The 907,830-nt window shown below is 33.2% G+C and overlaps 5 protein-coding genes and 8 long non-coding RNA genes across 29 annotated transcripts; 11 read left to right on the top strand and 2 right to left on the bottom strand.

Annotated features, from left to right (window-relative positions):
- The first annotated feature begins 6,003 nt into the window (after window positions 1-6,003).
- Window positions 6,004-31,529, top strand: LOC141455418 (tubulin glycylase 3A-like). Of its 3 annotated transcripts, XM_074130482.1 has the most exons (11): window positions 6,004-6,239; window positions 8,472-8,954; window positions 17,408-17,537; window positions 17,893-18,068; window positions 21,104-21,319; window positions 21,421-21,612; window positions 23,089-23,302; window positions 23,681-23,771; window positions 27,459-27,626; window positions 27,779-28,032; window positions 28,780-31,529. In XM_074130482.1, exons 2-11 carry the CDS (start codon window positions 8,616-8,618, stop codon window positions 29,661-29,663), a joined length of 2,664 nt encoding a protein of 887 aa, XP_073986583.1. In that variant the 5' UTR covers window positions 6,004-6,239; window positions 8,472-8,615; the 3' UTR covers window positions 29,664-31,529. The 3 variants fall into 3 exon arrangements, with proteins under 3 accessions (XP_073986583.1, XP_073986585.1, XP_073986584.1); XM_074130484.1 differs by lacking the exon at window positions 8,472-8,954; XM_074130483.1 differs by lacking the exon at window positions 27,459-27,626.
- A 3,841-nt stretch (window positions 31,530-35,370) lies between these two features.
- LOC141455419 (tubulin glycylase 3A-like) lies at window positions 35,371-48,304 on the top strand. Its single transcript, XM_074130485.1, has 11 exons — window positions 35,371-36,249; window positions 38,062-38,152; window positions 38,332-38,528; window positions 38,610-38,822; window positions 40,661-40,852; window positions 41,506-41,707; window positions 42,113-42,203; window positions 44,828-44,998; window positions 45,848-46,101; window positions 46,517-46,727; window positions 47,967-48,304. Exons 1-11 carry the CDS (start codon window positions 35,605-35,607, stop codon window positions 48,277-48,279), a joined length of 2,580 nt encoding a protein of 859 aa, XP_073986586.1. The 5' UTR covers window positions 35,371-35,604; the 3' UTR covers window positions 48,280-48,304.
- A 51,530-nt stretch (window positions 48,305-99,834) lies between these two features.
- LOC141455982 (lachesin-like) lies at window positions 99,835-425,569 on the top strand. 5 transcript variants are annotated; one of them, XM_074131526.1, is made up of 10 exons: window positions 99,835-99,985; window positions 142,321-142,406; window positions 237,913-238,041; window positions 300,894-301,000; window positions 325,504-325,689; window positions 345,823-346,018; window positions 358,949-359,077; window positions 386,212-386,331; window positions 407,289-407,459; window positions 421,124-425,569. In XM_074131526.1, exons 3-10 carry the CDS (start codon window positions 237,987-237,989, stop codon window positions 421,339-421,341), a joined length of 1,182 nt encoding a protein of 393 aa, XP_073987627.1. In that variant the 5' UTR covers window positions 99,835-99,985; window positions 142,321-142,406; window positions 237,913-237,986; the 3' UTR covers window positions 421,342-425,569. The 5 variants fall into 5 exon arrangements, 4 of the variants coding, with proteins under 4 accessions (XP_073987627.1, XP_073987626.1, XP_073987625.1 ...); XM_074131525.1 differs by having other exon boundaries at window positions 300,894-301,027; XR_012459551.1 differs by lacking the exons at window positions 99,835-99,985; window positions 142,321-142,406; window positions 237,913-238,041 and adding exons at window positions 265,246-265,364; window positions 410,170-410,313 and having other exon boundaries at window positions 300,894-301,027; window positions 421,124-421,360.
- Window positions 317,175-324,739, top strand: LOC141455983 (uncharacterized). Its single transcript, XR_012459552.1, has 4 exons — window positions 317,175-319,150; window positions 319,236-319,410; window positions 320,674-320,760; window positions 324,174-324,739. It is a non-coding gene; the product is annotated as an uncharacterized lncRNA (long non-coding RNA).
- LOC141455984 (uncharacterized) lies at window positions 359,084-362,796 on the top strand. The gene is made up of 2 exons (XR_012459553.1): window positions 359,084-361,629; window positions 362,559-362,796. It is a non-coding gene; the product is annotated as an uncharacterized lncRNA (long non-coding RNA).
- A 3,186-nt stretch (window positions 425,570-428,755) lies between the features above and the next one.
- LOC141456156 (uncharacterized) lies at window positions 428,756-430,350 on the top strand. The gene is made up of 2 exons (XR_012459627.1): window positions 428,756-429,130; window positions 429,351-430,350. It is a non-coding gene; the product is annotated as an uncharacterized lncRNA (long non-coding RNA).
- LOC141456154 (lachesin-like) lies at window positions 429,512-843,281 on the bottom strand. Of its 6 annotated transcripts, none has more exons than XM_074131863.1 (12): window positions 843,149-843,281; window positions 735,709-735,771; window positions 636,516-636,603; window positions 581,178-581,292; window positions 539,330-539,455; window positions 480,285-480,400; window positions 475,879-476,064; window positions 474,203-474,392; window positions 447,619-447,750; window positions 442,779-442,898; window positions 438,240-438,410; window positions 429,512-436,052 (listed from the first exon to the last, which is right to left on the bottom strand). In XM_074131863.1, exons 6-12 carry the CDS (start codon window positions 480,354-480,356, stop codon window positions 435,688-435,690), a joined length of 1,236 nt encoding a protein of 411 aa, XP_073987964.1. In that variant the 5' UTR covers window positions 480,357-480,400; window positions 539,330-539,455; window positions 581,178-581,292; window positions 636,516-636,603; window positions 735,709-735,771; window positions 843,149-843,281; the 3' UTR covers window positions 429,512-435,687. The 6 variants fall into 6 exon arrangements, with proteins under 6 accessions (XP_073987964.1, XP_073987965.1, XP_073987960.1 ...); XM_074131864.1 differs by lacking the exon at window positions 539,330-539,455 and adding an exon at window positions 522,062-522,245; XM_074131859.1 differs by lacking the exon at window positions 539,330-539,455.
- LOC141456155 (uncharacterized) lies at window positions 514,534-516,660 on the top strand. Its single transcript, XR_012459626.1, has 3 exons — window positions 514,534-514,767; window positions 516,234-516,430; window positions 516,533-516,660. It is a non-coding gene; the product is annotated as an uncharacterized lncRNA (long non-coding RNA).
- Window positions 584,414-606,430, top strand: LOC141456525 (uncharacterized). 6 transcript variants are annotated; one of them, XR_012459824.1, is made up of 8 exons: window positions 584,414-584,542; window positions 584,658-584,783; window positions 588,348-588,406; window positions 588,997-589,216; window positions 592,239-592,299; window positions 592,419-594,701; window positions 596,149-596,275; window positions 596,520-606,430. It is a non-coding gene; the product is annotated as an uncharacterized lncRNA (long non-coding RNA). The 6 variants fall into 6 exon arrangements; XR_012459828.1 differs by having other exon boundaries at window positions 592,239-594,701; window positions 596,520-596,731; window positions 604,904-606,430; XR_012459827.1 differs by having other exon boundaries at window positions 592,239-594,701; window positions 596,520-596,731; window positions 602,142-606,430.
- Window positions 589,229-592,228, top strand: LOC141456526 (uncharacterized). Its single transcript, XR_012459829.1, has 3 exons — window positions 589,229-590,456; window positions 591,151-591,338; window positions 592,021-592,228. It is a non-coding gene; the product is annotated as an uncharacterized lncRNA (long non-coding RNA).
- Window positions 843,282-873,514: 30,233 nt separating the features above from the next.
- LOC141456559 (uncharacterized) lies at window positions 873,515-880,939 on the top strand. The gene is made up of 8 exons (XM_074132708.1): window positions 873,515-873,721; window positions 873,793-874,192; window positions 874,584-874,738; window positions 874,857-875,183; window positions 876,798-877,052; window positions 878,167-878,274; window positions 879,349-879,541; window positions 880,477-880,939. The coding sequence occupies exons 1-8, from the start codon at window positions 873,643-873,645 to the stop codon at window positions 880,787-880,789; spliced, it is 1,830 nt and encodes a 609-aa protein (XP_073988809.1). The 5' UTR covers window positions 873,515-873,642; the 3' UTR covers window positions 880,790-880,939.
- Window positions 880,940-883,046: 2,107 nt separating this feature from the next.
- Window positions 883,047-885,600, top strand: LOC141456560 (uncharacterized). Its single transcript, XR_012459866.1, has 2 exons — window positions 883,047-883,170; window positions 885,493-885,600. It is a non-coding gene; the product is annotated as an uncharacterized lncRNA (long non-coding RNA).
- Window positions 885,601-900,502: 14,902 nt separating this feature from the next.
- Window positions 900,503-904,217, bottom strand: LOC141455735 (uncharacterized). The gene is made up of 3 exons (XR_012459419.1): window positions 904,123-904,217; window positions 902,482-902,637; window positions 900,503-901,220 (listed from the first exon to the last, which is right to left on the bottom strand). It is a non-coding gene; the product is annotated as an uncharacterized lncRNA (long non-coding RNA).
- Window positions 904,218-907,830: the final 3,613 nt, after the last annotated feature.

Genomic DNA, 907,830 nt, shown 5'->3' with positions numbered 1-907,830 from the left:
AAAGTATATATATTATACAGATATATATATATACAAATAATAATATATATTTATCTATATTTGGGTTCGGTAAATTGTTAAATTGAAGAACTGGATGAATATTAGAATGAGAAAAAATAGCTAGTAAAAAATGGTCATTCAAAAAATGTAAATGATTGTAACATCTTATTTCAATTAATTTTCTTTTCTTATATTGTTGTTTATCACATGTATATATATAAATATTATAAGAGCTATATATATATATATATAAGTAAAAAAATTGTTGAAGGAAGAATTATGTTTTAAAATTTCATATAAGACGAGACAAACATTTTTGAGGAATTTGAGGGGTAAAAATCGCGTACGTTATTGAAATGACTAATAAACAAAAAGTAGAATTGGAAAAAACCTAACAATAATTTCAGATTTGGCTTATACTTGTTTCTGTTCCAAACAGGCGCCACGGTAGCCAAGCGGTTAGAGGCGAGACCTGCGAAGCAAATATGTATTGTGGTACTGGGTTCGATTCCCGGTCTTAGGCCTTGGATTCAATCTAATGTTTAACAAAAGAAATTTACAATAAAGTATGTTTGCTAGTCTCCTCTGTCCACGACACCCAATTGGTAGTTGGACGTTAAGCCACGCCTGAAAAAATAGGCGATCACTTTACTTCTGTTCCAAGCAATAAATATTTGGTAAAATTAATTAGGTTTGGAATTCAATACAGGTTATAAATTTATTTTTCAATCGTTTTTATTTGCTTCTATAGAAATTTGAAGAAGTAGTAAAATTAATGAAATTCGAATCCGTTCAGAAATTAGTAAATAAAGCTGGCTAAAATGGGAAATAGTTATCTATATAAATTTTCCAGAAATTTAATATTAATTAATTCAATTAATGACTCTCCCCGAGAAAGAGGGTTTTATCGTTATCGAGGAATTTTTTAAATGGTTTTATGTTCGGTTCAATTGAGTTAAGTCAAGTGTTAAGCACAGCATTTCTGAGAACGAATTTAACATGCTCAAAATTTGAGCTCCTAGCTTCTTAAAATGTTCTAAATTCTATTAAATTAGAATTTTGAAGGCTGAAGTAGGATTCAACATCAGAAAAATCAGTTGTACGATATTGCTTGGCTATTTGTAAAACTCTCTGGTGTCATTCTAGGATGTGTTGTAATGCCCAAAATTTCCTCATTTAAGAGACCGTGAGTCCTCTATGAAACAGATGCTGATAATACCAATAATTGGAATATTAAGGTTTTAGTTCATCTTTGCGTTTCCCTGTATATTCATTCAGGGATTGTCGAATGCTGAAGTTTCATTCTGTTCTATCACTGTGCATTTCATTGATAGTTTTTCCCAGCATATTATTGGACAAATTTTACTAAGACTCCTTTGGGAGACATCTAAAAAAATAAGTAATCACTACATTTCTTATTGCATTCTCTTCCAACAAATTTAAAATATTTTTATAAAATTTCCCAACAGTTAGAAGAATTTCCTACAGCTTGTGTTTTAAAGAAGTTAAGCGTTCGGCTCAAAAAATAATTAAAAATAGTAAAAAGTGCTTAAACTTTATTCTTAGTTTCTTGGTGAATTATGTGCTTAGTGAGGCTCTAAAGTTATAGATTCAGTTGCATCTGATTACTTATTGATGGCGATTAGTTCCAGATAAATCTGTATAAGTTTCAGGCAAAGAACAAATTACTTTCTTACGGGTTCAGATTTTGCGTAAAACATAATATGTGACTGCCATTATCACCAGTAATCAACTTTAAGTGACTTCCTTAGACTTTCTTTTTCCTTATCGCAGATCAGTTTCGGGAAGCAAAATCAAACTATATATTAATTTATCCATTTTAAATTATAGGCAGTGTAGTAAATTTTATCAGATTGAAAAAGGCTTAGAATTATAAAACTGAGTGCTATCTCAGTTATAATTAATGGATTAGAAATTAGTCATTTGAATGTCGCATTCGAAATTTACCCTCCAAATTCAAAATTTTGAGTCCTTACAGTGGTTTTCTTTCTTTAATTAATTTTATTTTAAGTTTTGTTATTTGGTTTTAATTGCCATTATATGTAGGTTTTTTTTTCTTTTTTTTTTAGAATAAATAATGTTGATTTAAAGATTATGTTTTTCAATATTGATATTTTTTGTTGCCTATTAAAAAATTCTTATTTAGGCATTGAAAACAAAATTATATCCTGTACAAACTTGTAAACGTTTTTTCTAATCTTCTTTTATTTTTCATGTTTTTCCTTTAAATCCATCTTAATGTTTCTTTATTTATCATTTTTATTTCTAGTGATTGATTTACCATAATTGTGATGACCAGTATTACAGTGACAATATTACAATTTATTGTAATTTTATTTTCATTTCTTTTAAAATAGTGCCAAGTATTTTGGATCATGAATTTAGTTGTCTTTAGATTTACTCCTTAATTTTTGAACATTTAAAATTAAAAAAAAAAAAAAAAATTGTAATGGGTTCAAGTGACCCTTTGTGATTTCTTTCTTTAAAATAAAATAAAAAACATTTTATTATGCTTTAATTAACAAATTCCACAAATAGGTATTTTAATTAATTTCAAATTTTATTAGATCACCAGTACATGTATACATCTGTATAGTACACATACAAATATGTACTTTCTGTCAATCACATTTTGTATTTTGTATCATGTACAAAACAACACATACATTAAAGCCGTGTGATAATATATTTTATATTTGTTATTTGAAGAAGATAAAAGAATTATAATTTAAGTTATTGTAAATTCCGACTCTATTTTCTAAAAATCACAATGCAATTATAATTATTATTTAATGTTGTGATTGAGAAAAAAAAATATATAATTCCATAGTTTGGACATAATTCATTCATTGTCTAAGTTCTTTTAGTAGTTAATATTCTAAAAATTTTTTAGTTGTAATCGTGTTTATTGATGGATTTTCATAACTTACAGAATTAGGACTTGCTACTTTGAAAGGTAAAGCAGCAATTAAATATACATTAATTTAACATGGAATAATGATAGGCAGTATAATAAATTTCTCTGTCCCGAGAAAAGTTTTAAAATTTTAAGACTAGTGGGGCGCTAATGACCATAGACGTCGATGCGCCGAAAAAAAAAGACTAAGGATACAGCTGCAGAGTCAGCTGCACCATGCGCGTTAAATGTTCCAGGTCACAGACTCATGTATACTACCACATCTCCATTATTAATGACCCGGCGTGAATTATTTGTAAATTGATGGATGCGCTTCCGACGTGTAGTTTCTCTCACAAGACATTCCCTAGACATGGAATACTAGTTTCTTCCTCAGATTTAAAAAGATGGGTAAAGGTGAAAGTTTTAAAGTTGAATGAACTTATTTCGTTTACATTTTATTCCTTTTTTGCATATTTATAATTTATAGAAAACATTCTTCGAATGCAGCAACTAAGCAAACTGGAAACATTAATTTCTCTTGTCGATTTTTGAATCAGAAATTCACCTGCTTTCTAAAGTCTTATTGTGTTTTTCTATAGTAGAAGTTTGCAGTGACAGTAAATGAGACTCGCTATTGCCTCGCTATTAACATAATGAAGCCGGTTTAGACTTAGACAACGCTGCCTGACACCGTACAACGAACCGTACGAGCATTAGCTAGCTATTAATATAACTAATAACTTAGCATTAATACAATACTACTCAGCTGAGAATAGTTATTTGAAACTTGGTTATTAAAAATTTGATTCTAATAAAACTTCAAATTCTTTTACAAAAAGGGGAAAAGCATCTTTCCAGAAGCTTCTTAAGATTCAAAGTGAGTGAGAAATTATAAAATTTAGTTGATGAACATGTACATATATATCCACATACTATGGAACACCACGAATTCTTCATATATATTTTTTATCTAAGTACAAAATTAAGTAATAATAAATACTTTTTTTTTAATGAATAAAATTAACAGATTTACTTATGATTGCTGCTTTACAATAGTTTAAAAGGAGTTCTTGGTTACTGAAAACTGACTATATTGAAAAAGATTTGGCAAATGTTAAAAATCTTTTTATATTACAAAGAATCGTACGTGTAAATTAAATTTTATGGTAAATATTCATAGTGATTGCCTGTCTCAATAGGATCTTATCGAAAATTTGATTTATTTCAAATATAATCTGATAATAGCATAGTTATGTTTTGAAAAGAGTTCAATGTCTGTGCGAAAAGCCAGTTTTCCTTGGCGTATAGAGATTGTCTGACGGGATATTTTGACCTAACCCGAGGTACATCGAATGCATACGATAATTAAGATAAAAAAAAAAAACTAACGTTTTAGTCAGGCAGCTGATAGGAATAAAAAATAATGAATACCCATCTGGGAATACGCATTTTTAATTTTAAAAAGTTCCCTATGCCATCTAGCGACAATTCTTTAAACTACTAGAGAATTTTAGTTTTAAAAATTGCCGCTAGATGGCATGATAATGCACTTTGGTTGTATTCTTTGGTCTGTTGAAGGAGCCCACTGGCAAATAAAATTCCTTCTAAACATATTTCGTGTATAGTATCGGAATTTTAAGACCCAATATACTTTTTGCATAAAAATTGAAAATAAGCTACTACTAAAGTTACAAGTAAATATTTAAAACACCCAAAGCACATCAAAGATAATAACAAGTAATATATTATCATAAAATAAATTGATCTAAAAAATAAATCTTATTGTATATATATACATATAATTTATATTTGAACACTTTTTAAACTCAACTGGTTGGAGCTTTGTCCAAATTGTTATTTAAGAAAAATATCAACCTTTATGAAGTTTTTTAATGAGATAAGAAAGGGGCGTTTATTCATTTATAGTTTCATCTTGCAGTAGTACTTACTTATGATTAAATAAGTAAATTGGAAAGTGATAAAATATTCCTAGAGGTAATTCGTAAACTTAAAAAAAAACATCTTTTCCACTAGATTCACAATCCTATTCTATTCACAAAACTATTCTATTAGATATTATATTCCTACAGACTGACAGAACCCAACTTAAATTGAATTTTTTTAAGCGTCTTTTAGTTGGTGTTAATACTCTTGGAGATATGTGCTTCCCATAGCATTCTATTGCAATAGGCATTCACATAAACTTTAATTTACTCGTAAGATTCTTGGTAATTTAAATAAATTTAACACTCCCTAAAAGTAACCTTTTCCAATGTGTCAGTTTACAGAGACCAAGATGTTCTGCCTTCCTAAGTAATATGGTGCATTTATTGAAAAGCTATTACTTTGCTACATGTTAAACTCCACCGAAACAAAACAATCCAACCCCGCTCATGATCAGGAAATTAATGAAAACAAATTATTACAAATTATGTTATGAAAAAAATGATTTGTTTTATTACAAGGTAAATTAAAAATTATATTATAATTAATATATTCTACAATAAAGTGACTGCACGTCTTCTGATATGAGTTGAAGTAGGTGTGATAATGTCAAACTAAATGAAAAGTTTTGACATGGAGTTCGTGTTGAAAGATTTAGCCCAACTTTCTCTTCCGTTATCTTTGTCTTGTCCAAGTAATTTCTTAAAACATTCTAAAAAGAAACACAATAAATGAGACTTATTTTTTAAATTTCTACGATAATTTATTTCTAATAAACTAGTTACAAATCATAAGTGTTGAATAATAATAATGACTTAATTCTTCAGAAAGCATTCACTTCAGACTTGTTTAGTTCTTTTGAAATAAAATTTATGATTTTATAAAGTTATAAAATATATATCTTGTTTTTGACGTTTCTGTTTTTTGGTGTGGATATTATCCTAACTTGAATTACTAAATCAAAGAAAATACTACTTAATAGATTTCAAAATAGTTTTGTGAATAACGAGATAAGGTAAGCAACATAATTATCTTAAGACTATTGTAATTGATTTATTTAAAATGAAACCCCGCCACCACTTTGTTAGATAAAGACTTGGTATTTCTTGGAAAAACAGCTGTGATTAAAATGCATACGCTTTTGTCTGGGTTGTTTTGTAGAGGTAGGATTAACAACAAGAGGTCATGGTTTGCCAAACAAGGAAGAAGAGTTATCGAGGTCAGAAGAGGTAAAATCCAGAAGAAGTACGTCTGGCGATGCGTACAACCTGGCACAGCACACACTAACATTACTCTGCGGCCGACTTTGACGCACATCGATCTCTAGCTGAACAACCTGACCCCGAAACTTAACTCTCATCAACTCTGAAATTAGGTTAGACTACCAGATAAGATATTCTACATTTCATGCAAACTCGTATTTAAAAAAAAATAAATAAATGATATAAAAATGAGGAATTAACTATTTATTATATATATGTATTATATTTGCAAATTGTTTACGTTCAGCTTTCTTTTATTTAGTTTTTAATAAATAATGCCACGCAATGTTCATAATTTTATACCTCGACGTTCAGCTAGAACATTATTTTCATCATTTTTAGGAAAATGATTAAATTTAAATTAAAATGCAATTCATCGGGATAGATTAATTTAATACTTTGCTACTACATCAAAAAATTACTTCAGATTTATCCTTTTACTACATGGCTATACATGGTTAATCTGGAATACATTTAATGGAGATGCTACAACAGCCGAGCAATTAGAGGCAAAGATGCAAAGTTGAAGTATGTTTTGGTTCTGGGTTTGATTAACGATCATAGCCTGGAGTTTGTTTAATAAATACATAAGAAATATTATAAGGGAAATTTAAAATATATTTCTGTTTGTTTCTCTTCCCGAAACATGATCCGGTGGTTGGACATAATGCCTGCTGAAAGAAATTAGTAGTCATTTAATTTTAATACTATAGTGGCATGGGAGTACATGTATGACATTCAAAAGGCGTACGTCCACAAAATTCTGCCTTTAATTTTTCTAAAAAAAAAAAAAATGGTTAAATTATTATCCTAGACCAGGGGTCGGCAACCTGCGGCTGTTTTATCTAAATTGTGTGGCTTTTCAGCCAGTCCAAAATATATTGTATATTTTAATTTTATTGAAACAAATGGAAATTTCATTTATTTAAAGAAAATAATTTTTTCAAAAAGGATTTTAAATGTGATAGGTTTGAAATTGAATAGAATTATATTAAAATAAAGTATGTAATTATATAATACTTTCATTCAAACACAGGTTTTTAATAATAATGTATTTGTTTATTCACTTTGCAATATGTAAAAATAAATGTATAAAACATTTATACATTATTGAATATCATAAAATCATAATTTGTGAAAATACAAATGATCTACAGAGTTGTTTACACTATCATCCTTGCGGCTCTTGGTACGATTTATTAAAATTATTTAAGGAGAAATGGCTCTCTACTTAAAATAGGTTGCCGACCCCTGTCCTAGACGAGTTCAGCTTATACCCAAATTAATGATATTGGTGAAGCCAATAACTTTATTTCAGTACTTCTTGTAAGGTTAATAACTCTAAAATTATAACAGCCACGATCGTAAGCAATTGTGTCTTTATAGTGCAATTTTGTTATTGATTTGTTCCACTTATTGATTCAGAGAAAATCGCTTGCTCTTAGAAACTTTTTAATATCACTTTATTTTAGTCAGGGACCTATGTATATGCCGGACAATCTTACCGAGCTTCGGCCTGTGTCTGTACTTGCTAGGATTCACTGGACTTTTGTTCTAGTTTCTTTCTATAATATAAGATTTCGTAGAATTAGTTTAGCTTCAGCGAATTTTTAGTCTTTTATACAGCGAAAAATTATTAAATTCTTTACATCAATCTATCTCCGAACTAAAGCAGCAATTCTTTGTTCGCTTGCTATTCATACGATATTTTTGAATTCAAATTATAATTTAAAAAATATATTTCTTTCGTTAGATTAGTTCGAAAGGTACTTAACCTATGGCAATCTCTTTTACTTTTTGTTCTTCTCCTCCAGAATGAACAGCAAAGTACCTCTGCGACGCTGATTAATGCTTATTTATCGTCCCAGTTTCCCATCAGTCCTCTTGGGATGTTTTTAATTCAAATTTCTCCTTCAAAAGAACACAACCATCTAGCACTGAGTTGACTGCTCCTCGTACTGAAACAGAAGTCTTAACCAAACGTTGTTAGAGGTCTAAAACAAGTTCTTAGAGGTTAGACGTCTGAAAATTATTACAAGTACACTTCAAATAATGCCAACAATACTCTGCGGTTATATTACTTATTTGTGACTGCAAGCCACTGCATTCTTGTTCTTTTTTTTTCACTGAAGAAAAGAAAATATTTTGTATTGTTGATTTTTATCCAGTACTGCGGACCTGGCCACATTTTCAAAAATTTTCATGTCTCTAATAGTTTACAAATTGCACAACGTTTTTATTGATATTTTTCTAGGATTCAATAATGTGGAAATATTATTTTCTATTTTCCATTAATGCACAATATTATTATTAGTGATAATTTTACATAGTGTAATTTTTGACAGAAACCGTAGGAGTTAAAATCTTAGATGGTACAAACTGCTACAATGACTCGATATGGTGGGCGGTTGAGGAGGCGGTAGAAGTAGTGGGGAGACATTTTGCTACAAACCACCTGTCAGTGGCAGAACAGCCGCCGCCGGGGAGAGATGCCAGAACCTATCGATAGTAGCGATGCATCTTCGGGAGGTTGGCAAAATGTAAGCGAAGTTGAAGACGATGATGATGATGAGGAAGAAGATGATGAAGAGGAGCTTGAAGAAATTGAGGAAGAATTAGAAGAAAATACAATTCGAGAAGAAGTAAAAGAAAAGGAAATTGAGAACAAGGTAGAAGAAAAAGCAAAAACGGTTCTAATAAACACACCAAATTCAGTAAAGGGACAGCCGAAAAAAAGACCTGTGAGTAGTATTGTCACACATCATCCTGCTTACATCTCTCCGGAAAGGCTCAAGGAGTTAAAGAAAATAGTTGACAATGCAGCTCAAGTATGTATGACTTAAAATAAAATTTGTACTTATTGTGAATGTGTTTATAATTTTATGAAATTTATATTTGCAATCTCAGGTTCTTATCGCGTTGCATACGACTTCCATCAAATACTATTTCTACTTTTTTTCTTCATGTGACTGTCCATTTTTACAAATTTAAAATTACGTTTGAAAAATGAACATTTCATTTAGTTAAATACTGCTAACAATGCTAAGATGTATTGTGTGGTACTGGGTTCGATTCCCGGTCTAGGCCTGGGATTTAATATAATCTCGTATCTCATATAATGTTTAATATGAGAAATTAGTAGTAAAGTACGTTTGCTAGTCGCCTCCATCGAACTAATTTGCTAATCTGACGCAAAAACCGCCTGAGGTATTACATTGCTGAACTATTTCTTTTCATAATTTCTCCAAATCAGCTGATCAATTTCAACATTTTTACAAACTGTTAATTCTAGGGGCGATGTGTTGTAGTCTAAAACATCTTTTTAGTGTAAATTTCTAATTTTAGAAAAGTCATTAAGTTTAAAGCCTGTTTAAAAAGATTTTATCAGAAAACTTTTAAAATAATTTTAGAGTATCATTTCTCTGAAAAGTATAGTTAAGTTAAATAAGAATCAAAAAACGATTTGTATTTCGTACAAATGACGAATTTATAATCAACAAAGATCATTTTTGTAATTAATTAGCCTCAAAACTGTAGGTAAACAATTAATTATTGGTCAATGCATTGCGTAATTCAAGTTCAAGCGACAGGTCTATAGTATGTAATATGGGTAATCATTCATTCACCTAACATTATTTTGCTATCATTTTTTTAAAATAACTTCTTTAATAATTGACCGTAAAGTACCAAGATTTTCCTGCTGTTAAAGAGATATGTTGCATTTCTCTCAAGATTTTCTTGAATACTTTTTCTTACTCTGATCGTGTCACAGTTTTGAAATTGAGGTTTGATTATTCATCAGAAATACATGATTGGAAGTTTCTTGCATGAAATACTTTTAGCATAGGACTGTGTGTACATAAAACTCTGTAAGCTCAAAAAAAATTTGGCGCAGAAAGATCAAAGTTTCGGTACTACCGTTTTTACAATAAAATTGACCTTTTGGAGGCCACATACTCGTACAATACTAAATAGTGAAAAAAGTACAATTTCTTGCCAGTGTCAGAACTTAACCAATTCCTCTAAGACATTACTGGACTGTGATATGTCACAAAATTATCGTCAAAAACTTATTAAAGGCTTATCTTCTAAAATGTGATTTTCATCTTAATAATTTTTTAAAGTCACAGACTTTTTGATCCTTTTTTAACGAAAAAGTTTAAATAAACGCAGAAGTACTTTAAATTTACAAAAGCAAATTTACAATGCAGTAGTGAAATAGTACTACACTTTCATAAGTAGTACATATATGTATATCTCCTCAACAAAATCTTACAGTTTAAATAAGGGTTGATTAAACGCCAAAAAATGCACAAATCAGCAAATATTTCATTCATAATTCAGTTATATAGAAACGATCGAAAAAGCAAGTGTTAAAATGACATTTTATCACAATTGATGTTATGTAAGTAATTTTACTGCACTAAATGTTCATTAATTTTTGTTTAGAATATATTAGATGTCACAAACCCTTATACTGGCCATTTTCATATTGAAAATATTTGTTCAGTAAAGTGTAGCACTTATTAAACCTAGATTGATTATAATAAAAGGTATTAAACTACTCATGCACATGTTTTTAAAAAGATGATACCAAGAAAATAATAATTAGGACGTTAATTTTTTAATAAATAAAACAATTCGTATTCGAGCACACAATACCAACTTTTTTTAATTTTAAACTTCTGATTTAAGTTTTCTAATGTTGTACCTTACTGAAATTTTAACTCTCAATTTCCCACCTCACAATGTCCAGATTTTATGAAATCTAGCTCAAATTTAGGGAACTTCTATCTCTACATTGATGTTGTATCTTATCTTTCATATTGTTTTAAATTAAAGAAGTATCTAGAACTGAAGGTTGAGGTGGAAATTTCGTGACTGAGGTCCTCCCTAAACGACTATTTATGAGATATCGACAACCGTCATTTGTGTGATTGCCCATTTTTGTAGAAAGACGCAGAATGAGATAAGAGATCATTCGCTTCAAACATCTGTTCTTATAGAAGATACCGTTTAAAAATGAATTTCGTAAGACTGGCACAATTGCTATATTTCTTTTTTTGTATCAAGCAGCCTTGTGCTGCTGAGACTTCTTCTTCTTCTTCTGGCTCTACGGTCCTCGAAGGACCTTGGCCTCCTCTAACACCTTTCCCCACTCCTCTCTCACTAAGGCAACTCTCCTCCATGTCCTCACTCCCAGACTCCGAACATCTTCCTCTACATCATCCAGCCACCTAATCCTCGGCCTTCCTCTTTTTCTCGCCCTCCCTGGGTGTCCATTCATTATCTTCCTGGGAAATCGGGAATCTTCCATTCTTACCAAATGGCCTAGCCATCTCAATCTTCCCCTCTTAATCAAACCTACCAAATCCTGCTCCTGGTACAGCTCTCTTATTTCTTCGTTTTTCCTGATTCTGTACCTTTCCCCTTCTTTCACGGGGCCAAACATTTTCCTCAGAATCTTCCTCTCCCAGGAATTAATTAATTTTCCATCCTCCTTGGTCAACACCCACGCTTCACTGGCATACGTAACCACTGGCCTCGATATGCTTTTATAGACGGTTACCTTTGCCTCCCTTGATAGTTCTCGAAAACTTAAGACTTTCTGTAGTGCCCAGAAACACCTATTGCCTGCCGTTAACCTGCCTTTTATTTCTGCACTCACTTCATTTTTATCGGTTAAAACGGCCCCTAAATATTTGAAAGATGAAACCCTCTCAAAATCCTGTGCTGCTGAGTATTTTGGTTAAATATCTAAATTTACATGAAATTGTAAAAATAATGTTTTGAACATTTCAGTGATATGGCTTCATAACTTTTGATAAAGCATTAAATAAAATTACCAATGTTAAACATCGCATGCTTACATCGTATTAAAAACTTTTTTTGTTTCTTATAGGCTGGAGAACTTACTGAACCTTAGAAAATATCTTTATAACATTCCCTATAAATGCTTCTTCAGATAATAACAGTGTTACTCCAAAAAATGATTCCAATAAAACATATGACTAGGGATGTATGGTCACAAGGAGGGATTAATGGATATTTTAGTCATATAATTAGACCACTTTCATAACCTAGTTATGGCAGCTTGATACAGTGTCGCTTTGGACAAATTATTTTTTTTCCATGAGGCCAACAATTGGAGTTGCTGCTATAAATTCTGCTAGCATCCGATCTAGCACCACTGCCAGGCAAGGAACCAGAACTTCTGTGATGGAATATACAGTACTTCCACAACCATTTGGCCTAAAATTGATTAATCAAACCACCTTTACAGAATACTGTACGCTCTGTCCAGAATACTTCCTATCTATGCTTACAATTAAGCTTTGATTATGAATTCTTTTCGTTCATGACGCAGTAACATATTCAAACTGATTCTAGAATCAATTATCGCTGAATCTTATCCACTTCCTCCAAAATTCAGCTTTTCTAGAAGTACTTGTCACAGACTCATTATCATTATGACCTCCAACTCTATTGATATAATGATTAGTATTTTTCATTTTCAAATGTTATGCAGTTTAAATATTAAAAATAATAATAATTTATTTCTTTCCCAAATATCTTTTCCCCCTAGAACGTGAAATCATTTAAAATACCCCGCAGTTAAATTTTGGAGATTTTTCGATTTTATGATGTGCTGCTCACACAGATCTGTTCTAGATGTTGCCTCTTTCAATAGGATTTAAAAAAATATTTACTTATTTTTGTACTGTAAATGATAATGCAATTTAATACATTTATCTTTTTCAATAATGGAGGTTGGATTTCTTTATAGATCTATACTAAATTTTAAATGTTTTTAGTCATTCGTCGTTGAACAAGTGATACTGTCGCAATGTTGAAATAAGAATGTAGGCAGTTAATTGTATATTTTTGAAATGAATATAAGCAAGCAACACGACCTAATATAATGTATGTGTCAGTTTTTAAGAACAATTACATGTTAAATGATGTTTTGTAGTAACTAACTTCCTTCTTGACTTTTATGTTCTTTCGTTAAAAATATAAAATAATCTGTGAACAGTAACTCTCATTTTAAAGATAAGTCAGACTTAAAATTTAAATAGATTTTGAAAATCCAAAAATAGTTACATATTGTACACATTGATTGTCAAAACAATTATTTTAAGGATTTTTGACTACTTCCAAGTTTGCCTGAGTTCAAATTGTGAATGAAATTTTATTCAACTAGTGTTTGATAAACAAATAAACATCTAATTCATACCTCGGTAAGAATAGAGAAGGAACATTCTTGAAGGTGCAACTCAAAAGTACCTTCTGCTAATATTATTTATTGAGGTTATTAGGCGCTGCTGTCTAATAAAATAAAATCATTCGCAGTATAGGCCTCTTAAAACTTTCGGTTCGGTACAATTTCTCCTATAATTGCTTCTTGGGGACAGAGACCATCTGATCACATAGCCTAACCACCTTAGTAACAAGCTTTAACCTTTGCTATATCGACTACTTCATTCTCCAACTCTCATTATATGTACTACAGAATTTTTCCTTCGAAGGTCTCAAAGCCTATTAAATATTCTGAACATTAAGCTGAACAGTGTCTTTTTAGAATACTTTTTGTCACTGTAGATAGTTGTGACGTCTCAGATGATAATTTTTTTGTTTTTCTGCCCTTGACTTGTGACTCTAATGATGGCTCTTTAATTTAACGTTTGTACATCATACTGTAAAGCTAAACACTTTTGTTGTTTACGAAATGATATTGTTGGATGAAACTATTAAATATAAAAACACAGTTTTTGAATCTTCACAATCACTCCAAATCATCTTACAACGTCTTACTATTTGTTATACACCGTAACTTCTATGTATATCTCTCCTCGTAACCTTCTAACCTGCTAAATATCGAAATTGGTAATTATTAAATTATCGTTTTCCACTATTAAACCTAAGTCTAGGAGAGAAGAATGTCATTATGACTATTTTTTGCTGAGTAAAACTTTGCAAACAAGTCAACTCCTTAGCAAATAGCCTCTATTTGAATGGTTAGCCTATTTATAAAGAAGGTAAACATGGCAATGCTCGTATCTATTTTTATGTTTAGGCTATTGTGTTACAGTTTTCACACGCAAACTAAATATCTAAAACATGCAAGGGAAAAGTTTCGATGTAACATGTACTTGTAACTTTTTTTTGTAAGCAGTACTTTTTTTTAAGAAAAAATCTCACTGTTTTAAAAGGGAGGAATGCGAGAAGCCCAATTTTGGGAATTGAGTTTTTACAAGACATCCTTGACTGAAATCAAATCTGTGAATGAGGGATAATGAATTAATGAATAATTTGGGTGTTTACTGGGAGTAGAAAATCAGGATAGCCCCAAATCACTAGAATGTGTTCCTACTCTGTAGGCTATGCAATTGCGGCGTGGTTGCATTTGAGATTGAGAAAAGTGGAAGTGATCAACAGGACAGGTTTCTAATTCAAGTTTGGATGAAGATAACGAGCATAAAACAGCCAGTGGATGGTTGAAAATATAATGTCCAATTGAAAACAGTTGTTGGAATCTTATGATTTCACTTTTTAATTAAGCAGAATGGCCTACAATTTGATGAGAACTATGTTCTGTATTCTGAATTTCTGTGTCATTAGCGGGCTGATGTCAGTGAAAAGAGATGTAGAGGTCACCTTCTTTTTGGCAACTCTGGCTTTTTAGTAACAATTTTTGCTCAAGAAGATCTATTCATTCAAACATTAAAAACTGTTTTTTTCCAAAAATTATAATGAAAAAATGTTTTCGGGAAGCTTCTCTTGCCACTGCCAACAATATCCTCTTCATTTGATAAAATGTTCCGTTTGTGTTTGTTGGAGAAACATGATCTGATTAGTATGCCCTATGCCCATCTCGAAAATTTTAAAGATACGAACAAATCTTTTGTGTGGATGACATATTTATTTGTATAAATGATAATGCGTCCCAGAGATGTGTGACGAAACGTTTGGCAAATAGATGAAGATGAGTATTCAAGTCCCACAACCATTTATCTGGAGTTCGAAGCATAGAAGAAGACAAAGAAAAATTCAACTAGTAACGAAACACTTTTATTCAAAACATTTTCTCAGAAAAATTATTTGTGGAGGGTTCTGGGTGAGTAGCTCAATATTCGCATAAATATGTTACTATAGTTAGTCCACCTAAAGAACCGCAGGTCAGCCTATCTCAAGCTTTACATTAGAGTTCATCTAAAGTTATAAACACTGTTAGCAGCTTTTGTAAAAATAATATTGTAATAACTTATTTTATATGCATTGAGTTGTTTCTCTTCTGTTTTATAATTATTAACTTCTCAAAATTTCGAAGGTATTTCTATAAATAATGCACGATAAATTCGCCATCTGTTGCGTGTACCTCAATATAGATGCAAGCGGTCATATCGTGCCAACATGTCAACCAGTGAAACTATTATTTACGATTGCAGATTTTAGATATATATAATATTGTGAATGGGTTAATATCTTTCAACATGATAGCTGCACGCAAAGATATCAAGTGCACTTGAATGGTGGTAGTCCGCAGTTCCTTTCTTACGTTTGCCCGTACATATAATCATAAGAAAAGAATTTATTTTGGAATGTTTATAGTTTTGAAACATAAACATGGGAACTAACTAAATTAATGAAGATGCACCTCAAAAGCACATGTCATTACATGAACATGTAAGTTTACATAAAATTTGAAATTAAATTTCAAGATGCTAAGACATCAAACAACTAGCTCCGCAAAAACAAAATAGTACTAATCGTAAGTAAACACAATCAAATAATTGTTTTTTAACAATAATGTGAAACTAGTAAAACGGGTACATTTTTATTTAAGTACTTAAGGTAATTCGGTTGCTAATGAATGGATCATGACTAAACGTACTTCACTTAAAGCAAAAAAGCTCTGCAAGGAAGCTATTTTATTAGCTGTTTAGCAAAAGGTATTTCTCCAATTAATGAAACGAAAGAGGACTAAAGGTGATGTATCGTTTCGCATCATACGTTCTCAACAACGGAGAGGATTCACACTCGAAGGAGTCTGATAGAAGTTTCTTTCCAAAGTTGAGACCTTATCAGAAATATGAAGGTAGCAACTTCAACCAGCGAAAACAAAAATATTGAAAAAGTGCAACTAAGTTTGAGCAGCCAAGTCACCAACACTTGAGGAAATCCTTAGTATTTTGGTCCCGATTAAAAAATAAATTCGGGCAGAAACTGAAAAGAGTCCTAATAGCAGAGGACTAGGATGGAATCAAGACAACAACTCAGATGGTGAGCTTTTTGGATTGCCTGCATAACAAAATAGATTAAAAGATACAAAACAAGCAAGAGTAATTAATACGAAATTTTAGATCTGGTATACATTAACTTGACATAATGTGATTGTACTTAAAAAAAAATCTGCTAATATCTTTACTGTTATACTTTTCATCGAATATTGGGGTTCCAGCTCTGTTTTTATCTAGGCAGGCCAAACCAGCCGGAGCCGCTAATGCCTGGCGCCGAAAGCCATACTAAAAAACTAAATAAAATAGTTCTTAATTGAAGGAATTGTTTGCCGTGTTTGTTTCCTCTGCCAGTGGGGTTAGTACAATGTTCGCCGCCGCTCAATAGTTTATAAATAATCGAATACTACATTAGTGTTATTGTAACAGGTCATAGCCCTTTTAATCGATGACCTGAATTATAATAATATTAATTTTCAGGGAATTAATTAGTTCAAAAGTTAGTCAACTCTTTTGCGGAGATTCTGTGTTCGAATCTAGTTCCCTCTGATTTTTTTTCTACCTAGTAGCTTCTTACTATCTCTTACTTGTGTAAGAGAATACTGTTCTGTTCAGAGTCCGGTTTCCACTGAAAAAAGCAACGGGTGCCAATGAGAAAAAATTAATCAATAAAGAATATAATAAATAAGGTGATTATTGGATTAATCAGTTAAATTAGGTTAACTCCCATCACTTTTTGCTGAAGTGATAACAAGTAATTAATGTATGTAATACATCAATAAAAATATGTATATTTTACAACTGACGGTAACATTCTTAAACGTTTCATACTTAATTCACAGGAGTAGTTGCCATTGATATTTCTTTTTTTATCAACCTATAAAGTGCCATTTTAATACAATTGAAGATAAATTGCTAATGATTTTGTTAAGGATTTGAAACAAATTATCAATTTAAATTGATTTCTTTGATTGATTTGTAGTTTGATTTCTTATGTCAAGGATTATTATCTTTATTAACTTACCATATATTGCTCATTCCAGCATCATAAGACCTTCACAATTCTGGGCAAATATCCTTCAATAAGGGATGCTCTGAAAAGTCGTGGATGGGTACAGAACTTTGATTTACAAAAATTGACACTGCCAAAACAGAGACAATGCGATGATGATGGTAAATTTAAAATTTATTGATTTACCGCTACTAATTTTTTTAATTATTCAGCTTCGTCAATTAGAATTATTTAAGCTAACATTCCATTTTTTATTCTTCTTTCTCTTAAGCAAGCGCTTTAATCATTGAAACTGATATTCCTAGACAAGCAATATCAGATTCATGAAAACAAAAATAATATTTTTATAATTGTCGTAATTCATTGAAGAAAAATAAAATAAAAGCACATTTAAATAAAATATCATGAACATTGTAATCAAATTTATTCATTCTTTTAAAAAGTTAGATTGCTGTAATATTGTGCACTCTGTCTAGTTTTCTTATTTTTTTATGTTTATAAATAATAATTTTACAGTGAGTGTGTTTGCAAAGCTGCAGAGTACAGATGAAACTGAAAGATTGGTGATATCTAGAATGTTAAGGCACACCACAGTAAACTTCATTTGGGCTACTTCTGAAAATATTGACTGGAATAATTTAAGTAAGACAACATTGGTCTCAAGATTCCCAAGAGTTTACTTTACCACAAAGGTTAGTATATTTTGTGAATGTTCTATGATTTTTTTGCTAAATTTTCTCAATAAAAAAAATAGAGGTGTGTGGTAAAGGAGAATACATGAACGACACTGTGAGTGTAAAATAGAGGATTTGCCGAACAAGTTGAAGTATTTTTTTAAAAAAAGGATACCAAATAGGATTATACTATATATGAGATTTTTGGCTTCTGAATAAATATAGAACTTGTTAAATGGTAAATGATTAATATTAAAAAGTAAATAAATTGTTAAATGGTGGTTATTCACCATTTGCATTTTTATAATTGCAGTTGAAGTAATACTTTTTTTTATTTATTTTTTATTAAAAGGTCACTTAAATCCAAATTTATAGGAACTTATTTTCAACTAGAGTGCTTGATTCCTAAGTTAGCAATCGTGTATGAAACGACAAAATAAAAATTTAATTTAAAGTGATAATTTTAACCTTATAGCCTATACATTCCTTGGTAAAATTTAATAATAATTCATTTGACTTCCACAATCTTAATAAGTATTGGTGTAGGTGTCAACTAATCAGTTCAAAAGCAACTACAAAGAAACTACGGGTGGGCAGTGGTACTCATAACTCAGTCTTTTCAATTATACTTGGTTCAATTTGTGGAAGTCCTACTAGTTCATGAAGTACAACTGAATGTTCAGGAAAATTCAAAGTAAAAATAAATTTTGTCGATTATTGTAGGAAGAGAAAGTTGTGGATTTTTTGTGATTTTTTTTTTTTCATTTTTCATTGAAACGTGAAAACGTCATCTGTTCAAAAATTCAAAATCATTCCTCAACTCATAATCTGTATACTCCATAAGGTGTGAGTTTGTTTTACGTTGCGTTTGCTGGCATCCAAACCGATATTGAATAGATCGGAAATGGAGGCTCCTCTCTCTTAAGACACATTCCCAGGATGTGACTCCCTAAAGTCCTCTTGAAAACAGCTCCTTATATTTATGGAACAGTTAAGAAAATATATATGATTTTTTTTTTGTGAAAATATTCAATGAAATTAAAAAACTGCCAATAAAATGGTTTCTAGTGTAGTGAAGGTAATAAATATTGATTTTTTCCTGTTCAGTGTTTCTTTTACTTGGTGCACGTAACGAAACTTTATTTGGTAAGTAGTTGTAGGAGGTGCAAGAGAGAAGTTGGGAGGTAGCGTGCGTCCGTCTTATTTAGAGACACTATCCGACCTCGCAAACTAGAAGACTAGTGTAAAAGGCTAATTCACTACGCCTAAAAGCACGGGCGTCTACAGATAGAGTGATCCATGCGTGACAGACGACTATTTATAGAATTCAAGTAAAGGTACTTGTAAGGTTCTTGCGAAAAAAATAGAACTGGGCCACTGCCTTAAACATCTTTACTATTTATCTTGAAATTGTTTAGAATGCGACCAGTGACATAATTCTCTCCGTAACTTGCCCTTTAATACTTATATCGCTCGCGTGTAAGAATCAATCTATACTGTGAAAAAAATAAAATAAAAATAACGATTCAGAAGTGTGTGTCATATTGAAAGAGGCCACGTGTAGCCGTTGTTTTCGAATGTTTCCCATCTTTCTCTATTCTCGTTTCCTCTATTTTGTCCATTATGCAAACTCCAATTTAATTTACCACAAATTTCTCGTATCAATTCATAAAATAAAATAAAAGATATTCGCAAACTTACACTAGTAATTTATTTCTTTAAAAAACACCTAAAAATAAACATTACTTTACTTTGAAAATCACAAAAAATCCACAACTTTCTCTTCCTACAATAATCGACAAAATTTATTTTTACTTTGAATTTTCCTGAACATTCAGTTGTACTTCATGAACTGGTAGGACTTCCACAAATTGAACCAACTTTTTCAAAAAGAAATTCCCTCCTCCAATTTTAAAATATCATATAGGTTGAAAGAAAATGTCTAGAATCGATACCACTGATAGGAGCAATATTTCTTCCACTATTAGATTGTTATAAACATTTATCTTTTGCTGGATGTTAGCATTATTTTGCAGTTACTTAAAATAACAGTAAAAAAAAAAAAATAGAAAGTTCGTGAGCTTTAAGTGTACAATATTTTTTTGAAGGTTTAAATAGTATCACGAAATGGAATAATTTCTATATATCATTAGTTGCTAAAAATTTGGGAATTTTTATTAAGTCTGTTTAGTAAAAATATGAACGTCTTGCTTTTTAAATTGGACATAATTGTTTTTTACTCGCGAATAAAATCTGCATAGTTCAATTTAGAGGCAAAGTCAAGGTTAGGTTCGTTAGACCGTTGTTTATCTGATGAATCTTGACCACAAGCAACATTCACTGAACATGAAACTACAGCCGCAATCTGCACTCTTTATTGTTACTTTGCAATCGATTACTTGTGTGAAGGACAAGGTTTACCATTAATATTCTTGGGTGTATTTGACTTTGATTCATTAATGAATGTGAGCAAATTTAGCTTAAAATGTGAAGTTATTATAAAAGAAATAAATCAATGAAGTGAAGTACGTTGCTGTTTCTGATCTACGAAGTTAATTCAAGTCATTATGTCTGGATGGACATTCTGATGAGTATTGGTACATGTTATCTGAAGACTTGGGCATTCAGGACAAAAGCAAATTGAAACGGAGTTAACCGGACTAGGTTGGGGTAGTACTCTCAAAGTTCCAGAGGCACTTTCGGCATTGCAAAAAGTGGGATGAAGGGAATGGTCTTACTATATTAATATAAAATTATTACTCTTATTTGAACAAAGCGCGTTTATACCCGAAGTTTTTTTCAGTGCACTACCAGCCTCTGATCAGCGTTGTCTTCTTAAAGGCAACATTGTTCCTCCGGTGAGTTGTAAGAAGCTCCAAGGAAGAAAAAAAAATCTATGAACCAACAGCTGGATTCGGTGGAAATCCAGTATACGCTAACCACTCAGTTAATCCCTTCTCTAAAATTATTTATTATTTGTTATTTTAATATAAATAATCTAGATAATCTATATTTATTAATAATATTATATTTATAGTACTAATACATTTCAGGTTGGTATATGTAATTATCTCCAACAGTCACATTGGTTTTTTGAAAAAGGTATTGCCTACACCAGGTTTCCAAGATGTTACATCATCTCTAGTAATGATGATGTGCAAGCGTTCGTGCGTGATTTCCGTCTCACTGCGTGCATGGGCATGTTGAAAAGACTTGTCAACGCTATAGAATTAGGTCATGCTCCAATTTACTTCTCAGATAAGGGAAAGGTGAATGTTTTTATATTATATCACTTCAAAAATTCTAATGAAATTATGAAAACACATTTAAAATTTTACTAATATTCATTTATTTATTTCATTAATGTCAGATCCCTTTGAGAACGGTGGAGTTTGCAGTAAAACGGTGTAGTGAATTTGTGTGCAGTGAAGAACATGAAGATATTGACCGTGACACTGAAGAGAGAATATGGGACCACCAATGGGATCAGTATCTTACACATTATTATCAACTTGTACATGAAAGGGAGACATTTGTTAGCGCCAGTGAAACCCAAATCAAGGTAAACAAATTCTTCAAGCACTAGATGGAGTTGTTTTGATTTAAAGTGGGGCTATACATTTAAAAAACAGAAGTACAAAAAATAAGAGGGATAATTTACTTCTCATGTAATAATGCCTTCTCTCGCTTTAAGGAGAAATTCCAAATGCGTAGATACTAAATGAAAAAATGTTTATTTATTTAGGAAATGGCCTTTGTTATTGTATTTTCCCTCCAACATTTACCGTTGTTGGAGAAGAACGTTGACGCGCCTTCATGCAAATACAATGCGTGTTTACTTTTTCGCAGTTTCGTTTACTGTTAATAAAATGCATGTTGAAGCGTGCCCCAAAAAATAAATCATTGATCAATAGAAAAAGTTGTTCTTCACTGTTCTGCATCTGCATTTAGAATACATTTAAAGGGATATTAGGCTGTTAAGTATAGTTTGCCATAGATATATTTTTAGATAGATTCATTTTTTTTTTTTTACTTTGCCTGCCCCTGCAGCATACTTATTGCCTTATGCTATGAAAAATTCACTGTCTTCTCTTTGGGCACAACCATGGAAGAAGATGTTTATAGCTTCCCAAGCCAAGAAGTTCACTAAACTCTTGATAACGATCTTGGATTTTTTATTTTTCGCACATTCTTCATTCCCTTCTCTATCGCTAGTGCAGTGCTTCAGCGCGATTATTTGAGAAGTTAGCTCAATCTGTTTACCTAATCTGCCTAATCTGACTATTCTGGAATATTATGAATGTTACTTCCGACTTTAGATATAATTGATGAAAAATCTGGCCTGTCTAGAATGTTACAATGGACGTCTGCCAGATTCTTCAACATGCAAGGAAGATCAAGATTTCCTATTACTATTACTTCAAATTTCTACATTTCTTTTCCATTTCTTACAATTTCGTATCTCTTCCAATTAAGATCTTCAGTTATTACTCCTGTTGGCAAAAGAGAGTGAATCAACCACTGAAATTTGAGTGGTTTATTCTGTTTAGTCTAAAGCTTTTCCCTTGATGAGACCGGCAGAAATGCTCGGTGGGTCAAATCACAATGTTAGGTGAGCTTCTTCAGATATGTCCAAAAAATATTCTTTTGCAACTGTACTCAAATTAAATTGAGAAATATCTGAAGTAGTATTATTCACATGTCTTCTCAGCTGAAATGATAATTGTCACTCTAAGGTAAGTGTATTCCACTTCTTCTAAAACATCTAAAGTCTAATAAATATTGTTATCACCTTCTTTCTAAGACTTTTTTCAAAGAGAGCAGGTATAAGCTAAATTAGTAGCCTTTTTCAACTGCTTATCTCAGTGGCATTCTGGATGAGTGAGAATTTTCACTAAAAACCTCATCGATACCTTTAACTATAGGGATGTTTTGTTCGGATTAACCTACTTAATTTTTGACGATTTTTTAAAGATTTTAAATTCATAATGTACTTAGTTTCAGACAGTCTTACCAATCTTTATTTTATTCTTATCAGGAAATGTACAACTGCAGCAAGATGACTCTTGAATCAACAAGAAAACATTGGCCCCAGGTGGATATGGATGGTACAAATAATTTATGGATAGTTAAACCTGGAGCTAAATCAAGAGGTCGAGGAATCGTTGTGCTCACTAAATTGGAGGACATATTAAATCGTTTTACTTCATTTTCATCAAATGAACCAAGATATGTTGTTCAAAAATATATCGGTACGTAAAAAGGTTAAATAATTAAGTAAAGAAAAATTTTCTGAATGTAAATTATCTAAATATTTAAAAGATAACGCAGTAATCCGTTACTAAAATGTTTAGAAAAGATTTAATTGCCTAGTGAAAAAAATAACGCTTAAATAGGGTACCTACTCTATTGTTTTATGTGAGGTTGAAGTCAGGGAGTATTGCTAATGTAAAACGTTCATTTGGGAAACTGTATCTGAATAAATCGGAAAGCGCTAAAAACAAATAACAACGCAATACATAAACGTTTACAGTTATTTTCATGAGTAGATAACGGAATTTATTAAAATATTTTATGCGCTTACTTGTTACGAAAAAAAAAATGTATAACGTTATACGAATTTATTTTAGAAAAGCCTCTGTTAATTTACAACACTAAATTCGATATAAGGCAATGGTTTCTTGTGACATGCGCCTATCCTCTAACTATATGGATGTATAAGTAAGTAAATTTATGTAATATATTAGGTTCAATATAAATGGTACTTCTCCTAATTCAGAGAAATAGAAATAAGTGTAACGTAACGTCTTAGATTGTAACTTTCCTCAGAAGATGAGAGATTGTTAAGAAGTGCAAATTATGTTAAAAGTTTTCTTGTTAATGTTTTTAATTGTGAGGTTTCTGCTGCAGCTGCTACGAATAAACAACACTTATATGTTTTATAGTTTTTATTTTAATTGTACTTTATTACACAAGGTACTATATACACTTGACGCTAACTCCCAGTACACAACAACAACAACAACAACAACAACTACAATGACGCTGTACAGACGCTACAAGCCGCATTACTGACGCCACAATGCCGCCAACCCACAAAGACAAAATTACCAATGTATTAATTAAACATTATTTAACACACCCCCTAATTTTATCTTTATCTATATCAGGTATGCATTTATTTATGAAACAATTAAGTCTTTAAATTTATTGAATTTTACTCCACCTAAAGGTTTTGTGAAAATGTCTGCGACTTGATCATTCGAACTACAATGTTTTACATTATTTCACAGTTGTCATATTTTTCTTTTATATAATGGTATCTTACATCTATGTGTTTTGATCTTTTATTTATGTTACCATTCTTTATTATATCAATAGCACTTTTATTATCTATAAATAATGTACAGTTCAAGTTTTTACCAGTTAGTTCATTTTTGAGTTCTTTTATAAAAATTAATTCTTTACAACATTCGGCACTACTAATATATTCACTTTCCGCACTTGATAATGCCACTATATTTTGCTTTCGCGAGCACCAGCTAACCGGCCCGCCTCCATAGTATATCACGAATCCAGTTGTTGAGCGACGAGTCTCAGGGTCTCCCGCATAGTCGGCGTCTGAGTAAGCTATTTATTTTTATACCTTACTCGCGGATTTCTCACTTCTTTCTTTCTTTTAGGTGTTAATCCTTTAATTTTGAGCATTTGGTAGGTTGTAGCACTTTTTTCATCTCCTACTGTATCTTCTTCTTCTTCTTTGACTTCTCTGTCACTGGTTTCACTCAGCTGTTCTAGCTCTTTGGCATAAGTTTCTAAAGGTATGTTTTCTGTTTCATCAGCAAGTCTTAATTTCTTCTCCTTTTTCTCTACATTTCTCTCCGATTTTTCCTTCTCAGCAAGTAATTGCAGTAATTTCTTCCGTCTCTCTTTTCTATTTTTTCCAGTGATTTCTCTATCCTTAATAGGCGAATTTCCATTTGGTGCAGTTATTATATCAGTCTGGATTTTATCCTCACTAACTTGATTATACTGTAATTCAATTTGAATTTTTTTAAGTTTACATTCGAGATTTCTTTTTTCTTCATTCAATTCTAAAATATGATTTTCTAATCGTTTAACATCCGTTTTTAATTCACCTTTTCCTTTCATGTACTTATTAGTTATCAAAGATTCTTCTTCGATCTTTTTTAGCAATTTATCTTTAGACGCTCGTAATTCTACGTACATTTGTTTTACTTCATCTTCTAAAGAAATTATTTTATTTAAATTAGCTTGCATACATGTCTCGCAGTCGAACTGAGATCTTTCATTTTTTAAATTCAATCCATCCACCATTCCACTGATTTTTTTAATACACTCTTGACTTACATGTCCCAAACGTCTGTGCCATGTTCTGGGATTCAAATTCTCTGCAAAGTTCGCTTCTACTCTTTCCTTAATATCCAGATCTACCGAGTATAGGCCACTGGAATTCCGTTTTCCTTGTAACACTATTTCATCATTCGTCATGTGACTCGAAGATCCCGAATCCAATATCCACTTGGAGTTTGATGTTTCATTAGCCAGAAAAGATATGTCGTGTTTTTCAGGGTGTTTATTTTTTCTAAAATAGCAGTTCTTCTCATCATGGTTATTCTTTTTGCATATTTTACAGAATTTACTTTGCCTCTTATTGGGGCAAAACTTGGATATATGTCCTGGTTTCGAACAACTAAAACATTTTACCGGTGTTGAATAAGAACGATTTGTTTTATTTTTAATCTCGCTTTTGAATGCTACTGCAACATCCTCTGAGCATGAGAAACGTTTCTCCTCATTTGCTAGTCTTGTGATTAAATTTGACAGTGTTTTTTCCTCGTTGGGGGTACTCTCCCAGGCACTCCAAAAATGTCTATATTTACTGTCAAGACTAGTTAAAATTTTTGACATAACCATGCTGTCGTTTATTTCATTATTCAGGGCTTTTAACCGAAAAACCAGGTTTTCTAAAATGCTAATATTAGTTGATATATCAACGCTATTATTAAACTTGAAGTTAAAAAATTCTTGCATTAAATCGAATTTTTGTTGCGTTGAATCACGCTCATACATTTCTTTTAGTTTTTTGAACATTTCTTTAGAGTTATTGCAAGTCATAACATGTGTCAGTGGTATTTTGTCTATTGAGAGGATAATAAGTTTTTGCGCTTTTGCGTCCCTCTGAACAAACAAATTATAGTCCTTATGGTCTTGTGGAGGTGACGCTTCCTCCCCAGACACAATGCCATATAACCCATTGGCCTTCAATAAAATTGTTATTTTAAATTTCCAACACTGGAAGTCCTCGGGTTTCTTTAACTTGTCTATTTCTATCACTTCGTTTAATAGATTCATTTTTACGGGTTTTAATGTAGCAACGTGCAACTAACCTTTATATTCCTTTAGTAGTTTTTAAGATGGACAACGGCCTGGGCCCATAACCTGTTAAAAGTTTTCTTGTTAATGTTTTTAATTGTGAGGTTTCTGCTGCAGCTGCTACGAATAAACAACACTTATATGTTTTATAGTTTTTATTTTAATTGTACTTTATTACACAAGGTACTATATACACTTGACGCTAACTCCCAGTACACAACAACAACAACAACAACAACAACTACAATGACGCTGTACAGACGCTACAAGCCGCATTACTGACGCCACAATGCCGCCAACCCACAAAGACAAAATTACCAATGTATTAATTAAACATTATTTAACAAATTACTGACCTATTTTGTCCTTATATTAAGATGAAATATTAAATTATGTTTGAAAGGCAAAAATAAAAGATCAGAAAGGAAAAGTAAAAGGACGTGCTTGCTTGTTGATCAGAGAACTTAAAGCAGTTGTCCAGTGGTACAAAATACTGAACGATCGTTCCTTCCCATTAAAGACCAAAAACGTTTTTGATGCAGCGATTGCCAGTGTTGCTAACAGTAGGCTAAAGTAGGCTATCGTTTAGCCTAAATAAATATCATCAGCTTAATCCCTTAACCATAGATTTGAACTGAAAAACCTTTGTGCTTTCCAAACACAAATCTTGTTACCATTTATTTAAATCGCAGTGAACATATATTAAGGAGTAAACCTAATGGAATTCACTCTAGGAATTCCTCAAGAATTGTGGCATTTCTTGTTGGAAATAATGAAAAAGCATTGATACTATCAAATTGAAGCATACAGCCTGAACAGCTGATAATCTATACAGTAACATGAAAGAAGGTTTAACCAATAGCCATTCGCTTCCCAATGCAAGGCCCGGTTATTTTTGTAGTCGACAACAAACGATTTATTAATGATTTAATTATTGTTTATTATTATTATTATTTACTTATTTTTTGTCAATTGAGTGTTCGTATCATAACTTATTAATGATAATTATAGGGAAAGTTATCTCAGATTTTGTTCACAACTGTTTTCACTCAGCAATACTCACGAATCAATACATTTAAGTAATAATGCTATACAATGTAAGTACAAGAACGCGAAAAGAGATGGAGCCCTTCCTGACGAGAATATGTGGGATTGTTATACATTCCAAGCTTATCTTAGGTAACATTAATTTGAGTACTTAGGAGCACTTAAAAAACATTGTTTAGTAAGCACTGCATTAGTTAAAATTGTTATTATAATATACTTTAGCTGATTTTTGTGACATTGTATATTGACAAGATTCTTTACTACGGCTATGTCTCATATTTCAGAACTATTGGAATGGCGGATAGATGGAATCGTGTAATCTACCCTGGCATGAGAGAAAGCATAACTGGAGCACTGCTGACTGCCCAAGAACACATGGAACATCGTAGGAATTGTTTTGAGTTATATGGTGCTGATTTCATGTTAACCGAAGATTTAGTTCCATGGTTGATTGAAATTAATTCATCGCCATGTATGTCGCCAACGACTTCAGTTACAGCTCGTATGTGTTCACAGTGTTTAGAAGATGTTATTAAAGGTAAGGGCATATTTTTCACCAACATTGTTACAAATGAATTTGGTCTAGTTCATAATTAAAAACTGCCTAATCTTACATTCGAATCTTCTCACTTTAAGCAGTACAGATGGCTTTTATTATTTATGCATTTTAACTATTGCAAGACAAAGTTCATCTCCAACTTTGTCCTGAAGCTAAACTTAAAAAGTAGGTTGTCACATTGCATGAGAGTAAAGAGGCACTTTTTATTTATTTATTTGCATTCATTATTGATCTCCTCCCAGAAGATTAGAACCATAACTTGACATGCTCTTGAATACTAAAAGGAGATTCCTAGTTGGAGTTTTTGTTTCTTAGCCTCAGAGTCGGACAGCGTTGTCTGGGACTAGAGAACCCAATCTGGTAGAAGACAGTAAACTGAAAAAGTAATCTCAGATATTGACGCTCCTTTATATAAATAATTATAATTTTATTACAAGGGACTGTTAAAAAATCCCTGTGCCTAAAACACATGCGAGCTCACTTATCCGTTCTTAAAATCTAGCGTACATAATTTAACTAATAAAGTTAAATAACTATTTTATTTAAGAATAAATAAATTTAATTCAGATGGAAAAGCTTATGTCTAATTTGCTGAGCTGAGATGCTCGATTCACCTCACGCTTTCGCGCTAGTCCTTTGTACTGTTTTTGGTATTTTAAACAGATTTTATCTTTTTTTAAATTAACATTTGCTTTTGAAATTTGATAATTTAATTGTTTGTTTTAGTGGTTATAGATAAGAAGAACAATAAAGATGCTGACACAGGTATGTTTGAACTGATTTACAAACAACAGGTAAGTTATCCTCAACCCTACATGGGCATGAATCTCACAGTACGCGGTTGTCGAATTGTACGAGGTGCTAAATCTGCTACAGTTCGCAATCCTGGGCAAGAATATCTAGAAAAGAAAAGTAGAGATGCCGGTTCTCCTCAAGTTAGAGAAGCAATTAAACGTCTCTGTGAAGAATTGTCCTTAGATTCTAGCAATTCTATTCCATGTACTCCACTGCTTAGTCCTGCCTCTGCCCCAACACCCTCTACCACTTCAACAACTTCAGGAGTAGTTACACTAAAATCTGCTTCCTCGTTGGAATTTGATTCCGATAATAAGAGAAATCTGAAGAGAAAACCTTATAAAAAACACTGTTGTATTAATAAAGCTAATTTATGCCAAGCAGTGGCTAGATATAAATTAACCAAAAATTATGAGCATATAAGTCGCAGAATCAGAACACAAGCAACCAATAACGTTCGTTGTATGAATACAGTTCAAATACCGCAGGTAAATCATCTTTTTGATTGGAAAAAACGAGTTGAACAGACCAGAGCGGATTGTAAAAATATGCTCTCAAAATTTAATGAAGACAAACACATTGATCATTCTTCAAGTAAAATAATTAGAGCAAATTGTAAAGATAAATTACCACTTGTTACACAAGACAAACCTAAACGAAAATTAGAAAGAAAGTCACCAATTTTAAATAAATTTAATAGGTTATCTAATTTACCAGATATAAAAAGTAATCCGCCAAAAGAAATAAATAATAATATTCCTCCACTCTTTACAACTTGTAATTTTGTTAAGCCAATAAGTCCCCATTTTCCTTAAAAATTTTCATAAACTCGATAACAATATTCTCTTTCAACATAGTGATGGCTACTTTATTTAATTTGTTAAATACAAAATTCATTGTACATTAGAGTTATGAATTTAGATTAATCGTTTATAAGAGAATTAATGTGTTCAAATAAATATTTTTCTATTTAAAAGTTAATACATTGATCATTTAGAAAAATTAAAAAAAAGTATATACATATAAGTGTTCATTGATGAAATTAAAGTAAGTCAATTTGTATTCCTATAAATGTTATTGAATATTATTATGAAAATGAATATTATTATTAACCCATTAACTAATTTCATTAAATAGTGAAGTAAATTCTTATTATAGTTGCCTCTTCCAGTAATGTTTCTTTCTATTCTAAACTTCAGTACAATGGTTGTTGTATCAGGAAGATAAATACGTATTTATCTTCAAGATTACTTTGGATAATATAATCATTTGTAAACTAATTTCGATGCATAATTATGAGAAGGGTTTCAAAATCAATATTTGTCAGTGAATAGCACTTGATATTTGCTTTCTTAATTTTTTAAAGAGATAAATAATTGTTAATATGTCAATTATTAGCTGTTGAATTGTAGTTATGCTGTCTTAAATTTTATAGGTTCGCTCTCCTCGATCTATGTTGTACTAACAATGTTAAGTGCTTCGCCAATAAAATGACTTCTGAAACTTTAAAAACTGAAAGAATTGGTATCTATTAGCTAGTGTATTGTGAATTGTTGGTAGGTGAAAGTGGTTTCAAAATGATGAGTTCCTTCTTTCAAATATTCTAAAAATCAAAATATTTTTTGTTTTTGGACAATAAAAACGAATGGTGGTGATTCTGCCTGAATGAATTTATATCTTAAAAGCAAAAGCCTATTGATAAATATTTAAATTTATTATTTTGTTTTTGTTGTTGCTGAGCGTGTATGCAAACATACGCAATATCTGAAGAGGAAGGAATCTGATATTAGCTAGAGTCAATTACGAGGAATGTATGAATGCAAATGTAACTGTAAAACCTGTTTTAACAGAAATCATTTTATCAGATACCCTGGTGGTAACGAAGGGATACTATGTTAAAACATTTTTGTTTACTATTTAAATTCATATGACGGAGTATTCTGCACTAGATCTAATTGTGCTCCTAGTGTCAGGTGAATCCCGACAGCATCACCTGTGATGAAAAACACTCCTAAACATCTAGGAAGTTTAAGAAGTTCGAGCCGTCAGCAAAGAACTGGCTCTTTGGAACAAATCTATCACTGCCTCAATAATCTGAAAAAACTCTCCTAAAATGTTTTTAGTATAGCGCATTCTCTTGTAATATCTGTCAACTATCCATACTTGAAGGCCCTCTATTCAAAACATCTCGAAGTTCTGAGAAATGGACGATCTCATAATGTAGATCCCAAAATTGGAAAGATCGTAAGATCTTTGTAGTAGCAGGGTAAAATAAGAAAAGTACATTCTTTCTCTAATTGTGAATTTGACCACTACATCTTTTTATGGTGACTTGTGGGGAACTTCTGCACTCTAATGTGGGATTCTATAACTATGAACATAACTGCTGTTATCTGTTGACAAATTTTAGAAATACATAACCCTTATAATTAGGGTTTGGATTATTCACTCTAGAAAAGTTATATTTTAAAAAATACTCTGCAAAATTAAACGTAATACTGATATAAAACACATACAAAAATATTAAGAACAATGACAAACAATTACACCTTTTATAGATAACATAATTATTAACAAAAAAGGTTTTACTTGTTAGAATCAAATAGCGTTTAAAATTTTCATATTTTCTTTTGTTTGGTATTTATATATTTCTTTCAACAACTTATTTTAAAGTTGAATTATCTCAAAGCAAGGCTGAGTTACCCTAAGTAAATTATTTTAATTTCTCAATTAGGTGGGCTGGTCGAGGTGGCTCTCGTCTGTCCCTAGGCTTAGAAATTCCGAATTCTAATTGTTGGAATTAATTATTTATTTACTATTATATTAAAAATGTAAGAGTAGAATTTAAAAAAACACAAAATGTTTTTTTGGGATTATAGGTTTTTGAAGTTTTTCATCGCTGCTAGAGCTTATTTATTATCATCGCAGTTAGTAGTTTTATTTTATTATTATTAGAGAAGATTTTCAAAAAGGAAAATATATCAAGAATTAAATAAATGGCTAAGTAGAAATAGAAACATAAACTAAATAATCTGTTAAAATAATCAAATATAACTTTACATTATTTAAATTACTTTTTTTTACAAACCTTAAATTAATGAATTTTAAAATGAATGAATGAATGAATTAATAAAATGAAAAAATAAAATGACCTTTCATTACAAGAGGAATGATGTTCGGCTTTGACCACAGCATGTCTTTTTTTAAAACACTTATTTATTGGTGTCGTTTATCAGGTGTTTTCTTGGAAGTTAAAGTGCAGTGTTCGCTAAAAAAGACTTAAACTTATCATTGCCAAACATTCTACTTCTTCTGCAGGTATTTTACTTTAAATTAGCCATTCCTAGCCAGAACAAGGACAAATATAGGTACCAACGCCTCTAATTATTTTATTTTAAGAAATTCTTTTAAAAATTTGTGTAAAGCACAAGATAATATTATCCATATTTTTGTTTTTGTAAGTAAAGTATAAAATAAATTAAATTATATCAAATATAAAGTAGTTTAAAACCTACTTATAAATTAGAAACAAAATTGGCTATTGAAATTCTGAAGATTTTCACTTGTACATTTTCTGCATACTCTGAGTTTGTAAAACTGTAATATATATTTAAGTGATATTTTATTAAATGAAATTCAATTTTATCCCATGTCAGAACAGGTCAAAACAAATTCACAAAAAAATCAATTAAAACCTTAAATAAAAATTAAGTTAATTTTTTTTTTTTTTTATTTATTTATTTATTTGCAACTGTACAAAAATATACATTTAGCAAAAGTGAAATACTAATAAACATTCGCTTGTGCCACTGAGCTGGCTCAGTACCACAACCAGGATGATAGGATGAGAGAAACCAGCCAGCGCTGGAACTCTCTTGGAACTTATTGGGGTTTAGGAGGCAATGAGGTCACATGGCCAACGCCGTTTTAAGCGACGTGGAGGATTGTCAGGATGGGACGATGTGGATAGCGATTGAGCCAGAGGATTTGGGTGATCAGAGAGTTTGCTGTGGAAGTTTAGGAATCGGGGTGGATTAACTCATTTACGTAGGGAATATTGAGATCATGATGGAGGGTGCGGTTGGAGGACATAGAATGGTGCGTTAACGATTCGGCGGAGGACTTTAGATTGGAAAGATTGAATAGGTTGGATGTTGGATGGTTTGGCGGAGCCCCACAATTCTGCTCCATATGTCCATATTGGTCGTAATAGTGTTTTGTAAAGTGTAAGTTTGTTTTGTACGTTCATGGAGGATTTCGGTCCAAGGAGTCTCCTTAGTAGTCCGCAGCGTCTGTTCAGTTCTTGTCTTTTAAGTCTTCTGTGAGGGTTCCAGGTTAGATGGCTGTCTTGGCAGAGCCCTAGATAACGAATCAGTGTGGAAGTCGGTAGGCCAGTATCGTTAATAGTTAGTGGAGGGCAGGTCTGTCTTCGTAATGTGAATGTCACCTGTATACATTTGGTAGTGTTAAGTTTAATCCTCCATGTTCAGCACCAAGCTTCTATGAGCTCAAGGTGTTCTTGGGCAATGTTAGAGACTTGAAGAGGATCAGAGTGGGAAGATAGTATGGCGGTGTCATCGGCGTAGGTTGTGATTAGGGTTTGGGGATTGGTAGGGATGTCAGCAGTATAGATGGTGTATAGGATCGGTCCAAGTATGCTGCCCTGTGGCACGCCGCATTGCATGAAGATCAGAGACCTCTCCACCGCATCTCACTCTGAAACAGCGATCGGTAAGGTAGGATTAAGTTAAATTGTTAAGATTGAAAAAAAGAACGTTGTTAATAAGAGAGCGTTTTACTGCTGAAGTTCAGAGAAATTCAGAGGAGACTTTCTCGACTAAATATGAGAAAAAAAATCCATGTTGTAAAGAGGTTGAGGAATCTCCTTATAACTCGAAATCTTTGGGACATATTTAACCCTAATTAATAGACACTTTAGGGGACTGTAACTCACTTACTTTCTCTATAAAATACGATCGCACTATTTTTTTGTCAGAAATTGCTCAGAAGAAAAACCATTCATCTGCAATCGATTGGACAACTAAATGTGATCTTGATTTGTTAACACGGGTATTGAGGCTAGGTTTTGTGGAGGACATTTGTTGAGGCTTGGTAATCGATCAGCAAGTCCACGTTATTCTTGTTTTTTATTTATCTTGGACCATAAGTGCCTGGTAAACTGCTTCAATTTCTGAATCAAAATTCATGAATTTTGTCTACGTCCGCCTTATATCTTCAGCAATCCTGCATTAACTTGTTTTCTTTTCTGGATTCGTAGTTCGATGTACTAAATGTAAATTATGGGGTTTCATTCTACACAACCTAACACAATTACTTTTGTCTGAGACCAAATTTCACCATCTTGCTCCACTCTTCCTATTTCGGAACACATCTCTTAGCCCGTGCGCCTTTTCAACGTTTCAGTAGCCTATGATCTTCTCTCACTGACCTGGACTACTGACAGCAGAAGGCCAAAACTGCCTTAGTTTGCTCTGTTCAAAATAAACCTCAGTAACTTTAACATTTAGATTCCTTACAAGGTTTCGCCTGGCAATATCCTCTACCTTTCTTACATGCTGTATCTGAGGCCCTTGTATGTATTTGTATCACATTTGTTACCTAGGTAACAGACAAACCTTCCTTCGAAACCCCATTGACAAACTAAGAAGTCTGACCTAATTGAAAAGCCACCTGTAGGCCTCCTTAATTTCCTCCCAATTTTTTGTGTGTGTTATTTCCTATCTCTTTAAATCGCTTAACATTTCAGATAGCTCCAGTGAAGGCTTCAGAAATGATCTTTACTCAAATGTATTTGAGGAAATTCAGCCTTTTAATTAATTACACCCAGGATTGGAATAATGTTGAAACTACTGCAATTTGAAAATAAATAATTTTTATGATATTATTGTGGTATTAATGATATTATTCTCTCATAAGAAAGAGATATTTTTTTTGATAATAGAAATGCTCTTGACCTGTATTTACTCCTGAATTTGGTGTAAAAGAACAAGTGTCTACTCCTGATTTAAGCGCCATTTTGGTACATAAGCTGTGAGAGACTGCGTATCTCATAATAATGAATACTCCTTTAAAATCGAAGAACAAATTCCCAGTGGCAATTCACTATAAAAAAAAAAGTAAAGTCTATTTTTTCAGTCAGGTTTTACATCTAAGTACTGATTATGTGTCGTGGACTGATGCGACTAGTAAACATACTTTACTGTACATTTCTTTTATTAACCATTAAATGAAATCCAAGGCCTAAGACCGGGAGTGGAACCCTGTACATATTAGCTTTGCAGGCCTCTCCTCTATTGATTCGGCTACCTTGGCGCCTAATTCACTGATAATTTGTTAATAGATGGTTGGGTGTTCAAGTCAGTTCAAGTAATATTTTAATTTATTGTTCGTAATATTTATTATGAGATTTCTTGTTAGTTGAAAAAGTGGCACCATATGAAATACAAAATTTCTAATTTAGCCTTAAAAAATAAAATAAAAACCATATGTAAATGACAATGTGAGCATTAAGTAAAATAAAATTTTTTTATACACACATATATTATAACACTTACACATCATTGAAACATAGAAACACTACAGGAAAATTTTTAGTGTATAATGAACGAAGATAAATAACATGTATAAACTTGATGATAATTATATCATTCAAGTAAATTTATATATAGAAAATTTATAATGGAAAAATAAAAACATGAAATGCAGTAATATGCAAGATTCAAAATTATTTGTGTGATGGAAGAGGTAAGTCCTAAACCTGTTGATACAAATACATTTCAAAAATACACGTTAGGTGACATGGACGTACCGTTAAAATATTTTAATCCAAGTAAAGAAAAATACAAAAGGTTTTTGACCAAAAATAATGACAACAAACAAACACTATACGAGAAGAATAATGGAGGCGATAGTATAAAATCAGACTTGAGTAAAGAACGTGGAAATATTCTCTCGAATAGGACATCCTTTGCGCTAAATGCACACCAGACAGCTAAGTCTTGTATAAATGAAAAACTGAGAGCATTGAATACAACAGAAAAGTTCAAAATGAATAACAGAAACAATCAACAAGACAGGAAGCAAGAGCGGCCTAGTGTGCCTAGTTTGCAGCCAAATATTATCAGTGGAATCAACTGTAAATTAACATCTAAAAATCCCTTAAACCTGTTAGCTTTAAATAAAATGGTAAAAGGGTCAACAAGTTCGCTCACACCCACTCAACCATTATTACAAAGAGCTGGTTATCAGTTTAATCAAGGCCCAAGAAATATTAGTTTCCGTAATGAGTACATCATAAATACAAATTCCCATACATTATCACATTTAATATCCAGAGAAAAATACGAACATTTGAAGTTGAAGGCTCAAGGTGCAGTCGGCGTAAGTGTTTTTTACATCAATGTTACATGGTTGTCTGACCTATTTAATATGAAGTGTGCCTTCCATAAGTAGGTGGCAAGAGCCTAGAAGTATTTAGTTTCCTTGATTAGAAACTTTGTTCGTCGTTTTCTACACCTTTGAAGTCCTTCTCAGGAACCGAAAATTAAAATGAAAGAAATATTTACAATATTTTAGAACCACCACTCTGTATTTTTTTTTCTAACATCTAATCAAATATGATTTCAAATACAGAAAACCAAAAATATTTATAATCAAGGTAATCAAAGATGTCCGAAACGTCGAACAGCAATGAAGTTTCTGTTTTTTTATTTTATTTTCCTGTTTCACTCTTATTTATTGAAATTTTATACATTAAATATTATATATATCTATCTCACTCCATAAAGTAAACATCCACCTGTAAGAAAAGTTCTTAACTAAATTAAATCAAAATCAGGTGCACAAAACTTTCTCTTATTTCTTTCCTCACATTCTAACAAACGAAGTTTCTTTAAACATTGATATTTCTCTAAAAATTTAGTAGTCAATTTATTACTAGAGATAAAAGGATTTTTAAGGATTATTACATTATAAACGTGTTGTTGGTTCATTAGATCTTGTTCCTTTTTAAAGAGGAGTAGAAAGGTATGCTCCTCCCCAAAAATAAGGTAAAAAATGTAATATACACTAGTAGATATACCAATTTTAAACAAAATTCTCGAGTTGTTCTAATAAGCAAGGGGTCAAAAGGGGAACGAAGTTATTTTACTTACGTCTTGCGCCTGCATAACAGAACACTAGGTTTCTTTACCCACTTTGATAAGTTGATAAATTTTTATAAGAATGCGAATTTGTAATTTTTAAGTGTGATTGAGAAACTGGGGAAAAGGAAGGATGAGTAAAGCCTAGTGAGTATGAACGAATCGAGAACTTTGCTTTTAACTTTAAGGCGCAACGACCTCCAAGATCATTTACGGCCGAGACCTTTTTGTGCACCAGACAATTAACTGATCAGTCACACTTCCTATCAAAAAGTGTTTTTTATTTAAACACAAGCTTCACTTTTTAAAAGAGTTATTTGACTAATTACTTAAGTAGTTCTTACACACAAAAACCACTAGGACAACCTAATGCTAATGAACACACATCATTATTTATATATTCTATGAACTCTAATATTTAGTTTATATAATGAGGTGTATACATACTATTATGGTGTCAGTTTTATTAAAGTCGTAGCTGAAAACTCGGTCAGTTAACTGAATGGGTCTTACTTTTTTCAAAAAAATCTAAGGGATACTCTCATAGGCTTGAACTCAAACTTTCATTTTGCAAGTAAATCCACGACGTAATCAACTGAAATAATCCCTCCCCTAAATTGAAAATAAATAATCCAAAGGAGTTCAGTGATTCCATATGTTATCACTAGCTGATAAAACAGCAGCTTCTATGGAAGTCTATCATTCTATAAACCGAAAATATGACTTCGAGTAGATGTCTATGTAGATTAATTTAGATTTCAAGCAGCTCAGATCTGTCAATTTTATTTATTTATTATTTTTTCCTGAAGAAATTTATTTTTTGGGTTCTCAGGATAATCAAACAACCAGATTTTATATAATATTTGTCTGAGTAATCTATAAGTAAGAAAACATTTAAAAATAATCCAATTCCAGTAAAATTAGAAACAGTGAATTTTAATATTTTGGTTAGAAAATATTGTGATTCTCTTTGTTTCGAAATCAACATTGTTATTGAAAACTTCTTTTTACATTTTTATTTTAATTGCCAATAATATTTCGATTTTTCTAGGAAGGTAAAGTATTTTGTATAACCACTCATACTAACGGATCTTCAGCAGTAAGAAGAGCACTAATTAAACGTGGCTGGGTTGAAAGATTTTGTAAGTTGTTTCATACTCATATTTACTTATAGACACAAAACATAACTTACATGAGCAGGACACAAAACAATTTTTTTTAAAGTCACATTTATATATGTCGATTGACCACTTTGAAGGAGCTGGTAAACATAGTCTTAAACTCTTAAGAATAATTTGTAATTAAATAATGATATTTATAGCGACTGCGGATTTTAAAGGAATTATGCATAATAAAATCATGAGGGCACCAGATACAGAGGCATTAATTCTATCCAATTTTTTGAAAAGTGGACCAGTTAAATTTTTATGGACAGACAATTCATTAAACTGGTCCTTGGTACATCCTTCAACCATTGTCAATAAATTTCCATCCACAGGAGTTTCATTATGGTCTAAGGTATGCAAAGTTAATTACTAAAATGAAACTCTTTATGGTAGCTTAAAATAAATGTTTAACTATATGTTTTTGTAAATACAGACTGGTCTGTTAAAATTCCTTCAAACTCAACAGTGGACCAATGAATTCGGAAAATCTCATGTAAAATTTCCTAGAACTTTTTCTATTTACAATTTAGAGGATTTAACACACTTTTGTTCGGAATATCGTATAACTGCGTGTGTAAACATGTTGAAGAAATTCTACTATGAAGTATTAGAAGATCATACAAGAACTATCACAGATATTGGCATGGTAATTATTATAAGTTTTATTTTTTATTAAGACAATAATTGGGCCCTGTTATTATAAATTTTAGAGGAATGAAGATAGAATATCTGAAGCTAGTCGCTTTAGATCGATTATAGCTTTTTAAATGTCAAGCAATTAGGTTGATAGGATAGTGGAGAAAAAAGATTTTAAACCTGAATTATCATTAACCTGAATTATTCCATCTTGGCCGGCCATTCAATCCTTCCCACTGCAATTAAAAAGTGCCTAAATTTCCGAATTCACGATATCTTTGTTTGAAATTACTCTAAGAAAATAGAGATGGGTTTTGATTGAATTGGGAGTAGTGCACTCAAGTAACAATACAGTTTCTTCCCTCTGTAAACAACTTAAATTAGCCTCATCGTTCAAGAATTGAGAATTGAAACGAGTAATACCTGGTTCTTTCTTACTACCTGGTTGATTTCAGAATATTAGATTAGATTGTACAAAACGGGCGGTTCCACCAAAAAAGGGGAAGGAACGCAGGCAATCCTGATGCCCATTGTTCCCCGCCCACCCCTCATCTCATGAGAGATACCGGGGTTTAAAAACAAATCCGGCTAAAAATTACCAGATGCTACTATAATAACCTAACAAAGTAGCAACAGGACACTAGGGAGCTTGACGACTCAATCGCCCAGTGCACTGAATAAACCTAGAAAGTTCATTAAGATTACCAGATGCTACAATCTCCGGTAGGGAGACATTTGACCTTCCGAAGACGAGGAATCTAGTTTTAGAATAAACTGGGCACACCTCAACAAAGTGCCTCACAGTTTCATCGGACTCACCACAGCCAGCACAATTTGGCGACTGGATTAGGCCACATTTAAAAAGATGATATGCTAAATTTGCATGTCCACTCAACACCTGAACCAACTGGCGGATCCGGGACCTGCTAAAACCAACCATATCCGTTCTTGACAGGCCAAGGATTTCCCTAGCCTGGCGGCAGTCAGTTCGGGATCTCCACCGTTTCCGATGTTCTTTCAAAATCCACTGTTCCACCTCTGTTCTACAACGTCGATAGGATACAGGGATAATGGGCTGAGGAGTCATTGTTATCAACGCAGCTCCTTCCTTTGCTGTTTCATCAGCAAGTTCGTTACCCGGAATCCCAGAATGACCAGGAGACCAAGCAACCGAAACAGTATTCAAAGCTCCTAACAAATTGAGAGCAGCATGACAAGAATTGACCGAAATTTGGTTCCTACTAGGAGAGGCCAGAGCTTTAATTGCAGCCTGGCTATCCGTGAAGAACCTAACATCAGTGTCGGCAAATCCCTTCCAGCGGAGTAAAGTAGCCGCCATCTCAATGGCAGCCAACTCCGCCTGAAAAACAGATGCATAATTACCAAGATCAAGGCAGGTGCGTTCCCATTGGAACCCAAACTGGGGTCCCCAGATGCAGAGACCAGCACCTGCCCTATCCATCAATGAACCATCCGTAAAAACAGAACAGGCGTTTGTTGATAACTCGACAGCCGAAGCACAAGCCTATTTCAGAATATACTTCCAAACAACACTTGCGGCATATTGCATGCATTTCCCATTAGGGTAAATCAATCTTCTTCTTGGCTACATATTAGTGGATTAAAAAGGAATAACTTCAAACTATGCATGAAGTATTCTTCACTATAATTTAAATACCCCACAAAAAATAAAGACAACTTATTACTAACAAGTTTTAGGACTAATGAAAATCTGTTATTTAACACAATATTGCACTAAGTGAATTCCCAATTCAAACTATTGAAAGTTTATATTAAAAAACTATGATCATTTCAATGAATAAAATTTAATAAAAATATGTTTTTTAGGTAGATATTAGAAGCATTGATTTTGCCATAGAAAGAGTATGCGAATATTTGGGAACCTTTGAACATGCATACATAGATTTCTGGAATTTGTCTGTAGTTTCCGAAGTTGATTGGGAGAACTTTTTAAGTGACTACTACAATTTTGCCCATAATAGATGGAAGATCAGAAACACTGAGCAATATGAATTAGATGTGAGCAATTTATAATAATGACTTTCTTTAAAATTTGTAGTAATAAGTGTTAAGTTGGAACTTATAGATTAATTATAGTTATTATTATTATCATTATTTTGATAAAAATGCATACCAAACCATTTGTGTCATAAATTAGATGCATGTCTTGTTTTCCTCGGGTTCCCAATATTTGAAAATTCCCAAATAAATTTCTGTAAACTAACAACATAATATTAATAATTCATAAATTTTTGGGGGATATGACCTTCTACAGTGATTCTCTAAATGGTGTTCGTACAACACAATGAGTTTCTTTGGGATACCAGTTCCCTCATCCACTTTCGCCATGCGCGGGATTAAATTAGCATTGACTCGTTGTCAATAATTACTGTTGTAGAAAATCTATTTTTACTGAAAAAGAGAAAGAATTCTTAATACAAAACTTTACTAATTTTGAAAGGATCTTAGTAATTACCTTTTAAAAAGGGAATTAGAAATGTAAAATTAAGATGCGGTCTAATTTTATAAACCAGCAAATAATTAATCTGTAATAATTAGAAAATTTCCAACATTTTATTATCATCATAATTAATAGTTATTATTCAATATAAAGTCATTTTCTTTTGCGTCACAATTGCATCACTAATAAACGTATTTACTTTTCTGTGCAGAAACTAATAACAAGTATAAAAGTATGTTTAGACAAAATTAAGATTCATTGGCCAGAAGTACAATTCGAGGGTGTTGAAAATTTATGGCTAATAAAACCGTCTGCTCAAAGTTGTGGACGGGGTATCGTCATTATGAAAACATTGTCCGAAATTAGAAACCATTGTTTAAAGAGGCAACCAGTAATCGTACAGAAGTACATAGGTATCAGTATTATAACTTTTGCCCTTTATTTCTATAAAATTATTTATGAATTCAGAATTTTTATTGCTATGATTATATAAAAAAAAAAGAGAATCGAATGCAAAACTTTCACATAAATAGATTTTTACTTTGTTTTTCCGTAATTCAGAACTTTGATGTTAGTTGAGTTCAGTTTTCAAAGAATCACCAGATCAAATTAGGTAGCCATATCAAGTATATATGAAAGCACTAAATAAGCTCTTCAGTTTAGCTTGAATTTTCATCAAGATTTCCCTTTTTTTCTCTTTTATTTATTTATATTTTTTGTATGTATCTGAACATTTGTATGCCCGACATGAATTTACAATCATTATATTTACATATAAAAGTTTCTAAATTTTATTATAATTATTATTTTGTTTTCAGAGAGACCATTGCTAATTTATAATACAAAATTTGATATAAGACAGTGGTTTCTGGTTACAAACACGTTTCCTCTGAAAATTTATATGTATGGGTAGGTATTTTTATTATATATATTCAATTATATGTTTAATAATTCAGACTGAGCCAGGGTAGTCCCTGTCACTGTTAGTATTGCTCGCTAAGACAGCGGATGTCCTTTCACAAAGAATGTCCTTGTGGACATTGTATCCAGAGCGGTCAGCGCTCTACCTGGCTCTAATTAATTATATCAAATTACGAATAATTTGGTACTCTTCGATAAAATAGTATATGTAATTGAGAAAATTTTACGAACACTGTGGAACAGAAATCAAGACGGATAATTAGCTGCAAAATATAAACTGAGTAGCGCAAATATATTGGAACTGGCTGTCTGGAAAACATCATCCCAGGGTACCACCACATTCTGCCTAGCAATGCTCCGAGTATTTCACACAGTCATCAGATAAAAATAATGATAAATTTTTAGATAAAGGGTCAGTTATCAATTTTGACTTTATAGTCTGAAGAGATCATGTTATTTAATTTTTCCTTTTGCAAATATATTCTGAGAATGAGTTCATTAAGGAAGCTTTTGGGTTGTATCCTAATTGGAATGAACTTTTTCTCAATATCACATTTACTTGTCAATACCACACCCAGAAAATCATTGTGGGTACGCAACTGAATGAATTATAAAAAAAAAAAACAATTAAAGAAACAAACTCCGAAAATAACTAAGCGTTATTGTATTTTAGTATTGATTTGAGCTTATACCACATTTTGCACAATATTGCTAAGTTTACTGTTTCATTTTTTAGGGAGATTTACAGACTGCTTTTGTTCAAATCAACAGTTCCTACGTTCCATTGTAAAACTTCTAGTTTCTGCATATTAACAGTTTACCAAAGAAAACATAATTACCCATTATTAATCTCGAAACAGGTCGTTGGTAAACCTGAAATTCTTTACTCGGTCTTTGATTAGTTTCCTCAGATTATTGTAGTCGAGCTGATCAACTGAAATAACATTTATATTTGTGAGATTAGAATAAAATGGATCAAGGATTAAATTTGAAACGGATTACTTTGAGATAGTTTTCGCCATTGATTCCAATTTCTCTTTTTCTGTGGGGAATTGGGCATTAGATTTCACCGACTATCCGGCAGTATTTTGCTATTCGGTTGTTGGAACAGCAAATCTTTGTCTATCTTATACTTTAATTTATTCTGAGCCAGGGAAAAGTTTATATTCTTCTTCTTTTGATAGTTCTCTTGAGGCGGCAGCTAACTCTTAATGAGTTATTGATTTTTGTTTAATTAGAACGTGAAATGTCTCCATATAATTCAGGTTTGGGACTTCCACTGAGCTCGATAAGGCTGCAAAAAATATTAGGATAAAATCCTAATATTGCATCTAAGATTCATTATTGGTAACTATAATTATTAGTACAGTATAGCTCTTTTTTGTGTTGAGGACAGAGTGCGTGGTTTGTAAAGCAAAGTAATCGGCTATTTATTCACGTGGGGCTTAACGTCCAACTACCAATTAGGTATGAGTGGTTCGTAGCGTTAAGTTGCGACATAATTATATTCTGAGTTTAGGCAGATGCTAACTTCATGCGAGCCACTAGATTTATCGCACATTGGCTACCCTTTGTTCATGGTCCATAAAGCGACCGAATCATAAACACATTCTATATTGGACATTTTTAGTTCATAATGCACGTTCTGGCACGTGATGCATCTTTTCTTTTTTTTTATCTTGATGCACTTAATTTCCGTTTTAAGCGCCTGAGCTCCAGTATTTCTGTTGCTGTCTGTCGCGGGAAAACCATAACCTAACAATCTCTCCATCTGACCGGTCTGTGTCTACACCCCGTCTAGGGAGCAAATCGTTAGAAATATTAGGTATGAATTCTTTCGTTTTTAAGCATTCTGATCCCATTAGTTTGTTTACACTTACCGCCTTGATACATTTAACTCTAAATCCTGTTTCTCCTTAACTCTAATACTGTTTGTGCAACATCGGACTGGCTGTAATTACTTTCCTAACGGATAAAGAGAGTACTCGCGAAATACTGTTTCTTATTTCTCAATTAAAACCTTCAAGTATTTCCTGAAATGGCTTTAAGTCCTCATTTCTATACATGGGCTAGTGTATGACCCTTTCCTGAGACGTCCAGACAGCTGTACTGGCTTTCAGATCAGGCTGTGTGAGACTTCCTGCACATTCTGAATAGTATAGATTCATATTTTTTGGGCGCTCAGTCATTAACGACAAAAATAACTGCCATAAGATGCTATAATTATGCTGCCTTCATAAATGTTTGAACGTAGCCTATTTCTTTAACAACTTTTTATGAAATTGTTTTAATTTTTGTGAACAGTTAATATAAAATTTATAAAAACAACGAAAACTGAACGAAAAGAAAGAAAACCGCAAAGCTAAAATGTAATGTGGTTTTAGGAATTGGTTCTGGTTTAAGCGTAGGATTAATTAGTTTATTTTAGAAATTTGTTGTAAATCATATCAGCGTATCTGCTTTGTCGACTGTTCCCTGAATAGGTGAAAGAAAGGTTATAAGTAATAATCATTTATTATTGAAATTAATGGCATTAACCTTTCTTCTTTTTGGAATAATTAATGATCACCAAAAACCAAGAATAATATTCTACTTTAAAATTACTATTTTAGGAAATGTTACTTGAGATTTTGTTCTAAAGAATATTCCTTACAAAATTTACATGAATCAGTACATTTAAGCAATAATTCCATACAATGGAGATATGAACATATTAAGAAACATAACAACAAACTGCCCAAACAAAATATGTGGGATAGCGATCAATTTCAAGACTACCTAAGGTAAGTGTAAAATATTTATAAGTCTGTAAATACTTTGATACCGGTTTTGAAATTTCGATACTTTACATTTCCCAGCACAAAAAATAAATCTCAATATCTCGCTTTGTAAACATCGGATGCAACATTGCTTTAATATAGACAAAATGTTGTTTCGATCGAATTTTGTTTTGAAAATTGGAAAAATAAATTAGAAAAACCTATTTATAGGTTTTTATCTATTTTTTGAATGTAACATCAATGATTTTCAGTAAACTTTGGGACCAAACTACAACAGCTATGCAAGCGGCTTTTAACGCTTTTCTGGGTCTTTTTTAAGTAACTGCTCCGTCATAAACTTTCTATGAAAAAAATATTTTTTATAATTTTACATTTTTTTCTATGTTTGTATAGTTTATGGAATACGGGTATTTCGCAATCGTAGGTCTTTACGAGTTTCTTTTTAAGGACTATGTTATTATGAACAAACCTACAACAGAAAATTATTTGTAAAAGTTTATGTAAATTATTTGCCGTTATTTTAGTAATAAATTATTTTATGAAGCTAATATTGGACGTTAGACTGGATACTGCTGCCCTTTATCAACACTTATGTAAACATTCTGGCCTCCTAAATACTTCTAAGGGTTGGACACACCTACTTTGTACACTAATCTTTCAGAGAACTTCTTTCTGCAGGCCACCTCGTAAAACAATTTTAATATTTTAAAAATGTTTATGAGATCAAGTTGTCAGAATTTGCTGGAACAAATCCAGAGTATTACTACTTTTCTAATCCCATCCTATGGCAATGCATTTAAGCGTATAGGTGTTTTCAATAAAACAAGCATATTTTTTTTTTTTTTTTTTCAGAAATCGTGGAGAATTAGAAAAATGGAATCAAATCGTTGTACCTGGGATTCGTCGATGCATTGTTGGAGCAATGCTGGCCTGTCAAGAAGGAATGAGCGACAGGCGAAATAGTTTCAATTTATATGGTGCTGATTTTTTGTTAACTGAAGAATTCACACCATTATTAATAGAAATTAATTCTTGTCCATGTATGAGGAATACTACAGATGTAACTTCAAAAATGTGTCCAATGGTATTAGATGATACGATTCAAGGTAAAGAAAAAAATCAATCTGTTTAATAGAATATTTACTTTTTGACATTTAATTTCTCGTAAAAACGCTAAGTATACGATGAGGCTTGTAATTTTGCAACTAAGAGAAATGATCAACTGTAAGATAACCGATTTGTTTGTGAAAATGAATATTTGAAGAAATGGGTTTTGTTGTATGAAATGTGATGAGCAAAGGCTCTGGACTCGGACGAGAGACTAAAGAAATCACAGTGATAAATCCAAGCTGTTAATCCTTTAAATATTCATTTCTTATCAGCCTTTCATGCCTCCTTGCCAAGAACCCCTTATCAACCTTCCAATAAAAAAGAAACTGAAATAATTAAAGAACTTTATTAATTAACTCATTCGCTGAAAATGAATAACCTATTATTTCTTAATTTTGAAAATATTTTTAGTTACGGCCGGAGGTAAGCCATCCACAAATACTGGCCATTTTCAGTTGATATACGATCAGTATATGGGACCTGAAATACCATTTAGAATGTTTGCCGAAGGTAATCGAGAAATGATGGTGACAGGATCAAGGGCACACTTGTACATAATACCAGTTCATCTAAAAGATCTATGTGCTGAGCCTAGATTATTCCAGAATTATAAAAAACGCAAGTCAGTATCATCTAATTCTATCAATCTAAAACAATACAAGATAATTCAGTGGTTTTTGCCGTTTATCAAGAGAAGGCCTCTTTATTTTGAGACTATCGACTAGTTCGAGGATTCAGAACATCTTGAGTTAAAGTTAATTCTTGTAGTTGTAGAAGTTACTGGTACAGTCAGTAAAAAAATTCGGTATTGTGTGAGTGTATTTGGTTTATGTTAAAAAATGAAGTGGACTACCTCAAGAAAAATCTAAGGGCCCTTCCAAACTTAGTTGCTGTTAATATTCTACTACAGTGAAGCGGGATAGACTAAGTTGTTAGTGCACTAACACTCGGAGATGCCGGTACAACTGCGTGAACTTAGATTTTAAGTTCGTAGGAATCTCTTATTTACTGAATGATTAAATGAAGATGTATATTTAATATTTTAAATACAAAATATATGAAAAATACATGACAAGAAATGTATGTACTTATTACAGAATAATATCCAAATAAACACAAATTAAATAATAATGTACTATATTAAAATAAATTAAAAAAAAATAAAATAAAATAAAAAATACACTAACAAAAAAATCAAAGTAATTTTTCAAATAAAACAACATTTCACATCTTAGACAATGGCTCGTAGCCCGTCTGTCGAGTAGCTCTGTTTATAAACATAAGTTCGGAAAATGAATGATCATGTCGACCCGGTGCAACTGTAGTTTCTAAACTATAATACTAATAATATTTCCAATATGCATAACACAAGCGATGAAGAGCTAAACAAAGGAACAGAAATAAAAATATTTGTAATAAATTTTACAATTCAATTCGCTCTTTTTAATTATAATGAGAACGAACTCTTATTTACTGTACGGTGATGGATAGGGTTGTCTGTTTTTTTCAAAGTAGAAACTTGAACACAATCATCCCTCATAAAATTCTTTTAAGACAAAAGCACAAGTCCAAAACATTAATCTCTCTCTGATTACCTACATCAGTAACAGACTAAAACAAATCTTGAGCAAATAATCTCCTCTGGGAAAGGTTACTTTCTTGACTGACTTATATTCGAACCTGAATTTCCGCGTGGTTAGTATGCTTGCCATTAGAACTTATTAACAGAAAGTGAAATTGATGAATCTTAAAAAATAACTCACTATTATTATCATTACAGTTAAAGTTACAGTAACAGTTAATTTTGTAGCAATAAAGTGTAAAATAAAATTTTATTTCGTTTTTTCCATGTACACTAAAGTCATTGGGAAGATAGAAGTTTAAAATATGATAATATATGTTGGTATAAGTCGAAAAAGCCTTGCACATGGATAATTGCTTCAATTGATCCAAAATTTGGTAGTGCAATACCTAAACACCCTGGTGAACCTACTCCACAAGAGCATATCTTATATGTAACTAAAACAATTGGCCACCCAGAAATAACAAAATGGATGGAAACATATAGAGATCGTATATCACGACACTTTGACAAAAAAGGCAACCAAGCAGACTCCAAAAACGATAATATTCAAACCGAAATAAAGGAAATCACCACATCAGTAGCAAAATAAATAACCTCTTCAATATTTTTTAAAAATTATGGTTTATTTTTAATTTAATTCAACTTAATTAATTGCCTAGCAAAAAAAGTAAATTTTTGAAAAAATATCAATTACCACTGTATAAATTCATGTTAGGCACGAATAATTAGATCAAATAATAGCCGATATCGAACGAATTTAATCAAAAATTAAACAGCGGAGAGGATTTTAGGTAAAGTAATGCAGTCAGTAATTACTAAGAGTAAAAAAAAGTGGCTTTGGAGTTTTGGTTATGACTGGATAGAACCCAGTTCGAGAACAGCGTGCAACTACAATCCTAGTAGCTCTATTAAACGTGTAATAGCCTTAATTAATTAATATACTAACTGAAAATAGAACAGTTTCTGCAGCCATGCTTGTTGAACGTGTGATCTAGGAAGACTAACTAGGAAGACTTTAAAATATGAAAATAAACACGCATAACGTTAACGTCTTATTTCCAACTATTATAATGATGTTGGAATCATTAAGGTTTAGTTTAAAGCTACGGATCCTTTAAAGAAGGTAAGGTTTCTTCTCTAGGGTTATGTTGATCCTCATGTTCAGAGGTTCAGCCACTACTCGTTCTTATGCTATCTCATGCATACATTTTACATCTCGGCTGGCCAAGGCATTGCAAATACTTCTTTACACCCTGCAGCTATTTCGATCGAGGATATTCTTTCAAAAAAGCCTATAAAAAGGTCTTGGCCGCCTAGCTTACCATTCGGTGCAAATGTCACATCCATCGCGGTCTACATTATTGAATTGGTTACAATATTTGGCTTAGAGTACCTCCCTTTTTTTTAAATTAATTTTTAACTTAATAAATAGAAATAATAATTATAATAAAATAACTGGAAATGAAGACTTCCACTTGGAATAATTTCTATGAATAACAAACTGATAATCTTATAAATTTAAGTGCATTATTCTCTTCTAAATTTATTAAGGAATTTTGAAATGGCCATATTAAAGAAATCCAAGTCAATTTAATTGGTCGCCTACATCTTACAAAAAATAGGGAAATGGAAGACGTGCAGTTAGTACATTAAATGGATAAGAATTTCGTTTAGAGTGACAATGGATATTTAAAGAAATTAAAGAAAGAAAGTAAGGACTATCAATTTGTAAATATTTGAAAAGAATTTTTGAGGCTTTATATTTCCCAAATATTAACTAGAGATCCACCTAATATGTCGATCGTGGGCTAGGAAGCACACTCATTTAAAATTAAATTTGACGATGGTCAGAACATTACAGTTTATTGGATACTTGCATCTTATCTAAGCTATTCAACAGGCAGTGGGGATATATGGGAGATGAATCCAACATGTCCTTTACAGTGGCGGAACAAAGGCGAGTAAACACTTGTACACTGGCACACTCAAACATTCAAAGCATCTAAGCAGAATAATATATTACCCTTCAAGAATTGTAGATATTAGAACCCAGTAATTATAAATCTCAACAATTATCTTTTTATTTTATTCTTTACATACTTTTCGGCGCTTAGTATTTATCTCATTATATTATTATATTTCTAGTTCCCTTATCCATTAAATATGGAAGCAAAGAACCACTTGATGTTTTCCTTTTGTTAACCTAACCATTGTTTCTCACTGTTTTTATTTCTATGATTTAAAACATAAAGTACTGACCAATTTCCTGTATCCAACATTCTCTCTACAAACCAAAATAACCAAATTGTCTTGTCAATTTAGGGAAATTATAAATTAAAATTCAAGTGACGCAAATTATGGAACAAATAGATTAACTAATCTTAGTTGGATACTTCTCTTCAAAAACAGAAAAATAATTTTCTTTATTAAGCTAGTATTAAGTAATGTTGAGAAGAAGACAGTGGCATTGCCAAAAGGCGGTAGATAGTAGGAGGATTACCAGAGGACCTTTATGTAGCAGCAAGTCCATGCTTGGTCGGCTGTGTGTACAAAAGTGCCAACGAGAGGCTGACACTGAGCTACAACCTATGCTGGCACTCTTCCAACAGCGCCGCACACACTCCCAAATGTACACACAGTGTCTTTGCAATTATCCAAACTATTTGAACAAGCCGCTCTACAGGATACACATAAAGTCGCCGATCCACTTAGACACACTCATTGAAATAATACAATAGATTTTCGTCTCCGGAAACACAGAATATTACCATTTTTACTTTCTTTTTATTTAAATTGCAAACTGTAGGTACCTTCATTGAAATTTAAGGGATTATTTAAATTGTAAACTGTAGGTACCTTCTTTGAAATTTAAGGGGTTATTTAAATTGCAAACTTGAGCGATTTTCTTACTAACAACTAAGTAAGTTTTTAAGGCCGCGGTCATGCGACCTTTTGTTTTGCTAATTTCGTGGAATGATGTTCAGAAAGTTGTAGAAGAAGAGTAGGCGGCGGTCAACAATGACTTTTCCCACTCTAAGGAACTCGTAGGCGCTGCGTGGCTACTCGATCAGCCCAGAATATTTCTCCCTGTTCTAAGCTATTCTTCATTTCTTATTAGGTCAATGGGTGTCATTATAACCACTATGATGTCTTCGAATCCTTTCGAGCAGGCGATCTAAAACGCATTCAATGCCAACTTTACCAGTAAATTAGGCTCCATGATAGCCAAACGGTTTGAGGCTTTAACCATGATTAATGGATGAGAAGTTATTTTAAAAAACTTTTAATGTTACAACTCTAACTGCTTCACTTACAAGATTCTAAATGCCTCAATATATAGTTTTTCAACCTTGAGCAAAGTTAATTGTGAGATTGTTTATGAAGCAGTTGTAGTAACTTTCAACGAATTAATACCATTTTTCTTCTTAAATTTTTTGTTCCAATAATTGTATTTTGCTACTAATAATAGAGTTCAGAGACTTGCCGATCATTGATTTTTTCAATAACTATGTTTGTATTCTTAAGAATCTTTATTTCTAATTTTTCTTAAGTTACTTATCTAATAACATATTTCATTTGTTTTGACTCAACTTCGATTTATATTCTTTCCCATTTTTCTTGATAAATTTTATATAATGGTCTGTTATTCCTTTATTATATTATATACATAAATATTTTTGTATTCATAGCTTTTATATATTACTTTTACAAATTGTTCTGTAGTTACAAGTTTATATAATTTTTACTTCACGAGCGCCTTTGAAGTTTATAAGGCATTTGGCTGAATTTATAAATAAATAAAATAGAAAACACCGAATAATACCTCAAAATTACATAATCATTCTGCTAATTATATTGTATGATTAGTAAATATAAATGAGTTCTATCAAAGGAATAAAGACAATGGCTTAAAGGCTAATTTTTTATTTAAGAAAATATTTGCCAACCAACAACAGTCGCTCACTAATATATACAAGAGCTCCTCTTAAAACATTTTATATAATATTTATATAATATATAATTGTAAAGTGTGTTTCTGTACAATTTAACAAAACAAGAATACTAGATTTTCTCTTCCTAGGAGCTACTTACAGTTCACTGTCCCATAAGGACACAATTTTTTTTCAATGAATATGGCCATTGAAACTGAAGTAAAAAAGAAAAAAAGACTACTTCTTTTGATTAAAAGAAAATTAGCTAAGATTACTTTGGCTTGCTATTGATAGAAGTTTTTCTATTTTGCCATCAGAGGAAGCGGAACCGGCTGTGTGAAAATTAACTTGAAACAGTATTTCTTTGATCTATTGATATTTTGATGTATTGATATTAATATATTTTGATATTACTTTGAGGTAAAAAGGTTGTTTTGTAATAATCAGGTCATGCTTATGAAACACGAAGCTACTTTGGAAGTTGTTTAACGTTTGATGTATTATACTGACTTTAATTTATCTTTGACAGATTATGAAAACATAGAAGAAGAATGACACCTTTATGAAATAAATAAAATATCCCTCCATCCAAAAACTTTTTGACAATCTTCCATATTTTGTTTCTCATAGCTCATTGGTTTTACTTTCCAGAGCCATTTCTTTCCGCAATAAGGTTCTGAATTTTTATTTGCCTCAGTGTATTCACAGGTATATAATTTTCACGCATATTTATGGTTCAATTGATTTGCTTTAAACAAACATTACTGCACATATTAGCAAACATTGTTTCACCTACATTGTTCCTATAGTTCAAACCATGGCCAGCAGCACAATGCAATGTCTAACCAATAGAAACCTTTGTTTTCCATTAATCATTGTAACATTGAATTCAAAACTGCATACAAAACTTACACCAAAACCAATTTTGTAAGTATGAGTAGCTCCTGATATTTTACAAAGAAACATTAGGACTTCTATGACGGTCCATCAAACTGTTCGCCACAAACCACTGTTGGATGAACTTCTAAAAAAATTCCCTTACAACCAAATAAAAATAATAAACTAATTGTACATACTTTTAGTTCCTGTAGGAGAAAAAATAAAAGTATCATTTACTCGGCTCCAAGATGTTTAAAAATCCATGATATTGAGGATATGGAGGTTAATAAAAACTACTACTTAAAAGGAATATCATATTTGTATTAAGGCTGTCTAAACGTAAGAGAAATTCTGTCAATTTTTCTTAAGAAATCTCCCACAATTACCAACAGTTTTTGTTTTGCTTTTTATAATTCTAAGTTGGCTCGAAAAGCTTTGCTAGCGTATTTATTGGTAAATGAATCAGAATTCTTTCCGAACTCGATCACTCACTCGTATTTGAGGAATAATAAATCTATTCGTTGAACACATTACTTTATCAAAAATAATGTTATCCCTAAATGTTTCTAAAACAAAAACAATTGTTGAAGCTCATAGCGCCTTGTAGGAAATAAATTAGCTATTTCTTTAGAAATCTTCTAACAGTGAGAGTATACCACTAACATCCGAATAAAAAGCGTATAGTAAGTAGTTTTTCTTATCTAATGAGAGCTTCAGAGGACTCTTCCTGAATGCTAGCCAAGTTACAAGGTGTTGGAAAAGGGGTGTTTAGACGTCAGTGAGTGGTTATCCCAATCTGCCGGCTTCGAATAGGTTCCTGGCTTGGAAAGGTCCATATCCCTTCTCATTTCTCCATTCAAAGTACCATCTTTCGGAAGGGTACAACGGGAAGGCGTGCTTTGGAAACCAGGAACTGGTTATGCTTAATAACAGCTATGTTCTCTCCTTAAAATTTTCTGGAGAACCGATGAGTAGTTTAATCACCTGAGACTGATTAGGATGAAAGGCCTGTCCTGGCATCTGTAAGGCACTAATTCGATCGCAGTGTAAAAGAAAACTAAGAAACAATGTGGGACATGGAGTGCTGGCAATAAAACGGAACCGTTTTCTCTGTTTCCCAGAAAAGTAAAGTCATTTGATGAGATGATGAAGATAGACATTTAGTTTGTTATTGGTTTTTCTTTTTAAATTATTAATTTATGTATTTTAAGAATTACAGCACAATATCGTTTTGATTAGTAAATTGAGTTGGACAGACCTCATTAAAGTAAATTATTCTAAAACAAAATGGCAATGATGAACAGATGGTGAAAAGAAAGAGTAAAGCTATTCTTCTGTTTCATCGTAAGGAGAAACTGGATGTTGGCGGGGTGTAATCCTCGCAATAAATAATTAATTTGTTGTGCTCTAGCGCAATGGGGCCGTTCTCATAGAGCACGCGACACTGGTGATTATGTCAGCTGCTGGAGTAGAATGTGATATATTGGGTAATAATAAGAAGATGCTGGCTGGGTGAATAGCACTGCTTGGCTTAGTTGTGTTTATGGGCATGAGTAAGACTGTATATCAGGTAAGTTTATATGAAGCACGCGGTTCAATTGTTTTATGAGACTCCCCACAAGAGAACGCACCATTTTCTCTTTAGTCATGAGTAAATGAGTATTTTTAGTACACTTTATTTAGAATGTATCCTCAAACGGTTTCCTCTTTTAATGCAGCTGCTGATCAAGTGGTTCCATTTGTTTCACCTTTAAAATCAATTTAATTAAGTAAAAATATTGTAATTAGTTTCTCTCAAAATATTAATTTACATTAATGGAGGCACTTAATGCAACTTTTGAGTTCAAGTTAAAAAATAAATAGACGAATGGTCTATGCTCTTGTGAAGGAAAAAATTATTACCTTAATACATTAAAAGTGTCCACTACTGATCGAGTGACAATTCTATGCAATTAGTTTTAAATAACTTAGAAGATTAGTTATATGAATTAGTCAGGAAAAATGAGATTTATTTTTTAAATAAGAGACCGAAGTATCTATAAAGAAAACAAAAACTGGAACTTTCAAGGGCGACCAAGAGATAGCAGTAAAGTCATTTTGGTTGAGGGAGGTTGAGAAAAAAATTGCAAAAAATAAGCTTTTTGAAAAGATAGAAGTAGGAGAATAATTTGTTAATACTGCCAAATATTAACGATTAATATAAGATGATGACTTATCCTCAAATATTAAAGAAGATTAATAATTAACAAATAAGACTTAGAGAAACTGATTTCTTATATAAAGAAATTTATGGGGTACAAGTCAGTTCTCCAACCAGCCAAGAGTGAGCTTAAAGTAATTGCAAAAATTATACCATGCCTGCTGGCTTCGTTCGTAACTACTTGAAGCCTTTGAATCACAATATTTTGTTCATTTGCACAAAACAATTGACGCATCTTGTTTCCTTTTCTCTAGGTTAATTCATTTTCTGACTAAAAAACCATGGGCTGTGTCGGAAAAACTCAACGAGTTGTCTAACAATGTGATTCCAAATACTTTACATTAATAGTTTTTACAAATGATTGTTTTTTTCTATTGCTCTATGGTAGTATAATCGTTTCCTGAGGTAGGCCTTATGGTCTTTTTTCTTTTTTTTTATCCCAAAAGCCTCTCATAAAATCTTTTCGGTCCGCAATGACAGAAATATTTTCGGTATTGTTGTAGCCTCTAACCTTCGCAGTCTATTCCATCGATTCAATGTACTACAGTGCACCCTTTAGCAGAGGCAAAGAGTTTTGGATGAGTAAAAAAATGGGCTGCAGAAAAGAAGACACTTTATAAAACGATCTCTCGAGTGAACGAGAAAAATGAACTACAGCAAGAACCTTGGCTCGAAAATTCCAAGAGGGAAAAACTGATTGTTACGATTTTTTATAAATATACAGTCACGCATAACTTTCTAGTCGTCAACGATCTTAATACTAAAGTCTTACTTACCGGAGGAAGATAGAAGGATGATCTTCTCCTAGGTTAATAGGATTTCCTTCTGAGACTTGTAAATCGGTGGAGATCTAAGTTTTATTCTTGCTGCAAACTAAACTGGCCGGAACATGTTATAATAACACAGCATATAAACAGAACGTCTTTTCTTCTGGCATTGTCAAGGAATGTTGATAAGAATTACGGGAATATATTCTATATTGGTTTAATGGATGTATTCAATGTTTTAACTTTGGTTATTGTTCCTGGTTCAGGGTGAAATCCGCAAAGCTATGTTCTGTTAAGGTGGGAAATTTTGGCTGATACCAAATGTCTCAACCAATCAGCCAGGTTTCAGGTTTAATTATAAATACATTAACGTAGAGTTTATCACTTTGTATTCTATCCTGTAATTGTCTTAAAGTGATATTCTTAATATTAATTATGTGAGGTATTATTGCATGTATTAAATTTTAATAGTCTAATAGTTTATGTCTTTCACTACAATTGGGGCTAATTGGAGTTACTTGTAGTAACCATTACCGAGACAATAGTGACAAGACTGCAATAGCTTGTAGCTGTTTATGAAGAGAATGGTGCACATCACAATCCAGTCTGAGTCAGGCCTGTACCGCTGAGAGTGTAGTGTTTTGTTACAGTAATACAGTATATAACTCTTGTTTTTCTTCGACCATTGTTTTACAGTAAAATTACAAACGGCATCTAGTTTTGAAATCTTGTATTATACTGATATTGCAATGTATTTCCATTACTAAAACAACACACTAAATTGAGATAGTTTCAGTCCAGTTTTGTTAAATTAAACTACTTCGATTGAAAGTAAAGTTTAATCTGAAGATTAATTGTAAAAATGGTCAAAATGTGCAAGAATAAGTTAATAAATAAAAGAGTACTAAATCTAGAAAAAAGGTAGTTGGAATCTCGTATATGAAGAAATCAACAGATCAGATAATGCTTCAACATTTATATGAATAGCTACTAACTACCACATCAAAATGGACCAGGACATTCATTAACTCTAGCTTGATTTTTAATACAGGCATTTGAATCAACTATTTTTGGTACAAATTTAATTGCTCATAAAAATTTAGTTTTATTAAATTGCATGAAAAGGAAATTAATGGCGGATTCATCGAACAAGATTTTCCAATTTATAGATAAACAGCTCATTGATTTTCCTCTAAACGTGTCCAACAAGATGTAATTTACTGTTGGTGAAAACATTCCAATATATTTGCAGCCCGTTCTGAAGTGATAGAAGGCAGCCATATGTATCGTAAATAATCTTACACTATGGTGGATTTATAAATTGAAAAACTAATTTTGAAGTAAGTAGTTTTGTATTTTGTGTAAACTGTTATAAAAAAAAAACTTTTAAATATTTGGCAATAGCTATGCGACCTTGCATCTTCATCTTAACTATGCATATGGAGTTGATTTGGATACTGCAGGAGAGATGTGAACAACTTAATTAGTACTTCGTTAAGTACCTCTTTGTTTCCTATTCGTACTTCATGTTTAGCAACATCTATTCAGATAGATTTTTAGTTCGTTGCTACTTTGTATGTCAGTAGCAGCAGGAAACCTCTTGATATTAAATTTCTAAACAATGACTGTCTTGGTTAAAAATATCTAATCAGATCATATAATGGTAATAATTGTAAAAAAGAATCTATAATGTTCACTATAAATAAATGTAATAAAAATTTAAGAAAAAAAAGTTGAAGAAGATTGTGGATAAGTCAATCAAGGGGCGTTATCTAACTTTACAAAAAGGTTAAATGACTTTAAAGATAGAGATAATGTCATTTTAACTCCAGTGGATCATCTTATTATCTTGAGGGTAGCTCACTTTCCACTTTAATTTCACTTAATTATCTTCTTTATACATTGCATAATAAAAATCTTCCTTGATTAATTTTTAGAAGTGGAAGAAGTGAAAAAAAGATTTAAGGTAACGTATTTGATGAAAAATATTTAATTTGTGAATAAATTGTATGAACGTGGTTATTATTTTTGTTTTGTTAAAAACTCAAATAAAATTAAAAAGTATAAAGTGCATTTAAAAAGTGGTTGGAACTACAGAGCTGTAAAATCATTGATTTTGTCAATCTAGGCAGCATAAAAGTAAAAAGAATTGCTAATAATTGAGATGTTGTTGAGTAGATGTGCGATATGAAGGGAGCGATAATTAAGGTTGAAATGATTTAAGGCGATATAAACTCTAAAAGAGTAGATTTTCAGAATTGTCTAGTTGGGATCTTTTTAAATGTTTCTTGCTGTGGAGAAAGAGAGAGACCCTATCCCTTCTTGACTGGTTGGTTGATTCTCACACTATTCGTCTAAATCCTGTTTTTCACAGCCGTAAGCACTTTTTCACCGTAGAAACAACATTGCCTTTTCTACACTAGTACAAGCTTGCTTTTCTTTTTATTTTTTGATCAGATCCTATGATATCTGAGCTATTACTAAAATATTAGCAGAACAACCACAATGAACACTTTATTGGTTCTTTTCTCGAACTGAGTGACATCTGCTTTCTTAAAATTTGCAACCAAACGAAGTGTTCGTTGTAGTTGTTTGCACTTATATTTCAGTAACGGTTTGTATATCATAAGACCCTGGTTTCACGTTTACATCCGATATCAGCGGTTGATTTATCAATTCGGTTTTGACTTCCACTCTAATGTTTTGTCTTCATATTCCACTTTCTGGCCAAATAACCACAAACTCCATGGAGACAAATCTAATAATTATCGTTATGCTCTTGACTTTACAATTTATTTTAGTTTGTAGCAATTATCTTTTTTTATGTGAATAATAAGTTGTAACTCTATTGAAGTAAACTTTATTTTATGTGCTGTAATGTTTACAAGTTGTGTATTCGGACTTGATAATTTACTTAAAGTAATTTCTTCATTTTTATGAATTGTAACATATGAAATTATTTTAGATAATGATTTTTAAATTTATGTCAGTTAAACGATTGGAATTTCGGCAGGTTGAAACAGAATAAAGAAACGTTAGATGTTGGTCCGATTCCCTGGTTAGAGTGCAGTTGTTCGAAAGAATGTATGAACAGAAGGCTTCAAAGGAGAGGCCGATAAAAGTTTAGGGCCTGTAGAGGAGTTTTACTGCCCAAAGATAGTTCAAAGTTAGTTACTGTAAAGGAAGCAATGCTGCTTGAAATTATACTATATTTAAATTTTAAATAGAGTGGAATAAGTTCTATGTCTATGTGACCAACAACCCAACCTTCAGCTACAATTAATTTTTAGACGAAATAATGATTATAAAATTTATCCATTGTCACAAATTATAATAATTATCGTATTTAGGATAAATTGAGATTTTAAATTTCGTGAAAATAAATATGCTTATGTATATTTCATTTCTCCCGGATGAAGTGTAACTCTGACCTCACGAGACCTCTTTGGGGTATTCTCCAGTAATGCAATAAATAGTTTTTGAAGATTATAAAATATTGCAATTAATATTTATTGAGTAAGATAAGCTTGATGTATGATAACTTCCCTAAAGTCTAGCTGACCACGAGAATGTTTCTTCAAAATTTCATTAAATCGTAATAATAAGAAAAAATATTTGTTTCCAAAAATTAAAAAATACTCTTGAGCTCCAAAAATATATTTCAGTGGTAACCATGGAGTCCAACAAGTTAGTGATTATCTGGATAAATATTTTAAGACAAACACATAAATGAGAATGATGATGTTGATGAAAGAGTGATGATGTAAAAGTTTGCAAGTATCGTGAAGAGTGACAAAGTTTGTTTATTTCATGAATATCGTTAGGTGATTGCGGAGTATTGGCTGACATAGATCCCAGATCGCCTATTGAACCTGGGTCTCCTGTCTGGTAGTACAGTTTCATGTTTAATGATCCCCTCTTGTCTACTATATAAGAGAACTTTAACACTTTGAGAGACCAATATAAACTTTGTATTGGTTCTATTTGCTAAGCCCACTCTCCAACGAACGTTCCTCTTTACCTTTCCTCATGTTCCTGGCCCAGTATTATTCCTCTAGTTCTTTACATTCAATGTACATCACATATAAATTAGTTGCGCTCAGCATAGCACTTTTACACTACTTCATTTGTAATTAATACATTTTACTTTTGTCATAAATGAAGCATACCTGTAAAGAGGGGAGATATACTATTGCCTAAAACCAAAGGACTTCAGGGTTTACACTCTCATGAAATAACAATTGTAAACTGGTTTTTTTTCCATAATTGAAATGTGAAGATGAACCAGTATCTACGTCGAAGCCCAGGTAAAAATAAAAAAAGATTTGCTATAATTTTTCTTCTCTTGTTGAATCAATCAGTCACCAACAATAATGATTAGCACTCTTTATGTTTTCTATTTGCTAACTTCATGACCCTATTATTTCACATCTTCAATAATATTATATGAAAGACTCACCCAATTTTCTCTTGCTCAAATTATGATAATCACAATTAATACATTTTCTTCAATCAAGAGACACATTGACCTTACAGTCACCAACAATAAGCCAGGCACTCTAACAAGATTTGAAACCAAGATTATTGATTTTTATTTTTTGAACTTCAGGAATCTCTTAAAACCAATTCTTCTCACAACAAGTTCAAAGTTATGGACATCTAAGTGAAAAAATTTTCAATCTGTTTTGAAAAATATTGTTCAGTAACTTTATTTAGGAAATTCCAAAACCACAAAAATTTATTCTATTGTAAAATATCATTTCTCATTATTGTAAGTGAAAGGCTTCTTCTTTGGGTCTAGTTTAAGAAGTTGAAGAAGAAATTATTGGAGCCATTATCAGTAAACTGTTCCATTTCTGGCTGTCACTTTTGGATCAGAAGTGAAAACAATATGAAAACGTATTTGTGATGGTGATTATTGTAATTCTTTACAAATGTTTTTGGCAACAGGTATACAATTAATTATTTTACTTATTACTTATTGTTAATGTATTCTGTGGGAATGAAATTTGATAATTGGAGGGGAAAAAAAGATTGGGAATTACTTAAATTTATTATATTTTACATTTCTTATTGAATCATTAAATTAACAAAATTTACGAATTTCAGGAAAAGTTTCAGCCAGGTTTCGATTAATAATCTTCATTAAATTTCAGCCAAGATGTATAAAACGAATGCTTTTTAGGTTAACTAGCCCTATCACCACAATTCCTTAATTGAAAACACCTTCCATTGATATCCATGCAATTTTCTGTTTGTTAGATCATAAAATTATTAAGTTTAGAAAATAAAGTGCAAAAAGTACTTAATTAAAGTATGAGATTTAAAAAAAAATATTTTTTTGTCTCTGCTTTCGTACCAAAATCCAAAATTTGGTTTTCACTTGAAACTTACTGAATTGATGTTGAAAATTGGCAATTATTGTGGTAAGTAATAGATTACAGATATTATTTTCAAGGAAATGTGCAGTAAAATCTACATGTATGTATTAAATTATTATAAATAACTAAGTATTAAATGTATAACATGTAGATAATATTTAGTTAGTAGTTGAAACATTCAATATTCCAAACGTTTACTAGGGATGGGTTGAAAGAAACTTGTAGAGCCAGGCGCCATCGATGGCTAGCTGGAGGTGAGCCGTCCTAGATCGATGTGCACCATGATTACTATGCAGCCCTTGTAGGTTGTCGTCTCTCTTTTCGCCCCTCCAGTCACACCAACTCAATTCCTGATGAGTCCTCTCTCTTCCTTTTCTATCTATCTCATTGTGCCCTTATCTTCTTACTACTCGGTTGTCTTTTTCCCCGAACACCTAAGACAAATTAATGCCCCTTTGTCCGTAAACAAAGTCTAACACCCTGTTTTCTCAACATCTAACACACTCTCTCACTACCTCACTAACAAACTTATTTCTCCTCCTTCTACCTACTTCTTTTTCTTTTTCTTCTTCTTCTTCATACATTCCTTCTTAGTCCAGTCTTTGTCATTTAATCCATATCCTGCTGAAGGTTCTTCCGCTAAAAGAAGATTTATTTATTTATAAACATAACTAGAGATGTAAGTGGTTACTTTATGTAAATAAAGAAGAAGATGATTTAGAACAACGCATGTAACAGACAGACAGTAAATCTGAAAACATTGTGACTTTCATTTTTCATTTAAAGTACTCTCAGTAGTCAGCCATAGGCATTTTTTTAGAGAGAGATTGCCATGTTTGTAAACTGTGAAGGTTCTTGGAATTTGATTAGCACAAAAAACAATGAACATTATTCAGCCCTTACTTTATCCATTGCAGTTCTTAAAAATAGAATGAACGCATTTTAAACAGCATTAAGAATATTTGTGATTAATATGGAATTAGGTACTTTCTGTTGGTTAGCAATAAGACAAAAAAAATAAATAAATAAGAAAGGAAATAATAAAGGGAAGAGAAGAAACGGTAGTTGTTTATAGAGGGAGCCAGTCGTGCTAGAATTTAAAACTAGAAGCTTTAAATCACTTAAGACTTTACCCGAGCTTGTCTTATTGGATTTTTACTAGAGGATTTTTAGGATTAGAGATAAAGATGAGAACAAAGGGTGATAGAATGTGGAGGGGCTAAGAAAAAGAGATAATTACTTATCTTTTTTCTCTCTTGCCTTCTTGTCTGCTTTATTTTATTTTTCTTTCTTTTTCCGTACTTCCTTCATTAACATTTTCACATCATCCTTGGAAAACTAGATGCAGTAGTTACTGTTTTACAATTTTATCTTTCTCCTTCTGCTGCAAGGTAAATCGAAATTGAATATTTACTAAAATGAAATTACCTGTAGATGTGCGTGGTAATTGATGACATAGAAAAATCACTAGGAAGCCAGAGGCTTTGATACCGCAGCATCCTGGTTTGGCAAAGCAAGTTTTTAATAAATAAAATGTTTTACATTTATTCTTTAATGAAATTAAAAATAAGAAGCATTAGCTTCCGCAATAAGTGAATAATCTGATAATAAAAACGTGACCATTATCTAGTAGTGAATCTTTAAAAGTGTTATTTATTTGTGGCCAACGCCGCCTCTACTCCTCCTCCCCTCGAATGAGATTTTAAGGAAGTTTCAGTGATGAGAGGTGATAAATGGGTTATTGACTATCTAAGGGAAAAGTAAGTCTTTAACGAATGGAATGTAAGAATTATAACTGACAGAAAATATAATCGGGTGTGTCTCTACATTAAGGAGAAATTGGGTCACACAGTTACTTCCCTGGTTTAATGTTTGGATAACGAATAGTAGCTTACAACAAAGACATAAAAAATGAAAGTCCCCAAAATGCAAGAAGAACGGAGTAACCTTGTGCTGCTATCTATAGATGTAAAAGAGTAAATAGCTTTGATTTTAGAGTTTCTAAACCTTTCTTCTACTACAGCGAATCCCAATCTTTTTTCATTAGTGTACTCCTTTACCTGATTGTTTCCTTAGTGTGTACCCCTAACATATATATATAGTTAGGGGTATAATATATAATATTTAAATAAAAAAAATAAATAATCGTATTCTTGATTTTACTTATTGTAACTTTAAATTAACAGCAAAACAATCTGAATATAATGTGTCTTGTAAAGAACATATACATACGATATGTTCCTATTAAAAAAATCATTTATGAATAGGTGAACATTTCAAACCAATAACTATTGCAGGGGTCGTAAATTGAAACAGCAAAGCGTTAATAAAGGAGAAGTAAATTATATGCGGGCCATGTGTAATATTTGTCAAAACTAAAGCAACATTTTTTTGCAATTTTTACATTTTCCGCCATAATAACTTTTTGTTTAAGGACCCCTAAACAATCTTTCGCGTACCCCAGGTTGGGAACCGCTGTTCTACTAAATGACAGTGTTGGAAGTTGCGAGAGGATTGTGTTGGGCCTAATGAAGTGAAGAGAACAAATTCAATAACACTGTCCAGAGAACGCCCCGACATCACAGGGTAAGTGGACTAAGGGGAGAAAATTATAGTTTGGCTCAAAATTTGGTTAAGAAACTGACAAAACAAAAGTGGTAATTTGTATTTATCAATACTTGATTTTGATTTTTCTTAAGTTATACTCTGTATTTTTTCGAAAAATACAGAGTATAAATATTATTTAACAATTATTTTTAACGCTAAATTAATTGATAAAGGAAATGCCAATCAATTTAGTATTACCTAACATCTGACCTGTGTACGGATGTAAAGGCCATCTGAAAAAAAACATACATATTTATAAATTAAAAAAAACTGCATATACTTAATTAATATTAAATCCAAAAGTTTAACATTATCAAACTTATCTCTAAATGGAAATAGTTAATTACTTCAAGCTCAAACTACATATATTCATTTTTTTAAAATGAATATATGTAGTTTGGTGATATTAAATATGATAAATTCTGGTGCTTTAGATTATGGACTGGTAGAAAGTATCCATCCTCTCCAATAGCTAAGCACCTCACCACTAACCAATAATATACTTGATGTCTTTGATTATGAAATCCATGCAATTGAACAAAATGCATAGTTTTATTTTCTAAAAGAAAAAGAATTCTGACCTAACTAAATATTTTAAACATCACAACTTGACCAAGTAAATCTGAGCTTGGATACTTAAAGCGTTTGCCATTTCCTTAATTACGAGTGCTGTGTTTAAATTCGCACAAAGGAATCTGAGTGGAGTGCAAGCTACTAGCGCAATCAGAGCGTGCTGAAGGCAGAGGTAAGACCGCCACATAGCTGACAACCTAATGCAATCCCAGTTTTGAGTTCCCACTCTGCCCTTCATCACAGCATCATTCTCTGCCCTCCTTCCCACCATCATCACACCATCACACTCTTAATTTAATTAAAATTAACTCTAGCTCTTTTGTGCGAGTCGTTTGTCGGCGGTAGGAGAAAACTCGGCAGCAGATTGCTGCTTTCTCCTCTTCCCCCTTGCCCCTTCCAACACTTCTCACTTAATTCCTAACTCACTCTTTCCTCTGACCTCTGCTTTTTCTAACTAAAAGCGCAACTTTTACATAAAGAAGTACATTTTCTTGATTAGTGATGAAAGTAATTGAACATACATTAGGAAATCAATAAAAGAAATATTAAGAAGAATATAATTAATAGAATTGAAATGAAATTAAGATTTTATACAAAGATCAAAGGTCGTATAATTTAAAACATAAATTACATAACAACACACAAATTTGTGGAGCACACAGACGCTGGAAATTCAAGCGGCGGCACATCTTACTAACGCGATGTTTGAACACAACGATCTAACTTTTGTTAGAATACAATAAGGAAAATACGAACAAAAGTAATAAGAAAATACCAAAAAAAAAATTAAAGAGAATTAATTATTTATCCTAGAACTATAGAAAATTATATCTAGGGGACAGTTTTTAGAAATATTTAGTATTTTCTGAATTTTCAATGAAGTAAAAAAAAATGTTGCATTAATAATTATTATAATAATTATTATAATAATTATAATTAGAACAGTAACACCTGTACTTCAGTTCTACTGTCTTCCGGGAGATGAATAAGACTTAAAAGTTGAAAAGAGAGTCAAAATAAACTGTTATTAGTCGGAGATGAAACCTGATCGTATAAATGTAGTGAGTATTCGTTCTATAGAGTAAGCTGGATATCTAATAGGTGGTCATAGTTCAGACTAACTCCCGGATATCGAGATCCATTCATAACCGGTTTACTTCACACCCTCTAAGTTGGATTCTGGTCTTCTGGCTTTTATGGTTAGTCAGCCATTCTTCATTTAAGTACGAGTAATATAAGGTTCTCTTTTTGCTTACTCAATCTTTGATCTTTCAAAACTTTTTTTTTTTTGGATCAGAATATTTTGAATAATTAGGCAACGTATAAATTTCACAATGATATTCACAGGGCGGATAAGAAATGAATCCAAATTCACTGCCCTTTTAAAAGATCTATTGTGGCTTCTCTCTCCTCTGAAGGACGGCTTACAATATTCTAAGTTTCTTATGTTTTAGGATTTAAGGATTTGTCAAATGAGGAGAATAAAATTCTCGGAGTTGGAAGAATTGGAGTAAGTACAACGGAATTACGAGAGAACTACTTTTTAGAGTTTCTACGATTTCATAAACAGAAGCCAAAAAGTATTATTTAAACAATATTTAAAGTAACACTATTAGTCGGAGGCTAAAACGGTCGTTTTATACATCCCGTATACCATGTATATAACATCGTATCACTTTAGTTTGAACTTTTTTTCAAAGAACGGTTATTTTACTGGTGTTTTGTGAAAACTTTGACGTTCAACTATAGCATGGTATTTTACAGCAAACGAGAATAATATTGAACCATTTTTTTTTCAGTAAAAATTCCATGTTCAAATAAAAGAGGAAGTCGTGTAATTAATCACACCGTGGTTTTAAATTTTAAATTTATATTAACATAAAAGGGAATAAATGTTAAGTAGAGTAAGTGAAAAAAGAAGGAAAACATCGTGTTAGTAGAGTGATTGCTCTCCCATAAAGTGAGACTCGGGTACTTGCAAGAGCACCATGCTAGCGCATATATTTATGTTATGGGGACACAGCTTATACTCGGGCTATCGGTATAGACCAGCCACTCGGCTATACGATTCCCCCTGGTATGGGAGTTATTGCAACCACTCTAGGGATCGGCTACTCATTCTTATGACCCTTTAATACAACTTCAACAATGTCACGCCACACAGTTTTATCTTATGTTCTCAAAGCTTTACTTAAACGTTTATATTTTTCTTATTTTTATACTATATGAATGGTTCAATATTAGCTTATGTATAATAATATGTTTGTAAGGGAGTGGAGGGTTTTAATGATTTAATAATAATGTATCTAATAATGGAGAGATTATTTAAATTAATTGTTTTAACATTGTTGCTGATCGCCTCCAAAATGGTATTTTACGTGGAAACGATGTATCTGTGTATTGCTAAATAAGAAAGATGAGGTAGAAGTGGTTAATTATTTTCTTTTTAGAGAGATTTCAGATAAACTTGTTGATCAATTGTGCTAAAAAATGATGGTAGCCATATGACACTTTGGGATCTACTGCTATATTTATGGAAATGTAGAATGTCTAGGCTGAATATGTAGCCGACAGTCTCGGAAGTGAAGAAGCCCTGTGATGCATTCCATTCTCTGATAGGAAATTTTATATATTTACTTTAATTTAATTGAAATAATTGGAGATTTTCATGTACTAATTGTTGATTTGTAGGTATATTTAGAGAAATATTTAAAAACAAATAAATTCCTAGCCGACATTTATAACATTTATATTCCCAGGCCGTAGGTTATACAGAAACAAAAGATTCAATTTACTCTATTGTTCCTTAGCATAATATAAGGGCTAGAATTCTAGGGCCAGCCAAACCACATTTTAGTTATTGTTAGTGTGGGCCGCGTAGAGATCAAAATTGTGCCATTGCAAAAGCCAGCAAAGCTGCCTGAATGTTAGTTAATAATAGATCCGATAGGGGGGACTAAGTCTGTGCAGTGCTACTCTGCAAAAAGACCCTGAATCCAAGCTACAGCTACAAAACTAAGTAAAGATTTTTGTAAGGGAATAAGTAATTCCTCCTACATCATGTTAAAGTCATTAAAATTGACAATAACTATATTATTCAATTGAACTAAATTACTATTAAATAATAATTCCATCTTCACTCTCTTTACATTACATTACTTAGAACCTGGCAAGTATAGGATCAGTGAGGAAGACGAAGTACAAGGTAAAATGTCTCCAAGCTTCCACAATAAGCTATCAGGACAAACGCGATTAAATGTAGTCGTCACTTCTAGGAAAAGCCTGTGCAGACTTGCTATCGCTCAAGAGATCTAATGATTTAACTTCTACAACGCGATGCTATGTACCAAGTACTTGTTCTGAACTGTTATTAAGAAGAAGTAGGAAGGCTGTTTTCTGGTAACCTTTTTTTTTTTTTTTTTTGTAATTTATTTGTTATTCACAATCTACAATAGAATAAAATGCAATCAGTGAATATGATGAAAGTAGACTTTATGGCTGGATCAGCTTGAGGAGAGAAGCTGCCCTCCGGCAACACTCTCGCTGGAGTTCCTTACATTACTGGAGCTGGTCACGAGGCCAACAGCGTTTCAAGGAGGACGATCTGGAATCGTTGTGGAGGCAAGATTTTGAATAAGAGGATTGGTACAGAATGGAAGAGAGTCAAAGAATTTTCTATATTTAGATTTGGATTCGTCAGTTACGTATGAGATTTTGAGATCGTTATGGAGGGTGGAGTTAGAGACATAAAATGGAGAATTCGTAATCTGACGGAGAATTTTTGATTGGAAGGACTGTATTTTTTGTGAATTAGAAAGTTTGGCTGAACCCCACAGTTCGAGTCCATAAGTCCAGATCGGTTTGAGTACGCTGTTGTATATTAGTCGTTTATGTTCCAGTGGTAGTTTGGATTGTCTGCCAATTAGTCGCAGTAGTAATTTGTTTCGTCGGTTGAGTTCAAGTCTTTTCAGTTTAGTGTGCGGATTCCACGTTAGTCTTTTGTCGATGTACATCCCAAGGTAGCGAACTAAATTAGCAGAAGGAAGAGGAATGGAGTTGAAACTTACAGAGGGACAAGAATTACGACGCAGAGTAAAAGTTATCTGTTCGCACTTTTGAGGATTGAATTTGACTCTCCACTTTTTGGCCCAGGGTTCTAGTTTGTGTAGATGTGTCTGTAGATGAGAGGAAGCGGTAATGGCGTCTGAGTTAGAAGAGAGAATAGCAGTATCGTCAGCGTAAGTGCAGAGCAGTGTGTTTGAGTCAGTTGGTAGGTCAGATGTGTACACAGTATAGAGGAGCGGTCCAAGAATACTACCTTGAGGTACACCAGCCCGTGCCAGAGAGTAGTCGGAAGAGGCTTCTGGTAACCTAAATACAGTAAAGTAATTGGTTTAATTATTACTGCATACAACATTTTTATTATATGAGCTTATGGCGAACTTGCTAAAGAAAGTTTGCTGTTATCCCTTAAATCATAGCAGAAGTTTTTTTTTTGTTCTAGGAATCCTGATGATTTTTTTTTAAATCCAGGATAATAAATTTAGAAGGTAATAAAAGGTGGTAGCAAAGTCTCCAGACTGCTGGTGAATTATAGAAGTGTGTTTATTTCTGCATCAGAAGTTGGGGAGTCATTGTTTGCATAAATTAAATTATTAGCGAATTAGACTCTAAATCAGAAAAGTAGACTTTCCCTGTTAATAAAATCAAAATAATGGAATTTATTTTTAGCGAAATATCAAACTGAAATCTCTTCAAGTTTTAATACTGATAGCTTCTTATTTATAAGTTGCAGATTTCATTTAACATTTTGTACGCGGTAAGTAAATATGAGGAAAAATTTTCATGTTCAAGTAAATAGTAAACATTTTAAGCCCTGCTTTCTCTTTATTTCCCAGGAAGACTGGGATGAAAGTAAAGGTATTTAATAACAAAAGTTACAATAGGATAGTTTGCTAGCTGGCGTAGTTATATTGCTGTTAAAGTTCATATCTTGTTTGAATAACTTCTCAATGCGTACATTTACATTCAAGCTCGCTTCTCTTCAAGGTAAAAATATATCCCTTTTTTTTTATATTTCAACAGCACTTGATCCCAGCAATATCGTACACTTAACTGATACAGTTAAACAATGAAGTAAAGTGCACAATTTGCTAGCATTTTTCATATTGATTGCCAATTTTATGCAGTTTTATTTTTTCATCTATTTTCTTATATTGCTATTGTTACTTTCTTATATAGATATTCTTTATTTTTCTTGTTCTCCTTCTTTAACAATTCACATTCTGCAAATACAGGTTAAGGAAGAAATGTTCCACTTCGCTTCCACATGTTATATTCTTGTCCTGTACCACCTTTTAGTTTTTGAAAAGAGGTTTATTCTTCCTTAGTCTATTTAATGGTCCATATTGATCTCCCCTTATCAGATATATGGTCTCTGTTTGGGACAAAAAAGTAATTCATAATGAATTCCATTTCAATTAATCTCCAACTTATTTTTATTTTTATTTTTTTATTTTATTTTAGGCCTTAAAACATCTTATTCAAATCCAACTAAACTCGGGCAGCAGTTTTCCTTTCTTATTGAGTTTATTTTATTTTTTTTCTATTATATAAGAATATATTTATTGTATTAATTTGACTAAACTTTATTTATTATTTTACAATTCATTTTAGATCAAATTGGTACTCTCCATAAAAATAAAGTTTTAACAAGGATTGACAAAAAGAAGTTCTCTTCGCGGAAATTGTTCCTTTCACTTCTGTTATTTGATGGTGTGTACAAGTGTTTTCTGGGATTAGCACTTAGCGGAGTTAAGTTTATAGTTCTGGGCTGCAAGCTCCTGGGAGGAAGTCAAACATTCTGCTTCTGGTGAAGACTTGCACTCGGCACTGTAGCAAGTCCTGGTGCAGAAACCTTCCATCACTTTGCCTCGTACTAGTTCATCCCACATAGCCAAGCCAGTAACTGATACAGAGTCTTGAGCCGCATCATGTTGAGTGACGGTAACTCAGTCTGGTCTTATACTTCCTCCATGGTAGCCCAGAAAATATCTCTACAGAGTGTTAACACTATAGGAAAGCACCTGTGGATATAAAGAAAACAACAGTTATTCATTTTAGTCAGAATATTGCAAAATCAATTGGTAGGAAAGATAGCACATTGTAATGAATCTTTTAAAAAATGAAGTCCGGTAGTTTTGTCTAAATAGGTTCATGCAACGTTTTTTTTCTTATAATGAGTTTTCTAAAAGTTACCAAATTTTGCATTCGTTATTGATCTCCCTGAATAAATTAGAGGCGCTAATGATTTTAAATGTCTTTGCACCAGTATACAATTGTTTTAATCATTTTAATTAATTATCAATGTATTATAATTGCGAACATTGCTAAAAAAGGCAGAACACTTCAACAAAACATAGAAAAGTAAAAGGTTTACTCTACAAAGTTCTTAAAATAAATGAACAAACGTTACTAATTTCTGAAATAAAACAATAATTACTTTTCTTTACAATAAATAAACCAGAATAAATTTAGAATATTATTGAATTTCTAAAATGAATAAATGGTCTGGAATGTTTTGGAATTTATGTGCTAACTAGAAAATTTCTTCACGATTAAAAAAAAAAAAATAAAATAGGACAAAAAGAAAGTAAATTAGAATATAAAAGTTGGATAGTAGATAAAGGGGGCGTGGTAAATGTAGGATTTGTTATTGCAAAACGCCCTTCTCATGGAGAAGCAGAGCTGTAGCAGTGGCTTGGGTTTACAGAAAGAGAAACCACCAGCAGAAGGCACTTTCCACTGTTACATATTCAGAGACATGAGCCACTTCCAGATCCAATTGTATAAATTCTGATTTGTACATTGTTCCAATGTTTAGCTAATTCAATTGGAATTAATTTAGTGTTCCTACAAAAGTACATTGAGAAATAATAAGGCTGTCTGAATTAATAGCAATGGTTTAAATTTAATTTGTAACTGCTCTGCTTTTGGGAACTTAACTGTTCTTTTAGGAGCAGTTTAGTTCTTGCCTGAATATTGCTTTATTTTTCGATGCATTTTATTTAACAATTCATCTAAAAAGTAAATATCTGAGGACAATATTTTTCTCTTTCATTAAAGGTAAATCATAAGTTTGTAAAGGACAAAAAATGTTAACTCATAGTTGAATTCAGCTTAGATCTTACTTCCTTTCAAATTTTTTATCAACCAATTTTCATGCTCCAAAAGAAATTTTGTTTGAAAAATTATTAACCATAAATTCTAAAGATCAGGTAAATGCTATATATAATAATTGTAAACAGTCGCTTAGAATAAGAAGTTTTGTTTCCTTTTGTTTATGTTGATTTCTCTGCTCTGCTCCTGAATATATTATTTTGAACTTTATATTTTAATTGCAAGAATGTCGTTTTGGTTCTCTTATTTCAAGATATAATTATTTTTATAAGAAGTTTTATTACTCTTATTTTATTTTTTACTTTTGTATCTCTTATTTTATTTTTTTTTTATATTTTGTCTTTAATATTTTTATAATTACTTCTGTACTTTTATGGCCGATTCTCTTGCTCAAAAGCGTATGTAAGCTTAATAGCAATAAATAAATAAATAGTTGAAATAGTGTCCTAAGTAGTGCAAACTTTTTTCTTTTTGAAGTTTGGTAGTACCAGAAAGTCTAGATATCTAAGTAAAGAGCTTAGCGTTACTACCACTACTTCCAATTGGTATGTAGACAGAACGGACACTTTCCGTCTGAAACAGAACGAATGAAGGCGCTTGAATGCTTTTCTATTAGCTACAAATCACTAGTTTTTATTCCCAATTTTACCTTTGATGTAACGGTACTATTAGATGTACTCTGAAATCACTCTCAAGGATCTACTGATGCTCGCTTTGATTACTATAATGTGATTCTTAGTAAAAGTCCACAATGTGTGTTGATGGGCTATTCCCAAGGTTAGCCTCAGAAATCCACTTTATGAGATGGAGATGAGAATTCCTCATATGCACGAGTTTGCCAAGCACTGATGTTTGCAGCTATAAGCTTTCTAAGTAAGTGATCACCTGTTTTTTCTCAGCCAAGGCTTAACATCTAATTACCAAACAGACTTTGTGGTCAGGGGTGGAAGTCATACTTTACTACTCACATTTTACCAATAAAGTGGCAACCTGCTTAACCCGAACAAGGTATCTCCCACTTACTAGTCCCGACTCTTATCTACAGCATCAATTCTGTCCTCTACAAACTTCTTCTTCTCTTTAGAATATTTCCTCAAATTTTGGCACTGTTTACATTGTGTGAGCATTTTTGCCATTTTGTTTTTGCAACTTTTCTAGGAAATAACTAATTTTCTTCGTTTCATTGTAGTAAAAAGACATCTTGAATAAGGCGGACGCCTGAAACCAAAAGTTCAAGCTAACCAGATCTCTAATGTTAATTCGCTTTTTTGGACAGAAATGCACTGCCGCCTTAATCGCTTATTGCGATTAAATCTTTTTACGGAGGATGGAACTGTTAAATCATTTAGTTCTGTTTTTAATGTTTTTTTTTTTTTTGGTAACGCATTTCTCGTGATGCATATTTCTATGATGTCACGGCTATAGCATCACGGAAAAAGAAGTCTATAAAAAATTAAGTAGTTTGAAGGGCACTATGGAAATAAGAGAAAAGTAACCATAATGAAGTAACTTCAAGAGTTGATCAACATTTCTTTGTATGTTGCCAGGCTGGACTCTAAACGGAATGTCGATTCCACACAATATTAGAATGAATTTCCAACCACGCTTATACTTACATGAATAAGTTTGGACTAGCATTAAAACTAACTTAATAAAGACAGATTATTATAATAACTATCTACGCAACTAATGCAATTTAATAATAAGAGAATATTGCCAAACGATTTAACTATACCGTTCGTCTCGTTAAGACCTTCATGGAGTACTAGGATAAATTGTGTCCCATAGGTCCTTTCATTTAAAAGCACTAGAGGAAGATAACGCTACAGTCACTCTTCTAGGCCTTGTAAATACCTCTTTTCCAATTTATACATTCTATGTATTTATTTCCGCTTTTCCTGCAACAAAAAAGAGTTTTTTGCTTTAGTTGAGCTTGGAGTGAAAAACAAATATTAGGCAGGAATTGGCCCATGTTTATTGATGTTAGAAGACAGCCAGCCAGTATTGGTAAGACGGTGTGTGTTATATTGCTTACTGTCAGTTCGTTACACAAGATGGCGATGTAATCTGTTGAGAAACGGACCGCGTTGTGTATATGTGGGTGAGTGATTGACAAGCTACTCTTGTATTCACGATGTCCTCTCTATAGAACTAGTATTATTGTCTTCTTGGCAACCTCTGGTACCACCTGTACAAAAGATAGAAGAGCCCGCAGCTATAGAAAATAGTATAGATAGTGCGTTTCTCATCGCTCACCAAGTACGCCTTCACTCTCATACCGACTCTTCACCAAGTCGATCTGCTTTCTAGGTAGAAACTAGGCCTCCTTCTACACTACTAACCTCTCGCGTTTACCAGACAAATGACTACATTCTTTTTCAAAGTCTTTTCTCCCTTTTCTCAAGATAGGTGTGGTAGAACTGTGTTCTTTTATTTTTCCTTCTCCAGAGACGCACTCCTTCAAGGGAAGGGAATTTGTCACCCTTAAAAGTAGTTCAAGGGTACTTAATAGTAAATAATAAATAAGTTCAACAAAACGACCTCGGCGATTATAAAGAAAAAACAACTGCGTTCACTATTATCAGTCACTATCAGAATTCTAAAACTACTTGTTTTTAATTCTAAAAACTTGTTATTAAAATCGGTAATTAAATTGACTTCCACTTAAAAATATAGAGATAAATAAATTTTCCCAAAATAATTTTTACAGATGGTGAAAAAGCAAAAAGACAAGCCTGACCGCGTTACTTCAGTAAACTTGTTGCAGCAATTTAATACTTAGTCGGTCATAGATCCGCTGAAACAATTATAGGAAATCTTAAGATATTTCAAATAGAAGTGACAAGTTTAGTGGACAGAGAGCTGCCCAGTTTTATTCAAAATCGAAAACTCTTGTCTGTCTACCAATAAAATTCCCTTTTAAATAATTTATTTTATCAATGTAAGTCCTGATACAGCAGAAGGTTTTAAAGTGGCAAGTAGAAGATAGAAATGGTGATTTTATTCTTCGAAAGATGTTTGCTTTCTTTTTCTTATCGGTTGCGAATTTTCATTCTTTTTTACAGATTTATTCATCAAATTCATGTAGAAATTCGCCTTCTATTTATAAACTGAATAATATTTTAGTATTGCTTGCCGAAGAAAGTTAATAAAGAATGTCAAATACTATCTGCAAGCTATACTCGTACTTTACCATCAAGGAAGGACTGGTAGAGTGTACTATGCAAGATGCTAGAAAGAGGGAACATTCGGAATATGTAGAAAAAATAAAAAGTTTTGCTGTCTAAGACATAACCTAAGTGGAAAGTTCTTGTGAATAACCTAGACTCCAGAAAAGTAATACGATCTTAGAAGAATCTAAGAACTAATTTAATATTCCCGTAAATATGCCAACATTAGATTCGAGTTTCTGGCTAAAATATTTTTTATTTAGTAGTTTACAATCAATATGATAGTGGCATAACTATAGAATGGGCTTTTTGTTGTATTTACAATCACAACGATGGATTATTTCTTGAAAGTGGTAACTGACTAGATAATTCTAATAAACAAACGGCTTGTTACTACAAAATTCTTGGGAATAATAAAGTAACCGATTATATTAATATAAATCTGGTGCATATTAAAGGCAAGCCAGTAAAGTACTTGTAAGAAAGTACAGTTATTAACAACCTGCAGTAAATCCGAGCGCCTCCCTTGCACAGAAGCTTAAGAAAAGCTGTTTTGGACAAATTTCTTTTCAGTTGATTTCGTTCCTACTACCCGGTTCTTGTTCCTCTACGTTCAGGGTTTAGTAATGACGTAGTGGAGAAGGGGTTTTTCCAACTCCTACAGTTCTAACCCTGGTCTGTAAGAACGTTGCTGTTTCATTAGCTGCTCGATCCATCAACTTCCCTTTTTGCGGCAATATAAATCTACAAATTATTTGTTTCGCCACTTTAATAAGCTGCGCTAGTGTGAGGTATGGGCGCTTAGAGTTGCTAATTTACATTTTGCCAAGTGTAGAAGGAAGGCATGTCTAGGTGGCAGTTACAGCGGTAAGTTGGTCTTATAGAGTTAGAATATGGTCGTAATTTTGAGGACTTTGGTTGTTGTTATTGCACGCTGAAAACAAAAATAATTTATTGCCTCACTTATCGATTAAATAACACTTACGTTTCTTACATGGTTGTACGTCGGTAAAAATATTTTAATTAACATAGTATTATGAACTATCAATTTTTATAACTTAATCAGAGAAAGAAATTTTTCTCCATTTTATTTCGCATGACTTTTTAAAAGATATTTTTGGGATTTTAATCAAGCTGAAATTCGGCGGCTTGGATACACTAACATAAGACATATATGAACTGTTCTTTACATGGCTTTACGTGCTCAATGCTAAGATAAAATTAAATCTTTTTTAAAGCCTTCAATCTTTTCATATCTAATTTAAGTGTACTCTTTAGCAGAACTTGAGAACATTAACAATATCATGTTTCTCGGGTCTTAAGAACAAAGGCACTACGATCAAATCACCTTCCTTCTACTAATTATTCGCCTGCTGAACTACGATTTAAATTGAGCCAAGATTCACCCAGAGTGTAATAAGAGATAATATAAGGATTCAATGCTGATTCAAAAAAGTTAACTAATGCCTTTGTTTTCAGGCTTACTTTACGTCCAACTACTGATCAGGTGCCGTGGTCAGAGGTGAATAACAATCTTTCTTTCTTAAATTTCCCATTTAATACATTAAATGAAAGGCAAGACCGGAAATCAAACCCAATGTCACTGTAAATGTAAGTTAATCTTAGCTTAATGTAAGAATGTAAGAAGTTAATGTAAGAATCTTAGCTTTTCTATCTTTTAAGTTAGATCAAAGCAACATCTGTTCTTATTAGTGTAACTTTGTTCCAGAGTGTATACTCCTTCCTATACTTCAAGTCATTTCCTTACATGGACAACATATTTCATCCCACAAAGACTATTTTGATTTCACTCTGATCTTGATACATTCTTCAGAAGAAAAGAATTACTATCTAGTAGAAATTAGGACTGAATATGAAAGCTGTGTTAAAAGAAAGCTGATGACAGACACTCCAAGCAATGTTACGATATTTAATATCTGCAGAATAATTTTAACTTTTCACATTGCTCGCAGTGCTTTGCGGAAGTGAAATAGTCTTAGAAATTTGATATAAGCTCCTATTTACCTTATTTTCATTCAATGATCAACATGGCATGACGAAGGAAGCTAAACGGATACAGTTCACTAATGATTCTGCCGGAAGAAAGACTAATGTTTCTGACTTCTGAATGCCGGACTGTTGTAGATCACCTCCACCCGAAACGGCCCAAATGGTGAATTAAACCTGCAAAGCTACGTTAGGTAAAATCCCCTTATATCCAGCTAGAAGCGGAAAGTCATCTTCAACCTCCACAAACAATACAGTCAATACTTGTGTTATTCTGGCAACCATGTTTTTAAATTAAGTTTTAATTTGGTACTTTTCTTTCTACTAAAGTTTTTAATTCATTTATTTTTATTTAATTCATCCATTTTATATTAACCAGTTTTCAATTAGTTATGTAAACAGTCAAAATTGATGGTATAAATAAAATATTGGAGTAGCGTTAATCAAATAATATAAAAATTTACTATTTTAATTTGTATTGGAAAAAAAGTAAGAATTGAATTGAATTGAAGGTGAACTGTAAAAAGAGTGAGCAGCTCCATTGTAAGGGGAAGGTTTAGTGTTGAGAATCGGAGGTTGGGATGGGTTTGCAGAATGGAACTTCAGTCTGCTTCTCCCTGGGGATGTTCCGTGACGGGATTCAGCTGGTCCAGAAAGAGAACACATTCCTTGCTTAAATCTACTTCACAGTAGTGTACTTTAGTGGAACCCTTTGGAATTCGCCCTCTCGATTTATTTACACCCATCTTCTTTAGCCGTTTCCTAATCGCCATAATCACTTAATGGATGTTTACACGCTTCCCAACCTTTAACTCACCCTTTAGCATTCTTCTTTTCTTGTTCTTTCTTTCTCTTCCCAACTTTTAGTTCCATCATTTCTTAACCGTCGTTCCATCATTCTTTTCTTTCCATAAAAAGAACGAGTTGAACAATTTACACTTCCTGGTTCACTTATTAATCAGCATTATTCATTTTTCCCCAAATTTATACCTTCATTTGATTATTTTTTATTTAACGGAAATTAAGTATGGCAAGGAGTTTACTTGCAATCTTAGAGTTTCAGTTTACACTTTATCTTAACGCATTAGTTACAATTATGCAGGAAATTCGTTTCCATCTATCCTGAGGTGGAAAAAGCGGGAATAAATAATGTGTAAACTAATTATTTTGCAGTAATCGTTTTCGTAAAGTATTTTGGGAACCGATAATTACACTTGTTTCTTCTTAAAGATATAAATAAAAATCGAATCAGATTAAAAGAGTGTGAATTACATCTATTACTTCTATCAGTCCTCAGGGGTGTTCTCTGATAATTAACTCTGCTAAACGTATGAGTAACGGTAGCGCTCAATGTTGTAATATCTTCCTAAAGAGAGGATAACTGTTTTGAAGGTCATGGTATTATGAGGTCCTTTGCCTTATTTTGGAAGAACGAGTCGCAAATCAATTTTAAATGTTTCTTACATTTACCAGAAGAAAGATTGCTGTGTTGAAAATATATTAAATTTTTGTACCTTTGCCTTCAACAAGGTCATGGAATATTCTTGGATATTGAAAGAGCTTCCTTTCATTAAGGATGTTTTTGTTGTGGGTGCCAGGACATACGGGAATTTCGGATCAATAAATATTTTGAACCTGCCATTTTAAACATGTAATTCGAGTTTTTATTTTAATTTTTCGAAAAGTTGTTCCTTTTGACATAATCTTTAGGAACATTATACATAGAACGAATTGTATTTCAAAAGATATCACTCAGAAGAAGCAAATTTACAGGATAGAAATTAATTGAATGCTAGAAATTGAGTATAAACATAATGTAATCAATAATGGTTTTGTTATTGTTTCATTAAGAGGAGATGGTTACATGTTCTCACCGAGTTGGCACTTTACTCAATATCAAGTGATATTTCAGCAAAAACTGATGAAGACAATAGAAATCTCCTTTCTGTAGAAGTATGAACTTGCATTAGTAAGGACGGTGTGCAAGAACTACCGATGCTTGTTATTCAATCGTCTACCGCGCGATGATCAACTAACAATATTTACATTAAGGAAATAGGGAGCTGGTTATTTTTTTGTGTGTACTTTTGGGTCTAGGGTAGAAGGGAAATTAGTTATGGAGCTTTGCCTTTCAGGAGTGAATAAGTTGACACCAAATTTTGGAGCAAACAAATTTGTTTTACCACTTGTATGTTGTTAATATGTGCATCAGTTTGGCTTTTTCGGACATCCACAAGTAAATTGCAGCTCACCAAATTTCACATTTTTCTCAACCAACTACATTGCTTGCACAGTATACGCGGGATTTGCCAAAATAGGCAATTGAAACCACTACTTTTTTCGCCATAAAAAGTCAACCCATAAGGAATTTAATCTGCAAGAAAAGATGTATATCTATCTTCAGGACAGCAATTGGCTATTATTACAAGTAGGGCAACATTCATCGCATTAGAATTGAGGACTATCCGCATTGAACATTGTGCAAACTAGAAAATAAGAGAACTACAAAGAATAGCAGACGAATGAATTGCCTCAAGCGACCGTTTTAAGTGCCGCACGCCGAATTAACTATGGATAATGCTGGCGAAGGATTAACATAAACATTTTTGAAACGTTCGTGAATGTAAAAAACTGAATAAATAATAGATCTTTAAAGAAGCCAAGTCTTAAAACGGAAATAAATTAGAATGTAAACAATGAGATAATTGTTATAGAAACTTACTCAACTCACTATGCTTATACGGTATTTAAACATCTGTTAAGTCAACTGGCAAATCTGTTTTAAGCTCATTTACATGTTTAAACATGTCGATAAGACAGTATAGAATCTTATAACCTAAAAAAAAGTGCTTCTTTAGATAGTGTTTTTTCTATTCCTCCAGAATTATGTCCTTAACATTATGGTAATTTATCTGTCCATCACAGAGTTACATCATTAGCGCTTAACAATTCTTAAATTCAATGCAACTTCATTAAAATTCTATGGAGTGGGATATTGTTGACTAATATTTACTTCTCGTTCTTATCCTCGCTTAACCAATAAAAGATTAGGGATGGTCGACAATTACCTGTCTTTAGGGAAGAGATTAGTGGATTAATACATTGGTCAGTGCACTGGTTATCCACGCAGAAGTCCTGGGTTTCAAAGAAGCTGCAATTATTTGATTTTGGATGCGCTTCTAAGAAGACTCCATCAGCTTCCTGTCCGGTATTGTGGCCATGTGTCAAAGCAGCACATTGTAATTGAGACCAGCTCCAATGACCTTAGAAGTTGAACTAAAAAAAACAATGAAGAAGAAAAAATGCGTTTTTCTCCCTTTTCCTTTCTTAGGAGTTTTAAGGAATAGCTTCTGAACTAAAGCAATTCTTAGTTTCTTGTGGTGATTCACTAAAAGTCAGGGATAGATAATGGAATGTAGTCATCTGAACATATAAAGACTGTCGGCAAGGTAATGCCTAGCGATTTGCTACGCCCAAGCATTTGCAAATATCTACTTCTACGCGTATTATGTGATTGTTAGAAAGAGTCAGCGTAAATTATTCTTGATTTTAGGCAGTGATTCCAGCAGAAATTCCAAGAACCATGAAGAAAATGGCAGGCAGATTACAGTAATGGTAATGAAGGGAGATTCTATAAAAATATGGCAGATCAGTTACCTAGACAACCATGGTTTAAGGGAACTGTCACTAATAAATGGATTTTTACGACAATAGGCAGGCTGAGAGCGAACCACGCGGTGTGTGCTTAGTATCTTCACAGGATCAACAAAAGGTCCTCTCCTCTTTGCGAAGATTGCAATGAGGAGGAGGATTTCAAACATATAATAATGAAATGTCCACGTTATATAGTAGAAAGGAAACGAATGTTTGACGACTTATACAGGTATTTAGATGCACCATTTCGCTACGAAGACATAATATTCTCCACCAACATCTATGTGCTTAAATCTGTAGCAGAGCTAGCAAAGAAATATGAATATATTTAAAAGTTATAGCCGATTAGAATGAATGCAAGAAAATGATTAGAGAAGGATAACGTGATTTTAATTTCGGTTAAGCTATAAGAATGGCAGAAATATAGAGTACTGATCCATCCATTAGTTGTAGTTTATGTAAATAGTTGTATTTAGTAGAGGGATGAATGAGTGAAGCGAATGTATTTATAAGTAAGAATGGAGAGTGAGTGATATTCTAGTGATGTGCACCTAGACGATGCTGGCTGTATGGCGGAAGCCAATGCCAAAGAAAAAGGCAAAAAAACCATGAAGAAATGGCTACTCCACTTTTCTCTAATTCATTTTAATTATGGTTTTAAGAGGGATTGTTTAGATGAATACGACATTTTAAAAAAACTATCAGTATTGGTTGCTCGTATAGTGTTTGTTACTTTTTTTAGTAAAGTTCTGTATAATTAAAGTGGTTAAAAGTTTCGTAGGATATTCTAGCGAGTGAGCATGTAGCGACAGTTATTGTGAGGCAGCGCCATCTTGTTAATCTGGTCTAAATATGAATTATAAAGCTATATTTTAATAAATAAATAAATATATACATACATATTTCAAGGCAGTAAATGTGTATTTCGGATCGCAGTAGAGGGAAGTAATCCCCGTCAGTTAGGAATAAGGGCGAAGAGTAAATCACATGGACATCCCATGTTTGTCTCTTCTGCCGCCTCCGCCATTCTTCTCCAGCACTACCTCTCTCGCCGTCCTGCAATGACTGAACATGAATAATACTGGAGTGTGGCTGGAGCGAAATCTCTCCTCCTGCAACAGTCCATTATTTCTCATTCTATACCCCATCTAATGTAATATATACGTCCATTCTGTTCCGTAATTCCTTTTTATATTGTCATCGAATTCATATTCCCTGTCCGTTTAGTGGAAGATGACTACAACTTGTGTCGTACAATTTTATACTTGACTTATTTGGTAGCCTTTTTATTTGTTAAAACTGGTAGAAAACTACACCTTATTTTCAAATAATTTTCTTTCTGAATTATTTTCCTATTTTTAAATTTCAGTCCTTCGCTTGCTATTCACCTAATGTTTTATAATTTTTCTCTTAATAAATTTCTAATGAAATCTAAATTTTAATGTTTTCATTTAAACTGAACTTTATTAAACAATTTCAATTAAAAATAATATTCTTGTTTAAACAGTCATTTGAGTTGCTCTTTCTTTAATTTGCGAAGTTCTAAACTACTTCATTTTCTTTTTCAACTTCGAATTTTTGCTCAATATTAAGATGAAACTTGGGTCCACTACTGTACACCAGAGACGAAACAGCAGTCAAAGCAGTGGAAACATGCTGAGTCACCACCACCAAAGAAAGCAAAGGCAGTACGTTCGGCCGGAAAGGTCATGGCCTCAGTTTTCTGGGATGCAAAAGGCATTCTGCTGATAGATTATCTTCCTACTGGCCAAACAATTACGGGGCAATACTATGCAAACCTCCTAGACCAACTACAGGAAAAGATACGCGAAAAAAGGCCCGGTTTAGATTAGATTAGATTCTATCGGGGGAATTGGCTATTCAGCCTTCACCACCGTGACACCCCAAGGATTTATTGTTGAGAAAAGCGATGGCTGTTAGACTCGGGGCCAATCATCCTCCTTCATTCAGAACTACGCAGTGTAATTAGGTTATTGCCAGAAGATTCCTTAAGAATACTACTTCATAGTCACAAGTAATTTAGAGTTCCAGTCCATGAGGTAAATTCATTAATATGAATCCATATGTTAGCTCAATTTTTCTCTGTTCTCCTGAAAATTATAACTGCATCTCTTGGAACTCGGAGACAACTGTAAGCATAGAATTCAAATTTAATTTTTTATTAATACCAGCAGAGAAATGTTCGCTTCCATTTTGAAACTTTTATGGATTTTTATTTTTATCGTTAGGAATATGGATGAGGTAGTGGCATTTAAAGGATGTGCGAATGGACTAGCTAGAGATGGTGGATGTCGCTCTGAGGCTAAGAGTATACGTATATAAACAGGAAGGAGAGAGTGTTGTCTCTTTATAGCTACTTTTCTAAGTGACGTCACAACACAACATCTCAACATGACTTCCTCTGTATTGTTCCAGAGGTAAAACACTCTTTATTATTCTCCATCTTATGACATGGTATTTTTGATAAAATAGATATGATGTACATCGCAAAATGGTATTTTTATTTGATTTATTACTTTTGTGGAAAAAAAGCGATCATTTTTATGATAAATATATTAATGTTACTATCACAAGGAATATTATTGAGATTTACTATTCACTCTAAGCATAATTTTGAATGAAAGTATGATTTTTTTAAGTAGCACAATTGATTACTTATGACCTTTATTGATCTTTGAGATTTTGCTCCTATCTGCTGGTAGAAATAGAACACGAGCTAAGTAAAATCTTTTCACAGAGATGTCTTTGCTTTTTCCAAGATCTTAGATTTAGACAGTGATGTAGGTCCTACTGGACGTGGCTAGTCTCTGAAGAAATTCACTTGGGTTCGGTACATCCTGATCGCAACAACCCCATTTTGATCTCACCCATAGATAGGTAAATACTAAACCAAACAGCTGAGAGAAGTTGTGAAGGGCGTAATTGTGTTAATGAACATCTATAAATACTCAGAGGAATTTTGCCAACTATCGATTCAAATCCTAATCAATCAAGATGAATCCTATTTAAGATGATTGCAATGACCAAACAAATGATTGACAGGTATGAGACATGATTATGATAGAATATTTAATTTGCTTTCGCTTTTTGGTTGCTTCTTAATTTCTGCAAGTTTAGTTTAGTTTCATCGGCCAAAGAAGCAAGTAGTAGTTTCCGAGAGAACGCATCGAATAGAATTTGGCTAAACATGCTTTATGCTGAACGTGCGAACTGGTTTCCGGTATCTATAAGAGTATAGAAACTTTTAGAAAAAAAATATACATACAGATATATATATTTACAGTAGAATCTACCTCGCATCGGCTAGAAATGTGATGATATGCCACTCATCTCACCAATATCAAATAGTAAAAATAGTTCTACGTTTGGGTAATGGAAAAGTGTTTAAATTTTATAAATCACTTATGTATGATGTGAGTCCTAAAATGTTCTATAGGCATAATTGGGTCCCTGAAATTAGATACTTAGTACCGGATGGTTATATACAGCATCCAAAATGTAGTGAACATCTCTGCATCCATCTAATAATAAATATATATGTTAAAACACATCTGTCTTTTTTTCAAATCGCCAGGAATGATATTCTCCGACTGTTTTCCTTTTAGATAGTTCTGGATTGTACACAACCCAGAAAACTTTACATTTAAATTGATTCTTAAGAAGAACAATAGAATATGTTAAATTTAGAATAAAATCACCTCTGAGAAAATTTTAACCAATTTTTATTAAGTAGGAGTAATCCAAGATATATAATTAATAAAAGTTTTCATTTTATGATGCACGAAGTGAAAGATTTTTCATCCATATGTTTTAGTAATAATATTCTTTTTTTCCTTTTTCTTTTTTTAGATGCAGACATGTATAGGATAGCTGCTATGTTACTATCGTTCACTAAGTGAACACGAGTTATGTGATATTGTAGTGATAGTGCTGCTCTTTCCGCTCTTGTCACACTAGACTATATATATATATATATATATATATATACAGACAAACCGGCAAGACCCTAAAATTGGATTCCGTAACAGACGTGTGCCGTATCAACACACGCACACTAGATGAGAAGTGAAAGAGTGGCTGCTGGCCGAAAGCGTCAGTACGCTGTGTTTCCTTTTTATAACATTTTTTGTGCAAACTTACAAACAAACTGACTCGGTCTCTCATTCGCAACCCAAAACACTTCTCTCAAAGCAATATATACATATATATATAAAACACTTTAGTAATTACTTTTACTAGTTAATTTACGTAAATAAGAAGAACTTCAAAACTCCTTATTTCTAATTTAAAAATATTTTTTACAAGAATGTTTAGTTGCCTCTCAATGCATTACTTTTTTGCATTTTAAATAAATGCTAAAACAAGTTTATATTTTCCAATATTTATAGAAGAAAGTTTGGCCAAAAGTATTATAATGGCAATATTTCATATAAAAATGTTCGACCTGAATAAATTATAATGAGAAATGTTACTGTGGTAATATTAACCTGAATTAATACGTTTTTATTAACAAATAGTTAAAAAATGAACTTAATAATCTCTCAACATTTAAAGTTAAAAACAAATCTTCAGTTTAATTCATGAATATGAACAAAATATAAAATCATTGTATGAATGTAATATTCGCGTATGTAAGAAATCGTTTTGATCAAAAGAAAATGTAATTATATAAAAGATTTGCTACACCATTCTCAGTGCCCTGAAATGAAGGTTTGTGGGAAGAGATGTTTGAATTAAAAGTCATCATACAATAAGATATACTATCCGTACACCAGATTATGCAAAGAACATTGCTTCGAGTTTACACCACTACTTCTGGCTGTCCAAACAGAGCTGTGCTTAGAATAGCTGGAAAAAGGTCGTCAAGGTGCTTAAAGCCTTTCTGTAAGAATAGGTGATGGTTTTCTTCGGTAAGAGTAGTAGAAGGAGGTGGAAATATGCGGAGCATGAACTGCTTTCTATTGTAGATTGTCAGGCAGATCTGTTTTTGGGCAACTATAAGTGAACAGAATCTCAGGCGTGCCACCGTGTTAGTAATAATAAATTCTCCTGCAATCTTTCTAATGGGATATTATCGTCACAGGGAGTATCTGAAAAAGTAAGGTCCTGACTGCGATACCATTTATCCAAGGAAGTAACTAGTTACTAGAGCAGATTTATGTAATGAACATGAGAAGGAGCGCAGAAACTATCCTTGGTAACAGTAATAAACAATAAACGATAATACAATACCCAAATAATCAATAAGTAACAAACTATTCGTTGCGTTGTGTTTAAAGTCTAACAGATATTAACTCGACCAGCCTAGAGTATGCATTCTATATTCTTAATAAATTTACCTTCAAAGCTATTTCATAGCGTTAGGCTATGACTGGCTTGTGGGAGAGCCAGCGGGCAGATTTAATGAAAAAATTTAAAAACAAACTGTTAAGTGATTTGAGGCAGAAATCTATTTCAAATGACCAAGAGAGAGCACATTCTTCCTGTGAAATATGAAAACTTGTTTTATAATATTGGTTTGGAAGCCTTCAGGGTGTTCAGCCAACTCAGGATTAGTGCTGCTAAAAAAATGTATCATTTATACAAAAAAGATAAGCTATAGCGTTGAACTATCTGAAACTTGTAAATTATGCAGAGCAAGCGAGGAATCTCTCGAACACATATTTTTAAAATGCCCCCAACTACAGTTTATATAGAAATACATACCTTAATAGTCAGTCAGATACTTCTTTAACAAACATACTTATATGTACAAACAAAGTTCAAGTATTTAACGTGTATAACTTTTTTACTAAAGCAATGAGATTACGTAGTACTTTGTTACAAGAGTAATGTCCAGTCTGTGCCCACTAGAACTATTGTGTAACGTTATTTCAGTCAGTTATGCGAAGGATTAATTTATGATTTTGTACTGCCTAGATTCCTATTTACTATTATTTGTTGTTATTTTCCTGAGCTAACACTTAGTTTGTTTCCTTTCTTATATGACCAAAAGAAAAGAACAGTTCATGTACATTGAGAGTCATTTTCCTTTTTCTTTTTAAGTTCACCTGCAGTTATATTACATTTAAGTTCTGTATAAGTTTGTTTATTTCAATTATTTTTAAATCTTAATTCTTATAGTACAGTAAAAGGCTAACTCTTTCTGTAACATGCAACTTTGTATAAATACAGAAATAATAAATAAATAATTTTACCTTCCTGATTATCTTCATATATTAGCTACAGTTCTAGAAAACATACTGATAGTGGTAAGACATCGGAACTATGCAGATCGAAAAATATGAATTCCTAAAAAGTAATCTTAAGATAAACCTACAGTCTATCGATCTGTAATTGAGGAACAAAGATGAAGAGGAAAGAGTTTTTTGATTAGTTGGAACAGATAGGGTAACATTACTCAAAATTGAAACCTTATCGTCTTCGGAAATCTCTAACACTTAAAATCATTTTTCAAGATACTGTTAGCATTAACAGTAACCTAGAACTTTTAAAATCTCTTTTTTACTTTAATAAAATATAAATCAGTAAGAAGATACTGGCTGTCGGATCTTATCTGAGATTATATTTGTATTAATACCCATCTTTTTTTTTTTAAGTAAGAGTTATTAGAAAATGTGCAACAGGATGTTAAATTTTTAATTACAGGAATTGATTTATTAGCCTCGTTTTTTTTTTAAAGGTAATTTTAAAGCAGAACTGTGGAAACTGAATTAAAGATCCAGATTACTCTGGTGACTGGCCTCCTTACTTTGCATACGATAGATACAAGAAACATAACTCCACAGGTGGGGGGTTATTCAATTCGGAATATCTTTGTAGGCTTTGCCAGGAACCAGTGAGAAGTTGGGAACGGTTTCTCACGTCCTGTTTTCATGCGATGCTATCACGGAGATTGTTGAACGAGATATTTAGCTCTTTGCATCCTTCAGGATATCATAATTCTGGGTGGAAGATCCCTGCACCTTGTGAAAAAAAGTGAGGATTTACCTCGTAGACCATTTGGGGATAGTAAAATAAGCCACTATGGGCGTGGTGTTCGGTAGTTCTAAAAATAGGAAATTCCTCTCAAGGAACCTTAAATGAGTTGTTTAAGTTCAAATTCATTTATTTACTTTCGGTCAGCCCTATTTACAAACGAAAATTCTAAAACTGGTCTTAAATGAATAACAAGTAATTTTAAATTTGTATAAATAACATACTTTAAGAAAACTTTCCCGTTGGCTACTTAAAAAAGCTTTTTGTTGTCAGAACTAAGAAATACACAACAAGAAGTTGAACTTGAATTTTAATTTAATGAATAATTTTCACGTACTTTGAAGTCAAACAGTGAGAAGGTTCGGCAGTTCTTTTATATAATTAATTTCCTGTTCAACCATCGGCTCCTCCCAGTTTGGTGCAGGGTAGTTGCCTGCTTTTCTTCTCCCACTTCCGGTAGCCCATCAGTGAACTATAAACTTTTTTAACCTCCAAAGAATTCCGTCCTGGATTAAATAAAAAGCTTAATTTGTAAAAGCGATAACGTTTGTTCATTGAGTTTTCATTAATTGATATTTCTTTATTCAAATAAAAATAGACTGACGGTAAGAAATATAACCTTCGGCGAAGTGTAAGCTCGGGGCTAATTCGAGTTATTACATTTCGAGGGCGAGTCTTGTGGTTTGATAGAGGAAGTCGCCGTAGGAGAGGCAGTCAGAATAATCAGCGGCGTTCAAAGGTTTACTTGCCTGAGTATGAGCGTACCAAGAAGACCGCATTTACAACTGTCTTGGCTGTTCTCTTAATGTACCACCACTTCTAAACTCTATATCCAAGGCGTAGCAAGTGCTATAGATGTTAAAGAAGCGCTTTCATCTGCTCCAGAGGTTAACTAGCACATATCAGAAGCTGCTAGAGACCTAAGTTTTGAGGCTTGCTTCTGACTACAGCTTCAGCAAACCTTTCGAAGTTCTTCTTCCAGTTAGACAGACTTGGAAGGGCGTACCGTCAGTTTCAAGCGAAGTAGTACACTGTAGGCTCCAAGACTTGAAGGAGAAAGAATTTGAAGCCAAGATGAAGAGGGGCTAAACCGAGATATGACATTTTAAGTTAGGTTATCAAGTGAGCTAGCATCAGTTTTTTCTGCGGAGCTACTCACAATATATCTTTGTGCTACCGAAATCATAAGACTGGGACTGGGAATAATTAATTCCAGTTTTGTCATATTCTTGGACTTCCAGGCCTTCTTGCAGGCCATTGAGACTATGAAGTCTATTCAGGGCTGATAGTGGACTGTTTAGAATCGATGGCCAGCTTATGGTTTCCGGGCATTTTCAGATTACAATAAGGCAGCGAATTGCTTGGACCAAGAAGAGACCAGCGCTGTTCTCACAGTAACTGAAACCTTTTTATGGCGTCGCAAAATGGCTTGTCAGTACGACCGTTAGAGAATAGATGCAAGAGTGGTGGGCGGATACCTCAGGCAAGAGGCAAGCTGAAAAGTTTATTAGTTTCAGCAAGGCTGGACGGCCATTAAGTCTTTAAAACTTGTTTACATCAAATCAATGTACGATTATAACTCTACAGTAAAATACGTATGTTCCACAGCTTTGTAGATGACCTAGTCTCTAGGTAGAAAGCTCGGGACAATAAAAAATTACAAAATATGACTGGAATTGGCATTATTCTTTTTCCTTCTGTACTTAAATTCGTTTGTAAATCTATATTTAGGACCTTATGTGTATAATGTTTAGGAATATATGAGTCACTTACTTCGAATGAATCTCTATCCAATGTTATCTTGATTTATAAATGAAATGCGAGTAATAACTACTAATTATCTAACGATGAGGTTTGGAAATTTGGGTAATTTAGTTCAGAGGGCTGAGATTAAAAATATTTTATCAGCTGGAGACTGATAAACCTGTTAGAGACACATTAGCTCTGAATTCCAGGTAAATCACTCTGGCATCGAGACATTACAAACAGGAAACCAACTTATACTAATTAGAAATTATAATTTATGTAAACATTTTTCCTAAAAAGGTTAAAATTAGATATGAAATAATGGTGTTACTCTTTCCTTACTTTTTTTTCCAATTCTAACTGATGGGTAATAATTTGTATTCAGGAGCTTGGACGGGGAAATCAATACCCCTTTCTTCTTGATAAATTTAATAATTCAGTTGCAAACACTTCAAATATATTGAATTTTCTAATAAACTGTAATTTTAAACAGCAAACTGTTTTGAAAAGAAAATTGAATAATGTAATTTTGTTTGCTTTACTATTAAACCAGTATTTATCAACATTTTTGGACGCCAAAAATAGCATTGTTTTTTTAACTTATAAATATAAAAAAAGTATATTAAGCGAATATATAATAAGCTACATAACAGCTATCTTTATATAAAATATCTTCATTTGGAGTTTTCGGGTTAATGTCACACCCTCTCTTTGATAAAATTTTTGTAGAAGACTTTACTAAAGACTATTCTAAAGACGTAATTGGTAGATCATCTAGAAGCAATTATGTAGTCATAAGAATCTCCAAAAAACTTATTAACGTTCATTGACTGAAATAAATTAGCAATACTCATTCTAACAAGATACTGCTAACATTCTGCAGGTTTCAGTTTGAAAACGTGGTGCATTATTGGTGTTACAGTTTTTAGAGTTCTTGTTTTTTTCGTATTCACGTTAACATAGCGAACCCCTTTCTATAATGTAATTAAAACAGACTTTTTGAAAGAAGTGTATTTATTGTATACTTAGCAGTTTATATCGCGATTGAAATCGGCTAAGGCAAGAATTATAAAAACCTCCATTTTAGGGGCAACATGTCTCAGAAAACAAAAAAGGACTCTGCAATATTGGTAAATAGGATATAAGAGGATTAGTTTTACAATTAGACATAGAACTTTAAAAATTACGTTCTTTGCGAGGTTCAAAGTTGAACATGTGCATCAAATTTTAGGTTTTAAGAGTTGGAATAAATGAGGGCGAGTTGATGAATATGTAAAAGATAATTAACCAAACTTATGAGGAAGTACAACTAGAGTATATTCTAATTCTAAATTTACAATTACCGAGCTAACTAAATTAAGAAGTAATAATTAATAATAAATGGTCAATATGAATAATGGATTAAGCAGTGGTAGACTTGGTTTAGAACGATTGGTGGTGCTATTGGCGAAGTAGTTGACCCTCTAAGCTATTCGCTTGCCAAGTCCCTTCTTTAAGGATGGAAGATGACTGTAAGGGGTATCCCTAGCCATTGTAGACTGAGGACAGCAGGTTGTATCACGCATCGGCCTTGTGATTTCGAACATGCAATAAGTGAATGGTATTTCGGTTTTGGTACTTAGAGGGCGCATGAACGACTTAGATGATTTTTATGGACATATTTTAAATTTAAGAAAGAAAACAATAAATCTAAGTAAAATCTTGATATAAACTTTAAAGTTATAGTGCGCACAAATATTTATGACATTGTGCTTTAACAAAATACTTTTTCAGGTGAAAATTAAGACGTGTAATAGTGAGAGTAGATGACAGCTGACATTGCAACTGTGCAATGTCAAAGAGATAAGTGTGAAGCTGTATATGGTACATATAAAGGTCGTTAACCAGTCTTCTCTTTCGTACTTCCTTCCGGCCATCACATGTCACTATCTTCTGCGTGTTGCTAGCATGGTACGTGTACGTTTTGTTAGTAGGATCATTTCCATGTAATGTAGGATCATTTCTATGTTTGGTAGGTGTCTTTTACCACTTTCTCACATACATCTTGACAGAATCTCTTGTAAGTGTAACCTTTCTAATATTTGACTTTGACTAAATTTCATGACAAGAACAGTATTATCACCATCATTTGCGATACATTCTCGGTGATATATTGTTGGTTTTTTTCATATTTTTTTCTCTTTAAGAACTCTTTAGTCTATATTATAAAAGTCTTTCCACACTCTGTACAACTGTAAACCTGAGATTTATTCCCTAACAAACTAAGTACCACACTATAAGTGATTAAGCAGGACTTATCTTGGTTTAACCATATTAAAAAAGTAATGAAAAGTCTAAATATGGAAGCTGTTCTGACACTTAGTAATGTTTCTGAGTGGGATGGTATATTCTGGAATATTCGAATACGTTTAGATGCACGGTTCCAAAACAAATTCGTTGAGGATGTAACTGACAATGAATATTATAGTCATTATAGAGTGCTTGAATTCAATTTAGAGGATTACCTAACCAGTAATATGTCCTTAGACCATTTAAGATGGATTATTAAAGTAAGAAGTGGTACATTAAAATTAAACAACTGTCCATTTAAAGATGAATTCGATGTGTGTCCAATGTGTAATATGGAGGTTGTGGAAGATTTGCATCACTTTTTGATTGAATGTCCACGCTGGTCATCATTTATATGGTGATCTAAGATATAAATGCTATAAAATAACTTATCTCTCCACCGTAGAGATGGTCGGTTTGCTGAATGGAAAAGATTGGATGGCACTTGTTAGTTATTGTAAATCTGCATATTTACGGAGAAATATGAGAAATATAGATGTCACATTTAGTTTTGAGATACCAGTTTAAACCTAATGAATTAAACCAAGGAGAGGAAATTTTGATTTTGTCTTTTTGTTGTTTATTAAAGTGTGCAATAAATTTAGTTTATTATATCACCATAAGTTGGTTTATTTTTTGTTAGTATAGTTTACTTATTTTATCTTTTGGTTTGTATTTTTATTTATTTTGAATATGAATATTGAGTTCATTTACCCACTCCGTAACGGTTGTACAACCAACATAGTGACTATAATTATGTACATTCATTATATCAATAAGTAATTTTTGTCAAATTTATGTAATTATAAATAAGGATTTTTTTGCAACCATGAAGGGAAGTTCTCATTACTCAATTAAAATCAGCTGTGTAATGCCCAACTTCCCACACTAGGGGGGGGGGGGCAATTCCCATTAGTGTCACTTTCCGCACAAGTGAGTGGAAAAACTTTATTGTGCTTCCTTGATATAAGAAATTTTGTTATTAACATAAATATTTTCTGTAAAACTCTAATAAGCTTATTTAAATTTATTTTATTTAAATAATTAAAAAAACGAATATTAAAAAATAAAATAAAAATTGAAAGGAATATAGAAATAAAAATAATACTTTAATAAATAATTAGATATTTTTAATTATAACAGTTAAAAAGGTTATAGTGTTACCTTATAGAAATTTAAAATGGATTCTAGTGATTCCTGTTTAGAAAACACTCCTCCATCAATAAAAGAAACAGCAGAAAATGTAATAAGTAATGTAAATAATTGTAATATAACAATAAATGTTTATAATAAATAAATTACTTTTTGTAGACTGTAAAAATGAAATTTTTAATTTTATTAGTTAATAAATGGTTGCAGAAAAAATATAATATTTAACTCTAGTGTAAAGTATTTTCCTCACACTCGGCAATTTGCACTTGCACTCGCATCGCTTCGCTCGCTCGTGCGTGCAAACCCTGCCTCGCGTGAGGAAAAGTACTACTTTCCACACTTGTTAAATAAATAACTATTTTATTATCAAACTAATAAATAGAGAACATTTTGTTCTGATATAAGTATTCATTTCGTAAGCGAAATGAATAAGAAATAATTTGTGAAATCTCTTTAGCTAAAAAAGTTAAGTATAAGGGTTGATTAAACGACAAGAGGTACACAAATCAGCGAGTACCCAACATTTCATTCATATTTCCGCTCGTAATTTCAGCCTTTTAGAAACGTACATTTGGGAGTTTTCAAATCCAATTCCTCGGATCTAAATCCACCATCAACAAGCCACAAGTAGATTATTCAACAACAATTATTGATTTCTAAATAAACCGACCTAAACCGACGATTTTTATTTAAAAATAAAAAATAAATAAATAAAATAAACAAAATCATTGATGTATGTTGGTGTGAGCATTTTTTAAAAAAAGTATTTGAATTTTTTAGCCTCATATTTTTTTTTCATTTTTTATAACGTTTTCTTTCTAACATGTAATTAATAGTTTCATTATTATAGATAACTAGATATTACAGTCAATCTACAGTGCTACTTGAACATATATTTTGTAGACGAAAATGGCCAGCATAAGGGTCTGTATTTATGATATTTGAAAGAGAGAAGAGCTTTTTAAAAAAATTTATTTAACAGCAAAATTAGATGTTAACAGCTCGGAGGGTTTGACAAGAATACAATCGCAGGAGAGCGTGTAAAATGATTAAGAGTACATCAGAACATGAGCATAAGAGCGTAAGAGCATAAGAGAGTAATGTGGGAAAAATAAGTGTATATATTAATGTGATTCTGCGGAGTCAGCTCGAGGTGTCAGGCTCGTGATGGTAGATTCGGATCCGAGGAATTGGATTTGAAAACTTCCAAATGATGGAAGGTGCATAAAATGCGACCTACTGTTGCGATACGGCACCGGGCAAAAAAAAGTCATTACTTCAGAAGAAGAAGCCAACTTGTTTTCGGTTGAACTGGACAAAGAAGTGGATGTAGGAAACGTTCTGTGCGGAAAATGTCGTCGTTCAACTCGTCTAGTCAGTGCGGATCCGAACCTATCATCGATGAGCCACGATCTCCATGTAACTTCTCCGCCAGATGCCAATTCCTCGGATCCGAATCTACCATCAACAAGCCACAGTCATCACGAAACTTATCCGCAAGATCGTGATCGTGTGGAACGACAATTATCAGAACTCTCAAACTTGTCAGCATCAGGATCTTCAAACCATTGACATCAGACGATGTATCAGACTTTCCCGAAATGACAGAAAAAGATTTGAAGATCCTTTTTACAGGTTCATCATTCATTCATCATTTGGAAGTTTTCGTTTTTTTGGTGGCATCTCTGTTTTAGCTAAAAAAAATTTCAAAAAATTAACATCTTCGACAAAATCAAACTCAAAAAATGTGATATGACGTTTTATCAACATATACTTTTATCATTAAATTCAAGATTATAATTACCTCAATGAATTGAAAATAAAAACAATTATCCGTGCATTAAAAAAAATTGAAAAAAAATGAATTCTTCGTTTTTTGTGGACAGCATTTTTAACAGCTGTCAATTGTCAAAACATGGTTTTGACATCAAATTCTTGATCAGCGATTTTGAATACCTTTATACGAACATTATTTTTGGTGCTTTTTTTGTTTAATTAAATTGTGACTTATTTTATAGGCCAAAATCGCATACCTTTTAAATTCGCGTTTTACTCAAATTGAGTTATCGCAGACAACAAGCAACCAAATTGAGTTTCAATTGCGCCATTTTGTAGAGTAAGAGTGTATCTTTCAACCATAGTTAGGCCGTCATTTTCCATCGAGTCAGCCCAAAATACCGAAGACTTGTTTTTAAAAAATCCCGATTTTTAACGATTTTTTTGGATTCAAAGCTATGTTTCACTTCATTTAACTGTACAGTAAAAACCGGAAAAATTCAGGGAACATCTACACATCCAAAATAAATTTTTAGTTGCGTTGGAATCGCTTTAAAATGATTTGAACGCTCGAAAAAAATTAAAATATCAAAAAAACACATTTTTCTCGTTTACGGGTTTTTATGGGGTTGGAGAGGGTCGGAAAAAATTTCAAAAATTTTTTTTCGGTCTCCTCCAAGGTTTTTGGGTCGATTGTATCAAAACCGGTGGGGGCCGCCAGACTCCTCTTATTCCACTACCCCCTTTCTTTCTAAAGCATGAAGCTAAATTCGTGGCCTCAATTCACATTCAAATTCACTCATTAATACTAGCGCAACCACGTTGAAGTGGAGTCAGGTGGAAAAAGGAAGTGGAAATGTTGAAAAGCACACTTCCGGCCGACCGATGATTTCAGTTAAAACCTGATTCTCGTGTTATCTAGTGGCAACTAGTCGTAGCATCAAATTTAAACCTCCCTAGACTTTTCGTTATTGTGTTATGCCCACTCACACACGGGTAGTGTGAACTCATTCCACTTCCTCTTTCTCTTCATGCGTTGTGCTTTTTTCCTTTTGCATAAAAAAACACACACAGCGTAGGCTTTGAGTCTTTATTAAATAAATTTAAAGAGCAAATTTTGACTCTTCCGTTTGAAAAGTAGGGTAAAAATAGGAAATACTCTATGTAACATTAGATAATTCAACCTGCAAAGCTAATATGCATTGTGGTACTGGGTTCGATTCCCGGTATTAGGCCTAGGATTTTATTTAAAGGTTAATAAAAGAAATTTAAAGTAAAGTATGTTTGCTAGTCGCCTCCGTCCACGACACCTAATTGGTAGGCAATTACTTTACTTTATATGAGATAATTCATAGGTGGAAAAGTTTTTATTCTTTGCTAGTTTATCGTTTACGTTTGATATTTTATTTCTGTGTTAATCTGTCCACAATTTCCAGGCAATTTATATAAGTCCGGCAATCTATGCTATGGATGTTTTTCTTTCATCAAAAATAAAATCACATATTCACAAAATTTAAACAAAATCCTAGGCCCAATTTTTGACAACAGCTTAAACCCTGGTAGAAAATCCTTTCAACCAACAGAAATTTTTTTTTAAGTCACTATGAGCTCTTAAGGGAGCTCAGTGAGCTACTTATTGCGATTTTCAAGAATGAGTACCATTTTCAAAAGCTCAATAACCATACAAAAATCATTTTGTTTTTAAAGCCAATTTATTTTTTCTCAAGTGACCTCAAAACGGACTAGATGATAGACTAATTCATCTTTCTAGTAAGAAAAGCATTTTGTTTTTAAAAAATCACAACTCTTTCATTAAAGTCGTAACAATAAAGTATCAAACTTGTAGAACAATGAATAAAATTCACCAGTAGAAAATTTATCTAATGACAGTGAAGCTCAGAATTACACCAGCTGGTCAACTTTAAACTCAATAGTTAAAATTCACTTTCCGAAAATTTGTTATATTCGTAATTAATGCTCCTGAAACATAAAGAGAACGTTATGAATAAATAAATGAATAAGGGGAAATAAATTCAACTGTCTAATCGATAGAAATTTATTTTATTATCTCTTTAACGTGAATAAAGTTTCAGTTAATTTTTCATTCAGATCATGGATTCAAGATTTTTTTTTATTGCTAATTTACAGTCATTCTAACCAGCGAGTTTTTGAATTCATCACGTATTATGTTGCTATTTAATTGTCAGACGTCATGGAAATTAACAATACTCGATTCTTTCTAGATTATTACATAATAACTGCAACTCAACATGCTTTGAAGTTAAAATTAAATGAGTTTGTAGAATCAACAAATCACATTATAGTTTATTTTTTAAAAAATCTGCTGCAAATATTCACACAAATTTCTCAGCCAAAATTTACATATAAAGATATTTTCTTGAAATAATTGGCAAAACCATGTATTTAATAAAGTGACACATTCGTTCGACTACAAAGAAATTTTGCATACTTTCTGAAATCAATAACTTTTAGATATTGAAGCTGCACGTTCCTTCAATTGTCAAGGAAAGGTGGCGATCCATTACAACTACTTTCAGCACTTTTCTGGAAAAAACGTTAGAATTAAAATTTGCAGAACTATTACAAATATTTATAACTTTGAATTTAATTTGCACTGAGGGCAAAATCAAATTTTCAAAATACGTGCTTATTTGTAAATATTTGAAAATGTCGTTTTTGAACATTTTTGGCATCGTTTTTCTCGAAAACTAATTAATCTATGTTATTACGAAAAAAAATTACAGTTAAAAACGAGGATTAGCTGTACATTATAAAGAAAATTTGAGAATTTTATCTTCTATAGAAAAAGAGAAAAAAGTTGTCAAAGTTGGGTGTTTTTCAACGTTTCGCTTTTTCGTGCAGTTTTTGACGATCAACCCTTATACAACTGTCCTACCGGACAGTTTTAATGAACCATATTTAAAGAAATGGTTTTTCGTTTGAATCCCAAAAACAATAATAATTTAAAATAATAATAATAAAAATAAAAATTATTGAAAAAATATATATAATATATCATAAAATATTTTACGGATCAGAGTTTAACACGTAAAGATCTATGAAAGCAGAAATGTTTTAGTACTCTATTTGAACATTAGAATGTATAAATAGCAATTTTTTTCGGTATTATTCATTTAAATTTTGTAAATATCTAGATCTAAACGATTACAACTAGTTCCATATTAGCCAAGCTAGATTCAAAAGACATAATACAAAAGACAGATACATTGCAGTAAGTTTTGGTAGTACAAAAATGAGTTGGGATGATTATAAAAAGAAAATTATGCTTGAGAGTCCAACAAAAAGAGATATTATTAAATGATCCCTGAAGCTAAAAAGTCAACATTCAAAAATCAACTACGAATATTTAAAACAATGTCTGCGACCTAAAGTGGAGAATGGATCAATAAATATATAAGACCCATTCTATAGGAGAAGATTGGAGATAAGAGTGAAGTGGGAGATAAATGGACAATCAGAACCTCCAAGGTATAAAGTTACCTACTATAATTAACTCTTACAACCACTGCTGAGTATAATTATCAAATAACTCATAATTAGACCAACAAAATGGAAGTCAGATTGCAGTAAATGGTAATTGAAAATTTCGAATAAAAGCAATGCGATATGAAAATTCATCTTGATTTCACTAAATTCTAGTTCAATGTAATTTTATTGTTCTGTTGATTGAAAAAAAATTGAAGGAATATTTGCGATAATTCAAGAATTTAGCTCCAGACATTTTGAACTCCACGTTTCTCGTTAATGCTTCAAACTGTTTGTACGCTGCCACATCTAGTCGTTTCTCCAAGCTCTTGGAAGATCAAACGACTGAAGATTCACTTCAGTTCTTTGTGGCAAACTAAGTTGCTTTGCAGAAGAGTTTATATTTTAACTCAATTACCTAATTAGTCTTAGATTTGTTGTAATTCTCAATTGAATATTTTCCAGACGTTTCCTATTTCAAGATTATCATCAGGACATTTCTTTTTATCCTGTTGTATTTCAAGCACTTCTTTTATTTATTTATTTAACTTTTTCCTAGTTCTATTTTAGTGCTTCTCTCCTTACAGTTATAGAACTTTATCTCTATTTTCTATTTTGGACAAGACATGTTTTTAATTTTCTTTCTTTTGTTTTTAAAGCTTCTATTTTTAGAAGTTAACTACTGTTATTTTATTTTTCAAATTTCTATATGTAGCGTTTATTTGATTGTTAGTTCTTAGTATGCTTCCCTTTGACTGATATTTAATTTAAGATTATTTATTCTCGATTTTTAAAATTACGTAATTTTCTAATCCATGTCTCGAGCAAGTTACAAAATAAGTATTTGGTTTTCCGACAACTAGTACAAACTTAATTATTGTTATTTTTTGTTTCTTCCATTGTTAGAAGTCTTATTTTAAGGGTTAAAAGGGAAACCCATTAAATTAACATCGTAAGTCTATTTAAAGGTCTAAAGTACAGATTTCCTCCATTATTTTATGAAGAGTGATGTAAGGATTTAATAAAAAATAAATCGAAAGTAAATTTTGTAACTTTGCAAATTTCAGGAAGAGGTAGTTTCAGAAATCATCTTAAACTTTTTCAGTTACTACATTTCAGTTCCTACCAAAACCAGAGTGATAATTCAAGCTATATTGAAAAGTAGCGTGCAGAGGAATGAAATTGTCCCTTATATGCGGAAATAGCGTGTACCAACCAATCTTAGTTTTTGTGAAGCATCTAGGGCAGCTAACCCGCATAACATCAGTGTGTTGCTGGTCACACTATACGAGAGGAGGGCATACCTTGCGTTGAAACCGAATTGTTTAAACTAACAAAATAGTTTCTAAATGTTTTTCCTGTCAAACGATAGACTTCATATTTATAATCTTTACTGCATGAATGATAACAAATATGAATGTTCTAAAACTTTGCTTTGGTCCCATAATATATCTGAAGGAAACCATTGGATGGATAGCAGGAACTGAGCTTGGAGGTCTTCCTAGTAGAGTTAAGAAGAAATAAAGTTGTTACTAAATGTGGGCCGATTTTTGAACAACTGAACTGAAATTTTAGAGCTTTTGTGCTTTTGAAAAATGGATCATTTCAACTAGATTAAGTTGCTTTATTGTTACAAGCAGGTTGAGCAGTATTTGAAGAGTATTTGTGAACAAGTTGATATTTTTTAAGAGTCTCTAAGTTACTGCACGAATTTGAATGAATTTCCATTGGATTTGAACTCACTATAATTGAATAAAACGTATTACCAGCTGTACTTGATATCTACTAGCATTTAATTGTAGTTAAATAATTATTTAAAGGTTAAACCAAGCGATAAAACGTGAGATAGAGTAAGACTGTTGTTTTGAGGAAGGAAGAATTTGTACTTACAGTTAGTGGTTTACTATTTGACTGACGGAAATGAAGGCTTCCGATTGTAAATCTATAAAATCTCGATCTCCTTCTATCCTAGCATTTACAAGTGCTATGTGTGTTTTACTGTAGAAGCAGAAAGGACAACGATTGGAGCTGTAGTATTTTGTAAAGACTACAACTCGCTCATTCCATCCTTGAAGAAAGACGGAAAGAATAGGATGAAGTAAGGCTTCTCCCATTTCCGCTGCTCTCTGTTCCCTTGTCGCTGGCTCTTCTTACTCATTTTGGTGTGCGTCGAAAAAAAAGAGGAAGAAGAATCCTTTTTTTTTTCTTCTTCTTTTTTCGTACAGAGACGCACTACTTGATGGAATTGCATTCTTGTGCAGAGGGGCGTAATGTTGAACGGAGGGGGAGTTTTGGCGTGAGGCGGTTCAGTGTAGAGAGGGTTAGCAAACATCTAGCCGCTAGGGGTAACGTTGCTACAGTCAGTGTGCCACGAGACTGCGTACAGTATATACCGCGTTGCTTCGCCCTCTAAAATAGTACGTAATCCCAGCCTACCAGTAAGTTTCTATTAAACAAAAGATAGATTTTTGTCATCATTACTATTTTTTTTTTATATATATACATTGTAAAGAATTAAAATTTATAATTTATTAAAAATAAATTATTTATCAGAGAATCCGGCTGAATGGTATTCATAAAAAGTTTTATAATTTTGTACATATTTGGCAAATTGACAATTTAGTTGGTCGATCATCCATCTTAGGTAAAATAGCAAAAAATATAATTTTTGATATTTTAAGAGTAATATAAATAACAATTTGCTGAGAACGTTACTTGGAAACTTGTAAATTTAATTTTGAACATATCACAAAGCAAAGCTTTCAAACTATAAACAACTATCAAATAAAAATATACCTAAATAGTGCCTTTTTTTATTAATTTAAATAAAGTGCTTTAAATAACTTTGATTACTTTATAAATAATTAAATTAAATTTAAATAAAAAGCATTTTTCTTCTTTATGTTTTAGTAAATCAATTTAAAGCTGTTAAAAATATATTTGAAATTGTAAAGTTAGTTTAATATGAACCACAAAACAAAATTGAAATAATTTACTGGTCCAGAACGATCTTAAAAGCAACGATCTAAGGATATACAAAATGGCGGTAGGATTTTTTTATTGGTCATTCTTATGATTGAGACTATGCCTTAATTAAATAACAATAGATTCACTTTTGTGAGCTAGAAAGAAAATTTTATTTATTTATTTATTTTCCCCAAGAAAAAGGAAGTTAAAAACAAAAATTGCTGCACTCAAATTTCCCAACAACAAAATTGATTGCAAAATTTCCTTCTCTTTGGATCACTAGAAATTTTATTAATTAAAATGAATTGCCTGGTTTTCATAACAATTCTCAATTGTATGACAATGTGGTTGGTATTCCTTAAATTAATTGTTTTATCCAACACAATCTGTCAAGTAGTATTGAAGCGGCATTCATATCACCTTTCCTTTGAATTAATTTTCGAATTGCTTTGAAATAAACAAATGATTCGTCTATTTCAAAACTTAATTTGATTACTAATTTAAAAATATTTATTAATTGATTAATTATTAAAGAAAATTTAAATATTGATTTAATGAATTAGAAAAAAACTTACAATAAAATTCTGGTAACTTTGCGATCCTTGCTGAATTTTTGGATGCACAAAAATACTTTTCACTGATAGATTTGTTTATAATTTGATTAGTTGAATTTAAGCATCTACCGTTTATCAAATTGGAACCGTCTTTTCGCTAATACGAAACTTTGAATCTAAATTATTTCCTGTTTAATAATCTGAAAAAATAGTTATTACCTGTTTTAAGGAAATAAAAGTGGAAAGACGTAATTCGTCGTAAAGGTAATTTTAAAATGTTCAATATTTTTTTTTTATATTAAAATTAATTATAATAAACAAGAATGTAATTAACAGTTTAATTCTTAAAGATGAGGTACTAACTTCCGCAGTTTTTTTTCGAAATAATCTATTTTTGTAATTACAAATTAGGGCTTAGCAAAAACTAGATTTTATTCACTTTTACTGAGCTTTTTATTAGAAAGTAATTACAAATAAATTACTTCCTCTTAATATGAACTTTCAAATATTGATTTAATATGATCTCGTTTTAGTGAGAGCCAATAATACCGAACCGTTGGTTGTGCAAGTAAGAAATTATCTAGCTTGATGGCAGTTTTAAATAAAAATTATCTAAAGATCGAACCATTAATTAGTATTTCAAAGCCTTTTTGAAGTATTTTACTGATTTACCCAAGTTTTATAAATTTCCGCAGCTCAACAATTTCCACAAAAACTGAGAGGTAGGTTTTCTTTGGAAGTTCCATTTACTCTTGTTGGAGGTTTTATTCTTTTTGGAGTGTTTTACATTTTAGTCAATTTAATCCACAACCTAAAGAAGAAAATAAAAAAATTAATTTTAGTTAATTTGGTATTTGTTTAATATCTCTTTTTTGGGGGGGCTTAAATATGGGGAAAGCAAGCTTGAAATAAGAGGTACAACATTAATTGGTCATTTATAAAAACACATGTGTTAAAAACATTCAAACTATCAAACGTAAATCAATCGCCTCAAATCGTGATTTTATTAAATTTTATAACTAATTTTAAATTCTAAAAATCTTAAAAAAAAAACCCTAAAATTTTAGTTAAAGTTAGAGACAAAACCATTTTGAACATCCAAATGTAATGAAATAGTTGATTAACGTTCTGAGTCTCTCGCCACAAACAATCAGTCCAAAAAATTAATAAATAAAAATTTATCATTTTTTCCACGTTGTCTCGAATATTTGAGTTTTGTTTTTTTATATTTCCTTCCAACCCACCATTTGCAATCAGAGGGGCGTGCCCTGTTCGCCTTTCTTCGCTAACAGAACTACAATAACAGCTGTCCAGGTTTTAATATTTGCTTTAATTTTAAAATTAAAAATTACACTATATTATTGCTGGTTTATAACTTTGAGTTAATGCTTTCTAAGAGTTTATATTAATTAAATAGCACTAATTGCATTAATTTAAAAACTATATTGAGCACAAACTTAAAATCTTCTGTTTCGGCTTTGCGAGGAGCACTATCTGAAAGATTTCCTTCCAAATCTCTTCACAAGAAACTACTTCTATCTTGGAAATTTTAACGGGATGGTTCCAACTTTTTTGGTAAAGTTAATTTGAATTCGCAAACCAACTATTTAAAATTGAAGACCTACTACTCTTTTCCCGTTTATGATTTATTTTAGAATCTAAGGAGCTTAGAATTTTACGAATCTTTTATCGTAATTTTGTTCTAGTCCTGCACTAAGAGCAAAGAGTAAAAATGTTTTAACAGGAGAGAAATGTTTAAATTTGTTTTGTTTAATTTTATTCATTTCCATGAAATACAAAATGCTTCAGTTTTCTGTAATTATGATGCAGAAGACGAGCGCGTTTCCGTCTTACTTCATTTACAGCATTCAACTTTCAAAAACCACTTTTTACTTAATCTTGAGTTAATTTAAATGGGTTTGTATTTCCATTCCTGGACTGAATTGTAATTTTTAGTTTACTGGAAAAGAATGATTTCTTAATGTGTGACAGGTCATTGAAGTGACCGTAAGAGCCTGCGCGTTTAAACGACTGCACCCGAATTTATTTTTTGTGACTTTGCGCAGTCTACTATAGGCAACTTCAAAGTATCTTAAATTGATCCTCCATCGTGGAGTCAGTTTAAAATGAAGTGAATAAACTATCTGTAATGATCTGTAAAATGGATGCTGAGGATTTATTTTGTTTTTTCGTTAGATCCATGAAAAAGTGCCAGAATGTTTCCAGCCAGTTTGGAGAATTTGAATCCGGTTTTAGTTAAAATGCTTTTCTGTTCCGTACAGTTCAAATCCGTTTGACCAGAAGGAAAGGGCTAGGCGAATGTAGAATCTGTTTCTTTGTTCGTAAAAGACAGTTTGATCGTTTGTCAAAAATAGTCTGTCCTCTATTTGTGGAACCTACGATCACGGATATTGAAGCTGTAGGATCAGATTGCAAGTATGTAGTGCATATGCATCACTGGAAGTCTGAAAGGTGTAAATGTTTCTGTATTTGGGTGAATGCGATGTCAGCCGTGTATATTGTGCAAAGTGTTGATGCAAAGATAACTCCTTAAGGTTATATACAATTTGAAACTTTTTTGAATTAAAACCAGAGCACTAAGCACAATACTTAGCACAATATATCTTAGTGCAGCAAATCGTGAAATTTTACATCTTGCATAAAAAAAAAAATGCATTCATCAAAGTGTTTTCTTTTTATAACACTAAAAATGCTACAGTATATCGGCGTGTAATTCTAGAAAGAAACTGTAACTTGTAAATAAATTACTTTCAATTTCATATTTAATTTTTTTCATGATGAACGTTTTCAAAGTATAAGTTTTCTTAGCAGTTAGCGCTCATCAATTTATCCTCTAGTCTTCTACCATTCACAGAACCTAAGTCGCTTTTGCTACATTATTAGGTTTCGAAAATTATCTATAATTATTCGGATTTTAAAGAAAACAATAACAGCTCGTATTACTAATTATTATTTTATTGTGTTACTAAATTAACTTTACTTGATAGTAAAGGTTTTCTAAAGTTCAGTATGAAACTGTAGAAGGAAATCGCTTCGAATTCTATGCCATTTGTGAATCTAAATGGGTCGTTTGTTGTGGACAAAACTTTGTTTAGGACAGGGCTAAAAACTCTCATACACATAAATTTTAATTTAATATAAGCTGTACATTTGTCAGAATGTGGGTAAATATTAATAAAATCTTAGAAATGAAAAAATATATGAAGTTGTGGTCCAGATATAAATACTAAATCGCCTAAATTCTGTCGCTAATAATACTTTCAGAGGATCGGCTACATTCTTCTCATTACATTGGGGGGTTATAGTTGCTTTTAGTCGCGAGATAGCGTAGTCTTGCAGTCGACCTAAATTTTAGGTAAATTGTTTCAGTTAAGTATTTTAGTTGGCTCAACGTCTATTTATTTAGTAAACTTAAGTAACGATTACGTCGAATTACAAAAGCCTTTTAAGAGTGAATTTCGAGAAATTTTTACAGTAATAGTACCTATGCATATTTATTATTCCTACATTTTAAAATTTAATTTCCACAGGCTACAAAACACTAAAATAAAATAATTTATCTTCTATCATTTTCCCTTTAGGGAATTTAGTATTATCCCTGCAGCGAAAATGGTCTGCGAAATTAAATTTGCATTATATATATACATATCTGTTTCTGCTAATCGTCAAGTTGGTAACCATAGTAGTACGCATAATTAGAATTTCTATTTGTTTTTTCCTCAAACTAAACTTCATCAGAGTTTTACATTGAGTTAGCTAACTTCCTATCAAGATATCTTGAAGTGTGGGAGGAAAGTTGAAGTGAATCAATCATCAGAATACAGCTGGCTTTCCCAGAGAAGAGATCTACCATGTTTGTAATAGACTTAAAGGGGCTAATTTTGCGATTCTAAATAAATTAGAGCATTCTTGAATCGTTTCGTCACTTTTCCAACTATCTCTATCATTTCGTGAGAGGTAATAATAATAACTAACTGTACAATTTTATAATATAAAGAAAAATAACGGTGACTTCGATTTTCGTCCTGACAAATCTACGGTAGTACGCATAAATCACTTATAGATTGAATTTCTTCACTTAATACCAACTTGTTAAATATCTGATTATTATCAGATATATAAAACCTATTTTTGCCTAACCTTTACATTTGAATTCTTTGTCTGGGACAAATTGTACCCAACGGCCCAACTTATTTGAAGCTAACTGCTTCAAACTGCTACGCTGTTCTGGTTAGTCACCAACCCAACGTTCTCTACTTTATCTTTTCAACATATATTTCATCTGAGCAATTAACAACTATCTGCTCATCCATTCCAGACCAATCAATGCATTCTTTCATTAAATTATACATTTTTTTAAGAAAAGTTGATTTCTTAATTACTTTATTGGAGCGCATTCAATAAGGGGTGCTCATCATCACTATATCGGTCAACTCCGTCTTTTTCTTTCTGGCGTATCCATTTCCCACACAACTATTCCGTGTTTATTATGTTTTCTCAATAATTCAAAAGAGAAATTTAAAAAGGTCTCCGATCACGTGAGATTTCCAAAACAGGTCCGTTTAGGAGTTCTAAAATATTTTAATAAATGCCTTTCTAGAGAAATATGTTCAATCAAAATATTTTTCCAAAAATAATAACAATAACTTCATTTTAAGAAAGAGGAAATCGCTTACCAAATTTCCTTAAAATTAAAATATTCGTTAGAAATGTAAACACTATATTTACCACAATATTCATGCACATTATCAGATTTCATTGTTTTCCCATACTCTGGATGTTAATATGAACAAAAGCTGTTATGAAATCCTTTCATAATCTTATTGACCGGATTATCATGTAGCTAACAACAATACGTATACATGTTCATCTGGTTTTACTGGTGTACTGTAGAATAATTATTTCCTTGTTAATTATTTATTATAAAATAGGGCTTGATAACTTCTTTCAAAATATGAAATATATATTTCTAAATAAATATTATTTAAGTGAAATTAATCAAAATAATGAAATGACAGCCATTATTTTTAGAGTGATTTCGAGTAAGTCTAGATTTTATATATTGCTGAAGTGAATTTAATGTAAATAAAACATCTTTATCAATATGCATAGTCTAGTTACAATTTTATAATATAAAGAAAAATAACGGTGACTTCGATTTTCGTCCAGACAAATCTACGGAAGTATGCATAAATCATTTCTAGATTGGATTCCTTCACTTAATACCAACTTGTTAAATATAATTTTCATAAAAGAGATATTTGGTATTGGGAACTAGTTATTGTAGCTCTTCTAGATTATCAAATTTCGATGATTCCATTTGATTCTATTATGCGTCTCTTTTGTTACTTTGCAATGTCTTAATTTTACATTTACACAGAACCTCTTTGCCTCAATATCCGCCTCCGTCCATGATCTGGGTGCTGGAACGTAAAAAGCCATCATCCAAATTGAAAGGTCAAGTTCCATCATTTTTTTTTGTTTGAGATTTTTAATTGTGAAGGTAAGCTGAATACGCTGCACAAAAAAAAAGATGAGAAAAGTCTGGAAAATAGAACAATGTCAATTTGTAAAGAAATCAGCTTGCCCTGAAATTAATGGATAATATCTAGCAGTTTGATGCCCCGTGCTTTGAATTCTGTTGTCATTTATTGCTACAACTAGTCGGGTGGATAACAAAGACGATTGATTGCCTACAGGTTAAAAGCAAGAAGATATTGTTTTGATTAGGGCCCTACATTCTTCGGAATTGCAGAAATGATCTCTTGTTAATTAAACCAAAATTCATTTTTTTTAAATAATTTCATATCTTTCAGGGGATAGATTAACGTTAGTTATTAATAAATATTGACCAATAGAATAGTCAATGTACATTAGCTGCCCTGAAGCGGAATGTTTTTGCGCGTAAAGTAAATTTCACTTCGATAAGACTAAGACTAGAATTTAGAAAAGCAACAGTACTTTTGGTTGGCGCATTCTTTGTTAGTTAAGACGATGATTAACAAAAGCAGTCCTCTCTTTCTAATAAGTAGATCGTAAGAATTTTTATCGGCTAGAAGTAGCATGGGGATGGATTTATTAAATGCAGTTAATTGCAGTTCGTTACAGTCCGGACTGGTAACTTATTGCAATTAGAATATTTTAAGTAAAAATTTTTTCTTTTTAAAAATAGTTTAAGACTTCATGGCGGAGTTGTTCCTAAAGAGCGAATAAGAGCGTTTCGAGACCTTTTGATTCAGAGGGCTGTTGCTCAAAATTATAGTTTCTTGTGGGAAGTGAACACAATGTACACCTGATTTAACTAAAGTTCCTTCATTCTCTTTCTTTCTTCATCAAAAATTAATTATTTCCCATAGTTGTCTCAAAAGAACTGCTCGTTAGTTTCAATTACAAAGTAATAAAATTGTAAATTATGAACAAGAAATAAATATTAAATTGTTCTTGAATTGATTTCGTTAACAAAAATTAATTAGAATGTTTATTAACGCTGGAGGAGTAATTAATAATTTCTTTCAAGATAATAAGTCTCACATTAATAAGTTTAATAGGTTTATTAATAAGTAATTGCGCAGCTAACTCGTCCTACTTGATGATTCTGACTTTGCAACAAATTCAGAATTGTGGGGTAGCAAGTATCAAAACTCTTATAGACTGTATTGATTTTGCATTCATTCACTGTTTGATTCATTAAATAAAAATAATAATTTACTTAAGAAACATTGCTAACTTTTGAGATTAGTACATACTTTTTTATCAGCTGACAAGTAAAAAAAAAAAAAAAAGAAAAGCATTTCTTAATTAATCGGTGTAAGCCCAGAGCCCAGGAGATGACTAAGTCCCTTGGTCGAAAACTTAGTAAAAATGAATAAAAAATATAAAGATTGTAACAGGCACCAGCCTGACTAAATTCAAAACAGTTTCTAGCCGATCTAAAGTCAACTATAATAATAATAATGTCTTTATTAAAAAGTTTTAGATAATTATAAACTTTGAAATACAAATACAAAAGCATAGACAGACATATTCATGGTCCTTAGACCGTCTGAAGAGTCGTCAAACTCCAAAAAAATTTATAATTAGCAACTCAGGCTTCAAAAAACACTTCATATAAATAAATAAAAATCGTACTTCTTGCTTGCTAAGGAGAAAAAACTATAAAAAACACAAAAGAAAGAGTTACAATGAAGCATTTACTCCATATGCAATAATGTAAGGAACAATAATAACAAAGAGGTGAGAAATAAACATAAATAAAAAAATTATAAGAAGACACCCTTAACTAAAGTAAATAAATGAAAAACATATAAAATCATGAAGTTTATACTTAATCGACATTACATATTTTAAATATAATAATAATTATTGCAAATTTAGAAATTATTTAATAGTTAAACTCCGATATTAGGAGGAATCTATATTGCCAAGCTTCTTTGCAAAATTTGATCAGACAGCCAATCCTTCCCATCCAAATATTCAATAAATTCATCAAATATTTGCAGACTAAATTTTAATGAATTCAACTATAATAATAATTGTCTTTATTAATTATATTTACATTTATATTCATAAACATACCAAAATCAAAAAATAACCTACAAAAGAAAATAAATAAATATATACTACAATGCATTTTATATTTTAACAGAAGACACACCTCTTGGTCTTTCTTGGACCGTCAGAGTGGAATCCTGTCACGATAACTCAATAAATACTGTAGTGAAAACAACAGTAAAGGAGCAAAATACAAATAAATAATAGAAAACTAAAATTAAAAAAAACAGAATAAGTTCCGACTTTTTTTTTAATAGCATTTTATTATTACATTTATGTACAAAATACAGAATACAAAAAAAAAATACTAGACAGCTTGGAATACTCCGTCAGCCGGGAACAAGTTCCGACTTAAACATATAGAGAAAAAATAGAAGTCTTTGTTCAAACGAAACCAATCTATAGGCATTATTTTAAATTATACGTACTAGGTCCTAAGTTTATAAGCATGCTTACAATATTTTATTAAACATTTCCAATCTTCCCGGTAATGTATACAAGTATCTCATTGGCGGATAGAAAATATTTACTAAAACAGTCCTTTCTTATTTCGCATAACGCTGGACAGATAGCTAAAAAGTGAAATAAATCCTCGTTTTCAATGTAGCCACACATCTCACATTGAGTACCATTAGTCTTAAAATGTTTAACAACGTAAAGTCCACTGTATTTACAGGATTGTATCACTTAAAAGATTATCATTATTCGTATTGTAATCTGTATGGTAACAATCTTCCTAGATTTTTTTAGCTATGATAAATTGTAAAGGCTAGAAATAGGAAAGTAGGGCATTTGATCAGCTCACGCTAGACTAACATAATAAGGTAGCTAATCCTGAAGTGAATTATTAATTTCTCATATACAATTTGATTTATCTGAACCATTCCCGAATTCCAGAAGGAAAACAATCAATGTAAAACAAAAAACAAGTCGAGGTTACTGAAATAACAGTCATATCCTCCGACCAAAACATCTGGAGCATCTAAATTTATTTATTAAATAATTTAATGTCAACACGGCAAATTTAGAAATTTATCGTCACTTTAGGAGTTCTTTATTTGTATAAAACGTTTATTCAAATAATTTTGGTATTGTCTAGATTAATTTGTGATGCGAGGTCACATGTAATCAAATATACACTATCAAATTGGAATCACACAACTGAGCAATTCTTCACTTAGTAATAAATATAATAATTTTCCATTCCAGCCGAAATAAAGCTCCTTCTATTCTTTTAAACAATTACTATGCTTTTTTTCTATATTTGTTCTATTTTTAAGTTTAAATTATCCGCTCCTACTTGTAACGATTTAAAATCAAGTATTTAAAGTAGAATGAATATATTCTTTGCTTCTATAAAACATTTGTTGAGTTTGAATAAGTCTTACAATATTAATTAACTTTATCCAAATAAATTTCTATTTTTAAAATAAGTCCCTATTGCAGAAACCCTCCTGATGGAAAATTTAGAAATGAAAAGGAGACATTGGCAAATAATGGAGTTTCTGTAACTCGTTGAATTAAAATTGTAAATATTTCTGACCAGTTCATGAAACACACTTAGGAAGGCTCATGGAGGAAGAAGTAACTAGGTTGGGCGAGTAAGCAAACCCAAATTAAAATGGACGAATGGGATAAGTGAAGATACCAGAAAACTGTTCTATGAAAGAAACGGAAGGTTGCTGTAACAAGCGGAGATGACTTGGGCAAGCCAAGGAGGAGGCCAAGGCTCAGTCATGGACTTTGTGCTGATTATTTTATTATAAGTCCTATTCATTGTGATCATGAATAATGAGTTGTTCAAAATAAGATCAAATAAATGAGATCTCTGATTTTAGGCGTCGAAGCACTGGTTCCGGACTTTCATTCATCGAACTCTCTCGTCCAAACTCATTAATATACTGATGGGTGGATGAATGCCCGAAACCAGTCAGTGATAAAATAAACAAGCATCCTACGACGGACAAAATCAAAGATATTATCCAGCACTGCGGACCTAAACATATTTTAAAATAAATAAATAAATATGAAAGTGAGTATATGGTATAGTATTTCTGTTTACACAACTGTATAAAATCTCTATATTTTTATGGTGGACACATTTATCGTCCCACAATGCCCTGGAAGCATATTGAAAACGTTTAAAAATATGGATGAACCAAGCAAAATCTTGCTAGTCTATACATTTTCTTGTATTCCGCTTTCTGAACGTAGTCATTCTTCCTAACCATTCCTTTTCACGATTCACTTTTACCTTCATTGATAACTTCAATTATACAGTACTAAGTAATAATAATACAGTAATTTAATCTCTGTTAATTAATTATTATTGTCAGATAGGGCAATTATATTAGGGTTGATCATCAAAAACTGCACGAACAAGCATAACCAAGAACACCTGAATTTGACTTTTTATTAATTTATTTTTATTAAATATAAAATTTCCTAAAACTAAGGGCTTATAATGTTTATTTTATCTATCACAGTAGGCATATTTTCCTGATTTCTGACCATTTTCGGATTTTTATCTATTATCAGAGGTTGATTTATTAGTACTTTGACTACACATACAAAGCTTTTTCACATACTGCATTGATAGCTAGTTCAACTTTAAATGCATTGAATTGATTACTGTATTTTTTTTAAATATTCCTTAAATGCTGATTATTTTTTTCTTTGGTCTGAATCACATAATCGGCTCTCTGTTTCACCAATGCGGTGAAGATTAACCCTCGGATAATCTGGCCGATGTGAGGAAGAATGCTGACATCGCAGACCTTCCTTGGCAGGTCTGAAGATATTCTTCTACTCAAAACTTACTTCTGATAGATGTTTCAGCCATCCTTGTTTCTTTCCTGCAATGTTACAGAGACTTGGAAGCCACTAGTAAACAGATTCATAGCATCGCAGTGCAATTAAAACCTTAGCTTCCTGCAACTTTGAACAGTTTGTAAGAGTGTTTGATTTCAGTGAATTGATCGCAGACTTAGTGACTAGAAAAGTAAACTCCTATTTTTTTTTAATGCGAGACTTGACGCCCAACTACAAATTGTAGTTCTCGCTTAACTGTAAACGCTTTTTTTTATCTTTTTTTTTTTAAATAAAAAAATGTAGATGTACGCGGGATTCGATCTGGGAATCTCCTATTTCTCAATTTTCGCATCATAACCACTACACCAACACCCGACACGGAATTGAAGCTTACAAGAAGCACTACGTTGCTTAAGTCTTTCTACAGTCTCCACACAGTAACTAACCCGTCAAAGATGCTTGTAATCATTCCTAGTTCCGTACATTCTTCGAACATGCCTTCACAGAACTATCTCGAGCTAGTGGCTTTTCTTTCAGGGTCTGTAAAAGCGTCTGTATAAAATATAATCCATTTTATACTCAGGTACTTTTTTCGGGAAGACTATTTGAGGAATAATAGCATGGAATCCCTGAGCAGTCGTTCGGCTATTGATACCTCGGCTTTTTTTTTTTTTAAAGAAGAAGATATACCGATTTGCTGTAGTTTAGAACATCGACGGTTCTAAGATTAAGGCCCTAAGAGGAGTTGTGCTCACTTATTTGCGTTTACTGATGGTTGGACGTTCCTAAAGAGTTGCGGATCATTTATTCCGATTTACTCTCCGTGCACGAGTCGAAGGTGGTTCGCTACTACTTTTTTCTTTACATTTCTAAATGATTTCTTCTGGTACAATATTTTAAGAGACTCAGGAACAGTTTTCACCGGGAACGAGATACAGGAATTCAATGCTTTTTGCCCAGTCACCCACCTATGCCTTTGGGTATAAAGTAGTGAGTACTTTAATCACTATATAAGTATAGTTATAATTGACAATTACAATCACAGCGACTGCCATTGTGATACTGATTAGATTTTCGTAAGCATTAACAGAAATAAGATTACGCTGCAAAAAGTACTGAGTAAGTACAAAAAATACACTTTGAGTAACTTTTTTTTTTTAGTTTTATTTTTTATTTTTAACTCAATGAACTGAGAAAGGATCTAGTGGACCCGGCTCTGCGTTGGATGTCACTAACTCTGTTTAATAAACTCTATTAATAGAGTACGGACGACTGACTCATGGTTTATTCAGCTGGCCTCAATTCATTATGTATCGTCAAGTAATTTGCACGTCCTCTCCTTTGTAAGAGACAACTCTTTCACTCTGAGCACACAGCCTCTCTACTCGCAGCGTTCTACTCTATTAGTCTGGGTAGTCAATGAAATTCTACAAGCCTCTGTCCGCTAATTTTATTGTATTTTATTTTTCTTCTTTTCCTTTTTATAAATAAATCTTTCAAGCAGTGAGTCCAACCTAAAAGTCTTCTCAGCATCTATTTTTAAATATTGTTAAAATAAATTTGGCAGAAATAACAATAATTCAAATTCATTTTATTATTCTTTTGGAGGTAAATTAAAATTAATAAACTATTAAATTAATAAACAATAATTTAGTTCATTTGTATTCAGACGATATTCAGACAAAATTTCCAGTTTAAATATTCATTAAGCTGAAGTTGGAGGTTGAATTTGTCCATTATGGTTGTTTAAACTAGAATGATGGAGAACACTGACAACCTGAACTGAGTAGATAGGCTCTGTTTATTCTGTTATAATTTCATTTTGTAGATTATAATTTTTAAAGATTTCTGCCATTTCTATGCAGATTTTTGTAAATATTTTCTTAAACCTGGTTAAAGTCTTTTTATAGTTTCAATTTTTAGAAATCTGGTCCAAATTTGCTTTAGAAATATCTCTCTCTTCTTCGTGTTGTATAAATACGAATGTCCGCATCACCTCATCACTGACCTTATTTTGGCTAGGTCTTTACATCCGCCTCAAAGTAAGAATTATTTTCTGCACATAGTTGCCTAGCAAAATATTTGATTGAATCAAACCCAATGGACTGGGCCATTCAACAACCACTTGCTTTATGGCTTCAATAAAAGAAGTATGATAACTTCTTGTTCATCCATTTTATTGTACTTCACTTTTCAAAAAGGAAGTTCTATAATCGTGCTAAGTTTTTCACTGGAAATACTTGTTGGAGATCGCTTGAAAATGACAAATAATTTTCAAAAATTAGTCTTTCTTCTATTTTATAACTTTATCTCGAGATTACTGTGGAATTTAAATGACAATTTCTCTTGTAAGCACAAGAAAGGTATATCACTACGCTGTGCAAGTCTAATTTCGGCAGTGTTTGGGATAAATGTATGATCTATCCGTGGATATGAAGCCTAAGGTAGAGTCAGTGTTGCAAGACATTATTTTAACCAGATTATGAATAAAGTTTACAACAAAAGATCCTCAGAGAGAGGTCAATTGTGAAATAAATTTCAAAATTCTTGACACTTTCATTAAATAATGAAAGTTTATTAATCTGAAAACAATTCCAAGTTTACTACTAAATTCTAGGAGGTGTTGATAAAGGTCATGGACGAATATATTTTCTGGATAACCCATGGATATACTGTATAGTTGCTGGAAAATAGAACTGCCCTTAAATGAGATGCTGAAGCACCTATGAACAGTATTTCAAAGTCAAGTGATATTGTGCAAGTCCGAAAGACTAAGTAGTGAATATTCAAAACAGTGCCGAAAAGCGAGTCGATAGAAGCAAGTCTATGTACTTAAGGCATCACGTTTCTGTTGACAGTAATCCTTCCTGGTCAGGTAAAAATGAGCGCATGAAGTGAAGCATGAATGAGAAACTTGAGCTGAAAACAAATGCGACTCCTCTGCCTCTGCTAGGCATTTATCACAGCTAAACAGCGAGAACGTTAACGTTCACTAAAAGAAACAATGAGCTAGTAGCACATCTTCAGAAAGTAGTTAACGATTTTTTCTTCCATCTAGCCTAGTACAAATATCACGCAGGCGAACTATATTCACATTTTAGTGTTGCATCGTGTGACTAAAGTTTGGGAACTTGTTACTCGGCTTCAACTAAGATAACTATTTCCATATTTTACAACATTTTATGTTTACATGTGATACAATTTTTAGATCTACTTTTATTTATTTTTTCCCCCCCCGACCTTTACTCCCCAATCACTTGACCTGAATGGAAACTAGGGATAAGAAAATTTGTATTTCCCAGTTACGATTCTTTACATTCTACCATCTTGCTTCACAACTTCACCCTAACCTGTTTTCCCAGACGTGTGAAAAGTTACAACGGTCATAACTCTTAAAAGTTTGATAGGTGATCCTTATATTTTATAGGATGTTCATAACTTTACACCACTCGGAATAAGAAACTATATCGACTTTCTAACTTAACCCGACTTTTTATGTATATATATATATATCTATGATTTCAACTTACTTTTTTAGTTGGGTCCCCTTACACGGGTTACACAATTTTGGGTTAATTTCAAGATACTTATCTTCAAATAATAATTAAGGTATAACTTCTGTTAGCCGAACTTTTTTCTAGTTAGCTTAAAATTATCTTAAATTTCCATTAACTAAATGTAAAGTTCAATTTTACGAGGAAATATTTGGAGTTAAGAATGTTAAGATTTGTAAAATAGCTCACACCTTTAAAATTAGATTTGTCTTGAATTTAGTATAAATTGCAAATTTTCTGGCGGGATAGATTTCTAAAAAAGGAGGTTTTGTAACTTTTTTCGCTTATTTATTTGTAAGGATCTGTGTTGAATTGAAGTAAGTCAAATACTTGCTACAATACTTCAATACATAAGTATCCCACGTGTATCACATATGTATGTAAGGTTACATCATTACAAAGTAGAATTTGAGAAATGTTCTCACTGATTAATTATTTAGTTTGGTTGCTGATTTTAATCTTCTCTTTATTCTAAACTTTCCACTTTCGCTCTTTTGACAAAAGTGGTTGATATTTTTGTTTTGTTTTAGAGCTAAAAAAAACAAAAAAAAAAACACAGCTGTCTAAGACCAACCCTATCTTTGCCAATATCTACACTGACCCTTTTCTTATCTAAACTCTGTGGAGGTTATTCTGAGATCGCTCCTATCCAAATTCCATTTCTTGCTGGAGAGCTTGGGCCTTTCAACAAGCACGGTTACTTTCATTTTTCATAGTTATCAACGGCAGCGGTAGTTTTGTATGGATTTACGGGTTTCCTTTACCTTAAAAATCAATTATATTGATATTAATGGGTATTCCATTAAGTCTTTTGTCACTATCAAGTGTTCACCAGAATGAGACATTATTCTATCTTCTAAATTCGGTGTCTGTTCTTACTGCACTTCTAATGCCATGAGTAAACAATCCTTAACTGCAGGAGATTGTCTACGATATCTACCTCACTAGAACCATTTCTTTCTATTTTCCTTTCAACAGATTCCTGTTGGAATCAGTTATCAGAAAGTAATACGTTGTAGCAGCATTCCTTTGCGAAATCCTGGCATCCAACGTTTTCTCCATTCCGCCAAACAAGTTATGTACATAGTACTCTCGATAGAATTCCCCGCCAGGTGAGGTTGCTGCAGACTAACAAAGAGAGCGCTCTGTACAGCGCTAATCTTTATTTTGGTTGAAACTTCAACTTTTTTAAACTTACGATCCTCCTGTCTACAGTACCTTATCTCTCTTTATCTCCTCAAAACAAGGTTTATGCTGCACTATAATTGGTCTCTCTTTTCATTTTAACAAATTCTCTTTAGAAAATTATTCATCAAACAAACCATTAGTCAGAAGTATCATCGATATATTAGTTCGCAAAGATATTTTTCTGAAATGGTTAGTATCTTGTGTCTTTTTTAAAGTCAAACATAAGCGTCTGATTTGAGATATTTGACAGATACATTGTAAGTAAAGTAACGTCTATTTTTTTCAAGTGGCGGAGGCGACTAGCAAACATATTTTACAATTAAATTCTCATATTAACCAATAAATAAAATCCAAGGCCCAGACCGGGCACCGAATCCAGTACAGTATAGTATATACCTTCTTAGTAGGTAACCATGTTTAATAGGATTGTACTTTGGACTTCTGGTTTTGGTAACGAGAAAGTCGTGTAAACCTGCAACATTAGATTATATAAATTTAACCGGATATTCAATTGAATTATAGAAAATTTAATAATATAAAATACACAAAAATGTGAAAGAAATAGTACTTTATTTTTCTTTAAGAAAGCGTTAAGAGGATGTAAAGTAAAGAAGTGTGTACAAATAAAATAAATAAAGTGTGGCAGTTTATTCAGAAGAGGGCGCAGAGTGGAGAAAGAGTTGGGTGAAAAAGGAAGGCTGACTGGAATTATTCAAACAGTGGAAAACTCCTAACAGCCACTAAGCAGTGCAAACTTCTCAACGCACACCATTGCGAATCCTCTATATTTATCTCTTATATATTATTAAAGTTATTCTAATATTTACTATTTACTCTAGCACACACATACTCACGTTGTCACCTAAAAACCTATGTACATGACCTGCTAATAATATATAACTTAAACATTTACTTTGGTTTTTATGTTTGTGATTTTTTCTAATTTTAATAATAAAAAAGGTAGTAAGTACTAATTAGTAGCGCCAGAATACTTCCAAATTTTAATTTACACTTCTATTAGACGTATTTCCAATGCTTACATGATAAATATTAATTTTACGACTCTCTTTTGCCGAATTTTGGCTAACTTATAAGGTTGAGATTTAGGCGGAGTATTGTTTTGAATAAGTTTGCAGAAATATTCTGTTCTTGGGAAAGCAGCTAACAATGAGCTGATTTTTGGCCAAACTTCTACTTCATTATGTGAATGTGAAGGAGGTATCACGAAAAGATATGCAAGAACTAGACTTTGAACTGGGTTGGCTGTGACAGCGAAGGATGGCTGTGGATGGCAGACCGTTTTGGATGGAGGAGTCTGTTGGGCGGCGGCCCATTGGGCGCGTTGGACAGCCTTAGTAACTCACAATCTTCAGTGATTCAGTGGTGGAGTTCTAGATCACTGTTGGTCGGAAGCTAATAGCATTCTCCAAGTGTGGTCTTAACTCAGTCCATGCTGTGTGCTCACGCTGTTTCACGCTTTTTGGTGAAGCCTGGAAGGATCAGGAAATAAATCCTCAGAATGGGACTCACGTTTCTTGTTCAGATTTTAATAGAAGTATTAAGCGACCTCTTTAATTACGCTGTATAGTTAGTTAGTTTGAGATAAAAGAAGTCTTGGCGTTTTGAGATCAGAAAAGAGGATAGAGCAAACAGGATTGGACTGAAACACCCTCGAAAAAGGAATTTTCTCCTACTAGAACTACATGTAGCTCGATAAGACACTTTTGGTACCAGTGCAGCTTCTCTTCTGATCAGTGTAAACGATCACCTCTTCAATTCTTGTCTGCATAAGCGTTTTAACATCTCCAGAATGGAAAAAAGTCTCCGGGCGCTAATGATAATAAAACAAAAAATTAATTAAATCTGAAATAATAATATTTAAAAAAATCGAAAAAGACAAATACGAGGGTCCTTTGAAAAGTCCGTGCAAAGTCAGAGAGATAGCACCACTGGCGCGTATCGAGGTTATGTTTAGTTAGTAGCATCTCTTGGAAGAACACACACCAAGTTTCAGCCAGATCGGTCTATTTCTTTGTGTTTGGCATTCGTTTGAATCGAGGAAGTCGAGTGATTTTCAAAAAATGGACGAAAAAGAATTTCGTGTGTTGATTAAACACTACTTTATGAAAGGCAAAACGCCTCAGGAGACTAAAGAGAAGCTTGATAAACATTATGGTGACTCTGCACTTTCGATTAGAACAGTTTATAAGTGGTTTCAAAATTTTCGGAGTGGCCATATGGGCACAAGTGACGCTGAACGTTCTGGACGCCCTGTTGAGGTTACTACTCCAGAAATCATTGATAAAATCCATGATATGGTGATAGATGACAGAAGAGTGAAGGTGCGTGAGATTGCTAGTGCTGTGGGCATCTCGAATGAACGGGTACATAATATTTTGCATCAACATTTTGACATGACAAAGCTATCCGCAAGATGGGTGCCAAGATTGCTCACGCTTGACCAAAAACGAAATCGTGTGAAGTGTTGCAAGGACGGTTTGCAGCTGTTCCAGAAGAATCCGCAGGACTTTAAGCGTCGTTTCGTCACTGTGGATGAAACATGGATACATCACTACACACCTGAGACCAAAGAACAATCTAAACAACGGGTTACTAAGGGGGAATCTGCGCCAAAAAAGGCGAAGACCGTTCCTGGCGACTGTCTTTTGGGATTCGCAAGGAATAATCCTCATCTACTACCTGGAAAAGGGTAAAACTATTACAGGTGCATATTATTCATCGTTATTGGACCGTTTGAAAACCGAGCTGCAAGAGAAACGCCCACAAAAAAGTCCTTTTCCATCACGACAACGCACCAGCTCACATCTCAGCATTGTGGTTGCAAAATTAATGGAAATAGGGTTCCAACTCGTTTAACATCCCCCCTATTCTCCAGACTTGGCTCCCTCAGACTACTATTTGTTCCCCAATATGAAGAAATGGCTGGCGGAAAAAAGATTTTATTCAGACTTGGACAAATCCTATTATTCGGAAGGGATCAACAAACTAGAGCAGCGTTGGACGAAGTGTATAAGTCTAAAAGGAGACTATGTTGAAAAATAAAAAAGGTTTACCCCAAAAAATTAAGTAGTTTTTATTTTTGCACGAACTTTTCAAACGACCCTATATTACAAGTGAAATGTATTTATTTGCGCTTACAACCGTCCGAACTAAATGAATCAACCTCGCGAATAGTTTGTACAACTCTGGAGAGAATAGGGCCATAACACTCAATGGGAAACACAGCATTAATAATTCAATTGGTACAATGATTAACAAACAATTTCTGAGCCTTTATTAGGAAATAACTAAACCTTCATAAACAATAATTACCTTTTATTTAATGCAGAATTGTTTTGATTTAGTAAATGAGTAATGTGTTCTAGTTGTACTAAATAAACTTCAATGGAGCCTGGCTGCCTTGGCTCTGCTCAAGCTGTTCAAACACATGCTGACAGGAAGAGAATTACATCTAAATCATTTCTGACTATCTTATCCTTCTATTGTGAAAAACATGTTAAACTCTGTGATTATGTAAAGCTTAGCTTAGAAATGTAATAGAACATCAAATATAATAGGAGATCCTCATTTCTATGGTATGCTTGAAAAATAATACGCATCAATGGCTTCAACTGGAACCAAATATTGGTGGGCTAGGTAACAACCAATCAAACATACAGTAAAGGAAGTGACGTAAATCGAGAATTATAGGTTCTTAAAAGAGCTTTGAGCAAAGCTCCCAACCATAGAGGAGTTAATATTTTGTTGTAATCTTTAAACTTTAGAGTAAACATTAAGAAATGAACAGAAAGAATGACCTTCAGTTTAGAATAAGAATATTGTGACTTTTGACATTTAGAGGAGCCAAGATCACATTTCCAAATTTGATTATGAGTTGCATAGTTATTAGCACCGATTGAACTAAATATTTGATGTTATTGAAGGTAGTACTTTCAGCAATAAAGGTACGAGAATAGTAAGTCCTTTGTTTTCAAAATCTTTTTTACAAGTGTTACGCAGATTGCTGCTGGCCAAAAGTAAAAATTTAATGTCTGGGTAATCTTTAGAGGAACACTCTGATAGAGTCCTTGTTGGTTTTCATTTTAAGCCTTGTGGTTTCACAAGACATCTCTAAATAATGGGGTAGGAACCCAGCCCTTTTTGGTACAGCTTGTGGAGAGGAGGTTCATCCCTAATGATTGTGCCTTTTTAGGATGTAAGAATGTCAATGGTCTCTGATAAAATTACTGTGTTGAAGGTTTAGGATCTTTTCCCACAAGGTTATTATCCGAATGTTCATTATTATTGCTCGGATTAAATATTATCCAGTATTAAACTACCAATCAGCTCTTCAACTGCATGTTTATTCAATAACTTTGGAAAAGCAGTTTTCATTAGAAGGCAGTCCGCCATATTAACATGAACATTGTGGTGGGCTTTTCCTCATTCAAATCTTCTCAGATTTTGGATTTCCTTATTTTTTCCTTAATATTATACAAGCCTACTTGATTTCCTTTTTCTTTTTAGCATTAATGACATAAACCAATAAATATTATTAAACATTGAATGCAAAAATTGTAGTTTGTTACAAAGAACAATCTGATAATTTACCAAATACAAGGACCTCCTTTTAAAAAAATTACTAAAGCATACCCAATCTTTCAAACGTGTTGCATCCTTCAAAGGATGCTATTCACCAACTTTAGAATAAAAAAAAAGTGCCAAGAACTTTTTTTAAAAAGTAAATGAAATGTAAGTTCAGAGGGTATTCCAGAACTTAGTAAACTCAACAGTATTTAAACTTCTCCTAGTTCTAAAGAAACTGCAATTTCGGCAGCTTTCTTTTCCTAATATCTGATATTATTGTAGAGTGCCACCAATCATTCCAGTATTAACTTTAATACAATAATAAACTCAGCATAATTAGATCATATCTAACCCTTCATGGACAGTCACTGTTCTCTTGGATATCCTAAACCAAATATATTTTATGAAAGTTTGTAATTTCTTGGTGAAAAACAGCGGAAAAATGGCTATAATAACTTGACCATAAAGAGCTATTATAACTTTACTTTGTAGTTAAATTTGCTGAACTAACTATAGCTTTCAATACAGCAGAACTGTAGAGTGTGACATTCCCTTTGCTATTATTTAATGCTAATTTTCCTGATGAATATTTTTAGTGTAAATATTGAGTTAAGATGTTGCAAGGACCAATTGAATTCCTGCCATAGTTTGTGGATTATATCTTTTTTAAACCTGAAACAGAGAAATATGATTAAGCAATGAGAATGTTTAAATTTATTTAGCAAAAAAAAGTCTTACTTCCGTTTTTGTCTTTTATGATTTCTTGCGCATCAAGGGGTGACTATATTTCAAACATTAAGCATCCATTAGGTGAATACAGTTGTCTCTGTTGTCTCTGTCTCTGTCACACGACGAGATTCCAAAATTGTTCTAACGATTTAGTTCACATTCTCTCATCCTTTACATTCAGAACAATCCAGTGATTCAGTCCAGCATCATCTTAGATTGAGGCAAATATTCAGAGGAGCCTCCTTGCTCCAGACAATCAGGATCACATCTTGTCCTGCTACGCTGTAAGTGCATCTGTAATTGATAAATAATTGGTTTCATTTTGAAATTTTTAGAATAGAAAACAAAGTATCATCATTAATTTTTGTCCGATTTCATTTCTAATTCTGTTTAAACGAATACTATAGTTCGATATTTTTCAAACGGTGGAGTTTGTTTTATTCAAAGCTTGCTTTATTGCTGAATGCACAAAAGTTAAACCATATTTTAATAAAAAAAAAAAAAAAAAAAAAAAAAAAAGCTTAATTTATGGCATAGTAGTGACAAACATTACAAAGAATATAATTAGATAAACATAATTTGTATTCCATTTTGCACAAATTCTAATAAAGTCATCATAGGACGTGAGGTTGAAGTTTAGATTGAATAGAGATGGAACGGAAGATAAAGATGGAGTAACAGTAAGTAAAGTATAAAAATGAGAAAATAAATAAATAAATAAAAAAAGACAAAGTAGGCTGGGATTGTTTTGGGAAAAACAGATTGTCCCAGTAGAGGAGCGATTCACGGTTGTGATCGCATCAGAGTAGTAGTTGAAAAGTAGTAACCTTTAACCCACCATTTCAACACCCCCAACCCATTCTTCTCTGAGAGAGTTCAGTTTAGTGAAGAGTTCAAACCGTCAGAGATTGAATAATTCAAGCTAAGAGTGAAGGAAAATGGAGATGGAATGAATGAGATAGAACGGTAGAGATTTTTTTCCACTTGAGAAGTCGAATTAAATTCTGTTAGTTTGCAGAGTGACTCTGGCATCTACTTGTGTTGTCAAGCTGTACGTCCTTCAACTCAGGCGATAAACGTAAAATAAAGAGAAGAAAAAAACTGGGTAATAAATAAATTAAAACAAGGAACAGAACTTGAACACAATTCAGTCAATTTAAATAAATAAAACCAAATGAATGAAATGTTTGTTCGATTTATGAATGCAATGGCAAATCTTAAATAACATTGAAATGTAACTATTTTTTCATTCAAATTAAGTTCTTAGTATGAATATAATATTACTTATCTGTTACGTACTTATCTAGTAATAATTTCCATTCAAAATGATTCAGCATTTACCTACTTATAAATTAATGTTAAACAGTAAAGATAAAAACCTTCTTTTTATTTTTTTGTAAATATGTTCTTCATTTTCATGCTTTTTACTATTGCAAACTAACTCACTAGGACAACCTATTTCTTGAACTGATTGATCACTATGTCAGTTGTGAACTTTCAAGAAAAAGGTAGACCCCTTTCAAGAACCATTGGAAATTCATTAAGTAGCCACTCCAGTTGATAGAGTTTTACTCCAGAAGCTAAGCAAGAAATTTAGAAACACTAGTCACTTTTTGAATGCTATTAACCTTATCTAAGCAAGAAAATTTTCTAACTTTGTGCCACCAACTATCTAGGCAACATTAGTAAAATCGTTGGGTTATTAATTCCTTTTACTTGTTTCTGGATTGTGACATTTGGGTTCCCTTGTGAGATCTGCCTTTCTATTTCACAATATTTTGTATGTGCAAGTGTATTTGAATGGAATGCTTGCTATTCCAAATTCCAAAACCACAGAGAATAGGGTTCCTCTTTTGAGTTCTAACTGCGACTTATGGCTCTATATCTAAACTACTTTAAGGTTTGAGCTGGTGATCATAACAATTATGTAGAGAGTAGATGAAAATATTTGAAGATAATGTAAGTTTTGTTTATCTTCAAGTCAAGAGATGTTCATCTTGTAGCCTTAAAGAAATATAGTGGGAGATATCGATTTTTGTGATATTTTAATGGAATTTGGAGGAGTGCCAAGTTCTACGAACCTCCAAGAGCAAATGTTTGAGTTTAAATTTTAAACAATCGGGGGTAGAAAGTTGCCTTTCTTATTTTGCTTTCTTTTTCGCAGTTTTTATTTTTTTTATAAGAAATTGTCATTTTTGTGTGTCGTAATTTCAGGCTTTGGCCTTTAAAAACTTAAAATAATACAAAAAGACTCAAGCTGTTGCAAAAAGTAAATAAATAAATAAAAAGAATGAGAGCAATAATAATAATAAAGAAAATGTACTGGAATAGAAAACGAACTGGTATATAACGATAGAGAAGTTGTGTTGCGGGTATTTGTTCGATCGTCTACACGTCTGAGTTATGTCCCTTAAGATTCATACAGCTGCAACGTTTGGGTGGAGGTCACGATCCCTTTCAAGTACCAACTCACAGTGGAACACGGTGGAAATAAGGAGCAAGTGAAGTAGGTGCTGGCGAATTGTGATATAGTTGTACCCTTATACATGTGTACTCACGCAATTTTGTATACCTGTAGACGGCACAAAAAAAACCGGTGCCAAAAGGGATGCGTTGGTAAGGGATAAGAGTGTTTAGAGTGCATGAATGCAATCGTGCACAGACATTTCTATTGTGTCATTTTGTTTCCTCTTGCATAATAATTTTGAGTTTGATCTTTTACAATGTTTAAAATAATTAATTGTTGAATCTGGGTAACTTTTCCTAAGGTTTTTTCATGAGGTCTGTTTTACTCTTCTTTTTGAAAAAAAATGTAAAATAATTGAAAAGATAAGTAAATAAACTATGAAACTACTCTAACAATCAATACATACAATCTCTGACAACAGATGACTGTTCGCTCTGGAAAGGTGTAAAGAAAATATTAAAAATAAGGACACATAACAACCACTAAAACGAACGGATGCATTTTGGGCACAATCCTGTGCGGTAAAAGAACATTTTTCGACAGACTACGCCCCAAGGAGTACACCCAGAAAGCACTCTTAATGAACTTGTACCATTTACCTTTACCATCACTACCCCAAAAAGTCGAAACAAATCATTCTCAGATAGATGGAAGTCTATACTGGGTCTATGGTTACATTCGATTTGAGAGGGAAGATAATTAAACTCTCTTCAATTATAACTCTACTAAGTAATTAAATTTTAAAGAAAAATGAATAATGAAAGAGAAATAATTATATTTTAAATTTCAATATAACATTTTTTCAAGTTAAATTGTGTTAACTTTATTACCTATATTTATTTTTTCAAACTATTTTCTAAAAGTTTTTTCAGTATTCAATCTTTTTTTGTGTTAGTGAAATTGTGTAGTAATTGTGTGTGTTTTTGAAGAGAAGCGCTGGAAACAGAATAGTAGTGTGGAGTGTTAAGTAATTTACATTGCTGAAGAATGCAATTAGATGGGCGCAGGATGGGAGGTCAAATTAATGGGAAGATGAGCAAGGAATGGAAGGCCAGAGAAAATAGGAGACCCTGGTGGGTCTTATACCGTTGGTACTTCCAACACTAGACAGAGTTTATCCTTAGTTCAGCCGCCTTTATATATGGCACTTCGTGATTTCTGAAAATTCAATAATCATAAAACAGTCTACAACAGTCCGTACAACTTTATGATGTCCAAATATAATATAAATTATTAAAGAGAACTATTGGTATTATTTATAAAATTTTATTTTAAATAAGTGAAGGAGGAAAAAATGTTAATTGTCGGAAAGACTTTGTACAAATTGTTTAATTTCAATTATTTCGCAGCCGTATTGCTTGATTAAAGAAAGAATATACTAGTAATAATATTTCTTGCCCAAATCAGGGAAGAGATTAGCCAGAGATGTAATTAAAGTTTATTTATTATTATGTATTATGGATGCTATTGTATTTTTGATTATGCACGGTTATTATTTAGTTTTCACTTTCAAGGATTGATTTTATTTTTTGTTATAAATAATTCGAATGTTGGTTTTGAGAGGATGGTATACAGATTGGCAGGTAGTTTACATTTCGCTTTGATGACAGCTTGACATAATTTGTCTCCATCATTCTTGTCTGTTACATTCTAGGATTAGGTGGTTGGTGTCGATGATAGTTTCAGAAGAACATGAGCTAATTTGGGTTGGCTGAGGTTAAAACATAGTCTGATCATAGTTGTAAAGAACCTTCTACTTTCTGGTAAGTCAGTGTACCACGTTTTTTTTTTGGAATTACCGGCTGCAGTGATATGTAGACTTATCTTTGGCATATTTTGATTTCTCGTACTCTAGAGACCATTTCCTGTTATAAATACGTTTGGAGTAGTTCTTTATATCTGAGCGCAATAACTTCCCAAACTCTAGATCCTCTAGGTGTGTTGAGTTGCCTCCTTTTCCTTCAATTCGGCAATTTCATTGCCATGTATCCCTAGACGATGCTGGCTGTATGGCGGAAGCCAATGCCAAAAAATAAAAATAAAAAAAAAAAAAAATGTATCCCTTGAGTGATCCATATCAATCGTACAGTCTTTCCGCTAAGACCCGCACTCTTCAGGAATTGGACAGTTTGGAGGACAATAAATTCAACGTTATGCCCGGGATATTTTAACCTGGTGAGCACACTTTTGCTATCAGTAAGTATGACTAGTGTTTGTGCATCTATCGAGGAAACGAGATTTACACTTTTATTAATGGCAGTGAGTTCAGCCGAAAAAAATTTAAGGCATGATGGTGTAACTTGTATAGAATACTTTGACTTGTCCTGTTAAGAATTGTGTTATTGCGCCATCCTGAACTTTGTTACTATTTTTCCATCGCTCGTTCCATTCCATTTTGGTAGTTTTCTTTACTTTTTCCATTAGCAGCGACACATAAAATACTTTCTTCATTTCCTGAAGCATCATAAAAATTAACATGACATTTAAATTTATCATTTTTAAAACTTAACGAAGAGTGGAGTTTGGCTAAATACAAAGCTTGCCCTTAAATATGTAATTAAATGTTTATATTATAATAGAGATATAAGGAGTAAAATCTCTTATATTAATCTTTATTAAAATGATGCTGTGGACGAAAAAGATAACCAGGATTTATCTGACCAAATTTAGAAAGTATGGCGGGCTAAAAGAAGAGCCGGAAAGATAATGATATCTCCGGTCTCCAGCCCCATTACATTCTGTTTGACGGAAACAGAAAAAAAGAAAAGAAGTAGAAATCCCACTCTTTACTAAACGATTTGAAATGTTCGCTATATAATTTGTACATTTACAGACCATTCCATTAGGCACAGACTGGAGAGATTGGTGGAATTGGAGCAAGACTATTGTCGACCGGGTAAATTGTGTTTCTGCAAGGAGAGAGAGAAAAAAAACTGAAGAAATCTCTTACGTTACAACGGCTCTGCCTTTTTCTACGTAGAATTTTTATTTTGTATGGTTTTTCTTCCAAATGTATCTTTCCTCCACTTTTTCATATATTTCTTGTGATTTGTTGTAACCTTAATATTTCCAAGAAGAAAACTGAACGAATAAGTGAAGTTGTCTATTAAGTGAGCCATTCGAACTACATATATTGACAATGGTGGCAAAGGAATTCGTCTTTCTTTTTGACTGAAAATTATCCAATATTAAATATTATTTAATTTGGTATCGTTTGAAATTGAATTAGCTGATATATTCTCTTTTGTCAGATAATAAATTCGTATGTATTGAAAAGAAACGTCTTCCACGGAATAAAGGAGCTGTATTGAGCTACAAAATTGTCAACGAGTGTTTCATTTTTTGCCGGAGGTAACCAGGTCAACCTAAACCATTTATTCATTACATCAATCCTAATCATTTTTGTTAACAACCGAAAACAACTCTTCTAAGAGAAGGACCACCTTTTAGCAGAAGGTGTCTCTAGATATTATTAATTATAAACTCATATTAAGTTTTAATACTATTAAATAAAGAGTATAAAGAATTGTTGGTAAGCTATTTATCAAACATGTTATACAGAATTAAACAAACGAATTAAATTGAGACAATATACTATTTATTAAGTTACATAGTGCAATCTGGTTAAAATTGATTAAACAATTTGCTTCAATTAAGTTCAAAAACAATAAACCTTGATTAGAATTTTCGGGTGAATTGTATGGAACATGATGAAGTTTGCTGATTCATGGTGCTTTTTTTTCTTCTTTTCTTTTGTTTTGGATTGCATAAATTTGAAATGGGGTAGATGGTTGGTCAGTTACGAAGGATGTGATGACCAGGGGATAAGCTATTCTTGCTGCTCACGCTTCGTAAGCGCACGATTGTGAACATAGTTTGACATTAAAACATTTCTGCACATAAACTAAAGCATTTTTCACCTGATTCCTGTTTGTGTGGATTAATTTTAATAATGTGGCCTTTCATCTTCTGATTAAATTTTAACAAAACTTTTGGGAATACTCTATCAAATAGATTCGAGTAAATACACTATCCTGATGTATTACTTTTCTTCATTATGTTATAAACTTTAAAATAAATAATTGAGTCGCAGTACAAGCTCAAAGCAATATGTTAGATGGCGCGGCAAAAAGACAGAGGAATTCTAGTGTAGATAACATGTGATTGTAATTATCTTCTGACTTGGCGATGTTTTGTTTTCGAAGGCATGCGAACATTATGAATATGGAGCATGATTGCCAAGAATCTTCAGTCACTCATTTCTTTTCTTAATAAAATTACTGTTCTTTGTACTTTCAATTATTAATATCAGGTTTACATGCTGGTTACGTAATGTGTTACATCTATAGATAGTAATTAAAATTGTTGTCATAATTGTTTCTTAAAATGTTTGTAGAACTCGTAAACCTAAATTCTGACAAAGTGCAGTTTTTCGTTTCCCACCCTGGGAGCATAATATCAAAATATTTTCTTAGACAAACCCAGGCCACTCGAGCTAGGATTGTATCGTTGACCTGAGAAGTGTCCGCAAGTAATACTTCGTCTAGCATGGCAGGGGGAGCCTTGTTATTACATTAATTATTCACACATCCCAAACTTATCACATCTCTCTAGTTGATGATGTGCAAAAGATGGTAATTATATGCAGTTAATTTAGATCTTTGGTGCAGCAGAATTTGTATATAATTCTAATATTGCATGATTTAAAGCTGGATACCTAAGTTATCTTCACTAAAGAGGAGTGTTGGTTATTGTTTCATCATCCTGTGCAAAAATTAAATTTATTGTGCTTTGTTAAAGAATACTGTGCCAGCAAGTAACCTAAATTAATTAGTTTGGATGGTTTCATGTGAAGAAAGACGAAGTGAATATTGGAGATAATAGATTTCTTAGCTTCGAATCTAAACGTAGTTTATTTAAACTACGTTTCGAATTGAATCATTCAAAATTTTGTATCCATATTCATGGAGGTTCATTCATTCATTATTTTTGTAAAAATGTATATAACAAGTGTACAAAGAAATAGATTTAATTAATCCTTATAGTATAGTTCCTGATTATAATATAGTAACAATATAATTGATGTTGTATACTATGATCTGATTGGATGAGTTTCATCCATGTTGATGAGATGAGATGGGTTAGGATTGACCCCCAAATTAATTAAATAGGACTTAGGATCTAGTTCTGTCACTATCTTCCTGTGTTGGGAGCTCTTTGCCCAACTGTAGGCCATTCCGTTAATTTAGCTAGTTCCTTACAGGGCTGGCAAACAGACCTTTTACCACCTGTCATCCCAATAGTTTGCCACTTCGGGCCACTAAGTAGTTTGATAAATAAATAGTTTACAGTTTCTTATTTGCTAATCCAAACATTCTAGTAACTATGTTCCATAAAATGGGTTAACATACCTTTTCTAATTATGTTGGCCCAAAATTATTGGATCTTAATTTATAGACTTAATTAAAGTTAGTACAGATTCTAAAGTAAGCATTAGTGATTTTAGATATTTGGTATTTACGTTTTTTTGGGCGAATTAGGAAAAATGAAATATTGCAAAGAGATCAGTTTTATTGAAATTTGCAACTGCAACAATAGTTGCAACAACCGAATGTGGTACCTGATAAGACTAAGTCAGGATTATTTGTGCGGAGAAGCTACCCAATGGGTGTCACTCCATTATCGTGAACATTATACTATACTGCTCTCATGATAAGAGTAGATTAAGAAGAGCTGTTGTAGAGGAATGAATTTTGAGATAATGCAAGAACTTTGAGGTAAGGGAATTTTGAGATCGTTACGGCTTTGAGAGGTTAGATACATAAAAAGGAGTATTAAGGATTTTCTGTAGTATTTTTGACTGTAATGTCTGGATGCGTAGAGAGTTGAAACGTTTATTCGATCCCCATACTTCAATGACGTATGACCGATTATGTCGCAGTAACAGAAGGTATAAGAGTCTTCATATGGAAGTTAAGTTTCGATCGTTTGTCAAGTAGTCTGGCGAGAAGTTTCTAGCATCAGAAAAGTTTAATGCAATTAAAATTAAAAACAAAATTAACCAAATAATCAGGATCAGTTACTGCAGGTTTTGTTTTTATTTGGCAATTTCACTTTCAGCGGTTTATTAAATAGCAATTGCTACTTATTTATTTTTTAGTGCATCCTACTATTATTTAAAATATTTCATCCAGGGGATGGACATTAAGGGAGTTTTAAGGATGATAATCTTTTATCGAAATCAATTTTAATAAAATAACCATTTATTTCATATGATTTCATAACCAGCATAAGATTAAACAACGTACAACAGAAGCCTTTCTAAGAATGCATAATTAGCAATTTAATATCTTTCTGCAAATTGTTCTTATCTTTCGAATTATATCCAGAATGTTTAGAAGTATCGCCTTTACGCTAACATAATAGAGATTTATTCTAATTCTATTTCTCTCTTTAAAAAAATATTTTTGAGAGAATTCTGGTTTTAGAGATAGAGAATTTATGGTGTGTTTTAAAAACTGCACTGACTGTTTGGTCCACTTGCAATCACACTAACTCTTTGTTAGTTCTGTAATACAAATAATTGTACGCATGCGCTATCTATAGTAAAAGCTAAATGGTTATGAAAATGTATCAAAATTGAAATAATGGAATATTTATCCTCAGAAGAATTACTGGATTTAATATTTTGGAAATATCACCTTCAAATGTGTATATAAATAAAAAATGATCCTTTTTCGTGCAAGACTTTAGTATTTTATAGAAGTATGCGTTATAAAAGACACGGATGGAATGTAAAGTAAGCTTCGGAAGGGAGTTCAGTGATTTCTTTCGATATGTATTTATGTATAGAAGTAGATAGAGGAATGGCAAGATCAAGAGTATGTACACACAAATATGTGCTGCGTGTGCGTTTGTATTAGTATATAAATGTGCACATATACAGAAGAAGAAACTCCTGTAAGTAAGAGCATGGCAGTGTGGCTCGGCAGCCACTCTTGGGGGTCTATTTAAATGAAAATCATAATATTGGTTCGTGCGGAGAATACAGTGCCGTACAGCGGTCTTGTTGGCAAACAGCTCACAAGGTGTCTGCGACTCTCTCTCTTTGGGGGGAAGGCATGAGAGTTTGTCTGTATGTTTGTTAGATCCGAGTATTAGTAAAACCCAAGTTTTTTGTTGAAGGTGTGAAGTGTGAACTCAAAACGTATACCAACCGCTACCTCAACAGCTGGCCCGTCCAAATACGTACATACACACCCTTTACGCAACATAACAAAACGCCCTTTCGAGAGTGCCAACAGAGAAAATAGGGCGGAAGGTTTAAATAAATGTCCTACAGTTTGCCACATGCATGCACAATCAGCAGTTACTACAGCGACCCTGGTCCTCCTGCGCTACGTATCACACGAAATGGCACTAGACAGTTTGCTAACAAATTCAGTTTATTCACACTATATCTCTCTTTCAGTGTTTCATTTTCTGCCAGTCTTTCATTTTGATTGTAATGTTTTTTGTTACATAAATCTTTAATTTAAAGAAATATAATAAATAAATAATATTTTTATTAATCTACTATGAACTTATTTCAAAATTATCAAGACAATAAGTCCATCAACTCCGTATTTTTTACAAAATCTAAGTATTGCGTTAAAAATTATTTAAAGACAAAATCTGAAAGAAAAATGTACAAAAATCCCTCCTTAAATTATTATTCCTGATAAGATTATGTGGGCAGGTGTTCAAGAGCGTGGCTTTGTAAGTGGGAGGTCTCCAGTTCGAATCCTGCGTAAGACTAATTTTTATTTGTTAGAAAAAATTGTTTATAGTAAAGTATGAGCTTCCAAGACACCCTATTTGCAGTTGGACGTTAAGCCCCGCCTGAAAAACTAAGCATTACTTTACTTACTCATTATTACTTATTACGTAATTACATGCATATTTTAGTAATTTCACACATGCATACATACAGTGATATATTGCAGAATCTTGACTGAATGTGAGGAGAAGAGGAGTGGATAGCTGATAGGAGTCCAAACAAAGTAGCTCTTTCCAACCGTCTAGCCCGGGCAAAAGCAGCAAATCCCCGTTTAGAATGACTAGAGGTTCTTACCGGGCATAGAAAGAAAAAAGACTACTTTTCATCGCTTTCAAATTTTAGACAATCCATCTTTTTAGATTAGATCTTTTTACGATTACTTTTTAGATCTCTTTTTAAATTTTAGATAATCCATCTTTAAATTCCCGATCTCCTTAGACTGTTGACCACCTTCTTTGGTATTACAAAGATTTAGAAAACGGACGAGCGTTCACTCATGCGTAGAATTACGTCTCGAGGCAAAGTTTATCCACTATCTATTTTAGCAGAGTGAGTTTTTATAAGAATCTGAGAGCGGAGGAGATGATGCGAACAGTGGAGCTATGAAAGTAAGTGATAGATTGTAGAATACTTTGGTAACTAATAGATTCCTCCGAGGGAAAAGAGTCAATATTAACAATTTTGGTCTTTTTATTTACTTTTTTGCCAAGCTTACTACCTGGAGTGTAGATCATCTTCAAGGCTTCTGCTGCTGGTACTTCAATTTTAGTTATACACTAAATTGCACTTGATAATTTTTTATTTTGTACATTAGTAGCCAGGTCAAAAACTGTTTTCACCTCAAAGGTACCTTATAAAAAATGAAAATATTAACGTTTGTAATCAATACCATTGCGAAGTGTTGTTTAGTCAGCACAAGCCCGGAAAGTGGTCTATTTCCTAGATAGGCAAAAAATACAAAAGATTGAAATTGGCAATAATTTCTATTCCCACTTGAAAGTGAGAAAATTACTGAAAGAAAATAATAGCAAACTGTTAAAAAGGTACAATCATATAAGATAAATGTTTTACAAGTAGATTTTAGTTTAAATTTGCTGCTAGTGTTAAATGGTAGATAATAGCCGATTGGAACAAATAGCCTCTAATCGATCTTAATGAATAGTATTGATTAGGATCGATTCTAAAACGAATCACAGCTATTTGCTTCCAATACAACTAGACAAGAGTACCGCCTTATTTATGTATCTAGTTGTGGTAGTGTTGAGTTTCTCGCCTCACGAGGGATCTGTACTTTCACCACACTGTGCCATGTTCTGCCCAACTAAACGGTTGCTTCTCCATTCAGTATACAATATCCATGTCTTCTACGTACAGCGTACAAGACACTTTACACCTTGTATCACTTGTTACAGAACACTAGTTACTGCGTCTGGCGTACTTCATTTTTATCAAAGCCTGTTTCCATCCTTAAATTTTTTATATTCACAACTAATGTGTAGTTCACATTTTTTATCTATATATATATATATAAATGAATGTGTGTCTGTTTGTTTGTTTGTACTCGATAGATTCAAAAACCATACATCCAATCGCCGTGAAAGTTTGGGAAATTATTAGGTATATCCCCGGGAAGGTTTTTGGATTTTTTTTTTTTAAATCAGAGTTGGGGTTCTAGGTGCACCCGAACAAATATCCCAAAAATATCAAAATAACATTTAATTAGTAATATTTGTTGAAAGTGTAACCATGAAAACCATGAAAAAGAGTTTTTTGCAATTATTAATACGAGAATAAATTATACCGAGGATGGTGGAAAATCCATTAAACTAAAAGTACTCAACAATACTATTGATGTTGATAATCGTTGGGTAGTACCATATTCTCCATTACTACTAAAAACGAATAACGCACACATAAATGCTGAGTACTGCAATTCAGTGAAAGCTAGAAAATATATTTACAAATATGTGAACAAAGGAAGCGATATGGCATTGTTTGGAGTGGAAAATACAACTGCATCTAACGATGAAGTCACCCAATATCAACTGGGACGCTACATAAGTAGCAATGAGGCTGTATGGCGTACTACCTGTATATCATTTTCCATTCATGAACGATATTCAACGGTTGTTCATTTAGCTGTACATCTTGAAAATGGACAGCGTGTGTATTTTACATCAGAAAATGTACGTGCAAGAGCAATGTCACCACCGCCAACAACATTAACTGAATTTTTCACATTATGTAGAAATGATACCTTTGCAAGGACACTACTGTACTCTGAAGTAGGGGTAATTTTATTGTTAATTTTCATTTCGATGTATTGTATACATTTGGTCATTAATACATTATGTTTGAGGTATCAAAACTGCCTTTTTGTTCAAACACAGCAACGTGTGAACGGGTACAGCTAGTTGTCTATATTTAATGATTACATAAATTAATTGAGCGATAAATGTTCTTAATTACGGGTGTAAATCCACGCAAGCGCGCAAGTTTAAATTTATTTATAAAAGAGAAGGAGTTGCAGAGGAGCCATTCTTGGCAGGCTGAAACCAAGTATTATGAAAGTTTTGAATTTTCCAAATTTAGTTTTGTTAGAGAAATCATATCTGGGACCACCTACCCATGGACATTTTTCTGCTGTACGATATAATATACTTTAGGGTTTATTTTGGTGCTTGTGAGGCTATTCTACTGAAATGGTTATTCTACTTTGCGAGACCAGAGCCGAAAATATGGCCCATAACTCACTAAATCCCAATACCTCTTTTCTGCAGCAGCCTCCATGATAACGACGCCAATATCTTCCAAGCAAATTGTTACGAACACAGCAATAAGACAAGAGGAACAGAAAATTCAGAAAGTTGACTTTTTAATTACGATTTTAATAGTAGCAGTATTGGTGAGATCAGCAGATAAAGGAGGACAAGAAGCAATAGGTTTTTACCCCCTACAGCCAGAGAGTTTGGCCCAGCATCATCCAACACTATGGACTGACTATAAGTACAAGAAAAATCGTCAACAACTGGACATTCTTTTCTAAAAGTTTTAGTACATCGTTACTGCAGAAGAAATAAAAGCACGAGTGGCGGCAGCCAACAGATTGTTTCTTCGCTCTCCAGAAGCTGTTCAAATTTAGGAGATTAACAAGCAGAGCTAAGGTACCTTATTTACAAAACAATCATACGGCCTGTGGTTAATGTATGGTTGTGAAAGTTGGGTACTTACAAAAGCTACCGAAAAACTTCTCAATATATGGGAAAGAAAAGTACTTCGACGAATAATTGGGCCTGTCTGTGGATAAGTGGGCACTGGAGAATTAGAAAAAAAAGGACAGCTTCGGCAGAGTTTCGGGGAACCAGATCTGGTATCTTTTGTAAGAAAGAGAACCAGTTAAGGTGGCTTGGACATGTCGAAAGAATGTGCCACAAAATAGGATTCCAAGGAAACTTATGGAGGGAAAGCCAGGAGGAAGCCGTAGCAGAGGGAGACCTCGTATGAGATGGTTGGATGGTGTGGAGGAAGTTTTGAGAGGAATGGGTGTTAGAAGATGGAGGTACGCTTGCGACGAAGCCGAATGGCAAAAAATAGTGGAGGAGGCCTAGGTCCTTGGCCGTAGCGCCATGGGGTAGGTAGGTTTGTCCTTGTTTCATATTCGTTTTTGTAATTGTTTTTCACTTGTGTTAGTGTGTACTTTCTGTCTACTTATTAAATTAGTTATTCTCTAACACTTTATGCAACAATTTCAAACTTTTAAGTCCCTTTTTCTAATAAACCCGATCAATCTTTAAATAAATCCACTCATGCCTTGGCTATTCTTAATTTAACGCATTACAAAGCCACACTATAATATCCTTGAAAGCAGGATTCACACAGTTCCCTAAACTTAACACTGGCAAAAAGGATACACCATCAAGGTAATGAGGTACCCACTACCAAAATTCCCTCCTTACAGTCCTCTCTCTCTCACAAGTCGTCTTATATAAATTACTGGATATCTAATCGTTCCTTGTCAGCCCAACAACCAAAACTCTTAATTGTTTCCTATTCTGAGAGAAGGAGCATTATGTTAAACATTGTAAGTCAGGATACACCCTTCCACTTTTCTCCACTGCTGTTCCATTTTCTCGTATGTCAAGAAATTGCTTTGAATCGGCATACGCTAGCTCAGTACCACAGAACGGTGTCAAGAATCAATTCGTAGTATAGGAATTCCTACTAGACCCTGAAGAAAATTGTGACATAGTAATGACTAACTTTTACTATCAGTGATTCCATTGTGACATTAGTAAAATCTTAACAAAATTTTCACTTCTAATAGTATCAGAAAAGAACGAACTTTTTGTAAACAAACTACTCATTACTTAACAGCGGAAACTGTAAAATTGGTGAAATCGTAGGAAAAATCTCCAATCAATTTAAATAACTTACTTGCTTTCCGACAAATACAACAAACTAGATAAAACATAAGCGCACCATCTGACAGACACAACCACTAAACATAAATCATTAGTAAAACAATGACATTTCTGTATGCAGGTATTAAAACAGCAGGGACATAACAGGACAAAATGCGTGACAAACAGCAATAATTCACGAAAATATTCTCAATGCCACATAGAACAACAACACTGAAACATGTTCTAAGCCAATTATTAAATTTAAATAAAAATAAGTAAACGGAAACCAGGACCAACATAAAAAGAATATGTAGCCAATTATATAAGAAAGAAAGAATTATTTATATAACACTTCCTCTTTTTTTCTTTTTCCTGTTTAAAATAGTTTATCAGCCCAAACTATTTATTCAAAGTAAATAACCATCTGTTATTCTGTATTTGTTCCTAAGTTTCATCACCGACTTATACTGCATGCCACCATTTAATCATATTCACGCCTTTCGGTAATAATGTAAAGCCTTTCCTTTTCTGATAGATATAAGATTTTGTAATCACAGTAATTACAAACTCAAATTTATAACAAACTGCGCCCACCTTATTTACAAAATGCATCCAATATTCAGTAAAAGTTCTTAAAATTATTACTCGTCAGGGCTGCGCCCATGTAGCAATCCCAAGAACAATATCGACCGACCTAGGATTAAAATCCAGGTCCCACATCCAGGGAGTGCATGAGAGGATCATATAGGTCAAATCGAGCTACTACTCTCGCAGGGTGCTACCAAGGACCTCCACCGTCAACTATTTCCTGCTAAAGATCCGACACCAGACCTCACACTCTAGACAATAAGATCCTTCATCAGATGAATGTGAATTTTCTCTTCCATTTCCCAAAGCCTGCAGAAAGGATCAGTACTTAAGACCCAATATGTGAAGGAGGCTCCTTAAACAAGTTAAACAACCAGGACCCTACACTATTCACTCATTGTTACCTTTTCCTTACTTATAATCAGAAGTGTGTTGACAACGTCATTAAGTGGAAGACAAAATTCTGCACGAAAACAACTGATGACAGCGTCACTGAAAGTGGATTGAAGATTGAAAATTTTGGTATGAATCACAAAAACGAGGCTGTGACAGTTTGGAATTACAGACATTATCCAGCAGCATTGTTGGAACCATCCAACTGTTCAACATAGATGTAACTTTATTACTGTGGTACCAAATACATATCTACAATGTAAAGTTGTTGAGCCTTTCATTGTACATTTGAATTGATTATTAATGTGCAGTGCTTAGCTGCAAAAGTAAAGAACGTGCAGATAGGAAGTGAAAAGATTGCTCTAGGAAGGACATACCCATTAGAGAACAAATAGACTGTTCTTATGTTTCATCTTCTACTTAAATAGCCGACTTGGTTGACGTAGCCACGTACCACCCATCATTCCCTATATCTAGAAAGGCAAGCATGGCTGCAGACCCCTTTAGAATGGACAGCAAGTTTTCATCTCCCGTTGGGAGTCTATAAGACACCAACAGTTCTTTCTTCACAATATCTTTCATACCTTACACATACTAACATCTTGTACTTACTTCTTCAAACTACTAACATTAAGTGTCGTTTTATTTCAAGATACCTCGTCGAATCTCTAATACTGATCCATTTATTTAAACAATATTTATTTTCACAAATGTTTTTCATGTATTCTCTCAAAAGTTAATGGACTTTCAATTTGTTTTCTTTTTATGGGCTGTCTCAAAAATTTATGGACCTAATTAATACATTCAGTTTGATTGCTTAATTCTTTGATTTGTAAACAATATAAAATTAACAAACAAGTAATTTTACATCTTCTACTTCTAATATAAACAATGCTAGACCCTGTAAGAGTGGACATTTCCCAATAGTTGTGTTCCTATCATTGAACATTTCTTCAACGCCAAGGTGTAAATCAATAAATTGAGTCTAACAGCCATTCGTAAGCGTTTATTCTTTCATAAAGTTAAGAGATAGAAGAAAAAATCCAAGAAAATTAATTTCTTTGAATGTAATTTAGATTACCATGTGAATTGTGATGAGTTCAATGATTATACTAGATCTCTAATAGAATAAAGAGACAATCTGTGAACTACTTAAGCTAACTTTTGTCTAGACAATACGAACAAGAATTGCAGAAATAAAACGTCATTTAGAGCATAGAAGTGCCCAATTATCGGATTAAGATGTGTGCCTCATCACAAAATGACTCCATGATTAATACATTCAAATAGTTAAGTATAGTCGAAGAGCGGGCTGCAAATAGAAAGAGATAAAAAAGGAAGTGGCATCTCTCTTTAGAACCGAGAGAAGTTATAATCCAATCAACACTTCAGCAATCTTCTTATTTACAGCATCCTCCTTCTTTGTTGAGCAATCTACCTGACGGGTTATATCACTTGAAAGATATTCATTACAATTGCAAACAGGTTTCTTCTTTTGTGTTCAGCTAACATTGATTAGAATTATATTAAATTGGACTGTCTTGTTGAATCGTCTACTTGAAATTCGACATTATTATTATTCAGACAGAAACCAAGTAAGAATTTAGTTGTTACCACACACAAAATATTTACTTTATCGTCGTCCGTTAGACGATAATTTTTTTATATAGCATGAACTGCGCTTTTAGTGTCTCCAACGTAAGGAGAAGAAAGAATTTTTAGTCGACCATTATTCAGCAAATTGCAAACTCATTACAATGAAGATTAGGGGACTATCTAAGATTACTTAGATACCATCCGGTTTCTTAAGGCATTCTATGATTAGAGCGCATTTTTTTACCTTTTTTAACAACTTGTTCTGGAAAGGGTTTGCAAAGTTTTCAGGCTCATGTAGTTTTATTAAAATTTAATTTCAAAGTATCAAAGGAGCATGCACCAGTGATTCTAAATTAGCTGATACTGTCATTTTATGGTTCTCTTTGATTATTCTGATCATATCAAAGTAATAATAAAATTTAATTACGCTCGCCTAGCCTCACACTATTTATGTTTCCAAAAAAAGAATCTAATCTAAAGTTTTTGACACGCTTGCTAAAAAAATGAATACAAAAGCTCTTCCTAATACCTGAAAGTCTGGCAAGAAGACTTTTGCAAGTTATTGTTGGTCCCATACATGTTTTCAGCTCCAGTTAGTTTGAAGTTTTTACGCAAATTAGATGCCTAATTAAATGGAAGATTTACCCCATATAGGGGGACTCTGCGTAGCTCTAGTGTTAACACAGAAACAAGACATTCATCAAATATCCTGGCGCAGTTATGAGAGAGATTAAACAGGGTAAAATGAGTTCATTTGCGAGCTTAGTGGAGTTTACTAACTGTAGAACGGCCCGCGATGGTGTAGCGAATGCTGATACAGAACATGATTCAGAGAACGTTGTGATAAGTAAGAGTTTTTTTTTTTGAGACTCAGAGGTAGGAACTTTAACCGCTACCCATAAAAACCTTAGGTATTTTTGAACAGTGGCCATAAGAACCCAAATAGTTGCGAAACATTCAAAAGTTATTCTTTCCAAGACTCGTCAAAACATAGCCACCAAAGTTTAGAAAACCATTGAGAGAACTTCCGTCTAAAGCGTTAAAAATAAAGCGATATTAATTAGAGATAGTAATTCAGAAGAGAATGAACTTGTGTGCTTTTAAGTTTCAAAACTGTAGCAGCATTAAAGAACTCTGCTAGATTTTGAGAACACTTTTGCATGAAAATAAGTTATCTTAGATCTATGTTTTTTACTAGAAGTTGTTGTACTTTTTGATAAGAAATTATTTCAAAAAGGTAACGCTACCTTTTTTCCATTTCTAATAAATAGATACACCCATTTGGCTATTTTTATTAAAAGTAAAGGAGGGAGAGTTAATGAACTGACTGATTAATCCTATCAACCATTTTCATACTTTGATTCCCATCTGATTTCCCCTACAGAACGCAATTTGACGGTGAGAGGAGTGGTTAGCCTTGATCTAGGGTACAGCCAGCTACGAGTGGCCACAATTATGAGGGTAATACCTCATCTTCTTAGTGGAAAACCCTCAGTGAGTTTGGGACAAGGACGAACCACTTCCATAATCGCTTTTTGAGGCTACAAGCTCTGAAGTTCCACTTTGAATAACCAGCACATTGAGCACAAAAGCCTGATTCTTATCGAGGGGAAACTGAATTAGGTGGGTTTGATAAATTGAATGTTCGGTCGCCTGCCGACATATTTCTAATAAGATTCCTCGTCGGGAAAAACTTAATCAGCTAATCTTTCTTCTGAACGTGTCTACATCCGAACTCTTCCACCTGGAACCTATTCCTCTACTATAAAGAATTGGTCTGCAGTTGTGGTTTCTTTCGTGGTACGCTGTTTTATTTAGTTCTTTAATTCTTGCCTCGTTCGGAGTTCTCTAGAAAGATCCGAGGCGAATAATGCGAACAGGACACTAAATTTATTTACTCAAGTACAACATCTCCTTTTTGATTCTCAAATTAAGTTTAGTATAACTCTGAGGAAGTGTGTTAAAAAAAAAAGAAAGTAGCGCTGTATTGTGAAAGAACGAGGCTTTAAAAAGAAAACTTATATGTGTGGTAGCGTTATAGAGTAAAGTGTAAAGCGATGTGCGGCTGATGTGGTGATATAATGTTAGGCTGGGAGTGTCGTAGAAGGTGTTATGGCGCTTGTATTGTAGTTGCGGTGTGTGGTATCCAAGGAGGGTTCACATGCCACCCACAAGGTGCGGATGTCACCCTGAGCTTGGTCAACAGCCAAAGGAAACAAGCTCGCCTCCAACCCTCCCTCTAACTGAGTTACAATCCCTCTTCTTGTCAAATTCTCTGTTTCTTTCTATTTAATTCTATCATTTTGTCGTCTTTTCTTTCCCATTTTCCCCTTTTTCGTTTCACAAGAGGGTGAATTATCCCAGAGTCAAACTGCACAAATGTTGTACATTCGCCATTGTTCTTTACCCAAGTATACTTGCTTTTTAAGCATTTCTATGTTCTTTAAATTACATGGAACTCCAAATCTTTTAGTTGACAGTTATTGATTGATTAATTTTCAGTTATATTGATTTAATTTTCAAAATAAAAGAAGTTTCTTGGCGAACCTAATACTTTCGGCAAGTTAGTAAATTCACTAAGTTTCAGTTCGGAACTTCTAGATAGCAACTACTCCAAGTTGGCAAATATTCTTATTTTAAAATTCATTTCATTGAAGAAATTGTTTTACCTCGGTGGTCTCGCAAGCGAAATTTCCCTTAGTGAAGTCCAGCTTCTTCTTTTCCTTGGAAGCACTACGGCACTAAGTCTGTTATTGCTGATGATGTCAGCTAAGCAAGAGGACTCACAGTACAGCAAGAAGTCTCCAGACTGCATCGAAGAATCTTAAATAAATGAATAAATTAATATATAATAGGTGTTTGAAGCTCGGAAATGGAGGAATAAATATCTAGATTGCACCACCATAAACAGTATCAATGGCATCTTTTCCATTGCATTTTTTTAACTAAATAACCAGTAAAGGTAGGAATATCATTTAAGTCAAGATTAATAAATACATCCTTAGCTTTGTCATACAGTCCATATTCTAATTCAAGTAAGTTAAAATTATACATAAATCAAAGTTGGGTGTTTTTCAACGTTACGCTTTTTCGTGCACTTTTTGACGATCAACCCTTATACAACTGTCCTACCGGACAGTTTTAATAATCTTTAGCCAATTATATTTTGATGAATTATTATTTCAGATAAGGGTAAAAGGGAGCCTGCGCACTTTAAGTGGCTCTCTAAAATTTAAAATTTTACCATGAAACATTATTTGTTAGAATTATTATACAGAAACGGGAACCTTTCCATCGTTTCCATTTGAGCCTAAGAAACATCAACAATAAGTAACTTTAAACTGATGTCTGCTTCCTAAACACTTACTAACTTTGTACTTAATAATTACTTTAATCTTTAGTAATTTAAGCCTCTACAAAACCATACAAGACAAAGTTCTGTTTAGAACTATATCAGTGGCCCACCATTTAAATATAGACAAGTTTACTAATATTTTTAGTACTTTAAGGATCTTGTTTATTTACCTATTTTTTAATTTGTGTAGGTAAAAAAATTTCGACATCGAAGTGCCAAGAAAGATGGGAAGTGGCTAGCCTGTTCTCTTACGCGCTAGAAGATACACATGCATCGGTAAGTTCATACATATACTTATGTATTTCTCCATTGACACTATGATTTCTAATTATTAACATAGTAAACTAAAATAATTATGTGTATGCAAAACCAAGCATCTAAATTTGTGGTCAAGTAAAGTATTTTATTTAAATTTTTCTTACAATTTTCCAATTGCATGAATGTGCATTGTTTTCGGAGAGCTAAGAGAGTGGAGTTTCTGTTTATTGTAAAGGCCTCCTCCAAACAGTGTTGCCTCGTGACAGACAACACTGTCCAACATCTGGCAGTAAGCTGTAAGAAGCTCATGGGAAGAGAAAAATCTAAAGGCCAGCAGCTGGATTCGAACGCTGCACACTTTAGCACACTAATTCCTTCCCTAAATTATTATTTAGATTATATTTTCCGTATTTATGTAGTGCAATATTTTTCGTAGATAAATAAAATTTGAATTTTTAAATAATAATCGAGTCGTACTAGGTTGAAAGATTGGCCATCTATATAAATAAAAAATTATGACAGACATCGGTATAATCTTTCTTCCTCACGTAGTTATCTGCTGGTAATCTGAATTATAAATCTATAAATGAGAGATTATGAAAGAACATTAAAATCAGCGGATTATGTTCTGTCTCACCCTGTTCCTTTTATTGTTTAGATTAATTCTATTTTAATCGTTATTTTCTATCATATTTTATTTTTTACTTTTTGTCCTACTTATTATTTTACAATTATCTGTTATGTATTGAAAAAGTAACCTCTAGCTGAGTTTTTATCCAAACCGTAAATATAGTTCTTCTAAATATTTATTTTAATTTTTAATTGGAATGGATTTTTCTTCCCTAAATAGTTTCGAACCCTGTGCAAAACATTAGCCCTTCACACTGACAAAATTCGTGCAGTGTTGTTACATTTTCTTCTAAACAGAAATTACATGGGCTATTTTTTTTGCCACGCCCATGCAATGAATTGTGTTTTTATTCAATATGGCTTACAATCATCCTGAAGGTTACTCTGTCTTTGCTGAAGTAATTCTGCAGTAAGTTTACGCGAATAGCTCTTAATAAACTTTCCCTAGCCTTCTATCCAGAGGTCCCCTGTCTCCCCAGCCATGCAACCCCTAATTTACCCATTTTTTGTTTTGTTTTTGTTTTATGGCCACACTTAGAAGGCATTTTTCGTCAGGTCGAATGAAAACTGCCCAAGACTATACCCGGGCCACAAGCTATTTGCTGCCTCATAGCACTTGTACCACGGAAGGCCGGGTACTTGGTTAATGATTAGAGGCGCCAAGAGAAAATTATCAATAATCCACTTAATTTAAACGGTTTATGAAACCATGAAGCGCTAATTAACGAATGTAACATAATGCCATGTAAAGCTGATGCGTTAACTAAACAAATGCAATCAGTTAATGAACTTAGCCTGGGCATGGGTATAGTTTATACATATATATATGTATATATGTATATACATGTGTATGTATACAGAGAGAGAGAGAGAGTTAGAGAGATACTCTGTAAATGCCCCACATATTCTCACAAACATTCCAAAATATATATGCACGTAAACATATAATGTGCAAACTGGTCAGCATGTTTACTAAACTCATCTTGCTGATATGGTATGGTACAAGTTTAGATTGTGTCAAATACGATGAGACCACTTCCTCTGTACGCCTAACAAAACATTGACCATCAGGAGCAGTGATGAGCATGAACGCGGAGTGTGCATAAAAGTGCGATAGTGTGACCTAAACAACCTCTAAACCTACATTTCATACTGAATTCACACATATACACAGGACAAAGTTGCTGCTGCATGACCGCTTTGAATTGCGTCCTAATGGTTGAAGCTTGGTTTTTGATCGGGTGGTGCTTTGTCGTTGGTATGCTGGACCAGGCCATAACCCTAGCGTTGATTCTAATGAACCAATTATCAACTGGGAGACCCCCTGACGCTGACACTAGTCAATTCATATTGCTCTCATAGCCTGCTGCTGCTGCTGCTCCGCCCCCTCGTAACGGGCTCCTCTCTACTTCCATTGCTTCCTCTCCCCAACCAGTAGATATATCTCACTGTTTTTCAACTACATCCTCCCCGTTCTCGTCACTATATTTCTGTTAACCCATTTTCATCGCCACAGCTAATTGAGGCTCACTAACCTCACTTCATCATTCTTCTAATATTTCCTCGCTTATCACCTTCATTTCCGCCCCCCAAACTTTGATATTGTAGTTTTTTTTTTTACTTTTTCAACAACAAAACGTCGCAGAATTGTGTTTCATTCTGTTTTTCTTTTACTTCCGACAGTTAATTGATTTGTTTCTTGGATCCTATGGATTCCTAAACAAAAACTTACAGTTTTAAAAGTTAAGTATAAGGGTTGATTAAACGCCAAAAGGTACACAGATCAGCAAGTACCCAACATTTCATTAATACTTCTAGTATCATATTTTATACAATTTATTAGATGTCACAGACCCTTATTCTGTTTTTTTTTATCACCAAAAATATAAATAGAAAATATTTTTCTGTTAGAATAATAAAAGATGTATCTCATCATCATAGTTAGTATCAAAAAGGTACTTCATTTTAACTCTCTGTTCTAAATTATTCTTGTGATTCATCTTTAATCTGAATAATCATCAGAATATAATCATCACTTGAAAATTGAAAAGAAAAAAGGAAAGTTAGAGTTGGTCTATTACTGTTGTAATTTGAATTACGGAGTTAAAACGAAATTTCAGCCTTGAACTCGTCCTACGTGAGCATAAATTACATAGTAACAAATAAAAAATAATACTTGTATTTATAATTCATTCATTTTAAAACTTTAATTTAATTTAGCTCTTTAATTGAGCACTTGTTGTAAAGAAGAGTTATAACCAACTAAAAATATGCATTCTATTTTATATCACAAATATAGAACATATTGGGGAGTACCTATGAATAAGTTCTTGTCTTTCAAGATAAGATCTTGAAACTAAACTTTCTCCAAACTTAAAATCCAATTACTTATTATAGGCATTATTCATTATAATATAATATTGAGTTCCAAAGCGTTTTACGATTGTTTTGAGAACTGATTTGTGAAGAATTTCAGAATCTGAAAGGGCAATTCATAAAGTTGTTTCTCTGTGCAATTTTTACTGACAACAAATAGAGAGAAAACATTCAAAAATGTCCTCGTTGGATGCAGCCTTTGCCAGTCTCAAGCCAGTTCATTGTAAGATAGAAATCAACAACTTTATATCATCATCATCATATAGTTTATGGCTTCTTCATCGAACTGTCATTTGGTTCCATCAAATATTTTTCTGGCATTAGAAAATGTATACCTTCTATAACTGCACCAGGATATTTGATGAATGTCTTGTTTCTGTCTTAATACTAGCCTCCTATGGGCAGGTCCAATAGACTGGTTATTTAGGCATCTTGTTTGTAGAGTGAATTGTTAAGTTGAAATTCTTAAAAAGATATAAAAGTGAATCAGAAAGGATGGAATCAATTACATAAATACAAACACCATAAAAGTGATAAATCGTAGATTTATAGTTTTAAAAAAGCGGTCATTCTATTTATACTTACGATTATTAAGCGTCAGGAAGCATGTCGGGAAATTCGTAATATATTTTTCCAATTTAAAAATGGAACTATATTCCCAAAGTTGATCCTCACGTATTAATAGCGATCAGCCCTCTGCTTCTATCTGGTTCTCATAAATCTTAATTATTTAAAAATACTGTCTCTCTTCAGTCAATTTGTTTATTGCTGGCTGGTCTTTCCTGTCTCAGCTAACACCTGCTTCAACAATATTTCATTTAACACTTTAGTTAACAAATAGAACTGCTGGGACTGTTACTTCGAATGTAGGTAAAGTTATCTATTGCTTTTATTATAATTATTTTTTTATTTTTTATTTTGGCGCATCAACAGCTGAGGTTATTAGCGCTTGGAGCTTTTTTCAGTGCACTGCCGGCCTCCGGACAGTGTTCTCTCGTTACAGACAACACTGTCCGGTGATGGAAAGTGAGCTGTAAGAAGCTCCTAGGAAGAGAAAATCTAAGGGTTAGCAGCTGGATTCGAACCCGGGACCTCCGCGTGGCAATCGAGTACGCTAACCACATAGCTAATCCCTCCCCTGCTTTTATTATTATTATTATTTTTTTAATCAGCTTTAGATTTGCTTCGATCTATGAATATTTGTTTGCAACACAAGGCATTATAACAATAATTGAAGTTACACATATCTAATTCTAGCAACATTGCAGAACAAAAGAAGAGAATGTTATAGTAACGACAGTATTTTTTCTGGTCAAATTTTTGGGATCAAATTATCCTTTAAGGTACCTTAGAAAGAAACTCACCTCAAAGCCGCTGTGCTTTATTCAGTTATCCACTCAGAGCGTGCCCGAATCGCAGGCACTACTCCTAAGCCGCTGCCAAGGAGACTGAAACATCTAAACGAGAGGAAGCATTAATCAGTGAGACCCCGCAAACCCCCCAGTTTGTAGCGGCTGAAAAAAAAAAAAAAAAAACAATAAGTTACACTAAAAAAAAAAGCTGTAAAAGTCAGACGACTATATTGGTTTGAAAAATGTCACAAATAGAGTTTTAAATAAATATGCGTCTCAAAAGTTCGAAACAGGCAATGCATTATCACACTAGGAACAGTCATGAATATTATTACATTCCAGGAAAATGCTACTTTAAAATGTAATATACGCTTCGAGCTAGGAGACCGCTAGGGCCAGGTAAAAGTGGAAATGTAGAGAATAAAATTGATATCACCAAGCGTTGGGTGCGACCTGTAGAGGTTCCTATTTCCACATGTAGAAGGTGGAGTACGACTCCGTACACACTCATCTGAAACAAGGTTTTAGACAGGCTATCATCTATGCAGCAACTCTCATAATCGATTAATGTGAGCTGTGTATAAAACCAACGAAAATTGTGGCAGAACATCGAATATTATTATTATTATTTAATCTATTTTATTGTTAAATTTAAAAAGTGAAATCAGTCTAATAGTACAACAATTTTTCATGAAGAGCGTTATAAGGAGGGTGTAGGTAACCTTTCACAGAAGAGATAAAATTTTGCACAATCTTCGATGAGATATTACGATTTTAAGTGTAGAAAAAGTTGAAGAAGGAGGCTTTAGAAATTTTATTTCATGATTTGTTAGTTCTTGAATTTGATAGAAAGTTTCAAAGCATGGTACTTTGGTACATGTGTTAAGTATTCAAGTATGATTGAATTAATAATATCTGATATTTTCCCAAAAATCTCTTCCCCAGTCTTGGTCCAGTGGATATTCAATCTATAGCAGATCTCAAACTACGTTTTTTATTGGGTTTTTGTTCTAATTTTTCTGCACACTAAAACATTCGGATGTGAAATACATAAGGATTTTTTTTGTTAGCAATTATTCCAAATACAAATGGCAGATTTTTAAAGAATTTGTTGTAGAACATGTATTATAAAAGTGTGGATTACGCTTGGCTTTTTTTTTTGCGTTTATTTTTGCTACAATCAGCGCGTTGGTGCTATAAGTAACAGTGATAACAGAACTATGAATTACAAGAGGTATACGAGTGGAGGAGTTACCCAATGGTAACACTCCAAAATATTAGGCTATTAGTCACTCTCTTCACTTGAGAGTAGATCACGAGGCCACTGTCTTTTAAGACGTCTTGTCGGGTTGTCAGGAAGACTTCTAGAAGAAAGATTTTTAGCTAGAGGATTTGTATGAGATTGCAGGTTGAAGTGGAGTTTTCTGTATCTTGTTTTAGCAAATTGCGTAACAAAAGGAATATTAAGGTCAGTGTGTATAGTCAGGTTGGAGACATAAAAAGGAGCGTTTACAATAGTTCGAAGTATTTTAGATTGTAGAGATTGAATCCTTTGGAGATTGGAGCGTTTGGTTGAACCCCCACAGCTCCATTTCATACTATAGATGGGTTTTAAAATAGAAGTATAAATTAGTCTTTTGTTGAACAGAGAGAGTTTTGATCTGTCGTCTAAGAGTCTTTTAAGTAGTCGATAGCGTCTGTTCAGTTCTGTTCTTTTAAGTCTAGTGTGGGAGTACGCTGTGCTTAAAATTAAAATAACTATAGTTTAAATTTTTACAGAAAAAAATGTTATACTCCTATAATAATAATACAATTATATAAACAGTAGCAAATCAGTTCGACAATAGTTGGACCCACTTCCGGACAAAATAAAGCAACTGCGATACCTATTGCACTTTCTGTTTAACTGATTTAAGCAAAGAATTGGAATTCCAGAGATTATAAGTCCATTAATATTACTTAGATAAGAATGTTAACAGTTACGACTACAGTTATGTTCCTGTTAAAGAGCAGTTAAGGATACTAAGAATTATTTAGTTTGAAGGTTTATTCAGTATAATAAATATATCTCGTCAGTGTGCTCTGATCAGAGTAGTGACTTCAGTAATGTAATTGAAAGAGGAAAACTGAGATTTTTCCAAGTTACAATTACGAGGGTCGTTTGAAAAGTCCGTGCAAAGTCAGAGAGATAGCACTACTGGCGCGTATCGAGGTTATGTTTAGTTAGTAGCATCTCTTGAAAGAGCACACGCCAAGTTTCAGTCAGATCGGTCTATTTCTTTGTGTTTGGCATTCGTTTGAATCGAGGAAGTTGAGTGATTTTCAAAAAATGGACGAAAAAGAATTTCGTGTGTTGATTAAACACTACTTTATGAAAGGCAAAACGCCTCAGGAGACTAAAGAGAAGCTTGATAAACATTATGGTGACTCTGCACCTTCGATTAGAACAATTTATAGGTGGTTTCAAAATTTTCGGAGTGGCCATATGGGCACAAGTGACGCTGAACGTTCTGGACGCCCTGTTGAGGTTACTACTCCAGAAATCATTGATAAAATCCAAGATATGGTGATGGATGACAGAAGAGTGAAGGAGCGTGAGATTGCTAGTGCTGTGGGCATCTCGAATGAACGGGTACATAATATTTTGCATCAACATTTGGACATGACAAAGCTATCCGCAAGATGGGTACCAAGATTGCTCACGCTTGACCAAAAACGAAATCGTGTGAAGTGTTGCAAGGACGGTTTGCAGCTGTTCCAGAAGAATCCGCAGGACTTTAAGCGCCGTTTCGTCACTGTGGATGAAACATGGATACATCACTACCCTCCTGAGACCAAAGAACAATCTAAACAATGGGTTACCATGGGGGAATCTGCGCCAAAAAAGGCGAAGACCGTTCCTTCGGCCGGAAAGATTATGGCGACTGTCTTTTGGGATTCGCAAGGAATAATTCTCATCGTCTATCTGGAAAAGGGTAAAACTATTACAGGTGCATATTATTCATCGTTATTGGACCGTTTGAAAACCGAGCTGCAAGAAAATCGCCCACGATTGGCCCACAAAAAAGTCCTTTTCCATCACGACAACGCACCAGCTCACACCTCAGCAGTTGTGGTCGCAAAATTAATGGAAATAGGGTTCCAACTCGTTTCACATCCCCCCTATTCTCCAGACTTGGCTCCCTCGGACTACTATTTGTTCCCCAATATGAAGAAATGGCTGGCGGGAAAAAGATTTTATTCAAACGAGGAGGTGATTGCAGAAACGAATGGCTATTTTTCAGACTTGGACAAATCCTTTTATTCGGAAGGGATCAACAAACTAGAGCAGCACTGGACGAAGTGTATAAGCCTAAAAGGAGACTATGTTGAAAAATAAAAAAGGTTTACCCCAAAAAATTAAGTAGTTTTTATTTTTGCACGGACTTTTCAAACGACCCTCGTACACCTACCAATTACAAAACATACTTACATTTGACTGTTACGTTAAGATTGAAGCTGGAAGGACCCGCCCTAACTTTAGAATGGTGGATATGAGATATTGGAAATGTTTGATGTTTCTCTCCAAACAGTACCAGATCCATCAGTAAATTGATGTCCTTTTTCTTCCTCTTTTTTATTTAACAGAAGTATTTTTCTGCTAATCTGCAAAATGTGCATAAGAATGTTTATGAATATCTTGTTTTGATTAATCTGATAGTTTTCCATATTTTGAAGAAGATGATGATTATTATTATTATTAAATTTGTGCTAAGAAGCATTTTGTTATACTTTTTATTCTAGATGGGAATCATTTTCTGCTTTTTTAACAGTATTATTGATCTAATCTTTTTGATCATAAGGGACTCACTAGTGATTCATGGTCTCTTCCTTCAAAAGTTTTCAGCTCTCTCTCTCTTATGTACTGCTGCCTTCCAATTCCTGATACCCAAAACAAAAATCTGTGTCTTTTAACTAACACCCACTGACCATCTCAGTTTTGGCCTTCACAATGCAAACATTTCCTTCCAACCCTCTTACATTCTTATCATACCTGGCCTCGCCCAGTGTAAAAATAGTCTCAAAAATTATTACGTGTTGTTTACGGTTTCTAAAAATCTCACCACCATAACTTTAAGCCGTCTACCAGTGCAATATCAATAGATAGATGTACTCTATTATTTTCAATCTATAGATAGGTATACCCTTCCATACATTTGAGTCAACAGAGAGTCTCTGCTCAGTTTTTTTTAGAGCTACACAGTATTTGCTCATGAAACAATCTGTGAAAAGAGTTACGGTAATCAGAACCAAATCAGAGGACATGGAAATTTAAGGTTGTAAAAGAAATATCATTAAACAATAATTAAGCTCACTTGGTTGATATATATTTAGGTGTTTGCATTAAGTAATGAAGTAAGTAAGTGATGTCACAGGAATAGCATTACTATTTCTGAATATCAACAGGGATATTACCATTCTGTGAATGTGATGCTGCATATGGAATGTATGCAGCCATGTCACCACACTACGCTCCGTGACAACCTATAACTTCTATATTACTCTCTCTCCCTAGCAACGTATTTTTAACACTTTATTTAGAAATGTCCCTACTCTCCATTGTTCAGTCATTTTTCTTTAGTTAGAACTAACTATAACGGGTACTTTAAAACGTTTAACACACAAGTTCAAACGCCAAAAGGAACAGAATGTCCGTATATGCTTTGGGAGTAGTATTTTTTCTTTCCTTTAATTTATTATTGAACAATGAGAACCACAATAGATTCTAGAGGTACCCTTATTTAACACTAAATTATTGCGTTATACTTTGCCTAAACCTAACAAAATAGGTTGTTTCATGAGTAGCTCTAAAACACTGAGAAGAGATACCCTGTTAACACAGTTGTATGGAAGGTATACGACCTATCCACAGATTGAAGATAGGGCTGAAGATCCAATGAAAAAATAATATATGAACTTTACCTTATTTTAATCTTTGGAAAAAATAAATTTTAAGTTCAATAAGTTATTGTAAATATTTAAAAGAGTAGCAAAAATTTATACCTCGCATTTAAAAAAAATAAAAAAATAATTGAAGAAACCCAATTAATGGCTGCCTTGTAACTTTTGGATTTTATTAAGTTTTAACACTTAAAACTCCATCATTTAGAATCAGAGGTTAAGCAAAACTATTCTTTAAGCTTACAGGTTTCAACAGGTTCAGTTAAAGATTGTAAAGTTCATTAATTAGAACTGAAAAGAAGTCAACATTAAAGAATACGTTCTTTCTTACTTTTCCCTCCTTGATTAAGTTTAATTCACTATAAACCCAGTCTCCTTTCGAATTATTTTTCCGCATACAATTTGTTAAATAGTTTTTGGAGCTCTTTATATCTTTATATCTCTTTTCAGTTTTTTATCTCGACTAAAGTTTCAGTTAAAACATGAAATTGTTACTATTAGTTTTATTAAGTAATCTACTTTTTGATGAAACCACCGTATTACATTCAAAAATATTCGGTTTAAAAATGTTCGGTTATGTAGCGTTAATAATCCAGATAATGTTTGGGAAGTTATATTTGACAGCGCAAAGCTAGTCGAGTCGATCCCTCTAAGCGTTTTAGCGATTTAACTGATAATTACCCTTTGACCAATCATATTTGCTGTTCATTGTACTCTCGCGCTTTGACAAAACGCCCAATCTAAATATTACAGAGCTTTGTGGTTTGGAATAGAGCGTAAAGCCCCTACCTATAGTAGGTATATAGTGTTAGTGGCATGGCGTTGGGCGAGTAATGACCATTTAAATTAACAAGTCCACTAAAGTATAAACGCGTGCAGTAAGTGGAAGAGCTGGAATTTAGATGCTGGATGTAATAGAAGGTCGGTCTGCAGACGACAAGTGGCTTAGCAAAACAGGCAATCAGTCAGCAGTTCCCCTCCAGTTCCACGGGGTCCGGGATATCCTCCAGAATACGCCCTAATGTCAGGTAACGGTTAGCTTTCTTGTCCCCTACACTTAATCTACAGTCAAAACTATTTCTACCACCCTTATACTGTACCTTCTTCAACGTCTTCTGTTACTGGCACCTTCCCACTCTTGAATTATAACTTCATTTTCATTTAAATATGCTCTCGGCATATATATGCTTACAATCGATTTTCGCTTCTTACAACCCAAGCTATAACTTCTGGCCAAACTGTAAAACAAAACAGAAAAAAGTTATAAAACCAGCTGTAAATCAACATAAATTTTACTTTTTTTTCTGATGAATATTCGAAAGAACATTTAAGAATTGTTCAGCTCCACCTGAAAAAATAGGTGAATACTTCTTTACTTAACTCTTTTAAAATAATTTTATTTATTTACCATTCTTATCAAAAGTTTCATATTAGTTACCATTTTTACCCTTAGTTTATTTTTATGCTAGAGTCTATGCGATTTAAAAATGGTAGAGCAGATTCTAGAAGTTCGGGTAGTCCGGGAATTTGGCGACTTTCCACCATTAAAGTACTGGTCGAAGAGATATTACTCTTTATTCTAATGGTTTCTTCAACCGTTATGAAATAATTGAAGCACGTGAAATGTAATTCGTGAGGTGGATTACAAATTACCGACTTGATAAAAGGGAAATATGGAAAAGATGAAAGAATAAATGGCATAATGAAAGTTTTCAGAGAGTGCCAAATGTTCATTTGTACTTGATGTCTCGAAACGTCAAGACTGTTCGGGACTAAAACCACAGAGTTTAGAATGATAAGAATAATCATTTGAAGACGGAACTGGACTCTAACCATTGAGAGACGCTGATAATGATCTTTTAATGAGTTTATATTGTAATAATAAGTTTATAAATAAAAATGTATATGTATAATGTAATTAGTTAATGTAACACTGTAGGTATTCATTTCGAGCTGGGAAAAAGAGAATATTTATCTGTTGAAGCAAGCCATTGTTAGTGTGATAAATCTGTGAGGTAGCGGCTGAAAGGAAGGAGTCTGGGATGTAAGCATCTAAATGGGGCCAAAACAATATCTATGCAGCGAAATATTCTATACATTGGTGTGTATACGGTTTGCGTGTATGAAACTCGCTCTCCGCTAGCGGATTCTCATATTAAAATAACAAAGGAGTTCGCGACCGTAATCTGGGGGCATTGTCCACTCGCCGGGGGGGTGAGGTGATGGGTTGGTCGCTCAGTGTGTGCGTGATGCAAGAATAGGTGGACGAAGTAGGAACATGGGAGGAGATTTATAGATGGACATAATTGTACACTCTGAGTGCACACATACCCAGAGCGACACTTCTAAAACGGATCTTTATCCTTGTTTGGTCTCTCTCTCTCACGGGCTGTACCCATCTTCCTCTTCGTTCTTATTCAAGCGCACGCGCCTACAAAAACATGCAACATACTAGGGCCATTACCAACACTAGATACAGTCTAATTCTCTTCATCCCGTCAAAACCCAGAATATCTCCTATCTTCTCAGCTCTTAACCTTCTCCAAGCAGCATGCTTTACAGAGCACGTCTACTTTCTAGGACACACTATATATTTCGGCTTTATACTAAGAGAGCACCATTCCTTTATTCATGCATATACATACCACTGACGAGTGCAAACGTACTAACTCCATCAACAAGAACATTATCACTCTAGGAATGGTAAGTCTGCAAGGTAAAAAAAGCAAGCATATCCCAGATTTAGAAAAATCTTTTAAAAACTAAAATCCTCACCAACCCAATGGCACCACTTGCATAAAATTATGGGTACATTATTTAAAACAATATAAATGATTCTTCAAATTGACATCGCAAGAACTACATCAAGAATTATTCTTCGATGCTAAAAATGTTGTGCGAGAAACTAATAATCAGAAGACTATTTAATCAACTGTTTGCATTAACAGAGTAGGAACAATTTCACTTTCTTCTTGCGCTAAATTTTGTTTTTCCATTGTTTTGAACCTGAGTCGCTCATTTATATAAATGGCGACTTTTCCTATGTTATCTGCAAATGATTTATGCCGGTTGGTGGGAACAGTTATCGGTTTTCCTTTGTAACTAGCGGCTTAAGAGGATACGATAACGTTAATCCTCTTTGTGTAAAGACTTAACGGAGGTACAAGCAGCTAGTCTCTGCACTTTAACGAAATATAAAAGTAACTCATTTGTAAGAGATTTTCGCCTACAACAATGGGTTTACATTGAGTATATTCTTAGATGTGGTTGTAAGGCTAGCACTATAAAATAGTGAACTTCTAGATTAAACAAAATATCAACCAACAATTTTAACATTTTATTATAAAAAAAAAAGTTGATTAAGATTTCCAAACTATTATTTCCCCAAACTTAAGAACGTTGCCACACGCTCCTAGAGTGCAAGGCACAGCCATTCCTGAGGGTGCAGTGCAAATAGATAAAGATAAAGCAATAAGTTCAGATGAACGGTTACCACAGGCCTCTCAGCACAAAAGCTCACTTTACGTCATTAATTGCACAATTAAACTTGTTTTATCGTCAACGTTCAAATCAGAAAACAAATTAAAGTAAAAAAAAAAATACAAAATAAATATTAAGTATAACATTATAGAAAACAAATAGAACAGAATCTAGGCCGATGTTACTAGCAAAGAATTGAGTACATAAAATCTAATCAATACAAAAACAAATAAAAACCGAAACCCATACAAAAAACACCACACTTACCAAAACGTTGTCTCAAAAAAAAAAAGGTGACTTTGATTTCCCAATCACAAAAATACATGCCAAAGAAAATATCGAACAAAAAAGATAAATAGAAATAGGAACACCAATAAAGCACAGTTTGGATTAAACCAGGTGGATTAAACAGTATTTATGTATAAAAACGTTACTGTTTGCTTAAAGAAGGTAACAACATGGTTCAACCGGGAGAGTTTCTCTTTTTATTTTTTTGGTTAGATTGTGTTCTTTTTGGTTTTTTACAAGTTGTAGTGAGTTTTGAGTTAAATTCAAAGATTGTTAAGACGTTTTATGGTAAGAAAGAACAGTAAAGGATTTTTTTTAGAAAATAAGGCTCTAGACCTTCAAATATTTCTACTTTTTTACTAGAAGTGTTTCGAGTTTTTGCATTGATAAAAATAATAGTCAATTGCATTTTTAATTGGAAAAAACGGGTCAAAATTTTAAACGATTTAAACGGCCATGATTCTGCCCCTTACCTTCAAATCCTGTACACTAAAATCACCGGATGTCCATGTTATGCATCCGGTATTCCCTAAACATTCTCTTCGTCTTCTTTCCGACCATATCCTCCTTACACTGATTTCATTCCAGACAAACTTTAATCCTTTAACGCCGACACTCGTCTCTTAAACTCTCCCTGGAAGTCTATAACGACGATTACAGGAAAAATGGCACCTTGATCGTTGAACTTACATAAATGGTGGTATTCATCAATGGATATCTACCATTTGGGACAATCAAGCTAAATATCCAATTTAGTACAACGAATTTTCTTGTGATATCCAAATACAGTTATATATTTCAAAATAATATACATGAAAAAGGGAGAAACTTTATTTAAAAAGGTTGAATGTTCATAGTTTTCTATGTAAGTTTCATGAATCCTCTATCCATACAGGATGAATGTAGGAAATAAATAAAAATAAAATCCAGAGTGAACAAAATTGCATATTCCTGGTACTACACGGCATTCGTGAGTGGCCTCTTTCTAGGCGCACGAGGGTGGAGATTTGAATTTCGTTTTTTTTCCCCCGTCGCTAAAACAAATTTACATTAGGCTTTAGCCTTTTTACAAAGAATACTCTTTGTGTGTAGAATGTGTTCTGTATGCTCACGCTTTGTTAGTAGTGTGCGCACTGGGGGGGTAGAAATATAGCAAATATTATTCACTTCTGAAATGTTATTAATTTAAACTTGTTAGAACAATTTTTTTTTATTATTATTATTGTGGAAGGTTTTGTTGAAATTTATTTGTTATTGTTAAAATAGTTAAATGCTACAATTTTAAGTTCTGTAAACGTGTTTTCGGCACTTTAATCTATTGTTTTCTCAAAATTATTTACTTTCTTCGTTCGAATTACTTGAGCAGTGTGAATCGTTCGATGATGCTCATCACTCTAGACTTGTTTCCATGACATACTATGTTGCACAGGATTCGCAGTATTAGATAATATTACAGATTATAACAATCATTATAAGAGAAAGATTTGCAATCTTCTTAAAGTTATGTTATTGATTTCACTATGGAAATACAAGCAGAAAATGCGGATAGGCATTGTGCTGGGTAAATCTTCTTGAACTATTTCGCACTTCCATCCAACGACAAGAGGTTGGTTTGATAAGTAGATGTAGAGAGACAGACTGCTACTTAATAAGCTTCGTCATACACTGTACTTGCCGACTCGCTTAAGGAGAAACAGAAAAAGAGTTGGTGAATCTATTGATTTGGAAGTAAGAAGCAAAAACAACTAATTCTAGTACGATTGCAATTGATTTTAGAGCAATTCACTCCTATGTCCTTTAGTATAATACAATAATGGATATCCTCGAAATGTTGCTTGCAGTTTGTAATGTAGTTTACATGAAATCATGAAAACGTTACTCATTTATTATATAATAAATGCCATAAATAAACATTTCTAATTGAATATTAAGATATGATAATCGTAGGCCAACCTACATAACTCATATTTTCCCTGACTCATTTCTCATCGAAATACATAAACATACTGACCATACATAAATGCAATAGTAACATCTGTAAACATTTCAGTAACTCAAATGTCCAATTATTTACGCGTTACGTAGTCTGTATGGTGGTATGTTGTTATTCGGTCAGGATTCAATTAGCCAGAGAAAATTCCATGTAAACATAACGCCAGTGATACTGTTGTTTCTTTTTTCTTTTTCTTTTTTTATCTCTCGAAATGAAATACAAAAATAAATTTGAAAAACGAAAAAAAAAATTTACATTTTATGTTTCCACAAGCAGTTTCATCATGATTTTCCTTTTTAAAAAAATAAATCAAAGTTACACAGAAAAAATTAGTATTTAAATACCCAGTAAATTAATTTACATTAAAAAAAAATAAAAATGTCTGTCTAATAATGAATTATAGTTATGGTTATACCTTCTATTGCGAAAGATATACCCTTCAACTTTGACTAGGAAGGAATCTAAAAAAGGATCTAGAAAATTTTAACGAGTACATACAGAGATCAAAAGGTCCTGGATTCCAGTTAAATAATTTTTAATCCTAAAAAAATCTTTTAAATGATTCTGGGAGGATGTTAAATTCGCTCGCCATAAAAAGTCGCTCAGATGCTGTCAATTGGTAATTATAATCATTTAATGACGACTAAATATTTCGATTTTTAGTTTTGAAAAGATGTTAAACAATGAAAAGAAAAATAAATTTTTTTTTGAAACTATTGAATGGATTTTGAACTTGTAGGAACTAAAATTTTGGTAATTTCCTTTGATTCTCTTGCCTTTTATATTATTTGCTCTTCTACTTTATTTGATTGTCCAAAGTTACGGTTACGGTGGTGGTTAGATTGTGCATAAGGTAAAACTAATTAGTTTACTAGCGGTGGGTGATACGCACGCTAATTTTTTTACAAAATGACAACACGTGTTCATATTTTTTTAAATGTAAACAAATAATGGTAAGTTTTTTTTAAGAACAAACGATGTTTTCATTGCTAAACTACGACGGTAGTATTGTTGGGTAAATCCTCAACCATACTGTATGATCAAAGACTGGAGTCTTATCTCTGCTTTCCTGGAGTTCCCACCCTCTCATAATATGTCCCTCTTGGATGAATCTCTTCTTCTATCCTTCCTCTACACTAACACAATAGCTATATACCTCTGGCTTACATCACTTGATGTCCGCACGTTTGGATTTGACAGACGGTTATCTCTTAACTTTCAGCCCACTACATCTGCCGTTGTATTTTCTGTGTTAAAGTTGATCATTTCTGTAACTGTAGTCTGTAATGTGCGTATGTATGTGAATCCATTCATGAATGTTCTATGTGTATGTGTGTTTGTAAATTTTTTTCTCTCTTTCATTGCAAACTACCTTTGTCAAAAGCTTTTGTTTACGATTCATTTCGATACGTGGCTTTATAGGTAATGGGTAAAAAGAATCATTTATCAATTGTTATCCAGTTCTGTAAGAGATTTTTGCTTCAATAAATCTAAGATACTTGCCATCAAAATCTATCTGAACACTCCATCATATCATTCCACATTTTTCCTTTATGAATAGCTTTTAGTAGGAACATTATTTTACCTAGAAATTTTCCGTAACTATTATAAGCAAGTTTTAGGAGAGTCAGCCCGCCTCCAGCTAACTATCTCTGCCCTTCGCAGCGAATGATAGTTCTTTAGAGAAACACGATCACTAACACTAAAAATCTCTTTGGTAAATTTCCCATAAACGCACTTAAAAGAAATTTTTAAAATAAGGACAAATTTTCGGTAGAGAAATTTCACCGAAGAACCATAATTATAGGCCTCTGAAGTAAAAAAAAATAAAAGGTTTTTTTAGAAAAATGTGGGGTATTTAGGCGCACCAAGAAATAGGTGGTCAAGAGCCAAAACTCACGGGAAAATGCATTAAAAGATATATTTTTCCCAATAATATGGGATAAAAATGAATCTGAAATGCGTTTATTTATATTATTTAGGAATTTCCAGCACTAAGACTTAGTTCTATAGTACGAGGGTCGTTTGAAAAGTCCGTGCAAAAATAAAAACTACTTAATTTTTTGGGGTAAACCTTTTTTATTTTTCAACATAGTCTCCTTTTAGGCTTATACACTTCGTCCAACGCTGCTCTAGTTTGTTGATCCCTTCCGAATAATAGGATTTGTCCAAGTCTGAAAAATAGCCATTCGTTTCTGCAATCACCTCCTCGTTTGAATAAAATCTTTTTCCCGCCAGCCATTTCTTCATATTGGGGAACAAATAGTAGTCCGAGGGAGCCAAGTCTGGAGATTAGGGGGGATGTGAAACGAGTTGGAACCCTATTTCCATTAATTTTGCGACCACAACTGCTGAGGTGTGAGCTGGTGCGTTGTCGTGATGGGAAAGGACTTTTTTGTGGGCCAATCGTGGGCGTTTTTCTTGCAGCTCGGTTTTCAAACGGTCCAATAACGATGAATAATATGCACCTGTAATAGTTTTACCCTTTTCCAGATAGTCGATGAGGATTATTCCTTGCGAATCCGAAAAGACAGTCGCCATAATCTTTCCGGCCGAAGGAACGGTCTTCGCCTTCTTTGGCGCAGATTCCCCCTTGGTAACCCATTGTTTAGATTGTTCTTTGGTCTCAGGAGTGTAGTGATGTATCCATGTTTTATCCACAGTGACGAAATGACGCTTAATGTCATGCGGATTCTTCTGGAACAGCTGCAAACCGTCCTTGCAACAGTTCACACGATTTCGTTTTTGGTCAAGCGTGAGAAAATCACTCGACTTCCTCGATTAAAACGAATGCCAAACACAAAGAAATAGACCGATCTGGCTGAAACTAGGTGTGTGTTCTTCCAAGAGATGCTACTAACTAAACATAACCTCGATACGCGCCAGTAGTGCTATCTCTCTGACTTTGCACGGACTTTTCAAACGACCCTCGTACATACCTCCTATACAGAAGCATGATTCTAGTTGTATGGCACATACCTCCTATACAGAAGCATGATTCTAGTTGTATGGTATATACCTCCTAAACGGAAGCATAATTCTAGTTGCATGGTACATACCTTTTAAACGGAAGCATGATTCTAGTTGCATGGTACATACCTCCTAAACGGAAGCATGATTCTAGTTGCATGGTACATACCTCCTAAACAGAAGCATGATTCTAGTTGTATGGTATATACCTCCTAAACAGAAGCATGATTCTAGTTGTATGGTATATACCTCCTAAACAAAAGCATGATTCTAGTTGCATGGTACATACCTCCTAAACAGAAGCATGATTCTAGTTGTATAGTATATTTGTACAAATAAATATTTTATTTTTTCTAAGAAAGAAACTTCTTTTGAATAGTTAAAGTAACCTCCCTAAGACATTGTTTATATACAGCTAGAGGCGGTGAGGTGGTTTTGTTTTATCAACTCTGTCTCTGGATGATTTTACAGTAGACGTGCTTTCGTTGTTTGTTTCAACTTCACATTTAAATTGGACGGATCATGTTTGATTTGTTACTCTATCTATTGAAGTAGACGGACAGTTTGTATCGAAGTTGTTAGTTATCTGGGTGGAGAACCACTCAATTCTGTTAACATCATTCCATACACTGCGCAATATAAACAAGCGTTTGTATTTACAAGTATACTTTAAATTCACCTCTCTGTATATTTTACATTCATCTATATGCACAATTAAATTTATTAATATAAATATTTGTATATAAGACAAAAAAATTCAAGAAAAAATCATTGAATAACTACTGCTAGTATGAACTAAAAAAATGTAAAAGTTTCTTTGAAGCGATTGGGCTGAAATTTTACTTCATTAAATTTACCTCAAAAAATAGTGACGTTCATAAATAATAATCACAATAATTCATTGCAGAGAATAGAATTACACAAACCCGAAGATCCAGGCCCACTTCAAGGAAAAGTTTCCAGCTTTGATGATCGGTAGTAGCAGAGATCGTTTGCCGGAACTCCTAGGGTTTTTAATAGCCACACAGAACTGGTAGTTCCATCCAGAGAATATTTGAAAATAATGGTAGGATATCAGGAAAGGAGTTAGCTGATTGTTTAAAGCAATATATTCCCTCTAGGAGACCCCGGGTTTGGAATTCTTACATTTCCTCTTGCTAGGAGCTTCTTTACACTGTCCGGACATTGTTGTCGCAAACCAGAGAATAACTAGAGAGTGCCCTGAGAAAAGCTCTGAGGCATCAATGAGCTCAGATGAGACTGGAAGTTGGCTAATGACCTCAGATGTTGATTAGGCTTAAATTAAAGTAATAGTAACTCGATTTGGAAAACGATTCACTCACTCTAATTATTATCGATTATCTTTTTATAAACAAAGTGGACAAAAATGACAGACCACATAATGGTGAGGGGTTTGTAATACATTACATTTGGAAAATAAATAAATAAAAAATGTATATATCTGTATGCTTGATGAAACTAATCAATATGATCCACATATCGAATAAATTTGGATTTGTTTTGAATATATGTTAGTTAAAGCTCTCCATAATTGTGAATTATAAAAATGTAGAAGAGATGCAAGTGAAACTGTAATCCAGACTGAATTTTCGTAAGGAAAAAAGATAAGCGAATTAAAATAACAAGAAATAATCTGCACTTAATCCAAAATAATCCTAATCTTTGCTGCTACTAAATCTTAACTTGTTTTATTGAAACTCAAAAATCTTTCTTGAATTTAATTATATCTTGAATAATATATCTTTGATACGACCGTGTCATACTTGTGATCCAGTTTATTGCGCATTGAGAAGAGGTTAGATCAGGCCAAACTGAACACATCTCCACCTATTGCTTTGCCTCTGTAGAAGACACATAATTTGCAAATTTGACACGAAACAAGTTCTTTATTAATTAAACGAAATTCAAAATAGTATCAAAATCTTTAATGATAACTCAAGCGACCTTTTCTTAATTTAGTTTTAAGTGTTAAAAGTTCCTTGAAACTAAACATTTAAACAAAAAATTATTGACTTCACTGTTATAAAAGAATATAAGAAGATTCCCTGTAAAATTCCGCAAACTTTAAAACTTAATAAAAGGATTCTATATAAAAGAAATCAAAAATTTCATTACGATAAAAGGATAATATTCAAGGAGTTTGTGATAAGAAATATGAGTGTTAATAGAACTTCTCCAAAAATCCACAAAAAAAAGATTATTAAATCAGAGAAAAAGTTCCAAATCAAATTGAAAGGCATGCTGAAAGAAAACCATTAGTGATTAACACTCAAGAAAGAGGTTCTGTACTGTCGCACCTGTCACTTAGTAATGTTCCAACGCGGATTTGAGGCAACTTAGATGTGACTCATCCATATTGTGCATAACCATGTAACATTCTGCATTTGCATTTTGCAGAAGAAATTAACTTCACCACTCCTCAAATAAGGATTATGCGAAGATCATGGATGTGCATCGGTCCTCAGAAAAATGCAGCTTCCAATCAACCGAGTTTTTTAAATTTTGGTTCAAGCGATAAATTCCTATTTAACCTGTTTATACGGACAGTTCATTTTTCCCAGTATCAGATTAAAATACCCATTAAAATTAAATTCCCAATTTTGCGAAAATGTTTAATCTAAAAAAGTGAAAATAGATCAAACAGCTCCTCTAAGAATTATCTTTTTTTTTTTACCATGGATTTCCAAAGCAAATGCGCACAAGATTTCTAAAGCGTAATTCTCTTAAAAAAAAAAAAAAAGAAGTTTTTCAAAACTCTTATTCAAGTTCAAACTCTCTAAAAAAGAGTGATTTGCAAAATAAATAATTACTCAGTTACACTCGTTAAAAAATAATCCGAGGTAAAAATGAACAGTGAAAAGAAAAAAATAATGAATGGTACAGGGAGAGGATTAGCTTAGTTGTTAGCGTATTGGATTCCCACGCAGCAATCCCGGTTTCGAATCCAGCTGCTGACCTTCAGATTTTATTTTCTATGGAACTGTCCTCTGATGGTGAGTGTTGCCTTTAATGAGAAAACTGACTAGAGGCCGACTGTGCACTGAAAAAAGGTCCGGTCGGACACCAATGAACTCAAATGTTGATGTCTTAAATTTAAAAAAAAAATAAAAAAAAAAAAATTGGTAATTTAAATTAATTCGTTTTATATAAACCTTAGTGAATTAAATTAAACGTAATCTGAATTTTAAAAATTGTTTTTTGGGTAATCATAAACAGACAAAAATTGATTTTTGTCATAGCATAAATGATCCCTTTCTAGCAGCTTCTTCAGATCACTTTCCGAAAGCCAAGTAAGTAAGTTCACTGAATAGAATCCGAACGTCAATGAACTGATTTTTACGCGCCCCTAAAATAATTAAGTGAATGAGTACGACATTCCATGTAAAAATCAAATTTTAAAAACGTGACTGGAAACCATTACTCAGCTTGCAAAGCAGTAGGGGAAATAGAAATGGAATTGGATTTGTTAAAACAAATTATGTGCTCTATCTTAAAGCTATTAATTTTGAATTATTGGTAACTCAATGACCAAAATCGACCAGAAATTTATTTCAAAACGTGTTGACTTGATATTTAAGATGTTGAACACAACAATAGTAAAGCAATGGCATAATCAACAAACAATATGAGAGTTACTACAAAACTTTGTTAATAGCCCTTTGAGAAAGGAATTTTAATTAAAGCGGCCTAACTAAATAAATCGCTTTATAAGAGTATGTTATAAAGTTGTTGAAGATTTATTATAACAGGACATTTATCAAAAATATTCTTAGATGAATTTTATTTACACGTAACGTGTTTTTTTTAACTAAAAATTCATAGTTGCAGATTGTTAATAAAGAATAGTTGGATGTTTTATGTCCGAAAATTGTATTAAACAGTAACAAAAAAAAAAATAATAATAATAATAATAAAGGGAAGGGATTAGCTATGAGGTTAGCATACTGGACTCCCACGCGGAGGTCCCGGGTTCGAATCCAGCAGCTGACCCTTAGATTTTCTCTTCCTAGGAGCTTCTTACAGCTCACTGTCCGGTGATGGACAGTGTTGTCTGTAAAGAGAGAACACTGTCCGGAGGCCGGCAGTGCACTTTAAAAAGCTCCGGGCGCTAATAACCTCAGCTGTTGATGCGCCAAAATAATAATAATAATAATAAATACTCTAAGGGTTTTTAGAAAACAACAATTAAGGGATTTGGTCCTCTGATAAGACCGAATTGAACTGTAAAATTTCGCCTACCTGTATTTTTAAAAAAAATATTTTGTTAACCTAGAGAAACCACTTTTCAAGAGTTCCTCTGAATTCCTGGTAAAAATGAGAATTCAAAAATTTGACAACATCGCCCAAATCCAGTATATTTCATTATTGCCTCTTATTAGAAGAAATATTTTTAATAAATGGATTCTTCACTTTTTTCATATTTTCTCACAAATGGCTTCCACTTATTTTTTTTAAACTTTTTTTATACAGGGTGATCCATTTAAAACGCACCAATCGCTAATAACTTTTTAGGAAAGCGAAATTTCGAGGAAAAAAACCGTGAAGTAAACTATATGTTTTTTTTTGGCCTAGTTTTCAAATTTTCCACCCCCATCTTCATTTTTGGCGGAGCTACGGCAAAAAACCCCGATTAGGGTTTTATAAGGACCACTGGTTTTGACAATGATTATGAAAACTACATAAAAAACTGAGGAAAATGACGTTAACCCTTTTTCGATATCCCTAATATTTGTCGAGATATTTAAGATCAAAGTTACAATTTTATCAACTCGTGAACGGTTTTCGATATTAATTTTCCACCAGAAATACACGTTTTAGGAGGTCCTCTGACTACAAAAATGTTATTTGTGACGCAAAGAACAAAAATAACAATAATTAAAGATTTTAAAAATATAGTGCAATGTAATGGTTATGGGTGTGTCAGAATAAATTAGTTTCATCAACTAAAAGCAACCATCCCATCATTTTAATGTACCCCGTTTGCAAGACTTTTTGATCTATGATGACTGTAAGAATATTCAGTTAGAAACAGGGTTAACGTTATTTTCCACAGTTTTTTTTATGTAGTTTTCATAATCATTGTCAAAACTAGTGATCCTTATGATACCCTAATCCTAAGTGGAAAATTTAAAAATTAGACCAAAAAAACATATAGTTTACTTCATGGGTTTTTTCGAAATTCCGCTTTCCTAAAAAGTTATTAGCGATTGGTGCGTTTTAAATGGTTCACCCTGTATATTTAATATACATAGACTGTTGCGACGGCGGGTTGAGGTCCTAAGAGGCCTTTCCTACTCCTCCGCCTAAATGTTCTGGTATAAAAGTAAACACCCACAATAAGCTATTTAGCTTATTGGGTTACCTGAGCTGACTGAAGGAACAGAAATTCAATAGTGCGTTCTGTGATGAATTGCATGTATTTACAATAAAAAGGACATAATTGAATTGCTATATGATAAACCCGAAATAAAATTGTAGCTAAATTAATACATAATATAAAAGGATATCCTGTTAAATAACTAACAAACAAGAAATAAACAAACATCTGTGGAAAACCACAATTAATAGAGTACAACATATAACCAAAATGCACGTACAGCAAGAAAGTAATTAATGAATTACCTTATGAAAGTAAATGAATCCATCATGAATAAAGTTCTTGAATAATGACAATAATTATTTGAATTAAATATGTGAGGGCGATAAGAGGTTAAAATGTATGTGCCCGTTGAGGTGAATTAAACTTGTGTACTTGGCCTGGCCGGAGTCGCTCTGTTGTGATGATAGTAAGTGCACTTACGTGGTTGTGGTTATTCTTCTTTGGTTTTGGCTGCTGCAGCTCTAAAAATCCAATGATGGTTCCAATGAAGTAGAATAATCCATAGAGGGAAGTGAAAACTGGTCGCACAACGGGTGTTCAAACTAACCTTTTTCAGCCATATATAATTTGTGTCCTCTGAGGTTATAGCGCGGCTACTCCCAGACGCACGCACACCCCAACCACTCGTTTGCTCGTAACAGACTTCGCCCCCCTCCCTTGCAATTGTTTACATAAAACTATATTCTTTTAATTTTAATTTTGTTGTTTGGCCACAACATAGACTTTTACCTTATATTTTAATTATGTTCCAAGGAAGATTTGTTTTAGAAAAGATCTGAGGAGATAAAGCAGTTGTAGGCTTGTCTTTGAAGGTCCTTTCAGTTTGATGTATTCTAATGTATGTATTTTGATGTATTGGATAGAATGTTTTAAAAAAAAACATTGTTTGTACAAAATTTAGGAATTTGAACTAGGAGAATTTAGTGAGAGCAAGTTTTGTGGGACCAGACTCATTTTTGTAAAAAATCATTTTCGAATTGCTCAAATCAATGTGCTGTATTAAAGGATATCTTTAACTACTTTAATAATTTATGAACCAAATATGAGTAAATTCGGGAATGAGTCCCTTATGCAACAGGCTGACAGTGACAATAGAACTCCAGTAACAGGACTTGTTGCACAGACATTAGAGTCACAAACACTCCCTAATTGGCTTTCTTTGTTCCATTTCTTCTACACTTCTTTTGTTCTGTTCTGTTCTATTACTTACATTGCTTCTTCAAAGACAACAGCAATTCGTAACTAATTAAATTGATGGTAAAATTATTCATTTTCGGAATAACATAGTTTTTTAAAAAAATATAATTTCTAAATTATTGGAACAATATTTGATATTTTTATTGTTTTTCGTAACAGAAGAATATTCATTCCTCAGCGGCCTAAATTCTAATTTGTGCGAGGCACATATTCAGTTCTGTAGACTTCTGCTTCGACAAATTAAGCTTTAGAGGTAACATTGTAAATACCTTGAGCCAGCGATTTTGGTGGATTGCCGTAATTGAAATTGGCACCCAGCTAGGGTGAATGGCGATACGAATGAGATTTAAATAGGGTATATTGTCAGTTAGTTTGTAATTACCAACTCAAATAGTGTACACTATGAATGTATTAATTTGGAAGTAGTTCATAAAGTTATATAGTATGTAAACGTTAGAGTAGATAAAAGTATCACTTACTCTCTGACTGTTTTAAGTATTATATCTCTTTAGCGGCACGTTGGGATTTAAATATGTTGAATTGTGCGAGAGGATTTGGGTTAGTGGACACAATGTCATGAAAGTGTTGGAATAATTTGCAGACTAGGGCAAATGTGAATCTGGATTTAAGGCGAAATGAGGAACTTTGATGATTTTAGATTATTATGTTATGTTAAGAATGGATTGTTTAGTGGTGCCCAGTAGATCTGTCCCATATTTTCAGATGGATTTACAGTTTTGTGTAGTTTGGATTTTGTTCCGTGTGCTTAACCTGGCCTTCAGACCTGTTAAACGATCGAGAATCAGTATTTAACTTCTGCCTTTCAAGTCAGGTGGGTTCCAGTTAAGTTTGCAGTCAAAATAGAATCTAAATACAATCTAATTTATCACTAGATGCTAAATCTAATTAAATAAAATAATTTGTTACATCACAAAGTGAAAAGATGCACCCATAAATTGAGTCTGGAACTAGTATATGTTATGCTTACTGCTTACGCAAACAAACTTGTATGCACATTCGTTAATTTTCCTGTTGGCATTGTGGTGAAGCCCCACTACGCTGGGAATAAACAAAAACACTTTTAAATAAATTATAGTTGTTAATTGTGTACAATGTAGTGGTTTGTGAGTGTGCGTGTGCATGTTTGCAATAACAATAACTCAAGTGTTAATGTTTGAAGTTGGTCTGCTGGAATGCAATATGCTGCGAGCAGATAGCGTATCCTTGGTTCCCCTTGGAGTCCAGTCGCGGCGCTAGTGGCGACCTGGCGGTGTTCACGCTCTTTACTGGACTTAACGCAAGGTACACGTGTTCTAGTAGTTACACACTGCCACACTATATGTACTGGAATGTAAATAAAATTTAATGCGATATTATTATTTTCTCCACGCTAATCCCTGACATTAATCTTAGCTGTGCCATCACTTAGAGGAGTTGACTATTGTATTTATTGATCTTGGTCTAATCAGGATTTAATTACTTTACCCTTTTATTCACTTAAATACGTTTTTCTTCACGAATGATTAAATTTACGTCTAGACTGCCGACCAGGAAAAGCTGCCCACCCAGAGGAAGTGCTGGTGCCTCTGAAGCTCCGAACTCCACATAGTGCCGTCCATCCTCCGGCACTTGATTGGGCTCAGGTCAAACGTACAAGAAACTCAAGGTACTCTGTGAGCTTAACCCATCTCCTTTCAACTTCGCGCTGCCTTTGAATACAATTTGCTTGCGTCTCCATAAAACTACACCGAAGTTTGGCAACAAAAGCACAAGCCACTATCGGGCAATATATAGTACGATAATCCCTCAGCAAACTTTGTCAATGTAACGATTAGAAAATGTCAGAGGCACAATTCTCAACGAAGTAAACAAATAAAGGGGTAAATTGCAATCGATCAATATTTTTACTTCCCTTTAAAGAAAATATTATTATTATTATTTATTTATTTGTTACATGGGCATAGCCCTATACAAAGGAGTTGCTACAAAAAACAAAAAACAGTACATATACAAAAAACAAAAAGAAAAACTTGTACATCTTACATAGCAAACAAAAGAAAACAATACCAGTGTTATAATTTAAGTAATAATTAATAGAAATCAAAATCTCTTGCGATAAATGAGTTATTAAATATTCATATAAATCAATAATTCATATTATTAGTTAATCACTGTATTATTCATTTAGAATAAATGCCCTCAGTTTTAACACATTTTCCACATAATAGTATAATTTTCCCTTTAAAGAAAATATTGTATAATACATAAATCTTAGAGGCTAAGAGTTAAGGCCGCAGTACATACTTAGTGAAATACATACTGTGACAAATAAATAAATGTTTTGAAATACATACTGTGACAAATAAATAAATGTTTTTTAACAGAAATTTCTCAGAGCAAAAACTACCAAAGAAATTATGTACAGAAGTAAAAGAAACAAAAACAAGCTTAAAATCTAACCACTTTCAAAACGGGAAAAATAATTTGACATTTAACAAAGTACGTACTTGTTGAATACATTACTTGGAAATAATTTTCTTTCATCTAGAATCTAGACACTTAATGTAATACAAAGACATTTAGAAAACTTTATCAATATTAAAAAGGTTTTCATGGAAATCATTACTAACATCAAAAACCTAAATAAGAACTTTTTTAAAGTATTTATCCCTTCAAACTTCATTGAAACGAGAAGTGGTCTGATTTAGAGCATTGCATATTTGGGTTAAATTCATGTTTTTCAGTTGTATATTTCTGCTTAATTTCTTTTCAGTTAGCTAATAATCTTATTTTATCAATATTGGTGTTAAATAAAAGAGATATTTTTTTTTATAATAAAATGCAAATCGGTACAATAAAGGTAAAATAATGTTTCTGAAAGGTTTCAATGTGGAAGAATTCAACTTTTAAGTGTTTATTGTCTTAACAACGGGTTAGTGAACGCAAACAAACATGTTTTGAGATAGTCTACAACACCTCATGAAAAAAAAGGAAGATATCTCAAACGCCATCAAGGAGTTTATATTTTTTGCTCTCGAGTGTAAACAATAAAATAATCGCAGTTTACTAAGTGAAATATATCAGATATTGATTTGATAGAAATCTTTTAAGTTATAAAACAACCAACCTGGAACTATTTTTCAATAAACAAAAGTGTAAAGACAATGACAAAACGATAATATGAGAAGTTGTAGTGTGAGAAATGAGAAAGCATCTTGTAGGAGAGTAAAGCCTCGTTGTTCTCAAGTTAGTATTCATGAGTTAAGTTGGGATAATGAGGGGAATACACTTTAAAGTGCTGCTAGTAGGAGTATTATTACAAAGAAAGAAGAAAGAAAGATTGGCCTCGAACGAAGACGGGTGCTGCTACTCTTGGAGACAACATGAAAAATTAGTTTGGCTCCTTTTTACTTACTAGCTTGTCGGTTAATATTGGCAAACTGGCAAAGGAACAAAACGAATTTAACACAATTTTCTCCTTTTAAAGGATAAGAATGAGAAAAGAGTGGGATGATGTTAAAAAAAGTAAGAAACGAGAAAGAAAGATAATGAATAAGGAACACCGGACGAAGGGAGAGATAAAAGAGAGCTATTAGTTTACAGGGTTGTTGTTGCTGCCTTGACTGTCTTTTCTAAGTTACGAGCAGGAAAGGACCGTTCCTTAGAATAGTACAGGTTGTTGTCAAGCAAGTGCACGTCCTGCCTTAGCTGGATCCTCGACTAGCAAAGTCCCAAATAACACCAATACAACGCACAATCTATACCCTCACAGAATGTGTGTGTATTATATATATATAAAATCACGCACAAACACAGCAGTACGTATCACTCGTGTAATGCCAACCCATTGTCCTCTGAATCGGCTAATTTTATCCTCTATTGAATGTCAATTTTGTCCTTATCTATTGGCTAACTACATCATAACAACATCCTCATAGAATAATTATTTATTCTAAAATTGAGTAGAACATATTATACCTAGAAGTTTTTTTTCCCCTTTTTTTTGGCATTGGCTTTCGCCATACAGTCCCTCTACTATATACAACTGTTTACAAAAACTACAGCTAATGGATGAATCAGTTCTGGGTGCTCCTGCCATCCTTATAGCTTAACCGAAATTAAAATCACGTAATCCTTCTCTAATCATTTTCTTGCTTTCATTCTATAACTTTTAAATACATTCATATTTCATTGCTAGCTCTGCTAAAGATTTTTGCTAGCACATAGAGGTTGGTGGAGAATACTATGTCTTCGTAGCGAAATGGTGCATCTAAATACCTTTATAAGTCGTCAAACATTCGTTTCCTTTCTACCACATAACGTGGACATATCATTATTATATGTTTAAAATCCTCCTCCTCATTGCAATGTACGCAAAGAGGAGAGGACCTTTTGTTGATCCTGTGTAGATACGATCCGCACACCGCGTGGTTCGCTCTCAGCCTGCTTATTGTCGTAACAACCCATTTATTAGTGGCAGTTCCCTTAAACCATGGTTGTCTAGGTAACTGATCTGCCATAGTTTTATAGAATCTCCCTATATTGCCATTTCTGTAATCTGTCTTCCATTTTTGTAGTGCTGCTTTTGCAATTATACACTTGATATTGGTGTGTGGTAATTAGAAGAAGGTTGCCGAAAAAAATACATATTTTCTCAGATATATTGCTTTAAATTTTCAAGATCAAAAAAGAAGTTGATGATCCCTATTATTTCAGGCAAGCTTTACATCTAACTACCAATCAGGCAGTTATAGAAAGTTATGGATAACAAACTAATCTTTTCTATAAAATATCTTATATTAATAAATTAAAATAAAATCTAAGTAGGAGACTGGAAATCGAACCCAATAGATATTCACTGTTTTGGTCTTTATCCAAAAAAGATTGCCCGAGAACCGTAGCTCCACATTGGCTTTTACTTAGGTCACGCTATCTCCTTTTTAGAACCACCCTCAAAAACACCAGATATTTCTTCTACACCAACGGTGAAGAGGATGAAGTATGGAAATTATGAAAAAGGACTAAATGTAAACATGATTAACGCTACCACCTGCCAAATGGGAATAAATAAAAGAAGTTGATTAATGATTTAAAGAAATGTTATCTCGAACTAACCAAAGCGGTAGAAAAATAGGCAAAAAGGGAAAACAGGGTGAGCTACCGAAAAGTGAAGGAAGTTGAATCAGTTGATATTTGTGATACACTACTCTGAGAAATGAGGAAGTGAAAAGGAGAGTTGACAGTTAGGTTATCTGAAGAAGTAGAGCAGGAACCACCGCAGCAGCCTGGGCCGTGTAGTTAGGCTCCAAGAAGATCAGAAAGACTAAAGATAATTCAGGAATAAGGCTTTCCTAAAGAAGAACAAAGGTGATTTGATAGACATGCGTTTTTATTAACAAATTTAATGTTTTACAGGTTATGATGTAACCAAAGCGTATAAAATTTAAATAATTTTTTAGGCAGTCGTGAAGAGCCTAATAAACAAATAATTTGTTAAGAGTGTGTTTGGGAGTTAAATGCCATTATAAACAAATATTAACCCACTAATTGTGAATTACAATTCAACAATTGACAAGAACATTGCGATTAAAATTTGTAATTAAAAGTAAAGAAAACTTATTTCGTAAAAGAAAATATCTCCCATTACATAAATGTATACACAAAAATGTGAAAAATGAGGAAATGTTAGTTTAAAAATTTTTATTTATTTTATAATGAATTAGGTAAATGTATATTTAAATCAAGTTCACTTACGGGAGCCGTAAAAGGACTTTATTGTACTAGTTTCAAAGTATACGGACCACCCATCCATATATTTCTTTGAATTCGCCGATAAAAGAAATCTGTCATTCAAAAGATACGATCTGGAAGAGCTATCCACCAATACTATAGCCCAATTGTACTAACATTTTCATGTAGTAAAGAGGTTATTCGGTAAAGAAGTTTTCGTTACCAACGAGGATACTAGACTCAGGGTCTATGGAGGGAATGGGAGTTATTCGTCTTTTGTATGTCTGGCTCCCTTTGCACTGCATATACTTCACCATGTGGGTCTGTCCAACTCATCTACATATTGTAAAAGGGCAGCAGTGGGTTTTTACTACTACTGGGTTACTAGTAATGTGCTAGTAAAGCATACACACTAGATGTTGCTTGGACTTTGAAAATCTTAGGCCTCCTTCCACACAGAGACATACAACAAAGTGAGTTGCACGTTCCTTCTATTGTACTCTGAGTAAATAAGTCTCCTAGTCCCATTACAATTTAAATAGTCCCAGCCTTACATCCTCCGTTTGCCCTTCTTCATTACCATCCTTACCATAACTGTGGACAATGGCGCACAATTTCTTCCCCTAACTGTATGAACCTGGATTCTTATTTATGTATGACACCGGACGTACCACTAAAAAAAAGGTTTTTACAAAAGGGAAAAGTCTTCTAATGTAAACTAATTTGTGTAAATTTTATTTTTATCTTTTTAAAAAGAACTAATTCTAGAATCATGAAGAATACATTTTCTTATCACTAAAGTTGTAAGGAATTATGTATAATAATTCATTACAATCTTCGGAAATTTTTGAAAGTAAGATTTATGAAATTGTAATTTATGTTTAGAATGTGCTTATCTAAGTCTATCACAATTTAGATCTTCAGAGTTCCCTTAGAGCAAGAGAAGTTTTCTCTATTAAATTTCTCTTTTTTTATTTATTTAGTTATTTACAATTCGTATATACATATACAATAAGTAAATTAGAAGGTGGATGAGATATATTGGTGCTAGATGAACTTACTCAACAGGAAACCGATTATGATAACCATTGACGATTCAGTCAGCGAGAAGGATTGTCAGGAATTTCAAAGGAAGCGAGAGACTGTACAAGAGGATTTGACCAACTGGAGAGAGCAGAAACTATGGCAGATCAGTTACCTAGACAACTATGGTTTAAGGGAACTGCCACTAATAATTGGGTTGTTACAACAATAAGCAGGCTGAGAGCGAACCACGCTGTGTGCGGATCGTATCTTCACAGGATCAACAAAAGGTCCTCTCCTCTTTACGTAGATTGCAATGAGGAGGAGGATTTCAAACATGTAATAATGATATGTCCACGTTATGTGGTAGAAAGGAAACGAATGTTTGACGATATAAACAGGTATTTAGATGCACCATTTCGCTATGAAGACATTATTTTCTCCACCAACATATACGTGCTTAAGTCTATAGCAAAGCTAGCAATGAAATATGAATGTATTTAAAAGTTGTAAAATGAATGCAAGAAAATGATTAGAGAAGGATTACGGTGATTTTAATTTCGGTTAAGCTATAAGGATGGCAGGAGCACAGAGTACTGCTCCATCCATTGGCTGCAGTTTATGTAAATAGCGGTATACAGTAGAGGGATGAATGTGTGAAGCGAATGTATTTATAAGTAAGAATGGAGAGTGAGTGATATTCTAGTGATAAGCACCTAGACGATGCTGGCTGTATGGCGAAAGCCAATGTCAAAAAAAAATGTAATTAGATTCTCCTGTATGGTATTGCGGCAAGATAAAACTGATATAAATGGATGAAGTCAGTTCAGACATCTTTAGTGTAATTAACAATAAATTTACACTTAAACTAATTGTTTTAAGAAAAGAGACATAATTTTAATAGGAAGTCTTCAGGAATTAACAGACTGGGTCTGTTACATTCCATGTTACCAATTATTTTAAGTTCGTGAAGACGAGCTGGTTAAACTAAAAATACCATATTTAGTTCAATTTGGTCAATCCATTATTTTTTTAAGAATCATAAGTCAAATCCACAATTTTAGGAACACTAAGCTTGGCAACTGAAAAACGATGTTCAGTGGAGACAACAGTTGATGATAGCTGCTATCAGAAGATTTGCCCACTTGCACATCCTTCCATATAACCTTAACATGTATCTGCATATTGCAAATATAAGCAATTTAAAAGATAAATTGCCTGACTGAAGGTGTCACCATTATTGGAGTTGGCTGGATTGTGGGGAACCTTAGGGGAACTTGGAAAACAAATATCTATCAGGAAGATAAATTAAATTATTTAGTAACGAGGTGATTGGAATTATTCTCTGGCGCGTTTACAATAAATATACTTTTTTTTGCGCAATTCCTAAAAATACTGCTGGATAGTAAGGTTTGTGCTCAGAAAATATTGCAGTGGAGTTTGTAGTGTTTGTAGTAACGCTATGAGTTTGTTGGATGTATCAATGAAAAGATTTAAATAGAGAGACTGGGAATGATTTTGGACGATTCTAGGGTAAAATTAAGACTTTTTATCAATTGTTTTTTCTATAATCTTTTCTACAAAGGGATAAAAGTCATAAGTCAAATCCACAATTTTAGGAACACTAAGCTTGGCAACTGAAAAACGATGTTCAGTGGAGACAACAGTTGATGATAGCTGCTATCAGAAGATTTGCCCACTTGCACATCCTTCCATACAACCTTAACATGTATCTGCATATTGCAAATATAAGCAATTTAAAAGATAAATTGCCTGACTGAAGGTGTCACCATTGGGCTATAGACAAGCGAATTGTGGAAAATTTCCACGAGAATTATCAGCGTAATAAAAAGCTTGACTCACCAAAAAAAAAAAAAAGATATAATTTTTAAAATAATTAGAGCAATAAATAATCAGCCTACCATGAAATCATGAAATCCGCAATCTCCATAGTCCTTCTTTGTTACTCCACAGCTAGCCGCCAATGCATGATCAGGAGCAGCGTAAAGATCGTGAAATTCTGCAATGGTCCATTTCCGTAAGCTGTAAAAATAAATTTGATTCATAAATTGATTGTCTAAAGTTTTTGATGTTCACATTAATTTTAACTAAATAGATATCGTAGAAAGTACAAAGCGAGCATTAAACAGAGTTTTCGTTTATGTTAAAATATCCATAAAACTGTGGGGCCCGTTTATATTTAATTACATTTCCTATTTATTTAATTCTATTTAATTTATAAGTAATGAATTTGTTTTTAAATTTCCTTTTATTTTTTCACACCTTAGGGCTTACTTTATCTAAATATTCACGGAGCTTTAATAATGGCCGGCTTTAGTACCGTTAGACGGTAACAATAAAATTACACAAGAGCTAATGAGAAATACGTTGAAGCCCTTATCAAAGGCTTTAATCTCCTAGAGCTGTACAAGAAGAAAAAAAATTTAGCTGTAACCTCTTCAAAGGGTTACTATTAATAAAAATAGCTTCTGCAGTATAGAGATACTGTGTTCTAGCTGTTCCTTTTCCCCTCCATTTCCTGGACAAAGTTTGTATTTTAATATAGCCTTCAAGAAAGAAGGAGAGCAAGCCATAAAGGAAAGGAGATTGGGGTAATATATATAAGATGTTAAAGGAAACATTAGTTAATCAGTCAGTTAAGTAGGGAGACTATGGTGCGAGGGAGGAATGTATACAGTCAATCATTGGCGGTACAGCTAAAGAGCCCAGCATGCTTATGGTAAGAAAGGGGAGTCACTTCTTATTCAGGAATCTTCAAGAAAATTCCCTTTCTCCGTTCAGTAGCGGAGGAAAAGGAAGTTTACTTTTAGAAGAGTGGGGACTCCTAATTAATTCAAGTATATAGAAAGTCTCCCTCATATAGCATGTTTGGTGAAGTCCCGATCTTGAAGCCTCCCTACCGGAAAGGATGAACTAGTATAGTATATGGGCTGGGAATGATTAAAGCCGTTTCAGGAGGCAAAGTTTGTTCTGTGCAAGGGTTGCCACAGGAATGCTGCTCCCGTTACCAGACCAATGTTTTGCTCACACCCCTCCATCCGTTCAAACCAAACTAGCTGTACTTCGACGGCGTCTCGCCCACTTTTCTACCCATCAAGGCACCCAAACTAATCGGGTCAACCACTCCTTCTCTGCTACAATCAGAAAGTGTACACAACGGCATGGAGAGGGTGTTACTATGTGGGAGTAAGAGAAAATCCTGGAATTTTAATTAAACGTCAAAGGAAGAATTAGGAAGAAGTAGATGGAGTACAGGAAGCGGAGGAAAGAAGAGGAAAGTGAGCAAAGTATATACACTTCCTCTCTGAGGGGATTTAGGAGTGACTCCCCGTAGTTTCTATGTACTCCGAAAGTTTTAAATCCTTTTCCTCCAAGTCAGAATCAATGCGCCTTCTTATTCTCCAAACTGTACAAATGGAAAAGATCCATTACAATTTAATATTGAAAATAGCCAAATATAATTTGAAATGTAGTACAGTCGACTCTTGATAAATCGAAATTCAAGGGACTTCAAGAAAAATTCGAATTATCAAGAGGAAAGAAAAAATAATCGAATTATTAAGAGTTTTTATTATGTATTTATGTAATGTATTAAGCATACATTGAAAATTCGTATGATTACCTAAATTTTAGACATATATAGCCTCAAGAGAAAAAGTAAAAATGAATATTGAAAGTTTTGGCGATATCTTTTTTTTTCGAACCACTTTCCACGGCCGCGATAATTTTTTTTTGTCGGACACAGTAAGGGAGACGTACATCCCCTTTGCACTCATCGTGACCAACTAAGAAAGAGAATTGGAAAGTTAAACTGGGCTGAAAGGAGGGAAACATTACGCAGAAAATGAACAATGAGTGGAAAATGAGAAGTAAACATTACTAGGGAAAATTCGAATTATACAGAGAGGAAGGTGGCCTCGTTAGAATTATCGAGCCTTCTCTTCCCTGTTGTTAAGGGAAAAGGATTTCGAGTTATCGAGCGTACACTGCATTTTTTCGATTTACCGAAGTTAACAGCTGTAGAGTTTGAATTATCGAAAAATTCGAATTATCGAGAGTCGACTGTATTTACTAGTTAGAGTTTTTGAATTCATTTTAAATTATGCTCTAAAAAGTCAAGAAGTTCTTAGATTGGAAATTCTGAAGGTTGGACCGAATAGTGGAATCGTTAGATTGTGGCCAAATTCTCCCGTTGGTCTCCCGTTAAGGAGTCAGGAAGTTCGATGGTTCTTTACGATGTATTAGGGCTAAGTTTTTCAAAATGAAAATTCACAAGTTTAAATATTGTAGAGGTGTTATGTTTTCCGAAGACAGTCAAAGTAAATATGGTAAAGTGTGCCCAAATTTTGATAAATTTGGATTTAGATTAAAATTTATGTTGGTGCTATAATCTTTTAGTCTTTACAATTGAAAAATTACTTCAATTCTCACGATAAACGCAAGGTTTTTTTGTACTTCCCTTACCGGACTGTACATGCAGACCTTTCATCAATCACCCAAGACATGAGAGAAATCAGTTTCAACTAATATTCATCATGAAAGTTGCACTAGTTTAAAAAGATCTGCCTTCCCGAATGCTAGCTGACTAACCTATTCTGTTCTCTAGTGAAGTGAAGAAATGATTCAGCGTTGATTTAGATTGTACAAATAAAGGAGAATAATAAAATATTAACATTTTGAATTTGACCTTAATGGTCTACCAAATTGTAAATTAACAGTTTCTTATGGTGGACACAACGTTAGAAAATTTGTTTAAAATATAAACAGTAAAAATTCGAAATACCAAAATATTATGGGAAAGAAGCGTTTTTTATTATGCAACCGTATAATTTCTAAATGTAAGAAGGTTTGTATCAAAAGAACCAGGTTATGTTATACTAATACATAATATGTCAATCCTCTCAGCTGATCTTGGGCCAAATATGAACTCCATTTTAAAATGAAACTTCTCTATTAGCCAATCAAATAACTATTATTTCATTTTAAGCAAGAAGTGAAAAAGAATTGAGAAGAAAAATTAAATTATTTAATTTATTTATTCTATGTCATCACCGATAGAAAATATGAGCTCAAAGCACTGAAATGTTTTTATTGTATTTTATGCCAAATTAAATAAGAATATATTTTTAGTATATTGTTGCCATTTTTGATGAATATGAGGTAATGTAAAATATTTCTCTTTCATCCTGTCTCTCCTCTCATAGTTATTCGTTTCCATCCAATTCATAACGTGATGGGAACTGCCGTGGGGAGGCAGCTGCTAGTCGAACCATCCAAATGGTATCGCTTGTCATTTATTTATTAGTTGTCAAATCATTCATAAATTTTGCTGGCATGCTATTTCTTCTCATTTCCGAGCACTTTGGAGTAAAGCCAAACTAGCACTAACTCATCCCATCTCCAATGAAGGCCTCCGCTATATTAATGGCAGACTTCATGTTCCCCGGTGTTGTACACCTATTACTGTTATGTACTTTTCTATGTGTATATAATAAATGATGGGAAAAAATATATTTAAGATTTTTAAAAAAGCATAATACAAATTTTGATTTAATTTCTAACCTATAAATAATTTAATTTTTCTTCTCAATTTTTTTTCACTTCTTGCTTAAAATGAAATAATAGTTATTTAATTGGCTAATAGAGAAGTTTCATTTAAAATGGAGTTCATATTTGGCCCAAGATCAGCTGAGAGGATTGACATATGTATTAGTATAACATAACCTGGTTCTTTTGATACAAACCTTCTTACATTTAGAATTATACGGTTGCATAATAAAAAACTTATTGAATGAACCTAATTCTCACAAAACTCATTTCCTAGTTTTCTAATAATTAATGACTGTCTAAACTACGGCAATTTCATAAAACGTTTATTCTCCTGAGACAAAGCAATGCTGCTCAATTGTTTTTTGTTTTTGTTGCTTGTTTATTTTTTTTCCAACTTCTGCTACAGTTTTGGTAAATCTAAGGTAACAATTTTTAAACTAATGAAAAGTCTAGAAATGTATTTTTTAATTTGCTAAAACAACATGTGTATAATAATTGTACGGCCAGCTATTAGATCCAATCTGCGAGAGCTAACAGATAGACAAGCCACTCATTAAATGACAATCCGGTGTTGACAGAAGGTTCAATTGCCAGATTACCCATAGGCCACAATCCCAATCAAGATATTAAATCCTAAGCTACAATTGCTTCGCTAGTAATAATTATTACAGCGCTGTTATTAATGTAACGATCCATAATACATTGTTATTGATGCTGTACCAATGTTATTTGATCCAACAACAATTAGTTTGGTCATGTATTCCAGGTTAACTATTATTATATACTATTCCATATTTTACCTATTTCTTGACCCATTGAATTTATTTCAATGATTTTTCTTATAATTATGTTTTTATTGGTGATGTTGAACATTTTTTACCATAAAAATATAATCTCTAATTGAATAATTTATAGCCTTCAAACATAGTATGTTAGGTCTTCAAAACTCATCTTTTTCTAAATGGCAATCAACGGAACTAGTTCTTTTTCGAAAAAAAGACAAAAAACAAAAAAAAAAGATAAAAAAAAAGTGAAATACGTGGGCAGTATTATAGGTAGATAAATGTTATCATTAATGGAAAAATTATTTTACTGAATTTTACGCAAAATATTAGAAATAAATTTTTATAATTTTTTATTTGTTCATAGAAAATTTTGGAATTAAAATGATTTTCTTAGTTGTAGTTACCAATAATTTGTGGACTTTGTTTATAGTACAGAAACCAGCGTCCTGCTAAGTGCCTTGATGTAGACATCAATATTTCTCTGAAGGCTCATTGAAGGAGAATCTGGTAGGAACTTCGCTCCATTACTCCATTTCTCTCACTTCCTTACAGGATACTGCCTTGGATGTGAAACACCTGCACGCATGTTATAGAAACTTTAATTGTTAATATCTCGTGAGGCAGTCACTAGGAAAAGTAAATACAGGCTACCATATTGAAACCGTGACTGCATAAGCCAATGAGTGTTAACAAAAGAAGTTTAGAGATTGTTGAATAGTTGTGAAAGAAGAAGCCAAAGATTGTTAGTTGTAAAGAAAGAAGTAGGTGAAAACCTAAAGAGAGAGAGAGAGAGAGAAAAACTGAGATGAAAGAACTGGACCGGGAGACAACTTTGGTCGGATGGATTAAGAGGAGAAGATTGAGAAGGGAACCTGGGCACCTCATATGAATGAATGACTCTGGACTACTTGGGAAAATGCACCCAGGTGGGTCTAGAAGGAGGGAAACCTAGGATAAGAGGATGAAGAAACGATATCAGGTGAGAGGGTGAGGTAAAGGATTGCATCGGTGAAAGTCAGGGAGTATGATTGAGCATGCTGAGGACTCTTAAGTATCGAAGAGGAAACAAGGATTCTCTATCCCGCTTCTCCTTTCCGTCTAAATACAGCCTCAAGACATGTATCCTTTTCCTGTAACAGGCTCCATGTGTAAGCAAAAATGCTTTCAATGCAGCTTAAAGAATACAAAAAAACTTTTCAACCCAGCTTGCTCTGATTTTTAGTTTAGATTATTATTATCGCATTTCATTTAATTTATACACTATATAAATTCTGAAGAATATTGTACAAATGAAAGATTGGCAACATTTATTATTTAATATTATACCTCTTCATGATTAAATCTGCGGCTTGATTAATGTAACCTCTTTATTTTACTTGCGCACTTTTAATCGTCGAACATTTATATTATACAATTGCCTTTCTTTCGCAATTACCTAATCTATACGAACTTCCGGCCCATTATAGTTTTATTAATGGCTGACAAATTTATTAGCAATTTTTTCTGTTATTAATTTTTAGTATTTTGTAAGTCCAACGTTTCAATTAGGCGCCACGGTAGCCGAGCGGTTAGAGGCGAGATCTGTAAAGCTAATATGTATTGTGGTACTGGGTTCGATTCTCAGTCTTAGGCCTTGGATTTTATTTAATGGTTAATAAAAGAAATTTATAGTGAAGTATGTTTGCTAGTCGCCTCCGTCCACGACACCTAATTGGTAGTTGGACGTAAAGCCCGCCTGAAAAAATAGGCAATTACTTTACTTTACTTTACGTTTCAAGTAGTTTGCCTCTATTATAATCTTACGAGCACACTTTTAGAGGCCTTTGTGTCCTTATGTGTGGGATGGCGCACGCGCAAAGATTTGTCTAAAGTTTCGATACTATCAGCTGATCTAGGAGATTACCCATCACTCCATTCGAAAGTTCCGTAATAAAGAATGGATTTTTCAAGTATTTGCCGAAATAAAAAGTAAAAATGCTTTTAATAATTTCCAGTAATAAGTATAGTTAGAAGTTATTAGAATGAAACTCAATTAATATCAGTTATTTTAGTAAGTTAAAACAGAGCTTCCTAGGAGACGTATTAACTTGTGCAAATGAGAGGGTAAGTAACAAGGAAAGCTGGAGTGAAGAAGAGCCGGAGGTTGAAAATAAGCGACTTTATTTGGTAGAATACCAAGCGAGTGGAAGAGGTATGAGAAGTTGAGGCATTCCTAGTAGGAAAGCCCAGGGCGCGAGCGTTAAATTAAACACAGCGATGGTAGAAGACTAGTGGATAGAGTAGAGAACTGGGACTGTATTAAATAGCAGTTATTTGTCTTAAAAGGAACAGCAGAAGAAGTAACACTGGAAGTAGCTGGTGAGTATGAGAACAGGAAGGAACTAGAATGCCGGAAGGGGTTCAGTGGGTCGAAGGGCTAGCACACAGGGTTTTGCAAAGTTTAATTTTTATTTACCCCACCAACTTGACTACCCGGCCAACAGTTGAAGCGAGCACTCCACTTCTGGTCCCAGTTTAGAGGGGGTGTTAATGGCCTGTGAAGTCTCAAGTTGGTCCTTCACCCAGGACGGGGCTATAATAGGCCAACTGTCCCAAAGAACATCCACCCTTCACCCTTCTTTCTACTATTTTTCTAATTTTTTTTTTTCTCAAGCGATTAATTTTCTAAATTGTCACCACGACTGGGCAATAGGGAAGAAAAAGAAATGATAATGTAATTGAGATAGAATTGTTGTCTGGATTATTTAGGTTTAATGTAGAGTTAATGTCATCAGCGCTTTTAAATTTAACTTTGTACTTCTGGAGAATTATTTAATTTTTACATCCTGTTTTAGGTAAAAGATAGCCTAAATAATAACAGCAACGCTATTTCAATTAAAAGAGAATATGAAAGGAAACAAAAAGAAACAATTTATAAACTAGACACAAGATTACAATTAAAGTCTTCTCTTTTTACAAGGTCGAATGTCTTTATTTGCAGCCCAAGCTATCGAATGATTATACTTATATGGAAAGGGCAATAATTAATACAAGTAGGGAAGGGATTAGCTATGCGGTTAGCGTACTGGACTCCCACGCGGAGGTCCCGGGTTCGAATCCAGCTGCTGACCCTTAGATTTTCTCTTCCTAGGAGCTTCTTACAGCTCACTGTCCGGTGATGGACAGTGTTGTCTGTAACGAGAGAAAACTGTCCGGAGGCCGGCAGTGCACTGAAAAAAGCTCCAGGCGCCAATAACCTTAGATGTCGACGCGTCTCAAATAAAAAAAATAATAAAAAAAAATTAATACAAGTAAGAAAGAGGAAACCCTAGGGTTTTCATTTATTTTATTTAGTATATAATCTAGATATTTGAGTATGATGCCTTGGCTTTAATATTGAACAGATTCTCTGACGTAGTCAACTACAATATGCCAATTATACAATAGAATAATAACTACTATTATAACTTCAAGCGATAGAATTGAATACTGTTTTCATTATAAGCATCAGGGTCACTGAGCTTTCTACTCCCATCAACCCGCAGATTAGCTATAAAATTTTGAAGCGTTACACTGTAAAAGGATTGCATTTTAAGAAGCTCCCATGAGGCGGAAGATTCTGTTGGTACCTCAAAAATAAAATACTAATTAATCAATATTCTGGCACTATAGAATGATTTAAGGAATTTTTTGGCGAACCTTAATCAGTCAAAGATTAGGTTAGGGCAGTGGTCGGCAGCCTATTTTAAGTAGAGAGCCATTTCTCCTTAAATAATTTCAATAAATCTTACCAAGAGCCGCAAGGATGATAGTGTAAACAACTCTGCAAAATTACAAAATTCTTTTATGATATTCAATAACATTTAAATGTTTTATACATTTATTTTCACATATTGCAAAGTAAATAAACAAATAAATAATAACTAAACCTGTGTTTGAATGAAAATGGCGGCAGTCCGATATATTAGGTATTTACTGTATTTTAATATAATTCTATTCAATTTCAAACCTATCACTTAAACCTATCATTTAAAATTCTTTTTGAAAAAATATCTTTACTTTAATAAATGAAATTTTCATTTGTTTCAATAAAATTGAAATATACAATTTATTTTGGACAGGCTGAAGAGCCACAAAATTTGGATAAAAGAACCACTTGCGGCTCGCGAGCCGCGGGTTGCCGACCCCTAGGTTAGGGTAATCCAGAGGAAGGATAACCAATAAGATTCTTCAGTTTGTTACAAATAATCTTGTGCATAATTATTTGCAAGTCATTCCCTTTAATAATCTCTGAAGATGACAGAATAATGTAAAGAAGAAAGAAATGAATACAGTTAAAAGAAATATACAATACTAAGATGTATTAAAGCAGAAGTTAGCCAGAAAGCAGACACTGGAGATAAGAAAAGTCAGTTTCTTAAGCAGTATTTCACTGTCAAAGAAGATAGTTTCTTGTAGGTGAAGAAGGAAGAAGGCAACGGAAAATAAAGAAAGAATTTCTTATTAGACTCGAGAACTGGTTAATGCTTTTATCTAACTTTCTTAAAAATTTGGCCAAGTTAGGAACTAGTATTATTCATCGTGCGAAAATTTAAATTACTACTAAGAAATAATTTCATCGGAGTGTGATGCATTGCCGATCACGTTCATTTATCGAGAGATTTAATTGAATTTTACAGTTGAGTTGATCTTACCCGAACTACATACTTGGGTCTGCCATAATTACACACTTTTAGGTGATTAGTTAAAATTAATGTGACTGTTTTGTACTACTGGTAGAGGCAAGATCCTAAACAACAAATGGTTTCTATTTTAATGTTAGAACTGAATACCACCTTGAACCGATTTTCGCCGAGAAATATTTCACATAAAAGTAAATGATTGTAAACAAGTTCTTAGTCAACTTTACTAAAAATGTAACAACATTTAAAAAAACACTAAAATCCTGTCCACCAAAAAATGTGCTTCTGCTGTTCAAAGAGCTCTTTTCAACTCTATTTTTTTTTAGCCAATTTTTTTCATGAAATCGCACCAAACAACTTTCGGTGTGATAGTAGACAGATAAACAGTATATAATTTCTCTCATTGCAACAATTGCACAAAAGAATGCTAAATTTGGAAATATTTTACCTGTCTACGTACATATGTTTAAAGAAGTCACCTCACCCAGGAAACTTAGCCATCTTACAACAGGAAAAGAACATTCCAACAGGAGAGAAAAATAAAAACCCAGTTATATACATCACTGTTATACAAATATATAGAAATAAAAGAGAGAGACAGAAAAGTTTATTTTAAGCCTCCATCTTTCTTTAATACGCCCCCCCGTCCAAAAAAAAAGTATGACAAATACAAAAAGCAAAAATTATGGCCGTCACACTTTTACTCGTACTACACTCTATTCGTACATAAAATATTTTCAAACATCAAGTAATATGTTTAGGCTCTCACTGTATCCACCATTTGCAATTACCTTATATAACATGACTTCATATGTTATTCAAAAAGTTAATGGAACTTTTAAAGGGGTCTTGTTCAATATGAAACAATATAATACGTTAGAATTTATTATTTTTCCTTATATATATTTCTGTATGCATAGCCCATATATTTCCCATATTTTCATAGCCTGAGTTAAAAAAGCCCTCTGGATATTTGCTCATTTAATTAACCAGTTTTTGCAAACAATTTTTGCAATGAACATTTTTATAATTATGGATTAGAAATAAAAAAGTAAAGGAATATTTTTGGAATAACACTAAAATTATTGTAGTAAAATTATTGTAGTTGAACTTAATATTTATAACTACAATATTATTACTGTAAAATGTTGCAGTAAAAGGTATGAACACTCAGTCGATTCTCTCTGGCAACGATGCTCCTGATGTTACATTTGGAACATTTTAACACGCCTCAAAAAGCTCCAAGGAATTTTTAAAAAAATATTTAAATGAACATTTTGATATAAATCGTAGTACACGAAAACTTAAGAGAAAAGTGTAAAAGTGAAAGGTGTACCACCAGTACTACTCTGCAATTACAATTCATCTCAACTCGGTATTTATTGATATTTACCCTTTCTTTATAATATTAAGTATAAAGGGTCTACAGAAATCGTACTTTAGCTGGGAAAATACCCACCGAAGGCCCTTTTAATCGAATAATCCTGAAAAATTTTCTCACATAAATGTTGTCCACTCAAGTGCAATGAAGACTAAGAGTTATCTTAAAGAATATCTCAAAAAGAAAAAGACCTCATTCTGTAAAATGGTATTCCACTATTGTATAATTTTCATCATTTTTGCAACAAATAATACCATATTATAAAACGTAAAAAACCGTATATTAAACAAATATACGTTTAGATGAAAGCCTATATAACCGTTTCTCTTTTTCGGATTAGTACCCTAATCAGCTTTTTCTGAGAAATATATTTCAAATAAATAATGTAGACCACTATGACTACAGGCAGAAGACCTGGAAGATCCCATTAAGCTGGAAGGACGACGTGGGAGAAGACCTGAGAATGATGGAAGTTGAGGAGATGGAGTGCAAGAGCTGAAGATTGGGATGAATGGCGATGAATCGTTGAAGTGGCTGAGGTCCTTTTAATGGAAGATGATCTTCAATAAGAATTAAAAATCACTTAATCAAAGGGACTCATTCTTTTGATTGGATAAGCGACAAGCTTCCGAAAAAGTCGAAAATCTGGGTAATTACAACTGGAATAGATCTGAAGCTTGGCTTAGCCTTGATTAACATAGGCTACGCATGCTGACGGCTTTCCTCATTAGGTATTGTCTACCCAATAGTCGCATTTCTGGCGTAGTGACCACAGCAGTCAAAAATTGTAAACATATTAAAAAAGAGTTTTAACTAACTGAACTTTTCATTTTTGATTAGATATATTGTAACAGATACCAACTCTCAATATAATCGTATCCGCTACTAGTTCTTTTCGAATTCGAGGGACTTCACATGTATTTTCGAAAGTTTGTCAGAATCGCAATTCTCATTCTTACTACCTAAATGAAAGCAATTATAATCTTAATGTCTGATATTTTACTTGATGCCAAGAAAAGTGACCCCCTACTCGGGCAAGGAATAACTTTCTAAAAATATTCCAGTTCCCCTTACAAAATTACACAAGTATTTAAGGTTAATGCTGAGCAAAAATATAATAATTACTTAGTGAAAGAGGGGAACAATCGACAGAAGTTCGAACTGATTCAATACAATAAGCTGTTGATACACAGTAGAATTATATCGACATAGATAGAAGATAGAGGTCTCACTAAAAATGGTGTTCCCTCAAGATATAGCTGGCCATGGCAAGATAATTGCTGTTCTATACACTTCCCTTTCTTGTCTTCTTTCCTCTCACTCGCTGCTCTATCTTTGTCACTCTTCAGGTCGACCTTCATCTCGGCAACCCTCCACCATCTTTCTCCTCCGTGCACCACTCTTTCGTTTCTCTTATAAATACTGGGGAATCATATTTTTCGGCTCATTAGGCCGTGCACAAATCGTGGAAAATGAAGTGAGCCAAAAAACATTTTCCTCTGCTCGTTTCTCTACCCCACACCCCCTTTCAAACCAGCACTGCTAACTCCCACTCTCAGATGCACAATAGATACGGTCGGCGGACTAGCGTTGATGTTGTTCCACTGTCTCGCTCTGGGCAGAGTGGTGCGGTGGAGTACCCTCCTTCCACTATGGTGCTCTCCACTGCGGCAGTAAAGTTGGAAGGTATGGTCTTCACTCCGACCTCTATTCACTCGCCCTCGGCATAGTTCACCACGGTCATTATTGTACCCAGTGTTTCAACCTCATATTATACACTGTATTAAACTTACACCAGGGGACGACAACAGGGCTGCCGCCCTCAGTCTAATGCTACCACCCCTCACGTCTACATCGCTTTCACCAATATTAACTTCATATTTGCCATTATTATCTTTCAACCCCCCTCCTTCCAAGTTCGGGGGCACAGCCAATATATCTTTATTTATTTAAATAATGCTAATTTTTAGATTTCCCCTCTTTGTTAACAGTGAGTTACGGAGCTCCCTTGTAATTATTTTTAATAAATCCCAAGATGGTTACGTAAAAATTGGTTGGTTGAAACTATAAGGACCTTGCTATCCGACATTAGCGCCCCTACCAGCAGCGAGAGAAAGTAATAATACCCAGTATTTTTCTTAATTTCCGTAAATATGCAAGATTTATATAATTTTGAACATCGTTGTAAATGGAGTAATATAACATAAGTGCGTTCCATGAGTAAAGCTTCTAAGTCCACTCACTAAGGGTAATCACACAAACAACCGTGATCGGGTCTTCATGGTTCCCTATCCCATAATTCTTTAGAATCCTTATTTGGGCTCTACGGAGTGAAGAAACTAATCATCCGGCTCCCCAAAACTCGGCAGTAGGCAGGAAATGCTGTCGAAACGTTGGCCAAAAATAATTTAAATTCTTTATGACCTATCAACGACAAATCTTCAAAAAAAAACTTTGTGTTTCTGCAACCAGTGAGCAGTGAAGTTAAGTTAGGAGATCGGGACAAAGCGCGAAGTTGGTATATTTCGTTAGGATACAAAAAATAAAATTGTTTGAAATCTTATCCTAAAAATATACTCACTCCTTGAGTTCTAAATATTTTATAAAAATGACTCATAACTAGAAGTTAGGGAAAAATAAATTGAATTATTTATTAACTTTAGACGAAGCTCTCTACAAAGAAGTAGCTTACTAGACGAAACAACCAATACGAAGTTATACTAATGAGCACCTAAATGAGCAACAACCTTATTATAGATCATAAACGAAACATACGCTTCTAATAAAAGTGTCAATTTTAATTATTACAATAAGATATTTGAAAAGAATAATTTAAAGAAAACAGAACCATAGAAGAAATGAGACAAAAAATATTCCCAACAGTGAGTTAAACTTGTAGAAATCATTCAAACCTTAATAATTAAGATTTTAAAATAAAGATTTAAAAGATTAAAAAATTAAGATTCCTTTTTTTTTTTTACTTTATTCAATTTCACAACTGCAGTACATCTCTGCAATTAGTGAAACTGATACATGACACAAGTGTAAACATGAGGGGAGAATTTATCCATTGGTGGAACTCCCAAAGAAAAACAGTTCACTATATTACACTATCTGACACTTACTTCATAGAGAAAATCGCGTGGTCACCTGCGCTTCAACCGTCTTGGAGTGTTTCCAGGCAATGCAGTAAGTTGGGATACTAGTGGATGCGAGGTGATTGAAGCGTTTAATTTAATATAACGGAATCTTATAGTTTCTGAAACATAAGGAACAAGCAAGATTAAATTAAGATTTAAAATTTTAATACATGAAAATAAAAATGACAATAATATAAAATGCAAATAACTATAAGTTGCAGAACAACAGCTGAAATGAACATATACACTTCAATAAAGACAAAATCAATCAAGTAATCCGATTATCACATTAAAAGTATTAATAAATTATTCCATTTATATGTATAACAAAAACTTACAGTTTAAAATGTTAAGTATAAGGGTTGATTAAACGCCAAAAGGTACACAAATCAGCGAGTACCCAACATTTCATTAATACTTCATTAATAGTTAAGTAATTCTACTGCATTAATTTTCATTAATAAGTTATTTTTTAGAATTTATTAGATGTCACAGACCATTATGCTGGCCATTTTCGTCTACAAAATATATGTTCAAGTAGCACTGTAGATTGACTGTAATATCTAGTTATTTATAATAATCAAACTATTAATTACAGGTTAAAAGAAAAACGTTATAAAAAATATAAAAAAATTATGAGGCTAAAAATTCAAAACTTCTTTTTATAAAAAACTTACATCAATGATTTTGTTTATTTTATTTATTTATTTTTATTTTTAAATAAAAATCGTCGGTTTAAGTTCATTCTTCGATTAAAGCAATTGTTATTTTATGTAGTAGTCAAACGCTTATAATAATAGGTAATAATTATCTGGCTTTATCGCAAATAATATAGTTTTCTTCAATTACATTCTCAATCTAGGTATTCATCCCACAATGTTGTATATATGTAATATAAAGTAAATAAGATATGCATATTTTTAGGACAGCTAATTATTCCAGTATTTGACTATAAGTAAAATTAGGGGAACTAAATTAAATTACAATTGAGAAATGAATAATTTTTGTTGAATAATCTACTTGTTATAACTGTGTGTTATTTGTGCTCACGAATATTTCCGTAAGACGAATTCAAGACAGTAGCCTACTCTAACTTTGTCTTTTTCTACTTTAACATGCATGTACATATATATGTGACATCATAATTATAACAAAAAAATATTATAAATGAAGTGGCCAGCTTAAGGGTCTGTGACATCTAATAAATTCTAAAAAATAACTTATTAATGAAAATTAATGCAGTAGAATTACTTAACTATTAATGAAGTATTAATGAAATGTTGGGTACTCGCTGATTTGTGTACCTTTTGGCGTTTAATCAACCCTTATACTTAACATTTTAAACTGTAAGTTTTTGTTAAGGAGATTTTTGTACCTTTTGGATAGATTTTCCTTATTGTCTATTTCGCTATCTTTACAGACTTTTTTAAAATTTGGAATAAGCAATTCTATCATTATAATCTGATAAGGTGTTAAGTCGGAACCGTAACCTCCACTGGAGGGATCTTTTTAAAGAATGATTATAGTTGCGTTCCCATCCATCCTCAATAACAATCTTTTTGAAAAAGCGTTTTGAATAACAGGAAGGTATTTGTACGTAAATAGCAAAATTAAACAGCGATTTCAGTACTTCCTTTTAAGAGGAGTAAGGAAAATAAACTACGATTGCAGTACTTCTCCCTAAAAGGCAAAGAGGCAAAGATTTTTAATCGAACGTCAATTCATTGATTTAAATCGGTTCACTCATTGATAATTTAAACGATTGCAGTACTTCATCTTAGTAGGTGCAAGAGCATCAGCAACGTAGAGGAGCCTTAACCACTTATTCGAGCTGAATTTTATCAAAATCGGACTAAGCGTTATAGAAATATTGGTAATAATAGTTTTAGAAAGGGCCTTATTTGGGTGGGGCAAACTCCCCTCCTTATGAGGCACGGCATCGAGACTTTTAAAGTGCAAATCTGTACAAAATTTCGATTCGAATGACACTTCATTCATGAAAATCGGTTCACGTGTCGATAATTTGCAACGATCGCTATACTTCCCCTTAACAAGTGTAAGAGCTGATCGCCGCTTTAATGTTACGTAGGGGAGCCCTAACCCTATCATCCTACCAAATTTTATCAAAATCGGGCCAAGATTTACAGAGTAATTAGTAATAATAATTTTGGAGGGGGCCTTACATAAAGGGGGCTATCTCCTCTCCCATTCGATGTACAGGGTCGAGACCCCCAAAAGGCACATCTACATAAAATTCCGAATCGAACGATACCTCATTCATGAAAATCGGTTCGCGCGTTTAGGCGCTACGTTGTTTACAATAAAGGTAACAAGAAGAAGAAGAACAAGAAGAACAAGAACAAGAACATTTTTTGAAAAAGTCGTTTTTGCTCATTTTTAGCAACTTTTTTCTCGAAACCTATTAGATCTGGGTTGTTGCAAAAAAATTACAGCTATAAAGGAGGGTTTGCCCTTTATTTTAAAGAAAATTTGGGAATTTTATCTTTTATAGAAAAAGAGAAAAAAATTGTCAAAGTTGGGTGTTTTTCAACGTTACGCTTTTTCGTGCAGTTTTTGACGATCAACCCTTATATATGTATTATTACATATAATATTTGAGTATATTATATATAATACAATTCTCTTGCTATTTACATACAAAAAACTTACGTCAGTTTTATAAATTTAACTTAACAAAAACTTACAGTTTTAAAAGTTAAGTATAAGGGTTGATTAAACGCCAAAAGGTACACAAATCAGCAGTTCCCAACATTTCATTAATACTTCATTGATATAATTTAAGTAATTTTACTGCATTAACTTTTCCTTCACATTTTTTAGAATTTATTAGATGTCACAGACCCTTATGCTGGCCATTTTCGTCTACAAAATATTTACTCAAGTAGCACACCATTTAACTTAGATTGACTGTAATATCTATTTATCTATAATAATCAAACTATTAATCACAGGTGAAAAAGAAAACGTTATAAAAAATATAAAAAAAATAAGAGGCTAAAAAATTCATAAACTTTTTTTACATCAATGATTTTATGCATTTATTTTTATTTTTAAATAAAAATCATTGGTTTAAGTTCATTCTTCGATTAAAGTAATTGTTATTTTATGTTGTAGTCAAACGTTTGTAATAATAAGTAATAAATAATCTGGCTTTATCGCAAATAATATAGTTTTCTTCAATTACATTCTCAATCTAGGTGTTCTTCCCACAATGTTATATATATGTAATATAAAATAAAGAAAATAAAGATATGCATATTTTTAGGACAGCTAATTATTCCAGTATTTTACCATAAGTAAAATTAGGGGGACTAAATTAAATTACAATTGAGAAATGAGTAAATATTGTTGAATAATCTACTTGTTATTAAATGTATGTTATTTGTGCTCACGAATATTTCGGTAAGACGAATTTAAGACTGAAATATTGTTTTGAATCCTCCGTGATTGAAATTTAAAAAGTGGCCGACTCTAACTTTGTTTTTTTCTATTTTAACATGCATGTATATGTGACTACTCAGAATAATTCATCACTCATTTCATCATAATTATAATAAAAAAATATTATGAATGAACTGGCCAGCATAAGGGTCTGTGACATCTAATAAATTCTAAAAAATGTGAAGGAAAAGTTAATGCAGTAAAATTACTTAAATTATATCAATGAAGTATTAATGAAATGTTGGGAACTGCTGATTTGTGTACCTTTTGGCGTTTAATCAACCCTTATACTTAACTTTTAAAACTGTAAGTTTTTGTTAAGGAGATTTTTGTACCTTTTGGATAGATTTTCCTTTTTGTCTATTTGCAAAGTTACGTCTGCTTTACAGATTTTTTAAAATTTGGAATAAGCTATTCTATCATTATAACCTGATAAGGTGTTAAATCGGAACCGTAACTACCACTGGAGAGATCTTTTTAAAGAATGATTATAGTTGCGGTCCCCAAACCATCCTCAATAACCATTTTTTTGAGAAAGCGTTTTGAATAAAATAGGAAGGTATTTGTACGTAAATAGCAAAATTAAACTGCGATTTCAGTACTTCCTTTTAAGAGGAGCAAGAAAAATAAACTGCGATTACAGTACTTCTCCCTAAAAGGCAAAGATTTTGAATCGAACGACAATTCATTGATGTAAATCGGTTCACTCATTGATAATTTTAACGATTGCAGTACTTCCTCTTAGTAGGTGTAAGAGCATGATGGCACTTCACAGCCACGTAGAGGAGCTTTAACCACTTATTTGAGCTAAATTTTATCAAAATCGGACTAAGCTTTGTAGAAATATTGGTAATAATAGTTTTAGAAAGGGCCTTATTTGGGTGGGGCGAACTCCCCTCCTTATGAGGCATAGCGTCGAGACTTTTAAAGTACAAATCTGTACAAAATTTCGATTCGAATGACACTTCATTCATGAAAATCGGTTCACGTGTCGATAATTTGAAACGATTGCTATACTTCCCCTTAACAAGTGTAAGAGCAGATCGTCGCTTTATTGTTAGGTAGGGGAGCCCTAACCCTATCATCCTACCAAATTTTTTCAAAATCGGGCCAAGATTCACAGAGTAATTAGTAATAATAATTTTGGAGGGGGCCTTACATAAAGGGGGCTAACTCCTCTCCCATGCGATGTACAGGGCCGAGACCCCCAAAAGGCACATCTACATAAAATTCCGAATCGAATGACACCTCATTCATGAAAATCGGTTCACGCGTTTAGGCGCTACGTTGTTTACAAAAAAGGTAACAAGAACAACAACAACAAGAAGAAGAAGAAGAAGAACAAGAACAAGAACATTTTTTGAAAAAGCCGTTTTTGCTCATTTTCGGCAACTTTTTTCTCGAAACCTATTAGATCTGGGTGGTTGCAAAAAAATTACAGTTATAAAGGAGGATTTGCCCTATATTATAAAGAAAATTTGGGAATTTTATCTTTTATAGAAAAATAGAAAACAATTGTCAAAGTTGGGTGTTTTTCAACGTTACACTTTTTCGTGCAGTTTTTGATGGTCAACCCTTATACAACTGTCCTACCGGACAGTTTTAATAAGAATGTAATAAGGTTAGACAAAATCAGTTTATCTAGGCCACTTTCTTTGTGCAACCTTTTTATAATTTAATATTACTTTTTTAAATAAGAATATTGTTGGTGCTCTAAATGTTTTCATAACCTTCACATTTAATTACACTTCAATATTGCAGAACGATGGGTTTAAAGAAACAAATTAAGGAGTGAGCATATTTCTCAATTAGCAGTACTAATTGGCTGCAAACTTCAGAAGATGGTAATTTGTAGTGTAATATGTAATTTATGCAACAGCGCTGCACTGGAATCTGGACTTGCTACTGTATATTGTCGACCAGATCGTTGCTTATGTACATTATGCGCATCAACCTCGGTTGCCAATTTATCTCCAAATACGGGCCAAACTCAATAATACCGCTGCACTTACGCAGTGTTTTGAAACCATTTCAATACAGCCTTGCTTTAATCAACCTTACTTGCATGATCACAGTATGCATGTATCACTCTTATAAACCATATTAATTAATATAGTGTTAATATGGTCTTTAATTATTCAGAAAACCGTATAAGATTTATTATAAATTAAATTTTGTACTAAGTAGATTTACCATCAAGTCCTAAGAGTCGGCCATCTTAGTATCGGCCATGTTTTAGTATGACTGTCTTAGAAATAGTTCAATAGGTGCCTTTGCAAACATTAATCAAAAACTAGCAATAAATATATACAACGGAGTAGGTGCGTGAGGTTTGTACAGTCGGTCGGTGTCAGAAGTAATCATGAAAAGTGGCATTGTGTGGCGTAAGGGTGGTCGGTGCACGAGGTTAATGTATGGACCAGTAGTATTAGCATAATGCTGTTGTGGTGAGTAACGAGCTGTATGTGGCGAACAAGAAGCGGGAAGGGTAGAGGAACATATCTCATAGACAAAGTGCGGAACTACCACCGCATCACAACGGATGGACACCACACCGACACCTGTTTTTGTCCATCTCTGTAGCAATGCCAACGTACCAACCGCAGCTAACCTAACCTCTATGTTTAATTCATCAACTAGAAGCGTTATTACAGTCTAGCCTTGCTCATACGCCTCTTCATTCCTCTCCACCTCAGATCCAGTCTATATCTTCTAATTTATTTTTTTTCCACCCATACTTTCAGTTTGGATTTAAGTCCGAGAAGTTTTAAAAAATAAACTGCGTAGATTAATCCAATATAATTTACGAGAGGATAGTTCCAATAAATAAAACGAGTTCCCTTGAAACAAATTAAGAAATCTTTAGAAGAAAATCATGCACATTCACCCATCTTTCTTCCAAAAGTCATTAACATTGTGAAGACAAAATACTGCATTTTCCAACATTTATTTTTATTATTATTACCTTTGGACTCTGTTCACTTACTAAAACTTAGCTATACATGAGAAAAAAACAACCTTTGTCTAAAATGATCTTTAAGCAAAATTGACATTCTGATTGTTCTGTCTTGTTTTAATTTTCGTTCAATGTATCTATGGATTACAAAACTGAAAATGATATTGAAACATTATTGAGAAAAAAAGTTCGTTTTGCTGCCAAAATAAACTTAAAAAAATTATAATGCTAGAGGTGCTGATAGAAAGATCTCTTCAATTTGCATTTCATCATCCACGAGCTTAGAGAACATACTAGAGATTGTAAAGAACAATAAATTTTAGATTTCGATATTCTGTCCGAAGCTTTGAGTCTGCACAAAACAAAATACTTCATCTGTTCGCAGAATCTTAAATATAAATTTTTAGTAAAAATATACATCAAGAATTTGACGATAAATAAGAGAAGTGGGCATTAAATGTATTGTAATCAAGAAAAATAAAATCGAATTAAAAAATAGATATTTGAAATCATTGAATTCAACAAATTTATTAAATCATTTTTCAATTTTTTTTTTTTATCTATGTATATCCGGATGGAGGGAGAAAAACAAAATCAGTTCACTTAAATATTATTTATGTATATCTCCAGGCAAATCCCACACAATACGGAAAACATTAGCCTGAATTTCGAAGGTAAATAAATTACCCGAGTACCACAAGAAAATAGCAATGATTTAATTACTGTAACTAAATAAATAGAAGCTAGCTGGTAGCTACAACAGCTCGCTTTTAGAGTAATAACATCATTTATAACAATTAAATTGGGTAACAAGATTAAATATAATTAAATAATTTAAAAACAACATTCTGAGAAAAATATTAATATTTTATCTTACCTACAACTTTTAGAAAAAAAATAATTAAAAAAAACATTGAAAAATTACTTGGGAACTTTTGAAGAATTAGTTTGGGAGTTTTCAAGAAAAAAACAATATAAGTCTTCAAACAGTTTGTCTTGCAGCAAAGTAAAAGAAATTTTAAGTGGTGTAAGTCATCAAAAGTACAGCTTTCAGAAACACTAATTCAGAGGTTAAGTTGTCTCGAAACTGATTCGCGTAAACAATCCTTGAAAAACAAGGAACCAGTTTTTCCCCTAATAAGAGGAAGTATTGCTTTTGGTAAATTTTCAGCAGAAATATTTCGAGACCCACTACATAAGAAACAAAAAATAAAACAAAACAAAACAAAAATGGAATTTGATGAGAGTAATAAAATGATTGAATTTTTTTTACAAAAAAGAATAAAGGGTGAGTTCAAACATTTCTTAATGTACAAAACTCTTTTGATACAATTATATTTAGCCTTTTTGCCAACCACTAAAACATCCAAGCATTAAGATTTAAAATCCTTTAAAAATTAAAAGGTAGAAGTTTTGAAGCCTCTTTTCCTTCTAAAGTCCTTCACTAAAGTGAACCTCCCAGTAGGGGGAAGTGGGCTAGCCACTTCTTCAGGGAGTTTGGCGTCCCTGCGGGTATCCCAGTCTAATAACACTTCAACACTCACACTGACACCCCTTAACACTCACCTGCAGAGCTAGTTGATGTGTGCAGCTACTTAGGTTTAGCGAACCCACAGGTAAGATCGAGCTCCACACCACACACACTCATTTACACCTTAACATTCACACTAGACAGACGACTAAACACACTGCACGAACATGGACATGCACTCGTTGGGAGCCAGAGTACAAATATCTCTCCCTCGTGCGCTGTGGCGAGGCTTTGGGGCTAGGGTGGAAAAGAGGATCCTGGACATTGATAGAGACGTTGACCTGCGGGCTTCTTATCCCACCACACATCTTTGGCCTCGGTTTCACCCGAGAGCTCCATCTGAAGAGTAGCTCTAGTTCAGGGAACCGGCAATGGAATACCACCTCAGGAGGGTCCCTAGGGTCAGGAAGGGGGCCACGGGGTACTTTCATGTTGGGACGCGGTCTTCCGTGGTACCAGACTCTGTCGAGGTGCGATGGTCCACCCGGACAGTAATCGGGTCCATCTGAGCGTCCGTGGAGGCGGGACCACTTGTTTTGATGAATTATAATTAGGTTATTATGCAAAATAATCTAAAAACTCTTTCTGGATCGGGCCCAACAAAGCCACCAACCCCCATTACTCCATGAAAAAAAGAAAAATGGGAAATTCAGTAATGAATGCTCATGTAAACTAGCTCAATCAATTATTGGAAAGCCAAAAAGTGTTAGAAAACGATGGAACTATTTATAACGAAGCTGAAAATCGTGCTCAGGCAGAAACCATTCTGAAACTCCAAAAACATATGGATGCTGAATTAGAAGCGAGTTCCACCCACTCTTCCTGAATATCCGCAACCTAAATATCTCTGAAATTTTCATCAAGCAGAGGGAACAGAATCATCTAATAGCTGGTTAATGAACACTTATGGTATAGTAGCCTTAATCACAAATCATTTTTTAATCAAACTGGCTAGCTTCAGGTTTGTAATACATTTAAATATTTGATATTTGAGTAATGGATTTCTTCCCCACAAAAATTTGTTACATATTTAACTCTATAATAATTTAGTAATTTGGACTCATGGAATAATTTCTGACAACCAAATTCTGACTTCCACATCAGCTCTACCAAAACTGGTCTTGTTAATTCTTAATTATTCGAGACATGTGTCTGGTAATGTGTCACCTGTTTATTACAATTAACCTAAAATAATTGAATTCGCTCATTTTTCGTTCGAATGTTCATAATGTAATTAGAAAAACACCTTATTACATCAAAAAAGTTTTTTTGGAAGGAATTTCTTAATGCTGAAATTAGATCCTGAATTAGGTAAATAGAGATTTTAAGGATACACTTACATTGCTGTTGTTTTAGAAGTAACTGTTCCCATTTTCAAATACGTGTGTGCCAATCATTACTCAGTTCATTAGCTGCAAATATTTACCCATGCGGTTGGTTTGCTATCTTATTACAAGACTGGATCCGACCATCATTCTTTTGCCGCGATGCTTCAACTAAAAAGAAAAGTATTTCAAAACAATGGTTTTCTTTTAATTGACAGGCCTTTAAATTGCGATAGTTCTTTGTCTTCAGTCAATACGATTTTTAAAACATTTGTAAAGTCAGAAAAGCAAGATGAATTCGTAGGATATTAAAGTTATATGGACAAGGCGATCGAAGTGAGCAATATCTAGCTTTACCTTTCAGTACAGCCTTTGAAAGAAAGAACTCTTCATCCAATGGCACTGTCTACTCCAATATTCCAAGAGCAGCCCTCTTGTACCGATTAGCCATAATCTCCTAATCTCAAACCTATATTAGTTTCTTTGATTAGTTATGGCAATTATTTCTTATTAACCTACATAATATGCAATCTATCGTTACGTATTCTAGTCATTTACCTTAGTCTATTTATTGAATTCTCAGTTCGAAAACGCTACCTCAAGTAATTTGTCATCAGCGATAAGTACCAGTCTACACTATCCCATTACTCTTTCAGTCCCTGATGAAGGAACCAATGGGTAACTGAAACAAAGAGCAGTAATACTGATTTTAGCTAAAAGTATTCTTCGGGTATGCCGAACATTCTCCGCAGTGAAATTAATACTTTTTTCATTATCATGTAAGAAAAATAAAGATAACAGTGAGACAACTAAGATTGGAGCTTTGAATTCGTTGGTACGGCGAAGTTATAATAGACAAAGAAGAAACTGTTCAATACGTACTAAAAAATGTTACACCACTGCTGTAGTTAAAGCAAAGCTTAAAGGGAAAACTGAAGTAAAGTTACTCACTCTGGCATTAGATCTTGTATGAAATTGGTAAACCTTGTATCTTCAGCAGACGCCCAACAAAGGATGGAACTCAAAAGAACATTCTTCAATATGATGTAATAAGAGAGCAAGGATTTCTCTTCGCAGTACCAATTACGGATGCCATCTGTGGAGAAAATAATCGAGGAGTTAAGAGACAATAGATAGAAGGTGGAGATGGACACTCCTTCAAGAAGGTGAAAGGATATTTAGGGGGATGATGGTTAATCATTTGCCTGCAGCCTGGAGCATGGCTGAGGGATATCGGTACAAGTTGAATCTGAATGCAACCTGTGAAAAAACAAAAACATAAATAAATAGTAATAATAAGAACAAATTTAATTCTATGGAGTAGTTGACCAGCCAATAATTTTTATTACTGGTCCATAATAGATTTTTATTATATATTCTTCACTAACTTCTTGTTTTAGTAGAGAAATATTAAGAGTGTAAGTGACAGAGGTGATAATGGAAGTAGAAGGCTTTAGCGAGAGTTCCAATCTGTGGTCCAGGTCCTGCAAGTCAAGTGGCTGATTCAATTACCCTGGTACCCAGAGGTCCTTCCAGTTCTACATGCAAATCTACAACCACACTATCACCCTCTCTCTCTCTGAAATAGAAAATCCCCTTCTATAACACTTGACAGGCTGAATTAATGATGTCCAAGTGACCCGGAAGTTTTGGTGCCATAGATTTGGTGGGCTGTGGAGAGGAAATCCTTGCTCTCATGTCATGATTTAGCCAATTTGCAAAATCCTTCTATAATTTCATTAACAATTTATAATATTTAGATTGCCTTAGAGAATATCTAAATTGGTAAATAATTTTAACATAACCTGTTTTGAAATTTATTTCAGTATGTTTTCAGTTTTTAAAATTGATTAATTAATCATTCAAATTATATACTGAAAAAAAAATTGTCTCGCTGAAATCTTCACTAACGAAATCTTAAACCAACAACATTACTCTCGATTATGAAAACTACGTATTTGAAACTGCCTGGTTAATATTCGATTACCTACCACTTATCATTTTGCAGCGCATTGAGGAGACTGCCCAAATTAGCATTTCACATGGTTCTTGATAAAATTTTAGTCAATAAAAAGATAGTGGACATTCAGTTAAGAATGTACACAAAAAAAGCTTCAATCTGAAGAGATTTTAAACATCTTTAAAGCTACCTACTGTGGAAACCTTGTGACCGGCTTCCCTCTATCCCTCTCTCTTAAGGGACGGTATCCTTACAGGCGCCTTACGGGTGCCGGAGCTATCAGAGACGATATCCCTAACCAGCCCCAAACAGAGAAATACCCTTAAGGGCGCCTCTGGCGGGATAGCTCACTCATGAGAGGAGGGAGGGTCCTGTAGACAATCACCCGGGACGACAGGGAGCAAAATAAAATTCTCTTTTGTACTGTACTTGAACAAACAAAAGAATACCTTTATTTAAAAAAAGCTTGATACAGAAAAGATTTAGAGATTTATTACAGAAAAAATTGTATGTTCAAACTAAAGCACTGTAGAATGAAAAGTATCCAATAAAGAAAATTATGCTAAATATAAAATAATAACAAAATGCAAGACTCACGGTGACGATAACAATATTCAGGAACTGGAAAACCGAGCGTACGGGAAGGAATGAATCTCTTATTTTTAAAAATGTTAGCGGTAAACAGTATATCGCTCTTGCAGTTCAAGGGTCACTCCAAATTCATATTAATGCGGCAGCTCCAGCAATCTATGACGAGTTTTTGGTTACAACCTATTTAAGAAATCAATCAGGAAATGTCAACAAGTGCTCAGGCGATTGTCTTCGAACAAGGATATTTATTGATTAATTTTCATGGACATTATGTGGATAACTGTTAGAACTGAACAATACGAAGAAGAGGCAATTATGATAACGTCTATTACTTACTTCGGATCTCTCTCCATTTTGTCATTACAAACGTTATTATTGGTATTGGAGCATCAGACCCGGAGCTAATTAGGGCGGATATGCTTTTTAAAAAAGCAGCACTATTGTATTAGCTAACTGAAAGTAATCAGCTCAAATCGAACTAACGAGGTTTAGAAGCAATAATTTTGTTTAAATATTACAAAATTTTAGCCTACCAATTTAGCAAGGGCCAATCAAACAATAAAACAAACTTCTGCACCGTTCATAAAGTTTAAACTACTGACAAAATCCCTTTTGTTTGTAAAAAATTTTAAATAATCTCAAAACAATGGTATGGTCAATCTCATCCGAATGGAATTAATCGATTTGTAAGCAGGAAGTGTACAAGGATATGCAAGTTATCCTGTTATGCTTTTGCATGGTTTAAAATCAATGTCCTTTAAGGGAAACTGTATATTATCATGTGGTTTACAATGAGCGGCGTAGATAGCATGAGATTAAACCCATCTTAAACCTCTCCAACCAACAGCATCCACACACACTGTATCAATTAGTTCTGTTCGAACGCTTGTTAACTCAATTCCCTTGGTTTCAATAAACGGCTGATTACCAGAACTCTGCTTCACCGCATTATGTACATCCTAATCTAGAACAGCATACGACTAATCCACTTAAGAATTATGTAGCATTGCGTAAAATATCGACACTTAAATAACCATTGTTTACAAGTAAATTACTAGTTTATAAACTTGAATACGTTCTTGAAGTTATTAGCACTCCTAGAATATTTCTTAAAAGGCTAAATAGGTATTAGTTAAACTCAAATGGTGCAATGCTACTCAAGGGAATGCTACTGGAGACGTTAAAACATTAAAACATTTCTTAAATACATGAAACGATTCCACAGATGGAAAGATACACATAGTGGACTCAAAGATTCTTTTTTGTCGGTTCATTACTGCTGATGACCCATCATCAGTTCATCTGTCTTCTTACACAATTTTTTTTGTAACTGGTAATAAATTAATTTTCCCGTTTTGTAGTTTCTGCGATCCGTTGTATCTTGGTTGATGTGCACTCACTCCTTACATTAATAGAACTGTAAAATGTTCATATGAATCCTTCAGGTGTCTTGGAATTGATTAATAGACAAATTTTATAAGATTTTTATGACCATATTAATACAGCGTTGGATTAAAATAAAGAGGTCTTCCCCTTTACAACTTACAATCAACATCAAAATCAAAGTTCGAATATCGAAATATTCATACATCATTGGAATATTTACAAAATTATTTTTCCTTTAAAAATAAATGAATCAATAATACATTAATGTTTAAATTTATTCAATGTTTATTTCATGAATTAAAATTGGTTAATATTTTAAAGGATTTTAACGATTGGCAAATGTAAAATTGGTATTGTAAAATATGCTGCGAAATGCATTCCTTGTCTCTGGTTTGAATTAAATTCTACGAACTTTGCGGGAAGATATTCCTGTCACTCATTAGCCATTAGTCCAAATTATATTGGTAACATTAGCCATGGATATATTATTCATTTTTTAGTTGCTAAAACAGCCGCACACTTTTTACTTTCTAAAAGAGGATTAGTATCCTTGGATGTCTTCTTCCTTAGTGTCTTGGATGGGGCGATAGTCTCTTGAATTTTAGTTTTCATTGAAGCATTCACATTTAGTTATATTTAATTTGATCATAATGTTGAAACACTTGTTCAAAAAAAAAGCTGTCCATTTTCACAAAAGTGGAAAATTTAGAACAATTTAAAAATGATTATATTTACAATTTTTTGGATTGAATATCATCGATTAGTAGGAGCACACGTGGAACTAAAATGTGGGGGCCAAAAACAGTCTCTTCTTTCCTCTCTCCTCTCTCTCTTACTTGATTTTGTGAAAAACATGAAGCTGAAACAACATTTTGGTTTTGTTTGACTAAAACTTAGCTTACTTACTTCAATTTATTAATATAAATTAAAAATTAACTCTACAAAAAATGAATTAGCCCATATTAATTAAGATACAAATATTAAAACTTTATTTTTGTCACTTCTGTCTCAACAATTTTTTATACAGATACCTACTGCGCAGGTCCTATTCTATCCTTACTCACTGACTCCAAAACTTCTCTCAAATTATTTTTGCCCATTTCGCTCTAATACACGAGGTGTGGCAATTAAATAACGAGACTGATGCTGCTATAGAACTACGCATGCGCCAAATCCTAACGACCGACAGCTGTGCAGCGTAAAGCCTTCTCTTTCGACTGCAGTGTCTCACGTCGACTGCAGAGAAATCTGTCTGACCGGAACCGAAAGTTTGTGTAAGAGGTGTTAGTTTCGTTTTGCTGAAAACATGATATTACACATGTAGTAGAGCAACGAATTGTCGTGAAATTTCATTTGAAACTTGGTAAAACCGCTACTGAAACTTATCTTCTATTAAAAGAAGTTTATGGCGATGAATGTGTATCACGTGCGCAAGTTTTTGAGTGGTTCAAGCGTTTCCAAGATGGCCGAGAAGAACGTCGGAGATGATGACCGCCCGGGTCGCCCTTCCACGTCCAAAACGGATGAAAATATCGATTATAATTAATCAACATTACTACCGTGTGCTGCTTGCTAAACTCCGTGAAAGAGTAAGGAAAAAAAACGACCTGATTTGTGGAAGAACAAGTCATGGGTTCTCCATCAAGACAACGCGCCAGCTCACACTGCATTGTATGTCAAGACGTTTCTAGCCAAGTACAACATCCCAGTTTTAGGCCATCCGCCTTATTCGCCTGACCTGGCCCCATGTGACTTTTTGAGAAGAGATTAGAAGTTTTGGAGTACTGAACTAGTTTAAATGGAATCATTTCAAATCAAGAATGGAGATCGTGTTATGACGTGAAATGTGTGTACAGCATCTGAGAGTAGCAATGAGTATTTTTTTTTTTAGTGGTTCATCGCTAATTGACATTAAGTTCAAGTCATTTAACATGAAGTGCCCCAATGCTTCATGAAAGTAATAGACATTTGAGTGTAAACTTCATTTGCTTGTTTGCTTAATGATGGTTTAATACCAGTTTTCGAATCATCTAGAGAATGAAGAGAAATCCATTTTGTTTTATTCTGAAATTTAACTGACCATATCTGAAACCTCACTTCAAATTGTTTTTAAGGCGGGCAAAAATGTTGGAACCTCGCCTAAAACAATTTTTTTTTTTAAATTTCTTTCTGTGAAAATTATTGTATTGATCCTTTTATATCATTATTATTTTAAATATTCGTTAAGGTTTTGAAGGATCTTACAAAAATCTGAATGAAGGAGACCAGAATTTAGGGCAGCCTAGACTGCCACTTACGCATTGACTTGCAAAATTACAGAACGTGGATCCAGAACGAAAGAATTTCAAAGGTGAAATTACCAACTTCCGCTATTTGTTATATTAACACTATTATTATCATAACTATTTTTCTTTATTTGAGATATTTCTACTTGAACAGACTATTAAATTAATTCGCCTAAACTAAATCAAACCTTTGAAAAGCTTGTCCTCTAAATTTTCTATTGATCCTTTCAAAACAGAACATTTTAACTCCACTTTCCATCTATTGTTTAAACAGTAACCATTCTGCATATGAAAAAGTGGATTTATTAATAAATCATTATTTAATTAAAAAAGTATAAAATAATCATGAGTGGTGTTTGAATGGCAGTGTAACGTAATTATAGTGAGGTAAATATTTGACCATGAACTAACATGAATTATCAATGCTTTAATTAAGCGATATTAATATCGAACTTACATAGAATATAATATAACTACATTATTGGTTAGTGACTGATATTCGCTCTCCTCCAACGTTATAATTATACGAGTTTATCATTTATAAAGTTACAGGGCACTATCTCTGTTTGCACTATTTATTAAACTTCTGATTATTCAAATATACTTATATCACATTTGCATTTTTCATAATCTATCCCCACTTTCTTTTCATTTTGTCTTTGTTTTTCTTAAATAGAGCAAAATTTTAATTTATTCATATACGTGGAAACGATCCCAATTACAAGAAGTGAATGTGCTGTAACTATAACTGTCCATATATTGACTTTAAGAGGTCCGCATTGAACATTTTGAAAGGTGAGATGTACAAAGGTGTGGATAGATATTAATATACGATGGATTTGAAGTGACATAATTTAAAATTTTTTTTGTATCACGACATCGTAAACAGGGTGAACCAGTAACTTCCTATTTTTTTTCCTAACATTTTCTCAAATATTTCAGAGAGATCAGAAGTCAAGGTTTAAAGTGCAATTTGTAACCTTTGACTTCTTTATTTTAAGACAATCTGCTTAAAAATAAATTACTGGTCCATCTAAAAGAGTTTTCAATGAATTAAACAACTTGATAAACTGACTGCTCGTGAACACGTTTTCTTGCAAAACAAACCTAATTTCTCATACGAAGATAAAAGGAATCCTGGAAAATGATATACCGTTAGAAAGCCCATTAGACAAGGAAACTTTTATAAGTGCCAGCACCTAGGTCAGATAATGATCATGTAAGGGCCTAATGAGTTTTCTTAAAAATTTCGATTACTTTTATTTTTCCAGTATTCGGAGGAAGATTGAGGCCGTTTGGAGAATAACTTATGCTTCGAAATGGTGTCAATTTTTAGAAAATTGATCTACCTTTCTAACCGTGTCATCAGATTCGAATTAGGGCTAAAACTTACCGAGTAATAACATTTTTATTGCAAAAAAGTAATGTTTAAAAAAATAATAAAGCGACGTCACTCAAGAACAGTGGAAAATATGAAGTTGGCCAATACGTCATTGAACTCCACTTTAGTTGTACTACACCACAGTAGGTCTACGGACATCACTTTCTGGTTCACCCTGTATATATGTAGAGGAACCAAAAACAGTCAATGCTTTACAAAGATTTATTTAGTTTGAAGTAATCCTTGATTATGAATAAAAATATATGATACTAGAAAGTTTAGAAAGACCAGCAATCAACAACGGCTTCTAAACAACAACAACAACAAAACCATAAATTACATAATAATAGGTTTTAATAAACTTTTCTTGTTAATTCGTTTTCTTACATCAGACTCGGTGTATCCTTAAAAGACCCTAAGACCAAGACGTTAGGACTTTTATTATATTCTACAGCTGTTTATTAACTACATCATTGTTAACTAGTTCCTCCAAGTCTGAAGGAAATTACAAAATTTAGAAGTTGAAAAATACTTAGCGCCAAAATTGGTAAGTTTTTAGTTCACCGATAGGCTCTTTCACTTTCTCTCACAAGTTCAGATAATTTTACGATTATTTCAAATTTTTGGTATCCAGGTTTTATACATTGATTTTTAACTTGATTATCAATTTTTACGGATAATACACATTTTGATGACAGAAAGATAAAATTTAAAAATAAGGGTATAGCGAAATAGCCAAGGTCAATGGAAACATCTTTCAAGTCATCAAAGCGAAGCATCACAAATGGTTCAGATACTTTGTTCTGAAGACAGAATACCAAGAAGTGATTCTAAGAATACTTAGAAGATCTAAGGGAAAAGATCCAGACTGAGATGGGGAAAAAGCCGAGATGGTACGGCTTGACACAAGAAGCCGAAAACATCAGAGAAGTATACATCTGGAGATTTTGTAAGAGGAAAAACTCCATGTTAACATTTCTAGAGAAGAGGTAAAAGTCAAATCCTTCAACACCGCCGCAATTATATTTTATCTTAATATGAGGTAAATTATACTTGATTACTGCAAGTGAGAATAATGAATTAAAAAAATAAGGTACCGTTTAAATTAAAGTTTCTGTTCGCTACCAATTCAACAGTATAAGCCTTCTTCATTCGCTAGTTTCCAGTCGCTCCTGCGACTTAATTAACTGCACACAACTCGACAGCGTATTCCCCCTAGCATACCGACCCGGCGACTAATAACCTTCACATTCCTCTCTCTACACGGCTTAATTTGTATCCTCCCTAAGTTATACACGTCCTCCTCTTTAAAACCTAAAACTTAATTCTCTAAAACATTAAAATTTATTTATTTTTCCTCAATTCATTTAATTTGAAGGGTTCACATTCAATTTTATTTTCATTTATTTAGAATAGGTGTATAGTTTTGAAAGCTCATTCTGAATAAACAGAATGAAATATTAACGGTATACACTATAAATAAGAAATTATTTATAAAAAATAATTGCAAACAAATATTCATCATTCATACGTACATTGTTTAGAATCTGATCTGCTACATCATTTTGGCCATTTAATTTTGGTTGCCAGAATTAATAAACGAAACCTTACAGTTTCCTTTTTTTTATTAAACAAAAATTTGTATTCCTTTTCATTTCGTCCGCGTTAACTGAAAAAAAAAAAGATAAATGAGAAAAGATAAAGCTAATTATCTTCCTGAAGCTACATAAAACACATCCAAATTAATCAAATTTGCCTTACATAGTAATATCTAAAAACAAGAGCTTCAGTAATGGCTGTGCTAAACATAAGTTTAGGATTGCTCTTAAATTTGTTCTTTCTACAGCCTTCACGCTCGATGTCAATAAATCGATATGTCGGCCCTAAGTTGTTAAGAGCCTGTCATAGGAAAATATATATTAAAATAGTCAAAGAAAAACAAAATCATAATTTAGAATTGTTGTTATTCAACTTATAATTTTGTTTTTTTAAAAAAGGAAAGAACTTTCTATTGTTCTTTAAGAAAGAATTAAATGGATTAAATAGAAATAAAATTACTAAATAAAATAAACATGGCAGCCAAGAAAAGTGGAGAACTTATATTTATAGTTATGATTCAATAAGAAGTATAATTCTTATAAAAATAATTGCGAGTGTAATTCAAGAACACTCTGGCGGATGCTGTATGAAGGATGATACAATTAACATTGTTGAGTACATACTTTTAGTTTATTTTGGCCAAGGGCTTTACAGCTATTCTCGCCACTTACTAAATGCTAACATAATGTTAGTTAATGTGGTTTCTATTGAATTACTTTTATTTGCTCTACTCGTTATAAATTTGTATATAACTTGTCTTAGAAAATTATAATAAATTTGGACCATTTTGTTAAGTATTTTATTGCGGTGATATTTACAAAATCTTAACCTTTAAAAACAGTGAATTCGCTTAAGACCTTGAAGATTTACCAATTTTCCTGTAGAGGTTTACACGGCTGAAGGCGGATCTATCAGTCCAAGTTGTGTAAAGCATTTGATTAAGGTGCCTAAACAATGTGAAGATCGGCGTCCCCAATCTTTCTAAGTGCCCTAATGATGTGTTCTTGGCAAAGTACAGTAATTTGCTGAGATAATCTTGTAGGGTCTCCCGGACAATTCTTACTTTGTGCAAGATAGCTTGCGGCACAGTCTATGAAAATCTAAAGGCCAACAGCTGGATTCGAACCCTTGATCTCCGCGTTGGAATCCAGTGTTCGCGAGCCACCAGCTATGCCCTTCCCTGATACCTCTCTATTAAAAATAAATAAAGATAACAATACTGTTCGTCTTCTACTATTTGTCTCAACTGTACTTCTTTGGCAAGAGTCTTTACTAACTTGGGTTATATCATCTACTAAAGAACTAACAGGATGTTGGTGTATGTGACGGTAACGCAAGGGTGTCATACATTCAGACGGTTGCTGAAGACATGTATGTGAAGTAAAAGAGTATTAGTAATTAAAAAAAAAAATCTAAATACAAAATTGTAAATGCCGAAGGTAAGTTTCATAGGGTTCAGAGATGATAGCTAGGTGGCTTATATGTTATGACAAAGAACAAGGACGTAAAAATTCTTAGGTGTTAAAAGTGCTATTATCTAAATTTATAATTTAGAGTTTTTTATCGCCAGTTGCCTCGCGATTTTCTCTCTTTTGAGAAGAGTGGTTAATCTGGAGACGACTTAGGAAGGGTTAACGCTGGGTAACTTCTCCCCTCAATTAGTGAGTTTGTAGTGGTGTCAGTTATTGTCATTGTTACTACCAGTAGCATCTAGCACTGGTGTAACTTAACTTAAAAAAAATAAAGATTTTATTAAAAAGTTTAAATTTTGACGGAATGGTGCTCGCCTGTCAAAGGCAAGGCTTTACGATTGTATTTAATTTATTGTATGAATCTGTTTTGTCTACAAACATATGAATAAATAACGAATAAAATAATAACCACAATTAATTAAAATGAAACAATATTATTAAATAAAATATTTGAATAACTTTAAGAACTTGTAATTATTCTAAATTTATTAATTTCACTTAAGGTTTTTATAATTAACGAAAATATCTATCTATACAAGCAAAAGTTTTTACACCTACACAGGTACAGGTACCTTAAGACAGATAAAATTTAAAAGTTAAAATAAAACACCGTACTTAACTACCATTTTCGAGATTGGGCGTCCGTCAAGTTGGTATGGCCACCACCGAGTTTTTTAACCAAATTTCGCACATCGTTTGTGCCGGCGATTCACCAAGTTTCATCGTTTGTGACGCTAAATTACGGAAGTTATTAGCAAAACAAAGTGGCCATACCAACTTGACGTATACTTATACAACTGCTCTATAAAATGTGGCCGTTCTAAAAAGCATGCATTTTATAGATTCATTTTCTGATCAATATTTAACTGATTGAAATTGTCAGATTCTGACGATCTTTATTATTCAATCGAATATCTATCTGTACTTCCCCTGGTAATTAAAAATCTGATTAGTCTGTCAAATAATGGCTAACTCATTCTATTAACTAAAATATAGTTTACAAAATACTTATCTTAATTCCTCTCCTCAATTCCTTCTTAACGTCAATAAACCTTCATGATGACTGCTCTGATAACACTAGTAAAATAGTTTTTTTTAAAAGATTTTTCCTATTTATCCATTGTGCATCTCCGTTTCTAACGATGCATTTAAATTTAAAAACATTCAGTTCAATGCAAGTTTAGCAGACAATCCCATAGCTTAACTTGACAGCATTTGATTAATAAATAGCCCATCTATACCTCGTTTCATACTTTTTGTCCATATATTTGCTAACAGCTCTTTCTAGGACCCTGTCTTCTTGAACACTCGTGTTCTAACAATGAACAAGTAATGAATTCCTTACCGCGTGCCTTGTGCACACTAAAACAATGGGTACTTACCCCACTTATCTTCCTGTACTTACATGCACACTAAGTCCGTTTCACAATACTGTTGTCATGCTGTCTACCCTCTCTGCTTATTCTTGCCACCTCTCCGCCTTTCATTTTCTCTGCCTGTTACTTGCTGTCCGTTATTTCCTCTTGTAATTCTGTACTTATCTTGGTAACTTTTTTGTTTGCAAGAAAACTTGCAGTGGCTGAGAGATTGATACTAGCCGAGTACCGCATATCTAGATAATAAAAATGAAATATCAAATTGAACATTCGGTCATAAAAGCCCTTTAAAACTCAAAGTTGGAAAATTTATCCAATCTATCTCTATCTGGGAAAGTTCAAAGTCCAAAAAACTGTGGAAAAGAGTGCCTAAAGAAATAATTAGACATGTAGGATGGTTTTAGCTCTGCTCTGCCTTAGCCGTACATTTCTATATGTTACTCTACACCTTAACGATGTAGATTTGAAGAAAGTAAATCACCAATATTTTGGTTACCAAAATAAACAAGTCCGGGATTCGTCTAAACAGATTTATGTTAATAGAATCTTAAAATAATACTCACTGTGTAGAATGATAGAGATGAATATAATTGTATATTTTAGGTATATATTGCGTGCATGTGGGGCGGCTACAATTGCACGATAGATATTCATCAGTTGTTGTCAGAGAGGCGGCATGGAAGAGATCGCGCGTTGCCCAGTTAGTAGTATGTCCTCTTCTAACCCGAGCTTTTAGCCCTGCCCAACTAATGCAGTAGGTCAGTAAACAGGCACAGCGCCATTACATTTGTCCAGTAATAAATCTCACAGTTACTCTTAATTACACTATCCTACTAACACACTGTACGCCTGTATTCCTACCTCACACGATCTCTGTACACTAACACACCCTTCCTTTACCCCACTTCCTCACCTTAAATTTCCCCCACCCACTCATTTCTAGCAAATAGAGACGCACGTTGATTACTCACACAATGCAGCCTTTGTACTATACTTATCAGTTAGCTTATTGTTTTCGGATTTAACCTGATAATTTATTTCCTCTGTCGTTGAATTAATAACTTACATATTTATTTCATGCTTATCTAGACAGTACTTTTATTTCCAAATAGTGATCATAAAGATAATAATTTATTCCAGATAATATTAATTTCTAAGTAGTAACTAACTGTAAAAAGTAACAGTGATCCGTAATAAAAACATTCAGTAGCTCATACACCTTTCTCTTTGTTGAAATCTCGAATTTGTACAGAAAACACAAAATGTACTCTACAATGTGGCACTTATCATAAAGTAAGGCGCTGAAATAATTCTGATTATCCTGTTCTTACATTCCGTGCCATTTTTACCAGAGAATTCTGTTTCTGGATTTCAGTAACTTTAGGGAACATTGTTTCAACTGTTACTTAACAGCTTTATTCGATATATTATTTAGGTGAAGATTTTGTAACTCCGATAGCCTTTTAGTTTTATTATCACTTAAGCACTATTATGATGCACGTTCTAAGCAGAAAAATTCAGTGGATTCTTAACCATTTCAGATTAATTCATTCAAGAAATGAAATAATTATAATAGCTGGAGACTTCTCCAATGGGTGATCAGAGTAAAGTAATTGCCTATTTTTTCAGGCGGGCTTTACGTCCAACTTCCAATTAGGCGTCGTGGACGGAGGCGACTAGCAAACATACTTTACTGTAAATTTCTTTTATTAATTATTAAATAAAGTCTAAGGCCTAAGACCGGGAATCGAACCCAGTACCACAATACATATTAGCTTCGCAGGTCTCGCCTCTAACCGCTCGGCTACCGTGGGGCCTTTATTGGGTGATCAGAGTTTCATTCCATTAGAAAGGTGGTGTTGGAAGTGAATGTACATTAAACATAATTACTGCTTCAAACTTAAAAATTATCGATATAAAATATAAATTATTTATCAAAACATAATTAAATATAAACATAAATATAATAAATAGGGGAAGAATTTCTTTCTAAGGATTAATTATTTCTCTTACGAATAAGTTTCAACCCATTGGGCTGTTCCGAAGAGTAACATTTCACTTTATTGACCTTTAATCACTTCATTGAGTCAAATAAAACAATTATAGAATTTTAGTCTGACTTTACAGCTTCGTTTTATATGATACATTTTGATTTAATCTCAGCTACAAAGCCTGGCTCTTGTATGGAACCTCGAGCGCAGAATCTCTAGTAATCTGCTAATCCTCCAATGGTTTAATCCTAAAATAACGAGCTACTAGGAATATATTTTGATTTTATTTTGTAAACTTGATTTCCATCATTACTGAGTTTTACTCTGTTTTGTCCGTTCTTATCAAAATTACCTGATGAAAACGTCACCTGATATTCACCACATCTCTCTGTGCTAGGTCTCTGACCTAGCGCACTGAATTCCTAATCAACTTGGTGCAGGAAGACCACAAATAAAATAAAATCCTCGAGGAAGACCACTTTAGTTTCTGAATCTAGATAAAAATCAAAGATTTATTTCGGTGCTGAAAATTCTTTAAGTAAATGAGTAAATAAATTAATTCTTTAAAATTTATAAGTAGACTCAAAATTTTTAAAATTAAATTTTTACAAACCCGTATTTTTTTGCAATAGAAGTTTTGTATAAATTAGGTAGTAGCTGCTTGTTCATGCTTCCTTACTATACTAACTACCATTCTGCCTAAACAAATCATCGTGAGGTAATCAGCTTCGGACAATGTTACAATATGAACAATTAAGATTTAAAGAGCCTAATTTACTGCAAATATTCTTCTAGCCCTACACACAAAGTCTCGCTTTGGGAAGCTAAAGTTCTGTATTGCAACGTTTATTCATAACAAAATAAAATCAATTCAAAACTTATTGTAATCTAATCATAAATATAATGCTAATACACAAATATTATAAATAAATATTAATAAAATAGAAAAGAAGTAATTGGCATCTCTGTTTGAATCCTATAAGAACATGAGTTTATAGTTGAGAATTTGTTGGTGCAACATTTACATTTATTAATCACATTAGTTGGTTTTAAGCTTGATCAATCTTGAACTTACTGGTCCATTTCAGAATTTTATCTGGATTGTGCTTATTATGCAAAGCGTTCTATTTCTGACGAGGTCATACCATGCTATTTAATACTAATGAGAACAAAATTAGTTGTTATTACACCCGTTACTCAATTTTGTTTTTGCATAAAAGTATGTTTAGAAATTACTCTAAAGAACTCACAAATTACTCTCAAAGGCCAATCACAATGAAGTGAAGAAATTAAATTACACATTCTCAAGAACTAGACATTATGTTGAACACAAATTTGTGAGAACAGCCCTGAAGAGAGCTCTGTAAGATGGCTGGCTTAATTGTAATGTAGAAGGTCTTTTGACATAACCTCCTCTATATTTACTAATGATGCTGGCACAAAAAAGTTTTATCCTTCAAGGAAATAGAACTTAGTCTCTAATTTAGTCACTAGACTGCGCAAGATTATTGATTTAAATAGAAATTGTCCTCAATCTATTTAGTAAAGATTTTTGACTATTTTTATTGTTGATTTGTTCTAAACTTGCTGCAATGATTTAATTCTTTTAGCCTCTTCCGTTCTAAAGCTACTCTAAGCCCCACATATCCACAGATCCAGAAATCCATTACCTAAAAATATTTCAAAATTTCGTTTTAAAAGGTTTTAAACAAACCCTCGCATTTCAATACATTCCCAATTCCAATTTTCACTGGAGACATGATAGAACTTTATTGCTGTCTGCGAACCTGTGAAGAGTACAATTATTTTTCTGGTATGGCTCTCACTTCTCTTTCTATCGTCCTTTCTAAAACGACTGTTAGGCTGGAAAACTCCGACGTATACAACAGTACTGTCTTCTGCTTGCTCTCCCATAGTTGAATTATTCAATAAATGCAGAAACCGTCATGTAAGAGGAAACTTAGAAATATGCTTTAAAGCTTGAGCTCTTATTTCAGTTCATGAGGTTTTATGAAATGAAAGTGATGGTGTTAACTTTCACGCCCTCTTGTTAAGCCTTTAGACCAGCTATAAACAATCAATGTTTCAGCCGAAAGAGCAATCCAATTTTTGACAAGTTGGAATTCAGAATTAGTCAACAATCACTGACACTTGTATTGACAATATTAAATTCTTTTCATCAACCGAAATTAATAGGGCTATTCCTTGTGCCAGTACCATTAAATTAGAATAATTTACATATTTTATTTTCTGGCAAATTCCACGGCAAAACTGAAAGAGATTGGCTCAATGGTTAGTGTTAGTGCGTTGCATTCCTCTACAGCACTGGATCTTAACAGGTGTTCCGCGCAACACTGATGTTCCGCGAATATGGTCCAAGTGTTCCGCGAAATTTCAATTTTAAATGTATGGAAATTTAGAAACTTAGGAAAGATACGAAAACAAAAAATTGTCCCTTTTTTTTTTAATTTGAATTTAATTTTAAGTTCTTGCTAAATACCGAATTTCAAATTATTTAATGTTAGTGTTCCGCGAGAAAAATATATACATATAATTGTGTTCCGCGTCTATGAAAAGGTTAAGAACCACTAATATAAAGGGTTGAAAATTTTTTGGGTCATGAAATTCTGTAAAATTATGGCCGTTCTATATCTCCCACTGTGAACCACGTATTGATATGGAATTTTGTTCTCTTATACACTTTGTTTTTCTCAATTATAAACTATAGATATTTTGTGCACAGATCAATAATTTTAGAAGATATAAAACGTTGAAAATTTTTTGGGTCATGTAATTCTGTAAAATTATGGCCGTTCTATATCTCCTACTGTGAACCACGTATTGGTATGGAATTTTTTTCTCTTATACACATTGTTTTTCTCAATTATAAACTATAGTTATTTTGTGCAAAGATCTATAATTTTAGAAGATATAAAACGTTGAAAATTTATGGGTCATGAAATTCTGTAAAATTATGGCCGTTCTATATCTCCCACTGTGAACCACGTATTGGTATGGAATTTTGTTCTCTTATACACTTTGTTTTTCTCAATTATAAACTATAGATATTTTGTGCACAGATCTATAAGTTTAGAAGATATAAAACGTTGAAAATTTTTTGGGTCATGAAATTCTGTAAAATTATGGCCGTTCTATATCTCCCACTGTGAACCACGTATTGGTATGGAATTTTGTTCTCTTATACACTTTGTTTTTCTCAATTATAAACTATAGTTATTTTGTGCACAGATCTATAATTTTAGAAGATATAAAACGTTGAAAATTTTTTGGGTCATGAAATTCTGTAAAATTATGGCCGTTCTATATCTCCCACTGTGAACCACGTATTGGTATGGAATTTTGTTCTCTTATACACTTTGTTTTTCTCAATTATAAACTATAGTTATTTTGTGCACAGATCTATAATTTTAGAAGATATAAAACGTTGAAAATTTTTTGGGTCATGAAATTCTGTAAAATTATGGCCGTTCTATATCTCCCACTGTGAACCACGTATTGGTATGGAATTTTGTTCTCTTAAACATTTTGTTTTTCTCAATTATAAACTATAGTTATTTTGTGCAAAGATCTATAATTTTAGAAGATATAAAACATAGAATATTTTTTGGGTCATGAAATTCTGTAAAATTATGGCCGTTCTATATCTCCCACTGTGAACCACGTATTGGTATGGAATTTTGTTCTCTTATACACTTTGTTTTTCTCAATTATAAACTATAGTTATTTTGTGCACAGAACTAAAAAGGTAAATGATATAAAGGGTTGAAAATTTTTTGGGTAATGAAATTGTGTAAAATTATGGCCGTTCTATATCTCCCATTGTAAACCACGTATTGGTATGGAATTTTGTTCTCTTATACACTTTGTTTTTCTCAATTATAAACTATAGTTATTTTGTGCACAGATCTAAAAAAGTAGAAGATATAAAGGGTTGAAAATTTTTTGGGTCATGAAATTCTGTAAAATTATGGCCGTTCTATATCTCCCAATATGAACCACGTATTGGTATGGAATTTTGTTCTCTTATACACTTTGTTTTTCTCAATTATAAACTATAGTTATTTTGTGCACAGATCTATAATTTTAGAAGATATAAAACGTTGAAAATTTTTTGGGTCATGAAATTCTGTAAAATTATGGCCGTTCTATATCTCCCACTGTGAACCACGTATTGGTATGGAATTTTGTTCTCTTATACACTTTGTTTTTCTCAATTATAAACTATAGTTATTTTGTGCACAAGATCTATAATTTTAGAAGATATAAAACGTTGAAAATTTTTTGGGTCATGAAATTCTGTAAAATTATGGCCGTTCTATATCTCCCACTGTGAACCACGTATTGGTATGGAATTTTGTTCTCTTATACACTTTGTTTTTCTCAATTATAAACTATAGTTATTTTGTGCACAGATCTATAATTTTAGAAGATATAAAGGGTTGAAAATTTTTTGGGTCATGAAATTCTGTAAAATTATGGCCGTTCTATATCTCCCAATATGAACCACGTATTGGTATGGAATTTTGTTCTCTTATACACTTTGTTTTTCTCAATTATAAACTATAGTTATTTTGTGCACAGATCTATAATTTTAGAAGATATAAAACATTGAAAATTTTTTGGGTCATGAAATTCTGTAAAATTATGGCCGTTCTATATCTCCCACTGTGAACCACGTATTGGTATGGAATTTTGTTCTCTTATACAATTTGTTTTTCTCAATTATAAACTATAGTTATTTTGTGCACAGATCTATAATTTTAGAAGATATAAAACGTTGAAAATTTTTTGGGTCATGAAATTCTGTAAAATTATGGCCGTTCTATATCTCCCACTGTGAACCACGTATTGGTATGGAAATTTGTTCTCTTATACACTTTGTTTTTCTCAATTATAAAGTATAGTTATTTTGTGCACAGATCTATAATTTTAGAAGATATAAAACATTGAAAATTTTTTGGGTCATGAAATTCTGTAAAATTATGGCCGTTCTATATCTCCCACTGTGAACCACGTATTGGTATGGAATTTTGTTCTCTTATACACTTTGTTTTTCTCAATTATAAACTATAGTTATTTTGTGCACAGATCTATAATTTTAGAAGATATAAAGGGTTGAAAATTTTTTGGGTCATGAAATTCTGTAAAATTATGGCCGTTCTATATCTCCCAATATGAACCACGTATTGGTATGGAATTTTGTTCTCTTATACACTTTGTTTTTCTCAATTATAAACTATAGTTATTTTGTGCACAGATCTATAATTTTAGAAGATATAAAACATTGAAAATTTTTTGGGTCATGAAATTCTGTAAAATTATGGCCGTTCTATATCTCCCACTGTGAACCACGTATTGGTATGGAATTTTGTTCTCTTATACAATTTGTTTTTCTCAATTATAAACTATAGTTATTTTGTGCACAGATCTATAATTTTAGAAGATATAAAACGTTGAAAATTTTTTGGGTCATGAAATTCTGTAAAATTATGGCCGTTCTATATCTCCCACTGTGAACCACGTATTGGTATGGAAATTTGTTCTCTTATACACTTTGTTTTTCTCAATTATAAACTATAGTTATTTTGTGCACAGATCTATAATTTTAGAAGATATAAAACATTGAAAATTTTTTGGGTCATGAAATTCTGTAAAATTATGGCCGTTCTATATCTCCCACTGTGAACCACGTATTGGTATGGAATTTTGTTCTCTTATACACTTTGTTTTTCTCAACTATAAACTATAGTTATTTTGTGCACAGATCTATAATTTTAGAAGATATAAAACGTTGAAAATTTTTTGGGTCATGAAATTCTGTAAAATTATGGCCGTTCTATATCTCCCACTGTGAACCACGTATTGGTATGGAATTTTGTTCTCTTATACACTTTGTTTTTCTCAATTATAAACTATAGTTATTTTGTGCACAGAACTAAAAAGGTAAATGATATAAAGGGTTGAAAATTTTTTGGGTCATGAAATTGTGTAAAATTATGGCCGTTCTATATCTCCCACTGTAAACCACGTATTGGTATGGAATTTTGTTCTCTTATACACTTTGTTTTTCTCAATTATAAACTATAGTTATTTTGTGCACAGATCTAAAAAGGTAGAAGATATAAAGGGTTGAAAATTTTTTGGGTCATGAAATTCTGTAAAATTATGGCCGTTCTATATCTCCCAATATGAACCACGTATTGGTATGGAATTTTGTTCTCTTATACACTTTGTTTTTCTCAATTATAAACTATAGTTATTTTGTGCACAGATCTAAAAAGGTAAATGATATAAAGGGTTGAAAATTTTTTGAGTCATGAAATTGTGTAAAATTATGGCCGTTCTATATCTCCCACTGTAAACCACGTATTGGAATGGAATTTTGTTCTCTTGTACACTTTGTTTTTCTCAATTATAAACTATAGTTATTTTGTGCACAGATCTATAATTTTAGAAGACATAAAACGTTGAAAATTTTTTGGGTCATGAAATTCTGTAAAATTATGGCCGTTCTATATCTCCTACTGTGAACCACGTATTGGTATGGTATTTTGTTCTCTTATAAACTTCGTTTTTCCCAATTATAAACTATAGTTATTTTGTGCACAGATCTAAAAAAGTAGAAGATATAAAGAGTTGAAAATGTTTTGGGTCATGAAATTCTGTAAAATTGTGGCCGTTTTATATCTCCCTCTGTGAACCACGTATTGGTATGGAATTTTGTTCTCTTATACACTTTGTTTTTCTCAATTATAAACTATAGTTATTTTGTGCACAGATCTAAAAAGGTAGAAGATATAAAGGGTTGTAAATTTTTTGGGTCATGAAATTCTGTAAAATTATGGCCGTTCTGTATCTCCCACTATAAATCACGTATTGGTATGGAATTTTGTTCTCTTAAACATTTTGTTTTTCTCAATTATAAACTATAGTTATTTTGTGCATAGATCTAAAAAGGTAAAAGATATAAAGGGTTGAAAATTTTTTGGGTCATGAAATTCTGTTAAATTATGGCCGTTCTATATCTCCCAATATGAACCACGTATTGGTATGGAATTTTGTTCTCTTATACACTTTGTTTTTCTCAATTATAAACTATAGTTATTTTGTGCACAGATCTATAATTTTAGAAGATATAAAACGTTGAAAATTTTTTGGGTCATGAAATTCTGTAAAATTATGGCCGTTCTATATCTCCCACTGTGAACCACGTATTGGTATGGAATTTTGTTCTCTTATACACTTTGTTTTTCTCAATTATAAACTATAGTTATTTTGTGCACAGATCTATAATTTTAGAAGATATAAAACGTTGAAAATTTTTTGGGTCATGAAATTCTGTAAAATTATGGCCGTTCTATATCTCCCACTGTGAACCACGTATTGGTATGGAATTTTGTTCTCTTATACACTTTGTTTTTCTCAATTATAAACTATAGTTATTTTGTGCACAGATCTATAATTTTAGAAGATATAAAACGTTGAATATTTTTTTGGGTCATGAAATTCTGTAAAATTATGGCCGTTCTATATCTCCCACTGTGAACCACGTATTGGTATGGAATTTTGTTCTCTTAAACATTTTGTTTTTCTCAATTATAAACTATAGTTATTATGTGCACAGATCTATAATTTTAGAAGATATAAAACGTTAAAAATTTTTTGGGTCATGAAATTCTGTTAAATTATGGCCGTTCTATATCTCCCACTGTGAACCACATATTGGTATTGAATTTTGTTCTCTTATACACTTCGTTTTTCTCAATTATAAACTATAGTTATTTTGTGCAAAGATCTATAATTTTAGAAGATATAAAACATAGAATATTTTTTGGGTCATGAAATTCTGTAAAATTATGGCCGTTCTATATCTCCTACTATGAACCACGTATTGGTATGGAATTTTGTTCTCTTATACACTTTGTTTTTCTCAATTATAAACTATAGTTATTTTGTGCACAGAACTAAAAAGGTAAATGATATAAAGGGTTGAAAATTTTTTGGGTCATGAAATTCTGTAAAATTGTGGCCGTTTTATATCTCCTTCTGTGAACCACGTATTGGTATGGAATTTTGTTCTCTTATACACTTCGTTTTTCTCAATTATAAACTATAGTTATTTTGTGCACAGAACTAAAAAGGTAAATGATATAAAGGGTTGAAAATTTTTTGGGTCATGAAATTGTGTAAAATTATGGCCGTTCTATATCTCCCACTGTAAACCACGTATTGGTATGGAATTTTGTTCTCTTATACACTTTGTTTTTCTCAATTATAAACTATAGTTATTTTGTGCATAGATCTAAAAAGGTAAAAGATATAAAGGGTTGAAAATTTTTTGGGTCATGAAATTCTGTTAAATTATGGCCGTTTTATATCTCCTTCTGTGAACCACGTAATGGTATGGAATTTTGTTCTCTTATACACTTTGTTTTTCTCAATTATAAACTATAGTTATTTTGTGCACAGATCTAAAAAAGCAGAAGATATCAAGAGTTGAAAATTTTTTTGGTCATGAAATTCTGTAAAATTGTGGCCGTTTTATATCTCCCTCAGTGAACCAGGTATTGGTATGAAATTTTGTTCTCATATACACTTTGTTTTTCTCAATTATAAACTATAGTTATTTTGTGCACAGATCTAAAAAGGTAGAAGATATAAAGGGTTGAAAATTTTTTGGGTCATGAAATTCTGTAAAATTATGGCCGTTCTATATCTCCCACTATGAACCACGTATTGGTATGGAATTTTGTTCACTTGTACACTTTGTTTTTCTCAATTATAAGCTATAGTTATTTTGTGCACAGATCTAAAAGGGTAGAAGATATAAGGGGTTGAAAATTTTTTGGGTCATGAACTTCTGTAAAATTATGGCCGTTCTATATCTCCCACTGTAAACCACGTATTGGTATGGAATTTTGTTCTCTAATAAACTTCGTTTTTCTCAATTATAAACTATAGTTATTTTGTGCACAGATCTAAAAAGGTAGAAGATATAAAGGGTTGAAAATTTTTTTAGTCATGAAATTCTGTAAAATTATGGCCGTTCTATATCTCCCAATATGAACCACGTATTGGTATGGAATTTTGTTCTCTTATACACTTTGTTTTTCTCAATTATAAACTATAGTTATTTTGTGCACAGATCTAAAAAGGTAAATGAAATAAAGGGTTGAAAATTTTTTGAGTCATGAAATTGTGTAAAATTATGGCCGTTCTATATCTCCCACTGTAAACCACGTATTGGTATGGAATTTTGTTCTCTTATACACTTTGTTTTTCTCAATTACAAACTATAGTTTTTTTGTGCACAGATCTAAAAAGGTAAAAGATATAAAGGGTTAAAAAATTTTTGGGTCATGAAATTCTTTAAAATTATGACCGTTCTATATCTCCCACTGTGAACCACGTATTGGAATGGAATTTTGTTCTCTTGTACACTTTGTTTTTCTCAATTATAAACTATAGTTATTTTGTGCACAGATCTATAATTTTAGAAGACATAAAACGTTGAAAATTTTTTGGGTCATGAAATTCTGTAAAATTATGGCCGTTCTATATCTCCTACTGTGAACCACGTATTGGTATGGTATTTTGTTCTCTAATAAACTTCGTTTTTCTCAATTATAAACTATAGTTATTTTGTGCACAGATCTAAAAAAGTAGAAGATATAAAGAGTTGAAAATGTTTTGGGTCATGAAATTCTGTAAAATTGTGGCCGTTTTATATCTCCCTCTGTGAACCACGTATTAGTATGGAATTTTTTCTCTTATACACTTCGTTTTTCTCAATTATAAACTATAGTTATTTTGTGCACAGAACTAAAAAGGTAAATGATATAAAGGGTTGAAAATTTTTTGGGTCATGAAATTGTGTAAAATTATGGCCGTTCTATATCTCCCACTGTAAACCACGTATTGGTATGGAATTTTGTTCTCTTATACACTTTGTTTTTCTCAATTATAAACTATAGTTATTTTGTGCATAGATCTAAAAAGCAGAAGATATCAAGAGTTGAAAATTTTTTTGGTCATGAAATTCTGTAAAATTGTGGCCGTTTTATATCTCCCTCAGTGAACCAGGTATTGGTATGAAATTTTGTTCTCATATACACTTTGTTTTTCTCAATTATAAACTATAGTTATTTTGTGCACAGATCTAAAAAGGTAGAAGATATAAAGGGTTGAAAATTTTTTGGGTCATGAAATTCTGTAAAATTATGGCCGTTCTATATCTCCCACTATGAACCACGTATTGGTATGGAATTTTGTTCTCTTGTACACTTTGTTTTTCTCAATTATAAGCTATAGTTATTTTGTGCACAGATCTAAAAGGGTAGAAGATATAAGGGGTTGAAAATTTTTTGGGTCATGAACTTCTGTAAAATTATGGCCGTTCTATATCTCCCACTGTGAACCACGTATTGATATGGAATTTTCTTCTCTTATACACTTTGTTTTTCTCAATTATAAACTATAGATATTTTGTGCACAGATCAATAATTTTAGAAGATATAAAACGTTGAAAAGTTTTTGGGTCATGTAATTCTGTAAAATTATGGCTGTTCTATATCTCCCACTGTGAACCACGTATTGGTATGGAATTTTTTTCTCTTATACACTTTGTTTTTCTCAATTATAAACTATAGTTATTTTGTGCACAGATCTATAATTTTAGAAGATATAAAACGTTGAAAATTTTTTGGGTCATGAAATTCTGTAAAATTATGGCCGTTCTATATCTTCCACTGTGAACCACGTATTGGTATGGAATTTTGTTCTCTTATACACTTTGTTTTTCTCAATTATTAACTATAGTTATTTTGTGCACAGATCTATAATTTTAGAAGATATAAAACGTTGAAAATTTTTCGGGTCATGAAATTCTGTAAAATTATGGCCGTTCTATATCTCCCACTGTGAACCACGTATTGGTATGGAATTTTTTTCTCTTATACACTTTGTTTTTCTCAATTATAAACTATAGTTATTTTGTGCACAGATCTATAATTTTAGAAGATATAAAACGTTGAAAATTTTTTGGGTCATGAAATTCTGTAAAATTATGGCCGTTCTATATCTCCCACTGTGAACCACGTATTGGTATGGAATTTTGTTCTCTTATACACTTTGTTTTTCTCAATTATAAACTATAGTTATTTTGTGCACAGATCTATAATTTTAGAAGATATAAAACGTTGAAAATTTTTTGGGTCATGAAATTCTGTAAAATTATGGCCGTTCTATATCTCCCACTGTGAACCACGTATTGGTATGGAATTTTGTTCTCTTATACACTTTGTTTTTCTCAATTATAAACTATAGTTATTTTGGGCACAGATCTATAATTTTAGAAGATATAAAACGTTGAAAATTTTTTGGGTCATGAAATTCTGTAAAATTATGGCCGTTCTATATCTCCCACTGTGAACCACGTATTGGTATGGAATTTTGTTCTCTTATACACTTTGTTTTTCTCAATTATAAACTATAGTTATTTTGTGAACAGATCTATAATTTTAGAAGATATAAAACGTTGAAAATTTTTTGGGTCATGTAATTCTGTAAAATTATGGCCGTTCTATATCTCCCACTGTGAACCACGTATTGGTATGGAATTTTTTTCTCTTATACACTTTGTTTTTCTCAATTATAAACTTTAGTTATTTTGTGCACAGATCTATAATTTTAGAAGATATAAAACGTTGAAAATTTTTTGGGTCATGAAATTCTGTTAAATTATGGCCGTTCTATATCTCCCACTGTGAACCACATATTGGTATGGAATTTTGTTCTCTTATACACTTCGTTTTTCTCAATTATAAACTATAGTTATTTTGTGCAAAGATCTATAATTTTAGAAGATATAAAACATAGAATATTTTTTGGGTCATGAAATTCTGTAAAATTATGGCCGTTCTATATCTCCTACTATGAACCACGTATTGGTATGGAATTTTGTTCTCTTATACACTTTGTTTTTCTCAATTATAAACTATAGTTATTTTGTGCACAGATCTAAAAAGGTAAATGATATAAAGGGTTGAAAATTTTTTGGGTCATGAAATTGTGTAAAATTATGGCCGTTCTATATCTCCCACTGTAAACCACGTATTGGTATGGAATTTTGTTCTCTTATACACTTTGTTTTTCTCAATTATAAACTATAGTTATTTTGTGCACAGATCTAAAAAGGTAGAAGATATAAAGGGTTGAAAATTTTTTGGGTCATGAAATTCTGTAAAATTATGGCCGTTCTATATCTCCCAATATGAACCACGTATTGGTATGGTATTTTGTTCTCTTATACACTTCGTTTTTCTCAATTATAAACTATAGTTATTTTGTGCACAGATCTAAAAATGTAGAAGATATAAAGAGTTGAAAATGTTTTGGGTCATGAAATTCTGTAAAATTGTGGCCGTTTTATATCTCCCTCTGTGAACCACGTATTGGTATGGAATTTTGTTCTCTTATACACTTTGTTTTTCTCAATTATAAACTATAGTTATTTTGTGCATAGATCTAAAAAGGTAAAAGATATAAAGGGTTGAAAATTTTTTGGGTCATGAAATTCTGTAAAATTATGGCCGTTTTATATCTCCTTCTGTGAACCACGTATTGGTATGGAATTTTGTTCTCTTATACACTTTGTTTTTCTCAATTATAAACTATAGTTATTTTGTGCACAGATCTATAATTTTAGAAGATATAAAACGTTGAAAATTTTTTGGGTCATGAAATTCTGTAAAATTATGGCCGTTCTATATCTCCCACTGTGAACCACGTATTGTTATGGAATTTTGTTCTCCTTTATACTTTGTTTTTCTCAATTATAAACTATAGTTATTTTGTGCACAGATCTATAATTTTAGAAGATATAAAACGTTGAAAGTTTTTTGGGTCATGAAATTCTGTTAAATTATGGCCGTTCTATATCTCCCACTGTGAACCACATATTGGTATGGAATTTTGTTCTCTTATACACTTTGTTTTTCTCAATTATAAACTATAGTTATTTTGTGCACAGATCTGAAAAGGTAAACGATATAAAGGGTGGAATTTTTTGGGTCATGAAATTCTGTAAAATTATAGCCTTTCTATATCTCCCACTGTAAACCACGTATTGGTATGGAATTTAGTTCTTTTATACACTTTGTTTTTCTCAATTATAAACTATAGTTATTTTGTGCACAGATCTATAATTTTAGAAGATATAAAACGTTGAAAATTTTTTGGGTCATGAAATTCTGTTAAATTATGGCCGTTCTACATCTCCCACTGTGAACCACATATTGGTATGGAATTTTGTTCTCTTATACACTTCGTTTTTCTCAATTATAAACTATAGTTATTTTGTGCACAGATCTATAATTTTAGAAGATATAAAACGTTGAAAATTTTTTGGGTCATGAAATTCTTTTAAATTATGGCCGTTTTATATCTCCTTCTGTGAACCACGTATTGGTATGGAATTTTGTTCTCTTATACACTTTGTTTTTCTCAATTATAAACTATAGTTATTTTGTGCACAGATTTATAATTTTAGAAGATATAAAACGTTGAAAATTTTTTGGGTCATGAAATTCTGTTAAATTATGGCCGTTCTATATCTCCCACTGTGAACCACATATTGGTATGGAATTTTGTTCTCTTATACACTTTGTTTTTCTCAATTATAAACTATAGTTATTTTGTGCACAGATCTAAAAAGGTAAAAGATATAAAGGTTTGAAAATTTTTTGGGTGTTGTTCCTTTTTTTTTAATTTGTGTTTAATTTTAAGTTCTTGCTATATACAGAATTTCAAATTATTTAATGTTAGTGTTCCGTGAGAAAAATATATACATATAATTGTGTTCCGCGTCTATGAAAAGGTTAAGAACCACTGCTCTACAGCAAGGATGAGCAACATGCGGACCGCCAAGCATCTCTAAAATTGAATTTATTTTATCGACTTTCTCCCATCAATATATTGTTATAAAATTAATTATAATAAAATGGTAATACATACTAAACCGAAATATTTTTTTATGGCGAATTACTTGTCGACGACGTTTTTAAACATGCAATACGAACGCACCGCGTCTGCGCGATTTTTTTTGTGACGAGATACACACTTGTCGGTGACTTGTTCAAACGTGCAATACGGACCCGATGCGTTTCGTACGAAGTTTCGTAAATTAATAATAAGAGTTTAATCTATGTGCGGCTCGCCAAAAAATATTAAAATTTAAATTGGCCAATTGATTAAAAAGGTTGCTCACCCCTGCTCTACAGAGATCCTGTTCTGAGATTTTCTCTTTCTCTGAGCCTTCTTGCACCTTACTGAGTTACTGAGTGATGAGAGAACTCTATCAGAAGACCGGCAGAGCACTGAAAAAGATTCCTGACGCCTATGCCTCAGTTTTAGATGCGTCTTAATAAAAAATATAATAAAATTAAATAATATAAAAGAAATAATATATTTGCTGTTCAACATATTTTTGATTTGCGGTTATTGTCTTAAAAATTGATGAAATAATCCACAGGTAAGATGTGCTACATATTTTGAGAGAGGTTTATTGTAAAAATTTGTATTTTCTATATTATAGTGAATGGCAGTTAAAGGTTATGTAAATGTTGCTTTGCCCCTCCACAGCCGCACTGTCATTCTGTCATAATGCCTCCGACGCTGTATTGTTCCTCCGCACCTCTTCTATCCTACATCCTTCTTCATCATTTTCAAAAGAGCAAAGCCCTTATCATTGGGCCTTATCCAATTTTAATCTGTCCTATCCAACTTGTATGACCCCCTCTAAAATATATTTCGTAAATATATTTTAATGTGTATTAGCTATAAGAATTTATTCTATTTTTTATTATTTCTACTTCAGTCACACCTACATGCGTGTTAGCCATAGAGAGTGAGTTGCCGCCTTTAGAATCCTATACCCTTCATTTGCGCTTAAAATATTTAATTAAAGTTCTATCTTTACCTGATCACCGTCTACCAAAAAATTGTTGCCCTCCAGGTTATCAGAAATAAAGTTTATTGGTTTAAACATTGGCTCACTCCTCTCACCAGGTGTTACCAATTTGATTTTCATTGCTCTTTGGTTGTCCCTTCTGATTGCCCCAAACAGCTTCTGCAACTTCCAGATGTCATTAATAAGTCTCGTCTGGTGAAGTCTGTAAATCGTGCAGTGGTATCCGAAAGGTTTTTGTTGTATAGAGTTTTGATTTCGGATCATTGGGACAAGTTTACGGCCTCCTTCTCCGAGAATCTAAAACTACTCTGAATTTCGTTGGCTACTTAAGCTGAGGGAAGAGCTATTATACTTGGAACTGTAGACCTTAGCTTAGAAAAGATCCCGATGTGGAAATATTTTCTCTCTGTATATTCAATATCCGCAAAGAGTTACACCATTTTCTGGGCGAAAGCCCTCTATTGACAGAGTTTCGGGTCCTTTATTTCAGTAAGCGAAATCTTGCAAGGGTTGAAATTATTGCTTTTTCATCCGGGCAAGTAAATCCTCGTCCACTGATCCGCTATGCTCGACACGCTTGGAGAGTTAGGATCATTTGGATTACAGATTCATCTTAGAAAGTTTATATTTATTTAGGAATCATCTATTATATTATCTGTAAATAATATTTATCATCTATTATTTTCTTATTTTCCTCTATTTATAATTTATTATCATGTATAGTTAGTTACATTTACATATTTTTGTGTCATTGCAATCTACTGAAATTTAATTTGCTACTTAAGTTGTTTTCTTCTTTTTGTTTTGTATCAGCTCATTATTATAACTACTATTATTATTTTATATTCTTATTTGTTAGAACTAGTTTTGTTTATTTCATTAAGAAAGATAGCTTTCATTTATAGTAAACTCTGGCAGACGGCTGTAGCCGAATATACTTGTTTTTTAAAAAGAAGTAGTTACTTTTTTGAATAAAGTATTATTATTATTATTATTTCTACTTTTCAGGTTATCCAAATTAGAAGAAATAATGTGATCAGGTCAAACTTCCTAAATGGAGTTCCTAACTTACCGAAAATATCTGTGAATTTACTCATAAAATTGGACAAAACAATCTGTAAACAGGAAATAAGACTTTAATGATTAGGTTTTAGATCAGGAATAGAAACTTTAATTCTTTCGAAGTTAATTTTGTCAGATTTTTTGTAAGATTTAAAGCTTTACGCGTTTTGATTGAATCTAAATGTGTGGGAAGTGCATTAAAATGTGTAACAGTTTAGTGGACTATTCCAGTTCTACCCAATTACCATCTGCTGCACAATTTGTTACAATTATTTAAGTGAAGATAATATAGTTGAAATCTAGATGATGTAATTGCTCTTGTGTTACACTTATCGCTGCAGTTGTGGGCATACCAATACGTCTTACCATGGTTTCATGTTGTCTAGATTTTTCCCCTTTATCTTGTTGCGCTGTGTGCGCCCTTACTTAGCCAACTTCCTGTGTGCATTGCTCGCCAGCCAACACGCTGATACCACTTCCTTGCCTATTCTACAACTATAAAGCGTATATTTGGGCCAAGCTGGAAGATGAAGACGTGGGGAAGCTGGTTTCGTGGCCTGCCGTGATCTATCCGGCACTACCGCTACCATCCCGGCCACGTCGCTGTTTATTGCCTAACCTCTTCCTCTAAGATGCCCTAGTAGAACGTGTACAGCTGTAAGTAATCCCTAACATGGCTCATGGCCATGTATCACAACACGCACGCTCCTTCCTTTACACTTAATGTATCTTCTACACTTACCACCGTCTCCGCAACCATACGAGTATATACATATATATCATTTTATAATTTATTATATTTACAGATTTCTTTTACTTTTATAACTTTTTTTCTATTCTCTTATTGCACAAATAACAATAAATTTTATACCAAATAAATAAAAATATAACTTTTTAATATGAAAAGAATAAAAATTAAATTATCTTCTCTTAACCAGTTAAGCGTAGAATTTAGTTTTAAAAAACCCCCCCACAGGTGCGGAATTAAAATCAGACAATTACGTGTATACACGTCGAACGCCACAGGGCAAAACAACCAAAAGTTTACAACGTCATAATAGTCACTGCAAGCACTGGGGCTTGAGATTACCAGAGCATTCTGTGCTCATTCAATATACGTATGCATTGCTCTAGTTAACTAGAGACGCAAGTGCTTTTACAAGGAAGAAAAGAGCTTTGAATTCTGTACAAAATGAAATCATGCTCGTACTGAGATCTGAAACTCTATCTAAGGTAAAAACGGCATTGCACAAGGGTTGAGAGCTTCTATTTGTGTGTGTAATTCCCAATCTCTAATGCGGAGACCAAACATGTACCAACCACTTTTGGCTGACTCCCACCACCCCCCTCCGTATAAAATACTAGGCAGTTCTATTGGTAAGATAAAGGAAACATCCCACCAAATAATATTCTTATTGTATTTTATTAAAATTTCGAGTTTTTATAGTTAATGGCAACTTTATATTTTTCATAACGAGTAAACACGTCGAACGCACCGTTACAGAGATTTGGTTTGACGTGTATACACGTGTCAAACACGCTTAACTGGTTAATACAATCGTGAAAACTTGTCGAAATTGAACTCGTCTCCGAAAAACAGTTCATTTTTCTCAAATTGAACCATCAAATATACAAATTATGCCCTCTCTTCTTTTAAATTAATCCTATGAGATTGTCAAAGAGAAAATGGTAAGCTTGTAGATTTGTTTATTCATGCAATTATTCTTGCTCGTTTATATTTTTACTATTGGTATTACGTTTAAAATATCGAAAATTGAGAGAAATTCATATTTTGGCTTGTTGTTAAGCGTTTATTGTGCGAGCGAATCGTGTCTTTTAGGTCATCTGAGGAAGAATGCCAAGAAGGGAATCTCCAAACCTATACAGCAGCTGCCAGGTTAGTGTCTGAAAGAATTAAACACCGAAATGACTCCTCGGTTACAATATTTCTTGTGATGAGAAAGTTGAAGTGGCTAAGATTCATCTAAGCTTCCAAAATACGGGGAAAACCCGGATATTGCATTCGTACAACGGCTGCAAGCGAAGGTTATTATGGTATTATGCTGTGGTAATTACCAACCAGATTCTCCTCAATAAAACAAGTGTGATTCATAAATAGGTTTTTTTGACCACAGTGGTTTTTTTTATATAATATAGATATTTTGATGTATTTAATACAAAATATTAAGTAGTGACCAAATTTAAAAGATTTTAACACTTTTTTTTGTGTCAATATTAACTTCATAAGTTCTGCATTTTCTTTTCGATAAAAGTATTTGTTCCGATCGTCTATAGACTTGAGTTATTTTGGAGTAGTATTGCATTCACTATGAAAAGAAATAGCATAGATTGTGTATTTTCCTAGAGCTTATTCTCATGAATTGAGGCCACTATTGTATTGGACCCCATAAGAGTTACGTCTAGCAGAGTTATATGTACTCGTATATGTTATAATGAATATATAAAATTTAATTGAATTATAAAAGTCCTCATTAATACCTATTTTTTTTTCTGTGCAGTCGTATTTTCTTTATAATATACAGTTTACAAAAATTAATTCAATTAAATAAAGCCTCAAAATTATTTTATATATATTTTTTTTTATTTTTGAAATAAAATAAATCATATTATATATCAATTAGTCATCAATAAGGTACGTTCTACATGTTTTGAGGGAGCCAATGCTGAATGAATTGCAATCTTTGCTATCCAATCATCTACCGGAAATTCACACTAGCAGCACTTCCGCAAGTTGGCTCTGCTAAGGTTTGGCGATTAAACCGGTGGTCAATATCGCGTGAGGTATCACGCAAGTACTGAGCATTAAGCTAGTTTTATATTCATTCAAGATTTATTTTATAAATAATCAACAAAATTTCATATTTCATTCAATAATCAGGGGGAACAACATTCATACGACTTCCTCTGAAGCATAATTTGCGGGATTTTTCTTGAAAAGTAAATTTTAAATTATTTTGCTGGAAAATATCACTAAAAACCCCAAAATCTATTCAGCGTAGCAGCAGTCCGTTCAACAAGTTGTTTTGAAAATTGGAAATTTTATTTACTTATATAATTAATATCAAATCAGTAATGAGGCTGAACATTACACTTAATGTGAGATTTGAAAGGGCAGCCAAATCCTACCTCTCCTCACGGCTTAGCTTAATACAGCATTTTCTTGGTCAAATTGTTCAAATTAAAGTTATAGATGTACATATGTGTAATGGCATTTGTTTTTTTTAAATCCAACACTGACTACTAAGTATGCTAACATTACTGCCAAAAAGGTTTGGAGTTAAGAATTCAAGCCTTGTGGAGTAACTTCAGTAAATAAGTCGCTTCCCTCAGTGCATCAGTTGCTAAATTAGCTTTGACTATACATTAGGAAGGACATTGGCCAGTAATGAAATATCCTAAACAAAAAATTAACATTTATATTAATATTAGGATGGCTCTAACAGAAAGCATTGTGAACTTCGGCTTCTTGCTTGTTTTAGGTCATTTCTTTCCAATCGAATTATTATTATTATTATTTTTTATTGCACTAAAAAATACTATTCTATGGCAAAGGAGTGGGAGTTCAATACAAATTTATAAAAAAGTACAATAATGAAACAAAAATTAAAAAAACACCTACAGAACTCAAAAAAAGAGAGAAAAATAAAAAAGAACATAAATAGGACATAGACATAACACTTATAATGTTGTAAAAGATATAGTAAACAAAAACAGAAGAAACATAATAATACCTAGAAGGGAAGGGATTAGCTATGAGGTTAGCATACTGGACTCCCACGCGGAGGTCCCGGGTTCGAATCCAGCAGCTGATCCTTAGATTTTCTCTTTCAAGGAGCTTCTTACAGCTCACTGTCCGGTGATGGACAGTGTTGTCTGTAACGAGATAACACTGTCCGGAGGCCGGCAGTGCACTGGAAAAAGCTCCGGGCGCTAATAACCTCAGCTGTTGATGCGCCAAAGAAAAAAAAAAAATACCTAGAGTGCAAAATATTGACAAACAATAAACCATCTGACATTCTGACTTAATCAAACTGACAAACTGAAATTATTTATTTACTATACATCTTTTCATTTAATTATCTTAGTTGAATTTAATCTTGGTCTGTAAAATTTCTTAGTTATAATGTATTAATAAGAAATTTATTTAAAGCATTAATTTTATTTAAATCTATACTTTGATAAAAAAAAAAAATTACCATCAGCTCTTCAGGTGACGCGCCATGTTTTAAGAAAATAACTAAATATTTATTTCTTTGTGAAGAAAATGCATGACATTCAAACAGAAAATGAGGCAAGTCATCTAAATAATTTTCGCAGCAATGCGAACAAAGTTTGAGGGGGTAAAAATAATATTTTTTGCGCCTAAAAAGAATTTTGCAAAATTTAGTACCTGACAAACGAATGTGAGCTATAGCTCTAAGCTTTTCTTGTTACAATTAAGAGATAGATATATTTCAAAGGCACCCAGCTGATTTATATGTCTATAAAAGGTATTTTAAGAGCTGTTAGTAACGGAGTCCACATCAAGAGAAAGTAAATGATTATGAAAACTTTGAAAAATATCATTTTTATGAGATTTAACGGAATGTAAGTTTTGATTATTTAGGAGGTACTTAAAGCCAATGGTTGTCAAGTGACGTTTTAATTGTGTATATTAATTGAAAAGCAGACTATCCAATTGAATTGTGCTATCAATAATTATCCAAGAAGGTTTATTGACGCTTTTAATCACTCTACTTCCGCGTATCTTAATGCAGCCTCCTCGTTTATTACATAATTCTTTGTTGATATGTACGTGAAAAGATTTTGCAAGCCCTGACTAGAAACTTCTTAATCCAATCATATCTATTTTCTTTTGCTGTCTGGAATATTCTTAAAATCTGAAATAAGATCAAATCCAATCATCTATTAGTCCGAAAACTATTGCTCCTTATAAACAAGATTTACTATGTAATATCTGGAACAATGATAAAATTGTGAAAATAAATCAACATGTGCAGCAGATTATGCAAAGTAAACTGTTATTATAACTAAACAAAGAGCTGTCAGAACCAGTAGATACTTGTGTACACGTAGCAAAGGTTCTAATCATGTTACCATCTTTTTACATGGTTTATTTAAATTCTGTGGTTCTTTGTGTATACTAAACATATCTGTATAGATAGAGACCCGCACATGTGTTTTTGTTCACATCCTGTGGGTAAATGAAGTCCATGTATATATACTGTAAGTGTGGAAGAGTAAATTTTCTCTCTCCGTTTGAACTTTTTTATAAACAAAAAGGCATTTTCATCAAAATTTTATTTCTCTATGTATGAACGTTTCAATGTAACTGTTTATTTTCTGAGGTATCCAATTTTAAATCTGTTCTAAGGAGGGATTATTCTATGGTCCATGAGCTAGAGTCTGGGGTACATTCTGTGGTATGAGTTCATGGTATATCCCATGGAGATTCTGTTTGGAATATCATGCAAGGAGAACGGCCCTTATCTACTTGCGCACAACTACTTCTGTCTTCTGCTTAAAAAAAAAAAGCAACTAGGTAATACTCCTGTGTCTAACTGCCTTCACTTTATAGCTAAAAACCCTATGGGTATGTTAGGGCTTATTCCAATGCCTTGGGAAGCAAAAAAGGAAAAGAACCCCCTACCACGTTTTTCCAGCTTGTTTGCTGATTTTTATATAAATATATAACTTTAATCTACTGATTAACTTAGTCTCCGCTGCCCCACTCTAGTTCTTGTTTAACCAATTCCAGTAACTTGCTGGGTCAACATTTAGGATAATTTAAAACATTATCTGAATCTCTGTGAAATATGTTTTTTAATAACAATCAACCAACTCAAACATTCTATATTTCCCCATTTTTTTTTTTCTGTTTGTTTCGTTTACACTTTGATAATTAATTCTAAAATTTATGATTTATTTTTATTTTAATTTTTCTCCTAAAATTAAATTTATATCGCATATAGCAATTCTTTTGGAGGAAATAAATAATTCTTCACCAAATATAGATTACTATAAAGCATTGTGGGAAATATTTACTTATTTAATGACCAAAGCTGCTGAGATATTATCTATTACTTCATTTTCGCTTAGCTTGCAAAACCTCAATTTAAATGTGAAGTTAATAATTAAATTTATCTCCTAATATTGCAAATCACCGGTTGCAAATCCTTATTGCAAACACCCGTTACTGCTTTACCATTTTTATCTGCTTCTCACCGTTCACCATAAAACTTGACCGAAAGAAAAGGATGGCTTGTGCACTCAGTTTGGACTAGGTCCATCAAACTACGGCCAGTTACCAGCAATATCACTTAGAGGGGTGTAAGATGCCTGCAGAGACTAATGAATGGACTTGTAAGCCGAATGCTGACGCAGAGACGCTTCTTACCGAGTGAAAAGCTACAAGAGCCCCTAAGGGAAGAGGAGTCTCCTCAGATAGCTGCCGAATTTGTTCTGGAAATTACTTTGTTCAGTACCTTCCTGGTTATGCCATTGGCTGGGATTTCCAAGCTGAAAGGTATTCGTTGCCTGCTAATCCTGCAGTCAGTTTGTTTATTGTCGCCATAGTAATGTCTGGATCCCATACCTCTCCTTCCTGTACGTAACATGAAAACAACTGAAGACTACATAATTAGGGAAAGCACAGCCTCATTCGCACGTACTGAAGAACTTGCTCAACTAAGTAAATAAGTCTTGTACTCTTAGCAGTGCTTAATACAAAGGTGACCACAGTAATATCCCCGGTTAACCTCAAGTTGACAAAGGCTTGTAAGGAAGCCCAATAATTACAAGTAGCTCCAAAAGTTTTCTTTATATTCCTCAACGGTCATTTTAGGAATCTATCTCGATCTTTCTTCGCCCTCGCAATAGCAAAAGAGTGAGGCTGTGCCCGTGTCTCAGTTAAGCAAAAATTCCGAAGACTCATTGGCTACTAATACCTGGAGCACCTGATAGAAGCTTTTCGAGTGAATTCGTTTTACCACTCATTGTTCTAAAGACCGGTATGTCCTGGCACAGGTGTTTAAGTGTTTTAGTGTATACAGTATATGGCATCAATATTGCTGCACACATTTAATTTACGCGTAAATTTATGAAGCAAACGTTTTGCTTTTCAAACGGTTAAGATAACAATTCAGGTGGAGAATTAAAATTAACGGAAGTTCTGCATATTACTTTCATTCATTGAAAAATACCACTCCCTTCTCTATATTATAATCAAACCCCTCTCCCAACCGCTGATGTAGTACGTTACCTTGTGTACATGACAAAATACTAAAATGGAACCCTCACACTCACTTTAAGCCTTTTTTGTTGTGTCTATTTTCCCTGGATTTTAAAAATGTCACTGATGGGTAGAAATACTTCTTTCTAAAAATGATGTTATCTGTTCCAACAGATTTTTACATCTAATAACGACGTATTTATTTGGAATTCTTTTACTAAGAATTCATTTATTTAAAATTCAATGGAACCACAGTGGACCGAGAAATAAGTAGAAGAAATAAATGATAACCTAATTAACTTTACTCCGAACATGGTTAACAAAACATATGTAGCCTTTTATATGTTTATAATTTATATTTATATGAAAGGAAGTGGATATTATTATTCTCTCAAATAATAATAATAATAGGGAAATAAGATAAAACACTTTTTTTTCATCTTTTTTTTTAAAAAAAAAGTTGTTCTCTGTTTATTTGATTTCCGGTTGTAAAGTAAAGACTGACAAACAAGTTTTGGAAGATAAAAAAAAAAAAAATCTTCCGGCTAGTAGGTAGCCACTATTTTCCGTACAAAGGAATAGCTTTTCGGTTTATACCAGTAATTTGATCTCACACACGATGGCTGCTCCCTTGAAATTATGAGAAATTTGTTTTTTTCTTCCTTCAGAGAAAATAATTCTATTAATTGTGGGTAGATCTAAACAAAAAAGTGGTGCCTCTATCTACTTTTTTTCGTTTGTTTGTCCACAATTCATTTTTCTGTTTTTTAAATTTCACTCGTAAAGTACCTGTCTAATCCGATTTAGCAACTGGCTTTTGTTAATCAAAATCCAATCTCCTAAAGCTTGGACATGTACCTCCAAGGAGGGCATATTTTAATGTGAGCAATGAATACAAAAACAAATAAAATGTTTTATAATTATTTTAGGAATAATTTATTCATTTAATAAACTAATTACATCATAAATTTCATTGCCCTTCTATTTGGATGGAAGATTTCATTCTCGACCTTACAATACTTCAGAAATAGTTCACTGCAGGTGATTTTTAATTAAGAATTAATTGAGTAACAAAATGAATGCTTGCAATGCTGTTTTAGCAGAAACCAAAGCTTGGCTTGGTAATATTACATAATCATATCTACCCCAAATACATGCTAATTAGACAGAATCACACATAGACTTTGTACACCTAAAGATGTTCACTTTGTTGGGAATCTTACAGAATTAATTCGTGATATATATTATATGGAATACGTATGTCGTGTTAATCCAGCGTATATTCATAATTGGGTTAGGTGAAGCCAAATCAATAAGTACCTTCAACTTGACGGTTTCCTAATTAGAAACATTCATGAAAGTGTTTTCAAATAAAATTATCAGCAGAAGAAAGGCTCCACGATAGCCGAGTGGATAGAGGCGACACCTGTTAAGCTGATTGTTTGGTGGTACTGGTTTCGATTCCCGGACTAGACCTTGGATATTATTTATTTATTTATAGAGTTTATTTAATTATTATTTAATAATTTCCCTAGGGTAATCTAATAACAACGATTGAAAACCAAAACCATCATTTTATTTAATGTTTAATGTAGAACATTAAAGCAAAGTATGTTTGCTAGTCGCCTCCGTCCACAATGAAAAGGCCTATTCATTAAATCAGTATCTTCTCGAAATTTGGTGATGTGGATACTTTTTTAAATTTATCTATTTCCTTACATTTTAAAATTCGTTCGTTAAGAAAGCGCGCGCGCGCGCCTAGTTACCCGCTAGATGGCGTTAGACAGCGAGCGTATAGCGACTGACGTAGGACGTCGTACTCCCTCTACTTCGTCAGCTGACACTGTTCAAACTTTTTACACAAATTAAATCGCGAACGACTTGTTGGCCATTCCTTGAGTCTTTGCTGTTTTGCCTAAATTTCGTAACTTTTTATTACAACAATTCGCTAGTGAAATGTGTTTACAAGTAATGTTTAATGTTGCAGGCTGAAGCTAAGATGGGAGGTGCTATCCAGTGGATCATCAATGTCTGCCGGCTGCTACATACTGTAATACGGACATGGCACATACGTTATTAGCATCGCTATTCACCTTGTTCACCTTCAAATATGCCGGTAAGTTCAATTTCTTTTTATATAATTATTATATTATATAATACGCAAATATCTGTATTATCTGGGCTGTGGTGATAAAATGTAGATCATGAGAAGATGATCGAAGATGTATAGTGAGGGATGGACATCCTTTAAAATTTTTAATTGCGGTAAGGAAATGTGAATGACACTGTCTAATTTCTTGGCAGAATTAAATGTTTTTGGAAATGAAATATTAATTTCTCATAAAGTATTCTTAAAGAGAGTACAATTGTTTCTTGTAGCATTTAATTTTTTTAATACGTCAACATCTGAGGTTATTGGCACCCGGAGTTTTTCAGTGCACTGCTGACCTCCGGACATTTTTCTTTCTTTACAGGCAACCTTATTCATTACCAGACAGTTAGTTGTAATAAATTCCATAGGTAGGTCTGAAAACCAGCAGCTGGATTCGAACACAGTATCCCCTCGTGGGAATTGTGTTCACTAACTGCCGAGTTAAACCCTTCTCTCCAATCTTTTAGTCTGTCCGTAACATGGACATTAAAGGGATTTAACATTACAAGTTTTTGAATTCAAAATGACAGTATTGATTAAGTTCTACCTTGGAGCATAAAGGGAAGCCACTGCATATCTATTAACAATCCTGAACTTAAAAGTCGACTACAAATATTTAAAATTATTGTTTATCTGGTGTCCTGCTATTTGATCTCTGTTGGTTTTGTATTTGGATCTATTTGCCTCCATCCAAATAAGATCCTTGAAGTTTTTTGCTGGTTCTGTTCCTTACCTCTTTAAGTCAAAATACTTTCTCTTAATTTAGCGCCCTAGATAATTATTGAAACAAGGAAGTGAGATTGATAAGAAAGTTCTTTTCTTAATAGTAACGAGGAATTGGTCGAAAATGATCAAGAAGCTACCTATGTAAAATCAATGTTTTGACTTAAGCTTGGTGTAATTTTTGACGTTCAACTCTTTTACAACTGTACGTTGGAGTTGTTTTCTTTTTTTTTTCAAATTACTCTCATATTATCTGCTTTAAAATATTTTGTAACTGTTTTTCAAAAGTGTTGTTGACTCTCAGTACGGTAGTTGGTGTAAAATAGGAATTCGAACGCGTTCAAATTCAAAATTTATGTGTTTATGATCAATATCTAGTCCCACGCTAAATATTGTATGTATTATTGTAAGGAAAAATTGTATGTATTATTGAAAAACAAAAAAATACCGATTGAGATTAGTGGCCGAGGCGAAAAAAAGAAATTAAGAATATCATTCGGTTCTTTATCCTCATCGCTAGTTCTATTAACACATCTCGGCGGTTCACCTTAATGATGGCCTCAACGATTGCTGTCAATCAGTTAAAAAGAAAGCAGAAGATCTCAGATCTGGCGATACCGTCTACAAGTGCCATCCAAATTAGTCTTGCACCAAAGCTGAAATCTGTGGAAAATCAAATTAAGTCCTGTTTTTTCAAGTTACACTTAATCTGGTGATAATTACTACGAAATGTGGTACAGGCCAATATTTTTGTCCCAGATTACAACACTTGTGTGGACAATTCAGCTTTCAAACTGGGAACAGGCAAGAGTCAAGAGTTCCTTTCATGTTCAGTGTTTCGCATCGTGGTTCTTTAGCGTTTATGATTTATTCATTGATTAAACTTGCTTATCAGCATCTGAAGTGCGTAACTGGAGTTCAATTTTTTAAATCTAGCTGTGAATTAATGTCTGACTCTAGCATGGTAAGATTAGTATTGTGCGGCTCTCTTATTCTTCGTCTTCTCCCACTCTTCTTAACCATGTCGTCTACTACAGCCCCTAGGACGTACACCAACCAGTCTCTGCGTTTACAGTGTAACAGAGAAATAATAGAACATATCAATTATACAACTTTTCTTGATATTTGACCAGGAGAACTATTTATTTGCGTTAATTAAGATAAATAAGTATGGTGCTTTCTTTAAATTTGCCCTTTATAAGCTGCTACCATCGCAGAAGAACTGGCATACTAAGAATTTTATTTCCGTAACTGTTCAAATCAGTCCGTAAACTGTTCTGGTATAGAATTCTCAACGTCTCCTGAAAAATAGCACGACTTGATCTAAAAGATGAGAAAGATGTTATTTATTCTATTTTTATAATTATTATTTATTTGTTTTGTATTATATTTTTTCTCTTCACTCGCTTCTGAAAAAAAAGTCTGGGAGCTTTTCTTGTTAGGCTATTTAACCCTTTAATTCGATTTAATCAGATCACTTCGGTTAAATGATCAACAAAAATAAAATTAAACAAAAGGAAAAACGGTGATTATAATTTAGAAGGATTAGACAAGCTCTTGATCATGTTCATGTATCAAACGATGCCAAGATAGTAGCGTTGTAATTAAATTGATTGTGCAGTAGTTCTAAATAGGAATGCAATGTGATCTAATAATTTGCCATTTACACTCGTCCTATTTCTGTAACCTGAATTGCCTTTGTAGAACTGCTTTAATTAATAGTTGAATAAATTGAATTTTACGTTATTACTTGATTGAAATTTGGTAAACATCATCTTTAAACTAACTTTTGATCACCAAGTGTTTGGTCATTATTAAATTAAGTAAATAATGTTGCAACGGTTGTTAATTGCAGGGTAACATTGTAGTAAATCTTTTATGAAGACGTGGAATATATTAATACCTTAACAACTTATTTCGTTCCACATTTAGTGTTCGGTTTCACAAGTATTTGCAGGTTCTTTTCCTTTGGCATTGTTGATGTACCGAAACGATGTCTGATTGGCGATAAGTTACAAACCACGCAAATCAGTGTTGGGCCAAATTCGTTTCAGTTAAATGTAAAGTGGAAGAGACTTTTGCTGCTTCTTTGACAAATTATTGGCTTAAAACTGAATTTATTTCTATTTTTTTTAAAATTTTTTTTTTCAAATATTGACTCTCAATTTTCATTGAAGGGTGTCCAGAAAAGTGTATTTAGTTAAATTTATTACCTAAAATTGCACATCGCATTTAGTTAAGACTGCCAATTTTACTAAAAGGTGAGTACGAATTTTCTGTTTATTATATTATTTTATTGTGGTCTTCTAAATACAACTTTAGTAGTCTGGCAGTTAAGATCTATGGTCTGTGAGGCAGTAAGTAACACAACACTTCTTGGATAAACAAGAATGTACAGTACTGATTGTCCCCTTATCAAATGCTGACAATTTGAGCATCCTCTCATTACGTATGCAGTGGTTCAGTTCCTCAAGCCACAACCACTTCCACATTGCGTTAGTGAACTGAGAATGGCTATCGAATTAGTTATTAAAGTTCTCCTAGGTACTGCACTTACGGTGAGAATATTTCTCAATTTATGACGTAAGTAAAACTATTTAGGGCTTTTACTTAATCGCCTTACATTAATGTTGCTCGCTTGTTAAGGATGGAATTATAAATTATACCTATAAATAATTTATAATTCATAATACCCTTAAAAAAAAAATTCTGTTAACTTTTATAAAATAGAAGAAAATTGTTGATGTACTTTACATTTTGCAAGATTATAATAAAGTAACTAAAATATTTTCACGGCTGATCAGAAGTTTGCTTGTCAAAACGGTTGATACCGTTCTTACTTCAAGAGAAACATGACAACATACAGATTTCCCATCTTACTATCTGACAGAATAAGAAGGGGCTTTCCAGAAGCAGTGTAGTTAATACTACCCAAGTTCTTACTCTACCGCTTTCTACTTACTTCGTTCTAGTCGAGTAAGAGGACTTAACAAACACTTACCCATGCGTGAGAAAGATGTAATAGCATTAAATCGGCAATGTAGTGACGATGTGTTTCAGATCTTCGCTTTTGGAGATGCCTTCTATCATAAATATCAACCAACTTTTCGTTCAAGTAAAAAAAGAAGATTGGTAGCGGAAATCTATTCGTTTTGTACACCTAAGTATGCATTAGCTTTTATTTGCTGTTAGAACTTGTATCTTATGTATAACAGCACTGTGAGTTCTATAAAACTTGTAGAACTTCAGCAAAGTTTTTGAATTGTTATTTGCTAGATTTTATACTTAGTGGTAAACTGCTCAGACTCGTATATTCGCTAGGATGATTCTAGAGATGGATTTAAAAACTGCATTTTAACAAAGACAATATTTAGATTAATATTGTCTTATTTTGGAATTGAGAATAGTACGAGTTCATGTAAAAGTGGAACCTTTTTGAAATGAAGGTGTCAAAACAAAGACTAGGGGACGGGCTACCTAGTGGTTGTAATATTGTCTTAAAATTATTCATTCGTTAAAGATATATATTGAATATAAATGCTAAATTCTTTCTTACAATGGGAGATTTAAAGAAATCTCTCTTACTTCAGAATCTAATAATACATAAATCCGCTAAGTCTAAATTCCTAACAACTTTAATATTAATACTACTTTGGTTAAGGGATCTCTAGTTGTCAAACGAAGCTCTATTTATAAATAGTTACACTAATATTTCACTTTTCTTATTTAAATCTAAGGTCTCACTCATTTTGTTTTGTTCTCATTGCAGCGGTTCTGTAATCTTTGCATCTTTTCATTAGTAGTTTATCCAAGGTAGTATTTTCTTTCGTTCTCCTCAATAAATGTCAACCTGCTTCTCGTTTCGTTGCTTAATAAACTTGCTTAACTTTCTTCATGCGCTGCAAGAAGAGAGTAGTATTGCTACGCCTTCTTCCACCATGTTATTTCCAATTTTCTTCAGTGAAGGACAGAATAGGCTAGCATCTCTTAATATCTTACCTAGGTTGATACTACCAGAAGTTCTATAGTACTCAGCATCTCAACGCTGCAATATAACTGCTTGAAGGGCTTGTACTATCTGATCTGCACTGCCCAAGACTGAGATCATATGCAGTGACTTTTGTATCAGTTAGGGTACAATTTGAGAAATAGACATAGCGATTGAAAGCAAACTGTCTAATTGAAGTAAACTAAAATGACAACAACAATAAATAGAATCAACACAAAAATCCAATCTAAATGTGGAGGAATGATGTAGAAAAAAGAATGTTAAGAAGTTTAAGAAGAAGGAAGAAAGAATAATGCCAATTTTAATCGTTATTGTATTTATTTTTGCCGAGCTTTCGACGTAGGGGCTACGTAATCATGTTCAGGGCTAATGTTATTGAAGTATGGTGTGTCTTCTCTTCATAAAAAAACAAAGTAATTTGTCAGTAACATAAACCCTGAAAATGTACTACTCCCTAGGACAAAAGGTCGGCAAAAATAAATAAATCATGTCTGAAATTGGCATTCTTTCTTTTCAATGGATTAATGAACCAGTCACCAAAAACAATGAACGAATTTTAAGAAGTTTAAGAATAAATATAATTTAATAAAACAGATTAAAAACAATTTTATTGAAAACCACGCTTTTTGGTATTGTAAAGACTAATGGTTAATAATGGTTTGCATCAGACCATTCTTTTTTGTTGTTTCAATCATAGTTGACTAACCTATAGTCCCCCCGATCCCTCAAGAAAAGAATCCACTCTTAGTACACAAAGGCTAAGATCATTTAAGAAGGCTTGGAAGCTCAGAAAGACCAAAACTGTCGTCAAAGCTTGGGACTCTTCATCGCGGGATAACCGCAGGGAAGAGGTAATAGTTACACTCGCCTAAGGATCGGCCATAACCGGTTAACCCACGGTTACCTCATGTGTCAGGATAGCCCTCCCACATGCAGTTCATGTAATGAACTCATGACAGTACAATATGTACTTGGGGAATGTTCAGAATATGAACAAGGTAGACAACGTCACAGTATTCCGGATTCACTAGAAGAAGCCTTGGCAAATGACCCAAATAGAATAGATTATGTAATAATTCTTTTAAAAAGAAATTAAATTATTTAATACTCGTATATAAGAAAAGAAATTAATACATAGAACTCTTGTAAATAAAAATTGTTTAAAATGTATATGTTACTGTATATAATTGCATAAAGGTGTGGATGTAATTTATAGTGTGAATGAATTTTAACTTTAAGTATATAGTTTAAGACGTGGTTCCGTAAGTGTGGTCTTTTAGTAAAAGTTTGTGAAGTTGGCATGTGCGCTGCCTCAGAACAGCAAAGGGCATAATAACCACTAGGTTCATTGCCTTAAAAAAAAAAGAAGGCTCGGAGTCCTCCGAGGTTAAGCGATGTGCTCCGATGTGTTTCATCCTTCCAGCCAAATTTTCTCCAAGTCTTTTGCCGCACTTTCCCATTCATTGTAGACTAGGGCAGTAATCTTACATAGTTCAAGCTTCATTGTGTCCAAGGAAATGTTCGAGTATCTTTCTACTCCTAGAGTTATCACCTCATCCCAAACTCTATAAAATCAATTTCATCAAACATTACTGATATCTCGTAATATTGAGATTGAATTAGAACGGGAAATATAAGGAAGATTACCGAAGATGTTCTAGTAGACAGATAGTGACTGCAGATAGACTGTGCAACAAGTGTTATAAACCCTGGATGCTCTTTCTCCCTGTTACTTCATTCAAGCCCGCCCTGCCTAACTTCTCTCGCCTTCTCTCTGGACATATTGGACCCCACAAGAGAGTGGTTATTAACTTAGTGGTTAAGAGGCCCACTTTATTACTCTGTTATAAATAATAATTAATTGTCATTAAATGAGGTAGAAAAGAGGAGTGGCACAACACTCAGAGAAAAATAAAGATCCGTTTTTTAACTTTCCATGTAATTTGTTGTATGAACATTCTTGCTAGTTCTAATTTTTTATTATTTTTGGTTTTTGTTGATGGATATTTTCTTAGAATCTTACTCTCCAAGTGAGAATTTGTGTGATTGCTCAAGTATAATTGAAAGAAAAATTTTAATTTAATTTTTTTTAAATTTGTTACCTTATTAATAATAATCAGATTATCCTAGGGTACTAAGGCTTGAACTGTTAAGTAAAATGTTATTCAACTATTTTTGTCACTGATTTAGAGAATACCATAAAATAATATCGAAGTGCAAGTTGAGATTGGTGTACCTACCTTGGTTATTTTTGAGTTAGAATATATAACAACTTTGCTGTTGTATACTTTTTTTTTTAAATATTTTTATTTTGTTTAGATTTTCCTATGTATGAGCGAGTTATATAAAATACAATAGAGAATATAAAAGTGGTCAACCAGTTAGATCGACCAGATATAAGGGGTGCACTCTACTACCCAGTAAGGGGATGTTCATATATGTAAAACGAGGACAACATTCTAGGGTTTGTGTTTTTGTGTCGGTTTTGTGTTGACTAGAGCCACAGTGCACATACTATCTTGGTTAGCCATCTCTGGGCGCTGGCCTCAACAAAACAACTTCCCATCTTTTTCAAAATACCATTCTGCCTTTTTACGTCGTCCGCATGTCGCAACCCCAATAGAACCAACAATGATTTATTCGAAATTTCCATATCTCTTTCTCTCACAACTACCTCGCACCCAAAACTCATAAAGTCATAACGCTTATATAGACACATTGGCCATATCTGTGCATATTGATACGTTATTATGGGAAATCTAAAGAAAAATCTGATCAATATCGTATAGAAAAAAAAGTGTTACCTCTATTTTAATAAAATAAATTTAACTATTGTATTATTTATTTATTTTTATTTTATTAGGAGCCAGGAGTTCAGCTGTTTGTTTTTGGAGAGGCTAGATGCAATGGGAGAATGTTCAAAAGCATTTACAGGAGCACAAGTAATAATCGAGAATTATTTATGGTATGCCAGTCAATTTTTACTGTACAAAAAGTTGGAGTCGAAGGGTTTAGAAAGGGAGGATACTTTTAAGGATTAAAACGGAAGTATCGGTGCAGAGTTTCTCTAATAGTTCCGGACGAAAGTAACAATTTTATTTTTAAATTTTTACCATTTTAAATGAACAGTTAAACAAAACCTGGTGAGAAATAACCTCAAGACTTTGTCTTACTATTGTTCTTTGCATCAATAAATGTGCAGAGGTTCATTTTAGGGCTTAGAAGTGTTTTGAGTACTTAATCTGCAAGAGGAGTGACTTTGTCGTTATCAATACAAAAGTTGTCATGACAATTTAGCCTTGCTCCTCATCGAATCGTTCCACCATAAAGTCCCCAAGAAGTCAATTTTTCCAAAAAAAATTGTGTTATTTTTATCAAAAGTGGACGATTTTAGAAATAAAAAGAATTTGAAATTTCAGAGATAATTTTTAAAAAATATTTGATATTACATAGCTGAATGAAACGTACTTTATTCTGACTTAAACTTCAGAAGGATGCCTATATTTCAACTTCGGAGAACCTCACAAAAATGAAATTCCGGGCGAAATTTAAAATGTGAGCACTCCAAGTCAAAAGAAAATCACCCCCCCCCCAAATGAAAATTTGAGTGGATTGCACTTCACTTTAGGGAATTTTGGCTGAAACTCTAGAATAAGAAGCGATAATAGTACCCTAAGCGCAGTACTAAGTTCAAGCTTACTGCTCCAGGTTTTGGTTTACTGAAAACTTTGGCTCGCACTCTGAGACTATGCGCTACAAACTTGTTAGTCTTAGAATTCGTTTTCTATCTCTATATGTGGGGTACCTCATATTAGTTCACGCGTAGCACACAATAGCGGAGAAAGATTATGAATAAAAAAGAAGTAGCAAAAAGCGTTACCGAGCATCAGTTGGCTGAGGATTCGAGTTGGCACGGACCGATGACGTGGGAGTGTGTTTGAATTAAATGTTTTAAAAAAATTAAACAAAATAAACCTTTTGATTTCTGTGTAAAGTTCTATTTTGGGCGCATATTCTCTTCCTTTAACATATACAGATGTCGTACATTTAATCATTTCTTGTTTTCCGTAATCTAAAAACTGAAAACTTGAAATCTTACACGGTCGCCATCTTCTTTGTTTTACGTATTTCAGAGGAAAATAACAAAGGCCAAAGCGAAGAAACGACGCGATTTTGTGCTGAACATGGGTTTTATTTATTTTTTTATTGGTCCAAAGAATGGAAAATCAAAGAAAGAGAGTAGTTCTTTTCTTGCTAAATATTTTAACATGTCGCATTTTTGATTTGCCTAAAATATCGTAAAATTATTTTTCAACTTTTGGTAAATAGATGATATTAAGTTTCGTTTTTTAAAGGAATGGAAACATCCCCCTTTGGCCTCGAGATATTTTGTTTTGCAAGGCATATCGTAAACTAAGTAACTTCCCACGTAAAAGTACTATAAAAAATTAAAACTTCCCAAAAAATATTTTATTGAACAATATTTATTGAAAGAAAGTCTTTAAAAAAATTTAAATCTTACTCATAGTTTCCTAATGAAGAAAAAAAAAATGACAATATTCTTTTTCCTTCAACTTAAAAAATGTTTAGTAATCACTCTTAAAATAAGGCTATTTAAATGAAGCAAAGGGTTGGAAGAAGAATAGGGAGCTACCATTAATTGTGTTAAGTCATGGCGTCACCGAAAATGCGGCAATTAAACGTCCAACTTTTAATTGGATGTGATAGTCTTTAAAAGAGCCAATTCTTTATTGCTGAACTTCATTATTAAACTCTAAATTTGACTTCTTTTTTTTTTTGTTCTATAACTTTTCTCTTATATTATTTAATTATAGTAATAATTATAGATATTAATAGAAATAATTATAGATTTAGTAATGAAAAATAATAATAACAATTAAATAGTTGCTAACAGAAATGCCATGATGAATTTTAATTGAAAATTAAACTTGACTGCTTTCAGCCGAATATGTGAGTTGCACGATTTTATTAGAATTTCGAGTAATTATTTGAATAAATAAGGAAAAAAGTGTATGACATGATAGCAGCGATATTTGGAGCCAACAATTTCACTGCCTTGATTGAAAAATGCTGTGATGTTCCCTACAGATGACCGGATCGTAAGTGGATTATATTAATCTCTACATCTTATGCTCAAAGTATGTTTATATTAATAATTATTGCCCTCTCTTAACCTACAACGGGCCCGCATGTTACTGAATCCATGACTTGATAGGGTGAAATATAAGTGAAGTTTAGATCTGTACAACACCACTGACTAATCTCTGAGAGAATAAGTGAAAACCAGAAATTCTCAGCTTGGTGTACAAATCCATCGCTCTACGATGGATAAAGCTAACGATTTATTAAAGCAACATTGCGGACCTTATGATATTTTTAATAGTTATACATACCTAGGGAACATAGATCCCGAATTGATTTTTGTTATTGAGAATTTACCAGTCCTTTTGAGAGACATGAATAGGAAAATTTGGGCAAATTTAATTTGCAAAGTAAAACAATTAATTTACTTATAAATTTTAAATGAAAGAATATAAAGGAAATCAGAATAAAAAACAAAACAAATAATTAATGTAAAGTCTTCGATGAAATCTTTGCTGCTGAATAAATTTTAATGAATAAGATAATTACATTATACATTTTGAATGAAAAGGAAAGCAAAGTAAAGAACCTAAAGCTACACAGAATGTTGAATCTGAACTACTGGACAAAAGATTTATTGTAATTTTAGTATAGTATAATAAAATAGTATAATTTGAGAGAATTTGAATATAAAGAAAGCTTTATGAAAAAAAGTGCATTGAAAAAAGTAAATTGTTTTTGAACTGATTACTTTCTGACGAAATTCGTAAGAAATCAATGTTTGTACAGATTCTGTTATAAAGAGTGGGAGAAGGGATAAATTGTCAATTTAAATAATTCACGGTTTTACAAATTGTAAAGTATTAAAACTTTTCCTGCGCCAATTTTTCTTGAAATAAATACTAACTTTTTATGTACTCTGAAAAGCATTGCCCCTAATCCCTTATTTTTATTAACATTAACATGTTTGAGTTTTATATTGGGCTTTGAGTTTGTAGGCCATAAGACGACCTAGGTATACTTGGACATATTGGACCCCTTAAATCCCTTACTTTTATGGTGTTATAAATGTTGACCCTTCATTCGAATTTTCGATCTATCCTCCTTATCATAAAATAATGGAGGGATACTTTCTTTTTAGTCACACAATATGATAGAGACAAAATAAAATGTTGAAATATATTTATAAATACTGAATAAGTACATATAATGAGTAATCTGCCTTAGATATTCCACTTCTTGGAGCTAGCTATAAACTAGGATATTTCGAAAAACCAGATAACCAGTTAAGCGCGTTTAACGTGTATACACGTCAAGCCAAATCTCTGTTACGGTGCGTTCGACGTATACACTCGTTATGAAAAATATAAAATTGCCATTAACTATAAAAACTCTAAATTTTAATAAAATACAATAAGAATATTTGGTGGGATGTTTCCTTTATCTTACCAATAGAACTGCCAAGTATTTTATACGGAGGAGGTGGAGGGAGCTATTTAAAAAAGAATTAGGCATGGCGGACGCTTATAGGAAAGTAATCCATTGATTTTACTTTTTATTCAAATATGCTTCAGCCTTAAATTTTTTTTGCTCTTAGCAATAACTTTGGATTGGGATTTTCGTTAGTAATCAATGATGAAATTAAATTGATCAGTAAATATATATTTCTTATTAATTGTCTAAAATTAAGTTCATTCTTATTCGAATATTGATTAACTAAGGTTTTTGATTTGTAGTAAGATGTACTCAAATTATTTAAAAAAATTACTCTGCTTTTCTATTATTCATGGGCGTTGTTTTTAAGCTTATAAGATTTTTCAGTTTTGTAAAAAAGAGTTCTTATTTTTGTTTTATGTTTAATAATATGTTTTATAACTTTTGTTTTTTGAATATTTTATTCATTTATTTACTTTTGTGTTCAAAAAATTGTGTACTTGTTTCTTGTTTAGACTAAGCAATGTATGTATCATTATTTTTGTCAAACTCTTGTTATAAGACACCAAGTCTTTATAAGCAAGAAGAACAATTAGAATATTTATTAATTTAAATTCGCAGAAAGTTCATTTTGAATCAAGCATTTTGGTGTACCGGTGGGAGACTATTAACCATTTAAGCGTGTCTGACCTGTATACACGTCAAACCAACTCTCTGTTACGGTGCGTTCGACGTGTATACTCGATGTGAACAATATAAAATTGCCATTAACTATAAAAACTCGAAATTTTAATAAAAATACAATAAGAATATTATTTGGTGGGATGTTTCCTTTTATCTTACCAATAGAACTGCGGTGGGAGCCAGTCAAATGATAAGTGGTTGGTACATGTTTGGTCTCCGCATTAGAGATTGGGAATTACGTACACAAATAGAAGCTCTCAACCCTTGTGCAATGCCGTTTTTACCTTAGATAGAGTTTCAGTTCTCAGTACTAGCATGATTTCATTTTGCACAGAGTTCAAAGCTCTTTTCTTCCTTGAAAAAGCTCTTGCGTCTCTAGTCAACTAGGCAATGCATACGTAAAGCGGTGCAAGATTTTGAATGAGCACAGAATGCTCTGTAATCTCAAGCTCCAGAAATTGCAGAAAAAGTGCTTGCAGTGACTATTATGACGTTGTAAACTTTTGGTTGTTTTGCCCTGCGTTCGACGTGTTTACACGTAGTTGTCTGATTTTAATTCCGCACACTGTGGGGGAGGTTTTTAAAACTAAATTCCACTCTTAACTGGTAATTACAGTTTTCTGTTGTCTAGTCTTTTCAGCAGGTAGCTTTTAGTCTAAAGTTTAGACAGAGAATGTACCTTTCAAATAATTGAAACAATTTCAGAAAAATGAAATAAAATATAAAAAGTAAATAAAGATAATAATTAAACTCTTGAGGTATTTGTTTTCACTCCGTCGTCTAGATGTCCTTTCACTGCAGTCCTACGTGGGTAGTACCTGAACACCTAAATAAAGACAAAATTTTACTTACTTGCCTAACAAATTTATTTTCTGCTATAAATATTTGATACTGCATGTTTTAATTTTATAATTTAATTTTTTATTAATGATAAAACTACTTTTATTTAAATTTCGTTTCGTCCGACTGAATCGCCAGCCTATCCAAACATTGATGAGTTTCGTTTTTTCTTTGGTTTTTATTGCAAAGTAGTGTGTTCATTTTATTAGTAGTAATTTTCTGTATTTTTTTGTTTTTTGTACTCTAGAGATGTTTCGATTTCACGATATATTTGAAGGGCGTTATGTTTGTGGATTTATGATTGTAACAATAACCTGGCACTTAGTAGCTGAATTTGTTGTGAACGTCTGAATGGAGAGCAATAAGAAGCAACCAAAAGTAAAGCGTAAATTGTTTCCAGAATGGGGTTGCTACAATAGATTAGAAGTTGAAAGCATAAGGGAGTCTGAGGGTGAAGTATGCGTGAGGTAGATCTGCTGTTGATCTGATTTTAAGTTGGAGTTGTGGGTTGTTAGCTGGTGGTGAGCCGCCTCCAGACGAGGTAAAGGGCCGCCACAGACAGATAGACCAGTGCTGGCAGTGGAGTAGGCCTGTAATGTGCAGTTTCCATTGCTACAGATAGGACTATCTGGTCCTCGAGTTCTTCACTTACACCCTTCTCTTAAGCAATTAATATCAATGCGGTCTGGTACAACGGCGAGTGGTTTCCCTCCTCATTTCTCTCACACTCACAATATTGCAGTCTTCTTCACTATGCATCCTCTTCTCCAATCAGAAACAGTTCGGCAGTCATAATCTTCGTATTAAATAATTATTAAGTGTGAAAGTTAATTCTCTGTCTTTTGCAGTTTTTCTTTTTTTGTTTGATCTCCTTCTGCAGTTGATTATTAAATGCATTAATAATTTCAAATTGATTTCTCGAGTTGATCATCTATAAATTTGCGAGGATAAAAAGCTTCAAATATTTAGGAGCGTTTGTTACCGAGCAGATTGAGTTTTGCTCAGAATTATGGCGAGAATAACAACATGTTACTACACGAGTCTCAAAATGTTGTGCTTTAAAAAGGTTAACTACTCGTGCAAAGTTACTGGTGTTTAAGAAAGTGATAAGGTCAGCAGTTACTTACGGAAGTGAGACGAGGGTATTGACCAGAGAAGACGAGCGGGCCCTGTATGTCTGGTAGAGGAAGATGCTCAGAAAGATTTATGGGCTAGTGAAGGGATGTTGAGTTAAAAGTGCTTTACCAGGAACTGGATCTTGTAGCCTTCATCAAACAAGGACGCCTTAGGTGGTTGAATCATGTGGAGGCAGACCTGAGGAGCATGGGCTTGTGTAGATGGCGTTTTAGAGCCCAAGATTTCAGGACTGTAGCGTCCCAGAAGAAGAATCATTTCTAATTAAGTTTTCCTAAGTCAATGCATGGACAAAATAAAATTCTGATGTCTGTATTCACATGATTTTGTCAACGGCAATTAGGTGTTACAGTTCTCGTAGACAAGTTTTTTGAATTTGGTATACTGAATGAAAATAAAAATACTAAATGATGGCCTGCGCTAATTCATACTTGCAAATCTTTGGTACGACTTACTACTCACCAAAAAGTAGCGCTACTATATAATTCGGACGAATTTGAGTTATATCTTTAGACTGTGCACTTGAAACTTTATTATGTACTGTAAAATTTTTGAGGGGTTATTAAATTAAGTTGTTCTCAGCAAAACGCTTTTGAAAAAAGCTCGGTCCTTGATTGGGGAAATAGTAAAAAAAAAAAAAGTAAAGTAATCGCCTATTTTTTCAGGCGGGGCTTAACTAACGTTCAACTACCATTTACTAGGTGTCGTGGACGGAGGCGACTAGCAAACGTACTTTACTATTCCTCATTTAACCATTAAATAAAATCCAAGGCCAAGACAGGGAATCGAACCCAGTACCAAAGTGCATATTAGCTTTGAAGGTCTCGCCTCAATCCGCTCGGCTACCGTGGCGCCTAAGGAGAATTCAAACCACTTAGTTTTAGCATTCCCTCTGAGTGAGAAAGAAAGAAAATAAATTTATTATCCTGGGACTATTGTATTGATGTCCTAAATGGACGAAGACTTTGAAACGCTGGTATTCATTTGTACTTCTTAAGATTGGGGAAATAGTACCTTCTTTTTTTTTTTTTTTTTTTTTTTTTTTTTTTGGTTGCAGACCATGAAGAACTCTTATCCTTCACTAAGGGTACGTTTACAACGGAGCTGTGAGTATAGATGCTAGCAGAGATGATAACTGATAGATTAAAATATAATCGCTGATTAGTGTGCACAACAGGGCTGTGATACATGCAACATGTCCGAGTAGTGAAGAAGAGTTTTTATGTTCAGCAGCAACAAAATGGTATATTTTAAAGAAAAAACGCTTTAGAAAATATCATGTACATTCCATAAATAAAAAACGAAGTACTTTGGGTGAATTTCACCATTTATATAAGGAACTTAGAAATTATCCGTATCGTTTTCTTTAATATGTGAGGATGGGTCCACCCACATTCAACTATATTTTAGAAAAAATAAGGTCAAAATTAAGAAAACTTTGGAAAAATTGTCATGGAAATCCTATAACCATAGAAGAAAAACTAGTGATTACTCTTAGGTAAGTAATGATTTGATTGAAAAAAAAACAAATAAATACACATGAAAATAAATGTAAGCACGATTTAAAAAACAAAATATTGTTTAAAAGTAAATAATAAAATAATAACCAAAAATAATTAGTATAGACAGCACTAAATAATTTTTCGACGTCCATTTTGAAGCTCCGATACTGGAGTTCAGCTAGCAGAAAAATGAAAAATTCAATTCTATCATCTATGCTCGTTTATACCAGCGAGTATTAGTCGAAGCTTCGTTGTGCACGCTCACATAAGAATGTACTAGGTTATTCTATAAGCGCTGATGCATCACTGCTATCATCTCCGCTATCATCTATGCTCACAGCTCCGTTGTGAACGTACCCTAAGGTAACCTATTTTACCTTCTATGTCCTAATTCCCTCCTAGGTCTTGTCCTACGCCACCTAGTCATCGAACGAGGTCATCCTCTCTTCTACTTTCCTCTAGGATGGTCATTGTTGCAGGTTTTTCCTTTCCTTTTTTCTCTGCATTTCTATCCTGCCCATTTAACCTTTCTAATTAGCACTTATATGAAGGTTAAAATGTTAGTTCATTATATTTCATTATTTATTATTAGTATTTTCGGTGTTGCTTCCTGCCTTACTGGATTTAAAGCGTTGCTAAAAATCTTAATTTTCCACACAATGAGAAATCACTCGCAGCTAGTCATTGATAAGTCGCTATTAGTGGGAAGTAGCTTAAAAAAAAAGAATCCACTTTCGAGCAAATCTCGAATAATTGAAAACTCGCATTAATTAAGTTATTTTCAGTTAGTTACATTTCAGCCAATACCTTACCGGAAGCAAAAGTAGAACTAAAACAGAAAACCGTTAAGTTGGCATACCATGATTTCTCTTCCGCTCTCTTTCTCGTACTTTCGACAAGTGACCTCATGTCAGGAAACAGGAAACACCCTGTAATATTTCCTCGCATTCATTCCTGTTTATATTGTTGCTACACTCGCCAACGGCAGGAAATGTAAAATAACAATAAATAAAATCAACTTTTATTTTATAATTTTAAAATATTATATTGTTTAATAATATATATATATATATATATATTTTTAAATGTATAAATAACTAATGAGAACAAAGTACTCTTCTCTAATTTGCATATCCGTTTTGAAGTGATAGCGACGAGATGGATTGGGGAGAGGTCGGTAGCATGCAAATGTTAAATGCCGGGTAGCACGTGGGATTTGTGGAGAAGGGAAAGCATGATGCCTGGTTATGTCAGTGAGAGCACACTATCCCTAGTTCCTGGCCACTCATAACAAGAGCTGGGACGTACTTCACATTGTATAACCAACGAGTCTCCTACTTCCAGTGGAGTGTAGGCCCCACTCCTTTTGCCGTATACCTTCTCACCACCATTTACAAACTGGTACCAGAACCTCCTCCAACAATGCAATACACACACCTATATGTAGTATGTGTACAGGTCTCACTTCTCTGCAAATTCCCCTGTCCGACTATACTTGAGAGAGCACTGTACTTCAACAGAACTATACCCTGTAATTTAGTATAATAAAGAGAGAGGGCCCCACTTTCGCTACTACTTCTTCCTCTTTCTCTTTAAAGCGGATATAACGAATGATACATTTCAGTGTAACTGTTCGCTATAACTACTATTACTCTAAATTACACCAATGGATCAAAATACTCAATATAAACATTATTTATTCTCTGTCTCTCTAAAATTATACGAAAATTAATTCATTAATGTCCATTCTTCGTTAGACCACTAATTCTGAGTTTTTTTTGTTCTAATGGCCTGATTTTGGTTTGGTACAATCAGAGCTACTTTGGAAATTTTGAAGTATTTTTTTGGAGGTAGTAGTGAAAAAGGATTTTCGTCCATCTTGAGTCAATCGCCTCATAGTATATAAAACAGAGACTTATGTGGTAAAAAAACTTGCTTCCAAAGCTTTTATACTTCAAGTATTACTCATTTTCCTGCTTAAATAACTTTGAAATTGAATTTAATAAATAATTAATAAAATAGATTGATGCAAGGCGCTCCTAGGTTAGAGAAAATAAAATTAATAAAGTTTGTCACTACTCTGTGCATATGCAGACGACACAGCCATATTAGGCACAAGTACACATCCTACATCAGCTTCATACAAGTTACACACATACTTACATAAAACAGAATCCTGGACAAAGAAGTGGATGTTTAAAATGAACTCACAGAAATGCCAGTATGCCACGTTTACTCTCCGGTGGGGCTCCTGTCCACCTGTCCTCTTCAACAGCAATCCTCTTCCTTGTACTGATCTGGTGCGCTACCTTGGGCTCTACATAGACCAAAGACTCACGTGGAACCTACATACTAGACTTAAAAGACAAGCAATGACGAAACGTGCGAAACTGCTTTACAGACTACTTGGACGAAGCTCCAAATTACCCTTAGAACTCAAACGATTACTATACAATACCATCCTCAAACCTATGTGCACTTACGGACTAGAGCTGTGGGTTTTCAGCCAAACCAACCAACTTACGGACGGTGCAAACATTTCAATCAAAACTCCACCGACAGATAGCTGACGCACCTTTCTACGTGACTAACCTCACCCTTTTCACACCGACCTCAACATTCCCTTCATAGACCAACTCACCAAGACTAAATATCGAAAATTCCATACTGCTCTCTGTACTTGCTCAAATCCTCTTGTACTGTCTCTCGCCTCCTCTGACATCCCTAACAATACTCCTAGACGACTGAATCGCCAGTGGCCCCGCGACTTCCTTACTGTCTAAGAACTAAACGTAATTATTCTCTATCTCTCCTCTCTCCTATTCATATTCTCCTCTACACATTCTCCTCTCTCCTGTAGAGAGTGCTATCGTTGGGTAGCTTCTCTCCTCCTGCTCTTCCCGCACCAGTTCATCTTGTTTACCTATTTACTTATTGTATATATTTGTACAGATTGTAAATCAGAAAATAAATTAAAAAAAAAAAAAAAAAATTGTTTTTAAACCCTCCTTCTACACCTCATTAAATCCTCTATTTACACCTTCGCTGACGACACTGCCATTCTCTCCACACACTCTGACCCTATCCTCGCATTACACTCACTACACTCCCACCTTCACTCAATAGAACCTTGGTTAGAAAACTGGCGAATAAAAATTAACCCAACTAAGTCTAAATACATAGTCATAGCGCATAGTAGACGCTCCATTCTCTGTTAACAACCACACAATAAATACAGATCTCCAAATTCCACTCATCTCCGAACTTGCCAAAATCCGATTTAAAAATTTTCATCAAAAACTCTCACTTCATCCCAACCCTTTAGCTGCAAACTTGTCTTCAACTACGCTACCCTCCAATCCTCGAAGACGGCTGAGGCGCCGTTGGCCCCGTGATCAACTGGGTGACTAATGGCGGCCATCACTGGTTTACCGTCATTCACGTCTGCCTCGTTATTTATATACATTCATCTCATTTACTCATTGTACCCTGTAGGTACAGGTGTAAATTTCAATAAAAGGATATTAAAAAAAAAAAAAAAATCCTTCTTAATATAAATATAGTAAATTAATAGTAATCGCCTATTTTTCTGGCGGGGATTAACATCCAAATACCGATTATGGGGAGGGGCGAAAACACATAATTTATGATAAAAATGTTTTTCGAATAAATACTTATATTTACATATAATCGAATGAATATCGATTGCCCGTGTTGTTGGTATCCAGTAATATATCAATGGTACCATCCATTAGCTTAATGACATATCCAGCATTTGATTAAATTAAATGACATATACTGGGAATCGGTGGAGCCATGACAGAAAAGTTTTTTTTAGAAAAATGGCCAACCTTTGTATGTTCTCTATTGCTTATTCAGCCAAAATGTCCAATCTTTTTGAACAGAAACCTGGAAAAAATTTAATGTAAAAGGAGTATATTCACACTGGTAGTCTAACTTTGGTTTTGACTAAGTTAAATGTCAAATTTCGTTGAAGATAGGACTGTTGATTATATTTTTCTAAAAGCTGAGAGCTTTCCTCCGTTTTTACACCTGCATTGGTAAAGAGTGCATAGTTGGCACTTTCTTTATGACTTTCATGATTGCCACTCGTCAGGGAATAACATAAAGAAGTAAAGATTAGTTCTATGAATGAAACTGAAAAGACATGCTTTTGATTAAGTTAATGGGTTTCATTCGCGGTTCCATTTTGAATACTTTTCTTCTAAATTTTAATTATTAAAATTGACGTGATGCAGGTTTTAATTGTTATTCTTTTTTTCTTTTTTTTTTTTGCTTCACCACGGTATGTAAATAAATAAATCTGTCACTTAAGAAATTGATATTGAAATTCTTACGTCTCGTCCGTTTTACATTTATCTGTGACGATCACTGACCAAATCTGCTCTTGTTCTCTTTCATGTACCATCAGTAACATTGGTTTTAAGACACTAAATAGCTGGTCAATTTGCAGCCTTCTGCGGTGACGAAATATCACAGATTTGAAAATGTGGTTAGGTCAACAGTGCTGGATAGTAAGCTGATTTTATTCGTCGTAGAACACGTATTTCTATTTATTTATTATTATTTTAATACAGTTTTCGGTTTCAATGTCAGCAAGTAAAGTGTTATCTAGAAACTTAGTTGAAGTCAATTTCACTACACCTCGCATGATGAATGAAATTCAGAAACCCAGTCAGGAATGTAAAAAGCGTAAGTGGTACGACATATTTCAAGACATTTTTTATTTTAACCAATCAAATATATTACTACTGATGTAAATAAAAACCAGCTATATAACACTACACTTTCAGTTCTGTACCCAGTCTATTTATTGACTGCGCTAGTTCTGATTATTTAAAGCTAGGGAACATTGTCAAACATTAATAGAAACAATCCAAAGTAATTTTATCGGAGGGAATGTACCTTTTATGAGTGTGTAAAGGATGTATGCGATTGTTTGTTTATATAAATGATTCTATACATACATACCAACGTGCTTTCATATAAGCATACACTTACATACACACATGTATAATATTGTTGGTGTAGGTTTATATATATATTTATGTGAAACTTGTATGAAGTATTTTAGTGTTATATAATTGTGTTTGTTTGTGTTACCAAACTTCTCAGTTACAAAGCATTCACTTCCTTTATCTCACTCCTCATTTAAATGTTCTACCCGCTTCTATTTATCTTGATTCCGGCTATTTCTAAAAATATGATTTATATTTTTCCAGAACTTACTTACTTTTTTGGGAGGAAGGGGAGATTAAAAAGAAGGTATTATCTCGATTATGGAATTTATGATGACCTAATTTGAACCAGTGTAATTTTTAGAAAAGTATTTTGCAAAAATACTTTTTATCAATCTAAACTTGAAGCAATCTTATTTAAGAAATGTACGATTAAACGTTATTGAAATGCTATGAAATAATAAATAATTGCATGAATATTTTATCAATATCAATCAACATTACTACCATGAGGTGCTTGCTCAACTCCGTGAATGAGTAAGGAAAAAACGACCCGATTTGTGGAATTACAAGTCATGGGTTCTCCATCAAGAAAGCGCGCCGGCTCACACTGCATTGTCTGTCAAGACGTTTCTATCCAAGTACAACATCCCTTTTATCTTTTCCCCAAAGTCAAATCTGCGTTAAAAGGATCATGATTTCAGTACGTTGAAGATGTGAAAGAAAAAGCGGCACGCGTCATGCAGGAGCTCACAGAAAAAGACTTCCAGCACGGTTTCGAACAAAGGTAAATTCGCATGGAGCGTTGTAGGGATAGGGGAGGGGTGTATATTGAAGGTGATAATAACTAATTATGTATAAATTTACAATAAAATGTTTTATAGCAATAGTCTCGTTATTTAATAGCCACATCTCGTATACAATTTTCGTCTCTCTAAAATTTATGTAATTCAACATCGCATTTTAAGCTTTATTGGTGAGCGATATTTACCCTCGTTAAGAATCACCCTATAAAAATTTCAAATATAAATCGTCCTTAAAACCATGAGGGGGAAAAATTTAGGAAATAAAACATACCTTTTGAAACCAGCAATCTGTTGGTTGTTTAAAAAGTCGGTATTAAAGTAATGTGCCTGCCGATCATTTGGATGAGTTAGATGATGTGGAGTAGTGTAGTTATTGTACCAAGAAATTAAAATGAAAGTAAAAAGCGAATGGCTGACCAACTCAGTCAGGTTCTTAGAAAGGTTTAGGTGTAAAGAATGATGTTACAGTTGTATTCCACTTGCTTAGATTGTCTGCTATGTGCTTCGATATGATTTTCTGAAGTTGGCAACTCAATATTATTATAATTATTATTTTTTGAGTAGGCCCGTCACCAGGTTAGGTTCATTACTGTTCAGGTTCTAATTAATTCAATGATATAATTGTTTTGGTTACTAATATGATGATTCTATGTAATATTTCTAAATTTGTGAACCAGATTAATTTAGGATTTTACATGTGCAGGATCTCTCCAGAATCTCAGAGCAAAATCCTCCAGGCAATTGATGCCCAACATTTTCTTGAGCTAAGCTATCCAATTATTGAATTTGATGTTATTAAGTGGAAGAGAACAACTTTTAAAATAACATCCTGTAATGAGACGGTCTTTCCAAGGTAACTACCACTGTTTCTATCGTTCTGTATTCTGCCTTGCTATTGGTTGTTATTTTGGGCTTTTTGAGAGGATTTAGATCAAGATATACCTCACTGCAAGCATCTTCTAATTTGTCAAACATCCTATCAAGCTGATGTTTGAATCTCTTTAATGTCATTTATATTTACTACCAATCAAAATGTAAAATTATTTGAGGATTATAGCAGTATGAGACGTGGCAAGTAGGTATCGAGACAATATTTTACGCAAACTAACATATAATCAAAATTAATTTCTTCTTTGAATATAAATTTAGAAATAACATTCAAGTGAAACTCCTATTAAATATGCCCTAAATTGTAGGCTTTCTGGAATTTGTAATTTTCCCACATTCATTGGAAGATTCCAGGCGAGTAGAGTTAATGTTACATGTAGTTCTTAAATACTTGGTGTTTACAACTATTTCACAACAGAAACTTTGGCCATTTTAAAAGATCTACTTGATTACTTCGCCACGGTGTTAGGAGAGGAGAATTTACTAGATCCATCTAAGTCGTCAGCTGTACCGCTTCAAGTTAGTAAATGGTCATCATTCAACGTGGTGGAATGTTTACTTGAACTTTTATAGCGAAAAACTAAATAAGTTGCTTAAACAAAAAAAGTTAAAAATTACACAAAAAAGGAAATTGGTCAGTTTAGAAAAAATAAGGTGGAAATACAAAAAACTCAGAAGTTTAAATTCCTTTCATTAATACTTGGGAAATAACATTCAAGATGTAATAATATGAATAGCAAGATATTTCTTGCTATTCATATTATTACATGAAGTAACTTGAGATTCGTGTCATCCTTAGAGGTACATAACAGCGCCTGAAAAACCACTAAGATCAGAGCGGTAAACCAAATCTGATGTAAACTCTTTCAACTCCTAGGATAAAATTCAACCAAATAATAACAAAAATTCAGCGTTTAGCATCACTAAAAAAAAAAAAAAATTATAAATAGTGGAGGGGATAGATTTTTAGATTAATCCAAGACCCATATTTGCTAAATAGAGAAGAGTTGGGATGTAAACGAACGATCGTAGGAGCCAGTAACAATAAACGAATCTGTTATTCTTCCATCACAAGCGTAACACCACTTCTTTCTCTTCGGGTAGGTGTAGTTGATTGACTTTGATAAAACCTAAAATCACTAGAAAAATTTTGAAGAAGGGATATTTATTGACTGTAATAATTAATTCATTTATTAATTACCAATTAATAAAAACAGAAAATTATTCTTAATCGTTATATATACAGTGGCTACAAAAAGTATTTGCACACCTACGATTTTTGTTATTTCCAAAAGGCAAATGAAATAAATTATATCGTACTGTCTTATATTTTTTTGTTAGTCATTTTAGATACATATTTTATAGAAAAAATTATTTAATTATATTTATGTTTGCCAAAAAAAATTAAAAACTACATTTTAAAACACAAAAAGTATTTGCACACATCTTGATTCTATATAAAATTTAATAAAAAAATTAATTTTAATATTTAGTATTTAATCCCTGGGCTTCTATTATAGCCTTGAGTCTGTTAGGCATCGAACAAATTAATGGTTTAATATCATCAAGGCTTATTTTATCCCATTCCTCTAGTAAAGCCTTTTTCAGTGAATCTTTATTAGAAATTGTATGTTTTCGTATTCTAACGTGTAGCATTTGCCAAATATGTTCAATGATGTTCACATCTGGAGATTGAGGAGGTGTGTGAAGTCTCCTTGGCACATTATAGAGCATCCACTCCTCTGTAACTCTCGCTGTGTGTTTCGGATCATTGTCGTGTTGGAATAAAAATGAATTTTCCATACCCAACTTACGAACACTTTGGCCCAAATTTTGGCGCAGAATATCTACATACATTCGAGCATTCATATTTTTTTCAATAAACACAAGTTTACCCACACCTTTTGCAGAAACACAGCCCCAAACCATCACGTTGCCTCCCCCATGTTTCACTGTCGGAATTATATTTTGATTTTTAAATTCCTCATTTACCTTTCGCCAAACATATTGCCGGCCATCACTTCCAAAAATGTTATATTTACTTTCGTCAGTGAAGAGCACATTCTCCCAAAATTCTATTGACTTGCCTGAATATTTCTTTGCGAACTCTAGTCTTTTTTTTCTATTCTTCTCACTAATGAATGGCTTTTTCCTAGCAGTTCTACCGTAATAATTTGTCAAGTGCAAAACATTCCTTATAGTGCTTTCACTCACTCGCTGAGATGTTGTCGCGACCATATTCGCCAACTCGCCCGCACTTGTGAATGGATTGGCCCTTACCTGACGAACAATGCCTCTTCTTTGTCTTTCATTTAACACTTTAGGTCTACCGGTTCTTCGTTTATTTTCAATAGTTCCCCTATCTTCGTACCTTTTAATGATGTATCGCACCGTGGACATGTTCATATTTAAGATACTAGCGATTTGCCGATAACTTTTTTTGTTATTCCGCAATTTAATTACCTTAAAGCGAATTGTGTTTGAAATTTCTGCTGTTTTTGCCATGTTAATCTTGCTAACAACTGAATTGGAACCAAAACATAATTATTTCTAATTTAAAATTTTAAATCAACCTTTGAACGGATTTATTAATTAAACAAACAAGAATATTGTTTGGCGTGCAAATACTTTTTGTGTTTTAAAATGTAGTTTTTAATTTTTTTTGGCAAACATAAATATAATTAAATAATTTTTTCTATAAAATATGTATCTAAAATGACTAACAAAAAAATATAAGACAGTACGATATAATTTATTTCATTTGCCTTTTGGAAATAACAAAAATCGTAGGTGTGCAAATACTTTTTGTAGCCACTGTATATATATATATATTATTACAATGGGGTTTAATCTGTTTTATTCAATTAGACAAAAACAAGATAAAGTTGGAAAATAAGCTAATTCCAAAATCAACCTCCAAATTAATCAAAATGTATACAGAGGGCTCATGAAGTCAGTGGGTGTAAATTTCAGTTATAGAATTTCCAATTGAGATTGTGTATAATCCTCTGGCCAGGTGTGGGAAAAGAGAACTGAATAATCCAGAAGGGTGGCCAACTCCGGAGGATCCACTCCGCACGCCATGGACTTGCCCCTGTTATTGCCACTACTAGCTCCGCCAATTCCAGCCTCTCTTCTCTAACCATGGACCAAACTCTCACTGGTTTTAAATAAATAACAGTGAAAACATTCCATATTCAATATCATGCTCAGTTTCAAAACCTCTTTCTGAGTAGCCTATGAATTCATTAAATCTACTTTAGATTCGAGTACTACGATATTTTTGTTTTGTTTTAATTTTTGATTAAAAAAAGATACATTACTTTACTGATTACTAAATATTTTTTGACCACCTTCAAGGAATTAAAAAACTCTTGCAGTTTATTACCAACTTGGTATTAAACAGTTGAAGTATATGGTAAATGTTATTTTCTGTTTTGGTTGTTTTTGTTTTGTTTATTAGTTACTAAGAACAATTTTTGTTAGCAGGATTACATACTTTATCCTTAGTTGATTATTTGTCTAATACAAGAAAACAATGGCTTTCATAATCATTCGTCTAAAAAACCTAACAGACGCGAAGCTACTAGCAGAATGAAAGGGATTGCAATTAAAAAGAGAAGAAATTAGATGTTAATTGGTCAGTAGTAAGTGCAAGATTACGTAAGTTTATAATACAGTAAAAAAGCGTACTAATATTTAGTTTTTTAGTTTTCATATTTCACTTGTGTCGACTTTAAAAATTTTGGTAACTACGAACAAATTAGTAGGGATGCAGACTTTTTTTTTTGATTGATTAAATCTGATCAGTAGCCGTGAAGTTTTTTAAAAAAAAGATTAGAGAAAGTTTGAGGAATTTCTTTAGTGAACTGTGCGTTCTCTTAGGGGATTTGATCAACAACTTTTTGCTAATAGCCTCTCGAATGTAAACATCATTAAAATGAAAAGTCTTACAGTAAGAAGTCCTCCAGCGTGTGGAACCCTCGCTTTAAGTGGCTCTTATCCTCATTCACAACCTATAAGAAGACTCTCGTAAGAGTTCATTCTTAGAAGCACCTCGAACTGTCTACAATATCGAACAATATCTTGCATCTTCTATTTCCACTTAGCATTCCTTGAGAGTGTATTTATCCCAAATAGCTAAAACCCTTTGTTATTCACCCTTTCTCTCAACTTATCATCATAATATTGAATCATGACATCATTTAAAGCACAATTTAGTGTTTATGATTACCCATAGAAGTGAGCAATGGTGTCGAAATTAATAATTGCATCCTTTTCAAGTTGGGACCTTGCTTAATTCTTTTTAATGCACTTGTTTGTAGCTCGAACCCAGTCTTACATCTTACTCTTACGTTTCTCCATTTCCTACAACCTTCTCTGACGCAAACGTTTTCGTGAAGTTGCTGGCTCCTGGCAAAAAAAGTATGTCCACGCCAGCTCGCCCAAGTTTCACAAACTTCAGGTTGCTGTAAAAACTGAAATCATTGATGTTCTAATAGAGGATTGAGCTTCTCTGTAATTTCTAATTTAGTTTATTGAAGCTGAAAACGCTAGCAAAGTTGTGGCTATTTAATATTGCGAATTAGCTTCAATAGAAGTACAAATGAATACCAGAGTTTCAATTTCTGTCCATTAGGAGGACATTTATTTAAAGGTGTACACGTGAATAATTCGGACCCTGGCAGTTTATGTATTTCCTAGTCCCCAAGAATTTAATTATTAATTTTGAATATAGTAAACCCTATACGTTCCCTTTCATTAGTAAAAATACAATTTTTTAAAGTTTGGTTTGTAAATATGACATTTTTTATTTTTGATAATGTACACTCGTATATATACAATTCAAGTTAGAAGTACTATTTGCTTTTATATACAGAATTTTATTTTATTTCAATTAATGCCTCTCTCTGATGGTTTATAACCTAGAGTATTATCTTTATGTTATTAGTGATCATGTTTTGTTTATCTTTCTAAATTGGCCTTATAAAGATATTGTTACTGCGAATTAAACTAATCTTCTTAACTGGCGCTACAACTCGCTTGCGCGAATTTTGGCCTCCTTTATCAAAGTTTGCCAGTTGTCCCGGTCCAATGCTGCCACCATCCAGTTTCGGACACCAAGGAGAGTTCTTGCATCCTTCGAAACACCATCACCTCGGTCTGCCCACTCGTCGCGTGCCATGTGTGTATATTTTCTTTTATTATCTTGTGTGGTATTTCCTCGGGATTCATTCTGCCTAAGTATCCTGCCCAACGAAGGCGTCCAAGCCACGTTGACGTTCCTGTACAAACTCCTTAGTTCTGCATTACTTCTCCTTCTCCATGTTTCGCCATCCAAAATGGCTTCATAGATCCTTCGAAGAATTTTTCTTTCAAAACTAAGGAGAACAAGCTCGTCATTTTTGGTGGTGACCCAGCACTCTGAGACGTACAGTAAGACGGATTAGGTTAAGGGTCTTGTAGAGCCTTATCTTAGTCGACCTGGAGATCAATTGACTTTTAAAATGATGTTGCAAGCCGAAGTATCTCCTGTTAGCCAGCAGTATTCTTCCATTAATCTCACTGTGCACGTTGTTGTCGGAGCTCACCTGCGAGCCTTGATAAATAAAATTATTCACCCACTCGAAGGTGTAATTTCCGAATTGCACAGTATCCTGAATTAAACTAATAATAACTCAGATTAGAAAAATTGTTTCGAAGTTTTCTATTGTTCACTTCGCTTCTATTTCCTACAACTAAGAGAAATGTACTTATTTTTTCATAAATAACAGCACAGTGTGATGTACAACATTCGTCCGGCCGATTAGAAAAGCCAAACAAATTGCTTCATTCCTTTTTCGTCAGCACTTAACCCCAATCCATAGCTTTGGCCCCGGTGCAAACACTTATCGTCTAATAGGAGAGTGAGAAGTTGTTGCGTGGGTGATTGACATTTCTAATTAATTTCGTTACTGGCGAAAGCAATGTTAGGGGCGGGGTTAAGAGGAATAGCGGTTTGGATGACGTTTAAAAGATGGACGCCCGACTATCTCACACACAAACACACACGTATATATATTATATATATACGATACGGTTGGTGGCTTTGGCGAATGTAGAACAGGAGTGAGTGGTCGTGACAAATGAATCCGTGATTAATAGAAGTGGCCATCAACTGCCACTGCAGAGAAGGTAACGTTGCTGCCCCCAGACAAAGCACTTGTCCTACAGCCGCTTTCTAACTGTTAATGTTTTGGCCACAATCGCATTCCCTTGGCTTTCTACTGGAAATTCTGAGTAAATCCTAGTATACATATATGTATAGAAAGACAAATAGTCAAATCTAAATTGAATATGATATAATACTAGAATATGCGCTGGATAATCCTAATTGGAACATTTTGTTTGGTTAAGCCTGTTCTTTATTACATTTCAGATTCTATCAGTGCTTCCAAATAACTGGAGAAATAAAATGATTCTGCAGTGCTAAAATGGAATTCTTGATTCTGGATTTTCGTAAATTTTAGAATATTTCCCGATTATTTTTTATATTTTTCGTTTCGTTATAGAGTAGTACCTACTGTAATATTGAAAAACATGAATGAAACACATTGAGTGATACTCAAATTTAGTTTTTTTCTCTCAAATTTTTGGATAAATAGAACTAATGCTAAACTTTATCAATAAGATTATATTTTTCCTTTAGCTTTTATACAGGGTGACCAGAGTTATATGCTCCACCCAATTTTTTTTTAAACGGCGGGAAATTTCGAAAAAAGAAAAAACACATATCGTCGCCTAAGAAGTGATACCTCGTAACTAAAATTTCAACGAAAATTACATTTTTATATATAAATGTTGAAAAAAAAAATAAATGTTGAAAAAAAAAATAAATGTTGAAAAAAAATTTCTTTTCAATCATGCACTTTCAAGACGACAGTCACACTAATAGTTAATATTGAAAGAAGAATTACTGTATGCCTTAAAATGAATTTTATATCCTGTTTTTTTCCTTCTCCTGTAAAGTTGATATTTTCTAGTTACAAGGTATCACTTCTTAGGCGACGATATTCAATCATTTTTAGTCTAGTTTATTTTTAGTGATTGTCCCATTTTTTAAACCCCTGTATCTCGAGATATAGCATCCAACTTTGTTTTTCAAATGGAACGTTATAGTTTTTTTTTTTGCATATTTTTATAGTATTTGAGCTCCTGATAAAAAACAAAACGTTTTTTGAAATCGGTTAGGTTTTTCAAAAGTTATGGTAATTTAAAATATGAAAAACAAATTTCAGTTTATTGTCATAATTACGTTATTTTTTTTTAAAGAATCTGTTCAAACTGGGCACAATCAACAGTTAGGCAAGCCAAATCTCTGGACTCCCACGCTTTGCTTGTAGTTCAGAGATCGAGGTGGCCACTGGATGAGACAATGAGTCCCTAAGCACTTTTCATGGTAATTTCTGTCCAGGTAACCTCGAACAACTCTCGCATTATGTGCCGGGCAACCATCTTGTTGAAAAATACATATCTAGCCGACGTTGTAGAGGAACATCTTCACGCAGAACTGGCAAAATGTCTCTTAAAATAAGTTAGATACCTTGCACCAGTTAAGTTCTCTCTGTAGAAGTATGGGCCGATTTAGGTGATTTCCTAAAACTCCACACCAAACGTTTGTAGAAAAAACAACCTGAAGATCTTGACTTCGCCACCATAAGTGCTGCTACAAGCAAAGCGTGGGAGTCCAGAGTTTTGGCTCTCCGTTGATTGTGCCCAGTTTGAACAGATTCTTTTATAAAAAAATAACGTAATTTTGACAGTAAACTGAAATTTGTTTTTTATATTTTAAATTACCATAACTTTTGAAAAACATAACCGATTTCAAAAAAAAATTTATTTTTTTTTTAGGAGCTCAAATACTATACGTAAAAATATGCAAAAAAAAAAACTATAACGTTCAATTTGAAAAAGTTGGATGCTGTATCTCGAGATACAGGGGTTTAAAAAAATGGGTCAATCACTGAAAATAAACTAGACTAAAAATGATTAAATACGTGTTTTTTATTTTTTCGAAATTTCTCGCCGTTTAAAAAAAAAATTGGGTGGAGCATATAACTCTGGTCACCCTATATATTTTGTATTCCTCTTCCCCAAATGCGGACTAGAAAATGCTGATATTATCACCTGAGTTAGAATATAAAAGGAAATCTTCAGATCTAAATTTGGTATTCCATTATCAAACCACCTCAGAATTTGCAAAGATAAACTTCAGTTACATTCGAATCTCGCAGACGGTAAATTGGGTTCTCTAGTTGAAACTGTGTATGGCTTTCTTTCTTTTTCTCTTTCTTTTTTTTTTAAACTTTCCATTTACCAAAAAAGCTATTTAGTTAAGAAACGTGTCACTAACCAACGGGAGCTAGAGAACTGGAACAGAGAAACCCCTACCACCCTGAGAACAGTGGGTTGTTTAGTACTGGGCGGGCTATAAGCAAGCGTGTCGTACTGGTACTGAAATGGTCTAAACACATCAGATTGTAAGTCGCTCAGCCTGGGAATGTTGATTGCTTTCTGGGATCCCAGAGAATGTAGCATTCAGTGCCCTAGCTGGGCTGGTAGGAGGTATGTTTGTTGCTAGCAATAACCAAGTGCGCTAGTACTGTCACTTGGAGCTCCTTCCTTATAAACCTCATCACTGCTGGCTTGCTCTAGTAATGTATATGTAAATAAATTAAAGTATACTCCTTCCAACTTCTGAACGCATTCCAATGTAAATTCTTTTATCAATGAACATTTCTATTACAAAGAAAAAAACTGTTTTTGGACTACAGTATACTAGTTATTTACTTAAAAATTGATTAAACTTTATTAATGAGGTTATATTCTGACAAAGAAAGGTTATATGCTCGTACGCACTTGCATTGTTTGGCGATGCAAGCATTTAAAGCTATTTCGGTTTCTTGATTATACCAACGCCGCCTTCGAACGGATTCTTCATTGTGGGAGAATTTATTTTATACAAAAAACACCTAGATTTTGGGTTCTTCGACAGTCTAAAGAATAAAATTTCATATGAACTCAGCATTTAACTCACTAACATCATTACTGCTTTACAATTATAAAATATGTTCCCATTTTAGACAGCGTAGCTTCCTTTCTCATTTACTGTAGTTTACAGGTTGTTTTCTATTATGGATTTCCAAAATATATCATGACATTTACTTCTTTTCCAACTCTTTAAGTTCAAATCCTCGATCCATTCTCGCAATACTAGATCTCTGACAAGTCCTTTCTAATCCGCGCTACCTCTTTCTGGAACCCCTTACCTTCATCTGTCCGCCAAGCTCCTGCCCTTTCCATCTTTAAATCCCTTTTGTTTAATCATCTCCTTTATACCCAGCTTCCTCCGAAATAATAATTGAATGGATTTATTTCCTTGTATTTTTATTTTTGTAAATATTTGCCTATTTTTTTTTATTATAATTGTCTGAAATACAGGCCGAACCAATGGGGCGGGGCCTCCAATTGTACATGTTTTTATTCTTAGGGGACAATAGTCCCAGGATAATAAATTTATTTTCTTTCTTTCTCACTCAGAGGGAATGCTAAAACTAAGTGGTTTGAATCCTCCTTAGGGTACGTTCACAACGGAGCTGTGAGCATAGATGATAGCGGAGAATCATCTACTATCAAGCAGTGATGCATCAGCGCTTATAGAATAACCTAGTACATTCTTATGTGAGCGTGCACAACGAAGCTTCGACCAGTGACTCATACGCGCTGCTATAAACGAGCATAGATGATAGAATTGAATTTTTCATTTTTCTGCTAGCTGAACTCCAGTATCGGAGCTTCAAAATGGACGTCGAAAAATTATTTAGTGCTGTCTTTACTCATTATTTTTGGTTATTATTTTATTATTTACTTTTAAACAATATTTTGTTTTTTAAATCGTGCTTACATTTATTTTCATGTGTATTTATTTGTTGTTTTTTTTCAATAAAATCATTACTTACCTAAGAGTAATCACTAGTTTTTCTTCTATGGTTATAGGATTTCCATGACAATTTTTCCAAAGTTTTCTTAATTTTGACCTTATTTTTTCTAAAATATAGTCGAATGTGGGTGGACCCATCCTCATATATTCAAAAAAACGATCCGGATAATTTCTAAGTTCCTTATATAAATAGTGAAATTCGCCCAAAGTACTTCGTTTTTTATTTATGGGATGTACATGATATTTTCTAAAGCGTTTTTTCTTTAAAATATACCATTTTGTTGCTGCTGAACATAAAAACTCTTCTTCACTACTCGGACATGTTGCATGTATCACAGCTCCGTTGTGCACACAAAGCAGCGATTATATTTTACTCTTTCAGTTATCATCTCTGCTATCATCTATACTCACAGCTCCGTTGTAAACGTACCCTTAGGCGCCACGGTAGCCGAGCGGTTAGAGGCGAGACCAGTAAAGCTAATATGTGTTGTGGTACTGGGTTCGATTCCTGGTCTTAGGCCTTGGATTTTATTTAATGGTTAATAAAAGAAATTTACAGTAAAGTATGTTTGCTAGTCGCCTCCTCCACGACACCTAATTGGTAGTTGGACGTTAAGCCCCGCCTGAAAAAATAAGCGATTACTTTACTTTGAATCCGCCTTTGACACCTACTCACATGTTTACACTGTTTATCGTGATGACTTTAGAGTTTCTGTTCAATGGCTTATAGTTACGGTGACCATTCGTACTGTTTTTGGAAGGACAGTACTGTTTTTTATGACGCTGTCCTTTTTTTTTTTTAAGCATAAATGTCCTGTTTTTTATTTATTTGTACTGTTTTTCAATGAAATTTAAATTATACTCAAATTTAATTTTTGAATGTAAAAATATAGTATAAATGTATAATAATTAAGTTCGCAAATAATCGTTCAGAAAAAAAATTTCTGCGTACATTAACTTTGGACGAACCTTTTTTAGCGTAAAACACAACCTGTTTTACCGATATAGTAGACTAGTCGACTAGTGTAAACATCGATCGCTAAACGTCATGTAAAAAAACAAATAACTAAACTAACCTATACTATTATATGGCCATTGTTTTGTAATAACCGATCTCGTGTTAATTAATACTCGTAAACGTATTAATATTTTTTATAGGTTTTTTCTTTATCCTTGTCCTGTTTTTTGATACAAAAATAATGGTCACCGTACTTATATAGTTGTAAACAGAAGCTTCTGTTCGCATTTAAAGTGTCATACCAGGATTTGAATGGAATAAAGGATTGGATCTCCGAGTTGTAGCGTGCTCTATTCCATCCTGACATTCTAGTTCCTAGGTCGAAAGCTTGGTAAAAAAATAAATAAAATTTTTTGACTGAAATTAGCAACGAACTTTCTTCCTAATAAATATTAGATTCATTTCTTGTTAATTATTTGCGAATTATTTCTTGGTGATAGTGAATGCTTTTAAGAGAGTGTCCTAAAACTAAATGAGAGGTAAACATTTCTTGGATTAATCTGTGCCTTAAGTCGGATACCCGTCAGTTTTTTATTAGATTATTAATAAATAATCCAGTTGATTATACGTGGAACAATGTTACAAATACAATCCAACTAATTGATCACATTAGTATTAGTGGATGAGCATTTCAGTTGGAGGTTGTCCTATTGTTGTAAACAGTATTCTCCAGTCCCACCAGAATGACCGCCTTGAACAAAAGAACTCGCAGAAACAATTCTAGAAATGGAAGAAGGGTGTTCTTGTTTATACTACCCTCTCAATTTCATGCCCTCAAACCTGAATCCGGATTTCATGTGCCCTCATTTCTTTTGTTTTCTTTTATGTTATTATTCCCAGCCGGAGTATCTCTCTTCTACTGGCTCATTCGGCACTCTCTTTTTTTATCAACTCTATTTTTACCCAACCATCATCACCTTTACTTCTTCCTCTGCAATAAATTTTCCTTGTTTAAGCATAGACATAATTTAGGTGTATCTGTTATAAGCATATAAACGAACAACCTAAATAATATAATTTTTATTCATACTAAGGATTTGCAACATTAATAAAATAAGAATAAGCTTATGGGCGTTAAGGACCTCAGAAGTTGACGCATCTAAACAAAAAAAAAAAATTATATATTTTTTTATTAATGTTTACTTTCCAAGTTTTGCTCTTTTAATATAAATTTTATGTCTGTCAGTTATGATTTTTTATTTTTAAAATTCTGTTATTAATAAGATTCAAATGGGTTCAACTTGTGTAGAAATTATAGCACTTCTGGAATCATGATGAGCTTGAACCTGAAGGAGTTATTATGTTTGTTCAAGGTTTACTAGGTTGTTTTTCTTCATTTGAGACTTTTTTTTATGTATTAAGACTTATTTCATAAAAGTATTTTTAATTCCTAGAGATTTATAACTAAAGCTTGGTTAATTGTACGAGAAATTTTCTCTACATAATGATGTTATTTTATAAGAGGTGATGCTATTTTGGAGCCTAAAATAATAATAAATACGAGGTGTGGCTATTAACCCCTTAATGCACAGTATTTTTGAAAAAAACCACTATATTTTATACGATTAAGTAAGTGTTATAGCTTGCAATCCCATGTAAATGATAAATATCAATAAAACGATTGTTTTTCTTTGCTTTCACATTATTTTCAATTCTCGATTATATTCGAGTGTGAAAAATTATAGCAGCATAAAGTACAACGCCGCTCGAATTATCTCGAGTGTGCACAGTTTGGCCAATTTAGCGCGCTCGAGTTAACTCGAGCGTGCACGTTAAGGGGTTAAATAACTAGACTATTGCTATAAAACATTTTATTTTAAATTTATACATATTTAGTTATTATCACCTTCAATATACACCCCTCCCCTATCCCTACAACGCTCCATGCGAATTTACCACAGTGCTGGAAGTCTTTTTCTGTGAGCACCTGCATGACGCGTGCCGCTTTTTCTTTCACAGCTTCAACGGACTGAAATCGTGTTCCTTTTAATGCAGATTTGACTTTGGGGAACAGATAAAAGTCACATGGGGCAAGGTCAGGCGAATAAGGCGAATGGCCTAAAACTGGGATCTTGTACTTGGCTAGAAACGTCTTGACAGACAATGTAGTGTGAGCCGGCGCGTGGTCTTGATGGAGAACCCGTGACTTGTTCTTCCACAAATCGGATCGTTTTTTTTCCTTACTCTTTCACGGAGTTGAGCAAGCAGCTCACGGTAGTAAGCTCACAAAACTCGTGCACATGAAAAAAACATTCATCGCCATAAACTTCTTTTAATAAAAGATAAGTTTTAGTAGCGGTTTTACCCAGTTTCATGTGAAATTTCATGACAATTCGTTGCTCTACTACATGTGTAGAATCATGTTTTCGGCAAAACGAATCTAACACCTGTTACACAAACGACGGTTCCGGTCAGACAGATTTCTCTAAAAGCACGTGAGACGCTGCAATCGAAAGAGTAGGCTTTACGCTACACAGCTGTCGGTCGTTAAGATTTGGCGCATGCATAGTTCTTCTGGAGCAGCATCAGTCTCGTTATTTAATAGTCACACCTCGTAGTTGACTGAATACTCAAGTTATATTGCGAAGGTTTTGTCGACAATGGCCATAAAAAATATTTTTGCTGGACTAATTTCTTTGGGTTACCTTCATTAGGAACATCTTTAAGGTTGATCTTTAGTTATGTGTATGTATTGTGTTGTACGTTGTCGTTAAAAAAAAAGTAATTATTTTTAAGTTTGAAAAAAGTACATCATCTATCTACTCGGGACAACTAGTTTTTGCAAGAATTATTTTGTATTTTAAACTGAATGCGCATTTTTAAATACATAGCTACGTAATTATCCTTAATAAAATCTGCGTTTGTCAATTGATTGAACGGTTATAAATTTCTGATTAAATAGTCATTTTTAATTTAAAATTGTCATAAGTGCATGCCTTTACTTTGCACAGCAACAAGTAGCTATTTATATTCTCGAAATTTCTCTAAAATAATAATTATTTAATAAACTAAAAACATATTTTCATACAGATAAAGGATAGATACATACAAGCCCTGGGCATAACTTGATGTACCTAAGTTGTAGCCTAATTGCTTTTTTATCTACTTATGGAGGCCGATTCCAAATTAGCTTAGATTAATATCCTCCATAGGTTTCTGTTTTGATACATTATCAGATTTTTTTAAAATAATTTTCTTTCTATCATGTAATTTTTCTAGGACCTAAATCACGCCCTTTTTTTTTTCTAGAAGTAGATAGATGGATGTTCTATAATATCATACAATATTATGTGACAAGAACTTGTCATAAAATAATAAATATACAAATATCTTTCATGTTAATTTAATACGAAGTGATACAAATCTGGTGGGTGTATATATATATATATATATATTTAGTAGAGAGCCATGTACTGAATCTGATTACAATTAGATGATATAGATGGCTGGTGTAGCAACTTGAGTAAAATTAGATTGGTAGTGGTAATATTAGAAGATGAACAGACTGCTTTACTAGAGATATAGGGTTATAGATGTGGCTTAAGTGGCCTTCCTCATTCACTCACTAACGGGCCTACCTACAATACTCCGCTAGCAAATTAAGTGGCTTTACAGATGTGCCGCCTTCACTCTACAAATACAAACACTTCTACTATCAACAATATACAATTGCGTTCTCTAAATTAATATTATTAATACTGGCTTTGTATTGATTATTTATAGAAATGACGATTTATTATTTGGAATATTTCAGTGAATTTTTAATCTCAGCCTTTGTTGTACAATGTTTTTTAGTCTGTCCAGATTTTCAACTAATTCCACTTTCTATAAAATTAATCCTGACAGTTCTTAAAAGATGAAACCTTTACTAAACGTAGGTTGCTTATGAATGTATAAAATTACTATATAATTGTATATAAAAGAATAATTAATGCATCGTTGCTGGGAAATATAAATTAAGTAATTACTTCTTTGTTGTGCGGAAGAGATCTGAAACTCCTGTGGCTAATGAGACGGTTTAGATGGGTAGCCTATTCACTTTTCAGAATCTCATTTGAACTATGCTATAGAATAAGTGTAAAAGAACTGATTTGCTAAAAAGAGATTTTGAAATGCAGAAGTATGTTGAAGATTCTCAATAAAAATATTAAGGTAATCGTTATTGTTTTTTTTTTCGGGTGCTGCGCTAATTGATTCCGTGATGGAAGTTGCTATTTGAAATTATCATAAAAGATCTGCAGATAATGCTGTATGATTTCCTAACCTGAAAAAAATGATATTTTGCCAGAGAAATTGTTCGGCGCCTACCGCAGCGGATATATCCCGTGCAACTGATGAAGTTAGCATTGTCTTTGCTGTCAGAAGATTATTATGGTGGAAGAATGTAAATAGAATGGCGAAATTCTTAGCTACATCAGTATAACTGAGGACATTTAAGAAGAAGAAGAAAGATTTTTAATGATTACATGAAAATAAATACATATGTACAATGGAGTGCCAGTACGAATACTATAACCTCCAGCATAATAATTACAAAAAATTGTACAATATAAAATATAAAATTAGATAATGAGGCAAAAACCTCAGCTGATAGGACCTGCAAAGCTAATATGCATTGTGGTTCTGGGTTCAATTCCCGGTCTTAGGCCTTGGATTTTATTTAATGGTTAATAAAAGAAATTTACAGTAAAGTATGTTTGCTAGTCGCCTCCGTCCACGACACCTTAGGAATTGGTAGTTGGACGTTAAGCCCGCCTGAAAAAATAGGCTATTACTTTACTTTACTTTACTTTACTTTACTTTACTTTACTTTACTTTACTTTACTTTACTTTACTTTACTTTACTTTACTTTACTTTACTTTACTTTACTTTACTTTACTTTACTTTACTTTACTTTACTTTACTTTACTTTACTTTACTTTACTTTACTTTACTTTACTTTACTTTACTTTACTTTACTTTACTTTACTTTACTTTACTTTACTTTACTTTACTTTACTTTACTTTACTTTACTTTACTTTACTTTACTTTACTTTACTTTACTTTACTTTACTTTACTTTACTTTTTTACCTCAGCTGATAGGAAAATTCTACCTCAGGGAGTCCTTAACTCTCCTGTGCCTGTCCATCGTGTCCAAACTATTGTCCTCATTTGCCTACATAGGTGGTTGTGACTTGATTCACTTACTGAAGAAACCAGTAGCGAGGTACCTGATGTAGTGTTTTACATGGTCCATGTTGGTGTTAGAGTGTAGGTATATAATAGGGGTGTAGCGGGGGGAAGTTGTCACCAGTCTGAGGAATTTATTTTGCATGATCTGCAACGAGGCGATAATGGATCGACATGTCAGACTCCAGGAGGGACAAGCATAGAGTAACATAGGCCTAACCACTACCTTGTACAGGGGGAGTTTATTTTCTGGGGACAGTTTAGAGTCCCTGCAGAACAGCGGGAATAGCATTCGAATGGCTGTTTTGCCTTTATTGACTCCTTTATGTGAGGGGGTAAAAGTCAGCCCACGATCCAGTAATACTCCAAGATACCTGATAGTAGCAGCCCACGGTACAATCCGTCTCCCGAAGTGGACATGTCGATACAAGATCGGCCTGCGCTTGGTGAAAAGGACAGCCTCTGTTTTTAATGGGTTAATATTTGTTTTACACTTGGTGAAAAATCTGTTCATACATGTCATGGCCCTAGTAAACCTGCTGACTATCGTGTCCAGTCTTCAGGACGAAGCATAGACAGCGACGTCATCAGTGTACAAGGCCAGTCGAACACTGGGAACATTGATGTGTTGATTAATCGACCATTTTTGCCAAAATTGATAAAATTATATTTTATCGTCTTTCATTGCATATCGATTAGTATGCATTTCCTTTTTCTTTCTCTAATAATATCGTATATCATTCATTAACATGACTTGTTAATTACTGGAATTTCTATTAGCATAATGCTATTCATTACTTATATTGCAGTAATAATCTCTAACATATAACTCAAATGTTGAAGAAAAATAAAGAGAAATGAAGAAAAGCGGACTAAATATTGCTGACTAGTTCTGACGCAGCAGCTTTATACCGATGACATCTCATTTCTCTAACACAAATCTATACTAGAAATCATACATAGAAATTTCCAGAGGAATTAAATAGCTTCTGAAACAGAGACGGTATAGTTCATTAATAAATCAATTCAGTTGATTATTATTTTAACTACTACTTTCTTTAATTTCGAAAAGTGTCAATTAGGGGTTAAATTGTTAAGGATTTTGAGAATGGGCAGAGATATACGTAATAGACTTTACTTCAGCTTCGGCTCGAAATTTCTCAGGGAATACTAAAGCTCTTTGAAGCTTTAAACACGAGTTTGATTTAAAAAAAAAAAAAAACGAGATCATTGCTAGGCTGTTCACACTTTTGAAAATATAACCACATTTTTAACTATTTACCCATAATATTTCTTTTAAAATATAATAATACTCAACTGCATCTGTGTGAAAATTCGATGTTACTTATTTCCTTGATCTGACTCCATCACTTTAACCATTTCTTCAGATCAATAGGCTAATTTTTTTAGAGGGTCAGTAAATCAAGAATTTTGAGGTAATCAAACGCACTAGAGGAGTGTATAAGTTACGGGGGATACCCAGTTTGAATCCCGTTTGTTGCTACTTTTTAATTGTTAGACAAAAATATGAATAATGATGTATCATGCTTTCTCCTCTGATCACTTAGTCGGTAGTTGGATGTTAAGCCTTGCCTGAACAGAAATAGAACACTATCCTGAGGTACTGTAGTAAACCCCGATTACCAACGACTTTAGGTGTTGACGTGTCTTAAATCGCAAAAAAATAGTGACAATACAAATAAATGCAAAAAGAGATGAATGTGATGAACTTTTATTTATTGCAATTAATATTAAAGTCACATTAAATAAAAGATTATAAAAGTTAAAATGAATTTCATTCAATTTAGAAGTACTCAGATATAATTAGTTTATCAGGTGAATAAAATTTGTTCTATTATTAATGGATGTTTTCAAGGTCTTCTGACCCTGGAGACTTGAGTTTAAAATTTGTGACATCCTTTAAATAATTATTGGTAACGATCAGTTAGTGGTGTCTTTGGTTCTGAATTTTGCATCGCTTTTATAAACTTTTCGAAATCTTTATTAAATTTTAATTAAAGTGCGAGCTTTAACTTCTGCTTATTTTAATGTAAAAATGATTTTAAAAATTCATTAAAGTAGAATTCGAATATATATGGTGATAATTACTGGAATAAAGTGCAAGATGGCTGTTGGTTAAATGTTTGGATTTGGCTAGGGGGGTGAAGAGGGAGAGACAGATCGATCAGTAGTCAGAGGCGGATAACAAAGAGTGAGGGGGTGTCAGCATGGTGCAGAGGAAGGGAAAGTTTGCAAAGTATGTTAGTTATTCATTTTGGAAGCGGTGACGTATATCAACTCAACTCTGGAGCATTGTAACTCGGCCGGAGCTTGTTCCGCAAATGGAGAACTACTGTTCAGCAGCGCTGATGCTTTATTATTAACTTTTAGTCATCTCAAGAAACAAAAAAAAAGTATGACGAAATCATTATGCAATTAATTAGTTTTTAAATTTTATTTTCTAATTTTGAAAAAAAAAATCATTAAACCGCTGTTGTATGCCTTGTTAAAATGCTTTTATTTATTTGAAGGCAACGAGTTGATAGAAGAGAAGAGTTTTCCCTATTTTGAAGAGATCTGAGCGATTGACACTTGCTTGCCCTAATCTTGGACAAGACTAGCAGTACTGGTGTGATAGTCGTCCCTACTGTTCAAAAGCAATGGCCAAGCAAGCTGAAAACGGTCAACAAGAAATAGCAAAAGTATTTACGATTAAAAAGCATGTTTACATAGTGGAAAATGTACAGTGAGGTGTTTGGCAGTAGGGAATTGTGTGAGGTCTCTGGTTCGGTGCAAAAGATGCGGCTACTGAACATTCCTGCAGGTCATTCTTTGCACGTCTATGAAGCTTCTTAGCGATCTGATAGGTTTAGTTTCGGGCCACCTTATCACCGACCCTTAGGTCTTTGTTTTGAATTTATTTCATACAATAAGTGAATCTGCTTAGAAGAGGAGAGAAACTACCCAATGTTAGCACTCTCTACAAGCGACGAATAAGTCTAATCTGATGGAAGAAAAACACGGTACCACTAGCAGTTCAGTCGGCTTGCAGTATTCTCAAGAAAGTGGAGAGATGCGAGATACTGTACAAAGGGATTAGAACAATGAGCGAATGTGCTATTTGTGATAATTTGTCCGCCCCGTATTGGATGGTGAATAAACGTACAGGCCTGAGGCACAATAATTTCTCGCAGACTCCAGATTAGCCAAAAAGAGCCTGTTGAACTGCCTGCCTCTAATCAAGTGAAAATTAAAAATATTCCAGAAATGATATGTAGGGAGTAATATAGTAAATTCTTTCCCATTGTGAACGAGGGTTAGGATGCAGTCTTATTTTCTTCTGTAATAAATAACCTTTCCAAGCAAAGGGGCAAGAAAATGTATGGCAAGCAGTTTACAACTGCTTTCATTGTATTCTAAATTAGAATTCAAAGTCATTAATTGAATTACAACTTCATTTTGTTGCTGAAGTACAACTATAACTCCGTGAAAAAACTAACTGCAGATCTCCTTAAAAATTGTCACACATTTCGAACTCTAAAAACTGTGGTTTTTAAGTAGAAAACGTAAATTCTGCCTCCTAATTTGGCGCTACAACTTGCTTGCGCGAATTTTGACCTCCTCTATCAAAGTACGCCACTTGTCCCGGTCCAATGCTGCCACCATCCAGTTTTGGATGCTAAGGAGGAGTACTCGCATCCTTAGAAACACCATCACTCCATCGCGATCTCGGTTCTGCCCACTCTATGCGAGTCCTGATATATTTTCTTTTATTACCTTATACGGTATTTCCTCAGGATTCATTCCGTCTCCATGTTAACGCCACCCAAAATGGCTCCATAGATCCTTCGAAGAATTTTTCTTTCGAACCTAAGGAGAACAAGCTCGTCATTTCTGGTGGGGTCTCAGCACACTGAGGCGTATGTTAAGATGGATCTGATAAGGGTCTTGTCAGGTTTTATCTCAGTCGACCTAGAGAGTAACTGTCTTTTAAAGTGATCAGAAAACCCAAATTAGCGGGCAGAAATTATTATTTTTGCATAACAGATAACAGATAACATAATGTTAACATTTTCCAAAATATTACATTAAAAACAAAAACAAAAAAGCTGATACTAGACGTTTTCATTTTCTTTTTTTCTAGTTTTTGGTTAAATTCCAGAAGGAAATCTACAACGACTTTACTTGATGTGTGCTTCTTTCTTCCCATTTGCTCTTAAATGTTTCCTAGAATATTGTTTACATTTTGCAAAATATGTCAATTTAAAAAAAAAAAAATGTAATCCATAAAATTGGTTTTAGAAGAGTTGCAATTAATCTACCGCAAGATTCAATTTGTTTATTTTTATTCCCTCACAAGTTAAGCTTTTCTTCAGAACAAACAGCGATTATGTGAGATCGAATTCATTAGTTTCACTTAATTCAAATAGTTTGCACATGTCAACTTCCTCTGCAAATCTTATGTACATTATCGTACGTGCATGTAGTGGGAAATCAGTAAAAGGTTGTTAGCGTGGTAATGTAATGTTTTGAAATAACACTTTAGAACCTAATATTTGGTTAATAAACACTTTGAATGATTGAAAACTTCAAGCTTCACTAATTCACTCACAAAAAACACTATTCCAAGGTTTTAACAATTTTATATACATAATATCCGCATAAAAGTGAATTTTCAAAATTATCATAATTAAATTATGAAATTGATTAATCAGTAGTTACTTTGCGATAGAGCAAAGAGTCAATAAAAGTATATGAAAATACAGCTAAATACAGCCTATTGCCCATCTAAAATATATATTTCTTTTTCCTGTTCCTGGAGGCCCAATGGACGGTAAGCCAAGAAGACACAGGTTTCATATTTTCCGATAGAGAAACAGCTACAAGAAATATGGTTGAAATTGATAACAACCAATCACTGTGCCTTTCATTTTCCATTAAAATTATTATTAATTTTTTTTAGGAAAAACAATTTTTTGTATTGTTTTTCTCATTTCCTGAATAATAATTTTCACATTATATTTTTCTTATTGAATTTTCCTGACAACTAAGAAAAACTTGCAATAAAACGCAACGATTACAAAATCATTTGAGTAACATTACAAATTAAAAAAAGAAGAATTCTGACAGACTTAACTTAATTTTTGTTTTTATAGGCAGGCATTTATTTTTCGTGGTTAATAATTTTTAATGAAATAGTGTTTATTATTTATAAGTATAAGTTAAAATAAGACCACGATCTTCAGAATTATAGTGTTGGTTGTATCAAAGTTATGGAGTAATGGAGGGAGTTTTACCGCAGGCTGGAAACATAGTGGAGCGGCGAGCAAAGCGGCGATGATAGCGAAGAGCAAAGCGGCGAAATCAAACACAAGTAAACAAATGGGACCGCGCGTAGTGGCGAGCAAAGCGAAGATAGAGCAACGCTATCTATAAAGAGTGGAGCAAAGCGTTATGACATGTTTGATTTCTTCGCTCTCATCGCGCTCAATTTGTAAAGGTTATTTTTCAAAGGTTATGGATATTGATACATTTATTGGTTTAGTTTGTTTAAAGAAACCTCTGTGGGACCGTAATATTTGCGAAGCTACAACAGTTTTTAACAATTAATAATTAATCGTTAAAATTAATTAACAATTAGTAGTTAATGGAGAATTCAGGACATTGGTTCTCAATCCCTTAATGCTAACTTTCATCTAAATACTAGGCAAAATTAAATTAAATTTTCACGACCTACTACTTCTGATCAGGACGAATTCTCCAATCCTTCTTCTGTAGCGTCGTACTACTCCAGTTTTTCAGGTGAACAACATTAATTTACGACTGATTTAATAATTATTAGTAATAATAAAGTGATTTAATAAAATTATTGTTTTTTTTAATTGACTAATTTCTTTTTATCTGCATATATTTCTATTTTGTTTTTATTGATTCTTTTCTAACCTTAAAGTAACTGCTAGGATTAATGGGGTTACACAGATTTGTATTTAGTTAATTTATCTATATTGTGCCTAACTCATGTTATGAGCTGTATTACTCAAAAACAATAAAATTTGATTTTGATTAATGGGGTTACACTGGGCTAGTATGTAATCAAATGTTGATATAGACATTCGAAAATACGCATGAAACTTGCCAGGATGCTCCCGAAGTTGTTGGTACAAGTGATGAAATTCACCAAGTTCATTTCTAGACTTATTTATGTCATGTACACTGCAGCTCCTACTACTAAGCTGCTGCAAATACCAAAGTTTCAACGAAGAATTTTCATATAAAAATAGTTCCTCCATCTTGTTTTGTCAAAAGGAGAACGCGACTAAGCTCGTCACTATGTGCATGTGAATCTTTGCTCGCTGCTCGTCGCTCTCTTTGATCTGAAGCAGCTATCATCGCCGCTTTGCCCGCCGCTCCACTATGTTTCCAGCCTTATTAACTCTTAAAAGTTAGTTGATTATTATGAATACACTAACAGTGAATCCAGGACAAGTAGAAACTTCTGAGAAAACAATAATCCTAATTGATTTGTTTCCTTTTAGTAGGGATCTTGTAAAAACATTTAATTCAGTTATTATGTATGTATTTTGTATGGACGTTGTGAGTAGCTGAGAATGTGTGACAATGCTGAAAGGTAAATTAGCTGAACATTGCTAATTTAAAGGTTGATAAGTCCAGGTGAACGGTATCACTGCTTCAACTGAAAGTTACTCCTACGCACTGTTTACAACTTTATGCACCAATCAGATCGAAAATTTTGCACCTAACTTTTCTCAACTTCTGCATTAATAATTTTGTCTACATTTTCTGTTGTTATAGTTATCTCATTTCCGTCTTTAAAACATTTGTACCTGTGTTTCTTAAAGAAAAATGTATATATATTTTTAAGTTAGTACTTATTTAGACGACTAAACTGGCAGAAGGGAGAAATCTAAATCTATGGTTCCCTAATCTAAATACAAAGGAAATAGTTCTCATAAATGGCATGACTATTGTAACAATCTAAATATTAGTGCCCTTTCTCGTAGCTCTCGTACAGATCTGGAGTTTGGTATCCGCAAGACTCGCTCTTTCTCTCACTATTAGAAGTCGGCTTGTGTTGATAGAAAGGAAACGTCTGACATGCTTTAGCTGGAAGTCTGCGCTAGACTGCAGAATGTGATGGAAATCCCAGCTGATACTACGAATTTGTAGGCTTCGTGACCGTAAATTATTAAACTAAGGATTCAAGATTGGCGAGGAATCGGTCAAATAAAAACCAAAACAACACGTCTTTTTGCCAACGTTTCGACAAATATATTGTCTTCTTCAGGGCGTGGCTATGCGGGTTGGTTGAGTTACAGAAACAGTTTTTGTAACCCGCCCTGAAGAAGACAACATATTTGTCTAAACGTTGGCAAAAAAGACGAGTTGTTTTTTTGATTTGATCGATTCCTCGCCAATCTTGAATCCAGCTGATACTGTTCGTTCGAGAAGTTCAAGTCCCTAATTTTGTGTTTAAAGAAAGTGATTCCATTAAATTGAACAATAAAATTGAGTTTTACCTAATTGTTATATATTTAATAAAAGCCACTGCTAAATTAATTAAGTTATTTTTTATCAGTTTAAAATAGTCGGATTGTAATATTTTTTGGACAAGAAATAGAATTTGTTATTAACTGATGGAGCACGATTTTAATTTTTGTCATTTGAGTGAATTCCATTAATTAGAAAACAATGTCGGTAACGGATGTTGGAATCGTTTTGATTGTCAGCAAATGCAGTGAATCTAAATGTGGAATTGTTTTGTCCATTACAAAGGTTTTTTTTTGGGTTCATATTTAAATCGTGATCTGTTTTACTGCGAAATTCAAACTTTCTTTGATTCCCGTCGTAAATTTAGGTTGCTTCGCAATTGATTTGGACTAAATGCGATTAAGATATTCAAATATAAGGAAAATGAGTACGAGTATGTTAAATTATTAATTGGAAATTATTGCCATTTACCCAGTGTAAACAAAATTTATAGCAATTCGTAAAGGATAACTATCGAACTATAATAATTTAAATATTACTGTAACTGATTACTTGTAATACTGGCGATCGCTTTGAGATTTTGGCGATACACTTTATGCTAAAATTGCGCGATAATCTTTATGGCGACTGCTAGGAATTCGTTTCCCTCGTCAAATGATAAAGTAAAGTAAACGCCTATTTTTTCAGGCGGGGCTTAACGTTCAACTACCAATTAGCTGATCCTATTCTAAGCGTACCCTAAACTGTGTAAATGAAGGTGTAATGTAAATACATTTGTACTTCATTATTTTTGTAAGTAATGGACACATTTGGTGATAAAGTTGGTATCTTTCTATCTACTAGGAGTACCATGCTGCTATTTCTGAAAGAGATCGAGTCTTTCTTACTTAAACAGTTACAAAGGTCAACGAAAAAAAATGCATGCGAAAAATTACCCTCCACATAGGTTGAACTTCACCAGGAGTAAAGTAGTAAAGTAAAGTAAACGCCTATTTTTTCAGGCGGGGCTTAACGTCCAACTACCAATTAGGTGTCGTGGACGGAGGCGACTAGCAAACATACTTTGCTGGTAAATTCCTTTTATTAACCATTAAATAAAATACAAGTCCTAAGACCGGGAATCGAACAACTTGACCAGGATATTCATAGCAAGTTTACGCTCCAGGCCATAGTTATTACAGGTTAAAGCTTTCCCTACAGCTTCGTATAAAATAATATTTTTTAATTTACTAGTGTACATAAGTGAACTATAAACATGAACCAGTTTAGAATAACCATTCTAATTACTTAAATGGAGCTTGGTATAAAAACGAATTGTTACATTTAATAAACGGGTATGATTGGCTTTCATTATTCAGCTACTTGAAAGAATGTCTACGCGAGATTTTTAATTAATGATTTACATTATTAAAAATTAAAACTTGCTTTTTTATTATTTTTTCATAGTTTTAATTTTCTTAAAGGTTTTTTTTTTTTGTAATTTTTAATTGTTTCTTTTTTCCTATTTTTGGAATGATTTTTGTTTACATTATTTACGTACTTTTTAATTATTTCAGGATCCAGAGAGGGATGTCCCTCGTTAACATTATATTAATATTTTTTGATGAAAAGAACGTGAGAAGTAGCGTTCCATTGCATTCACAAGGTACATATGTTGATATGTTCTCGGCTTTGTATTTCTGTAAGGCTTGAATCATAGTGGCGCGGCGGGCAAAGCGGCGATGATAGCTGCTTCAGATCAAAGAGAGCGACGAGCAGCGAGCAAAGAGTCGCATGCACATAGTGACGAGTTTAGTCGCGTTCTCCTTTTGACAAAACAAGATGGAGGAACTATTTTTATATGAAAATTCTTCGTTGAAACTTTGGTATTTGCAGCAGCTTAGTAGTAGGAGCTGCAGTGTACATGACATAAATAAGTCTAGAAATGAACTTGGTGAATTTCATCACTTGTACCATCAACTTCGGGAGCATCCTGGCAAGTTTCATGCGTATTTTCGAATGTCTTATCAACATTTGATTATATACTAGCCCAGTGTAACCCCATTAATCAAAATCAAATTTTATTGTTTTTGAATAATACAACTCACAACAAAAGTTAGGCACAATATAGAAAAATTAATTAAATACAAATCTGTGTAACCCCATTAATCCTAGCAGTTACTTTAAGGTTAGAAAAGAATAAATAAAAACAAAATAGAAATATATGCAGATAAAAAGAAATTAGTCAATTAAAAAAAAACAATAATTTTATTAAATCACTTTATTATTACTAATAATTATTAAATCAGTCGTAAATTAATGTTGTTCATCTGAAAAACTGGAGTAGTACGACGCTACAGAAGAAGGATTGGAGAACTCGTTCTGATCAGAAGTAGTAGGACGTGAAAATTTAATTTAATTTTGCCTAGTATTTAGATGAAAGTTAGCATTAAGGGATTAAGAACCAAATTAAATGTAGCAAAAATTACCTGAATTCTCCATTAACTACTAATTGTTAATTAATTTTAACGATTAATTATTAATTGTTAAAAACTGTTGTAGCCTCGCAAATATTACGGTCCCACAGAGGTTTCTTTAAACAAACTAAACCAATAAATGTATCAATATCCATAACCTTTGAAAAATAACCTTTACAAATTGAGCGCGATGAGAGCGAAGAAATCAAACATGTCATAACGCTTTGCTCCACTCTTTATAGATAGCGTTGCTCTATCTTCGCTTTGCTCGCCACTATGCGCGGTCCCATATGTTTACTTGTGTTTGATTTCGCCGCTTCGCTCTTCGCTATCAGCGCCGCTTTGCTCGCCGCTCCACTATGTTCCCAGCCTAAGAGACAGTTATGTAGAGTCCGTTATCACCACAGCTTCATGAAATTTTTTTATTGAAATATTAGAGAATACACTCCATTACTGGTATTGTTTGGCGTTAAGAAGAGTTTGCATTTAATGCCATTTATCTTAAAGAGTAATCTCTATAAGAAGTTATTTCTTAACGCTCTTTTGGTTATTTCTCTAAGGATGTCTGCTCGTAGTTCAGAACAACGATGCTGCATTTCTTTCGCGTACAAGAAACCTAAAATAGAAATCCAGAATAGAACAGTTTCTGTCCAAACGATGCGCGATTTCTCATAGAAGGTTCCTACCATTAAGCATACTGACAGTTCTTCGGCTAACTGATTGTAACTTATTCTTCTATATTATCATAAAAACATTATTTTGTTTGTTAACCAATATTACCTTTTGTTTAACAGAAACTTCTTTAATTGTGTAAAAGTTCGAGGTTTGAAATTTTTATTTCTTCTGTGTTATGTATGCATTTTTAATTAGTCTTTTTTTTTTTTTGCATCCGGTTTATATTTATTTGAGAAGCACCTCACGTTTTAAGAAAAATTGCAGTTTATAATTGTCATAGTTGGTTACACGCAGGTTTATGCGTGTTAACATTTTTGCTTCCAAGATAAATGTTCTAGGAATTCTTGTTTTCTAGTGTTTTACAGTAGCTGGTTGCCGGTGATTCTGGTTTGAGGTATATTATATCAATAAAGTGCTGTAAGGTTATTGGAAAGGCTGGGTAGAAAGAAGATAGTGTAAGCCTAGAGTGCCAACAAGGCAGTAAGTTGTTTCAATCTGGTGTAAGGAGAACTATATGGTAGAGAGTAGGGACATAGCAGTAAAAGTATATGTGCTGTAGCAGTAAAGTGGAAGCATGAGGTAAAGGATATGGCGGACTGGGCGAAGGGAGGACTCTGTAGCTCCCGAGAGGGTCACAACCCTGATTGTGACCAAGTTATGAGAACTTCTCTCGTCCTACTGTTTCCCTCCTCCTCCTCAAAAACCAACTCCTTCAATCATTTCAGGTCCGCGCAAAGACAAGATAGTTGTAAAGAAGACCAGAGTACATGGTGTTCGGACCAATAACCATACCAATCTTCCACTCTACACCCGCCCGTTCGACCACTATATAGTCCTACCTCTTGACTGTGTAACTCGCAGACATGACCCTCAACTCTATGGTGAACTTATTGACTAGTTTCCCATTCTCTTGTTCCGCCAGCCTATTTTAGTCTACACAATGTTTACTTCTCATTCAATCAGAGACTCGAAACTATTCAAGTTTATGAAGTACTTCAAAATTTTTCACAATTTTCTAGCTTGATTACAAAAAAACAACGAAAAACCTTCAATTGATTAGATTTCTCTTGATTTTAAAGTTAGATTGCACTGAGGAGGAGGATTTCAAACATAATAATGATATGTCCACGTTATGTAGTAGAAAGGAAACGAATGTTTGACGACATACTCGTATACAGGTATTTAGATGCACCATTTCGCTACGATGAACATAATATTCTCCACCAACATCTTTGTGCGTAAGTCTATAGCAGAGATAGTAATGAAATATGTATGTATTTAAAAGTTATAGCCGATTAGAATGAATGCAAGAAAATGATTAGAGAAGGATTACGTGATTTTAATTTCGGTTAAGCTATAAGGATGGCAGGAGCACACAGTACTGATCCATCTATTAGCTGTAGTTTATGTAAATAGCGGTATATAGTAGAGGGATGAATGTGTGAAGCGAATGTATTTATAAGTAAGAATGGAGAGTGAGTGATATTCTAGTGATAAGCACCTAGACGATGCTGTATGGCGAAAGCCAATGCCAAAAAAAAAGGCAAAAAAAAAAATTAAAGGCTTAAAGATGTGATTGGTGTGGCTTATGGCTGACGATGTTTCGATAACGGCGCGTACTACCACGGCTCTCGCAGGAGCGCTTCAAGAATTTGAAGAAGCAGCCGCAAAGCTAGATCTCACAGGATAAATGGCTGATAAGACAAGATATATGAGAAGCTCTCGGCAACAAGTAAGAAGACCCGAAAATGTTCGACTTGGGGATCGCGAATCTGTGTCGTGCAAGTCGTTTAAATATTTAGGGTCTCTGGTCAAAGAAAGGAGTGAAACATTTGTGGACATAAAAAGCTAGACTTGCGGCAGGGAGCAGGTGCTTGTTTGCATTAAAGAAAATATTATGTTTCAGATCTCTTTCTAGAAAAGCGAAGCTTCTCATATAAGATATACCCTGATACATATACCCTGATAAGACCGGTAGTGCTTTATGGAAGCGAATGCTGGGTTCTGATCCAATAGAGCGAAACAGCCTTGAGAGTGTGGGAAAGGAAAGTATTGAGGAAGATTATGGCCCTGTGAACAAGGGAGGAAGATGGAGAATCCGCACCAACTTAGAACTGCTAACTCTTTATGGAGAAGCAGACATTGTTCAATGTATTAAAAAAGGAAGATTAAGTTGGTTAGGATATGTGGAGAGGATGGTCGATAACCGCATCTCTAAACGCCTTTTATATGGAAGGCCTGGAGGCGTCAGAAGAAGAGGTAGGCCAAGAATGAGATGACGTCGAGGGGAATTTGAGGAAAATGGGTGTGCGAAGGTGGAGATTGAAGGCTCTTGATAGAGCTCAGTGGAGAGCCTTGGCTAAGGAGGCCCTGGTCCTTTTAGGACCGTAGCACCGAAGAGGAAGGAAGGAAAGATGTGATTGGAGCACCAGCAGATGGGCAGCTGTAATCAAGACGAACTTAGTGGGGGAAGTCTATTATTGGAATATGATGAAACAAACTTACGGTATTCTAAGCACTACAGAATTTAAGGGGCTGGGCGAAAATAATTTAATATGAAGGATGAAATTATTAAGAATGGAAGCATGAATAAATATTGGCGATGATTAAAGGTACGAGCTATCGGAAATTCTCGAATCTTGCTGCTTGCATTGATGGGTAATGAATCCAAGCGTGAAATAATTATATCTATTTATATCTTTAAAACTCTATATCTTTAACTTTATATCTTTAAAGCCTTCTAGGAAACTGTTAAAAGAGTCTTCTTAGGAGCTGTTCATCTCTCACCTGGTATGGGTCTAAAAGGAAAAGAGAATTCATTTCCTGCTGCTCTATTTTTGCTTCATCATGTGACCTATAAAAATATCGAAACTTCTCCCAGGGAATTGAAGCTGGTCAGATTTCTTCTTGGGATAATGCCTTTAACAAATAGTAATTGCCTGTTCAGGGGGGGGGGCGGACTTAAAGTGGGTAAATCACAGGATAAATGGCTGATAAGACAAGATATATGAGAAGCTCTCGGCAACAAGTAAGAAGACCCGAAAATATTCGACTTGGGAAACGCGAATCTGTGTCGTGCAAGTCGTTTAAACGGATATTTCGGGAGAACTGAATTGATTATACAGGGTGATCCATTTAAAACGCACCAATCGCTAATAACTTTTTAGGAAAGCGAAATTTCGAAAAAACCCACGAAGTAAACTATATGTTTTTTTTTTTTGTCTAGTTTTCAAATGTTCCACCCCCGATGCCGTATCTTCATTTTTGGCGGAGTTACGGCCAAAAACTTGATCGGGGTTTCATAAGGACCACTGGTTTTGACAATGATTATGAAAACTAAATAAGAAACTGTGGAAAATGACCCCGTTTCGATATCCCTAATATTAGTCGAGATATTTAAGATCAAAGTTACAATTTTATCTATTCGTGTTCGGTTTTCAATATTAATTTTCCACCAGAAATACACGTTTTGGGAGGTCCTCTGACTGCAAAAAATGTTATTTGCGATGCATAGAACAATAATAATAATAATAATAATAATAATAATTGAAGATTTTAAAATATGAAGTGAAATGTAATGGTTGTGGGTGAATCAGGATAAATTAGTTTTATCATCAAATAAAAGTAACCACCACATCATGTTAATGTACCCCGTATCCAAGACTTCTTGACCTATGATTACGGTAAGAATAACTTGCCCAGTTCGAATCCCATTTATGCAGTCATTTATAATACTTAATACATCATAATACTTGTTTTAATCTCCTTAACAAAAACTTACAGTTTAAAAAGTTAAGTATAAGGGTTGATTAAACGCCAAAAGGTACACAAATCAGCAAGTACCCAACATTTCATTAATACTTCATTGATATTATTTTAGTAATTTTACTGCATTAACTTTTCCTTCACATTTTTTAGAATTTATTAGATGTCACAGACCCTTATGCTGGCCATTTTCGTCTACAAAATATTTACTCAAGTAACACACCATTTAACTTAGATTGACTGTAATATCTATTTATCTATAATAATCAAACTATTAATCACAGGTGAAAAAGAAAACGTTATAAAAAATATAAAAAAAATAAGAGGCTAAAAAATTCATAAACTTTTTTTACATCAATGATTTTATGCATTTATTTTTATTTTTAAATAAAAATCATTGGTTTAAGTTCATTCTTCGATTAAAGTAATTGTTATTTTATGTTGTAGTCAAACGTTTGTAATAATAAGTAATAAATAATCTGGCTTTATCGCAAATAATATAGTTTTCTTCAATTACATTCTCAATCTAGGTGTTCTTCCCACAATGTTATATATATGTAATATAAAATAAAGAAAATAAAGATATGCATATTTTTAGGACAGCTAATTATTCCAGTATTTTACCATAAGTAAAATTAGGGGGACTAAATTAAATTACAATTGAGAAATGAGTAAATATTGTTGAATAATCTACTTGTTATTAAATGTATGTTATTTGTGCTCACGAATATTTCGGTAAGACGAATTTAAGACTGAAATATTGTTTTGAATCCTCCGTGATTGAAATTTAAAAAGTGGCCGACTCTAACTTTGTTTTTTTCTACTTTAACATGCATGTATATGTGACTACTCAGAATAATTCATCACTCATTTTATCATAATTATAATAAAAAAATATTATGAATGAACTGGCCAGCATAAGGGTCTGTGACATCTAATAAATTCTAAAAAATGTGAAGGAAAAGTTAATGCAGTAAAATTACTAAAATAATATCAATGAAGTATTAATGAAATGTTGGGTACTTGCTGATTTGTGTACCTTTTGGCGTTTAATCAACCCTTATACTTAACTTTTTAAACTGTAAGTTTTTGTTAAGGAGATTTTTGTACCTTTTGGATAAATTTTCCTTTTTGTCTATTAGCAAAGTTACGTCTGCTTTACAGATTTTTTTAAAATTTGGAATAAGCTATTCTATCATTATAACCTGATAAGGTGTTAAATCGGAACCGTAACTACCACTGGAGAGATCTTTTTAAAGAATGGTTATAGTTGCGGTCCCCAAACCATCCTCAATAACCATTTTTTTGAGAAAGCGTTTTGAATAAAATAGGAAGGTATTTGTACGTAAATAACAAAATTAAACTGCGATTTCAGTACTTCCTTTTAAGAGGAGCAAGAAAAATAAACTGCGATTACAGTACTTCTCCCTAAAAGGCAAAGATTTTGAATCGAACGACAATTCATTGATGTAAATCGGTTCACTCATTGATAATTTTAACGATTGCAGTACTTCCTCTTAGTAGGTGTAAGAGCATGATGGCACTTCGCAGCCACGTAGAGGAGCTTTAACCACTTATTTGAGCTAAATTTTATCAAAATCGGACTAAGCTTTGTAGAAATATTGGTAATAATAGTTTTAGAAAGGGCCTTATTTGGGTGGGGCGAACTCCCCTCCTTATGAGGCATAGCGTCGAGACTTTTAAAGTACAAATCTGTACAAAATTTCGATTCGAATGACACTTCATTCATGAAAATCGGTTCACGTGTCGATAATTTGAAACGATTGCTATACTTCCCCTTAACAAGTGTAAGAGCAGATCGTCGCTTTATTGTTAGGTAGGGGAGCTCTAACCCTATCATCCTACCAAATTTTATCAAAATCGGGCCAAGATTTACAGAGTAATTAGTAATAATAATTTTGGAGGGGGCCTTACATAAAGGGGGCTAACTCCTCTCCCATTCGATGTACAGGGCCGAGACCCCCAAAAGGCACATCTACATAAAATTCCGAATCGAATGACACCTCATTCATGAAAATCGGTTCACGCGTTTAGGCGCTACGTTGTTTACAAAAAAGGTAACAAGAAGAAGAAGAAGAAGAAGAAGAAGAACAACAAGAACAAGAACATTTTTTGAAAAAGCCGTTTTTGCTCATTTTCTGCAACTTTTTTCTCGAAACCTATTAGATCTGGGTGGTTGCAAAAAAATTACAGTTATAAAGGAGGATTTGCCCTATATTATAAAGAAAATTTGGGAATTTTATCTTTTATACAAAAATAGAAAAAAATTGTCAAAGTTGGGTGTTTTTCAACGTTACACTTTTTCGTGCAGTTTTTGATGGTCAACCCTTATACAACTGTCCTACCGGACAGTTTTAATAAAATGTAGACATACACGGGATTCGAACTGGAGATCTCTCACTTACAAAGCCACGCTCTTGACCACTAGACCATTTTCGCTTCTTAGCGTAAAGTCTGCATTTCTCTGCCTTCGCTAAGAGGGCTTCTACTGACTGAAACTTTTGTGAAAAATTCTTTTGGTTTTATCTAGCAAAACAAAATATTCCCACTATTGGAATTAAATTTATTTAGCCACCTTCTTTCCTTTATTTAATTTTCTTATTTTTTTATTTTCTTTTCATGTAGTAATTGCTCGCGACGCAAGTGTAACTTGAATGTATATATGTATACTCCATGAGCTGAAAGCATATGTTAAGTTCACTGTGAACTGTAATAACTCACATCCTTCCCGTACATTCCTGTTTGGCCAAATGCAAATTTCTCTCACTTTGAATTTAGTCCCAAAAGGATATCTCCTGTGTTACTCAACTTCTACCAACTACTACAGTTGTATACTAAAGCATACGGTCCTTTCTCCTTTTTATACCTCCTTTCTCTTTCTAATGCCTAGCATGGTCTCTATCTAGTTTAAGTCATATGAATACTGTATACTTGGGGTAAAGCGGAGGGCTTTCACTAGTAAGGATTACCATAAGTATATATCAAAAGGTTAGGGAGCCAAGTGGTGTGTGGTACGTTGCCAGCAGCTTGTTCTAGCTTCCAGAGAAAACTAAGGCAATACCCAATATCCTACTGGAATGGTAAAGTCGGCATGGCTATTTCGTGCGCACACAACCACGGAGACGGACTTGCTAAGCGATTCTGTCCAGTATTCAATTGTATTCATTCTACTAGCCAAAGATCACACTAAAATTTCACTTCTCTTACATTATAACCTTTTCTCGTTTCTCCCTATACCTTTATATATAGTTTTTAATAATTAAACTTTATGTTTTGTCTTTTATAGTAACGATTGGATTTTTGGTATTTGCAGTTAAGGAAGATATTTGATTTTTTACTAGTGAATGGGCAATCGATTCCGACTTCGGTTTCATTGACTTTGTATTATTTCTGTTACAGGAATCGATTGCGAAATTTCGTTCACATATTATTTCATTGGTCTCAACTTTATGTACTATACACGTAATCAAATGTCTTATTTAATCAAATCTAAAGTGTAACGTATCAGCTTATTAATTGCGCTTATTGTTCACTGCTATACTAATTAACTCTTACGTTATAATCGTTTTTTCTTTAAATACTATTTTCTAATTGAGCACACTTTAATTAATGTTACAAGTTTTAATAATCTACTTATTGGCAAAATGAACAAATTGGCTGCGATTTGAGTGTACCCATTTCTTCACCGACTATTGTATACATGAAAAGGAATGTCTTTACCCTCTACATTCCACCAAATGAAATTCCAACAAAGGGGATCCTATGTATTTTAAAAAAAGAGATATTAATATCAACTGCTATTCTCGTAGTGTTGAAGTGATTGTGTACAATGCTTTCTACTTTGTATACAATTGAAAAATGATATCTTCTGCTATTAGACCGTTACCGGAGCAATATACATTTGATACTTGAAGAGGCAAATAAATGGTAGTTTCAGAAGTTAAATAAGAGATTTTTTTCCTTGCTTTAAAAATTGTAAAATTAAAATCGAGCAAATTAACAAGTAAACAAAGCAGTGTTTTAACTACATAAAATTGTCGGAAAAATGATCAGCACTTCAGATATATGTATATGTATATTTTGGATTTAAGGTGCGACAACATCTCAGGTTACTGGCACCCGGAGACTTTTTCAGTCACTTCAAAATATCAGTTAAAAACTATCAGCTAATCAATTTGCACCATTTCATTGATTTTAACCTAGCAGGTGCGTGTTAGAAACGATAATACATCTCCATGCAACATTAAAGCGATTAAATATCGTCATTCAGAATTTCTACTATTCAGTACACTTATAATAATAATAATGATGCAATCAGCTGTTAATTATTAAGTGAACAATTAATTTATTGTAAATATTTTAATTACTCAAAAATAGTAATTAAATACTTCCTATTTTGAAAAGGTTTGTAAAATAGCCAATATAATAATCAATACTACTTTTTTAATCATTTGAGTGGTTGTGAAATTATCCAAATAAATACCATTCAATCATTGGTGCAATAGTTTTTCTTTGGTAATTTTGATTATTAACAGAACTCATGCTTTACTTCTATTAAACATTGCACTCGTACCCTTTGCGCATAAGTGCAATTATCATAGAAGCAAGCCATAAACAACTTCCTTAAATTACCTATTACCCAAATTACAGTTTATAATTAATTATTTCAATTAACATTAAAATTTTATTGTAATTCTTTTTGTATAGGATTGTATAAAATTCAAATAAACTTATATTGTTCTTACGGCTTAAAATTGATAATATCGTTGACATTCTTGTCGATGATGTAAGGAGTTGAAAGAATGTTTTATCCCTCCATATGGTAGTTATTTAATTTAATATGAATGTGAGGGGCAGGACAGAGAAGAGTTCAACCCAAGATTTAATTTCTTTATATCTTTTTAATATGGCATTCTTTAAGTTATGGATTTTTTTTTTTTACAGAAAAGCGCTGTACAACATATCTTTAGGTTGGGAGGTTTATAACATCAATGGATGTACGGGATGAATAGGGTGTGTGGATGTGGGAGGATGAGAAATTGCCTTTTGTTCATGGTTTTGTGTGTCGCTCTCCAGCTTATTGTGGTAGTTGATGACCATGGAGAAAAGTGATGTTTCTACGGTGGCGATATTGGAGAATCAAATCAACGCTTGTCCACAAACCCTAGTCAGGAAATTATAACTGAAACGACGTCACTAAACTTGTTACTCCCTTCTGTTCTGTTGTTATTGTACTGTGAAACAGTGCCTACCTACGCGCAACGGTCACTTTGCCCCAACATTTTTACATTAATAAAATCCACAAAAAACTCGAACATTTAATTTTAGAAAATTTGTAATAATTATCATAAACTTTTTAAAAATTAATTTTTGAAGTAACAGTTGTTAAAGTAATTTAGCGAATATCCAGTACATTATTCATTTTCCCAAGATGAATAGAAATATAATATGAATAGAAATATTTAAATTTTAATTTTATAAAACATAAGTTAAGAGTATTATGCCTGTCAGTGCGGTGGTTACAAGTAATAGATTTTATGGGGGAGATATTAGCTGAGTGGTTGGCGTCTTCTGAATTCCGAAGCGGAGATCTTGGGTTCAAATCCAGCTGCTGGCCCTTAGATTTTTCTCTTCCTAGGAGTTTCTTACAGCTTACTGTCAAGTCTGTAACGACAGGAAATCTTAAAAGAAGAAAAAATATAATGGAATGTTTTGTGTTTGGAAATTTAGGTAAACTAAAGAATCGCTACAGTAAAGCAAAGTACATTTTAAGTTGACAGAGATATCCAGAAGTATTTAAAAAAAAATATATATATTTTTTAGCCTCAGCAAACCAATTCCATGGATTAAGGAGGTTGTGGATTGCATATTGGTGGGAAGCTTGCTCCCTTTAAGAAGTTTGTACTGTAAAAATGGCCTATCATTAAATTTAATAATAATAAAATTTGTTCAAATTAATACAATATGTAAACTCTTTAACAAAAACTTACAGTTTAAAATGTTAAGTATAAGGGTTGATTAAACGCCAAAAGGTACACAAATCAGCAAGCACCCAACATTTCATTAATTCTTCATTAATATTTAAGTAATTTTACTGCATTAATATTCATTAATATTTTTTAGAATTTATTAGATGTCACAGACCCTTATGCTGGCCATTTTCGTCTACAAAATATTTGTTCAAGTAGCACTGTAATTGACTGTAATATCTAGTTATTTATAATAATCAAACTATTAAATACAGGTTAAAAAGAAAAACGTTATAAAAAATAAAAAAAAATTATGAGGCTAAAAAATTCAAAACTTTTTTTTTATAAAAAAAAATGTAATATGTAATATAAAGTAAATAAGATATGCATATTTTTAGGACAGCTAATAATTCCAGTATTTTACTATAAGTAAAATTAGGGGGACTAAATTAAATTACAATTGAGAAATGAATAATCTACTTGATATAACTGTGTGATATTTATGCTCACGAATATTTCGGTAAGACGAATTCAAGACAGTAGCCTACTCTAACTTTGTCTTTTTCTACTTTAACATGCATGTACATATGTGTGATTTATCATAATTATAACAAAAAAATATTATAAATGAAGTGGCCAGCATAAGGGTCTGTTTATTTATTTATTTATTTATTTATTGTTATAGTGGTCTTGTTTGCACATTAACCATTACTTTATATGAGGGCTGGAAAAAACCAAATAAGGGTCTGTGACATCTAATAAATTCTAAAAAATATTAATGAATATTAATGCAATAAAATTACTTAAATATTAATGAAGAATTAATGAAATGTTGGGTGCTTGCTGATTTGTGTACCTTTTGGCGTTTAATCAACCCTTATACTTAACATTTTAAACTGTAAGTTTTTGTTAAAGAGATTTTTGTACCTTTTGGATAGATTTTCCTTTTTGTCTATTTTACAAAGTTACATATCTGCTTTACAGATTTTTTTAAATTTGGAATAAGCAATTCTGTCATTATAACCTGATAAGATGGTAAGTCGGAACCGTAACTACCACTAGAGAGATCTTTTTAAAGAATGATTATCCAAACCATCCTCAGTAACAACCTTTTTTTGAAAAAGCCGTTTTTGCTCATTTTCGGCAACTTTTTTCTCGAAACCTATTAGATCTGGGTTGTTGCAAAAAAATTACAGCTATAAAGGAGGATTTGCCCTATATTTTAAAGAAAATTTGGGAATTTTATCTTTTGTAGAAAAAGAGAAAAAAATTGTCAAAGTTGGGTGTTTTTCAACGTTACGCTTTTTCGTGCAGTTTTTGACGATCAACCCTTATACAACTGTCCTACCGGACAGTTTTAATACATCCATTATAGAAAAGAAAGTAAACATAATGCGGCAAAGAAAATCGTTCCCGAGGTTTGGTTTGAATTAAATAAGATATTTCAAGACTAAAAATTAAAATTAAAGTAAATTATAATAGAGATTCAGAAATAGTTGAATCCATTATACAGGGTGAACCATTCCTAATGGTCTAGTGTAGTATGGCTACATTTTATTAAAAAAAAGTATTATGAATGATTGCATACGCGGGATTCGAACTGGGGATCTCCCACTTACAAAGCCACGTTCTTGACCATTTTAGACCAACACCCTAGCAAGAGATTCTTACCGTAATCATAGGTCAAGAAGTCTTGCATATGGGGTACATTAAAGTGATGTGATGATTGCTTTTATTTGATGATAAAACGAATTTATCCTGATTCTCTCACAACCATTACATTTCACTTCATATTTTAAAATCTTCAATTATTATTATTATTTTTGTTCTATGCGTCGCAAATAACATTTTTTGCAGTCAGAGGACCTCCCAAAACGTGTATTTCTGCTGGAAAATTAATTAATATTGAAAACCATTCACGAATAGATAAAATTGTAACTTTGATCTTAAATATCTCGATTAATATTAGGGATATCGAAACGGGGTCATTTTGCACTGTTTCTTATTTAGTTTTCTTAATCATTGTCAAAACCAGTGGTCCTTATGAAACCACAAGTATCTGACAAGTAGAGGCTAATTTAGATCATTCAGTGGACTGAAGAAGAAATCAAATAAGAGGAATCTTTCCCTTAAGACTGGTTTGGTGGTGGAAACATAATGAAAGGTATCTTCCTTTTAACCCTGTAATTGCAGATTGTGCACTCCCGCTGGTCTTGTGGATTAACAGGGTTTGCGATTGAGGTTCAGCACTTGACATCTCAGCTTAACTACCCATATGTTAGCGATATCACTTTGTGCTTCAGTCAGTTCTACATACCTAACCGCGTGATTAAGGAGCTTGTAGATAGTATACCGGACGGAAGACTGCTCTCTTTCAATCTGCCTTTCTTTCAAACTTTCCTTCAAAATGAGAAATTACAGTTTAAAGTCCGGCATGAAGATCCTCTCTTGTTCCTGTCTGGCAAAGTCCAGTATAACTGAAGTCAGCGCAGCCATCAGCAGCCCATGCTCGAGTCCAATCTCACAATCTCCTCCATAACAACATGCGGAAACCTGGAATCCGAATTATTCATTATTAAAATAAATTTCATTTCAGCAATACCATTTACTTTTCTTTTTCTTTTTTAATAGTAATAACGATTGGAAGAGAAGAGATTAACTCAATGGTTAGCGTGCTGGGCTTTCCACTCGGAGATCCTGGGTTCGAATCCAGCTGCTGGCCCTTGGATTTACCCATCTTTGGAGTTACTTACAGCTCATTGCCCAGTGTCCAACAGTGCATTGAAAAAAAGCTTCGGACGCCAATGATCTCATATATTGACGCGTCTTTAAATAAAAATTAAATGCAGGAGACATTTAAATCAAAATCTGTTTCAGCAATGTCCTTCATGTTCCATATTTTGCCAATTGTAATCAGTTTATTTTATTTTTATCGTTTGCAAGTGCTAATAAAAGCTAGTTGCTATTTACGCCTTGTTTGTAAAGTAGGGTGTTTCAAAAAATGTTGACTTAAAAAATTTTAAAGATCGCCGGGCGGAAAATCAAAGTTCATTTAAAAACAAAAAGTTTCGTCCGTAGTAATCGATTAATATTTAGAGGTCGCTACCATTGATCAAAAAATTTTTGTTTTGCTTTTTTTCATAAAAAAAATCTTAATTAAATGTTTTGTATCTTTTAAAATTATTAGCAAAACATGTAATTAAACAAAGTTTATTTAAATATAATTTGCTATAAAGACAATGCAGTTGGAATCATTTTAATGGCCATTTTATTTTCAAAGTTATGAATAATTAAAGAAGCTGTATTAAAAAATATATATATATATATATTAAGAAAAGTATACATTTTTGAAAAATTTCCATTAATTAACGTTAAAATCACTTCATTTTTTATGTGTTCCGTACAGAATTTAAAAAACAAATAATTTTGGTTGCTGAAACGTCTAAATTAGGGAATATTTTGCATTTATTGTTATAATTTGAAATTAATTGATTAATAGTAAATTAATTTCAAATTTTACCAATAAATGCAAAATATTCCCTACTTTAGAAGATTCTGCTACCAAAATTATTCGTTTTTTAAATTCTGTACGAAACACATAAAAAATGAAGTGATTTTAACGTTAATTAATCGAAATTTTTCAAAAATGTATACTTTATATGTAATATATATATATATTTTTTAATACAGCTTCTTTAATTATTCATAACTTTGAAAATAAAATGGCCATTAAAATGATTCCAACTGCATTGTCTTTATAGCAAATTATATTTAAATAAACTTTGTTCAATTACATGTTTTGCTAATAATTTTAAAAGATACAAAACATTTAATTAAGATTTTTTTATGAAAAAAAGCAAAACGAAAATCTTTTGATCAATGGTAGCGACCTCGAAATATTAATCGATTACTACGGACGAAACTTTTTGTTTTTAAATGAACTTTGATTTTCCGCCTGGCGCTCTTTAAAATTTAAAAGTCAACATTTTTGAAACACCCTATTGTAAAGGTTGCATATTTTGTAGATATTATAAATATTTTCTTGTATGTTAATATTTTTTAATTTGTGTAAGACATGATAACTGTTAATATTCATCTTTGTAGTTTCATATTTATTAAGTACATTTAATTTTTATATTATTTGTTACAGCGCACGGGCTGGAGCCGGACTTTCTATATCCCCTGGCGAACCTGACGATAGCCCAAGGAAAAGACGCAATGTTTACCTGTGTGGTTAATAATCTAGGAGGATATAGGGTGAGTGGCGAGTCGTCGCTTCCCAGGGTGCGTGTACATCAATCATTTACCAAACAAAAAAAGAAAAAGAGAAAATACAATTAAAACAAAGAGATCTCTACTTCTTCTAACGCCTTATCTCTCTCTAACTCTGTCTTTCATTATCACAACTTGATGCACAAGCTTGCAATATATCTATCTATTTTGTTTTAGAGAGCACAATAACAGCACACCACAGCACCCATCCACAGAAAGTCTATTATTTTTAGTTTTTATTTTTAAATTAAAGCAAAAAATTTAATTATAAAAAAAAAATCTAAATTGTCATTTTCGGCCAGTGTGTGTGCTGACGTTTAAAATTATAATCATCGAATTTTAGCAAATTTTGAATATTAAATAAAACGAATCGTTACGTCACAAGGTTTCTTCCTGCTATTTTTAACAAATAATTGGAAGTTTGGGTAGATTGACATTTATTTTAATGTATGTGCACATTAAAATAGTTAACATAGTTGGTTTTACATTTATAACCTCCTAGTTCTTGCTTAAGTTTTCTAAGATACACTTTAATATTTTGTATTTTAATTTACTCATAAATACCAAAACGTAGGAACCGTTTATGCTGCAGTTGGAGTCCAGAAATCATTGCCATAATTCACTGCGTCACTGCAGAAATTTGGAAGAGGCAGATACAAAAATACAATTAAGAACAAGAAACTGCACTTCAAAACTCAAGGGCATTACAATGCTTTTCAATTGTTGTCTAAATTTTTTGTCGGGTATTTTTGGTGAGTATTTTTATTAGAAAATACAAACCTCCGTCAACGGTATCAATAAACTCAACATTTATACGTAACCGCTAACTGAATTAAGATCTAGTTGCCATTGGTTTGTGTCCAGACTTACTAACTGTTATATATCCATTTTCAGAACAAGATGCTCAGTATTTGATTGAAACTGTTGTTTTAAACATTGCACTTTCAACAAATGTTTAGACACTATTGAACCAATGAGAAAAAAATATGTAGTTTCATTTTAAGCGATCAAATTGGGGCGTATGTGAGGGAGTATGCTCACAGATTTAACGGTAATGCGTAGAGTAAAACGGCTGTCCGACATTTCATGTACAAATTTTTAAGATGTCTTGGAAACCTAAAAAATATTTAAGGGTCATATGTGCCCTACTGATATTCGGTCGTCAATTATTGTTTTTATTTTTTCTTGTGTCAGCGTTCGAGATCAATGGCACACGGAGCCTTTTATATACACTGCCCACATCAGGATAGAGTTCTCTCGTAAAGTGGAGAATCCGATGTGCTCTCCATTGTTCTTCTTCTTCTCAGAATCCTAGGCACTATGATCATTCTTAGGGAAACGCTGGTCTCGGAAAAAGGACATATTTAAGACTGTTAAAGACAGAATTGTCCATCCCAGGCTTTGGGGCTTCTAATAAGAGAAAGTTTAAATCAGGAGTGCATGGAATTAAATTATCCAATGAAACAGACCTTATCGTCTCAGAATCTTTATTAATAGTTTCCGAGCTTCTCCGTAAGAATGAGTGCCAACCCAAAAATGAGTGTGTAGAGTTCCAATTTTAGAAGCTAGATAGACATATGCCCTAGAAGCAAGCCTACAGCACTTACTGGACCAATAAAAATAAATAAAAGCGCCTAATTGGGCAAACCTATTCATTTCGCGAAATTCCTTGGTTTTTGAACATCTGTTGAAGAAATTGCAAATCGTTTACAGAAAATCAAAGTCTTTCAACAACATATTAAATTGACTAGCTAGTATAAATTCATATAACAAGTTTCAAGCACTAAATATTTGGTAAGACCAACTAAAAAAAGTGTTCCCCGAGTTCCAAATTAAAGTTTTAATTTATTAAAGTTAATTTGGAAGTTATTAAATGAGCTCCCTTTTAATTTAATTTGCAGCTTGAATTTTAAACTCATGACTATTTCAGAAAAAACTGATGACTGATTTGAAATTTACTAATTTCACATTAAAACATTTATTTTTATATTTAAACTCACCATCTTGCGGCAAATTAAGAAGTTTTATTGATATTCAGTTTAGTTTGAATTATAGAAGTTCTTTCTAGCTCTAATTTCATAAGGTTGCTTGTTGCCTCAATGTATGCGGAAGTTTGGTTAAGAATTTTTTATTTTTCTAGAGAACACAGCGGTCCTCGAAAGTTGCTAAATTTAGTCTAAAAAGCGAAAGATCTTGCTTAGTCCTAAACAAATTCTTGGGTCCTATGGTTTTTTCCCCGTAGCTGCAATGAACTCCTGTGAGCTCTCCAGCGAGCCGTGTGTGAAATAATCAAAATTGAAATATTAATGAACTTTATTTTCATTCTCCGTCTGTATTTACAATGTAAGGGGCTAGATGGCGCAATTCCTGAACCATACAAATATAAAACGGCAAGTTAAGCAAGGAATAAAAGTAAGAAATATATTTTTTATTCAAATTGCTTCGTAACCCAAATTTGACTAAATTATTCAAACTAAAATCAGGAATATTGAATATTTAAGCGGGTCTGAGAAACTAATCAGGTGCTGAACTAGATTTCGAGTTTGTTTTTATTCGTTAATGTTCCGCAGAGAAGGCCTTCTTTATCCGACCCCTCTATGGGTTTAAGATAGCTACCCAAAAATTTAGCAATAATATGATGAATAAATATTTAATGATGGATCCGATTCATCTAAGATTAAGCTAATCCAGTTACTCGTAATTCAGAAATCTCTCTTTGAATCATAATTTTGAGTACAGCTTCCAACCGAGAGGTGTGTGAAGGCAAAGACTCCGGCCATTTTAACCAGTATATTAGTCGTTACGCATCATATACTGAGCCTCAGAGAGAAAAGTGCTTACCAAGCACATCATCCCCCTCATAGTTTCTTCTGAAGATTCTTGGATAACCAGTATCGCAGTATCGAATATCCTTGATATAAAGTATCTCTTTCACTTTTCTAAAACATTTCAGCTCAGATTTGGATGTGAATTACAAGATTAAAGTAACTTGGCTAGTCAAGAAGATGCCAATTACTTTAAAGTAGAGTTTCTAATATGCTCACTTGAATCGCAGCAGGGATTACCATAAACTGCTGCCTGGAAAATGTTGGTTCATTTCTAAGAAACATCAGCCGTCTCTTGTACATGGTAATGGGATGTAGGATGGCTAGTTTAGAAATTTGGCGCTTTTTGGGAATCATGGTTTATAAGACGACGCTTCCACTTGCTAGTTCAGGTCTTTCAGAGACATTCAAGCCGTAACAGTTTCTTTAAGTATTATTAATACTCTCATGCTTTCTGTTTAATACTACTTTTGATATTGGACTCCTATTTGAGTAGAAAGTTGAATTTCAAAAAAGGATTTCCTGTAAATATAGTATATGTTAAATAATTTTTTTGCCCCTTAAATTAAAAGAGCACCAACAGCTGAAGATATTGGTGCCTGGAGATTTTTTTTCAATGACGGTCTCTGGGCAGTGTTCTCTTATTACAGCCAACATAGTCCACCGGACAGTGAGCTGTTAAAATCTCTTAGGAAGAGAAAAATCTAAGGTTAGCTACTAGATTCATCCGGGATCTCCGCGTGGGAATTCAGTACGCTAATCACTGAATAACTAAATCGCTTTTCTACTTTCTTCTGCCATAAACTTGGTCCAGTTAATTTTTGGATTCAACATATATTTCAAAAACGTCTTAGCTTCACATTGTATCAGTCATCAGTGCCTGTCATAAATTGTTGACATCATTTTAAAAAGAGAAATTTTTACAAGAATTTAATTAATTTAATTTATATGATCTTCCAAGTTAATGGGAGTCATTCAATTGCTTTACTACGCAAGCAAATGATATGATTACTTCTGAAAACATGGAATATATCAATTATTTTGTCTTAAGAATATGACAACTAAAACAAGCACTTAGCAACTTGATATTTTTAAAACCTGTTTCAATTTAATTATAAAGAATTAATTTTTAAAATAAATATTTTCATACATTGTCAAAAGAGAGAAATATTTGTTGAGGAGAAATCTGTTTTTTCTTATTTTGTTTGTATAGAAGGTTAAATAAAGATAGGGAGGATCCTGTAACCTCACAAACCGTTCCATAGTCCTTCCTTGAAAAGTACACACACTTGTTTAAAAAGAAAATTAAATTATATAAATGTGTATGTACTGAAAAGTTGATGTTTTATTTTTATTCTAATTTCACCTAGCACTAGCACTCTTACGTTATTTATTGCATGATTGATGCATGACTATTGTTTTTTCTAGAAAAATGTAACATGCTTTTTGAACGATTAATTTAAAAGTTGAAACTTTCCGATCAGACACGTGAGACGGCGTAACAGAACTTTTTGACTTCTGTACTTCTTTCAAAGTTACTTTCGGAAGTATTGTAGAGCAAATCATTTAGGGGGTCGCTTGCTTGAAATGTATGCCATGCAAATTCTAGTTTTGCTTAAAATTTGGTTAAGAAACTAACAAAATACAAATGGTAAATTTTTTATTTATCAAAATTTGATTATGATTTATCTTAAGGTTTATTCTATATTTTTCTAAGGTTTCTATATTCTCTATTTTTTTCGAAAAATACATCCAACAAATATTGTTAACGCTAAGATATTAATTGATATCTTTCTGCTAGAATTTACAGCTAAGTTAAAACAAAATTAAAGGAAATAGAGGTTAAAATCTTGAACAACATTTCTACGAGGTTTTACGCCAGAAGAAAATTCTATATCTCCAATAAATAAAAACAAGTAAGGTAGATGAATTTATCTTGGTTTCAAAAGTAAAAAACAGGCAAGACTATGCTTATCACCTTATTCTCGATAGCTCGTCTTAGAAATGTCAAATGGTGATAACCTCAGCCTGGTTGACAACAAATTACAATTACAACTACAATTTGTAATACAGCTATAACATCAATCCAATAGCGACATTAGGTGTCAGGTAATTGTGGTTACTACAGTACGGCGACAGCTAATAAATTTAGCGCGCTGTCAGAAGTGATCGATTGAATCATTTCTGTCCTGAATAGCGTCTTTACTTTCCATCACCCATATCCATGTCCACATCTTTAAGAGAACCAAAGTGGACTATCTTGCCAACAGTACCAAGAGTTCTCTGCAGTTTACGATTTATAAAGAAGTACATAGTTTGCAACAAACTGTTGACAAATTTCGATCTACAATCATTTATCCACAGCAAACAACTTCAAAAATCACCGCAGTCAACATCTCCTCTATAAGCACACTTTTGAATTGCTCTTATAAAATCTTACGAACAATCGTCAAATATTCTCAGTAAATGAACCTTGAGATTTCATCAGAACAGAAACTTCAGTTTCATCATCAGTCCTTGCAATCACACTAATCCTGAACTTATCACCTCTCATCAATTGTACACACTTTTCAGGCGATTAAAATGTCAATGGTCACAGATTTTCGGTTTTCAAAAGAGAAATTAGCTTGAAAAAATATTTGTTTTTTCAATTAAGTAAATTCAATTATTTATATTAAAAATTTATTATGGATTTGTTGAACAATCAATATTTAGATGTATTTAAATCATTAATTTATCAATTTCTTTTACTTTTTTTTATTTCTTTTAGAATATTATTAAAATGGCTAAATTTGTTTATGTAGTCTTCTTTTGTTTTCATTCTTTTTTAATCTGGGCTGTCTGTTTGTATAGCGAGTTCAATTAAAATTCACAACCAATAAGATTCCTAATTAGTAAGATCAAAGAGATAAATGAGTAGGATGGTCCATTCGCCTCAAGGGTTAAATTCAATAAATTGGTTATTGGAGAAGGATCGTGACAAACTAAATACGATTCTATTATACAGTACTCAGTGTCTGAATATATATTTATTATACAACCTTGTTAATATGATTTCATTTCATTGCAATTAATTTCTAATTTCGAAATTATTATAGATAATACTCTCTATTCAATCTGTAATGGTTAGACTGGATGTGTTCATTTATTGAGATTGTATCTATAAAAACCTTTTGAAATTTATTAATTAATTTCAATATAAAGTTTTGATTATTAGCAAACATATTACTTCTTTAGCCATCAGTTTCCCCACTTAGAAAATAAATTTTTAAGATCAATGGCTTCCATTCGAAACTACTCTATTTAAAACCTAGATTTGGCCTGTCATCCACAGAGGAGCAGAAACTCTGCCGTTTTCTCTTGCAAGGGAAGGAAAATATTTACAAAATAATTGACTAAAGAGGATTCCCAACAAAATTTGAAAGGTAGAGTTACCCAAAGTTTAATTATCTTTATTGATATTTGTATAAAGAGGGAAGAGGTACTTTGAAGTGATTAGTTTTCTAAATTAATCATCTCTTTTTTTAAATTAAATTTATTTAAGTTTCCAAAACTGGTTATCTGTCTACTTATGTTGAATAAAATAAAATATTGAAGTCGCATTTCTTTAAATGTAATATTCAATCAATTGGATTAGCTGTTACAAACCTGATCAGCTTGATAAAAGCATCATTCCTCGAAGCCTGAAAACGTTAAGTATAAAGTAGATGTAAACTATAAACCAATTCGTACAGATCAGTTGATCTGTAATTGGGTACTTTAGAAATATGCTTGTAAAAGAAGTATAACATTGGCCAAAGAAAAATATCCAAGGGCAAGTTCATGCCTTTAATAGCTAAACCTGGGAGCATCCATGGTGTACATTGAATGCTTTAAGAAGATTCAATCAATCGATCTCATTCTAAAGCTCTAATTAGGAAAATACCTGACATAATTGAATTTTACATTCGATAGCTTTACGATCCATTAAGTCTCTCCCACAATAATGGAACTGATATTTCACTTTTGCTGACAAATATAATAACAATATTGTTACAGCTAAAAAACATCATTGTGATTTTTTTTTTATTTTGATTTTGTTTACTGGTATTTAGCTGAAGGCAAATGTACAATTATTTATTGTTTGTCTGTCAGTACACATTTTCATTGTTATCGGTCAAATGTTTACATTGATTAAGCTTCGATAAACATCATTTATTCATTTTCTTTTTTGAATTTCCCATTTTTTTTCGTGATAGAAAAAAAGAAATAATTAGTTTATATAGAAATGAAATGAACCAATTAGTTTAGAAAACGTTCATTCTGAAAGTCGTAATGAAAAAAAAATATTTCAAAAGAAACATAAAAACGTAAGCATTTGCAAAATTAATTAAAGTAGATTGTATAAAATATCTCTTCAATGGCATTTTCTTTATTTTTAATTTTAGTTTAGTTTTGTCACAACTAAAAATAATTCATAATAAGATTCTGGCTAACTAGAGAATAAATGTTAGAGAATAAGAATAACTTGTTCGAATCTTTATCCATCTTTCAATTTTAGATGCGTCTAGGTTTGTTTTCTACAATATCAAACGTTAAGAAAGCAGGTTTGTTGTAACTTAGTTCTTAAAAATAAGCAGGTTTCTAATTTAAGTGCGATAGATAGCATCTTGGGTAATTGATGCTCGGCCTTTTGACTGCAATTCTGCAAGTTTTCTCATGTTACAGATCTTGAGATAGTTGGGTACTGCGACTTGGATGAGAAAATCCAGTTTGGAATCGAACCCAATATTTGTCCAGTTCGCTACCACTCAATTAATTCTTTCCTAAATTCTTATTAAAAGTATAAATGGAAATATGTCGATAAAATAATTCATTATGCACTCGGTATGGACACTATTTTTTTTATCTGGTGAACGGCAGATAGTTTTTTCGATGAGTAAAATATTTAATTTTATTTTTATAAATAACATATTTCAGAGATACGAATCAGGTTTTCGATATTTAGTAAATAGAAATTATTTTCTTCCATAATTTCATATTATTTTGTTTACTTAATCGAATCGATAGAACCAATAATGTACTCATTGCTCACATGAAGGTCTACAACGCTTATTTGAAACATTTATGGAAAACAAACTTATAGTGCAAACTTCAATGAATGGATTTTTCACTTTGTGATTTTCTTTACGACGGCTCCTGCCTTTTTTTATTTGTTATTTTTTCTAACTTCTTATATTACTAAATAGATATGTAACATTTATTGTAACTTCCTGAACAAATTCATTTCAAGGCAGCACCTAGGATAGGGCGGTATTGGCATTTTAGTGTGGTGAATTATTTTACAAACTGGATCTTAAACAGGATTAAATACGTTGCAAAAAATTGTTTGAGTATGATTTTGAACTAACAGAATTTAATAAGACAAAGTCATTGGAGTGTCCACTTCGACTATATTTTATTTTTTAAAGAAACTTATGTTTATTATTTGATTTGCCCTCAACTAATTGAATACGTACATCGAAATGTATTATTTATTTTTAATCCAATATTGAACTTCATCATTGGTTACCAGAAGTTAAAATTTGGCGCACAAGTTGGTTAAGGTAATGGCCTATAAACTTTAAGAATGACGTAATCATCCTCTTGGGATTAAATGAAGTCCTCTATAATACTCTGAATAATTCTAATCGGTAAACAAAGAGGCTGAAATTAATTAAAATGGAACTTGGCTGAAAAAAAAGGAAAATAGTTTTATTTGTAATAACAATAATTACATGGAATGGTTGTTATTGGCTGGCCAAGATGTTATTGGGTCCTGCTAGTCTAGTTGCTAACACTTCTTGTTACTTATAACGGAGTGAGTAGAACAAGAGTCAAACATTCCTCGTCCCTGTAGTCACACAGACATGAGCAAAACTAACACACACGGACTAATATGCTTCACACAGAAAACCGCACAGTCTAGTTGCCATTTCTTCTACTTCTTCATCTTGTTGCTGGTTCTCTGCCTGTTGGCCAATATCGCTTGCCTCACGTAACATACTCCCGCGTCTTCCTTATTTCAGCTATGTAATACATTTTATATATTGTGTTTTCCTCTGTGTCTTATTGTCTTCCGTCGAGATATTGTCTCTTCTATTTCTGTACAGTTTCTTGCCATCCGCCTCTTCCACTTTTTCTCATCATCTTCAGAATCAACAATTTTTCTTTTTAATAGTGCACGGTATTTTTTTTATAATTTCTTATTTTGTCATGTTTGAATAAAAATGTACGTTTTATTAAATTTACTTCGGTAAAGAAAGCATAATGAATTTTGGAAAATAAAATACAACATTTGTTTATAAATTAAGTAAAAAAATAAAAGTAAGTAATCGCCTATTTTTTCAGGCCGGGCTTAACGTCCAACTACCTATTAGGTTAGGCCAGGGGTCGGCAACCTGTTTTAAGTAGAGAGCCATTTTTCCTTAAATAATTTTAATAAATCTTAACAAGAGCCGCAAGGATGATAGTGTAAAAAACTCTGCAGAACATTTGTATTCATAAATTATTATTTTATGATATTCAATAACATTTAAATGTTTTATATATTTATTTTATTGCAAAGTAAATAAACAAATAAATAATAACTGAACCTGTGTTTGAATGAAAATGGCTATGTATTACGTACTATATTTTAATATAATTCTATTCAATTTCTAACCTATCACATTTAAAATTCTTTATAAAAAAATATCTTTAATTCAATAAATGAAATTTTCATTCGTTTCAGTAAAATTGAAATAGTATACAATTTATTTTGGACAGGCTGAAGAGCCACAAAATTTGGATAAAAGAGCCGCATGCGGCTCCCGAGCCGTTATTTTAAATTCCAAGAAAATTCAATTAATTGTGGCGAGGAAAAGTCATGAGCGTGTTCAAACCTGTCGCAATCTCTCTCTCACTTTCTCAAAATGGTTAAACTTTCTGGCCGAAGATGTCGATAGTTACTGATTGGATTGACTATTAAATCAGTTTGGCAATAATAAAATCATATGTACATTTAGATAAGATTCAATATTTGAAAATCATTCTTAAACCATTTACATCTACCTAATATTCAGCTTGTTTCGTAAAGAGGGTCATATGAACATGAAATACATTTAAATCAATTTCGGTAATAGTATGGTCCATGGATAGCTGGTGGTGAAGAGATAAAATGTACAGCGGTAGAGGAGTATACCCATGTTATAGGGTTAACTCTTTATGGTCAGAAGGGTTGTCTATAGGATGGTGGAAAGTGGCCACTTCTGGGCCCTTAGATTTCTACAACCATTTCCATCCCAATAAGTACAATAACACGAGCCAGCAGCAGTGAGAGAGAATCTTGTCATCACATAACCTCCAAAACATCTTAGCACGCACACATTCGCCTAACTTAACACACACACATATATATATATATTCCAAACATAAATTCAATAATGCTTTCCAGCGAACGATTCTACTAGATCGCCTTAAATATGAATGCATAAAGGATATCCCATCTCAGATAATAACCTTAAACCTTCTCAGCTATGGAATTGATCCGATCGTGAAAATTGGACTACTCAAGGAAGGTAAAAAGAAGTTTCTTTTACAACCAATAAGAACACCGAAATGATGGCATATATCTTTTAATATGGTTACGTTCATTGGTTGTTACAATTCCAATCTTGATTGGCATAAAAAGGGAACACTTCAATTGAGAAATGTTTTGTTGCATTAACATTCAGATTATTATTTTGTAATGAAACAAATAATTCAGAAATTTATCAGTAGGTTTCTGCACGGTTTCAATCTTAGTTAAATGCCCCATTTGAAAGTAATGCCAAGATTCATTACGTCTGCACACTGAGCTAGCGTAAGGGGACATTGTGCCTGCTCCCAGCTGTGATTATATAAGAAATTTCACAATCTCCAAGGAATAATATTTTTCCCAATACTCTGTAGTATTTCTAGGGTTTTAAAGTCTCTGGAATGTAGCGTTAAAATTTGAGGTTAAAATTTAAAACTTGCAGCTTCACCAGAAATAAATATAATACAGATTTTTTACCTATTTTTTCAGGCGTGCTTTACGTCCAACTACCAATTAGGTGCCGTGGACGGAGGCGACTAGCAAACATACTAAATTGTAAATTTATTTTATTAACCATTAAGTAAAATCCAAGGCCTAAGACTGGGAATCGAACCCAGTACCTCAATACATATCAGCTTAAGAGGTCTCGCCTTTAACCGCTTGGCAACCGTGGCGCCATTAAATATAATAAAATGAACCTCATAAATTTATAATACTTTGTATTTTACTTCTTTACGTTAAGAAAAAAAGAGTATAAGTCTACTGAACGGAGTGATGTTATTCTTTATTGGGGAGGAATCAAGCCCTCATTAAAACCATTCTAGGCTCTGCACATCAAAAAAAGCCGGAATCTAGAACAATCTCGAACGTAAATCACTGTCCGAAAAACAAATCAAACAATGATTAGTAAAGACAGTTTAACTTTTACACCGAAATGACCCGATGAAAGCCATTTTATCGCGATAGGAACCATTCGTTGGGAAATTTCCTCCTCTATCTCAACAGGCTTTAGCTCAGACTTATTCGTATTTACCGTACATTTTTCTTTTTTCTTTTATATAGCGCCTTGTCAAGTGTCTTTTTTGATCTCGCCGCTCTTTTTATTTATTCATTTCTTACTCCGCATCCTGGCTTTCCTCACCGTTTTCTCCAGAAACTTAAAAAAATTAAAAACTCAAAATGAAATAAAAACATTTCTCTTATTATAATAAAAAAAAAAAAACTCTATTGCGCTATCTTTTTTTTTTTTTTGAATAAAAATTACTGGAACGCTTGAGAAAGATACTCTCAACAAGAATAATAAATTTTCCTTGAAGTTTCCTTGGAGAGGGCTGAACTTCATCCTTGCGTGCAACATCCTTGTTGCCTCCTTCATCTTCTCCACTCTCTTTCCTTATTTCAGTCTGTGATCCACCCTCCATTATAAACCATCACCGATTTTCAACATTTAAAACCAGCTTACTACCTAAATTCATTCTAATTCAACTTCTAGTACAAAGATCTCTTTAACGCTAAGTATACTTTGTTTTTTCGAAATATCCTTAAATCCTAGATGGCAAACTCATCTCCCAGTTTCCTTTTAAGTTATCCTTCTTTCTTGAGCCAACAGCAACATTCATGTCATCAGTAAAGCTGATTGATCATAAGCCTCTTCCTTAGCAATAACTCAAAATTTCTTGTCCCTTTTTATCAATGCTCTGCCCCTAGGAAATTTCAAATAAGGTAGGTGACAAGTAGCATCCTTATTATTCAATCTGCGTAGAGACGTTTTTACTAGTCACCTAGTATTTCGATTGAATTGTTTAAGCATAATTTGCTAAATTGGTTGCAGATCGGCGGGTATTTTATTTATTTAATAACATTTTTTACTTTTAAAAATGTGATTGGGTCCGCAGAGTTGGATAATTTTGTTGATTTTATCCTTGACTTCATTGCATTAAAATGTTTTGACTTATTTTTATTGAACTTTGATCTATTATCTAGAGAGAGCATTACTGTGAAGAAACTGAATGGACTGGTCATAGGTAAACGAAGTGTACTGTAAAGTTCTTAACAAAAATTTGTTTTTTAACACGAGAACAACCCAAATAATATCAAAGAAAACACGAAAAATAGAATTTCTTCTTATAACTAATATTTTAACAGAGACTTACGGAGAATTTACTGTAAATTATGTATATTGATTATTCGCCAGCTTCAAGACAGTGTGCAGGCGTAATGAATCTTTCTAATTTAGTAACTAGTACTTTCAAATGGGGCATATACCTATCTAAAAGCGAAACCGTGCAGAAACCTTCTGACTAATTTCTGAATTATTTGTTTCATTACAAAATAATAATCTGAGAGGCAGTTGGAAGTAATTTCCACATTTGAAGGATTATAGTTTACCAAATTACTGTTTTTCTTTAAAAACTACATTTACAAACTTTGGCATCAATGTAATGCTTCCTTAGCGTTTTACTATCTTATGAATAATCAAATAATGGAGAATAAGAGTAGGGCAATGCTAATTTTAACAATCATATTATGTTGTTACGATAAAAACAATAAGTTGGGTCAAAAATTTAACAATTTTTGGATATTGGATAATAAATTTACTGTTATGGTCTGCCCATTTCTTCAAATGGGGAAACAGACTGGAAGAACAACTAAATGCAGCATATTATCAGGGAAAAGAAGTTATATTGATTTATTTCATACATTACTTATTATAATAAAAATAACAATAAAAGAATAAAGGAAAAAATAATAAATAGTAAGTAGATAAAATGTGGTGGGAGTTGTATGTTGGAAATATAGTGGGGTGGAACAGCTTGGACGTGAGTGCGGAGTCTTTCACATGCAAATCCGTGGCTGGCATCGCACAAGAGATAAAATGAAGACCCTCTCGGGGTAAAGATAACAGGAACAATAAGGATGGAGAGTCTAAGGTTCTAGGTTCTGGAACGGCGGGCTTCTCCTCCCATAGTCAGGATCTTGCATGCATACCCATCTCCGGAAAATTCTAGAATAGTATAGCTTACTAACACTTCTATTGAATGAAGAAGGAGTGCACTCAGAAAGAGTACTGGCTGACACATTTCTATGGGCTTCTTTCTACAAAGAAATTAGATTATTTCTTTAAACCAATTCAACTTATTCAAAACGTGGAGGGCAAAAAAAAGAAAAAGGTCTATATTCTGGGATCGGAATAGCGCTAATAGCAAGCCAGTCCAATTTCACCATCGTGGATGAATGGTTCGGATGGCTACAATATTCAAAGGAGGAGTCTCCAAAATCATGAAAACCCAACCAAATTGTTCAATATATATTTATTTCTAGATATTGGGAAATTTCTCATAAATTCTCCCCATATCCTCCAACTGTGTTTGGAAAGAATTTCTAGTTTGAATTTTCTACGTGAGATATGGCTTTGTACGTTTAGATAAACTCTAAAAGATTGACTGCTAAGAACTCAATAAGAGAAAGTGTTCAAGATAAAGTTCTGACTTAAAGATATAGATAATAAAGTAGGGCATTTCTTCGTAGTTCGGCAATCTTGTGGTTGATATTCTCTCTCTCTCTCTCTCTCGCAAAAAAAAAGATAAATTTTGTAAGGATGATGGCAACTTTCACTTTCAAAACTATACCACATTACTTTCACTCAAGGAACAGTGCCTCGAGTTCGGGCCTGAAGTAATGAAAATAACCATTAGTCGTATGATATCCTAGTGCATCACTCGCTTCAAATTAGAAATTTTCGCTCCAAGAATTCCAGGAAGCCTTCTCTTGCCGGTTGGATTAAAAGTCTCGGACGGGAATCTTAATAGCTTTTCTTCGCTTACCTCCTTGCTCCTTCGCTGCACGCCCACTCTTCACAAGAAAGAGGTATGCTCTTCAGTGTTACAACGTGAGAAAAAGAGACAAGGCACAAGTTCCCGAAGAAATTACAATCGTCACAGAGGACCATTTCTTTAAAAGGTGTTTAGTGGGCGAAAGAGAAGAGAAACTTCTGGTCTTCCGCTAGCAATGTCGATCTCTTACGTCAGTGCTGGTCTATGTGTGTAAGTTCAGTTCTTTTTTGGGGGGTAAAGTGCGTTTATGGGTTTGACGGGAAAAAGCAGGATGACGCTCACCACGAACTGTAGAGGGAAGTGAAGGCGGGTGGTAATTGTGGCAGCAATCTTCTAATAGCGGCCGACATGTCAAGAGGGTTTTAGGCGGGGTCCCAACCCTTACTCCATTACTTAGATGAGACCCCCTCCTTCGAGTTTTCAGCCTTCCCCAATCTCGCAATGTGCCAAGAAAGAAAACGTTTGATTTTCTTCCAGTGAACGTCGGATATTTTCACGTTCCTGCTTTCTGACTAGTGTCATCCTTCTCTATGAGCACAATTATTTTAATTAAAATGAAAGACCTGTGGATTTGTGTTTGTCAATAATAGCTTGCAATGCTGCTAATATGATAGAACTACCACATAGTATTCGTAATGTACAACTTATTCTTCTCTTATAACACAATAATTTCAAAATATATATATATATATTTTTAATCGATAAATGCAGCTAGTAATTTTGTTCGGACCTGTCAGAGAATCGTTGATAATCCATTACATTTTCTTTAGTTTCATTTTAATAGCCGTTACATAAAGGTAAATAATTAAAACTAACTTTTTGTTTTTAATTTTCGCCTCATAACATTGAAAACCCTACAAAAATATACATAAATTGTTATTTCTATATAATAGAAAATTTCTAATAAATTTTCCCCATATCTTAGGATTCGAGATTGGCGAGGAATCGGTCAAATAAAAAACAAACTCGTCTTCTTGCCAACGTTTCGACAAATATATTGTCCTCTTCAGGGCCTGGATATTACAAATACACAAATACAAACAATTCAGTAACACAGAAAAACAGTAATATATAAAAATAAAATAAAAAATACAATTAATTCTTTATAATTATTGAAAACTTACGAGGCTATGCGGGTTGGTTGTTACAGAAACTATGAGCCAGAACTGGAGAACAGGATATATCCCGCTATAAGTTTTATATATGTTTTCAATAATTATAAAGAATTTATTGTATTTTATTTTATTTTTATATTACTCTTTTTTTTTTACTGATTTTCTGTGTTACTGAATTGTTTGTATTTGTAATATCCAGACCCTGAAGAGGACAATATATTTTTGTCGAAACGTTGGCAAAAAGACGAGTTTGTTTTTTATTTGACCGATTCCACGCCAATCTTGAATCCTCAGTTTAACAATTTAATGGCCTATATACCTATATATTCATATTTCCCCATATCCTCCAACTGTGTATGGAAAGTATTTCTAGTTTGAATTTTCTAAAAAAAAGTGTTATAAATACAGTTAGCGAACGCTAGTGGGTTCATTATATTTAGATCATATTGTTGTTTTATAGATATTTAATTGTGATCCATATTTATAACGAATATTAGAAGTTATTAACGAAAAGATGTACCTATGTATATTTCTAAAATACAAATTTTCAGTTTTAATTATAAATAATAATAATAATAATAATAATAATAATTTTTATAAAATACAAAAGCTACCAACTTTTTAAAAGTAATATTTGCTTTTTACTTTCTCTAACAGGTCGTTAGGGGAAATATTGTGATGTTTATAACTTTCATGTTGATGTTTCTAAAGTTCTTTTTTTTGGGGAGACATGTTGTGAGGTTCCTGAATACAAAAAAACGAAAAAGTAAGTTCAAGAGCTGATCTGCATTTCGTGTGTATGTGTTTTAACAAAAAAACAAAAAAAAATCGCACTAAGTTGAAACATGAAATTTCAAGAAATATCGCTTGTTAATGAGTTTTCTTGGCATATTTTGAAGTGTGATTCTGACGATAACTTCTATTTTTATTTTAGAATTCTTAGTTCCTTCTTCATTTGCATTTTACACCAGCACAAAGTCGCCAGCTGGTATTGCTATTGCGTAGGCAAAAATCTAAATACAACAGAAGCTACCAATTGGCATCGCTCCACATAAATATAGTAATTTTTGTTTTGTTACTTAATCAATATCACTGAGCAGAACTCTGGTCAGACTATAAGATTCTATTTCTACTGAGAGGATCAGTTGGAGTCTGGCGGGAGAATAGCTACTCTATTAGTGGATTCAAGGTAATAGGCAGGGATTTCAGGTAATGGCTGGCTCCGCTTCATTGCCTTGATTATCTCAGGTACTCAGACAACATGCACCAATTCTCAACAGAATGTTATTCAGACAGTTTCACACTGTAGTTCTTGATAGGAGACAGAGCATCTGAGAACTCAGTTTTGGTTGTCTGAGACACTTTTGACTCTTAAATTGATTATTATACTCTCAGCTTCACAATTTTTTTTGTAACTATTTCTGTCTGTCAGTTTTGCTAGACTTACTAGGCTATCGCACCTCTGATCGTACAAATCACCCGTTTCTCATTCTAATGTCCCGCAGCCGTCCAAGAACATCAATGAGTCATAAGTTTAAAGTTGTATTTATTAATTGTCAATTTTATATTTTAAATAGACAAATTGCCTGAATTATTTTGTTAAAATACTCTCAGAAAAAATCTTAACATGGAAGTGAAAATAAATGACTTGTTTTTAAAAAGTAAAAGTATCGCATTAACTTCTAAAACCAACCTCTACCCCCCGAATTCCGGGGTAGCCATTGGTTCAATACTTTGTGCACCAAAGGTAAGGATTTTTCATTAAAGAGTAGGCTAGCAAATAGGAATATGGCGATTGAAACACAGATTTGTGTGTAATAAACCTATTCGCGACAGATCTACCAGATAAACCTCATCGAAAAACATTAAAATCAGTCATTGGTATGTACAGCTACTCTGGTATAGTAGACCTTTATCTAATGTTAATTGAACATTGAACCCATAAAGTCAATTAAAATTTCATTGTAAGCACACAAAGGGGCCTACTTCCATTTCATTCGAAGTTGCAATGATCTAGAAAATATAGTGGTATATTTTACAATTTTCTTATTTCTGATATGGTGAAATTTCTTTTACCTTAAGATAAGTTGAGATTATCAAATGAGTCATGATTGGCTTTGCGGGAATCACTCATCATTCGTTTCTTTTTTGTAGTTTTGAATCGTTAATGGAGACTAGACTCGGAATATTGCCGTCGTTAGTCTCAGATAGACAGATAAACTTAATTATAAAATACTTACAAATAATTACAAAGATGGAGCAGCAATGTAAATTTATATTTTAACCTTCATGACAGTTTAGTTGGCGCTTAATTGGTCAAGCATAAAATATGTAGGGGAAAACAGATCGAAAAACCTGTAAGCAGCTAGAGGTAAAAGTTGGAGAAGTTATATTTAATTCTTTTGTGTCTGTAGGGAATGGGATAGGATGACAATCTAGAGTGGGAAGAAGTTTCAGTTTATAGGAGTGGAAGGGTCTAATGAATGCAGTCTCGTGGAGTGTCAATTTTAGTGCGTCGTGGAGAGTCTCTGAGAAATTTGTTTTTTATTGTCTGGAGGTTTCACTGTTAAAGGTTAGGCTCCAGTTGGAGCAGGCGTAGGGTAGCAACATTGGTCTAATAGAGGAAGAGTTTGTTCTGTACAGTCATCTTCGAATCTCGTTAGAGTAAAGGAAAAATTAGTCTTGTAAGTCAGTTTACGAAAATTCACTTTGTCCATTTTGTCTCAGTGACCTAAATAATTAAACACATATGATGAAGTCAACAGGCATTGAAACGTCAAATATTGGTAAGTCACTTGAAGAGTAAGTATTCGCTTTCCATCGTAAATATTGCCATTATTATTGAAAAATTATAGTTGCTAATTTTTCTAGGTGACGATCTATATTGTGTGGCTTTGCCTCAGTTAATTAAAAGGTCAAAATTCAACCATTAATTCTGAAACCATGTTGAATTGAAAACTAGATGCTAGCCTTCCTTTTAATCTTGAATTATTATTATTGAAACTCTGCATAAGTCATATGATCAAAGAATAAACAAAATTCTTTTGTAAGTACCAGCTTTCTTTTTAAACCATTCAACAAATGTAAGAGAAAATATCTGGATCAACATCTCATTGTAGAAACCTGGACATTATTCCTTGATATCTCTTTCATTACAAAATTTTATACTCCAGAATGCTTTTTACTGTGCTAAACGTATGTTATTTTCACATTTTGTTCTGGTTCACTTCGAAGCAGTAAACACAAAATTTATCAAAACATAACTGTCCATAAAACCACCGATTGTTACTCATTATCATGATAATTAAAAAAACGACAGTAATATATCATCATAAAGTTTGCAAATTCTTTTTAAGTTGTTATAATAACAGCGAGATCTTTGAAGATAAAGTAAACTGCGGAGAACTTAAAAAAAAATGTTTAAATTATCATCAAATGAAAATTATCCTTTATATAGTGAAGAAATTGACATTTGTTTTTACATTCAAGATTTGAGTATTTCCAGTTTTTATGAATGTAAAGTACACCTTAATTCATCACATTTCATTTGCGTTTATCGACTTCCATCTTGTAACAGACACTTGCTAATGAGACTCTGGATCGACTTGTCAGACAATTTGTTTTTATTCATCCTTCTTCTTAAACTGACTAATGCCTTAGTAATGAAGTTCTGTTACTAAGGCTATTTTTAATATCCATCTTATATAATTCCATCTAAGTGCTTTTTTAATTTTTGTTCGAATAATCAATATCCTTCAGTAAGATTGCCAACCTCTGGAAACATTTCTTATAGCGCACAGAAGTTACTAGTTTCTATTTGCTACCATCTTCAACTTCACTAAGTAGCAAGATATGAAATGTTTTACGATTGTACAGTTTCTGTATCTTCCATTCCTAGGGAGGTTGTTTACTATTCTTTCCAGTATTTCTATCTTAAATAATCTCAGTAAACATTATTTTAAATCATCTGGTTCCCGAGATTAAAAGATATGGAAATGTTTTTGAGCAAGCAATTTCTCAAAAAAAGTAGGTTTTTTAAAAATAAATTCTTACATAAAAGTCCTAAAATATATTTTTGAGAAAAGTTGTAGACCTTTTTATCCCAGTTTTGGCGTAACATATATATAAATTGTTTTTTAAATTGTTTGTCAGCCTACCCACAACCCATTAGTCATTTTCTACCTCCCAATTCTGTTTCTTAGGTCATCGTCTCGCCCAAATATTTCCCTTTTCGAATTGCATCAGCAAATAACCAGTTTTAACTCAAATTGTAAAAAAGATACTTGTAACAATGGTTTTTTTCTGACAGACATTTAATCGTCACAAGGAGTACTTCATTTCTAAAAGCATCCTTAAAAAATTGAGATATTCCCTTTCTCGATTAGACAATCACTTGGTTAGTATCAATCAATTTAATATAGTACATAAGTTACAGTTTTTTTACGACCACAAATTATTTTTGTATTCACGATTAAAAAGTCAATTAGAAATATTCTATATTTATATTTTGATATGGTTTCAAATTATGCTTTTTAAATAATGCATAAAGATTTAACGAGAGAATCATTCTTTATAATTAATTTTTATTCATTTATATTTTTCTTAATTAAATTATGGCAATTTGTGTTATTCCATTATTTATGTTTTTAAAGGATGATTTCCATACTGCTTGATTCTTCCCAACTGCCGGAGTTTTCACTACTTCATAAATATGCAGAACAATCAAGGCGATAGGATTTCTCACTTAGTTTGTTGTTAATTGTTTGCTCAAGACTTTTAGAGCTTCTTCCACTTGTCACACAGTTATTTAGTTCCGAGAGTTTTTTTGTTATTTCTTCTTCTTTTTCTCCATTGTTATCCGATCTAGGTCTTATCAATTATTAACAATTAAGCTGAAAATACTGGATATCGACCCTCACTAACAGAAGTACTGGGATATTGGTAGTCCTGCGCAAACGGTAGCCTAGCAATAAGAGTTTAACTTACAATGACTTACAAGCACACTTTAGTCTTAATAAACGCACATCTTTACAAATTGCTTTCTTTTTAAAAGCGGCCATATTAAATACTCTTTAACAAGGATTAATGTGAGCACCTGCAAATTATATTTTATACTACAAATCTTTGACCGTCAACGTTGAACCTTGAATTCGTTCCAATTTGGAATTCTGCTTAAGATATTCAGATTTTGTAGATTTTTTTTGGTTTGTAAATTCTTTGTTGAATTTAGAAAAATTCTTAAAGCATAATCAACATGGATTAGGATTCCTGTTCCATACCCCAAAGACATCCAAGTACTTGTATAGTGGTATATTATAAAAAATAATTAAAATGCAGGTTTAATTTAAAAATATTTTGTAATAATAAGTGCAAAGAAACAATAATTACATTGATTTTACGCTCCGGTAACGGAGGCGGTTCTTCTTTCCTGCAGCCTCTGGGGCCGCAATATCCTTTGTACGATATGGTCTCCACTCATTCTTTTCACAAGATTCAACCGCTGCTTCAGCAAACACTTATCTTACTCAGTAGAATGGCCTCATTAAATTCTCTTCTAATATCTTCACTCCAAGAGGAGCAATATAACTGAAAATATAGGAGGATATTGACCCTCAGAAGTACTGGAATTTTGGTAGGGCTAGGTTTTTTTCTTTTCTATTGTCTTTTTATTCGTGAAAACAATGTATTTGTAGGAGATCTGCCTTTGCTGAACTTAAAAGAAATTTAGCGATGTTCCTCTATATATTTTATTCCGGATCTCTGCTAAAATTTTGCAAGTTGTATACATTGCATACTGAAACAGTTGCTTTCTTCGATTTAAACTCACTCGATTTCCAAGTTAACCAGTATTGGTCATCGATTATTTAAAAAAATCTTCAGAAGATGTTACATTTTTTGCTGAATTCTATTTTCTGCTTCATTTTTTATTTTCTGTTAGTTTGATTTGATTGTTTACTTACTCCTTGTGAAAATGTTGAATATTTTAGCATTTGAATTGCATGATTTTTTAATGATTATTTATTATTATATTCATAATCGTTATTACTTCCAAAACATATTATCATTTTTATTTATTCTGTGAAACAAATGTTCCTGTCAACAATGAATCATTCATCAAATTTAAATCACTTTAGTCTCTACGAATTAGAAATAGAAAGAAAACAAATTTAGATCAAATTGTTGAATCAATAAAAAAATAAAAATTAATAATACTTTGTTTTTGCATTGCTTTAAATAATACATATTCATTAAACGCTTTTTATTTATTTAAGCTAACATCAATTTTTAGAAAAAAAAAAGTCTATACTATACGAGGGTCGTTTGAAAAGTGCGTGCAAAGTCAGAGAGATAGCACCACTGGCGCGTATCGAGGTTATGTTTAGTTAGTAGCATCTCTTGGAAGAACACACACCAAGTTTCAGCCAGATCGGTCTATTTCTTTGTGTTTGGCATTCGTTTGAATCGAGGAAGTCGAGTGATTTTCAAAAAATGGACGAAAAAGAATTTCGTGTGTTGATTAAACACTACTTTATGAAAGGCAAAACGCCTCAGGAGACTAAAGAGAAGCTTGATAAACATTATGGTGACTCTGCACCTTCGATTAGAACAGTTTATAAGTGGTTTCAAAATTTTCGGAGAGGCCATATGGGCACAAGTGATGCTGAACGTTCTGGACGCCCTGTTGAGGTTACTACTCCAGAAATCATTGATAAAATCCATGATATTGTGATGGATGACAGAAGAGTGAAGGCGCGTGAGATTGCTAGTGCTGTGGGCATCTCGAATGAACGGGTACATAATATTTTACATCAACATTTGGACATTACAAAGCTATCCGCAAGATGGGTGCCGCGATTGCTCACGCTTGACCAAAAACGAAATCGTGTAAAGTGTTGCAAGGACGGTTTGCAGCTGTTCCAGAAGAATCCGCAGGACTTTAAGCGTCGTTTCGTCACTGTGGATGAAACATGGATACATCACTACACTCCTGAGACCAAAGAACAATCTAAACAATGGGTTACCAAGGGGGAATCTGCGCCAAAAAAGGCGAAGACCGTTCCTTCGACCGGAAAGATTATGGCGACTGTCTTTTGGGATTCGCAAGGAATAATCCTCATCGACTGTCTGGAAAAGGGTAAAACTATAACAGGTGCATATTATTCATCGTTATTGGACCGTTTGAAAACCGAGCTGCAAGAAAAACGCCCACGATTGGCCCACAAAAAAGTCCTTTTCCATCACGACAACGCACCAGCTCACACCTCAGCAGTTGGGGTCGCATAATTAATGGAAATAGGATTCCAACTCGTTTCACATCCCCCCTATTCTCCAGACTTGGCTCCCTCGGACTACTATTTGTTCCCAAATATGAAGAAATGGCTGGCGGGAAAAAGATTTTATTCAAACGAGGAGGTGATTGCAGAAACGAATGACTATTTTTCAGACTTGGACAAATCCTATTATTCGGAAGGGATCAACAAACTAGAGCAGCGTTGGACGAAGTGTATAAGCCTAAAAGGAGACTATGTTGAAAAATAAAAAAGGTTTACCCCAAAAAATTAAGTAGTTTTTATTTTTGCACGGACTTTTCAAACGACCCTCGTACTATAGAATATTATAGAATATCTATTTTAAACTATTAACAGTTTTATCTTGTAGTTTTTTTTGATCACGTTTTTCAAAAAATAAAAAGAATATAATAAACAAAATTAAAAAAAAAAAAAGAAGATTTTATATGTGACGGAAACAGCGTGTCTTTCTTCGCATATATTCAATCGAAGATTTTGTTGAATCTACTTTTATTTCAAGGTTTTCTAGAACGAGAAGTGAACTAGCTACATCTAGTGATCTAGGAATTCCTATGCTAACTGCAACAAAACAACAGTTGCCATTCCTAGAGATTGCTGATTGAGGGACGATTCACATACATTGGGGGGAAACTGTAGACGCCTTTAGTAAACAGGTTGAAAAAGAACGATGTGACCTCGGACCTCGGGTAGGAACTTAAGCATTGTACTGAGTTTCTCTTTTATGTCTTTTACTGCACTTGTCCAGTAATTCAGTTCACATCTATAGTATTATGTATCAATAGTATTATGAACGCTGTTTATGAATCTGGGCCAATTACTTGTTTTTCTTTTTTATTTTTAAAGGAAAAATTTTCGATTCTGACAAATAATTATTCCTTCGTCCATTACATACAAACTTGCTTGCCTAGCCTTATTTGTAGACTAGATTGTGATCAACAGAGTTCTGGACTAATTCAGACACGTGGAATCTTTTTTTCACATTTAGCTTGTATTCTTTTTAGTTCATTTATTTATTTTTTATTCCGATGTTATTTTATTATTATTATTTTTATTTGATTTTATTCTCTGTTTCAGAATAGAGAGAGGTAAAAATGTCGTGTTTTTAACGAAATAAAAAAAGAAAAGGTCCTTCAATTTAAATAAATTGAGTGTCACAAAAGGAAATTTATCTTCAAGAGTTTTAAGCGGAAATAAGAATATTACAAAATACGAGTAATTCATTAAAAAATTTTGTTTAATGTCGTAGAATATGAAAAACAAAGTCTAAAGAAATTGGTAAAATGACAATGTTAAAGTTGCTTTCCTTATTTTAATACCATCTTGTTGAGTCGAAAGCCACCGCATTAGTTTGGGTGCCGTTAATCTCATTAAACGATAGCGACATTATATCTTCACCGACACGAACACTTCGCGTGTCTCAATAAACTCTCCTAACTAAACTTACAGTTTTATTAACGTACTATAATAGTTCTTTTTTTTTTTACTATTCCCAACAAAACTGTCCTACAGTTCCTTCTTCTAGAATAGTTTTAATGAGAAAAACTATATGTTGTGACTGTTAATTTGCACTATTGCGCTGCATGTCTGCGTCTTATTTCCTATTTAGTTTAATTTCTTTTGCTTGTAATGCAAGCGTTATGCACTCTGTATTAAAAGGATGAAATATTTATTTTAATTAAATTAGATGTTTAAGAAATGATGTATTATATAAAATATTTTTTCGTGCTTTTTCTTTTTTTTTTTTTATTAGTCAATTAAAATCATTAATATTTTTTTTAAAAAATGATTATTGTGATTATTGTTGGGGGCGTTATTGCCTCAATGAGTAGGTAGCGTGGATCAAGGCGGACACAAAAGCCATCCTGGCAATCCATGAACACGTGATCACCAACAACGCCCGGCTGTCTGTCACCCACAATGACGATAACACGTGGACGTTGAACATGCGAGGTGTTCGCCGTGAAGACCGAGGTACATACATGTGCCAAGTGAATACGGATCCAATGAAGAGCCAGGTTATACATAAATCAATATTATTAATATGATATTAATAGTTTCAATAGTATGTTGGCAATTATGATTAGATAATATTGTGTAATTGATTTGCTGTAATTATGTTACTCATCTTTTAATAATAATATCACAAGTCAGTGGCCAAGGATTCGAATCCAGGCCATTGCCTGGCTTTAAATTTTAACGTTCCTGGTACCGCTGGGACTTATCTTTCATGAGAGAAATTGTTGGATATGACATTGCAATGAGAAGCTCCTGGCGCTAATGACTTAAGATGAGATATCGCTTAAACATTATTCTTCAATTATCTCTAATAAAAAATGCATTGAATTAAATCATTTATTCTCTTCAAATGTTTTTTAACATCGAAACTCCTGGTATTTTGGTGGATAGTAGTTATTGTTCTTTACAAGATTTAAATAGGCATTTAATTTTCTACCATTAGTTATTCGCATTACTGAATCTTCTCTAAAAGTTCTATGTTACCCTTCGTTGTATTGAGGACAAATAATTGAGAGTACGTATACTTAACAACAAATAAGTTTATAATTTACAAATAATGATTAAGATACCACACAGTCATTTTGCCGATGAATAATTTTGTATCATAATTATTATGTGAGGACTTATTTTATACAAGAACCCATTTCTGAAGGCTAAAAACCCATATGAACGTAACAAAAGGTTGGGCTCTTGTTCTTGAATAGTAAAACATTTTACCCAGCACTAAAGCTCACCCAAAGTTGTTGCTGTTTTACAATGACAAAATATGATTGCTAGAGATTTGACTGTTTTTGGATAGTGGTAACTTCCCTACAATGTTACTGGTCTTTCTGAGGAAAATAACTCATCTTTTTTTAAACTCGCCATTTTTATTTAAGCTTCTTATTTTGTTTTTCCATTTGTCTGTGAGTAGAAACTTAAGTAAATGTTTCATGTAAAGAATCTGAATTTGTTGGTTTGATGTTAAAATGAACTCAAGTCTAATTTTTGTCACTCTTTGCGCTTATAGGATTATAGATAGATTGAACTAGGGCGGCCTCAAGGCCTGCGCCACTGCGACCCCTTTGGATTTATTGTGGCTTCATTCTAAAGTTCGCCCTCCAGACCCGTCCTTTTGCGGCTCCTGGGTAAAGCTCACAGGCCTTGATTTTTCCTCCCCGAGAAGTAACATCCTTAGCCAGACAATCCCCTCACACTGACACAACACGAGCCGTGCAGTTTCCTCCTCTTCTTGACAGAACCTACAAAGGCTAGCCATCTGCCAGGCCCATGCGATGCATGTGTTTTCTGAACCTGCAGTGGCCAGTTAATAGGCCTACAATCATCCTTATGGCCCCACGGCCTTGGCGGATTAGTTCTGCAGACAGCCTCGGCAAATAGCCTTTAATGAACTCCTTCACCTGTCTCTCCCCAGTGGTGGCAAGCCACCACTCTTGAGACCTACTCTGCACCCATAAGTTAATGGCCGCACTCTTCACACACTTCGGAACCCCAAAACAGGGCTCCGAGCCAACGAAGTGTCCCGCAGAGCCTTCCGCGGCCAATAAATCTGCCACTTCGTTTTCCTTATGTCCTGAATGACCAGGAAACCAGAAATACCTTATTTTGGTCACTAATTTCCTTCAAGGCTCCCAGACAGTCCCAAACCAGCCTTAAATTGACCTAGGAACTAATAGCTCGTAGAGCAGCCTGACTATCCGAGCAAATTACGACCTTAGAATTAATAATTCCTCGCCCGTTAATCTCGGCAGCACAGAACTTAATAGCAGCTAGCTCAGCCCGAAAAACCGTAGCTAGTTTTCCTAGGCTAACCGAAAAGCTACATTTCGGCTTCACCCCGTACACTCCCTCTATCACACCCTCCTCCATCTTGGAGCCATCAGTGTACCACTAGGATTATAGTTAGTTACTGTTTGTGGCAGATCGAAGAGTTGTTTGTTTTGCGTGCTGATATAGTCGGGCTAGTAGTTGTGTTGACTTTTTTTTATTGTTCAAGTCGTTACACAGAGCTGGAGGTAGATTTGTCTGCAGTTTATGAGTCTCAGAGATAGATTGTACAGAATCTTTTGAGGACTTCTCTCTCTAGGCCTCTACTAGATTCGGTCCACGCCCAATCAGCTTGACGAGATGGAGTTGAGAATTCCCATTATGCCTTAGAATGCCGATTAAATCAATTCTTTTAACCGTGCTGTTTATCCTAGCGCATTTGTAGGAAGAAAAAGATGAATAAGTATTAATCATCTACTGATATTAACATAGAAGCTGTTATTTGTCTTTATGTGTAACAATGCAAGAACTTGCTTTAAATCTAGAATTTATTGTTAATAGCAAGGTGAGACAGATATGTCGTGGCATTTGGATTGTAATCAGTTTTGAGGAGAAACTCAACAGTAAGTTCAGTTCCTGAGATAATTAAGTTCTAACTGATTGTTCAGAAAGAGAGCTATTATATATACAGTAGCGAGAAGAAGGGTGATAATAAAGCATATATAGCTTCTTTGCTAAGTATGAAGATATAATAACATTGCTTAAAATTTTCCTCAAGGGAAGTAATCTTTAGGCAAAAGATGAGGGTGCGTGGTGGGAGTAAAGTTAGTAACTTGCAAGGCTAAACATTGTTCGCGACATTAATATGAGAGCACTCATGTTAGATAGATCCGCCGTGGTTGAAGGCGCTGCAATATTAGTTTTCCGAAACAATAATCAGTTGTAACTATGTCAGGCTGGGTAAAACCTTACATCATGTATCCAGAAAGCAGCGGTTTACCAACTATCTGCAAACTAATATCGCTACAATTTAAATACTTCTGCATTAATTTTTATTTTGTTTCTTTTCATTTACTTTTAATTTTTGGTAATTAAACAAATATCGTCTTTTTAAAAATTAACATTCACACCTTGGGATAATTTTTATTGAGAACACTGAATCAGAAATTTTAAGTGAGGCGTATCTGATGGGATATAAAAGTCAACCCCAACTAGTAATATATTCCCCGTTTTACTATGCGAAATCACTCATCTTCCAAGGGAATGTAATGAAGACTATTATTTTACAGACTGAGAACAACCGAATTGCTTGTTCTAAGCGTTGAACCTAATTCTCTCACTTAACTTCAAATTTCTTTTATCCAAAAAGTGGTAATAAAAATTTCTAAGCTACTATGTCTAACCATTTGAGAGTCATTCTTCTTCAAAATCACAGACAAATATTCCAGCAATCTAAAAAAAAGCCAAGTGTTCTCAATACGATGTACGAGCACATTATTTTAGAGTTTATTCATTGCAGACTTATTAGGTCCTTATGCGAGGTGTGGCTATAAATAACGAGACTATGATCTATGCATGCCTTCTCTTTCGATTGCAGCGTCTCACGTGTTTGTAGAAAAATCTGTCTGACCGGAACCGTCGTTTGTGTAAGAGGTGTTAGTTTCGTTTTGCCGAAAACATGATACTACACATGTTGTACAGCAACGAATTGCCGTAAAATTTCACATGAAACTTAGTAAAACCGCTACTGAAACTTATCTGTAATTAAAAGAAGAAGAATCAAGTGCGCGTTTCCAAGATGGCTGAGGAGACGTCGGAGATGATGACCACCCGGTTCGCCCTTCCACGTCCAAAACGGATGAAAATATCGATTATAATTAATCATCATTACTACCGTGAGGTGCTTGCTCAACTCCGTGAAAGAGTAAGGAAAAAATGACCCGATTTGTAGAAGAACAAGTCATGGGTTCTTCATCAAGATAGCGCGCCGGCTCACACTACATTGTCTTGTCAAGACGTTTCTAGCCAAGTACAACATCCCAGTTTTAGGTTATCCGCCTTATTCGCCTGACCTGGCCCCAAGTGACTTATATCTGTTCCCCAAAGTCAAATCTGCATTAAAAAGAACACGATTTCAGTCCGTTGAAGCTGTGAAAGAAAAAGCGTCACGCAGAAGCTGACAGAAAAAGACTTCCAGCACTGTTTCGAACAATGGTAAATTCGCTTGGAGCGTTGCAGGGATAGGGGAGGGGTGTATATTGAAGGTGATAATAACTAAATGAGTATAAATTTAAAATAAAATGTTTTACAGCAATAGTCTAGTTATTTAATAGCCACACCTCGTATTAGGGCTAATCGACAGTCACAGAAGGGCCAATGATGTTTTAGTGGTTTCTATCGGTTTATTAGAGATTGTCTGAGAGTTTGGGAGGCCAGACAAAATTTCAGTGCTATGTGTCGAGTCCAGGTTAGTCTCCTGGCTGGTTTAAGAGTAAAAAAGTAAAGTAATGCCTATTTTTCCAGGCGGGGCTTAACGTCCAACTACCAATTAGGTGTCGTGGACGGAGGCGACTAGCAAACATACTTTACTGTAAATTTCTTTTATTAACCATTAAATAAAATCCAAGGCATAAGACCGGTAAGCGAACCCAGTACCGCAACACATACGATATTAGCTTCACAGGTCTCGCCTCTAACCGCTCGGCTACCGTAGCGCCTGGGTTTAAGATTAATTAGCAATTATTACTAAAAAAATTGTTGCTTACTGGTATCTAGATCGCGCTGTTACGCCTTAAATTAACATTACAGAGTTTCATTGCGTAAAAATTCGTTACTAAAATACATAAATAATGAATAAAGGGAAAAAAAAGAATAACCATGTTATTTACTGTAGTAACTAAAGAACCACAATACTTTACATCTAAGAATCGCTCATTTTAAATCTCATGTAAGGATTATGTTTCTGGATTTCATAATTATCTTCCTTTTTTCACCTGTAGACTATTTTAAAATTATTGAAAATATGGTTGCTGGAGAAACTGTTTTAGGATCGAAACGTCTGGGTTATTATGTAAAATCGAATAATAGGTTAATAAAATTGGGCTTTATATATACATATATTTTTTTTGTTTATTTATTTTGTGACTGTAATTAATTACAATAAGCAAAAGAGATACACACGCACATGCAGGTGCGCCAAGAGGCGTGAATGGAATGAACGACGACCATCCGGTGATGGAAGCCGTTAGTTCGCTACTTTTGTAAGCTTACACAGCAACTATCCTGAGTGACCGCCGCTTTAGTCTGCGATGTAGATTTGAAGGAAGTGTTTTGTAGAAGACATGTTGTGGATCAGAGGGTTGTAATGACTGTGTAGATTTGAGTGGAGTTTTGTGTATAGAGCTTGGGGCTATTTCAGAGACGAGAGGAATATTTAGATCAGAGTGTATTGTGTGATTGGAGACGTAGAAGGGAGCGTTAAATATTTTTCTCAGAATTTTAGATTGTAAGATCTGAAGTCGGTTGATGTTCGATTTTTTGGTACTTCCGCAGAGTTGTATTCCGTACGTCCATATTGGGGTAAGTAGGGCGATATATAGTTTTCTTTTATTGGTCAAGTTTTAACGTTTGTCGATTAGCCATTTTAACTTTTTGTACCTCAGATTGAGGTCAATTCATTTGAGTCTCATGTGGGGCGGCTACATTTACAGATATTTTTACTGAAATTAAATGTATCTAATAAATGAAAAAAATTCAGCATTAATCTTGTAAAATTAATAATTTTAATAATGTCCTCCACATTTCCTAATTTTATGATTAAAAGAGAGAAAAATTTTGACCAAGATTTAGTGTTAAGAAGGATGTAGTTTAAGTAAATCTTTTGTTTACTTCATCTGGTTGTGAAAATTGTTTGTGTTTAGTGTGTATTTGGAGTCAGTTGGTGGTGGTTTGTGCTGTAATCAGTTCACCAATTTTCACTGACTGCCTGCAGCAGACTTGATCCCATCGGGGTTTGTTTGCCCCAGTCGGCTGCTCTTTCAGTCCACAGTATAAACCCCAACCTATACTACACTGTAGGACCGCACGCCTCCGGAATGTTAACGTTCCTCCACCTTGCTTTCTTTCTACTTCTGTCCTTCACTACCTTACCTCCGCAATACTCCTTGCTATCCTTTCCATTCACTTTTCCCTGTATATAAATGTAAAACAACTTACCGACTCTCCTACAGTCTCAATTCTTTTCTCTCTTTTCATTTCACTTTTCTAGTTGTAGACTTGTTCCTCTTCGTCCTTGTGTATCTTCGAGTAGTCGCGCTTTCAGCACTCCTACAACTTTTCTTTTATCCTTATCAAAATTCTACTTGCCTTATAAACATACTCTCTGGAAATGGCAGATCCCATAGTGTGACTACTTCGTCCGTTCTAAGCTAACTAAAATTTATACATTTTTCTTTTCTTTTTTTTTTTTTTTGCAAAAATATTTGCAAACATTTCTATTTTTTATTTCATTATTTTCATTTATAAAAATATGGACCTCCTTGCTTTTAGCTCGAAAAGCTCTATTCCTTCATCTAGACCAGTGGTTCCCAAAGTGGTCCCTACGGACCCCCAGGGGTCCCCGGTATCATTCAGGGGGTCCGTGGAAAATTAAAATTGATTTGGGGGTCCCTGAACAACGTCAAGGGGTCCGCGCATGGTTCAATTAAAACTGTCCGGTAGGACAGTTGTATAAGGGTTGACCATCAAAAACTGCACGAAAAAGCGTAACGTTGAAAAACACCCAACTTTGACAATTTTTTTCTCTTTTTCTATAAAAGATAAAATTCCCAAATTTTCATTAAATCTTACTCCAAACCCTCCTTTATAATTGTAATTTTTTTGCAACCACCCAGATCTAATAGGTTTCGAGAAAAAAGTTGCCGAAAATGAGCAAAAACGGCTTTTTCAAAAAATGTTCTTGTTCTTGTTCTTCTTGTTGTTGTTGTTCTTGTTGTTACCTTTTTTGTAAACAACGTAGCGCCAAAACGCGTGAACCGATTTTCATGAATGAGGTGTCATTCGATTCAATATTTTATGTAGATGTGCCTTTTGGGGGTCCCGACGCTATACATCGAATGGGAGAGGAGTTAGCCCCCTTTATGTAAGGCCCCCTCCAAAATTATTATTACTAATTACTCTGTAAATCTTGGCCCGATTTTGATAAAATTTGTTAGGATGATAGGGTTAGGGCTCCCCTACGTAACATTAAAGCGGCGATCAGCTCTTACACTTGTTAAGGGGAAGTATAGCAATCGTTTAAAATTATCGACACGTGAACCGATTTTTATGAATGAAGTGTCATTCGAATCGAAATTTTTTACAGATTTGCACTTTAAAAGTCTCGACGCCGTGCCTCATAAGGAGGGGAGTTTGCCCCACCCAAATAAGGCCCTTTCTAAAACTATTATTACCAATATTTCTATAACGCTTAGTCCGATTTTGATAAAATTCAGCTCGAATAAGTGGTTAAAGCTCCTCTACGTTGCTGATTCTCTTGCTCCTACTAAGAGGAAGTACTGCAATCGTTTAAATTATCAATGAGTGAACCGATTTAAATCAATGAATTGTTCGATTAAAAAATCTTTGCCTCTTTGCCTTTTAGGGAGAAGTACTGCAATCCTAGTTTATTTTTCTTACTCCTCTTAAAAGGAAGTACTGAAATCGCAGTTTAATTTTGCTATTTACGTACAAATACCTTCCTATGTTATTCAAAACGCTTTCTCAAAAAAATTGTTATTGAGGATGGTTTGGGAGCCGCAACTACAATCATTTTTTAAAAAGATCTCTCCAGTGGTAGTTAACACCTTATCAGGTTATAATGATAGAATTGCTTATTCCAAATTTTAAAAAAATCTGTAAAGCAGATATGTAACTTTGTAAAATAGACAAAAAGGAAAATCTATCCAAAAGGTACAAAAATCTCCTTAACAAAAAGTTACAGTTTAAAATGTTAAGTATAAGGGTTGATTAATTTGTGTACCTTTTGGCGTTTAATCAACCCTTATACTTAACATTTTAAACTGTAAGTTTTTGTTAAGGAGTATAAAATAATAAAACTGTGATCCATTTTTATTATTATGGAAATTAGAAACTAACAAGGTGACCAATTAAATTTAATCAAAACTGAAAGCGTTATATCTGCGTTTGTTGCAAAACATTTTCTGTAAATACAAAACTTGGGAAGAGGAGAACGTTCTCAGTTTCCAAATCTTTCGAAATTGTAAAATAGAGATGAAGATTTGCTTACTCACCTTAGCTCTTCATGCAGACCTGAACCAAAGAGTACTCGTGGGGATTTGCGGTAGCTACTCACAAACATTGAGCCGGATATAAATACACTCATAACATCTCATCACGTTCATCCAAATTATTAATTTTTTTAAATTTTATTTTAAACAAAAGTTATAATTTCAATAAATACTTCTCCAACAAAATGTTTTTTTAAATTGGTAATTTTTACACTGTGCATTTATGTAGCTTTTTCACTTGGGGGTCCATGGGCAAGTTTTGACCATAAAAAGGGGTCCATGAGTCAAAAAAGTTTGGGAACCACTGATTTAGACGTCTAGAAGTCTAGCACTAGTGCTGTACCTTGTTTGAACGCAAGCAGAATGATAAATTCAATTGATCAAGACATTATTAGTTATTTTATAGTTCTTAGAATGGTTGGTGGATTTATGGATTCAAGTTTCACTTTTCACTTCATAGTCGCAGACTATTTTTGCAAAATTTCCTATTTCTTAATGTTTTACTAAATAAGTGAAGGCGTTGTAATTAGAGTTTTGATTTTCATTTATTACCGACAATATCAGTTTGGAAGTCACTTGAATCAGATAAATTGTTTTTACAAATTGGCCTACGCAGTCGGTTTGTGGGTAGGATTTCATCTTAGGTGTTAATGGCACCTGTATAACATACAGGGTGTTCATTTTTAAGACGGCTCAAATGCATTTCATGCTTAAACGGTTAATCTGAGCAAAAAATGGTAGAGGAAAAATTTGTTGCCCATCACCACTAGTTTGTGCCTCCTCAGATACAGAGAGCAGTTGATAACCTCAAGGCTAACCTGGCTTGCGAGCCAGAGGAGGCACCTTTGAAGGCACAGTACATGCTGCACAAGCTACATGCTGCGTAAAGTGCATTATTTGATAAATTAAGGAATAAGTTTGATCCTTTACATGAAAGATATTGATCACTTAAATATGTGGCAGGAGGTTTCCAAATTTTTGGTAATTAAACGCAACGCTCCCAAAATTACCAATTAATTATTAGACCTTCTTGTTTGTAACAGAAGTAAAATTAATTTTTAGCCATTCTGAAACTAATTTTGACTGGCAACAAATTTTTCCTTACCACTTTTTGCTCAGATCAACCGCATTTGAGCCGTCTTAAAATGAACACCCTGTATATATTTTTTATTGCTTTAGAAAATTTACAATTCTATCGTAAAGGATTGGGAGACCAATACAAATTTATAATCCTTAACAAAAACTTACAGTTTAAAATGTTAAGTATAAGGGTTGATTAAACGCCAAAAGGTACACAAATCAGCGAGTACCCAACATTTCATTAATACTTCATTAATAGTTAAGTAATTCTACTGCATTAATTTTCATTAATAAGTTATTTTTTAGAATTTATTAGATGTCACAGACCCTTATGCTGGCCATTTTCGTCTACAAAATATATGTTCAAGTAGCACTGTAGATTGACTGTAATATCTAGTTATTTATAATAATCAAACTACTAATTACAGATTAAAAAGAAAAACGTTATAAAAAATAAAAAAAAAATTAAGAGGCTAAAAAATTCAAAACCTTGTTTAAAAAAATTCTTACATCAACTTACATCAATGATTTTGTTTATTTTATTTATTTATTTTTATTTTTAAATAAAAATCGTCGGTTTAAGTTCATTCTTCGATTAAAGTAATTGTTATTTTATGTAGTAGTCAAACGTTTATAATAATAGGTAATAATTATCTGGCTTTATCGCAAATAATATAGTTGTCTTCAATTACATTCTCAATCTAGGTATTTATCCCACAATGTTGTATATATGTAATATAAAGTAAATAAGATATGCATATTTTTAGGGCAGCTAATTATTCCAGTATTTTACTATAAGTAAAATTAGGGGGACTAAATTAAATTACAATTGAGAAATGAATAATTGTTGTTGAATAATCTACTTGTTATTAACTGTGTGTTATTTGTGCTCACGAATACTTCGGTAAGACGAATTCAAGACAGTAGCCTACTCTAACTTTGTCTTTTTCTACTTTAACATGCATATACATATTTATGTGATTTATCATAATTATAACAAAAAAATATTATAAATGAAGTGGCCAGCATAAGGGTCTGTGACATCTAATAAATTCTAAAAAATAACTTATTAATGAAAATTAATGCAGTAGAATTACTTAACTATTAATGAAGTATTAATGAAATGTTGGGTACTCGCTGATTTGTGTACCTTTTGGCGTTTAATCAACCCTTATACTTAACATTTTAAACTGTAAGTTTTTGTTAAGGAGATTTTTGTACCTTTTGGATAGATTTTCCTTTTTGTCTATTTTACAAAGTTACATATCTGCTTTACAGATTTTTTTAAAATTTGGAATAAGCAATTCTATCATTATAACCTGATAAGGTGTTAACTACCACTGGAGAGATCTTTTTAAAGAATGATTGTAGTTGCGGCTCCCAAACCATCCTCAATAACAATTTTTTTGAGAAAGCGTTTTGAATAACATAGGAAGGTATTTGTACGTAAATAGCAAAATTAAACTGCGATTTCAGTACTTCCTTTTAAGAGGAGTAAGAAAAATAAACTAGGATTGCAGTACTTCTCCCTAAAAGGCAAAGAGGCAAAGATTTTTTAATCGAACAATTCATTGATTTAAATCGGTTCACTCATTGATAATTTAAACGATTGCAGTACTTCCTCTTAGTAGGAGCAAGAGAATCAGCAACGTAGAGGAGCTATAACCACTTATTCGAGCTGAATTTTATCAAAATCGGACTAAGCGTTATAAAAAATATTGGTAATAATAGTTTTAGAAAGGGCCTTATTTGGGTGGCGCAAATTCCCCTCCTTATGAGGCACGGTGCCGAGACTTTTAAAGTGCAAATCTGTATAAAATTTCGATTCGAATGACACTTCATTCATAAAAATCGGTTCACGTGTCGATAATTTGAAACGATTGCTATACTTCCCCTTAACAAGTGTAAGAGCTGATCGCCGCATTAATGTTACGTAGGGGAGCCCTAACCCTATCATCCTACCAAATTTTATCAAAATCGGGCCAAGATTTACAGAGTAATTAGTAATAATAATTTTGGAGGGGGCCTTACATAAAGGGGCTAACTCCTCTCCCATTCGATGTACAGCGTCGGGACCCCCAAAAGGCACATCTACATAAAATTCCGAATCGAATGACACCTCATTCATGAAAATCGGTTCACGCGTTTAGGCGCTACGTTTTTTACAAAAAAGGTAACAACAAGAACAACAACAACAACAACAACAACAAGAACAAGAACAAGAACATTTTTTGAAAAAGCCGTTTTTGCTCATTTTCGGCAACTTTTTTCTCGAAACCTATTAGATCTGGGTGGTTGCAAAAAAAATACAGTTATAAAGGATGGTTTGGAGTAAGATTTAAAGAAAATTTGGGAATTTTATCTTTTATAGAAAAAGAGAAAAAAAATTTCAAAGTTGGGTGTTTTTCAACGTTACGCTTTTTCGTGCAGTTTTTGATGATCAACCCTTATACAACTGTCCTACCGGACAGTTTTAATAAAAATACAAGAAAAAAGTACAATAATGAAACAAAAAATTAAAACACTTAAATCTGAAGAATAGAGTGGAACTTCTAAATAAATGTTTTATTAGAAATATTAATGTGAGAATTTTTACAAAACAAAGTTTCGATATTTAGGCAAACGACCACCTTTGTGAAATGGAACCAGGAAAAGTTTTATTAGGGGGTCATTCCATGTCAAATCAACACAAAAAAAGACCATTTTTGACCTCACCATCTCGGATTTTCTTGAAATTTAGCACATGTGTACTATTGGTATAGACTTGGAAAAATATGAAATTTTACTGTGATATGTCAACTGGTTTATGAGTTACAGGGCTGTAAAGTTGCCAAAAATGGGCCGAAAAACAGGGAACCCCGTGTTTTTGAATTACTGTAGAAGCTTTCCTAATTGAGCTACAGACTTGGGATTGGTGTCATTTTATAGCATATATAATGCCCTTTCCTGTGATATGCGATACCATATGGGTTAGGATAAATAAAGTTTGTTAAATTTAAATTTTAAATTTTTTAAAAAGTACATATTTTAAAATGTAAAATTAATTCTATGAATAGCTAGTAGTGTTATGAATCACCAGGCAAAATATTAATTTGGGACGACAATGGCTTCATTGTTAAAAAAAATTAAGACTAAAGCTCCTTTTCATGGAAAATATATTTTAATAAAATTAAAGTAATAAATAAATTGAAAATAGTAATAATGAATCAATGAATCATAATTAATAATTATTAAGATTTAAAATATTGATTTTGAAATCATTTTTAGAATTAATAATTATGATTACAGTAATTATTCATATTAATTATAATACATTATTTTAATGAAATTATGCAGTTAATCAAATTATGCAAAAATAATTCAATTCAATATCTTTGTTCAAGAACAGTCTTCTTTGGCTGAGATATCAGCCTCTTTAAGTTGGTTTAAGTCGGCAAAGGGCCTTGTGATGGCGTAGGTGGTTCGGTAAAGAGACTGGCAGCTCGTGCCAGTTTGCAACGACCCTATGGAAATCAAATCCAAACTTCAATACAACTTTTTGAGTGGGCAGTAGAAAAGATCACCAACATAGACTTTGCATATTCAACCCAGGAAGACTATGTTGAATCTGAGTGTTTTTTAAAAAATCGGTTTGCTCAAGCATTGGCTATTAAAGGAACACAGCTATACCATGCTTTCATTCCCAGAAGTAAATCCAAAATATTGGTTAAAAACGTTTCTATGAACTCAGAAGCTTTCGAAATGGAAGTTTCAAAATTCCCTGATAAACTATAATTAGCCGATAATTTTTGGGTCTCAGTAGTGGATGTTTTGATAAAAATTGATCCTGTGACTCTGACTGGAAGAACTTACATACGTCCTACTAGAAAGTGATGCATGTCAAACAAATGAAGCCACTTCAAGCATAAAATAATAAAGAGATCCTATTACTTATCAGTATGTTTTACTTTGGACTTATTAGTGGAATTATTATTAGCATTATTGTATTAACATGAATTCAGAGTTGAATTAATCGGATTGGAGTTTTAGTCTTAATTTTTTTTTAACAATGAAGCCATTGTCGTCCCAAATTAATATTTTGCCTGGTGATTCATAACACTACTAGCTATTCATAGAATTAATTTTAAAATTTTAAAATATGTACTTTTTAAAAAATTTAAAATTTAAATTTAACAAACTTTATTTATCCTAACCCATATGGTATCGCATATCACAGGAATGGGAATTATATATGCTATAAAATGACACCAATCCCAAGTCTGTAGCTCAATTAGGAAAGCTTCTACAGTAATTCAAAAACACGGGGTTCCCTGTTTTTCAGCCCATTTTTGGCAACTTTAAAGCCCTGTAACTCATAAACCAGTGACATATCACAGTAAAATTTCATATTTTTCCAAGTCTATACCAATAGTACACATGTGCTAAATTTCAAGAAAATCCGAGATGGTGAGGTTCAGACCCCGTGTTGATTTGACATGGAATGACCCTAGGGTTGACTTTTAATACTATTGTAGTCACAATATTTTTCCAACAATTTTAAATTAAACTGAGCATTAGTCCTGGAGGTACTCAGAAGGATGGTGTCATCCGCATACATTATCATGTTTACATCTCTTTTGGAATTTAGGCTGAAACCTTTAGCTCCATTCAAGGCAAAGTACTCGACCATATCCGTAGTAAAAAGTGCAAAGAGCTCAAGACTTCGCCCTAAAGTACACCTTCATTAACCGGTATCTCTGAGGCAAGCTGATTCCCTTGCGACAACAACATAATAGACTGGTCATACATGGCCATTAAAATTCGCAAAGTCCTACCGCAGATTCTGAAACCGTTCAACTTGTGCTATAATTTATGGTGTTGAACATTGTCGAAAGCTTTTCTGAAATCTATAAATATATCCAAAAAAGTTTGCTTCTTTTTATCCTCAACTGAATAGAGATCATTGTCCACAAAGTAAACACTGCATCAACGACATCCTCTTCCCATCCTGAAGCCCATCTGTTCTTCCGGATTTAATTGATTGTACTCAGCCCATTCATAGAGTCTATATATTTAAAATATAAATTATATATTTTGGAAATAATATTAAAAATAGCACTAGCTCCGTAGTTTAAAAGGTCCTGTAAAACTGATGTTCATTTTTTTTGGTGACTGATTCATAGTTTCAATAGGATGAAAAAATAATTGCCATTTCAGTCGTGATACATTTATTCTGCCGAGCTTTCGACCTAGGGACTAGGTCATCTTCAGGGCTGTGGAACATGTTTACAGGTTGTTAACAATGATTCTATTAAAATGAATATGTATAAGTTAATGAAATTTACAAAACAGTTTAAATTTCAAAGCAGACACGAACAATTTAAACAACATATACGCAGACTTACTACAAAATACTTGACAATTGGCAACACTGACTTCCACACAACCTAACACATATGTTATCACACACAGACCGATCACACTCAGTCCATGAACAGACAAGACAGAAGACACACCAACCCTGTAATGTAAAAATATTACTTTGTAAACTAGGTAAATAATTTTTGTAAATTTCGTTACATTATACATATTCATTTTAATAGAATCATTGTTAACACACTGTAAACATGTTCCACAGCCCTGAAGATGACCTAGTCCCTAGGTCGGAAGCTCGGCAGAATAAATGTATAACGACTGAAATGGCAATTATTTTTTTGTCCTGTAAAATAGTAATAAGGATTAAATTTGGAACTGAATTTTTTTAAATTTATAAAATAATGGAATACTGAAAATTGTTAGAGTTAATATGCAAATTTTGGACAGTTTTTACCAACTTCTTTCATCTACCTTTTGTTCGTTAACGACTCCTGAGCCCACCCAACAAACATCTGAGTGTACGGTTTTCTACATCTACAGTTTAACTCTGGATATCTCATTACTCAAGTAAAGAAAGTGTTTGGAAAAAGAGAGCAAAGAGAGTGACTAACGACAAGCTGCTCTAATTATTTGTCCATTGAAATTAAGAAAGAGTTTCTTGCCTTAAGCTAAAGTCGATTGAGTATTAATGTAGTTGGAAGCCCAATCAAGATACAGGCTCTACACCTACACTTATTCCTCTTTCCTTACATATTCTCTTCACTGGAATCACTAGTGTGTGTAGAGGTCTCTCCAGTAACTAGAACTTGGGCGAGAAGTTCATCAAGTAGGGGACAAGAAGAAGAGGTGGTTATAAATAAATTACCACAGGCTGGTTTTTAGAGTAGGGTGATGGTGGTGCGAGTTGGTCTTCTTGTCCTAGAAGTAGAGGCTGATAGGAAGAGGGGTTGCGCTCTCGAAATCTTACGATGATAGAGTGTGCAGGTTTTGTGGAACAAAAGGATTGTTAGTGAAAGACCCAGTAAGTGATGGAAGCGGGGTCTAGCGAGTGAACACGCTTCTTGCCGCGTCTTTAATATTACAAATTCCGAGTTCATAACGTCGCAAGTTTTCCCTGTTCTCAAACCACACTAAACACATATATTGCTTGTGCAAAACTCTGTTTCCCTGCAATCTGTTATATACATATATATGCATATATGTTTTAAGTATACAACGTAACTTTCCTACAGCATTCTTTATTTTTAAATTCAGAGTTTATAGTTTAGCTATCATTTACGGAATCGATCACTTTTACAATATTTATGATGGATTCAAAAAGCCTTTTCGTTTTAATGGGAAAAACTACGACTTAAACACGATTTCCGCCCACTTCAATTCTAGCAGCCTATACTTTTTCTTTAAATTCCGAATCTAGTAAAATTTAATTCTTAGTAACAGTGAACACTTTGTAATATAACCGTTCAATACACCAAAATGATACTTAGGAATGATTCTTACTCCTAATCCTATTCCCGAACTGCCTTAAAACGTATTTTGTTTGTGAAGGGCTTCAAAGGAAAGCTTGATAAAATTACGTTAGTGGTCAGTAAATATGAAGTTTAAAGAAGGGGCGTGGCTTATGAAGGGGTGTGACCACATCCTGGCTTTCTATTGGTCCAACATACCGCCTTCATTGCATGTACCAATAAGCCACTTAATTGGTCAATCATTATTGCTAATTATTTCAATAAACAATGGTATTAAAATTTAGCCTACTAATTTTTCTCCTAATTTCATGAATAATGGAATTATGCAAAAAAATATTTATCCTAAAAACACCGAACATTAAGTTGTTTCCGACATTATAATTTCTATTTTATACTTCTAATGAAGGTCATTGACAGAAAAGTTGGAAATTATCGAAAAACAAGTAAAAAGAATTTGGGCATGTTGTTCATTGAAATCCGCCATTTCCTTGGATCTATTTTTATATGGCTGCTAATTCATTCATTCCTGTATCACTCTTCATTTCATTATCCCATAGATGTACTGCTACTTTAGAGAAAATATTTGTGAACCGATTTTATTTAAATTTGAAATTCTGATTTCAGTCCTAGTGTTGCTGGAATTTTCATATTATTTGTGGGACCTTAGTTTGTATTCTACCATTTTATATATACGAGGGTCGTTTGAAAAGTCCGTGCAAAGTCAGAGAGATAGCACCACTGGCGCGTATCGAGGTTATGTTTAGTTAGTAGCATCTCTTGGAAGAACACACACCAAGTTTCGGCCAGATCGGTCTATTTCTTTGTGTTTGGCATTCGTTTGAATCGAGGAAGTCGAGTGATTTTCAAAAAATGGACGAAAAAGAATTTCGTGTGTTGATTAAACACTACTTTATGAAAGGCAAAACGCCTCAGGAGACTAAAGAGAAGCTTGATAAACATTATGGTGACTCTGCACCTTCGATTAGAACAGTTTATAAGTGGTTTCAAAATTTTCGGAGTGGCCATATGGGCACAAGTGACGCTGAACGTTCTGGACGCCCTGTTGAGGTTACTACTCCAGAAATCATTGATAAAATCCATGATATGGTGATGGATGACAGAAGAGTGAAGGTGCGTGAGATTGCTAGTGCTGTGGGCATCTCGAATGAACGGGTACATAATATTTTGCATCAACATTTGGACATGACAAAGCTATCCGCAAGATGGGTGCCGCGATTGCTCACGCTTGACCAAAAACGAAATCGTGTGAAGTGTTGCAAGGACGGTTTGCAGCTGTTCCAGAAGAACCCGCAGGACTTTAAGCGTCGTTTCGTCACTGTGAATGAAACATGGATACATCACTACACTCCTGAGACCAAAGAACAATCTAAACAATGGGTTACCAAAGGGGAATCTGCGCCAAAAAAGGCGAAGACCGTTTCTTCGGCCGGAAAGATTATGGCGACTGTCTTTTGGAATTCGCAAGGAATAATCCTCATCGACTATCTGGAAAAGGGTAAAACTATTACAGGTGCATATTATTCATCGTTATTGGACCGTTTGAAAACCGAGCTGCAAGAAAAACGCCCACGATTGGCCCACAAAAAAGTCCTTTTCCATCAGGACAACGCACCAGCTCACACCTCAGCAGTTGTGGTCGCAAAATTAATGGAAATACGGTTCCAACTCGTTTCACATCCCCCTATTCTCCAGACTTGGCTCCCTCGGACTACTATTTGTTCCCCAATATGAAGAAATGGCTGGCGGGAAAAAGATTTTATTCAAACGAGGAGGTGATTGCAGAAACGAATGGCTATTTTTCAGACTTGGACAAATCCTATTATTCGGAAGGGATCAACAAACTAGAGCAGCGTTGGACGAAGTGTATATGCCTAAACGGAGACTATGTTGAAAAATAAAAAAGGTTTACCCCAAAAAATTAAGTAGTTTTTATTTTTGCACGGACTTTTCAAACGACCCTCGTATATATATATATATATATATATATATATATATATATATAATATGATGTCCATTTAACTTAAAAAACTTCCGATTAGAACTTTTGTCTAGATTTGATTCTTTGCTTGGAAGAATGGTTTCTGTATAAACAATGCGCGATTCTTGAAAGAGGATTCAAGAATAATGGAATTCTGCAACAAAATATTTACCCTAAAAACACCGAACATTAAGTTGTTTCCGACATTACAATTTCTATTTCATACTAACCAACGATTACTCTTTCCGCTTTGAAGCGGCCACCTTTTTGCAAGAGCGGTAATTCTTGGTTGAGCAGAAGCTCTATCTTCTCTAAAAGATTCTAGACATGACAATGATCGATTATTTTATTGAGTAGTCTTCTACGAAATTTCATTTATTTTTAAATTTAATTTTTGTTCCAAAAACTTGTCTTTGTTTTAATTTTTTAACGAATTGGAAGCATTTTAATCGGTTAGTAAAGGTAAATTGTGTAAATTTCACATCTGTAAGTTTACTTATGGGTAGTTTCCCTTGTAGTTCAGGTTCACCCCTGTACACGGGTGTATATATTGTTGCACGATTATATTATATTTTTGTGAATTTATTCGTAAATTCTCCAGCAGCACAGCAATTCTTACTTCCAGTGTTATATCAAGCAATGACAAACAATTTTGTTTTACGAGTCTAGTGGTATTCGCGCGAGTCATGCATTTTTTCCTATTGACGGTACCGATGACAGCATTATTTGATCCCGAATCCGCAGCCTAAAACCCGGATAGCGACTACTGAGATATCATTATTATTTTTTATTTTGGCAGATGTGATTGTAAATACACTTTTGGTTTATAGCTAATTGGTGAATTCATCAGCGAGAGATTCCGGATTTGAGTCGTGCCTATTTTTAGAATTTCTTTCCCTAGGAATATTATAATCTGGATAACGACTCTAAAGGCTGATGATTGACAAAATATTACCTCTTTTAATGGGTTTTAGTATTCTGCTTTTGCATTATAAACTGGACAGAATATCTTGGACACAATCTTGTCTTCCATACTTAAGGCGGCTTTCTTTCTGATGTCTTTTTCTGCGTTCCTTCTAAATTTTTTGAGGAACTCTTCATACTCCATCCTGGCATAGCCCCATCCAAGCTTATTCAACAAAATAAACTTTAATTAATCTAATAATTCATCGTCAAAATAGAGGCTGATAAATCTTTTTCGACTTTTCCATCGTCCCAAAAAACAACCCAAAATTATGTTTGACGCACCATGCTTTCAGAAATCAAAACCTCTTTTTTTCCTTGCTTATTTATCGTAGGTTTTTTTTTTTTTTTTTTTTTTTTTTAGGAATTAGTAGAAATTGTTATTTCCACGAGTCTTGTAGAACATGATTTGCTCATCTAGAATTTGCTTAGCTTCTAGTAATACTAGAAGTAATCAAATGAAATATGATAAATCAAATCACGTATTTATGTTTAGATGTACAGGATAATAGTATCGCAGTAATAATAAACGAGTACCTAATTTGTGGTAAATTACGGACGGATAGCTCTGATTACACAAGGTTCAATACAAAGTGGTGGAAAGGTTTTTGTTATAATTTGATATTGTTGAATGCTATACAATGGTTAGCCTTTTGTATATTTATATATACATCATGTGCTTGAACTGGTATATGGTTGAATGCAGATGGTTTTGTGTACGCATGTTACGGACAAGCAGTTGGAGTGGTGTCGCTATCCGACATTCTAGTGAGTACAATGTATTATACTGCAAGTGGCCGTATTTACGAGAGTATACAGAGTGAACATGTTGCCCCAAGAAAGGTAAACATGTCCATCTATACAATGTTGTATATACCAACAACCTTTATAAAACATGTACATTATTAGATCAATACAACGATGTAAATATAAGAATTTTTCTCTACCTGTAATGCCTTCCAATTTTTGTGTTTTTTTATTCTGGCATACTTTAGTTTTTATGTCCTTTTTCGATCAGTTATTCCAAACAAATTCAAAATATTTTTTTCTTTAAGGTTGTGAATGAAATATACATATATTTAAATTAAAATTAAATCAGTGACCTCAACTATCACTGATTAGAAGCGTGGTTCAAACACTTTCATTGAAGTGTCTTGTTCATTAAAGAATTTCAACTTAATGTAATTAACTTCTTTTTTTCTTTGCCAACAGAGTGCTTACCTGGAGGTGGTAATTCCGCCGGACATAATTTACGAAGAAACATCTGGAGACATGATGATACCAGAAGGAGGTTCAGCTAAGCTAGTTTGTAAGGCTAGAGGATATCCACCGCCTACAATCACCTGGAGGCGAGAAGATGGTGGGGAGATTATTATCAGATTACCGGTCACTGGGCAAAAGTCCAAAGGTAAGTACGATGGCTCTTATTTTGAAGGAGTGAGAGATTTAGGAATGGATTTAAGTTTTTGCAACCTTACGCTTTCATAGTTATAAAAGTGCCAGTATCTCTTGATCTTAGTCTGTATAGGAATGAAACCATAACTTTTAGAATGACGAATCAAGAGAATTGAGATTTACTGAGATATCAGCAGTGATAAATTTGGAGTAATTTCAAGTAAAAGCTATTCTCGAGACCAATTTTATATCTTCAGCAATGGCTGTAAAGTCAAATTAAGAGTTGAATATGCAATTTGTAATCGGCCAGAATTGGAATTATTTTATACCAAGAACAATTTGGAGATAAACTTTTTGCAAAAAAAATATTTCAAAACTTATGAATTGTACTGGGTGACCGGGAATGAGGCTTTCCATTCTTTTTTCTGGACGGACCTTGCTGACCTGGCAGAACTCAGAGATGCTGAGAAAGATTACTACTCTAGTTACTGGGCACTGCCTTTTATGGAGCCAACTTCTTGAGTACGGGACTAGCTGCTTCTTAAGAGGTGTTCCATTTCGGCTTCTTGAAGAATACGTGAATAACGCTCGATTCTTAATGTTTAGCGCCAATAATCCTGAGCCGAACTGATACCAATATCAATCCATAATCCAAGTAAATCTACTATTCTCCACCTTTTCTATTGATTTTAAGCTTGTATTTATTTCTTTTACTTCTGTTGGTTTTGATCCTGTGAGGAATGTGGCAAGGCTTTTGATTTTGGACTATTTAAGACCAACGTGTATTTTTTAAACTAAAGACTTTAATTTCAGTACTGTAGATCACTCGGAAAAGCAAATTTCTGTTTGTTAGTTCATGGTTCCAACTGTGCTTCAGATAAAACGATACTTGCATTTCAGTTTGAAGATTATTGACTGAAAATGAGTTTTTCTCAGAAGTATTCTTTTTTCTTCAAGTATTTGCAATTATTAGTTTATAAAGAAATAATTAATGATTACTTCTTACAGCAAGTGTTGCCAACAAAAAGTTGTATGAATTGAGAGTAGTCTTATGTAAGAAATGTAAATTATATAATTACATCATATTAGAAATATTACTGATGTACTGAATATGAAAGAAAACTTTCTCTAATAAACCACACGTGTTACACAATTTTCGATTCATACCTTCATTTCTAAGGAGACTGAAATTTCTTTGAACCATATTGTTTCATGCGTTTTAAATGTTTATAACATTTCGTTTTTATCACGTTGGATGCCACGTTGCTTACTGTACATTCAGTTGGTAGCCATTGTGTATTTGTTTACATTTGAAAAAATCCTATCGTCGCATCGATTTTAATTTCATTTTACATAACTGATGTCACACATCAAGGAAATCCTCCAAAAAGGAAACAATTCAATAAAATCTCATCCTGCCAAATTTTGTGCTCTTTATTAATATTTTTCTAGTTCTTCTTTTTCTTTTTTAATCAAAATTTTTGAAATAGCCTAACTGCTAGAGATTAGCACCGTGGTCATTGCGTTGAACTAACAAAGTGGATTTCGAATTCATCTGCCTAGGATTGAGTCTGGAATCTGACGGTGCTTTGACAAAGGCTGACATCAGATGTTTGCGCGCTTTGAATTATTAAATTAACCTTCCAGCGGGCTCGCCCGAAAAGTTACAAAAACGGGCGCGGGTTTCTTACAGATAAACTTTGGTATTTTTAATTTTTTCTATCAACAGAAGAAATGAACTAATTAAATAACATCTGTAATTATTATTAATTGAAATTACTATTAAAAGAAGCTCAGAAAACGACAGTACTTTTTATTTTTTACAAGCCAATAAGTGTAATAATTACAATCAGCATGTTCAGCCACAAGACTGTCTGAAAGCTTTCGCAAGTATTTCCTCCTCGTATCTGAGATATACAATGTCTTTTTCTGTCAGTAGAAAACAATATTCTTATAAACAATGTTGAAAATAGTTCAATTTGATGGACATGTATACAAGAAAAAATATAAATAATTGGTAAATCTGGAAACTTACTCGAATGGCCGCGAGTATATGTCAGGCACGGATCGACAATTGCAAAGAAATGTACAACCCCAAACAAGATGAGATTAGCTCTGAAGGAAACTAGTCGTGAGGGTAGCATTGCTTAAAGGACAGCACTAAACTGCTATTATTTTAGTCTTCGTCTGGGAGAAACTCTCGCCCGCTGGAAGGTTAAAATAACATCTGATAGTTTTCTGAAGGCCTTCGACACAATGGAGTTTCCTATTTAATTGGTGTTTCTAATATCTCTGTATTATTTACGAATTTTGCCATTTGATTTAAATTTTTTTTTTTTATTACTAGATAAATCGAAGTTTTCACCTCAATCGGTTAAAACAACAAAATTAGATGTTTAGGTAACTCCTGTAAATAAAGAAAACAAAAGAAATAATCATAAAACAGGTATCAAATTTATGTGATGTTGGGTCCTTAAATGCTGCAAGGTTTCACATACATTCTAATATGAATAGGAAACCCCTTTGTATGTTGTTTGTGTCCCATGTCATGCGGGTTTTATTTAAGGGAAAAATATATTCATATTGGAATTTTCCGTCTTTATATTCAAATAAGGGAGGGAAAAAAATATAGAGCAACTGTGTGCAACAGATGGAAAGTGGGATGACGTAAGATTTGTGGTGGTGAGTTTGTGTGTGTATCGTTTCTCTATTACCCGTAGATACGGTGACAGTAATTTTTCGGGTATTACCTTCGTTCTAACCCAATTCTAACCATAAGTACTCAGTTTCCTCTTCTACCTGAACAAATTCAAAAAAATGGTGCATCCTCCATTCTTCGTGTTCTATGTTTGAAAAAAAAAATCGATAATTTAGTTTTAATTTTTCATAAATGGCTTCTTCATTTCATTTTTTAAAACCCTTTTACATTTCCCAAGATTTTGAGGAAATTACGAGATCATTCACTTACTGAACTAAAGTATTATTACATAATTCTGTTGGCCAATTATACGCTTCCGCTTCTTAGTACCATTTCAGATTCTGAGGTTTTCGTTATCAGGGGACTGGTGACTGAAGAGGTTGCTGTCAAACTCAATTAAAACACGGGCCAATTGGTGCAAAAGGCAAGATTCACGCGAGACACATCACATTTATTCTAAAGTGAGGATTCAAAAATATGGATAGAATAATTAAAACACTATACAGGGTGAATCAGTAAGTAATGTCCATAGGCCTACTGTGGTGTAGTACATCTAAAGTGGAGTTCAATGACGTATTGGCCAACTTCATATTTTCTACTGTTCTTGAGTGACGACACTTAATTTTTATTCCTAAAAACATCACTTTTTTCCAATAAAAATGTTATTACTCAGAAAGTTTTAGTCCGAATTCGATTCTGATGACACGGTTAGAAAGACAGATAAATTTTTTAAAAATTGATACCATTTTGAAGCATAACCCACTGGCCTAATGGGCTTTCTAACGGTATATCATTTTCCAGGATTCCTTTTATCTTCGTACGAGAAATTACGTTTGTTTTGCAAGAAAACGTGTTCACGAGCATTCAACTGTGTTAGTTTATCAAGTTGGTTAATCTAAAACTCTTTTAGTTGGAACAGTAGTCTATTTTTAAAGTAGATTGTCTTAAAATAAGGAAGTCAAAGGTTACAAATTGCACTTTAAAAATTTACTTCTGATCTCACTGACATATTTGAGAAAATGTTAGGAAGCTGCTTTGAAATGGTGTCAATTTTTAGAAAATTTATCTGTCTTTCTAACCGTGTCATCAGAATCGAATTCGGACTAAAACTTTCTGAGTAATAAAATTTTTATTGCAAAAAAGTGATGTTTTTAGGAATAAAAATTAAGTGACGTCACTCAAGGACAGTGAAAAATATGAAGTTGGCCAATACGTCATTAAACTCCACTTTAGATGTACTACACACAGTAGGCCTATGGACGTTACTTATTGATTCACCCTGTATAATTGTATTTATTTATTTTTTTTTTCCTAAGGGGTTCTCCACAACTCGTGGTTCCCTTCAGCCATCACTAGTAACTGCTTTTTTCCAAGTGACACGGTCCTCTGCCTGTTCCTCTGTCAGACCATATCCCGCCATCATCTCCCTCACCTGGTCCCTCCACCCACTTTTTTGGTCTTCCTCTCCTCCTTCGGCCATCCACCTCGCTGTCCATCACCACCTTAGGCAATCTCTCTGGACCCATCCTCCTCACATGTCCATACCAAGTGAGTGCCTTAGCCTCTCTAATCTCCAGGACGTTTCTCTCCACTCCCATCCTTTTCCTGATATCCACATTCCTCACTCTTTCGCGCCTCGAACATCCTGCATATCTCCTCCAAAAATCCATTTCCACTGCTAGGAGTCTCTCGCGCTGTCTTCTGTTCAAGACCCACGTTTCTGCGGCATACAATAGGATACTTTGGAGAATTGATGTAAAGATCAGCCTCTTGGTTCCGGGTAACAAATTTCTGCTCCACAGCACTACCCAGTAGGCCTATTGTATATAGTATACCTATTACCTTTTTCCCCTCCCTGATTCTCCTCTCTACTTCCTGCAGGGAGGAACCATCCTTTTCTACTATTGACCCAAGGTATTTAAAATGATCCACTCTTTTAATGCGTCTACCTTCTATTTCTATGGTACTTGCATTCGAAGTGGATAGGTGCTCTGTCTTATCAAAATTTACACCCAGTCCCCATTCAGCATAACTCTCCATCAACTTCCTCAGCATATAGCACGCATCATCTTCATCATCCGCAATAATCACCTGGTCGTCTGCGAACAGAAGATTAGAAATATAGAGATTATCAGTAATCCTCATTCCCATTCTCCTACACTTCTCATTCCATCCTCTGAGAGCAACGTCAAGGTATATTTTAAAAAGGGTGGGTGACATACAGCATCCCTGGATTAGTCCTTTTGATGTGGTGAATGGCCGGGAGAGGGTTGAGGCGGTTTTAACTTGGTACCTGAAATTATCATACATTTCTTTGACCATCTTTATAATAGGTTCAGTGATACCTCCTACCTTCAGGGCTTCCCATAACCTTTCCCTTGGAACGCTGTCATAAGCTTTTTCAAGGTCTATAAAGACCATTTCCAGGTCTTTCCCTTTTGCGTATCGTTTTTCCAGAATCTGCCTGATTGTAAATATGTGGTCTATGCAGGACCGCCCTGTGCTGAATCCACACTGTTCCTCGGCACTCTGAAATTCTTCTTCTAACCTTTTTCTAACGATTCTTCCCAGCAGCTTTGTGTATGGGTTAGTCACACAGATCCCCCTATAGTTAGAACACATTCTCCTGTTCTCTTTTTTATAGATGGGTGTCAGGTACCCAACCTTCATTTCCTCCGGTATATTTTGCCCTTCTAAAATGGCATTAAACATTTTAGTCAGTAACCGTGTCAACTCTGGTCCTCCATACTTTAATAATTCTACGTTAATCCCCCCGGGACCCGGTGCTTTTCCGTTTTTGATTGCCTGTAACTCCTTTTGAACTTCTTCCATGAGGACGGCTATTGTCGATTTAAAGATTGAGTACGTCAGAATATCTTTTGGGAATTCCTAATTTCTTTTTTTTTTGTCTCAAACCGAATCATTCTGAAATTCCACTTAGAGTGGCAGACCTATCACTTCCAAACGTCGCGCTGAACTGAGTCAGCGTGTATATAAACGCCCGTAGGCCTCCAGGTAAAGCATTGGGCCACGTGTATACTTGTCCTCAGTAGCTAAAGGGTTAACGAAAGAGGGAATTATGTGTTACCGTATTGCCTTTATCTTCCCTAAGCGATACTTTCTTCATTACAATTTTTTTCTATTTTCATTTTATTTTAGAACATTATGGGCCACAAAAAATTACCTCGGGGACCGCATGCGGAGCTCCACCCCTGTGCTCTAGGGTTTCACCTCGCACCAACAAGGGGGCATAATTAGTCTTTGAGATCGAAATGCTTACTCCTCTCCCCAAAAATAACTTGAAACATGCTGGTAGAATTTAAAATAACCTTTTGAGTATTTTCTAAGTGAAGGACTTTCAAAAATTATTCAATTGCTTTTGGAGAAAATTGAAAAGTGAATTAATTACTAAATAATACTGACATTCAATTTAATATACAGGGTGACCAGCTCGTATATGCTCCACCCACTTTTTTTTTTTTAACGGCGGGAAATTTCGAAAAAATAAAAAACACGTATTTAATCATTTTTAGTCTAGTGATTGACACATTTTTTTAAACCCTTGTATCTCGAGATACAGCATCCAACTTTTGTTTTTCAAATGGAACGTTATATTTTTTGTTGCATACTTTTGTAGTATTTGAGCTCCTAAAAACAACAAAAAACATTTTTTTTTGAAATCGGTTAGGTTTTTCAAAAGTTATGGTAATTTAAAATATGAAAAACAAATTTCAGTTTACTGTCAAAATTACGTCATTTTTTTTAAAGAATCTATTCAAACTAGGCACAACCAACGGATTGGCAAGCCAAAACTCTGGACTCCCACGCTTTGCTTGTAACAGCACTTATGGTGGCGAAGTCAAGATCTAGGCAGGCTAGAGTTATTCGACGTTTCAGATCATCGACTGAAGCCACGGGATTAAGGATACTTTACACTTTATTTTTTTAGGTATCCCGACAAAAAATAGTCCATTTGGGTTAAGTCCGGAGATTGAGGTGGCCATTGGGTGGGACAATGAGTACCTAAGCACTTTTCCTGGAAATTTCTGTCCAGGTAACCTCGAACAACTCTCGCATTATGTGCCGGGCAACAATCTTGTTGAAAATACATATCTAGCCGACGTTGTAGATGAACATCATCAAGCAGAACTGGCAAAATGTCTCCTAAAAAAAAGTTGGATACCTTTCACCAGTTAAGTTCTCTCTGTAGAAGTATGGGCCGATTAGTTGATTTCCTAAAACTCCAGACCAAACGTTTGTAGAAAAAACAACCTGAACGTCGAATAATTCTAGCCTGCCTAGATCTTGACTTCGCCACCATAAGTGCTGCTACAAGCAAAGCGTGGGAGTCCAGAGTTTTGGCTTGCCTATCCGTTGGTTGTGCCCAGTTTAAATAGATTCTTTAAAAAAAATAACGTAATTTTGACAGTAAACTGAAATTCGTTTTTCATATTTTAAATTACCATAACTTTTGAAAAACCTAACCGATTTCAAAAAAAATTTTTTTTGTTGTTTTTAGGAGCTCAAATACTACTAAAATATGCAACAAAAAATATAACGTTCCATTTGAAAAACAAAAGTTGGATGCTGTATCTCGAGATACAAGGGTTTAAAAAAATGTGTCAATCACTGAAAATAAACTAGACTAAAAATGATTAAATACGTGTTTTTTATTTTTTCGAAATTTCCCGCCGTTAAAAAAAAAAAAAATGGGTGGAGCATATAACTCTGGTCACCCTGTATTTCGATTATCATAAAAGTTGAGGACAGACAAATAATCGTTAAATCTGAGTTAATAATATAAATGGGCGCTAAAACAGAGTTAGCATAACTTGGATTTGATTCTCCTTGATGTTAGGTGTAATTTGGAGGAGAGCTATAATATTACAGGAAGAGTTTACGTGGTTCGGGTTGAACAGAGATTCTAGAGCTGTTAGCTGAGTTAGAAGACGGATTTGTTAACAAGCCAACCTACTCTTAACTCTCTCCACAAATATAATGACCCGTTTATGGTTCTAGGCACACATTCAGGCTTCGCTAATAGCCTTATTCCTGCAGTATATTGCCTCATTTAACTTTCTTTAATTCGATTGTCACTTATTTATTTATTGTTGCATTTTTTTAATGCCTTAGAAATTGTAGGTGATATTTTTTCTCAAGTAACCATTCTTTTAAGCGAGAATGATATAGACACGATGTCTTTTCGAATGAAGTTTTTATTGGTGCTATTTGTTTTGAAAAATCTTTGGAACAAAAAATCTAATCAAGTAACTTAACAAGAGAGAAATTTTCCCCTTTATAAGTACTGAATTCTGTTTAATTTGGCACTAGGCAATGAAACATCGTTTTTATATAATTATCCAAGCTAGTGCCTTCTTTATATTAGTAAGTGAGTAGGTTACATACCCTGCTACCCTTGCGGTAGATGTGTAGAATGGCGTACTATTGCTGCTCACATCACAGGCACTGTAGTGGTCTGAATTTCTATTGGGATTGAATCCAAAACCAAATCACTGCAACTACAAAGATCTGTTTTAGTTCCCAATTCTAGGGTTCGTTCACAGATTGAGTGGCCATTTATATACGATCTCTGTAAGGAGGAAGTGAACTAGCCACTTCTTTATGGAACTCTTCTTTCCTGCGGGTAGTTGAGCGGACTTGCAACTTGCTTGTAAATAGTTGCATCTGTTCAGGTAATCAGACTGTGTTAAAAAGAGCTTAAATACGTGTGTTTTCATTTCTAGACTGGTGATATAAGGTTTCAGGAAACTGGAAGAACTGTCTGCTGTTAAAGGTGTTCTTCTTATTCTCGATAATGGGCCCACGTTGGAAGTATGTGTGACGAGGAGATGGGACAGGCTGTGGTTAAAAATCGGGACCACAAACCAGCTGTTGGAGTGTCCGGGTTTCCTACTCTTCGACAAATTTATGTCGGGTTATAGGGCGTAATTTTTGGTTGGAATAGGGTACAAGACTTTTTTCGCTTAAGGTGGATGCTCGATTTGTTCGGAACTCTAAATTAGTTGGCACGGACCAGGAATTGGACTTTCATTCTAGGTCTGTTTTTGATGTTGTTTTTGTTTGGGATAGCTGTATGGGGTCTGAGGAGCTTTCTATAGCGTAGGGTTTCCTCCCCAGTGATGAATAATAAATAAAAATATACGAAATGAAAGAAGTATCGAAAACTCAATAACAACAAGTTTCAGTTTGCTGAGACTTTTTGTCTGTGAAATATTCCGTCCACACACACGCTCTCACTTTAATATTTTTTTTTTTCATTTTCAGAGTTTCCTAAACATCCATTTTCCGGGAAAACTCAATTAAGAGTAAGACTAAGTGATAATAGTAAAGTAAAGTAATTGCCTATTTTTTCAGGCGTGGCTTAACGTCCAACTACCAATTAGGTGTCGTGGACGGAGGCGACTAGCAAACATACTTTACTGTAAATTTCTTTTATTAACCATTAAATAAAATCCAAGGCCTAAGACCGGGAATCGAACCCAGTACCACAATACATATTAGTTTTGCAGGTCTCGCCTCTAACCGCTCGGCTACCGTGGCGCCCGACTAAGTGATAATATTTAGAGCCTTTAAATGAGGAAACTTAGAATAGTGGCAGTCTTGCGGCACTTTTGAGAGAATGACGGCGGAAATGCAATTTTTTTTTTTCTTGAATCTAAAATGCGAAAACACATACTTCGTACTAGTCTATTAGACAATAATTACCATTGGTCAATGCCGAAAGCCAAAAACTTGTTCACTGACAATGTTTTGAACAGTTTTAATCAACATGAAGTGATGACAAGTTCACAAAGCACTGTGCAAGCAATGTGGGTTTATTAAAGCAAAATAATCGACAAAGCGTTCCTTTAATTAGAATTATACTCGAAATATCCATAATCTCGATGTGGGCGTTTTTCTCGCATAAACATCGCCAGGGAAATCTGCGTGATCTATCTAATCACTCAATCAATCTATCCTCTTTTCCTCCTAGTAGCAAACAATTCTTGAAACTTGTGAGTAAAATTCGTTTATTTCAAGATCAATGTTTTATTACTCTTAATATAGTTTCCTTTAAAGTAAAATGAAAGTTAATTTACCTCGCACCCCATTTCCCAGCCATTTCTTCGGGAATATTACGTTGCATTCAAACTATTCGAGCCGTCTTGAAGAAGTAGTTGGTATGAAGTTCACCCACTCGCACTCTAAGTCACATTATTATAATGCCTATTTTTCCCAGGCAGGCTTTACGTTCTACTACCAAATTAGGTGTCGTGGACGGAGGCGACTAGCAAACATACTTCACTGTAAATTTCTTTTATTAACCATTAAATAAAATCCAAGGCTTAGACACCGGGACTCGACCCCAGTACCACAATACATATTAGCTTTAGAGGTCTCGCCTCTAACCGCTCGGCTACCTTTTGGCGACCCCTTGAGTTTACTGTCGTACTCTACTAAATCACATTGGGCCAGCTACGAGAGTCGTTTGAAAAGTCCGTGCAAAAATAAAAACTACTTAATTTTTTGGGGTAAACCTTTTTTATTTTTCAACACAGTCTCCTTTTAGGCTTATACACTTCGTCCAACGCTGCTCTAGTTTGTTGATCCCTTCCGAATAATAGGATTTGTCCAAGTCTGAAAAATAGCCATTCGTTTCTGCAATCACCTCCTCGTTTGAATAAAATCTTTTTCCCGCCAGCCATTTTTTCATATTGGGGAACAAATAGTAGTCCGAGGGAGCCAAGTCTGGAGAACAGGGGGGATGTGAAACGAGTTGGAACCCTATTTCCATTAATTTTGCGACCACAACTGCTGAGGTGTGAGCTGGTGCGTTGTCGTGATGGAAAAGGACTTTTTTGTGGGCCAATCGTGGGCGTTTTTCTTGCAGCTCGGTTTTCAAACGGCCCAATAACGATGAATAATATGCACCTGTAATAGTTTTTCCCTTTTCCAGATAGTCGATGAGGATTATTCCTTGCGAATTCCAAAAGACAGTCGCCATAATCTTTCCGGCCGAAGGAACGGTCTTCGCCTTTTTTGGCGCAGATTCCCCCTTGGTAACCCATTGTTTAGATTGTTCTTTGGTCTCAGGAGTGTAGTGATGTATCCATGTTTCATTCACAGTGACGAAACGACGCTTAAAGTCCTGCGGATTCTTCTGGAACAGCTGCAAACCGTCCTTGCAACACTTCACACGATTTCGTTTTTGGTCAAGCGTGAGCAATCGCGGCACCCATCTTGCGGATAGCTTTGTCATGTCCAAATGTTGATGCAAAATATTATGTACCCGTTCATTCGAGATGCCCACAGCACTAGCAATCTCACGCACCTTCACTCTTCTGTCATCCATCACCATATCATGGATTTTATCAATGATTTCTGGAGTAGTAACCTCAACAGGGCGTCCAGAACGTTCAGCGTCACTTGTGCCCATATGGCCACTCCGAAAATTTTGAAACCACTTATAAACTGTTCTAATCGAAGGTGCAGAGTCACCATAATGTTTATCAAGCTTCTCTTTAGTCTCCTGAGGCGTTTTGCCTTTCATAAAGTAGTGTTTAATCAACACACGAAATTCTTTTTCGTCCATTTTTTGAAAATCACTCGACTTCCTCGATTCAAACGAATGCCAAACACAAAGAAATAGACCGATCTGGCTGAAACTTGGTGTGTGTTCTTCCAAGAGATGCTACTAACTAAACATAACCTCGATACGCGCCAGTGGTGCTATCTCTCTGACTTTGCACGTACTTTTCAAACGACCCTCGTAAGACGCACTTTTTTTCCTAAATTAGGTTTAAAAAAAGTTACCTGCGTCTTATACGTGAAGGACACAGGTTAACTTTCAATACTGATTGCTATTTTTAGCCCGGAAAAGGTCTAGACGCACATAACTTTTTCTACATCTGCCATAATTATTTTATCAGGTTTAATAATGACTAAACTGCATTGCTTTAATTTATAATTGACTAGACTATTTTTGTGTTAATATTTGTATTACGTTGTTAATTTTATATTTATTAGGCGCCAGTGGTGCTATCTCTCTGACTTTGCACGGACTTTTCAAACGACCCTCGTATTCGGGCCCGTAATGGTACTATATTTCTTTCTCATATCATTCTAGTTAGAATAGAGAGGATTCAAAATGTACCATTTGAATTATGCTACTGACTTGGATGTCTGTTTAAATAAAAGTTAGGGAACGCTTAGCCTTATTTTCTGGTTTCAATCTCTTCCCAAACTTCTAATTTTTCGTTGAAAATTGATTTTGATTGACTGAAAAATTCATTTCAATTTGAAGTCTTAAACTTTGTGACATTAAAAGATATATTAGTAGGTATTAAATTTATACCTATTTATTAATTTATTTATTTCCATAACTGCAGTACATTTATTATTAAGTGTAGCTGATGCAACATGATATAAGTATATATAAGTACTTGGATAGCTTGAAGGGAGAATTAAAAACTCCCAAAGAAGTGCATTTCACTTTTATGCACTGGCACTTACCTCCATGAAGAGATCACATGGCCACCGGCGCTTTGAAACAATTTAATACAATTAAGTCGCGATAGTAGAGGATTAAGATGTAAAGAAATTGGAGCGTTTCGAGGATCTTGCATCTTCAGAAACGTATGGAACAAGTAGGTGCAAGATTGAGTTAGGCACAAAGTAAGGAACATTAACGGATTCGATGGAGTATTTTTGATTGAAAAGATTGGATTATGTAGATATTACAAGCTTTGGCTGGGCCCCAAAGTTCCATTTCGTATGTCCCAGGCGGGTTTCAGTATCATTGTGTAGATTTGTCGTTTGTAATTTAATGAAAGTATCGATCGAGAAGTCTAGAGAGAAGTTTGAATCGTCTGTTTAGTTCTTACCGTTTGAGTCTAGTTATGGATTCCAGGTTAGGCGTTTTTGTCAATGAAGAGTCCTAGGTACTTAACACAATTTGTTGCAGGAAGTTGAGTGCAGATATTAAACATTTAATATCAAAATATTAAAGACATATTTAATGCTTTGCAACTAGTAAATATTCTGATAAAAGAAATGCGATACGTCATCATCCAATAATGACTCTCCAAAAGTTAATGCTTAATTACCGATTTCCTTTACCACATAGCAGAATATTTGATGATTAGTAATAATTGCTGTGAAAGAAAGTCTTAGTTGCAAAGCAGATTAATTTGAATACACATCATTTATTAACTAAATAACAAACTTATATTCGTAATGTTTTAGTGAGCTCAGTACAAGGTGAATCGCTGACGTTGAGCAAAGTGACGAGGTCTGAGATGGGTGTATACATGTGTATCGCCAGTAACGGTGTTCCGCCTACCGTTAGTAAGCGGCTTATGTTGCAGGTTCACTGTAAGTACTAAATTCTAATAATACTATGTATTCACCAACTAAAACTATATTCAGTACTCTATCCATCTCTTTCCACTTTGATAACTTAGAATTCATTATATTCTATACATATACGAGTACATATGTATATGTAAAACACATATGTGAATCTTTCCGCTTTTACATATCGCGCATTACTATGAACAACCCATCTGGGCCACTACTTGTCTCCACTTCATAAATATTCACCTGTTATATAAACTTTATCTTATATAAATGAATTGAGTGCCTAAATTTTCCGCATTTCCCGCAGGTTAGATTTATGTCGTTCTCATGTTAATTTTTTTTAAACTTATTAAAATAAACAATCATGTACGAACACAATTTTACAATATGTCCAGAAATATTGTATGTTTTGACGTGAATACGTCTTTAAATTTACTATCATATGGAGGCAATCCAAAAAACCTAATGATAACAAAATCGGGGGATGCAGTTTGGCATTATAGTTTCGAATCTATCGTCTACATCCAAAATTAAATTAGACTACTGGATAGCTAAAGGAAGTTCATTACGATAAGCGAGGACTGTGACCCATCGCGCGAGGTGGAGGGGAAGCGCCGCCATTTTGAGATCATTTTGCTGCGTATCGAGATTTGCAATTAGTATAACTCTTGACTCGGAGAAGCTACGATGTTCGTTTAAGTTTTAATCGTCAGCTGTCGTCAAAATCTATCGATTGTGTATAAAACATTAGTGTAAAATAGTGACAGTGAATATAATAAGGTGTTAGAATAAAAAAATATTATCAAAAATATACAATGTCGGCCTATACGCGTCGAAAAGCCAAAACCAAATACAGAGATCGTATACGGTTGGAAAGGGCTTCTCAAGAACAATCGAATGGTAATAATAAAATACCATATGACCGAGTCAAGCTGTGCCGGGAACGTAAAAGAATGAATGCGGCCGAGCGGATCAGCGACGGTGTCAGTACATCTGCAGCAGGGGCGGTTGAAATTATGCAAGTGGATGAAATCGCTTCTACATCGACAATGGACTGTATAGGCATAGATTGTGTGCGATCGTCGATTTGTTTCCTTCATTTCATCCTAAATACATGAATAAAAATATTTTATATAAAAAATATAACCCGTTACGTAAAGGTATTCACGTACTGACGTACAACACACGGCCGGGTCCATGACACAGCCACAGTTTTTATTTTTTTTTTTTTTTTTTTTTTTTTTTTTATATATATATTTTTATTTAAGACTTGTACAATACAATTATGAAAAAAAAACATAATATATAGGCAATGGCAAATGCCGTCTGCCAGAGTTTACAGCATGAACAATTAAAGAAAAAATAAGTAAATAATAAGTAAAATAAGTGAATAAAGAGAACAAATAAACAATATAAATTTAAACAATAATAAATTATCTACTACCATTAAACTTATTGAGAAGAAAAATCAAAAAAGAAAAACACGTTTGTTCAAAAAGAAAAATAAGGAAGGAAAAAATAAAATAAATACATAAATAAAGAAATTACAATTCAAAAATTCTAGAATTATCCTATGTCTATTCTAAATAATGTCAGAAAGCCAGTGATACCTGACCTTTTTTATTTTTGTTTTTATTTTCTAATCGTAATATTAACTCAACTGAAATAGATGCCCAAGCAAGGCGCCACGGTAGCCGAGCGGTTAGAGGCGAGACCTGCGAAGCTAATATGTATTGTGGTACTGGGTTCGATTCCCGGTCTTGGCCTTGGATTTTATTTAATGTTTAAAAATGAGAAATAGTAAAGTATGTTTGCTAGACGCCTCCGTCCACGACACCTAATTGGTAGTTGGACGTTAAGCCCCGTCTGAAAAAAAAAAAAAAAAAATAGATGCCCAAGCAATTGTTGAACATTCTTCTTGGAACGAAAATTCAGTCAAAAGTAAAAGAAAAAATGAACAGTTATTCGTAGAAAACTTGAGCGATAAGTGGGCTTTACATCATTGAAATCTTTTTCTTCCTTTCAACGGTTTACTTCCAACGTTAGGTTGTTATTTTACTTGAACAGCTTTAACTGATAAGGAAGTTTCGGCGTACAATTTATCTGTAATACGTAGGGCTTATGCTTTCAAATCACTGCACGTACATATTGTAGAGCTTCTCTAATGTATTACTGGAGTCAGTAACTTCAAGATGAGATTGTCTACATTATTATGTGAAGATTTCAGTGCTTAACTCTTAAAGGTGAAGGAGTTGATCCACTAAGAGAAATAAGAACAACCACTACAATGATGAATTCTTATTATTTTATTTTATTCTCAACAACATGGGTTAAGGCAGTCAAAAGAACACAACGCTATATGAATATAAAACAAAAACCTCTAGCTTCAATATTTTTTTACATTCAATATATCACACATATGTTTTATCATCTGTCCGTATTATTATAATTATTTAATAATTAATATGATTTTAACCAATTAAAATATTCGCCCACAAAGGGAATGATGTCTAATACTTTAAGCAATCCACTTTGTTTGTCGGACCTTTTACAAGCAGTAGCTTGAAGTAAGGATGAACTTATTGTATTCGTTACATTTACTCCGACCCCAAATTATTGTGTTTTCTTTCTCGGTCGTATCACGCATTAAATTATCCTACTAAATAATCACTACTTTATCTAATTCATAATAAAAGAATGTATTGCGATCAGATCAGATGATCTATTTTGACTTTTCTTGGGTAATTTACTTTTTGGGATCCCACAGAATGCGAAGAAAAAATAAGTTCTTACACAAGGTTTGGTGTATTTTAACAGATTTTCTCTAAAAGAAAAGTACAAGAATATTCAAACTTAATGTTTAGTCTCGATACCAATGTCGCTTCCATCTTGAAAAGTTTTAACAGTAATCCATCAACCTTTAAGCGTTATTTCATTGTTACAATTTGTTTTAGGCGGAGAAGTTTAGGGTTTGCATAGTAGAAGTTTGGGTTTACACTGCAATTTGATCAGAACCTATGGCTGCAAGAGTTATTTTATTTCCTGTTCAACCTTGTCGTCTGCATATTGAGCTAAAAGTTGTTAAAGAGTTTTATGTCCGAGTTGATATGAGCGTCTGACTTTAGTACTTCACAATTCGTTGAATCTAAATCTGTAAAGCTTTCTTGTAAAAAAGAATTCCATGATTTGTGCATATTTGTCAGGTGCGTTTATGTTTGATTTAAATTTGTAGAGCAGAATTATTGCACATGGTGTCTAAATGCAATTTCTATCCTAAAAATTTGTACAATATTATGCATATTTGCTACAGAGTATTTTTTGTTTTTGTAAAATAATCTTTTATCAAATATGTTTATAGGTTCAAAATTTCTATAATGACTATGTAATCTACATATTTTTTTTGTATTACTATTATTATTAAGGCGCCTTTTTATTATTAAGATCATTGCGCCCAGAATTTCGTTTTCAGCTTCTGAACAGTGTTCTCTCGTTACAGGTAACTGTCCGTCACCAGAAAACTGTTCAACTTGATTGTAATTTGATTACTGTATTTGACGGCATATAAGACGCACTGGCATATAAGACGCACCCTTATTTAGCAGGCCACACACAAGGAAAAAAAGTTTCAATAATCCGCGCGAGAGCGCGGTACCACAATAACTTAAAATGTGGTTTCTTTTAGTTCTCACGTTTCGTAAAAGCTAAATAAACAATCATTGTATGCAATTACCAAACATATTTTTATTATGGAAAATTAACAAACGGCAAGCAATCGAACATAATACAAAATAAAGCAGAAACAACAAAAAACACAGATTCAAGGAAAACGTTGCCTATCATGAAATTAGACTTTAATCACTTTCAAAACCATAAAAATCCTTTTCACTATCTTCATCATCGAAAACGAGAATATCGTCATCACTACTGTTTCCGTCATCGCTAGTGTCACCTTCTTCGAATAATGCGTCGTCTTCTGTTCCGTCAAGAGCATTACTGATTCCGCACTTCTTAAAGGATTAACAATTACTTCAGCCTTTACGTCCTCCCAAGATCTTTTTACCCACTCGCACACATAAATATAAAATTAACAACGTAATACAAATATTAACACAAAAATAGTCTAGTCAATTATAAATTAAAGCAATGCAGTTTAGTCATTATTAAACCTGATAAAATAATTATGGCAGATGTAGAAAAAGTTATGTGCGTCTAGACCTTTTCCGGGCTAAAAATAGCAATCAGTATTGAAAGTTAACCTGTGTCCTTCACGTATAAGACGCAGGTAACTTTTTTTAAACCTAATTTAGGAAAAAAAGTGCGTCTTACGAGGGTCGTTTGAAAAGTACGTGCAAAGTCAGAGAGATAGCACCACTGGCGCGTATCGAGGTTATGTTTAGTTAGTAGCATCTCTTGGAAGAACACACACCAAGTTTCAGCCAGATCGGTCTATTTCTTTGTGTTTGGCATTCGTTTGAATCGAGGAAGTCGAGTGATTTTCAAAAAATGGACGAAAAAGAATTTCGTGTGTTGATTAAACACTACTTTATGAAAGGCAAAACGCCTCAGGAGACTAAAGAGAAGCTTGATAAACATTATGGTGACTCTGCACCTTCGATTAGAACAGTTTATAAGTGGTTTCAAAATTTTCGGAGTGGCCATATGGGCACAAGTGACGCTGAACGTTCTGGACGCCCTGTTGAGGTTACTACTCCAGAAATCATTGATAAAATCCATGATATGGTGATGGATGACAGAAGAGTGAAGGTGCGTGAGATTGCTAGTGCTGTGGGCATCTCGAATGAACGGGTACATAATATTTTGCATCAACATTTGGACATGACAAAGCTATCCGCAAGATGGGTGCCGCGATTGCTCACGCTTGACCAAAAACGAAATCGTGTGAAGTGTTGCAAGGACGGTTTGCAGCTGTTCCAGAAGAATCCGCAGGACTTTAAGCGTCGTTTCGTCACTGTGAATGAAACATGGATACATCACTACACTCCTGAGACCAAAGAACAATCTAAACAATGGGTTACCAAGGGGGAATCTGCGCCAAAAAAGGCGAAGACCGTTCCTTCGGCCGGAAAGATTATGGCGACTGTCTTTTGGGATTCGCAAGGAATAATCCTTATCGACTATCTGGAAAAGGGTAAAACTATTACAGGTGCATATTATTCATCGTTATTGGACCGTTTGAAAACCGAGCTGCAAGAAAAACGCCCACGATTGGCCCACAAAAAATTCCTTTTCCATCACGACAACGCACCAGCTCACACCTCAGCAAAATTAATGGAAATAGGGTTCCAACTCGTTTCACATCCCCCCCTATTCTCCAGACTTGGCTCCTTCGGACTACTATTTGTTCCCCAATATGAAGAAATGGCTGGCGGGAAAAAGATTTTATTCAAACGAGGAGGTGATTGCAGAAACGAATGGCTATTTTTCAGACTTGGACAAATCCTATTATTCGGAAGGGATCAACAAAGTAGAGCAGCGTTGGACGAAGTGTATAAGCCTAAAAGGAGACTATGTTGAAAAATAAAAAAGGTTTACCCCAAAAAATTAAGTAGTTTTTATTTTTGCACGGACTTTTCAAACGACCCTCGTATATGCCGTCAAATACGGTATTTAATACAAGTTGCTTGTCTAATATATGCACATTTTTTTTTATTTAGTCGATATAGTACCTTTAATCAAATAATTTTACAAAAAACCAAAAACAAAAACCGCAATATGTAGACATTTTATTGATTAGATTAGACAAAATTAAATAATTTTTAACTACACTACAAGCAGTTTACAATATTTCCAAATATACTTTGACGATAGAAACATAGAAATTAATAGCTTGTAAATTATTTACATTTATAACGTTCGCCACTAGTACATATCGCTAGATAATTTTAGCTAATTACGCAACTATTGATCTATTATTATATACCTATATCTAATTAAACGAACGCGACAATGTTTGTTTTTCATATTGTTCTGTTTGATAACACCATTGTTTTTGTTTATTTTAATTAACCTTTTCACTGCTGAAACTACTTCCATTATAGTTATTTCTAAACAAATTATTGCAATTGTCTTTCTATTGCTATTTAAATGAAAAGTTATTATATTATCAATTCAACTTATTATAAATAGGATGAGATATATGATGAATTCAAAAAATATTGTTTGATCATTCAAATGATATTCTCATTGTGTGAATGACAAATTAACTATAAATTAGAAAAGCTTATAAATGGAACAGGTTTTATAAAATTTGATTTTAAAATTATTATTGAAGTAGTGATTGGTTTTTATCATTATCAAAAAATTTTTACATTTTCACACTTTAATTTTTAAATTAATTTGATCGAAATATATTTCTAAGTATATAATATACGCAACTGAGTTAGAAAATTTAATAAATCTGGTATCCTCTGTTAGTCTGGATGAAATTAATAATACGTAAAATAACCGTATAATCTTAAAAAAAAAAACGAGGCTCGCCATTGAATATAGTTGCATCAAAATGGCAGTAATAATTAAAAAAATATTAAAAGTTGTACGTAAGTTGTTCCACTGCTAAGTAGACTTATGTTATCACAACTCTAAATAACATTAATAACTTCCCCGTAACCATCATTTATTCTTTCAACAAAATTTGTGTTTTTTTTAACACGACTCAATTATAAACGGGTGATTCTATTGATAAAAGATAATAAAGGCAGTTTCTGCGACAATCCAGTTAAATTATTAGATAATTATTTAATACGACTAAGTTAAAATTATTAATTTAATTGAAATACTTCATTTTTGATGACAGTAAAGTTAAGTATTTTAACGTCTAGCAATAACTTCTTCGTTTAAACGTATTTTATTTTATCTTTTCCATTGTCCGTAGTTTTGTGGGTAATGTTGGAAAATAATAAAGGATACGTTTGTGACGTTGCAGTTATTTCCGACTTTACTAACCTAATATGTGTATGTGTTCAACATATTAAAATCAGAGCCTTTCACATTCAATCTCTATTGGAATTCCTGCTCTCGGGCTCGCACATCCACAACCCAGATTCCTCCTTACAGAATCAACATCACCGAGATAAGAATTCCTTCTTTTTCTTTCATTCCTCTTTTTTCCAATTTCCTTCACTGTGTTTTCTAATTTCTTTTTCTTTTTTTCTTTCAAAATTCAAAAAATTGTGTCTGTGTATGTACGTCTCTGCAGCAACAAATAGTCTAATCCCGCAGCTCTTATATTTCATTAAGGACATTTCCTTAGGGCAAAAATTGACACAATCGTAAATGTACAAGTTTTGTATAAAACTAAGAATATAATTCAACAAATAACCTTTTAAGAAAGCGGAATTCTGTAAAAAAACGCACGAAGTAAAATATATGTTTTGTTTTTTGGTCTAGTTTTCAAATTTTCCACCTCTGATGCTGTATCTTCATTTTTGGTGGAATTACGGCCAAAAACCTGATCGGGGTTTCAAAAGGACCACTGGTTTTGACAATGATTATGAAAACTACATAAAAAAAATTGTGAAAAATGACGTTAACCCCGTTTCGATATCCCTAATATTTGTTGAGATATGTAAGAACAAAGTTACAATTTTATCTATTCGTGAACGGTTTTCAATATTAATTTTCCACCAGAAATACACCAGTTTTGGGAGGTCCTCTGACTGCAAAAAATGTTATTGGTGACGCAAAGAACAGTAATAATAATAATTGAAGATTTTAAAATATGTAATGGTTGTGGGTGAATCAGGATTTATCATCAAATAAAAGCAACCATCACATCATGTTAATGTATCCCATATGCAAGAGTTCTTGACCTATGATAACGGTAAAAATCTCTTGCCAGTGTTGGTCTAGTGCAGGGGTCGGCAACCTTCGGCTCGCGAGCCGCATGCGGCTCTTTTATCCAAATTTTGTGGCTCTTCAGCCTATCCAAAATATATTGTATATTTTAATTTTATTAAAACAAATGACAATTTCATTTATTAAAGTAAAGATATTTTCTCAAAAAGAATTTTAAATGTGATAGGTTTGAAATTGAATAGAATTATATTAAAATTAAGTACGTAATTACATAATACTTTCATTCAAACACAGGTTTAGTTATTATCTATTTGTTTATTTACTTTGCAATATGTAAAAATAAATGTATAAAACATTTATATGTTATTGAATATCATAAAATCATAATTTGTGAATACAAGTGATCTACAGAGTTCTTTACACTATCATCCTTGCGACTCTTAGTTTTATTAAAATTATTTAAGGAGAAATGGCTCTCTACTTAAAATAGATTGCCGACCCCTGGCCAAGAGCGTGGCTTTGTAAATAGAAGATCTCCAGTTTGAATCCCCCGTATGCAGTCATTCATAATACTTTTTTAAATAAAATGTAGTCATTTGTGTGATTGGAACTGGGGATCTTCCACTTACAAAGCGACGCTCTTGACCACTAGACCATTACCAAGAGAGTGAGATTTTCAAGAGAGGAACCATTCATTGGTCCTTATAAAAACCCCGATCAAGTTTTTGCCCGTAACTACGCTAAAAATAAAGATACACCATCGGGGTTAGAAAATTTGAAAACTAGACAAAAAAAAACAAAAATATAGTTTACTTCTTGGTTTTTTTCGAAATTCCGCTTTCCTAAAAAGTTATTAGCGATTGGTGCGTTTTAAATGGATCACGCTGTATATGGTAGTGAGGATTTCAGTTTCATTGCAATTACTTATTTATTTATTTATTATTTATTGAATTATTATTAACCCAAATGTGACAGATATTGAATCAAATTAACTGCTTTGAGTTACATCTCTGAACTAATGGAACCCTCAGTTTCACCAAAGCTCCCAAGTGAATCAATAATTAATTCACACTGTCCATTATTTGTTGCTAATTCAAAAAATAACTGTATAATTATTACTTATGCGCATAAAAACAATGTTACTGATTTGACCGCGCTGTAATTAAGTATCTACTTATTATTTTCTTGTATCTTCTTTTCCTAGTCCAGCTGAATCAAGCTTTCGTCCATTGGCTAAGTTTAAGAGAAAATATTTACTATTTCCATTGTTTAGAAATAATTTTCATTTACATATTACTGAATATTCTGCCTCTGCTACTTAAAAAAGATAGAATGGGAAAATAATGAAATTCTTTTTCTGATTTCTATCATGCATAAGGTTAAAAAGTTCTAGAAAGTTCTTGAAAAAGTTAATTCATATTTGAAATATGGTGGCAAAGACCTACTTAAGTTGGCTTTTAAAACCTTACCTTTTCAGGTACACTGTAAAACTTGCGAGTAATACTGGCCTGAGGGGCTAAAAGATAAGATAAAGCGAACCTTCAGAACATGTTTAGCTCCATTTTCCATCTATAGAAATAAAGTCAGATATATAACAAAGATATGAAATATTGGGCGTTATTAGCAGCAGCAGGCATTTTCAGAATATGTTTCCATATGTACCTTGTAAATATTTACAATTTTTTTTAAATAACTTTTTTGAAATATACCTTGAAATAGGGAAAAATTATTTATTTTTCTGTATTCGATTTAAGTTCAGGTACTGCTGTTATTATTATTATTTTTTTTTAATGATTTAAGGCGCGTCAACATCTAAGCTATTGGCGCCCGGAGCTTTTTTCAGTGCACTGCCGGCCTCTGGACAGTGTTCTCTCGTTACAGACATGTCCATCACCGGACAATGAGCTGTAAGAAGCTCCTAGAAAGAGAAAATCTAAGGGTCAGCAGCTGGATTCGAACCCGGGACCTCCGCGTGGAAGTCCAGTATGCTAACCTCTCAGCTAATCCCTTCCCTTACTACTGTTATTATTATTCTTATTATTATTTTTATTATTATTATTATTATTATTATTATTATTATTATTATTTAAGGCGCATCAACATCTGAGGTTATTGGCGCCCGGAGTTTTTTTTTTTCAGTGCACTGCCGGCCTCCGGACAGTGTTCTCCCGTTACAGACAACACTGTCCATCACCGGACAGTGAGCTGTAAGAAGCTCTTAGAAAGAGAAAATCTAAGGGGCCAGCAGCTGGATTCGAACCCGGGACCTCCGCGTGGGAATACAATACGCTAACCGCATAGCTAATCCCTTCCCTATTAGTATTATTGTTCTTCTTATTATTATTTGTTTTCCTTATTATTGGGAGTTTCAGTCTGGTTGTTTATCAATATTTTGGACCAATAATTTTCAAGTGTTGTTAACTCTGCAAACAAATAACTTTTACGTGGGTTTAAGTAGTTTATTCTGCTGCGATCTATTTTAAATAAGGCATTGTAAGCCAATAGGCTGTAATTAAAATTAATTAGACGACTTAGATTCCAAATTTTAATTATTGTTTTTTTAAAAATAATTTTGGAGATATTTCCAGTTGTCAGCTATTGATTGCTTTTTGTTCCCAATTTTTGGTAATTCACCCTGGTTTTAATAATTCTCTTGGCTAAGACTGCGTTCATTTGATATTAGAGAGCTACCTTCGCTCTTCAGATAGCGCACTCTCTGCTTCTTCCAGACCTTTCTAACAAATCGCCTAATGCCATCTTTCTTTATCAAAGCGTTTTAAATATCCAACTTCTTCATCGCGTCCTTCTCATTTGTGTATATTTCCAGCCTGGACACTCTGGCTGCCCTCTACCTCTACAAGCTTGATCGAAGAAAAACTTATATGACTGGAGTGCCTCTCCATCAGTGCTTGATGTTTATTATTTTTTAATTTTATTTATTCATTTTTATTTTTTGGATCCTAACAGCCATTATCTCAATTAGCGCGGTATCCTGTAGTGTACATCTACCCGGGTTCGTAAGGGTTGATCAAGCCTAAATAACTAAGTAATTTTAAGCCTGAATGCTGGCCTGAAACTTGGTGATATCATTTTTTCCTTCTTTACTACCAAGTTCTTTTTTCAAATTTATCCTGAGCTGAATTTCTCGAATGCTTCCATCAATCCAGGCGAAATTTTTTTATTGGACTGATCCTTCTTTTGTCAATTCAAGTCGTTCAGGATTTCTATAGGTCTATTATCAGTCTTAACAATTTGTGAACGAATTATACAGAAAATATAAATACTCGTACATTATATAATTACAAAAATTGAATTTATTTTAAAAAAGTTTATCCAGGAATTCATTAAGACGTATCCTTGAATGTACTTGCTCATTAACCGAACTTCGAATTTAGTTTAAAAACGTTGCATTAACTAAAGTAAGTTTTCTGAAAAACTGGGAAACTAGTTTTCAGTACAGTTCTTAAAATAAAGTAAACAAAAAAATAAGGATCCGTATCTTTAATTTGCTCTATTTGTACAATAAATTTGACACGAAGAGAGAATAGCGGTTTAACATTGGAAATGGCAAGAAAGGGTTGAACACCTCGCTAACGACCCTTACGCTCCTTAATACCTTGGCAAAATATTATTCATGCAACATGCACATTTCTACATCACCATACAGACAACATGGTTAGGGTGGAATGGCTAAGTGTTGGAAGCGAAGAGAGCAGAGAGAATTGTACAAAGATTGAGGAGGCGGATGTTCATATAAACAATGGCATTGTTTCTCACAGGTTCTCGCCCTTCCCGTATTTCTAATGACCCTCAACTTTTGGCTGTCGCTGTCTCTTTTATTAATTTAAATATCATTGTTAACGATTGTCATACAAACTGGTTTTTATTGTGATTGTGACATTACAACCAAATTACATCTTATATCCTCGTTTATCAGTGAGGATGTTCTACTTGTAATAGGCATTTATTTACATACTAAGTTCTATTTAGCTGGCTCTAATAATCTTTTATTATTCTTAGTGATTATTATCTTAGTACTTACGCTAATTATTTTAGGGATTTGTTTTCATTTTCCTTTTGTATTACATTGAACCTTTGGAGTGGATTGATATCCACTCAGTTTTTTCGCCATAGAAGTAAGTAAATACGCTGCTGACTGTAATAACAAAAATTATCCAATGATTTTCTTAAATTTTAAAAATCATTCCCTTATTCTTACTTAATTTTAAGTTGTTTACTTACTTAATTCCGTTTACTTACTTAATTTTAAACTGTTTTAATTAAAGAATTTTTACTGGATCTTTGGAAAGGCACTGGATGATGGATACATCTTTAAACCGCTAATATTATACAATAGATAGAGACGACATGAATTAACATGGCGGACATTACTCAAAAAATATTCTTTTTCTATAATAAACAGGGTGTTCATTTTAAGACGGCTCAAATGCATTTCATGCTTAAACGGTTAATCTGAGCGAAAAATGGTAGAGGAAAAATTTGTTGTCCGTCACCTCTAGTTTCAGAATATTGGTCTTGATTTTTTATTCCTGCCCGCATACGCGGCTGACGCGCGACCAAAAGTGAGGGTTCGCAGTTGACCCCCATTTTCATATACACAGTTTTAAAGAGAATAAAAAGTTATGAAAGAAACCGGAAACCGCAATTCGATATCTTTAAAATTAAAGGTGCTAGGCCATTTCAAAATCTGGTATTTATTAATCATATTTCAATTTTTTAACTTGTCATCAAAGAGAAAGAAGAACACGCGATAGGTCATTTTTATGTATTTTTTCATCCCCTTTCTACTAAAAATATTGCGAAGGTAGTAACGCTTGTATTTTTCTTAATATCGGGAAATAAGTCGTTTTCCGAGTGATTTTTCTAAGAAAAATCAAATGTTAAGAGCTTTAGATGTTCTCAAGCATACACAAAATGGCTAAAAATTAATTTTACATCTGGTACAAACATAAATATTTAATAATTATTTGGTAATTTTGGGAGAGCTGCGTTTAATTACCAAAAAAATTGGAAACCTCCTGCCATATATTTAAGTGATCAATATCTTTCATGTAAAGGATCAAACTTATTCTTTAATTTATCAAATAATGCACTTGACTCAACTTGTGAAGCATGTACTGTGCCTTCAAAGGTGTCTCCTCTGGCTCGCAAGCCAGGTTAGCCAGGAGGTTATCAACTACTCTCTGTATCTGAGGAGGCAAATTTTTCCTCTACCATTTTTCGCTCAGATTAACCGTTTAAGCATGAAATGCATTTGAGCCGTCTTAAAATGAACACCCTGTATATATTCTATAGAGAAGTCTAGGCAGACAATCTTAAAGTGAGTAAACATAAAACAAATTTGAGAAATGCCAAAATATGGGACATGATCTGCCGAGCCCTCTTAAGCATCAGTTAAATTTCGCAAGTCAGTACCTCAGATTGATGTAGGGAAAAGTAGACCAGCTAAAGAAAACCTGTCTTCTTCCTTCAAACTGAATCAATTTATGCATTTCTAAATTAGGCGCATCGACAGCTGTGGTCATTAGCGCCCTGTAATCTCTTTCCGTGGCCACTGAGGCGACACGTGCAGCCTTCAGGAGACCACATACACCTACAATAAGCGGTTATTCCTTTACTCCGGTTCCCATCAGATCAAACGTTCCTTCCCGAACATGCCATTCTTTATCTATCAAACCTCTGACAGACATAGCCCTCCGATTTAATGCAGATATCTTCCTGTTTTCATTCCTATCTTCCTTCTATTCTTGTTCCTTTTTTTGGAACCCAACTTCTAAACCATTATTTGCCTTCTCTCGGAGCGCATTTCTCAAAGATGGCCGAACCTATTTAAAGTCTTCTCCTTTTTACCCCAACTTCTTTTGGCAAGTTTTCGTTATTTCCGTTTTCTGTCCAACTACTTCATTCCTTATTCTATTCTTTTTTGTCTTCTTAAAAACTATTTCTCAAATAATCCATTTGTGAGCTGAAACGTTACTTATTATCATTAAAAGATAACTGTTTTTCTTATTATTGTTAAAGATATATCTCTTTGCAGGAGTGAACTATCCTGATTCTTTGTTTTTTCTCTACATTGCCTCCTCAGTTTCTTTTCACTCTTGGAGTAGGAATCCAAATATTAAAATCCCTCTTTTACATGAATACTGTCTGATCGAAAGATTTGGCCTTCATATCCTTACCTTTGCAACGGGATGTTCATGCTAGATGGTTCGAAAATTTGGTCCAGAATGAAAATGGATATGATTCATTATGAAACGGAACAAACGGCATAATATTTGCAAATAATCTCCCTTTACAGGGTGAACCAGTAAGTATTGTCCAAAAGGCCTACTTGTGTGTAGTACATCTAAAATGGAGTTCAATGACATATTGGCCAACTTCATATTTTCCACTGTTCTTGAGTGACGTCTCTTTAAATTTTTTTTTTTTTCTAAAATCAATACTTAAACGCTCGAACCCAGTCTTAAATCTTCTCTAACGTTTCTTCATTTCTCTGATGCAAACGTTTTCGTGAAGTTGCTGGCTCCAGGCAAAAAAAGAATGTCCACGCCAGCTCGCCCAAGTTTCACAAACTTCAGGTTGCTCTAAAAACTGAAAACATTGATGTTCTAATAGAGGACTGAGCTTCTCTGTAATTTCTAATTTAGTTTATTGAAGCTGAAAACGTAGCAAAGTTGTGGCTATTTAATATTGCGAATTAGCTTCAATAGAAGTACAAATGAATACCAGAGTTTCAATTTCTGTCCATTAGGACATTTACGCATATACTCGTATATCGTCATATCGTCTTAGTGTTCTTAATGCCTTAACAGCTTTTATTTATTCATTCAGGTGTGTACTTTTGATTACCTGCTCGATACAATGATTGCCAGATCCTTCTATCGGAGCAATTGCTGAACCATTTGCTCCTCATTGCCTCAAAACTCAAGTCTTCGCTCATTTTTAATAACAGTTTTAATTTTTCTTGTTTAAGTTGCTTAAATATTGAGGTAATTGTATACTTACACAACATTCAGAAAGTTAGGATTAAATCGGCTCACAATTGAACATCGGTAGATATAAAGTGGGGATCCTGGCGCACGGCAAATGAGCCAGGCCCCCCAGCCGCCTCCGGTTTGCGTTATCCTTACCCCTCTCCCTAAACATTATGCAGGTAGTCCCCCTCTACCCCACCCCCTCTCACAACCCCCAACTTCTCCATCGAAGAGTAGATATAAAGTGGGGATCCACCAGGTAAAAATAATTTTTTATTTCTCACTGGCTCATTTGCTCTGGAAGAGTTGTGGGTCGGGGGGTAGAGGGGGACCAGCTGCACAATACTTAGGGAGAGGGGTGAGGATAACGCAAACCGGAGGCGGCTGGGGGGCCTGGCTCATTTGCCCTGCGCCAGGATCCCCACTTTATATCTACTAACATCTCTTGTATCAAGCGAATGAGTTTATCGTAATTTAAGTAATGTCTGAATGATGTTTCAAATAAATAATTATAAAACAATTATCTATAAAATTTAAAACGGTTGTTAATTAATGCAGTGTTTAAGAAGGTATATATTAAAACTAACTATAATTGTAATGTGAGAATAAAATACTCCCTTGTCTAACTTTCTTCCCTTATAATTAGTGTTGTTCAGGTAAAAAACTTTCTTATTATTTTGTCTTCTTCTTCCTTCTTTTTTAAAACAAAAAAAAAGAGCAAACTTTTTCCTTAGTCATCTTCTTTAACTTCACTTTCCTGTTCATTCCTGCTCAGAATTTCCTCTTCTGGAGAAGTCCTTGGTGTTGTTTTTCTTGCTCTCTTCCCGTTAAAAAGGATAGTCTTTTTCTTAGACTTTCTTATTGTTTAGACTAAGTTAATTATAGCTTAATATATCCTGCAAGTTATGTGCGTGAATGAGTTGTTGTGTAAAACGCTCTCTCTTGCTGCAGTTGTTTTGAAACTATTAAGAAAATGTCTTTTATATAGTTGTAGAAGCAAATAATTATCCAATCGCATCATTTTGCTAGCGAAAACCGAACAAGGGACAAAGTGATCCTATCAAAATTGAACACGCAAAAAAGAAGAAATTAATCTAGACATCGGTATCAATGTACACGTGCCTACTAGATATATTGCTTCTCAATTTATTAAGTGTTCAATCCGGCTGTTCTTGCTTTTTCAGTCGAAAAAAAGAGGTGAATAAAGAAGAGTGGGATCCAAAGGGGATTAGCTCAGTGATTAGTTTATTGAATTAAGAGGATATCCCGGGTTAGAATCCTGTTGCCGACTCTTAAATGTTCTCTTTCTAGAAGCTTCTTACATTTCACCGTTCAGAGGTCGACAGTGCAGTGAAAAACAGCTACGACTTCCAAGCAATGACTTCCGATGTTGACGTACCTATAATTTTATATTTATAAAGGAAGAATTGATAAGATTAGACGGAAAACGGAATAACGGTAAACGAGAGACTGTTGCTCAAAACTGTCTGGACTTTTGGTAATAACAGAGTGAGTCAAAGCATGTAGAGTGGATGCATCAGGGTGCAGCTACCGGCGCTTCAAGTCTTGCTTCTATTTCTTTATACGGTATAAAAGTAGGTATTTTCAACATGTGCAACCTATCGGAGTTTACATAAAAGTTGAATATAATATATTATGTAATATGTAATTCCAACTATCATTCGCACCAATTAAATTGTTTCTTTTTTAAACTTATTTTCCATTAAGCAACCAGGTATATAGAAAAGTACCTAAAAAGTGACTATGTGTCGACAATTTACAGTTTTCAAAACAAACCCTTTCTAGAGTAATATATCTACATTAAAAATAAGAAAGTTTATCTTTCATCCAGTTGCAATTATTTATCTGGAAATTTGCCAAAAAAATATTTTTCTAGTTTCATTTTTTCTATGTTTACGTTTACATTAGTATATTTAAATTATTATTATTATTTTTAGTGAAAGTTTGGGTGAACTTATTGCTCTAAGTTAGATTTTGGTAACTTATGATGTTTATTACAAAACTCAGTTTTTGTGAAGTTTTTCTGGACTTTGATTCTTGTTATTTTGTATGCTCATTTCGGACATTCCGATTTTGTATGATTGTTGGTCTTATTTAAGGCTTTTTCTTATCAGTTACTAGATAAGTCTTAAGATTTTAAGGTACTTTTCCGTTAGCCGGGCGCAAGCGTAAAACAGTATTAGGTAAAACTGTTTTCTTTACAATTCATTAATATTTGTTTATAGTTGAACTTGTTTTGCTTACTATTAATTAATATTTGTTTATAGTTGAACGTTTTCGACTTTTTTCCGTTGACTTGGCTCGCGTTTGGTTCACAATTGGCGACATTTGCGCCCGGCTAACGGAAAAGTACCGATTTTAATTACACAAATAAATTAAATAAATCTTTTGAGAAAATGCAAACATTAGAAACCATTTTCTCGAAGTAATTCAATGTCGCAACTCTTTTAATTGAAATAAAACGGATGTAGCAAGTCTGCGGAAGCACAGATTTAAAGTTGAATTTAGAGGAAAGATGTTCACTAGATCCTGTCCTAGAGAAACTGCTCTTCTTCATTTCCGCAGTCGTATTTCTTCTTTTGTTTTCAAGAGCGATTTTTTAAAGACCATCTCCAGAAATCCTATAGGTTTCTCTTGGCGTCATGGAATCCACGTTGTAGTTGTATGCAGTATAATGGAATTATGTTGATAATTACTTATTTTTACTTATTATTAGATGAGAATGTGGTAATATGGGACAGTCTATTTTTACCTTGCATTTTTTGAACATTACAGAATTTAAAATCTACTCTGAAGTAAAATCATTGACATATATTATTTGTCTTTGTACGAGTATATTTGGAGTCCTGAGTGGATCATAGCAACTAGTCTGGAGTTATACTTAAAAAGTCTGTCGTAGCGCTTAATTTTTATTTCAGAAAGTGTGGTGGTAATATGGGACACACATAATAATTATAGTTAATGTTCTCGTTTCTCCATGAACTGTAAAAATAAGCCTTAGATATACCACAAAACTATATTTTACACTCATATTTCATTCATAAATACACATTCATACTTGAAATCCATAATACTGGCATTTAAAACTCTCAACTTTCTACATTTTTAATGTCTAAAGGAAATTATCCTAACTTTCCTCGGTTTTAACCAAAAGCAGAGGAAAGTTAACCTTAAGAAAACTTTTTAGCATTGACAAAATCAACACGGTCCTCTCTTGGACAAAGCTGCCACTCGATTGACGCGCTGCCTTCTGCAGCAGATAAAGCCTACCCCAAAGAGTAGTAAGGCACCAAACACTAACAGATAGCACTACTGGTTTCACAAAAAATGTCCCAAATTCCAACCCCGTCCCAAATTACCACCTTCTCCTCTACTTTATTATTTATTAGTAATAATTATTATATTACTGTTCCAAAGTATCGGATTGAGCTACAATGACTTTCTATGTCACTTCTTTCCTTGTACCTCTCTCTCTAATTCCAAAATTGAAGTAATTGCCTAAAATTATTTAAATTTTTTATTTTATTCTCTAAGATTTCCACTAGATTTTTCCCGAAGTAGTCATGTACACAGTTTTTGTTTTATAATTCATAGATAAGCCCAATTTGTTTATTTTCTTGGGTTAGATTTGTGCACAAATACCTGGCGAAGTTTGAGCTTTTAGAAAAAAACAACGTTATAAAGTATGTGTCAATTTTTCTGTTTATAATTCGTTTTTTTTTTTTAACCATCCTGGAGGTTATAGATGTTTTGGTATAGAGAAAATGCCAGGATCTGAGAATCTGAATGAGAGAAAAGATTGGATATAAGCAGAAGTAATGTAATATTATTACGGTATCATATTATCCAAGCATTCTTGCACATAATCGCCTTTACGCTTGGTTGTAAATGATTTATTTCGACCAACTCGAATAAATCGATGAAATATATTTCATATGTGTGTCTTAGTATAGTGTTCCTCCTCACTCGACATTTTATTAATGTATCAATCTTCATATAAATAAAGTTAGTTTAAAGTTCAGTTGTGCTCATTGTATGACCTCCTAATATATGACAATCGGAGACTTCCTGAACTAAATTAATCCAATCATAGGGCTGCCTTATTATAAATGCATAAGTTGAAGCGCATGCTTGTCATTCGACTTATTAATTTAATTTTATTTGTACACTGCTTTAGGATAAATAGTCAGAGCATGGTGTTTGCCACATTTTCCATATATGTCATATTTACGAATTAATTACCATTAACAAATATAATTTATCTATAAACAAATGTATAATTTCTATATAAATATCTGCATAATGCATTATGGCTAAATTTAAAGTAGGTGTATATAGGTTTCCAGCGAACACTGGCTGTAAATGGATGATAGTATAAGTTAAGGGATGCTAGTAATGAACACGCGATCTCCATTATTGTGCATGAATAGTCGAAGCAAGAGCCACAACTAGGGAGATCCCCTTTGACACATACGCACGCCACGCTAGATGGTACGCCTCATGCCTCAATTTCTCACTTAACACATCAACACGTAAACAGTGTGAGGCTGTTAGCCATTGAATTATGGACCACAAATCATCTCTTCCCAGTCCATAATTGACACCTGCCAACAATTATTATTATTAGTGTTCAATATGAGTATTGATCTTAGGGTTTCTTAAGTAGTATAATTCTATTGCAATCAATTTGTTTGGACTTTTATGTCTTTTAAATTTCTAAATGAAATACAATTTTTATCGATAAGTTTTCTTCTTTTTAATTATGTGGGGGCGGAGGTACCCACATGCCTTTCTTACCGAAAAATTGTCTTAAAAAAAATTGTTATATTATTTTATACATATGATTTAAGGCGCGTCATCAACTGAGGTTATTGGCGTCCGGAGATTTTTTCAGTGCACTGCCGGCCTCCGGAAAGTGTTCTCTCGTAACAGACAACCCTATCCATCACCGGTCAGTGAGCTGTAAGAAGCTCCTAGGAAGAGAAAATCTAAGAGTCAGCAGCTGGATTTGAACCCGGGACCTCCGCGTGGGAGTCCAGTACGCTAACCGCATAGCTAAACCCTTCCCTCCATTATTATTATTATTATTATTATTTTTTTTTTTTTTTTTTTTGCGCATCAACAGCTGAGGTTATTAGCGCCCGGAGCTTTTTCCAGTGCACTGCCGGCCTCCGGACAGTGTTCTCTCGTTACAGACAACACTGTCCATCACCGGACAGTGAGCTGTAAGAAGCTCCTAGGAAGAGAAAATCTGAGGGTGAGCTGCTGGATTCGAACCCGGGACCTCCGCGTGGGAGTCCAGTATGCTAACCGCATAGCTAATCCCTTCCCTTATTATTATTATTATTATTATTCTTATTAATATTTATTAAAGTAATGTGATGAACTGCTTCTAATTGTTACTAACAACAACCAAAAAGCATTTGAGCCACCAATGGCCTTCTGATAGGATCTCCTACAGATGACAATGTCTGACGATTGAAGAGCCTAGATATCTTAGAGACAGAGAGAAAAATTGAGCTCCCTCTCACTCACATAGTAGATAGAGAGATTTCAGCAGAAAAACACCCTAAGCATATTTTTCACAGATGTATTTTCGTTACTCAGCTCGCATAGTTACGCTACCTCTTAAGATCAATTAGAATATTTCAGATACTTTGCCTTAATCGTTACTCAACCTTAATCATGCCACCTTATTTTTATAATTTTTACGATTTCTTTATATTATAACGCATCGTCGGCCAAAAAATATATTAGCTAAAATCATTGTTCGCTAATTATTGTTAGGGAGTGCTTTAATTTCCACAAACCTTAAAAAAGCCGTCATAAAAATAAATAAATAGTATTCAACAATAAAGAAATGTATCAATGCCAATCATCGAGACATAATTAATATATAGTTCTAATAGAAATATATTCCTCTCGATGCGCCAATAAAGCAACAAGGAATAATTTCAATTTCAACTAGAATACATTTGACCAAGACAAGACGCTGATCTTGAGAGGTAGTGGACAGTGTTATAACGATAAAAGTCTGCAATGAGATATGCTCTGTTGCCAGTGACAACAAATGCTTAACTACATTATAGTAACAAAAATACTAACCCGAGATATTTAAAATAATGATCTCGGGTCATAAAATTACTATTTCACTTTAGGATGTTGTCCAACTTGTACACAATAAAATACACAAATGTAAAAAGTAAAGTTTTATATTCTTCATAAGCAAATAAAACTAAGGTGGAGTACAGTCCATAACACATAAAAAATATAATTTTGACTCAGTTTTCAGTTGTCGAAACATAAAACCATAAGGGCGGAGAATGAGAAAGAAGACGGAAACTTTTAGGGACCGAGAGCAGGATTAATGTCGAGCAGGTGCACACAAATCGCGACTACGTTATTCTTAATTATGGCATTCAGTAGAAAAAGAAAGTATAAACAGTTGAATATATCGATGTAAAGATATCGATTAGAAGGGCAGAATGATGCTGAAGGGGTGTAAACAGATTTCCTTGTAAACTTTTCATTTTCTTGCATAAAAAATTATCAAGTTATGGGTGCGCATAAATATTCACCATTAAATTTACATTTATTTTTTTTTTATTTTTTGCTATTTTTATTTAAACACTTCACTCAAATTAGTCTTTTTTATTACAATGAACCTTAGTCCACTAAAACTAGCAAACATTTTGTTCTGAATTTAATTTTGAAGTTAGAAGTAAATTTAAATTAGATTAAGTTGGATTGGACTACTTGACAAACGCTCAAAACTCTCACTACAGAACAAACGACGACTCTATACAGCTCTTCTCACACCAATATGGACTTATGGACTCGAAATTTACGGAACAGCTAAAAAATCCAACATCAATAGACTGCAAACACTCCCAATCCAAAATACTCCGCCGCATTGTAGACGCTCCATTCTGTGTTAACAATCACACAATACATACAGATCTCCAAATTCCCACTCATCTCCGAACTTGCCAAAATCCGATATAACAATTTTCACCAAAAACTCTCACTTCATCACAACCCTTTAGCTGCAAACTTATCTTCAACTACGCTATCCTCCAATCCTCGAAGAGGGCTGAGGCGCCGTTGGCCCCGTGACCAACTGGGTGAATAATGGCGGCCATCACTGGATGACCGTCATTCACGTCTGCCAGAGTTGGGCAAAACTTCAATCACGACTAACGACTAATCTCATGACTAAATTAGTCACAGACCGATTACGACTAACGACTAAAGGTTAGTCTTAGTCGTGGAATATATCACGACTAAAGATTAATTCAGATTAGTCGCCATATGATTGACGACTAATTGAGATTAGTCGTCCTAAAATTGGTGACTAATTCAGATTAGTCGTGACAAGAGCCACGACTAAATAACATTAGTCGACTACGACTTACGACTTGCGCTTACGACTAATTTAATCATGATTAAATGTGACCACGATTGAATTAGTCATGACTAATTAGTCGCGACTAAATTTTTAATCACATTTTTAGTCACGACTATAAATATTAGTCGCGACTAAAAATTTTGCCCAACTCTGACGTCTGCCACGCTATTTATTTACACTTATCGCATTTACTTATTGTACCCTGTAAGTACAGGTGTAAATTTCAATAAAAGGATATTTAAAAAGTAATAATAATAATTGGATTATTATCTTTACAATTTATTAGATTCTTTCTACTTGTATGCTAAATTATTCTATTCTTAATAATTTTAAAAATGAAAACTGAACTCTTACCGACGTTAACACCAACAGTTACAAATTTTATAATACATATAAGGCGGTAGAATGTAATTGAACGTCAGTTTGCAAAGCGTATAAAAAGTATCTTTGTAATAAACTAGGTTTTAACAAAGTGATCCATTTTCTTGTTATCCACTAGCAAACCCACTCACTATGTTCCTATGGGGACAACATTCCTTGTCCAAGCTGTGTTCTATTCTTTCATTGTTCCTGACCTCTAATAACGGCCCTCATTCATTCTAGCTACTTTATTACAGAAGAAACAATCAATTTCATTTTCCAATTTGTTAACAAAAATGGTCTATTTGATCATTAGTTTACTGGGAACCCACTAATCCATTTAAATCATATTTATGTTAAATTATTTGTTTGATTTACTGTGAGTTAGCTTTTTGAACAGCAATGAAACCCATAACATCTTTTTGCAGCGTTTCATCAGCTAATCGAGAGTGTATGTCTTTGAGTAAAATTCTAGCTAGCAACGAATGAATAGTCAATAACAGCCACCTAGATGAACTAAATAATTACGCCTCTATGGATGTTCTATAATGTTACCATTTTGACCGTAGTTATTCATGTTAAGCAAACAAAACCACTAGTTTTTCCATTCAATATTTTAATTTGTAATTTCATTTTTAATTTCCATCCAATTCTGCAAAACACAGAAATCGTAATACGAATTTTATGTAAAACTGAAATGCGAACAGTGCTGATAATGATTCTAAATATTTTATAGATGCTTTTCAGAAGGGTCGTTTTAGCATAAGATTACAGTTTATATCTCTAACAAGACAACTTTCTGGCCAAACGTCTCAAGCGACATTGGTGGATTATTACGTGAGTAGTAATACAAATTAAGTTTTATTAAGATTGTTCATTTCAACTAGCAACTATTGCAAAGTGTTAACTGAGGGCGTGGTCTCCATTTATGTTCCAGCTTTTGATTGGCCGATCCAACCGCCCGTATTTTAAAACTCTACCACACTCTCTATTCTGATTGGTTAATCGTAGTTTAGAAGTTTTACTAATTTTTCCTCCGTAGGTATTTGATGAATTTATTAGATGCCATAAAAATTCTTTGTGAAAAAGATCTATTAATATCTTTTATTCTATCTGTCGTAGCGCTTAATTTTTATTGCATTTATTGTACCAACAAATGTGCGTGCTATTACAGATAAAATCCAAGTTATTATCTTGCAGTAAGGTCCTAACCACATTTTTAATGTCTATTTAAATATGATCATATTTATTGGTTTTATATTATTTATGCTTAAGGGAAAAAGAATATTGGAAAGAAATTTATGATTTTAAAGAAAAAGAAAGATAAACCTAAATCTGTTTATATGTTATTCAGCAGAAATAAATCTACGTTGTAGTTCAATGGTGGATAATACCTACAATCTGTGCAATTAGGAACGATTCGGACCTTTTGGGGGAAATAACCTGAACTGTTCAACCCAGCCGACCAGAGAGAACTTGAACTTGATCTGATATCCCAAGCGGTCTGAAATAAATGCGAGGGATAAATGACGTTACTTAGGTGGGGATTTCTTTTTAAAACCTCTATGCCTAACAAGGAACCCTACAGGAGTCTGAGAGAACATACCTGGATTAGAATGTTCGTTGTTTGTCCTCTAAAGCGAGGAATGATGAAGTGTTTCTTAAACCAAGCGGCGAAAACATTCCATCTATCAAAATCAGAACTTTTTCTACGTACATCAAATCTGTTAGAGCGATTTTTAATGTGACATTTTATTGGGACATACCGCATGCTATCCAACATAAGCATGGATAGTTTTTTTTTTTTTCTAAACTAGTAATCTATGATTAAGAAAAATAAATGAAGGAATACGCTGATCTATGGTGATTATTTCTGAATACGTTAGGATGGTTAGTGTACGTGATGGTTTTTCCCGTTTGTATTGTTTGAATAACTGAATGTTAAGCAGTTTACTTTGCATGATGTCTTCAGTATTGATTAGCCTCCCGGTAATTATCAACACATAAATTTAACTCTACTTACCTCTCTGTCTTGCTTAATTTATAATATCCTCATGTTTATGTGATGTGTTAAGTGATACAAAAAAATATTTGTTCTAATTAATTTATTACTTTTAAACATTAAATAAAAATAATTCATTTATATTAAAGTGTAGGGGTTAAGAAAAGAAATGTAGATAGATAGATAGATAGATAGATAGATAGATAGATAGATAGATAGATAGATAGATAGATAGATAGATAGATAGATAGATAGATAGATAGATAGATAGATAGATAGATGAACTTGTTTATTTTATCCATTAATAATTTACAAAGAAAAAGAATATTTTACAAAAAGTAATAACTGACATAGCCATTGGCTGTCTTTCAGGAGTGCTAATTACAAGTATGAAGATATATCATTTAAATTCAATTGAAAACAGTGAACAATAAAAAAGTGTAAATAATAAAAACGTAAATGAATTTTTCCTGTTTAAAATTATATTCTTATTTTACTTCCTCATTAACCCATATACCATTTAATAATTGAATTGGCTAACTAAAAAGGAAGGATAGGCGAGAGTGTCTCTTATAAAGCCAGCCAACACTGCCCAATTTGCGCCATTCAAATAACCCAACATTTCATCCTCCAATAAGTACTATGCAGCAAAGAACCTCAATCTTATCATTTTAAGAGTTCTACAACGTCCCAAGAAGTGGAAAACATCTTCGAAATATAATTTCCTCCAACAATATATGGTTTGTGTAACCAACCACGCTAGCGGTTACGGAGCCGAGGGCTTTCAATAAAACAGTACTTCTATAGCAGTTGGTTTATTTACATTAGTTACCAAATAATACTTAAACTTACAAGTTAATCATTTACCAACACACTGCCCTAACCGACAAACAGACACACACTCATCCACACCGCGGCCTAACTAACCTACGTACTTTTTACTTAACTAATAATATTATAAAGGAGGGTTTGCCCTATATTATGAAGAAAATTTGGGAATTTTATCTTTTATAGAAAAAGAGAAAAAAATTGTCAAAGTTGGGTGTTTTTCAACGTTACGCTTTTTCGTGCAGTTTTTGATGGTCAACCCTTATACAACTGTCAACCCTTATACAAACTAGAGCAGCGTTGGACGAAGTGTATAAGCCTAAAAGGAGACTATGTTGAAAAATAAAAAAGGTTTACCCCAAAAAATTAAGTAGTTTTTATTTTTGCACGGACTTTTCAAACGACCCTCGTATATCACATAATCTGGGATATTCTTGGGAAGTCTGAAGAGTTTTTTAATAAAAGTCTTTTGAACTGTTTCTATTTTATCTACGAAACGATAACCCCGGGTGTGTTAAACATCGTAAGTAATTGAAGTTATTAGATTGTTCAGTTAGATTTTGTTTGTTTGTAATAATTTTTGGTCTGCTTGAGGTTTTTGTGTTGATATTGCTAACTTATGGTTGCCAATTCTGGGGTTATCGAAAAGAAATATATATAACATCTTTATTTGCACATATCTACCTCTGAACCTACAGTCATGTTATCGCGAAAATTTTGGAGATTTTTAAACTCATTTTGTGTTAATAGTATCATCAGAAATTTTGTTATTTAAACACCTCCTTTGATAAATTATTTAGTGATTTATTTGAAATATCTACAAAAACGTTAATGAACAATTTTTTGTACGAAATGCAAATGAAAGTTCTAAACGTTTTTATGATGAATATTGTAAACCCGTTAATAAGGAAAGAAACCAAAAGCCAATTAGATTTTCTCTTCCTAGGAGCTTCTTTCAACTCATTTTCTGGTTATGATGTACAGTATTGTCTATCAGTGGAGTGAACACAGTCTGGCAATGCACCGTAGAAAGCTCCAAGCACCAATGACTGCAGAAATTGCTTGCGGAAAAATAATTTCAGAATCAAATATTGGCATTTATTTCTTTGACTACTAAAGAAAGAAATTTCATGACAAGATGTACGATTTCCAACTCATAACTTTGTGGAAAAGGGCTCTTTTCTTCATGACCATATAAACATTAACATTTCTTCCTAATTATTTTTGAAATCCTTTAACAAAACAAGTTTTCGTTATTTTAATAAAAACTATTATCACGCATCATTTCCGATGTTTGTGAACTTGAAAGTGATTATTGATTTTAATTTTTTCTAAACTTTGATTCTCTAACATTTTACTTTTTCTTGATGAACTGATTGCTGGGTTTAAACTGAACCTTTTAGGAAATTACCGACTAATGATTTTTATTTTTTTATCAAAAGAAAACAAATTTGTTTGGAAAAATAATTGCTCTATTTAACTATTTAAATTCTAAGAGTGGTAATAGTTAGATGATGGATTTACTAAGTCACGTCACTAATTGTCACGAAATGCGGCAACGAAATGCTAAGTTAGAGATAGCTGCATTTGTTTCCATTATTCATTTGGGCTCTCTCGAATTGTTTCCCTAATGTTTACTTTTCATCTCTTGTTTAGTCACAATTTGAATTAATAATAATAAATATGTATTTCTTTAATTTGAATTAATTATTATTTCCAGTTCATCCATTGATACAAGTACCAAATCAACTTGTCGGAGCTCCAAGTGGTACTGATGTTACATTACAATGCCAGGTGGAAGCTTCGCCGAAAGCAATCAACTATTGGACAAGACAGTCTGGTAAGCTTCCTTTTTTTGGCCAAGATTTAGATTATAAGATTTATATAATCTTAAGATGCCATTACAGTCGATAATAATTAATTCATTAATTTATTTATATAAAGCTGTACAATACTGAGATGAAAAATACATCATTCTCTACTTGTTTTAGATGAAGTTTTCGCAGATTTTTGTAAACAATATCGTGCAAGAATTGAAAATATTGTCTTTAAACTGTTAGGAACTAGTTGCAAAAATAATTTGGGAATTTTTAACAATATTAACTTCTATTTTTTGAAAAACTTGTTTGAAACATATTTTTCAGAGAGTTGCATTCATTCTTAATCTCATTGAGTTTAGAAGATGCCATGTGTTCCGAAATTTCAAACTTTTGGCACCCCTTAGTGATTTCAAATCGTTTAAGGAAAGAATCTGCGAGTAGCACCTGAATTTCCAGGATGTTATCCTAGTTTCTCTCAGTTTGTTGTCAAAATCCGAAATAGAAGAACTATAGACATTTTTGTCTCTTTTGTATTGTGGCACACCCAAATTAATGAGTTGCACGATTTGTTCTACTTGTTCGACACGTGAATTACTATTATGCGTTTCATTGTTCTATAATTTTTATCTTAATTTCACATAACTGATGTTACTATAAGCGTAAACGAAGAAATTTATCGTGTGAAGCTGTAGCATGCTTCTTCAGATTTGTTTTAGATTTTCATCCATTTTAAGAGATTGATGCTGTTTGAAGTCCTCACTCTTTACTACCAGCTTGTGGGTAATGTTTTCTCGGTTATATGCTACACTTCTTGTTGTGAACCATTGAGCTACAGACATTCTTAGGATCATGGAAATCTTGTGGTGATGCTTGGGCTTGGATGAGTTTGGAGTTTAACACGCTGTTTTATTGATCAATACATGCCTTTTTAAGCAATTGAAACGTTGTTTGCCGTTCAGAAATTTGACCAAATTACCATTTTTTCTCGTAATGATTGTAGTGATTAAATCAGCAAGTATCCAACGTTTCATTCATTCTTCGACCTGAGATTTCATCCATTTAGAAACCTTAGATAGTAGCGAGTAAAAAGTCACTGCATGCCTTATAATGTATTTAATTTCAGTTACATATTATAATTCCTCACCCTACAATAAATTATGGTTACATTATTGTATTTTACCCTTTTAGGCATCATGATTTGTCAGACTCATGAATCTTGGCGCCCTGCGTGCAACCCAGCCTAATTTTGCAAAAATCCCCAAAATTTACACAGTTCATGGATTTGGCGATTATTGCAAGTGATTTATCACTCTCTACCCCCCTCATTCTCTTGAACTCACATGTACGAGGGTTGGCTGAAAAGTAAAACACATGCTAGGAGAGGGGGAAAGAAAAGTGTTACCAAGTTCGGACAGAAAGTATATTAAAGTACAATTCTTAAGCTTCACAATTATGTATTACTTTTCAATGTAGTCACCATTAACGCTAATACATTTCTCCCAACGTGAAACAAGTTTTTTCATTCCGTCACTGAAGAATTCTTTTGACTTTTCTTGAATCCAGGAATTGACAGCTACCTTCACCTCATCGTCTGAGAAGTAATGATTACCCTTGAGATCTCTCTTGAGTTGAGGAAACAAATAAAAATCGCGGGGAGCAAGATCCGGGGAATAAGGAGGGTGTAGAATTGGTTGAAACCTCAGTTTTTTTTTAGAGCCTCTGCAGTTTCCCGCGAGGTGTGAGGACGAGCCTAGTCGTGTTTGCAAGATTATTGGTGCCAAGCTGTTTCTAACACGACCAACTCGACGTCGGAGGTTTCTTAGAGTCTTTACGTACCGAGAAGGATTCACTGTTGCCCCTGGTTCCAGAAAATCGGTCACATAAACTTAGTGAGCATCCCAAAACACAGTCAGAATTGTGTTGAACTTTTTCGGCTGAGGAGAAGACATATGTCAATATTCAGTGCTCTGCCTTTTCTCTTCTGGGTGTCGTAAATGATGGACCCATGATTCGTCCCCTGTCATCGCCTCAAAAGAAAGTCGATAGCACGCTGTTTATCTCCCAGTACAAGTGTGCATACTTTGGCGTCTAAAAATACACTGGCTGAACGCAGCGAGTTCAAACTGCGCATACGTAATAAGGGGAAATGTGACTTCCAAATGCTACCTCGCGCGCTTTTTGAAGCTCTTCGTTCGCGCTCTGCAAGCATGTGTGCATTGCTTTTCAGCCAATCCTTGTACCTTGACCTTCTGTTATTTCTTGTAAGAAGGGATGTTGAAATTTTCTAGTTTTTTGATTTTTATTTTTTCCCCGGGAAACAAGAAAAAATAGTTTTAGCCAATTGAACTTTAAGTGTTTGCGCGGTTACATGTTTTATAGTGTTTGTATTGGTTGGGATTTTCATTTCACGTAAAAAACAGAACTCTAGTTGTTCTATTTTGAGTTGAAAAAAAACTATATGAAGTTCTAATTCTCTCAGAAAAATAAAACTTTTTACAGATCTGCTGTCCATATTTCTATTTTCTTATTTTTCAGAAACCTGACTTCAGCTGATTTTTAATCTTAGTAATTTAACAACTCCTTTAAAAGGCAACATAATCTCTTGAGTCTACTAAAACTGTTGTCCCAAAATATTATTTGACTAAAGTTACGACGTAACTTGGACGTAACCTCCAACTTGACGTAAGTTGAAGGTGTGAATTATTGGTGAAAAGGCTTCCCTTTAATGTTCAATTTTAATTTAATATTATACATGTGTGTTGAATGATTCCCTAGGATTAATTGAATTTATTGACAGAATTTCTGAGTTAGAAAGAAACGTGCTTGAATTTTAGAATGATTTCTTATAAGTTTTCATATCCATAAAGAGGTGGAGTTCTATAGCTTGTGTCTGAAATTGTTTTCATAAAAATTGATTTTATGGGATTCTGGGACGTCATACTACCCTCAAAAACTTATTTTATTTTTTAATCTACGGCACCTACATATCAATTCCGTTTTTCCCTAAAGTGTAACATTGTAAATTTATTTCACGCTTGGCCATTGATGTAAAATCGATTGCCCAGTCCCTGAGTGAGGAAAGTGTGTCGATAGGATGAGAAGTATTACATACTGACTATGGAAGGGAAAAGAAGTAGAAGTAGTAGAAGAACTATGAGATAGGTTGTGGTGAGTGGATTTGGTGGTGCACAAGTTCTGACAGGCCCCCACAGGCGAGTAAGCCTGTCAAGATATCTTGTCCGTCTGACATACAAACTCTTCTAAAACTCTCGGCTATCCGGAATTTCAACTCGGAACACTTATCATCCTTATCATTCTACAGTTAACCGAATCTTTATGAAAAAATAAAAGATCTTTCTCATTGTTTTCAAAGGTTTTTTGGTAGAAGAAAAAACGTACAATTGAGGACTTTACATACATATAAGTATATTTGAGGAAGAATCTCATCTCTGCTACCTAAAGATTCATTTCAAATTTAATCGGTTGTGCTGCATTTATGTATATAAGCATATAGCTTAAAGTCAGCGTAATATCTGTTATATAAACCCATTATTGTCACAATTTATTGAGTTATTTAAGTACATTCCATTTGATGCATTTGATAATTTATGAAAAGCGTGTAAAATTCATCAGAAGAACTGTGGAATAACTTTCTAAAATTAATGAAATGTTGATAGTATTTCGGATATAGAGAATAAATTTGAAAAAGAGTCCTAAAAACCTCATTTTTAAAAAGTAGTCTGAATCTTAAAGTTTATTTATTTCATTTTATTTTCATTTTTTCTGTATTTAAGGCGTGTCATTATCTGAGGTCATTAGCTCCCGAAGCTTTTTTTTCAGTTTACTGCCAGCCTTCGGTGTAACAGTGTTCTCTCGTTACAGACAACACTGTCCATCACCGAGCTGTAGGAAGCTCCTAGGAAGAGAAAATTATAATGGCCAGCAGCTGGATTCGAACCTGGGATCTCCGCGTTTAGAACCTAAACACTGAGCTGTTGTTTTCCTCTTATAAAACATTTTCTAAACGTCAATTTATTAGCCAAAATTCTCTCACAAATTTTGAGCTTGTTGAATCAAATGAAAAATGATAATTTGAACTCGATAATTTCTTTATTTGATAATAGGCTGTTGAGCGTATTCCTTTCTGAAGCTAATGTTTGGATTGTTCTCATCACGGAGATTTAGAAAGGGTCCAAGTTAGATTCATCAAGCAATTTTTGCATTTGCCAAGGATAACTCCAGACTTTTATGTAGGACGAAATAGGTAGACACTAAGCTTGAAGTGTTTAAATTTCTTTTAAAACAGGCGCTTTATACTACTTTCAATGCCAGAACAAACCCTTCATCCTTGAATCTTCTTCTTCTTTCAAGGTATTTCCCAAACCAGGGTTCCTTGCGCCAAGCATCCACCCTTCTCTATTCTGAGCGTCGCTTTCGCACAGATCTTGTGTATCATTAGTTCCTTTACCCGCGCGAGCCAGCTAATCATAGGCCTTCCTCTTCTTTGTCTGCCAGCACGTTGCCAGCAGAGAGCCTTTTTTGGGAGGCGCGTATCGCTCATGCAAAGGACATGTCCAAACCACAACAGCCTTCTTTCGTCCACCCTATCCAGTATGGTTTTACCTATACCGACGGCTTCCCTTATAACCATATTTGGGACTCTATCGAAGATTGTTTTCCTTAAACATTCCTTGAATCTATTGTGTAGGATATTCTTCACTTGCAGAAGTGAAGAATTTACAAATTAGTATTCTTTATTTCGTCCTCAGGTTAGTATGCTTACCTAGTTGAAATTGATCGTCATGATAAAAGGCTAGCAAGAAACCAGGGCAAATTCGAATAAACTTCAGTTTTAAATTTACGTCTCTAACCTGGAATCCACATACTAGACTGAACAGACGATTCAAACTTCTCTCTAGACTTCTCGACAAACGATCTAAACTCTCACTACAGAATAAACGACTTATCTACACTATGATACTGAAATCTGCCTGGACCTACGGAATGGAACTTTGGGGCTCAGCCAAAGCTTCCAATATCTACAGAATCCAATCCTTTCAGGCAACAACACTCCGTAGAACCGCTAATGCTCCTTACTTTGTCTCTAACTCTACCTTGCACGGAGATTTCCTTGTTCCCTATGTTTCTGAAGCTATAAGATCCCTTTATATTAAATTCCACACATCAATCACCTCACATCCTAATCCACTAGTGTCCCAACTTACTACTCTACCAGGAAATCCTCCCAGGCGGTCGAAGCCACGCGATCTTCTAAATGAAGTAAGTGCCAATGTACTACAATAGTAAACTGTACCACTTTGGGAGTTTTACCAATACAGGTGAATTCTCCCCTCATGTATTCATGTATTTATTCTGTTATCATATTGTATCAGCTTCACTTCTTGTAGAATTATACTGCAGTTGTGAAAATAAATAATGTAAAAAAAAAAAGTTTACGTCTAAGAGAGATCTATTTATTAATAGATTGCCATATTAGTAAAAATGAATTAGAGGTCAGACTACTCAGTAAGAATAGTTATTGTGATGGTACGGAGTTTAGTTTTCCAGGATTCTCCCTGTCCAGAATGTAACATCGGCAATGACGATGTCAAATATTTTCATTTATTTTGCCTCGTAATATTTTCGAAATATCTACTTAAAGTCTGTTTTTTTTTTCTCAAAGATGATCTGAATGTTAGAGATAAGGTGATTTTCTTGCTTGTACTAAATCTAAAATGAAATGTTTTTTTTTTATTTCCATACAAAGAATTATTAAGGAGCCAGAAAATTTATTTTAAACATGTGAATAATTATTAGTTTTAATTAATCAAGAAGTCAAAGCCAAATGTATCTCTTTTACTTTAATATTTTACAACCAATATTATTATAAAGCTATCAGATTTAATTCAATTCAAGTAACTAGTTAGCCATACAAACTGCTACCTCAACTCCTGCTAAAAGATTAATTATTATTATTATCTTTTAATAAATGTTACTCAATAAACATTGGTGAAAACATGGCGTTGTTTGCCAGTAGTTTGTCAGCTGATATTGTCAAAAAAAGAATGTAAAAACCTTTTTATTGAGACGTATAGGATATACATTTGTAAGTTAGCCTGTGTTACATTTACACAAATATAAATGGTGGGTATATTGCGCATTCCAATCCATTAAGGCCAGTGGTAACGAAAGTGAACTATAAGCGACAATCTGGTAGCCGATGTTGGACTGACAACTTGAAACAGAACCATTCCTACAGCAACCAAAGGGCGAGCAATGCTCGACAGTGACTGATTAAACACCATGTCCATTAGGTATCACCACTAGCGGCCTACCCTTCCCTCGCCGTTCGCTCAACTCATGGTGATTTACTTCACTAACACTATCATTTCTCTACAAGCACTTTAACTACTTCGCTTATTACACGTCATTATGGAAATAAAGCTAATTTTCTTATTTCACATTTCTAAGTCGGTCATTTTGGAAGGATACAAAATAACAGTTGCTTCATATACAGGGTGTTCATTTTAAGACGGCTCAAATGCATTTCATGCTTAAACGGTTAATCGGAGCAAAAAAATGGTAGAGGAAAAATTTGTTACCCCTAGTTCCAGAATATTTGACTTGATTTTAGATTCTTGCCTGCATACGCGGCTGACGCGCGACCAAAAGTAAAGGTTTGCAGTTGACCCCCATTTTCATATAAACAGTTTTATAGAGTATAAAAAGTTATGAAAGAAACCGGAAACCGCAATTCGATATCTTCAAAATTAAAGGTGCTAGGCCATTTCAAAATCTGGTATTTATTAATCATATTTCAATTTTTTAACTTGTTATCAAAGAGAAAGAAGAGCACGCGATAGGTCATTTCTATGTATTTTTTCATCCCCTTTCTACTAAAAATATTGCCAAGGCATTAAAGCTAGTATTTTTCTTAATATCGGGAAATAAGTAGTTTTCTGAGTGATTTTTCTTAGAAAAATCAAATGTTAAGAGCTTTAGATGTTCTCAAGCATACAAAAAATGGCTAAAAATTAATTTTACATCTGTTACAAACAAGAAGGTTTAATAATTATTTGGCAAATTTTGGGAGAGTTGCGTTTATAAACTCAATAATATTTACAACTGTTTTATATGTTAATGTTTTACATTTTATCTTAAATTTAATTCTCAGGTTGGATTCGTGCTAAATTTCTCTTAAATTTGCTTCCTGGTTAGTTTCAAGTCAATTCCAGAACTTTTGATTTTACCTGATCTCATGCCTTAAATAATGCATTTAAAGGGTTTATGAGTACGATTAGTGTTGTTTAGCCTACAGCTGTTTCATGATGTTTACTGTATATCTTCCATTTTTTTTAAGCATACTCGTATAATATGAATTTATATTTAATAATGCATTACTTGCAAAAAGTACATTAGATGAACATTAGTACGTTAGAAAAAAATTACAGTAACATGGAATTTAGCCATGATTTGGGGTGATCTTGTATAAGGTGTTAAATACGAAGATAATAGGGGGGAATGGAGATATTGGAGACATAAATCGATATTTTTTATCGATATTTTTGTTGAGAATTCCGTTGAGGTTAGGACGCTTAGCCCTTCCTTGTTAGGCTGGAAACATAGTGGAGCGGCGAGCAAAGCGGCGATGATAGCTGCTTCAAATCAAAGAGAGCGACGAGCAGCGAGCAAAGATTCGCATGCACATAGTGACGAATTTAGTCGCGTTCTCCTTTTGACAAAACAAGATGGAGGGACTATTTTTATATGAAAATTCTTCGTTGAAACTTTGGTATTAGCAGCAGCTTAGTAGTAGGAGCTGCAGTGTACATGACATAAATAAGTCTAGAAATGAACTTGGTGAATTTCATCACTTGTACCAACAACTTCGGGAGCATCCTGGCAAGTTTCATGCGTATTTTCGAATGTCTTTATCAACATTTGATTACATACTAGCCCAGTGTAACACCATTAATCAAAATCAAATTTTATTGTTTTTTAGTAATACAACTCATAACAAGAGTTAGGCACAATATAGAAAAATTAACTATGTAGGTTATTAATTAAATACAAATCTGTGTAACCCCATTAATCCTAGCAGTTACTTTAAGATAAGAAAATCAAAATAAATAAAAATAAAATAGAAATATATGCAGATAAAAAGAAATTAGTCAATTAAAAAAACACAATAATTTTATTAAATCACTACACCATGATTTGTCATAAATTAATGTTGTTCATCTGAAAAACTGGAGTAGTACGACGCTACAGAAGAAGGATTGGAGAATTCGTCCTGATCAGAAGTAGTAGGACGTGAAAATGTAATTTAATTTTGCCTAGTATTTAGATGAAAGTTAGCATTAAGGGATTGAGAACCAAATTAAATGTAGCAAAAATTACCTGAATTCTCCATTAACTACTAATTGTTAATTAATTTAAACTATTAATTATTAAAAACTATTGTAGCTTCACAAATACTATGGCCCCACAGAGGTTTCTTTAAACAAACAACCAATAATGTATCAATATCCATAACCTTTGAAAAATAACCTTTACAATTTGAGCGCGATGAGAGCGAAGAAATCAAACATGTAATAACGCTTCGCTCTACTCTTTATAGATAGCGTTGCTCTATCTTCGCTTTGCTCGCCTCTATGCGCGGTCCCATATGTTTACTTGTGTTTGATTTCGCTGCTTTGCTCTTCGCTATCATCGCCGCTTTGCTCGCCGCTCCACTATGTTTCCAGCCTTATTCTAGTTCGAAGTGAAATGGAAAGCATTAGTACTGCCGAGCAGTTTAATCTTAGTTGAAGAAATGTTATGACTTGTATTCTATGTTTGTCTCTTGCGTGGGTTGCAATCCATGGTAACTTATGTGGGCTTTCTGAAGAATTAGAACGTTGAACAGGTAGATGAAAGTACTTTTTTTTAAAAAATTAAAGGTGATGTATTCAAATTTATTGTAATTCACTTTTATTTGCCACTTTTTTTTATTCCCTTGTTGAGATCCGGAATTGGAATTTGGAGAATTGATTGCCAGTCCTTCAGCGAATGTGAATGTGGGTGAAAAATCAGATAACCTACCTGTATATTTGGAAATAGTATGGATATGGGTTCTCCTGGATATACAGATAATGATTTAAGCAGTAAGTAGACTTAAGCTGATCTACCTGTTGAAAACGCTTAGAGATGAAATTTTGAAATGGTTTTCTACGAGTTATTTCAATCAAAGGTAACTTACAGACTGTTATTTTGGGGAGTCGCCTCTAATGCTAATACTTTCTTTCGGTGTTTTAGTGTCAAAATTTCTTCTAATACCTTGTATCCATTTGTTCTTAACAAAGTAATCCCTCTCCCTCATTTTTTGAGTTACAGCTATTTCAAGAAAATATGTCCACCATTGGGTGCTTATTTAAAATCAGACAAACATACAGCTCCTTAAAGATGGTGAGAGGAAACTAAAAATATTCCTATAATGTGAGAAATAAATTTAATGTGTGCGTACCCAAAAAGAGACTAAGCGTTCCTAAAGTAACGACGAGTAGAATAATTAACATGATTCCAAAGAAATACAAACGTTACTATGATATTAAAAAATGGTTTAAAAAAACATTTGTTGGTCTGCGGTGTCTATATTATCGAAAAGTGTTTGGATTATAATCTATTTCAATTCTAACTGATTTTATTTGGTAGATAAGTTCTGCTCGGAAGTTTAAGAAACAAGTTATTAGTGTTTTGTCTCAGTTTTATTTTTGTTTCAATTTAAGGCGCATCATCGTCTGAGGTCAATTGGTACCTGGAGCTTTTTTCAGTACACTGCCGGCCTTAGGACAACATCTCATCAACGGACAGTGAGCTGTAAGTAGCTCTTAAGAAGTGAAATAATATCTTAGGGACAGCCTCTGAATCCCGAACTCAGGATGTACGCGTGAGAACCCTCTAAACTAAGCACTTAGTTAATTCCTTCGCTTGAATTATGCAATAAGCTGATGCTGAGTCAGATGATCTGACTGTTGAAAAACCTCTGAAGAGTGAAGTTCTTTTTAAAATGGTGTTTTACGGGATTCGTTTGCTTATTTCAAATCATAATTTGACCTGATTTCTATTGTGAAGAACCTTGCTTGCCAAATAATATTTATACTGCTATCTAGGATATTCAGGAATATCAGTGATGTAACGATTAGACAAGATTTCAAGGTAGGGTTATAAGGACAGGAGACCTTTCAGGAATCACAAATAAGACTCATGTCCGATTTATCAAAGTATTTTTTCTAGAAATGTCTAAAAAGAAATGAGAAAAGTATTGCTTCAACTGAACCAGGCAACGCAAAACTTAAAACAAAACAGAAATTTAGAAATCTTAACTTATCTATGGGGAGCAAGAGATTGGAGTCAGTAAGACAGCTTCTTCGAACTTCACAGATGAAAGTAGAAATGCATTTCAGTTGATACATTGACCGAGAGAAAATATTTTTTCTTATTTTGTTAAGTATTCACTTAAAATAATTCGAATGGACACGTTATTGATATTCTGTAAGCAAATGGTAGAATAGTGGATGTAATGGTGGCCCAAATGGATGTAAACTAGAGAGATCCATATTGTGGATGTTCAGTTTGATAACAATCATTATGATAACAAATTATAGTACACTGTAAACTGTGTAAACAAACCATTACCGATTGGTCTAGTTGTCTAGCGATGTTGCTGTCTTGTTCCCAACGTTGTTGTTGTTATTGTCACTGTATTTATTCATCTACTATATACATCTCATTCACCCTTGTCTTCTGCTTATTTAGTATTCATTATAGTTTTCTATACATGCAACAAATTATTAAAACTGGCCGGTAAGAAAGTTGTACAAAGGTTGATCGTCAAAAACTGCACGAAAAAGAGGTACGTCCAAAAACAACCAACTTTGACAATTTATTTCACTTTTTCTATAGAAGATAAAATTCCCAAATTTTTCTTAAAATATAAGGCAAATCCTACTTTATATCTGTATTTTTTTTTTTTGCAACAATTCAGATATAATAGATTTCTAGAAAAAAAAGTTGCTGAAAATGAGCAAATCCGGCATTTTCAGAAAATGTTCTTTTGTCCCTTTTGGGGTATTAGGAGTCCGTCCAAAATTATTATTACTAATAACTCTTTAAATGTTAGCCCGATTGTGATAAAATTTGGCAGGATGAAAGGGTTAGGGCTCCCCTACGTATCATTAAAGCAACGTTCACTTCTTACTCCTACTAAGAGGAAGTTTTGCAATCATTTTAAATTATCGTTGCGTGAATCTGTATTCGTTAATAAAGTATCATTTTGTTCAAAATATAATATGTAGGTTTGCATTTTTGTGGTCTCGACGCTATGCATCTTTATGTGGGGAGTTAGCCCCAGGCGAGTAAGGCACCCTGTAAAACTAATAATAATAGTAATAACTCTATAAATCTAAATCCGATTTTGATAAAATTTAGCACGTAGGTTGGTTAGAGCTTTCCTGTGTGAATTTTAGTGCCATCATGCCCTTACACCTACTAAGGGGAAGTACTGCAAACGTTCAAATTATCGATGAATGAACAAATTTTATTGAATGAATTGTCATTCTATTTGAAATTTGTTGTAGATGCGGCTTTTTGGGGTCACCATGGTGTATGCTTTAGGAGAGGAGTTTGCCCCACGTAAATAAAGTCTCCTCTTAAATTACTATACTAATTTAAGTAATTACTATTACTTTAAATCTTCGAACTTTTTTGATCAAATTTTGCTAGAAGAAGATTTTAGAGTGCGTAATATTTAAATGCCATTCAGCTCTTACACCTACCAAGGAGAAGTATTGCAGTTTAAATTCACTTCGCCCTTCTAGGGGGAAGAACTGTAATCACAGATAATTTTTCTTTCCGCTCTTTAGGAGAAGTTATTGTGATCATAGCTAAATTTCTCCTGCATCCTTTAAGAGGAAGTAATGTTATCATTATTTGTATTGCCACTCATACTGGAAGGTACTGCAAACGCAAGTTTCTTTCTATTACCCCTTATACGAGTCGGGAATAGGATATTATTTTATTCCACAACCTCGTCATCTTACCATCTTCCCATCAAAGCATACAATAAAGCACACATTTAACTAAGATTGGTTGCAATAAAAGGTATTAAACTACTCATTCACTTGTTTTTAAAAAAGGATGATAGCAAAAAAATAATAATAATGACAATAGGTAATGAGATAAAGAAGGTTAAATTTTAATGGTATTAAAATTCCTTCAAATTTCAATATCTCTCTTCATATTGTTCTAATTTTATTGAAATCTTTACTGAATCGTAGTGAAAAGTTAGCTACATAACTGGTATAAATTGCAATGTTCTAGTGATAATAGGTAATGAGATATTTAAGGTTTTTGGAGGTTATATACGTCCTTTAAATTTCAAACTTCTGTATCTCTCTTCCTATTCATCAGATTTCAATGAATTCTTTACCGAATAGTAGAGAAAGGATAGCTCTATAATTAATAATCGTAAGGTTTCAGCGATAATAGTTATTGAGATATAGAAGGTTAAAGTTTGGTGGTTTTCCTATTCCTTAAAATTTCAAACGTTTATATCTCTCTTCCTATTCATCAGATTTCAATGAATTCTTTACCGAATTGTAGAGAAAGGATAGTTCTATAATTAATAATCGTAAGGTTTCAGCGATAATAGTTATTGAGATATAGAAGGTTAAAGTTTGGTGGTTTTCCTATTCCTTAAAATTTCAAACGTTTATATCTCTCTTCCTGTTCATCAGATTTCAATGAATTCTTTACCGAATAGTAGAGAAAGGATAGCTCTATAATTAATAATCGTAAGGTTTCAGCGATAATAGTTATTGAGATATAGAAGGTTAAAGTTTGGTGGTTTTCCTTTTCCTTAAAATTTCAAACGTTTATATCTCTCTTCCTATTTATCAGATTTCAATGCATTCTTTACCGAATTGTAGAGAAAAGTTAGCTCTATAACTGATATTAATCGCAAGGTTTTAGTGATAATAGTTATTGAGATATAGAAGGTTAAAATTTGGTGGTTTTCTTATTCCTTTAAATTTCAAACGTTTATATCTCTCTATCTATTCATCAGATTTCAATGAATTTTTTACCGAATCGTAGAGAAAAGTTTGCTCTATAACTGATATTAATCGCAAAGTTTTAGTGATAATAGTTATTGAGATATAGAAGGCAAAATTTAATAGATGTCACAGACCCTTATGCTGGCTATTTGATTTATAAGTTTTTGTTATAAAAATGATAAAATGTATATTACATGTACATAAATAAATAAGCTCTATATTTTAACCCTATTTCAAATTATTTTTCTGTTTGATCTATTATGTATGCGCTTTATTCTATGTAATTTTATTTATTTAACTTAAATTTGACGTTCTATTTTTGTTTTACATTAGATAATTTTACTAAACAATTTAAGAATCGTGTTTAAAAGATCTCAAAAACCCGGAAATAAGATTGGTGTTAACTGAAATTCTAAAATCAGCTCGATTGAATGGGGTTAGTAAAAACAAAACTAAAGAAAATTAGAAAAGTATAATCACTCTAAAATCAGTGAATGATAAATTGAGATACTGTGGTGAGAAATATAGGTTAGTAAGTGTGTGATTGGTTGGTACTGGTGGCTACTGTTGGCCAGATAGGAAATGGAGGTTCGCTCGATCATTACAGTTTAGTGAGTGAGAGGGCTAGATGGAAACGATGCAGACTGTGGAGAGAGAGTTAGAAAGTGAATTTATAGAGGTACCGGTCCAATAGGTAAGGTGTGCCCTGAGATCAGGACGCTAAGACTTGCTGTTCCTCCACCTTCTTGCTGCCAGGGACTTCACTGAGATAAGAGCGCTCCGGTCACATACAATCTCTTTCCCTCCTTACTCTTCTATCTATTATATACCTTCCTCGGTCGCACTGTACACTATCCACTCCATTCTCTGATAAATAACCCCTGCCTTCCCAATACCAACAGTATCCTCTCGCTCTGTGTACAGAATTTAATGGATTGTATCGTTTACTCTATACACAAACTTCCCGCTATAACTCGCTACAGTACTAAAGAGAGTTAAAAAAAAAAGCACTTGCTTGTTTTTGCTTTTTTTTTTTTGCTCAAAATAATGTTCATTTGCCTGTTCCCTTAAAAATGCTCTTTCCTGCGAGTATGCACTTACTTTCATTGGACTCAGAATGTGGAAGACCCGGTCCGTATTCAGCTGGGTTGCCAGTAAAGGGAGAACGCAGAGTGTTGTCATAGGCGTAGTCTAAGGGGGAAGAAGGGGTGTGAAATGCATACTATGTTTACACACTATATTTCAGTATAAGTTGCATTCTAGCGAGGTATGGGTAGATAAGTAAAATATATTATTTTCTAAATCGTTTATTAAGTTTTAGAGATATAGGCCCATGAAGAAAATAAATTTCCAGACCCAACTTTTGATAGCAGCATTCCGTACATGCGGTTCCTAAAAAATTCTATTTTCCGACACTTTTTCAAGATAGATTTTTACTAACTTAAAATGCAATTTAATTTTTTTATCAACTGCAATGTATAAGTTGTTCTATTTTGGTTCGTAAATATGAAAAAGTTGTAATAAAAATGCACAGTATGGCTGATAATTTGATTTCAATATTTCACTTTCGCGTTTTTTTTGGGGGGGGGGGCAGGAAAATTTATCTTGAAAGAATAATATGAGTTACTTTGTGCTAATCTATCAATAGCTCGCTGAGCACACCTCGTACTGAAATATAGATATACGGCTTATCTACCTTCGTAAAATACAACAACAATAATTTATTTAAAGGGCCAAAAAACTCACATCCAGGGGAATTAAAAGAACATGGATAATTATTAACAATATTTATTAATTCAAAGTAGCTACAGATAAAGACAGATTTAGGATTTACTTTGTTGCCTTAACATTAATGGGAAGACTGAGTTTACATGTCTCTAACCAAGGGATCATAAATTAGGTGTCTATCCTCACAAAGATAATAATAATGAGTCTTCAATAAGGAAATCAGTCAGGTCAGAACGTTGTTCAGTCTTCGTTAGCTTCATGTATGGAAATACCGATTCTACAATCGTCTTGTTGGCCACCCCTGATCTATTGAATCTATCGCGACACTCACAAATAGAGCATCAATTGCAGACTTCTCTGGTTAATTGAATAGAGGCTCTCTGGGACATACTGACTGGTACATCTTCGTAACGCCCTTGCTATGAAAATCTTCACGGATATAGATTCTGAGTTGTAAGATCCTTGTGATGCATGTGATTGTAGAGTTTAAAAAAGCGTGTAGCTATTTATTATTAGTTACATTTACTACTTACTGATCAGAATGGTTATTATGATCTCTACTTCTTTTTTTGTATTTTTATCGGAGATACAAATTTTGTGAGATCTTTTGTGAGAAAAAATAGCGGAAATCACATACTAATAATTAGACTACAATAACGAGGCAATCACAGAAGAATTGGCAAAGTTCCATTGGAACTACACACCAGTATATCAGCTCTGGGATTCGACCGCAATATTTTCGTTCAACTGCAAAAAGCGTATTGTTCGCAAATCTCTATTAGACCAATAATGATAATATGATGATGGAAAGTGTGGTGGTACTCCAGTAGGGGGATTGCTGTTGCTTGTAGCTTCTAAAGTGTTGCAATTCCACGGGTTCCTAGCACAGTACTCCATGCACTTTCACTATACAATAGGCACACAATACACTTTTACACTTCATTCACATAAATAAACAAGCCCAGGAAAGGGTTGCCTACTACATTCCAAAGGATTACCTTCCCTTGGAGATTAGCTTCGGCAGAGAGAGAGAGTGAACCCTTTAAATACAAGGTCCCCCCTTCAAAACCTTAAACACGTCTCGAAACCTCAGTTTGAAAATTGAGGAAGCAAGGGCCCTTCATGGACTGTAATGCCATAGAAAGGACAAAGAAAAAAATGTGATTGATTAATCAGGTCGGAGTAGAGAATCTAAATTCAACTAAATTTCTGTCCTAGTATTTTGCTTTGTACTTGGAAGACTTTAGTGACGGTGTTCCTTGTACTCCACGAAATGCGACGTAGACGCTTTTCTTTAAAGATACATTTTACTTGCTGACATTCAATTTTTCCAATTAAATTATCTCGATCGGACCAAATAATATTATCAATACTTCCAAAACTACGTAGTTGTAAGGTGCGCCCGCCCACATTACCATCTAAGAGACGATCCATTTTGCCAATTCTCATATTGCCAATTTCATTTATAAGTTTTTTATTTTTTGCCAAGCTTTTTACTTAGAGACAAGGTCATCTTCAAGGCTTATGCTATTGAAAATTATAGCTTTTTTTTTACATTGTTATTGTCTAAGGTTGGTGTGGTTTCTGTACTGGCTGTTTTATAAAACCTAAAAATAACACTGTAAAAAATAAGGAATTGTTAATAGCATAAGCCCTGAAAATGAACTAGTCTCTACGTCAAAAGCTTGGCAAAAAAAATATAAATAGTGACTGAAATTAGCAACGTTCTTTCTTCCTTTTACTAATCATCCTAGCAGCCACTTCAACAGCTAAGATTCTGTAAATTTGATTTCAGCTAACGTGCTGCAGTAGATATATTATGGTAATCAGTTCTAGTAAAGAAGCGCTCAGTTATCTCAACCACTCGCCTTCCAAAGTGGGTTCATGTTTTTTCCCTCGTCACCATGCCTTTTCATGTCTCTCTTTTGCAGTGTTTACTATGCATGGCATTAATATACATATTTTGTTTTGGTGTCTATTCAAAAAAAAAAAAAAAAAATTCTCTTGGCTCTGGGAATGTTGGACGAGAAGAAGAGCGGAGATGAATATTTTGACTATGTTGGATGGCGTAATTGGGATTTACATACATGTGGCTGAGAGTTGTGTTGTTGTTGTTGGTGGTGGTGGTGGTGGTGGTGGTGGTGGTGGTGGTGCGTTGGTCCAGCGCATACTCCGCCGACGTGTCATATCGGCTTGCTAGAAGGCGTCTCTCAACAGGGAAAACAACACAAACACTACCGGCCAGCTGTTTCACATTTCTCTCGTAACTATACACTAACACTAAGCAAGCAAACCCACTCTCAATAAAATCTCTTTGTAAAAAAAAAAAAAAAAAAAAAATCCATCCTCTAAATATATTCGTTTGTGTTGTGCAACAACGTCCCGAAATTGACATATCCTTCGTTATTTATTTACCAGCTTAGCCGTCTAACAGACCTTACCCCATTTTCTGAATAGGGAAATATAAATATGTTCTCAAATAATAATTATTAAATTTTCTATCCATTACAGTTAGTACGAGTATATCTAACATTCAGCTAGCTATTCTAGTTGGGCTATACCAGGGGTCGGCAACCTATTTCAAGTAGAGAACCATTTCTTCTTAAATAATTTTAATAAATCTTACCAAGAGCTGCAAGGATGATAATGTAAAAACCTCTGGTAGATCTTTTGTAATCACATATTATTATTTTATGATACTCAGTAGCATTTAAATGTTTTATATATTTATTATTATATACTGCAAAGTAAATAAACAAATAAATAATAACTAAACGAATGAAAAGGCGGCAGTCTTACAATATAAATCAAGTACTTTATTTTGATATTGTATAATTCTATTCAATTTCGAACCTATCACATTTAAAATTATTTTTGAAAAAATACCTTTAATAATGGAATTTTCATTCGTTTCAATAAAATTTTGGCAAGCTGAAGAGCCACACAATTTGGATAAAAGAGCCGCATGCGGCTCGCGAGCCGCGGGTTGCCGACCCCTGGGCTATACCATCTCTTTCAAACAAATTCCAGTTGATGAGCTCTCAACTAGTTCAATTCTCCAATTACTTCTCGCGCTACCTCATCCTAAACATTTTTTAAAAAATCTATTTATTGTTCCTTTTTTAACTGAAATACCAAGATCCTAACACACGTCTTCGCATTTTTGCCCATTTTATTTAATTATTAAAAACTTAGTCATTAAGTGAGACATTGCTAGCCCGTCTCGGTATTCTAGTAGATATTAGATTATTTGGCCTACAGTTCAAGTCCATAAGTCTAAATCAATTTCAGTAGCACATTAAATAACATTTCTTCAATTCCAGTTATAACTTTTTGTATTTGTTTTAATGCGCTAAGCCTTTAACTTAATAAAGACTATGTTTGTTTCATCTTCAGTGCTGTGAAACATATTTTACAGAACAGATTACAATGTTCATTGATTTGAGAATGAATTAAAAAGTGTTTACAAAAATTATTTACCTTATACAGTTTGGCATTCAAATCCAGCAAATTTGATACCTGAGGAGTGTGCAGATTTTTGAATGAGCCGGATAATTGAAGGTTTATGTATGATGTACATATTTAATTACCACATTTTCACTCTTTTAAAGAGGGGAAAAAATGAACACTAAGTAAAAAGATAACGAAATTTTATTGTTTACCGAGTAAAAATAAAATACAGTACAGATGGTTCTAAAGAATTTTAATGCATGTAAAACTAAACAAAAATAGATCCTCAGAATTTTAAAGTACAGGGAAATTTGAAAATATGCTGCTGAAATTCATGCCGAAATACTGAAGAATCCGGATTTCCGATTGCCGGATTTCTGAATGTTAACCTGCACTTATTAACAATTTTTGTTTTCATTTTATTTTTTTTACATTGTGGGTGTTAACCATAAAAAGGTTGGTACGCCTTTTGTATAAATGAATCAGCCTTCTGTATTGAATAAAAAAATATTATGACTGAAATTGGCAATAATATTTCTTCTCTTAGAATCTTAGATTAATGCATTACTTCCCCCAAAACAGAACAGAACTCTTGCATTATTTTGTAGTTTGGATCGACTGTTAGTAGACTATCTACAATGAATTGTAGAAGTGGATAATAATAAATAATTTATTTTTTTGTTTTGGTCATTGTTAAATTTTATCTAAATTCTTTTTACATACAGCTATTCTATAAAATTTCTGTCAAATTTTTCCACATTCTAGAAAATGGTGGAAAACAGAATATAACGGACCTTATTGCATATAAAATTTATTATCTTCCAGCAAACTGTAACAATTTTTTTTTGGGTCAAATATTGTCATTTGTTAATGACAGCTGAATTGTGTGGATTTCACATTTTAAAAAAACATGTCCATGAATAAAAGAATTTAAATTACGAATTTGAAGAAACTCTCTTAATAATAGAGTTTGAGTAGTTTTTTAGAACGAAGGTAAAGTGTTAAAATATTATGGAGTCAAAGTTGAGGCAATGTAATTTCATTTATTACCGATCTATGGGGCAACAGGTGTTATCCGATAGTGTGGCGAAGGTAAGCTCCTCCACCTGCACAGAGTTTGGTGCCTGCCAGCACGTTATGCCCTTGTACACTAACCTATTCAATCACCTATTGTACGGTTCAAATATCTCCTGTCTTTCGCTTTTCGTCTTATCTATTTCCCATTCATTAGGATAATTCACACTTCAGCTGTTATTCTATATCCATTCTGGGATATATATCAATATTATTTAGCTTTAAAATTAATCTTAAAAAAGATACTTTGTTTGCAAAGATAAATTATGTTTGTTTCAGTCTGAATTACTTTTTTATTTTATTTTGTGAAGCTTACATCACATAAGAGATTAAGCCAATCATCCTTAGGAACTCTGGAACTTTGGCAATAAGTGGAAGAAGTTTGTGGGTTCGCACAAAATTTTTGTTTACTATAAATTTGAAACAATAAACGACTTCCCCAGATGTTGAAGCGCCTTATATCATAAAATAAACGACTTATCTACACTAAAACCTGCTTGGACTTACGGAATGGAACTTTGGGGCTTAGCCAAAGCTTCCAATACCTGCTGAATCCAATCCTTCCAGTCAAAAACACTCCGTAGAATCGCTCATGCTCCTTACTACGTCTCTAACTCTACCTTGCATCGATATTTCATTGTTCCTTATGTTTCAAAAGCTGTAAGATCCCGTTACATTAAATTCTACATTTCAATTACCTCTCATTCTAATCCTCTAATATCCCAACTTACTACATTACCGGGAAATCCTTGCAAGACGGTTGAAGCGCCAGCGGCCACCTGATCTTCTTAAGGAAGTAAGTGCCAGTGCAAGATAGTGAACTGTTCTTTTTTGGGGGTTTCACCAATGGGTGAATTCTTCCCACATGCTACTCATGTATTTATACTATGTATTAAGTTGTATCAGCTTCACTTATTGCAGAAATATATTGCAGTTGTGAAAGTAAATAAAGTAAAAAAAAAAACTATAAATTTGTTCCGATTATAACAGTTTTTAGAATCAGTAGAGGTAAAAATTCTAAATATGATTATGAAATAATACTTCTACTGAGTAGAGTTAGCTTTCTCTTTTTCATTAGAATTTGTTCTTTAGATTACATCTACAACGTATCATTTCGTCTAACTTAATGCAAAAGTAACTGCAGCACAATGAAAATAATATGAGAAGTGATTTCGCAATGTCCAAAAGCCATGCACATCGCGTATAAGTTTATTTGTTTGTTTATTTTGCAACTGTAATTAATTTTACCATAAGCAAAAGAGATGAGGGTAAGGAAATGGTGCAAATACACGTGCACGCATATTTGTGCATTTACATACATTTACATGCATGTGCACCAAGAGAAAGTGAGTGAAGTGAACTACGACCATCCAGTGATGGAAGCCGTTAGTTCGCCATGTTGGCAAGCTTACACAAGCAACCATCCTAGGAGGTCGGCGTTATATGTTGAGATGATCGCGTGGCCACATTTAAAAAATATAATTTTGCCATGATCGAAAAAATTTCCTGTTAATTCTTATGTCTTGCGCTTAAAATTGGAATAAAAATTTGAAATCTGACTAAATATTTGTACAAGAAAAAGTGGGTAGTGGCAGATATTAGTTATTTTACTAACAAGGTTATTGTTTCAGGTGAAATGATAGTGCGGAGTATAAAATATATGATGGAAGAAGAGATTGGTCCATATTATACCGCTGTCATGTATTTAACAATAAAAGACATACATAAATCTGATCTAGGCGGCTACAAGTGTGTGTCGAAGAATTCTATAGGAGATGCAGAAGGCACCATCAGACTTTATGGTATGTTTACCCATAATTCAAACAGTTATTGTTTTATTCACTTTATTAGCTGCAAATGAATTCAGAACTCTAAATGAGGAAGTTATTTCTTTACTTGAAGGTAAAATAAACATTTCAAGGATAATTGTTATTTGAATCAACTGCAATGTTTTCTATTTTCCGATGTGAGAGCTTCTGTAATTATTATTTTTATACAGTATTGAGACCATCATTTTTGAAAAGCTTTATTACATAAACAATTTCTAGAAAAATTTTGTTTTGTATTTAATAAATAATATTTAATATTATAATATTATAAATAATATTAAATATTATTTATTAAATATTAATCTTACAAAAGGAAAAATTAAATTGAGAAAATGAGGATACAAATTCCCTGAGTCCAAAGTAAATGATTTTAATGCAATAATGTGTTAGTGTGGCAATTTAGTAGGTTAGCTGCGCAGCCAGTCGTGCGGCAATTCCGAATAATTGTCTCATATAAACGTACTCTGGCAATTTAACTGCGATCTTGTACTTCTAAGTTGTACTTACAATTTTATTCTAGGCAATACTTAGCTTGCACTGCTATATCCTTATGTTGTTCTTTAAATAGAAAAAAATTCATTTTTACTTAAATAGGACAAAAATTAAAAAAGAAAAAGAATTCATTGTTTAATTAAGCAACGTATATTCTACGATTTAATTACAGAAATTTTGATATGATATTATTTAATTTGAATTTAATGTGGTCAGTGTTTTTTCGTCATTTTAGCTTTGTTTGGAATTTGAAATAATATTTTGATAAGTGAAATTGTTGAATATGAAATGAAGTCCTGATCTTGAAGCTTTTAAATGAATCAAGTCTCATTCTTAATGCCAAACCTGAGCCATTCGCCAATAAATGATTCAATCTTATTAAATAATTTTCTGATCCACCATTTTTAACTAAGCTTTAAAACCTAAAAAAAAAAACGATTAACCAGTTAAGCGTGGAATTAAGTTTTAAAAAAATCCCCTCCCATGTGGGGAATTAAAATCAGACAATGACGTGTATACACATCAGAGCAAACGCAGTGCAAAACAACCAAAAGTTTACAACGTCGTAATAGTCACTGCAAGCGACTTTTTCTGCAATTTCTGGGGCTTGAGATTACAGAGCAATTCTGTGCTCATTCAAAATCTTGCACCGCTTCACGTATGCATTGCTCTAGTTAACTAGGGACGTAAGAGCTTTTACAATGAAGAAAGAGCTTTGAATTCTGTGCAAAATGAAATCATGCTCGTACTGAGGTCCTGAATCTCTATCTAAGAGGTAAAAACGGCATTGCACAAGGGTTGAGAGCTTTTATTTGTGTACGTAATTCCCAATCTCTAATGCGGAGACCAAACATGTACCAACCACTTATCATTTGGCTGGCTCCCACCGCAGTTCTATTGGTAAGATAAAAGGAAACATCCCACCAAATAATATTCTTATTGTATTTTTATTAAAATTTCGAGTTTTTATAGTTAATGGCAATTTAATATTGTTCACATCGAGTATACACGTCGAACGCACCGTAACAGAGAGTTGGTTTGACGTGTATACAGGTCAAACACGCTTAAATGGTTAATAGTCTCCCACCGGTACACCAAAATGCTTGATTCCAAATGAACTTTCTGCGAATTTAAATTAATAAATATTCTAATTGTTCTTCTTGCTTATAAAGACTTGGTGTCTTATAACAAGAGTTTGACAAAAATAATGATACATACATTGCTTAGTCTAAACAAGAAACAAGTACACAATTTTTTGAACACAAAAGTAAATAAATGAATAAAATATTCAAAAAACAAAAGTTATAAAACATATTATTAAACATAAAACAAAAATAAGAACTCTTTTTTACAAAACTGAAAAAACTTATAAGCTTAAAAACAACGCCCATGAATAATAGAAAAGCAGAGTAATTTTTTTAAATAATTTGAGTACATCTTACTACAAATCAAAAACCTTAGTTAATCAATATTCGAATAAGAATGTACTTAATTTTAGACAATTAATCAGAAATATATATTTACTGATCAATTTAATTTCATCATTGATTACTAACGAAAATCCCAATCCAAAGTTATTGCTAAGAGCAAAAAAAATTTAAGGCTGAAGCATATTTGAATAAAAAGTAAAACTAATGGATTACTTTCCTATAAGCGTCCGCCATGCCTAATTCTTTTTTAAATAGCTCGTTTCTGTATTTATATTTTTAGTACTCCACTTTCACGAAAAATCGTTTTTATCGTTTAATCTTTCTGTAAACAGCGAGAAGTTTTGAAATAGTGCTTTTAAATTTAACTTTAATCGAGGTTTTTTCGTTGCCTCTAGCAATAAAACTATCTTCTTCTTTAAATAAAGTCGGAGTAGAATGAAAGTGGAGATATCGTTAGGCGATGCAAGTTTAACCTCAATTCTAAGAGACAATTTAATACACCAGTTACCCATTTATTTCAAATATGGAGCATTATGTGTTAACATTCCTAACTTGAAGATAGTCGTTCATCTAGAAGTTTCGCGATATTGCGGTGGGAGACTATTAACCATTTAAGCGTGTTTGACCTGCATACACGTCAAACCAACTCTCTGTTACGGTGCGTTCGACGTGTACAACCGCATTGCCGTGGTTGCAGTCAAAACGTTTTTAGCAGCCCGAATGACAGACATAGAATTGTGATCGTTTATTTATTTTTATAGGAAATAACTATAAAATCATCCAAAGCATCATGATCGTTGTAAGGAGCCTATTTCCAGAGATGTTAATTGACAAAATGGGATATTTTTATTGATTTCATAAATTCAATGTTCCTGAGCTCTTCTACTGTTCAAGATTCTGTCAAGGTTTGTTGTCATATACAGATACTTCATATAACATCGCATAGTATCTTGCTGTCTGAGTGTGTGTGTGTGTATAAAGGAAGAAATGTTGCCTCATACTATATGAGAGAGGTGACGGTGATGATAACCCCTTTGAAAATGACTCCGCCATTGGTTCTATTTATATGGCCCATGTTTAACCGTTCTATAGAAATGATATGAGCCTATACATTATGTTCTATACGAGTATATGACATGTAAAGAAGAATGTACGTACGCTCGATGAGTTTAAATAACTTGGCTTGGCTGCTCTGTAAACTAACTGGTGGGCTCTGGTAAAACGCAAAAAGGAAGTTGACGTGCAGTTTAAATGTGTGCGATATTAAATGCCAGGCGAAATGGATGTATTTCATTTTGTTATCATGCAGCGTATAACGGCCAATTTATAACCAACACAATTTTAATTATAATTCATATTGCTTTCTCTTTGGATTTATAGTGACATTTTATTCAAAATACCGGCCATATTTGACGCAAACCTTTAAATGGAAACCTACTTGTTTGTTGTCTGGTGTAAATATGTGTCTTTCAGAAATTTTCTTCAAAGTAAATGCATACCACTGTCATTTGTTTGTATTTTAAGAGCACGTCAAATCTGAAATCATTTGCAAGGTGAGGGGAGTGCGCATTGCGACAGAGTTCCCTTGTTGCCCTCTAAAAAGAGTTCTAGAAGGGCTAAAAGGAAGTGAAACAGTCAGTTAGGAAGCTCGTGTAGATTATAGTCTTCTAAAACCATCGCGAGATTCAACAAAAAAGTATTCTCATTGAAATACTACAACCAACAGAATTTTCATTATTAGTCATTGACAATGTACATTTCTTAAAATACATATTTAGTTTCAAGGTTAAATTTACATAGAATTCGGTAAGCGAAAGTGTTCAGACTAGATTTTTAAGATGAAATACTTCATTTAACACTACATTGCCAATCGGAAGTCTATTTGACTCCAAAAAAAATAGGAATGGTCTCTGTTTCCCACATTTCATAGCTATCCCAAAAGACTCTTAGATATGCTATCCCCACTCTCTCACCATTCAATAGTAACGAGCTGAAGACCATGGAATTCTTAGTTTCTTTTTGCAGATTAGTTTAGGTACTTGAATCATGAGAGTCATTTTGACTCCAGATTGGCATTACCAGTAAATATATCGGAGTCATTTCGACTCAAGATTGGCAGTATAAGTAGATTTTCTTATTAACTTGACTCCAGATTATTGTCTAAATGCTTAATTGATAAATTTACATAATTTTCATAGAAAGTATCAAGGCTCAAAAAAAAAGCTTCTTTCTAGAATTGATATTCTGTCCGAAATGCAGCAAAAAGTTGCAGCGAATTGGGTAATTTCCGATCCGTGTTGACAGCGCACAGTAATTGAAAAAATAGTGAATGTAATTAAAAAAATGAAAAAGCCCACCTGATCAGAAGGCAATCATCAGGATTCTAGAAAATACTGAAATTACTGCGATCCTAAGTTGAGGTTAATTACTCCTCCGTGAAATATTAAAGCCGATTTGTGGGCAAAATTTGTTTTATCGTTCTTAATTCCTATTCTTTCTCATCATAGATTTATTATTAAAATTGAAATCAATATAAAAAAAGATAAAAATCAATTATGGAGTCTCCACATTGGCTATAACTGACTAAGTTCGAGCATTCGCAATGCAGTGTTAACAAGTAAATAAATTTTTTTGGACTTAGTTTAAATTAAATTTTCAAATAATTATTTGTTTATAGATAATTTATAAATAATTCTTGTATTGTTCCTTTTGCTTTTTTACTCTATCTGCACGGCTGTAAATTATACTTTCCAAAGTGCTGTTACTGGTTGAGGAATAAGGGCAGGGTATTATCTGCGATAAAGGTGTTCCTTCTTCTGCCGCTAGGAGTTAGAAGGCGTGCCGCTTACTACTGGAAATGGGTTGTTTAGTAATCCTCTAGAGTTTTTACGCCCTCTTATAGGATTAGAAGAGGAGATATCAATAAAAAGCTTCCAATAAAATAGATAGCGGTATTTAGAATACTTTACCATCCCCTCTCTTCAAGTCGATTAAATATAAAACTAGCTCTTTTTATTATTATTTGCATGACTATCGCTATTATTGGCCCACTTAATTACCTAATAAAAAACTACTCTGAGATAAACATTTATTTAAAAAAAATAAATCTAGTTCTTCCAAATATAGTATATATTTTATTAACATTTATTGAATATATATAATACACCTATTCAAGAATATATATATACACCTATTCAAGCTGAAAAGTAAAAAATGAATAAAAACACTGATATCAGTGAAAAAACTGGTTTTCAGTCAGTAAAACAACTTAGAGGTTCTTAGCGATGGTCATTTTGCAGGAAGTTATATTGAGGTTACACCCTTTGCTATAGGATTTGGCTGGTAAAGAGCTTTTGATTGGAATATTGTAGGGAGAGATTTGATTCGCTCGCATATAATAGATATCTTCATTCCATTTTGGCTGATTGAGGGGAGAGATAAGCAAGATTATGATGGTCTGACGTATCACACACTATGCTCAACTCACGTTAGAGTTGAAAAGTTAATATCCGCACAAAAACAAACACTAGCAGTTTGTGTTTCTAATAGAAATCGCTGTGAAAACTACGAGACTTGCATATTTTTTTTTTTTTTTGTTACAAGGAAATATTGCTTCAAGGTAACACATGGTCGGTCAGCAGATAGGAATTGTAGTGATAGCAGATAGAGAATTTTTCAACAAAAGTTAAGGTAATGTTTTTAAATTTTAGGAAAATTTTGGACTTTCTACTAAAAATTAAGTTAGGTTAGCGTTAATTTCATTGTAAGTGGGGTTAGTTTCTTATTACGCTTTTTGGTTGAACCTACCAAAACATATATTTCTTAAATGAAACATTCGCTTTTACTACTTTTATTTGATAAATATTTTTTGAGCAAGCAAATTCAACTTTTAGTTGATGATACGTTATTTGAAATAAACAGAGTCTGGAAATCATGACATGGAAATCAGGCTTGAGCACACAGAAAGCGGTCTGTCGCGGCGCGCAACGATCTCCGACCGAGGCGGTCAGGCGGTCTAGTTGTATTATACAATGTTGCATCATCTCTGTCAATCTCTGTCTACCGCCGCGGGGTAGTCTTTGTCACGACGACAAGCGATCTGGTAGTACAAAATTACAAATTTCAACGCGATCGCCTTGCCACCTAGTAATACGAAATAAACATTCAAATGTTAATAAACTTTATTACCCATTTTTTATTTCATACTCACGACATACGAAAATACTAGAAGAACATATCTTCAAGTGACTCCAGTTCGATACATAAGCGGTAGTATTCCCCTAATTGTTCTCTCTTCTTATTGATTTCATGCACCCAACTTTGTCTTTTCTTCTTTTTGCTTTACAAAACCAATAGCAGAAGGAGTTGCTCTTCGTCCGAGCTCGTACTCAATATATACAAATTAAAACAAAGAACAAGAAAACGCACTACTATTTCTCAAGAAGAAAGCGACCAAAAAAGACCGCTCTAACAAAGATATCGCGTCCTGTGTGACGACCACCGCTGGATCGCTGCCCGCCGCGACAGACCGCATTCTGTGTGCCCAAGCAAGCCCAGAGACCACTGCGCACATCTTACTTCTGTTGGATGAGAAATTAAAACATTTATAGAAGCAACGATGTCCTACGAAGTCTAGTTTTTGGAAGTTTGCAAGTTTTTTTGGTAGTACGATACAAGTTGTACTAATATAATGGATGGAAATTAATTTTTATCTTTTATCCTATAGCTGTCCTTCAAATAAGTAAAGTAATCGCCTATTTTTATCAGACGGGGCTTAACGTCCAACTACCAATTAGGTACCGCGAACAGGAGGGGGCGGAATCTCATGCTTTACTATAATCATTTTTTTCAAACAAATAATATGTAGTCATCCCCGGGATTCGAACAAGGAATCTTCCACTTACAAAACCACGCTCTAGACCACTAGACCAACACCCGCGCCCTTCAATCCTTCAAATAATGTACGTTTATGCAGAAATTGGTTAAAAGAAATTATTTGTAGAGGTTTGTAATTTTATGAGGAAAAAAAATGACTTAATTTGTAACTACTTAGCCAGAATTCCCCAGAGATGCTTAGTGGAAATAATGTAATAATACTTAGGAATTTTTTCTTCCTGATTTTAATTAAGTTGTCTAATTAAAAAAAAAAGTGGGGAGATAAATATGCACATAGGAACTGGGGTGAATTCTAAAAATGGGTTTCTTGACCCGGTTCGTAATCTAACCTATAAAGCTTTCGTTTGATGTAAACATCTCTCTGTTGAATCTATAACCAGTAAAAGAAGTGAGATTTTGTTGCAGAGAGTAAAAACCATTTCCAACGTTTAATATTTAATTAAACAAACAGGCGCCATTCTCTAAGGATTTTTTGTTTAAATTAATTATTACGGTATTCACAAAGGCAATTTTTAGTTCTTAATTAAGATTTCATTAAAATTTTATTATTTTTAAAAAATTCAGCTTAAAATTATTTTTAATTAATTATCTACAAGAAAGTCTCTTAAGTATTGTACAATACATTTAAAAAGTAAATGAAACTAGTAAACACTGACTGTAATTTGTTTTAAAAAGGATAGAAATATATAAGTATAGGGATGAGTTGCGGGAGAACGAGTCGAATACACAATATATACATGGGAAAGTTTTGTCCACCTGGTCCGATCTGTTTCCCTTATTTATCGTGTCTAATAAAACTGTCCTACTTATGTGATCCTGGTTTCTGCAGCGCCCAACATAGGCAAGCCAAGCTTTTCCTATGTCAAGCCCAATTCTAATATCTTTATCTTGCACCAATGTGGCCATATTCTTCCGTGCCCTCTTTTCTCCCAGTGTATATCTTCTTCTAAACCACTAAGGAGCATTTCTTTTCATGAAATACTGTTGCCCGTCACACACACACACACAAAAAAAAAAAAAAAGTTGAAACGCATCTTTCCAACAATTCCGGTTTCACTGGTGAATATATCTTTATACTTACAGTTATATACTCGTATATATATTGGCACATACATTCTTTTTGGATCATTTATTAATAAATCTGGTTTAAACACTTTCACGTTTCTCACACTACTACTGCGCTAGTCATCCTAGAAAAATGGCACTTTATTGGCAATCTTATTCACCAGAAGCATAAGAAGTTACATATTAAGTTGTTGGGCTACAAAAGATAATTTTAGGAGTCATTTAAAAACAAATAATCCAAAACCTGGAAAATCTATTCTAGTGAAAGTTGATTCTTTATGAAATACCTATGGAGGAAGAAATAGTGAAAAAATTCTAAACTATTGTTTTAATAGAAATAATTACCAGTAAAGAATTGGCCAATCACAGTGTAGAATGAATGTGTGAAAAATGGGTTGGTTGAAGAGCTAATCAGAAGTGAGAACAGTTTATTAAACCACGCCTACTTTGTATTTCACATCACGCCCACTTTGGCCCATAATGAATTGGAAGATACGTTTGTATTACGCATTTTTTTTTTTTTTTTGCGCATCAACAGCTGAGGTTATTAGCGCCCGGAGCTTTTTCCAGTGCACTGCCGGCCTCCGGACAGTGTTCTCTCGTTACAGACAACACTGTCCATCACCGGACAGTGAGCTGTAAGAAGCTCCTAGGAAGAGAAAATCTAAGGGTCAGCTGCTGGATTCGAACCCGGGACCTCCGCGTGGGAGTCCAGTATGCTAACCTCATAGCTAATCCCTTCCCTATTGTTATTATTATTATTATTGTTATTATTATTTAAGCTACCGAAAAATACGATACCACAAATTACACACACCTAATAATAACAAATAAATAACTACTTCTAATAATTCATTTCTGTATATTAATTTAATACAGTACCTTTAATTGAGTAGGTACTTGTAAAGAAGTAAGTAAAGTAAAAGTAAAGTAAATTTTTTCAGGCGGGGCTTAACGTCCAACTACCAATTAGGTGTCGTGGACGGAGACGACTAGCAAACATACTTTACTGTAAATTTTTTTTTATAAACCATTAAATAAAATCCAAGGCCTAAGACCGGGAATCGAACCCAGTACCACAATGCATATTAGCTTTGCAGGTCTTACTTATAAAGAAGTTTTATAATCATATAATTAGTAAAGTGCAATAATTGCCTTTACTAAAAATGTGCATATTTTATATTACACTGTCAAAGTTGGGTGTTTTTCAACGTTACGGTTTTTCGTGCAGTTTTTGACTAACAACCTTTATACAACTAATTTACTTATGAAATTTTATTAATATTTAGAATTTTTGGTACTAAAAAAAGTAGCTGATATGTTCATTATAATTAGAGGTTGAAAAAAGTATACTTTTCGAAATGTATTATTAATAATCACAGACACATCTATAAATAAATAAATTAATCGTTTTTTTTTTTATTATTAAAAACTCGTTTTTCAGTAACGTGATTACTATTGGGACAATGCATCATTTTTATATAAAGAGACAGTCTCTAAATGGGTCTGGATGGACTTACTGGTCCATTTTCAAGTCTTCAATTGTAACAATTAATGGCAGATTGTTTATACTTAGAAGAAATCTTTTTAATTTTGGTTATCAATATTTCGAATATATTCGCTATTTTATTTCATTTTGATGCTTTTAATACTTGATTTGAAGATCCGAAATGATTGTGTCAATTTAAAAAATTAATGCAACAAGAGATCCTATTTTAATCAGAATTGGAAACATCCTGCAATTCTCCGTTCAGTTGGTTTGTCGAAAGTTAAATTAATTTGCAATATAGGATGACAACAATGATACCTTTGATGTGGTTAGGTATGTGTCGTCAGCCTATTGGTTAATGATGATTGACAATTATATCAGTCAGTCGAATAGATTCAATGAAATACATCAATGAAATCTAATATAACAGTCATTAGATGGTATTTTGATAATTATACTGTCATTAAGTCTTTGCAGAGGGTTAATGATTTGTTAACTTTTTACAATATCGCAAAACATTTTTAAATGTCTTAGCGAACAAACTCAATTATAAAGATTAAAATTATAAAGATAATATTCGCAAGCTTGACAATTATGTAGAAGCATAATGAAAAATTACTCTTGCATTATTGTTATTATTTTTTTCTTTTAATCATGAGTTCTTTTAAGAATCTTTAATATTGTTTTCACAGTGGCTTTTAGCGAATTCCCTACAAAACTTATATTAATGACGTAGTTGTTGATTATGATCTCTTTGGACGGTATTCTCTTTGAAAGAATTTGAAAATCTAATCTCAGTTTCAGATGTAGTTGAACTAACTGAACCTTATTCATTGCTATTTATATTTAGTATTAAACTAGCGCTGTCATAATATAATACGAGTAAAAACCAGCAATTCAAATCTTTACGCCAACGTTCCAACAAATTACATCTGTTATATACCTGGTTTCCATTCTTGGTTCTTAGTTTTTAAGGTAACTCAACCAAATCACATAACCACGTAAGTTCTAACGATTGTAATTGATATAATTTATTATAGTTTTTAATAAGATGTTATGCATTTTCATTACTATGTTTTCAATAGTCTAATTGTTGTTTTGTTTATTTACAATATCCATGCCCTGAAGAAAAAAATAAATTTGTCGAAACGTTGGCGTAAAGATTGGAGTTGCTGTTTTTTCATTTTGACCGAATCCTTGCTAATTCAATCCTAAATATTAGTTCACTAAAAGATAATACAAATTCTTGTACATTTCACTATTTCACAATAAGTACGGAGGGAGGGGTTAGAGAAGAAAGAAGAAATATTTTCTACGTAAAAACTAACTAAATGGTACCATCTTCTAAACAAAAACCTTAGCGATAAATGTTTCTTGCTTTAATTGATCACAATGTTTTATAATCTGGCAACATATTTATTATGTACAAAACCACTTCGACCATTTCCACAATTAAATAGGTAGTAATTTCATTCTGGGTATAAAATATTCCGCATTAATAAGAAAATGTGTTGTAAAAATATGAAGCGGATGAAAGTGCGTAAAAAACAGTTGAAGAATGGCTTTATTACCGGGGGTGACTTAGAGGTCGGTTGGAGAGGAATGTTCCTTTTTATAAAACTCATTACACCATTCTAGTTAGTAGCTCTTTCTACAGTCAGCATGAGGCACTCATTAACCCTCTTGGATATGTAATAAAATATTTTTTATTGTATTCGTTAGGTAAACCTTTTGATTATTTTCTCTGTAGATATTACACTTAACCAGGATGATAGACAACCCTTTACTAAAATGGAAACATACATTTTATTTCTTCTGGAATTAGAGAATCTGTTGTAGTATAAACTAATTGGCTGTCTCAAAAAAATTTGATATATGCCAAAAAATATCTATTTCTTTACTTTACACCAGATATGTAACTATTCGTTAATGAATTATGATCTATTAGCCAGTAATTTGCATTGAGTAAAAGCATAGATTGCAATGAAGAGGAGGATTTCAAACATATAATAATGATATGTCCACGTTATGTGGTGGAAAGGAAACGAATGTTTGACGACATATACAGGTATTTAGATGCACCATTTCGCTACGAAGACATAATATTCTCCACCAACATCTATGTGCTTAAATCTATAGCAGAGCTAGCAAAGAAATATGAATGTATTTAAAAGTTATAGCCGATTAGAATGAATGGAAGAAAATGATTACAGAAGGATTACGTGATTTTAATTTCGGTTAAGCTATAAGGATGGCAGGAATATAGAGTACTGATCCATCCATTAGCTATAGTTTATGTAAATAGTTATATATATACTAGAGGGATGAATGTGTGAAGCGAATGTATTTATAGGTAAGAATGGAGAGTGAGTGATATTCTAGTGATGAGCACCTAGACGATGCTGGCTGTATGGCGAAAGCCAATGCCAAAAAAAAGGCAAAAAAAAAGTATAAGTTTAGTTGTCACAAGTTAACAGCAAATCCTTAAACATAATTTTGTTGTTGTTGTTGTTGTTAATTTGATTGGTTAAATTTCAAAAATATTTGAAATTCTTAGTGTTTAGTAGTTACGCGAATGCCAAGACAAGTTTGTTAGAATAGAAAACACATCAAAGTGATAGTTTATTGAATCTAAGTGAGTTCTAAAGACTCAGATATCTCCAAAAAAATTTCTCTTTTTTTATTAAATGAAAATTGTTTCATTTAAAAGGTTATTTATTTCTCATTATCGTCAAAAATGAAATTATTTTTTAAACTCTTTCAATTTTTCTGTATAATTTATGACATATCATGGTGTAGATATTTAACCTGTTTGGTGAGAGCGAGTTATATGTAACAAAGGAAATATATTGGAGAGGGGGGTGGAAATTTGCGGGAGTATAGTAGCAAGTTTTCAAAGGTTCATAAATTCCACGTTTGGCAACACTGAGTGGGTCATGTTTGTGTAAATAGTATGAAGTGGTAAGTGTTAGTTTAACTCTGTTGTATATTTAGAGAGCGTTAGTGAAGGTTAGGCAAAGTGGGACTATGAATAGAGGACGAAGTAGAAGAAAGAGAAGGCCGTGATGTTCGCGGAGGAGGTGCTCTGTTGAACTGGTGGTCGTTCCAAACACATCCAACGTTAGGTTTAAGAGACTGTCTTCGGGTACCGAAGGACTGCTCCCCCCTACACCGGTCTTTGTACTACTATGCTCCTTGTAAACCAGAAGAAAGGAACGTAGAAAGTGAGCAGCAAGGATAAGAGAGGTAGTGGGTGTGGAGAGTGGGTGAGAAAGCTTTTTATCAGGACTTCAGGATCCGGGAGATTTATGTTAATAGAGGTGGATACTTGTGCTGGCTGCTCTAGAGAGAACTGGCTCTGTCTGGATTCAGAAGTAGCATTCCCTTTTCTAGACGTTACTGTAAAGAGGGGCTTACTTAAAGAACCTTACTTTGAACTCTTTTCGACAAATTATTTCTATCCAACCCTCTCAATACCCAAATACATAAGAAATGAAACCGATTTATGCCATTTAATTTGCTATCAAATCTTTTCAAAAGGTTTCTAACAACATTTTGTTAATGTTTGTTGTGAATCACAAGCATTACTTCTATTTGGAACATTAATTCTATGTATAGAACCAGTCAATTCTATTAAATTTTTTCATTTAACCAAAAATAATTTATTGAAGAAGTGGAGAAAATGTATACCTTTGTACCTGAAGACATAATAAAGGGAGTATTTCTTAGTAATTATGCAGTATCACTAAATCTATACTTCTCATGAAACTTTTTCTACGAAGGATTTCCATATATTGGCTAAAGTGGTGTAAAGGACCAAATTCAGTCCAACAAGCTAGAATATTAAAATATTTATTTAAATATGTCACTTTTGAAAAGGACATTTATACGTTGTTTTTTTTTAAGGTAATATATTTTAAATGATTTTTGCTTCCACTAGTAATTTAAAGGAACTATGGCGTGTGGAAAATAATTATTATCCAACAATTTGGCTATTCTTAATCTGATGACTGACTCATTTTGTGAATTTTGTATATAAGATGAGAGGCTGATATGCTAGCTACGATTTATAATTTAGACTGTTTTGAAATTGACTGTTTAAGAACGACTGCAGCATTAAAAATATTTTGGTCTTATTAAGATACTCTTTATTTTGATTTACACATCGTATGAGTTCTCCAGAAAATAAAATTTATTTCAACTTCTCCTTTATTACCTCGATTATTGTTACTTTCGTTATAGATATAATTAAAATTATGTTTCAGCGGTGGAGTTAAAAAGAACTTCAGCAGATTTTAATGAAGCTGACTTTAGTGATGAAGAAATAGATGATCAAAATGGAAGCCAAGGACCGTTGAGAGAAGAAGGAAACCAAGTGGATGATAAGGATGATTTTGGTGGGCTGGGAGATGATGCATGTAATTGTGCATACTCTACGCATACACTAGTGTGCATTGTGTTTATAACTAATTACTTAGCATAAAGAGGTTATTACATACAAATGTTGTAAAAAAAAAAAATGTTCTTAATATAATAATGGATTTGTTACCATTAATCCATTTCATAAAATCAACATCAGAGAACATGGATATCTCACCAATATTGGCTGCGTTAGGTGTACAATGGTCACTTGATTGGAACTGTGTTCAAAAGCCCACATTTCTTCATTCTTCTGCATTGATTGCATTTAGTTCCCCATATAAATTCAACTCCAACCTGTTTAATGTTTCTGTATAATTTAACAGAGTAAAACCTCGTTAAAACCTCTTTGTTTAATGTTACTACAAATTGTTTTCCTTATTTAATTGCCTACAAATTTGTTATAGTACTACTGCGTTCCGTTTTCTTCAGAAAACTGCATTTATATTTGAAAGTTGTTACAATTGCTCTCGTGAGAAGTAAGGGTGTATTTCGTAAGGAATATTTTGAAAATGCCTTTAAAGTACTTTCAATTCCGAAGTACAGCCAGTTTATTAAGTTTTTCAGCCACAACGCTGTATTATCTTACCTTGAAGAAACTCAATGAAGACAACTGTTTCCATATCTCTTCTTAACCGAAGACAGATTTTATTCTAACTTGAATCTTATATCAAAGGTAGTACTCGTGTTTCCTAAATCGCTTTCATTCTGGAACCAGTTGGCTTCAAGAACGATGTATAAGTTAGCAACTTCTTCCACTTTTACAAGTCACTGTGTACTACCTTCAGCACACTCATCTTTGAAAGATCAGCTGCAATAGTTTTAGTCGCCTGCTATCTCTTCAGCATCTACAACTTAACTGAATCGCTTTTCAAAATCTCTGTTGATCTCATTGCATCACATAGTTTAAAATTAAACGAATCTGGAAATAGAAAGGGCTCTAGATTTTCAGCTTATTTTAGATTTTTGTTTTGTTTTGTTTTGGTAGACAGATTTCTTAATGTTTCGCATTTTTAAACCTTTATATTTTAGGGGCAACAAATTTAGTATTTTTAATAATTGTTTGTTGTAATACGTCAGATCTTTATTCAATCAATTGCAGAAGCCTTTCAAGATTACTGTATCATCTAACACAAGCTAAATTGACAGAAACCATAATTAAATAGAAATCAAAGGAAGTAAAAGAGCATTAATAAGTAAATTTGTGAATATAGTGTAATAATAATAATAATAATTAGTGAAGTATTAACCCCTCTGTCTTCCTTTACCCTGCAATAAATGTCAATTTCATCCTTTGTTAATAAAATAATCCTTGATATTCACTTTTCAAAAATCTAATTACTTTTTGGATAAGGGTTTACCATAAGAATTATTGCAAGTTCCTCATTATTTGCCGAAATCTTTAGTAAGTAATTTTTCTTATTATTGCCAAATTTTGGTTGTTAGTGAATTTTTGTTGGGAGGAAATGAATATTTTGAATGCGAAAGGAAAAACGATTTGTAAATAAAATGGAAAATACTTCATCCATAAACGTGTTCACTAATAATGTTAGTAATGTCTAATTTTTCAGGCGGTTTTTACATCCAATTGCCGAACACTTGACGGAGGAGGATAGTTAACATCTTTAAATGAATTTCTCATTTTAAGACATTAAATAAAATGCAAAATCAAAACAGAGAAACCCAGCTTGGCGGTTTTCGTCACTGACGTCGTGACAACATCTACTACAAAATACCTCTTTCTTGAGTTAAAACATGTCAGCATTCAAAATTCTACTGACTATCAAGCCCCCCCTCAAGTTAAAAGTCCAGGGTAAGACTTCCTGGATGATTAGTCTAAACATTCTGGATTACGATGGGCATTATTAGACCAATATATTGTCTGAATGCCCTGAAACCTGCTTGGCCTCAGTTTCCTCAAAGATCCAGAGCGCAATAAGCCATAAAAAAGAAAACAGTCGAAATAAGGGCACACAAATATAGTCGTTGCAATGTTGAATAAAAATTTCAGGCCAGAAACAGGGGTAAAGTCCAAAGTTCGTTAACTTTTTGACGGGCAGCCTTAGACTTTTGTATAGCTCATGTGTAGTGAGTAGCATGGGCCTGCCAACAGACTATCTTGATAGCCTGTCGATTCTTCTGTAATAACTATAGGGGCAAATAAAATATATTTACTTAATCTAAACGATCCATAATTAAACAGATAGCAATTTTCAGTGTTAATGTTATTACAGGAATTCGTAAGATTTAATGTGAAGCTTTCTTGAACTGTAGCAAGGTACCATTTTCTTGCTATAATTGGAAACATTCAAAGAAAAGGTCAACTTCTTTAAATAAAAAATTAATGAGATTTCAGAAAGAAATACCGTCATTTAATTAAAAAAAAAAAAAAAATCTGGATTTCAGTATAATTAAAAGTTTACAAAACGAGACAAGAAAGAAAGTAATTAAATAATTCAGAATAAGTTGGTAATAATGTATCAAACAGAAAGAAAAGCAGATTGAAATGAAGCCTTTGTGTCTTCCATCGTCCACCACCCACCCGCCTTTCTTATTTAATACACTTGCAAAAATCAAAACTGTGGCAATTATTTGGAAGCGTTCTATTGGGTTGTTTTTATATCAACGATTGATCCTGAAGTATTCAATTGCGATTGGCTAGTTGTTAATTTTTAATTAAATAGGAGAAGTAATCATCTAATGTAGTATATTTAAAAATGTATGAATTCATAAAATATATGTATATATATATTACGTCATTAATAAATGTATTTAAATGAAAATTCCTAAAATTGAGAATTTGTTTTATCTACTCTAGAGCAAATTTTAGATAATAGGCGGATCGTTTTGCGCTTAGTTATATGATTTATGTTTGGGATAGTGGATTAATTAAAATTAATAAAATTGTCAGTTGAAAAGTTTTAGTTTCGGCGCATTAAAATGTACACAATATAATCACTTGGACAATATTTCATAAATTATTAAATTTACAGATGTTTTTCTAGCCAAACCGAAGAGATTTTGATGTACCGATTTGCTAACATTAAAGAATGCTGACGAATAAATATGATAAAATAGTCTACATAATAAGTTTCAGTATTTTAACTTCTTTAAGAAAATGAGACGGAAGTTTTATTAGTTGAAGCAACATAGTTTCTTGATTTTATTTAATCCAGGAACCAAATGATGGAATTATCGTAAAAATTATTCTTACTAATAAGATTCGTATAATAAAGGCTTTATTGCGATCAGTGAATGATAATTTATAAATAATGAATATAGAAATTAAAAGAGTTTGCATTGACGAAGAATGTTCATAGTTTCACAATTTATTGGATCGTTTTAGTTGCCAATTTTAGACTGTTGGAAGAATCCATCAATGATATGTTTCGTCTAGATTGCAATAATGTGGCAGGATTTTTTAGTGTAAATACTATATATTTTCATTTGGTAACGTTAGTTTTGATTCGCCATTTGTTAAGCCAGATCTGTAAGTGGTTGATGAACATTTGAAGAACCCTTGTAAGCGATAAGAGGATCAGAATGAGGAGATAGAAAGGATAGTATCTGGATGCTATCTAAGGTGAATCTGCTGCATTATATAAGGAGTAAAGATGAGGACATAGGATGTTGGCTGGGGGAACACCAGCACTTGCTAGATGGTTACTAAAAGATGCTGTTCCGAAGTTGGCTCTAAAGTATCGATCTGTAGTTACGATTTCAGATTTAGGTGAAAAATGATATCGCTCAGCTTAAACAATAAACCCTTGTGTTATATACTATGTGATGCCTCCGGAATCTGAATTGATGATCCGTAATTATATTTTGCTCTGATACATTCATTTTGATGATTGAGAATTTCCACAGAGTGAGAAAGTGCCTCATACTGGGGACAGAGATGTAAAGAAGTGGAAGGAATAGTACCTATAGCTTTTCTTGGAAGTTCGTTTAAGATGGTTAAGGTTATTAGATCGTAGCCAAGTGATTTTTTTAGGAAGTCTGCGTATTTCGTATACTACGTCTGCAGGTTTAATGGGATTAGGTGGTAAGCTGAGTTGGAGGTGGATGGTCAGTCAGTTGTTAACGTCTGTGGCATGTTGCTGGTCTAGTATGTCGATGTGTGGTGAGAAGATTTTTGAAAAGATATTTACTTTGTATTTCAAAATTATAAATGCTTCTGTAAAATAAAACAAGAGAAACAGAAAAAGAGCTTAAATCAAAAAAATTGAAAATATTATGCAAATTTGGAAAAATATTCCGAACTAACATTGTGTAGATGTTAATTAGATTAATTCGTTGAAGCAGATCTTGGTACCGGGTACCTCGACAAAATTTTATAAATTTAAACGCTTACAAAGCTTAAATGTAAGACCTAAAAGTATGAGTGGCATTTAAACCAATTTAACATCCAACTCATGGTATTAAAGTTTAATTTCGTTCAATCCGAAAATGTCAACACTCCTGATTTCATAAAAGTTAAGTAATTATATTTTAAAAGTGAATATTAAGGTATGAAACAGAAATTTTATCCAAGTATTTGTACATAACAGATTGGTTTTTACCTTTTTTATCAGCCCAAATATTTCTTTCCCATTCGTTCTCTTAATTTTTTCCAAGACACCAAACATAGCTTAAATTAATTATCTGTCAAAGTTTGGAAAGGTGTGAAAAATGAAATATGTATGTATATTCAAAAGGTTAATTAGGATTTTAGTTATTGTAAATAAACGTATTAAATAAGAAAACAAAATACGGTTATGCAGCGACCGCTATTTAAAGAATTATAAATTATATAAAAAGTATATATATAAAAGTATATATATTATATATATATATATTGATTGTTTGAGAATTAAATAAAAAAAAGAAAAGTATATAAAATAATTTTAAAAGACAATTATTTGGAAACCCTTAATGATAAAAAACAAAATTCGGGGTTTACAAATTATTATAAAGATATGCCTGTATATTAAACGCAATTAAAATGTATTATTATAAAAAAGAAATGAATAAAAGAAAATATTTCCTAATTGGTACTAATTATTTTGTTTCTTTTTAGGTTTCAAATTGTTATGTCAATTATATGTTAATATTATTTTTATATAAAATTAATATTGTCTGAAAAATCCATTCTTGAAACAACTATACTGGAAGATCTTCCAAGAATCCAAGGTGTGCCAGATGAAGTTATTCTAGAGCGGTTCCTTCCAAACACAGGGTGTAACTCGTAGTTGGGTCTATAATGTTTTGCAGCATTGAGACTCGAAAAAACGGCTCTCTTTTTTTTTTAAAAAAAAAGGTAGTCAGTAAAACGTTTTTAATGGAAGATTTGTACTTGGATTTAGAGACATCCTCGATGTAAAAGATTTTCTTGGATATTATTTTCTTTATTATCATACGTACAAAGAAGATAATATCTTCATTATTCCGCAAACTTTAGGAATAATTTCCACCAAATAAAGTTTCGAATAGAATTTATTCTAAATATTTGTTACAATAGCAGTTTTATCGCGGTTCCGATCCTATTTCTGTTTCAAACCACCACATAGCAAAAAATATCTTGTTAAACGATAATATATGTATACATAATTACAGGAAAATAAAAGTATTGAGAGTGAGAAGGTTAGTTGGTGGTGGCTGGTGAGTGAATTCTGAAGGAATGGAGGTAAGCGAACAGAGAGGAGTAAAGCAAGTTGGAGGTTTATGCAGATGAAGGGTACGGTAAGGGGCCGTCAAGGGTCATTAAGTAGAAGGTCCCTTACCCACCTCTATCGAGTCTGCTTGCCTAATTATCAACTGATAACGTAGCCCGGACTCAAGTCTCACTACAACACACCAACGTATCTCATTCACACGGTATCCCTCGGGTACGCTCACAAAACAAGCTAGGACCTCCGTTATGATAACTACTTACAACTAGTCCTAAATTCCAATGCCAATATTATATAGCTTGGCAACTCTATTGTTTCAAATACACTGTTCTTAAACACTACGTACTAACTGGATTTAGAGACTCAATTATTTTGGCCCTTTATTAGTAACTTAGTATTTTCATTCTACCAAACCTTTGATTGTAGGATCTATATGGTTATTTCAGTTCTACATTACAAAGAAATATATAACAATAGACCAAAATAAAAGGAAAATAGAATTTGATATTTGGTAACTTAATAGGAGATTATAATTAAAGAAGCGGTCTTACTTAAACTATTGGCATTATTTGAGAAAAGATTAAAAACCAGTCTTTCTGCCCAGTGTTGTCTTAAAACTCAAGAATAATTTAGTTAAAGTGTGTTTTTTTTGTTGTTTTTTTTACTTATTTGAATAATTTATAACTATACAGATCATCACAATATGTAAAAGTGAACACAAATATATATATCCCATAAGTGGCATTTGATGAAGTACACATCCAGTGGAGCGTCTTCCTAAGTTTCTTCTAAGTGCCATTTGGATTACCCTCAGTTAGGATATCTGAGGATTCAAGGAAAGGCTGAAGAGAAATAATGTTTTAGGTGGTTTCGCTTTAAACACATTCGCAACGAAAATGCCTCTACAACAAAACACTTATTATGGCATTTCCCGTTTGGCCATTTCTGGTTCAGTTACTAACCGTAACATGAGAAAACTGAAGGAAATCCTACTATTAAAGACCTCAAATAAAAACGAAAAATCTCTTTTCTTTAGCAGTTACTCACATATTTTCATGTTTACTAATGAACCTCGTCCAACGTTGCAGGTTCGGCCATCATTTAACATTTATCAGTAGAGAGGAAAATTCAATTCTTTATATTTTAAAAGCGTTAATGACTTTATAACTTTAGTACATTATTATTAAACTATTTTGTGTCATTTAATCTTTTTAATAATGTTTAATTTCTCTTGTTAATATATCAAGTAATTACTTGTAAAAATAATTAATAAATAATTATTAAACTATTAAATCTTCAGATGGATCGCAAATTAAGAAAATTGATCCAGGAATGATGATGGCCTCCCATAGTCCATCTTTACTCTCTCCACACTTTTTGCCATGTAATAGAATAATAGCAGTTCTGGTTGTTGCATACGCACCACATAATATTTAATTTAAAATTCAACTGCATTTTGAAAGTTCGAAATGCGCTGCAGAAGGTCCCAAAAAATTGTAACGTCGTATTTTGCGACAAAAATCTCCTTTGTTGTATGTCTACAACGGAACTTGTAATTCAACTTTAATACATGATTAAGTATCATCATACCTAATTGGTAGTTAAGAATTAAGACGACGTTAAGCTCTGCCAGGGGAAAAAAAAGGCGTTTACTTTATTTTATTTTATTACGTTTGAAAGATGTGCTCCACTTGCCTTTTGATATGATATGATTATTTTCTTTATCTTCTCTATTTTACTGGATATATCCATTTAGTCAATAATTACTGCAATTTTTTTCAAGGATTGATTCAAAATATCCATGGTCTACTATTGAATGCTAAAAAAAAGAAAAAATACATATTTTTATATGATGAAAGAACGAGGAAAAAAAATCCAAGTATAACTTGCAGAAAAAAAGAAAATGTTAAAAAATTAACACGTAACAAATAAATTTGCATTCTTCTTAAAATTATTAGTTCAAATTATTAACGAAAGATAGCGAAAAGCTATGAACGTTTTGGTTCCATAAATAACCACTAGATAGGAAGATGTAAGTACAAGGTCTTGTAGCGTCTAAAAATAAGCATGAGCTGGACATTGTTTACGAAGGAGCTATTTTACAATTTCGTGAATCGGCTCTCCTGTCCATGTATGCGAATAAGTGGCTCATTATTTTCCTCAGCAACTCCAGGCATGGGTCAGCAGATGCTGTTATCTCAGGTTGGTTGTTGGAACTAACATTCTATGTTCTAAGCAAGGTCTGTTATCTAGTGGTGAGTTATTAAACTACTTAATTTCCATTAGGCTCGAATTGATTCACTTGGTTCACTTTTATCTATAAACTTATTTACCATCTTTAGCTATAAATTATGTATACCTCTTCTAACACCTCCTTTAAGTAACCATTTATTCCTTTCTTACCTTTATCTCTTTCTTTCAGGTAGGTCTTCAAGTTTTGGTGAAGATTCTTTATGGGTATTAAAGCAATAAGAAGGTGTTGCTTGAAAGATGGAAAACAGTTTGCAAAAAGGTCAACTATAAGATGAGCAGCCTCTAACTCCTGATTCATTAAGTGAAACAAAAAAAAACTAAATAAACAAATTCATTAAAATAATTTTAATCTTCAACAATAACATTGACATATCTATTTTTAAAATCGCCATCTTTCCTTTACAAATTAAAATTTTTTCCAATTCATAATTATGAAAAACATAAAAATTATTACAAAAGAGCTTATGTGTTTTTACAAACCAATTATTACTTCTCAAATCTTCCAAACAACATACATCCTTAAATAAATTAAACGTTATTTTTTCAATTTAAATTTTAACGTAAAAAATTACTATTTGCGATATACGAGTACAATATGTATTGTCATATTTTTTAGGAAGAACAACAGTGAACGTAATTATTATTTTTTATAGTTTAATGGTGATTTAAATCATAAATGATTCAAGGATGCAAACAAACTGTGAAAGCTGCTTTGTAATTTATCACACAATACTAACAATTTATGGATAGTTTTATTATTCCCATTTTTACTTATTGCAGATCCTTTCTCCGAGATAACTTTTCTTTGGCAAATAAAACAATATTTCCTTTGTTTTACCTGGCAGAGTGCAATCTGCGCGGAATTTTGAAGAGGAGCGAGGACCACTCTTGCAATCAATCAGTTCATTCATTCACACATTTCTTATATTCTGTAAAAGCTGCTTCTCAATTTCGAAAATTCATTATTATAGTTTTTATTTTACTTTTCTTCGACTTCTTAATTTACCAGCAGCACTTAGTTGCCTAGCAGAAGTGAGAGCTATTGGTCTCGCAGTTAGCCAAATTTAAGTTTGTTTTAATGAGCAAATAATATTTTAGATTTTACGCTCTACGAGAAAGCAAATTCTACGCGCCATAAAACTTCTAGAGGCCCAAGTTAAAAGAAGCATTCGCTTTAAAATGGAACTTACATTTGAAGCAATAACCCTCAATTCGGGACAGAGACTTTAATGATCTCCTATCATAACATCTCGATTGCTATGTGGTGCAGGACACGCACAATTAGCAACAGGAAAAAGGCAACCCCAACTGAAAGCATAGGTTACTAACTGAGGAAGAATGTATGTTGTAACGTTTCTCAAAGTAACTATATGTTTCTTTCTTGAGCCTTTTTTAGTCAGGCGATTAGCTTTCTTTTTATGGCCCTCAGTGATCCACATCCACTCTAGTAACATACAATCCTTTTACATTTCTGGCGGTATAACCAATTGCATGACTATCTGATATTCTACCAGCATTCTTCTGAAGTTTTAAGCTTATTTAATTGTGGGCAACATGGACGGGGGCACATTTCGCAGTTGATATAAGGTTTTAATGAGAGGATGGACCGTTTGGATATTTGAGCAACGTGGTTCATCCAGAAGAGTTGCGGATCAAATATTATTTCAAGATAGTTGACAGAAGGAGAAACTGGATCAGGAAGTGATCAAAGAATACAATAGGAAGATGAGGGAGGAGGGATTTAATGATATGTTTGGAACAGATCAGTATGGCGTTAATTTTAAAGACTTAATACAATTTAGATTTTTTTATTATTTTTGAACAGACATCTCGAAGGTTCGAGGAAGGGAAGGAGAAATAAATCTGGAAATTTCAGCCTAAATATCAGGTGATCTTGACAGTGTTTAATTGATGCGCAGGAAGATCATTTGTATAAGAATAGAAAATTGAATAAAGGACCTTGAGAGATACCAGAAAGAAGTGGGAAGGAAAATGGGGTACATTAAAAAAGCGACGGCCTAGGACACGTGGGAGAAACAAATTGTAATCACTGGAAGACCCTTTGAAGAGTTTCTTCTTTTTTGAACCATCTCAAAATATTATCAATAGTAATTAATGTCAATGTTTCTACATCTCTAAATTTGTCATCTATTTGGTTTGATACGTAATCCTCTGCCCTTTGGGAATCTCTTAAGGTATCAAGTAAAATAAAGCCAAATATTAATGAATATTACTTTTGTTTTTTGAAAGATTTAGAGCGACCCTTTCTGCTATTATTGAAACTAAGAAGAAATAATTCCTGCCATTGATGCCATTGCCACTCCCAAGAGAGGATCCCGTGTTTAATAATTACGACACTGTTTACTCAGCACTATGGAAGGAAAACTTTGGCAAAGCCAGCATTCACAATAGTTACAATAGATATTACAATTAATATTTAAACAAACAATGTTTCATAAAATAATTAATGCTTGCCATTTATGACCACAATTACACTTTTAGAAATAAATTAATAATTTCGGAAGCTAAATATATATATTTGTATAATGTAGATATTGTCAAGCGCCATAAAACTATAAGTGAATGACGTACAATATTAATAATAAATAATAATTGTTTTTAAAATTATAATGATATCTCACGAACCACTAGTTTTTGCTTTAATTCCTTTTTAAATTTTATTTATTGTCAATATTGAATATTTTATTTAAATCTGTTGACAATGCAATATTTCTTTTTTATGCAAAGTTCCCTTGACTTGTTAAGCCTCTCGTATATAGTTTGCCCGTTTTACATAAATATCGCCATGCACGAGGATTATTCTGTTTTACCTATCTTTTTATTTATGTATGTTCATAAACATAGACTTACAAACACACACATACAGATATATATATATTGTAAGTTAAATATATCTTGTAATATTTATTTACTTAAGTCGACAATATAAATAGCATATTATTAATATTTACTACTAAAAAAAAAATCCCAAAATTAAATAATTTTAACATTGTTTATATATACAAAAATTATTTACGTTATAAAATGTACAAAATTCTTTATTATATTATTATTTCTGTCTATTTTTTATTTTGTTTATACCTAGATAACGATTACAAATTATGTAACAATATTATTTCAATTTTTTACAGATATTTGGAGTAAAAAAAAAAAAATCATTCACTTCAATCTATAAATTATCTAACATTTTCTATTATAATAATAATGAAAAACAAACAACCAAATTTGGACTTCATGTGCTTTACAGCAATTTATGATGTTAAAAGTGAATAAAATTTTGACAAGATTTCTTAACTAAATTACAATTAGAATTTAATGACTTACTCTTGTTAGTTCGTAGGGCTACGATCATTACATAGTTTCTTCATTCAGAGATAAGATACAATTTTTTATTTATTTATTATTGGGAGCTGAATGCAACAATCAATCAATAAAACCTCAAATGAATTTGATAGGGCAATTTGAATAATGCTTTCTTTTTTTTTATTTTCTTTGGACTGTACACCAGTTTAATTGATAGATTACAGACAGATGTGACTTCTAACACAAACTTCGTAAAAAAAAAAAAAAAAAGTATTAATATTTCTCATGGGCAAGATGGATATACTGCGATATATTTGGACAATTTTTGCCATTTAATCATTACATAGTAGTCCGCACTTAGCAAAGTTTTGAAACATGACGTGCTAAATCCCTCCCATACCAAACGCGCCAATTTGTGTCGCGAGATTTTTGTGTTTGTAAAACCAAAATAAAATTTAAAAAAATCCTTACTGGATTGAAAATTAAATTGAGTCCATAATAATACTTTTAAACTTAAATTGCAGACAAAATTTAAGGTTAAAGGTAATTCTTCTTCTGAAATATTTTTATGCTTCAAATTTTTATTCATAAGCAACTGCAATGATTTGGACAAATTATTCTGGTGTTAATAATCATTGTGCTACATACTAACAAGATTTCACTGCAAAAATATTTTAATTTAATACACTTTATTTTTTTTTTAATACAACTTTTTTTTTGTAACATATATTAAGATAGTCTCTTGTATTTTATCTGATAATCTTCTCTTCATATTTGATTATTTTACAACAATCTGTATAAAATATTAATTATTTACGTTCTTAATGATATGAAATACAACGAAATAATGATATGAATAGCGACCCGTTATAAACGTATGACACTAATAAAAAATGATTCATATTTGAAAATAAGGGCGTCAATATTACACTTTGATTTCTTCAATTTATAAAGATTATTATATTAACAATGCTATAAAATTTGTTATATTAAGTTTTGTAAGATCAAAAGTAAATTGATATAACAGCGTCTTTTTTTGTTTTTATCATTATTTATAATAACTTTATTGATATAAGAATCAAGGGAAGACTTCAATTTACATCTTTTTTTGTTCATTTATTCCTTAATATTAAGGAATTTTTTTAATATTTCTTTTTTAAATATAAACATCTAAGTATCTATGTTGATAAATTCCACTTTATCCTTAACTTGGTACATTAAATACTAACAGACCATATTTTATTAAAATATATATATATATATATATATAATTCTCATTGTCATTTATTTAATAATTTTTATTAAATATATATTATATACAGATAATAAAAAATAATAAAAAAAACTCAAGGAACAAAGACTTAACCAACTTCAGTTTAATTTCGTTTATTTATTTTTATGGAATAACTCGGGTGTTTATATACTTCATTTCTTGTCAGTATTTATTTATTAGGAGTGCCGTCATATTTAGTTATAATGAGCTCTGAGATTAGAGAGAATATCAATAGTTCTATTTTAATAACGTTAGCTGCAACTCACCGAAAAAGTTTATGTGGTTAGGTCTGCATTGTTGGATAAAAATATTGATTTTATCCATTGCAGCGTGCATATTCCTTGTATCCCCAAAAGGTTTTGGACTATCATAATAGGTTGATTAATCAGTTCAGTGTAGAGATTTCAATTTCACTCATATTTTCGTCTCGCACAACACTAGCAACAGTCAGAATCTGAGACAGCAAGTGTAGTGCGAGAATAAAAAAATAAAATAAATGAAGTTAAAATCTCTACACCAAACCCATCAACCTATGATGATGGATGAAAGACCAAAACCTGTCAGAAATAGAATAAATACACGTGCAACAATCGATAAAGTCAAAGATTAAAAAGGTACATTTAAAATTTTTATTCTTAATTTAGCAACTTAAGAATACAAAGTAGGAGGTTCCTCTAAGGTGCAAATAGTGGCAACAAGTATCCAGAGGATGATTGTGAATTTTGTATAAGTAGTGTTGTTCATGAACCATTTAGCATGTAAATAAAATTGGATTTTACACGAATGATAAATAGCCTTAAATTACTCATTAAATTTTTTTTCAAAAATGTGTGCTCTTTCTGTGATCACCTTTCTGTCATGGTAACTGTAATATATCTGAACATTATAAAGAAATGAAATACGTGCATCTGAATTCCAACAATGAAATCTTTAACATAAATTAGCAATTAAATGTTGCAGCAATAACAATCTAATATAAAGTTTATTGTAACTAAATAATAAAGTTTTAGTAACTAATATGTATTTTATAAATCCCTCTTTTTATCGGTGAACTGTGCGCATTAGGCATACAATGAAATAATAGCATGATTGAATAATATATCTAAAACTGCCAGGTCAGTAAAAGTAAATTAATAATATTAACCACAAAAAGAGGTTAAAACAGAAATGAGATAGAATGTAAAGCAATAAAAATTAGTTCTTAATGTATTCATTCAAGGCACTCCCACACCGTAATGTATTAGGAGGGAATAATAGACGAAAGATTATTCTTATGGGAATACAATATTAATTAATTTAATAGTGTTTAATTCATTAATATTCATAACCGGTTATTTTTTAATTTCTCTTACTCCTCTTAAGAAAGGAAGAATTGGAACCGAGCATTCCAATTTTTTTTTTTCTTTTACCTAGTTATAGAAATATTTTCTGTTTATGAAATGATAGCCAGTTAAAAATCATTACAGGAACTTTTATTCTCTAGAGAGAATAAATTAAATTTTCACATTACAAAAATAAAACCAAATCTGTCAATTATATTTACGTAACTAAATCCTAATCTTGTTGCTGAATAGTTTTTTTGTTAAAAATTTCATGAAATAAATTTAGAAGTTATTTATTGATTTTAAAAAAATTATTTTGTAAATAAATAACTGCTGTTGTCATTCTTTCACCGTCCCAATGACACTGATTAATTTAGTGATAAGCTAAAAGAAGATGATCAATTTAACAAAATATACTGACGTGACATAATTTACAATGAAAGAACTTAACCTCAATGATGTTTTATGTATTCTTTCTGTCTATTACTCCCAGAGGACGTCATAAAATTTTGGTAAGGTAATAAAACAATCCAGCCATTCTGTAAATGAGCTGCATTAATAATCATGAGTACTATTATAAAGGACAGTTACAGAATGTATCTAATAAATTCATTTATTGTAGGTACTAAAACTGACAGAATCAAAATTACACGATTACTAATTAACTTTTCAATTCCAGAGATTTCATTCTGATGTAAAATCCATGGTGGAGTTCTTTGGGTAATAGTTTCTTTGTATAATGGTTCTATTGGTGGGCCAATATTATATCTTGGTGCTAACGGTGTTGTCAACAATAATTCTGCAACATCCTCTGACTTAGGTCGTTTACGGTTTTTCGTTGGCGGTGGTGGTGATCCAATGAGTACTTTATCTTTAAACTGAGTCTTCCTAGCGCGTCCTTGCTTGGGAACATTAGCAACTGGCGCTACTGTTGTTTTTGGAATGTGCATTTCTGGAAATTCATTTATGGTAAAGTTAATTTTACGTATATTGAGTTACAAAAAACTATAAATAGTACTAGGTTCATAACACTGAAAGATTTAAGTTCGTTAAAGACCAGTTTTTTTTTTACTTTGCTTTATCATTACGTGCTCTTCGTATTGGAGAGACTGTCTTAATTTAGTTTATTTTTTGTATTTAATAGATTTTTTCCTTTTTACATTATCACCATAACTCGCATTTATTTAGGTGTAAATGTCCAAAAGCTGTAGACGAAGAATACGAATTATCATTATCGTGTACTCACCCAAATCATTAAGCCCCAATATAAAAGTTTTTGTAAACTTTCTTTGGCCATACCGAACATTCTTCCTCTTAAGAGGAGTATAGCAGTCTCTTAGTACAACCCATAAAGCAAGAATCAAAAAACGAATTTAAAGAAATAAATCTGTGCTGCGAAAATTGCCATTGGAGCTCAAAAAGCCTAAGAAAGGAATTTTCGGTTTTTAAACGCCATAAAGAAAAAAACTTCGGTGATGAGCAATCTTTGTCCTGTATTAGAAAATGTTTTATTTTTATTTTTGTATTACTCATCTTTAATTAAAATATGGTTCCTACATAAAATATTGAGAAACTCTTAAAAAGTGGAAATTGAAGCATTTAAGTTAACTACCAGTAGATTGGCGCCTACCTTAGAGCTTATTGCAAAGTGTCTACGAGCTTTATTAATAAAGGGTCCATTTCCATAGGCAAAAAATTCGTGTTTTCCTGATGGCGAAAATTATTTTTATTTATTTATTAATTGGGAATTAATTTTATTATAAAATTTATGGTAGCCATTGGTAGGTATCGACTTGTTTCCTTAGCAATGTTTCTGTTTAAATGAGTTGTATGCATGGAGTTGAATTTGTTTATTGAAGCGAGCTATTAAGTGAATGAATTGTAGCTGTATATCTTAAAAGTTATTCTATTTAAATCTATAAAGAATATTTAAATAGTTTCAAAATAGATTTATGAAATCTTCAGTCGGAAGGAATAAGAACTTCTCTCTAGAGCAGCGGTTCTCAACCTGTGGGTCGCGACCTCGGCGGTGGTCGGACGACCAAAACACAGGGGTCGCCTAAAGCCATCGGAAAATACATACACCCGATGGCTTTAGCCGCTGAGAAGCCGCGCTACCGTCTGCAGCAGCGCTATTCAGCTGGAACGCACGCCGTTATGGCCGTTAATGTTATTTACTGGAATTAGTAATAAATATTTCTCAATATATAATTAAATATTTTTTTTTTGTGATTAATCGCTATGTTTAAATTGTTTGATTTGTAGCAATGAGAATACATAATGCATAACAGGTATTTACATTTCGAATCATAACTGTAGCAAAATTACAGTTATGAAGTAGCCACCAAAATTATTTTTTGGTTTGGGGTCACCGCAACATGAGGAACTGTATTGTGGGGTCACGGCATTAGAAAGGTTGAGAACCACTGCTCTAGAGTATGAAAATAGCCCCTAAATTGGAATTAACTGAGGACTAAAATTGACGTTGAATATATTTAGCTTTGTGTAAACCATAAAAACAAATGTTATTATTAAACATTATGTAAAATAAGTACAAAGTTTTCCGTAGAGCTATAAGATATTTGTAATAAGTGGATATCGCTATGATTTCGCATAAATAATTCTTTGATAAAGATGATTAAAAAATTGTCTAGAAAAGAAGATACAGCCCTCTGGAAGAATAGAGAAGCATTGAACTAGGCAAATCATATAATTATTTTGAAAAAATTAATTCCAGATAGTAATTTTTTATTTAGTAGGCCTATTTAATTTAACTGGCCCACAGAAACTGCTCTTGAATGCCTGGAAATCGTCACGTACTCAAAAAAGTTTAATAACGTTTAATTATAAAATATAAAGAACTATGAACAATCAAATTAGGGCCCTGTATTTCCCTCAAGCGAAGAAGCACTTCATGGCTATAGGTTATCCTAATCTCTTTTTTATGGGGATAAAATAAAAATGCCGTCCAATGAATGAACCTTCCATCTTCTAATCAGAAATGCCCTCACAATCTACAGTCCTGCTGTTGAACAATTGCTCACAAAATATGAAGGCATTGAATACTTACTTATTCAGTATGCAAGATGGAATCAGAGGTAATATTTGAAAATACTAGTTTTAAAAAATAAAGTCAAACCTTGTAGTCTTACAACACCTTCTGCTTTGCCGATAGCATTCACTGAAGAGCATAAATAGCTGCCGAAATCTCTCTTCTCTAAAGTTTTAATGGTCATGTTCATGAGCAATGTGTAGTCGTTGACGGCAATTTCCTTCATCTCATATTTACTATTTCCCATTAATTTCTCACCTAGACAATATAAAAAGTAAAAAACTTAAATATTTAACATGAGAAAATCGAAGATACTACATTTTACACTTGAAAAATAAATAAATAAAATAAACCAAACACGATAATATTGAATAATGAGAATTGTTATCATTAAAATACTAATACACTGGGTTCAGAAACAATGTCTTAAGGAATCTATGTTAAATCTAACTTCAGCTTAGTGTGACACTTTAGACAAGCATTAAAAAAAGCTTCACATCAACGTTAAGTCTGAAAGAAACAAAACTTGTTTCAACTTGACAAAACTGCTTATCTGTAGAGGTGGAGTGAAGATAAGATAAAGTTCTGCAAGTTTTAGAATAACCTAACTATGTAAGCTTTGCTTGCCACTTTTATTTCTCTAATAACTATATTTTCTAACAATATGTTCAATGGCAATCAAATGTAATTATCTTTCGTATGCTTAAAAAAATAATTAAAAGGTAGTAATTTTGCCAAATTTTGTTAGGTGTTTGCATGTACCCTAAGATTATGAATTCGTGAGACATGAGCATTTTGCCACAATCTTGTCTTTGTGGTATCAATTAATAAATTAAGGAGAAAAACAAGAAAAACGAAATAAAAAATACAAATTTATTTATTTTCAAAAGCTTAAGGACTTGCCCGTTAATTTACAAGCGCGATTGTCAGCAATTCATGATAAATCAGAAAAGACAATGCAGCTAAGCAAAAGTCTAGAAATTTTGTTACTCCTTACTCAGAGTAGAAAAAGTATTTTCGTAGTAGAAGTTTTCTAGGCACAGCCCAGCAAATAAGTCACCAAATACTGTTGGAAAAGAAATTGAACTTCGTTAAAAAGATTATCTTCGAGTCTTCTTTTTTCATGGTTAAGAATTACAATAATTGGTATGGCGCAGTAGCTAGTGAGAAATACAACTCCTTCATTTTATTTAAAATTTCTTTTAAAAACAATTCCAAAATTGGATATAATATTTTCTTTAATGAAAATATCGAAGAAATAAAACGAAGATAACATTTTAAATTTGAAAAAAAAAAGGAAAATAAATTTTAAATATAAAAGAAAGAGAGAAGTGAATGAGAAAATGGCTGGTCTACTTGTGTACGTGGAACCATTATACATGACAGATGCCTTCTGGAGTAGTAAATAAACACTGTAGCTGAATATACTCTACTCCATTTACTTCCCTTAGAACAGGTAGATTTAATTTTCTTCATAATTAAAGCCACGTTTCTCTCCGGGGAGTTTGCTGCACTTGGAAGACAAGTGGAAGTTAAATTACACTGCTGGCAACACCGCCGTTTGTCGATCGTTTACGGCTGATGACTTAAATCTGCTGCTAGGTGACATCAATGAGTTCTGTTTAACTGATTTCTAAATATTCCGTTTTTTTGTGTGTTTTTGTGTTTGATTTTTTGTTCGTACGATTATACTAAGAGTGGATTTAAAAGCTAAACGCTTTTAATAGAAACTTGTTCTCTAGAAAATCAATTTTTTCGAGGATTACCCAGGGATATGTGTCCTTCTAAAGAGCCAAGACAGAACTATTGTACGAGTATATTTTGTACAAGAGCGCTACAAAAACTTCCAACTACAAAATAAAATGAATTAAACAATTTTTAAATTAAAAAAACTGACTGGCTCAGAGAAAGAAAACTTGGAATCTCTAGGCAAAGATTGAACACAATTTAATGATGACCAGATTTGAAGAATGGACGTGGGTATTAGGGAGTAATTATTTCGTTAAGAAAGTGTAGGTTGATGTTTAAACAAAAACGATAAGAGTTAATGTTTAGTTTTCAGGGGAAATGGGTTTAGGAGAGGTGGAACCATCAATCACAGAGGTGATCTTGGTACAAGAACACACGAGACTAGACTGCCCACTTCGTGATGTTTTCGATAATATTATTCCCTAACAAACAATAGACAGAATATCAAAACAATAAGCCGATGATCGAAATTCGACAGATATTCTACTCTGTTAGCAGTATGTTTGGACACATAATCGCCATGAAGAGGGGAACCAGCTGACAATTGGTAAGGCGGGGTATCGTTACAGCTCTTGGTTTTCTCTCTCCAGCTTACCCAAACTGATGTACGTAATACGCGCAAACATAACCGCCCACACACGACAGCTATTATCCTCCTCTCAGAATTAAGTTTAGACTCTCAGCTAGTAAATACCCAACCAACTAAATGCTACAACTCTACAATTCCACCTAAACACGCTTCGTTTTATACCATTTAACTTTCCACATACTAAATTAGATTTCCAGAACGTTAAACTTGCACCAATATAAGGATGCAATTTAAATGTAATGCTTGCCAAAAGAATTTCGTTCTTTTAACTCAACTGCAGTGTAATTTGGGCTTTTAAAGTAAAAAAAAAATCCAGATTATCACACTCAATTGACGTCTCCTGCAGTAATTAATTTCTAAAAACTGGCGAATGTTTGTTTTATTAAAAGTGTTAGATCCGCATCCATTGGTTGAGAAACGCAATAAGAAAAATTGGTTGAATGTTTGGCCTATCAAATTGTAGAAAATTTATTTATACTTTCCCAACCTCTTAATAAACTCACAATAATAATTCTATGCGAATTTAGTTTTAGGAAAAAAGCAAATTCTTGGCCCTTAGAGTCTCAAATAAATCCAAAAACTGTAGCCAATCAAAATGTCGAAAACCACATCTCTTTTCCCTTACTAATGGAGAGTGTAATCAAATTTTAGAAGTTGTTTTCATCGTATGAACATTTTGAGGCTCCTTGTATAGTTATCAAACGTTCTTAGCGCTTGGCCTCACACTGTGAAAAAATATCTAAGAAAGTAAAATATCTCAGAAAGCTTAAGCTTAATAGTTCGTTTTTGATATTACTTTAGCTAACGATGGTATTCCTTTAAAGTTGATTTAATGAGATTTTATTATAAGTCACAAGTCACATTCTTTATCTTGCATTAAGCTTCTGTAAGTGATACAAGAAAATGCACTTATTATGTTCATTTTCACCCTTTTATGTTAATGGAGAGCCATCTTAATAAATCCCTTTCATATTAAGGGGAAATGATTTACTTGTGAAAGATTTAACCTCCACAACAGTTTCAAACAAACAACCGTAAGGTAATATTCAATTTTAACAGAAATTGTGTGGTTGTTGGACAGAGCTAATGAGAAATATTGAGTAAAATGGTTTTGCTCAAGTTGTCAAGGATTGTTTTTTTTTTTACTTGAAACAGTCAAGATTTTAAAAAATCACTGTAAAAATTGAAATTCGATGGCTACTCTATTTGGTACAATTTTGATGGAAATTGGGGATACGTAAGTCACTATTTTAACCGAAATGCATTTTGGAAATTCGCCATCTGATTGATCTTGTTTATTTTTCCCAATTTTAAAATTTTCATTGACGATTGAATTCACAAATATTATCGTTCATTTAAAGAAGTTTATTAATCCACTATTAGTCTCTGCAATATAATGGTTGGTACAGTAATTTTGCTAGTAATTTTCTAACAAATGAAAGTAACAGTTAAATACGAGTCTGTACCCACGAACCTACACTAATCTAAAGTTCATGCTTAAAATCATTAAACTAAGCTACCCTTTTAGGTTAATTGAACGGGAATTACTACGCAATGTCAGTTAATTCAATGAAATATACAGGTCCTATACATTAAGAAGCGGATTGTTAATACTTGTATGCTTCATTAGCAAAAAGACCTCACACCCCACTTCTACATGTTTTTAAGACAGCCGTCTAAAATGGAATAATCTTGGCACAAAATTTTAAAGAATGAAACAAAACAGCCGTTACAGACTCTGCTAATACCAATTTATTGGAAACCAAAATACCCACTGCAAAACTTGGGCTTCGTCAAAGCCCAATTAAAAGAAGAAGAAGAAGAAGTCCTTCTAATTTAGAGACATTGTTCGCATAGATATTGTTTCCTATGTCTGGAAGCTCTTCATTAGTACCTTAATATTCCAGAAGTAAATAATTTAATTTAATCCCGATTCCTAAATTTCGCTTAAAATTTTATTGGATCAACTGAATCAATTCTCTCCTGCACTGCCAATCCATCAATCCCTTTGAAACCTCAGTAGTGTTTCAATACATCCTTAAACAGAAAACATTCGCATATCTTATCCCAAGATCTTGGGTGGATCCTCCCATCACGCGTAACCTGGTTATTACCTGTACCTAGCTTAGTGACATAATTTTTCAAACAATTTTTGGTATCATATTTATATGCTTCAAATATACGTAACTGTGCTTTAGACTTCTATCTACAGCTTATTTCTAATTTTTAAAAGTAATATAAAGAAATATTACTAAGTTTAATCCAATAAACTTTTACCGAACATTTACCTGTCTCTTTATACCAGGAATGCATTGCTCTAGGTGATGTTTCCACATAACATTGTATAGAGACATCTCTACCGACGGGTGCTCCCACCAACTGGTTCGGTACTTTCACCATTGGATGGACTGTGAACAGAACAATACTTTAATATACATAGTTTTTAATTGACCATTCTTCTTGTCTTCTTATTTTGTGAAACTGTTAAATTGTATAATTGAAGAATAAAATAAAAATTTAACTAAAACCTAAACTAAAAATTTAAATTTATCCCAATTTACGTGTAATTTGACATTATCTGGGAAAAAAATAATAACCCCTTCTACTACTTATAACTTGTTTCACATTGTAATTTGTAAAACTGTTAAAAAAACCATATCTCTTTTGACATTTTACATTTATAGATTTAAGTAAGAAAACAAAGAAAACAAATCTTTATAGTGTTGACGAACCTCAAGAATTTTGGAAAGAAATAGATTAAATTTTATAAAATAACCACCATCGCATTATTATTATTAAATTAGACCCAACAGCCAAATAACTTACAAAAAACCAAGATACCTTGTTCTTATTTTCAGATTTGTCTTTTACAATATTTGTCTAGGTAATGACCTAATAATGCCAATGGTCTTCAAAGCGTGCAATCGTTTTTTGACCAGCAAAGAAACGTCTGATTACATCAACAATTGTAAGTTTAAGAAGTGAAAGACGTAGAAGAGGATTCTGATTTGAAGAACTGTGATAATTAATTTCTTTGGCCCCCATATTGGAAATATTACCTATCGTCAATAAAGTGTTTCATATTTCTTCATAATAAATAAAAGTAGAGATAAGCGTTTGATTTTCAAAACTGAAAAATAAAAGTTAAAAAAAAAAAGAAAAAAAAAAGAAAACTAAAGAAAGGGTAGAAAAGTTGACTAGAGTTATTAGACGGTATATTTAAAGTAGGACAGAAAGAGAATGAACAAGTTATTAGTGGAACTGCGAGGAGTGAATGCCATGATTGATGATGGAAAATAAGAGAGTGCGCACAATTCTTAGCAAACTCTCTTCTTGGATTACCACGTCCATTAATCCTACATAGAAGTTTAATCAAGGCATCTAACCCTACAATGTAAAGTAACCTGAGCAGTCCCTACTTAGAGAAACAGTAAAAATCTGCTACTTGTCCTGTATTTGGGGACTTAACAAAAGTCTATGCTAATATTATACGCTCCTTGTTCTAATTGAATATTTCTCACATAAATTATTATATATATTAAAGTAATATTTAATTATATTTGTACATAAACATTATATTTATACATTTGAAGAGTCATCTCATCTGCGTAAATAATCCATTATATTCTAGTAAATAAAATCTTCCTAAAAATGTTTTTATGTTTACATAAACGTAATGACTCTAATCATTTAGATTAATATCCATATAAACGTTTTATTATTAAGAGAGTGCAAACTGAAATATCCAAAGGATAAGGAAGAAGCTACGCTAAAGCGATTCCCGGATCGAAATCATTCTAATCGCAAGGTTAGATTGCTTAAAAAATTATAAAGAACGATTTGTTCAAAAGGAAAAAAAAAAAAACAAAAATCACATGCAGGAATAACGTTGTTTCTATTTAAGCTATCCAAGATGATGCAAGAGTATCTGTCTCCAAGAGTGGTTGCTTGCCACCACTGGGCAAAGACAGGCGAAGGAGTTCATTAGAGGCTATTCGCCAAGGCTGCCTGCAGAATTAATCCGTCAAGGCCGTGGGGCTGAAAGGCTAATTTTAGGCCTATTAACTGGCCACTGCAGGCTCAGAAAACATATGCATCGCATGGGCCTGACCCTTTGTAGGTTCTGTCAGGAAGAGGAGGAAACGGCACTGCACGTGTTGTGTCAGTGTGAGGGGCTTGTCTGGCTAAGGATATTACTTCTCGGGGAGGAAAAACCAAGTCCTGTAAGCTTTACCCAGGAGTCGCTCTCCAGAATTAAGAGTCTGATTAAACGGACGGGACTGGAGGGCGAGCTCTAGAGTGGGGGGAGCTACAATAGATCCAAAGGGGTTGCAGTGGCGTAGGCCTTAAGGGCCGCCCTATTAGAATCTTATCTGACTTTCTAACTGATATCCCGCACTATGAGTATACTACCAAGATCCACAGTTCACCGTAATTTAAAAAATCAAAAGTTTCACCTTTATCATAACCAGCGCAATCTAACAAGCTAGTCCGCCTGTGATAAGACCCTTTGACGATATTTTTGCAGGTGGGATGAATGCAAGCTTCGAAGCAATTCCTAATTTTTTTTTTTCGTCATCTATTAATGGTCTAGAATAAATTATAACCAGATGACAGAAATCGTCGGATGGAACCGGTGATCAGTTAATGTTTGGTGCGGCGGAGTGGTTAGACAAATTTATTGGGCCCATACCTTCCGCCAGGTACTTCAAATAGGCAACAATACGAACATTTTATTCGCCTGGAGTTACCACAGTTGCTGGAGGATGTGCCATCAGAAAAAGAATGTGGTTCCATCCAAAATGGAAATCTCGCGCACTATGCCTTAGTGGCGAGGAGAAATGTGACGAGTTCAGTAACCCCTGGAATTGGGAGAAAAGGACCAGTAAGCTCTCCTCCCAGATCGCCAGATTCAACCCTTCTTGATTTTTTTTCTTTGGGGGCGGAGTAATATCTTAAGGTGATATCCACTGGTCAATAAAACTATCATTTTACTTTTCGCAAAATGTTCGTTGTAATTAACTAGAAACTAAAAGTAGGTAAGAAACACACAGATGAACAGAACTAATTCAGTTGTTTGAATTAATGTACAAGGAACTGTTAAATAACTTTGCAACGGAAACTTAGTTAACTACAAACTAAATGGTTGTAACAATGTTGCCAAAATACTTTTCTCTCCAAAACTATTAGGGAACAAAGTTTATCTTTTAAATGATTTATTCTTCAATAAATCATCTGCCATATTAACTGTGGTCGATCGATTGAATAAACTTCTTTTCCTTAGTATTTACTTGGCATTCTTTCACTAATTCAAGAAGCAAATTTCTTTTTTAAATTTAATTTTCGTTAAGCTTGCCTTCCACCTACGAAGAATAATAATTAAATTAAATAATAATCAGGATAGTATGTGCTTTACACAGATGACCAATTCCCTACTAAATAGAAGTGAATTAAGTAAAAATCAATGATGGGAAGCAGAATAACGTGGCAACCTACGAGGAGGAGATCACTAAAAAGCGCCTTGCCGGGGGTAGGAAAACTATTTTCCGAACAATTATAGCCAGCGAAAGAAAGAAACCTACAGGGACAAGCAAAGTGAGATTCACCTGGTATATCTTGGTGCTGTTGGAGACGATATTAAAGTTGAAAAAAAAGATTGGGTTTCTAATAGGGAGAAATGAAGTAGTACCTTCCGCTTCGAAATGGGTTTGGAAAGGTGTAAATCCTGACTTAGTGAAGTAGAGAAGGATAATTCGATCTCAGAACATTTTACTTGAAAAAAAAGAAGTTATAACTTAGATTTATCGCAACACTGAAAAACTGGGTTGGGGAATAAAGTAGAATCTCTGCCTCAAAAGGTGAACAAACTACCAGAAAAAAAAACCCTAATAATACAACCCAAGTACGAAGAGCACTGAAATGAATGAATCATCAACTGTGTTAGACTGTATATCGAAGACAGTGCAGGACTTTGTAGTGTCTAACTATAGCTCAAGTAGCAACAAAAGAAAGGAATGGATTTGAACAATGGTTCTGAAGCCCTAAAGAGTGCTTCAGTGGTATGAATTGTAAAAGAATAGAAATGGATTATATTAGGGATGTAACAAGCAAGAATAAAAGGAGAAGTACAGGCATGGCTACTGACTGTTGAAAATTGGAAATAACAAAATTAACAGGTGGAATCTATTAATAAAATAAATAGATGTTATTTTACATGTTGTTTTGTAATGTTCTTTTTTGTACTAACAATAGAACAGAAGTGTTCTCCGACTGAGATTTGCATATACCTACTGAAATAGTAGGTTTGATACTCCTTTCTGTTAGGTCTTAATAGAGACAATCAAATACTCGCAATCAATATATTATAATTACACTCTGTAACCGCTAAAAATATCTAAAATGCTACAATTCTGACAGTATTGTCCTGAACTTAATTCATAAACTATAAAAGAGGAAACTTACGCGGTAGATGACAGTTCTATTATCAAAAACTTCCTTGGACTATACTGCGTATGTTTAAAAAGTGAGATCGCAGTAAAACCTTCAATTGCGACACAAAGTGAAGTGGCAGAGACAATATAGGACCCAGAACTAAGAGGATCCAAACATTCCTAAGTGGGGTTATAATGAAGCGGCTTTTACTAAGTCTCTTAGTTTAGAAAACGGCATTCCATTCTTCTCATGAATGTTTTGTTTGGGATTTGAGGGGATTAGATTCAGTATTATATGGAAAATGCTGATCGGCTCAGCAAGGTCTTGGGCTATTTTTCTGTTTAATTCTGGAAATTGCTGTGAATTTTAGTAAGAACATTGTCTATCTAAAAGATTTTTGTCAAAGAAACGGCTTTGACTTCACGACAGACGAATCAATTGAAGCGGTCCTGGAATCAATGATATAATAATTGAAATAAATTTAGAATAATTAAATTTTGGAATTGGAATCACAATTTTTGCTGGAAAATTTTTCTCAAGGGGCTTTTTGGGAAGAGAGACTTACATTTTTATAATCATTTCTGTATTTGTACGATAAAATGTCTTTCAGATAGAAATTCCAGGTAGAGGATTGTTTTATCAGATTTCTCAACAAATTTATTTCAAGACCAGAAAATAAAAACACTTAATACTCACAATGCACTTTTACCGAGATCCTCTTGCTGACAGAAGGAGGTATTCCATTAGTGGCTATACAGACGTAGTACCCCATGTCTGTTCTTTGGACATTCGACAACATCAATTCTTCACCTTCCACAGTAGGTAAAACTAAAATAGAACATTTATAAGTATAATAATTTCTATATTTTTGTGAAAAAAAATTATTAATTTAGATCTATATTACAAGAATTTCAAAGTTAATAATAACAGTATTTAAAATAAGTTGTTTTTATTTCAGATAATGTAGAACAGTCCTCCTAGAATTAATGTGGCTTTTAGATGTGTCGGTCCAAATAGCTTTGTTTGCTAAGAATATAATGATGTGTTTAGGTAATACTAAACAGTGGTTAAAGAGTACAGGTTAATTGTTAATTTTGTCTTCCACCTTATGCATAAGAATAACATCAGAAATTATGTTTTGAGATAAACAAACTTAATTGAAAATAAATACTTTTTGCCGGCCATGAAAAATATAATTATCGAAACTTTATTTAAAATACATACAAAACGTTTATTTATTTTTTCTCAATTCTAGCAAAAATAAAAGTAATAAACTTTTATTAAAATATCCCTCTAAATCTAGCAAGAAATTTGCTCATGCACAGACAGTACAATGAAACCTGAGCCCAATCTTATTAGATAAAAAGCGTGAATATACTGCCGAACAGCCTAAAAGGCAATATTGTGACGCAAGCGGAAAACAGTATGGTCGTCGAGAACTACATTGACTCGATTACTCCAAAAGAAAGGGGTTGAAGATGCCAGCAATTTTCCACACGTACTGAACGAATGAACTGGTAGAGTAGCTAGTTCTTTCAAAATGCATTTGACCAATCTTGATAAACTATTAGAAGGAGTACATTGAATTATTAATTTTTCCAATTTGTTTATCAAAGTTATTACTTTGTTAAAATAGTGAATTCCTATTATTGTGAAGATTTTGGTAGTCGAAATAAATAAGTCAATTGTATTTATAGTTTAATTCAATCATTTTATGGAATGATTGAATTAAAAAACAAATATATTTAAATTCCAAAACAACCTTTTTATTTATTTATTTTTGTGTTGCGATTTCATGCATTTTTTTAATTTTTTGTTCCTTGTTAAGATTTAAATATTGAATAGATCACATTCTTTTTGACACTAAGAATAACAAGAAAAATTAATTTCAATTATCAACATGTGGAACTGCATTTTTTGTGCGATAGCTGCTTCTACATAGCTCTTTCTAATCAGAAATCTCTAGGACGTCTATTAAATGCAGACCGTTGATCGGCCCATCAAGTTATCTTTTAAGAGGATTTTTTTTTGGTATTTTGTTTTTTCATTTATCGATTGATGAACAATTGATTAACGAACAATTACGAAGTTTTGTGAGTTCAGAAGGGCAGTTTTAATGTCCATGACCGTGGTATAGGGGGTTAGCCCACACAGTAATTGTTCTGTTTGCTGAAGATGGGATTGACTATTTGGTAAAGTAAGGAGGAAGAGGCAGGAACAGCTACCATTCCTCTGATTGTGAAGGTTTTGGCCAGATTTCGGTAGTCGAAAGAAATAAGACATTTGTCTTTATCGTTTACGTACTGTTGGTTTAGTTCCTGTCCTACATTGTTCTCTTCCCCTCAGCAGCCGTTCTGTCTCCTTCATTCCCAAGAACTTCTTTCTCTTTTAACAATCTTTCTGTCAAGCACAGTCAGTCCTGTTTCTCACTTCACCTCATTCCATTCTCTGACCGGACCTTTTTGTTTTGCTTCTTTTTCAGTTGTGGCTCAACTCCAAACTCTCTATATACAATATATATATATATACAACTTTTCACCTTCCCTTAGCTGTGTCTGGTTCACTGGGTATATTCTGTTTGTTGCAAGCCGGTAATGAGATGTTTTCTACATTTCTCAACAATGTAGATATTAACACAAAGGTATAGACACAGTCCTTCATTGATCTTCCACTTTTTAATGATCATCCATTATAATTTTATACTTTTTTATTTCTACTCCCTCTATTTCACTTTCTTCTTATTCATAGCATTTTGTGAAAACTCTTTTCTAACTGTTTCGAATGAATGTTTCATTAATTAATGTTTTCAAGAACATTATCAGAATTTTTTAGATAAATGTTTATTTTATACGCTAACATAGTACCAAATAAACATTACCAAACCTCCTTCATATAATTATTTTTCTACCACAATAAAGCAAAGATATTTTATATATCTTTTATACTTTATAAACATTTTAGTAATATACATATATGTTATAAGAAGATTATAAAAATGATAAAAAATATCTTTCCAGGCCAATTTTAAAAGTGGAATTTAGTTAATGCAATATTTCTCTACACTGATACTGATCAATACTTAATAGTCGATTTATGCTAATTAATTTATAGGATTAGCGTTAAGTACCTAAAATAAGTAAGCACTAAACTGCTGCAGGATTAACCTTTAGCAAATTACCCAATAATCGTGGGTAAGAGATTAAAATGCAATCAAATATTTTTTTTCTGATTGTTGTGTAAGCTAAATTTTGATTTAGATCTTTAATTAAAAATATCAGAAGCCCAAGACCATATCAATCCCTATTTCTATTCGTTCCTGTATACCATAATAAGAATACCAAGGGAACACCGTAATAAATATAATTAAAGTAAGTAAGTAAGTAAGTAAGTAATCGCCTATTTTTTCAGGCGGGGCTTAACGTCCAACTACCAATTAGGTGTCGTGGACGGAGGCGACTAGCAAACATACTTTACTGTAAATTTCTTTTATTAACCATTAAATAAAATCCAAGGCCTAAGACCGGGAATCGAACCCAGTACCACAATGCATATTAGCTTTGCAGGTCTCGCCTCTAACCGCTCGGCTACTGTGGCGCCCTTAATAAATATAATTATTATTAACTAAATATTACAGAGTGCTATTAAAACAAAAAAAAAAAATCTAACACACGTCTAATCAATTGAAACAAATTAAACATTTAAAATTCAAACGAACGTTAAAACTCATTATTTTTGAAACTAAGATTTGAAACACCATGGTAGCTGAGAGGTTAGAGGCGGGCCCGCAAAGTGTTATAATTACTGGGTTCGATTTTGGGCTTGGACTTTATTTAATAGTTGTTTTTAGGAGAAATTTATAGTAAAGTATGTTTGCTAATTGCCTCTATCCACGATACGTAATTTAGTACTTGGACGTAAAGCCCGCCTGAAAGAACAGATATTACTTTACGTTACATTTTTGAGGGTGGAATGATGAAGTAGGTACATTGATTTGAAAGGTTTACAATTACACTTGATTATAAGAGATTCCGTGAAATCAAGAAAATAAATTTGATGGTTCCAATTTGAAAGTAAATGGTTAGATGAGTAGTTCTCTAAACTATTAGCAGCGGTGAATCCGAATGTCAGTGAATCAATAGTTTCATTTACAAAAAATACATTTCACAATTTTTAATTTAAAACAAACAAAAATCTCTCGAAAAGAAATATCAAATCCAAATTCAAATAAATTCAGTCTACATGATAATTAAGGAAAGATGGCTGATGCACATGACAAAAAATAGAATATTTTAGGACAAGGATAGATAGTAGTAATGGCAGAGATCCTGGGTTTGGGTGACCTTAAAATTGATTTTAGGAACTTTGATGACAGTTATGATATATTTAACTCACAATTGGAGCCAGTATTTTCGGGTGTAACGGTAGCGCTTCTGGTGGACATATAGAAACCAGACACATTTATTTACCTGCGACATATAAAAATTAATGGTCTATAAGTTGATTAAATTAAAGAAGCGGTATTACAGAGTCACCTTGGACGTTTCTTATCGAGGCATATTAATTAATCATATTTCATATTAATTATGTAATCAAGTCCTATAATAGGCAAGACAAAGAGTTCGTAAAATGTCTAGTGAGATGATTGAATAGTTCTGTGAGATTTTTTGATCATAATTTCACTTTAGAGAAAAAGAATCATCAATATTGTAAATGGTTCTCCATAAAAATTCGTGACAAGTGAGGTTATCATACATTTAAAAAGTAGAAAAATTATTTATTGATTTTGTTTAATTAAGTACTTTTTATGGGCAGTATCCCTTAAATTATAGAAAGTTTTAATTCCAAATGAAAAGTTAATTTGATTTGAGAAAAAAGTTTTCATTCGAAAAAAGGTTTTATTTGTTTGAAAAAAGGATTACGTTGATTGAAAAGTGCTGTAATATATATAACAGTCGTTGCCGTTTTAGGACTCTTTTTTGAAATAAATAAATAAAACACAACAAAACTGATGCATCATCTTTTGCGTTGCATCAGTTGTACTAGTCTATTAATATCGAATTTTTCAATCGTACTTTATATTCAGTTGAATACTGATCAGGTGTAGGGCACGTAGACAGAAAGCAAACTTAATTTACCATAAAAGCTTCATGGTAACAAATTAAATAAAATCAATCCAAGATCGAACTAAGTTAACGAACCTACGTCAGCTTCGCAATCCTCGCATCTGATCGTTCAACTATCAAGTGGCTGAGTGTTTTTAGCACTAATCTCAGATACCACATTTTAAAACATTTCTATCATCATCAGGAAATTGTTACCCAGTAGGTTTAACAAAACAAAACAAAAATTATAGCTTTAGGGCACTGGAAAGCTGCATCACCAAGGGCAACTTCACCCTATTAATCTCCTTCACCCTATTGGAACAACATTCTTAACTAATTTCTCTAAAATACTTATTTAATGTTTATATTATATGTTTTTATACGTCTGACCACAACACCTACGTCCTGGAGATGAAAATAAGATAAAAAAATGTTATTATTCAAATATCCCATTTACAAACATTATTCTAATTGCCACGGTAGCCGAGGGGTTAGAGGCGAGACCTGCGTAGCTAATATGTACCTTAACAAAAACTTACAGTTTAAAAAGTTAAGTATAAGGGTTGATTAAACGCCAAAAGGTACACAAATCAGCAAGTACCCAACATTTCATTAATACTTCATTGATATTATTTAAGTAATTTTACCGCATTAATTTTCATTAATATTTTTTAAGAATTTATTAGATGTCACATACCCTTATGCTGGCCATTTTCATCTACAAAATATTTGTTCAAGCAGCACACCATTTAACTTAGATTGACTGTAATATCTATTTATCTATAATAATCAAACTATTGATTACAGGTGAAAAAGAAAACGTTATAAAAATAAAAAAATATGAGGCTTAAAAATTCAAAAAATTTTTTAAAAAATGCTTACACCAACATACATCAATGATTTTGTTTATTTATTTTTATTTTTAAATAAAAATCGTCGGTTTAAGTTCATTCTTCGATTAAAGTAATTGTTATTTTATGTAGTAGTCAATCTGGCTTTATCGTAAATAATATAGTTGTCTTCAATTACATTCTCCATCTAGGTGTTCTTCCCACAATGTTGTGTATATGTAATATAAAGTAAATAAGATATGCATATTTTTAGGACAGCTAATTATTCCAGTATTTTACTATAAGTAAAATTAGGGGAACTAAATTAAATTACAATTGAGAAATGAATAAATAATTTTGAATAATCTACTTGTTATTAGCTGTGTGTAATTGTGCTCACAAATATTTCGGTAAGACGAATTCAAGACTGAAATATTGTTTTAAATCCTCCGTGATTCAAATTTAAACAGTAGCCGACTCTAAATTTGTCTTTTTCTAATTTAACATGCATGTATATGTGACAACTTCAGAATAAAGGGCACATTAAAGAGAAATCAGAAGAATAATTTGGAATAGAGTTAAAATAAAGTACCTATTTATACGAAGATATAATATACATTTTATCACAATTATAACTATTATGAATGAACTGGCCAGCATAAGGGTATGTGACATCTAATAAATTCTTAAAAAATATTAATGAAAATTAATGCGGTAAAATTACTTAAATAATATCAATGAAGTATTAATGAAATGTTGGGTACTTGCTGATTTGTGTACCTTTTGGCGTTTAATCAACCCTTATACTTAACTTTTTAAACTGTAAGTTTTTGTTAAGGAGATTTTTGTACCTTTTGGATAGATTTTCCTTTTTGTCTATTAGCAAAGTTACGCCTGCTTTACAGATTTTTTTAAAATTTGGAATAAGCTATTCTATCATTATAACCTGATAAGGTGTTAAATCGGAACCGTAATTACCACTAGAGAGATCTTTTTAAAGAATGGTTATGGTTGCGGTCCCCAAACCATCCTCAATAACCATTTTTTTGAGAAAGAGTTTTGAATAAAATAGGAAGGTATTTGTACGTAAATAGCAAAATTAAACTGCGATTTCAATACTTCCTTTTAAGAGGAGCAAGAAAAATAAACTGCGATTACAGTACTTCTCCCTAAAAAGGCAAAGATTTTGAATCGAACGACAATTCATTTATGTAAATCGGTTCACTCATTGATAATTTTAACGATTGTAGTACTTCCTCTTAGTAGGTGTAAGAGCATGATGGCACTCCACAGCCACGTAGAGGAGCTTTAATCACTTCTTCGTGTTAAATTTTATCAAAATCGGACTAAGCTTTGTAGAAATATTGGTAATAATAGTTTTAGAAAGGGCCTTATTTGGGTGGGGCGAACTCCCCTCCTTATGAGGCATAGCGTCGAGACTTTTAAAGTACAAATCTGTACAAAAATTCGATTCGAATGACACTTCATTCATGAAAATCGGTTCACGTGTCGATAATTTGAAACGATTGTTATACTTCCCCTTAACAAGTGTAAGAGCAGATCGTCGCTTTATTGTTAGGTAGGGGAGCCCTAACCCTATCATCCTACAAAATTTTATCAAAATCGGGCCAAGTTTTACAGAGTAATTAGTAATAATAATTTTGGAGGGGGCCTTACATAAAGGGGGCCGAGACCCCCAAAAGGCACATCTACATAAAATTCCGAATCGAATGACACCTCATTCATGAAAATCGGTTCACGCGTTTAGGCGCTACGTTGTTTACAAAAAAGGTAACAAGAACAAGAAGAAGAAGAAGAAGAAGAAGAAGAAGAAGAAGAAGAAGAAGAAGAAGAAGAAGAAGAAGAAGAAGAACATTTTTTGAAAAAGCCGTTTTTGCTCATTTTCGGCAACTTTTTTCTCGAAACCTATAAGATCTGGGTTGTTGCAAAAAAATTACGTTATAAAGGAGGATTTGCCCTTTATTTTAAAGAAAATTTGGGAATTTTATCTTTTATAGAAAAAGAGAAAAAAATTGTCAAAGTTGGGTGTTTTTCAACGTTACACTTTTTCGTGCAGTTTTTGATGGTCAACCCTTATACAACTGTCCTACCGGACAGTTTTAATTATGGTACTGGGTTCGATTCCCGGTCTTAGGCCTTGGAATTTATTTAATGGTTAATAAAAGAAATTTACAGTAAAAGTATGTTTGCTAGTCGCCTCCGTCCACGACACCTAATTGGTAGCTTTTTTTTATTCTAATTTTAATTACAGTTCAGGATAATTTATTGTTATAAAATAAACCGGCGCCCAAGTAATTCAATTTAATTGTTAAAATAAATAAATAAATAAGTAAAAAAATCATGGTAGAAGTTAGTCCTCAAAATAACTATCTTTTATAAATTAAAAAGATTTTTTTTTTTCAATATTAAATTAAGTGCCTATCATTGTTGAATTAAATTTTATAAAACTTATTGATCAGTTTACTTTATATTTCCAATTACTGTGAGATTTAAAGTTTTTTGTAAAACGATATTTAGAATAAAATGGAAAAAATATTTCCTTTCTCTCGTTTATATTTTTTTTAAGCCTTTTATTTCAAAAATGCCTTTTATCAAACAAGTATTTTTTTTTGTGACAGTTAATGAATTAATAGATATCTATAGAGTGAAAAAGTCCATGAAATAGAGGAGTCTGATTATTTAATCTTAATAACAGAAGGGTACAACTTACAGAACGATTTTTGTTTCATAAAAATATTTGCAATGTTTTTGGGAATGAAGTGTTGGAATTCGAGAGAAGTAGATTTAAAGATTTTTACCATTTTAATGACAAAATTTAACCTGATGTAGACAACCTGAACTGTTAATTCATAAAAGTCAGTTATGGAACCTTGAAATAACCTTGCATGAAAGTGATATTTCAGTAAAATATTTGAGATATACCTAATGCGAAGACTATATTTCAGAAAAGTTCAACCGTATACATGTATCAATCAGATAAAAAGGTCTCAGAATAAGAAAACAATAACAGTCGTTCCGTAATGGTGATTCGCTAGCAATGAGACATCTACTGCAGTGAGAAGGCAGAGTTTGACCAAAGAAAGAACCTCTCTAGAGATCCTTAACAATATTTTCGCTTTGATGTCTACGAATCGGTTTCTTTAAAAACTTCATCCCAATTCGCTACAAAAATAAATGGTAGGGTCCCCCTTTTAAATACATATGCGAACTAGAATGATCATTGTAAACAAGTGCCCGTAAGTACTCCAGTGGCGAAGTGTAAGTGGGTAGAGTGTAGGACTTACAGTGTGTTAGCATGTTTTATTACAGTCGGTAACCACCAGCACCAAGAGATAGAAGGAGTTAAGGCAGTTCGTGCTGAGGGTTATATTATGCTCTCAAGGGCCCACTAGAAGCACCAAGGTAACTTGGCTGCTTTTAACTCTACAGGTGTGCTATCCATTCTTCACCACTCTTAATCTATGAGTAGTTCAATGAAGACACATTTTCTAAACAATATTCAATGTCTTATCTTTTGACCATGGTCACTTCAAAGTATGCTGTTCAGCATTATTTAATGAATTCGATGAAACCCTCATAGATGATATCTCATTCTAAAAACGGCACAAGACTGCTCATACACTTGGAAATGAAAAGGCTTCCATTGTTTGATGGTGATGGGTGCTGTTCTAAAAGTTCTTTTTAATAATTTTCCTACTGTTCCTAAATGCTGGATAATAGTTTTTTTTCTCTACATTTTAATCAGGACATGCTAAAATCTGAGGGCACTGGCGTTCGGAAACTTGTTCCAGTACATTGCCGGCCTCCGAAGAGTATTTTATTGTTACAGATAACTTCAGATGGTGAGCTGAAAGAAGCTCCTAGAAGAGAAAATAAAAAAATTTGTCATGTAGCATTAGTAATTGTAAGTGGTAAAGTAAAGTGAAGTAATCGCCTATTTTTTCAGGCGGGCTTAACGTCCAACTACCAATTAGGTGTCTTGGACGGAGGCGACTAGCAAACATACTTTACTGTAAGTTTCTTTTATTAACCATTAAATAAAATCCAAGGCCTAAAGACCGGGAATCGAACCCAGAACCATTAGTAATTGAAGGGTTTGGCCACTTCCTCCATAGTATTTTTTTTTTTTTTTTTTTTTTTTTTTTCCTCACACCGGATGGGCCGTTCCCGAGCTCTCGCTCATAACAGCCCAATGATTACACTTCATCCCCAATGATCCCGAAACAAGAATAATTCCCAAGCAAGAATATATGAGGGAAGGGCACAACAAAGTACCCTTCCTAAATTATAAAGAATTTATGCTACCTTTACAGAACAAGCCAACAACCTAACAAACTGCATCGCATTCATACTCATTCAAACAATAAATACATTCATACTTCACGCATGCAGACAAAATTCCTATCCTAATTGACCTCTCAGTACTCGATATTCCTGAGAGGCCCGCTAAAAACTCGACAACTACCCAATCTATGTCATTCAATCCACAGTCATCCAATAAATTACTACTAATATTCCCACTTTCACTCCGCCTACCCTCGAAAATCACCCCACAGTGTACCGCGTCTTAGAGCCTCTTCTGCAAACTGTTTAAAGGCATCATATGCACTAATATTTTCCAGCAACAGGGTTAGTGTATCATTATCAATGCAAACTTCCTCCACAGTATAATATATGTTCCTATAATTAATCATCTTTTAAATATTATTAAAAAAAGAGTAAGATGGATGCTAAAATACCAGTTTAATTCGAGCTGCAAAAAATAAATAAATAATTTAATAGATGGTAACCAATTTTTTCTCACTTACATGGTTTATTCGTTCTAATTGATAACCTAAAAGTAGATATACAATACATTTTTATTGTAGATAAATAAGTTAAAATAGTTTCAGAAAAGAGGTTAAATTAATGAAAACCAGTCAAAACTCTTTCCAGATAGTTGCCTTTGGGAAAATTTATTGATTGGCCTTGATTTTGTTTTTAATGGAACCTGTATTGTTTTAGGGTAAATATATTTGAAAAAGAAAAAGACTGGCTAACTTCAACAGATTTCTTTTTTCCAGAAATAGGAAAATAAGATGCGTGGGAAGATGTTTCTCAATGCAACAGTCAGAAATTCTTCGAATTTTCTATATTTTAATGAAGCAGCATGAAGTACTTTTTTTTAATGTCGTAAGAAAATTTTTAAGAAAATATTATAAATAATAGGTGAACTTTTTCATTCTATTTCCTTCATTTCAGCTGAAGTTTGACAGTTTTTATATACTATTTGAACTGCAGTAAAAAAAAAACAACAAAAATCTGTATTTTGTTTGAAGAACTTTATAACTACTTCTTAAGACATTAAAAAGTTTATTTCTAATGGCTTTTCTCAGCTTGATAAGGCGTAAGTGCCAACACTTTCCACGAAGTTCGTTGCAATAAAATTACTAAAAAGGAATGTTATGAGTAAGGCAATCGAGTTTTCATTATTTACATTTACAATCAGCAATCAGTAAAAGTTCTTAAGTTAAAGTAATCAAAATTTATACGATTCCAAAGAAGTTTCTTATTTATTAGAAAATAAGAATGTGATTGGTAGTAAAAAAGTCAATATTTTAAGAAATTTTATTAAAAAAATACTTGAACAAAATAATCAGATGGAACTCCGCAGTAGTTTGGAAAATCAAAAGATAATACATTTCAATTCAACTACCTCCATAGTCCATCTTTACAGAGCGTACAGGATATCCTAAATGTAGAAAAATCAATAATTGTTGTTGATTCACATACAACTAGCTCAATTATTTTTTACCTAATAGCGGCATTATTCATGTTCACAACGCCAGCTAATATTGCTCAGGATGACAACCATTAAAGGAGGACATTTTGGTGGTACTTCTCATCCATTTCACGTTGGTCACGTCGAGGCTATCCAGAGATATTCATGTCCTGTGGAATCTACTAGAACCTCTCTCCTATAAAGCGAGAAAGGAATAGGATTTCTTGGAAGCATCCACTCCTCGCTACGCCTAACTTCAGTGACTTTTCGAACACTTTTTTACAAGATTTAATTATTCTTTGATCACCCCCTGTAGGATAGCCCTGCACCTAGAATTTCTTGTTCCAAAACTTTTTAAAGTAATTACAAACCACATTCCTTCGTTTGAGTAAAATAAACACGGCCGATATCAAGAGATTACTTCACAATTGGACCAAATAAACAAAATATTCTTTTATACTTCTGATATCTAATTTGTCTCTTCTCCCAGCTCACTTTTAAAGACGTTTTAATTTTTAAGTTGTTATTAAAAGTGTAATATCGCCGTTTCCATTCTGCTGTAAAATTTTAATTAGGTTTTTTGGGAAAGAGTTGCGAGGATAGTTTAGTAAAGAAGACGACCAGGAATATAAAAAAGAGATATTGATATTAAAAATGTAGTAGCCACGGAATTTTTTAAAAAATATTATACTGATATTTACCTCATAAAAATGAAAAGAAATAAAATTAAGAGAAAAGTAAGGAATAGGTAATATACAAATAAAAAGCAATGGTATGGGGTAGCCCGTAAAATTGCGGAATTGGACAATTAAAACTGTTTTACTACCCTAGAGAATTTCATTTCTATCACTTGGAAGTGAAGTACTACCGCTGAGCGAGTACTTTACTGCAGCTCTAAATACAGTAAAAGGATTTCATTCCACATTAAGACGTCGCTCAAATAGCGGCCCATAAAAAGAAAACCACCTGACCACCGTTGCTTTCATCGCCAAGTGATATTTAAAGTTGCTAAACATTCTTTTACGCCTGAAATTATTGCCTGAATATTTATTGATTTAAATTTCACTTTATTCTTGAAAGATACTTTTAATTTCAAAGATTTTTGATCCATCACAGCGGGGGTCTTGTTTTCTTTAATTTTTGATATTTGTACAAAATTGCAGATCTAACAACTCAGCAATACTTTTATTCCATGCTTCTTAGAATATGTAAATAAATAGATTTATATTGCAGAAAGCCGCAAAATCGGTAGAAAGCTAGCTCTTAAATTGGAAGGGTTGGTAATTTTCATCAGGAAAATGTGCTCAAAATGGACATTTACTTGTGAAGATATCGTACTATTCTGCGCGTTCTCAGTTTTCCTTGGACTTTTTTAAAGACCTTTTTCTTGAATAATTTGGAAAAATTAAGTCACAACAGATACAACGAATACGCTCTTTGATGTGAAGTCCAATAAATCTAACTTTAATATAGTAATATAATAACTATTACAACTTTAATATAGTAATTTAATACAGTAATTTAATATAGAAGATATCTATCGAAGGCAATTATCTAGTTAAAATGCTGGAAACCATATTATAACAAGTATGCTTATTTAGGGTTTGGTATGGATGGTTGATCACTTTCTGCGGACTAGAGGTTAAATAAATTCATGTTAACTCTGCATGGGGAACAATATATCTTTCTGCATTGCCTGTCGCTTATCCTATAAAGGGATTCCTATCCCCCAAAAAAGGAGTTGCAGTGTTCTTCCTGGCACACATAAGATCGTCTCGATACCATCAAAAAGCCTAAAATGAATATCAACTGAATATTTCTTGTTTGGAAGAGACTTGTTGGGACAGAGAGAATCGTCTGTCTATTCGGAACTGCAAAATACTCCTTAATAACAAGCAGTTTGATCACTGGATTTCAATGCGGGAATCCTGGGTTTGCATCCAGCTGTTTGACCCTTTCTCTTTTATTTTCCTTGGAGCTTCTTACAGCTCTCGATCCGGTGATAGGACTGTGTTGTCTGTAAAGTCACAACACTTTCTGATCGGCAGTACATGGAGAATGACAAATGACCTTAGATGTTGAGGAGGTAAAGTTAACAAAAGAAATACAGACGGTACATTCAACAGATTTAGTAGTTAAGAGTAAAGGGTCATTTTAATAACTTTAAGTTATGTTAGGAATTTAACATGGTAAAAACCATTTATTAAACTTTTTAAACGTTCTTTAAAATATAAAAAAAAAAGAAATTGAAAACTGATTTACTTCTATTTTGTTTCGTTTTGTTTCTATTCTAACAAATGTGGTGAATAATAAATATTATCAATAAAACTTGAGAAAAGTTTTTATCAAGATTTTTGCATCGGATCTTTTAACTGCCGCATAAAAATTTATAAGTGCCACTTTATGCTACGCATAATAAAAATTCTACGTATGAATTTTATTGCAAATTTATTATTAACACCTTCTTTTATGACCTACAAGTGCAAATTATTAAATAGAAGTCAAATTAATTAGTTTCCTTACAGGAAATTAATTAAAACCGCAGCAATAAAAAAAAAAGAATTCTAAAGGGAATTAATTTTACAAAAAAAAAGATAAAGATAATTGCAATATACCAGTAAAAATTATGCAATAGTGATAAAGGTCATTTGATTAAATGGAATAGATAAATAGACTGAAGGCCACTCTAACATTCTACTTAAACTTAAGTCAATTTCATTAATTGCAAAAGTTTAAGCTTTATGAGCTTGAAAAGTTGGAACGCAAAGTATTCACTAGCATTTCCTAACTGGATTTCCTATTCCCTTTGTGTGGGTTCGATATAAGATTGCTGGAAGTTCTGATCATTTATATAGAATCTATTTCACTATTATTAAAAAAAAAGATCCAAGGAGAGATAATTTTTTATTTTAAGAATATACATAAATACATATATCATAATGAGCAACCTAAATTCCCATTTAATATACGACTATCGTACTATCAGAAATAATTGGTATAATTCTTGTTTTTGCTCTGTCTGGATCTGTAAACCTACTTCTATCGTGAAATGACTATTGACAACTTTTAAGAATTTTCTACAGTTAAAACAATGAGAATCCTTGCTAATATGGAACAACTTGGAAGTTTTATAATGTTAAAAATTAGGGATGAAAGATATAACCTGACTAAGTGGCCAGGAATATATATTGTAACCAGAAAGTGTTTAGAGTTAACGCATTTATTTTATTATATCCTAAATTTAACATGAATACATGTAGGGGTTTTGTAAAAGAAGAAGCTAGGCGAAATATTTCTTGTAGAGATTTTATATTCTAAGTGGGAGAAGAATTAGCATCCAAATATAAGGACATTAAATAGTAGCCAGATTTTCAACAGCCTAAAATGAAAATCCCTCTCTTAAAAGAAAGAACAAAAAAAGAGCCACATTAACTTCTGTTCAGATGACAAAACAGTTCCTACTGCAAAATATACACTTGCGGAATTTGCTCAGAAACTATGAATTTCAATAATATTGCACCAATTTTCATCTCATTACCATTAAAAAAAACCGAAAAAATAAATAAATGAAAATAAACAATATTTTACAATTGTTTTCTCAGTTACAGTTCCCAAAGTTAGCATTCAAATGCCAGGTGTCTTCTGACAACCCCTTTGTTCAAAATAAGTACACATAAAACTGTGGAGAAAAATTATTAAAAACTAAGAATTACCCAATAACAATCCATCATTATGATCTTCTTACTTCTGCCAAAAACAAACTTTAAAGAGACGGAAAGAGAAAGTTCGTGTGACATACAATTAGAACTTGAAAATGGTCGCGATTAAGGCAAACCAGTAAAATAAATAATAAGGAAAGAAATCGCTTATTTTGCAGCAAAAGTGCACTAAATGTGGGTGCCCTAATAGATAGACCGTCTGGCCGGGTGGCGCATGGCGAAGCTTTCTACCCATGGAATCTAATTAAATCTAATCACAAAGGAACTTGCAAGAAATTTCAATGTCTTCTTCTTTTAAGTCAATATCATTCAACCACCAAAGCATTGCTAAGTCCTTTAATAGAGCTACTTCAACGTATTCCTGTATGAAGTCAATTGTTTACAATTTTTTGACAATCTAGACCGTTTCTTATAAACATTCCATTGCTCTTCTTCTCAACCTCTTTTCCTTCTCTACCTTTGTCTCGTAAACAGTACTCGCGATCCTACTTACTGCTACTTTTTGGGTGAACCATTTCAGCGGGTTTTCTTTCTTCACCTTTTTTTGCACACTTCAAGATGATGTTGTTTGTGGTATTCCTGATTCCAATCTCGTACTGTTTTTCCCTTCATACTTTTAAGCAATCTTATCTCCATGCTCTTATGCTTCTTAGTGAGGGTCGATGGATTCACTGGATTATGCCAATAAAAGAAGGTATACGCAAACAGGAAACTTATTGACAATTAATTCTTAGGTTTCCACTTCTTCCGCTATAACTACAAAGTAGAATATGAAAGATATCATAGCTTTAATCTTTCGACCCAATAAACCATCAACTTTGGAAAACAAATATTGTCTGATTAGTAATATGAATAAAGTGTACAGTAAGATTTCATTTGTCAGGAATGAGTGTTATTTATGTCTGTCAGCTGGTTAGGTTCACTTTCATACACTAGACTAGACTATGCATCAGCACCCAACATTTGTTCCTAATGAAATGTTAATTTCATGTCTGTGAGCTCTGAGCAAGATGACAAAAAAAAAAGCTTTTAAAATCGGCAATTCTACAATTTAGATTGAATGAGAAGGAAGAATATTCTTAATCTTTAATCCGCAGCAGCAGGCTTTAGATAACTTCGAATATTTACGCTAGTTTTTTAAGTAATTTTTTAAAAAACGCCTGAAAATCCTGTTCATCTTTACAGCAATTATTCACGTTATTATTTTTAATTATTTTTGGTAGTTTTTCTAACTAAGGTTATGTCACAGCGAAAAAGTCAGTAAGAATACAAAATTAATGTATGTACTTCTAAGCCTCAAATAAGTGTAGGGTTAATATAAGACATGTTAAAGATTCGACGAACGATATTTTTCTTTACAGTAATTTGTTTTTTTACTGATTGAAATATGAGGCCGAATATCGATATTGATTTCATTTGGGGCACTAAAAAAGTATTAAAAGAAAAGAGCTGTTATTTTTTGTTTTGTTTTAGAGAAGATTGATGTAGTTCGTGTTATATTTGCATGGTTGGTTGGAGGAGCCAGTGAATGGTATGAGTTGAAGTTTGTTGGAGCCAGAGTATTGGAGCTGGCTAAAAGGAAGATTTAATAAACAAGGAGAACTGTATCAGAGAGAAAGAGAGAGTTTTCTTCTCTTTCTTTATTCAATGACTACTGTAGCTCGACTAGCCCGTCCTGCTGACTAGCCGCAACCTCCTCAAACCAGCATCGTATTTCTATTAAAGTTTTTAAGTTAGAGTAGCAAGTTGTTTCATTTTCTACAAAGAGTATATAAGAGAATGGCGAACTCTGGTTGGATAGGTTTGGTTCGGGACTGAACTTGAATAAGCAGTAAGAGAAATTGTTTTACCCCTTTGTTAAAAAAAAAAGTTTTAACTTTCTTAAGAACCATTTGAGAAATGGGCGTTACTCAGTGAAATGACTAGAATAGGATAGAGTTTGGCTAAACAAAACTAAAAAAGCTAAACTAAAGCCGAAAGTTATATTCATATCTTTGTAGTAGAAAATATGAATTAAATTTCATATCAATATTTAAACTAAAGTTAGATACCTTGAGCAACAACTTTGCAGCTTCTTAAGATCATCGTTAAGATTAAATTTTAAAGACAATCTATCTAAACTCCAGATTTATATGGCGTAATTTTCAAAACAGCACTTTTAATGCAATCAAAACTGATTGGTTAATAACTAATCTGACCTAATGCTGGCAGACAACCAAAAGCATATTCAATATTCCCTTCTTATATTCAAATTAATTCACCAAAAGTGTAGTTTTAAATACCTTCTTCCCTTAGTCGACACAGGCATAGCAAGTTTTCTAATAGAGATCTTTTTAGATCTATAGACGCTTCTACGGCAAGGTATATGCTGAGAGGTTTCAGGAATTCTTCTTCTTCTTCCCTTGGTGCTACTGTCCTATAGTAGGACCTGGACCTCATTCAAGAGTGAGTGCCACTCTTCCCTATCCTCGGCTTTTAGGCGCCATCTTCTAACACCCACCTTTCGCAGATCTCTTTCTACGTCATCCAACCATCTTATCCTAGGACGACCTCTACGTCTTGCGCCTCCCGGGTGTCCATATAATGCTTTTTTAGGAACTCGGTGATGGGACATCCGTTCAACATGGCCGAGCCATCTCAGCCTGCCTTTTTTGATACAAGAAACTATGTCGGCTTCTCCGTGTAGTTTCTAGAGTTCTTCGTTCTTTCGGAGCCTCCATTCACCCACCGTCAATGTACGCCGGGCCGTAAATTTTCCGCAACACTTTTCGCTCCCAAATCCTCAGCATATTCTCACATTCTTGTGTCATTGCCCAAGTCTCGCTACCGTATCTGTTTTTAGACTACACTTTCAAGCAAATCAATATTTTTCATCTTACGTTTTGTTGCGTAAACCTCGCAATTATTCAAGGAGTTCTTTCAAATGGACGTAAAAAGAGAGTTTAGATGAGCGGTACATTGTTTCTAAGTCAGGGTATTTGGTAAACTTAGATAATACGAGGTGCAAGGCTTTCCTGAGGTGGCCTGATAAAAATATGTGAGAATTCCTAGCATTAGAAGCCTGAAATGTGGTTCAAGTAGATATGCGTAAAATCACTAAGAATATGGTTATGAATTGGCAAGAGGTCAAGGTATTATCCTAATAAATTTATTGGCGAATAAAATTAAAATAAAGATTCGATATAATATAGATACTTAAAAAAAAAGAAGACGTATATTGGCTGAAGGAGCAATAAAGGATACGTTGATAATGACGACGATAAAAAATGTGACTGAAAATATCATTATTACTAATGAATGGGCTGAAGGGAATAAGAGATTGAGTGAATACCCAAAGGGTGAGGTCAGGGGAGAGCCAGAGGGCGAAGGACAGCTCTTTGCATCAGAAGACGGAGATGCAACAAGGGTGAAGTAGAAGTACTGGCAGCACCCTTCTGCTACAGTTTTCTCTTCAGTTTTCCTTAAATTGGGCTAAAGCACTAAGTTGGGCTCTACTTACTAAGTAATTACAGAGTTTTGGTTTAAAAGTAGGATGGCGAGCCATTCCCTCTATGCATGCGAATTGCTCCATTATATTCCTGCTCAAGAAGGGCCTCTAAGTGGAAGGGATAGATTTGAGGCGGAAGCGCAAGGCGGAGAGAGAGGAGGTTAAGTGAGCCCATCTTAGGAAACAGCACCATGCCAGCCACCAACTACAACCAACAAGATGAAGAGGAGGGTAGAGAATGAGTTTGATTTTATTGCTTACTTTAGAGTCAATGTTATGAGCAGCTGCGAGTTAGAAAGAGGCGGACCTTTTTAATAAGAAAAATAGAAGAAGTAACCATATGAAGGTTTCAAATCCTTCTTTAAGGTTTTAATTTATCCTCCCACACAAATTTTGTAACATTGTCAAATTAATTCTGCTCCACTTCCTTAGAACATTAATTGCTCTAATCATGATCTCATTCAGATGAAATTATCAATTAGTCTGGCACATTACTAATCTTACTATCAGAAATTTAATAAAAATCCATCCGTAGCTCTCGATGAAAACCAACAAAAAATAGGCTTGTTAAGATGTGTTCTGCTCCCTTGTGAACTTTGGCACTTTTCGGTAGCGCTCTTGTACTGCCTACACCAATTGGTCAATTAAAGACAATTTCTTCTTCCTAGGCAGCGGATAATACAATTTGAGAAACAACTTCGTAGAAATGTCTCACATTAGTTCCAAGTCCTCTTCCCAAAGTAAACTTTCCTTCATCTAATGAAGGTTGTAGTGTAATTACACATTGAAACTTCATCATTGTATTGTATACATTTATAATAAAGTTGATTTATCCATCTAAAAGTTCCAAGGTGGATTGCGCTTGTGGTCGGCTGGATAACAATAAAGAAGACGAGAACATTTACAATTAAAATAAAAGAGAAGTTATTAGCTTAGTGATAGCGCATTACTAGATTCCCATGCGAAGATGCCGGATTCGAATCCAGCTGCTAGCCCCGCTGGGTTTCCTCTTCCTTGAGGGTTCTTAGAGGCTCACTATCCAGTGATAGACAGTGTTGTCTGTAACAAGAAAATCCTGTCTACAGGACCGGCAGTGCACAAAAATGACTCAGCCAAAATAAATAATTTCAGTGAAGTAACGAACGATCTCATGGAAACATTTTGATTAAAATTACCCTTCCAAAGCAAGCACGAGTTGTTGCAAAACTATTGTGCAAAATTCATGACTAAGTTGTGATCAAATAGTTTATTGAAAGAAGATTGCGTCAAGTTATACCCATAAAAACTATTATTTTTGTACAACGAATTCGCCTATAATCACATCATCTTGAAACAATTTACTTAAAGTAAAGAAATACTGGTGACCTAAAAAATATAGTGAAGTAATGCGGTAAAGTTAAATTGAAAATAAAAAAACACTATTAAGTTTAAATTAGAAACTATTAAAATAATAGCAATTATTTTATATGAGTCAGCGAATATCTGAGAAAAAGATCCAGGGATTTGCATATAATTTAATAGTTGTGAAAAGTAAAATTTTATTTCAAAATAGAACTGGAGATATAAAATAAAAAAGGGAAAAAGTAGAATATTGAACATTATACCACTCATTTTAGATGTTAATATTCTATTAATTTCGTTGCATTTATTTCAATTACTTTTTCATTACTAAATCATTATGCTAGAGTTATTAATAACATTTAAGCTTTAGAAAACTCTTAGTTTAACGATGTTTAAACACGATAAATTTTTAAACGTTAATTAATAAGTTAATTTTAATTCTTAACAAATAAAAACAATATTAGATACTTTAGTATTGAGATACTTTATAGTAAAATGGGTGAGTATTACGTAACCTGCTTCCAGTTTAATCTAAAATCGGGAGCTCTATAAGAAAGAAAATGTGCACTAAAGCCGCATGTGTCCCATTGTACTTCCTACGAAAAACAGCTCACATCAGGGTAGAGGCGAGTAAGAACTTCGGCTCTAAGAGGCAGGAGAAAAACACTGGAAATTGTTCGAGAGTTTGGAAGTAATGTGTGTATTTTCTAAGAAGGTAGAACTGAGTACTTTCCCTAGATATCCCAAACAACGACTCAGTTGTCTATCTCACTCCATAGCTTTTTCAAAAGGGCTAACTCAGCTTGTTCTTCGTTTTGCCAAGGAAGTAGTTGAGCTGGTCTTGTCAGTCTCGCCCAGAAAGATCTTTAGATGCCTCTTGCCAGAATCACTAGTCCAGTTGGCAAGATTGGCTCCCCAATATTATGATTTGTAGTTTGTAATCAAGAAACTAGTAACTACACGTAGACGTCTACATTATTCATCACTGTGACGTTGTGAGTTAGTTGGGTCATTAAAGGTCATACCTTCATATAACCTTCAAAATAAATAAAAATAACTATAAAATGGGACACAAACCCATACTTTTTTTTTTGTACAGTTGGTGAGAGAGGAAAATATTATTATTAATACAAAGACTATTGATCTCTGCTTGGGATGTAAGAAAATCAGATTTTGTTATCACAAAGCTGTGTTGAAGAATTTAGGATGATACTAACACGAATAGTTCATTACTGCTCAGATTGGAAATTAACAAACATTAAGCTATCCATTACTTCTTCAACTACATATTTATTCAACAATATTTAGGAAAACCAACTTCCACATTGAAGGGGGGGCACTCCCCTCCATATTAACATCTCACAGCTTTGTTTTCAATAGATAGTTTCAATAAATAGTATCATTAAAAACTAAATGAAATGTTAGGCTAGTTGAATAATCTTAAGTTTTCTGCACATTCTATCGCTAGATATAAATGCAGTATTATGCCCTAATTTTGAAAGAATGATTGCCACATTATGTACCTGCAGAAATAGAAAAACATGAAGAAATCTAAACAGAATAAAAGGTGAAATAAAAACAAGAAATATCACAAGAATATGCCACTTAAAATCAGCTGTAATAAACACACAATTTATGGTGGCAGTTGAAAATTTCTAATAGCGCTCTCTGTCTACCTAAGTACGACAAAAATCAATTTAGTTCTTCTAGTAAAAATACCAGTGATGAAAAAAATAAACATAAAATCAATTCAAATCCGGTGTGTATAGTGAAAACAAATGATGCTAATAACCAAATAATTGGTTTATTTTTCTCTCTTTTCTGTTCAACCTTATCAAGGCCCTTCATCCTGATGGTTCACCAGAGGAACTCTTCCACTCGATATCACACACAACTAGTGGCGGCGGAGGTCACTGTTGGGGAGCGAAAGAAGGGTCTGAACAGCGGGGGTGCGCTAGATTTAATTTCAACTCTTCTCTTTTTTGTCCTTCACCCATTGTGGCGGCACTCTGTGGGTCCCCAGCTTTTCCAACAACGACCTCAACCAACCCTTCACTACAATCTATATTTAACTCACCAAATTTACCGCCCTCTTATTTTATTTTCAATATTTTTTTTCCATCATATTCTTTGTTTTTATTTATCAAACTTCTACAAAAAAAAAATTCATAATAATAAAAACTGCCCAAAAGTGTTGCTTTTACATTGCTGTTCAATTTAATTTTCCGCTTGTTTGCCGTAAAAGAAAAATATTGTAATTAGAATTATAAATGCAAGAGCACTTAAAAGTTGTCCAACGTAGTAAACTGTAGAGCTAGGGCTCTCAGCGAATTCATGTAGACATCTTCAAGGAGAGGCACATCTTGCTCCATCGTTTAAGTAAATAGTTAATTAAGTGATTGTGTGGAATGAGAATAATGTATTGATTGAAGAGGAAGATGAGAACTGATTAAAATAATAACTAAAATAAATAATTAAAATTAAAATTAAATGCTTCTCCTAGAAATATCTGAGGTTTGTTTGTAGGCTTGATCTAATTTTAACGTAAAGAAAGTAAGGGATTGATTAGTAGCCCTTCAAAAGTGAAGGACGGTATACTTATAAAAGTAGATCGATACGACTGTCTAAGTAGACAAAATTATTTTATTAATTAAAGTATCGGATGCAATGTTTCTCCTGAATAGAACTCAAAAAGGGAACTAACTACCGTTTTCTTTAAAGATACTTTGTTACTACGCAGGCTTCATCCTAAAGCTTGCATGCATGTACATAGTATTAAAACTGTCCGGTAGGACAGTTGTATAAGGGTTGACCATCAAAAACTGCACGAAAAAGCGTAACGTTGAAAAACACCCAACTTTGACAATTTTTTTCTATTTTTGTATAAAAGATAAAATTCCCAAATTTTCTTTAAATCTTACTCCAAACCCTCCTTCATAACTGTAATTTTTTTGCAACCACCCAGATCTAATAGGTTTTGAGAAAAAAGTTGCCGAAAATGAGCAAAAACCGCTTTTTCAAAAAATGTTCTTGTTCTTGTTCTTCTTGTTGTTGTTGTTGTTGTTGTTCTTGTTGTTACCTTTTTTGTAAACAACGTAGCGCCTAAACGCGTGAACCGATTTTCATGAATGAGGTGTCATTCGATTCGGAATTTTATGTAGATGTGCCTTTTAGGGGTCTCGACCCTGTACATCGTATGGGAGAGGAGTTAGCCCCCTTTATGTAAGGCCCCCTCCAAAATTATTATTACTAATTACTCTGTAAATCTTGGCCCGATTTTGATAAAATTTGGTAGGATGATAGGGTTAGGGCTCCCCTACGTAACATTAAAGCGGCGATCAGCTCTTACACTTGTTAAGGGGAAATATAGGAATCGTTTCAAATTATCGACACGTGAACCGATTTTCATGAATGAAATGTCATTCGAATCGAAATTTTGTACAGATTTGCACTTTAAAAGTCTCGACGCCGTGCCTCATAAGGAGGGGAGTTTGCCCCACCCAAATAAGGCCCTTTCTAAAACTATTATTACCAATATTTCTATAACGCTTAGTCCGATTTTGATAAAATTCAGCTCGAATAAGTGGTTAAAGCTCCTCTACATTGCTGATGCTCTTGCACCTACTAAGAGGAAGTACTGCAATCGTTTAAATTATCAATGAGTGAACCGATTTAAATCAATGAATTGTCGTTCGATTAAAAAATCTTTGCCTCTTTGCCTAGAAGTTCTGCAATCGCAGTTTATTTTTCTTACTCCTCTTAAAAGGAAGTAATGAAATCGCAGTTTAATTTTGCTATTCACGCACAAATACCTTCCTATGTTATTCAAAACGCTTTTTCAAGAAAAGTTGTTACTGAGGATGGTTTGGGGGACCTTAACGATAATCATTCTTTAAAAAGATCTCTCTAGTGGTAGTTACGGTTCCGACTTACCATCTTATCAGGTTATAATGATAGAATTGCTTATTCCAAATTTAAAAAATCTGTAAAGCAGATATGTAACTTTGTAAAATAGACAAAAAGGAAAATCTATCCAAAAGGTACAAAAATCTCTTTAACAAAAACTTACAGTTTAAAATGTTAAGTATAAGGGTTGATTAAACGCCAAAAGGTACACAAATCAGCAAGCACTCAAAATTTCATTAATTCTTCATTAATATTTAAGTAATTTTACTGCATTAATATTCATTAATATTTTTTAGAATTTATTAGATGTCACAGACCCTTATGCTGGCCACTTCATTTATAATATTTTTTTGTTATAATTATGATAAATCACACATATGTACATGCATGTTAAAGTAGAAAAAGACAAAGTTAGAGTAGGCTACTGTCTTGAATTCGTCTTACCGAAATATTCGAGAGCACAAATAACACACAGTTATAACAAGTAGATTATTCAACAACAATTATTGATTTCTCTATTTTAATTTAATTTTACTTATAGTAAAATACTGGAATAATTAGCTGTCCTAAAAATATACATATCTTATTTACTTTATTTTACATATTACATTTTTTTTTATAAAAAAAAGTTTTGAATTTTTTAGCCTCATAATTTTTTTTTATTTTTTATAACGTTTTTCTTTTTAACCTGTATTTAATAGTTTGATTATTATAAATAACTAGATATTACAGTCAATCTACAGTGCTACTTGAACAAATATTTTGTAGACGAAAATGGCCAGCATAAGGGTCTGTGACATCTAATAAATTCTAAAAAATATTAATGAATATTAATGCAGTAAAATTACTTAAATATTAATGAAGAATTAATGAAATTTTGAGTGCTTGCTGATTTGTGTACCTTTTGGCGTTTAATCAACCCTTATACTTAACATTTTAAACTGTAAGTTTTTGTTAAAGATTTAAGTAGTACTCAAGTAATTAAGGAATTTATAATGAAAATAAAATTAAGTAAGTAAGAAAAATTTTGATCAAGGATATTGATTGATTATTATTAGAAAGAGTCAAATTAGAGAATAGTTTATAAAGGTAACCTCAGTTAGAAATGAAAATAAAAAATTATTGATTCCAGGCTCCTCTCGAACCAATTTAAGTCAAATATAAAATTTATCTCCGACGAATTTTATCTCGCCTCACTTTTACATTCTGTGAGAAAATGATTAAATGAACGTATAAGTTACATTACATATTGACCACTGATAACGTTCAATAGAATATTTGTATTATTTCAATTAATATAAAAATAACAACAGTTAACCAAATAAATGCCCTCAACTTTTTAATAACCATAGAGGACAAAATATTTATATTTTAAATTCAAATGAAGTCAGATAGAAAAATAATTGTGGTTAAGGTAAATAACAATTTTGTAGAAATGAAATTGCTTATTGATAAAATAAACATTTTTTATTTTTTTGTAAAGTTTTGCAGAATGTATTAAATAAATAAAATGTAACAATTATTTTTCTATTTCAACGCTACAGTGAGCCAATATTGAAAAAGCAAGGACTACATCAACACGATAAAATTAGGATCATTTTGATCTTTTGTAATCAAACCATAGTATTAAATTTGTTTACCATCTCTAATAAAATTTGGAAAAAAGACCTTTTTTTATTTAAATTCTATTCTGCACAATGAACTCAATTTCCGTGGTTTCTTGTTCTGATGGTTCAGGATGTTTTCTAAGTCAACCTTCCTTGAATTTTTTTTTCCCCAAGAAATTTTGCCCAGTTTCAGGGAATACTTTCTTAACTCTTGCCTTAGAATTCGCCTATTTTTAGCATTTTAGCATATTTTTCTGGGTGTTTTGTGTTTGCTTTTATACTAAGTTATTTGATACCTTTTAATAAACATTTCTGCGGTTTTTCTATTTGACTGCAGTTTCCTTTGATACTTTAAAGTTAATTTAAAGAGTGTGAAGTCCCCACTCATCGCTTGTACAATACACATAAATAGTTTATTAATAAGATGATGAAAAGGAAAAAGTAGTTTAAACTCGAAAAACTGAAGATGCGAGAATGCCAAAAAAATTAAAAGAAATTTTCAATTTAATAATGTAACCTGAAACACTTTTATACATTCTAATTTTATTAGATGCTATAAAAATACATTAATAAAAACAAAATTATCCGTTAAAAAAAAAAAATTGGTATAGCCCAAGTTGTATATGGTAAAGGGTAAATCTGCTCTTCCCCAATTAAATGTCTCATTTACTTTTGAATTAGTAATTCTACGCTACATTTCTTCCAATTAATGAACACTGAACCATTTAATCCCTTTGTTTAGGACATTAGTCCTACAATTTATCTTGTAAAAAAATTACAAAATTACTTGTCGTTAGTGAATGTGAATTCAGAAACCAAAAACAACTATACTGTGAAGAAAAACAGCAATATCCACCTATCCAACTGTAATCAATTTTAATTTTAAAAAACTGAAGATAATAAAATGATGATGGGCGACAAAAATCTCAGATGTTGACGCCTTAAATCATTAAAATAAATAAATAAATAATTAAATAATAAAATTATGATATTATTATTATTATTATATATTATGAAAAATAACCTTCAAATAGTTAATGGGAAATTTTAGATATTTAACTTGCGATAATGCAACTGGGCACTCCGTCAAATGTAGTAACGGGTTAGTACCTAGGTAAGATTGGGATCATTGACTTGCATGTATTGGGACCTGATTACCACACGTTGCAGAATGAAGGATACTTTTACTATCTGGGAGGCGAAGATTCTAGAATTGTTTCATTATTAATCTCAGCAGAACAAAAGAATTACAAACTTGCTCTATCTATAAAGCTGATGGAAGATGGCTGACTTGAAGATTCGTAACAGTTGGCTTTTTAGGAGCAAGATTTTTTAAAATTTTGTTTTATAATGTATTTTCACAACGTTGCAACAACATAGAATTGGTATCGAAGAATGTAAATTGTTCTACAGTACCATAAAAACTAAAAAAACATCTGCACAAAATAATGGCAAAAATATTAGGAATTAAATTAGCTTCTTTTTTTTTTAAAAAAAAAATCTTACCCAATTTTTTACCATCTTCTTGCCTGATGACAATGCTTTTTGAATCTTCTCGTTTCCAAGTAACTTTTGGCTCGGGTTTTCCGACAGCTCTACATCTTAGACGAATCGTACCACCTTCAGTAGTTACATGGTCATCATTGCCTTCTTCGTTCAGTATATCTGGATTTATATTTACTTCTAAATGTGCCATCTAGACAGCAATTTTTTTATTAATTACTTTTGGCAATTCGTTACAAAAAACATAAACAAAAATCATAAATTAATTTATTCGTTTTTAATAGAAATTCGTTTCTTAAAATATTCATTTTAGTTTAAACAAATGAAGATTGGATCAAAGTTTGAAATCGTTCTAGGACGGTGGACTGCCGACTATGTTCTTGAAAAATAACCTTCAAATAGTTAATGGGAAATTTTAGATATTTAACTTGCGATAATGCAACTGGGCACTCCATCAAATGTAGTAACGGGTTATTACCTAGGTAAGATTGGGATCATTGACTTGCATGTATTGGGACCTGATTACCACACGTTGCAGAATGAAGGATACTTTTACTATCTGGGAGGCGAAGACGCCTCTTTTTATGGGACCAACGTTTAAAACCAAATTGTTAAAGACCTTATATCACCACTTAGCAAAATGCAAAGCAGTCATAAAGGATTTGAAAAGTCGTTTCCTCCTTCAATGAATACAATCGCAAAGATACTTTACAGTAATTATCTCTACCCTAAAGAGGACTTTCTAAAACTTGGGCGTCCAGTAAGCAGGCCATTCATCTAGTTTACGATGCCTCATCAGATCTGTTTTTGTACAGCTTTGGTATTAACCTGATTAAAACGCTAATATTAGATGAACAACTGCGATTCTATTAAAGGCTCCTGATAGGTAAAGAAGAAAATGCCTTTAGTTTGCAGTGAATATGACCGTGTTTTCGAGGACGAAGGAATGAATAAAACAACCAACCTCTCATACCACACCAGTGAATGAGGTTAAGAAATATTGCGCAAAAGTTAGATAAAAAGAGGATTGCATTTTCCAATCCTATTTCGTTCCTATTCCTGGATTTTGTTTCTTAACCAAGAATCATGTTCTAAATCCCTTCTCTGACTTTTTTTTTTTAAAATAGAAATACTTGGCGTACTGATAATGCGAAATAAGAGTATCATTGGAATATTTTGTTTCAAAAATGTTTTCCATACTTTTAATTATTCAATTTCTGTCAGTTATCCAATAGAAAACTTAATATGATTTTTGATCAGTACTGATTAACTTAGTAGTGTGGATTCATATTATACTTGATATTTCACAGCGAAGAGAGAGAATTTCCTTCATAAAACTGTTTTTAAGAAAGGGTCCTACGTTTTCAGATGGTTTCCCAGAAATAAAAAAGTTGAAAATAATAGTATCCACTAATATTTATCCGGAACATAAAGCTCAAGCTGAGAAAAACAAACGGGCCAGCACCTAACAAAATTTACAATTTCGAAGCAAACAAACACAAAATAAATTATTGTTTCCCAGCAAGAAAAGAAAGAAAGAGCTGTTAATTATTTTTATTTCCATAAACTAATATTGCATTTCACATTATATAAACTTCCAATTAAACGAAATGCCATGTTTTTAAAAGTTATTTTTTTAAATCCATTAATTATATAAAAAAAAAAAAAAAAAATATTACCTGACTTTTCATTGGATCAGTATTAATCTGACACATGTAAGTACCAGAATCCTCTTTCTGTACGTTAGATACTTTCAATTTCCACGTATTGTGACCGTTATGTGTTACAGACAGTCTGTTATTGTGAGCAACTAAATGAGTGTGTATGGCCAGAATGGCTTTAGAATCTGATTTGATCCACGCTACCTGCAAGAAAATACAGAAAAAAAAAAAAATAATAAAAAATGAAAAAGTTAACTAATAACTATTTTTTCCCACACGTTTAACGTCCACCTGTCAACCATATAACTACCAAAGAAAGACGGACAGTGAAATTCTCAGAGACCATTAAAACACAAGGCCAGGCTAGGAATGAAATTCAGTATCTATCAGTGGACTTCCAATATCATCACCGAAGCAGATTTGGCTCTCTGTTACACTTTCATCAACCTGTCTTCAGATATATTACATCCCATAATTTCCAACAGAATTTAAGAATCAGTTGTCAGGAAACTTTACCTTGATTACAGCTGTTATCTAGTCTTAGAGCTAAAGAATTTGAAATACTAAGAACAGTCAATTTTTGTAAATCATTACCTGCAGAACAAATCAATATCACAATCTAAATTTATGAATTTGTCAACATTTAATTTACACCTAAACAGAAAAAGCGTGCCTTCTAGAGACTATCTCTGCAGGAGAAAAATGAACAACTGAAGCATGCGTTTTCGTTTTTAATCTCAACTGTTAGACATGTTTTATATTTCAAATTTGACCAGCCACAGCTTATAAAGACGATAACTCTTGTTCCAGTGGGTGTTACAGCACAATTTTTCTGGTGTAAATAATCTAAAATGAATCTGACTCTATAAGCCACAGATTCTGGGCATTCTATTTCTCTCTTCTTCCCTTTAAAATCAATATTTGTGGCCTTTTTAAGGTGAGACTATAGAAAGATTTCAATGAGGTGGGTTTCAAAATTAGAGCAAAATCTCTGACAAGAAAACCAAGCTAAAAGACTTTCAATTTATGTTTAGTTAGCTTTATTGAATATCTTCAAGCAGAAATAGGTGGCTGTTGCAAAATCATCTCGCTTCTAGTTGGTTTAAAACCAAACCTTCCAAATCTGGATGTTTTTATAAGCCAGATGGAGTAGAGTTATTAAAGAATCATAGAATTTTACTTTTTTGTGAATCTTCTATGACTTCAATTATTGAAGGAAGGTTTTTGCTGCAACAGCAATTTAAAATCGAAAGTCCATCGAAAACTAAAAAAAAAAGACATATGTTGACGACTTATCTGGCCATGGAAATAAATTGATTAGAAAAACGTTGATAACAAACGCAGAGTTATGGTTATTTGAGTCGAAAAATGATCTGTTGAAACAGTTTTGATTCATATTACATTTCTGTAAAGTTACCCGTTGGGATCTTATTCCACTTTGTGCAAAAAAACTTATTCTGGATTGGTAGCAGAGAAATTTCTGTAGTAAGAAGGAGGAAGGCCAGCATCTCTTGGCTAGTTTGTGGTCATATTGGACGGTATAATATTATTTGGATGTCCCTTTATTGTGGGAACGTGATTCAGATGTGTTGTCACAAGTGTAACGGGGTTAAGGATACAACTGATCTCATCACAACCCCAGTAACTTCTACAACTGATTGCTACCCTTTCTCACAAGATTCCCTTCATCATTCCCTCTCACTCTTTACATACGTACAGTTATATGTTTATATAACATTTTCACAATAACAGCTTCTGCAGTGACAAGAAAAAAAAACTTCAAAAATTATCTGAATATTTTTAAAGTTTTTCGTAATATACACTTTTTACTGAAATCATTTTTTTTAAATTTTAATAAGAACAATTGTTCCACTAATCTCCCTCCTATACCAGACCACTTCTTCGACCCATACACTACCACTTATAATCATAGAGCTTTTATGAACAAAATACAAGAAGCCCAAATTTAATAGTTCATTAAGCAATGCAGTAAACGAATCTTTCATTAAAAATAAAACAAAAAACTTTCAACTGAAGAATGATTTTTCAATTTGAGATAGATTTAGAATTTGGCGAGAATGTAATTGATTCATGGATAAATCTTATCCATAGTCTCATAAAAAGAGTGAATCTGTGAACAGGCGGGGAACTCCACGAGTGTGAATACAGTATATTAGCACTGAGCCAATCCCTTCCTAGAAAAATTCTATTAAAAACACGTTTGGAAGCTTGGTGTTAGGCTTTCCTCAGAAGTGCAATTTTAATTTAATGATGGCCTATAATAATAATATTAAAAACAACAACAAACAAAATTTATTTATTTGGCTTCAAAATTACAATTTATAGCCAGAGTTCAGCTGTTTTACATTGGCTTTTATTTGTTAATTATTATCATTAACATGCTTATGGCAGGACTCAACTTCTATTCGACAACCACGGCTCAATTTCCCTTCTCAAGTCTAAACAAACTTTCAAATATAAACAAATAGGCCTAACCTTATCCAAACTGGTACAATTCAGTAGAATATCTAATTCTGAATTAGTCCTTGTCAAATTAAATTGCTGTAAATATTTCAACCTTAATGAGTAAAAAAGGCACAATCCAACAAAATATGTTCAACAGAATCATTAGCGTTATCTGAACTACACAGGGCACAATTATTTTCCGGTTTAAAATCATATTTTGAATTTTGTATTATTTATTATTATTCTAGGGAATTTCTTACTCATTAACCGTACCTGACATATGGTCTTTAAAAATCCAAAAGGGATATTTAAATTAAGGTAAGATTGTTCGCGGTTAAAACTACTGACGAACCGGATAAAACTATTTTATCTAATATTGTAAATTTTGTTAATATCAACACTGATCAGATTGGATTTGTATGCATTTATTAAATTAATCTTATTTCTACTCACTTCCAAATAATCACCGTTTTGCCACAAAACCATTGCCCCGATTTTTGCTAAGCATCCCTTAAGAAATTTGCACCAATTGAAGGGCAACTGTTGACAACAAGATGTTGCATTGTACAATCTATTATAGCATAATTTGGGGATACGGTTATTGTCCATTTTAAGTAGTGTTAACCACCAGTTAATCGTCCTTCTAAAAATTTGAAACACCTGGTGAACTCTACCAGTTTCGTATCTCAACAAAGCATCAGGCGTAGATCTAGGCAATTGCAGGAGTGATTTAAAAAAACTTTATTTGAACTTTATCCAGACTATCAGAATACGGAAGTGACCAGACCTCTCCACAATACAGCAACACGCTACTAACCATAGAGTCGAATAGCATCTCCTTGGTTTTCCAAGAGTCCGCTCTGCCCTTACACAGTAATTCTCTGATTTTAGCCACAGCTGCCACCCCCAACGACTCACTATGTACGCTCGCTTTCTTAAATTTACCATTTGCTGTAAAAATTATCCCAAAATATCTAAAGCTCTTTACTATTTCTATTTCTTTTTTATTACAATAAACATTCTTATGCTTGCCCAACTTTGCTCCCCTATGAGAAAGTAAAATTTTTGTTTTATCTATGCAGACATTCAGCAGATTGGCATTGCAAAATTTATTTAAAAGTTCCAATTTAAATTCCACATCTCGCCAAGAATATCCTAAAATGACAATATCGTCCGCGTATAAAAGCATCAAAACATCCTCTTCCTCGTTAATACTGATACCAACTGCTTCATGATTCCTGAAGAACTCAGTGATATCACGTATAAATAAGGTGAACAAAAGTGGACTAAGGTTTTCTCCTTGTAGGACCCCCTCTGTAACGTTAAATTCATTTGTTACTTTTCCATCACATTCAATAAAGAGAGACGCTTTCCCATAGAGGTCTTTAATAACATTAACGGCTTTGCCGTAGGCAGAAATAGCATTTATTTTTTCCCATAATTTTCCGTAAGAGAGGGAGTCGAAAGGACGCTGGAAATCCACGAAAATCCCGAAGCTTTAGCCCTTTTTATACGCAGATGTACGTTCACCAAAGAGGATAACGAAAACACAGCGTCTCTACATCCTCTTTGTTGCCTAAACCCCATCTATAATAATAATATTAACTGAAACTATTAGCTAAATTTAAAGATGAGAAGTTAAAGAAAATTAAGTGACCCAAGTGGACATATAGATTTTCACAATTTTATTTGAACAGTAATTATTTCTGAAGAAAACTTAAAACACCACTTTTCTCTTTATTATCGAACCCAACTAATCGATAAAGGTTCTGGCCTTTAATTTTTTTCCTCTACCATAGCAAACTGATAGCCTTTATAAATTAGAAAACGCTGATGTGCTAAACCCAACATATGCCAAACAAAACAAGAAATAAGATTTTTTGGAGGGCTTTCAAGATAATTTTTCTTTAAAAACAAAAAATATAAACAAGACTGTACTAAAAAGAACTGTTAAATACCTTGTAAGGACCTAGGTGGTTGACTACGCAGGTGAAGATGACCTCCCGTCCTTGGGTTGCAGTTTGATTCATTAACTCATCCACAAAAACTGGTTTATACTCTTCCTGACCCCGGCCTGCACATAAAAATAGTTCCAAGTTAAACAAAACTTCATCTGTTACCAATGAAATCTTACATTACAATTAGGTTTAATAGAAGCTCTTGATTCTATCATTACAGATTTCCCATTTTGTGATAACTATCTCATTTTTTGTCTCTCCTAACCCAAGAATTATACTTTTTGGTAATATTTCTCAACAACTGTTATTCTTGCTTTTAATCTTACATAACCTATCGTCTTAGTGTAGCATTTACCCGTATTAAGGAATGTAGAGTAGCTGCACCAATGATGAAGAAGGTGTGCTTTGAATGATTTAAAAGCAATTGAACGTAGGAAATTGTTAAATGATCTAAGGAATATTTGAGCCTACATTATTTTATGCAAATGTGAAATTAATCCCAATATCTCTTCATTATGATCGAATCTTTAAGCAATCTAACTAGAATAAAAGAAGGAAGGAGAGAAGATAGAATTATTAAATATTAATGGTAAACACTAGAATCAATTTTTTAGATCTTCTTTTTTATTTTTTGTCTCTTATTAATTTTAGATAGAAATGTTTCAGACCAGTCTGGAACCATCTTTAGTCTTTTAGGGTCCTAACACTGTTTCCTACTGAAAAGTACCCCAATACTTTTACTTTTTAAAAATACTTTTCTTTTTGTAAAATTGGATAATCTGAAAAATGACAATGGGAAATCTAACCCAATAAAATAATAATAACTATATACCTAAATAGTTGTAAATAAAGTTTTAACTCTTGGAAAAATAACCACAGTTCAAAAACATGGCATTACAAGACTGAAGGTGGATTCCGAGTGGACTAAAATGATTGAAATTACAAAATAATAAGAAGGGAAAATAAAAATTGAGATTGAGTGATATTGAAAAAAAGGTGGTTTTCCAATTTACTATAATTTCAAAAAATTTTTGACTGCAGTCTATCTATTACAAAAAAAAAAGGAAAAACGTTCAGCGACTTTTCCACTACCGTAGAAACAGTAAAAATTGCGCTAATTTATAAATGGACTATGCAATAAATACATAATCGCTGACCATTATGCAAATAGTGTTGCATCAAAAACGGATCCAGAAGTGCTTTAATAAATTTCTAAAATAGAAATAAAAATAAAGTTAACTTAGTACTGTGAAATTTACAGTCATGTTTAGAATTCAATATTTGTTTGGTTGTGATAGCCCCATGAATAATTCAGATTTTAATATATGTTTTAGCATAAACGATATAAATAATTATTGAGAGCGATATAAATGAAAGGTAATATAACGCACTTGTGTCATAACATGGGTGTTAGTGTGCTGAGTGATTAATTATAACACACAAGAGGTGTTTGTATAACATTGAAAATTGGTTTTAGAGTTACGCTTCTTGGAGATATAACATCTTGATATCGTGACGTGTATGCACATCAAGATGCTAATAGCTTCAAAGTAATGGATAGAAACTATTCATAGCAAACCTAACCGTCAAGATGAAATTATTTTCGAAATAAGATCTATTTAAAAGAACTGAAAATTGCTTTGGGTTATTATTATTTTTTCTTAATAATTATAATATATTTTTTAAAAATAAAAATTTCATTAATATAAAAACTAACGAGGAGAAAATTTGTAAACAAGGCCAAAAAAAGGTATCTAATAATTTTACTAAATGTATTGAGAGAGGGCTGTCGAAACTAAAAACTGAAGTTAAAAGATAGAGAAAATTAGAAGTGAACTAAATAATTAAAATATATAAAAAATAGGAAATTAGAATGGTAGCTTAACGGTGATGAAAGGAGGCTTGATAGTGCAGCACAAAAAAGATATGGCGATTGAACACTAGAGATGCTGTTGGTCAATTCAGGTCTAGAATTAAGAATCAGATTTAAATATAATAATAATAATACAGATACTGAAATCACAATATACATGTATTAATTATTAATCAAAATTTGGGCACCTAGGTAGCTAAATGTAAAAATGTGGAAGTCAAGTGATGTAACTTGACTTCCACATAATCTGACAATTGTTTTTTTTTTAAACTGAAAAGTTCTCTCCTTATTTTTCTGAGTCTCACTGTTTGAGAAATTTGTAAGTAACGTTTAAAGCCGAACGTAAAGAGATGTGGTTTGCGATACAGTTAGCAGGTTACAATTCTAAGATAAATTATACCTAATGTAAATCGCGATATTCTCAAATGCTGGCTTCAAGGTATGAAAGCTTACTAATAACAATACTTATGGCTTCTACTTAAAACTTATAGTCTCTTAGTCCAAGGGCAACTGAAGTCTCATTTTGACATTTCTTAAAGCTCTTGTAATATAAATTTTAGACCTTTTAGTGGCTGTTGTATAGAGAGTTGTGCAGAGTTATGGTATTATCCAGGCGGCCGGTGAGGCGAAGTCAACAGGTGGAGGATATCAGCTGTTTATTTACACACTTCACTAACGACTTCATCGAAGAAAATTGCAACAAACAATAGTAGGCTATTGTTGTAGTTATGGAAGATTCAAGCTAAAAAAAAAAGATAAAAGAAAAAAGAGGCTTTGGTTTCGTTTAAAATTTTATAAACACCTTTGATTGGTGTAAAAAGCAATTTGATTGCGTTATAAATCGCATAGCTTCAAACCGTGATTTTTTAAACATTTATTTCGTTATTTAAAATCTGAGTAATATAATGTACAATAAGTAAATGAGGAGAATGAAGGGTAAATGGATGCGTGAAAGGGAGGATGAGAGAAACTGCCTAGCGGTAGAACTCTCTACAGGATATAATTTTTAGGCCTTCAGACTGCGAGTAAGTCGCGGAGCCACTGGCGATTCAGTCGGCGCGTATTGTTAGGAATGTCAGGGGAGGCGAGAGACAGTACAAGATGATTGAAGCAAGTGGAGAGAGCAGTATGGAATTTTTGATATTTAATCTTGGCGAGTTGGTGTTCGAAGGGGATGTTGAGGTCGTTGTGAAGGGTGAGGCCAGTCACCGTAGAAAGGAGCGTCAGCTATCTGTCGGAGGAGTTTTGACTGAAATATTGGTACTGTTCGTATGTTTGTAGGTTTGGCTGAACCCCACAGCTCTAGTCCGTAAGTCCACATAGGTTTGAGGATAGTACTGTATATTAAGAGTTTGAGTTCAATGGGTAATTTGGAGCGTCGTCTAAGAAGTCCGTAAAGCAGTTTTGCACGTTTCGTCATTGCTTGTCTTTTAAGTTAAACCGTGAATTAAAAAAAAAAAAAAAAAAAAGGTTCCAAAACAATAAACAACACCTGCAGCTATTTTCATGTTAATATTTTATAATAATAAGGACAAAAGTTATTAATATAATAATAATAAAATTATATTTGTAATGTAAAGATATACGATAAGTGCATTATAGATTTGAGTGAATTCGAACAAGATGATTAATGATACTCTCCAATAATACTGGCCGCACGCAAATCTGTACCACTAACCAATGTGGTAGGCTATATCCGTCCAATCAATAACTTTCCATTGAAATATTAGTTACTGATATATAATAATAATATATTATCATAATTATTACACTTGTTTAAATAAATAAAAATATTCTTCATTTTCGGTGAGCGATTTAAATCTTTATCATCCAAATAGGAAGTAACGTATTTATCAATTGCAGAATTTTTTTTAATTTGTTTTGAATAGGGACTACACAAATCTCACCAAAAATGTTTTTCGAAAAATTTCACTTCATTCATTTCACAAAATAGTTTTATATTTAGTAGGCTGACTTTACGTAAAGGCAGTCCTCTGAGCTTTCGCACCAAGGAGTCTTTTAAATCAATCTATTTAAAGAAAAAAAAACGATAATTCTTCGTTTCTCGGAGCTATTCCAAACATTGTGACCTTTCATATTACCTTGATTGGCACGTACTCCTAGATGGAGTTAGTAGGTACGGCCTCATGTTCCCCAAGAGATCTTCAGGAAGCTCCCAAACCTTAATACTATATAATTTCTTAGGAAGACCCTTCCATAAAAATTAAATCCTTGCAGATCTTACCAATTCAGTTTGATCGGCGACCAGCTAAAAATAACACATGCCTCGGTATATACAGAGCAACATCCACATCCCTTTAGCTACAAAAATAATATAATTTAAAATGTAATAAGAATCAGAAAATAAATGTATTAGAAAGTACATAATAAATAGATACGAAATTAATTTAAAAATTACTTTGAAAAACTCTTCGCCTTTTAGTACAGACTTCACTAAACCTTGGTGACCATTTGGTATAATCCTTTTCATGAAATATTCTAGCTCTACTACCGCAGTTAGCATCCGCCTTCAATCACAACTTTACATTTTTTCCCCCAATTTTTTAATTTCTATCTCAAATATCTTTTGAAAAAATAATGCAAATTAGAATAACACTAATATCTGGTTAAAATCCAGCATTGGGCTATTGGATTTGTCTCTCCAGTGAAGGAAAATGTTTCCTTAACGAGAGAACACTGTCCGGAGGATGGTAGTGCACTAGGAACGTCTACAAGTGCCAATGACATCAGATGGTGAAGCGCCATTAAAATTAATAATAATAATTACATCAGGCTAGGCCCCCCCACCTGACCCTAATTAGGGATTCAAATCCTCCTCATCCAACTCCTTTTTTTACTTATTAACACCTCTCTGGCAAAAGTTGTGACCGCTCTCCAATTCGCTCTGCTTGTGAGCACTATGCTTTGGAATCGGTCAGGAGTCCACCTGCCGACGCTCCCCTCCAAATCCCTTCTGAGACGACCCACCTTTCAAAGGTGTGATGGGCATCGTCGTCTCTCATCCCTATACAATAGGGGCAGTCCCCTCCCGGCCGCTTGCCCATTTTTCGCAGATAGTCTCGGAAGTAGCCGTGAACAGTGAGAAGCTGGGTGAGATAGTAATCTACCTCACCGAACGACCTCCCGGTCCAACTGTTCACGTCCGAGACTAACTCCGCAGACCACCTTCCTCCTCCAGCCATGTAGCCTGCCATTCCCACATAGTACGCAGCCGCTCCTCTCGAGTGACTGCTGTCCTGTCCACTTCCCTCCTTCTCCCGAAGATTCTCTTTCGTTCGAAGGCGAGAAATGAAATAGGAATGACCCCCGCAATCACCATCACAGCTGGCTCTGAAACAGTCCGGTATGCAGAGGCTATCCGGAGTGAACCGAGCCTCTGCACCCGCGCCAATCGCTTTCTATACGTTTCTTTGCTGAGGGCGTCCGCCCAAACTTCAGCTCCATACAGCAGTACTGAGTGTGCAACACTCATCAGAACTTTGCGTTTTTTTTTTTTTTTAAAAAAAAAGGAGGTGAAATGCTTTTTACGCACGGAGTGCCGGACTCCCAACAAAATGGCCTACCGGCTAAAACACCCCCCTTCATCCCTGGACCTAGCCTGGATTCACTTATGCAGCATTACATCAGGCTAGGCCCCCCATCCTTACCCTAATTAGGGATTCGCTTCCTCCTCATCCAACTCCCTTTTTTATTTATTAAAACCTCTCTTGCAAAAGTTGCGACCGCTCTCCAATTCGCTCTGCTTGTGAGCATTGCACTTTGGAATCGGTCAGGAGTCCACCGGCCGACGCTCCCCTCCAAATCCCTTCTGAGACGACCCCACCTTTCAACTCAAAAAAGGTGTGATAGGCATCGTCCCACATCCCTATACAATGGGGGCAGTCCCCTCCCAGCCGCTTGCCCATTTTTCGCAGATAGTCTCGGAAGTAGCCGTGACCAGTGAGAAGCTGGGTGAGATAGTAATCTACCTCACCGAACGACCTCCCGGTCCAACTGTTCACGTCCGAGACTAACTCCACAGTCCACCTTCCTCTGGTCTCCTCCAGCCATGCAGCCTGCCATTCCCACATAGTACGCAGCCGCTCCCCTCGGGTGACTGCTGCCTTGTCCACTTCCCTCCTTCTTCCGAAGATTCTCTTTCGTTCGGAGGCGAGAAATGAAATAGGAATGACCCCCGCAATTACCATCACAGCTGGCTCTGAAACAGTCCGGTAAGCAGAGGCTATCCGGAGAGCACCGAACCTCTGCACCCGCGCCAATCGCTTTCTATACGTTTCTTTGTTGAGGGCGTCCGCCCAAACTTCTGCCCCATACAGCAATACTGAGTGTGCAACACTCATCAGAACTTTGCGGGTAATAATAATAATAATAATAGTAATAATAATAATAATAATAATAATAATGACGATTCTTCATTAAACTGTATGATCAACAAATTAAAAATCTTTTTCAGTTTATACGTTATCAATGTGATAATTTTTTAATATTGTACAAAATGGGGAAAAAAGTCAAATTTGGAATCGGATGAAATTTTACTGGGTTAATTAAGTTTGATGAAAAGTCAGATATACAAAATCAATTTTCCAAACGTTATGTTGATTCTGATATTACCCAGCAGATTGCATTTAGTTCTATATAGATCTGCCCCTTCCCGCGCTCTGTCTGTCTTGCAACAGTGAGTTGAGGATACAGCTCATGTGTGTCTAGTGATTGCGAGATAATAGAACCTCCATCCCGAGCTTGCGACTCACAAACACCACTATCTACCAGTTCGGCTCAATGATTTGCTTTTACTCTATGATTATCGCTCATTCCAAGATTAATAATATTACTCACCCTCGATCCTATCACTCAATTCATTTTAATTTCTTACTCAATTGGACGCTTTATTGTAGTATTTTGTCATGCCCTTTCTTTCACCCTTTACGACAAAACCACAACAGAGATAGAATAGTATTTAACCATTTTATTTTTTATTCCAGTAAATTTGACATTTATTTTACTATATTATTTTTCTTTAATCCAAGAGTATTTGTTTTCGCCAAAAATAAATTTTCTATTTGGCTTTCTTAAAGTACAATAAAAAATACTGCTTAAAATAACTTCTCCTTGCCTAATGCCGCATTCTTCTTTTTCCGAAACTACTCTCCTAGTGTTGTACTTTGCAAAAGACAATTGTGCAATTGAACTTGAGTACTGTTTCCATTTTCTGTAGAGCTGAGAGAAGAGTAGAGCCACTTTCATCCATGAGAACCGAACGGGTAATAAAGGCATCAGCAATGCTGCGTTTCTTGATGAACAGATTCTTTTGTACCACAATACGTCGTTATTGCCTCAGTCTTGCCTAGAATTAGATGCATTTTCCTTTGCATTCTCTATTGCCTTCCCTTAACCAGACTTTTTTTCCCCAACTTCTTGAGGTTGTCCTCAAAATTGTGAAACCATTTTTAGGCTCCATTCTCTTGACCTTTTTCTAACACCGGCGCAAAATTTCTGTTTGTGCTTGGAACAAGTAGACTGGAATCAAGGAAAAACTGTAATATTTCTATGTATCATTTTCCAGCCCAAAACCTTCTTCACTTTCCTTTTTCTGTTACTTAATACTAAAACTCAGTGGTACTCACCTGTGTTAGAACCCAACTCTCACTTCCATTCGCAACAAAGGGTCGAATAATCACCGTCTTATTTAAGAGTTTTGCAATCAGCAAGTGACATCTAGCGTGAAACGATATCGAAGGAACAGACTCCTCTCATACTTTCCGCTTTATTGCAGCATCCTCTTCATCTGCACCCTCATCAACGCTCACCATTTTGAAACTTTTGCTACGGAGAAAGAAGTGTGTAGTAAAATTACCCTTAGTTTATTCTAAGTTCATTTATTCATTAATAGATTGAAGATTAATTTGAGAATAAAAACAAAATGTACAGAGCACGATTACCCAAGTTTAACCAGCTAGACCAAGGTAATGAAATTTTTAAACAGTATCTGATTTGTAATGTTTTCAAGAACAAATGCGTTGTTCAGCAATTTTAAGAAGACGAATTATAATGTAAAAACCGAAGTTAATATCTATTCTATATTCTATATTAATATCTATTCTATATTCTATATTAATATCTATTCTATGTTCTATATTAATATCTATTCTATATTCTATATTAATATCTATTCTATATTGAGATTTAAATGACGAGAAAGTGGATAATAGGTCTATTAAAACAGGGGCTTTTATTCCTTCATTGGCCCCGAGCCTGCCCTTGCGTTTCGCAGAAGCCACATGTAGATCGGCAGCATTTCATCCTTACATTAACAGCTTGGATGGTTGTAAACACTCTTGAACGGTGTCTGTGAACACGTCCATGACAATCTCTTTTAGGTTTCTACCTAGAACCATCCCAGAGAATTATCGACTGAGTAAGCTACTCTGGTAATCCAACCAGCCTTTAAAGCCAACCTTTTCCTACCTACCTCTGAGCCTTCCTCAATGTTAAATATTTCAACTGTCTGTCTATTCTAGGCTTGAAAAGAAAAGTTTCAGTATTTTTGATAGGAACAATTTGAGCGAGGTAGAGAATAGCTGTTACAGTTTATAGTTGCTGTTCGTTCTATCGCCGTGCTTTGGAAGTTTAGTCTGTGTAATGATTTATAACGTCTAGTAAGATTCCTTCGGCTGTTTTTTTTTCTTAGGGTGGCCGTTTAGCTTTGGAGATCGGGGGATGGTTTGCTGCTCACGATAAGCAATAAATAATAATAAGCGCAACATAAAACACTTTAATCGATTTTCTTGGGAATAATTGCTTATTTTCTTTATTTTAGTAGTAGATAAATATAAGGCAAAATTAGATTACAGAACATGTTAATTTAGGCACGTTCAAAATTGTTTTAAAATGAACCTACTTCCTTTATGTAAATTAGTATTACTATACATCATATAAGCTTAAATAAATATTAAACAAAACAAATATATTCTACGTGTTTATATGGTTGGCAGATGGGTAACACTGCGCAGTAATAATTTATCACGTTCCCAAAGGGGTAAATGTTCATCTTATTTTGCAACAAATTGGCGTGTATCACCTGTAGAGGAGCGCTCTATGTGTGAATGATGTGCAGCATCCTTACAGGCCTGCCATTCTCTGCCTTAGATAGTCTATTGACTCAAATCTAATTAAGATTCAAATATGGATAATATATTCGACTACATTTCTGAAAATAACCTTTTTCATTTATTTAAAAGCCACTTTTGTCCTAAAGAACTTTACTCACACACTTACAAGAGATATTTTTAAATACAAAAATTTTTTTAAACAGTTCTATCAAGAAAATACTGAAATCATAACAATGGTAGATAGGGAGTGGATCAGCTAAGTGGTTAACGAATATTGGTTTCCAACGCGGAGATCACGAGCTCGAATATAGCTGTTAGTCCTTAGATTTGCTCTAACTAGTAGCTTCTTACAGCTCACAGTTCGGTGATGGACAGTGTGGTCTTTAACGAGAGTACATTGACCGGAGGCCGAACGAGTACTAAAACGAACTCCAGGCGCCAATATCGTGAAGAAAACCTTATAGATCACCCGGTGGATTAACAAAAAACGCATGAGAGTAGCAGCGTAATTGTCCCCTGAAAGTTGAACTACTTTTTCGAGGGTGAAAACTTTTAAATAAACGAGGACAATGATCTCCGTGAATACGGAATTAAGTATAAACATGCTAAAATGCTACTTGGCAATGAGGAAATTGAAAAAATATCTAGTACATAAGACACTCATTAGATCAGTCGTGAAATTTGCAAGCACTACGAGCAATTACCAAAGACTCTTGTACGTGCTCCAAATAAAGATCAAAACTACGGCTCTGTATATGAAGGAATCCCCATCCCTCGAAATAGTTTTGTATTCAGCTGATGCGTGGTGAAGAACACAGTTATTATTAAGGGAGAGATTAGCTCATTGGTTAGTGCATCCAACACCCTTGTTGAGATATTAGGTACGGATCCAGCTTGCCCATTTTCAAAACCTAGGAGCTTTTAACTGCGCGGTAATGTGGGCAGTGCTATATCTCAGACGAGTGCCAAGAAAAGAATCTAAAATCATTAACTTTGCAAGCAAATTCTTAATTTGTTACTTCAAATAATATTGACAAAAAACAAGAATGTTCCCAAGCAAACTCTAGATGGAGATCAAATAGAATTCTAACTAGAAATTCTTGCCGTGAACATCAGATGCGGCTGACCTAGTTAGGCTGGCATCTATTAATGTAGAAGAGAACGAAATATAAACTCTAAAAATAAGAAGTGGTAAATCCAATGGTTCGATCTATTCATTTCCAGACTGTTCCAAGTATTAACGGGACTAAAACATGGCAACTACTCTCCTGCTTGTAGTTCTCCACTTTTTCAAACGGTCCTGGGTAAAGAGGGAATTATAGTAAATTCTCACATAACTCACAAGAGGAGGGCTTTGTACATAAAACGCTAAGTACGAGTTTTTTTTTTAAACAACGTCAGAAATCTACTCCAGAGCCCATTATCTGGGTACAGCATATATTTAAAATATATATATATATATATTTCATTCTATTAAGAGGATTTTTGTAAATTTATTAGTGAACAATATGGAATTCTAAAACAGGTCTTTGATTAGGTAGGCATAGGTCATTGCTCCAGGAAAAAATAAAATAATATTTCAAGGAAAAAGTTTTTTCGATAATACGAGAGATATTATTAGTCTCAGAGAAGATACAAAAAAAAAAGCCCCCTTCTCTTGGAAGAGGGTCAAATCAATATCTACGTGCCGCATGCGGATTTAGAATAATCCAATGATGAGGAATAATGAGTTGTCCATATTGTACAGAAACTTATGTCCATTCCTAACTGGAACATTCTGTTTGAGCCTCCTGCAATTTCTCTTATTTTTATTCAATATTTTGTGGCTTATCAACACCAAAGGCCATTAAGTAAGTTTTTTTCTTTCTCAACTTAAAACTGCTTTGGTGGCATCTCTGGCATTCAATTTTCGTCTAACGAGATTGGATTTCAATAAAGATTTTTCTCATTCAATAAATTTCTAATCGAGGAAAACAAAATTGCTTAAACCTATCGAAGTAAATAGAAAATTAGTAAAACATTCTAAAGAAAGAGTCAATTTTATTTTACAAAATGAAATGCCAAAGTTTGGTAAGCCCTTTAAAAAAAACTCGTATAACTGGAACACAGAAAACAATAAGAGATTCAAAGAAAATAATGACTTTATCTACAAAGAAGAAAAATCCTTCATTATTTTCAGATCAATTTTTTTTATATTTGTTGAAAACCATTAATATCAGATGTTGAACAAAATTTGAGACAATGTAATGGACTCTCCGATAGATAATAAATAAAATAAAAATGGATACTTTATTTATAGATTGTCAGAATCATAAATTGAGCAGTAATTTTACATCATTAAGCTGGTGGTAAAACAGTTTTCTAATTTAATTTCTAGTCCTCACAAAATATATTTTTAATGCGCTGTTTTGTTAAGTCGCATCTTCTCAAGGAAGTGATCTCAGCATTCTTTTTTTAATTTGATAGTTATTAGTTTAAAATATGAATAAATTAAACACGAAAAACTTAATGCGTGTTTTTGTTTATGCGAAGTTCATGTCCAACTACTGGTCAGTCACGCGGATGGATAGTGTTAGATAGCGACACAATTCTATTTGAATTCCTCTTAACGCTTGAATCAAATCCAAATTAAAGCTGGCAGAAAGAACCTATTCGCTCCAAACATCTCATCTATACCAGAGTCAGCTTTTCTTAAAAAGGTAATCTTGGTGTGAAACGGTAACACAGTTTGAAGGCAAATTCTCCGTACTCATTAATCAACCACTGATTATGAGCGGAAGTCCGAAATCGTTCAGAGATGTATTGCGGACCTAACTACATTTTCAAAAATCTTCACCTTAAAATTTATTTATATTCTGTTTGGTGTTTTATATATTTAATAAAAACAAACAATTCTTACTTATCTCGTACCAAAACTACCAACTAAGGAATTTACACCGAGCTATAAAGCAATTTTCTTTCTAAATAAATAAATGTAAATAGAGGTGATTCAAACACAACATGAATAGGCTTGTAGAAAATATTGATACTAGCAATACCCAGGGTTTAACATTTCCTCGTCCAAAACTATATATGAATGATCCCATTCGTACATGGAGCCGTTCATACAGCATAACTCCATAAAACAAAAAGTGGAGCAATACCATAAAATAATGTTCATTTCTTTGTATAATATAAATTCAAATAAATTTATCGTTATCATTCCAGCGTCTGCTACTGAATTTGAATTAAATTATTATAACGATTAGAGCACGGAGTTAATCAAAATGGTTACTGAAATAAATTATTTATTATTCAATTGCCAATAAAATTTTGTCGTTTAATGGTGTTAACCTTTATTATTTGAAAAATTTATTATAAATATAAAATGCTATGACTGAACCAAGTGCTTTGACACTTAAATTTAAGATATTTCAAAAAGTGGTGTTAATTTGTGCAGTGAACGGCTCATATACTTTACATACTTAATAGAAGGCTCTGATCTTTGGCGAAAACCCACTATTGCAAGCGTGCTGCCACAGAACTTTTAGGTATCAGTTGATTTCCATTATAACTAACTGCTAACATCTGGCCATTTCCATTCGAGAATGTGCACAATTATAAACAAAAATAAAATAATACATAAAAAAAAAAAAAAAAAATAGTTACCAAGTTAATCCGATGAAATAACAAAATTTCGAATATTTAACTAAGCATCATAGACATTTTTGCTAGCAATGCTAAGTAGTGGGCGCAACAATTAACACACGGTACCAAAAGCTTTGGGTTGTGTAGCTATTGCACTGTATCAGATATCTTATCAGCTGGAAACAGTCGGCCAACTGTTGTTATACTTTGCCATATTTACGTGTTTATTTTAATTACAATTGCTAACCATTTTTAAGATCTGTTATCGTAACTGTCACTAGCTTTTAAGTTTACTAGAAAACTGAGTAAATTAGATTTAATAATTATCTCTTTTAGGTTATCTTTCTATTAAATAAATGTTAATTGAAAATGACACGATTCTATTTTTAATTACTTCCAGACAAGAATTTACTTTTACACCCACATACCGTGAGGTATCCCGCACCGCGATTAAACAGATCATAGTGCCCCTTCCAGGCGCCAAGTGGGCTCATTCACCCTAAAGCAGTCCCACTGATTAAAGAACCAACCTAGTCTCTCTCTCTTGGGAAGTTCGAGAAAGAGCTGGTAGTCTGGAATATCCTTAGTGCACCCTCCTAGCCCGCTATGTCCTCGCTCATAGTTTTATAAAGATGGCACCCCAAGAATTTAGGAGGAGAGTAGAAAAAAAAAAAAAATATACATTTCTCCAAACCTGTGAACCAGCCAGACTCTTCTCTAGTCTCTAAAGAACTTTCAAGACTAATTACTCTAAATCAGGACATTAAGAGATTTCCAGACCATACAGATTTTAATAAGAAAAAGCCAGAAGTATAACCTATTACACACCCAAAATGTCCAGGCATGTCGTATTTTATGAATGAAAATTAATAATTTATTATTCAGTGTTTTTTTTTGTTCACAGTCAGTAAATTAGCATCGTTCGCCTTATTATAAATAAATCTTAATTAAAATTGTCCGATAGGACAGATGTATAAAGGTTGATTGTCAAAAACTGGACGAAAAAGCGTAATATTGAGTTGAAAATTCACATTTAGACTTAAAATCTGTGGAACACAGTAAACTATCAAGTATGTCATCAAGCTGCCTCTGTTAAGCACCCTTTATCAATAGATAGATGGACGTTAAGTCCGCCTGAAAATACAAACTTATCGACTAGCTGGAAATCCCAATAGACAATTTTTTCATTGTTGATAGGTGATGCTTTTTCAAGTCTCTAATGACGCAAGCGGAGGGATTATTTAAAAGTGGGCAAAACAAATACATATAAATATAAATTACAAACTTAACAACCCTAATCAATTTAAAGAATTTTTTACCCTAATTATCCAGTTAATTTTATAGAAAATTTCAAATACGCTGCAAAATAAAAGAAGAATTTTCATTTTATTTTTCCCAATAACCAATACTCGTTAAATATAGAAGTTAATTAATAAAAGAGTGCTGACTACAAGCCAATATTGGATAATATGCTTGTTGGATTATGACTTTAAAGAAGTATAACTTTGAAATTATTTTATCTTTTAAATCCATCATTAATATTTTTGGTAATGATCTCTTTCATAGATTTAATACATTTCATCTAAATTAATACCCACTAATTAGTACACTGCAGAGAAAAACAAACAGCATGCATAATTATTTAGCCTTTGATAATAAATAATCTTTAAATTATCAAATGAGACTAATTCATTATATTAAAGGTTATTAATTTGTTTAAAATGAAATATAGCGTCAGACCATAATTTTATGGAATAATTTATGAATTTCCAATGGTAACAAACGGGATATTAAGGTCTCAGTGGAGTGTTATGTTGGAGACGTTGTAGGGTGTGTGGACAGTGTGGCAAAGGCTTTTGATTGGAAGGATTAGACTCACTGGGAGTTGGTTAATTGAAGACCATATCGCTTTTGGAAGTGTATTGTAAAAGATCTATTTTAAAAAATCATGAAAATATTGTGTTCATTCAGAGAAAAAGTTTCTCTGTCGAGGATAAAAAAAAAGAGTAAAAATCTTATTCTACCACTCTCATGACTTCATTTAACTACATTGCTTTTGGTTCTAAATCATCCTTTTTTCAAATACGAATTCTTATTATACATATTGGGAGTCTGAGCAAAGTAAAACAATGACATTTTAGAGGGTTCCTTCCTTTCTTCCATTAACAGATTCCCTAAAAACAAATTTTAATTAAAAAATTAAATATATGAAAGTTATTTACATATATGTATGTTATGTGTGAAATAAATTAATAAAAAATAAAATTTAAAAAAATGATTCATAAAATGGTATTTTTGGTAATCAAAGTTTCCAAACTCAGAATTGCAACCATTTCTCAAATGCATTTCACACTTTTTAAGTGCAACTCGTTCTACAGTCAGTAATTTATTTAAATTTTTATAAATTATTGAATAAAAATACATTTTAACTAAAGCTCTGAATGTTGGGCAGAATGTAGAACCGAATTCTATGTTCTTTGCCTCTCGCAAGGAACAGTTCCATTGTTCTGATGAATATAGTACGAGTATTTAAGGGTAAGGGCTTTCTAAAGAGAGCGGATCAAACGTTAAAATATTGTATATGCTGCCAGGGATAGTCTAATGTTAGTAACGTTAATTGGAGCTACGCGGTCCAAAATGAAATCATATTTTAGCATTGTGAATGTGAAAGGCTTCTTTAATGTATTAATTATTGTTCTTAAATATGCTCTTAATTATGTCACTTCTCTCCTATGAAGTGTACACTAACCTCACGAGACTCCTTTGGAGAAGCATTTGGTTTTGCGAATAATTAATGATAGAACTTGATTTCTGTTAATTGTAAGGAATTGATTGTCCTCAAAATATTATTTTACAGGGGATTTAAATTAACTTTTTTTTTGCGTTGTTTTATTTTAAGGCTTTATTCCAATCTCAAAGCTACTCAGTCACTACTTTTTAGAAATTGTACAATTCTTTTTTTGCGTTATTTTAATTTAAATTGTGCGAGCTTTTTAAAGCTAATTTTAGTGTAAGTGAGAATGGATGTCATAAAAATATTTAACACCAGATAAGTGCGTAAAGAAAAGAGCGAAGCGTAATGCATAATGAAAAGTCGTCGACAAATTCATTTACAGCATAAAAGTTTAAATGAATGTGAAAATGGTAAGGATAGTGTGAAATTATATGTGCTGAGTGTTTGGCGGGACGCGACTAGAACTAACAGCAGAGAACGGATGGCAGAGGGTGTGGGGGCGTGTCGGCCAGAGATAGCGACCAGATTTAATTTAAAAGTCAAACGGATTGTATGTAGTGGAGATGATTGATTGCCGCTAACAGAGCGTCTGAAGGACTCCGCCCACGGACCATAACGAGCCCCCATGTATTCTCTCCGCTACATTCACTTCCAACAACCCTCGAGTGTCTGGTACTTGCTTCCCTTTTTCTAGCCAACATCGTCTCCTTTAATAATATCTATCTTTCAGTGTTTTGAAACACATCCCTTATTTTTTCCAAAATGAGCAAAAATAATAATAAGTGCAATAAAATCAAAGACTTTGATGCAATAAAACAGTCTTTGTACAAACTAAAATGCAATTTTAACATAAATATAGTGACCAAGAGGCGCCACTATAGCTGAGCATTAAGGCGAGGTCCGTAAGGCTAAGATGTATTGGATAGAGGAGAAGGTGGTAATATGGGACGGAGTTGGAATTTGGGACACCCCTGTTTTTCGTGAAACCAGTAGTGTTATCTGTTAGTTTTTGGTGCCTTACTACTCTTTGGGGTAGGCTTTGTCTGCTGCAGAAGGCAGTGCGTCAATCGAGTGGCAGCTTTGTCCAAGAGAGGACAGTGTTGATTTTGTAAATGCTAAAAAGTTTCCATTCCAACAGATTCTGCAAGATATGAGAGCCTTCAATTTTTTTTTCTTGTTCCAATATCTGCTTGGCTATCTTCACTGCAGACTCCAATTTTCCTTTTCAAAATTAACGCATATCATGTTACATTTGAAAAAAAAGAGCTGGTATTTTTCATTAATATTTTCATGCTAAAATTTGTCGTCAATATTTTACATTTTTTCAGCTATTTAAACAATTACATGCAAAAACAAAACCATACATATAAATAAATATCTCTGGAAAGAACATAAGTGTATCCATAGATTTTTGAAGCAGAAGGCTTAATACTAACTATTCAATGGTTGGATTGGCACCTTAGTTTGAGAAAATGGTTTATTTAAAATATAACTTTCAAATATCTTGCTTATAAATATCAATGCACGTCTAAATACATAGTCTTGACACTCAAACGTCAAACTCCACCAGCCGACCATGTGCGGTACCTTGGAATGTACCTAGACAAGAGACTTACCTGGAACCCCCTTACGAGACTTAAACGTACCGAACTAAACAAACGATACAAACTTCTAGCCAGACTACTCGACAAACGCTCAAAACTCTCACTACAGAACAAACGACGACTCTATACAGCTCTTCTCACCACCAATATGGACTTACGGACTCGAAATTTACGGAACAGCTAAAAAATCCAACATCAATAGACTGCAAACACTCCAATCCAAAACACTCCGCCGCATAGTAGACGCTCCATTCTATGTTAGCAACCACACAATTCATACAGATCTCCAAATTCCACTCATCTCCGAACTTGCCAAAATTCGATATAAAAATTTTCACCAAAAACTCTCACTTCATCACAACCCTTTAGCTGCAAATTTATCTTCGATTACGCAACCCTCCAATCCTCGAAGACGGCTGAGGCGCCGTTGGCCCCGTGACCAACTGGGTGACTAATGGCGGCCATCCTGGATGACCGTCATTCACGTCTGCCACGCTATTGATTTATACCTATCACATTTACCTATTGTACCCTGTAGGTACAGGTGTAAATCTCATTAAAAGGATAAATAAAAATATCAATGCTAAAGTTATTGAATATAAAAACGAATTTAAAAATATTTTTTAAATGTAAATTTAATTCCTTGAAATTTTGATTATTACTTTATTATTGCATATATTCCTACCAAATCTGAAAATTTTTAGCTGAGTGGTTCAAATTGAATAGATAAATGATTATTCATTGATTTAAATCTATGGTAATTAAAATGATTTAGATTAACCTGTAGAGAAAATAATGTTTAATGAAATTAGTAGGTATAAATTGGAGTAACGACTAATAAAACAAGCTGATGTAATGACCCCGCTTCTCAATAACAATGAATGCTGTTAAGCAGATGATAAATATTCAGAGTACATAAGTGGAGCACGCTGTCTGAGAGGGGGTGAATCAAACAGACACGCCGATATTGTGAATAAAGTAGGCACAAGCGACGGGTGGAGTGACCAAATCTACTCTCCAGCTCAGAGATCAATGGTACAATTCAAACCACATGTACATTATCATATGTCTATATGAGGTTTTCACCTCTCTTCATGGCTGCCCATGCGACATGTTTAGAGAGTTCGATTATTGCGAACGATCTGTTTTATGATATTGATAGATAGGAGGTGAGGCATCAAATTTTGGTAGCAAGGGATGGCTGGCAAGAAGAGCGGTGATACTGGGAGAAGAGACTTTACATATTTCTGTTCCCACTATATGGGACTGATTGTGAGACACATTAATGCTAAAACACGTGGGCTTCAGAAATACCAGTTCGACAGTAGCAAATCTTCTACATCTATAGACAATAAAATGCTCCTCAATGCCTCTGATGTGGTTGCAAAAAAAAGAGAAGCATTTCAATGTAAACATCTACTCATTCTGACAGAGACCCAATTTTGAATTAATTTTTTTTTTTATTCCAGTAGAGCAAATTCGGCCGCTTTTTATTTCTATTATTTCCACTCATCCAAGCACGCACACTTCTACGAATTAAGTGAACTGCGTCGAAGTGGTACCGTAACGTTCATACATGTGCACAAAACACACCGGACAAGCACTATTAGGAAGCCAGAGAACAGATAAAAAGGAAAACGGTGCGAACATATTTTAATAATGGCGAAATGAAATTCACTTTGTTGGGCGTTTGTGCGCGCTCACTGGTCCAGAGCAAGCTTTGATTTGCTCTTTGCTTTTATTTGCGGCTATAGTATTTGTTCGCATTATGTTCTAGAGTTTAAACAACTTCTAAAGCAATGTATTAAAACCGAAATAATAGACATTCGCCTCTTCGATTTTGTATATTTTTTATGTTTTAACTAAAGGCTATGTATATCTAAATAATATAATCTTATAATAATACAGGGAGGCGCCACGGTAGCCGAGCGGGTTAAGAGGCGAGACCTGCAAAGCTAATATGCATTGTGGTACTGGGTTCGATTCCTGGTCTTGGCCTTGGATTTTATTTAATGGTTAAATGAGAAATAGTAAAGTACGTTTGCTAGTCGCCTCCGTCCACGACACCTAGTAAATGGTAGTTGGACGTTAAGCCCTGCCTGAAAAAATAGGCGATTACTTTTTACTTAATAATACAGGGTGATCCATTTAAAACGCACCAATCGCTAATAACGTTTTAGGAAAGCGGAATTTCGAAAAAAAACCCACGAAGTAAACTATATGTTTTTTTTTTATCTAGATTTCCATTTTTCCAACCCTGATGCTGTATCTTCAGTTTTAGCGGAGTTACGGCCAAAAACCTGATCGTGGTTTCATAAGGACCACTGGTTTTTAACAATGATTATGAAAACTACTAATTTTATCTATTCGTGAATGGTTTTCAATATTAATTTTCCACCAAAAATACACGTTTTGGGAGGTCCTCTGACTGCAAAAAATGTTATTAGTGGCGCGAAAAGAACAAAAATAATAATAATTGAAGATTTTAAAGAGTGTAATGGTTGTGGGTGAATCAGGATAAATTTGTTTTACCATCAAATAAAGGCAATCACATCACATCATGTTAATGTTCTTTGCGTCACAATTGACATTTTTTTTTTGCAATCAAAGAACCATCCAAAACAATAATAGATAAAATTGTAACTTTATTCTTAAATATCTCGACAAATATTAGGGATATCGAAACGGGGTCAACTTCATTTCTCACAATTTTGTATATAGTTTTCATAATCATTGTCAATACCAGTGGTCCTTATGAAACCTTGATCAGTTTTTTGGCTGTAACTCCGCCAAAAATGAAGAGACAGCAGCGGGGGTGGAAAATTTGAAAACTAGACTAAAAAAAACATATAGTTTACTTGGTGGGTTTTTTTCGAAATTCCGCTTCCCTAAAAAGTTATTAGCGATTGGTACATTTTAAATGGATCACTCTGTATACAGGGTGTATACAGAGGAGTGGTCGAAACTTCGGGAGGTGATACAGCAGCTCAAATGCAACAAAAAATATTCTCTTCACTTTGGCCCGATTCTCAATAGTGTCCAAGATATTTGCATTTTTAACTTTTCCGTCGATATTCGCGTTTTTCACCATAAAAACTACCGTAACTTTTTTGTTTTATATCCTACAACAAATCTGCTTATTCCAAACGAAAGAGCATTAAATTTCCCATAAATTTGCTTGGTACAGAGTCTCAAAACGATTCTTATAACAATGAAATTTTTACTTGAATGTCTAAAAATTTCGTTCTCGATGATTTTTGTTAAAATTTTCAACTGCATTTTTTCAATGGTTAATGAATCAAGGAATCACATAATTTCAGAAAAAGTTGCGCATTTATTGAGCTTCAAGATCTTATGGATTTTTTTGGGTATTAACAAAACCCTACCCCGAACTGAGGGTTGTAAATGCAGAAAACTGGGATTTTGCGTAACCGACTTTTCACTATTAATTTACTCAAATGTCAATTTTTGGAGAAGGAACAAAAAGTAACCATTTTAGTTTAGAACAATTATTATTTTATAAAACGGAAGTAAAAAATAAAGTAGCAATAAAACACAGAAGCCACACTATTCATTCTCTCTAGAATTTTTAATTTGAATTTTTTAATCGTAAATTAGATCTTGAAAGCCATGATCAGGGTGGTCGATATCAGGGAAAAGTGAAGTGGTTCGGAACTTTTGTTAAATGGGTCAAGTAAATGAAGAATAAAAAAAAGAATTTATCTCCTAAATGTCCAGTTATAGTTTCAGAAATAATACCAAAAACCGCTTTCAATAGTCTTTAAATTTATATTGACAAAACATGCATTCCTGTTTCCTGTATGACATTAATGTTAATGTTTACCATTAATGGCCTCTCTTTTCATAATCGCAAACGTTCACTTCGAAAGAATATTTCACCAATATAATTTTTGAATTTTTTATTATTCATTTCAACTATAAAATAATAAAATTAGCATATGCTGCAGAATGTATGAAAAACACTAACTTTTCTGCACCTTCAGTGGTTATAAATTATAATCGTAGTCTACATAACATAGAATTTAGAATTTTTTATTAAATACCAAAATGGAGAGAAGCGTCAATTGGAAAATTACTATTTTTTTCAGGCGGATCTTAACGTCTAACTACCAAATTAGGTGTCGGTTAACGAGGGAGGAATCACACTAACAAAGCTACTCTTCATAACCACTAAACCAACACCCACCACACCACAATACCAATACTCTGAGAGGCATCAGTATAGTCTTAGCGGAATAGTCTTATAACCTAAGAACTATGCGAGGATTGTCAGATATGTGAATGTAATGTACGAAGGAGAGAACGCGAGGAAGTGAGAACTTAGAGATTTTGAGAGAGAGAGAATTATATTTTACTAAAAAAAAAACAACTATTTTGTATGAACATATTTTAATATTTAAAATAAATAAACAGATTAGATAGTAACTAGCATGATTTATAGTTGTGATGGTAGTGCGGAAAACGAGGTGATAAAATCAGCAAAAACGGAGGTGTGACGATGTTTTATGTTGTTAAATTCTGAGTTTCAAGCTAGCTGTTGTCTCGTAAAGTTCTTGGTAGATTGAGCTTTATGGCTGGCACAAGCTTAAGCGTTGACTGAGCTGTGTCAGTTTAAAATAGATAAAATAAAAGTGATGTCCTATGCGCCTGATCTATATTTTTTATTTTTTTTTACCGAACTCCTTGCAGCTGCGATTCTCTCTTACTCTCTGAAAAGCTGAAAGAGAACTTTGAAAAATATCAGCAGCTAAAAAAAATACTTCCAATGAAAATGAGGAATCAAGCAATCAAAATTTACATGAAATCTTTCATTTTTATGATTATTTACAGAAAAAAAAAAAACTGCAAGAACAACTGAAAAGCAAACAAAACATTCTATTACGAGTACTCTTACTCTTCAATGTCAAATTGTATGAGAAACATGTTCAACTTAATATGAGATTTCTTTCTAGGAAAATTTAGGTACGTTAGTATCTACAGTCATTAATTTTAGCCCAGTTTATTCTTTTTTGATGGAGTTATTTAGATACTTGAATATTTGGATTGAGCCCCAAAGTTTCGATACCATATCTCCAGGCAGGTTTTATGTATTATTATGTAGATTTTTACTTAATTTGTTATTATTATTTTACAAAAAATACGCTTACAAGTTTTTAATATTTTTTAACCCTCAAACCACAAGATGCGGGTCGGATCCGACCCGAGGCGAAAACAAATTTCCATTGTTCCCCCCACAATTAACTCTTAGCGATTAGACTCGGTATACCATTTCTGTGAGTCCTTAGGAAGAGGCCACACTGTTTCCGCCGATTCGGTAAGGGTCTCTCCGCTCTCTAGGTTTGTATTTCTTTCAGTAAGTCAGATTCTGGGTCGGATCCGACCCGACCTTGGTATTAACGTTATACGTTTTGTCCTACACAAGTGGAACAAAAATGAAGAAAGTTACTCTGAAGATGCACGTTCGACGTTTCTCAAGAATCTTGCGTTTGCCTTGACGCTTCCTCTAGAAGAAAAAAGACTGAAAAACGAGCGTTTTCCAAAGGAATTACTCCTTACGATTGGAAAATATGTCCTACTTGTTCCCACTGATAATGGCGAACAATCAAATGATTTTTTTCCTTAACAATGTGATAATTTTGTTACCACACCACTATTTTACTGTAATTTTCATTCAACCTTTTTGTAAACTGTTTTGTTTTTATTGAAACAAAGTTCCTTTTTCAAGTTCATTTCTTCACTTATTAGTCTATTCTAAATAGACTAATGCCATAAAATTATACAATTTATTAAAAAATTTATACATTTTATATAGAAATTAATGTGTTATTTTGAGTTATATTTGAGTTTTTCACTGGAAGCAAGAAAATATAGTATCGGGTCGGATCCGACCCTACCTTAGTGTTCGTGTCAAGAAAATTCATCTTGTGGTTTGAGGGTTAAACTATGCTAACAACTGTATTTACTGTATTTAGAATTAGATTTTCGGAAAAATAAGAAGTTTTTGCTGTAATCAGCTTTGCAATAAAGTGCCTACTTTCCAGCCACTCTCCAGAATTAAGAGTCTAATTAAGAGGACGGGTCTGGAGGGTGAGCTCTAAAGTCGGGGAGCCACAATAAATCCATAGGGGTCGCGGTAGCATAGGCCTTGAGGCCGCCCTAATTTAATCTATCTATCTATCAGATAAAAACAAATTAATGGTCTACGTCCGAATCTCTATAAGGTTTATTTTAAATCAGACAAAACAAATGCCTTTTTCTTTTTACGGAATTCTTAAAAACATTATCAACACCACAAACAGTAAATTTACTGGTTAAAAACATTTACTATTTATTTGCAATTACCTACGTATAAAATAATTGTAATGGAGGAAAATGACAACAATAATTAAAGAAGTATTTTAAAATTCGTTTACATCATCATGGGTACATTATAAATTCTTTTCGAGGTGATTTTATCGTTTTTTGGGTGTCACTCGCAGTCAAAAATATTTTAAAAAAGTAAAAAGTTGCTGCAGTAAACTGGAGCTTTCAATAGAACGATTTTTGTCCAAACCCATATGGTGGCGCCATCTGTTGGCATCTTTCAGCAATTCTTCGTTTTGGAGTTACAACGAAGAGAAAAAAAGAGATCAATTTGTAGAAACAACTTTTTCGAACTCAGAACATTTCAAAATAGATATTTTCCCTATTACAATATTTTCTCTTAGTAGCAGAGTTAGAGAAAATAAAGGCATGAAGAGTGAATCCAGCACTTTTAATAGTGATCTTTCCGAGAATATTATAAGGGAAGCTCTGGGACTCCTTTTTAAATACATATATAACTTTCAAGATGTGAAGCAAAACTCTTGATTTTTCAAATTTTCTTGTACTTATTTCCAACTAAAAAATGGCACCTACATTACTCAAGTTGAAATAGAGTTATTTTCTCTCAGAAGAAAATAATGAGCTAAATTGTAAACTAATTTATGTTAGCAGCTCCAAAATAAAATCGTTAAAAAATAATACGAGAGTAAATTAGTATTTTAAAGAGGTAACAATATTTTTAAAACAAAGTTAACAAAGGTAAATAAATAAGAGTAGGTATTGGACGTTGAAAGGAAAATAGAGGTATTGATTTCTTTAGCACATACTTGGTTTTGTTAAAAAACGAGACGCATATTAATGGGGCACTTCTTTACCAAATTCGGTGGGCGCAATTTGTTCTCTTTAAAACCATTTTTAAATAAGCGAGAAAAGCCGAGGAGTAATGCCAGCAGAGGTAGAGAGAGAGAGAGTGAGTGGGCTGTCTCTTGCCAGTGACCGCTGTGGAGAGCGCTTCTCCACTAACAAGTAAATTGATTGTGGCCCGTTTAACGTTATTCCATGCCTGTTCAAGTGGTCGTCCTATTTTCCTCACAAATAGACTAATGTTTTTGCAGGCTACAAAAAATAAAATAAAATAAATTATCTCAAATTGATAAATTATAAAGGATGGAAATCAAAATGTCAAAGTCAACCAGGTTTATTTCACACATTTTGCTGAGAAAATAATTCAGGAAATTCTAGGAAACTGTTGTGTTGATAAGGTGCTTTTACAATCAATTGGCAACTGAACATCCACAATCAATCAACAATAATTTTCAAAACAATTCTTTCATATCACCTCAAGTAATTCTAACAAGATAAACATTGATTTACATTTACGTTTAATTCTTGAAAATTAAATTCAGGGTACACAACAACCAGCAAAATTTGGTTAAAATTCAGTCCCTAGAAATAATGATTTTGGGTAAGTGCAAACGTAAAAAGTTGAACAAATTTATCATATTTCACCAGAATATATAAAACTAGGCATTTGAGTAGCTCCGAAAACAGGCTTCAGCATACTCTCTGAAAACAGAGGAGGTAATTTAAGCAGAGTAGCTCGCTGCAGTAACAGCAGCAACCTACAAAGATCTAGAACATTTAGATCAATGTTAACAGATTCTGTTTTGTCTCGATGAGAACACTCAAATTGTGAAGGGAAAATAGAAAGAGTATGCACCAGTTAGATACGTACAATGACTAAAGATCCTGAGAAGTCTCAGCTAAAGCGTGAAATAAAGTAAGCCAGTACTCAAGCTAAAATAGATCTTCTATTCGATGATTTTTAGAACAATTATTTGCGCAAGGCGATAATTATCCAAAGAAAGTCATGTTGTTTAAATGTAATGGTTTACACGGTTCCAGACCACCCTAAGTCTTCATTTTATCTTTTGAAACAACAAAAGGTAGAGCAACAACGTTTTAAGGATTAAGATTTTATAAATCTTTTAAATGTTTAAAGGCTAATAACTTTTAAACACCCACTTTAAACTTTAAACGTGTCCCACTTCCAATTTTGAAGCACTATTTAATCCTTAAGTCTTTATTGAGACTTCTTGTGAAGGGTGGAATTAGACCAAATTAAACCTAGTTTTTTTTTCTACATTTTATTTTTAATTTGTGGAAGCTAAGCTAAACGACGAGACGGAACATTATGGTTAGAATGGAGTAAATAGTGGATTTCGTTTTAGTTAATTTAAATTTAATTAGGTATATTTAGTTTTAGTAAATATAATTTCAGAACCTCTATTCGGGAATCTTAGTATCAGAATAATATCCACCGATATTTGGAGAACTAATGAAGTGTAATAGTATGTAATTTTAAATGAATAGCAAAGTTGCAGGTGTAAAGTGTTGAATGACGAGCGGGTAAGATGATAGAAAGAGATGTAACGTTAGCTGGAACACTGATTGGCACGATGGTCGGGAACAAAAGAGTTGGAACACTAGATCGTCGCCGCAGGAGGCTGGGGTAACAATGCTGTTAAACACCGTCAGTGAAATCCACCATCCCTCGGCTTACTCTTGCTTTTCAGAACACCTAGTCCTACCCGATATCCACCATATAAACCGGGTGCTGCGGGGTGACAAGGGTGCGGCTGCTGCTGCTAAGTTTCCATTCTCCCATCGTCCCTTTCATCCTGTCAAATTGGCCGTGCTTTCAAAGAAAAGTAAATACTATATAGGATGGGTCAAAAACTCTCTTTCTAGTTCATCCATCCAACTTCATCAACCCAAGCCACAACCTCTCTACCTCTCTTATATATACCGCTAATACACTTTTCATGAACTAGCACACAATTTTTTTTCCTTCTACACCAAACTTGCCAGTCACAACTCCGCTCTTTCAGTTTATTTTTTATAACATTTTCTTACACAGGAACCGAATCATTCAACAGAGTTAGTTATTAATATAATTTAACTTATTTTAAGATTATGTTTTCAGAATAATTCTCATGTCTTTAAAAATTCAACATTCAACTTAAAGGTCGAAGAGGTTAAAAATGAAGATACGTTATACGAGTAATTCGTAGCTGTTCCTAAATTTCAACTTCTGGGTGTTACTTCGGACTTTAGGACCGCTGGTTTATTTTCACGTTCAGCTCCCTATTTCGAAGTTTCCGAAGAAGAGCGTCACAAATTTTGAAACAAATAAATCACGGAATTAATGAATAACATTGGTTTAAAAAAACTCTTTTGATGTTGAAACAGTGACAAAAATAACCCAATTACGTACTATAATTGTAAAATAATGGAACAGCTGCCTTTCATGAGGTAACTTCACTTCATCTCTTATCACTTTATGGCACTTTCTAGACTTAACCAAAATTCCCAATGTACCCCCCTTTATATTTGGACATAGATAGCTGTTCTCCATTTTTTGGTTCTTAGTTTTTTCAGTAACTTAACCAACTCATATAACAATGTAAGTTCTTTTTTTTTTTTTTAATTTATTTGTTGAGTTACACCAGCGCAGATAAGCTATAAGTAACAATGACAATAACTGACACCACTACGAACTCACTAATTGAGTGGAGAAGTTACCCAGTGATAACACTCCCTAAGTCGACTCCAGGATTAGCTACTCTCTTCAGAAGAGAGAAAATCGCGAGGCCACTGGCGTTTTAATCGTCTGGGAGGATGATCTGGATGGTGATGAGATGATAAATGGCGGACAAGAGGATAGGAATGAGAGTACAAGTTCTGATGAAAACTTTTATAGCGAATTCGTGCAACCAGACCTGATTTGAAACGTAAAATGGAGTGTTAACGATAGTGCGGAGAATTTTAGACTGAAAAGATTGAATTAGTTGAAGATTGGAGCGATGTAAGTTCTAAATATTGTTAACTGATATCATTTAAATAAGTTTTTTAACAAGATGTTTATATATTTTCAATCCTATGTTTCAATTGTTGTGTTATTTATTAGTAATATCCAGGCTCTGAAGAAGACAATAAATTCGTCGAAACGTTGGCGTAAAGACAAAGCGGTTTTTTATTTAGACCAAATCCTCGCATTATCAATCCTAAATATTGATTCTAACATATATTTATATATAAGATAAATTTTAAAAAGTATTTACGATTTTTACTGCTGTTCTTCATGAGTAGAAATATTCCAATAGATACAAGAAACTTGTTATAACTAATAAAATAACTTAACTAGCTCACAGCATAACGCTCAAATCTTTTCATATTCTGCAATTTTATTTGTAGTATATTATTTCAAAAATGTTATAATTTAATATTTGATTCAGTAATTTTTGTTGTTCGTTGAATAATTTATCAGATGGAATTTATTTAATTTTGAATTAAACGTACCCTGGCTCTGGTTCACAATGACCTCGAAATTCCCTTCATCCAACGTTCCAGCAAAAGTTTTATTCATACACAGAAGACTATCCTAATCTGTTAATCGAAAGTCTTCAATCAGATCCTAGGGATCCTTTTAAAGCTCTCAAAATCAACTTGAAAGTGGAATGTCACCAATGGGTGATTTCTCTAAGCCATCAATCCTGTTTAGTTTTCATGTACTGTCATATTTACTTGTCATAGCACGTATGCAGCTTATAATTTATTAAAAAATGAAATTAATTGAACAAAATTTGTTGTTGTGAGATTTATTAGTTGTAGTAAATGTAATTACTGAATTGATTAGAAAAATTATTTCGAGAACCTTTACTCCAACAAAATCTAATTCAACTCAAAATGTATAATGTAATTTTTATAAAAGTTTGGTTAAAGTACATATAAGCGTAGAACACTGATCTTGTATGTTTTCCAGTCGATGGATATGTAACCTAATATTGAATCTTACATGATCCTCTTAGGGTGTATGATAGGAGAAGAAACTGTTCCCTTTCTAAGGTTAATGGTTCTAACAGAAGGCGGCTACAGATAGAGCTGATTCGTACATTTACCTAAATTACCTCCAGCATTACACTAGATATGTTTAGGTTTCTTTCGCAGATGGAGCCTCTAAATCTGTGCGAGGTTAAAAGTTTTTTGCCTTAGGCCTAGAAACTTGCTTTCTGTTAGTTAAGATAATTTAAAAATAAGAAAAAAGAAAGACTTCAGGTTTAGTCTAGTAGTTTTTAATTAATTTCGTCATTTTTTTTTTCTATTTCTCTATTTAATTTTCCAATCTTTAAAATCAAGATACTGTAAAAATGTCAAAGTGCTTGATTGGTTCGTAGTTTTGGATTTAGTGACATGAAATCCTGTCACTTCTTCTTTTTTTTTCGGCACACCGACTGCTGTTATCCTCCTCAGTTTTCCACACCACAAACAGGATTCTGGAACAAACATCGAATCACTCCGCTGATATTCCGCTGTTTGGCATCCTATACTATATCATGTCTAACGTATGATGGAACGCCAGATTAATTCGATTCTATTTATTATTCTTTTTGAAACCTTAGTGCCAAAGTGTAAGATAGCGGTTATCTAATATTTTTCTTTTATAATCCAGTTGGATATATGATGCCCAAAGGTGAGTTTTCTCCCCATTACAACGCTCCGCACTACTCTCAGACGAAGAGTTTCTGGAGGCTTGGACTTCGATCTAATTATCCTGTCGTACAATTTCTAAGTAGATAAGTTCAACAAGTGACTTTGAACAGTCTCTAACTGTGTGTCTTTTCTTCTTCTATTTTGCTCATTACATATTCTCCAACGGCATGAGAAAGGAACACAGGCGTATCTAGGATATTCCCTCAAGTCAACCACGTCACACGATGGCTATTCCCCTCCCTAAACCGAATTTTTTTGTTTTTAGAAAAAGCTAAGCTTGCTGGTGAATTCGTTTTCTGCTCAAATGGTTTTCTTTAAATTTTGTATGCTCCACTTTTCTTCTAGAATCTGTCTTACTTTAACCATTAATGAAATGTCAAATGTTATGAAATGAAAGTTATAATTAATTGTTACAGATGTTAAGAGTATGATAAAGCAAGCCTTACAAAAATTGCAGGCCGATTGCAATAATAGCAAGGGCTCATTTTTACAAGTACACAATGCTCTAATTATACAAACGAACATAAAAAGAAATTATCAGCAAATACGTTGAGATCTTACCCTAAATAACGTGGCTTAATCTATAAGAGGCCATTACCGCTTGATTGATAGTGCAATGAAGAAGAACCTAATCTAAGATAAATAAACGAAATACAGAAAATTTTCCAAAACTTGTACAAGAACTTAGGGGCATCCTTTCGGAACGAGCACATAATCTTCTCCCGCCAACGTTAGAGCATTTCGATCCGAGCTAGATCTTACGAATAAATATGAATAGTTAAATCCTTAATAATAATATTTATTTATCTTGTTTTGAGAAATACCTCAAACAAACGGAGTTGAGTGACAAAACAGAATACATTTCTTGGAATATAAATACAAAATAAAAATTAAAAATATGTATATAAATTTATGGATGCTCATTAAAAATAATAATAATAATAAATTAATCTTTTTCAAATAAAACAATTCAATTCAACTGACATTCTGCTTATGTAAAATAATAATAATACCAATAATTTTTTGATTAAAAAATTAGAATTTAATACATATGTAGGCCTGACATTACAAACAAATAAACATTACCTATTTTGTCCGTATTATCAATGATCAGTAAGTTAGAAAAATTTTCATCCAAACTAACATTACATTCTATGTAGTTAGTAAGAAATCAATTGCTGATAATGGCGAGAGGGGCACGAGAGAGCAAGAAATGGTGAATATCATCTGGTGAGCGTTCATCACAAAGATTGCAACGTTGTTCACCATCAAATATATTTAAATCCTTAATATAAACGCCTTAATGGTTAGCCATTGCATAAAAGGTGTGTTAAAATTGAATGTATCTGGAAGAGGCGAGTGCACACGAGCGATGTAGCTTAGGCTGGTACAGCAAGGTTGTGTAACGCTACCGATGAGTAATAAACTTGTTTAGAATGAGTTGTTGAGTTGCTGAGAGGAAATACCAAGATGAATAGAAGCCAATAAGAGGTTCACGTTGGTTCTATTATTTTGTCTACGGTACAAAGACTTGAGGTAAATGTCACTAACTAGAAGGTGAACACTGAAGCTAAAAAATCAAATCATAATTTAATCTGAAGTAAAAAAAATAAATACATAAAAAATCTTATAGATACATTTTTTTAAATCTTATATTGAAACATCTTTACAAAAAAGAAAATATGCAAATAAAGTTATGGAGGCGTGGTAAAAAACGAGAGGGATCAAGTTTTACTGGGAACTCATTTGGCAGATGCAAGCTGAATGGTAATTGGAATCGTGCATCCCTTCATTGTCCAATCTCGATCAGACATGCATGTCAACTTATGCATGCGAATAGCCAATAATCTAGTATGGAATATCATTTTTAAAATAACGAAATAAATGCACACTCCAGCTGTAACATTCAGTTATCTGCCTTCCACAAGAAAATAAAAATAAATAAATAAATAACATCGAAATGTTTGATTGACCCTCATATTTACAAGAACGTCAGTAAAAGTTAGTTTGATTTCATTGTTAGAAGACTAATGGTTAATTATACAATTTTTCAGGATTTACAGATATATATTCTATTTTTAACATACAAATACGAGGGGCGTACATTAAAAAGTTAACCAGACCCACTTCTATTAATAACAGGTTGCTGAAACTGCACATGTGTAATGATATAAGTGTCTATAGGTTACGCGCCGATTTGCAACTCATAATTGATAACGGTCTTAATTTTACAAGGGCTGAAGTGGTGTGAGGTTTGTTAATGGACCCAGTAGTATACAGAGCAGTCAGCGAGTTCCTTTACTTGAAAGACCGCAAACCAAAGGATGAAATGAGGGTTCGATGAGATGAAAGAGGTTTATGGTGATGGTTCCCCCAACAAATGATGTAGTCAAGAACTAGCATCATCAATTCAACTGCGGTCGAACTTCGATGGAAACTGCTCCAAGGCGACTCCACTCTGCTATTGATGAACACAACCATCCAGCAAGTGGAAGACACCATTTTGGAAAATCACCTCTTAACCATTCACCACCCCAGCCTAAAACCAAAAGACATGGCATGGTCATCAATTGAAGGCAAGCATGCCTTCTACAAGACAATGCACCAGTTCATAACTCACATGTTTGCCAATGGAAGCATGTTTCTGTTGCTTCGACATTCTATCGCACCGGCCTCTGGACGATGTTCTCTCGTTTTACCAATCCAGAGTTGTAGTGAGTTGTAGAGGCTTCTAGGCAGATACAATTTAAGGGAGTGCTGATGTATTTAGAACCCGGGACCTTCGGCATACTAGCCCATCGCACTACTAAGTTCCTAAGTCAATCGCTTCCATTATGTCAACTGTTATTATGAATGCATTTCCCTTTTTTTTTTTTAAATTCATTTAAGGACTACGTTGAAGTTCATAATATCAATTCTGCAAATTATATATGCATAATAACTATTTTTTATTTTTTTTTATTTTGTGAGATAATGTATTTATCTATCTTTAATTAAGAACATAATATCATTTAAGAGTCAGAGTTATGATCAAATGGTGATAATGATTCTATGTGCTCAGGACATAAGTTCAGAAATCCTACTATTTATATAAAAGTAAATGTTAATCCCTGATTTGTATTTGGTGAATTATTTATTGATTGGTATTTGGTCATCGTCTATCCGAATAGCTTTCTCTCAAAATCATAACTTCCTGCAGAGTCATTTGAAAGTGCATTTTATATAAAATGATCAAACGATAATAAATAAAAATAAAATACAATGTTGCAATTCAAAATGTAATGATTATTGAATATAAATAAAGAAACCTATTTACCGAGCAAAGAAAATGGAGACAACTTCATGCACTCCATAAAACATTATATTTATTAAGTTTCCCTCCTCCAACTTTTTTTTTACTCCGTGAGGTGATAAAAAGGACAAACCAATATTATGAGTACCTAGGGATTAAGTTTTATCTTTATTTTTTACCACGGTAATAAAGGTTATATACTGTAATTAATAATATCAATGAAACTTTTTAATGCCTTATATTATAAATATTTATAATAAAAGCGCTAAAATTTAAAGCAATAAAAACAGAAGTAATATTAAAAGTTTTGTAATGAAATTATATTACAAATTTAGTGCCTTTTCTATTCTGCCATTATTTTCAATTTTAGGTATCAACAAATTTATTTCTTTTTTCTTATCCCTCCCAAAAAAACTCTTTCGTAATAATTGCAGGAGTCGGAGAACAGGTAGGTTATCGAAAGAAAATTCAAACTCTCTATTTCAGCGTAAAGTGGTTACTGCTAAATTCTATCAGCCATGAACTCATGAAACGTCTAGAAATGAAGAACATGACATACTCAATACCTTGACAGAGCAATCTCATTGAATGATATAGAATTACGATGACGACTAGCTCTCACTCAATTTTCTTATGGATCTGGTTCTTAATCTAGTAAATGACAAGGGCGCCTGTTTATAATAAAATGAAATAGTCTTCTCAGGCTGATCAAGAAAGTCTTAAAATGGAAGGTTTTTTTTAAGAAGTCTCAAGGAAATCATTTCGGACAAGATATGTGAGAAAAAAATGTTAGGTCTTCCGTGCAAGTAAGATTTTAATAGCGTTTTCTACTTATTACTAAAATTCGACATATAGCGGTGAAGTCGCCACTACTAAATGGTAATTACATTTAATCAGTACCACCTAGGTCTCATTACGTATTTGTAACTTTAATAAGGACACTATTTCAGTAAGATTGGCGGTAATTTACATAATTTCTAGCAGCAAGACCAAACTTTAGAACAGGCAGTAGCTACGAAAACATTTGTACAATAGAATCCTTTCATTAAAACCCATCGAATGCATTTTAAGAAGTTAAATATATTTCATTGAATTGATTAATATATTTTTTATTACTTATTTTATTTATCATCACATTTCTTGAGTTCAGTGATCAGAAGCATTAGTCAGAAATGCGAGCGAGTTAAGTGTACCTTCTAAGCAAGTAGTTTATGAACAGAAATGGAAAATTCGTAAGCTAAAATACTGATGCTGAAAGCATTTGCTCTATTAACCAGTTTCATTGAAGATAAAGAATCAAACAGTACAGAATTTTAGAAGTGCTTTTTTTTTATTCAGAAATAATTTATGATTAAATTATTGGGATGGACTAAAATGATAAACTGACTTTCGTTCAACATTTAAAAAAATGCATAGCAGTAAATGTGCTTCTGAAATTAAATAGCTAATAAGGAAAATCTGCGTAACGCGCTAAAGAATGAAAAGAGATGTGTGAATGGAAGAGAGAGACCTCATCAATCATCCAGCTGATCATACCGCTGGCGCCTATTAATTAAAAGTGCCTAATTCAGGGAGCTCCTCTGTAAACAGGCTAGAAACCAGGGCTACCTTAATACAAGCAACCATTGAATAAAAAAGGTAGTAGTGAATGCCTGATTAGATCCAACTTTGCCTTAAAGTTATCCTTACTTCTCAAAAGAGAAATTGAAAGATAAGATTTTAATTACTAGGTAAGATTTACCAAGGACCTAATTTAAGGAAAAGTTGTAAATTTCTTTAATGTAGACTTTAGAAGTTTGGCAATGAGCTTTGCAGGGCTACAGATATGCAAGTTTTATTGAAAACAATTACAAAGCTCTTTAATAGTAATCCTTAACTATTTTTTTAATCTAAGTAATTGCTCATTTAATAAAAATGATGTGATAATATCAATATAGAGACTGGAGATTTTCAGTTCACATCCATCAGTACTCATTTTTCCTCCACTAAAACCAATTTTCGTTCGCTGATGATCCTAAAATCCTGTCTTGGAACATTGATGTAGATCGCCGAATGGTTTTATCAAGCATCATTTCGTAAATAAAAATTAAAGAAAATGGAACGTTCAGGGACTGCTTCCTACAAGTGTACTTGTATTTTATGTCAGCTGTAATGTCGCTTATGTCGCTAAAGTTCACGTTTAACTCAAAACACTACTCTTCAACTGTCTACAATTTTTTTTTTTTAGGAAAAAAACGTAGCTTAAGTAGCTAGATCTATATTAGATCTATTTGTACGCGAACAACTTTCTTCAGGACTGAATCAAGTTAAAACATGATTAACGATTATTCTCTTCTAAAAAACAAGGTTGCTTATAAGTTAACACGAACATCAATAACATAAACAATTAGGTAGGGGAGACTGTTGTACCTTGAGCATAGTGTACCTTGGAACAATTCATGTTTCTGGACACTGGTGTCATCTTTGGACTTTCTGTTGAAGTATGTGATAGATCATAATATAACAGCCCTATAAACTGAGTTTCAGTTTTCTTGTTTGCTTTTGGCGGTTTCCAGAGCAATTTTTAGTTTTTCTTAGTGAAAAGTAAAATTTTATAACATCAAACCAAAGTGTTTATTCTCAAAAATAGTGAATATAACTATCAACCACGGAGGAATAATAATCTCCGCTAAATAGTGAGTAGAATACTTACATTATTTTGATTTCTATTCGTAACCTATAATTTAGATTGCAACTTTTGTTCAAACACGTACCGTCTTGTACCTTGAAACAAACCTGCATCCTGTACGTTGGAACACTACTCTTTTGCTAAAGGCTATTTATTTTATTCTATTTGTTTATAGGTAAAGATGCCACGCAGTAAAATAGGTAGGAAAAGACCCCCTGTTAATTCTAATGCCATTGAAGAAGCCATGTCCGCTGTTACAACTAATTCTGAAAACAAAATTTCATTGAGAGAAGCATGCAAAATTTATAAAGTGTCTCTCGCCACTTTATCAAGACATTTAAAAGTTTTTAAAGAATCTGGGGCTGAAAATTTTAAGTATTCTACAAATTATACTGTAAAACGTGTTTTCGATGACACGGAAGAGTTAAGTCTGGTTGACTATATAAAGACAATAGCCAAAATGCAGTATGGGCTCTCAAAGAAAGGTGTGAGGGAGTTGGCTTACAAATATGCTGTAGCGAAAAAAAAAAAAATCCAACAACATGGGGCGATGAAAAAATTGCTGGTGAAGAATGGATGCGTGGATTCATGAAGCGACATGACAAAGAATCCACACTCAATTATTTGAAAATGTCCATCAGATTCTTTGTTTTTATAGTGCAGAAATAGTATTTTGTATATTGTGTTGAATACATGTTTTCTTTCTCTAATTGTGTGTATTTTAATTTTAATATTTTATGTTCCAAGGTACATGACCTTGTGTTCCATGGTACATGACCATGTTGTACCATGGAACAGAAAACATCACTTGACAGATCCATCATTTTTACAGTTAATATTTATATTTTTTAAACATTTAATATTGGAAATTGTAGCTTAAAAAACACTCTTCGTAGAGGCATAGTTAAATGTTCGAAATGTTAATTTGTATTTTATACAGACGAAAAAACAAAAAAAGTGTTCCAAGGTACAACAGTCTCCCCTACATCAAGAACGACTAATTAATTGACTGCAGTGAATTTCCTTTACTGGATTTCTGACGGGCTTACAAGCCCAGCCTTAAATAGCCGTTCAATTAAAGGAAAGTTTCCCAATTTATTGTAGTATTAATACTAAAAATAAATCATTAATATTAACCTTCCAGCGGGTGCGAGTATCTCACAGTACAGACTAAGACTAAAATAATCGCAGTTTAGTGACGGAGCGGCGGAGGGTGCTGTCCTTTAAGCAATACTACACCCTCATGACTAGTTTCCTTCAGTAAAAATCTTATCTTGTTTGGGGTTGTACATTTCTTTGCAATTGTCGATCCGTGCCTGACATATACTCGCGACTAATCGAGTAAGTTTTCAGAGTTATTATTTATATTTTTTCTTTTATACATGTCCATCAAATTGAACTATTTTCCACATTGTTTATATGAATATTGTTTTCTACTGACAGAAAAAGACATTGCATATCTCAGATACGAGGAGGAAATACCTGCGAAAACTTTCATACAGACTAGTGGCTGAACATGCTGATTGTAATTATTACACTTATTGGCTTGTAAAAAATAAAAAATACTGTCGTTTTCTGAGCATTTTTTATTTGTTATTTCATTATTAATAATTACAGATGTTATTTAATTAATTTCATTTCTTCTATTGATAGAAAAAATTAAAAATACCAAAGTTTATCTGTAAGATACGCGCGCCCGTTTTTGTAACTTTTTGGGCGTGTCCGATGGAAGGTTAAATACGAGTATAATCACTCTAAATTTTAAAAAATTCATTATTATTATGATTATATTTTTTTTTACTTTATACAGTCAGCTTAGTTCTAAAAGTTGTGCTAGTACGAACAGTTTGCTTGTTAACATATATGAAATGTGGAATGAAGCTATCGCACTAAAAATATTCATTACAAATAGATAATTTAAATAAACACTCATGTCTAAAATGACTAGAGAAGATGTATTTTAGATCTTCTGATTAAGAAAATATCATTATATTTTCAGTAAGTATTACTTTATATTTAATGCAGAAATTAAAAGTGACATTTGGATTGATACCCTTCAAGTTCATTCTACTCATATAAATAATATATGAGCAGGATAAACTTAACCACTTATCTGGCACCAAATAAATGCTTAGTGGGTCAAGTGCTTTTTAATCCTGGCCAAGACAACTAAATTGAACTTGGTCTGCAGGCAAAGAGTTTTGTTGCGGTTGGTTGGCCAGGGGAGGTTGACTCTATAAGAGGAGCAGAAGGAACATAGTGTACTAGAAGGGTAAGATAATGGAAGGGAGTGGATTGTGGATTGGGTGGGTGGTTGAAGTTGTTTAAGACGAGTCGTGTAATTGACTTAGATTCAAATTGTGCCAGAGAGAGAGCACAGCCTATTACTGTGCAGGATGGAGTATACCAGAAGCCTGTGTACGGTTAGTGCTGCTAGAAGAGCAATAGGAAAGCATTGTGCAGTCCATTGTTCACACGGCTAAGTAGAATACTAGTTAGGTTAGGGGTCGGACTGTGCGCAGACACTTTGTACTTTGGAGTGCTCCACAACGACAACCACGCTATAAGGCTGTGGGATTAGCTGGTCCAGGTCTTCTATTAAAGAGACTTGTACTTTATTTCTCCTCCGCTCTGACCATTCCACCCATCACAGTATAAAGTTCCAAACAGTTGGCAGAGTTGTGGCACTTTTATAGTATTTCTGGCAAATTCCTTCTGTCTTTTACTAGTTATTCTCTTTTCTCAGTTAAAAAGAGGTTTTTATTTACTTTTATAACATTAAAACCCTAAACAACTCGGCTAATTTAAAGAATATATCATGGTGATCAGTACAAACGTCGTAAACTTCTTTCTCATTCAGCAACTGGAATCTAACGGCTAGAGAAATATGACTCTCTTTTACTCTAATCATTAAACTATACTAATTGACAAATTTTCTCATAACCAGTAAACTTCAATCACAAATATAATTATTGCAAATTTTCCTTGTTTATTGACTATTCTGTTAGCTGCTGACAAAATTGATCTGATTGGGTCTTTTGTTGGTGTTAATTGTCATGAATTGTTATGTAAACTTGCTGGTTTCATTTATCTCCAAACCATCTCGAAAAAAAAAATCACAAAAGACGATGTAAGCAGCAGTTTCAACTAAACATAAACAGAAAAAAAATGCAATAATTAGAATCAATGGTCCTAATTTTTCAAAAACAAATCCCTAACCTTAGAGACAGCGTGGCTCTTTCGGATTTCAACGGCAAAATACAGCAGCAACACACTTACATAAATCTGTATAAAAGTACCAAAATTAAAACTTACAATACACTGATTACTTATAACTAGGCTTACCATACGTACCGGTTTGACCGGGATGGTCCCGGTTCGAGATGCCTGTCCCGGCGTCCCGGTCAAACTTGGACAACACCGACACCCCGGCCGATCGTTCCCCCGCGCCCATTTATTAATATCTTTTCAGTTCTTAATAATTTTGATTGCATTTCAAATATGAAAAACACAAATTAAGCGAAAAGCAAAACGAAAATGAGCCTCTTCCTCCTCTGCGTCCCGGTTTGGCTCTTCGTAATTATGGTATGCCTACTTATAACCAAAAAAATTAAAGCTGCAATTTACTTGAAGAAGTGATTTGAATAGAACGGAAACGTTTTTGGGTCACATAAAAAATGAAGAGAGTGAATTTAAAAAACATTAATGAAGAATTTGAAAATCATGGCTATTCACAAGTAACCATAAAGTTAGATTCTACAATTTTTATAACAATAAAAGAAGTTTACCAGTTGAAAATGCTAATAAATTATTGTCATTTAAAAGTGCAAGTACCCAGGCTTATTCTTATGGGGTTACAAATTATAGAGACTAATATTACAACATTTATAGTTTAATTAATTAAGTAACAGGTAATAATATTATTTGAATAGAGGTGATATCAATGATTGCATTATTACTGGAGAAAATACCCAGAGGAGTTCGTACGTAAAAGATTATTGTTTTTTGAAATAAAACAAAATTAGACTTAAACCGAAGTTGTCGAACTTAACATTTTTATATTATAGCCGTCTCTTCTCCTACCATAGTTTTTCGTAACAAGTCGTGAATTTTTAAAACTGTTTGCTTCACTTGTTAAAAAATTATGTTTCTTTTAAAGAGTTGTTCTAAAATAAACAAATTATTTATTTTATATGAAATTTAAAAAAAATTAAGTCTACGACAAAAAAAAATGCGTTGAAAAGGTTCACTCTTTCTATTGTTCTTTTAAAACGTAGCCTATCAGTTGTCCACAGCAAAATTTGTTGCAGGACAATTTGTCAAAATCCAATTACCAACGTGACAGGCTCATTACTCGTCGGATAATGACGTCATAATCAATTGGACTGCTGCAACCGTTGGCCAGAACGCGGTTGCTTATGGTGTGATCACCGCCGCTTCCAAGGCCCCCCCTCTTTCTACCAATACTCAACAATATTGGAGGGGAACTTGTTTTTTCCCATTCAATTAGCTCGGGTCTCAACAAGTGAATGTGCTGTCCAAAGTTTCAATCGTTTTGTAATAAACTTATTTCGTTCTTTACGCATTGTCTTTTATTATTATTAAATTATTTTTTAACAAATAGATAATGTTGCACATTAATTCTCATTTGGTTACTTGGTACACACAATATACTGCTTTGTTTCATTATTTTTTTGATTACTTCGTTCAACAATCAAAACTGCAGTAAAAGGGATACATTTTATTGTCATGTTACCAGAGTTAGAATAAAATATATGATCGTTAATAAAAGCGTAATGTAAATAAAAGAAAAAAAAACGTCCCTAGGTACCCCGTCGTCAAAGCAGAATGCCCAAGACTCATTACTACAGTTTGTAATACTAATAATTGTAAGTACTACAATATAATTCTAAAAAGTGTAGATTCATGACTTTATATCGATGATGGTAACGTTTTAGCTTATAGAAAACAATCCTTAAAACTGCCCGAGTTTAATGATTTGTCACAAACATTAGCTGCAGAAGTTAGAGAATTAATTACAATTGGCTTCTTCGAGATAATCTAAGGGCAGCTGTGTAGATTCTACTACGATAGTCATGATAATTTTTTGATTAAAACGGAATACTTAATGATGGCCGTGCAGTTTCAAAATCCTGATGCTAAATAGCGGTGTTGAAAACCGAACAAGCAACATGTTTTTGGGCTATGCAATGTAAATGAAAATTTGTGTATAGTATTTTAATTATTATTAGTAGAACTTAATAAATTCGAAGTTTTTCAATAATTCATTTTTTAAATTCAATTTATTCATACGGCATTGAAGTATGGGGATCGACTAAACGTTCTAATTCTTTACGCATTCAGACTTTACAATCGCAAATACTACGAAAACTTCTTAACGCTCCATTCTATATTTCTAACCTCACCATTATGACCTCAACATCCCTTTCATTAACGACCTTACTAAAACTCGTTTCTTAAAATTTCATTCCTTTACAGCAGCTCATCCTAATCCTTTAATTGAACACTTATCTTCAACATTACCAGGTAATCCTCCAAGGAAATTGAAGAGAAAGTGGCCCCGCGATCTACTCTCCTCAGAAGAGCAGTATAGTTCATCTGTTCACGTTAATGGATTGTCACCACTGGGTGCCTTCTCCAATCTGCATTCAAGACATTACATAACATCACATTTGCTTGTTTCAACAACCGCTGCAGTCGCAAATTTATAAAATATTAAAAAAAAAAATTATTTCCAATTAAAAACATTTTTTTTACAGAGATATAAGTAAAAATTGGGCCATGCATCCCACTTCTAAAGTTTCATTCAAAAACTGCGGTAAGAGAAGGCCGTGTGTTCCCTTTTGATTTATATAATTTGTTTTTGAATACATAAATGTTTGTGAGAGGTTAGACGTTTCTGCCTCTTCTTGATTTTATTCAGAAAAATCTATTGTTGGTTTCCGTTCAGAAATCGAAATAGTTAAAATTTAATATTTTTATTACTTCATGTATAAATGCCATGAGTATTCCTAGCAATATTACTGAAATCATTTTTAAAGATTCGTAGTCTGTCAAGCAAGTCTGAGACCTGACCGCATATCAGTTTGCTTTTTCGAACAGATGGCTTGGGAACCATATAATGGATGATAGCACATGTTCTCAAGTATCAATAAACTCGGCACCTACAACAGCTCTTTCCAAACCACTTCCTTTCACTTCTTCCTTTGTTTCTTACTGCCCTTCGTTTTCTATTTCTCTTCTTCTTATGGATCCTTCGGTAACCAATAACCGCAGATACCTTTCAGCTGCTAGGCTTTCATCAACCATAGCTATTTCATTCTCTAAATACTTATTTCTTTTTATTGTAAACTTAATTTATATTGGATACAATCCTAATTTTCTTATTTCTTAAAAGAGAATAAAATAAAGATGTGTTGGATAATGAGGCTAACCGCTTAAATTTAGTAAAAGAAGAAGGTCTTAGAACAAACTTGAAAGGAATCAGATACATTAAAATGTCTCACAGAGTGTCCGTCCCCTGAAGGAATGGCGAAGAAAGAATTTATACGAGCAAAATGTGCGCTTTGTGATCCCAGAAGCCTACTCACTACACTTACCAGACATAAACATTGCCCTTCCACGTATGACGACATATTCAACACATTTATACACGTACTTCAAGTACATCATAATTATTTCACTAAATAATATTTCTCATTAAGGCAAAATAGGTCTTTTAGGTGACAAAGCACTAGCTATTACATATTATTAGACTTTTCCTACACAACAAAGTATTTCTCTAGCAAAATACATTTTTGAATACAAATTATAGAGGTTAACTATGTATAAAAAGAAAGTGATGTGCGCTGCTACAATAACATTACTAACTCTGCAATTATCCTAACCAAAACATCAATCAAAAAATTTTTCAACGAAATAATTTAAGTGAATAAAAGTTTAAAAAAATACCATTTAGTTTTTGTATGTACTATGTTCGATATTCTTTGATATTTATATTGTTAAGTGGTTAGCAAAGTCTGCTACGAGTCCAGTTGAGAAACAGAAATCTCCATCGTTACATGCCATCACAGACTGCAAAAACTTATTTCCACTTTCGGCCGTGCCCACCTCTCCACCATTGCTAAATATTCAACTGAAATAAACAGAATCTCAATAAATAAACAGAAATAAAAACAAAAATAATTAAATAAATTAAAATCTAACTTTAATTAAAAACATTTTACTTTTAAACTAACAAATGTAACGGATAAAAAATGCCAGACCACCATCTAACTCCTGATTTACGAATTTCCACAATCATTATGAGAATATCATTTTTGCATCCAAACATTTTTTTTTATGGCGCATTGACTGCTGAGATCATTAGCGCCCCTAATCAGTTTTGCTTCTCTCTTGCTGTGACCACTCGAGCTGCGTTGGCACGCAAAACCTTCTGGCTTCCATACCTACACCTTGCTGGCTATAGCGTCTCCAAGTATCGCCTCTTATCTCAGAACTAAGTGTTCTTAACATAATCCTTTTCCCATCTATGTACATTCTTACCTTATTTTGTTTCTAATATCTATCCGAAGTTACAAGCAATAACATATCAACGACGCGAAACATTCTCTCTTTCCCCGCTTGAAGTTATTCAATTGGTTTCATGAGAACATTGAATAGTTTAGACCTAGCATAATCCTGGCTACTCTAGTCTAATTTTTTTTTTTTAACTTTTACTTATTTGTAACTAAAAAAAGAAGTTGAAGTGATGCAGAACCACCTACACTTTTTCTCGTGGGCTAAATTCAATCTACTAGTTGTATTAAAAGCTCTGGGTACTTGAATTGAAAAGAGAGGTATCCACTACTTCTGTAAACGGAGTAAATGTCTAAAACTTTTTTCCATCCGAAAACCCTGGGATAGGTACGCCAGCCATTCTCTTCACACTGTCGCTAACTTTACCATTGTTCTGCTAGTGAGCCTTCCTATATCATACTCACTTACTGGGCAGAGCAGCAAGAAGTGCGTGGGTGTCAGCTCTTGTCCAACACCCCTGCTCATATTGCCCACTAGAGAGGTTATGCCGCAGTATGAATGTTAGACTGCCGCCAGCCTCTAGACCATATACACACCAACTTCCTGAATGTGTATAGGTTCTATATACTAGTTTATTTACTTATCGGCCCATTGAGTGAAATGAAACACTTCCTTTTGGCATCTACCAAACAGGAGCTTTGCTTAAAGCAGAATAGAGCCCTAGGTTTAGTGGGAAATTTTTCAATACCTTTTTATTAATTATTAACATGGATTAAAACATTACGATCGATTCATAAATACAGCTGGAGGTTACTTTGTGGCAATTAGTAGGTCGACAAAGGTAAAACGAGGCGAACGGTGCTCACTCATGCCGTTACCAAGCTTCATGAAATACCAAGTTTCATTCATAAAATTTTGGTGCAGTTATATAAAAGAGCACATAGTGTATTTGATTCGCAACAACTTACTGACTCATTATTAGGGTATCTGTAGGAAAATATATAAAGTTTTATATTATTTGTACCTTAATAAATAAACATATAACGTAACATAATAAAGAACTTGACATTTTTTTGTATAAAGCCTCTAATATTTAAAATAAAAAACAGGGGTATTTAAAAATATTAATTATTAATTCGAGTGAAAAGGGTTAGGTACAAGAGAAGACGCGATTTCTATGTTAAGAGATAGTGGTTGGGATGTTGGACGTTATCTCTAACGAGAAAAGAGGCTTTGAGCTACAGATGTTGCGTGTCTTCAAATCATGCTCATGTTCATGCTCAAATCATGCCCTAACAAAAATGAAAAGAATAACTTGTTTAAATTTTAAATGATTTGAACAATAATATTAATATATATATTCCAAAGCACATACAATAAAATAGTATTTATTTTTAGAACAAATATTCAGAAGAATCAAGTTATCTAAAACTTTATGAAATGAATTAGCGGCAGTGTGTATATGTATAAAAGTCAAGTAATAGCCTATTTTTCAGGCGGAACTTGACGTCCAACTCCCAATTAGGTGCCGTGGACTGGGGTAGAAGCACACATTTTACATTTTATTCAAACAAATGAAAAATAGCAATACTCGAAATTTGAACACTTACAAAACCACGTTTCATAACCACTAGACCAACACCCGTCCCTTGCATTAAGATATATATTGTTAAAGTTGAAATTATGTAACAAAACATATATAATCAAAGTTAAGTTGGTTTGACTCCAGTTAGTTTGCAGCACTTCAGCACTTAATCCAGTATTCTGTCCAACAGTCACTAAGAAATAATATATATCTATACTTTCAGCGCATAATTAGCATTACAAATTACGAAAATATTTTAATTATTAAGTGTAATATTGCCAGCACTGTACAATAAAGTTTGAGTACAGTTTGGTTGGTTCCGTTTTGCGATCTTAACAGCTTGACGAACATTTTTTGGAGTATTGAAGAGCGCGAGAATTAAGAGCAATGGTCCATAGCATCAGGTTTATTTTTACTTACAGTCTTACAGTTTTGTTTGGAGTAGTTACAACCTGTTTAAAAAACAACGACAATAGAAAATTTATATAATTCATCATGAAACTAAGCTTTCAACAAAATATTTTCGAATTTAATTTGATAACATTTATTTAATAAAATTTATTATTAAATGTCACAGAACCTACATCTCGTTTTAAGTTTATTAGAAAGAAAATGATATAAGAGAGATTTCCTTCACTACCAGTGCAACCAGAGAATTGTTGAAATCGATCTAGTATATATTTGACAGACCTTTTGTCACAGTATGTGACAGTTATATATGCGAGCGTGTAAAAGATCTTTCCTGAGTTTTCAGAAAAGAAGAAGATAAATCATTTGAATGTAGCCATCTATATCTGAGACAGTTTTATAAATATTTTTCTAACTATTTTTGGTCTTCAGAACATCTTTCACCAATAGATCATAATGATTAGGTAAATAATGTATTTACTTAATATAAACGAGAATTTTGACTGGACAAAAAAATACTGAAGTTGTAAAGAGATGGAGCAATCTTCTGGAACATGAGTCTATAGTAACTAAAGCAAAGTTGGGAGTAAAATAGTAAAGTAATGCCTAGATTTTTCAGACGGTCTTTATGTCTAACTACCAAAATAGAAATCGCGGACGGATGCCTCTTGCAAACATCATTTACTATAAAATTCAAGGCCTGGACCGGGAATCGAACCCAGTAACCAACAATCCATCTTAGCTTTGCGGGCCTCGCCTCTAACTCTAACCTACTGTAAGGCGTGCGTTTAGTACGTACTGTGCCACCGCATTGGCAAATTAACCAGTTAAACATGTTTGCCCTGTATACACGTCAAACCAAATCTCTATTACGGTGCGTTCGACGTATATACTCGTTGTGAAAAATATAAAATTGCCATTAACTATAAAAACTCGAAATTTTAATAAAATTTGGTGGGATGTTTCCTTTATCTTACCAATAGAACTGCCAAGTATTTTGTTCGGAGGGGATGGAGGGAGTCAGCCAAATGATAAGTGGTTGGTGCATGTTTGGTTTCCACATTAGAGATTGGGAATTACACACACAAATAGAAGCTCTCAACCCTTGTGCAATGCCGTTTTTACCTTAGATAGAGGTTCAGACCTCAGTACGAGCATGATTTCATTTTGCACAGAGTTCAAAGCTCTTTTCTACCTTGTTAAAGCTCTTGCGTCTCTAGTTAACTATAGCAATGTATACGTGAAGCGGTGCAAGATTTTGAATGAGCACAGAATGCTCTACAATCTGTAAGCCCCAGAGATTGCAGAAAAAGTGCTTGCAGTGACTATTAAGACGTAGTAAACTATTGGTTGTTTTGCCCTGCGTTCGTCACTTGTATACACGTCATTGTCTGATTTTAATTCCGCACACTGTGTGTGTGTGTGGGGGGGGGGGGTTAAAAACTAAATTCCGCGCTTAACTGGTTAAAAGGACAAATTGTAAGAAAACTTTAATCAGTCAAATACAAATATAAAATAAGTGAAGGCGCTTTAAGAGTGTCTAAAACCAGACAAAAAACAATAAGGTGAGTCAAATTTTGATTTATTTGTTATGTTCATGTTTGTTTATTAAATCTTCTTTTAGATAGTCACAATTCCCAACAGTTTAACTGTTTTTTTTTTAAAATACAAGATCATTTGAAGGCTGCCGAATGTTGGCACTGTAAAAATTGTCCTGAACATGAAGAACTGAACTATCTTCAGCACGTGGCGGAGTTGCCTTATTTGTTAGTTGTAAATACCGATTCATGCAACTGACAACAGGCTATCAGCTTGCTCCTGAGGTAACAATAGAAGAAACATCTGCATTTTTAATTTTTCAATGTATTTTCCTTAAAAAAAAAGAAGTCCATTTGAAGTCGGTGAGATGTAACTCCAACATGTTGGACAAGAGCCGACACCCACGCACTTCTTACTGCTCTGCCCAGTAACTGAGCATGATATAGGAAGGCTCACAAGCCGAACAATGGGAAAGTTAGCGACAGTGTGAAGAGAATGGCTGGTGTACCTATCCCAGGGTTTTCGGATGGAACAAAGTTTTAGATATTTACTCCTTTTTACAGAAATAGTGGATACCTCTCTTTTCATTTCAAGTACCCAGAGCTTTTAATACAACTAGTAGATTGAATTTAGCCCACGAGAAAAAGTGTAGGTGGTGGTTCTGCATCACTACAACTTCTTTTTTTTTTAGTTACAAATAAGTAAAAGTTCAAAAAGAAAAGGATAATTGTAAAAATGAGGCGCCTAGAGTTTAATTAGACTAGAGTGGCCAGGAGTATGTTAGGTCTCCACGTCTACTCGTGCATTCAATGTTCTCATGAAACCAAGCGCATAACTCCGAGAGAGGAACAAGTAGAACATTACTTAGTCTGGAGATAAAATAAGGAGACCAGAAATAAAAAAGATTTTGTTTGAAGATTAGATGTCACATCGGATTTATGAAAACGGATATTATAAAGAAAAACCAAATGAGAAAAGCTCTGTCAAAATATAAAATGATTAATTATTTTATAATGTCTTTATAATAATTAAACAAAAAAAAAAGTATATACATTTTTTTAAAAATATAAATAACAGAAGTAATGAAAAGAGTTTGGTTAGGGTAAAACAAGAAATTGTAAGGATGTTTTCATAATGCATGTAGGTGATGATATGTGTTTTTGTGAGCGAAAGGATGTGATATTTAGTAAATGGAAGATGAAAGGACGAAGGAGCATCTGCAGACAGGGATAGAATGCGTGACAAACAGAAGAAGAGAATGAGTAGAGCGAACCGGATGACAATGGGTAGCAGGACGAAAGGGTGTTCAGCGATGATGGGGAGCAAGGGAGTTAAAAAAAAAAGAATAAAATAGAAGAAGGAAAGTAAAGCAGAGGGAGTGAGTAACTTATTCAGCCATGGGAAACACAAAAATCCAGAACGGTCGACATTAATTAAACATTTCTTTTTCTTCAGTTTACCACCCATTCAACAACATCACCGCCCCCCAAAGTCCCTCGGCGCCGCCTCTCACATCACAACTCCCCTCCCACCGTCCTCTCATTTCTAGTTATATTTTCAAAATTAATTATCTGCATTATACCGTGCTCCCGCATTGCCCCATGCGTCCTTTCTTTTTATGATCTAGTACTCCATTTGCGTCTCGCCTAAATATAGGCATCTGGGCAGTCAAAAAGGGATAAAGGAATGAGGGACAGAGAGAGAGAGAGAACGAGTTTTATTTATTCTTACTTGAGTTACTTTAATAATACTAAAAATAAATGAAAAATAAAAGATTATTTCCAGCTAATCTTTTTTTATGCGAATATATTTTTATATTCGCAAAGATTAGGGCAGTTGTAATTAAGACAGAAGGAGCTATTCAAAATAAATGAACTCCTTGTGTAAGTAGTCGAGGAAAAATGAGTGGAAGCGCTGAGATTTAGAGCACAGCCTAGGACCCTGGGGTTAATTCATTCAGTATTGCCAGATAGAAACCAAATTAACCTTCTAGCGCAGGGCTTCTTAAACTATGGGTCGCGACCCCAAATGGGGTCGCGTAGCAAAATTCTGCGGTCGCGAGAGATTTTAAAGTCAAATATTTATATATACCATTTTATAACATCACTAGAGTTGGCGGAATACAGTGGACTTGCAGCGTCTAGACACGCGCATTTGTTGAAGGTTTTGAGCTATCTCCACCGACAGCAGTAAACGATCGATGATCGCTATTATTATACTATTATTATCCATCTCATTAAATTTTTTACTTATATTTTAATTTAATACTTACCACGCAACTACTTGAATATATTCGAGCGAATTAAGACGCTCAGAATCCACTTTTATTTTTGAAACTATAATAAATACAATTTTATAATTTTTTGTGCAATTTTTAATTTTAGATTTTTGTATGTTTCAAAACGAATTCTAAAACTATATATTTTCATATGTACATGTATATTGTTACCTAATAAATAAATCATCAAAAAATATTAATTTATTTTTATTTTATATTTGTATGGGGTCGTCAAGAAACTCGCAATCATAAATGGGGTCGTGAATGACAAAAGTTTAAGAAGCCCTGTTCTAGCGAGTGCGCCCAAAAAAGTTACAAAAACGGGCGCGCGTATCTTACCTTTGGTATTTTTAATTTTTTCTATCCATAGAAGGAATGAAATTAATTAAATAACGTATTCGTTTATCGTATTCACTTATTACATTTTATTCTATGTAGATTGTGAATAGCAAATAAATTAAAAAAAAAAATTAAATAACATCTGTAATCATTAATAATGAAATAACAAATAAAAAATGCTCAGAAAACGACAGTACTTTTTATTTTTTACAAGCCAATAAGTGTAATAATTACAATCAGCATGTTCAGCCACTAGACTGTTTGAAAGCTTTCGCAGATATTTCCTCCTCGTATCTGAGATATACAATGTCTTTTTCTGTCAGTAGAAAATAATATTCTTATAAACAATATTGAAAATAGTTCAATTTGAAGGACATGTATACAAGAAAAAATATAAATAATTGGTAAATCTGGAAACTTACTCGAATGGTCGCGAGTATATGTCAGGCACGGATCGACAATTGCAAAGAAATGTACAACCCCAAACAAGATAAGATTTTTACTGAAGGAAACTAGTCATGAGGGTGTAGCATTGCTTAAAGGACAGCACCCTCCGCCGCTCCATCACTAAACTGCGATTATTTTAGTCTTAGTCTGTATCTGTGAGATACTTGCGCCCGCTGGAAGGTTAAATAAAATATTTATGAAATTTATGAAAAACAATTGTTAAATTAATTAAAAAATATGGCAGAAAAGTGAGATGATATGAATGGTTGAATGCATTGTAAGCAGTAAGATTTAATGTTCACCTAAGTGAAGAGAGAGAAAATCATTGATTCTGGTGGCGTGCATGATAAGGTCTTCGCGTCACCGCCATACTGCTGTTCAGAGGCTGCTTATTATTTAGAAGCTTCTCTACTAACTCCTTCACTCTCGGCTACCAACTCTCAGCAAGGAATTAAAGGCCCTATTAACTCTCTTCACTTCATGTGTTTGTATGACAGTATAAAGTCATTCCTTCATGTGCGATAGCCAAACTTGTTTGAAAGGGAAATTGTTTAAGTTGTGCGAGGTAAATTGTAAAGCTCTCGTTGGCAGCTTTATCATTCATTTCCAAGAATTGGTTAATAAACACACAATAGTGCTAAAACCTCCATAATCAATGCCACAATAATCATATAAATAACACTAACGTACACACTCATAAGGTATTACCAAAGCTCTTTCTAAAACTCTGGTAACTGGAAGATAAAGAATCCATTTAGCGACTTTAGGGAATCTTTAATCTTTGTAAACTAGTTTGATATTGATGAACTTGTAGAAAATTGTATGAACAATAATTGAGAGTTGGTGGAGTCTACCTATCAGGCTTGTGGTTTTTCTTAAAACCTGTTGAAGACTGCTAGATAAGGATTGCCACCAATTTGAACGGTCACAAATTTAGGCGACCTAATAGGTCATGATGACATGGTAAGTTTCATTAAGTCAAGAAGAATAAGCTGGCTTGGACATGTAGAAAGGTCTACCTAATGAGAGAATGTTCAAGATAATAACAAGAGGAATCCCCGGAAAGAAAGAGATGGCGCGCCCGTCGAAATACTGCATTAAAGTCTCAGAAGATGATCTACTAAAATCGGAGTGATGAAATGGAAACGAAAAACTCGACAGAGATACTTGTTCAGGGAGACCAAAATCCACCAATGACTGTAGAGCCAGTTAACGTTAATTAACGTTAGAAAAAATGGGTTCACAAGTCATGAAATATCAAATAAGATGTCCTGTAGACCATTATGTACAAAAAAAATGGTGAAAACATAGGCGAGTATCCAAGCTGTTAAATATAGACTGTGAAAACGAAACACTAGCATGCCGTCATCGTTTGAAGTAAGCACCTTACAATAAATAAAAGAAACTAAACTTTTTAGAAATCTGATTAACTTTATTCTGTAAGAGAGTTTGAAGTCGAAGTATAAATTTCCAAATACTTCCAGGGAACTGTCATAAGTCGGTTGGTTTTTTCCTGTACAGTTAAATCGCCAAAATCCCGCAAATCAAGAAATCACGGCAAACCAATGAAAATGCTAAAATGTCACACGGTGGATGGCGCACTGTCACATCCAATAGCAATTAAAAACAGCAATATTCTTGATTTATTTATTTAATATTAAAATCTAATAAGTTAAAAACGTTCATCAGACAAAAAAAAAGGAAGAAGTTGCAGGAATTTTAGCTTTTGGTAATATCACGATCACTATCCAATGTAAGTGTTTCGTGGATAGCAATACTAAATAACGTTTGTCACTTAAAGGTTGACTAGGGTATCCCTGTATGGGCTACGTACTGGCACTTTGTCGAAGTTTTCTCCGCTAAAGCATTGGGTATTCCAAGAATTTATAATATTGTTGCCACTACCAGCACACTAGAGGAAAGTCAAGTAAAAATCTATTGAGATTCTTACAAAATAAGTGAACAGTATTTTCCTATTTATTTTATCTACATGCATTCTTCTACAGAAATTAAACAAACATTTGGGATAATTTGTTTAATATTTACTTACCTAAATAGAACTAGATAATAGACAGATTTAGTAATTATTATTTTCTAACATTCTTTTTATATTACAAAAAAAAAGAGGAGATTTTGCTTTGTAAAAGCAACGATCAGGTTAGGATGTTCATAGTTATGTCAGTTGCAGTTAGGAGTGCTGTTGACTAATTTAAGATAGACGATTGTGTGAGCCATTTCTTCACCGTAAGTGACTCCAAATTCAGCTGTCTTATAGACGGATATTTCTTGATACTCAATAATAAATGCCTTTACAACTAGCCGAATTTACACTTCTCCTCCTAACAACTTTTAAATGCAAACAAAGTAAGGGAGGGGACTCAATGTGTTTTTTGGATTAGTACTTTGCATTCTGGTCTAGTTTAGTTTACTGCCTGGAAGCGAGGACTGCACTGAGAATGCACTAAAATGTCCATTAAATCAACATCAAGATATTCGATTCGATAAATTAGTTTACTCTATCACTTGTTTTGTATATTTAATTTTTAAACTGGAAAGATCAACTATTATTTCATAGTTACAATTCTTGCTTGCCATTCCAAATGAAGAATTCCGTGCATTCTAATGTAAACTTCAACCTAGGTACTTACAATTACTGTTTTTTTAAATCATAACTCTTTTAATGTTCAGGTAAATAAAAAAAACAACAGTGATGGTAAGAAATATTGTAATTTTAATGTTTCGTTTGATTAATAAGTTGTAATTTTAATGTTTCGTTTGATTAATAAGTTGTAATTTTAATGTTTCGTTTGATTAATAAGTTGTAATTTTCATGTTTCGTTTGATTAATAAGTTGTAATTTTCATGTTTCGTTTGATTAATAAGTTGTAATTTTCATGTTTCGTTTGATTAATAAGTTGTAATTTTCATGTTTTTTAAAAAAAGAATACATTTTTTTTTATTCTTTATTTTTTTCTTTTTTGTATTTAAAAGAATCTAAAAAAAACTTTACTGTTCTGTTCATGTCTGTCAAAATATTTGTAGAGGTCGCTAACAAATTTAATCATAAGGTACTAAAATGCTTCTACGTTAAGAAACCAATTAGCATCAATATTTTAATATTTTTGAAGTTAATATGTTTATAACGAGTAGAATATTTGTCCGCTAAAAACTTTTTTTGTAAGACAATATACCTATTACAACCACAACAGAACACGTGTTCTATATCCCAATTTTTCGATGGAATGTTGTAGAAGACTAGTAGGTTATGTTCTATTAATGTCGTTTTCTTCTTCTCTTGTTAGAATCAAGTCTTCAAAAAAGTGCATTGTCCCTTACACTTGGTCTTCAAAAAAAGAAAAGAACAAAAGATATGAATCATTTAACTATTTTTCCTGAAGATAAATTTAGATCTGAATTTGGATTACTGTGCATCTTAGTAGATATTCTAAGTCTGGGGTATGAATTCTTTGTAGTACCAAGGCTCTTGCCTCTTGCCAAAAAAGACAGCTTATTTTTTTGATTACTATATCAGCTATATCGGCGTAGAACAACATTGGATTGTGTCCAGTTTAGAGTAAATTATTCGCTTATTGGAAAATAAGCTCGTAAAAAAACAGTTTTCATTTCTTAAGTAAGTTAAGATGATTGTTTGCAGAGTTTCACTAATAAAATGTAGATTTTCTGTATAGTATTCTTAAAGTAGAAGATTTGATATAAAATAGGATAAAGTTAGCAGTCATTGGTGCTTAATTTAAGGGGAGCGTAATATTGTCGAATAAAATGCCCTTGATGAACCCAGATATGTAAAACAAAGCCACTGAGAAGAAAGAAAAAATACCAATAATATCGATTCTCAAAACAATAGTTAGCTATTAAAGCTGCCAATATAGCTATTAAAATATTTTGATCATATTCAAAGAAAACAATCACGAGGCCCATTCTCTTACAGGTAATATCATCGGAAAATAAAGAGATTTTTTGTTTTGTTTCTAATAAACTTTAAAGGGATAGAAGATAGAGAGATGTAACCAACAAAAGGGCGCAGTAAACTAAATACTGAGACCACAGGGAGGAAAGAATAAAATTAAAAAAATAAACTAGGGGTTGGACCCTAAAATAAACTCCAAACCATCCTCGCACTGTGGAAAAAGTTTAGAACTTTCAGAAACTAGTACAACACAGAAAGAGTCTCACACACTCGCTTACATTTCTGCAGCTATTCCATCCCTGGCTGTCCATTTTTTAGGTAGAAAGAGAGCGGTGAAGGTAGTTGTAAATAGGAAATATATTTTTACGACTTAGGCCGATTGTATGTTGTTCAGATAGAAGGAGTGTAAAGGGAGAGGCAGTGGGCAACCTATCACACCAACATATCTACCTATTTACCAGCTCAACACACCGCAGTCAACAAAATAAGAGGTAATATTTATCAGTTTTGACTACTGTCCAAAAATAAATAAATATATAAAGTTATGATTCAGCCGAGGTAAAATTATTTTAGCAACGCTAATGGGTGCTATTTACCAATCGCGCAGATTTGTTCTTGTAAATTTTGGCATTTTTATCATTATTAATATCTCTTTTGTTAAAAAATTATTAGTAAAAAAATAAATCGTAAGCATATTTACAAAATAAACACCTGAGAAATTTCAATTCGCAAAGCTACCTCTATTTTACCACTAATTTTAACAAAAAGGTATGATTTTGATTACAATTGGCCCACATTGATTAGTGTAGCCAAGTGTGTGTTTATATAGATTATAATAATTATAATTATATATATTATTCAGCTCACGCTAGCGGCTTAATGAGATCTGAAGGGGATAGGAAGATTCAAAAAATTCAAATTTGAAGAACATCAGCTTTCAGAAAAGAAAATTTAAACGTTCAATGAAGAAAATTTGGCGTTAACTATTAAAACAGTTTTATTATTGTTTGAATCTCAGATCGAGGCCTGCGAAGGTTGAGTATTCCATTCTTTCTGAACTGACAAGGTCTTCCAACTGTTTCAATGTTTTAGAGAGGGGGCACATTTGAACAAGGGGCACCTTTGTATAGTTTTAATTTCTCGCCAAATATTTAAAACATTTATGATTGGTAATTTTCTCCATATTTTGTGGTAGACCTGCTGTATTATCGATAGAGTTTCCCTTCGTTTTCATTGTTTGGTAAAGTCAGATTTGAGGAATGTTATATTTTGTAAGGTGGAAGTAAAATTTTTGTTGCAGCTTTGGAAGTGTATTGTGAATATTATAGTGAACAATGTGTAAGTACTGTTAGTCCATTTTACCATTTGGAATTCGTATTTTTAAATCTTATTTACAATAGTCTATTTGCTTGCAAAAAGTGTTGGATATTACTCGTATATTTTCTTTTATGGAAGGCGAGGGAGCACATTTCAACATTACAGTTAAAATGTGCCCTACCGACCTGCAAGTTTGTGACTTTTTTTTTGTTTAATCGCAAAGAAGGGGAAAGTGGTTCGAACCTATATTAAGGAGCGCAACAAACTGAATATTTTGTTCAAACTCCCTAAACCCATCATACTTTGGGCACAACAATCCGAACTGAGTCATTATGAACTAGATTTCAGTGGTTTAAAAGAGAAAGTAATGTAGTAGCGAGAGAAATAACTGATAGAAGGTAGATTCAGAGTAAAGTAATATCATTTCTTTCTATTTTATATTGTGTTCAAAGCTACCCCATCAGTGGGGCAGATATTAACATAGGACACAACATTTTTAAATTAAAAAAATATAGATATGTATGTAAAGTACCAACTGTTTATTGATATAGATCTGTTAAGAAGACTTGAAAGTTGTAGAAAACAAAATAAAAAGGTTCAATAATACGATTCTGTGCACTCTGTAACAGAAAATGTAAATTCTGTTCAAATGTGCCCCCCCCCCGACATTAATTTAACATTTCTGATTATTAAAACCAGGGTATTTTAGTATTTTAATTTTAATCTACTTCAGCCTTTTATTGATATTTTATTTTCACTTTCTGTTTTCTCTCTACTTTGCTATTGTAGACATTCCCAGACTTCATTTTCATGTTATTGTATTACTATATTTTTCAATTTGAATTATCATTATTTTTTGTTCTTAAAGTTCAAAGTTCATTTACTTATTAATTAAAAAGAGTTATATTTAATTATTACTTTTTTCGAGTTAGTTCTTCATTGTCTAGTTTTTTAATTATTTATCGCTTATTGTACGAATACAACTCTGTATTGTAACGTTTATTCCTATACAATACACACAAATAAATAAATAAAGTAAAAAAAAAGTCAAAGTTAAATACTTATATGTAACGTTTACTGTAAACATACGAGTTGCTCGAAAAAAGTTCCTTCCTCTATTTTATCGTAATTGATATCCAATTCCACTAGCTGATCATGAGCGATCGTATCTTGGATTATTCTTTGACAAGACAATTACCCGGACCTTCACCCTCTAAACACACATCTGAACTCTACCACAATCATTTCTAAAAAAGTTGCACTTTTCTTGCTTTGCACTTCTTCCCTTGAAACGATGTTTAAAGAAACAACTAACATGGAAACATGTGGAAACGATCTCTCTGGTACTTTTAAATAATTTGCAAGATCTTGACTTATCTGATAGAAATATGATCAACTTATTTCATTACATATTTCTCAGTCAAATTTTGTAATGTAATAATAATAAATGAGAATTAGAAGTTTTAGGAACCAGGTTGTTTAGATTCTAAAGAAGCATTTCTACAAATATTATGGAAGAGTAAATACTTTATTACATACAAAAAATAGTAAAATTTAATAATGTTCGGACTGAAAAGTAAATGTTGGGAAAGAACAGGTGCAATAGTACTGGAATATTTTCAATAACAGAAGAAAGACAAAGCTAACATTGCTGCGAATAATTATTAATGGATAACAGTTGTAACGTTGGCAACACAATCACAGTTTGCAGTATTGTTGCAAAGGGAGGACAGTTGGAACAGAAACAATATTCAGCTACACTGTCAGTTAGGTAGATCTGACGGCGTACTTGTGTACAGATCAGATCTCATTTTAACACTATCTGAAACTCGGCTCGCTTCAGTAAGTGCCTCTCTTCCCCCTGGCCCAACAGAAGTCGTCTTCTGTGAGGGGCAAGAGGTGTTCCACTGATAACTATGATGACGAGGATAAGTTTTTGCTTATCATCCAACCAACCACTACCGCCAAGCGAGATGTTTGTTTTAACACTACACACAACTAAATGCTCATTCTCTTGATTAAATTCTCCACCTTCCATTCAACCCACAAGATAGGTAGGTGTAGGTGCAGTTCCTTGTGTTCACACGTTTGTCAACAGATAAATTTCTTCATATTTATTATTTATATTTTCCACCGGTTTGCTACCATTCAATGGATTTACATGGATTATATCAACATATATTTCTACGGATTTTTACGTCAACAGGTATTTGTCAAACTGCTGATTGAATAAGTGGAAAGAATATTTTTTTCATATTCACTCTTGGTTTACTGTTAATGTTAATGCAAGTTAATGCTTGTTACTGTTAATGTTAATGCAAGTTAATGCTTGTTACTGTTAATGTTAATGCAAGTTAATGCTTGTTACTGTTAATGTTAATGCAAGTTAATGCTTGTTACTGTTAATGTTAATGCAAGTTAATGCTTGTTACTGTTAATGTTAATGCAAGTTAATGCTTGTTACTGTTAATGTTAATGCAAGTTAATGCTTGTTACTGTTAATGTTAATGCAAGTTAATGCTTGTTACTGTTAATGTTAATGCAAGTTAATGCTTGTTACTGTTAATGTTAATGCAAGTTAATGCTTGTTACTGTTAATGTTAATGCAAGTTAATGCTTGTTACTGTTAATGTTAATGCAAGTTAATGCTTGTTACTGTTAATGTTAATGCAAGTTAATGCTTGTTACTGTTAATGTTAATGCAAGTTAATGCTTGTTACTGTTAATGTTAATGCAAGTTAATGCTTGTTACTGTTAATGAAATAAGCAAACAAAGTTATAAGAAGGAAGAACGTGTTGTATTAATCATAATGCATAGCTACAAAAAACAATACAATAATAAACAAATTTCTCGTCATAAAACATAAACAAAAGCACTCTTTAGACACAGAATTGAAAAAGACAAATCATCATTCTTATGTTGGACAAACTTATGTGCATGAATTATAGGGAAGCATTGTAATCACCAAGATAGTCGAATAACAAAAATCTTAGTAAATCAATATTGGATTAAGAATTTTGTTAATTCCTGACAATTAATTGAAAAAATATATATACTGTTCAATTTAGTTTCGTCATTGATCACTAGCAAAGATTCCATTGTGTTTTGAGTGAATAGAATAGAAAAGAAAAGTTTATTATTCTGGGACGATTGTCCCCTAAGAATAAATACAGGAACAAATAGAGGCCTTAACAGTTTGGCCTGTGATTAAACAGAAAATAAATAAATAAATAAGTATTTACAAAAAGTGAAAATATAATAAGTGAAAATGAAAGTAAAAATATAATAATAAAACAGCAGAAATTAAGGAAATAAATTAAAACAATTAGAATTTCGGAGGAAGCTGAATAGAAAGTAGATAACTGAATAGACGGGATTTAAAGATGGATAGGGTAAGAGCATGGCGGACAGATGAAGGCAAGGAGTTCCAGAGAGAGGTAGCACGTATTAGGAAGGACTTGTCAAAGGATGAGGTACGGTGAAAGGGAATATAGAGATCAGATGAGCGAGATCTAGTGTTACGGGAATGGATGGAGGATTTAAACTTAAGGAGTTGAAAAATATAGGAAGGCCTTTGAGACTGGATCACTTGAAAAAGGAAAGAAGCCAAAAAATATTGGCGGCGATAGACAAGAAATAGACACTTCAACTCATCGTAGCAGTGCGAAATGCGAGAGTCTCTGGAAATGCTGAAAATAAATCTTATGAAGCAGTTCATGAGGCGCTTAAGCTCACCAGAAAGACCGCCATACCCTAAACAACCATAGTCGAAATGGGGGAATATAAGAGAGGAAACTAGGAGTTGCCGGGTCTTAATTGGAAAAAGGTGACAGGAACTATGTAGATATTATATGAATGAGAAGTGCTGCAAATTATCAACTTTCCCAGATTTACTGAGTTCAAAAGATTTAAGTTCGGTGAGTTCATACTTTATTCCAGTTAGAAATAAGCGAGGAGGTTTTTTTACTTCCTAACGAATTTGTGCGATTAGACATAACTTTTTTATTTGAGAACGAAACTCAAAATGTGGCTCAGGGAAACCTCAGAGCGTTAATATTTCAACAATTATTTAATGGGGCGATGACAATTCGTTTTCTACCTCTTCGTAGATTCAACATATTTTTAAAGTAAGATAAATACATTACATGCCAATTCTTGGAGAGAGCTTAGATAGATAATCGCAAAGGTCTAAGGCGTCTAAGTCAACGAGATAGGTGCCGGTAGTGTTCTTTAGGTGAAAGAGCGGATTAAGAGTCTAATGTGATGTGAACTTCTTTGAAGTGAAATTGAGTTAAGTCTGAGACAAATTGTAAATTTAGGGGAAGTTGATGTAGTTGGGATATCAAATATGAAATGCATTTTTAGGGATGGAGGATGGTTTGTATGCGTTACATGTTTGTCGTCTGGCTGTTACCGTCAGTTTGAGTCCGAATGTCCGTCCACATACGAGCGAATAAGGTAGTAGTTTCCAAACTATCAGCATCGTCGCCCCTCTTGATCACAATAAATTGTGGCACCCCTCGCCATTTTTTATTAATAAATAATAACGATTTAAGATAATTTTATTTATAATCTTCTCAATTTTTCAATTAATTTATTGAATCAAAAAAAATAAAGTTTCATACTTTGTTATTATCTTAAAAGTAATACCTAATCTTTATTTGTTATAACGTAACAGATAATTTAGGTATGCGATGTTCTTAGAATATACTTTCCACTTGCCTTATCTCTCTCAACGTCCCTTGCTTAATTTATGACCTGTACGTACTTAAAAAGAAGACTTCTGATAGAAGTCCCCATGGAGGAGCTAAGTATAGAAAACTTTAATGTAAAATGTAAAAGTACTGTTGAACCCTTACCTTTTTTTCCTTTTCTTTAAACTCAATTTAGAACTTTGTCAAGCTATCTTTAGAGGATTTGGAAGTGATTTGTAGGTTACGGACTGCTAGGATGAGATCGGATCAGGAAGGCATGCCGGTTGTTGCCTGCAAAAGTGAAGGTTTTTCTATGAGTGTGGTTAGGTTAGGTTAGTTGGCTGCAACAAGGCAAATGTAAGCTAGTAAAATTCTTTTCAAATCAATTACAGCGAGCCAAGTAAAATCATTCTTAGTATCATTCATTCATGGGATCCAGAATATTCGATACTTCATAAAATAGAAATAAGAAATTTACTGGGCTGATATCTGGGGAATCTGGTGGCCACTAATCGTGGTTAAAGATCTGTAGAATAACTATAAGAACTTAAGATATAGTTTGGCTTTATTTTTTCTTCACATGATCATTTGATCCCCTAAACCAGGGGTCGGAAACCTATTTTAAGTAGAGAGCCATTTCTCCTTAAATAATTTTAATAAATCTTACCAAGAGCCGCAAGGATGATAGTGTAAAAAGCTCTGTAGATCATTTGTATTCACAAATTATTATTTTATGATAATCAATAACATTTAAATGTACTTATTTTTACATATTGCAAAGTAAATAAACAAATAAATAATAACTAAACCTTTGTTTGAATGAAAGTATTATATAATTACGTACTTTATTTTAATATAATTCTATTCAATTTCAAACCTATCACATTTAAAATTCTTTTTGAAAAAATATTTTTAGTTTAATAAATGGAATTTTCATTCGTTTCAATAAAATTAAAATATAAAATATATTTTGGGCAGGCTGAAGAGCCACACAATTTGGATAAAAGAGTCGCATGCGGCTCGCGAGCTGCGGGTTACCGACCCCTGCCCTAAACTAACCTGACAAATGCTCAGATTGCAATTTGAAACCTGTCAGATGTGCACAGAGCAGCAGTAAATATTAAGGGGGAAAAAGTGGTAAATGAAAAAGTACAACGATGTCTCAATACTTAAAAATAAGACGCCACGGTAGCCGAGCGTTTAGAGGCGAGACCTGTGAAGCTAATATGTAATCTGTGGTACTGCGATCGGATTCCCGATCTTAGGCCTTGGGTTTTATTTAATGGTTAATAAAAGAAATTTACAGTAAAGTATGTTGGCTAGTCGCCTCCGTCTACGACACCAAATTGGTAGTTGGACGTTAAGCCCCCGACTGAAGTAATAGGCAATTACTTTACTTGAAAATATTTTTTTTAAAAATAACCGTTTCCCAAATTCCATAACCTTCTTCTTGGAAGTAAAGATTTCCTAACCTACTACAGTTGTAGGAAAGATTCCTAATAAATAATTTAAATAGTAAAAGTGTTCTAGAAAATATTTTCTTTTTTTTTTAATTAAAAAAGGAAATTAATTTTAATGATTTAAGAAGAACGATCTTTATTTGTGGATGATTGTTTTCGTAAAGTGGCAGTAGGAGTAGCAGTGTTATCCAAAGATAAGGGGTGACCGTTTAATCCTATTTCTCTTGGTTATCTCGTTTTCCCTGAAAGGTATCGCTTAAGGGGGAAGCAAAAGAGAGACGGAGAGGGAATTCTCTCACTTTAACTTGGCTAATGTTTAGAGACACTTCAGGTAAGTTACTCACCCTTTTTTAGCTTGCTTCCTAACTGTCTCTGAGCAGTTTACCACTGAAATACCCTACTCACAGAACTTCTCCCGAGTAAAGCCTTATATGAGTTATACGTTATGTACCTAAAGGAGGAGACTCATTCTACTTAGTTACTATTACCTCAGCTTGGTGTATGCGAGCTTGTTTAAGGCAGAGTGTACCTAAGCAATTTACTTTCTAGTGTTGACACAGCAGGGCAACATAAGACAAATGCTACAATTAAATTCGCCTCCACCACCACTCTCTTTCTCTACATACATACTCTTCTCTCTGAACTCACCCAAAGTGGTGCGCGCGTTTGTGTGTGTGTGTGTGTTTCACAATAACAGCAAAAGCATTTGCTGGGTAATCTCTTTTAAGCATTGAGAAAACTGGTGCGAGATGGAAAATCTGCAAGAAAAAGACAGACCGAGTAGAAGGGGTAAAGCTTTTGCATTTTAATAACTCTTCAAAAACCTACTACTGCAACGCCGTATACAGAATTTTCCGTCTCGCTTCACTTTGTGCTTCTACCCATTCCAGTTTTTCCTTTTTTTCCATCCCTCTGTCCCTTGCTTTACTCTTCTTTAAGAAATAAATAAACTAGAAAAAAAAGGAGCAAAAGGAAAACAATCCTTTATCTATATTTTAATTATATAAATTTAAAGTTACACTCTTATAGACACGCCATCATTCCAAATGGAATGTTAATAAAGTATTTGCATCCTCCATCAGGTCCGTCTACTTAAACTCGACGCCATTTCAAAACTCAAAACACTTTTTAATACTTTTCTTATTCAACTTTTCCAACTAACTTTAACGATGAAAATAGATCTGCTCGTAGCGTCCTTCTTCCTTCGCTTTCTTTGGACTCATCCCATATAAACAGAGCACCTCCTAAAAGAATTCCACTAACGGAAATACTTTTGACAAAGGGAAGGATTGTAATAATTGTTCGTAACAAAGGAAAGGGGGGGCAGTTGAGAAAATTTCGACAAGATTTCTACTCATTGGTATTTCAAAATTAATAAGAACTTCTTTAGGATGTTTTCAAATTATTGTCAATCAACTATGTTGAAAGTTATGTTTTCTGGTTAAGAGACGTCAAATATATATTGGCTTTAAGGTAATGGATGTTGAATTCCAAAACTTGTTCAAAGTACTTTCTCATTGATTTTATCTTCTACATAATAGAAAAAGATGTAATAGGTAAGTTCATTTAGTGTTCATCGGCCTGTACAAAATGTACTTTTCTATTCCGCATGTGAAACTGTGCCAGATACTTAAAGAAGTAGATATTTCCTAGCATTTGAGGCTACAAAAGGATTACATAAGTTGGCCAAATGACCAGTTCAGGGAAAGAAAAAACACTCAGAGGAGATAAGGTTAAATAAAGGACTGAATCAAGGCCCCACTACTATTCAATATATACAGAGAAAAAGCTCTGGAAAAGGAAGTGTAAAGACCATATACTGCACTCCGGCCTCCTGGGTTCGTAAAAAAGGTTGGGAATATCAGAAATGAGATTCAACGTAAATATTAAGAAAAATGTAAATACATGCCAATATAGCAGAACTGGTCTTAGAAGGTCAAAAACAAACAAGACAAAAAATATTGCTGGATACAATTAAGATGTTTCGGCCACTTTAGAAGTATGAAGGTGGCCAAAAATCTTGCTGGAGTATGTGACTAAAGGAAGCAGAAGAAAGGAGGACGTATAAGAGAAGGTAAAAGATGAAGATGGGGAAGTGGACTAGTTGGAGTTGAGAAATGGTTAATGAAAAATTCAAGACGAAATATTACGTCAAAATAAATATTTTTTTTTTTTAAAAGTTCTAAATATTTATCTATTTATTAATATGATTTCAATGTAAGGCGCTTCAACATCCGAAGTTATTGGCACTCAGGCCTTTTTGCAGTGCCCTGCCGGTCTACGTACAATTTTCTCTCGTTACAGGTAACATTGTCCATCACCGTACAGTGAGACGCAAGAAACTTCTAAGAAAGAAAGAAAAGAAAGAAAGATACGTTGATTATGCCCTGGGACTCATGTCCCTTAAGAGCAACAAAAATAAATAAAATTTACATGATAAACACAAAAAAACTCTCGGTTAAAATAGTAAAATATAAAATAAAATCTACACAGCTGTTCACAAAAAATTATTTACAATAAATATAAACTAATAAGAAAAAATTATAAATAACTTTCACAACTAGAATAAATAATAAATAATAAAAATAAATAAATAAACTATTTCCTCCTAAATTCCTGTAATAAGTAGTCATAAAATAAAAATCTGAAATTAAAAATTGTTTTCCTGTTCGTAAGGTCCGTTGGTAAGTCGTTCCACAGTCTACAGGCAGTAACAAAAAAAGAATTCTGATAGGTAGCAGTCCTGTAAGTTGGTATGTACAGTCTGGTGTGGACAGTCCTTGTAGTCCAGTACACCTTAGCAGTAAACATGTCAAACAGATATCGTGGAATCTGCGTCCTAAACAACTGGTACAGAAAATTGCCCTTAAAATATTTCCTGCGGAACTCAACATTAAGCCACCCCAACTCATGGTAATGTGCTGTTATATGTTCGTCTTTTCGCACATTTAATATAAAACGGACACATGAGTTTAGTGATCGTTTTAGCTTTAAGTTGAGTTCCGCAGTCAAATCAGCATACACTAGGCAGCAATAATCTAAATAAGGGAATATCAGTGTACTGACCAGCTGTCTACGGAGCGGTACAGGTAGCAAGTCTTTGTGGAGTCTTAGCTGATACAGTGACTTGTAAATACTGTTTAAAATATCACTGACATGATTATTCCAGGACAGTGTATTCGAAATGGTCACTCCCAAACATCTAGCAGACTCTACATAAGGTATTGCAATGCTATCATTTACAATAATTTTCGGTACTATATCCAGCTTAATAGAACTTACTGTTGTTACTGCCAATTATCATTGCTTTAGATTTAGAAATATTAAATGAAATAAAATTACACTTTGTCCAGTAATAGATAGCTTCTACATCCGCCTTGACTTTTTCTATTCCATCTTCTAATTCTGACGGTAGACAGTGTAAATATATTTGCAAATCATCTGCATAAAGCGCATGTTTACAATTTTTCATTACATTCCATAGATCATTAACATATAAACAGAACAGAAGAGGACCCAAAACAGAACCCTGAGGCACTCCGGAATTGACTGACTCCCACGAAGTTCTTTCTCCATTACTACCAATCACTAACTGTTTTCGGCTACAGAGATATGACTCAAACCACGACAAAGCAGAATACGAAAAATTTAAAAGTTTTAATTTGTGAAGCAATAAGGAATGATTGACTGATTCAAAGGCCTTTGAAAAGTCAAAAAGCACGAGAATAGTAACCATTCTTTTGTCTATAGCCAAACGAATGTCATCTGTTATCTTCAGTAGCAGACTCTGTGTACTATGTCCTTTCTGGTAGCCAGACTGGAATGGATCAAATAAATTATTAGTTTTTAAATCATTTAAATAAGAAGAGAGAATCTAAGGGACAGCTGCTGAATTCGAACTCTGGATTCTAGTACGCTAACCACTTTGCTAATCCTTTCTTTCCCTTTAATTATTATTACTATTATTTTGTAATAAATACATTTATAAATCTACAATTTGGTCCAATTAAATTAGAAAAATGCATTTGAATATCGATAAAAAATCTAATTTAAAAGCGAAGAAAACAAACCAGTGACTTAAACCAACTATTTATTAGGAAAAAATAATTTTATTGTTTTGAAACGCAAATCGTGAAAATTTCAGTCATTATCTCAGCGGTTAGCGTAAACTGGATTCCAACGCTGAAATCCCGGGTTAGAAACCTTAGATTTCCCCTTCCTAGGAGCTTCTTACATCTCAATGTCCGGTGATGGACAGTGTTGTCTGTAACGAGACAACATTGTCTGGAGTACACTGAATCAAAAAGTTCCAGACTCCAATAACCTCAGATGTTTGGTACATATTTCATTAAGTAAAACAATACTTATATAAATAATATTTTGGGAAATAAGCAACCGATTAAGTTCTTTGCAACCCTTGTTTGGGAGGTGAGGGACATGGACAAGAAGAAACAAAATATTAGAAATGAAAAGAAAGAGAAAATAAGAATGACTGTGCTCAGCTAAATAGGAGAGAAAAGTGTAGAGATAATTAGAATAACGGTGGCAATATTGTAATCGACATAATGCGGTGGATCAATCATAGTAAGAACGGTATTAATGAGAACGGCTACGATTCATTACTGGCTATTAATCAACAACCACTTTTAGAGGGTTGCACCGTGATTGTATATATCAATCTTTTAAATGAGAGAGGTTGGTACACTTTGCAATGAAAGCACTCCTCAATTCACCACGACCATGGTGGCACAGGCTTGACTAATTGACCGGTCAGTCCAATAACTTCATATTAATCACTTAATGCAGTGATACTGAAACTGCTGTGATGGCAGTGTTACAATTATTTCTAATTTTATTACTTATTATCTTCAAATTATTACCAAATAATGTGGTTATAAACAATGGATATAAATATATATTTTTATTGACTTCAAGGCCAATTTAGTGTCCAATAAAACTGTTTTGAAAACTCCCATAACCTTCACTAGCCACAAAATTTTATGTAAAAAGGGAGAACAACCTCCCTAGGATCATTTTCCAGTGATGTTCCGTTCAGAAGGGCAGAATGAGTAACGACAGCCAACCGAGGCACCGCAAACATGGCGGCACTTTACACTGGCACCACCAACTCAGTGGTTAGTCAAAAATAATAATAAAATAAAATAAAATGAGCTTAATAATGAAATTCCTAAACAGGAAATACGGTTTGCGCGCAAGAGCAATATTTTCCATCGTCATTTTTCTTGAATTAATGCTTGAATGTTATTTCAACTATTACAAAATAGTATAAATTTTTCTATGTTAATGCTTGCCTTAAAGTTCTCCTGTCAAAACAAAAACAAAATGTTATCAGCAAGAGGTCTGAGAAGGTCTACGTATGTTAGTATGTCTGGATGTTAACAGAAGATCTTGAAAAAGAATAATATAGAGAGCTCAATACTTTCATACCGAACAATCATTACATCTGATTCTAATCTAAATTCTAAATTTAATTGTAAAATCCGTTATCCAAAAGTATGAACTCCATAGAAGCAATTAGTCAGGTTATTTAAAGCGATTTTTTTTAAAAAGACTAGCGATTTTCTAAAACATTCTCCATTTTGAATACTCATAAAGGTATTTCACTTTTATTTGAAAAAAATTTAAATAAAATTTCTCGTTTGCAGCTTTTCAAGCAAATCTCTCTAAAATGCCACGTCACAACAATTTATGATTTTCTACTAGCTATATAAAGTAAACAAGTAAAGTAATCGCTTATTTTTTCAGGCGGGGCTTAACGTCCAACTACCAATTAGGTGTCGTGGACGGAGGCGACTAGCAAACATACTTTACTGTAAATTTCTTTTATTAACCATTAAATAAAATTCCAAAGCCTAAGACCGGGAATCGAACCCAGTACCACAATACATATTAGCTTTACTGGTCTCGCCTCTTAACCGCTCGGCTACCGTGGCGCCTACTAGCTATATAGTATCATCAGTATTAAAGAAAAAAACAAAACCAAAAATATATTTTGCAACATCTGGGAAAATTTGGCACTAATGAGTTTAAATGTAGTTTACAACTTCTATAGAAAATAAGGCAACGAGCTGTGTGCTTGTACTCTACATGCTTTCTATTTTATTTATCTAAATCTATCTGTGGAGTCTGTAATCGCAATCAATTGTCCATTAAGAACAACAAATGATCTGTGTCCAGTCCAGATAATGAAGAATAGAATTGAACTCAGAGAAAATGATGAACAATTGAAGCAAAAATTTCAGCTTGGAATTTCAACTTGTTTTAGAAATAATCTTAGAACAACAAAACAGAAACCATAAAAAGGTTTCTGTGCAAATGAAAAGGGTGAGGATAGGCAGGCTGTGAATTCTTATTTGCCGCCATACTGAATGTAACTACTTTAGAAACTAAAGGGAAGGCTGCCAGCAGCGATGGAGGAAGGTGGCGTAGAAGAGTGGAGGACGAAGAGGCTGGGACATAGTGCGTTCTCAGAGAACTCCGTGGGCTAGTAGAGTTGTCTCTATTTCTCTCTCACTCCCTCAGAGTCCAATCTCTAAAGGATTAGCTCGCCCTACGACGGAGGTCCTTACTAGTTTCTTCCAGTACCAAGGACATGGAACCCTTGTTCTCTATACTAAGTACCCTTACAGACTACTTACAATCCTACTTATCGTAACAGAAAACCATTCTCTTCTCACTCAACACAATTTGCACACTCTCTCGCTTTGTTTTGTTTTCACATTCTCTTAACTTCACTATTCCTTCTCCTTTTAATTCTCTCCTTTTGCTTAAGAACTAGAAGAACTTGAGCCTAATGCTTACTTAATTCATGTAAAAATATTTCGTATTATTTAATCACTTTAAGTTTTACTGTAGGACTAGAGTTGAGCTTCATTAAGTCGTTTTGCTTTTAACAAAGAAATCTCTTTTGCAAAACTTAAGATGTAAATTATATCACTTTAAAGTTTTTATTTATCAGTTCTTAAAATAGGTAAAATACAAAATAAAGTAGAAAGTTACCCTCATTAATACCCACGGGGGGCACGGGTGCTGGTGTAGTGGTTATGAACCGTGGCTTAGTAAGTGGGTGATCCCCAGTTCGAATCCCACGTTTGGCTACTTTTTTTATTTGTTAGAAGATAGTTAGAAGTTGAGCTCCGCTAGGAAAAAATTGGCGATTACTTTACACACAGAAACAGCAAAACTTAACAAAGTTCTCTGAAATTTACGCCTCTCCCTAAACTTGGGAGCTTTAAAGGCCAAAATGTTTACTAACTTCCAACCCATCGATCCTTCTGACATCCAATGGAAACACGCAAAATAAAATCTCTATTTCCTTAACATGTAATATTGAAAGAGACTCTGTTTGTGAAAAATTCCCAAATCTAATCATCTTAAGAGTATATTTCATGCTTTGATTACATTTCTTTTTGAAAATTTACATCCTTGTTCAGAACTTAGCTCATTTCTTATAATATTTGGTCCATAAAGGTTTAGAAACCGTAACGTCTCAACTACAATACTTAATTAGATGCTTTGAGCCTATTTGTACTGAAACTTCTGTACTGGAATTATATTTAAAAGTTGCATCTCTCAGTAAATCAAAAATAGAGTTTCGGAGCAAAGGTTCCACCAATTGAAACAATAACAATATCTCTCTTTTAAAATCTTCTTTTTTTTAAAAAAAAAAAGATTTAAAAAGAGTTTTCTTAAAGTTAGATACCAACATGGCTAAACAAATTTTAGTCAAAAATCTAATTTAAATCAGTTTCATTTTAATAGATATATTTTGCATTTACAGAGGAATCTTCCTGACAAACTGTTAAATTTATTATATTTTTGTTTTTAAGGGTGGTGTAGTATTTTCGAATGGAATTCTGTTGAGAAAGATGGAGTTCTTCATCGATGGTAAATTGTTAAATATTGAAAATGTACTGCCATTTCGTTCAAATCAAATTGGTTTACACTACAAAAAAAATTGGAAGAATTCTTACTTTAAATGAAATATTACTTTAATGTTAGTTTTCACTATTATTAAACGCATTTGGCGAGATAAACTTAGGCTTCAAGACCCAGAGGAATCTATTACCGGGGACAAATATTTCAAATAGAGTAAAAGTTTTTAACCGATTAATCAACCTGTTATAGAAAATCAATATAATACTTTACAGAATCTCTTTGAAATAAACTTTCAGGAAAAATGTTTCCATTTTCCTGGACGTAATATTACACAGGACTCTTTGGTTTTTTTTATTTTTACATTTGTCACAATCGTTGCAATGGACGTGAAAGTCAACATTCGATTGAAATACCATTAGTGGCTAAAAAAACATACCAACTATGTTATTGGGATGTCCGACCATTAAGATCGACAGTAATTTCACAGTTCACTACTATATCAATGCAGATACTTTGTACATCAAAATACCTCACTGCATGTTCAAGTAGTTAATCTATTCTTTATTAATTGGCTTTTGCAAAAAATGCTGTTCAATACTGGTGATTAAAACTGTCCGGTAGGACAGTTGTATAAGGGTTGATCATCAAAAACTGCACGAAAAAGCGTAACGTTGAAAAACACCCAACTTTGACAATTTTTTTCTCTTTTCCTATAAAAGATAAAATTCCCAAATTTTCTTTAAATTATAGGGCAAACCCTCCTTTATAGCTGTAATTTTTTTGCAACAACCCAGATCTAATAGGTTTCGAGAAAAAAGTTGCCAAAAATGAGCAAAAACGGCTTTTTCAAAAAATGTTCTTGTTCTTGTTGTTGTTGTTCTTCTTCTTCTTCTTCTTCTTCTTCTTCTTGTTACCTTTTTTGTAAACAACGTAGCGCCTAAACGCGCGAACCGATTTTCATGAATGAGGTGTCATTCGATTCGGAATTTTATGTAGATGTGCCTTTTGGGGGTCTCGACTCTGTACATCGAATGGGAGAGGAGTTAGCCCCCTTTATGTAAGGCCCCCTCCAAAATTATTATTACTAATTACTCTGTAAATCTTGGTCCGATTTTGATAAAATTTGGTAGGATGATAGGGTTAGGGCTCCCCTACGTAACATTAAAGCGACGATCTGCTCTTACACTTGTTAAGGGGAAGTATAGCAATCGTTGCAAATTATCGACACGTGAACCGATTTGCATGAATGAAGGGTCATTCGAATCGAAATTTTGTACAGATTTGCACTTTAAAAGTCTCGACGCCGTGCCTCATAAGGAGGGGAGTTTGCCCCACCCAAATAAGGCCCTTTCTAAAACTATTATTACCAATATTTCTATAACGCTTAGTCCGATTTTGATCAAATTCAGCTCGAATAAGTGGTTAAAGCTCCTCTACGTTGCTGATGCTCTTGCACCTACTAAGAGGAAGTACTGCAATCATTTAAATTATCAATGAGTGAACCGATTTAAATCAATGAATTGTCGTTCGATTAAAAGATCTTTGCCTCTTTGCCTTTTAGGAAGAAGTACTGCAATCGTAGTTTATTTTTCTTACTCCTCTTAAAAGGAAGTACTGAAATCGCAGTTTAATTTTGCTATTTACGTACAAATACCTTCCTATGTTATTCAAAACGCTTTTTCAAAAAAATTGTTATTGAGGATGGTTCGGGGGAACGCAACTATAATCATTCTTTAAAAAGATCTCTCCATTGGTAGTTACGGTTCCGACTTAACACCTTATCAGATTATAATGATAGAATTGTTTATTCCAAATTTTAAAAAAATCTGTAAAGAAGATATGTAACTTTGTAAAATAAACAAAAAGGAAAATCTATCCAAAAGGTACAAAAATCTCCTTAACAAAAACTTACAGTTTAAAAAGTTAAGTATAAGGGTTGATTAAACGCCAAAAGGTACACAAATCAGCGAGTACCCAACATTTCATTAATACTTCATTAATAGTTAAGTAATTCTACTGCATTAATTTTCATTAATAAGTTATTTTTTAGAATTTATTAGATGTCACAGACCCTTATGCTGGCCACTTCATTTATAATATTTTTTTGTTATAATTATGATAAATCACATAAATATGTACATGCATGTTAAAGTAGAAAAAGACAAAGTTAGAGTCGGCTACTGTCTTGAATTCGTCTTACCGATATTATATACAACATTGTGGGATGAATACCTAGATTGAGAATGTAATTGAAGAAAACTATAATATTTGCGATAAAGCCAGATAATTATTACCTGTTGTTATAAACGTTTGACTACTTCATAAAATAACAATTACTTTAATCGAAGAATGAACTTAAACCGATGATTTCTATTTAAAAATAAAAATAAATAAATAAAATAAACTAAATCATTAATGTAAGTTTTTTATAAAAAAAAGTTTTGAATTTTTTAGCCTCATAATTTTTTTTTTATTTTTTATAACGTTTTTCTTTTTAACCTGTAATTAATAGTTTCATTATTATAGATAACTAGATATTACAGTCAATCTACAGTGCTACTTGAACATATATTTTGTAGACGAAAATGGCTAGCATAAGGGTCTGTGACATCTAATAAATTCTAAAAAATAACTTATTAATGAAAATTAATGCAGTAGAATTACTTAACTATTAATGAAGTATTAATGAAATGTTGGGTACTCGCTGATTTGTGTACCTTTTGGCGTTTAATCAACCCTTATACTTAACTTTTTAAACTGTAAGTTTTTGTTAAGGAGTTTGAAAGCGTGGAATGTGCTGATCTATAAAACGTTGTAAAAATAATTGTATTTGTATAAAGTATAATTATAATTATTATTACTTTTTTTTACCATGGTCAGAATACCTAAGTTTGATCCTACGATTTTAATTTAACAGATTTTAACATGAACCCTGTATCTTTCATAAACGCGAAAATCCTTCCCCCCGTTCGGCTACGGATTACCGAGGTACGAAATATTAGAAATCGCTTGCGAGCATAGTTTTCATTACTCCAAGTAAATGAAACGAAGTTTCGTAATGCTATACGAACGAAAAAATGGTAATGTTACTGACGTCGGCTGGACCTCTTAATATTTAAACAAAAGGTTATACCACCACAAACATGTTTGTAAAGCTAACGATAAGACATCTGCTCTCACTAAAAACTATCTTGACTTAAAACTGGATTTTGACTTAGGGAAAACAACTAAAACATCGACAGAAACAAATATAGCAATCTTGAAGTGATAACACATTAAACCAACGATAACCCTCCGATTTTAGAACAGACTAACAACCTCTCGAATTTCTGCAATAACGTTCTTTAAATCAAATCTTAACAGAATTACTCTAATCAATATTCCTGATATTTTAGTTAATTAGTGAACGACAATAAAGAAACCATGTAAGTCAAAACTTCGTTTATTCTTTTATACTTAATAAAAAAATGTTTCTTTTTCATATGTATTAATTTTATTTATTGTATTAATATTTAGGATGACGAATTTAAATAATCGCATCACTACATTTGTATTAATTTTGTTGAACAGTCCATGAAAAAAATAATTTGCCGAAACGGTGGCAAAAAAAGAAGAATTTATGAACGCTTTTCAACATTCACACTGCAGTGCATAAAATTCTTCTAAAATTACGGTTTTTAACAGATCCACCAAACTAGTTTACTAAAAGATCATCTTGAATTTTCCATAGTTAAGACTAAATTTTGGTTTTTTAACTAGCTCATAAGATAGTTAGATCATAAAGCAATGAGCAGAATAACCGGTATGGATTAAGTGAAGCAATGGTAATTTCACGTTACAGTGAGGTGCAATAACCAGAGCGGTTAGGTCGAGCGTACAATTACCATTGTCAGCTTATCTGAAACCATGGTACTCACTGCTAGATAACTAGTTTATCCTGCAGACTAACCCTACATGCGGGTTCTCTGTTACTTACATGCTTACTAATAATGTATCGTAAGTTTCAATGTGTTCTTTCCCGAACGTATTGTGTGTTCTTCCCCGTATTGTCAATCTGTTTACATATTAATTATATTTTTCTTTTCACAATTTTATTCTATCTTCTTCAAAAAACTAAGTTTAAAAAGAGCATCTGATGTGATTCTATTAAAAGCAGTACATAATAAGGATAGAACTTAAGCTGTGCATGCTGAGAGGATTTTTGCTATTTTCAACGTTTAAGCAAAATCTTCCAGTTAATGAATGTTATCGTTTTGGAAACGTCTAGAAAAAACTAAGATAAAAACTACTGTAAATAAAACCATTATGGAAGAAAAGTAATTATCTTTCTCTAACTCATAAGACTGTTTGCGCAATTAAGGTAATGTATTTTACAATGAGTAATAAAAAAGAACTTAAATCAATAAAGTTCATTTTAACAAAAAAAAAAAAAACTTGATGCCATCAGCTTTGCCAGAACCACACAAAAAATTAGTATTACCTAGAGAAAACGTTTCAAACTGAAGAAGTGATACGATAAATGTTACGTTCAAAGTTTAAATATTAACGTTTAACAAATGTCTATGAAAGTGAAAGAACCCAAAAAATACTCATTTTTTTTTTTTTTACTTCACACGAAAACAAAGCACAAAACTAAAAACCCATTTTCCGTCCTTAAGACAGCCTAAAAATTGAGGACGTCTGAAACCGTAAAATATAGAACAGCAATATAGTTGGCAGTAATCATTTGTAGAACAACATAAAAGAGTATTTTGTTTTAAACTGAAGGCGCGTCTGAGCTAATTGGTGATTGCAACCTTTTTAAGTGAACTGCTAGTCTTCGGACAGTGAGTCTCGTTACAATGAACTTATAATAAGAAGCTACTAGAAAGAGAAAATCTAAGGGGAGCCAAATTACTCTACGCTTGGGAATCCAGTACGCTAACCATTGAGCGTAATCTGTTCCCTCAAACAAAACAAAAATATCTTTTAATGATGAAGCTACAATTTACTTAAAGCAGAACAACAGAAAATATAACCTGACTTCAACCTCTTCGCTAATAGTGTTAATAATTTGCGTTTTTACATTGCTTTATCTACGGCCAACGAATGTGGTAAATGAAAATGCCATGCCACAGGAAAAATCGTTTAAAACAAAAAATGTTATACGTTTCTATTTCCTAAAAGGAATCTGTGTTGAAGATTTAGTCCTAGAGACTGAGACCGCCGACAAATGACCACGGTCACCTTTGAGATTCCAATAGTGCAGAATCCTCTGAGAGATTACTTACATCAGAACAGTCTTAAATGTTTTTAGTTACCTGAAGGTTTAAACGCTAAAACGATCGTAACGGGAAGAACTTTTATGGTTGGTAATACAAAAAACAAAGAAATCGGATAGTATATGACATTAGTGTTTCTATGTATGATATTAGTATGCCCAAATTTTACAGAAGAGAAAATATATCCTCTTAAATATTAAAAAACATAGTCTGATAAAATCTTTATTTCCGATTGGATTTATTAGGTAAGTGGGGGGAAGATGCCACACGTAACACTTACATATTTCCGTTTTGTAGGAAACTGGGTTATCCAAAAAAAAACACCAAATGTATCAACGTCCAGTTTGTTTTTTACTCTTTAATTACATATATTTATTTGTATATTAGATTAATTGCAAAACCATTAAAAATGCATTTGAATGAAATTTGTCAAAACTGGCATCTTCCCCCATCATATGGGGAAGATGCCAGTTGATGCGGGGGAAGATGCAACAATATCTTAAGATATAAATTGAGAAAGAAAAAATTACAAATTTAATGTTAGGTAAACAGCAAAATATTCTCATTAAACACTGAGGGGTAGGAACACTAGACATTTTTTGTTTAATTTTTAACATTTTTTGCAATGCAAATTGTCTTTGCTGCAAATTTCATGTAGCCATCTCTTGCATGTTTTGCATTGAATCCAATCGCATTTTGGCCCCTTCCTTATCATAAAAATATCCTTTACACTCAATACAAAAATCATCGTCCTCCTCTTCAATGTCACTCTCACCACTGGTCATTACCAAATTATCGGTAGCGGAGGATGCTGAAGATGAACTGTCCTTCCTTTTCTTTTTCTGCTGTACTTTTCCCCCTTTTTCTGTTGGCAGAGTAGCCTTTCTTCTCATTGCCTCCCGTTTCTCCACCGTCGTAAGGACTTCAGCAGTTTGTTTCTTTCTTCGAGTTTGCTTGGGTTTCTGAAATCTGGGGGTAGGACTAATTTCTTCAAAAGAAGTGATGGCACCGCTCCTGCTTGTTGAAGCTATTGCCAGAGGTGCGTTAACTTCTTGTGTGGCATTCAAATTTTTTGTATTCTGTAAATTCTGTAATTTTTTGCGGATCGTATGTATAAATTCCGCATGCAGAAAATCCCACGCTGCCATTTCCAACAGTTGCTGCCCTATTCCACGCGGCGCTCAGCAAAGACCCAAATTGAAGTTTGGTGATTCTGCGTCCCGGGTTAGAATCCAGTTGTTAAGGGCCTGCTGCCAGAAAGTTTTGTCTTTGATTTCTATTCCCTATAACATGATATTAGTTAGTTTTTCCTTTTTATTTAATAGTTTTTAATGCTGGGTCAATATGACCCGAGGTGACGGCTTATGGCACTTCACATAAGGTGACGGCTCAAGGGTTAATAATATTAATGTATTATACAAAAACTATATTTCGTGTGTCAGTAATTGTTTTATATTATAAAATATATCATTATAATGTAATTATGAATGAGAATCAATATGAAATTGAAACACTTCAATAGGTGGCATCTTACCCCAAGCACTGGAGGAAGACGCCACATAGGTTTATTTTTGTACTAAGGCTTCAATCATGTTGTTTCAAGCTAACACGTACTCACCAAGATGTGCACGACACAAATATCACGGAATTATTACGTTTAATCTAATCAATCTATCACCAAACCTTAAGTATCGACAACGAAATATTATAACATGGGTACTCACCAAGTTCAAAGAGTTGAATTTTCAGTTTAACGAGGATTAAACTAGATATAAATAGAAAAACTCACAAGCACGGTATTCACAGTTGTTTACTACACACTTTAACGTAGGAATTGCTGTCATCCAGTTGTAGATATGCAAAATATGACGATACTTGCATCTTCCCCCAACTGGCATCTTCCCCCCACTTACCTTATGTTTGCTAGTACTTATAAGCCGAAGATAAAGTTCGTGTAGTTGCTTTAAAAAAATAAAGCGATAAGAAGGTCTAATAGAAACCAATTAACAAAATTAAAGCACAATAAGTACTAATCGTTACAAGGAAATTACAAAAGTTAAAGGAAAATTCATAATTTTTTCCTTTTATGATTCGTTGAAAGGAAAATAATAAATTTTAAAGAACGTACTTTCCGTTCCCTTAATTTGTCAGACCAAAAAAGGATCTTTATTTTAATTTTTTTCCTTAAAAAAACATAATGATTAAACATAAAGAAACCAAAGTATTAGCAAGTTTCGGATGATTGGATAATAAATTATTTATACCATAATATACGAGGTGTGTTCAAAAAGTAACGGGAATTTTCGTTTTTTGAAAAAAATATTTATTTATTCATCTACATTAATATTGTCGCCTTCAAAGTAGTCCCCTTCGCATACAATACACTTGTGCCAGCGCTTTTTCCAATCCTCGAAACACTTCTGAAACTCGATCTTTGTGATAGCTTTCAGCTCTTTCAGCGATTCGCTTTTAATGTCATCTATGCTTGTAAAACGACAACCTTTTAATGTTCTCTTTATGTTTGGAAATAGAAAAAAGTCACATGGAGCCATGTCTGGCGAATATGGAGGCTGGGGCATCGTTAAAGTTTTGTTTTTGGCCAAAAATTCACGAACAAGCAATGAAGTGTGAGCAGGTGCATTATCGTGGTGCAAAATCCATGAATTGTTTTGCCACAAATCCGGGCGTTTTTTTCGGATTGCTTCACGCAAACGGCGTTGAACTTGTAGGTAGTACTCCTTATTGATTGTTTGACCTTGTGGCAAGAATTCATGATGCACTATGCCATTAAAATCGAAGAACACAGTGAGCATAACCTTCACATTCGACCGCACTTGTCGAGCCTTAGTTTCGACATCATATCCGTAAACCCATGTTTCGTCACCTGTTATAACACGTTTCAGTAGATCCGCATCGTTGTCGACTTCATTGAGTGACTCTTGAGCAACTTCCATTCTCCGCTGTTTTTGTTCGAAATTCAACAATTTTGGAACAAATTTTGCTGCCACACGTTTCATACCCAAAACATCCGAAAAAATTTCATGGCATGAGCCAATTGATATGGCAACATCATCAGCGACTTCTCTGATTGTGATTCGGCGATCGTTCATAACCATTTCTTTCACTTTTTCACGTTTTCATCGGTTGTTGATGTGCTTGGACGTCCAGGTCGTTCGTCATCTTCAACGTTTTCGCGGCCATCTTGGAAACGCTTATACCACTCGTAAATCCTTGTTTTACTCATAGCAGACTCACCATATGCCTTTATTAACATTTCACACACTTTATTTCATTTTTTACGCAAAATTTAATACAAATTCTTTGATCCATTTTTTTTAACAAACAAAAATCGCCAAGCTCGAAAAACACGTCTAACCTTAACGGCTGCCACTTAAGAAGTAAACAATGAATATTATTGAAAATTTTATCGTACTTCAGGGGCATGTGTACCAACATAATAAAAAAAAAATTTTACAATCAGACTCTCCAAACCCGCGAAATTTAAAAATTCCCGTTACTTTTTGAACACACCTCGTACATTATAGTCCTTTGATGGAAGAAACATTATCTTGTTGGCTTATAACGAAGCCTTCTATTTTAATTTAATGATACACTTTCGGTATCCTTAATTTTTATTAGAAAAAAAAATACATCAAGATTTACACCAACCAACTAACCTTGCTAAACTTATTGCATTTTGATATATTGCGTAAAAATAATTTCTATGGACAGCCATTTAAGCCCGGTCTCCTGAGAGAGAGCTAACTTATGATTGCTAAAGTTACAAAAATATGAATTGCTAACTGCAGTAAGGTTAAAAAAAATATGTTTTTAAGATGAAACGAAAACAAACATTATTTACTGATAAAATAACAGTAACATTACTAGGGAAGAGATTAGCTATGCGGTTAGCGTATTGGATTCCCACTTTGATATCCCGGGTTCGAATCCAGCTGAGGACACTTAGATTTTCTCTTTTTTGGAGCTTCTTACAGTTCATTGTTGTTACAGACAATACTGTCCGGAGGCTGGCAGTGCACTGAAAAAAGCTCCGGGCGTCAATAACCTCAGATGTTGACGTGCCTTAAATCATTAAATAAATAAATTAATTTAAAAAAATAAATAAAATGTACGATACATTAGAGAATGATCAGGTGAGTTATTTTGAGAAATATTCTTCGCATTGGTTAGAAATTCCCAAACATGGGGGCTCGAAAATTATTATACAATAATTTAGATTGATTATTTAAACCAATAGAAACAAGTATAAAACGAAAATGTATCTTTAGTTTCTTTTTTAGCAAAAATATATAGTTTGAAACAAATGTTACAAATAATTACACGGTTTAATTTTGAAATGTTCTAATTTGAAGTGAAAAATATAAGTTGGATGGGAGTTGAACTGGAATTAATACCAAAGAAAACATTTTAGTGGTAGAAATTGTCAGCTCTCATCTGGAAAAATGTGTTGTTAAGAGTAACATTGGGTGAAGTGGTTTATACACAGGGGTGAAGAGGCAGGTAAAGGTGTCAACAGGTGTCCGTCTGTAGCCGAGGAGTAGTCTTGGAAGAACGATGGAAGTTCAACTCCTTTAGGAACACGACACTACCCAGGAGGTGTACCTTCGTTATGAATTCAACTTTACATAACTACTATGTTATATTTGTTAAACATACTCTACATTCATTTCTGTTTCCAAGTTAATATAATATTATCACTTACAAATTTAAGCTATAAATATTGCGATCATTTTTCACTCGGAAATAAATTTTTTTAATTCCTTAGAATACTTCAAAAATGTTTTTTAGTCTGCAGAGTTTTGGGTGATGGGAGATCATGTTATTCTTATTATTTACTTCAATTATATCTAAAAGGGTTCTGGTGAAAATCGAACAACGGAATGTTCAACTTTACTGAATATTTTAAAAGCTGCACGATTTTCGATAGTACATAACCATATTCGATAAAGATTGACATGTTAGGTTAGGTTTAGAGGTTGGCCAAAGGACAAGTTACTAAAGAAGAAAAACATTCAGTTAATGCAGGTCATAGGAAGCTTATTGTCATGTACTCCTGTTCTAATTCCAAGTTATTAATATTAATAATTCACCAATTGTTAGATTATTTTAATTCAATAAAAAGAAAGTTTATTTTTGGGATATGAACAATTTTTATACCCAACGAATGTCGCTTAATTCATACTCGGAAAAAAGTGCGCAACGTAATACAACTTTGAGTCTATATTTTCTTAACAATGTTTCTTTTAAAACGATAAAAATCTTAAGTAAATTCAAGAATTAATACAAAAACTAAAAAAAATATTAAAGGTAGATGATGAAGAAACGTAAATACAGATACGACTAAGTTTGATTCCAGAATCAGATGTGTTAATTTAATTTATCCATTGTATTTACAGTTACACAAGTAACCTGCTTGAACAAAATTGGAAGCAGTACTTCTCATTTGGGCCAAGTCAACCGCAGCAAGTAAACTGAAAGTAGGACAAGCCAAGTGTGTGTTCTTGATGCAAGTGAAATACCTACTTATATCATTGGCACGCCAATCTGCTTTGTATAGCTCGTCATTTTACTTTTCACTAATCGTGAAAAAATTAAAATCAGAAAACAACAGATACATCTGAGATATCTATCATGTTAGATAGTGACATATTTTAAATATATGTCACCCCATCTTAAATATGGTTCAGTAATTTGGAGTCCGTTTAGTAAGGTACATATGGCTTCTATTGAGGCTGTTCCAGAACAAGTTCTTTCGGTGGTTGGCTTGCCTTTTGAAAATCCCTAAAGAAACCCTTATCTATTCCGAACTACAACTCACTCTCAATATTCCTCCACTTGTCACCAGAAGAATTTATTATGACCACTCTCTTTCCTCTGCAAACTTCTCCATTCTCAAATAGACTGTCCTTACCTTCTTTCTCTAATTTCTTTTAATATCTCATCCCATACTACACGACATTCTTCTCTATTCAATGTACCGTACTGCAAACATAATTACGTTTTTTACTCCCCTATCTTTCGTATGATGCGGATGGCCAATCATTTTAACTTAGATTTCTTTGGCACAGATACACAAAATTTTCTGAATAAAGCCAGATGCCAACTATTTCTTTGAACTATTTGTATTGTATAAATTTGTATAACCACTAATAGGTAAAATAAAATGCTAAAGGCTAATTATAAACCTAAATTATAGACTGAGAACTATTTGGATTATTTATGTTATTATTATTATTGCTGTTGTTGTTTCTGTAAATTGGATTATTGATCCGTCTTTTATTTAAAGATAAAATAAAATATAAAAATATATATTTAACAATGCGTGCTCGTAAGTATAATCACTATTCAAATAAGATGTAATTAATAATGCAATGCCTTTTATTTCTAAACATAGAAACGTAACTGAGACAATAATATGGGCTAATTAATGTTCCAAATGAATAAATTGGTTTTGGAATAGAACTTAAAATAATGATAGTTATTCTTGCAAGCCGAAAGTTTACATGAATAACACAAACAAACTTTGCAAACATCAACAATTTCGATTAAATTTCTGTCTCTTTTTCCTTTATACTCCTTAGTACAATAAATTTTCTCTTTCGAAAACTTGTATTCCGTTGCTACCGGTAGTGCTTTAGGATTTGTTTACAGTAGCTTGTAGCTTTAAGATGGGAGAAATATTAAACGGTACAGCAGAAAAGAAATAGTTAAAACTAAGTGGTACTAACTTAACACAAGACAGATTTATCTGTTAATGAATTATTGTCGCATGAATCATATGTATACCTAAAGTGATTCTCCTAATCTTCTCATTATTCAATTTAACCGGTAAGAGATTTCATTTCTTTCTTTTTATTTTTATCAAGTATTAATAGGAACAACTATAGTTGGATGTATGGACACGAGCTCCATTATAAAGGAGGTTAGTGGGAAAGCGAAAGACAAATGGTGGCGATAATGCTTTTCCAGAAGTATCCGAGACATCAGTCTTGCAGGCTTTCCGCCACTAGCAGTGGATGGTGTTGCACATTAGACCGACATCAAATAACATTAACTCTCTTAAGAGGAGTGTGTGAGCTGAATTAGTTGAGCATGTGTATGCTTGTATTGTATGTGTATTAACTGCGTAGTGTTTGTGTGTATGACGATGCTCCAGCCGGCTCTACTAGAGAGCGCCCATACATCACAAGAACGCTGGACGGGATGTACGGTGTAGTGGATTGTGTTATTTAATTGGGAAATTCCTTTCAGTTCTCGGCCTTCTACACTTCTAGGGAGCATCTCCATGCCGCCAAGATAATGTTCACATCTCTCTTCATAATTTGCTATAAAATCTTGGATTTCGTAATTCTTCTTTGGTATTGAACCAAATGTTTCGCATGAATTTTTACGATAATTTCACTTTATCAGTTTAAGTTCGCATTAACTATAGATTTTCTAAATAAATTAAATTCTTTTACCTATTTATTTTTATTTTTTAGCACGATTAAAAGTGAGCTCTGTCATTTAGGATCTGCAGAAATCTCTTCTAAAAATAGCTATCTTTCCTCAATTTTCCTTTTAATAGAAGTCTCTTACAAATCACACGCACTCGTCTTAGACTCAGTCGGGCGCTAGACTTGCAAGATGGGAACCTCTCCTTCTGTAAGCCCCCTAAACTCACCAAACAGCACTCTTTCATCAATCTGGTACACGTTCTGTATCTTCATCTAACCAGTTTTCTGTTTTCTTTAAAATATTATAGTTTATTAAAGATATTATTCCTTTAGCTCTCTATTGCATCTTGTACATGTTCCATTGTCCATTTAGGTATGTGGTCTTTATTAGGTAATCCCAACTATTTTCACTACAACAAGTTCAGGAGTTTGCTACCAAATTTCACATCTAGGCATTACTACTGATAGAACTATGGTCTGGCCTCACCTAGCTTTAAGTTATTCAGTCAAATAAATTTTTAATATTTGAAACACGGCCCTTTTTTGAATGTTCTTCTTCAACCTTCTTCAATTGGGCGTTTTCCATTAACGCCTAAAAGTACTTGGACTTCTGATATTAATCCTAAGTAAAAGCTTTCTAGCATCTTCTTGACCCTGTTAAAATAACTTTCCTTCTAGCTGAAATGACAAACCATCATATGCCTGGTGTTGCGGTCAGCCTTTTAAGATCAGATAAGAGTCATTCCTGAAAGCCTCATTAGCTACTTGGAAATCCCCACTTCCCCTAGGCCGACGCCGAAATTTGCTTTCTTTTTTACCCGAAATCCCGGATTATTAAGAAGTTGTAGAGATCAACATTAAATTCATAGCTTTTTTTGTTACCTGTCTTAAGGAGAATATTATATTATTACTATTATTAGTGGGTGAACGGCATGTTCTAAAGCGTCTGATCCTTTCCCAAAGTATGCTCGTTTTATCTCTCGGTTTATTTATTAATAACATTATGTGGTTCACTCAGTAAGACTAATCCTCTAAACTAATAACTGTTTCTCTATTTATGGATTTTTGAGGAGATAACGGAAGCAAATCAATCACTCGGCTACACCCAATAAGAGATTGTATAGTGCATTTTAATGGTCCCGCAATGATTCTTCCAGCACATCCATAGGTTTTGTGGGTTTTTATAAAAACCGAGATGAATTCTACGTTCGAATTCTCATTCTTAAAATCTCAAACTACAATAGATTTATTTCCTTCATTACATCTACTGAAAGTATCATCCCTAGAGAGAAAATGTTTTGGCAAATGTAAAAACTTTAAAACACTATCGAAAATTGTACAGTCAGCAAAAAGAAAAGGCAATTGGCGTTTTCGGCCATTAAGAGTTACATAGAGGGCGCTTACTTTTTAATAATATATTTGTTAGCAAGTTTACTTTTAATTCAGTCTAAAACTTTGAACTAATGTCCCTTTCTAAATCTAAATTGAAATCAAGGATGAAACGGTCACGGACTGATTCACACAGAGCATTCAAAAAGTTTGCTTTTCTTTGTATCTTCAAAGCAAAGAAAATGAATACGAAAGTTGGGAACAGTTCGAAATCTTTCCACTGAATAAAAATAAAGGAACATCTTTATCTTCAATCAGAGAAAACCCTAGCCTTCCATTGTTTAATGTTGAAATTATTCAACTATAAGGAGGGACAAATTGAAATGAAAAATTATTAGAAGTTTTGTTGCTAAATTTTGTAAATGGATAATACTTTAGAAAGTTAACACATATTAAACTAATAACAGACATATGGGTCGAACAGTAAGTTTAAAATTATTGTTATACTATTTGCTTAGTATGAACGAAGTTGTCACAAACATTTCAACAATAGAAGACCCTGGAAGTGAAACTATATTGACAATTTCAGTGCACAGATGGTCAACACAAAACGGCTGCTGGCCCATTGCTTTCATTAAGACTATCTCCTCACAATAAGAGAATAGATTTCCGGTCAAAACGGAGGACATTGTTTTGTGAAACTGAAAGGATATTTGTAATTTTTGCAGTTGGTAAACATGATTCTAAACCTAAATTAATTCTGCACAAGTTAGATATCAACTAATATATATATATATATATATATATTCTAGTGTAAAAGAAAGCATAAACGAAACTGCCAAACTATCGACAATTTTCAGCACCTGACAGTCAAAACTATTTTTGGTATATGTCTTAAATTACTTGTTTGAGGATGAATTTTGTCTTCTTCAGTTTGTACGTATATTACGCCTCTAATTGAAATTCAGATCAATCCTCCCCGAAGACTGAAGCGAAGATGGCCTAACAATCACTTGATCGCATGTTAGAAAAGAGCATCCTTCGAATTCACTTCAACGGTATCCTGTGTTAGCCGACTCAAGATGGTCAAAAGTTGGATGGCCCTCATTCAATTCCTTTAATTAATTTTGTGTATATATTTACGTAATCATATTTACATGTTGCCAACAGGCAGTTGTAAATTAAATAGAGTTAATAAAATAATAATATATATATATATATATATATATATATTTTTAATGACTTAAGGCGCGTCAGCATCTGAGGTTATTGGCGCCCGGAGCTTTTTTCAGAGCACAGCCGGCCTCCGGACAATGTTCTCTCATTACAAACACTGCCCATCAGCGGACAGTGAGCTGTAAGAAGCTCTTACAGGAAGAGAAAATCTAAGGGTCAGCAGATGGATTCGCCTAATATGCTACCGCGTAGCTAATCCCCTCTCCCTTTATAATTAAAAAAATAATAATAATAAATAAATAAATAAATTTGTAAATACATAAAACTGCAGAGCACTTTGCTCTATGCTAAAGAAATTAGTAATGCTGCAGATAAAAAGAGGCCATCATTTTAGACTATATAAAAGACTATAAATTTATATACATAAGGAGCGGTGGAGACTTCAATAAAACAATATCTTATCAACCGATAAGAAGAAAACAATACATAGTTCATCTCTACTAAATTGGACATTGCGGCATGTAATGCAATTGTACTTTTTTACTCAAATTGATCAAACCTGGCAATCGTATTGTCTCCAAAAAAAGTCGTCGATTTTTATAAAATCTCGGAAAGGTACCATAGGCATTTTATATAGAAAGAAGAGGTAATTTTTATAGGACGTCAGCTGCAAGAGAAATCGTGGAAAGAATTCAAAACGAGTAAAGACATAATCAACAGGATCGTATCCTACCAGCATTGAGTAGAAAGTAAAGAAGGTGTAAATATGACAATAAAAACGTTCCAAATATTGAATTTGAATTTGAAAATGTTTATTTACAATTTAAAATGTTTTATACAAATATATATAAAAGGAGGTTTCAGGCTGCCTATATCCTCTCCACAACATATCAACATTTACATTGGATACAAGTCGAACTTAATGCTAAGGCAAAAAATTTAAAAAAAAGCTTACTACATAAGATTAATTAAAGCAAGATATGCTTTAGCCTTTTGTGCTTGTATTTTCTATAATTAAGAGAACTTAAGTTATAGTCCATAATACTTTTTATATGCGGGTAGGGACTATGTGTACAGGAAGTTACAAAGTTTTCCGTAGCGTTGTAGATAAATGTGGACACGCTGGCAACATCAAGTGCTGCATGCATGTAATCTATGGGTGTCCACCGGGGATATGACCCAACTAACCTTAAGCATTTTTTTTGGACTCTTTGTAACTTCCCGTAATTGGTGCAACAAGTATTGGACCACACAGGGGCTGCATATAGTAGTACGGAGTGGATATAAAGATAGTAGATAAGTTCCAAATATGGGACAAAGTTGCATGAAATATGTAATTGTAGAATAAATTAAATTTTTATTTTATGAGTAGGTATATACTTACACAAAAAAATAGGAGCGGGTATTGATTGGTCTAGTGATCAAAAGCGTGGCTTTGTAAGTGAAAGACTCCAGTTCGAATCCCGCGTATGACTACTTTTTATTTGTTAGCAAAAATTATTTATAGTAAAGTATGATCTTCCGCACCCGTCCACGACACCTAATTGGTAGTTGGACGTTAAGCCCCGCCTGAAAAAAATAGGCAATTACTTTAATTTATTTAGAAAATATCTGGTCAAAACTTGTACTTGAACATAGTTTTATTAATATTATTTCACTCATGTTTTAATTCAAAGCATCAATCAATACAAGACTATTTGTATCTTATAAAATGTGAAATTAAATGAAAGATAAATAATAAGAAATAAAAGCTCTGTTTTTTTGTTTTATCCCAAACAGCTGTAGTAATGATTCTATCAGAAGTTCCCTTCACGACGTTAAGCCCCACCTGAAAAAATATGCGAGTACTTTAATTTATTTTTTTACGATCAAAAGTCAAGCAAAGTTGGGTTAAGAAAGAGATTTGGAAAAAACAGAGGACAATTACGAACACCGGTTCAGCGCACCACGAAGAGTTCACCAACCGCAAGTCCTATCTCCACTCGGTTTTTTCCATTTATCGTATTAATCATCTTACTTCCGCTAATAAATGTTATTAATTTAGTTAGCTTCAGTTTTTATATCACATTCGTGTCGATATATTTGTTTTTTATTAATCAATTCTCAATTCATTCCCGCAAACTTGAAATTACCGTGTTCTGGTTATATTTTATGAAAGGATTTAAAAGTGTTTTTAAATATTTTATAATATTTTTTCTCCATTGATAACCAATATCTAGTTTCAGCGGAGCTATTAAAATAAGAGAATTGAGGCAATAAAACGGTTCAAATAATGTGATTGAGTGTGATAAGGTTATCAGTTAGCTGAGAGTGGATACACTGGTTGTGTGTTTGGATGGTGAGGACAGGTTATATACAGTCGGCATGACAGTTCCGCAGCACTACTGCAAACACCTTATCGTGTTAACCGGAGATCTCGCGCTGCACAGTACAACTTCCGAAATTATTGTGGCCAATTTATTCACTTGCCAGGCACTTCAATAAATCTAATATGGCATTCTTCACTGGTTTTTGTTTCATTTTGTGCAGAAATATCAATGACTTTGCTAAAAATGAAGTTTTAAAATGTTGACACTTCATGCCACAAATTACATTAATGAAGAGAAAGCTAACTTAATTACAATTAAGTTTAATAAAAAAAGAAGAATTATTGCCAGCTTGCGGGTTCTAAGAAAAAGTTGAAAGATAAAAAACGCATACAGAAATTTTATCTAAAAGTGTAAGTTCAATCTGCAATTTAATTTACAGTAAATACCTATAAAGTAAAAAGAAATTAAAGTATTGCCTATTTTTTCAGGCTAGCTGTACGTCCAACTACCAAATTAGGTTTCGTGGACTGAAGTGACTAGCAAACGTACTTTACTAAAAAGTTTTAAATTAACCTTTAAATAAAATCCAAGGCCCAAGACCGGGGAATTGAACCCAGTACCACAATACATATTAGCTTTACAGGTCTCGCCTCTAACCGCTCGGCTACCGTGGCGCTTCAGATATCTATAATCGTAATTAATTTATAACCTCCCACAATTTTATCCAGCTCATGAAGAGATATAAAGAAATACCTATATTATCTTCAAGCGGGTTTTGCGTCAATCCAAGAACCGAATGGAACTCAGAATACCATATTAAATTTCAGTTTTGTGGTCTGAGCCTCAGAATTCAGTTCTTTAAACTTCCTTCAAGAATGCAAACAGAGAGATGCTTTCAACTTAAATTGTCTTTCGTCATACAGACAACGACATTAATATTAGCAATAATAACTCTATCAATTGGTTCGATTCCAAGCATCATTTAAACAAACATTTTATTTCACATAAGTCTATTATCCAATGGAAGCAGTACTTCATATTTCTGCCTTCGTAACCTGAAGCTACCATCACTCATCTTTGGCGATTTAATGTTAGTCGGGTAAAAAACTAGAGACTGATGATTAATTACAAAAGAGTAAAAAGACAAAAACATTCCAAGTTTTTTCTAGCTTAAACAAATACATATATATTTACTCGTAGATTCTACTGAGTGAAGAGTTGAAATAGATTAAAACTTGATTGAATCAAAATGTTTAATTTATTTTAACTTGTAGGTTTTATTATTCATTCTCCGCTTATACAAGTTAAAAACAATAATTGTTTAATAGCTAGAACAGGTATATGTTTGACATTGTAATTTTATAATTGGACGAATCTAAAATACCAATCAAAATCTAACGGAGCTATACTAATGTAACATATAATTACGTAAGTATATTGACAGTTCGCATATCTGGTGCTGTTTATTGACAATTATATAGGAAGTTATTGTGTGTCTCATATACACATTCTGCCAGGTCGTATTATTTAGTAATGTAAAGTTAAATATAAAGAAGCTTAAATGTTTTTAAAGAGAAGCTAATATTTAGAATGAAATAGCGAGGATTTGGTCAAACCTAAAACAACAGCATCTCCGTCTTTTTGCCAACGTTATAGTTTTTTTTAATAAGATTTTTTTTTTTATTATTCCTGTGCTTCAATAGACTAATTGTGTTGTTTATTTGTAATATCCAGGCAATGAGAAAAGACAATAAATTTGTCGAAACGTGGGCTGTAAAGACGGAGTTGATGTTTTCTTATTTTTTGGCCAAATTCTCTTTATTTCAATCTTAAATTTTAACAGTTTAAATAGAAATTCATACAGAAGCTAAAACCTTTCATGAAAGGTTTACCGATGCAAACAAAAATAGAGGGAGATTTCCTTATTTCCGTTTTAAAATATACACCATTTTATTGCAATACACTCATTAATACAAATTAGTTTGCATTTTTTTTTTGTCCACGTAACTTTTGCTTTTTAGCTGTTAGGTAAGAATTATATTTTAATAAGGATTATGATAATTGTTAATTGTTTCATTAAAACTAAAAGTGTGGGAGAAGATGGTGTAATTAATTAGAAAGGGTAAAAAACGCTGGGGCGCTCGCCTAATTAAAATTAAAAAAAAAAAAAAAAATGGAAAAATCTGTTTCTCTCTTATTCTAAGCCTCTTTTAGGTCGTCCAGTAATTAGGAATTCCTCCTTACTTTGCTGTCCCGAAGTTATAAGGCAGCACTGACTTCCGCAACTATATGTAAAGACGTAATCCTCTTTTGGTGAATTAATATAGTCGCAAAACTGTATAGCACAGCAGCGGCCCGGAATGTCGGCCAGTTTGGAATTTTGTTAATGCATAAACTATGGTAACTTGAATGTATTATATTCTCCTGCTAACTGTACAAATTTTGTACGCCGGATAAACCACATTGATGTAGCAAATTCACGTATATAAATTCTATTTATGTGTTTATTAGTAGAACAGTATTTTTATATTTAAATATATAAAAATAAGAACAAAAATCGTACGCCTAATTTGTATAAACACTTGAATGTGATTGGTGTTTGTTATAAGATGAGTAATTGGCTGAGACAATTTTCTATCGGAGAAATATTACTACGTATTGCCGTACTAATGTAATACATGTAATTATGAAAGGCAGTATAATTTTTCAATAGAAAAAGACTCTTTCCTAAAAGAAAATCGACGATGTAGCGCGTTCGTGAAGAATGCAGCTAAAAATCAAAAGTTGGGAAGAAGCTCAATCTTAACATTAGGCGAGGGTACCATCACCAAGGTATCCAAACGAAGTCAACGAGCGAAATCCACTTTAGGTGGACTCCTCAGATTTTGTAGGAAACATATTAGAATAATTTAGAGGAAGAGATTCTATGTTCCTGAGTAACGGAACTATTCCTTACAATGTATTATCAAGATTTAAGAATTCATGCCCTAATATGCGGAAAATCATATTAATGGAAGAACGAAGGAGATTGACTGCTCTCTTAAAGTAATAATCAAGATAATTCATAAACGAGACGCTTTCATGTATCATAGTACTATAGAATAAACACTATAGTTTGTACAAAATGGATAATACAATCAACTGTAAGTCATTAACCATAAAATAAAAATAATAACTTTTTCTGTTTTTTAATATAATGCTAAGATAAAGAACTGCATCACCAAAGCTCTCGTTCAGATTCTTCTGCACTCATCGCCGCAACTCTCCTACTCATCAAAACATAATAGTGTGATGCAATAAACTATTTAATTAACAACAATGCAGTTAAAAACAGCAGTTTAATCAATACACAGCTTATTAAGCATCTTTGCCTCAGAAGGTAGAGTATAAAGCATTGACTTTATAAAAGGATAAGGTGTCTATATTTACTATTTAACCCTCAAAATTAATAATAAATTTAATTATACTCATTGAAAGAATTGCACAATGGATAATATAAAATTCAACGAATAATGAGTGGACAATTTTCTTTTGACATCTCACTAAAACTTATCAAGTTGAATACTTTGAAAAAGACGGGCAGTTTACAGATTAAGTGAAAAACAAACAAAAAATGGTCGTCTTTGCATTAGGAACCACTATGTCAAAGTGTTAAATTATAAACATAGACACAGGCAACGAGTGAACAAAGTTCTTGTGTAAAGATACGGAAGGTTTTTTTTTTGTAGTATCATTTAAACATGTTTATAGCTGACCGATTGCTCAATCAACATCACTAAAGGAACCCAATACAACATTCTCAACTTCTTGGAACTAAACGCTCAAGGTTCTTTTAACAAGGCAACAAATAAGGTTTTGAAAAATTATTTTCTTCTACTTTTTTTTGTTTTTTGGCTATGAATCAACTCTCTGAAGCTATTCTTTGTCCTCAGGTTACCATCTACGAAAACAGAGGATAGGATAATACTTTAAATAAATAATACTTTAATTAAAATTTGACTGAATTTAGTAGAAAAAAAAATTGCAAAGTTTCAAGAAAACATTAAAAATCATAATAATAGAAATGTGTCTAATACCTTTTCATAATATACGAGGGGGTACCCAAAAATAACCGGAATTGCGTTGCCGCGCATGGAGCTTATGTAGTACGCATTTCTGCCGCTAGACGTGTATAGCGCAATTCCTTGCCAGTTCAGTCCTGCCTGTGTTGTCTGCCTGGTTTGTTCTGTTCATCTGCAGTGATTGTTTTTACCAGCGCTGTTTTGTTCTTTTTTCGTTTTTTATGATGGCAAGTTTAAGTGAACAACGTGCAGCTCTGAAATTTTGTTTTCTACTCGGCAAAAATGCTGCTGAAAGTGTTTTAATGTTGAAAACAGCTTACAAAGATGACGCTATGGGAAAAACTCAAGTATACGAGTGGTTTACTCGGTTTAAAAATGGCGACATGTCGATTGATGACAAACCTCGTTCTGGACGTCCATCAACTGCCCGAATCGACGAAAATGTTGAAAAAATTCGAGAGCTGGTGTTCACAGACCGTCGACAGACAATTGATCAACTGTCAGAGAGTAGTGGGTTATCTTGGAGCTCGGTTCAGCGAATTTTAACGGAAGATTTGGGGATGAAAAGGGTTGCTGCCAAGTTTGTTCCTCGAGTTCTGACTGACAATCAAAAAGAACATCGAGTTGAAACATGTCGTGCTTTGAAACAACAGCTTGAAACTGATCCAGACTTTCTGTCAAAGGTCATTACTGGTGATGAGTCATGGTGCTATGGTTATTACCCAGAAACAAAGCAACAGTCGAGCCAATGGAAGACGTCATCTTCACCCCGACCAAAAAAATGTCGTCAAGTCAAGTCAAACATCAAAACAATGCTGATTTGCTTTTTTGATGCCAAAGGCGTAGTCCATTCAGAGTTTGTCCCCCCAAGTCAGACCGTCAATCAAACGTTGTATTTGGAAGTTTTGAAAAGATTGCGCAATAGTGTTCGCCAAAAAAGACCCGATTTGTGGCAAACAGGAGACTGGTTCTTCCAACACGACAATGCACCTGCACACACAGCCATCTCTGTTACACAGTTTTTGGCTAAAAATGGCATGGTTCCGCTGCCCCACGCACCTTACTCGCCTGACCTGGCTCCGTGCGACTTTTTCTTATTTCCACGCATGAAAAAGGGCATGAAAGGTCACCGATTTGACAACATTGAAGAGGTCAAGAAAAAAACGAAGAAGGAGCTGTCAGCCATTTCTAAAGATGACTACAAAAAATGTTTCGAACAGTGGAAGCACCGGTGGGACAAATGTATTAGTTGTAATGGAGAGTATTTTGAAGGGGATAAGGTTGTTCTGTAAAAAATTTGTAAATAAATAGCTTTTAAAAAATAATTCCGGTTTTTTGGGTACCCCCTCGTATATAGTAATTTAGTTTATTATTTATTCAACAAATTAATACACTTAAGAGGAAACTTGTGATAGTTGAATAAAGATATATCCTGTGGAGATAGTTTAGTGGCGGACAGTCAATTATCTAATAACATTAGTCCTGGATAAGCTGCTATTAATATCTGGAATTTAGGTTTGGTCTGAGGAGAAAGGGCACGCCCTTACACCAATCCCACAATTAGTTAGTCTAAAGTACTCCAGTAGTAAAACAGCAGAGGGGCTTGAAAAGGTTTTTTTTAAAAAAAACTTATTTTAACGTAATTTATTAAATTTATTTTTTATTTTTAGGATCAATTAAAATTAATAAAAATTTAGGTCTTCTCTGTCTACAACGTTCTACAGTAAAAGCTCTTTTATCCGGCATTCCAACATCCGGAACGTTCTATTAACCGGCAAATTTTCAACTAGCTACGCACTTATAAAAAAAAATGTGTTGAAATGGCTTTTGTTATACAGTAATTGTTATTACACGATTTGATTGTTTGGAAATACAGAAATGTAGACTATTTTATTGATTATTTTTGAATTGGCTTTGTTATTAAGTAGGCTATCTAATATTTGTTTGTTTACATCACCCGTCACGTACACCGTACAGTACATTTCTATCGATCGTTTTCATATGTGACGCCATCGTATCAGTTGCGTTCATACAAGGTTCGGGTACGGTTTATCAAGCGGTTTATTGAAGCTTTACTGTTTACGTACTTTAGTGATAATGGGTGAGAAAAAAAGTGGTTCGCAAAAACGGAAAAGAGTAGTGCTGACTATCAAAGAGAAAATAGATATTTGTAACAGACTAGATAAAGGAGAAAATCGGAACACATTAATGGAGGAATACGGCATCGGATCGTCTACAATATACGATATTAGAAAACAAAAAGATGCGCTTTTGAAATTTTATACAAATACCGAATCGAAGAAAGCTATAACCGATCATCGTGCTTTACGTAAACCGAAGTTGGAAAAGTTAGATTCAGTGTTGTATGAGTGGTTCGTCCTTCAACGTTCTAAAGGTGCTCCTCTGTCAGGACCAATACTTATTGAAAAAGCAAATTTCTTGTACACTCAATTTTAATGTAGTACTGTATCTAACAATATGGTAGGGCCTACTTTGTTAGAACATAAAAGCCATGTACAGTTCTGTATTTCGCTGAGAAATGTTAAAGAATCATATTTTACATCTAATTTACGTGCGCCGAAATTAGCGTTCTATTATCCGGAGATTTTCGATATCCGGCAACATGCCGACCCCGAGGGTGCCGGATATTAGAGCTTTTACTGTACTACCATTTTTGCGAAAAAGATCAATCTTTAAAAACATAATTGTGATGCTATGTTTGCGTGTATGTGAGTACTTTTTTTGGTATTAAAGTAACTATACTGGAATATATTGCTTGCCAAGCAATTTTACTTTGTGGCTAGAGACGATTTGGTAAATAATAAAAAAATAAACTGCATACTCTTTGTACATTAGACATGTATATTTATATTTTTAAGGTGTAGTACTAATACTTTATAAATAAATTTCATTTATTTAATTTTATTTAAAAGATAATGCAAAACAAATCGTCCGTTTTTTTTTTGCCTGGAAAATGTAAGAATTACTGAGAAATACAATCGACACTTTTAAACCAAACGAAACAGCTTTAATCGAAAACATAACACGCTCATCATTCATTATTTTATCAACTTTTTCAAACATTTAACACAGCAGATTCGGAAATAAGGTGTGACATTTGGCCGAAACAAGCTTTTAGAAAAAATAATGAAAAACAACCGCCAACTATAAGATCATAACTTAACGAAAAATAAAACTACCTAATATAAAAAACACTGCAACCATCCCTTGTGCAATACCAGCCTAAATAAAATAATTATACAGAATCTCCTCAAAGGTTTTATAATATAAATAACAGAGATAAAACGAGAAGAATAAGAAGTACAAGAGAGTCATTATTATAATTTATTTACGATTAGTGTCCATATAAATAAAGGTTATTGATTTTGCCTTTACAGTTCACTAAAATGGACTCAGCCAAAAGGGTTATACAATATAAATTTGGATCAATGCCCACACTTTTAAGAAAATCCAGCCATTTTGGATACGATTCTTCTAGGACCGAAACATTAACTCCGTTAAGCGAACCCTTATTCTTTTTCACATGTTCAATATTCTTTTTATTTATTTATTTTATTTTTTTGAGAGGACTTAGTTGAAATTATACACAATTTTGCAGCATTTGAGAAAGATTTTCAGTGCACTGCCTGCTTCCAAACAAAGTGTTCATCACCGGACAGTAACCAGTAAGAAGCTTCTAGAAAGAGAAAATCTAAGGGCTGGCTACTGGATTTGAATCCGGAATCTCCATATGGGCATCCAGCAAACCAGATGTAACTCTCATCTCTTTTGATCGACTATAAGATGCTTCAAGGCTCAGCTGCCTCAATATCTGTATTAAAATTTTGAGCAGTTATCCCTAATTTTTCTAATCTTAAATTATCAAACAAAAATATTATTATTATTGATTAAGGGAGCTTAACAGGTTCATACAAATTTTGAAAGGATTTAAGTTTAATTAACTTCTGAAAAATCTAATCTCTGTTATCCGAGAAATGTCACAAAGATATAATGTATGACGCATTATTTTATTCTCTTAGTCCCCTTTATTGACAGCAACAGCAAAGCTAAGTGAAAATATCTTATTTTTTCAGGCAGTTCTGTTAAGTTTAATAATTGAGAATACACAATAATTAATACTAGCCAAAAATAGACTCGATATTAATAAATCGTTCTTGATTTGACCACTAGAGTGCTGCCTTTTATCAGAAAATTACAACCATAATACCGTCAGGGCCTCCAAAAACGTTCGGAATAAATTTAAAATGAAACAAGCTGAAATTCTGATGACGTCTCTATTGACGTGTCGCTGGAGTAATAGTTTGGTGGGGGCACCATGATCAATAGAATTAATAATGTCATGGAAATGTGTAAAACAAATTGTCATAATAGATAATCTACTGGAGGAGTAATAAGTAATAATTTTAATTTGCAAAGTATTTCCAGCTCACGGAAAACACCGATAAATGAGGAATAAAACACATCCTCTCTATCTCTATGCAGTAACCAAATCGGTTTAAAATGATGAAAAAGAAGGTTACAATAAAGTAGTATTTGCTTACTTTATAAGAGTCAAGTCAATTGAAGGTTGGTTCAATGTAACAAAATGTGAGAATTACTGTAATGTATGCATAAGACTAAAACAATTACACACAAATTAACTGAGTAATGTGGCTTTAAGTGGCATCTTACTAATCTAGAAACGTCCTATAAAACGAGGTTTCGCCGGAGAGGAATAGCAAAGGTGAAAAAGAAGTAGCTCAAGTTACTTATTTCACTAACATGGAGATGTGTAGTAGACACATTGACAAAATAATAGATTAATACATAAATAGGTTACATTTTAAGTGGTAAAAAAATAAGATAAATATTAGTGTAGGATGGTCCTGGTCCTATACTATAAGTCTAGTGAGTCGTCAACATTGTTAAATGTGAATTTAAGGTAATCCTTTACAACTGTAGAGATTCTCCAACAACAAACTGCATTTATGTTTACAGAAATAGCCACCAGAGTTCTCCACCGAACGGAGTACAAAGTAGGCTTAAAGCCTATGTAATGGCGGCTTACAAGTCTACAGTATGCCCATTTCTCATTTTCTATTTCACCATTCAAACAATCAAAATTCTCAACTTTTTGGTTTCTGCTAACGATAATTGTGTAAAACATGAAGTATTATTCCAAAAGAAATATTATTTATCGCATTTTTGAAGGATTTTTTTTTTCTCGCTTAATTCGAAAGGTTATCAAATACCTATGGGAGAAATGTTGAAAAAAAATAATTAAAATTACTTATTTCATTGAAATTTTAGGTTTAAAGTATTGGCCAATCACAATGCAGTGTGGGTGCAGCCTGTGGGCGGGTCTTGCCCACGTCTACGGTAACCACGCCCCGTCCAATGAAAACTATTCATGGCTGGTCAAAGCATATTAACAATGGTGCTTCAATAGCTTTCACTTATTTTTCTAAATCTTTTATTATTTTCCCATTTTTAAATAACTTTTATTATTTTAAAAATAAAATTAATCTTAAGTAGTTGTTGAAAAATGATGCTAACAAATTATTCGAAAATAAAACATAATTATCAATTTTTCAAGAAATTTTAAGAAATCATAAGTTACGATCGTTTTCGAATAGTTTTCACTTTACTTTCTCGAGAAAAGAATCTCGTATGAACACTCACATGACTTTTTCTTACCATAATTTAGTAATATAACTGAATTTATTGTAACTTGGCATTGCATTATAAAAAGAAAAAAAGAGATCAAATTAATAATAATGCTGATAGAATGCGACACATCCCCTCTGAACCAAACTGTTAATTAAGAAAAAATTACAAGCCTAACTGATATTTAAGCTTAAGTTCGCCATTAGACCAGCTTCAAATGAATCCGTTAGGCAATTTCATAGTAAATTACAGAAAAAGCCTTTCTTTGAAATAGCACTTCAGGTTTATTGATTTTCTTTCTTCTTAGAAGTTTGGTTAGAAATTTAATAATCAAATACTTATAGGTAGTAAAACCTTGAAATATCTAAATAGTTTAGAAAACCTTATTTAACCCCTCGTAAAAGGAAAGTATAAGATGGGTTTATGTAGGTCTAGTGAGTCACCAACACGGTTAAATTTGAGTGTAAGGTAGACCTAACTTGGTTTAGTGAATCGTATGCTCGTGAAGTCCAAGATTGAAAAAATTATTCGAAAATATTTTGTTGTAAATACTCAAAAAATTGGCCTCGCCAAAACGTGATCCGAACCATTAGTTGTCCACATACAGTGGTGATTAATTCAATTTGCTTAACGATTGAAATTAAATACATTGCGACTAAAATTAAAGTTTAAATAAATTCTCAGACATAATCACAATTTTTGGTTTGAATAACGATTAATTTTGAAATTTAGCTCACTAATTAATTGTAATATGATGAAAAGTAAGATTAATTTCAATTAAATTGTGATTAAATTTTTAAAAAATAAATCAATTAAATTTATGATTAAATTGTATTTTTAATCAGTACCCATCTCTAGATTTGTGATTAAACACCTCCATAAACTTACAGGATGTGCTTCAGAATTTACCCAATGATAATGATTTCAAATGTTTTTTTAGCTGGAAAATAAAAGGTACTTACATAACATAAGACGCTAAGTCCAACTAAAGTTTATTGTGGACTAGTCCACGCCAAGACATTGATGGATTATTTAGAGGAGCACAAGTTCAACTCTTTTCTTATAAAATTAGATTCTCAATGATGTTACCACAGAAGCACTTATTCAAGTATCATTTACACTGAATCTATTTTTATCTTTCTAAATAAGCATAGTTAATACCCAATAAATTTAAATAATGGGTGGACATTACGAAGGGAGACAATAATTTTTATTAACTGAAAATAACCTCTCCCAGTTAGTTGGAACAAAAATCAATCAATAAAAAGTATAAGAGAAAGAAAACAATGAAAACGTGTGGAAACATAAAACTCAATATATTTCTTTTTATACTAGTATGTTTGAGAAAAGTCTACATTAAAGATTCCAGAATTAATTAATACAACTGTATTAGAGTGCCAGTTGTGTCAAGTCCCACAGTTGGAATTGCTAATTCTTAAAAAGGAAAGGGAAGTACATTTAACAAAAAAAAAAGAATAAGAGAGATAAAAAAAAAGAATAAGTAAGTTGGTAATGCAGGACTTAAACATTAGATTTCTCAGACGTGAAGAAAACTAACAATAATTATTTGTTTCTTTCTTCAATCTTTTTCAAAAACGTTTATTATTAAAACTGGAAAAGCAGATTAAAAAAAAATTGATTATTGTTTGGAAATTAAATGTTTTCAAAAGTATATTTTGTTGGAGTAAAGTTTAAAGTTTTTATTAGGGCAGTTATTAAGTTAGTATAGCTTTGGGGTTCTTTTGAACTGGTGTGCAAGCATTGAAAGAGGAGAAAAGGCTATGGAAGAGTAGGAGTAGTCAATAAAACTGGTTCTATGTTATTAAGACCGAGTTCCGTTTTTGTACCAAAGAGGAAAACTGTTAGACCCGTTATGTCTAAACGTTCTCTCAAAGTGGTGGCGCTTGCTCTTTCCAGAACCAAATTAATGAGCAGTACCTCAATATTGTCGGGAGCGAGTAGAAGATTTTGATTCAAAGTAAATCATGATTAACAATACCTTGAAGGTTTTCTAGAGGGTGATATCCTACTCTCACCAACTAGAAAGGTAATACTAACGGAGAGCGATAGTTAGCGCCCGTAATTTCTAATTAGTCTACTCTCGTAGATTGTGGCCAGCCTCACCGGCGCAGTTTGGCCTGTTCTTTATGGTAAACAGTCCTTGTTGGAGGCAAACTGATCGTTAGTAATGAAGGTGCATTATGTGTCAGGCTGTTAAAACTCCTTCTGTTCCCAAGTCCCATAATATTGCGCCTTTCTATCATAAACTGCAAACATGTCCTGACTTAACAGTTTGTAGCGACAGTTTTGCTTATTAAACGCACACGTTACTAATTAAAATGAGCCAAAATATACAATCCCTAATTAATTATAAATTATTTTCTCAGTAGCTTAAATAAAATTTGCTTATTAATAAAGCAATGTGATTCAAAAAATAACTTATAAATTTGTTTTACATTTTACCCACAATAAAATTTCTCCAGTATAATTTCAAGATTAAAGAAAAGGTTTTAACGCCTTCGAGCGGTAGCGGTGACCAAAATAACATTTATTTTTAATTATATTATTTGAAGAGAGACATACGAGGGTCGTTTGAAAAGTCCGTGCAAAGTCAGAGAGATAGCACTACTGGCGCGTATCGAGGTTATGTTTAGTTAGTAGCATCTCTTGGAAGCACACACACCAAGTTTCAGCCAGATCGGTCTATTTCTTTGTGTTTGGCATTCGTTTGAATCGAGGAAGTCGAGTGATTTTCAAAAAATGGACGAAAAAGAGTTTTGTGTGTTGATTAAACACTACTTTATGAAAGGCAAAACGCCTCAGGAGACTAAAGAGAAGCTTGATAAACATTATGGTGACTCTGCACCTTCGATTAGAACAGTTTATAAGTGGTTTCAAAATTTTCGGAGTGGCCATATGGGCACAAGTGACGCTGAACGTTCTGGACGCCCTGTTGAGGTTACTACTCCAGAAATCATTGATAAAATCCATGATATGGTGATGGATAACAGAAGAGTGAAGGTGCGTGAGATTGCTAGTGCTGTACATTCAACAAAAAATATAAATACTCGTATATATCATTTTAATATCACCCCGATACAGTCAACAAATTTGGGCTTGCAGGAAAAGTTTTTAGAAAAACATATTTCGACAGTTCGATTTCTAATAAACTGAACGGCTAACCACAATCACAACAAGCGAACCACTATTATCTTCGGCCCGTCGCTCACTAACTACAAACTACATCAAATCTTCATTTGAACGTTCTTAGTTCTCTTCTTATTACAACTAAAAATTTGCAGTAAATTTAGAAATTCTATTCTTTTTGCTCAAACATCGTCATAAAGAGTAGAGCGAGTCTTATCACTGCTTTAACAATTTAAAGAAATTGTAATTGGTATGGTTTTTTGAATGTTATGTTCATGTAATCCAAAACTAAACCATAAATCATGTAAACACAACAGTTTGAAACAAGGAAACGTTAAAACGGTTGTAATTTATATTTTGTGAGGTCCACCGATAACTTTTTCACTAGAAGAAGATGGACAATGTGCTAACAAAGTACACCTTTTTAATTGAAATAATAATCCACTTTAATAGAATTTCTGACTACAGTAATAAATGAAAAAGAAAATTGCAAAAAGAAATGATACCTTTCTAAGCCAAGTGAAAATTTCTTCACTATGATTGTAAAGTACTTTTTACAATCTGGAAGAAAAGTCAACTTAAACTTAATTTGTCCAAATAACTCCATATGTAATAATCCATAAAAATATTATTTGATAAGATTAAGAAAGCAGAACATAAAATATGTTACCGGATCTACTTACACGCTATTTGAAAGGTAAATTAAGTACCATTTAGTACTATTATCTTATATTTCTCATTGGAAGGGATAGGGCAAAAGGTAAGCAGTCCAAATTAAATAGTAATTCACTGTTAACGACTGGAAATCGTTACGCAATTAGTCTGATTATTATCTCTACCTCGTCCTTTCTTGATAATCGTTTTCTAGTCTACACTTTAAATTCTAACTTTAACTAGGTAGCCACCTTTAAATTAAGACTTCCTACTTTTAATATTTTGGATGCATTATCATGTTTTAAAAACTAATTCAGTAACATGTATAATGTGTGTAGGTCTTAATTCAGTGATCGTTATAAACAAAAATCGTTACAAGATTGTTACAGATAAAAAAATATCCGTTATGATTAATTATTCGATAGCATTTGACTAAGGACCAACTGTATAATATTATGTAAGGGACATTAACACTGAAATACAGGGTATTAGGATATTTGCTGAGAAATGAATTAACCATAAGGATTTAATTTAGGCTACAAACATGTTCGCACACGAAATGGTTCAATTTTCTCTGCAATTCCGACATATTGAAGAAGAAATTAGGTAACATAAATATGTTATTAAAAACGGAGAAGTCTAAAATATTGAAGATCGAGAAGAAGACAAGCAGTACTAAATTGATCAGGATAGATTGTATGTGAATGGAGGAAGTGTTGAACTTTGAAAATAATCGGATCTCATATAAGCGAAGATGGCTTCTAGGCTCAGGAAATGAGAAAGCAGATTAGACGTGCCGCTTGAAAGTACATAATTTTGTAAAAATGTTTTTATAAATCGCAGGAAGCTGTCGAAACGGATTAAAATATCTGTCTGTAAATCGACACTTTTATCTGCTACATTAACGTACTCATCATTCTCTTAAGAGAAACTTAAAAACCAAAACAAAGGAACTGAGATTAAAGTACCTAAGAAAGCAAGAAGGAAAAATTGGATACTACAGAGGAAGGAATGCCACGAAAATAATCAATCTTAAAGTGAAACCAGCTGAGGAAGAAATCGAGAAAAATAAACTTCAGCGGTATGGGCATTCGCTAAGCAGTAGAATGATAAATTAAAATAAAAATGAAATTAGGAATCAACGCCAAAATCATTGAAATCGTGTTCCGTCGACAATTTGTACCATCTAAATTTTAAATATTCCTAATGTAGGAAACAAAGTTACACTCAATGACAACGGACGATGTAAATTAAAAAAATGGATTTCCTAAGGATTTTTTTCTTTTTTTCAAAAGACGTTCTTAAAAAGGCATCCTCTCATGTCCAATATCCTCGTGGTGCTGAACTTACATATAATAATATATAACCATTTAAGGACAGTGAACGCTTTGCGGCGTTCTATTATATTTGATTTAGTTACAGCACGCGTCTGGACGGTTTGTCGAACTTGATTGCTACTTTTAAATACTGATCTATATTTGAAATATTTTGAATAAACAATATTTAAATGATGAATACAAAAAAAAAAAAAAACAATCAACTTTCAAAATTTAAAATCACATAAATTATAAATATATGTAAAGGTGCATTTACCGCTAGATATCTGAGCTAGGAGAGCAGCTGTGGCCAGAATAGTGCTGGCTGATACCTGCCAGTCCATGTTCACGAACTGAACCCGCCCATCAGAGTCTGACTGGTCACTCTGCTCCTGCAAATTAGCAAAAAGTTTAATTTTCATAAATTATAGAAACTAAACTAGTGAATTCGTGGATGAATTCACAATACTGAGTAATTTTTATCTGTTAATTTGAAATCATACAGAGTTGTAAAGAATTCATTCAGCTTCGAAGATTTTGGGTGATCAGGTTAATGGAGCGAATGACTCGGATTTCTAACTCACTGCTACAGCTAGCTTATGCTTACTTGGTGTGAGAGAATTACGTTACTCATAACCTCATTAGCACAACCTAACAAGAGCTAAATTTTTTTTAGTGACATGATGAGTAAATAATTTAAAGTTAAAATGGATGAAAGGGCAAAACCAATCAGTATTAAAGTAAAGAGGTAACCTAACAGTAACACTTATTTTAATAATTTTAGCTGAAAAATGTTAGTAGTTCCAAGGGTATTAACTCTTAAAATTAATCCATAATTCATAATTCCCGGGTACCTGAAAGGTTGAGAACGATTAATAATTATTAAAGTTAATGAAAATTAATGTTTAATTTTTGTGACAAATTTTTAATTTAATTTTATACTGAAATTGTTGCTTTTAAGCCACAGTATAGCGTTTTTTGGGTGTGTTAATATAATAATTTTAAAACTGTATATTCCAGAAATCACTGCCTTTTAAATGACTTATAAAACTCAGTAGTTGGAATTACCTTTCTAATGGACGCTCTCAATATAAGTGAAGTATTTTTCCAGTGGATATCCATCCCTACCAAACTAATCCCAGAAGGATTTAGAACATCTCATCAATCTTCGCTGGAAGATAATAATCTTAAAAAAGTGTAAAACTAATTGTAATGATTTTGATAGTTCTACATCACAAAATGATATTGACAAAAATTAAGTGAAGTATGAAAAATAAAATATAAAAAATATTTAAATGTATCAATAAAAATAAAATATAAAACATCATTCGACCAGTTTAGGCAGAGGTTACCACTTCCTAACATTTTCCTGAAGTAATGGCTCTTCGCTAAAGCAACTCGCACAACTTTACCAAGATAGATCTGAGCCACCCACGCTAAAACCCACTGTTGAGGTAGACCTGCGAAAGTTTCAAGCAGAATCAAATTATTAAGTAGAATATATTGGCGAGAGTCTTCCCCACATTTAGTTTGTTAAACAAGATTCTCTGAAACTTGTATCCATTCTAAAAATGCTGCATTAAAGCTTAGACACATGTGAAATTGCTTTAAACGATTTTATACGTTACCAGTACAATTAGCCACCCACAGGGAAATAAATAGATTCCTTGGAATTGGTACACCATTTTTCTCAAATGGAAACCCCTTACTTGACAATTTTTTAAGACAATATTGTTGTCTTCAAATTGCGATAATTGTTTGTGCCTGTTATTGAAAATGATTTTTAATGATATTCTGGAAAACCTTTAGAATGTTCGTTGACTTGTAAAAGGCATTTTGTAGTTATAAAAGTTGCAGACATTGATCGATAAGTTAGTGTCAAAAATCAATAATGTTTAATAACATTAAAGCCAGTGTGTTTATCAAGTATTTATTTCCCAGGTATTATTGCTGACTAATGGGAGTATCTTTTAGAGTTGAAATTTAATGGAAATGCAACTGTTTAATTATACGCTCTCAGTAAAAGAAATTAATCTTATTTCCGTTTCCTATTTATACTTCAATAACATCTGTGGAACAATCACATGAAAGTGAGTATTACTATTGAATAACAGCGCAATTATTTTTACCCGTTATTGGTTAACAAAAACAACTTTTTTTCGGTTCTCTGTTACCATTTTTGATTGGTCTTTAATATTTGATTTTATCGTAAAAAATTGTCAAAGCTGGGTGTTTTTCAACGTTACGCTTTTTCGTGGTTTTTGACGACGAACTCTTATACAACGGTCCTACAGGACAGTTCTAATTTATTTATATTTATACCATATTTGTGACATATTTTCATATTTAACTTCTACCTGTGTTTGACAACTCATTTACAAGTTTGTCGATGGAACTATTTACGCGTGCAGTCTATCCTTTATTGTTTGTTTCCGCTTTATTTTTTCCTTTATTAAATTGAAGGTCTTGAATTTTATTTAATGATTAATAAAAGGAATTTAAAGTACGTCAGCTATCCGCCTCCATTCACGATACATAATCTGTACTTGGACCTAAAGCTCGCCGTACAGTACTTTTATAGATAGATCTTCATCTGTACATTAGTACAAAGTTTTAAAAAAATCGTATGAGCCGTTTTCATGAAACTTCAAAAAAAAAAAAAAATGAAAAATCTATTTTGGAAAGCGTCACCTTACTTTCTATATATTTGGAAGCATAGTCAAACATTTAATTTTTAAACAAATATTCAATTAATGAAATACAGTACAACATTCAGAAACGGCACTTTAGAAGAAGCCTAAAAAAGGCAAAATTTTAAGAAAATTTTTCCGGAAATTAAAGGAAAAAAAGCCAGTCACCCACGTACTTTTAGTTAAACGATTTTCTGTAAAATCTAAGTAGCTTCCTCTGCTGGCACTCTAACGCAACATTAAATTTAATCTTCGGTTTAGAGTTACGTACAATACGTTACATACAAACAGACGGAACATACATACACACACACACACACACACACACACACACACACACACACACAAAAATACGAACAGAGAAAGATGGGGTGAGCGAGAACCTCAAAACAGATTTCGGTAAAATCGAAAATCTGAACGACTTCAACACCTTTAAAGTACAAGTAATGGGCAAAAACGTAAAAAAGACAAACTAGGAAATAATTAGGAAAGTGACAGTGAGTAGCTCAATGTTAATTGGAAATGCCTTAGCTACAACCTGGAAGTAGCCATGCACACAATGTTTTCAATGAACTTTTCCAATGTTGAAAAATCTGGCTCGGATTCATCCACATTTAAGGTAACAGTGTTGGAATAAAGAATTTCAAAAAAGAAAAAAAAACACTTCTATTTCTAGACACTGAAACTCAGTTGAAGCAATTTTCGCATACCGCTGGCAGAGGACGCTATCAATTCAAATGACGTATTTTTCCAGAGGAATATCCCCCACCAAACTAACATCTAGCGCGCTCAAGAAGGAAATATTAACATTACTACAGTTGTTTCTATTATTTTGCGTATAAATTTTTTAGACGGCTACACTCTTGTTGGTGGTTATCAGTATCAGTTCGATATTAGAAATAAATGTTGCGGTAGGCCCTTAAGAGTGTTTTAGGAGCTTCTTCAGTCAACCGTAAATGTCATTTTATTGAATAAATTATTAATTTATTTTTAAAGATAAATATTCACTGATTATACGTAGTATTAAGTGCTACGAATATGTATGATAATTATTAATACTTTTGCAGGGAAAAGTTGATGTAAGTGAAATGCTTTGAGATGGATGTGGTTGAGGTTTTCTCCAAAGTGCCTTGTTCATAAATTGTTCAAGTTCCAGCATCTGTATAATATTTATGAGTATAAATCGGAAGAATGTAAGTACAATGAATATATAGCTGTTGCTGGAATGTTTAAGGTAGATGCCGAAGAGTTTCCTTTAAAATTTAACCTTTTACTTTGGTTTGAAACAGTTTCTAAGAAAGTATTGATTCTAGAATAGATTGTGGAGAAGCTGTTACAAATATTTTAACATTTTTATTTGAGAAGGGCAAGTACTGCCCTTGGTTATAACTGCGATTGTTATCAGATTCCCTGATCATTTTCAGATTTTTGTTTAAAAGAAATTCACTGGAAGGATAATAAAAAAAAAAACACGTTTTTAGTGTGCGTCTGTCAACCACACAAAAACTCTACTACAGAGATAGTGTGAAGAGTCAAAAGAAAAAGAATGAACGTATGGTGACATCATAAAGCTTGTTCAATACTTACTGGAACACTACATCAGATACACATTTTAGAAGTGCTAACGGTCCATACGTGCTGGATCTCCCTTAGAATAGAAGTACTTGTTATTCCACCATAGATACAAAGTGCTGCAAATACTAGCAGACTGTTCTAGTAAAGTTACATTTTAAACAAATATATATAGCTTGATTGTCCACATTTCTTGTGGTAGCCATTACTCTGATATAATGCGGGCATATTTTGATTTTTAAAGAGTTTACGCTTAATTTTTAAAGCAATTGATTCTATTTTAAACCACAAATTTATTACATGTGTTTTTGCAATTTTAAAGAGTAAGTTAAAACCATTGACGGTACTATAATTGTACATTCCTCTGAGATTACTCCGTTAGGTCAGGAGATACAGCAATTAGAAATATGAAGGAAATTCAAAACTCTCAAACTTTATCACCTTATATCTCCTTTAAAAATAAATGTAGAAAGCTGCAATTGTGCAGAATTGTAGAGATAACGTGAGATAAACGATTTTGCTTATTTCCGCTGGGACTACACCAATAGCACCCACTGAGTGCGGGTTGGTCACCCCTGATTTAGATTATCTGTATCATAGTGAGATGGATCACGGTCGAGGGAATCGATAATTCAAAAAATGTAATTACATTTTTATTAATTAGACTTGAGGTGGAATGTGCCCCAGTTACGGAATCCAATAGTGGCATTTGTTTTGACCCTTTGTAATTTGAGTAGGAGAAAAATTATTTTTTGTGATGTTCAGAGTTTTCTCACTGACTTTTTTAGCAGATTATTTCCTCTAATCTCCAGTGTAGTTTCTTCACGTCACGGTCTGGAACTGGAAAGGGACAGAAAACAAAATCTAGAGTGGAGACTGACACTAATTTTTCTAACTGCAATTTACGTTATTAATTTATAGAAACTTGGAGATAGTGGCTTTCTTATTATAAAGGTTCGCAATACTGGCAGTCTACAAGCCATTGCTAATACATGCTTAAATTAAAAATTTTGCTTTGTAACAATTATGTGCATAAACAACAATTTTCTATTCTATTCTAAAAGTTCAATAAAATTAAAATATTCAGTAAAAGCTTGCATAACCTTTTTAGAACTGCAATAAAAGCAAATCAGAGAAAAAATTTAAACAGTGATGTGCCTAATTTAAATAAATAACGCAGATAAATCCAATGTTTATGTCGCATTTCCAATGGACTGATGATATTCCAACTAGAAATTTCGTGCTCGTAAATGTTATAAAAGATTCATAGGATACTTTGAAATGGCCCTAAAATAGGAGAGCTTTCAACCTCCTCAAGAAACTTGCTTCAAGATTACTTTGAAAATGTATCCAATCAAAGTTGCTGCATGCTTGTAATGTGTGCATAATATATAGAAAAACGTTGAAACTATTTTTCTAAAAATCGCTAAAAACTGAAAAATCTAGTTAGTAAAGCGGTATATTCGGGCAGGCAAATTTTGTTCAGATTATATTCAGATTTTCATGGAAATATCTAATTCTAATTAATATGATGCAATGATAAGACCTTACATCATTTTGATGTGGTAATTTAGAAGATAACCTGACCTTAGTGCCTGCCCTTAAGTGGATTTTTTGGATGAATATTTCAAATGTACGTTACAGATCTACATCTATGTTATGTAATCAGCTGCGATTTTGAAAGGAAATCTTTGGAGTTGTTTTTCACAAAAACCCAGAATCTGAAAAGCCAAGAGAGTAAAGTGGCATTTCAGATTTTGTCTCGTTTTGTCTGAGAACATATTAATTTTTTAATCTCATGGTAGCTCCTAAACTATTTGTACAAAGTAAATCATTCCAGATGTAACCCAGTCTGTTACCTTAGCGACCAAGAGGTGGTGGTAGTGTCCTTTTACGACTAGCAGAGAGGCTGTTGGGATTTGCTGGTATTCAAGAAATCTACATAGAAGTCCCTAAGTGAACTGAATATAAAACGTAATTTGAAAAATCATTGAAATGAAAATTGGGATGAGTTTAGCTAAATCCTTAGAGTGGTAATCTTGCTAGCCGGCCATTTTGGCTTTAAATTCAGAAGTACTGCAACTTGTTTTTATTTGGAGTCACTACAGTTCAGTGACTGGTAATGGATAGTGTTGTCTATTGATTGTAAATGGAGCAGCTCCTTGGTTCTCTAAATCCAAAAGGAAACAGAAAGTGTAGGGTTTTTGCGTAGATATAGGTGATCATTGAGGCATGTAGTAACTGAGTGGGCGGGCGACAATAAGCTAGGTTCTGCCTTTGGGTTCACTAAACTCAAATAAATCTTCTATTCCTATGTGTTTTCTGAGTTTTAGGGCTGACATTGTAAATGTAGTTAGATAGGATACTCGCAGAGGTGCCAAGTTACTCTTCTTGTGAGGACGTAGTATTATTGGTAATGAGTGAACTCTATTCGTAGACCAGCTGTTCATCGAGAATGTTTCAATAGGTTCCCTCCTTATTAGTGCATACAGATTGCAGAATTAGATAAGTGAATAGAAATTTGCTGGAACCACCCTCTAAAAAATCTATTTTCTTTTGGTGAATGTGACAATGATTATAAATTTTTACTTGTGGCTGTAAGTGAAGAACAAAATCTTAGTGTAATGTTGTGTAGAAGTAGAAGGTTGTAAAATGATGATGTGTACCACATACAAAGTTTGTTTACAACCGAATGTTATAGACTAGTTGTAACATAGTGTTTGTACTATGGTCATAAATAATAAACGGTAAATGTAACACATGAATTGGTAGTTGATCAAGCGTGAATGATATAGTTTTATAGTTAAGATTTAAGGTCTAGCCTGACATCATGGCCGCGCCATTAACTATAACCAAACCTGGTTTTTCTTAGCCATAACTGAGTTAACGCTCAGATTTCTATGGAGCTTGGCCGCAATTTTTCCGGAGTTGAATAACGAAGTCCATAAACGGTCACAATTATTAATCTAATAATCTACAGTAAGAGTAAGTAAAAAAAAAATGTAAATTTAATAAAAATTCATTATTAAGAATTGATATATTAATTATAATATAATAATTTTTAATGCCTGCATGTGAAAAGTAATTTCTATAAAATGTTTTTTTGGGATTTACTGTATTCATAAAAGCTGATTACTGGCTTTAATTTGAAGCATTATTAAAATAAAAATATTAATTGATTTCAGAAAAGATCCGAGACTGAGGATTTGGAAGAGATGCTACCAAATAACGTCTACCAGAATAGGTAATTAAAATTAGAAATTAAATATTAGCCTAATTATTTTATTTTTAATTATTGCTGTTAAAATCAGCTAAACATTAAGTAAAACTTTTAGGTAAATTAATTATTTGTATAATCCCGCACTACTGCAATGTTTTAATATTTGCTTAACAAAAAAAAAGTTGCAATTTCAAAAAGGATTCCATAGAATAATAGAAGAAAACCATTATGAAAGGTAGAAGAACTTTGGCTAAGTGTTCTTTGTAAAGAAGTAGAGCGCCTTTTAACACTATTTTTGGTGAGTACGTTTCATTGGAACTCCGAGCATCTAGATTTTGAGGTTATACCGCTAACAAATTATTTTCTTCTAAACAACAAAAGAAAATTAGCAAATTTAGAAAGAAGGAAAACAGAATTTAGTAGTAATTTTAATTTTTGTAAGTCATTGTTACTAAAGAACGGATATTATTTTGAAATATTATAAGAAGTCTATTATATGCGGGCAATGCATTTCTAAATAGAATTAAAAAAAAAAAAAAAAATGCTCGAGTATACATCAGTGTTGTATAACCTTTTTTCAAGGGATATAATTTATTCCAGTTTCTCTCCTTTAGATAATTTCCTGTGATAGGAAAGAGTTGCCGCTCGTCCTGTACGCAAGGGTTGTACCAGCAGACAAAGTGAAGAGGGTGGCCAGAAAATGATAACATCTAAAACTCATTCCCGTAACCCCATCCAAACCTAACGTTCAAGGAAGATTCCTTTTTCTCCTTTAAGGATGTATTTCTTAAAGAGTATTTCAACGTTGAAAAGCGACATATACTCCCACCTAAGGTATTATTATTTTTTTTTATTTGGCCAATTTATTTTTGTTAAAAGCTGTTTTAATAGCTGGCTCATATTTTCATTTCAACATTTCTTTCATATTCAAGTTAAAATGTTTAGTTGAATGTAAAAGGTTTAGTGAAATTACGTAATTCAATTTGGAGAGGAAGTTGATGATATTTAGTTCCCATAAAAACTGTTGCTGATTTCATCCATCATGGTAAGACGCCTTAGTACCGTGCCCAGTTATGGCCGCCACCAGAACTCCAATTTCCGAGATCCAACAAGTACTTTATAGAGTCAAAGATGAATTTCTATTTTATTACTCATCGCCTGCCGACAGCCTTTTTACCTTCGTCCAAGAATCTTATAAATCTCTATGCCTCCTGATATCCTATCGTAACGGTTTAGATTTAATGAGCTTTTTATTTGACCTCATTAAACCATGTAAGCAAAATATATGAATTTGGTTTCTAATGTTGGTAAAAATATAATTTATGGACTCTTATTCTAATAAAAGCGATTCGAAATCCGCATATACTTACTTTCACTTTACAGAGTCGAACACAATAGATTTGTTCTGGTCCGATGTATTTCACTTAAGAATTGTTATCTGATTTAAAGAAGAGGATATAATATTAAAATCTGTTCACTTTGATGTAGGTGGCCATTTTAAATTGCCCGGATTTGTATCTCCTAAAGAAAGAAGTCAAAAAAGAATACTTAAATTAAATTGTGTTTGTACTAAAGCTAATTTACGTTGTAATATGATAGAATTAATGTATAAGATTTCACTTAATTTGGTCACAATTGATACTATGTTTGAAAATTTTACTTCCATTTTTATGAAACTAATGCCTTATCAATTTTAAATATTAAGGAAGGTGATGGTCTAGAGTTCAAGAGCGTGGCTTTATAAGTGGAAGATCCCCAGTTCGAATCCCGCGTATGACTACTTTTTATTTGTTAAAAATAATTATTTATAGTAAAGTGCGAGCTTCCGCCCTCTTCTACGACACCTAATTGGTAGTTGGACGTTAAGCCCTGCCTGAAGAATAGGCGATTACTTTACTTTTACTTTATTAGGTCTATTTCTATAAGTAGTAAGTTGCATAAAACAAAAACATGGTACACTACAAAAAACGAAACTTTCCTCAGATCAAACTCAGTGTATGAAGAGCTCGCATTGCCACAATGTAGTAATAAATAATGATGGAACCATCTTTTATTTCGTAATGTGAAAGAATGTGTGAGTAACAATCAAAGTCATTTATTATCTTGAATTATTATGATTATTAAAAATGCATTCAAATCAATATATAAACGGTGCTATAGTGTTCTTCGAAAAATGCCTGTCTATAAAAGGAATATATGAAATATATAAATTAAATTATTGCTATAAAACAAAAATATAAGCTTGCAATCATGAAATTGAATTAAAAAAGATAGACGAGGACAGAAAAAAAGAAAAGAAAAAACTTGGAAAACAACTCCTGGTGAATCTAGTTTTGAATGTCCCAAGAGAGCACAAATTCTTAAAAACTCCAATCCGAATGTCCACTTAATCTGAAAGGGTTCTTCATTGATGTTATTTGCTTAAAACAAAGTTTTCAAAATAACAACAATGAAAAGAAATGTCGCTCCTTCTCACAGTGGAAAAGTTTTATCAGTCTTAAACTTAGCAATTTATTTTAATTTTAAATTAAATAGTACTATATACATATATATGATATAAATTATAATATTAAGTACTTGGTATTTGTTTTTTAAGCAGTTTTTAATCTTTTCGAACTTTCTCAATTTTCATTTTAAGATTTAAACCATTATTTATTTAATGGTCGCTAAATTGTATTCTGTAGTGACTAGTATCCGATTATTCTTACTACCTTGTTCAATTTAAGACGCGTCATAGGAAAATGTTTTATGACTAATTTCTATTGTAGCTTTAAATTGTCTCTACACGACATTAGCATCATAATTATAGTGACTAAAGATCCGATATGAAGAAGAAAAGTGAATTCTACCGCATACACAAATAAAGCTGATTTTTAGGGCAGAAGTTCAACGTACACATCATTACTTCAACGTCCTACCTAAGCTAACCTGAGATGGTAGTAAGAGGAACAGACTTGTAAGTGAATCGTGTAACATTTTACTGACTCATTTGTTGGATAAAAAAATCGTTTATAAATTTCTTGTGACAATAATCTTCACTTAAGGTTTAACGGTTAGTGCAATTTTCTGGGTTCTAATCGCGCTATCTCTTATATATGTTTTCTTTCCTACAGCGTCATTTTTTTTTGTAATTTTTTCATACAATATTTTATTCTGTAGGTTTGTGGGGAAGCTGTGACTACAGCTAACTTCTACATTATCATTTCATTATAGTGATGTCAACTGACATTTTAGTACGAAATTCTTCATTCTAGAAAATTTAAATTGAAGTAAAATAAAGTCAAATAAGTGTTTTTGCTTTATTTGAATCGATAGTGGTATAATACGAACTAAGAAACAAAATCATATACAGGTTATTTATCACATTAGGTTGATGATAACAGTCATAGTATATAACAGTTACTGAATGCTTAGTATTAGTAGGAAAGTCTTAATTGCCAATCTGTGTATCCTTGCATCTAAGTTAGCAGGACTTAGTTACTTCTCTGTAACAAAGTTGCCCAGGTTTCATTCTCACTTCTACTTACTCATCAACTCATACATATACAAACTAATTCACTCAAAACACACCATTTCTCTTTCTCTGATATTTAGAGAAATTTTAATGACATAAATTAAATTAAGTTAAATTGAAACAGATGAATTCAATTAAATATGGAAAAACGTTAAAGCCGCACAATTGGAGATTTAAAATACTCTTCCTTACTCAGATAAAACGTGAATGAATTCTTAATTCTATTAAAAAATATAACAATATCTGCTGGTAAATAAAAGTTAGTATGATAAAAATATAAAGCCAATATATGTATCAAATGCTCCCTTTTTTCACAGTTGCATTCATTTTTTTTTTTTACAGAGCTTAATAAATTCAAGAATTGTGAAAAATACATCTTTGCTGAAATGTTAATCTTCTAAAGGTATAAATTGTAACTATAAAAAGTATTTTTTCCTGTCAAACAAGTTCCAAAAAATTATGGCCGTTTTGATCATTTTTTGGTTTAGACAGACACAAATAAACTTGGACCTTGAGTTTCAGATTCCTCAGAGGGAATGAAGTTTTTCTTATTGTTTTACCATCATCAACATCTCCAAGATGTGCAGATTTGAAGATTGACAAGCTGCATTATTTCTCCATTAGTTAAGGTCACGCTTTTGGATATCTAGTAAATATAATCTAAATTTGAATTTTCGTCTAACTTTAAATAGTAAAGTAATCGCCAATTTTACAGTTGTTTTGGGCTTAACGTCCCAATTACCAATTAGGTGTCGTGGAAGAGGGCGGAAGCATATATTTTAATATTCACAATTTTTCAAACTATTAAAATGTAGCTGTACAAATCCGTAGTTTGAAAAACTTCAAGTAAATCTTAACTAAACAGGCTCATTTTCAAATGAGCAGAGCTAACATTAATCATATCAAGAGGCCAAAGTACGTATGTATCATACAGTCCTTAATTTCTAGGAGATAATCAGCGTTGTTTTTTTGCGTTTATTGTGCTACAATCAGCGCGTTAGCGCAATAAGTAACAGTGATAACCGAGTAACAAATGATAAGTAATGAGTGGAAAAGTTACCCAGTGATAATACTCCCAAATATTAGATGGTTAGTCACTCTCTTCACGAGGAGATCACGAGGCCCACTATCTTTTAAGACGTCTTGTCGGGTTGTCAGGAAGAGTTCTTGAAGAAAGATTTTGAGCTAGAGGATTTATATGAGAGATTGCAGGCTGTAGTAGAGTTTTCTGTATCGTGTTTCAGCAACTTGGGTGACAAAAGGAATGTTAAGGGTCAGTGTGTATAGTCAGATTGGAGACATAAAATGGAGCATTAACGATAGTTCGAAGTATTTTAGATTGTAGCGATTGAATCCTTTGGAGATTGGAGCGTTTGGTTGAACCCCACGCCCAGATGGGTTTCAAAATAGAAGTATAAATCAGTCTTTTGTTGTCCAGAGAGAGTTTTGATCTATCGTCTAAGAGTCTTTTAAGTAGTCGATAGCATCTGTTTAGTTCTGTTCTTTTAAGTCTAGTGTGGGGAGCGTTAAGTAAAATCTAATTCTAGTTTATTTTTTGCAAACAATTTAATTTTGATTAGAAAAATAGAAATGAACATATTTTCCCAACTAGAGGACGGAGCTGAATAGCAAACTTACATTATGGCTAATCATTATGGATTATGGAGCTATATATAAACTATTCAGAAAGATATAATCTCTATTAAAAAAAATAAATAAATCAAAAAATAGAAGAATCTAAACTACAATGGTCTAAAAACTAATTATTTGAGGTGAAAACTGAGCAGTGATAAACTTTCTCGCAAGTTAACTGTGCTGTCAACTTTTTGTCGGTTAATCATACTGTATTGACAGACTTTCTTTCCACCTTCAGCAAATATCTTTACCTTGTCTATATGAAAAAAGTTTTGCACAAATATTGACAGATTTAATAGATTCTTATTAATTCAGTTAATGGAATTCTCCTTAGGTAATAGCTTCTTTAAGAAAAGTTCTTTGGTATAAACATTTTTAAAATTAGTTATTGATAAAATATTTTATAAACATTATATTTAGTTAAATAAAAACATTTTAGTTTAATTTATTGAAAAGGTTCTATGCAATTCATAACCTTACATTCCTTCTTCGGCGTTTATTTAATAATGAAATCAAGTGGTAGGGATTATTAGTGGATAGGGAGTCAATTTCAGTTAAATTCATAGGGAATCAAGAATAGGGAGATGGCAGTGGTTCAAGGGTAAATACTCGTAAAAGAAAAGTGTTTTGTGCCAAGATTGAATTAGGTTTTTCCATAAAAAGGGGATATATTTTAGTGTATGTAAGGTTCAGTGAGTAAATAGCGTATCATTCAAAAAGCGTCAAATTTATGAAGCGCGAGCTGTATTTTTCACTGAAGAAAAACATCTATATACAGCGATGCCATTACCGTTTAAGAATAGCAAAGCTATTTTGTTTCCGAACCTTGGGGAAGAATCATCTCTTGCATTTCTGTCATGTGCCTAAGAAAGCATGATACAAAAAAAAATTGAAATGTTTTCGACTGAAAAACAATGTGAAATGTGAAACCACTTTCAACAACGAACTAATATTAATTTATGGAAGTAAATTTAAAATAATTACAGCGCATATTTTAAAATTAACTCCTTGGATGAGGATAAGTGCCAACTGTTATAATATACAGTTGGAAGAGTGTTAGGCACTTTAAAGCAGAACTCAATTATATAAAAGGGTGGCGAGCCCGCAGCGAAGCAAGCAGGTGAAGCTCGACTCTGAGATTGTTAGCGTACTACTTCCAACAACTTTTAAGTAAGTGATTAATGAATTGTTTATTAACTTAAGCAGTTTTATTACCTTAGAAGGCATTTTTCTTCGTTAAATAAAATTGCAAATTTGGATTTCAATACTGTAAAATCTATTATTTACACAAAAAATAAGCAATTTTGCTTTTCCCAAAAATTAAGATTAATAACATAAATAGTATAAGTAACTGACCTTTTAGTTTTGTTAGAAATTCAATAAGCCTTTTTTAAGGTATAGTTTTCACATTAGTAGCGAAATTCAACGATATTTACTTATATTTACACATTAGTTTATTAGAAGATAGTAACTTCAGTCATAATGTAATAAATATTTAATTTATACAGTTCTCTGTCTAAGTTGGGGAGGAGAAATGCTTTAAATTACACAGTTTTATCGAATTTGATTGAATATACGGCCCGATTAAGTTGCCAAAGCGTACTCCTATAAAGTTCTACGGGCTCAATCAATTGCCAACCCGCAGACCTTTCAAATTAACTTAACATAATTTCCAACCAGAGTTAAATAGTTAATGCTAATTTAGGTTCGGTTGAACTTCAAGGATTGAGTTAAGTAGAATTGGGTACTCCAGTTGTCTGATGGCTTTGAGAGATGTACTTCATTTGAACGAGAAGGCTGTTTCTAATAAAATTAGGTGAAATGACTTATAAGAGAAAATTAGCATTTTCTCTGAATAATAGAAGGATTTGGTCCATTGTATTTTTTTCTTACTGAAATTTTGTCTAAATTCATTGTTCATTAATTAACTTTAAATATTGAAACAATTACATTATTCACTAATAATGTTTCCAAAAGTTTCCAATTATAACATTTTTACATTTGCTCTTATCAGAAACTAACAACTGACAGAATCTATATTCAATTTTTTATTTTGTATACGACACTAGAATATTTATTTATTATATATTATTGGTTAAGACATTACAAGCAATTTATTTAGTTATGATTTTTTTTTTCTCACTTTATTAGTGCATTTACAACTGCAACAAAAGTTGCATCCAGTAAATTTGATGAAACTATTAAAGTTCTCATGAATGTCTTGTAAGAGCAACCACCCATTGATGGAACTCTTTCTCAGTGGATATTATACTCACATCAGTAGGTCCCTAGGCCTACTTCCGCTTCAAGCGACGAGGAGGATTGTCTGGAAGATGAGGAAAAGGAGAGTTGTTATACAAGAGGATTAGGATGGAGAGCTAGGAGGCTGTAAAAGTTGCAGTAGCGAGACTTTATTAGATCGGTGAGAAATGTAATATGGAGCATTAAGGATTTTTCTTAAGATTTTAGACTGTAGTGTCTGCAGGCGTTTGGAGTTAGAGGGTTTGGTTGAGCCCCACATTTCTGCTCCGTATGTCCATATAGGTCTTAACAGGGTCTTGTCAATGAAATATTTAACATATTTTTTAACTACATCTATAAATTGTTTGCATTGTAGAATAAGAAGTGAAGTAAAAGCAAACTGAACTGGACAAGTAGAATTAATAGCAATCATTTCAAAATAATGCAGAAGCTTACAATAAAGGCCAAGAACGGTTACTATTAGAGATGTTCATGGAGAGAAGGTAAAAATAACATGAACAAATTATATTATTGTTTTTAGTATTTAACTCCAATAAATGAACGAAATGTAAATATTAATCGACTATGACCAAAGATGAGAGAAATTCATGAGAATTTCTGTGGTTCTTACCGGTAAAACCTCATCACAATTTAAGAAGTCGTAAAAGAGTAAAGTTAAAAAATAAAAATAAATAAAATTAGTTGGTATGTCTCTGTTTCACTTGTAAAGAAATTTTACTTTTTTAGGTCAATAGTTTGCCAAACAATATTTTTCTTATTGCTGAGTGCAGAGTAAGCAATGAGAAGTAACAATGGTAGAGTTTTATCGAAAGATTATCCAAATTACAGTCTAACTGATGTGTAAGTGGGAAAGCCTGTATATGAAAGATTTAGAGAGATCTAACTGCAAAGGAAGGAAATAGTTTGCGAGTGAAGGAAGAGCTGAGAGAAGGTAAAAGGTAGGAAATTCTGGCCAGCCTTTCGATGTATGCTACTATAAGGGTGCCTATAGGGTGCTGATCTTTAAGTGCGTGGGTATAGTGGGTGGAATATGTGTTTGTGTAAGTAAAGGACAGTACTGGGGTGCAGGGCCAGCGGAAGGATATAGCGTTCTTAAGCCGTTCTTTGACTCTACCAATCCCTCTTCTATCCTTGCTAGAGAGAGAAAGCATAGCCCTGTACAGCCCGCCAATGGAATGAAAAATGAGCGTACTGTGTTAGTAGGACTGGCAGTATACTTTCGAAAAAAAAAAGGGCGCTAGACAGGGATAAGAGGACGGCACGGGATAGTAGACGGCAGCTAGAAGAGGATAGAGGAGCAATATTCCTCTGCTGACTCGACTGCATTACGGTTGACACATGTGCGATCTAGCTCTCTGGCCTCTAGCTTTTTTCATACTTTTTCCACCATCTCCTTGGGCACATTTGCATGGCCGTCAAAGTGAGAAAAGCCGCAGCCGGTTGCCTTTATGAAATAAAACACGTGCTACAGTAGTTTGGGCTAAAAGAAAGGATGTGTGAACATTTCTTTTTTTTACGACACTCTCCAGTTGGACCAAATTGATATCTTGGAATCACTGATTATCTAAACCAGAAAAATAAATATATAAAATCAATTTTGTTTAATAAATTTTAATAATTAAATCAATATGTACGATTTTTTTTTCTATTTATTTTTAATTGTATTTTTGGATAAATTATTAACAAAATTAGACATATCATACTTTCTTCTATTAGTAGTTGTAGAAGTGTTTCCGATTAAACTGTTGGCCTTAGAAAGGAAGTTGGCTTCAGTTGAACTGAAGGCAGAGGTTCACAACACAGAGGCAAAACAAAGTCACCAAAAACATGGCATGCTGTCCAACGAACGGAGTACGCCCAGGAAGGTGGTTTAACGAAGCACAACGATAACTCCTATCAGTAGGCAGCAAGGTAGAGTAGCGTAGTCAATTACTGCCTCTTCCAGTTCTTCATGGCCTCGGATAAGAAAGGTGAACATTCAAAATCTCGCGAGGATGAGATTGGCGGAGAATATGATGTTCCCGAAAAGTGACGTCGGAGTTATTTAAATATTTCCACGAAGATTGTGACCCTCTTTCGAAAAATAGGTACGTGATCTGCGCCACTTGATAAATGAAAAGAAACGCGCAGCAGAAATTGAAGCATGTTTCGCATCCTTAAATTGCCACATCCAAATAATCCCTTTTGATTTCTCAGCCTCCACTCCATCTCACTTTCTGATCGGTCAATCTCTGCTATACCTTAAACAAACCAAGCAGCTCAAAGAATTCCAGTTTATACAGAAACTAAAGAAACAATTCCTATTTGTTGGTGTATGGAATGTCTAGAGGAGCTTCATATCCTAAACAAATGGAGATTGGTTCAAGGTAATCTTCAGTCAACTCATTAGTTTTCATATAGCGTCATCAAGCATTGGAAACTCGGACATGTAATAGAAGTACACCTTGGTGAAAACAAGCGCTTGAGGATAGTAAAATTGAAGACAACTTTAGTAACTACAAAACTAGCTAACTAGTTAACTATTAGACTATGATTAATTACTAAGCTTGGTTTTTGTTTCATATTTTTAATAGATTCATTGATTTAGCTACTTAAATAATTTTTGAAATAAGAATCTACCTTTAAGGTGGGTGAAATGTTAAGAATTTAATTGCAATGTCATCTGGTAGCAATTATATAGATGAATTGTAACTATCGCCCTATGTACTTTTCTTATTTGTCTCTTTATTTTAGTTTTCTATTTTAACTTTAGTCCATTGGACACACTTCGACTCTACACTTAGTTAAGTAAAGTTCAATAATTAAAGAAGGCATTTTTTTTTATAAACATCAGTTTAAAATTGGCTTATTACTCATTTCCAATTACGATGTGGTTCATAACATTAGAATCATAACTCCACCTGCTCCTCTGGTATTCATTATCATCAAATATCAGACCAAATCATCAATCATTTAATAGCTTATTTTGTAAAATCACATCGTTACATTTGGTCAAACAGGCCAAATTCTAATAATTCCACATATCTAATTTTTTTCTATTGAAATAAACTAACACAATTTTGTAATTAAAAAACAATAAAAACTTAGCTTAATATTGTCAAAAAGGCTAGATCCGAGGACCCTTATGGCGCCAGCTAAAATTTCCCCTAAAATTAGAATGAATCTGCATACTGATAGGATTATTTATTTATTTTTTTGCAAGAAATCTCTGGTTCGAATCAAATTGCTGTCACTTAGATTTTCTCAGATTTAAATTTGGAAGAAAATCAGAAAGAATCTGGTTTTAGGAGTTCAAAATTATAGGTCCACATCGAAATGATCATAAAAATTATTTTTTGAATATCTAAGCCATAGATATCCTAAATGTGATGTTAAGTAGGCTTACAAGTTTTGGCAGAAAACATTTCTTAAAAGATTAATTGTTAGAAATATTTTATTAAGGCTGTGAACATGAACACGCACACCCCTTACACAATGAAATATATATTTAAATAGAAAAAAAGTAATGATGATGTAAAATGGAGCAGAAAGAAGAAGCGAGTGAACAAATGAAAGATTTAAGATATTTTCCAACCTTTTATCATCGCATTTAACAATAGTAAATTCGAGTTTAAGTTCTTTGGTATGTGAGGGTATTTTCAGTATATGTTATGTGAGTAGGTTTCTTCTGCTTGGCAATCTCATACTCAGCCAACATCCTTGCTAACAGACGTTTCCCACACTTCGTATAATATGAATAATTCAGCGAATATAGAGATTTGTTTTTTTTTTTTTTAACCAAATTTATGGTTTGTTTCATGAATACAAACAAGAACGATTGTAGTGTCACTAGAAACAGCCAAATTAACATGAGCCTGATCTTTCTCGACAAAAAAAGGAACATGAAGGATAAAACATTAAAAAAAAAACAATTGTATAAAAGATAAAGAATTTGTTGATAGGTTTTCTTAAATTTAATTTAGTAAAAAGAAAATTAGGGTGAAGGGACCAGTAATTGACTGCTTAAGAAAAAATTCGAGTTTAAGATAGAATAACTTCCGTTATTTTGGCTCCAGGTGTAGGTTGTAAAATTGTACCGCTCCAGTAGGATGTATTGTATTTTATTAATATTTTAAAAGCAGTAAATTCGATCTTTATGTCAACCAAAAATGATTTTTTTTGGAAGTATGTCAATGACCCAGTAATTGACATACCGAATTTTCGGTGGAACCAGTGTTTGACATGGGGTGGGACCAGTAATTGACATACAAATACATTCATAAAACGACATAAGGTATGCATTCAAAATCACTTTTAGATCTAAATAAATCACTTAAAACACTTTTTCAATTGGATTTATAACAAAAATTAGTCTTATTCATAATTAATTACAATCAGTTTTTAAATAGGTGAACCTAAATAATCTAATATTTTTTCAACCTTACCCTTTTTTATGCAGCTTTTGACGATCAACCCTTACACAACTGTACTACCGGTAACATCACAAACATCACAAAGTCACCAACTCTCCACGTATGTTTGATTTCGCACCTGGTACTTCTCTTGAGGGAGCTTCATTTTTCCTCTGGCCGTTTTCTTTGATGGAATTCTATGGTTTAGCCATTTCCTCCCTTTCTTCTTTGTCATGTGGCTAGGACCCAAAACTGAGGGAGAATGAGAGATTTTCCAACTCCATTACGTGGGCGTCGTTTTTATTAGTCACGTAGGCCTCGGAAGCTGTTCTTCGGCGATCACGATTATTCCAGTTTGTTGTTCATAGATTGTTGTTCTCTACAGAATAATCATTCTGCATGCCCTCTTGAAATAAGGCGTACATTTGCTAATTCATTAATTTAAACATATTTTGTTGGAAGTTTTACTATTTATTTTATGTTGCCGATTTTTATCAATGATTTTATTTTACAATGTATTGAATTTTTAATTATAATAAAATTGACCAACCTATCATCATTTTCCCAGGAAGTCAATCACTGGTCTCAAACAAAAAAGCTGTAGGACTAGTAATTGACATACATGTCAATTACTGGACAGATTGCCGTTTCAAGGACCAGTGATTGACAGCCCCATTTTAATCCTCAATGCTTCTTATAATTTAAAAAAAAACTACATAAATGAAATCTACAAGTAATACTAATTATAACAGAACATTGATAACCTCACGAATATATGAACAAATAAACGAAAAATAAGAAAAAAGAAAAATTATTTTCTTACCAATCCTCCTTAGCAACGGCTTGTTTTTTCCTTGATTTTGAACTTTTAACACAAATAACCTTCCACTGATACCAAGGAACCTTCCAATAATTAATATTTTTCTGGAACTGCTGCCCAAAGGCTTCTCAATAACGAAATTGAAAGAATCACCACTAAAAACGGCTCATATCCCTTATAATACCAGTTTATTTCTGGTATGTCAATTACTGGTGCCCAGTCAATTACTGGTCCCTTCACCCTATTTCTGTGAGAAACATCCCAATTTGAAATAAATTGATTCCTTTTTGAATTGTGTTGTAGCATACTCACAGTTGTGAACAATATATTTCAGTTACTTTTTAGCAAAATTGCAAGCTTTGTTGAATAATGAAACTATTCCAATAATGCACATCCATTTACCACACGTACAGGGAGGACTTCGGTCCTCGGCTTCATGATAACCATCGCAACTGAACAGTTGCAAATCGACATAGAAACGGAGCGTTATTGTTCACTGATAACTTTTCAGTCGACAGCGATGCCATCCTTTTCTTTTCTCAGAAGTCTGGAGCGGGTTCATAGTTAAATAATTGTCACAACCTGTTGTTTCATATTAGATTTTACCTTTTAGCTAGCAATCTTGTGTAGCTTTTTATGGTATATTAACCAATACAATCTTAGAACGTAGGTATATGCTCTTTCATATTTTGAACGCTACCTTTCAGTTAATTATAACTATAATAAATGCCAAAGTGAAAATTATTTCAAAGAAAATAAAGTACTTTTCCTCCACCTTCCGAAATAACCTAATTTATTAAGGTTGATGAAATAGTTTTATTAAAATATCATTAGTATCAAGTGTATTTGCCCTTCTGTTGTGTTCCATAAAGTTGTCTTAACCTTGGATGTCATTCCAAATATATAAAAAAGGATTGCAATAAAATAATGTTTCGTAACTTAATCTCCTCTATTTAGACTTTTCTACATTTTTAATAAAATAGTATAACAAGTTTTGTTTTAAATGTTTACAAAATGAAAAAAAGTATTATATTTGGATAATAATATTTTTTCCCCAGACGTTTGCCTAACACTCTGTGCCGGCTCTTAATTGCAAAAAAGAGGATGGTTGATGGTTGCCCTCGTTATCTGTTTCAGGATACGGTCCATCATCATGATGTTATATCCGTTTTCATCCAAGCTGTTATGTCCATCCTCTCAGTCGTACGCAACAACAGAAATGTTTTTTTTTTTTTTTTTTCGTTTTGTCACCTTTTTTAAACTTTTTATAACAGAATCCATACAATGATATTCTACGAGTATTTTTCTTCTGTACTTAATGATAAAGGAATCTTTATCACAACTATTGTATTTACAGATATCTATACAGATCAATAGTGGCAAATAAAAATAAATTGTCTGTTTTTATTGTTCGTACGAATTGATATGATAATTATTTTTAAACCTAGATTCCAACTAATTGTTAGTAAGAATTTAATTAAACAACAAATGAAGCAGCAAAATAAAATCAATATCTCACAGCGAAAGAGCCGAGAAACTTAACTGCATTTCATAATAATCCTACCTCATTAGATTGCGGTGAAATGAAGTTGTGCACTCCATTATAAGCCGATTAGCTATTAGGAATATCATTGTGGCTATTAGTCAGATGTCCTCTTACAATGACCTTACAGATGCTCATAAATTCTCAGTTAATGTCTGCTTAGAACAAATGGCTTCCACTATTAAGTGCCCAATTAATTACTATTACATTGTTTACTAATTAAGTTTATAGTATAAAATAAGGAAGTAAAGATTCATTTTTGACTTGATTTTTTGAAGAAACTTTCAGTTCATTAAACTGGATGGTACCAATTTAAGGTCACACACATAAAAACGAGTATATAAGAAAATCTTACATCTTAACTCCTTTTGTACCATGAACCCTGAATAGTGTTCTGGAAAAATGTAAAATGTTTCAAGTAAAAGTTAAATACCAACATATGAACGAAATAATGTTGGAGCCATTTTCGAGAAAGAGATAGAGAAAAAAACAAAAAGGAAATTTAAAACTAACTGCGAATCCCGTGGTGGTACCTAAACCAAATAACAAATTTGAAAACCGAACGTATGTATGTTTTAGATCATTGGCGAAAAAGTCTTTGCAATTACAGACAGAATCAATTTTTCTTGATCAGAGACCACTTAGAATTTCCGATAATACTTAAAATTTAATCTGCATAATTGCAATACCCTTTAAATAAAGGAAAAGCAATCAGGTAAAGAGAAATCTCATGAGACTTTCTCTTGCTGCTTTTTATCTTTCTCATATTTTCTCTTCTCACAATTTGACAAATTGTCAACATTTCTTGCATCTATAATTAGCTGTTACCATTTCTAAAAGATAAGAATGGTTAGAAAAGTTTGTTCTCACCGCTGTCTTTGTTTTAAAATCAAGAAATATACTTAATTAAAGTAACATGATATGAGTTTAATGTCCAAGCTATTGTTATATGTACTAACTGATATTGATTGAATTGAAGATTATATTTCGTTTATGAAATCAGATACATCTTGCAAAAAAAAAAAAATAAATAAATAAATACATGTATCTTCAGAAAATGAGAAGTACAATAGATATGTACCTCATTATTACTATAAAAACTTAATAATAAAATGAATAATTTACTTAAAAATTGAATTATCTGGGATTTAAAGACTGTCAAGCATTGGGTGTTTGATAATGGGATGTTTAAAAAATTAAAATAAATTATAAAATATCAACTTTGCAAACGCCAGATGTTCAGTAAACTACATTTAAAATTAACCTTTAGTTTTTTTTTAGTGTTTCTATACCGACTATGCCATTTCAAATATTCAGTGGAAATTATTTTGTGATTCAATTTGTAGAAAATATTGAGATATCTTGCAATATATTAATAATTTTATGACACTATTAGGTAAAAAACAGTGCCCAGTTAACTGAAGCTCCACGTTCTCTAATCACAATCTGAGAGAAAGATGCCCTTGATACTACTACATTTGTACTTTAGTATTCTACTTGGTACTTACTACTCTTCATAGTTTTTTAAAATGGGATAATGAAAAGTTAAATGCAACCACTAGTGCTATACATTTGCCGCAAAACTACGCAATATCTTAAAGACCATTAATGGCCGCTTCCATAGAATGTAGTGGAAAAAGAAGTAGGCTACAATCGCCTGAACTTTCAACTCACTGACGGATTGGAAAATGGATAGATTCTTTTCCAATTCTCTTTAAAAATATCAATTTGACATGCACTTCTAAGAAAGAATAGTGAAGAATAGAGATAATAAAATTACATTCTAGTTTGGATAATAGTCAACCAGCATTCGGCTTGTTCAAGTGAGCAATTTGAACAAAAAAAAAAAAAATTGTTGAGCGTTTAAGGGTATTAAAAAGTGTTGTGCAGTCTTTACGCCGATTGAATTTTCTAAAAATGGTCCAGCGATACCCAGCTTTGGTCAATTGCAAACAAGTTTTGCTCCAGACACGCGCGGCCATTCATGCCTTCTAAGATGCTCAGACAAAAGAAAATACCGAAATACTTAAAGTAAATCCGAATTCTATTCAGAATTAGTTTCACCCAATATATACATAAATATATTTCAACAGAAGAGAAGTTAACTACAACTTGTTGAAACTTGAGCGAAAGATTCTTTTTTATTCTAATCCCAAGTCAAGTATGAGCGAGGGTTGTTTCAGTCAATAAACAGAAAAAAGCTTTTAATAGTCAACTAAAATAAGTAATATTTTGATCATCAGTTCAAAATTCAGTTAGGGTTAGTATTAAAGAGTAGTATTTTTGTTAACAAACTTTTCTTTAATCATCCCATTAAATTTTAATGAAGATAATGATTTGAGGTACTCTTTTTTAGAGGTAAAAGTGGAAACTTTTTCATGTAGATTCAAAGAAGTTCAAGACCAGTCTACTATGTTAGATGACTGCGCCCTCTTCTGTTCAGCGAAAGAAACAACTGGTATCTATTACCCCAATGTTTCTGCACATCCCAGAAATAGTTTTTTTCAGGAAAATGTTACCAAAAAAAAAGGGCGACGAGGATTATTTGTCTAGTCATTTGATGAGTGACAACACCGCTTGCACTGAAGAAGGATTTTAAAGGAATGTTTATTTATTACCTGTTCAATTATAACCAACCGAAATCAATGAATATTACGGAATTAGTGTGTAACACCAACATTACTTTTGAGTTTGGTGGGATTTTTGTTTTTGATACATTAGGTTCATAAAACAAACACCCATCATTCATTCCGTTTAAAGTTCCTTGATTAAAAAGTTTAGCAGCCAGTAACAAACACTGGAAAACTTTCAGGTGAGTAGAGAGTTCTCAGTACTATTCACAATACTCCATCTTTTAAAAAGATTTTAAATAAATGTAGAAGTAATAATTCTAGTAAGCCAGATTTTGGTGCAGTGGTTGTAAGTAGAAGATAAAAGAGATATTTTTATGTGACAATTTTAAATACAAATATAAATATTGAAAAGAACTCTGGCAGATAATTTAAACATTTATTAAAAATTTAAGAAGTCCGTCTTATATAAAAAAAAGGAATCATTCTTTCTTACGTACCTAAAATATGTTTTGTAAACATATATCTATTTTCTGTCGGTCTGTGTTTGCTTTTTAAAAAAATATGTAAAATAATTGTTTTACTCTTTCCCTGATGTTTATTTCAAGTAAATTATATTACATTACCACTATTTTGTTAAAAAAATTTATTGCCCAAATGGAAGTTGGTAGGACTTCTTAAAGAAATCTAGGACATAGTTAAAGGCTTCTATATTTCTCTACTTATTTTATTTACGAGTATTAATTTACTGTAGTTTTCTTAAAACATTAATTAGTTTTAATTTATATTCCCATGTAAATACAATTTTGTAAGTAATTTCTTTATTTTGGGTGCAATGTTTAAAAATTTTGAAACAACTTTTATTTACATTAATCGCATTTGTTTTGATTTTTTTTCATTTATTGTCAATGTTTCACTGATTGTAATGTTATTTTGAATCACAAATAAAAATATTTGTAATGTTTTAAAATATATGATTATTTTGAAAGTGGTGAATACAGGAAAGTGATGTGCTGTATCGCTGCTGGAGTTATAATTACAATGTAATGTTAAATTTTACCATATGTGAGTGACATTGCCGGTGGCAAAATTAATAGTCGTTATGAATAAGGGCACAGTGAGAACTAACTATACTCTCTGTATTTTATGCATATACACAGCGTGCATATACACATATGTATAGGGCTGGGGCCTTAAATTTTAGACCCTTCACTGTAAACATAGGCGCTACTATTTCAGAATCTCTTTTAGTATTGAACTAAAATCAGATACGAACTATTCTTAACTAACAAATAGTACTCACTCCTACTTACACGAAGTTATTTCTGATAAAATGATTGAAATAGACCGATCAATGATCTAATGTATTTGTTCGTTCATTGGTAGAGTACAGAAATTAGTACAAATTAAGCATCTCAATTATTTACGAATCTAAAGTGTAAGTAGCCACTTTCAAGAACGTTTAAAGGGGAACCTAAAGAATGGAATTCTCAACGTTAATAGTAGAATGGCCTGAAATCTAGCATTATTTGATTAATATTACTGATTCCGATAATGTTCCTTCAGGAAAAAATTCTCATGGCAGACCTTTATTTAATCTATGTAACCTATATCTCAAAATGAATCCTTCACACTTGCGCAATTCCATCAATTTTCTGAGATAAGTAATAAGTGTAAGACACACCACAACTCACATTTTAGAGTTACTCTCTTTTAGACGCTTACATTTTTTTAGATAAGCGCTAACATCAAAGAAGGAAGCCATATTTTAATTGGGTTTGGCATTGCAGTCCTTCCTACACACTTTAAACTGCATCTAGTATTAAAAAAAATTGAAGATTTAAAAAATTTTTTACCTTACAACATGCTTACTTTTGTGCATTTTGTAAGGTTTTTAACCACCTACAGTAATCAAGGCATCAGAGTTTTGTAGAGAATTTTACTTTCATTTAAGTTTCAGTAACTTGTTGCCAGCTGGTAGCTAGGGGAGGCTATCTGGCTTCACATTTATAAAGGAAATACTCTTTTTTTCACTCTGTTGAGCTAAAAGTAGTCGGAATTTTTCATAGAAATTGTGGAGTTAACCTTATTTAAATTTAAATAAACGATATATATTTAAATTTTAAATAAATTATTATTTAAATTTACATTTTATAAATGTAAATTGCTAATTGCTTTATTTAAATAAACATTTTCTAAATACTAGATAAATACTGAAGGAAAACAGAACCACACAGTTTTCTGGGACCTAGGTCCGCAGTATATTGACTAGCACATGAATAATGGCCTAATCAGGCTGGATAAAAATTAAGTGATATATTAATTCCTAATTAGTACATTATATTTCCCAAGTTTGGGAAAAATGGGAAATATAAGGAATAAGCAGGCAAAATTGGAAGATATGAGTATTGAAAACAGGATAGGAAGGGACATGACGAGTGTATACTGATACTGAGTACTAAAGCGAAATGGTACGTTTGAGGAAGGACTCTACGCTTCTATCCTTTGGGAAGGAAAGAAAAAGTCAGAAGGACGAAAGCGGGGCGAGACAGGAATAAAAGAGGATTTGATTTGCTTTGAAGAAATTGAAGGATTTAAAAAGGTCTTAGGGATTCAATATCGTACTCCAAGGAAAGATTGGAGATGTAATTCAGGCTAAAGGCAACCTTATTCCGTAGGAATAGATGATGTAAGAATCTTTGGAGATTCCTAAGATGTCGCGGAAAATGGTTCATGATATGCTTAATTTTGTTTTCGAGAGCCCTCTTCCAGAAACTACAATCAAATACATAAATAAATGAAAAATGAATACCTTGAAAATAAATACAAAAATGGTGAAATTTGCTGAAAAGAAATTTTTTTTCCTGTAATTCAGCAGCAATAGGCAAACAGTACAAGTGATTAGAAAAGGTTGATCTACTTTTGCCTGCAGAATCAGGAACGAGAACAGCGTTCAAGCAGCATATGCGAATACAAATAAGCTTACTAATCAGTTGAGCTTTTATAAGTTGATAGAACTGGATGAATATTACGCCATAGAAATAAGTTTTTAGCTTCCAATCTATTTTGTTCAGGATAGACTCACTGCTTACCCATATTCCACTGTTAATAACATTCCTATACTGTCACAGATATTGTACCTGGTTTGGCATTGCTTTTTAGCGGTAAAGGAATGCCATTAATTGTGGTAATGTGGAGAGAAATTGTTGCTGTAGGGTTCAATAAAGAGCTGATTGTAACAACAATGGTGACACAAATACTCTTATCGAAAAATTACTCAAAATTTGCACTTAATTAACTCTATTTCATACCAACACTATATTTAATAAAATTTCTACACTGTTGTTGTACACATATACATGTACACAATCATGTGCCTTCAATCAGTGCAGAGATAGGTGGCTGAAACTGAGTCAACAGAAGTCGAAATTTCCTTACAAAGCTGACACATCGTTCAATGAAATGAATAAAAATCCGAAAATGTGTTTGAGTCTATAAAAACGAGCCCAGTAAACAGGATAAATCTTTGACATTATCTATCATTGTAGATTCAGCACATTCAACCACTGAACAATGATTGATCTTCGAGTAGTTTTTATCTATTCATTTATCAATAAAGAAGTAATGAAAATATTAGGGAAGGGATTAGCAGAGTGGTTAAAGAAATAGATTTCCTCGCTGAGATTCGGGATCAAATCTAGCTGCCAGCCTTTTTTTTCAGGCTTCCCAGAAACCACTTCCCAGCCACACCCCAAAAGTGGCTGTTTAGTGATGGACAATGTTGTCGAAAACGAAAGAATAATGGAGGCCAGCTTGCACTAGTAAATATGTCGATGACATCAGATGATAACTTGCCTTAAATTTCCATAATAAGCCATTATAATAAGCCTTAATAATAATAAGCCATTTATTGCCATTAATGTACAAATACATGGTTAGATTCAGTAAAATTGCTGTGGCACCTTTTAAAGGTATACCTATTTGAGTTCATATCAAATACAACTTTACTATTACATTTTTATAGATTAATACAAATATAGATACATAATTGAAAACATTTAAAAAATTCAAATGGCAACAAAAACAACTGGTTAAAACAAAGAAATCCTTCTTTAATTAAATTAAAAAGATAATGAAAAATGATAACACTGATTCTCTCATTTTATTATTTATTTTCATTTAATTATTAATTTATTTTATTTATTTATTTATTTTTATTTTATTTTTCATTTTATTTTCTTTAAACATGAATATATGTATCTTTATTGGGCATAAATTAGTTTTTATTATTGCAGAAAGAAGAGGTTTCATACAATATTTACATATTATGATAGAATAAACAATAATATTAATTTTTAATTACTAACTCTCATTCTGCTGCTAAGTAAACCTCTTTACAAACTTTTCGCATTCTTGACCACTCTTTCCGGTCCCAAGTACATCGCTTCCAAACCACTCCTCCGCATGCTTTTCTAAACTCAGAATCCCATCTGACTAAAGGTCTTCCTCTTCTTCTCTTTAGATCTAACGGGTACCAATTTCCATTACAACTTTAAATCTATTTCCTCGCAAAATATTAGATATTTTAGTAATCAAATAGGCTCAGAAATAAAATGAAAGAGGATCATGGCCGCGAACAAATGCTACTTTGGCTCAGTAAAGCATGTAAAATGTAGACTCACTTTTCGGGGCACAAAAGCGCTTCACTACAAAACCCTCCTTTCGCTTTTTGAACGGAAGATACTCCGTTCTTCACGCGATGGGCCGAATTAGAGAATTAGGAAAAATCAGGAATTAAACACTCTGTTCAAGGATCTTGATGTAGTAAAGATAATAAAGCTAGGTAGGCTGCGATGGGTAGGACATGTAGCTAGGATGAGTAAAGATGAGATTCCTAAGAAGGTGCTGGAAGGAAGCTTGCAAGGATCCGGGAAGGTAGGCAGACCAAAGCAGCTCTGGGAGGATAGTGTGGCAAAGGATGCTACATGCATGTTAGGATTTCGGAATTAGAGAGCGGTTGCGCAGGAAAGAGACGCCTGGCGGGCACGTCTTGAGGCAGGTCTTGAGACTCTACAACAGTTGTAGCGCCGTTTAAGAAGAAGAAGTAATAAAATAAATAAACCGAATGAATCAAAATAGTAAAAAATCTTGAATACTATCTTCACCTTTCTAAAATAAATGGTGCCTTCGGGAAAACAAAAAAAAATTCTATATTGTGAGACTAATGTGTTGAAATCATTGTTATACAGATGTGTGTGTGTGCATTCGTCGTAGGCTTGGCTATAAGGATGAGTTATCCTGTAAGGTGCATGAAACTCTCGTTCTCTCCTTCAGGAACAGGAACAGGAAGGCGTCAGAATGGGAGTCCTTTTGTAGCACGTGTGGCAAATCGCCTTTGTTTGTGGGCCGATCTTTTGTCACACAGCTGACAATAGATGATAGAAGAGGAAGTGGCATATCACTGGGCTCACTTGACACGCCACTGCCACGATCCTCTGCTCCTTCTCTTCATCATTCATAAAGCCATGCCATCCATTGTATTTAACCGACCACAGTATCACTTGCTACAGCCATATCTCTTACTGCGCTAATTACAATCTCTTTCATTCAGTTTTTCTTTTTCTTTTTTATTTTTCACAATAATTAATCAATAGTTTGCAAACTTACAGTTTTTTTAAAAAAGCTCATCTTTATTACAAAAATAATAATTATTTTTTTTAGAATTTCACAGTAAGTATTTGATATTATTAACCAGTTAAGCGCGTTTGAAGAGTATACACGTCAAATCAAATCTCTGTTACGACGCGTTCCATGTGGTGTACTCGTTGTGAAACATATAAAATTGCCATTAACTATAAAAACTCGAAATTTTAATAAAATACAATAAGAATATAATTTGGTGGGATGTTTCCTTTATCGTACCAATAGAACTGCCAAGTATCTTATACGGAGGGGTGGTGGGAGCCAGTCAAATGATAAGTGGTTGGCACATGTTTGGTCTCTGCATTAGAGATTGGGAATTACGCACACAAATAGAAGCTCTCAACCCTTGTGCAATGCCGTTTTTACCTTAGATAGAGATTCAGACCTCAGTACGAGCATGATTTCATTTTGCACAGAATTCAAAGCTCTTTTCTTCCTTGTAAAAGCTCTTGTGTCTCTAGTTAACTAGAGCAATGCATACGTGAAGCGGTGCAAGATTTTTGAATGAGCACAGAAAGCTCTGTAATCTAAATCCACAGAAATTGCAGAAAAAGTGATTGCAGTTACAATTACAACTATTGTAAACTTTTGGTTGTTTTGCCCTGAGTTCAACCTGTATACACGTCATTGTCTGATTTTAATTCCGCACACTGTTGGAGAGGTGGTTTATTATAACTAATTTCCTCGCTTAACTGGTTAAACAATCAGTACACTTTTTTTGCAGGCTTAATATATAGATCGATTATCCGCCCCTATTAGTGCTAAACTGAACCCTTTAAAACAGTCTCTCTCTCCAATCTAAAATATCGAAAATGTCTCACAATCTAAGCTTTGAATTTTGAGCATAGCACTTTTATGGCAGCCTTGCTACCTAAAGGGGATAACAATTTCCTGATCCCAGTATTTCATGACAAAGATTTAAAAAAGAAAATCGAGAAGGTCCTGAATGAGTTCCAAAGCCAAATGCATTTTCAACACTGAACTTCGTATTGTTGATACTCCGTTAACTTCCAAATAAAGTTTGTGTCCGTATAGAATTGGTAAGTGATATTTAATGAAAATTGTTAGTTTCTAGAGAAGAAAAACATAGCTTTTTCGGTTAAAGCATTTTGACCAGAGGAGAAGATACCTAACACGTTAATTAACTTTAAAGGCTTGTTACAATATTTCTTGTGTTCTTTAGATTAGATTAGATGGTAGATGGGACGGGACCTATACCCCAAGGCACCGCAGCCACAGAAGACTTTTGTGCCAGTCCCTTCTTAGTTCTAGTAGGCGAACCCTCCCCTCCTAAAGAGGTCAAGGACTTTCCCTACTAGTTGTTTTTGCGCTACTATCTCCTTCGGCCTCAACGTTCCAAAGGTTTCATAGCGCAAACTTTCGATTGCAACGCAATCGAACAACAGGTGAGAGGCCGTTTCCTCCTCTTCCTGACATAATCTGCACAACGGCTCCGAGCTGATAAGCCCCACCTTGCGCAGATGCTTCTTGAACCTACCGTGCCCCGTGAATAGGCCTGTAATCAGAGTAATCTGATTTCTGCCCAAACACAGGGTCTCTTTGGATCTTTGCTTACACAGCCAAGGCATCAAAGTCTTGCTGTGTTTAACCCCAGGACACATCACCCAGTTCTTTTCGTGCTCCCTCCAGATCCAATCTCTGAGAGCCGCGCGAACCGAACCCCTGGTGATCCCCAGGACAGGCTCTGGACCGATGAAAGGAGTGTTAGCCCCATTCCTGGCCAGATAATCAGCTTTTTCATTCCCTTCAATACCCACATGACCCGGCACCCATTCCAACCGAACTTTGTTGTGCCGCGCCAGTAGTTCTAGGGCCTTCCTGCATTCCCAGACCAGGGAAGAGGTGATTCTGAAGGATACGAGAGCCTTCAGTGCAGCCTGGCTGTCCGAAAAGATGCGAATCTCCCTATTTCTAGGTTCCATCCGCAGGTTTTCCTCAGCACATATTTTAATAGCAAAAACCTCGGCCTGGAAGACTGTGGCGTATCTCCCAAGAGATCTCTCAATGAGTACCTCGGGTTTAACCCCACACACTCCAGACCCAGTCCCACAGTCCATCTTGAAGCCATCGGTAAACCAAATGCCTCCCTTCCGGTACTGATCCGTCCAGTTTACCCTCCATTCAGTCCTCGGTTTAATACACACCTGAAAAGGAGTCTCGAAACTGTATTTAGGACAGATACTGTCCCCTGCCATGTCAATAACCGGCCCAGGGTCGACCTTATCTGAAATAATCATATGGCCAATGCAGGAACTTATACGCCTCCATTGCCCATTGCTCGCCATTCTGTACGCACTGGCCCTTGCCTCCGCCTGAATAACATATTGAAGCGGAGCCAACCCCAGAAGTACCTCCAGCGCCGCAGTAGGGGTGCTACTAAAGGCCCCCGTGATCATCAGACAGGCCAGTCTCTGCACCCTTGCTAGAGCCTTAATTGCCGTCTGTTGTTCAGTCTTCCTCCACCACACCACTGAACCGTAGGTGATGATAGGTATGACTGTACGTGTATAGAGCCAGTGGGTCATCTTTGGGCTAAGACCCCATGTCTTCCCACAGGTTCTAGTTATTCCACAAAGGGCCTGTTTAGCCCTTAATGTAACTCTCTCAATCTGCGCCTTCCAAGTGAGTCTGGTATCCAGGACAATGCCCAAATACTTGACCTCACCCGACACATCCAGAGTTTTACCAAAAAATCGAAGGTTTTTGTAGCTCTCCTTATCCCTTCTCCTTGTAAAGGGGACCAGAGTAGTTTTAGAAGGGTTCACTGAAAGCTCTACCCTTCTACACCAATTTTCTATAACCTTGAGAGCTTCCTGCATGAGTTCAGCCACGATTGTCTCATGTCTACCCCTGACCACTACAGAAATATCATCTGCATAGCCAAGGACCGAGAACCCACGAAGGTCTAGCACCTCAAGTAACTCATCTACGACCATACACCAAAGGAGCGGGGATAGAACCCCCCCCTGAGGGCACCCCCTAACTGTCGTTAACTCCAGCGATTCCCCAAAAAGGGTCGCTGTGATTCTCCTTGACGATAGCATGTTACAGATCCATCTTGAAACAGTGGACTCTACGCCATGTCTATCCATCGCCAAGGCAATTGAACTGTAGGTAGTGTTACTGAAGGCACCCTCAATATCCAGAAACACGCCCACAGCTGTCTCCTTGCAAAATACCGAAGCCTCCAACTCCTTAACCAGACAATGGAGGGCTGTCTCGCAAGATTTGCCTGTTTGGTAGGCATGCTGATTGGCATGCAGAGGCCGTTGCTTTAAAGCCACCTCCTTAATATACATGTCAATCAGTTTTTCTAGCACCTTCAACATGAACGATGTTAGACTAATTGGTCTAAATTCCTTCGCCTGGGTATGAGTTCTCTTCCCAGGCTTTGGAATAAAGATAATTTTTACAGGCCTCCATGCCCTAGGGACATGGTTGAGTGCCAAGCATGCCCTCATTATCCTGCATAAAATAGGAGTAATTAAATCTTTCCCCTGCTGCAAAAGGGCAGGGAAAATGCCATCAGGACCCGGGGATTTATAGGGCTTAAAATAATTTACAGCCCAGGCCACCTTATTGTAGGTAATGCAGTATTTAGCCACGGCCCAGGTTTCCCTGGTCCCCCGACACCTATCGGGTCCCAGAGTATCCTCACCATGCTGTCCTGACTCAATTACCTTCGAATCGGGAAAATGAGTTCTCATGAGACACTCCAATGTGTCTCTCCCCGATTTGGTAAAAATCCCTTCCTCGTTCCTGATGGTACCCAGGGCACCCCCTGGACTTTTTGATATTATGCGATGGAGCCTAGCCCCCTCCGAGGTCATCTCTACCTCTTCACAGAGCTTCCTCCAAGCATCTCTTTTAGCCTTTCTAATGGCTATGTTGTAAGAAGTTAGGGCCTCACGGTACTCCTTCCATGTACCCCTTCTTTTAGCTACATTGAACAGTTTCCTAACTTTACTGCGGAGCTCCTTCAGCTGGTTATTCCACCAGCCTACTTTCCTGTTAGATGTTATCACTGTCTCCGCACAATTCTCCCAGAAGGCCTCCTTGATGACGCCCTGAAGTCTCTCAGCAGCTTCATCAATGTCCATCCGGGTCCTAAAGTTATTGTTGACTGTACCAATGTTTGCGCTGAGATCCCGTCTAAACGAGTCCCAGTCTGTTCTCCTAGGGTTTCTGTAAGTAACCACCTCCTTACAGTCAAACCCAATGTCGAACCTAATGTACATGTGATCCGAAAGTGAGGGGACCCCCGACACATGCCAGTTCCTAACAAGGGTCGATACAAAATTAGTTCCCAAAGTTAGGTCGATCACTTCCCTACGAATAGAGTTGTGGAAGGTGGGTTCTTCTCCCTCATTTATAACATGCAAATTATTCGCACTAATGAAGTCCAGAAGATACTTACCTCTCTGATTGGTTCCTGAGCTACCCCATACCTCGTTATGGGAATTAGCATCACACCCAATCAGTAGTTGCAGTCCTCTCTCCCTACACCGGTTGGTCAGATACTGCATCTCCTCCGATGGGGGAGGGACTGTAGAGTCATATGGAAGGTATGTCGAGGCCACGACAATCTCCCTGGCCTCCTTATCCACATGTAGCTTCACCTTTATTGCGGTCTGGTCTCTGAAACAAAATTCCATTAGCAGTAAAGAAGTAATGTTTTCCCTAACAAAAATACATGTCCTGGGATTGTCAAGGTTATGGTCATAATAAATCTTACCTTTCGCTTCGCCAAGTCCTGCAATTCGCCCCCGTACCAGCCAGGGTTCCTGGATGAGGACAATGGCGATATCTTCCTCCTTGATGAATTTTACTAGAGCTGCAGACGCCCCTCTACTGTGATGGAGGTTCACCTGAAGCAACCTCCATCGATTCAGGGGGGTCATGAGCTGCAGCACTAGTAGAAGTCTTCGAAACTACCCTGAGTCTGACCACTTCGAGTCCTAGAAAAACCTCGAAGTTAGTCCCCTTCAACCTACTCAGGGCCTGTTCCGATATTTCGAACACAAGAGTTTGACCCTTGGGCTCGATTTTCCTATTTAGGAGCCTCCATTCCGCTATATCCAAGCCCTCGTTTTGAACGAGCAGCTTGTCCAAAATAACGGACGGAGTGGTATTCTTGAGAGCGCCAGGTACCCACATAGCCACCTTAGCCGCCCTCACGATATCTCTGGCAGGACCCACCCTCAGCTTAGCTCCCTCACCCAACCGGAGCTCCGGAACCACCCTCTCTAACCAAAGTCTCGCATCCTCACCCTCGCAAGCGAGAATGAGTGCACCTTTGGAGAGAAAGCAGCTCCGAAACTGGGGTCCGATGCTGCCAGTACATTTCTCACTACAGATCTCCTCCACCAATTTCTGCTGAAGAAGATCCGCTTGCTCCTCCGACAAAAAGTCATTCGGATAGGAGTCAAGAACGATGGCCATCTTTTGAGCGCAGAGAGCGTCCCTGAAAGAGCCCGTAGGCCCTTCCTCTGGGAGTTTCACCCTCTTGCTACCCTGTGCCACCGCCCTCCCCGATGCCGAACTTGGAGTACTGACCTCCGACCTAGGCCTCTTAGGGGTCTGACTTGTTTCTGGAGGGAGAGAACTAACGACTCTCGCCTCCTTCCCAATGCCTGCCCCATCCGAGGAGGTCGAAGGAATTATACCTTGCCCACCTGGCTGGTTTACCACTCTGGAGGTCTTCTGCCCCTTCCCCCTTTCCCTCCAGTCCTTCCCAGGAATCCACTCCTTCCCAGCCTCAGCGACCTTAAGCTTAGCTAGCTTTCTCCGCTGAGCACCACTCGGCTTCCTAGGTGTAATGTGAATACCCTTCAACTTCTGGGAGACTCCAGTGACTGCCTCTTTACCTGGAGGGTCTGCGTTGCCGCTCCCTCCAGAAGAAGTTCCCTGTAGTCCCACCAAATCCGTCTTAGGGCCTTTCACTCTTTCCCCTTTTGGTTTTATCCCAGCCTGTGTTCCTTCCTCAGTAACCTGAGGAACACCACTGGCTGTCGTTTTACAATCTAGTTTTTTATTGTAATTACTCATCTTGTTCCCACGAGAAGTGGGGGATAGACGGTCACCTGTGACAGACCCCCACTGCCACAGGAAGGCTACAATACAATGGGGTTTCGCCCGGTGCCCCAAGGTGATCGTTACCGCACATATATTTTACTACCCTGTACGCATTCAGCCTCGACACGAGTCCCCATCTCGGCTTGGGTAGGGATTCAAGAGGCAGGAAAGGGAGAGATAGGATCAAAGGATAAAGGGATAGACGCAAGGATTGGCAGTAGGGGTACAAGAAAGGATTAAAGGATGGGGAAATAGAAGGAGGGAAGCCGATGGGGGAGACACACCTTCTTGTGTTCTTTAGTGTGTATGCATTTATATTATACAGACGTAGCAGGGAAATCTGAGCTTACCGTTTAATTTGTATCAACAAGAAAATACATGATTCATCATAAATTCCACTTAGGTTTTGTATAAAAATTGAAAGTTTGTACATATATATATAGAGAGAGAGACAGTGAGTAAGAGAGTACAGGTTATTTAGTAATACAGGCAGGCTGAATCAAGTACAGACCTGCTGGAATAAATGTTCCATAAATTGCCTCCAACAGCAGTAGCTTTTGGCGTTTAGGAAATACTCTCTCATTTGCATCGCACCGTCTATTTTTACTTTAAATTAATGCCACAGATTCACCAGATGAAAAATAAACTAAAGAAAGTTAAACTATTTAACTGTTTAAACTTTGAATTCTATGCTATAACTATTTATATCTACATAATTATTTGTTTTCTTTAATTTGTGATCAAAGTACGTACCTAATTAGTGAATAATATTTAATTTTTTCTAACTTATGTGTATATTTGTATAGTTAATGAATTTAGCGAGTGGAACTGTGTACTCATGAAGTTATTCGGATAATTATGGTTGCGCGGGTCAAGAACACGCCAGCTATGCAATTAGTAGAAGAATATCCATAAATTGGGTTCGGAAATGAATTTAAATTAAACAGAATCCTATTGTAATAGGACACCTGACTTATTTGGTTGATTAGTAAACTCGGGACAAACAATAAAGGGATCCTGCACGGTGAAGTAACTTGGATTCGACTTAGGAAAAGTCGTAATTTGCTCCGCTCATTCAGGACGTGCACTTCTTAACACTGCATTTGTATTTGTTTAATAATTGAGCGCTTCTAAAAAGCAAAGCTGCTATTAAAAACGAATCATGACTGTTTCTTTTCTTTTCAAAATTATCTGTAAAGCTGACACAAAAAAAAAGTTTAATTTTTTTATTTTAATGAAGTTTTTGTCTTAGTTTTTTAATTTTGTGTTGTGAAATATGTACAGCATTATTTTCTTTTTTATATGTAAATAGTAAATTTCCCCCAGAGAGTCTATTCCCTGACCATTAATAAATATTCTGTTTCTTTTTCTCACGTTTTATCTTACTCTCCTTAGTAAAACTTCCTATTTGTAATTGAAGTTCAGCTAAAAAAAAAAATTGAGGAACATTCAATCTTTACCGTACGACATGTGTCGCTTTGAGTAGCCTAAAATTCTATTGTTAATAAATAGTTCTAATATCATTAAAAAATATTAATATATAGGCTTCGTGACCGTAAATTATTAAACTAAGGATTCAAGATTGGCGAGGAATCGGTCAAATAAAAACAACTCGTAAATTTGCCAACGTTTCGACAAAAATATTGTCTTCTTCAGGGCCTGGATTATTACAAATACAAAAATACAAACAATTTAGAGAATCTTTTTTTTATTTTATTTTATATTTTTATATTACTGTTTTTTTTTTTACTGATTTTCTGTGTTACTAAATCTCTAAATTGTTTGTATTTTGGTATTTGTAATATCCAGGCCCTGAAGAAGGCAATATATTTGTCGAAACGATGGCAAAAAGACGAGTTGTTTTTTATTTGACCGATTTCTCGCCAATCTTGAATCCTTATTTCATTAAAAAAGCTTTGATTTAGGTAGACAAAAAAATTAATTTCATTAATCGTAGTAAAATCTGATATTATATTCTTGAAATGGCCCATTCTCTTTAAAATACGCAAACTAACATCGGCACACTTTGACTTCTTATACAGCGGAGCATTGCGTTTATTCCTGTAACTTTTTCACCCAGAGTTTTAACTATTCTAGCTGATTTTAGTAAAGCTCGGATGCAATCGTACTTCTGGCACATTCTGAAAATGCATTAACAATGCTCGAACTTAGTTTCTGTCAATATGTGGAATCATATTGACTTCATAATTTATTTTTATCTTTTTTTATATTGATTTCAATTTTAATAATAAAATTTGCATTAAAGGATGAGAAAGAATAGGAATTAAGGACGGAAAAACAAATTTTGCCCACAAATCGGCTTTAACATTTCACACAGAAAGAAATAACTTCAACTAAGGATCGCAGTAATTTCAGTATTTTCTAGAATCCTGATTGACTGCCTTCTGTTCAGGGACATTTTCATTTTTTTAATTACATTCGCTATTTTTTCAATTCGGTGCAAGTTTTTGCTGCAATTCGGGCAGAAAATCAATTCTAGAAAGAGTCGAAATAACTCCGATATATTTACGTGTAATGCCAATCTGGAGTCAAAATGACTCTTATGATTTAAGTAAACTAATCTGCAAAAAGAAACTAGGAATTCCACGGTCTTCAGCTCGTGACTATCAAATGGTGAGAGAGTGGGGATAGCATATCTAGGAGCATTTCGGGATAGCTATGAGATATGGGGAAACCGAGCCATTCCTTTTTTTTGTGGAGTCAAATTGACTCCGGATTGGCAATGCAGTGTTAAGACAAAAAAAAAGGTAATTAGATGTTTATTTGTAAATATCAATTACAACAAAATTTCCTCTTAATTCAGTAAGAAACCATGCAGACTATCAAAACCAAGGTAATTTTATTACATTTTAGTTTCATGCTTGAATACTTTTAAAGCAATTTGAGTAAAAAAAAAAAAAAAAAAAAAAATGAATGTTTGACAAAAGAGTAATTAAAAACCGAAGCATATAGAATAAAAGATGAAGGTGAAAACCAACTACTAATTCTAGACAGTATCAACCGCCAGAAACAAAGTGACTTCTGACGAACAGACTACGAATGACTGAAAATGATCACATTATTAGCACTTATTGCCACATTGTTTCAGTTTAACTATTTATTTTTCATCCATATTATTGGCAACAATTTCCATATTATTACAGGATTATTTGTTTGTTTAAATGACCGCGAAAATGATTATTAACCATAAGTGTTAACTGTTGCGAAATACATTGTGTGTTAATCATGATGTTGAGGATCCACCAAATCAGTTAGTTTTAGTGCTCCAATAAATTACTCGAGTAGCAAAATCTGCACGTTTTTTTTGCAATTATTATTATTATTATTATTTTTTTTTTAATCCACACTAATTTTTTGAACGGAAATAGTTAATAAATAAATTAATACAGAATTTATTTAAATCTAGATGGTATTATATTTCAAATAAATATCTATTTACAACTCAGCTTGGATATAAGATGTGAATATACTCTGGCTGCCATGGAAGCAATGATACGATAGAACTAAAACCAAACCTTACAGACTCCAGGAACAATAAAAAAAACTTTATGCGAAATACTTTCAGTAAAAGTATGCTGCGACACATTTTCTAAACTAAACTAAACTTCTGTCTTTTTGCTTATTCTGTCATATTCACCGCTTTAATATTGAAATGAAAGAAAAGTTTGCAAGCGCTACTCCAACTTTACCAAAAAAAAGGGAAGAAAATATGAAAACAAACAAATAAGTATCTTTTAAATTTATTGTGCAAGAAATAGTTGCCAATTAATTTGTAATAACAAATAAAAATGAATAAAAAGAAGTAATGTTTACAAGCTGTGGTTAATGAAATGGGAGTTTCTGTGAATAAATTAGAGAGAATATTCTGAGCTTGCTTAGATTACGTACATGTTGACAATGTTTCAGAAGATTTTTTTTGAATAAGTTGGATAGGATATGAATTATATCTGTTATCCTGAATAGGTTGATAGCGCTGTTGAATAGATAGTATACGTCATCCTGAAATCGATGTCCTGAGAAGTAATGAAATAGTTGTCCAGAGAATGTGGATTTTGTTCACTAGTTTTGCTTGAGTTGTTTCTCATCGTCGAATATGATGAGTGTGCCAAGAAAAGCTATTTTGTAAGAATGGCAACGATAATAATCAAACATCAATAAAATGTTTTTCTGTAAAACAAAGACTTTCTTTGACAAAACAAAACCAGCTTAAGAAATCAGAAACCAATACGCTGCTTAAATTAAAATGTTATATCAATTATAAATACAAATTAATGCAGTTATGAAGTATTTTAAGAAATATTCTCCAAAATCTTTTTATTAAGTGAAAAAGAAAATACAAATGTTCAGAACGTGTAGATTTAACAAAAAGAGAAAAAGGTTACGTGTATTTGTGGTGATATGTAAGTAATGACAATATACAGAGCTAAAACACAAAGTAGCAAGTTAGTTAACAGCAGGAACTATGCTATAATACATTTAGATTGTGAATAACTTCTCTGCATACAAGTATGTTGCATAGTGTGCAAGTGTATAACTGAATATAGTATGTTTAAGCTACTCGGCATACTAAGAACCACCCTAGTGCAATCTCCATCTTAATAGGTATTACGAAATGTTAAGTCCTTTCCTGGTTGATTTATGAAAAACCTTCATTATTTACTCTTTTTTTTTTTAATAGAAAATATAAATGGTAAAATGTAAATGGAGAAATGGCGATGGTTAATTAACTTTTATCTCCCTGAAGAAACGTGAACAGAATTAAAGAAACGAAATTGACAACATTCACAATAAATGTTGACCTTAATATTCACTGACCTTAAATTAAACAACAATAATTAATAATAATAATATCCCTGATTCCTCCTGGCATGGTCTGGTTTTGAACCCCTCGTCGATGAGAGAGTATAGAAATATTTATTATTTTTTTCCTCAGCATTAAGGTTGAGATTCTTTATAGAATAAATAAAGATTTGTTAAAAAATAAAAATAAATAAATAAAAATTAAATAAATAAATAGATAGAAAATAAGAAAAAACAACTTTTTTGTATTTTTGCATATTTAATTTGCATTATTTTTATTACTTTTGTATAAATTTTGTATATTTGTATTTTCACTTAACATTGTTGTTACGCCAAACTCTTTTGTAAGGGGCTAGACCGAATGCATATAAATAAAATAAATAAAAACAAAATAATAATAATAATAAGTAATATTTTCAGAAAAACGTTTTCAGACTCGAAGAACCTTTCTGGTAAACACTCCATTTCCAAATTCGGCATGATTGCCAAACCTTCTCTTACCTTATACCTTAGCGTAGTTAATATCACAGCTCAAAATCCGATAATTTAATCTTTGAAAAAAGATTTCAAATCAGAATCCCGTCAGAATTAAAGAATATGGCTATAATAGCAGAAAATCATGGATATTAACTGATTCTCTGTGGATTAAAAGAAAGTGAGTAACCATATAAGAATATTATGCAGATGAAATTTTTTTTCGGCTTAAACTCAAATGAGCTTAGTTACTCGTGAAGTCCTTACTAAGCAACTCATCGAGAGAGTGTGTAACATCTCAATATCCTAGCGGTTAGCACCTAAAAATTTGAACTCCAAACGCCAAGCCGTTGATCTGATTAATCGCGAGTTTAAGGTATCCACAAGGAATTGTTATAAAGAGCCTCAAGGCTGAAGGTTTATTGATATTTTTTTTTTTTTAGTAAAGTGTACCTTTTCGAGTAGGAGCCAAGTGATATAGTCTGGTTGTTTCCTTTCTAATCAGTACATCTAAAAAAAATAAATAAAAAATATCCTTTATAATCCTTGTCTAGTCCCAGGTGCCAAACCTAATTAAATGCTTGTGAGATAACCAGGAACACTCTCGGCTCTATTCCGCACAAGATTGGTTATAATGGCCACAAATCTGTAAGCCAGGTAAATGGTTGAGTGATAAGTTGGGAAACCAAATCAGTGGGCAGAAATCATATTGAAGGGAGCTAATAGGTTTCTTAGGAAAATAGGAGTTTTTCAAACATTTTACCTTCTGCCGAAAGTGGATTAATAGGGCAATAAAAGGAGGGAGAATAAGGTTGTTAGGTTTGAGAATCATTTGGGTAGAAAAGAATTCACAAAATTTAGGGAAGTGGGTAATTCTAAGGGCAGTATTTTATCAGGATGTTAGGAAAACCTTTGCCTTGGTTAAGGAGCTGGAGGAGGAGAGGTCATATCCAGGACTTGTTTTACCGGAAGAATTTTGGTTTAATTGTCGAACTTCTTTTGTAAAGAATGCTTAGGGTTGTCAAACAAATAATATAAAATTACTTCTGAAATCAATAAAATGGAACGATTCTTTCAAAGAAATTCATTAAGAGATTCATTCCTTAAAATAATTTTCTATTATTTTCTTTGGTTTATTGAAGCCAATTCAGTATTTTATTAAAAAAACCATAAACCAATATCATTCTCCCCAAACCTTAAGGTTTAAAACAAATTAGAAGGCTCCTCCCGTCAGATGGTAGTGTGTGTGTGTTATTATAACATAGAAAACTCTATCTTTAGTCAATGAAAAAATGTCCATGAATTGTAATGCAATCGAATAAATCCACTCAGAATTTATTTCCATTTAGATTATTAATATTTCGAATAAGATTGTCCGTATTAGGGCTTCTTGTGGTTAATAAATTAAAGTTTTGTCGGCTTGTCTGAGATAAAACGATCCTAAAAATGCTTCTTTCTGTAACGGAATATGACTGTCCAAATTAGATTATGCATGCGATATATGTGGGGATGCAAGTCAAACGTCACCATCAACTTTGTAGAGAATCCATTTTAAAACTATTCACAACTTATTAGGAGCCATAAAATCCACAGCTACATTCTCTTATTAGCGACAAAAGTTATGCTACTAAATTTGAGACACATTTTTTTTAATGGAAAGATTCTGAAGTAAATGTTGAACTAGTGGTAAACAGGCTACTCAGAATAGCAAGGTTAGCAGAAATGCCATCAAATCATAGACTATAGTAGAAATAGTAAAAGCCAATAATGTACTAAAAAGTCAAAAATACCAATAATGTTTTGCGCCATGGCAGAATTATAAACTAGTTCGTCTTAACTAAGATTCCATGGTGGTTTTTGCGTGAAGATATAGTCTATGCGGTGTCCCCACAGTTAACCTAGTTACGACTTTTACAGCGAGGTCAGGGTGGTATAGGTTTTAACTGGGAGTATTGCAAAATAAAAGTACTTTCTGTATTGGGATTCAAGGCAGATGTAGCAACAATCTGGAAAGCCGTTATCATTGCGGAGAATGTCTACGAGGCTGTTACCAATTTAAGTGATTTTTAGTCATTTAAAAGGTGCAAAGTAATTGGCCATCGAGGGACACAACAGACACACTATGAAGGACTTAGTAATTTGTCCAAGCAAAGTAGATTGCGGTATACAGCTGGTTTAAAATCACATTAGAATCGTAGATTTGATGGACAGTAGATTGGAGAAGCAGAAGAAGCTGAAGATCATCAAAAGATTAATAAAGTTTATAATTTAGGGCTGGATTTTATTTACTGATAAATTGATAGATATTTCTGTATTTGATGTAATTTACAGGGGTTCTGACATGTACAATAATTTTAAGTAACCACTGTTATAAAGTAATAAAATAAATTAAACCATATTTAACATTTCTTTGTAACCAAAAAATAATAATAATAATCATACTGATGTAAATTAAACATTTTAGCTGCAATAAATTCCATTTCTTTATTCATTTCTCACAAATGATCTTAGTTTTAAAGGTTCTATTACATAATAGTAGAACTTATTTTGGCGATCATATGTGTTTACTTTTAGAATATTTATTAGTTGGGACTCTTTTTGAAGAAACTTTCCCAGGTAATGTCTTCTCAGCGGTGAATACAGCGGACATATAAAGAGAAAGTGCTCCAGGGTTTCATTTCTATTTAAATTGCACATTGTGCAGATTGAGTTGGTGTCTATGTGTTGTAATAACAATTTCTAGACCTGATTCTCAATGCCTTGCAACTTGACACTCGAATCTGGCTGACCACCCTGAGTTTGTCTAAAGCGCAAGTATAATAAATATAATCCTCATTTAAACCCAATAAACTGATATCTCTATACAAGCGACTATAGCCAGAATGAACAGCCCTATCGACATCGAGCGAAAGAACATGGTTAGTCCTCTTTTCAATCAAATCTGGTACCCTCTGATTTATGCACCTCTCATTATCGCTAAGAACGAAGTCAGATTCGCCAATAACAGCAGAAATATTGATAATTGTAGACATTAGAAGCCAACCCTAGTTAGAAATGTCAGTAAGTTTGTTTTTCCAGCCCAGAATAAAAGAATGGTTAATATGCAAAAACCAACAATAAATAAATCTAGTTAGAAATTAAATATGTATTAATAAATTAAATATTCATTTTTTATTCAGGACAAGCAAAAGGGCTTGAGGTAAGCGATATTTGATAGAAATTACCTTTAGCAATACTGTAGAGTATTGTTTGTTTTGGAAACTGTTTATTAATCCTAAAAGAAGAAAGAATATGGTCAATTTCAGTCATAATTTAGTATTTTTTGTCAACCTTTCGTCCTAAGGACGTTTCATCTTCAGGGCTGTGGAATATATTTGACAGCAACAGAATATAATGATAGTACATTATAATGTGTTCCACAGCTCTGAAGATGACCCTTCGTCGAAAACTTGACAAAAAATTGAAAAATAATGACTGAAATAGGCACAATTCTTTCTTTATTGAATATTCATTTAATTAAAAAAAATAAAAAAAGTTACAAAACAAATTCTCATTATTTCAAACTCATCTAAAGTCTTTTATCACGCCATATCAAAGCGCTATGAGCTGTCTTCAGGAGGGTAACAGAGGTGATCAAGGTATTTTCAAATATAATTGAATATTCTAGCGCACTTTGTAGAGACTATTAACGTTGTTTACAACTAGAAGCTACCGTAATCTCAGCCTTAAATGCATTTTTAATGACGCTCTAATAGTAAAACCACGTTCCTGCTTTCACCTTCCACAGTGAAAAAAGATATTTTTAATTTAATTAGTTAAAAATTCATTTATTAGTTTCTACAATAAATAAAATAATTAAAAAATCCGTCGTCTACAACAATAGTCATATTTAACGAATTTCTGTCAGCACATTGTTGGATACTTCAATTTAGAAGTAGACTGAATTTTCAATAAACTTCTTTTTGTGAAGAATATTTTGTTCCAAAACAAGTTTTAAAAGAATTAAATTAGATCATTTTTCAATAGGTGTGCTGTTGAGATTTGTTACTGGTTTCCGTTGTTCTCAAAAGTTAATAGTAATTGAATGCGTTAAAATTAAAATTCTCATTATTTCATACTCTTTTTTTTACGAGTAAATACAAAAAATACTTTTTTAAACTTTAACAAAAAATAAAATAAAAAGTTTATACTTTCCGTTGATTAAAAGAAGACAAATGAGATAAATACGTATCATGTGTATTTTGTTGCTGAAAGGCAAATAAAGTCTAATTAGTCAACGTGAGTAAATGCCCAGGCTATTTTAGTAGTTATTGAATTAAAACTGTTTACACCTGTCTCATGTAGCAGGTTATAACACTTTTAGGCAAATGATTTCAGCGAAAATAGTCGTCTGCCAAATATATATATTTTTTTTTTTGAAGCATTGCTTAAAGCATACGAGGTGTGGCTATTAAATAACGAGACTATTGCTGTAAAACATTTTATTTTATATTTAAACATATTTAGTTATTATCACCTTCAATATACACCACTCCCCTAACCCTACAACGCTCCATGCGAATTTACCATTGTTCGAAACAGTGCTGGAAGTCTTTTTCTGTGAGCTCCTGTATGACGCGTGCCGCTTTTTCTTTCACAGCATCCACGGACTTAAATCGTGTTCTTTTTAATGCAGATTTGACTTTGGGGAACAGATGAAAGTCACATATGGTCAGGTAAGGCGAATAAGGCGGATGGCCTAAAACTGGGATGTTGTACTTGGCTAGAAACGTCTTGCGACAGACAATGCAGTGTGAGCCGGCGAGTTGTCTTGATGAAGAGAACCCATGAATTGTTCTTCCATAAATCGGGTCGTTTTTTCCTTACTCTTTCACGGAGTTGAGCAAGCAGCTCACGGTAGTAATTTTGATTAATTATAATCGATATTTTCATCCGTTTTGGACGTGGAAGGGCGACCCGGGTGGTCATCATCTCCGACGTCTTCTCGGCCATCTTGGAAACGCTTGAAACACTCAAAAACTCTCGCACGTGATAAACATTCATCACCATAAACTTCTTTTAATAAAAGATAAGTTTCAGTAGCGGTTTTACTAAGTTTCTTGTGAAATTTCACGACAATTCGTTGCTCTACTCCATGTGTAGCATCATGTTTTCGGCAAAACGAAACTAACCTCTAACACAAACGACGGTTCCGGTCAGACTGATTTCTCTATAAACACGTGAGACGCTGCAATCGAAAGAGAAGGTTTTACGCTGCACAGCTGTCGGTCTTAAGATTTTGCACATGCATAGTTCTTCTAACATATAGCAGCATCAGTCTCGTTATTTAATAGCCTAATATTTCCATACTTTTAAATATCTCGTATGGAAGATTAACGAATCAAGTATAAAAGTATAATACTGTGGTCAATGCCATTTTAAATGTTTTTATTGTGGAGCATTTCTGTTGTAATAAGTAAAAAAGAATAATATTAATAATCGCAATAGAAGTGTAGAATTCTTCGCTACTGCTCGAAGCAGATCTTTGAATGCGGAGAATATTCAACTTTTGTCACCGTTATTCGGCAGATAAGATCTGATATGTTCCGTATAAAAGTAGTCCATAAGCTATGCGGATAGTCGCCTACCTAAGTGAACGATCATCCGCGGGGTTGAATATTAACCCAACAACTACTTACCAGCAGACTACTCTTAAAAACTAAATCCCAGTCAAACTAACTTACTAAATACAGATACAATAATATCTTTTGAAGAAAACAAACACACCTGAATGTTGCTCTGTTCTCTAGAAAAGTCTTTTTGGCGATTATTATGCTTCAAGAGTAAAATCCCAATTTTAGTTTCAAAATATTTTTGAAGAATACTTACGTCACTTATTACTATTCCACTTAACAAGTGAAGGCAATAAATTTTATTCTATATTTTCAGAATACTTTGTAAAACTGGGTACAAATATACGTGCAAATTGAAGATGTACCCCAGTAAAATATTTATATCTAATATATTGCTAGTCAAATAATAAAGGAAGTTGGTAGGAATATTGAATCAGCCACTATGGTTCGGAGTAATCTGAAGTAGAGGATCGTTTTTGCTACCGTACAGAACAATCTGATTTATATCCAAATCTTAATTGAAATTCTTCTACAGACACTCCCAATGATTTTTCTCTTTCTCTCACACACAATTTCTTTCTCTTTCTTTCACTACGATTCTGGTTCAACTGCCACCATTGCAACCCTTATCATTCCCTTAACTTCTTCTTTTCCATTTCTCCATCTTTTAAAAAGTAATCCATGAAAATAAAGTATGAAAAAAACCTACTTTCTAAAAAAAGAAGCTCGTTGCAAATACTTCTGACAAATTGGGACATATCTTCTAAAGAAAGACAAAAAATACTCTTAAAAACTAAATCCCAGTCAAACTAACTTACTAAATACAGATACAATAACCTCTTTTGAAGAAAACAAACACGCCTGAATTTTGTCCTGTTCTATAGAAAAGTCTGTAAGCCAATTCAAATTATTTTATTCGTGCGTGAAAGAGTTTCAATGTTATTTCATTTGCCAGCCTGAACACCATGATCTAAGCGACGATCATAAGCATAATGTGAAGAGCATAAAGCATGACCTGGTTTATGTAAACGGTGGTGAAAACAATGCCAACATCGGTGTTGATAACGGCTTTAAGTTTGGGAAGACGTTTCGCTCTCTGTTGTTGGTGAGGCAATCAACGGCCAGCTTAGAATGAGATACAGAGGACAGTGATCTCGTATATACGGAGAAGCTCATATTATTATCAACTATAATTTGAGGCATAAGAATCTACATTATAAAAATGTTGCAATGAGTAAAAAATTAACCGTTTGGAAGGTGACTTCAAAACTTCCAGTGAAGGAAAGTAAATCAATTCTGCTATTTTTCTCTGAATCAGATAGAATGAAGTTTGGCCTTGGTTTCAGGGAGATCTGTTGCTTTTAGAGGTGTCAACACTGTCTTATGGTTGAACCATAGAAATAACTGAATACTGGTGAATGCTAGAAAAAGGATGGGAAACTCAGACTGCGCCCAAGACTTTTGCAAGGAAGTTTGGCGCTCCAAATTAGTTAATATAAAAGAAGATTCAAAACTGGTTCAGAGAAGTAATTTAAAACACTTCTGGATAACTGCGAATGTTGAAGAACTGGCTAGAAGAATTCTTGGACAATTTGCAGAACATACTCGTAGATATGGTGGCCTGACCGGATGTCTGCTTCGAAAGAAGGGCCCTTAGGGCTTTTTTGGGATATAGACTTGTGAATAGGGATTTAGAGGATCAAAGCTACTAAGATCCCAATAGTAATCAAAATAATTAACAGTTGAAACAAAGCTTGAAACATCCCTTCCTGTGAATCAATTTAAATCAGAGAATTCAGCAAGTTATTCTCATCCGCCAGATCCGAATCTTCATTCCTTAAGCGCTATCTCTGTACATGTTGCACAATTCTCAGTTCGTTCCTTGAAACTTCTTCTAACAGGACAAACTTCTCGGTGCTTCTGAGCACGGTGCTCGACAGTCAAAAATTGTAAATAATCTAGAAATATCCAGGAAGTGTTTTTCATGTAAAGAAAAAAAGTAACAATAAAAAATATAACATGTTTACATTAGACATCAAAACAGATCTCTAGAACGAATGAATTTAATACTTTTAATAGTTTATTGTCTCTTTCCTGGTCCTGAAACAGACTATAAATAAAAGTCTGACCTTGTTAATTTACTCAATTGAGGTGTAATCCTCTTCAATATGCCAAAAATCTCTTTAAAATAAATTGCGTTTACCGCCATTTTCGTCAAAGTTGTGCTGGATTGAACGGCCAAACAATCTTGGCTCAGAGGAATTTAAGTTTTTAAAAATAAGTAGTATTAATTCATATTTAGAAAAAAAAATAATAATAAATGTTTTGTTCAAATGAAAACTTAGCAAACCAGACCTAAATAATGAAACTGAAGTTATGGCTTTTACTGACGGTGTTGCTGTTTCAATGCTTTCTATTCTACAAGAATCACAAGTCAACTCGCCATACGATTTAAACTTAAATTGTGTGGACAGTATGAGATACTAAATAAAGAAACATCTATTATTGCATTGCTCCAGTAGCATTATAGGAGATATCTAAAGTAGATTTTATTTATTCTTTTGGTTATTTATTTTTTATGAATATCTTTAACAATGTTATTTAATCATAAAGTAAATCCACAATGCCTGGAAGTATACTCTTATATAATTTTGTTTGTTCCTACTTCTTCTTTTTCTAGAGAAGTAGGCAATGGAAAAAGAGCAGTAGGAGGTAGTGCCGAGCAACGGTTTAAAGGGACGAGAGCTGCTGCTCGAGTAGAGGAAACATTGGCTGTGTTCAACACAAACTTCTTGAAGTGAAGAGCAAAGTTTTGTTAGTGTATGCAGACTTAAACTGAATCTACTGTAAACCCTACTGCTGTGATAACCTCCTCACCCCAGTCTATCCTCATGCTACTTTGAATTCCTACTTTATAAATATATATATCATAACTGTTCTCTTTTCTACAAAGATCTTACATTGCGATAAATTGATTTATTTAGAAAACTTATTACTCCAACATACAAGATTATTTCTACTTTTCCATTTAATAATACTTATATTAATATTAATAATAATAATAATATAAGTCGAAAATAAGAAAGGCAAATGTGACTTAGACTGCGATTATATGTCTCTCAATAAAATTATCGAGCATTAAATAGAGGACCGCCAAAAGCGTGAAGTTGAATGAAGGCCAAGGGACTGCATTTAATGTACTTTTCCCAGCTGAGAGATATTGTTGCGGATAAAGACATGTCCATGGAATATAATCTCTACTCCGAGACGGAGAGATTTGTCCTGGCCATTCAGGTAATAGATACGAAAGCCTATAGACGGCAAGTGCTGAAGGAACTGCAAGTGCAGGTTAGTCTCGCATGGATTACCGAAGCCTTCATAAAAAGGAAGTGTTAAGTGGGTAATGCTTACCCACACTTTAGCTGATCCCTTAAGGAAGGAAATTGATCCTAAAATGTAAAAAAATAAATATCCTGCAAAGAGTCAACAATTACGGATCAAAAGATTGGTCCTATTAATTTGATTATTGACTCCACTAAAAGATCTCCAACAGCTGTTGAATTTGCTGCATAAATGACGCAAATTGTTGACAACACGATAAAATAAAGAAGAATTTAAGAGTCAAGACGTAACATACGCAGGATACAGCTGCCGCAACAATTGAATTTCTAACAACAGACTGAAGCCATGCTCCATTAAGGAAAGGACTACTGTGGCTCTGCAAGTATCCTGAAGGGGGCACAAAAAAGTACTCCCTTTGTTTAACAAATCCTAATCAATGACGAAAGTACGCATAAATTAAATTACCAGCCTTTGCTTAGAGAATTCTAAATTTATAATAATACTGAAAGTGAACTCAGTCCTGGTTCAATTTTTGGAGAAAGTTATGGCTTGATGGCGAACGAGCATAGTAGCAGAATATGGTAAAGTTAGGCTATCAATCCGATTTCAAAGTGGGAATTATCAAGAGGATTCATTGAACCCCATTCTGTTTTGCTTAGCAATGTACTATGGAAAAGCGAGGCCAGCATGGATTCTTAATGAAGGCGCCACATCTAGTAGTATTCTGTCAGTATGTAAAACTATACTCTTCGACTCCTAAAAACCGGCAAGAATTGATTCGATTGGTGCAGGTCTTCACCACTGATATTTAGATGGTTACTGAGCTGGACAATTGCAGGACATTTAACATTCAAGAAAGGAAAGAGAAGTATTTCTAACGGTAGAATGATACATTGAACGTATAAACCAGAGCAAAAGCTAAAATTATTTTGGGATTCAGCAAGTTAGAGCCTTAGCCATGAGGAGATTAAGAGAAATCTAGCAGGACTCCCTCAATTGCTGAAATCTGAGCAACATTCAAGCCACATATTAACGATTCCTATTTTGACATATTCCTTTGGTATAATAACATGGTCCAACTCGGAGTATTTTACGGGTACATATGACAAAGCACTGTAAACATCACTTGCATGAGAGCAGTTTTAGACTATAATAACAAATCACATAATATAATCATGTTTCGGTAAAATAACGTTTTAGTTAAATTTTTATTATTTTGCTTCTAAACAATAAAAAAGCTTCAAAACTTTTAAATATTTTAGATAAATTATAAATTCGTTCTCTTTTCACTTTGTTTCTACATTACGAGTTATATTTTCATTTATTGTTTTCATGCTTAACAATTGAAAAATGACATTGCTGCACCTTATTGGTCCTACTCCAAGGAGCTTAAAATAAAATTATTTATTTTTAATTGCCTATTACAATTATTTTTATTTAAGAGTTCAATAAATTTATACCAAAATTTTATAAATATAAAAGTCAGGGGTTGTTGTTCGCCACCTGATCTACTGAAAATTTAACTTCAACTTGGCCTAATTACTAAGTAAAACTAATTAAGTTACTAATGAATCTAAACTAATTTGCAAGCATGAGAACATTTTCCTCTAGTATAATATATTTGAAGCAGAAAGCTAAATAGCATTGATTTCATTAGGTAATTGGGAATGTTTCTAATAAATATGAACACATCTTTACTGTTTAGTTGAAGCAATAGTAATGTCGAATCAGTTCAAATAAGTTCTGTAGCCTAAAACTTAGCTCTTAAAATAATTGATTAATTAACAGTGATATAAAGAAACCTTATGAGAAGATGTGGTTATTAAGGTTTCTTTGAGGGTATTCCAATTTAATAATAAAGTTTGTTGTAGTGGCCAACTAAAACTACAATCATTGCTGACCACCAGATTAACTCATATAATAAGGTAACAAAAATTATGAAAACTAATGTGAGCTTAATGTAATCAACGAATATACGTACAGCATAGCGCGTAATAGTTTTCTTTCCTGCAAGAATCACTTGCCGTTCTAGTCTCACGAACATTTAGAATGATTATCCTAAAAAAAAATTATTGAGGTGCCGTCAATGAATATTGTAAACAATAATCATTTTTTACACCGGCGTTTCGGTAAATTTACAGGTAAGATGATATAGCTCAATATTAATCTCCACAAATTTTATAATACCCTGAAGGAGGTAATAAATTGCCAAATTTTAGAAATGCATTCAGTAAAAATTATAACTTTCTTTTTTTTATTTCGAATAAAGTTTAAATTATATCTATGTATTCAGGGTGATCCATTTAAAACGCACCAATCGCTAATAACTTTTTAGGAAAGCGGAATTTCAAAAAAACCCACGAAGTAAACTATATGTTTTTTTTTATTTAGTTTCCATATTTTTCACCCCCGATGCTGTATCTTCATTTTTGGCGGAGTTATGGCTAAAAACCTGATTGGGGTTTCATAAGAACCACTGGTTTTGACAATGATTATGAAAACTACATTAAAAACTGTGAAAAAAGGCGTTGACCCAGTTTTGATATCCCTAATATTTGTTGAGATATTTAAGATCAAAGTTACAATTTTATCTATTCGTGAACGGTTTTCAGTATTAATTTTCCACCAGAAATACACGTTTTGGGAGGTCGCTTGACTGCAAAAAATGTTATTTGTGACGCAAAGAACAAAAGTAATAATAATTGAAGATTTTAAAACATGTAGTGTCATGTAATGGTTTTGGGTTTTGGGTATCTTGCCTGGATGTTGGTCTAGTAGTCAAGAGCATGGCTTTGTAAGTGGGAGATCCCCAGTTCGAATCCCACGTATGCAGTCATTCTTATTACTTAAAAAACCATAATACTTTTTTTAAATGAAATGTAGTCATAAGCGGGATTCGAATTGGGGATCTCCCACTTACAAAGCCACGCTCTTGACCACTAGACCAACACCCGCCTATCCCTAGCAAGATATTCTTACCGTAATCATAGGTCAAGAAGTCTTGCATATTGGGTACATTAAAATGATGTGATGATTGCTTTTATTTGATGATAAAACAAATTTATCCTGATTTACCCACGACTATTACATTACACTACATGTTTTAAAATCTTCAATTATTATTACTTTTGTTCTTTGCGTCACAAATAACATTTTTTGCAGTCAGAGGACCTCCCAAAACGTATATTTCTGGTGGAAAATTAATACTGAAAACCGTTCACGAATAGAAATTTTTTTAACTTTGATCTCGACTAATATTAGGGATATCGAAACGGGATTAACGTCATTTTTCACAGTGTTTAATGTAGTTTTCATAATCATTGTCAAAACCAGTGGTCCTTATGAAACCCCAATCAGGTTTTTAGCCATAACTCCGCCAAAAATGAAGATACAGCATCGGGGTTGGAAAATATGGAAACTAAACCCAAGAAACATATAGTTTACTTCGTGGGTTTTTTCGAAATTCCGCTTTCCTAAAAAGTTATTAGCGATTGGTGCGTTTTAAATGGATCACCCTGTATGTTAAAATTATTATTAATTTACACAGTGTATTATGGTTAAGTAAAATACTTTTAAACTTATTGTTAGTGTACCGCGACAAAAAAAAAAGGTAGAGAAAGGTTTAGATGGTTTTAGAATGGACCAATTTTCAGTTTCGTAGCACAATGTCGTCAGGTTTTGTTACAATTGATTTTACGAAGCGAATTAGTGGAATTTATTTGAAATGCTTATTTAATTGGTGATTATTCAAATAAAATGAACTTTATTTTTTATTTAATACAATTATATTTTTCACAAAATCTAAGGAAGAAAGGCAACACGTATATCTAGACTATACTAAACAAAACAAAAACAAAAAAAAGATTAATAAATGAATATTGATATGATTATTTAAATTAGGCTAAAAAAAGAGTCCAGACAGCACTTGCTTTACTACTATTTTTAGTAACCTTTTAGGAAAAATATCTGTGCAATGTACCTAAAATAGTAACGTTCCATTCTAAGTGATATGATACACTTTACGTCATTTCCATTTTTACTGAAAATCTGACCTCTTGGGTAGATAAATGTCACAGATATAGTGGACCACATAAATTATACTTCATAAGTAATCGCTTAATTGACTGCACGACGCATCATTATATTCATAAACTCTGCTATTCACTTCACTGAAAAAAAGCAATCACTGCTAAAGCACACTATCGAAATAGAACAGAATTTCACCAAGGAGGTACTAAAAATGAAAATTCATTCATCTAATTATAACTGGATAAACCTGTAACCCAAATTCGCACTTAGAGTGCCATCAAATTTTTGACTACACTCAAATGTTTAACAAAATATTAAATATTCAATAATGTTTATGCTTGCAGTGATGGTAGAGCCAGTCAGTTCTCTAATTTGGTAATTTTAATGAAGAGTCAAATTAACTTTTACATAAATTTCAACGTAAAATTGTTTCAAACAAAAATGATAGAACTATAAAGAGTAGTAAAAACCACGGTATGTTTTTTATTTTTTTCAAATAATCGAAGCAAATTAATCAGTTTGGGTAAAGAATTCGACTTTATGTATGTTTCCGTTTCACAATAAACTTGCTTACTAGTACAATGAAGATACTACAATGAAGAGGATAAAACTAGCACTGCAGACCTAACGTCATTTTCAATCGAGGTGAATTTAAGAAATCTTTTAGATAAGTGGTGACTACAGTCAAATGATTTATTTTAAGTTATTTCTCTTGGCCTGGAAATTCAGCAATGTTTTAATTCTCTCAATATCATGTAAGGGGCAGAATGGTACACGAAATGGAATTTAGAGGGAAGACTACGTATCCTCGTTTGCAAAACACCCACTTTCAAAATGAACTGTCCTTGGGAAATGTTGTAAACAAAAGAGCTAAAGATTTATGTTTGCTACGAACTTTAATGCAAATATTTAGAGTTCTGTTCCAAGAAAATTGTAAAAAACTGAAAGCTCTACTCTCTAATAATAATATTTCTGGTTGCTAATTTTAAGCAATGTTTCGCTGGGTAATTAGGTAGGTGTTCCATAGGATTTTATTGTTACGCTATTCACGAAAATATACGTTTCCGTTAATCAGACTATTTTATAATACATTTTAAAGAAAAGTCACCTTGAAAATTTAAAGATTTCTAATTCTTTTAGTGCCTAATAGAAGAGAGGAGAAGTAATAAGAAAACCACAAATGTAACAAACTTAGCTTTGAGGCTGTAAAATACAGCATCAAAACAAAAAAAAACTAAATCGATTATTGGAAAAGTATCCTTTAATTAATAGAAAAATTAAAACAATAATCCTGTAAAATATATTAATGAAAGAAACTTACCGAATTAAAAGGAAATCTTCAAGGAATCTGGTACACACAAATGAGAGATAAAACACCAAGTAACACTGCATTTTTTAGTTACGAACACCTGCAATAGAAAATTAATAATTAATAGACTGAAAATCCAAGATGAACTGGGTTTCCACGAGGTGATCCGGGATTTTAGTCCCAGAAAATTTCCATAGAACCCAGTTTTAGCTTACCGTCCATTAATTGGGCAGTGCAGCCTGTAACGGAAGAACACTGCTTGAAGGTTCGCAATGTAATAAAAGAAAGGCTCCAGAATGGTCAAATGAACTCAGTTGTTATATTAATTTGGTTTCTTTTTCAAAAATTAAAGGTCGACCAAATGAGTGTCTCTCAGATTTATTATTTATTTTATTTTTATTTTTTGTGAATATTATGATTTTTTTTTGTGTTATTAAAGTAGAGTACTTGTAATAGAATACATTCTTTCATGCTATGAACGTATTATGTTAGTTAAAAGGATTGATGACGTGTCTTTCCGTGACCCAAGATTATTAATATTTTAATATAAGTAAAATTCTACGTAATAAACTCAAGAACCTTTGGGCGACCTTTGATTTAGAGAGAGTTTAAGAGTTCTCGCTATAGTTTTTAGGAGTTCTAGTTTGCTCTTAGCATTTCCTACAACTTTTGCACTGTTTCCCCTCAAGAAAAAGAAATGAAAGACTGTTTGTTTTTTTGACGTCCACCTCATATTTCAAAACAAATCAACAGAACTCGGGTGATAAATTCTTTCATCGGTTCAGCCCAGATTTTCTATCTGGTTTCCTGCTGCAGCTACTTGACCATCAAAGTGCAGCTAGATTATTTTTGCGTGAAATCTTTTTACATTGTTTAAATTTAAACTCTAAAATGGGATCAACTCTTACAGTAAACAGCAACAATGATATCATTTAAGCGTTTAATTTATGAATAAATATACAATGATTATTTTCTCCCACTCTTTTAAGAATCGGTTCATGGTTAAAGCGGTTGTCTTCCAGTTATGGCCAGTATCTATCGGAGCTTGTATATGAGAGAGAAATACTTTGTAAGGGATACCACGCTGCGAGACGAGATGTCAGGCATTTAGATTGACCTGGCCTTTAATGAAATGGTTGATAGTGACTATAAGTGTGATAACTTACAAGTCTAGAACAGCACAATGCTGTCAAGACTAATAGAACACCAGCTGAGAAGAGATAATTCAGTGACACAGCTTCAGTAACGAGAGGATCCAGCTTGTTAGGGTGGGAAGTATTGTGTTTGCAGCTATATATAGCTATATATCCCTGAAGGAAGGGATATCAAACTGGTCAGTAGGCGTGGCTAATGAAAACTGCTATCCAGCACAACAAACACCTGAGACCTCTCTAAAACGTCAACATATCTATTTGTACTTCCATCACTGTTGTAACAAATAGATTTCAATTTTCAATTTACACTAATTAAATTGGCAACAATATTGAGCGTTTACTTTATACTTTCACTTCTATAAATATTGAAAGTAAAAATAAACACGAGTTTACTAGCTATTTACGCGATGCACCTTATAAAACTTGCTTGAGCTTTTTTTATGCAAATCATAGATGCTACACAATGAGCAATTAAGCAAAAGTGTCCGCTCAAATATAAGAAAGAATCGTAGGCTATCATCACAAGTTCCTGAAAATAAAGTCACGTTTAGCATTTAAAATCAGTGCGATACAGTCCATGGAAGGTTGTTTTACCATCATTATGGTGCAGACGCTTTAAGCAACCTTTCAGAATGTGGTGGAGGTGTTCGGAGCTGCAGACACTTAAAAGCTATCTAAAATCCATCGAAACATCCATGAGCAGTTTCTCTACAATGGCAGAATAGTAGAGTCAGCACTTATTGCTATCTTGTAGTTCTATTGGCTTCTTCTGGTAAAATTGCGAAGAACCCTTTGTGAACAGAGCAAATATGGCTCTATATAGTATTTTTACATTTTTGTTTCTAATTTTTTTAAACTTTTTTGACAGTAGTCATATTGATTTAATAGTAAAGTAATCGCCTATTTTTTCAGGCAGGGCTTAACGTCCTACTACCAATTAGGTGTAGAGGCGACTAGCAAACATACTTTACTGTAAATTTCTTTTATTAACCATTAAATAAAATCCAAGGCCTAAGACCGGGAATCGAACCCAGTACCACAATACATATTAGCTTCGCAGGTCTCGTCTCTAACCGCTCAGCTACCGTGGCTGATCGTACTGAATCTTATTCGGAGCATTTTTACTATAAAGGGGTGTTACATGCTACAACTCTAAACTAAGGTCTTTCAGTCTCGTCGTTCACGTTCGCTAGCTGTTCCTTCAAAATCCTAACTACTTCTGTTTACTAAAATTAGATAAAATTTTAAATTAAAAAAACTATTTATGTTTTTTGGTAAGGATTTTTTAGTGCAACTACCAAATTAGGCATCTTGGACGGAGGCGATTAGCAAACGCACTTTACAATGATTTCTTTTATTAACCTTTAAATAAAATTCAAGGCCTAGGTCGGGTATCGAATTCAGAACAAGCCAATTAACACTTTTATAAGAAAGACAAATAAATTTGGAAACAGCAAATCACAATTTTAGATTAAGAAGAAGAATAAGCCCAACGGAAGTAGTCCAAGTAATGAAATAATTTTGAATTTATTAATCAGTTTGCTAAAACAAATTAAAACAGTATAGTATCTTCAAAATTTGACTTAGTTTCAGAATCACAAATAAAACTTTTAACAAACGGGAGTGAGCGAATTTGTTAAAAAAGGAACATTTTTACATTTTAGACAAAATAATTATCATTCAGGCCACAGATTGGAAAGTTTACTGCAATAATTCGACTCAGTAACTAAATTGCACTATTTGTGTTTTAGTGTTTTGGTTTTACTAGATTCAGTACATAAATGGTAGGGTAGGTCTTAGGTTTGTTAGTTACATTATGGGGTGGTATATTGTCATTAAAGCAAGCCACACTCATGCCACAACCACTTTAGCCACCCTACCTACGGCCAATGCAACTACCACACCTCTCCTTCATTCAATAAAACAAATTAATATGTGACCTGTTTACATTAAACCTGGTAAATACCCACCAATCGGTGTTCGTTATAAACAAATTTAGATATATTATTCTGTCTGTTTTTTACCAAGCTGGGAATCTAAAAACAGCTACTCTTTCTCAAAAGTAGTCCTTAAGGTAAATATGCTATTCAAAATATGAAGTCTTCAGTTCATAACCGTCTTTACCCTTTTTCTTTATTGACAACATTGTCAAAACAGAACAATATATTGCTGAGGTATGTTTCTTAAGCAGAGATCAGCAGCACATTACTGGGACGTAAACATTTTATTAGGTACCTACGCAAATAGGTATTATTATTTATTCGATGCAAATAAACGATGGAAGAATATGGACAAACAGAGAAGTGCAAGATGCAATCGTTTGTGATATTGCTGCATAACTGATGCGATCTATCCCCTGTCTTAATGGGAATTACAATCATGAATTAACTTCGATTGAAGATGTTAGAATAAATAAGGTGTTAAGAAACCTATAACAACAATAGAAACATAGAACTTATAAACAATTCTTGCTTATATATTCATCTATGCAGGTGATATGATACTATCTGCCTATTTGGCGTAAAATACTCCAAAAGCTATTGATGAAAACAGAAAGAATCAGAGAGGAAAAGAATGATGGATAAGCGTCAACAAAAGTAAAATCTTCCAAATGGGCACGAAATACACGGAATTCCAATGACTTGCAACCGTGTAGCGATGGAAATAACGAAGGGATACTATCTAGGAACAATTTTAAGCAGAAGTGACTTGAGATCGGTAGGTATTTAACAGTAAAGGGGAATTATCACCTCCCAAGTGCCATCGTAAGGAAAAGTGAGGTAGGGAAGGAGGTAACATGTAACTCGTACCTCCCCCGTCCTTTCATAAGAAAATGTTAGCATGGATATTTGGTTGACAAACTCGTAGTACTTAGCAAATACTGTACTATGTTGCAACTGAAGAGTGAATATCAAAAAAATTAAGTTTAAGAGATTTTTCAGAGCTTTAAGTTTACGAACTGCTTTTAGTTCGATAGTTGTAGATAGATTAGTTAGATAGTTGTAGATAGGAGCCTCGGGAAAATAATAATTGTCTGGTTGACTTAAGCTGTTTAATGAAAACAAAACAAAAAATACTATAAAGGGAAGACTGAGATCAAAAGATATAAAAGGCCTTTTACAATAGATAATATGGCAGTAATTAAACAGCATGCATTTATGATCATAGAAGCACTTAATTCATTGCTTATCGATTAATTAAGTCCTTCAGCATTAATAAATTATTTTAACGATAATCTGCTCTTTGGAAATACTCCACACATAACTAATGCATATAATGTTTAACTGCATTATCCACTTCTGTTATATATAATTAACAATCTTCAGTTTAGTTAGCATATTACTTCCATTATTAGTTCAATCTATTCAATTATTATATAGACACGTTAATTAAGTATCTATCAAGAATAACGTCCCAAACGTTCTTTACTATTTTAACTTAACAGCTTGAAAGGAAATGATTCTATCCATAAATTGATCCATATTACTGTTTTAGAGAATATTATAGCTTTAAGAGTACATTAAAAAAAATGTTTGTAGCGAAAGAATTATTCGTAGTATGCACATTAAGCCGAATGGTTCCAAATCTTATCACTAAACTACTATGAGAAGGAGTAAATTAAAAGCTTTTATTAAAAGTATTGTCCAGTTTTTTTGACATTTAAGTTCTTAAAAACTTTCAGATTTTTTGAATAGTTTTTTCTATAAATATTTAAACGTGATACGTGGCAAGTTACTGCGATGAGAGGCTCGTTTCTTTTTAACGTTGATACTTTCAAAAATATAAGTAAAAAGAAAGTACCAAAGCTTGAGAACTTATTTCTAGTAGCTAGTTGAGTTCAAAATACGAGTAGATCAATCCTCTAGCTCCTGAGGGCAAGTATCTAAGTTAGCTACAGATCGAAAGTAATTTAAATTCAAATAATCTCCTGTACCCATTCACTATTGCGGGCAAATTTCCAATCTATAGTGGGATGTATGCACAAAATTCACATTTTTCAAGTTTTATTATTTTTACTGTTCTTTGAATTTTTTTATTGAAACATAGCTGAGAATGATATTATTTAAAAACTAAACCTTCGATGAATGTTCTTTAAACATTGTCCCATTTCTGATTAATCTTCACTTGTTATATTTTTCACTTAATCAATATAACAGTGGCCATTCCAGCACTTAAGAAATTATTGTAAAAAGACATGTTCTGCGTGCGAACAATCAGGAAAATTTGTGAAATTATAGAATTAACGAACTGCTCAACGTTAGTTTTAAATATAATAAGTAATAAAAGTAGATACTGAGGCCTAAGCTGTGAAGTATGTGAAAGTACTCGTCATTGCGAATTAGGAGCTTCTCAATTCAAACAAACTGTCACCTTCATAATAGTTTAAGCACGTGTTTAGAAACTATACTCCGAAAGCAATTTAAAAATCTACTGATTTCATGAATCAAATTGTGATATGGTTGTAAAATGGATTTACTGGCACTATCCAGATTGCAGAAGCCAGAGACTAATTCGAAGATAAATAGCTAAATAGCTCTAACAGTTTGTAGAAAAGTAAAGTAAAATGATGTTTGTAACAATTAGGAAATTATGCAATGAGCATTGTCCCAGTGGGTAAAACCATTGGTTCTAACCCACTGCTGTATACAGCTGTAAAATATTTAAGCAATTTTAACTCAGAAATATCCGGCTTTAGAGACCCGAAAAAAAGTATCTAAACTTTCAAAAGATAATGCACAATCATTATTACGAATTCGTCTCGCAGAAAATTCAATAACTTAACGGAATAAATTGTTGCCAGAATTCTTCCTGCAGGCCCGATGGCACCATCAGGTTATCATCATTTGTTCCGATCGATAGCTCATTTCCTTTGGCAGCAATTTGAAGGAAGCCGCGGTTGCAGTTTAAAGATTTATTTGTTACTTAACCCAAGGAATTTTATCAGCATTGCAACAAACAGTTCGTCAAAACCACTGTAGAACAAGCAGAGTTATTGTTAAAACGTTAACCTACTGTTTTTATAAAACTAAAAAAATTAAACGACAGACCGACATTTGTTTGCGAAGCATTAGCTGACGACGTTATGAAAGAGCTGCTGCTAGAATTCTTCAAGAATTTAGGCATAACTAGTGCACTAAAGATCATGTCTCCATTTTGATGTCATGAATATTGTAGCAGTGATTATCAAAGTGGAAACTGGAAGTGATTGCCTGGGCTCAAGATGAAGATGACTGGATAGATTAGTGTGAAAAGTGAGGAAGCAGGTTGGATTCTGCAAAAAAAGATATGTTGAGGTCTCCACGGAGGGTAAACATTGGAAACGGAAAAAGAAGCGCTGGCAATTCGTCTAAAAATTTGTATTTGAAGGACAAAAATGAAGTATTAGATTATTTTTCAGCATTGTTTGCGTGGAACTAAAGAAAATTTCTGGTAATTAATCGTAGAATTTGGTAATTCAATTGAAAACAAAAACATTCCCAAGTAATTCTTCATTAATTCCCCAAAATTGTGACCGTAATATAAAATATAACAGTTTCTTGACAAAACTTTTTAATTACTGCTACCAAGTAAAAGTAATTACATTTTCAATTCTAAATACATTTAATACAAATTTAAGTAGTGATTGACATTCTTAATGCTCAGAGAGTCTGATTTAATTTTACTAAACTAAACAATAAGTTAAATTTATAAACTTTTGTAATTATTACTAAAAATTTTCATTTAATTTCTGTTGCTGAAAGAGAAATTATGATTTGTACCAGAAGTTGTAATTATTAAAGTTTTTACCATCTTACAATCACAGAAAATAGAAGTGGATTAAACAGTTGCAAAAGTCTGTACGTTAGTTATAGCACAATCTCATAGATGTCGCTAATTTTCGTACCATCATAAGTATTAAAAACCACGTTTTAAGGCTGTGTTTGCTAGTCGCCTCTGTCCACGGCAACTGATTTGTAGGTGAACATAAAGCTAGCCTATTTGTTTTATTAATTTCTTTATTCTAAAAAGTCCTGAGCTTTTTTCAGTGCACTACCGGCCATCGAACTCTGGTTCTAGACGACATTGTCCATCATCACACGGTGAGCTGTAAGAAGTTTAAAGAAAAAGGAAGAAGGAGAACGAAGAAAAAATTTAAGGACCTCCAGTTGGTTTCGAGCCTAAATCTCCGCGCGTTGGAATCCAAAATACGCTAATCTCTGGATTGATTTCTTCTCTAAAACATTACAGTAATTTATTTTTTAAGGGTAACTGCCGATTACCTTTAAAACAACCGCCGTGGTTTAGAAATGGAGAAAAACCTCTTAATTGATTACTTTTCTTTGGACCCATAAGATGCCATTAGAAACATATAAAGAAAATTTTATTAAGAAATGATAATATAAAACTTTTAAAAAACAAACTTTTAAGTATTACTAAAAAGAAAAGAAAAGATAAAAACAAGTTTATTCTTAATGGTTCTTGAAATACAAAAATTTCAATACTTTTTGTGTATTACTGCACAATTTCCTTTCTTAATATGTTGGGTTTGTTATTTGGTATAAGCGTGAACAAGAGCAGCGTTGTATATACATTCTGGCATGTGTATTAGGCGTACACGATATAAACATTCTTAACAAATGAAACTGAACCGAGTGTGCAGCGTGACACGGTTCTATAGGACGTAACAAGTGCTCAGTTTACCTCAGCTCTGTGAGCAACACTGGGGGCCATTGAAAGCCACCAAATTCCGCACAGACAAACCACACTACTATATATGTAAATGGAAAATTCCCAGACACTATTTACATTCTTCTAGCCATGCAAAGATTAATTTTTAATTTTTCCTTTTTTTTCTGTTTATGTGAAAAAGAATCGTATAAAATATATTTAAAAAAAAAAATTATTTAATATGCAACAAAAAATGAGAGCGTCAAAATTTCTTAAGCGCTGATTTGAAAAATTGAAATTGATTTTCAAATTTTATCCAAATAAATACTTGGTGTAGTTGTCACGAAAGTGGATTTCAGAGAGGAAGATCCACAGTTCGAATCTCTTGTTTGCTTCTTTTTATTTGGCAGAAAATTAAGTTAATATTAAAGTATGCGCTACCGTCCCAGTTCCTATCGGTAGTTGATGTTAAGCCCCTTCTGGAAAAGTAAGCCATTACTTTACTTACTATTTACAAATGCACTATCAAAAAGTGTTTCAGGCTATCTGCTTACAAACACTATCCAAAACAATAACAATAAAACAATTTGTCGTGGGGTAAAGAAAAAAATAATTAAATAACCTTAACGTGAAATAAACCTTACTTTATAGGCGCCACGGTAGCCGAGCGGTTAGAGGCGAGACCTGCAAAGCTAATATGCATTGTGGTACTGGGTTCAATTCCCGGTCTTTAGGCCTTGGATTTTATTTAATGGTTAATAAATGAAATACTGTAAAGTATGTTTGCTGCTAGTCGCCTCCGTCCACGACACCTAATTGGTAGTTGGACGTTAAGCCCCGCCTGAAAAAATAGGCGATTACTTTACTTTACTACCTTACTTTCTCTTCATGCTATGTCGAATGCGCATATCTTTTCTTATTAAATTCGTTCATCCTAGGCTTTCTTTTAGGCATATATACCATACAGTACCTTGGTTCTAGTATTTCGGGTATAAATAAAAAAATATAGAACAAAATGCATGAAACAAATACTTTATCTTTACAAAAATATCCATTTTAATTAAGTTTCAACAATTTAATAAGTAATTTCTTTATTCCAAATCATTTGTGAGTTCGTGAAATTCGTGCATTTCCTTCGGTAATTTTCAGTAGCTAATTAAGTTTTGCCTTTAGTTTACATTCGACCAGGGGCCACACTGGCGGCCCCCGAGGTAATTTTTTGTGTCCCACGTTGTTCTGAAATAAAATAAAAATGGAAAAAAATTGTTATGAAGAAAATAGCGCTTAGAGAAGATGAAGGCACTATCGTACCTTGCAATTCCCTCCCTTGTTAACCCTTTAGCTACTGAAGATATTAGTGGCCCAATGCCTTACCTGGAGGCCTGCGGGCGTGTAAAAACACCCTGGACTCAGTTCCGGCGACGTTTGGAAGCGATATGTCTGCCACTCTAAGTGGAATTCCAGAATGATTCGGTCTTAAAAAACAAAAAGATGTAGGGATTCCCAAAATATATCTTTATTTTCTATCTTTGAATCCAAACATAGCAAAACTTGTGCCAGTTAATCGCTGGCAAGTTTCGGGTAAAAAAAGAATAATTTTCGTTTTATAAATACAATTATTAGTCCAGCGTTTTAATTGAGTTTGACACCCCTGCATTAGACTATCGAAATCGTGCACTTATGTAATTATCACAGAAACAGGGGCTGTTAATCTACACTTTCCTCAAAAATTACTGGCAATTGTGATATTATCGTTGTTAAAAAGTAACTCGTAACCTACTTGATTAGCCAATCTGAAGAGGCAGTGAGGAAATACAAAAAAAAAACTAAATCCAATATCCCAGGATCAAGGCAATTCACTGTAAAAGTTTTGGGCTTTAGTACGAAGAACTAGAAGTGGATGTGTTCAGTTCACCCCAGTTACTCTAATAAGAGGAAACGTTTTCCTTGTCGAATTCACACTTCCAGGACATTGAAAGGGAGTTTACATCCTCTCTCGCTATAACGCATACTCAGCTTCAGTTAAATTGCGCATATATTTTTTCACTCTGCAAGATGAAGATAACTGTTCCATTCATCCTAAAAGCTCGACAATCAACATATTACCAACCCACATCTGTTTTTATTTACTATTGTCTATTTAATATCGGCTAAATTTAAAAATAAATAGAAAATTTTGGGCTTATTTTTTTTACTGGAGAATTATGATGTTGCTTGACCCTGTTATTTTTAGAAAAAGATCTTAACTTCTGTTCTAAACAATCGATATTCTTTTGATATTTGCCAACATTTTGAATGTGTTTTCATTTTCAGATAGATGTCAAGGACATGTTCCATCCAGTAATTTTTAAGTTCAGGCGAGATACCACTTCAGACTAACAGCTACATTCTGTTATTTAGGTAAAGATGTATACCTAAATTGGGGAAATTAAAATAAGTCGTCCTTTAGACAGAGTACATTTGCAAACACAACTATGGAAGGGAAGAGATTTTATTTTAAAAAAGAACCGTCTGCGGAACAGAAATTGAAACGGTGCAATTTTATCAACAAATAGTGCAAGTTTTTCCACTGCAAGTCTACGCGTTTCAAGAAAATTCACTTAAGCCCCTATTCAGTGAAAACTTCTCGTTTTCAAGCCTTCTATACGGCAGAATCAAGCATGTACCTCTCTATTTATGAACTCGGGCTTTTGAACGAGAAGATTAGATTGTAAAATATTGCAGATTTTTTTTGTTCACATTTCTAAGACATCTAGCTAGATCTCCTCATGATTTAAGGAAACAAATGATCTACAAAAATTTTGTGGAGGTAGATTCTAGCCAAGTGGTCATTTCTGAAACTAAGATTTAGCTCTTTTACTATATTTTAAAATACGATTAACTTGATTTAATTTTGCATGCATTGTCATTTATTATAATGTTCTTTTCTAAAAATACTAGAACCAAGGTACCGTACGGTGTACGTACATAAAAGAAATGATCTCAGAATGAACGAATATATTAACAAAAGGACTGCAAATTCAACATACGAGGGTGGTTTGAAAAGTTCTCGGAATCACCGCTAAATGTCTGTGCTAGAGCAACGAGGTTCCCGCGCAATAATCACACATCCTTTGTGAGTGAACACGTGGCGCGTCACTTGGACCATAAACGTACCAGATTGGAAATGTCCGAACAAAGTCTGGCACGTTTTCAGCGCAACCAACAAGATTTTTTACGTCGGTTTGTGACTACAGATGAAACTTGGGTCCACTACTATACCCCAGAGACAAAACAGCAGTCAAAGCAGTGGAAACATGCTGAGTCACAACCACCAAAGAAAGCAAAGGCAGTACGTTCGGCCGGAAAGGTCATGGCCTCAGTTTTCTGGGATGTAAAAGGCATTCTGCTGATAGATTATCTTCCTACTGGCCAAACAATTACGGGCCAATACTATGCAAACCTCCTAGACCAACTACAGGAAAAGATACGCGAAAAAAGGCCTGGTTTGGCAAGGAAAAAAGTCATCTTTCATCAGGACAACGCCCGCCCGCACACAAGTGTTATTGCCATGGCAAAACTTCATGAACTGAGGTACGAATTGTTGCTACATCCACCTTATTCACCTGATTTGGCACCATCAGACTTTCATCTCTTCCCCAAGCTGAAAATTTTCCTCGGTGGACGGAGATTTCCTACAACGGAAGAACTGACAGCCGAATTGGAGAGGTATTTTGCAGACCTGGAGGAATCTCATTTTAGAGATGGGATCAAGGCATTGGAACATCGCTGGACCAAATGCATTAGTCTACAGGGAGACTATGTTGAAAAATAAAAGCAGTTCCACCGAGGTAAGACACTTCTTTCTAGTACATTCCGAGAACTTTCCAAACCACCCTCGTAGCATGAAGAGAAAACATCATATCCTTTGCATTCAGGATGTAGTAACTCAAATGATTGTTTTATTATATCTTATCGACTATTTTCAAAAAATTACTGATGACCTTAAAGCAGAATAAATTCGATTAATAACAAGATCTTACTATGTCAATTCACATAACTTCGCTAAGTTTCAGTGACAAGGTAAAGAAAATACTGTTTGAAACGAATTCTGAGATACTTATGGTAAAAAATAATCTAAAAACCCTTATAATTATTTAGTTTTTTTACCAGAGTCAAGTTTTTTTTATTCTGCAATGAATTAAAATACATATATATCTTAAAATTCGGTGATAAGTGCTTTCTATTTTACGCTTTAGCTTTCTATTGTACGAGTTGTCGACTGTAAATGAAAGTTCACCGTTTATGAATAATATGGTAACATATATTCAAGATGAAAACTGTTGCCAATTATTTGTATGAAATTAAAAAAAAAAATGGAGTAAAAGTACAAGTGCTATTGTGATCTTCTTTTCTGCCGTATTTTATTCCTCATTTCTCAGTAAAATATTATTCACCTGCGCTCATTATTTCCTTATCATATCTTCCACAATATCTTCACCTTGCGCTATCTTCAAGCTGTTAATTATTTCCACAGCTACATCCTGGGATTTCCATTGTCTCTAAAGTAACAGGCCTACCAACCCAGTCAAGTAACACTAACACATACAGATATACTACTCTTAACAACCTATAAATGACAGAAATACGCTCTACTAACATTCCAAATGCGGTAATGAGAAACCCGTTATTTTAACAGAGCCGCCTGTACCTATAAGTCCTGCCATTACATTCGCACTTCTTGTTTAAACAGAGATAAAAGTTTTCTATTTATTTAACTCCAACATTTGCCGTACTAGTGTACCATTTACTATTAAAAATAATTAACTATTATTTATAATCAACTAATTATTATTTAAGTTCTCTCAGAGTGTAACTGGTATTTTGCAATCCTTTGAAACCTAAATTCTCTTATTGTGTTTATTCTAGAAATATTAGACTCATTCAGAAAGTTAGAGATAAGAGAACTTATAGCTTCAGTACTTTTGAAAATTAATGTTTAGGTTATTGAAATGAACTGAACGCGGTACGAACAACTTTACTGAAGAGAGGCTGAAATTATTCTGAAATTAACGCATTTGGTAATAATAGGACTTCTCATTGGTGGCAGTGGAATGCGTGCATCTTAATTTCAGAAATTGCCAATGCAGATGTTAAGTTTTACAAGGAATTTAGAGCTACTTTAAGGTGAGAAAAAGCAGGTTAGTATGAGAGAGCGTGCTGGAAAATAATAATAATGATCGTAGGAATAAAAAACAAATATATTGTGCGACTTCTGTCCTCATTAAACACAACTCGGCCTCAGCACTTTGTGAATTTTGAAAAAACTAAGTATTTCTAGATTGCAAAGGAAGGCGCTGTAAGCAAAAAGGTTATTGCAAAACTGAACATTTAGCGATTTTCTGTTTTTTGAATTACGCTGACCAATACGCAAAATTCCTCAGAGAGTTACAAATATTTTTTTGTGTTCGGATTCAGAAAGCTCTAAATGTCAACTACCGTTGAATTTTTTTTTTTTTTTTTTTTATAATTTGTTATCTACAATCTGTATATACATATACACAATAAGTAAATCAGGAAGTACTAAGATTAATTGGTGCTTGAAGAGCTGGAGGAGAGAAACTACCCAGTGTGGTAGCACTCTCTACGGGATATAATGATCTTTAGGTCTTCAGACCTCGAGGAAGTCATGGGGACGCTGGCGATTCAGGTCTGCGAGGAGGATTGTCAGAAGAGGCGAGAGACAGTACAAAAGGATTGGAGCAACTGGAAAGAGCAGTGTGGAATTTTTGATATTTAATCTTGGCGAGTTGGTGTACGAAGGGGATGTTGAGGTCGTTGTGAAGAGTGAGGTTAGTCACCGTAAAAAGGAGCGTCAGCTATCTGTCGGCAATAGTTTTGATTGTAATGTCTGTACAGTCCGTATGTTTGTAGGTTTGGCTGAACCCCACAGCTCTAGTCCGTAAGTCTACATAGGTTTGAGGATAGTAGGTACTATACATTAAGCGTTTGGAGCGTCGTCCAAGATGTCTGTAAAGCAGTTTAGCACGTTTTGTCATTGGTTGTCTTTTAAGTCTAGTATGTGGGTTCCACGTGAGTCGTTTGTCTATAATGAGCGCATCAGATCTGTACAAGGAAGACCGTTGAAAATTTAAAATTGAAAATTAGAACGAATTGCTATAAATAGTACCGTACCACTAATTGTTTCGTTTGCTTGGTGACTGATTCATCTAAGAGGATACGGAAATTGTTGCCCATTTAAAATATATTTTAAAACTTTGCCAAGCTTAAGACGATCTTAAGACTAGATCTGGATATTACTAATGATGATTACCTAAACAGTTAACCAAAAAAGCAATAAACAGTTAATCTTTGACCTAGTTTTACCTAGGCCAAATCATCTAGTTTTATACTGGCTACCTTGTAAAAATTTTACTATTTTTAATTAATCAAATACATATAAGCCCTGAAAATGACCTATGCCCCAGGAGGTCAAAAGCTTAGCCATGATAAATAAAAAATAAGACTAAAATTGCCGATAATCTCTCTCTTCTCTTTTGAATATATTATAATATAAACTCTATTTCTTCTTTACTGGATGAATATTTTAACTTGTCATCGCCTATGTTGTTTTTCCATTTTTCTCTCATTTGAATTTAACCTATAAAAAGACAAAAACTAAAACAAGAAACGATAAAATTGCCAAAAGGTTTGTAAAAATATTTTTATTTTTTTTCTGATCGCATCTCTAACTTAATCGTGATAAACTTCGGTAATCTTACAATTTTACTTGTATTTCGGAGAAAAGAAAGTAAACTTATACCATTGAACATTCTTATTAACGGCATAAGAACATTTAGGCTAGAATCAAATGTAGGATAAGAAATTTACTGAATAATTGGTACCTAAGGGAGAGTATTTCGCTAATGAATCTGCTCGCTAAGAATGTATTTACTGGTTCATATCCTTCTCAAAGAAATAAGTAAGCTAAAGTTAAATCGAATAAATTTTTATTAACAAACTTCATCCTAATTTATTTACTTTTTTCTTAATTTGAATATTTTTCTTAGAAATTCGGTGAAGAACGAAAGAATATGAATGCTAACGCTATAAATAAAACGGGTTCAGAAAGGAAATGAGAAGAATTACAAGAAAAGGATATGTGAGGGACGAGTAAGGGGTTGAAATAAAATATAACATTATAACTTTAACCAAATAAATCTTCTGTAGCACAATATTCTATGCATCTGGGGACAATAGTTGTGTGTTAGAAGTAGTTACTCGAAGAGTAACTAGCAGACTCGGTGTAAGAAGTAGAAGCCAAAAGAAAAAAAAGAGGATTGTCTTCTTATTTGATCAGTTCAGAATCTTTGGAGCAAAGTACAAACTACTGTTTGGCACGTTATGCAAGTTTACTGCTTCTTTTTTGCCACAGCTGTCTTAATTTGATAATAATTTATTCTTGGTACCACGAACAAACTGTACATTGAAAATTAGGTTCAAACAAAATCTATTTGTATTCGATATTTCTAATAAAATAAAAAGAGAAGGACCAGTATACTTTTTCAAATAATCATTTCATTCTAGTTCAACAAACAGAAAATCTATTTGAGTGAACAGTTATTGACAGAAGTCATTGAATGATGTAAGAATCAAACTCTGTGTAAGTAGAATCATCGTCATTCCAGCGAAACTGTAGTTAATGCTGTTTAAATCATTTAAAAAATCCTGGCAGATTTTGATGATCAGTATCATCAGGGATTTTAACAAGAATTTCAAGAATTTAAGTTACATTAAAAGTACTACTTTTTTTACGAGAACTGCATTAATAAATAGATGCAATACCAATTACTTATTATAAACAGCTGGTCTCAAAGGATAATTACTTATGCTGTAAAAAGTTCCATCAACAATCTTCGGTTAACTATCACTGCATGATGATCGATATCGATTTTTAAGAATCCTATTTATAAATCCCACACAAAGTTAATTAAGTAAAAGAAGAAATCTGTTTTGAGACACCCACAAATCTTTCGCTAATTAGCATGCTCAAGTTTCTAATCTCGAGACCAGTTTGAGATAAAGTCTAAAAAGAGTGAAAGATCCACCTCAGTTCACTGAGTACTTCAGTACTGTTGGAAAAAGTTCCGTAAAGTCGAAATTTCAGCAACCTACAGAATATAAGTTATAACATTTAGAAATTTTCTGAACAATAAATAAATAAACATCTTAAACAAAAGTTGTACATCTAAATGAATGCTGTGTGTAATGGAGCCCTTAGCGACAGAATTCAAAATAGTAAAAAATTCCTTCAGCAACAAAGTGGTAGTTTCAATCACGAGATTTTGGCTGCTAACTTTCTGTCAGGTCTGATGGAAATACCCTGCTAAAACTTAATTTCATGTTCATACGATTTATCATTTTTAAGCGAGAAAGATCGCATATTTACAGATATTTGCTAAATCTGTATCGAATATCGAACATAATCACAATACAATGCATATAAGTAGAAGTATTAGCGTAATTAAACCAACTTACAACAAATGAAGAAAATGTAATAGTCGATTTTCTGCCATTTAAAATAATAATAATAATAATAATTCTTAGGGAAGGGATTAGCTATGTGGTTAGCATACTGGACTCTCACGCGGAAGTCCCGGGTTCGAATCCAGCTGCTGACCCTTAGATTTTCTCTTCCTAGGAGCTTCTTACAGCTTACTGTCCGGTGATGGACAGTGTTGTCTGTAACGAGAGAACACTGTCCGGAGGCCGGCAGTGCACTGAAAAAAGCTCCGGGCGCCAATAACCTTAGATGTTGACGCGCCTTAAATCATAAAAAAAAATAAAAAAAAAATAAATAAATAATAATAATTCTTGTGTTTCTTATCTTTTTAAGCAATTTATTGGGAGTTTCCATTTTCCAGTCAATTTCCTTTGATTAAAGACTTTCAGAGAGAAGGATTCTTATCAAAATATTTTCTCTAATTCGAAATATTTCTTTCAATGATTATTCGGACGTTTTCCATTATTTGATGAAAACAAATTTTATTTGGCATAACTATATTTTAACTGCTCTATTTATAATACAAAAAAATCACAAACAAAATATTATTGCCAACAAAAAATCTAAATAAAATAAATAAATTTTCTAACCTTTGCAAACGTATAAGGAAAATGTGTAGAAAAGAATAGAAGAACTATAACAAGAAAGAAATAGGATATGGTTAGGTTATAATCTCATTAGATGCAGGCCTCGTTTCTGCCAGGGACTTTGCAAGAAGCCTTAAAGAGCTGAAGTAAAGAGAGATAGGATACAACAGCCATTAACGGGACAAGTTTACCCCCGGAGCCGCTTTTCTAGAGATGGTTCTGTTAGATTGGACCGCTCTTCACAGTATCTTGATGAGGGATAACCAAGCCATTGCTGTTTCTTATCCACCCCTCTAGTATAACTCCTTTTTCCATTTTAGTTACTCATAGTATCAAAATATCTATGTCTGTGTGTGTGTGTGTAGGAAGTAAAAAGGCGTTTCTCATTACTGATAATTGGCGTCCCAAATGATGGACGAATATTTGTCATTGTGTAAATTACTTGCTTTTTTTTTTATTTTTAGTTAAATTTTTAAAAGTCCACAAATATTTATGAGATAAAATGCTTACCAAAGATTATTTATGCGCAGAATTGCTGTTAAAAATTCACTGAAGAATTAAGCCTTGAAGTTGGTTATTCGGAACCTACCAAGGAGGATATAGGCTGAACCCTGTGGACACTTATAGTTCAAGAGACTGGCTGTAAAAAAGCAAACTGGGAACAAAACCGGTAAAGGTATGGTGATTGTTAGATTAGAAACACAAACTTGCTTCATCATTGCAATATCTACACGCGTTAAGGCAATGCCGAAGGAGGCTGCTAACTAATAGGCAAACTTTGGCAACAGTTTTGTGAAGTACTTGCAATGGTCAATGTTGTTTTACAGAGAGAGAGAGACTGGTCTTTAGCAGCAAAATGCTCTTGTATTTATACTAGCCGGAAACAACGGCTAATTCCCGGACCTGTACAAGGTTAAGGAGGTCTAGGGACGTTCATATGGGGCGAAGAGTCCGCCGTCTAAGGGTAATGCAAGTTTCCTATCTGTGTTGTAAACGAGCGAAGTGAGCTTAAACGCCTGGTTGCAGAACAGCAATTACTGCAGAACATTAATTCTATTACTCAGCGTTGTTCAGCCATCTCTTCTAATGGTTAGCTTATTCAGGTAAATGTTAAGTTGATACTTAAATACATCTGCAACAGTAATTTCTTTATGACTTGAAGTACAAGAGGATTGGAGCAAGTGAAGAGATCAGTGTGGAATTTTTTGATATTTATTCTTGGCGAGTTGGGGGTTCGAAGGGGATGTTGAGGTCGTTGTGAAGAGTGAGGTTAGTCATCGTAGAAAGGAGCGTCAGCTATCTGTCGGAGGAGTTTTGACTGAAATGTTTGTACTGTCCGTATGTTTGTAGGTTTGGCTGCACCCCACAGCTCTAGTCCGTAGGTCCACCATAGGTTTGAGAATAGTACTGTATATTAAGTGTTTGAGTTCAATGGGTAATTTGGAGCGTCGTCTAAGAAGTCTGTAAAGCAGTTTCGCACGTTTCGTCATTGCTTGTTTTAAAGTTGAAAAGTTTTAAAGTTTACTTTTCTTTGCGAAAGTTTCGCTCAAAATAATCAAATTACAAAAAGGCAATTTTAATAATAATATAGAAGAGAACCAACATTTTGCAAAACTTGTACAAGCAAGTCGTATTTGCTGGTATAAACAATTATTTTTTTAAAGTCTTTTTTTTGTCAGAAGCCATTCTACAAGTTTGATGCTAAAATTTTTGAAAATTATAGCATAAAACTGATATCTCTAAGGTGGACACAGCCAATAACTGTAATTGTTAAGTTACGTATAGTTCTCCATTTATCAATAACTTCCCATAAATTATCTTTTCCTTCAAACAAAAAACAGAGAAAGTAAAAAAAATATTAAAAAACATCGTTTTTTTATTTTATTTTCTTTTTTTTAAATAAAAAATAAAGTTTTTAAAATTCTTAACTAAAAAATAAACACTTTGGTTATAAACAAATTTGAATTCTGATTGAAAGGTTTACTAAAAGATGGAAATAAAACTACCGTTTTATTTAAACTAGAGCGGAATGGTTTAAACCAAGCTCTGCACTTTGGAATGTCCTGCAAATATTTATATTCTACCATTTCATAGAGACTGGTGAGAATTTTTATCGCTGGTACGTAGCAGCGAGTGAAGTTACAGATTAAATTCCCAATGAAAAAACACTGTAAAACAACATTCCTGGTTTCTATTATCCATTTCAATGATTTCGTTTATTGTAGTTCTAGATGTGCTTTAACTGCGGTATTCCTCTCCTTCCTCGATTTCAGAGTAAATGTATACATACATAAATATGATTGAAATTATGTATTATATCATTTCAATACTCAATGCGTTTTTAATGTTGATTGTTCAAGGTTTGCTACAACATAATTTCCCTTGAGAGAGTCTAGTTGGGGTCAGGTTAGTGGTTAAGAAGTGTGTATTAGAAATTGGGAAATCCACAGTTCAAATCCCACATGAAGGGCTACTTTTTATTTGATAGAAGAAAGACTAATAAATAATTAAAATTTAAGATGTAAAAAAAAATGTTTCTTTAATCTTTTAATGAAATTTGCGACTGCAACGGTTGTTGCAACAAGCAAATGTGATGTAATATAGTGTCTTGATTGAAGATTGGAGAAGGCACCCAGTGGCGACACTCCATTAACGTGATCAGATCACCATACTGTTATGAGGAGAGTAGGTCGCTCCTCCTCTTCAATCTCCTTGGAGGATTGCCTGGTAATATGGAAGAAGATAAGCGTTCAATTAAAGGATTAGGATTAGCTGCTGTAAAAGAATGAAATTTTAAGAAACGAGTTTTAGTAAGGTCGTTAATGAAAGGGATTTTGAGGTCATTATGAATGGTGAGGAGCGTCAATTAGTTTTCGTAGTATTTCTGATTGTAAAGTCTGGATCCGTAAAGAATTGGAACGTTTAGTCGATCCCCATACTTCAATGCCGTATGACCAAATAGGTCGCAGTAACAACAGGTATAACAAGTCTTTTGTTTTGTAGGTTGAGTTTTCATCGTTTGTCAAGTAGCCTGGCGAGAAGTTTGCAGCGTTGGTTAGTGTCCTGTCTTTTCAGTCTAGTATGGGGATTCCATGTCAACCGTTTGTCTAGGTGCAGTCCAAGGTAGCGTACTTTGTCCACAGTTAGTATAGGAGTTTGGTACAAAATGATGGGAGGTAGGATTTTTCGTCTTGGAGTAAATACCATATATTTTGATTTTGTAACGTTAGTTTTGATACGCCATTTGGTAAGCCAGTCCTGTAAGTGGTTGATGTGCGTTTGAAGAGCCCGTGTAGACAGTAGGAGGATCGTAATGAGGAGATAAGATAGGCAGTATCGTCAGCAAAGGTGGAGAGGATAGTATTTGGGTGTTGAGGTATGTCTGCTGTATATAAAGAAGAGGACCTAGGACACTGCCCTGAGGAACTCACACTGCCAGCGTTTACTTGAAGCTGGGCCAAGTTTTATAGTAAATAGATACTTCTCTTGAATTCACATCAGTTTCTAAAAATCATTTTTTCGTTTTAAGGAGACCTCAAAACTTCCTGCGAGTGTGATAAGCAAAATATGATATAAATCATATTACATTAATATAAATTAATAAGATTACTGTGGCAATGAATTAATAAGTTCAGTTACATAACATAAGTCGAGGCCTATAAATTTTAGGAACGCAAGAAGAATGGCTGTTATTCCGGTAATTTAATGTAGATTGTGCTGTTGGGTCTAAAATTAACCAGATTCTCTTTGGTGCCTGAGGATGTTGGCAGGATTGGAACCATTCCACTCAAACTAACCTATCAAACATACAGAGAGACAAGTTCATGAGACACACACACGCGCCATGAGACAAATTACTTATTTTCCGGTTAGCTAACTTCCCTTATTCACTTTCAATTCCCTCCCTCAATGAGTTGCTCTTGGCTGACTCATTCCTGGTCTTCAATTCCTCCTCTACAACTCCTGTTACAGTCGTTTAGTGTAGGGAGATCCCTCGAATTAAAATTAATTAGACATTAAAAACAAAATCAATTAATATACATAATAGTGTCTGGTAAATCGTGCTATGCTCCAAAGTTTCATTATAGTTTAATTTACGGTTTAACGTTCAATACAATATTAACGAGGATTCCAGTTAATACAATTTCATGTTTGGGCGACCAGAAGTGGAAAAAATTACAAAAAAAGAAATTATTAAGTGTTATTTAATTAGCATTCTAAGTGCTATGACGGATAATGAGTTATCATAAAAACTGTAACAGCCACGAGTCAATGAAGTCGCTTAGGAAACCTCCGCCATAGTCTGAACCCCTGCTAAGCCTGCATCTTTTAATCAATAGAATCAACTAGAATCTTCTGGCAAGAATATAGAATAAAAACATGCCCATCTTAAACATCAGTCTACAATTATCTGATAAGAGTCTTTCATTTTATTTAAAACGACTATCATTTTTCCTACTCTATGCCTTTCTCTAACATTTTTTTGGCCATCGCTCTTCAGCATGTCTTTATTTCTGATCTTCTCCGTGATACTTATTCATTAAAAGTGAAGTCCAATTTGCATGGAAGAAATTTAGAGATCATTAACTTGATATAAATAAACTTCTAAGGCGTTTTGAAGGAATCATGTGTAAGAAAGAAAAGGACAGATGTTTTTATTTAAATTTATTAATATATGTTGCCTGAACATGTAAAAATACAAAAGGCACGTCAAAATATCTCAAGTCTTTATAATACAATAATGTAAAAAGAATGTTAAATGACTGTGATGTAAATAAATGTAATATAATTTACAAACTGAAACGACGCTGAACTTAAAACTGATAATAGTATTATTCACTTCTATTCAAATTCGTCAGATCTCCAGTTTACTTCAGTAAATTCTTTTACACTGTAATAACAGTTAGTTCTACACCCAGTTAGATTTAAGGACCATTAACAGGGGAAGGAATATTTAAAAAAGTACTTCCCTTCAAGAGCAAATAACCTTTTGGCTAAGAAAGAAACAAGTTGAGACTGTCTACATGATATACTATAGGGAAGCATAAATTATACTTTTAATTATTTTAATTTATCTTACTGATAAGAGGCATACCTAAGGGTTTGGATAACCCCGAAATGAGGAAAATATAAAAGATGCCATGCTATGTATCCACCGTCGACTGAGTCGATGATGTCAGGATGTATGGAGGCATTGTTCGTTACCTGGAGTTCCACTAACCTTGCTGGTCAAGGTTCAGCGTCGGATGCGCATGGGTGACAAAAACATCCGCCATTCCAAGTAGTGGAGCAGTAAGTTCGGGAAAGAACAGATATTAGAGGCGCTAATAACCCCAGCTGTTGTTGCGCCAAATTTTTTAAAAACCATCTCAAATTTTTTAATTTCTATTTTACATTCACTGGGATTTTATTGAAGATTCTTACGAAAGCAAGATTCGGAAGTCACCAAATTGAAGAAGTTGAAAGAATTTAAAGAAATCACTTAAGAAATTAATCAAAAAATAATACGACTGTCACTATTTATTAATGAATAATTACTCGTAGATGCAAATACACGTAAAATAAATAAATATATAATAATGCAAATAAAATATGTAATATAATAATGATAATAATTAGGCAAAATTATTAAAAAAACAATGTATCAAAACCAAAAGACTGAAAAATGAAAGGCATAGAGATATAAAACAATTTTAAGGAAATATTTCCTGTGTTACCTCAACAATTTTATATGCGACGAAAAATGTACCTTAAAACTTAAAATTAAAATTAAAATTAAACTTCTTGTAGATAAGTAAACCAAAATTAGATGGCTTTGATGCACCCTGCCGTAAAGAGACCTTAAGGTAAAATCTTAATTTGATCAGCCTCGTTCTTTAAAATCTAATGGATTTTTGTTTTTTTATTTTCCCAGTAGCAAATCATTTTTACCTTATTCTCGAATCGTTCCTCTTAAAAATTAAATGTTCCCCCTTTCTTTATGTGCTCTTGGACGTGAATCAGGAATAGAACTCCTTCTAATATGTATAATGGAGTGAATAAAAAGTATAAGATTCCATGTTTAGACAAGATTGAGATAGCATTCGAAAATAAGATTGGAATATAGTTAAAAAAAAAAAAATTAATTCAGTCGCTGTGTTCATTAATTAACTGAATATTTTAGTTCATTGTAGTATATAAATATAGCAGAGAGAGGAATTCATATAAAACAATACTTGCTCGCCAAATTACTGGATGAAATCACCGATTTGATAAGATTCATCGGGGCATTATTTTCTCGTACTTTTTTTCTTTGTCCTAAAACAATTTATAAAGATCATGTTCAGCAGAGCGTGAGGATAAAATGGACCGTCTACGAAGTAGCGGAAAGATGAAGTAGAGAGTTGAAGAAAACTTTGCTACATTAACTTGTCCATAATGTAGTAAGTTTTTAATCTTAATCGATACTTTGTTCAACAATAACTAATCATTGTTGATTTTCTTTTAATACCAATTAGAAAACTTTGTTTTTATTGTTATCTAAGTTACCTATTATTAAGATTTAATTAGTAATTATAAAAACAATTATTATCTTTCAATTAATTTGTTGAACAGTTTGCACGTCTCTTTTTGTCTTCATCCAAAATATCCAAAATCTATCATAAAAAAGAGAATTGGTGGTACCCAATTGCTCAACTTCGACATCTTGCAATAATGTAATGAACTTCTTCTAAGCGTTTTTTTACTTCCTGAGAGAATAAATAATACGTATTTCTACAGTTATTGAGTCTCACAACTACATTGGCTAATCCTCAAAACTATTTTTAGTCACATATTCTTTTTGTATGTAGACGTTTTATTTTAGAGCTGCCGAAATCTGGTAATCAAATCTTAAATTTCTGCTGAAGAGACAGATTTTGAGTTAGTGATTGTGATTTTGTAAACAACATCGAGATTATGAAGATCAGAGAAAGAGGATGTAAGTGCGAAAAATTAAGTTCCGATGATTTATGATGCACATTTTTGGAAAGGTTAAATTTAAATGTGTCTTGTCGCGTTTGAAGAGACACATAGTTTGAAAATAGAGCTCTTAATTTGAAAATTACAAGCTGAAAATATAATAAATACAAAAAAAAATGGAAAACAAATGACATAATTTTTTCTTCCATCACTTACCTCGTACTTTACCAGAGCACTTTGCGCCCGACGGAAAGCAAATATGGATTAATATTAACCGAACTAACAAATTTAAATTAACATTAACAGTTAATTAAAACTTATTCCTTAAGTTTTGAAGAGGCATCCTTAATTAGTTATTTCCTGCTGGAATTTGTATAAATATAAGTGGTACAGTAGGACTTGGACGAAGCTATGCTGAGTAGATGCCTTTTTCTTGGCAACGCTTCTTCTAAATTACACTTTGAAATAGCGACGGCAATTTAGGGTCAAACTTTACTCAAAGGTGGATGACTCGGACATCTCAAAATCCATGTTTTCCAAATTTATATTCAATATAATTTACAAAAAATGTGATACACCACAAATAACTAGAATTAAAAATAACCAACATACAATTAAGTCACGTAGGGATATAAATGTTGTCTGTTATCAATTCAAATGGTTCTTGGGTTGAAAAGTATAATACCCAAAACAGTGAGCCCCAGCAGATTCGTCGGACTTAAACCTAAAAAAGATTAAACACAGGTTGAGGTGGGTTTAGCTGAGGCAGCTGTAACATCGTGCTCTATTTCGAAGGCAACAGTCTGTTGAAATATAAACATTTTTTATGGATTTCCTGTTTTGTAATCGAGTTTATACTCCAATTGAAAGTTTATCTTGATAAAATCCATCTTTAACACATCGATATCGATGATGTAAACCCGCATTCGTGATTAAGCTCGTAAGTCTTGTCCTTAAAGTTGAATATATTCTGTAAACTATGTAGTTATTATTAAAGATAAAAATTTTGTTAATAAATAATAATTTTTTAAAGTGTTTCATTCATTCGCATTCATTCAGTACATTCACTAGTTGGCTACAGAATTCTTAGCATTTTACTAAACAAATTACGCTTCTCTGTCTCTCTGGTAGCCAGATTTTAAAAGTATTAAACCGAAAGTTAATTATTTTTGCAGCAAAATATCCGCCTACGTTTTAGCACACAAGCTTTAACTGTATCTGTAATAAGAAGCTTTACTGTGGCAATTTTTGTACACATCATGTAAAATTTCAGTCGGTAGTGTTTAATTCACACAAATCCGTTACAATGGATTTGGCAGTTCGCTATTGTTAATACAATTTTAGTTTCAAAGGACAATTTTTAAATTCAGTGCAATTTTTTATATTATCGTAAACTAGTTTTTAGGTAAACGATGGTTTTAACAATTAACTGATTTTTCGTGACAAGTATTGTAAAAAAAATAAATAACTTTTACGGAGAAAAAGGTAGTTATGTAAAATTGAATAACTGGACGGATCCGCATGATACAGAGAAAGTTATCCATCGTGGCGTGCTGTGTTCAATAATTCTAATCGGATTCGGATTTCATCTAATTTCAAAGAGTAGTTTATCAAGTCCGTTTGGAGAATTTTATTTCAGTTACAAATTATTTTTTGTCAATCACTGACACACAATTAATAAAGATGGATAGAATTTCGGGATAAAGTCAGTATTTAAGACCAAAGTAGAAAAAAAAAATTACCTATCTGGAAAAATTACTACAAAAACATTGTAGTTTGAAATTTATTTGATAGAATGGTGTTAGAAACTCCTTAGTTGAATGCAAAGCTCTATTTAAGAAATGCTGCTGAGAAATTAATGGCCAACTAATCAGTGCTCTAAAAAAATATTATTCATTTGTCAGTAGGAAGGGAAACCTTAAGTTATCCCTTTAGACATTCCTCTCCAAAATGTCGCTACCGAAAGTACGTAAAGGCAACTGTACAAGTATAAGACGAAAATCTACTCTTGGGAATGAACGCTCTGAATCACAACTGGCCGAAGAAATCGACCTTAAGGAAGGGCACTCATGCACTGAAACTCGACATGAGTGTAACTTGAAGTGAAAACACAAGTATTTAGCTTTTTTCTTCAACACATCCTGACTACCCGAACAAATATAAAACCTTGTAATTGAAACACAACATGGATTATCTAGTTCTGGAATGACCCACTCTCCAATGAACATGACCATGGGATTCCCAGTCTTAAAGTAAACCACCATCCGGATCTTTCATCCATTCAGGAAGTTCCATTTAACGTCTCTAATAATTTTCAGGTAATACATTACCACTTTTCAGCCAATCCTCATCAACTTTATACTGTAACAATTGACAGAAATATAAGTTAGTACCACTCTGTCTGAATACAGTAGTGATTTTTAACAGCATCTAGCGATAAATGACCAGACCGTTTACTCCTGCTAAAAAACCGACGGTTTAATTCTGTGAGAGGCTCTCGTAGCCAAGTTCTTTACCTTCACAAAACGTTGCAAAGATGCTATGGCTAGCAACTGTGGCTTAGTTCACTCGTCACCGCCAGACAAAGCCGAAAGTTAAACGCATTAAGTTGCAGTTACTGGATTACAACTTAATGCGCTTTTACAACACCATAGTCACCACCACAGTAACCTAGATTTAAAAACATTGAATGCAACCATAACATAACTTTTAGGACACACCCAATTCTTCGCTACGATTCTACGACAATGTCATAAGGAAATTAACTCTGATGTAGTGTTGTAACGTGTACTCACCACGATTAACTCAGGACCGTCCTTGCGAGTAAACTCAAGATTGAGTTTTGAAAGATTGTTTAGCTCAAGTTGGAGTTTCCAAAATGGAAAGACAGGATGAGACATGCTCAGGTGAGTAGATAGTTTTCTCTCATTTCCCTTATTAGCAAGTAGTAAACCGTAATAGTCGGCAAAGGTGAAATCCCTCACAGCCATTCTCTTAATGCCACATTTTTTTTGCGGTATCTACCTGACAGAGACACACTTTGAATTTTTGATTCGTTTCAAGTGAGAATAACTATAGTGGAAATAAGGTCAAAAGAATGAGAACAACTCTCACAAGAAATATAAAAAGAGATACAATCTTTTATTGAATGTGAGGAAACAGAAAGGAGTTTCGCCTTTCTTCCTAACAAGCCGAAGAACCAAAAGAAACAAACCAAACTATCTTGTAACTATCAAGATCCTACAATGACTTAAAATCAACGAGGAAATTTTTAACTTGGAAATAGTGTATTTCTTATACGAGTAATTTAGTTAAGGGTGGATAGAAATAGTTCTTTGAATTTAATTTAAAATACATTTTCTTTAATATTCCAAAACGTTAATACTAAGACTATGAATAAATTCATCATTATGTTATTGCTGAAAAAAGTGAGCCAAGAAATGAAAGCAAAAACGAGGGAAATGCTCACGGATGAGACCCGTAACCTCCCTCTAGTGAATACACTGTCGAGAACTACACCTTTACCCAAGTAAAAAATTGAATTGAAGACCTTACCAACTTTAAAGGACCCAAACTAAAAGCTTAATCCTTCTATAAACTGGGTTTTACTAGAGTTGATGAAAACCTCTTCTTATTCTGTGTCAAATTAGGAAACCGCATTTAGGGTTTATGATTGCAAGAGTATTTAAGCATTTAACGATAAAATGAACTATTACTGGACATAATACTGATAAAAAGAAACCCCCGATCAATTCAGCCTAAACAAAAAAATATTAAATACTAAAATATTGCACAATCTTTATTCTATAAAAACCAAGTTTAATAAAACTTTGCCGAGAATTACCAAATATGAAGGGCACAATAATGGAAAATAATATAAGTTTCTGTGTGAGTTCTATTATATAGAATATTTGGTAGGAAAGCTTGGGATAGAATAAGGAAAACAACAGGCTGCGATGTGGCTGGCAGCACATCCGCCCACAATGGGAGCGCGAACACGGACAGATGTACAGGACAGGTTTTTAATCGAGACCCTCCAACCAACCTCTATCAGGAAGAATTAACTTCAGCAATCAGATTAGAACAGAAAACTATTTTCTCCCATGCTTTTTTTATTCAGAACAATTATCTTTATACTATAAAATTAATCAATTTATTTTAGTACAGATTTTCAAAAATTGTAGCTGCTTTTTAATCTCTTTATTTTGTGTTTGTTTAGTTAAGGACATAAAGGAAGCGCTAACATTTCACACATTGTTCCAAAAGTTGGACAGAAATTAAAATAAAACTCAATAAATTTGTAAGATTTAAACTTAATTAACTTTAGAATAATGGAGAAATCAATATTAAATTTATAATAATTAGAATAGAAAGGATATTAATAAGGGATAATGCCACTTACAATGCCAGTCTATCTTACATAATAAATTTTCAATGGTCGTATGTAAAATTATTATTTTCAGTCCGAATTAATATGCAAATCCATTATGTTTATTAATTAATACTTACACTAATGAGACATTACTTAAATACCCTCTAGATAATCTTAATGGTCACCATTTATCCATTATTTTATTGCTATGTAATAGGAAAAGGGAATAATACGATTCCTGAATATAATAGCACACTATTATTTTTCTGTGTTAACTATGGAATTGTCTCCATTTGTTGAAGCTATTTGGAGAATAACTTATGCTTCGAAATGGTGTCAATTTTTAGATAATTTATCTGTCTTTCTAACCGTGTCATCAGAATCGAATTTGGACTAAAACTTTCTGAGTAATAACATTTTTGTTGGAAAAAAGTGATGTTTTTAGGAATAAAAATTAAAGTGACGTCACTCAAGAACAGTGGAAAATATGAAGTTGGCCAATACGTCATTGAACTCCACTTTAGATGTACTACACATCCTAGGCCCATGGACAATACTTACTGGTTCACCCTATATATCACAGTAGAGATGTATTTTATTATCTCTCATGTAATTTACATACTTAAAAAGTGGGAGGTGAAAGGGCCTCATGAGTGGAATAGCCTAGGGCCTCTTTCCATCTAAATCCGGCCCTGCCTATAATATCTAGTATTTTTAAAATGAATTAATCAAGAAAAGATAAATGTATGGAATAAATCTCAAAATACCTTGAGACCTAGCACCGTACTTCTTCGCTGCTATTCAAGATGCGTACATGTTTCTGGGCAAGAAATAAAATTAATATAGTTATTACGCAGAGTCCTCAGGGACTATTTCTCTTAGAAACAAACTAGCGCAGCCTCTCGTGCACAAATTGAACCTTCCCAACAACACACACAATGTCCAGGTGTCTTTGTTTATCACATAAGTTCCTTTTTTACTCCATTTTCCCGTCCTCTTTACTGCTCTGTTTCTTCTTGTTTTCTCAACCATTCTCCACCCGCCTTGTTCTTCTATCCAATGTATTATCACTATACCTGACCTCTATCTTCAATTAGCGGGGAATCCCTTTGGAAGGCTAGCAGGGCACAGGACAATACAACTGAGAGACAAGAGAGTTTCACCAGGTCTAGTCTCTGTACTATATACACCGTCTCTACTCTAAACCAAGAACAAAAGATGTCTTTCCTGTAAGAGAAGAGTATAATGTCTTGGTTGCTATTGAATCCCTTCTAATTTAATTAACAATTTATCTCTGGGTTAAACAAAAAAGATAATACTAGCTTTAACAAGAACAGAAATAGGATAAAAGTATCTAAAAAAAAAAAAGAAGAAGAGGTAAGGTTCAAAATTTTGAAATTAAGAAAAACGTCAGTTAAAATAACTTACATTAATCTAACTTTAAATGACTATTCTTGGCATTCTTAAATTAAAATCCTCCAACTAATTGAAAATTATAACTAAATTATGCCATAAATCTTTTTAATTAGACTATATAGACGTTCTTAAATAGACTTCCATCTTCCTGCTAAGAGTTCTCAAACTTTCTAACGGCACGATTTCAAGTCCACTCAGTTGCAAGAGGAGGAAAGCTTCGGAAGAATGCTCAACATACAAAAATTGGGACTCAAGGTTAGTCAAATTATGAACAACTTTTTGGGTTTAGGATATCCTCAGACAAATTTTAGCTCAATTTGAAGCACGATAATCAATTTACATACGACTTCATTGATGATGTACTCTCTGCTACAAATATTTTTACTTCAGAATCCAACTGACTGGAAAACAAAATGGATAGCTGGGAAAGACTATTCAAATAAAAATTTTTAAACAAATGTCCGTCCTTTTTTTGCTGTCAGGTGTAAACCTTTTAAAATTTTGTTCTCTGTACTGTTGCCAAAATGTTTTGGCACAATAGTGCGTCTTCCTTGAGCGAAGGTTTGTCACGTATGGACTCTCCTCTAAATGTACAATACTAAATCAAATCAAAAGACCTATCTGAGTTTTCTTTTAGAGAGTTATAGCCTATTTAGAGCATTAGCCTTGCAATCTTTTTCAGCATTTTGTTACTGTTTTTGCAGTCTACCTATTTTAGTCGTGTATAGAAGTAACTTGTTTGTCGTTTATCCACCACAAGGCCGTGATATTTCACTTGATTCGCAATGGGCCCGGAAAAGAGGAGCGAGAGTTTTCCGGCTTAGGGTAAACACTATGAATTTTGGATTTTTACTAGTTAACCTTGAATCCTCTATTGTTGGAATCAGGAATCAACCTATATTTAGCTTTTTAAGCTTTAAAGCTTGAAGTGAAAATAAAAAAATACCTATCAATTATTTTCCGTTCATTGTAAACAATAAGTTCGATCTCATTGTTTACACTTCTATTTACATTTGATATCAAGTTTTTAAATAAAATTTCCTTCATATTGGGAAAAAACCTTACAGGTATACATTCTATTCTAATTTTCCGTCTCGGTGGAACTATTAACATCTATTTCTCTGAAGTAATTTCAACAAAAAGCAACACTCCCTCCATTAGCGTTTTCTTTTTCTAAATACCATTGCACATTGCTGCAAATACTTTTCTTCTTTTTTTGGCATTGGCTTTCGCCATACAGCCAGCATCGTCTAGGTGCTTATCACTAGAATATCACTCATTCTCCATTCTTACTTATAAATACATTCGCTTCACACATTCATCCCTCTACAATATACAACTATTTACATAAACTACAACTAATGGATGGATCAGTACTCTATATTTCTGCCATCCTTATAGCTTAACCGAAATTAAAATCACGTAATCCTTTTCTAATCATTTTCTTGCATTCATTCTAATCGGTTATAATTTTTAAATACTTTCATATTTCATTGCTAGCTCTGCTATAAACTTAAGCACATAGATGTTGGTGGAGAATATAATGTCTTCGTAGCGAAATGGTGCATCTAAATACCTGTATATGTCGTCAAACATTCGTTTCCTTTCTACCACATAACGTGGACATATCATTATTATATGTTTGAAATCTTCCTCATCATTGCAATCTACGCAAAGAGGAGAGGGACCTTTTGTTGATCCTGTGTAGATATGATCCGCACACAGCGTGGTTCGCTCTCAGCCTGCTTATTGTCGTAACAACCCATTTATTAGTGACAGTTCCCTTAAACCATAGTTGTCTAGGTAACTGATCTGCCATAGTTTTATAGAATCTTCCTTTATTACCATTACTGTTATCTGTCTGCCATTTTTGTAGTGCTGCTTTTGCAATTATACACTTGATATCGGTGTGTGGTTATTTATAGTTAGCCATTTCCCCACTATTGGTAGCTTCCTTTGCAAATACTTAAAAAACGAAAAACCCAAATTACTTTCTTTAACAACAAAAACACAATTATACCGGACGAAAGCCATTTGCAATGTTTAAAAAGAATAGAAAATTGTAAAAAATAAAAAACAAAAACTAGAAATAACAGTTAACTGCTTTGCATAGCGTGCGGATTATCAAGATTTTTAAAGAAGAAAAAAAAAAAATTGTCTAATTAAAAATAGTAGACTATCTAATCGGCAGTGCCCAAAGAAATTTATATTGTTTTAAAACGAAGAAACAGGCGGACGTACAAAGAGGATGAGGAAAGCTGTATGAAAACAGAAAGCTTACAGGTGGAAAGAAGAAGTTTCCTGAAGTAATTAAAAGTATAAATTATCTCTGAACACGGTGAAGTTATTAATAAATGTAATAGCGACATCTTTTTGTATATACAAGGTAATAACAATTATTACAGTATTTCTTTCCTACCATAGTAGATAAATTTTTAGATCGTAACTCAAGCGGGTTATTTTTATATATTACATTACTTAAAGGGGGCTAATGTTAACAAGCCGGTCTCAATTCTTTTACAGAATTTAACAAAAAAATTAATACCCAATTGATGAAAGATTCTGTAAGTGTGGAAAAAAACAAAAAAACATTTCTTCGAAAGATCTAGAAGGCACATTGATATTTCTGAGAGAAATAAGAAGTTAAAAACCGGTCTAGTTGGCACAAGTAAAAAGCATTGTCGTACAAAAAAAAAAAATAATAATAATGACCCAATTATTTATTTTCTTATTTATACCTTCTTGTTGCCATCTAGGTGAACAAGGACAAACAAGAGGCAATTAAAAGAAAATATAAAAGGGCGACAGTAAGTAAATTGTAGGGACTAGAGGAAGGAGAGAAATGTCGATGGAGAGTTCCGGCTTTTTATGTTTCTTTAAAAGAAATATTCACATTTTGCAAAGGAAGTTTTCTCGTTTTTTAAATATTCTATGTAACATAACATGCTACAAAGACTGAAACGGCCAAGCAATCTCTATTAGTTCGGAATTTGTTAAGCCGAACATTTTAAATTATATTAGTGCAGAGGACTCCAAACTTTTTACACAGGGGGCCAGTTCACTGTCCCTGGGACCGCTGGAGGGCCGGACTATAGCAAAAAAAAACTATTTTAAAGTAAAAAAAACAAAAAACAAAACGGGAACAAATAAAATATTTAAAATAAAGAACAAGTAAATTCTAAATCAACAAACTGCCCAGTATTTCTGTGGGAATTAAGGACCTGCTTTTGGCTAATGAGATGGTCAATTTCCGGTTTAGTTATAGTGCTTTGCCTTTCTTCCTACTTCTGCTGTTATCGGAAGTAGTACTGTACATGAGCGACGCAGCGCTTTGCGGCACCGCCACATATATAGTAGTCCTCTCACTGACCACCAATGAAAGAGATGCCCCTTCCGGAAGTGTGGCGAGGGCCGGATAAATGTCCTCAGGGGGCCGCATGTGGCCCGCGGGCCGTAGTTTGGGGACCACTGTATTGGTAAGTACCATCTTGTGGTTCATTTTTGCAAAACTGAACTTAGTTACTTTAAAAATTAGCTCTAATAAGTTTTGGATAAATGTCAATTCAAGTTAAAACAGTCTTTTCATTTATTTGAAACAAAACCTTTGCAAAAAAACTCTTTATCGTTAGTTTCGTATTGTTCAGCAATAGCGAGTTGAACAGATACATAAATTAATCAGACGATATAAAGCGTGGTTGGAAATCGTCACAGATTTCATCTTATATTATAGCAGCACAATTAATGTTGCAAAATTACGGTGTACAATTAGCACAATTAATTGTGCCAATGATGAAAGTTTTTTGTGCTTAACATGGCAAGTTATGGACGTGTTCTGTGAAATTTCTGTGTAAAATTTGCAAATTTGGGTTTCACACAAAAAAAAAGTGACGCAAGTTACTATTAAGCAGGTAAATAGAGATTTTCTGAGCCAAATTGGTTAAATAATATAAATCAACTGAACGTCACAGTTGAAGGGAAATCCATTAAATTACTTACTCGCAACTTCTGGAAATTTACAAACATAGATCTTAATAGATGTAGCAACCTAATAGGACCAGGATTAAATGTTACCCAATTAGCCTTATACTATAGAATTGGACGGTTGTCGCCTATTGTGAAATGACATCACACTCGCATTGTGTGTAGTACAACCAGAGAGGAACATTTAGACGCTGATGTATGGACTAATTATTTATTGCAAGATAAATGACCAGCTTCATGGATGTCTGTAATCGATATACTAAGAAGTCGATTTACAATCATGTGCACAGCGAAGTAGTTCAACCAGACAGTTGGTCTATTCAATAAAGTTATCTTTTGCACATTTTTCGTTCTTTAAGTCTTTATAAAGAAGAGGAATATATAAAAAAAGCATAATTGTCTTCAAGGGTACTTTTAAGTATTAACCTAATTGTGTCTTTCAAAATAAATCCCTTCTTTTTTGTGCCCTAAAAGATGCTCTGCATATTTGGAAACTACCCAAAAGTAACATAATAAGTAACAAAATTATTAATTATGTATTTTAGTTAAATACCTAATACGTAGAAGAATTAATCAATATTTTTTTAGGGCGATTGCTGTCTGATTAAACTCTTGGGTAGAACTAATTATTTAGATTTCGTGGAAAAGATGTATGGAAAAAGTACCTTTAGAGTCATCAGCAGACAAAGTGGTACTACGAAGAAGAGGCGCATCCTTGGCTGAAATGGGATGGATATTAATCACTTGGGTTTGTAGGTTGTCAGGAAGAAGTTTCCTTATCGTATTCCCACAGGAAAATTACATATTAAGAGTCTCTAAAATCGAAAAAGTGATCTTAGTGTTAAAACTAGAAGTTTTATTTTTTTTTTTTAATGGTCTTTACCAAAATAAATAACTACCGATATTTTAACCTGCATTTACAGATTATTAAGTTATTTTGAATTAAAAGCTTAGCAATAAACGTACGAACCTAGAGGGTTCATCCCTTCCTCGTAACACGAACAATCCAATACCATAAAACCTATTGCATTATTATTCAACTTAATGGTAATTTTTTTTTTTTAAATTAATCTTCTTTCAATAATCCGTAAATCCTGGGTTAAGTAATCCTTCACCAATCGTAATAAAACTGCTAGCATTTTAATCCTCTTACTCCACTTAGTGAATATTACTGCAGTTAATGTACTATTTCAGATAATACATTTTCCTATTAAACATTCAAATAAAATGTAATTACACTAACAGACTTAATAGTCGAAGAATAAGTAGAATTTGCGGAGTGAACCGAACTAGCCAAACATGATAATCCTACTTTTTAAACATTAAAATAGTCCCTCACTAAATTTAATGTTAATTTATATCAGCAGATATTATTATTTATTTATTAATAATTTCTTTTAAAAATATTTTACCTTAATATTGTAAAGAGAGCAAACTATAATCCAAAATCCACTGCGACCTAAGAGATCTATTATGGGTTCCCGCTGACTTTTAGTCCCCCATAAAGGAGTCACGAGGTCATCAAGTTTATATTTTTTCAGCCACTGGGCGGAGGAGTATTTTCAATATTGAGTCGAATGAAATAACATTCCATTAATGATTGTTTTCTTGAAGTTTTCAGTGGAAGGATTGGATTCGACGAGAATTATTAAAGATCGGTTGAAACTGTTAGTTCATCGGCGTATGTTCACAGAAATATATTTGTACAAAGTGAATCAGCAGAAATCTAACATGTAGTGCCGCGATTCCTTAAACTTAATATACTAATTTCACGAATATTAAAAACATCTTATTTTAAATATGTTTTGCAGAGCATTTTGATTGATTCACCTAAATTTTTAAAGTAGAAAAGGAGAAAGAAGAACTCGCGCTATTTGAAAGATTGTTTACCTCCTATTTACGTAACATGTTACAACTAAACTCAGAATGGTAGTAAAGGTTTTTAATAATCCTTAATGACATGTAAAGGGTTTCCGTTGTACTGAAAAGACATTTTGTAAGAAGCTTGATTATGAAGTTCACCAACTTATAGAGCAACATACATTTGGAGTTAGTATAGAAGTAGATAGTTTAAGAAAACTCAATCATTGAAAATACTTAAAAGAAAAACGCGAAAAAAAAGAAGTGAAAAGAGACTGCCTGTTCATGACAGGGTTCAAAATAAAAGCGAGGGGAAGGGAGAGATAATGTAAGAGAAGGGAAAAAGGAGAATCTGTGGATGGACCAAGTTTGAACATTCACCATTTTTTCGCTTTGATTTTACGTCACCTAACTCACCAACATACTACATTCAGCCTACATACTTTTATTACAGTAACAGAAAAAAAAGTAAAGAAAGATAACCTAAAAAACTTTATCAAGCTTGGTTAAGGGAAGGTACGGACATCAAAGAAGACATACCGAACCTTCCATTTCCCTAGAAAAGGGTTACTAGTATTTTATTTATGTTATCTCCCTTAGGAACATACTTATCCCATAAATGTAGCGAATAAAAATTATTTTATTTTATACAAATTTAATCAATTAGGGAATATTTTGCATTTATTGTAATAATTTGAATTTTTTTTATTGTCAATAATTGAATTTCAAATTATAACAATAAATGCAAAATATTCCCTAATTTAGAAGTTTCAGTAACCAAAATTATTTTTTAAATTCTGTACGAAACACATAAAAAATGAAGTGATTTTAACATTAATTAATCGAAATTTTTCAAAAATGTATATTTTTCTTAATATACGAGGGTCGTTTGAAAAGTCCGTGCAAAGTCAGAGAGATAGCACCACTGGCGCGTATCGAGGTTATGTTTAGTTAGTAGCATCTCTTGGAAGAACACACACCAAGTTTCAGCCAGATTGGCACAAGTGACGCTGAACGTTCTGGACGCCCTGTTGAGGTTACTACTCCAGAAATCATTGATAAAATCCATGATATGGTGATGGATGACAGAAGAGTGAAGGTGCGTGAGATTGCTAGTGCTGTGGGCATCTCGAATGAACGGGTACATAATATTTTGCATCAACATTTGGATATGACAAAGCTATCCGCAAGATGGGTGCCGCGATTGCTCACGCTTGACCAAAAACGAAATCGTGTGAAGTGTTGCAAGGACGGTTTTCAGCTGTTCCAGAAGAATCCGCAGGACTTTAAGCGTCGTTTCGTCACTGTGGATGAAACATGGATACATCACTACACTCCTGAGACCAAAGAACAATCTAAACAATGGGTTACCAAGGGGGAATCTGCGCCAAAATAGGCGAAGACCGTTCCTTCGGCCGGAAAGATTATGGCGACTGTCTTTTGGGATTCGCAAGGAATAATCCTCATCGACTATCTGGAAAAGGGTAAAACTATTACAGGTGCATATTATTCATCGTTATTGGACCGTTTGAAAACCGAGCTGCAAGAAAAACGCCCACGACTGGCCCACAAAAAAGTCCTTTTCCATCACGACAACGCACCAGCTCACACCTCAGCAGTTGTGGTCACAAAATTAATGGAAATAAGGTTCCAACTCGTTTCACATCCCCCCTATTCTCCAGACTTGGCTCCCTCGGACTACTATTTCTTCCCCAATATGAAGAAATGGCTGGCGGGAAAAAATTTTATTCAAACGAGGAGGTGATTGCCGAAACGAATGGCTATTTTTCAGACTTGGACAAATCCTATTATTCGGAAGGAATCAACAAACTAGAGCAGCGTTGGACGAAATGTATAAGCCTAAAAGGAGACTATGTTGAAAAATAAAAAAGGTTTACCCCAAAAAATTAAGTAGTTTTTATTTTTGCACGGACTTTTCAAACGACCCTCGTACATATATATTTCTTTTAAATACAGCTTCTTTAATTATTCATGACTTTGAAAGTAAAATGGCCATCAGAATGATTCCAACTGCATTGGTTTTATAGCAAATTATATTTAAATAAACTTTGTACAATTAAATGTTTTGCTAATAATTTTAAAATATACAAAACATTTAATAAGGATTTTTTATTAATAAAAAAAAACACAAAACAATAATCTTTTGATCAATGGTAGCGACCTCTAAATATTGATAGATTTCGCTCTACTACGGACGAAACTTTTTGCTTTTAAATGAACTTTGATTTTCCGCCAGGCGCTCTTTAAAATTTAAAAGTCAACATTTTTTGTAACACCCTACCCCACAGGTTATCCCATCTAAAGCAAGTTGCGATCCTGAAAAGAACAATGCAATTAATGGATAACGTGACCAATGTTTAGATTGCATCGTGAATAACTATTCATTTGTTCGATCAAGAAATGTGTTCATTTGAATTAAGTGATTTTAGTTTAACTTTCATTTGTAATTTTGTAAATCATTAACTTTTTTATTTGTTATTTTAAGTAAAATTGAATTTCTATTACTTTAATATGATTAAGTAAAAACTTACTGGCGAATTTTTAAAAATTTTGAGTAGAAATTATTTTATCCTTAAATACATCTTTTTCAGGAACTGATTTCATATTTTCACAGTTTACATTCCTGATTGGATTTCTGACTCGTAAAAGTTTTATTTGTTTGCCAATAAGGAATAGCAAACCATAATTTAGTTTAAAACTTTTGATATTTTAAGAAGAAAATTTGTTTTTTACAATATTGAATCTAAGTATATTTCAATGTTACCCTGAAATATTGAAAAAAGTAATAAATTTGTAAGCGAAGGCTGAGCCGTTTGGTGCCCTTATAGGGTATGCATCACTTGGTGTAGTTCAATGCAGGGATAGAAAGGCAGAACGGCTATGAAGGGCGAGCACAGCATGTTAGATGTACAAGTCACGCATCCATTTCAAGGGAATATGAAATAAGTACAAACCTACTACTTGAGCAGATCTATACCTACATACACAGCCATGCATATTTCTTATACACTCTTGTACACAGTTCTATTCATTTAACCATATCACGGATTTATACTCTTATACTTTAAACTTTATTCTTTTTATTATATTATTACAATATTTTTTTTTTTTTTTTAAAGAAAAGTTTACTATGTATGTGTAGAACTTCAACTTGAAATAAGAAAACATCAAAACCTTTATGAATAAAAAAGGATAAAATTTGAAGGAAATATTAAGCTTTTCAATTACTTTTCCTCATATACAGATGCAACAAAGTTTTGCCTCAAATATGGTAAAATAACCACAAAAAAAATAGGCGAAGATACGCTGACGTTTGTACTCATTCTACTTCAGAGGAAGCATTGGGTTTCAGGTAAATGCAATCCACCAGTGAACAACTTCATGGCGTGCCGCAGCCACCATCTTTGTGAAGAACGCTACGAGAGCCTTTCTCGAGGTTTTTCAAGCATTTGTCAAGATGAGCGACATCCCGTGTTATTGCAGAAAGTCATAATCTGTCGCAACGTCTATTTTCACATCCTCAAATCATATCCTTAAATCACCAAAAAGATTTCTATGGCTTTCTTTTGCATCCTAGTACAGTAAAAAAATTGTACTGCAATTCACTTTTCCATCCCATCCTTCAGACATCTCGATATGGACAAAAAACTATCATAAGATCCCCTTATCAGAGCGAAAGAATATTAACCATTAAATGATTCCACAAGCTCCTCGACTAACGATCAAAACTAATGTAACAAAAAAAGACCTAAATTTGTACAAACTTTGTTTGGAATATGGAATTTTGTTCTCTTGTACACTTTGTTTTTCTCAATTATAAACTATAGTTATTTTGGGCACAGATCTAAAAAGATAGAAGATATAAAGGGTTGAAAATTTTTTGGGACATGAAATTCTGTAAAATTAGTGCCGTTCTATATCTCCACTGTGAACCACGTATTCGTATGAAAATTTGTTCTATTGTACACTTTGTTTTTCTCAATTATAAACTATAGTTATTTTGTTCACAGATCTAAAAAGGTAGAAGATATAAAGGATTGAAAATTTTGTGGGTCATGAAATTCTGTAAAATTATGGCCGTTCTATATCTTCCATTGTGAACCACGTATTGATATGGAATTTTGTTCTCTTGTACACTTTGTTTTTCTCAATTATAAACTATAGTTATTTTGGGCACAGATCTAAAAAGGTAGAAGATATAAAAGGTTGAAAATTTTTTGGGTCATGAAATTCTGTAAAATTATGGCCGTTCTATATCTCTCACTGTGAACCACGTATTGATATGGAATTTTGTTCTCTTGTACACTTTGTTTTTCTCAAATATAAACTATAGTTATTTTGTGCACAGATCTAAAAAGGTAGAAGATAAAAAGGGTTGAAAATTTTTGGGGTCATGAAATTTTGTAAAATTATGACCGTTCTATATTTCCCACTGTGAACCACGTATTCGTATGAAATTTTGTTCTCTCGTAAACTTTGTTTTTCTCAATTACAAACTATAGTCATTTTGGGCTCAGATTTAAAAAGGTAAAAGATATAAAGGGTTGAAAATTTTTTGGGTCATGAAATTCTGTAAATTTATGGCCGTTCTATATCTTCCACTGTGAACCACGTATTGATATGGAATTTTGTTCTCTTGTACACTTTGTTTTTCTCAATTATAAACTATAGTTATTTTGTGCACAGATCTAAAAAGGTAGAAGATATAAAGGGTTGAAAATTTTTTGGGTCATGAAATTCTGTAAAATTGTGGCCGTTCTATATCTCCCACTGTGAACAACGTATTGATATGGAAATTTGTTCTCTTATACACTTTGTTTTTCTCAATTATAAACTATAGTTATTTTGGGCAGAGATCTAAAAAGGTAGAAGATATAAAGGGTTGAAAATTTTTTGGGTCATGAAATTCTGTAAAATTAGTGCCGTTCTATATCTCCACTGTGAACCACGTATTCGTATGAAAATTTGATCTCTTGTACACTTTATTTTTCTCAATTATAAACTATAGTTATTTTCTGCACAGATCTAAAAAGGTAGAAGATATAAAGGATTGAAAATTTTGTGGGTCATGAAATTCTGTAAAATTATGGCCGTTCTATATCTTCCACTGTGAACCACGTATTGATATGGAATTTTGTTCTCTTGTACACTTTGTTTTTCTCAATTATAAACTATAGTTATTTTGTGCACAGACCTAAAAAGGTAGAGGATATAAAGGGTTGAAAATTTTTTGGGTCATGAAATTCTATAAAATTATGGCCGTTCTATATCTTCCACTGTGAACCACGTATTGATATGGAATTTTGTTCTCTTGTACACTTTGTTTTTCTCAATTATAAACTATAGTTATTTTGTGCACAGATCTAAAAAGGTAGAAGATATAAAAGGTTGGAAATTTTTTGGGTCATGAAATTCTGTAAAATTATGGCCTTTCTATATCTCTCACTGTGAACCACGTATTGATATGGAATTTTGTCCTCTTTTACAATTTGTTTTTCTCAATTATAAACTATAGTTATTTTGTGCAAAGATCTAAAAAAGTAGAAGATATAAAGGGTTGAAAATTTTTTGGGTCATGAAATTCTGTAAAATTATGGCCGTTCTATATCTTCCACTGTGAACCACGTATTGATATGGAATTTTTTTCTCATATTCTTTGTTTTTCTCAATTATAAACTATAGTTATTTTGGGCACAGATCTAAAAAGGTAGAAGATATAAAGGGTTGAAAATTTTTTGGGTCATGAAATTCTGTAAAATTAGTGCCGTTCTATATCTCCACTGTGAACCACGTATTCGTATGAAAATTTGATCTCTTGTACACTTTGTTTTTCTCAATTATAAACTATAGTTATTTTGTGCACAGATCTAAAAAGGTAAAAGATATAAAGGATTGAAAATTTTGTGGGTCATGAAATTCTGTAAAATTATGGCCGTTCTATATCTTCCACTGTGAACCACGTATTGATATGGAATTTTGTTCTCTTGTACACTTTGTTTTTCTCAATTATAAATTATAGTACTTTTGTGCACAGATCTAAAAAGGTAGAAGATATAAAGGATTGAAAATTTGGTGGGTCATGAAATTCTGTAAAATTATGGCCTTTCTATATCTCTCACTGTGAACCACGTATTGATATGGAATTTTGTTCTCTTGTACACTTTGTTTTTCTCAATTATAAGCTATAGTTATTTTGTGCACAGATCTAAAAAGGTAGAATATATAAAGGGTTGAAAATTTTTTGGGTCATGAAATTCTGTAAAATTATGGCCGTTCTATATCTTCCACTGTGAACCACGTATTGATATGGAATTTTTTTCTCTTATATTCTTTGTTTTTCTCAATTATAAACTATAGTTATTTTGGGCACAGATCTAAAAAGGTAGAAGATATAAAGGATTGAAAATTTTTTGGGTCATGAAATTCTGTAATATTATGGCCGTTCTATATCTTCCACTGTGAACCTCGTATTGATATGGAATTTTGTTCTCTTGTACACTTTGTTTTTCTCAATTATAAACTATAGTTATTTTGTGCACAGATCTAAAAAGGTAGAAGATATAAAGGGTTGAAAATTTTTTGGGTCATGAAATTTTGTAAAATTATGACCGTTCTATATTTCCCACTGTAAACCACGTATTCGTATGAAATTTTGTTCTCTCGTAAACTTTGTTTTTCTGAATTACAATCTATAGTTATTTTGGGCACAGATCTAAAAAGGTAGAAGATATGAAGGGTTGAAAATTTTTTGGGTCATGAAATTCTGTAAAATCAGGGCCGTTCTATATCTCCACTGTGAACCACGTATTGATATGGAATTTTGTTCTCTTGTACACTTTGTTTTTCTCAATTATAAACTATAGTTCTTTTGTGCACAGATCTAAAAAGGTAGACGATATAAAGGATTGAAATTTTTTTGGGTCATGAAATTCTGTAAAATTGTGGCCGTTCTATATCTCCCACAGTGAACCACGTATTGCTATGGTATTTTGTTCTCATGTACACTTTGTTTTTCTCAATTATAAACTATAGTTATTTTGGGCACAGATCTAAAAAGGTAGAAGATATAAAAGGTTGGAAATTTTTTGGGTCATGAAATTCTGTAAAATTATGGCCTTTCTATATCTCTCACTGTGAACCACGTATTGATATGGAATTTTGTTCTCTTTTACAATTTGTTTTTCTCAATTATAAACTATAGTTATTTTGTGCAAAGATCTAAAAAGGTAGAAGATATAAAGGGTTGAAAATTTTTTGGGTCATGAAATTCTGTAAAATTATGGCCGTTCTATATCTTCCACTGTGAACCACGTATTGATATGGAATTTTGTTCTCTTGTACACTTTGTTTTTCTCAATTATAAACTATAGTATTTTTGTGCACAGATCTAAAAAGGTAGAAGATATAAAGGGTTGAAAATTTTGTGGGTCATGAAATTCTGTAAAATTATGGCCTTTCTATATCTCTCACTGTGAACCACGTATTGATATGGAATTTTGTTCTCTTCTACACTTTGTTTTTCTCAATTATAAACTATAGTTATTTTGTGCACAGATCTAAAAATGTAGAAGATATAAAGGATTGAAAATTTTTTGGGTCATGAAATTCTGTAATATTATGGCCGTTCTATATCTTCCACTGTGAACCTCGTATTGATATGGAATTTTGTTCTCTTGTACACTTTGTTTTTCTCAATTATAAACTATAGTTATTTTGTGCAGAGATCTAAAAAGGTAGAAGATATAAAGGGTTGAAAATTTTTTGGGTCATGAAATTTTGTAAAATTATGACCGTTCTATATTTCCCACTGTAAACCACGTATTCGTATGAAATTTTGTTCTCTCGTAAACTTTGTTTTTCTGAATTACAATCTATAGTTATTTTGGGCACAGATCTAAAAAGGTAGAAGATATAAAGGGTTGAAAATTTTTGGGTCATGAAATTCTGTAAAATCAGGGCCGTTCTATATCTCCACTGTGAACCACGTATTGATATGGAATTTTGTTCTCTTGTACACTTTGTTTTTCTCAATTATAAACTATAGTTCTTTTGTGCACAGATCTAAAAAGGTAGACGATATAAAGGATTGAAATTTTTTTGGGTCATGAAATTCTGTAAAATCAGGGCCGTTCTATATCTCCACTGTGAACCACGTATTGATATGGAATTTTGTTCTCTTGTACACTTTGTTTTTCTCAATTATAAGCTATAGTTATTTTGTGCACAGATCTAAAAAGGTAGAAGATATAATGGATTGAAAATAATGTGGGTCATGAAATTCTGTAAAATTATGGCCTTTCTATATCTCTCACTGTGAACCACGTATTGATATGGAATTTTGTTCTCTTGTACACTTTGTTTTTCTCAATTATAAACTATAGTTATTTTGTGCACAGATCTAAAAAGGTAGAAGATATAAAGGATTGAAAATTTTTTGGGTCATGAAATTCTGTAATATTATGGCCGTTCTATATCTTCCACTGTGAACCTCGAATTGATATGGAATTTTGTTCTCTTGTACACATTGTTTTTTTCAATTATAAACTATAGTTATTTTGTGCACAGATCTAAAAAGGTAGAAGATATAAAGGGTTGAAAATTTTTTGGGTCATGAAATTTTGTAAAATTATGACCGTTCTATATTTCCCACTGTAAACCACGTATTCGTATGAAATTTTGTTCTCTCGTAAACTTTGTTTTTCTGAATTACAATCTATAGTTATTTTGGGCACAGATCTAAAAAGGTAGAAGATATAAAGTGTTGAAAATTTTTTGGGTCATGAAATTCTGTAAAATCAGGGCCGTTCTATATCTCCACTGTGAACCACGTATTGATATGGAAATTTGTTCTCTTGTACACTTTGTTTTTCTCAATTATAAACTATAGTTCTTTTGTGCACAGATCTAAAATGGTAGACGATATAAAGGATTGAAATTTTTTTGGGTCATGAAATTCTGTAAAATTGTGGCCGTTCTATATCTCCCACTGTGAACCACGTATTGCTATGGTATTTTGTTCTCATGTACACTTTGTTTTTCTCAATTACAAACTATAGTTATTTTGGGCACAGATCTAAAAAGGTAGAAGATAGAAAAGGTTGGAAATTTTTTGGGTCATGAAATTCTGTAAAATTATGGCCTTTCTATATCTCTCACTGTGAACCACGTATTGATATGGAATTTTGTTCTCTTTTACAATTTGTTTTTCTCAATTATAAACTATAGTTATTTTGTGCAAAGATCTAAAAAGGTAGAAGATATAATGGGTTGAAAATTTTTTGGGTCATGAAATTCTGTAAAATTATGGCCGTTCTATATCTTCCACTGTGAACCACGTATTGATATGGAATTTATTTCTCTTATATACTTTGTTTTTCTCAATTATAAACTATAGTTATTTTGGGCGCAGATCTAAAAAGGTAGAAGATATAAAGGGTTGAAAATTTTTTGGGTCATGAAATTCTGTAAAATCAGGGCCGTTCTAAATCTCCACTGTGAACCACGTATTGATATGGAATTTTGTTCTCTTTTACAATTTGTTTTTCTCAATTATAAACTATAGTTATTTTGTGCACAGATCTAAAAAGGTAGAAGATATAAAGGGTTGAAAATTTTTTGGGTCATGAAATTCTGTAAAATCAGGGCCGTTCTAAATCTCCACTGTGAACCACGTATTGATATGGAATTTTGTTCTCTTTTACAATTTGTTTTTCTCAATTATAAACTATAGTTATTTTGTGCACAGATCTAAAAAGTTAGAGGATATAAAGGGTTGAAAATTTTTTGGGTCATGAAATTCTGTAAAATTATGGCCGTTCTATATCTTCCACTGTGAACCACGTATAGATATGGAATTTTGTTCTCTTGTACACTTTGTTTTTCTCAATTATAAACTATAGTATTTTTGTGCACAGATCTAAAAAGGTAGAAGATATAAAGGGTTGAAAATTTTTTGGGTCATGAAATTCTATAAAATTATGGCCGTTCTATATCTTCCACTGTGAACCACGTATTGATATGGAATATTGTTCTCTTGTACACTTTGTTTTTCTCAATTATAAGCTATAGTTATTTTGTGCACAGATCTAAAAAGGTAGAAGATATAAAGGATTGAAAATTTTGTGGGTCATGAAATTCTGTAATATTATGGCCGTTCTATATCTTCCACTGTGAACCTCGTATTGATATGGAATTTTGTTCTCTTGTACACTTTGTTTTTCTCAATTATAAACTATAGTTATTTTGTGCACAGATCTAAAAAGGTAGAAGATATAAAGGGTTGAAAATTTTTTGGGTCATGAAATTCTGTAAAATCAGGGCCGTTCTATATCTCCACTGTGAACCACGTATTGATATGGAATTTTGTTCTCTTGTACACTTTGTTTTTCTCAATTATAAACTATAGTTCTTTTGTGCACAGATCTAAAAAGGTAGAAGATATAAAGGATTGAAATTTTTTTGGGTCATGAAATTCTGTAAAATTGTGGCCGTTCTATATCTCCCACTGTGAACCACGTATTGATATGGTATTTTGTTCTCATGTACACTTTGTTTTTCTCAATTATAAACTATAGTTATTCTGGGCACAGATCTAAAAAGGTAGAAGATATAATAGGTTGGAAATTTTTTGGGTCATGAAATTCTGTAAAATTATGGCCTTTCTATATCTCTCACTGTGAACCACGTATTGATATGGAATTTTGTTCTCTTTTACAATTTGTTTTTCTCAATTATAAACTATAGTTATTTTGTGCACAGATCTAAAAAGGTAGAAGATATAAAGGGTTGAATATTTTTTGGGTCATGAAATTCTGTAAAATTATGGCCGTTCTATATCTTCCACTGTGAACCACGTATTCGTATGTAATTTTGTTCTCTCGTAAACTTTGTTTTTCTGAATTACAAACTATAGTTATTTTGGGCGCAGATCTAAAAAGGTAGAAGATATAAAGGGTTGAAAATTTTTTGGGTCATGAAATTCTGTAAAACTGTGGCCGTTCTATATCTCCCACTCTGAACTACGTATTGAAATGGAATTTTGTTCTCTTATACACTTTGTTTTTCTCAATTATAAACTAGTTATTTTGTGCACAGATCTAAAAATGTAGAAGATATAAAGGATTGAAAATTTTTTGGGTCATGAAATTCTGTAATATTATGGCCGTTCTATATCTTCCACTGTGAACCTCGTATTGATATGGAATTTTGTTCTCTTGTACACTTTGTTTTTCTCAATTATAAGCTATAGTTATTTTGTGCACAGATCTAAAAAGGTAGAATATATAAAGGGTTGAAAATTTTTTGGGTCATGAAATTCTGTAAAATTATGGCCGTTCTATATCTTCCACTGTGAACCACGTATTGATATGGAATTTTTTTCTCTTATATTCTTTGTTTTTCTCAATTATAAACTATAGTTATTTTGGGCACAGATCTAAAAAGGTAGAAGATATAAAGGATTGAAAATTTTTTGGGTCATGAAATTCTGTAATATTATGGCCGTTCTATATCTTCCACTGTGAACCTCGTATTGATATGGAATTTTGTTCTCTTGTACACTTTGTTTTTCTCAATTATAAACTATAGTTATTTTGTGCACAGATCTAAAAAGGTAGAAGATATAAAGGGTTGAAAATTTTTTGGGTCATGAAATTTTGTAAAATTATGACCGTTCTATATTTCCCACTGTAAACCACGTATTCGTATGAAATTTTGTTCTCTCGTAAACTTTGTTTTTCTGAATTACAATCTATAGTTATTTTGGGCACAGATCTAAAAAGGTAGAAGATATGAAGGGTTGAAAATTTTTTGGGTCATGAAATTCTGTAAAATCAGGGCCGTTCTATATCTCCACTGTGAACCACGTATTGATATGGAATTTTGTTCTCTTGTACACTTTGTTTTTCTCAATTATAAACTATAGTTCTTTTGTGCACAGATCTAAAAAGGTAGACGATATAAAGGATTGAAATTTTTTTGGGTCATGAAATTCTGTAAAATTGTGGCCGTTCTATATCTCCCACAGTGAACCACGTATTGCTATGGTATTTTGTTCTCATGTACACTTTGTTTTTCTCAATTATAAACTATAGTTATTTTGGGCACAGATCTAAAAAGGTAGAAGATATAAAAGGTTGGAAATTTTTTGGGTCATGAAATTCTGTAAAATTATGGCCTTTCTATATCTCTCACTGTGAACCACGTATTGATATGGAATTTTGTTCTCTTTTACAATTTGTTTTTCTCAATTATAAACTATAGTTATTTTGTGCAAAGATCTAAAAAGGTAGAAGATATAAAGGGTTGAAAATTTTTTGGGTCATGAAATTCTGTAAAATTATGGCCGTTCTATATCTTCCACTGTGAACCACGTATTGATATGGAATTTTGTTCTCTTGTACACTTTGTTTTTCTCAATTATAAACTATAGTATTTTTGTGCACAGATCTAAAAAGGTAGAAGATATAAAGGGTTGAAAATTTTGTGGGTCATGAAATTCTGTAAAATTATGGCCTTTCTATATCTCTCACTGTGAACCACGTATTGATATGGAATTTTGTTCTCTTCTACACTTTGTTTTTCTCAATTATAAACTATAGTTATTTTGTGCACAGATCTAAAAATGTAGAAGATATAAAGGATTGAAAATTTTTTGGGTCATGAAATTCTGTAAAATCAGGGCCGTTCTATATCTCCACTGTGAACCACGTATTGATATGGAATTTTGTTCTCTTGTACACTTTGTTTTTCTCAATTATAAGCTATAGTTATTTTGTGCACAGATCTAAAAAGGTAGAAGATATAATGGATTGAAAATAATGTGGGTCATGAAATTCTGTAAAATTATGGCCTTTCTATATCTCTCACTGTGAACCACGTATTGATATGGAATTTTGTTCTCTTGTACACTTTGTTTTTCTCAATTATAAACTATAGTTATTTTGTGCACAGATCTAAAAAGGTAGAAGATATAAAGGATTGAAAATTTTTTGGGTCATGAAATTCTGTAATATTATGGCCGTTCTATATCTTCCACTGTGAACCTCGAATTGATATGGAATTTTGTTCTCTTGTACACATTGTTTTTCTCAATTATAAACTATAGTTATTTTGTGCACAGATCTAAAAAGGTAGAAGATATAAAGGGTTGAAAATTTTTTGGGTCATGAAATTTTGTAAAATTATGACCGTTCTATATTTCCCACTGTAAACCACGTATTCGTATGAAATTTTGTTCTCTCGTAAACTTTGTTTTTCTGAATTACAATCTATAGTTATTTTGGGCACAGATCTAAAAAGGTAGAAGATATAAAGTGTTGAAAATTTTTTGGGTCATGAAATTCTGTAAAATCAGGGCCGTTCTATATCTCCACTGTGAACCACGTATTGATATGGAAATTTGTTCTCTTGTACACTTTGTTTTTCTCAATTATAAACTATAGTCCTTTTGTGCACAGATCTAAAATGGTAGACGATATAAAGGATTGAAATTTTTTTGGGTCATGAAATTCTGTAAAATTGTGGCCGTTCTATATCTCCCACTGTGAACCACGTATTGCTATGGTATTTTGTTCTCATGTACACTTTGTTTTTCTCAATTACAAACTATAGTTATTTTGGGCACAGATCTAAAAAGGTAGAAGATAGAAAAGGTTGGAAATTTTTTGGGTCATGAAATTCTGTAAAATTATGGCCTTCCTATATCTCTCACTGTGAACCACGTATTGATATGGAATTTTGTTCTCTTTTACAATTTGTTTTTCTCAATTATAAACTATAGTTATTTTGTGCAAAGATCTAAAAAGGTAGAAGATATAATGGGTTGAAAATTTTTTGGGTCATGAAATTCTGTAAAATTATGGCCGTTCTATATCTTCCACTGTGAACCACGTATTGATATGGAATTTATTTCTCTTATATACTTTGTTTTTCTCAATTATAAACTATAGTTATTTTGGGCGCAGATCTAAAAAGTTAGAAGATATAAAGGGTTGAAAATTTTTTGGGTCATGAAATTCTGTAAAATCAGGGCCGTTCTAAATCTCCACTGTGAACCACGTATTGATATGGAATTTTGTTCTCTTTTACAATTTGTTTTTCTCAATTATAAACTATAGTTATTTTGTGCACAGATCTAAAAAGGTAGAAGATATAAAGGGTTGAAAATTTTTTGGGTCATGAAATTCTGTAAAATCAGGGCCGTTCTAAATCTCCACTGTGAACCACGTATTGATATGGAATTTTGTTCTCTTTTACAATTTGTTTTTCTCAATTATAAACTATAGTTATTTTGTGCACAGATCTAAAAAGTTAGAGGATATAAAGGGTTGAAAATTTTTTGGGTCATGAAATTCTGTAAAATTATGGCCGTTCTATATCTTCCACTGTGAACCACGTATAGATATGGAATTTTGTTCTCTTGTACACTTTGTTTTTCTCAATTATAAACTATAGTATTTTTGTGCACAGATCTAAAAAGGTAGAAGATATAAAGGGTTGAAAATTTTTTGGGTCATGAAATTCTATAAAATTATGGCCGTTCTATATCTTCCACTGTGAACCACGTATTGATATGGAATATTGTTCTCTTGTACACTTTGTTTTTCTCAATTATAAGCTATAGTTATTTTGTGCACAGATCTAAAAAGGTAGAAGATATAAAGGATTGAAAATTTTGTGGGTCATGAAATTCTATAAAATTATGGCCTTTCTATATCTCTCACTGTGAACCACGTATTGATATGGAATTTTGATCTCTTGTACACTTTGTTTTTCTCAATTATAAACTATAGTTATTTTGTGTACAGATCTAAAAAGGTAGAAGATATAAAGGATTGAAAATTTTTTGGGTCATGAAATTCTGTAATATTATGGCCGTTCTATATCTTCCACTGTGAACCTCGTATTGATATGGAATTTTGTTCTCTTGTACACTTTGTTTTTCTCAATTATAAACTATAGTTATTTTGTGCACAGATCTAAAAAGGTAGAAGATATAAAGGGTTGAAAATTTTTTGGGTCATGAAATTCTGTAAAATTATGGCCGTTCTATATCTTCCACTGTGAACCACGTATTGATATGGAATTTTTTTCTCTTATATACTTTGTTTTTCTCAATTATAAACTATAGTTATTTTGGGCACAGATCTAAAAAGGTAGAAGATATAAAGGGTTGAAAATTTTTTGGGTCATGAAATTCTGTAAAATCAGGGCCGTTCTATATCTCCACTGTGAACCACGTATTGATATGGAATTTTGTTCTCTTGTACACTTTGTTTTTCTCAATTATAAACTATAGTTCTTTTGTGCACAGATCTAAAAAGGTAGAAGATATAAAGGATTGAAATTTTTTTGGGTCATGAAATTCTGTAAAATTGTGGCCGTTCTATATCTCCCACTGTGAACCACGTATTGATATGGTATTTTGTTCTCATGTACACTTTGTTTTTCTCAATTATAAACTATAGTTATTCTGGGCACAGATCTAAAAAGGTAGAAGATATAATAGGTTGGAAATTTTTTGGGTCATGAAATTCTGTAAAATTATGGCCTTTCTATATCTCTCACTGTGAACCACGTATTGATATGGAATTTTGTTCTCTTTTACAATTTGTTTTTCTCAATTATAAACTATAGTTATTTTGTGCACAGATCTAAAAAGGTAGAAGATATAAAGGGTTGAATATTTTTTGGGTCATGAAATTCTGTAAAATTATGGCCGTTCTATATCTTCCACTGTGAACCACGTATTCGTATGTAATTTTGTTCTCTCGTAAACTTTGTTTTTCTGAATTACAAACTATAGTTATTTTGGGCGCAGATCTAAAAAGGTAGAAGATATAAAGGGTTGAAAATTTTTTGGGTCATGAAATTCTGTAAAACTGTGGCCGTTCTATATCTCCCACTCTGAACTACGTATTGAAATGGAATTTTGTTCTCTTATACACTTTGTTTTTCTCAATTATAAACTAGTTATTTTGTGCACAGATCTAAAAAGGTAGAGGATATAAAGGGTTGAAAATTTTTTGGGTCATGAAATTCTGTAAAATTATGGCCGTTCTATATCTTCCACTGTGAACCACGTATTGATATGGAATTTTTTTCTCTTATAAACTTTGTTTTTCTCAATTATAAACTATAGTTATTTTGTGCAAAGATCTAAAAAGGTAGAAGATATAATGGGTTGAAAATTTTTTGGGTCATGAAATTCTGTAAAATTATGGCCGTTCTATATCTTCCACTGTGAACCACGTATTGATATGGAATTTATTTCTCTTATATACTTTGTTTTTCTCAATTATAAACTATAGTTATTTTGGGCGCAGATCTAAAAAGGTAGAAGATATAAAGGGTTGAAAATTTTTTGGGTCATGAAATTCTGTAAAATCAGGGCCGTTCTAAATCTCCACTGTGAACCACGTATTGATATGGAATTTTGTTCTCTTTTACAATTTGTTTTTCTCAATTATAAACTATAGTTATTTTGTGCACAGATCTAAAAAGGTAGAAGATATAAAGGGTTGAAAATTTTTTGGGTCATGAAATTCTGTAAAATCAGGGCCGTTCTAAATCTCCACTGTGAACCACGTATTGATATGGAATTTTGTTCTCTTTTACAATTTGTTTTTCTCAATTATAAACTATAGTTATTTTGTGCACAGATCTAAAAAGTTAGAGGATATAAAGGGTTGAAAATTTTTTGGGTCATGAAATTCTGTAAAATTATGGCCGTTCTATATCTTCCACTGTGAACCACGTATAGATATGGAATTTTGTTCTCTTGTACACTTTGTTTTTCTCAATTATAAACTATAGTATTTTTGTGCACAGATCTAAAAAGGTAGAAGATATAAAGGGTTGAAAATTTTTTGGGTCATGAAATTCTATAAAATTATGGCCGTTCTATATCTTCCACTGTGAACCACGTATTGATATGGAATATTGTTCTCTTGTACACTTTGTTTTTCTCAATTATAAGCTATAGTTATTTTGTGCACAGATCTAAAAAGGTAGAAGATATAAAGGATTGAAAATTTTGTGGGTCATGAAATTCTATAAAATTATGGCCTTTCTATATCTCTCACTGTGAACCACGTATTGATATGGAATTTTGATCTCTTGTACACTTTGTTTTTCTCAATTATAAACTATAGTTATTTTGTGTACAGATCTAAAAAGGTAGAAGATATAAAGGATTGAAAATTTTTTGGGTCATGAAATTCTGTAATATTATGGCCGTTCTATATCTTCCACTGTGAACCTCGTATTGATATGGAATTTTGTTCTCTTGTACACTTTGTTTTTCTCAATTATAAACTATAGTTATTTTGTGCACAGATCTAAAAAGGTAGAAGATATAAAGGGTTGAAAATTTTTTGGGTCATGAAATTCTGTAAAATTATGGCCGTTCTATATCTTCCACTGTGAACCACGTATTGATATGGAATTTTTTTCTCTTATATACTTTGTTTTTCTCAATTATAAACTATAGTTATTTTGGGCACAGATCTAAAAAGGTAGAAGATATAAAGGGTTGAAAATTTTTTGGGTCATGAAATTCTGTAAAATCAGGGCCGTTCTATATCTCCACTGTGAACCACGTATTGATATGGAATTTTGTTCTCTTGTACACTTTGTTTTTCTCAATTATAAACTATAGTTCTTTTGTGCACAGATCTAAAAAGGTAGAAGATATAAAGGATTGAAATTTTTTTGGGTCATGAAATTCTGTAAAATTGTGGCCGTTCTATATCTCCCACTGTGAACCACGTATTGATATGGTATTTTGTTCTCATGTACACTTTGTTTTTCTCAATTATAAACTATAGTTATTCTGGGCACAGATCTAAAAAGGTAGAAGATATAATAGGTTGGAAATTTTTTGGGTCATGAAATTCTGTAAAATTATGGCCTTTCTATATCTCTCACTGTGAACCACGTATTGATATGGAATTTTGTTCTCTTTTACAATTTGTTTTTCTCAATTATAAACTATAGTTATTTTGTGCACAGATCTAAAAAGGTAGAAGATATAAAGGGTTGAATATTTTTTGGGTCATGAAATTCTGTAAAATTATGGCCGTTCTATATCTTCCACTGTGAACCACGTATTCGTATGTAATTTTGTTCTCTCGTAAACTTTGTTTTTCTGAATTACAAACTATAGTTATTTTGGGCGCAGATCTAAAAAGGTAGAAGATATAAAGGGTTGAAAATTTTTTGGGTCATGAAATTCTGTAAAACTGTGGCCGTTCTATATCTCCCACTCTGAACTACGTATTGAAATGGAATTTTGTTCTCTTATACACTTTGTTTTTCTCAATTATAAACTAGTTATTTTGTGCACAGATCTAAAAAGGTAGAGGATATAAAGGGTTGAAAATTTTTTGGGTCATGAAATTCTGTAAAATTATGGCCGTTCTATATCTTCCACTGAAAACCACGTATTGATATGGAATTTTGTTCTCTTGTACACTTTGTTTTTCTCAATTATAAACTATAGTATTTTTGTGCACAGATCTGAAAAGGTAGAAGATATAAAGGATTGAAAATTTTTTGGGTCATGAAATTCTGTAATATTATGGCCGTTCTATATCTTCCACTGTGAACCACGTATTGATATGGAGTTTTGTTCTCTTGTACACTTTGTTTTTCTCAATTATAAACTATAGTTATTTTGTGCGCAGATCTAAAAAGGTAGAAGATATAAAGGGTGAAAATTTTTTGGGTCATGAAATTCTATAAAATTATGGCCGTTCTATATCTTCCACTGTGAACCACGTATTGATATGGAATTTTGTTCTCTTGTACACTTTGTTTTTCTCAATTATAAACTATAGTTCTTTTGTGCACAGATCTAAAAAGGTAGAAGATATAAAGGATTGAAATTTTTTTGGGTCATGAAATTCTGTAAAATTGTGGCCGTTCTATATCTCCCACTGTGAACCACGTATTGATATGGAATTTTGTTCTCATGTACACTTTGTTTTTCTCAATTATAAACTATAGTTATTTTGGGCACAGATCTAAAAAGGTAGAAGATATAAAAGGTTGGAAATTTTTTGGGTCATGAAATTCTGTAAAATTATGGCCTTTCTATATCTCTCACTGTGAACCACGTATTGATATGGAATTTTGTTCTCTTTTACAATTTGTTTTTCTCAATTATAAACTATAGTTATTTTGTGCACAGATCTAAAAAGGTAGAAGATATAAAGGGTTGAAAATTTTTTGGGTCATGAAATTCTGTAAAATTATGGCCGTTCTATATCTTCCACTGTGAACCACGTATTGATATGGAATTTTTTTCTCTTATAAACTTTGTTTTTCTCAATTATAAACTATAGTTATTTTGGGCACAGATCTAAAAAGGTAGAAGATATAAAGGGTTGAAAATTTTTTGGGTCATGAAATTCTGTAAAATTATGGCCGTTCTATATCTCCATTGTGAACCACGTATTCGTATGAAATTTTGTTCTCTTGTACACTTTGTTTTTCTCAATTATAAACTATAGTTATTTTGTGCACAGATCTAAAAAGGTAGAAGATATAAAGGGTTGAAAATTTTTTGGGTCATGAAATTCTGTAAAATTATGGCCGTTCTATATCCCCACTGTGAACCACGTATTGATATGTAATTTTTTTCTCTTATATACTTTGTTTTTCTTAATTATAAACTATAGTTATTTTGGGCACAGATCTAAAAAGGTAGAAGATATAAAGGGTTGAAAATTTTTTGTGTCATGAAATTCTGTAAAATTATGGCCGTTCTATATCTCCATTGTGAACCACGTATTCGTATGAAATTTTGTTCTCTTGTACACTTTGTTTTTCTCATTTATAAACTATAGTTATTTTGTGCACAGATCTAAAAAGGTAGAAGATATAAAGGGTTGAATATTTTTCGGGTTATGAAATTCTGTAAAACTATGACCGTTCTATATTTCCCACTGTGAATCACGTATTCGTAAGAAATTTGTTTCTCTTGTACACTTTGTTTTTCTCAATTTTATACTATAGTTATTTTGTGCACAGATCTATAATTTTAGAAGATATAAAGCAGTTGTTTTTAACCGGTGTTCCGCGAATATGGTCCAAATGTTCCGCGAAATTTCAATTTTAAATGTATTGAAATTTAGAAACTTAGGAAAGATACGAAAACAAAAAATTGTTTCTTTTTTTTTTAATTTGAATTTAATTTTATGTTTTTGCTAAATACCGAATTTCAAATTATTTAATGTTAGTGTTCCGCGAGAAAAATATATACATATAATTGTGTTCCGCGTCTATGAAAAGGTTAAGATCCACTGATCTAGAGGTATAGGGATCTGCTAAGCATTTCAACCTTTACCAAATCCAATCCTCATCAAATTACAACCCAAAATCATGCGAATAATCATTCTTATTGCATATCCGATCTAAGAAAATTCACAAAACTTTAATCAAAGATTGATCGAAATTCCATATAATTTTATCCAATCAACTCTTTAGTCTAATCCAACAGCTTTCAAGCCTAACTTTACCTCTTTTTGTTACAACTATTAACAATACTGTAACTAAGAGGCCTCAATCTGACGGGCTGATTTGAGCTAATTTATTTTGCTATTGTATTGTGAGTAAAATTTAAGCGTTTTTGTACAGCATAATAAATTAAGCCATTACAACTTTAGTAAATATTATTCCTCTATTTCATAAAAATTATTAAAAATTAAATTTGTTTATTAGCACGAAAATATCAGTAAGAGAGACAGTTCAGATAATGGTCCATTCTATATTTCTTTTTAATGGAAGAACGGTGACTCCTCGGTACTACTAATGGCTCCTAGGTACGTTGCAGTTTTTATCTTAGTTACAGTACCAATTAAACTATTCAACTCGTGATTTTATCTCTGGATTAGAATGTAAAAACATCTATGGATTCACCAACCAATTTACATAACTTCGCTTCCCCATTAGCGGTATGTTGTTACCCATTGGATATTGGTATTCAGACATCCAAATATAAAAAGTACTAAATTAAGTAGAAATAAAGTTTCTTTATTGTATATAAAAGATATTAAGATTGTTTTATTAGAAAAACAGTGGAATAAATTTGAAGAATGTCGGCCTGCTAATAATAATGTCCGAATACGAAAGGCTCTGAAGTCTATATCGCCTCAGGATCTGCTGCATTCTTCATTCCATAATCATAAAATAAAACAGCTCCAAACAACTTCTGAACAAGGAATAATTTTAAATTAATAATAAAATAGGACTTGAAATTCCAAATTTATTTTATGAAACTTAAAAAAAGAAAAATCAATAGTTTGAAATTCAGTGAATTGCGAGAAACAATAGAATGGAATAGAACACAATACTGTCCCTTAATAATAAATTGAACAACTTCATTTTTTGGAACAATTTAGTGGGTAAACTGTGCGTTACGTCAAGGCAATCATCCAGCCACTTACGGAGCTTGTACGACCCATAAAGAATTACAGCGTCTAGCGACAACCAGGTGCGTAAAATGGCAGCAGTCTTCAGCTAGATTCACAAAAAGGAGCGTTGCCACTGCCTTCATCTCCAGAGTTTCATCCATTACCACAAAAGATGCCTTCTAAACTTCAAGCTCATATACCTACCGGTATTTGCATTTCTCCGCTGTGGTCTTGGAGGCCACCTATAACTAACAGTATTGTTATAACTTCTGTACTGACTTCTATCGGAATTGCAATCCCATAATCCATTCGTAACTATTCTCACTGGAACAAAGTGACTAAAAAGTAAAGTAATTGCCTATTTTTTCAGGCAGGCTTTACATACCAAGTACCAAATTAGGTGTCGTGGACGGAGCAAATTTCTCATATAAACGATTAAATAAAATCCAAGGCCTACACCGGGAATCGAACCCATTACCACAATACATGTTAGCTTTGCAAGGCTCGCCACTAAGCGGTTGGCTACCGTGGATTTCCATAAATTACAATTAGTATAACCAGATTGTAAAATATGTTTCACAGCCTTGAAGATGACTTTGTCCCTGGGTTGAAAGTTTGGCAAAATCATGACTGAAATTGGCAATATTCCGATATTGAAGAATAGATTAGAGACTAATCACATCCCTAAACTTATTCGATGAACGCACACATACATTGCGGATGCCCGCATTCAGCTGTAGTTCGTTTTTGGAATGCAAGTGGGTGGAATCCTCAGCGAACGAACTCCTTTTATTAAATGACAAACAAATTGACACAGTTCTTTGAGAGACCCACTTATGAGACTAACTTGCTGTTAATTACTCAGTTCACTATCCCCCTAATAACTATCATATATTGAAAATTTAGTGTCGCTTTTCGGAAACTGTCTGCCTAGCCGACGGGTACTAGAATGCTAAGCATCCGCAGTAGAAGGTTGTCGTGCAACTAGTCCTAGATGAAGCACTTTACTAAATCTTCTTAACAATTCTAACTTCTAAGTCAGTGATGGCGAACCTCTGACCTGCGCAATCTTTTTCAATGACCCACAATTGCTAGGCTACCGTTTGTTTGTTTACGCGGGTTGATTTAGATTTCCTAATTGTGTGGATTATTTATATTCTATCTGTATTTTTTTCAATCACGCATTGACACCAAAGCAATTTAAACGCTATCTACAACCTTTGTTTAACCATTACAGTTCTAAAACGCAAATGACATCAAATGCTTTTGTAGTATTTGAAATAAAGCAAAAGTGTTTAGAAAATATCAAATAAAATGTATAATTTTACTCATATTTTGTTTGTTAAAAAAATCGACAACCCAAAGCAAATAACCATATTTAGATTTTTCTTCAGATAAAACACATTTTTGTAAGGTTTTGTTCAGTTATGTTTGTAAAAAGAGACTTCCATAGCACTTGTTTCGTCCCGTTTTACCCGTTAAGCCAACTGAATATTACAGATGTTCAGTTTTGAAAATATTCAGTTTAAAATTTTTAAACTTAACTCTTGTGCAAATGGGCATTAGTGACCCAAGAGAGAGTACTAAAAAAAAAAAAAATGAACAAAATTTGACCCACGTCTCGAAAAGGTTCGCCATCCCTGGTCTAAGTAATATCTACCGATCAGCAAACTTAAAAGCTCTCTCTCGTTTAACTTCCCGATATTATAACTTTTTTGTCACCACTCAAAATTGCTCTCTTTGCTCGGACATTTAGTCACTTACTAATCACACTTCAGGCCATAGCTCTGTGCTTTTAATGCTAACTTCGACTCCTGACAGCCATTGCGTAGTTTTTCTCTTCCCGCTACATACGTCACATCATATTTACTTGATTTGTATACAATATACAAATTTCAAAGGCATATATAAATTAAAAAAATATATTTATACATATATGCTTTCGTGATCAACAAAAAAAATCATTAAAAAATAACAATGTAAAAGAAAATTTAGCGTTTTCAGTATTAAATAATATGAAAGCAAATCTATAACTGTGCAGCAGCATAGAATGAATAATAAATAAACACAAAATGTAATCACTTGTTAGTCTGGCCTTCCAAAATAGCAATTATCTGGCCGTAAATGGTTTACTGGTTGAATAATTCAGCCATTTCCGAGTTCGGCTAGTAAACAGTTTATACCTTCCATCCATTACACTTTGCTATTCCTAAATGTTCCTTCCAGACATCTTATCCCCCTTCTAAATCACCTTTCAAGTGTACAATTGGACACACTTCCTTGCAGTTGGTCATCAATAAGTGTTCATTGTACTTTCAATGATTTATACCCATCATTCAGAATAGTTTTCAACATTATTTGATTAAAAGAAAAGCAGAAGAAGATGTGAAAGATCCCAATTACTCAAAAAAGTTTATTGAGATTTGCACAAACACTAGTCTTTCTATTGACCCTTTCAAGTTTTAATTGTACCACAGTTTACGAGGGTCGTTTGAAAAGTCCGTGCAAAGTCAGAGAGATAGCACTACTGGCGCGTATCGAGGTTATGTTTAGTTAGTAGCATCTCTTGGAAGGACACACACCAAGTTTCAACCAGATCGGTCTATTTCTTTGTGTTTGGCATTCGTTTGAATCGAGGAAGTCGAGTGATTTTCAAAAAATGGACGAAAAAGAATTTCGTGTGTTGATTAAACACTACTTTATGAAAGGCAAAACGCCTCAGGGGACTAAAGAGAAGCTTGATAAACATTATGGTGACTCTGCACCTTCGATTAAAACAGTTTATAAGTGGTTTCAAAATTTTCGGAGTGGCCATATGGACACAAGTGACGCTGAACGTTCTGGACGCCCTGTTGAGGTTACTACTCCAGAAATCATTGATAAAATCCATGATATGGTGATGGATGACAGAAGAGTGAAGGTGCGTGAGATTGCTAGTGCTGTGGGCATCTCGAATGAACGGGTACATAATATTTTGCATCAACATATGGACATGACAAAGCTATCCGCAAGATGGGTGCCGCGATTGCTCACGCTTGACCAAAAACGAAATCGTGTGAAGTGTTGCAAGGACGGTTTGCAGCAGTTCCAGAAGAATCCGCAGGACTTTAAGCGTCGTTTCGTCACTGTGGATGAAACATGGATACATCACTACACTCCTGAGACCAAAGAACAATCTAAACAATGGGTTACCAAGGGGGAATCTGCGCCAAAAAAGGCGAAGACCGTTCCTTCGGCCGGAAAGATTATGGCGACTGTCTTTTGGGATTCGCAAGGAATAATCCTCATCGACTATCTGGAAAAGGGTAAAACTATTACAGGTGCATATTATTCATCGTTATTGGACCGTTTGAAAACCGAGCTGCAAGAAAAACGCCCACGATTGGCCCACAAAAAAGTCCTTTTCCATCACGACAACGCACCAGCTCACACCTCAGCAGTTGTGGTCGCAAAATTAATGGAAATAGGGTTCCAACTCGTTTCACATCCCACCTATTCTCCAGACTTGGCTCCCTCGGACTACTATTTGTTCCCCAATATGAAGAAATGGCTGGTGGGAAAAAGATTTTATTCAAACGAGGAGGTGATTGCAGAAACGAATGGCTATTTTTCAGACTTGGACAAATCCTATTATTCGGAAGGGATCAACAAACTAGAGCAGCGTTGGACCAAGTGTATAAACCTAAAAAGAGACTATGTTGAAAAATAAAAAGGTTTACCCCAAAAAATTAAGTAGTTTTTATTTTTGCACGGACTTTTCAAACGACCCTCGTATAAACAAATCTGATTCGTACCTTAAGAGAACTGACCCATGTTTAAATGATTCCTTCCACTTCTTCGCCGACAAAACTAAGTACCTAGTTTCTGAACTACCCTTCCAGGATCAGAATTTAGAAACGCTACTTTACTTCATTAGTCGGCCAGACAAAAATTGCCAAGAAACATTATACGAGTTGTTTAAAAAAACATTTTTTGGCCGCTTTCTCCAATTATCTGTATACAATTATAAAATACACAATATCTACTCGTAGTAAGTATTATAAGATATAATTTTAATTGTTTTGTAAGCCGCCACGGTAGCCGAGCGGTTAGAGGCGAGGCCCGCATAGCTAAAAGAAGTATTGTGAAACTGGGTTTGGTTCCCGTCCTAGGCCTTAGATTTTATTTAATGGTTAATATGAGAAATTTATAATAAAGTATGTTAGCTAATCGCCGTCTACGATACCTAATTGGTAGTTGGATGTAAAGCCCGCTTGAAAAAATAGGCATTACTTTTTTAATTGTTTTGCAAGGATTTCGTATAATTAAGACATAATTTCATGAATACTTATGTCTCCCTGAATTTATATAACATTCTAACGATATACAAACACATCGTCATATAACGATGTAACACCATCACGATCTAACCAAATATCTTAAAATTATTTAAGAGATTAGTTCGGAACAGCGAAGTGTTCAAAAAATTATTTTCTGCCATAATAGTTAAAATAGTAGCTACTAAAGAATAACATGAATAAAAATCCAATAAAATTATTAAATCAAAATTTCTCAGCTATTAAACAATTTAAATAAAGCAGATAAGAGATAAGAATTTGCAATTTCCGGAGGCGCAAATGACAGATGTACATGGATGAACTATACACAGCAGTCGTGAAGGGCGTTTCTTGAGAGTCTAACTTTTGACATGACAATCTCCTCTGCCCCCCTTCATCCAGCCAGCCTGCCAAGCCCTGCCACCGCCCACACTACTAAACAGCTAGAACCTCTTCTGCCGCTAACTCTTCACGCTCGTGATCAACGTAATCGGCTTGTCTAGCAGTCGGCGGAGTTTGAAAGCTTTTTCATCCTCACCGCCTCTCCAACCGCCTCTAGAGTTGATTTCCCCTACCAGTGACGCAGCTACAACCATCTCATTCCTCTAGCCGACCGTTGATACACTTTAAACCTTCCTATTTTTCATGGGACTTTGCTTTCCTCAGCAAGGGGAACAAGTGGGAAAGAGAAAATTGAGTACATTCTCTTCTATTCCAACTTTTAGGGGCAAGAAGTTCTACAAGAGGAAGAAATCAAATATTTACGGCTGGGCGTTCGTTTCATCCTGTACAATCCCGGAAATAGCTATCAACTTTACTATTGGTGTATTTAAAACATCTGCGTCGGCTTGCATTACGACTATCTGTTTATGTTCAATTTAATGAAAACGTAATTTTCATTTAAAAAAAAACAAACAAAACAAATGAAAGTAACACAGCCTTATTATTTACAGAAGGGCCTCAAGTTCAACTACCAAATTAGGGGTGGCTCAGAGAAGGATAAAACTCAAAATTTTAATATTTTTTTAAATGAATAACTAGCCGCACTCGAACTCAGGATCTCACGATTACCAGTCCACACTCAAAACTACTACAAAAACATCTTTTTTTTTCTTAAAAAAAATACTTAAATTAATCTCAAAGTAAAATGCCAAAGTACACTCAGTGCCAATGTACGCTTACGAGCTTTAGAAATGTGAATCCATAAAATTCCAGTGAAAAGAAAAATGCTTAACAATCTACAAAACAATGAGATATTCATTAATCTGATCCACAACTTATGAACACAGCAATTAAAAATTATCATTTCTACATAAGTTTTTATGGAATTTTTCTCGCAAGTTTTCATTGGTAGAGGAGTGGCTTATTTGAAGAAGGTATGTCCAATTTGCCTGGCTTTCTAATGGCTTAAAATACTCTTCTAGTGTGGTTCAGTACTTTGTCAATTCTTTAATACCAATTATTATATATATGAAAAATGTTATTGATTTTTTTTGTTTATTATTTCTCTAGCTAGCTAGAGGAGGAATATTCTAAATGGGGCCTAGAAATTAGCAAAGTGAAAACGGAATACTTGGCCCTTAATACTCCTACAATTTCTCTTCCAACAGAAAATTGGTCCCCTGGTCGTAGTGCTCTCTTTAAGTACTTAGGAGTTTATATCAATGGAAAGGGAACGCTTAAAAGCAAAATAAATGAAAAAGTACAAAAAGGGAAGAAAGTGATTGGCATGATGAACCCCGTGCTGTGGAGTCCAGATGTTTCATTGGAGACCAAAAAAAGGATTTTCCACTTCTTCCTTGAAAGTGTAACCCTTTATGGCTCGGAAGTGTGGGTGGTTGGGACAAGAGAAGCGCAAAGGCTGCAAGCTTTAGAAATGGATTTTTTTTTTAGGAGATGTTGGCGCTTTTCAAGGACTCAACGGGTGACAAACTCGACCATACGAGACATCGTTAAGGTGGGCGCAAGCATAGTGCACACCGTTGACGCCAAACAGCTGCAGTGGTGCGGCTATCTCAGAACAATGGGGCAAGAAAAATGGCCGAAGAAGCTTTTTGACCCGGAGGAGAGATGGAGAAGAGGCCTGACTGAGGAAGATTGGGAGGATAGAGAGTACTGGCGATCCATTTTGTTGGGGTTCAGCATATGACCCAGAATTGGTAAAAGCCGAAAAAAAAAAATCTCTGAAGGTATTTCATGAAAATATAATAATTCATGTTATCGAATATGATACGATAATTATCAAATTATACAGTTAAATCAAAACTCAAAAAATTCTTAAATTATATTTTATAATTTTACTACTAATATTGGTCAGATAATAAAAGGGGTTACAAAATTCGACATTAACTACGTTTTTTTTTTTAGTGAGGTTGTAAATTGATTAATCGCGAACTGTAATTCTTTGTGGTCAGTAAGTTTAGAGGACATCGCTCGAGTCTTTGTCGTAAAAATGACTAAAAAATCAGAAATAATACATTCCATAAAAAGTTATTTTTACTTTCATCTTTTTGCAGTACAATTAATATGTTGAGTTTCATTTTTGAATTTCCATCTGAAATAACGTTTCAGGGTTTTGAATAAGATAAAAAACGTGACAGTCACACGAGCTTCTCAATGAAATTTAAATTATTCAATGTTCTAGAAACTAGTAGTTTTATAGTTAGTAGGTATATTTATGGCCTAGCAGTTTTAATAGTTTTTAAGTGGATGATATCTTTTTATACTATATATTTTAATATAACAAAACAACACGGAATATTTGTACAATCCAAAGAGTGAATGAACAATTCAAGACTGTTCTGACACAGTAATTGAGAATACAGTATACTACCGCCAAAATTATTAATCTGAAAGAGTTTCTTTAGATTGCGTCATTGTTCAAAAAAAGGAAATATAACGTCATTTGGTACTTTAAAAGGAAAATAATGAATGGTAAGTATGTTATATCCATTATCTGCGAAGGGTTAACACATTAAATAAAATCCAAGGCAGAAACCCGGTGTCGAACCCTTTATCATGAAATGTACGTTAGTTTGCAGTCTTATACCGTGGAGCTATCTATACTCGCATATCTAACATCAAAGTCAAACCTTTGTGCGCGTCTCTTGGTACGAAATTGAACTAAAAACCAATTAAAATCTAAGATTGCACCGAAGCAATTTGTTTAAAATAATTTGTTTAATAATTTTTATTAGAATCTTTTATTAGAATTTACCACTGCAACGGTTGTTGCAACAAGCAAATACGGAACCTAATAAAAAAAATAAAATAAAATAATGAGCAGAGGAAGGCACCCAGTTGTGTCACTCCAGTAACGTGCTTTGCTATACTTGCTCTCACGATAAGAGTAGATCACGAGGCCATCTTCTCTTCAATCTCCTTAGAGGATTACCTGGTAACGTGGAGGAAGATATGAGAGGGTTAGGATGAGCTGCTGTAGAGGAATGAAATTTGAGAAAACGAGTGTTAGCAAGATCTGTAATGAAAGGGATTTTGAGGTCATTATGGATAGTGAGGTTAGATACATAGAACTAAGTAGTTTTCGAAGTATTTTTGACTGTAATGTCTGGAGGCGTAGTGAGTTGGAACGCTTAGTCGATCCCCATACTTCGATACCGTATGACCAAATAGGTCGTAGTAACAGAAGGTATAAGAGTCTTTTGTTATGTAGGTTGTGACGTAACGTCGAAAAGTAGGTTAATCAGTCAAAAATGGTCACAATAACAATAAATTTAATAATAATGATAATAAGAGTGTTAATAATAATAATAATAATAATAATAAAATAATAATAATAATAATAACAAAGAGGGAAGGGATTAGCTATGAGGTTAGCGTGCTGGACTCCCACGCGGAGGTCCCGGGTTCGAATCCAGCAGCTGACCCTTAGATTTTCTCTTCCTAGGAGCTTCTTACAGCTCACTGTCCGGTGATGGACAGTGTTGTCTGTAACGAGAGAACACTGTCCGGAGGCCGGCAGTGCACTGGAAAAAGCTCCGGGCGCTAATGACCTCAGCTGTTGATGCGCCAAAAAAAAAAAAAAAAAAAAAAAAAAAAAAAAAAAAAAAAAAAAAAAAAAAAATAAGAGCAAGAAGAGCTTCAAACAAGTGCAGTGGTGGGAATGTGGTAGTGGCGAGAGGGGTAATGCAGTCGGAGAGGGGTGTGGAGCAGTTTGGAGTACTTCAGTGCTGGAGTGAGAGCGAGACAGAGAGCGCTTTAGCAGCGGCGAAGATCTGAACGAATCGAGCTAACCGGCCGACCCGCTTCTAAGAAAACGTTCCACTCTACATCGAGAGAGAGAAACCGCTGGCTCGAGCCACGAATAGCCAGGAACCATCGGCGGAAGTAGGTTGCTGTGCCGCCCCCATCAGGTACTGTATGTGGTGTGGTTCCCCTGTCCTCGTCAGACCACCAGGACTTGCAGGGAAAATTTAATCGCCAAACCGAACAATTATTAACCCAACCTACCCCCCTAGGTGAAGGATCCTTATTTTATTTTATTTATTTTATTAATGATATTTCATTTTAATTTTGTTTTGCCTATTAAATATAAGGTTGTAACACATCCTAGACTTAGTTATTTCTTGCCCTCATTGTGATTATTGTTATTGTGAGTATTCGTTCTCCTCGGAAGTTCCTTGCCCTAGTCTGACCACATCAGCGGAACCGCGTCTACTAGACGACCCTACCATTGGTAGTGTCACAAGGTTATGTTTCGAACGTTTGTCAAGTAGTCTGGCGAGAAGTTTGTAGCGTTGGTTAGTTTCTTGTCTTTTCAGTCTAGTATGGGGATTCCATGTCAACCGTTTGTCTAGGTGCAGTCCAAGGTAGCGTACTTTGTACACAGTTGGTATAGGAGTTTGGTTCAAGATGATGGGAGGTAGGATTTTGGCTTTTTTATACTGTTACTTTAAAACGGTAAAAAAAAACAAAAAAACTTTTTGAATTAAATATTGCTATAATAATATTCTCGTTAGAGTTAAGATAAATTCCGCATTATTGATGATGGATTCATCAGGAGCCTCCGCTTCACGCTAGAATATTTGACTTTTATATCTTCAGCTCAGTCTTCTCCTATAAAGTGAGGGAATCGACTGTTTTTGGACTATTAAAATAGCAAATTCAAGAAAAACCATTACACTGAAATCAATGTTGATTCAATTCGGGCACAGAATCAGATTATAAGTTGATTCTGAATGTAAATTACGCGGCTGTTGGAGGAGCCCAGAAATGTCGGCATGTCTTCAGGAATGGTTGAACTCTATAATATCACAGACGCGCCAAGGATTATCTGGAACTCCAGGAAATGTACTTACTTCGTGTCCTGGATGTTTTTGATCACTTGACAATGTCATTTAGTGTTTTGAAGTAGGAAGGTTATGAATGTGCCGATCTTACATATGTATTCGGCTCAGAGGGGCCACCCAGATACGCAAATATTGCTTTATGTATATAAGTATTTAATATAAAGGGATAATATAAGGTACAAGACCTCATGGGTCGATTCAAGAGGAACCATACCCTGGTGGGTCATACTGTCATACATGGTGACGTTCCTATAGATTATAATTTATCAAAATTGGAGTGTGATGATTTTAAATTATTCGTATTGTTAAGACTTCAATGGCTCTTATGTGTTCGTGGTTGTATATGTTCCAGGTTTATAATCCGTGATAACAGGTTACTTTTTAAACCTATTCTTGTCCTTCAGATTAAACAGAAAGTGTGTTACTAGCCAGAGGAATGTGTGTTAGTAATAATAAAACATTTGGACAGTAGTAACCTCACCGTCAGACTATACGAGAGAGAGGCCCAGTACTTCTATTCGTAAATAAATCATAAAGAATATAGGATAATAATCTCCTCACTCAGAATCTCAATTCAGAAGAAATGAGCAGAAAAACTTATGCACTTAGCAAAAATACATGTTTAATTTCGAGCAAGTAAGGTTTATAGTAATTAAATGCAATTGCAGTAGCAGTCTACAAGTCCCTGCAGATATTGTATAAATATTTAAAACCTACTTGAATAATGAAAACTATCTACATACAGTTTCAGTCCAATTGCTTATAGTATAGGTTTTACTAATGCCAGAAGCAGAGAAGTTGATAAAAAGTGCCGAGATAATCTAGCAACTTTATTTAATCCCATCAGTATAAAAATCTTCATGGTTCAGATTAAGTAAATCCTCTACATTTTAATATAATACTAAGGCCGCAAGACCAGATCTCGTTTGCTTTTCAATTTGATCCTTCCTATACCAAAATCCCTAAAGATTCCTTTGAGTACTTTTTTTTTCCTACAAAAAAAAAATATGGAAGTTTAAGTTTAAGTGATGTACACGTTCTTCTAGGATCTAGAATGAAGAAAGCTACTAGTTCTTATGACTTCAAAAATGTTTCTTGTTTTTACTTCAGAGACAGTAATAAATTGACTTATTAAGACTGCTTATTAAAACTTATTAAGTAGTAAAATGTTCCCTAGTGTATTATTATTAATAAAAGAAAAAAAAATAAGTAGGAAAACAAGTTCACAAACTTACGAAGAAAATAAAATTTAAAGGGAAAATCTACCATTATCATTTCCAGAGTTTTTATTTCATATTTTTAGTCCTTACCAATTAATTATTCTTAAAGCGCTGGAACCATGAAGGATCTTTATATTATAGTAATTATTTAATTAAGTATTTGGAGACCATCTTGGAGCCCGTTTAGATGGACTGTAAGTAATTAACGTTGACTAAAACATTTTTAAAAGTTCTACCGGTTATCGATTCCAAGGCGTTCCTCCATCTTGATTAATTATTAACGTGAAGGTAATTAGGAAAATCGGAAAGTAGAGAAGAGAGCATAAACCACTCAGCTAGCTGTTCCGTTTTCTCAAATATTTTACCAAGCACTTAGAAAGTAAGAAATTATTATATATTAGGGACTTAAGTACGTTACTCGTGGAAGTGTTAGTTGAGGTGAACACGGCAAACTTCCACTTCGACAGATTTAATTCCCATTGTGCTATCCACTCAACTTAATCGCAATCGTGTACTTGCTCGCTGTTCTTCGCCTAAATATAATATCAGAAATGTGTTGGGTAATATGTATATGATATATTACTCTAAATATATTCATGAGCCTATTTGTACCTATTTGGACCTATAGCTCAATCAATATGAACTTCTAAATTCATGTAATCTTAGCTTTTAAAAGAGTTAGTTATTTATCTAGGACTAGAAAAGGCTTTCAGATTTTACTTAGGTTGATCACTACGAGAAGATTTGCTAAAAGTCACAGAGTTGAAATTTTATTTAAAAAAAAATTACGTCTCCTAAAATAATTTCAAAACAAATTGCAATTTATTGCTGGCTCACTAGACGAATTTTAACTTAACACCAAGTCGAATAAAACTAAAATTGCACATTTACAAAATAAACTAATTGAAACCTCTTTTTAACAGCTAACCTCAAAAGCAAATAAATCTCTTAAAACGTAAATATTTAGTATGTTAAATGGAATCCTAAAAAACACAAAATAGCTAATTTTCTAAACAAACAAACGAAAACTTTGAAAAATTATAAATTAAACTAAAGCAGTAAAAAGTAAAGTAGTGCCTATTTTTTTCAGTCGGGCTTTACGTCCACCTACCAAATTAGGTGTCGTGGACGGAGGCGATTAGCCAAAGTTAATTTACTGTAAATTTCTCATATTAAACATTAAAGAAAATCTAAGGCCTAAGACCGGAAATCGAACCCAGTAGTACCAACAACACATTAGCACATTAGCTTTGTAGATCTCGCCTCTAACCGCTCGGCTACCATGGATTTCCATAACTTACAATTAAGTAGTATAATAACTATATTGTAAAATATGTTTCACAGCGTTGAAGATGACTTAGTCCCTAGGTTGAAAGCTTGGCAAAATCATGACTGAAATAGGCAATATTCTGTGGTATCTTTTGGATTAATAATTCTTAAAACCGAAAACAATGAACAATACTTACAATATTCGTTTATTTTAGGAAAATACTTAAAATTTTCTTTATGGTTCAATATTGTATTGAGTTTTTTGTATTTCCTTTTTACTATTTATTTTACGCTCTATCAATATACACATTAAATAAACACACATAATAAATGTATAAATACACATTTATTGTTAGGTATGGGAAAAAATAAAGTTCATGTAAACTACTTTTAGTTTAGAGCAAATATTTGTGATAATTTTCATCAGAAGTTGGTAAATTATAGAATTTCATTCCTGGCTCCAAATTCTCTTCCTTTTTAGTATCTTATTTTAGAAACATTAATTTTTTTTTGTAAATATGTGTATTTTTGAAAAAAGCGTTGATCTTCCTCACTGAGATAAAAATATTTTTGATACTTTAAATATGTGTGGAAAATAAAAGTATCCACCCGGTAAGGTATTGTAAACATTCACCGCCATCCTCCCACTTCATTCTCTAAAATATGCTGAGATTAAAATTCTATGTTGGACTGCCATAATGCATACCAAACATTGTAATTCCATTCTTTGCTTTTAAAACACAAAATATGTAATTTTTTTTTTCTTTTTTGAGCATAACATTTTTATGATTTTAAAAAATTGCCATTAAAGTATTAACTGTTATTATTTCTTTCCCAATCTCAGATATTCTTGTGTGTAATTACTTGAATGTGCGGTTTACCAGCTCATTAATATTGGTCATCTAGTAATTTGCTGACGATAATACGGCATGTTTTCAAGATAAAATCGTTTTTCCCCATGGGCATGGGGACCCCAGGGCTGCTATAGTTCCAATAGTACTATGCCAGATGTCGAAAGCACTATAGGCACTATCTGGACAGCCTCTACGTCCCTCAGTCTCTTTATTTTGTACCCAAGTTCGTCATACTTTTGTTTCTTTCTTCCCCCGAAACTTGAAGGAGGTAGATTGTGCTCGGAACAGCTATTTCTTTCATCACTATCTCCACCGAACTTTATCATACAACAGAACATCTGGTCGATTGTGTTGGACCGTTCAATGAGCACGATCAGGTCCGTACTTCGTCAGGCGATTCTACTCACCTAATGTCGAAGATCTGGTGGCTGTTCCAAGCTGTTCCATCTACGGTCCTTGGACATCTCTTGCGGTCTCGCACTAGATTAATGGCCTTTCCTGACTTAATCTACCATACGGTACGCTCAAAAAATATCTTGACCCATAGTCCACACCCCAGGATAGAACCAGCCCCTAACGCTGACTATCGTAAGAAGAGGGTAATCTCTCTCATTCTCTCTCTTCAATCGCTTTGAAATCACTAGTTTGCAAAATTGGACCTGTAACTCTTGAAGACTAGAAGAGATAATAAGCAAAATTGTCTAGTACGGATAACCCAGCATCTCTGATAAAGGAGAAGATTCTATTACTAGAACTACAAGAGGTTGGCACAATAAGCCACACTATTTACTGCAGAACACAGGGATCAGGACTCGCTCGATATTCTAATCTAATCCAATCTACTCTGCAAAGTATATGAGGCAACAAATAAATTAGCCATTGTATCAGTTGTTTAAACGGCGAAATAAAGTTTTTGTTTAGATGAGAAAACTTATTCTAATAATTATTTTAAAAGTAAATGATTAACTTTCTTAATCAGTAAGATATAGTAATATCAAGCAAGCTGATCTCTTTGCTTTTTGTCAATTATTTTTTGATCCATCAGTTCTTTTTCTGCTATCACTAAAACTTACATGAAACCCATGAACGAATTACTCGTATACAAAAGAAATTCCTGTAGAAGTAAGAACGGACTTTAATCATAATTCGCCTATCTTAGTTTACCTTTAAATGATTACATTCCATTAGATATCTCTTTGTTAAAACTATAGTAGCTGTCAAAATAAGCACATAACTTCGATTAGCATCCAATAATTTGTGAAGATGATATGAAATGACACATATATGAGATTAGTGGTCAAGATCTATAGCTGCATTGTATCTAAAGATACAATAGAATAGATTAATCGTGGTTAGAAGAGAAAATGATACAGGAAAAATCTTTTCATTTTACGGAAATTTAACATGTTGTTGACACTTTTACAGGAAATATAATATACCTACCAAAGTAAGCAAGTTGGTTTAAATACCTAACAAATTATAAAAAAGAGTTCTAAGCCAAAGAATTACGATTAAAGATGGTAAATAAAGTAAGACCGTTGTGATGTACATTTCTCGATTGCGACTAAACTGATTTAGTAGTTTAAAGAGCCAGATTGTCTTATAATGCAGTTTAGATGGCCTCTGGATCCCCAAAATTTGTTACTGTGCTATCCCGTTCAATATTTACGATAAGATAAGATAGTAGACGGGACGGGACCTAGCCCCATGGCACCGCAGCCACAAAAGACTTATTGTGCCAGCCCCTTCTTAGTTCTAGTAAGCGAACCCTCCCCTCCTAAAGAGGTTGAGGACTTTCCCTGCTAGTTCTTTTTGCGCTACTATCTCCTTCGGCCTCAGCGTTCCAAAGGTTTCATAGCGCCAACGCTCGATTGCAACGCAATCGAACAACAGGTGAGAGGCCGTTTCCTCCTCTTCCTGACATAATCTGCACAACGGCTCCGAGCTGATAAGCCCCACCTTGCGCAGATGCTTCTTAAACCTACCGTGCCCCGTGAATAGGCTTGTAATCAGAGTAATCTGATTTCTGCCCAAATACAGGGTCTCTTTGGATCTTTGCTTACACAGCCAAGGCATCAAGATCTTGCTGTGTTTAACCCCAGGACACATCACCCAGTTCTTTTCGTGCTCCCTCCAGATCCAATCTCTGAGAGCCGCACGAACCGAACCCCTGGTGATCCCCAGGACAGGATCTGGACCGATGAAAGGAGTGTTAGCTTCATTCCTGGCCAGATAATCAGCTTTTTCATTCCCTTCAATACCCACATGACCCGGCACCCATTCCAACCGAACTTTGTTGTGCCGCGCCAGTAGTTCTAGGGCCTTCCTACATTCCCAAACCAGGGAAGAGGTCATTCTGAAGGATACGAGAGCCTTCAGTGCAGCCTGGCTGTCCGAAAAGATACGAATCTCCCTATTTCTAGGTTCCATCCGCAGGTTTTCCTCAGCACATATTCTAATAGCAAAAACCTCGGCCTGGAAGACTGTGGCGTATCTCCCAAGAGATCCTCAATGAGTAACTCGGGTTTAACCCCATACACTCCAGACCCAGTTCCTCAGTCCATCTTGGAGCCATCGATAAACCAAATGCCTCCCTTCCGGTACTGGTCCGTCCAGTTCACGCTCCATTCAGTCCTCGGTTTAATACACACCTGAAAAGGAGTCTCGAAACTGTATTTAGGACAGATACTGTCCCTGCCATGACAATAACCGGCCCAGGATCGACCTTATCTGAAATACTCATTTGGCCAATGCAGGAGCTGATACGCCTCCATTGACCATTGCTCGCCATTCTGTACGCACTGGCCCTTGCCTCCGCCTGAATAACATATTGAAGCGGAGCCAACCCCAGCAGTACCTCCAGCGCTGTTCAATATTTAATTAATATTAGCTGCAAAAAGTCGTATGGCAAGACAATGCAACATGGAACTGTACACAATAAACAGTTTAATATTTTGCTGCAGTATCTTGCTCAGGCCAGAAATCTTATCTAGCTCAACTTGTAATTTTTTTCCCCCACAATCGAGATAATAAAAGAGTCAGTACAATATTGAATTTATGATGATTGATTCATTAACATTTTACTCAAAACTAAAATATAATAATGATTGATGGCATTAAGATTACTAGCACTTTGTTGATTAATTTATCGAATTAAACTAAATTGAAGGCGGATGCTTGTTGTTGTTTAATTCAATACACCATTGCACTCTAGTGATAGAAACCTAATCATTACAATTATGCTAATTATTATATCCCGCAGTGTTAATGGTCTCTACTATAAACATTATTTAATTTAATTAATAAATTTATAAATTATCTGAAATTATTAATATAATTGGTATCAAATTAATTTGGATTAATTCATATTCCTCCACTGGATTACAATCGTATAATTCGAATAAAATAAACTTATTGAATATTGTTGCTACTATTTGATGAAATTTTAAATAGAATTTCATTCCTTTTTCAATTTACAAAATTCAAATAATTTAAATAATTGTACAGGACTATTTTTCTTCTCTTAATGGAGTTTTTAGTTCACAAAATTTCTAGAGTACGCTCTCTGTTTATCAACACTCTTAAAGAAGTTCTGTAACTTTAAGGTGATTTAGTAGAAACCATCAGGCTAAGTGCCTGTACAAATCATTTAAATGATTCGATATCAACGCCAACAATTTGGCTGAGTGAATCATTTCTAGTTCTAGTTGGATGAACGAAATGATCTACTTCTAAATGAACGAAATGATCTCTAACAGCTGTAAGAGATTACAAGCATGAAAATCGGGGAATACCATTAAACAATTTTTCACCGTATGATACGGAATCTGGACAAATACTGCGAGATGTGGAATCTGTTTGTCAATCTAGAAAAATCTAAGATTGTAATTTTCAAACCCAATTCTGGCAAGCCGTCAAACAAAGAAAAATGGTATTTTCGCGGACAGCTAATTCAGAATGTCAGTGAATATGTTTATCTGGGAATTAAGTTTTCCTCCACCTTGAATTTTAAAACTCATATAAAAGAAAAACTTAGCAAATCTAAATTGGCAATTAACAGTTTTGGGAATATGTTGTTCTCTAAAAGGGATATCGCTTTTGCTACAAAGTTAAGGTTGTTTCATACTACATCGCGAATGGTGATGTGTTATGGAGCACAAGTGTGGGGATGGAGGGAATACGGTGATGTGGAAAAGCTCCAGAGATTTTTCCTTAAAAAAATCTTTGGTCTCCCTCAAAACACTGCTAATTATTTTTTGCTGTTAGAATGCAATTTGAACAGTATGTTCTCCTATACTTATCGACTCCATCTGAGCTATGTGAATAAAGTGTTGCGCGTAATGAGTGATGATAGGTTGCCGAAAAAGCTGGCTATGATGGCAATTAATAGGCGGGTGTGTTGGGTTGAGCAGTGGCACTCATTGTTAAATAAGCATAATCTATGTATGGAAGCTAATAGGCCTTTGGTGGAACAGTGGAGCGAGCTATCTAGTACATTACTGAAGGCTATTGTTGATCATGAAAAGTGTAAATTGCTAGAAGCAGCAAAAAATAGTTCCACTCATTCAGTTTACCCCTTTTTAAACTTTTCACTGGCTAACCATTATCTGTGCACACAAACATTTCAAGATTGCAAATTAATTATAAAAGTAAGATCAGATATGCTCAACTTGACACATAAACCGTGGTTAAACGATAGCACGCTCTTCTGTCCGCTTTGTAATCTGCTTATAGCTGAGGACCTTCATCATTTCATGGCGGAGTGCCCTACTTTGGCGGAGTTCAGAATGCGTTTTTTTGGTTCGGCATACTTAACTTCCGTTAAATGAACTGTTTAGAACTGTTAAACGGTTGCAACTGGGTTGCACTTGGTAAATTTGTACATCACGCTTATGGCTGTAAAGGGAGAGCATTTAATTTGTAAATAATAATTGAATAATTAGTAGAAAAAAATGCAATTGTTAAGTTAAACTGCTGACGGTACGGCTGGTAGCGGCCGAGAGCAATGTACCGCGTGAGAGAGAGAGAGAGAATAGCGAGCGCGTGGAGTATAGTGTATAGACACCGGCAGAGTTAGTTAGAGTGTGTGAGAGGAAACAAGTGTTAGGCGTTTGATGGGATTGTTTTGCTGTGAGTATTGAACATAAATTTTTACGCATTGCTTCCGGCCGAGGCTAACCGTTGCCGTAGTGAGGGAGGAGTACATTTGCTAGAGTGTAGATTAACAAAAGATAACCGATAGTATTAATAATAATAATAATAATAGTAATAATAATAATAATAATAATAATAATAACAGTAATAATAATGGAATGTTTGAGAATAAGGGCCCAACTTTGTTCATTTAATTTGTAATTTGCCTATTTAATCTTACTTTTATGTTATCTTATAGTTTCTTCAGTTTCGTTTATATTTCTATTGTTAATTATGTTTTTGGAAGTATTAGTTTGGTTTTGTATTAATGAGCTCAACTCTTTGTACGCGATTTTCTAATTGGTGTATTGGGACCAACAATAAATCAGTGTATTCATAGCCTGACGAGTTATTTGTACCCCCTGCTGAGCGAGCGAAATTCCCCTTGCCCTGATCGCCCTTAACGGCGCTCGGTCACATGGCTATAGAAATTTAAAAAATAAAAATAAAATAAAATAAAAAAATAATAAAATAAAAAATAAGATAAAATAAAATAAGAAAAATAAATAAATAAATAAAACTGTATTTTGAGAAATGAATAATTTAATTGCTACACTCTCTCCAATCACAAAATAATATATTTACAATACAATAAACTAAAATCCATTTATCATATATTTTAAATTTAGTGTAAAAAATATTATTGTTCAATTTGTAAAAAGAACTTTGGTTAAAATATTTTGTCTATTGTATTGTTATTGTACGGAGCTCGCCTGACGGTCTTTGACCAAGGCATTTACGTTTTTTAGATTTTTTAAAGTATTTTTGTTCTGTTGTACAATAAACGTTTAAATAAATAAATAAATAACAGCTGTAAGAGATTACAAGCATGAAAATCGGGGAATACCATTAAACAATTTTTCACCAAAACAAAGAGCAAAATTCAAACAGACAAACTATCCAACATAATTTACAAAATAAATTGCCAGGACTGTGTCAGTTGCTATATAGGCCAGACAAGTCAGTATCTTAAGGCGAGGTTATACCAGCATCAGTATGACTGTAAGACAAAAAAAGACGACAATTCCACCGCGCTACTTAGACACCACATGGACAACAAACACAACTTTGACTTTCAGAATGTGACAGTACTCGATAGGGGAAAAAACCAGTACAAGAGAAATTTTCTTGAAATGTGCCACATAGTAAAACAGACCAACACAGTTAACTTTAGGACAGACACGTCGAATTTGGCCAACTGCTACAATTTTATCATTAAAAAATAAATAGATATCCAAATTTTGTACATAATTATTGCTGGTTTTTTTTTTTTTACTTCAAATCTTTTGGTTATTTGTTATTTAGTGCATAAGGGTTATTTGGTTTCTCCTGTGTTTTGTGTTTAACGATTTTTGTTGTTTAGAGAAATTTCTCAATATTTATTGTATTTACTCTTTTGTTGTAATTAGTCTATTGTATCTGTCCAAGTGTAATTACCAAAATTCCCGTGTAAGTCCCGCTATATCTGTACATATATACCTGCTTCTCCCTTTCTGGCTCTTAGTTTCTGTAACTCAACCAACCCGCATAGCCACGTAAGTTTCAATAACTATAAAATATTTATTGTATTTTACTGTTTATTTTTATATTACTGATTTTTACTGTTTTTTCTATGTTACTGACTCTGTAAATTGTTTTGTATTTGTAATATCCAGGCCCTGAAGAGGACAATATATTTGTCGAAACGTTGGCAAAGAGACGAGTTGTATTATTTGACCGATTCCTCGCAAATCATCCATCCTAAGTTATTACAAGCATTTTTTTTTTTTACTTATTTGAGGACTAAATTACTTTATAAAGAAATAGAATTTAAACCTGCAACCACAGAAAACTGGTTAAACCTGGAAGATATTTGTTTGAATATAATTCTTAACTAGACAATAAGGAGAGAATCAAAAGTAATAATTAAATTAGGGGAAGGTTAACGTACTGGATCCCCACGCGGAGATTGTGGGTTCAATTCCAGCTGCTGTCCCTCAAATTTTCTCTTCCTAGGAGCTTTTAGTGATGGACAGTGTTATCTGCAACGAGAGAACCCTGACCGGAGCCCAGCAGTGCCAGTACACTGCAAAAAAAAGCTCCGGAAGCCAATGAACTCAGACACTGGCACGCCTTAAATTAAAAAATATATACTCGTAAAAGAAATGTAGTAAACTTGTGTGGTGTCGGGGATACCCAATAAGGAAAAGAGATACTAAAATAGACTAAATATACATTTTTCCGCCCAAACAATTCAGCTCATTCAGAATTTTTCAGCGAATTTCCTCTCAAAGATATCTTTAGCTTTTTTCAAACCAACTTTTATACAGAACTTTTCTTCTTTTTTTTTAGGGTTTCTAACAAATTAGGTCAACAAATATTTTGTTTTGGAGATATTATTTTTTTGGTAAAAATACTTTATAGAGAGAAATTGAAGTAGGTTAGTAAAAAGGAAGTTAAACGGTGGCGTGAATAAAAGAGGTCTGCAGGAGGTGAATGTGGAAAGTGGACATGACAGATGCAATAAAGCTTGCCAGCACATAGCGCACAGCCTCCTCTATTCACTGGAATATTCCCAAACACCTGTAGATTCTAGTCAGGCCCCCTTGAGACGTTATTTATTATTTAATAAAGTGCCAGTTCGAGGTTTACAGATTTACTAAAGGTGAACAGTTTTCTTGGTTGGAGACAATTTTCTGCATCACTTCTTATTTATTGTCAATGTGTTTAGTTCTACAAACATTTGCTAGAGAAATAAACTGTCAAGAATTTAGTAAACAATCTCTTAAAAAAATTAATGCTCAATTTACATAATTTAATTAAGATGAGTCGCCCTCTTAACGAAAGTCTTTAGCAAAGCAAGTACAATGTTATAATAATTTCTGTAGTTCAAACTAGAGGGAGTTTCAAATCGGTAATTCCTCTATTCGAGAATAATAGAGGAATTATAGACTTCACCGACATGTTCTTGCGGTGAATGAGAAGGTGGCGTAACTCTTCCTGAAGGCTAAACAATCATCCTCTCCCCACACAATAGATCACTATCATCATTGCAATACCTCGACCACCACGAAACCTTTCCTCAACTCGTGAGTATGGAGACAGAACTCCAGCGGGTTGACTCATGATCCCGTGCTACCATTTCGTAGAGAGACTATGTCTCCTACTTAGAGGCCTAGAATGGTCACTGGCCCAGTCATGCACAACTTGACTTACGATTTCTCCGCACCCTCCTGGTGTCAGCTTGGACTTACTACACCATTTCAGGTGTAGATGGTATTCCGTACATGTCCCCTACTAGTCGCCTCTTACGACAGGCAGCGGGACTATTCTTACCCGGCCCCAAACGGTGAGTCTTTACCGGCATGTTCTTGTGGAGACTTAGATGGTGGCGTAACTATTCCCGAAGGCAAACCAACCATCCTCCTCCTACACAATAGATCAGGGGGACTCTACCATCATCATTGCAATACCTCGACCACCACGAAACCTTTCCTCAACTCGTGAGCCTGGAGACAGAACTTCAGCGGGCAGAAGTCTTTACCGACATGTTCTTGCGGTGAATGAGAAGGTGGCGCAACTATTCCCTACTAATCTAGTCACTTCTTTAAGAATTTTGGCATCCCCTGAGGTTATCCTAGCTAATTAAAACAACACGTAATCCCAACACCGCCAACTCTCAAAAAAGTGCGTGAAACTACTTGGATTTATGAACCTACAGACAAATTCTAGCTCATTATCAAGTTCAACTCTTCAATTTTTATGGACACCTACTATGAACGCTTTTGAAGATGCCCACTTTATATGGGCAAACACAAATACTTTAGATCACCTACAATCATTTCAAATAGATCTTTGTGAATTTGGCTTATAGCTAAGCAAACTACAAACTACAGCTACATCTCTACTTTCGAGGAATTTTGAAGACTTAATTTCTTGTAGTATCCAGTTATTCTAAATTCAAAATACTCCGGTAAATCACAGACACTCTGTGTATTTGTCACCAAGCTTTTGTCCCCTGATGACCATAATATCGCTTACGTTTCCGATCTAGTTATCTCTCAATATAGCCTTTCCGATCAAGCCTATATCCTGTTCATTTTCAATTGTCACCATCCCTGAAAACTCTAGGTACCGCGAGTGGCTTTAGAAATCACTTTAGTGTAATCTAACTTGCTACAGTTTTAGGTTAAGAGATTTTCTGAATCTTGGAAGCTTGACGCACTAATGACAGAGTTAATCAGTCACATTTTTGATATTTTATATTATTTGTGGAAATATTATTTTACAAATTTTAATAGAAAAATAATAATAATATGAATAAAAAAAACGGTTATTATAGCAATAAGGAGAGACCATCGAACAGATATATTGGGCCAATTAAGTGGTTAATTTGAACGCATCTGCAAATAAAAACCTACATTTACTAACCGATGCACTAGATGGGAAGACACCACTGCTATGATAATGGTACCGACTAGTGGCTCGCTGTAATGAGTGCCCCTGGGATCACTAAATTTAATTATCGTATATTCCAACCGAACCCACTCTGCACTCTCAATAGATTTTTAACTGCTGTGGTGTAACTTTATTTCTATTACTGCAAAAAAAAAAAATAATGATAATAAAAAATTAGTTTACTAATTGTTACTCAAATGACACTCACCGCAATTTAAGTAACACCATGTTCTTGAAACTATTTTAGGCGAAAAGATCGCTAAGCAGCCATGTAAAGTAGCCCTTCCGCTAACCGATTTTATTTATTTCTTTTATATACAGTGACTACCATTAATATTGGGACACCTATTACAAAATGATTTAAAAGGAAAATGAAAACAACATACAAAAGTTTGGGATTTTTTTTTTTTTTAATAACATTAGCAACATCTGTAGAAATTATATATAAGTATAAATCGATGAAATTCCAAACTGTTAGGTAGCACTTTTTGAAAAAGTGTAAAATAAAGCTCTCAAAAATATTGGGACACCAGAAGTGCTAGAGTTTAAATGTTCAATATTTAAAATCTCCTACTATTTAATAATTGGTTGGTAATAATTTAATAATTGCTTTTTGACTTACAATAGCCCTCTAACGATCAGGCATAGGTGAAACAAGTTTTTGGTTAATTCAGGTGGTGTTTTTTTCCTATTCTTCCAGGAAACATCGTTTTAATTCATTTTTGTTAGATATTATTCGTTTTTCTTAAAGCACTGGCTAAATATTGCCATAAATGTTCAATGGGATTAAGATCTGGTGACTGCGGAGAGGTTTGGAATACTTTTGGGCAATTGTATAACAGTCACTGACGTATCAACCAAGCCGTAGGTTTGGGGTCGTTATCTTAGTAGAATTTAGAAGACCCTAAAATACCAAATGTTTGGGCACTTTTTTCAAATTATATTTTAATATATTACTATAAACCATTTTGTGCATCATTCCATCAATAAACACTAATTCTCCAAATCCTGATGCGGACATCCAGCCCCAAACCAGAACTGACCCACCTCCACCCGGAGGTGCAGCTTTAAAACCCTTTAAAGTTGGCTGTAAATTCTTCTTTTCGAGTTCAGCATTCGCTTTCCTCCAGTCCATAACCCTTCCATCTGACTGGAAAACATTAAATTTTGATTCATCGCTAGAGTATATCATTCCAAAAGTCACTATTTACATTGAAATATTTTTCGGCAAATTTCACTCTCTTAACACGATTTATCTTACTGACAAAAGGATTCTTCCAGACTACTCTACCATGATAGTCGAGTTTTCTTAGCACTCTCCGAACTGTTTCTGCTCCTTTTTTGCTCTCTGAACATGTCAAAAATTTCACATAGAAGTTTTGGAGCACTAAGTCGGTGATCTTTTCTAATTCTTTTAATATATAACGCTGCTCTCTCTCAGAGAGCAGTTGAGGACGGCCTTTTTGTGGGGTTGAAACAATTCTTTTTTCTTTTTGGTAACGCTGAATGATGTTCCACGCAGTAGATGTTTTAGGTCCGATCAGTTTTTCTGTCCCTCTAACACTTTTTATTGTCTTTGTGCAAAGAAATTATAATATTTCTTTGTTCAATCGTTGTATTTGTATTTTTGCGCGACATGTTACACCTGGCTTGATTTATATAGACTAATTTAATTATTAATTTCATATTGAATATATGCTTAAGGTATATATTTACAAATTGTATAAATATTCGGGCAAAACCTTGGACAAACTATAAATTATAATAGTGTCCCAATATTTATGAGAGGTAGAATTTGCTCTTATTATTATATATATTTTTTTTAATCAACCAAAACATTTTTATGTACTTATTTAAATAGTTTTTATTTAATTAATAGTAATTATAAAATAAAATGAATTTATAAAAATTTGAATAAATGGGTGCCACTTTTAATTTTCGTCAATTTTTAACTTCTGTATGTACTGTCCCAATATTAATGGGAGTCACTGTAGCATTTGGTTAGCACTTTGCAATTAAATGATACTTTAGATTGAAGATGTAACCGTTCTACCTCAGGACGTTCTCTTATTATTAGAATAAGAGAAAATAAATAAATAAGTTGATTTAAAAGAAGAAATAAATCTTCTCTTAAGGTAGGATGACATTAATATCGGATGATTCACTATGAGTGAACGAAAAAAACAAATGAAATCTCTTCGTTTACACGAATCATCAAAAATGAAATATTCAATTCATTCTAGCCACGCAATTTTGTAATAATTTAAGGGGAAAAAAAAGATGTATGTTCTGTCTTTCAGTTAAATACCTTTTTGTGACGTAAATATTTATAGTTTTGTTGTCGTTGTTGTTGTTGTATATATATTCAAGAAATAACAGAAAAATAAAATCTGTATCGCTGTTCAAGTAAGTAAAAGTTTGAGCTGAAAACAGCAGATAAATGGAGCTAAGGATTCTTTGAATAATTTTTGTGTTACACGGTTCATTTTGGTTGAATCATCCGATTGAAACACCAAAAGTGATCATCGATTAATAAATCTGTTCAATCTTGATCCATCATCATCATGGATGATCGTGTTCGGTGATTTATTATTTAGAAATTGCACTTGTTTTTCAATTTTAGTGTGAACAGTTGAAATCCTCCTTTAATGCAAATTATTCTACTGTTTAGTTTTACTGTTTTTTAGCTACGGGGAAAACTATGGACGCATCTTATATATCCAAGTTTATGCATATGTAGAAAAAATCTAAATTCATGTTTAACCTATCAGGCGAGTGTAAAAATCGAGCGTGTTAATCTCTGATCTCTGTTCGAAATTTTACTATTATTACTACGTCGTTCTGTTGCAGTTCTGTGCAGTGACAGTCCAATAATTGCACTCTTGGTTGGTTAAATAGAAGATGAGAGTGAAAGAAGACAAATTTAAATGTGCAACTCCTGATCAAGAAGAAGAAGAAGAAAAGGAAACAAATTCTTTCGGCCTATGAAGATGGAATATCCATCCCTCCTGCCTAATATGTACACTATTTCGGCTTATATGTAGGAAAGCCTTACATACTAGAACCCTCATACGACTCAAACGCTCCAAACTCAAAGTTGCTTCCTCCCTTTGCATTTGCTGATCAATAACCGCTCTAAAGAATCACTCTTTAATGAAAGAATGTTACTTTATTAATTTTTTTTTTTTTGTTCAATGTCATACATCATTAGCGCTCGGCCATTAGATATCTCGCAGCCCAATATATTTTAGCTCTTAAAAAGAGCTCGTCAGTATTTGTCGCAGTCAAATGGAACAGGCCCTCGCAATCAAAAAGATGATCTTCTGTCAAGGGCCCGTCCCCGCAAAGCACATAGTTCGGGTTGTCAACTACACCGATCCTAAATAAGTGTGCCTGCAAGAAATCAAACGAAAACAGGCCACCGCTAAGCTCCAAGGCAGGTTATTTGGCAGTACATTGTCCCTAAAGAAAGTCCATCGTTTGCCCTCTGATAGTGTGGTGTGTAGCTCCGCTGTTCTCTTTTCGTCTTTTGGTCTCAACTAATATCATCATGGACATACATACAGACTAGGGCAAATAAAGGCCAGCAAAAAGTTCCATTCTGAAACGAATCCAAACCCTTCTTAAAAAAATTCTCTGGTTGCACATGTTCTACAGCGAATCTTACATTACTTACTGACTACATTTCCTTAGTCTCTATTTTTGCCACGTTTGTTAAAAAGTAATAAATTCTAGTTGGGATAAATCATAAGTGATAAATAAAACGAAAATAATAATAAATTATTATTAAATTCGTTACTGTTAGCAGTAAAAACCATGAAAATAGATTACTTCTATCATAATTTGGAAATTATAAATTCCTCATTCTCGATGGAGTCTTCAATCTCCAGAATTATGGTCTACCAGCACTAACAACCAGATAATAACAATTGAGATAACACGTTAATTCTGTATCAATTCTGATTTCATTCATTTCAAATAATGTCAAGTTAATAAGAGCAAGGATAATTATTATGAAACAGGAAAGAAACTTTTATATGAACTTTTCCCTTTCCTCTAAGATGATGTAAAATTTCTCCATTTTCGGTTTGAATTCTACATTTCTATTATCTCTTCCGCTTCAGCTCTCCAAACACTTGGAAAGGATTTCCCTACATTTCTAAGCACATTCAATCTACAACACTTTCCCTACAGTTTTGGTCCTTATATATTCCCCAACAATATCTCTAACTTTAACGATTAATTCTCTCCTCTTTCAACATGTGCTGCTATCCTTCGCCTAGCATGTACTAATTCCTATGAATTATAGAGCACTATGTAATAAACAGTTTAGCTGGCAACATTACAATAAAATTTAATTATAGATTCTCTCTAAATAAATATAAAAAAAACGTTTTTAGCATCAGTTAATATAAATAATTGGCTCAGCATTCTAATAAATTTCAGATAAAGAAAATTTAACTCTATTTCACTCAGTGAAAATACTTTCAGGCACTGTTTTGTGCTCTTGTTTATGAAATTGACTGGGATAGTGTCTAATTAGTAAGTTTTCATTCATACATAAACATTGTCTTAAAACAATAAAAAATTAACAGACTGCTTTTTTTTTGTTTTAATTTTTTATTGAAATTTGCGTCTGCGACGGTTGTTGCAACAAGCAAATGTGATGTAATATAATATCGTGAATGAAGATAGGAGAAGGTGCCCAGTGGCGACACTCCATTAACGTGAACAGATGCACTATACTCTTATGAGGAGAGTAGATCGCGGGGCCATCTTCTCTTCAATCTCTTTGGAGGATTACCTGGTAATGTGGAAGAAGGATAAGTGTTCAATTCAAGGATTAGGATGAGCTGCTGTAAAGGAATGAAATTTTAAGAAACGAGTTTTAGTAAGGTCGTTAATGAAAGGGATTTTAAGGTCATGGTGAGGTTAGAAATATAGAATGGAGCGTTAAGTAGTTTTCGTAGTATTTTTGATTGTAAAGTCTGAATGCGTAAAGAATTGGAACGTTTAGCCGATCCCTATACTTCGATGCCCTATGACCAAAAACGAAGGTCGCAGTAAGAAGTGTTTGTTTTGTAGGTTGAGTTTAGATCGTTTATCAAGTAATCTGGCGAGAAGTTTTTAGCGTGTTTGTGTAGCTTTAGTGTTAGTAATACTTAAAATTCATACCAATATTTCTAATATGTGTGAAATGGCTACGTATCCCTCAGTTTCATCATTGATAGCGTAAAAAAAAGATATACCCAAATGTATACATATCTATTTGTGTATACAAATAATTGCAATTACCTGTTGAGCCAAATGAAATATGTTCATCTTTTTTGCCAGATGCCCTTAAAAATAATAATTTGTGAAAAATTAAATTAAGATACATCTTAGCAATTTGTTTCCTAAATTTTATACTTTAATCTAATATTGTACGATAAAGCATTGTCTCTCGCAGGTTGTTTTTACAACAAAGTTTACTGCATTTCTTTTCTATATTGTTGAAACGATATCCGAAAACATTCCAAATCCTCAGATTTGATATCAAGAAACAAAGAAAATGTACAAAAATATGATGGTTTGGAAAAATTTTAGTGCTGCTTAAATAATGACTGGGAAAGAAAACAATTTCGTATTTAATTATGATTAAAGTGAAAGAGGATAGCTTTTTGTACGATAAGGATTCAATGCGGAGCTTTAAGTTTTATTAATACTATGAAACTGGTAGAGAAGAGAACTGGTAGAGGAGTTTAGAGTGGAGGAAGGATATGGATAGTAAGAACGGAGGAAGCATACAGGGGTAAAAGGTGGATTACCTATATTACATTAAGCCGGACTTAACCTTAACTGCTCCTCAGTGACTCGTCCCTTAAGAGTTATGTACTAACTGGGGGTCTGTGGCAATACGGCTGGCTCACACAACAATCCTTTCCACATGGCCCACCAGCCAGATCTACGCCGCCTTACATGTAATTTCCTTCTATATTCCACTCTGAGAAGTTTTGGACATCCTCTACATTCTCGCTCTGTACTACTCGTAGAATACCACTTCCAGCTTGTTACTGGACCTTAAATGTATTGTTCCAATGTGTGTATGCAGCACATTTCCGGCTAGAAATCCTCTCACAACTATACATGTACAGGCTAGGCTTCCGTTTAAACCCAAACTAGATAAGTCTCTTCATAATACTCCTTTTTTGGTGGTTTTTTGATCGGCTTAAGAGTTTCTGTAGACTTCAAACAAGTCTTTGCAAGCCATTTTGTTTCAACTAAGTTTTATTCATTTTGTTTACATTGGCTGACTAATGCATACTCGTAAGGTCTTTTTTAGGCAATGGAAAAGTGATTTTATAGTGTAGGCAGATTAGTAATACTTAAAACTATCTAAACTTTATTTTACAATAAAAGTAAGTGTTAAAGTGCCAGATTTGTTTACATAAATGTTCTGGTAACGAATTACTTTTTTTTGAAGACTGTTGCGAGAATGACTTAGTCTACCTTCTATATAACTTTAACTTCAGACCACAAGTATTTCATCGAACGTTGGAAAGAGTAATGCAACCCTTTTCCTGCATTCCTGCAAGCGTCTTTTAATTCGCTCGTAAACTTGCTGACTCTTCGCTAAAATAGCAGTACAGATAGACAAGTTTAACGTGGTAACTTGCTTCATCAAACACTTCACATCAAAAAGTTTCAATCTGCTTAAATTACAACCATAACTTGACAAAGGTAAATAACATACAATTCCTCAAAGTAAAGGAGATGTTGTTGGTTGCCATTTCTAACTCGAATTTAAATAAATTTAACTGGAATGAACACATTTTATCTTGATTGAATCAGACTTTTACGGACAAGAGAAATCTCTTTGAAGCATCCGCAGTTTTTAGCTAAAGAGTCAATTTCACCAGACTTATCAATTTTACAAAAATGTGCTTCGAACATGTCAGATGTTAAGATTAAGAAGAAAAAACCAAGTTACTAGTCGAAAATAATGAATAATGAAGATTTGGTTCTGTAGAAGTTGACTTCTATTATTAATTTCTACTTTTCTTTGGTTCTGTAGGCGTACAAAAGGGGATTCCGGCAATTTATGATCTGATCACGGTGAAAAATGTATAATGATACAGACAAGAGAGTAGATTTGAAGGTTCCCTAGAAAAATGATTTGGTAACCTTGATTAAGAAGAGGCTATTTCCATATAATGGATGGACAGTCAGAGGGACAACACTGGAGAAAAATCTTCTTCTTCCTTTGGCACTACAGCCCTTGCGAAGTCTTGGCCTCCTTTAGCGGCAAGTCGCAAACATCTCTGTCCATGGCTTTTCTTCGCCAATGCCTGACGCTCATCTTCTGCAGATCCACCTCTACATCCAGCAGCCGTAACAATCTTGGCCGACCTCTAGGTCTTCTACTTCCTCGGTTCCTGGAGGAAAATGCCTAGAGAAATATTTGAGGGTGGACATATGTGTTTTTATTAAACTGAAGTTCTTCTGCCATTTCACAAACACATTTTCAATGAGATTTTCTGACTCATGCGACCCCTTATTGGCGATGAAAACTCCATTTCAGAAATGCATAGAATGCAATACAATACATTCAAGGAGATGAGGAAGAAAAAGTGATCGAAATATAAAAAAAAAAAGTTGAAGTTTTATTAATGTAAAAGAAGATAATAGATTATGGGGGCTCATTTTTGTAAAACAGAATTCCCTTTTATAAACGATCATTTAAAAGAAATATGATACATATTTCTTAAAAAAGCAAACATTAAACGCTCCGAGAATAAGCTCTAGTGTATTTAATAATATAACCCTTTCTCTTTTTTACTGTCCTTCTGGAATACTCAGCGCGTCAAAAAAAACTAGCGTAGAAATAAAAACTGAATGATATAGTGTTCAGATGTGTGCTTAGTGAAAGTAAACATCTGCAGAATGACAGATAGGGTTGACTCACAATATGGAGTGTGCAATATATAAATCGTGCAAACAATTTACAGAGAAGTGTGCAAGGGGCAAAAAAAAAAAAATGAGGGACATCCGTGAAAAAGTTTTATAAATGGATTCAAGTCTACCTGGGTCTGGTCCATTTACTGTCAACCCTACAAGAACTAGCCCGGGACTAAATATTTTATGAATTCTGCAGGGCCTACCTGTCCAATTTATAATAAAAACTTAATCCATTTTTTCCTCCCGTTTGTGTGTTTTTTTTTTAATATAATATTTTTATTTATTTCTTTATGATTCACTCGGCTAAAAATTAAATTTCTATTTGTCTAGTTTTATTTATTTATCCTTTTATTGAAATTTACACCTGTACCTGCAGGGTACAATAAGTAAATGAGATAAGTGTATATAAATAGCGTGGCAGACGTGAATGACGGTCATCCAGTGATGGCCGCCATTAGTCACCCAGTTGGTCTCGGGGCCAACGGCACCTCAGCCGTCTTCGAGGAATGGAGGGTAGTGTGGTTGAAGACAAGTTTGCAGCTAAAGGGTTGGGATGAAATGAGAGTTTTTGATGAAAATGTTTACACCGGATTTTGGCAAGTTCGGAGATGAGTGGAATTTGGAGATTTGTATGGATTGTGTGGTTGCTAACATAGAATGGAGCGTCTACTATGCGGCAGAGTATTTTGGCTTGGAGTGTTTGCCGTCTATTGATGTTGGATTTTTTAGCTGTTCCGTAAAGTTCGAGTCCTTAAGTCCATATTGGTGTGAGAAGAGCTGTATAGAGTTGTCGTTTGTTCAGTAGTGAGAGTTTTGAGTGTTTGGCTAGAAGTTTGTATCGTTTGTTTAGTTCGATACGTTTAAGTCTCGTATGGGGGTTCCAGGTAAGTCTCTTGTCTAGGTACATTCCAAGGTACCGCACATGGTCGGCTGGTGGGATAGGTGTGTGATGTAAGAAGACAGTTGGTGGAGTTTGTCGTTTGAGTGTGAAGACTATGTATTTAGACTTAGTTGGGTTAATTTTTATACGCCAGTTTTCTAACCAAAGTTCTATTGAGTGAAGGTGGGGCTGTAGTGAGCGTACTGCGAGGATAGAGTCAGAGAGTGTGGAGAGAATGGCAGTGTCGTCAGCGAAGGTGTAAATAGAGGTATTAAGGTTAGAAGGTAAGTCGGCAGTGTAGATTGTGTAAAGAAGAAGAGCTAAGACACTTCCCTGTGGCACACCAGCAAGGACAGGATAGATGGTAGAGTGAGTAGTGCTTTGAAGAACTTGAAAGAATCTGTCAGAGAGATAAGAGCTGAGTATGAGGTAATAAGTGCTAGGAAGGATGCGTTTGAGTTTCCATAGTAGACCTTCGTGCAAGACTCGGTCAAAGGTTCGCGATACATCGAGGAATACTCCAGCGCAGTATTGTTTTCGCTCGAGTGAAGTAGCAATGGTGTCTACAACACGATGGGCCTGCTGGATCGTCGAGTGGCAGCTTCTGAAACCAAACTGATGGTCCGGTATAATTTCGAGAGATTTGTCTAGTTTAGGAAATTTATTTATTTTTAATTTAATACGAGTTTTCTGTAATTACGAGAGAATCATATTTTTTCATAGAAAGTAATTACAGTTTTAAGAGGGCGTAGTTTTGATTTTTAGACCTAGATGCTTCTAGGCGCTTACATAAAACTTTATCTATACCTACAAACTCACCATCTAAGCGAGAGTTACATTTTATTTTGGGATCGAGATGTTCTTGGCCACGGCCTTGTTAAAGAAGCAATCATTCCCTCACCAAAGGACCCTAAAGCCATACAATGGGCCAACTACGCCAACAAAATATAGCGTGTCTGCTACGCGAAGACATTTTAATAATAAAAAATTCGGACATTGACACATGACTTATTACATGTTATTTACACTTCTTTTTTTTAAGTAGAAAATAGAATTGATTTGTTAGTGAATTGAATAAATTTATTCATTGAACTATATAACGTGCAATATCTGAAGTTTGTAGGTAATTGTTGACTCTTGGGTTATGTAAGATGTAAAAAAAAGCTCGTCCATTACATAAACAGTTAAACAGAACAGGGAACAGTTAAATCTTAAACAAAAACATTTTCTATTGTTTGATTACCTATTGAGAGGTACCAATCAATAATTGATTGTAAATATATAAATTGTAGCAAGATACGTTAAATATTATACATGAAAATAGAGGATTGGATAAAGTTGGGAAAAATGTAAAGAAACTGGACGGTACAAAGGGGAAACTCAGGTCGCGCCAGATGTCGTTCTCATCCTCACATTTGGATGCAAAGATGTAAAGCAGATACAGAAAAAGTCAGATGCGGTCGAACCAGTGAATCTACTATCGCTTTTGCCCATATTTCTAACATTTTAATAACTTCTGCACAAAATCCTCTATTTAACATCTTGCTTAATAGTTCAAATAGAAATATTTGTTCAATTGATTTCTTCAATTATACTATTTCGTCTATACCAATAATTCGGTATGTTATTTTGTGACTGTAAATTAAGTTTTATAAAAACCATAGAGCCATTGTGCAAGGAGGTTTTATATTGTACAAGACAGGAATTGAAAATCGCCACAAACTCAAAAGCTGCTCTCCTCAACAATGCAAACGATCTTGCAATTCTTTCTTCCAATTGCTACCAAGTAATGGGTCACCAAAACCTTCAAAGCCATCTTTCTTTCAAAGTAGAATGGTTTAAAAAATTGGAAAATCCATTTTTTACCATCTGCTGAATCATTCACCTCCAATTAACTCTAGGTTTGAATTCCAATTCCACCCAACATGTCGGCCGTTTCCTTGGGTTGTTTAATGACCAAAAATGGAACCTTGAAAGAGTTTGAACAATCAAAGAGACTACTGGACAATAGATGCCATCTTTCAATAAAAAGCAACCACTAATATGAACCTCAACTTTGAAAACCTCTTTCGAGTAAACGCCATTGAACTATAGTATTCTATTGTGACTGTAGTACAAGAACAACTTTTGGACAATTTGCCCAGATTATTGTTTAAAGCACCTATAGAGTTCCATAATTAAAAATAAAACTGATAGCGCTTGAAAACAGTAATTAAATCCATTTATAAAGGGGTAAGTACAGATTCTGCGAATGGAATTAATTTTGCATTGCGGTTTATAACTAATATTGACACAATATACAATACTCCCTTCGAATAAGTATTAATTAATATAACTGCGACTGATTCTTTTGACGAACGATAGCAGAAACAAAATGGAAATCATTTTTGATGAATGTTGTCATTTTTGGTCTCTAATTTTTAAGTTGCGAAGAAGAAATGCCTTAAAATTATTACTAAGGGAGTGGACAGCAAACACAGATGAGATGAAAAGCCAGACTTAATTATTTCATGGTTACCAGAATTGAAAGTTTGTCGTCATTGCAACATGTTGCAATATGCAATGGATAACTTGCATCAAAAATCATAATTTTTCATTAATCAGAACGCTTTACTTTAAATCGTCAAATAAAGAATTTTTAACACCTACAGCTGAAAATTCTTCCTGTACATTTACATTAATATTTATCATTTTCAAACGAATGACTCTTTAAATACTTAATTGATTGCTTATAATGAATTTCATACCTTACGGCAGTGCGACAAACTATAGTAGATGACGTGTAGAACCTGGGAAGGTCGAATTTAGGAATATGAAGGAAAACTTTTTTTCTGTTTCTTTTTTCGACTCTTAATTACTTGCGAGTAATGTCATGTAAAAAGTGCAATGGCCGTCACCAGGCGCTGAGCTGAAGAAGGTGAAATCTATTAATAGATTCTTTTCGAACCCGAGGCAGCACCAGCAAGTTATCACAAATACTCTGCTTTATATTCCTAGAATGCGTTAAAAATATAGTTCAATGTACAAGGTTTTCAGAATTTTCTATTTGTGAGAAATGTAGAGTAATTATTTTTTAAATTTATTTTCGAGTTTGTGAATAATAGGATTGTCTTAAAATTCAAGGCAAATACTCCATGTAGATGATGGATAATGACTTTTCAAATCGCATGCTTGATATACATAGTAGATCCAGCTTCGATCTGAAATATACTAAATTGAATCGACACGTATATTTCTTTTCGCTATAATTAGTTGTTTTATCAAATGTAGACACAAGTTCTGATGATACGGTAAGTTGATCTAAACCAGGGGTCCTCAAACTACGACCCGTGGGCCACATGCGGCCCCCTGAGGACATTTATCCGGCCCTCGCCGCACTTCCGGAAGGGGCATCTCTTTCACTGGTGGTCAGCGAGAGGAGCACTATATGTGGCGGTGCCGCAAAGCACTGCGTCGCTCTTGTACAGTACTACTTCCGATGACGCGGGATGCACGCGTTACATCTCCGAAAACAGTGTAAAATAACTGCAGAAGTAAAACGTTTGGGGACCCACACAAGACACCAAAGCAAGACTAAAGCAAAATGAAATCAAATTTCTTAAGAAATTTTCGCACTTATGGGAATTTGGAATTAATTACCAATGTCAAAATTATTCTAATTACTTTACTTAAAAAAAGAGTGGACAAAATTTAGCACGAATGCTTGCAATTTTCCCAAAATGTTCTCAAATAATTAGAATATACTTCAAAATTAAGGAATATGGACTGCTAATATTTTAGCAGTGTGATAATGTGTTCTGTGAAGGTTTACTATCCCATTAAATTACAAGTTAGAAAATCTCTCCAGTGAAGGAAATAGGACATACTCACATTTACCAACCCTTCTTCCTCTTTTTTAGTAAATCCTCTCGCTCTAGAAGATAAATCCTTCAACAAGTAGCGCTTTCTTAACGCTTCCACTAACGCCATCATATTCATATTAAACAAAAGTTAAGCCAGAAAACTCTAGAAGCTTCTACACCCAGTAACCATGGTGTTGCTGCCCGCTTAGCACATGGTAATACCAACTACAGCACCTCCTTCCTACACATGTGTGATTGTGACAAAAGTTTTTAATAAAATTTAACTCTAGTTTCTTTTTTTAGATTATACTTCAAGGCAAAATATCAAAGCTTGAAGTGCAACGAAGAGAGTTAAATTAAATTAAATTTCTTTTTCTAGGCCAATTACATTTCTAGGTCTTGTCTCTTACCTTCGTAAGTGGAAGGATTGCAATTTTTATTTTGTATTATCTATTTTGAGAATCGCCTGTGCTCTCTCTTCTTCCAGTTTTTACAAATCTAACTTGTAAACATTATTGTGTACATCAGATGAATTTAACGAGAAGAAATGTCGGAAGAGAAACCACTTATTTCTCTGGTTACATCTAGGTTTACAATTTTTTGTAGGCAGTTTCTTTGTTTAGCTGGACTTAGTTAATCTGGTGAAGTCTCTCTTGGAGTTACGCTGGCTAAATAAGACTTATAAGTTTTGTTAGTAAAATAAAATTTGTTTGTAATAAAATTAAGTGGTAGGCTACTCGAAATTGAGTTCAAATTGTAAATTGAGCAAGCGGTTCCTCATTCCTCAAACTTTATTCTTTACATATCTCAGCCAGTTCACCAGTTGGTTCAAAGGCTAGCAGTTCAGCTTGGCCTATGACTCTCTTAGTTATCTAATTATTCTTAATTTCACTAGGATGTTTTTCCAGATAGAACCATACATTTTTCTTAAAACTTTTCTTTCTTTTATATTGAGAAGCAGGTGAAATCCATTAATAGATTCTTTTCGAACCCAGCACCAGCAAGTTATTACAAATACTCTGCTTTATATTCCTAGAATGCGTTAAAAATATAGTTTAATGTACAAGGTTTTCAGAATTTTCTATTTGTTGGAAATGTCGAGTATTTTTTTTATTTTTATTTTCGAGTTTGAGAATATATTTGCCTTGAATTTCAAGATAAACCTAACTCCATGTAGATGGACAATGACTTTTCAAATCGCATGCTTGATTTACATAGAAGATTCACTTTCTTTTGAAAGGACAAATCAAGACTCCCTGAGGAGGTAACTAGTAAAACAAAAATAATTGTTTAGTTCAAGTTGTCCTTAGTACTACTTAGTTTTACTTAGAACGTTTTGAAGTACTAAGAAAGATCAATTTAGGGCGGCAATTCTTGCTAATATTTCTGATATATTACAGCCTTGGAAAGAAAAAAATCCTCTGAAATGCAGGATTTAATTGCAATAAGTGTCTCATTATTATTTATTTCTGGCATAATATTGAGTTAACAAGTTTTGAGGTACTCTAATATTGTTAACAATGTTTAACAACTGCTCAATGAATCTGTTAAACATGTTTGCATGATATGTAAACAATGTTAGCAGGGAAAGCCATAATCTAAAGTAACAAAAGAATATTAATTAATTGAAACGACGGTGGTATTTTACAAGTTTCATTTTTTATATTGAAGTAAATAATTTTTCGTTAGAGATAAGAAGCGTACGTCGTTACAACTTTACAATGTTGACACTAGGCAGCAGGAGCTGGAAGAAGATTCAGCCTTGAGTTTCTCTATTTTAGTTTCAATAAAAACGAAACTATAACATTTTATAAACCCGAAACTAGATTGTATATATTTTATATATCTGTGTGCATGGTGTTAAGTGGAATATTTTAACTAATCATTTCGGTATTCTAAAATAAAATACATTATTGATCACTTTCTCATGCTATAATACCAATGTACACTTCTGCTTGAATTCCTTCCAAGCATTGAAACAGGTGATTCTATCTTAATATAAGGTGTTTTGAAAAATTAACCGAATTTTAAAAAAAGTTTGCCTAACTTAAATAATGTATTTTTATTATTAATGTTAAAAAAATGAAAGCTCGTTTTATCAATTGGATGCAAAAACAGGAAGAAAAGATGTCTCTCTTTAAGAGGAGGATTGGTATACAAGAATATGGTACGATCTGATGTGTAACGTTTGTGTAACATTTTTCTGCTTCTAACTGATTCTGGAATTGTTAGAAGCAGAAGATGATACATTTTGGATAAAATTTCACGTTTTTGTTAAATTCGCTAAATAAAGATTGAAATTTAGATCTTATCAGCCCAAACTATGATAATGAAATATAATTTGTACAATATCCAGTAAAAATAAATCAAACAAATTTAAGTATTGTAATAACACAGGCATTGATTTGATTGATTAAAATTAAGTATCTAACTTGGCTTTGCTGTGGCATAATTAACTTAATAGCTGTGTCGCGTCACTACTGCGGCGCAAAGTAATCTTTCTAAGTGGCTCTAAAACTTGGGAAACATTAGAGAAGGACTTTTTTTTACAGTATTTTCTACAAATTCTTCGTGAAGCAAAATCTAAAGCTTCGACAACCCTTCCAGCTATTTCAGGCTTAACGACTCATTATATAAATTATGAATCAATAACTAAATAAAACAGGATAGTGAACATTCATTTCTGGAGTGGCAGTCTTATATTGGAGCAGTACATTTTAGAATGGTATCCTACATCTGACAAATATTCTGTAGCTTTTTAGGAAACATTACTGGATAGATGTAAATTATTTAAATTAGTTATTGTAACTTTTTGGAAGTTTTTTTAAAGTGAAAAAGGTACAAATGACAATAGTGTAGGATAATTGAAAAATAAACTTTAATAATTGTTAATCAGATTATGGCACACCTCTTATAAGAAATCATTTCTTGAAGCGTATTTTCTCAAATTTTTGAATCGTTATACGTAATTTTCGGCCAAAAACGAAAGCAAGAATTGTCTGTGAGTACCAATAAATAGCTAAAATGTTTAAAAAATATTTTATAAAGTGTTCTTCTGAAAGAACTTATTTGATGTTCCTCAGGGGTTGTGTTGAATTGAGTTTTACAACCATTGTATAACCCTGTCCTACCGGACAGTTTTATTTAGATATTAATCTCAGTGTACTAGAGTAACTCTGGGAACTAACTCATACCGCAAATGAAAAGTCCGCCAGAAAATAAAAAACCGAATTAGTTAAAATAAAAATATTGCACACCCAGCATTGTGCAACTTAATTTATTCAAACAAAATGCATTGCGCTGGAAAAAACTATTATAATTTAGATTGAGCATTTCTTCAAAAATAATTATTCTTCGTTTATCATACAAATTTAGCAAAGTTGTACAATTGGCTAATCTTCAGCTCAGCTAGAAACGTAATTTAATATTTTTCGCTATTGACCCAGTCACTGTGTGGAACTGATCACATTAAGCAGTTTAGCAATCACAGCAATCGGATTAACTATTAATTAATTTTCTGTATGATTTACGATTGTGGCGTAGTGAACATTGTAAGCTAATTTAAACGTTTTAGCTAGCGCAGTAATTACTATTTCAATCTGTAGTATTGATAAGATTTTATTTTATTGAGTGTAATCTATTTGACGCTAGTTTTTAACGTTGACTGCTTATAAACATAATCGTAAATTAGCTTTTGTCGACTGCATTTTACTATTTGTATGCATTTGACAGTATGAATGGAGATCACAATATTGTTCGTCTAAACCTAAAAGTAAAAGATCACTCTCTAATTTTCAAATTTCGCTAAAAGCTTACATTTTATGTAAAGAATCGAAATAACATCAACCAAAATATGACTATTCCATGTTTATGATCTTCATAATAACAAGGAAATGATCCTTAGGGTAATCAGGCCGTTGCCTTCACCCTTTACACGAGTTGTAGACATGAACGAACTGCTCGATATTGGACAAGGGAAATGAAAGAAAAAAAAAACAATAGCTTTTAAAAGAAAAAAAGAAGGCGAGAACACAATTGAATCCTTCAAAAAATTATAAAGTTATTTAGCATCTTAAACGTTTCATTGATATTTAATGCAAAAAATTTGAACTAGTATAAAAGGTAAGTAAATCTAATCATTAAAAAAAAAACAAACTACATATGTTCATTCCAAATAAGTTAAAGGTTTTACCAAATGTTAACATGAATCGATCTTTTGCACACCTAACGTGAATTTCTCAGTAGTCAAAAGCTGAAACAATCTTGTATACAAAGTTTGTTATTGCAAATGGTTAGCTACAAATTACCCAAGTTAAGGTAAATAGCGTTGCAAGAGTTCAAACGTTCAAGTACCTAATATCAATTATAATAACGGACAATTGCGGAAACCCACATGTGTAAATGCAATTACAGACTCTTCAAGTGTATGAAAAGTCCTAAAACTTATCGAAGGCTATTAAATTAACTCTGTGTAGAATGCTGATTCGTCTATTCTGTCGACAGAGCCAAAAAGCATTGATCTTGGCCATAATAACAGGACGATAACGATCCTTTTAGATGAGTCGGAAAAAATAGTAAACTCTAAAATAGTAAAGAAAAATACAATATGGAGATAACTAGTAAAGCATTATTCGGAAGTAAACGTCTTTATTCAGATCAAATTAGTGAAAAGTTTGCGTATAAAACGCTTTTTACAAACTGCTGTTTTTTATAAAAGATATTGCTGGTCAACCAACCATTGTATGCTCTTTTTTTACATTTTTTTTCTGTTGCGTCAGTCTTTTTCTATGCATACTGCTACAAAGACTCGGGTGACCATTTGCAAGGCTGTTCGAAGGGAATTAGTTCTCTAACCCAGCTGATTAGAAATTGGGAAAGGCTGCAGCTTTATCATTGTCTTGAACACTTCGTCTGCCATTTGTTGGCACTACGAATCTTCTTTTCAGCTTCAGTATTATCTTTTCTGGCGACTTCTTTTGGGCACTGCAATATGGTATGAATGGAGATCACAATTGTTCGTCTAAACCTAAAAGTAAAATATCACTCTCTAATTTTCAAATTTCGCCAATAGCTCACATTTTACGTAAAGAATCGAAATAACATCATCCATTTATGTTTTCCTTCTAAAAATTTTAAAACGCGAAACGTCTAGAAATAAAAATTTGTCACAAACATTTAGTAGCCACTACATCATTGCCAAGGATAAGCACGCAGTAGGAGAGATATTTTTGTAGAGGATTTATATGATTTTGGTGTTGAGTATGTGTCGGATCTAACGATTTTATGTCAATATGTTTCTAACTTGTCTAAGAACTTGGCCCCACCATGCACTTTCAAACAGGCCTAATATTTTTTTATTTAATCAGATTGATTTTTGGTATTGTTATTATTCACTCTTAAATAAATAAAAAATACAAATTGTTTATTCAGTACATGTTTAATGCAACAGAAGAGTTTAAACAGATTCTATCTGACACTTCATTTCCATATTATTTATTTATTTTTATTTTATTTATTAGCGAATATTAGAAGTAATGTGGGAGAATGTAGCAGTTGATATTGGTACCAATATTATTACAATAATGCTATTCTACAAACTGATGAAATCAAGCACGAACTGCAGCACTGTCAATTTGGCAGGCTACATCATTAAACACTTTTACTTGCCTTTCTGGAACATTAAACACAGTAATGTGAATTCTTCTCTGCTCTCAAAATGTTTGAGACAAAGTGAGTGTCCAGGTCTAAAAGAGGGGTGCCTTGATGAGACGTATAAGATGAGAAACAAACTTTCATCAACATCTGACAGCCTGAGGTATCAAATCTCCCTTCCCGGTTTGCAATAATATTACCGTAAAGATTTGTTATTTTGTATTTATTTATTTTTTTTAAAATCTTTTATTGGAATTCACAACTGCAATAACTGTTTCAACAATCAAATGTGATATAATAAAACAATGTCATGAATATGGATAGGAGAACGGCACCTAGTGGCGGCGACACTCTATTAATGTGCTCTTGCTGTACTGCTCTTAGGGTGAGAGTAGATCGCGGGGCCATCTTCTCTTCAATCTCCTTGGAGGATTAGTAATGTGGAGGAAGATAGGTGTTCTATGAGAGGGTTAGCATGAGCTGCTGTAGAGGAATGAAATTTGAGGAAAGGAGTGTTAGCAAGATCTGTAATTAAAGGAATTTTGAGGTCATTATGGATAGTGAGGTTAGATACATAGAACGGAGCGCTAAGTAGTTTTCGAAGTATTTTTGAATGTAATGTCTGGAGGCGTAGTGAGTTGGAACGCTTAGTCGATCCCCATACTTCGATGCCGTATGACCAAATAGGTCGCAGTAACAGAAGGTATAAGAGTCTTTTGTTATGTAGGTTAAGTTTCGAACGTTTGTCATATAGTCTGGCGAGAAGTTTGTAGCATTGGTTAGTTTCTTGTCTTTTCAATATATCTAGGTACGGTTTATCTAGGTACAGTCCAAGATAGCGTACTTTGTCTACAGTTGGTATAGGAGTTTGGTTCAAGATAACAGGAGGTTGGATTTTTCGTTTAAGAGTAAATACTATACAGAGTGAACCAGTAAGTATTGTCCATGGGCCTACTGTGTGTAGTACATCTAAAATGGAGTTCAATGACGTATTGGCCAACTTCATATTTTCCACTGTTCTTGAGTGACATCACTTTTAATTTTTTTTTCTAAAATCATTACTTTTTTGCAATAAAAATGTTATTACTCAGAAAGTTTTAGTCCGAATTTGATTCTGATGACAATGTTACTATTAAATCAGAGCTTCCAGGACTGCTATTTCTTCAGATTAATTCCTGCGTTTATGTACCCGAATACAGCAGCTATTCCAATTTCTTTCTTAATCGATGCTTAGTCTGATTGGCACCGTAAAGATCTTCGAAACTAGGATGGTAACTAATGCTCGGATTCTAGGTACAAATTAATCTATTCCATCGTAAAATTTATTTATAATTACTTATATAATTAAATAGGACTTACCATAATAATTTTTTATTCAAATCTTCAGCATCAAGTTTACGATAACTAACCGTTTAGGAAACTCTGAAACAAAAACAATTCTTTAATTCAATTGAAAATATTTTAATTTCTTCAGTTCCACATATCAACAGCTAGAGGATATTAGTTCCTACAATTGTTAGTAAATATTGATTTAAATCTTAATTGTAGGAGGTAAGTGCATATTAATCATGATGTAAACTGATAATTAGTGACATTGAGGACAAGTTGTGCATTGCAGTGAATATGTTCAATGAAGGCCCTAGTGCAGGGGTCCCCAAACGTTTTACACAGGGGGCCAGTTCACTGTCCCTCAGACCGTTGGAGGGCCGGACTATAAAACAAACTATTTTAAAGTAAAAAAAACAAAACGGGAACAAATAGAATATTTCAAATAAATAACAAGTAAATCAACAAACTGCCCAGTATTTCTGTGGGAACTATGGGCCCGCTTTTGGCTAATGAGATGGTCAATGTCCGGTTTAGTTACAGTGCTTTGCCTTTCTTCCTACTCCTGCTGTTATTTTACACGCTGTTTTCGGAGCCGTGACGCTTGCATCCCGCGTCATCGGAAGTAGTACTGTACATGAGCGACGCAGCGCTTTGCGGCACCGCCACATATGCAGTGACGGCACTGACCACCAATGAAAGAGATGCCCCATCCGGAAGTGCGGCTGTTGATATCCTGTAGCCGGATTAATGTCCTCAGGGCGCCGTATGTGGCCCGCGGGCCGTAGTTTAGGGACCCCTATACTCTAGTGTAATGCGTAAGTGTTTAGGTCTAGAGTGTTCAGCTGATTCGGATTGTCAATCTGTATAACTTCAGGGGCAATTGCATTTACTAATCTCGCAAGACCATTCCTCCTACGAGAAGAAAACAGGTTTCAGAAAAAATGAAACCATCAGAGCAGCAAACTTAACTCCTTAATCGCATGTCTTCGCTTGAGATGAAAACTATTTATTAAAACTGTCCGGTAGGACAGTTGTATAAGGGTTGATCGTCAAAAACTGCACGAAAAAGCGTAACGCTGAAAAACACCCAACTTTGGCATTTTTTTTCTCTTTTTCTATAAAAGATAAAATTCCCAAATTTTCTTTAAAATATAGTGCAAATCCTCCTTTATAACTGTAATTTTTTCGTAATAACATAGATTTATTAGTTTTCGAGAAAAGCAATGTGAAAATTGCGCAAAAACAACATTTTCAAAAATTGTTCTTCTTGTTGTTGTTGTTGTTGTTGTTGTTGTTGTTGTTGTTCTTCTTCTTCTTCTTCTTCTTCTTGTTACCTTTTTTGTAAACAACGTAGCGCCTAAACGCGTGAACCGATTTTCATGAATGAGGTGTCATTCGATTCGGAATTTTATGTAGATGTGCCTTTTGGGGGTCTCGACGCTGTACATCGAATGAGAGAGGAGTTAGCCCCCTTTATGTAAGGCCCCTTCTAAAATTATTATTACTAATTACTCTGTAAATCTTGGCCTGATTTTGATAAAATTTGGTAGGATGTTAGGGTTAAGGCTCCCCTTTGTAACAATAAAGCGACGGTCTGCTCTTACACTTGTTAAGGGGAAGTATAGCAATCGTTTCAAATTATCAACGCGTGAACCGATTTTCATGAATGAAGTGTCATATTATTCAAAATTTTATGTAGATTTGCATTTTAGAGGTCTCGACGCTGTGCATATTTGGGAGGGGAGTTCGCCCAATGTATGTAAGGCTCCCTCCAATATTATTATTACTGATAACTCTGTAAATCTTAGCTCGAATTGATAAAATTTGGGAGGATGAAAGGGTTAGGGCTCCCCTGCATAACAGTAAAGCGATGGTCTGCTCTTACTTTATTATATTATAAATGCGTTGTAGTTTTATTTTTTATATGTGACTAAACTAACTGACGGACTAAGTCCGCCAAGCCGGTCCCAAGCCCAGGTGAGAAAGGATGAGGGGTCCGTCGGAGTTACTTATGTTTCAGGATCTAAAGGCTAACTATACACAGAGCCAGGAGAGGGAGGATATATTCATAAATGTTTATGCTGTGTAAATATGTTATTGTTTGCAACCCTCTATAAAACTATAAATAAATCTATCCAAAAGGTACAAAAATCTCCTTAACAAAAACTTACAGTTTAAAATGTTAAGTATAAGGGTTGATTAAACGCCAAAATGCACACAAATCAGCAAGTATCCAACATTTCATTCATACTTCATTAATATTTAAGTAATTTTACTGCATTAACTTTTTATTAAATTTTTTAGAATTTATTAGATGTCGCAGACCCTTTTGCTGGCCAATTTCGTCTACAAAATATATGTTCTAGTAGCACTGTAGATTGATTTGTAGATTGACAGTGCTACTAGAACATATATTTTGTAGACGAAAATGGCCAGCATAAGGGTCTGTGACATCTAATAAATTCTAAAATATTTAATAAAAAGTTAATGCAGTAAAATTACTTAAATATTAATGAAGTATGAATGAAATGTTGGATACTTGCTGATTTGTGTGCATTTTGGCGTTTAATCAACCCTTATACTTAACATTTTAAACTGTAAGTTTTTGTTAAGGAGATTACTAATAGGATATAACATAATTAAATCATAAATGGAAAAGTACTTGACACAAAATTGAAGTTATTTCCACATTTGAAATAGCACTTCCCAAAATATTATCTGTTTCATATCGATTAATCAGTATTTATTCCAGCAAATAAAAAAAAATGCTAGATGTAATGGATCAGAATAAAAAGCAAGCATTATAAACTTCTGTTAGCACCTAAAAATCGGATCTTATTTTTAACTAGCCATTAGGTGAACTAAAATGTCTAAAAGTAATTTATTACTTTATAAAGGTAAAAAACTGGCGGTAAGTGTTTTGTAAGGGAGAGAGTAGAGGGTGATGAAAAACACAGGAGAAGAAACCAGTAAAGGTTTTTCACTTAACGGCACGCAACAAGGCAGTAAATCGTTTTTACGTCACCACACTATAAATTGATACGTGAGCACTTAGAATCATGTGAACAGAATGATCATAAGTTTATGAAATACCGCTGAATGTTAACATTCGACCACTTTTCTTTGCTACCTAATGGTATATTGACCGCAAATTATATATACTTTCTTTCAAGCAAAAACTATGATGAAAATAAAATTATAGCTTTTCCTTGCCTTTATTCTTTATTGCATAAATTTTTTGTTTCGAATTTTATTACAAAAATCGAGGAGGTTCTATGCAGTAAATGAGGAAGATTTGATACGAATCTAATGACGCAAAGCAAATATTGAAAAGCGAAGCGTTTATTCTAATTGCATGAACTACCTCTCTGAGAGAAGAGTTAGGCGAGTTTGATGTGATTTGCCTGTGGTTTAAGGATACTATTCTGTATTTTTGTTTTACGAGTGGTATAAAATTGGAGGAGGAAATTACCATCAATGCCTTAATCATAATCAGCCATCGTATGAACAGCTAGCAAAGCGATTTCCATTAAATAAAGAAAATCTGGGAAAAAATGAAATACGTACGGAAAAATCAAATACACTTTTAATGTTAATATAAACATAAGGTTAAGATGTTAAGGTTTTTATTTTAATCTTTTTGAAATTGTCTTATGATAGATAAGTATTCTATGTGTTCAGCAACTTGATATAATCGAGCAGCCATACTGATTTTTGTAATGTTTTGTTTATGCGAATGAAAACATTCTCTCTCCTGTAAGCATAAACTAGGCAGGGTCGGATTTTCCTATAGGCTGACTAAGCTTCAGCCTAGGGCATCAAGATCAAAAAGGGCCTACATTAAAATTGTTGGCAAAATTAAAATTACACTATTCTAAATACAGTGAACACTAAAACACTGAACCGAAAATAAGGAGAAATTCTACGCATATGACTAATAAACAAACATAAAAATGTATTGGTGAAGATCAACGCGTTCAGCTCATTGGGTCTGTTCGTCTGTATGAGAGCCTCATAAGAGGAATAACTTAGGGTCTTTTTTCATCTAAATCCGGTCCTAAAAAGACGATGTGTAACTATAAATTCTTAATTCTCAAATAGATTCACAATGGTTTCATTGCAATAAATTTTTTTCCAGAAGAGTTGAAAGTGTAAAGATTTAGTTATTTAGTTGGTCTTTCATGAGGAATATTCAGCACATTGCTAGCCTCCATAAACAGACAACACTTCGCTTTTTTCCTGGTCAGTGAGCTCCTAGGAAGAGAAAAAAATCTAAGGGCGTCAGCTGGATTCAAACCCAATCTAGAAAAGAAATCTAGGACACTTCCAATGAGCTGAGCCCTTCCTTAATTTTTTTTATGATTATTAAAAAATTCCTTTTTAAGTAAAACTGTCATGAACATTCATTTAACGAGTAAAGTATTATACAAAGTATTTTTTTTTGTGTATCTAGAGCAAAATAAGTTCTAATATTATTTTAAACTTTTTTTTTTTTGCGTTATAATGTTTATACTTCGACTTTCTCTATTTGCCCACTGTACGGAGCTCGGCTACGTGAAAGGAATATGATTCATGATACTCATACGATACAGGTTATACTCCGTTGAGCTTAAAATCAGAAGGGAAAACGGTTATTACGCTGGGAGTTCTCAAATAAAAGTTTTACATCAGACAAACAGGTTTCTAGTTAGTAAGGGAAAGGAAAACTAAATCCTTGGAGCTATTCTGGAAAAAAATGAACAAATAATCATGAAAAACAATCGGAGAGAATTTTCGCATGAAAGGTTTCGTACAATAAACCATCCATTAGGTGTATCTATCACCATTTCACGTGAAATAAAGAGTGTTATGTGAAATAATAAGGTACTGTAAATAATAATATGTGAATCCATCTAAAGAAAGGGAAGGCAAAGAAAAAAACTAAGAAATAAAAGAAGTAATAAATTTGGGTTGTAGAGAGTGATTTCAAATGGATATAAAGTGAGGCTGAGACGACGTGCGCCAGAGAAATGGAAATCTGTCAGGACACTATCTTTTAGACGAAGATAATCTAATGAGAAGAATCATTTTTCTTTGGTTTATTTCTTTTTTTTTTCTTTAAAGCAAGATGAAAACAATGACTTAAATAAATTAGGGATATATCTTTATTAGATTTATTGCGGCTGTACCCATCTCTTAAGATCATCGTAAAAATAACTTGAGTTAAGCACGGACTAGACTTTTTAGGGTAATGGACAAAACTAGATCTTAATCTAATAACATTTCTAAATTTATTATTTAAGCAATTTTGAATAATTATTTTTCTAAAATTAATGAATTATTATCTTAAGTAATACTAGAAGATGGTACACGCTAACAAATTCTTAAGATCAGAGCATCCTTAATTGTAGAACGAAGGCAATTAGATATTTTAAGGTTATAGGGAGAGTATGCTTCCACTAAATCATTATTCTTTCTGTTAACCTAAATGATATGTGGCTAAATATTATAAAAGTGACGTAAAGATGGCTGGAAAAGCATTTTCCCAGTTACGACTGAAGTTTACAGCTTTTACTAACTTGTGAGAAACATACGGGATTTTATCTTGAGTCCTAGCACTAGTTCACTAGTTCAAGTGAGAAATTTGAAGAACTAGCAAGTTGACGAAGTGAATCATTTGTAAACAAGATTAGTTTCGAAGATAGTTCTATAGTTACTTTACCGCTATCGTTCTGTCACATTCTGTTGTGCGCAGAGTAATGGCAAATGAGAATATCCAGGAAGTATGGGCAGATTAGAAACTCATCTGTCTTCCAATCATTTCTCTTGGTTACTGACTTTATTTTATATTCATATAGGAGAGAGGGGGCACATTTGAACAGAATTTACATTTTCTGTTACAGAGTGCACAGAATCGTATTATTGAACCTTTTTATTTTGTTTTCTACAACTTTCAAGTCTTCTTAATAGATCTACATCAATAAACAGTTAGTACTGTGTTTTTTAATCTAAAAATTTTGTGTCAAATGTTAATATCTTCCCCACTGGTGGGGGCAGCTTTGAACACAATATAAAATAGAAAAAAATTATATTACTTTACTCTGAATCTACCTTCTATCAGTTATTTCTCTCACTACATTACTTTCTCTTTTAAACCAGTGAAATCTAGTTCAAAATTCAAGAATGACTCAGTTCGGGATACCGGAAGTGATGGGTTTAGGAAGTTTGAACAAAATATTCGGTTTGTTGCGCTTCTTAATGTAGGTTTGGACCACTTTCCCCTTCTCTGCGATTAAACAAAAAAAAAGACACAACCTTGCAGGTCGGTAGGGCACATTTCAACATCATAGTTAAAAATTTAACTCTCTTTCCATAAAAGAATACATAATATCCAACACTTTTTTGTAAGCAAATAGAGTTTTGTAAATACTAGATTTAAAAATACGAATTCCAAATGTTAATATGGACCAATAAAACTTACACCTTGTCCACTACAATCTACACAATACACTTCCAAAGCTGCAACAAAATTTTTACTTCCACCTTACAAAATATGACATTCCTCAATTCTGACTTTACAAACAATGAAAACGAAGGGAAACTCTATCGATAATACAGCAGGTCTACCACAACATATGGAGAAAATTATCAATCATAAATGTTTTAAATATTTAGCGAGAAATTGAAACTGTTCAACGTGCCCACTTCTCCCCTACATAACAATGGGTCCTACAAAAAAACAAATACTTTGATAACTGCAATGCTTATCAACAAAATCCTTGCCTCAATTGACGAAATTTTAAGGAAAAGTGAGGGGAAAAAAGTGTTTGATTAAAGGAAACCGTTTCACTGCACCCAAAAAATAAAACATGCAATTCTAAGCTGCAACTTTAAAATTAATTATCTGGGTATGTTAATGTAATAAAGTAGAACCAATCGTATTAGCGCCATTAGAGTACATTTTTTAAAGGAATGAATTTCTGCGGGGTATTTGGAGCCTATTTGAGAATGCTGATAAAAGAGCTGCCCCTTCACACTCTATGTTTCTCATTCTTAAACTCTGTTCGTTGAAGAGTTTGGTAAAAGAAGCTTGAAGGTCGGAGGGTTGTGTATTAGAGATTCCTCGGCCAGTCTTTTTCTACTGGCAAACTTCCTCTCCCACACTGCTTCCGCCGCGCGCTATTACCAACCCGTCTCGGTGTCACTCTGGCCCAATTGTTTTCCCGCCAAATTGCCATCAATCTCCACAGAACGTTCGCGTCCTTCGCTGTGCTAACAGCGCCAGAGACAGAAGCGGTCCTTTACGTCAACTGTTCGTCTCCCCCAAAGCTCTCCTCCTCCTCCTTCCTTTACCACTTCCACACTTCCGTTCAGAGCGTTCTATGGATACACCACTACATTACACTCCCCATTTCCGTCCTCGCTCGTCACACAGATGAGAACGTGAAGACCGTTCCAGTAAAACAGTTTTCACCTACCATTTATCCGCTTCGGGCCATAAAATTAATTGTTTTCTTTCTCATTTAATATATTGCACTTGGTATAAAACTTTTAATACCAATTTTGTATTTTATTAGTAAAATATTATTTTTAAGACATTGCCAGATAATTGAAAACAAAAATACATTTATATATGGAAAAGTTTATTTTGTCTTTGGGCAAGGTTGTCAAACTGGCATGCGGCCCCGAGGTAATTTTTTTGTGGCCCACTTTGTTCTGAAATAAAATAAAAATGGAAAAAATTGTTATGAAGAAAATAGCGCTTAGGGGAGTCGGTGCACTATCGTACACACAATTCCCTCTGTCGTTAACCCTTTAGCTACTGAAGAGGGAGTATACACATGGTTCAGGGCCTTACCTGGAGGACTGCAGGCGCTGACTCAGTTCCGTAGACTTATGGAAGCGATATGTCTGCCACTCTAAATGGAATTCCTGAATGATAGTAAAGTAAGTAAAGTAAAGCAATCGCCTATTTTTTCAGGTAGGCTTAACGTCCAACTACCAATAAGGCCGCAGACGGAGGTGACTAGCAAACATACTTTACTGTAAATTTCTTTTATTAACCATTAAATAAAATCCAAAGCCTAAGACCGGGAATCGAACCCAGAACCACAATGCATATTAGCTTTGCAGGTTTCGCTTCTAACCGCTCGGCTACAGTGGCGCCTGAATGATACGCTTTTAAAAAAGCAAAGAGAAGTAGGAATTCCTAAAATGTATTCTTACATTCTCAGTCTTTGAAACCAGACATATGTAGCACGAGGAAAATTTAAGGCAAAAAAGAATAATTTTCGTTTTATAAATTCAATTTATAGTGCTTTAATTACTCTATCCATATTCTTGAATCCTCACTTCAGAATATAAAAACAAAATTTGTAAATGTGATGTGGCCCGCGTGAATCTTGCCTGTAGCACCAATTGTCCCGTGTTTAAATTGAGTTTAACACCCCTAATTTAGGGTAATCCCTACAAATAAGCGAGTCTAGCATTTAATAAAAATTAAATACAAATGAAGTAAAGATACATCTAGAGTAGTATAGATATATGTAGTATAGTATAGATATAGAGTACAGATATGTATTAGTTATGTTCATAAAGTGAAGAAACGTCTCCTACAAATATAACAAAAACATTTGGTCTAGCTATTTTCCATAAAATTACAATAGTAGATAACGTAACAATAAGTTGTTCCGTTAAAGGAGCACCTTCGTCAGAAGCTGAACTTTACTGAGAGCCTCTCAAAGAATCAAATTTCATGCCAAAGTTTAAATAAAAGTGATAAACATTTTGAAGAGTAAATTGACTACAAAACTTAAGGAAGATCGGTGGAACTATTCTAGGGGTAAAAAAAAACAACGAAATCGCTTAACGATGATATATTTCGGCCACAACTTTTCAAAATCGAAAGTCTTCCTTCAAAACGGTATACCATGTTGCTTTCTGCAATTGCTGTATTTGCATCTACTCTGTTGACACCGAAGAGAAGTCGCCTTGCACTAAACATTTCTTCTCCTTGATTACGGTACTTCAAACGCTATATTTTCGGTGAACAAATAATATTGGTAATATAATGACTAAACTTTCTCTTTTCCAGGAATTAAGTAAAATCAAGCTCATTGCGTGAAACAGTTATTTTCAAATGTAAACAAACTAAATTGCAAATACGTCTAAAATGAATGATGCGAACAAATATTAGCCGGGCAAAATGAGGGTATGCCACAAAATTAGATGAGTGGTATAAAGTAAACTGGACTAATGTTCAAACCTCATTTAGCTCCGATCCATACCAGAGTCAGCGCCCTATCTGTAGGTCTGACCTCTCAACCACTCCCTCAATTATTTATTATTTATTTTTAATACAATTTATTCTACTCCAAATAGGACAGTTGTATAAGAAGAGTTGATCGTCAAAAACTGCACGAAAAAGCGTAACGTTGAAAAACACCCAACTTTGTCAATTTTTTTCTCTTTTTCTATAAAAGATAAAATTCCCAAATTTCCTTTAAAATAAAGGGCAAACCCTCCTTTATAACTGCAATTTTTTTGCACCAACCTAGATCTGATAGATTTTGAGAAAAAAGATGCTGAAAATGATCAAAAACGGCTTTTTCAAAAAATGTTCTTGTTCTTGTTCTTCTTGTTGTTGTTCTTGTTACCTTTTTTGTAAACAACGTAGCGCCTAAACGCGCGAACCGATTTTCATGAATGAGGTGTCATTCGATTCGGAATTTTATGTAGATGTGCCTTTTGGGGGTCTCGACGCTGTACATCGAATGGGAGAGGAGTTAGCCCCCTTTATGTAAGGCCCCCTCCAAAATTATTATTACTAATTACTCTGTAAATCTTGGCCCAATTTTGATAAAATTTGGTAGGATGATAGGGTTAGGGCTCCCCTACGTAACATTAAAGCGGCGATCAGCTCTTACACTTGTTAAGGGGAAGTATAGCAATCGTTGCAAATTATCGACACGTGAACCGATTTTTATGAATGAAGTGTCATTCGAATCGAAATTTTGTACAGATTTGCACTTTAAAAGTCTCGACGCCGTGCCTCATAAGGAGGGGAGTTTGCCCCACCCAAGTAAGGCCCTTTCTAAAACTATTATTACCAATATTTCTATAACGCTTAGTCCGATTTTGATAAAATTCAGCTCGAATAAGTGGTTAAAGCTCGTCTACGTTGCTATGCTCTTGCACCTACTAAGAGGAAGTACTGCAATCGTTTAAATTATCAATGAGTGAACCGATTGAAATCAATGAATTGTCGTTAGATTAAAAAATCTTTGCCTCTTTGCCTAGAAGTACTGCAATCGCAGTTTATTTTGCTTACTCCTCTTAAAAGGAAGTACTGAAATCGCAGTTTAATTTTGCTATTTACGTACAAATACCTATGTTATTCAAAATATGTTATTCAAAACGCTTTTTTAAAAAAAGTTGTTATTGAGAATGGTTTGGGGGACCGCAACTATAATCATTCTTTAAAAAGATCTCTCCAGTGGTAGTTACGGTTCCGACTTACCACCTTATCAGGTTATAATGATAGAATTGCTTATTCCAAATTTAAAAAAATCTGTAAAGCAGATATGTAACTTTGCAAAATAGACAAAAAGGAAAATCTACCCAAAAGGTACAAAAATCTCTTTAACAAAAACTTACAGTTTAAAATGTTAAGTATAAGGGTTGATTAAACGCCAAAAGGTACACAAATCAGCAAGCACCTAACATTTCATTAATTCTTCATTAATATTTAAGTAATTTTACTGCATTATTTTTCATTAATATTTTTTAGAATTTATTAGATGTCACAGACCCTTATGCTGGCCACTTCATTTATAATATTTTTTTGTTATAATTATGATAAATCACACATACGTACATGCATGTTAAAGTAGAAAAAGACAAAGTTAGAGTAGGCTACTGTCTTGAATTCGTCTTACCGAAATATTCGTGAGCACAAATAACACACAGTTAATAACAAGTAGATTATTCAACAATAATTATTCATTTCTCAATTGTAAATTAATTTAGTCCCCCTAATTTTACTTATAGTAAAATCCTGGAATAATTAGCTGTCCTAAAAATATGCATATCTTATTTATTTTATATTACATAGTATTACATTTTTTTTATAAAAAAAAATTTTGAATTTTTTAGCCTCATAATTTTTTTTTTTTATAACGTTTTTCTTTTTAACCTGTAATTAACAGTTTGATTATTATAAATAACTAGATATTACAGTCAATCTACAGTGCTACTTGAACATATATTTTGTAGACGAAAATGGCCAGCATAAGGGTCTGTGACATCTAATAAATTCTAAAAAATATTAATGAAAAATAATGCAGTAAAATTACTTAAATATTAATGAAGTATTAATGAAATGTTGGGTGCTTGCTGATTTGTGTACCTTTTGGCGTTTAATCAACCCTTATACTTAACATTTTAAACTGTAAGTTTTTGTTAAAGAGTTATCATTACAGTTAATGTAATGTTAGGATGAGTCCAAATATTTCAGTCTTAATTTTTATAAATAATTACGTATTTCGCATTTATGTTCCTCGTTTTATATCGGTTATCAGCAATTTAGATCAATTTTTGCTTATAAATGTTGACTTTAAAAGATTTACCATTTCGTGTAGGAGTGTCTATATTGTGGCGATTCTGACATCTTAACGTTTGTTCACCTCCAATTGTATTTTGGGAGATGAAGTTTGAATAACACAAAACTTATCACACTAGAAAGAATAACTTTCTCTCACTTTAAGCCAGCTCTTCTTCCTTCTAAATGAACTATTAAGAAGAATATACGATTCCAGAAATCTTGGGACACAGCTAACCCTAACGAATCGCACGCAGACTTTCTTAAAATGCCAACTAAACATTAAGACTTATGGAGAAGTCTAGTTACTACTTATCTAAAACCACCACATTGTAGCTATAACTGTACTTAGCTTATAAGCAGTCTACGGTCTTAAACAACCTAGCCTAACCATCTAATTAAACCTTCCCTGACACCCAAGTAAACCTTCGCCTTCTCCAAGTCTAAAGATTAAGCTACCAAGTTACCATTTATTTTGAGATGACGGTAACTTAACTGTTCTAGTCTGTCACCTCCATTTCTAATTTCTCTTAGTATCCCTCGGCGTCGCTGAAATGTTAAACACATTCATTTACATTTTAAACATTTTTTCACTTCCTGATTTCTAATCTAACATAATTCTTTCATCTCTAATTTCTTCTTTCTATCCTGTGGCTTTCTATTCTGTGGAGACTGCAAGGCTTGTTGCCATGCAACAAAGGAGCTGCATCCACACAATATACTTAAATTTAAACGAAAAAAAATTCATACGTAATATATTGTAGCATTTTTTTTATTAAGTAATCAAAGTAATCGCCAATTTCAAGGCGCAACGGTAGCCGAGTGGTTCGAGGCGAGACCTGCAAAGCTAATATGTAATGTGGCACTGGGTTCGATTCCCGGTCTTAGGCCTTGGATTTTATTTAATGGTTAATGAAAGAAATTTACAGTAAAGTATGTTTGCTAGTTGCCTCCGTCCGTGACACCTAAAATTGGTAGTTGGGCGTTAAGCCCCCGCCTGAAGTAATAGGCAATTACTTTTCTACTTTACTTTACATAATCGCCAATTTCATCAGGTGGGTTTTAACTTCCTACTACCAATTAGTCCGTTATTATTAAATAACGCCTATTATATAATCAAAAATAAAGCGTACCTAAACTTAATAATAACTAAACAGGTGAACACGATGTCTGGAAGAAGAAAGAATCGCACTTTCGGCCTATCGAAAAGTTTTTAACATGGACAACCACGATAGCCTACTCACACCACTCGCCTCAACCTCCCAACGGTTGCTGTAGACCACGTGGAGATATGGTTTGTCCAATAAAAGGCGGATATGGATTTGTTAGGACCTACGATGACGATAAAAGAGCTACCTACCTACAAAAACTGTGCTGCCTACGAAGGCTTACGACAGCCTTTCCAGTAAGTATGTGGATGTCAATGGGTTAGAGCGTTGCCATTAAAGAAATTCGTCAAAGATAACTCTGTATTCGAGACTCTCAACTCGGATTTAGTTTTTTACTTTAACATTAGTTTTCCTCTCTGTTTCATCAATCAGTTTTATTCCTAAATTACTCAAAAGGGAAAATAATAGAATATGTATCAAAAGAGAATGTTAAAATTTACTTTGAATATTTCAGAAATCTGAATGACCAGTGGAACCAAATTCCGGTTCAAAATAATGTATCTCGAAGTAACGTAAAAGTTATTGACACACTAAATTCCTAATATGACTCTTCCCAGAAATAAACAGTATTTTCAGGTGTTTTTGTGCATTTCTTGACCTTTTTTTTTTTTTTATGTCAAAATGATCGCAGAATACAGAAGTATGGTACTTGATGTTAAGCATATTTGCCTTAAAATAGTAGCACTCTGTTTTTTTGAAATAAAATGTGAAAGATAAATCAATGCAAATGGTAATATTCTGTCGCTTAAAGGTAAATTTTTTATTGGATTGCGTGTTTTCAACCTAGGAACTATTCCACTATAATTTTGAATGGAGTTCCTTTTTACACGTTAAATTTTAGGCATTTAAGATTGTTCATAGCGAGTTCAGGCAATAAGTTTTAGGTTATTGCTGATCTACATTCACGGAGGTTCAATGCTAATATCTAGATAACGAGAACTTTGGACGAATTCATTTACTCACAAAAATGATCATGCTTTTACCTCTTTTTATAAACTTGTAATTAGTTTGTCAGCTCTAGCGGTTTCAATCTAATTTATACGAAGGATAAGATGTGTTAGCGATCGTTCACTAATATATCTTGGATAAGTTGGACGATACAGCGCTTCGGTTAAAGATTGTTAACCCAGTTGTAGTTTGAACTTCAAACAGTCAACATCGCTAAAAAGTGTCTACGTACTTGTGCTCCTATTCTTACTATTCTAAATTCTTTTTTCTTATTCTAAATTATTTTATTTTAATTTTAAATTTTCCTTTTTCTTCCTCTCTTTTTTTTCCCCCTGAGCTGTTTCCTCTTTCTCTAATTTTCTTTTCTATTCATACACTAGTACTCTCTCTTTTCTTTCTCATTTTCTTCTAATTTTTTTTTTTTTTTTTTTTTTTTTTATTTATTTAATAAGTGGTGAAAATCTGAGTCGGTGAATATGTCAGCGGACAGCGGGGGTCCTGGGCCCCCGGCGTCGGACCTAAGTTCAGATAAGTTGTGTGATGGCAATGGTAAAAGTGTCGATGTACCAAACACTAATTTAATTAACACTAAGGTGAATGATATAAATAACATCTATGTAAATGTATCCAAAAATACTGTCGTAACTAATGATGAAAATATAAGTAATATGGAAGTGGATCGATCTGTGTCCGATTCTTCTACTAATATTAACCCAATTCAATTCTTACCCAATGAAACTGGTACAAGAGCCAATAAAAGATCAGGTGAGATAATTTCGAGTGGTACCACTAAAGTGCATGTTCAGGAGATTAATGAAATCTCAAACAGAAACCAATCAATGTTTAAACTTGATTACATTAATAAAGCGAGTAAAAATCGTTATCGTCCCAATGATAAAGGTCCATATGTTATTAACCTAGAGGGTAACAAAGGTAACCTAGGAAAAGTACATAGGATGGCATTGGGCAAGTGGTTGTTTAAATCAGCAAATGCGTACACGAAGGAGATAATTGATATTTCTGTTACCGGTCAGAACAGAATGAAAATCACAACCAATACACCACAGGCAGCTAACAACTTATTATCTTTAGGCATTCTTAAAGAACGTGAAATTGTAGCATATATCCCTAACTTCCGAGTACAATGCACAGGTGTGATTAGGGATATTGATGTGGAATTGGATGATAATGAAATAATACAAGAGCTTATCTCACCTTTCCCACCTCTCGAAGTCAGACGTCTTACTCGTAAAAAATATATTAACGATAAACAACTTATCGAGAAATTACCTATTTGTTTTATTACGTTTGATAGCCAGACATTGCCACAATATGTATCCCTATATGGGGCAAGATGTAAGGTAGATCCTTATATTCCTTCCATTAGACAATGCAAGAACTGTTTGAGATTTAGACATTCAGAGGAACAGTGCAGAAGCAGAACTAGGTGTGATCATTGTGGAGAAAACCACAGAACCATTGAGTGTGCTGTATCTGAGGCTGTTCTGCCGACATGTGTTCATTGTAAAGGCGAGCATAGATCTACTTCTAGGGACTGCCCAGTTAAATTAACAAAAAACCATGAAATCAAAAATAAAATACTTAATAAAAATACATTTGCCACTGTCACAAGGAATAAATTTGATATTTTAAGCGAGGAGGAATTTCCTAATATAGCTGCAAATCGTTCTACAATACCAATTATAAGTAAAGATACCGAAAAACTCAATAAACCAGAATCAGCTGGTACCGAAAAGTTTTCTAAAGAATACCGGGACTCCGTTAAATCAAATAAGTTTAGAAACAACGATGTGGAGCCTATAATTCGCAAAACCAATAGTCATACTAGCATGGAAATAGAGAATAAAGGAAAACTATACAGACATTCTGCAACACATCATACACGAACAGACAGACAAATTATTAACCCATCACAAGTAAACCCACAAACTGACAGACACACAGAAGAATCACAAGATAGTAATGTGGAATATGTTTTTCAGTTAATTAATAGAATAAAAAATTATCATTCTAATAAAAATGAAATATTTAAATGTATTGCATATAACTTGGAAGAAATGATTTCTAAAAATAACGATAGTTCAAAGTCAGGCAATGCAAGCACAAAACAACAACCACAATCGAATAATACAGTAGTAACAGATACCAGCATACACACTCATTCACAGCGCACATCATAATACTAACTTTATTTAATAACATTATTATCTCTACGTTCATTCTTCCACTTACATACGCACAAACAAATATTTATTACAAATCTTAATTCATCAATTTCATAAAATAAAATAAAAAAATGTTCAAAATTTTACAATTAAATGTAAGATCTCTACAAAGCAATAGAAATTACTTAGAAACTTTTCTGAAAATAAATAATATAGATATAGTATTGCTATCAGAAACCTGGTGCAAACGATCGCAAATAATTAATATTTCTAATTATAAATTTATCAGAGCCGACAGAAATGATGGATATGGCGGGTCAGGAATCTTAATAAAAAATAAAATTTACTTTAAAACAATTCAATTTCAACCTAAATTCAATAACAATAAAATTCAAACCTGTGGCATTAGCTTTAAGATTTCAAATTCATATATCACTATAATATCGATTTATTGTGCACCTGGGCACAAATTTCAGAGTAATTTCTGGTCCACATTATTTAGTTCCTTGAGTTCGCCAGCCTTGATCTGTGGGGACTTCAATGCATACCATAGAAGTTTTGGTTGTGCATTCAATAATGCTGAAGGTAGGGACCTACTCGACGCCGTAAATGACGAGAACTTGTGTTTATTAAATGACGGAACAGCCACACTTTTACAAAGACCTGACAGACGTCCTTCCGCCGTTGATCTCTCCATTTGTTCCCCCTCTCTAGTACCTAGGCTGGAATGGAAGGTTTTAGATAACCCTTTTGGTTCGGATCACTTAGGCATACACATTTCTTTGGACAAAAACATCCCTACTTTACACAACCAAAGTCCTTGCCATAGAAAATGGAATCTGAAACTAGCTGACTGGGAACGTTATACCCGCTTATCAGATAAACTGCTAACCCAACTGAGCCTCTCAAGCGATCCGTGTACTAATTATGTGAGCTTTATCAAAATTATTAATAGCGCAGCGGAAGCTGCTATCCCTCAAACAAGACCTTACCTTGGGCGTAGGCCCAGATTCCTTCCGAAACCGTGGTGGGATGAGGAATGCGACCGGGCCAGAAAGCAGAACATAGATTCATTTAAAATGTATAAACTGACACCCAGTCTGTCCAACTACATCAATTGCAAAAGAGCCTCTGCATTTTGTAGGAAAGTATATAAAACTAAGAAGATGGCAAAATGGGCGGAGTTTTGTAATTCTATTAATAGAAACTCTCCGATTAAGGAAATCTGGAATAGTATAAGAGCTCTCCGACACGGATACCCTAGACGCACAACTTCCTCTGATGACTGGATTCCTGAATTCCTGTGCTCCCTTACACCCGAGATAGTTCCGAATCAAGTCAAGACACCCGACGTATTACCTTCCTTTGCCGATCAATTGAATAATCCCTTCTCCTTCGACGAATTAAGTCTTTCTCTTAAAACCAATACAAATACCTCTCCGGGAATTGATAATATCCACTACCCCATGTTGGTCAAACTGTCGGATTCAGGTAAGAGGATTCTCCTGGGGATTATCAATGATGTCTGGACACAAGAGAAGCGTATAGATGAGTGGAGTATGCAAATAGTGGTTCCGTTACTGAAGCCGAACAAAGATCCTTCCCTACCCGACTCCTACCGACCTATTGCATTATCCTCCTGTGTTGGAAAGACATTCGAACGCCTGATTAAAACTAGACTAGAGTGGTGGGCAGAAGCGAATAAAAAAGTCCCACATTATCAGCATGGCTTCAGAAAGAAACATTGCACTCTAGACGCATTATCCACCTTCGTTTCAGATATACACAAGTGTTTCTCTGAAAATAAGTACATGATGGTGGCGAATGTCGACCTAACCAACGCGTACAACAACGTTGACATCTCAATCCTAATCGACAAAATGAATACAATAGGCGGTCCATCCAGAATCATCAAACACATCCACCACCTCCTTTCATCCCGCTCCATCACAGTCCGCCACAACGGCAGATTTAACGGGCCACGCATGACACACTTAGGATTGCCACAAGGTGCTGTCCTCAGTCCATTACTTTTCAACATCTATACAGCAGATCTCCAGGCCTCCATAGGTGAGGATGCTTGTGTATCTCAGTATGCGGATGATATCATTCTGTTCAGCCAAGAGCGTACGTTAGAAGAAGCTAAAAGTAAATTAGATACAGCAATGTTGTCATTCAACAAATGGTGTTCAGAAATGGGTCTCTCATTATCTGAAAGTAAAAGCACCGTCACTGTCTTCACTAGACACAGAAAGTGGAACCTGCCTCCGTCTCTAACTCTAGGTGGATATCACCTCCGAGTGGAGCGGGTCATTAAGACGTTGGGTATGGTGATTGACAACAAGCTTTTATGGAGACAACACGTTGAGCAATTGGCTGAAAAGTGTGAACAGTCTTTAAACATACTGAGGTGCATCAATCGTCTGAACTATGGAGCTGACGTGAAAACATCACTGATGATCTATAGACAGCTGATCCTCTCCAGGATCGATTATGGGTGTTTCCTATATGGGGATGCCTCAAACACCCATCTGGATAAAGTCAGCCGGATACAGTTCAAAGCTCTGAGGTCCTGCCTGGGAGCTCTTAAATCCACTCCAACGAACGCCCTTTTAGTAGAGGCTCGCGATTTTCCTTTGGATATAAGAAGGAAGTTATTGGCTTCCCGATTTGTGGTGGACAGATTGTGTGTAAGTAATCACCCTGTTGCAAAGAGAATTAGTTCCCTGGCAGCCAGGGTATTCACTGAGATGTACTGGTACAAAAAGAAAACTCCAATTTTGGTGAAGGTTTTCTGCGACTTGTCCCATTTCTCGTCCTCCCTAAACCGTGCAGATGTCTTACCCCGATATTATTTTGACTACCTTGACCTCCTTAAAAATCCCTTCATTATAGACAGCCTCTACCATTATGATTCCGATGCTCCAAACATAATAAATAACTGTAACTTTCTGTCAAAATTGGAGGACAAGTTCGCTGATTACGACCACTTTTACACGGACGGATCTAAGAGTGCGGATGGCGTGGGATGCTCAATCTATCACCTACAGTCGGACTCAATGTTGCAATACAAACTTAACCATACTGCCTCCATATTTACAGCTGAACTGATAGCTATAAACAAATGTTTATATAATATTCGGTCCACCGACATTAAACACTCTCATCATGAGCGATAGTAAAAGCGTTCTTCAGAACTTGAGGCATCCTGGTAATGACCCTTCCTTCCTGGTCCTGGATACGATAAATATGATAAAGAAGTTAATTGCCAATGGCGGATCAGTCTGGTTGATTTGGGTGAAGGGTCATTGTGGGCTATTGGGAAATGAAAAAGCTGATTCAGGAGCAAAAAAGGCCACTATATTACATTCTCCATATATAAATACATTGTCTCCATCCGATATTAAAAACTACTTTAAAAAGTTATGCTATCAAAACTGGGAAGAAATTTATACAAGATCTTCAGCTCTAAAAGGTAAATTCTACCGATCCATAGAAACTGGTATACCGCGAAAACCTTGGTACAATAATTACTCTGAAAATAGAAAATTCTACACCACAATAATCAGGCTCAGATTTAATCATAACTATTCTCCACACCACCTAGCCCGCATAGGGATCTCCATAGACACAACCTGCTCCTGCGATCAGGAATCCATAGCCGACTCCAACCATTTAATATTGGCCTGCAAGAAATACACTTGTGGCAGAGATCAGCTGTGGAGGGCGCTAGTACGGACTGACTGCCCACTACCACCAAACTTACACACCATCTTAATACATAACAATGACGACATATACTTGGACTTGTACACATACATAAAGACGAACAACATCACACTATAATAGTCAACAACACACACACACACACGCATGCACACATACACAAACACACACCCACACACACAACAGTTTTCCTTACGTAAAAAAAAAAAAAAAAGCACAATAAAAATAAACAAATAAAGTAAATAAATAAACAAAAACAAAGATATATATACTAACTAAAATTATGTAGAAATAAATATCAAAATCACGGTTGCCGGCCAAATAGTCAAAAAAAAAAAAAAAAAAAAATTGTTAACCAGTCAAGACAGAACTTGCATTTTTACTGCCGGTGCTTAACACTTTTTATTTTAAAGTAATCATTTACTGCTTAGATTAATGTACCACCTTTGGAATGCGGTGGTTTTTAGGCCCAATCTCTTTGAATCTAGATAATATAAATTAGCTTTGAAATTGGGGACTTCTAACCTTACACCTTCTAAACGCTTCATTTTTTATTTATTCTTAGTTTGAATAATAACAGGGCTAAGTTATTTTCTTAGATTTGTTAAGAATATCACCGCTAATAATAAAATAGTATACATTTTTATCGTTTCGATGATTGTATTACCTTTATAAGAGCTTTAAGTAGAGAAATCGATTTGTAACAAAACCTTATTGTGGCAAAATATCAAATTATGAACTTCTCCTAATTTTTCGTCTGTAGTTACGGTGAATAATTAAAGGTACATGCACACGCCATTTTGTAAAATCCACTCTTTCGGGCTCAGAGGGCGTCTCAAAACCGAATATTTCCCATTAAAAACAAAAACAAAAATCGAACATAATTTCTCTTATTACAGTAGAGTCAAAAGCATTAGTGTTTTTATAATTAGAATTTTTTAATTAAATACATTGTAATTACATCATGAAAAGAATGTTCCTCTTGATTATTATAACTATTAACAGTAAAGATATCACTGCAGCATTACAGTTGAATAAATCAGAAACAAGGCGAACAATGGCCAGTTATTATGTTAGCACTTACCATAGACTTCATATTATCGACTAACTGACCAAACTTATCTAATTAATGATTGTATGCATAGAATAAGTTCAACATTTTTTTAAAAAACATTAAATTGATGAACACTTTTTCTTCCCTCAGGTTTTTTGTTGTTATTGTTTTTTTTTTTTTTTTTTACAGAAACAAAGTTATTTACCAAAAATGTAATGGAACATATGATGAAGGGATACATAAAGAAAGGAAAGTAATGTTGCATGAGCTGTCAACTGCAGTAATCCATGTCCCGGCCACTTTCCTTCGGGATTGGACACACCAACCATCCCCCAGTACTCCTGCAATCAGCCAACAAGAAAGAAGAGAGCTAAAAACCAGCTGAGTTCCTCTATTCTCTCTTTCTTTCTCTGATTACATTATATATATATATTTTGGGAGGTGGTCCCTTAAAATTTTATTCAATTTAAATGAATAATAGTTTAATAGCTGGAGATTTATGCTAAAGGTTTCCATGCGGCTTATTGTTACACTCTATTTTGGAGAATGGCATATATCTTAAAAGGAAACTTTTTTTTGCGTTTATTGTGCTACAATCAGCGCGTTAGCGCAATAAGTAACAGTGATACAATAGAGTAGTAAATGATAAGGTAATGAGTGGAGAAGTTATCCAGTGGTAACACTCCAAAACATTAGACTGTTAGTCACTCTCTTCACTTGAGAGGAGATCACGAGGCCACTGTCTGTTAAGACGTCTTGTCGGGTTATCAGGAAGAGTTCTAGAAGAAAGGTTTTGAGCTAGAGGATTTATTTGAGATTGCAGGCTGAAGTGAAGTTTTCTGTATCTTGTTTTAGCAACTTGTGTGACAAAAGGAATGTTAAGGTCAGGTTGGAGACATAAAATGAAGCGTTTAAGATAGTTCGAAGTATTTTAGATTGTAGCGATTGAATCCTTTGGAGATTTGAGCGTTTGATTGAACCCCACAGCTCTATTTCATACGCCCAGATGGGTTTCAAAATAGAAGTATTTTGAAAGTCCAGAGAGAGTTTTGATCTATCGTCTAAGAGTCTTTTAAGTAGTCGATAGTTTAGTTCTGTTCTTTTAAGTCTAGTGTGGAGAGTTTCCAAGAAAGTCTTCGGTCTAAGTAAAGCCCAAGGTAGCGGGCAACGTTTACTACTGGTAGAGGTGTTAGATTATAGAAGACTGGAGCAAGAGTAATGCGACGAAGAGTGAAGGTTATGTTTTGAGGTTTAGTTTCATTAAAGGAAATATTTAGTAAAAAATAAACGTTTAATTTTAAAAAGTGGGAATTAAATATAAAATTCAAATCCTAATAGTTTTTGTCATTTATTAAATGTATCATTATAGGTGGACTTAGTCTATGATAAAACCATTTACTTGATCATTTCGCATGCTAGCACTAAACAGATTCATTCATCTCTCCTCTCGTACTTAATAGTAAATGAAGTACTTTCGGTTGCTTGGGTTTAAGCATATTCTTATAAAGAAATGAAAGTTACGTTTATAACATAGCAATAGAAAAATAAAATTTCAAATAAAACATGACTGAAATAGGCCAATTTCCTATACTAAATAAAGGAAAAATCGCTTTTCCTGGACTAATGTATGCTGTAAATAGAAAACTTTTATCACTATTCGTTGGGATAACAAAGAATTGAAGGTTTAAATCTCTTGTAATGTAATAGAGTAAAATATTTTTGGCGTTTCATTTTTTCCTCTGGTTATGAGTAAAAAGAATATAAACATAAATAAATACTTTATATATTCGCCATGAGTTCGTTAGAGAAGAAGAGTTTGAGTGGAGAAAGTGTTCTGTAAATTTTGTGAGAGCTACCGATGAAAGCGACATATCAATTTGTCGCAGCCATCCAACGGGAAGGTCCTGAAGATTTACTGGCCAAGTCGTGTATCACAGTACAAGACTTTATAGTAGATGTGTGTTATGTGCAAGGCTGTGTATGTTGGTGGAATGGGCTGTACCTTTTATTAACTGGCCAGTTCCTGTGAGGACAGAAAGTTAGTAGGAGAAAAACTATAGACAAAAAGAGCCAGCTAGAAGTGGAGAGAGTTCAGTGAATGAGTGAACCATTTGTGGTCTAGAGGGTAGGTCAAGGAAATAAATAATTCTAGGAAAGACATTTATTGTACGGTGTGTGTGCGGTCTATAGGTAGGAATCAGTACGGAGTATGGAGTATGAGAAGGTTTATAGTAAATGGGGGACGAAGTAAAGTGACTGTGGAGGAGGAACGGAATATAGGAGAAGCGGTATATTCCCGGCTATATATGGTGACTCCACCAGTGCTGCGTTTGATGGCTACGTTTTCACAGATATAGTGAAGGGGCGATGCTGTATGAAGAGGAGAGATAGAGGGTGGAGTAGTTCTACCAGAGTAAATTATTGGTATATCGGGAGGGTTTAGAGAGTCCAAGCACAGCCCTTAATACAGAGAGCAGAGATTTAGCTTGGGATGCTGAACTGAACATTGCGCAGTGTTTGTATTAGTAGTGGACACACTTGAAGCACTCGTAAACAGTAACGCTATCCACACTCCACATCCTGGTGTACTGAAGAGGAAGCTCCTCTGTGGGTCCATACTATGTCAAAGCCACAGCCTCTTCTATCTTACCAGCGCTAATATACATATGCGCTGCCGTTGTAACCAGTTCTCAGTCCAACCTATTACTGTTTAATTGCAACAGTTCACCGTTTAATCTGTTTTAATAACGATACCTTTTTTATACTTTTGTTTTTCAATACTCATTTATTCGTACAAAGAGAAGGTGATAATCTCTACAACGAGATTTCTTACAGTGCTAAGGTAACTATAGTAAAACCAAACCCTCAAAATTATTTGCGATCTTTCTGAAAGCAAGCAACAAAAGATATTTATAATTAGCTGTACTGTCGATCGAGGTAGCACCGTCTATTTGGAGAAGAAACAGGACGGTTAAAGAGACTTCTTCGAAGGCTATCGTGCACTTGGCAAATACTGCCAACTCTGACATTAAGTAAGACATCTTTTATTAGTTTACATGGTTGCAAATTACCAGATAGTCGGTTATATCCATCTTGATCCTAGATTGCATTCCCTGGCAACAACATAGAGAATCGATTTTTAAACGATTAGATGAACGCAGGCCATTGGCATTTGTGTTTGTAATGGAAAATACAGAAAGGATTAGTGGAATCTAATGGAAGGATGATTTGTCGTGGAACTTTATGTAGCGAGAATGGGCTAAGTTAGAGGCGAATGGAAAGCTTAAATCGAAGTAGATTTTGTGGTTGTTGACATAAAGATTAGTGATTCCTAGAGCTACGGTTTGAATTGGGAAGATTATATTCGATTGAGGTTAGATTGAGGCTGCCCCTTAAGTTCAGTCTTTAGGCCCATATAACAAATTCATTAAAGCCTGTTAATAGTCTTTTTTAGCAAAAACGGTGGAAGTTCTTTCTGCAGATGGAAGCAGAGGCATTCCGAAACACTAAAGGAGTGTTTTGATATTAAGATGAAGATACGGGAGGTATTTCCTATTGAGGTCAACCCTATATATCAGAGTTTCTTGTTCACTCCCCTGGCGTCACCAATAAAGAAGCAAACAGCACTAGAATTTGGGGGGCAATTCATATAACAGCAAACAGTTAACAAAGGTTAACAGTCAATAATAAAGCTTACAAGTAATTACAAAACAACAGAATCATTTACCACCCACCCATTTATTGTTCTTCATATTTACTGAAAAAATGTCCAAACCTCAGGTATTGAATTATGTTAACTTGTACATCTATCTACAGCTCCTGTTTTGCTACTATCTATCTCGTTAGATAGGATCCTAAGAAAGAAACGAAGATCGTACTTCAAGCTTTAATCCTCAACGGCATCCAGAATGTTTATATCATCGCAAGACCTTCAGAATGGCAATTCATAGGGTTGAATGGCTAACAATGGGGTTCTCTTTCTTGTGCAAAAGCATTACTCTAAATAATACTTTTTAGAAAATTACTCTAAAAATTAGGTCAATATTAGTTCTTGAGCCTCCTCTATGGATAATATTTCTACAAATGTATCGAAATTTTGCATTTTTTGATCTTCTAGCTAATCAACCATGAATCCTGTGATATTCAATGTCCCACAACCTTTGATTCATGTGGCAGTCCCTCACATCTAACAAGACTAAACTAGCAGAAAATATGGCTTTATTTCATTTGATGAAATATGATGAGAACAAAGAAAATTGCTGATATTCGAAATCCAAACCGTCAAATTTTGTTAAAATCAAAATTATTTGTGTCAACCCACAACCCTTCGGTCAAACGTTTCTAGAGTTTAGATTGTGAAACGCTTCCAGCTGAGGCATCACGAAAGGGGGATCACATTTTAGAGTGGATGGAAAGGAACATTCATTGTTCAAGCATGCTTCCTCGAGGTGTTCTTGAAAAGGCAGGATTAAGAGTAACAAGATGAATCCGGGAGACAGCATGCTTTTACTAAGATAGAGGAAAAAAATGATAAGTAAATATTATCTGCAAATAGTTGCTTCTATAAAGAAGATTTTCTTTTCTAGTAGTCTGATTATATTTAAACAATTAAAATATACGTCATCCTTAAAAGAGATACTTTTGTATAATTTTTTTTGGAAAATATTAACAGAAAAGAGAAAGTTCTACTGTGAAATAATTTCCTCTAAGAGCACATTTCTTTGTTTTCTTAAACTGGAATAAAAGACTAATTTCAAAAATTTAGATTATGTAAAAGAAAAAGAAAGTTACGTTTTATACTTTTGAAAGGACACCTGTGCACTTTAAACCGTTATACAACTTTTAAGCAAACAATCGTAAATCGTGCCAGGTTTACATGCTGTCTACCCCCAGCTACTTGGAATACTCTCTTTCTTTTCCATTGCTACAAATTAAGAAAACCTGAGAAACTAGATAGAAAAATTAATAATAATAATAAAGTATAAGTTATTGATATTGTTATAGCTCTCGGATATTTATTTAATGTGTATTCCACTTAGGAATTTCGATTTAAATGCAAGTTGAAAACTACAGTTTTTGATTAGTAATAAGTTCAATCCTAAGATGTTGTCAGAATAACAAATACTTACAGAGTCTGATAACAGACAAATAAATGCTATGCCTAATTAAGTTATATTTCTCAAAAGAAACAAGCATTTCCTTTACTTTGCATTTAAGAAAAATCCAGAATTAACTCATAAGCAATCAAATTGTCTCAACTCTTAGAAATTTGTGTAATAAAATCGCTAAAAAAAACACCCAGTAATGAATCTTGTCATCTACCTTCTCTTTTACTTGGACTCCTCAAACATACACGACTTAAGACTCTCAAAAAATCAAAATTCAAAAAAAAAAACTCAAAAGACTATCAGACAGCACAACATAAAGGTTTTTGGACAGCCGAAGACGCCTTTATATAAGTGCTATAACGAACTGTGGGGGTTCAACCAAACTCTTAAACCTCCAAAGATTCCAGTCCTTGTAGTCTAAAAAAGTCTTTGCTCTATCATTCTCCTATCAAACTATACTATAGGTGTGGCTATTAAATAACGAGATTGATGCTGCTACAGAAGAACTATGCATGCGCCAAATCTTAACGACCGACTGCTATGCAGCGTAAAAGCCTTCTCTTTCGATTGCAGCGTCTCACGTGTTTGTAGAGAAATCTGTCTGACTGGAACCATCGTTTGTGTAAGAGGTGTTAGTTTCGTTTTGCCGAAAACATGATACTACACATGTAGTAGAGCAAAGAATTGTCGTGAAATTTCACATGAAACTGGGTAAAACCGCTACTTAAACTTATATTTTATTAAAAGAAGTTTATGGCGATGAATGTTTATCATGTGCGCAAGTTTTTGAGTGGTTCAAGCGTATCCAAGATGGCCGAGAAGACGTCGGAGATGATGGCCGCCCTTCCACGTCCAAAACGGATGAAAATATCGATTATAATTAATCAACATTACTGCCGTTAGGTGTTTGCTCATCTTCGTGAAAGAGTAAGGAAAAAACGACCCGATTTGTGGAAGAACAAGTCATGGGTTCTCCATCAAGACAACACGCCGGCTCACACTGCATTGTCTGTCAAGTCGTTTCTATCCTTCCGCCTTATTCGCCTGGCCCCCAAGTGACTTTTATCTGTTCCCCAAAGTCAAATCTGCATTATAAGGATCACGATTTCAGTCCGTTGAAGCTGTGAAAGAAAAAGCGGCACGCATCATGCAGGAGCTCACAGAAAAAGACTTCCAGCACTGTTTCGAACAATGGTAAATTCGCATGGAGTGTTATAGGGATAGGGAAGGGGTGTATATTGAAGGTGATAATAACTAAATATCTTTAAATTTAAAATAAAATGTTTTACAGCAATTGTCTCGTTATTTAATAGCCACACCTACAAACTGATCATTCCTTTCGTCGTACAAAGTTCTGTAAACCTGAAAACTGAAAAGTCCATCTTAACTTACAATCATCTCAACCCGACTGGTGCAACGCTTTCTAGGATACTTCCAGATAACACTTCTAAACATCGTAAAAGACAGCACCCTCGCGATCTCCTTTCTGAAGGCAAGAATAATATAAATGAAGTGGTTAATGTTACGAACTGGATAACTTCTCCTTTCTGAGTAAGTTAAGGGCTTAAAGCGCAATTATGCGCTGATTTTAAATAAATAACGAATTAAATAAAAATAATAATTGAAAATTGTGGAGATTACATTTTCTTATCAAAATTTTGTATGATTGACATTTATTGTTGTCAAACCTCTCTCGAAATAGGAGCAAATTAAATTAAATGTGAAGAAACGTCCTTAAATAAAAATCCATATTAACGCGAGAAAAAGTAAACCCCCATTTATACTTCTTTCTTTTCCAGAAATAATTTGCAGATTATTTCGAGCAGTTTCTCACAATCCAGATTAGATAAAGTGGGTCAGGACGATGATATCGCATTTGAACAACGTTACCAAAGCGAAAAATGGATCAAAAATTTAACCTTAACCAAAATTACGATAACTACCTATTTTGAATCTATTTAAAATTGTTTAAATAACATTGACTTGGATTCGCATTATCTGAAAGATTCGAACTATTTGTTATCATTCATTTGATTAAAATACGGATATTACAGAACTGATATACCTGTATTTATTCGATTCGAATCCTTGGAATAATAGCCACCTCTGTCTGAAAATTGTAAAAGAACATTTAATGTCAAACGAGCAAAAACGTTCTTTATCAAAAACAAAAAACAGATTATTTAGTAGATCAGTTTTCCATTTAAAAGTAACCCCAAGAACTTCAATTTTTTATTCCTAAGTTTACTTTTTTCATGTAAAAACTCTTACATAAATAGTAATAATAAGCTGGAGGTTGGTACCTCCAGGTTAGTCCGGAGAATAGCATTTCACGTATGATACAGCATTTAAATCTGAAGCAGGTTTTACTAATTTGATAAAATACTTAAATTTGATCTCATTTTAGACAGCATCACTCCGTTTAGCATAAATAAATGTTTTATTTGCCGCATTTAAAAATCTTATAATGCCTTATCTTGCTCTTAATCTTGAAATGGATCTCTACTAAACAGGGACCAAATAATTTTACACTAAATGATTCCAATATTCTGCCAAATTTTCAATAATTTTAATATTTTTACTGACATAAATTTAAACATAACAATCTAAAATATCTTCTTACATTTTAATTGTCTAAAATAAAACTATAATCTCTGAGGAATAAACATGTATACTTTACAATATTGCAACTAAACTTAGTTTACAATTTAAAAAAAAAGTTTTTGTTGATATTTTTTAATGCAAGTACTACTTCATGCAGTTTTAAAAGTTCTCGTGAACGCTGCTTCATTTTACGCATGGTATTGAAAAGAACCATAGGCTGTTAAAATAAAATATATGTAATTTAAAAAAATAAATAAAGCATCTAAAGTAGAATAAATAACAAATTTTCAATGTATATTTAATATAGAGTGTCACCAGTGGAAACCAACAATAATGTGAGATAAAGATTTTATATAAATTCTGTCTCGACGGAAGACTGTTCACCTCTCTCTCACCAGTGGGAAGGACAGAGTTGATAGGGAGGACTTTTTACCAGAATTTACTCCACCAAGCGAAGGCGAATACAGAATGGTGCTCTTGTTTCTGGCACTTCTACCATAGGACCTGGATCAGAGTCGGTGCGCGCCAAAGTCCAATCGTAAATCCAAACAAGGGCGATTTTTTTAATAAAGATCCTTCTTTCCTCTCTCTTTCATCTACAAAATACTCGGGAACACACACACACACACACCACATACACGCCTTGTACAATGTGACCTCAATTCAACTAACGAAATGCCCCTTTTAGCCATTAACCCATTTTAGATTAGATATATATAAAATGTAAAAGAAAAAACAAAAATTCATTTAAAATGGTCAATTTTATTTTCTCTTATCTCTTAAAGAGAAAATATACTTTTAGTGTAGAGTTTTTCGTATAAAAGTTTCCATCAGAATTAACATGTTTTTACATGTTTGTTATGTAGGTTATGTTATGCAGGTTATGCTACATGTTTTTGGAATCCTAGAATCCGATGATTTTTTTTTTGTTTTGTTTCTGTTTTGTAAGAATTGTTTCCATCATTTGAAGTCTGAAACTCACTATATCACTCGTCATTCTTTCATATAAACCAAGTATTTCTGGATCTACTCCTACATTGCCTGCAATATGCTTCAAATTTCCAGAATAAGATGATGGCAATGATAAAATTAAGCAGTATGTACTTCGTTTTCGCTTGGTATCGCACCAAGTTGTTTACAGCTTCCTAACCAAATCATCAAATTTCAAGTCTAATTCTCTAAAGGATGGTCTTCTGCTGGTTTAGAAAATTTTTTCCATTCGTTTACTTATTTTCAACTGCAAAATTCACAAGTAAATTTGATACCAGAATAATATGACATGAGTAACATGAGACATGAGAATTAGTTCTGATAATCACGAGGCCTCTTGCTCCTTCAGTTTTCCAACAGGAGTATTGGGTTAAGGTTAGACTTGAAAGCAAGAGGGTTTTAATTATAGGATAAGGAGATGTGAAATCTAAGGTAGCGGGATTTCATCAGTATGAATGGAGTGGATAGATCGTTTAGCCATTTAATTTTAATGTTAAAATTCATTTTCTCACCGAAAGCATGTTAGGCTATGATTTATTTTTCGTTAAGTTTATTCGCACTTAGCGTTACAAAAGTATACCTAGTTGTGGCCCATTGCATCTAGAAATTAACTACGAAATTCCGAGAAAGTAAACTGCATTTTCTTTTATTAGTTCTCCAGTCACGCTTATAAGCGTCTAGCTTGCTTCATTTTTATTTTTTACCAGACAAAGGTAGTTCTGACATGTCTCTCTTATCTGAGATTTTACTACTTCTAGAACTAAAACTTAAGATAGCTGTTAACATCCATTTTACAACCTGTTAACACAGTAGAATACTGCAATTTTGTAAAATCTCACAACTGGTTCATCTCTTATTCGCACAATGTTGCTTTTGCTAATTTCCTGAATGCTCGTATCAGCTTATTTTTCTTTAAACAATGGTATCATTTATTATATCGATTGAACACCAAACTTTTTCTAAAGATCCGCTCAGATATGCAATCATTAGTTTATACCCAAATTAGTATTCTTTTTTTTTTTTAATGATTTAAGGCGCGTCAACATCTAAGGTTATTGGCGCCCGGAGCTTTTTTCAGTGCACTGCTGGCCACCGGACAGTGTTCTCTCGTTACAGACAACACTGTCCATCACCGGACAGTGAGCTGTAAGAAGCTCCTAGGAAGAGAAAATCTAAGGATCAGCAGCTGGATTCGAACCCGGGACCTCCGCGTGAATCAGTATTATTGCGTTAATACATTAATATTTATTAAATGGAAAGTGCTTTGGATTAAGTTAAGCTAATTGTCGTTGGAATCCATTGTTTCACCTAGCTTTCGGTTGGATCAACTCACTAATACTCATTTGATTTATTTGTACACAATGGATTTGCTGCCACAATTGTAGCGTTTGAATGCGAACAACGTGATAATTAGAAGTGAATTAGATTTAATTCTTCAATTGTTGTAGAATTTTATAATTACAGTTGGCCATTATGAAGGAATTCTTCCAACCTGAAGTCGAAAGTGCTTTTGTTTCGAATTAAATAAAAACGGGAGATTTGAATTATTTCAATATTTTCTGTAACCTTAACCAGACGATGCTAATTAGTAAAAATTCTTGCTCATAATGTAGACACACAGACCTTTTAACTTTACTTTAGAAATTCCTCAGGTAAGTGCTATTTATAATGGTATATATTACGTTGCTTTTCTAGTTTGGAAACTACTTTTTGCTTCGATTTGTCGCCATAGAGGTATAAAACGCAAACTTATTGTCTGCATTATTGGGAAATGCATTTAAGAGGTAGTAAAATAAACAATGAAAGAAATAATTTCTGTCGTTTTCAGCTGATAAAGAAAATGTTAAATTGTTTTGAATTGTCTCAACTAGCTCAAAGATAACAAACTAAGTAGAGTGAAAAATTATCGTATTCAATTTTCTTTGAATTAGCAAGCTATTGAAATCAGTTTAATGTAGTAAATATTCCAAAGAAGTAAGACTTTCTCGGTTTATGTTTATGACATTCCGGACGTCTTTTTATGATTAATAAATTTCTTGACTTAATAATTAAAGCCACGGTTCATAAACATCTAGTCTTAATTTAACGACTTAGATATTATCATTAAGTGACGGGAAGTTTATGTATTTCAATACACGAACTGTTCAAAATACTTGCATTTAAATAAAAACTTAGTTTGGAAGGAAGAGAGTTCTACTTTTAACGTATACATAACTTCGTAGTAAATTCTAATAGATTTTCAGCTTTATGTGCTTTGATAATAAATACTTTATGATAATAAGATTTGTGTTTAATGAAGAAATATCATTTTTGTCAATTTTGTTAAGTGTCTTTCTAACTTTTTATCAAAATATTTCAATATTTGCTAAATTGTATCCTTATACGTAAATGGTTTCCTTTATTTGCTTCCAAAATAGCTACTTTGAAACCTCTAAATAACTAATAGCCAATTTCTTCTTGAATTTTCTTTTTTAAAAGATGAGTTATGGATGAATTGAATGCTGAATACTGTACCAAATTTTGATAATTCTCTTTCTAAATATAAAAAGAGAAGACGCAGAATACGAAAGGATATCATTTTTAGAGAAACTTAACCTACGTGAAGGGAAAAACAAGGATTTTAGGTGATCAGTGTTACTAATTTAAAATTGAGAAAACGCTTGTTGAATGCCAAAATAAAAGAAACTTCTTTAAACAAATGAAGACAAATGATTGAGAAAATTGAAAATGGTTGACGAAAAGTGAAAAAATAATTTAATTCAATTAGTTTTCAAGAAAATACGAAACAAAAGACATAATATTTAAAGGGTGAAAACTATTTAGCAAACATAGAAGAATTATTTGCCAAATCTTTAAATACAGATGTGCCTGAAATGATTCTTGATACAGCATTCACATCAGCACGAGATCAGCTTTTAACGGTGCAATTAGTCTGATATTCGGATGTTGAACATGTCTGAAGAAATATTAGACGCAGTCACATAAAAAAGTGTACTGAGTTTGTTGTTTATTTAATGTATCGAAGTGGAAACTTCAAATGTAAAGTTGACTACAGATATTAAAGAAGATCTGTTGCACATTCAGAATTTCTTAAAGACTGTGGGACTTCAAAAAGCTACAAGTTATTCTAGACGTAAAATACACAATTAGTTTAGAAACAAAACGAAGGCGAACTAAATTGAATGAATGGTATTGAAATTCACGGCACCTTGATTGACAGGCTTCCCAAAAAATGTTATCAGTTATTAAAAATTGAGAAGAAAAAAAGTTTGTATCTCCTTTACTCGGTTCCTCAATTGAAATCTCAACTTGAGTCGTGTTTGACCATTTGCTGTCAAACTTAAATTTATTCCATTTTTTCCCTTCAAATAATTTAAAAAGAGTAATTCAAGCTATCGATTTTGGTTGCTATTGATTATGATTTTGAAGTTTAGCTATTGATTTTGTGAAATCTACATTATTTTATAAAAATATCTCGTGATTCGGCTCGTTGCAAACATATCTTTTATTTAACACCATAAAATTAAGATGGATAGCCTAAATGTGGTTAATGGAAAGGAATTCTGAGAATTATATAATAATTAGAGATCATGATTTCAACAAAAATGATATATCTCCTGTAAATGTGAATGATGATCTTTACCACTTTTTGTTTCAATTCAAAAATTTTCACAACGGAGACAGAAATATTTCGAAAAGTTTTTCTATGATACTGATTTCCATGAAAACCTTTTTTAATATCGATAAAGTTTCCCGAATGAACTATATATTTTATAAACCATATTTGTATAAATTATAGAAAATGATTAATATCTAAAATTCTACAACCTTTGTACTTTTAAAATGTACATTTTCGTAATTTTGCCATTAAAAGTGTTATTTCTAATCAAATTCCGGCAAAATATCACGTCATATATTTATAACTTTTTGTGTGTAATTATTTTGCAATTGCAATAATTCATATACTTCATACCTAATTATTATTTTACTTTAAGGTCATTTTGTGGTCAGAGCCTTTCATTTTGTTGAGATTCTATCATAAAAACTTACGGTTTAAAAAGTAAGGTATAAGGTTTGATTAACCGATAAAAGGTTCACAAATCAGCAAGTACCCAACATTTCAGTTCATAATTTCAGCCATTTGAAAACGTACGAAAAAGCTTATGTTTTATATTCAAATTTTAAGATAATAATATCATTTAAGAAATTTGCAGCATTAAATTTTCATTAATATTGTTTAGAATTTATTAGATGTAATAGACCTTAATGCTGGCCATTTTCAAAATATTTGTTCAGTAAAAAGTAGCAGACCATTTAACTTACATTGAATGCAATAGGAGGTATCAAACTATTAATCACTAAATCTTTAAACATTCTCTAAATATCTAAACTAATTGCAGGAAGAGTGATGAACCCGTTGGTTAAAGAAGGTGTCGCAGGCAACTGAAGACACTACTTGTTTGGAGAAGTAATTGTTAAAGGTAGAATGTTTAAAGTGAGGATGTAATATATTTGATCAACCTAAAGTAGAAGTTGTTGGGTTTGTAAAGGATACCCTTTGCACACTGCTCTTAAGTTCTGCACAGAGTTCATTCTGTCAATAAGTCTAGACTTGAGCAGAATGGTATACAACTTATTCATAATGAGGTTAAAAATAGGTAAGGATGTTTACGTTTGAAGTGACAAACCAGCAAGACATACACGGCTTTAATTGCTCAACCTCAAAACATCGCTTGAAGTTAAAAGAGACAACATGAAAACCTAACAGCTTTAATGTTACATTATTAGACATGTTTACATTATTTTTGTTAAAACGAATTGACGACGAAACCTGTCCTTAAATAATTATGGATTTAAGTGAGAGGTGAGGTGACCTGGTACTATCTTCAGGGTATTCTAGTGTATAAATATTAAAAGTGTAAATTTTAATAATGCAAATTTAATTTACCAGCAGCAGAGACAAGTTAGTCTTGAGGAGTGGAAAGCCGGAGAAATTTGACCAAATAAGACTAATTTACAGTCCGTTTTTCTATTACCTACAAAGTACTTTCCAGATCTTACGAACTTCATACATAGATAGTCATAAGTTCTTCTGTATGACAAGTTAATCAAAACAATTTAACATACGTAGGTGCTAAAAAGTAGAAGATGTTTATAAAATTAAAGGTCTCGCTTGTTCAATTTTGGTATATGATTTACTGTACTCAACATGATCCTCTACCCAAATCTGATCTTTAAGTTAAGCGAATTGTTCTCAAATTCAGAAAATTCTACTACTTTTACCAAATAGGTGTTCAAATTTTACTGGATTTCGAAAAATGATGCAAAGATTTCGTGACAACAAAAGGCAACCCCTTTACCAAGTACTTTAGGAAGTTAAAGAAACACCTCTGCCTTCACTTTTTCTATCCAATACATTTAGAACCCAGAAAGGCTTGAACTGATAAAAACCCAAGAGATAAACTCGTCCTACTAAGGTGCCCGCTTGGAGGGTATTACAAATTTCTATTATCAAGGATGGACTTGATTTAGTTCGCTCCTTCCAGATAGTCAATTATCATCCAAGCCTCTAGCAAAATCACGCTTTAGCAATTTTAACCTTCTTTAACTACACTACTCGAGTTTATTAAAGTCCAGTTATGAATTGCGACTAACCGATTTCTCGTTACTTAATTAATTGAATATAAGAAAATATTGACGTACTTTACCACTACAATCTATATAAAAACTAGGCCCGCATTAAATAATTATTGAGCTTTAAGTTACATACTCGTAAAATAGTTCTGTTTCCCATACAATACACCCAATATGACAATAAACTTTATACCTATCATATAATAACGCAATCGCTTTTATTTAAATGTTTGCATGTTCTTCTGGGTAGGTGAAGTCCTCCATAGCTTACAGAAATCTACCTAGCCTTTAATAAATTGTAGGTATTTGATAGCATTGCAGTCTGAAATAGTATCATGCTTTTCTTCAATAAAATAACAATTTTGGTCTTCCTTCCCTTGTGTTTTTGTAGAATATTAAGATAGAACAGTAGGGCTAAAAATCGTTAGTAAGACTTCCCAAGTTAAAAGAAAATTAGTCAAGTAGAACGGGAACAACTCCTGAAGAGAGACGTATGATGGCGTCTGTCCTGTGTTCACAGTTTTGGAGTAATTGTAAAAACCATTTAAGCTTGAGAACAGAGTCCAAATGCTGACTGTTTTACTCCCTTTGTGAGCCACAAACGCATAAAAAAATTGGTTTTAACATCAATAACTTTAAAAAACATATTGAAATTATAGCACTTTTTATTTTTATATTTTACTATATACTATATACTCGTACAGTCAAATTTCTCCTCATTAGAACAGTGGTTCAAGAGATGGGCTATTAAGCTTAATGAAACCAAGTCACAAAATATCACCTTCACTCTTCGTCGCATTTCTTTTCCTCCAGTCTTCTATAACCTAACATAACACCTCTACCAGTAGTAAACGTTGCCTGCTACCTTGGACTTTACTTAGACCGAAGACTTTCTTGGGACCTTCACACTAGACTTAAAAGAACAGAACTGAACAGACGCTATCGACTACTTAAAAGACCCTTAGACGATAGATCAAAACTCTCTCTGGACTTTCAAAATATTTCTATTTTGAAACCAATCTGGGCGTATGGAATAGAGCTGTGGGGTTCAACCAAACGCTCAAATCTCCAAAGGATTCAATCTCTTGAATCTAAAATATTTCGAACTATTGTACACGCTCCTTTTTATATCTCCCACCTAACTATACACACTGACCTTAACATTCTTTTTGTGACACAAGTTGCTGAAACAAGATACAGAAAACTCAACATCAGCCTGCAATCTCATATAAATCCTCTAGCTAAAAATCTTTCTTCTAGAACTCTTCCTGACAACCCGACAAGACGCCTTAAGAGACAGCGGCCTCGTGATCCCCTCTCCAGTGAAGAGAGCGACTAATAGCCTAATTTGGGAGTGTTACCACTGGGTAACTCCTCCACTCGTATACTTCTGTAATTCATAGTTCTGTTATCACTGTTACTTATAGCGCCAACGCTGATTGGAACAAAAATAAACGCCAAAAAAAAGTATTTTACTAAAATTTCAAAATAAAAATTCATAAATGTTATAAAAAATAATAACATAAATAATAAAAATTTTATGTGTATAAAATCAAACTAAAATACAAATACAAATACATTTACTCAATGTTTTAAATCCTAAAGTCTATGTGACGTCAAATCTAGATACAGGATTTTACGGTATTTCGATAGTTGAGTTCAGACTGCTGGCACACACATTGGTGACAGCAATGTCAAGCAAGATTTTTTTTTTTGCCAGAGGAGAGCACTAGCGCTAGAAGACTCACTGCTGGGGTAGTGGACTAACCCTGGGATTAGGAACTTCCAAGTAGATATACTCACCACTGTGGTTACTGTGCTCCAAATCCTCTTATTTCTAGTAAACTGGAATGTCTCGTACTGCTGATATCTCTTCCGGTTTACGACTAGCATCCATCATCAGTGTACCTTGTTTCTGCCAAATAATGACCTCATACGAGTAACCTACAATTTTGGAATTCAATTTTTTTTTTTTTTTTTTACATCATCACAATAATAAACGTAAACACACATATTTTTTTGTGAAATGTTTTGAATTATTCAATTAGAATTCCGTAATTAGCGACTAATACATTTATGAACGACTTCCGCCTTTTTGTATAAAGGTTAATAGCTTTCGTATGAAAGCCAGAATCAAACTGGCAGGTTTTCGACAGGAGAAGCAGTATGGACATTCGACGCGAGATGTTGCTAAACCCTGTAGCGGGCTTCCTTCTGACAGAATTGCAAAAACTCTATATTTTTGGACATGCAAATAATTTTTGATTCCTTTCTACAGGAGTGGTTAATATTGGATCCTTCTGAATATAATAATTTTACCCAAAAATTGCTTTAGATCAGGGGTGTCAAACTCAATTCAAACACGGGCCAATTGGTGCTACAGGCAAGATTCACGCGGGCTACATCACATTTATTAATCTTGTTAAATTTATATTCTGAAGTGAGGATTCAAGAATATGAATAGAATAATTAAAACACTATATAATTGTATTCATAAAACGAAAATTATTTTTTTTACCCGAAACTTGGCCAGCGATTTTCTCGTACAAGTTTTGCTATATTGGATTCAAAGATTGAGAAATTAAGAATATATTTCGGGAATTCCTACTTCTTTTTGTCTCTTAAAAACAGGATCATTCTGGAATTCCATTTAGAGTGGCAGACATATCGCTTCGGAACTGAGTCAGCGCCTGCAGGCCTTCAGGTAAGGCCCTGAAACATGTGTATACTCCCTCTTCAGTAGCTAAAGGGTTAACGATAGAGGGAATTGTGTGTACGATAGTGCACCGACTCCCCTAAGCGCTATTTTCTTCATAACAATTTTTTTACTTTCATTATAGTTAAAAAGCAAGTGGGCCACAAAAAATTACCTCGGGGGCCGCTGTGGCCTGTGGGCTGCGAGTTTGACACCCCTGTTTTAGATGGTTTCAGGATAGACGGGAGGTTTAGAGCAGCGATCTGCTTTGAGCATGTGGATAACTCGATGATGTCTCTTGGAGTAGAGAATAGTGTATTCTATGCTAATATTTGTCATGTTTCGGATGAGCGAATTTTTGACTTCCTAATAAAGGGTTAGCATCTATTCAGGTAGTCAGGCTGCGTTGAATATACGTGATTTCATTTCCGGATAGGTGTTAATTGGACTATGAGACTAGAAAAGCTGGCTGCACTTTTTCCTCTGAAATTTTTTCCGATTTTCTTCTGGTCTGGCTGCTGGGTCAAATAGGGATTTGGAGTGAGGAGGAGAATAGGTTGGCCTAATCAGGAGTCTTACTCCCCCTTGTTAGACCCTAACCAGCAGTTGACTTATCGTCTGCCACATTTTTTATGGGTTTATAGGCTTTATTGGTAGCCGACGGTCAAATTACTTGATTCGAGAACTGCCGTGGTTGATTGAGAGTGTTGTAATGTCACCTGGTAGTTTCCTACACTGGGCTTTCTTGTTTTATAGGGCTCCTGCCTGACCATTTCTAAAGAGTTAGTGAGACGAAGGATGGAACGAACGCACGTATATCATATGTGAGAAGGTTGGGCTCGGGATTTTTGAAGGAATAGATTGACTGTGGAGAAGCTATGTGGTTTCTCGATAAGGTTATATTCGATTTGTTCGGACAGCTGTGATTTTAGTGGATAATACTCTAGAACTAGATTTTCATACTTGGTCGCGGATACTATATGGGCCCAAAGGGACTTTGGATAGCGTACGATACCAACCATGAAAAACGGATAGATACTTCTAAAAATAAATTTCAAAGTTGTCTCCCGAAAATTGATTGAAAGTACTAATATGAACCATTAATTTTTTAAATGGTTATTAATGAAAAGTATACTAAAAGAATAAATGGTAAAGGAAAAGGGGAAATATAATAGGAAGGCGTAGTGAAGTTAGAACAGACCCTATAGTGTCCGCTACAATCTTGCAAGCAGTTTCAGCAGCGGACACTCCTTGCATTCTTAATAGTGACTGGAACTGACACTTCCTTTTCGCTTAATTTGCTGCAAGCCGACTCACTCACGCCCTAATTCTTAGCTCTGGACGTGATTCGGGCTTTTCTTTTTAATTATTTCTTAACTTGTTCCTGGAACCATTGTTAGAAATAATGTAATCTCCTTTGTAAAAGAAGGTTACTTAAACAATATGTATACAGTTATTGTATTTATTAGGGGTTGTAACCCTCTAAAAAATATAAGAATTAGAAAAAACCAGTAGTAATAATAAGATTTGAAAAAAATGTAATTGTACTTTATTAAGGATATTCCAGCTCAAAGTCTAATTAACTGCCAAAAAATACTTTATACTGTTTCTTCTTCTTTCAGAAACCAACTCAGGCTATCCGTTGACAGGCCCATGCGATGCTTGTGTTTACTCAGTCATTATTGACTTGTCAAGAAGCCAAAGATCAACGCAAATAAGGTGGTTGTTCCTATAAAAACAATATTTTGCTTTGTCAAATACAAAAAAAGAGCCACTCATATTGTCTTGAAGAAGAACCTAAGAAGTGTACTCTCGCATTTTAGGCCTTCTTAGTCAAACCACAGTTCTCGAAAATGTTTTCTTAGTAAACATTATTATAGCCTAGTTATCGTATTTAAAAAATAGAAATAAAAAGAAAATACTCTTCAGAACAGATTTGATTTAAAAAAACTCTCTTGATGATCTCTCTGACTTTTTTTTTTTTTAAAAAAATGATGTAGTTCTGATGGAAGACAAGAATTTCGGGTTGAAGAAGTTTAGTATGGGTCATTCAGGACATAAGGGAAACGAAGTGTCAGATTGACATTGGCCCGGGAAGGCTCTGCGGGACACTTCGTTGGCCCAGAGCCCTGTTTTGGGGTTTCGAAAGTGTGTTAAGTCTGCGTCCATTAACCTATGAGTGCAGAATAGGTCTCAAGAGTAGTGGTTGGCCACCACTGGGCAGAGAAGGCGAAGGAGTTCATTAGAAGCTATTCGCCGAGGCTGGCTGCAGAATTAATTCGTCAAGGCCGTGGTGCTATAAGGATAATTGTAGGCCTATTAACTGGCCATTGCAGGCTCAGAAAACACATGCATCGCATGGGCCTGGCAGATGATAGTCTCTGTAGGTTCTGTCAGGAAGAGAAGGAAACGGCACTGCACGTGTTGTGTCAGTGTGAGGGGCTTGTCTGGCTAAGGATGTTACTTCTCAGGGGAGGAAAAACCAAGGCCTGTGAGCTTTACCCAAGAGTCGCTCTTCAGAATTAAGAGTCTGATTAAAAGGACGGGTCTGAAGGGCGAACTTTAGAATGAAGCCACAATAGATCCTAAGGGGCGTAGGCCTTGAGGCCGCCCTAGCTGAATCTAATCTAATGGGTGTGGGCAAGCAGTTAAATTTGAAGGAATTTTTGGAGTTTATTGTCAGGTTTTTTGAAGCATATATTGTGTGTTTTTTATAAGTAAAACTTCCCTTTAATAAAAATAAATTTTCCGTACTTTTCTTAAATTCGTCAACTGGATCATTGCGTCTGGAAAAGAATTGATTGAGTGTATTGATTAAGGAGAAACTGGTTCGAAGAATTTTGTGCACAGGATACTTTGTGAGTATACTTGCTTACCTAGGGAAGCAAGCAGTATATGGGGAAGGTTACCATTGTGAGAAAAAAGTTACAGTTACTAGTTCAAAAATGAAAGAACTATGGAAGAGGATTTACTTTGTTTTGTACTTGTTTTAAATCAATGGGCATGCCTTTCCCTCTACATCTAAAGGATCGATACAACACGCACATAAACAGAGACAAGTTTCAAAATCCACAATTCCCATGAGATTCTTACAATCGTCAATCGATAACTAGCAATCAACAAATCTTAAATCATGGCCACTCTCAGTTCTTATTCACCAAATTGTTCGTCATAAACTATCATTTTAGTTCTATTAACTCGGTATTTGTAACTTTACAATAATAACACAGACCTTAATTAGTGCTTCTATTAAGATTTACGTAAGCACATCATTAGCATAATGCTTTCTATCTTTTTATATTACTAATTCATTCGTCCTCTTTTAGCGCCATCACTCTAGTAAGTGATGCCATGTTCGGCTCAGCTAAGGTAATACCAAATTATCTAACTTTATTTTTGCGTTCGATGTTTCAAGTCAGATAAAATATTAATGTAGCGATCAGAAATTTAATATTTATTTTCTGAAATCTATAAAATTCCATTTCATGAATTCCGTACGAAAATAAGCAGATTCAGGAATTTTTTTAAAAGCAGAAGGATTGAGAATTAAAAGAAGATGGTGTTAGCAGGAAATATTTGAAAATTCCATCTTTATGGACAGTTTTTTATTTACTTGCTCTCCATGCTAGCTATATCCTTCCTTTCGCCACTCCTTCGTATAACCAAGTATTGGAAAACTATTAATAACAGATTTGTCCTTTCAACAAAATGGAACGGGTACGTTAGCATTTTAGTAAGGGCCAAGTCCGCCCTTTTGTTGGTGAACTGATACGCGCTATCCCAGTTTTATTTTACATCAATTAAAAGTTGATTTCCACTGCCGACCCTTTCTGACTGTTTTAAAGAGTCATAAGGCTGACTGACGCTCAACTTTTTTTTTATATATTTTCCCAAAAAGTAAGTGAACCCAAATAAATAGTCTTTTTTTAGGGCACCGAGTGGTAAAAGTTCCTTTTAGTTTAGAATGGACTTTTTGTTGGATCTGTTAAAAAAACCTCTTTATTTTAGGAAGATGCAATTTGTCATGTTTGCTCCTCCAAAAAAAAAATGTCAGCTGAGTGTACCTCAAAGTTTCTACATTTTTTAATCTTTCATCCCATCATCTACAGTAATTAGGTGACTCCTTGTAAACCTTCCTTGATTCTTAACATTAAGGATCTGGTAGACCAAATTCTTAAAACAAGAAACTGGAATGAATTTAAAAATTTGTTAAAGGCTCCTTTTAAAAGTTAGTTGGAATATTTTAAGCTCAGATTTTAAAGTAGATACAATTAATTGTAGCTGGCTACACTCATATCTCGCATATACTCACACCAGTTGTAAAGCAAACTTTTCTTTACAATTTGTTAAAAAAAAAAAAATAATAAAATCTGAACAATACGAGTTATAAAGGTTTGAAATCTGACCGACATGCAAAACCTCCAAACTTTAACCTTCATATCTTAATAACTATTACGTATAACCTTGCAATTTATACTTAGTTATAGAACAATCTTTTCTCTTCCCAGGGGTAAGAGGTAGGGGTAAGAGCATGATGGCGCTTTGTAGTCAAATAGGGAAGCTTTAGCCACTTCTTCGTGCTAAATTTTGTCAAAAATCGGGCTAAGATTCACTGCGTTATTATAGTAATAATAATTTTGGAAGGGGCCCTACATACATTGGGTTAACTCCTCAGCAATTGGATGTACATCGTGGAGACCCCGAAAAGGCTTATCTACATAATATTCAGAATCGAATGACTCCTTTTTTACAGAAATCTTGGAACTTTTATCTTTTATAAAAAAAAAAAATATATCAAAGTTTGATGTTATTGAATGTTACTCTTTTTCGTGCAGTTCTACTGGACAGTTTTAATTAGAGTGGTATCATTTAATTCTTAAGCTTTTAAAATCCTGATATTTTTAGAAATCAAATTAAATCGATGGCTTGAACATGTTGAAACTTTTTTAAAAAAACCGTAATCCCAAATACTGTACTTTATAGAAAATTTCTTTTTCTAGGAAAGTAAATAACTTTCAAAGTGTGACTTTTTTTTATTATAAAAATCAAGTAAAAATTGAAAATTATAATATCTAAAAATAGTACACGATGAAGTTGAACTTATCAGAAAAGTCTTGGTTGGTTGTGATGGTTGTAAACTATCTCTGGCAGGAAATCTTTCTTAAACCTGACGAAGTGATACAAAAATATTGCTTATCACCAATATATCAGTTAAATCTTTTCTAAAAACTATTTAAATAGTGGATTTTCCATCCACTATAACAAATAATTACTATTAGAGTAAAAATATTAAGTTTTAAAAAATAAATTATTCGCAATAACAGAAATCTTAAAAGAATCTTACTCTTCTTAATTTTAAAAGATTAGTAACATTTAGCATTTGTGAACATTGTTTATAAAGTTAGTGGTAAAATAACAAGGGCGATGAGTCAGTCGCTTTGTAAAATGTTTGTAAGTTCGTGAATGTTGTAAAGCAAATATTGTGAATTCCTAACATTTTCTTCTAAAGTACAAAGCAGACAGTATAAGAAAGGCAATTCCTTTTTAAACTCCTGCCCAACCCGGGTTTCATTCCAATTTCCTAGCTCTTCTAAAAACAGCTCTACCAAGAATTGAAGAAAAAAAATATGAAAACTGAAAATATAAAGAAAATTTGAAAAATATCGAAGAATTCAGTACATAATATTGTTCTGCTCTGTTTAGGAATTTTGAATGCTAAGTTACAGTCAGCTTCCCTCGAAGGAACTAGTTCGATTTGTAAAGTTTCGGCTCCCTGCGATTTTTAGATTTTAGAGTATTTTGTTGAGACATATTAAAAATCTATTTCTAAAAAGCACTTTTTGGGGACTGAGGGGATATTTCCAACAAAAATCCTACTCCAAAAACGTTGTAAAATACTCGTACTTAAGGTGTGTACTATCCGACAATTTATCCGTACATCAGAATCGATTGTTTTTATTCTTACAGAAAAACATAGAAAATGAATTGTCTCTCACTTTTGCTACTATCACCGAATTTAAATATATTACCTACGATAATGTTTTCTAAAACCATTTTAGACGTAAGGGGTAGAAATTTTAGATTCTACTGCTTCTACATTCGAAAATTAATAAATCTACCAGTTCATTAGGTAGCTTAAAATCACGAAAACCACTAAAAATCACTAAAATCCTTTGTTTTGGAACAACAGCAGCAACTATTTCTTCAGTATATTTGAGTTTCAATCCCTTCTCAATGAATCCTCTAGCCTTTAATTTTTCAAAACTGCTGACGCTTAAAAAGCTGATGGTCATATGGCCACGAAAATGGACGAAATTTAGGGATTTGCTAGGATTAGTGTTGGGTGTACCCTCCGAACCTTTGCAGGTATATTGGTTTCTATTTGTTTCACCAAGAGTGGTTAATACAGCAGTTAGTGACAAAACAAAATATAGTATTTTAAGCAAAAACATTTAAAATGGAAACTTTTGTCAATAAAAAACAACCAAATTTCATCTTAAATGTTACTTCTTTGAAGATTATGTACTTCATTTGTTTTGCCATTTTAGGATTGCTTTTGTAAACAGTTGCATTATGGCACATTTAAATTTATAGTGCTGTATAAAACACCATATGTTGGGATTACTTCCAAACTGAATGATAGAAGATTCGCTAAAAAATAGCTGTTGTTAATGTAACTTAAAGCCTGTTGAATAACTAAAGAGTTGTTGCAGAATCGATTCAGTAGGAGAAATAAAAAGAATCAAACACAAATAAATCTTTTTCTCCGATTAAAGACTCAATATACACTCAACAGCAAAAAAAACCGGACACTCAGATTTGGTCTCATAATTTTGTTAAATACGTTAATCTTTTTAATTTATGGTAAGAATTGGTTTATTTATAAGTTATTTACACAAAATCTGCCACAGATGACTAATTTTTATTAATTATTAACACAAAATTATAAAATAAAGAAAAAATAAGAAATTAACACATTTTTTTTTAAACTTTATTCTTCATTTTTATCAGATTTTCTGACAAGGAATGTTCTTCTAATAGCGGGTATTTCTCTCTCCTCTATGGCGAAGGGCCCTAATCCTGTCAGGCAGAGAAGAAATTAAATTTTGGACGTACTCCACCGGCAGAGCACCCCATTCTTCACGAAGAGCAATTTGGAGCTGATTTAAGTCACTAGGAGGAGGATGACGATGTCTAACATGCCTTCCTAAATTATCCCATAAATGGTCTATGGGATTCATATCGGGAGTTCGTGTAAGCCAGTCCAGAACTGTGATTCCCACTTGCTCCAAGTATTCGGTAACAATTCTGGCGGTATGTGGGCAAGCATTATCCTGCATCAAAATGGATTGGTCACCAATAAATGGAGCCAACGGGATCACAGCCTGTACGAGCACTTCTTCAATGTACCTCCGAGCAGTCAGAGCCCCCATTATCAATGAAAATCAGTTCAGTACGGGCGTGGAAATTGATTTCACCCTAAACCATAACTGATCTCCTTTCGAAAGGTCGTGACTCGCGAAGAGTACATCGAACAAATCGCTCCCATGATCGTCTCCACACTCTGTCTCGATCGTCTGAGTGGTATAGACCAAAGCGAGGCTCATCTGTGAATAAAACTGTTCCCCATTGCACTACAGTCCAATGAAAATGCTGGTTGGCAAATAATCGATTTTCTCTACAATGCCTTTCCAGGAGTTGGAGCCCTGTCGCGGAACGCCTTGCTTCAAGTCCACGCTCCCTCAGTCTCCGCCATACTGTGTCCGAGCTAACACGCGTATTTCGCGCCACTTGAAGCCTGTCCCGAACCTCAGGAGCAGTTAAATGGCGGTCTCTCAATACTGAGAGCGTGATAAATCGATCGTCAACTTCAATTGTGGCCGTTGGTCGGCCACTGCCAGCCCTCCGTTCATAATTGCCAGTCTCCCGGAAACGCCGAATGCACCATTAATGGCGGACTTCGCTACTCCAAGTGTTTCTGCGATAGATCGGACGCTCCGGTCTTCTCTTGCCAAGGCATCAGCTCAGGCTACGTCTACATTCGAAAGAACCATTATTCTGGACCAAAATAAAAAAAAAAACACGTCTATTAATGACAGAAAGGCGCGGTTAATAAATTAAAGATCTTTAAAGGTGCGAAAACCTGCTTACAGTTTAGAAGAGTTCCGTCAGGTAAAGCAGCCTCAAGACAAATAAGCCACATCTGAGTCTTATCTCATGCCCTACTGATCCTGAAGGGATTAGTTCAATGGACTTAGACCCTTCCTTCTCTGTAATAACCAGATTACCCACAAAAGCAAACACATCACTGATAATCAGCTTTTAATATAAAAAATATTAAGTGTCCGGTTTTTTTGCTGTTAAGTGTAGTTTAGAAATCACAAAATAGTAATAGAATATTCTAAAATTGGCTACATTATATGATTTGTAATATTTGTAGACCAGTGCTACTTCTCTTACCTTGCACAGCTGCTGTTGAGCGCACTTCTCCCAGCCGAAACATGTGACTGTTCTCTATAGAACGATGTTTTCCATAAAAATATAACCATAAAAACCATGGTTTAAAACATGAACTAAAAAAACAAGTAAGCAACATACAATTTGTTTACTTCCTCTTATTCTTCTACTAAGAGAAGATATTGTGCAAATATCGTGCACATTATAGGCTAAGATTTTTTGTTTTTCAACCGCAATATCCATTTTGATGTCCCCAGATTTCAGAAAAGTAGTTTTTACAAATTAGCCTTAACGCGTGTCCATGTTTATCTACGGTAATTCCAAAACGAAAAATGTTAGAAAGTTCTAATTTGATATTTCGCTCATATATCAACAGAAAACGCTAAAATAAGGTTTTGCGTAAAAAAAAAAAAAAAACGGGTAATCGGAAATACCATTTTACTGGATCAGTTTATACAGATTTTCTCAAAAATGGTTCCTTCAATTTTCTTTTAACCTGACGTATGTGTAACCTAAATTTTATTTGCAACTTTTTCCATTAAAATTTGATTAAAAGCACTTTTGGAGAGCTCTCCTCTTTAGTGTATTTCTGAGTATTATACAGTAAAATAATAATGAGAATCTAATATTGAAAATAATTTCCAAAATTGAAGAAAATCTGTCGAGTAAAAGTGGCTTTAAATGAATAGATTTTCATGAAAATGGTTCCTTCGATTTACTTTAAACTTGAAGTACTCTAAGCTTTATTTGAAACATTCTCCCTGAAAATACTTTGAAGAATACCTTTGCAAAAGGGTATAGGTTGATTCCCTCTAGAGTAGTATTTTCATGTAATGTATAGCCTATATCTTGTGTACTGTTTGGAGGGATTAAATTAGTTAATAAAAACGAGTTAGGAGGCAACAGCCTGTTCTTGAAATACCCCTTCACTCAATGGATTGTTCATTTTCTTGAAAATGGCTTTTTAGGACTTTCGGTAAACTTCTAATATATAAATACAGAGAGGTTTATAACTGTTACTTTAATTATTTATCACTTTTAGTGCGAATCTAGCCATTTTAAAAATAAAATTGAAAAATCTGATAGGAAAAAGCAAACGACTTTCAAGTTTCTACAATTACAATTCACAACTCATTCTCAAAACTTTTGAAACATGCTTACTTCAAGTTAAAATCAAGTTGTTCACTATAATTACTAATGGTTTGTAGAACAGTTCCTTACTGAAATGATACTCATAACCAACTCTCTCCCAGAACTGAGTATTTAGAAAACTAAAACCGTTTAAACAAGAAAAGTAAAAAGTAAAGTAGTGCCTATTTTTTCAGACGGGACCAATTAGGTGTCGTGGACGGAGGCGACTAGCAAACACACTATACTGTAAATTTCTTTTATTAACCATTAACCTTCCAGCAGATACAGACTAAGCCTAAAATAATCGCAGTTTAGTGATGGAGCGGTGGAGGGTGCTGTCCTTTAAGCAATGTTACACCCTCAAGACTAGTTTCCTTCAGTAAAAATCTTATCTTCTTTGGGGTTGTACATTTCTTTGCAACTGTCGAAACGTGCCTGACATATACTCGCTACCAATCGACTAAGTTTCCAAACTTATCAATTATTTATATTTTTTCTTTTATACATGTCCATCAAATTGAACTATTTTCAACATTGTTTATAAGAATATTGTTTTCTATTGACAGAAAAAGACATTGTATATCTGAGATACGAGGAGGAAATACTTGCGAAAACTTTCAGACAGACTAGTGGCTGAACATGCTGATTGTAATTATTACACTTATTGGCTTGTAAAAAATAAAAAGTACTGTCGTTTTCTGAGCATTTTTTATTTGTTATTTCATTATTAATAATTACAGATGTTATTTAATTAATTTCATTCCTTCTATTGATAGAAAAAATTAAAAATACCGAAGTTTATTTGTAAGATACGCGTGCCCGTTTTTGTAACTTTTGGGCGCACCCGCTAGAAGGTTAAATAAAATCCAAGGCCTAACACCGGGAATCGAACCCAGTACCACAATACATATTAGCTTCGCAGGTTTCGCACCGCTCGGCTACCGTGGCGGCCACCTTCGAATTACATAATTTTTACTTAAATTCAACCGAGCGGTTGGCTACCGTGGCGCCTGATTCTAGCGATATTAAATATTGAAAAAACTATGAACAAAAATAAGTTTTAATATAGTGGCAACATTCGATAATATACTGAATCAAGAATTAATAAGAATTGAGTTTATTTAGAAACACTAATCAATGACAACATTACCGTTAGGTGGTTTAAGGTGAGAGGAATGTGGCTTCAGGAAATTGAAGTTTATAAATCCGACCTTCAACCAGGCCGTTGGAAACTGATATTAATCATGTGGAGAGTTGATTAATTATAGCAGAGGATTGAGTGGCATAAAGGGCATAAAGGAGCAGTTTAGCGGTATTGTATGGCGCCCCACTTGTGAATGACTGCTAGGGAAGCTGGTTCGATAGGCTGTATGTGGGAACGCCGGTAATAAAACACCGTGGTCGGAGACCTCGCTAACCGCTATGACCTATCTCTCTTCGCCAGTATGTTCGTTTTTTTTCTTAACCGATCTTTAATTACTGCACATTATTTTACAATAATGTATCTATTTTTGCATACAGTTTGAGGGGCAGTAAATTAAAAAGATGTCGATGTAAATCATTTTCGTGGTTAGTTTCTTTGTTTGCTTTAATATGGTAGATATAGGTGTATGCGGAGGAGTGGTCGAAACTTCAGGAGGTGATTCAGCAGCTCAAAAGCAACAAAAAATATTCTCTTCACTTTGGCCCGATTCTCACTAGTGCCCAAGATATTTGCATTTTTAACTTTTCCGTCGATATTCGCGTTTTCTGCCATAAAAACGGTCGTAACTTTTCTATCCTTTATCCTAGAACAAATCTGCTTATTCCAAACGAAAGAGCATTAAATTTCCTATAAATCTACTTAATACCGAGTCTCAAAATGTTTCTTATAACAATGAAATTTTTACTTTAATGTCTAAAAAATTAAAAATTTTCTATATTTACACCCCTCTGTTCGGGGTAGGGTTTATTAAAAACCAAAAAAAAATCCATATGGTCTTGATGCTCAATAATTGCGCAACTTTTTCTGAAATTATGTGTCTCCTGTATTCATTAATCATTGAAAAAATGCAGTTGAAAATTTTAACAAAAATCAGCGAGAACGAATTTTTTAGTCATTAAAGTAAAAATTTCATTGTTAGTAAGAAACGTTTTGAGGCTTGGTATTGAGCAAATTTATAGGAAATTTAATGCTCTTTCGTTTGAAAAAAAACAGATTTGTGGTACGATAAAGGATAGAAAAACGCGAATATCGACGGAAAAGTTAAAAATGCAAATATCTTGGACACTATTGTGAATCGGGCCAAAGTGAAGAGAATATTTTTTATTGCATTTGAGCTGCTGAATCACCTCCCGAAGTTTCGACCACTCTTCCGCATACACCCTTTCTACACTAAGTAATTTGAGTACAGGAAAATAATTATGAAATACTCAGCACGAATATGAGGACAAAACTGTGGATCTTCTAATGGGTAAAATAAAGGCAATTCAGCGCCAGCATATTTTCGTTTTTGCAATGCTACCCAACAGCTGGTCTCTACCAAGTTCTCTGAAGAAGCACTCAGAAATAATCACTGCTTATAGCCAGTATACCTCTCGCCCTAAAATCCTTTTCATATGATTGAAGACAAAGGGTGTTCCAGACTGGGTAAATTCTTCTCCACGTACGTGCCTAGATTCTTTAGAGAAGCTAAAAAGTATGGGGAATTGGTAGTTAGGAAGTCCTCTATCTACAGGCTCTTCCCCTCATCGTCTTCCTCAAATATTCACTGCAACCACCTCCAATCTAAAGAGTTAAAGTCGTAAAAGATGAGGATTGATTCAAACCAGTCTAAGAAATACTTCTGATTAGGTATCTATCAGTTTGATCCTAGAGGCAGTTGTCCATTTAAATAGATTTTGAGCGCATAATACGTAGATATGATTCAACCCAATGAGAGCCTATACTTAGCATTATATTATATCATAATATTGCAATAAACTCCATTTTCTCTTCAGTGCCTTTTTAAAAAAAAATTATACTTTCTATAAAGAAGAAAATTCCAAAATAGAAAACACATAACAATGTCGACATGGCTGTCAGGAACCAAAAAAAAATAGTTTTATCTAAAAAGAAAATCATTATTAATTAATTTATATTTTAAAATTTAAAACCGCATGATTTTTAGTCCTCTGACATCGCAGCTAATTTGAATAAGCGAACATTCTGATTACTTTACTTAATATTCCTTCGTAACACAGCATACCTCAGAAGCACATAGTTTTAGTTGAATTAAATCTTTGCTATGCTGATACATTTTTAATACAGGTTGCCATGACTAAATTGTCACTGTTGTAGTTGAGGAAAAATAAAAATAATATCCATAGTTTATGTAGTTTTTTTTTTTTAAATATATGATTTAAGATATAATAATAAATATATGATTTATTTTTATGTAGTTGTAGTAAGATAACGATGGGTCGCTAAGCATCAAACAGATTCATTTTTAACAATTCTGAAGCAAGCAGGAAACATCCTTATCCGGCATCTAACGATCTCTACCTAGGGAGAATAATTGAGAATCTTGTTGCACCTGTACACTCTATTGCACTTCATAGATAACATGAACAGAGTAGATATTGTTGCACTATATTCCTCCTACGTATTGCCGTACTGATACACTATATTTACCTATCAATCACAAATGCAGTTCACCAGTTAACAGTGCACAGTGTAATTATTGTTAGCATGAGCAATGTTATCAATAAAGTGCAATAGACTGTTCATTTACAACCTGCAGATACTATTTGATAACCAAGAAGATATAATTCAGGTACGCGCTTGTTACTTATTTGGGAAAAAGAAGTGATTTTCAAATAGTTTTAAAGTTTTTCTTGTGTGTAAAATTTGGAAACCAAAAATGTTTTTTAAAATCACTTGTAATCACGACAATTTGTACCCTTTGCGAAGTAACTCCAAAGATGTTGATGGTAGTTAGACAAAGTGGTGCCTGCCCCTAATTCAATGTGTAATGGGTTCAGATGACTTGAAGAGGAGGTTTATGATGCGGGAATTAGTTAGAGATTTTAATGAGTTGATATTCGGAATATGAATTACGAGTTTACGAAAATAAATAAATATATATATTTTAACAATAATTTAGACGTTTGTAAAGATATACTACAATAATTTAAAATGATTTAATTTGTAACTAGAATGCACAACTATAATGACGTTAAATAGATATATGTTTAAATACTTAGATAGGGACGCGCTCGCGGTGTAACTCGCTGGTAGAATCTTGATGTTACGCTGGTAAAATACTGAAGAATAATCATCGACTGATCCCCACTTCCTGTAGAGAGACCATATATAGCCATCACCACACATTGACAAGTCTTGTAATTACGGGTCACACTCAAACATCTCTTGCCGTGTGTTGACCCTAGTCTTGAATAGGCCGGTGACAGTTGTTGGAAGTTATCAAAGGGCTGTAGCCAGGTATTCGGTCCTTTGAGTGTTTGTAGCCAGGTGGTCACTATATACTGACCGTGTAATGGCCCTTTTGAAAGCGGTGTGTCTTTGGCGGGCGGTCCCTTTTGCCCGTGCACTGACCGCGGCACTTGACCTAAGTACTAGCGTCTGACTGGCACCACTAGTTATAATTTTTATAATTAAAAATTATATATATTTTTCTTCTGTTATCACATCACAAATGGTACATATTCATTAAAAATATTCAGTAGCCATTTTCTGATATTATTGGCCGGGAGAGATCTAGTGGATTTAAGTAAGTGAAGCATTATTTCAGTTCTTTTTTAATTAATTTTTTTAAATATTATATACACTTTACATGTGGTGCACTTGCGAAAAACGGGGACTTTTTTAAGCTAGGGTTTTTGCCATTTTATACAAATTGTAGAGGCAATAAATCTTACGAATACTAAATACATAAAAGCATTCTGAAGAATTCTCTTGATGCAGAATTTTTGGCCACCATGCGGCTCCCGTTATGTTAGTGTTAAATAACCCTTCACCAACGCCAAAGAAACTAAATGGCAATAGAAGTTTCTAAAAATCCACAACGCATTCACAAAACTGGCTTGAGATTTGAAACCATCTTGTCTATTTACGTTCTTCGAAGTCAACTGATCGTAGTGGCTAGTTTTGTTCTCCATGAATTGCGACTATTTGAACTCTAAATCCATCTTCTAATCTTCTGACAATAAATCTTCAGTATTGAATTTGCCCATAATTATTTCCTAAATCTTGCTGAAAATAAATTTGTGGAATTTCATGTGAAAGGGGATAGAAAAGTTTTCAATGACTATTATAATCTATAATATAATTGAAATTTACCAGCAAACTTTTAACAGAAAGCTACATACATATGTAGGAGTTAATATAACTACAGGGTGTTCAGCATAAGACTACCGTAACTTCGGGAGGCGATTCTGGGCATAATTTGCAACAAAAAATTCCATATAAACTATGGCTCGATTCAGCTCCGTTTTATAGATATTTTTAATTTTATGTTTTTTTAAGGTGTTACTACTTTTTAGCAAAAAGTTGCCTATATTTCTCAAACTATTAATGCTACAGCAATTTTAATAAACTCATTAGAAAGAAGATTAAATTTCCTTTTAAATAAGCTAATTTATATTTCAAAATAGTAATTCTAAGTATTTTACTTTGCGGCCCAAACATAAGGAATAGCAAGTTTCTAATTTTTTCCAAAAAATGTTGACTTCATTTTTCTCAAAAATATTATATATGTAAGAAACGTGCACAATTCATGAAAAACATCTACATACAATCACCTTTCGAAAGATATACAATAAATAGGGGTTATTTTAAAAATTGATGCAGAAATCTGTGATTAATTGCAAAAAAGTAGGCCTCAAAACAGCGTCGGCATTATGAAAGGAATTCACCTACCATAAGAATATAATTGATCAGAATCATCAAATCCAGTTCGACTTTTTGCAAACGTGTAATTTAATAATTAATTTAATTAAGAACTATATTGAAAAATATATTATAAATAATAAAATAAAAAGAAGAAAATGGTATATGATGTTAAATGAGTGTTAGGTACCAATTTTGAAAGAAAGGATTTTCTTTCAACGAGTTTAGATCTGTGTGTTGTTCTTTAGTTATTAAAGAAACATGCCAAATATGTGAATAAAACACAGATTTTCGTGAACTACACAATCAACTTTTGGAACTAGGAGGTTGTGGAATACCCTGTATATCGTTAAATTTAATTTTAAGCCAACAATTAGAATTTTAAGACTGGCTAATAAGGAAGTAATTGTAGCGAAAAGAATTATATAAGGAAACATATTGTATAAAAAATAAAAATAAAGAATTCATTTTAACAAGTACCTAATGATGACGACAAAAACTGTATGGTCAGTCGTATTTTCAGTTATAACTTCGGCTTCTCCGGTGTATTTATATTATAAAAAAAAAATACATCTGAAAAAAGTAATATGTTTGTAGTAAAATGCCAATAACCTATTGGTTATAACAAATACAAAAAAATTCTCTGTCGCTTTCTTTTGCTTCTATTCTTCTTAGAAAAGGAAGTTAAAGAAGAGAAAGCAGATGTGTATTGAATAAACTTCTTTTGTGGACGAATAAAATCTGAGCCTTAAACAGTACGCCTTACTTTACGATAGGAAAACAGAGTTTCCATGCCCCCGATGTCGGAAAAGCCGCGGTAGGAGCCGAAACCTCTTTATACTTTTCTCCCATACCACAGAGAGACAGCCGTATCTCTCCTTCCGCCCACTTGTACGAGCGTGCTGCCACCCCAAACCGCCCCTTGTATTATTGACCAAACGGTCCAAAGCATAAACTTTTTCTCCAGTCCTTTAATTCTCTTACGAACAGAGTATGCTCCATCTACACTCATTTCCAAATGAGAAAATTTAATTTTTATGCCCCTTACCAATTTAGCTTTATTAATAACAGATGGTTACTAATGAGCAGTGCGTTCGATCGCTTTTCTCTACGACTATGGAATTATTAGTTTTATACCAAGTTTTATTGGTGCGCATTAGATTGGTTTTGGCATCCGGCTTTGTTCTGTATTATTTAGACGTCTAACTTTAGGTAAACATTCTAGCAAAAAGAAAATCTTTTAGTATTTTAGATCATCCTCAGAGATATTTGGTAAACATCAGGGTGATGGTGATATTCCCGACATTCAAAACATTGACTTGTAAGATGAACATCTGACACTCGAATTATCGCGACTTGACTTTTCGCCAAGGATGTAGCGAAGGTAACCCATTTTTGCCCAAGCAGATCCAACATGAAATTGACTTTGTAAATTAAGGAGCTAATCGATTAGTTTTTACATTTGGCGGTTTTTGCAGAACCATACAGCGTAATTCCGGAGTACACATGGTTTGATTATTTTACTGTTTGTTAGTCTCATCGCTTTCTTTATTAATTTAGTTCGTCTCCCATGAAGTAGGTAAAGAAGTTTGGTAGGTTTTGTCATTGCTTGTCTTTTAAGTTTAGGCTTTAACGTTTATCGACGAAGAGCCCAAGGTAGAGCGCCAGATCTTTAAAAAGAGGAGGATGTTAATATTTAGAAAAGAATTCAAAAGGAATCCTGCGCAAGAGTAAATATTGCAAACTGCCATTTTTGTGATTTCCATCTGATTCAAACTTTGTATTCCAAAAAAGTGAAGACAAGCAATAATAATAATAGTAATAGTAAAGTACAGTAATCGCCTATTTTTCCAGGCGGGGCTTAACGTCCAACTACCAATTAAGTGTCGTGGACGGAGGCGACTAGCAAACGTACTTTACTATTTCTCATTTAACCATTAAATAAAATCCAAGGCCAAGACCGGGAATCGAACCCAGTACCACAATGCATATTAGCTTTGCAGGTCTCGCCTCTCAACCCGCTCGGCTACCGTGGTGCCTTAATAATAGTAATAATCTAAATAATAGTAATAATCTTAGTAATAATCAAAGCACCCAATTCCCCTCAGTTGTTTAATAAGTCGCAATATTCCTACAATTTTAAAAGACCAGAGGAAATGAAAAACACACTAATTACAACTTTAGTGCGATAAACATTAAAAACAAACTATTTAATGTTAGATTCCAAGTGAAAGGATTTTGACGCGTGCATGTCCTGCTGGAGAGGGTTAAGGAGTACTCAGTGTTGGGTATGTCTGTAATAAATAGTCGAGTTTAGAGAATAGATAAATGAGGTTTGTGTGTGAAAGTGTTGGATGTACGGCGACGGTTAGAAAGCGCATTTCTGAAGACAGTCGCGTAGACAATGTCTGAATGTTGTTTTGATATACGGTAAAGGAGGTAACTGAGGTAGCGCCCACCAGTAGGAGGTAACGTGCCTTCACTGTTGGCTCCTGCCCATTGTTCCCCGTATAACAATGGGCAGGAGGATTGTCTGCGAGGACAATAGGTCCTAGAGAAACCTCCTCTCACATACTCATGCCTCCTCACACGCATATAACCTGCTTTAACCTCGCAACTAACCACCGGACGGAAACCGATCCTCTGCACAAACACCCATAATGTACAACAACAAGCGAGTCTAAAAGTTTTACTACAAAGTGGACAACTCTTGTGAACTTTATGTAAAAACAATACCATCATCTCCTTCCCGTAATGTATTTCCTTTTTATTTAAGCGTGGACCACTTATATTTCTATTTTTTAATTGTTCCTAATATGTAGCAATGCATGTTTGTGTTCCATTATTTATTTTCTAAATGAATTCGTACAAAATTAATCAATATTTGTATTTGTTTAATAATTGAGCGCTTCTAAAAAGCAAAGCTGCTATTAAAAACGAATCATGACTGTTTCTTTTCTTTTCAAAATTATCTGTAAAGCTGACACAAAAAAAAAGTTTAATTTTTTTATTTTAATGAAGTTTTTGTCTTAGTTTTGTAATTTTGTGTTGTGAAATATGTACAGCATTATTTTCTTTTTTATATGTAAATAGTAAATTTCCCCCAGAGAGTCTATTCCCTGACCATTAATAAATATTCTGTTTCTTTTTCTCAAGTTTTATCTTACTCTCCTTAGTAAAACTTCCTATTTGTAATTGAAGTTTAGCTAAAAAAAAAAAAAATTGAGGAACATTCAATCTTTACCGTACGACATGTGTCGCTTTGAGTAGCCTAAAATTCTATTGTTAATAATAGTTCTAATATCATTAAAAAATATTAATATATAGGCTTCGTGACCGTAAATTATTAAACTAAGGATTCAAGATTGGCGAGGAATCGGTCAAATAAAAACAACTCGTCTATTTGCCAACGTTTCGACAAAAATATTGTCTTATTCAGGGCCTGGATATTACAAATACAAAAATACAAACAATTTAGAGAATCTTTTTTTTATTTTTTTTTATATTTTTATATTACTGTTTTTTTTTTACTGATTTTCTGTGTTACTGAATCTCTAAATTGTTTGTATTTTTGTATTTGTAATATCCAGGCCCTGAAGAAGACAATATTTTTGTCGAAACGTTGGCAAATAGACGAGTTGTTTTTATTTGACCGATTTCTCGCCAATCTTGAATCCTTAGTTCATTAAAAAAGCTTTGATTCTCCATGATTTAGGTAGACAAAAAAATTAATTTCTTTAATCGTAGTAAAATCTGATATTATATTCTTGAAATGGCTCATTCTCTTTAAAATACGCAAACTAACATCGGCACACTTTGACTTCTTATACAGCGGAGCATTGCGTTTATTACTGTAACTTTTTCACCCAGAGTTTTAACTATTCTAGCTGATTTTAGTAAAGCTTGGATGCAATCGTACTTCTGGCACATTCTGAAAATGCATTAACAATGCATTGCCAATGCTCGAACTTAGTTACTGCCAATGTGGAATCATATTGACTCCATAATTTATTTTTATCTTTTTTTATATTGATTTCAATTTTAATGATGAAATTTGCATTAAAGGATGAGAAAGAATAGGAATTAAGAACGAAAACACAAATTTTGTCCCCAAATCGGCTTTAATATTTCAAGCAGAAGGAATTAACCTCAACTTAGGAACGCAGTAATTCAGTATTTTCTAGAACCCTGATTGACTACCTTCTGATCAGGGACATGTTCATTTTTTTAATTATATTTACTATTTTTTCAATTACTGTGGAAATTGCCCCATTCGCTACAAGTTTTTGCTGCAATTCGGACAGAAAATCAATTCTAAAAGAGGCTTTTTTTTTGTGCCTTGATACTTTCTATGAAAATCATGTAAATTTATCAAATAAGCATTTAAACAATAATCTGGAGTCAAGTTAATAACAGAAAATCTACTTATATTACCAATCAGGAGTCGAAGTGATTCCGATATATTTACGTGTAATGCCAATCTGGAGTCAAAATGACTCTTATGATTCAAGTAAACTAATCTGCAAAAAGAAATTAAGAATTCCACGGTCTTCAGCCCGTGACTATCAAATGGTGAGAGAGTGGGGATAAGATATCTAAGAGCATTTTGGGATAGCTATGTGATGTGGGGAAACAGAGACCATTCCTATTTTTTGGAGTCAAATTGACTCCGGATTGGCAATCCGGGACAGATTGGACTAGTCAAATGTTTCCGCTTGTTAGGATTTTCTAACTCCTGTAAAGTTGCCTCAAAACAAGAAAAAGGAGCTATTTGCCTAAATATTATAATTTCCATCAATGTGAACAATCTAAAACTCATATTCAGTACAAAGCTCTTAGCATAATACAGACTAAACAGCGCGGCTCTTCACTAGGTTCAACATACATGCAGCTCGTGTGATTACTTCACATCAATTTTCAATTTATCGACAATCTCTCAATGTTTACCAACATTTAGAGAGGTGGATCTTTTTGTAAATTTATGCCATAACACGGGATCTGATTATGAAAGGTTATTATTTCATATAGAAATGAGATGGCTTTCGAGAGGGCAAACTTTTAAACGATTAGTTGACTTGAAAAATGAAGTAATGTTGTTTTTATCAGGTAGTAATTCTGAAAATGATTTTTTTTACCATGACATTTGGCTTGTAAATTATGCTATTTATCAGATATTTTCGAGAAGTTAAATGAACTAAACTTGTCTCTTCAGGGAGAAAATACTAAAAAATTCATAAAAAATAAATAGTTCGTAAAACTAAAATAGAGAGCAGCTCCTATGAAATGTTTAACAGCATGAGTGACTTTATTATTGATAATAATTTAAGTTCAAGCTGTCTTCAGGAAGTACAACAAGATTATACTTTGTCATTTGGACAACTTAGAAAATCTATTCGAAAAATATTTACATTCAGATATTGAATCTAATCAGTTTGATTGGGTATTGAAAACCATTCTTGATAGAAATAGATCAAGTGCATTTATCACTAAAGGCACAGCTAGAATTTGCAGAACTTTCTGCTGACGCTGAAGTCTTAAACTTGAATTTCCCAAGAAAAGTTTAGCAACTTTTTGGTTTGGAGTTAAAAAAAAGAATATCCACCAATCTCTGACGAAGCATTGAAAGTTCTTTTGCCATTTGGTACCACATACTTCACGTGAATCATCATTTTTAATTTTAACGTCAATAAAAACAAAGTACAGTTCCAATATAAAAAATATTGAAAATGCTATGAGTCCTTCAATAACAAACATTTATCCCAGATTTAATTTGTTGTGTGAAGGTAAACAAGCACATCATTCTCATTAAAAATAATTAAACGATTTTAATTTAGTAACATTTTTTATGATTTTTACTAGTTTTACAATAAAAGCTTGTTTGTGATAATTTAAAATTAAATTTATATATATAATTTTATTTTTAAAAAGTGTTGATTTGATGTTTTAATTGCTTTTATAATTATCAATATTTTTTTAAATATATAAGCCTAAAATTAATATACGTTTTTGTTTTGTTTTTTTTACAAACTCCAATTTTTTTCTGTTTAAAAAAAAACGAGGATAAATTTAGCGGCGTTACAGCCTGAGGTTTACATATTATAAGCTTTCATATACAATCATATCCAAATATCGACCTTAAATCGACTTGTAGCCTAATCATTAGGTTTTAGGATGTAAAAAATGAAGTCGGCAAGAAATTTTTACTTTTAAAAAAGGGGTCGCGGTCGCAAAAAGTTTAAGAAGCAATGGCCTACTAGATCTAAAAGAGGAGGGCACAATAAGCTTATTGTGGCTGTGGTGCCATGGGCCACCCGTCCCGCTTTTGTTATCTGTAACAATATTGATAGCATATTTATTTCATATTTGGCATCATGAGAAATCTATCATGATAATTCGTTTTCAGAAAGCAAAAATAAATGAAAAATAAAATGCTAAAATAACATCATGAAGTGAATCTCTAAATTTAATTAAAGTGAATAAGCCACGACTGGACATAGTTCCCTAAGTTGGGTAGTGTTTAAAAACAATGAAAAAAGGGAAGGAATTAGCTGTATGCGAAGATCTAGCGCTCGAATCTTACAGCTGATCCTTAGATATTCTCTTTTTAGGAGCTTCTTATAGCTTACTGTCCGGTTATGGACAATGTTGTCTGTAACAAGAGAACACTGTCCGGGTGGCCGTCAATGCTCTGAAAAAAGCTCCGGACGCTAATAACCTCCATTTTTGACGGTCCTTAAATTTTTTAAAAAAAAAGCTTCCCAAGGCCTGCATTAATTCTTCAAGTCAATCCTGTAATAAATTAATTCATAACATGGGGCTCTTCTTTTCCCAAACACTGTAGACAAAAGAGATTTATCAAGCCGACCATATGAAAACGATGCAATCTAGACCATCTTAAATCTTAGCCAACAATCTGCAAGCACATCATTTAAAAGTATGGTTTGGAATTATTCGTTTATAATTAAAGATAGTTTTAAAAATTTGAATCATAGAACAGCTGTACTATGGAAAAGATGTGTGAATGATTCACACTAGATTTGAAAGGAGTTCACATTTCTCCAATTGTGTAGACGAGCTTCAAATGCCTTCGGTGAAGCAGCAGCATTAAATACGTGTATAAATAGCAGCGAACACTCAAAGATGTACGAATATCTTTTTTTGAAGAAGAACATTTGTTTTTTAAAGGCTTTTTTTTGGCATTGGCTTTCGCCATACAGCCAGCATCGTCTTGGTGCTTATCACCAGAATATCTCTCACTCTCCATTCTTACTTATAAATACATTCGCTTCACACATTCATCCCTCTACTATATACAACTATTTGCACAAAACTTACAACTAATGGATGGATCAGTACTCCATCCTGCCATCCTTATAGCTTAACCGAAATTAAAATTACGTACTCCTTCTGTAATCATTTCCTTGCATTCATTCTATAACTTTTAAATACATTCATATTTCATTGCTAGCTCTGCTATAGATTTAAGCACATAGATGTTGGTGGAGAATATTAGGTCTTCGTAGCGAAATGGTGCACCTAAATACCTGTATATGTCGTCAAACATTCGTTTCCTTTCTACCACATAACGTGGACATATCATTATTACATGTTTGAAATCCTCCTCCTCATTGCAATCTACGCAAAGAGGAGAGGACCTCATTAAAAACTTGATGAATAAAATATTATTATTTATATAAATTATTTGCTTTTCACAAGAATCTTTGACCAAAAAAGTTACAAAAGAATTCTGAAAATTAGCCTTGTTTGAAGTTTAAATAATTAGTTCTTAAAATATTTCTGAGATAAAAGTATTGGACATTGGTAAAATAAGTTATCCTAAGTTTTTTAAGAATAATGTTTTGGAATGTACAAACATTTTAACAAAACTATTTTGTAATACAATCCTTAGTTCTTTGCCTTGCCCTCCGGAAAAGTAAAAGAGAAAGACTTGCGGAATTTTCTGGCAAAGTGTTTTTTACTCGTTGTATAAATAAACAGACGGGAGAATAAAGAGTTGAGGTCAAAAAAAAAAAAATACAGTTTTATTAGCATATTTGTGTAAAGGCCCTCCGGTACTGATGTAGTAGCTTCCAACTCCGCAGCCTCATAGGCGGCCACGACAGGCAGGAGTATTTAGAACTAGTAGGCAGCTTTGAGAAAAACAGGTATGCCAGGAGTGCCTTTACAACTTGGAGCTGTGGGATGGGAAATGTCCTGCCCCACCATCCTATCCTGTTGCTGTAGAGGAACTCTCATAAGAGACTAAAACCTCTTTCCCCATCAGCAAGGGATAGAAGAGAATGCTAAGCGTTCACAACCTCAAATTCCCAAAGAGGGTAAATTATTTAAGGGGTGCAGATTGTAGACTGGAGGCGGTGCTACACTGGAGATGGCACTAAGGTAGAAAGAGCATGTGGGCTATAGTTGGGCTTTACTACTGGAACAACACCAGCAGTAGTTGACAGAACTGGTAGAAATATTTGCTGTGGCTTGTGACAAAGCAGCTAGCTTTCTCCTTTCGTACCAAGAGTATGCCAAAATCTCTCTGGGCTCAAACCCTTTATACCACAACGGCATACCCATGCCGCAGGCCTTACTTTGCCTATATAATAATTAATACAAAATATAACCGAACTATCTATGTTACATGCATTCATGTTACGGAATTAACAGCATACTTCACTTGATAATATGTAACGTAAACTATGTTGAGGGCATCGCCCATAATGCTAATTAATAAATCTTAATTTATGGAATCAAGTGTTGAAAATACAATTTCTGTGAAAATATGTATTAATTTTTATTTACTGAGTTCTACAAAAAAGCACTTCCTCAGGATTTATGTTTATCTGAATTTATAAAACTTTAAGATTGTCTACATTTCTAGTGAAGATCTTACTGAAGAAGAATTAAAAACTAAATGTATCGAACAGGCTACAATGCTATAAAGAATCTGTCTGACTTTTGCACTTTTGGATCTGGTGCTGCTATCTTTGTTTATACGAGGTGTGGCTAGTAAATAACGAGACTATTGCTGTAAAACATTTTATTTTAAATTTATACATATTTAGTTATTATCACCTTCAATATACACCCCCCCCCTATCCCTACAACACTCCATGCGAATTTACCATTGTTCGAAACAGTGCTGGAATTCTTTTTTTGTGAGCTCCTGCATGACGCGTGCCGCTTTTTCTTTCACAGCTTCAACGGAATGAAATCGTGTTCCTTTTTAATGCAGATTTGATTTTGGGGAACAGATAAAAGTCACATGGGGCCAGTTCACAGGCGGATGGCCTAAAACTGGGATGTTGTACTTGGCTAGAAACGTCTTGACAGACAATGCAGCGTGAGCCGACGCGTTGTCTTGATGGAGAACCCATGACTTGTTCTTCGCACAAATCGGATCGTTTTTTCCTCACTCTTTCATTGAGTTGAGCAAGCATCTCACGGTAGTAATGTTGATTAATTACAATCGATATTTTCATCCGTTTTGGACGGGGAAGGGCGGTCATCATCTCCGACGTCTTCTCGGCCATCTTGTAAACGCTTGAACCATTCAAAAACTTGCATGTAATCCTTTCAGTTTAGATATTCTCTCTCAAATCGTTGCCCTGCACTCTTTAAATAATATACATATACAATTTACGTATTTTATTTAAAGAGAGGAAGACAATGGTTTGCGAGAGAACACCTTTATCCAGGCCTAGTTTGACTAGAAGTGTGATATTTATTGACCTCTGATATTTACAGGATGATGTCCATGAGAAAAGTTTGCTAAGTTCAATATTTCTCGTCCTCAACATTCAAGATGGCTTCACTGTGTACTGATGCTTATACTTTCTGGAAGTCAGCACTTCTGACTTCTGTTTCTCAGATAAGTTTCACCCACTTTTCCCCAGTCCTTAGACATTTTTAGTTAGCAAATTTTCTTAGTTATTAATCAGATTTCTTAGCTCAATGCTCACTACTTAACTTGATCGTAGTGCCTACTGTCATAAAAAACAAATCTATCACAATCTGTAAATGAAGTCTCGTAGGTTTTTCTGAGAGCTGTTCGTATGGAGTTGTTGGTTATTCCCACAATTCTCTGGCTAAATACGACATTGATTGTTCTCCCTCCTCTAGTTAAGTTAGAGCTCTGAAAGTCTTGTGATCCATTATATTTAGTATTAAGGATTTCAGTGAGAAAGGAGTGAAGATGTTGTACAGATTCTACGCAAAAGTACTACGGAATAGTCTCGATTGTAAAACTTTAAAAACAACTAAAAGAATTAAGTTTTAGTTTTAAGAAAACTGAATGAACTTGGCTTATTGGTTCAAATCAGTGTACAAAGTGCATATTATCTATTTTAATATTCTATTAAATGTACATATAAAATAATGTAATTAAAATAATAATATTAATAAAATGTAGAATAAAGGTAGTGCGCTAATAGTGAGCAAAATGTGTCTTTTAAGAAAATGTGTAGCCTGAACAAAAAAGATGGTCAGCCACATCTTTCTTCTGGGACAGACAAGAAGTATCTAATCCTATAAACTTAAAAAGGAGGTTAATCGTGGAAGAATATCATCGTCCAAAAGAAAAGGGTACGATGGTAAGTAGGCGATGGTTTTCTTCGAGATGAAGGAGAGGTGTTTAGAGGTATACTCTAAAGTCTAAACCAGCTATCCTCGCACAGAGCTGGCTAAAATTCAGAATTTTGTATTAGTACACAATTTGTACTTACCCTTAGAGCTCGGTAAGTACAAAATGGCCAAAACGTTAAATTCCAGGCACGCATATATATATTACGCTAAAACCGGAAGGTATTTGTATGTGAGCATAATTAAATGTGCGTAATTAACGTGAGGAGAATTATGAAGGAAAGACTTTACATAAACATATGTGGTTCATGCATAGTATAACGTCACTTTAGCTACACAATAATAGGCAAGTGTACCATGACTAGGAGATTTTGCAAAGAGGTATCTCGTGCACACTTATCAAACTAGTGACGCAGCGGTACTAGTGCTTTAGACGGACCGTGTAGCAAGGATGGATTGGAGGTTGGTCAAGTGGCGCCTGTGTGAAAACGGTGTGTTGCCAGCCAGTAGATAGATTTGCATAGTACAAGAGCATACTAGTGTTGAGCCGTAAGTCTCTGCAGTACTGGTCAGTCAGTGGGATGTGGTCGTCCCTCAATGGCAGAACAAGCGCTTGAACGAGATTTGATCTCCACAGACAAGAGTGTTCCACTCACTCCCACGTTCAACCACTTTCTCCAATTCTAACCATTCCAGGAGGGTGGATTTGAAAAAAAAAAAAACCTATAGCATAAACACACAAAACCGGCATTGTTTTCAATTTTATGCAAACTGCATACACTCTCTGCGACATTTTATTTAAATAGATACAAATTTCTCATTTGTTTTTTTAAAAAATACTGTTTATAACAATTTCTACTTACTACTGTCAAGTTACTGGAGCTTTCAAACAGAGGAGGTTCTGCTAATAGGTCTTTAAAAGGTCGCCAGTGTAAGACTCAACCTCTGAGGCATGATTATCATATCTGATTTTGTGTTGTACAATAATAAGCTAACAGTTTCAGCTGCTAAATGGAAATACAGGACCAATGCTGCATTATCAACGAAATAGGCAATTGATTGGTTGAAATCATGGAAATGATGAAATCTTGTTTGGCGTTTGAGATTTTGAGGAAATTATCTACGCTTATATCAAGCGTTCGATTGCTGATAATTTTTTCTGAATTTTGAATGACTGCCTTGTTTTCATTATTATAGTATTATTAAATTCATGCAGGTTTATTATTTCTACAAAATTAATTATTTATAATTCAAAGGTTTAAACTATTATTTTCGTTAAGAACAAGATTTGTCTTTTATTTTATCGTTTAAGCTGAACTGTCAAATTATTTTTATTATACTCTTTTTATTAGAACTACACTCAATGTAAAAATTTTGTATGGGGATTGACCCCGTAGACAATACTTTTGAGCAATGGTATATGCCCATTTTTTTTGTAAAAACCTAAAATAAAGATTGATTGACTGCCTTGTTTTCATGATAACTGCACGAGTGCATGGAAATGCTCAAGGGTAATTTTCAAATACCAAAAAATAGCAAGAGTTATTAATCTACGAAAATTAGCGAGTACTTTCTATGAAATACTGTAATAGTTTAAGTAAGGAAATTACTTATTAAATTGATAAAGTTTAACAAATTGAAGGGTTGTATGTAAGGAAATATTCACAGGCAGTGAATTACCTCACAAATTAGAGCTGATTTGGTAGGATTACCCTAACAATACCAGCTCATTGAAGAAAATACTGGACAATGGTTTACTATAGCGATATATCACTTCCTTGCTGCACAATTACAGAAATACGCACCTGATTCGTCATAATCTTGAAATGGTGTACGATTATATTGATTCGTTGTTGTGTTTGTAAGTGAAATTATCAACATTATTAATAATCAAGTAACAATGATTACCAGAATTTACTGAAACTAAAACTATCCCAAAACTAAGAGGTATTCGTTGTGAGTCTGAGTCCTTGCTCCACTTCCTTTTCTCCTGCCAGGTCTTCGAGCCTTTCCAATCACATAAATTAAACAACTATATTGTAACAGCTTTGCCTGACTCAGAAAACTATGTGAATCTATTTTCTATTAACTCTGTACATCAAATCAATGCTATTATATGATTATGTCAAATTATCTTTACAATTTAGAAGTTTTTTACTTAATGAATGGTAATTTTTTAAAAAGCTAAGAAAGCTAATGAAAGCTAAGATATGACGTAAGACAGAAAGGAAAAGAAAAGCTCGTAAGAAGATGATATAATTATGTTTTCATGAATTTAAATTTACGTATTATTTTGCGTATTTTACGTATATCTGGCATATTAAAACTGCCCGGTAGGACAGTTGTATATAAAGGTTGATCGTCAAAAACTGCACGAAAAAGCGTAACGTTGAAAAACACCCAACTTTGACAATTTTTTTCTCTTTTTCTATAAAAGATAAAATTCCCAAATTTTCTTTAAATTATAGGGCAAACCCTCCTTTATAACTGTAATTTTTTTTGCAACCACCCAGATCTAATAGATTTCGAGAAAAAGTTGCCGAAAATGAGCAAAAATGGCATTTTCAGAAATTGTTGTTCTTGTTCTTCTTGTTGTTGTTACCTTTTTTGTAAACTAATAATAGAGTCGGCTACTTTTAATTTAATTTAGTCCACCTAATTTTACTTATAGTAAAATACTGGAATAATTAGCTGTCTTAAAAGTATGCATATCTTATTAATTTTATATTACAAACCTGTATACACAACATTGTGAGAAGAACAGCTACATTGAAAGTGTAATTGAAGAAAACTATATTATTTTCGATAAAGCCAGATTATTACCTATTATTATAAACGTTTGACTGATCGCAGAACGAACTTAAACAGACGATTTTTATTAAAAATAAAATAAATAAATAAAATAAACAAAATCATTGATATATGTTGATGTAAGCATTTTTTAAAAAAAGTTTTTGAATTTTTTAACCTGTAATTAATAGTTTGATTATTATAGATAAATAGATATTACAGTCAATCTACAGTGCTACTTGAACAAATATTTTGTAGACGAAAATGGCCAGCATAAGGGTCTGTGACATCTAATAAATTCTAAAAAATGTGAAGGAAAAGTTAATGCAGCAAAATTACTTAAATTATATCAACTAAGCATGAATGAAATGTTGGGTTATAGCTGATTTGTGTACCTTTTGGCGTTTAATCAACCCTTATACTTAACATTTTAAACTGTAAGTTTTTGTTAATATGTATTATATTATTTGTCAAATCATTCTATGTCAATGGGATAAACCCCAAAAGCATTATGTAGTAAATAAATAATTAAATAAATTTGCAAGTTACTTTAGAATATAAGTCAACTTTGAACTGCATGAACAAACTATATTGTAAACCCTAACACCAATTTCAATTTGATTCAATTGATTCTTTCGAAATAACCAAGGTCGTAATACTTAGATAAATTAGAAACTACTATTTGAAGGGTCAATTTAAGTGAAGAGTGATTAATACCTCGACTAGAAACAAGAGGACGACTAAGATATTATTATGGGCAGACAGAAACTCAAAGCGAGAAAATGTTTAACCTAACTCAATCTGTAGAACATTCTTAGTGCAAGAATATATTCAATGTTCCTCCAGCCGATGGAAAGGGGGAAAGAGTCCCGGTTCGAACTGCCATTTCCTCTTCATTCTCACACTGTATCCCACCCAAACTCTATTTACATAAACAATTATCTACCCTCTGGGTTATAACTAGAAGTGTGAGCGGGTATATCCACCCCTCTTTGCCATTCTAGAGGTTATTTGTTTTGTCCGCCGCCTACTCTGCAAATTAATGTACCTTCCTAACTCTCTGTCTACTTGCAAAACTAACCCATACCCAGAGTAGGCTAGTAAAGGCCAGTCTACTCTACGACCAATGAGAAAACTAATTTACTTAACAGGGCCGCAATATTATTCAAAATTTAAAGGATATATTAAAGTAATAACTAGTATTTTGGAAAAGTATTTGTTCATTGGGTACATTTTTAACTTTTACTAATAATAATAACATTGTTTTGCAATGAAAGCTTCAGCATTTATTTGCTAGATATCGGATGTTGATGACTTTGGTTGATGAAAGATATCGTATTGCAAAAAATCTTCACAATATTAAATTAATTATTCTGCTCAATTTCCCAAAGTAGATTCGAAACTATTTCAGATAAAAACTTTCATTAATATTATCAGTTAGTTTTCTTTTTTACATCTCTTATTTTACTTTTTTAATGAATAAAATAAGGTTATTCGATCGGAATTCTTACTAAAAGTGTAAGCTCATTTGATTCTCTATAAATGGCCACTGGCATAGAATCTTCAATTGACTCACCTTAAAGCATAGGTAGCAATTACTAGCGAAAAGCAAACAGCCGTCATTGCTGTTAGATAACAACAAAGATATAAGATGTGCTTCCAAGTTGCTGGGCTTCCCGGTTTTCAACTGGTGTTGAAGATAAAACCATTCCAAACAAAAGTTTTACGACACATTATTACAGCACCTTATTATGTTACCAACATTACCCACAAAACCTTACAACAATACAAGGCATGAAGGGGTATCAAGCTAGTAGTAACTATAGTTTTCAGTACACAGTGACCTTGTCCAACAATTCTTGGCTCTGGAACGTTTGTAGTGGGGTTTTTATAGCTACTTGTGAAAGAGAATTAAAAAGAAATGACTGGAGGCTATCAATGGTAACTGGGTTGCTTGTTTCTTCCAGAAATGTCAATTGTGAATAGCTTCGTCAAGTCATTTTAAGGACGGTTCTCATAAAGTCTTTAATAACGAGGTTAAGTCAGTTAAGATGATAAGGCAGCATGATCTTAAAGTGTTTTTTAAGCGAAGTATCAAATTTCATTCATCTGGTGAATCTCTTAAGATGGGTTAAAAGAAATGAAATAAAAATACAAAAGACATCTCTCAAAACTGCTATTTTACAGCAAAAGAGTGCCTGAAAGATTGAGAAGACCGGAATCGGTATTGATGGTTGGGTTAGAATAAGTATGTCGTTACAATTGGTCGTTATTTTAATAAAAACCCACATTAAACTGCTCAAACTTAATATTTCATTTTGGTGGCCATTGATACTGTAGGTTTCTCCAGTACAAAAAGGTTTATATGTTCGCAAAACTTGCTCAAACGAAATGTTTTTAACTTAATCTATTTAAAGCGTAAACCAATTGCTATTCGATATACTTTATTTTCGAAAAAGAAGTATTGTGCCTAATTTTCTATTGTAAATTTTTCGCTGTTAAAATTTTAAATTCTTTTTTCGCTGCAAATAAATGTTTTAAGATTCTACTTTTTAAATATTTCATATTTACACATTGGGTCACTGAAAGCTTGCCATCGGAGTTCCATATTGGTACCACTGTCGCTTCGGTAACAAAGATTTCTGGTCTGAATGCGTCAATTGCTAGTTTACTGAAAGAAATTGTCATTTTCCCGCAATTTCCTCAAAAATGGTTCATTTATTTTTCTTCTCACTTCCTTCAATTACCCATCTGTAAACATTTGTTACTTGTTTTTTTGCTGGTGATGGAAGATCTACTGCAATATCTTTCTTAAAAATGCTCCTACATAAAAATTCAGCTGTCAAAAACAAAAACAAAAAAACAAAGAACACTATGAAAATAACTAATTTCAAAGAAAATCTGTTGACCAGAAAAGATTTTACAGACAAAAGATTTGAGATTCTTGTACATTTTTTGATTAGGGCTGTTACGATTTTGATTAATTTCGATAACTTTACTTATGTACACATAACTTCATTAATTTAAATTTAATGGATTTTAAGAGATTCTTAATGATGTTAATGTGACATATGTTGGACAGGAGGTGGTGTTGACTAATTTGTAAGAAACTGGCGTTTATATTAGTCTTATGAAAACTAATTCACTTTGTATTTATTTAGACATTATGCCGTAATTTTTAAATTTTCAAAATTTAGAAAGAAACAATTCTTTTAGAAAGTTTATTTTCAACAATTGAGAACAAGAGAGTCTTCTTTCAGGTGGTGTTTGTGCGGACAGCAGACGGTTGAATCTTAAAGATTATAATCTGGAAAATATTCATAATAGGGAAATAAGAGTTCTTATAATTAAATGTTAGAGCGACGTAATTTAAACTGTTTTAAAATATTTACTAACAAAACAATTTTACTGACATTAACCACATAGTTAAAAACTGCAAAGTGACACATCGGGTTGGAAAAAAGAAGTCAAGTCAAATAAGAAACATTAGACGTAGTCATTGGCATTCATTATGAGCTTCAAAGTATAATTTTACTGTCATAATCATTTATATGAATGTTTTAATCCGTTTGAATGCATTAGCATACTTATATCAAGTTGTAATGGACGAAGAAGAAGGCGAGAGGCTATGAATGAGTTGCAAAAGGCCAATTATTTCATGAGGGTTAAAGTAGGTAACTTGAATAACTTTGGAGTTTAGTCTGAGTTTAATTGGATCAGAGGTGCACTAGTAATTCAGCGAGTAGCTCACGGGACGAGTAATTGCTGGAAACAGAGCCTCCCATCCTTCTACAGACATTGTAATTTCTATTTTAAAACTTTCTTCATTTTAGACCAAATTTTTATGATATTTTCTTAATCTGTATGTTGTACGTATATTTTGTGTCTTGAGAAATAATGTACAATACATTGTAACTAACCAGAATTTCATCTTTTGGTTGGGCACAAAGTTACTTTCTTCAAAACAGTGTTAATCCTAACTTTTGTTTGTACAAAGCATCCTTCAGAAATATTCCATCCATACTCCAAAAAAAGCAGCAGTCAATGGACAAGGTCTCTGAAATTTTGAAGCATAATTAACCCAACCAAAATCTTCTTCTTCTTAAAAGGTGCTACAACTTATGAAGAGTCTTGGCCTCTTCAAGACATGCACGCCAAGCGTCTCTTTCCTACGCAGCCGCCCTCCAGTTACGGAATCCAAACATTGCCAAAGCATCCCTTGCCACACAATCCTGCCATCGCGTTCTTGGTCTGCCTTCCCTCCTGGGACCTTGTTCGCTGCCCTCCATAATTTGTGCCCTGCCCATCGCAGTCTTCCGAGTTTTATAATTTTGGCAATGTCCGGTTCCTTGAACAAAGCATATACCTCCCGGTTTTTCCTGATTCTCCAACTCTGTCCATCACGTATATGGCCATAAAATCTACGGAGAACCTTCCGCTCGAATGAGTACCGCCAAGGATCGCTCATCTACTTTTGACATGGTCCATGCTTCGGAGCCGTAAATAAGCACTGGTCGGATCAACGTCTTGTACATTTGAATTTCGTGTGCTGCGGGAGATAAGCTTGCTTTTGATGTACTGTACTAGGCCAAAATAGCACCTATTAAATAGCCATAATTCTTCTTTTAATTTCCAGGCTCTCTTGATTTTCACTACTAACTAGGGACCCTAGATAGCCAAACTTGTTAACCTGCAGTCCCTGGATGGTAGTGCTATATCCCGTGCGCATATATTTTGTCCTGGCTTCATTAACTACCAAGCCTAAACTTCTGGCTGCCATTTCTAGCGCCAGGAAGGCTTCTTTCATTGCATTCATCGATCTTGCTATAATATCGTTATCGTCAGCGTATGCAAGCTGCTGGACAGTCTTATTTAGTAGCGTACCACTAGCTTGAATACAAGAGTCCCTCACAGCCTTCTCCATCGCCAGGTTAAATAAAAGGCAGGCTAGGGCATCCACTTGTCGCAGTCCCTTATTTGGCAACCCAACCAAAATGCCTAGCATAATTTTTTTGTGCTAGCTGCTGCACTTCTCGGTTATTAGTTATTTCGCATTTTATTCAATTTGTGTTTTAATTAAAAGGAATAATAGAATAGACAATTTATTCAATAATATACAATACATACTATTCGTATATGTATACTTTTTCTACTGGTGTTTCAGTTTACGCTATCCCCTTCAAACTATTTACAATAAAAGTTTCAAAATCAAACAATTAGATTAAGGGGAAAAAATTAACAAACATTCCTAAGTATTGTAAGCTCACTTTACATGACAGCATTTCTCATCCTCCGATGTCTGTTCTCAATTCCAACCTTGTAGTTCCCTGTGTTTCTAAAAAATGGGTTATTATTATTAACTCTAATAAAGGCAAAAAACATTTTAGTGGTGAGCAATGTTCACTTTTCCATTTAGTTCATCTTACAAGAGTCATGTAAATCTTTAATTTTTCTATATCGTTTAGAAATTACATTAAAAGATCTGATATAAGCCCCCATTATTTGAAGATGTCTTGTGAAAACACAATGCCTGGCAAGAAATACAATCAAGAATCTGAGAACTGTCCGTGAAGGACCAAATAATCTGCTAGCTTTCGAAACAGCATTTTAATTGCATTCACTATTCAGCCAACTGATCAACAAGATGAATAGTATAGTGTATTCATTCAATTTGAAATCATTTAGTTCTAAGTTTTGAAGCCTGCAACTTCTCTTCGACTGGATAGTGTAATTTCTTCCCTAGGAGTTTGGGTATGTCAGTGCAAAGAAGTTGACGTATGAATATAATTGCAGATGCGAATATAATATCGCATATTGCAAGTAATTCCATCAATAGAAAAAGAGATTTTAGTTTGGTGCCAATAATGCATAACCGTATCTCTTTCCTAAGTACTCCATGTGTCTTTTACTTAATTCTTCACGATTATTATTCATTATTCTAGGGTTCTAAGAGGTTAGCTGCCCAAAAAGTCGACGCCATTGATTGCATTTACAAAGCACTATTCTATATTACTCCAGAAGTCAGAAGCTGACAATTGGCTAAGGGAAATTCAATTAATCATAAACTAAATCTTTGAAAGCAAATATGTTGAATATTTGTGATAGTTGTATGGTGTAACGTTTGTAAGTTTATATCTGCTTTGCAAATAAATAGATAGTTTAGCAAAATGGTAGTAAATAGTTATAAGTAAGATATAAACAAGCGATAGTACCAAGTCTATGTGGAATCTGCGAGCTGGGTATAAACAAGTTGGGGATGAACTTGTTTGTAACCCTCTCTTACAATACATACTCTCTCTCATCGTACATATTAATATTGAAGACTTAAGATTGAAGATGATGTTGTCTGAATTAGATGGATGTAAACCCCTCACGTACTACAGAGCTTCCTTGCTCTGCTCCTTCGCTAACCACACTTTACTTACCCTAGGATTATGTTTGACGAATAGCACTAATGAGTATGCCGGATAGAGTGAAGGGTTCTTTTAGCTTTGAACCTTTACAGAGTAAGTCCTTTGACCAAAGGTTTTAGCAGAGATACTCTTGATTAAATAGCTACTCACTATGAAAACAAAATAACAGATTTTGTCCTTTTTTTTAAAAAAAAATATTAAATTAATATTGGTATTACCTAATTATAAATTCATATATTGCGATTATCTTTTTTCTTTCCCATTTGTATTAGTAATTTTGTAAAAATGTTTTAATGCAGGCCCAGAAGAAGGTAATCAATTTACTGAAACATTGGTAAATTAATAACTTTTTTAATATTTGTGTTTGCTTCTCCATAAGCAATAAATATTTTTCAAGTAGAGGAAGTGCTGGTAATATGGAACCCATATCTGTTTTTGACTTACCAATGCTAGACTTTCCAAAAAAAATGTATTGCTTTCTCTGGTAATTATTAGCTATATATATTAGTCTTGCACTATTGTTTTCAAATTTATTCTCCTCCAACCACCAGATGAGCAACCATCAATTTTATAGAAAAAGTGAATTACTTGGGCACTTTCCGGTTTACTAGGGACGCTCAAACATAGAAGATTCACCAAGTTATTCTTATTCACGCGTCCAATCTAATGAACATTTTCCTCAACATTTCTTTACCATCAGCAAGAGCAACATTATCTTTACCTGCACCTGCTAGAACACACTGAAATCGTGATTAGATCCAAGATCGTTGTAAAGTTCCTTAGAGGCACCAGATCGATTAATTCAACTTAAAGCCAGCCTCGAAAAATATTGTTTCTTTTGTTTTTCACGTTTAAATCAATAGGACACGCTGCTGCCTTAGTTGAACCGTTAATCTAGTTTGGAAAATATATTTAGCTAGTTAAGCAGGTGCAAATATTTAAATCATTTAATTAGAATTAATTTCGGCCAATGTAATTGCTTTTCCTATATACAGGGTGTCCCAAGCTATATGGATAACGACTTTTTCTCGGAAACTAAGATAGCTAGAAAAAAACTAAAAAATACGTGTTCCCTTAGTTTTTTGATAGAAATCCAAATTTACTTTGTAAATTTTTTTCGGTGCTTCCAGAAGCGAGATACAGGCACCAACTTCATTTTTTCAAATGGGAAGGTGCGGTTTTTATTTCAGAAATAGATTTCTCTATTTTTTTTAAAGAAAAATTTACTTGAACGGTTTTTTTCTGTGAGCGATATTTTAGAAGTTAGGAATGAAAACATGATTCTTATAAGAAATGATAAATTGATAATATTATAACGGTTTTTTGATAGAATAAGAAGAAAAGTACTATTTTATTATAAATTTTACTCCTCATTAATATTACAAATCATGCTCGAAATGGCCTCCACCATTAGAGTCACATAGACATGCTCTTTCCTGCCAATTGCCCCTTACTGCCAAAGAAATAGATTCGGCTTTAACCGACTTACAGGTATCTATTATTCTCTGCTTTAGTTCATCTACAGATGCCATCCCGACTTGATTCTGATACACCTAGATTTAGAAATGCTATTAGATAAGCAGAAATAAGGAAAGAAAGAAAAAAGTTATGAATAATCACCTTGTTTTTCAGGTATCCCCAAAGGAAATAGTCCATAGGTGTCAAGCCCGGTGAGAGAGGTGGCTACTGAATCGCCCCCCGTGTCGATATAACACCATCAGGCATGTAAAGAGATATCTCGATAGGCAATTTGATGGGCGTGTTATATGGCGATTCAGTAGCCACCTCTCTCACCGGGCTTGACACCTATGGACTATTTCCTTTGGGGATACCTGAAAAACAAGGTGATTATTCATAACTTTTTTCTTTCTTTCCTTATTTCTGCTTACCTAAAAGCATTTCTAAATCTAGGTGTATCAGAATCAAGTCGGGATGGCATCTGTAGATGAACTAAAGCAGAGAATAATAGATACCTGTAAGTCGGTTAAAGCCGAATCTATTTCTTTGGCAGTAAGGGGCAATTGGCAGGAAAGAGCATGTCTATGCATCTCTAATGGTGGAGGCCATTTCGAGCATGATTTGTAATATTAATGAGGAGTAAAATTTATAATAAAATAGTACTTTTCTTCTTATTCTATCAAAAAACCGTTATAATATTATCAATTTATCATTTCTTATAAGAATCATGTTTTCATTCCTAACTTCTAAAATATCGCTCACAGAAAAAAACCGTTCAAGTAAATTTTTCTTTAAAAAAATAGAGGAATCTATTTCTGAAATAAAAACCGCACCTTCCCATTTGAAAAAATGAAGTTGGTGCCTGTATCTCGCTTCTGGAAGCACCGAAAAAAATTTACAAAGTAAATTTGGATTTCTATCAAAAAACTAAGGGAATACGTATTTTTTAGTTTTTTTCTAGCTATCTTAGTTTGCGAGAAAAAGTCGTTATCCATATAGCTTGGGACACCCTGTATCCATATAGCTTGGGACACCCTGTATCCATATAGCTTGGGACACCCTGTATCCATATAGCTTGGGACACCCTGTATTTTGAATGAATTTTTTAATCATAGCTTGACAAATACATCTGTCAACTTTCTCTTTACTAGTTTATCTTCAAATTCATATGTATATATTTTTTGATGTCTCAAACTAAAGTGTTTTACGTTTTCTATCTTGTGATAGTAAAGAAAGAGAAAAAACTTTATTTTTGGAAATGTAATAAAAAAAAAACAGAAGATAACCATATTTTTATTTTATGATTGTTGTACTTGGATAAAATTAATCATGTTATCTTTGTAGCGAAATGGGAAAATATGATTCATGCATTTAAAGTCAAAAGATGATGATTTTTCATTATTTATCAAGATGGTAAACAAGTAAGGTGATTGCTATTTAAAAGTTGTTTTTTTTTTTAATTTATTTAGTTATTTACAATCTGTATAATAATATACAATAAGTAAATAGGGAGAATGAAGGATAAATGGATGCGTGAAAGGCAGGATGAGAGAAACTGCCCAGTGGTAGAACTCTCAACAGGATATGATTTTTATGCCTTCAGACTGCGAGGAAGTCGCGGGGCCACTTCAGTCGGCGTGTATTGTTAGGAATGTCAGAGGAGGCGAGAGACTGTACTAGAGGGTTCAAGCAAGTGGAGAGAGCAGTATGGAATTTTTGATATTTAGTCTTGGCAAGTTGGGGTACGACGGGAAGGTTGACGTTGTGAAGAGTGAGGTTTTAGTCGCGTAGAAAGGAGCGTCAGCTATCTGTCGAAGGAGTTTTGATTGAAATGTCTGTATAGTCAGTATGTCAGAAGAGTTTGGATGAACCCCACAGCTCTAGTCCGTAAGTCCACCATAGGTTTGAGTATAGTATTGTATATTAAGCGTTTGAGTTCAATGGGTAATTTGGAGCGTCGTCCAAGAAGTCTGTAAAGCAGTTTAGCACGTTTCGTCATTGCTTGTCTTTTAAGTCTAGTGTGTGGGTTCCACGTGAGTCTTTTGTCTATAAAGAGCCCATGGTAGCGCACCAGATCTGTACAAGGACTATTTAAAAAAAAAAACAAAAAAAAATGTTTATTGCCATATTTCATTATTAGTCAATAATACCACAAAGTTTAAATGTAAAAACATCAATCTTGAGGACCTAGTTTAAATAAAAGAAAGAAAAGAGTGGTTTAGGTATACACCGCTAGAGTAAAGGAGGATTTAAGCGGAGGAAATCTACCTCAAATTCAATTCTTAAAAAAATCTGATATGTATTTAATTATACATTATTAAATTAAATAAGTATTTAAATGAAATGAGATCACGCAACCTGCACAATCATACTAAAGCTCCGCCTTTAAAAAAATAATAAAAAGAATTGAATAGCTCAATTATTTTGATAATTTTGTAAATGATAAAAATTACTCGAGTTACATTTTTCATCAAAATCACTGAGGTAGTATTTTTGATGTTCAAGAGGTTTAGGTAAAAATTGTAAATTCTGAAAACAAGTGATTGAGTATTTGTGAAAGTGCGATATGCTCGTTATAGGAATCTCTATGTATGGCGACATTTCTCTATGGCAGTGTATTTGTGCCTGTAGAGATATATCTGTGTTTCTGTAAAGTATATTAGTGTGTATGGTGAGTTGGCACGATGACAGAATCCCATATAGCGATAAATAGATATATATATGCAAACACACTCATGATACAAACTAACCCCGAACGATCTCTGATATAAAGCGCACAGAGTACTGGGCTCACCCTGAGATAAAACCTTCCCGTTGATTTCCCTACTATCACTGCCTCCTCCTCCACCACATCCATACATCCATGAGATCTGGGCCCCTGGTCCATTAATGGTCTGACACGACCAGTTGCTATTGCTATTCAGCGTGGTGAGGAACTAACGCTAATAATGCATAATGCAGTCGCAAGTTCCTGTATCTGCTCTGTAAACTCGCCAACCCCAGTCCGATAAATGCTTCCATCATTCCATCAGTGGATGCTACGTGACTCTGACACAAATACTGTTCTTCTTCATCGGCCATATTGAACATACAGTGATCGACGAGTATCAACCAATAGATTATGTATTTACATCCGAAAGCTGTTACATCATCAAATATGGCCAGAGGATGCATAATTAGAGCAGTCTATAGAATTGAAAAATACTAAATTGCAAATAAAATAAAAAAGAGGAATTTTTTATCTACTTGCTATTGTTCTAACAAAAAATTAATATTATTCATTCCGTTGATATAATAAACAATTTCTTGTCATGCTCAATTTGAAAATATTCCCTAATAATTTTATTGGTAGTTTAACCATAATAAAAATCTCATCGAATTTTTTATACTGAATAATAAACACCAATGTACCTACGTCTCGTATATTCAAGACTGCGCTAACTTCGAATGGTCAGCCTCTAGAAAAAGGATTAAAACTTAAGCACAGCACAACAAGACGAAACGCACTTACTTTCAGGTTTGTTTAGGGAAGAAATTGAAGAACAGGATTAACTCAATGGTTAGCATGCCTGGATTCCCATGAGGCGATTCCTGGTTCGAATCTAGCAGCTTTAGAATTTCTCTTATTACTCAAAACTTGTTGTTCTTTTACCTTCTAAAACAATCTTCCAATTTATGTTTGGAAGAATTTTCTTTCTAATCTAAAAAATTATCTTCAAGGGAAAAATTATTTATAAATAATAAATTAATCGGAGGACTTCAATGATTGATCGAAGATTTTAGTTTTCAAAATAATGCTCCACTAAATTATACACATGTGTGTACATGCTGAAAAAGAAAATCTAAGGATTTTGTTTGAAATACAAAGGAAGTTACCTTACTGTAATAAATAATGAAGGTTAATTAACAAATATCGCTATTCAAGTTATGATTTTGAAAGCGGTCGCAGATTGGCAATATCACTACTAGCTAAACAATCTTTTACCTAATTTACTTTACTTCTTTTGAAATTGAAACTGTATTGTTTTGAAAGCTAATTATTTTAGTTTGATTGTTGTAAGTATCCTCATTTATTGTATTAAGAGGATTATTGAAATAATTGTACTTAAAAGTTACAACATTGATCTGAATAAACAAAATACAACTTTCGTTTTCAAATTAAAAGTATACTTAAGAAGAATATAATCTAAAAGTAATAACTCTAAAGAATCGTGTAAAAGTCATGAAAGAGTTAAATTAAAAATGGAATTCGATGTTGTGCGGAAATGTCTGGCGATGAATTAAAAAAACGTGTTTTTACCTTTCTGGGACAGTTACCTGGTGGTAAAGTAATCGCCTATTTTTTCAGGCAGGGCTTAACGTCCAATTAGGTGTCGGGGGCGAAAGCTCATACTTTACTATAAATAATTCTTGCTAACATATAAAAAGTATTCATACACGGGATTCGAACTGGGCATCTCCCACTTTACAAAGCCACGATCTGGGATCAAATTGAGGCAAAAAGTTGAATTCCTAAAAGAGGTAATGTTCTAGCCACATGGAATGCCCCAGTTAACGCACTCTTATCCGTAACAGTTTCAGAGCCGATGTTGGATTTGACGCACCTAGTTATCTCTAGCTTACTTTCTTCATAAATTTTCAGAAATCCTGTTGATTTAGAGTTTAGAATGCAATGGATTAACATTGTCACCAAATTATCTAGTGGTCAATCAATATTTCTTATTAAAGTGGCTCTTAGATATGACTAATTTTTTCTGTGAGTCTAATTCTTGCTCGCTCAGGCGCTTTGTCTTCTTAAGCTCGACCTATTTCCACTCACCAAAATTCATATTTCTTTAAATAATATTTTATATTAGCAAAATTTATTTAAGATATTCTTTAAGAAGATTGTTGAAGCTGAGTTTGACATCTACTGAAAAAACTTTATGTAGTTAACAGAAATGTTTGAACTCAAATAACGTTAAGACTAGAACTGGTTTATATCTTCTTTTTTTTTCTTTTTTTTTTTGTAAGCTGCAACGACAAAGACTTTCTGACAGGCAGAGCGTTAGTCCTGGCCATCACCTTCAGGTTTTGACTGTCAAGGTAAATCAGCCACTTGATGAGGAGAAGAAGGTTGTTGCGACAGAACTATTCTCTTACTGTCGTAAAATCTGAGGACCGTTTTTTTGTAATACTATTACAGGACATTGAATATTGCATGAGTAAAGTTTTCTGCTTCATAACAGACTTATTTAATACTTCTAAAACATCCGAACTGTGACTATTAATATTTAGTCTCCAATCAAAACTAAAATCTTTCGCTCATATAAACTGTTTTAAAACCAAATGTTTTTTATAATAAATAAAATTATAAAAGTAGAACACCTTCTGGATGCACTTAAAAAGAATTTAATATACTTAATAATTAAAAGAAATGATAAAATTTTATAACACAACATGGAAAATACGAAAATATATAGTTTTTATACACATATCTTAAGATTGTATGAATGGCAAATATAGGAACGGGACTGCAGGAAGTGAAGTAAAATTTTAATGAAAGGAGCGTACTGGTTGAGGAACAGCCGTGGTAGTACAGCTTCCGCCCCCTTTATTCACAAGTGTTGCCCTCTGAGAAGGCGAGGAAGTAAATAAGGACCAAGTATTGCGTTCCACGGATGAACATTATCCGAAGAATATTGCACACAGTCTGACTGCAGTCAACCAAACTGAAATGTACATAAATTTATACTCCGAAAATATTTTCACTTCTCAGTTCTGTTTTCTAAAATTATACCAATATGAAAACTTGAATGCTTTTCAGAACACTCGCATAAACTTTGAAACAGATTTTATTAATTTATTTTTAATTTTTAGCCTCATCTGTTTATAATTACACAATTTAAAATGGCTTTGAACTAAATGTGAATAAATTATGTCGGATAATTATATTCGATGAATGTATGATACAAATGTGGAGCCAAGATTATTTCGTCATTAATTATATATTTGCTTAGTGACTTCATTTCACAATTAATTAAATTTGCCACAGAATAATTAAATAAACGAATAAGATCTTAGATTCTTCGTTATTATCTCTAAATTATATGTTAATGTAGTGTTACGCAAAAACACACTGTAACGTTCAATAAATGAAATATATTTACAAAAAATACACTTATTATTTATTAATAAAATTGTTACGCAATAAAAAACACACGGTCTTGGCAAGGCGGGACTCTCTCTCTCTGTATATGTTTCTTGTAACCTTCCCATATAATAGTTTTCACCATCGATAAGCAGTTGTTATTGGAGGAGCCCCTCCGTTACAGTACTCCCCCCAACAACTGCGTCCAGAAATCTTACATTCGGCTTTATCCGGCGCCCATACCTACTAACAGATGGTTCGTTGGTCGGAAGTAGTGCTGGTGAATTCGGCTCATCCACTAACAAAAAGGCAGGCTTGACGCGGTCTAGCGACACAGTGATCTGTCGCTGTGGCAGCTGTAGTGTGCAAATCTTGTCTGTCCTGCTGAGCACGGGGAATGGTCCAGAGTAAGGCGGTGTCAGTGGTTTTCTAACCTTGTCCTCTCTCAAGAACATGTGAGTGCACTTGTCGAGAGTCTTATGGACAAATATGTGTCTGCGACTTTTTCTAAATGATGCAGGGCGAAGGTCGGACATCACCTCTTTTAATTTTTGTACTGTCCCAATTAAATCATTAGTACTGGAACTTGGTGATAAAAATTCTCCTGGCAACCGTAGAGTTTGTCCATATACGGCTTCTGCTACGCTAAAATCTGTATCATCCCTGATTGTGGTACGTAAGCCCAATAGTACGGTAGGTAGTAATTCTGTCCAATTGCTTGTATCTAAATGGGCCACAAGAGCAGATTTCAGCGCCCGATGCCACCTTTCTACACATCCGTTTGACTGCGGATGATAAGGTGTTGTTCTTATTTTTTTTGTACCTAGAAAGCTGGTGAGGTGTTGAAACAATTCACTCTCAAATTGTCTTCCTTGGTCTGTAGTCAGTATTTTGGGTACACCAAATCTACTAATCCATCCTCGGTAAAATGCTAAAGCAACCACTTCTGCGGTTATATTTTCCACTGGTACCACTTCGGGCCAGCGGGTAAAACGATCAATTATGGTTACGCAATAAACTTTACCAGCTGATGGTGGAAAGGGTCCAATGATGTCAATATGGATTTGCTCAAAACGCCCTGTTTGAACAAATTCTGCCGGTTTTGTAATGGTATGCCGTGTAACTTTCGATCTTTGACAAGCGATGCAACATCTTGCCCAATTCGAAACATCTGCATTTATATTCGGCCAAAAATATTTTTTTCCAATTAACTTCCGTGTAGCACGCACTCCAGGGTGACTACAGCCGTGAAGAGAGTCGAAAATATCTCTCCTTAAGCTTTCTGGTAGATATATCCTATATTTACCATTTGATGTTTCACAAAGTACTGTTTTAGTGCAACCTGGCAAGTTTACCCATTGTAAGCTGAGATTAGGCTGCTTTTCCAGGTCCGTTATTGTAGCATCTGTTCTTTGCAAATCGGCTAACTTATCCAAATCGCCTGTAAGGTGTATTTCTTCTACCCGTGATAAGGCGTCTGCCACCTGATTGGCTTCACCTGGAACATGCTTTATATCAGTAGTGAACTGACTTATAAATGTTAGCCATCTAATCCTTATTGGAGAAGCTGAGGAGGGTTTCTGATACATTGCATAAATTAGTGGCTTGTGGTCAGTACAAATAATTAGCGGCCTACCTTCGATAACTGGTCGGAAGTGTCGTACTGCAGTATAGATGGCCAGTAGCTCTCTATCGTATGCTGAGTATTTCTGCTGCGCTTCACTAAACATTTTAGAAAAAAATCCTAATGGTATCCAGCTTCCGGAATCTTTTTGTTGTAGCACAGCTCCCATACCGTGATTAGAGGCATCACAGGCCAATGAAAACTCGGCTTCCGGTTTCGGATGCGCTAACAGTGCAGCATCTTGTAGGCCAGCTTTACATCGTTCAAATGCAGCTATGCTCTCTTCGTTCCATGAGACAGGTGTCTTGTCATTTTTCTTGCTCCCTAGGAGATAAACATTAAGAGGTTTTTGAAGCAATGCAGCCTGAGGGATACATGGCCTATAAAAATTTAACATCCCCAAGAAACGGCGAAGTGCCCTTACATCTTTTGGCAAGGGGTAATCCATAATTGCCTGAACCTTATCTACGTGAGGTTTGATGCCTTTTGGGGTGATGTGGTATCCTAAATAATCTATTTCCTCTTTACCGAATTCACATTTGGAAGGGTTTAATGTCAATCCATTACTGTCGAGACGTCTAAATACTTCTTCCAAGTGCTGTCTGTGTTCATCTTCGCTTGTCGATGCTACTAGAATGTCATCTAGTAGTACAAAACAAAAATTCAAATCTCGGAATATATTGTCCATAAACCTTTGGAAGGTTTGGGCGGCATTTCTCAGCCCAAAACACATCCTAGTGAATTCATAAAGGCCAAATGGCGTTATGATAGCCGTTTTATGAATGTCGTCTTCCCTAATAGGAATGTGATAATATGCTCTTACCAGATCTAATCTCGAAAAAATAGTTTTACTGTATAAATTATTTCTAAAGTCCATTATGTTTGGAACTCCGTAACGGTCTGGTACCGTACGAGCGTTTAATTGGCGGTAATCGCCACAAGGTCTCACGCCTCCATCTTTTTTATCCACAACATGTAAGGGACTGGCCCATTGACTTTTAGATGGTCTACAAATACCTTGCTCCACCATTCTACGAAACTCATCTTTAACCACTCTGTATCGTTCAGGATGTAACCTCCTGGATTTTGCATTAACTGGTGGTCCTGTCGTTTCTATGTAGTGTACTGTATCATGTCGTACATTTTCCTTAATAGTATTAGGCCTGGTGATATCTGGATATTTTCGTAAGAGGTCTGCAAAAGGATGACTCTCTGGTACTGCAGATATTGTAGTGGGAGGCTCGTTTGAAACTTTCCCTTTTGTTGATAACTTTGTAACTTGATCTATAAGTTGCTTACCTTTTAGGTCCACCAACAGATTGAAGTGATGCAGCAGGTCGGCACCAATAATAGGTTTGGGTATGTCTGCAATCACAAAATTCCACTTGAAGTCTCGCCGTAGTCCTAAGTCCAATTTTAACTCTTTTTCTCCAAAAGTTTTAATGGGACTTCCATTTGCTGCGTATAACGTATATTCTGTAGCCTTAAATTTACCTTTTGTAGATGGGGGCAACACGGATATGGCAGCACCTGTGTCTATGAGAAATGTCTGCCCAGTACGTTGGTCTCTCAAAAAAAGGCGGCGATGGGAATTAGCGGTGCCAGCTACCGCCACTTCCGGCCCGCTTAGCTGTTTCCCTGGTTGGAGCTAGAACTTGCATTTTCTGTGTTCTTCAGCCAAGCACAGGGTTGTTGACATTTTTTTGCCTTGTCGCGGAATCGGTAATGATAGTAACAAAGCCAATTTGGATTATTGGGCTCTGCTTTGTATCTAGATTTACTCCGAGAACGATGAGCGCTGGGGCTTCGACTTCGATCCCAGGTTGATTTTGCTGCAACTAGTGCGGCTATTTGCCCAGTGAGTTTCTCGATCTTATGCTCCAGTCCACTGTTTGTAGAAACGGTACATACGCTATCAGGGCGGTCGATTTCATGGATTTTGTCTGCTACACTCGCTAACTTGTCGACCTCAGTGTGTCCCGTAGATAAGAGGATTGCCTGTGTGGTATTCGGGAGAGAACGGAGCCATAGAGTTTTAACAACATCCGTTGCTACCGTGTCTCCTGCCAGTTGCTTCATTTGTCGCAAGAGTTGTGACGGTTTTTCGTCTCCTAATTGCTTGCCCTCTAATAATTGTTGAATCCTTTTATGTTCAGATTCGGCGTATGTATTAATTAATCGAGTTTTTAAATCTTCGTAAGGGGCATTACTTGGGTGTTTGACTATATCTGCTACCTGTTGAAGCACATCAAACTCAAATTGAGGAATAACAGTCTGAAATTTTGTTAAACTATTTGTGATCCCACAACGCGAAAACACTGCCTCCATCTGACAGAACCATAGTTCTGGGTCTGGTTTCCAAAAGGGAGGTATCTTATTACTGGAGGTCAAAGCAACTATTTCTTCTTTTGCTTCTTCCTTCATGATTAGCTGAGTTTTTTTTTTTAAAAAAAAAACTAACAAAAAGAACACAAACACAAACAAAAAGAAACAATCAAAATATCCTTAACAATAAAAAAATTCTTAGAAATAACCTTAACTTATTATGAACAAATAACATAAAATACAACGAAAACTAATTTGGTATTAGATTAAAAACAATTTAAGAATTATATTAATTAGATTTAAAAAGTCCAAATTATGAGATCACAAAATCACGTCGGGGTCACCACTGTTACGCAAAAACACACTGTAACGTTCAATAAATGAAATATATTTACAAAAAATACACTTATTATTTATTAATAAAATTGTTACGCAATAAAAAACACACGGTCTTGGCAAGGCGGGACTCTCTCTCTCTGTATATTAGTGATGGGCTATTTGAGCGGACTCGTTCCATTGGAACGAGTCCGATGGTGGAACGAGTTGATTCAAATCCCTATTTTTAAAAAAAGTGATTCCGCCCCGCCCCAAAAAATTTAGGCAAATAAAAATGAAAATGAGGCAGCAGAAGGTTTGGAACGATTAAACATAAGAACAAATGTCACGCAATTTATTATATTATTATATCATTAAATGTTAGCTTTCCCAGTTAATAACAAAACTATATTTCTTTAACACACATTGAGTACTATCCCTAATTTCCAATTGCTCTGATAAATATAAAATTAACAACGTAATACAAATATTAACACAAAAATAGGCTAGTCAAATATAAATTAAAGCAATGCAGTTTTGTCATTATCTAGCTTGACCACTAGAAGACTGGAGTTAACTTACTTCAAGAGTATTCAAGGTAGAGAAACGGAAATGGGTAGGAAATTATTCCATAAAAATTCTAACCCTTCAAAATTATAATTACTCATAATATTTATTAACTAAGAATTGAATATCAAGCTTTTAAAATATTATCTTATTGTTTTACAAAAAGAAAAAGCTGTGTGCTTAATCTTAAACTTAGCGCTGGACACTCTTACTCTCATCTTCATTGGCGTAAGCTTGAACGTGTACATGTCAGCTAGACGGTCAAAGTAAAACTGGGCCAAAATTTAGTATTACCTGACTGGTTTACTTAGTGTAGTATCCCTCCCACTCTATCACCTATTTCACAAACATTCATCGATTGAAAATATTTTTTAGTTAAATATTCGTTTCATTGGAATACAAAAAACATTATAACGCTTTCTTAAGATGATTTGAATTTTTAAAATTTGTTTTTGTCCATTACTCTTATAAAATACGAAGAATTTCAAATAAAATATAATATACAAACACAGAATGATCTAGTGTGCAGGTGGAGTCAGTCGTAGTTACCATGACAACGGAACCGTTAAACGACTCCGGCCCAGCTCTAGCATTTTCATTGGTTAAATCCACTGGAGTTGGTGGAGTCGAATCCGGAGTGATTTAAATCCTTTTGAAACCGGACTCGTTCCATTTTTTCGTTCACTGAATCTAGCCAATAGAAATTGCTGGAGCTGGAACCGGAGTTGTTTAACGGTTCCATTGCTATGGTAACGAGGACTGACTCCACCTGCATACTAGATCATTGTGTTTGTATATTATATTTTATTTGAAATTCTTCGTATTATATAAGAGTAATGGACAAAAACAAATTTTAAAAATTAAAATCATCTTAAGAAAGCGTTATAATGTTTTTTGTATTCAAATAAAACGAATATTTAACTAAAAATTATTTCCAATCGATGAATGTTTGTGAAATTGGTGATAGAGTGGGAGGGATACTGCAGTAAGTAAACCAATTAGGTAATACTAAATTTTGGCTCAGTGTTACTTTGACTGTCTCACGGTCATGTACACGGTTAAACTTACCCAATGAAGATAAGAATGTCCAGCGCTATGTTAAAGATTAAGCACACAGCTTTTTCTTTTCGTAAGATAATATTTTTAAAGCTTGATATACAAGTCCTAGTAAATAAATATTTCTTTATTTATGAGTAATTATCATTTTGCTTGAAGGGTTAGGATTTTTTTTATGGGAATAATTTCCTACCCATTTCCGTTTCTCTACCTTGGATCCTCTTGAAGCACGTTAACTCCAGTCTTCCAGTGGTCAAGCTAGATAATGACTAAACAGCATTGCTTTAATTTTTATAATTGACTAGTCTATTTTTATGTTAATTTTTGTGTTACGTTGTTAATTTTATATTTATCAGTGCAATTGGAAATTAGGGATAGTACTCAATGTGTGTTAAAGAAATATAGTTTTGTTATTAACTGGGAAAGCTAACATTTAATGATATTTTTTAATAAATTGCGTGACATTTTTACTAATGCATAGGGTAAGTACAGAGACCGGAATCGGTGAACGAGTTGTTGGAATCGATTCCAACCCTGGAACTGATTCAAATCCAACGAGTCCAAAGACGGACTCGTTCTGCCCATCACTACTGTATATGTTTCTTGTAACCTTCCCATATAATAGTTTTCACCATCGATAAGCAGTTGTTATTGGAGGAGCCCCTCCGTTACAGTAGTTTTTCATGTCAAATTTTCGACACCGACTTTTCATCTCTCAAACATGTTTTGAGGCTAAAAAATTCTTTAATGAACACTCAAAATTTTCTCTTTCTACAAATTCTTGATTTGATTTTTAACAAATAGGAACTTAAGAAAAACTTCGGATCCATATTCAAAGTTCAAAGAAAGTTTAGGAAACAGTTAAAAAAAAAAAAAGGAAAAAAAAAATCCGAAAATTAACTATCCATTCAGCAATGTAGTACTTCCGATACTTTTGGAGTTCCTAAAATCGTTGGTCTTTACCTTAAACATTCTTCAGTGACTAAGGTGTGTCTTGAAGAAATAATTATAGTATCAATTATTACATTATATTGGATGCTTTGAATGCATTAGTTATCAGTGCATAAGGAAAATTTCAGATGTGAGAATCAGTTTAAAGGAAATATTTATATTATTATTGTCAACGAAGATCAATCTATTGCAACTTCTTGAGAATTCTACTATCATCTACAGATAGGTGTTATTTCAGCAGTTTCTAAGTAAGCATAAAACAGTCTCCCACTAACAGGACTATAAAATATTTATAAAAAAAAAAAAAAAATATCAACGCTATTTCGTTCCGTTTGAAGTGTCTCTCACGGTCGCCATTAAAATCGAATTTAAAGCCTCTATCTAAAGATTCCCGTGGTTTGCGATTAATAGGAAAATATTTTAGCAACTAGCATTCAAATCAAGACGGATACAATTTCCATGAATTCAAAGACTTGCAATGTAATATAAATTCAGTTCATGTTCAATGCAATGTAATACAAATTCATGTTCGGTTATTCGGTAATACTAATGTAGAAAGACATATTGTCGGTTTCAAATGTGAAATGCGCCCTACTTAAAGTTGATTTATTAATTATTTATGTTATGTTAAAGTTAGATCCAAATTACAAGTATTTACGGTCACTACTATTTAATGTTTGAACCTTGTCAGCTATAATTAAGCTACACTTTAAAATTCGTTGAAGCTAATATTTTGGGTGGAAAACGTTGCCACAATAACTACGAAAAAAGAAGTAATTTTTCCAGCTAGGCCCGTCAATAGAGCCGAAATCATTCTTCAAGTTTTTATTCCTTAAGACTTTTCACAAATATGTAAGAAAAGTTCAGAAAAAAGGTACAATCCTTCTGTAATTTCCTACGTTCAGAGAAATGATGACATTTTAATCATACTTTACAAACATAATATTTAATCCGGTGTACATTCCAAGAGACTAGACCACTTTATTGAAAAATTTCTTTCAGTAAAATTCACAGAGAAAATTAGAGTTTAAAGTTATAAAGCAATAGAGTTTTTAGAGATGAATATCCATTAGAGATGCCATCATAAAAAAAAACACCGTACCTACTTAAAAAATGTTCACTATTTAATCAAAATATACAATTAATATTTAATTAACAACGATGGATCAGTGTTTAGCTTAAATAAAGATCCCAGCTTATTAGAAATATATTAAATTTTCTTTAGCTGTTCATCTTCTCTGAACTAGCAACTGGCTGGTATTTCCTGCTCTAAACTGGGAGTTCATATCAAACTGGAATTATGAGAGAAAAAAAAGAGGAAACGTCCCTCACTCCATCGAAATATGTCACACTAACATACACCGATAGAAGCACAACACAAACCAAATATATATAGATAGATAGAAAGAGAGAACCGATCTAGCCTGGAGTAAGAGGGAATAAAACTCATTTTGTCGTCACTCAAGTTCTTCATATTGATGCTTTGGGTTGAAAGGACGGGAGTAAAAGAGCACTCTTTCATTTACCTGGGTTCCTTCGTAACTAGTGGCTTTCTCACCTAGTTTACTCCATGAATTTACGTGGTAGTACATGGAGTTTTTTCAATGTCTAACTTACAAAAAAAAAATTAAAAATTAAGTAAATTAAAACTTTTATCTTTATTTGTAAGAAATATTTCACTATTGTTTAAATTACTTTACAGTTAATTTATATTACGAGGTGTGGCTATTAGATAACGAGACTGATGCTGCTACAGAAGAACTATGCATGCGCCAAATCCTAACGACCAACAACTGTGCAGCGTAAAGCCTTCTCTTTCGATTGCAGCGTCTCACTTGTTTGTAGAGAAATCTGTCTGACCGGAATCGTCGTTTGTGCAAGAGGTGTTAGTTTCGTTTTGCCGAAAACATGATACCTACTACACATGTAGTAGAGCAACGAATTGTCGTGAAATTTCACGTGATATGTTACTTGGTAAAACCGTTACTGAAACTTATCTTTTATTAAAAGAAGTTTATGGCGATGAATCACGTGCGCGAGTTTTTGAGTGGTTCAAGCGTTTGCAAGATGGCCGAGAAGACGTCGGAGATGATGACTTCCCGGGTCGCCCTTCCACGTCCAAAACGGATGAAAATATCGATTATGATTAATCAACATTATTACCGTGAGGTGCTTGCTCAACTCCGTGAAAGAGTAAGGAAAAAACGACCCGATTTGTGGAAAAGAACAAGTCATGGGTTCTCCATCAAGACAACGCGCCGGCCTACACTGCATTGGCAGTTTTAGGCCATCCGCCTTATTTGCCTGTGACCTGGTCCCATGTGACTTTTATCTGTTCCCCAAAAAGTCAAATCTGCATTAAAAGGATCACGATTTCTGTCAGTACGTTGAAGCTGTGAAAGAAAAAGCGGCATGCGTCATGCAGGAGCTCACAGAAAAAGACTTCCAGCACTGTTTCGAACAATGGTAAATTTGCATGGATCGTTGTAGGGATAGGGGAGGGGTGTATATTGAAGGTGATAATAACTAAATATGTATAAATTTAAAATAAAATGTTTTACAGCAATAGTCTCGTTATTTAATAGCCACACCTCGTACTTATGTCAATCACATTTTTGTTAAAATAGTGCACATATTAAGAAGTGTTACGTCTCATCTGTAAGTGTAATCAATAAATGCGGATAATAATTACTGACCTTAGGCTAAGTTGAAATAAATATTGAGATGAGGAAGATAGTTGATGAATGACTTTAAGTAGGAATATGTGTGATAAGAGAATTATTTATTAATTATTTTTCCACCAAACAAGATTTCTGTTCTTACGGAATTGATTAACTAAGTATTTACTGCACTTAATTTCCCCGAGATCTTTTCATTAATTTCCTATCAACTTCTTACAGCTCACTGACTGGTGATGGACATAGTCCGGAGGCCGTCAGTGGACCTCTGTCGCGCCTTAAATTTATGTATAGTATCCTTAACAAAAACTTACAGTTTAAAATGTTGAGTATAAGGGTTGATTAAACGCCAAAAGGTACACAAATCAGCAAGTACCCAACATTTCATTAATACTTCATTGATATTATTTAAGTAATTTTACCGCATTAATTTTCATTAATATTTTTTAAGAATTTATTAGATGTCACATACCCTTATGCTGGCCATTTTCATCTACAAAATATTTGTTCAAGTAGCACACCATTTAACTTAGATTGACTGTAATATCTATTTATTTATAATAATCAAACTATTGATTACAGGTAAAAAAGAGAACGTTATAAAAAATAAAAAAATATGAGGCTAAAAAATTCATAAAATTTTTTAAAAATTGCTTACACCAACATACATCAATGATTTTATTTATTTATTTTTATTTTTAAATAAAAATCGTCGGTTTAAGTTCATTCTTCGATTAAAGTAATTGTTATTTTATGAAGTAGTCAAACGTTTATAATAATAGGTAATAAATAATCTGGCTTTATCGCAAATAACATAGTTTTCTTCAATTACATTCTCCATCTAGGTGTTCTTCCCACAATGTTGTGTATATGTAATATAAAATAAATAAGATATGCATATTTTTAGGACAGCTAATTATTCCAGTATTTTACCATAAGTAAAATTAGGGGAACTAAATTAAATTACAATTGAGAAATGAATAAATAATGTTGAATAATCTACTTGTTATTAACTGTGTGTTATTTGTCCTCACGAATATTTCGGTAAGACGAATTCAAGACTGAAATATTGTTTTAAATCCTCCGTGATTCAAATTTAAACAGTAGCCGACTCTAAATTTGTCTTTTTCTAATTTAACATGCATGTATATGTGACAACTTCAGAATAAAGGGCACATTAAAGAGAAATCAGAAGAATAATTTGGAATAGAGTTAAAATAAAGTACCTATTTATACGAAGATATAATATACATTTTATCACAATTATAACTATTATGAATGAACTGGCCAGCATAAGGGTATGTGACATCTAATAAATTCTTAAAAAATATTAATGAAAATTAATGCGGTAAAATTACTTAAATAATATCAATGAAGTATTAATGAAATGTTGGGTACTTGCTGATTTGTGTACCTTTTGGCGTTTAATCAACCCTTATACTCAACATTTTAAACTGTAAGTTTTTGTTAAGGAGATTTTTGTACCTTTTGGATAGATTTTCCTTTTTGTCTATTAGCAAAGTTACGTCTGCTTTACAGATTTTTTTAAAATTTGGAATAAGCTATTCTATCATTATAACCTGATATGGTGTTAAATCGGAACCGTAACTACCACTGGAGAGATCTTTTTAAAGAATGGTTATAGTTGCGGTCCCCAAACCATCCTCAATAACCATTTTTTTGAGAAAGCGTTTTGAATAAAATAGGAAGGTAATTTTACGTAAATAGCAAAATTAAACTGCGATTTCAGTACTTCCTTTTAAGAGGAGCAAGAAAAGTAAACTGCGATTACAGTACTTCTCCCTAAAAGGCAAAGATTTTGAATCGAACGACAATTCATTGATGTAAATCGGTTCACTCATTGATAATTTTAACGATTGCAGTACTTCCTCTTAGTAGGTGTAAGAGCATGATGGCACTTCACAGCCATGTAGAGGAGCTTTAATCACTTCTTCGTGCTAAATTTTATCAAAATCGGACTAAGCTTTGTAGAAATATTAGTATTAATAGTTTTAGAAAGGGCCTTATTTGGGTGGGGCAAACTTCCCTTCTTATGTGGCATAGCGTTGAGACTTTTAAAGTACAAATCTGTACAAAATTTCGATTCGAATGACACTTCATTCATGAAAATCGGTTCACGTGTCGATAATTTGAAACGATTGCTATACTTCCCCTTAACAAGTGTAAGAGCAGATCGTCGCTTTATTGTTAGGTAGGGGAGCCCTAACCCTATCATCCTATCAAATTTTATCAAAATCGGGCCAAGATTTACAGAGTAATTAGTAATAATAATTTTGGAGGGGGCCTTACATAAAGGGGGCTAACTCCTCTCCCATTCGATGTACAGCATCGAGACCCCCAAAAGGCACATCTACATAAAATTCCGAATCGAATGACACCTCATTCATGAAAATCGGTTCGCGCGTTTAGGCGCTACGTTGTTTACAAAAAAGGTAACAACAACAAGAACAACAAGAACAACAACAAGAACAAGAACATTTTTTGAAAAAGCCGTTTTTGCTCATTTTCGGCAACTTTTTTCTCGAAATCTATTAGATCTGGGTGGTTGCAAAAAAATTACAGCTATAAAGGAGTGTTTGCTCTATATTTTAAAGAAAATTTGGAAATTTTATCTTTTATAGAAAAAGAGAAAAAAATTGACAAAGTTGGGTGTTTTTCAACGTTACGCTTTTTCGTGCAGTTTTTGATGGTCAACCCTTATACAACTGTCCTACCGGACAGTTTTAATATATCCATCCTACCCAATTTTACAGTACGTCTTTTTTTTAGTGAGAAATGTTGGGTCATTTCTCAAGCCAGAGGTTTTAACGAAGGCTACTGAAGAAAAAATTTAATGTTCATGAGTATTCATGAAAGGCAAAACGGTAGCCGAGCGGTTGAAAAAGAGGCCCACAAATCTAGGATTCATTGTAGTACTGGGTTCGATTCCCCGTGCAGGCCTTGGATTTTAGTTAATATAGTTGAAAAAGAAATTTATTGCCGCCTCCGTCCACGATACCTAATTTACCCCGCCTGAAAAAATAGGTATCACGTTTACTTAATTCTTACTTTACCCACTGCGATGCATCCTCACTCGGTACATCCTAAAGTTCTTTGCTTCCGGAGAGTGGAAACGTTAAGGAAACTAATTACGAAAAGTAAAAAAGAAAAGAGAATAGTTGACATGAAGTTAGGCAAATCTTAAACTGTACTCAGATATCACACTATCAAGATTTCTAAACCAGGCCTATCAAAAAGCTAATATTATTTTACGTTATGGGTAGGAACTAAGCCTATCCAGTGCTTTTCATGGCCTATAAGGCTTCCCCAGAGGAAAACAACAATAGAAGCCGGACATATATCGTATATAAAGTGTAGTCCCAGAATTGAGCCAGCTAAGATTAACCGTATTTCAACTAAAGATCTAGAATCTTTCCGCAACCAAAAAAGTCAGTGATGATGTGGACCGAAGTTGCTTCTCGTTCTCACAAACTGGACTACATGAGGGCTTATGGGAGCCATATTCTGTAAAAATGCAGCTCTTCAAAAGCTATGTGCAGAAGATTCTGCAAAATACTCTTCTTACTGCTAAGTAAGAACCGCAGCAACATCTTATTCTCCTGACTGGACCTTGAACAGTCTACTTACTAGAAGTGAAAATGTAAAAATTATTAATTTCCAAAACACATGTTAGGCACTTCACTCCATTTCAATTATAAACAATCAGGTAAGCATTTTGGCGTTAATACAGCACAAACTTGCTTCGCTACTACTCATCTGGCACCACTCTTAACATCTTGTTTTTAATCTGAACAACTTAAAACAATTAATTAAAATTTATAATCCAAAGACCTTTTTTTACACTCAAATCTAACTATATAGGCAAAGCTTAATATTACTTTTTTCTCCCAAGTCGCCAAAACCTGATACAGAAATTACTACTTTAACTTGCAGTCTCATGTAAATTCTCTAGTTCAAAATTATTTCTTCTAGAACTCTTCCTGACAATCCAACAAGACGTCTTAAACTCCAATAAATTACCATTTGTTCAACAATTTTTGAGTGGATAAACTCGAGCTTTTTTCCATTGGAGAATGGGCCATTCATGCTTCTTCATCTTTGACACCATCACCGTTTAATATGCTCAAATCTATCAAAAATTATAAACACTTGTCATTGTTAGAAGTTTCTGTCACGGTGGCGCTGACTTTCTATCCTCGTAGAATCTAGCCTATCTATAGTTGAAGATCACAGATAAAGTATGTTCCATCTAAATATTTTGTCCTTGAGAAACGATAAAGCTACATTTTTCCTGGTAAGAAGAAAAATTTTAATACAGAATTCACGTAATTAAAACTTTACTGCACAATTCTGATTTTAGAATTTGGGTTCAAAGTTATTTTATCGAAGCAACAAACTGTTATCGTTGTTAAGTAAATTCTTGAAAAAAGAAATGTAGGGGAAAAAAACATTATTTGGGAATATTTAATGTTCCAAAAGGGAGAAAATCTTATCTTTTAAAACAAAAAGAATTCGAACACAAATTAGTTGCCATAATGTCCAGCTAAAGCCAGCCTCCGGCCGTCGCTATAAGTAATCTGCTAAGCCTAAACAAAGTTTTTATAATCCCCTTTAGGCATGGCTGTTGATTACGTAGCAGCTTCCATTTTTGCCACAGTCAAGAAAGAGCCATATCTGAAAGAAACTAAACAATTTTTTCCCCTTTCCCTTATTCGGATAACCAAAGAAACTAAATGATTACACATTTTGTGTCATTATTATTATTATTATTATTATTATTACTATTATTTTTTTTTTTTTTATGATTTAAGGCGCGTCAACATCTAAGGTTATTGGCGCTTTTTTCAGTGCACTGCCGGCCTCCGGACAGTGTTCTCTCGTTACAGACAACACTGTCTATCACCGGACAGTGAGCTGTAAGAAGCTCCTAGGAAGAGAAAATCTAAGGGTCAGCTGCTGGATTCATTATTATTTTTATTATTATTATTATTATTATTTAGATGAGTCGAAAGAAATTCTTTTTTTTAAATAGTTAGACCTTTTTATCAAATACTTAGTGAAATTGTGTTACTATTAATTACGTACATATATATTATATTGACAGACACTTAAAACAAATCACTCTCAAAAGAAGCGTTATTATGTCCTAAAGTCGGCAGTGCATCATCTGAGACTCCTAGCGTCAGTTGCCTCAGATACCGACGCCTATTAATTAATATTAGGTCCAACTCTGTACTTACTGATTGATTAAAGAATTTTCTTAAACTGAGGAAAAATGAAAATTAGTTCTAAAAATGTTTTTTTAGCCATTGGTGACTCTTTTTTTTCCTGCCAACTGCGAGTATGTAGCGAACAATTCGAAAGATCCAGGATACTGGTTATAACCATTCTTTTCAGAGTTACTCTTTGACAGTCCGTTTGTGGTATCTTCAAAAACTACTGAGCTATTTCTGACCAGCGCCAAGGATAACTGGGATATCAAGGATAACAATCGGGGTACAGTTCTTTGGTTTCTCAGCTGATTTAGTGATAGCCTACACTTCACTTTTATAAATATGAACTTATTACCTTGTATACATAATTCTTGTAAAACTAAATTGACTATTCTCACAGAATAGTTATCTAAAATTTCTCTCTTGAAAAAAGTCCAAAAAACCTTGGTAACCTTTATTTAATTTTACTCTAAATAATATTCGCTTAAAGCCGCGATAGAATTGATTTTCAGCATATTCACACCTGTGTTCCTCTATGTAGGACTCTAGAACACAGAAATTCATGTTTTCCTTGACTAGTAAAAACGTTTTCTTTTTGAAGATAAGATGTAAAGTATTAAATAAGCTCTCTTGGAACCGTCTGTTCCAAGTAATTATAATTTAAATGTTTACTTTTTTTACCAGAATGTAAAAAGGTTACAGTATTCCACTCCATTCATGTAGGTACATTTGAAATCTTTTAACCTGGGAAGTGATGCTTTAAGCTGCTAAATGGTTTTATACTCTAACCGATTTCTTTGAAGCCAGAGTCTCTAAAAGTTTTCAGTCCAATTCCCCTTTCGACATTTTTCAAAAATAATTTCACAAAATCAGCTTTTAGAAGTTCAAAAGAAGAACGTAATATAAATATTACGTGGCATCTAATCCTCTTAAGGGGAATAGATGAAATACAACAGAATATATATCTTTTGGTCCTTTTGAAACACAAGGGTGCCTAATCACAGTGAAATAGGAAGAAATGAAAAAACAGATCAATTGGCTAAAGAATGATGCCAAATGGAGCATCGTTAGAGACATAATTACAGAAGTATATGTTCCCTGATGAATGTCTGCATTAAAAGGAGGTGTTCAGAAAGTAGAATTACCTGACACTCTCTACTCTGTGATTTACCTTTTTTACTACAATAAAAGTAAAATATCTCCATGATAACAAAAATACCCTAATAATTAGAAATAAAAATCACTTATTCAAATAAAGCATTGCGAATCTTCTTCAAATTTCGGGTTTTCTCTAAATCCTATGAGATGATGGGAATAAGTTAGCAAGCGCTTATGAAAGAGCGATCGCAGTGCAATCTGTTAGCAATTAAACTAAGTTTTTCTTATGAGTGTTGGATGTCTTTGTATCGCTTTTGGTTTCAGAAAGATTGGAAGACAGATATTATTAGAAAATGTAAGCATTGTAAATCAAAAAATCATAAAATGTTTAAGAGACACATTAATGTTGGATTTTCTAATCCACTGATTTTTAAAACATAAAAGGGATTGGTTTAAACTTTAACCAGTCCAAAGGTGGTCTACAATAAAATTAATGTGAAACGAAACATGTTCCTCTGGGATTAGAGAAGATGTAACTCTTAAGCTAAAACCAAGCCATAGCGATGGCTATCTGGAAGAAGCAGTATGTGATTACACCCAGTTGGAAAACAAACGTAGAAATATATATCTACGAGTATGTCTTGCACATTATTTGTTAAAATTTTTGAGCTGATTTAAATAAAACATTATTAATATTTTTATTTGGATTAATGAAAATGTTTTATTAATATTCTTGAAATGAAGACAGCATTTCACTCTCTAATAATAAATTAGGGAATGACCACAGTTTTCTGTGCCCAGTATAACTGAGTAATGATGGCAACAGTTAGAACGTTTTTACTAAATAAATTTTATATCAGATTTCCGAAAAATTCCAGGATTTTAGCAAATATAATCAACTGAAAAAAAAACTTCTATTTACCAGGAATTTTTTCGAGCAATTTTTTTTGTAATTTCATTCTATGTTTAGGTAAGCTGAAGGTCAAGTTCCTGAACTACGCTGACCCTTGGACTTGTGTACGTTGAAATGAGAAAAGAAATTCTCTTGGTTTCGAATTTTCGCCAAAGCATAATTTTTACTTTTAATTTTATGATAATTAATTATTTGATTTCGGTATTTAAAATTAGAATTTATTTTATACATAAATAAAATACTAGTGATAACGCATTAAAGTATTAGAAAAGATTTCAAATGTAGCATGAACGTACGATTAGATTGAATTAATCACTTTTTATTAACTGTACTATCATTTCTTCAGGTAGCCAGAAATCCGTAAAGAAGATTCAGAATAACGGGATTGGATTGGTAAAAGAATTGACACATCGTCCCAAAACCGAAAGTTTATAAATAACGAGATTAGAATCAATGGGAGTTGGCTAGAAAGCCTTCGCCCCAGCAAACCATTAATTGTGGCACTTCTTTAGTCCACCTCTTCCAGTCCTGTCTGATTAATAAAACTTAAAAGATTTGCGAAGGCTCCTGTGTAAAAAAGAGCAAAGTCTGAGCCGACCTAGCCCTTCATTCTGGTACAATACTTGTAGTGCCGTTTTCTTTATTCCTTACAGAATCTTCTGCCAGACCCATTGCAGTGCATGTGTTGATATTTCATAAAAACTATCATTGCTTATATTGGTTATAAAACCTTCTACAAAAAAATTTGGTATTTACAAACGAAGAAATCTAAACAAAAAATACAATTGTTCTCATTAAAAAAAAAAAAGAAATATTTTGAAAAATAAATTCTTATTCTTATAATCAATTAAAGAAAAAATATATTTTTAAAAACGTTGACAAAAGAGACTCTGCTCGTATGGAATATACACTCAATACTAGCATGGTTTTGTAAACATAGCTGTTATATCGACCAGTTTGTAATGTTCTAAATCTCGGATTTCACTAAAACGGATATTAACGAATTGAGAGACTATTGAGACTAATATAACCAGGTTCCGCTTTCAATTATTCTCTGACGTGTTAGTAATGATGTAAAGCAATGATAGATTCAATTCCCCTGGAGTTTGGGGTTGATTGTGAGAGTGACAAGAGTGGACGATATTGGTATAAGCAAGAGAAGTATTCACTAGGTGGACTGGCTTTGAACCTCGTAATTTATAACAGTTAACGTATGTTTCAAAAAGATTGAACAATTGCTTTTACAGCCCAGTCGAACAAGACTGTAACTGCGTTTAGACATTTTAACGCAATTTAGGTTGACATTAAATATTCTGCACACACCCATCAATCATAACAGCAACCAATTACTTATGAGGATCGCAAAAAAAAAAAAAAGACCAACAACTAAAACTTATAGATTTAAGATGATACAGATGACGATCAACAGGTCATGTTGATCCTGCAATGAGCAAGCACTCTTTTCCTGCTAGACTGGCACAAGTTTGGACATCAGAAATATTTGGACAAGAAGGAATTCGACCGGACAAATTTTTGAAAACAAGTCATCTAAAACATAACAAACAGAAAAAATAAATAAATGAGGTTATCCATCAGTTTCCACAAGAACTCATTTTGTTGGAAGAATAAAAACTCATTTGAAGGATTTTCCTAAGATGTAATCTCATTTAAAGTAAAATATTTCTGCCTTACAGCGTCATTTAATTTCAAATTAACGTTTAATCAAAATATTAATATAAAAGTTAAAAGCTCTTCCTGTCTGGACATCTAATTTGAAGGTTTAACATAATTTTATTGCCTGACAAATCATCCGTTTCCTCAAAATTAATTTCCAAAACTAACATTAATGATAATAATGAAAGTTATGTGGCATAACAATTTACATCAATTTGTGCCCTGGAGATGAACTGTAGGGTTGCTAACTCGCCCTACAAAGTTCTATCAGGTCTGGCTCCAGCTGACGCTGCTCCAACAACTAGCCGTACTTTTCTCTGACTATTTATACTCAACTTAACTAATATGTTTATAATTTGTTAGCATTTTGTTAAGGTGAATATTTGATGTTCTTCAATATGTAAATCTCTATGGAGTGCGAATTGTAAATTAAATTATTAATTTAAAAACGGTTACCAGCAAGAGACAATTCACTTCAATTGGAAACAATTGGAAATAACACTTCAATTGGAAGTGATAATTCACTAGTTCACTTAAATTGGTGATTACATCAACAAACCAAGGGTAAGGAAAATGCATTCTTTCCGCCAACGACCAGAGAAAATATTTTAATAAAACAATTATTGTTTTCATACCACTCGCCTTTCTGCTAATGTGAAAATCATGTTATAAATGAACAACAGAAGATACATATGTTTCTACTATGTTGGAAGAACAGACTAGTTTCATTTTTTACCTACAGAGTAGTTTTGCTGGAACTCTTTTACGCAAAAATTGTTTTGGGCTACTCTTTGTTACAAACACTGTATGTAAGTTTAATTTTTTGAAGTCTATCTAGCAGTTATCTTTTTATGAATGAAAGCACTGAATTTGTTTGTGGAGGATAAAATACGTACAAAAGTAGCTCAAGAAGAACCTAGGAAAGTAACTGATTTAATGGAGAATGGGTGAGTAATTGCAGATTGCAGATATATGCTGTGTAGAGTTTCAGGTCTGTGGTTGAAATTTAGTAAAGTTTAGATATACAATTGCCCAAAAAAAGAATATTCACTCTAAGTTCACTTCATTCTTTATAAAATAATAAAGGTAGAAAGCTATTTAATCAATATTTGGGAGGCTGTAGGATGTATATAGAATAAATTTGGATTAGGTTTATATTAATGATGACCTTAATATTAGCTAAATATGGTGGATTATGAAATTAAGGGATGATTTATTGATGTAAGGGACGATATTATTTACGTAGACCTAGCTTTTCTGAACTACACTTCCGCCTTGATGTTAATTTTATGTACTCGATTTTCAATTTTTACAAAAACATTTCTTGCTAGAGGAAAGTTAGAATTTATTTTAAGTTAAGTCATCAGATATTTATTAAAAAATAATTGATTTTAAGGAGAAAGCTTCCGCATAATCTATTACTTATGGGAATATCTAAACATATTTATCTTGTCAAACTCATCAAATTTCTTGGCATTCTTGGATATCGCTGTATTAGGAATGGCAGCCTAGTAGAGCAAGGTTTGCTTCAGTAAATTCTTTTGATTAGTACTTGAATTCGTTTTTTCAAAATCATTGACAAAAACAGAGCATTGAATACGCTGCAGATTAAGTTCATCTAAATGTGTTATTACTAGGGAACGGATTCGTATGTATTTACATATTTTTTTCTAGGCAATTTACAGACGTTTTTCAACTAGAAGTATTCATACTGACACTTTTTAAGCCGTTTGAGTCTACTTTTATTTCACATATTTCCACATATTTGGATGTTATCGCATATTTTACATATTTGATTAAAATAAATAAATATTTCTACATATTTAATCAAAATATGTACATATTTTTTCATATTTTTCATTTTGGGCATATTTTCATAATTGGGAGGTGGTTGACAGGAACTGTGAACCACAGACTGTAGGGCTGTGAATCACAGTGGGTACAATGGTTATTGTAATTTACACAGAATGCTGCTAAACAGTGACGGGCACTTGTTAGTTCTTTGAAGTTGTCTGTTCTTTCAGCTCGTTCGTTGAAGTGTCCAATTCATTTCGTTCGGTCACTTAGTGTATTCTTTTTTGGGTGAAATGCCACGAACATCGGCCTCAAACAAACAACTGGTTGCTAAATATCTTCGCGAGTTTCCAGCAGAACTTTTTCGAAGTGATGGAGACATTTTGTACTGCACAGCTTGTGACAAGCGCGTTTCTTGCTCTCAACGTTCCCAAGTCACCCAACATATTGCCACCGGATCGCACATAGAGAATAAAAACAGAAAGAAAGAGAGGACGTCCTATCAAGCCTTCCTTACATCTCCATCATCAAGTAAGTCTACTCTGAGTACAGATCTGTGTCGGGCTTTGGTTAGAGCAGATATCCCTTTCTACAAACTTAAAAATCCTCATTTCAAAGGATTCTTAGAGACCTATATTGGGAAAAAAATGCCTGACGAGAACACTCTGCGGAAAAACTACCTGGAAGATATCTATAAAGATACACTAACCAAAATTCGAGAACATATCAAAGATGGACCGATTTGGGTGTCAATTGATGAAACCACTGGCGTTGAGGGCAGGTACGAGATACGTATATTGCCAATGCAGAAATTTCATGTGGTTGCAAACAATTTCGAAGAGTGAAGTTTTCAAAATTGAAAATTTAACACATCTTTTTATAAATAGTAAAAATGTTCTTTGTTGTATAAATCATTATAACTTGTAAAAACAAATTATTTTGTTCCTAATAAATTATTATAAATTGTAAAAATGTTCTTTTCTTGTATAAATAATTATAACTTGCCCCCCCCCCAAAAAAAATTCCATTTTCATAAAAAAAAATGTCCATTTTACTTAAATATTCCAGAAAATATTTTAAGAAAATCACATATTTTCCACATAATTGACGAAAATAAATGCATATTTTAATTAAATATTTGGCATTTTTAAATACATAAAAATCCGTTCCTTAGTTATTACTAAGAGGTTACAAATTTGAATAAATCCAAAAAACAGATCAGTGAAAAAAATGTATAATTGACCAAGAATGCCTAACTTTTTATCGTAAGTAACATTTAATGGACAAGATTTGTAGCTGGGGTACAAATTTAATAAAATTAAAATTTAGTTGACATAAAATACTTCTATTTCATACAAAATATTCAACATTATTTATTTAACGTTCTTCAATCTGTAAATCTCCATGGAGTGCGAATTGTAAATTGAATTATTAATTCAAAAATGGTTACCAGCAGAGTCAATTCACTTCAATTGGAAACAACACTTTAATTGGTAGAAATAATTCACTGGTTCACCCAAATTTAACTCTCAAATTTTTCTAACTATCCCAAGCCCAGAATGACTTGGACTTTAATTTATTTACATCTCTACAGATTACAAGAAGAACTATCCTCTAATAATGATAATCAAAAGAGTAGGTAATAATTCTTACTGTAAGCAGCAACAACATACAATCAGTGGCAATAAAATCATGAAAACGGCTAAACAGATCCTTTGGTTTTAGAAGCGAAGTAGTAAACAAATTAAAATTTTCTTTTTTTTTACATCTACACATGCACAATATAACGCGGTACGTCAAATGATCAGCAGTTTTCTGAAAATGTCTTTTAGACAAAGCAGAGGACTTCAACGCAAGAAAAATCTACTTCTAATTCCTGACATGAATATACCTTCCTCCTTGCAGAAGTTAAAGTAGATAAAGGCATTCCTGGTAAGCTTCTAGGTTCAATTAAAACCAATTGTATCTTAGATAAATAGTGACTTCAATTAAACCGACTCAAATTACTTCCATACCTTTATCAAATCCCGTTTTAGAAATAAGTAAATTAAAAAATCATATATTGTTAAATGCAAAGAATAATTAAAACAATAATTATTTAATCTAACAGGAATGGACGTTTATCTGTTACAAGTAAAATTACTTACTAATCGCTTTCAGTTATTGATTTTTAAACTATTGTTCTAAACGCCATTTAATAACAAATCTGTTTACTCATAAACATTCGTAGCTACTAAACATAAGACCATTTTCTTACAGTTTGGTCACGAGGATATTGGTAGTAAAGCAGAGATTTCATTGAAAGCAAGGGGTCAAGCCATAGGCACATAAACTGCTCTTGTCTCTTAAATTGAGAAATAAAACTGAATTAGAAATTCTAATGCAGCTAAATTTAAAACTATTCGAGTAAGAGAAACTAACCTTTTGTTACTTATATTATAAACATCTTTAACTCGAGCTGGTTATCCACTTAGAATCCGTTATTTACAGATGTTTTGTTGATTGATTCACTCATGAAAAAGCAGTCTTCTGACTTGTCAATGTACATCGCTCTGTTTATTACTAATTAATCTTATTTTCTTGCAACCAGCTGAAGATTTATGCAGAGTGCTACATCTTTTCACACCTTATTATTTATTCCATCTCAATTCTATTATCTCCCCTAACACTCTAATACTAATTTTAATATCTTCCGCAATCACCTTTCAACCAAATTATGTGATAATTTGAAATACTACGCTTCAGGTAAATCACATATTATATAGTTTAATTCAAAGTTTTACGCAGTATCTAAGTACAACATTGTTGAGCCCACAATTTAATATCTGATGGCTCCATCTTAAACACACGCTGTAAAAATAAAACCTTCCAATTACAGGGGAGAAAATTAAAGTTTTTAAAAAAAATACTATTTATTATGAACGAGATGAAGGCCATGATACAGAAAATTTTTAAACCACTTTGTTAATATCGCGATAAATTTTTCCTTTACGGACGTTAGGAGAATTACAAATTAATTTCTAAAGATTAAATTGTGCTGGTTTTTAGTCCCAAATTATAAATAAATTAGATCAGCTACAGTAGTTAGCTCTTCTTAAAATTAACAAATTTCTAATTTTTCCCTTAATAAAAGCAACTTTTATAAAAAAGACGGAGTTAATTTCTGTGAAATAAACTTAAAATTCAAATTATTTCCCTCTGATGAACCTTTTTACGAGCAAGAAGAAAGAATAAATAATTTTTTTTAAAATGCGAGCATGAGATTTTCTTTTTTTAGTATTCTACTAATATTATCTAGCTGCTTTCATTAAAATAATAATTTGTTTTATTCTTTATTTTTTATTATTATGAATTCAGCCATCCTTTTACCATAGTATAATAATTACTTTTTGAATACTCATATAAAATAGAAGTCTAACAGAAGTTTTATTGCAAAGTTTTTCAGAGAAGATGATGAGATGTTTTTTGGGGGGGTGTATGTTCGCCATATTTCTTGCAAATCTTGTTTGGTTAAACTTCATTACCCAAAGTATTGCTTTCTATTTATCTAACAATTTTTCTATTTCATTGTAAGTAAGAAGACTATTCGTCGTATACCTGACTGGTTTCGGACATCGATCTTCAAAGGTAGATTACATCAGTTATTACTACTACTCTTAGTCGAAGTCTCTAGATCAAACTGACTAATCTACCTCTCATGATACTTGAAAGTCCGAATCCAGTCAGGGATAAAATCAGCGATTTAGTGGCAAATAAATACATGGAGTATATTCTAGGACATAGATGAGAAACATTCTATTCTTCTCGTAAGTTAAGGGAACTCCTTTTTCTATAAATAGATGGATACAAATGCACCTTTTTTTGCATGCTCTAGACATGGCCACCACAACTCATGTCTGCAATATCAAATACTTTGTCAATTCGTGATTAGCAGTTTGACTTGTTATTTAGTCACCCTGGGGTAACTTTTTTTAAAATATATTTTCTGACAATATTGGTTATATCAACAATGTTAATGGGAACAGGCTCATCTGCATTTAATCATGAAATTTTTTGGTCAATAAATAAATTAAATAAAATCAATCGGAAAAAAAGAAACGAAAGTAAGTAGTTTAAGGCAGTAGCCAATGCTGGATGTTTAACATTCACACACTTACTACGGATAATAGGAATCAGATATTTCTCAAGGGACAGTTTTAGATTTTACTGATTTAGATTTCAATATATATATATATATATATATATATATATATCCATTTGGATGGATATATATATATATATACGAGTATATATACAGGGTGAACCAGTAAGTATTGTCCGTAGGCCTACTGTGTGTAGTACATCTAAAGTGGAGTTCAATGACGTATTGGCCAACTTCATATTTTCCACTGTTCTTGAGTGACGTCACTTTTAAGTTTTTTTCTAAAATCATTACTTTTTTCCAATAAAAATGTTATTACTCAGAAAGTTTTAGTCCGAATTCGATTCTGATGACACGGTTAGAAAGGCAGATAAATTTTCTAAAAATTGATACCATTTTGAAGCATAAGTTATTCTCCAAACAGCCTCAATCTTCCTCCGGATGCTGGAAAAATAAAAGTAATCGAAATTTTTAAGAAAACTCATTAGGCCCTTATGTGATTATTATCGGACCTACGTGCTGGCACTTTTTATAAAAGTTTCCTTGTTTAATGGGCTTTCAAACGGTATATCATTTTCCAGGATTCCTTTTATCTTTGTATGAGAAATTACGTTTGTTGTTTGTTTTCTCAAGCACTCAACAGTGTTAGTTTATCAAGTTGTTTAAGTCATTGAAAACTCTTTTGGATAGACCAGTAGTCAATTTTAATGTAGGCTGTCTTAAAATAAGGAAGCCAAAGGTTACAAATTGCCAAATATACATATTATTGCCTTTTTAGCCACAAGAAGTTTGATTCATATAGTTTAACAACTTTCTCAATTATGGTTTGGCTATTTTTGAAAATTAGAAATATTTTATAAACTATAATAATCAATTTAAGCGTACCATCAGTCATTCTCCAAAAAAGCTCAAATTTCTAATCGAATTCCAACTTTGCCCCAAATAACTTACTTGTTAATTATATTTTCATTGAGTTAAATTAATATTTAAATAACGTTATTTAAATTGTTCGAATAAATTACCAATACCAAAAGCTCGATTAATTGACAGCCAAACCCAATTGGAATTGCTTTTCTTAAAAAGTTATTGACTTGATAAAGTAGAAATTGAAAACATGTTGTACGTACAGTAATTTATTTATATTCTATAATTTAGAATATATAGCATACGAGTATAGAATACACATATACGTATTTAGATAAGTATATATAAATATCTTTCAGGCTTTAGATAATTTTTTTAACATGAAACTAGTTATCAAAAATCAGAGAACTATTCTAAGTGAGTCCTTTAAAAAACAAATAAAGACAAGAAATGTTTTAAGTTGTTTGTAACTCCCAACTTCTGATGAGGTAATTGGATTAACAAGTGAAACAAGTCGACATACAAAACGTTTTTCCAAAATAATCAACCGCAAAGTTGCTAACACAAGCTAGGTCAGTTTTACTACTATCACCTCAACCAAATTTGAATGCAAATATAATAAAAATTAAACCATTGAAATGCTTTCTAAAAGTCTTCAATGCTTTCTAAAATTGTAAATATCATTTTAGCATTTTCGCATGATTTATCTTAATGGATAAAGGTAGAATTAGAAGCAACTCTAGATGAAGAATCACAAGTAAATCGACAAAAAAAAAATAATAAAGCAGGGAATCACCTTGGAAATTGAAAATAGTGGACTTCGGCTGCGAGGCAAGTATCCTGATCAATGCCTTATTTTACTTTTAATAAGAACAGAAATCAATCACTACAATATTAAATAAAATATTATAATTTTAGTTTTGAAATATTCCAACTGATCGCACACTAGACAGCCGGATAATTAAAGACATCAATAAAAAACTTTCCAAATTTGTTGTTATAAACGTGGAAGTAAACGGAAAAAGTCAAAGCATTGTAATGAAAATTGTAGACTTTTTTTTTTGTAATTATTAAACAAACAAAGATTACAAAAAATTTGGATAAAGTAATTTAAAATCAATATTTTCATTCATTCATTAATTCAAAATGCACGAATTGATAAAAATTAAATTAAATATATGCGTTCATTGATTTCATCGAGTTTTCTAAAAAGAAAACCTCGTGTTATCATGCATTATAGCCACACTGCTTCGGTAATTAGAGTCATTGATGTTTTCTATTCAGTAAGCCAGAACAGTATTTAATTAGAAGAGCTATATAATTAGAGTGAATTATTAATTAATATAGATTACATCAGAAATATTTTTGGTGAATATGAGTAGACCAGTGAAAAGATTCATTCGAATGGAATTAGCACCTGTGGAATTAAAAGTGGTACTTATTTTACTAATATTAATGAATAGTTATTTTTTGTAGACAAATATTTTTTTAAACCATGAAATAAATAATTTAATTTAAAGCCGAGAATTAATAATTAACTAAATATTTAAATTTAATTAATAAATTAATATTTTAAGTTATTGTGTTTTTAGAATAAAGTCATATTAAAATGATTTACTTTTTGTTGATTTTAGAAATTAATAAACCAAAAAATAAACACTAAAAAAAACACAAATAACAAAATAATAAATACGACAATAAATACGTACTTATTGAAGGGGAGCGGCAGAACTACGTAAGAGTTTGGCTGCTGACAGCTCGGAGACCGGCGGAGTTGTGCCACACTCTGGCGCCACGCACGCAGGCCTGCACCGCCCCCACTTCGCTCTTCTCCGACCTGAAGAATTCCCACACAGATTCTGTCAGTTGGGGGTGGCATGACAGTAGTGGCCTCTTTGCCGCCGCAGACATTGTTGACAACTAATAGAAGGACAACAATGCCTCTCTCCCGCCCCAAAAAAGAAGTAGTTATGGATTACTCACGCATTATGAAAATTCTAAATAGTAAAAATAAAGGGGAATTCCTCCTTCTTTATGATTTGTTTCTCCATAGATGCTAAAGAAAATGATGCCCGATCATCTCCTGACAAATTTATAAATCTATAACCTGTGAGGGCATCACATACTGTGAAAGTAGAGAGAAGCCTCAAAGTCGTCTTCCGTGAGGGTTAACAACAGCAGCACACAAGGCTGTCACTTACAACAATCTTTCGGACGGTCTATAGCAAAACTAGCATTCAGAATGTAGGATTATCTTAATTAAAAGAAAAAGTGGAAACAGTTTTCAGGCAGAAAAATAATGAAGCGTCAAAATGGGATGGAGTCCTGCGCAGAACTATTGAAGTACGGGATGAAAGAACTAAATAGAAAGATTTACATAGTGATATGGGATGTACGGATAAGTGTCAAACAAACAAAAATACCTGATTTTAGAAGAAGGAGACGAGTTAAAAATGCGAATATTAAGAAGCTACAGTCGAGCCTCCCATAAAGGACACTCTCACTAGCGACCATCTCCATTTACGGACAGTTTTTGGATTTCCCCGTTTTACCCCTATACACCTTCTATATAAAAGAACCTCCGTCTAACGGTCACTCTACATAGCGACCGCGAGCATTGATTTTGGGGAACGGATTATATGTTTCATCTCCCACCAACGACCACCTTATTACTAAAAGTTCGTTTGACGCGGTGATAAAAAGAATTATCCCCTCTCAAGTTTCTCTTTCTTTCTGGTTTTTCCAAAGCTCATACATCTTGTATCATTTTTCAATATAACTTTGGAAGAACAATATTATTTTTTCTGATATGTTTCTCAAACGAAAGTGGTTAACTCTAGAAGAGAAAATAAATGGAAGATTTTGCAAAAACCAAATCGAGCCATCGTCAACTTGTCGAAAGGTTTGTTCTATTTTTCTATTAATAGATGATAATATGTTGGTAATTTTACCATAAATTATTATATTATGAATAAATGTGATGATTATTACAAAAATTATTAATTAAGTCAATAATATGTAGTTTTATGATCAATTTTTTGGATAATTAAGAAAAATTTGATGCATATCATCTAGCTAAATAATTATGCAATTATGTACGTTTTTAAATCTATTAGTAATACACCATTTTTTAAATAGATGTTTGGAAAAAAAACCCATATTTTTTCATTATAAAACTTGCCTACCTCCTTCTAACGACCACCTCCAAATAGCGGCCACTTTGCTTTCCCCTGCTAGTGTCCGTTATTGAGAGGCTCGACTGTACATCTCTTTTTGTTAACCGTTAGCGGTATTGCTGAATCGTTCTAGAAAGAATAGTTATCATTTACTTATTTAAAAGAGATGTACAACTGTTGGGCATCTGGGAAAGGAACATTTTTGAGTAAGAAGTCCAGTCTGATGAAAGAAATCGATAATAGTTAGAAGATTAGATCCAAATAGAAATTATAACAACTGTATAATGAGCTGAATATTGCATGCAAAACTTATGATTGATGCAAAGATATAGAGAGTTTATATGACTGAGCAGATAGATATCTGCATACATCTATCTAGTATCTGTATCTAGTATTAGAAGCATAATTACTCGTAATTCTTTTTGATACATGTTGCTTTCTTATGGAGTTAATTCCGCACTGGTGGTACGACTGGGTCACTTGTCTGGTAGATCATACTGTCCTAACTCTGTGATTCTTAAACTTGTGTAGCTAATTTATTAATTTTCAAAACTGATTTTAATATTTTATTTCTTCCTTTCTCTTTACTAATAAATTTTTGTATCCGCAGTATAAATGTACAAATTTTAGACACCTGTATAAACTAAGGAGCTCTGCTATTAGTAAAACAGTAAATTTGGTACAGGTGTAATTTTGAAGTCTTGTATGCAATACTCCACTTTTGCACAGAAAACGCAGTTTATTTAAATCTATGTTGCATTTATGCGTTTGTAGTTCGTGATAAATTTGATTCAGACTATCTATAACTCACAAGAAAAATCCAATCCTATAACCCTCCTAAGAAGAAACTAATAAATTTGTGGATTCTGAGAAGAGTTGTCTGGGGCGATAATTGAAAATGCGTTCGAAAAGCAGTATTTATGTCTTTGTAATTAATGTTTTTTTACTTTAAATTTTTAATCATTATACTTTATTTAAGTAAAGAGGTAGGTGTAGATTAAAAGCGAAATTTCGATTGAATTGTATGTGTACGATATTTAAAAAAATTAAAAGTTTGTTTCAGCTCCTTTTTATTTACAAAAATTTCAGATGTTTACTGGTATTTCTGGAATATTTAAGCAAACCTCATCCAGTTTCCACCTGTATTAGAATCTTTCTCGGCGTATTGATTACAGCGATTTGCTATTATAGCATTTTACATTTGTATGGTAATAAGCTTTTAATTTGTTCTCCACAATTAGGCAGATCAAATGCTAAAAATGGTGTCACTTAAGAAAGATTCGTTAGAAAATAAAAAACTAAAATTTCATTTTGTTCAAAGTTTCCAGTGTGGGGCCCCCTTAGGACTTTCTCATACCCTAGTTCTCCTGCTGCTAAAAATCAATTTTCTCTTAAATTTCACACTTTCACTGAATATCCAGCAGTTTTCGGTAATATTGTACTGCTCCTTAACTCTTTTTTTTTTTACTGAACATTATACATTTCCATTTTAATTTTAAAAATGAGGACCTAAAACTGGAACTGAAAATGGGAAAGCAGCTGAAATTATCTATATAAAGTAAAATAATGGCATCAAGTTCACGATTCTCCAAACACCTGCGTAAATTTGGATTAATCAATATTCTGATATGAGCACCACAATTATAATAATTAGAAAATGAACGTTTGTAAAAGGGATTTGCTTCCGTAATAGGAAAAGTTCTCACCATTTCTTCAGCGATCTTAGCATCATTTCAGGAACTGAAGCCTGATCTGAAAATCCAACTATATCCTTAAAATTAACAAAGTCACTTAGAAGTGGTAACAGACCTTTTAGATAAGTAAAATTGACTATAAAGCCTGCCCCACAAAAAAATTATTCCTCAAATCAAAATAAGTCATACTAACTTTGCTACACAGCGATTTGTCTTAAAGTTATGTACAACAGCCTAAAAAAAAGTAACCTTATATGAACTAGAGCTAGCCGCAATATTCCAATACTAGGTACAAGCAAGCTCTAAATATATACAAAGAACTCTATGACTTGAATGATGTAGAGAATGGGACTTTTATGTTGCAAAAAAGTGGCTGAACCACTTTATTATTAAACCAAAAAAAAAAACAAGAGTGGCTTTTTAGACCATTATCTACGCTTGCATTGAAAAAATGTTGGTAGCAGCAGTTCCGTGAAACAGTGACGTACGCAATGAGGTCTAATCGAAGCGCTTTAAGTCTCTTTCGCGTTTGTAGGTTTCATTAGGGAGATACGTTACAAGAGAGGATGTCAAATTTAAAAGATTACAATGGTGGCGTTCTAATTATTAGCAATCAATTCTCATTATGTCTAAAGAACTAATCCTCTGCATTAGTTAACAATGCACAGACAATACTCTTTGAAAACGTCTTAAATGTCGACCTGTTCTTGCCTTTGTCTTTGATTAGAATCACTATTAGTGTAGACATTACTGCAACAATTCTTATTGTTACTATAGGGATGATAAATGAATAGTTGTTACTTAAATGAATTGGAGGACTTCTGTCTTGTGGCAGAACATCGCTGCTCACCTCCGAAATTTGACTTGATCTATTCTTTTTTTTACTGAACTCTAAAAATGGTTATTAAAAGTATGTTGACTCAGTAATCAATAGCTTTTGATTACTACCTTGATTTATTATTAATTTTAGAAGTACTATATAATTTTAAAAAAATCAAATAACGTGAAGGAAAAATGCAGCCACCGTTTCCGCTGTGATTTATCCAGTGCACAAATTTAGTCTTTTGTAAACGTAACGCTAGAATAAAAATATTCTTGTATCCCACATATTCTGAATTAGACTCTTGTTTCATTGGCAGTCCTCACATCTTGGCTGTAATATTTACAGCTGAGCTATCTTCTTCCCAATTGCCCCTAGGCCAAATATTTTACCGTTTATTGAACGTCATGGAGAATTTTAAAAAAATTGCTTAAGTAATTAATTTACCAGTATTTACAGCTCCTAATTCTTATAAATTACCAATATTGAATAACAATGAACTAGAATTCTATATTACTTAGTAATTTTTCTTAATAGATTTAGAAAACTAATTAGTAAGGGCCTACAAATGGGCATTTTAAATACTCTGTAAAGTAAAACTGGTTTCTATCTGACACTAAATGTAAATTATTAACGAAAATACCCTCTAAGAAAGATGCCTGGATTTCATGTTGATAAAAGGTTGTTTTCTGCACTTTGCAGTTTCAAGCAACACTTGCTTTTACTGGCCGACTTTACATCCAACTCCCAAATTTGTCGCGAACAAATTCTATATTTCTGATCAAACAGATTATAATTGTGAGTGAATTTGTTGTATTTACGTAAACCGAGCGGAATCAAGTTAGGATGTAAGTGAGGTATAACATGTATTATTAATAGAAGCAGGGCCAGCTCCAGGTTTTTATGGGCCCTTGAGCGTCAGAGCCTCAGCAGGCCCCTTTGTGGTGGAAATCATATGGCGACAGCCAACTAGATTACAAATTACGCAGTAAATAAAACGATCTAAATAAATAGGCCACGCCCCCCCCCCCCCCGGTCACTATTCTGATGATTAGCTGTCGTCTTCTTTCGCCGTCATTCTGTTTAAAACCATGAACTTTGTGTTTAGTTCATTCAATTTCATGATTCGCTTTAATCGGTCCTTATAGGACTTCCACTCGGGTGAAGGCGGCAAGGGCCGGGGGCCCCTAGAAGCACTTGCCCGGGTAAGCCAGGTGCTGAAGCCGGCCCTGCTGTGATTATACATTTCACCTTTGGCTTAATTATTAATATATTGAATCACAAATCCTAATATTTCCGATCAAACTACACGAAAATTCCTTATTTTCCCATTAATTTTGCAATCATAACTATAGATTCGGAGTACCCTACTTGTACAGTCCAATTCACGCCTGAATTTCGAATTACCGTTACAAAATAATTGGAAAAATGAGTAATTTCTCTAGTTTTGTACAAAAGTATTTGATTTCAGCTTCAGTTTATTAATAACTAAGTCAAAAGAGGATTGTACCCACAGGGTAGCCCGAATTAGGAACTATCATTGCAAAATTAACAGCAAAATAAGTAATTCTGATCTAGTTTAAATGGAAAGATTAAGATTTCTGCTTTGTATAATTAATCACTAAGCCTTAGGTAAAACGTACACAAAGGATAGCCCAAAATTTGATGTTAAAATTGCAAAATTAATGGAAAAATAATGAGTTCTAATATAGTTTGACTGAAAGGATTGAGATTTCTACATTATTCTATAAATAACCAAGCCAAACGCAGATTGCACAAAAAGGGAAGGCTAAATTTGAAGTTACGAGTGCAAAATAAAAAGAAAAATAAGGAATTCTCATCTGCAAAATAAATGGAAAAATGAGTAATTCTGGTCTAAATTGAATGGAAAGATGGATACTTCTTTCTACATTTTTTTGGAATCTTTCTCATTCTATTTGTCAAAACTAGGAAAGAATTTCTTATTTTCCCTTCATTTTTCAGGCGTAATTTGAAAAACAGGCTAACATTCCACCTCTGGATTAAATATTAATACACTGAAACAGAATCCTAAAATTTCCAGTCAAACTGGACGAGAATTTCTTAATTTTCCATTAATTTTGCAATCGTAACTCAAAATTTAGGCTAACCTGTGTAATACTCGAATTATTAATTCGCTGAAGCCGAAATCTCTATCTATCCAGTGAAACCAGAAGAAATTTCCTTTTTTTTTCTTTTTATTTTGCAATCGTAACATCAAATTCGGAATACACTGTTTGTACAATCCAATTTACTCCTGATTTAGAATTACAGTTGCCAAATAATTGGAAAAATAATTAATTCTCGTCTATTTTTAAACAAAAGTATTTGATTTCAGAAGATTTCAGAATTAGAAGTCACTATTGCAGAATAAATGGAAAAATAAGCCAATCTTGTCTAATTAGACTGAAAAGATTGAAATTTCAGTAGTGTATTATTAATTACAATTACAATTGCAAAATTTTAAAAAAAAAAGTCGGTAATTCTCGTCTATTTTATGGGAAAGATTGAGATTTCTGCTTTATACATTTAATTAGTAAGCCAGTGGTGGAATGTAATCACAGGGTAATCCAAATTTGAAGTTATGATTTCAAAATTTACGGAAAGATAAGGAATTCCAGTCTAGTTCGTATAGGAAGTTCTGAGATTTCTGTTTCAATGAATTAATAACTATGTCAAAAGAGGATGGTTCAAATAGCGTATCCTGAATTTGGGTTCACCATTGCGAAATTAGCCAACTAGATTAAAAATTATATGTGCGGTAAATAAAATGATGTAAATAAATAGGACACGCCCCCAATCGCTATTCTGAAGATTGGCAGTCATTCTGTTTAAAACCATGTACCTTCTGCTTTGTTGATTCAACTTCTTGATTTGCCTTATTCGTTCCTTCTAGCTCTTCCACTCATGAAGGAGACAAGTGTCGGGTGCCCCTAGAAGCGATGTGGGCCGCGGCACTTGCCAGGGTAAGTCGGGTGCTAACGCCGTTCCTGAATGAAGTATGTTACAAGGGTATCGTTGTGCGTGGTCTAATCTTCTTTTAATGTTGTGAGCAAAACATTAGATAAAACTAAATGTATCCTTGTTCAATTTTGTCTAGTTTTTTCTGCCAACACTAGACCATACTGCAGCAACTCTGTGGCAGGAAAATTGTGGACTTTTAGAGAAAACTTCTTCCCTTGGGGTTTTATCACTTACAATTTTTCTTTGCTCTTATATAAAGTTTAAACATACAAGAAGATGACATCAGCCGGACGTACAAATGCTCTCTGGAAAAGCTTACTCATGTCATTTCGTTTTGATACGCCTAAAGACGGTTACTACACGTTGTGGCCGCTGAAAACAAAAGATAATGGAGAAAGCCATAGCACAATATGAAATCTAATGGCCAGCCCCAAAACCGCGTTTCCGCTGGCCACCCAAGTAAAACAATCATGGAAATTCCAGAATAGTTTACGCAACAAAATAGCTTTAATCTAATTTTTTGCTTCATACAAGATAGCTGTGGGCAGACTATCTAATCGAAAATAGAAATGTCGGTGATAAAAAATGTAACTGTAAATATTTTTGTTTAAGTTATCACTGAATTCTAAGAAGTCCAAATATAATTATTTTACAATTAAAGAAATTAATTGTAACTCAAGTTATATTAATTGAAGCAAAAGCAAATAATACAAACTTGAAGCTTTATAGGTAAGTTTATCTATTGTAAGATATGATATTGGTAGAACTTCACAGATATCACACCTGAATGATTATCATTTTCATTTGAAGAAACATAAACAATCAAGAGATATCTACCATATTAACTTTATATGTCAAAGTAATAATGTTATAAGCTGAATTGTGATAAACAATAAATAATGCAAATTTAACTCAACCAGCTTCAACTGAAATCACAGTAACCAAAGTAGAAATGCTAAGATCATGGGGAAAATAAAATTAAAATGTAAACGTTGATCTAACAAATACATGCCAAATAATATATTAATGAAAAGAAATTGCCTGAAGGAAATGGAAAAGAGAAAAATTCACAAATGAAAATGAAAGAGAACAGAAAACATTGAGCATGTTTAGTGAGATGGAAAGATTATTTCAGAATAATTTAATGAATATTTACATTAATATTTGTATTCTTTTATGTATATATTTAATATTGTATATTGCCTCTCAATCAGTTAAATTTTGTTTTTGAATGATTTGGTGCACTCCTGTTCACATTTATTAGTATCATTATACGAGTAGTTCCAGTATGGCGTATGGACAGAGATGTCCTGTTAATTATTTTTTTACCGGGACGATTTGGTGTATACAGGGTGTCCCAAGCTATATGGATAACGACTTTTTCTCGGAAACTAAGATAGCTAGAAAAAAACTAAAAAATACGTGTTCCCTTAGTTTTTTGTTAGAAATCCAAATTTACTTTGTAATTTTTTTTCGGTGCTTCCAGAAGCGAGATACAGGCACCAACTTCATTTTTTCAAATGGGAAGGTGCAGTTTTTATTTCAGAAATAGATTCCTCTATTTTTTTAAAGAAAAATTTACTTGAACGGTTTTTTTCTGTGAGCGATATTTTAGAAGTTAGAAATGAAAACATGATTCTTATAAGAAATGTCAAAATGATATTATAACGGTTTTTTGATTGAATAAGAAGAAAATTACTATTTTATTATAAATTTTACTCCTCATTAATATTACAGATCATGCTCGAAATGGCCACCACCATTAGAGATGCATAGTCATGCACTTTCCTGCCAAAGAAATAGATTCGGCTTTAACCGACTTACACGTATCTATTATTCTCTGCTTTAAGGGACAATTGGCAGGAAAGTGCATGTCTATGCATCTCTAATAGTGGAGGCCATTTCGAGCATGATCTGTAATATTAATGAGGAGTAAAATTTATAATAAAATAGTACTTTTCTTCTTATTCAATCAAAAAACCGTTATAATATTATCATTTTGTCATTTCTTATAAGAATCATGTTTTCATTCATAACTTGTAAAATATCGCTCACAGAAAAAAACCGTTCAAGTAAATTTTTCTTTAAAAAAAATAGAGGAATCTATTTCTGAAATAAAAACCGCACCTTCCCATTTGAAAAAATGAAGTTGGTGCCTGTATCTCGCTTCTGGAAGCACCGAAAAAAATTTACAAAGTAAATTTGGATTCCTAACAAAAAACTAAGGGAACACGTATTTTTTAGTTTTTTTCTAGCTATCTTAGTTTTCGAGAAAAAGTCGTTATCCATATAGCTTGGGACACCCTGTATATGTATACATACGTTAATCTTTTTTTTGGGGGAGGGGGGCGTTTATTTTTGCTACAATCAGTGCGTTGGCGCTATAAGTAACAGTGATAACAGAAGTATACGAGTGGAGAAGTTACCCAGTGGTAACACTCCAAAATATTAGGCTATTAGTCGCTCTCTTCACTGGAGAGGAGATCACGAGGCCACAATATCTCTTAAGTCGTCTTGTCGGGTTGTCAGGAAGAGTTCTAGAAAAAAGATTTTTAGCTAGAGGATTTATATGAGATTGCAGGTTGAAGTGGAGTTTTCTGTAACTTGTTTTAGCAACATAGTGAGACAAAAGGAATGTTAAGGTCAGTGTGTATAGTCAGGTTGGAGACATAAAAAGGAGCGTGTACAATAGTTCGAAGTATTTTAGATTGTAGAGATTGGAGTGTATGGTTGAACCCCACAGCTCTATTCCATAAGCCCAGATAGTTTTTAAAATAGAAGTATAAATCAGTCTTTTGTTGTCCAGAGAGAGTTTTGATCTTTTAAAATATTTTTTTACGCACCAAAAAGGAAAGAAAGCGAAAATCATTGCGGACCCCATTTTAAGTATATTTACGTTTATTACAATAATAAGAAAATTTTATAAGAATAGTCAACATATTATAAAATACGTATAGTATTCATAAACAATTGCATAAATATTTGCAATAATACATTAAAAATAATAATTTTTATAAAATATTCCAAATAGGATTATGTTCAGGATCTTTTGGTTGAAGTTTCTTTATTTCGTTGCCATCTGCTGAACGATGAGACCTCAACCAGATTTTTACATAATCATCTGGATTAAATAATTGTTGCGGTGGACCATTGATCTTTATAAATGGGAGATTTGCTAGATTTCCAATTAATATTCTATTTCTTTGTTCATTTAAAATAATATTCATATTACTAAATCCTCGCTCGCACTCTGCCAAACTGCAAGGAATAGTATTTATATGTCGAATTAAAATTTGTAAATCTACAGGAATTTCTTCACCTCCATTATCAATATAATCTCTAAACGCATAGATACAGTTATTAAATTAAATCTGGTGCATAACGACTTGATTTCATTTTCTCCATAGTCAGTTTCAATATCCGCTGGCCATTTCGTTGGATCTAATACTCGAAATTCATTAATTAAATAATTTTCTGTCATCACGCAATATATTTATAACCACATACAAGACTTAAATTTACATAAACTAGAGAATTCAGAGCTGGATCTGACCTCCAAGCGACCAGATGTAGAAAATTGTATTCACGTAATTTTTTTTTTTTTTTTTTTTTTTTCAATATATCAACCAATTTTCGTTAAAACAGAAATCATCTTTCGTTCCGGAACGCGTTCCTTTCCAAAAAGGAAGTACCAAAACGACGTTCCGGAGCGTTCCAGCTCGAAGACACACTGCGTAAGTTTAAAGTAGGTAGATTCACTTCAAAAACATGAAAAATATCATTCAATATAATTTCATTTCATTCGATGCGTCTACAAAATGAAATAAATCTAGAATCTGAATAAATAACTAATCGGACAGAGAGGGATACGCTTTTATAATTTCATTGTGCATTCTCTAAACTAGAGGAAAAATTCTTTAACCCTTTGCCGCATACTTTTAATTTGATCGTGCTCAGAAACACACTTTTTTATTCGGTATCCAGCTAAATCATTTGGTTTATTCTTCTTTTGTCCAAATTTGTTAGTAACTTCCACTATTTCCGGATGATGATTTGTTGTTATGGACAGAACGTCCCGTTTATCTTGCCATTTCGATACATAAATTTGACCTCGTCTACGCCATATATATTCGCCCTTTTTTAACTTCTTTGATGTTACTTCTTGAGGATTACCTTTTCTGTTAGGACGAAGCGTTCCGGTTGTGTGTGTTTTATGTTTTAGCAGCTCTTTTGACAGCTCGACACAGTTGTAAAAATTGTCCATAAAGAGATGATGTCCTTTATTCAAATATGGCTGCATTAACCGTAAAACAAGACTACTTGTTTTGGATGTTTTCTCTATGTTATGTGATTTTCCTTCACAAATTTCAATATTTAGCACATATCCGTCCGGCGTATTAAGTTCAAATAGTTTTATGCCATATTTTACTCTTTTTTTAAATGTATTATTCAATAATTTACAAGTGTATGCGTTAGTACACTTCGTACTAACGCTGTACTTTTTTCTATTAATTAAAATGTGCACGACGGCTGTAGTCGTCGTTTACCTACATATCAACAAAGATCGGACGGCTATAGCCGTCATTTGCGGCAACGGGCTAAAGATACTTTAGTGATTAAATCTAAAATACTATCTTTAATAGAATTTTATTTTTGCTTTCACAAAATGTAGAAATAATTAGTTCTATTATCATTCAATTTTGCGGAGTCTTCCCTGAGAAAAGGGGAGTTTTTTGGGGAGACCACTGAGCTGCTAATCCATTTCCTGAATTTGTTTATTTTATTTTTTTTTCCTTATAAATTTAAGGCACATTAACATCCGAGGTTATTAGGATTTGTTCATTAAATCCCAATCGGTTAATTGGGCTTAAGTCAAAAACAGCGAAATTTATGGGATCTCTCAAAAACTTTTTAAGATTCAATACTGTTCTAAAAACTATGGCTTTTCACAATGGAAAGTAATTTCAAAGTCAAACATATTTAGTAGCTGTTTATGTTCAGTAGTTTTACTAACAGAGTTGACAAAACGTAAATTTAAAAAATGCCCAAAGTAGTAATTGTCATTTTAACAAATTTCTATTCATTTATTCAAATCAACTTTATGTCAGTCCAATTTTTAAGTATTTTGATAAGAAGCCGTAATAGTTGCAATCATAAGAAAAACATGTTAGTAATGCAAGAATGAGCACGGCTATTAGTCAAACAGTATGTTCCTCATTCCCCCTTGAGCGAGTCAATACGTCGCAAGTTAAATTACAAAACAGCGGTCTTGGTTCTGTCCGATAAATCAACTAATCCAGTTTCCACTAAATATACTCCTCGCACAAGAGTGGTAGCCTATGGAACTTGCTATATATATACTGAAATGTATTAGTGGTGGCAAAGAAGAGGAGTAGGAGGTTAATCGTTGGTGGTTTGGTGGGGCAGACTGGATATTGCCTAGCTGAGAGTAACTCAGGGTATGAGCTTCTGAAGAGGTATATATTTTCACCCATCTACTAGGCGTTCAAGTTAGAAGTGAATATTTACATTATTTAGTACATGGAACATACGTTTTTTTAAGGTTATGTTGTTTGATCACTTCTTCTTTTAGAATAGTAACAAAATCATTAAAACTAGACTGGGAGGTGGTTTGATGAAAACTTGAACTTAAGGACTCACTTGCTTAAACTTTACAAATTTCGACAAATTTACGGTTTTGTCGAATCTGAGATATCTATTAAATTTCTATAAGTTTCACACATTAGCTGTCGAAATATAGCCATTTAGAGTTTCTAAAAAAAGTTGGAACATGTTGAATTATTCCCACTAATAATATCAGTAATATGTAATTTTGGTGATCCCGAGTTTGAATCCAGCTGTCGATTTCTTTTAGGAAATTCTTACAGCGCAATGTTCGGTGATGTACAATGTTGTCTAAAACGAGAAAGTATAGTGCATTGAAAAAAAGCTCCGGGCACCAATGATGACAAATGTTGTCGTGCTTAAAATTAAAAACAAATAAACAAAGCAGTTTTAGGAATTCTAGATGTAAAAATGAAGAACTGTTATGGCATTCTTTTTCTAAGATATTTGTTAATATTAAGATAATGTCTTACACTTTTAATGCGGTGTTTAAGGTAATGGTTTATGAATATATAGGTTTCGTGACCGTAAATGATTAAACTAAGGATTCAAGATTGGCAAGGAATCGGTCAAATAAAAAACAAACTCAGTTTCTGTAACTCAACCAACCCCGCATAGCCACGCCCTGAAGAAGACAATATATTTGTCGAAACGTTAGCAAAAAGACGAGTTTGCTATTTATTTGACCGATTCCTCGCCAATCTTGAATCCTTAGTAATGGTTTATTTTTAGTCATGTTACTGAAACATCAGTTTTCATAATTAATGTTAAAATTAGTGCTTAGTATTGGCCTTTTTGCAATATGCAAGTTTAAAAAAAAAAACACCAGCTAAAAAAAGTGAATTTCAAGTATAAAAATTAGCTCAATATACGACACAATGAAGATAGATATATGTGGATATAAGTTACTGAATGCATGAATGTGAAAAGTAGTTGCTGCGAAATAGACGGTAGTGCGAACTCTGTTATTAGGGAGAGTGGTGCAGGTTTTAGTAACAAGTGGCAGTTGTTTAGTTGGAAGTTAGGAGAACTAGTCGCCGTTACAAGTTGAGACCTCGGAAAGAGTACCACAGTTGTTATTGCTGCTAGCTCTTCTAACCCACTTTATAACCCTATATTCTACAAAATTTACTAAAATGTAGATTTCTCTTATATAATATCCCCTTGACTGTCACAAAATAAACGAATTCCATTCCGTAAGTTTTCATTAAATCAACATTTAAATAAAATTCTAATTTATATCAACTTTGGTTTGGTTAGATAGATTATCGTTAGTTTTTCACTCAATCAAATTAAAATAATAGAAAGAGGAACAATTACATATTCTACTAACCAAGTAACTATGAAGGGGTACAATCATTCATGTAGAATCAAGTTCACTTCCACTTAGACACTGTATTTATTAGCTGCAGATCAGATATAACCGAATTTTCTTTTGTACAAAGTTCAAAGTCCTCAATGAAAGCATTTTGTATTTTAAATTTCTTTCCTCTAAAAAAAAAGAGCCGTGAATGCCTCTTTAATGATATTAAAAAATAAGTATTTCTTACGAAAGAATTCAGCTTAAAATTGAGAAAGGAAGAAGTGGCCTTCGAAAGGATATTTTGGATTCAAGTGGACTCACAATTTTTATTCATTTTAAACGGACGGATTACAAAAATCCAATTACATAAGTCGAAATACTTAGACATATATGCACTAAAAATATATGGATACAAAGAACATAATTTAAATATATATAATTATTAAGTATTTTCTAAAAAACTAAGATTTATTACAAATGCAGTTGTGTAGAAATGTGTAAAGATTTAAATGAAATCAATATTATATAAAATTATTATCCCTGACATGAATTTGGCCTTATTTCTTTGCTAATTTCTAAAGCTGAAAACATTATTTTATTTGGTTAAATCAAAATTGGTGAAATCACTTGGTTTCTGATTTGTTTGCAAGTTAATTTAGATTTTGATTCAGGGTAGTTATCTATAAAGAGGCCTTAAATGTAAGGAATTGAGCCGTCCGACCGCCTTGAATAGTTTTAACGATAATGATGTTGGCGCACGGGAATATATTCATTACAGCCATGTTGTACCTGAAAATCAATTAAGCCAGCTTCTAAACTGGCAGTGATTCTGCACTAGAATTAACCTAGATTAAGTCAGGAATGGTGCGTTCACAGGTGTCTGCTGGGGGAGTAAATTAACTGTTGTCAATTAATTTAGTTGTGCGCTTGGTGTACATTGTATCAGCGCAGTGGGCAGACGTTTTCTATAGCTGGATCTGGGCTAGATTTGCTTCCTCAAGAGTATTTCGATGTCTATATAATAACCCACATCTACAGTTCTTGCCACTTGGACATAAATTCATTAATAGAATCGTCAACACCATATTGCAATTCTCTTCATTAAATAATCATAACATTAAGATATAAAGGTATTTATAGTTATATAGTTTATTAAGCAAATAGAAGGAAATAATCTTGGATAAAGAAAATATTCAGATTTCGTCCATTAGGACATTAATGTACGATAATATTTAAGTTTAAGTTTAGATGTGGAGTCCGCTATTAATAATTATTTTTATAGAAATATAAGTCTAGGTGAGGAATATTCCAAATTTAAAGTTCATTTCTACAAGATCAAAGTTATAGCTCAAATTAGAATAGCCATTTCAAAATTCCCAACAAGAATTTATTTAAATAAGGTGAAATATATATTTGATGCAAATAAATTTTGCATCTGTTGTAAATTGCGACAACCTGATTATGTTACTCATTTTGTATTGGAATGTCCCAGTATCCATTATTATAGGGAATTATATTTATTGAAATATTTTAATCCCAACAGTTCTGAGGAAAAAATTAGTGATTTACTTACTATTGAGACTGTTCAAAAGGTTGATGATATTTATTTATACGTACTTAAATCATTAAAATTAAGAGATTTTCTTACAAAATTAGGTGACATTTATGTTATTGTCTTATTATTATTATTTTATTTTATTTTCTTGAAGTTTCATGTATTTCTTTTATTTGTATTTTTTTTCTTATCTTTTATGTAAAATTTCTTTTGTGTAAAATGAATACTCTAACTCTTTGCTAAAACACATGCATCGCATGGGCCTGGCAGATGATAGCCTCTGTAGGTTCTGTCAGGAAGAGGAGGAAACGGCACTACATGTGTTGTGTCAGTGTGAGGGGCTCGTGTGGCTAAGGATGTTACTTCTCGGGGAGGAAAAACCAAGGCCTGTGAGCTTTACCCAAGAGTCGCTCTCCAGCATTAAGAGTCTAATTAAAAGGACAGGTCTGGAGGGTGAGCTTTAAAGTTAGGGGAGCCACAATAGACCCAAAGGGGTCGCAGGGGCGTAGGCCCTGAGGCCGCCCTAGTCTAATCTAATCTAATCTAACTCTTTGCTATGATGTATTTCTAAAAGCAATAAATATACATACATACATTAAAAAGAAAATATTCTAATTTTTCAGAATCTTTTAGTTTTGTTTTAACTCGGTAGAGTACACTAGTACCTACCATTAAACATGATTCATTAACAGCAAAGCAATGAATTAATTTTTGTTTTTATTATTATTATTATTGCAACAGATCATTGAAAATCTACTCATGAAAAAAATCTCTCTTCAAAACATGTTTTAATAACACACGTGGTCAAACCTGAAAATGAGAAAATCAGCGTTGAAATCTCATATTTTCATCCTTTGAACAAAAAATGATCTTTGAAAAATTCTGTTTGAGTTTCATCAGAATCAAATTTTTGACGAAGGTGGCCAAGAAAAGCGAAAGACTAGAATATTCTGTAATGTTACCTATTTCCCAATGCGACGATTTACCCAAACATATTGAGTTTCTGCTAATTTTACCCGTCGTAGTAGCTTTTTATTTCTCTGTTTGGTTTCGGACATATATCGGTCATGATAAGTTGATTAATCAGTGGGTTGCAAAGATATGTGTGTCCCATCTCACACTACCTAAACACATTTCCAATATTGATAAAGGTAGTGACAGTAAGAAGATTAACTCTTATTTCAAACTAAATAAAAATAAATCTCTTGACACAAGTCAAAGAAAAATATAGCTCCCACTAAACATAACTAATCTTACTACTGCCATACTTATGATAGGCAGTATAAGAAATAATGTAATCGATAGGTGGTGGAAGTAACGGAATCAGTTGCTTAACAAGATTGTTAAAAAAAAAAAAAAAGAAGCTCAGATGACCAGAACAACGTTTTTTGAGAGGTGGATAAAAAGGTTTGAAAGTGGATACCGTAAAGGAACAGTAAGAGAGGTAGATCAACAAGAAGATGGGAGAATGCCATCGGAGATTTAATAGCTGCCTTAGCTATGAGAGACAGCGACAACCAAGAGTACTGGAATGAAGGTTTGACCAAACGGCTATCTTGATGAAGAGAAAAGCCGCATAAGGAAGGTAGTTGAAGGAATGATCTGTGTCAATCAGCTCGCAGATTTGTGCTGCGTTTACTTAGATTAGAAAAGTTTCCACTCAAGAACTACATCTAAGAAAAGAAAATGGTGGTAAAAAGCTTCCAAATGTTTTCCGTAGGCCAATCACTTCTAAATTAGTAACGGAGCGTTTATTAAGAATCATCTTGTCGAATGCTGGATAATCACTACAAATACTTGTAATTCAAACTGTAGTAGATTAGAAGATGTGCGGTCTAGTCTCTCAGAGTTTGTTGCTGCTCTTTGATGCATATATTTGTAATAAACATTATTATCCTAATATAAGAATATAACACATGAAGTTATGTTACTAAATAATAATAGCAAAGAACCAATAATATGAAAGAAATGTTGGGAATGATCATGTGATTGTTCAGATGGAAGGAGGAAGATTATAGTGGAGGGATGCAAGTTTGAAGCAGAGATGAAGGAATCACAGCCTCAAGGAGAATTAGTGGTTGACAATGACTGAGGCAGTGAGAAATCTAGAAGGGGTTCACAAGAGGGATCACTCAAGAGTTGATAGAGTGCAGAGAGGGAGGAGTTTAGTAAATATAAGGAAGACAAGAGCAAGAGAAAGGCTTGTGCTGGAAGCCGTAGAGAGAGAAGCTTGCAGGCTCTATCTCCCCCTGGCCGCTGTACCAAGTAAATAGCCTATAAGCGAGTGGAGATGCTTTCTAGTAAAATATAACTCACACTGCCACCAAGTGTATGTATATAGACATGCAGTGCAAGCAGCCTGCTATGGCTGGAACACAAGTCAAACAGGCGGTATTTTTGGTCTAGTGAGGTGGTATTTGAGTAAGCGAGGTGGTTTAGTAGAAAGGGTACAAGCCCCCAAGGCTGTTCCAAACTAAAGACCGCATCACAGCATCCCTCTGTATACAGTCTCATCTCCAACTATACCCTGCTTCATCTAGATAGTGGAATTTACAAATTCAAATTTAAATTTACAAATGGAAGTTACTACATCCTAAATCAATAACATTTTTATTTTTAAACTGTGCGCTGACAAACTATCTAATAAATTATAACAGGTTCATCTATTGATGTGTAAGTTGAAACGTATCAGAACTGGAATGTGAGGAATTTAAAATTCAAGTCAACTAACATTTTAATTTTCTTTTAGACAGCTTGATGGAAAATGTTCAAGTTCAGTACAAACCCGTTGTTGCTTTTTTTTTCCAAAAAATTAAAAATTACATAGTTATTTTGATAGAACTCTCTGCTAATCAGTGGATCAATTTAGAAAATGTTTTAATACTCAAGAAAATAACCTCCCCTACATCTTATTACTCCCTATAAGGGGGCTGTATTTACTACTGATTCCCTCCCCATAGGTAAATATCTTAAGAGGGGGCGCCCGGAGTTCAGAAGAATGAGAATTTATGAGAACATTATCCAACGCGATCATGAAACTGTTTTTACTCTCTAAAGGGGAATAAAGATTCGAATTGTTATTAAGAACATGGCTAGCCAATTCAGCACATTGATAATAAATTCAGTAAGGCATATAAATGAATAAATCAGCTTTTTCATATTCAGCCTTAGTATTTACAGGGGGTGGACAAAAAAATGGTAACACTTGACTTTTGGCATCATAATGTTTGAACATGTTCAAATCAATCAAAACTTGACATATTTTAATGGTTTTTTTTTAAATTCTGTAATTTGATATGGTTTTTTAACCTACCTTTTTTTTAAAAAAAACAAAAGAATTTTAAGGAAATTGTTTATAACCTTCTAGAAATGGCAGACCTCTCAGACTTTCAAAGAGGCCAAATTGTTGGTGCTCGAATGGCAGTGTAACAGAATGTGCCCGAATATTTGGCGTTTCAAGAGGTAATGTCTCAAAAGTAATGACTGCTTTTGAAAGAGAAGGAAAAACGTCTTCAGCCAAGCACAGGTCTGGTCGAAAGTCGAAGTTGTCTGAGAGAGACCGTCGGACTCTAAAGCGAATTGTTAGAGCTGATCGCAAGACCACAGCTCCTAAAATCACTATTGAGCTCAATAGACATGTACAGAACTCAGTTTCCACAAAAGTATTTTGATGATTTTTCAAGGTGTTTCCATTTTTTTGTCCACCCCCTGTAGATGACTCGTTAGAGCAAAAGAAATACTATCAAAATGATCCTTCATTCAGATTCAGATTAGGAATAAAAATAAATAAATCAGATTATTAGCGCAGTTCAGAATATTTAATAAGAAAGTCTGTCTTAATTATGTGAATGAGGTAAACTTCATTTTCTTGTGTCTTTCCCAGCCTTTTCCTTCTAAAGAAATATAATTTTAGCACAGTACTGCGTAATCAACAGTTTTTGTAATTTTAATAAATTCATAAAATTACAGAATTTATTTATCTTATCATGCCACGTACAATAAATTTATTGCATACATGATTAAATTTTTATTCCCTTTTTCATGTACTTTTAGATTTTAGTTATTGCGCAATAACTGCACATTAAAGATATTGCATTTTATTACTGCCCAAAAGTTTTAGTTAAAATTCTTTAAAAAAATAAAATAAAATTCTTTACAATAAGGTAAGTCAACCACCTCTTTATGTTTTAGGACATTAGCAAATAAAATGAATAATTTTGTATTTTTAAAAATAAAGGAATATTTTTTATGGTATATAATAGTATTAATGTATAATAAAATGTAAAATAATAAGGGAAAATATCAAAATAAATTAACCCACAATAATATCATTCGTACAATCTAGCCACAAGAAATATGCCCTCACTGTTTTGTAAAAGGCCTCGGAGGATTGTGTCAACTAATAGTTCGGGGTCCAATTTACTCAGGGATTCGTCGATAACCTTCTCGGTAAACGAACAGTTAACTACATAAAATTTAGCAATTATCTCATTATGTTATTTATAGCCTTAATACAAAAGCTTAACTGTAACATGGCTGGAGTTGTTTTCTGTCTTCTTATGAAATGTAAAATATTTCATTATTTATTGGTTACTAGCCTGTTTTTTCAGTTTAATTGTATTTTTTATAAGATTTTAAATCTTTATTTTATTCTTTTTAAATTGAACCTTTTTTGTTACTGAATTATATATTTTTTAAGGGGATTACCTACCCCTAAACAAATAAACAAATATTATTATTATTAATTAGATAACCTTGTATGTTAAGTTTTTAAATTTGAATTAATATAATAATATTATGAATGGTTAGTGTACACTGCGGTATTGAATGTGTCAATGTAAAGCTTGTTAGTTGTTAGCAGAATGGACAAACATTTGTAAGCGGGTTAGTAAAGTCAGAAAATAGTATGAATGGGCCACAAACTAACCATTTGGATCAGGATTGAACGTGCTATTTGGTACGATAGGATGTGACAAGAAAGGATGGACGGATATGTGAGGAAGAGTGTTTCGTTTAGCACAAGTACAACTAGGATGAAGTAGAGGAAATATGTCTTTTCAAATAACATTTTCTTAAAGGAAAGCCAAAACATATATCTATACACAAAGGCAAACACCAACAACACGAATGTTTATACATATATATATATAAAACATCAAAAAGTTACATTCTGTTTGTAAGAAAGAACATGGCTTCTATCATCCTCAAGAGAAGAGTTCTCCAACTAGCTTCATTTGTCACAGATTCTCTCCTAATAAAACTTTATTTCGTATTGAATTCTTCCTACTATATTTTTTTTTGGTCGCTTATTTCAAAATTAATGGTGGTCAGTACCGTGAAATGTTGAACTAACATTCTGTTCATAATTAATATCCAATTTCTCTGTTTGGTAATTCCAGATTTGATTCACTTATTCACTAATTATAAGTCAAGTTCTCCGGACAACATTTGCTCTTTCTCTTACCACTTTGTCTCAATGTTTACAATGAAAGACACTTTCAACACAGTTAAATTCCTAAAATACGAAAAAATGTTATTTAGTAATTGGTCTGCATGTTTGTGAGAGTGATGAGCATAACCAAAACTGCTCTAATCAATCTAAATATTTGTCTTCTTTTTTTTTTTATTAGTTTCACGAAAATTAGTTTTGATTTTCTTATTTATACATCACAAGCAAATGGTTATTTTAAGCAGATAGCTTCTGTATAGTAAGATAGCAATCAGCTAGGCGAATGGATGGTTCTTCATTATAAATAATAGCTAAATTCGAGGCTGATACTATACTCTAGACTGTCTAATGTGCCGCGTTAATATTTTACGTCCCCAGAAAAAAATAAAAAACACCAAGCTCAAATTTCGCATTAAATGTAATATCACGTATCAAAAATAAAAGTTTTGTTAACTTTGTAATGAAATTTCATTTTATATTAAATTGAAAATTATTATCCTAGGTTGTTTCTACAAATTACATTGTAGGTACATCAATCAATTAAACTGGTCAAATTCTTTTAAATTTATCTTATTGTTAAATTAATGAGTTGCCAAATTTTTTTGTATTTTGTATTTTTTTTTTTCGAAAAATTTGTTGGCACTTTTTCTCAATATCTACGTAACATTCGTATTATTTCTAAAATTACAAAAAAAAAAAAAAGTTAATAAAAGATGAGAAAATAAGGGAAAGGTTTGAACCACCATTGTTAATATGCTTTGATTGACTACAACTGGTTTTCATTGGGCGGGGCTTGATTATCCTAGACGTGGGCGGGACCATTCCCACAGTAAGCAACCATACAACATTGTGATTGGTCAATACTTTAAACCAAATAATTCCTACGAAATAAGTAATTTAAATTTTTTTTTCCAACATTTCTCCCATAGGTATTTGATAAACTTTCGAATTAAGCAAGAAAAAAAAAATCCTTCAAAAATACTATAAATAATATTTCTTTTGTAATGTTACTTCATGTTTTACACTATTATTGTTAACATAAACAAAAAACTTAAGAATTTTTGTTGTTTAATCGTGAAATAGGTGAACGAGAAAAGGGCATATTGTAGACTTGTAAGCCGCCATTAAATAGGCTTTAAGCTTACTTTGTACTACATTCGGTAGAGAACTCTGGTGGCTATTTCTGTAAACATAAATGCAGTTTCTACATTTACCTTATTGGTGACTCACTAGACCTATGTAGGACCACCTTACACTCACATTTAACCATGCTGGTGACTCACAACACTTATATATAGGTCTACCTTACACTAATAATTAACTTATTTTTTATCACATTGCATGTAACTTTTTCATAAATTAGTCTATTTTTTTTATCATCTATCTACACATTTCCATGTTGGTAAAGTTAGTAACTTGAGCTACTTCTTTCTCACCTTTGCTGTTCCACTCTGGTGGAACCTCAGGACGTTCCTGGACTAACAAGATTCCACGCTACATTACTCAGCTAATTTGTGAGTAATTGTTTCATATTTATGCATACATTACAGTGATCCTCACTACATGTTACATTGAACCAACCTTGGATTAACTTGCCACTTATAAAATTAAGCGAATACTACTTTAATGTAAAAGTATAACTTGTTACTCCTCCAATAACTATCTATTATGGCTATTTGTTTTGCACATTTCAATAACAAAAATCCTATTGATCATGTTGCCCGCAACAAACAATTGCTCCAACGATATAGAAACGTCTTCAGAACTTATTCCAAAGACCGGATTGCGATAATCCTCAACAACATATTGAGATGGGGACATAGGGAGTCAACCTCACTATTCTCTGTCTTTGGGAGTAGAAAGAGAACAATAGTTAGAGAGAAGATATTTCAAAAATTTTCCTTTTTCTCCAAGCACTTTCTACAATTGATGGTAGAATGAAGGTGCCAAGTTTGAGATCAGTGATAATATTGATGGTGATGAGGCACTAGCTAGACAGAATGAAGGTACATTGGCCTGATCCTGGTTCAATCATTGGCAAAGCTCTGGTTATAAAATTTAATCAATCAAATTTTGATTCAAATTAAAAAAATCGTGAAAAGTGTGCAACGACAAGAAAAAGATTGAGAATCACTACTCTAGACAAATAGAAAGATGCTGGAGAACGATAGATAGTGACAGAGAAGATTAATAGAGGAAGCCATGGACAGTAAAAGCGTTTAAACGAAAGAAGAATGACTTCAGCATAAAATCAAAATTTTTTACTTACAATTTTTGTTTTTTCTGAGTTTTTCTAGTGAAAGTAAGGTTAAGTTGCGTAGATAGATTTAGAAATAACATTTTATGAGGAAGAGAATACCTCAGTATTCCTAAATTCCACAATAAAAATTGCTTCAACGTTTATTTGTCATAATCCGAGAAATGCAGATTGCATTTCTCTCAGAATTGGAAAAATGACGCTTCTGTCTACAAGGGCAAGGGGAGAAATATGAATCTTCTCAAAACAAAAGGGAGTCAAATGATCCCTTAAACTTTGTCTTTGTACGTTTTGATTTTCTTTTACGTTTTTTTCCCCTACGTCCTTTGCTTATACATATTTTAGTGAAAAAATTCTAAATTTTTGTAATGAGTTCAAATATTCAGTAGAGCGAACAACAGAATAGTGCTTATTACTGATTCTGCTATTGTCTAATAGGCATTATCCCCATGTGAGATAATCTCCAAGGGAACTACATTGCGATAGGGAGAACACCAAAGTTGAACACAATGTCCTAGGGTCGGCCAGGTCATTCGCAAACGCACCTACATTTACTACCGCAGTAGCAAACTTGCAGATAAACCTTGATTTAGACACGGGTCATTTCACCTAAATGTTACCATGGTAACGGCGTTATTACCTGTCGTCTGAACACACAGTAACCATGCCGTGGAAGACCTGTTTCTTCCCTCAGCGCTTTCAATACACTGCATCTTCGTATCGCCCTTAAAAGGTAAATTGGTCAATTTCATAACTTATTCTGCTTAATCAATCTAGCTAATTTATACTAGTAAGGAAATCTGAAACTGTGATGAAAGTTTGTCAAAATTCAGTTCATCAAAATGGAAAAATCTGTCGAAATTTCTTTAAAATCTAGATGAGCAGGGGAAACTGACTTTTCCGTATGCAAAAATCTATAACTAAATATTTGAAAATTCGCAATTCTTTAGTATAAAATACTTAATATTCTAAGTACTTTGATACTTACGTACTCATTTTGGCCACCGGCCCTGTCAAGAAACGGTGACCCAGTTTTAGTTAAGTTAATCGCTTTAGAGTCCTTTTACGGTTTAAAGAATTTCTGTCACACCTGTCCAATTTGAATTGGCCAATATGCTGCAAAAATATTACTTTTGAAAATGGCCACGTTTTTCCGATGAGATCCAATTCGCAGAGGTTATGGGATCTTACTGCCTTAGAAATTAGACATTTCTTTCAATAGATTGGAATTCTAAATACTGTAAGTGATCATTACTGTTCTAAATTCTTCTGCGGTTTAGACTCTAAAGTCTAAACGATTAAATTCAAAGAAAAAGTAAAAGTATCATTCCGACAAAAGGAATGACTGATAATCGCAATACTACCGAATATTTATATAAATATCGTATATTTATAAAAGAAATGACATGAATTATGAATAACATATTAATAAATGCATTAATTTTCAGATCCATTCAGGCTAGCCAGATCTTAGGATGGAATGCTCTCCGCAACTCAACTACATAACAAAACATCATTCGTTACTATCAGCTTACCAGTTGCTTCTACAGTTATTTGAAGCAGACTTAATTTGTTTGTAAACTTATCATTCCCCAAACTGTTTCATATTGCCCTGATTTTAATCGTTCCGTAAATAATTACTTTTTTGTTTTTAACTAAAAATTATTATTAGTTGAAACTAATATAATATTATTATTTTTTTAAATCTTTCTAATCCAATCCTTATCTTCTCCCATTCAATATGTTTCGATGCTGACTAGAAACGTTAATCAGTGATATGTAAGATGTTGTAATAAAGGGAAAGATGAAGTACAATGTTTAGAAGAGATGTTATCCAGTTCGTTTTTCCTCCTCATTGTATTTCCTAGAGTATTAATCTTACAAATGGAAGTGAGGAACACTAGCATTGTCTTTCTGTTTTCATTGTCCTAGGAGTAAAATCTAATGGAATACTCTTTTGCAGAGGTGCCGCTAATCAGATAAATTGTACTCTTTTAGATTTTTTTTTTTTTTGGTCAAATTATTTACTACATAAGACCACAGATATAACAAGTTAATTTCATTGTAATTCTATCAGAAGCCATCGCAACAATAAAAAAAGAAAAAAGTAATTTTGCAGGAAGTAATTTTTGTTAATCTACCAAAAACATACTAATGTACTAACTGGTGATTAAGTGTTGCTTTTTGCTATTTAATGTAATCAATCTAAAGATTGATTAAACCATTTAATTTAAATGAATGGCTAACTTGCCAGATGCCCTTGTTTTGAGTTTTCATTAATAGTTTATAAATTATTAATATTTAATAGTTCATTAATAAGTTTATACTCATACCAAGCTCTTGTAATTTTTGACACTTAAACCATTCTTTTTACAATCGCAGTCTTTTACGGTAATAATGTTCATTATTCACACATTTTTAGCCAATATTCTAATCTAGATCTTTATGCTGTACTACTATGAAAAACATTATTTTCTTTACTTTTTTATAAATAATCAATAATGCACTTATCACGTGTTTTCGTCCTGTCCTAGTTACTGTTGCGGCTGTTGAGAGTGAATAGGTTATAAACTCTTAAAACTCAAATTCATCCCCAGAAGAGAAGTGTTTATTAGACTAGACATGCGATTTAAACGCACGTTGATGAGTCCTGATTTTGACGCCAACATTTTCGCGTCAGGATTCTCTTTAATCTGAGAATAAAACATTTCTCCATTGTAGCCGTGTTCAAATGGGATAACTCTTCTTTTATTTCTTCTTGTTAGTGTTCGGTATTTAAGAAGTTTAGGGCTCTCTATCCCTCACTCCAGCTATTCTCTGTAAGCACAAACCAACTTCGTTTAATCTCTAATATCTACGAATGCTTGAACACTTGCACAATTTGGCATAATTTTAAGATAGTAAGAGGAGTAGCAGACAGGATCATTAGTTATTAGTTCCCTTCATGGGAAGGAAATTTCCCAAACGAACAATATATTAATAACAATAAATAATTAACAAATAATATAAGTAGTTGTACCTTCTTTCAATGCCATAGAGTTTGGGCACATGTTCGCGTGTTAAGCACACTGAAATGTTTAGTAAATAATTAAAACATAATATTTCTAATGATTAAAACAATTTAAAAAATAAGATAAAGGTCAAGTTATTTAGCTTATCTAAGACGAACAGATAACTTTAGGGGATGAATAGCGAAGTTTCACACCCTAATTCTCTTAAAAAACAAAAAGCAAACTATAAGATTATCGCAATTGCGACTGGACACATTTAACTATAGAAAGTTATTAAACCAATATATAAAATAACCAAGGTGTTCAGTTTCCATTCGCTTGTACAGAATATAGAAGTAGAACTTTAACGGACTGAAATCGAATCTGATAAGATGTAAAACATTGCGGCAAACATTTCGTTCGAAATACAATGGAGATCGTCCAATGAGGCGCGAGTGATTGGCTGATAGCACAACTCATTTCATTGAAAGATATGAATAAACAGTGTTGTGCCTCGTCTAAAATATTTCACATTATCCTTAAGGTAAAACCTCAGTTACTAAGCATTAAAAATATATTTATCTAAGTACTGCCTAAAATATAACATGCTCTTAGTTGCGTGAAGGAATGTATTGAATCAGCTAATCCATTCTGCGTGTAAGCTGAAAATGCATCTGTCTGGAATTTATGTAGTTGGAATCCTCTCAATGTTTTTTGAAATATCATCCCTGTAAACCCAGTATAAGCTCAATATTTAAAATATATACGGTGATATTTTAAAGATAAAAGCGAAAAAGTGAATAAAATTTATCATTAAAAACAAAAAATAATATCTCTTGTATTACTCCAAATATTGTTTCTTGATTTTTTTTTTCACGACTATAAGAAAAGAATAGCCTAAAAGGGGTCATAATTAGTTGTAATTGATTTAATAATATCATCGTTAATTGGAGAATTAATATTCTCCAGTTTCCCAATGTGATTATAGAATTCAAAACAGACAACAGCTAGAAGCTGGTAGTATGTGCCAATAACACTATCTGCTGGATTACTTGTTTTTATAGCTTTCAATTGTTTTGCAACCCGGAGTTAATGTTCTGTTCACCACCACTGCACCGCTACAGCGGTTTTAACTTATTATGGTACGTTTCTTCTTCAGAAGCAGTAAAACAATAAATTATTTCCATTCAAGAAAACATCTTTGAGTTCTTATAAACTCAGAATTGGAAATGCACTCTTTAATACCAATATCATTTATTTGTAAAAGACAGACTCATTCGCTTAATTGAAAAAAGTTTTTGTTATGTTTTTCTAATAATAGTTATTGAGTCGTGGAGGCAATAAAATCACAAGAAATATAATTAAACTGGTAAACTGGCTACTTCTGCAGATGATTAAAATAAAACATTCTCAGAAAGTTTTCAAATAATTGATTGAACTTTTTAATATAATGTAATATACATACCAAGTTTTAGAAGAAATTGTACTATTTTGAAGAAAATTCAAACAAAATGGAAAAGAACAAGTTTTTGTTTTGGGAGGTCATAAACCATGAGTTTATTTCTTGTTGGAATAAAACTTACACTTATTCCAAACAGTTCTCTAATTACAATCCACGCAAAAATAGCTTGTACTGCTTTAAAATAGATTTGGTCTGCAGTAGGTATAAGTTAATATTACTGATTTATATTCGTGGTAGCACGCATGTTTTTAAAAACAGAATACACTTGTAGACATTTCAAATTCTATTATATTTCTCGCTGTGGGACCTCAAATCATGCGTCTTTGATATACATTTGATTTAGAAAATTTGGCACTTCACGTTTTGCTCACTTAAACAGTTCTTTTCACATCAGTTTTTAAGGCGCAACCTTCTATGCCACTTCTACCCCCTAAAGTATATAGTTTCTTGTTTTGTTTTTTGGTTTACTTAATTCTCCTACAATCATCGCTGATAAGAAGTTGGAGTTTGGTTATATTCATTTTTTTTCTCGGAGCCTGTAAACCTAGTTCCAGTCAAAACAGAAAATTAGGTGCTAGTATCCCAGAGATATATTTACGAAATTGGCCCAACTAACTAAGAGCATGCATAGTCTCATATAGAAATGCAGAATAATCTAGTACAACACCAGATCCCTATACTAAAGGTATTATAATATTGATACATTTGTGGTAAGCTATGAAACCTTTTATAGCTTTAGTAAATCGCATCAGTACACCAAGTGTGCGAATAGGGGCGTGAAGAGAGAATTAGCAGAGTGCTGTTAGGAAGAAGGCCATACAGACTCTCTGCCACCCACAAGCGCGCTACAAGAGAGGAACAAGAGTGTTCAACAGTAGATATTAATGCAGAGCGCCCAAAGATTCAAGTCGGCGTGTATGGAGAGTAGGATTGTGGCCACAGGAGTGTGAACAGATAAGGACGATCGTGGTAAGTCGCCGAGCTACTTCTCTAAACACACACCAACGAACTATTACCATGTACAAAACCTTCCTCGCTTGTCGTTCCTTTCTCCTTTCTTGCTCTTTCCATCCCACTTTAACAAAACTATAAACCAGATAATGAAAGAAAAAAGTATCTATATCTATATACACAAATATTACTCAACTATTATCTTTCTATCTAGGGGCGATCCATTTGCCACTATTAACCTCTACTATAAAACATAACTTTATAACTTAAATGTTATTTTATCTGGTACTTGTGTTATTAAAAATAATCACATATCACTAAACTTTTGATCATTATTAGTACTTAATCATAATTGTCAATAAACTAGCAACAATCCAAATATCTATATCAAGAATGCAAAGACCAAAGCATTGTCGGTGAAGATTAAATGTTGCTTGTGCTAAGCTATCTTCAGGCACAAATATCACATTATTGGTTGCATGATTATTGATCATCCAACCCAATAAGAAATAAGAAATAAAATGCAAACAATCCATGAAGAACCAAACTATGATAGATAGTAGATTAGCTACAGATTAAGAATCTAGCTCGCTTTAGCAAGGATTGCATCATACATATATGTAACAATGTTTTGTGTCAATAAAAATTAAATAAGACAATTTACTCTTTCGAAGTTACATGTACAAGATTCCTGCAAGATCATACCTCTATTCCAGTGTGCTCTGCGGACCTTACCATTTTTATGATGTTCCTTTAAACGTTGGCTTTTATTACGTCTAGACTACGCTTTTTTAAAATGTCTGAAATTACGAGCTAAATTATGAATGAATTGTTACGAAAATGCCGTTTTTTCCTATATTTGTAAACGTTTTTCTCGAAATCTCTAAAATCTGTATTGTTGAAAAAAAACACCTAAAAAACAAGGATATGCCCTATATTTTTAAGAAAATTTGTGAATTTTATCTTTTACAGAAAAAAAAAAAAAATTGAAAAACTTGGTCCTTCAACATTACACTTTTTCGATAAGTTCTTGACAATCAACCCTCACATGTACATCTGACCTACCTATTCAATAATAAGGTTAAAAGTAAATCATGTTAATTTAACACAGTCATTTTTCGAAGTTTCCATTGACAATCTAGTTAGCAAGATCACTTAGACCCTGGACGATTACCTTATGGGAAGAAACCTGAGAAAATTTATGCCAGGCTGAAAATAAAAATTTCTACAAATACTGTATCAACAGTAACAATAGAATTGCATCTTTTTTAAAAATAACTGAAGGGTTCTCCACAAAAGAGGTCTCTTTCAGAATGTAAAAATAAGTTCAAATTTCAGCATCACAATTTTCCGACATTCTAGAAGTCCTTCCACATTCTATAATTAAAATAGATTTTCTTCTGAGGAAATTTTAAAAATATATTTTGAAAACTTTTTATATTTAATAGAAAAACTTTTCTCTATCTTTTTTTACATTGTTTAGCGAGAAGTAAATTCAGTATAATTCAGTAATGTCAACAAACTTTTAAATGAAACCCTATCAAAAAGTTACCCTTAATAAGATATTTTCATTCGGAAAAAATTATAGAACTTTCTTAAGAGAAGAAATTTTCTATAATATTCTGTTTTTCTTCTATTGTCTATTATGTGCTCTATTGCAATGTGTATGAATTAATTCTTGGAAATAATATATCTAACGTAAGCGAATCGTGAATCATAAGCGTGGAAGCACAACAATAGTACAGCCTATGCGCTCTATGATTTATATTCCTAACTACAATTATATTTCATGAACTGGCCACAGCGCTGTATGATTGTTGTAGATGTAGGCTACTTAAGAGGGAAGAGGTTCTTTTCTTCAGGTTATCAACAAATTTGTATTATTATTTCAAATTAGAAATGATTGTAGATGTTTCTTTAAGTCGAGTTGCAATGTGATATGGCCGCGTCAGAAGCGGCGTTAGTACAAGCTGTAGAAGATGGAGATATTGACGAAGTCAGAAGTCTGATAGAAAAGGGTAAGTAAGATTGTTTTTAACGCCCCTTTTTTCCTGCTAAAGTTTTTAATTTTTTTTGTGTTTATTTCTAGGAGTAAATATTAATGTGTTTACTTCCGGAAAAACACCACTGTCTATCGCAGCAACCCAAGGTAATGTATCTATGTTGGAGTTACTAATAAATAGTGGTCAGTTTACCAAGTTAAACAAAAAACAAACTGCAATGAATGAGACAACCAACAAATCTAAAGTTAGAAGGAAAAGGGATAAGAGCAGTAATAATGGTTACTATGTCATCATACATGAAGAAGCAGACAGTAGTAAGCCAAGTCCAACTAGTGAATCGGATGTTAACAAAAATACTGCACTTTCTATAGATGAAGTGTCGACACCTGAAGGAATGGACAGTCTTGAATGGGATATGGAAGTAGAAGGAACTGAAGAAAATTCACAAATATCAGAAACCGAAGAAATCTGGTCCAATCAGTACAGGTACATAAAGTGTAGTAAATTTAGGAAGAAAGTAGAATTAAAATGTGAAGTATCTTGACACACTTCAACAAAGCTAACATTTTTAATTTTTTTTTTTACTTTTCTTTTTCTTTTTCTACTTCTTGAAATATAATATTTGCGCACTTAAATTTAATTAATAGTATGATTATAAAAAACTCGATTAATAACTTTAAAAGGTTTCAAAGTGTTCGGAAATGAAACAGCGGATAAAGCAGGACGCGTGTGTTCTTTCCTTAAACCAAAGATTTAAGTACCTCACCGAAACCTAAGACAATACTTCATCCCTAAATTTTGCAACTAGTCTTATAAATTTTAATTGCTTATCATTTGAATGTACAAGTACAAGTGCATTTTTTTTTTTTTTTTTCAGGTGGTACGCAAAAATCCTTGCTAACACTTATCAGATCCCACAGGAAACTAACTATATTTGTGATGTGAATCTCCAGGATTCTGTAGGAAGATGTGCAATACATTATGCTGCAGAATATGGACATATTAATGCCGTAAAGTTGCTTCTTAACGCTGGTAATAAAGCCTTTGATGTTTTTGACATTATACCTTAATATGTTGAAATATTAAAAGATTTGTTTTCTATTGTATTAATGTTCCGCCCATAAACTTTAGTTATTATTTTAAAATGAAGGTTGCAAAGCCGATATTGGAGACATAGATTCTGTCGCGCCATTACATCTTGCCTGCTCCAGGGGCCACACTGCAGTGGTTCAGACGTTACTTGATACCGGAGCACTTGTTAATACCCGCACTACAGATAAACTGACGCCGTTGCACTATGCCTCTACTCGAGGTTTTGTTGACATTGTTGAATCTTTGGTAAGACGTGGTGCAGATGTGGACGCTTTGGATTCAACTGAACGTACTCCACTTAAACTGGCTGCTTCAAGAAATTTACTTGATGTTGTAGAAATTTTAGTACGATACGGCGCTCGAGTTAACATAGAAGATGTAAAAGGTTAGTGTTTTCTCTTTCAATATTTCACATTACGTGCTTTCGAGTAACGACTAATATTCCGCAGTTTTAGGCTTATGTAAATTTGTATCACTACTTTTTGTGGTGCAGGTATTGGTTCAGTGGTTATGAAGCGTGGGTTTGTAAGTGTGCGATCCCCAGTTTGAATCCCCCGTGTAACTACTTTTCTTTTAATGGCAAAAAAAACAAAAGTAAAGCACTTAGTTGAGCGTAATCTTGTAATCTGCACATAATCTGATTTTTCCGTTCGTTTTGACCACGGGTTCTATAGGGATTCCCCAGCCAGACTGGTCAATCTTTTTTATGGATTCCAATCTCTGCAATCGTCTTCAATGTTTTCCTTCATTAAATAAGGAACTAGTGTTGGTGTGACGAAAATAGTTTATTAGCATTTTCAATCGAACTCATTTGCCCTAGTTTGTTTTGGTGAGAGTCTGAAATCATTTTTAAATTCAGCTTGAAATCAATTTGTATACAGAAAAAGGTCGTTCAAATGGGTAGGTGGATTTAATTTATTGATTTCTGCCTAATCTAGCTTCATTTCTTCTTATCCGTCTAAGATGGGGCTAAAATTGATTTCTGTGACATGTAGTTTTCTATAAAATGTTTATTTTATGTTTGCAGTCCACTTATGCTACCTCTTTCTTTCGTTTGGAAGATTTCACCTGTATGTTTCCAGTTATATCGCTGGAATGTTGACTTAGTGTGTATAGAACTTTGTATCGCTTTAGTATCCCTTGTGAAAGGATCCTATGACAATGCTAATTAAGAATTTTTCATTCATCTTGAATGTCAGTGTGTAGATTTAAAATAATTGTTCGTCGCTGTCTATACTTTCTGTTTGAGGTATTTTTCTTTTTTTATTTTTAGTGCTCTTGACTAAGCAAATTTTGTGTCCAACATTTGGGCACATTTCATTTGTAAACATGCAGGTATTTTTCATTTTTGCAACCAACTAGCTGTAGTTACATTAAAATTCACAATTAGTGGTTAACTTTTTCAGTTCTCTAGCATATTTCATTGTTTCGTCTTCCCTCTGATTTCTCCAGAAAAATGATTGTTGAAGTTCCCTGTAAGTATTCTTTAAAAAAAAAATCTAATTAGAGATTCATAAGTTTTTGTTCTAGGGTCGATATTAGTTTTTAATTGCGTAAATTCTTCTAATTTTTTTAATAAAATTTGAACAAGTTTCCGTCTGCCTGATATGTAACAAAATTAATATTCGATATATTTCATTTCTGCAGTCTGAGCAGTTTTTAAATTTTCATCCCTACCTTTAATTTTTAAGTCTTCTTTCAGTCTGTATCTGTTATCTTGTGCATTCTTCCCATTTTTCATCTCAGTATACATATGTATACACTGGAGAGTGAAATAGTAAGAATACTCTTTCATAGAATTGTTACATTTTCATGAAAATTTACACAAAATTTACCATAGAAGTGAATGTAGACATTTTTTCCTAGCTCGATATCGAAACCCGACATTTTCTATAGCAATAAGATAGTTTTGAACACATTTATCTAGTGCCACTAAACTAATTACATAAAAAACAAATATTTTTTAAATTGTTTAAATAGTTATATTTTTTTTTTACAGGGTACACTGCATTATGCGAAGCAGTCTGGCAAAAGAATGTAGATATGGTACGTTTACTATTGGCAGCAGGCGCTAAATTAACGCCCACCCCTTACCTTTTGCATTATGCGATACTGCACCGACAACCTCAAATGGTTGAGGTACTGGTAAAATCAGGAGCTGTTATCAACATTCGAGATGATCTCGGCAACACTCCGCTAATTTGTGCAGCTTCATCTGGGCAAGCGGATATTGTCAAGATACTTTTAGCAAACGGTAAACGTTTCTTTCTAAATTTATACTGAGCACAATGGCTTTATTTATGCTTCTTCTTTATGTGGTCTGCTCTGACATCAAGGTTTGGCGATCAAAATACAGTAAGACAATCGTCCATTTTAAAATTTGATTTAGCCCTCTTTTTGAAGTAAATTAAAAAAAAAAAAATCTAGTTACTCTTGAAATTTATCAAAATCTGTACTAGGAAGTAGAGAAACAACTATATTTTATAATAATTATTGGAAAAAGGGGCGGGTCCTGTTCCACAAGACAATAAAGCCAGAGAAGCTTATGCCATAATAAAGATATCTGTATTAAGACCTGCTTTACGGTAGGAACAGTTAGTTTTATTTGTTCCACTTTGAGGAATACTTCACATCATTTAATGGTTTAATTCTTTTAAATTTTACATTTTTTTTTCTAATTATTGAAAAGTTACAGGATTGAGAATGAGGATTCACAGATAACCGTTGAAAATGGTTAAAACGCTGGGGCCGAGTAAATTCTTAATTTTCAAATTTCTCAATTAACAAATTCCTTATTTTCTCCAACCATTAAGGGCATACATACAGATGTAAACAGTTACATTCATACGTCTCTTTTTTTATACTATTCTCTGCTTCAGAAGCATAAAAAAATTAATATAATGCCTATTTTCCAGCGGACTTTACGTCCAACTACCGATCAGGTGTTGAAACAGGTAATCGGAGGCGAATTGCTGACAATATTGTGCTTAAATTTCTCATATTATCACATTAGATATAATTCAAGGCTATGATCAGGAATCAAACCCGGAATCACAGTACATCTTAGCTGTGCGGGCTGCGCCTCCAACTATTTGGCTATCCTGGCATCTATTTACATCAATAGAAGTATAAATTAACTCAATTTGAATACCTCCATTTAAGATATATTTATCTAGAACAATATAAATCCACCTATACTCATATGTGAAATACGTGTACCTTTACTTCAGAAACACTATTTACCAATATATTAAGAAGAATTCGAAATGAACTTACTTATTTTGAAGCTTGTTTAAGCTGCAAAATTATCTGCTTGACTCCATATGGAATATGAATTATTGAGTTCTTAATCGAACTAAACATTTCAGGAGCATCAGTAGATTTCTGTGGTTGTGGTTCCTGGAAAACTCCTTTGGCATCCGCTTTAACCGTATCGGAAAAACCTAATCCTGATGTAATTCTTGCTCTGGTGGAAGGTATGAGTTAAACAATTTTTTTTCCTTTCTTTTTACAACAATATATTTAATTCATTTATTTCTAGGCGATTTGAAAAAGGGCTTCTTGTAGAATGTTTTGTCTTACAGTTTAGATGAACATAAGTCTAGGGGATTTTGGCTGCTTTACGTTAAAGAGTATTAAAAAATAAAAAATACGATTGACAATTTATGGTAGAGGGAGACATTTCTGACAAGAGTAGATTTTCCGTGGTACAGCTTTTTTAAAATAGTTGGGCCAAAGAGCTGTGGACTCCCTGACCTCGCCGACTTTCAAGACTGATATCTCCTTCCTAGAAATTAAACCACAATATTGTGCAGCAGGAATTAACAGAGTTTTGTTTCCCACAACTTAACATATTTCTGCCGTTGCAGCTATTGCTTAAAAAAAAACTTATAAAATAATAATAATAATGCTTCAATATCGTCCGCATTTCAAAATTTAATTCATCCATTTTATAATTTTTTAAATCAACGAACATGTTAAAACTCGAACAACTTCTACTAAATATTGAAAAGTGAATGTTAAATGATCGAAGTACAATCACTGTCATGTTTATATGAATATAGTTCATTCATATAAATAAAAGGGAAAAAGAGGCTAAAACTTTTGTAAATCTTTTACAATTAACTTTTAGTAAGTACTAAATAATTAATCTTAACTAATTAATCTTAAAAGTTTAATAATCTTTACTTAAATGATTGTTCTAAACCTCAAAGAAACAAGAGGCAGCCCTAAATATGCTTTCAGCGATTCAGCAGCAATTGTAGATTTCAGCAATAATTCGTTTAGGACAGAAGATCCATCTGATTTACCTGCTTATTGCTAATTACAGAAATCTCGTGTAACTTTAGTTTAGTTAAATTTAGTTTAGAAAAATCTTATAATTTATTTTTAGCTAGATACACAGAAAAGTTCTGAATTCATGTAATTTTTGGATTCAGAAGAATTGTTTAGATTTATATTTTAGTCATTTTAAATTTTGATTTTATAGTAAAGCTTTACATCTTTTTCTCCTATTTTTATGTTTATTACTACTTATTTTAAATCCATAGGTGGCGCAGATTTAAATAAAACAAGTTGGGGTGTTACACCTCTAGGAGCAGCTTTAATTAATTACAAAATTGAGGCAGCTTTACAATTGATTGGATTGGGTGCGGGTATTTGGAGAGCAGATCCTCCAGACACTATGACTATCGCAAGGAATATTGGAGCTCTCACCATTGTTCAGGCGATTGTTATGTGTGGGTAAGTAATAATTCATTTAATATAAAAGTAAAGAAATGTTCTAAACTTGTCATATGCTACCGCTAGCATTTATTCTTTGCAAGTTTCGTCATTCGTGCTTTAGAAGTAGGTATTTCCGTTTATCGTTCCAGACCACGTTGTATTGTCACGAACAAAAATTCTGAAAATTCAAGAAAAGTAAAATCATTAGTACTTAAGAATTGAAGGTTGGACAATATGCATAAATAATAAATTAAAATTGTTTCAATACCAATTAGATCAGCATAAAATCACGAAAAAATGTTTAATTGTTGGAGGAAAATGTGGCTTAATTGAAAGAAGTTGTAATTTCACCGGATAATACTGAAAATTTAGCCCTTACGAAAAAGAAAGTTCATCAGAGTTTCGCCTGGAAGATGAAAATGGAATTCCTTCGAATGAACCGGAGGATGAAAATGCATTTTATTTAAAAATTTTCAGAAATGAATATTTATCTGAATTAAAAGCATTTATCTTGTACAGAATCTTGTACTCGTTCCTATCATCCTCATCTAAAATTCTTTAGATGAATGTTGGAGAAATACTGTATTGGTCAAAACATACAGTATCACCAAATTCTTTCTCTAAAATTATTTTGTATTTATATTTTCTGAATAAATTATGAAAATCAATGTAGGATTGAATTTATGAATAAGTAAATAGTTACTCAATTTTTAAAGAATTATTTATAAAATAGGTAATAATAGAATAAATACATTTCCAATAATAAGTTACTAATTCTATTTACATTTTTTTAATTATGTGGTCATTATAAAAAAATTTATAAGTTTGGCAAGATCGACAGCAAGATTTATTTTAATTTTACGTTATAATAAACACTTTTGGCAACCCTTATCTATTTATAATTTTTTTTTTTTTCAACAAACTTGTTTTTTTAATATTTAATTTGATGTTAGGTACAATCTTCACACGAAGTGTCCTGATGTGAAACCATTGGCACCAAATATGCCTTCACCTGACCTTGAAACTACTGAGGGATGGCTAAGGCATTATAAATATAATCCTTGGCGACTTTCGGAACTATGCAGAATTGTGGTGAGGCGACGAGCAGGTCGTAAGATTATGACATTCTATGTAAAAGAACTAGGACTTCCAAGATCACTTGAAGATTTTTTACTTTTAAAAGATATACCTATAAGAAAGCCAGAAAAGCTTAGCGGAACACAGCATACGGTTAGGCCATATGTTGATTTAGATGAAGAAATTTAGATTATTTTTCAAAACTGAGGTTCATTTAATGAATTGATGTGAATACGATGTATAGTTATCGATTTCAGATTTATTATTTTGGATGTATACGTACAAAGCTTAATATAGTGTTTAGCTATGGCTTTAAAAGAGAGGTCAGTAAACTTTTGACTATTTTTTGTTCAATATTCACCTTAAGTTTATCTTTTTAAAAGAAATACAAAAAAGAAAAAGATGCCTACTACCCGGCACAATTTAATTAGTTTTTATAATGAGTATTGATCTAGTCAATTTATATTTCCATTTAATTAAGTAGGCATTATATATTGTTTAATATTTTTTATATATCACGTTGTTTTATATCTAGAGATCTCTAATTTTTAATATCGGTGATTATTTAAACAATTATTTTAATAATTTACTTCACTAAATTTTCAACTTCGTTCTAATTTTGTAAAGTAATAAATATAAGAGCTGTTTTCCTATTATTATTTGTTGCTTATATCTTTGAAGTATTGCTGAAAAGGTGCAAAGACGGCCGAAGATTCAAGTTGTAGCTAAATCATTGATCAAGAAGTATTGAAAAAGCAATTTTTTACAGCAACGTTAATAAATTATATTTTAAAAGAGTTTAAACATTTCAAATGACAAAAAAAATGTTGTTTATTTTCATAGAAAAATGTTGCAAGAAATAATTTGAGAAAAGATAATTTTATTATCAAAACATTGAAGTTCGTATAACACAAAGTATTCAAAAAAGATACGAGTATTTACTGTAAGAAACTATATGTGTTCAGATACAAAATAAAATCGTTAACCATGTGATCATTTTCTTGTTTCAGTAACATGAAATAAATGTTTATTAAACACATTTAATTGGATTATATTTTTTTAAAAGTAGATATCATCCATATAATTTATTCATACTAAGGAAGGGATCAGCTCAGTAGTTAGCCGAAATGGATGGATTTCAACGAAGACCCCGGGTTCGAACACAACTGACGGCTCTCAGACTTTCTTTTTCTAGGAGCTTCTTACAGCCGACCGACCGGTGATGGCAGTGTTGGTCTGTAACACTGCCTGGAGGCCGGCAGTTCTGTAAAAAGTTCCGAGCGCTAATAACTCCAGATGTTAGTGTACCTTAAATAAAATCATTGGACATATCTTCAGCGCTTAGGCTCTCTGAATTAAAACTTTTATGTTCTCTAATAAGAAAAAATTTATATTTGTAATAGATGTAAATTCATGGAACAATTAGAAATTAATTTTTAAAGAACAAACAAAATACTTTTTAAAAAATCAAATTCTGATACAGCAAAGAAAAAAAAATATTTTGAAAATCTATCCTGATGGTAAGTTATTAGCATTCTAAGAGACTTAACAGTTGAAAAAATTATTTCCTGAGTTAATGCAAATAAATAAAAGTGAGCTGTCTTTTTTTCACAATCATTTCTTTCTAAGAGTTTTTCATTCTGTTTAATTAATAAAATAATGTGTTAAAAAAATTTAAATACATTAAATTTCGAAAATATTTGTCCATATTTTACAAGAAATACATGCTTGTACATGTGGGACCAAATATACTCACATATAATAGACCTGCAGAATACAATTTCATTAAAAAATAATTTGTCAGATACTCTTATATTTTGTTTTATTTGCTTAAAATTAATGACAATGCATTCATGTTTCACTATTTCCATTTTAACTTTTTTTCTACGTGCTTAACTTATATTCATTACTTCTGTTCAGTTCGTTATAACTGTATTTATGTTTAATTTTTCGGTTTAAAAATGTTCTGATGAGAAGTGATTGAAAACTCACTAAAAATCCAACATAACTTTTCATTAGTTATTTCGTAGCTTACCATCATAATTAGATTAGAAATAACGTTTTCCTGGAGTGGTTTTATGTATTTTTTCTTAGTCCAGAAAACGAAATTACTAAATTAGTAAGGAGCAGTTTTGAAATGTATTAATTATTTAAACGTCTGAATTTAAAGCAAGTAGGTTTTGAATATTCTCTTAAACTCACTACCAAATGTTGATTAAATAGTAAATACTGTTATTATTAATGATGTATTAATTTATCAATGACATATTTGTATAAATATCTAAATAAAGTAGAATATGATTGTTCTTGTTATAATTAATTTTCTAGTTTGTGATCAAGTGCCATCATCAAAGTACAGTTGCAATCACATCTAGGCACTTACAACACCCTTATCTCTTTTATAATGAAGATTAAATTGTAACCTATAATATCACTGAAACGCTGAAAGTTGAAATGCTAAAACTGAATTGTTTTAAAGATATTTATTATCTTCATAAAAAAGAGGAGTGTTCTATTTAATTTTCCATTTCTAGGAGAACTTTAAAACTTACTATATTTTAATTTATTGCGTAATTAAAACTGTCCGGTAGGACAGTTGTATAAGGGTTGACCATCAAAAACTGCACGAAAAAGCGTAACGTTGAAAAACACCTAACTTTGACAATTTTTTTCTCTTTTTCTATAAAAGATAAAATTCCCAAATTTTCTTTAAATTATAGGGCAAACCCTCCTTTATAACTGTAATTTTTTTGCAACAACCCAGATCTAATAGGTTTCGAGAAAAAAGTTGCCGAAAATGAGCAAAAACGGCTTTTTCAAAAAATGTTCTTGTTCTTGTTCTTGTTCTTGTTCTTGTTGTTGTTCTTGTTGTTGTTGTTACCTTTTTTTGTAAACAACGTAGCGCCTAAACGCGCGAACCGATTTTCATGAATGAGGTGTCATTCGATTCGGAATTTTATGTAGATGTGCCTTTTGGGGGTCTCGATGCTGTACATCGAATGGGAGAGGAGTTAGCCCCCTTTATGTATGGTCCCCTCCAAAATTATTATTACTAATTACTCTGTAAATCTTGGCCCGATTTTGATAAAATTTGGTAGGGTGATAGGGTTAGGGCTCCCCTACGTAACATTAAAGCGACGATCAGCTCTTACACTTTTTAAGGGGAAGTATAGCAATCGTTGCAAATTATCGACACGTAAACCGATTTTCATGAATGAAGTGTCATTCGAATCGAAATTTTGTACAGATTTGCACATTAAAAGTCTCGACGCCGTGCCTCATAAGGAGGGGAGTTTGCCCCACCCAAATAAGACCCTTTCTAAAACTATTATTACCAATATTTCTATAACGCTTAGTCCGATTTTGATAAAATTCAGCCCGAATAAGTGGTTAAAGCTCCTCTACGTGGCTGTCAAGTGCCATCTTGCTCTTACACCTACTAAGAGGAAGTACTGCAATCGTTTAAATTATCAATGAGTGAACCGATTTAAATCAATGAATTGTCGTTCGATTAAAAAATCTTTCCTCTTTGCCTTTTAGGGAGAAGTACTGCAATCGTAGTTTATTTTTCTTACTCCTCTTAAAAGGAAGTACTGAAATCGCAGTTTAATTTTGCTATTTACGTACAAATACCTTCCTATGTTATTCAAAACGCTTTTTCAAAAAAATTGTTATTGAGGATGGTTTGGGGGAACGCAACTATAATCATTCTATAAAAAGATCTCTCCAGTGGTAGTTACGGTTCCGACTTAACATCTTATCAGATTATAATGATAGAATTGCTTATTCCAAATTTTAAAAAAATCTGTAAAGAAGATATGTAACTTTGTAAAATAGACAAAAAGGAAAATCTATCCAAAAGGTACAAAAATCTCCTTAACAAAAACTTACAGTTTAAAATGTTAAGTATAAGGGTTGATTAAACGCCAAAAGGTACACAAATCAGCGAGTACCCAACATTTCATTAATACTTCATTAATATTTAAGTAATTCTACTGCATTAATTTTCATTAATAAGTTATTTTTTAGAATTTATTAGATGTCACAGACCCTTATGCTGGCCACTTCATTTATAATATTTTTTAGTTATAATTATGATAAATCACATATATACGTACATGCATGTTAAAGTAGAAAAAGACAAAGTTAGAGTAGGCTACTGTCTTGAATTCGTCTTACCGAATTATTCGTGAGCACAAATAATACACAGATAATAACAAGTAGATTATTTAACAACAATTATTCATTTCTCAATTGTAATTTAATTTAGTCCCCCTAATTTTACTTATAGTAAAATCCTGGAATAATTAGCTGTCCTAAAATATGCATATCTTATTTAATTTATATTACATATATACAACATTGTGGTATGAATACCTAGATTGAGAATGTATTTGAAGAAAACTATATTATTTGCGATAAAGCCAGATAATTATTACCTATTATTATAAACGTTTGACTACTACATAAAATAACAATTACTTTAATCGAAGAATGAACTTAAACCGACGATTTTTATTTAAAAATAAATAAATAAATAAAATAAAATCATTGATGTAAGTTTTTTATAAAAAAAAGTTTTGAATTTTTTAGCCTCATTTTTTTTTCTTTTTAACCTGTAATTAATAGTTTGATTATTATAAATAACTAGATATTACAGTCAATCTACAGTGCTACTTGAACATATATTTTGTAGACGAAAATGGCCAGCATAAGGGTCTGTGACATCTAATAAATTCTAAAAAATAACTTATTAATGAAAATTAATGCAGTAGAATTACTTAAATATTAATGAAGTATTAATGAAATGTTGGGTACTCGCTGATTTGTGTACCTTTTGGCGTTTAATCAACCCTTATACTTAACATTTTAAACTGTAAGTTTTTGTTAAGGAGATCAGTTCACTAAAACTGAGCAAATATGGTTATATCAGGGATTTTGTTCATTGTTGCTAATGCAATCACATGTTCAGATACAGTTATCTTCGATCTGTATTTAATTTAATGTATAAGGGTTGATCATCAAAAACTGCACGAAAAAGCGTTAGGTTTAAAAACACCCAACTTTGACAATTTTTTTCTCTTTTTCTATAAAAGATAAAATTCCCAAATTTTCTTTAAAATATAGGGCAAATCCTCCTTTATGACTGTAATTTTTTTGCAACAAGCTAGATTTGATAGATATTGAGAAAAAAAGATGCTCAAAATGAGCAAAAACGGCATTTTCAAAAAATGTTCTTGTTCTTGTTCTTCTTGTTCTTCTTGTTGTTGTTGTTACCTTTTTTGTAAACAACGTAGCGCCTAAACGCGTGAACCGATTTTCATGAATGAGATGTCATTCGATTCGGAATTTTATGTAGATGTGCCTTTTGGGGGTCGCGACGCTGTACATGGAATGGGAGAGGAGTTAGCCCCTTTTATGTAAGGCCCCCTCCAAAATTATTATCATTAATTACTCTGTAAATCTTAGCCCGATTTTGATAAAATTTGGTAGGATGACAGGGTTTGGGCTCCCCTACCTAACATTAAAGCGACGATCTGCTCTTACTCTTGTTAAGGGGAAGTATAGCAATCGTTTCAAATTATCGAAACGTAAACCGATTTTCATGAATAAAGTGTCATTCGAATCGAAATTTTGTACAGATTTGCACTTTAAAAGTCTCGACGCTGTGCCTCATAAGGAGGGGAGTTTGCCCCACCCAAGTAAGGCCCTTTCTAAAACTATTATTACCAATATTTCTATAACGGTTAGTCCGATTTTGATAAAATTTAGTAAGAAGAAGTGGTTAAAGCTCCTCTACGTGGCTGTGAAGTGCCATCATGCTCTTACACCTACTAAGAGGAAGTATTGCAATCGTTAAAATTTTCAATGAGTGAACCGATTTTCATCAATGAATTGTAGTTCGATTCAAAATCTTTGCCTCTTTGCCTTTTAGGGAGAAGTACTGTAATCGCAGTTTATTTTTCTTACTCCTCTTAAAGGGAAGTACTGAAATCGCAGTTTAATTTTGCTATTTACGTACAAATTACCTTCCTATTTTATTCAAAACGCTTTCTCAAAAAAATTGTTATTGAGGATGGTTTGGGGACCGCAAATATAATCATTCTTTAAAAAGATCTGTCCAGTGGTAGTAACTCCGACTTAACACCTTTTCAGGTTATAATGATAAAATTAAATTTATTATTCCCAATTTTAATAAAATCTGAAAAGCAGATATGTAACTTTGCAAAACATACAAAAAAGAAAATCTATCCAAAAGGTACAAAAATCTCTTTAACAAAAACTTACAGTTTAAAATGTTAAGTATAAGGGTTGATTAAACGCCAAAAGGTACACAAATCAGCTAGTACCCAACATTTCATTGATATTATTTTAAGTAATTTTACTACATTAATTTTCATTAATATTTTTTTGAATTTATTAGATGTTTCACAGACCCTTATGCTGGCCAGTTCATTCATTTTCTTTTTCTTTTCTTTTATGATTTAAGTCGCGTCAACATCAAGGTTATTGGCGCCCGGAGCTTTTTTCAGTGCACTGCCGGCCTCCGGACAGTGTTCTCTCGTTACAGACAACTCTGTCCATCACCCGGACAGTGAGCTGTAAGAAGCTCTTAGAAAGAGAAAATCTAAGGGTCAGCAGCTGGATTCGAACCCGGAACCTCCACGTGGGAATCCAATATGCTAACCGCATAGCTAATCCCTTCCCTTTGTTCATTCATAATATTTTATTTTTTTGTTATAATTATGATAAAATGTATATTATATTTTCGTAATTAAATAGGTACTTTATTTTAGCTTTATTCCAAATTATTCTTCTGATTTATCTTTATTATGCTCTTTATTCTGAATAGTCACATATATCGTATGTATGTACATGCACGTTAAAGTAAAAAAAGACAAAGGCAGAGTCGGCTACTATTTAAATTTGAATCACGGATTTAAAACAATATTTCAGTCTAGAATTCGTCTTTCCGAAGTATTTGTGAGCACAAATAACGCGTAGGTAATATCAAGTAAATTATTCAACAATAATTATTCATTTCTCAATTGTAATTTAATGTAGTCCCTCTAATTTTACTTATAGTAAAATACTGGAATAATTATGTTAGCTGTCATAAAAATATGCATATCTTATTTATCTTATTACAGTCATTCTAAGTTAAATGGTGTTCTACTTGAACAAATATTTTGTAGATTAAAATGGCCAGCATAAGGGTCTGTGAAACATCTAATAAATTCAAAAAAATATTAATGAAAATTAATGTAGTAAAATTACTTAAAATAATATCAATGAAATGTTGGGTACTAGCTGATTTGTGTACCTTTTGGCGTTTAATCAACCCTTATACTTAACATTTTAAACTGTAAGTTTTTGTTAAAGAGTTTAATAAGAAACGAAAAACTCCCAACTAATTACAGCAGTGAGAAAGATTGGACAAATTAAAAAAATAAACGAAGTATATTAAAAATCATATCTCTTTGTCTCTCAGATTATTAATGTTATTTAAACGTAACTTATTTTCAAAAGATATACTAAGTAGTTATTTTGGAGTAATTCAAATCCATTTCTCAGGTAAAATTTGCTCTTGTTTCTGTACGGCGCAAACATTCTACCAACTTCGAAGTCAACCCAAAATTTTGTTCTGTAAGCTTTGGCTGAAGCAAAAAGGAAATACATAAGTTCAACTTTGTAAAGAGTTAAAAATTGTTCCTTTTTGTTCCAAATGTGTGTGATGTCCGCATCAAAAGTTAACTGGTAAATTCAAGAAGATTCAATAATTCAAATTTTTATCAAAAGTAATTGCAAATTTTACTAAAATCATTCTGTTATTTTGCAAATATTACGAAGTTACATTCAGTGATGACTTTTCTCTTTAGTAGGATTTTTTAATATTATTATTTAGAATGCATTCTCACTTACAGTTCGGCCTATTTTATTAATTACACAAATTTCCAATAATTGATAAAAGTAAATCGTCGTTCGTGTTGAAACAAATACAAAGACCTTGGGGAAAAAAAAGCAACAAACGTTCTTTATAAGCTATTGATGTTTAGCAGATTGAGTGTTGCGATGCTATAAGAAGGGTTTTAAATAACGCTTTGCTTTCTAAAGGAAAAACCATCAATTCTCTTTATGTTTTGTTTCACCATTGAAATACATCACCATAATTGTACACCTCTTCTATCGCCTTAGCTGTGTAATACACACCTTCTCCTTGTACTTATTCCATTAACTGCCAAAACTCTCCTGTCGTTCTTCACAATTTCCCTTTTTTTCACACACCTTCTTTACCCCATATTACCATTAGATCGCGGTCGACCTCTTCCATTCTCTCGGAATCCATCGTAGAAAGTGCCGAACCAGCGAAGCCTATTCTCTTCTTCAGCTGGTTGTTTATTCAAGATGGTTCTTATTGAGGCGTTTAGAATCCTGTCTTTTCTGATCTTCCTTAGATACCTCAACTAAGTTGTATGTATTTTACTTTTGTGTTTCTTAGTCAATGTCAAGAACTCCGATGAGTATGTGATTGTGGGGAGAAATGTCATCCTACAGAACGACAACTTTGTAGTCTTTCTGGATCTCCGCGTGGGAATCCAATGTATTAACCGCTGAGCTAATTCCTTTTTCCCCCTTACATGAACTTATTATGTTTTAAATGTTTATACATAATTTTAAAGACAATATTATTAATAGTAATTTACATTTAATAATTTAATAAATATGAAATAATGTACAATCACAATTTAATTTATGGGCAAGCCTGTTAATTTCTTGCCTGAAAAATAATTCAATTTGAATACACCTATTTATTTCTTTATAAATTTTAAACCAAATAAATATTTATTTCAATCAAAAGCTAATTACAGTACTTTTTTAAAAGATTTCCTTAGAATTGGGAGATATATTTCATTCAAATTTGTCATCTAATGATGATCGTCCTCTGGCATGAAAACTAATGTTGCAAATAGGTTTTGTTTAGGATTAAAAAGCAGGTTGCATATAAATTTTACTGCTCTGAAATAAGTGGTACAATTTATATTTAATAAGCATGAGAAGCAACATATCTTATAGAAACGTGAATAATTCAACACAGAAATGATTTCATAGTGCTATTTCAACCAAACTTACTTGCACCTCCAATAGATTGCATTAAAAGCACTATAATAAGTCAGATATTTCTAATTCTTCGGAAACCAATCACTCGAAATAAATACTGATTTTGTGTGGATCTTTGTTTAACGAAAGATTTTTCATACATCATTAAAGATGGAAAAATTTCAGCAAACAAATTGTTCTCATTGAACCAGGAGCCTGCTGGTATTTAACATAAATCTCAATGTAGACATCATCACGGAAAGTGAACTGCAAACAGGTTCTAGAAGAGACAATCTAAAGGCAGGAAATTGGGCTCAAACCCGTATCTCCTCTTGGCACTAACCAATCTTCTAATTCTTCTTCTTCCTCAGCCCCCTGTAAATTTTTTTGTAATTAAAACTATTCGGTAGGACAGAAACTGCTATATAAATCATTCCTTACGGTAAAATTCTAATATTATGCTTTTTTACTTCTCCAAATAATTGCTCATAAGTGAAAGTATTGTAATGTGCCAAATTTTTTAACTTGAGTTTCTGCCAAAAACATCTGTTCTTCGTCTTCTGAGACTGAACTGGTCTTCTCCCTTAAAAAAAACCCCGGATGCAAGAAACCTTATAACAAATTTTTTTTTTCTGGACATTCATTAATTGCGAAAATTACCATTTTTGTAACTTTCGTTGTCGGTGCCTTCTGGCTTGATAAAATAAGTACATTTAAACGTTTTCGCTCATACTTGACATACCTCAATATACTGCACAATTTTTCTCAAATATCAGTTCATCATAACGTAAAAAAGTAATTTCTAAATTTCTCTGAAAGTTTTAGTAAAACTTCATCGTCTTCCTCTTAGGAAAATATATTTTCCATTTTAGATTCCCCTCCCCCCATGAAGTCTTTAAAATGTTTCAACTTCCTAGCTATCATTTTCAGAAATGATACCAGTTTGGTGGGTACTTCTCGAAATCGGCTTCAATGAGTTTATTTCTAACTTTTAATACTATTAGTTATATTAAACAAATTTAAAACTTTAATTTAATATATATTCCAAGGACAATTTATTTAAGAGCAGTTTTGGGGAGGATTTCCCTCTAGGGTGCCATTTCAGTTTATTGTATGATTTCTGAAGAATATGGTAAACAGTTCATATCCCAGAGATCTTTTCGTAATTACATTAGTAATTGGGATATCGTATTCATTCAAATATTTAGGTAACAAAAATCAATAATTAGAAATTTAAAATGTCTCTATATAAGAAGAGGAAAAATCATAAAAAATTAGACTCATCATAAGAAGAAAAGAATAATGCCAATTGCAGTCATGAATTGTTATTTTGACGAGTTTTCGAACTAGAGCTAGGACATCTTCAGGACTGTAGAATATATTTTACAATGCAGTTATAATTATAGTAACTGTATTATAATGAATTTGTATAAAGTAATGTAGTTTACAAATATTATTTACCTTATTGATAATATAATATTTTACATTATTAAGATTATATTAAGATACACCAACCTTATACATTACTTTATACAAATTCAATGTAATACAATTATTATATCTACTTTGTAAAGTATGTTCCACAGCCCTAAAGATAACCAAAACCCTAGGAGGTTAAATGCTCGGCAAAATAAAAATTCATGACTGAAATTGATGTTATTCTTTTCTTCCTATCGGATTAATGAATCAGTCACCCAAAAACAATGAACAATAATTACTAAACTCATCAAGTTGGTGGGATCCTTGAATTGTTTAGCTCTTACATTAAATTTCCAAAGGTCTTCAGCCATATCGTGAACATATTTTGTTACACAAAATTCGCTCTCCGACTCCGTCCATCTTTGCACCTAGAAGAGAAAATATTTCCAGCCGTTAATTGGATCCGAACCCCCGCCCCCCAATCAACCAATTGAAATTCATTGTGGTAACCACTACTTACACTAGCTTATTTCTTCGGTCATTTTAAGCACGTCAACATCTGAGATCATAGGCGCCCGGAGTTATTTTCTGTATACTGCAGGCCTCCGGACAATATTTCTATGCAGACGGCACTTTCCATAACCGGAAAATGAGCAATAAGGATCTATTGGAAAAAGAAAAATCTAAGGATCAGCAGCTGGATTTGAACCCGGGGATCTCCACTGAGCTAATCCCATTTCCTCTCATTAAATCATTATTTGGTATATTATTTTTATTTTTTCCATTTTTAAATAATTTTTATTCATTACTTTTTTACGTTATATTGTAAACGTTCGTACAATATGAAATGAAACCAAACAAAACAGGGTATTTATTTTGGTATTTCACCCCATCTTCCACAAAAACTTTTCTTCAAGGCACTCTGCTCTTCTTTTCACCTATTGCTCTTTCATCTCTGGAAGACCGGAATTACTCTCCCGCATTATATGAGCTTTGTGAAAGAGGAAAAAAAATATATCTTCAGAGAACTGGAGAATGAAAAAAAGAAATAGAAAAAATAAAATAAAAATAAATAGGGTAGGAAAATACTTGGTTGTGAGGGTGATATCCTTGAACATGTAATGGCGACCTAAGGCAGATATAAGGAAGTTTTTTATTGGTCTATACAGAGTAGGGATGCCAAGTGGGAGAAATAAGAGGCGTGGTCAATTATTGATCCGAATATTAACCCCCTTGGAATATACTCACTATAGCGAGGAGAGCTACATAGCGCTATGAACTTGCCTCTAAGAGCGGTATAGCAATCTACCACACCAGCCGACCAACTGAAAAAAGAAAATATATGTTTGTTTTTTTTTTTTTGTCCCCGTTTCCTCCTGAGAAAATTGAATATATTACAAAAAGTACTTCATTAAGGTTTATTATATAAATAAAAGCAGTTTTTTTCGGAAATTATTATATATAACGAATTTAAAATGTGTCATTCCACACACCTGTTGATTAATCAAAAATACTATTAGTGGAGGACTTCAGTTTTCAGTCCATCCCTTCAACGACCAATTGAATTTAGCTTCATGAATACTATTTATTAAGGTAAAATATTTAAATGGGGGAATGACTTGAAACTTGTAAAGAAATATTATTTTAATATTAATTTTTTAAGAGGGTCAACCTACTACAACAATGTATTGTATTTTACATCAGTAATATTATTATCTAATTTTATTAAACAAAGTGGAACAATATCAGTCTCACTTTAAGTATTCAGTTGAGAGCTAACTTGAGGAGCTTGTAACTTATACGTAAAACCAAGAAATTCAAGATATTGTCGGAATTGAGCTGTTATCTCACCTCATACAGCCTACATTCAGCACCATCGGTTTATCATTTGTTCAGTTCAATTGCTTATTTTACTGGGAACAGCGTCCCAGCAATGAAGAGAATGTCACAAATGAAGTTATAAATTATGTTCTAAACCAGTATTGAATATAACATCACACCGAAAGATGGTCCATAATTTTAGATGGTACATTATTGTTTAGATGGTATACTTTTTTTTATTTCTAATTGTAGAATGATAATCTATGCTTTTTATGTATATTTTATGAACATACAACAATAAAGTTTCCATAAAAACCAGCTATATTTTGTTGATTTTGTTTTATTATTACTTATTTATTTCTTACGAATGAAATCAACATTTATATGATTTGTATTATTAGAATTATTTATATTTCATTTCTTCCTAAATCAGAAAGTTTCTACATTATTTATGTGTGTGTGTTTGTTTGTTTTTGATTTTGAGTACCTACAGTATAATACTTACTTGTATTATTTTATATGAAGTATAAATAGTATTTATTTGTTTATTTATTTAATGATTTAAGGCGCGTCAACATCTCAGGTTATTGGCGCCTGGAGTTTTTCAGGGCACTGCCGGCTTTCAAACACCGTTCTCTTGTTACAGACAACACTGTCGAAAAAAGAAGCTCCTAGCAAGAGAAAATCTAAGGACAGCAGCTGGATTCGAACACGGAATCTCTAGTTGGAATCTAGTATATGCTAACGACTAACCCCTGAACTAATCACTTCCCTTATTATTATTGTTATTATTATTATTATGGCTTCCCTGATATCATTAAGAAGATGTACGATATAATAACAGATAATAAGGAAGTAATGAAAACCATCTAAGCACCATCTGTACAACCCATTTCCCAACTAATGAGAAGCAGCATTCTAACAGTGCAGAATGTCGAGATTTACGAGTATAACCAACTAATACAACATTATTACATTATATTAATGCAACTAATACCTAATGCAAGCTCGAGTGCCGCATACACAGTATTATTAACGTGACATTTACTAAATATTAATTAAAGTGAGTGCTATATTCTCTGTTTTAGAAGTACAATTTATTAAATTATGTAAATCTTAAATTACGAAATCTTTAGTCAAAAATTTAGTTAGTAACACTCGTTTGATCTTGACTTGAGGTTATTATTTGATCATTAATCTTAACAATAAAACTTTTCTACTTCCAGTACTTCTTGAAACTCATCATATTCACATATTCCCTCTATTCACATATTCCTTCAATGCCTTTTCTTTTAATAAAACCGAATTGTTCTTTTTATGTTGGAAGAATCGCAACTCCATAAATCAGAATAGAATTATGACTGGAAATTAAGTCATTGTTACATATCCCGATAGAGAACCAGTTAGAGATGTACAGAATGATTTCAGTTATTATCCCTTCATAGAAAAGAACACTTTACGGAACATAGTTTTCTATTTTTAACAATAATATTTACTTTTATCTAACAAAAATGGATAGGTCTAATATGGTTATTCAAATACATAGTTTTAGGCCCCTAGAAGTCGTAATTTGGTATAGAGATGTGACAACAACTGAAAACAAAAGAAACTTAAGATTTGATATTCTGTTTAAACGATAGTACTGAATATCGCCTTAAGTGCACTCTGAATGAACTCATCCTCTGGGATCTACCCACATTAATAAGATTTCTTATATAAATTTCTTAATTATTTAGGAACTATGCTAGCTGATGATTTAATAAGCCAAATTAAACAATCGAAAGAGAAATACATAGTTTGTAAAAACAATTACAGTTATGCTCGACTGAATCTAGTGTTGAATATATAATATAGCGTACTTATCTATCACAAGACAATTATATATGAAGACTACTCGGGAAGATAGGTTTAAGTCCATTTTATAGATTTTTCAGGAGAGCACCTTTAAAGTTTGAAACGTAACAGATTCAGTATTTATTGAAATAAGCCTTTGTAATTTATACAGTGCATTGAATGACCATTCTTTAGTATTCCTTGAGAGTATCAAACAAATATTTTTAAAAATTGGGTCTATTTGTCTGTATGTCTATTTTCCAGTTTTTTGGTATAGTCCTCGAATCAGATGGTGAAAATAAGAATACTCCCAATTTCAAAGTACTATTCATCTATTAGTCTTCATGACTAATTGAGTTTCAGAAAATAATAATATTGTTTACAAATTTTCTGCTATTAATTATAATGAACTTCAGCAAAAATAAAGAAATAAAATTAACAATGTCATTGCATTAATAAAATGTCAACAATGAAACTTTCATAAAACAAGACAAAAAAATTAATACAGCTTAGAAATCCATACCTGCAGGACTTCACTCTTTCTGTCCGTGTTTTGGATGGACTTCACCCGTTTTCTAAGTGTATACCATATATTCATCTGGCTATAACTCTGAAACTATAACCATTACATTCAACTAAGTTGACCCATCTGAACCAAAAACTCATTTTCGTCAAAATTGGACTTATCCCCTTTTTTCCATGAAGTCTTCATATGTAATTGTGTATTAAATATTTACATATATTAGTATTAAAAATATACTTATAAATTCATTTTTATTAAATTCTTAAATTGTTGTTGTAGCTATATTACTATTATTATTATATTATATTATGATGGCTAAAATCTCTTACATCAATTTTTTAATTGTCTATTGTGATCTACTTCGACCTCGCTGGGAGAAAAAAAAATAGTCTTTTTGGAGATGGTCGCTCATACCTCAAACCGCAGGCCACACAAGTCCAAATATCTTCAACGCCAACTCTTCTCTCTGCTCATCGGAAAGATAGATAATCATTTAGTATAAATGTTACTCTTTTATCTATTTATTATTATTGCTTTGCTTACTTTATTTCAAACTGCACCGTGGAATCATGATGCATGCTTGCCAATTTTTCGTTCACTGCGTGCACCTCGAAGTTAAGATCCCTCTGAACCTTATAGATAGATGGCCATTTTGATTCTATTATGCCATAAAGTGCATGTTATTATGGTAGGAATGTATTCAATCACATGATCCGGTGTTTCGTTCTTTCGGCCACAATGAATTGAATTAGATACATGTTTGGGGATCCGAATTCTTCTGTGTTATGGACCCTATAATATTTATTGAATAGTTTTGAATGATATTAGATTCAATGTTCAAGTTTATTAATCAAATTCTACCAAACCAAACTAATGAATGAAAATTTGACCTTTATAAATAAAATGAAATCTAGACCTCTCCACCAATGGGGAACCTTTAACATCATAAGAACTTCCCTTGTATTATCACTTATTGCAACAGTCCGTAACAGAGGCGCCAACAAAACGTTTTTATTCACTAGTGTGTGCAAGCCCTTGTGCATTTCCCCGGGGCGGCCATCCATCACTTCCACACAACCTTTCTACCGTCCTCGTCTGTTCCGCACCAGCAAGCTTTGTGTCCACATTCACCACCTCTGGTTCCATTAGTAAATTGTTCCTGACCCCTTTATGGGATATATCCCTCCTCGTTTCTCCGTACTTTACTATTTCTCTTTACTATGAGTATGTGTAGGCAAATGCTTAACAGCGACATTGGTATGGCTCACAGCACAAACTAGGTCTCCTCCCTGTGCTTACCGCCACAATGTATCTCAACCAGAAAGGAGCCTCTTTAAGCCTGAATAATATTCATATATATCAATGTGCCATTACATTAAAGGCACACTTTGTGAAGTACCACTGAGATAGTTAATGTGACTCTATTTCTCTGTTCTTCGTTAATTTAATTATTTAAACAATAATATAAACTAAATATGATTACACAAATATAAATTATTTATTTGAATGTCGAAAATTATTTCTAGAAAGTTTGAATCTAAATAGCCAAATGGCTATTATTACTTTAATTTTGACGAAATTGATCAATTTAAAAGTGTGAAGATGGGGTTGCATGTAATCAAATCAAAGAACAAAAGTTCCCAAATAAATTTAATTCTTAAGAAAGTGGAAGAATTCATTATAAATTAAAAATATATATACATATAAATAGAGTAACTGATTATAATAAATAATTTCTTTTTCAACAAAATATCTTGAATTAGAGACCACAAAACACACAGAAATTAAGATAGGCCTACCTCTAGTTCTAAGACAACTTTATTCTCTAATTAATCGACGGGCACCTCTGAAACCTCATTGCTATGGACTATGCATACATCCTATACTTAGACCTTTACTGTCTTACGCTTGCCCCGCAATGAATATCGCTTTGGGAGCAAGCTAGTCAGTACGGAATGAAAAAATCCACCAGGAGCTGGGAGTACTTACAATAAAAACTTTATGGACGGAACAACAGTCATATTTCTAGAGAACCAACGCTGATAAAATAAAAAAGTCAGAACTAAATTATACATTTACATAGAAATTACAAGCAGGTGATCTTATAAAGCATATTACTCAGTTATTTTTAATTTTCTAATTAATTTTACTACTTAATGGTTAAAAAGTGTAATTTAAAAAGCGCTTTTTTAAGAGATTCCAATTTTTTTGAGCAAATAATTAAAAATAAACCCGTTTTTGCATTAAAACATTGTAGGGATCCTAACTTTCGAAAAAAAAAAAATCAATGTTCCAAGGACGTTTCAAATGTAATTATTTTAAAGGAGAAATAGTAAACAAAATTAAAAGAAAATCTCGAAAAAGTGAAAAATCCTTGCAGGAATCTTATGGTTGACGGATTCCACCTTAAAACTCAGGATCAAGACGGAATATTATGTTCGAACTCAAAGCGGTCTAGTTTTGATACTGTAAATTCTGTTCACAACACAAACAGTGCGCAAAAGCTGTTTTTGGGGAGTACAAGGTCCTCAGTGTTTCCGGTAAAAGTTCAGTTCTGAAAAAATTTCGAACTCTATTTCCTCTTATTATTGAAGTAAGAAAAATCTGAAAAATTATCATAGAAAATTAGATAGATTAGCATATTGCTAATATTTATATATATCAAAAATAGAAATAATACAGAAACTATATAGATCCAAATAAATTAAGCATACGTGGGTGACCTTAAGTTATCTATTAGTTAAAGAGATGTTCAACCAGCTAAACGTGATTGTCTACGACGATAGAAGCAGGAGTGTGCAAGCAGGCTAGAGGTAGTCAGCTTAGTCAAATGAAGCGCTCCCTTTTTTTTTTTTTTACTTCAGTTTGGCGATCGATAGCTTTTATTGTGATGAGAAAACATCGACCCCGACCTGAAGTATGTCTGAGCGGGTGGAGTAAGGCCCCGCAGATCTTCTAGAAACAGGTAGAAATTGTTTTATTTACTTATTTATTTATATTTTTATTTATTTTATCATCCATTAGCCAATATTTCAAAAGAAAACTTGTGTAGAACCCACTCTCTCTTAATTAGCATATTTCTTTTAAACTTCAATCGTGTACTCAGCACAGTAAGTACCCTTGCAGCTGGGTGTTTATTTAGTGAAGCATTTGAATTTATAATAGCTGAGCGAACTTTATATAAATTTGGGTGAACAATTTGGGTATTAGTAAGGAATATTGAATGATAATTGAAGAAAACTTAGCCTTCTGATGGGCTAACTATGTAGTTAGTTCATTTGGTACGTTTAATTAGATTGACTGTTGAAGACCGGTAAACAATAAATTTTAGTTAAAAAATTTCATCCTCGCTAGTAATGAACAACTCATAGGATCGCACACTTTACCGTATTAGCACTTTAAAGGGTAAAAGTTAACCTCACTACTTACATAGCACTGTTATTAAATGAATTTTCCCTGTGAATATTAGTAGAACCTATGCAATGAATGCAAACAAATACCTATATACAATTAACATTTACTCACATAAATTTAGTTCTTGTTAGCTGTGACAATGTTGCGGTAATCACAAATTATATTTTGTTTAAACATGAAATCATAACAAGTAAAAACAAAACAATAATAATCAGGGAAATAAATGAGTTCTTTGGTTTCTAATAATTGAACATTTTTATCACTGCGTTACGTAGTTTTCTTAAAACTGGTTCAAAATTGGTCTAAACATTCAGCGTTATAATTGATAAATAGGTCTTAACGTTAGACATCTCTACTTGTTTGCAATATTAGCGACTAGAATGCAGATAAATTTATAAAAACTTTTTTGAGGTACAAAGTGTACCTAAAAACGTATTAAACATAAAATAAAATCAAAGACTTAGACCGAAATCGAACCCAGTACATACCATAATACATATTAGCTTTGCAGGTCCCATAGCTCGGCTACCGCGGTGCATAATGAATGCATTAAGGCGACTAAATTTTCAAAGAAAAAAACTCCAAATAACAGCTTTTTATCTGAAAGAATACTAGAAGAATCTGTCGTCTTATCAAATACCATAGTTAGGATCTACCAAAAGTTCTTTCCTGTTATGCATTCATTGAATGGAAATGGTTAATGACACCAACATGCTCACTGAAGAAGAATTTAGTTGTAAAGCCACGCCATATGGGACAGTTTAGTCGGACCATACATTTTAGAGTCACAAAACATACATACACAAAGCCTTCTAGCACTTGTATATATACATATATGTGTATAAGTATTATGGGGTAATCTGTTAAAGCGAGCCGTATAAATTCATGAGGGGATCGTTGTGAATGACATTATGCTCGGCTATTTTCTAAGCTATCAACACATTAGTAGCCCCAGCAGGGGGGTGGTATCGCAATACTTTAGTTGTATTGGTTTGAGCAGGGGCTTTTCTATCAACATCCAACTTACCATCAACAAAAGTCACCTGATTCACAATATATTTAACATAATCCTCAAGTAGTCGTCTGCTCTTTTATACTTTTATATTTTAAGTTCCCCTAGCAAACTTTCTTTTTTCTTCAGAGATAACTTTTTAATCTAATTGCAGATGAATTAAGATGAATATAAGATGCACCAACTTTGTTCAGGTTAAATACAACTGGTTTCTTATTTATGTAAATGTTTGACAACAAACTGACTACTAAGTACAACAGAGAATTAATTGTACATTAGAGATTCACTTTGGTTAAAAAAGTAACTTCTAGGTAAAATATTTCATTCAATTTTAAATAAGATTTGACTTGTTAGATTCTTACTGTATTTCTACTCCATACTCCTTGCATCAGACAGTAGACAACTTGCAAAATTTTCATTACAGTTCTAGTTTTTTCTCACTTTCAAAATGTCGACCGTGCTATATTTATTTACATACAGTACTAATCTTTATTGACTTTAAAATTTAACACCAAGTGTACCCTACTTCAAAATTGTTATTTTAAATTAAATTAAGACCCCACGGTAAACAAAATTTACAATTGTGTAGCCAATAGAAAAAAACAAAAAGTATTGGAACCTCAATTATGTTTTTATACCTGAACAGTAACCACAGATTGGTTTTCATGTCGTCCCTGCGAATTCATACATGATTTTTCTCAGATCCGCACATAACATTCTGTTCTAACTAAATTGAAGCTGTGATCCTTTTTTTGAACGGCAATATTAAAAGAGATACTTCGATTGTTAGCAACTTTTTTTTACTTCACATTCAAAAATCAGTGCATTCATTGAAAGGTTCAAAATCAATCCAGTTTTTTTTAAATGCAACAGTCAATTGTTTCAAGACCTCAAAATAAGTTCCTTTCAGTGCCAACACTTGGGGCGATTGTATGTTGTCAGACTCTCTCATGAAAATGATCAGACTCGAATACAATTATTAGTAATTTATTCAATTCGCTTATGTGCACATGTGATTTGCTATGAAGTGGTATTTATTGAAAACCAAAAAGCCAGTGGTTTTTCGTTCTTAATTCTTGCGTCATTTATGATCAATTATTTGTATTAATACACATTAATACCTGAGATCCACTGCGTCCAAACATTTCTGTCTGCCACCAGAACACAATCTATCTCTTCAATAGATCACACCGAACTGAAGAGATTTAAAAAAGACTAACTCTAACTGCGATACCAGTAAGTTAATACTTACCCAAAAGAAGTAGAATTTTTCTCATCAGAATCTTTAATAAACATCTTTATCGATGAGAAGTTACTGTTTTTATTAAGAAGGTCCAGGTTTCTTCTGGTTAAAATTGTTCCCTTGGGTTGATTCCATCGATGTCAGAAAGTTCTTTTTTTTTAGGCAATTTACATACTTTAAGAAATGTCATGCATTTTTTGATCAAAAGATAAATTAAATTATGTACCAATTAATAATTATAACAGACATATTAAACCTGAAAAAATAAAAAAAAAATGAAAATATATTAGATTAAACAAAAAAAAAAAACATTTCTTTTTAAAATTTTAAATAGTGGGAGGTACGATTTCGTAATATGATCTACCCTTCATTCTGGAGTATTCTCAATATTTAGAAATTATTGTATCAATAAATATTTATCTGTGAACAATACCAAAATGGTGGGAAATATAAGCAAAGAATTTTGAAGCAGTTATCAATTTTTTTAGACTACTCTGAAGCATATCTCCCTTATATAAACATTATACCCAAATCTTATTAAAAATAAAAAACTAAACACTCTCCTGTCGCGCAAAATTAATGATCAAACATCTCCCTTATTTTGAGAAATATTTCTGATTAGAGATATACTTATTCCCAATACCTAGCATAAAAAATTACTAATAAAACGAATAAACTTGTTATACATCCATGTCAATCAATAGTAAAAAAGCAGTCAGTTCAGCAATTTGTCTAAATATATGTATGAAGATAACTACGAATATAGACGTAGAAGAGAGGGTAACACAACTATAAAAGATACCGCCACTGTGGGCAAGTTTCTGTCTGTGTGAATAGATGTAATTGAATCATATGATCCCTTAGGGAATAGGGTGTGTGTACGGATTCTCCGCTGGGATATAAGGGAGCGATGTAAAATGGGGATAGACGAAAGAGTACATTGCATGTCTCCTAGTAAAAAGAGTAGCTCTGCTGAGCTAGGGGAAAACATTAGTTATACCTGACATGTTTATCTAAAGAAACAGTTTCAAAATTATATTTAATTTAAAAAAAATAAACAAAATTTATACCGAAGTAAAAATGTTTACAAATCTGAATAAATAATTTTTTTCCTCAGGATTTCCAATGTATCAAATAGTAAAAAAAATCTGTGAAGTGTTTTTCGGATGTTCTTAACGCGAATTTTATTTATTTTAAGGTTGGTAATCCACTAAGTCATTGTTTCTTACCCTGGGGTTCCTTAGAAGATCCGTAATAATACTAATAATGCTAAGAAGGTGTATGTAGATAAAAATTGATAAAATATCATTTTATAATATTAATTGAGTGATCTGCAAAGAGTGAATCATAATATCGCTTCTTAATTATTAAATTTAGTTTATTTGCTAACTCAAATATTATTTAAAATTCAAGTAATCTTTAATTATAAACAAATGTACGGATTGGTAGCATTGCAGTGCAATAGTTAGGAAAACCCAAGAAACTTCTAAAATCTGTTAATTTTCTATTTTTCTTACTTGACAGCCGGAGAGTTGTTCCAAGAAACTGTATTCCTTATGTTTGTGGCTTAAACTGTATACAAGTTGTTGAACTGAGTAAGGATGAGACTTTGCATACAAAAAGATCTCGCAGTTGGAGTTAAATTCAAAAGGCCTTGTTGAATTCTGGTACAACTGCAACAATTGCTATCACTGCAACAAGAATATCTTGCAAAACGAGCTTTAAATCATTTCACTTTAATTCTTAACCATATATCCTTCGAATTTGGTTTTTCCATTTTATAAAAATTTACAAAAAAATAAAATAACAAACAAAAAATACTGTAGGACATAGGTGGCGTCTAATTTCTCAAAATTCCACAGTCAACGTTCCACCGTCATAATTATGAATTTATAAGCACACTACAACGGAAGAAGTCACGGATATTTACTATTTATTTAAAATAAATTGATCTCTTTTAATTTTAGTTCATGTTTATGCTATAGGTCTTTAAGAAAATAATTCTAAAAAGGAGGTCACAACTTAACAATGCTGACCAAGAGATCTGAATGACAAATATTAAGAATACCTGTACTAATTATTCAGCTATTCTCGGCTGTAGAAGAGCTCGTATCAGATATTTTAATACTTTTGCTCTTCTTACTGTATCTTTGCATTTAACTTGAAAAATAATCTTCATATTTTCACACTTCTAATCACAGATTAGAGTTACAACATTGAAGTTACGCTAACTGATAAACGAATTTATTATAGTACATTTCATTCTTGAGCATCAGCTCATTTTCGGGTGATTAAAAATCTTAAATTGACATCAAGATCAAAACTTCTTGAAAATTGTCGCATGAAATGAATTGGAGTACAAAATGAAGTACGCACATTAATACCTGTCCAAAATATTAACTGCTAAGTGAAGATTAAAAACTAAACTTTCCCTACTTTAGACGCTCTAAAGGCCTCTCGCTAAAAAAGGTCCTTTAACTCAGTGTTTTTTATTCATTATAGAAATGCGGAAGACTAATTTAAAATATCTCGAAGGTAAATTTAAAATAATAATTGCCATAATGTGGTAGCCATAACTCAATTCCACCTTTCTTTATATCTCAGATTAACTGCATCATGTTTGTTTGGTTTAAAATCTAACAGATAATAAAGTTCTTCATGTACAAATGAAGACCCATCTTTACACTGAATATGTAAGGAATCAAAAGTCTAAATAAAGGGAGCACAATGATTATTTGCGGAGGGGAAAGATGACTAGGCATGAGATAATTAGTACTGCACTTGTAGGGCCAATGTAGTCACGTGGTCTCTACTGCAGAGTTTGTGGAAGCCCCACGGGAACACCCAGTACTAATCATTATCGCAGCAGGGAGATAAGCTTTTTATAAAGGATGGTACAGTCTACCATCAATAGGCTATGTCAATAATTCATCTGAGAGGTATAATTATTATTGTTATATCCACAAAGCACGCACGTCTCGGATCAACGTGGCTTCTTTTCGCAACAACTCCAATTTGGAATGCACTTTTACTTGAAAGAAAATTTCTAAACTATAATAAACTGTAATGTGATAAGTATTAGAGAATAAATAATACATTACTGCAAAATTAGTTAGAGTTAGGGGAAAGTAATCGCTTTAAACCACTCACTCACTTACCTGTGCAACATGATGGTCTTCAAGGTGAAAAGAACTTATCTTGTGGTTCTATCTCTGAAATTTTTAAAGATTTCTTAAACGTTTCTTCCAAAAAATTTTAAAAATTACCATTCTTGGGATTTAAAATTTATAAAAGATGGAAAAATAATAAGGTTAAATCTTGTTGGGATAAAGTTATAAAGTTTGGGATAAAGATTTATAAAGTTATAAAGTTTGTGAAAAGAAAATTAAGGAATTGTTGCAAGCGACCTAAATGTCAACCTAAAGAAGGCTATGCAACAAGAGAAGAGCGCAGTAGGACCTCATAAGAACAAAGGTTCTCCAGATGTGGTGGATGAGGAGTTAGAAATCTTTAAGTTCACAAGTATTTATCTTTATTTCCTCGGCTTCGGAAGCGCACAAAGGGAAACAGAGACTAGTTGTTAGAGTTCGGTTTTCAGGCTAGTCTGAGGCCAATGTTTGGGCCGAAGTGAGGCGTCACATTCATAAAGGGCAATTTCTGATGATCCCTGGGGTTATACGAAATCCCATCATACCAGCCTACACAAGACACTTTTGTTCGAAACCCCGTTGAACTGATAACTTTACCCAGACCAGGCTAAGTCTTCAAGGTCTTGATTGGCTCAATAAATACCTTCATAGAATTTTTTACTAGGTGAGACAATTTTTCTCGCTGGCCTTTGTGCAGATAGACGGAAGGAAAAAGGAACGGACTCTTATATCGTTTGCTTTTAATCACCAGTTTGCGATATAAGACTTCCGTCACTAGATCTAAAACAATTTGTTTGAAAATTAGAACCATGCAAAAGAGACATACAAGAGATTGACAATATAAGCCTATTTTGACTGCAGCGCCTGCTCTGAATGTAATAATCTTCCTATTTTCGGTCTCCTAAAACCAATTGCAGTTCCTGGAATTGAAAAAGAAGTTAAATATTTTCATGAAGATCCAATGGTTCAGGTAATTATTTAATTCTTATTTATGTAATCAGAACCTGATTATGTTTTCCACCACAAATTGATCGATTAAATCAGTTTAAGATAACTGACTCTGCATACAAAGCTTTGTACTTAGAAAGTCACATACCATAACCTAATCATTGAAGCATTACTAATAATTGAATGTGTTATTATCTTCACTAGCTTGAACACCTTCGTAATTATGTTCAATCAGAATTCCAGTCCAACATAAGGCACCTAACATAACAAATGTATAAAAATAAGTGTGAAGTTGGTAAATGTATGGGAAGTGTCGCGCTTCACTCGTCTCATTTTCAATTTCCTCACTGAAAGCAAGCTGAACGTGTCCACAATTAGCGGTTCGTTGTCTGGTGCCTACTGTTAGTTGTAAGGGGTTATTAGATCACGTGTCGGCCAGGTGGGAGCCTTTTTAACAAGTTAACTGCTACCATTCAAGCAGTCATACTGACTAAGCGATCTTTTTTAACTGATTGAAAACAGGAATGACAAAGCGAAAGTTAGTCATTTTCAATCGCCTTATTTTTCAAAATATCACTTATCGGATAATACATTAAATGCAGAGGGGCGGCTGTTAATACAATATATAATTTAAAACGAACAAGTAATTTACAAAGAATATTATTTAATTTTTTAAAGAATATTGAAAGAATTTTTCATAATTTCGTTCAGATTTTCTCGCGGCAAGACCTTAAGCTAATAACTTGAATTTTGAAGTTGCTTCTTAAAGCGTAAACTGACAAAACCTGGTCCTCAATTAACTTTTGTCCAAGCCTAAGTTTATTATTGTAATATAATCACGATTGTATTATAAATAAAAAAAATTAGATGCCTTTTTTTCACAGTTCTTCTTTAATTTTGCCCCAGTTTTTCGTTTACGTAAAATAATTAAATTTAAATAATCCAAACATACTTCGCACTCTACAAACTGTGTTATCTGAGTCTTTGTATTTCACAAAATTTAGTTTGAATTTAAAAATATCAATGAATACAAATTGTGATAAGAGAAAATGATAGTAAGTAATTGCAATCTTTCAAAAATCGTGAACTTAATATGCAATATATTCTACATATTATTATTACATAATATATTCTATTTAACAAAAAAGAAAAAAAATAGTAAAAACTAATATTTAATTTTAAAACTTGCAACAAATTAAAAATTGTTCGAATAGAAACTAAATGAAGAAATTTTAATTAAGTTAATAAGCTGTTAAAATAATCATTTCATTCAGAATTGATTATGTTTAAAGACCAATCTGATGAATTTGAAACTGCTTTACTAAACAATATCTCAAACGTTGAAAGAGTTGACACAGATCAGCTTTTGTATTGAAAATAGAAATAATTTTCAGCTCACTCATTTATTTAATAAGAACTAATGTGAGGTTCTGATTGGGCATTTAGGCCAATGAATTGAAAAAGAAATTCTGAAGACAATAAGTTTTGAGTTTCTTCTGAGCTAGTTTAAATTGTTTTGTTGAATGAGTGAAATTGGAAGACAACATTCTTTATTTATTCTGATCACATTATTAAATTATTAGGAATTTGTTGCTTTAAAACCTCATAATCGCCTAGGTGTAAATGATATTTGTGGACAATAAGCAAAGGCAATTCAGCTGTAATTCATCAGCGGATTAACAAGCAACTTCCATCATTCTTTCAAAACACAGCTTGGAATATCTTTTATTGCTCATCCTATTATAAAATAAATCCGTAGTCAGAAAAAAGTCCGAAAACATGAGCGCTATAGACGGATAAAGTCAGAGGTATTAGCAAACCTAAAAGACCCAACCATTTTCCATCTCATCAGTCTCACATTCAATTATAATTTTCCTTGGAGTAGAGTGTATTTTGTCATTTATTTATACAAATGTATTTGTTTTATTTATAACATTATTGTTATTGTTAAAAATGACTGATATCTAAACTATTTGCTCAAACTAAATAAAACAATTCCAAATTGATTTAAGAGCAATTTAGTTTGATTAACAAATTCACTGCAAGAAACTTCCACATGTTTGGGTACTTACAAAGAGGGCGTGTGCCTAAATAGTTTGAACGTGAACACAACTTTAATGTGAGGATCACCATCTGTAAGTGACCCATTAGTTTGTTCAATATATATCTTTTACTATGTGATTTGGAGTCAGTTCAGTAGGATTACAAATACTCTTTTCTATTAAAATTTTATTTGTATTTAAATAGTAAATATTTTGTATTTATATATACTTTTTCAATGAATTTGTTATTATTATTGGGTTTTGAGTAAAAAGCCATTCAAATTCGGAATGAACATGAATGTACGTCGATTCAAAATTAATATTTCTAGAATGATCCCATTCTCCAATAGATTTTTTTTGTCTAACTTCACTCTCGAAAAAGATTCAGAGAGTTAAGATAATGGATTACTCTTTTTAGATTTTAGATTTATCTTTTTAGGATAGATTACCCTATTAATCTTTAAGAAACGTAAGAACTTAGGTAACAGACTTATATTTAGCAGAATATTAGTCTACAGTTTGAAAAAAAGATTAAATTAATGAAGACCTAAGAAAATATCTGCAGCATATTGCACACAGTTAGGATGTGATGTTGGATAATAGCAGTTATTTACTTTGGATGGTGAATTACTGCTCTTACAGTGACTGCAGAAGGTAGAACTACAGCCAGGTGATCTAGTAATTCTGCCAGATGTGACTAATTATCTACTTAGAAACTCTGTTGTAC

Source organism: Rhodnius prolixus, unplaced genomic scaffold (genome assembly GCF_049639745.1).
Source record: "Rhodnius prolixus isolate KJV_2025 unplaced genomic scaffold, Rpr scaffold_4, whole genome shotgun sequence".
NCBI lineage: Eukaryota > Metazoa > Arthropoda > Insecta > Hemiptera > Reduviidae > Rhodnius > Rhodnius prolixus.
Note: the sequence above shows the minus strand (reverse complement) of the source record. Positions and strands in the feature narration are given on the sequence as shown.

Bases quoted from the DNA above. Each gene is read 5' to 3' on its own strand.
- LOC141455418 (XM_074130482.1), top strand. From the start codon at position 8,616: ATGCCAGAACCTATCGATAGTAGCGATGCATCTTCGGGAGGTTGGCAA. The intron at 21,320-21,420 runs GTGAATGTTTTT...CATTAATGTCAG, and splicing joins ACTTCTCAGATAAGGGAAAG to ATCCCTTTGAGAACGGTGGA. The intron at 28,033-28,779 runs GTAAGGGCATAT...TGTTTGTTTTAG, and splicing joins TTTAGAAGATGTTATTAAAG to TGGTTATAGATAAGAAGAAC.
- LOC141455419 (XM_074130485.1), top strand. From the start codon at position 35,605: ATGGAAGAGGTAAGTCCTAAACCTGTTGATACAAATACATTTCAAAAA. The intron at 38,153-38,331 runs GTAAGTTGTTTC...TGATATTTATAG, and splicing joins TGGCTGGGTTGAAAGATTTT to CGACTGCGGATTTTAAAGGA. The intron at 46,102-46,516 runs GTAAAGAAAAAA...AAATATTTTTAG, and splicing joins ATTAGATGATACGATTCAAG to TTACGGCCGGAGGTAAGCCA.
- LOC141455982 (XM_074131522.1), top strand. From the start codon at position 265,274: ATGCTGCCACCATCCAGTTTCGGACACCAAGGAGAGTTCTTGCATCCT. The intron at 265,365-300,893 runs GTGTGTATATTT...TATTTGTTACAG, and splicing joins GCCCACTCGTCGCGTGCCAT to CGCACGGGCTGGAGCCGGAC. The intron at 346,019-358,948 runs GTAAGTACGATG...GTAATGTTTTAG, and splicing joins CACTGGGCAAAAGTCCAAAG to TGAGCTCAGTACAAGGTGAA.
- LOC141456154 (XM_074131859.1), bottom strand. From the start codon at position 581,244: ATGGACTGGCAGGTATCAGCCAGCACTATTCTGGCCACAGCTGCTCTC. The intron at 476,065-480,284 runs GTATTTAACAGT...ATTTTCTTGCAG, and splicing joins ACCACCTAGGTCCTTACAAG to GTAGCGTGGATCAAATCAGA. The intron at 474,393-475,878 runs GTAATATTTTTT...ATTGCTGTCTAG, and splicing joins CTGATCCAATGAAAAGTCAG to ATGGCACATTTAGAAGTAAA.
- LOC141456559 (XM_074132708.1), top strand. From the start codon at position 873,643: ATGGCCGCGTCAGAAGCGGCGTTAGTACAAGCTGTAGAAGATGGAGAT. The intron at 873,722-873,792 runs GTAAGTAAGATT...GTTTATTTCTAG, and splicing joins CAGAAGTCTGATAGAAAAGG to GAGTAAATATTAATGTGTTT. The intron at 877,053-878,166 runs GTAAACGTTTCT...TAAACATTTCAG, and splicing joins CAAGATACTTTTAGCAAACG to GAGCATCAGTAGATTTCTGT.